We start from the raw sequence: 1,057,814 nt of genomic DNA on the forward strand, positions 1-1,057,814 counted from the left end.
ATGTAATCATGCATATGCATTTTTTTGTGTGTTTGCCTTCTTTCACATACCATAAAGTTTTTCAGATCCATCCTGGATGTATCTTTTTATTACCAAGTACTATTTTACTGTATAAATGTACCATGATTTGTTTATGCATTCATGTTATACATTTGAGTGATTTCTAGTTTTTGGCTAATATGAATAATGCTACTATGGACTTTCTTGTACAAGTTTTTTTTTTTTTTTTTTCTGGGTATACATGTTTTTGTTTCTGTTAAATATAATTTTGGGGTCATTGAGTACATGTATTTTCAACTTTATAAGAAACCACTGAAGTCTTTCCCAAAGTGGCTGAACCATTTTGCATTCCCACTGGCCCTCATTAATAGTTCCAGGTGCTCCACATCCTCACCAATATTATTATCAATCTTTTAAATTTTAGCCATTGCATTAGGTGTATAATAGATAATACAATTTTGATTAGCAGTTCTCTGATTACTAATGATTACTTATTTAATATGTTTTTAAAATATTTATTTATTTTTGGGAAAGCACAAGCAGGGGAGGGGCAGAGAGAGGGGGACAGAGGATCCGAAACAGGCTCTATGCTGACAAGCTGACAGCAGCCCAATGTGGGGCTTGAACTTACCAACCCTGAGATCGTGACCTGAGCCAAAGTCGGATGCTGAACCGATTGAGCCACCCAGGTGCCTCCTTATTTCATTTGTGATTTGCCATCTGGCTATCTCCTTTTGTGAAGTGTCTATTGAAGTCTCTTGCCCATTTTTCTATTGGGATGACTGTCATTTCCTTGTTGCTTTGTAGGAATTCTCTATATATTATGGATGCATATCCTTTTTGGGTTAGACACATTGCAAATATTCTAACTCCACAGTGTTCCCTTTTTACTCTTAATGGTATCTTTTTTTTAAACAGCTTTTTTTTTTTTTTAATTTTTTTTTCAACGTTTATTTATTTTTGGGACAGAGAGAGACAGAGCATGAACGGGGGAGGGGCAGAGAGAGAGGGAGACACAGAATCAGAAACAGGCTCCAGGCTCTGAGTCATCAGCCCAGAGCCCGACGCGGGGCTCAAACCCACGGACCGCGAGATCGTGACCTGAGCTGAAGTCGGACGCTTAACCGACTGAGCCACCCAGGCGCCCCTGATTCGTACACTTTAAATTGGTGAATTGAATGGCATGTAAATTGTATATCAAAAAAGCTGTTGGGGCGCCTGGGTGGCGCAGTCGGTTGAGCGTCCGACTTCAGCTCAGGTCACGATCTCGCGGTCCGTGGGTTTGAGCCCCGCGTCGGGCTCTGGGCTGATGGCTCAGAGCCTGGAGCCTGTTTCCGATTCTGTGTCTCCCTCTCTCTCTGCCCCTCCCCCGTTCATGCTCTGTCTCTCTCTGTCCCAAAAATAAATAAATGTTAAAAAAAAAAAATAAAGTGCACGAATCAATGGTTTTTGCTATATTACATTATAAGCTTTTAAAAATTGTGGTAAAATATATATAACAAAACTTGCCATTTTAACCATTTTGAAGGGTATAATTCAATGACAATAATTATGTTCATAATGTTGTTCAATCATCATTACTATCTATTCCCAAAACTTTTTCATCACCCCAAACAGAAATGTTGTAACTCTTTAAAAAAATTTCTTTCAATGTTTATTTATCTTTGAGAGAGAGAGAGGGAGAGAGAGAGAGAGAGAGAGACAGTGTGGGAAGGGCAGAGAGAGAGAGAGGAGACACAAAATACAAAGCAGGCTCCAGGCTCTGAGCTGTCAGCACAGAGCCTGACATTGGGGCCAGAACCCATGAACTGTGAGATTATGAGCTGAGCCAAAGTTGGACGCTTAACTGACTGAGCCACCCAGGTGCCCCCAAATTTTGTAACTCTTATTGGTGTCTTTTAATGACCAGAAATTTAAAGTTTTAAATTAACTCATTTTGTCAGCTAGTCTTTTCTTTTTTGTGGTTAATATTTTTTGTACCCATTAAAAATGTTTTCTCACTACAAAATCAGAAGTAATAATAATTGTCGCCATAGTAATAATGCATTTGTAGATTAGGCTGTAATATAGAATGTGATTTTATCAGTCTGCAAGGTCCATGTCAGAAGTATTGCATCCTATGAGAATGGTACCTGTGGAGTTGTGCCACTCCAGGCCACGCCATGGACCATGTCTGTTTTGTTCACAGTGCTATCCTCAGCTCTTGCAGAGCAACTAGCAGGGGCTCAACAAATACTGAATTTATTTGCTGCATGTATAAGGCAGTGGGTGAAAATTTTCTGTTCTTTAGTGGAGATGCAGAGAAAACAACTTCTCTCTGGCTTAAAAAAAGGGGGGGGGGAGGAAAGAAAATTAGGACAACATGTAATGGTATTAAATGATAATGAAAAAGACCCCAGAAGATTGTTAAGCATTTATAACCTCGGAAAAGTTGCGCAGACCAGTCTGTAGAGGAGCTAATATAGGTCAAATCCTTAATGCACTATTACGCTTTTTTCCCCAAAATACATCTAAAGCATGAGTTGAGAAACTTACTAAAAATGTCCTAGCTTCAGTATTAAACAAATGAGAGAATCATGGTAAGTACAGTTGCAAGATTTTAAAGGACTCAGTTTAAAGAAAGAAAGAAGGGAGAGAAGGGGGAGAGAGAGAGAGAGAGAGAGGAGAAAGCAGACGGGCACATGTAGAAACAATAAATTTCTCTTCCAGTGTTTGTTCATATGTCTTGACTCCATGAAATGAAGGGTATCATTGCTGCTTGTGAAATGGGGATAATAACAATTCTCTATCAGGGTTGTTGTGAATCTTAAATGTGGTCACCTGGCTGAATTTCTTGGCCATAGTAGGCACAATATTTCTCACAGCGTGAAATTTTAACAATCGTGATTAGAACTGGTGAATTTGCTGTGCACCTAGAGAAAGTCTGGTGTGTATATAGGAGCCAGAAGGAACTTTACAAGTTAATACTGTGGCAGTCATCTTGTATGTGTAATAAGTGTGGCATGGGCCACTAGCTATGTCGGTCAGAGTTCTTCCCCAGGGTTTTAAGGGGATCTGGCAGAGAAGAGACTCATTTCTCCATTGCGAGGTTGTGGAGATATGCCCTAGAGTTGGGGTTGGGGAGGCCCATTTACAGAAGCTGTTTGAGCCCATGGAGCCCATCCTGAAAGCAAAGATAAGGATGCGTCCAGATTGATCTCTCTCTTCCCTCCATTATTTATATGATTAAATATGGTCTTCTTTTTGGCTTAAGCTAGTTCGAGTTGGGGTTTTGTCTCTTGCATCCAGAGAGTCCTGATAAATACAAAAACAACTTTGGAGTGTTTACATTAATTTGTAAGTTCTCTGTTAAGGGTGTTTAATTTTAGAAGCAATTGTGTTATCTATCATTTATAGTTTTTACCTTATCTGTGTGGTTTATTTTCATTTGAAAAGCCAATTTAGACGTATCACAAGATTCTTCCTCATGCTAAGATGGAATACATACAAAATGCAGTTTTTTTAATGTTTATTTATTTTTGACAGAGAGAGAAGACAGAGCATGAGCGGGGGAGGGGCAGAGAGAGAGACAGGGAGACACAGAATCTGAAGCAGACTCCAGGCTCTGAGCTGTCAGTACAGAGCCCGATGCAGGGATTGAACTCACAGACTGCAAATCATGACCTGAGCCGAAGTCACAGACTCCGACTGAGCCACCCAGGCGCCCCCAAAATGCAGTTTTTTAGATACAATATTGCAGCTTTCTGTAACAGCAGTCTGCTGCATTATTTATTCAATGTCCTCAGTAGAGTAACAGTAACATTTAATGAGGTATAGCATTTAAGGAGTGTGGAGTTTTCAGCTGAATTTCAATCTGGCTTTCCCTCATGGAAATATGATCCTTGTAGGAATTCCCCTTGATACAGCACAGTGATTTGAGAGGTAGTTTAGAAGAAGAGATTTTATATTTCACTCAGGCACTGAAAGAGAAAATGTCAGTCTTCCTGAATCCGAATCATAGAAGCTGCAGACATTTTAGGAAAAGCAAAGATTTGAGAGCCTGTCATATGATTTTGAAAGCTAAAGCAGTAAAATAGTTTCTATCTGGACAGAAACTTGATGATTTCATTGATCTCAAACAATAGTTAATACTACTGATTACTATTATTATTATTAACTGATTTATTGAAGTCTGGTTTCATACCATAAAAACCCACCTTTTTTTACAGTTAAATTCAGTGAGTTTTAGCAAATTACATAGTTGTGTAACCATCACCCCAACCATCCTTAGAACATTTTTATCATTCTAAAGAAAGATCCCTTGTACCCATTTGCATCCACTGTCCGTTCTCACCCCCAGCTCCAGACAACCACTTTCTGTCTCTATACATTTGTCTTTTCTGGACAGTTCATGTAAATAGAATAATGTGTTTTTTGTGTCTGACTTCCTTCATTGACATAACATTTTTGAAGTTTATTCATGTTGTAGCACATATCAAAACTTCATTCCTTTTATCATTAAATAGTATATCATTATATGAAACATGCCACATTTTGTTTATCCATTTACAAATTCATAGACCTTTGGATCATTTCCAGTTTTTTTGATTATTATGAATAATACTGTTATGAATATTTATAAGTTTTTGTGTGGACATATGGTATAAATTCTCTTGGGTAGATTTCTAGGAGTGGAACTGCAGGGCTCTATGGTAAATTTATGTTTAATTTTTAACTTAATTTAATTTTTTTTAAGTAGGCTCCACACCCACGGTGGGATTGAACTCAGGACCCTGAGATCAAGAGTTGCATGTTCTACTGAAACAATTAGGCACTGAAACAATTAGGCACTCCTAATTTTTTTTTATTTTTTATTAGAATATAGTTGACAATGTTACATTAGTTTCAGGTGTACAGCTTGTGGTTTGACAAGTTTATACATTATGCTATGTTCACCACAAGTGTAGCTACCATCTGTCCCATTATATTGCTATGACAATATCACTGACCTTATGCTCTGCTTTTTATTCCTGTGACTTCCGCATTCTATAACTTGGAGGCCTGTACAGTATCTTCCACTTCTCTTCACCCATTTTGCTCAACCCTCCACCCCCCTTCCCTCTGGCAACCATCACTTCTTCCCTGTAATTGTATGGCCGACTCTGCTTTTTGTTTATTCCTTTTTTTAAAATATTCCATTATGAGCGGAATCATATAGTATTTGTCTCTCTTACTCTGACTTATTTCACTTAGCATAGTACCCTCTAGGTCTATCCATCTTGTCTCAAATGGTATGTTTAAATTTTTAAGTAACTGCCAAACTGTTTTCCCAAGAGGCTGTACTATTTTACATTCCCATCAGTACAGTATGAGGGTTATTGTTTTTCCATATCCTTGCCAACATTTGTTATTGTCTATCTTTTTGATTATCACCATTCTAGTGGGTATGTATAGTAGTATCTTACAGTTGTAATTTGCATTTCCTTAATGACTAATGATGATGAGCATCTTCTCTATGTCTATTGGCCATTAATATGTCTTCTTTCCAAAAATGTCTGTTCACATATTTTGCCCATTTTTCAATTGGTTTATTTATGTTCTTGTTATTACCAATGATTTTTAACAGTTTTTTTGATTTTGAATAAGTCTGATATCCTCATTACCAGAATAAGTGGGAAATCTGACAAGTGTCTGGATTTCTGTGCATGTGCTGCAATGAATATGTAACTGAAATACAGGGTAGTATTTAAATTTAGTTGTTGTTGTTTAGAGAAAAAGAGACCCTGGTGGGATTCTGTGGACATTTGCAGAATTTTAGGAGTGTACAGAGACCACTGAGAAGTGCTGAAAAGGCTTCATTTGCCAGCATGCATTATCATGGTCAAGCAGGGAGGGCACTCTTGTTATTTTCCACAGGAAAACAATCCTGGAGAGCTGTATCAGCACACTTCCCCGACTGCCTTAACCCACAGACGTTGACTAGTGACTACATACTAGTTCTACCTTAGTTTGAAATATTCCTGGAATTTACTTGCTTTGTAATTTGGTGATTCATCAAGAGAATTATTGAGCAACTTTTTTTTTTTTGAGCAACTTTTGAATTACTTATCACTGCTTGATAATTAGTATGAAATGCTTTATTTATATAGAGGGTCAGGGCATGTGAAATAGTATGTTTAAGTCATGTTCAATTCACTTATAAATTTGGGGTCATGGATTGGAAATACTCTTATTCTACTTCCTTGAATTATTTCTCCTACAGTTTTTTTTTTTTTTTTTTTTTTTTTTCTGGTTCTCCTCTGTCATGTGTTACTAAGGTATTTGTATAACACAGCCAAGTGTCTGGAAGTAAGCTGTGGAAACTTCAATGAGCTGTAGATTTTTAGTTCGGGAAAGATCGTTAATGATTCTCTCTCTCAAGATTTATATTTTGCTATGTAGGAGATTTTGATTCCTTAGGTCTGAGGTGGTGCCTGGGAATCTGTTTTTGTGAGTAGAGCTTCAGGTGATTCTTAGGGATCAGGTAGGTTTGGGAAATACTGGCGTGGTAGTTAAGATCAGGGCTTTGGAATCAGATGTCACATTTCATTTAACAGCTAGCTGTGTGTTTTGGGGCACATAAATCATCTCTTTAAGTTTTAGTTTCCTCTAATAACAGTTCTTATCTCAGAATTATCAAGAGAATTAAAAGAACTAACATAGATAAAGAGCATGGCCCATAATAAATATCCAACAAGCATTATCTGTTGTAATTATGTTCTATTTAACAATCAGACAAATATTTGAGTATTTATGGCCAATGATGAAATTTGGCAGTGAAGAAATTTACCAATTTGGGGTGCCTTGGTTAAGCAGGCTCAGGTCAGGATCTCACAGTTTAGTGAGCTCTAGCTCCACGTAAAGCTCTTCTCTGACAGTGTGGAGCCTGCTTGGCCTTCTCTGTCTCCCTCTCTCTCTGTCCCTCCCTCGCAAGCTCTGTCTCTCTCAAAATGAAATAAATTAAAAAAAAAAAATTACCATTAGTAGTGGGGTGGAGATGAGATTTTACAGTAAAGCCAATAAGTTGTTTAATCAAGGGGTGTCTGGCTGGCTCAGTTGGTGGAGCATGGGACTCTTTAAGACCTCTAGGTGCGAAGTTCAGACCCAGATTAGATGTAGAGTTAAAAAAAAAGTTGTATCATCAAGTAAGTTAAGAAGAGCCATCCTTTTGAAGAAAATAAATTATAGGGGAAGACTGTGCTAGAACTGGTTTGTAGGGTGAGTGAGAGGAATACAGTAGTGTGGGAACTAGAAGCAATAAAGCCCCAGAGGCAGGAAATGATAAAGGCTCACAAAACAGTGAACAGTCCCATTGGTCTCTTTCATATGGCAAACCTGGAGTAGTGTCAGGAGATAAGGACAGAAAGATGGGTTTTTGAGAGAGGATTTAAGGAGCTTGGCTTTTTTTTCCCACTGAGAATCTTGAACAGGAACATGATAGTAAGAATGTAGTGTACTTTAATCGCCTAAAAAATGTACTTTAGATTAACTTGGTAATAGCGTGAGGGTAAGAATTGATTCAGGGGGGAAAACTAGGAGTTAGCTTTAATAGTAATAGTGATTCAGTAGTAATTAAGGATTAATAACAATGGGAATCTATATCGTAAAACGAAATGCAAATACTTAAAGTACATCTGCAAGATGCTGTGTGTAATTCCACAGTCCAGGTAAATACAGAAGGAAAAAGTCCATATGAAAGATTTTTCATGTGGCCCATATTAAAGTGGCCCGTATTTACTTATTTATTCATTTTTAAGGCGTATCCTTTATTTCGGTAGCTCTCAACTTTGAGAGCCAAGAGGAGCGGGAAGTAACACCCCAGGTCCCACGAGAGAGGGGCGGGGAGCAGGCCCCGCAGCCCGAGGGGGCGTGTGCAGGGGCGGGGACGCGGACGGAGGTGCGCGGCAGCTCCGGGGTATCGCGAGAGTTGGGCGGGCCGAGCAATCGCAGCAGTCAATTCCCCCACCCTCCCGGGAGGAGCCGCCGGCCCTGGGCTCTCCAAATTCTGAGCTCTCATCATGGCGGCGGCGGCCGCGGCGGCCGTCGGGGGGCCGCAGCCGCCCCAACCCGAGCTGCCCGCGCCCGGGCTGGCCCTGGACAAGGCGGCCACCGCGGCGCACCTGAAGGCGGCCCTTAGCCGGCCGGACAACAGGGCAGGTGCTGAGGAGCTACAAGCGCTGCTGGAGCGAGTGCTGAGCGCCGAGCGGCCGCTGGCCGCGGCTGCGGACGGCGAGGAGGCGGCGGCAGCCGGCGGCGGGGGCGGTCCGGGGGCGGCCGAGGAGGAGGCCCTGGAGTGGTGTAAGTGCCTTCTGGCGGGCGGCGGAGGCTACGACGAGTTCTGCGCAGCAGTGCGGGCCTACGACCCCGCGGCGCTCTGCGGCCTGGTCTGGACAGCCAACTTCGTGGCCTACCGCTGCCGGACGTGCGGCATCTCCCCCTGCATGTCGCTGTGCGCCGAGTGCTTCCACCAGGGCGACCACACCGGACACGACTTCAACATGTTTCGCAGCCAGGCTGGGGGTGCCTGTGACTGCGGGGACAGCAACGTGATGCGGGAGAGTGGGTGAGTGGAGCCCCCCTCCGGGGCGGGGGGCACGCCGGCGGCCCAAGCCGGGTCTGGGGAGGCCTGGGGCGTGCGGAAGGCTGGGAGCCGACCCTGAGCTGTCACGGGAAGGGGGTGGGGGAGGGTGCAGCCACACGGGGATGGAGGTGACTGAGCTGTCGGCGGCGGAAAGGGAATGGGGAGCGGGGAGAGCAGAGCGCATGTTTACGGAACGAGGCTTTCAATTTTCGGGGAAGCCAGGGCGAGTGTGTGGTAGCGACAGAAGAGCCAGTGCGTGGGGCAGGAGGGGAAGGAGGAAAGGGGAATCTGGGGAATCAGGTGTCAAGCTGTCAGTTGTGTACTTCTCGGGAAAGGCTTTAAAGCTGCCGGATTCTTGGGAAGAAACTGATGATGTGATTTGGATTGGCTGGGCGGGGGATGGTGTTAGGGACGGAATTGGGTCGCAGGATTGTAAGAGTCGGGGAGGTGGTCTTGCAGCCAGCTGCAGGGGAGAACGGCTTGGGGAGAAGGACTTCTGAACTGTCAGTGTGTCTGTCAGTATCGGGGAAGGAGCTCTAGCGCTTGAGAGGTTGAGGGAGGAGGGAAGGGGAGGGGCCTGCATGAAAAGTGACTGTTGAGCTGTCAGTGGAGTATTTGGTGTGCTGGAATGACATCTAGAATTGGGCTACTGAACAGTCGGTTACAGAATACCCTACACACCAGAAGAACAAACAAAACACTGAGCGAATTAGGAATCGAGTGTTAGGTCTTCTCCAGTTAAAAGGGCACTTTATTCACTCGCTAATATGCGAACCTCTATCTAAAGAGGGACAGTCAACAAATGTTTTTTTAGATAGCAGCAATGTACCAGGGTGTTGGGACTTAGGACAAAAGGCATTTCAGAGATTGCAGTGAGCTAACGAGTTGGTACGTGTATACTGTCTTGGTTTTGGGACACGATATCAATGTCTGGGGAAGTCCTGGGAAAAGAAGAAACCTGATGCAAGAGAGGACATTTTGTCTGGGCGGTAGTTGAAAGGATGTTAGCAAACCCAGTTGTTCAAGTTTAAAATTTTTTAGGTTTTATAATTGATGATAGAGCATAATCCCTTTAGAAATGGTCACTGTTTTCTTCTTTGGAGTATTTGTAGGTTACTTTTACTATAGAACCTTTGTATCTATCAGGTGCAGGCAAGGCACCTAGGATATGGAAGATGAACAAGACATTGACCGACCTCTTAAACCGCTTAAGTAGAGTAGAAAATGATAAATTCTTTAAATAATCTGGAAGTTAGAGGAGGCTTCTGTGCAGAGGCAGTACTTCAGGAAGGAGGTATTTTGACCTTGCTACTGCAACTACTAACAACAACAACGGCAGTAGTAATTGCAGCCAACATCTGGGAACTAAAAAATGAAATATTAAAAAAAATATTTAAATATTTAACTATTTAAAAAATTAAATACTTAAAAATTAATATTTGAATAGCTAAAATATTCATATAGCTAAAAAAGCAAAAGAAAAAAATAAAAAGATGCACGGTTTGAAGTTTCCCTCCTATCTTGTCTTTTATCTGCCCAGTTCCTTCCCACCATTATTACTTTTCTTAGTGCTTAAAAACGAATAAGGATGAATATGTATTTTGATTTTTCAGTTTCTTTTATGTAAAAGGTAACATATACACTGTTCTATACATCTTGCATTTTTCACTTATCCAAGAGGTCTTTCCATGTCAGTAAATCAGTACTCTAAGAGTGTTGTTAACACTTTCCTGGTTGGCTCAGTCGGTTAAGTGTCTGACTTGGGCTCTGGTCATGATCTCATGGTTCGTGAGTTCAAGCCCTGCATCTGGCTCTGTGCTGACAGCTTGGAGCCTGCTTTGGTTCTCTCTGTCTCTCTGTCTCTGTCTCTGTCTCTCTCTCTCTCTCTCTCTCTCTCTCTCTCTCTCTCTCTTTCTGCCCCTCCCCTGCGTGCACTTTGTCTCTCTCTATCAAAAACGAATAAAGGTTAAAAAAAGGAAAAAAAAAAAGAGTGTAATTAACACTTTGGATTTTTATCCATCTGTTTGGTAAACAGTGGTCAAAGATTAACTGCTTTACATTATGTAACTCTTTTAATCTCCAACAGTTCTGAGATTGTTACTGTCACTACTCTCATGATACAGAAGAGGAGGGTGGGGCACAGAGTTTTAAAAACTTGTTTAGGATTATACAGGTAGTAAGCTAGGTATGCTGGCTCCAGAGAGTCACAACTCAACATTTCTCTCTACTGTCTCTACAAATAGCATTCCTATTGGTACTTCTGTTTGATACTGTGTTTTGTCTTTCTTTTTTTTTAATATGCCATTCCTATTTGAGCTTTTGTTTATTTTTCTTTTTAAAAATGAAAAAAAATTTAAAAGGGATTTTAAAACAGGAATTGGAACAATCCTTTACTGATATTCAGACATTTTTTTTAAATTAAAAAAAATTTTTTTTAAATGTTTTTATTTATTTTTGAGACAGAGAGACAGAGCATGAGCTGGGGAGGGGCAGAGACAGAGAGAGACACAGAATCTGAAGCAGGCTTCAGCCTCTGAGCTGTCAGCACAGAGCCTGACACGGGGCTCGAGCTCATGGACCATGATAGACCTGATGGTCTGATGATAGACCTGATGGACCTGATGGACCTGATGGACCTCATGGACCATGATAGACCTGATGGACTGAGCAACCCAGGCGCCCCTATTTAGACATTTTTTACTTCTTAGACTAGGTTAGCATTTGGGATGCCCCTAAACAAGGTGAAAGTAGGAAATAATATTGATTCTGTCTTGAAGTTTGGAACACGGTAGTAATTGTCGAGTTGATCTGATTGAGTTGCAAGTCTGATCTGTAATTGTGATGCTTCAGTGCTGGGGCGGAAAGATCTCTGAGTTTCTTTGAAGGTACTCATACAGGTTTTCGGGCATTTGACTGTGTCAGATAGTTCACATCCTAATCTTACAACATTTGCCTTTCTTTGCTGACATCTGGTAGATTCTTATTTTTTTTCCTAGTCAGGCAGTGCTCTTATGAGTTGATACATAGTACTAAATAATTACTGTTGCCTATCTGAAAGGCAGAGCTGTTGCTGTATGTGCTAGCAGCTGCCATGTCCAATTTCAAGGTATTCCAAGGTAAACAATAAAAGTATTGTGGCCATGTAAATATTCTGAGATTTTTACAGCTCTGGATTAGAAAGAATAATTCCAGGCTACACAGAATTAATCTACTGCCTGGAGAGACAGAGGTGATGTTAGCCAACAGTGCAGGTTAAAAGGCTGCCTCTGGAACCTTTTCAGAACTGGAAATCATCAACAAATTATAGCAGTTTTTCTGGTGGGCAAAGCTGGACTATCCTGGCATGGACAGAATATATTTAACTTTTCTCAGTTTTCTCAGTTTTGATATTTCTTAAAACCCTGTTAGGTTGCTAAAAATTAAAGACGTGTTGTTTTGGAGTTGTAACTGCCATAGAAATTTATAAATCCCATTGTTCAATAAATTTTTAAGCAAGTATTCTATTTTTCTCTGTATCTGTTTTCTTAGTAAAAGAGAGAAAAACCTGCTGTGCCTTAATCCTTTCCCCAAATGTCCGCTTTGGGTAAGATTTTGTATGATTGGAGATGGGGAAGAAGCTTGGATCCATCACAACCTATATTACTATTTAATTTTCAAATTTATAATTATAGAAATATGGGGAGAAGATTTAAGTTATTTTTGATTAGTGTTATAGATATAATGTAATATTAACAGGTATACAAACCAAAGGAAGAAAACAACTGAGAATTCATTTGTGGGATGAAATCACAAAGGCTATGGAATATGGAAGCTAGATATTAATAACTATATCATAACAGCATAATTTTGCCATTAATGAATAAATGCATCATTGTCACAAATGATTGAAGGATGGATAAAGTTTAAAAAAGTAATGAAAAATCTAAAATCATGTCTGATTGGTTCTGATGATGCTAACCAGAAGTTGGAATTTTAAACAATTAGTTCTCAAATTTTGATGAGATGATGACCATTTTTATGTTCTATCCTGTATTTATAGATTTTTTTGTTTTTTGCCTCCTTGCTTGTTCTTCTTACACATTCTAAGCTCCTTAAAAATAGGAATCTCATCTTGCAGTTAGTTAATCAGAGGCCAGTGTAGTCTCGTGCACTTACTAGATGCTTAGTAAATTGTATAAAATAAATTGAATTCAGTTGGATAAAATAGTGGTTGTTGTATCTGAAAATTTACCCTAAGATTACATTGGTTTAGGTATTCAGGAGGTGGCACTGATTATTAAATTCATAGCATTTTTTTTCCAGAGTGATTTAGGTTTAATTTCCTTCTTTTTTAATTTCAAAAGTAATACATATTGCTTAGAACATAAAAGTAAGTGGATAAAGTAAAAAGTAAGGGTTCCTCTTTCCTCCATCCCACTCCTCAGTGAGAGATTTCCCTTATTTTCTTTTGAGCTTAGCTATACATTTAAAAGGTATTAGTTATAATTTACTTTGCAATTGTAGATGTTTTGTTGTGAGAAATTTTTAGGTTATTTGGTCTGTGGCAGTGCCAGAAATGGAAGCAGTGAATGTCTGGTTGAATTGTGTCATACTCTGCTGTACCAGGCTTTTTTCCCCTTACCATATTTATTGCACACGGTCTCTTATTAGTGCACATAGAACCATTTTATTTTGTTTTTTTTATTTTTAAAAAAAATTTTTTTTCAACGTTTTTTATTTATTTTTGGGACAGAGAGAGACAGAGCATGAACGGGGGAGGGGCAGAGAGAGAGGGAGACACAGAATCAGAAACAGGCTCCAGGCTCCGAGCCATCAGCCCAGAGCCTGACGCGGGGTTCGAACTCACGGACCGCGAGATCGTGACCTGGCTGAAGTCGGACGCTTAACCGACTGCGCCACCCAGGCGCCCCTATTTTTTTTTTTTTTTTTTTATAGTTAAATTATAGTTCATTGCATTTTAAATTTTTTTTCCTGTTAATTTATGCTGTCATTTCCCTACTGGTAGACATTTAAATTGTTTTCAGTTTTAGAGTATTATAAACATTGTTGCAGTCACTATGCTTATATACACTTATTTGTATATATGTGTGAGCACATGGGTGAGGATAAATTCCTAGAAGTGATATCTTGCTTAAAGGAAGTGTATATTTTAAGCTTTGATAGACCCTCCAAAGACATGGATTTACACTCCCACTGACAATGTATGAAAGAGCATGTTTCCCTATGTCTTGGCCAGTGTATATGGTGTTATCTGTATTTCAATCTTTGTTAAGTGAGAAGTGTATCTTGTTTAATTAATTATTCCTTTCTCCACTGCTCTTTACTTCCAAACTGGAGTATTTTGAAGCAAATCTCAGTTATATTATAAATTAATTTATGAATATGTGAATATGTATCTCCGTAAAGAGATAATAAAAATAAACTCATAAGAATAAAACATAACCCAAATGTCCATTGACAGATGAATGGGTCAACAAAATGTAGTTTATACATAAGATGGAATGTTGGGGTGCTTAGGTGGCTCAGTTGGTTTAAGCATCTAACTCTTGATTTTGGCTCAGGTCATGATCTTATGGTTCCTGGGATCCAGCCCCTAGCTGTCAGCGTGGAGCCTGCTTGGGATTCTGCAGCCCCCTCTCTCTCTGCCCCTCCCCTGCTTACGTGCATGCATGCTCTTTCTCTCAGATAATAAATAAACTTAAAAAAAAAGATGGAATGTTACTCAACCTTTAAAAGGAATGAAGTTCAGACACCTGCTAGGAATGAAGTTCAGACACATGGATTGTGGTGATGGCTGCACAACAATGTGAATGTACTTAATACTACTGAACTGTACATTAAAAAAAGGTTAAATTGGTAAATTTTATGTATATTTTATCACAATTAAAAGAACAACCACAATACCATTACCACACCTAAAATATTCAGATATTTTTAAAGTCTTCAAATATCCAGTGAATGTTCTGATTTTCCCAGTTTCATGAATGATTTCTTAGAGTTGCTTTAGAATTAGGATCCAAACAAGGCCCTCATATTGTGTTTGGTTGTTGTATCTCTTAGGACTCTTCTATGTTATAGCCCCCTTAAATCCACCCTTCCCCCCCCCTTTTTTTGTTCTCTGCAGTTGAAGAAACCTTCGTTCTGAGTATTACTGATTGCATCTCTATGATGTGATGTTTAACTTGTTCCTCTGCCCATTATTTTCTGTAAACCAGTGGTTGGGATCTAGAGTCTTGATCAAATTTTAGGTTATGTTTTTTTTGTTGTTGTTTTGTTTTGGCAAGGAAACTTTATAATGGTGTTTTATACTTCCTGATTCATTGTATCAGGAGCTACAGATCGTTTCCTTGTCTCTCCTTTAGTTAATGTTAGGATTAACTAGTGGCTCAGATTTGTCAGTGTGATCCATTTGTTATAAAGTTACCTATCTTAATTTTTTTTTTTAATGTTTATTTATTTTTGAGAGAGACAGAGACAGAATGTGAGTGGGTTGGGGCAGAGAGAGAGGGAGACACAGAATCTGAAGCAGGCTCCAGGCTCTGAGCTGTCAGCACCGAGCCCAATGTGGGGCTGAAACTCACGAGTTGCGAGATCACGACCTGAGCCGAAGTCGGACGCTCAACCGACGGAGCCACCCAGGTGCTCCATAAAGTTACCTATCTTGTTAAAGATAGTAGTAACTACTGATTATTATTGTCCAGATCCATATTTTCATTAAGGTTTGCAAAATGGCTATATTCTAATTGTAGTATTCCTTTCATACTCTAGTGAGAGCTTTTTCTAGACTACTTTTAAAATTTCAAGGATCACCTACACTCACATTTGGCCTCTGCCTGCACTGCCAACCTTATCCATTGCAGTGGGATCCTCATTTGTTTAACTCACTGTATGTACATTCCTGTCCTTGAACTTTTATGTTAAACCTTCTCCTGCAAAGTCCAGAGGCACGTTTTACTTTCACTGTCCAGCTCATCTGTAGGGGCACCACTCCTATAACATAAGTACAGCGTGAAACCATACTGTAGGATTTGATTTTCTGAATTGTAACAATTTTTTTCATTTCTAAGTTATATCTCTCCAAATAACCAACTTTCAATATTTGATGATAAAGACCTCTTTTGTTTATACCTCACACATATTTAGAGTTTTAGTAATTTGGTTAATCATATCATATTTTGTGTTTATTGATTTTGTGGGAGAGTGTTAGAGCTAATCTCCTAAATTATTTATGTACGTATCCATGCATTTACATGGATTACTTTGTGAAATTTTCTTCCTTATGAATCTGGAATTTTCTCTACAGCGATATCCATCTAATTCAGGTCACAAATTCAAACAAGGGAACAATGACACTCCCCATGATCCAAGAGCTTGGAGGAAGAAGAGTTGAAGAATTTTTTTGTTATCTTTTCTGTGTTCAGTGTACTTTTTTTTTTTTATTGCTAATTTACTAGAAATAGTATAGACAGATTCTTAGTGTAGCAGATTCTACTTGAGCTGGAAGTGTAATCTCTAGTCATCTTCATTGTAGTAAGGTTTAACTACAACACAGCAATTTGGAAGACTTATTAGATTGTAATTATTTTTTCTAATCATTTTAATGTTATATAAAAATCATTAAAACTGTTTTCAACTATGAAACATTTTTAATACACAGAAAGGCACAAAAATAATATAAAAATACCTTTGTACTCACCACTGGGATTAATGGATGTTAACCTTTTGCCTTGTTTGCTGTAGAGCTTTTTCTGGTCAAAGAACTAAAGGTCATCCTCTTCTCCCTTCCTTTCTCTTTCCCTCCTCAGGAGTTACCATTATCCTGAAATTCCCATGTCATATCCATGCATGCTTTGTACTTCTACTACATCTAAGCAATATATGATTGTTTTACTGTTAAAATTTTGCATAAATTTTATATTATGTGAATCTTTTTGCAGCTTGCCTTTTTCACTTACCAAGTTACTAATATGGATTAGTTCATTCATTTTTAACCACCATTAAGCATTCTGTGGTATGACTGAATCATGGTTTGCTGATTATTTTGCTAACGGACAATTAGATGCTTTACATTTTTGCATTGTTTCCACAGGGCTGCAGTGAACATTTTTGCATGTGTCTCTTTGTGTAGATATACTAGAATATTTTTAGGATAGATTCCTGGGAGAGGAATTGCTAGGTCATAGAGTGTGTTGTTCTTCATATATGTGTGTGTGTATCTATACATACATATGTACACATGTGTACGTGTATATGTATACATACTTGTATATACATATATGTACACACACGTGTGTGTGTGTGTGTGTGTGTGTGTGTGTGTTGGATATAAACATTTAAAATTTTTTTAATTTAAATTTTTATTTTAAGTTTAAAATTTTAATTTTTAATTTTTAAAACTTTCCTGACTACTGGTAAAGTTGAACATTTTTTCATGCTTTTAGGCTATTTGAATTCTTCCTTTGTGATTGCTGGTTCATATTCTTTACCTGTTTTTTATTTTTTATTTATTTTTTTGTTTTATCTTACTGAGTTTTAAGACTACTATATATATATATATTCTAGATCCTGATCCTTGGTTATGTGGATTCCTAATTTCATCTTTCAATCTGTGGCTTGTCTTTTCCTCTTGTAATACACAATAGTGTTATAAAAAAAGCTTTAAATTAAAAGTGTAACTTTCCTTCTATAGTTGGTATTATTTGTTTCTTTTTTAAATGTTTATTTTGAGAGAGAGTGTATATGCGCAGAGGAGGGACAGTGGAAAGGGGCAGAGAGAAAGGGAGAGAGCGAGAATCCCATGCAGGCTCCAAGAGCCTGATGTGGGGCTTGATCTTATGGTTGTGAAAATCATGACCTGAGCCAAAATAAAGAGTTGGATGCTCAACCAGCTAAGCCATCCAGGCATCCTTTATTTGTGTCTTTTAAAAGCAGTCCTCTCTATCTTTGTTTAGAAAAATGCTTATATGTTTTGTTTTAAAAGATTTAAGGTTTTGCATTTCATATTTACATCTTTATTTCCTCCATCAATCTATAGCACTACCTCTCATATATCCATTTCCTACATGTGTCCTAAGCTTTCTGTTGTATTGGTATGTCTCTGGCAACAGTATCATACTGCTTCAATTATGGTGACATTAGAATAGTTATTGATATGGCAGGATTTCCCTTATTATTACTCTTTAAAAAAAATTTTTTTTTAATGTTTATTTATTTTTGAGACAGAGAGACACAGAGCATGAATGGGGGAGGGTCAGAGAGAGGGAGACACAGAATCTGAAACAGGTTTCAGGCCCTGAGCTGTCAGCACAGAGCCCGACGCGGGGCTCGAACTCACGGACCGCAAGATCATGACCTGAGCCGAAGTCGGCCGCTTAACCGACTGAGCCACCCAGGCGCCCCCCCTTATTATTACTCTTAAAAAGAAACTTGGCTATTCTTGGTCCCTAACTCTTTCATTTTAATTTCAGGGTAACTTGTCAAATTCTGTGGAAAATTTCTGTCTGATACTGATTGGAATCATATTAAATTTGAGGACATTTTAAAAGGAGACATGTACAAGGATATTCATTATAATACTGTTTTAAATTGGGAAAAATTGGAAACAAGGAGATTAGTAAACTATGGTTTAATCATGCAGTAGAATACTTTGCACTAGAATACATATATTATTGTCTTTATAGTATTTAGTCTGCCTATCCATGAGAGTAATTGTTTTTTCTTCCAGTAAAGTAATTTTGTCCATAAGTTGTGTATCTTTTGTTAGATTTGTTCCTCATTACCTTATTTTTGTTTCTACTATAAGTAGTATCCTTTTAAAAATTATTTTTTCCAATTTCTCATTTTTTGCTCTTTTGGTAATATTTTATATTATAAACATTTTCAAATGCTATTGAGTTTCTTAATTGAGCAACCTTCAACCTTCTCAAATTTTTTTTCCCTAATAGTCAATCTGTAGATTTTATTAATGAGTGCTTATTTTATATCAGGAATTTACATATGTCTCATTTAACATTTTCAGCAAGTCCTAGGGATTGATATTAGCATCTACATAAGAAAATACTATCTCAGAGAAGCAACTTGAGCAAAGTTACACAGCTCTTATTCACATCTGTTTCTGTCCACATCCAAAGCCTGTGTTCTAAGCTCCTTCCTGGCACCTCTGTTGTTACTGTGTAGTAGTGAACGTTAAAGAAAACTTTACAAAGAATTTGATCTGGTGGGAGATTGGGAGGTGAAGGATGACATTGTGGATAGAAGGAACAGAATACATAAAGCTTCACAGGCATGAAAGAATATAAGGCAATCAGGTGCTAGAGTAGTTCTCACCTTCTTTCTTGAATAATGTTAAAACAATTTTTTTAAGTTTATTTATTTTGAGAGAGAGAGAGAGAGACAGCGTGAGAGCAGGAGGAGGGGGAGCGAGAGGGGAGACACAGAATCTGAAGCAGGCTCCAGGCTCTGAGTTTTCAGTGCAGAGCACAACGCAGGGCTCAGCCCACAAGCTGTGAGAGATCATGACCTGAGCCCAAGTAGGGAGCTTACCTGACTGAGCACCCTCAGGCACCTCTCTCTTAAAAATATTTAAACTGAGTAGAGAATTTTAGTTGACATTTGTTTTCCCTTGCACTTTGATGATACTATTCTGTTGTCCTCTGGTTTCTATTGTTGAGAAGTATTTCAGTGTAATTGTTTCTTTGCAAGTAATCTGCTTTATTTATTGGTTGCTTTTAAGGTTTACTTTTTGGTGATCTGTAATTTCACTATGATGTGTCTAGGTGGGACTCTATTTGTTGGGTTGGTTCTAGATGAAGATTTTGTCTCATAGCTTCTGGAAATTCTCAACCATTGTCCCTTTGAATTTCAAGTCTCTTCCATTGTTTCATTTCTGTTTTGGGATTGCTATAGTGTATTTGTTGAATCTTCTCATTCTGTCTTCTAAATCCTAGAGCTTACTCATTTTCTACTTATTTATCTTATTTTGGGCTGAATTGGGGGTGATTTCCTAGATCTATCTTCTAGATAATTTCTTCACCTCTATCTCATCTGCTGTCTAGCTTGACTATTACATTTTTTTTTTAAATAAATGTAATTTTCAGTTCTAGGAAAATCTGCTTTTGACTTGGCCTTCTTAAAAAAAAGGCTTATTGGGGCGCCTGGGTGGCGCGGTCGGTTAAGCGTCCGACTTCAGCCAGGTCACGATCTCGCGGTCTGTGAGTTCGAGCCCCGCGTCGGGCTCTGGGCTGATGGCTCAGAGCCTGGAGCCTGTTTCCGATTCTGTGTCTCCCTCTCTCTCTGCCCTTCCCCCGTTCATGCTCTGTCTCTGTCCCAAAAATAAATAAACGTTGAAAAAAAAAAAATTAAAAAAAAAAAAAGTCTTATTCTTTTTTTTTTTTAAGTTTATTTTGAGAGAGAGAGAGAGAGAGAGCACGCGCACGTGTGTGAGTGTGCACATGTGTGCACGAGAGCGGGGGGGGGGGGCAGAGAAAGAGGGAGAGAGAATCTCAAGCAGGCTCCATGCTGACAGCGCGGGGCTTGAACTCATGAACTGTATGAGATGATGACCTGAGCTGAAATCAAGAGTCAGATGCTTAACCGACTGAGCTGCCCAGGTGCCCCCTAAAGTCTTATTCTTTAGTTAGGGTTTCAATTCCTTCTATGCTTGTACTAATTTTAAAAACATTTGTCTGTGTGTGTGTGTGTTGTGTGTGTGTGTGTGTTTTCAGAATTTTTTGTTCTATTTTTCAAATTTTTTGGAAAACAAACCTGCCGTGTATTGTGCCTACTGACTCTGTTGATGGATGGTTTCTTTCTGTTTTTGCAATTTTGGAATGTAATCTCTTCATTAGTGTTTGTATTTAAGTCCAGTGGTAGAGTGAAGTAGGAATGCTTTTGCTGTGGGAATACCTTGTGGTTTGGGTTTGTTTGTTGTTTGTTCTGCCAGCTGTCATAGATATCACAGATATCCCAATGCCAATTAAAAAAATTAATATATGGCTTGGGGAGTTCCAATACGACATGAGTAATGTAAATTTGAACCCCACACTTGCATGCAGCCTAGATTTGGGGTTTTGACTTCTCAAGGGAATTTTAACCCTTATTCATTGCTCAGGTTGAGATACCCTGCCCGTAGGCGATTTTATTTGGAGAAGTAGGGACAGTTTAATGGAAGATATTCTTGAAAGAATCTCTGGAAATCTCACCCTGTAATTGAAGAATTTCCTAGAATACTGGTTTGGAAGAATATGTTATAGTTCTGATTTATTAACTGTGATATTTTCATCATCACAGAACTCCAGTTAGCTTCTCAGTCATCTATAGAAAACTCCCATTTTTGACAGGGTATCTTTGAAATTGGTAACTTTTAGTTTAGAATTTGTGAGAACATTTCTACCTGTAAGGCCATGTTTGGGTTGTACCTCCAACATTTGTTATCTTTTTGTCTTTGGGTAAATCACTTAATTTTCCTTGGCTATAGTTTTTCTCACATGTACAATGGGAATGATGTTTGATGTGCCTACTTCAATTTATTTATTTATTTTCAAAAATTTTTTAAATTAAATGGGATACCACACACATATAGAGAATGGTATTATTCCCATTTTATGTGATTAATTGCCCAGGACTGTGAAACATTTTGGCATGTCGTATTAATATTCTATTTATACTGATGGTCTTGTGGACAGAGCCATAAGAAGCAAAGCCTTTTTTTTGAAGCATTGCATTGGAATGCTTGAACAAGGCAATTGCATATGATTTTAGGGAATTTTGTGGTATTAGCTTTGTTGGAGGCATAATTGACTTACAAACTGTACACATTTAAAGTCCACTGTTTAAGTTGCCAAATATGTATACCCCTGTAAAACTATCACCATAATCAAAATAGTAAACATAGCAATGATTCCCAAAAGGGTCCTTGTGCCTTTTTTTTTAAATTTTATTTTTTATTTTTTAAAATATACATCCATATTTTTAAAAATATACATCCAAATTAGTTAGCATATAGTGAAACAACGATTTCAGGAGTAGATTCCTTAATGTCCCTTACCCATTTAGCCCAACCCCCCTCCTACATCCCCTCCCATAACCCTCAGTTTGTTCTCCATATTTATGAGTCTCTTCTGTTTTGTCCCTCTCCCTGTTCTTGTATTATTTTTGTTTCCCTTCCCTTATGTTCATCTGTTTTGTTTCTTAAAGTCCTCATATGAGTGAAGTTCCTTGTGCCTTTTTTAATCCCTACCTCCAGCTTTTTCCTGTGCCCTGTCCCCCAGCAACCACCTATCTGTATTCTGTTGCTATGGATTTATTTATTTATGGATTTATTTTCTAGAATTTTGTATAAATGGAATTATATAATATGTATACATATTTTTTGATTTGTTGTCTTTCAACATAATTATTTTGAGATTCATTCATGTTGTGTAGTTCATTTCTTTATTGATAAGTAGCATTCCACTGTATGGATATACCACAGTTTGTTTATTTGTTCATCTGCCAATGAATATTTGAGTCATTTCTAGTGTTGGGCTATTACATATAAAGCTGCTATCAACATTTGTATTCAAGTTTTTGTATGGATATTAACAAGTCTTTGTAGGGATACTTCATATCTGTTGGGTAAATACCTAAGTATGTTATGAGTGGATCATATTGTAGATTTATGTTTAATTTTTTAAAAATTAAAAAGTTTTTTAGTATGGTTTTGTATATATTGTAAAAGTTTACATTTCAATTATTTTTCAGTGTATCATTCAGTACATTAATCGCATAATGTTTAACTTTTATTTACTTATTAAAAAATTTTTCTTTTAATGTTTATTTATTTTAGAGAGAAACAGAGTGCCAGCAGGGGAGGGTCAGAGAGAGATGGAGACACAGAATCCCAAGCAGGCTCCAGGCTCTGAGCTGTCACCACAGAGCCCGATGCAGGGCTTAAACTCACAAACCGTGAGATCATAACCTGAGCTGAAGTTGGACACTTAACTGACTGAGCCACCCAGACACCCCTAACTTTTAAAGAAACTTCCAAAATGTTTTCCCATTGAATGTTCCAGTCTATATCAGCAATGTGTGAGAATTCCAGTTCCTCTGAATTCTTGCTAACACTTGCTGTTGGTCATTCTTTTTAATTTCAGCTCTTCAAATAGCTATGTAGTGGTGTCTTCTTGTAGTATGAATTTGCATTTTCTTAATGGCTAATGAATTTTTAAAGTATCTTTTCATGCCCTTTTTTGCCATTGATATATTTTGTTTGGTATTGGCTCAAATATTTTGCCTATTTTTTTCTTACTGGTTTATTTTTTTCCTTTGTTTCTAATTATTAACTTTTTTTTTCCATTTTATTTTATTTAATGAATTTATTTATTTATTTATTTTTAAAAATTTTTTTTCAACGTTTTTTATTTATTTTGGGACAGAGAGAGACAGAGCATGAACGGGGGAGGGGCAGAGAGAGAGGGAGACACAGAATCAGAAACAGGCTCCAGGCTCCGAGCCATCAGCCCAGAGCCTGACGCGGGGCTCGAACTCACGGACCGTGAGATTGTGACCTGGCTGAAGTCGGACACTTAACCAACTGCGCCACCCAGGCGCCCCAAATGAATTTTTATTTTTTTTTATTTTTTTTTATTTAAAAAAATTTTTTTTTTTCAACACTTATTTATTTTTGGGACAGAGAGAGACAGAGCATGAACGGGGGAGGGGCAGAGAGAGAGGGAGACACAGAATCGGAAACAGGCTCCAGGCTCTGAGCCATCAGCCCAGAGCCTGACGCGGGGCTCGAACTCCCGGACCGCGAGATCGTGACCTGGCTGAAGTCGGACGCCTAACCGACTGCGCCACCCAGGCGCCCCTGAATTTATTTTTTAAAGTAGGCTCCAACATGAGGCTTGAACTCCCAGCCTTGCGATCAAGAGTTGCATGCTCCACTGACTGAGCCACCCAGGTGCCCCTCTAATTATTAACTTTTGATATAGTTCCTTATCTATTGTGGATGCAAGTAATTTTTCAGGTATATGATTTGCAAATATTTTTTCCTGGTTTATGGCTTATCTACTTACAGTATCTTTTGAAGACCAGAGGTTTTTAATTTCGGTGAAGTCCAACTTACCGATGTGTTGGCCTCTTTTGGATCCTATCTTTGATGTTAGATCAAGAAGTATTTACCTAATTCAGCATCAAGATTTTCTTCTAGAAGTTTTATAGGTTTAGGTCTATGATCAATTTTGAGTTAATTTTTATATATGGTATGAGGTATGGCTCAAAGTCCATTTTGTTGCATATGGGTATCCAGTTGTTGAAAATACTGTCCTTTCTTCATTGAATAGCTTTGGCACCTTTGTCAAAAAAGAGTTGTCCATATATGTGTGGATATGTTTCTGGACTTTCTGTTTGTTTGTTTGTTTGTTTGTTTGTTTTAATTTTTTAAAGTTTTTATTTATTTATTTTGAGAGACAGAGAGAGCGAGCACGAGCTGGGGAGGAGCAGAGAGAGAGGGAGAGAGAGATTTAGAAGCAGGCACTGTGCACTGTCAGCATGGAGCCCAAAGTGGGGCTTTATGTCACAAACTGTGAGATCATGACCTGAGCTGAAATCAAGATCTGCGCTTAACTGACTGAGCCACTCAGGCATCCCTGGACTTTCTATTTTTATGCCAGAGCCAAACTCTCTGGATTACCGTAGTAAGATTATAGTAAAATCAGATAGTATCAACTTTCCAACTTTAGTATTTTTAATTTCAAAGTTACTGTGGGTAACTTTGCATTTCCATATGAATTTTAGATTAAACCTATCAGTTTCTACAAGAAAGAAAGCCTGCTTAGATTTTGACTGGGATTGTGTTGTATCTGCAGATCAGTTTGGGGAGAACTGACATCCTAACATTACTAAGTCTTCCAACTTACAGTAAATCTGTTCATTTTTTAAGGTCTTCTTTAATTTCTTTCAGCAATGTTTTGTAGCTTTCAGTGAACACGTCTTGTACATTTTTTAAATGCCTAAGTATTTCGTATACTATTATAAGTGGTAGTTGAAAATATTTCAATTTCTGATTGTTGCTAGTAAATAGAAATCCAAGTAAATTTTGTATATTGATTTTGAACCTTGCTAAACGTATTTATTCTAGTAGCTTTTTGTAGACTCCATTAGGTTTTCTATGTAGGTGAGTATGCTGAGTCTGAATATAGTTTTACTTCCTTTCAAATCTTAGTGCTGTTTATTCATTTTCCTGATTATGTGGAACAGAACCTCTATTACACTGTTGAGCAGAAGTGATAGATGTGGACATCCTTGTCTTGTTCCTGATGTTAGGGAAAAGTAAATCTTTTATCATTAAATATGATATTAGCTATAAGATTTTGTAGATGTCTTTTCTCAGATTGAGGAATTTCTCTTCTGTTCCTTGTTTGCTGAGAAAAATTTTTAAAAAAAATCATGAATGGGTTGTTGGATTTTGTCAAGTGATTTTTTTGCTTCAAATGAGATAATTGTATGGTTTTTCTTTTTAATTGTAGGTATGGTGAATTACATGGAATAATTTTTGAATATTGAACCAGTCTTGCATTCCTAGAATAAACTGTATTTGGTCATGATGCATGTCTTTTTTTTACATATTGCTAGATTCCAATTGCTAGTATTTTGACGTGAGGATTTTTGTTTCTGTGTTCAAGAGGAATATTGGACTTCTTTTGTCATATGTTTGTTTTCTTCTTTGGTAATATCTTTGTCTGATTTTGGTATCAAGGTAACGCTACTTACGTAAGATGAGGGAAGGTTTTCTTCTTCTATGTATATATTTTTAAGGGTTTATGAAGAATATAACTATTTCTCCCTCAAATGTTTGGTGGAGTTGGACAGTGAAACAATAATAAGTTTAGAGTATTTACTGTTGGAAGCTTTTTTAAGTAAAAACTTAATTTCTTTTTTATTAAGTTTATTTATTTTGGAGAGAGAGAGTGCAAGCTGGAGAAGAGCAGAGAGAGGGAGATGGAGGATCCGAAGTGGACTCTGCTGCCAGTGACAAGCCCCACACGGGGCTCGAACTCATGAACCATGAGATCATGACCTGAGCTGAAGTCAGATGCCTGACCGACAGAGCCACCCAGGCGCCCCAGTTTCTTTAATAATGTAGTACTTATTCAGGTTACTTTTTTTTTTTTTTTTATGTATAGTTTGGCAGTTTTAATCTTTCAAAGAATTTGTCCATTTCATCTAAATAGAATTTCTGAGCAAACAAAAATTTTCATTTGTGTTGCCCTTTTCATGAAATCAGCTTTTGGTTTTATTGATTTCTCTCTTTTTTCCCCCCCATCTGTTATTTATTTCACTGATATGTGCTCTTGATTATTGTCTTCCTTCTTGTTTGGGTTCAATTTTGTCATTTCTTTTTGATTTTTTTAAGGTGGCATTTTTAGATCAATGCTTTGTGACTTTTTCTAATGTAAGTGATACTATAAATTTCTCTCTATGTACATTTTTAGAGGAATCCCACAAATTTTAATGTTTTTATTTTTATTCAAGTCACACTATTTTCTGTTCCAGGGCTTCCTTGTTGGCCCAAAGATTTTTTAGAAGTTTTGAGGATTTTCCAAGATTGTTTTTTAATAATTTCTAGGTGAATTCTGTTATAGTCAGAGAACATACTTATGTATCAACTTTTTAAAAATTGTTAACTTTGGGGCACCTGGGTGGCTATGTCAGTTGAGAGTCTGACTCTTGATTTTGGCTCAGGTCATGATCCCAGGGTTGTGGGATTGAGCCCCATGTTGGGCTGTACGCCGAGCATGGATTCTCTCTCTCTCAAAATAAAAATAAATAACTAAATAAAATTGTTAACTTTTTTTTTTAAAGGTTTCCTTCATAGCCCAGAATGTGGTCTAACTTGGTGAATGATCCATGTGCACTTGAAAAAAGTGTGTATTATTCTGTTGTCAAGTGTGGTGTCTTAAAAATGTCAAAATGTTTTTTTCTATTTCTATGAAAAACCCTATTGGAATTTTGATAGGGGTCACACTGATTCTATAAATTGCTTTGTCTAGTATGGACATTTTATTTTCTTAAAAAAAATTTTTTTTTTTTAACGTTTATTTATTTTTGAGACGGAGAGAGAGCATGAACGGGGGAGGGTCAGAGAGAGGGAGACACAGAATCTGAAACAGGCTCCAGGCTCTGAGCTGTCAGCACAGAGCCCGACGCGGGGCTCGAACTCACGGATCGCGAGATCATGACCTGAACCGAAGTTGGATGCTCAACCGACTGAGCCACCCAGGTGCCCCTAGTATGGACATTTTAACAATATTAATTCTTCCTGTCCATGAACATGGGATATCTTTCCATTTATTTGTGTCTTCAATTTCTTTCAACAGTATTTTATAGTTTTCAGTGCACAAATCTTTCACCTCCTTTGTTAAATTTATTTCTACATATCTTATTGCTACTACTATAAATGAGATTTTTTTTTTCATTTTACTTGCATATAATTCATTGTTAGAATATAAAAATGCAATTGATTTTTGTATGTTGATTTGTATCCTGTGATACTAGTAATATTCTAATCGTTTTTTGGTGCAGTCTTTAGGGTTTTCTGTGTATAATATGTCGTCTGTAAACAGATAATTTCACTTTTTTCTTTCTGATTTGAATGCCTTTTATTTCTTGTTCTTGCCTAGTTGTTGTCATTAGGACTTCTAGTGCTTTGTTGAGTAGAAGTGATGATAGTAGGCATCCATATCTTGTTCATGATTGTAGAGGAAAGCTTTCATTTTTTCACCATTTAGTATGAGGTTAGCTATGGGCTTGCCGTATATAACTTTTATTATGTTGAAGTTTATTTCCTCTGTACTCAATTTGTGGAGTTTTTTTTTTTAATATATGAAATTTATTGTCAAATTGGTTTCCATACAACACCCAGTGCTCATCCCAACAGGTGCCCTCCTCAGTACCCATCACCCACCCTCCCCTCCCTCCAACCCCCCATCAGCCCTCAGTTTGTTCACAGTTTTTAAGAGTCTCCTATGCTTTGGCTCTCTCCTCCTCTAACCTCTTTTTTTTTTTCCTTCCCCTCCCCCATGGGTTCCTGTTAAGTTTCTCAGGATCCACATAAGAGTGAAACCATATGGTATCTGTCTTTCTCTGTATGGCTTATTTCACTTAGCATAACACTCTTGTGGAGTTTTTATCATGAAACAGATGTTGATTTTTGTCACATACTTTTTCTGCATCTGTTGAGATTATTGTATGATTTTTATCCATCATTCTCTTAATGTGGTGTTACATTGATTAATTTGCATATTTGGAACCATCTTTATATCCCAGGGGTAAATCCCTTTTGGTGTAGGATCTGATTTTTTCATGTGCTGTTGAGTTCAGTTTGCTAGCATTTTGTTGAGAATTTTTGCATCAGTATGCATCAGGGATATTGGCCTGTAAGTTTCTTTTCTTTTAGTGTCTTATCAGAGTAATGTTTGCCTCGCAAAATGAAATTGAGAGTGTTCATTCCTCTTGGTATTTTGGAAGAATTTGAGAAGGATTGGCATTAATTCTTATTTAAATGTCTGGCGGAATTCACCAGTGAAGCCATCTGGTCCTGGGCTTTTTTGTCTGGGAGGGATTTGATTACTGATTCAGTCTCTTTATGTTATTGGTCTGTTCAGATTTTCTGTTTTTTTTCATTGATTCAGTCTTCAGTGGTTGTATGTTTCTAGGAATTTATCCATTTCTTCTAGATTGTCAAATTTTTGGTATTTAATTGTTTATAGTAGACTCTTATCCTTTGTATTTCTGTGCTAATTGTAATTTCTTCTCTTTCATTTATAATTTTATTAATTTGAGTCATCGTTCTTTTTCTGTTGATTAGTCTACTTAAAGATTGGTCAGTTTTGTTTATCTTTTCAAAAAACCAACTCTTAGTTTTGTTGTTCTTTTCTATTGGTTTTCCATTTTTAATTTCATTTATTTCTGCTCTGTTCTGTTTTCTTCCTTCTGCTTTGGGCTTTGTTCTTTCTTTTTTTCCCCCTCGATCCTTGACATGTCGAGGTAGGTTGTTTATTTGTAATCTTTCTTTTTCCTTAATGTAGGCATTTATAGCTATAAATTTCCCTCTTATACCTGCTTTTTCTGCATCTTGTAGGTTTTAGTTTGGTTTGTTTCCATTTTCATTTGTTTCAAGATATTTTTTTATTTTCCTTTCTTTTTCGATCTGTTGGTTGTTCAGGAGTTTATTGTCTAATTTCTGTGTGTTTGTGAGAATCCCAGTTTCTCTCCTGTTATTGATTTTTAGTTTTATAGTTTTCATTGTGTTCAGAAAAGATGTAATTTCAGTTTCTTAAATTTGTTAAGACTTGTTTTGTGGTCTAACATATGATCTTTTTAGGAAAATGTTCTGTTTTGAGATGAATGTGTATTCTGTCACTGTTGGATGGAATGTTCTGTATGTGTCTGTTACATCTGTTTGGTTTATAGTGTTGTTCCCATCTGCTGTTTCCTTATTAATTTCCTGTCTGGATGATCTATCCATTGTTGAGAGTGAAGTATCACAGTTTCTTATTATATTATTGTGTTGCTGTTTATTTTCCTTTTAGAGCGAGAGAGAGTGAGAGCACACAAGTGGGGGAAAAGGGCAGAGGGGGAGAGAGAGAGAGAGTGAGAGAGAGAGAGAGAGAGAATCCTAAACCCCAATGTGGGGCTTGCTCCCAGGATCCTGGGATCATGACCTGAGCCAAAATCAAAAGTCAGATGCTCAACCAGCTGGGCCACCCAAGTGTCCCTCTTTTGCCTACTTTCTAATTGAATTGTTTTTTTTTGTTTGTTTTTTACAGTTGAGTTTTTTTTTTATTTTTAAAAAAATTTTTTTTTTTTTTAAAATTTTTTTTCAACGTTTATTTATTTTTGGGACAGAGAGAGACAGAGCATGAACGGGGGAGGGGCAGAGAGGGAGACACAGAATCGGAAACAGGCTCCAGGCTCTGAGCCATCAGCCCAGAGCCTGACGCGGGGCTCGAACTCACGGACCGCGAGATCGTGACCTGGCTGAAGTCGGACGCTTAACCGACTGCGCCACCCAGGCGCCCCTTTTAACGTTTATTTTTGAGACAGAGAGAGACAGAGCATGAACAGGGGAGGGGCAGAGAGAGAGGGAGACACAGAACTGGAAGCAGGCTCCAGGCTCTGAGCCATCAGCCCAGAGCCCGACGCGGGGCTCGAACTCACGGACGGTGAGATCGTGACCTGAGCTGAAGTCGGACGCTCAACCGACTGAGCCACCCAGGCGCCCCTACAGTTGAGTTTTGAGATTTCTTAATATATTCTAGATACTTGTCTTTTGTCAGATATGTGGTTTTGATAACTTAATGATAATGTGTCTCAATGTAGACCTTTTGGGACTAAACCTACTTAGGGACTTTAGGGCCTCCTGAGTCTTGGTGTTCTTTTATTTCCCCAAATTTGGGATGTTTTCAGCCATTATCTCTTTATTTAAAAATTTTCTTTTAAGTTTATTTTGAGAGAGAGAGAGAGAGAGAGAGAGAGAGAGAGAGAGAGAGAGAGAGAGAAGGCACAAGCTGGAAGGGGCAGAGAGAAGGAGAGATAGAATCCCAAGCAGACTGCTCCATCAGCACACAGGCCCATGTGGGGTTCAAACTCACAAACTGTGAGATCATGACCTGAGCTGAGATCAAGAGTCAAATGCTTTTTTTTTTGTTAAAAAATATATTTTTAAAAATATATTTTAAAGAGAGAGAGAGAGACAGATAGACAGACAAAGTGCAAATGGAGGAGGTGCAGGGAGGGAGGAAGACACAGAATCTGAAGCAGGCTCCAGGCTCTGAGCTGTCAGCACAGAGCCCAACACAGGGCTCAAACTCATGGACTGGGAGATCATAACTTGAGCCGAAGTGGGACGCTCAACTGACTGAGCCATCCAGGCGCCCCTAGAGCCAAATGCGTAACCAACTGTGCCACCTAGGCGTCGCAGCCATTATTTCTTTAAATAGACTTTTGGTCCCCTTCTCTCTGTCCTCCTTTTGTGATTCCCATAATGATGTATGTTGTTTGTTTGAGTCGTGTCTTATGAGTCCTGTAGCTTTCTTCATTCTTTCTTATTCTTTTTTTCCTCTTGCTCTGCTGACTGGAGATTTCAAATGACATGTCTTGTTTTTATGAATTCTTTCCTGGTGAAGTCTGCTATTGAATAGTTCTGTTGAATTTTTCAGTTCAGTTATATTCTTCAGCTCTAGAATTTCTGTTTTTTAAATGATTTTCATTTCTTCTTGAACTTATTCTATTCATGTATTTTCCCTGTATTTTTGCTTATTTTCTATCAGGGTTTTCTTGTAGTTCACAAAACTTATTTAAGAAGATTATTCTGAATTCTTTGTCATTCAGTTCATCTCCATTTCTTCATAGAGGAACCTTAATTGATTTCCTTTGGTGGTTTCAGGTTTACCTGATTCTTCTTGATCCTTCTATCCTTATGTTGGTATGTGTGCATTTGAGGAAGTGGTCTCCTTTTCCAGTCTTTACATGTTCACCTTGGTAGGGAAAGATTTTCTTCATTCACCTCAGCCTGGGATTCTGAATGGGCCAGCTGATACTATTCATTGGCAAGCAGCACTTCAGGGTGTCTGGTTGGGTGGAGCCACTGCCTGTGCTCTTAAGTTGAGAGGGGTCCCCTGGCTGGGTTTTACTGTCAGATGAGTCTGCATTCAGGTGGGGCTGCTGGCTGGGTTCTATGGTCAGGCAGGGCCATTGGCTGGGCTCCATAATAATCTCTGGTTGGACAGAATCGCAGGCTGTGCTTCCTGGCCAAGTAGTGTAGCTAGTTGGACTCTGTGATTGGGTGGGGCCACAGGCTAGGTCCTTAATCAGCCTTGATTGGGTGGGTCCCTAGGCTATGCTCCCTGGCTAAGTGCCAGTCTTTGTGTCCTGCTTGGTAGAATTTTTTGAATTCACCTCCTTTAAACATTTTTTATTTTATTTTATTTTTCTCTTTGATTGTTCAAGCTGTTGAAAACTATGGGGGTTATAATATTTTATTATTTTGGCTATACTACATCTTACAGCTTAACTCTTTCATCTGGACACCATATGAAAATTCTTTCTTTGTACCTTGAAAAAATGTTCTTGTAGGTTTTGTGAAAAAGTTCTAGATCAGAAATTAGGCAATCCTGACTCTAATTCCTTGAATTACTGGGTGAAATAGGTATGCATTTATACTTTTAATACAATATTGCCAAATTGTCCTCATATTTGGTATGTTAATTTACACTCTTCTCCGTCAGTACAATGAGAATATCCATTGCTTTAGTACTTAGCCAAACACTAAGCATGGTCCATGCATTGTTTGCAGGTGTGTAAATTTTCAAATTTTTAAGGATTTTTAAGCCTATGTCTGTTACTGGTTTCCATTTTAATTGCTTTGTGGTCTGAGAACATAGTTTGTGTAATGTTCATTTAAAATGTTTCAATACCATAAAGTGGTAAGATCCATATACCATTCGTTGATATTTTTTGCTTGTCAGTACTGAAAAGCCATCAGTCTGGTTTGGACTAATTTCAGTGCTGGCCATAAGGCGGGCTCCATTGTGTATTTAGGCAGTTGTGTCCCATTGAGGGAGTATATTAGCTTGCTGCCATAACATAATACCATAGACGGGGGCTTAAACAGTAGAAATTTATTTTTCACAGTTCTGGAGCCTGGAAGTCCAAGATCAAGGTGCTGGCAGGTTTGGTTTCTACTGAGGCTTCTCTCCTGGGCCATAGATGGCTGCCTTAACCCTGTATCTGCACATGGTCTTTCCTGTGTGTATGTGTGTAACCCTGGTGTCTCTTTCTCTTCTTTTTTTTTTTTTTTTTTATGTTTATTTTTGAGAGACAGAGTACGAGTGGGGGAGGGGCAGAGAGAGAGGGAGACACAGAATCTGAAGCAGGCTTCAGGCTCTGAGCTGTAAGCACAGAGACCAATGTGGGTCTTGAACCCATGAGCCATGAAATCATGATCTGAGCTGATGTCAGATGCTCAAACAACTGAACCACCCAGGCGCCCCTATTTTTCTCTCAGTGACACTAGTTGTATTGGATTAGGGCTCCATTCTATGACTTCACTTAACCTTAGTTACCTCCTCAAAGGTCCTGTCTCCACATACAGTCACAGTGGGGGTTAGGACTTCAATGTATGAATTTTTGAGGGTCACAGTTCAGTAGGAAGAAGAGGATGGAGAGTGGGTATATTGACATGTATGTTGGTAAACATATACAGTGTAGATCATTTGAAAAGGTCTGTGTGTTTGACTACATAATTCTGTCAGTCAGTAATATCCTAGTACTTCTTAAAAATGATAAAAGGTATTTATTAGGATATATTTTATGAACAATGGAATGAGCTTCTAGCTGTTGTAGTTTGTAGTGTTCTATTATTGTTGGTTAGGTCTAGTTTGTTGATAGTGTTTTTGGTAGTTATCTATCACTGCGTAACAAATCACTCTGAAACTTAGAAGCTTCAAACAATAAAAATTTGTCATCTCATAGTTTCTATGGACTAGGGATTTGGAAGTGGCTTATGTGGGTTGTTTTGGCATAGTGTCTCATGGGGTTGTAGTAAAAACCTTGGCTGGGTTTATAGTCTTCCAGGGACTGGAAGATCCACCTTCAAGGTGGGTCACTCACATGACTGTTGACAGGAGGATCAGTTTCCTGCCATGTGGGCTTATCATAATATTGCTTGAAAAATTTCCTTTAATATTTCTTATGGTACAGGTATGATAGCAATGAATTTTCTGTGGAAAGATTTTGTCTGGAAAGTTTTCATTTACCTTCAGTTTTGAAGGGTGTTTTCTTTGAGGTAAGAATTCTAGAGTCACAGGTTTGGTTTTTTAATTCTAGCGCTTTAAATATGGTTCTACATTGTGTTCTGATTATGCAGCTCCTGTTGAAAAGTCTGCCGTCCTTTATATTTTTGTTGCTCTGTACATAATGGGTCATTTTCTTCTGGTTGCTTTGAAGATTTTCCTTTTATTTATTTTTTTTAAATGAAAAAAAAATTTTTTTTACATTTATTTATTTTTGAGAGAGAGAGAGACAGAGAGAGACAGAGCACAAGTGGGAGAGGGGCAGAGAGAGAGGGAGTCACAGAATCCAAACCAGGCTCCAGGTTCCGAGCCATCAGCAAAGAGCCCGATGTGGGGCTCAAACTCACGAACCGTGAGATCGTGACCTGAGCTGAAGTTGGACGCTCAACTGACTGAGCCACCCAGGCGCCCCAAAGATTTTCTTTTTTAAAAAAAAAATTTTTTTAATGTTTATTTATTTTTGAGAGAGACAGAATGCGAGTGGGTTAGGGGCAGAGACAGAGGGAGACACAGAATCCGAAGCAGGCTCCAGGCTCTGATCTGTCAGCACAGAGCCCGACGCAGGCCTCGAACTCATGAGCTGCGAGATTATGACCTGAGCTGAAGTTGGACACTTAACCCGACTGAGCCACTCAGCCGCCCCACTTTGAAGATTTTCTTACCACTGTTTTTCAGCAGTTTGATTATGAAGTGCCTTTGTATGGCTTTAAAAAAAGTTTATTCTGGTTGGGATTTGATGAGTTCTTGGATCTGTAATTTTATGGTTTTCAGCAAATTTGGGGAAACTTCAGCCATTCTTCAGATATTTGTGTTTTCTCCCCTCCTCCCCTTTTTGGGTTTCCAGGGTAATGCAAGACTGCTTGTTATTGTCACTCTTCACATAAGTTTTGTTTATGTTCTCAGTCTCTGTGCTTTATTTTGGATAGTTTCTTATTTTTTTAATAATTTTATTTATTTATTTTAGAGAGGAGAGGGAGCGTGCGCGCATGTGCATGGATGAGCGGGGGAGAGGGGCAGTGAGAAAGAGGGAGACAATCTTCAGCAGGCTCCATGCTTAGCACAGAGCCTGACACGGGGCTCAGTCCCATGATCCTGGGATCATGACCTGACCTTAAGTTAAGAATCAAATGCTAAACCAACTGAGCCCCCCCAGACGCCCCATTTCTTATTGTTAGGTTAGTTAAATCGCTCATCTTTTTTTTTTCTAGTGTCTAATCTACTGTTATCCTGTGTGGTGTATTTTTCATTTCTGATATTTTTCATCTGTAGAAGTTTGATATGGGTCTTATTTATCTGTTATCATGGTATAAGGTGTGAGGAGATTACTCCTCCCCTGAATCTTTGCTGGTTACTCAGTTCATCTCAGTATCATTCATAATAAACCATGTTTTCCTCATAGATTGAAATCTGCCTTGTCATGAATTAAATTCCATATGGATTTGATTCTGTATTTGGATTCACAATAATTAATTTGTCCATTGATACACCTTTTTATGTACCATTACCACATTGTTTCCTTTCTGCCCGCGAGCATTCAATATGATTTATTTACTATTTTAATACTTTAATACATGTACATCTCTAATTTTGCTGTCTTCTAATTTACTGTACATCTCTAATTTACATGTCTTCTAATTTACTGTACATCTCTAATTTACATGTCTTCTGATCCTATATGCACACTGTGACTGAATTTAGAACTTAGAGTTTTCATAAATATTTTGCTTTTGTTTTGGTAGTACTTTAGGCCTCACCAAATAATATTAAATCTATATAGATGGGATTTGTTTTCTTTATTTCTAATAATTTTAGACATGAGATGAATTAATACTTTAAGCTGTACAAATTAGGGATGTAGAACTGTATATCTAGAGAAATGGCATAAGAACACATATAGGTGAATTTGGAACTGAATTTCTGACCTAACTTCACCTTTCTTTACTTTATGTTTTATTTAATTATATTTATCATTAATGTCTATTACTGTCTTCTAAAAGGTAAGCTCCCTAAAAGCTGTCTACCACAGTTTTGATTATTTTAACCTTAAAGTAAGTTTTAATATCTGGTAAAGCTATTTTATTATTACTCTTATTGTTCAAAATTTTCTTAGCCTTTCTTTTCCATAGGAATCTCAGAATGACCTTGTTTATTCCTTACTGGTATTTTTACCTATAAATATATAGGTCAATTTAGTGGAAACCATATATCTTTACGGTATGTCTTTTGTGATCTTTAGGAATTTTTTTTTTTTAAACAATTTTACTAGTTAGGCATGTCATTTAGTGTTTCTGAGGTTTCCCCATCTGTAAAATGAAGAGAACAGTTTATTTCAAGGGCTTTTAATATGCGATGCCTGTCTTTCCAGGGGTCTTTGTGAATTACCTTAAATTATATGCAGAATAGTATATATGTGTGTAATTTGTGCTAAATTGGGAATGGGATGTATATGCCACAGTCTGATTTTTAGGGGAGCTTATCTTAGATGCTTTTCTAATTTTTGAAATATGTGCTTGAGTTATTTGAATTGGCCTTTTCTTACTGTCCTAGCCTCCCCCCCTCTCCCCCCCAACTAAGTCTTAATAATTTGCAAATGGACCACCAGGAATCTCTGGTCCTTTTTTCTTTCTTCCCCTTTCTCCTCTCTGGTTCTGTCCACTCCCTTCCCATCCTGTCTCCTCCCTTCTCTCCGAATCCTGGAATTCCGCTTTTAGTCATTTAAACTCAGTATCGTAGGAGTCACAAGGAGAGTTTCTGGGATACTGGGAATGTTTTGTTTCTAGATCTAGTTGGTTACATAGGTGTGCTGTTTGTGATACTTCACTGAGCTGCACTTATTTTTTTGGAAATTTTCTATCAGTTATATTTCAATGAAAAATTTTAAAAAGTTGAGGTAAAATAAAATTTGGAGAGGTTATTTTATTAACTGTTTCTGTAGTTCTGTTCAACCTTTCTATTATTGCCATAACATCCTGTTCCACTAAGGAATATTTAATCTTCTTAATCATTCAAAACTGCTGGATTCTTTGAAGAAAGTATCTGTGACCTGTGAGCTGCTATTGTGAACACATTACTTTCTGCCTCATTTTTTCTTTGGAGCCATACCAGTTGTCTAGAAAGGCCTCTTCCTGTTCACTTGGGGAGAGATCTTTCATACCTGTTTATACGCAGTTGGCTTTTGTCAGACCTCTTGACAATATACCTACAGAGCTTGGTGTGCCTAGCCTAGCTTCTTTATGTCATTTGGCGTGTATCCTAAATATCACCTCTTCAGAAAGGCCTTCCATTTCAAACCCAATTTAAAGGAGCCTGGTAGACACATTTTGTAAATCATGCCGTCAAATTATTTTTGCAGAGCTTATTATTCATATTTATGTTTTTGTTTCTCTCTCTGTCATCTTCTACTCACTCCCCCAGTAGAAAATTAGCTCCATGGGAGCAAGGCCCCTGTATTCCTGGGGCCTAAGTTGTCAGTGTCAGGCATACAGTGGTTCTTTAAAATATAATTGAAAAGCTCGTATTATTAAATGGGTGTCTAGTCCTTTTTGTTGTTGTTGTTCACAGGAAGTCTGGTTATTTTTTAACTGGATGCCCTTGAAATCATCTTGGTGTTCTATTATTAGATTCATTCATTTCCTCAAGTCTTCATTGAACACTTGCTATGTAATATGTAAGATGCTTTAGTTCCCACACTATGATCAGTTTGAAATATGAAAACCAATTTTGTCGATCTTATAATGTGTTATACCAGTATTGCACAGTCTTACGTTATTTTAACTAGCTCACAGAGCTTGGTCCTTAAGTCTTCTGGCTATTAATTTTTTCAGTCAATAGCCATCTGATATACTCCTGTAATCCCAGTCCCCAGGTTGCTTAGACCACTCTTGTTCCTTAGGCATAGTTAGTTCAAGGTTGAAATTTCACTCTTTGATGCCACTTGACACTGTTCAAATTGTTCTTCACTGGCTGCCCAGTAGCACTTTTGAATTCATTTCTTTTCTACATGGAAAGTGTCTAAGAGAGCTTTCTATGCTCTCCTTCATCTAATCCTTTCTCTTTTCCTGCTTTTCAACTGTCAAGTTTTTCATTGCATCCTTTAGTGTATGTGTTCCCATTCTTCTCTTCTGGCTTTCCTTTCATCTGTTGTTTGTTCTTCATATTTATCCTTGTAGGCAGTATAATTAAATTATCTTCGATCACCACTTGTCTAACCTGTCACACAGGCCAGACTTTTTTTTTTTTTTTTAAGCTTTTAAAAATAGAAATCTTTCCTTGATTTTGCTTATTAGATTTTGTGTGTCACAGCTGAAAGATGTTCTGAAGTTCATATTTATCTTTATCTTTATGAAGCAGGTGCTTGAGTCTGGTGCCTTAAACTACTTGGCCATCTTGACACAACCTTATTTATCTTTAATGTTTATTTATTTTTCAGAGACAGAGAGACAGAGTGAGAGTGGGGGAGGGGCAGAGAGAGAGGGAGATATAGAAGCAGGCTCCAGACTCTAGGCTGTCAGCAAAGAGCCCGACATGGGGCTCGAACCCATGAACCATGAGATCATGACCTGAGCCGAAGTCGGACACTTAACTGACTGAGCCACCCAGGTACCCCAACCATATTACCTTTAAAATAAAGGTTTGGACCTTAAGATACAGTACTTCCTAACCTTTTTCATAGTATGCTAGACATGGAAATGATATTTGGATGGGCCACAGAAGCAATTGAGGAGGCTGCTCCGACCCTGCCCATCTGTCTGCCTTGAGGACTGAGGAAATCTGTATCTCTCTATACTGTAATCTGTTGACCTAACATTAAGGATAGATAGGCTTCAGCAGTGTGTGACCACTCTGTTTTGTGGTCCTTCTTTCTTCCTTTTTTTAATATGGTTTTTAAAAAAACTTTTCTTATGTTTTATATTTGAGAGAGAGTGAGACAGAGACAGAGAGCCAGAGACGGAGACAGAATCTGAATCTGGCTCCAGGCTCCGAGCTGTTAGCACAGAGACAGACGTGGGGCTCAAAGTCATGAGCAGTGAGATCATGACCTGCGCTGAAGCCAGATGCTTAAATGATTGAGCCACCCAGGCGCCCCTGTATATATTTTTCTTAAGAAAGAGTTATAACTTTCATTAGATTCTCAAAGGAGTCTATGAATCCAGAAATGTTCAGAATTAAAACTGTAAATTGTAGAACTAAAACCAAATGAATGACATAACTTATTGTTTGTTTGCTTTTAGTGTAAATCTTTTCCTTTTGATTACAAAGTTATGCATGTGTTTGTTACACAAAATTCAAATATTATAGGTAGAATTAATGTAGAAGTCAGAGTGTGTTATATATTGTATTCCTGGTTAATTTCCACCAATTAATATTCCTGGTTAATATTCCACAGATACATGTATTTGATATAAATATTTTTTTCTTACACGTATTAACATTTTCCTTCCTATTCTTTCTCCAAAATTTTAATTATAAAGATATTACAATATGTATACTATTATGTAGTTCATTTCTCTATTTATCTTAGATATGATTCTACTTCAGTACTTGTTGATCTACCTCATTCTCTTTAACAAACATAAAGTATTTTATGGATCTGCCATAATTTGGATAACCTTTATTACTGAACACGAGTTGTTTCTAGCTAGCTTTTTTTTTTTTTTTTTTTTGCATTGCAAACATCTTTGTAGATACTGTCTTAAAAATTTAGGAGTTTTTCTGTGTAATAAATCCCTAGAAGTAGAAATGCTGGGACGGGGTATGAACACTTAAAGTTTTTTTAAAATTAAATTTTTATTTTAATTCCAGTATAGTTAACATATGATGTTAAAGTTTCAGGTGTACAATATTGTGATTCATTACTTCCGTACGATACCTGGTGCTAATCACAACTAATGTACTCCTTAATCCTCATTACCTATTTCACCCATCTCCCCAGCCACCTCCCTTTGATAACCATCAATTTGTTCTCTACAGCTAAAAGTCTGTTTCTTTGTTTGTCTCTTTCTCTCTCTCTTTTTTCCTTTGCCCTCTGCCCATTTGCTTTTTTTTTTTTTAAATTATACTCATGTTTATTTTAATTCAAATTTTCACAGGTTAAAAGATTGCATTTTATTAGAATCAATTTATAGGCAGTTTGCAGCAATGATTTCTCATGAAAAAAAAAAAGAGACGATAATCACTCAGATTTTGGATGTGAATGAAACCTCTTCTGGGGCGCCTGGGTGGCTCAGTTGGTTGAGTGTCTGACTTCGGCTCAGGTCTTGATCTCTTGGTCTGTGAGTTCGAGCCCTGAGTTGGGCTTTGTGCTGACAGCTCAGAGCCTGGAGCCTGCTTCGGATTCTGTGTCTCCCTCTGTCTCTGCCCCTCCCCTGCTCATGCTCTGTCTCTCTCTCTGTCAAAAATCAATAAACATTAAAAAACAAAACAAAACAAAAAAAAAAAACCTCTTCCTGCAAACCATGGGGATGTTCCTACCAATCTAATAGCAGGAGTTGAATAAAGACATGACATCTTATGTTGTGCCCAAAATGTAGGGTAAGGCTTGAAGCTGCAGGTAGCATGTGTTCTCATAAATGCAAGATGCAAGTGCCGCTCACTCTAGCATTCACAGACACACCACATATGTGTCCAATGGCTCATTACTGTCTGGCAGTGATGAACTTAGCACGCACTAACAGGAAGGGCTGTCCCCTTTACAAGTGAATGGATCCAGGCAATTCTTTATGAAAATGGTAAGGTTTGGGGCACCTGGGTGGCTCAGTCAGTTAAGCATGTTGACTTGATTGTAGCACAGGTCATGATCCCATGCTTTATGGGATTGAGCCCCATGTTGGGCTGCACGCTGACAGCTCAGAGCCTGCTTGGGATTCTCTCTCTGCCCCTCCCCACGCTCACACTCCTTCTCAAAATAAACATTAAGAAGAAAATGATAAGGTTCAGAAAAATGTTTGCTTCAGGAGTTATAAAACTTGTTAGAAAATACACAGAATGAACAGCATATAAAAGGGAACTAGTTCTCAATGGAGGAATCTACTCTTATAACTAGTGTAAATAATTACTTCAGATAGATTACAATCAAAATGCACATTGGGGGTGCATGGGTGGCTCTATTGGTTGGACCTCTGACTCTTGATTTCAGCTCAGGTCATAATCCTGGGGCTGTGGGATCGAGCCCCGTGTCAGGCTCCGCAATGATAGTGCAGAGCCTGCTTAGGATTCTGTCTCTGTCTCTGTCTCTCTGTTTTTCCTCTCCATGTGTGCATGTGTTCTCTCTCACTCTGTCTCTAACATTAAAAACAAAACAAAACAAAAAACCCCCACATCGAACGGACTATGCTGTATGAGGGAATGTCTGACCAGAGAACATTCCCATGGGTACTTGGGGGGCTGCTGGTACATTGCTTACAGGGTTTCTTCGCAGAGGCAGAGAAACTGTGCCTCACTTGTATTTGCAATGTCCTTCTTCAGTCTTCTTGCCAAGCTTATTCTCCGCTACCAACTTCTTCAAGGACAGGCTGGGTTGAAGCAAAGGGTTCCATTTCATGCCACCTGTCCATGATGAACTTTGTAGTATCCAGCCCTATGTAATCAAGCTCAAATGGGCCCATGGAGTAACCAGCTCCTAGCTTCATAGCAGTGTTGATATCTTCCTTTGGATGTGTTACTCATTCATGCAGCCTGACTGCTTCCATGAGGTATGGCACTAGGAGACAGTTCACAGTAAACTCAGACGTGTTCTTACAAGAAACCGGATGGTTTTCCAGGGCTTTGCTGAAGTCTGTCAGAGATTCAGGTGTATTCTGGTCGGTCAGTGGTGTTTTAATGACCTCCACAAGCTTTATCAAGGGCACTGGGTTGAAGAAATGGAGTCCAGCGAATCAGTCCTGTCTTATGGTGGCATTGGCTATGTTTGTAGACTGCAGAGAGGAAATGTTGCTGGCAAAGATTGTACGTTCAGAGGCAAACTTGTTCAACCTCTTGAAGAAGTCATTCTTCATCTTTAAATTCTCCAGAATGGCCTCTACCACCAAGTCCATGCTGTGGATTATGGATGCTGCATCCATGCTGGTTGATATGTTGCTCAGGGTCTTCTCCACAAATTCATCACCCGCCTTGGGGTTTTATGCAGACTTCTTCTCTGCCACTTTCCTAAGGCTTTCCTCAATCTCATTTCTAGATTTTGCCAGCATGTCCTCTGTCTGGTCCACCAACACCGTTGTGGCCAGTTGCTGCAGCAACCTGGGTGATGTCAGTGCCCATCATCTTGCTGCCAGTAACCAACATGTAGTTGATGATGATTTTATTCACGGAGGCTGAGGTAGCAGATGAGGAGCACACAGAGTACACAAATTGCCAGGTTATGAAAACCATGCTGCAGAGATGAAGGCAAAGGTGGGAACCGCGACAAGACCCACCAAAGCTTTTTTCCGCTCATTTGCTTTTGAACACTAAAAGTTATAGTAAATTTTGCTAGAGCGGGATTTTATAGAAACGGGATCTATATACACTTCCGTGTATACGATAACAAACATTTCTGAATGTACTTTCCAACAATGAATTAGTAAAGTGAACTTTCCCCAGTCCTCAAGATGAAAAAGATTTTTGTGTTATCAAAATTTTCAAACATACACAAAGATAAAGACGAGAACATTGAACCTCCGTGTATACCCATCACTGGACTCAACATTTACCAAGATTTTTGTCACATTTGCTTCATTTGTTCTTTTCTTCTGTTTTTCTGAAGTATTTTGAAGGAAATTCCAAACATTGTCATCTTACCCTGACATGCTTCAGTATTACCTTTTTTTTAATGTTGATTTTTGAGAGAGAGAGAGAGAGAGAGAGAGAGAGAGAGAGAATGCTAGTGGGGGAGGGGCAGAGAGAGAGAGAGAGAGAGAGAGAGAGAGAGAGAGAGAGAGGGACAAAGGAGTCCAACAGAGAATCCAAAGCAGGCTCAGCGCTGACAGCAGAGAGCCCAATGTGGGGCTCAAACTTGCAAACCATGAGACCGTGCGTGACCTGAGCCAAAGTTTGATGCGCAACCAACTGAGCCACCCAGGTGCCCCCAGTATTTCTATTTAAAAACTTCAAATAATTCCTTTCTTTTAAGCATTTTTTAGCTTTTTAGTACAGAAAATTTCAAACATATATAAAGGCAATGCACATAATGAACCCAACTACTATGATCTTTTATTCGGAAAAAGCTCCTTCAGTGACATTTTTTATTTAAAGACCAATTAAAACTACATTCATTTGACTTGGTGCCTTAAATATGTGAATGGAATACTTACTGGCTTTGATATTGGCCCACATTCTATTTAATGAGCACAACATAATGAAACCTCATGTATCCATCTCCCAGTTTCAACAACTAACAACTTCTAGTTGGTCTTTGGCATACTCCCACCTAATTCACTTCACCCCACTGTGTTATTTTGAAGCAAGTCTCATATATATAGCATTTTATCTGTAAGTATTTCTATAGATATATCTCGAACACAAGACTTCCTTTTCCCATGATAACTGCAATGATGCTACTGTCCTACCTACATAAAATAATTCCTTAGTATCACCAAATATCCATGCATATTTTCCTACATAATCACAATGCTGTTATCACACCTAATAAAATTATCTAATGAACTAATGAACTGTTATGTTACCCAGTTCATAATTAGATCTCCCTGATTGTATAAAAAATACCTTTGTAAAGTTGGTTTGTTAGGATTGGTTCATGTATTATGTTTATTGGATCTCTAAAGCTTTTTCAAACCTAGAGTGGTCCTTCTACCTTCTTTCTCCTCTTGCCACGGACAGGTTGCATAAATTAAATCCATTGTCCTATATAATGGTCTACATTCATGATTTGTCTATTTGTTTTTAGGGGTGTTTTTAACTTTTTCCTTTAACCCCTATACTTCTTATAAATGGAAGTGAGCTCTAGAGACTAGGTGTCAAGTTCAGCTTGTTTGGTAAGAACTCTTCCTAAATGGTGCTGTGTGCTTCATAAGAATTTTTTTTTTTAACTTCTTGTTATGCAAAGATTGATAAGGATGTTATCATCTAACTTCTTGTTATGCAAAGATTGATAAGGATATTATCATCTAAATGGAAAATTTCTCCTTAAGCTTTTCTTTATAATGGCTCCATTCATATGTCAGTTATTTCACTAGATATCACAAAAAGGTTATTTTCTAGTTACTCATTTTTTATTAAAAAATTTTTTTTTTTAACGTTTACTTATTTTTGAGACAGAGAGAGACAGAGCATGAACAGGGGAGGAGCAGAGAGAGAGGGAGACACAGAATCTGAAACAGGCTCCAGGCTCTGAGCTGTCAGCACAGAGCCTGACGCGGGGCTTGAACTCACGGACTGTGAGATCATGACCGGAGCCGAAGTCAGACACTTAACCGACCAAGCCACCCAGGCGCCCCAACTCATTTTTTATTTTAATATAATTCATTGCTTTGGTTATTAGAGAACTTGAGCATCTTTTCATTTGTTTATTGGCCATTCAGCAGGGTTTTTTTTTTGGTGAATTGTTCATGACCTTGGCTGCTTTTTCTATTGAATTGTTTTCTTTTTCTTACCGTTTTTAAGAGTTCTTAATCAAAGATACTAATCTTTAGTGTGTTTTGCCTCTTGTAAATATATTTTTTAATTTGTAATTTGTCTTCTGTATAGAAGTTATTGATTTATGTAGTTAATTTTTATCTTACATTTATGGCTTTTGGCTTAAACTTGGTTATGCTTTCTGTACTTTGAGGTAATGTAGGCGGAATAGTTTATTTTTTTCCTCGTAACTTTTTTCACTTTAGATGTGTATGAAATATATTTTGTATGTAGTGTAAGATAAGAATAACACTTACTTCCTGCATATATAAGTAATCAATTGTCCTAAAGCAATTTGTTGAATGTCTTCTCCCTACCACATTGAATTGAAATGCCGTATTTGTTATATTAAATTCACAGGTTTACATGGTCTGTTTCTATACTCCATTGTGGTCCTTTGATGATATTTTATTACTACAGTTTTTTTTTTTTAATGTTTATTTTTTTTAATATTTTTTTTTCAACGTTTATTTATTTTTGGGACAGAGAGAGACAGAGCATGAACGGGGGAGGGGCAGAGAAAGAGGGAGACACAGAATCAGAAACAGGCTCCAGGCTCTGAGCCATCAGCCCAGAGCCTGACGCGGGGCTCGAACTCCCGGACCGCGAGATCGTGACCTGGCTGAAGTTGGATGCTTAACCAACTGCGCCACCCAGGCGCCCCTGTTTATTTATTTTTGAGACAGAGAATGTGTAGGGGAGGGGCAGAGAGAGGGAGACACAGAATCCAAAGCAGGCTCCAGGCTCTGAGCTGTCAGCACAGAGTCCCACGCAGGGCTCGAACTCATCAACCGTGAGATCATGACCTGGAGTCGGACGCTCAACCCACTAAGCCACCCAGGCACCCCATTATTACCACAGATTTTTAATTATAGTAGCTTTGTAGTATGCTTTAAAGTTTAAATCACTATCATTAATCATATTTCTCACAAGTTTTACAGATTTTTTCCTATACATTTGCTCTTCCATTTAAACTTCAGAATTAGTGGTTAATCCCATTGTGATTTAACTGTAATGGTATCAAGCTTGGTGGCACTGATTTAAAAAATAATAAAATTAGGGGTGCCAGGTTTAAGTGGTTAAACATCTGACTTCAGCTCAGGTCATGATCTCGCAGTTCCTGAATTTGAACCCCAGTTCCTGAATTTGACAGCTCTCTGCTGTCAGCACAGAGGGTCCTATGGATCTTCTGTCTGCCCCTCCCCACCTCTCCCCCACTTGTGGGTGCATGTACTCTTTCTCTCTCAAAACTAAATATTTAAAAAAATTTTTTTTTAAATTATATTTTCCATTTGAGAATGTAGTTTTTCTCTATTTAGATCTTTTATGCTTTTCAGGTGAGATAGTTTTTGCATTCTTTCTAATAAGTTTGTTTCTAGATATTTTATATGTTTAGTGTGGTTATTCTGTATTGTCACAAAATACCTTATTTGTGATCATTTGGATTGTGAATACAGAATAGTTTGCTTCATTTTTGTTCAAGTATATCAATCATACTTTAAAATAAGTATAAACAAGATTAGAAGGAATGTATATACTTAAGTGTACTATATTAATTTTTCAAATAAACTAAGTATTTCTATCACTTATGTATTCATTAATACAATAAATTAGAAATAATTAAGGAATAGAAAATGCAAATTCTTAGGAAATGATGTTTCTACTTAATGGTTTTATAAAGAGTGGAAGTAACAAAGTAGTATGTAAAAGTAATAAATTGCAGTTAAAAATATTAAATCCTGTAATGAGATTTTCTTTTTATATTCTAGTTGGAACCTAGCGAGTGTAGTCTTTTATTAGGAGGAGATCCCCCTCAGCCACATTTTTGATTTAAAGACTCATTTACAGTCTTTTAACATGATACCTTGATAAGAATCATATTGGCCTGCATTCTGTTTATGGATGTTGTAAATATAGTGATAATATGTTTCTGACAGATTAGATATCACTGTTAATTTTTTTTCTTTTTCATATTACAGGTTTTGCAAAAGGCATCAAATTAAATCAAGTTCAAATATTCCCTGTGTCCCCAAAGACTTACTGATGATGTCTGAATTTGTTCTTCCAAGATTTATTTTTTGTCTTATTCAGTACTTAAGAGAAGGCTATAATGAACCAGGTATGTTTAGTCTACTCTTTGTTAGTAGTCTTTTTAAGTTTCTTATTAACAGAATTTAGTATGAATAATGAGGTGAATTTTTTTCAGATATCATTTTTTTTGTTTACCGTGTTTTATGACAAGACTATGAAATACAGATGCTAAATAAAAACATACTTTAGTATATACATCAATTATATAACCTAACAGATACCTTATAATCTTATAATCTTTTAGTAGGCACAGTTTAGAACTTTCTGTTCCTGGGGTCATAGATATGTTGAATCAAACTTAGTTGGCCTTTTGCGGATGAGGAAATGATCATTTTATGGGGTTAAAGTGACTTTACGATTATATTGTGCTATAACAGAATTAAGAAGTCCTGGAAATGTGTGACTTTAACTTAGATTTTTAGAAGATAAACTACTTTTTCACCAGTTCTCTTTCTCTCTTTTTTTTGTAGATGTCTATATATTTTTATTCACCTCCATATATAACAACTTATGAGAGAAATTGCTCACTCCCATCTTACAGGTAGAATGTATGGGTGTAAGCATCGTGATAGTATTGAAAAGAAAAAAGAAACATGTAGATATTCTTCTTGCTTTTTAAGATTTAGTCACAATCTTGATTAATATACTTTACTAAATATTTTGGATTTGGATATTATCTGTTAAAGTCGTCAGTCTGACCTTGTAAATTACAGATATCAATTAGTGTGGTAATTTACCTTTCTGATAATACTTGTATTTTTATCATTTAAGGGACTACATCTTGAATTAATTTTAGAGGTTTTAAATTATGTATTTACCATAAATAATCTTAAATCCAGTTTGAAACTATGGCACACGTTTTAATCTTCTGTCTATCCCCCATCATTGGAGTGTGAAGAAATATTTAGCATCTTCATCATTTCTAAAATACCATGTTATTCTCATTGTGAGCAAACACTTATACTACTGTATTTCTACATTTTAAACAAAATCTACAATCCTTTGTTAACTACTTCCACCCCTCTCAGAGCATATGTCTTAAAATATAGGAAGAAATATTACTTTGATTTAGCCTCAAACTACCCTGTCTTTGGAATGAAGGACCTGGAGGCCAGCTGGTTATTGAACTTGCCTTTTGTGCTATTTCTCATATACTAGTTAATAGAGTTTTTGGGAATTTACATTTTGTATTATGAATGTCCTATTTTAGAAGAGTAATAGGTAGAAATCATTTATTATGAGAACTTTAAACCTTACCATTAGATCAGGGAGCAATTCACACAAAAGCACATTATGTTTATTTTTTCCTTTAGTTACCTTTAGCAGTTATAAAAGGTAGATGACCTAGGTACATAGCTTTGATAATTATTTGCTATTTATTTGCTATTTAATTTGATAATTATTTGTTTTGCAACTATGAATGGAAGCACTTTTTTGTCTTCAGATGAGCTTCATGAACTTAGGTTCATGAAGATTTCCTTTCTGTATTACGACTTGTGCTCAGCATTCATTTCTTCTTGCTGTGCCAGAAAAATTGCTACATTGCTTTGTGTAGAGATCACTGTTTAAAATTAAAGAAAGGACTTGAAATCATCTAATCCAACGTAATAGAAACTCAGAGATCTTGTTGTTTGACAGATGCCTTGAGTTCCATTTCTCATTTCACTCTACAATCCTCAGACCAGTGTCAGAGCTCATCTAGAGCCTTTGCAAATGTGAATTAAATATCTGCTGTGTTACTGCATAAGTCATCGGGGAGGATATGAAGATGAATAATATACAGTATTAGTAATCCACTGAGAAAGTAAGGTTTTTTAGTTTTGGGTCTCAGGAGTCAAGAGTTACCTAAAATTTCATTCACAGATCATCTTTGAGCTGGGTTGTGAGTTCCTTGGGGGGTAGAAACTAGGTTTTATTTAGTTTTGCTTCTCAGTGCCTATCATGTAGTAGGTACTGAATAAATGTTGAATGAAATTGATATCCCCTTTCCTGGACACACAGGCCCCCCCATTAGCTCCCTTATGATGCGTCTTCTTTGCCAATTTTATTTTTTTTTTAATTTTTTTTTCAACGTTTATTTATTTTTGGGACAGAGAGAGACAGAGCATGAACGGGGGATGGGCAGAGAGAGAGGGAGACACAGAATCGGAAACAGGCTCCAGGCTCCGAGCCATCAGCCCAGAGCCTGACGCGGGGCTCGAACTCACGGACCGCGAGATCGTGACCTGGCTGAAGTCGGACGCCCAGCCGACTGCGCCACCCAGGCGCCCCTTCTTTGCCAATTTTATCTGAGCTCTAAATCTCATTATTTATTTCTTCCTTTAAGACTCAGTTTCTCTGAAAAATAATTTTTTTTCCCCTCCTAAATATTCTTTTTCAGTTGCTGTACAACTTTCTTCTCTCTTCCTCCAGCTCTACTAGACATATCTTGTCTGGTATCTTAAAACTATTTTAGTAAAAACATTCATGTTTATGAAAACAGTTATTTTTCATTTTGCTTGCTTTGACCTCCAGCTAACATGAGTTTGTATTTTTAGAATATGATAGAGGATGGGTTATTTGCTGCACAGGTTTAAATTTAGAGCTGACATAATTTTGTTCTAATATTCTTACACTACTCTCAATATTATTTGGTTTCAAAATGTCTTGTTTTATTTTAGAGAATGATCTTACTTTTTCTTAAACACTAATTTTGAAATGATGTTATGATTACATTTATATATTTGGAAGTATAGGATCCTCAAATTGAATCCCTTTTAACCACATTAAATGCTTAATATCTTATGAAGTCATCTCTTTTTCCCATTTACCTTTTCTCAGAGAATTGAATTCCTGAGCAAGTCTACCCTAGGCTGGGCTCTGGGTGGATAACTACCTTCTAAACTGAGTTCTTATATTAATTTTTTGATTATTAAATACTCTTACCCAAGTTGCTGTAATTTGAAAAGAATAAAATATTGTTATTCTTAGCAAAATATCTTAAGGGAAGTTAATTATATGTTTTTACAGCAGCCGATGTACCATCAGAAAAAGACCTTAACAAAGTTCTTCAGCTTTTGGAACCTCAAATTTCCTTTTTAGAAGATCTAACTAAAATGGGAGGAGCAATGCGGTCTGTTCTTACTCAGGTTTTGACAAACCAACAAAACTACAAAGATCTGACTTCTGGTAAGTAAAATGTTAGAATAGAAGAAAGAAGTTATTTATGTTACTGTAATCATAAGAAATTGCGTATTTTCAAACTTAAATGTAAAATGTGGATTTTTTCCCCATAGAATGCTAAAGCTGGACGTTATTAACTTGGAGTTAGCACTAGAACCCAGGTCTCTTCTAAGTTTTGGTGTGACATACTCATAATTGTACTCCACCTCCCCTTCTGCAAGCAGTAACAAAACTACTTCTGTGTCTTCATTTTTGGTATTCTGTTACTTCTGGGTTATATTGCATAGAATTTTATAATAATGTAGAGTTTAAGTTAAAAACTTGGAATTGCTGACTATGTTTGTACATGATATATACTGTTATATAAAATAGTACAACAAATATTCAAAAAAATTTTTTTAACATTTATTCGTTTTTGAGAGACAGCAAGAACAGAGCATGAGTGGGGGAGGGGCAGAGAGAGAGGGAGACAAAATCCAAAGCAGGCTCCAGGCTCCGAGCTGTCAGCACAGAGCCTGACTCAGGGTTCGAACTCATTGACCACAAGATCATGACCCAAGCTAAGTCAGACACTCAATTGACTGAGCCACCAAGGTGCCCCAGTACCACAAATATTTTAAATAGCATTATTTTTGCTGGCTTATGAAAACATGCTTTGAAAATTGAGGTTTATCTTTAGAGTGTGAAATTTTCATATGTATTGTAAACCATACATTCTTCAGAGGTTGTCTTATCTGATATGTTTACTTTTTCAACAAATACTTATTAAGCACCTACTATGTACTTGGTTTGGGGGTAAGTACTGGAGCTTGGAGCAGGGAATTTAAGTAGTAAACCAGGTAATCCTGTCCCTGCCCTTATAAAGCTGAAGGACTGGTGAGTGAGATGGCATTAACAATTATATTAATACAGTATAGAAGGGAGACTTGATTTCACTGATGGGGAATGTGGGATGCTTCACTGAGGAAGTGATATTTAAAGTAAAACCTAATGGTTGAGAGAAAGTCATTTAGCTAGAGGGTGAGGGGGAATTGGGTGATAATGGGATGGAATTATATTCAAGGTGGAAGACATCCTCTGCTTCTGAGTGCTGGGCTAGCTCTTATGTCATAAACAACATAAAACTAGAAAAAATGTGAGGAAGCTGTTATTAGGCATTGTACAAAAGGCAATACAAGACTATAAACCTTTGAGAGAAAGGAAAACATGAGACGAACTCCACGATTGCTTTGAATATCTGTCGGGGGATAACTTCCTGACTGGAGTACAGCAAGCTGGCATTGAAGCGGAGTGTGGTTGTCCAAGTGAGCCAAGGAGGCAGAGATCACAGGTTAGGACAGCGGAAGCAGTTGGAAACTGGAATCTTTGGGGTAGAATACCAAGAGGTATTAGGGCAGATGAATGAGGGACCCCTGAAGGTGGTTGGCTGAGGACGGAGATCCACCTGTACAGTATGAGACTGCCTCAGGCTTACTAGAGAGTCACTATAGAGTGACTGCTATCGGGTTAAAAGCAGAATAGTGACATTAGAGGTTAGGCAGTTTTGGGAAACATTGGCGTTTCAGCCCAACCAGACTGGAGAGACCTTGTTAATACCCCAGGTATCTAGCTGAGACACCTTAGAGTAAGGTCTACCCTGGGTCAGATTTAATGAAGCCTAAAACCCTGGCAGATTCTGCAATGGAGACAGAATTTAGAGATTATTCCTGTCACTTAAAAAAATTTTTTTTAAATGTTTATTTATTTTTGAGAGAGAGAGAGGGAGACACACAAACCGAAACAGATTCCAGGTTCTGAGCTGTCAGCACAGAGCCGACAGGGCTCGAACTCACAAATCGCGAGATCATGACCTGAACTGAAGTCGGACGCCCAACCTACTGAGCCACCCAGGTGCTCTGTCACTTTAGAGGGCCTTTTGAGAACCTTAGGCTTTCTACAGACCTGCCCTTCACAAATTTTAAAACCAAACCTTCATGAGTTTGTGATCAGGCTATTAATTGAGTAGTCTGCTAAATTAAAATTGATACTCTTCAAAGGAATATAGTAGAATTCAGAATCTTCTATAATATGTCCTTAGAATGTCCAGTATACAATAAAAACTACTAAACATGCAAGAAAATAAGTTGTGCACTATAACCAAGAAATAGGGCAGTCAATAGAAATTGATCTTGAAATGGTCCAGATGTTGGATTTAGCAGATAAAGACATTGAAGCATCTATTGTCAATACATTCAATAAATTAAAGGAAAATCTATTTAGATAACTAAAAGTAAATATGGTGTTAATGAGTGAAGAGATCAGGAATCTTAGCAAAGAAAAATAAACAAAAAGAAATTCTAGAACTGAAAATTAGTGTTGAGTGCAGTAATTGAGAAAATTTACTGGATAGATTTAGCAGCAGATTGGAGAGGGTAGAAGAAAGACAGTAAATTCGAAGACAGATTAATAGATCATTCTATCTAGAGAACAGAGAGAAAATACAACAGAGTCTTAGGGACCTGTTAGACTAAATTGGATCTAACGTGCCTATAACTGGAATCCCAGGAGGACAGGAGAGTATGAATGTGGCAGAAAAAAAATTAGAAAAAATCCTGACTAAGATTTCCCTAATTGGATGTAAAACATTGACTTACAGATCCAAGATGCTTAATAAACCCCAAATAAGATAAATATAAAGACTATCAGTCACACCTGGACACCTCCTAGATTCCATGTTGAAATATTTGTGGATGAGAATGAGCTTACTTTTTTAAAAAGGACTAAAAAAAGGTCTAGTGTTGAAATTAAATGAAGGTAGGGTGATAGTGACACCAATAAGGCTACCACATCAGGTTAGATCCATGGCTCTCATAGGCCATGTGATATTTTATGTGATATCCTGAATGTGTTGGGAATTCATGGAAATATATATATTCTAAATGTTTATTTTTGAGAGAAAGAGTGGGGGAGGGGCAGAGAAAGAGGATGACCGAGGATCTGAAGCAGGCTCTGTCAGCGCAGAGTACAATATGGGGCTCAAACCCACAAACTGCGAGACCATGACCTGAGCTGAAGTCAGACACTTAACCAACTGAGCCACCCAGGCGCCCCAAGCATGGAAATATTCTAAGCTTAAGAGTGACATGATCAGATATGTGTTTTGAAAAGATGATTTGCTGTTTTGCCAAAATAGATGGGAAGGGGCAAGAACAGAAAAGCTCTGCTATAGTAGCCTAGGGTAAAGATGATGGTAGCTTGTATTTGAGTTTTGGTGATAAAGCTGGAGAGAGATAAATTATACCTGGTGGTCTGTTATTCTTCAACCTTACGCAGAAACTCAACTGTTGTGAAAGAAAGCAGCAAGTTGTTCTTAATCATTGTAAGAATGTATACCTTAGGAAAGATTTATGGTAATTGCCTTCTTTTATTTCCACAATTCCTTTTTAATTATTTATTGAAATTAAAAAACAACACAACAGAAATGCTTGAGTGATTTTTAGTGATGGAAATCACATTAAATTTTGATCAAGAAGTTAAAAATTTGCAGTCTAGCTTCACTGCTTATCACCGCTTGCTTACTCACTGGCTATGTTACCTTTGTAAGCCTCAGCTTCTTCACTTTTAAAAATGGTGATTATACATTCATTTTTCTCAGGCTTGTTGTGAAGGTTGGTAAAATACATTTTGTTATTTAAAAAGTATTACAGTATTACAGTATTAAAAAGTATTACACCTGGATGGCTCAGTCAGTTAAGCGTCCAACTCTTGATCTTGGCTCAGGTCATGATCTCGGCTCAGGTCATGGTCTCGGCTCAGGTCATGATCTCACAGTTTTGTGGGTTTGAGCCCTGTGTTGGGCTCTGCACTGGCAGCATGGAGCCTGTTTGGGATTTTCTCTCTGCCCCTTCCCTGTTGCATGTGTGCACATGCCCACGCCCTTTCTCAAAAATAAGTAAACTTAAAGTATTACAAAAATTTCATCCATCATGATTGAGAGAAATACATGGCTTTTATTACTCAGGAGACATGTAATCATTTCTCATATAGGACGCTTAGAAGGTCTTTATTTATTTTTTTTTAATTTTTTTAATGTTATTTATATTTGAGAGAGAGAGACAGATCAGGGGAAGGGCAGAGAGAAAGACCAAGAAGACAGTCTGAACCAGGCACCAGGCTCTGAGCTATCAGCACAAAGCCCAATGCGGGCTCGAACTCACAAGCCTTGAGATCATGACCTGAGCCGAAATCAGATGCTTAACTGACTGAGCTACCCAGGTGCCCCAAAGGTCTTTATTCTTTATAAACTAATGTAATTGTGTTACACTAAATGTAATTGTTTTTAATATTGGACTTGAACTGAAGGATAGATGTATTCCTGTCTGTTTTAATAAGTGCTAGAGTGTTGTTTTGTTTTTTTTTTTTTGTTTGTTTGTTTTGTTTTTTGTCTTTTTTTAAACCAGCCCAGAGAGACATTTAAAAAACTAAACTAGGGGCTCCTGGGTGGCTCAGTCGGTTAAGCATCCCACTTCGGCTCAGGTCATGATCTCGTGGTTCATGGGTTCGAGCCCTGTTTTGGGCTCTGTGCTGACAGCTCAGAGACTGCAGCCTGCTTCAGATTCTGTGTCTCCCTTTCTCTCTGCCCCTCCCCTGCTCATGCTTTGTCTCTCTCTCTCTCTCTCTCTCCCAAAAATAAATTAAAAAATATTTTTTAAAACAAAACAAGAAAACCCAAAACTGTTCTGGGGCACTTGGGTTCAAGCCCCACATTGAGCTCTGTGCTGTCAGCACAGACCCCACTTCAGATCTTCTGTCCCTGTCTTGTGCGCGTGCTCTCTCTCTCAAAAATAAATAAATCTTAAAAAAAAAAAAAAAACCCAAACCAAAACTGTTCTATTGCAATTATTCAGGCTAGCAAGGAAAGAAAATAGAGAAAAGCTCAGCAAGGAAAGAAAATAGAGAAAAGCTCAACAAGTATTAAGTTCATTTATGTATTTTTATAATCAAGAGATTGAGGTCTTAATTTAAGATATGTAATTTGCCTAAGAGGTGTCCAATGCCATGGTATTTTGGCTTTCAGACAGTGAATCTTTTTCTTTTCTTTTTCTTTTTTAATTTTTTTATTAAAAAAAATTTTTTTTAACGTTTATTTATTTTTGAGACAGAGAGACAGAGCATGAACGAGGGAGAGTCAGAGAGAGAGAGAGGGAGACACAATGTGAAGCAGGCTCCAGGCTCTGAGCTGTCAGGACAGAGCCCGACGCGGGGCTTGAACTCACAAACTGCGAGATCATGACCTGAGCCGAAGTGGGACGCTTAACTGACTGAGCCACCCAGGCGCCCCAATCTTTTTCTTTTAAAGAACTCTCAAAATAAATGTTTTTCTTTTACTGTTATTCCATGCTCCATAAATATATTAAAAAACAAAACAAAAATTGGCAATAATTAATAAGCCACAATGCTAAAGTGAAAGTTCCAGGATTATGTAATTCTAGAACTTAAGGTTTTCAGTATTACTTGGAATAAATTAATTTTAACTGATACTTCTATAGCAATTATACTTTTAATTCTTGTGATAGAAAATGTGATGGAAAAAGTTTGATAAAACAGAAATTAAGAGTAATCTCAGTTATAATGCTTGAACATTCCACCCGGGTATTATTTTATCCAGGAAGCCTTTCCTAAGTATTTTGCTTTGGGTTAAGTCTAGCTGCACAGTACTGTGAGAGCACAGATTGTCAAACCAAATGGTGAAGTCTAATACACTAAATTGTCATTTACCGGATTATCTGCCTTTCTCTGCCATGAGTTTTCAGGTTCCTTGAAGGCAGGAATTATACCCTTATTAATCTGTGTACCTCTTGTGCCTTGCTTATAATCTCTGGCATATTTTACATTTGTTACCTAGTAGATTTTATTATTTGTTATAAACATGCTGTGCAGTTTTGCCTGAAGCTGTTTTATATTATTCATTCTAGGGTTCTCCTGCCATTAGAATATTCAGCTCTTTTATACATATATTAGTTACTGAGGTTGCTTTACTTATATTTTGAATGGAATTTTTTTGTGATTTTAAATATTAGGTCTTGGAGAAAATGCTTGTGCAAAGAAAAGTCATGAAAAGTACCTTATAGCTCTGAAGAGCTCTGGACTTACATATCCCGAGGATAAACTTGTATACGGTCTACAGGAACCATCAGCTGGCACTAGCACTCTGGCAGTGCAAGGTTTGTCTGTTTAATTTGAACAGTGGTGACTTTTCTGTGTTAAAACAGAAAGACCCTCACACTTGACTTGTTGTTGGAGAAATTTAAGTAATGTGTCATTCCTTGGTGGTAAACACGTAGAAGCAAAAAAGAATAGATTGGCCAAAGAAGAGAATACATTTCTTAAATGGAATTTGGTTAAGTTTATTTAAGGTTCTGTTTTTAACTCATGAAGAAGTAGCAGTTGCTATTTAAGAGTAGCCCAAAACTTTAATATCTTAATATTTTAGTAAACCATGATATAAAAAGAAAGAGATCTTTCTGAAACATTATTTGTGATGATTAAATCTGGATTTTCACTACAGATTTCCTTTGAAGTATAAACCTGTATTAGGCCCAAATTTATTAAAGATAAATGTTGAACTCTCCCAAGATAACTGTCGGAATGAGTTGTCTTAATGTAACAAAACTTAGCTTTTTGTTTATGTCTCAGAATAATTTTAAAGTAAGGCAATACGTAACAGCTATGAAGGAAATTTTTTTTTTTTTTCCTTTCCAAAGGTTTTGCGGGTGCAACGGGAACTTTGGGACAACTAGATTCTTCAGATGAGGTGACATTTAAAATTTAAAACTTTTTGCAAATAAAAGTTTTAGAACTGTATAGATTTGTGGATGTTATCTAGTTTAAATTTCTCATTTTGTAGACAAGGACACTGAAGCCTAGAGTGAAATAATTTAGCCAAGATTGCAAAGTTACTAGCTTTTTACTTCTGGTTTATAATTCATTTCTTTCTTCACAGTTCAAAAGTGGGAGATAGAAAGAGATAGCAATTTCTCCTAGGAAGATATCCCCATGTTGACCCAAATTATCCTATATACAATGAAATTGTTTTAAGAAATTTAGCTTAGTCTAGAACAGTGTATTAAAAGAGTATAAAATGTAACTGCTTAAAAAAATAAAATGTAACTGCTTTTCCAATTTCATAACAAGCTATACCTTATATATTATATCTTATTTTAAAAAGCAGGGAAATGGGCTGTCAATTTGAAATTTCAACTTTTATAGTACTTACTAGCCAAATAGTAGTGTTTATTAAATATGTCTGCTAAACCCTTTAGAACATCCATATATTTTATTAATATACAACTTATAAGGGATCAAATATACAAATATTTGTGTACAATTTTGATGCTTATGAAATTTAAATTTCACATTTTTCTAAAATTATACATTTAATGATTAAAATTTATTTTTGATGTTTGTTTTTGAGAGAGAGACAGAGAGAGAATGAGAGAGAGAGAGAGCATGAGTAGGGGAGGGACAGAGAGAGACACACACAGAACTGGAAGCAGATTTCAGGCTCTGATCTGTCAGCACAGAGCCCAATGCGGTGCTCAAACCCATGAGCCATGAGGCTCGAACCTACAAGCTGTGAGATCCTGAGATGAGTCGAAGTCAGATACTTAACCAACTGAGCCACTCAGGCGCCCCAGTGATTAAAATTTAAAACCTAAAAATTGTGTTATATTAAAACATACACTTTTTCTTTGAAAACCCATTTTGATTTGAAAATATCACATGAACTAAGAAAAATATCCTTTTTGAAAACATGATTTCTGTTATTGATGTCTTGTAATTGATTTAATGCCTTATAATTTGAACTTCCTGGTAGTATTTTTCCCCTCTAAAAAGGCTCTCACAAAATGCAACATTTTATGGAGTCCCTTTTTGGACAGTTTCAAAGAGTTTTCAACAAATTGGAGAGACAATTTCATAGGCTGTTTACAAGTTTGACTCTGGAATTAGAGGGCCTGGGTTTGTTTCTGGCTCCTGTACCAATTAGTAGTGTGACTTTAGGCAAGTGTCCTAACTTCTCCGTGGCTAAATTTCCTCTTCTGCAAAATGGAGGTGATAATAATATTATTGCCAGGAGTTATTATGAGGATTGAATGAGTTCATATATGAAAGCACTTAAACTAGTGCCTGGCATATTGTGAACACTGTATATATGTCTGTTAAATAAGTTAAAATAAAATCAGAAAAAATTAAATTTAAAATCATTAAAAATAGTGCAAATGGTTAGCTAAAACTTTTGTTTTTTTTTTAACTTTAAAGATAAGTTACAAAGAACATTGCTATAATGATGAATTGGAAAACTTGTATTTAAAATAGATTCTCAAAAGTACATATAAACATTATTCCTTATTCCAACCAAAATAATAATAATTCCATTTCGAAGCTAGTGGAGGGGAGTGATGGAGGTAGGAATACTAATTGTTCTTATGTCAAAGAAGGAAGAGATTGGACAATAGACATGTGGTTTCAAATGACTTACTCTTCTTTCCATAAGGGCATTTTATGGGGAGGCAAAATGGCCTCTAAAAAGGCAAGATCTGGGAATACTAGGAGTTGAATATGAATGGGTGCATGGACATTTTTGGTTTAAAGCCAGCCAGATAGGAAAGGAGCCTTGTCTATTGTCAGTAGAAACTTTAGAAAATAGTTTCATAATGAAATGGTTTAGTGATGTTACAGAACACTTTTAAAGATAATCTAAACATTTTATGTGATTTAGAACAATAAAAACCTATACTTATGTTATATGATGGGATAAAATTTTCGTATTATTTTAGCATACCTAGCATTATGCATCTAACGGCCATGCTAATAATTCTGCTTTACTTCCATGAATTGAATTTGATTTCTGGGCATGTAGAAAACTGATCTTCAACATAGATCCTTTTCCTCTGTCTAAGGAAAGTAGTAACAGTCATTTTGTCTTGGCCTAAACTCTCCAGATTGCCTTTTTAAACTGCCAGGGGAGATTTTAATTGTATATAACTGCATTACAATAACACTGTATTTTATGGTAGGGTGCTAGAAGGAAATCCTTTTGTGTATGTGTGTGTGTGGGGGGGTGGTGGGGGTGGAGAGAGAAGTAATTTTTGCGGGGGTATCAGAGGATTTGAAATATGGCTTTTCTTTGTTCATTACCATTGCTTCTAGTTTGTCCTTACATCTTCTGTTCCTCTGTTCTTTCCTCTTAGATTCTTTGTTTCAGCAACTTTTTGTGTGTGATATGGTTTTATTACAATAATATATAATATTTTGTTCCTTCATTATGATTGTGTGTCAGTGTGAGTATCATATTAAAAACATCTTGATGGTGACAGCTTCAAAATACTTCATTTCTTCTATCCTCAAAATACATCATTTTTTGAGAGTATCTGAGAAGAATTACTGTTAGAGCATGTGATACATATTTAACTTATGTATTTAAAAATACTTTAGACTTTTTCACCTTTAAATCACATTTTATAATTAAAATTTTAATCTCTTTAAAAGTACTTTTTGTAATTTACATATTTTTTTTAGTTTATATATTTTCTAAATATATGTGTTTATTATATTTTCATAAAAATGGGGTAATTCGGGCATTTGCAGACTTAAAGAGTTTCAAGTGAGTTGTTTAGCTGGAAGTGCATTGAAGGGCTATCTACTTTAGTTTTTCTTTAAGAGAACCTTGGGCTTTAGAGTTAGGAAGACCTTAGTTTGAATTTTCTTTCATAATCTTACTCTGCTTTTGCCAGGTTATTTAACTTCTGAACATCCATTTTCTCTTGGAGAAATGAAGGTGATTATGTTAGGATTAAATGGGATAACGTATAAAGTACCTATCATGGATTAGACATAGAGTAGACTCTTGATAAATGTTTTTGTCTGAGTACTTCATGTGAGAAGTGGTTCAAATACATGAATTTTTGAGCTGTTGTGGGTCATATTATATACATTTCTATTTATTGTTCCAGAGGAAATAGAATGAAGTTTATTTTTATTTTTATATTTATTTATTAAGCACATTTTATTTTTTTCACATTACCTGTCAAATTTTCTTTGGCAAATTTACCCCATATACCAAATATTCAATTTAGAGCTTAGCTTATATTTATATAACTGAGTGCCATTCACCAAGATACCTTTCTCTAACCCCTAATGGTTTATTTATTTATTTATTTATTTATTTTTTATAATTTACATCTAAGTTAGTTAGCACATGGTTCAACAATGATTTCTGGAATAGATTCCATAAGCCCCTTACCCATTTAGCCCATCCACTCCTCCCCTAACCCCTCCAGCACACCTCTGTTCTCTATAAGAGTCTTTTATGTTTTGTCCCTCTCCCTGTTTTTATATTATTTTTGCTTCCCTTCCCTTATGTTCATCTGTTTCGTATCTTAAAGTCCTTTTATCATTGAAGTCATATGATATTTGCCTTTCTCTGACTGACTAAATGCACTTAGCATAATACCCTCTAGTTCCAGCTACGTAGCTGCAAATGGACAAATGAAGTTTATTTTTAAAAATTTAATTGAGATATTACCTAAATAATGCACAAATACATTGTAGTTGTTTTCCAGACAGTTCAGATAGAGTAAAAGTCCTTTCTCTATCCTCACTAGCACCAGCTCTTCTTTGGGTAACTACAGTTAATAGTTTCGATGTCCTCGACAGACCTTTTTCCATGGAGTTAAATAACTATATGTTTACAGAAATGTGTGTGTGTGCATGTGTGTAAATAAAAGGTGTTGTGCTATTTTATGGCCTTCTTTTATTTACTGCAAAGTGTATTGTGTAGATCCATCTTTGTCAGTACTGTTCTTTCCATTTGCTGTACAGTAATCTGGAATATGAATAAACTACAGTTTGTCCAATCATTTCTTTAATTTGCAGTTTTTTCTTACAAGGTGCAGTACTTACATTTCTTTTTATGCAGATGTGCAGATAGTTTTCTAAGGTGGAATTGTTAAGTCACAGGATATGCATATCTTAAATTTTAATAGATTATATTTTTCTGATTATAAAAATCATGCATACTTAAAATGAAAAATGTAGAAAAGTGTAAAAATAAGATCATTACTTAGGACTCATTGTAGAAGAGTTTTAGTAATAAAGTCAAGAAATTTCCTATTTTAAGATTATAATCACAATTTTTTATATAAAAACACTTATTTTTATTGATTTGTATACCACAAGGTCTTTGCTTTTTGGTTCTGAACACATTTTCAAATCTTGAGCTGGAAACAGAAAAATCAGGGGCTCTTGGGTGTCTCAGTCAGTTAAGCATCCAAGTTGATCTTGGCTCAGGACATGATCTCATGGTTTGTGAGATCGAGCCCCACATTGGGTTCTGTGCTGATAGCATGGAGCCTACTTAAGATTCTGTCGTTCCTCTTCTCTGTGCCTCTCCTCCGCTCATGTGAATTCTGTCTCAGACAAACAAACAAAAAAATAGAAAAGTCATATAGTACAACAAAAACAAAAATGAGAATTAGGAAGGGGCAATTTGGTGGTTATAAAAATTACTAATGCTAGAGCTAAAAGAAACCTTAAAGTGCATTTTGCCTAACTTTCTTATCAATGAAGAAGCTGAATTCCATGGAAATAACAGGTTCACTCAAGCTGGTAAATTTCAGCTCTAGTTAGTAGAGTTGGAAATGGACTCTAGGTCTTCTGTCTAGTTGGTTTAGAGTTCTTTCTATAAAGCAGATAAACTGCTGATTAATTACTATTACTGTGCAGCAAATTTCTCCTAAACTTTGTGGCTTAAAACTGTTCTTTTTCTTTTTCCTTACAATTTTATGACTCGGGAAATTGGGAACTGTATAGTTTGGCATTTCTCACTTGGGTTACCTCATGCAATTCTAGTTAGTTATTGCAGCCAACAACTAACTGCATTGCAACTGTAGTCATCTAAGGCTCAGCTGTGGTAGAGATATAAGGTGGTCACTGACAGGCCTAGGAGTTGATTGCTGACTGTCCCCAGGGAACTCAGCTGGCTTTTCATTGGAGTGACTACCTGTGGCTTCTCTAGCATGGGGTCTCAAGTTGTTACATAGTTACTGGCTTCTCCCAGATTGAGCAGCTGGGGAGCAGAATCTGTACAGGCTTTTCTGAGCTAGCTTTGTAAGTTACAGTGTCCTTTCCAGCTACATTTTATTAGTTGTGAGTTGTGAAGGTGGGCCCAGAGTTAGTGGGAGGGAACATAGATCTCACCTTTACAGGGAGGATATCAAAGAATTTGTAAACACATGTTTAAAACTTCCATAACCAAGATGTGATGTCCGCCATTGTTTTCCCTGGATTCTCTTGATATCCAAAATAATGACTAACAAACCAACAATTGATTATAGATTTTTCCATCTATTCAGTCATTTTTTTTTTTTTTTGGTTGGAAAAACTATCACATGATAATGAAACACCACTGCAATCAGAAATGACTTTTGTAGGAGTTTTCCTTAAGTGTAATAGTTACTGTGGTACATCAAGAAAATGAAAGCTTATATTTACGATTATAAGATATTTTTTTAAAAGGTGATGAAAAAGAATGAAATCTTGCCATTTGCAGCAACGTGGATGAAACTGGAGGGTATTATGCTAAGTGAAAGAAGTCAGTCAGAGAAAGACAGATATCATGTGATTTCACTCATATGTGGAATTTGAGAAACTTAACAGATAACCATAGGGGAAGGGGAGGAAAAAATAAGTTACAGAGAGGCAGACCATAAGAGACTTAAAAAAAAATATTTTTTATTAACTTGTTTTATTTTTTATTTTTTAAAATTTATATCCAAATTAGCATATAGTGCAACAATGATTTCAGGAGTAGATTCCCTAGTGCCCCTTACCCATTTAGCCCATCCCCCCTCCCACAACCCCTCCCATAACCCTCAGTTCTCCATATTTATGAGTCTCTTACGTTTTGTCCCCCTCCCTGTTTTTATATTATTTTTGTTTCCCTTCCCTTATGTTCATCTGTTTTGTCTCTTAAAGTCCTCATATGAGTGAAGTCATATGATTTTTGTCTTTCTCTAATTTCACTTCGCATCATATCCTCTAGTTCCATCCATGTAGTTGCAAATGGCAAGGTTTCATTCTTTTTGATTGCCGAGTAATACTCCATTGTATATACATACCACATCTTCTTTATCCATTCATCCATTGATGGACATTTGGGCTCTTTCCATACTTAGGCTATTGTTGATAGTGCTGCTGTAAACATGGGGGTGCATGTGTCCCTTTGAAACAGCACACCTGTATCCCTTGGGTAAATGCCTAGTAGTGCAATTGCTGGGTCATAGGGTAGTTCAATTTTTAGTTTTTTGAGGAACCTCCATACTGTTTTCCAGAGTGGCTGCACCAGCTTGCATTCCCAGAGAGACTCTTAAATACAGAGAACAAACTGAGGGTTGATGGAGAGTGGTGGAGAGGGGGAAATGGGTGATGGGCATTGAGGAGGGCACTTGTTGGGATGAGCACTGGGTGTTGTATATAAGTGATGAATCACAGGAATCTACTCCTCAAGCCAAGACTACACTGTATGTCAAGTAACTTCACAAATAAATTAAAAAAAATTGTATTTACCTTTGTGAACTCTTTTTTTTTTTAACTCTGTAAAGGAGAAAGTTGATGAAGGGATAAGATAGAGTATGATAGAAGAGTACCTAGATATACATTTTCTTGAACAAATACCTATTTATGCCATTTCAAAATTTCATTAAGGCTTTTAAAGCTATATTACATTTTTTTTTCCAACCATAGGCACAAATGGTATATTTGCTTTTAGTATTTATATTTGAAATTTAATGAAGACCTGGGTATTATTTAAGGATTGGAGTTTCTACACTCTTACCCTACAGGCCCATGAGATTATTGAGCAAACTCTTTTTATGATTTCATTCTTGTAACTTAACAAATGGTATGAAAAGACAGGATGAGAAGAGAGCAGTGATGTTTTAATTACTACTATAGAGAAGTGATTATAACAACTAAAAATGTTTTAAGAATTTAGAATTGGAGAGACTCTAGAGGTAAGGTACTCTTAACCACTTTGTTTTAAAAATGAAGAAACAGATTTGGAACTATAACAGCAGCAAGATTTCTATTTGTAAAGTTTTATTTGAATGAGGGTATATATTGCAGTCTACTTAAAGTATATTATTCATACAAGTTGTGTCAGATATTTGTCCCTGCTGTCCCTAGAGTAACAGAACATTATGTACTCAGCAGTGCTATTTATACACATGACATTCTTCATGCTACTTACTACTACTTATTCTTTTTTTGTATAGCTCATATGAAATAGGAGTAGAAAATGTTGTTTGTGTTGTATGGCACTGAAAAGAAAATAAGCACATTTAACTTTTAAATTTTTAAATTTATATTTGTATTTTTTGTTTACATTTATTTATAACCATCAGATAATTCAGTTCAAAAGAATTATCTCTGTAATATATGTACCTGGGTCTAATTAGAGAATTTATCAGAGAAAATAGTATCTTTTAGATGCAGATAACGTTGTAAGGAAAGATTATATTCACTGTGGCCATTACCATAGCAGTGTCCATTTATCTGTGTGCAGTGACCAGATCATTAATTTCTGTGGCATTGACGTACTTAGCTGTTCATACAAATGAAAACATTTAAGACACTTTTCCCTCTGTGAAACTGTAAAAATATGAAAAATTGAAATATAGAAAAAAGTATAAAAAAAGAAAACATTTACCTTCAGCTGTACCATCCAGAGATAACCATTGTTGATTTGTTTTTTTACTTCTAGTTCTTTTTTCTTCTTACTCTTATATAATTGAGAAATAATCACCCAGCAAAATAAGTTACTATGTAAATATGTTCTCAATACTCTTGCCTTTATTCAAGACAGAATCCAAATGAACAGTTAAAAAACTAATTTGTCAAACTGTAGCAAAAACAGGATTATTGAAATTGAAAGAGTTGCTTTTCATAAATTAATAGGTAAGGGAAAAAATTATTTTTAGTTTTGGAGGTGTAAGAGTGGGGTAGGGAATCATAGAAACTTTTGGTTGGGAAGGCCTTAGAAATGTCTATTGTATTTCTTTTCCAGTGCAGGAATTGATTTTCCAACATTCCTGATAGTTGGTAAGCCTTTTCATAAACACTTCGAGTGATAGGTAGTTTACTTAGTTCTGAGGCAACTTGTTCTTTTGTTTGATAGCTGTAATTATTAGGAAGTTCTTCTCAATACTGTGCCAAAATTCTATAATTTTCACACATTTCTTATTTTTTCCTGTAGAAAGATGTTTGTTTTTACTTCCATAAGATGCCTCTTTAAATATTTAGCTTTAGTTATTTAATATTCTCTGCTGTACATGCCTTTTTTTTTTTTAACCTATTCACTCCCTTTTAAATCTGTGATCTAATTCAGTATACAATCATGAGCTATCTTTCAATAAGCATACTGTTTGTTAAGGTCTCAAGTTTTTTTTTTTTTTTTTGTTAGCCTTCTAGCAGCTGTGCTAGACTGTTCACAGGAGCCCAGTGGTGAAAAATAAAATGCTTAGGTTTGACCCTCTCACTCCCCAACACTTAAAGCTGACAAGTTAGAGTTTCCTCTGCTTTGTATTTGTAGAATTGATTTAAAGTAAACAATCTGATTGTAGTGGCTTACTTAAATCTTTATTTCATTTTATTGTTCTAGCCCCTCAGGATCTTTGGATTTTAGTTTTATAACCTGCTATGTTAAATATTCCTTTTAGCCATGTATATTCTTTTTTTTTTTTAATTTAAATTTTAACTTACAGTGCAGTATTGGTTTCAGGTGTAGAACTTAGTGATTCATCACTTACATATAACACCCAGTGCTCAACATGACAGGTGCCCTCCTTAATACCTGTGACCCATTTAGTCCATCCCCCCACCCACCTCCCAACATCAACTCTCCATTTGTTCTCTATAAAGAGTCTCTTATGGTTTGTTTCCCTCTCTTTCCCTTTCTCCCCCTCTCCCTCATCTGTTTTGTTTCTTAAATTCCATGTATGAGTGAAATCATATGATATTTGTCTTTCTTTGATTTGTTTTGCCTAATACATTCTGGCTCCATCCACGTTGTTGCAAATGACAAGATTTCATTCTTTTTGATGGCTGAGTAATATTCCATTGTATTTATACACCACATCTTCTTTATCCATTCATCAGTTGATGGGCATTTGGGCTCTTTTCATAGTTTGGCTATTGTTAATGCTGCTATTAACATTAGGGTGCATGTACCCCTTTAAATCTGTATTTTTGTATCCTTTGGGTAAATACCTAATAGTGTGATTGCTGGATCCTGGGGTAGTTCTATTTTTAACTTAAAAAATTTTTTTTAAGTTATTTTTTTAATGTTTATTTTATTTTATTTTACTTTATTTTATTTATTATTATTATTTTTTAAGACGGAAAACCAGAGCGTGAGCAGGGGAGGGGCAGAGAGAGATGGAGACACAGAATCTGAAGCAAGCTCCAGGCTCTGAACTGTCTGCACAGAGCCCAGTGTGGGGCTTGGACTCACAAGCTATGAGATCATGACCTGAGCTGAAGTCACAGGCTTAACTGACTGAGCCATTCAGGCACCCCTATTTTTAACTTTCTGAGGAACCTCCTTGCTGTTTTCTGGAGTGGCTTGCACCAGTTTGCATTCCTGCCAGCAGTGTAAGGGGGGGCTCCCCTTTCTCCGCATCCTTGCTAATATCTGTTGTTTCATGTGTTGTTAGTTTAAGCCATTCTGACAGGTGTGAGTTGGTATCTCATTGTGGTTTTGATTTGTATTTTCCTGATGAAGAGCGATGTTGAGCATCTTTTCATGTGTCTGTTAGCCATCTGGATGTCATCGTTGAAAAAGTGTCAGTTCATGTCTTTTGCCTCTCTCTTAACTGTGTTGTTTTTTGGGTGTTGAGTTTGATAAGTTCTTTGTAGATTTTAAACACTAACCCTTTATCAGATACTCATTTGCAAATATCTTCTCCCATTCTAGGCTGCCTTTTAGTTTTGTTGATTGTTTCTTTAGCTGTGCAGAAGCTTTTTATCTTGATGAAGTCCCAATAGTTCATGTTTGCTTTTGTTTCCCTTGCCTTCAGCGACATGTCTAGTAAGAAGTTGCTCTCTGGCTGAGGTCAAAGAGGTTTCTGCCTGTGTGATCCTCTAGGATTTTGATGGTTTCCTGTCTCACATTTAGGTCTTACATCCATGTTGAGTTTATTTTTGTGTATGGTGTAAGAAAGTAAGTGGTCCAGGTTCATTCTTCTGCCTGTCATTGTCCAGTTTTCCCAACCCCATTTGTTGAAGAGACTGTCTTTTTCATTGGGTATTCCTTCCTGCTTTATTGATGATTAGTTGACCATATAGCTGTGGGTCCATTTCTGGGTTTCTATTCTGTTCCATTGATCTGTGTGTCTGTTTTTGTGCCAATGCCATACTGTCTTGATGCCCACAGCTTTCTGATACAGCTTGATATCTGGAATCATGAAACCTCCTATTTTGTTTTTCTTTTTCAGGATAGCTTTGGCTATTCAGGGTCTTTTGTGCTTCCATACAAATTTTAGGGTTGATTGTTCTAGCTCTGTGAAAAATGCTGATGGTATTTTTATAGGGATTGCATTAAATGCGTAGGTTGCTTTAGGTAGTAGTATAAACATTTTAACAATGTTTGTTCTTCCAACCCATGAGCATGGAATGCTTTTCCATTCTTTGTGTGCTCTTTAATCTCTTTCATAAGTGTTCTATAGTTTCAGATCTTTTATTTTTTTTGTTTTTAACTTAAATCCAAGTTAGTGTAATAGAGATTTCGGGATGGATTTTAGTGATTCATCATTTGTATATAACACCCAGTGCTCATCCTAACAAGTGTCCTTCTTAATGCCCCTCTCCCATTTAGTCCATCCCCCCACCCAGCACCCTTCCACCAACCCTCAGTTTGTTCTCTGTATTAAGAGTCTCTTACGGTTTGTCTCCCTCTCTGTTTTTATATTATTTTTGCTTCCCTTCCCTTATGTTCATCTGTTTTGTATCTTAAATTCCACAAAAGTGAAATCATATGATATTTGTCTTTCTCTGACTAATTTCGCTTAGCATAATACCCTCCACTTCCATCCACGTTGTTGCAAATGACAAGATTTCATTCTTTTTGATCACCGAGTAATATTCCATTGTACCTATGATGGAATACACATCTTCTTTATCCATTCATCAGTCAGTGGACATCTGGGCTCTTTTCCATACTTTGGCTATTATAGATAGTGCTGCTATAAACACTGGGGTGCACGTGCCCCTTCAAAACAGCATTCCTGTATTTTTGTTTTTAATTTTTCAATGTTTATTTATTTTTGAAGGAGAGAGAGACAGAGCGTGAGCCAGGGAGGGGCAGAGAGAGAGGGAGACACAGAATTCGAAGCAGTCTCCAGGCTCTGAGCTGTCAGCACAGAGCCCAATGTGGGGTTCGAACTCACGGACTGTGAGATCTTGACCTGAGCCAAAGTCGGATGCCCAACTGACTGAGCCACCCAGTCACCTAGCACTCCTGTATTTTTTGGACAAATACCTAGTAGTGCAATTGCTGGGTCATAGGGTAGTTCTATTTTGTTTTGTTTTGTTTTTTTTTTTTTGTTTTGTTTTGTTTTTTTAATATGAAATTTATTGACAAATTGGTTTCCATACAACACCCAGTGCTCATCCCAAAAGGTGCCCTCCTCAATACCCATCACCCACCCTCTCCTCCCTCCCACCCCCCATCAACCCTCAGTTTGTTCTCAGTTTTTAAGAGTCTCTTATGCTTTGGCTCTCTCCCACTCTAACCTGTTTTTTTTTTTTCCTTCCCCTCCCCCATGGGTTCCTGTTAATTTCTCAGGGTCCACATAAGAGTGAAACCATATGGTATCTGTCTTTCTCTGTATGACTTATTTCACTTAGCATCACACTCTCCAGTTCCATCCACGTTGCTACAAAAGGCCATATCTCATTTTTTCTCATTGCCACGTAGTACTCCATTGTGTATATAAACCACAATTTCTTTATCCATTCATCAGTTGATGGACATTTAGGCTCTTTCCATAATTTGGCTATTGTTGAGAGTGCTGCTATGAACATTGGGGTACAAGTGGCCCTATGCATCAGTACTCCTGTATCCCTTGGATAAATTCCTAGCAGTGCTATTGCTGGGTCATAGGGTAGGTCTATTTTTAATTTTCTGAGGAACCTCCACACTGCTTTCCAGAGAGGCTGCACCAATTTGCATTCCCACCAACAGTGCAAGAGGGTTCCCGTTTCTCCACATCCTCGCCAGCATCTATAGTCTCCTGATTTGTTCATTTTGGCCACTCTGACGGGCGTGAGGTGATACCTGAGTGTGGTTTTGATTTGTATTTCCCTGATAAGGAGCGACGCTGAACATCTTTTCATGTGCCTGTTGGCCATCCGGATGTCTTCTTTAGAGAAGTGTCTATTCATGTTTTCTGCCCATTTCTTCACTGGGTTATTTGTTTTTCGGGTGTGGAGTTTGGTGAGCTCTTTATAGATTTTGGATACTAGCCCTTTGTCCGATATGTCATTTGCGAATATCTTTTCCCATTCCGTTGGTTGCCTTTTAGTTTTGTTGGTTGTTTCCTTTGCTGTGCAGAAGCTTTTTATCTTCATAAGGTCCCAGTAATTCACTTTTGCTTTTAATTCCCTTGCCTTTGGGGATGTGTCGAGTAAGAGATTGCTACGGCTGAGGTCAGAGAGGGCTTTTCCTGCTTTCTCCTCTAAGGTTTTGATGGTTTCCTGTCTCACATTTAGGTCCTTTATCCATTTGGAGTTTATTTTTGTGAATGGTGTGAGAAAGTGGTCTAGTTTCAACCTTCTGCATGTTGCTGTCCAGTTCTCCCAGCACCATTTGTTAAAGAGGCTGTCTTTTTTCCATTGGATGTTCTTTCCTGCTTTGTCAAAGATGAGTTGGCCATACGTTTGTGGGTCTAGTTCTGGGGTTTCTATTCTGTTCCATTGGTCTATGTGTCTGTTTTTGTGCCAATACCATGCTGTCTTGATGATGACAGCTTTGTAGTAGAGGCTAAAGTCTGGGATTGTGATGCCTCCTGCTTTGGTCTTCTTCTTCAAAATTCCTTTGGCTATTCGGGGCCTTTTGTGGTTCCATATGAATTTTAGGATTGCTTGTTCTAGTTTTGAGAAGAATGCTGGTGCAATTTTGATTGGGATTGCATTGAATGTGTAGATAGCTTTGGGTAGTATTGACATTTTGACAATATTTATTTTTCCAATCCATGAGCAGGGAATGTCTTTCCATTTCTTTAAATCTTCTTCAATTTCCTTCATAAGCTTTCTATAGTTTTCAGCATACAGATCCTTTACATCTTTGGTTAGATTTATTCCTAGGTATTTTATGCTTCTTGGTGCAATTGTGAATGGGATCAGTTTCTTTATTTGTCTTTCTGTTGCTTCATTGTTAGTGTATAAGAATGCAACTGATTTCTGTACATTGATTTTGTATCCTGCAACTTTGATGAATTCCTGTATCAGTTCTAGCAGACTTTTGGTGGAGTCTGTCGGATTTTCCATGTATAATATCATGTCATCTGCAAAAAGCGAAAGCTTGACTTCATCTTTGCCAATTTTGATGCCTTTGATTTCCTTTTGTTGTCTGATTGCTGATGCTAGCACTTCCAGCACTATGTTAAACAGCAGCGGTGAGAGTGGGCATCCTTGTCGTGTTCCTGATCTCAGGGAAAAAGCTCTCAGTTTTTCCCCGTTGAGGATGATGTTAGCTGTGGGCTTTTCATAAATGGCTTTTATGATCTTTAAGTATGTTCCTCCTATCCCGACTTTCTCAAGGGCTTTTATTAAGAAAGGGTGCTGGATTTTGTCAAAGGCCTTTTCTGCATCGATTGACAGGATCATATGGTTCTTCTCTTTTTTTTTTTTGTTAATGTGATGTATCACGTTGATTGATTTGCAAATGTTGAACCAGCCCTGCATCCCAGGAATGAATCCCACTTGATCATGGTGAATAATTCTTTTTATATGCCGTTGAATTCGATTTGCTAGTATCTTATTGAGAATTTTTGCATCCATATTCATCAGGGATATTGGCCTGTGGTTCTCTTTTTTTACTGGGTCTCTGTCTGGTTTAGGAATCAAAGTAATACTGGCTTCATAGAATGAGTCTGGAAGTTTTCCTTCCCTTTCTATTTCTTGGAATAGCTTGAGAAGGATAGGTATTATCTCTGCTTTAAACGTCTGGTAGAACTCCCCTGGGAAGCCATATGGTCCTGGACTCTTATTTGTTGGGAGATTTTTGATAACCGATTCAATTTCTTTGCTGGTTATGGGTCTGTTCAAGCTTTTTATTTCCTCCTGGTTGAGTTTTGGAAGAGTGTGGGTGTTCAGGAATTTGTCCATTTCTTCCAGGTTGTCCAATTTGTTGGCATATAATTTTTCATAGTATTCCCTGATAATTGTTTGTATCTCTGAGGGATTGGTTGTAGTAATTCCATTTTCATTCATGATTTTATCTATTTGGGTCATTTCCCTTTTCTTTTTGAGAAGCCTAGCTAGAGGTTTGTCAATTTTGTTTATTTTTTCAAAAAACCAACTCTTGGTTTCGTTGATCTGCTCTACAGTTTTTTTAGATTCTATATTGTTTATTTCTGCTCTGATCTTTATTATTTCTCTTCTTCTGCTGGGTTTAGGCTGCCTTTGCTGTTCTGCTTCTAGTTCCTTTAGGTGTGCTGTTAGATTTTGTATTTGGGATTTTTCTTGTTTCTTGAGATAGGCCTGGATTGCAATGTATTTTCCTCTCAGGACTGCCTTCGCTGCATCCCAAAGCGTTTGGATTGTTGTATTTTCATTTTCGTTTGTTTCCATATATTTTTTAATTTCTTCTCTAATTGCCTGGTTGACCCACTCATTCGTTAGTAGGGTGTTCTTTAACCTCCATGCCTTTGGAGGTTTTCCAGACTTTTTTCTGTGGTTGATTTCAAGCTTCATAGCATTGTGGTCTGAAAGTATGCATGGTATAATTTCAATTCTTGTAAACTTATGAAGGGCTGTTTTGTGACCCAGTATATGATCTATCTTGGAGAATGTTCCATGTGCACTCGAGAAGAAAGTATATTCTGTTGCTTTGGGATGCAGAGTTCTAAATATATCTGTCAAGTCCATCCGATCCAATGTCTCATTCAGGGCCCTTGTTTCTTTATTGACCGTGTGTCTAGATGATCTGTCCATTTCTGTAAGTGGGGTGTTAAAATCCCCTGCAATTACCACATTCTTATCAATAAGGTTGCTTATGTTTATGAGTAATTGTTTTATATATTTGGGGGCTCTGGTATTCGGCGCATAGACATTTATAATTGTTAGCTCTTCCTGATGGATAGACCCTGTAACTATTATATAATGTCCTTCTTCATCTCTTGTTACAGCCTTTACTTTAAAGTCTAGTTTGTCTGATATAAGTATGGCTACTCCAGCTTTCTTTTGGCTTCCAGTCGCATGATAAATAGTTCTCCATCCCCTCACTCTCAATCTAAAGGTGTCCTCAGGTCTAAAATGAGTCTCTTGTAGACAGCAAATAGATGGGTCTTGTTTTTTTATCCATTCTGATACCCTATGTCTTTTGGTTGGCGCATTTAATCCATTTACATTCAGTGTTATTATAGAAAGATATGGGTTTAGAGTCGTTGTGATGTCTGTATGTTTTATGCTTGTAGTGATGTCTCTGGGACTTTGTCTCACAGGGTCCCCCTTAGGATCTCTTGTAGGGCTGGTTTAGTGGTGACAAATCCCTTCAGTTTTTGTTTGTTTGGGAAGACCTTTATCTCTCCTTCTATTCTAAATGACAGACTTGCTGGATAAAGGATTCTCGGCTGCATATTTTTTCTGTCTAGCACCCTGAAAATCTCGTGCCAATTCTTTCTGGCCTGCCAAGTTTCAAAAGAGAGATCAGTCACGAGTCTTATAGGTCTCCCTTTATATGTGAGGGCACGTTTACCCCTTGCTGCTTTCAGAATTTTCTCTTTATCCTTGTATTTTGCCAGTTTCACTATGATATGTCGTGCAGAAGATCGATTCAAGTTACGTCTGAAGGGAGTTCTCTGTGCCTCTTGGATTTCAATGCCTTTTTCCTTCCCCAGTTCAGGGAAGTTCTCAGCTATGATTTCTTCAAGTACCCCTTCAGCACCTTTTCCTCTCTCTTCCTCCTCTGGGATACCAATTATGCGTATATTATTTCTTTTTAGTGTATCACATAGTTCTCTAATTTTCCCCTCATACTCCTGGATTTTTTTATCTCTCTTTTTCTCAGCTTCCTCTTTTTCCATAACTTTATCTTCTAGTTCACCTATTCTCTCCTCTGCCTCTTCAAGCCGAGCTGTGGTGGTTTCCATTTTGTTATGCATTTCGTTTAAAGCGTTTTTCAGGTCCTCGTGACTGTTCCTTAGTCCCTTGATCTCTGTAGCAAGAGATTCTCTGCTGTCCTGTATACTGTTTTCAAGCCCAGCGATTAATTTTATGACTATTATTCTAAATTCACTTTCTGTTATATTATTTAAATCCTTTTTGATCAGCTCATTAGCTGTTGTTATTTCCTGGAGATTCTTCTGAGGGGAATTCTTCCGCTTGGTCATTTTGGATAGTCCCTGGTGTGGTGAGGACCTGCAGGGCACTTCCCCTGTGTTGTGGTGTATAACTGGAATTGGTGGGCGGGGCCGCAGTCAGACCTGATGTCTGCCCCCAGCCCACCACTGGGGCCACAGTCAGACTGGTGTGTGCCTTCTCTTCCCCTCTCCTAGGGGCGGGATTCACTGTGGGGTGGTGTGGCCCGTCTGGGCTACTTGCACACTGCCAGGCTTGTGATGCTGGGGATCTGGCGTATTAGCTGGGGTGGGTAGGCAAGGTGCACAGGGGCAGGAGGGGCAGGCTTAGATCGCTTCTCCTTAGGTGATCCTCTTCAGGAGGGGCCCTGTGGCAGCGGGAGGGAGTCAGATCCGCTGCCGGAGGTTTGGCTCCGCAGAAGCACAGAGTTGGGTGTTTGTGCGGAGGGAGCAAGTTCCCTGGCAGGAACTGGTTCTCTTTGGGATTTTGGCTGGGGGATGGGCGGGAGAGATGGCGCTGGCGAGCGCCTTTGTTCCCCACCAAACTGAGCTCTGTTGTCAGGGGGCTCAGCAGCTCTCCCTCCCTTTGTCCTCCAGCCTTCCCGCTTTCCGAGCAGAGCTGTTAACTTATGACCTCCCAGACGCTAAGTCGCGCTTGTTGTGGGAACACAGTCCGTCAGGCCCCTCCACTTTTGCAAGCCAGACTCGGGGTCTCTGCTTGGCCGGCGAGCCGCCCCTCCGCCCCGGCTCCCTCCCGCCAGTCCGTGGAGCGCGCACCGCCTCGCCGCCCTTCCTACCCTCTTCCGTGGGCCTCTCGTCTGCGTTTGGCTCCAGCGACTCCGTTCTGCTAATCCTCTGGCGGTTTTCTGGGTTATTTAGGCAGGTGTAGGTGGAATCTAAGTGATCAGCAGGACGCGCGGTGAGCCCAGCGTCCTCCTAAGCCGCCATCTTGCCTCAGTATCAGGGTAGTTCTATTTTGAATTGTTGAAGAACCTCCATACTGTTTTCCAGAGTGGCTGCACCAGTTTGCATTGCCAGCAGCAGTGTAAAAGAGTTCCTCTTTCTCTGCATCCTTGCCAACATCTGTTTTTGCCTGAGTTTTTTATTTTAGCCATTCTGACAGGTGTGAGGTGGTATCTCATTGTGGTTTTGATTTGTATTTCCTGACGATGAGTCATGTTGAGCATTTTTTCATGTGTCTGTTAGCCTTCTGGATGTCTTCTTTGGAAAAGTGTCTATTCATGTCTTTTTCCTGTTTCTTCAGTGGATTATTTGTTTTTTGGGTGTTGGGTTTGATAACTTCTTTATGGATTTTGGATACTAACCCTTTATCAGATATGTCATTTGCCAATATCTTTTCCCATTCTGTCAGTTGCCTTTTCGTTTTGCTTATTGTTTCCTTTGCTGTGCAGAAGCTTTTTGTCTTGATGAGGTCCCAGTAGTTCATTTTTGCTTTTGTTTCCCTTGCCTCCGGAGACATGTCAAGAAGTTGCGGCAACTGAGGTCAAAGAGGTTGTTGCCTGTGTTCTCCTCTAGGATTTTGATGGTTTCCTGTCTTAGGTCCGGGTCTTTCATCCATTTGAGTTGATTTTTGGGTATAGTGTAAGAAAGTGGTCCAGGTTCTTTTTTCTGGATGTTGCTGTCCAGTTTTCACAACACCACTTGCTGAAGAGACTCTTTTGTCTATTGGATATTCTCTCCTTCTTTATCAAAGATGAGTTGGCCATACATTTGTGGGTCTATTTCTGGGTTCTCTATTCTGTTCCATTGATTTATGTGTCTGTTTCTGTGCCAGTACCATAATGTCTTGATGATTACAGCTTTGTTATACAGCTTGAGGTCTGGAATTGTGATGCCTCCAGCTTTGGTTTTCTTTTTCAGGATTGCTTTGGCTATTCAGGGCCTTTTCTGATTCCATACAAATTTTAGGTTTGTTTGTTCTAGGCCTGTAAAGAATGCTGGTGTTATTTTGATAGGGATTGCATTGAATATGTAGATTGTTTTGGGTAGTATCATGTTCTTCCAATCTATGAGCATGGAATGTTTTGCCTTTTTTTTTGTCTTCTTCAATGCCTTTCATAACCTTTATCTGTAGTTTTCAGTGTATAAATTTTTCACCTCTTTTGTTAGGTTTATTCCTAGGTATTTTATGTTTTTTGGTGCAATTGTAAATGCAGTCGATTCCTTGATTTCTCTTTCTGCTGCTTCATTATTGGTGTATAGAAATGTAACTGATTTTTGTACATTGATTTTATATCCTGTAACCTTGTTGAATTCCTGTATCAGTTCTGGCAGTTTTTTGGTGGAGTCTTTTGGGTTTTCCACATAGAGTATCATGTCATCTGTGAAGAGTGAAGTTTAACTTCCTCCTTGCCAATTTGGATGCTTATTTGTTTGATTTGTTGGATTGCTGAGGATAGGACTTCCAATACTATGTTGAATAACAGTGGTAAGAGTGGACATCCTTGTTATGTTCCTGAACCTTAGGGGGAGAGCCTTCAGTTTTTCCCCATTGAAGATGATATTAGCTGTGGGTCTTTTGTATAATGCTTTGATGATCTTTTGGTATGATACTTCCATCCCTACCTTCTTGAAGGTGTTTATCAGGAAAAGATGCTGGGTTTTTTTTTTTTTTTTTTTTTTTTTTTTTTTTTGCCAAATGCTTTCTCTGCAACTATTGAGAAGATCATGTGGTTCTTTTTCTTTCTTTTATTAATGTGATGTATCACATTGCTTGATTTGCAGATATTGAACCAGCCCTGAATCCTAGGAATAAAACCCACTTGATTAAGTGGATTAATCCCACTTAATGTATTGCTGGATCTGGTTTACTAGTGTCTTGTTGAGAATTTTTGCATCCATGTTCATTAGGGAAATTGGTCTGTAGTTCTCCTTTTTAGTGGGGTCTTTGTCTGGTTTTGGAATCAGGGTATTGCCTCGTAGAATGAATTTGGAAGTTTTCCTTCCATTTCTATTCTTTTTGGAACAGCTTCAAAAGAATGGGTGTTACTTTTTTAATTTTTAAAAAATGTTTATTTATTTTTGAGACAGAGACAGCACATGAGTTGGGGAGGGGCAGAGAGAGAGGGAGACGCAGAATCTGAAGTGGGCTCCAGACTCTGAGCTGTCAGCACAGAACCTGATGTGGGGCTTGAACCCATGAACCGTGAAATCATGACCTGAGCTGAAGTCAGATGCTTAACAGACTGAGCCACCCAGGCGCCCCATCTCTTCTTTATTTTTTATTTTATTATTATTATTTTTTTTTAATTTTTTTTTCCCAACGTTTTTATTTATTTTTGGGACAGAGAGAGACAGAGCATAAACGGGGGAGGGGCAGAGAGAGAGGGAGACACAGAATCGGAAACAGGCTCCAGGCTCTGAGCCATCAGCCCAGAGCCTGATACGGGGCTCGAACTCACAGACCGCGAGATCGTGACCTGGCTGAAGTCGGACGCTTAACCGACTGCGCCACCCAGGCGCCCCGCCCCATCTCTTCTTTAAATGTTGGGTAGAATTCTCCTGGAAAGCCATGTGGCCCTAGATTCTTATTTTTTGGGAGATTTTTGATTACTGATTGAATTTCTTAACTGGTTATAGGTCTGTTCATATTTTCTATTTCTTCCTGTTTCACTTTTGGTAGTTTTATATGTTTCTAGGAATTTGTCCATTTCTTTCAGATTGCCCAATTTGTTGGCATATAATTGCTCATAATATTCTCTTCTTGTCTACATTTCTGCAAGGTTGGTTGTAATCTTTTTCATTTGTAATTTTATTTATTTTAAGTCCTTTTTTCTTTTTATCAATCTGGCTAGGGGTTTAAAGAACCCCTGTCTTTCAAAGAACCATCTGCTGGTTTCATTGTTCTGTTTTTTTGATTTTGATATCATTGGTTTCTGCTCTAATCTTTATTTTTTCCCTTCTCTGCTGGTTTTGGGCTTTATTTGCTGTTCTTTTTCCAGCTCTTTTAGGTGCAAGATTAGGTTATGTATTTGAGACCTTTCTTCCTTCTTTAGGAATGCCTGGATTGCTGTATACTTCCCTCTTATGATCACCTTTGTTGCATCCCAGAGGTTTTGGGCTGTCGTGTTTTCATTTTCATTGGCTTCCATGTACTTTTAAATTTCCTCCTTAATTCCTGGCTAACCCATTCATTCTGTAGTAAGATGTCCTTTAATCTCCAAGTATTCATGGCCTTTTCAAATTTTTTTCTTGTGGTTGATTTCAAGTTTCATAGTGATGTGTTCTGAAAATATGCAAGGTGTGATCTTGATCTTTTTTGTACTTGTTGAGGGCTGATTTGTGACCCAGTATGTGATCTATTCTGGAGAATGTTACATGTGCACTGGAGAAGAATATGTATTCTGCTGCTTTAGGAGGAAATGTTCTGAATATATTTGTTAAGTCCATCTGGTCCAGTGTGTCATTCAAGGTCATTCTTTCCTTGTTGACTTTCTGCTTAGATGACCTGTCCATTGCTGTATGTGGAGGTGTTGAACTCCTCTATTATTGTGTTATTATTATCAGTGAGTTTATTTATGTTTGTGATTAATTGATTTATGTATTTGGGTGCTTTCACGTTGCAGGCATAAATATTTTCAAGTCTTAGATCTTCTTGGTGGATAGGCCCCTTAATTATGCTATGATGCCCTTCTTCACCTCTTGATACAGTCTTTATTTTAAAATCTAGTTTTTCTCGGGGCGCCTGGGTGGCTCAGTCGGTTAAGCATCTGACTTCGGCTCAGGTCATGATCTCGCCGTCTGTGGGTTCGAGCCCCGCGTCGGGCTCTGTGCTGACAGCCCAGAGCCTGGAGCCTGTTTCAGATTCTGTGTCTCCCTCTTCCTCTGACCCTCCCCTGTTCATGCTCTCTCTCTCTGTCTCAAAAATAAATAAATGTTAAAAAAAAATTTTTTTTTTAAATCTAGTTTGTCTAACAGAAGTTTGGCTACTCCAGCTTCCTTTTGACGACCATTTGCATGATAGATGGTTCTCCATCCCCTTACTTTCAATCTGCAGGTATCTTTAGGTCTGAAATGTGTTTCTTGTAAGCACCATATAGATGGGTCTTGTTTTCTTATCCATTCTGATATTTTGTCTTTTTTTTTAAAAATTTTTTTAACTTGTTTTATTTTTATTTTTTTTTAAATTTACATCCATATTAGTTAACATATAGTGCAACAATGATTTCAGGAGTAGATTCCTTAGTGCCCTTTACCTATTTAGCCCATTCCCCCTCACACAATCCCTCCCGTAATCCTCAGTTTGTTCTCCATATTTATGAGTCTCTTCTGTTTTGTCCCCCTCCCTGTTTTTATATTATTTTTGTTTCCCTTCCCTTATGTTCATCTGTTTTGTCTCTTAAAGTCCTCATATGGGTGAAGTCCTATGATTTTTGTCTTTCTCTGACTAATTTCACTTAGCATAATACCCTCCAGTTCCATCCACGTAGTTACAAATGGCAAGATTTCATTCTTTTTGATTGCCAAGTAATACTCCATTGTATGTATGTATGTGTGTGTGTGTGTATGTGTGTGTATATATATATATATGTATATATACCACATCTTCTTTATCCATTCATCCCTCGATGGACATTTGGGCTCTTTCCATACTTTGACTATTGTTGATAGTGCTGTTTTCCGTATTGGTGATTCGCTTGCTCTGCTTCATCCATCCTTGTTGTCTTGGCCTCCATTCTTGCTATAAACATGGGGTGCATGTGTCCCTTTGAAAGAGCATACCTGTATCCCTTGGATAAATGCCTAGTAATGCAATTGGTGGGTCATAGTGTAGTTCTATTTTTAGCTTTTTGAGGAACCTCCATACTGTTTTCCAGAGTGGCTGCACCAGCTTGCATTCCCAACCCTATGTCTTTTGATTGGAGTGTTTAGTCCATTGACATTTAGAGTGAGTACTGAAAGATACAAATTTAGTGCCATCGTGTTGCCTGTGGAGTTAGTGTTTCTGGTGATGTTCTCTGGTCCTTTCTGGTCTTTGTTGCTTTTGGTCTTCTTTGTTTTGTTTCTTTTTTTCTCCACTTAAAATGTCTTGCAGGCTGTTTAGTGGTTATAAATTCTCTTAGTTTTTTTGATTGGGAAACTCTTTATTTCTCCTTCTATTTTGAATGATAGCCTGCTGGATAAAGAATTCTTGGCTGCATATTTTTCTGATTTACCACATTGAATATATCTCCCACTCCTTTCTTGCCTGCCAAGTTTCTGTGGATAGGTCTGCTGCTAACCTGATCTGTCTTCTCTTCTAGGTTAAGGACTTTTGTTCCCTTTTTGCTTTCATAATTTTTTTCTTGTCTGTGTATTTTATGAATTTGACTATGATACAACCTGATGATGGTTGGTTTTTATTAAATCTAATGGCATTCTCTGTGCTTCTTTGATTTTGATGTCTTAGTCATTCCCCAGATTAGGAAAGTTTTCTGCTATAATTTGCTCACATTAAACCTTCTGTTCCTTTTTCTCTCTCTTCATTTTCTGAGATTCCTATGATTTGGATGTTATTCCTTTCTAATAAGTCACAGAGTTGTATTGTGCTCTTTTGCCTTTTTTCCCCTCTTTTTTTTCCTGCTCCATAATACTGTTTTCTGTATTGCTGATTCACTGCTCTGCTTCGTCCATCCTTGCCTTCGTGGCATCCATTCTTGCTTGCATCTCAGTTATAGCATTTTTAATTTTGTCTTGACCAGATTTTGCTTGTTTTGTCTCTGCAGAAAGGGATTCTATGGTTTTTTTCCAGCCCTAGCTAGTATTCTTATTATCATGGTTCTAAATTCTAGTTCAGATATCTTGCTTATATCTGTGTTGATTAAGCCCCTGGCTGTCATTCCTTCTTGTTCTTTATTTTGGGGTAAATGGGTGAATTCCTTCATTTTTTCATTTTGGAGGAAGAAAAAAATTAATAAAATAAAAAAAATTAAAAACAAAACAAAAAAATCAAAAGAGGGAAGCTAGATCCTAGGTGTGTTTTGGTCAAGAAGTTGAAAGAAGCTTGATAGAATAGAGAAAAAAGATAGAGAAAAGAAAAAACAGGTAAGAAAATATTTAAAAATTAAAAAAAATTTTATGGGGTGTCTGGGTGGCTCAGTTGGTTAAGTGTCCGACTGGGTGGCTCAGGTCATGCCCTCACGGTTCATGGGTTTGAGCCCCGTGTCAGGCTCTGTGCTGTCAGCTTGCAGCCTTGAACCTTTTTCAGATTCTGTGTCCCTCTCTTTCCTTGCCCCTCCCCCACTCAAACACGTGCTCTCTCTTTCTCCCTCAAAAATAAATAAACATTAAAAAATTGTACATAATAAAATAGAATAAAATGAACTAAGGGAAATAGTAAAAATTTCAAAAAATAATGAAAAAATAAAAAAATTAAAAAAAAGAAAATAAAAATAAAATTCTTTATTTCCTTATCCTAGACTAAGAAAAGAATGGGAAAAAAAAAAAACAAGAAAAACAATTTAAACAAAATCAGAAGCAACAAAAACCCAAAAACAAAACCACAACAAACTAAATAAATGAACAAGCAAACAGAATGAAACCCGAAGGAAGTTACACCCAGGTTACCCTGGATTTCAAACTATGTAGTAATCTATAGTCCATAGTAAGCAGGGGGAGGGACTTGTGTGGTCTTCTAGGGGATGTGCTTGGAGGGTGCAGTTGGGTGGGGCTTGGTGTAATGACTCCGTTCTTCACTAGGTGGCACTGCTTAGCTTGCTGGGATGATTAGTGTGGCTTGTGCTAGAGAGGTGGAAATGGCTTCACCCAGCTCCCTTGTCTCTGGCATAGGAACTTCCCATTCTCACTGACCCATGATCAAGCACCCCTCCTCCTTTGTCTCAGGCCTACCTCCACTCCCCGCCCCTACCCTGTCCATATCCAATCCATCTGCCTGCCAGGCAGTACCTCCCTCCAGAGTTTTATCTTAGGTGGGGTTGCGTTTCAAAACCCCACACTCCAGAGGCCCTTGCTGCTTGGACTTGTGCCAGATCTCTGGTGCAAGATCTCGCTGAGCAATGGCTGGGTGCCAGCTTGCTCCAGAAAATGTGATTGCGCAGTGACAGAGTTTCAGAGATTATGGCAAATCACAACACAGCCGGAGCCAGGTTTCTCCGCACTCTGGTGTCTTTGTCTCAATAGTAGCAAACATGGCTGCTCTCTGGGGTCTTCTGGGATCTTTGCCTTTGGTGAAGCCATATGACCTCTATCAGATGCCCTCCAAGGGGGGAACTGCTTCTCCCCATGTGGCACACTGACCCCTCAGACCTTGCTGCCTGCTCCTGGGGATTTGCCCTAATTCCTCACCAGAACACCACCAAGCGCTGAGCTCCAAACTGTCAGACTCTGCTCTCCAGTGTTTTATAGGATCCTGGTGGTATTGAAACCCTCTCCTTTCTTCCCATCAGTGGTTTTGGGGAACAGGTTGCTTGTTCAGTCCCCTGTGAGTGTTTTCACTTCTTTCTCTCTCACTCCCGCTGCTTTTGGGAAGTGTTTTTTCCTGCACTCTCCTGATGTGCTTCATTCTCCACCTTTGTCTGTCTTCTTTCCAAAAAAACCCAGCTCTCTATCCTTCTCAGCTTTTCTCTCTCCCAGTTCACCTCTCTGCACTGTGTCCCTGCCGAGTTCTGTGGCGCAAGTCATGCAGATGGTTGTGTTCATCCTCAAATTAATTTCCTAGGGTGCAAATGGTTTGGTGCTGATCTAGCTGCGTTTTAGGAATGAGGCAAGCTGAGGGTCTTTGTGCTGCTCTGCCACCTTCTCATGGCCTCCAGATTTTGTACTTCTTTAGTTAGGTTTATTCCTGGGTATCTTATTGGTTTTAGTGCCATTGCAAATGGGATTAATTTCTTGATTTCTTTTTCTGCTGCTTTGTTATTGGTGTATAGAAATGCAGCAGATTTCTGTACATTGATTTTATATTCTGTGACTTTGATGAATTCATGTATTAGTTCAGACAATTTTTTGATGGAGTCTTTTGGTAGCCCAATAACAATCTTTGGGTATTGTTTTAAGTGGTTGTTAATTTACCTGACTTCTTTTTATGGAGCTCACATGTTTTTCATCTGTCTCCTAAATCTAAGAGAGAAAGGAATAGAGGTTAATTTGGATTGAGAAACCATCTGTAAATTTTTCAGACTGGGAGTTTGAATCTGGGTTTTTAGGGATCTTATTATCTCATTTTGGACATATACATATTTTGTGTCTGAAACACATGTAGCAGTGTTGTCTACTTCTCTGCCCAGGGATTAGTTAAGATTTGGAAAGTGTTTCTGAGGGTTGCCCAAATGCTGTTTGGATTGAGGTTGTACTTGATTTATTTCCTTCCTTGTCCATTAGACCATGATTTTCTCCCAGGGTTTTATATTGCTTCCTCATGAATAAATAGGGAAGAACTACAATTTACCATCATGAATTTGGGGTGTGTTGTGGTATTGTATAGTCATGGTAACCGTATTCTCATCTTCCTTAATCCTGAAATTCTCACTACTGGGAATTCTTCCTGTTATTAAAAATATTGTTTTTTTCTCAAAATAAAAATGTGGGATTTTTTTTGTTTTTTAATTTTTATTTGTTTATTTGTTATTTATTTTTTAAAATTTACATCCAAGTTAGCATATAGTGCAACAATGATTTCAGGAGTAGATTCCTTAGTGCCCCTTACCCATTTAGCCCATCCCTCCTCCCACAACCCCTCCCATAACCCTCAGTTCTCCATATTTATGAGTCTCTTCTGTTTTGTCCCCCTCCCTGTTTTTATATTATTTTTGTTTCCCTTCCCTTATGTTATCTGTTTTGTCTCTTAAAGTCTTCATATGAGTGAAGTCATACGATTGTTGTATTTCAGTGACTGACTAATTTCACTTAGCATAATACCCTATCCATGTAGTTCCATCCATGTAGTTGCAAATGGCAAGGTTTCGTTCTTTTTGATTGCTGAGTAATACTCCATTGTATATGTGTACCACATCTTCTTTATCCATTCATCCATCGATGGACATTTGGGCTCTTTCCATACTTTGGCTATTGTTGGGTTGCATGTGCCCCTTCAAAACAGCATACGTATATCCCTTGGATAAATACCTAGTAGTGCAGTTGCTGGGTCATAGGGTAGTTGTATTTTTAATTTTTTGAGGAACCTCCATACTGTTTTCCAGAGTGGCTGCACCAGTTTGCATTCCCCCAAAAATGTGGGACTTGTAATAGATAACACAATAATCCATTATCTTGAGCAGGTTGTCACATTTTGGATTTGAAATCAGGAGTAGTATTTAAAACATATTTATCTTTAAGTTATACTCCATAGTCATTGTTGAATAAATAGAAAGTATTAACAAAAATATAAAAAATAATGTATTAGTCTATCACTTAGAGGTGACTTATTGTAAACTTCCATATTCTACATTTTATATGTAGTATAGTTTAATGGTTTCATGCTGTATATGCTGCTCTATAATCTACTTTTGTCACTAATGACAGTTTTGAACATTATAAGAATGAGTATATTTTAACAGTTTTATATGTATTTTATTAGTACTTAAATGGTTTCATACTCTATATGCTATTCTACATATCATGCTTTTCTCATTTTTAATAATGGTTTATGAAGACATATCTGGCCAAAATGAATTTAGAGCTCTAGCATTGTTGTTCTTCATAGAGTACAGGTGTAGTATAATTTACCTAATCCCCTGCCATTGGAAGTCAAAGATTCTTTCATTTTGCTTTTATAAATAACACTGTGATAAATAGTTACGCATATAGTCCTTATTCACTTGTCTATTTCTTTAGGATAAATTCCTATAACTAAAACTTCTGTTACAATAATAAATAAAGGCTTTTGATGTCTATTGGCAAATTGCCATTCAGAAAAATTATACTACTGTATACTTTTAGCAGTAATGTACAGGAATTTGCATTTTCTGGTACTCTTCGTATAATCTCCCTTCCTGGATGTATTTGCTATCTATCTACCATGATGTGAATCCCAACTCACTGCTCACTGTTTCCATAGTTTGTTGTTGTGTTTTTGTTCATGCTGTCTTTTCTTGGAATGGCTTTCCTCTCCTTTGCTTGGTTAATTTTACTTGTTTTTTAGACTATAAGGTTGGGAAATTTATACAGCTTTGTTGTGCCATGACCATTGTTTGATTGAGGATACTCTTCTTATAGGAAGTTTATATTTGAAATTATGAAGTAATTCTAGCCTGGGTTATAAAATATGTTTTTCCAGATTTGTCTTTTCTCTCAAGATTGGGAGAACAGTTTTATAAGTGGCTGTTAGCTAAATCTCACACTTTAGAACCCTCTGGGCCCTCTGTCATGATTTTATATTCTTGTGTCTTCTTTCTGCCTTTTAATGCTTGCAATTTCATTCTGGCCGAGTTACTCCAAGGGCAAATGAGGCTGGTAGAAGAGGAGGAGACTGTAGTTTGATTTTCAGTACTGCTGCCAGGTAGATGGTCAGAGAGGACTGGCAAAAGTAGGGATCTACAGGGAGGGCATACTGAAGTGGTCAGTAAATGCTGACTGAGCTAAGTGGTAACTTTGGAAGACCCCAGCTCTGAGGATGGATGCTAGATTTGCCAGATATCTGAAGTTAAGGCTATGGTATGTAGGCCAAGTAAGCTATACCTTGGCCGACAAGGAAGCCAGTAGATAAAACAGTAGCATGAAGCTAAGGTTACTTTTCTGCTGTGGAGATTTCATAATTGAGAAAGTATCTGGGAATTTGTACCACAGTTTAACCTGCCACCAACACAACACTATTGTTAGTACAACAGACTGTATAGAGAATACTACCACACATGTCTTTAGAATACCAGTTGGCTCCTATATGTTTGGAAAATAGGAGAAAGACATTAGTATAACACAGAGGTTTTGGATCCCTGTGTGGTCTTTCCTAGTTCAAGAGAGCTGGGATAATGGGGTAGAATCATCCTTTACCTGCATGGGAATAAACCTGAACTGTACTGTGAAGGCAGCAGGGACTTTTTCAGCAACATTTAAAGAAAATTAGAAATGTGCAGTTGCATCCAGGGCTCCCTCTGCAAGAGGCATACCTCTAGCTTCATATTGGTTGCACTAGGGGTAGATTGCAGCTTCCTCTGCTCCTCTTACCTCTGTGTTGTGTTAGCTGGCTAGCTTCCCATTCTGCTATGATGCAGTGGTAATATCCCCTGAGGCAGCCTAACACCACTCTAAGATATTTGTCTGGGCATCCAAATAATATCCCCAGGTACCTATTATTGCTTTTGTTACTTCTCTGGTTACAAAACTGAATAGGTTGTAAGTTGTCTGCCCCTCATCTTCTCCCCCGCCCCCCCCCCCCCCCCCCCACTTTAGCTTTGTTATTTTTAATGGGAGGGTTTTTCAGGAATGAATATATCACATATAAGCAGAAATGCCTGTATTTCCTTTTTGGATTTTTTCTTAAGTATTTAAAATTTGTTATTATTACTTTTTAAACTATCAACTCTAGCTTTTAATGCACTGTGCTTATTTTTCAGAATTTTTTTTTTTTTTTTTTTTTTTTTAGAATTTGCTTTCTTAAACTCATCTTTTCTCTTAGATCCTTCAAAGCCTTTTCTCTATTCATTGTTTTAGCTCTCTTCCCCTTCCCTCCTTTCTTCCTGTATTAATCTGCTTCCCTTCTCCCCTTTATCTTTTTTGTGCATTTGATGTTATGTTTAAAAGGTTAGTAATTTTTTTTGTGTTTTGGAAATTTTTGTTTTGGAATTTTTTGGTTTTGCAAGTCTGCCATTAAAAACACAGATTAAGGGGTGCCTGGGTGGCTCAGTCGGTTAAGTGTCTGACTTTGGCTCAGGTCATGATTTCTCAGTTTGTGAGTTCAAGCCCTGCATTGGGCTCTGTGCTGACAGCTCAGAGCCTGGAGCCTGCTTCAGATTCTGTGTCTCCCTCTCTCTCTACCTCTAACTTACTCGCACTCTGTCTCCTTCAAAAATAAACAAACATTAAAAAAAAATTTTTAAAGCACAGATTAAATTTAAGAGCTCTTGTATTTTAATACTAAGGATTTTCATTATATATTTTAATTATAATGCTAATTTTAAAGTAAAATATATTTTATTACAGTAAATACATGAAAGTAAAATGTGTTAATATTATGGAAGCATGCCTGTGTTATATATTTAACATAATTTATAAGCATATTTATATTTGTGTAAAATGTGTACATTCATGAATAGGACTGTACATGATGCTAATCTTGTTTTTCTCCAGGAGGATCAAGATGGGAGTCAAGGTCTGGGCAAGAGAAAGAGGGTCAAACTAAGCAGTAGCACCAAAGGTATTTATATTCGTTTTTTTCCTTGTATAAAAAGCTAAAAATATAAACCAAGAAACAGACTCTTAACTATAGAGAACAAACTGGTGATTGACAGAGGGGAGGTGGGTGTGGGGATGGATTAAATTGGTGATGGGGATTAAGGAGTACACTTGTTGTGATGAACACTGGGTATTATATGGAAGTGTTGAATAACTGTATTGTACACCTGAAACTAATACTGCACTGTGTTAACTAACTGGAATTTAAATAAAAATTTTATTTAAATGTTTAAACATTAATTTAAAAATGTTTAATCATTAAGAACACTTAATGGCTAGCCATTTTGAAGAGAGTTATGTTTTTAGATTTGTCTAATGATGGAGAAAGTGTTGTTAGGGAGTGATTGTGGGGGACCTCAAAAGCAAATGAAACCCTTACTATCAGAATTTTGTTTCTTTTTTTCATAAGATATGCATTATTATATTTGAACCATAAAAACAAATCTTTTCATTGATTCTTTGATTTGGATCCAGTGTTTTTGGTGTAAAGTTTTAGTTTGATTTACATCTTGTTATAATCTGGAGTATGCAATTTCTAGAGTGAAAAAGGATGAACACAGAAGAGATGATGAGAGAGAGAGGTGGGGGGGAGGGAGAGATTTAAAATGAATGGCACTTATTAAGGGTTGTTTAAAGGGGTGCCTGGGTGTCTCAGTTGGTTAAACTGCTGACTCTTGATTTCTGCTCAGGTTATGATCTCAGGGTTCATGAGTTTGAGCCCTGCATCGGGTTCTGTGCTGACAGCACGGAACCTGCTTGGAATTCTCTCTCCCTCTCTCTCTCTGCCCCTCCCCTGATCATGCACGCTGTCTCTCTTTCTCAAAATAAATAAGTAACATTAAAAAAAAAAAGGGTTCAGTAAAGGTTCAGTATGTGTTTGCTCAAAGGAGGAAGTAGAGGTGTCTGTAGTGAGGAAATAGATTAATAATAATAATATTTTTAAAACTTTTTTGCATATGCTAGACGTAGTGCTAAGCACCTCACGTTTCATTTAATTCTTAAAATCACCATATGAAGCAGTTTTTATTATTATTGTTATTATTGTTATGACTATTTTATGAATGAGGAAATGAAGGCATGTTAGAGATCACAGCTAATGGGAAGTAGTTCCTTAATTCAAGTCCCAGAGCTTGACCTCATAATCACTATGTTTTCTAGACCCTCACTAAAAGCTTTTCTAGAGTACTTGTTATAAGTTGATGGCCTGTGCTGTGAATTTTTGCCATGGATTTCCAAATACCAACGTGGTCTATATGCTGGGTTTGTATGCACTGTTAGAGAGTTTCCAGAGGTTATATTCCTATTTTGATGAAAAGAATTTGTTAAATTACTATTTTGATGTATCTTGTAGAATATTTAGAACTGCTTGGGAAGGAATATTTAGAACTGCAGGCACTTTCAGTTGAGGCTCATTTTGTAAGTCTCTTCTGAGGTACTTATGCTGCTGCATTTAATTTCTAGTGGTGGGGACCCTTCAAGGTCCTTCTAGACAGACTAAGATGACATGAAACAGATTGATAGGAGACAATCAGATTTAATTGCTTATATATGGGGAATCCACACCAACATGGAAATTCCAGAGACAGGCGAAATACAGCATCTAGGTCATTCTGAACTAAGGAGAAGCGAGTAGGGGGTCTGGGACTTCAAAGAGAAGACTTGCAATTCACAGGAAGGGAAAAAGAGTAAGTACTTGATAAATGCATGTTTTCCGAGCCACTCAGAAACAATGGGACATAGAAGACTTTGATCAAAGAAGTCTTGCTAGGTTCCTCCCTGTCTACTATACTTAGTTTAAACCATAATGTAATTATCTTTGGTGATAGCTCTCTTCCTGGAGCAGATCTTCTATCTAAATTCTTTCTTTTAATTTTTTTTTTAACGTTTATTTATTTTTGAGACAGAGCATGAATGTGGGAGAGGCAGAGAGAGAGGGACACACAGAATCTGAAACAGGCTCCAGAGCTGTCAGCACAGGGCCCGACACGGGGCTTGAACTCATGGATTGTGAGATCATGACCTGAGCCGAAGTCAGCTTCTTAACTGACTGAGCCACCCAGGCGTCCCCTATCTAAATTCTTTCTAGGTAGTTGCAGGGGTAGGTTTTCCTGAATCTGCTGGGTTTTGATTGCTTTTTGTTTGTTTGTTTGAGTATAGTTAAGACACAGTATATGTTAGTTTCAGGTGTACAACTTAGTGATTTGTCAAGTTTGTACATTATGCTCTGTTCACCACAAGTGTGGCTGCCATCTGTCTGGTTACTTCACTATTACAATATCATTGACTGTATTCTGTATGGTCTGCTTTTTATTCCTGTGACTTACTCATTTCTTAACTGGAAGCCCATATCTATACATCTATCCTCTCTCCTTCACCCATTTGGTTCCCACCCCCCCACCCCCAGCACCTGTTCTGGCAGCTATCAATTTGTTCTGTATATTTGTAGGTCTGATTCTGCTTTCTTCTTCTTCTTCTTCTTCTTCTTCTTCTTCTTCTTCTTCTTCTTCTTCTTCTTCTCCTCCTCCTCCTCCTCCTCCTCCTCCTCCTCCTCCTCCTCCTCCTTCTTCTTCTTCTTCTTCTTCTTCTTCTTCTTCTTCTTCTAGATTTCACTTATGACTGGAATCATATGGTATTTGTCTTTCTCAGTCTGGCTTATTTCAATTAACATTATACCCTGTAGGTCCATCCTCTTGTCTCAAATGGCATAATTTCATCATTTTTTATGGCTGCCTAATATTCTGTTGTGTGTATATATCATATTTTCCTTATCCATTCATCTATTGATGGACACTTAGGTTGCTTCCATATGTTGGCTATTGTCAATAATACTGCACTAAACATAGGGGTGCATATATCTTTTTAATGTCTAAAGGAAATTAGAAACTCATATGGCTGCCTGGCCCTTTGACTTGCCAGAGTTGTCTTTGTGTTTACCTGAGTTCTTGAGGTAACATCTGAATTGAAGCAGACTGTTAGGCACATACTTGAGTTTAAGCTTTAGGGATGCCCAGAAAAAAATACCTGTTATGGTGTAACATTGTTTTCCTTTGGTCAGACTTTGGCTGAAGATACTTTTTATGGAGACTTAAAGTTGGAGCTTATAAAATAAGCTGATTTTTTTCATATTTGAGATTGGATTGATTATCTTCTCTTCCTTCTTCCACTGGTGAGGAGTAGTACAGAGATCTAAGACTTGATCAGTTATCATTTTTGCCCTAATTATGTGCATGGAAGAAATAGCCATTTGAATTAGTAGAACCCCTGTTTTCAAAAAATGATTGTTGCTTTTGAAGATATTGGTAGTCCAGGGAGTGGTATAGTTTTTGTAAGAATTTGGTTCAGTGGTTAGAAAGGGAGCTGAAAAGAAAATATGTAATGATAGGCAAGAGGTTGAAGCTCTGTGCTACACAAACTCACTGTGTATTCTCAAAACCTAAATTTTAAGGATGAGAAAACTGAGGCCTAGAAGGCCAAGTTTATTGGCCAAGATTATTGAGTTCCTGAGTTATAGAGCCTGGACTCTACTGTTTAATTAAAACCTTTACCTTACCCACAGATTTTCCACCACATAACTGATTGTTCAATTTTTCGTTTGTTTGTTTGGCTTAAGGTAGTTTTGGCATTGTAAAAGTCATGACAATTTAATCCAGATTTTAACGTAAATATGTAGTCCTACATAACTACTGGAAGCATTTCTAACCACATTTCCATAACATAGCACACAAAGCCCATCACACATGTTTTATTTTTTTGTTAAAATTTTTTACATTTTTTTTAATGTTTATTTTTGAAAGAGGGGGAGGGAGGAGGGAGAGAGAGAGGGAGACACAGAATCCTAAGCAGGCTCCAGGCTCTAAGCTGTCAGCACAGAGCCCAACGTGGGGCTCAAACCCATGAACCTCAAGATCATGACCTGAGGTGAAGTCTGACACTCAACTGACTGAGCCACCCAGGCACCCCACACATGTTTTAAATATCTGGGAGAAACTGACATCATCTATTTTAAGAACGACTGCAATGAAGACATTGTGGGCTTTTTCTTTGCTTTTTGTCTGAAGATGAAAAAATTGAATTGTACACAACTGTAGCTATTTTCATTTTAGTAGAAGCCGTAGCTTTTCTGGTTCATTTGGCTTGCTTTATTTATTTAAAACAAAGTTAATGTATCTTTCTTTTTAAATACTTGACATATAATAATTATGGTAGCTTCAGGCTTTCCTTTGACAATTGCAAACTTGCAGAGTCCTGTGAATTCTAAGATTAATACCTCAAGTTTTTTTAGCTTTGCAAATATTTTTAGAAACACTTATCCTTGAAGGTTTTTAAATTTTTTTGGTAGTCTGTAAAATTTTCAGTCATGTTAGTGCTAAATGAACTGTGCGAATTAAATTGGCATCAGCAATATGCTCTGGGTTACATTCTAATTTTAATTTCTAATCCTCATATTCCTGTCATCTGATTCACTTGGGCCCTAATTTTATTGCTTTTTTGGCTTTGAGTATGTCAGTGTGTGCTTTTGAATATATTTTACCTCAGTTTTTGCAAGACTGGTTTATTTCTATTTTTAAATCATTGTCATCCTGTGAATGATCTAGTTCAGGAGGAAGAGATTTTGGTTTTACAAGTAGAAAATTCTGAGATTTAGAAAATAAAGAATTAAGTAGTTTCCACTAAGGGGATATATAGTATAATTGTATTTATATTTTTATCCCTGTTACATATTGCTTATACTAAAGGCACAGTGAAAGGGATTTGGGGGATTGGGACATAACTTTTGCCTTTCTGCAGTTAAAATTGTCGTGTCTCCAGAATAATGAAATTGTATTCTGAAAATATTGGTTTACCAATTATTAATGAAAAAACTGGGTCAAAGTTATGTCTAGTAAGTACTGATTCAAGCCTGTTAAGCCTAGAATATTTTATAGAAGAATCAAGAGAGCGATGACATGCTTGTTGTTGGCATGTGTATTGAGCGTACTGTTACATTTGCATACCTATGAGCTGAGGAGATGTGGTGTGACCACATTACTAAATAATAGAACTGTACCACTGAGGTAGGGCCAGTTGAAAAATGCTCCAAGATTACTCTGTAAGACAACTTGAACTATAATGTAGTTTGGGTCATTCCTGAGTATTTTAGTGCATGTGATTTTATTATTTTTAAATCTCTCATCTAACTCTAGTCCCTGTGTAAGCATCATCACTGAACCAATCCATTCCATTGACACTTGCTGTGTCCTCTGAAATGTGCTTATGTGGACCTGATGATCCAGAGCAGTAGCCCAAGATTATTGGCTCCAGCAAAAATCAGTAGAATTTTCTTGTTCTTTTTCAGGGAAAGAAATTAGAGAAAGTGAGAGAAAGAAATAACCAAAGTATTAAAATATTCAGTTCATTATATACCCACTGAGACCTTTCTGTTGACTAAGTGTGGCAAGTGTGCAGAGATTAGCAGGAGACAAAGTAGCTCTCAAGGAGTGAGTAGCACTTCACCATAGAAATTGGCTGTCTAGTAGATAATTTTATCCTTTTTTGAATATTTTTATTTAAATGGGGCATCCAGGGGTGCCGGGGTGGCTCAGTTGGTTAAGTGTCTGATGCTTGATTTCAGTTCAGGTCATGATTTCTCGCATGGTGAGGTCGAGCCCCGTGTGGAGCTCCACACTCATGGCATGGAACCTGCTTGGGATTCTTTCTCTGCCCCTCACCTGCTCATTTGCTGTCTGTCTCTCTCTCTTAAAATAAATAAATAAACACACACAAATAAAAGGGGCATCCATTTTCTTTCTGTCTTTCTTTCATGTTTGTTTATTTTTGAGGAGGGGGGCAGAGAGAGGGAGAGAGATTTCCAAGCAGGCTCCACATTGTTAGTGTAGAGCTGGACATGAGGCTCAATCTCAGGAACCGTGAGTTCATAACCTGAGCTGAAATCAAGAGTTCAACCTGAGTTGAAATCACTGAGCCACTCAGGCACCCCAGGGGGCACCACCCATTTTCTGTTTCTTCTGTGCATGAAGAGGGCATCTTGAGTGCAGTGCAAGTAAGCATTTTTAACACTCTTTATACTTGTTCTGGTATATTCTTTCCGGAAAAAAAGTGAGTGCTTCCATATACTAGAGTAAACAATACATTAGTAATTATTTCCTGCAGGAAAGTTAGTATTTCATTTATGAAGAACAATTTTAAAGAAATAAATTATTGAATTCTATAAAAATTTCTCCCCCTTTCTTTAAAAATTAAAAATCAAAAGATGTAATAATTTTGGGCTTTCTGGCTTTGATATTTTGTTTTTAGCTTAAAATTGTTATTACTGTAAATATTCAGTACCATGACTGTTCCATAATTATTTTGAATCTTAGAAATTTTAAATAAAGTGCTTATGTTTAAGGAGAGATAATTACTTATTTTTCTAGTACCTGCTTCCTATTAAAACATAAAGATTGAGTATTTTGCTATTTTATACTATGGAGATTATAGAAATCTGAATTGATGATGTCAGAATTATTGAATTAATGAAAAGGTATCCTTAATTTATATACATTCAGGTGTTTGAGGTTGATGGATTATTAATTATAGTAAGGTTTAAATGAGATGAACAACTTAAATCATTAGGTGATAAGTTTTCTTTTTTTATGTAGATCAATCTATAATGGATGTTTTGAAACATAAAAGTTTTCTAGAAGAACTATTGTTTTGGACTATAAAGTATGAATTCCCTCAGAAGATGGTAACTTTCTTACTCAACATGCTTCCAGATCAAGAGTATAAGGTATCTACATTTTTTCCCTTTCTTTCTGAACTTTGCTCTCCTTTCTTTGCCTTTTCATTATGAAAAATCTTTTTGGTGTGTTTCTCAGCTGTGGCTTATTTTATTGTAGCTTTGAGGACTGATATAACACTAATAAAAAGCATTAGCTTCTTTTGTTGTCAAACAGGGTTTGCACAAAAAGCACAGGATCATAGCTCTGAGGCAAAGCAGCTTTACAGAACAGAATTCCTAAGGATAGTCTTTCTGCATGGAACTTGGTCCAAAGAGAATGCTGGGGGACAAAGACATAATTGCACAAGTAAATGTGTAGTTACAAATTGTAGTAAGTTCTCTAAAGGAGAGGTACAAGGTGCTATGAGAATGTTTAAGGGGGCAACTGAATTTGGATTGTGGGGTTAGAGGGGCACTTGGCTGGCTCAGTTGGTAGAGCATGCTTGATCCTGGTGTCATGAGTTCAAGCCCCATGTTGGGTGTAGCGATTACTTAAAAAAATGTATTGTGGGGTTAGGTTTGGGAAAATTGTGGGGTTAGTAATTGCTAGCCATACTGTTAAAGACAGAACAGGTATTGACCTATATACGCATGTAGGTATTGAAGGCTCTAGTCCCAGAAGGTGTGGACCCACACCTGTGACTACCATGTAGTTATGGCAAAGTGACACAACTGCATGCATGAAAAGAAAATAAATTATGTTGTAGTAGTAGTAGTTGTTGTTGTTATTGTTTTTCATTGATTGATTGATTGCTGTAGTTCTTCTTATGGTTTAGATAATAAAGTCTCTTTAGGAGTTAAACTTTAATGAATAATGCCATTGTTTTGTGTCATTATACCCAGTTAAGAAAACAAGAGGAAATGTACATGTTACACAGAGTTTGTTTTTTTTTTTTTTTAATAATTTTTTAAGTTCATTGATTTTTTTTGAGAGAGAGAGAACCCCAAGCAGGATGTGGGGCTCAAATTCACAAACTGTGAGATCATGATCTGAGCCGAAACCAAGAGTCGGATGCTTAACCGACTGAGTCACCCAGGTGCCCCAGAAAGAGTATTTATTTAGTCATGTAGTGGTCAGCTTTCCAATCAAATAGGGGAATACATTTCTTTTGGAGTAATCACATTGACACCCTTGTTTTTTAGTTATATTACATCCTCTGGTATGGTTTTTAGCTGAGACTTTAGATTTTGTTGTTAAACAAAACAGTGACACCTATTTTGACATTAGCTAATTGATATTATTTGTAAGCAAAGTGAAAATTTGTGTTTTTAAATCATGGTATTTATAATTGCTCTAAAATTTTAATGATTTAAAATGGTAATTAAATTTTTTTTAACCATCCAAGTATTTTGCTAATGTTCCAAAAAAAAAAAAAAAAGAATGTGACTACCATCATCATTAAAATTGCTTTTAAAATTATCTTGGGCGTCATCACAAGCTAATAATAGCTTTAAAATGCTAACATAATGTATTGGAAAAATGTGTTGTAAAACTCTAAACTATTGTGTTTTTTTCCCCCTATTTTAAAAAATTTACAGGTTGCTTTTACAAAAACTTTTGTTCAGCATTACGCTTTCATTATGAAAACACTGAAGAAGAGTCATGAATCCGACACAATGTCTAACAGAATTGTGCATATTAGTGTTCAGTTGTTCAGCAATGAAGAGCTAGCCAGACAGGTGACAGAAGAATGTCAGCTGCTGGATATTATGGTCACTGTGCTATTATACATGATGGAAAGTTGCCTTATTAAAAGTGAGCTACAAGGTAAACTCAGAATTATTTCACTAGTTTTATTATTGGTATACTTTGTGTAACTAGTCTTAAAAACCTCCTTATATGCTTAAAATAACTTTAAAAATACTGTAAAATTATACATCTTTGTTAAAGAATTTTTTTGAAAATTTTCAGCAAAGTTTAAAGACAAACTTTAAAATTAGTTATAGCTTAGTTATTTACAAACAGCTGTTAACATTTGGGGATATTTCTTTTCTGTCTTTTTGTGTGATAGGAGTGTATTTACAGATAGAAATAATACTTTAATATATGGTACAATACTTTAAAAATACACTACCATAGTGTACGTGTTGGGAACATGGTTTTTAATGATTGCAGGTATTAATATCATATGACTTTACCATAATTTAACCATTTCTTTATTGCACATGTTCCTTTTTTTTTATTATAAGTTTAACTATCAGCCTTAGACATTTTTATATGCCTATAGTTTTATAATTTAAAAATTGAAATAAATATTGCCTTTTTTTGTTTTCCCATAGTGAGGTCTTTAGTTTTTTTCTTTTGTGCCCACTATATGGTTGATATTCCTCAAACTGCCGTAATGTCTCTGGGGCCTCCTCCTATTCTCATTTCACTGTGGTCTTTCATCTTAACTTTGCCTCCCTGTAATAATTTATATTATTTGAGTATTTGCTATGTATGAGGCTCTGTGTTAATACCATTCATATGTTGTCTCAGTTAAGCTTCGGAACTCTTTTCTGAGGCTGGTATTATTATTTTCCCCACTTTATAGATGAGTTAAATGGAGTCTTAGAGAAGTTAAGTCATTTACCATAGATAAGCCAGCTAGTAAATGACAGAGCCAAGGACTTCATATCTCCTGATGTCAGAATCTGCCCTTAACCATGGCAGGTCAATATCGATAGCAGTGTGTCTTCACTTGTTGGCATGTGGAGCTAAACTTTAACAACAAACAGTACCTCAGATTAAATCTTAGGACTTTTCCATTTTCTCTGGAAGAGAGATCTTGTAGTTGAAACTTGCCTTGTTCCATTGTTACCTTCTTTTGCATATCAGCTCCTATTTTCTCTCTATTCTGATAGTCTGTCTATATTCTCCTGTGATATCATAGCCTGAAAATTGATATATGCTCAGTGCAGGGTACAGTGCTTTATATATACTAATAATAGCTAGCTAATATGATAGCTACCATCTTTTGAGCACTCACTATATGCTATGGTCTTTTTCTTTATATTATGTCATTTAACCATTAGTAGTTCTAAGAAGTAGATTTTGTTTTTTTCCATTTTATAGGTGAGGGAACTGTGGCTTAGGGAGTTAAAGTCAATCATCTGTGGTTTTACAGCTGTAAGTAGTAAGGCTGGGTGTTTGACTTACACCCATTCTTTTGCCCACTCTGTGATTCTGTCTTCCATTGTGGGTATAGTGGGAGCATAATACATTATTTACATTAAGCAATATATCTCTTTACTTTTTTTAAAGGAAAATTTAACAGCTGCTTTGTATTATAGTTTTTTGTCTTCATGTAAGATGACCCTTTCTTTCTGACATTTAGTTACATACATTACATGTATTGTTTGTTCTCTTTTGAAATAGTATCTATCATCATTCAGTTCAGTATCTAATATCATATCAGTCATATTCTTATATATAGAATTATTTATTTACAGAAGGACTTTTCACAAAAAGTATTTTTATTTTATAGACTAGAAAACTTAAAATTTAGAAGTATCTGCTCTTTTGAAAAGAATCTGGGGTCTGTTTTCTTGACTAAGTGGTTTAGCTGTGCTTATTATATATAGTTTGCACTTGATCTTCAAGGAAGAATGTTTGAGAAGATGTGTTTGAATCTGTCTCATATTTTTTCTGCAGCCAGATTTCCTGAAAGAGTTTGTTTGTTTCCTTGCTTTTCAGGCACTCAGTTACTGACTAGAGGTCTAGTGTCTAGGGTCCATTTCTGTCATTCTGTTGATCTCTCCAAAATTGTCCATGACTCCAGTGGTTGCATGTCCTACTTTCCCCAGAACAATTCCAAGTAATGTCTGTTGTTCTGATGTAGTTATTCATACAATCCCTTTTACTCTCAGAAGAGTCCCAGTTTATATGACCTACTCTTTATCTCTCTATCAAGCCTGCTTCTTTTCTATTGTGTGTGTGTGTGTGCATGTGTGTGAATGTGTGTATTTATATGTGTATGTGAGTACACAGTGTGTGTTTTAGTACCCCTGTCCAACTACTTACACAGCTGCCTTACCTAAAAACCTAGGAGTCATTTTGACTTTTTACTCCTTGTAGATATAATGAGCATCACCGAATCTATCATTTTAACCTTGTAAACACCTTACAATAGCCACTTCTCTTCATCTTTACATCTTCATGCCACCACCATAGTTCAAGCCATCGCCATCTCTAGGCTTCATACTAGTAGCCGTCACCACCTTCCTTGAGTTACTTTCTATACTGCACATCTGATCATGTCCCCATCTCTCAACCCTACCCCCAGTGGCTTGCCATTCTCTTCACGTGAACTCCAGACTCCTGAAGCTGATTTATAAGGCCCTCTGGCATCATTTGTGCCACCCGTCTTCTGCATTCTTTGTCCCAGTGATTCCATCCTTTTTTATATTGCTTCCTCTACCTAGAACACCATTGCCTCTCCCATCCCTAGTTTATTTGGCTTATTCTAATTCCTCCTTCATTCTGTAGATCTTAGTTTAAACATCGCTTCCTCAGGAGAGTCTTTTCTAGCTGTATTTGTTCTTACGACCTCTTATACTTTTCCTATTATAGCCCATGGTGATGGCGGTAGTAGTCAGGGAGGGCTTTCTAATCTCAGGTGTGGATGATTTGTAATCGCCCTCTTACCCCCACTCCTTCATTCAGTTACACCCTCTCTCGTCCTATTGAGAGGCACTGAAAGAGAGCATACTTAACTTCACAGGTCCTGTTCTTGTATATTGTTGTAAGTTAAGAGTTGAGTAAAATAATTTCATGGACTGAAACCTAAATTTAATGTATGGAAATTAAGAAGTGCTGTAGAAACCTCTCACTGATGAGTTTGACAAGTAGATGGTTAGTTGAAAAACTTGGTTAAAGTGAGGAATCATTAAAACAGGTTACATGCATGTATTAAACAGTGCATTTTTAACTAAAAACACAGAGATGCACGTTGATTCTCCAATCTGTTAATTTTGGGCAAAGCATTTTTAAATTTATTTATTATTTTTTTTAAATGTTCTTATTTATTTTTGAGACAGAGAGAGACAGAGCATGAGCAGGGGAGGGGCAGAGAGAGAGGGAGACACAGAATCTGAAGCAGGTTCCAGGCTCCGAGCTGTCAGCACAGAGCCCGATGCGGGGCTCAAACTCACAGACTGTGAGATCATGACCTGAGCTGAAGTCGGACGCTCAACCGACTGAGCCACCCAGGCGCCCCTGGGCAAAGCATTTTTAAGTTACAGTTTCATTGACTGGAGTTCTCCCTCATCTTTCTTACATGTACCACTTGTGCAAAGCATCATCTGTGGTTTCCAGTTTCATTTTCTTTAAAGTTAGAACATAAAGATCTTTGTGAATCCATCTGAGTGTAAAATCCTGGATTTTTATGATTTTTCTCCAAGATTTTTTAGCATATATGCTTATCCAGAGTCAGTTTTTGTTTCTGTTCATGTTAAATGTTCTTATTATAAAATTTGAATTAAATATATATAAACTGATGAAATATGAATGCATAAAGAGAGGTATTACAAAGCTTTTGAGAGACAAAAAAGTAACTGCCTAAGAAATGCTAAAAAATCTTGGGGTGTTAGTATGTTTTATAGTAGGAATGGGGAGCTCGTTTGTCCAGTGAATCAGTTAAGTTGGAACAGGTTAAGAGAGCTAATGCATATATGCTGTAACTTCTAATAGTAAAGATTTTGTACATGCCTAATCTTTCCCCACCCACAATAATGTATTTAAACGTTGAAGATTTTTTTAAAGGCTTAAGAAGTTTATTTATGTGTGTATCTTTCATTTTCAAAACACCGTGTTTGCTAAAAAACTATATGTATTTTTTGAATAGAAGAAAGCAACTAAATACATATCACTTATACAGATTTGTTTGATAAGATGGAATAAGATTAATCTAAGAATAAAAATATTTTACTGATTAGAACTGAAGATACTGCATTATGTTGTTAAAATCAAGAAAATAATAAGGTTTTATGAACATATAGCTACCTCAGTATCATGTAATATGTCAGACAAGTGGTATAATTATTATAATGATGTACTAAGTATTATGATAATGCTTCATTTAATTTCCTTAAGGTATGTGTCTTTTCCCCATTTTACAGTTGGGGAAATTGATTCAGAGTATAAGTAACACACCATATGTCAGGCTGGAGTTTGAATTTAGATGTCCCGATACATAATCTGTATCATTGATAAAGTTTTTGTTTTGTTTTGTTTTGTTTTTAACTTATTTATTGCTGGGCTGTGTGTATCTGTTTTAGATGAAGAAAATAGTTTGCATGTGGTAGTGAACTGTGGAGAAGCATTACTGAAGAATAATACTTATTGGCCTCTTGTCAGTGATTTTATTAATATCCTTTCTCATCAAAGTGTGGCTAAGAGATTTTTGGAGGACCATGGTTTGTTAGTTACATGGATGAACTTTGTATCCTTCTTTCAAGGTATGAATTTTACTTTTTTTGTTAAGTTTTTAGTTTACAAAATGCCTAATGCAAAACTATCAAATAAGCTAATTAAAGATAATAAGATACCATTCAGGTTACACGTGAAATGTCTCAATTAATATTTTTAAGTACTTTAATCAAGTGTTCATGACAATATGTCAGAGTTATGAAAAATGTCAAATTATTAAAAAGGAAACAGGAGTATAATTTTTTTTAGCACTTTAAACCGTTAATCTGGAAATTTCTAATCTATTCTCCAAGAAAGATTTATAACACTTTCATAAAATTTCAGTTACTGTCAGTTAAAATAGTTTTGACTTTCTTACATAACATATTCAATTATGTTGTAAAGGAGACAATTCACAAAGTGTTCTTAAGAAAACCTAGCTTGTAAAAACTTCCAAAAAGACTAGATTATCTTATTTTAAATATTTATTTCTATACATACTGTGCCATTTATGCCATTTGTGTGCACTGAAGTGTTTGGTACTCAGAAGTATTTTACTTGACTTTTAATATGAATAGTTGCTTCCATTTGGCAAGGTTTATATCTGCTTTAATTTTTGCAAGGTATGAACTTAAACAAGCGAGAACTAAATGAGCATGTGGAATTTGAGTCTCAGACCTACTATGCTGCCTTTGCTGCTGAACTTGAGGCCTGTGCACAGCCAATGTGGGGGCTCTTATCACATTGTAAAGTTAGGGTATGTTGAAATATTTTTGTTAATTTCCGTCTTTACCTTTAAAAAAGTGATTTGAGAAAAATATTTGTGAAAACATTGGTTTGTTTACTCGTATATACTAATGGACAATGTTTAATTGTGAATTCAGGTCTATGAAAGCTGACCTGAGACAGTAATTATTATTAGGCAGGTAGGAGTTCATTATATTTTCAGATCTTTGCAGCCTTCCCTTACCATGTATATAGCCTTGCAGCTTTGTAAGTCTCCACATTCATTTTCATTGCTTCATTTTACCCATTATCAATTAATTGCCTGATGTTTCTTGTCTTTCAAGGAATGGGAATAGTTCTCAAGACAGTTTCCATTTTTAAGATTCCAAGCACAAAATTAGTACACATTTCATTCAGCTTCCAATTGTTTATGAAAGGAATCTTAAGAGTAGCATAGCAGCAATATAAATTCTTAAATTCTAGGATAAGAAAATGATCACTTGTAATTGCATGTGTGTGTGTCTTTGTGTACAAATATATATTTTACCTTTGCATTTTAAAGTATTGGTTTGATGGGTCTCCTGAATCCTTGGATAATCCAGAAAAATGGAATTCCCTGACCCTACTAAACTAAGAACTTGAATGAGATTTTGCCATATGGATCTCATGGAGACCAACCTGCCAGCCTGTATCAGTAAGCATGCTGGACAAGATTTTATAGTGGGAATATTTTGAAGCCCTACATTCTGATCTTGGCTCTGCCTCTTTCTACTTAAGTCACTTGGTCAACTCATTTAAAACTATTTGAATGTCTCAGTCTTTTTCCTTATTTTTTAAAAAACAAAACAAAAGAAAATGGAAATGGAATACTAAAGTCTGCCCTTCTTCACAGGGTTATTATGAGGCTTTCCTCCATTATATTCTTTAAATATATAGGTTCCTTTAAGCAGATTTATATTTTATCTCATGACTTCAGCTACTCTCCAAATGCACATGACTTACAACTTTGTTACTGTAGCCAGGTTCAAATTTCCAACAGCTCTGCTTATTCATGTGGATCTCCTTATATAGGTACATGAGATTTCTCAGGCCCCTAACTTTCTAAATTTATCTGTCCATACCGAGTCCTTTATGTCATTTAATGGTGTCTGAAAATATATAATTATCCAGCATGGATACTTTCTCTCCCTGCTGTGCCAGCTGTGTTCAGACTATAATAAGGTACCATGAAACATCTCTTCTGTTCCAGAAGTTCTCCCTACCACTTCTTTCCTGTGTTTTATTTCTTCATATATTAAAAATAATCTAGGTTGTTAAGAAAATTTCTTAACTGGTTCTTCTGAATTTAGATTCCACCTACTCTAATCTGTCCCAATACTTAAATTACTTTTCTAAGCTCTGTGCATACCTCTCCTTTGCTTAAAAATCATTAAAAGTTCTCATCTTTCTACAGGGGACATCTGTGTTTCCTATAGAGACACATAAGATCCTCCATCATAGGGGCGCCTGAGTGGCTCAGTTGGTTGAGCATCTGATTTCGGCTCAGGTTATGATCTCATGGTTCGTGAGTTTGAGCCCCATGTCAGGCTCTGGGCTGACAGCTCAGAGCCTGGAGCCTGCTTTGGATTCTGTGTATCCCCTTTTCTCTGCCCCTCCCCAACTCACTCTCTCTGTGTCTCTTAAAGATAAATAAACATTAAAACAAATTTGAAAAGATCCTCTATCATTTGCCCTTAACTTGTCTCTTATAATTCATCTTCCATCTATGCCCCTCTGTCTATCTCCATGTCTCCATTGGATTGAATAGCATTCTTTTTTTTTTTTTTTTTTTTTTGAGAGAGAAAGCACGTGTGCGCGCACACGTGTGCACACACTTGGGAGGGGGCAGAAGGAGAGGGAGAGAGAGAATCTTAAGTAGGTTCCATACCCAGTGCAGAGTTCCACGTAGGGCTCTATCTCACAACTGTGAGATCATGACCTGAGCTGAAGTTCGAGAGTTGGAGGCTTAACCAACTAAGCCACCAGGTGCCCCTGAATAGTGCATGCAGTGTCTTTTCTTGATTCCTGTGCTTTTGTTCATGTTAGTGCCTTTTTTGGCTTATGCTCTCTTATTCTTTCTGCTTAGTCTTACATGAGAATCATCTGAGAAGCTTTAAAAATACATATGCCCAAGCCCCAGAGATTTTGATTTGATGTGCAGAAGGACCTTGGCAGTGATTCTAACCAGAGTGGAGAACCATTTGTATTAGCTCTTAAAAAATGCTACTCAGATGGTATATAATTTGCTCATTTAAGCTTTTTCAGTCAGGTTTATGATTTTAGTTTCTGTGTTTTCGTTGTACTTTATTTAATTTCCACTGTAGCATTTATAAAAAAACTATTATATAATATGAGGTTCATTTGGTCATTCACTGAAAAAATGTTTGTTGAATGCTCTTCTTAGGCCTAGACACTATCTGGATTCTTGGGTTTTTGGTGTTGAACCATATAGGTATGGTTCTTGTTCTCATGGGGCAGTCTGACTGGGGAGATAGACATTAAGTAGGTAAACACACAGATTCATTTTGTAAGTGCTCTATAGGAAAATAACAGGTTGCCGTGAGAGTAATGAGTGTGGGGACTAATTAGTCTTGTGCTCAAAAGAGAATTCAGGACTAAGGTTATAAGTTTTAGACCCTTGGTAATGTAGATGGTGTTCATCACTGGGGGATGGGATAAGATCAAGTAGGAGAAGAGAAATGGACCCTGAAGAAAGAACTAACATTTGGCATCAGAGATAAGGGTGAGGAGAAAAACCAGAGGAACACAGTATCATATAAACCAATAAAAGACAGCGATTCAGCAGGGAGGTTGATACGATGTTAATGTGAAAAGATCAGTATTTTGAGAGGACTGTATTTAGGATGAAATTGAATTATGAAGCTGGGGTTATGTTTATCTCTGATGATGAGAACTCATTGTTTCTAGACAATAGTTTAATTTCCAGCTTTGGAGGTTAAGATTACAATGTGAGAATTACAATGAGAGAAAACAAGCTTATATTGTCCTGGTAGAATCTGAGAGAGTAGTTCCTCAGTTAAGGGAGTATTTAGTTCCTAAATAAGACATTCTCTTGAGGAGCACCCACACTATGTCAAACATTGTTCTTCACACTATATTCTTTGCATTATATTCTTATCTAATCTTCATTGCATCTCTTATAAAGTAGACACTATCATCTCTTTCTCTTAAAATTTTTAAAAATGTTTATTTATTTTTGAGTGACAGAAAGAGAGACAGCATGAGCAGGGGAAGGGCAGAGAGAGAGGGAGACACAGAATCTGCAGCAGGCTCCAGGCTCTGAGCTGTTAGCACAGAGCCTGATGGGGGGCTTGAACTCCCAGACTGCAAGATTGTGACCTGAGCCAAAGTCAGACGCTTAACCGATTGAGCCACCCAGGTGCCCCTTATCTCTTTCTTTCAGAAAGAGAATAATGTTTATTGAACTAGAAGTTAAATAACTTCTGAAAGAAAGAGGTATTCAGAAAAAGAATGTTTATTTAGCTAGAAGTTAGATAACTTCTGAAAGAAAGAGATGATACTATTTACTTTATAAGAGATGTAATGAAGATTCGATAAGAATATAATGCGAAGAACATAGTGTGAAGAAGAATGTTTGGCATAGAGTGACTTGCTGAAGTTCATACAGCTTTAAGTAGAAAATGAGTTTGAAAACAGATCCATCTGATTTCAGAAGTAGTACTCTTTACCATTTTGCTCTAATTGTTTCTTAAGCAAGAATGTCTAGAGCTTTGTTAGACTTTAGATACGTAAGCTAGAAGAAAGACCATTAATTAATGAAAAAAAATTAGCTATTTTGTTGTTTCTATTCTCTTATAAAATATAAAACTAAAGGATTAACAATGAAAAGAACTTTACCTGATAGTTGACTTTCTTTGTATGATTGCTCTAAATGCTGTTTGGTTCTTGAAAATGTAAAGGGCTAGTTAAACAAGTAATACTAGATTAATAACAGATAGATTGGTTAAAGGGATGGCACATTTCTAGCACCTTACTAATTTTTGCCTTCCTAACAGCACAAGTAAGTTGTAAAATCTCCATCTAGTGGCAACTTTAGGTTATTGCATGAGTCTGGCCATGACTCTGGAGCACTCAACTGCGTGTTAAGACGTAGTGCTAGACTATGATATAGAGCATTTTACAAACATTATTCCATTTGCTTCTTTCACAGTACTAGGAAGTAGATAGTATTATGTCAATTTATGTATATGGATGACGGACTCAAAAGATTATCAAGTAGTAAATCAACATGCACATGGGATGTTTTTGGGTGGATGTGTTAGTGGTGGGAGATGGGAGATGATCTGAACATAATTATTAAATATGATGTATTTAGAAATGGAATTAACTGGTCACCTTTTTAAAGCCTCTTAATGCATGCTTTTCAGAGTTTTCCCCAGAAGGGCTATATCAGTTTATACTTGTGCCAAGAGGGTGTTATGATATACCTTTGCGCAAGCCCTTGGTAAAATGGTAGAACATTTGGTTTTAAATGTTTCTGTATCCATGACTTATCTGCCATGTTAGCTTGGTTATGACACATTATTTATGGTAACTTAAAAGTGCCATTAAAATTTTTCAGTAAGAAATAAGGGAACAAAATGTATAAAATAATATTTTTATAAAGATAAATTTCATATAGGGTAGATTAAAACAGGGTGAGACCGGGGCGCCTGGGTGGCGCAGTCGGTTAAGGTCCGACTTCAGCCAGGTCACGATCTCGCGGTCCGTGAGTTCGAGCCCAGCGTCGGGCTCTGGGCTGATGGCTCGGAGCCTGGAGCCTGTTTCCGATTCTGTGTCTCCCTCTCTCTCTGCCCCTCCCCCGTTCATGCTCTGTCTCTCTTTGTCCCAAAAATAAATAAACGTTGAAAAAAAAAAAAAAACCAGGGTGAGACCTTGGCAAGGAAACTAGATAAGTGATATTTGGTTTGGATGGTAGTGGAAATAAGAGTGGACCTACATGATAATATTAAGGAAGAATTAGCACGATAGGAGACTGAGCAGGGTGAAGAAGGCAACAATATGAGACTTTTAGCCTTCTTTAAAGGCACAGGGTAATTTATATATGTTAAAGACTTTAACCTATTTGACTTTGATGCTACCTGCACTTTTATTACACATTAAGGCTCCAAAATGTCTGTCTGTCTTTTTTATAAAATGTATTTTTTTAAAACTTTTTTTATTGAGATCAAATTTACACAATCTAAAATTCACTATTTTAACCATTTTAAAGTATGCAGATCAGTAATGTAGTATATTCACAAAGCTGTGCAACCATTACCAAAAATTCTCCACTAATCACCCCTCCTCCAAAGAAATGTCATACCTCTCAAACCCAACTTCCTCTTATCTCCTGGAAACCACTGATCACCCATCTGTCTCTATAAATTTGCCTAATCTAGACATTTTATGTAAGTGGAATCATACAATATATTACTTTTGGTGTCTGGTTTCTTTCATTTAGCATAATGTTTTCATGGTCCAACTATGTTGCAGCATGTATCAGTACTTCCATTTCTTTTCATAGCTGAATAGTAATCCAGTCCGTAGATATAACACATTTTACTTGTCCATTCATGGGTTGAGCTACTATGGATAATGTTGCTGTGAACATTGTATATAAGTTTTTGTGTGAACATATGTTTTTAATTCTCTTGTGTATGAGTGTAGAATTGTTTATCATATGGTAACTCTGTGTTTAATGTGGCCACACCATTTTACATTTCCACCAGTAATGTATGAGAATTCCAGTTTCTCCACATCCTTGTCAACACTTTTTATTTTTGCATTTAAAAAATAAGAGCCTTCCAGATAGGTGTGAAGTGACATCTCATTGTGGCTTTGATTTGTACTTTCCTAATAACTCATAGTATTGAGCATCTGTTCATGTGCTTATTAGCCATTTGTAGATCTGCTTTGAAGAAATGTCTGTTCAAATTCTTTGCTCATTATTATTATTTTTTTAAGAAAGGCTGTCATGATTTTTCCATTTAATAGTTGCCTATTTCACTGGATCCATTTCTCCATAAAACATTACAATTTTCTTTCACAGTATCTTTATTTTAATTGGCACATATTTATCCTTTCTTCTTCTTAGCAAGCTAAGATATTTGTAGGCTGCTTATAGTACTTCTGTGTTCTGCCCTCTTTTTTTTTTTTGGTTTTTATTTTTTGTGGCAAATATACATAACATACAATTTAATCATTTTTAGGTGTGCAATTCATTGACATTAAGTACATTTTCAATGTTGTGCCACCTTCACCATTATCTATTTCTAACACTCTTTCATCATCCCCAAAGAAATTGTATCAATTAAACAGTAACATTAGGGAACTTATGTTTGGAATCTCTTCAAATGGAACCTGATATGTAACACATAAAACTATTTCAGCTTTGATTCGTTTTCAAGTTGTGTTCTATAATTTTCATAATTGTCACTGGTTGTTAGTATTAATTTGTGAAAGGCTTTCTTAAAATTGCACATGTAGGTATTTTAAAAATATATATGTTTTCCCATTATGTATACAATTTTTATGTATTACATATAATTTGAAGTTGAAAATATACATATTTATATACTGTAAAATTTAACTAACTTATTATTTTAGGAAACTCAAGAATACACCCGAAATGTTGTTAGATATTGCCTTGAAGCTCTTCAAGATTGGTTTGATGCTATTAACTTCGTAGATGAGGTATGTATATTTTTGGTATATATCGAGGCACTTAAGAAAAAAAGTGTTAGATCTCATTTAACACTAAAAATAATAATGGGGTAAGGGAAAGATGTTGAAATGAACATAGTATCCTTAGGTTTAAAAAAAGAAATTGGAGATCAGTTCTTTGACATTTAGGAGATTGAGGAGTGCACTGATCATACTTGCTTATTTCCTAGAGAAGGGCATGATTTCTTTTTCTATTATTAAATGTACATGTCTCCATATTTCTCAGGAGTGAAAATTAGTTTTATGTAGAGGGGTAAAAGTGACAGTGCAAATGTGAATAGGGTGGGGGACATTAATGGAAAGGGTGTTACAACTTTATTAATTGGTCAGTGTTCTTCTGTGGGCTTGAACAAAGGTGATTGTTATTAATAATAAACTGAGAAGAGTTGGCACGGAACATACTCTGTATGAATTAAACAAGGGTTTGCTTGTAATTAGCCAAGTTTCCTATCAGAAGCCCCTTTTATTTCTCTTATGAAGTGAGTTCAGAATATGCCATATGCATAAGGAGGACCATGTTTCAGACAACTCCAGCTCCCCCATCTGATTTCTAAATCCTGGGCAGAATAGAACTCTTGCTATCTTTGTGTGTGTGTGTGTGTGTTTGCTTTTTTAAAAAAAATTTTGATATAGTCACAGACTTATTGAAAAGTTGGAGTGGAGTACAAAGAACTTTGTTTTCTTGAACCATTTGACAGTTAAGTTGTTGACTTGATGCCCTTTATGCCCAAATACTTTAGTGTGTATTTCCAACAAACAAGGACATTTCTCTTATATAACCAGATAAAACTGTAAATATTAGGAAATTAACATTAATATATTATTACTGTTTAAGTGTTAGAACTCATTCATGTTTTATAAATTGTCCAGTGTTGTCCTTTATAGCAAAAGGATCCCATTCTGAATCTCACATTGCATCTAGTCATCATGTCTCTAGTCTCCTTCTGGAGCAGTTTCTCATTCTGTCTTTGCCTTGAAGGATAGTAACATTTTCAAGAGTATGGTTGGCTCAGTTATTTTGTAGAACATCTCTCGGTCTGGGTTTGTCCCATGATTAGATTCAGATTGTGCCTCCACAGAACCCCTCCTCCTTTCAACCTGCTTTACTCCTTTGCCCCTCTAGGATTAGTTGGGCAGCTGGAGCATCTTTCAATACAGTTCTCATTGTTATTTGAAACTTTAGGAAGTATGTTGAAATAGTAGCATCACTAAGATAACACCTTGATTGAAGGAGGGGAAAACTCTCTTACACATAGAGGGTTATGAAGTACTTTAACATGAAATTAATAGTTGAGCTCAGGGGTGGAGTTAAGGACAGTTAGAATCACGTAAGGTATATAGGGCAGCTGAACTTAAGGAAATAGTACATTTGTTTTTCACACAAGTATTTTAGGAATATATTGAATATTATAAAGAATTTAAATAGATTTTTAATAGAAGAGAGAATAAGTTTAGAACTTAAGGAATCACATAGAATGGTATGTTTTTAATGGTGTTTTCGAAGGTTTTTGTTTTTTAAAAGTGCTTTGACAGATTTGTTCCTCAAAACAACCCTTTGAAGTAGAGAAGGTATTATCTTCCTTTTTTTTTTTTTTTTTTTTTTTTTTTTTTTGGTAGATGTAAAATGGAGATGCAAAGATAGTAAATCACTTGCCTGTAGTTACATAACAAATTACTGGTAGTTCTCAGTCTAGAACCCACATCTCTCAACTCCTTGTCTGGTAGTATTTCAGTGATGCTGACTATTGGCAGTGGAAAGAGCTATGGGTCAGACAGGCCCAAGTGTAAATTGTGGCTCAGCCACAAACCAATGAGCTATGTGATCCTAGATAGGTTTTTAAAAATTATTTTTAATTTTTTTTACATTGCAAAATCCATCTCCTCATCTCTTTATTGAAGATAATATTAGTAGTCAATGAGGATTGAATAAGAGGCACATTTTACATTTGTGATAAATATTTCTTTTACCATCCTTGTTGGTGGATGTCAGAAGTTATTGGGGTAATATAGCACAGATTAAATAAATACTTTTTGAACTGAATTAAGTCAGATCAGTCATATAGAAACAAGGGATAGGGGGTGCCTGGGCGGCTCAGTTGGTTAAGCGTCCATCTCTTGATTTTGGCTCAGGTCATGATCTCACAGTTCATGGGTTCGAGCCCCATGTTGGGCTCTGCGCTGACAGTGTGATATCTCCTTGGGATTCTCTCTTTCCCTCTCTCTCTGCCCTTCCCCAAATCATGCTCATGCTTGTGCTCTTTCTCTCACTAGAATGCCAAAGTTCTTTGATATATACTGTACTAAGCTTTCTTATGGAGGCTGTGTTTTCAGTGCTGATATGGGGAGCATCTCACCCAGCTTGTGAAGGCACGTAGGCCCTTCACTTGTACGTCACTTTTAGTACTGTGATAGAACCTCTTACCACTCTGAATATAACAGTGGAGTCCAGACTGGCTCTTCAGTTCACTATTTGTTAACTGTAGGAAGTTATTTAAGTTTCCAAGCTTGAATTTCCTTACTTATAAAATGAGAACATTAATAGTTTCTACTCCCTAGGGTTCTTCTGAGGATTAAATGAGGTAATGTGAATATGGTCAGCTGTGATTATTGTTCTTACTACTGTCATCATGTTTGGTATGCATGCATTTGAAGATTCCCAAATAGGCTAATTGTAAAAGGAAATCTGTTCCATCCCTTGTTCAATGCTGGGTGCTTCAGAGGATTCAGAGTTGAGTAGTATGTAGTTTCTGCCTTCAGAAACTTGCATTTAGGTGTGTAAAATGGAATTAATTTTATCTTTTATCTATACAGGATTTTTTTTTAAAGCTATATCTTCTAAAATTTTAAGTTTTGGTTAAAAAGATTCAGGAATAAATCAAGGTGAAAGTGTGGTTTTAGCATTTTGAAACCTTCTTTGAACTTGTATAAAACATGCTTCAACTTGTGGATTTTGTTTGTTTATTCTAGCCAGCACCTAACCAAGTCACTTTTCATCTGCCCCTTCATCGTTACTATGCTATGTTTTTGAGTAAGGTAAGACTATCATTAAGCAATTCTGGTATTTTTTTTTTTAATATTGGGAAATAAGTATTGAATTAGTAACTTGTTTTTTTTCAAAATTTTTAGGCTGTGAAATGTCAAGAACTAGATTTGGATTCTGTTTTACCTGATCAGGAAATGTTAATGAAACTAATGATTCACCCACTCCAAATTCAAGTATGTATTCAGGGTTTAAAAAGTTCTAAATTGAGGGACTCCTGGGTGGCTCAGTTGGTTAAGTGTCTGACTTCAGCTCAGGTCATGATCTCTTTGTGGGTTCGAGCACCACATCGGGCTCTGTGCTGACAGCTCAGAGCCTGGAGCCTTCTTAGGATTCTGTGTCTCCCTCTCTCTCTGCCCCTCCCCGCTCACACTGTGTCTCTCTCTCAAAAATAAACATTAAAAAAAAAAAAAAGTTTTGAATTGAATTCCTCAGTTAAGTGATTCTTCTTTATTTTGTTTTTATGTTTTACATTGTTGTGATAGCCAAAATGTTTGAAAAGCTTTTTTTTTTTTATACTTGGTTATTTTTGCCAGATTATATTTTGGTGTTTTTTGTTCTGTGAGATTTACAATGACTTTTAATTTCCCCAGAAATTCTTTTCACCATATTTTAGGGAAGTTTTTAACATACTATGGCATTGTTTTGAGAGGAGATGCAAAAGAGTTCTAGCATTAGTGCTATTTCTATTTTACTAAAACCATGTTGTTTGGGGTAACTTAGCTACTTGATTCTTAGTTTCCGAATCTGGAAAATGAGAGGAGAGAAAAGAGAGAAGAATATTTCTGCATAAGCACCATGGTTTCTTTCAGTTCTAATACTATAATTTTATGGGCCAATCTTTTATATACAGTACAGGGACGTGTGCTTCAATTTATTTTTCCTGGAAATTTTAGATTTATTAAGTATTATTGAACTTTTACACTGGGGTTAGGAACAAGTAAGAGATGAAGTTGATACAGGACACAAATTCATGAAGAATTAAACATTAAAAAAAAAATTTGTTCTAATCTGACCTTCCCTTACCTGCCAGTTACTTGAAAGATTACTAATTTAGGTTGAAGGTTGAGTTAGGGTACATTAAAGATATAGATTATATTTATTTATTGGAGCAATTAACTTTGTTTTATGCTCATTTATGCTTATTTGTGTGTTTCTTTAAGCATTATGTAAGTTTTTTTTTCTTGAGAAACAAAGAGTTAAATATAAGTGTCATTGATACCTCATGAAAGATTTCATTTAAAATTGTTATAAATGTATCCAGGCATCATCATACTAACTCATGTATAAACTCCAAAAGAAGGGATTGTATAAAGCATAATGATCACTTAAAAATTTCAAAGTATGTATTTGAATAGAATATTTTAAACTAACATGGGGCAGAATGTCAGGCTTATTCTATGATTAAGTTACAAAATACTTTGAACTGATTATTCAGTATAACATGATTTTTATAAAGATTGAATTTAGAACACTTCTTTGTCCAGTTTACTTAATTTTTATTTTACTAGGCAAGTCTTGCTGAAATCCACAGCAATATGTGGGTAAGAAATGGTCTACAAATCAAAGGACAAGCTATGACCTATGTCCAGTCTCATTTCTGTAATTCCATGATTGACCCTGACATTTACTTACTGCAGGTAAGCCAGTTTGATAATGCAGATATTATACTTTAGAAGTTTCTCATTTGTACCTGCAGCAGTTAGTTGATAGAGGTGACTCGATGACATGAAGAGGTCATTGCTATTGAAAGAATTTACTACTTAAATTTTCCAGGAGAAGGGGACATGCCATGCCACAGCAGAACCACAGGAAGCATTAGACTTTGGTCAAGAGGCAGGAACAAGGGGGAAATCCTAGAGCAGGACCTTTTGGGGGGTATCCACAGAAAGGGCAAGGCAAGGCAGGGGAAGCAGTTGAGAACTGGCTAATTTGAATAGATTCTGGTGGGCTTTGGGGCATTGGGGCTGTCCCCAGCTACCTGGCCATGGGTTGTTTCAGGGCAGGGAGAATATTGGCTTGGTGTGTGAGAGTTAGATAAAGGGCGGTGATTGACTTATCTGTAAGAGGCTTGTCCCCAGGAAGTTGTTTACTGTTTTTAGGAATATATTTAAGAATGTTTCTTGTCTTTAGCTAGCCCAGAGAGGGGTGGTCTCTCCCCCTGTCTGTAAGTGCCCCCCACATTGTCAAAACGTCATAAGACATAGGAAACTAACAAACCACATGACTAATACAAGAAGTAAAACTGAATATTGAGAGATAAAGTTTCTGGGTTTTTTTGTTTTTTGTTTTTTTGTCTTTTAAAGGTTTGTGCTTCTAGACTTGACCCAGATTATTTTATTTCATCTGTCTTTGAAAGGTGAGCATAATTTTATCAAGACAGGTATTAGGAAGTATTTGGAATTTAAGTTGATTTTGTTTTAACTTAAAAAAAATCTGTCTCAAATATTTCTTATTATAGATTTAAGGTAGTGGATTTGTTGACAATGGCTTCACAACATCAAAACACAGTACTTGATGCAGAGCATGAGAGATCGATGTTAGAAGGCGCTCTTACATTTCTTGTGATTCTTTTAAGTCTTCGTTTACATTTAGGTAAAAAGCACTCCTACTAATGCTTGGGTATTAAGTATTCTCTCTTTCCTCCCCTCTCCCTGTGGTAGTAACTGGCTTATGGAAAAAAGAAAAGGATTTGGATATATTTAAATACTGTTTCAAACTCTTGACATGTACAATTGCTACTCCTTTCATAGTATCCTTTAAAAAACCCTTTACTTAAGGGAGCTGCAAACAGCAGGTTAGTTAAACTGGTTATATTTGGGGCATTGCATTCTTTGCTCTTTAATTTTTGAGGCATCTCATTTTTGGTAAAACAGCTTAATAAAAAGTGTGGTAAGTTGTTTTTTTTTTATAATTGACGTATATTCAGATTAACTAATTTCCTTTTTAATTGTTTTAGGAATGTCTGACGATGAGATACTCAGGGCAGAGATGGTAGCCCAGTTGTGCATGAATGACAGGACACACAGTTCATTGCTGGACCTCATATCCTTTTAAAAGCTTAAGTTTCTGTTAATTATAGAGTCTAAATGATAAGTAATTTTTATGGGTTAAAGATACATCACTTTTGTGATTAAAAAATATTTTTGGAGTTGAAAAAAACCTTTAACTGTTCAAGTGTGTGTCCAGGGCTAGTTGGCAGATGTTTTTGCCTCTCTCTGTCACTGGTCAGGGAGCTCTTGTTAGCCGTGGTTACACTTCAGAACTGATGGCTCTGGGCAACCCGGGAACTGACCTTCTAGGACCGTGTTCGTGAAAGGAAGCTGGACACTTGGTAAAAGGCAGCAAAATCTACGTTATCTGTATATCTAGGTTGGAATTCATGGTTAAAATTTATAGGTTTACCTTATAATTATTACCAGGGTTTTAAACATTTTAAGAATTTTTTTCTTAGAATTCAATCTTAAACCAAGAAGTTTTTGAGGGGAAAGACTATCATCTATAAACTTTAAAAACTTATAGTTCTTTGTATAGGACAGAGCATACAACAGACACTTTATTATTTTTTAAGTTGTTACTAAAATTTTAGACAAAGATTTTGTTATTTTGTGATAAAAATTTATTTAATAAATTTTGGACTAAGTTTACTTTGTATATTATGAATACGTTTGGAATAATTGGCTGACATTTTGTGAAATAACTCCTATGGAATGCCATTTGATAACCTTGAAGATTTTCATAAGCAGCAGCAATTTGATATTGTTTGATGATTTCATTCAACTATTATATAATGTGTATCAATGCTGTAACAGCAGAGGCATTCCTCTGTAACTTTGAATTTTGAAAAGTTAATTGATTAATGTGAAATCAGTGGGAAAGGATCTTTGTGGTTTCCTGGCTTACTTCTTTATAAAACTTTGTTTAGCATCTTTTTTCTCTTTTTTTTTTTTTTTTTTTTTTTTTTGGAGGATGGCATTTTGTGTTTTTGGAAAAATAATCTTTGCTCATAAAAATATTGGCTAATTTTTAGCATACTGTTTTTGATTCTCTAAGGGAGAATATAACATTATTTGTAAAATGATGAAAATGGAGGTGCGCCTGGGTGGCTCAGTAGCTTGAGCATCCGACTCTTGATTTTGACTCAGGTCATGATTCCAGTGTTGTGGCATCGAGCCCCGTGTCAAGCTCTGTGCTGAACATGGAGCCTACTTAAGATTCCCTCTCTCCCTGGGCTCCTCTCATGTGTGCTCACTCTCTGAAAACAAAAAAGAAAAAAAAAAGAATGGAGATTAATTTTATAAGCTTTTTTTTTTTCATTTCTTAAAATTTGGTTAATTTGTTTTGGGGAGAAATAAACTTGGGAACTACTTTAGCATATAAGCTAGAAGTAGGCTTGTAGGTTAAAAATATTTTAAAAATTCACAATTAATAAAAAGTTACTGAACTTTTGTATTATATAGCCCTCTTGTGGCCAGTATTACATATTACAGCCAATTACTCTTAACAAAAATAGTTAGAAACTAGAGTACCTTGATAATTTTATAAAGCTGGCTTTTAGGCATTAATTTTTTTCTTGACACATACATCATATTCCAGAAAATCCAAATCCCAAAAGTGGTATTATTCCAGGCAGTTACAGCTTTGAATCAGTTTTATCAGCTGTAGCTGACTTTAAGGCTCCTGTTTTTGAACCTGGAGGTTCTATGCAGCAAGGCATGTATACTCCTAAAGGTACGTTTATATACATAAATATATTTTTTCAGAAATGGTTTTCTGAAGGTAAGTTGTGTACGTAAAGAAAACATTTTGCTTTTTATTTATTTGTCTTTGAGTTATTCCTCAATTTTCTTATAGATGTGTGTTTTTTTATGGTATATGGTGATATTGCTTCTATTTATTTACAAATCTATGGTTTTATGTTACAGGAAACCTTCTTAGATGACTCTGAATTAGAAAAGGAACTTTATATATGAATTCTAGTTCATTTTTATACGTGAATGAGCTGTAAATGAACCAGAAATTATAAAACAATGTATATTAAAAATTTTTTTAAATCTATTTATTCTCTAAGTTTGATTTTGAAATAGTTCTCCCTACCCAAAATTTAACTTGAAACAGTTAAAATTGAAATCCAGATACGATACTGATTACGTTTTCCTACATCCTATGTAAATACATAAAATCTTTTCCTTAAGTGGTTGGTTTTCCAAGGTTTTCTCCTTAGCTTCATAGATGACATGCTTGCCAAGCGCCACAAGTAGTGAAGTCTTCATTCACAGTCTTGTCCTTTTCACTTTCACATGTTCACTAATCTAAGTTAAAAGTTTGAAGGAAGTACCACTTACATGCTTCTTGACTTCCTCAACACTCATTGTCTAGCTGAAAAACTGATGCCCATGTTGAAGGTGTGAATAACATGTACTGTTTGGCAAAATCCAGCAGGATAAGCCTTATCATGTGGGATTTTTCCAGGAGTTTGCAATGGTGAATCCCGAGTCTCTGGTTGCAGTGTGTATTCCATTAAAGGAAAAGCACAGTGTTTCTCTATTGTAGAGAACTTCTCAGGTGGAGCTGCATCACATAGTACACTGCTTATTATGGTGTGAGGATTACCTCTGTCCTAGTCACTTGCGGTCCTTATAAAAAACACGGGTTCTTGTGCCTCACCTCAGTCTGTTCTCATGAGGATCTCTCGGGATGGATTCTGGGAATCTGCTTTTTTAATAAGCTCTGAAGGTGATTGTCATGCACAGGAAAGTTTGAGACACTGAGATCGAGCATTGGGCTTTTGAAGATTAGATTAACTAGTTTGTGTGATGTTTGGATTTGACATCTTATTTGTAAAAATGAGAGAGTTGGGGTAGATGAGTACTTTTAAAGCTTTTTAAAAAGTGGTTGAGATAAGCCTTTAGTTTTGGGCAACTAAACCTTAACTAAATCTGTTATACAAAACCAATAAAAGCAAACCTACTCTTGTTAAAGTGGGTGCAGGTAGTAGACGTGGCTTCTCGCCTGTTTTGTCATCTCCTTGCTCTTGAAGTGGCCCCAGGTACACTTCTGTGGGAATCCACAGAACACTAAAGCCTGCCAGACTAGTTAATCACTAACAGTTTTCTTCTATTGCTGTGGTTTTATTCTGATAAAAGCATTGGCATTTTAGTTGTACAAATTAATAGATTAAAAAGTGAAGGACAATAAATGATAATAGAAGTAAGAACAAAGGTCTTTGTGAAGGCCTATCTTAAGGATCTTAAGTCATACTTAGGATAATTTAAGACGAATGAATAGTCTGTTACATGAAAATAGGGACAATTGTTAACAGTTTCTTATGCCAGGAAATTGGAATTACAGTAGATATGTAGAGAGAAGCTTAAGCTTCTTACTGTTTTCAGATGTAAAGAATTCTGCTAGAATGAGATGTGAAAAAATGATCTAGGAAAGATAACACTCTTAAGGCAATGGTTTCTGAAATTATTATTTGCAGGCCATGCTGTAGATTTTTTCTACATCTAAATACCATCTCTGTTACTGTATACATAGTATGCTGTATTTTCTTGAGTGGATTCACTTCTTTAAATTTCACCTCATGCTAAGCATGATTATGAAATCATGGGTTTTATATGCAATGTACAAGTTCTTAATACATGTTAATATAATTGTGTAATTGTTAAAAGCTTTGTGCACTTCAAATCATCTTGTATACCACCACTTGTACACATTCCACACATGGGGTAATGGTTCCTAATCACTTCTACAAACCAAAAATATTACAAAGACTCTTGAAAATCAATAGCTCATTAATTTTTTAATCTAGCTTTCACATTTTTATCTTTGAATGTTTTCAAATTTGTTAATGTGTTTTTTTTCTTACATTCTATTGGCACTTTACAAAAAAAAACATGAACTAAACTTTTATGGTGCAGCATTATCACGTTGTAATACATTTTTTTTTTGCTCACTAGTTCTTACTGAAATTAAAAGACTATTCATAATGATGAAATTATGATTTTTAAGACTTAGAAAAGTAGTCATGATATCAAGCTTATTAAAGCAAATATATGATCCAATTAAACTATCCCATCTTATAAATTTAAAATATACTTAAATGTAATTAGTCATCAGAAATTGACCTTGTTCCTAAGAAGTCAGTGTTTTGTTTCTACTTTCTTTTGAATAATAGCTGAAGTCTGGGATCAGGAGTTTGACCCCGTCATGGTCATTCTTCGAACAGTTTACCGTAGAGACGTGCAGTCTGCAATGGACAGATATACAGCATTGTAAGTCTGTTATGCTAGTATAAAATGGATATTTTATATTTATGTAGAAAAACTTTAGTTATAACACACATGTGATATGCAGTGATTAAAGTATACTCTCAATCTTTAGAGGAGAAAATAATACTTTAAGATTTAAAAAAATCTGCCATATATTTATGTTCTCAAGATCTTGATCCAAAATCTGATAAATATTATAATGTCACAAATAGACATTAAAAAAATAACAAACTTATTTAGTTGCTGTTTGACTGGTAGAATGCAAAACTTGGTTTTGTGTTGTTCTGCTTTCACACCAGTAGAGGAGGCACAAGTTAAGAGAATAAAATTATCTGATCTCAGAGATGATGGGTATCTACCAAAAGTTTGGTAATATTGCTGTGTTTTTCACAACTGGGAAAATAGCCAAAGAAAAATGAATTTTATTTGTAAATATTTAACAAAGTGGTTTAAAATGTTGATGATTGCAGAAAAAAGTTTTGAAGAATATCTTTTTAATGAAGTATTCGTTTTTGTTATTGTTATAGACTATTTTTTAATGTATTGTTTCCACCAATTTTTAAACCTTAATGTTATATTGCTGAACATCATATAATACCATGTTTTATCTGTGCTTTTCTTTTTTTATTAGGTTTTTTTTTAGTTTTTTTTTTGTTGTTGTTGAAGTTTTTATTTTAATTTACATATTTTTTAAAATTTGTATCCAAATAGCATATGGCACAGCAGTGATTTCAGGAATAGATTTCTTAATGCCCCTTAACCATTTAGCCCATCTCCTCTCCCACAATCCCTCCAGTAACCCTCTGTTTGTTTTCCATATTTAAGAGTCTCTTCTGTTTTGTCACCCTCCCTGTTTTTATATTATTTTTGCTTCCCTTCCCTTATGTTCATCTGCTTTGTATCTTAAAGCCCTCATATGAGTGAAGTCATATGATATTTGTCTTTTCTCTGACTGACTAATTTTGCTTAGCATAACACCCTCTAGTTTCAGCCACGTAGTTGCAAATGGCAAGATTTCATTCCTTTTGATTGCTGAGTAATACTCCATTGCATATATACACCACATCTTCTTTATCCATTCATCCATTGATAGATATATGGACTCTTTCCATACTTTGGCTATTGTTGATAGTGCTGCTATAAACATGGGGGTGCATGTGTCCCTTCGAAACAGCATACCTGTACCCCTTGGATAAATACCTAGTAGGGCAATTGCTGGGTCATAGGGTAGTTCTATTTTTAATGTTTTGAGGAACCTCCATATTTTCCAGAGTGGCTGCACCAGTTTGCATTCCCACCAGCAGTGCAAAAGAGATTCTTTTTCTCTGCATCCTCACGAACATCTGTTGTTGCCTGAGTTGTTAATGTTAGCCATTCTGACAGGTGTGAGGTGGTATTTCATTGTGGTTTTGATTTGTATTTCCCTAATGATGAGTGATGCTGAGCATTTTTTCATGTGTCAGTTGGCCATCTGGATGTCTTCTTTGGAGAAATGTCTATTCATGTCTTTTGCCCATTTCTTCACTGGATTATTTGTTTTTTGGGTGTTGGGTTTGATAAGTTCTTTATAGATTTTGGATACTAACCCTTTATCTGATATGTCATTTGCAAATATCTTCTCCCATTCTGTTGGTTGCCTTTTAGTTTTGCTGATTGTTTCCTTTGCTGTGCAGAAGCTTTTTATTTTGATGAGGTCCCAATAGTTCATTTTTACTTTTGTTTCTCTTGCCTCTGGAGATGTGTTGAGCAAGAAATTGTTGTGGCCAAGGTCAAAGAGGTTTTTGCCTACTTTCTCCTTGAGGATTTTGATGACCTCCTGTCTTACATTTAGGTCTTTCATCCATTTTGAGTTTATTTTTGGGTATGGTGTAAGAAAGTGGTCCAGGTTCATTTTTTGCATGTTGCTGTCCAGTTTTCCCAGCACCACTTGCTGAAGAGACTGTCTTCATTCCATTGTATATTCTTCCTTCTTTGTCAAAGATTAGTTGGCCATACGTTTGTGGGTCCATTTCTGGGTTCTCTATTCTGTTCCATTGATCTGAGTGTCTGTTGTTGTGCCATTATCTGTGCTTTTCTGAAGCATATGTTAAATATTTTAAAAACAAATTTTATTTATTTATTTATCTATTTATTTATTTATCTATTTATTTATTTATTTATTATTTTTAAAAATTTACATCCAAATTAGTTAGCATATAGTGCAACAGTGATTTCAGGACTAGATTCCTTAGTGCCCCTTACCCATTTAGTCCATCCCCCCTCTCACAACCCCTCCCGTAACCCTCAGTTTGTTCTCCATATTTGTGAGTCTCTTCTGGTTTGTCCCCCTCCCTGTTTTTATATTATTTTTGTTTCCCTTATGTTTATCTGTTTTGTCTCTTAAAGTCCTCATATGAGTGAGTCATATGATTTTTGTCTTTCTCTGACTAATTTCACTTAGCATAATATCCTCCAGTTCTATCCACGTAGTTGCAAATGGCAAGATTTCATTCTTGTTGATTGCTGAGTAATACTCCATTGTATATATATACCACGTTTTCTTTATCCATTCATCCATTGATGGACATTTGGGCTCTTTCCATACTTTGGCTATTGTTGATAGTGCTGCTATAAACATGGGGGTGCATGTGTCCCTTCGAAACAGCACAGCTGTATCCCTTGGATAAATGCTTAGTAGTGCAATTGCTGGGTTGTAGGGTAGTTCTATTTTTAGTTTTTTGAGGAATCTCCATACTGTTTTCCAGAGTGTCTGCACCAGCTTGCATTCTCATAAAAACAAATTTTAAGTGATATAAATGTCTTTGATCTTGAGAAAGTATTTGTCAAAGTTTAAGTGTAGATATTAGGTATAATTGAAACTTCTTTTTTGCCAAGACAGTGTAGTAATAGATATATGTTGAATTTATGATCCATCAGAGACCTATCGGAAGAAAGTTTATAGTATAGAATTTTAGTATACCCTTCCTACCCCCTAGAAAACAAAAACAAAAAACAACGCATAGTTCATCCATCAGCATCTCTCTTTACCTTTCTTTAAAACCCTTGAAGAGGTAGTCTCAGGTTCTCCGTACTCTGGTTTCTTAACAACTTCTTTTTATATGGCTTTGTACCTATTTGTTTACTTGTAGGCTTTTACTAGACTCTTAGTTCCTTGAGGGAAGATATTTTTGTCTCTCCCTTTACATCTTTAGTACTTATTTTCAGTGCTGGCACATAGTAGGCATTCAGAATATATTCATTGAATAAATAAATTGGAGTAGTTCATCTTGAAAAAAGATGGACGGGAGGAAGCATTTGCATGGAAAGCCTAATGTGACATAAACACTGTGGTCTTAAGTGGCTCTGCCGTTTTCAGGGGGTGGTAGTGGTGGCTAGTCATTTGAATATAGAAAGAGTATGTATATAGTAAATTTTATTGCTTTTTTTAAACTTTGTAATAAATAGAAATTTGGACTGGGATTGGGCTCAAACTTTCAAAGTTTTCAGGGAGCCATTAAATACTTAATGCAATCAGTTTTAAAGGGGAAATTTTATTAACAATACATCTTTATTGAATGCTTGTTATATGCCAGGCACTCTGTAAAGCAAACAGCATTGTATCTTTTATTTTTCACATAGCAGACTTAATTGCTCCGAGCACTTAATTTCCTTCATTGAGAACCAGTAGTTCTCAACCAGGAGTGATTTTTATCCTTCAAGGGACATTTGGCATTGTCTGAAGACTTGGATGGTTGTTACTGACATCTAGTAGAAGCTAGCTAGATCTGTCCCCCTGAACAAGAATTATCTGGCCCCAAATATCATTGGTGTCAAGACTGAGAAAGCTGGTTTAGACCCATACTGACATAGAGGTATCCTTTTTTTTGTTTTCTGGTATCTTGTCTTTTGTAACGTATTTTGTGTTATTAGTTGCTTAGAACCAGATCATAGTTTGATTTATACCCACTTCACATAGTCATAGAAGACTGTATCTTCAGAGCTATTTTTATTAATTTTTCCTCTTTCCTGTTTTGTTCTCCATATTTTTTCTAATTCTGTCACGTCCCCCATTGGGCTTTTGAGTTCCTTCCTGTACAATATCTTTATAATTTCTTAGTAATTTCTGAAGTGCAGTGATGTTTCTTGGCAGTTTGGAAATCTCTGTTTTAAAAAAAAAATGTGTATTTTATTTTATTAAAAAATTTTTAATGTTTATTTTTGAGAGAGAGAGAGAGGTGAACAGAAGAGGGGCAGAGAGAGAGAGGGAGACACAGAATCCAAAGCAGGCTCCAGGCTCTGAGCTGTCAGCACAGAGCCCTACACAGGGTTTGAACTCACAAACTGTGAGATCATGATCTGAGCTGAATTTGGATGCTTAACTGACTGAGCCACCCAGGCGCCCCAAGAGATGTATATTTAAATAAAGCAGTAATAATAAAGGACAAATAAATGTACTCTATAGCTTCAGGCTAAAACTCTTTAATCATTTTCTTACAAGTTAATTTATGTATAAACTATTATATTCATGTGATAACATTTCATGTACGAATTAGTTTTTATGTAAACCTTAATTTTGTTTTGAAATTTATTTTGTATGTGAAATAATAGCACCTGCTTTCTTCATGTGATACCTTTTATTTGCTTTATATTTGACTGTATAGTTGACTGTTTCAGTTCTTATTAGAGCACAACGGGAAATAACCCTAAATGGTAGGACTTCCTGGTCATTTTCATTTTCTTTTACTTCTAAGGGACAAGAAGTGGCTAAACTGATTTTACTGAGTGTGATCGTTTTTTATTTGCAAGAAGGCAGTAGAAAATCCTTGTGAAGAATTACGGTGAAAAATGATTGGATAAATTGACACTATTATGTCTTTAAAATCAAGCTTGGTGCTAGGCCCTTTTTAGGCGGTTAGTAATTGCTAAATTAATGAAAAATAAATTTCTTTAAATTTTTGTGCTGAGTGTTTAGGTGAAAACAAGCCATTTGCTGTATGTAATGGTTAGATGTTTAGAATCTTAGGGTCTTGTTGCTGGAAAAGGCCTTTAAGATCTACTATCCAGGTTGCATCAAAGTGTCTCTGGGGCCATCACTGGAAGAGCAGGTTGGGCAACAGCAAGAGAAAGCCTAAAGAGAATGGAGGTGGCTCATACTGCTTTCTTCACTCCTTTCCAAATACCCCTTAGTGGGCAGTTCAGCTTTTAAAAGGAAAACAAAAACAAGACTACAACAACACAAACACAAACCCAACAGTTGGAAAACCATCAATATTGTATTTTATGTATGAGGACATTGTGGCCCAAAGAAGTTAAGTGAAAATGTTTTTTTGTTTTTTTTTTTTTAATTTTTTTTTTCAATGTTTTTTTTATTTATTTTTGGGACAGAGAGAGACAGAGCATGAACGGGGGAGGGGCAGAGAGAGAGGGAGACACAGAATCGGAAACAGGCTCCAGGCTCCGAGCCATCAGCCCAGAGCCTGCCGTGGGGCTCGAACTCATGGACCGGAAGATCGTGACCTGGCTGAAGTCGGACGCTTAACCGACTGCGCCACCCAGGCGCCCCAGTGAAAATGTTTTTTAATGGCAGTATTGGAACTATTGTCTAGGCCTTTTCCAACCCGCAAATGTGATTTTTATACAGTGGCTGCTTTAAATTCAGCTGGAAAGTAAGTTTTTTCAACAATAATTTTTGATATTTCTATTGCTTCCCATCTCCCATCTTGAAGGTTAATGACTGCTGGCCCATGTTTGAAAGTATGATGTATGAGTTTATATACATATCATTTTTGCTTCAACCTAGTCAATAATTAGGTGTTGGTTTGAATCACTTGGAATTTTTTTGCTGTCATGTAGCTTTTCATTTGCATTATTCTATTAATGCTTTTGAAAAGAGCAGTCAAAATGATGTATTACCTGCTGCCTTGAACAAATATATAACCTTTATTTTGGAATACTTTATTAATCTAGGTGCTACATATCTAGGAGCTAGCAAACAAAGAAACACAATGAACACTAAACATGCTTATCTATGCTAAATGAAATAGGATAGTTGAAATATTTTATCATAAGCTATTGAAATTTTTTGAAAATTATGCTTTTAAATAACTACTGTAATAGTATATAGAAACCAGCTTTTTTTTTTTTTTAAACAAACTTAGTTTTATGTCTTTCTCATCTTGAATCATAGATGCAACTCATTTCTCTGGTATATTAATGATATATATCGTTTTGTTTTTTAGTTTTTTCCCCCCATTTACATAATATCTGTTTATTCTAAATTGAGTTTTCTGTTGTTTGGTCTCTGGCTTCCATATTAGAAGCATTCTTCAGATGTCTGATCATTCTGGCTGCTCTTGATAAAGAGCTCGGAGTACCTTGGTGTAGCTTGTAGATCCTGAGTTTTAATGTAGGGTGATTTGGGCAGGCAGGTGTGTTGACAGCCTTTATGTTAGTCTCTTTAGAGCTTTCTTTTTGGTCTAGAAAGAGTCCTCAGAGAAGTAATTTCATATATTGCCCAGAAGGTAATGGTTTGGCTGCCATTATTCTGTGACCGAATGGGAGGAGACAAAGGCCTGGCTCTGAATCAGAAGTGAATACTGTGACCTTAATTCCCCATCCTCCTTCCTTTAACTGTGCTTGTGTTTTACCTTCTCCAGAGATGAATTCTCCAGTCAGAATTCTGTTGGAGTGGGAGAGAAACACTTCTTACTCCCGATCTCCTACTACTGAGGTACCAGGTGCTGTCAGTTTCTGACCTTTTGAGGATTCTGCAGTGTTACTTGGATTGATTCTTAGTTTTCCCAATTGCCTTCTTGTGATTTGGCTTTCTTAGGTCTACTAGTTGAGTTACCATGCGCTCATTTCCTTTCCAATTAACAAAATTTTGCATTTTTTTTCTTTTCTGATTTTCCCCATCGTTGTGGTTTTCATCCTTTAAAAAATACCATTGTCATAGTTCTGTTGGAGTTTTGGGTGCAAGTAAAATTAATACTTATGTTCATTCTTTGATTTTAACTTCAAGAGCTGAATGTGTAGCTCACTTTAATTTGCATTCTCTGGGGGCGCCTGGGTGGCGCAGTCGATTAAGCGTCTGACTTCAGCCAGGTCACGATCTCAAGCCCCGCGTCAGGCTCTGGGCTGATGGCTCAGAGCCTGGAGCCTGTTTCCGATTCTGTGTCTCCCTCTCTCTCTGCCCCTCCCCCGTTCATGCTCTGTCTCTCTCTGTCCCAAAAATAAATAAAAAACGTTGAAAAAAAAATTTGCATTCTCTGGATTACTAGGTTCTCGAGGTTGAGCTTTAAAAAAATCTATTAATTTCTCTTCATGTTTCTTGCTCTGAGAACTGTGTATACATGTTTCTTGCTCTGAGAACTGTGTATACATTATTCTTTGCCAGTTTTTCTATTAGGTTGTCTAAAGTTCATTCGGTCTCAAGTTTTACTTTTTATTTATTAAAAAAAATTTTTGTTTACATTTATTTATTTTTGAGAAACAGAGCGAGACAAAGTGTGAGCGGGGGAGGGGCAGAGAGAGAAGACAGAATCTGAAGCAGGCCACAGGCTCCAAGCAAGCGGTCAGCACAGAGCCTGATGCGGGGCTCGAACCCACAAACTGTGAGATCATGACCTGAGCCAAAGTCGGACACTCAACCGACTGAGCCACCCAGGCACCCCAAGTCTTACTTTTTATAGTTAGATCTGTAACCCACCTGGAATTGATTTTTGTTTGTCAAGTAGTGATTTATTTATTCATTTATTTTTCTCCTATAGAAAACCAGTTGCTTTTGGATCATTTATTGAACAGTTCATTCCTTTGTCAATGATTTATTAATATGCTAATTTTGTCATAAACACTTGATCCTCATTATTTGCAAATTTGGCTACTTGCTAAAGTTTAAACCCCAGGTTAATACTTTCTCCTGGGTATTTGTTAAAGCTTTCTCCTGGGTATTTGCAGGTGTGTGTGGACATGAAGAGTGCACCTAGCTGAGGTTGAACAGAGAAAAGCTCTGTCCTCTTGTTTCAGCGCTCATACTTTAAACAAGTGTCCTTTTAGACTTAGTAGTGTTTTTAGAACTGTTTTTGCATTTTTGTCCTGTTTACTATTTAAAATGGTCCCCAAATGTAGCTGAAGTGCTGTCTGGTATTCCTGAGGGCAAGAAGGCTTTGATGTGCCTTACAGAGAAAATTCGTTGTTAGATTAATCTTCATTCAGTCATGAGTTATAATGTTGTTAGCTGAGAGTTCAGTGGTAGTGAATCAATAATATGGTACATCCAGAAAAAGGTAGAGGAAATTCACTGATCTGTACACGGGGTCATTCCAAAAGGGGCTAAAATTACAACTGTAGTGTGTAATGAAGCTATGGAAAAGCTGAAAATCTAAATTTGTGGACTCATGAGATGGTGACTGATAAAAAGGTGTAGAGGATAACATTGTTATGAGACTGCAAGCCAAAGAAATTACTGTCATGTTTAGCAAGGGTCAGAAAAAAGGTAAGCCCTACTTTGCTAGTGCTGGCTGGCTTGCACGTTTCAAAAGGTAATATACTGTGAAAAATGTTAAATTTGCAGGCAAGGCAGGCTCTGTAGATCATGAGATGGAGGAATTTTAAAAATACTTGCTAAGAGTTCTACAGAAAAGGGTTATGTTCAGAGCAGGTTTTCAGTGTTGCTGGGACTGTCTTGATTTGCAAGGACATTGGCAAATATAATGTAAGTTGGAATTTTGATTAACAAAATTGACCCCAGATTTGCAGGAACCTAATTCTGTATTTCTCCTAGGAGCAATAATTCAGTGTGGTGTTTGTGGTGTTTGTGGTGACTTTATAGAGCATAACTACTGTGAGTAAAGTCAGTTGACTGTATCAGGTATCATGTATATAGACCTATTTCTCTTTTGTTCATTCTGTAAATTAATGCCGTGCTATCACAAATATTGTTTCCTTCCTTCCTCCCTCCCTCCCTTCCTCTTCCTCCTCCTCCTCCTCCTCCTCCTCTTCCTTCTCCTCCACCATCACCACCACCACCTCCACCCTCCGCCTCCACCACCACCACTTCCTACTCTTCTCCTCCTCCTTCTCTCTTCTCTTTATAAGTTGTTTATTCTTGGCCCTTTGCCTAGAATTTTATGATCATATCAAATTTAATGATGAAACATGTTGGATTTTGATTGAAATTGTACTGATTGAAATTATCTAGAATAATTCCTAGATTAATTTGATAGAGATGCCATCTCTTTTTTAAGTTTTTATTTTAATTCCAGTTAACGTATGGTGTTATATTAGTTTCAGGTGTAGAATATAGTGATTCAGCAGTTCCATACATCACTTTATGCTCATCTCAACAAGTACAGTCCTTAACCCCATCACCTATTTCACCCATCCCCCCATCCATTTGCCCTCTGGTAACCATCAGTTTGTTCTCTGTTAAGAGTCTGTTTCTTGAGTTGTCTCTCTCTTTCTTACTTTCCCCACCCCCATTGCTTGTTTGTTTTGTTTCTTAAATTTCACATATGAGTGAAATCATATGGTATTTGTCCTTCCCTGACTGACTTATTTCACTAAACATTATGCTCTCTGGCTCCATTCGTGTCTTTGCAAATAGCGAGATTTCATTCTTTTTTACAGATATGTAATATTATATATGCATACCACATCTTCTTTATTCACTCATTAGTCAGTAGAAATGCCATTCTAACAGTAATGTGTTCTCCCACGGATGAACATAGTGTGTATCTCCATTTATTTAGGTTGTCTTAAATTTCTTTCCATAAAATTGAGAATGTTTTGGTATCTTTCATTAGACTTACCTTATAAGTCGAATTATCTTAAAATTTTTATAGATATAGGGTATATTTCCTATAATTATCATTTCTTTTTGTTCTAGTGAATAAGAATGCAATTGATTTTGGAGCTTTTATTAGTTCTAATAATTTGTAGATTTTTAAAGATTATGTGGACCATTAAATTATCTGGGAATAGTGATGATTTTGTCTCTGTTTTTCACACAAAGATTTTCTATGTGGGCCATTAAATTATCTGGGAATAATGATGATTTTGTTTGTTTTTTACACACTCTCTTGTCTTTGCTGGCTAGTCTCCACTATAATACATAATAATAGCAGTGATGAAAAGCCTTCTTGTCTTGTTCCTAACACTTTTCATGTGTCACCATTAGATACAATGTTTACTTTAGTAGTTTTGTAGTTACCTTTTGTCAGATTGAGGAGATTCTTTTTTATTGGAAGCCTACCAGGATTTTTTATTATGATTGAGTTTTAAATTTTATTAAGTGCTTTTCTTGCATCTCTCTAGATGATGGTATACAATCCACATATCTTTGCATTATTGGGAAAAACCCAATCTTGTCATTATTCACTTAAAAAAATATTGCTTGATGTGGTTTACTGATTTAAACATTTTTTTCCCCATTATACTTGCAAGAGTTTGGTCTTATAAGATAGTCTTTTTTTTTTTTTTTTTTTTTTTTTTTAAGTTTATCTTTATGTATTTTCAGAAGGAGTCAGAATCCCAGGCAGGCTCTGCGCTGTTAGTGCAGAGCCTGATGTGGGGCTTGAACTCAAGAACTGTGAGATCACGACCTGAGCCAAAGTAAAGAGTCAGATGCTTAACCTACTGAGCCACCCAGGTGTCCCATCTTAGAAGATAGTCTTATACATTTTTAAAATCATGTTGTTTTCATATTGGTAACAGGTTGTATTAGCATCATAGAATTATTTGTGTATCTTTTATCTTTTTGCTATTTTCTAAAATTTATGTCAGGAGTTGGAGATTATGTTTCTTAAAAAAATTGTTTTAGGCAGCTTTTTTTAGATATATTTTACCTACAGTACAATTCACCTGTTTAAAAAGTACTATTCAGTTAGTGGTTCTTAGTATATTCAACAGAGTTGTGCCACTGTCACCATAATAATTTTAGAAAATTTTCATCATTCTAAAAAGAAACCCTCATTATTCATTAACAATTACCACGCATTTTCCCCAACCCTACATTCCCTAGGCAACCACTAATCTACTTTCTGTTTTATGGATTTACCTGTTTTGGACATTTCATATACATGGAATTCAATGTGGTCTTTTGTGACTTGCTTCTTTTACTTAGCATAATGTTTTCAAGGTTCATCTACATTCTAGCATGTATCAATACCATTTTTTTTATTGCCAAGTAATATTCCATTCTGAGGATGTCCACTTTTATTGGTCCATTCATCAGTTAATGGATATTTGGTGCTATTATGAATAATACTGCTATGAACATTTGTGTATAAAATTTTGTGTGGACATATTTCATTTTTCTTGAGTGTATGCCTGTGAGTGGAATTGCTGGGCCTTATGGTAACTCTGTGTTTAATTGTTTAAGGAACTACTAGATTGTTTACCAAAGCAGCTTCAGCATTATGCATTCCTATTAGCAGTATATTTGGGTTCCAATTTCTCCTTATCTTTACTAACACTTGTTATCTGTCTTTTTGATTATAGTAATCCTTGTGGGTATGAACTGGTATCTCATTGTAGTTTTGATTTACATTTCCCTGATGGCTAATGATGTTGAGCATATTTTTATTTGTTTATTGGCCATTTGTTTATCTTCTTTGGAGGACTGTCCAGATCCTTTGCCCATTTTTAATTGTATTAACTTTTATTATTGAGTTTTAAGAGCTCTTTATGTATTATGAATACTTATCAGAAATATGATTTGTAAACATTTTCCACTATTCTGTGGGTTGTGGTTTGTCTTTTCACTTTTTTGAATGTCGTTTGAAGCACAAAAGTTCATTTTAATGAAGCTTAATTTATCTGTTTTTTCCTTTTGTTACTTGTGCTTTTGGTATCATATCTATTGCTTAATCCAGGATTACAAAGACTTATGCCTATTTTCTTCTAAGGGTTTTATAGTTTTAGCTCTTATATTTAAGTCTTTGATAGATTTTGAGTTAATTTTACATATGGTGTGAGGTAGTGGTCCAACTTCATTCTTATTTATGTGAATGTTTCTTGAAGTTTTGATAGAACTTACCTTTTAAACTACCTGGGCCTGATGTTTTATTTTTGAAGGAGGTATAATTTAAAACTGATTTCACTTTCTTTAAAGCTTATAGTCTTAGAATTTTTACTCCTTTTTGAGAGGGATTGTCAAGTTATATATTTCTAAGAAATCTTTTATTGTCTTTTAAGTATATAATAAAAAAATTGTCTTTGCCTGTTTATTTCTATTATTTATTTGTGTTTGTTGTTTCTTATTCTTGATTAGTCTTGTCAGAGGACTGTCAGTTTTACTATTTTTTTAAGAACAAGCATTTGGTTTTGTTGTTACTTCTTTTTCCCCCTTGTAGTCCATTTTGTTCTTTTTTCCTTATTACTGTCTTCTTTCAATTTAGTTTGGATTTCCTCCCTTAGACACTTAGATTTTGACTTTTTACAAAAACATGCATTTAATGTGGGGATTTCCTTCTAAGTACTGCTGTAGTTGTATTCCACGATTTTTTTTCTCTATAGTTTAGGTTCTAATTTAAAATTTTTTCTATTATGATTATAATTATGTCTGAATGTATAAGAACATCATGTTATAAAATGTCTGCATGTCTGAAGTTTTGAGTTATTGTGTAGTGGATTTCTAGTTTTATTTGCTTTGTGATAAGTGGTTGTGGCCCATATATCCATTCTTTTGATATTTTCTGAAATTTACTTTCAATCCTAGTATTTTGTAAATTTTCATAAATGTTCTAAGTGCACTTAAAATTATATGTATTCTCTAATTATTGGATGTTCTATATTTGTCTTAGGTTCAAGCTTGTTAATTATGTTGTTAAAAATCTTGAAAATCCTTACCAATTTATTTTTCTTGGGCTTTCTGTCAGAAATATGTTAATGTCTTCTATTATGATTGTGAATTTGTCAGTTTCTCTGTGTAATTCTCTCAAAATTTGCCTTTTGTATCTTGAGTCTGCTGTGATTTGTATACAAATCATTGTTAGTTTCTTCCTGGGGAGGCTGTTGTTCTTCCATCACAGAAGAAACAGACAAGCTCTCTTACTTCTCCTAGTGAGTTATCCTTTCATTGAGGGTGAAGCTTTTCAAAAGTGTCAGCTTTATATGGAATCTCAGTTCCAATAGCTTGAGATCTGCCTACTCAAGGACTTGAAACCATCACTAAACACGTATTTAGTGCTCATTGTTAATTCCTTCCTTTTCTGGTAACTTGGGAAGTTCACTTTCTTTTTTGAGTTGAAATATGCATTAAAAATATTACATTTTATATTTTCACCAGCTTTCCCAGCTGTTTCTAAGTGGGATAGTTTTTCGGTTATCTGGTTTTTTTTGTTTTTGTTTTTTCCAATTGTTTCAACTGGAAATTTCTTTGTTGAATAGTTTATTTTGTATTCTTTCTGTTTATTTCCTTTTGTTAACATTTCCTATTCACATTTTTTTTTCTAGCTGTCAGCTTAGGGACTCTGTATTCATTTTTATCTGATACAAAAAAAATAGTTATGTTTATTGTGAGAAAATAGTTATGTTTATCTTTTTGGCATTTTTGAGCAATTTGATTAAAATAGTACTGTGTAGAAAAATATGACCAAAAATTAGTATCTATAAATCACTATTTAAACGATAGTTTAATTTTGAATCTATCATCTAATTTTTGTTTTGCTTTGTTTTTACAGTTTAAAACAGAGTGGAAAGTTCCCTGGAAATCCCTGGCCTCCCTATAAGAAAAGGACACCACTCCATCCCAGCTATAAAGGTCTCATGAGACTTTTGCACTGTAAAACTTTACACATTGTGCTATTCACTCTGCTTTACAAGGTACAGTAGTAATTTGAATAGAAAGACTCAGATTAGAATTTATTTCCATAATTTTCAAATAAAAGTGTTAACATAATATTTGCATAAAAGTAGCACTCATAAAGCAAAGCGTATTTATACGTTAAAGATGTATGAAGATATGTCATAATTGCGTATATGTGAATTCTAAGTTGAAAAGGGAATAGATACACCATTCTTTGTGGGAAACTATTTCATGTTACCCCATTTCAGATAGGAATATTTATTTATGGCTCCTGTAGAACAAAAGGTAAAATACTATAAAATGACAGGAGGGTGAAATAAACAATAGGTACCAAACGACTACCAGAATCCATTAAAATGACAAAACTAAGCGATGAGGGCCAGTGACCCTGTGTTTAGGGTTGCTTTCTTGGCTTTTTCCCTCTGGTTAGGAATGCAACATGGAGGAATTTGAATGGTTTTATGTGTGGCAGCATTAAGAATTTGCTTTGATAAATACCTTCTAAACTAAAAAGATACTTTTGCTCTCTTGTTACCTAGAATTTGTTTTATTCTTGGGTTTTCTTGTATAGAAGAGATTTATTTATATATTTGGCTAACATTAGCTATGTACTCAGAAACTGTATACATAATATTGTGCAGTAGGTGTATATATATAACAGGCATATTTATGATCTGTTATGTATTAGAGATGAAAGATGGAAGAACTGTATACTTGTGTATAGATAAAATAACTATAGATATCAATGAAGTGACTATACATGCGATAAACATAATTAGGTACAAAGAAAACCTTTTGTTTCTTATTCCTAATTAGAATTTGAAAAATTAAAAGAGGTTTTTAGAAAACATATTTTTATGCAGATTTCCAATTGCTATATACACATTTTTTAATTACTTTAAGAAATAATTAGTGCATTTAGTTAAGTACACATTTCGTTTTAATGTTTGCTTTGTAGTGAAAGAATACTTTTAGATTTCTGTACCCCCCCCATTCATTCAACTCTACCCCTTGACCACTTTTTCATCTTACTTATTAAGTTACTACTGTTAAGATTTTAGATGTGACTCAAAAAAGTCTTTAAATTGTTTATTTTCATTAATTTCTGAGAGGATTATTCAGTAAAATGATTTAAAATGTTCTTTTCTTCATCAAAAAAGGTAGATTTTTATTAGATACTTGTATTTACAGACATTTTTTGGATGCTTACCTATACCAGATTTTGTTTCAAATGCCTTATATATATTTACTTTGTTTAATTTTAACAAAAATTCTTATGAGTGAAAGTTTTGTTACTCTTATTTTTTAGAAATAATTATTGAGTTTTAGAGGTTGAATAATTAGATGCTGAAGCTGAGTACTGTGATATCAGTTAATAAGTAATAGGTCAGTAAGTCATGTTTTAAAAATTAAAGGAGCAAGGCACCTGGGTGACTCAGTTGGTTAAGTCTCCGACTTCGGCTCAGATCATGATCTCACAGTTTGTGAGTTCGAGTCCCATGTCAGGCTCTGTGCTGACAGCTCAGAGCCTGGAGCCTGCTTTGGATTCTGTGTTTCCCTCTCTCTCTGCCCGTCCCCTACTCGGACTCAGTCTCTCTCTCTCTCTCTCTGTCTGAAAAGTAAATAAACATTAAAAAATTAAAAAAAAAATAAAAGGAGCCTTACTGCAAATGATTTGTGTTCTTTCAAGTTATATTTTTCAGTCTTTTCATTTGCTTAATGTACAAATAGAGCTTTCTCAAAAATAGAAGGCAGTGTTTCAGTTGTTACAAGATTATGAACAGTTTTTTTTAAAATCTCAACTTTGTAATAGCTGTTCTGACTTTAATAATAATAGAAAAAACTCTGATTGACGTTGCATTGGCAAATCAACTTTCTAAACATCAGTATCAATGAGCCATCTCATCACCTGCCATGTTTAATGTTAAAAAACATTAATACAGAACATGTTAAGAAAACTTCTCAGAAAATCATTCTTAGAAAGTCATTTTTTTCCTTAGCTTTTAGGTTACTCATTTGAAACTGTGAGATGTAATGCCGTAGGATTTCAGCCAAAATTTATTTGAATTTAATTAGTAATGTTTTATTTATCAAGAGGAGGCAGTGTAGTAATGACAGGCAATAGTTGAGGTCTGAAATCTGTTTGGTGTTGCTTATACTAGCTGGGTGTGTGGCTGAGCCTTGGTTTCAGGGATTACAAAGGATGACGCCCGGGGCCTCCCAGCCTTCCGTCCTCTCCTCCTGCTGCTCCTCCCACCATGTGCACCACCTGCCTACTGTTTGTTGAACACCAACTGATACATGCTGTACCACACAAATTACAGTTGTTAACTTGTGGGATCCTCACAACAATTCTGGTCTGTTGTTTCAGATTAAAGATGAGAAAACTAAGGCCAGAATCTGTGGCTCAAGGTCAAATAGCTAGGTATATACAGAATTTGTATGAAACAAGTTTTTTAAAAAAAGGTCCTTACCACCGTGCCACACAAAAGGTGACCAGAAAAGCCTTCTCAGTAGTCAAAATAAACATTAGAAAGGCAATGAACTGAAAATCTTTTTATTTTTCAGTCAGAATAAATTAGCTCTTAGGTGATTAAGTCCTTTTTTTAAGCCTGCTCAGCCTTTGGGGCAGTTTCTATGAGGCCCATCCTAGAATGTTCTCTTTTGTACTCTCTGTAATCTCACCTGCAGCTGACAAGGCCACCCCCAAACAACCTCTTTCTCTTACCCTCCCGTCATTTGGCTAGATGGCTTTCTTATAATGAGGACGACATGATGGCCGCCAGGCCACTTTTTTCTTAGGTATTTTAGGTATCTTAGGTTAGTAGTTTGTTGCATCATGTTGAATGAGTGATGTGAGTTAGCCCTGAAATCCTGCATAAGATGTGTAAAACTTGCAGTGTATAATCCACATAAGGGCAGATTTATTGGTAATTTCTCAGAGAAGCCTCTTTTTCAACTAGCTGCATCCCTTTTTGCTTTCTCACCCATATAAACCAAAGACTAACACATACATTTACTCAACCTCAAAAAATACTCAGGCTGAGAACTTTAATTTTAGAGATATTTTAAGAACACTAATATTCTGTAAACACTTATTGTCCTCCCAATTATATGCCAGGTGCTATGCTAAACACATTTGCATGAATAATCCTATTTAGTACACTTATTTATCTGGTATTTTTGTCATCAGGGAAAGAGTATCAGCAAATGAGGATGCGAAACATTCTTGTTAAGTTATTTCATAGATACGGTATATTTGTAATACTGGATTTAATGGACTACTTATTGTGTTACCTTTAGGAATCAGTGAACCAGTATTCCTAGATACTGCTTAAAAGACTGTGTGATCTTGAAAAGGAACCTGTTGTTTCAGTTTTAGTTTGTCTTTTCACCAAGATATAGTTTTACTTTCTTTCTGATCATGTGGTATATTTATTTAAATATGTATGATTATTACTTTTATCTATTACTTTTATCTATAACAATGTTTTTAAATACTTAAATATATTTTGTGGAAAAAGTAATTACGAAGCATTTTTTCCCCTTTTTAAAGATTTTGATGGATCATCAAAATCTGTCAGAACACGTACTCTGCATGGTTTTATATCTGATTGAATTAGGACTTGAAAATTCAGCTGAAGAGGAATCAGATGAAGAGGTAAGTAAGTTTCTTTTATTTTTAAATACTGAAGTTATGAAATGCCTTAACAAAGGTACTATGTTATCTTGAAATGTATTTATGGATTCATCATAGTCATTAGCTATTCCTTAGAACTACTGGAAAAGGCCCTTTTTTCTTTTATTTTTTTTTAAGTTTACTTATTTTGAGAGAGACAGAGACAGAATGAAGGGAGGGGTAGAGAGAGAGGGAGACAAAAGATCCCAGGAGGCCTATATACTGCTGGCACAGAGCCCCACGTGGGACTCACAAACTGTGAGATCGTGCACGACTGTATCTGAAACCAAGAGTTGACGCTTAATCGACTGAGCCACCCAGGCACCTCAATTTTCAAATATATGTATGTTCTTTTAGAGGTATCACTGATACTTTAAACTCTACTTATGAAATTACTGAATTTGAAATTTGTAGTTCAGCATATATAGGTCTAAGAAAAGGGGTTAATGCAATTTTGGAGTTATGCTAATAACATTGATTACTAGTAAATGTTATGTTAGGACTTCAGTCTAGAAATTCTAATCATTTGATTAGGGATTAATTTTGAGTGGCAAACTCTTCTGTAAAGGTTTTACGTTAATGAAGTAAATATTGTTATATGGGAAAATTTGTAAAGTACTTAAGAATACAAGTTATGGGGCACCCTGGGTGGCGCAGTCGGTTGAGCGTCTGACACTTGATTTCCACCCAGGTCATGATCCCAGGGTCTTGGAATTGAATCCTACATTGGGCTCCATGCCAAATGTGGAGCCTGTTTAGGATTCTCTCTCTCACTCCCTCTGCTCCGCACCCCCCACCCCTGCCCCAAAAAATAAATAAAAGGGAAAAAAATTGAAAAAAAAAAAAAAAAGGAAAAAAGAATACTGTACAGGTTGTTAGAGGTGCCTGGGTGGCTAAGTCAGTTGAGTATCTGACTCTTGACTTGATCTCAGCTCAGGTCTTGATTTCAGGGTTGTGAGTTCAAGCCTGGCATTTGGCTCCATGCTGGGCAAGAAGCCTACTTTAAAAAAAAAAAAAAAAAAAGAAAAAGAATACAAGTTGTTAATATGTTTCAGGACTTTAGAAGTATCACTTCAATAAAAGCAGTTATTACTACAAATTGATTTGCAAATTTAAGATTCCCTTCATCTCCTTTCTCCAAAAAGACAAAATACTGTGGAACACTGTAACAGCAAAAAACAAATAAAAAGACTAGGCAGTATGCTATTGTCTAAGATAAGTCAATGTATATTCTTTCATAGATAATAAAAGATCATTGATACTTCTCTAAGGCCAGGTCAGGCTTTTGGTTGATTTTTTTCGACTTTCTTTTAGTTAGTCCAAATCAGCATTATTTGACTGTATTATGAGTCATTATTAATGGCTACTGAAAAATACTCTGTATTGTTAAGTACTTCCAGATTGAAAAGTGTATTTTTTTTTTTCCAGGAGAAAGTTAGCTGACTTCAATTGGACTTACTTATATTAGTATTAAGAAATTTATTCTTGTATTTTATGTTTGAATTTGGGTTTATTGGCACTTGATAATTTGAAGATGAGACTGTAAAGGATGCAGAGATAAGACAGGCAGTGGGTGATTGTTTGGGCTAGTTCATCTCCATTGTACCTTAGACCTGACTTTTGCAAGGTTTCACGTTCATTATGTTCATGTTTTAGGCATCAGTGTGTGGACCAGAACGTTGTCATGACAGTTGGTTTCCTGGCAGTAACTTAGTGTCAAACATGCGACACTTTATAAACTATGTTAGGGTGAGAGTTCCAGAGACTGCTCCTGAAGTGAAGAGGGACTCACCTGCAAGTACCAGCTCTGACAGCCTGAGTTCTTTACATGTAAGTGTAGAAGAGGGAAAAAGAAAAAGAAAAAGAAAAAGAAAAAGAAAAGACTACATGTTATGTCGGGGTATATTGTTTAGATCATCCTGTGATATTCAGAAGAAAAATGTGGTTGTAGGTAACTTTAAATTGTCTTTTGTTTCCTCTGATATATCTAAGCAACTTCTGCTTCACCCATCTTTTCCCTTTAATCTGCCAGAGTTCACGAAGGCCTAAAGTTCTTCAGAGAGAGGTAGATATATATGATACTTGCATTAACTAGCAATATGGCTTTAACTGGAAATCGGAAAACACTTTGAAGTATTTGTGTGTATATGTGTGTGTTTAATATGGTTACATTTTTTAAAAAGTTTAACATGTGTGTGTTTTTATATGGTAACTTAGGCTTAAAGAAAATTCACACTACTGAAGTTAAAAAATAATACTGAGTATTTATTCGTGGGTTTTTCTTAGTATTTTGGACCAGTTATAAGCAGCACGTTTGGGTTTGTTTTCATTTCTCATTGTTACTAATATCTTAAAAATGAATGTTTCCTAAATCAAAATAAATTTAATCTTTAATTGCTGGCAGCATGCCTATTTACAGATTTTTTTGCTTCTGTGGCAATTAATTAACTTTGATAAAATAAGCCCACAAAAATCTTAGTACAGTGTGCATTTGGATTCATTTTGAAAATCAGCTCTTTCATTGCATGTAGCTTTTAATTAACTAATTTTTAAAAGGCAGAAATGAAAAAATCTTGAAATGACCTGCCAAGTAACTGAATTTAAATACCTCTTATTCTTACAATGTATTTTTTTTGTGGATAGAGAGCACTGAATCAGATGTTTCTCTTAGCAGAGTCCATGGATAGGAACTTTCTTTGCCTTTGACAATATGTTTTTGCTGTGAACACCATAAAGAATTTTGATTAAATTGGAATCTTAATCAGAGGCAGCTTTTACCTCTAATAATGGTAGAGAGTACTTTGAAAAACAATTTGGATGTTAAAAAACAGCATATACTATAATTTAGCTCATAAAAGCTCTGTTGATATTGGAGCATCCTTTCTATGCTTGCTTAAAAAAATTAAATCCATTAAACTGACTTGTATCTTAATTAAAAGATGATTTCTAAGAGCTCCGATGCAGTTTGACTGTTTTAACAAAAAGGCTTTTTAGAAGACAAATTATTGAGGGAAATATTTTAAAAATCCTTTCAAATAAATTATAGTGATATTCAAATATGAAACAGACCAGTTTGATTTTTCATCTTTATATTTTATTTTAGTAACTAAGCATTTATTAGAAGTAATTTTTCAACTTTGAAGTTCTTTAAAAATGAAATTAATTAGTAGTTCAGATTCATCAACTTAGGAAAAATTAGTTTATAATTTACTTAACTAGAAAATGTATCAGTCTTGTAGCAGTTAGTAAAGACATAATATTCTTTTTTTTTTTTTAATAGAAGCATAGTTAACACACAGTGTTATATTAGAAGTATAGTATTCTTGATAAATGTTGGGTGGAACATCTTTTATTCCTATAAACTGGTGAGGAACTTCATGTATGATTTCTCCTTAACATGGCTATAGATACTTCTCAAGCTTTGTCTCTTTTCCCTGGTAGATTGGCCTAGGAGGTTGAGAAAGAGGTGTTACTGTGGATAACCTCCTTTTTCCCCAAAATTGTTTCCAGATTGAGTGAGACTAAATATATTTGATTAAGAGAGGTAAAGGGACAGATTTACTTAAAGAGTAAATCTATTGGCTGAATCTTTGGATGGAACGTTGAACATTCCCTTTGGAAAATGTTATACTAATATGTTCTTACACTTGACATTGAATAACTTCTCTTGATTTTTCTTTCTCTTTTTTAATGGTAGAATTCTGGTACAGCTCAAGTTTTCAGCTTAGTAGCAGAGCGTAGGAAGAAGTTTCAGGAGATCATCAATCGCAGTAGCAGTGAAGCAAATCAGGTGGTTCGTCCCAAAACTTCAAATAAGTGGTCTGCTCCTGGTTCAGCTCCACAGTTAACTACAGCCATTTTGGAAATTAAAGAAAGCATATTGTCTTTGCTAATTAAACTTCATCACAAACTCTCAGGAAAACAAAACTCCTACTATCCTCCTTGGCTTGATGACATAGAAATTTTAATCCAACCAGAAATTCCTAAATATAATCATGGAGATGGTATAACTGCAGTGGAAAGAATTTTACTAAAAGCTGCATTGCAAAGCAGAATGAACAAACGCATCATTGAAGAGATATGTAGAAAAGTGACCCCTCCTGTACCCCCCAAAAAAATCACTGCAGCAGAGAAGAAAACATTGGACAAAGAAGAAAGGTAATTTTTATTTTTAATATTTTAAACATGTATGGTTCAGTTGAAGATTTGGTGGATCCCCCTTTTTTGGCCATCTGAGGCTAATCATCTGGATGTTTAGCAGCTATAATCATAGTTGATTAGTTTGTAAGATAAAGAGAACCAAACATAGTCAGTGCTTGGGCATGTATAATGCTTGAGTTAGTTTGGGGTAAGAAGACAAGAGTTTATGACCCCAACATTAAATTACTCCCCTAAACTTGGGAGATCCCTTTGGAAAAATTGCTACTTCAGTTATTGCTGTGGGTTATCTAATGATTCTGCTGCTGTTTTCAAATACTATTATTAATTCAACTTTAAGTGAAAATAGAAAAATTTTAAAAAATATTTTAAATATTTCTCAAAAATTTGGTTGTTTTAGGGTTTTTTTCCTTTTTGGTCTTTTCCAATCTTTCCAGTATATAATTACTAATTATTAAGTAATGTTTTATTTATTTTTTTAAAGTATATTTATTTTGAGAGAGAGAGAGAGAAAGCAGGGGAGAGGCAATGAGAGAGGCAGAGAGAGAATCCCAAACGGGTTCTGCTCTGTCAGCACTTAGCCTGACGTGGGGCTTGATCGCACAAATTATGAGATCATAACCTGAGCTGAAACCAAGAGTCAGACACGTAGCCAACTGAGCCCCCCAGGCACCCCAACAAGTAATGTTTTAAAACATGGCTGTAGTGGGGCGTCTGGGTGGCTCAGTTGGTTAAGCGTCCGACTTCAGCTCAGGTCATGATCTCATGGTTTGTGAGTTCGAGCCCTGCATCAGGCTGTGTGCTGACAGCTCGGAGCCTGGAGCCTGCTTCAGATTGTGTGTCTCCTTCTCTCTCTGCCCCTCCCGACTTGCACTTTGTCTCTCTGTGTCTCTCAAAAAATAAATAAATGTAAAAAAATAAATAAAAAATAAAACATAGCTGTAGTTTTGGGAACTTTGGGTTGCTTTTTTTAAATTAAAAAAATTTTTTTAAGCAAACTTTACCACCAACCTGAGGCTCAAACTCATGACCCCTATATCAGGAGTCACATGCTCTAATGACTGAACCAGCCAGGTGCCCCTGTTAAATCATAATATTTATAAATTACAAAAAATCTTTCTTGGATGATGTTCCTCTTTACCAAGATAGGGGAGGATAACAGACCAAGATAAGGAGAGGCTTAGGCTTAGCAGTAAAGTTGATATGCTCTGCTTTGTACATTACTGAGTTTAAAGAGCATACCCAAGTGGAGATGTCCAGTCAGATAAAGGGTTTGAGACTTAGGGGAGAACTCAGAGTTAGAGCTATAGATGGGGCCATACAGGTAGTAGTTAAAGGCTTATATATAGAAAAGTGTGTGCAGTAAGAAATGAGATACTTAATACTGAACTTTTATAGAATAAGGAAAAAACATTAAAAGAATTACCTATAAAGGTGGCTTAAAAGGGATGGCTAGAGTGGAAGAGGAGGAACACTGTAGAGAGTGGCATTCATGAGGGTTCAGAAAGGAAGAAACAAGATTGTGCTACAAAAGTTCAGATAAGATTGGCAGTTTCCTTTGATTCAGTAGTTAGGTCGTTATCCTTTCTAACTGTGTCAGAAGCAATTTTAATCACATATATAGTTGTACTTCATTTCTGATATAATTAAAGTTGTAGATAATTTATATTAAAAGTATAAAGTATATAAATAAATATGTGTCCACATTTCTCACAAGGCAGCACATACACTAAAATTGGAACGATACAGAGATTAGCATGGCCCCTGTGCAAGCATGACATGCAAATTCGTGAAGCATTCCATATTTTTAATTATGTTTGAAAAAAACTTTTTACTCTTCTATTGCATGAAAAAGAGCTCAAGACAAAAAATTCAAACAGTTACCAAAGCACTCACCAATCAGATAACTTCATTGGATTTTATTGGATAGCTTTATTTTGTTACACATTTCATTGTTGTTAATTTAGAAGACATGGTCTAAAAAAAAAAAAAAAAATCAAACCCATGTATAATTCTACCCCTCAGTGAAAACCAATAAGAGTATGTACAATCATCTAGTATAAATGCAATAATAATGGTTTTCCTATGTGTATTTATCATACTGCATTTTAATTTTTAAACAATTGTTATTGTAACAGTAGAGGTGAGATTCTCCATGTTGAATCTTTCTTGTATTTTTGAATCTCTTATATCCAGTACCGTATCTGGAACACAGTGCTAAGTATATATTTGATGACTAAATACATGAAAAAAGAAAAAAATATATATATATACAAAAGCTTTTAGTAGGAGAATGTAGGAGAGTTTTATTTCTCACAGTAGTTCATAAATAGGAATCATTATAAATAACTAACCTATAATTTGCATGACAATTTATTAATTTTGAATTAGTAACTGCCTAAGATTTAAGAGATCTATTGATAAAGTTGAAAGCGAGGTAAAATTTTTTATGTTTGTTAACCTTTTAAATTGGTGATATTTCCTTGATTATAGAATAATGTCATTTTTTAAAAAGAAGGTAAACATTCAGTGAATCAAAGTTTATTTTATTTGGTTAAAGGTATTTTGTAATTATTACTCAAAATGCATATGATACTGGAGTAGTTCAGATGCTATTTTGACAAAGGCTCTAATGCTATTGTAATAAATAGTACTCTTGAAAAATTGTAAAGGTTTTCTTCATAATAGGCTTTGTTTCCTTTGAGCAGTGGTGGTGATGGTATTGACAAGGACTTGAAACTAATTCTGTAGCAGACAGCTAAGGATTAAGATAAATTTATTTGAATCTCACTATGCTTCTCACATTATCTTTTCTTAATTTATTTTGGATTTTAGATTAAGTTTCATAATAAAGGCCAGTTTATAAACAGTGGTGGTCCATTTCCAACTACCTCACCCATAGACAAACGTGGCATCACTTTTCATTAGAGTTACTGCATAGAAAACAAGATACAAATAGGAAACCTTTAGATGGTTATAACAGTGTGCAGCCTCAATGTTTCTACCTCTGGGATAATAGTGGAAAATTCCTGAGTTGTACTAAATCTGCTACACTTGTCTGCCTTTTCATTTTTACTCATATTTATGCCCAATTTTAGACAAAAAATTACCTAAGTTAAAAAATTTATAAGGGAAAAAGAATTGACATTCTTTTTCTGGAAATCATAGAAAGCCAGTAGAGATTTTTTTTTTTTTAAGCAACTTAAGACAACATCCATTTATTTACATAGTGTTTCTGTATGTCGAAGTGTAGGCATGATGTGACTAGGTTCTTTGTGAGAGTCCTTTGAGAATGGATTTTAATTTTCATTTTGAAGAAATGTCAAATTTATTGAAAAGTTTCAAGGACAGTACAGAGAACTTCTTAGACCATTTCAGAGTAAGTTGCTTTACCCTGGAATATTTTAGTTTGTATTTCCTAGAAATAAGGACATTTTTTTTTAGTATAATCACAATATAGTTTTCAAAATAAGGAAATTAACATTTTATTTGAGTGTGATAAAATCCTTAGATCCCAAGTTTTGGTAGTTGTCTCAGTACTGTTTTTTTTTTTTTTTTCTTTTAAGGTTTTATTATCCATATTTGAGAGAGAGAGGGAGACAGAGCGTGAGCAGGGGAGGGGCAGAGAGAGAGAGAGAGGGAGACACAGAATCCGAAGCAGGCTCCAGGCTCCGAGCTGTCAGCACAAAGCCTGACATGGGCTCGATCCCACGAACTGTGGGATCATGACCTGAGCCAAAGTCAGACGCTTAACCAACTGAGCCACCCAGGCGCCCCTCAATACTGTTTCTTACAACAAAAAAATCCAGTACAGAATTGTTCCTTGCATTTGGTTGTCACGTCTCTTTGGTGTCCTTCAATATGGATTTTCTTTAGTTTTTCCTTTATTTTCTTGATCTTGTCACTTTTGAAGAATATAGGGTAGTAACATTGTAGAATGTCCCTCAATTTGGGTTTCTCTACTGGCCCCTTATGTTTAGATTCAGATTATGCATTGCTGGCAGGAGTATCAAGGAAGCACTGCTATGTTCTTTTGATTGTATTCCATCAGGTGTCCTATGATTTCAGTTTGTTTCATTTGGTGATCAATTTTGATCACTCGATTAAAGGGGTTTCAGCCAGACTTCTTCACTGTTAAGTACTCCCCTTTTCCCCCTTTGTAATTAATATGTAATTTATGAGAGATATTTTGGGATGCTGTAATATCTTCTTTCTCACAAACTTTCAATTTATTCATTTTTTTATTTCTATCAGTTTGGACTTACAGATTCTGATTTTATGGGTTGCAACCTCATATGTTTGCTATTCATTTTGATGCTCAAATTGTTTTAGATTTGACCTGTGGGACTCCCTTCCGGCTGGTTTCTGTATTCTTTTGATGTTTCCCTATCATTCTTTGAACATTTTCTTTTTTTCTGGGGCCAGAAGATAGTCCAGGTTCCTTTTGTATTTGGAACTAGCCATTTCTCCAAGGAGTTCTGATGGCTTTTTTTTTTTTTTTTTTTTTTTTTTTTTTTTTTTTTTTTTTAGAAACCACAATCAATGTGCTCATTCTAGGGGATATAGCTATTTTCAGTCACTCTTAGTGGACAGAACTAGGAAAAGTATGTGTGTGGGTGTGGGTATGTGAGAGAGTGGGAGGGAGAGGGGAAGGAGTTGGAGGGAATAGGGAGAGAAATTTATTAAAAACTATGAGTGGGGTGCCTGGATGTTCAGTAGGTTAAACGTCCGACTTTGGCTCAGGTCATGATCTCTTCGTTGGTGAGTTCGAGCCCCACATCGGGCTCTGTGCTGACAGCTCAGAGCTTGGAGCCTGCTTTGGATTCAGCGTCTCCCTCTCTCTCTGCCCCTGCCCCACTCACTCTCACTTTCTTGTTCTCTCTCTCTCAAAAATAAATGAACGTTAAAAAGTTTTTTTAAAGTAATTATTAGAAAAGCAGTGTTAAAATCTTTTGAACGTTATTGGCAGAAGTATGTAACTTCTCATGGTAAGGCTTGACAGTACTTGACTCTATGCCTGTTCATGATAATCTCCACTAATTGGATGGGAGTGGATATGTGAATGAAAAATCTAAAATTACTGTTAGCATTTTTTAATCCAAGATTCTCTATCTTTGAATCATTGAGATTAATGAAAATTCTTTTTTAGGTTTCCCACAGAAATGACTTTATAGAATCTCAGCTTAATACTATGCTTTGACTTTTATAGTATATCTGTATAATAAATAGTCATTAAATGACTGCTATAATATGCTCTATCCATTATGGTTTTTTAGACTTTTTTTTTACTTTTAATTTGCTGAAAGTTTTTATTTAAATTCTAGTTAGTTAACGTACAGTGTAATGGTAGTTTCAGGATATCCTTTATGTTTTAATGGATATGTTTTAATGTTTTTAACATCACAGGCTATGGTAAATTTCTTTTTGAGTTTTGTTTCAGTAAAAAATTTTCTTTCTTTTGATGAGCTAATATATAGCTTACATTGTAACTTTTTTTTTTCCTTCTTCCTTGCCTTTTGTTTTAGATTACTATTTTAACCTTTCTTTGCTCGGGATAAAATTTTTATGCTCGCTAGCATTGTTGGCATCCTCAAATCTAGGGAAGCCTCTGTTTCCTTTCTTTATTAGTTCACCTTTATTTTCTTATTCTTATGTTATAGTCCTGTTGTGTTGTATTTGTGTGTGTAGTTTTTATTTTTTTCTTTTATTTTTTTCTTTTTCCCAACCAGCCTCAAGTTAAAATACTCTTTGGAAGTAGATAAAGGATACATAATAAATAGAATTTGATGAATTAATCCAAAAGAATATTTATGCTTAGATTTGAAATACAGTTTATTTTTTATGTTGTATTTGAGACTTCTGTATTTTTCCTTGAAACAAAATAAACTAAACTTGGAATATTTCCTAGTAGAAACTGGGAAATTTATTGGCTTCTGCTCATTCTCTTTTAGGAGAGTCCAGTTCTTAATATAATAGTAAATCTGTTTTTTATCTTTTAGATTCTGTTTATATCTAAACATCATAGCTTCTAGCAACCAGTTTGCTGTTATTTGTGCCTGGGGTTAAATTGTGAGTTCCTTGATAAAAAAACTTTTCTTACTCTTGCTGCCAATTGACATGACATACTTAGGAAATTGTTAGAAACCCAGATTTTCTATCTACTTTAATTATTTCACATTTTAAAATAAACCTTGGCTTTTATTTTTGTCTGTTTAAGCCAGTGATCTTCAAACCATGTTGAAGCAAGTGGAATCTAAGGACAGTCAAGTCTTACATAAAATTTAATACACAGTTCAGAAAACAGTTGTGTGCCAGGGGCGTTTCATACAATATACACTTCTGAAATGTAGTAGGTAAGTCTTAAACACATCTGATACTTACCACTTTGTTCTGTTTAACCTAGGCGACAAAAGGCTAGAGAGAGGCAGCAGAAATTGCTTGCAGAGTTTGCTTCACGACAGAAAAGCTTCATGGAAACTGCAATGGATGTTGGTAAGCTAAAATTTATTAGTTTAGAACTCTTATAATTATACTTATTACCTCAGCGATTATCTAGTTCAATCTTCACTAGTTTTCAACATTGTAAACGGATGATTTCTGGTCTTTTTTTAAACAGTAGAGCGATGGAGGATCAGACTGTTATTGCGGGCAGTTTATTCTGTGTGGAGTAGTCGTAATTATTAGAAAGTTCTTCCTGATGGTAGCAATAAAATATCCTCTGCTACTTTCTTCTGCTACATTGTCCTTTAGATCTGTGTGGTACACCAGTATGTATTTACTTGTTCTGATTTTTCCTGTGAAATTATCTTGAGGTTTTAAAAATAGCTTTCAAATACTTTTAGTGCCTCCTCCTTCTGCTGCCCCTTCAATATTTCTTAAAATCAGGTGTACTTCTCACTTCTGTTAGGATAAGCATTGGTGTATGTACAGTGAGAGGGGATGCCGTTTTCCTGTATAATAGTAGATTGCTATGAGTAATTTTTTACAAACATTGAAAAAGAATGGATTAAATTTCAGTTAATCTCAGTCTTCAGTCAACCAGGATACTCCCTTTCTTGACGATCTCTTGCATTCCAGTGGTTTTTATTTTTTCTTTTAGAACAGAGATGCTGAAATAAAGTCATTCACGTAATTAAAACATATACACATATATGCATTCAAACACCCATGTACATTCTCATGCACTTTTGTGCGCATAAGCACACAGGGTCAACATCCAGAAGACGTGTGTGTGGGGGTGTTAGTCCAGATATAGTATAATGTCTTCTGAACCGTCAACAGTGGAGTTTATGTTCAGGACTTAATTTTGATGTGAAGAATACTGTTTATCAGATTTAGTATCAGTTGACTTTCTCATTTGAAAGATGAGGATTTAGTTCATTGACATTACTTTCCCTTTCTTCATCTCTTCTTCTTTACCTTTTTCCAAAAATTCATAATTAATATTTTGTTTTTTACATATCGAATATAATTACCATGTGTATTATTTGTTCTTCCTATGGCCACTGTCTTCATACCCCTTCATATAAAGTAAACTTATAGCACCCCTATTTTTCCTTTTATTTTTCCTTTCCACATTTCTACCTCTGTCTTTATCAGTTAGTTACTTATTTACTTTTAAATTGTCAGGGCTGCTTACATTTTCTTCTGTAGTTACAATCAAGTGTTCCATCCAAAGATTGACTTTAAATGTTGAAAAATAATTAATATGACTTTTTGAATGTTGTTGAGTACAGGGCTAAGTAGTGTTCTAAGATTCATTTACTTTATTATTTTTTTTTCAGTCCAGTGGCCTGACTCCTAGACTACTTTAAGGAGATTGTGTATAGCCCCATTTCTTACAGTTTCTCAATTGCTAAAACCGTACCACCCTTTACATACCTCTGCTTGGGCCGTTACTTTGTTATATTATCTTTTGTTTTTCCTGAAGTTTTCAACTGTTGTTTTTTCTTAACTCACTTGCCCTTATGATATCTCTTTTGTTCTACTCAGTCGTACTGTCCTTTGCACGTAATTCTGTTCCAGTCTGGTCCATTTGCTCTGGAGGTATGCTGTACAGCCATTACCTTTGGATTTTCCTCTTGTGGAGTTGATCTGGGGTTTCCTGCATCTTATATCATCTCTCTTTTTTGGGTCTTGTTTTACTGGAGTTCAGCCATAAGTGTATTCCTAATAATGCTTATATGGGGTCTGAAATTTCTGAACTTTGTGTTTCTGGATGGAGCTCTGTTTACTCTCATGCTTGATATATCATTTGGGTGACTATAATTCCAGGTTGAAATATATTCTCTGTTACAAATGTTAAAGCAGTACTCCTTTGTCTTTTACTATTCATTTGATGAGAAGTCTGGTGGTAGTCCTTTGTAGGTGAACTTTTTTTTCCCTTTTCCATAACTTTTTAATTGATCCTTAGAGATTTGGATTTTTTAAAAAAGATTGTAATGTGTTTTTTTGTTTCATTTTGATTTGTTTTGTGTTGTTTTGTTTTGTTTTTAATTTTAAGGAGGCTCCATGCCCAACGTGGGGCTTGAACTCATGACCCTGGGACCGAGAGTCTCATGCTCTGCCGATTTAACTAGCCAGGCACCTCAAGAGATCTGAAATTTTATGATTTGTATCTAGGTGGATCTTTTTCCTTTTCCTTAGTCCTTAGTGGGCCTTTTCAGTCTGAAGATTCATATCTGTGAAGCTCTGAGAAAAAACTTTCCTATGATTTCTCTGATGACTAGCCATTCTCCGAGATGACCCTCAAGGATCCATGCCTTCCTTTTTATTTTTAATTTTTTTAAATGTTTATTTTTGAGAGAGAAAGAGACAGAGTGCAAGTAGGGGAGGGGCAGTGAGAGAGGGAGACACAGAATCTGAAGCAGGCTCCAGGCCCTGAGCTGTCAGCACAGAGCCCGACGCAGGGTTCGAACTCACGAGCTGTGAGATCATGACCTGAGCTGAAGTCGGATGTTCAACCAATTGAGCCACCTGGGTGCCCCTGTGATCCATGTCTTCTGGTTATTTATGCCCTGTGTATTCTTCTTTCACATTCCACCGGAACTGGTGTGCATGGCCACTGGCATATGGCCAAAGTAATACTGTGTCATTTCTGACATTAGGTTATGAAAAACACTGCGGCTTCTGTCTTGTTTTCTCTCTTTCTTGGATTACTTATTCTGGAAGAAAGCCAGCTGCCATATTGTGACCAGCAGTATGGAGAGGACTGTCTGGAGAGAGACTGAGGCATCTGGCCAACAATTATGTTAGTGAGCTTGGATGTGAAACTTCAACCTCCAGTTAAGCCTTCGGATAGATTTTTAGTTTGACAGCAGTCTCATAAGAGATCCAGAACCAGAACCATTCAGCTAAGCTGCTCCCAGATTCCTGACCCTCAGTAACTGTGTGAGATAACAAATGTTGGTTTAAGCCACTGAGTTTTGGGGTAATTTATTAAACAGCAGTGAAGAACTATTACATACTTTTCTCCTTATATTTTCTATTATTATTTTCTTAGAGACAGAGACAGAGAGAGCAGGGGAGGGGCAGAAGAGAGGGAGAGAGAGAATCTTAAGCAGGCTCCATACCTAGCATAGAGCCCACCATGGAGCCCAACACAGAACCTAGCATGGAGCTTGATCTCATGATCGTGAGATTATGACCTGAGCTGAAATCAAGAGTCAGACGCTTAACTTACTGAGCCACCCAGGCACTCCTATCCTAATATTTTCTTTATACTCCTTTTGTGGGACTCTTAGTTGTATAAGTTGGATGTTGAAACTCCTAGATTGCTATTTTACTTAATCTTTTATATTTGTTACCTTTTATATGATGTGTTCTTTTTACTTTGCATGCTTAGAGATGTCCTTTCTTCAGTATCTTGTTCCTCCTTGCCCTACAGAATTTTTTCAAATCTTTCTGAATTTGTTAGAGTGCACGCGTGCTTTCTCTCTCTCAATTATCTTTTACCCTTTTGAATTACTTTAAGCTATAATTTTTAAAGTTGGAGAGTGAATTTTTAAAGTTCATTGGAGAGGTAGCAAGGTGTAGTGGCTATGAATATGGACCCTGGAGCCTGACTGCCTAGGTTCATACCTCAGCCACTCTGTTGTCTGGAGCAATTTACTTAACCTCTCTGTGTCAGTTTTCACATAATGAAAAAGGGATTATTTTTTAAACAAAAAATTTTTTTAATATTTTATTTATTTTTGAGACAGAGAGAGAGCATGAGCAGGGGAGGGTCAGAGAGAGAGGGAGACGCAGAATCGGAAGCAGGCTCCAGGCTCTGAGCTGTCAGCACAGAGCCTGACGTGGGGCTTGGACTCACTAACTGTGAGATCATGACCTGAGCTGAAGTCGGACGCTTAACCAACTGAGCCACCCAGGCGCCCCCCCAAAAAAGGGATTATTATACTAACTGCTTCCTAAGATTGTTGTGAGGATTGAATGTATTAGTATATATATTTTTTTAATGTTTATTTATTTTGAGGGGGGGAGGGAGGGGAAAAGAGAGAGGGAGAGAGAGAATCCCAAGCTATAAGCACGGAGCCCAATGCAGGGCTGGATCCCATGAACCCGTGAGATCATGACCTGAGCCAAAATCAAGAGTCACATGCTTAGCCCACTGAGCCACCCAGGTGCCCCTGTATTAGCACATTTAAAATACTTAGAACACAGCACTCTCAACAATAGCCAAATTATGGAAAGAGCCTAAATGTCCATCAACTGATGAATGGATAAAGAAATTGTGGTTTATATACACAATGGAGTACTACATGGCAATGAGAAAGAACGAAATATGGCCCTTTGTAGCAATGTGGATGGAACTGGAGAGTGTGATGCTAAGTGAAATAAGCCATACAGAGAAAGACAGATACCATATGGTTTCACTCTTATGTGGATCCTGAGAAACTTAACAGAAACCCATGGGGGAGGGGAAGGAAGAAAAAAAAAAGAGGTTAGAGTGGGAGAGAGCCAAAGCATAAGAGACTCTTAAAAACTGAGAACAGGGGCGCCTGGGTGGCGCAGTCGGTTAAGCGTCCGACTTCAGCCAGGTCACGATCTCGCGGTCCGTGAGTTCGAGCCCCGCGTCAGGCTCTGGGCTGACGGCTCGGAGCCTGGAGCCTGTTTCCGATTCTGTGTCTCCCTCTCTCTCTGCCCCTCCCCCGTTCATGCTCTGTCTCTCTCTGTCCCAAAAATAAATAAAAAACGTTGAAAAAAAAAAATTAAAAACTGAGAACAAACTGAGGGTTGATGGGTGGGAGGGAGGGGGTGGGTGATGAGTATTGAGGAGGGCACCTTTTGGGATGAGCACTGGGTGTTGTATGGAAACCAATTTGACAATAAATTTCATATATTGAAAAAAATACTTAGAGTGCTTAGCACATAAGTGTTTATGAACATTGGCTATCCCTATTATTTTTATTATATAATTTACTTAATTATCCCATCATAATTAGACTGTAGCTTTTTTCTAATTTTAATTCTAAGCATTGTATACACACAACTTTTTCTATATTTAAGAAAAATTTTTTTAATGTATATGTGTTTTTGAGAGAGAGAAAGAGTGCAAGCAGGGGAGGGGCAGAGAGAGAAGAAGACATAGAATCTGAAGTAGGGTCCAGGCTCTGAGCCGTCAGCATAGAGCTTGACGTGGGGCTTGAACTCACAAACCACAAGATCATGACCTGAGCCAAAGTTGATGCTTAACTGACTGAGCCACCCAGGCGCCCCAAACTTTTTCTGCATTTTGAGTCTGGGTCTAAGAGTATGAATTTTGGGGAATGATGGTGGTTATATAGTTTTGTATGTTAATTGTGTACCCACCACTGTGTTGAATATATTGTATATTGACTTATTTATCCTGACACCCCCATGAGAGAGGTGGTATTATTTTAGATAAAGATACCTAGACTTAGATCAAGTAACTTGTCTGAGGTTATACTGTAGTACGTGGTATAGTACCACAGTAAGTGGTATTTCTTCAGATTTGGAGGAAATTGAGAAGAGTTAAGTGCGCTCGCCCCAAGTTGGTAGCCTGGGGATAGAAAGGGACAGACATGAGAATAGTTGCAAAGTAAGAATTAAAAGATCTGATCATTGCTTGATTGATTCAGGCACAAGGCACAAGATAGAAGGGATATTTAACGTGTTTGGAAATTTTTATTTTTTAAAAACCAGAATGAAAAGAATACTGTTTTTCCAATAGCTAAAGCAAAAATCTTTGATGTGCCTCTATTAGTCTAGCCTATTGTAGGGTCAGCCCCACCCAAATCATATGAATTGGAAGTGAGTGATGAGGGGGTGATTCTGCTAAACAAAAACTGAAACCTGCTATTAGCAGAAGGGCAGTAGATACTAGGTAAATTGAAATAATATCTCTCTGCAGTACCTATCCTTTAAGATTTCATTTGGAATGTGGGGTTGTCCAAGCAACAGCTGGCACAGATCAGGATTTGGTTGAGTTTTATTGTTACTTGTGGAGACAGCTGATTATTTTGTTATTTAATAATACAGTTGGGTTTTTTTTTAAGTTTCTTTATTCATTTTGAGAGAGAGAGACAGAGAGAGTGCACACAAGCTGGGAAGAGGAAGAGAGAGAGGGAAGGAGAGAGAATCCCAAGCAGGCTCTGTACCGCCAGCATAGAGCCCCACATGGTGCTTGATCTCACGATATCATGACCTGAGCTGAAATCAAGAGTTAGATGCTTAACTAACTGAGCCACTCAGGCACCCCAATAATACAGTTTAATTTGAGATTTATCCTTTTATTTTTTAACATGCATGCTAAAAATGTAATGTTAGCATTTACAGAAGAAGGGGGCTGCGGATATGAGTATATTTTATATATTATATTAAGATATAAAAATACTTACATCCCTAGTGTCCCCTTCTTAGGTAAATAATAACATACTGTGTATGCTTTCTTTACCTTGTTTTTTTCACTTAACATTCTATCCTGGAGATGCCAGCAGACAGTGTATAGAGATTTTCTTCATTCCCTTTTCTAGCTGTCTAGTATTCCATTTTGTAGATTTCCCCCGCCCCCAGATTTTATTCAAATGGTCTTCTATTACTGGAATTTGGGTTGCTTCTAGTACAAATAGCACTGCAGTGATTGTCTTTATATATGTATTTATTTGTATTTTGATAATATATCTGTGAGATAGATTTTTAGATGTGGGACTGCTAGGCTAAAGGGTAAATACATAGGTAATTTTTCTAGGTACTGTCAAATTACTTTCTTAGGGGTTGTGCTATTTTGCATTCTCACCAACAGTGTGTCATATAGTATCACTTTCCTTACATTCTTGCCGTAAGAATAAGTTGTCAAACTTTTTTTGGTAATGTCATAGTGAGAAGAAGTGGTATTGTAGTTTAGCTATAATTAGTATTTCTCTTATTATTAAAAAGGATAATCTTTGCATTTTTAACTGCTTCTTCTTATTCCCTGACATCTCTTTTTGCTCCTTACACAGTTTGGTGTGTGGTTTTCTCATGAATTAGCCTCTTTTTAATGTTCTTCCATTTTCTTGGAATCAGACACATCTGTGAGCTTTGTTCTCTTTCAGGTAGGACCAATCTACTTGGAACATTGGAATGCATGTAGTGCATAGTACTATGCATCTATGGCTGTTGCATATATGTTTAAAAACATTATTTTATGAAGTATCGTTTTGAATTTTGCTGTGTAACTTGTGAAATTCTTGCTCTCTCAGCTAAGTAGAAACTACTTGAATTCCTTTTCACTGAAATTAGAAAGCAGATCTTCTCATGGATAGAATATTTTTTACGTTGGTTATTCTGAATCTAAATATGTTAGTTTTGAGGGATGGTGCTTGGTCTGTAATGTCTTGTAAGTTTTTAATTAATTTCTAAAGTTTACTTTGAGAGAGAGCAAGCTGGGAGGGGCAGGGGGGGAAGAGAGGGAGGGAGGGAGGGAGGGAGAGAGAGAGAGAGAGAAAGAGAGAGAGAAGGAGAGAGAGAGAATATATCCCAAGCAAGCAGGCTCCACATGGCTTCAACTCATGAACCGTGAGAACCTGAGCCGAAATCTAGAGTCAGATGCTTAACCAACTGAGCCACCCAGGTGCCCTTTAAGTTTTTAATTTAAATTGTGGTTAGTTAACGTACAGTGAAATATTAATTTCAGGCGTACAATTTAGTGACCAAACACTTACATAAACACCTGGTGCTCATCACACCATGTGCATTCTTTAATCCCCATCACCTGTTTGACCCATCTTCCCACCCTCCTCCCTTCTGGTAACCATCAATTCTCTATGGTTAAGAGTCTGTTTCTTGGTTTGCTCTCTCTCTCTCTCTCTCTCTCTCTCTCTCTCTCTTTCTCTCTTTCTCTCTCCCCCTCTCCTCTCCCCCATTTTACTTATTTGTTTTGCTTAAGTTTCACATAGGAATGAAATAATGTGGTATTTCTCTTTCTCTGACAGACTTATTTCACTTAGCATTAATACTCTGCAGCTCCATCCATGTCATTGCAAATGACAAGATTTCATTCTTTTTTATGGCTGAGTGATAGGCCATTATTTATATATACCACATCTTCTTTATCCATTCCTTAGTCGTTGGACACTTGGGCCTTTTCCATAATTTGGCAATTGTAAATAATGCTGCTATAAATGTTGGGGTACATGTATCCCTTTGAATTAGTATTTTTGTATTCTTTGTATAAATACCTAGTAATGCAATTGCTGGATTGTAGGGTGGTTCTGTTTTTTTTTAATTTTTATTTTTAACGTTTATTCATTTTTTGAGAGACAGAGAGAGACTGAGCATGAGCAGGGGAGGGGCAGAGAGAGAGAGGGAGTCACAGAATCTGAAGCAGGCTCAAAGCTCTGAGCTGTCAGCACAGAGCCTGACATGGGGCTCGAACTCACTCATGAGCAGTGAGATCATGACCTGAGCTGAAGTCGGACGCCCAACCAACTGAGTCACCCAGGTACCCCTGGGTGGTTTTATTTTTAACCTTTTGAAGAACCTCCATACTGTTTTCCAGAGTGGCTGCACCAGTTTGCATTCCCACCAGCAGTGCAAAAGAGATCCTTTCTCTCCGCATCCTCGCCAACATCTGTTGTTGCCTGAGTTGTTAATGTTAGCCATTCTCACAGGTGTGAGGTGGTATCTCATTGTGGTTTTGATTTGTATTTCCATGATGATCAGTGAAGTTGAGCATCATTTCGTGTGTCTGTTGGTCATCTGGATGTCTTCTTTGGAAAAATGTCTATTCATCTTTTCTGCCCATTTTTAATTGGATTATTTGTTTTTTGGGTGTTGAGTTTTATAAGTTCTTTATAGATTTTGGATACTGACTCTTTATCCACATTTGTCATTTGCAAATATCTTCTCCCATTCCGTAGGTTGCCTTTTAGTCTCATTGCTTCTTTCGCTGTGCAGAAACTTTTTATTTTGATGTAGTACCAGTACTTTGTTTTTGTTTCCCTTGCCTCAGGAGACATATCTGGTAAGAAGTTGCTGTAGCCAGTGTCAAAGGCCAATGCTATGGCCTGTGTTCTCCTCTAGGATTTTAATGGATTCCTATCTCACATTTAGGTCTTTCATCCATTTTGAATTTATTTTTGTGTAAGGTGTAAGAAAGTGGTCCAGTTTCATTTTTGCATGTTGCTGTCCAGTTCTCCCAACACCATTTGTTGAAGATGTTATCTTTTTTCAATTGGATATTCTTTTCTGCTTTGATGAAAATTAATTGACCATATAGTTGTGGGGCTAGGTCCCCACATTTTAAGTCCATCATTTGTGATGTGGTGTGTTTCAAAAACTGGAGCCCATAAATAAAAGGTTTTATTTGTACCATAAGTAAGACACACACTTCTATCAAGCCAAAACATTTTTTTAAAGCATAATAATATGCTTAACATATCATATGAAACTATTTGAAAGCAAAGGTAATCATCTCTGCCTACCTTCCCTTTTAATCTCACCATTCTGGGGTAAACCATTATAAACAGGTTTTATTCATATGAATACATATAAAAATTATATAAATGGATTTTTTTATGAAATAAAATTATAGTGTACATAAGGCTGTGCAGTTTGCTTCCTTTTTTAAAAACTTAATGTATCATGAATATCCCTGAAAATTACATATAGTATATATAGATCTCTTCTTATCCTAGATCTCATTATGCACACGTGTGTACACATGCATGCAATGTTACATGAATGGGATTAGTATAAGTGCTTTTCATTTGTGTTTTTTTCTTTTTCTCCCATGACCTGTGATTACACTTTGGTTTGTGTACTCCTCTGCTACTCTCTATATTCATATAATCATGTACAAACATACTATAGTTACAGGTTCATTTAAGCTTCTGTCTCTCTTCCTCCCTCTCCCTCTTTCCCTTTCTTCCTTCCTTGTTTTTGGTCATTGTTTGCTTTTACCAAATGAGATCACCTTTCCCTGCTCTCTACCTCAGTAATATTTCTAAGTCCTAACCAGTAGTTCTGATTCAGTAGTTTTCAACCATGATGCACATTAGAATCATTACAGCCTCCTTAAGGTAAATCTGTGCCTAGGTGCCACTATAGATTAAAGAAAAGTCTTTGGGAGTGGAATTCAGACATAGGGAGCTTTAGAAAGTTCACAGCTGATTCTAATGTGCAGCCAAAGTTGAGTACCACTGTTCTAATTTAGTGTTTCTTTTCCTTTCTTTTCTTTATTTTGGGGCAAGCAGAGAAAGCCCATAATAGTGCATAATAAAGTAATTTACTCAGCCATGTCTTTATTATTGGACATTCACTTTATTTTCAGTTTGTTTTTTATTCTGTTTTAACTAACAATGCTGCAGTAAACAGCCAACCTAATTTTCTGAAATTGAAATATCGCTATATGTATCTACTCTTTGATAGCCACTAGATGGAGATAAGTGTTTATTTTTGGTTTTAATATTTGTTAACCAATAGTTTATAAAGATCCAGCTACAGTGATATAAATGTGACATTTAACTCATAGTTTTTTCATGTGTTGCCAGTTAAAAGTACAAAAAGTTCTTTTTCTTGGAACTTTTGGTTTTAGGAATTTGACATTTTCCTCCAAGGTAAATTTAGTCTCACCATATGATCCAGCCATCATGCTGTTAGGTTATTTACCCAATTGATGTAAAAACATAGATCTACACAAAAATCTGCACGAGTGTTTATAGAAGCTTTATTTGTAATCACTCAAAACTGGAAGTAGCCAAGATGTTTTTCAGTAGATGAATGGATGAACAAACTGGTACATCCATACACTGGAGAACTATTCAGCAATAAAAAGGAATAAACTGTTATGCCATACAAAGACGTGGATGAATCTTAAATTCATATTGCTTAGTGCAAATAGTCAGTCTGAAAAGGCTATATACTGTATGTTTCCAATTATATGGCATTTTGGAAAGGCCAAAACTATAGAGATGGTGAACAAATCAGTGGTGACCAGGGTTGGGGAAGGGACTTAAGTAAGTGAAGCACAAAGTATTTTTTAGAGCAGTGAATTTATTCTGTGTAAGACTGTATGGTTGGATACATAACTATGCATTTTGTCAAAAGCCGTAGAATTTTACAACAGAGTGAATTTTAATGTATGCAAATTTAAAAAGTCACTTAAGAGGTTGAAGGTCCCAGAATGGACTTCAGAATGTGGCAAGAGGCTCTAACTGTATTTTAAATACACAAAACAGCCTCATTTAGGGGAAGGGGAGAAAAGAGGCTAAGTAACTTTGGAAATTAGTGAAGTCTAGAATACTGAAGATAAAAGGAACTATACATCGACACTGAGGTTGATAACATGCCTTCTGTGGAAGTATGGGTTAACTATTCTGCAACTGCTATCCTAATATACTGAGATTGAACAATTAGGTAAATAGATGGTGGCCTGATGGGAGCTGGATTTCTCACTACTGGAGTGGTAGGTTATAGATAGATAAGAGAAGGCTAAAATGATCCATGTAGTAATAGATTAGAGTTGGAGACTGAAAGTGCTCCCAGTGGCCAAGTTGGCACAGTTTATGCAAGGAAATAAAGTAGTGTTGGATTATAACCCTGAGTACAAAATAAATATCCATGAATTCATACTTATATAAATAAATGATTGAATGAATGAAGACGAATAGACAAATTTCCCATGCAGAGGAATTCGAAACCATTTATGTAGATAACTCAACCTTCAAGCAGGTAGAACAACTCTCTACTCCTTAAGTGTAGGCTGTGCTTAGTGACTTCTTTCCAAAAAGTACAGTGTGGAATGGGGGAAAGTAATGTTACAGTAGAGAAAGTTGGCAAGCACTACCTTAACTAGATGTTCCAGGTAAATATTGATAGTGATGTCATGTTGATAATATGACATTGGTATGATGTGATGAGAATGGTACTTTACCTCAGTGGTCTTGTTCTTAAAACCCATAACCTAGGACTAATCTTGAGAAAAGCATTATCCAAGTTACAGTTGAGGAACATAGACATTAGGGTGCATGTATCCCTTTAAATCTGTATTTTTGTATTCTTTGGGTAAATATCTTACAGTGCAATTGCTGGATCATAGGGTAGTTCTATTTTTAGTTTTAAGGAAGCTCCATACTGCTGACCAGTTTGCGTTCCCACTAACAGTGCAAGAGGGTTCCCCTTTCTCCACATCCTTGCCACGTGTTTCTTGTGTTGTTAATTTTATCCATTCTGACAGGTGTGAGGTGGTACCTCATCGTGGTTTGGTTTGTATTTCCCTGAGAATGAGTGATGTTGAGCATCTTTTCATGTGTCTGTTAGCCATATGGATGTCTTCTTTGGAAAAGTATCTATTCATGTCTTCTGCACATTTCTTCACTGGGTTATTTGTTTTTTGGGTGTTGAGTTTGGTAAGTTCTTTATAGATTTTTGAATACTGACCAAATACTTTCAGCTAATGTGATTTGCAAATATCCTCTCCCATTTTGTAGGCTGCCTTTTAGTTTTTTTGATTGTTTACTTTGCTGTGCAGAAATTTTTTTATCTTGATGAAGTCCCAGTAGTTCATGTTTGCTTTTGTTTCCCTTGACTTCAGTGATGTTTCTAGTAAGAAGTTGTTCCAGCTGAGGTCAAAGAGGTTGCTGCCTGTGTTCTTCTCTAGGATTTTGATGATTTCCTGTCTCACATTTAGGTCTTTCATCTATTTTGAGTTTATTTTTGTGTATGCTGTAAGAAAGTGGTTCAGTTTCATTCTTTTGCATGCTGCCATCCAGTTTTCCCAGCACCATTTGTTGAAGAAACTTTTTTTGCCATTGGATATTCTTTCCTTTGTCAAAGATTAGTTGGATATTCTTTCCTTTGTCAAAGATATAGTTGTGGTTCACAGAATTTTTTGAACTTAATTTTTTTCCCTGTATTTTCATTGAAGAAGGATTTTTCTCCTCAGAAATTAAGACCTGCAACTTTTTCCCCCCAGATTCTCCTGAGAACGATATTCCTATGGAGATCGCAACAGCAGAGCCACAAGTTTCTGAGGCAGTATATGATTGTGTTATTTGTGGACAAAGTGGCCCCTCCTCTGAAGACCGACCTACAGGATTGGTTGTACTATTACAAGCATCCTCAGGTAAAATCAAAGTAATTTTTCGGTGGGAACATTTTAGAGCCAAAGTATATACAACAGATTAATAAATACCTGTATTAATAAATTAATATCTTTGGATATACTATAGATCTATATAGCAAGGATCAATTTAGATCTGTATAGCAAAGATTTTTAACATGGCTTTATCTGACTTTCCTGGACATGAGTGTTAGAAGAAGCCCTTAACAGAGAAGTCTTTCTATATTACACAGTCTTTTTCCTTAAAGTGTGATGGTATATTATCAATGGTAGGTGGCCAATAACTGAGTTTAACTTTCTTGACAGTTTAATTGTTTTAAAATTGGAAAGCAGTTTAAGCCCAGAAATACTGTCAGTTTAAATATTTTAATTACATAAGGCACATTCAGGTAGGTTTGCCTTTATTTTTTGAACTACTAGAAGCAGTCATTCTTTTTTTTTTAATTTTTTTAGTTTATTTTTTGAGAGAGCAGGGGAGGGATAGAGAGAGAGAGAGAGAGAGAGAGAGAGAGAGAGAGAGAGAGAATGAGAGAGAATCACAAGCAGGCTCCACACTGTCAGCGCAGAGCCTAATGTGAGGCTCGAGCTTGTGAACCATGAGATCATGACCGAAATGAAGAGTCGGAAGCTTAACCAACTGAACCACCCAGGTGCCCCTATAAGCAGTCATTCTTGAAACAGCCTGCTGAATGATATGTTTGCCAATGTATAGTTAAAAAATTTTTCTTTGAAAAATTTTTGAAGGATTTGTCTGAATGCCCTTCATCCTCTCCCATACTGAAGTATTTTAAGGTGTGATAGCTCTTACACATTTTTGTCCCAATGAATTCAATCCATTTTCAGCAGGAGTTTGTGTGAAGCAAAGAGAAAATAAAATTCTTACACATTTCTCCCAAGCCTTTTTTTCTAGGGTGTTTATTCTCTGAATTAGTAAAGTGGAAAGAGAAATGGCTTCAAATACAGGTATTGCTTGACATAATCTGGTCAAGTTTGTTGCTTTCTTTTAACTATAGAGATAATATTGACCTCCGAGGATTATTGTACTTGTTAAGTAACGTAATATAGGCAAAAGGATCTAATATGATGTCTAGTAATTAGTTTCTCCTCTTGTGACTTTTCTTGCTTAAAAATAAAATTGATTTGGGAAACCCCAGTTGAATAGAACATTGGAGTAGAGCTGTCAAGATCAGAAATGCTGACTGAAAAGGAAATGTGTGGGAGTATTGACTAGTTTTGTAGCTATTTCTGTTTTCTACTATTGTGAGGAAAGTAGCATATTAGATTTTTGCCACTTTTTATAGCTTCTTCTCCAAATACTTTATAATCATCAGTGTAATGTTTTGTTTATTCCTTCATTCATTCATTCCACATATATTTATTGAGAACCTAGGTACAAGATACTGTCACAATAAGAAACAAGGCAAAACAAAATCTCTGTCCTATGCAGAGTTTTGGTTTTTGTTGTTTTAATCTTTTTTATTATTTTATATTTAGGTTACTTTCACCAGATTGTCACTTCATTTAATCCTTTTTACAATTTTGCATACTAGCTAAACTTATTAATGTTAGATAATTCTACTATAACATAGCTCTTTTATCTCTTATAGATAGAAGGAAGTGAATAAAAACTAACATTAAAAAGTATTAAATCTGAAGAGTGATTTTAATTGGGAACTGTGGCAGGTGAAATCTCTGGCTGTTTCCTTCCTTTCTTTCTGAGCCTCACAACACCTACTGACATCGTGCCTTTTACCCCTTTTTATTTTTCCTTACTTCTGACTTCTTTTTTTATTTTGATCTCTTTTTATCTATTTACATTTGGATATGGAACATTTCAACCGCACAATGAAGTAAAGAAATTAGTAAAATTAACTTCCATGTCTCCATCAGTCTTTAATAGTGACAGATTGGCTAATCTTATTTATCCCACCTCCTCAGAATTATATTGAAGAACATTCCAGATATTATTTCAGTTCATCTGTAAACATGTCACTGTTTCAGTTAAAAAGAAAGTTCATGTTTTTTAGATATAGCCCAGTCACTTGTAAGTAAATTAGTTCCTCAGTATAGTAAAATACCTCATCAGTGTTTAAAATTCCCCAATTGTGGGGCGCCTGGGTGGCGCAGTCGGTTGGGCGTCCGACTTCGGCTCAGGTCACGATCTCGCGGTCCGTGAATTTGAGCCCCGCATCGGGCTCTGTGCTGACCGCTCAGAGCCTGGAGCCTGTTTCCGATTCTGTGTCTCCCTCTCTCTCTGCCCCTCCCCCGTTCATGCTCTGTCTCTCTCTGTCCCAAAAATAAATAAACGTTGAATAAGAAACAATTGGGGAATTTTATTTTTTCGGACGCCCAACCGACTGCGCCACCCAGGCGCCCCCAATTGTTTCTTATTTACTTTATTTAATTAATTAATGTATACTTATCGGATCTCCTTGTAGTCTTTTAATTAATAAGCTCCCTTTTCATCTCCCCTCTTCCTTCTCCCTTCCCCCAAATAGGGGCCCTCCTATCCACATAACGTTTTACTTTTTTGAAGAAATTAAGTCATTTAAGAATGTTTTGAATTTTACTGAATTTATCTCTATGATGTTTACCTAGTTCTTCTGTCCACTCTGTTTTCTCTGTTTTTGAAATATTCACAATGAATTGTGATTATTGGCTAGATTCATCAGTTCATCCACAAATCTTTCTCTTTTTTTGTTTATTAGCTGAAATACTTCTATAAAAGAAATTTTACTTCATCAACTATTTTGATTACTCTGAGACATAAATTATACGCAAAAGGCAGGGTAAATACTGTATTCTTTCCCTTAGATAGTGCTCAAAATATTGAGGTAGCCATTCCTTAGCACTTTCCCAAAATAATTAGTACTTTTTAAATCATTATGATATGTTGCAATTAGTTTCTCATTGAGGATCACATTCTTCCCTCTTTGTTCAGTTGGAGCCTCTTCAAGTTACTTCCTCAGTTCTTTTGACACAACTCATGTAGACTTCAAACTTTACATTTTCTCGCATGGCAAGTTATACATTTCTGACCCAGGAATCAGCCATTTCTCTAAGAAGCCCTACTTTCTTTTAGTGGGAAATGGTATTTGGAGACCACAGTCTGGGTGCTAGGTGTGCTTATTGCTCTAGACCTTTTTTATGGCCATTGATTCTTTATTGGCCTACTTTGAAACCATGCATCAAAGAAAAGTCCCATGATATCTCCCCTTAGTCTAACATTTGACTTGTGCTGGATTATATTTTGATTACGAACCCTTCAAAATAACTGCTTGAGATAAGGGTTCTAAAGGTGTTGCTTTATATGCTGTCTCACTATTGTGCAGAATGCCTGTTGTAAATATTATTGACTTGGGAGATTCAGTTCTCCATAGGAGAAGAATACAATGTTATATGATCTTTTCCATATTATTAATTTTCACAGTCTTTGTAGAATTTAAGAAAATCCAAAATTAATGCCAGTGTTTTAATCTTCATAGTGTTTTAAACACATATGTAATTAAAAAAAACAAAAAAATGTATGTAATAAGAAGGAACTAAATCTGGAAAGCAATGCAGATTGAGGTTTTTAAACCAAGTATCAATGTTCTTGTAGAAAAATTCAGATAGATAAAAGCATGAAGGGCAAGGAGTAGAGATGTAACTGTAAAGGAGCAGAATTTTTGTATACTATTGAAACTAAGTTCAGATTAATTCCAACTTGATTGTTAGAAAATGAAGGTAACTATTTAAGGAGAAACTTAAAAAGAAAAGAAATGAGAAGAGAATCAATACAGTATACTAGAACAACAAATTGAGGAACATATAGAAAATAAATAGCAAAATGGGAAAATTAAATCATCCTAAATCAATAATTACTTGAGATATAAGTGCATTCAGCTCTTTAATTAAAAGGCAGAGATTAACAGAATAGATTAAAAAACATGAATAGACTGTAGGAGACATTTTATTTCCTTTTTTGTTTTTGAGAGAGAAAAAGAGTGCTCAAGCTGGGTAGGGGGAGAGGGAGAGAGAGAACTCCAAGCAGGCCCCACGCTCAAGGTGGAGCCCTCTCTGGGGCTCAATCCCATGACCTATGCTGAAATCAACTAAGATGCACAACCAACTTAGCCACCCAGGCACCCTTAGACATTTTAGATCCAAAAGCACAAATGGGTTGAAAATGGGTGTGGGGGCGCCTGGGTGGCTCAGTCGGTTAAGTGTCTGACTTTGGCTCAGGTCGTGATCTCATGGTTCGTGGGTTCAAGCTCTGCTGGGCTCTGTGCTGACAGCTCCGAGCCTGGAGCCTGCTTTGGATTCTGTGTTTCCCTCCCTTTGCCCCTCCCCTGCTCTCACTCTGTCTCTCTCTCTCTCTCAAAAATAAATAAACATTAAAATTAAAAAAAAAAAAAGAAAAGAAAATGGGTGTGAAAAAATATTCCTCACAAATAGTAACCAACAGAGAGCTGGGATGGTAATGCTAATATCAGACACAATAGATTTTAAGTAAAACATTGTTGCAAGAGCAAAAAGGACATTATATATTGATAAATGAATCAATCCATCAAGAAAATAAAAACAGTTTTAAACATAATATGTACCAAACAGCAGAGACCAGAAATATATGAAGCAAAAATTGATGGAGAAATAGTTTGACGATAATAGTTGAAGACTTCAGTGCCCCACTTTAAATAATGGATAGGTCAACTAAACAGAAGAAGATAAAACAAACTTTAGCAACAGTATAAAACAATTAGATCTAATAAACTTATATAGAATGCTTTATCCAACAAGAGTAGAGTACACATCTTTCTCAATTGTACGTGGAACATTCTCCAAGATAGATGATGAATTAGGCTGTGAACAAATCTTAATACATTTAAAAAGATTGAAATCATCCAAAGTATCTTCTCTGATCACAGTGGAATGAAACTAGAAATCAGTAACAGAAGAAAAACTGGAAAATTCACAAATAGGTGGAAATTAAATAAGAGATTACAAGTGAAATTAGAAGATACTTAATAGATGAAAATGAAAACACAATATACCAAAACCTGTGGGAAAATAGTGCACAGAAGAAAATTTATAGCTGTAAATGTTTACATTAAAAACAAAGATCCCAAATAAATAACCTAACTTTACACTTTTAAGAAACTAGGGAAAGAAGAGCAAGCTAAACCCAAAGCTAGATTATGGAAAGAAATAATAAAGATTAGAACAGAGATAAATGAAACAGAGAATAGGAAGACAGTAGAAAGAGTCAGCAAAAGCAAAAATTGGTTTCTTGAAAATATCATCAAAATTGACAATTTTCAGCTTGACTGACCCAGAATAAAAGAACACACAAATAACTAAAATCAGAAATGGAAGTTGGGGACATTACAATAGGCCTTACAGAAATAAAAAAGACTAAGAATATTATGAACAATTTTCTGTCAATGAATTTGTCAATCTCACTTTTAGGTGAGATGGGTAAGTTCCTAGAAACATAGAAACTACTGAAACTGACTCAAGAAGAAATGGGAAGTCTGAATAGACATTAAACAGGTAAAGAGAATGGATCAGTAATCAAAAACTTCTCAACAAATAAAAGTCCAGGACCAGGAAACTTCACTCACAATGCTACCGAACATTTAATTTTTTTTTTTTTTTTTACATTTATTTATTTTTGAGAGACAGAGCACAAGTTGGGGAGGGCAGAGAGAGAAGGAGACACAGAATCCGAAGCAGGCTCCAGGCTCTGAGCTGTCAGCACAGAGCCTGACTTGGGGCTTGAACTCACAAACCGTGAGATCATGTCCTGAGCCGAAGTTGGATGCTTAACCGACTGAGCCACCCAGGCGCCTCCCCCCTACTTTTTTTTTTTTTTAAATACTGACTGCTTAAAAAATTTTTTTTTGTTTTGTTTAACGTTTATTTATTATTGAGAGAGAGAGACAGAGCATGAGCATGGGAGGGACAGAGAGAGGGAGACACAGAATCTGAAGCAGGCTCTAGGCTCTGAGCCGTTAGCACAGAGCCTGACACAGGGGTTGAACTCACAAACTGTGAGATCATGACCTGAGCTGAAGTCAGATGCTTAACTGACTGAGCCACCCAGGCGCCCCCTGTGCTACCAAACATTTAAAGAATTAACATCAGTCCTTCTCAAACTTCTCAAACTTCTCAAGAAAAAAAAAAAAAAAAAAAAAGGAGGGAACTTTCTAATTCATTCTATGATGACAGCCATACCCTGATACCAAAGCCAGATAAAGACATCACAAGAAAAGAAAATGATAGACTAGTATCTCATGAATGTAGATGCAGAAATCCTCAACAAAATCCTAGCAAATGAAATCCAGCAGTGTATTAAGAGGATTATATATCATATAGCTAATTATATTTTAGTTGCTAGCATCTCCCTACTTCTGTTTTTTCTTTCTACTGCTGCTGTAAATCTCTTCAAAACTTGGGGTCCATATTTATATACCTGATACTCCTTCCCTAAGAATGGTCTTCCCATGCTTATTGAGTCTTATAGTAATATATGGCAGTGTATGCTTCTATCCCCCCTTCCTTTTTTTGTGCTTTGATGTTTTACAGTTATAAAATCTTAGTATTATTTTTGCCCTTTTGTTATACACCTCTTTTCCTAGCTTTTCATTTTGAAAATTTTGTATCTACAGAATAGTCTTTACTTGCACTCAACAATTGTTAGCATATTGCCATGTTTTTCTTTCCCTCTCTTGTCTATACACACACTCATATACACATGCACACATACTTTTTAGAAGAAAATGGTAGATGTCATGTTTTATCCTTGTAAGAACAAGGATATTCTTCTATATTATCTATCTGTGTTACACCCAAGAAATTTATATAATATCTGTTATGTTCCAATTATCCCAATAGTATGTATATTTTTAAAGTTTATTTATTTTGAAAGAGAGAGAGAGAGAGAGAGCATGGGCAGGAGAGGGGCAGAGAAAGAGGGAGAGAGAGAATCCCAAGCAGGCTCTGTGCTGACTTGGGGCCTGAACCCACAAACCGTGAGATCATGACCTGAGCAGAAACTTAACCGAGTCAGACTCTTAACCGACTGACCCACCCTCGTGACCCCCCCCCCAATAATTTTTTTTGTAGCAGATTTTTTTTCTTCATCCAAGAAAAAGATCATGCATTGCATTTAATGATCAATTCTTATTAGTTTCCTTGAATCTACAATGGTTTCTCCAGCCCCTTTAAAAATTTTTGAAGAGTCTAGATCTTTTGTTCTGTAGAATAGTTCATGTTCTGGATTCGTGTGGTTATTTTCTTATTAGGTTTAAGGTAAACATTTTTGACAATGGCATTATATACATGATGTTCCCTCCCATTCCATCACATTAGGAGGCTCATAGTGACAGCTTGTCCCATTATTGGTGATGCCAACCAAGTTTGATCACTTGGTTATGGTGGTAGGTAGTCTATAGGATGATGCGTTGGGATCCTGACAATTTACCCCTTTACCCCTTTACTTGATGTTCCTTGCCTGAATTGATGAATGTGTTATCTGTTACTATCATTATTCTTTTCAGAACTCAAATTTTCTCGAATTTGACCATCAAAACTCCTGAAGGTCCTCATGACCAGGCACCTCAGTGTTTGAATATCTCCTTGCTATTTATTACAATTCCAGGCTCACTTTGAACTTTTCCCCAACCCTGGATGTAGCTTTTTCTCCAAGGATCTCTGTTTACTTTTAGTGAGAAATAGTATATTTAAAAGTGAGGTTTATTGATACCAGAGAATCATAACTTCTAGGCCTTTTCACTGGACAGATTTTGAAAACCATTCATCCTCTATTGATTGATCGATTGATCATCCATCCATCTATCCATCCATCCAGAGTTCATACTAATATTTTAGTGTTCTTTCAAAAATAAATACTGTCATATTTCACACTTATTTACTCTTTAGAAGAAAACTAGAATATCACTTTTTGTTAGGTCTTTAAAAATATTCAGTAGTAGAATAATTAGAGTAGCTTGTGATAAATAACAGCTTTACTTAGTGAATCATGTTGAATCAGGTTGGTTATTTAATGAGCTCTTATTTCTGTTGTTAATGTAGTTTTGGGGCAGTGCCGTGACAACATTGAGCCAAAAAAATTGCCTATCACTGAGGAGGAGCAGATTTACCCTTGGGATACATGTGCAGCAGTTCATGATGTGAGGCTTTCATTATTACAGCGTTATTTTAAAGATGTAAGTACCTTTTTTTATCATATAGTGATAGTTTGTCTGCAAAATTGATGGTTACTTTTCTCCAGAGTTTTATATTTTTTCTTTACTTTCATTCTAATTTGGAATCTGGAAGTTTATTAGAAAAAAAGTTAATATATGGATAGTAAGGAAATAGGAATCTGTAATAAATAACCTTTTTAGGTTATAAATGTCATACTTATGTTTTAAATGTTATTTATTATAAGATACATAAATTTAGTTCAATGGAATGATAAGTATTACCTCTATAAAAACTTTTAGTTATGGCATGAATATTTTATGAAGATTTTTGCCTCCTTTTACTTTCTTTTAAACATATACAATAAAATCTCATTATGATGCTTTTAAAATGTAAAGTAGGGACAGATTAATCAATGGCTTCTATGGTTTGTTGTTGTGAACTTGATAGGTTTTTTTCCAACTCTTTACATCTAGGGGCTCTATCTAGCACTCAGGTGTTAATTGGTCTTGGAAGGTCAACTTAGTTTATGTAGCAGCACCAGCATTGTTAACTTCCTTATAAAATTTCTGTACCATTTTCAGTATTCTCTCAGTGGATTATTAAATGGGGTTTCCATTCACCTGTTGTTTTTTGGATTTACTGTATCTTGAATTAAGTAAATATATAATAATAACCTAAAATAGTTAAAATATGAAGTGAAACATTATTTTTAGTTAGCTATATGAAATGAATATCTTGATACATTTTCACATATGATTCCTTTTTGCCCATAACGCACTGGATTAAATGGAAGAAACTAGTAGGAGATGTGGAAGACAGAAACTTAATGAGAATAAGCAGCAACTGACCTAGCAATGATGGGAGTCAGAGTAGGATGTGGTTCAGTAGTTTGGACTGAGGAGAAGGTTTCTAGTGGGTTCTGGAGAAAATGATGGCTCTAGTAACGGAGGCACTGTGTAGGGTAGAAAGAGTTACAGTTGAGAAAAACTGGGGCTTGGTCCTGATTCTCCCATTGCTTAGCCATGTAAGCTTGCCAAAAAAACAGACAAGGACTCCATTTTCTCATCTATCAAATAGGCCTCATATGAGGTTTCATACAGTAACCCACCAGGTTAGAAATTTCTTTAGATCACTGTACATGTTATAAAGGTCAGTATAAATGTAGAGTGGTGTTTTTAATATTCGAGCTAGCCCAGTGAGAGGGCTCAAGTTAGGCCTTATAAGGCAGTTTGGGTTAGGTAGTGAGGATCATGTTCCCATATATTTTCAGAGGCTTTACAATGAAATTATTCTTATTTGGAAAAAGAGGGGTGCCTGGGTGGCTCAGTAGGTTAAATGTCTGACTCTTGATTTCTGCTCAAGTTATGATCTCACGGTTGTGAGATTGAGCCCTGCCTCGGGCTCCATGCTGGGCATGGAATCTGTTTAAGATTTTCTCTCCCTCTTCCTCTGCCCTGTTTGCTCCCTCTCTCTTTAAAAAAAAAAAAAAAGTCTGTGTGTGTGTGTATGCATACATATGTACACACACATACATTTTCATGCTTTTTCTTTATTCTGTATTGTTTCTTTACATTTTTGCAGCATATGTATGTTAATTTATTAATCATAGACCAATAAATATCTTCATTTTGAAGAAAACAATGAAACTGTGCCAGGTTCCTCTTTTGCAGAAATTTACTATCACCTTTATTTAGATTTTATTTTGTTGTCATAATCCTGAATTTTATCGTTTCGAATCACTTTAGAATAGATGAGTAAGGATGAATCCTAGAGCCAAGCAGAAAAGGAAAAAAAACTTGATTCAATGCAAATATAACCCAGACTTAAGAACAAAATAATTTTGAGGGAAGGGGAGTTCTAATAAAGGAGAGAAAAAGTAGGGTATCTCTTTCTTAAAGCAGCCAGAATAGTTATTCATTTCTAGAAAAAAAAAATCTTTTTTGTAGGAACTTTGAACTGAAATCTGAACTGGACAGAATCTCTGTTGTGTTTCTGTTAATGATTATGGGATTTTATTCTTAAATATATATATTTTTATACAACAGTTTTTTACTTTCATAATGGTTATTTTCTGTATATCTGGTGTGCTCCCTGGACTATATACGTCTAGAGGTGTAGGGCCATTCTTATATTGATTTTACGGTCTCCTCAGGGGCTAGCACATGCTGTGTGTGTTGTAGATGCTTAGTGGATTTCTTACTGAATTACTCTAGCATAGAGTACCTTAATTTTGTATACAGGCAGACAGATAGACTGTATGCAGCAGAAGAGTTTCTATTAATGAGCACTGATTCTGATTACAGAATTAAACTATGTAGATTGTTCTCTTCATATCAGTTGCATGCATTTTACAGAGTCAACCTGTAGAGTTTTAGTTGTGTAAGGCAGTAGTGCCATTGAAACGGGGAGTATTATATTATGAGAGAGAGGACAGAGTAGGGTGGGAGCCCGAGCTTTGGAGTCAGATAGACTTGGGTTTGAACTTGGACTCTGCCATATATAACTGAGTGGTCTTGGTAAACTTTTCATTCCTTTTTTGGTAATGTTTTAATAAATATTGAGGCTATGAAGATTCAGTGTTAAGCAATTCTTAGCACAGTGGTGTGGACACATTGTTGAAGTCTTCCTAAAATATTAGTCTCATGTTAGTAAATATTTTCCTGCCTTTTTGTTTTGACTCTGATTCAAACAAGAAATCTAACAGTTACTTAGACACATGGCATACTGATTTTAGTTTTAAAAGCTGATTTATTAAAATGAAAGGGGCACCTGGGTGGCTCAGTTGGTTAAGCGTCTGGCTCTTGATTTCAGCTCAGGTCATGATCTTACGATTCGTAGGATTAAGCCCTGTGTCAGGCTCTGTGCTGGCAGTGCAGAGCCTGCTTAGGATTCTCTGTCTCTGTCTCTGTCTCTCCCCTGCTGTGCTTGGGTGCTCTCTCTTGCTCTCTCTCTCAAAATAAAATAAATAAATATAACATTAAAAAAAGAAGTAAGATAAATTACATTTTTATACTACATTGCCAAAGAGAGCAGCTTATTAACTGACTACTAACCATTCTAAAATGATCTAAATCTGTTTCTACTTCAAGCGCTCCAAAACATAAAACAAAGATGAGCAGGTCTCCTATTGCTATTCTGATTTGTAACAATAGAAGCTAGCTCACCTGCTGTGAGTATTTGTGCTGCTACACATCTTTAAATAGGCTGGAAAGGCATTTTGCACCGTGTAATATTTTCAACTTTCAGATGTTCATGAAGAACATTAGAATTCTTTTAGAACATTAGAACATTCATTTAACATTAGAATTTTGTTTACTATTGTTTAAAGATTATTTGGTCATCTTACATTATATTGTAAAAATTTCTTTCCAAAGGAAAAATAAAGTTTAAAGCTATAGTCAGCTTTAGTGGCTCTCAAATCTTTCATCATGTGCTATCACCCATGTTAGACCTTTTTCCTAATTTTGCTCTGGCCTGGTCGTCTGTTTACTACAGACTCTAGAGGGTGAACTGAACTCAAGTTCAGGCCCAAATAGTGTTTGATAGAGGCCAAATGAAAATTCGAAGAGGATTATTTTAGGAGGAAAAGTCTAAGCCTGTGTATAGGTTGAGGGGAAGGAATTAGTAGAGAAGGAGAGAAGGAAGAGTTGAAGATATAAGAAAAAGAGGAGATTAAAAAAGTTAACTTGTAGAACATATTTCAAAAGGGTATTGTAGTTGCTTATATAATCTGGGTCCCTTCTTTATTGTATATTCTATTAAACCCATGTAAATGTTAAGGTACTTTTTGGGGTTATCTTATGACCAAATTTATAGTCCAGAAAGATGTATGGAGGGTGATGCATTATGGAGAGAAGAAATTGGCATCAAGGTGACCAGTTAAAAAACTTTGTTGAAAAACCTCCTCCCTCACAACAAATGATGCAGACATGAGTGTTATAGTGGAAATGAAGAGGAGGGGCCCAAATCATGTTTTATTTAGGAGATAGAATCTGCATAGTTTGGGAGCTAATACTGTGGTGTAAAAGAAAGAATGTGATGTAGAATAACTCTTAGCATTCTGATTTGGTGACTGAAAAGATTGTGGAGTTTTTATTTTTTTTTTATTTATTTTTTTTTAATTTTTTTAACTTTTATTTATTTTTGAGACAGAGACAGAGCATGAATGGGGGAGGGCCAGAGAGAGGGAAACACAGAATCTGAAACAGGCTCCAGGCTCTGAGCTGTCAGCACAGAGCCCGACGCGGGGCTGGAACTCATGGACCGCGAGATCATGACCTGAGCTGAAGTCGGCCGCTTAACCGACTGAGCCACCCAGGCGCCCCAATTGTGGAGTTTTTAAACCAAGAGGAAAAGAAAGATTCATGGGGGAAAAAAGACAGATTTATGACACATTTAAAACAAATGTTTATTTATTTATTATGAGACAGAATGTGTGTGTGGGTAGGGGAGGGGCAGAGAGAGGAAGAGAGAGAGAATCCCAAGCAGACTCTGTGCTATCAGCATGGAGCCCGACACAGGGCTCAGTCCCATGAACTGTGAGATCATGACCTGAGCTGAAATCAAGGGTCTGACACTTAACCAACTGAGCCACCCAGGCACCCAGTGACATATTTTTTAATGTTATCTGAGGGACATCAAACTAGAGATTTCTGCTTGGGATTTGAGTGGTTGTATCTGTCACTAAGACAAGTGATCCAAGTTTGGAGAGTAGTCAGATTTACTGATTAAATCACTCAGAGAACATTCTAGTAAGAAGAGAGTGGTACAAAGAACCTTGAGGAATATAAACATTGAAGGGACAAGAAAGAAAAAACTTGTTATTCCATTGTATCTATCTATCTATCTATCTATCTATCTATCTATCTATCTATCTATACATCTGTCTATCTATCTATACCACAACTTCTATATAAATAATACTGCTATGAACATAGGCATGCATGTATCCTTTTAATTAGGAATTTTGTATTTTGGGGGTAAATACCCAGTAATGCAATTACTGGATCACAAGGTAGTTCGATTTTTGAGGAATCTCCATACTGTTTTCCACAGCTGCTGTACCAATTTGCATTCCTACCAACAGTGGATGAGAGTTCCTTTTTCTCCACATCCTTACCAACACCTGTTGTTTCTTGTGTTTTTGATTTTAGCCATTCTGACAAGTGTGAGATGGTATCTCATTGTAGTTTTGATTTGCATTTCCCTGGTGATGAGTGATGTTGAGCATCTTTTCATGTGTCTGTTGGTCATCTGGATATCTTCTTTGGAGAAGTGTTTGTTCATGTTTTCTGCCCATTTTTAAATTGGATTATTTATTTTTGGGGTGTTGAGCTTGATAAGTTCTTTATATATTTCAGGTACTAACCCTTTCAGCCATAAAAAAAGAATGAAATCTTACCATTTACAATGACATGGATAGAGCTAGAGAGTATAATGCTAGCAAAATAAGTCAGTCAGAGAAAGACAAATATCATATGATTTCACTTATATGTGGAATTTAAGAAACAAAACAAATAAGCAAGGGAAGAAAAGAGAGAGACAACAAAAGAAATGGACTCTTAACTGTAAATAACAAACTGATGTTACCAGAGGGGAGGTGGGTGGGGAGGGAGGGGTGAAATAGGATTAAGGAATGCACTTGTCATCATGAGCACTGGATGATGTATGGACGTATTGAATCACTGTATTGTACACCTAAAACTAATAGAACACTGTGTGTTAACTACACTGGAATTACAGTAAAAGAAAGAAGTTTTTAATGTCAGATATCACAGAGCAGGTAAAATAATCGATAGCAGAATAGTTTATAGTGAACTATAATATAATATCAAGAGTTTATATTTCATGGGGTAGAGAAAGTGTAATTTATAGTTGCTCTCTTTCATTATGAGCCTAGATATTTGGAAGCTAGAACTTTATGGTATTTCAAGTTTAAAGATACTGCCTTGGTGCTGTCAAGTTGGGTGTTACTTTATATCATAAATATATGAAGTTCACATTAGTATAACGGTATGAAATCATTCAGAGGTTTATGTGGATATGTTTAGGTATGTTTATGCTTCTTAAACATTAATGTATTGTCTCTTTTTTTTTTTTTTTTTTTAAGAGTTCTTGTCTATTGGCAGTATCAATTGGCTGGGAAGGAGGTGTTTATGTACAGACCTGTGGCCACACGTTACATATAGATTGTCATAAATCTTACATGGAATCATTACGGGTAAGTTGATTTAAAGGTGTATGTATCTTTCCAGGTATTAAATATTTTTATAGCATATATATCCCAGTTCATCTTGGGTGATTTTGATTGCCATTTGAACTATTCAGCCTTGTAATTCCCTGACCCCTTCAGCTTTAGGAATTTCATTTTTTTTACTTCACTTTAGCAACTGCTTTCCATGGTAGTAATTCTAGACTTTGCTACTCTAGCTCTGAAATACTATGCTTTAATATCCTACTATATCATTTTGTTATATAATCACTTTTCAGATTTTCTTATTTCATTTTCATTAGCGTGTTTTGTTTCTGACATCAAGATCTCTAGTCCTTTAACCCCTTTATATTTTCCCTAGCGTTAGTTCTTCCTAGCCTCACTTTTTTTGAACAGTGCCTATTCTGCTCTGAATATCATTCATTTAATCCTCCTCCCTTGGTTTTAGACCCAGGCAGCTACCCCTCCAGAAAAACCATAAAACTAAGTTAAGTGGTATGTCTGTAAATTTGTGGTTTCCTATATAATAGTGGCTTAAGCTAGGGTCACAGATTGTAGATATTATTTATCGATTCATTTACCTTTGATCGGTTTTCTCTCTTAGTGTCCCCAGCAGCTATTCCAAACCTTTGCCTCCTCTATCCCAGGCTCTTTGCCTAAACTCCAAGATTCCTTTCCCCTCATCAGATTCTGTCTCTTTCTTTGTTACTGAGAAAACAGTGGCTTTCTGTCACACGCTACCTTAGCTTCCTACTTTGCTGATCTATTCCCTGATAAATGAGTCTGCATCCCAACCAATCCTTTTCTTCTCTACTCTTTGAGATAGTATTCCTTCTTCTGTTCAGGAATAATTTTTCTGTTTATGCTCTAATATTCCTTTCTCCCATCACCTTAGGAGCTTTGATCTATTAGTAAGTAACCTCTTTTTATTCCGTATCTTAAGTTTTTCTGCCCATTCTGTTGTTTCTTTTCAGTCCATAAAGATGCTCAGGTCCCTGCCATTCAGAATTCCTTCGTTTGACTTTGCATTCCCCTGTAGCTGCAGTTTTTCTCTTTTTCTTAGCTCAACTTCTTAGAAGTGTGGTCTTCTCTATTCCCTGATTCCTAGCTCAGAAGCAGTGGATTCCTATTTTTCCCTTCTTATCCTTCCCTATCACATTCATTTAGCAAATTCTATTAATTCTGTTTCTTAAATCTCACTTGACTGTACTCTACTTTCATTATTGTTGCTTCTGCCTTTTTGTGTATGCCTTCATTTCTCATCTTGACTATTGCAATTGCTTTCTTATCAGTTTCCTTACTCCAAGTCTGATTTATTCATTACATTGATCTTTCTAATATGTAAATCCGATGACATATGTCATTGGCTTAAAAATCCTTTACTGAATTCTTCCTGATGGGATAAAGTCCATTCTTCTCTGAATGGCATTCAAGGCACTTCATGATCTGGGCTTGCCTGTTGTTGCTTCAGCTTTATCTTTCATGAATTCAGCATTAATAAGCTAATTAATGGTTCCTTAAGCACATTATCCATTTTTCATATATCTCCATTCAGTCGTTCATTCAACAAATATTTATTCAGTGCTTACAGTGTTCCAGATACTTTGATAGACATTGGGGATTCATCAGTGAATAAGACACAGTTCCTTCCCTTTAGGATTTTACTATGGATTGCATGAGATGGTGTATGTGCTGAGTGTTATGAGGTATACACAGGGCCTTTTTGGAACATCTGCCAAGTGCCAGAACATTTGATGAATTAAGGTGCTTGAGTGATGAGAGATGAGGGAAGATTAGGGGTCATACTGTAGAGGACCTGGTAGTTCATGTAAGGAACTTGGACTTTGTTTAGATAGGTTCTTTACAGAGAGCCATTAAAGCCATTTAAGACTTCTAAGCAGAGATATGTTCAGCAAGATCATTGTGGTAATTGTGTAGATGGTAGGGGATTATGGTGGGATTGCAGGAGAGTAAGAAAGAATGCAATGAGGTACGAAATGATGGTGGCTTGGGGTTAGTCATGGCACTGGAGATGGAGAAGAGCTCAGAGATTTGAAATATATTTAGAAGAAAGGTCTTCTGGATGTGGTGAGAGATAGCATGTGGAGTGTCAGAGGGAGGAAGGAATCAGGTGATCATTGAAATATTTTGATTGGGAATAAGAGTCACATTAGGTGGATCACGTTGGCAGCAGTATGGTTGGAAGACTAGTTAGGAGATATTAGCAAAGAGAGTAGAGGGAAGTAGATGGAAAGACTTGTGAGATTTATTAATTAGATATTGAGATGAGAGAAGGTAGGAAGCAGAAGGAGCTGTCATGACTCTCTTTTCTGAGATAGGAAGTGTAGCTTTATGCTTCTAGAGTAAAAGGGGCAAGGCTCAGGTGGGTGAAGGGACTTGACAAGTGAGGAGGTGGTTTGGAAGAAACACTTCAGAATTGGGTGAGAGAGTGCTTCATAGGATGTTGGAGAGAGATTGTCAGGAAGTATTCAGGGCTCAGTTGGCGTGGAGACAGTTTGTAGCAAGAAGCTATTTCAGTATTCCATAACAACCCTTAATTCAAGTGTAGAATTGGAGAAGCCATACATTGGGTTAATTTTGTATGAAGGTTTTGTGGAGTGTGCATGATAGAAGGACAAACGGACAGGGAATGAGAAGTATTGACCGAAGAGTTTTTGAAGTGGTAGATCGTGTATAGGCAGGAGAGGAAAGGCTTGATAAAGTGGGGAAAAAAGGAGGAACTAAGACAGTTAGGAGTTCGCAGTCAGAATGTAAGCTGTTTGGATTTAATATTTTCAGATACGGACACTTTGGGGTCATTTCAGTATAAGGGGATAGTCATGGTAGCAGGTGCTGGAGTAGAGTAGAGGTCAAAGCTATAAGAAATAATGAGGTCAGAGAGCTGATAGACTGAGATGTAAGATTGGTTGTCTCCGTTACACACTGAAGTTGCACAGGAGGATGACGGGACTTGGAGCGATGAGGAAAACTGATTTAGGTACCAAACTCTTGAGTGATGGAGGGCAGTGGATGACAGTAAAAAGGAAGGAAAAGGGTGATGTCACCAAATGACATTAGCCACAAACATGGGAGAATGCAAGAATAAAGATCTCAAGCCAGCACTGGAGATGAGAAGGATACTAGGTGGGAGGGATGCGGGAGAATGAGCAGTGCCTACTTGAGAATGCTTCTGGAGAGGCTTTAGGAAAGAACACATTTTCAATCAAGGCAAAGAGGGGGATCTAGCATTCTTTAAAATTAAATTATAGAGGAGCTTATCATAGAACGTTCTTCAATGATATCAGGACCCTTTCCCCAACTGTCTAGTATGCTCGACTCTTGTATATCTTTAAAACTTAGCTCACAAGTCTCCTCTGAGAAGCCTTCTCTGTTGTGTTTTTCACACTATTGTTATAATTTATTCGTTTCTGTTTGCTTTTATATTGTTAGGACCTTAAGTGAAGATGTACCTTAAGTCTTTATGATATCACCTGGCACAGCATTTGACACGTTAGGAGCTTAACAAATATTTGTAGAATTGGATTTAAGAAGACATGGTGTTGTATTTTTAAGAACTTAAAAGAAGTGTCAAAAAGTGAAAAAAGTAGAATTTTGTTCTTTTAGTCAAAGTATTTGAGATCCAAGATAAAGCAATTAAGAGTGGGGAACTTAGGGGCACCTGGGTGGCTCAGTTGGTTAAGTGTCCAGCTCTTGATCTCAGCTCAGGTCATGATCTCGTGGTTTGTGGGTTCAAGCCCCGCATAGAGCTCTGTGCTGATGATGTGGAGCCTGCTAGGGATTCTGTCTCTCCTTCTCTCTGCCCCTCCCCACTTGTGTGTGCTCTCTCTTTCTCTCTCAAAATAAGTAAACATAAAAAAAATTAAAAACAAAAAAGAGTGGGGAAATTTAAATTCATCCTGACATTGTCATTACCTTTGTAACCATAGACAGATTCATTTTCTTCTCTTTGTATCCTTTTTTGCTCATTATTTTTGTCTTGTTTGTGATAATGGTCATATTGTAGCATTTGTATATTTACATTAATACATTAATATTAATAATTATTAATAATGTTTGAGATAGAACATTAAGTTAGTGGCAGAATAAGAAAGAAACTGCTGAGAAAAAGAGTAATATAGTGGTTAGGACTAAATAGCAGTGGCCTAAAGAGCAAAATAGATGTGTGGTGGTGTCATGCAAAAGAAAGGAACAAATGTAACCGTCTGGATTCCTGCCTTAAGTTTTCTGGTTAGTTAGCATGTATAGCAGTCTCTCGTGAACAAGAATTTTCCTAGGCATATACACTTATGTGTCTCTTTAAAAAATTCTCTTTCCTCCTCTTTCTATCAGAAACATCTGAAGAAAAGGGTGTTAAATTAATTCCCCTCCTCTTACACTTATGTTCTGAATACTATAACTGAATCTTTCCCCATCCATTCATCCTAAACAAATCCACTGCATGAAGTCCAGTCAGTTGTGTTTGGCAGTTAAAGACACATCACGTTTTTAAGGCTTAATTCTCAAAAGTTGTCAATTCTTCATCAAGAGAGAAAGAGGACGTGCACGCACAAGCAGGGGAGGAGCAGAGAGGGAGGGCACAGGATCCGGGGTGGGATCCATGCTGACAACAGAGAGCTTGATGCGGGGCTCAAACCTGCCAACTGTGAGATCGTGGCCTGAACTGAAGTTGGATGCTTAACTGAGTGAGCCACCTGGGTACCCCTAGGGATGTCTTTTTTTTTTTTTTTTTTTTTTGTATGCTTCATTTGTTTACCATAAAATGTAATGATGTAAATTTTGTTTTCTGTAGAGGTGTGCATTATAAATCTGTATGTTTATTTCATCTTTTAGAATGACCAGGTTCTTCAGGGCTTCTCAGTGGACAAAGGAGAATTCACGTGTCCTCTCTGCAGGCAATTTGCTAACAGTGTTCTTCCTTGTTATCCTGGAAGTAATGTGGAAAGTAACCTTTGGCAACGTCCTAGTAACAAAAGCATACAAGACCTCATAAAGGAAGTGGAGGAGCTGCAGGGACGGCCGGGAGCTTTCCCAGTAAGCATCAGTGTAAGGCAGAAATACCCTGGTAACCTCAGCTATGCTTTCAGCTCTCATTTTCCTTCCTTTCATTTTCATTCCCTTTCTGAATTGCTCTGGACCTTTAAACATTTAATAGAAATTGCTTTTAGATGTTTTTCTCTTCTGTTTGTGGTTGCTACAAACAAAAATGAGAATAATGGAACAAATTCTTACCAAAGACTATACTTTTTCCTTCATCTAAATTGTTATAGTTTTAATATACATCTTCCAGATCATGAAATTCTATAAACTTAGATAGATATGGTTAGACTCTTTTAAGATGTTGAAATCTTAAACCAAACAAACAAATAGATTACATACATATGTATCTTGTAATGTGAAGCATAGTCTAACCACTTTAAAATATGTCTGTTAGGTATATTAGGATTAAGATGATATGTGTACACATACACACTTTTTATGTGTATAGTTATAGATTTGCATACATTGTGTGTGTGTTAGATAAAATATCATACACTTGATTGAACCATTCACAAGTCAGTCTGTTTTACTGTGGGATTTGGTGTAAGTGAACCCATCTTTTATCCCATTCAGTAGGATTTTTTAATTTTATTTCTTAAATTATTTTTTTAAACATTTATTTATTATTGAGAGACAGGGACAGAGCGTGAGCAGGAGAGGGGCAGAGAGAGAGGGAGACACAGAATCTGAAGTAGGTTCCAGATTCTGAGCTGTCAGGACAGAGCCAGACACAGGGCTCGAACTCACAAACGGTGAGATCATGACCTGAGCCGAAGCCGGATGCTCAACTGACTGAGCCACCCAGGCGCTCCAGGATTTTTTAATCTGATTTAAATACTTAAATATTTCCCCTTTAATACAGGTTTATGATGTGGTCCCTGAAAGAAGTCATAGCTGTGCCTAGTTTAAGCAGTAAATGTATGAAAACTATTAATATTTGACTTTTGGGACAGAAATTTATAGTTAAAAGCTACTCTGAAAGATTCATCTCTTGGCAGTTTCTTTTCTCAGTTGAAGACTATAATTTTAGAGTCTGTAGTTTTCTTCTTTTGTAAATCCAAATTTTTATGTGTTTAAAATATGCTTAAAGCAAGGGACATCAATATTAGTGTTTGAGAAATGCACTTAAATGAAAATCAGGTTGTTTATAAACATGAAAACTGTTCCAAAATATTATTTTAATGACATCTACTCATTTGTTTAGCATATAGGTTTGTGTGGTTAGTTCATGGTTAGGTTATAGGTTAACCAATCACAATATAGAATTAGGATAAGATAAGAGAAAATATTTCTTAATCTATTTTATCTTTGTACAGTAAATATATTTATGGTAGAAAGTTAATGTACATTTGTTTTAACTTTTTAACTTTAATTTCCTAGTGTATTCATATGATAAACCTTGTAGTGTAGACTATATTAGAGAAAGTGAATATGAATAAACTTTATATATGTTTCCTTTTTTTGCAGTCAGAAACCAACTTAAGTAAAGAAATGGAATCTGTTATGAAAGATATCAAAAATACCACTCAGAAAAAATATAGAGACTATAGCAAGACGCCAGGCTCACCAGACAATGATTTTCTCTTTATGTATTCTGTTGCTAGGTAGGTATACATGTTGTGTACTTCAGTATTTACCTATTATTGGTAGTTGGTTTTTTGGTTTGTTTACTGCCATTCATATTTATTTGAAGAAAGGATACATATTTTTTATGTTGGTTAAAATTATGGCTAGTTTTAGAAATTCCTCAAAGGATCATAAAAATGCAGGTTTCCTTCGTTTTCTGAAGAGTTTTTATTTTAATGAAATATTGGGTGAAATGTTCTTATGTATTATAGGATATGTGGGAAAAAGTATATTGTTAACATTTTGGGACAGTCTACCTCAAAGCATGTGAGTATTATATATGAAGGGTGTTGTTAAGAAATCACTGTTCAAGTCCTATCAAGAAGTGATAATACTGTAAACAAAAACATGGTAATATATTAAACACTTTTAATTTGTTTTTAATTCATAAGTAAGAAGAACTTATTTTCTTTGTTTTCAGCTAGTAAAAGATCTAGTAATATCCTAGAAGACTGTAGGTGGTTTAGAAAATCAGATAAAGGAGCCAAAGCAAGAGATCAGGCATGCTCTAAGCCTCTATTAGTAGCTAGCAGGGGGCTCAAGAAAATAGAGGTAAATACTTCTCATCTTTCAAATTAGGTAAGATTAGTCTAATTGACTGAGTAGGTGTTCAGTACCTAAGAAATAATTCCAAATAGGAATTTTAGAAAACTTAATTGAATGAAAATGGAGAACCATAAAAGAAGTAAATAGAAAAGAAGCAGGCACAGTTAGGAACTTGTAAACACATTCTGCCAGAACTGATGTTGTAGACCCCTGGATATCCTTAGAAGCATACTTCGTATTTCATCCCAAGTAGAGTTATAATAGGTAACATTTAGAGAGATAACGTAACTTGAATGTCATGCAGCAAAATTAGTGGCATGTAGGACTAGAATTCAGATCTGAGTCAAGGTCTATCGTTCTTTCAATTACTGTCCTCCTTTTTCCTCCCCTGTGTTCACATTTTATAGGTCATATGTGCCTGTGGTTCATCAGGGCCATTCTGTCTGCCCTGTTCCTGGAGCAGAGGGTAGTATGGGTAAATGAACAATATGTAGTCTTTAGAACCTAGGAAAAAAGGAACCAGACTTAAGGAAATTGCAAGCAGGTTAGAGCTCAAGATAAGGAGACATTAGTCTTTCATTTAAGAATGCAGATGCTGGACATAAATTGATGTAAAAGGATCTAATGGCTTGGGAAGTAATTTTCTAGTCTGCACATTCCTAGACTATTGTTGTCATTTATCCAGAATACTTCGGGAGAACATATAACAGTTAATTCAACATTTTGTGTTTGGACAGTTACCAACTGCATACTTGCAATAAAATACACTTTATGTGAAAACTAAATTGAATATGATTTAATTTTGCTAAGGTTTCAAGGTTTTAAAAAACTTACATACAATATTGTAGTAGTAATAGTGTAGAAGACTGAGATGAATATAGACCCACCCAGTTATGCTATGTGTATGTGTGTGTGTATATATATGTGTGTATGTTTATATATATGTTATATATGTGTGTGTATGTATATATACATTTGTATGTAAATACTATGTTTATGTTGCTTATTTATGCCTTTCATTTTCTTAGGATTGACCTCGTAAGAAAATTCTGGTTGAATAGGAATGATCTGTCCGTGGAATTTTTCTACAGTATGATAAATCAAATAACTTGATTTAAATTTAGTTTAGTGGAAATTTTAGATTCTTATTTCTTGAATATGTAAATTCCTATTTTCTTAAATATCAAATAACTTATAAAGCTTGTCATTTTAATAGGAGACTTTATAGGATACCCAGTATATTTTGGGTTTTCTTTTAAGGGAAACCCAATTTGGTTAAAATTGTCCAGGCCATTGTAAAGTTCTCATAGTGAGATTACATGCCTTTTCTAAGTTTTGCTGAGTCATTAAAAAGAAAACAAATAGAAACCAAATTAATTAAAAAAATTAACAAAAACACAAATTGAAGGAAAAAAGTATATTGTAAGTTTTGTGTCTTAATGTAATTTTTTCAAAGTATGAAACCAGGTCTTTATAAATAACTTATGCCTAGCATATAACCTTATTTCATAAATACATATGATTATAGATTATGATTATTTTCATGCCTAAAAGGTAGGCATTAAAATGTTTAGCAATATTTAAAATGTTTAAATGTTTAAGTATTTAGAAATAAACTTATTTGAATTACTTAACTTTTAAATTAAATATTGTGATTCTTAAATGTATAATTCATTAGAATGTGCACATTTATTTGTATTTGACGTTAGTAATTTAAGTGGACTGCAACCCTGTTTCCCAGAGCTGAATTTCTTCCCACTGAATGAGTAATTTAGTTTGCTCTTTAGGGAACTTAAATTTTTTGATGTTTAGGAACAAAATACATCCAGTGGTAAAGTAGCCTATAAAACTGTGGATTTTAATTGTTTTAGAGATTTTTGTTTTTGTAAGGCAATACATTATTTCTTTGTTTTTCATTTTATTTGCATGGTAAAGCAGCCTTGGAGGATTTTTTTGAGGGCAGTAGAGAAGAAATTGTTGGAATAATATCTTTCTGTTACATTAAAATTAATCAGAATTACTATATTCAAGTTTTATTGTATTTCCAAAAAATGGTCTGTTGCAAATGTCAGTCATTCAGATGGATTATGGAAAGTTAATTTGGGGAAGAAAGCTTTCTTCACTTAAATACCAATTCATTATTTCTTTATTGAAACAATAAATGACACTAATTTTAGTAATAGATTTTTCCAAGGATTTTGGACTCAAGTTACACATAGCCTAGAAGTATTGGTGAGTAGTATTTAGCCTGTATATATATAGCAAGAAACATGGAAATGGAAAGATGAAACATGAGTAGCTGAGATGTAGATGGAGAGACATCTTTAAGTCACAGTGGGCAAACTGCTCCATAGAGTGAGTGCACCTTGCTTTACACATTAGTTGCATGATTTTAAACTTTATCAACGAATTATGTTCAAAATAAAAGGAATGCTTGCTAAAATACCATATTATCCATTTTAAAACCAAAATTTATTTGATAATAACCACCCCCCCCCCCTTTTTTTTTCTGTTTCACTGCTGGATTTAAGGAAATAGAAGGAAGGGTCAGCAAAAGAAAGAGAATAAACTACAGGGATAAGAGACTCTTATCATTGGTTATATACCAAAACAAAGAGGTTGCCAGTTCCTAAGGTGTTTTTGAGCATTTTGCTGTGTACCATCAGGGATTTAGAAGCTTTATCTGAAATGATCCCTGCTCTCCAGGAATTTACAATGTGGTTGGAGAGACAGAATGAATATATATCAATCTGTATAAAACAATACAGTTTGTTTCAAAAATATCATATTGAAAAAGTGCTGTAGAACTTGAGAAGGGAAGATGAACAAATTGAAATATAAAGTATATGGAAATGCTTCTTTCCTGTCCCAAGATAAAGGAATTAGTTCTCCCTGACTCCTGAAGGAGATAGAGCTTGAGCTGAGTCTTGTATAATATAAGCTATGGTATGGATGAAGGTATTTTTTTCTCTGAGAAATTGAGTCACTTGTTCAACCAGTAAGGGGTAGGCTCAGGCCTTGAACCCACACTATACCAGTGTGTGTTTGAGTGTCTCTGTGTGTGCATGTGTATACACGCATTTGTTTTTCAAATTATTGCTTTAAAAATTGAAATAGTGCCAAAGGAGGGTGGAGGAGGATGGAAGTTTGGAAAGCAGACCTTGGTCATGCAAAAAGAAGCTGGAGCATAGCTGGAGTTTTTATGTGGTATATGTAGGTGGACACCAAGGTAGGCTTGAAGCAATCTTTCTCATTATTGTTTCAGATACAGAGATATTTTAATTCATTTTTTTCTTTCCAAACTAATGGATGTGTGTTAGAAATATAGAAAGTAGAATCTACTTTTCTCTGAGAACAATCTTTATGTCATCCATTCAGGAGGGCAGAGACAGAATATCATGTTGGGATTTTCAACAGTGAGGGAAAATCAAACATGGGGCACATGACATGTTTGTATGTTCTTTTCTCTAGCAAGTGTTAAGTTAAAGGACCAGTTTTGATGTAAATGAAATAAGGAAAAGCTGAGGGTTAGGGTCTCTTACATATTGATTTTTAAAGTCCTAGATTATTACATGATACTAATGTTTTGGGTAGGTGGGGCTTTGTGTGTGTGTGTGTGTGTGTGTGTGTGTGTGTGTGTGTGTGGCTTTTTTTTTTTTTTTTTTTTTTAATGTCAGAGGAATGTTGTTCAGGAGATTTTCCAACCATAATCCGAAATGATTAGTTACATTTAGTAGTTTTCTTTCAAGTAGTCTTTAAAATCAACTTCCTGGTAACATGTTTGTCATCCTTTAAAGTATTTTATTTGATGATTGAATTCTGTTCTCTTATTTATATTTTAATGAATATTTTTGCAAACTGTGCTGAAATAAAAGTTGACATTCTGGTTCTGACATTCGTTTGTAAGAATTGATCATGTTTCTGGTTAGCTCTTTTAAAAGTACAATCTAGGAAATCTTAGTTTTTATAAGAGAATATAGCCATTAATTTTTTTCTACAGATTAGGCAACAGAAGATTTGTGAAAACAAAATATATTGATCTCATTTATATTCCCTTGATGAAGGAACACATGCTGGTCTCCGCTCGCTTTCTGTCCACTAATATGAAATCCTTGTCCCTGCTTCCTTGCTGGTAGGTTTTTAGAAGTTCAGTGAGCAATGCAAATCGCCTGAAGGGTGGAAAATTCCCTTGTCACACAGATGCCCTTATCAGCAGCAACCAGATGGAGCTCTGAGCAGGAACATTATCAATGTTAAATTGCTTTTCCCCCACCCCAGTAGAGAGGATTAAAGCATTCCTTTAGAAATGGGTGGCAAATGTACAGACTTAGGAATATGAATTTAACAGTTTGCATTTATATGTACATATATGAAAATAATGTTTCACAACATTCTGTCTTTAAAATACACCCCAAACCAGTTCAAATTGTTTTGTTTTAACTAAAATAGGATAATACTCTTCCTTGAATTCATTTACAGAGTAAGCTTGAAATTTTACCTGTTTTTTTTTTTTTTCTTTTGAGATGGGGATATCTCACTATTAGTGTCAAATGCATATCTTGGATATAAATTTATTCAATTTTAGTTGTGACAAATAAAGGTGTGTTTAAGTTTATTAATACTGTTGAAGTAAAAATACACACATTTTATCACTCAGATTTTCATTTATTATTCTGGCAAAATTCACTGGCTATTTTATTTTCTTGTTTTTGAGTAAACAATTTGATTTTTGAAATGTCAGTTTAACTATTATTATTCTGTAAGCTAATAATTGCTAAATATATAATAATTGCAGATCTATATGAACATTATCAATGTTTAGCAGTGTCAGTAGTTATACAATGTACTTTATAAAACTGTGATTTTAGAAGTCCATAGAAGAGACTGTTGTTAATTTTATGTGTTGTTCATAGCCACTTTGATGTTAGTGATTTTAATATTGAATTCTAGATACTATCTAAGCTCCAGTGAGTGATAACCGTTTCTCCGATAGAAAAGTTGGTATGCCCTTGTGTTTTATATGACAGTAACCACCTATTCAGTGGCTGACAGTTGGGTATAAACTCCTTCATCACATTCATGTGCAGGTTTATGAAATGTTTTGCTGTTGTTTTCCTTAAGGCCTAGTTTTTAGTATTTGCCAACATTTGGGATTTTGCCGCAATTACATCGTGATGTGTGCAGTTTTGCAGGTTATAAATATGAACATATAAATATAGATAAACTCTTTCTTTCTTTCTTTCTTTCTTTCTTTCTTTCTTTCTTTCTTTCTTTCTTTCTTTCTTTCTTTCTTTCTTTCTTTCTTTCTTTCTATTTTCATTTGCTACTCAGATATATCTTGTTGTGGCATTCAGGTAGCCAGGGTCCAGAACTACAGATCCCTTTTTATTTATAAATATCAGATAAAATATTATTATGGATATTACATAAACTATTCTTTGGCAAATAATAAAGTTGAAGAACTTCATTATTTAGGTTGATTCAGACATATCAATAAAACAAATTAAAAAGTATTGCTTCAGCCTAATTGAGTTCTATTTTAATGCTTTACTTACAGAACCAATTTGGAACTTGAATTAATTCATCGGGGAGGCAATTTGTGTTCAGGTGGTGCAAGCACAGCTGGCAAAAGGTCTTGTTTAAGTAAGTAGTAAACAGTGCTAAATTTAAAAATATTTTTATTTTAAAAACATTTTTAATTATGTCATTTCTGAAAAGCCTCTGCAGGCAAAGTGGTCTTTTGATGTATTTTCACATTCTTTTTATGTTCCATATAATCAGTTTTAATGGTGATTATACGCTTTAAATGGTTTATCTTGTACTTGAAAGAATCATATGAATATTTATCTCTTCCTATACTATGAATACTTAGTAAATAAATGCCATACCAATAGATCAGATTTACAGGGGCTCAAAAATAAAACAATGTCTCAGCTATAAAAAATTGTCTTCAAACAAATTCTTTTAAAGAAGTTTTACATTGTCTGGATTTAAGAAAATCTTTTTACAAGTTAATTTGTGTTGCCTACAGATTTCTGTCATACACAGTGCTGCTGTTAATGAAGGCATTTGCACTCTATTTTGATGTGGACATTACACTATATAAAATTGTGGATGCTTGCTTTTATTTATGAATATACTTTATGTTAGGAAATGAGCATGATTTTTCATTACTTTTTGTAAGGGTAAATTTGAGAAAAGTGTCATTTCATACTTAAAGTACATTTTTCATGAGTATGGTTTTGATGCTATCACTATTTAGTCAGAGAATTAATGTGAATAATAGGAGTAATGTTATTGAATGTCATGTACAGCCAATTATTCTTTCCCAATCACTGGAGTTAAAATGTTACCTAATGTCATCAGCACAGGAAATAAAAATTGTTTAAAATATATAATGTATTCTTTGAAAAATGAATGTGTTTTCTTAAATGCTAAAAAATATTAGTAGTTTATTAAAAATTATCAACACATAGGTTTCAAAAATATATGCATGTTATTGTAAAAAATATACATATATGTGATTTTGGTATGATTTCAAAGGACTGATCAAAAACATCTTGGAAATTTTAACATAAAGGTACAAGTTTATGTGAAATTTCAACTGAGTTACTTTTAAAATTCTTACTAGTTGTATTAGATTTTGATGTTCTGGGTTATCACTTGATTCCTAGAAATGTAAGATTTTGGAAGTTATTTGTTACTGAATAGTATTTATTGACTTTTGTATGTATTTAAACCCTACTGTACCAGGTGATTTAGTATTATGTTTTAAAGGAGAAGTTGTTGATACATAAGAGTTTTAGTTTCTGGGCTGTTTGAATTAGCAAAAACTATAAGTTCACTTATTCAGATTATTTTTTCTTATTAATTTATTCTTAAATGATGTTTGGCATCAATAGTGTTCCAGAAACTGTCATATTAGAAAGTATTTAGTAAAGGAATTTCAGTTTTATGTTCAAAAGCTCTACTTCATTTTTTCCCCTCTGAGGTACTTAAATTTATCCAGAGACTTGTAAATAATGAATTTATTCAGAATCTTAAAAGTAGTAGTAAAATTCTAGCAGCATCCACTTAAGTTATCATCCTTAATTTTAGTTTAAATTATTAAATTGATAGTTACCTCCACTTTCTTTTTATTTTCCCCTTTAATGAATAAGAGATTATAATGTGCCAATAAAGAAAAGGTCATGAACATCCTAAATAAAAAATCAATACTATTTTTGGTTTTTCTTTTTCTTCTTCTGATTTATGTTAGTCCTTCATTCCCCCAGCTTTCTTGAAGTATGATTGACAAATTATATTGTATACAATTCTATATATTAAGGTTGTACAACATGATGGTTTTTATTTTTACTTGCCATATGATTTATTATTGTTCAGTTGCTTATGCATTATTTATCCTAATGTAGAATATATTTTATGTTGTATAAAATCCCACTGTTTTGCAAATGTTATTTACACAAGCTTAACTCAAACTCAAACTTAAGATGATGGTGTGTCTTAGGGCCTTAGATCAAATATTTCGTTTTTTCATTTTCCAGTAGAATGTTAATAGTATTATTAAACAAAAATTCCGTCTTTTCTCTAGAGACTCCTTTTAAGTCAGTATTTTCTTATTTCCATTTATTGTTCTCTGTTAACTTTTTAAATATCACGTTTTTAAAGTGTCTTTTTGATCCCGTAATATTTTGGGGAAAGAGTAAGAAAATGCTTCACTAATTAAGCAAATGGTATGGAACTTACACTTTGGAATGGTGTTCCATTACAACTTCCTGATAAAATTGAAGATTAGTCAAGAAAAGAGTTAATATATTTCATCTGGAATAGCTTGTAAAATGCCTGATAGATAATTATGAACGGACACACACACACACACACACACACACACAAACACACATACACACACAGGCAGGAGTTGAGGGGGGAAAAGATTGTTCTTTCCATAACAACAAAAGTATAAAATATTACTGGCTAAATTTATGTTGAGAAATAAAATTGTAGTGGAACAATGCCATTCAACGCTTACATATTCAACATTTTTAAACATTGAGGTAAAATGGCCAGTACCCAATCATAATAAAAGTTCATTCCTACATATGTATCTGGGAAATTTTCCGAAGTAAAAAATGAGCAAAATTAATTAACAAAGCAGAGTACTATGGTGTTTTAATAATACCTCACATTTGTAGTTTTAAAGTTTATGAAGTACTTTCACATAAATTATTTAGTCTTTAGAATGACCATGTGAAATAGGTGTTATCTCTTTTTCATAGAAAAGGAAACTGAAGTTCAAAGTGATTGCCTTGCCAAGTCATACAACTGGAAAATATCAGAGCTTGCACTTGAACCCACCTCTTCTGACTCTAAATTCAGTTATGTAAGACATATCCCTTGCCCTTAATTGTACCAAAAGGTACAGAACCTTTAAGAACTTTTACTCATGGGCTTAGTTAAGGACATCTTACTGAATACTGTTGCCTTGGAATCTTTCCAGGCTCTACCTGCTAACACTCCTATTATTTTGTCTCCTGTTTTCCTTTGTTAACCTTTCACTGTGATTCCTGTTTTTGTTTGGGGCCGCTGCTTCAGATATTTTCTCAAGTCCTGATTCCTTCTTCTTTGAATACCAGCTGGTTTTCTTTTTATTTTTCACCAGTTTGCTGGCTGGTTCCTTCTTACTCCTGGTATCTGCATCAGCTCCCACATACAGCTCTGCTCCTGATTTCTGGATCAGAGTTCTGGACCTCCTGTTTATCAACTGGAAGGTCAGGCATTGAGGACCTTGTATTCAGCAGATAAGACTGTCTAGATAATTAATTATAAGATAGAACGTGTTCAATTCTATTTTTTTATTTTAATTTTTATTTAAAAAAAATTTTTTTAACGTCTATTTTTGAGACAGAGAGAGACAGAGCATGAATGGGACAGTGTCAGAGAGAGAGAGGGAGACACAGAATCTGAAATAGGCTCCAGGCTCTGAGCTGTCAGCACGGAGCCCGATGCGGGGCTCGAACTCACGGACAGCGAGATCATGACCTGAGCCGAAGTCGGATGCTTAACTGACTGAGCCACCCAGGCGCCCCAGAAAGTGTTCAGTTCTAAAGAGGGACATGGATAAAGTTCTAGGGAATTTGGAGGTTTGGGATCATATCTAGATGATAAATCAGTGAAGCTTTTGGTAGACGTGGCATTTGAACAAGACTGTAAAAGATGAGTGAATTTAGGATTTTTGTTGCAAATTGGTATATATGCTGATAAGTACCACCAGTTTCATTAGCAGCAGATGTAGGGCAAAGCAGATGCAAAAATTGAAGGCATAACTTTTAATTAAGAATAATGTTTTATTAAAATTGGTTAATTTCTTCATTCAAGTGATTCAAAAGTACATACAGAGCTCAGAGTCCAGTGAGGTTCACAGGATTTCAACACTTTTTTGCCATGATAATCTTAGTGTATTTCTTAGGTAGAAATTGTTGAAACTACTGGCTGGGCTAGGAGTAAAGGGAGGAGGTGTCAGTTGGTAAATTATTAATATTTGGGATAGTTTTTAAAAATATTTATCTTTAGGTAAACAACATCTTTCCATATCTTTGGGTCTGAGACTTTATATTACTGTCATTTAAGAAGCCACAGTTTATATTAAAAATTAAACTGTAGTTAGGTGAAATTATGGCAAACCCTTGCTTTGACATTTTCACTGGGGAGTCTAACTTAATTTTGATATATGATCTCATCAAGAAATGATGCATATGGTGAATAACTGCCCCTGTGTTTGTTGTTCATAGAAAGCAATCCAGCTTAAATGTGTGCAGGCAACTTGAAATAATTCTAATTGCTCAAAGAATGAATTAGGAAGAATGATTTAATGTTAATTTCATCTTACAGTAAGACTACACAAAGATATTGTTGGTTAAGATTACAAAATTCCTCCTAAGTAGTCTGACCTCATTCTTTAACAGTGGTAAAATTCTGATATCTATAGCTTATTAAGGTCTATTCTTAGACTTAAAAATTATGAATTCTACAAATAGATTGAATCACAACTCTTGTTCTATTCTTTCTGTTATTCCATAACAAGAGGAAAATTTGGCTACCAAATCATAACAGTCAAAATGTACAAATTAATATAGAAATGTGAAAATTGCCTCCTGATCCTATTCTTTTTTTTTTTAATTTTTTTTTCAACGTTTATTTATTTTTGGGACAGAGGGAGACAGAGCATGATCGGGGGAGGGGCAGAGAGAGAGGGAGACACAGAATCGGAAACAGGCTCCAGGCTCTGAGCCATCAGCCCAGAGCCTGACGCGGGGCTCGAATCCATGGACTGCGAGATCGTGACCTGGCTGAAGTCGGACGCTTAACCGACTGCGCCACCCAGGCACCCCCTGATTCTATTCTTTATGAATAAAATAGGCAGATGATTTGGAAACAAGCTGTTTTACCTCATGAATTCTTTTTGTTCATAGTACCCAACCAGAAGATTGTTGTAAGAACTCAATATGTAAGTCCTTTAATTTTTTTAAAGGACTTAACAGATGTTCTGTTTACCTGGAGATGAGAAGATCAGAATAGGATTTATTCCCAAAGGTTGATATAGTTTATCTGTTGGGAACAAAATACATTGTTGGTCTGGGGAGACCTGGATTAGAGGGATAAGAGAGGGGCTTGAGAATCAGAGCTAAGAGGAGTGGCTTTATTCTTTAGATCTTTCTGAAGGTTCTGTGCTTTGTGGCAGCGTAGTCAGGCCTTACTGCATTTATGATTTGTGTATTCCAATTTGTGTATTCCAGGAACTAGGTACCACAGATAATAATGTCCACTATCAGGGCTTAGGAGCCCTGAGACGTTGTTAGGCTAGGGCAGGGCAGCTTCTTTCTTCTGCAGTATGATTAGAACCCCTGCCCCTCAGTTTTAAATGATGTGTTCAAATTAGACCGGGATTCATGGAGCACGACCTTTTTGGTAAGAGGAAATTGAGACTCCTAAGAACCGGCTTTTTTTCTTTACCTTTCCTATGATTACCTACGTTTGGAAGCACATTGGTACCTCTCCCCATATTGTTCCAAGCAATGATGTAAATGTGAAGGGGGAAGCTGCTAGTCATCTAAACCTTAAAAATAGAAGGAAAACAGTTTGATGAAATTAATACTAATGTTGTGATACTTGAGGTGACCGGCCAAAGAATGATGGTGTAGTGTGCCCTGGAGTGGAGACATAGGAACTCCAGGAGGCAGTAGAGGAACACACAGCATGGAAAGCAGGGGGGTACTAAAGACAGCTTTTTTCCTCTGCATTTTTCCAGACTCATATGGTGGAATAAAACCTCCGCTAAGTAAGCAAAGCTCTGCTACTTTACCCCCAAATTTCCATGTGCCTTTATAGGATATAGTGCTGGAAGGAGCACTGGATTCGAGTTAGAAGATCCGGATTCTAGTCCTGTTTGTTATCTTTTGTACTCTAGGAAAGTCACCTAATTTTTTACCTTATTGTGGAAATGGAGATGATGATAGCTGTGCTAACATGTCTGTCACAGTTAATTTAAGGATCAGATGGTAATGGATAAAACTGAAAGTATATATATACATGCTATGTATATATACATATACACTAAAATAGAGTTTATGTGTAAAACTGAAGTCTATATATAAAAAGTTATTATTATTATTACTTTTTTTCTTTTTTTTTAAATTTTTTTTTCAACGTTTTTTATTTTTTATTTTTGGGACAGAGAGAAACAGAGCATGAACAGGGGAGGGGCAGAGAGAGAGGGAGACACAGCATCGGAAACAGGCTCCAGGCTCCGAGCCATCAGCCCAAAGCCTGACGCGGGGCTCGAACTCACGGACCGCGAGATTGTGACCTGGCTGAAGTCGGACGCTTAACCGACTGCGTCACCCAGGCGCCCCTACTTTTTTTCTTAACCCTCTAAAATTCCTACCATGACTGCCACTCTATTCCCTGCCCTGCCTTGCCTGGAGTGGTGGGGAGTGGGATGGGGAAAGATGAGTCAGCTCCTGTCACCCATGGCATGAATCTCCTGTTTCTTGGGAATCAGAGCTGCAAATCTTCCCTTCTTCTTAGAATTGTACCCAGACTTCATTTGAGGAGCCATCTCCCATCTTTCTATGGCTAATTTCTCAGGGGTGTGTAGAGGAACCAGGATTAGCTGATTCAGCTATGAGAGGAATTTACCCACACCTATTACATTCACCTTGGATAAATTGGTCAGAATCATTTCTTCACTTTGATTGGTCAGTTACAGAGAAATTGGGATTTTTTTCCAGAGAGTCATTTGACTAATTGAGATTTTTTTTCATTGACAATTATTTCATCAGTGATAGCTGCACTGATACTACTAAAATCTTGAATGATCCAAAATGTAGACCCAGATAAGTTTACCTTAGGTAAATTTTAACAGTGGTACAATTTAAAATGGAACCAATTTATAAAAGTCTTTAGGACAACTCTTTAGTACATATGTGTTTAATGACATGAACTCCACTAAGAAATAATCTACCAGTTTTAGATTACTAGTTACTTTAATATTGATAAAGATAGAGGGGATTGTTAAAGCTTACCTTTTTGTTCCAGCTGAGAGCTCTTATAATTAAATCATAGGGTGTGTGTGTGTGTGTGTGTGTGTGTGTGTGTGTGTGTGTGTGTTAAGGACAAACCAGTCTTTCAGGGTGTTTTCTGCTTTGGTGAGGACATGTCTGTATTGTGATTAAGCACATTATAATACTTTAGACTTGTCACGATTACAAAGAATTTGGTTAGGTATTGGAGAAAATAGAATTTTTTCTCCCAGGTGAGTTGTCAGAGTAACCAACATAGGGAAGAAGATGGTGGGAGCAAGTAGGCTAAGCATTGCGCTAGTAGTTAGAGTTGAAAGGTCAGTCTCTTTGGGGCAATAAAATTAGGACTGGTTAATTGGCATACTTCTTGGTTACTGAGCCAGTGTGTCATTACAACAGGAAAGGAGAGTAAAAATCCTTCATGAATTTTATGCTTATATCATACTATGTTTTTTTGTATGATTGTTGATTTATTCACACAATATTCAGCATACTTAAACAAAATCCTGTTATGTGACAAGCACTGTGCTAGCCTAAAAAGTACAGAGAAGAAAGGACACAGTTGTCTTTTTCCAAGTGCTGTCACCATTAATAGAGAAAAACGTGAAAAATAATTACAGGACCATATAAGAAGAGAAAATGGAGTTAACTCAAGGTATAGAGAATGTATAAAGCAGGGGATGATTACATTTGTCTCAGTTGTGGTATTAGAGAACATTTTACAGAGGAGCACTTGAACTTGCTCTTGAAAGAGAAATCGATTTGCCCGGAACCCAAAAAGGTACTATTCTAGACTAAGAGAAGAGCTTGCAGAGACGGAATAAGACAATATGACACATTGGGGAATACTTGGAAAGGAAAGGGAGGAGAGAAGGTTAAATAAAAGATAGGGCTTAGCTCATGAAAGGCTTTCGATACCTATTCCTTCAGTGGTTCACCAACCAGTTATGAGGTAATATGATAGACTTATTGTTTACAGGGATCAGGAGAGAGTGAAACAAAATGAACCTGAATGAGCACTCTGTTGAGTAATCCATTTGTGAAATGATATAGCGGTGGAGTGAAGCAGAAGAGGATGGATCATAGGAGGCAGAACCAATAGGATTGGTAACCAGTTGGCTATGGAGGGCAAGGACATGGGATTTGACTCCCCAAGTTTTTGGTGTTTTATTTATTTATTTTTATTTATTTTTTATTTATTTTTTTTATGTTTGCAGGGGCAGTGATGTCATTCCCCCAAATAGGGATTATGAGAGAAACTGAACATTGCAGCCCAGACGAACATTGACCTATATAATCAGTTCATTTTTGGATATATTGATTTTGTGGTGCTGTTGAACATTGAAATGCTAGAGAAATTTGTGTATTGTAAACTTATAAGTAGACATGGAAGTTGAATTTGATGAAGTAGTATGTGCAGAATGAGAGGGAAAGGAAACTAAGAAGGGCTCCTTTTTCTTTTCTTATGGAGAAGGCTGTCTTTTAGGTTTAACAGAGGAAGAACACGTAAAAGTAACTGAGAAGGAACTGGAGGAGAACCAGAGATGAGTATTACCAAAAGTAGTACCAAAATAAATATTTTTTGTGGAGTGGTAGTTTTATGTGGAGACCTGATGTTTGTAATATTATGATTTCTAATTTTGGTTGTAATATTCTCAAGTTTATAAATATTAAACTTATTTATAATTTATTCTTGAAAACTATGTATGTATATACATGTATATAAGCACAGCTGTCTACACTACAGATATATACTGTTATTTATTTTTATTGCTATATACCAGGCCAGAAAGGTGGTATTATTCCCATTTTACACATAATAAAACTAAGGTCTTTTGTCCAAGGACATGTGATCAGTACAGAGTTTGGATTAAAATCTAGGACTTCCTGGCTCCTATTAGACAGTGGTGCCTCCTATACATATGTTGAAATCATAGCACACATCTAAATAAATTTAATGATGTTTCTCATTTCCAAAACTCTTATAAGTGTAGGTCTAACTTTATAACTTTAAAACATGTCATTCCAAAAAAGACATTATCTATTCTTTTTGCTATTGTTATTCAAGATTTTAATAATATGATTTCTTGATAAAATTATTTTTCAGCTTTTAAGGTATCATACAAATAGTTGGTATTTAAAATGTTTTCCCACTGGGGTGCCTGGCTGGGTCAGTCAGAGGAAGATGTGACTCTTGATCTTGGGGTTGTGTGTTTGAGCACCATATGGGGTCTAGAGATTACTTATTTTAACTTTAAGAAACATTTTCCAGGGCGCCTGGGTGGCGCAGTCGGTTAAGCGTCCGACTTCAGCCAGGTCACGATCTCGCGGTCCGTGATTTCGAGCCCCGCGTCGGGCTCTGGGCTGATGGCTCAGAGCCTGGAGCCTGTTTCCGATTCTGTGTCTCCCTCTCTCTCTGCCCCTCCCCTGTTCATGCTCTGTCTCTCTCTGTCCCAAAAATAAATAAATGTTGAAAAAAAAAATTAAAAAAAAAAAGAAACATTTTCCCATTATTTTTAGTTTTTAACTTTTTGATTATGATCATAATTTCTCTTTATCCTAAGTTTGCTACTGTCATTTGTGTTTTAGTGTAAGAGCCCAAATGTTGAAAAAAAAAATTAAAAAAAAAAAGAAACATTTTCCCATTATTTTTAGTTTTTAACTTTTTGATTATGACCATAATTTCTCTTTATCCTAAGTTTGCTACTGTCATTTGTGTTTTAGTGTAAGAGCCCATTTTGCTGATAAATGAGTTTATTCTTACTGATAGCCCTCAGACTAAATTTTGAAAACACACAATGAATAGTGAAAGGTATTGATTGTTATTTGACCAATTTTCTGTTTGCTACTGAAGTTGTCTGCAGTTTCTAGCATTGTTTCTCAAAGGTAGATGTACCTCATTAGATATTCTTCAGCTCTAGTTAAAATCAGTACCAAAGACTATTATTATATATTGTATTAATAGCTTTAGAAGATTCCTCAGGGTTACGATATCAGTTTTTCATAGGAATGGAAAGGGGTGTGTATGTGTTAGAAAAGGAATTTTGTATTTTTCTTTTAATTGTAAACCCCCAAGGAGAACTGTGTTAGAAATAACAAAGAAGTAGCAAATCTTGAATTCTTAGCTTTTCCAGTATTAGGGTGATCTGGCAGGGTTCTTCCTTTCTCTGGGCCAATTTCCTCATTGGTAGAAATGAGGGAATAGAAGAAAATGGAAATGTTTCCTTCAACATTTGTATTTCTTTAATTAATGGTAGAGGTTGGGAAAATACCTGGATTGCAACATTATTGCTGTGCCAGCCATGGTTTCAATGTAAAATAACTTAGTAAAATTGTAACGCTATGCTTTTGATTAAATCAGATAATCTTTAAGATAATTGACTTTGATCTTGAAAGGAAATTTTAAAAAGAGCCCTTTGATTCAACTAGCACTTATATAAAAAGATTGTAAAACCCACCACTTTGCAATTTGAGTTAATATTTTTCTGCTAGAGGAATTTAGGTGTTTTCTTAAAAAAACACTTTTAGGTTTTAGACCCTTTTTAGATTATAAATTATGTACTTGGTAAAAAACAATCTCTTATGTGTAATTGAAGTGAAATAAAATGACCAATATATCTTCATCATTTTATTTCTCTGCTAAAAACATCCCTGTTGTCAATGCTATTAGTGGAATAAAGTTACTGGAAAAATTGGAGATTTGGGAAACTTAACTGGTCTCAAAACTGGGGGTAACAATATTACCTACCTGGTAGAATTTTTGTGAAAGTAATTGAGTGCTTGGCATGTAATAAATACTCAGCTAGTGTTGGCTATTAATAGGATGAAGAAATTTTAAGAGAGGATTTATACTATACATTGACCTATAGACAGGAGTGAAGCAGGTTAAGGTATTTATATTCTTCTGATTGTTATAGAGAGGTCAGATTGAAACTTAAAGGTATGTATAGAGTGTTAAGATTCAGTTCCCCACCTCGCATTTCCTCTTCATGCCCTACAGAGTGGAACATTTACTTTCATCTTACAGCTCTCCTATGTCTTACAAAAGCTTCCCAAGACAACTACTACTATTATTCCTATTACTACTGCACAGCCCCCCCCCATAAGAATTATATTGATGGATATTAAATGAATCTAAAATCTAGTTGATTTCTAAGTCAGTTGCTCAGAGAAACAAAATCTTGTTCAGTTTTGATTGTTTTAATTTAGAGATTAAGTGGCAACAATATGCTTGTGTTATTTGGCTTTTCATCCTGTCTGGTTTTAAGAATTAGATTCAGTTATATGTCAAAAAGTATTACCTGATTTTCTAAAAAATGACTTTTGATTTACATGTTTTTGAATATTTATGGCAGAATACTCTAACCCATTCCTTGTCATTTTTACCACCAAAAAAAAGGCCTTATATGAAAACAAAATTTCGGATTTTCTTCTGCATAATTTAAAATTTTTAAACCAAAGTTTGTTGAAAGCTAAGAATTATGGATTATTGTTATGGTTTAGATAGAAGAAATGAAAACAGCTGGATTAGTTCTGCTAAATAATATTATTATTTCAGTTTTTTTCTTCATGTTGAATCAAAAGATGATGAAGTCACAATTCAGTCTAACGAGGATTTGGGGAAAGATACTAAGTGAACAGAATTTCACCTAACAGTGATTTATGTGGGTGGAGTAGGACTCAGGGTAGGGTATCAAAGATAACACTAAGGAGGCGACCACAAGGGTAAGAAGTACAAGTTGTCAAGTCTGAAGCATAAGCCAAGAAAAAGTAGGTCTGTGATAGGAGATGAGGAAAACAAACCATTCCTGTATTAAGATTGAACATAAGGATAGTCCATATTCCAAAAGATACTATTTAGAGAGATATATGTCAGAGTTTACCTTAAAAGAGAGTATAAAATAGTCGGTACTTAAAGTTGGTGAATTATCATTATAAGGATGGGAAATACTTCCACACAAATTAGCTAGAAGTTTTGTTTGAAGTTTGTTCTGAAAGAATTGTGTGAACTTTCTAATTACTTTTTCTTCAATTTATTTAGATCAACTGTTCCATGTATTAGCCTTGCACATGCGGCTTTATAGCATTGATTCTGAGTATAATCCCTGGAGAAAGCTTACACAATTAGTAGAAGAGATGAATTCACAGTAAGTATTATCAAAAGATTAAAGTCAATTAAAACTGTTTTTGAAAAATAGTTAAGTATTAAAATAGGATTAAAATTCTCTATGAATATGTAAATTTTCCTTATTAAACATAGAAATATATTAAAAATAAACAATGGTTTATCATTATACACTCTGTAAAAATTGCATAAAAATTCACACCAAATGAGAAAATCCTATAAAGAATCCTGTTGATTTGTATGCAGTTAAAAAGTTTGAATGGAGGTACACAAAGGCTGATTGCCTGTCTTTTTATGTCAGAATTGATTATTGATTCAGATAACCTTAGTCTGATCCCTTTATTTATTGTAAAGTTTTCCATCAGCTTTCTACCCAGTGATTTTTGTAACCCCTGATGATTCTTGCCTAAATCTGGTATTTTATTAGGTGCTTCAAAATAGTGATTTTAAAAAACAAAACAAAAAAACTTCAATTCTGATTTATTAGCTAGGAATGTTTTTTTAATAAAGGGAAACTTTTCCATATCATATCAGCTATTTGGTTCCCCTGAAATATAGTTTGGCAGGATGAATGCATGATTTTTCCCAGTTTATACATTTTCAAAGATACGAGTTGATGCCCTAGCAACTTCCAGTGGTGACCAGTAAGTTGTGGCTATTTATTTGGTGATCTCATAATTTTTATATGTTTGATGTGTTCACTCCATTTCAGCCATTCTTCTTTTCATTCTTCTTTAATTTTTATTTTATTTTATTTTATTTATTTTATTTTATTTTATTTTATTTTATTTTATTTTATTTTATTTTATTTTATTTTATTTTATTCTATTTTATTTTATCTTATTTTTATTAAAGTATAATTGGCATACCGTATCCTATTAGTTTTATGTGTACATCATAGAAATTTAGTATTTTTGCACATTACAAAATGATCTCCATGGTAAGTCTAGTTACCATCTGTCACCATACAGAGTTACTACAGTGTTATTGACTCTAGTCCCTATGCTGTACATTACATCCCCATGACTTATTTTATAACTGGAAGTTTGTATCTGTTAATCCCCTTCACCTATTTTGCCCATCCCCAACTCCTCCCCATTCTGGTAACCACTAGTTTGTTTCCTGTATCTGAATCTGTTTCTCTTTTGTTTTGTCTGTTTTGTTTTTTAGATTCCACATATGAGTGAGATCACAGATTATTTGTCCTTGTGACTTAATTTCACTTAGTGTAATACCCTCTAGGTTCATCCATGTTGTCACAAATGGCATGATTTCATTCTTTTTTTATGGCTGAGTAATAATACATTGTATGTATATATCACATCTTCTTTATCCATTCATCTATTGATGGATGCTTCGGTTGCTTCCATATCCTGGCTATTATAAATAATGCTGCACTGAACATAGAGGTGCATATATCTTTTCCCTAGTGTTGGTGAGAAGGTGGAAAAAAGGAAACCCTCATACGTTGTTAGTGGGAATGTAAATTGGTGCAGCCACTATGGAGGTTCCTCAAAATTAAAAATAGATTCAGCAATTCTGCTTCTAGGTATTTATCCAAAGAAAGCAAAAACACCCAATTTGAAGAGATATATATTGCTCCCTTTTAGATTATTGAGAATCCCTTTAGGATGGCTGTTGGACTTCAACACGATCCAAGTAGTCCTTGATAATATCCTTGTTTTCTGGCACAATAACCTAGGCTTATTTTGTATATTTTACACTCTGTACCTGGAATCAGCCAATCCTCTATGTAGTTCCTTTTAATGGGAAATGGTATTTAGAGATCACAATCTGGGTGGTTAAGGGGTATATATGACTATTATGTTATCACAAAATCTTACAGGCTCATAGGCCATTCCAGTGGACAGAGTTAGGGAGTCTTTTTTTTTTTTTTTTTTTTAGAAAAAGATTCTGAGTTCTTACTGGTATTTGTAATTCAAATGCAAGATTGAGGGTATATTTTATTTCTTAACTTTTTTGTTATTTGCATCTTTTTTCTTTTATTCTGAAAATCTAGGTTCATAATGGTGTTAACTTTATTACTACTTGCATAACCTATAGTATAATGATAATTATTTAAAAAAAAATCACTACTGACTATATGTTCTTTTGTCCTAGAATCTATACCACCAGGGATGTACAGGCAAAATACTGTTTTTAAAGTCATTTGAAGTAACTTTTTTTCTTGTGTTGTTATGCCATCAACTTGATTTATAGTGAGACTCATTTGTTTCAGTTCTTTTTCCCTCAGTGTTTAAAAATTGCCTTTTCCCCTTTGATTTATTTATTTTAATTTTATAAAACTTGTATTTTTCCAAAGGAAAAACTATGTGATAAAGTAAACTTGGAGACCTCTATCTTACATTCGTGCCCATTTGCATTTTTTTGTGTGTGTGAACTCTATCTGTTGCCTGTTTCTAACAATTGAGTTGTTGGTTGTTTTCCTCTTCATTTTAAAAACATGTTTATGGATTTTGAATATTAGCCCTTTGTATTATAATTTGCAAATATGTTTCAGTAGATTGTCAATTTAGTTTTACTTTATGATTTTTTTTTGCCATCCAAAGTTTTTTTTTAATGTCATATTTATTAATCTTTTCAGTAATTAATTCTGGAATTTGACTCATCCTGACTCAGGTCTTAACCCTACTCCCTTTTTTAAAACTCAGGTTTTCTTTCCCTATTTCTTTTTTCTTAAATTGAGATATGATTGATATACAACATTATATTAATTTCAGATGTAATGAAACTAATTACAACATGATTTGATATTTGTATATATTGTGAAATGATCACCATAGTAAGTCTAATTAACATCTGTCATTGCACATAATTACAAACTTTTTTTCTTGTGATGGGAACTTTTGTGATTTATTCTCTTTGTTAACTTTCAAATACACAATACAGTATTATTAACTGTAGTCACTGTGCTGTACATTATATACCCATGACTTATTTTATAACTGAAAGTTGGTACCTTTTGACCACTTGTTACCCATTTTGCTCACTCACCATATGTGACATTTTGCTCACCACTGTCTCTGACAACCACCTATCTGTTCTTTGTATCTATGAGTTCATTTTTTGTTTACACTTTTCAATTTTATTTTGTTTTGTTTTATTTTATTTTATTTTATTTTATTTTATTTTATTTTATTTTATTTTGATTTGTTTTGTTTATTTATTTATTTGTTTGTTTATTTATAAATAAATACGAAATTTATTGTCAAATTGGTTTCCATACAACACCCAGTGCTCATCCCAACAGGTGCCCTTCTGAATACCCATCACCCACCCCCCCACCCCCCATCAACCCTCAGTTTGTTCTCAGTTTTTAAGAGTCTTAGTTTTGACTCCCTCCCTCTCTAACCTTTTTTTTTTCCCTTCCCCTCCCCCATGGTCTTCTGTTAAGTTTCTCAGGATCCACATAAGAGTGAAAACATATGGTATCTGTCTTTTCTCTGTATGACTTTTTCACTTAGTATAATGCCCTCAAGGTCCATCCTTATTGTCACAAATGGCAGGATTTCCTTCTTTTTTATGGCAGAATAATAATTCCATTATGTATGTATACATCATCCATTCATCCATTGATGGATACTTATGCTGTTTTCATGTCTTGGTTATTGTAAATAATGCTGCAGTGAATAATGGGTGTGTCTTAAAGTTTTTTGAGTTAGTGTTTTTCTTTCCTTTGGATAAATATGCAGAAGTGGAACTCCTGGATCATATGGTGGTTGTATTTTTAACTTTTTGAACCTCCGTCCTGTTTACTATGATGGCTGCCCAGTTTACATTCTCACCAACAATGTACAAAGGTTCCTTTTTCTCCATATTCTTGTCAACACTTAGTATTTCTTTTTGATATCAATTTTAACAATTGCAAGGTGATAGCTCATTGTGGTTTTGATTTGTATTTCCCTCATGACTAGTGATGTTGAGCACATTTTCAGTACCTGTTGGTCATCTATATGTCTTCTTCAGGAAAATGTCTGCTCAGATCCTCTGCCCACTTTTTAATTGGCTTGTATTTTTCCTATTGAGTTGTATGAATTCTGTGTATATTTTGGATATTAACCTCTTCTCAGGTACATGATTCTTCTAATATTTCTGTGACTTCAGTTTTTACATTTAGCTATTTGGAATTTATCATGATATCTGATATAAAGAATGGATCCAATTTTATTTTTTCCCATATAGCTACCAAATACTGCTTTATGTTCTCTACAATAGTAAATTAAAACAGACCTATCAAAAAAAAAAAAAAAAAAAGAAAGAAAGAAAGGTGAGAGAGCACTTTGTTTACTAATGTGGAAAGATCTCCATCAAGATAAAATGTTAAGAGAAAAATCCAGGAGAAGAAAATATGTACATTATACCACCACTTATGTGATCAAGTGGAGCTGAGAAAATTAATTTGTATTTGCTTGTTAAAACAAAACAAACCAAACCCACACTTGTCCGGATACTGGATTTATAGCATAGATGGCACTGAGGAACAGTGAGAGAAGCATAGTTTTTAAACTAAATGGTGCTGGGTTAATTGGACATGTATATGAGAAGTAATTAATATTGACCCCTATCTCATACAGAACCTAACACATTTTGCCAGTTGTTTCAGTAATGTCCTAGAAATGCAAATGCAATGAAAAGGAAATTCAAGGTTGTGCTTGTATTTAGGTGTCATATCTCTTTAATTTCCTTTAATCTGAAATTGTTCCTGAATTTTTCTTTGTGTTTCGTAACATTGACATTTTTTTCTAAGAGCTCAAGCCGGTTATTTTGTAGAATCCCTCAATTTATTTTTGTCCAGTAGTTTCTTGTGCTTAGATTCGGGTTATAAACTTTTCACAGAAATACCACAAAAGCAATGTTTTCTTTTTAGTGCATCATATTAGGAGGTATGTGCTGTTGACTTTGTTTTGTTATTGATGATAATGACTGTCATTTCTTGGTTAATGTGGCATCTGCCAGGTTTTTCCACTGTGACGTTATTATTTTATCCTTTGTAATTAGTAATTAAAGTTATCTTCTGGAGAGCTACTTAGAGGCTATGAATATATCCTGCTACGTCTCAGAAACAATTTGTGTGTTTTGTGTGTTTACAGACAGAATTAGCAAGCTATTAGTATTTTGCCTGTTATGGCTAAGGAAAATCATTTTCCTTAATATTAGCTAGTGATTTTCTTTCCTAGCTAGACTTGCATACTCAAGGGTGGAGAGGGTGTGCAAGTATTAGAAGGCCTAATTCTCTGAGTCTAAGCATGTTTAGCAAACATAAGGTTTCCTAAGCGTAGTATTGGTGAATTAATAGTTTTAAACAATAGGGCACCTGGGTGGCTCAATTGGTTGAGCGCTGGACTCTTGATTTTGGCTCGGGTCATGATCTCGTGGTTCGTGAATTCAAGCCCCACATTGGGCTCCATGTTGGCAGTGCGGAGCCTACCTGAGATTCATTCTCTCCCCCTCCCCCTCCCTCTCCCTCTCCCTCTCCTTCTGTCCCTCCCCTGCTTTCTCTCTCTCTCAGAATAAATAAACTTAAAAAATATATATTGTAAAAACTAGACATAGGTACTATAATTTCAATAGAACTGTTTGCCAAGAGTGTTCTTATCAAGCCCTAAGATTTAATACCCATTAGGATAGTAGTAAATGTTGTGAACACTTATCCAGTGATTATTTCATGCTTTCATTTTTATGCTTTGCATATAATCTCATTTAATCTTCACCATAACTATATACACTAGGTACCATTGTTATCTCAATTTTTACATATGAAGAACGGAGGCTTAGAAAAATTAATTAACATGTTCTTTAGAGGCACAGAACTAGTAAGGAATAGAGGTGGCATTTGAATCCACACCTTTCAGATTCAAGAGTCTAAGTTCCTAACTATTATTCTGTTTCCTTTCTTAGTAAGAAGAAATCTGAGCAATTATTGGAAAATCCCATTGATTTTTCCCCCCTATATTTGCTCTCATTTTTATGGTTCATTAATTCACTAACTTGTAATATTATAGTTGATTATAATATGATATCTGTGTTTCCTATCTATATATTAGATTTTAAAAGATTGAAATATCTTTTTCTATTTTCTCACTTTTAATACTTTACTAAAATAACATTCTATGTCTAATGATATAGGTTTCTCATATAAATTTTTTTCTGTAATCCTCATGAAAGTTGTTTCTTTGTTTCTTTTTAATTTCATTGTGTTGATAATGGCTTTGGTTTTAAAAAATGGAAAATCAGGCCTATTAACTCTAACCATCCATTTCTTCTTATCCATAGAGTTAGTAGTATACAGTTTTTATAATCTGTATTTTTTTTAATGTTTATTTTGTGCTCACGTGCTGGTGGGTGAGGGGCAGAGAGAGGGAGGGAGAGAGAGAATTGCAAGAAGGCTTCCTGCTGTCAGTGCAGAGCCCAGTGCTTGTCTCAATGACATGAACTGTGAGATCATGACCTGAGCCAAAGTCAAGAGTCAGACACTTAACCAACTGAGCCACCTAGGCACCCCTATAATCTGGATTTTAAAGATAATCTAAAAACTTTAAAAAATGGAAACAATTATGTATTTTTAAATTGAGTATTAAAAGGATAATTACTATAATGATGGTATTAAATCTCACAGTCAAAAGTTTTGGTTCTCTTTTCTACATTAGGGTATATCCATTCATTCATTTGTTCTGATTATTTGCCTGCTGTGTGCCAGGAAAGATCTATTTCTCTGTCCTCAGAATGATTGTTTTTGTCTTTGTAGCCAACAAGCTCCAGGTTATTACTGTTTTTGTAAATTTTTTTCTGATCATAAAAATTGTATTTATTGTACATGTTTAGAATGTGCAAAAATGGTGAGGGAGAAAATGAAAGAATGTAAAATCTTATAACCCACTTACTATATATAGTTTATTACAATTTAATGAATTTATGAGCTATAAAAATGAGGTCAAATATGAGGGCAGGGAATCAATACTATTTTCTGGGAATTCCTCTAACATTGGTAACATTTTGAGACATTTATTTCCAGTTTCTTTTTTTCTGTATATATATTATGAATTTTTAAGAACTATTTGAATCCTATACCAGTTTTAGAATCTGCTTTTTAAAATTAACACACAACTGGGGTACCTGGGTGGCTCAGTGAGTTAAGCATCTGACTCTTGATTTCAGCTCAGGTCATCTCACAGACTTGTGAGATTGAGCCCCATGTTGAGCTCTGCACTGACAATGCAGAGCCTGCTTGGGATTCTCTCTCTTCCTCTTTCTCTGCTCCTCCCCTGCTCGCTCTGTCTCTCAAAATAAACAAACATTAAAAAAATAAATAATATTAACACATAACAACCAAATTCCCACATCATTAAAAATTCCTTAAATGACAGGGGTACCTGGGTGGCTCAGTTGTTTAAATATCTGACTTAGTTTCAGCTCAGGTCATGATGTGATCTCATGGTTCTTGGGTTCAAGTCCCACATTGGGGCTCTGTGCTGACAGCACAGAGCCTGCTTGGGACTGACACTCTCTCTCTCTCAAAATAAATAAACTTAAAAAAATTCTTTAGATGACATACATTATTTATTCATTCCTATTGTTAATCTTTTAAATTGTTTCTCCTTTTCTACAATATCAGATGGTGTGTTTAGCAGTTCTTGACATGTCAGATATAATCCTAGAACTATAGAATGACATGAAAGTATATAAATATTGTTTAGTTTTAGTCATTTATTTGATAAATATTCACACTGCTTGTCAGGCACTGTGTTACGTAGTACAGCATTGCTTTTTGAAAAGAGTGCCCTTTTATAAGCTTTTGCTGGCAATGTAGGAACATTCCTGTTGCTGTTCATCTTGAGTATGATCACTTTAAAAACATATTTTGGGCTAGTTTGATAGATAAAAAATGGGATCCCAAAGTAATAGAAATTTGTTTAATTTCTGGTAAAATTAGCTTCATATTAATATTAAATATTTCCTGTTTATTAGCTATTTGTGTACATTTTTTATGAATTCTATGTTTAGAACATCTGTCCATTTTTCTGTTGGCATCTTATTTTTTAAAAATTATCTGAGTGATTCTTTATGGCTTAAAAATAGTAAACCTTATTTTTTCATAGGTGTTGAAACTTTTTTCCAAAATACATTTGTCTCTCAATTTTATATTACTTTTCTTGACATATTAAAGTTTTACAATTTCATTTAGCCAAACCAGTCAGGCCTTATAATTCTTATTTTTTCTGATTGCTTTTATACTTAGAATGCCTCCCAAACTTGTCCATGATGTTTACCTTTATAACCTGTATTATAATGTGTTTCCTGCCTTGGGGTTTGCAATACCTACTTACATATTCTTTGTAGAATTTTCTTATGGGATGATTTTTAAAAATATATCATCCATTTGGAATTTATTTTCATCAGTAGTTATGAGTGAAGAGTTAATATTTATTTTCAAAGAACTGGCTAATTTTTAAAGCAGTTTTACATCCTGTTTATTATATGCTAAATATTTGTATGTTATGGTTCTGATTAGGGACTCTCCACTTTGTTCTGTTGACCCACAAGCCTATGTCTGTGGCAGAAGCATGCTGGTTTACTTTATTGGAAGATAATGTGTATATCTCTGATCTAGATGAAGATTCTTTCCTTTTTCTCCCCTTTGACCCCCATCCATACTTCCCAATTTTTCTTTACTGTTCTCACCTGTTTATTCTTTCAGATGATCTTTAGAGCCATTTTCTAAGCTCTTCCCTTCACTTGTGATTTTGATTAGAATTATTTAAACTTATAAGTGAATCTGGGGAAAATAGCTATCTTTACAGTAGACAGTTTCCTCAACTAGGAACATTCTTTATTTTTTTAAACTTTTTTTATTTTTTAAGTAATCTCTAAGCCCAACATGAGGCTCGAATATATGATCCTGGGATCAGGAGTTGCACGCTTTACCAATTGATCCAGCCAAGCACCCTGGAACATTCCCCATTTTTTAAATTCATTTTTTGTTTCATTGTAGTTTTCAAACATTTCTTAATTATACATTCTTAATCGTATTTAATGTAAAGATTGCTAAATTTTTAACAATATATGAATAATTTTAATAGAAGATGTAATCGGGAGGTTTAGACTGATTTTAAATAATATTTGAAGGTCATTGCGATAATAATAAAAAAGCAAATAAGTAATAATAGCAAAAGGGAATTCACCTCTAAATTTGAGAAAGATTGCTTCTGTTACAAAAAAAAAATTGTAGACACATAACGTAATAAAATAAATGAGAATCTAGACTTATGTTAGCCCTTTAAGCTTCCCAGTTGCTTATAATATCCCTATTTTAAGAAACTATATTTAATTTATTCATTTGAGATGTATTTCATTTCTATACCTAAAAGCTTTGTAATTTGTTAGTCTTTAGGTTGTGACACAGAAGTTCTTAAGTCTGATTTTTATGCAGTAAAATATATCTTTGTATAGGTATGAAATTGAGCTAGTTTAAATGGATTCACAAAGTTCCTTTTAATTCTAAGTATGAGTCTTTTGTCAGCTGTTAGATTTAATGCAGCAATATAATAATCCAAAATCATTTTTGTTCTAAATAGTTTTTAATGGACCAATTTCTTACCACTTTCTTTTTTTATCCATAGGTTAGTAAGGATTTTTCAGTGTTATTTTCCTCTTTTCTTTTTGGGAACAGGTTTCATCTTCTTGGCATGTTTTCTTTTGAGTCGTTTGGTTCATTTCACTAAAGTAACTGTGATAAAACCATAGAAATACAAACATGTGTAGGAGTCAAGGGCCCTGATCTTAATTTTTTTTTTTTCAAAGTTTATTTTTGGGACAGAGAGAGACAGAGCATGAATGGGGGAGGGGCAGAGAGAGGGAGACACAGAATCGGAAACAGGCTCCAGGCTCTGAGCCATCAGCCCAGAGCCTGACGCGGGGCTTGAACTCCCGGACCGCGAGATCGTGACCTGGCTGAAGTCGGACGCTTAACCGACTGCGCCACCCAGGCGCCCCTAGGGCCCTGATCTTAAGTTTATAATTTATGATGATGTTTCTTCCTTCAGTGCATTTTCTCTCTTTATGCTGTGAAGTCTTAACTGTCTAGTTTTTGTCTCTTTTGCCACCTGTATGTCCATCCAGCAATCCTTTCATTTTTCATTTTTTAATTTATTCAGCTAGTTTTATTAACTGTTTTAATCCAGGCATCAGGGAAATGATGGTAAACAAGATACAGTTTCTGTGGAATTTTTTTTCAGCGTCTTTAACAGTGTAGAGGATGAATTGGGAGAACGTAAAATTGAGGGAGATTGAATAGTTAGAAGTCAGTGGCCATAGAGATGGCAAAGAAGGAATAAAGATAGTTGTTAGGACTTACTGCCAATTAAATATGGGGTGAGTAAGAGAAGATAGGTTTGGGATATCCCTAAGATTCTACCTTATTTATTCATTATATTTTTATAATTATACATTGTGCTAAATACATATAAATGTATATAAATATATCCATTGTGCTAAATACTAGAGGATATAATAAATAAGCCACATCAAAACTAAGAACATAGAAGGAAGAATAGATTGGTTATGGCTAGGGGAGATTGAGTGCAGTAGAGTAGAATGTTCATGAGTTCAGTTTTAGGCATGTTCAGGTTTAGCTGCCCGTTGGATATACAAGTGAATACTGTAAATATTCAGGTAGTGGTTTAAGAGATTCATAGCTAGAGATACAGACTTGGAAGTCATCAATGTGTAGCTGGTGATTGAAGTCATGGTTTAGGAGGTCTTTCAAAAAGAGTCCTTCATATGAAAAGAGAGTGGGAATTGGAGCCTTGGGGAACAGCACCAGTTCTAGGTTAGTCAGAGGAAGAACTTGTCAAGAAAACTAGAGTCATCAGAGAGTTAGAAGAGAATCTAGGAGAGTGTTTCAAAAAGGCCAAGAAAATTTTCCAGATAAAAGTGTTCAACTGTATGCAAAGTCAAGGGTCAGTATGATAAAGTTGAAAAATGTCCACTAGATTTTGTAATTAAGAGAGCATTGTTGGCCATGTGGAAAACCATTTTGGTGGGGATTTGAATACTAGGTGAGCAAATGGTGCCTCCCTCCCAGTTTTTTTAAAAAGTACTTTGGGCTTGCTAAAAAAGATTGGAGAGACAAATAGGATTCATAGCATTAATGGAAGGTTAGCTTTAGAGAGGGAGGCAAGTAAATTAAAGGGTTATTTGTAGAGAATGGAGACACTGAAAGAGCTGTCTTCTTCCTCTGGCAGTTATAAGCTTCACAGCAGCAGGCATTGGTTTACTTGCCAGTGCTTCCAGTGCCTGACATGTAATAAGTGATCAGTAAGTATTTATTGAATGATGGAGCCTAATAAAAGAGTTGAGCAATTTTTGTTCATCCCAAATCTAGTCTGAAGTATAGCTTCAGAATTTATTGAATTCTTTAGAAATTTAAGATTTGCTTTTGTTTTCTGAATTAAAAATTAAACCTAAGATCAAAAAATGTATCCATCTATAGGAGTTTTAAAAATTCTTAACAGATCTAGAATGAGATCTGCTTTAGAATATATTCTGTTCCTCATAGTACCACACATTGCTGAGGTTTCCTACTTTGTCTTTTATAGTTTAAGTTCTGCCTATTATCTTTTTTTTTTTGGAAGTGTTAAAGAATTTTTTGAATTTTATGTTAGTCATGAAATTGAAACAACTTTTTAATAAAAAAATATTAACCATGCCTCTTCAGTGTAACTTGTTTGCGAATTGTACCTGTTCTTTTTAAGAATATGAACATTTACTTTTTAGTGTGAAGTTTGTGACAGCACGTGTCCTATATGCCACCACATTTATAGTGAAACTAATCCTCTAAATTTCCAATTAATCCTTCATTTGATTTCTGTAATCTAAGAGATCAGAAAGACTCATAATCAAGTTAATGTATCCAATTGTTTGCTTAAATAAGATCTAATAAATTTTGTATATAATTTTTTCATATTAGGCAGAATCAAGGGAATAGATAGATTTAAAAGATTATACTTTTAGGCAAAAAACATGGCCCCTAACCTTTTCTTTTGAGATTTCTCAATTGTTTATGAAAGTTTAATTTCTGTTCCTTAGACATATATGTGAAATATAAAATGAATTAGAAAAGATACGCAGTATTGTCTAAAGTAATTATGCATTTTTTTTAGGCAAGGAAATGAAGAACAACAGCCTGAGGTTCCAATTCTTTATCATGATGTTACATCCCTTTTGCTCATCCAGATCTTAATGATGCCACAACCCTTACGCAAAGGTATGTCTTTATAATTCTGATTCTTAGATTATATAGTATATATAATATTCTAAAAATAGTGGGGACAAATATTCAGTCTGCTGGAAATGTTTTGAGGTAAATGACTGTACTATTTTTTTATTCGTAGTAAATAGTTCATAGAAATGAAGGTTGTTGTTGGATGTGTTCTTTGGAAAAGTGTTCATGTCTTTTGCCCACTTTTTAAAAGTTTTTATTTAAATTCTAGCTAGTTAACATACTGAGTAATACTAGTTTCAGGCATACAGTATAGTATCTCAACACTAACATACATCACCCAGTGTTCAACACATGTATACTCCTTAATCCCTGTCACCTGTTTAACTCATCCACCTACCCACCTCCCTTCTAGTAACCATGAGTTTGCTCTCTATAATTAGGACTCTGTTTCTTGGTTTGTCTCTCTCTCTTTTTTCCCATTTGCTCATTTGTTTCTTAGATTACACATATGAATGAAATCATGTGGTATTTGTGTTTCTCTGGCTGACTTATTTTACTTAGCATAATACTCTCTAGCTCCATTGATGTCATTGCAAATGGCAAGATTTTATTCTTTTTTATTAATTCTTCCAAAGAACCAGCTCTTAGTTTTGTTAGTCTGTTCTACTGGGTCTTTTGTTTTTTTTTTAATGCTTATTTAGTTTTGAGATAGAGAACACAGGCAGGGGAGGGGCAGAGAGAGAGGAGGACAGAGGATCTGAAGCAAAGCAAGCTGTGTGCTGACAGCACTGAGCCCAATGTGGGGTTCAAACCCACAAACTGTGAGATCATGACCTGAGCTGGAGTTGGCTGCCCAACCGACTGAGCCACCCAGGAGCCCCTGTTCTACTGTTTTGTTGTTGTTGTTGTTTCTATATAATTTATTTCTGCTCTAATATTTATTTTAATTTCCCTTTTTTCTGCTGGCTTTAGGCTTTATTTGCTGTTTCTTTTGTAGATCCTTTAGGCGTTAGGCGTAAGGTTAGGTTGTGTGTCTGAGACTTTTCTTGCTTCTTGAGGTAGGCCTTTATTGCTATATACTTTCCTCTTCTGCAATCAGAAGGTTTTAGACTGTCATGTTTTCATTTTCATTTGCTTCCTTCTGTTTTTTTATTTCTTCTTTAATTTCCTGGTTAACCCATTCATTCTTTAGTAGGATGTTCTTTAACCTCCATGTATTTGTGGCCTTTCCAAATTTTTTCTTGTGGTTGACTTCATGTTTCATAGTGTTATGCTCTGAAAATATGCATGATATGATCTCAATCTTTTTGTACTTGTTGAGGGCTGACTTGTGACCCAGTATGTGATCTGTTCTGGAGAATGTTCCATGTGCACTTGAGAAGAAGAATGTGTATTCCGCTGCTTTAGGATGAAATGTTCTAATTATATCTGTTAAGTCCATCTGGTCCAGTGCGTCATTCAAAGCCATTGTTCCCTTGTTGATTTTCTGCTTAGATGATCTGTCCATTGCTGTAAGTGGGGTGTTAAATTCCCCTATTATTATTGTATTATCATCAATGAGTTTTTTTATGTTTGTGTTTAATTGATTTATATTTTTGGGTGCTCTCAGGTTGGGGGCATAAATATTTACAATTGTTAGATCTTCTTGTTGGATAGAGCCTCTTTATTATGATATAGCGCCCTTCTTCATATCTTTTTACAGTCTTTGTTTTAAAATGTAGTTTGTCTGATATAAGTACAGCTACTCCAGCTTTCTTTTGATGTCCATTAGCATGCTAAATGGTTCTTCATTCTCTCACTTTCAATCTGTAGGTGTCTTTAGGTCTCAAATGAGTTTCTTGTAGGCAGCATATAAATGGGTCTTGTTTTTTATCCATTCTGATACCCTATATCTTTTGATTGGAGCATTAATATTCAGAGTGATATTGATAGGTATGAATGTACTGCTGTTGTATTACCTGCAAAATCAGTGTTTCTGGAGTTTTTCTTTGTTCTTTTCTAGTCATTGTTGCTTTTGATCTTTCTTTCCCAAAGAGTCCCCTTTAATATTTCTTGCAGGGCTGGTTTAGTGATTATGAACTCCTTTAGTTTTTGTTTGTCTGGGAAACTCTTTATCTCTCCTTCTGTTTTGAATGACAGCCTTGCTGGATAAAGTATTCTTGGCTGTGTATTTTTCCTATTCAGCACTTTGAGTATATCATGCCACTGCCTACTGGCCAGCCAAGTTTCTAAGGAGAGATCTGCTGCTAACCTTGTCTTCCCTTGTAGGTTAGGAATTTCTTTTCCCTTGCAGCCTTCAGGATTCTTCCCTTATCTGTATTTTCCAAATTTTACTATGATATGTCTTTATGTTGGCCTGGTTTTTGTTGATTTTGATGGGAGTTCTCTGTGCCTCCTGCATTTGGATGTCTTTTCTTCCCCAGATTACGGAAGTTTTCAACTATAATTTGCTCAAATAAACCTTCTCCTATTCCCCTCTCTTCTTCTTCTGGGATTCCTATTATAGGAATGTTATTAACCTTTATGGAGTTGCTGAGTTCCCTAAGTCTATATTCATGATCCAGTATCTTTCTTTCCTTCTTCTTTTTGGCTTCATTATTTTTCATAATTTTATCTTCTATACCACTTATTCATTCCTCTGCTTCTTCCATCTTTGTGGTCATTACAACCAGTTGGTTTTGCATCTCAGTTATAGCATTTTTTATTTGGGCCTGACTAATTTTTAGGTCTTTTATCTCTGCAGTAGTAAAGGACTTCCTGGTATCTCCTATACTTTTTTTCTAGCCCAGTTAGTATCCTTATAATTGTTGTTTTAAATTCTGGTTCAGGCATATTACTTATATCTGTTTTGATTAAATCCCTGGCCATGGCCTCTTCCTGTTCTTTCTTTTGGGATGAATACCTTCATCTTGGCATTTTGTCTAGGTCTCTGTCCTCTGTGTGTGAGGAAAGTCTGTTATGTTTCCTGCTCCTGAGAGTAATGGCTATATTAGGAAGAGGTCATATACTGTCCAGGAACTCATGCTTCAGGAAATGTTCCTGGTGTATGCACTCTGCTGTTGTGTATTGGCTGCTCTTTCACTGTGGTCAGTCCTCTGCAGAGTTTCTCCTTGCCTGCAGTGAGGAGTGTTTGGATTTTGTCCATTGTGTGGTGAATTTTAACTAGGTGTGTTTTGGTATGCTTGTTAAAGGAGGCTAAATCCTGTTTCCTCTAGAGCTAAAGCTTTGGAACGCTCTCTGGTCAATAGTCTTGGTGTGTGCACAAGGTTTGTGCTGGTCTTCTGGGGGAAGGCCCACTGCTGCTCTGAGTTTAGGCACAATTGTCCTAGTTTAAAAAAAGAAAGAAAGAAAAGCACTTGCAGAATGCAGAGGGGCATGGCTTGGTTTAAGTCACTCAAGCCTCCACTGTGAGCAGTATTCTGCTTACTGGTCTGTCTGTGCTGACAGGCAGGGGTAAAAATGGCATCAGCCAGCTCTCTAGTCCCCCAAGAAGGGAGTTCAGGAAACCCTCACAGAAGAGCATATGATCTCCCCTTGTGTGTGTCCCAGGCTTCTCTCAGGTCCCTGCCTTCACCCTGTGTGTGTTTGAGCCATCTGCCCGCTTGGTGGCACAGTGTTCCTGCATCTCAGGTGTGCAGGCTGGGTTTCAAAACTCCAAATCTTAGGGACCTGATGCAGAATGGCCCGTGCTGATCCTCTGGGGGAGGGGTCTCACTGCGCTGTGACTAGTGGTGGTTTGTCCCACGAGGGCAATTGCAGGAACATGCAGAGACTTAGAGTTTATGGTAAAGCACTGCAAAAAGCTGGCATCCAGGTTAGCTGTCCTCAGCAGGTACCTCTGTTCCTATGCTAATGAAAAGGGCAGTTCAGTGGTACCCCCTGGCTCTTTTGTCCCCAGAGAGGCAGTGCTACTTCTCTCAAATGCACTCAAGAAGACAAACTGTCTCTCCCAGTGTGACCCAGGGGATCTTCAGGCCACGCTTTCTGCTCCTGGGCCTCCAAACTTCTAAAACTTTAGACTTTGAGCTCCACTGCTTGTAAAAACATGGAATAATCACTCCCTCTCATTTTCCCTGTGTGGTTTTGGAGAAGGGTTTTTTCTTGTTCTGTGCTCTGTGCCCTGTGTGCGTTCTTTCTCTCCTCTCTGATCAGGGCTTCCTCCCCTCAGCAGCACCATCAATTTTTTTCTTCCCCAAATCATGAATCCACACCTCCTACCTTCCACGAGGTGGCCTTTTCTCCCTCTAGTTGTGCAGTTTGTTTTCTCAGTCCTCAGATCAATTTCTGGGGCACACATAATGATTTGATATTTATTTAGCTGTGTTGAGAGGGACAAGGAAGCATCGGGTCCCCCTACTCCTCTGCCATCTTAACTCTTCCTTTCAAGGCCTTTTAATTTGTGATTTAAGAGTTCAAAAGTAGGAATCCATGAATCTCCTAAAATGATATAGGAAATTTTTATATGTACATGTGCATTTTTTTTCTGAGAAGCTCCATAACCCTTAATAAGGTTTACAAAAGGATCTTCACCCCTAAAAATGAGTTAGCTATAAATTCTCCTGAGGACTCCCGGTTATATGCAGTAATAAGGAATAATAATAAGGAAGTTGCTTTTGTGCAGTTGGAAAATCAGAAGTAGATTATAGTGGGATGAGAAATGACAGGGCAATGAGGAAACAGCAGAGAGAACTATCAAGAACGAATGTGGGGAGAGAGAAGAAGGTATGTGTGGATATATCAAAGGAGCTATATTTTGTTTGTGTTTAAGGTAGGAGAGTTTTGAGCATGTTTAAATTTTTGCCATTTCTCCATTAATAACTGTCAGTGGTACTTTTACCTTAAGTGTTACTCTCTCCTGGAAGCCTTTCTCTTAAATATGCGTTTTTCCCTTTCCCATAATATCTTGTCTATAGTTCCGTTTTGACAGTTGTCTCATGAAAATAATGGTAGATTTTCTTTAAATCCCCTGCTCTAAACTATCAATTCCTCTAGGATTTGCATCATTTTACCTGTATCCCTAGTGCCTACCTGCTACCTAATATGCCCAGTAAATGTTTGTGGACTGGATGTTAAATATCCAGTTGTCTTATTTTCTGGTAAATTGCTTATTTTCTGTTTTGAAATTCAAGAAAGCTATTGCTTTGGTTTGAATCTTTATGTCTTATATTATGGTCTTTTCTATATAATGTTCTTTGAGAATGTTGGCAGTTTAGTAGACCCAAACCACAATTGCCCTGAAGTATACCCAAGGGAGCAGCTTTAACTACCTCATTAGTTGTTAGATGGACTCGGGATCTTTTCTCGGTGCTGTTGATTAATGCAAAGAAAGTCTTACTAAACTATTTGGGTTCTTCACTCATCAAAGAGAAAATAGAGTTGAGCGTATCACACAAAACACATCACAAGTTGATTTTTGTTGTAGACTAGACTTTTTAAAGAAAGAACATGTGTACTTAGAAGCTCAGATCATGAAAGAGAAGATTGAGAAGATTTGATGTTTATATGGATATGTGCAAATGCTTTACTGAAGTAGTGCAATAGTATATTTCTTTATAAAAGTTTTTCATGGTAATTTTAAGAAAACAATAAAATGTCTGATATAGTCTTTAGATTGTGTCCTGTTTACTTGTATGATTTTCCCCCAAGAGTTTTATTACTTTACATATATTATACTTTGTCCTAAAAGAAGTTGGAGTATTTTGTGTTACCTTAACTCTAAAACACTTTATGGGAAAGGAATTTCTGCAGGCATCTGAATCCTGTTTGTTTTAATTATCTCACCTGCACTAAGCATGGTACCTGTAGGCAAGCCACTATTACCCCAGAAGACTGTCGGTTCCTTGGATTACTCTTATAACACCCAGCAAAAATGCCATTACATGAAGAGGGTACTCACTAAATATTTAATTATCTTATTTTTGAAAATTTCTCATTGTGTGTTTATATATTACCCACGGGAGAGAATCTGGTTGAATCAGATTTTATTGGTATCATTAAAGAGTCATGCTGTTGTCTCAGTTATGTCAATACCCTTTGAACTATTTATTCCTTTTTTAGGATTTTTATCTTGCTGAAAATAAGTCAGAAATAAGGCAAAGATTTACACATGTTATCTATTTAAAATGTCTTCATTTCATGAGTTATGATGTTTACAACTTTTTAAAATGATGATTTAAATATAAATAATGAAACTGATGACTTCATGTTCTCAAATAGTCTAATGATGTGGATGTTGCACCTGTCTAGAAGGTCAGAAACTTCAGTTCTCAGACGTTTAGAATAGGAAGTAAGGAATATAATTTTCATTTTTGATTCTAAGGAAAAATTCACTTTTAAAGAGCTATAGGCTAACATTTCTATCATACCAAACTCTGTATCTCATGAAATCAGTCTTTTTTAATTATTAAGCAGCCTTCCCAGCACTATGTTCCCCCACCCTTGTTTCCTGTCATGTAGTAGCTCTATAATACTTAAAATCTGTGCCATCATGGGGCGCCCGGGTGGCTCAGTCGGTTTAGCGTCCAACTTCAGCTCAGGTCATGATCTCACAGTCTATGAGTTCGAGCCCTGTGTCAGGCTGACAGCTCAGAGCCTGGAGCTTGCTTCAGATTCTGTGTCTTCACAGATTCTGTGTCTTCTGTGTCTTGTCTTCAGATTCTGTGTCTCCCTCTCTCTCTGCCCCTCCCCTGCTCATGTTCTGTCTCTCTCTGTCTCAAAAATAAATAAAAACACTAAGAAAAAAATTTTAAAAAAATCTGTGTCATCGTTCATGGTCTGTTTGCTTCTAAATGCATTTCAAGTTAAGTATTGGTCTTCCTCTGTTCACATTCAGGTGGTTTGATGGTGGGCTTTTGGTTTTGGTTGTTTTAAAAGCACATTGAGAGTAGATATCCAATTTCCCTCTCCTTTTAAAATGTTGATAATTGGTTTGAAGGGCTTTGTTCTCTGTTGCAGCCTTAGAAGATAACAACCTGGAAACCTAATGTACATGTTATATGAGTGATTCCTTGTTTTCTTCCAAGTCCCTGAGAAACATTGACTTCACGTGACAATCATTTAGTAAATATTTGTTACATATGTTAGTGAATGTGAGAACTTAAGCAAAAGTTGTAACTTTAAGCTGCCATTTGAAATACTTGAAAAATGATGATCACCAAGGCAGATAAAATGACTAAAACTAGGAATTAGTACATTGCTACAAGGAAAAGCTATGATTACTCTTATACTGGCTCTTATTTCCTTAAAATATATGACTTTTTCTTCTTTTTTTTTTTTTTTTTTTGAGTGTTTATTTTGAGAGAGAGAGAGCACGCGCACATGCACACACAGGGGAAGGGCAGTGAGAGGGAGAGAGAGAATCCCAAACAGGCTCTGTGCTGACAGCCCTGATGCAGGGCTCCATCTCATGAACTGTGAGATCATAACCTGAGTTGAAATTAAGAGTTGGACACTTAAGCAACTGAACCACCAAGGCCTCCCACTTCTTTTTAAACAAACAAAAAATTTGTGTAGTTTACGATGGGAGTAAGTCATATATGAGTGATATTTCTGAGCAATATTAAATGACTTCCTCATTTTGTTGTGCTTAGTAGACAAATTCTATTAATTTTCATCATTCTATTGAAACATTCAATTAAGTCATGAAATAGTCTTTCCTTGACTTTGATGATACCATCCTCTTCTGGTTCTCTTCCTATCTCTTTCACTCGTTTTCATGGCTCCTTTTTATTCACCTGCTCTTCTCACCGTTTTTGGAGTCGTCTCTTAGTTCCTGTCCCTTTCTCAATTTTGTCTTCTTTCCCATAGTGTCAGTTCACCTGTTCTCTCATGATTCCCAAATCTCTAGCTGCAGTCGACAATTTCTTGGTGAATTCCTTAATTCATTTTCTACTCATCAAGACTAACTCTTTTCCTCTATTTCAGTCGTTCCATTTTAGTCAGTGCTGCTACTGTCTACTCTTTGTTATACAATGAAAGACACCATCATTCTCTACCTCCAAAAGGCTACTAAGTCCTATCATTTTTGTCATCTAAATACTTCCCTAATTTAACTCATTCTCTTCATCATCATCATTCTTCTGTAGTTCAGGTCATCGAATTTCTCAGGTATGGTACTTTTGCTGTCTGTTAATAGGTTGTCTTGCCTCTAGTCTTGGCTTGTTTCAATCCTTTTCTTCTAAAGAAGCAGCAGTGAACATTTTAAAATGCAAATCTGATATTATCATTCTATGCTTAAAGTGTTTCAGTGGCTTATTACCCAGTCTGTATGCCTGTAGATATCAAACAAGTAACAAATACTAATATATTGGGGCAGCTGGGTAGCTCAGTTGGTTGAGCATCCGACTCTTGATTTTGGCTTAGGTCATGATCGCAGGGTCCTGGGATCCAGCCCTGCATTGGGTTCTGCACTGAGTGTAGAACCTGCTTAAGATGTCTCCCTCTCTCCCTCTCCACCTCCCCCAGCTCGTACTCTCTCTCTAAAAATAAAAAAATGAATAAATAAACCAGATATTTACTGATTGCCATTGCTAATCACTGTTTTAAGCATTTAGGTATAAACCTTATTTCACTTAATCTCTTTAAGGTAGATGAGATTATTGTCTCCATTAAATAGAATAGGAAATAAAGCAAGTGTATATTACTAACCTGCTTGAGATCTGAAGAGTCAGAATTTAAATCTAGACAATTTGGCTTCATAGCCTAAATCCATTCTTAACAATAATGTTATATACTGACTACTTGTGAAATAGTCTTTGGTTTGATGTAATTGGGAGTAGGAGACTGATAAGCTAGAGAATGAATGCTTGGCCAAAGAGGACAGTTACTACTCAGTTCCAAATCATTGTTGGCATGTAAAAATGTGGCCCCAGTGTTGTCAGATCTTCCTGTTTTTTTAAGAGTAAGGGGAATTCTTGACTTGTATAATATCCTATTTTTAAATGCCAGTAACTAAAAACTAAATAGGATAGAGGCAAACCAAACCTCTCTGTAGACCACAGATAGCCTGTAGTTCATAACCTTTCATCTTCAGCAATAAAGATTGCTTTCCTAGCCTCATCTATCAAAAATCACTACTTGTATTCTAGTTACACTGGACAGTTTACAGTTCTTGTAAACCGGAGGCTTTTTCTGTGCCCTCAAAAAATGGCTTCATCTATCTGGAATCCCCCTTTCTTTACCTTTCCCTTCCCCCTTGCCTTCTTTATTATGGCTTATTTCTCTTCATCATTCAAGACTTAACTTTCCTCACTGAAATAGAAATCTTTATTATTTTTTTTTCTATGCCTTGCCCTTGAATTAGGTTAGTTCCTCCTCTTATTTTCTCCCAGTATACCATGTGTATGCATGTAGCCCTCTGTTTCTCTCTTCCTCTCTCTCTATCTAGATTGTAAGTTCTTGTTGTCTTTATCCTGGCATATGTTCAGCACCTAGGTGTTAGGACATTTAGGAATCCATTTGGAGCTAGTTTATAAGCACAAAGGAAGAGCACTAATGTACTCACATAACCAAACTGTAGGAGTTAAGGGTAGTCTTGGGAATGACCAGAACCAGAACTTTGGATGCTGGCATCTTAGGTTTCTTGTCTTAATGGATCTGCTTTATTCAGTGTTACTTTAGACAGTCTGCCATAGACTAGGAACATGACCTGTGACACTTCTAGACTCACATTTTTATACCTTCCATTTACCTCCAGTTAGAAAAATCCCACAGCTGGGTCAGCTATAAGTTCCCACCCCGAGTCATCAACATGAGTAAGAGACAAGGCTCGCACGTGTATGCACTCACACATACTCATTTTAAAATCAGGAAAGATTTTCCTTAGGAAGTGACTTTAAGGTGTCACCTAAGAGTTAGCCAGGCTTTGAGGAAGGAAAGAGTGTTTCAGCTTGTACAGAGACTCAGTAGAAGGATGCTAGATATTTCTTTTAAAAAGATCAGTTTGGGTGCCTGGGTGGCTCAGTCAGTTGAGTGTCTAACTCTTGTTTTCAACTCAGATCATGATCTTCTGGTTTGTAGGATCAGGCCCAGTGTCGGGGTCTGTGCTGACAGAGCAGAGCCTGCCCTCTCCCTCTCTCTCTGACCCTCCCCTGCTCGGTCTCTCTGTCTCTCTCCCTCAAAATAAATACATAAATTTAAAAAAAAATTAAAAAGATCAGCCTGGCTGTAAAAAAAATAAATAAAAAAGAATCCAGGGGACTAAGAGGTGATGCACATAAACCACTGTGCCAGAAAGACTTAACATAGAAGACCTGTTAACTTTTGAAAGGCCTGCTTACAAGGTTGGCACTTAACTGGCATCTGGGAACTTTGATTTTGGAAGGGTCTCTACCACCCCCACCGTCCACAGAACTGATGGGAGTGGGTCACTATGCCTAAACTGTACAAACAGTGGTTTATGCTGAACACACCTGCTTTCCTCCTGGGAGTCTAAAAACCTAGTTTGTGCTAGGCAAAGGGTGCCTGTGTGAACTTCCCCCAGTAAAAACCTTGGGCACTCAATTTCTTAACAGGCTCTCCTGGTGTCTATATCTCACAGTCTGTCATAACTTATTGCTGGAGGAGTTAAGCATGCCCTGTGCTAGAATACTGGTAAAGAACTCTGGATTTCATCTGGACTACACCCAATGTGCCTTTTGTCTTTGCTGATTTTACTTTATAGCTCTTGCTATAATGAATCATAGGACTGTATGTTGAGTCTTGTGAGCCCTCCTGGTGAATCATCAAGCCTGGAAGTGGTCTTGGGACACCCTGAACACAACTACTTAGGGCTGGAATTTTGGGCATAGGCAAGAAAGGATGGAAGCCTGGTCTAGGATTTTAGAATTGACTCGAGATATTTTTAAAGTAGAATTGACAGGACTTGGTGATTTTTTTTCATGTGGGGAGAATGAAATAGGAAAGTATCAAGGATATCTACAAGTTTCTGACCCCAGCAACTGACTAAATGGTAGTATCCATTTATTAGGGGAACCGCATAATATAATAGAAGGAATACTGAATCTGCAGTAAAATCATCTATATGGATTCAAGTTCAGACCTGGATGTTTATTAGCTTTGTTATCAGCGGCACATCATTTTGAAACTCAGATGTCCAACTGAGACTTACGAGGATTGAATGAGACATTCGAGGAAATTTTCTAAGTTATTAGCTGTATGTAAATATTACTTGTGATTTTTAAGCTACTATTTATTAAGTACCTAATATGTGCCAGAAGCTACCAGGCATTTTATGTATTGTTAATATTGTTTTTGCATTGTTATAGTTTTAAATTAAGTTTTAAAACTCAATTAGAGTGGCTAAAATACTGGGATTTCTTTTTTTTTTTAACTTTAGAAGTTTTGTATTATATATAATATGATACGATATGATATTCCTTATAAGGTTTATATAATATTAGAAGTGGATGAAGTGTTGGTTTAACACTGTTCTCAGACATCATTTTAAGTACATAATGATCAGGAAGGGAATTTGCCAACATTACACAGCTTGAGTGGCATTAGCACTCTGTTCGTCTAAAACAGAGCACACTTTACGCTGCAATAAATGCCTCTCATTTACATATTCTGTGGATGGATAAAGGAATTTTGTTTTCATAATTTCAGATCAGGTGGGTAGCAAATATAATATCACCTTATAATTTCATTTTATTAGGTGAAGTGTTGAACAAAAACCAATTACATGTTCAAGGAAAGATGTATTTGTGAAATGATCTTGAGTACAAAATGTCTAGATTCCAAAGAAATAATGATCCTCTCTTTCTCTTCTAGACCACTTCGCCTGCATTGTGAAGGTGCTTTTCACCCTACTATACACACAAGCTCTTGTGGCACTTTCAGTTAAATGCAATGAGGAAGATAGGTTAGCCTGGAAACACACGGGAGCTCTCAAAAAGGTTAGTGTCTTGTCTGAATTTGTCATTTATAGTTTGGTGAACTCATTTAAGTTGGAGATATGAATGAATGAGATTAGATGTTTGAAAGGCAAAATGAGTTATTAATAGTATTTCCACTGGAAATGGAGTACCTTCAGGTTAAACAAAGTTAAAAATGTTTCCTTGGATGGTGAGGTCTTCTTCATCTATCTCTAAACCTTGGCCTTGCCTCTTCTTATTTGGGCAGTTTTGTTTTGCTTTTGCTTGTAAGCCTTAAACTTAGAGAAGTTATGAAAATTGTACCAACGCAGTGAGTAAGTAATAAAATGTCTGCAGACTTACCTATTTTACTTATTTGTCATCTTTTCTTCTCCTTGCTCCTATTTGCAGTCAGTCCAAAGATGGCTTTTGATGTGTCACCTATAAATTTAAAAATCTTAACCTTTTCTTAATTATGCTTCTTTAAATAATAATTTTTCTATCTTAAAAAAAATGTGTAAGTTCTTACAAATTTAAAGTTCTCAAGTTAAAATTACATAAACAATTTTGAAAAATTGTCCAAGTTTAGTTAAATGTAAGTATTTTCAGTGACTCGAGAACAAATGTGATACTATAGAACCGAAGAACTGACTGAGTGGTTTGGCTTAGAGGTAGGTAAAATAAGAAAACTACTTCAGGGTGTATTTGGGGAAGTTGGTAGGAAAAAATAGTAAGTGTAGTGTTAACTGAACCTCTTGATTGGTTTATAGACTCTTCAAGAGGTTCAAACCTCTTTGAAAGGTTCCAATTATCTACTTAAATCATGGGGCGCCTGGGTGGCTCAATAGGTTAAGTGTCCAGCTCTCAATTTTGGCTCAGATCATGATCTCACAGTTCGTGAGTTCCAGACCCATATTGGGCTCTGCACTGACAGCCTGGAGCCTGCTTGGGATTCATTCATTCATTCATTCTCTCTCTCTCTCTCTCTCTCTCTCTCTCTCTCTCTCTCTCTCCCCCTCCCTCCCTCCCTCCCTCTCTCTCTCTCTCTCTCTCTCTCCCTCTCCCTCTCTCTCTCTCTCTCTGCCTCTCCCCCACTTGTGCTCTTTCTCCCTCTCTCAAAATAAACATTAAAAAAAAAATCACATCTACTTATGTCAAAGGAAAGAAAATCCATGATAAATACATGAAATGTATTCAATGTAATCTTTACTTTTATCACTAGTTTACTCCCAAACCATGATTTGGTGTAAAAAAAAAAAAAAAAAAAAAAAGTAATATAGTATCACCACCAAGCTCATAATGTCTTAATTAGGGATATTGGTTGGACACTGAACCTGAATACTAGGCTGAGCTTCTGCCACTAAATAGAGCTATTATTTTTTTGGTCAAGACATAAACTTCCCAAACTTTAGTTTTCTCAAAGGTAATTGAGAGATTTGGAACATATAATTTATAAGAACTCCTTTATTTCTAAAATTCTCTTATTCTAAATTCTCAAAATGGATATATCTTTTCCCTTAGTGATTTTTCCTCCTTGTTCCTAGTTTGTTCTTAGATAATTTTGCCTTCTGCAATTTTTTTTTTTTTTTAATATTCTTACAATTTCTCTGCACTGTAATCTGATATTTGGATTGTTAGTATTCAAATAAGGTATATTAGGTTTCTATGCTGTTTCATTGTTTACATATGTTTTCTTTAGTAAGCTGTCTAATCATGAAACAGTACACATTTAAAACATTTTCTGATATAATTTGGGTCTAAATGTATTCATCTGATTGTTTACTAAAATGAGACCTAATGACAGAAAATCAGGCAATTGTAAATCTATGATAGAACTAACTTAGGTAACTGTTCTATCAATTTTCTTTCTCAATTTAATAATTGTTAGCTATGTAAAAAAACAGTTAATGAAACATTTAATGTAAGGCATATTCTTATCAGAACATAAATTTAGAAGTTTATAGCCATATAAATTGCTTTTAGCGAATAAAAACAATATGATGTTCTCTTGGTTAGTTTGCCACATGTCACTAGCTTTTTCTGTAATAGATCTAAATATTTAGGTACACAGCAGATGGTAAATAATAGCAACAATATTACAAGGAATGAAACACATCATTGTGATTTTTAACTATTCTGCATCATTCATTCTTTATTTCCTTCTTCCTTTCCTTCTTCCTTCTCTCACCCCCACTTCTTTACTTATTTTGTTTCTTCGTTGAGTCTCATGTATTCATTCTATCCCTCTATTTTCTTATCCTCAGGTATTGATAACTCCAATGAAAACAGATTTTTGCCAGCTGTAATCTGGCCTAGGGCAATAAAAATATAGGTACTATGTATGTATTTTTAAAGGGATATTAGAGTTAATTTGATAATAAGGTTTAGTTGTGCTGGAATAATCATTATTATAGTTAGTATAAATTGTGTTCTTTTGGTTACTAAAATTTCTCTTAAAAGACTCTTTACAACAGGATTTCATAATCTGAGGTCCTTTTGTGTTGTGTTGTGTTGTGTTGTGTTGTGGTGTTTTGCTGGGGAGTAGGACGATAGGATCCAACATATATCCATAGTGTCTGTCATCCCCAAAATTCGAAGAACTACTGTAATTTTTTTTTAACGTTTTTATTTATTTTTGGGACAGAGAGAGACAGAGCATGAACGGGGGAGGGGCAGAGAGAGAGGGAGACACAGAATCGGAAACAGGCTCCAGGCTCCGAGCCATCAGCCCAGAGCCTGACGCGGGGCTCGAACTCACGGACCGCGAGATCGTGACCTGGCTGAAGTCGGACGCTTAACCGACTGTGCCACCCAGGCGCCCGTAAAGAACTACTGTAATTTAAACAAAGCATCTGCCCAACACATAACTGTTGGATCTCTCAACTCTCAACTCTTGATCTTTCTCTTTAATTAACTGCATACCTTTGCCACCTTTCCCATTGGACTCTTTTGATCTGATTCTAGGTCTTTCATCCATGGTCTCCTAAGTCCTCTTCTTAAGCTTTACAAGCCTATTTGTAAATTCATATATTACGTATATAAAAATATGCTTTCTTAAGACATGTATGAAATAAAACTATTTTCTTGTCTAATAATCTGATCAGAAGAATTCTCAATACAAAAGAGTGAATAGTACATTATATTTAACTTTCTGATCTGATATAGTACTTGTCATGTATTAAAAAAAAGTTCTTAAAATATATTTGATAATAATAAAGCTGATTATCACTCAATAACTCACCTGGATGATCTGAACATCATTTCTTATTATTGGAGGGTATTTTTTTCCATAAGTTAGAAAGTATTTTGACTTGAAATACTCTTCTGTTGCTATGTATTCTGTGTATCTTTTACTGAAGAATATATTGAATTTACAAAGATTTTAGGCTGAATTGTATATTTCCAGAAACTTTAATATGTGCAAAATCATGGTAATATTTTCTTTTGAGTCTTCTACATTTTGAGTTTAAGTGAACTCTGTTTAAAAACTACTCTGATTAGGGGCGCCTGGGTGGCGCAGTCCGTTAAGCGTCCGACTTCAGCCAGGTCACGATCTCGCGGTCCGGGAGTTCGAGCCCCGCGTCAGGCTCTGGGCTGATGGCTCAGAGCCTGGAGCCTGTTTCCGATTCTGTGTCTCCCTCTCTCTCTGCCCCTCCCCTGTTCATGCTCTGTCTCTCTCTGTCCCAAAAATAAATAAACGTTGAAAAAAAAAATTAAAAAAAAAAACTACTCTGATTAAATTAACTTTTGTGTTTTTTTCAAGTTTTTATTTAAATTCTAGTTAATTAACATATAGGATAATATTGGCTTCAGGATTTAGTGATTCATCACTTACATATAATACCCAGTGCTCATCACAAGTGCCCTCCTTAATACCCATCACCCATTTAAACCCCCATTGGGGGTGGGTCACACGATTTAAAGAGTGCGGTTGTAGAATCAGAACTGTTTTTGTAGTTTGGAATCTGGACATGATAACACTACATGGCTGAATGATATGAAAAAGAAGCAGAGGAGTAATTTAAAGATAATGCAAAGAACTGATTATCAAAAGAGATACATCTAGGCAAGTTCCAAGGTCAAAAATTCCAACAGTACCAAAAGAGATTCTATTAACACTACATGGCTGAATGATATGAAAAAGAAGCAGAGGAGTAATTTAAAGATAATGCAAAGAACTTATTACCAAAAGAGATACATCTAGGCAAGTTCCAAGGTCAAAAATTCCAACAGTACCAAAAGAAATTCTATTAAGTAGGCAGCAGGTGTTTATTGCTCAAATTTTTGTTCTGCAAATGGATATATATAAAGTACAAAGCATAGTTCCTGACATTTTGGAATTTACTGTCTAGATGAGGAGAGCATAATAACACAGGGGAAGACTAAGGATCGTCAAATAACAAATTCTACAGATCGGGCTGTTAGTGATTATCAGATGGTCAGGATAAACGTATATATCCCATAGTGTGTACTCAAATCTTATATTTTACTATGTAAAAAGTATAGTTAATGAGTAGAATAAATGACATCATAGCAAACTTATTACTGTAGCCCATTTTATACTTTATTGTATCTTTTTTTAAGAAAAAATTTTTTAACGTTTTTATTTATTTTTGAGACAGAGAGAGACAGAGCATGAACGAGGGAGGGTCAGAGAGAGGGAGACACAGAATCGGAAACAGGCTCCAGGCTCCGAGCTGTCAGCACAGAGCCCGACGCGGGGCTCGAACTCATGGACCGCACGCAAGATCATGACCTGAGGCGAAGTCGGCCGCCTAACCGACTGAGCCACCCAGGCGCCCCTATACTTTATTGTATCTTGAAACAACCTCCAGTATCTCAGTGAATATAAAGAGAAACATTTGTATAAAAACTTATTGACATTAATTTGAATTTATAAATAGCCATTATTTTTCCTTTCTTATAAAAATATAGCATCATTAAGCTTAATTAATTTATAAGCTGTTATTTAATGTATCTGGATTTTCTTTATTAAACATATTGTCATGTGGTGCCTGGATGGCTCAGCCTGGGTGGTTGAGTGTCTGACTCTTGATTTCAGCTCAGATCATGATGTCACGGTTGTGGGATTGAGCCCCACGGGTCTCTGCACTCAGTGGAGCCTGCTTGGGATTCTCTCTCTCCCTTTCCCTCTGCCCCTGCCCTGCTCGCACTCTCTCTCAAAATAAATAAATAAACTTAAAAAACAACAACAACATTGTCCTATTTTATTTTTACATTAATTTTTTTAAAGAAATCCCATTCAAGGAATTTGACAGAAATTGTAAAAAAAAAGTTTGTGGTCCATGTTATTTCATGCATGTATGATTTTACATTATAATGAGTATATGTATATATGCTGCTTTTGGCCTTTTTCACATTATTATAAACATTTTTTCATTCAGCTCAAATTTGTCATGTCATATTCACTGCTTATAAAATGTTCTATTGAGTTGATATGGAATAATTTAGGTAACTGCTTTACTTTTGTTGGTCATTTCTAGTTTTTCAGTATTGTAGTATTACAGTGAGTGTCTTGGGGAATTAGTTATTTTTTTTATTTTAGATTATTTCCCTAGGAAGAATTTCCAGGAGTGGAAATTACTGAGTCAAAATATATGATTTACATATGTTTGTTTACTCATTCATTATATAATTTACGTCTATCTTTTAAAGAAGTATTGCAATAGTTTTAATCCCATACCCAGTTTCCTTGCTAATCCAGAGGTGTGCTGTTGTACATAGATTTGGAGGACTTGAAGTTTACATGTGTGAAAAATAGTGTAGTCAGAATTATACCCCTACTTATTAAGAAGTGTTCTTTCCAATGTAATTTTTTTTGTAATTTTCAGTGACTGATGGAACTAATTTTTCATTTCTTCCAGAATGCATGTGATGCAGAAAAGTCTTATGAAGTGTTACTGAGCTTTGTGATAAGTGAACTGTCTAAAGGAAAGTTATACCATGAAGAAGGAGCTCAGGAATGTGCAATGGTATGCTCTAGGTGTAGAGATTATTTGTTAAAAATTTAGATTTTGTTGCCATTGTGAATATAATTTTTAAGCTATATCTATTAGAGAATGAATTGTTTAAATTCTCTTTTTTGACTTTAGGTTAGCCCTATTGCTTGGTCTCCTGAATCCATGGAAAAATACTTACAGGACTTCTGCTTACCTTTCCTCAGAATCACCAGCCTTCTTCAGCACCACCTTTTTGGGGAAGATTTACCTAGCTGCCAGGTATAATTTGGGATAGTATTTATATGCAGGACTGTCTTGCAAGTGTATGTTAGTCTAACTCAAAAGGAATAAATATTTAGAACATTTACTATTAATGTTATTTTTTTGTATTTGCTAGCATCCACTCATTTTTATGATATTACTAATATTTGATATTAGAGCACTTTTAGATGAGATCAGTGATAATAAATGCCCAATACTTGAATAGGATCATAGTATTCATATTGATATATTTAGCATTATTTTTATCATATTGATAAATTAATCACTGATCATCATCTGCCTTTCTATCCTTTTAAAAGTTATGTTGATCAGAAAGCTGGTTGTCTGAAGACATGATGGCATTTATATAACTTTAGGACAGGAAAATGCTCACTTTGTAGCCAGTTAAGTTAAAAATTTGGATATATTAGTGGTTTAGCCTATTTCATAAAACTGTGGGTTGATGTGAGTAGGCAAGAAAGTGACAGAATGGGGAACCACTATGTTTATAGGATTATAATCCTGACATTATCTCCCATCTGTTTCCAGGGAATTTGATATTAATTCCATGGGAATTAAGACATTTATCATATATATGGCCTTTGAAGCCTGTAGTATATCAGAATTAAGCAGTTGATTGTTCTTTCTCTCTTAAGTAATTGACCATTGCATTAAATAGTTTGGATTGTTTGGTTTTTTCAAATGATTCAAGATAAACTCTATACATTTGTCTTTGAAACATTCAGAATTTATGGACATTGAATAAATTAAAACTATTCATCCATTAGATTTTCTTTCATAGGTGTTTTATTTTTAAATTTCAACTTAAAAGTGTTTTCTTCTGCTATACAGTAGTTGTTCCTTATCCATGGGGAATATGTTCTAAGGCTCCTAGTGTATGCCTGAAACTGGGGATAGTGCTGAACCCTATATATATTATGTATTTTTTCTCTGTACATAAATATCTATGATAAAGTTTAATTTATAAATCAGGCATAGTAAGAGATTAACAACTAATAATGAAACAATTATAAGAGTATACTATAATAAAAGTTATGTGAATGCTGTCTCTCTCTTAAAATAACTGTATTCACCCTTCTTGTGATGATGTGAGATGACAAAATACCAACAGGATGAGACGAAGTTAGGTGAATGATGTGTAGGCATTGTGATGTAGTGTTAAGTTACTATTGACCTTCTAACTATATATCAGAAGATGGATCATCTGTTTCTGAACCACAGTTGACCGACCACCAGTAACTGAAGCCACAGAAAACAAAACTGGGATAAGGGGGGAACTACTGTCTGAGCATCTTCAAGCATGCAGGAGATTAATTTTTTAAAAATATGCTACTTCATTAATTTTTCTTTATTCACATTTAAAGGCCATAGGCTGTGGCTCTTTGTATGCTTATTACCTTATGGTTTATTTTATCATTTGTTTTTATTGGAAGTTATTTTTCTCCCCTAAGTTGGACATTATCTGGAAGCAGAAGCTCTCGAACTGGGCATTGAAAGTTGGTTGGGGGTTGGGTGTACAGTGATGCCTATAGTAGAGCACCAGGCACATGCTTAGAACAGGGAAGGAATACATCACTTAGGAGGCCTGAAAGGAGCAGTGCTACTTAGTGTTAGAAATACATTAAGGGGAAGTTGTAGTGAATCTTGAATTTCACATGAAGAAATTTGGACCATTGAAAGATTTGGGACAAAAATGTGACATGATTCAAATTTTATTTCAGGATGAAATTTCATTCTAATATTAGACATATTTGAGAGTGTGAGGAATGGGAGGCCTGGGAACAGAAAAGCTAGTTGGGGAATGACATAATAGAAATAGAAGAGGATAGGGAGCAATTAAAGATTACAGAGGTGGAATAGTCAGGATTTGATAGCTAGTTGAACATGTGGGAGTCAAGGGAGAAGAGAGAGTCACACTGTACTTGGGTTTTGGGCCTCTGAGACTTGAACCTTTCTGGTATAGTTAATAGAAGGGGGAAGTATGGAACAAGTCTCTGGGACCTGAGTGAAAGAATTTTGCATATATTCAAGTTGAGGGGTTGGTTGGATATGGATATATTCAACTGAAGTGAGAAAAGTTAGATTACAACTTTAGGTAGAAGTTCTCTTTTTGTTTAGATTTCTGTCATCTGTGTAATCTAACTTTTGTAGATTTCACATTTTTTTCTTTGTAGATTTCACATTTTTTCACATTTTTTTTCATTTAATTTTTTTGGTTAGCGATATATTTATTCTCACAAATACTTTTATAATCAATTTGTCAATTTTCTTCCAATAGCCTACAAGATGTTAGATGAGAATTGCTTTGAACATGTAGTTTTAAGACATTGAGCATAGTTTATATGTCCATTCAGGGCTTCTTTTAATTTTCATAGAATTTTTAAATTGTCATCTTTTTTATGTTTATTTTATTTCTGAGAGAGAAAGAGAAAGAGAGAGAGGCGAGAGAGCACAAGTTGGGGAGGGGCAGAGAGAGAGAGGGGGACAGAGGATCCGAAGCAGGCTCCGTGCTGAAAGGAGTGAGCCTGATGTGAGGCTTGAACTCATAAACTGCAAGATCATGACTTGAGCTGAAGTCAGATGCTCAACCAACTGAGCTACCCAGGCACTCCTAAAATTGTCATCTTAAAGTCTGGAACATTCTTCATAAAGTGAACCCAAAAGGCTTTATGGTTTTAGTTTCTTTCTGAATGATGTGTTATTTCTGTGACACTCTGATTACTTCTTGCTGGTATAGAATAATACTATTAATTTTGGTGTGTTCTTGTAACTGGTCACTTGCTGAACTCTTACTAATTCGAATAGTTTGTCTGTTGATTCTTTTAGGTGCTTTATGTAATTATCATATCATCTGAAAATAATGAGAATGTTGTCTCTTTCCTTCAAATATTTATTTTTCTATTATTGTCTTAATACATGTCTAGTGAGTATTTTGAACAGTGGATGTAACAGGCAGCATCCTTTTTTTTTTTAAGTCATTTTTTTTTTTAAATTTACATCCAAATTAGCATATAGTGCAACAATGATTTCAGGAGTAGATTCCTTAGTGCCCCTTACCCATTTAGCCCATGCCCCTTCCCACAACCCCTCCAGTAACCCTCAGTTTGTTCTTTCTCCATATTTATGAGTCTCTTCTGTTTTGTCCCCCTCCCTGTTTTTATATTATTTTTGTTTCCCTTCCCTTATGTTCATCTGTTTTGTCTCTTAAAGTCCTCATATGAGTGAAGTCCTATGATTTTTGTCTTTCTCTGATTAATTTCATTTAGCATAATACCCTCTAGTTCATCCACGTAGTTTCAAATGGCAAGATTTTGTTCTTTTTGATTGCCGAGTAATACTCCGTTGTATATATATACCACATCTTCTTTATCCATTCATGCATCGATGGACATTTGGGCTCTTTCCATACTTTGGCTATTGTTGATAGTGCTGCTATAAACATGGGGGTGTATGTTTCCCTTCGAAACAGTGCATATGTATCCCTTGGATAAATGCCTAGTAGTGCAATTGCTGGGTCATAGGGTAGTTCTGTTTTTAGTTTTTTGAGGAACCTCCATACTCTTTTCCAGAGTGGCTGCATCAGCTTGCATTCTCACCAACTTTCTCCGCATCCTCGCCAACATCTGTTGTTGCCTGAGTTGTTAATGTTAGCCATTCTCACAGGTGTGAGGTGGTATCTCATTGTGGTTTTGATTTGTATTTCCATGATGATCAGTGATGTTGAGCATTTTTTCATGTGTCAGTTGGCCATCTGGATGTCTTCTTTGGAGAAGTGTCTATTCATGTCCTTTGCCCGTTTCTTCCCTGGATTATTTGTTTTTTGGATGTTGAGTTTTATAAGTTCTTTATAGATTTTGGATACTAACCCTTTATCTGTGTCATTTGCAAACATCTTCTCCCATTCTGTCAGTTGCCTTTTAGTTTTGCTGATTGTTTCCTTCACTGTGCAGAAGCTTTTTATTTTGATGAGGTCCCAGTATTTCATTTTTGCTTTTCTTTCCCTTGCCTCTGGAGATGTGGTGAGTAAGAAGTTGCTGCGGCCAAAGACAAAGAGGTTTTTGCCTGCTTTCTCCTGGAGGGTTTTGATGGCTTCCTGTCTTACATTTGTGCCTTTCACCCATTTTGAGTTTATTTTTGTGTGTGATGTAAGAAAGTGGTCCAGGTTCATTCTTCTGCATGTCGCTGTCCAGTTTTCCCAGCACCAGTTGCTGAAGAGACTGTCTTTATTCCATTGGATATTCTTTCCTGCTTTGTCAAAGATTAGTTGGCCATATGTTTGTGGGTCCATTTCTGGGTTCTCTATTCTGTTCCATTGATCTGAGTGTCTGCTCTTGTGCCAGTACCATACTGTCTTGATGATTACAGCTTTGTAGTATAGCTTGAAGTCCGGGATTGTGGTGCCTCCTGCTTTGGTTTTCTTTTTCAAGATTGCTTTGGCTATTCAGGGGTCTTTTTTGGTTCTATACAAAGTTTAGGATTATTTGTTCTAGCTCTGTGAAGAATGCTGGTGTTATTTTGACAGGGATTGCATTGAATATGTAGATTGTTTTGGGTAGTATCAACATTTTAACAATATTTGTTGTTCCTATCCAGGAGCATGGAATCTTTTTCCATTTTTTTGTGTCTTCTTCAGTTTCTTTCATAAGCTTTCTGTAGTTTTCAGTGTATAGATTTTTCACCTCTTTGGTTAGATTTATTCCTAGGTATTTTATGGTTTTTGGTGCAACTGTAAATGGGATCGATTCCTTGATTTCTCTTTCTGTCGCTTCATTGTTGGTGTATAGGAATGCAACCGATTTCTGTGCATTGATTTTATATCCTGCAACTTTGCTGAATTCATGAATCAATGCTAGCAATTTTTTGGTGGAATCTTTTGGGTTTTCTATATAGAGTATCATGTTGTCTGCGAAGAGTGAAAGTTTGACCTCCTTCTGGCTGATTTGGATGCCTTTTATTTCTTTGTGTTGTCTGATTACAGAGGCTAAGAATTCCAATACTATGTTGAATAACAGTGGCGAGAGTGGACATCCCTGTCTTGTCCCTGACCTTAGGCGGAAAGCTCTTAGTTTTTCCCCACTGAGGATGATATTAGTGTTGGTTCATTCATTTATGACTTTTATGATCTTGAGGTATGCTCCTTCTATCCCTACTTTCTTGAGGGTTTTTATCAAGAAAGAAGGCAGCATCCTTTTTTGTACCCTATCCTAAGAGACTTCTTTTAAAGTTTCCTGTGCATTTCTTTTTGTTTCTTTTTTATTATTATTATAAATGGAATTATTTAAAATTATATTTTCTAGTGTGTTGCTAAGATGTAGAAATCCAACTGGATTTTTGAACATTAATCATCTACATTTATCCACCTTGCTAATAAATTCTATGATTATTTGTAATAGACAGTAGACTCTTGAGTTTCACAAGACATTTAAAAAATTTTTTTTAACATTTTGGTAAGCGTGGGAATTCATCAAGAATGGTACCTAGTACGTATTCCAGCACAACATTCTGCTCTCCACAGTAATCTTTAGACTTCCTAATTCGGTTAAATGTCTTAACCTAACACTATTTCTGCTACCATAAGAGGGCTAATTATAGTAAACTATATGGTTCTCCTATATTTTCTCCTACTTAAATGCAGCCTCTCTTATTTATCCTCTAACTCCGGAATTCTTACAGAGGGACTTCAGGTAATTTTTGAATTCCATAGCATTACCTGTAAAATGTTTGTGTATGTGTATTTTTCTTAGAAGAAAATGGTTTATCAGACTCTTCTAGGGGACCTTGATTATCACCACCATCCCAACATTTGAAAATCAGTGCTCTAATATATCTCCTTTAATTCTTTTTTCTCTCTTCTGTCAAATAATAGTTGTGCCATGAATATTTATATTGATAGCTAGCATTTATTGTATACTGACTACATGCTAAGCACTGTTAAGTGCTTTGCGTTTGAATTCATTTAAGTTCCACAACAATTCTGAGATGGCTGTTATAGTCCTCACTTTACAGACAAGTGAACAGGCCCATAGCTGAATAATCTGCTCAAGACTCACAGCTAGTATGTAAAGCAGCCAGGATTTGAACACAGTCAGTCTGCATGCCAAATCTGAACTATTACCGTCTGAACTGTGCTACTGCTTGGTACACAGAACTTTTTTGGAAGCACTCAGTTTTCTTCTAGTATTCAGTCTATAAAAACTGTTAAAATATTGCATGTTGTACTCTCTTTGAATCTCAATACAATTGTGAATACTTCATCTATGGGTGTCTCTTTTAGTACAATAATAGGATGATCAATTTATTGATAGCTGAATAGACATGGAAATAGCAAAAAAAAAATTGAAAACCTCTGAAGTATCCATCAGTGAGAAGCTTGTTAAATAAATTGTGGTTTTTTCATACAATGGAATACTCTTCAGAAGAGAATAGAGGGCACCTGGGTGGCTCAGTTGGTTGAGCATCCGACTTCGGCTCAGGTCATGGTCTCGCGGTCCATGAGTTTGAGCCCCATGTCAGGCTCTGTGCTGGCAGCTCAGAGCCTGGAGCCTGCTTCAGATCCTGGTCTCCCTCTCTCTCTCTGCCCTTCTGGCACTCATGCTCTGTCTCTCTCTCTCTCCCGCAAAAAATAAATAAACATTAAAAACAGTTTTTTAAAGAAAAGAATAGAAAGTTTTCTATGTATTAATATGGAAAAATCTCAAAAATATTTTAAGTAAACAAAGGCAAGATATGCTTATATTAAATTCAGTAGGGGAAAAATAGTGGTTTATATACACACACACACACACACACACACACACACACACTCTGGAAAAATACATTAAAAAAATTATGGTCAGTTCTGGGGCGCCTAGATGGCTCAGTCAGTTAAGCATCCGACTTCGGCTCAGGTCATGATCTTATGGTTTGTGAGTTCGAGCCCCGCATCGGGCTCTCTGCTGACAGCTCAGAGCCTGGAGCCTGCTTCAGATTCTGTGTCTCCCTCTCTCTCTGCCTCTCGCCTGCTCATGCTCTGTCTCTGTCTCAAAAATAAATAAAACATTTAAAAAAAAATTATGGTCAGTTCTTACCTAGGAGTTGGGATTGTGAGTTTGAGATTTGTATCGAAAGGGAACAGAGATGGTTGAAAGTTTTGTTTTTTTTTAATGATATCTTTTCATACTTTCTAGTGTTTAAATATTATAAACATATTCTGCAATAATTATGTTTGCAGAAAAGAAAAATATATATTTTTTGAACAGGTACTGTATTCATAGTTTCCAAATTCAAAAGTACAGTTTCTTTTTTTAAAAAGTTTTTATTTAAATTCCAGTTAGTTACCATACAGTATAATACTAGTTTCAGATGTACAATATAGTAATTTAAGCGCTATCATACAACACCTGGTGTTCATCACAGAAAGTGCACTCCTTAATCCCCATCGCGTATTTGACCCATCTCCCCACCCACTTCCCCTCTGATAACCATCAATTTGTTCTCTCAAACAATTTTTTTCCCCTTTGCTCGTTTGTTTTGTTTCTTAAAATCCACATGTGAGTGAAATCATACAGCATATGGTATTTGTCTTACTCCGCTCAACTTATTTCGCTTAGCATAATACATTCTAGCTCCATAGATGTCATTGCAAATGGCAAGGTTTCATTCGTTTTGATGGCTGAGTAATACTTCATTGTACATATATACCACATCTTTATCCATTCATCTATCAATGGGCACTTGAGCTGCTTTTATAATTTGGCTGTTGTTGATAATACTGCTCTAAACATCGGGGGTGCATGTGCCCCTTCAAGTCAGTATTTTTGTATCCTTTGGGGTAAATACCTAGTAGTGCAATTGCTGGGTCATAGGGTAGTTCTATTTTTAACTTTCTGAGGAGCCTCCATACTGTTTTCCAGAGTGGCTGCACCAGTTTGCATTCCCACCAACAGTGTAAGGGGGCTCCCCTTTTTCCACATCGTTGCTAATATCTGTTGTTCCTGTGTTGTTAGTTTAAGCCATTCTGACAGGTGTGAGGTGGTATCTCACTGTGGTTTTGATTTGTATTTCTCTGATGATGAGTGATGTTTCATATGTCTGTTAACCATCTGTATGCCTTCTTTGAACAAGTGTCTATCCATGTCTTCTGCCCATTTCTTAACTGGATTATTTGTTTTTTGGCTGTTGAGTTTGATAAGTTCTTTATAGATTTTGGATACTGACCCTTTATCAGATAATGTTGTTTGTAAATGTCTTCTCCCATTCCATAGATTACTTTTTAGTTTTGTTATTTCCTTCACTGTGCAGAAGGTGTTTTGTCTTGATGAAGTCTCAGTAGTTCATGTTTGCTTTTGTTTCCCTTGCCTCTGGAAACGTGTCTAGTTAGAAATTGCTACACCTGATGCCTAAGAGGTTACTGCCTGTGTTCTCCTGTAGGATTTTGATGGTTTCCTGTCACACATTTAGATCTTTCATCCATTTTGTATTTATTTTTGTGTATGGTATAAGAAAGTGATCCAGTTTCATTCTTCTGCATGTTGCTGTCCAATTTCCCAACACCACTGGTTGAGGAGACTTTTTGTCCATTTGTTATTCTTTCCTGCTTTGTTGAAGATTAGTTGACCATATAGTTGTGGGTTTATTTCTGGGTTTTCTATTCTGTCCCATTGATTTCTGTGTCTATTTTTGTGCCAGTACCATACTGTTTTGGTGACTACAGCTTTGTAATATAACTTGAAGTCCAGAATTGTGGTGCCTCCAGCTTTGCTTTTCCTTTTCAAGATGGGCTTTGGCTATTTAGGGTCCTTAGAGATCATTTCATATTCAGTATATGAAGATCTTCCTCATTTTGTTTTACAGATTCAGAATATTTCATTGTATGAGGTACCAGGATTTATTTAATCAGTCCTCCATTAATAAATATTTGGGTTATTTCTAGTCCTTTGCTCTTTGTAAATGATACAACAATGAATAATAGTATATGCAAGTTATTTTGCATGTTTTTTATTGTATTTGTACGATAAATTCTTTGAAGTGATTTGCTGTGGCAGCCCTTACACGCACTTGTAGTTATGATGGTTGTTACCAAACTACCCTTCATTGAAGTTTTACCAATTATGTTGACAGTAATGTATGAGAGTTTCCCTATACTGTACTTGTATCTACTTAGTGTGTTATCACACTGTTTGATTTTTGCCTCTAGATCTTTTGTCTAGGTAAAATATATCTCAGTGTAGTTTTTATTAGCATTCCTCCTAAGGTTGAACATGTTCCATATTTAGGAGCCATTTTCTTTTACTCCAATTTACTTGTTATATAGCACTTCTTTTGAAAATAATTAGAGAATGAAAAAATTAAAAAGATAATTTATTGTCTGATCTTGAAAAAAGTATCTCATGACTTTTCTTTGTTTAGAATAATCTGCCACTCTGTTTTGTTTAAGTTGAATGGGAAACTTTTCTTTCATTTTTTATTTCTTTCATAAATTTTTCCTCAGCTATGATTCTTTCATTTCAGTGAACTGCATTTGGACTCAGTATCTGCTTCATAAAATACAGGCCAAGTAATCATGAAGTAGCCTAGGAATCCCAGGAGAAAAGAAATACATTTATGTAAATCTTTGTTAATTTTTATTGGTTGTTGGATTTCCTGTCACAAAGATAAAAATGTTGCTATTTTTCTACCATTGGTAGTTACCTTTTTCTCAGGTTATTTTTGTGCCTTACATTAGAAATAACTGTCTTCTCTCAATACAGCAGGAAGATAAATCATTTATAAATATATATGCACAAAACAACAAAACTCCAAATTACGTATGCAGAAATTGAGAGAATTGAAAGAAAAAACAGACAAATCCACAATTACAACTAGAGATTTCAGGGTTCTTTCTTACTAGTCAATAACAAGTAGACAGATAACCAAATAGTATAAATGTTATCTGAATAATACTATCAATCAACTTGGTGTAATGACATCTATAGAATACTTCACCAAACAATAATAGAATGCATATTTTTTACTAGTGTACATGAAATATTCACCAGAATATACCATATGCCAAGCCATAATGCAAGTATCAATAAATTCAGAAGAACTGAAATCATACAACACATTTCTGCCACACAGGAATTAAATTAGAAATCAATAACAAAAAATATGGAAATCCCCAAAATGTGTGGGAATTAAGCAACATACTTTTAAATAACTTACATTAGGTCAGAAATTCCAAGGAAATTAGAAAACACTTAAACTGAGTGAAAATGAAAACACAGCATAGCAAAAAAGTGGGATGCCGCTAAAGTAGTCCTTGGAGAGATACAGCTTCAAATGCTTATATTTAAAAAGAAGAAAGTTCTAGGGGCACCTAGATAGCTCCGTCAGTTAAATGTCCTAGTCTTGATTTCAGCTCAGATCTCAGGTCATGAGGTCAAGCCCTGCATGGGGCTCTGCACTGATAGCACCAAGCCTGCTTGAGATCCTCTCTCCTTCTGCCTCTGCCCCCGCCCCCACACAAAAAAGTAAGTAAATAAACATTTAAAAAATAGAAGAAACTTCTCAAGTCATTTGTCTAAATTTCTACTTTATGAAGCTTCTAGTTTCAAATTAGACCCCGAGCAATTAAAAGAAAGGAAATTACAAAAATTAGAGCAGAAATCAATGAAGGAGTAATGAAGAGACAGTAGAGAAATTCAGTGAGTCGAAAGTCTGTTTTTTTGTAAAGATCAGTAAAATGGATAAACCTAAAATGTTAGGAGCTCAGCTGAGCTGGGAGAAAGAGAATTGAGCTGCTGGGTGTCAGAGTAGCTGATTAAAGTCAGTCACAAGCCAAAAGTGAGAGAATTAGGTCCTCAGTCACTTACTGTGAAGCAGGAGGCTAAGACCAGAAGAAGTACCAGTTCCTTCTGTTCCATTTACCCTTATGGAATGAAATGGTACAACAGTGGAGGATCAGGTGTATCAGCACAGATATGGGGATCTGTTGAAGGAGCCCCAAAAGCCCCGAACTAAAAGCTCTGGCAGTGTTATGGACTCTGAGATAGAGAAGGGGTTGGGGAGACAAGGATAAGAGTAGAAGACACTCCTTCTCAAGGCCTCAGATAAAGAAGCCTAGGAATAAAGGTACCAGGGCTGGGAATGTAAATATATGAAAGAGTGTGACAGGATGGGGGTAGGGGGCTGAGAACTTGACTAGAAATTCCTTCAGAGACTGCAGTGCATTTTGGCTGTGTACTGGATCTGATGTAGGGAGGGCAGTTTTCATCCATGAAGCCTGCGAAGTAAAACCTTTATAAATTGCCTATAGTTAGGTCTGAAAAAATCACATGTAGAATTTTAACCAGGAGCCAGACTCCTCACCAGATCGATAAGAAAAAGAAAAGAAGGTACAAATTACCAATATCAGGAATGAAGGAGGAAACATCCCTACAAAACTGTAAGAGAGTATTATGAATAACATTTGCCAATAAATTTGATAATGTAGATTAAATGGACAAATTCCTTGAAAAATAAAACTTACTAAAACTGACTCAAGAAGAAATAGAAAGTCTTAACTAGATCTGTATAAAGTAAGAAAGTTGATTTAGCTATTAAACCTCTATAATTATTATCCTTCCGAAAAAGAAAAGTCAACAACTTTATACCAACAAAGATAACATCATGGTTAATCCTATCAAACATTTAAGGAAGAAATTCCATTGATACATATAAACTCTTTCAGAAAACAGAGGAAGAAGAAGCAGTCCAAATTCGTTTTAATCGGCCAATTTTACCCTGACACCCAAATCAGGCATCGTGAGAAAATTACAAACCCACATCTTTCATGAACATAAAGCAAAAGCCTTGACAAAATATTAGCAGTAGAAGAGGATAATACATCATGGCCAAGTGGGTTTATTCTAGGAATGCATAGTTGGTTCAACAACAAAAATCATTTAATTTAATTTAATTCACCTTATCAATAAAAAGAGATTTTTAAAAAGCATATTATCATCTCAGTAGTCAAAAATTTTTTTGGACAAAATTCAATTCCTGTTCATGGTAAAAACACTAAAAAAACAACAGAAAGCAATTTTTTTCAGCCTAATAAAAGAAATGTATGAAAAATGCATAGCTAACATCATAATTAATAATGAAATATAGGAAACTTTCTCCTGAAGATCAGGAACAAGACCAGGATGGCTGCCCTCATCACTTCTTTTTAGTATTGAATTAGAGGTTCTGGGAAGAGCAGTTAGGCAAGATAAAGAAATAAAAGGCATCTGGATTGGAAAGGAAGAGGTAAAATAACATCTGTTTTCAAATTAGATAATCTTTTATGTGGGCAAATTATAAGGAATCTCCGAAAAACTATTAAAGCAAATCACTGAGTTCAGCAGAGTTATAGGATACATGATCTATGTACCATTAAAAAAAAAAAAAAAAAAAAACCCACATCTAATTTATTTGCACTGGCAGTGAGCAATCCAAAAATGAAATTTAAGAAATAATTCCAGGGTGCCTGGGTGGCTCAGTCGGTTAATCAGCTCAGGTCATGATCTCACGGTCTGTGAGTTCAAGCTCTGCGTCGGGCTCTGTGCTGACAGCTCAGGGCCTGGAGCCTGTTTCGGATTCTGTGTCTCCCTCTCTCTCTGACCCTTCCCCGTTCATGCTCTGTCTCTCTCTGTCTCAAAAATAAATAAATGTTAAAAAAAAATTTTTTTTTAAAGAAATAATTCCATTTACAATAGGGCGATGAAAATATTCTGGAATTAGTTTGTGATGGTTGAACAATTCTGTGAATGTACTAAACTGTGCATGTTAAGAGGGTGAATTTTATGGAATACAAATTACATTTCAATTAAAAAAATATATGGAGGAAGGACTTGTATCCAGAATATGTTAAGAACTCTTGTAAGTCAATAATTAAAACAAAAACCACACAGTGGGCATAAAATTTGTATAGGCACTTTTCACAGGAATGATCTGTGTGAAAGAGAGGCGCCTGGGTGGTTCAGTTGGTTAAGCATCCGACATCGGCTCAGGTCATGATCTCACAGTTCAAGCCCTGCTTCAGGCTCTGTGCTGACAGCATGGATCCTGGGGCCCACTTTGAGTTCTTTGTCTCTCTCTCTCTTCTGCCTCTCCCTCCCACCCTTTCTCCATTCCTTTCTCTTTCTCTCTCTCTCCTCCCCCCTCCCCAAAATAAGTGAACACTAAAAATTTTTTAATACATATAAAAGACCTACAAGTAAGTAAAAAGGTGTTCGCCATCATTGTTGATGAGAAGAGTACAAATTAATGTTACAAGTGTTGGTAAGGATTTGGAGTATCTGCAGCTCTCACTCATTGCTGGTGGGAATACAAAATGTTATAATCAAATTTGAAAAAAATATGGCAGTTTCTTTAAAAAGCTGAGCATGGACTTACTATGTTTGGACAACCAAACAATTCTCCTATCCTGAGTATCTACCAAAAGAAATGAGAACATATATTCACATAAAGACTTTTACATAAATGTTTATAACAGCTTGATTTGTGTAGTCAAAAACTGAAACAAGCCAGAATTCACCAGCTAGTGAATACATCAACAAAATGTGGTAATATCCATGCAGTGGAATACTACTCAGCAGTAAAAAGGAATGGGCTGCTGATAGAATAACATGAATGAATCTCAAAATATTTTGCTAACTGAAAGAGGCCAGGCACAAAAGATTTTCTCTGTCTATCTACACACACACACACACACACACACACACACACACACACACATACACACATATACATATATACACACACTGTTTGAGCCTATCTATATGAAAAAATTTTTTAAAGCCAAAACTATAATGACAGCAAGCAGGATTAGTGGTTTCTTGGGGCCAGGAGTAATGGCTGGAATTGAAGGCATACAGGCACAAGGAAACTTGGAGGGGATGGAATTGTTCCAAAGTTTTATTGTAGTAGTGGTTACTTGGCTACACTTGCCAGAATTCATCAAAATACACTTAAAGTGGATGAATTTTATGGTATATAAACTACACCTCAATAAAGTTTTTTAAGATGCCTTGTGTAGCTATGTAAATGGGGGATTTGCAGCCTCATTTCTAGAGATTTTAAACATTAACATCTTTTTCAGCCTGTGTATCATTTTGCTTTTTTATCTTTATTTTTCTTTGTTGTACATTTTAGAATTTTGTGGTTAATCTACATAATGAGTTCAGTTTTACAAACAGATGTGTGTTGAATGTCTACTATGTGCCAAGTGCTGGAGGTACACAGCCCCTATCCCCAGGGACTACTCCCACAGTCTTATAGGAAATGCTGATTTATTTTTAAATTAATTAATTAATAGAAAATATAAACATGAGAAGTGTTTACAAGGTATGGAAGGATTAACTTCATCTGAATGGAGCTGAGTAACCTAAGTTGTCATTAAGTTTGGTCGGGAAAGGATTCCCAGGTGACCTGGAATTTGGAGGATGATAGGAACTGATCCAGTGGACAGGGGAAAGTAAACGTTTGAGTCTCCTAAATGGTCTTTTAGTTAGAGAAGGATTGGAGGGTGTATTTTGGTGTTTATAAGACTAACAAATTCTTTTCAAAATCAGGATATGTGTCCTTGGCTCACTGAATTCTTTGGTTCTTTTATTACAGAGTAGAGCTTCAGCTTAGCTGGCACTTAGATCTCTCAAGCTTTTAAAAACTCCACCCTCTTTTAAAAACTGACCTTGTTGGGGTGCCTGGGTGGCTCATTTGGTTGAGCATTCAACTTCAGCTCAGGTCATGATCTCCTGGCTTGTGAGTTTGAGCCCTGCATCGGCTTCTGTGCTGACAGCTCAGATTCTGTGTCTCCCTCTCCCCCTCTGTCCCTCCTCCACTCACTCACTATCTCTCTCTCTCTCTCTCTCTCTCTCTCTCTCTCTCTCTCTCTCTCAGAGATAAATCAACATTTAAAAACTTTTTAAATAAAAGAGTAAATAAAAACTGTTTTACACTCATTCAGGGTCCAGGCAAATTATTTAGCACTATGTCTCGTGCATTCCATGTTTTTACTGTTCATCCACACTGACAGCCTGTGTGTTTTTAATCAAAAGCCACTTTCCCTTTGCCCTAAAAACATTTGCTCTCACAGAGTAGCTAGGTTCTATAGACTGTGTTCATCAGAAATGTGACAACACTATTTAAAAAATAAATACATAGAAGACACAGATGGTACGGCAGTTTAAGATTTGAATTTCAAAGAGAAATACCAGGGATATTTGAATATAAAAGCTAGAAACCTATTCTCTCTCCTTTGCTCCTCCTACTCCCTTCGTTTTTCTTTAGTTGAATGTTAAGAAAATTTTCTTACTGTCCGAAAGCAGTTGATAAGGATGACACTTAAAATATCTTTAATGAGAAATGAATGTTCTTGATGAAATGTCTTGAGAATTTCCTCTTTCATGTCTAAAAGGAAGAAGAAGAATTTTCAGTTCTTTCCAGCTGCCTGGGACTTCTGCCAACGTTTTACCAAACAAAACATCCATTCATCAGTGCCTCCTGTCTGGATTGGCCAGTTCCAGCATTTGATATTATATCTCAGTGGTGTTTTGAGATAAATTCATTTACTGAAAGACATGCGGAACAAGGAAAGGTATGTAAAAACAATAATGAATAATTAAAAATTTCAGGTCATCTGTTCTTGGCAGCATTTGTTAATAAACTGATGTTGAAAAAATGGTTTTGCTTATATAATGAGTATAAAAGCAGAAATATTTCAGTGAACAAACCTAAGTTATTAATGTATTACTTTTAGTTTGTTTTAGGTCATCAAATTTTTATTGAATGCATTAAATTATGATAGTACTAGACTTGGAAGATACAAAGCAATTTTAAGATAGGCAAGGAACTTGTAAGCTTACTGGAAAGAGAACTGTCACCTAAAAGTCAAAGGTCTGGACTAGCATATTTAAAAGGCCTTGTTTTAACTTTACAATTTGCCTATGCTGCCAGCTTGGCTGGTAAAAAATTTTGTTTTGGAGATGAGGTAATTGGAAAGATAGAGTGGGGGCAGTGGGAGGTGGCTGTGAATGCCATGGTTTGGTGCTCAGACTTTCTTCTATAGGTAGAACTACAGTTTTTGAGAACTGGAATTAGTGTATTAGGGAGGTAATTTGGGAGGTTTTTTTAGTAGGTAAATTGAAGGAGACAGGAAAGTCAGGGATTGTTTAGGTGGTGAAGAAAATCTGGTTTTATAGTAGAAATTAGATAGTAGAAAATCTGGCATAGTAGAAATTAGAATGTAACCAATGCAACAGACATTTTAGAAAAACTATGTAGGGCTTGATGACCAGATGTACTTGACTTTAAGACCTTGGAACTCAAATCATCGGAAGAGTAGTAGCTAGGAGACATAGATCTGATAGAAACGTGGTCTTGCTTAAAGCACCATTGATGCTGCCCCATTGGCCAGAGGAAGATAGGAAGTCTTTGCATGACATTCAAGAATTTTCACCATCTTGCTTGCCTTTCTAACCTCATTCTATATCACTTCCCTGCTACCACCTTGCTCAGACCACAGAAGAATGTTTCTTAAGTGTGCTGTATATTTTTAAACATCTGTGTTATTGATTATTGCTGTTGCTCTTATCTAAAGCAGTTTTCCTACCCTTCTCATGTTGAATTAATCACCCATTAAGGTTTTGCTAAGATACACATACGTTTTCTATAAAGCTTTTTCTGATAACCCATCTTCCTCTTCAGTTCTAATCCCCTCTCTCTGTTGTGCTGTATGACAGTACTTTTGCCATGGTCACTAACAGTTGCCATATTTATCACTTATGTTTGTTTAATATGTCTGAATGGGGGCTCCAAAAGCAAAAATTGTTCCTTATTTATCCTTGAATTCCTAGCTCTTAGAAAGTACCTGATACAGACTAGTCACCTAATAAATATTTGTGGAACAGTTAACTTGTAGGATGATATCATTGGTAGAAATAGAACTGATGAAAGAAGGGCTATGTTTCAGGGAAAATGAGAATTTTAACATCAAGGGACAGAAAATGAGTATTTTAGAGGGAGGTGTCAGACTAGACTTAATTTTTAAAACACTGGGTGAATAATAAAGGCAAGGTAAGCATAAATAAAAAATATCTCTGCTTTTGTTCATTTTGTTTTTTGTTGAAATCCTCAAGGAGATAATATGCTCTTTTTTTTAAAAGGAAAGAGAATTTCTTGAACCTTGTATATTATGTGTAAAAATTTTGTCCTATGTAGTAATTTATTTGTAGATTATAGCTAGAATCTGAAGTTACATATTGATGTCTCAAAACCTATAAGGAATGACTAGGGGTAAGAGATGGGTATAATTGTAGAAGCAGGACAGGAGAAAGTGATAAGTGTACTTAAAATTTTGTGTCTTCATAGGAGTCATGAGTTAAGCAATAGATAAAAATTCACTCATTTGACTGCCTAATAGCAAGCTTACATGTTGGATATATGATTATTGGTATGGATATTGATGGATAATAAGAATTTATCATCTAGGGCCACCTGGGTGGCTCAGTCAGTTAGACATCCAGCTCTTGATCTCAGCTCAGGTTTTGATCTCAGGGTCATGAGTTTGAGCCCTGTGTTGGGCTCCATGCTGGGCATGGAGCCTACTTAAAAAAAAAAAAAAAAAAAACAAGCATCATTTAAAAATAATTAATCTTTTTTGTAAAATTGAGTGATAATGATTTGTTTTAGAGCCAGAATAGTAGTCATTTATTTATTTCTACTTAAATTGAATTTTTACCAGTTATTTGAATGTACTTATATCTGACCTGCATCCCTGTGCTTGTTCCTATTCCATTCTGTTCTGTCTCTAATCCTTACCCTGACCCAGATCAACCAGATTTTCTTTACCTGGAATTTTAAGTTTGAACAAGATAAACAGTGATTGGAACTGAATAGTCTAACAAAACTACCCTTGAAAGATAGCCTGAATTACTACTTCTAATTTTTTTATACCAGCTAAGATTCTTTGGTTATAGGCAGACAGTTTGATTGCAACAGTTTTGGGACATGGCAGGTGGGTGGGGGGGGGTGTGGTGGAAGATCTCTAACTTCGAAACATACTGCTGCTAATTGTATAGCAATATTTCAGTTCCTCCTGATAGTCAAGGTCGGTCCCTCCAGATAATGCTTTAAGCCATTCCTTTCTTCTCCTAGTAATGTGGGGAACCTAAAATGGCCAGATGACATTGAGTTTCTAATTTGGTAGAAATATTATTATATCCTCTGATGGAGGATAGTACACAGCTTCCTTAGGATGGTCCTAAAATCACACAGGAATTCAGAATAGCAGGGAAACAGAAATAAAAGACTGAATTCTTAGGTGTAATCATGAGAGACGCCAAAACCACTTTGTACTCCCTGGTTTCCAGATTGGTGCATTTCATCTGTGAGAAAATGATCACCCATATATACTGGTTGCTGGTTTAGGCTGTAGACCTCATTCTGTAGGAGCGTATACCCCGTTTGACAGTTATTTTCTTCCAGCTGGTGCCATCTAAAAATTGATCAGCAAAGTAAGTTCATCATTTAAAGATCAGCAGTTTTTTCAGATTTTTGAATATATGTTAGAATCAGTTAATTCCATAGACATCTACCTATTGGCCTTATATCTCTGTTTGAAGAGAATTCTTTAAGACCATGTGGTGTGAGCTACTGGGTAATTTACAACCTAATCTAGATAAGTATCAAGTTCAGTGAGGACAAATGGCTATTCCTTCCACTGATGGAAAAGTGTAATATAATCAACCCATTACAAAATATGCAATCTTTGCAGGGTGGGATTGGACACTGAATACAGGCAAGTAGCATATTGTAAGCCCATATGTTGTCCTTGTTCTTGCCTCCATGGCTACTTTATCCATGAACTTATTGATAAGTGCCAAGCTGGCTGCTTAAGTACTGCTTTGATTTAGGTGGATTATGGCTGTAGGTAATGTGAAGTGATCACCATATGAATTGCCTGCCTTCTATACAGTTTCTTGAGATAATAGATTCGTACTACATTTTATCTATTTTAAGTGTTAATGGAGAGGCATCTAGAAAAAAATGAGTGCTATTACCAGTATTTTTGTACAACTGCAAATAACGAATAAAGTATAGTATGCAGGGAAATTTAATTTGGCAGGTTTTTTCGTACTTAGAGCAGAAAAATTTTTTTTTTCAACATTTATTTATTTTTGGGACAGAGAGAGACAGAGCATGAATGGGCGAGGGGCAGAGAGAGAGGGAGACACAGAATCGGAAACAGGCTCCAGGCTCTGAGCCATCAGCCCAGAGCCTGACGCGGGGCTCGAACTCATGGACTGTGAGATCGTGACCTGGCTGAAGTCGGACGCTTAACCGACTGTGCCACCCAGGCGCCCCCAAGAGCAGAAAATTTTTGAAAAGAGTTGTAAGCCCCAGCACTTATGGATACAAAAGGCCTTAACAGCTTGTGGTGTGAGTAGATTTTACATCTTCTAAGAAGGAGATTCTAGATTATACAGTATCGAGGTAGAAATAATAAGTTACAACTATGACCTTACCTTAAAAAAAAAAAAGCCAATAAATTGTTTATCTGAGAAAGATCAAAACTTGGGTTTTAAAAATGTGTAACTTTTTAAAATGTTGCATTAAGCCTATTTAAAAACAAGTACATTGGGGCGCCTGGGTGGCTCAGTCGGTTAAGCGGCCGGCTTCGGCCCAGGTCATGATCTCGCGGTCCGTGAGTTCGAGCCCCTCGTTGGGCTCTGTGCTGACAGCTCAGAGCCTGGGGCCTGTTTCCGATTCTGTGTCTCCCTCTCTCTGACCCTCCCCCGTTCATGCTTTGTCTCTCTCTGTCTCAAAAATAAATAAACGTTAAAAAAAAATTAAAAAAAATAAAAACAAGTACATCTAGATATATTTTCCATGCTTTCTCAGTTATGTTGAATATTTTTCTTGTAAAGTATTAACAGGTTTCAATGTGCTTAATCTAAAAACTGACATCATATTGTAATTGGAAACTACATATGAAAGTAGAGATTGGTAATTGTTGAAGCACTATTTTAGTCATTTGTAAAATGAAAATGAGAAGAGTTTTAACAAAGAAGATATACCACATGCATACAGAGGCTTTTTCTTTAATAAAAAAAAAAAGCCTTTAAGTCAGAAAGAAAAATACCATATGATTTCACTCATATGTGGAAATTGAGAAACAAAACAGATGAACATAGGGGAAGAGGAAAAAGAAGAGAGACAGAGAGGGAAGCAAACAATGAGAGACCCTTAACTATAGAGAACAAACTGAGGCTTGATGGAGAGGAGTGGGTGGGGGACGGGCTAAATGGGTGATGGGTATTAAGAAGGGCACTTGTTGTGATGATCACTGTATTTTATATGTAAGTGATGAATCATTAAATTCTCCTGAAACCAATATTACCCTATATATTAACTAATCAGAATTTAAGTAAAAACTTGAAACAAAAAACAAAACAAGCCTTTAAAAAATAAGTACAGTATTTTGAAAAAAAATTTTTTTTGTTAGTGACTTAAATACAAAGGACTAATGAGTATTTTGGGATATTTTAGGCTTTGCTTATCCAAGAGTCAAGATGGAAATTACCACACCTGCTCCAGTTGCCTGAGAATTATAACACCATTTTTCAGTACTACCACAGAAAGACCTGTAGTGTCTGCACCAAAGTTCCTAAAGATCCTGCTGTTTGCCTTGTTTGTGGTACTTTTGTATGCCTGAAAGGACTTTGCTGCAAGCAACAGAGTTACTGTGAATGTGTATTGGTAAGTAATAGTAAATAATATACAATTTATGAAAACTAAAATCTGTCACATGGAAATGTATATGTGGTGAAGCCAACTCTTCATATTTAACTACTCTTTGAATTAAATGCACAGTACGCAAGGATTTCATTTTTGTTCCTTTGTTCTTTTTAATCTGGTAGAAAGGTTAAAAAAATTCAAGTGAGGAATACTTTTCTTAAGTACAATTTCAGTTCCTCTCCCTACTCCCATTGCCCTTTAATGGCTCATGCTCTTAAATGATGGACAATGAAACAACAGTCCTGCCTGCTGTTGTGGATGCTAGCCTCAGAGTTAGATTTAAGTTGGCTCTTAATTGCTTTCCCATATAATCCTTACCCAAAGTCCTCCTAATGTATTATTAATCAAGTGTTAAGAATGAAATTATAAGTTTAACTTAGATGAAATCTTATTAAAAATTTAAGTAGGGGCACCTGGTGGCTTAGTAGATTATGCATCTGACTTCAGTTCAGGTCATGATGTCACCATTCGTGAGCCCTGCCTCAGGCTCCTTTGCTGACAGTGCAGAACCTGCTTGGGATTCTCTCTCCCTTTCTCTCTGCCCCTCCCCTGTATTCATTCATTCTCTCTCTTTCTCTCTCTCTCTCTCTCTCTCTCAAAATGGATCAGTGAACTTTTTAAAAAATTAAGAAATATTTCAGTATTATTTAGAAGATTAAGGCATTCTTTATTTTCTTATAAGGTCCATTTGATCATGAAGATCATTAATATATTTTTAATTTTTTAGCATTCTCAGAACTGTGGTGCTGGAACAGGGATTTTCCTTTTAATCAATGCATCAGTGATTATCATCATTCGAGGCCACCGCTTCTGCCTGTGGGGTTCTGTGTATTTGGATGCTCACGGAGAAGAAGATCGGGATCTTAGGTTAGATGCACATGGATATATTTAAATGTTTTATTGAGGTTTGATCAGTAAGAACAATGTACCATTCCTGGCTTTGTAATTGTAATAACAAAGATGTTTTCTATCAAGAAATTCTGACAGTCATTACTTTAGAGCTATTTCTAGTTTTTGAGATACTTTCCACGTCCATATGCTCAGGAAATAGGAAATAAACCAGATTACTATATGAGATTTTTACCATAAAGAATCTATTTTTTAATAATGTGTGTGAAATCTTCACTGTATTGTATTACTTTTAATGCCTTTTTTTCCCTTTTTATTCTAGGCGAGGCAAGCCTCTCTACATTTGTAAAGAAAGATACAAAGTTCTTGAGCAGCAGTGGATTTCTCATACTTTTGATCACATCAATAAAAGATGGGGTCCACATTACAATGGGCTGTGATTCACCACCTCAGCATTGCATTATATCATTTTCATTAAGAATTTATCAACAATAAGCTTTACCTTAGTTTTGGGGATTAACGCTTTTGCTGAGAGAGAAAAAGAAAACATATATTATGAAGCCTTTCCAAAATTAGGTGCTTGGTAATGACATTAATGGTATAATAAACTTTTTTTTAAGTATCTGGAGAACATAACAAATAAGTTAAATCATTCTTTAATGGTCCTTTTTTTTTTAAGTCCACAATTAATAATAAGCACAACTTGTTGACAAAATCATTTAAAAATGATTCTCCCAGCAATGCATATCAGCTATTCATTGATACTTAGAGTGGGTGTGATTTATTTAAAGTTTTACTGCTTCTTTATATCTGTGTGTTTTAATTTGCATCTGCTAAACACAGTGCATCTTTTCCCTCTGCCATTCTTGTGTTGATTTGAGATTTTTGCTGTATGTAACTAGAAAAAAAATGTAAAACATGATTTATGTGAAATACTGTATAGTAAAAGTTGGTCTAATAGTAGGACTTTAAAATTTTTTCTTATTGTGAGGAATCTGTTAAAAGTTTAAGGCTTTGCTGAAAACTTAATTCATTCTCAGGAATTTCATAAATATTCTCCCCAGGTAAATAATTGAAATAGTTGTAAAATAAGTAGATAGCTGCTGTTAATATAATACAGTACATTTTGGGGGACATATGTGTGGTTGGGGGAGGGAGTCGTTAAAAATCAAAATTTGCCATTTCAGTTGGATGAATTACTTGAGGTATTAACAAATAGATTTTGGTGTAAAATCGAAAGTTTTAAGAGCATACACATGGCAGATTTTGATTTTGTGCATGCCCCCCTTTTATTACCAACCAAGTTTTTGTTTAAATGATTGAATTGGAAATGCTCAGACTTACCCACAAATGAAGCTTAGTTTTGGAACTTCCCTATCATCTCGAGAGGTTCATCTATATTGTATTTGTGCGGCGTAATCACTGCTATTTCTGCTTGGTTTCCCAAAAGGAAAAGAAGAGGCTCAGTGGTGATGACCCTCATGAATGAGCCGCATCTGCATTCTTCTTAGAAGCTGCTGCGAAAAGCAATTTATGTTTGTCGGGGTTTTAATCAGTAAGAATGGGAATGATTGAGCTAAAACCCACTCTATAAATAGAGAAGGAAGATTACAGAAAAGCATGTTATATATTGCTAACAAGATTTTTCTTCCAAATTATTTAGTAATTTGATGACTATTTAATATATAGTGCTATCAAGCAGTTCCTGGTACTTCGAACTTCCATGGCTTGTTATATAAAATTACATTTTTACATGTAAAAAACTAAAAAGCATCTAATGATAAAATACAAAAATAAAGTCAGATCTATGTTCTAAAAATTATCAAATGACATGACATTACAGAATGTGAAAATGGACATTAAACGATGGTCTTGCATTAAAATAGAGCAGAACAGTACATGTTCAAATGTGTTCAAAATGTCAAAAAATGACCTATAGCTCTACAATAAAATACATGGAAATAGCTTGCTATTTTTATATACATTTCCAAAATATTAAGATAACTTTCTGAAAGATGAGACTGATTCTGTTTAACTAAATAGTTGTCCTTTCCAACACATTGCTACTTTTTTAAATACTGTATCATAAGTTCAGCCTGTCATATTTTTTGCATCGGTCATTATGAATACCAGACCATTTGTAAGTGTGGTTGAAGAGCAAAATGCTAATTTAAATCTCTAGTAAATACTGTTACAGGATTCATGAACTTGAATAATTCTACAGTTTGAAACTCTGATGCTATATATACATGGTATAATGTATTCTGACTTTGATTACTACATATTTAAAATGGAATGTTTTATGGTTGTGCATATGGATGTGAAGTGAAAATATTAGCCTTAACATTAAAATTTGGGTATTTGATAGTGTTTATTTTGATATTGGTGAATTAGTCACCAGTAAATTTTTAAAAAGCACTTGGTTGAAAATTGTACTTGAATTACATACATGCATGCTGCTAAACTAGAACTTTAATTTTTTCCCCCATAACTTTTATAAGTCCCATTTATAAACCCACTTTTAAAAATAACAGGTCCAAGCTAGAGTGATGTGTGTATATTATTCAAAAAAAAAAAATGTACTGGTGTGATATCTTGTATGAATGATCATTTAAATACAGTACATTACTGTAGAGGCTAAATCAATCTTTATAATTAAGCAGAGATTACAAAACTAGGAATAATCAACATTGTAAGATATGTTAATAAAAACCTACTGTCATTTGGTTTGTGAAAGGTCCTTAAAATGTTTAATTCTTACATGTTTTTTCTTTTTTTCAAAGGTATTGACAATAATATATATAAGTGAGCATAGTGGAAAAGATCAAAGCATAACATAACTAATAGTTGCTTTAAGGTAGGGTTAAATATAAAGGGTTTGCTTTGCCTTAATACCTTTTGTTTACATAGGTAGTTCCTGTTTCTTCTGTCCTTGTCTTAAAATGAACACAAAGCTCTTGGTATAAGTGTGTGTGTTTTTGGAAGTAGGAGAGAAGGAAGTGGATATGCAGATCTGAGGAACACTGTGTGGTCCTTGCTGCTTTCTAAAAATTCCAGCTACACTTCAGAAATCTGAAGTGCTTTATGAGAGTGTTTATTTTGAGTGATCCGTGGTTGTGCTGGAATTGACGGTGTTCACCCCTACCCCTCCCATCCTGCAGTTTACCAGGCAGTTATCAACTAGGAATCCATTTGTATTCACACATCTTTTTTTCTGTTTTATGTATTTGGATATTTACTGATTTGATTTCTGTGACTTGGAAAAGATGCTGATTTGAAAACACTTGAAGACTTAGAGGTGACAGCAGCATAAGAGGATATACAACACAAGAGTCTATCCCATCTCCGGAATTGTAATGGCTGACTCTCAAGTTCCTGTTGTTGGCTTATCTTTAAGGGCATGTTGAACAACAACAAAACACATCACAACAGGGTTTTAAGCTCTAGAATCAAATCACCAAGATGAGATACATTTACTGGGGGTTATGTATGACATGTGATGGTTGGTGGGAGAGCAGAAGACTTGTGACTGTCTCAGTCCCATTTATAGCACATCGTTCTTTTCCTTTATGATCTGGCTGGATGAGCTGGAGTGGGCAGAAGGATGGCAACAGGATCACTTCTTAAGTTGTGACCCTTCAAGCTCCCTTGATAATGAGGCATATGAAATACAGAAGAGCTATTATCTACCATTCTGCTGTGCCATAATCAAGTAGCAGTGGAGTGAATGTGACTCCAGCTGAGGCAACACAATGAAAAGGCATAATGGGACCTTATGTAGAGTTACCATGTAAAATGTGGCAATGCCAAGCTTGATGCTGCAGAGCCCAAAAGCAAGCCAGAGAAGTAGGGTCAAGAGCACAGATAAAGGCTTCAGGTTAAGAGGAAGGAAAAGAGACAAAGGGAAAGGGAAGAAAGTCTGGAGCAAACTAAGAGGATTCATATCTGATTCCCTCTTAAGTTGTGACAGAGGGGCAGGATCATCTGTTGACAGTGAGCAGGCCTAGTGTATCTGGGGGCTTGATTAAGTGGTAAGTGATTCATACATATGCTAGGAGAGAATAGGCTAGAAATAAGGAGAAGCACCACGGAAGTCATATTGAGAGCCCAATAGGGTTAGAGGCCATAACATTTTAATGGACCCAATTAGAAAGGTTCTATGACTTTATAGAGCTCCTGAGATCAGCAGTCCAGGACCTTAAAGGTAGAAGTTAGACTGGGAATTAGGTGCGTGCAGTATCAGATGGTAAGAGAATTAGGAGAGCTGGTTGGAATGAGTGTGGGGCCCATGCTAAGTAAATTGAGGGGTATAGGATTGGAATTCATGATAAGATTTAATGAGCAGATTTAATGCAAGTTTTCAAAGTTTTCATTTGGAATCAGGACAAATTACTGTTGAAACATTTGAATCCATTCAGTAAATATTTATTGAGCTCCTCTTATGTGACAGGCAATGATGAATACTGGAAATACAATGGAAAAGAAACCAGATAACCCCTTTTCTCATACAGCTTTCTGTGTGATTAATGCTACGAATGCTGTGTGTTGGGGGTGGGGAGGCTGGCAGGGAGGAAAGTGGAGTATAAGGTACTATTGTAGGGACCTCTAAACCAGACTTGGGAGTATGAAGAGGCTTCCAGGGGATACAGATGTCTGGGATGATCCCAAATACTGTGTAGGAGATACTTGGGTGAAAGTGGAGGTGTAGAGAGTAGTGTTTCAGTCAGTTGAAGGGGATGCCATTGGCAAAGATCCAAGGTTGAAAGAGAACTCGTACTTACAGACCTGAAAGGGGATCATTGTGACTCGAACATAGGTACTTTTGAGAGATGAATAAAATCTAAATTACAAACTGTTTTTATAAGCCTTCTAAGAGATTTAGACTTTTTTCAGAGAGCATGGGAAGCCATTTTTGGGCTTCAGACAGTAGAGTGACATAATCAGATTTGTGTCTTAGAAAAAATCAATCTGGCTGCACTGTGGAGAGAGATCCAGAGTGGGAAGACCTGTTAGATACCCATTCAAAGAGCGAAGACATGATGGTTGGCTCAGCTAGGTGAGCTGTGGTAGACACAGAAGTGGATAGTATCAGAAGAGACTTGACAGAATTCAGTAAAGTAAGGGAGAGCAAGGGATATTTATTAAGTGGCTACTATGTGCCAGATACTGTGCTAGATGCTGGGGATACCACACTGAACAAGGCAGAAGGGGTGTTTGCTTACTGTCTAGTGGAAAACAATACTAAATATGTAATTACAAGTAAATAGATGTTATTAGCACATTAGGCAGAAGGCTGTGGGAACCAGTGGACTCGTGTATCTTGGGGAGTTCACAGGAGACCACATGGAGGAAGTGATGTTTAAGCTGAGACCAAAAAAAGAAAAAGAAAAAAAAGATGTCATTGTAAGACTTTAGGGCAGATTGTGATATTAAAAAAGAGCACTATGGCCTTAGTTTAGAGCAGAGGTCAGCAAACATTTTGTATAAAGGGCCAGATGGTTTCTGTCTCAACTATTCAATTCTGCCATTGCAATGCAAACAGCATCCATTGACATGCATAAGTGAATGGGCATAGCTGTGTTCCAACAAAACTTCACTTATAAAAACAGGGTGCCAGCCACAGTTTGCCAAGATTAGTTCTGGTGAAGTGATAGAGGTAGAAGCCAAAGTATAGCTTCTGGAGGTGAGAAAGTAGAAAAGTGACAATGAAGTAGAGGAGAAGAAGGCAATTTTCTGACTCTCCCTAGAATGGCCAGGTCATACTCCTGTCTGCAGAACATCTGACCATGTCTGCATCAAAACCTACTTTCAGTTAGTTTTTGCTTGTATTCAGATGGGATGGTTTACCATCTGAATCTAGGGCTTGAAGTCAGCAGACCTGGGTTTGAATGACCTCACTGCACCTCATTATATTAGTTAGGAATGTGCCCTGTTTTTAAACAAAAAACCTGACTAAAACAATGGCTTGAAGAAGTAAGGGGTTTACTAGTTTCAAGGAAAAGGAAGTCAAAGTAGGCAGACCAGTAAGGGGAAGCTGCACAAAGAAATAATTATGGATCTAGACCCCTACCTTTTTCCTTTTCTACATTGTTAGATTACAGCTTTCATCCTCATGGCTACAAAACAGCTGTCAGTCTCCAGGCTGCTGTAAAAACAAAACCAAGATGGCTGCTAACTTTGTTTTCTAGACAGGAAAAAAGGTCAAAGGCTTCTTCCTAAGGCTTTGTCCAGTGTTCAGCAAGAGAAGCCCTTTCCCAGCACACTTTTACATAACATCTCATTAGTAACTATCAGATGGCTACTATTAAATGCAAAGAAATCTGGGAAGGTAAGTGTTTTAGCTTTTGAGCCTCTATGCTAGAGGAATACAGGGAGGAAAAAAGGGGTTGTGAATGACTTTTAGATCGCGAATTCAATGCCTCTCACACTTGGGTTTCTCATTTGGACAATAGAAACAATAGCTAATATGATTAAAAAACACAGACACTTCTGGCTTCTCTTAAGTTCAGATTAAATTATTCAGACTACATTAGTTATCAATTGCTGTATAACAAATTACCATAAAATTAATGCAGTGAAACAATATTCATTATTTCATAGATTCTGTGGTTTAGGAATCCAAGTGTAGCTTAGCTGGGTGTTTCTGCCTCAGAGTCCCTTATAAGATTAAGGCATCAGCCAGGGCAGCTTGGCTGGGGCTGGAGGATCTGCTTCCAGACTCGCTGCTGTGGCTGTTGACTAGAGACTTAAGTTTCTTGACATGTGGAACTCTCCCCATGGCTGATAACAGCACAGCAGCCGACTTTCTCTAGAACAAGTGATCCAAAAGAAGGAGAAGGAGAGACTGAGAACATAAAAAAGCCCACGATGAAAGCCTCAGTGTCTTACAACCTAATCTTGGAAGTGGCATATGATCACTTCTGCCACATATACCAACTCCGGTACAATGTGGGAGGGATTTATGTAAGGGTGTTTAAGTATCAGGAGGTGGAGATTATTAGGGGCCCATCTTACTGAAGAAAACTTTAAAAGCCAAATGAGTGGACAGAAGTTGAAGAAGCAACATTATGTGTGCAGTCTCAAAGTAGGCCTCCCAAGATGTTTATTAACCACAGAGGGTAAGATAGTAACTTTATAGTAGAGAATGGTAGACTCCACTTTAATGCAGTAATTAAAGTTACTATCACCAGGAATAAAGCTTATTGACTTGATGAACCCCTTAATATGATTTACTGAGAAATATATATTATTTCTGTAATAAACTTGCAAAAAGTACATAACTTTAATCATGTGAAAGCATCAGACAAACCGAACTAAAGGACATTCTAAAAAATAACTTAGCAGTACTCTTCAAAGTGTCAAGGTGAAAGACAAAGAAAGACTGAAGAATTGTTACGGACTATAAGGGCCAAAGGAGGAATAACTAACTGTAATATGTGGGATCTTGGACAAGATCTTGACACTAAAAACACATTAATGAGAAAACTGGTGAAATTCAAATTGGATTTGGAGTTTAGTTAATAGTAAGTTAATACTAATTTCTGATTTTCATAATTTTTCTATAGTTATATGAGTTGTTAACATTAGAGGAAACAGGAATATGTAGGAAATCTGCACTATTCATGTAACTTCTGGAAGTCTAAAATTTGTTCAAAATGTAAAGTTTTTAAAAAGACATAGACTAAGAGAACTTTCCTCAAATAAAAGAAGACTCAAGTTCATATTGAAAGAGCCCACAGAGTACCAGAAAAATTGACCCTTAATCAAATCCAAGACACACCCTAGAATAACACTAGTAGACTATACAGATAGAAGTTCTCAGGCCCTACAGACACAAAAAGAAAATACCTGAGAAGGACAAGGTAAGTATGCTGTGTCAGACTTCACATGCAACATGTAAAGCAAGGCAACATGCAAAGCAGAACTTTCAAAAACCCCAAGAAAGAAAGTCACCCAATCATTTTCTTTAAGGTCAGGCTGTCCTTTCAAGTACCAACACTGTAGAGAAACCATTATAAGCACTCAACTGTGAGTGTTTCTGAGCAAATCTAAAAGATTGGCTTCATCCAACCGCAAGTTGGGAAAACTTCGGCAGAAGAACTGATGGAGTGAAGGTAGCAATTCCAGCTCTAGAAAGTCTTGGTTATAGATTGCTAATGCTTTCCAGTGACTAGCAGAAAAAAAGAACTTCCTCTCTGGAAGATACCATCCAAATTCTAAAGTTATTTCTAGAAATATTTCAAATAAAGTAAAGGAACATGATGAGATGATACACATAAACCAGAATCAATAGAAAAAGAATAGTAACAGGCCACTGGGATTCTAGATACTAAAATTGTGATTTTTTTTTTTTAATTAGAAAAAGAGCCAATTAGAAATTCTGGTACTGAAAAAAACTCAAGGGAGCTGTGTAATCATTTGAGACACAGCTAAGGAAAGACTTGGTAGACTGGATTATAGGTCAGAAGAGTCTAAAAGATGGAAAATAGGTAAGAGAGGTAAAAGTCCTAGAGGACATCATGAAAATGTCAAACATACTTGAAGTTCCAGAAAGATAGGAGAGACAGAATGTGTCAGAGACAATATTGAAAGAGATGACAGGATTTTCTGCAAGTGATGAAAGACATTGAGCCATAAATTCAAGAAGTCAGTAGAACCCAAGTAGAATTAATAGAAAGGAACCCATACCTAGACACATCATAGTGAAACTGCCAAAAAATAAAAAAAAATAAACGGAAGAGAGAAATATTAACAGCCTCTCACTAGAAAAAGAATGAACTACTCTCCAGATTTCTGATTTCTGAATAGTACATTGGAAACAAGTAGGCCGTAGAAAACTATCTTCAAAGTGTTGAAAGAAAATGACTCAAAGATTCTCTATGCAACAGAAATATTCTTCAAGAATGAAGGCAAAATAAAGACATTAAAATAAAAATTGAAAGAATTTAATAGCAACAGATCCTTAAGGAAAGAAGGGAAATCCCCCCCCCCCAAAAAAAAGGTTTTCAGACAAAGAGAAAATAACCCTGGTGGAAGATTAAATTTCAGTAAGAAATAACAAAATTTGTGGTAAATATGTGAGTATAACTAAATGAACATGTTGCACAAAATATGATAATGCATTATATGGGATTTCAATATGTATGTATGTGAGTGTTTGACAATGATAGAATATAAGCTGCAGGGATAAATAAAATGTTTCAAATTTCTTACATGGTCTCAGAAAAGGGTAAAGGTGATATTAGAAGAAAACAGTTATAAGTCTTTGTGACCTTGGATTAGGCAATAATTTCTTAGATATGACACCTAAAGCACAAACTTAAAAAAAAAAAAAAGCCCCTCCAAAAAAAAAAAAAAAAGATAAATTGGACTCTATCCATAATAAAAACTTCTTTATCAAAGAACACTATCAAGAAAGTGGAAACCCACAGAATGGGAGAAAAATATTTGTTAATCATATATAGATAATGCTTAATATGCAGAATATATAAAGAACTACAATGACCAAAAGACAACCCAATTAAAAAATGGACAAAGGATTTGAATAAACTTTTTCCAAAGAAGATACACAAACGGCATATAAGCACATAAGAAGATGCTCAACGTCGTTAGCCATTAGGGAAATACACATCAAAGCCACAGTATGATACTATTTCATGCCAACTAGGATGGCTGTAGTCAAAAGGATGGACAATAACAAGTGCTGACACTGTGGAGAGATTGGAACTCTCATGCTTTGCTGATGGGAATGTAAAATAATGTTGCTGTATTTGACAGTTCCTCAAAAAATTGAACGTAGAGTTACCACACGACCCAGCAATTACACTCCTAGGTACATACCTAAGAGAACAAAAAGTACATGGTCCTACAAAAACTTGCACACAAATGTTTACAGCAACATTCTCCACAATAAACCAGTGAATGGATAAACCAAAGGTAATATATCCATACAATAGAATGCTTTTCAACCCCAAAAGGAGTGGAGCATTAATCCATGTTATAACATGGATGAAGCTTGAAAACATGCTAAGTGAAAGAAGCCAGATACAAAGGCTACAGAAAAAAGCTAAGATATCCAGGATACGCAAATCCATAGGGACAGACCGTAGATTAAAGATTGCCAAGGTCCTGGGGGAGGAGGAAATAGGGAATGACTGCTAATACAAAAAGGGTTTCTTTTGGGGGAGATAACAATATTCTGGGATTAGATCATGGTGATGGTTGTACAGCTTTGTGAATATAATAAAAACCACTGAACAATACGCTTTAAGAAAATGAATCTTATGGTATGTGAATTACATCTCGATAAAATCAAGTGACAATCATGTACTCTTAAAGTATTAATACACACTACAATTTCTCTAGCCCTCATGTTGATAAATCCTGCCATGTAATATGGTGGAAAAAAGTATAAGCATTAGAGACAAGCAGATCTAGATTCAAATCCAGCCTACCACTCGCTAGCCATGTGATCCTGGGAAAATTAATCTCACTGAAATCACATTCCTGATTGGATGATAATGCTTCCCTATAAGGTTGTTATGAGGATAGATATAATGTGTAGAAAGATATTTGTCAAGATCCAGAGCAGCTGGATTCTCTGAAATAGCGATCTGAAACCAAAAAATTAATATGTGAAAAAGATGTCATAGACTGTTGACAATCTCTACAATAAGCTTATAAAATATTTAGTTCTTTTTATAAACATATGGTGTTTACATAATGAAAAAAAGTAGTAGTCTAAACTTGGGAAACCTAGAGATTCTTTAAAAGAAAAATAAAGGGCCTGGCTTAGACTAAAGTTCCTCAAGGAACAGACTGCTTAATCATCTTACCCCTGTGGCTTTTTATTTCACCTGATATAGGGACATACTCAATACTTTCTGGTAAAAGAAATAAGATTAACATTATACCTTGGAAAGTACATTTCTAGGGTAGTTTTTAAAATCTTTAATATAGAATACAAAGAGGGTAAAACTTCCAAAATAATGTGGGAGTAGAGAGTGGAATAATAAAAAACAATCAAAAATAACATATGAAAGGAGTGAAAAAGAAATGTAGTCAGTAGAGAGAAATATAATTACATAAGAAGGTAGTCATTTGAATCCATACTTACAGAAATTACATTAAGTGGAAATAGTCTGAACTCCTGGTTAAGAAAAAGGTGTGAGCCCAGATTAAATAGAAAACCAACATATGATGTTTACAAGAGACCCATCTGAAAAAACTATGGCTGGGGCGCCTGGGTGGCGCAGTCGGTTAAGCGTCCGACTTCAGCCAGGTCACGATCTCGCGGTCTGTGAGTTCGAGCCTCGCGTCGGGCTCTGGGCTGATGGCTCAGAGCCTGGAGCCTGTTTCCGATTCTGTGTCTCCCTCTCTCTCTGCCCTTCCCCCGTTCATGCTCTGTCTCTCTCTGTCCCAAAAATAAATAAACGTTGAAAAAAAAATTAAAAAAAAAAAAAAGATTAAAAAAAAAAAAACTATGGCTATATATTGAAAAAGAGTTCTAGAGATATACACTGATGTATATATGATAATAATGACATAATGTCTAGGGTTTGCCTTAAAATAATCTGAGGTGAGGGTGGGAAATGGGAATATGGGAATAGAGATGAAAGAAAGTTGCTTATGTACTAGTAATTATTGAGGCTGAAGGATGGGTACATGGGAATTTTTATGTTATTCTCTCAACTTTTACATGGTTTGAAATTTTCCATAACAAATTATGACCAAGTTGAGTTTATCTCTCAAATAATGGGAGGATTGTTTAACATTAAAATACCAATCAATGTAATCGGCCACATTAACATATAAAGGAGAAAATGTTAACATCAGTAGATAAAAAAAAAATCATGTGACAAAAATGTAACATGCGTTCACAGTAAAAATTATTAATAAATTAGGAATAGAAGATAGTTTCCTTAATCTGATAAAGGTTACATACCAAGAAAAAACCTGCAAAGATCATATTTATGGTGAAACATTGAAATGTTTCCCTTTGAGATTGGCAACAAGATCAGATGTTCTGAACTACTACTTAGTTCAAGATTGTACTAATATCCTAATAATGATTGAAGAGGAAAAAAATAAAGTCAGTATTCAACAATGATGTGATTGTGTACACAGAAAATCCAAAAGAATCTATAGATAAATTATTCCAGTTAGAGTTTAGATAGTTACTAGAAATAAAATCAACATACAAAAATCAATTATTTCTATTTACCAAAAAATAAAATTTTAGAACATACTATCTACAAAAGCATACAAGTATCAAATACCTATAAGGTAATTTAATAAGAGATTTGCAAGACTTCTTTAGATAAAATTATATTAATGTGAAAAATCAAAGATAATAAGAAAAATCTGAACAGACTTACATGTTATAAATTAGTAGACTCATGAAGATGTTATATTTTTTAATGTTTTATTTATTTTTGAGAGAGACAGCACAAGCAGGGGAGGGGCAGAGAGAGAAGGGGACAGAGGATTCAAAGCAGGCTCGGCACTGACAGCAGTGAGCCTGATGTGGGGCTTGAACTCACGAACCGGGAGATCATGACCTGAGACAAAGTCAGAGGTTCAACCAACTGAGCCACCCAGGCACTCCAAGATGTTCTTTTTCCTTACATTGCCAGGCAATCAAAACTCAAAGATATGCTGATTCTAAATTTTATATGGAAATTCAGAAGTCCAAGTTAAGCCAAGATATTCTTACAGAAGAACAAGGTTCTCGACAAGACTTGTTCTATTTGTTATCAAGACTTAACAGTAGTTCAATAAGGAATTAAGATAATATGTAATTGAGGGGCACCTGGGTGGCTCAGTCGGTTAAGCATCCAACTCTTGATTTTGGCTCAGGTCATGATCTTAAAGTTGTGTGTTCAAACCCCACGTAAGGCTGCTGCTCTGCTGACAGTGCAGAGCCTGCTTGGGATTCTCTCCCACTCCTCTCTGCACCCCCTTCTCTCAAAATAAATAAAAAACATTTTTAAAAATCTTTAAGATTCTCTCTCTTCTTCTCCCTTTGCCCTTCCCCAGCTTATGCATGCGTGCTTTCTCTCTCTCAAAAAAAGATAATGTGCAGTTGGGGTAAGGATAGATAAATAAAAGGAACAGAGTACAGAGCCCAGAAACAGAGTTGTGCATATATGAACACTTGATTTATAACAAAAGTAGCACTGAATAACAGTGGGGGAGAGAATGGGCTTTTCAGTAAATGATATTGGTATCTACATTGGATCCCATCACACCATACCAAAATCTGTACCAGATAGATGCTACCCCTAAATGTGAAAAGCAAAATAATAAATATATTGGAGTCATTAATGCTGTTTACTTTCAGGTTCATGTTAGGATTGTAATTCCTACCCCCTTGAACTAGATATAGCCATATAATTTGCTTTGGCCAATGTAATGTGATTAGAAGTGATGTGTGCTTCCTTTATAATCTTTAAAAGCCAGTGAATGATTCATCCTGTTGTTTATCCCACTGTCACAGCAACTGGTGATGCTCTGGGTGGTGGCTACTCTGTCCCAGAGTGCTACTGGGTCCCAGTTTGAAAACAAGCCAACTCTGTGCTAGATAAGCAAAATAAACATGAACTAAAATAAGCCTAATGTTTTCATATGATGAGATTCTTGTAGTTGCTTGTTATTGCAATATAACCTGGATTATCCTTACTGAAAGAGAAATTGCTATGAGGAATGGGATTTTTTGTAACAAAAAAAATAAAATATATGTCAATGATTTAAGAGTTGAAGGTAGATAGCAAGAAAGCTGATATTGAAGGATGAAAGGGAGATCTATGTTATCTAAGGACAAAATATTTGCTAAGCTGTTGTCTGCAATAATTTATAAGATGATAAGATACCTAATGAGAGGGTTGGAAAACAGAATGTGTTGCCCGCTGTTGGCTGCATTACACAAGGTATCACAAGAGAAGATGAACTCAGAGAAGAACTGACCATTTTGTAGCAGGAATAAACAACAACACAGTCTAGAAATTTGGGGAGTTGAAGAGTTGGAAAGCGCAACTTCTCTCAACCACAATTACTAAAAGATAAAACTGAACAAGCTTTGAGTAACATTAAACTCAGTCTTCTGGCAAAGATGAAATGAGATTATGGTCTTGACGTCATTGTTAAAACCTCTGAAAAGACTTTCTGAAAGTACTTGTTTCAGAGTAAAGATCAAACTAAGGGTGTGGCGTGCAGTATATCCCTTCAGTTGGACAAAATGGTTGTGGAAAAGAGACTAAAATTGTGGCTCTCACACTGAGGTCTGATAAGCTTAATTTACCTGCAAATAAGTGGAAAGAGAGTCCTGGAAGCTAGAAAGCAATGATACAGAGAAAATTTAAGAAGAATGTCTAGAAAAGAGCTGTTGTTAGAGCTTTTGAAACATGGAACTGACTGAACACCAATAGAAAAAAAAAAGTCTTAGTATATTTTCAAGAGAGTTATAGTAAAGAAACTATGAATCAGGACATTAGAAGTCTGTGACTCTTCAGAACTTGAAACGACTTGGTAAGCATATATTGAAAAAAAAGTAGGCTGTCAGAGAGCTGTGCGGCTTCCAAGGAGACAAGTAGTATAATGGAAAAGGAACATCTTCCCAGAGCGTGGAGCCATAGGCCACAAAGAGCAATGCACAAGGGAGATCCTCCCAAGAAGTAGAATCTGGACCTAATCAAGAAATACACACCTATCAGATAAAGGGCCTTCAAATATCTTGCCAGGCACATTTCAGAATTGCTGTCAATCAATAACTGTTGTATTTCTTTAATTTTTCTATTTTCCAAATGGAAGTGTTTATTATAGTCACTTAGATATTCACATTTTATGTTTTTCTATGTAGACATTTTAACTAAAGTTAGCATTTTCCTCTGTAACAGGTTTTTAAAAAATAAATATTAATTCTTAAAATGTTTACAAAATCACTTTATATTTCTGTTATTTGAGTGTTCTAAAGAGAAGTAATCATTAAAATAAAACCCCCAGAGATTACCGACTTTAGATGTAAAGCAGAAGATGTCAAAGTTAAGTAAAATATTTACCTGAAAGGATTATAACTATGGTAAGTAAAATATACATAAGCAAGTAATAAAGGTCAATGAGAAAATTTGGATGAAATGAAACTAAATGTTTTTGGCCTAAAATGTTTGAGAATTTCTATCTGAGGTCGAATATTTTATTTCAATGTTAGTTGTTTATATTGACCCATATATTGACTCAGATACTCTAGTTTGTTGCCTTCAAAAAATAGATTATATTTCTTTTGCCATCCATTTGCTAGTACATTTTCTAAGTTTCCACACTAGTTGTATCATCTGGATTCTTTAAAAGAATCATAATTATGTAACTTTATCCTCAGGGTTTTCTTTCCTTATATAACATTTGGGTTGTTTTAAGCTTATTTTTTTTTTCAATGACCTTTACATTTCTTCAGATCAATACTCTTCACTTTAATTTTTCCAAAGGGGATATCCATGATGAATGATCATGTACAGATAATTCCATCACCTTGGAGACCCAGATATACACAGATTGGTTGCTTGCCTGGAATGGACATTATAGGCAAGCAATTTCTCCTAAGTGTTCTTGTTTATTTGAAGAGTTTCTTCAAAAAAATTGCTTCTCTGTAATTTTCCACAATTATTTATAAAATAAGAACCTATGGTTCTCATCTATGTTATTATTACTGTGCAGTAACTCTGCTACTGATAAAATTTGTCATGCATAATTTTATTTCTCTAAAGGATGATATAAACAGGCTCTTTCAAATCTGTTAGGGAAATTATTCTCTTGGTTCTTCTATGTCTTTTCTTCTCTTTGATGCTTCAGGATATCAATTTGGTTTTATAGAGGAAAATAAGACAAATGCTGCATGGTAGCTAGCAGGTGGGTCTCCTCTCATATATGTCATCAGGCATTTCCCATACCTGTTTTGTAAACTCACTCTTATTTAGTCTGGTAGGTTAGGGGATTTTTTCAATTTACCCTAATATTGAAGTGCCCTTCCCATACCTCACCTATCCCATAATTCGTCTTACCAATTCCACCTACAGGGTGCAATAGAGTCAGCACGTCAGATTAAGACCCTGAATTGGTGGACAAGGAAGGGTAAGCCTGTCAACTAATTATTCTTGTGATTGAGAAAAACATTTGTAAAAGTACTTGTTCTTGTTGCAAATAATCTGAAACAGATAAATGCAGAGAAGTGAGTGAAATGTCCATTGCCCAGCATTTCTGATAAGATAGAAAGATGAGAGAACATTTGAGAATATGGGCACAATTTGAATAGATGCCTCAAAGGTGAAGTTGATTATATTATTACCATTGGTATTCATTAAGAAGTTAAACACACACACACACACACACACACACACACACACACACACACACACTGCCCTCCTCCTGGCCCCTGACCCCAGGAATCCCTGTTTATTGGTCTATTTCCTAAAGCTCATCCTTCCCTTTTCTCTCTCTTTAAAAATGTTGTTTTCCTGGGGTGCCTGGGTGGCTCAGTCACTTAAGTGTCCAACTTCAGCTCAAGTCATGATCTCGAGGTTTGTGAGTTCAGGCCCCATGCCAGAATCTCTGCTGTCAGCATGGAGCCCACTTTGGATTCTCTGTCTCCCTCTCTCTGCCTCTCCCCTGCTCATGCTCTTCTTTCTTTTTCTTTCTTTCTTTCTTTCTTTCTTTCTTTCTTTCTTTCTTTCTTTCTTTCTTTCTTTCTCTCTCTCTCAAAAATAAAAACATTAAAAAAATGTTTTCCTCCTGATCTCTTCTCAGTTTTCAGCTATTTTGTGAATTTAGCTATGATTCCTTAGACTCTTTTAATACAATCTCAATATTATCAACTTTTTATCCAAGAAACATTTTTAAACAGCCTGCTGTTCCTAAAGCCTTGCCTTAGGTACTAGGTATGATACAAAGTGGAGAATTGAGCTAATATTTTTAGTTCCTACTATGAGTAAGAAGATACTGTGCTTGGCATTTTATCCACATTATCCTGTTTAATTCTTACAGGAACCTTATTGGGCAGATACTATTTCCCCATTTTACTGATGAAGAAATGAGGCTCACAGAGGTTAATTGGTGCAATGTCACATGGTCAGCAAAGGAATTGGGATTTAAACCCTACTTTAAATATAAAAGCCATGATCTGTCTTTAGTATTCTGCTGTATCGAAAATGACTGAGGCAACTGCAATGCTGTAAATGTTCATGAACCATATTTCTAGGCAGACTTAAATAATTGTTAGAATGAAGGCGCCTGGGTGTCTCAGTCCGTTAAGCGTCCAACTCTTGATTTTGGCTCAGGTCATGATCTCACAGTTTGTGGGATAGAGCCCCACATTGGGGCTGCTTGGGATTCCCTCTCTCTCTCCCTCAAAATAAATAAACATTTAAAAATAAAATAAAATCTTTTTTTAAAAAAAGAATGAAGTAACAGGAATGCCATAGAGGATTAATTCCATCTAGGAGGTCAAAGAAGCTTAACAGAGAAGATGGCGTTGAAAGTGGCCTTTATGGATGCATAGAATTTCATTAAACAGGTAAAAAAAGATAGTGAAGGAGAAGCAGAAGAAAGGGGTGATTGGCTATAGAGCACACACTGTATCCAGGGAATGGATGCCTTTAAACACCAAAAGTTTACCTTCATAGACAACGAGCCATCACAGGAGTTTGAGCAGGGAAGTGATGTTCTCCATGCTGAGTTTTGAGGGAAAGAGCCCTGCATCACTGTGAAGGAGAATGAAATTATTATTTCAATGGTGCACATGAGAAATAATCAGGGTCGGAGAGAAATGGAGGAAAAACTAGGGGACCACGAAAAGGTGCTCAAAAGCCCAGTCTGTTGGATACCGGAGGTGAGGAAAGTGAGGTTATTAAAAGTTACTGAGGAAGGGTGCCTGGGTGGCTCAGTACATGTGGGGTATGGTTACCTGGGGTTGTTAGATTAGGCAGTCCAACGTCACTGACTGAGGGATTTGAGGATTCGGTGCAGCTCTTGGTGAATTGGAAGTCAGAGAGTGAGTGAATCGGCCAGGCTGGGGAGATGCAGGGCAGGAGATGAAGGTTAAGCTGACAATCTGGGGGCAGTGTAGCAGAAGCAATGTTACTCTCTTTCTACTTAAGAGTTTCGTCTTCTCAGAGGACCCATGAGCAATGGTTGCAGGTCCCCAACCAAGAATCCCTAACGCAATAGAAAGTCTGGCTTAGTGACAGTTCCTTGATAGTCTTCTTCCATTTACTGCTTCCACATCCACCTCCATGAATGTGCTCCCAGACTGGGCTCTTAATTCATTCTCTTTCTTATTGTTACCTTCCTTACAAGCAAACTGAACTATAAAGGGTAGCAAGAGGGAGAATTAAAAAAAAAATTTTTTTTAACGTTTTATTTATTTTTGAGACAGAGAGAGAGCATGAACAGGGGAGGGTCAGAGAGAGGGAGACACAGAATCTGAAACAGGCTCCAGGCTCTGAGCCATCAGCACAGAGCCTGACGCGGGGCTTGAACTCACAAACCGCGAGATCATGACCTGAGCCGAAGTCGGACGCTCAACCAACTGAGCCACCCTGGCGCCCTGCAGGAGGGAGATTTTGATGGGATGGGATGGGATGGTTCTGTATTTGATTGTAGTAGTGTTTATACATATTCACACATGATAAGATGAAAGAACCACACCCATATTTTACCAATATTAGAGTCTTAGTTTTGATATCAGACTATGGTGTTATAAGATGTAAACATTGGGGGAAGGAAATGGGGTTGTCTCTATTATCTCTACAGCTTCCTGTAAATCTGTAATGATTTCAAAATAAAAAGTTTTGTTTTTATATTTCTTTAATGTTTATTTATTTTTGAGAGAGAGACAGAGTGCAAGTGGGGGAGGAGCAGAGAGAGGGAGACACAGAATCCAGAGCAGGCCCCGGGCTCTGAGCTGTCAGCACAGAGCCCAGTGCAGGGCTCAAACCCATGAATGGTGAGGTCATGACAAGAGCCAAAGTTGGACGCTTAATGGACTGAGCCACCCAGGTGCCCCTAAAAGCTTTTTTTTTTAAAAGGTAGGTGAGAGGCGACTGGGTGGCTCAGTTGGTTAAGCCTCTGATTCTTGATAGCGGCATAGGTCATGATCTCATGGTTCATGAGATTGAGCCCCTTGTGGGGCTCTACACTGACAGCATGGAGCCTGCTTAAGATTCTCTCTCTCCTTCTCTCTCTGCCCCTCCCCTGTTCATACTTGCTTGCTCCTGCTCTCTCTCTCTCTCAAAATAAATAAATAAACATTAAAAAAATTAAAAAGAAAAGGCAGATGATTCTGCATAGTCAATCTCTCTGTGATATCTTTGATTTTGACCTGTTGACTGACAACAAATTTGGGGCCTTTCTCAATACCCCTTTAATTGTGTGAAGGTTGTGCTTTTCACCTTGGTTTCAGTTCTACTTGCTTTTTGATCTGGTTGGCTTGCAATTCCAATAACACTCTGTTGCCACCATTATATATATTTTACTATTTTGGAAAGGATAGAAAGATATACTATAAATAAGATATAATTGCATATGTTCACACATATATATAGGTTTATAGTATACAGCTTCATCAGTCAAGAGGTTTAATAATGACCGGATGGGCTTTTTTTTTTTTTTTTTAACTCACTATCCACATGTTTATGTAGGCTCTATATTCTTGTATTTTTCTATCCAAAGACCCGAAAGCATATAATCTTGCACATGTTTACAATAAAAAAACTAAAACAGTACCTGTAATGATTGCCCTAAGATGATTTAACAAGCAAATGAATGATCGGGCGCCTGCGTGACTCAGTCATTAAGCATCTGACTTCAGCTCAGGACATGATCACAGTTTGTGAGTTCGAGTCCCACATCAGGTGAACTCGAGGCCCACTTCAGGTGAGTGAGCACAAGCCACACATCAGGTAAAAATGAGCCCTGCTTCAGGGGAGCCCTGCTTCTCTCTCTCTCTCTCTCTCTCTCTCTCTCTCTCTCTCTCTCTCTGCCCCTTGATCACTTGTGCCCTCAATCTCTCTCTCTCTCTCTCTCTCTCTCTCTCTCTCTCTCTCTCTCTCTCTCTCAAAAACAAATCAAAACAAAAAAAAGGGGCATCTGGGTGGCTCAGTCACTTAAGCATCTGACTTCAGCTCAGGTCATGATCTCACCGTTTGTGGGTTCGAGCCCTGCAGCGGGCTCTGCGCTGACAGCTCAGTGCCTGGAGTCTGCTTTGGGTTCTGTGTCTCCCTCTCTCTCTGCCCCTCCCGTGCTAGCGCTCTGTCTCTCTCTCTCCTTCAAAAATAAACATTTAAAAAAATTTTTTAAAAAGTAATTAGCACTGCAATTATAGTATAAACCACAATTGGCTAGTACAATAAAAAGAAAATTATAAATGTCATATAGTGAAAAAAAACTAAAAAATCTTCCTAGGATTGGAGACATTGATATTATTATTTTTAAAAAATTTTAATGTTTATTTTTGAGAGAGAGAAGGAGCACAAGTGGGGGAGGAGCAGAAGAGAGAGGGAGACACAGAATCTGAAGCAGGCTCCAGGCTCTGAGCTGTCAGCACAGAGCCCAATGAGGGGCTCGGGCCAATAAGCTGTGAGATTGTGACCTGAGCCGAAGTCAGAGGCTTACCTGACTCAGACACCCAGGGTCCCTGATATTATATTTTTTAAGTTTATTTTATTTGGAGAGAGAGAAAGAGAAAGAGAGAAAGAGAGAGAGAGAGAGAGAGAGAGAATCCCAAGCAGGCTCTGGTCTGTTAGTGTGGAGCCTGATGTGGGGCTCGAATCCATGAACCATGAGGTCATGACCTGAGCCAAAACCAAGAGTTGGATGGTTAACTGAGTGAGCCACCCAGACGCCCCTGATCATTGATATTATTGAGGAGTGTGGACCTTGATGAAGGGGAAAGGGAAGCAAAGATATGAGAGAAGGTGGGCATTTGGAGGACTGGTGCTAGAAGGAATAGAAGGAAACTAGTTAAAACATAGACCTTTCTTCTGCTTACTTTGGGTTTAATTTGCTCTTCTTTTCCCAGTTTCTCAATATGGAAACTTAGATTTTTAATTTTAGATCTTTCTTCTTTTCTAATAGATTCATCCAACGGTATAAATTTCCCTCTAAAGCACTACTTTCACTGCATCTAACAAATTTTGATAAGGTGCGTTTTTATTTTCATTTAGTTCAAAATATTTTAAAATTTCTCTTCAGATTTTTTTGACCTGTGTGTGATTTAGAAATGTGCTATTTAGGCACCTGGGTGGCTCAGTCAGTTGAGTGTCTAACTCTTGATTTTGGCTCAGGTCATGATCCCAGTGTCATGGGATGGAGCCCCACTCCAGGCTTTGTGCTCAGCACAGAGCCTGCTTAAGATTCTCTCCTCTCCTCCTCCTCCTCTTCTCCTTCTTTTCCTTTTCCTCCTCCTTTTTCTTCTTCTTCTTCTTCTTCTTCTTCTTCTTCTTCTTCTTCTTCTTCTTCTTCTTCTCTCTCTCTCTCTCTCTCTCTCTCTCTCTCTTTCTCTCCCTTTGCCCCCCCCCCTTTGTCTCTTCTCTCAAATTAAAAAAAAAAGAAGTTTGTTGTTTAATTATTTGGGGATTTTCCAGTTATCTTTGTGTCACTGATTTCTAATTCCCTGTGGCCTAAGAGCAAACATTGTCTGCTTTCTGTTCTTTTAAATTTGTTAAGGTGTTTCTGTGTTTTATGGCCCACAATGTCTCTATCTTGGTGAATATTACACGGGAGCTTGTGAAAAATGCATATTCTGCTGTTGTTGGATGACGTAGACTGTATATGTCGATTATATTGTCTGGTTGATTGGTGCTGTGCAGTTCAGCTGTGTTCTTACTGATTATTTGCCTGCTGGATCTGTCAACTTCTGAGACAGGGGTGGTGAAGCCTCTAACTGTGATCGTAGATTCATCTGTTTTTCCTTGAAGTTCTATCAGTTTTATCTCACATAATTTGATACTCTGTTGTTAGGCACATACACATTTACAAATTGCTATGCCACAGTGCTCTTGTAGATCCAGGTTTCTGACCTATATGATTCTCCTTCTCTCTACAGAACTTCTTTCAACATTTCTTGCAAGGCAGTTCTTTTGGACAACAAATTCTCTCCATTTCTGTTTGAGAATGTCTTTATCTTCCTTCACTTTTGAAGAATAATTTCACATGGTACAGAATTCTAAGCCAGTGGGGATTTTCTTTCAAATTTAAATATTTCATTTCACTCTCTTCTTGCCTTGAATGGTTTCTGAGGAGAAGTCAGATGTAATTCTTATCTTTGTTCCTCTTTAGGTGTTCCCCCCCCGCCCCCCCCCCCCCGCCCTGGGTTTTTTTCTTTATCTTTGATTTTCTGTAGTTTGAAGATGATGTGCCTAGGTTAGTTGTTGTTAGTTATCCTGCGTGCTGTTCTTAAGCTTACTGGATCTATGGTTTGGTGTCTGACACTAATTTGGAAAAATTCTCAGTCATTATTGATTCAAATATTTCTTCTGTTCCTTTCTCTCTCTCTCTCTTCACCTTCTTGTATTCCCATTTTGTAGTTCTCCTACATTTCTTGGATATTTAAAATTTTTAAAAAATGTTTATTTGCTTTTGAGAGAGAGAGACAGAGACAGAGCATGAGCAGGGTGGGGGTGGGGGGCGGTTAGCAGAGAGACAGAGACACAAAATCCAAAGTAGGCTCCAGGATCTGAGCTGTCAGCACAGAGCCAATGCGAGGCTCAAACTCACGAACTGTGAGATCATGACCTGAGCCGAACAAAGTCTGTTGTTCAACTGACTGAGCCACGCAGGCACCCTGCTTAAACATCTTTTTTAAATTGAGAGAGAGAAGGAGAGAGAGTGAGAGCACACAAGTGGGGTGGGGGGCAGAGGGAGAGGCAGAGAGAGTGAGAGAATCCCAAGTAGGCTTCACATTCAGGGAGAGCCCCATGCAGGGCTCGATCCCACGACCTGAGTTGAAATCAAGAGTTGGACACTCAACGGACTGCGCCACCCAGGAGCCCCCTTGAATATTTTGTTCTGCATTTTTTCCCCAGTCTTTGTTCTCTTTGCTTTTCAGTGTTTCAGGGGTCTATTGAGATCTTCTCTAGCTCAGAGATTCTTTCTTCAACTGTGTCCAGTCTACTAACAAGCCCATCAAAGGTATTCTTCATTTCTGTTAGAGTTTTTGATCTCTAGCATTTCTTTTTGGTGCTTTCGTAGAATTTCCATCTCTTTAGAATTCCATCTCTTAGAATTCCAATCTCTTTCATTGCCCCTCCGATTTTCCATACTGTCTACTTTACCCATTAGAGCTCTTAGCGTATTAATCATAGTTGTTTTAAATTCCCAGTCTAATAATTCCAACATCCCTGCCATATCTGGTTCCGATGCTTGTCCTGTCTTTCCAAGTTGTGTTTATTACCTTTTGGTATGTCTTTTAATTTTTTCTCGATAGCCAGACATGATGTACTGGGAAAAAGAAACTGTTGTAAGTAGGCCTTTAGTAACATGGTGGTAAGGTGTTGGGGGAGGGGACAGTCTTATGATTAGGTCTCAGTCTTTTAGTGAGCCTGTGCCTCTGGACTGAACTTCAGAGGTTTTCTCAGTCTTTTTCTCTCTCTTTTGTGGAACAAATGGCTACAGCTGGTATTTCTCTTCCTCAGGTCAATTAGGCTCTGATAACCCCAGCTGGTTAGGCTTGGCTTAACTAATGTCACCCTAGGGCAGGCCTTGTTAAGAACACTGTGTTCTGATGCATTTCAAAAGGTTTCTTTTCTGCTCCTCCTGCCAGAAATAGGAGGGATTTTTCTCTGATACTTACTTTGGGAACACGATCAAGCTGCTGGAGGTAAATCTCATAATATTGTGGGTGCCCCTGGTGACCAGGTCCCCCTGGAGTTTTTAACTCTCAGACTTGTCCACACTGAGCCTCCAGCAATTTGTCAATTCCAATTCAGCTTTTCTATCCCCTCAAGGGTTCCCACAGGCTTTTCTCCTCCTGAGTCTCTGCTTTAGTCAGTTGCGCCTTCCTGTATTTGCCTCTCAAGTGTTGGGGGGCGGTGGTTTGCCCTGTATCCTCTCCTCTCTTATCCAAGAAGACTTGCTGTTTTTCAGTCAGTTCAGCTTTTTACTGTTCAGTTCGAGTGATGACTTTCAAGCTTCTTACTTGTGGAAAGGAAAAGCAGACGTCCCAGAGCATAGACTTGAAAATCCGATAATCTTCTACTTAGCTATTGGATTGTAGGTGAGTTATTTAGCCTCTCTGGCCTCAGTTTTCTCATCTCTAAAATGGGAGTTATAAGGGCACTGACTTCTATGATCATTGGGGGGCTTAAATAAGTTAAAATGGAGACCCCCATGATACTTTAGATCCTGCAAATATCTTCCCACATTTGGTTATCTGTGTATACTTTGCATTGTGCCCATAATGTTATTCATGGAAGAAAAATGTTTAATGTTTGACATCAAATTATTTACTTTGTACTTTACACTTTTGGGAAGACTTGTTTAAATCAGTAAAGAGTACTTGGAAACCTAGTAGAAAAATGGGCACAGGGTATGAATAGGCAGTTCACAGAACCAGTAATCTAAATGACAAATATCTGTGAAAGAAATGCTCTACCTCACTAACAGGGAAATACAAACTGAAAGCATAAAGAGATACTATTTAGAGCTGCATTTTGGTGGTACCAAGCAAAGATTAATGTACATACTTGGTGATCCAGCTATCCCAACCCTCAATATATATTCCAGAGAAACATTTGTGCAGGAGATGGATAGGAGGTGCGCAGTACTTTCTGTTGTTCATCACGGAAGAAAAAGATGGATAGCAAAGTAGAAGATACACACTGAATGAATGCTGCAGCAGTCAGAAATAATGAGCTAGATGTGCACATAGCATGAGAGATAATTGTTCAAAACCATGGTGTCAGGTGGAAAAAACGAGTAAATATCTATGGTATAAGCCATTTATATAAATTAAAATTTTACACACATAGAAAACTGTAATCCTTCCAGTTTTATTGAAATACAATCAACAAAATTGTATATATTTATGGTGCACGGTGTGATATTTTGATACATGTATACGTTGTGAAATGATTACCACAATTAAGCTAATTAACTATTCCTCATCTCACGTAGTTATCATTTGTGTGTGTGTGTGTATGTGTATATGTGTGTGTGTGGTGAGAACGTTTCAGATCTACTCTCTTAACAAAGTTTAAGTATATAATACAGTATTATTAGCTATAGTCACCATGCTATACATCAGAGTTCTAGAGTTTATTCATCCTAATAACTAAAACTTTCTATGATTTATAATTTAAAAGAATAAAGTAACATCCAAGGATAATCACAAAGACATTCTCTACTTACCTATATCTGGGGATAAGGGGAGGACAGAGAGGGAAATAGAGGAATTGGGGATGCTGGAAACAAATAAATGAAAGATGGGCCTTGTGTAGTTGAGGGATTATCCCAACTCTATGACCTTAAGACCACCTATCCCACAAAGGAAAGCATCCTTGAGTTTTGTAAGGATGATTGGTGTTAGCCATTGTAACAACAGTTACTGGCATTGATAGGTAATAATGTGAGGAAAATATGGATGAGGATGATACAAATTTTATGAAACAAAAATATTTTATATGAAGTTAAATTAAATAAACATTTCTCAAATCATTCTGCTAACATTTAGTTGGTTAATGCCAAATGCAGTTTCAAAATGCAGTTTTACAATGTTTCAAGACATGATAGCACTCTATATTTTCCTTTTATGCTTGTCACTATTATTTTTAAAAATTTTGATGGAGAACATACAGTCAGAAAACAGAAAAGTACACAATTCATAGCTGTCTACTCTAGTGAATGATCACAAAAGAAACATATCATCACCCAAGGCAAGACATGGAATAGTACCAGAGAAATCAGAAGTCCCCCTATGTTCTACCCCAAATCCTACATCCTTTCTCCTCCCCATGACGTTTCTGTCTTCTGGTACCATAGCTTTTGTCTGTTTTTGAACTTCAGTTCAGCACTTTTAAATGCCCTAGTACAGTAGGATTTTGAAAAACAATCTAAGGCTGAAGATTAGATTTATACCTGAGACTTCATTTTGTAAGTGGTGTTTTTAAAAAATTTTAGTTTCCAACGTCATTACTACTATAAAGAAACCACTTTTGTGTGTTAGCTTTGTATCTTATGATCTTATCAAATTCATTTATTAGTTCTAGGAGCTTTTTATAGCTTTCTAGGGATGTTCCCTGAGGACAATCATGTCATCTGTGAATGGGGGCAGTTTTTTCCTTTCTAATTTGTATACCTTTTATTACTTTTTATTGCCTCGTTGCAGTAGCTAGGATGTGGAGTATGGTATTGAATAGGAATTGTGACAGCAGACGTCCTTCCCTTGTTCTCAATCTGAGGGAGAGGGTATTAAGTCTTTCACCTACTAAGTAAGTTTGATGCTAGTCCTAGGTTTTTTGTAGATTTCCTTTAATAGAAGTTTCTTTTTCTTTCTGGTTTGCTGAAAGCTTTAATTATAAATAGATGTTAAATTTTGTCAAATTCTTTTTCTCCATCAATTGATACTATCTTCAGATTGTTGATAAGGTGGATTACGTTGACTGACTTTTGATTATTGAAGCCAGCCTTGCGTTTCTAGGATAAACCCCGCTTGGTGGGGGTGTACTGTTTTTTAATATCTATGCTGGATTGGATTAGCTAATATGTCATTGAAGACTTGTATCTATGTTTATGAGAGATAGTTTTAGTTTTCTTGCGCTTTGTCAAGGTTTGGTATGATAGTGTTGGGAGTTGTTCCCTCCTCTTCTGTTTTCTGGAAAGGCATGTAGAACTTGTATTATTTCTTCTTTAAATGTTAGATGGAATTTAGCAGTGAAACAATCTGGGCCTGGAAATTCCTTTTTCACATAGCCTTAACCATGGATTTAATTTGTTTAATTGTTGTAAGACTACTTAGGTTGCTTATTTCATTTAGGGGGAGTTTTGGTAGTTTGAGGTTTTTAGAGAATTACTTCATTTTATGTAATTTTTGCATTTATAAGCATTGAGATGTTCATAGTGTTTACTTATCCTATTAATGCATTTTGAATCTACAGTGGTGTCCTCTCTTTCATTCCCAGTATTGGGAATTTGTGTCTTTTATCGTTTTTCTTTTCAGTCTTACAAGATGCTTATCAATTTTATCGTTATTTCCAAAGAACTAGCTTTTGGTTATGTCGATTTTCCCTATTCTTTTTTCCTGCTTTCAATATCATTAATTCCTGCTGTGATCTTTATTATTTCCTTCCTTCTGCTTTATTTAGGTTTATTTGATGTTATTTATTTATGTTTAGTTTATTAAGGTGGAAGCTTAGATAATTGGTTTGAGATCTTTTTCCTTTCTAATATAGGCATTTAATGTTTGGAGATTTTCTGGGTTTTTCTTCCAGTTATTGACTTCCGGTTTAATTCCATTATGGTCAAAGAACATATATTATATGACTTAAATTCTTTTAAATTTGTTAAAGTTTATTTTATGACCAAGGATATGGTCTACCTTAGTGAATGTTCTATGGACACTTGAATACCTATTCTGCTATTGTTGGATGAAGTATTTTATGAATGCCAATTAGATAATTTGGCTGATGGTGACTATTCAAATCAGCAATTTTATAATCTTGCTGATTTTCTGTGTACTGTTTCAGTCAATAGCTGAGTGAGGAGTGTGAAGTCTCCAGCTATAACTGTGGATTCATATATTTCTCCTTTCAGTTCTGTTAGTTTTTTCTTCATGTTTGAAGCTCTGCTATTTGGTGCGTACACATTTAGAATTGTTATGTCTTCTTGGTGAAATGCTCACTGTATTATAATAGAATGACCCTCTTTATGCCTAATCACTTTCTTTGTTCTGAAGTCTACTTTGTAATAATATAATTAATAATGCCACTTAGGTTTTTTTCTGTTTTGAAAATGCGTACACAGTATATTTTGTTCCATCTTTTTGCCTCCAATTTGTCTATATCATTACATTTGAAGTAAGTTTCTTGGGTATAGCGTATAATTGGGGCACTTAAAAAATCATTCTGATATACGTATTTAGACCACTTACATTTAAGGTAATTATTAAGGTGTTGAGATTTAGGTTTATAATTTTAGTACTTGCCTTCTGTTTGTGAATCTATGTTTCTGGTTTCAGCCTTGTGAGATCCTGAGCAGAAAGCCTAGAAATTCCTTCCCAAGCTTTTAACTTACAGAACCATGAGATAATAAATTTGTGTGATTTTAAGCTGCTGATTTTGTGATAATCTGCTATGCACCAATGGAAAACTAATATAGGTCTCCTCCCACATGGAGTCAGTACTGGCCTATGTGACCAATAGAATATGGAGGAAGTGACAGCGTATGACTTTGAAGTCAACCTCATAACAGCTCTGTGAAGGGGAATGGAGAGAACAAAGCTCTCCTGCCAACAGCCAGGATCATTGTCTAGCTACATGAGTGAGCCACCTTGGAAGTGGATCCTCTAACCCCAAACAAGTCCTCAGATGTCTGTAGCTCTGGCTGACATCTGATCACAACCTCATGAGAAACTCTTGGCTATAACCATTTAGCCCAGTCTCCTGAATTCCTGAGCACAGGAACAGTAAGAGATATAAATGATTATTGTTTAAGTCACTCACTTTTGGGTCATTTAATGCAGCATTAAGTAACTAATATATGGCCTATTGTATGCTAGGCCCTGTTCTACATGATAGGAATATAGCAATGAGTAGAGCCAAGTGCCTTCTGTCATGGAGTTTATGTTCTACTTTAAGGGAAGAGATGGAAATTATATAAGTAGGTGAACATATGCTTTGCCAGGTGTTAATAAGTGATGACAGAAAAATAAATCAGAGTGAGAAGGTTGGAAGTAATGGTGAGATTTCTGTAAGATGGTCAGGAACACCTCTTTGATAAATAGAAATCTGAAAGTGACCTGAAGTAAGGGATCAAGCTACACAGATATTTTGGGGCAGAACATTCTAGCAGAGGGAGCTTCAAACATAAAGACCATGAGACTGGGGGTGTTCATAGTGAGTATGAGGAATTGCTGAAGATGTGAAAGTTCTGTCTCTAGTTTTAATTGCTACACTTCTAGAATGTTTGGAATGACAGTTGCCAGATTAAATATACAAATCCCTGTTAAATTTGAAGTTCAGATAAATAATAATTTTTGTTGTTAGTATAAGCATGTCCCAAATATTGCATGGAGACACTTACTAAAAAATATTAGTCGTTTATCTGAAATTCAAATTTAACTAGGCATCCTGAATTTTTATTTGCTATATCTGACAACCCTATTTGGAGCAAAGGAAAATCTGAAGACAAGCAGCTAAAATGATTACGATGATGGAAAACACATCTCTTTGGAGGAATGATGAAGAGGTTCATATGTATATTCTGAACTGGAGAAGGCTAAAGGGTTGCTCCCATCCCTACCCCCAAATTAAGGCAACACAGTAGAATAGAAAGTGCACAGGATGGAAGACTAGTATAGTTAACCACCTCCTGGACAGCTTCCCTCAGATGTTTTGCAGGCACTGGAAACTAAATAATCTCCTGAATCTATGTGTGTCTTTGGACAAGCACCATCATAGGTCAAATAAAACCACAGTGCCAGTTTATATCTGAAATCCCTTTTGTCTCCAATACTCTGTGATTCAATGAATGGATAGAAATTGCACAATAACTTGTTTTTTTTCCATCTACACAGAGAATAGAGCAAGAGTTGATGAGTCTTGCAAGGACTTGCAAAGAATTGATTAAATGTAAGGAAGAACTTCTTAACTGAAGGGCAATTAGACACTGGAATGGCTTTGCATGGGAGGCTATGGAATCCTGCCCCCTCAAGATCTTTAGGAGAAGGCAGCCGCTGTTATGGGTAACATAGACTCCCAAAGCACCATCTTGGAGTGGGACAATTCAACCAGGTGGCTTTCTTGAGGTCTAGATCCTGGGGATGATTCCTTTTTGGTCTAGAGAAGTGGAGGGAAATGACCCTTTATTCCTCTTTGGAGTTGATGCTGGTTCTCTAAGACTTATGATACTAATGTAGCCCTCAAACAGTCTTTCAAACGTGTCCTTTTTATACCTGAATCAGAATTACCTAGAATGACTGTTCAAAAATGCACCCAGACTTAGTGACTCTAGAAGAAGTTACCCAAAATATGCATTTTAACAAGTTCTCTAACTAGTCCATATGCATACTGCAGCTTGACAGCCATAGTCATTGAGAAATGAGAGGCTTTCTTGTTCTGCCTACAGATGGGCCTTTGAGACATATGTAGTTTTGGATGTGCTGATTGAGACCCATGCCTAAGCTTGTTCCTAGAGGGGAGATACATGTGCTAAGAATAGGACTAGAGAATGGAGATGCTGAAGGCTTTAAAGAGGATTTTGGTTAGGATATGCCAGGCCAAGTGGAGAAGTATAGGAGAGGGAATGAAACAGGGGTTCACTGCATCCTAACTTTTGACAGGAATTCCCATTACAATAAAAAACTATGTCTTGAAAACATGTTTGTGCCTCTTTGTTTTATCTTCTTGAAATTTTTTACCCAAAAGAAGGATTTTGTTCCCCCATTACGTAGTCAGAATAGATTGAGGACCCAGAATATCCCAAGCAGCTATGCGATGGACAACCATGTCTTCTCAAATTTTTTTGGGAAGAACAAACGGAGCTGGTAAAAATCCAATACAAGAAGACCTCAGGGTCTCCTAGGAGGCAGTTCAATGTAATTTAATACAATAACAGGAATCCAAAGGCACCCAGCATTCCCAAGTTCTACTTTGATCCTGCATTTCAAGAGTTGTTGTGGAAGTCCTTGATGAGGAAGAAGTGGGAAGGGAAGACTCATGTAGGCCATTCCAGATATCCCCTCCATGGTCACTGGAGATTCTGTTGGAGCAGATCCCTCTAGCCAACCGTGTAGGCTACACCTCAGCTCCGTTTTCACTTTTGGAATCTTTTCCAGATTCCTGCCAAGCTCTGAATTGCTTACCCCTCTCCTTCTCTTGGCATTTACATGTATTTCTGTTTCAAGTTTGGCTGTCTTCAAGTGACTTCCTGCCTCAAACTCCTCTTGCCTTTCCAGACTCTTTCACCTCCTTTCTAGGTTGATGTGGGACAGATAATGGCTTCCCTGGATTTTGTGTCTTCTGCCTTAGGTACAGAACCCTGAGCTTGTCTGTATGTGGCAGTCGACTTGGGGTTGGGGGACAAGCCTGCTTCTTGCATACTCTGAGCTCTGAAACCTGCCACTGTTTACTGTTTGGGCATCTCAACAAGTCATTTAAACCCAAACGGAGTAAACTCACCTTTTAGCCCACATCCACAAAACTGGCCTCAGAGTGGACTGCAGCTAGTCTTTGCCTTTGGTGATTTCAAATTGATTCTAAAAGTTTCTTTCAGTAGATTTACGCAAAATAAATTTTTCCCTTGGCAGAGCAGCTTGGTTTGATTTGGGTTATTTGACTACAAAAGCCCAGAGGCCAAGCATTTATTTAGAAATATTAGGAATCAGCAGCACAAATGAGATTGAGGTTTTGTGAAAAGTTAAAGATTTCTCATTTAGGGAGGGAGTTCACAAAAGACCCCATTAGCCAAGCCTCACCAGTAATTAGTCTGATTTCTCAGGCAAGAGGCAGGCTAATTGACTGCCATCCATTCCAGAGGCCTAGAGACACTGTAAAACCTACCACCCATTGAAGAATATCTTTGGAGAATTTCCTGCTGCGTCGAAAGTCTTTTCTTATTAACTAAATGTTCAAACTGAGATCAATATATGAAAATATGAACAAAATGACTGATTATAAACGTGCCCTTTCAAATAGCAACTCATGGGCCTGTTATGGCACTCAACTATAGAGAACGAAAAGGGGCTGGTATTTACTAATCAATACTAAGGGGTACATATTATTGCCCAAGTTTAATAGAAGAGGGAACCGATGCTCAGAGAAGGTAAATAACTTTCCCAAAGTCACATGATGAGTTCATTGCAGAGCCAGGATTCAATGAATTAAAGTGAGTGTGGTTTCCACAACCCACCATAGAGGTCAGGAACGAAGCAGTGCTGAGTTAGGAGTGTTGGAAGCTGGCTGATTGGCTGGCTATCAACAGATTTGCAGGATGGGCTAGTTATCACCACAAGATCTCTCCAGGACAGAATCCACTAACCGGGTATATATGATAAGTAAGGCCAACATTGAAGCCAGTGTAGGTGAGCCACCTGGGTCTAATGCTGCAGAAAGAGGGGTATTACCCTCCTTCTCCCTTCCCCGCCCCCCCCCCCCCAGACTGGTTTCTTCATGCCTTCAGGATTTCTTAGAGGGGAGTTAATTACTTAAAGACATTTTATTTTTTAATTATTTAAAAAAAATTTTTAATGTTTATTTTTGAGAGAGAGAGAGAGAGAACAAGTCAGCAGGGGAGAGGCAGAGAGGGAGGGGGACACAGAATCCAAAGCAGACTCCAGGCTCTGAGCTATCAGCCCAGAGCCTGACACGGGGCTTGAACTCAGGAACTGCGAGATCATGACCTGAGCCATGTTTAACTGACTGAGCCACCGGGTGCCCCTATTTAAAGGCATTTTGATTTTTTTAGAAGTATTTGTTGGAGGCCAGAAAGTTTGACCTAAGTGAAGGGATTGATAATTCTTATAGCAGAGATTAGGCTTTTGTGGTAAAATTGTCCAAGACACACAGCCCTTGGATCAAATAAAGCGTGTGTGTGTGTGTGTGTGTGTGTGTGTGTGCGCGCGCGCGCGCGCGTCTGCACGCGTGCACGCACACATGCACCTGTCCTTATTAAACAGTAGAGGAAGGTTTGAGCAGACCATGATGTTAGTCTGGGGAAGCTCCTTGGAACACATACAGTGTGCTTTACCTGGCTTTCTTGATTAGGCTTTCTCCCACCAAGGAACCTTTCTTTTTCCAGTACAAGCCATGACCCCAATACTGCATCTCCTGGATGCCCCTGTCCTCTGACTCCCCAGAGCCTTTATACTTCTGTGAAACTGCAGCTGGCAGCATCACCGAGTGGGGGATATGCAGCATCTTCATAATCATAACACTTAATGGTTGGAGAGCTCTTACCATGCCCTGGCCCATGACCTGAACGTCATGCCCTCCACTGAGCACTTGCTAGGTGCTGCCTCACTTCATCTTTGTAACAGAACTTTGCAGACTGTTCCTCCACAGAGAAAAAACTGAGACTCAGGGTCAGAGTAACTTACCCTAGGGGTCACGGCTGGTAGTGGCAGAGCCAGGATTTAGACCCAGGTCCACTGGACCCCCATACTACACTCAATTTCTGTGTTATGCTGCATCTCTACTTTTTTGCTCAAACAAGGGAATTCAATGTTTATTTTTGAGAGAGAGAGAGAGAGACAGACAGACAGAAAGAGAAGGAGACACAGAATCCAAAGCAGGCTCTAGGCTCTGAGCTGTCAGCATAGAGCCCAATGCGGGGCTCAAACTCACAAACCATGAGATGTGACCTGAGCCAAAGTCAGTGCTTAACCGACTGAGCCACCCAGTTGTCCCTTAAACAATGGAGTTTAAAATCAGTATGTGTTTGTTGCAAAAATAGAAAAGGTACATTTCTATATTTCTTCATTCTACTCCACTTGCTTTAACATTTGCATGTTTCTTCCCAACTCTCTCTATATACATGTATATAAAATAGTTCAGAGAGGCACCTGGGTGGCTCAGTTGGTTAAGCATCCAACTCTTGATTTCGGTTCAGGTCATGATCTCACATTTTGAGTTCAAGCCCCTCATCAGGACTCTGCACTGGCAGCATGGAGCCTGCCTGGGAGTCTCTGTCTCCCTCTCTGTCTGCCCCTCCCCTGCTCAAGTTCTTTTTTTCTCTCTCAAAATAAATAAGTAAACATTAAAACAATTTTAAATAGTTCAGAGAAAATTGTTATATATATAATCTACATCTACAGTTATTTATATATCTATCTGTGTGTATACACACACACACACACACACACACACACACACACACACAATGTAGTTCTTTTCTGAACAGGGTAAAAGTAAGTTGTATACTTCATGGCCCTTTACTCCTAGATATTTCAGTGTATATTTTCTAGTAGGAGTATTCTATTACATAACCATAATGCCTGATGAAGTGCTTTTATCTAATCTACCCTCCATATGTAAGTTTTGTTAGCTGACCTGTCAATGTCCTTTATAGCATTTCCCTTCAGTACAGGCTCCAGTCTAAAGTCAGGTACCACCTTTGACTGTCATGTTCCTTTAGCCTCCTTTAATCTGTCTTTTATGATGTTGATCTCCTGTCTGCCCCACACCATTTCTTTTTCTTCACAAATTTGTATATCATCTTTGTGCAGGGGCAATGGTAATCTTTCCAGTATTATTCCAACTTTAAATATCTGTATCACATGCCATTTTGTTTTATAGCACGTCTCTCATTATGTGTTTGGTGTTTCCTCATGTTTACATTGGTTATATAATCTCAGCCAGAATGCTGCCCAGATGAGGTGTGTCCTGTCCAAGGTACCACATCTGGAGCCACATGATGTCATCTGTCCCATGCAGATGATAATTTGGACCACCTGGTCAAGGTGTTGTACAATTTCTCCATTGCTTGTTGTTTTTTCCCCTTCCTTGACACTAATAGACAATATATGGGGAGTCACTTTAAGACTACACAACTAAGGGGCACCTGGGAGGCCCAGGTGGTTAAGCATCCAACTCTTGATTTCGGCTCAGGTCATGATCTCACAGTTCATGGATTCAAGCCCCATGCCAGTCTCCATCCTGTCAAGGGTGACTCCAAGGGTATTCGATCTAAGTACTAATAGAATTATTATTTGCTGAAATGAGGAAAATCAACAATTTGTTTTCAGACATGTTAAGTGTGCCATTCCTTTTAGATAACCAAATGAAGATGTTGAGCAAATCATTGAATAACTAACTGAGTCAAGTATTTAGGTGTGAGCTCTGGGTTAGAGATAGAAATTTGGGAGTTGAGGGCGCCTGGGTGGCTCAGTCGGTTAAGCATCTGACTTCGGTTCAGGTCATGGTCTCAGGGTTCATGAGTTCAAGCCCCATGTCAGGTGAGGTCAAGTCCTGCTTCAGGATTATCTCTCTCCCTCTCTCTCTCTCTCTCTCTCTCTCTCTGCCCCTTATGGGATTCTCTTTCTCTCCCTTTCTCTGCCCCTCACTCACTCATGCTCTCCCCCTCTCTTTCAAAAAAAAAGAGAGAAAGAAATTTAGGAGTTGGCAGTGAGTATATGGAGTTTAACAAAATAGGTTTTATTTTTTTAATGTTCGTTTATTTTTGACAGAGAGAGAGAGAGAGAGAGAGAGAGAGAGAGGATGAGTGGGGGAGGGGCAGAGAGAGGGAGACACACAATCTGAAGCAGGCTCCAGGCTCCGAGCTGTCAGCACAGAGTCCAACGTGGGGCTTGAACTCCCTGACAGCGAGATCATGACCTGAGCTGAAGTCGGACACTCAACCGACTGAGCCACCCAGGTGCCCCAAAATAGGTCTTATTTTTTAGAGCACTTTTAGGTTCACAGAAAAATTGAGCAGAATGTACAGAGAAGGCCCATCCCTTGTCCCCATACATTCATTGCTTTCCCCACTATCAACATTGCAGAGCCTGCTTGGGATTCTCTTTCTCTCTCTCTCTCTGCCCCCTTCCGCCCTCACCCTCTCTCTCAAAATAAACAAATAAACTTGAAAAAAAAAAAAGACTACACAACTAACATCAGACCAGCAACCCTTGTAAGAGCACTTTTCCCGTGCCGAGCACTGTGGGTTACAGACATGGCCTCTTTTCATCCTGGGGAGGCTCCTTTCGGTTCTCATGACCACAAGCCTGTCTTCTCTTGGCTCAAAGCCCTCCCTTGCGGAGACCGTATCAGGAGTGGGATCAGATCTGCAGTTGCTAATGCTGTGATTAGGCAACTGCAGATGGAACTGGAGCAGAGAAAAAGAGGAGAGAAGAAATGTTAATTACAGGGTCCTGTTGAGAGGGGGAGATCACCTCCAGAAGCCTGGCTCAGCTCCAGGAAAGGGAGAAACAGACTGGAGGGGATGGAGTAAAGGAGTCATAGTCACTGAGCTGCACTGGTAAAGTCTGGCCTGGTTCTGTTAAACTGAGCCCCTGGCCTCTGACTCTGTGGGCCCGGGACCTTGTCTGCAAAATTCTCAGTGGGCTGCAGCATCCTGGAACATCTGAGGAAGGATGCCCTCTGGAGTGGGGCCAGCAGTCACCAAGGCTTCTAAAAAGACCATAAAATCCAACAGCCTCATGACAAAGAAGAACAAATCCCAACCTTAATTGCTTCAGAGCCCCAGAAGAGCCACTTGAGCTCCTGTTCAGACCCCGGCGAGGCACAGCCATTCCAGGACCGAGTGGATGCCAAGGTGCCTGACAGAGCTGAGCTGAGCTGTGCTGGAAACACACAATTCTCCAACCATTCACTGAGAAATTCTGCCCAGGACTCAGGGGACCAGGTTTTCACCCAGCTCTTCTGCAAAACAGAGCAAAGAAGTAAATAAAAGTGTCTTCATTATTAAATTCTATTGTATGAACCCCAAATGGGCCTTTGACGGGACCCACCTTTGAGTGGTGGGTCCTGTCAAAAACCAAACTCTACAATGAATAAAATGAAATGGAAAGATGAGCTTATCACAAGGCTTTTAACTCAGGAAGCTCAAGGCTATGGGAGAAATGAGTGCAAAGTTTTTCACTGACTAAGGGATATTTTACAGGGTAAATGCAGAAGTTATTTGGCTTTTTCAGCTGATTGGTGGTCTAGTGGTCTTCTTTGTTATTTGGATGAAGATAGATCAGTCAGGGGGATAAGGAAGTTCTGAGATGTCATAAACAGACTTGGTATTTGAGAATTGGCTGATGCCCTCTGCTGATTTCTAAGAGCTGTAAATCCCCGTAAGGTTAGGTTAGATTTCCTTTATGACCGTTTCCGTCTTGTCCCTGATGCAAGATATTCCATTTTGGTTTGTTTCTGTAGTCCCTGAAGAAGAACTGCCAAGAAGCACTGTGAGGGTTCTCTACCTAGTTGGGAGGATGTCCTAGGAGACAACAGTGCACAGATAGTTTTCAATCCAACCATCCTTCCATTCATTTTTTCAACCAGTGAATATTTCTTGAGTGACTATTATGTACCTAGAGACCCAGGACACTAAGCTGGAATTGGGGAGGGGGAAAACTTCCTAACAATAGAAGGAGAAATAATTCTATCTTGATTGGGCGAATAGATGAAATCTTTACTTTTCCAATCGTTAAGAAAACATATAGCCTCTAATGGTGTTTATAAATACGGAATCTAGAGTCTCCCAGAAGAAAAGAATTTTTTTTTTCTTTTTCTTTAGGGAAAGGAAATAAAGAAACATAAGCTTATCTTTAATTAGAATTGACCATTAAATCTGTGAGATATGGGGCTGTTAAAAGGGCGGTATTTCACTTTGACATTGGGCTTTGTAACTGGACACAATGCAGACCCTGGAGTGATTCAGCGTGTTCCTATGCCCTCTGTCTTGAGCTTGTGGAAAATAGGTCAAGTAAGCCTGAAGCTGCCCAGAGGGAAGTGGCTGAAAATCTCACAGGCCAGCCTGTCTGGAGAGCAGAGGGTGGAGCCGTGAGATGCAGACTCCAGGACAAGAGCCCCTGCCTTTCCAGGGGACCACCCCCCTACACACACAGCCATGGTGCTAACAGATGATGGATGCTTCAGAGGTCCTGTGCCAGTGGATTTTTAGGGAATGGAAGCAGCATGGCTTTTTCTGAACCAATGCACAGACTCCCGGGAACAGCCGAAGTTTTGCTGTTTAAGGAATTAAATGGTTGGAAGCTCACTCATCCATTGAAAACGCTCCCCAGGATGATACTGAAATGTTGGGCAGGGGTTTTTCCTGGTAGAGAGAAATTCTGGGGCCGGATGGTGCACTTCAAGAGAAAAAGCCCTGCTTGGGAGCCATTTCTGCAGGACGGGAGTGTGGTGTCTAACAGCCTGATTTCTCCTCATGGGGAATCAGCCCACTCATATCCAAAGCTATGGAACAAAGTTTCTTCTTCCAATAAGGCTTAGAACAAGAGCTCATGCTTTTAGCAATTCTGGCTATATTTTCAACCAAGATGATGCTCATGATGCTATGGAGAGAATGAAGCACCTGGAGCCTAGTCTCTGTTGTGGGAAACCTGTCATTCGTCATCTTTACCAGTACAGGACAAGGCCAAGAATCACAAAGCAAGAAAAGCAAAGTAAACCAACAAAACAACTGAGAAGTCGGAACTGATACTGCAAGATGTTCCATTGGTTTTATTTTTTTACACCCTACATATTTTCAAAAATAGCATTAGAGCAACTTTAGATTGTCTACTTGTAAAGTCTGTCATGGCCCCATTCGGAATCCATTTACACTAACTATATGCAATTCTCTTATTGATACTTTTATAAATAACCTGGAGTCTCTAAGAAATCATGACGAATCCAGAGATCATTCTTAAGTTCTCATTTTGATCTTGAGTGGCATAGACTATATTAATCTCTCCCTTCTTTGGGAGATTACCTATTTTGTTTTCTTAGGACATTATATTCTTTTGGTTATCCCATTTCCTGGCCATGTTGTTTCTTTTGTGGTCTATACTTCCTCTGCTCTCATCAGTTATGGAGGGTGGTGTCCTCTATCCAGACTCTTAACACTCTGTATAGGTAATTCCATAATTTATAATACCACCTATACATTGAAGAAGCTCAAATAATAACGGTTTATTGAGTGGTTTCTAGGTTTCAGGCTGTCTTCTAAGTGTTTCACATGTAATAACTCATTTAATGCTCAACATCATGAAATAGGTCCTATTATCATCCTGGTTTTATAGATGAAGAAATGGAGAAGGAGAGGCTGCTCAGGGTCACAATGCTAATAGGAGGTGGAGCCAGAATTCCAACCCACGTGGTTCAACTCAAGAGCCTGAGTATGGGGCTGGAGATTATACGACAGTGGACGCCCTCTTTAATACAGGCATGCCTGGAGAGCTTAGTGGGTTAAGCATCTGACTTCGGCTCAGGTCCTGATCTCATGATTTGTGAGTTTGAGCCTTGCGTCGGGCTTTCTGTTTTCAGCACAGAGCCCGCTTTGGATCCTCTGTCCCCTTCTCTCTCCACCCCTCCCCTGCTTGCTCTCTGTCTCTCTCAAACTAAAAAAATAAATATTAAAAAAAAGAAAAATAATGCAAAATTACAGATAGAATTAAATAGAAAAGTGAACATTTATTTAGAATGAGAAAAGAAATCATAATAAATTGAAAATGTAAAGGGCTGACAGAGGCTTCCACTTTTGGCTAAGATGGAGTAACAGACACCACGTTTGCTTCCTACCATATACAACCAAAACACTGCAAAAAAAGTGGATAAAATAAATGAGACAATTTTTCAAGAGCCTGGATATCAAGCAGCAAAGGACACTATTCCCTAAGAAATGGGGAAAAAATCCAATAAACCTTACAGTTGCCCTAACCTACTGCTTTGAGTATTTCTAGGCTGTAGTGCAAAGAAAGGGAATCCAGGCAGAACCTGGTGGATCCCCTGGTTAAAGAGGCTGAGTTGAGGGCCTGGGACAAGACAGCTAATGTTCACAGAGTACTGGAGAGGACAGAGCTGTGCAGAGAGAATTCCAAAGAGCAGATGGTTCCCTTTAAGAATCTGGCCGAGCACTCAGCAATGTGTGTGAGTGAGAAAACTACACAAGGCCAACGAACCACCAAAAGGATTAAAATGAACAATACCTAGAGTTTGTACAAGCCCAAGATTAGTACCTATTCCCACCACACAGACTGGAAATCCTCATAATTTTCAAAACATTAGATAAAATACTCAGAAGCACATTGCCTAAGTAGTGGGAAATAATTAACTCTAGACTGAAGACTGGTTTGCTGTCATCTAAAAAAATCTTAAAAACAAGATGAAAAAGAATCAAACTGTTTCTTAGTAATTTAACTGCATCTCATAACACAGCCAATGGTATTCATGGCAATTCAAAAATATCCAGCAGCCAACAAGAAAAATTCATAATAACTAGTATCCAATAAAAAATTACCAGGTATGAATAGAAGCAGGAAAATATGATCTGTATTAAGGGGAAGAATCAATAAAAGTCAACCTTGAGCTTATACAACTGTTAGAATTGGTAGACAGGAGTATAGGGCATTTATTATAACTGCATGACATATGTTTAATAAAGTAAGTAGAGGGGCACCTGGGTGGCTCAGATGGTTAAGCGTCCAACTCTTGGTTTCAGCTCAGGTTACAATCTCATGGCTTTGTGGATTCAAGCCCCACATTGGGCTATGTGCTGGCAGCACAGGGTCTGCTTCAGATTCTCTCTCCCCAAAGAGAATCTCTCAAAATAAATAAGACTTAGAAAAAAGTGAGACATGAGAGTTATTAAAAGATTCAAGTTAAATCTCTAAAGATAAAAACTGTAATGACTGAAGTGAAAAATATATTAGAATTAATGGCAGAATAATTAATTACAGAAGAAAAGAGTAGTAAACTTGAAGACAAAGAGACATTTATCAGTTCTGAAATGAAGCAAAGAAAGGAAAAATAATTTTTAAAAATTGAACAGAGCATCTATATACTAAGGGGCATCTTTAAGTGGCCTACCTAATATAGGGGGAATTAGAGTTCTGAAAAGGAAGTGGGCAAAGAAAAATTACTTGAGAGGCGCCTGGGTGGCTCAGTCGGTTAAGTGTCCGACTTTGGCTTGGGTCATGTTCTCACAGTCCGTGAGTTCGAGCCCCGCATCGGGCTCTGTGCTGACAGCTCAGAGCCTGGAGCCTGCTTCAGATTCTGTGTCTCCCTCTCTCCTGACCCTCCCCCGTTCATGCTCTGTCTCTCTCTGTCTCAAAAATAAATAAACATTAAAAAAAAGTATTTGAATAAAAATGGTCCCCAGTTTTTCAAATCTCATTAAAACTATGTGAAGCATAATGACCCTAACCAAAAAAGAAGGAGGAAAAGGGCAGAGGGAGGAGGAGGATGGAGGAGGAGGAGGAAGAGGAAGAAAACTACACCAAGGCACAGCCTAATAAGATTTCTGGGAAAATCTTAAAACCAGCTTAGCATAAAAAGGTCATGTTACACTCAGAGGAGCAAAGATAATGACAGCAAGTTTCTCATCAGAAAACACACACAGAAGCAAAGCACAAACAGTGGAGCAACATCTTAAAAGGACTGGAGAAAACCCTGTCAATACAAGATTTTATACCCCAAAAAATGCCATTCAGAAAATGAAGGGAAAATAAAGACTTTACAGACATACAAATGCTGAATGAATTTATCACCTAGAAATTCACAGTACAAGCAGTAGTAAAGAAAGTCCATCAGGCAGAAGCAAATTATACTAGATGGAAATAGAGATCTACAAAAAAGACTGAGAATATTGAAAGTAATAACTACATGGGTAAATATATATGATTTGAATATATATTTAAAATAGCTCTATAAAAGATAATTGATTGGTCATTAGTCATCAGGGAAATGCAAATCAAAACCATGATGAAATACCACCAGGAAGGCTATAGTCTAAAAGACAAATAGTCACATGTATTGATGAGGATGTGGAGAAATTGTAACCCTTATAATTGCTGATGGGAATGTAAAATGGTGCAGCTGCTCTGGAAAGTAGGCTGGCAGTTCCATAAAGGGTTAAATATAAAGTTACCCTATGACTCAGTAATTCTACTCATAGGTAGACACCCAAATGAAATGAAAACACATGTCCACACAAAAACATGTACATGAGTATGGTTAACTTTAAAAAAAGAGCAAACTGTGCTGACAGCTCAGAGCCTGGAGCCTGCCTTAGATTCTGTGTCTCCCTCTCTCTCTTCTCCTCCCCTGCTCATACTCTCTCTCTCTCTCTCTCAAAAAGAAATAAAAAATAATAAATAATAAAAGAGCCAGATATTTTACCAGTAAAATTAGTTTATTTGGGAATAGAAAAGAATTGCAATTTGGGACAAGTCAACTATGGTGAACCATGGGCAAGTTCAGAGAACAGAGAAGAGGGGCTTGCTTTTACAAGGGAAAAAAAAGAAGCTGCGAGGGGCTGTGACAGCTTCTCATTGGCTGAATGTGGTGGTTTCTCATTGGTTGGGCTGTTGCTAGGCAAGGAGAAATTCTTTCTTCTTCTTGATAGAGTATGTAGAGTAAGCTTCTTCCTGTCGGGGAATGTGAGATATGCTTCTAACAGTGAGTGATAGTGCTTGAGAGGTAGTGCATGAGAGCTCCTGACTCCAGTTTAAATAAGGTTTCCTTGGGGCACCTGGGTGGCTTAGTCATTTTAGAGTCCAACTCTTGATTTTGGCTCAGGTCATGATCTCATGGTTATGAGATTGAGCCCCCATGTCAGGCTCTGTGCTAGACATGGAGTCTGCTTAAGATTCTCTCTTTCCTTCTCCCTCTGCCCCTCCTCCTAAATAAATAAATAAATAAATAAATAAATAAGGTTTCTTTATTTATTTTCAGAGCGTTCATACAACATTATTCATTAACAGTTCCAAAGTGGAAATAACCTAAACGTCCATCAACTGATGAAAGGATTTAAAAAGTAATATATTTACATAATGGAATATTATTCAGCAATTATAAGGAATAAAATATTGATACATATGACAACATGAATGAACCTTGAAAGTATGCTAGGTGAAAGAAGCCAATCATAAAAAATGACATATTGTATGATTCCATTTATATGAAATGTCCAGAAAAGGCAAATCTATAGAGACAGAAAAGAAATAGCTGGAAGAATGGGGTATTTGGGAGATACAGGTTAAAAGGGGTTTCCTTTTGGGATGATTAAAATATTCTGGCATTATATAGTGGTAATGGTTGCACAATCTTGTGAATATACTAAAAACCACTGAATTGTACACTTTCAAAGGGTGAATTATATAGTATGTGAATTATATCTCAATAAAGCTGGTACAAAAATGATAATTGTTTAAACAAAAATAACAATTAATTGTGATTTTTATAACATATGTATAAGTAGGATGCATGAAACATAGTATAAAGGCCTAATGGGAAGAATTGGAAATACACTATTATATGGTTCTCTATGTAAAGTGATATTTTACTTGAAAGCATATCATGCTATATTAATGACATATAGTACAACCCCCAAAAGCAAACACTAAAATAAGAAAATGAAGAGTCAATAAACCATGTAAGGAGATAAAATTAAATTGTAAAAAGTACTCAATAGAAAAGGAAGAAAAGTAGAGGGAAAAGAATAAAGAACAGATGAGACAAATAGAAAATAAAAAACAGGATGATAGGCTTAAAGCTAGCTTTATATTACATGTAAATAGTCTAAACACTTCAATTGAAAGGCATAAATTGTAGGGGTGCCTGAGTCAGTTAAGTGTCTGACTGCAGCTCAGGTCATGATCTCATGGTTCATGGATTTGAGCTTTGCATTGGGCTTGCTACTATCAGCACAGAGCCTGCTTCAGATCCTCTGTCCCCTTCTCTCACTGGCCCTCCCTCACTCACACTCTTGTTTTTTCTCTCTCTCTCTCTCTCTCTCAAAAATGAATAAACATTTTCTAAAAAATGGGAAAAATTTACCATGTTAATACCAATCAAAGCTGAAGTGGCTATGTTTCTATCAGACAAAGTAGATTTTAGAGTAAAGAGTATTACCAGGGATACAAAATGTCCTTTTCTAGTGGTGAAAGAGCCAGTTCATTAAGAGGGCATAAAAATCTTAAGTATTATGCCCCTACTAACAAAAATACATGAAGTGAAGAGGCATCCAACTCCTGATTTCAGCTCAGGACATAACCTACTGGTTAATGAGTTTGAGCCCTGTCAGCTCTGTGCTGACAGTGCAGAGCCTGCTTGGGATTCTCTTTCTCTCCCTCTCTCTCTGCTTTCCCGGACTCTCTTTTTTTCAAAATAAATACATAAATAAATTTAAAAAAATAGAATAAAATGCATGAGTGAAAACTAACAAATGCAAAGTAGACAAGTCTTCAATTATAGCTAGAGATTTCAATACCCCTCCTTCAATAATCCATAGGATAAGTAGAGAAAATTAGAAAATCAATAAGAAGGGGCACCTGGGTGGCTCAGCCAGTTAAGTGTCGTTCTTCAGCTCGGGTCATGATCTTGTGGTTTGTGAGTTTGAGCCCAGCATCAGGCTCTGCACTGACAGTGTAGAGACTGCTTGGGATTCTCTCTCTCTCTCTCTCTCTCTCTCTCTCTCTCTCTCTCTCTGCACCCCCTCTATTTGCTCTCTCTCTCTCTCTCTCTCTCTCAAAATAAATAAAGTTATTAAAAAAAAAAAAGAAAGGGGCGCCTGGGTGGCTCAGACGGTTGAGCGTCTGACTTCAGCTCAGGTCATGATCTCACGGTTCGTGAGTTCAAGCCCCGCGTCAGGCTCTGGGCTGATGGCTCAGAGCCTGGAGCCTGCTTCTGATTCTGTGTCTCCCTCTCTCTCTGCCCCTCCCCCATTCATGCTCTGGCTCTCTCTGTCTCAAAAATAAATAAACATTAAAAAAAATTAAAAACAAACAAACAAAAAAAAGAAAATCAGTGAGGAAATAGAAAATCAAATCAACACTATCAACCAAGTAGACATAATTGACATTTAGAGAACATGCCATCTAATAAGAGTGGAATACACATTCTTTTTATATTATGGTCCATTTACTAAGATAGACCATATTCTGCTGCATAAAAGAGTCTCAATACATTTAAAAGGATTCACCTTTTAAACGTGCTCTGTTTTCATAATGGAATTAAATCACTCAAAACATGCTCTGTAATCATAATGGAATTAAATAAGAAACCAACAAGAGAAAGATCTCTGGAAAGTTTCCAAATCTTTAGAAGCTAAAGAATATATCTCTAAATGGGTGAAAGAAGAAATCAAAAGAAAAATTAGAAAGTATTTTAAACTGAATGCAAATAAAACCAGACTATCAAAGAGCAGGTTAGGGCAGGTTAGAAGGGGTTGTAAAGGGTCCCAAGGAAAGTTTTGAGGGTAGTGGTTATATTCACTATCTTATTTATGATGTGATTCACTCTCTTGAGGGGGATAATTTCATGGGTTTATAGAAATGTCAAAACTTATCAAACTGTATATTCTAAATATGTGCAGTTTATTTTATGTCAATTATATCTCAGTAAAGTGGTTTAAAAAGTCTTTTAAAAAGCTTATAGATGCTGCAAATGTAAAATAAACCAGAAAATAACATATTTTCATTAATTAACCTTCTGACACATCTCTAAAGGAATTTTTTTCCTAGGGATTTTTGCTGAATACTCTTTAATTGCCTTTCAATATGGCAAAGGTTTTGTAGCATTATGTTCTACAACAAAAATAGAAAGAATTCAGTCTTTCCTCTATCATTGTTAATTAAAATTGTTTTTTTTATTGTTTATATTTGAGAAAAGTTTCAATTATTTTACTCCGCTGGTGACAATTATGGTATCATTAGACATCACCAGTATAAGGTGAATCAGATACACCAAAACGAGATTTGCGTGTGTTGTGATTTACAACGTACTTGCTAACTTTAGTGCTGCTCTAGGATTGGGCCCCGTTAACACAGGAACTTTGATACTTTTTCTTTTGTGCAGTTCTAGTTGAATAAACTGCCTTTTAAAGTATAATTACTGAGTGCCTATAGGCACCAGGCAACATTCTAGGTGCTTCAGGTATAGCAGGGAATGAAATTGGCAACAAAAATTCTTTGTCTTTGTGGAGCTTATATATATATACATACACACATATATATGTATATTATAATTTTTTAAATATTTATTTATTTTTGAGAGAGAGACAGAATGCGAGTAGGTTGGGGCAGAGAGAGGGAGACACAGAATCTGAAGCAGGCTCCAGACTCTGAGCTGTCAGCACAGAGCCCATTGCGGGGCTCGAACTCACGAGCTGTGAGATCATGACCTGAGCTGAAGTCAGATGCTCAACCGACTGAGCCACCCAGGTGCCCCAAGTGGAGCTTATATTTTAATGACAGGAGACATAAAGTAATAGAACTCAACCTTTATAGGATGATGTATTATTAAATTCTATGACAAAAAATAAAGCAGGAAATGAGGTGGAATTTTATACAGTGAGGTTAGGGGAAGCCCCGCTGAGAAGGTGACTTTTGAGAGAAGATCTGAAGAATCTGAGGGAGAAAGCCATGGGGATATCTGGAGGGAGAATGTTCCCTGTAGAGGGACAGCATGTGCAGAGACTTGAGGCTGGCATGTGTAGGAAGTGGTGAGGAATGACGTAGTTCCTGCAGGGTGAAAAAGGCAAGAATAGTCAGAGAGGTGTAGCATCCAGAATTGTATAGAAGTGCAATTTTTACCCAGGGTACGATGGGAGCCATTGCAGGATTTTGAGCAGAGGGGTGACGTGATTTGATTTGTGTTTTACCACTATCACTGTATTGGGTTGAACAGTGGCCCCTAAAAGATTTTCAAGTCTTAATCCCCAGTACCCGTGAATGAGAACTTATTTGAAAATAGATTCTTTGCAGATATGATCAAGTTAAGGATCTCAAAATAATATCAGACTGGATTTAGGATGGGCCCTAAACTCAATGACTATCATCCTTATAAGGAGAAAAATGGCCACAGAAACACCTAGAGACACAGAGAAGAAGACAATGTGAAGACAGAAGCAGAGATTGGAGTGATCTGTCTACAAGACCAAGGGACACCAAGGATTGCCTGCAACCACCAGAAGCTAGGAGAGAGGTATGGAACACCTAAGTTCTCCCTCCAAAGCATGCGGAAGTAAGCAACTCTGCTGAGACCTTGATCTCAGACCTTTGGCCTCCAGAAGTATGAGAGAGTCAATTTCTGTTTTAATCTACCAAATTGGTGATAATTTGTGAGGGCAGCCCTAGCTCATGAATATAGTGATGTTGGCTTCTGTGTGGAGAGTTGACAGTAGGTCAAGTAAAGGAAGCCTGTCAGGAGGTTACTGTGCAATCCAGGTGAGACTGGTCCTTGGAACACAGTTGGTGCAGTATGGGGGTAAGAAACAGTCAAGTCTTGGAGATATTTTAGAGGTAGAGCCGAGAGGATCCATTGGCAAGTTGGAGGTGGCGTTCGAGAGAAAGAAGTTTGGTAGAAATGTGTGTGGATGCTGAGTAGCTAAAGAGGTGGACTGTGCTGGTTCTTAAGTTCTTGTTTCTAGGCTCATGTCTGTCTGCAGACCACCCTTCAGCTATTCTAGCTTGGTCCACTTTCAGTTCTGCTGAAAGGAGATGCTAGAGGTGATTCCTCCCACCAAGCCTGGGGTGGAAGGGGGCGCTGTTCCATCATGTTGACTTCCTGTTTCTGTCAGTGACACTGCAACAGTAGATGGTTCCAATTTCCTCACACTCCCAGAACCAGCCTCACCAGGCCCCCTCAGAGTTACTGGCACCTTCTGACTTTGGTTCCCTCCTCAGAAGTCTAGCTCTGTGGGCCCCTCCTCACAGACTGTAGGTTCAGATAACCCCAACCCTCCTTTCTGTTCCCCTAGCTCTTGGGGTAGTGGCTTCTTTGAGCAATGACCACCTCTGTGCTACCTCAGGGGTCCTCTTTTGTCTTTTCAGTTCTCTATTACCTTGTTAAAATTATTTTTTTTTAAGATTTTTAATTTTAGTTTAAATTTATTTATTTATTTTTTTGAGAGAAGAGAGTGCAAATGAGTGAGGGGTAGTAGAGAGAGAGAGAGAGAGAGAATCTCATGAGGGATGGGAGGAGAGATAGAGAAAGAGAAAGGGAAAGGGAGAGGGAAAGAGGGAAAGAAAGAAAGAAAGAAAGAAAGAAAGAAAGAAAGAAAGAAAGAAAGAAAAAGGAAGGAAGGAAGGAAGGAAGGAAGGAAGGAAGGAAGGAAGGAAGAAAAGAAAAGAAAAAAGAAAAGAAAAGAAAAGAAAAGAAAAGAAGAAAAGAAAAGAAAAGAAAAGAAGCAGGGCTCACCTGAAGTGGGGCTCCAGCTCACCCGATGTGGGACTCAAACTCAGGAACTGTGAAATCATGATCTGAGCTGAAGTCAGATACTTAATGACTGAGCCACCCAGGAGCCCAGTTAACAATGATTTTTAGTCAGCTCTTGGGTGACTCAGTCTGTTAAGCCTCTGACTTCGACTCAGGTCATGATCTCACCATTTGTGGGTTCAAGCCCTGCTGGGGCTCTTGTGCTGACAGCTCAGAGCCTCGAGCCTGCTTCGGATTCTCTGTCTCCTTTTCTTTCGGCCCCTCCCCAGCTCATACTTGCTCTCTCTCTCTCTCTCTCTCTCTCTCCCTCTCGAAAATAAACATCAAAATAATTTAAAAAAAAACTGTTGTGTTTTCAAGTTCCCCAAAAGACTGACCAATGCTGAAAGCATGGATGACTCCTAGAAACATGTGTACAAAGAGGCTGTGGGAGCAGCAGGTTTGGAGTCTGGGTTTGGACAACTTCCATTTAGATGCCTATTAGATAGCATGAGATATCCAGGAGAGATGTTGGCTCTGATTTTTGAGCAGGGGAGACATTGGGCTGGAGACAGTGATGTGGAAGTCACCAACACAGGCAAGTGTTTAATGCCACAAGCCCGCAAGTCTGTCTGGAGATGCTTTGGTCCTATTTTTCTTTTTGATCCCAAGTGTCTCAGCACAGATCTTGGCACAGAGAAAAGGCTTCCTAAAGATTTGTTGAATGAAGGACACATGGTTAAAAGAATCAGCAAATGGCTTAGTTGAGTTGTTGTGCCTGCAATAGTCAACTGCTTTCGGAATGAAAAGGAAGTTTCCTAGGAATGGGGACTACTTGGGCACAAGGAACATGATGAACTCTTCGTCACCCACTTGCAGGTGCAGAAACCAGGGGACCGGCTCCAAAGATGGCATTTTCCTTTAACAGCAAGTATCCTCTTGGAGTTGTTTGGAAACCAAAGTCTGATTTCTCTCAGTCCAAAACTAGTGTTTGGAAAAAAAAAGACTCCAGCTCCCAGAAGCTCAACATACCCCCCCCCCCACCTCCCCACCACCTCCCTGTCTGGTCTGAGCTTCCTTATGGAATAAAACTTGGCCTTTTTGCTTAGTGTTTCTTTCTTTTATTCACCCTGGCCTCACACTTACCGTCTGCTTCAAGTTCCAGTGAATGATTAATTATTCATCCCTCCTAGTCCTTTATCTTGGGAGCCGGACTTCTCCGGGTTAGTCTCACCGGGTCGAGTAGAACAATGGCAGGTAAGGTTCTTCGTCTTCTGGCCAGGAGCTGAGTGAGTGAAAAGTAGTGCCTGGACCCTGGCGTCCAGGTGGCCACAGCAGGCTGGCACAGGCTGAGGCCCGCAGGTGCTGGGTGGCTGTCTTAAGTCTCCTTTTTTGCTTGTTTGTTTCAGTGGCCTCGGAGGTGAGCAGCGAAAGCCCCGAAGGAAACAAAACAGGGTAAGGGAAAGAATTCCCCAAGCCATGTCTTACAACTTGGAGAACCGGACTGTATGTAGGCCTAGCTGATGTGCCCAAGTCGGGCTTGATCTTTCTGGCGTGTGCTGCTTTTCATCCCAAAGAAGAATTTCCCTTTTTAAAAAGAATAAGTCTACATCTGCTAATCATGTGATCATGATTATGTCAGCTGCAGCGTAAGGGGAATTAAAATTAGGGAGGTTTAAGTAAACGTGACTTAAAGTACGATTGCAAACTACTCCCTGTGCAACCCTCCACATATATTTTTAACATGTTCTTGTCAGAAATATGTTAAGCAGCAGCTGTGAATTTTAGTGCAACTAGGTGTGCATAGTAAATATGCACTTTCTGCCTTCTCATTAGGTCCTTTGGTGAAACAACGTTTGCTGTGCTCTCTGTGCCCCCTGCTCTCCTTGTGTGGGGGTCCTGCTGTCCAGCCTTCCCTTCTGCGGGCTGTGTGAGACCTTCCCCTTTGCAGAGGAGCCCTGAGTAGTGGTGCAAGAGGGGGGGGGTCCGTGCAGATGGAGGCCACAGGTTTGTCCCTGCCGAGCAGGAACTTTGGAAGCAGGCAGGCTGCTGAATTGCTCAGACCTTGCTCTTTCTCAGGGCTTAGAGGAAATCATCTACCTGTTTTTTCCTCTAGAGTCCCCATGTTGTAGCTTGCAGTGAGTTCTCACCACATTTTGGGAGGGCTCCAGGGTTGCCAGCCTGGGTAGGTGGTGGAAGGAAGGAGGCCTTGTCCCCTTCTCTGCACCCTCCCTTCTTCCCTATCTCCCAAGGCAGGCATCTGCAGGGCACAGGGGCAGGTGGCTGATGGAAGGCCACGTTGTGTCATCAGGAGAGGAGTGTGAGATGACAAGGTTCAGGATGGTAGAGAGACACCAAAGAGGCAGGTGGCATTCCTTCCTCTCATCACAATCCCTGCTCCCAAATCGATGTGGACCCTTTGAGGGGCTGCAAAGCCAGGGTGGGAGCATCCTGCGGGCAGCCTGTCTGCAGACAAGGAGAAACAGGGAGACCAGAGGGCTGGTAACCAAGAAGTAGTCGCAGAAAACCGCCTGCCTTCCAAGGGTGATTTTTTTTTCTTAAGTTTATCTATCTAATTTATTTATTTTTAATTTGCATTTAAGTTAGTCAGCATATAGTACCACAATGATTTCAGGAATAGATTCCTTAATGCCCCTTACCCATTTAGCCCATCCCCCCTCCCACCACCCCTCCAGTTACTCTCTGTTCTCCATATTTAAGAGTCTCTTATGTTTTGTCCCCCTCCCTGTTTTTATATTATTTTTGCTTCTCTTCCCTTATGTTCATCTGTTTTGTCTCTTAAAGTCCTCATATGAGTGAAGTCATATGATTTTTGTCTTTCTCTGACTAATTTCACTTAGCATAATACCCTCCAGTTCCATCCATGTAGTTGCAAATGGCAGGATTTCATTCTTTTTGATTGTCGAGTAATACTCCATTGTATCTAGATACCACATCTTCTTTATCCATTCATCCATCGATGGACATTTGGGCTCTTTCCATACTTTGGCTATTGTTGATAGTGCTGCTATAAACATTGGGGTGCATGTGTCCTTTCGAAACAGCATACATGTATCCCTTGGATAAATACCTAGTAGGGCAATTGCTGGGTCATAGGGTAGTTCTATTTCTAAATTTTGAGGAACTTCCATACTGTTTTCCAGAGTGGCTGCACCAGTTTGCATTCCCACCAGCAGTGCAAAAGAGATCCTCTTTCTCTGCATCCTTGCCAACATCTGTTGTTGCCTGAGTTGTTAATGTTAGCCATTCTGACAGGTGTGAGGTGGTATCTCATTGTGGTTTTGATTTGTATTTTCCTGATGATGAGTGATGTTGAGCATTTTTTCATGTGTCGGTTGGCCATTTGGATGGAAAAGTGTCTATTCGTGTCTTATGTCCCAATTCTTCACTGGATTATTGGTTTTTTTGAGTGTTGAGTTTGAGAAGTTCTTTATAGATTTTGGATACTAATCCTTTATCTGATATGTCATTTGCAAATATCTTCTCCCATTCCATCGGTTGTCTTTTAGTTTTGCTGATTGTTTCCTTCGCTGTGCAGAAGCTTTTTATTTTGGTGAGGTCCCAGTAGTTCATTTTTGCTTTTGTTTCCTTTGCCTCTGGAGATGTGTTGAGTAAGAAGTTGCTGCGGCCAAGGACAAAGAGGTTTTTGTCTGCTTTCTCCTCGAGGATTTTTATGGCTTCCTGCCTTACATTTAGGTCTTTCATCCATTTTGAATTTATTTTTGTGTATGGTGTAATAAAGTGGTCCAGATTCATTTTTCTGCTTGTTGCTGTCCAGTTTTCCCAGCACCACTCCCTTGCTGAAGAGACTGTCATTATTCCATTGGATATTCTTTCCTGCTTTGTCAAAGATTAGTTGGCCATACGTTTGTGGGTCTATTTCAGGGTTCTCTATTCTGTTGCATTGATCTGAGTATCTGTTTTTGTGCCGGTACCATACTATCTTGATGATTACAACTTTGTAATATAGCTTGAAGTCCAAAGTTTAATTATTTTTTTGAGAGAGACAGAGACAGCATGAGCAGGGGAGGGGCAGAGATAGAGGGGGAGAAAGAGAATCCCAAGTAGGCTCGGCATCTTTAGCGCAGAGCCTGACATGGGGCTCAAACTCATGAAACCATGAGATCATGACCTGAGTCGAGAGAGTCTGATGCTTAAACAAGCTAGCCATCCAGGCGCCCCCCAAGGGTGATCTTTTAATGCTTACATAGCCCACTCAAAAAAGACACAGCCTTTTTTGAGAGGTTATTATGATTTTGAAGTGACTGCAGGGTGTGCTCTGTGATCACAGACACATGAAGAGCTCAGTGTGTTCACCTTTGGTAACACTTAACAGAAAAGCTGGTGACTGGATCCATCTCCCTTCTCGTAATGAGGCAGCAGTGGGTTGAGTGAGCACATTTTCTTCCAAGACAGTGGGCTCTGTGAGAACCAGGTGAGGGCCATGCTCGGTGCAGTTTGTTGGGAGCAGCCGTTCCCAAGCATTTGCTCCTTCTCCTGCTGAAGAACTGAATGCTTTTGTCTTCTCGTCCTCACGACCCCAGCCCACCCCCAGACCCTCAGGGGCGGCTTCTTCTACTTTGGGAGTAACTGCTTGTCAAGCCCTGAGTTGGAAACATGAAGAATGTTTTCCTGGAGGATACCCCGGCGGATGGGAGACCCCCCAGTGGGGATCATCAGAGACTTTGCTTTCCGTTTCTAACCAGAATGAAATCAGTCATTCTCCATATGACCTCAAAACCCTCACTGATGAGTAAGAAATACCTTATCATAAGGTATTTTTTGTATCATAAGGATCTTGTGCCTAAAAAGATGATGTATTTTGGTATCTTGGCTCTGACACATGACTTGGGTGTATTTTTAACCAAAAAACATTTGCTCTAGTACATTTGAATGCCATCAATCTGCTTTTTCTTCAGTGATGACCTTGAGCTCAGGCAGAATCTGGCTGGATTGTGACTAGGCATTTTTTTTCTTTTTTGCCAAATAAACCCATTTCATGTCAAAATAGGAGGTGATGTGACAAGTTAAACAGATACTGAAATATAAGCATAAAGAAAACAAAAAAATGTGCTGTCAAAAATTCATGATAGAAATTATTGACATTTTCTCAATTTTCTATGCACTGTTAAACTCATAATTCCTTTAAAAATGTTTTAAATAAATGTTTTCTTAAGCCAGACAGGAGGCAGTGAGGCTTTTTACTATTAATAGTCCCCGTGTAAATTTTTAGTGGCCTTGAGCTTGTGGCCAGGTTCTTGCAGGATTGGGTCAGTTTATAGATACAGTGTGCTTGGAAAGACAAGTAGGAGAGTGGCTTTTGGCTCATTAACTGGCTGGCCCAGGCCCCTGAGACTGGTTGTTCTTCCTGGAACAGAAGGAGCCTTAAATTGGTTTCAGGGAAACTGCCAGCCTGCCATCTCTCTCTCTCTCTCTCTGTCTCTCTCTCTGTCTCTCTCTGTCTCTGGTTCTTTGCTTTAGCCACTCTGTTTCTTTCTGTTTCTGTTTCTCTCTTCTTTGTTTTCTCTCATACCATTTATTCTATCAGTAAATTTTACAAATAGTGTGTATAGGGGCACCTGGGTGGCTCATTCAGTTGTGCATCTGACTTTGGCTCAGGTCATGATCTCACGGTTCCTGAGTTCAGGCCCCTTGTTGGGCTCTGTGCTGACAGCTCGGAGCCTGGAGCCTTGCTTCAGATTCTGTGTCTCCCTCTCTCTCTGCCCCTCCCCTGCTTGTACTCTGTCTCTCTCTCAAAAATAAATAAACATTTAAAAAATTAAAAATAGTATATATAATTGCACGTGCATGAGCACACACACACACACACACACACACACACACACATTGAAAAAGGTCTGGAAATATATACCCCCCTGATGTTTTAACAGTTATCTCTGAATGAGAGCATTACATAATATTTTACTTTTTCCTTCACGCAGGTCTATATTTTTCAGTTTTTTCAGTGAGTATGTATATCTTTTCTCATCAGAAATTTTTGATAAAACCAAGAAGTAGGATACTGAGTAATAGTCTCATATAAGATGAAGGTGGAAGGAAACTTTCCTTGGGATGTGAAAAAGCAGGTTGCACAAGATTCTCCCCGACTCAGCTGTAATAGTATGTGTTCGGGGCAGGGACAGCATTTTGTTTGCTGGCCTCTCCCCAGGCCTGGCGGAGCAGCTTTCACAGCGTGGGCTTGGACACGTGTTTGTGGAATGAATAATTAGAGAAGGATCTATGGTGCAAAGAAGGTGATTTTGGAGGAGGCAACTAACGGTGCTGCCAGAGATTCAGTCTACTTGACGTCAAAAGGACAATCAATGGATTGGAACGAAAATACTCTAATTGGATATACCTTGGGAAGGATCTAATAAAACTCTCATTTTAAGCCCCAGTAGTCTTTTATTAGAGAGAATATTATAGATGGGGTCCAGAAGTGGTTGCCTCAGTGGAAGAGTAAATCTGGCATATAGTTTTTAACCGAGAGTGTCCTTTGTTGGAATCCCAAATACCAGTATTTGGTTCCATGCTAAAAATATCTGTAGCAGCAATTGCGGGATGTAGGGGAAGCTCCATCCTCTCTGAGTTTGACAAGCCTGTTTCTTTCAAGGGGAAATAATGGATTTGTCCAGTGCCAAACCTGCTTGTAGAGGAAGGAACCTGACCTTACAGTCTCCCCATTCCACATAATCTGGGTGTTCAGCCAGCCGGGACTTGAGATGTCTGCCTGGCTCAGCAAAGTGCCCTTGTAGGTAGTTTCCAAACTCTCTGGAAGCAAATGCCTACAAGTATCTGGTCTGAAGACTACAGAAGTTTAGCCAGTTAGGAAATGTTAACCTGCTTCAAATGGGAGATTCACCCCAGCTATAACTTTGACAGGCAGTTAAAGCTCTGCCAAAGGAATCTTTCCAGAAACTCCAGTTCTAAAGAAGAACATTCTGAGACTGTAATGGTGGAGAATCTATGTTCATAGCCTTTCTCCTCAAACCACTTATCTAGGTGTCCTGTCTCCATAGAACTCACTTCTGTCGCTCTGATGTTTTCAGAATATTTTTGCTGAGTTGCTTAGGACAAAAAGAAGTGATCAGTAAGAACTCACAGAGCTTGTATTGATGGATAATTATCTAAGGACTTGTGTGCAATTCCTGCTCATCAAGTGGTCACTTTACTTACTTGGCAGGATGAAAACGGTTTTGTGAGCAAGTGATTTTGATTTATTTTGGTCTTATAAAAAGACCTGGAGTTCTTTTCCCCCACAGTGAGTCCAAAGGAAGTATATTTTTAATGTCAAAATAACAATAAAAAAGACGGAAATTTCGACAAAGGGGATTCCTCAAGCACATTTTATGCCCAGCATTAACTCAGCTGTGTTTCTTTGTATGTGGGCAATCTGTGGTTTGCGGTCAGTCTACAAGCTGGTGTGTCTAATATCTCATGAGCGCTCACGGAAATATGACTGCTTGTGAATGGTCTTTCTCCTGAAGATGGGTGCCTTCCTGGAAGAATGGGTGCCCTTGTGTGTCCCTGCTGCCATCCCACTGTGCTTACTGTAAACTTCTCTTTAGCTTTCAGCCCATTTGAAAACCCAGAGCCCTCAGAATGGAGACAAATTGAGTTTAGGAAGACCGCGACCTTCTAAAGCCTTTGTGGCCACTCCCGACCAGCTGGGAACTGTGAAAAACTGTCTATTCATCTTCCCTGCCTCCCACATTCCCCCCTGTCTCTCCTTATTCAAATATAAGTTTTCTAAAATGGTTAAAGGGTGAGTAAGTAAAAACAGTACGGCTTCCTGTATAGAAATTACATGCTTGTTTTGATGAGGGCCATTTATTTATTAGATGCTTTGCTGCGTGTTATATTATCGTTGCAGTCTGCTGAGCCACCTCGATTGGATACTGGGAGGAAATTATTTCTGAATGTAATTTTGTGCTTAATTTATAGATTTGATGCCTATGTTTTTATCATTATTTCTGCTAGCTTTTAGAACTCTATTAATACTTTGATTATGAATTTTCTTTGTTTTTGTAGCCCTAGGCTATTTGATGGGCAGGCAGCGTTTTATAAATAAGTAGATATGGTTCACTTACAGAGAAAAAGAAGAAAATAATCAGAGAAAGTAAACTATGTGGGGGAGTGACTATAATCAGTTTCCTAATTTAAACGAAGATCTGCCCACAGAACAGAGCTTTGCAGACCTGGTGAGACCATGGCTTCTGAAATAATGGAGCCTTCAGCAACCTGCCCACTGTGCTGTAGACATGAGACACCCCAGGCCTGAACCCTCACGTGCGTTTGATATGAAAAAGAAGGAAAATGGTACAGAAACCTGAAGGCCTGGGGATGTTAGTCTTGATGGATATTAATTGGCCACGTGAACTTGGACAAATTATTTACTTTCTCTAAAGCCTCAGTTTCTACATCTATAAGTGTATCAAGAATAGTGTCTATTTTCCCAGTCATTATAGCAGCTTTCTACAGGAGAAATGGCATAAAGGATGTCAAACGACTTACTTGTTAAACTGTAGAGTGTGGTGCAGATATGAGGCTGCAGCCACATGCTGACACCTTCTGGGCCAAACACTGTGCATGCAGTGTATTTGGCCTGCACTCTATTTTTAAAAATAAACCTAACGTTTAAAAATGGAACGATCTACATAACATTTTGGGTTTCTGGCTTCTCTTGAAAAAGCAAGCCCTGTGGCAAACATAGGCCCCATTTCTACATGGCAACAGTTGGCCTGAGTTTAGGTGGGCCGCAAGGTTTCCAGTTCCCTCGATCCCTGCCTTCCCTGACAATGCGAGCGGCTCCTTTTGCTGTTTGTGTGCCTGCCTGGCTCCAGTGCGCTAGAGTTTGTGACGCTTGAGGAAGATGTTGGACAGGCTGCTTTGACTTCGTGGTAAAAACCATTGAATTTGGAGGATGCCTGGGTGGCTCAGTTGGTTAAGCCTCTGACTCTTGACCTCAGCTCAGGTCATAATCTCGTGCTTCGTGAGTTTGAGCCCCATGTTGGGCCTTGCAAGGATAGCACGGAACCTGCTTGGGATTCTCTGTCTCCCTCTCTCTTCTCCTCCCCCACCCTCACAAACAAATAAGTAAACATTAAAAAGAACACATTGGATTTGGAGTGTGAAGATCAGAGCTGGAGCCACAGCTCTGGCATTTTTCAGCTGGGCCAACTTGGACAGATCACTTTACCTTTTTGAGTATTTATATGCAAAATAGAAATTGGTACCTGCCTCATAAGGTTTTGTAAAGGCTTTATATAAGGTAAAAACCTCAGTTTTTTAAAAATTTTTAAAAAATGTTTGTTTATTTTTGAGAGAGAGAGAGAGAGAGAGAGCGAGAGCATGAGCAGGGGAGGGGCAGAGAGGGGAGACACAGAATCTGAAGCAGGCTCCAGATGCGGGGCTCAAACCCATGAAACGTGAGATCATGACCTGAGCTGAAGTCGGACGTTTAACCGACTGAGCCACCCAGGTGCCCCAAGACCTCAGTTTATAAATAAGAATGAGCAACACACTTATGGATGTATATAGTAGTAGGTATATGGGTATTTATTACCCCAGGGAAGCATTGTGTTACAAACAACACAAAAATCTCTGTGGCCTACAGCAATACACACTATTTTTCTTGTGAGTTTGTAAGTTGGATGGGTGGCTCTGCTGATTTTGGTTGGGCCCTCCCGTGTGTCTGGGGGCCCTTGCTGAGACACCTGTGCCAATTCAGCCCTGGTCCGTGTGTCTCATCCTGCAGCAGTCTAGCCTGGGCTTGTTCTCATGACAATGTCAGAGCAACAAGAGGGAGAAAGTGAACGTGTAAGTGCTTTTTCAAGTATTTGTGTTACGTTTATTAATGTCCCATTGATCACAGTAAGTCTCATGGCTGAACCCAGAGCCAAGGGTTGGGACACCACACCCACAATGGGAAGGCACTGCAAAGTCATATAAAAAAGAGATCCAGGAAGTAAAGAGGATTTGGAGCCATTTTTGCTCTCATTCTGCCATAGGTAGGGGAAGCCACACTCCTGAAACAAATACATTCCCAAGACATTTAGTGGCTCAAATACATAGAGTTTCATTTCTCTTTAACAGTACAAGTCCTGGTTACGGGGTGGCTCTTCTGACACAGTGATCCAGGAACCCAGGGACCTTCCATTGTCTAGCTGCATCATCACCTAGGTCCCATCATTGTCACTGTCAACTGCAGGAGTTGACACACTTCTTCCTAAAGGGCCGGGTAGTGAAAATTTTAGGATTTGGGGGTCATATGGTCTCTCTTGCCACTACTCAATTCTTCCCTTACAGTACAAAAGAAGCCATAGACAATATGTAAAGAAATGAGCATGATTATATTCCAATAAAACTTTATTTACCAAAATAGACAGCAGGTCAAATTTGGCCCATGAGTCATAGTTTTCTAGCCCTTGCCCTAAGGCTACAGGCCTGATAGATATTGGGTTAACCTCCTATGTTAACAATAGAGGATACTTTTATTAAATGTTTTGGCCACAGGACAAGAGGAATTTCCACCTTTCCAGCCTGCTATCTGGTACCAAACCAATAAATCAATTCTCACATACACATTTTTCATGCAGCAGCTCCCCACTTTGAGATACCAATTTCTGTGTCAGTGAGTTTAACTGCTAACACCCACCCCCATCCCAAACCCCAAGATGTGTAATAGCACAGACCTAATAGGAAAGTAGGTATATAACAGTTAAGGCAAGTATTCCTGATCAAAGAGTATCTCTCCTTCACATGGAGATTCAAGACTGTGAATCTACTTCCTTTCCCTCTTGGGGTCTTGCCACCCTCTCATTTTGACCTGCACCTACTGGATAAAAGAAGAAAGAGCATGGAGAAAAAAATATCTGTTTCTTAAAGGTTTTGGTCATAAATAGCACATATTACTTCTCATTTTCCATTGGGGATAATGTAGATACATAGCCACACATAACTGCAATCGAGGCTAGGAAATCAGTCTAACCACATCCCCTGCTGCAATCACATTACTATGAAAGAAAGAACAGCTTTGGATGTACAGTAGTGTTCTTAAACTCTTACAGAATGATTCTTAGACTATAAATACCCCAGTGCCTAACACAGTGCCCAGTATGGAGGGAATATTTGGTAAATATTTATGGAAGGAAGGAAGGGAAGGAGGGAGGGAGGGAGAGAGGGAGGGGAAAGGGAAACTCTTGTCCATGTATACAGCTGCCCATTTACAGACAGATAGGACTAGCTATAATGTGCTTCCCCATTTGGCATCATGGTTTATTCTTTTCACTACCGAGTAATCATTTGTGCCCCTTGAATTCTGTAAATGGTATACCCACAACCGTATACATGTCCTCTTTGACTTTTATAAATCTAGGGGAAAGAGAATTAAACATTATGCATTTAATTTAAGTAATTAACTCTGTCACCTTGTCACCTAAGTGTAAGTCAATGGGAGGGAATGAGGAAGAAGCAATATAAGCAAAACTGGAACACAACCTCCTTAGGCATCTAGGGTCAGAGTCATCAGGGGTTCATAGAACAGTACGAGTGTGCCCGTGTCTTCTCCCTTGCACCTTTAAAGTATATTTAAGTGGACTTTATTAAGGCCACCTTCACCACAAGACCTTGAAGTAACCCAGATGGCACTCTCCAGGTGCAGTCCGTGTCTGGCTGAGGGTGAGGCCTCTGAGTAGTTCTCTCTGGTTGCACATATGGCACTTCTCTGCTCAGTCACCTTTCTCTACCTTCTGCTATTTTGGTGACTGTGTGGGGCTGTTCTATGTTGGACTTTCAAGAGATCTTGGCATCTCTACCATTGAGGACAGTGCTAAGGGCCCAGGGACTGAGAGATCCTTGGCACGGTGCTGAACACAATTCATGCAAGGAGGAGAGAGAAGGCTGGAAATCATGGTCACTCCCCTACCTCACTCAGGGGAAGGGGAAAGCATGAACAGAGAGGTCTACTGGTGCAACTTAAAATGATGGGAAATGGGTTGGTGTCTGCTTTGGGGCCTCCCCCAATGTACTCACCAAACTGAGGGTCTGAACTACTGTCTTAACCTGACTTTTTCTCACAGAGTTGGCTTCCAGTGGTGAATGTGTATGGTCTGCTAGACACAGTGAGGACTGACCAATGATGAATGATGCTTTGGCTGGGGCTCCCAGCTGTGAATTGTGATCACTTTTTAAAAACAGTGCCACAGGTCCCACAAGAGCCGCCTCTAGGCAGGGTAGGTAGTTCTACAGAGTGAACACTAAAAAATTTAACTTCCAGATTCTATCAAATCTTGCCAAAGAACGTAACACTCATCTCATACTTGAGATAAATGGTTTAGGAAAGAATTCTATTTGATGGTCTGGTAGTGTAAAAGAGAATTTGTTTTTGAGCATTTTGATGCTGGCATTCTGGATTGAGTTGAAAGGGTGGAACACAGGCCAGGCTCTCTTTCATTACATTCCACGCCATTCATTCCATCCCATTCCACCACATCTTTTTCCATTTCGTAACACTGACTCATACTCTATGATGCTTCATAGTCCACTGTGTTTCTTCAAGTGGAATGCTGGTTAAGTTGTAATCACTTCAGCAACCACTGAAAAAACTATACATTTATGGTGAGAAAATGCATAAATAAATTTAAATGGAATACTAAAAAATGTTCAAATAATTCCAAAAGACGGCAGAGAAAAGGGAACTAACTCCAGCTATGCTAATTAAAGGCAGAGATTGTCACGATAAATAAACACACACACACACACACACACAAGAACAACAGAGAAACAAAAAATAGAACAAACAGAAAACAATGAAATAGACCTAAACCCAAACTTATTGATAACTATGTCCGAACACACTGATTATATTCTGTCTCTGAGAAACTCACTTCAAATACAGTCATACAGGTAGAGGACGGGAAAAGATTATAATAGCTTTCTATGGTGTATAACAATACAAATTTAGTGACTAAAAACAACATATGTTTATTGTCTCACAGTTACTGTAGGTCAGAGATCTGGGCATGACTTAGCTGCATTCTCTCCTTCAGGCTCTCACCAGGCTGCACCTGTGCTTCATCAGGTTATTTGGCAAAACTCATTCCTTCGAGGCTGCAGGACTGAGGCTTCAGTTTCTTATGCAAATAAATTTGTCAACTGAGGTGAAATGGACCAGTTTTTAAAAAAAAAAACCAAAAAAACAAAAAAAACCCAGAAACTACCAAAACTAGCCCATAGATAAAAAAAGATAATCTGAGGGGCGCCTGGATGGTGCAGTCGGTTAAGCATCCGACTTCAGCCAGGTCATGATCTCGCGGTCCGTGAGTTCGAGCCCCGCGTCAGGCTCTGGGCTGATGGCTCAGAGCCTGGAGCCTGTTTCCGATTCTGTGTCTCCCTCTCTCTCTGCCTCTCCCCCGTTCATGCTCTGTTTCTCTCTGTCCCAAAAATAAATAAACGTTGAAAAAAAAATTAAAAAAAAAAAGATAATCTGAATAGTCATATAACGATCAAAAGTAATTGAATCCATAGTCAAAAACCTTCCAAATACCAGATGGTTTCACTAGATAACTCCACCAAATATTTCAAAGAAGAAATAAATATTACATAATCTCTTTCAGAAAATACAAGAGAAAGAAACACTTCTCAACTCTTTTTATGAGGCCAGGACTACGCTGATATCAAAACTAGATTAAGGCAGTACAAGAAAATACTCCAGACCAATATCTTCATGGACACAAAAATCCCCAAGAAAATATTAGCATATCAAATCCAGCCATTTACATAAAGAAAGAATACTACACCACAACCAAGTGGAAATTGTCCTGGAAATGCAAGGCTGGTTCCATGTTTGAACACAAATCAATGTAATCCACTTTCTTAATAGTCAAAAGAAGAAAAAGCACATGATCATATCAACTGTTGCAGGAAAAAGCATTTGAAAACAAAATTCAAGTCGATTTGTCATTAAAAATTTGCAGCAAACAAGGAATGGTGGGGAACATCTCCACCTGATACAGGGCATCTACAAAAGCCTTGAATGTGGCAAAACCAATGAAGGCCGCTTAGATCCCAGACAACATTACACGACAGTTGCTTTCCCTGTCCAGGTGTGGTCCAGCAGTAAAGTCCCAGGAAACACCACTTCCTGAATTGTGCTTATTAGTTCCGAACCATTCAGAGACCAGCAGCTGGGGGAGAGCACAGGTGCAGCAAAAGTGAGCTCTGCTCCTTGTCTCACATGACGCTGGCATCAGGACTGCACACTGATGTCTTTCTGCGATGACATTGTGCAGGAACCGCATGGTGAAGGCAACATTAGGTTGGCGGGGAAGCAGTTTGCTGAACAAGGACAGAGGCTCTGACAGCAAGGCCGTGTGGCGGGAAGCTGGCAGCTCAGCTGAGCCCGGGTACCTCCTGGAAACTAGAGCCGACACTCATCCTCACCCAGGAAAACAGCGGGGACCTGGAAATTAGATTTCTGAAAGTCAGTAAGTAGTTTGCAGTTGAGCCAGGGCTGTAGAACGAGCTGAAACACAAACCCTTAGCTCGCAGCACCAAGGAACAAAGTAGCAAGAAAGGGCTCACTAAGGAGACCGGGTAGCTTTTTTTTTTTTTTTTTTTTTTTTGTAATGAAGGGACTCAAACAAAATGCTTTGCTTAATTAATGTTACAGCCTGCCAGAGATTCCAAACAGCAGAGTCATAAAGAGAAATGTCTCATGAAGGTTATTCTCATGTGCAGATGGGTGCACTCGAGTCTGTAGTCAGGCTCTTCTGCTTTCTCTTGAGTTTATTTCTGTCAGACAGATTCCCCATACTTTCTTCTTAATGACCTGGAACTTCTGACTTTTCCAAAGTTTTCCTTGAGAAGTTCGGTCTCCTAGTTCAGGCAGAAAAAAAGAAAAAAGAAAAGTTCAACGATGAGGCCGAGTTGGAAATATAACTTGGGGGGTTCTAATATTCAGCACACACTCGACAATGGGTGTGTGACATCTTTTTCTTTCCGGGCCCTACTGGAATTGCTCATGAGATGCTTCAGTTGAATTGCTCAAAGCATGTGTCAAAGGGAAGCTTACTCGTAGCTCTGAAGTCACTGGTTCCTTCTTAAAGAGCCCCAAGCAAAGAGAAGCGTGGAATGTTGTGGAGAAACAAGTGGTGTGGGAAAGTCTCCGAAAAGAAGGCAGCTCTTCTCAGAGGAAAACCCACTGGAGGTCTCAGTGGCCAACAGAACCCCCAAGTCCTCACTTGAGAATCACAGCCTCTGAGGCAGTGTGGTGTGGTGGAGTGCACCCTGGTCTGGGAGTCAGACGGCCTGGGATCCGACCCCCATCTGCCTCTGTGTGTGCTCTGGAGTCAGGGAGTCTGGGTTCAAAGGCAGGTTTGCTATTTTCTCACTGTGTGACCTTGGGCAATTTAGTTCACCTCTCTGTACCTCAGTTTCCTTACCTATATACACAAGAGATGATGCCCACATGTACCTCGTAGAGCTGTTGTGGGAATAGAAGAAATTGCTTCTGCGTGGGTAGGGAACATCTGGAACCATACCTGTTCATGGTGAGTGCTAGAGCAGTGTTTGCTGTTGTTACGCACTACGTGGGTCCTAGGGCAATTACCTGTATGGTCCCAGTTCCCTCAGCTGTAAAGCTAGCTAGAGAGCTGGGTTAGGCCATTATTCTCAAAATGTGGCCTGGAGACTTCTAGCATCAAATAACCTAGACTATCAGTTCAAAAAAAATCTCTTACATTGGGGCCTAAAGACGGGCATTTAAAAATGCTTCCAAAGCGCTTCTTAAGGCACGTTTATTCAATTGTAGCTGTACCTATGTAACTAAATAAGCAACAGTGGGCATTGAGGTGCTGTGGGAGGAAGGGAGAATTTATACCCTTCGAGGTGCAGGTACCACTCTGATCAGTGGATGGAAAGCCAAGCCAATGCCAGTCCCTGCTCCCTGCAGAGGAGGAATTACAGCTGTAGATGGGATGAGCAGCCTTTTCCACGAATATTCAGATGGGTCATGGAATTATCCATGGAAAGTCCCCTTCCCAGTTGTATGGATTCAGGCGAGCCCTTGAATCTTGGTGAGAGTAGCATTAAAAAAAAAAGAAAGAAAGAAAAAAAAGCAACGCCACTTGTTGGAAATTGGAAGAATTGCTCCCTCATCTGTGCCCCCATCTGCATTATTTCCATCCAATTATAATTTGCATCCTACTGTGTTACTGTGAATACCGTGTGTGTCTCCCCTGGAAATGACAAGCACCCTAAATTCAGGCTAGTGTCTTATCCTTCTTGGTGCTCGTCTTTCCTCGCTTGCTCTAGCCTTTAGCTCAGTGATTTGCACATGGTCATTGTTTTGTAAATCTTTGTTGAATGAATCAGCAGAAGATCCAGTTGGAACTGAGTCCCTGGCATGGAGTTTACCAGTCAGTGATCCCAGCATGCGCGCTGTAACTGATGAGACCCACGGACACAAAGGCAGTGGAAAAACCCTGCCTCCATCACAAAAGCCTTTGCAATATTAATACAGGGGAAGATATAAATCTTAATTAGTATCAGGAAAAAGTGATGATGTATCAAGGTTCTCGAAATGTCAGCTGGTGGCTGGGCAATCAATTCATTCGTAGCCACTCACCATTGCACTGTGATACTGAAACCAGTATTGCTCATTAAAGGTGTAATGACAATCAGCCAGATCGCTGTTAATTGATTCTTAATACTTCAATTACTTGTTTTTATGCCAGTCGAATTTAATCAGAAGGAGTCAGAGAGTACTACAAGGCTTATAATTTTAAAAGGATTTGCATATATTAGCTTTTATGTGCACCTTGTTCAAAATCCAAGTGAAAAAAAATACTTATATTTATATATACTTTGCTCACTCATGAAAGCTTTTGGAAGGTGAAGTTAATTTTTGATGACAAATAGATATAAATATTTCATCAACAAGAGGGAAATTTTATTACTTTCAGACTTTGGTTTCATATTCTATTTCTTTATCCTAGGCTCAAGAATAACCCCAGGTTGTTTTCTAACTTGAGAAAAGCTTTCTGTTGATCATGTGGTCATATGCCCTCTTTCTACATCATCTTGTTTTTCCCTTCCTGTCACTGATATGTTTACAACTCCTCTGTTTTCCACCCCTGCAATGTGGATCCTGCCTCCGTCGTTCAGCATGTTTGAATGACACCATTAACCTTTACAAGCTAAGTCAAATGGCTTTTTCTGTTCCTCAGGCTTCTCATAGCCTTTATCACTACTAACTGCTCTCTTTAAAAAAATTTTTTTTTAATGTTTATTCATTTTATGAGAGAAAGAGAGCTTGAGTGGAGGAGGGGCAGAGAGAGAGGGAGACACAGAATCCAAAGCAGGTTCCAGGCTCCAAGCTGTTGGCACAGAGCCTGACATGGGGCTTGAACTCACGAACCATGAGATCATGACCTGAGCCAAAGCTGGATGCTTAACTGACTGAGCCACCCAGGCACCCCTAACAGCTCTGTCTTTGAAGCTCTGCTGTCTATCGCTGGGATCCCCACTAACTGCTCTGCCAGAAATATTTTATAGAAGGGAGTTCACACTTGCAAGACAGGCAGAGAATATGAACATAGAGACTACTGGGGTTAAAGAGTAAGGAAAGCCCTGAGGCAGAAGGGGTGGCTCCTTCCCAGGAAAAGGCCAATGGCCAGTGGGTTAGAACACTCTGGAAAAGAAAAGGCAATGGAAAATTCCAGTTCAATTCTGGACCCATGTCAGTATTTAAGGGAGCAGAATGGGAGTACATCTCTGAGAGGGTAGGCAGCTATGGGACTTCAGTTGCAGAACAGGCTGTGTTCGGTCAAGTCTCTAGAGGTAGAGAGAGGACTCTCAGCAAATAAACCCAGCCTTGGTGATAGGACTGGCAGGAAGAAGAGAAAGCAGACCCCCCCCCACCCCACCTGGCTTCTGGGGTGCAGCACTGGGCTTTTCTTGGGTACCAGACCTGGAACAAGTCCCCGTGTGGAGTTGATTGGAGAGCCCTCATGTGGGGTAGTGACTTGGAAAAACTCCCAGTTTCTCCTTTACTATCACTACTTACCACACTCATAGCACTTCTGACACCAGATGTGTGGATTTTCCATACCAAGCAATTCTGGTACTAACTGCTTGGAGCTAGAGCAGACCCAACAGTTTCAGGGCTCAGTTCCACAAGACTAACCTCCCTCCTCCCCCAACACACACACACACACACACACACACACACACACACACACACACACTTTGGACCAGTTGTAAGAAGTGGGCCACCAGGTTATCCACAATTTCTGTCCACCTTGGCTACAAATCTGAGACTCTTATGACCTCCTCCTTGGATTAGATTCTTTGCTGGAACAGCTCACAGAACTCAGGGAAACATTCACTTATACTTACAGATTTATTATATATAAAGGACATGATAAAGGATACAGATGAAGAGTCAGATGAAGAGATACATAGGGTAAAGTCTGGAAGGGTCTTCTGTCCTTCCCTGTGGAATCAGGGTACACCACCCTCCTGGCACATAAGTGTGTTCATCAAACCTGAAGTTCTCCAAACTCCTTACTTTTGGGATCTGCATGGAGGCTTCATTACATAGTCATAATCAATCATTAACTCAATCCCCCTTCCTGGGAGGGTAGGGGGAGAGGCTGCAAATTCCAAGCTTCTTTAAAAAAATTTTTTTTAATGTTTATTTATTTTTGTGACAGACAGACAGAGTACGAGCAGGGTTGGGGCCGAGAGAGAGAGAGAGAGAGAGAGAGAGAGAGAGAATCTGAAGCATGCTCCAGGCTCTGAGCTGTCAGCACAGGGCCCAACACGGGGCTCTAACTCATGAACGGTGAGAGCATGACCTGAGCCGAAATCAGACACTTAACCAACTGAGCCACCCAGATGCCCCTGAAAGTTCCAAGCTTCTAACCATGGCTTAGTCTTTCTGGTGACGTGCCTCCACTCTGAAGCTAGCCAGGAGCCCACAAAGAGTCGCCTCAGAACAAAAGACACTTGTTTATCACCAGGGAAATTTGAAGGGATTTAGGAACTCTGTGTCAGGAACCAAGGTCAAAGACAAGAATATTAGAAGAAAAAAATGCTCCTGGTGCTCTGATGATTTAGAAAATTACAATGTTTTAGGAGTTTTGCACCAGAAACCAGGGAGAGGGACCAATATACAGATATACAGATTTTATTATTATTATTATTATTTTCCTATTATTTCATTGGTAGGCCATGTGGACAAGACCACTGCTGCCTACGGTCTTATCCTCTTTTGACTTTTGGACATCTGAAGAACAACCCTGCTTGCCAGCTTCTACCTACAGTTTGCAGATGGCAGCCGTGACTACAGGACCCTGGGGCAGGGCAGATGCTTCCACGGCTCCTCTTGGTTTCCTTTCCTGTGTTCATTCCTCATCCTTCTTCCCCCTGTCTGGTGTCTCTGGCTTGATGATCTGTCTCTCCTACTCAGCCTTCATAAGCCACAGTTTCCTCATCTGTAAATGGCCTCACTCAGCTGTTGTGAGAATAACATGTAATAAGGCATTCAAAGAGCCCAGAACAGTGGCAGTCACACTGCTCGTCCTTGCTTATTTGAAGCTCTTCCATTCCTCCATATCCACATTCGTATCCATGAACTCATCCCCGTGCTCTGGGTTCCACACCTCCAGTGGGCTGGGGGCATCAAATGGAAGGCTTTCTCCTTGCCAGATGCTATGCTACCCCCTGCTTTGCATTATCTCGCTTACTAGGATTGTTCCCATTTCAAATGAAGGAAGAGAGACTTAAAGATCGTGTAACTTGCCCAAAGTCACACAGCTAAATTCAAACTCAGGTTTGTTTAACTTCAAGGAGCTCATACTTTTCATATCGACATTTGAACTCGTCTTCCCCAAACAGACTTCCTCCTCTCCAGAGGGAGTCTACAAGTAAAAAATTCCACGTTCTTTTTGACTCTTCCTTTCTTATCACCTTTAGCACCACCCCCTTCCCCCATATCCAACCATTCGTCATTCTGTCCAGTTCATTATACTTCTACCGTGTCCTTTCTCCTCCTCTCCTTCCACCATTGCTCTGACTCAGTGCTCAGCTCCCAGGGTTGGGATTCCCAATCTGCTTCCAGGAGGCACATTCCTTTATGCTTGTTCTTTGCAAGGCATAGCACTGTGGTTCATAGCACAAACCCTGGAGATAGGCTGCTGGCTGTGAATACTGGCTCAACCCCTTACTAGCTATGTGGCCACAGGCAAGTTTCTGTAATCACTTTGTGCTTTGGCTTCCTAGTATCTACCTCAAAGGGTTGTCATGAGGGTAAACTGAGTTCCTGTTTATAAAGCCATTAGAACTGGCTCTGCCACACAGTAAGCGGTATGTAAGAATAAATACATTGTGGCCAGACATCCTCACATGTTGACATTGGGATTCTCTTAAGAAACTTCTTAACCCTGAAGAATTTAATGGTAGGGTTATCCCAAAATATTCACCCAGGCTGACCCTGCTGCCTGCCACCCCCCCCCCACCCCCCGAGGGGGAGGAATCCTCTGCTGGCTCTGAGTGATCAAACGTGTCTTGTGTTTTGCAGAACCTCACATACCTTCTCAGACTGCCCTTCCCTCTCTTGTGTTTTTACCCATCATCCAGATCCCCTTTAGGATTCTCCTGTTCCAGGCAATCTCCCCAGCCCACGCAGTGGGCCGTGCTGGGACCTAGAGTGTATTGCCCTCATTTTGTAGTTCCTTGTGACCTGCCAGATGATAGTTCTTATATTGCATTCTTGTGCATTTTGGTTTAATTTGTCACAATATTTATGGTTTGTCTACTTGACTTAATTAGATGTTTCAGAGAGGTAGAGACCCTACATTTTGTTTCTTTGTGTTCCCCACTGTTTCTGGGAGAATACATTGCACATGATAGCTATCCTGTAAACATCTATTGATTGAATCATAAGCCACTTTAAACGAAAATGGGTAACAGGTTTAAGAACAAAATTAAGTGTTACTTGGTTTCTTAGCGAGATCTTTGTTTCATTTTTAAGATTTGGAAGTCTCTCATTAGCAATGTATTCATCCTATTTGGTACTTTGAGACAGAAAATGTTAGAAATATAGTACTTTGTTGTTTTCTTGAAGTGTTACAAGATGTGAAAACAGAATATTGTTTGATTAAATTATTTGCACTTGGATATTTTAATACATGAGGGGGACTTTAAAAAAAATGACCAAAAGTCAAATGAGAAGAATATAAACGATCACCTAGTTTAATGTTAAGATTAGACAGAAAACCTCAAGAAACCTTAACATCTTTTAGTTCTTACCTTTGGAAAGAACCAGCAATTTCAAATCTACCCATCAGATCTATAGAACCTCTCTGTGTCTCTCTCTCAATTTCTTTCTCTTTTTTCTTTAACATTCAACTCACCCTAGTAGCCATTTTAATTTCCAGTACCTTTCACTAGTAGGATTTTATCTATCAATTTAAGATACCCCAAATTCTTCATCTCAAAAGGCAGAGCAAGAAAAGAGGGGGAAAAGAGGAAAAAATAAATACAGTTTTTCATATGTCTGGTATAGCTCTTCAGTATTGCAGATAAGGACCAAGTCACCTTCCTGGTACAAGCCATTTTTAATCTTCTTAATTTTTTCTTTGCACTGAAAAATTCTAGATTCTTGAGCTTTTTCGGGAATTTATTCTCTAGGACTTTAATTTTGTAGCTCTCTTTTCAACTCTCTCCAGTTCCACAATAAAAGTAACTAAATAGGGTTTTTGGTACCTAGTGCTTTTTCTAGAAGGAACTTGCTTCGTTGGAATCTGTCCTCCTCCCTTTTCTTTTAGTGTAAAGATGAATTGTACAAGAACTAAAGAAGTCATGGAGTCTGTTCATTATTCCACATCAGCAGGCATCCATGTGTGTGCTGTCTTCTCTCAAAAGACCTAACTTTATCCAACATCAGTAAGAGATGTCCAAATTCCCCTCCTGAACTGGGACTTGGGGTTCTGGGAACCTGGCCTGATGAAGAAAGTAGAATGAGGTTATGGTGAAAACACGGCTTATAGCATGGGAATCTTAAAGGCCATTTAGTCCAACTTCTACTGGACATCTGTTGTTTTTGCCCATTCAGTATCCTTTCTCCTGTCATCTTGGAACATAAGTTCCATTTCCTATGGGGAACCCGTTCCATGTGGCTTGAGTGGGACAGACCCTGCCCCCACCTTGCAGAAGTGGGTATCTACTAAGACCTGGCCATTCAGAGAGCTCATTTTTTGATTCATAGCGATTGGTTCAGCGCTGGACACATGACCCAAGTCAGACCAGAGTCCTCCCTGGGACATTGCCTTTGGAGGTCTTAGTCCACTGAGGGGACTATAGATAGATTGGGTACAATGGCTTGCTGGTGGGCATCTGGTTTTTATGTAGGAAAATCCTGTTAGAGTGAGAACTCTGATCAAATTCTTTGAGTGATGCCTGAAATCCATCTATCCCTGGACATTTCTGAAATATAAGCCAAGAAACTACCTTTGTTTAAAAAGCTAGCTTAATTTTTTCACTCTTTTCTCCTTCCTTTACCACTAATATCAGTAAAATTCTCTCGCTGATCACAAAATACTCCTATAAAGATTTTACTGTAATGACTGCAGTGAAATGCGTCTTCATCACCATCCTTGCTTCTAACCATAACAAAAAGAAAAGGAGCCAGCTTGAAAAAAAAAAGCCAGTTGATGTTATGTTTCTATCACTTACAAATGGCATCCTGACTAATATACTCCCCCTTTTATACATGAAGACACTGACAGTACAGGAAAGTGACTGCAGGAGCCTCCTAGTTGGTTCTTGCCACCGGGTTGGGATTTTTCCCCCACTTTCAGCCTGCTCTTCCCCCTTTCTCTCTGATGCCAGAATGATCTTCCTAAACCATATACATGATTGTGTTATCGCACTCTTGACGGTAACCAGCGACTCTCCAGTTGCCTACAATTGCAGCATGGCTCATGAGACCTTCAGAAGGCAGTCTGTCTATGTCCCCACACTCCTGCTTCCTCTTCTTCTGGATATTTATGCTCCAGCTGTGCTAAAGCACTTGCGGTCCCCCAAGCATGTCATGCCATTTTACGCTTCCTTCTTTTGCCACCTAGAATTCCCTCTCTCTGGAATGCTCCTTATGTCCTATGCAAACTTTGCGCTTTTATTTGTCCTCCAAAATTAACTCAATACAAAAATCAATCCAGTCACCATCCCTTGCCCTGAAGGGGCTCAGTACCTCATTTGAATTCAACCGACTCCCCTGAGATAACTCAGCAGGCAGGCAGGAGTAGAACCCGGGTCTCCTGACTTCCAGCCCCGTGCTTTCCAGATCCACAAGATTTGGAGCTAGAAAAGTGGTGGGCCCTTCATATGGCACTGTTCACAAAAGCCTATCAGTGGTACTGGATTTGCACGACAATCATTCCCCTCCCTGGCATCTGGGATGGGAGCAGCAGACTTCATTTTACAGGATTTTTAATGTGCCCCCAATTATTGCTCTCATTCAGGTTATGCTAATAGTATAAAATGCACAATGCTGCTCCTTTTCCTCTAATCTGTTCATATATAGTGGTAGCTCCCGGCTCTAAGCATCTGGTCTGCTAACTGCATAGTAAATAGTCAACACGCTGTAAGTCTTAAGGAACTACTTGAATAAAATTTTTCTGTATGATCAAGACCCTATTGTTGTTATTAATAATATCAGCCATTGTGGACAGGTGCCTGGGCCCCACCCTGACCCAATTAAATAAGAAGTGCCTAGTGTAGAGCCAGGTCTTGTGTTTTTAAAAGCTCCTGTGTTGGGGCGCCTGGGTGGCTCAGTCAGCTAAGCATCTGACTTTGGCTCAGGTCATGATCTCATCATGAGTTTGAGTCCGTGTTGGGCTCTGTGCTGACAGCTCAGAGCCTGAATCCTGCTCGGATTCTGTGTCTTCCTCTCTTTCTGTGCCCCTCCCCAACTTGTGCTCTCTCTCTCTCTCTCAAAAATAAATAAACATTTAAAAAATTAAAAAAAAAAAAAAAGCTCCTGTGGTGATTCCAATGTGCAGGCAGAGTTGAGAACCAGTAGGCTGGTAATTTCCTCCTCTTTGGGGGGAGGTCTGGCTAGGATTTACAACATTTTTGAGTTGTGGACAAAAATTAAGTTATAAGGAGCCGATGTGACCTATTTTAAGAGTTATGAAATAGATTTACTTTTTAATTGCTAAGGCTAAATGTTGCCTCCACCTAAACAATTTTCTTCATTCTCATATTTTCCCCTCATTTTCTCATTAGCATATCATCATAAAGTGTTGCCTTATTGCCAGGGCAACCTGGAGGGGTTCACCTAGCTAATTCAACCTTTTGTGAAGACTTTGTTCTACCTGATCATAGTGGTGTTCTTGGGTCTTCTCATTCTGGCAGTGGGAACAATAAAAGAAAATCTGTAAGAAGGTCTCTTGGCTTCTTTTCCCTCTTCCCTTAATCTCTCCAAGGTCTCATTGGCCTGTACATTCTTTTTTTGTTGTTGTTGTTGTTGTTTTTTAAATTTTTTTTTCAACGTTTATTTATTTTTGGGACAGAGAGAGACAGAGCATGAACAGGGGAGGGGCAGAGAGAGAGGGAGACAGAATCGGAAACAGGCTCCAGGCTCTGAGCCATCAGCCCAGAGCCTGACGCGGGGCTCGAACTCCCGGACCGCGAGATCGTGACCTGGCTGAAGTCGGACTCTTAACCGACTGCGCCACCCAGGCACCCCCTTTTTGTTTTTTTTAAGTTGACTTATTTATTTGAGAGAGAGAGAGAGAACGGGGGAGGGGCAGAAAGAGAGAGAGAGAGAGAGAATCCTAAGCAGTCTCCATGTTATCAGCACAAAGCCCTATGCGGGTCTCAAGCTCTTGAACTGTGAGATCTTGACCTGAGCCAAAACCAAGAGCCAGATGCTTAACCGACTGAGCTACCCAGGTAACCCTGGCTTATACATTCTTATCTAAATGCACTAACTAAACCATTTTGTTTCTACATCTAACTTCTCCTAAATAACAGATTTCTCCTTCTGGCTGAGGTAACCCATATAATGATATTTAAAATTTTAAAATAGCTAAAAGATCATCCTTGTTTAATTTTGCTTTGTGCTAATGTACACAGAATCAGGCTCAAAGTATTCAGAGTCTATGTATGTCTTGGCAAGTGGCCATAGGGTTTTCCTCATCTTTACCCCACATATGGAAAACCAATCTCCACAGAGCTGCTCTTGGGCTTATTAATGCTGTTCTGTATTTACCCTTTCTCTGGATCAGAGCTGCTATTTCCACTTCTCTGGTTTTCTCTTGCAGTAGAGAAATTTATCTGTGTTCTACTCTGCATTCACCTTGGCGCCCAGGCCATAGCAGTATCACAGAGGGACAACAAATCCACAAGTCCCTCCAGAATGTGTTGTAAATAAAGTAAAACAGACACAGCCGATGTTCTAGTGCCTGCAAAGAATGAAACAGAAAATCATTTAAAAGTGTTACTAAATTCATAGTAATTTAGGAGTACGTGTTTCTCCAACATCGGATGGTGAAGCTACGGTGTCTGTTATGGGAGGAGGTGGAGTGAAAAATCTGTGAGATTTTGGCTCTAACAAACGAGCCTCTATTTCGTTTTCACTGCTGTGCGTCCAGATGCTGGTACCATGGTGCTCCTCTCACTCTCCCTTCCTGTGCTGTCTGTGTCCACTTTACGATCAATGAATTGGTGAGTTCAGAGCAAAGTTCCTAAATTTGAGGGGCGCAACACCTCCCCCTCAAAGACAAGGCTAGCTTGAGCCTCAACCAGGGATCCGTGTTCTCCCAGGGAGAGCAGATGGAATCTGGGGGTGGAGTGAGATAGCAGCATAGGCAGATAGGACTTGGAAAGAGCCACAGTGGTGTCTCATACTTTTACTCCTGCTCAGATAGTTGAGGAAGGTGGCTTGCGAGTCGGAGGGTGATCACTATTTGATGGCAGGATCAAAGACAGTAAAATAATTTGGATGCTGTTGCATTCTGGCTCCTCTTTTTGCTCAGCCTACCATTCATTCCTTCATTTATTCACCGAAATTTTACTGGGGCCTCTCATGTGCTCAACACTGTATTAGGCAATGGAGTTATAAAAGCAGGGAGACAGACAAGGTAAATATGAAACAAAAACAAAATGTCAACAATCCCATCTTGGAGTATGGAGAATAATTATGGATGGAGAGGCCTGAGAAAGCCCTCTGAATGGGGCAGTTCCTTGCCTGCTGGCTCTGGTAGCCAGCTCCACAATGTGTGCTTTTCAGACCTGCTTTGGCTTCCTCCAAATGGCTTTTTTTTTAAGTTTATTAAAAACATTTTTTTTAATGTTTATTCATTTTTGAGAGAGAGAGAGAGAGATCAGGGGAGGGGTCGAGAGAGAGGCAGAATCTGAAGCAGGCTCCAGGCTCCAAGCTGTCAGTACAGAGCCTGACATGGGGTTCAAACTCACGAATCGTGAGATCATGACCTGAGCCGAAGTCAGATGCTCACCTGACTGAGCCACCCAGTTGCTCCTTAAGTTTATTCATTTATTTTGAGAGAGAAAGAGAGAGAGAGAGAGAAGGAGAGTATGTGTGGGGGAGGGGCAGAGAGAGAGGGAACGAGAGAATCCCAAGCAGGCCCCACCCACACTGTCAGCACAGAGTCCAACACAGGACTTGGTCTCACAAACTGAGATCATAACCAACCTGAAATCAGGAGTCTGACGATTAACTGACTAAGCTACCACAGGCACCCCCAAATGACTTTGTTTTATAGATTTTCCTCCACCCCTAGCCACCTCTTTTTATCTTTGTAAAAGGAATTTTACTTGCAGTGGTAAAAAAAAAAAAATCTTGGGGTTATTTCTGTTCAAGTAGAATATACTCTAATGATTACAAACCAGTTATAATTTAAAACATTTAAATTATATTAAATTGTAAAGTACTTCAAGAATAGAGAAAAGAGCATAAATTTTAAATTTAAAATGAAAAGAAATTCTATGACCCATCAGTACTACTCCAAAGTATTTAAGAAAGAAAAAAACATCCACAAGAAGGCTTTGTACAAGACTGTTTATAGCAGCTCTGTTCAAAATAGCTCCAAACAGGAAACAAGCCACATGCCCACCAATAAACTGTGATATAGCCAGGAAAGGAATACAAAAAGCAAACAAAAATAACAACAAAAGAACTATTGATAAATGTAACAACTTAGGCCAATATTTTAAAAAAATACACTAAATGAAAGAACCCTAACACAAAAAAGTACATCATGTATAATTCCATTTATGTGAAAATTTGAAACTGTGAAAACTAACCCGTGGCCATAGAAATCTAATCAGTTGTTATGTCTGAGGAGGTTTAGGATTGACTGGGATTGAGCACAAACTTTCTGGGGCAGTGGAAAAATTTTCTCTTCATATGTACTTGACAAAATGAGATTGAATGGTATGTGTAAGATCTGACCATTTCACTCTAGGTATATTACATTTCAACTAAAAAGTAACAACATTAAAAGATACATTGTATAAAAATGTTTCTGTCCCTTTCTCCATTATCTTGACAGAGCCTTGAGGGTAGGCAACATCTTACTCATTTTTTTTTAATTTTATTTTTTTTAATTTACATCCAAATTAGTTAGCATATAATGCAACAATGATTTCAGGAGTATATTCCTTAATGCCCCTTACCCATTTAGCCCATCCCGCCTCCCATACCCTCTCTAGAAACCCTCTGTTTGTTCTCCATATTTATGAGTCTCTTATGTTTTGTTCCCCTCCCTGTTTTTATATTATTTTGCTTCCCTTCCCTTATGTTCATCTGTTTTGTCTCTTAAAATCCTCATATGAGTGAAGTCATATGATATTTATCTTTCTCTGACTGACTAATTTCATTTAGCATAATACCCTCCAGTTCACCCATGTAGTTGCAAATGGCAAGATTTCATTCTTTTTGATTTCCAAGTAATATTCCATTGTATATATATATATACACCACATCTTATTTTTTTTATATGTGAAATTTATTGTCAAATTGGGTTCCATATAACACCCAGTGCTCATCCCAAAAGATGCCCTCTTCGATACCCATCACCCACCCTCCCCTCCCTCCCACCCCCCATCAACCCTCAGTTTGTTCTCAGTTTTTAAGAGTCTCTTATGTTTTGGCTCCCTCCCTCTCTAACCTCTTTTTTTTTTCCTCCTCCCCGCCCCATGGGTTTCTGTTAAGTTTCTCAGGACCCACCTAAGAGTGAAAACATATGGTATCTGTCTTTCTCTGTATGGCTTATTTCACTTAGCATAACACTCTCCAGTTCCATCCATGTTGCTACAAAGGGCCATATTTCATTCTTTCTCATTGCCACGTAGTACTCCATTGTGTATATAAACCACAATTTCTTTATCCATTCATCAGTTGATGGACATTTAGGCTCTTTCCACAGTTTGGCTATTGTTGAGAGTGCTGCTATAAACATTGGGGTACAAGTGGCCCTATGCATCAGTACTCCTGTATCCCTTGGGTAAATTCCTAGCAGTGCTACTGCTGGGTCATAGGGTAGGTCAATTTTTAGTTTTTTGAGGAACCTCCACACTTTTCCAGAGTGGCTGCACCAGTTTGCATTCCCACCAACAGTGCAGGAGGGTTCCCGTTTCTCCACATCCTCTCCAGCATCTATAGTCTCCTGATTTGTTCATTTTGGCCATTCTGACTGGCGTGAGGTGGTATCTGAGAGTGGTTTTGATTTGTATTTCCCTGATGAGGAGTGACGTTGAGCATCTTTTCATGTGCCTGTTGGCCATCTGGATGTCTTCTTTAGAGAAGTGTCTATTCATGTTTTCTGCCCATTTCTTCACTGGATTCTTTGTTTTTCAGGTATGGAGTTTGGTGAGTTCTTTATAGATTTTGGGTACTAGCCCTTTGTTTGATATGTCATTTGAAAATATCTTTTCCCATTCCATTGTTTGCCTTTTAGTTTTGTTGATTGTTTCCTTTGCTGTGCAGAAGCTTTTTATCTTCATGAGTTCCCAATAGTTCATTTTTACTTTTAATTCCCTTGCCTTTGGGGATGTATCAAGTAAGAAATTGCTGCGGCTGAGGTCAGAGAGGTCTTTTCCTGCTTTCTCCTCTAGGGTTTTGGTGGTTTCGTGTCTCACATTCAGGTCCTTTATCCATTTTGAGTTTATTTTTGTGAATGGTGTGAGAAAGTGGTCTAGTTTCAGCCTTCTGCATGTTGCTGTCCAGTTCTCCCAGCACCATTTGTTAAAGAGACTGTCTTTTTTCCATTGGATATTCTTTCCTGCTTTGTTCTCCATATTGGAGATTAGTTGGCCATACTTTTGTGGGTCTAGTTCTGGGGTTTCTATTCTATTCCATTGGTCTATGTGTCTGTTTTTGTGCCAATACCATGCTGTCTTGATGATGACAGCTTTGTAGTAGAGGCTCAAGTCTGGGATTGTGATGCCTCCTGCTTTGGTCTTCTTCTTCAAAATTACTTTGGCTATTCGGGGCCTTTTGTGGTTCCATATGAATTTTAGGATTGCTTGTTCTAGTTTCGAGAAGAATGCTGGTATAATTTTGAATGAGATTGCATTGAATGTGTAGATAGCTTTGGGTAGTATTGACATTTTGACAATATTTATTCTTCCAATCCATGAGCATGGAATGTTTTTCCATTTCTTTATATCTTCTTCAATTTCCTTCATAAGCTTTCTATAGTTTTCAGCATACAGATCTTTTACATCTTTGGTTAGATTCATTCCTAGGTATTTTATGCTTCTTGGTGCAATTGTGAATGGGATCAGTTTATTTGTCTTTCTGTTGCTTCATTATTAGTGTATAAGAATGCATCTGATTTCTGTACCTTGATTTTGTATCCTGCAACTTTGCTGAATTCATGTATCAGTTCTAGCAGACTTTTGGTGGAGTCTATCGGATTTTCCATGTATAATATCATGTCATCTGCAAAAAGCGAAAGCTTGACTTCATCTTTGCCAATTTTGATGCCTTTGATTTCCTTTTGTTGTCTGATTGCTGATGCTAGCACTGCCAACACTATGTTAAACAACAGTGGTGAGAGTGGACATCCCTGTCGTGTTCCTGATCTCAGGGAAAAAGCTCTCAGTTTTTTCCCATTGAGGATGATGTTAGCTGTGGGCTTTTCATAAAGGCTTTTATGATGTTTAAGTATGTTCCTTCTATCCTGACTTTCTCAAGAGTTTTTATTAAGAAAGGATGCTAATTTTGTCAAATGCTTTTTCTGCATCGATTGACAAGATCATAGGTTCTTTTCTTTTCTTAATGTTATGTATCATGTTGATTGATTTGCGAATGTTGAACCAGCCCTGCATCCCAGGAATGAATCCCACTTGATCATGGTGAATAATTCTTTTTATATGCCGTTGAATTCGATTTGCTAGTATCTTATTGAGAATTTCTGCATCCATATTCATCAGGGATATTGGCCTGTAGTTCTCTTTTTTTGCTGGGTCTCTGTCTGGTTTAGGAATCAAAGTAATACTGGCTTCATAGAATGAGTCTGGAAGTTTTCCTTCCCTTTCTATTTCTTGGAATAGCTTGAGAAGGATAGGTATTATCTCTGCTTTAAATGTCCGGTAGAACTCCCCTGGGAAGCCATCTGGTCCTGGACTCTTATTTGTTGGGAGATTTTTGATAACCGATTCAATTTCTTTGCTGGTTATGGGTCTGTTCAAGCTTTCTATTTCCTCCTGATTGAGTTTTGGAAGAGTGTGGGTGTTTAGGAATTTGTCCATTTCTTCCAGGTTGTCCAATTTGTTGGCATATAATTTTTCATAGTATTCCCTGGTAATTGCTTGTATTTCTGAGGGATTGTTTGTAATAATTCCATTTTCATTTATGATTTTATCTATTTGGGTCATCTCCCTTCTCTTTTTGAGAAGCATGGCTAGAGGTTTATCAATTTTGTTTAAACTCTTGGTTTCATTGATCTGCTCTACAGTTTTTTTAGATTCTATATTGTTTATTTCTGCTCTGATCTTTATGATTTCTCTTCTTCTGCTGGGTTTGGGGTGTCTTTGCTGTTCTGCTTCTAGTTCCTTTAGGTGTGCTGTTAGATTTTGTATTTGGGATTTTTCTTGTTTCTTGAGATAGGCCTGGATTGCAATGTATTTTCCTATCAGGACTGCCTTCGCTGCATCCCAAAGCATTTGGATTGTTGTATTTTCATTTTCATTTGTTTCCATATATTTTTTAATTTCTTCTCTAATTGCCTGGTTGAGCCATTCATTCTTTAGTAGGGTGTTCTCCCTACTCCCTCCATGTTTTTGGAGGTTTTCCAGACTTTTTGCTATGGTTGATTTCAAGCTTCATAGCATTATGGTCTGAAAATATGCATGGTATGATCTCAATTCTTGTATACTTATGAAGGGCTGTTTTGTGACGCAGTATATGATCTATCTTGGAGAATGTTCCATGTGCTCTCGAGAAGAAAGTATATTCTGTTGCTTTGGGATGCAGAGTTCTAAATATATCTGTCAAGTCCATGTGATCCAATGTATCATTCAGGGCTCTGGTTTCTTTATTGACCGTGTGTCTAGATGATCTATCCATTGTTGTAAGTGGGGTATTAAAGTCCCCTGCAATTACCACATTCTTATCAATAAGGTTGCTTATGTTTGTGAGTAATTGTTTTATATATTTGGGGGCTCCCCTATTCGGCACATAGACATTTATAATCGTTAGTTCTTCTTGATGGATAGACCCTGTAATTATTATATAATGCCCTTCTTCATCTCTTGTTACAGCCTTTAATTTAAAGTCTAGTTTGTCTGATATAAGTATGGCTACTCCAGCTTTCTTTTGACTTCCAGTAGCAAGATAAATAGTTCTCCATCCCCTCACTTTCAATCTGAAGGTGTCCTCAGGTCTAAAATGAGTCTCTTGTAGACAGCAAATAGATGGGTCTTGTTTTTTTTTTATCCATTCTGATACCCTATGTCTTTTGGTTGGCGCATTTAGTCCATTTACATTCAGTGTTATTATAGAAAGATATGGGTTTAGAGTCACTGTGATGTCTGTAGGTTTCATGCTTGTAGCGATGTCTCTGGTACTTTGTCTCACAGGATCCCCCTTAGGATCTCTTGTAGGGCTGGTTTAGTGGTGATGAATTCCTTCAGTTTTTGTTTGGGAAGACCTTTATCTCTCCTTCTATTCTAAAGGACAGACTTGCTAGATAAAGGATTCTTGGCTGCATATTTTTTCTGTTCATCACGTTGAAGATTTCCTGCCATTCCTTTCTGGCCTGCCAAATTTCAGTAGAGAGATAGGTCATGAGTCTTATAGGTCTCCCTTTATATGTTAGAGCACGTTTACCCCTAGCTGCTTTCAGAATTTTCTCTTTATCCTTGTATTTTGCCAGTTTCACTCTGCACTCTTCATGCAGAAGATCGATTCAAGTTACATCTGAAGGGAGTTCTCTGTGCCTCTTGGATTTCAATGCCTTTTTCCTTCCCCAGATCAGGAAAGTTCTCAGTTATTATTTCTTCAAGTACCCCTTCAGCACCTTTCCCTCTCTCTTCCTCCTCTGGAATACCAATTATGCATAGATATTTTCTCGTTAGTGCATCACTTAGTTCTCTAATTTTCCCCTCATACTCGTGGATTTTTTTTAATGTCTCTTTTTCTCAGCTTCTTATTTTTCCATAATTTTATCTTCCAGCTCACCTATTGTCTCCTCTGCCTCTTCAATCCGAGCTGTGGTTGTCTCCACTTTATTTTGCAGCTCATTGATAGCATTTTTTAGCTCCTTCTGGCTGTTCCTTAGTCCCTTGATCTCTGTAGCAAGAGATTCTCTGTTATCTTCTATACTGTTTTCAAGCCCAGCGATTAATTTTATGACTATTATTCTAAATTCACTTCCTGTTATATTGTTTAAATAGTTTTTGATCAGTTCGTTAGCTGTCACTATTTCCTAGAGATTCTTTTGAGGGGAATTCTTCCGTTTCGTCATTTTGGATAGTCCCTGCAGTGGTGCAGAATTGCAGGGCACTTCCCCTGTACTGTCTTGAACAACTTGCATTGGTGGGCGGGGCCGCAGTCAGACCTGATGTCTGCCCCCAGCCCACTGCTGGGGCCACAGTCAGACTGGTGTGTGCCTTCTCTTTCCCTCTCCTAGGGGTGGGATTCACTGTTGGGTGGTGTGGCCCATCTGGGCTACTTGCACACTGCCAGGCTTGTGGTGCTGGGGATCTGGTGTATTAGCTGGGGTGGATTGGCAAGGTGCACAGTGGCGGGAGGGGCAGGCTCAGTTCGCTTTTCCCTCAGTGATCCGCTTCGGGAGGGGCCCCTCTTCCGTGGGCCTCTCATCTACGCCTGGCTCCGGAGAATCTGTTCTGCTAGTCTTCTGGCGGTTTTCTGGGTTATTTAGGAAGGTGTGGGTGGAATCTAAGTGATCAGCAGGACACGGTGAGCCCAGCATCCTCCTACCCAGCCATCTTCCTCCGAAAAAAAAAAAAAAAGCCACATCTTCTTTATCCAGTCATCCATTGATGGACATTTGGGCTCTTTCCATACTTTGGCTATTGTTGACAGTGCTGCTACAGACATTGAGGTGCCTGTGCCCCTTTGAAACAGCACACCTGTATCCCTTGGATAAACGCCTAGTAGTGCAATTGCTGGGTTGTAGGGTAGTTTTATTTTTAGCTTTTTGAGGAACCTACATACTATTTTCCAGAGTGGCTGCACCAGCCTCCATTCCCATTACTCATTTTTTTTAAATGAACTTGAATGTTTTATTATTAAACTATTTATCTTCCTGCAAGGCTGTTGCTTTGCTACATAAAAATGGCACCAGCAAGCACAGTATGTTGTAAAATTAAGATAGTATTGTTCTTTATCTGACATTCTGCAACTAACAGACCTTTCTCCACTGCCAGTTACTTCCAATGGACAGATCATTTAAGTATTTTGACCTCAATCCAAGGACAGATGTAAGCAAGTTATAATATTCCCTACGGCTCAATATGACAATGTTATCCTTCAATTACATAATTTTTATAACTAGTTTTTAACCATAGATAATTTCAGGATTCTGAATATTATAACTGGAGCCCAGCCTAAAAATCATATGGTGTTACAAAAAGATACATATTGTGTTTATCTGCAATCATTAGAAAGTTAAGGGGTGTAGGGGAGCCTGGGTGACTCAGTCGGTTAAGCTTCTGACTTTGGCTCAGGTCATGATCTCGCGCTCTGTGAGTTCCAGCCCTGCATTTGGCTCTGTGCTGACAGCTCAGAGCCTGGAGCCTACTTCAGATTCTGTGTCTCCCTCTTTTTCTGTCCCTCTACCGCTCATACTCTTTTTCTCTCTCTAAAAAATAAATAAACATTAAAGAAAATTAAAAAAAAAGTTAAGGGGTGTTTTCTTTCATTAATATTGTTGCAAGTAGTTTCTTTTTGCACTGGTATTGCTAAAAGTTGCTATTTTAAATCCTCTGTGCATTGCCAATTTAAGAAAAATGTGCTAGATTAAGTTGTTTCATACTAGTTTATCTACGGGTTCCATTTTCACTGGTCAGTATGCTCATATGCTTCTCACTCATTAATTCGCCCAGTTCTGAAGGATTACTGAGTGTCATCTTGATCAGCCAACCATCTTCCTAACAGGATCTGATGACAAGTCCTGGACTTTCTGCAAGAGCTTCGTTAATTTCAGTTACTTGTCCTGATGGAGGAGAAGAGAGTTCACTAGCAGCTTTCACACTTTCCAAAGCACCAAACTCCTCTTGTTTGGTCAATTTTGTCCCAACTTCAGGCAGACTACAGTAAATGCTTCCTGTGCAAAATGCTGATTCCCACTGGTCCAATACCATTTTCTGTTGTTATCCATTCATGTTTGTCTGTGAATTTTCACACCGAGAGCAGAGCAGTGCCGGTGCACAGCGTCTGGAAGGCACCCACCCCCAGGGTCACAGCCTGCAGGCTTCAGGCCGCAGTCCTCACGCTCCGCACCGCTCATAGTGCCAAGTTCCCAGAGGGGCGGGGGGGTCGCGGTCTTACCCATTTTTAATTCTCTTTTTTATTTCAGTGTCTGTAACAGAGTAAAGATAAAATGTTTGTTGAGTGAATAAAGAATGAAAATATGCTATACTCATATAGTGGTTTCACATTTTAGTCTTAGTTGATTCCTGTAGTAACCCTGAGTTTATAGATTAGACTCAGAGAGGTAATGTGAGCCACCCGAGGGCACACAGCAGAAGAATGGTATAGGTAGGACTTGAACAGGGGACTCCTAATAATCATAATCCTCTACCTCCAGACCTTATGCTATATTCACGACATCCCAATTTATGGATGCATTCAAATTCATTACTGCATTGTTTTCTCTGGCCAAGCTTGTCAACTCCACATATACCACCCACACATAACTTCCAAATTAAAAAAAAAAAGTATAAAAAGTTATTAAGAGGTAAAATTTAGCACTGTTTAATTGTCACCATATTTAATCTTTTTCTGCTGATTTTAAATGTGATCTTAGTAAGTCCTAGCTAGAAATATCTCACCTAGGGAGTAATTGAGAATGATAGATAAAGAGAAATCCTTTCTGTTGTTTTAAATCAGGTTGTCATTTAAGTTCCTGAGTGGAGCAGGTTTTGCAAGCTGCCCAGCTAATGTTTAACGATGTTGGCTACAAAAGAAAACCCATAATTGACCGTCCATCCTTAACTTTCTGTGCTGGAAAAAAAACCCTCTGTGCCCTAAATTTAATAACAAGTAACCTCATGTCAATACAATAACAATCAGCATGTAGTTGGCTTTCATGCTGCTATGCCCTTTTAATGTGGAGGTAAGAGGAATTGACTCCTATTCATTTAACACCCACTCTGAGTTGGGAGCCAGATGCACGACGTTTGTTTTCTCTTTAATCTTTGCAACAACAAAATGAAGTTGGTATTGTGGCCTCATTTTATAAGTGAAAAACGCTGAGGCTCTGAGGGTTGAGTATATTGGCTAAGGTCTTACATGAGTGGCCAATGCCAAGATTCAAACACTGGTCTTCACTCCCAAAATGTGATTTCTCTGTTACTTCTGTGCTGCCTCCCTGGATACTGCTCGATGCTAAATGCCAACCACAGTTTTAGAATGGCTGGTAGACAGACTAATGTCCTCCCAAAGATGTCCATATCCTAATCCCTGGAACCTGTGAATTTTAATTTACCAGGCAAAATTTGTAGGTTGATTAAATTAATGGTCTTGAGATGGGAAGATGCACCTGGATTATCTGGGTGGGCCCAATGTAATCACAAGGTCCTTGTAAGGAAAGAGGCAGGCATGACAGTCGGGATGAGAGTCAGAGAGATTTGAAGAAGCTTGGCTGGGGCTTTGAAGATGGAGGAGGGGCCATAAGCCAAGGAATGAAGGTGGCCTCTAGACACTGGAAAAGGCAAGGAAACAGATTGTCTACTAGAGTCTCCAGAAGGAACACAGCACTGCTGACATCTTGAATTTAGACCAGTGATACCTATTTCAGACGTCTGACGTCCACAACTATAAGGTAATAATTTTGTATTATTCTAAGCTACTTGGTTTGTGTTAATTTATAATAGGAGTAGGAAACTAATATAGAAAGGCAGAACAGTTACGCAATACAAAAATTATCTTGACACTTTAAAGGAGCAAATTAATTTTTTTCTTTAAATAGTCTATATCTTGGTTAGGAATCCTTGTGGCTGATAAAATATGTTTGTACTATAAGAGTCTTTGTATGATAGGGGACGCCTGGGTGGCTCATCTGGTTAAGCATCAAACTCTTGATTTTGGTTCAGGTCATGATCTCACGGTTGTAAGATTGAGCCCCACATCAGGTTTGTGCTGACCGTGTAGCCTGTTTAAGATTTTCTCTCCCTCTCTCTCTCTGCCCCTCCCTGGCTTGTGCTCTTTCTTTCTCTTTCTCTCTCTCTAAAGAAATAAAAAAAGAACCTTAGTACAATAGGAGAAACCAACATTGTCAAGCCTCTTCTATAGAAGTGGCAATAACAGACAAGGTAGGTTGCATTAAAATTCAGAGTATCGGGGCGCCTGGGTGGCGCAGTCGGTTAAGCGTCCGACTTCAGCCAGGTCACGATCTCGCGGTCCGGGAGTTCGAGCCCCGCGTCGGGCTCTGGGCTGATGGCTCAGAGCCTGGAGCCTGTTTCCGATTCTGTGTCTCCCTCTCTCTCTGCCCCTCCCCCGTTCATGCTCTGTCTCTCTCTGTCCCAAAAATAAATAAACGTTGAAAAAAAATTAAAAAAAAATAAAATTCAGAGTATCAATAAAATAAAATAAAATAAAATTCAGAGTATCGAAATAATTTGCTAATCTATTATTTTCTCTACCATCGTGGGCATTATCTATTGCCATCTTAATTTACAATAGTTATTACATTCATTCATCATTCATTTAACAATGATCAGGTGCCTTATATGCAGCAATCATACTACAGCAATCTGTACTCATACAGATATATGTGCTGGGATATAGGTAAGTGGGTAGATAAACAGACACAAATTCGGTAGTGCTCTGAGTTCTGACAGGCAGATTTTCATTTTCAGGGTTAATTAATTCACTTACCATCTCTGAATTAGTTGGATGTATTAATGTTTAAAAGTTTATCAGGTATCTGATTACAAGAGAATATAAATAATTCAATACAGAAAATTACCCCTATAGAGTTGATAGAAGTGGCAGGTAATATAAATTCAATATAATATAAATGAGGAATTTCAATTTTATACTAAGTTGCTTTGATGATTAATCTTTTTTTCAAGAAAAGAATTAAAACTCCTGCCAGAGAAAGAACCCTCTGACATCTATTAGATCTTATAAAAGTTTGATTTATTTCTTTGCTATCAGAGTTCATTTTGAAAGTTAGGAGAATATCTTGATGTTAAGTGATATGACAAATCATTCATGCAATATAACAACTCAGTTGGAATTCAAAGTCTCAGTCAAATTGCAGAGCTGCTCACTTATCAGTAGACTTGTTTAGCCGGGGACTAAAGGGTTGGTCCTGCTGGTTATGAGGTGCTGTTTAGGGCCTAGATTAGTGGAAAATTTCATTTATATCTGATTTTGGCTTAAGAGTGCTATTCTGAGTTCAGTAATGTAGGTGATCTCTCTGAGCCTCTTTCTTCCTATTAAATGAGAAGGACATGTTTTCTGAATTGTCTTCAACTGCTAAAATGGTATTTGATCCCAAATGAGTAAACTATAGTTCAGCTGGGATTTCCCACCACCATCCCCATCCCAAGGTAGTTTTAATAAAAGTAGCAGTTAATTATCAATTAATAACACACTCAATCTAGTTGATGTATATCGATGGGGCACCTCCATACTTAAGGACTTTGCTACCTGAGGTTGAGGAGTATGAATAAATATAAGACACAGAGAATGCACCCAGTTTTTGTTTGAATTACGAAATGCTTTACAGCTTGGTAAGCAACTGTGCCTTTCTGATCATTAGAAAAATTTTCCTTTTCTCTGGATATATGAAGTCCCATGCCAGGGCACTTGTGTTTCAGCTCCCTCTGGTCTCCTTGGTTGGGTGACTTGGGGCAGTGTGCAACCTCCTCAACCACACTTAGCAACCATGGTGAGATCATCCCCACGTTATAATCTAGTTGGGGGAAACAGCACAGCACATCTATTCTGTATTCAGTTCTTATGAGTTACTTCTAATGGGTGCATTGCTAATTCAGTTTAGATCAAATCAGTAGAACTAGGATATTTTCATTCTTAACAACTCTTGTGAGGAAACCACCATATGGCTGTTTGCAAACTGTTTTGTCTTGTCAAGTTTGTTTTTAAATATTCAAAGTGCTTATGAATTTTACAAGCCTTGCATACAAAAGGGAGGTTGCTAAATCTCATCCATTCATTTAGGAAACATGTTTTAAGAACTGTTGCCAGGCACTGGGAGAACAGCAGTTGATGGTAAACAAGACAGCCACCATTTCTGCCCACACAGAGAAATAGTCTGGTGGGGAAATGTGGTAAAATAGAAACACTCCAGATCCTGAAAGAGTCTTGTTGTTTGCTAATATTAGGGACTTAGTGAGCAGGAGGAGTTGGGGCAAGATGGTTGCCAAGAAAAACCTTCCCATTTGAAAAAAAGAACAGGTGTGGGACTGTGGGTGTGCAGATGTGCGGACCATGGTATTTAGGTTTTCTATTCTGACTTTGAGAGGAAGAGAAGCTGAAGGCTTCCCTGGGAAGAAGTTGGATGGGCAGTTAGAGAATGCCAGGGGTACTTAGGAGAATTAAGAAGGCTAATGAGTTGGTCTTTCTGAGATGACATAAGCAGGTGGTTGAGACTTCAGGGGCCAAAGCATTGTGAGAGCCGTGTGCGAGCGTGCAACCTGGACTATTCTGAAATCGAAGTAAGAAAAAGAAATATCTATGGCTGTCTTTTGCTTAGAAAAAGAACAAGAGATTGAAAAAAACTTCATTTAGTGCAAGAAATATTATTTTTTTTAACATTTATTTATTTTTGAGAGACAGAGTGAGAGCACAAGTTGGGGAGGGGCAGAGGGTGGGGGGTTCACAGAATCCAAAACTGGCTCGAGGCTCTGAGCTGTCATCACAGAGCCTGACGTGGGGCTTGAACTCATGGATCACGAGATCATGACCTGAGCCAAAGTCTGACACTTAACTGAACCACCCAGTTGCCCCCAAATATTCTTTTTTTTAATGTTTATTTTATTATTTTTGAGACAGAGAGAGACAGAGCATGAATGGGGGAGGGGCAGAGAGAGAGGGAGACACAGAATCGGAAGCAGGCTCCAGGCTCTGAGCCATCAGCCCAGAGCCCGACGCGGGGCTCGAACTCATGGACCACAAGATCGTGACCTGAGCCGAAGTCAGACGCTTAACCGACTGAGCCACCCAGGCGCCCCGAAAATATTCTTAATATATTTAAGTATTTCTATTTATTTTGATCATTCTCTAGTCTATGCCATTATGTTTCCCCCAAAATTTATGCATAAACCTTGAAAATATTCAAAATCCTTTGACCCCACAATTATACATCCAGGACTTTAACCTAAAATCATCAGGTATGTATACAAGAATGTACATTACCTGGAATTTGTTAGAAATGCACATTCTGAGGCTCTTCTGAACCACAACTAATGCCAGAGACTCTGGGTTCGGGGCCTAGAAACCTGTGTTTTCCAAGTGTTGCCAGGGATTCTGATGCAATCTGATGTTGGAGAACAGTTATGATACCCCAATTTTTCTGCACATTAGCCTCATCTGGGAATTTTTTAAAACTGCTGGTGCTCTGAGCAACACTCTAGTGTAGTCCCACTCTCTAATGGTGGGACCCAGGAATCAGTATTTTAAAATCTCCCACGTGATTCCAATGTGCAACCAAGTTAAAGAACCCACCACCTCATGGGCTGGATTAGCTCTCTTTTTCTAGGCCTCCTGTGCTATCTTGTATTTCTCTTCTGTAACACTCATGAGCACAAGGAATCTGCTTTATGTCACAAGGACCTGCTATACCTGGCACCACTGACTGGTGACAGAATGAATCCAACTGCGCTTTGATTAGAGGGTGTGTTAGAAGGATTAACTTAAAAATACTAATACCAAAGGATTTCAACATGGTGTTATCCAAAATATAATTGGGGCAATCTCATATTAGTTCATGATGAAGGAAGATGGTCCTTTACATAGATGGAGGTTTAAAAGTGTAGGAACAACCCCCCAGAATCACCCTTCACCCAGGTACATGAGCCACATCAAAATCACAGTCCTCAGTCTTTGTCTCTTTTCTTTCAGCCATTCTTTCTCTCATGTTTTTTCAGACACAGGTGGACTCTGTGTGTGTGTGTGTGTGTGTGTGTGTGTGTGTGTGTGTGTATTACAAAACAGGTGAACTCCAAGTCACCAAATGTTTAAAATCTCAAGTCGAACACATTATTTGTCATTTTTCAGTGGCTGTTCCACTCCGGACAGACTTAATACCCAGAGGTCCTATTGCCTTTTACCATCAAGATCTATTTTTTAAAAAAGTACCAGCTGATGACTTTGGTTACGTTTTCATTTGACTTAGAATGTCATTTGGAATTGAGGGATAAGATCCATGAAATGAAAATATGGATATTAAAATAGAGCAGAAAATGGATTATTTAGTCCTGCAAAAAATGCATCTGTTTAGAGTAAAACGTAATAGAATGTTCTTTGGAAAAATTATCCAGGGGAAGAAACCCAAAAAGTAGCTTTTTTACCCTTGCTTTGCAATTCTTTCTTTGGCCTGGCATTCCATAAATAGATGGAGGAGACTAAAAGGTTAATCTGTAGTAATTCATTTTAAAATGTTATAATATGCTTTGCTAGTTTTGAAATATTTCTGCTATGTAAAGAATTTAAAAATAAAAGTATTTATTTTTGATGTTCTTGCCTTCTCAAGGTATTTTTACTGGAGGTGTGTGTACCCTTGTGTATACACATGGGCACATATGAATGAACATGATGACATTCTTGTTATTTCTAGGTCTCTGGAAAAATAAATCTGATATATAAATGTTTAAAGTATATTAGTTGCCTCTGTTATATAAATAAATCACATTCATTCTTCCATCCTTCATCCAATTAGTCATTTCTTTCAACATTACGTAGCCATATACCAGGCACTATGGTAGGCCTGAGGTATGTGACCTAAAAGGCCTGGTCCCTATCCTTGTATTGCTGACTGTGTAGTGACGTCAACACCTGCAAAAATCATCTACAACATTCTTTTGCTTCTGGGATTTTGAGTCATTGCTGACTTGATGTGTGTATGTCTTATTTTTGATACCATATTATTATGGATACTGTTATTATTATTATCTTGATACCATTATTATATATTATTTTTATTGAAAAATTTTTCTTATTTTTAATGTTTATTAATTTTAGAGACAGAGAGACCAAGTGTAAGCAGGGGAGGGGCAGAGAGAGAGGGAGACACATAATCTGAAGCAGGCTCCAGGCTCCGAGCTGTCAGCACAGAGCCAGCCACGGGGCTCAAACCATGAACTGTGAGATCAAGACCTGAGCTGAAGTCGGACGCTTAACTGACTGAGCCACTCAGGTGCCCCTATAATATGTTGTTTTTGATACCATTTTTTCCTGCCACTCTTAGATGAACTTTCTAAGCAAGCTATCTTCCCATCTTATTTCAGAACAATTGGACATTCCAGAATCAGTTGGTGATTCTATAGTAACACAAACTGTGTGTTCTGCAAAATGTCTCCTTGGAGAGAACAAATGTTACACTATATAATTCATGGGTTTAAAACCTTCATAGTGCCTTAGGATTTACCTCCATTAAAAGAGCAGCTCAAGGAAATTTAAAATTAATAGATGCTATCTGGTTTGCCTATTGTTATTTTTGAGGCCCGTTACAGAAGAGAAATTATGCAAATGGCTGTCAGGCTGCTGCTACTGCACTCACACTGGGAATGCATTATAATTTGTTTCTCAGAAACACTTATCTGGAGCAGATTGAGCTCTCAGCCATTTTCAGGGCCATGTCCCTTCCTGCAGATGCTCCACTTTGAACCAATAAGTACTGTTAGAGGGTTGAGGTAGGAGGTGGGGAGGTGGGGAAGGAAGAGAGGAAAAATTACTAGGAAGGGTCCATAATTCCATAATCTGGGTCAGAGGCAAATTCCTGGTAAAGATGTTTTAGCCAGTCCTCCTGAGCAGGCTGTCAATGACCTTTGAGACTATATCCTGCTGACATTCTATATCCTCAGTCCAACTATATGATGCTATAATTATAGAAGATGCTGTATGTGAACATCTATTATGTGCACTGTGGGTGATACAAGAACACAGAACACATTATCCTTATTCTTAAAATTCTTAATGACAGTAAATGGAAATACAAAAGGTTGCAATGAATAGCAGAGGTGGGGTCTTCATTCTCTAAACCATGCTCTTATATCTGCATATCTGAGTGCTGTTGTTGGCAGATTTCCTTCCTGCCTGTCTACACTAATCCTTTTCACTTCTTCCTCAGAACCATACCTAAATTTGCCTACTCCAGGAAGCACTCCCCCTGGAGTCTTCCAGAAAAGAAGCTCCCTGCAGGCAGGTGGGCCCTGCCTTCCAGTTCCTAGCTCCTCCTCTGTCCTCTTAGCCTGGTGCTCTGCACACAGGGCATGCAGGGCATGCTCCTGAATGCTGTTGAAAGTCACTTTTCTTTCCTTGGGAATTCAAGTCAGAAACTCATGGGTGCATCCCCTGGGTGCTTCTGCCACTTACAAAAGTGAACCTGCTACAGGCTTTCTTAGTCCTTGACTTAGAAGAAGATGGGTAGTTTGATTGTGCCATGTCTGAAACGAAGGGGCAATGCAACCTAAGAATTGGGGGAATATAAAATTAGAGCTATTACATGATGTGCACATGGGGCCCGGGATTCTGCTGCTTCTGCTGTTTTGATTCTGCTGCTTGTGCTGGTGGGAGACACTAAATAGATTAGGTTCGCCACCAATTAGCATCATGTTAATCTTGGCTAGCAGGGAAGCAAAGCCACCAAGGATTTGGTAGATTTATCAGTCCCTCCCCCAATAGCTGCCTGAGGCTAACACCACTTGGAACCTGGGTCAGAAAATAGTCCTCTGCTGACGATGTGTCATACATTCTGGTCCATGTGCTCCTCAAAGGCACCATTTTCTGGGCATGAAGTGTTCTGCAGCTTTTTGGAAGAGTAAGAATGCAATCTCGGATAAGCCGGATTCAGAAAATAGGTCATCCGTGTGAGTTGGCAATTATTTTCCTTCCAGCTTTCTTTTCTGTGCTTGGTTTAGATCGCTTTTCTGCAAAGGGCAGGCGCAGCTGCCTTGACTGGTGTGCAATAGAGGTGGGTGACTACAGCCACTCTAGCCTCAGGCCCTTGTGAGGCACCACCCAGATTCCTAGGTCCCCATGGCTAGCATCTGCCTTTTGTTGGGGCTGTTAAAGTCCCATTAAAGGAGTGAAAAAATACCCTCCTCAAGTATTGACTTTTCACACACACACACACACACACACACACACACAGCTTAGTTCATAGCCACTTGATTTGCCACCTGCAGTTTATAATAGAATGGGACGTGTGGGATTATAAACCACTTTATTCTGCACAGAACTTCTCAGCTTGAGGCCAAATTGAAGGGCATTAGTCATCAGTAATTTGCAGTTATTTTTAATGTATTTCACTCAGAGAGGTTTAAGGCAGCTAACGCTAAGATAAATTTCCCCATGCTTTGGTGAGGAAGTGAAAAATCTGATCATTTAGTTAATCGTTTGTCATAGCTGTGGTTATGTATTGTTCCTAAGTGAGTGCAACGTCCTGACTGATTTGTGATTTGGTAACATGACAATCTGAATGATATTAGATAAATTCAATTATGCCACGATTCTTCCCTCTCTCCCCAATATTTGTATAGGTTTAAGGTTTAAAATTCATATTAGAGAAGGGAACCTAGAGATGAACTCCGAGATCGTGGGAATTACCAAGGGAGCCCTGGCCAATGCCAGTTCCTGCCCCGCCCCAAGATTCAGTGTCAGCAGCCTTGGGTTTGAGCAAGTACCCTGAGTGGTGCGTGGAGCAAACTTTGAGAAACAGTGATTAATTCAACCACCTCATTCTTCAGATGAGGAGGGAAGAACAAAGAACTGAAGAGATTTAAGATTTTGCCCAGGGGCCCCTGGGTGGCTCAGTCAATTAGGCCACCGACTCTTGATTTTGGCTCAGGTCACAATTTTGAGGTTAGTGAGATCGTGCCCTGAGTCAGGCTCTGTGCTGACAGCCTGGAGCCTGCTTGGATTCTCTCTCCCTTTCTCCCTGCCCCTCCCCCACGTGCACAAACACTCTCTCTAAATAAATAAATTAAATAAACTTAAGAAAAAAATATTTTGCCCAGATCCCAGATATATAAGGTCTCCTGCTTTCCAGTTCAGTGCACGCCTCACCAGCCAAGACAGAAAACCCTTGCTTCCCCAGCTCTGGAATTAGCGTAGCACTGCGTGGTTCTCAGCCCCTTCCGCAGTAGCAGAGATCCCGTTCCCTTCACTGGCACGTGCAGGGGGGAGGGAGACCTTCCGGTGAGCATTGCCGCTGCTTCCTGGCCTCCGGGTCGTCCTCGTGGGAGGCCTCCTGTAGGGTCCCTCCCTGCTCCCTCGCTCCAGCAGGGCCACCTGCCCAGTTGGAGGTCCAAGAGATTTAACAGCTCAGAAGGACACACACCAACTTTTTACTTTTTTTTTTTTTTTCCTGCGGCTTGTGACTCCCTAGGAAGGGCCCCGCTCTGCCCAGGGGCCCCTCACAAAGCTCACCTCCTTCCTCAGGCAGCGCGTCCTCACTCCTGTCCCAACCGCAACTTTTGTACCCCTGCTGGCGACGCCTCGGGGAACCCCAGCCCAATCCCGCACGCTCAGCCAGCCTCTTCGGGCTCCGTCGTGAGCATGGTGGTTCCAGAAGTTTCCTCGAAGGCCGAGGTACGCCAGCGGAGCCTTTAAAGGTGGGAAGGAGCTGGAGAATGTTTCCCACCCGGGAATAGCAAGGTGCCTTAGGTGGGAAGGAACGCGGAGCACTGGGCCGGCTGCAAGATGGCAGGTTGCGGGCGAGAGACGAGCAGAAGGTGTGGCCCCAAAGGGAGAGGGGCCTTTCTCGCCAGGGTGGGAGGAGACTGGATCCTGTTCTAGTTGCAATGGCATTTTATGCAACTTTGAAAAAAGAGCCCTCTCGTAGCTGTGTGGAAAGCAGACTGTGGGGGGCAGGGGGCAGAACTGAGTCCGGGGACAGGAGGGGAGCCCGGGGCTGTGCGCCAGGGGAGACGAGAGTGGCCTGGACACCTGGAGGAGGTGGCGGGGCTGCAGGGAGCGCCCTGGTGGAGGTGCCTGGCCGGGTGATGAGCGGTCAGTTTTCTCATTTGCCCAAAAGGCTCTGTGGGGGCCTGCGGTGGCCCTGGTGGTAGTGGTGATGGTTGTGGCAGATATCCAGATTCAGGAATTTATTTTTAGAGTAGAGCTGACAGGACTTACTGATTATCCACAAGGAGTGCTAATTGATTACTTACATCACATGTGAAATAATTGGAACTTGTTAGGAAAAGAAATCTTGTAAATCTGAAAGATTTTCTTCCCATCCATACATAGCCTTAAAATGATCAAATCATATAGTTTTCCATTTTGATCCACGATCTAGCTTGTTGACTGTCTTAATCAGTTTGGGCGATTACAACAGTATATCATAGACTGGGTGGCATAGACAACAGAAATTTATTTCTCATCGTTCTGAAGGCTGGGAAATCCAGATGGGGGTTCCAGAACAGCTGAGAGTCCAGGCCCTGGTCTGCTTTGTCCTCACATGGTGGCGATAGGGCAATCATCTCTCTAGTGTCTCTTTTTATAAGGGTATGAATGCCATTCATGAAGTCTCCACCCTCATGACCTAATCACTTCCCAAAGCCCTCACCTTGGAATACCGTCGTACTGGGGGTTAGGGCTTCAACGTAGGAATTTTGGGATCATACCAATAGGTGAAAAGGTCTTATTTACCTGCCTAAAAATAGATTTCATTTTTGGAAGCAATCCTACTTTACAAAAACCGTGAGTAGCTGAAAAAGCATTAATAAATAGAACACGTTCTGTAAAATCCTTGTGTTTACTGAGAAAAATAACTTCATTTTTCTCTGGTGAAATCCTATGCTTGAAGGTGAAAAGTCATTACTTATACCCCATGGATTAAATCAATTGTAAATAAACAAATAGATACAAAAGTAGTATCTATAGCAATTAGTGCTTAGAAGAAATAAACAGGATTATCTGAGAGAGAATAATAGGGGAAATTACATGGGGTGTTTTTAAGTCATCTCTACCATTGTTTCTCAAAGTGGGTGTGGAGTTGAGTGGAAAACGTTAAAATTACTTGAAAGTCCTTGATAAAAATACAGATTCCTCCACCCACTATTGACTCAGAATTCCTGGGGAGTGGGCCCAGAGTCTGCATTTTAAATAAGTTGCTGAGGGATTTTTTATGAGTGTTGCTGGGTCCTCCCAAACTGTCCCAACCGTGGTTCCCAATTTAAGTCCTCCATTTTCCAGTCTCTCCTTTTGCTTCATCTGCCTGGCAAGCCTTCTGAGCATCTGTGTGTCCAGCTCCAGCTTCCCCTTGAAAGCCCAAGTCAGATGCCATCCCCAAATCCTCCTGGCTGGGTGGACCGTCTCCCTCCCAATGTTAGTTGTAGTTAGTCTGTAGTCTACAATCTATAGTGTATACTTACTGCTGTGTAGTGATTTGTGTTTAAGCTGTATCCTTTCACTGTGTGAACCATATGCCCACTTGGGTCAGGACTGAGTCTGATTCATTATAAAGTCTTTCAGTGGCTTGCAAAGAGTGGGTGCTTGGTATACACTTTGTGGAATGTCTGGCTAAGCTCAAGCCTCACTCTCTGGACTGTGGACTTCTGCCACTTGACCATGTTCTAAATGTCCCAATCATAGCAGGTCAACGTTGTGCTGAGATTGGACAGCCAGTTTTGTGTTCAAGTTCATCTTCTAAAATGAAGGTAACGCTGAAGAGTGATGAGGGAGAATGCAGTGATTTCTAGCCAGCTGTTGTGGATGCACCCTGGCAGCTTGTTTTAGAAAGGCTCCCAGTTGCAATATAATTGAATGAGGGCTCCCCACAACTGATGTATTCAACAAGACATCATAGGTTAGGTGGAAAGAGGCTTCCCCAGCGCTTTGTTCTGAAAAAACCAATCCGTTGTGATCATACCTTCTGGAGATCCTTTTTTGTTGCAATAGCTTTGCTCTTAAGGGATCTTCAAGTGGCACCTCTTTCAGTCTACTATCTGTGTAGCCACCGAAGTAACCTGTTAAAACATGTCAGATCGTGCCCTTCCTGCTCAGATGCCACAAATGGCTTTTGATCTCAGTCTAAGTAAAAGCCAGGTCCTTACCTTACAGGGGCTGATAAAGACCTACGTGATTTATCTGCTTCTCCCTCACCCCATATCTCTCTGACTCCACCACCTACTTCTCTCCCTTCTCTTCTCTTATTCCAGTGTAGCCTGCAACTGGCTTCTCACTATTCCTTGAATATGCTAAGTAAACTCCTGCCTCAGGGCCTTTGTACTTACTGTATCCTCTGTCTGTAATAGTTGCCCCCCAGAGTTTTACTCTTCCATCTTTTTCCTGTCATTTCTCAAATGTATCCTGCTCAGTGAGTCTTCCTTGGTCTTGTTACCACCCTGCCTGTCACCCACTCTGAGTTTCTGGTCACCTTTCCTACTTTATTTTTCTCATAGCGATTGATTACTACCTATCATCTGTATATTATACTTATTTATTTTGTTGATTGTCTCTCTCCCCCTCCTAGAATATAAGCTCCATGAAGGCATTGTTTGGGTCTGGTTTTTTTTTTTAATGTTTTTATTTATTTTTGAGAGACAGAGAGAGACAGAGCACTAGTGGGGGAGGGGCAGAGAGAGAGGGACCCACAGAATCTGAAGCAAGCTTCAGGCTCTGAGCTGTCAGTACAGAATCCTACCCAGGGCTTGAACCCATGAACCGTGAGATCATGACCTGAGCCGAAGTCAGACGCTTAACTGACTGAGCCACCCAGGTGCCCTGTGGTTGGTTTTGATCATTGTCGTATCTTCAACACCTAGAAACATGCCAGACACATAGCAGATGCTCATTAAACATTTCTTAAATCAATGAGGCAGAGTGGGGTAAAAAAAAAAAAAAATTAAATCCTGGCTTCTAGCTTAGCTTCCTTAATCTTTCCATGCATCAGCTTTCTTATCTGTAAAATAGAAATAGTAATAGTTACTTCCTCATGGAGGTGTGGCATGTGGTATAATGTCCAACATCCAGTATTTACTCAGCAAATTCCCTATGATAGATACGGTTTTACAATGTTAGGAAAAGGGTATCTAGTGGTGATATTCCTCTTTTCCAGTTAGCAGATTTTTCCACGATGTAATAATGAATAATGTATTTTGTGCTTCCTATTTGTTGAGACTACCACACAACTTTAAGAGGTGAGTGCTTTCATTATTTCCATTTTATGGATGAAGAGACAGAGGCACAGAAGGGTGAGCAACTCTCCCCTTGCCGGTATAGCCAGTAAGTGTAAAAGCTGGGATTTGATGAAATTCAGGACTAGAGACCATATTCTTTACCTTATTTTTCATTGCTTCTCAGTATGTACATGAGTGGAAAAGGGAAGAAAAGGAGTGGTTGTCGGTTGACTTATCTCCTCCATAGGAGCATGAGAGAGGTTCAAAGATAGATGGTGTTGGGTGTTCTTCTCACCTCTTTGGTGGAAGTAATTCTTTTGCTTCAGCCAGATCTTGTCAGGGCTCATTAATTCCCTCTCCAGCTGCCCATGGTCCCTTTGTCGTGCCTTCAATTAATCCTTACCTGGAAGCCGTGCCAGGGGACGTCTTTGGTTGTCACAATAGAAGGGGTAAACAGTCTTTCCCACAATCCACACTCCACTAATCCAAGGCATGCACTTTCTTCAGGGGTCAGCTGAAGTCATTGCTTTGAGACTGCAAAATACAGCCTTCCATATTTAACTATACTCAATCTCTTCTTTTGTTTCACAAATGTCTGTTGAGCTGATATAAATGTAGAGACGCATATGAATTAGTCTCTCTGCCTTGCTTGGGACCTCATTTGGGATCTGAGGTTTATTCACAGACCGACACCACAAGGCAGCTTATCATATATGAGTACTATAGAGTTTCAAAGGAAAAGGAGCTGCCTATTTGTGGAGGGATAAATGAACATGAGCTGGCTCTTGACGAGCTGGTAGGACTCCTGATTAATGGATATGGTGGGATGAGCATTCCTGATGGTAGAAATCATTCAGACAAAATTACAGAGGTGCAGACATCCAAGGATGGTTTGGGAAATGGTGAGGGGTTTAGTTGAAATTCATCATAAGCTTGATACAGGGAAATAAGAGGAATTTTTAAATTTATTTTTTAGAGAGAGAGCATGTGAGTGGGGGAGAGGGGCAGATGGAGAGACAGGATCCCAGGCAGGCTCCATGCTCAGCACAGAGCCCGATGCAGGGCTGAATCCCAGGACCCTAGGATTGTGACTTGAGCCGAAATCAACAGTTGGACACTCAGCTGACTGAGCCACTCCGGTGCCCCTGAAAAGAGTTTTAAGATAGGATTGGAAGGCTGCATTTAGGTTGTGGAGGTCTTAAATATGTGACTGAAGAATTTGGACTTTAATTTAGCAATAGGAGGCCATCACAGGTTACTTTTTTAAGTAAGGTTGTGACATGAATGAATCAATGGTTGTGTGTGTTTATTTGCAATTATATTTACAGTTAACAGTGTTGTAGTATGTAGTCAAGTGTTGTAGTATTTTTCTTTATTTTTTTTCATTTCCTTACTGTTCTATGAAACTACAATGGTTTTTTAATTAAGAAAACCTCACTGGTTCTTAAAGTTCTGATTTTTAAAAAAAAAATTTTTTTTTTCAACGTTTATTTATTTTTGGGACAGAGAGAGACAGAGCATGAACGGGGAAGGGGCAGAGAGAGAGGGAGACACAGAATCGGAAACAGGCTCCAGGCTTCGAGCCATCAGCCCAGAGCCCGACGCGGGGCTCGAACTCCCGGACCGCGAGATCGTGACCTGGCTGAAGTCGGACGCTCAACCGACTGTGCCACCCAGGCGCCCCAAAGTTCTGATTTTTAATCTTGTATTCGACAAGCATTTATTGAACACTTCTTATACGATGGACATTTGCCTACGAGGCAGAAAAAAATTAGGAAGGCATGACACGTGTTCTCTAGGAGCCCACTGGTGGAAAAGACCAACATGTGAACAGTGAATGTCAGGCAATGTGGAAACTGCTAGAAAAGAGTAGGTGATACATAAAGGAAAGGTCACCTCTAATGGGAAGATTAGGGAAAGCCTCCTAGAAGAGATGACATCCAAGCTGTGCTTGAATGTATTCTTTGTAGCCATGTGTAGATGTGTTCTGTTTGTTAAGCCAGTTCCTAAAAATGGGCCTAGTCTCTTACCAGCCTTTACCATTGTGTCACACACTTGCTTATATGATAGTTTGGAATTATATTCTAGTTTGTTCAAGCTTATATGATGTGTCTTTTCTTATTTTATGTGTCTCTGGGTGTTTATTATATTTAATATTTATGCAAATTCCCTCTGAGCTTCCACTGTTTACTTTTCTGATTGCTTTTTAAAAGCTATTCTCTAGTTTAAAAACATTCTTCTGAGATTGGTAGTTCATACAGGGTATAACACTTAGACAAGTTATTCTGAATAACATACTCAGAAATGGAAATCTTAATCATAAATTTTCTCACAAGTATAAAATGTTGCTGGACAAGTTTCTATTTAAATCATACTCGCTAGGCTTGGCTGACTGCAGGAGTTCACAGGGTACATGCTTCAGATTGCTTCATTTTCAGCAAGGTAAGGCTGCACCTCCACTATAAAATAATGCAAGATATTCAAAAAGGGTACAGGCCAGGCTTCTTTGGGGTTCTTAGGAATTAAAACCAGTTTATGCGGGAGTTAGATTGGCTTGTGAGAAGAGAGAGCTTCTTAGAAGAATGTAGTAAGAAATTTCATGGATGTCCAAGGACAGACAAAGCTTAGCAGACCTCAGAGGGCCTGGGTGTAGAATTGGTAGGGAACCCACTTACCAGTCCTCTTTTAAGCATGGTCCTTTTGGTTTCTTTCTTCTCTGCTTTTTTGGTTTCTTTCTTCTCTACTTTCTTCTTCTTCTCAAGATGGGTTTCTACTGCTTCACATGATTTCTGTTCTCCCACGATCTCAGCAGGCATCTGGGCCAGAATAATCTCCTTGTAGGGATCTCTTATTTGTTAAAAAAAAATTATTTAGTTTTTAAAATAAAATAACATATGCACTAGCTAAAAAATAGCGAGTAGTATAGAAAGGTATAAATTTTCTCAAAATTATATTAATCTCTCCCCTTCCTGATAGCTCTTCCTAAAGTGTAAGAGTTTCTTTTGTAGTTTTCTGGAAAATACAAACATAAAGATACACCCATATATAGATACACACACATAAACATACACATAAAGTAGCTGTAAGTATAAACACTTTTATTTACAGAAAAGTTACCATCTTTACATACTGTTCAGTGCTTTTTAAAAAACATAATTGTTTATTTTGTTATTCTTTCCATGTTAATTGACACAAAACTCATTTCCTTCCTTTTAAATGATTATATGTGGTTATATGGTATTTCATTTTATGTAATTATTATGATTTATTGCATAGTCTCTTCATAATGATGGACCTTACAGTTGTGTCTGGTTCTACTAGGAACAGTGCTACAATGAACATCCTTGCATATTTATCTATTAGAAGTTTCATAGAGTTTTAGCTCTTTCATTTGTTTTATGATCAATTAAAGTTAATTTTTGTATGTGAGAGGAAAAGATGGAGAAACCTCTTTTCTTTCTGTATATGGCTATACAATTGTTTCAGCACTGTTTGTTGAAAAGCTTTCCTTTCTGATAATATAGAAGTATGATTGATTTTAAAATACTGACTTTGTATCTTGTATTTTTAATAAACTCACTAATTCGTTCTACTAGCTTTATGTAAATGCCATCGTATTTTTTAGATAGATGAACATGTCATCTGCACATAAAGTCTATTTGCTTCTTCCTTTCTAATCTCCAATCTGGATGCTTTTAATTTCTTTTTCTTGCCTTATTGCACTGGCTCCCCCACAATGTTGAATAGAACTAGGGAGAGCAGACATCCTTGCCTTGTTCCTGATCTTAAGGTGAAAGCATTCAGTTTTTTACAGTTCAGTGTGATGTTAACTCTAGGGTTTTTATAAATGCCTTTATCAAGTTGAAGAAATACCCTTATATTTCTAGTTTGCTGAGCATTAAATAAAATCCTGAATGGATATTGAAGTTTTTAAGTGCTTGTTCTGTATCTGTTGAGGTGATCACATGGTTTTTCTTTTTTAGTCTGTTCATATGATGTGTCTAAGTGTTCTTCTCTGACTGAAATGAAATGTAAAATTAAAAAGTACTTGAAAAGAAGTTTTATGTTGGATTGTACTCTGATCTGTATCTGTTGGGTTAACCATATTGATTGCATTATATATATTTCTTATTATTTTGTCTTCTTGTTTTGTTATGGGTGGCAGTGTCTGTTACTATTACTGTGTTTTGTTGGTTTCTCCTAGAGGTTTAAGTTTTTATGAATTTTGACACTTTGTTTTTGGTGGTGAAAGATTTTATAACATGTGTAAGCACATTATTGATTTAAACTCTGGTGATTCTAATAATGTGCAGAACATTTCCTAGTGCATAGTAATTGCTCAATTATTATTACTGAACGTACAAATAACCCTTTATGTTCTTTAATAGTTTTTCCCTTGAATTTGCTCTTTTCTGATATTAGCATTATGATTTTTTTTCTTTTTTCTTACCATTTGACTGGTTTATCTTTGATATCCTTTTTACTTTTAACCTTTCTGAATTATAAAGAGTCTAATTGAGAGTTTATTTTAGATGTGGATCTCTACAGATTTGGTTTGTTCTTCATTGAGAAATCTTATATTTATTTATTATAGGATGCATGCTTCTTAATTTACATTATATTTTCTGTTTTTAATGACTCCCCCATCCCTACCCCAACCCCATCTCTTTCCCCATGGATTGTCTTTTCTTTGTATGTTTTTTTTATGTGTCAGAAGAAGTAAATGTACTTTTTATGATAATGTCAGAGATTTATAGTCTATTTTTTGGTATTTTAGACTTCTTTTATACATTGACATAGGGGTTTTAAACTCTGTTTATCAATTTATCAATTATCTGTTGACTACTGAGATGGGTAAGAAAATTAACACATACACTTTCTCCTTATTTTTGCTAATCTTGGTTAACTTTATAATTTCAAGTAGTATCCTTAAGTATCAATTTCTTGCTTTACCATCTTTAGAAAGTAAAGAAATGTGAGGAAATTCTACCATTATTTTTCCCTCTACCTCCCCCCATACTGTTGAATTTGGTTTATTATTAGTTTTTATTGTTGAAATGTATAACATTCTCGGTGTGAAGTAAATGTACATCATACTGTTGTTTAACCTTATTTCTAAATGTAAATAGGTTCAGACCTATCGGACTTTTTACTAGAGCTCCACGTTTATCTCTTGGTTTGCTGGATTTGGCATTCAAGTCATTTTTTTTTTTTTAAGTGGGACTCACGGAGTCACTGAGCTGTTGCATGTCTGAAAATGTCTGTTGTCTTTATACTTGAACGACAAATTGGCTAAATATAAAAATATTTGTTCACACTTTTTTCTCCTTCAGAACTTTGTACATATAGGTTACATATATTCTCATACTGAGTATTGAGTGGAGGGGAACCTAAGCTTTTGTTCTGTTGCTTTTTCTTTGTTTTGTGGTGTGTGTGTGTGTGTGTGTGTGTGTGTGTGTCTATATTGGTTCTGTGTACCTGAAAGATTCTCTCTCTGCTGTGATATTCAGTAGCTTTATCAGGAAATGTCTGTCTCTCTGAGACTTGTTCACCTTGTTCTCTGATGTAGGGGCACTCGCACTGGGCATTAGGTGCAATCATGGTTGATGGATATTGATTTTGCTCTTCTTTCTGAAATATTGTTTAAAGTGCTGTGCTAGGGTCATCCCACCTGGCAGGAGCCATCTTTTCTGCATATCTTTAGAAATGTAATTTGTTTTAGAATAGAACCTGGTTACTTCTTCTACTTCCTTTTAATGACCCACATAGCCTAGTTTTGAGTAATTATAGAATACTTTCTTAATAAATTCTTATTGAATATATAAGTGAATGAGCCTTGACTCATTTCCCTGCTGCTAATTCTCCCCCTCTGACTATTTCTTTCTAAATTGGGAGTGTTGCTGAGGTTTTTCAGAATTTTGTCTGTTCACCGTCTCCCAAATCCACCACACCTCTAGGAAAAGAGAGCATGGTTAAGAACAGCAGTTGACTGTGGGATCTCCCATCTCTCACTCTCCCTGAATTCTATTTTTCACATATTATGGCATGACATTGTGTCATTTCTTTTGTTTAATCGCTGCTAGCGTATCTTTGCTGGATTTCAACATTTTGTTGTTAACATCGTTCATTCACTTAGTTTTACAGAAAGTTGTTACCTGACTTCACTGTTCCACCTTACCCCAGAAGTCTTAAGGGTTTTCTAAACAGGTTTAGAACCTCAAAAGCAGAATTGAGTTTGTTATTTTTACTTATATTTGTTGTAGAACCTAATCTAGGGCTTGCATACAATTAGCATTTAAAAACTCCATACAGAATACACAGTGATAAATTTTATGGTAATTTTGTCTAATCTATGACCTGTTGTTGAAAGAAAGGGAGATGGTGTACAATCACCTTGGAATCACCAGGTCTAGTTTTTTTGATTAATCCAAATTAATCCGAAGAATTGACAGGCAAAGCACAAAGAAAGAAAGAGCAGTAGGACAGGGAAGAAAAAGCCACACTTCAGAATGAGGATGTTTAGTGCTCACTTCAACCCTGGAAGAATTGAGCTCATCTGTTTGTTTTTGACCCCATGTCGATGTCAGCTCTTAGAGCCTCTGAAAAGACACAGGTGAATGAACAGGGAATTTTCCAAGAGCATTTTCCTCCCTTGGATTAGTATTTTTTTTTCCTTCTTCACTAAACACATCCGTTTTAAGGGCACCAGGTGAGATTTGTGGCATGGATTCTCTTTCTTGCCAAAGTCAAAGCTCACCATGGACTATTCTTCATTTTTCTTCCAGGCCCTTCACCAGTGGCATAGGGACTGCCCACCCAGCTGGTTAGTGTGTGTTTCTCTCTTCTTTTATGTGACTCTGCGTTTGTAGCCTTGGGCAGATTCAGCTCCATGCCATCGGGCAGTTTCTCATGGACAAGATGAAAAAGATTATAGATCTTTGTGGTGATGAGTCTTTTTGTTCATTTCAGTGTCTGTAAATTGATGTTCTTTTTCTTTTCTTCCTTCAAGAAGAAAGAACAGGAGTTGGATGGACAGAGGAAGGTCACTTGCCTTCTTCTGCCTATTGATTTTCCTGTGCTGTTCAGCAGTTCACTAGTTCCTCCTAACTATAGTTCTGTGTTTAGTGGCAGTTTGGGCTGGGACATCAGCCACAGAGGGGCATTGCCTGTGCCTCAGTCAGCTAGAGGTGGATTGGGAAGGTGACTTTCTGACAGTATGAATGTGGGTGCTTTAGAATCAAATGCTGGTGTGTATTTTTGTTGGTTAAAAATTTACTGTTTCTTGCATGAGTAAAGTGCTAGCCTTCATGAGACTTTGAGACTTTAGAATATCATGGAGAGCAGTGGTGGAGAAACTCTTTAGGGAGGTAGGTTTGACCAAGTGTATAAATTCCAGAATGTACACTGACATACATTAGTTACACTGAATTTTAAAAACTTTTTATTATGGGGGGCACACTTGGTTGAGTGTCTGACTCTTGATTTTGGCTCAGGTCATTGATCTCACGATTCGGTTCATGGGATGGAGCCCTGTGTCAGGCTCTGCACTGAGGGTACATCGTAGCCTGCTTGGGATTCTCTCTCTTCCTCTCTGCCCCTCCCCTGCTCACACGCTCTCTCTCTTTCAAAATAAATAAACATTAAAAAAATAAAAATAAATAAAAACTTTTTATTATGGAAATTGGAAAACATACAAAAGTAAACAGAATATAATCGTGAACCCCCATGTATTCAGCTTTAGTAATTATCCCTCATGGCCAACGTTGTGTCATGTAAATGCCCCTTCTTATTTTTTCCTCATATTGTTGCACCTGTAAATATTTCATTGTGTATTGCTAAAAGATAAGGAACTGTTTAAAAAATATAACCACAAATACAATTATCACACCTAAAACAAAATTAACAATGCTTCCTTAATATCATCAAATAATTAATCAGTGATCTGAATATCTGATAAATGTTATATATTTTTTTGTGTGTGAATCCACACTTTACTTCACATTTGGTATGTATTTTAAGCCTCTTTTAACCCTAAGGTTATCCTTCTCAATTTATTTTTATTTGCAACTTAATGTTTGAAGAAATTGGATCATTTGTCTGGGAGAGTTTCTTGGAGAGATTTAGGGTCTGGATTTTGCTTACTGTACATGGATGGTATTGTCTAACATGTTGCTCTGCCCTTCTTATTGAAATACAGTCGACACACAATGTTACATTGGTTTCAGGGGTACAACATAGCGATTCAACAGTTCTGTGTGTTATGATGTGGTTGCCCTGTCCCTTTTTATTCCTGTAAATTGGTAATCTGGAAGATCAGGTTTGGGTTTAATTTTTTTGGAAATACCATTTCTTAGGTAGTGGGATGTTCTTCCATCAGGAAGCCTAATGACTGACTTTGTGTGTGTGTGTGTGTGTGTGTGTGTGTATGTGTGTGTGTGTGAGTGACACTAGAAATCTATGGAATCATGTTTGACAAAACCTAACTATGGAATATTCTGTGGCTTATTTTTTAAAACCATGTTCTCTGCTGATGATTGAAACTAGAACTCCTAAGGAAGTCTTTAGACATTCAATCCTGATAAGATAAAGCAGCAGCTGTGCTATTAGTTTACAGCCATATGTGAAACTCCTCACCACAGTGTGATGTGTAACCTGGGCAAGCCACCCCTCTCTTGTCGGAGCAGGGATCTGGAACTGAGCTGGCGGTGTGAGATCTGCCCCCGTTGTTGGCAACAGGCAGAGGTCATGTTTGGTCCATTTGTACTTACCAACAGAAAGAATATTCTCAACCACCAAAAAGAGACATAGCTTCTGCTCTCCAGGAGTTTGCCTTCACAAAACAAAACAGGACAAGAAAAAGACAATTATTCTTAGCTTCCGAGGGATTGTGTTACCACAAGGATAGAGTCTCTTACTAAATCAACCAATTCCCCGGTCTGTCTGTCTGTCTGTCTGTCTCTCTCTCTCTCTCTCTCTCTTATCAGCATAAATAATGAGAAGTTTGGCTGTTTCCTAGATAATTGGCTAATGATTTGTGACAAAGATAGGAAAATATTGCTTTGATACTGTGTAACCCCCTTTCACTCAATGAGGATATCTTTCCCAGGTGATGTCCTCTTTGCCTTGCTAATAGCTATTCCTGATATTGGAAGGATGTGGGTGCCACAGTAATACAGGGCAGCAGAATCTTGCTCTGAGAGAGTAGTGACTTTGATAAGAAATCCATTTGTGGTATCGACTTACATAATACGACTACATGCAAAAACAAAAAGTGTTCATCAGGTCTCATTTTAGAGCAGCTGCACACATAGACACGTCCAGGCCGATAGCACTTCTGATTGGCTTGTAAACTGCTCAGGCGCACCCTATCCTAACAAATGTATCACTTTTTTGTGCCAAGACAGATTAGTCCTGTCTGTCTTTCAGAGAGGGTAGTAGCCTGTATAACCTGAGGTTGGTAGACTCCTGAGGGGTTACCCCTTCATTTCAAGTCCACATAAATTCCAGGGATTGTGGGAGGCCCAGGTGCCTCCGTGGGGACTTTGGAGGTTCTGCAGAGTCCTGAGGTCTCAGGTTCATCCCTTCATCCTGGCTCTTTTTCCGTCAGTCCTGACTATTTCCATGAGGTCCAGCTCTGTCATGCCCCAAACAGACATTGGCAGAAGTGCAGTGTCCCCTCAGGATTAACATTCTGACCAGGAGCAGCTTTTTGGTTCTCAGAGGGTTATTCCAGCTGCCTCCCCAGAGCAGATTATTAACCACGTTTATGGAGCTGTATAAACAGCCACTGTTTGGGCTGACTGTTTAATCAATTGTCAGAGAGTTGATAGAGTCGGGTATTGATTTTAAAGAGAGAAGGACTGGCAACCTTATTATTCTGTTGCACTTTTATTTAACCTTGTCTGTGGATGCCCAGATAGACATGGTGGGCATGGCAGTGGAACCTGGTCTTCCTCAACTCACTTGTCATTGGTGCTAACTGTAGATGAGTCTCTCCATGTGAGTTGTTTTTGTTCTAGGGGGTGGGGGGCAAGGAGTGCAGATTGCTGTCTGTTAGGTCTGTGGGCATTTGGCTTCCATACGATTGGGAGTATTTCCACCACAGAACTTTTGAATATTTGGTGCAGTTGGTCAGACAGGATCATTGTTAATTAGCTGACTCCCTTTCTTCTATTCTGTGGAACAAAGATCACAGGATCAGGCGTAGGGAGGCCCACATTGCCGTTCCTACGTTGCTAGTAAGTAGTCGTGACACCAATCTGGGTTTTATTTTCTTCATCTGCAAAACAAAAGTGTATTAGTTTGCTAAGACTGCCATAACATAGTTCCCCAGAGTGGGTGGCTTAAACAACAGAAATGTATTTCCTCCCAGTCCTGGAGTCTGGAAGTCTGAGATCAAGGTACTGGCAGGGTTGACTCTTTCTGAGGTCTCTCTCCTTGGCTTGTACATGACCCACCTTCCCTGTGTCTTCACATGATCTTCTCTCTGTGTATGTGTGCGTCCTAATCTCTTACAAGGATACCGGTCATATTGGTTTAGGGCTCTGCATATGACCTCATGTTCCCCTAATTACCTCTGTAAAGGCTCCGTCTCTGAATATAGTCATGTCTGGAGGTACTGGAGGTTCAGACTTCAACGTATGAATTTGGGGGAATACAATCTAGCACATACCAGAGGGGAAGGGAGGATGGGGTGGGGGTGCTTAAACAATGACCTTCTGATAATGCTCTGAGGAGGCCTCAGAGACTAGGGTACAGGCTATCTCAGTGTGCCTAGTTCTGAGAGGTTTCCCAGGACACAAGATTTTTAGTGCTGAAGCTGAGGCAGTCCTAGGTGAACCAGGATGGTTAGTTACCCTCCATGTCTCCCATACGGGGCACAGGGTTCCCCAGCCTGCCTCAGCCAGACCTGGGCTGCTTCTTTCCGCTTAAACACCAGCATTCTAAGTGTTTGAATTTAACAAAAGGGTTTGTGGCCAAAAATCATTAGAAAACCACTTGATTCAATGGCCTTCAGGGTCCTCTCCCACTGCCACATTCTGTAATTTAATTTCTTTTGCACACACCAAATTCCAGCCATTTTTCTGAAACTGTTAACTGATTGGAGTAAAACTAATTTGGTTCTCGTTAGTTCATGGCTAAAAGTGAAATAAAAGAGAAAACTGTTGAGCCTTGCCTATTCTGAACCAGAACTAGGTGCTCTGCTTTTATGATGCCAGATGCCCTCTTTGGGCTCTCATTATGCTCACTTGACTCTGCTATCATCTTTTTTTTTTTTAATTTTTTTTAATGTTTATTCATTTTTGAGAGAGAGACAGAGTGTGAGTGGGGGGAGGGTCAGAGAGAGAGGGAGACACAGAATCCAAAGCAGGCTCCAGGTTCTGAGCTGTCAGCACAGAGCCCAATGCAGGGCCCAAACTCATAAGCCACGAGATCATGACCTGAGCTGAAGTCGGACGCCCAACCAACTGAGCCACCCAGGTGCCCCGACTCTGCTATCATCTCTCAATCCTTCTTGCAACTCTGTGAAGACGTTGTATCACCAGTCACAGCAGCCCCATGATGCCAATGAAGAAACTGAGGTGCAGAGACATGAGTAGCCAGTTCACGTCTCAGGGCTGGTCAGGGAAGGAAGGGCCAGGATCATGCAGACAGTTTGACTTGAGCACTACTCTGTCAGGACACCGAGCCTAGCTGTGAGTGTCCCTGCTGGCGGGGGAACGGGGACTGCCCTGGCAAGTGTAAAGTAATTCCATTTAGGCTGATGGGCTAGATTCTTCTCTCCGGGAAACACATCTCTCCCCTCCTCACAACTCTCCCAAACCTGTCTGGCCTCGACCAGTAACCCTGGCTAGTCCAACGTTTTGCTGTTGTAGAAGCCAGGCCTGGAACAGTTCTCAAGGTGTTGAGAGGTTTTAGTGATCTCACAATAAGGCGCACTGAAACACACAGTGACATAGTTATTTTCTTGCTAATTCTTTTCAGGTCTTCTGATGACGTTAAAGGAAAACCTTGTGCTTGTCTTTAATTCCTTTCCAGCATTTGATGAGCTATCTCCCTTTTTTAGAAAGAAAGAGCACGGGGTAGGAGAATCTGGCTGAACTTTTGAATAGCTCTTTATTATTTCTAGCATAATTATCGTTTTGTGGTTAATTTCAATATATGGCAAATGATACTGGTTTTGCATTTAGGGTAGAGATAAAAGTGCCTTTAAAAGATATTTACTAATATGAAAAAGCAAGTAATTTAAACATATTTAGTAAATAATAGCATAGGTAATGTACAGATGGCAAAAATAGTGAAGCATGTGGTGAAAAAGATTGATTTTGTTAAACACTGGGCAGGAGGAAAGGCTGGAGTTTATTCAAAACTTGAAACTAACCGATGAAAGGCAGGAGTTATTTGACCAGCCAGTCTTTTGGGGTCAGTGCCTCAGCCCAGGGTAAATACTGCCTGGGCTCTTGAGGTACTGATTGTAGGCTCCTTTGAAGCATGGTGTGCCTGCCAGGTGAACTCTGGAAAGACAGTTTCTTTCCAGCATCAACCCCACAGTCACTGGGATTTTATTTTGTTTTGGTAATGGTTTTCAGTATCTTTGAAATGCCCCCATCAGAAAGGTTAGGGATAAAAACTGGATTCTTGTGGCAGGTCAGAAAGCTGCACCTTGAGAGGACGCAGTATCGAAAATGATTAGAATTAGAAGTGCAGATTGGAATGCCCAAGATGAGGCAGAAGTGCTCAGCCTGGGTAGCTACCAGGCCCCTGTGTGGGGATTGGATGTCATGACTTTTGCTGTTGGAGTCTGGCCCCTCTGCTGGGATTAGAAGCAGGCAGGTTTGGGACCCTTCATCAAGGAGCAACCGAACTTAAAGAGGATCAGTCTTAGGGACTTTATTTGCCTGTCAAGCTGTTGGTACTTAACTCCATAGGACTGTGTTCTTACTAAATAGGCAAAGTGAGTTTGCAGCTCCTGGTTAACTACTCAGTGTGATTCCCACACAGGGCTATTGCTGTATGGATGGAGTCTGAGCTTGGCTAATCCTTGCAGAACCCAAGACCTGGGCAGCAATGCTGGACTTTGACTGATGCCTGGTAGGGGCACCAGATCCTCCTTCCTAGCAGCCTACACTTTGCACATGGAGGTTGGAGACTGGTGTCCAGTGACCATCAACAACGAGGTCTGGTCGTAGTTATAGAACCTGAGCACAAAGATCTTAGTCCTTTAGCTTTCAGACACTTCCCCTAGAGGTAGCCTAAAATGAGAACTGTCCAGTCATGACCAGTTGTCCTCTTTGGCCCTCTTGCTTCTTCCTGTAGTGCTTATAGAATCTCCTCTTTTAGAATCATGTTGCCCACTCCTCCACCTTCTACCACCATTACTTAAGAAAGCTTCAAATACCCTTTGTTTTTTTTAAAAAAAAATCTACTTAAAATAAAAGGGGAAAATAAAAAGAAAAAAATACCTTAAGATTGCTAGTTAAGAAGTGCAACAGCACATAACTTTTTTTCTCCCCACCAGGAAACATCTGTATGGATTGTTTCATTACAACCCCACGATGCTTGGACTTGAATCGCTTCCAGATCCCACTGATACCTGGGAAATTATAGAGACCATAGGTAAAGGCACCTATGGCAAGGTCTACAAGGTAACTAACAAGAGAGATGGGAGCCTGGCTGCAGTAAAAGTTTTGGATCCAATCAGTGTAAGTAATGGTAGTAAATTGCAACCACAATATAGTGTTTTATGCACATTGAGCATTCGGCTTCTTTTCCTGGTTCTAGGGATGATTTTCATGAAACCTGGCATGAAATCTCAGAATGAGTCATGATTTGTCAGCTCATCTGCATGAAGGGACTCCATTTGGAGTTAAAAATCTCCTTGAATTTCTGTTTCTTGTCCATTTTACTGTTGTTTTAGTTTTGATCCTCTGAGTTCATCAGTAGTTATTTTCTTGGAAAGAGTAATGTATTTCACTCCTTTCTACAGAAGCTAGTCTCCTTGTAAGCTACAAAGATCTAGATTTGTGGTATTCATTCATCTTAGCCTGGCATCTTCTTCCAGAGCACTGAACACCGAGGTTATAATGCTGGGAGCTGTCTTGCGCAGTGAGGTTATAGGTGTTCTATCCTGGGTTGGGTCCCTTCAAGCTACTTCTCCTTAACTGCTTTGAAAATTCAGACATTTAAAAATAAAAATAGATATTTATAGTAGTATTATTGAAGAAGAAAAGATATAATAAAGACATTTTATTGTTGTAATAATTAGAATGTTTTAATTGGGATCTGAATGTCCATTGTTAAGTATTTTCAAGATACAGTAATGATGACATTAAAAATATACAATATGCTTTATTAAGTGATATCATGCCTGTACCCACCCTGACACATTAGACTTAATCTGGCATGTATTTTTTACCCTGTGCAGGATATGGATGAAGAGATTGAGGCAGAATACAACATTTTGCGGTTTCTTCCTAATCATCCCAACGTTGTAAAGTTTTATGGGATGTTTTACAAACCGGATCACTGTGTGGGAGGACAGCTGTGGCTGGTCCTGGAGGTAAGAGTCTCCCGTTGGGTAACCATCCATTTAACAGAGCACCAGGGACAAGCAGATGCAATGTTGCTTAAATAGTGTAAGATACACATGTGAGGAGTTGGTCCCTCCTGTGTGTCATAAGTACCTTACCAGATGTGGCGTTCTCCTCCAGAGTTCTTATAGGTAGGCTGTGTGCTGAAAATGTTCATGTTTCTCTGCTTCATGTTAACAATCTTTTCTTCTCCTACCGAGTGAATATAGGAGTGCAGCTAGAAAAGGTTATTTTCTTCCTTAAATTGGGAACATTTCGTAGAAAACACGTTCCAATTGATTGCAACTCATTTTCAAAAATTGCTAACCCAAGGTTTATTGGACTCATCAAGTTTGGATTAGTCCTTTCATATTCATTAATCTTCATCTTAGATCAGGTTCCCTCAAAACAGACTGAGCGTCATGTGTGGCAGGTTTACTGGAGAGTTCTTGCAGGAGCTAGACCTGGAAGGAAGTGAGGAGGGCAAGACTGGGTGAGGGAGACCTGGAATAGCAGTGCAGTTGCAACAGAGGTCTCTGCCAATTCTCTAGGAGTTAGAGAGCACGGATGCTTTTGTAGAGCTGTCCTGGGTTGTACCTCTGCATCAGCCAGTCACAACTGTGTGCCACCCTGAAGGGGGTGTGACCTTAGGGGAAGCGGTTCCCTGTAGCCAGGGGAAATTCCTAGTGAGTGGTGCTGTTGGGAACTGGGAGTAGCCAGTGTTCCTGGCAGCATTCCCTCTGAAGAAGAAATCTGAAAGGAGCACCACTGTATCCACTGTGATCCTGCCTTTTTTCTTCCTTATTAATGGTAATGGATGTGTGTATCTGGGTGTAAAAGAGTCAATTACCTACCATTCCATTCCTCATGAGACTAAAATGGCTAAGGTGTAATAATGATAGTATATAAAGTTAGTAAATTAGGACAGGTCTGTCGCCTCATGCTCACTAGGCCCAGCCTGATTTGTTCTGGATTCTGCCCCTCTGAACCAGCAGATGCCCCGTGCCTGAGCTCCCATATGCAGTCCAGGAGCACGTGCACACATGTGAAAGCTTAAGAGAGAAGCACCAAGCAAGAAGAGGTCAGGCCTCAATTCATCATCTACCCTCTTGTCCGAATCTTTTGCCTGGCTGTGAGAGGGCCTGGGCATAGAACAATATATACTGGCTGCCATGGCAACTGTGTATGGAGAATTCATTTGTTATATTCAAATGGGGTAATCTGCAGGGACACCACTTTGTACATTTCTGTCATATCAATTGCCTTCCTCAGAATATGACTATGTAAGGGGCTTCGGTTTTCAAAGATCATCTTTGTCTATTTAGTTGGCCGGTTGTCATATATCATGTTCTCATAGTATCATCTTTTGGATTTTATTATTCCCTACCCCTTCCCTGAAAACATATTTTATCCGGACAGTGAGCTCTAGAATAACATTAATTTAAAAAAAAATTTTTTTTTAACGTTTATTTATTTTTGAGACAGAGAGAGACAGAGCATGAACGGGGGAGGGTCAGAGAGAGGGAGACACAGAATCTGAAACAGGCTCCAGGCTCTGAGCTGTCAGCACAGAGCCCGACGCGGGGCTCGAACTCACGGACCGCGAAATCATGACCTGAGCCGAAGTCGGCCACTTAACCAACTGAGCCACCCAGGCGCCCCAACATTAATTTTTAAAATGCTGTTTTTCTTAGAACATGGAAAGTATTGTTTCTAGGGTGTCTGATTATATTCTTCTTCAGCTCTCTAAGATCTCCATGTCTTAAATCTCATTGCAGTTTAATAATGGAAGTACAGTGACCAAGAAATCTTAGTTTCAGTTCATTTTCACCCCCTGACTGAAAAAGGCTGTATGTTCAGACATGGAGAACTGGAATTTCCAGGAATTTTCCAGGACTTTAAAAGAGGCCGCCCCTTGATGTGACCAGGCAGGCAGGTAGGCTTTTCAGGCCTGTGGCCACCTGGAGAATAAATGCTCTTCCTGATGAGGATATTGAACATCAGCCCCTCAGGCATGGCCATGGCAGCCAGAAAGGGCTGGGCATGGCCTTGAAAGATGAGAAGGAGCCCAGAGCTATGAACTAAGCTTCATGCAAATGCTCCCCTGGCAGGTGCTTGCTTTTTCAGGGTGACCACAGACAGGTAATGAAGTTGCCCCGTGATACTGAATTATTCATACATCAGCAATACAATATGCTGACATTTATGCTTTTTGCAAGTTGTTTTGGCCCATGCCAAAGTTGGTAGTATGGGGAACCAGATATCCTTAGTCTTTTTTGTCCCTGAATGGGCCATCTGTGTCAGGCTGCTGGGTGGTTAGGTGTGTCCAGTGCCTATAATATGCTGATAGAAAAAGGGACTCCTAGGCTTCTAGAACTGGCCTTGACCTTTCTTTAGGTCAGTCCCCTGGTATTCAGTTGAAGAGCAGAGGCCCAGGAAGGAGTGACATGGCAGAACTGGAGGGAGAACCACACTTGAGAACTTGTCTCCCGTCATGTGTTGCTGCTGCCTGTGGCACTGTCTGCCAGTCCTGGGAACATAGACTTGGCTTCTCTGGCTGGGAGCAAAACAGTTTCTGGACACACACACACACACACACACACACACACACACACACATACACACTCACAGCAGGAAGCCCATGATGATCTACATAGCACCCTGATTATTTTGCTTTATCTGCAGTTTTTCAAGGCAAGCTTTAGGAGACTCACACAATAAACTTATGATCTGTTTAATATTCTTATTATGTATATTGAGATTAAATTTATGTTACTTTTGCTCTTTCCTTGCTGAATGAGATGAAAGGACCAGTGAGAAGCTACTCTATAGAGCAATTCGAGAGAATAGAAAAATGTTATTAATAGCCCCCTTAAATCATCACAACTCTGAAAACAAAAGCAAATAAAAATGTCATTGCTGAAATTCATTACTAATTGTTAGCAGAAAGTAAACCAAAGGTCTCTTTCATGACAGACACCTATTATATTAGAAAGGTGTGGAGAGAAAACACTTACACTTAATAACATTTGGAAAATTTGTGAATAAGTTTTCATCTAAATGAGTATTAAAATTTAAAACTCCGTAAGTCCTATTATCTCTCACCTAAATGAAATATAATAAGAATTTAGACCTTTAAGAAAAGCATGGTATTCAGAAAAAATACCTAGTATGTGCTAAGGCATAAACTATATTTTCTCTTTTTCCCTTTTAGCATAAAATGTTCAGCAGATAGAAACTGTTAATTTCAATATGAATCATGTGTTAAACTTAAAAGAAATGGTTTGGAGTTTAGTGCACATAAATGAGGCTGTAAAGTAAAATATTTATAAAACCGGATAAAATAATTAGCTTTTTAAAAAATTATTTTATTTCATCGGAGATTTGTGTATAAGTTCAATAACTAAGCCAGGTTGGAGTGGGGGTGGGGAGGGAGACACCTGTGTCCAGTTTTTGCTTCTATTTAAGGCCCTAGAAAGTCCTGGATAGGCCTGAATTTCATTGCAAGTGTTATACTTTAAAACTGTTCTCACCCACTGATATTGTGGCATGAATCAAGTTTATCATGTGAACGAACCAGGGTTGCAACAGGGCTCTGATGGGTTGGAACCTAGGACTGGTACTTTGGGTTGACCAGAGATGGTTAGCAAGCACTGCTTCAGACAGCAGCCTCTGGTGGGGTTCTAGAATGAGAGTCACTGGAGTGCTGGGCGTCAGAAGGAAGGTATAGGAACCCTGGGAGTGGAGAGGAATTTGCATCCTATGTACATGTACTGTCTGTGCTCAGAGAAAGCAAGGGAGAGTTTGAAGTGTGACAATGACCCTGTCCACCCTGGAGAGAGACAAGATGGAAGTAGGGAGTCTTGCGGCCCACCTGCCTCTCAGAGTGGGAGCATCTCTCCACTGTGACTGGAACTCTAGAGTTGCAAGTGACACAGTGTTCATTCTTCTTGGTGCAAGCCATTGGCTTCAGCTGGTGTCAGCAAAATAAACACAGTCTGCCCCAACAGTGTGGAGGAAAAGTATGTTGTTCTGGACTTACTGAGAGATGGATGATGTCCAACAGGGTGCTTCCTGAGGCATCTTATTCAGTAGTTTTGACAATTCTTATCTTTTGCTTTATGCCCTCTGTAGAGCCTAACACACCTGAAAGATAAAATCCACTGAACAAAAGGGCACCAAAGAGAAATTCCTCTGAATTCTGCAATCTGACTAGGTCAAATCAACATGCCAGTACAGAATCTACTTGCAAGTTGGAGCTTTGACTAGAATAGAGGCCTGTTGATGGTACTGCATGGGCCATTCTTTAATAACATGGAGGAAAGTTGATGGCTTATTGAGCAAGGAACATTTTATTGCTTGAAATTATGGCCATCTTAGCAAGTGCACATACTGTGATTGAATCAATATTCAACGGTGTTTTGGAAAATAGATGTGGTACATAAATGATTTTTCTATTTTTCTTGGTTTGCAGCAAAATGCTCATTAAATTCTAGATGCATCCAGCTGCCACATTTCCTGAATGCTGAGGGCATAGGGAGGAAAGCAGGGATGGTGACACACCTCTGTGTTTGAATCTGATGGCTGGCAGAGTGGGTGGGAATGAAGGGCTGCAGGTGCCAACATTCAGGGGTGGGGCGGGAGGCACGGTTGCCTTCTTACAGTTCTAAGGGGATTATTTATTTAATGCAGGTAAATGTAATTCCTTGTCATGCTTTTAAAATATTCATTTCACTGAACATTTGTACTGGTAGGACAATTGTCAGTGTGTACCTGCTTTCCTTTTTTGTACCAGGTACCCACAGTCCTTTTTCTGTAAGCCACAGGTTGCCCTTTAAAACTTTGCTGGGGAGCTTTTCAATTTCACAGGACAGCTTCCTCTTAAGGGGCCCTGAACAGTTTAATTGTATGTTTTTGTGAAGCACAGGAAGTCGCACAGCTCTTAAACTCTGACATTTAGTGAACAAACGGCACCTACCCAGTAAGATCCTTTTGTTGTTTTTAAACCCACAGCTCAGTTTTGATCCTGCTGACAAAATGGCTGCTCTTAATCTCTTCACAGGTTCTAGAGCTATGAAGACAGTTTGTAAGTTGGCTACCTATATAAAATATCGCTGAATAGGCTTCTGTTGCAAAAGTGGCCACTGTTAAAGTAGGGCAGGAGATACTAAAATGAGGTTTCAGGGAAAAATTCCAGGGTTGAGTTAGCTTGGATCATCACCCAGCATTTAATTTAATTTTTCTCTCAGTAGAATTTTAATAGTGCACTTGCAATTCAACAAAGCATGTGCCTCCCTGAGACAGGGGCCAGGCTGAGGGGAGGCTCTGATGAAGGGGTTATAGTACCTTGTACTCCTATTACTGCTTTGGCTTTAGAGGATCAAAGAACTTTATTGCTGTTTTCCTTAGTCTCACAAGATTCCTAGGCTCTCTTCTTTACTTTCTACATCCAGTTGGTCAGAAATTACAGCAGATTCTATCTCCTAAAAGCCTCCTGTATCTGTCCCTGAATCTTCATCCTCATGACTTTTGCTTTTTGACCTTGCCTTTCTTGATTGCTTCAACACCTCCTAGCAGGTGTCCAGTTTCTGATGTCTTCCTATTCTGTCTGCTCTCCAGTCTGCTACCCTGGTCTTTGTAGAATACGAATCTGAACAGAGACCTCTTGCCTAAAACTTCCCATAGCTTACCATTCCTATCTAATGATCTATTATGGTGTTGTAATACATGTGTGTATAGTAATAAAGCCCATACTCCTTAGCAGGGCACACCTGTCATTTCCTGCTCCCCACCTTCCTTCCCCATCTCCCTGCCCTAGGATTCTGGCACCCTTTGTTCTAATAGTAGCTCAGTATTTAGATGATAGATGATAGATGCCCTTCCCTTTCTTGTCCACCTGCTGTAAACTCATTTGTTCCTTTAAAGTCATTGTAAATGTTACATCCTCTGAGAAGATTTCCCTGACTGTCTCCTCCTCTATCTCAGGAGACGCCACCATTCCGTTTTTGTGCCACCACACTACCTCAAGCACACCCTTGCTTCCACATGCCATACCCTTATTACTCATGTGTCCATTACTGGTGGTGACCTCTTTGAGGGCAGGGACTATATTGTATTCATGAATGAGTAATGGGTCATAAGCTGAACAGTCACAAACTATTTAGAACAAAGAGGTAAATTTCTTTTCAATAACTGAACTCAACTTTGTTCTTGAGCCCCCAGCCTGCCTAGAGAAGACAACTGATTTTAATTCATTCTGTTAAACTTAGTCCAACGGAGTGACTTCTTTGGAAAGGGGCAGATTCTATTTATATCCCATTTTCACAGTCTGGGTCAAATCTTAATCATTTGGGTAAGGACTTAAATTTTTTAGAGCCTCTTCTTTTCTTCTTCCTCTTCCCTTCTCCCTGGGTGGCACCTGGATCTGGGTACAGGAGATGCTCAGATAAAGCTAAAACATTGAGGACAGGGGCCTTGAATTGTGTGGTGAACCCTAAGTCCCCATACCGTCTGGCTTTGGTATCTCTCCATGTCCTTGGTCCCTGATACTCCTTCCTATTATGAGGTCCTCACTTTTTTTTGTCCTTCTCATTCAGCCTCTAGTCTTGTCCCTGTCTCCAAATGGAACATAAAGTTCTGAATCTTCTGCAAGTCATGAGTGGGCTGTAGGGAACTATTAAAATCCCAGCCTTGGTCAGCCTCACCTTGCCCTGCTGCCATTTCTGCTCAACATGGACACCTCTTTGTTGTCATGAAGCTTTATAGATTGAAAGATTTAAAGAGTGAAAGAAGGTCATGAGAAATTAAAGTTTTATTACAGTTGTTTCCTTATTTAACCCCTCAAGAGGGAGCAATGTCACTCTAACCTTGTTCTCTCAAGCTCTCTAAGCTCTATGCCACCAACTTTAGAAGGGCTTTTCTTTTTCTTGAGAACTTCCCTTATGTCACGTCCTATGTTGTTCCATGATCACCATTTGATTCTGTGGTCAGTTCTCCAGTATTTGTTCCTTGAAATGTAGAACCTAGTTTATGAAGTTCTAGAAAATTATTTTTGTCTGGTGAAAGAAAGCTGAGCTTTTAAGACTATTATACAAATCATGGTACTAAAAATGCATTCATTGCCCAAAAGGATATTAGGTTGAATATTGAATGTTATTTGCCCTTTCAGGGTCACACAAAACATAGAATCAAAAGAACGAGGAATCCTTTAGAAACCATTATTACCCTGGTACTCAATGTTAGGGCCATCGGAGTGATCGGTGTTGAATGACAAGTTACACCTGACATTGGTAGAGAGTAGATTCCAAGGGAACTTCAGTTGCAAACTGATGGGACTTTTGTCACCTTCAGTGCATTTCACTGTTTTCAGGGTGCCTCCTAAATCGTTCCTGATAGTAAGTTTGTTGTAATTTTAAAGACTGCTAATTCTGTATTAGATTTTTAGTCATACTGTTGCTTATGAGCAATTTAAATGGTAAAAAATGGGCAGATTCAGTTCCAGGTAATTTTGATTGTTAATGTGTATGCAAGGTATCTGCCATATATGTAGCAGGGAATGATACACACGTAAAATAAAAACATCTACTCACCCTTTATTAAAACATTGCAGATATTCATAATTAGAGTAAAATAGATCCTCATGTATTATTATCTTGATAAAGAGTTGTCTTCTTTTTTCTTTTTTAATATATGAAATTTATTGTCAGATTGGTTTCCATACAACACCCAGTGCTCATCCCAAAAGATGCCCTCTTCAATACCCATCACCTACCCTCCTCTCCCTCCCACCCCCCATCAACCCTCAGCTTGCTCTCAGTTTTTAAGAGTCTCTTATGCTTTGGCTCTCGCCCACTCTAACCTCTTTTTTTTTTTTTCCCTTCCCCTCCCCCATGGGTTTCTGTTAAGTTTCTCAGGATCCACATAAGAGTGAAACCATATGGTATCTGTCTTTCTCTGTATGGCTTATTTCACTTAGCATCACACTCTCCAGTTCCATCCACGTTGCTACAAAGGGCCATATTTCGTTCTTTCTCATTGCCACGTAGTACTCCATTGTGTACATAAACCACAATTTCTTTATCCATTCATCAGTTGATGGACATTTAGGCTCTTTCCATAATTTGGCTATTGTTGAGAGTGCTGCTATAAACATTGGGGTGCAAGTGCCCCTATGCATCAGTACTCCTGTATCCCTTGGGTAAATTCCTAGCAGTGCTACTGCTGGTTTATAGGGTAGGTCTATTTTTAATTTTTTGAGGAACCTCCACACTGTTTTCCAGAGTGGCTGTACCAGTTTGCATTCCCACCAACAGTGTAAGAGGGTTCCCATTTCTCCACATCCTCTCCAGTGTCTATAGTCTCCTGATTTGTTCATTATGGCCACTCTGACTGGCGTGAGGTGATATCTGAATGTGGTTTTGATTTGTATTTCCCTGATGAGGAGCGACGTTGAGCATCCTTTCATGTGCCTGTTGGCCATCCGGATGTCTTCTTTAGAGAAGTGTCTATTCATGTTTTCTGCCCATTTCTTCACTGGGTTATTTGTTTTTCGGGTGTGGAGTTTGGTGAGCTCTTTATTATAGATTTTGGAGACTAGCCCTTTGTCTGATATGTCATTTGCGAATATCTTTTCCCATTCCGTTGGTTGCCTTTTAGTTTTGTTGGTTGTTTCCTTTGCTGTGCAGAAGCTTTTTATCTTCATGAGGTCCCAATAGTTCATTTTTGCTTTTAATTCCCTTGCCTTTGGGGATGTGTCAAGTAAGAAATTGCTGCGGCTGAGGTCAGAGAGGTCTTTTCCTGCTTTCTCCTCTAGGGTTTTGATGGTTTCCTGTCTCACATTCAGGTCCTTTATCCATTTTGAGTTTATTTTTGTGAATGGTGTGAGAAAGTGGTCTAGTTTCAATCTTCTGCATGTTGCTGTCCAGTTCTCCCAGCATCATTTGTTAAAGAGACTGTCTTTTTTCCATTGGATATTCTTTCCTGCTTTGTCAAAGATTAGTTGGCCATACTTTTGTGGGTCTAGTTCTGGGGTTTCTATTCTATTCCATTGGTCTATGTGTCTGTTTTTGTGCCAATACCATGCTGTCTTGATGATGACAGCTTTGTAGTAGAGGCTCAAGTCTGGGATTGTGATGCCTCCTGCTTTGGTCTTCTTCTTCAAAATTACTTTGGCTCTTCAGGGCCTTTTGTGGTTCCATATGAATTTTAGGATTGCTTGTTCTAGTTTCGAGAAGAATGCTGGTGCAATTTTGATTGGGATTGCATTGAATGTGTAGAGAGCTTTGGGTAGTATTGACATTTTGACAATATTTATTCTTCCAATGCATGAGCACGGAATGTTTTTCCATTTCTTTATATCTTCCTCAATTTCCCTCATAAGCTTTCTATAGTTTTCAGCATACGGATCTTTTACATCTTTGGTTAGATTAAGAGTTGTCTTCTTTTAGGAGAGGTGCTAATCCGTGCCCATTCATATTTCCTTGTTTACCAAAAGCCATTTGACTCAAGCAGCCACAACCCAGGGGACCCCTGTTCCCCCTGCACTGTTCACTAGTTAAACCTTTCCCAAAACTTAGACAAAGTGCCCAGAGGAAACTTAGGTCTAAAGTGGGGTCTTAACCTTTATAAGAGAAAGGATTGCTCTGAGAATCTGAAGAAAGCTCTGAATTTTCTCAGAGAAAAAATGCAAGATGCATATACAACATGCATACCTACAATTTCAAGGTATTTCCATGTCCTGCTCACACCAATTAAGAACCTTTGATTTAAGACGGCATGTAGCAAGCCCAAACCTGCATATTGACCTCTACAGTTAGTAAAAATTATCCTTGAAAACCCTTACATTTCCATGAAAGTATAGTATGCCTGGTTCGTGTGCTCTCAAATCTCAGTAATATATAATACATAACAAAGAGCAAATATGCAAGATTTACTTTTACAGTATTTTTAATTACAGAAAAAAAAAAAAAGAAAGGCATAAAGTTGCTGAACACCCAGGGTTGAATATGAGAAGGTTAAATGCACATGTGAGGCAACTCCATTCCATAAATTTGACATGCAATGGCAACTCTGGAAAGAGCTGCTTGGTTGGGCTTCTGATGCCTGCAGTGCTAGCCCTGGAGACAGGAAGGTTTGAATTGAGATTTATTTCCTCCCAGTAGCAACGGCATCCATCTTTACCTCTTCCTATCTTTTCTTATCTTTAAAATGCATGTGTTTTTATTTTTTTTTAAATCGGCACTATTCATGTAAAATTAAAAGTATCCAATAAGTCACCATGATTACTCATATGCCTTCTCTTTCAAATGTCTAAGTAACTTGTGCTTTTATATTTCACTTGACAATCAACTTTTTAGACATGTACTTTGTATAATCTAAATCTGAAGTTTAATTATTCTGACCTGGAGTTTTGTGATCTGTAAATTTACTACATCAGGTCAATAATTAGTGAGCTTTTCTTCTTAACGTCTTTTTCTTTTTCTTTTGTATGTGCTCTGCTGTCTCTCTCTCCTCGGCCTTCCCTCTTGCAGTTGTGTAATGGGGGCTCAGTCACCGAGCTTGTCAAAGGTCTACTCAGGTGCGGCCAGCGGTTGGATGAAGCAATGATCTCATACATCTTATATGGGGCCCTCTTGGTAAGAATGTCCATCAAGCTGGGGATGACGTCAGAGGGGGCAATTTGTAATCTATCAGGATCACCATTGCATCTTAACAAGTGGAAATGGCCCTATAATATACAAGGTGCATAACAGCAAGGAGGTGTAGCCAAATGTGGACTTTGATTGGATTTTTAATAGTAGGGTAAAAATTGTCTTAAATAACCATTCAAATTTACCCTTTCTCTTTCCTGTTGTTTGGTCGTGGTGGGATGCCATGCAGGGCCTTCAGCATTTGCACAATAACCGAATCATCCACCGTGACGTCAAGGGGAATAACATTCTTCTGACAACAGAAGGAGGAGTTAAGCTCGTTGACTTTGGTAATGACTGCTTGTCGTTTGTTTTCTTGATGTGTGCAGTTTAGCCCAAGGCAACAATTTATTGGAATCTCAGAAGACTGGGGCCTCTCTGCTATCCCATAGGCTGAGGGACTTTTCCAGTCAAACACAGACTGGAGAGTGGGGGGTTACCAGATGGATCACCCTAGGAGATGCTGTTTGTTAATCTATTTTCAACTTTAGAAGCAGTTTTATTAAAGATAGAAAATAAAAGTGTTTTAAAAGAAGAATTTGATAGAAAAACTTTTTGGTTTTCTGGGAAGAATTTTGCATCTCAGGGCGATTGTCTATAATTTACATTTCGTCATTTCTTCTTTTGCATATGAAAAGAGAAAGCAGTTTGGTCTTTCAAATGACTTTTTCTAGCCTCAGGCACACTTATTCCCAGTGAGCAGAAGGTAAAATAGTCCTTTGGGTCTGGGAGCTAACATCCCTCTAAATTGTGATTATTGCTGCTACATGTGAGGCTGGTTGAACTGGAAACATTAAGAGGAAATGGAAATGTGAGAGGAAATGCAGAGCAATATCACCTAAGGCCAGAGACCTATTAAATATCTCCTTGCAACACTCATGTATTGATAGTCACAAACCATCAAACCATTTGGTTTTCCTTTTGTTCAACAACAGTTAGTACTTCCGTATGATTATTACAAATAATGAGAAAACATTTACAGAAGCACTTTTTAAAATGTTCTTTATCAAAGTCAACAAAATAGGAGAAAAGATTGATTATTTTGAATATGCATTATATTTTTGTTAAGTAAGAATTCAGTGTTAAAATGTGAATGATTAGCTCAGAAGAAATTTCTCAAAAATAAATGGAGTTACTTTAGGTGTATTGATCTATTTACTAAAAGAAAAACAAGCAAAGAAAAACAGCAAAGGGGCACTTTGTTCAAGTCTTATGCTCCTCTTTCTGAATAAGGAATGGTGTAACCTTATGAATGTGCTATGGATAACATCAGAAATGCCTTTTACACATAATCCCAAGGGCAGTGAATGTATTGTGAGGGAAAGAGCCTAGAAGGATGAGGATGGGGATTAATGCTGATTTATCTGCTTACCAGTTTTATGATTTGAAATGAGTCTCCTATCTTGCCAATAGAAGGCTCCTAAACTTCCAGTTGCTGGAAAAGGAATTTCTAGCAATTAAAAACAGGAAAGTTTAGTTTTTTCTTTAAGCAAAATCACAGTAGAGAACATGGCAAAATAACAAATTATCCATGGTCAATAGAGTTTAGAGAGTCCTCTTTTGATTTCTAATAAAGAGAATGCAAGCATCCAGTACAACCACCCACCCAGAGCAAGGCATGGGTCCTTGGCAAATCTGTGCCTGATTCAGGTTTTTAAGTTCTCATCACCAACAAGCATTAATGACAATGTTTGTCATTATGTTAAGGGCTGAATTAGATTTCTTTTGTTTTTTAATTAAAGATTTTTTATTTTTTATTTTTTTAAGCTTATTTATTTATTTTGAGAGAGAAAGAGAGAGAGCATGAGTCAGAGAGGGGCAGAGAGAGAGAGGGAGAGAGAGAGAATCCCAAGCAGACTCCATGCTGACAGGCTTGAACTCCTGAACCATGAGATCATGACCTGAGCTGAAACCAAGAGTTGGATGCTTAACTAACTGAGCCACCCAGGCACCCCTACATTAGATTTCTGCTTGGTATAAAAGAATACCTTATATTTGTAAAATACTGTACAATTTATAAAATATTTCACATTTATTTTCGTATTTGATCTTTAAGAAGAACCCTTATGGAAGCGCCTCAGTAACTCAGTTGGTTAAGCGCCTGACTCTTGACTTTAGCTCAGGTCATGATCTCACGATTCATGAGTTTGAGCCCCACATTGGGCTCAGTACTGGCAGTGTGGAGCCTGCCGGGGATTCTGTCTCCTTGTCTCTATCCCTCCCCTGCTTGCTCTCTGTCTTTCTCTCAAATAAAAACAAACTTTAAAAATTTTATTTAAAAAAGAAGAAGAACCCTGGCGTTAGGTGTGACAGGTATCATTATCTCCAGTTTGAGGATAAGAAAATTGAGGCTCAGAGTGAGGGAGTCTGTTTGAGGTCATACAATTAGGAAAAGGCATAATTGGGATGGAAAACAAGTCTTCTGACTACTAATCCAACACATCTGTGCTTCTACTTCACTCCCTTTTGTATAGAGAAGAGAGCTGTCTGAAGACTAAAATAGATAAAATACATTGGAATTACATTAAAATTCAGGTCCTCAGCACTGAGTCCTAGATAATAATATTATTAGTCAACTTTTTTTTCCATTTGACATGGTTGTCTTGCCAGGTTTCCAGGCTTCTAGGTAAGATAAGGGACTAAAAAGTTTTTACGTCTACACTGATACTCTATTATAGATAATACATGCCAATTTTCTTCCTCTGTAAAAAGAAGCACCACTTTAAGAAAGAAATCACCTGGAATATTTTGGAAATATAATAGGAAAATATTTTGGGTTTAGTTCTTGATATTTTCTTTTGATTCCAATTTTGCAGCACTATAGATAGGAACATTCATTAGGAAAACAAACTATTCTAGTGGTTTGGGTAGAGTGGTAAATGCTTCCACACAGTGGTTGGCAAAGTATGGTGTCTCAGCTGAATCTGTTCTGCCTCCTGTTGTATGACATGTGAGAGAAGAATGACTTCTACATTTTTAAATGATTGGGGGAAAAAAATGAAAAGAATATTTTATGACTTGTGAAAATTATATGCATCCATAAATAAATTTTTATGGCAACACAGCTGTACTTATTTGTTTCTGTGTTGTCTGTGGCTGCTTTTTGCTCTCCACGGGCAGGGTTGAGTAGTTCTGATGGAGACCATGTGGCTCGCAAAACCTATCGACTCTCTGACCGTTGATGGAAAAAGTTTGCCAGCCTCTGGTCTAGCATCATCCTCTGCTCACTGATGAATTACGATACCCTTTTCCTATAGGTGTCTCAGCTCAGCTCACCAGTACACGTCTACGGAGAAACACATCTGTTGGCACCCCGTTCTGGATGGCCCCTGAGGTAATCAGAAGGCACTTATTTGTGTTTGTTGAGTACCTTGATACTGTGCCTTTTTACGGGGAAGTCATATACTTCACAAAATTTTCAGAACTGTAAGTTCTGCTTTGGTCAGTGATAATGATGACACATAATCTCAAAAAACGCAGGATTTAGTCACAGCTAACCCATAGGGTACCTTCATGCAATTAGAAAAAGGTATTCCCCCCGGAAGATGCAGCCCTTTCCAAGGGTCATGGCTTGGCAAGTTTACCCAGCCTTTGTGTAAATTAGAAAAAGTTGCCTTCCCTGGATAGATGCAGCCCCACAAACACATGGCTTATTGATAAAGAGAAAGATTTCAGCTCCAAATGGATTACAGCACTATATACAGAAGAAGTCCTGGTTGTTTTTTGCTACCAGGTACATGGCAACTTCTCTTGTGTACTTTTTTGGCTCTCTAGCAAAACCTGGGATTTGACCCTAGTTTGGTTCTGGCATCATCACAGAACCCTCTGTGAGATGATGCATGTAGAAGTTTGGGGAATTTTCCAACTAGATAAGGCATACCCTGAAATACTGATACAGCTTTGCTTGCCAGGTCAGCATTTAATTCCACCATACTGAGGCCTGTGCCCTGCGCCGGTCTCTGGGATTAAGCAAATGGGTGCTTTTAATAAGAGGACTCAGGCAGTCATCTCGTTAGAGGTCTTTCTATCTATTCTGTCCCCATGGCTGTCTTTCCTCTGTGTGACTGTACGGGAGGTCTCCTAACACAGTAATCAGTTCACATCAATATGCTCATAGTTTTTCAGTGGCTCGCCATTGTCTATGGTCCTCTCTTTCATACTTGGGTAACGGACAGGCTCATTTTAGAGAAAAAGAAAACGCCTGCAGATTCCAGGGTTTACTTAAATCTTAAATGTTTCTTAAGTAGGATTTAAAAAACATGAAACTAGATATAAACTCCTTATTGCTTATATTTATAGAACTATGAACCTAAAAGGAAAAAATGTGTTATAAAAAAACTACAAAGCCAGTATCATTCAAGTAAGTACCTTTAATTTAATGAGACAAATGACACTGTTTTGTGAAACTCAGTTGTCCTTTGCAGTGTAAGTATGTTTCAGAGTGTGACAGTATAAATTACTTTGAGTTATTTTGTCATACTTAGTACTGTACCATGTGGTGACCCACCACTTCATTTCAGCTAGGGTGATCTTTGTTCAAACAGCATCTCCTTTGGTCTCTAACTGGTACATGTCTCTTGGCTTATGCCAACTTAATAATAAACATAAGTACAGGCACTGAAATTGTGAGGCAAATGGTCATCCATATTTAGAATATGTTTTTATCACTGTTCTCTGATTTTATTACTAATAAAGTCATCATTGCAGCAGAAACAAAAACATAAAGAATTTTCATAGGGACTTTGTGAACCCTACTTTGAGTAACACTGCAGGACAGAGTCAAAACTCCTTTGGATGGTAAACAAAGCCCTTCATATTCCAGCCCCTGTCTACCTGTCCAGTCTCATCTCAGGTTACTGTTCCCCAATTTACTTGTTCTTAAGCCTCAACAGTAGTGAACAGGTTCATCCCAAATCCATCTTGACCCTTCCACGCATTGCTATATCTTCTGGAGTAGGCCTCAGACCCCTGAAACATTCCTTCTCAGTCTTCAAGTCTCAGCTCAAATGCATCTCTATCCCCTAAGAAACCTTCCCTAATGCATGGCTGACACTGAGGCTCCTATCCCTAAGTTTCCACTACAACCTTTTAGTCTCCATTAGTACACCATGATCATCCCATTGTAATTGTTGGTAGGGTCTTAGGATGTCTAGTTCTCAGCATGGTCCTTGATACAGAGTAGGTGCTCATAAGCCTCTATTGGATGAATGAATCCATTGGTTAAAAAAAGCCAAAGGAGAAGATGAAATTGAAGGGTAGTTTGAGGAGGCTTTACAGCTAGTATTAAAAAATTTCTCTGTAGATTTTGATTGATCTGTTATTGAAGGAAAGCATAACTGAGGCCACTCAACTCACATTTAGGGTGGCATAACACAGAAGATGTTGTTCTTGTTCTAACAGCAAGCTGGTGTTCTTAGAATCACACAATGTAAATAAGAGAAGCCTGCCTTTGGCTTCGTACGTTTCTTATGAGGTGTTTGTGGCTTCTCAGTTTTAGCCACGTTGAATAAAATATGTGGACTGTTTCTGTAAGGGGCAGTTTTGTGGTCTGTGGTGAGCTTCTATTGCCCAGATTGTCTGGAGCTGGTTGTGTTATCAGCAGGGAAAAGCCAGTGTCCCATCTTACCTGCTGTAGTGGTCAAGTTGAGGAGTACGCAGATTGCGGTGTGGAAACCTCGACAGTGCCTTTCAGGAGCAAGTGCCCAATTGCTCGTGCATGCCTCAAAGACTCTCTCAGGATGTGTGCTGGTGCCCAGTATGCTCTGAGTCCTAGGCTGCAGTTCTTGGGACTCAAGCCTGCACAATCCTTACATTTTTATTTTCTTATTTTTTTTAGAAGTATATTTATTTATTTTGATTGACAGAAAGAGTGAGCAGAGAAGGGGCAGACAGAGAGGGAGAGAGCAGACAGAGCAGACAGAGCAGGCTCTGTACTGTCATTGTGGAGTGTGACGTGGAGCCTGGTCTCACGTGACATGGGGCTCAAACTCACAAATTGTCAGATCATGACCTGAGCCAAAACCAAGAGTCGGAGGCTTAACCAACTGAGCCACCTAGGCAACCCCATCACATTTTTTTTTTCTAAATGGAGAATTACTTTTTCCAACAAGGCTTCTTTTTGCTTCCTATTTCTCCCTAAATATGTCCACAGGAACAGTCTTCCATTAGTCAGTTCAATTCCACAAACGTGTGCTCTCCCTGGTGAGCAAGGCTTTGGGCCAAGAGCAGTCCTTGGAAGTATAATCAGTAGTGGTTGAAATGAACATTGTCTTCAAGTGATGGCCTGCATAGCATGTTGATCTTAATATACATTTACTTCTCTAGTGTGAATAAGTGGTGTTTAGATTAAATATGGCAACAATGTATGCAATGCCAATATCAGGGGAATGAAATCATTGCAGGTGACCAGTGCTTTTATTTTGAAAATGCAGCTGAAAGATCCTTGATCCTGTTTAATTCTGAGAAATGGAACCGAATTATTCTTTTCCCAATTTTGTTTCCATTTTTATTTCACCAGCTTGAGTAACTTCAATATTTAATTCAAATAGGCTGTACTACAAACCAGGTAGCTAATGGAATGTGACCATACCACAACCAAATGTTGACGAGCAGTCCAAACGCATAGTTCACTGGGACAGCTCAAAGTTGTAGTGTGAACTGACTCTTACGTTGTCAACACTCTCCACTTATTTCCTCTCACTGTCTCATTTGGATACTACTAAAGTTGAAAAATACTGGGTAAAAGCGGTATCAGCTCAGCCATATAGAATAAGAAAAATTCTAGGGAGTGCTCTTAGGGTGATAGTACTTGGAAACAATGCTCCTGGGGAAATACTGCCTAGCATAGTAAAAGGGTTAATCTGAAAGTCAAGATCAAAAAAATAAATCAATAAAAGTCAAGATCAGTACAATTTTTTATAAACTGAGTATATCGGTAACGTACTACGACCCAGGGAAGGCAAGAGATAGGTGGTTGCAGAGTGTGTTGGTTCAGCAGCTCAGTAAAGCCATCAAAATCCAGGCTGCGACTGCTGCAAGCTGCATGGCTTCACTGTTGGGGACTGTCTTGGGGGCAGTCGTGACAACATTGCCTGTGAGTATCTGAGGGGCAGTAGTAGCTCCAGCATTCCAATAGCCACCAGTGAAGTACTCTTGGTACAAATAGACACCCCCCCTTTACTTCCATGAGGCTGATCATGTGGTCAGCCAAGAAGTTAAAGAGGGTTCTTCTCCTGTCCTGGAGTCAAAGACTGTCCACTCCATATTAGTTTTCTAGGACTGCCATAACAAAGTAGTACCAACTTGGCTTAAAACAACAGAAAATTATTATCTCCTCGTTCTGGAGGCTAGAAGTCCAAAATCAGGGTGTCAGCAGGGCTGTGCTCCCTCTGAAGCCTCCAAGATCCTTTCTGGCTTCTTCTTAGCTTCTAGCAGTTTGCTGGCAATCTTTGGTATTCTTTGGCCTGTGGCTGCATAACTCTAATATTTGCCTTTGTAGTCACATGGCACTCTCTTTGTCTGTCTCTGCCTTAACGTGGCCATCTTCTTATAAGGTCGCCAGTCATATTGTATTAGGGGCTCACCCTACTCCAGTATGACCTCATCTTAACTAATTACACCTGTAGCAACTATTTTCAAGTAAATTTTCATTCTGAGGTTCTGAGGGTTAGCACTTTAAAATGTTTTCTTTGGAAACACAATTCAACCCATAACAGCCCTCCAAATACTTAGCACCCCTGCTTTGTAGTAAGTAATTCAAGTTTCCAGGGGAATCAGTCAGTCATTTGGAACCTACAAGTCAGGTTTGCATGTTACAGGTATTAGCTTAGAGAGTTCAGCTTTGACTGTCTGCACATGCACGCATGAGTGTGCACACACATACATACTGTTCTCTCTCAGCCTCAGGTGTTTAAGGCAAACATCGTTCTTACTGGATGTACTAAGCATAACATATTGCCTTCCCACATGGGGGCTTAACACCTTCAGAATTTTGTTCTGTCCTACCTGATCTCTGGCCAAGAATTTTTTATTATCTCCTGAGATGTTTGGCACTGGTGACCTCCCTCAACCCTCTGTATACGTTGAGCCTCTGGTCTCCCTGACTCTTACTTTAGCCTGTATCTTAGACATGTATATTTTTTAATGCAGTCTTCCCATTAGCTATGTTTATTGTCTCTTTTCTCCTCTACTGTCTCCTGTCAGCCAATTTCTTATAATAAATAATATGCATAATAGTGTTGCACATTTGCATACAGCTTTCACAGATATATTTTTTTAAATGTTTATTTATTTTTGAGAGAGAGAGAGACAGAGTGTGAGTGGGGGAGGGCAGAGAGAGAGGGAGACACAGAATTCGAAGCAGGCTCCAGGCTCTGAGCTGTCAGCACAGAGCCTGACGCACAGCTCAAACTTGTGAACTTTGAGATCATGACCAGAGCTGAAGTTGGACGTCTAACTGACTTGGGCCACCCAGGTGCCCCTACAAATATATTTTTTTAGTGCTCACACCTACCTGTGAGGATGCCAGTTAGGCATGATTATATTGCCTTTATGTGTAAGAATCCAAGCCTCTGCCAGGCTGTGTTCCCAGGGACACTGAGTAGGTAGGTGAGTAACAGTGACCAGAATCTATCTGTATGTTTGACTCACTGAACTGGAACCCATGCCCATTGTCAGGATTGGTATCGCTCAGCTAGTGTTTGCATCATATACTTGCCTGGTAATATCCTGGGCTATAGCAAAAAGGGTACACAAGCCTACTTTATGTTTATTTATGATGATGGTGGAGGGGGGCAGTTGGGGGAACTGATCCTCTGTCTTCCTTTCCCACCATCACACATAGCAAAGAATTAAACTGAATGTTGTAAATGACTGAAACTAAACAAAAAGGACCAAAGTTGTCATTATTGTTTTTATGGGGGACATTTGTGGACTGTGTTAAAATTATGCCTTATAGTAACTGGTATGCATAGGTGTGGCCGTGCTGATTAAGAAATTTTTGAAAGACTTCCATTCTGGATGGTAAGTGGTTGGCATCCAGGGCCCCTTGAGTGCTCCTCGGCCACCAGAGGTGCCTGTCTCTTTCCCTGGGAGCCCAGATCTGCTAATGGTCTAACACCTGCAGGTAATGTCTGGCAAGCAGGGGACCTCAAGGAAGAACTCCAGCTGAATGTCAGACAGTTTGAATATTGTACCTGCTAAACATGCGTATGGTGGGAAGGAAACTTTCACTTGCTGAGGACCCATCAATATATCAGGAAGTAGGATAGGGATATTTAACACATTATTTTATTTGATTCTATATTAGACATTATTTTCTCCATTTTACCACTGAGGAAAGTGAGGCTCAAAGAAGTGTATAGGAGATGTCAGGCCCAAATTCACATACCTCGTAAGTAGAGGAATGGTTTGGCTTTTCCGAGAGCATGGGCATGCAAGTCCCGTTTGACAGATGAGGAAACTAAGGCAGGGAGAGGCTATTCTCTGTGATAGTTCAGATAGTTCAGTCTTGGTTCTAGAATTCAGGTTTCCTAGCCCACCAGCCTTGTACTCTTTCACTTTAATGTATTCACACAGAGTGTTCAGTGTGGAAAATGTGTGCTGAGACAGCTCAAACAACAAAGACCTGCAGAGATATAGCAGAAGAATACTCTGAAACTGGAGTGTGAGACACATCATTTTAAAAGACATATGTGAAGGACCTATCACCTGTAATTTGTAGTTGACTACACTTTGTAGTCCTACCAGTGAGAGAAGCAACCCATATATTAAGGATTCAGTTTACTTGGCATCTTACTAAAACTGCTAAAGGTCTGTTTCTGTATCAGAAAGCAGACTTGTGGATAAAGTAAACGTTTGCTTCTTTTATAGAAAAAAAAATTTTTTTTTTTGTTTTTACTTCCATCTGCTCATTGTTGCAAACAAGAGCTAATCAGCTGAGCAGAGAAACAGATGTGCTGTGACGGCTCCAAAACTGGGTCTTTTTCTCTGCTTGGAAAAGGGTCGTTGGCAGGGGACGGTTGCCATAACAACAAGCTTACACCAATGCAGAAATATCACAGGCTTTTTGCAACCACTCTTGCCTTCATTAATTATGCCTTTCCTAGCTAAATGATACGATAATGCTATTTCCTTTGGCATGCCAAGACGAGAGATGACAAATGAGATATTTTGTGTCGAAGGGCTCAGAAAGCCATAAAACACTATAGAACTAAAATGTTATTATTGTCGTTATTATCATTTTTTTGTTCCCTAAGCTCTAGCTAATGGGTTTGGTCCCCAGATAAGTGTTAGCATTTATTGAGTGCTTACTAGTCACCAGGTGCTAAGTGCATTATTTTTTATTTTTTTAAGGAAATGATTTATTTATTTTTTATTGACGTATAGTTGACACACAATGTTATATTAATTTTAGGAGTACAATATAGTGATTCAACAACTCTATATGTTATGCTATGCTCACCACAGTCACTATGCTACCATCTGTCACCATACAATGCTATTAAAATACCATTGACTATATTCTCTATGCTATACCTTTCATTCCAATGACTTATTCATTCTATAGCTGGAACCTGTACCTCCCATTCCCCTTCACCCATTTTGCTCATTGCCCTATCCCTCTCCTCTCTGGCAACCACCAGTTTGTTGTTTGTATTTATGGCTTTGTGTATGCTTTGTTCTTTTGTATTTTTTTTTTAAGTTTATTTATTTTGAGAGAGAATAGGTGAAGGGCAGAGAGAGGGAGGGAGAGAATCCCAAGCAGTCTCTGTGCTGTGCTAAACCAACTGAGCCACCCAGGCGCCCTTGTTCTTTTGTATTTTAGATTCCACCTGTAGGTGAAATCATATGGTATTTGTCTTTATTTGTCTGACTTATTTCATTTAGCATAATACCCTCTGGGTCCGTTCATGTTGTCACAAATGGCAAGAGCTCGGGGCACCTGGGTGGCGCAGTCGGTTAAGCGTCCGACTTCAGCCAGGTCACGATCTTGGGGTCTGTGAGTTCGAGCCCCGCGTCAGGCTCTGGGCTGATGGCTCAGAGCCTGGAGCCTGTTTCCGATTCTGTGTCTCCCTCTCTCTCTACCCCTCCCCCCGTTCATGCTCTGTCTCTCTCTGTCCCAAAAATAAATAAACATTGAAAAAAAAATAAAAAAAAAAAACAAAACCAAATGGCAAGAGCTCATTCTTTTTTATTGCCTTGTAATACTCCATTGTCTGTAAATACCACATCTTCTTTATCCATTCATCTATAGATAGACTTTTGGGTTGCTTCATATCTTGGCTGTTGTAAATAATGCTGCAATAAACATAAGAGTGTAGATATCTTTTGTTACTAAGTGCTTTATATGAATTAATTCATTTATAATCCTCACAACAACTCCGTAAAGTACGTGCTATTAGCATGCAATGTTTTAGATGAAGTAAATGAGTTACAGAAAGTACTATTCTTGTTCTTGAGCAGGGTATTATGTGATGCCACCAGGACCTGAACCCAGCTATTTAGCTCCAGATTTCTTCCTCTTAACCACTATACTAGAGCAAACTGTTTAATTGTGACCACCAGCATACCAGATAAGATATAAATCTTTTCAATTTTAAATTATTTATATAAGAATTATGCTTTCTAATATGTTGAGAAAAATGTAATATTTCAACATGACACTAGAAGCCAGTATGCTTAATGCCCTAGGGAAGGATCTGGGGAAAAAAATGACAAAGTTCTTCGGAACAGAATTTAGGATATTTGGATTTTAGGTTTATGTCTGCCACTCATTTTAAAAAACTGTGGTTCAGTTATTTTAATATGGCTTCAGTTTGGGTAAAAAAGTTAAGAGCACAAATTTTGGAGTCACATAGACCTGGGAGCAAATGATAGATACCTACTTACCTCCAGCAAGTTACTACTATTTATGATTAGTAAGATGGGAAGTTAAAAAAGGTAAAATGAGAAAGGGAAAAGAAAACAGTTTCAAAGGACAAAATTAAATGATGTACTGAACATGTTTTGTGCAGTTCCTGGCTTGTTAAGTGCTTTAAAAAATGATGGCACGTATTGCCTGAACACCACTCCTCCCTAAACTTGATCTCATCTGTAAGAAGAAAGGATTGTCTTGGGTAGTTGCTGCTTCCAGGTCTCTTCTGTTTTTCAGAGAACGTTTACATTTTACAGAGGGAAAGGTGTCTTCTAGCTCACATGTTCCATGGCTCTGGTGTTCCTCTGATAATGAAGATATGGTCTCTCTCAGTAAGGGTGAAGTGATGAAAAAAGGCCATTTTTACTGGACTCGGTTTTAAATGGCTGGGGATTATTGGGATCCCATGTGCCAGTCACATCACTGTAAGAAATGCAGGCCTTGGTTGGTCAGGAGTTTCAGCTGAGGTGTTTAGAACCCAGATCACTGACTGGTAGACCTGTGTGTCTTCCCCCAAAACATTCATTCCAGAGATTCTGTAGCCTTGTCTTCCCTGATTCCCTTCAGTCTCCCATGTCAGCTTCTAAGAAACAGAGGGATTCCCTTCCTTCTTGTTCTGGGCTGACCCTGCCTGTATTCCCACAGTGGTTCTGCCTTGAAGAACCCTGAAGCACAGCCTGGATACTTGGGGCTCTGGGGGGTGAAGGGCCCAGGGCAAGGGTGAAATGACTGAGTGCGGCCCTAGCCTTAACCTCAGTTCCACCAATAGATACCCTCTCAGCTGGAGCTCTGTGGGGAAGTTGAGTCATGTGTCATATGTCAGTGCAGAGGTGGGGGGCTGGTCCTGGAGGTGGTGGTGACATATCATCTCCTTCCTCCTGGAGGGTCTAAATATAGGACTCCTTCTGAGAGCTTCAGCTTCCAGACGTGCAGAAGCATGTGAGGCCCAGAGCAGAGGCCTCATATTCCCTCCACCCCACCTTCCCCTGCTCAGTACTGAGCAAGAAACATCAAAATATTGGCCTCTGTGAACATTTGGAGCTCTGCAGGCTGTCCTCCTACCCCTTTCTGGGGAGGTAAGAAGGCTCAAACTGTTCTCATATGGGGCAGAAGTGTTTGCTGAAGGAATGTCACAGTCGGCCTCAGCTCTTCCTGAGCTCCGAGTCCCAAATTACCTGGTGGCTACCCTCCTATCAATGCCTCCACTGCCCTGCCCAGGGCCCAGGGGCTCAGCCCCATGAAGGGGAATTCATGCCTAGGCCAAACTCTGCATTTTGTCTTTTGCCTGATGGTCACTGAGCTGTCAGAAGGAAGCAAAGGCAGGCTGATCCCATTCAGCATTAGGATTGGGATCCTAGAGGAGCCTTGGGGTAGGGCGAGGCAGGATCAGGTGGAGGGTGGGAAGACTAGTATTTGTGGTGCTCTGTTATGTCCCAGGTTTTTTCCATACTGTCTATAGTTTTAGAAAGTTAAAGGAAATCACTCTCTGGTAGGAATGTTTGACATTCCCAAGGGCATCCTGGTTTGCATGGTGATATCAGCCTGTGAGATAACAAAATCCAGAGACTACTTGCAAATAAAGAGATATGCCTTTATGAATGTTAGAGCATTCAGATATTCTGTTCGATTTGCTTCAAATCAAATAAAATTTGTGGGCTCATTCTTCAGTTCTATTACTTACTAGCTGTGTGACTTTGGGCAAGTTTCTTCACCTTTCTCAGTCTGTTTCCTCACTGGCCTAACAAGCAGTAAAATGAACTGAATTGTAGAACTGCTGCTCTTTATTTCCTTAACTGTACTGTGGCAGAAATGGAGCATTAGCTGGCAAAGGAAAGGGGCAGCAAGGAAGCAAGAGGTGGCAGTAAATCTACCTGCGTGAGTGGGAGGTGTGCTTACGCGTTCACAGTATGGAAGTTACTGTGGCTGTGGCTATCTGAAATGGCTTTGGCAATGACCCAGTGTTCTCTGTTTAGTAAGAATTCTCAGGCGATGCCTCAGTCGGGAAGTTAGTGAGGGAACCATGGAGCTTGCTCCTGGTGTGACCACAAACCAGCTATGTGACAGTAGGTCTCCCTACTCTGGGACCTCAGTTTCCAAGGCGGCTGAATGAATCCTAAGATCCCTTCTAAGCATCCATCCATCCAGCAGGGGAAGCTGCTGGAACAAAGGAGGGCAGTGGGGTTATCCTGGGTTTCCAAGCAAATGTGCTCCTTTAGAGCATTTTTTCTTTTTTTAAATAAACAACAGACATTTATTTCTCACAGTTCTAGAGGCTGGAAGTCCAAGATCAGCATGTCAACATATTCAGTATCTGGTAGGGCCTACTAGCCTCCTGGTTTATAGATGCCATCTTCTTGCTGTGTCCTCACATGGATTCAGAACCTTTTGAGTACTGAAGACACATACAAAAATTGGGGCACACTGATTTATCTTTCATAAAGGAGTTCTGTGAATATCGGTCCTGAGTTTGAATATGGGGCTTATCACATAATTAGGAATAAGTGACACATTTCTGGGGTTTTGGGGAATTAAATTTCTTTTTTTTAACATTTATTTATTTTTGAGAGACAGAGACAGAGCGTGAGTGGGGGAGGGGCAGAGAGAGAGGGAGACACAGAATCTGAAGCAGGCTCCAGGCTCTGAGCTGTCAGCACAGAGCCTGTTGCGGCACTCGAACTCACGAAACGTGAGATCATGACCTGAGCCGAAGTCGGATGCTTAACCGACTGAGCCACCCAGGCGCCCCTTGGTTTTGGGCAATTTAAATGCAAAAATTGTTGTGTGCTGGCATAAAACCCAGAACCAGTCCCCCTCTATCCTCTACTACCATGGTGGGAAGTTAGTGTTGTACAGGCATTAATTTGAACCTTGTTTTATTTCTCTAAAGGCATAAGCTGAATTTTACAATCCTGAGCAAAGTCTTGTAGAACATCATATTTTAATTAAAGACCTTCCTGAATTTTGTAAGGACAGTATAATTTAACTTATTTTTGGCAATTTCTCAGTGTACAAAATATAGATATAATGCTAGCCTTGAGTTTTATAAAAGAACCAAAAAAAAAAAAAAAGCAACCTCATCAATTTCAATTCTTCTAGTCCACCTCCTTTTTGGAAAAAAAATTTAAGCAAATCTCAAATATATCCTCCATTGAAGTTATATTTCATCCAAGGGAAGAGATTTCATTTGTTTATTTAGTATCTCAGCTTGTAACACTTAAAGATTTTTGTATGTAAAGCTGATGAATAATATTTGCCACTGGAATATTTATAACTGAAATTTCTAATTCCAGATAAGTTCTATTTTAGAAATCTTTAAGATCAACAACATGTATCAATTATGCTGCATAAATTACATAAGCAAAATTAGGAAACCTATTTGCCTTCCTCCCTCTCAGCCCATCTTATTTGCCAGTGTGTTGACTGCATTTCTGGGCTCAAGGTCAGCCAAGGATTAATAGCTTTAGGTCTGTTTGCCTTGCCGATTTCAAAGCTGAATTTAGCTCTTGAAATAACAACATTTTGCCTGTGTACTTGAGTGAAATTTTAATATAGAGCTTTGGTTATAATTGTAGATCACACAATCAGTTCTAGTAAGATGAGAAATTAGAACAAATAGGCGAACCTAACTGTATTTTTGGTGACATTTTAAAATATTAGTGGGAAAATGAGATCGTCTGAATAGGATCTATTGTTTTTTTAAGTTTGGTAAGTTATTTTTTATAAGAGTGTAAAATATTTTTTCCTTATGTTAGATGGTGCTTCTATAATATTATTTACTTAAGAGTATTGGTTAAAATCACATTATTGAAAGAGATTTCAGCCCAGCAGCTCTTTGATATATAATTTGATACACGGTATAAGTTAAATATCTTGTTGGAAAAATCTAGGTTTTCTGAATGCAGGAGCTCATGTGTTACTGTCTTTTATCCCCTTTACATCTAATCTAATACAGGTGTTCTTTTCAGATAATGAATACCTTGAGATGAGGAGAGACTGTTCCCTCAGGTTCTAAAGCCCAAGTCTTTTTGTAGGAGATAGAAAGTGGATCTCACTCCTATCTTCAAAGCTTTATCAGCAAGTCCTAGTTTTGGCCTAGGCTGAAATGAAACTCTAATCATGGGGCATTTTCTGGGATGGTGATGGCCTGAGAAAGTGAGAGTAGTACCCCCAGCCTTATGGTTACAATAGAAAGGGATATTGTTGGGAAAGGAATTTAGCTCTTCTTGTATTAGTCTCACAGGAACCTAGTGATCTGACCAAGACACTCCTTTAATGTGCCAACTTGTTGATGAAGAATCTCAATAGTCAGCAAATACTCTGAAAGAAAGACTCCCTTGAAAATTGAAGCAAACTTTGCAGTACTTATTCACATTTTCAAGACAAAAAAAAACCAGACAATATTTGCTCTTTTTTGTTATAGAAATAATTCATGCTCCCTCTAGGCATTTTAGAGACTGCAAAAAGTTTTAAAGAAGTAAATAAAATAGATGTTTTGCATGCATCATTGACCCCGTGATATCTACAACTAACATTATGATGCCATAGAAAACGGTGGGTAACCAGCATTTTCATAAGCAGTACTTCAGACAAGGCCCAGAGAAAGGGGTTGCTTGGTTTGTATGGGAAGAAGAGGTGCAGGGAGATTAGGTAATTCGCTAAAGTAACCTAGTGAGGGGATGGCGAACCACAATGAAGATGCCTGGCTCTGGGATTTTCTTTGACCAACCAGGAGTATAAACCTTTCCCACAATCCAGGTGCTACTGACAATTGTTTTTTCTGTCATTCCCCTGGTAACTGAAGAAAGGGTCAGCCATCCTCAATGGAAATCAACCAACTCTATGCCTAAGGGTGGACAAGGAGATGATATTTGTCAAAGCAGTTGTGTTATCAAGTGATGGGTACAGTTTTGCCCCATAAACTCCTTCAGGAGAGTGGAGGAGGTGCTCCCTCTGTGGGGTGGGAGGAGTGACAGGCAGATTTAGAGAGTTTGGAACTTTGGAACTCGTTAGCCTGAAGAAGGCTAAAGAATACTGCCCTAACAAAGAGGGTTGACTGGCAGCCTTTGCTCCAAAGACCAGTGGAACTAAACTCTTAGTGAAAACTTATTTCTAGTTCTCGTGCCCTTCCAGAAAGAAAAGTTTTTAGCAGCCAAGGTGGTAATGACCCACATTTGGGAGACTCAAGCCCACCTGTGGCTAAAGTAGCTATGGCCATTGGGCACTGTGGCTTCTAATGCATAGATATTGTTAGTAATCCAAACATTAGTGCTTTTCCTCTTCCTAAAATAAGCAGCAGTGTGGTCTAAGTGTACCAGAAGAGCTGTAAGTTTGCATTTCAAGGTAGGAAACTGGACATGCTCCATTAACCAGCATCCAAACAATTGCTCTGTCACTGAAGCTCATCTTCCCTAACATAGGCATTATCACAGCAACCAGCATCTTTTCGTAGACCGTAAGACCTTTTACAAAATATTGGCAATAAAATCTCCTGACAAAAAAATTCCAGCCTTCTGGTTCACACCCCAGAATAATCTACTGTTCACTCTAGCTAATTTGCATGGAGAGGTTAGCCTCTCTGTTTGAAAACAGTCCCAGAATCACTTACTTGGAAATTGTAAAGCCATAGAGTATGAGAGCAGGAGGGATAGCAGAGATCATTCATTACCACCTTGCCACTTTGTAGAAAGTGAGAGCCCTATAACTAAGGACACTCAGCTCAGAGTTTTCAAGGGACTTGCTCAAAGGCACTCAGCTGTATTTATAATAATGGAGTAATGAAGTAAATAATGGAATTCAGACTTTTATTTTATTATTTTTAAAATTTTTTAATTTTTTAATTTTTTAACGTTTATTTTTGAGAGAGAGAGAGAGAGAGAGAGCGCGTGTGTACGCATACATGCTAGTGGGGAATGGGCAGAGAGAGAGGGAGACAGAATCCAAAGCAGGTTCCAGGCTCTGAGCTGTCATCACAGAGCCTGACGTGGGGCTCGAACTCAAGGACCACAAGATCATGACCTGAGCCAAAGTAGGATACTTAACCGAATGAGCCATCCAGGTGCTCCAAGAGTTCAGATTTTCTAATTCCAGTCTGAAGATTTTCAACATAGCTTCTCTGAAGAGTGCCACAAATTGATGTGGACAGGGAGGGAAGAAAGATAAGGATTATAATCCTCACCCTGGGTTACTTCTGTTTACTTCAAGGGTCGCTTTGATGAGATCATCAAGTCTCTAGCCCCTTTAAAACAGAAAAAAATGATGTGGTTAATGGTAGATGAACACCAAGTGGATAAAACTATTTATTAAAATCAGAAACAGTATAAACACTCACTGATATGTCAGAGAATTGAAGATTGTTAAAAGTGGCTACGCAGAAGTATGTAGGGATTTATATGCCACTGAAACTCATTGAGACTCAGAGAGATAATATTTTAATCTTGGAGCGATTATGCCACTAGCAATTACTGTGCTAGGACTCTGTCTCCATTTTGATTCATTTAATGCTATGTTCTTAGCCTTTGCTGGGTACACTAAGCATTTTGTAACAGTCCATACATATGTCTCATGGAACATTCCAGAAGACATATTCTCTTCATATCAACCTCCAACATGCTGTGGGACTTTAAAATCAACTTTGGAGAATCTATACTTTGTAAAATTGACATTTATTAGCAGGTTTTCTATTCACAACACTGGATTAAGATAAATACACATATTTGTTCATGATAAACAAGCTGGTATCTGCTTCTGGTACTTAGAACTGTATATTAAAACCACAAATTGTGACTAGTTTGTTGGCAACTAACAATAGAGAGATTAAAATCTATTCGGTTCTGAAATGTAAGATATATTTACTGCATTATACAACTTCAGGTAGTCACTGAAAACTTGTGTTTTATTGTTACCCTTTAGTATATTGTGCTTCTGATCTTAATAGAATTTTGTTTTCTTATTGCATTTACATGTGAAAAGAAAGTGAGTTCCAAAGAGCACAAGATATTTTTCTGCATCTGGTGAGGGGTAGAACTCAGACCCAGTTTGAACTTGTTATACTGCCTGCCAAACTGACTTCTCTTCTTGACATCCCTGATGGCACCATCATTCTCCTGATCACCCAGGATCAAAATGTCAGTCTTCCTGGGTGTGTCCCTTTTCCTAACCACCCATATTAAATCTCTGTGCATATTAAGTCCTTAAGGTCTTTCCCCGAGCTCTGTCTTACGATTATTCTATCTTCCCTCTTCCCTATTCCCTATCAACATCACTAATACTGCTATGATTGAAGCAAAGGCTCCAGGTAAAGGAGCATATACACTTGCCTTGGTGGGTCTCCTCCTTGGGCTGGCTGAGGTGAGTTGGAGAGGTATGAAAGAATGAGGTGTTTGGGGTCCTGGCCTGAGTCAATGCCATCTCACCCTGTCTCTCTCCGTCCCCTTAATATGACTTACAGAACCTGGGAAACTTGGTCTGAGCACCATATACTTATTTGCCATTGCCACTGTCCTTAGTGGAGGCTGGAACATCTGATTCAGAGTGCTCTTTGAAAGGTTGCCTTCTCCTCCGGGCAAGGAAACCAAAGACCGATGGGACATCTAAGCATTCTTAATTCAGCTTTATTTTACCTAGAAACAAGGAGAATGCTATGCTAAGGAGAATGAGATTACTTCTCCTTAAGAAGTAGTTGTAGATTTTGGTGTTGGATAGATAAGGAATCCAGATCCAGGATGTGTTGACCTTAGTTGAGATGCATCCTCTTAGAGTGCATCTGTAAATCCCGTCACACATGTGGCCCATATAAGGGTCTTTCACTCCTCTGAAGGACTGGTCCTGAAAAAGAGATTCCTTCTGAGAAGATGGAGTTTAGGTGACAAAAGTCTCAAGAAACCTGGTTAATTTATTCACAATGAGTACAGAAGCTGATAATTCAACCATTCTTTGAACATAAACTTTATTATGTAGCACATTTATCATATTATAATGATTTGTTTGCTGGTCTCTTCTCTATGTTCAAATTCTGGCCCTGACAATGACTCACTGTGGGCCATGGATAAGCTATTTAACTATGCTGTGCCTCAGTTTCTACACCTGTGCTAGGTGATGATAGCACCTACCTCACAGAATGATGATGAGGATTCAATTCGGTGTGAATTTAGCTTTCTCTCCCTGGGGCCTAGTACCATGACTGGCTCGTGGGCACTCTGTAATTATTTGTGAATTATTTTAGTAGCAAAATTTTCTGTAAACTTCTTTGGAAGGCTGAGCTTAAAGAATTTGTCACATTACTTACTGAGTTTTGGAAGAGGATTTGGCCAAAAGATACTTTTCAATCAGATGGAACTGAAGATAATGTCTGTCTGCAAAGAGAAATTGAAACCAGATGAATGTTTTGAATATTTTACGACTGCATTCGAGAAACGTTAGGATGTCTCCATTCCCACATTTGGATGGGTTCTTGGAACTACCTTTTGTGTCTCATCCAAGATGGCTAGAAGTTGATTTGAATTTCCTCCAACTTCATTTGAAGCTGTGCTCAAGCTCCAACATATTTGAAGATGTGGAGTTTGGGCACTAGACGCTTTTTGCTGTCTTGCTTCCCTGGCATGATCTCCCTCTAATATCCCAAGCATTTGGAGCCCATATCCTTCACTGGACATACTAGTACACATTGTCTTAGGCCATTTAGAGTTGCCATGGTTTGTCATTTAATTATCGTAGGTTCACTTTAAATCTTAATTGACTATAACTTTTGTTGGGGAAGGACAGAGTCTTATTTTTCTTTCCTTCACACGAACATGTAAGAATGGTGAGCTATTTGCTCTGATTGATAGGTTTAAAATTATGTTTGTCCCACATGTTTAGAGATGTCATTTCTGAAAGGAAAGGTGTTTGAATAGCCTTCTCTGGAGATCTTTAAAAATAGTGATACTTCTCACCTGATTGGGGTGTTGAAAGTGAGGTCTTGTGGGGCAACGAAATGGCTTCTGGTCCTGAAGTTGGAATTATTTTAACTTTAGTTTGAATGCACATTTGAAAATAATGTGTAAAAAGTATGGCAGGATATTCTGTGGCAGGTAGTCTATCAGATGGGGCTGGGATCAGGCCAGGGCTGCAGGTACATGGAAAAACGTTCTTCAGTTCAGAAACCAGAGGAGAGGGTAGAGGGCAATTATAGGAGCAAAAGCATCAGGTCTCAGGCAAGACAATAGGCACGTTTGGCCTTGTAAGTCCAATTAAGTGGGTCTGAGCAGTGTGTTAATTTTCTGTCATTGCCATAGTAATATTGCACGTGTGAGGCTTAAAACAACACACGTTTATTCTCCAGGTCATTAGTCAGGTACAAGACCTACCTGGCTAAAATGAACTTCTCCATCTGGATTCTCACAGGGATCTCAGACTTAACGTGTCCTAAATGGAACTCCTGCTTTCAGCTCAAACCTGCTTCTCTTCCTGTCTTCCCCGTCTCATTAAATATCAGTTCCATTCTGGACTTGCTCATATATCAAAAGCTCTGGACTTGTCCTTAATTCCTCTCTCTTATAAGCCCCAGTCAGCCAATCTGGTTGGCTCTACTTTCAAAATTATGTAATCAGTGTGATTATTTCTCACTGTGTCAATACCTGTAGTTTGGATTCTTGTAGTAGCATTTTAAACTGGTTCTGCTTCTTCCACTCATGTCCCATTTCAACGTATATCGTCAGCACAGCAACCAGAGTGATCCTGCTAACATGTTAGCCAAATCTCACCCCTCTGCTCTTCACAACCAGTTGGCCCATCTCACTCAGAGTTAAAGCCAAATACTTTCTGGGGGCCTAACAGGGCAGACAGGCCTGTCGCTCTGGCCCCTCACTGCTCTCCAGTGATGTCACTTGTCTACCTCATAGGCTGTTTGGACCTGTACATCATCAGACTCTCAAAGTTTCCCACCTGTCTGTCCATAGCCAGAGGTCATCCTTGGTTAAGAAGGCAGATTTCAGGTCAAATAGGGACGCTTGGTTCTTCCATTCTCTGGGTCAAATAGTAGGGACATCTGGTTCTTTCATTCTCTCGCCTACCCCAACCTTCTTCCAACCCCACTGTGATAGCCTCTGAGTCTGAGTAGAGGAGCTTTTCATGTTTGACTCAAAGATAGAGATTTCCTCACAAGGTTCCATGGTCTCCAACCCGGTGACAAACCCAGGGGCGTTTTCTGGTTCTGCTGCTCTTGTATCCAGTCAGGCCAGTCACTGACATAGCACCTGCTGCTGAAATACAAACCAGTGGTTGGGGTTTGAGGTGGGGGCAGATGTTCCTGGAAAAAAGGGATGGGAAGGAGTGGTTCCTATTTTAGGTTAACCACATCAGTCTTCCAGTCTTCCAACATCTTTCTGCTCAATTGGCCACACTCCTGGGGATTTTGTGCAGGTAACAAGCATCTTCGTGAACAACTGTTCCTCATTGTTGAATTCAGCAGCTGGCAGTGAGGTGAGGGATGCAGACAAAGCCTTAAGGGATGTCAGAGTGGGCTCAGTGAGGTGTCCACTCTTGTGTCTTCCCTTGCACTGTTCTTCCCTTGCACTTGTACCTAGAGGATTCAGTGTATGTTTATTGTACTGAAATGACACATTTTTAAAGGCTAACGAACATACCAGATGATAAATTAATCACACACAAATAAAGTCTAGGTAACACATACCTTATTATCTCTGGAATTCAATATCAGTGTAAATAAGGGAACTAAGAAGGGGGCTAAGATCGGCTGAGGGTCTTTTAGGACATCTGAGGTGGCAGTGGGGTTGATGTGTCTTGTTTTTGTCTGATAGGTCATTGCTTGTGAGCAACAGTATGACTCTTCCTATGACGCTCGCTGTGACGTCTGGTCCTTGGGGATCACTGCTATTGAACTGGGGGATGGAGACCCTCCCCTCTTTGACATGCATCCTGTGAAAACGCTTTTTAAGATTCCAAGGTAGGACACAAGATGGCGCTCTTGGCTTATTAGTTCTTTGTGAAAGAGTCTGGTTAAGAGGGATAATAAGTAGTTCGTAAACAATTTCTGGCCAAACCTAAGAAAGCCTAATTGTAAAATGTATTTCTTTTGGGAAAAAAAAAGGGGGTAGTGGGGGAAGAAAGATGACTGTTCCTGAAAGCATATCCCAAAGAATAATAGGACTATATTGTAACCATTGCAGATTTTCAGTACTCTGATTTTTCTGAGATACTCATTTATTGTGCTTTGCACAAGAGGACTAAAAATACAATTTTGGATTAAATAATCTAAATGCTGATTTTCTCTTTTTAATTATATAATCACATCTGGTCATTCTGTTTGTTTATTGGAATCTTTCTCGAGTATTCAGGAAAATTCGGAGATAAGAAATGTGTATTATATTTTCGTATACACCCAGAGAAGCACTAAAAAACATCAGCTAAGTGAATCAGTTATAAGACTTACTCTCCATCCCCTGATTTCCATCTCAATGGGACATTGTGCTGAAAGAGGTCTGTTTGGAGGGTATTTAAATGCCAGTATATTTTCTATTGTATGTATTCATTAGGGGTTTGTACTAGAGATTTGGTTGTTTGTCTTTCATCAGAATTGGACTGCTGTTTGGCCGCTTAAGCTTCTAGTTACCGAAAAGGAAGCAATCGGGCGAGCTCTCTCCTGGCTGGGTTGCAGATTAAGAGATTTGTACCCTCCACATTTCTCTTTCAAAGGAAGGCTCTGGGCCGGCTTGGAGCTGTTTAACTACTTTAACAGTGCAAGTGTTAACCTTTCCTTATCTGCACAATCACACAGACTTTAAAAATCTCTCCTGATTGCAATTTGCATTTCTGATTAGGTCTATTTAAATGCAGATGAAGCCTGTGGTGTTCATCATCGTAATGTTATCGTTTTATACCTAATCCAGATGTGAACCACTACCCACCATTATTCCAAAAATGATTCCCACCCAAGTCAGGATTGGTCTTTTTGCTTTTTCCAAAGTACAAACACAAGTCCAGGCGATTGGAAGAACAGACAAAGCTCCTGGCTTTTAAAATTAATATAGTCTGGTGATCATTTAAAACAAAGTATGAAGGCAGGACCAAAAGCACTGTTGTATGCAGTAGTATGTCAGAAAATGAGAAATGGTGTCTGGGATGGTATGTGTGTATGCTTTGATTTTTTACAAATCATTAACTTTTCACCATTTATTTACTGTGGCCACATAATTTCCCAAAGATCAGAATTAAGGTGTGGCTTCTGATTAGCAAGATATATGTACTTCTGATAAGACATCATCTACTTGGGTATATATTTTTTTCTTTTTTAAAGTATGTGTTTGTGTACAGACCACCTGTTCAAAAATTTCATACGGTGATAAATGTGAGGCAGCTTAGAAAGTGTGTGTGTGTGTGTGTGTGTGTGTGTGTGTGTGTGTGTGTGTTTAAATAGACTGTTCATCTCCAATGACTCCTCTGGGCTTGCTTCTGTGCCTAGCAAAGTCTCTGATCTCTAATAATCTCAGTACTTCACTTCTTCCATCTTGGGAGAAGCTCCCAGACCTTTGAAATACAAATAACCAAGCTCCCTCCCCCCACTGCCTGCTTCTGGACAGGGTGAATCCCAGGAACAGGACAATTGCTAGAAAAGGATCTTAGGGGAAACAAGGATTCTTACTCTAACATACGTTGAAGCTTTCTTTTTCTCCTTTTAATGTAATCTCCTGCCCTTTTACCATCTCTTGGTTCCTGCACAAGTGATGAATCAGATCAAACTGGGAAATGTCAACAATAGTCAGTCAGCAGATCCTCAGTGAGATTCTGTGTGCTGAATACTTGCCACTGTCCCAACCTTAACAACCAACTTGACGTTCCTGTGCAGGAAGGATGGATTTTTTTTTTAAATGTAGCATATTTGCATATACTGCACAGCATCTTATACTCCCCAAGTTATTTACTTAAAAATTACCCTTTCAAGGGGTGCCTGGGTGGCTCAGTTGGTTGAGCGTCTGACTTCTGCCCAGGTCATGATCTCACCATTCATGTTCATGGGTTCGAGCCCTGCGTTGGGCTCTGTGCTGACAGCTCAGAGCCTGGATCCTGCTTCATATTCTGTCTCAGTCTCTCTCTGCCCCTCCCCTGCTGGTGTTCTGTCTCTCTCTCAAAAATAAACAAACATTTAAAAAAATAAAAAAAAATTACCCTGTCAATTAGAATTATGCATTGCTCTTATGAAGTATTGTGGATTGACCAAGCAAGTATGTGTGTGTGTGTGTGTGTGTGTGTGTGTGCATATGTGTTCATACTATCTTAATTTTGAGTGCTAAAAATATGCATTTCCTCAGAAAAACTCTTTGATGGAGAGTGGAAAAATTAAGCATTTACATATTTTAACTGGGCACTCAAATTATTTACCTGTGTGTTTCACGGGGTACTCTCTCTCTCCCTCTCTCATTTTCTCATTCTTTCAGCATTTTCTTTCCTGATGGAGAAGAGAAAGTGACAAGTAATGACAAAAATCTGTTTAATCCATTTGGCTTCTGGTTTTTTTCCTATTTGGTTATGAGTGTCTTTGCTGTTCTGGAATTCCCTCTAGTTAAGCAATGAAGTCCATTTCAGAGTATTCTAGGATCCAGAACATTGTATGTGACTTCCTTCTTTGGCCCTCCTAACTCTCCTCTTCCCTGCAACCTTCCTTACTGGAAATAAGTACCAAATAAAGGAAGAAAAGAAGACCTTTACTGAGTCAGGGAAGATACAACTTTCAAAGGTTCTGAAGGACTTAGGAAAGAATGAAGTTCTGGTTACATGTGAGATGAGAGCCTCAGGTGTCAACAGGCAGATAATTACACAGGTTCCCTGGACACTGTCAGAAAGCATGAAGCAAGACCTGCCTGGATGTGGTTGACTTGCCTGCACACAGGGCTCCTAACTTTCCCCCCCTCTGCCTCCATTTCTTCTGGAGGCACCTTCTCCTTTCTTTTGACCTTCACGTTAGAAGATGACACATGGAGTAATCGTGACCTGTCTTTGAAATGCTGCGTGACTCACAGTCTTTCCTACATTGCAAACACACAGAAATTATCTGCTGATTGTGACAGCATCCACTATTTGCAGAACCCGTCAGCATGTGTCATCTTGTCTAACGCCTTTGCTCCAAAAAAGTCACCCCTCTCTGACAGTCACTGCTCTGTCTGCTGCTATTTTTCTCTAGGAGTTAGAAGAGAGGAAAAGAATGAAAACCATTTCTTTGGGCATCAGTGGATTTGACAACATCTCTCTGATGACCCTCTCCTGAGGACTCCTTTAAAATGTCAAAGGCTTATTAGAAGGATCTTGCTGATGACCTGGATATATTTTCTTCATTTAAAGAGAGATCCATTTCATAGATGTAATTGCAAGAACCCATAGAGTTAGGAGAAATATACAATTATATTTCTCTCTTGGCAACTAGGTATCTTTCCTTAGCTTGGAATCTTTGCCTCATGACCCCTTTGACCTTCATAGATGGGAGTCAGGAAGGCAGTGGGGACCAGTGTGGCTGTGTCTGTTGGACAAGGGCTAAGAGCTGTGTTGCCCGCCCATTTATTTGGGGCCAGATAGAGGCTGACTCTTGCCACACATTGCATAGTACTGCCACTTCATTCCTTGTGGGTAAGTGTAGAATGTTTTCAGCTTTCCCAGCAGAAATGTCTTTGGCTGGGAGTGGATGGGCCAGAATGGCCTGAACATTCCAGTTCCTAAAGCCAGTGGTTTTCCCTTTCTAAAGAGAAGTTTCCCTGCAGTACACCGCAAAAAGGAGAACTCATGATAATTTCCAGTTCACATTTGGGCTTGCTTTTGTCACCAAACTTAGGTTGTTCCAAGCTGTACCCAAACGGTACATTAGTTTCCTAAGGCTGCCACAACAAATTACCACAAATTTGGTGGCTTAAAATAAGACAGATGTATTGTTCTGGAGACCAGAAGTCTGAAGTCAAGATGTTGGCAGAGCCACGATCCCTCTGAAGGCTCTAGAGGACAATCCCTCCTTGCCCCTTCCAAGGCCTGGTTACTTCCGGTCGTCTTTGGTTCGTGACAGCACAACCCCAGTCTCTGCCTCCACTTTCGTGTGGCTTTCTTCCCCGTCTCTCTGTGTGTTCTTTTTTGTCTTGTCCTATAAGAACATTGTTACTGTTTTTAGAAAAACCCGTCCTATGGGGCGCCTGGGTGGCGCAGTCGGTTAAGCGTCCGACTTCAGCCAGGTCACGATCTCGCGGTCCGGGAGTTCGAGCCCCGCGTCAGGCTTGGGCTGATGGCTCAGAGCCTGGAGCCTGTTTCCGATTCTGTGTCTCCCTCTCTCTCTGCCCCTCCCCCATTCATGCTCTGTCTCTCTCTGTCCCAAAAAAATAAATAAACGTTGAAAAAAAAATTAAAAAAAAAAAAAGAAAAACCCATCCTAATCCAGAATGATTTCATCTCAAGATCCTTAATTACGTCTGCAAAAGCCCCTTATCTCAAATGAGATCACATTCTCAGGTTCCAAGTGGACATATCTTCTGGGGGCCACAGTTCAACCTGCTATACCATCAACTTTCATGTTTTCTAAATTCCCTGAGAAACTAATTTGGGCCAGAATACAGGATAGCTAGCTAAATGATGATGGAAAAATAATAATAGCTTAGATTTATTGATTGCTAACTGTGCGGCAGGCACAGTGCTGTGTGTTTCCCAAATATAAATGCATCAATCCCTACAATGACCCTGAGGTGGATTCTATCACCACCCTTTTTTCTGGAGGAGAAAACTAGAAGCCCTTGGTTATGCACCTGTGGAGGAAAATGGTTTGAATCTGAGAACTTTGACTCCAAAGCCCATATGTTTTGCAGCTATAGTTGACCATTGGACAGCATGGGGGTTAGTGGTACCAACCCCTCCACGCAGTTGAAAATCTGTGTTTAACTTTTGAGTCTCCCAAAATGTGACTACTAATAGCCTACTTTTGACTGGAAGCCTTACAGATAACATAAATAGTTGATGAACGCATATTCTATATGTTATATGTATTATATATTATATTTTTTTCACATGTTTAAGAACTTATTTGAATTCCAGCTAGTTAACATACAAGGTAATATTAGATTAAGTTGTAAAATATAGTGATTAAATACTTACCTACAACACCCAGTGCTCATCTGAACAAGTGTCCTGCTTCATACCCATCACCCATTTAGCCCATCCCCTTCCCACCTCTCTTCATTTATTCTCTGTAGTTAACAAGGCTGTTTCTTAGTTTGTCTCTCCTTTTTCTTTCTGCATGTAATCCCTTGTTTTCTTTCTTTTTTAAAAAAATTTTATTGTTATTTTTTAATATGAAATTTATTGTCAAATTGGCACCTGTTGGGATGAGCACTGGGCGTTGTATGGAAACCAATTTGACAATATATATTGTATTCTTACACTAAATTAAACAAGAGAAAAGAAAATGTTATTAAGAAAACCGAGGAAGAGAAAGTACATTTACAGTACTGAACTGTGTTTATCAAAGAAAATCTGCATGTAAGTAGACACATGCAGTTCAAACCCATGTTGTTCAAGGATCAACTATACATTGAAAAGTTAAAGCCCCTCTTCAGTTATATTTATTTATCAATGAATTATGAATTAAGCACTAAGGGGACTGGAGTATACAGAAATAAATAGGACATCTCAGTCTTTAAGAAGCTTATAATCCAGCATCCTTCTTCCTGCTCCCAATTTAAACGGACACTATAAACCTGAGAGAATCTTATTAACATCAGCGATTGTGTCAGCCACAGAACCGAAGAATAGAAATCGAAAGTGTCATCACAGGTGAATATAGGTCTTGCTTGGCTCATTGATTTATATATGACCCCCACACCAAAAATCCCTTCCTTTTCCAAACTCCCTTTTAAGCAACTGCCTTCTAGTTCCTAATTTGGAACTTAAGTGTTTGAACTAAAGAATTGTAGAACATATGTTACATAAAACTGGAGAGGCATTTCAGGTTATGATTATTGTACCCAGAAGTTCCTGTCCCATCCTACCCTTCTTGGAAAACTTGCGTCTGCCACATCAGGGCTATTTCTGGTATAGCCAGAATCTCCTCCCCCTTCACCTTCCTCTTATTTTTTTGATTGGAAAAGCTCACTTTGGTTCTGGGGTAAATACAAATCTGTTTCTGGCGTCCTCTCATGCATTCTCTCATGGAAACTATTTTAAATGGTTATTTAAGAGGAGGCAATGTAACACCTAAAGTTCTCACTTTGGGTGCATTATTAGACTCTTGTGGCCAACTAGAGTTTGATGGTCGAGTCTGAGGACTTAGCCTGTCTCTAGAACTTTATGCTTATGGGAAAAAAGCTTTCCAAGCTCTGAACTACCCATTCACAGAAATGTTTTGGAACAGTCTGTTGGGTATTTGGGGATGGCTATGCCCTTTAACCTAGGACATCTCTAACTGTTCACTTTGATTTAGGCTTGTTTTGAGCGCTTGAGTTGTAAGGCAGGGTTTTTTTTTTTTTTTTTTTTCCCTCTCTCAAGAAGAACAGTTTTCCTGTGCTTTCCTTATTCATTGTCAAAGGTGAAAATGGCAGAAGCTGGATAGTAAAGAAAAGAGGAACAAGGAGGAAAAATCAAAAAAGATACTCTCAGGGTTCTTGAATGATGTGGGTGGTGCGCTTAGAAAGGGTAAGTTGAAACATTTGTGAGTTTAATTGAAAGGTTTCTTCAGGGACCCAATGCCTACAATTGACTCTTGTTCTGACACAGAATCCTTGCACTGAATTTTCATCAAATTGCATCTGAATTTCTATCATTTTTTAAAGGTAAAGATTCTTTGTATTCTGACTTTACTAATTCAGGAACCAAATTGTTCCTACATGGGAAGCCTGCTCCTCAGCTGTGAGAGGATGCAGAGGCAGCAGGGAGCCCTGAGTCACCAGTAATTGTCTTACTATTACAGAATTGTCACAGGACATTTTCCCTTAGGGCTGTGAAATATATGGAAAAGAAATTAAAACTAAACTATTGTTGTTGAAGTGTAATGAGTGAGGGGGTTGGGTGTTTAATGGCACAGTAAGGCTAGATCTGCCCCCGGGGAATTTTGGTTTCTCTTCACCAACCCAGGTCACTTAGCTATTGGCCTTTTGAGCAAGGAACCCTCACAATCCCAGCTTCCCTCATAAAGCAAGAAGAGCTAGAAGAATTAGCATCATTTAGCATTTATTGAGTTCCTAACAGGAAAAAAAAAAGTTTTGAAATACTCCAGTAGAAAAACAATAGTCTTTTATGAATGTTTTTCTTTCTTTGGGAGATTTCTAGTCCCATTTTTAGGGGATTGTGGTCCCTATCCCTCAGGATGCTTTAGGGGTGCCCCTTCTCTCCCTGGAGTAGCCTCTTCATTTCCTTGGGAACACAGTAGCTGGAGGCAGCTGGAAGAAATGCCCCAGAAGGCCTCCACTCTGTGGAACATGTTTCTGAACTCTTTTTTAATTTGAGTTGAGCAGCTGGGGCTGTTAGTTCCTGTGGAGGTGCAGCTTGCTGCCCCCTGAATCCTGGCAGGCAGGAAGAGTTCAGCTTTGCAGGTTTTCATTTGGGGATCAGGTGGCAAAGGAGGAGTGTGCCTTCAGGGACTGCCTGCCACTCCCCATCCACGTTGAGTAAGAAGCCCATCCTGAGAGAAGGGAAAGGCCAGAGAATGAGAGGTGTTGATTTACAGCACTACCCGTGCTTTTCCCCTCATTACCCTGATTTCATTATTTTGGCACCACTCACTTTGGCTAATTCCAACTTCGCTCCTAAATGATGGTGAGATGGGCAAAGAGGAGAGACAACGAAACAGAGCTCTAAATAGTACCAAAGCGTTTGAAATACCCTAGTTTCCTCTTGATTCCAGAAAAAACGGGGGAGTAAAGGTGAGGAATATTTATAAATTGCTTTCATAGGTTGGCATAGTGGGGCAACACAAGGATGAAGAGAGGTAAGGTGGTAGTCTGGAGGAAGGCTTTTCATAGCTGAAGCTATCCATTCTGGGAGAATCCTAGAGTCAGATGAAACTAGTGAAAGAAAATAGAGTGTAGTGGTTGAGCATTGGTGTATCCGTTATCTACTGGTAAGTAGCAAAACACCCCCAAACTTAGTTGCTTAAAACTATAATCATTTATTATTTTTCACGACTCTGTTGGGTCTCAGGGTGGTTCTGTGGATCTTGGCTGGGCTCACTCATGCATCTGTGGTCAGCTGGGGATTTGGCTAGGGGCTGGCTGGTCTAGGATGACGTTGGCTAGGATGACTTGGCTCTGTTCCATGTGGTTTCTCATCCCCTGGTAGGCTAGCCGGGGCTGGTCTCACATTGGTGACAGGGTTCCAACCATAGATACAGAAAGGGGTAGAAAACTGGTCTATTTCTGCAATCAGTTTACCACAGCTGAGTGTTCTACAGTCAGTCTCTGTGGGTTCAAATACTACCATTACTACCTTTAAGCTGTATCAACTTGATGAAGTTACTTAATGTCTGTGCTTTAGCTTCACCCTCTGTAAAATGGAGATGTGAAGACTATCAGCTTCACAGAATTGTTGTGAGCAGGGAATCAATGTAAAGTGCTCAGAACAGTTCATAGTAAACAATTGATTTTTGCTGGTTGCTAACAAAGAAAAAAAATCCCAAAAAAAGCACTTTGCTTTCCCGTGTAGCTCAAGAATTAAAAATTTCTACTCAAAAGAGCTACCCATGAGATCAATCATTTGGAAGTTTAGCTAAGTGACTGAATGATGATTGTATGGGGAATTGAGAGAGAATCAAGACTGATTTTCAGTAAATCCTTGCTACTACTACTGTATCTGTTTGAAGGACTCTGCCATGAATATTCATGGTCACAACTTCTTTGTTAATAGACACACTCCTAAGAGATGAGGACCCTCCTCTTGCCCCCATACACACCCATGAGTGTATGACAGGAACTGCCCATTTGGAAGCAGAGCTGGCCCTAGTCCCAACTCCCAGTGTGTCTACAGTGAATCGGGTGATGCTGTCATTCTCTGAAGAGCACTGGGGCCACAGTGTCTTTCCTTTCCCATCAGTTCCATCTTTGTGGTGACTTTGCTTGGTGGATGAGTTGTGTGATCGGGGGTTGTTTGCCTCCTTCTACAGGGTCCCTTTAGCCTCCTTGATAGGTACAAACTTCCTCCAGGTTCTGGAAATGTTTTGTCCCCAGGTAAAGGGACAGGAATAGGAGTTCTATGCAGAGGGCACTGACTCTGGATCAGGTTCCATTTTACTTCCATTTTTTTTCCACCAAAGAGAATGACTTTTTTCTAGCCCAGCCTGGAAAGGCTAAAAACATTGGCAAATGGAGACAGAAACTCAAACCAGTCAAGGGGATTGTAAGGAGAGCACTTAGTTGTTTCAGATGAGTTCAGGTTTCTTGGCTGGGACGAGTGATACCCCAGGTACTGAGAGAATATACAGGTAAGACTGCTGACCCACTGTCAGTAATCTTGGAAGAATTCTGCAGCATAAGAACAGTGTTTGAGGAGTGGAAAAGGGAGGATATGCTACAATTCTTCAAAAAAGAGAAGAAGGCAGAATCTGCAAATTACTACCTGGTGAGCTTGACTTTATGGGCTAATTACTAATATTCTTTTTTTTTTTCATTGAATGATTTGTGAATTCTTAGAAGAAAAAGTGGTGATCATTAGAAATTAGCATGGGTTCACTAAAAGTAAGCCATGTCAGATTAGTTTCCTTATTTGGCATTATTGAAAGGCTGCTACAAAAGGGGGATTGTTTTAGACATAATATATTTGTAATTTTGCCTTTAGGTAAAATCTGTTCTGATATCTTTGTGGCTAAAGTGGAGAAGGTAGGCTGGAGAATGGTGGTAGTGATGGATCGTACCCAAGAAAGGTTGTATTAAGGAATGCTGGGTAATGGTGTCGATGTCAACATGGCAGAGGAAGTCCTGGAGGCCTTGGGCAGGGCTCTGCTGATCACCCTACCTGTTGAATGTTTTAAAATTTGTAATGAGTTGGAGGACATTGGTAGCCTGTTGTTCACATAAATGAAGGGTAGCTGGTATGTGGGATGACAGACTTGGAACTCCAAAAGATCTCAGTTGTCAAGAGCAATGGGGGTTTCTAGCAAGCAACTCAGAAACCCTGGTGAGCTCTACAGACTGACAGCCATGGCCTTATAACCCACAAGGGGAAAATGAATTTAATTGTGGCTGTAAGCCCAAGGAGTCAAACAGGAAGATAATCATGTGTGATTAATATGAGGTTTAATAAACAGAACAAATACCACCCCACCCCCCATTGGTTCTGTCCCAGTCAGAGCCCTTTTGGAATGATGGCTTCATTCTGGGCACCACACTCAAACTCTGCTTCAGGAGAGTCTTATCTAGGCAGAACTCTAACTGGCCTGAAGCTAGCATTTCAAATGGGGATTTGGACACTTGGGTGCTATTTCTGCTTCTACTCTTTCACCAGTCCATCATTTCAACTCTCAGAGGGGCAGAAATGGCACCACCTGTAAGCAGAATGTTTTGCACTCAGATAACTGGGCCTATGTAAACTATTTTCTTCGGCTTCCTCCCCGCATTTCGAAGGGGCTCAGTAGAAAGGGATGTGAGTAGTCACCCAACTGTAGGGCCAGGGCTGTTCTCTACAGCAATGACTCTCACCCAGCACGGGGTTCTTAGTTTTAGCTATAGGTTAGAATCCCATGGGAATTTTTAAAAAAATACCAGCCCCTGGACACCACCCCCAGAGATTCCAGTGTAATTGATCTGGGGTCACGTGCAGAATTTATAAAAATATATATTTAATTTACACAAATACATGTTTGTAATAACATGTGTATTGCTTTATATTTCACAGTTTCCCCAGATGATTCTAAGATCAATTTTAAAAAATTTATTATTATTACTATTATTATTATTATTATTATTATTATTAGAATTCAGGTTAGTTAAAATACAGTGTAGTATTGGTTTCAGGAGTAGATCCCAATAACTCAACACTTCCATATAACACACAGTGCTCATCCCACCAAGTGCTGTCCTCCTTTTTTTTTTTTTTTAATGTGTATTGATTTATTTTGAAGGAGAGCACAAGCAGGGGAAGGGCAGACAGAGAGGGAGACAGAGAATCCAAAGCAGGCTCCAGACTCTGAGCTGTGAGCGCAGAGCCTAATGCAGGGCTCAAACTCACAAACAGATCATGATCAGAGCCCAAATTGCTTAACTGACCAAGCCAACTGGGCACTCTGAACCCCAACAAGTGCCCTACTTAATGCTCATTACCCATTTAGCCCATCCTTCCACCCAACTCCTTTTATCAAACCTCAGTTTGTTCTCTGTCATTAAGAGTCCCCAAAGTGATTACATTTTTTAAAATGTTTATTTATTTTGAGAGAGAGAGAGCAAGTGAGAGGGCACAAGTTGGGAAGGGGCAGCAAGAGAGAGAGAGAATCCTAAGCAGAATTCTAAAAGTGCAGAGCCTCATGTGGGGTTTGAACTCATGAACCAGGAGATCATGACTTAAGCTGAAGTTGGACACTCATCTGACCCAGCCACCCAGACACCCCAAGTAGTTGTATTTTTAATTTTTTAGGAACATCCATACTGTTTTCCAGAGTGGCTGCACCAGTTTGCATTCCCATGAACAGTGCAGAAATGTTCCCCTTTCTCCACATCCTTGCCAACATCTGTTGTTTCCTGAGTTGTTAATTTTATCCATTCCGACAGGTGTGAGGTGGCACCTCATTGTGGTTTTGATTTGTGTTTCCCTGATGATGATTGATGTTGAGCATCTTTTCATGTGTCTGTTAGCCATCTGGATGTCTTCTTTGGAAAACTGTCTATTCATGTCATCTGCCCATTTCTTCACTGAATTCTTTGTTGTTTTTGTTTGTTTTTAATATTTATTTTTGTGAGAGAGAGAGTGCGTGTGCAAGCGGGGGTGGGGCAGAGAGAGAGGGAGACAGAGGACCTGAAGTGGGCTCTGTGCTGACAGCAGACAGCCCAATGCTAGACTGGAACTCACAAACTGTGAGATCATGAGCTGAGCTGAAGTCAGACGCTTAACCACCCAGGCACCCCTGGATTATTTGTTTTGTGTGTGTGTGTGTGTGTGTGTGTGTGTGTGTGTGTGTGTGTGTGTGTTGAGTTTGATAAGTTCTTTATAGATTTTGGATACTGACCTTTTATCAGATAATGTTGTTTGCAAGTATCTTCTCCCATTCGGTTGGTTACCTTTTAGTTTTGTTGATTGTTTCCTTCTCTGTGCAGAAGCTTTTATCTTGATTAGGTCCCAGTAGTTCATTTTTGCTTTTGTTTCCCTTGCCTCTGGAGACATGTCTAGTAAGAAGTTGCTGTGGCCGAAGTCAAAGAGTTTGTTGCCTATTTTCTCCTATAGGATATTGATGGTACTGTCTCATATTTAGATCTTTCATCCATTTTGAGTTTATTTTTATGTATGGTATAAGAAAGTAAGTAGTCCAGTTTTATTCTGCGTGTTACTGTACAGTTTTCCCAGCACCATTTACTGAAGAGACTGTCTTTTTTTCCATTGGATACTCTTTTCTGCTTTGTTGAAGATTAGTTGGCCGTAGATTTGTGGGTCTATTTCTGGGTTCTCTATTCTGTTCCATTGAACTATGTGTCTGCTTTTGTGACAGTACCATACTGTCTTGAGGATTACAGCTTTGTAACACAGCTTTAAGTCCAGAATTATGATGCCCTCAGGTTTGGTTTTCTTTTTTTTTTTTTTATTATTTAAAAAAATTTTTTTTAATGTTTGTTTATTTTTGACAGAGAGAGAGACAGAGCATGAGCAGGAGAGGGGCAGAGAGAGAGGGAGACAGAGAACCCAAAGCAGGCTCCAGGCCCTGAGCTGTCAGCACAGAGCCCGACGTGGGGCTCGAACCCACAGACTGTGAGATCATGACCTGAGCCGAAGTCAGACGCTCAACCGACTGAGCCACCCAGGCGCCCCTGGTTTTCTTTTTTAACATTACTTTGGCTATTCAGGGTCTTTGTGGTTCCATACAAATTTTGGGATTGTTTATTCTAGCTCTGTGAAGAATGCTGGTGTTATTTTGATAGGGATTGCATTGAATATTTACATTGCTTTGGGTAGTATAGACATTTTAACAGTATTTATTCTTCCAGTCCATGAACATGGAATGTTCTTCCATTTCTTTGTGTCTTCTTCAATTTCTTTCATAAGCCTTATATAGTTTTCAGCATACAGATCTTTTATCTCTTTGGTCAGGTTTATTCCCAGGTATCTTATGGTTTTTGGTGCAGTTGTAAATGGGATTGATTCCTTGATTTCTCTTTTTGCTGCCCCATTATTGGTATATAGAAATGGAACTGATTTCTTTTTAAAAAATTTTTTAAATATGCTTTTTAATTTTTTTAAATGTTTATTTATTTTTGAGACAATGTGAGAGACAGAGTGCAAGCGGTGGAGGGGCAGACAGAGGGAGACGCAGAATCTGAAGTGGGCTTCAGACTCTGAGCTGTCAGCACAGAGCCTGACGTGGGGCTTGAACCCACCAACCATGAGATCATGACCTGAGCCGAAGTCAGACGCTTAACCGACTGAGCCACTCAGGCACCCTGCTGCAACTGATATCTGTACGTTGATTCTATAGCCTACAAATTTGCTGAATTCATGTATCAGTTATAGCAGCTTTTTGGTGGAGTCTTTCAGGTTTTCCATACAGAGTATCATATCATCTGCAAAGAGTGAAAGTTTGACTTCTTCCAGATTGCCCAGTTTGTTGGCATATAATTTTTCATAATATTCTTTTATAATTATTTGTATTTCTTTGGTGTTGGTTGTGATCTCTCGTCTTTCATTTGTGATTTTATCTATTGCATCCTCTCTTCTTTTTGAGAAGTCTGGCTAGGGATTTATCAACTTTGTTTATTCTTTCAAAGAAGCAGCATTTAATTTCATTGATCTGTTTTACTGTTTTTTGTTTTTGTTTTGTTTCTATAACATTTATTTCTGCTCTAATCTTTATTATTTCCCTTCTTCTGCTGTCTTTAGGCTTTATTTGCTGTTCCTTTTCTAGTTCCTTCAGGTGTAAGGTTAGGTTGTATGTTTGGGACTTTTCTTGCTTGTTGAGATAGGCCTGAATTGCAACATACTTTCCTCTTTGCGGCATCCCAAAGGGTTTGGACTGTTGTATTTTCATTTTCATTTGCTTCCATGTATTTTTTGTTTCTTCTTTTATTTCCTGGCTAATCCATTCATTCTTTAGTAGGATGTTCTTTAACCTCCATGTATTTGAGGGGTTTCCAAATTTTTCTTGTGGTTGATTTCAAGTTTCCTAGCATTGTGATCTGAAAATATGCATAGTATGATCTCAGTCTTTTTGCACCTGTTGGGGACTAATGTGTAACCCAGTATGTGATCTATTCTGGAGAATGTTCCACGTGCACTTGAGAAGAATGTGTGTTCTGCTGCTTTGCAATGAAATGTTCTGAATATGTCTGTTAAGTCCATCTGGTCCAGTGTGCCTTTCAAAGCATTGTTCCCTTGTTGATTTTTTGCTTACATGATCTGTCCATTGTTGTAAGTGGGGTATTAAAGTCCCCTACTATTAAGGTTTTATTATCATTGAGTTTCTTTATGTTTGTTATTAATTGATTTATATATTTGGGTGCTTGCAATCTGGGGGCATAAATATGATTGTTAGATCTTCTTGATGGATAATATACAATTAATTATTGTATATACAATGGATGGATATACAATTAATTATTGTATAATGCCCTTCTTCATCTTTTGTTGTGGTCATTGTTTTAAAGTATAGTTTGTCTGATATAAATATGGCTACTCCAGCTCTCTTTTGACATCCATTAGTATGATAGAGGATTCTCCATCCCCTCACTTCAATCTGCAGGTATCTTTAGGTCTAAAATGAATCTATTGTAGGCAGCATATAGATGGGTCTTGTTTTTTAAATCTATTCTGGTACCGTATGTCTTTTGATTGAAGCATTTAGTCCATTTACATTCAGAGTGATTATTGAAAGATACAGATTGAGTGCCATTGTGTTACCTGTAGAGTTGGTGTTTCTGGTGATGTTCTCTGGTCCTTTGTAGTCTTTGGTGCTTTAGTCTTCTTTTTCTTTTTTCTCCACTCAGAGAGGCGCCCTTAAAATTTCTTGCAGGGCTTGTTCAGTGGTCATGAACTTTTTAGTTTTTGTGTGGGAAACTCTTTATCCCTTTTTCTATTCTGAATGACAGCCCTGCTGGATAAAGAATTCTTGGCCGCATATTTTTCCCATTCAGCGCATTGAATATTTCCTGCCACTCCCTTCTGGCCTGCCAAGTTTCAGTGGACAGGTCTGCTGCTAACCTTATGTGTCTACTTTTGTAGGGTAAGGACCTTTTATTCCTAGCGGCTTTCAGAATTCTCTCTTTATTTTTGTATTTTGCAAGTTTCACTATGATATATCATGGTGTTTACCTGTTTTTCTTGATTTTGAGGGGAGTTCTCTGTGCCTCTTGGACTTGAATGCCTGTTTCCTTCCCCACATTAGGGAAGTTCTCAGTGGTAATTTGTTCAAATAAACCTTCTGCTCCCTTTTTTACTCTTCTTCTTCTGGGACTCCTATGATATAGACATTGTTTTGTTTTTTTAATTTATTTTATTTTTTTAATGTTTATTTTTGAGGGAGAGAGAGAGACAGAGTATGAGTGGGGGAGGGGCAGAGAGAGAGGGAGACCAAATCTGAAGTAGGCTCCAAGCTCTGAGCTGTCAGCACAGAGCCTGACACGGGGCTTGACCTCACAAACTGTGAGATCATGACCTGAGCTGAAGTCAGATGTTTAACCGACTGAGCCACCCAGGCGCCCCTGGACATTGTTTCATTTTATCGAATCACTAAGTTCTGTAAGTCTCCCCTCATGATCTAATAATTTCCTCTCCCTCTTTTTTTCAGCTTAATTATTTTCCCTAATTTTATCTTCTATATCATCAATTTTCTCCTCTGCTTCTTCCATCTTCACTGTCACTGTATCTAGCTTATTTTTCATCCCAGTTATACCATTTTTTATTTCATCGTAACTGGTTCTTAGGTCTCCTATCTCTGTAGCAAGAGTTTTTCTGCTGTTTTCTATGCTTTTCTCAAGCTCAGCTATTAGTCTTATGAGTGTTATTCTAAATTCTTCTTCAGGTATATTATTTATATCTGTTTTGAGCAATTCTCTGGCTGTGATTTCTTCTTGAACTTTCTTTTGGGGAGAATTCCTTCCTCTTGTCATTTTGGCCAAGTTTCTGTCTTTTGCATGTTTTAAAAGCTTGTTATGTTTCCTGCACCTGAAAGTACTGCTGTGTTAAGAAGGGGTCATACATGGTCCAGGGCCTGGAACTTCAGGAAGTGTTTTTGGTGTATGCTGTGTGCACTCTGCTGCTGCATTTTGGCTGCTCTTTCCCACTGGTCAGTCCCCTGCAGAGTTCCTCCTTGCTTGCAGTGGGGAGTGTTTGGAACTTCAACTAGGTGTGCTTTGGTTTGTTTGTTGAAGTAAGCCTCATACCTGCCACGCTAGCTCCCTCCAACTGTGGAGATCCTTCTGCCATTGTGCAGATCGATTTCCTGGGTATTCCAAATAATCTGACCTCAGTCTGGCTATGTTTGAGGGACGAGGAAAGCCTGGAGTCCCCCTACTTCTCTACCATCTTAACTCTTCCCCGCTAAGATCAATTTTTTTTTTTTTGCATTTTATTTTTAATTAATCTCTCCATCCAACATGGGGCTTGAACTCACAATTCCAAGATCAAGAGTTGCATGCTCCACTGACTGAAACAGCCAGATGCCCCTCCCCAGATGATTCTAAAGTGCAACCAACGTTGAGAAAAACCCTGCCCCCAAATAACCATTAGACTGTTGTTTGTTTATTTATATTTCAAAAATATATTTGCTGGTGGGAATTCTGGTGCCTGCCTTTGCCATTCCCACTCTGGTTGAGATTGAGAAATGACAGATGATACAAATGAGAACGTATTGCACGTTATGAAGAATGTAAAGGTAGAAAAGAGAATTCCAGCAGAATAGTCAACCATGACTGCTTTGGACTGAATTGTAGTGTGTCTCCCACAAAAAGTACCTTGAAGTCTTAACCCCCCTACTCCATAAGAATGTGGCCTTACTTGGAAATGGGCTCACTGCAAATGTATGTGTTAAGTTAAAATGGGATCATATTCGAGCAGAGTGGGCCCTTCATCTAATATGACTGGCATCCTTCTGTGAAGAGGGAAATTTGTGACATACAGAGACACATGTGACAGTGTGACAACAGAGACACAGGAAGACAGCAGCACTGTCACAAGTTGAGGAATGCCTGGGCCACCAGAAGTGGGAAGAGGCAAGGAAAGATCCTTGCCTAGAGGCTTCAGAACGAGTATGTTCCTGCTAACACTTTGATTTTGGACTTATGACCTCTAGAACTGTAAGAGAATGAATTTCTATTGTTTTAAGCCATCTAGTTTGTCGTACTTTGTTATGACAGCGCTAGGAAACAAATACAGTGACTTTATTTAGTTTTGAGTCTGTTGCTCCTGGAGCACTGCCAGAGGCATGATTACCGGTGGGAGAGTTGGAGGTGGAAGGGAGGTGCTCTGCCTAGGAGAGTCCTGGGGGTTGGGCAGACTGCCACCCCATCAACCCCTAGGCGGTGTTTCTGTAGAAATGAAGACCTGCTTACATAATGTGCCTAGCAGGACTTAGTCTGCTTTTAGACAGGATGTAGGCACATGAGAGGTTCCTCTTCTCCCTTGTTTTGTACCACTGAGCCAAGAACTCCTGTCCTCATCCAGACCTGCCTGGGCAGGAAAGACTCCTTTCCGTCCGCAGTGTTCAGCGTGGAAAGAGCTCTGCATTTTCTCTCTGAGTTCTCCCTGGATTTGTGACTTCTGGAATGGAGTGTGGAATGAAAGGAGTTGATTCTTAACTGCCATCGGTTTTTCCGTTGCAGAACAAAGGAGACTGCATGGTAGAAGTAGTACTTGGGTATTGAGGAGCAGCTGTGGTGGCCAGCTGAGACAGGTGCCATGGTTTGAGGGAGATTTCCCATAAAATCCAGGTGTCCACCTAGGCAGGGCCAAACACTGTGGAGTATGATCCAAGGAGCAGTACCATCTGCTTCTTGTGTCTCGAAGGGCCTTCATACCTGCACAGAGAGCAAGTGGGCTTAGGCTTCATACTGGTTTGAGATATGGGCATTGATCTCCACCAGGCCTCACCCAGGTTTTGTTATTTAGCTTTACACAAAGCATGTGGCCAGGTGTACTGTGGTGGGGATGGGGGGGGGGGGTTTCCTGCTGGACCCTGCTGCCTTATTGCTTCTTCTGTATCTGAACCCTCAGCTCCCACTTAACTTTGGCCTTGTATTCTTGTTGTAAATCTTAGCTGTGCTCTCTGGACTCCCGATCACCTCCTCCCACTCTTTTTATGCCACATATCTCTTGGGCTGGCAGCTCCTGCATGCATGCTATATTACTCATCAGTCTGGTGGGTATGGCCTCTTCTGGCTGCCCTTACCCTGCAGTCCACACCTAGCTCTCACGAAAGAATCCCCTTCTTGCCTTCTTCCTTCCAGAAGACTGAGGGAATGGGAAGCATAGTACCCGAAGAGGTGAGGAGGTGTTTGGAATTAGTCATCTCTAGGCTACCATGTCATAGGGAGCCTGGCTGATTTGGAAATTTCTTGAAGCCATTCAGCATCTACATAATAATACTGCTTTATATTTATATAGATATATATTTAGGTTTCTAATGTCTTCAGGCTCAACCTCAAAATAGCAAGGTCTGAGCTGCACATCCCATGTGTTAACTTCATATTGCAGCTATAACAAATTATTACAAATTTAGTGGCTTAAAACAACACAAATTTGTTATCTTAGAGTTTTGAAAGTCAGAGGTCTGAACTGGGTCTCACTGGGCGAAAATCAAGGAGTCGTCAGGGCTGAGTTCCATTGTGGAGGCTCTAGGGGAAAATCCATTTTCTTGTCTATTCCAGCTTTTGGAGGCTCCCCATATTCCTTGGCTCATGTCTCCTTCCTCTGTCCTCAAAGTCAGCAGTGGCCTTTCTCACATTTCATCACTCTGACACTGACTGTTCTGTCCCCCTTCTCCCCATGTAGGGATACTTACTGGTGGTAATCCAGGGTAATCTTCCTATCTTCAGGTCAGCTGATTAGCAACTGTAATCCCATCTGCAGCCTTAATTGTGCTTTGCCATGTAACCTAACATATTTACAGATTCTGAGGATTAGGACATGGACGTTTTGGGGGTCCATTATTCTGCCTACAGAACACCCAAAGTATTGCCCAGAAATTCTTAGAAATCGTAAGAGTTGTGTTCCATTTGTGCCCACAGCCAGTTTGAGGTACCATCATTATGTGGCATCTGCCCTCTTATTTCTTTCCTGTCTGGCTCTTCTTTGCCCTTTTACCTGTTGCCCACTTAGTCACCATCAGAACACCACTGTTTGTGGGGCTGCTGGTTCTGGTTATTCCCAAAGTCTCCGGTTTCAGGATGCCAAAGCGCTGGGGTTCTACTCCGAAGAAGGGAAGTAATCCCTTTTGTCAGCTCTGAGTCCCACTCTGTCAGTTGGGTCCCTAAGCAATTCTACTTGTGCCCAGAGCCTCCCAATTTTGGTTGGCTCCTGACACTCCTCTCTTTACAGAGTAGCGTCAAATCCCTCCAGAAAGGCTGTTCCTTCTATTTTTGTCCTCAGGCCAGGGAGCCAGAGAGGAAATAAACACATACCACTTCCTCCACTTTCTTCCACACTTCCCCTGCCCTAGACCTGACCTTCTTGGCCTCATCAGTTACTTATATACTCATCGACATCAACACACACTTGAGGGAGAAGAGGAATAAAGGAGGAGTACCGACTGTTCCAGTGGTCTCCAATATGGGAGGATACAAAACAAGACATCAGGGTGCAGACAGAAAATACTAGGACTTTTATATCTGCTTGTTTTGTATCTAAAAAACAAGAAACAAATATGCTTTCCTGTTGCCATGTGTAAAGTTAAACATTAGTGCCTTCACTCAGTCTAAACATTGGATGATTTTGTCTGATCTGCAGATGAATCATGAGGGAGCTCGATAGCCAAGGGGCTGAGTGGGTTCAATTTGTGGGTTCAATTTTTAGATTCCTGGAAAGCACCGAAGTAAAAGGTGCCTTGTTACGTGGTTACGTGGCAGATGCCATCGAGTTTCAGCTGACTAGATCTTTACAAAGTGGACAAGTGGCTTTAAAAGTTTTATTCAAAGAAACCTTGGATTGAATCTAATTCCAGTGAAAGCACAAGTGATCAACAGAAAACAAACGGCTGAGACCATGGCAACTGTTCTCCTAGGACAAGCTCTTCATCAGCCACATCAGGCTGCAAACAATGACAGGCTCCTCACGTTTGCCAGGAAATCATTTTTAAAAACCCAGAATTACCATGCAGACCACCTGAACTATGGATTTATGTTAACTGCTGTTAGCGCTGTTAATGAGGCACGTCTGCCCCAGCGTTCATCATGCAGGAAGTTATTAGTACACCATCAAACCTCTATAGTCTTAACTGCAGAATGTTTTGGGTACTGTTAAAGAACATTATTTATTTCGTCTTATTCATTTTTAAATTTAGTAACACTTGTACACAACTGATAAGAAAGGAAATTGTTATCAGAGGGTGTGCTCAAACATTTCTTATGGGTAAAATGTATTATCAAGACAATTGGGAGACCCAATTTTGCAACTTTGGATCCCATTTCAGCCACATTAAATAGTTCTTTTGCAATCATTTGTCCTTTCACAATGTACATTTACTGTCTTATACATGATTTCTTTGACTCTACTACAGCTCTGATAGGTAGGGGTTTGTTATTTTAGAGTTGAGCACTGAGGACTCAAAAGAGGTATGGTTTGGTTTGTTTCAAGACATATAGTTAATAAAAACTAGTAAGTGGTAGAGGGTGAGCTTCAAAGAGTCTGTAAACTCTCCAAGAGTGAACGCAAAACAGACCATTTTTAGGAACATGGTTGCATTATGGGTTGAATTACATTCCTCAAAAAAGATATATTGAAGTCCTAATCCTCAGTATCTGAGAATGTGACCTTGACAAGGATAATTAAGTTGAAATGAGATTGTTAGGGTAGGCTCTAATCCAATATTATTGGTGCCTTATAAAAAGGGGGTTGAGGGGCGCCTGGGTGGCGCAGTCGGTTAGGCGTCCGACTTCAGCCAGGTCACGATCTCATGGTCCGTGAGTTCGAGCCCCGTGTCGGGCTCTGGGCTGATGGCTCAGAGCCTGGAGCCTGTTTCCGATTCTGTGTCTCCCTCTCTCTCTGCCCCTTCCCCGTTCATGCTCTGTCTCTCTCTGTCCCAAAAATAAATAAACGTTGAAAAAAAAAATTTTTTTTAAATAAAAAGGGGGTTGATTTGGACTCAGACACATACAGTGTGAGACGTGGAGAGAACACCATGTGAAGATTGCAGTTATGCTGCGAAGCAAAGGAACACCTGCGGCTGCCACAAGCTGATAGAGGCAAGGAAGAATCCTTGCCCTACAGGTTTCAGAGGGTACATGCCCCTACTGACACCTTGACTTTGGACTTCTAGCCTCCAGAACTGTGACACAAGAAATTTCTGTTGTTCCAAGCCATCCAGTTTGTGGTACTTTGTTATGGCAGACCTAGAAAACTAACACAATGGCTTATAGCTCTGAAAGAGGTCCGGGACCCAAAAACATTTAAAATCACTGTTAAAATCCAATACAGCCACAAGCAGAGGAAGAAGCCCAGAGTCTGGGAGTGGATTTTCTTAGGTGATATGGCTAATTAAGAGAGATACACAGCTGAGTCCCACACATTCTGACTCCTAGGTTCAGCTTCAGTGGCAGGAGGGCTCAATGTGGGGAAATTGGCCTGTATCCTTACCAGATTTGGTGTCAGTCCTGCCTTAGTGGTCCACCGTGGTCTGGCACAGCTCACAGTCATTCTTCCAATGACTTTTTTTTTTTTTTCAGAGAGAGCGCAAGCAGGGGAGAGGGGAAAGGGAGAGAGAGAGAGAGAGAGAGAGAGAGAGAGGGAAAGAAAGAGAGAGATGGAGGGAGGGATCTTAAGCAGGTTCCACACTCAATGTGGAGCCCAACATGGGCCTCAATTCCACAACCCTGAGATCATGGCCTGAGCTGAAATCAAGAGTCGGATGCTCAACTGACTGAGCCACTCAGGTGCCCCTCTTCCAATAACTTTAAAGGAACAAATGGAAAGTGTGTTGCATCTTTGCCTTGATGATGATGCACCTCCCTGTAGATCATAGTCCTTCTTCTGCCCCCACCCTTCACTTTCTTCCCAAAGTTCATATGTTGGCACTTCTGTGTCTATTAAGAAGGAAGAAAAAACCCAACTATAACTGTATATATATCAAGATGGAAAGAGTTCATTGACTTGGTGAGGATACATGCTCCACCTGGAAAATGGCTGAAAAAAAATAATGCACCTGGCACAAAATTATAAGTAAATAAAGAATGGCCCCAGGGTAAAAAAGTTTGCCAAATGAGTCTGGCAAAAGGTAAGAGCTTCCTAATTAAAACTATTTCAGGTCTTTAGGAGCATGTGTGTGAATAGTGACCTACTTAAAAGTGGGCTGTGAGCTGATCCTTGGAATTAACTTATTCAATCATTTGGTAAATATCTATTAAGCATATTCTGTGATCAGTCACAGTATCAGACACAGCAGTGAACAAAACAAATTCCCTGTCCTCATGGAGTTTGTATTTTAAAGGGGGGAGAGAAATAATAAAGTATATACTATGCTAGGTGGTGATAGGTGCCTGACTAAAGAAAGTAAAGTGGGATAAGGGGAGTAGAGAGTGACAGTGGAGGTGGGATTTATCATCATACCAGGTGCTGAGGGAAGGTCTGTCTGAAAAGGTAGAGGGAAATGTCTAAAAGGAGTGAGGGAGCAAACCATGCCTAGGGAAAGAATAAGAGCAAAGGCCCTGAAGTGGGAAGGAACAGGGCATGTTTTAGGGATGGTAAGGAGGACAAGGCAGCTGGAACACAGTGAGAGAAAGGGAGAGAGGTAGGAAATGATGGTGGAGAGAAAGAACTGGGGACAGACCATGTAAAGTCTTATAGGCCTCCATAATGATTTTGGATTTTTCTATGAAGGAGATAGAAAGCCATTATGAGTTTGGAGTAGTAAAGTGACCTGAAGTGTCTTCTGTTTAAAGGGACCTTCTAGATACTATGTGGAGAATGGAACGTTAGTGAATAGGAGGGGTTGGTAGGAATAGAGGCAGGAAGACAAGGTAAGAAGTTCTTATCTGTAACAATCCATGTAAGAGAGAATGGCAGCTTGGATCCAGGTGAAGTTGGTAAGAAGTAGTTGGATTACGGATATAATTTGAAGGTAGAGTTGATAGGATTGCTGATGGATTAGATATAGGACATGAGAGGAAAAGAGGACATAGTGAAAATCTCAAGATTGTTGACTGGAGAAACTGGAAAGTAGAAGCTGCCATTTTCTGAGGTGGGGATGATTATGGGAGGAGATGACGTGGTAGGGGATGGGGCAGGAATCAAGAGTTTCATGTCAGACATTAAGTTTGAGATGAACATTTGTCACCCAAGCAGAGATAATGAGTAAGCAGTGAGACACAGGAGTCTGGAGTTTCATGGAGACATCTGGACTGGAGGCATAAATGTAGGAGTCATCAGAATGTATGTGATATTTAATATCATGGGTCTAGTAGTCTTTACCCTGGCAGTGGATGTAGATAAAGAAGGAGGAGGTCCTGAAGGCTAACCCCACATTTAGAGACGGGAAAGAGAGAAACCAGGAAAGGAATTTGAGAAGCAGTGGCCAGTGAGGCAAGAGAACAACTAAAAGAGGGTGCTGTTCTAGAAACCAGAGAAGGAGTTGAAAGAGAGAGAATGATCAACTGTATCAAATGCTTCTGAGTCTAGTAAGACAAAGATTGAGAATTGACTGTTAGAGTGGTGGCAGAGAATTTGCAGCCACCTTTAAACCACCATCCCAACATTCCTGGATTTGAATTCCTGATCTGCCACTTGCTGGTTGTGTGATGTGACACAAGTTATGGGAATTCTCTTAGCTGAGATAATATCAACGTTATCCCTCCAAGCTGTGAGGGAAAGAAATGATGTGGCAAGGTGCCCTGGCATGCAGTTAGTGCTCAATAAAAAGTAGCTACTATTATTACTACTGTCACATGCCCTTAAAAGGATAAATAGAATGAAAATTGGGAAGAGGATGTTTGTTGACTTGACATTTAGGAGACCTATGGTGACTGTCTGATTTTGGAAGAGAGTAGTAGCAGAATGAGGATCAAAAGCCAGTGGCAAAAGTTAAGCTGTAAGTGGATTTGAGGGCAGTGAGGACAGCTTGGCAGTGAAAGGGGACATAAAGTGAAAGGGCCTGTCATGTGGGAAAATCAGGTTAGGCAGAAGGGCAGGTGGAGAGGTGGAAAATGAAGACATGTGAGAGGAGATCATTGATGAGGGCAGGGTTTTAAAAAGGCTTCTTAAGATTTAACAGATTCATATTTAGAATGTTGTGATGATAAGCCAGAAAGCCATTGGGGTTTGCTCTCATATCAGGACTCAGTGTCTTTAACTTTTTTGCCTCCTGATAGAGGGCTCTCTTGTCCTCATCTCCTGAAGTCCTCCTCTGGTTGGAGATACACTTAAAGCATATGTAGCTCCTCTAGTTTTTTAAGTCTTTGGCCTTACTTTCAGAGAAGTGTGAATTCTTTGCCTATAAATCATACCATTGGAGACTCCAACACTCTGAAAAGATTCATGCCTTCCAAGATTCTAAAGAAAGCACTTTTCTGTATAGCTTGGAAGGTAAATGTGATAAAACCTATATCATATGTGAATTTAGGAGTAATTATAGCATGGCTTGGGCCAAAATCAGCAAATTAGACAGGGACCCAGGTCTCCATGCCAAGATGTGAGTAGTCATAAGCAGAGGGCAATCCAAGGTGAGGTGAGGCAGGGGCCCGGAAACAAAGTGAAGGAGCTAACAAGTCAGAGAGATATCAAAACCAGGAGATTCAAGGTAGATGGAGATAGGCAGGGAGTTAAGGGACTTTAGCCCCCTGGCTGGATTATGGCCCAGGGGATGCCAGACTTTGTAGCTTGACCAAAATCTGGTGTTTTATTGAAGTTTACTTTTAGCTTCTACTCTTACACCTTGATTTCTCTCTTCTCTCTAGTTAGGTGTCCATCTCTCCATCACTTGGCTTATTCCCCAAAGTATTTAAAACCATTGACAAAAATACAGACTATGCAACCAGATAAAATATGCGAGGAAAGGAATTTTCCAAAAATACAAAACAAAGACAGGAAAAAGGTTAAGCCAAGGGGACGTTGATGAACCAAACGGACATCTTAATTTCTTATTCATTCATGGACTATGCATGTGCTTCTGAGTTTCCTAGCTGCCAGGGCAAAAAGCAAAATATAGTCAGTTTCACAGTTTGCAGGGTTCAGAAGATTAAAAACAAGCAGTGTTTTCAGGATGGGTAACATAGGAGATAGTGTTTTCATCATCATCTTTATGATAACTCCAGCAACAGTTTTTCAGTGTGGATTGACATCATGACTATAAAGAAAAATTCAGTTGAAATCAATAAAACAGCTCACGTGTATAGCTCACGTGTATAGCATCAAAAAAATGCAGCTCACGTGTATAGCTTTCTGGTGGGTCGGCCCAATACAAGATTAATTTTTGGATTTTCTAGAGTAATAGATTGAATGCCCACCTTGGCTATAAAACAAAATACATCAGAAGTCAATAAAGCATTTAAATTTAATTTTTAAACTAACTTTAATCCATTTAATCCATTTCCTGGTATACTCTCTGAGTTAAACAAGTGGCTTTCTAGGTAACTGATCACTTTGGTTTATTGCTGGTTGTAAACTAACTATATTATTATAGTATATCTACTGGAAGTCATGACTGCTTTTAGAATACTCTTAAGTAATTCTTTCTATGGCTCATGTATTTCTTAACAGTTTTTTTGTTTAAAAAAAGTCAGTGCTCTGTGTACAGATGTGTGCTTACCATCCTTTTTTCTGTCATGAGGGGAGTAGAAAGACTGATACAAGTGAGGGAAGGAAGGCCCAAGTTTTTAGGAAGCATCATAGCAACTAGGAATCTCTAGTGAGTTCACACCTCTTAGTTTATGATGGGTTGTCATCCATGGAGTCAGAAATTAAAGGAAGGTATATAAAGCTTTAAACAGTCTTATGTGGTTCTTAACAGGTTTCTTCTGATGGTGATAGTGTAGAATAGTGGACAATGGACAGAGTGTTTGAAAGAAGGAATCCTAATGGAAACTGGTCAAAGTATTAAATATTGAGTAATATGTGATTATGTGCTAAAGACTTTGCTTTCCTATATAATAATTCATTCAGTTTATTGGACATTGAACTGTTTGTCACTCTACTGCAAACTTGGTGGCTGGAGGAGATGAGGAGATCAATTTTAAAATGCAGGGCACACTCACTGCTCTGCAGACTTACAGTCATCTAGTTGGAAAGACATATGAAACAGGTAAAGAATATGAGTATGTAAAGGAGTACCAAATTAACAATACTCAGAAGGTAAGAAAATATTTGCAATATATATAATGTAAAAAAAATTAATGTCCAGGGGTGCCTGGGTGACTCATTCAACTGAACATCCAACTCTTGGTTTTGGCTCAGGTCGTGATCTCATGGTTCATGAGTTTGAGTCCAGGTGGGGCTCCATGATGACAGTGTGGAGCCTGCTTGGATTCTCTCTCTCCCCCTCTGTACCTCCCCAGCCAACAAATGCTCTTTGAGTTTGACTTTTTGATCTTGGATTTGACTTTTCTACTCCTTGGTCTTAAACCCAGTGCCGTTTAAGCCTATAGTATGCACAACTTGCACAATATAGGCTCTTGTCCTTGTGGCCCTGCCCTCCAGAGCCTGATAGTCCCTCTTAAAGCCACCATTTTGTGTTGCCTCCAGTTGTTGCAAAGTTGCTGGGATGGCAGCTTAGGATAGAACTTAGTGAGGGTGAGGGATCAGAGCTGTGGCCCAAGGGAAGAAGGGTACTCACCACGGGAGCTGTAACTCATGGCTAGCTATTGTGTGAACTTTAGACATTTGGTAACTTTCGTTGTGTATTTCATCAACCTTTCTTCAGTTGAGTTTGTGTGATAAATGAGAGAAGAGAAAACAATGTGTTTTACTCCAGCTAACACTACTGCTACTACTACTAGTTCTATAATCATAGAGTTGTGGAATGCTTCATCATTTATAAACTGTATCCACAGGCATTATCTCAGTAAGTTCTCAAACTCTGGAAGGAAATGTTATACTTATTTTCCAGATGTGGAAACCGAAGCCCATAAAGGTTGCTACTAAGTAGCAGATTTGGAATTTACTTCTAGTCTTCTAAGCTCAAGTCCTTTCCAAGAGTTTAGAAATGAGGAGATCTTCTTTCTCTCCTCCTTAAGGTATTATTTTAGTGTTTGTTAATGGGGTAAAGAAATGGATGGGGCACAGGGAGTATAAAAGTGGTGAACATGTTTTAGATCTAAAGCTTCTAATTGGAAGATGGCATAATCTTAAAATAAATATTATAATTTTGTTTCTCAATAATGCACACGTTTCCTTTCAACAAAATAGAATTATATAGGTAGCTCATAAATCTCTTGAATAGGGGGCCTCAGGTGCCTACAGATATAGATAAATCATGCTGAGAGGACGCTGAACCATGAAATGATTCTGTTAACATGTCATCTGTGTAGAATATATTTTCAAATCTCCAACAGAAGGGTCTAAATTATGAAGGGAGGTAGCCTAGTAAAGCTGATACTTTGGTATTTGATACTTTCAGCCTCCTCCATCTGCTGCCTCTGCTTGTGCTGAGTCTGGCTCAGTGAATAGAGTACAGCATAGCCTAATGCAGAGTCACTGGAATTAACCATGTTAAAACATGCAGTAAACCCAGAAATTCTTTAAGCTGTGTTATCTTGTGAAAGTGATATATTAATGCTACTTATCTGGTCTTACAAGAAATTGTGAAAATTGCTAAGTCACGATGAGAATTTTGACCACAGAGAAGCCAAATTTAATGGCTTTATGCCCAGCACTGATTCTGATACTTTCAATGAGATTTGGAAACCTTCCTTAAAATGGCTTTTGTTTTCAAGTTGCTTTGAATGTAGTCTCAGAATTTGATGTGGGGATTGGTAGATTTGGGTGGCCTGTTTGCACCCAGGTTCAGTATAGAACAATATGACAATAGCTTTTTGTGTCTAGGAATCTTGCTGACTGGTGAGGGACTGTTAATGTTCTGCATTTTATCTTAATGCCCCTAGCACAAGGGACATATATCACTTTTCTAAATGGGGACAAAGGAGAACACTCATTTTTGACTTAGCACATGGAATGTGCTATTCCAGTAGTTCTCAAAGGTTGGTCCCTGAACTAGTAGCATCAGCACTTGGGAGCATGTTAGAAATGCAGTATCTCAGTTTCTACCCCAGACCTACTGAATCAGAAACTCTGGGGTTGGGGCCCACATGTCTGTGTTTTAACAAGCCCCTGCTGGTGATTTGGATGCTCCCTATTGCTTGAGAACTCCTTTCCAAACCCTATGCCACTGTTCTGGTGCAGATACTCATCGATATCCCACCAAAGCCATTGGAGCGGCACCCCCCGCTGGTCTCCCTGTCTCCAGAGTCAAACTCTCCAATTCATTCTTTAGTTTACTGTCAGCCTTCTTAATGAAATACTGATTTAGTCTTGTCACCATTGGAGCCCTCAACACTCTTGAAAGATCTCCAGTTTCTCCTTTTACTCCACTCACACACAAGGAGTGGGCCCAGGCAGTGGATGCAATAATACTACAGAAGTGATAGAGCCATATGGGGGAGGTGGTAACCATTATGGGAAGGCACCTTGGGTAAACTACTCTTTCTCCCCGCCTTTTTTTAGATGAGGGTGGTGGTATGTATGTATTTCCCTTGGGATAAACTTTATTTTACCATCTGAGACTCAAGATCAAGAGGGTTGGAATTCAAAAATGGGTCTCCAGGAAGAATCCAAAGAGGTATCTCAGCCTGCTTTGGGTGTAGGCCTGAATGCTGCCTGGAGTCAGGTCAAAAGGGGTCCTCTCAGCTCTCTGAAGTCTGGTCCATCTCACCGAATGACCATCCTGGGGTTGAGGTTAAAGCCTCAACTGATAATTAAAAGAGTGATTTAGCCTAGAGCAATATTTCTGCACTTCTTTCTTGGGAACTAGAGACAAAAGTAGGGATCTGGGACTCTGAGTTCTTACTGTTTATTATCACAACAAATCTGGTCTTTCTCTTGCCTCAAATGTTTGAATTTCCTACAGGATAAAGTTCAGACCTCTTGCTACAGCCTATAAGGCCCTTCATATTCTGGTTCCTACTTATTTTCTCTTGTTGCTGTCTACATGTATGCAGCTCATATATAAAAATCAACATGCAGAAAGCTGTTGCATTTCTTTACACCAATAAGGAAGCAGCAGAAAAAGAAATCAAGAAATTGATCCCATTTGCAATTGCACCAAAAACAATAAGACACTTAGGAACAAACCTAACTAAAGAGGTAAAAGATCTATATTCTGAAAACTATAGAACACTTATAAAATAAATTGAAGAGCACACAAAGAAATGGGAAAGCATTCCATGCTCATGGGTTGGAAGAACAAACATTGTTAAAATGTTTATACCACCCAAAGCAATCTACAGATTTAATGCAATCCCTATAAAAATACCATCAGCATTTTTCACAGAGCTAGAACAACCAACCCTAAAATTTGTATGGAAGCACAAAAGACCCTGAATAGCCAAAGCTATCCTGAAAAAGAAAAAAAAAACTGGAGGTTTCATGATTCCAGATATCAAGCTATATCAGAAAGCTGTGGGCATCAAGACAGTATGGCGTTGGCACAAAAACAGATACACAGATCAGTGGAACAGAATAGAAACCCAGAAAAGGACCCACAGCTATATGGTCAACTAATCATCAATAAAGCAGGAAGGAATACCCAATGAAAAAGACAGTCCCTTCAACAAATGGGGTTGGGAAAACTGGACAATGACAGGCAGAAGAATGAACCTGGACCACTTACTTTCTTACACCATACACAAAAATAAACTCAACATGGATGTAAGACCTAAATGTGAGGCAGGAAACCATCAAAATCCTAGAGGATCACACAGGCAGAAACCTCTTTGACCTCAGCCAGAGAGCAACTTCTTACTAGACATGTCGCTGAAGGCAAGGGAAACAAAAGCAAACGTGAACTATTGGGACTTCATCAAGATAAAAAGCTTCTTCACAGAGATGGAAATAACAAAACTACAAGGCATCCTACAGAATGGGAGAAGATATTTGCAAATGACATTATCTGATAAAGGGTCAGTATTCAAAATCTATAAAGAACTTTCAAACTCCACACCCAAAAAACAACTCAGTGAAGAAATGGGCAGAAGTCATGAATAGACATGACTTTTAGACATGAATAGACTTTTCTGAGAAGACATCCAAATGGCTAATAGACACATGAAAAGATGCTCAACATCACTCATCATCAGGGAAATACAAATCACAGCCACAATGAGATACCACCTCACACCTGTCAGAGTAACTAAAATTAACAACTCAGGAAACAACAGATGTTGGCAGTGTGGAGAAAGGGGAACCTTCTTGCATTGTTGTGGGAATGCAAACTGGTGCAGCCACTCTGGAAAACAGTATGGAGGTTCCTCAAAAACCTAAAAATAGAATTTCCCTATGATCCAGCAATTGCACTATTAGGTATTTACCTAAAGGATGCAAAAATACAGATTTGAAGGGGTACATACATCCCAATGTTTATAGCAACATGGTCATCAATAGCCAAACTATGAAGAGAGCCCAGACCATCAAGTGATGAATGGATAAAGAAGATGTATATATATACAATGGAATATTACTCAGCCATCAAAAAGAATGAAATCTTGCCATTTGCAACAATGTGGATGGAGCTAGAATGTATTACACTAAGTGAAATAAGTCAAGAGAAAGACAAATACCATATGATTTCACTCATATGTGGAATTTAAGAAACAAAGCAGATGAACACATGGAAAGGGGAGGAAAAAAAAGAGACGAGAGGGAAACAGACAAGAGACTCTTAATGATAGAGAACAAACTATGGGTTGGTGGAGGGAGGTGAGTGGGAGATGGGCTAGATGAGTGATAGATACTAAGAAGGGCATTTGTTGTGATGAGCACTGGGTGTTGTATGTAAGTGATGAATCACTGAATTCTACTCCTGAAACCAATTTTGCACTGTATTTTAACTAAAATTTAAATTAAAAAAAAGGGGGGCACCTGGTGGCTCAGTCAGTTGAGCGTCCAGCTTCAGCTCAGGTCATGATCTCACAGTTTGTGGGTTCGAGCCCCGCATCGGGCTCTGTGCTGACAGCTCAGAGCCTGGAGCCTGCTTCTGATTCTGTGTCTCCCTCTCTCTCTGCTCCTCCCCCGCTCATGCTCTGTCTCTCTCCTTCAAAAGTAAATAAAAACATTAAAAAAAATTTTTTTTAAAAAGGGAAAAACAAAAACAAAACAAATGTACTCTTATCTCCACTTATATCAGATTAAATTCCCTAAAGAAGAGATGCTCTTTCATGGTTCTTCATGTTTTTCATATACTGTATCCTCAGCCTACAAGGCTTTCACCTACTCCATCTTCTACATTCCCCTTGGACCCTGCCATTTGCTGCATGGGTGACCATCCTTTAAAACCTAGCTGATGTATCACCTCCTCTGTGAAACCTTCAAACCCACCAAGCAGGTTTGGACTCTTGTGTGCATTTATCACATAGTGTTGGTCTAATGAATACTTTTTTGACAATTGCCTTATTCCTGGAATGAGATATTTCCAAGTTTGAAATGACCCCAATTTCTTAGGCCAAAAGTAGTAATAAGAGTCCTAGAGATCCCACTTTGTTTTATTTAACACACAGTGTTACATTTGTTTCAGGTGTACAACATAGTGATTCAACATCTTTATATGTTATACTATGCTCACCACAAATGTAGCTACCACTGTCACCCATACAGTGCTATTACAGTATCATTGACTGTATTCCCTCTGCTGTACCTTTTATTCCCGTGACTTATTCATTACATAACTGGAAGCCTGTATCTCCCACTCCCATTTACCCATTTTGCCCATCCTTCCACCCACTTCCCTCTGGAAACCCTTCGTTTGTTCTTTGTATTTATAGGTCTGATTCTGCTTTTTGTTTGTTAATTTATTATTGTTTTTTTTTAGATTCCATGTGTAAGTGAAATCATATGATATTTTTCTTTCTCAGTCTGACTTTACTTAGTGTAATACCCTCTAGGTCCATCCATGTTGTTACAGATGGCAAGATCTTATCCTTTTTATGGCTGCACAATATTCCATTATGTATATATATACCAACTCTTCTTTGTCCATTCATCTAGTGATGGACACTTGTTGTGTCTGTATCTTGGCTATTGTGAATAATGATGCAGTAAACATAGGAGTGCATTTATCTTTTTGAATTTTTTATTTTCTTTGGTTAAATACTGAATAGTGGAATTTGTGATCATATAGTATTCTAATTTTTAATTTTTTGAGGAACCTCTATACTGTTTTCCACACTGCCTGTACCAATTTACATTGCCACCAACAATACTCGAGAGTTCCTTTTTCTCCATGTACTCTCCAACACTTGTTATTTCTTGTCTTTTTGATTTTAGCCATTCTGACAGGTGTCAGGTGATGTCTCATTGTGGTTTTGATTTGCATTTCCCAGATAATGAGTGGTGTTGAGCATCTTTTCATGTGTCTATTTGCTCTTAGCATGTCTTCTTTGGAAAAATATCTATTCTAATCCTCTGCCCATTTTTTAATTGGCTTATTTGTTTTTTTGGTGTTGAGCTTTGTAAGTTCTTTACATTTTTTGGATATTAACACCTTATTGGATGTATCATCATTTGCACATGTCTTTGGATACCCCCACTTTATTTTTATTTGCTTATTTTTTTTAAGTTTTTATTTTGAGAGAGAGAGAGCATGCTTGAGAGGGGCAGAAAGAAAGAATCCCAGACAGGCTCTGGAACTGTCAGTGCAGAGCCTGATGCAGGGCTCAAACTCATAAACCTTGAGATCATAACCTGAGCTGAAACCAAGAGTTGAACACTTAACTGACTGAGCCACTGAGATGTCCCTAGATACCCCCACTTTAAATGGGAAGCCATAGGTTAAGTTGCTGAGCCAGTCAGATTTCCATTTTTGGAAATTTTAACTGAGACATAGAGGGTTGTTCCAATTGGTGGTATGATAGGGCACCATAGACTGGGTGGCTTATAAATAGCAGAAATTTATTTCTCACAGTTTGGGAGGCTGGGAAGTCCAAGATCGAGGTGTTGGCAGACTTGGTGTCTGAGGAGGGCCTGCTTCCACATTCATAGGCAGCCATTTTATTTCTGTGTCCCCACATGGGGGAAGGAGTGAGGGACCTCTGTGGGGTCTTTTTATTAAAGGCACTAATCCCATTCGTGATTGTTCTGCTCTCGTGACCTGTTTACCTCCCACAGGCCCCACATCTAAATACTAGCACACTGGGATTAGATTTCAACATATGAATTTTGGGGGGACACAAACGTTCTGTAGTAAATATGAGCTGAAAGGTTGGGAAGAGTGGGGGCTGGGATGGCCATATTGGATCTCTGTCAGGATGGATCAGTAGAGCAAGCTGGGAGGGAGAGGGAGAAGCAGAGGGGGTGGGGTAGGAGAGAGAGAGAAGAGAGCTAACTTTAGGAGTTGGTGAGACAGTATGGTGTAGGGATCTGATCCAAATTTCTTGCCTTTTCTGTTCCTAGCCTGGTTCACTTGGGGCCTGTCTGAATGTAATTTTTTGTTCTCGGGTTCATTGGAGTGCTATAGCCTTAAATAAAACTTTTGCTCAGGCTATTTGAAACAGGTTTTTCTTCAGTGCAACCAGGGGAGCTTTGACTACTTTATCTCTGGGAGCTTTCTCAGGAAAGGCGCAAGGCTTTTTCTCTTTATATTCTCCGTTCTATATAGCACAGTGCATGGTATTAGTCAGCACTCAGAAAATATTGAGTGAATGAACTAACGGTAGGCACTAAGGCTGCTGCAGAGCACCCAGGAAATTATTCTGTAGAATTAAAACTGAAAAACATAGGTTGGGGATTAACTGCAGAGGAGCACCTGTTTGGAGTGATGGAAATGTTTTCTATTTTTATTCTGGTAGTGATCACATGACTAAATGTTTGTCAAAACGCACAGACCTGTACACCTAAAGAGGGTGAGTTTTTCCAAATGTCACAATTATAACTAAATGAACTTGATCTAAAAAAGTGAACCAAAAAGAAGAAAAAAAAAACAAAGGAAAATAAGATTTTCTTCATAACATATTAAATTCATGATAATGAATCTCAATACTTTTTTAATGTATAGTTTTATTGAATTCCCTTTTTTTAAAAATTTTCTTGTGACTTTGGGCTCCAGATAATAGGGGTATTGATTGTGGAACATGATTTTGCTTTTTGGCTTCAAAATGTTGCGAAAATAGAAAGTACTATTTCTCTACTTTCTAGTTCTGAGTAGCGATTGAAACAAAAGATTATGTTCAAAGAGAAATAAGTCCACATGCCTAAGCTCCAGTTTCTACCAGGCCCTCCTTTACCATTTTGCCTGTTAGCTATTTGAGAGCTTTAAATAATACTGATTATTCTATCCTAAGCCAGCATCTCCCAGACTTAAACATTGGTTCACAGAATGTTTAAATAGGCTAAGTGAAAACAATAATAACAATTATGACTTATGATAGTTGTTGTGATCAGATGCATTTGGGAAATTCTGGTTTAAAAAGTAAACAGGCTTTTGTTTGTTTGTTTCAGGAGTTTTCGATGTCATAGGATAGAGTCCACCAAGTGTGACGCTGATGGTTGCAGATATCTCAGATTACTGTCAATCTTATTTCATCCAAAATTTCCAAGTGTTGTCATCTCCCTCCTACATTTTTGCTTTGGAACTTGGTTTAATTGAGTCAATACTGTTACTATGACGTATTTCATGTGTACTATGTCCTATATACTGGGTAGTTGCATCCATTTTATTTTGTTTTATTTAGAAAGACGTGGAGGCAGGGCCTCTTGAACTTCTTATTCACATACTAATTTAGTCCTAGCTTATTTTAAAAATAAGCTTTTCAAATAGGGCTCATTGTCAGGGCAAGAATGGTTTTCTTGCTTTTTGTTTTGACTTCGGAGAACTTTAAGAAATTGTTTAATGCTTTGCATAAAACACATAGTACCACAAACCCAGTAAAATCTGTGTAGAAAACAAAACAAATGGCAGAAGGAGCAGCCAAGATGGTGAAGCCCCCAGGAAAACAAAAGCTGAGAGTTGGAGTTCAAAATCCATGGTTCCCAAGGACAAGAATAGTGCTGCTTCTCCAGCCAAAAAGAAGGAAGACAAGGTCCCAAAAGAGGTTGTTGCCCATGGGGTCAAGGAGGGGCCCAAAGCCAAGGCTCCTGCTACTCCTAGGGGTGGTGGGTCTAAGAGGGTGTCTGGACCCCTGGCCAGAAAGACAGAGGCCCCAAGGGCTCAAGAAGGTCCAGCATGCCGTATCACCAAGGCCTCATCATTCAGATTGGCCAGTAAGAAACTAGAAACTGAAAGCTAGAGCTGGGGTGGAGAGAGACTAAGATTCTGCTTGAGTTCTTATTCCCCCAAGAAACCATCACTCTGTTTATTTCATTGTAACCTATTTATCGATAAAGACTTTTTAAAAACAGTTATCTGGCATTTTATGTGGGTAAAGGAAGGAATTTTCACCTTTAAATAATAGCGTTTATATTTTGTTCACACAGTAAAACAAAAATAATCACCTCTGAGTATCTGCATATAGTTATAGTGGTTATGAACCTTTAAATAATCTCCATCATTTATGTTTTTTAACAGCAGAAGTGTGTAATCTTTGCTAAATCCAGGCTGCTCTCCTCTTTGCAATGAGTGAAGAACTTGGGAGTTGCAATTCCATGCTTTTTTATGCTAGCCAGTGTCATCTTGTGGAAGAGGTCATTCATAGATCACTTATGAGTTTTATTCCTGGAATAATAATTGTCACTCTAGACGAATGAGGTTATATAAAGAGCTGCAGTATAGATTTCCCATCTGCACCCACTGCCACAGAAAGAGACTTTTGCCCAAGTCAGGAGCGTGTGATGCAGAAACTGGTGTGGGAGCAAGTCCCAACGGAACTATTCCTAGTATGGTCCATTGAAATGGCAAACAAATGGGTCACTTAGAGAACCTTGGAGCAATATGAATGAGTCCTCTGTTTATTTATTGATTACTTATTCATAAAACCCAAGCTATATTAATTCTGGTCTCATGATGTCCTAAAGAGCTTTCTAGAGTGGAACCTATATGCTTATGGTTATCTAAGAGCTTCCAGAGTCGACTTGGTAAAATGAGGAAACACTTTATATAGTGTGCAAACCCTATAGCTTAACCATCCTGCCATCTTAATTGTACAGTTTGTAGCAGTAATTAGGTTGTAAATGTGTGGATAGTCATGTACTTGACCAATTATAGGAAGCACAAAAATAAATCATTAAGTCCTTATTAGAGTCTACAGTGTTGACTGTCAAAAGGCAGGCAAGTAGGAGTAGTTAGTATTCAGTTCTTTACAGGTGGATAGTATAATGCCTGCCTAATATAGCCCATTGGTTTTCTTGTAACATAGTGCTTTGATCTCCTCCATTCTCTTTTGTAGCAGCAATTGCATATGTAAATTTCACAGCAGTAAAAGAATACAAAGGCTGTGTTTTTGCTTTATAATTCATTTATTTCTTTAGATCAGAGTTCCTATCTCCAGTTTCTGTATATTTTATTCTAAAAGATGAAGGTGGTTCTGTGAGTCCCCGTTCCCTGCCCCCAGATGCAGGCCATTTTATGCATTATATGGTAAATGGGCTCCAAAGGTAAATTGTTACTGTGCAGAACCTGCTGCTCAGGCAAACAAGGGCAGCTAAGATACAGTGAGCACCAGCTCTATTTTGCTCTAGAGGAAAATGTCCTGCTGACAAGGTCACTGCTGAAGCCGGGTGTCATCAAGCAGCACGAGGCCCGTGCCGCACCTGGAGAGGGCCGAGAGGAAAACCCCTGCTATCTTGTTGGTCAGGTGAAATCCAGGGCTTCAGCTGTACCCAGAAACCCAGGCTTACCAGCAGGTTCGGCAGCTTTGGAAGTACAGATACTCTATTCTAATGATTGTTATTGTTAATGACATTATTGCGGGAGCATGTTACCCTTTAAATACAATTTCCCAAGAAGCTAAAATTTAATGGTATTTTTCATTGACCACATATATTCCGTGGTGATCTCTTGGGCAGTCAGCGTCTATGGCTCACACACACACAAGTTATTAAATCAGTATACATCAGTTGCTGATTTTCAAAGAGATTCTTGATTTTTGCATAACGTAAATATGAGAGTAACTGTACTGTGGCTCAGTGTGATTGCAGAAAGAACTCATTGGGCACTGCTTTTTACAAATGAAAGCAGGTCAGAGGGAAATGTGACCTTTATAAATGGCTTCATTTATTCATTAAACTTAGGAAACCATTTCTTTTAGGCTGGTAATTTAAGGATAGCTCTGCTAGGGACTAGGAATTTTGTTTTACCTGTACTGTTTTACTTGATTACAAAAATATATGCTGACTGCAAAAATTCAGATATTACACAAATATATGTCTTAGAATGAAAACCTGCCTTCTTCCTACCCCTCAGAGGGTACCACTGACGTTATAGTCTGCTGCATATTTTCAGTATTTTCCATGCAGAATACACACACACACACACACACACACACACACATTTCTGCAATTTGCTTTATTTGCTAACATTTAGAGGAAATGTATTTTAGAAGGAAATGTTATGATATATCATAGTAGAAAGTAACTTTTCTATGTATCAGGTTTTTCAAATTGTGTTTGTGTGTCTGGAATAGCTTAAGATAGAGGCATTTTCAATGCCGATTTATCTCCATAATTATCCAAAGTCCCTGAGAGGCCATGGATGGTTTATTAGATAGATTTAGAAAGAGTAACTGCAGTACTAAGCTTTTTCCTACAGAGTGGGCTTCCAGCGCACAAAGCATTACAATTATTTGGAGACAATCTGTAGCCTTGGAAACAATATGGCAGTAGTGACATCAGCAGCAATTATGTGTAATTTTTATCCCCAGTTTATCACCAAGGTAACCAGAGCAGGTTTCCCTGCTTGAAATTTTAAGAATGTCATAGTCCTATATACAGCAAAGATGTAGGAAAGGATTATACTCAGAGTCCCTTCTACAGTTCATTCCATTTCCCTTGTAAAACAGCTCTTTGGAATTCAAATAGCACGCATTCTATTTTAGGCAACAGCTGCAAGCTTTTGAAGCTATTAAATAAGATTCCAAATACCCTAAATACTAAAAAGAATTCATTATCATGTTTAAATTTTATATTTTTCCTTGTTGGAATATCTCCTCTCGCTTTGAACTGCAGTTCTGAGACACAGTCTTTTATAGAAAGAGGAAAGGAAACAAGCTCACCATCCTTTGGTCCTTTGTAAAGCAGGCACAAACTTGCTCATTCTTGAAACCAGTTGCCACTAACAACAATTATAATTTCCTCTTCCCAGATTGAAAGATTCTGGTCAGTTCTCTGTGCAGAGGTCAGAAAGCTGAAGGTGAAAAATAGCTGAAGATGGCAGTTAATTTGGATTCTTGGGTTGTTCCTAATAAGTTTGGATAAGTTGCATCTGATTCTGAACAAATGAATAACGTGAATGAATGAATGAAAAGATGCATAGATGTGCATCTTCATGCCTTATTGCAGCAGTACACTGGCTCCTCATTTTCCCAAGAATTCCTTTTGCCCCACAGCTGAACAGTTCTTGTGAGTTCTTTGCTCACATGTTCTAATTCTGGCCACTTCCATAAGTAGAACTCCATGAAGCAAAGACCACAGCATAGCAGTGACCACTCCAGAGCTCCTTGGTGGTATAAGGTGGAAGGAGTGTTCATACCAATTATCTATCCCTTTAAATCCAGGGGGAAGAGACTGAGGAAGAGGCATTAAAGAGATGCCTGTCCTTATGCAATCAGTTCAATTTAAATGACCACTGAGCACCCCTACATGATGCCCCTGCACAATGCAGTAAATCTAATATGGATACTCAGGGGGCCTGGAGTCTGGTAGGAAAGGCAGATAGATATCTAAATGTAATTATCAGTAGAAACATATAACCAATATTCAAATGTTTTTGACCTGGAAACAGCAGCAGTCTTTTGTGGTTCAGCCTGACACATCAGTGTGGTAGCTACAATAACAGAGAAGGGTGTGAGTCCAGTGGGGGTGACCAGTGGGGGTACAGAGGAGGGAGGGAGAGAGGCAGGCAGAGTGAAGAGTTCAGAGAGTTTCTTCAGAGGAGTTGAGGCCTACACAGAGTTTGGTGAATGAAACTCTCTTTGGGGAGAAGAAGAGAGAGAAAGGAACCTTTGGGAAACATGTTTATAATTAAATCATTTATTCCCTGAAGAGAGCAGCTTAGGTTTTTAAGTTTTGATTTAATTTTTGTATCAAACATTTAAAACATACAAAAAAGCTTAGAAGATAATGACACTGAACCTCCCACATCTGCTTAAATTCCTTTTTCTTAATGAATAAAATGTAATAAATAAAGTACCCCTACCCATCTCATTCCTCTCTCTGCTTCCTAGAAGTGATGTCACAGATATTGCTGTGTATCTTTTTTAAAAAAGATTTTTAAAACTTTCATTGCACATGCATCTGTTAATACAGAGCATTGTTTATTTTAAAATGTTACGTAAAATATTTCATACTGTGTGTATTCATTTTGCAGCTTACTTTTGCATTACTCAACATCATGTTTTTGAGGTTTATCCATGTTGATACATGTAGATCAAATGATCTATTTGATCTGCATAATATTCCGTTCCTGGACTGTATCATCATACTTTATCTGTCCACATCCTTAATGATGGGCATCTGCACTGTTATTATAAGCAATACTGCCCTTGTCTTCTTGTGTGCATGGATGAGAATTTCTCCGGAGGACATACCTAGAGTAGAACAGCTATGTTACTTGATATGCACATTTTCAACTTAATCAGATATTAGCAACTTGCATTTCAAAGGATTTTTGTCTTTATTAATTTATAGGAATATTTTAGTTTATGGATACTAATTCTTTATTATGTATTGTAAATATCCTCTCTCCTGTGGCCTGTATTTTAATTTTATATTTGTTATTGCACAGAAGCTTTTAATTTCAGTGTGGTCCAATTACTCAGTCCTTTTGTTTTTCATTATATGTTTTGCATTCTAGAAATCACTACCTATATAGAAGCCATTGTTATTCTCTACATATTTTTATTATTTTTCTACTTTTTATTTTTTTATAAAGTTTATTTTGAGAGAGACTGAGAGGGAGAGAGAGCATGAGAGAGGCAGAGAGAGAGAGATAGAGAGAGAATCCTAAGTAATCTCTGTACTGTCAGCAAAGGGCCCAATGCATGGCCTGAACTCATGAACATGAGATCATGACCTGAGCAGAAGTCAAGAATTGGAGGCTGAACTAAGCCACTCAGGCGCTCTTCTACATATTTTTTAAAGTATCGCTTTTCTTTTTTTTTTTTTTAATGTTTATTTATTTTTGAGAGAGAGAGAGAAGGAGGAGGGGGGCAGAGAGAGAGGCAGACAGAGGATCTGAAGCAGGCTGTACACTGTGAGCTCAGAGCCTGATGTGGGGCTTGAACTCACGAATTGCGAGATCATGACTTGAGCTGAAGATGGATGCTTAACCTACTGAGCCACCCAAGTGCCTCAAAAAGTGTTGCTTTTCTTAGCATTCAAGGTCTTTAATTCAGCTAGAATTTTCAATTTTTATATAATAGGAGAGAGAAGAAACCTAATTTTTTTATATGGAAAGTCAATTGTTCCAGTATCATTTATTGATTTATCTTTCCCCACTTACAGTGTCATACCTACCATATATCTAAATCTTATTTATATGTAGACCTATGTTTGGACTCTGTATTCTGTTCCATTGGTCATTTGGCAATCCTGGTATGGATAACTACAATAATTCTTTTACACTGGCCGTGGGGTTCTTGTTGGATCAGCACTGGGGCAATTGGCCTCTATCTGCACCTGTACTGTATGGTCTAGCCGGTTTCCAATTTATGCCTACTTTAGGGGCTTTCTATAAACAAATTTAGCTCTGGCTACTACATTCTTTCTCCCCCTTTCCTCCTCAAAAATTATTGTGGCTATTCTTGACGTTTTGCTTTTTCATATGAAATTTAGGAGCAGTATGTCAAGTTCTATCCTACTGAGAATTTATTTGGAATTGCAAATATTTAAAGAGTAATTTGGGAACAATGAACTTCTTTAAGATATTTAGTCTTTCCATCTGTTAAAATGATATTGCCCTCCTTTAATTTTGGTCTTCTTTTATGTTCTTCAGTTAACCTTTAAACTTTTGATAAAAGTTTTGTGTATTTAAAAAAAGATTTATTCTTAGATACTTAATATTTTTGTTGTGGCTATTTTAAGTGGTATTTTTGCTTGTTCTAATACTTACTAGTTTGTAGTAGTTCTGATGCGTATTTCTTATATTATGGTGAATAGAAGTGATAGTGGACATCTGTCTTGCTTCCTAATTTTAGAGAATGATTCCATTGTCTTATAAATATTTTTGGTGGTAATATCCTCTCAGATTATAAAGCTTTTATTACTTTTTTTATTACTTTTATTTATTATTTATTTATTTATTTTTCTTTTTTTTTCTTTGTTATTTTATTTATATTATTTTACTTATTTACATTATTTATATTTGTTTATTATTTTTATTAATTTTATTTATTTATTTAATTACTTTTATTGCTTTATTTTATTTAATTTGTTAATTAATGAATTAACTTAGTAATTATAATTAATAGTTATAGTAATGAAACTAGCATTGCAGTCTTTTTTTCTCTCTATTCTCTAGACTGGATAATGTCTCTTTAAGTTCAATGACTTTTTCTTCTGTCATCTCCATTCTGTATTTAACCATTCTAGGGAGTTTTAAAATTTGATTATTGTATTTTTCAGTCTAAATTTTATAAAGTATATATATATATATACACACACATATATATATGTGTGTGTATATATATATATATATATATATGTATATGTATGTATGTGTGCACGTATATTCTTCTGTTTCACTGCTGAAAGTTTGTTACTGTTCCCAGTCAGTTCCACAGTGTTTGCCCTTACTTGTTAGAATATTTTAATGATAGCTGCTTTAAAATCTTCGCCAGATAATTTGAACATCTGTGTCATCTTGGTGTTGATGTCTATTAATGAATAGACTTTCCATCTGAGTCAAGATTTTCCTGGTTCTTTGTGTGCTAAATAATTTAGGATTGTATGCTCAACATTTTTAATAGTATATTTTAAGATTCTGAGTCTTGTTTCATTCTATGGGGAATGTCTATGTTTTTGTTTTAGTAGGCAGTTGGCCTGGTTGAGTTTAGGCCAAAAGTTCCATCCAGCCTTCCTTGAGTTGTGATTTTTACCATCAGTTTCAAAGCCTTTACAGTATCATTCAGAGCTGTCCAACATGTGTACCACCCAGCAGTAGATCTGGGACTTGGGTAGTATTCTCACAGTTTTTGGTTTGCTGTTCAGGATCAGATCCGTATAGGCAAACTTTGGGAGGGTGTTCATGAGTTCATAAACAACTTTATGGAGTTTCTTTCCTAAGCTCTTCCCTTTCTGTGATCTCCATGGTACAGTCTGACTTCCTGGAGATTTCCTTTTCAGTCTTCCAGCCAGAAATCTGGGTGTTTATTTACCTTATCCTATTATACACTTTCTATGACTGCATGTGTGTCTGGGGTCAAGTGACTGAATGATAGAGAAAAAAGCAACAGAAATTCACTCTACCTTTTTGGGACCAGAACACATCTGATCAGAGAGTAGAGTTCCATTCTTTCAGAGTTTTAGGTGCCAGTTGCTGCCAGGAGGCCCCTTTCTTGCCTTTCAAGCCTGAGTTTGAGGTATTGTGCTGGAGCTTTCTCTGTCCGTGCCAATATTCACCTCTAGGTTTCAGGCTGTCCTTAGAACAGTCTGGGGGATATGGAGGGAAAAAGTGATTAATTCACCACTGGTTAAGAGCTACTTAGAATTTGAATCTTTTTCTCAATCTAGCAGCTCCTATTTACTATTCAGAGTCTTCAAATAACTGCTCCATGAATTCTGTCCACATATTGTAGCTGCATTCAGTGTGAGACAAGACAGAGTGTGTTTACTCAATTTTTTCAAAGAAATAGCTTTGGTTTGATTAATCCTATTATTTCTTTGTTTTCTATTTTATTAATTTCTATGCTTAAAATTAAAATTCCCTTCATACTATTATATTTGGACTTAATTTGCTATTTTCCTCTGTAATCTTTTATTGAAGACTTAGGTCAGTCTTCCTTTCCCCCCCCCTTTTCTGTTATATACATAAATATAATGTGTTATTAAGTTTCTCCTAAAAACTGTTTTTGCTCCATCTCACAATTTTGAACATGTAGTATTTCCATTGTTCTAAATAGTTACACAATATCTATTTTTACATTTTTCTTTAGTGCCTAAATTATTTATCACTTTATTTTACTCTTGCACAAAAGAAGTTTGCTATATTTAAAAAAAATTAATTCTGGTTTATTGTACTAAAGTTATATACTGTGGTTTGTATGACCTCAATTTCATATTACTTATTGAGAATTTGTGAACCAGTTCATGGTCCACTTTTGAAAATAATTCATGTAAGCTTGAAAGTATTGTGTGCTCTTTGATTATAAGGAGATCCTAGATATTACTATCAAATTAAGTATATTAAAAAATCTTAAAACTTTTTTTAATGTTTATTTTTGACAGAGAGAGAGACAGAGCATGAGTGGGGGAGGGGCAGAAAGAGAGAGAGACACAGAATCCAAAGCAGGCTCCAGGCTCTGAGCTGTCAGCACAGAGCCCGATGCAGGGCTTGAACTCACAGACTGTGAGATCATGACCTGAGCCGAAGTCGGATGCTCAGCTGACTGAGCCACCCAGGCACCCCTCATATTAAAAATTCTTACATTGATTGTGGATTGATTCATTTCTCCTTGTAATTCTTTCCAGTTTTACAAGTACAGAACTACTATTTATTTCTAATGAATAGTTCCCTTTGTCATCATGTAATCTCATATTAGTTTTGTACCTTAATGGTATGTCTTGTAAATAACATATGGTTGGATTTAAAAAAAAAAAAATCAATCTAAGACTCTTTAATTATTGGCTAGTTTGTTCTGTTTATACTCATAATTTCTGATATTTTTAAATTTATTACTAATTTTATTTTTTATTTTTCATACTTTTCTTTGTTTTTTGGTGTGTTTTTTTTTGTACATTCTATTACACTGATTGAGTTTCTTTATTCCTTCTTTTCCCCCATCTATAGCATTTGGAAATTGTATATTAGATTTATATTTTAGTGGATACCCTTAAATTTGGGAAAGGGGTTGGATACCTTGAAAAAATTTTTAATGTTTATTTATTTGAGAGAGAGAGAAAGAGAGAATATGTGTGCTTGTGCACAAGTTGGGGAGGGGGAGAGAGAGAGAGAGAGAATGAGAGAGAGAGTGAATCTGAAGCAGGCTTCAGGCTTTAGCTGTCAGCACAGAGCTGACACAGGGCTTGAACTCACAAACTGAGATCATGATCTGAGCTGAAGTCAGACGCTTAACTGATTGAACCACCCAGGCAGCCCTGGATACCCTTAAATTTTTAACATAATATATTGACTTAACAAGGTCTAAAGATAATATGTATCTTTACTTAGTCCCTAAACAATAGAAGAACTTTAAAAAGATTTAACTCTATAAATCTCTCAATTCTTCCATATATATTCTCTGTGTATTCTAGGGTTCCTTATTTTTAACCCCCTTAATTAGTCATTACTATTATCAGTTTTTAAAAAATTAACTCATGTCTGCCAAATCTCTTTGTTCAGTATATCCTACTTTTTCATTCAGGGTCAAGGTACAACCTGAAATAATTATCTCATAGTATTTGAGTAATAGGCTCTGTATGTCTTCATATTTCTAAAATATCTTTATTTATTCTTTACTATAAAACATCTTTACTTTCGAAAAATAAGTTATTTGGGAATGGAATTCCATGTTGAAAGCTATTTTCTCTCAGTATGTTGAAGATGTTATTGCAAAGAATGCTGGCCGTCTGCTCAAAGTCTCTGTCTGAAGCCCAATGGGCTAAGTCAATGGGCTTCACTCATTTTGGGGGTCCTGAGTTTACAGGAGGCTACTGAAAATCATACAAACTCCTATTTAGAAATTGGAGGCAATAGTGCCTCTTAATTTGAGAGTTTATGGAGCTCAGAAGCTCATCCCTGACCCTAGGTTAAGAAAATTTGTTATAGGCCTTCAAAAAGTAGGAGGTCTTTCCAAGTGGAAGGTAGGCCCTACAGTTTTTCATGGAGCATTTTTGGTCTTAATCCCATCTCTGTGCTCCTACTCTGTTGAGCAGAACACTGGACTGTGTGTGGGTTGAGAGCTTCTTTTGTCTTTCCAGTCTGAGGCTTAGCTGAAAGAGAGTCAAGTGGTAAAAAGAAGCTGGTCCAAAGCAGAAGAGATCTCTAAAGGCCATTCATGTAGAAGCTGACGCTGAAATGTAAATCATTAGGCTGTTACTAATCTGTCTGTATAACCACTGGTTACTAATGGTACAGCTCCACCGGCCTGGTTTACGACAGAGGCTTTCGAATGGGCTTTCCAATAGAGTTACTTAGATGTCTCCCTGTCAGTGCAGACCTGTTACAGAAGATTCTTGTTATCCAGGTATTAAGGAACTACAAAAATGGCATTGTGTGGGATTAAAAGGAGGCTACAGACTGAGCAGAGCCCTGTAGTGGGGAGGTATCAGGGTCTTCACGGGCCATGAGACCACTTTTCATAGCCCCAAAGAGCATAAAACCTTTTCACTAACTGCTCTTCTTCACACATGGAATAGGATTATTAATGGGAGGGAGGCCTAGGGGGGAAATTCACAAGAAGACACACCGTTTCTTCTTTATCTTTCTTTTCAACAAACTTACCTGGCATGCATTGTGACTGAGGCACCCACTGGGTGTTGGGGTATAACAATTCACCCTAGGAAAAGATTCATTCCCAACTCCCCCTCCCACATTTTATAGGCATGAGCAACAACCCCTCCCCCCCACATACCACATTGTTGCCACAGACAGTTAAGAACATGTGGGTGTTCTTCTTATACCTTGTGAAATGAATTGAGCTAAATTATAGCTTCCCATTTATAAAACAGTGGTAGTCTAAAGCTGCAGAGTGCAAAATTCAGAGATTGCCATAGTAACTCTGCTTTTCTCAGGAAGTAATTGAAAAAAAGGCACTTTTAACAAAAATAGAATATTGATGTTCGTATCTATAAAGGAATTAATTTACTGACTGATAGAGGGGAAAGACGAAAGATGAGCCATCGAGCTGCATTTTAATGTGATTGTGATTATACCCAGGGTAGCAAGAAGCTTAAACTTGTTCTTTTATTTTTGCAGCAAAGAGCACATTTCTTTTCAGCTGGTTTGTATATAGAAATAGTTTCCAGAAATATATAGAGTAATAGGGAATTAGAGAGCACATCTGGTAAAACACTGAAAGGCTCCAATTTGTTTCTTGCCATTATCAGTTTGATGAATGTTAAAATTGCTGGCAAGATATTTAATTGCTGTTCACGATTAGTATGGCAGCAATATTATAGGAATAGCTTGTGAACATACTTTTAACAATTAGGGAACTCTGGCCTATCACGAGTGCCATCATGAGACCAAAGACACAACTATATGAAGGAAAAATGATTAGGCAAAGAAATAATAATGATGATAATCATGTTCTAGAAATACTATTTGGACAGTTGATAGAATTTTGATGAAAGCTTATAAATGTATATGTATATATGTGTGATATAAATATATGCTAGGTATATTTCAGGGCTTGTTTTCTGGGACTTTCATCTAGAGAATTAGAATCATTCTAAAGGTAAATTATTTCCAAGTTAGGTTCCAGTTACCTAAAGAATGATCCAAATGAATGAATCTTAGTGAAATATTAGGTCCTATTGCAGGATTAGGGATGACACTTTGAGGATAGGTCTCTCCCCAAAGAGATCATACCCTGGTAAGTTTGGTCCTGGTTGGCAGGAAGTGAGAATATGGTTCTTTTCTCAGGGCTATTTTCATTTTTTAAAAGTCTATTTATTCTGAAGTGGGGGGAGAGAGAGAGAGAGAGAGAGAGAGGGAGACAGAGAAAAGGAGAGAGAGAGAATCCCAAGCAGGCTTCTCACTATCAGCTGGGAACCTGGGGCTCAAACTCATGAACCATGAGATCATGACCTGGGCTGAAACCAAGAGTCCAATGCTTAACTGACTGAGCCATCCAGTTGCCCCAGGCTACAAGAGAGGTACATCTTTACAAAGAAGGCTAAAATTCCTGGGATAAAATCTCAAGCAAGGTAACCTGACATGGGATTTGGGGATGAGGGAGTAGGTGCTTCCCCTACTAGATTATGAGCTCACGGAGGGAAGGATAGTGTCTTAATTGTCTCTGGAGTCATAGGTCTAGCACAGTGCCTGGAGTAGAAAGAATGGTCAATGTCTGTTTGACTAATTAAATGAATGACACTCCACTGAGACAGCCTCAGGTCCCATTTTCTAGGACCATCCTTGCTCCCTACACATTGCCACTGGTTTGGCTGTCACAAGTTACCTTCACTTAAAGTAACTTTACAGTTTTTTTTCTCAAAAAAAAAAAAAAAAAAAAAGACAATGGTAATGGAATGCTTATTATGAGCCAGGCACTAAGTTAAGCACTTTGTATATTATTATGTACATTTATTCCTTTCAAAACCTTGGCAGGGTTGGTACTTTTATAATGACCCCACTTTTCACAGAAGGAAACTGAGACTCAGAAAGATTGGCTAGGATTTCTTTCTTACTCTTTTTTTTCTTTTTTCTGCCAAAACTTCATTGCTTCCATTTGGCCCATGGCTGGGGAGAGGGCTCCAGGTGGTTACAAAGTTGCCTAATAGCTTCAGGCCGAAGCTCAGAGGCAGCAGTGGGATGCCAGAGCGGCCCCTCAAAGGCCACTGGGTCCCGGAGACTCCTAGTGGGGCTTGAAGGTGAGCCTTTGAAGAGATACTGGCCTAGCCAGCCTGGGGGCGGCCAGCCTAAGCAGGTGAGTCAGGTGGTCGCCCTTCTTGATGAGTTTCACCTCTACATCCAGGAGGTAATGCTCCAGGAAGTCACAGAGCCAGGGGTCTGTGTGGGCAGAACCCAGGCATGCAGCCCAAGAGGGACGGGGCCAGGTTCTTCTCCCGGACCCTGGGGGCTTCCAGGGCTCCAGGGTTCTACCCCACTCTTCTCAGGAAGATTCTGGGTGTCCTGGGAGAGGGCATGGCCATGCGTAGGTTTCTCATGTTCAAGAGGCCTCGGAGCCCTGCGCTTGTCCTGGCCAACTAGGGAAGCAGTGGCCACCACCCTCCAGAGCCCACAACCTCGTGGGGTCAAAATAGACGCCCAGAGAGAGGTAGGTGTCGGAGGCCCTCAGATGCCTACCGGCCGGCCCGTTAACAGCGGCCTCCACCTGGGTGGAATAATTCTGATGAATCTGGGAGCTCGCGGTGGGTCGGCTGGTCGGCCATGAGGAGCTAGGCCCCCAAAATGGTGTTGGCTGGTCCTGGAGGCAGAGGATGGCTGGAGTATGGTTCTGAAGTGAAAAGAGATTGGAGGGTGGTCGCAGGCTGGAGGAAGGGGCATCTCCCGGGTCTGTTATGGCCAGACACTCTGGAAGCAAGATAGTAGTACTGCCAGGTGCTCTGCTGGCTAAGATTTCACAATCAGCATATGTTAGGGCCAGAGTAGCAACCAAGTAGTTTAGCTTCCATTTGTTCGCAGGAGAATGAATATAAACAGAAATGAAGCCAATTCTGGGACCTCAGAAAGAGGGGGAGAAAGCTTTTGATGTGGGGAGGGGACAGTATGGAAAAAAAGTACATTCTTAGGTTACAGGAAAAATTACGTGGGGTCTCTGATGAGATCTAAAGACCTAGGAAACACTTCTGAGTACCAGAAAACATTCATGCTTACGTTATTGGGTTGAGATTATCCAACCTCAGTGTGGCAAAGGTCTTGAATCCTGTCAGTGGTGTGGCACTCAATACTAAAAGAACTCACTGTTGTATAGGGCTTGCAGTTTTTAAAAGCACTTTCATATCTTGTTTCATCTGATCTCAACCTTGCTGAAGTATGCAGTGCAGGAATGGTAGCTGTTAGAGCTGGTCAGTATTCCAGTTCCCTTCCTCTGGCACGAGGTTAGATAGGATTCACCTGCCCCTTTGAAACTGGATCTGACTGTGTGAGTTGCTTTGGCCAAGAAAATGTGAGTGACGGTAACACATGACATTTCTGAGTGAAGCCTTTCAAAAATGGTTCACATGTTCTCTTTCCCCTGCTGATTTGATGAACAACTTTCTTGATAGTGTAGGCTTGTCTTTATGCTAGAGTTCTGATATGGTGAGAGCCCATATTAAAAGAATAGAATCATAATCTGCATATTAGCACTTCCCTTGTTTCCTACCATACCTGGTGATGCAGGGTCACGAGAGAAGACTCATTTCCAGCCTTCAATCTTAAGGATTCTAAATTCTTTTCTAAATTGCATATCTTACTGGAACCCTTGCCCCAGCCAGGTGCCTCTGGGGAGTAGTAATGTGGAAAGTACTGGTCGTCTTGGGAGTTTGGTAATCAGTCATAAAGGCACATGATGGCTGGACCAGAATGGCAGAATAAAGGACTTATTGCTACAGATGTAAGGATACCTATTTCTCCTTTTCTTTCCACCACTGGGGTTTAAAAAGTAGAGGATCAAACTTGGAAGAAACAATAACAGTAACAAGATTGCAACCAGTTCCTGCTGGCTGTTTTCAATCTGGCACATCTAGTCTGCAACTAGCTTCAACTGGTGCTCATGAAACAAAAATGAGATGTTATTGGGGTTATTTTTCTGTTTTTTTTTTTTTTTTTTTTGAAATTTACCACATCACATCTTAAATGACTTATTTGGTAAGACTTGAGAGTTAGGGTTGGTTTTTGCTTTTATGGTCCTCCATCTCAAAACCAGCTTAAAACTAAAGATGAAACAGATTTCCACACACCAGGTCTCTTGGAGAATCAAAACAAATCTGGAGAAGAGGTACTAATTATAAAAAGGTTTGTTCAGTTAGTTTACAAACCATGGTGGGTGCCGGCATGTAGGCGTATCAGGCATTTACAGGCTACATCTGTGCAGGCTGCCTGTCGAGTAGCTATCCCAGCCTCAGAAAGATGTTCCATCAGACAGCGGGGCTGGAATCAACTGATGGCAATGAGAGTAATATCCCTGAATGTTAAACCAATCTACTTGCCAGTGTGTGGTGGTCCCTCAGCCAAATAGTAAAGACCACGGGACCCTTAATTATCTGCACCAACTTCTCAACCAGGTTTTATTTTGGTGATTGAAATCCTAGGAAAAAGCACCCAAGAAGAAATGAAGATATCCTGGACTTAAAGGAGCCCTAACAGTATATTCAGATATCCCATTTGGCGATGTTGATATTTTGGGTTTCTTTATACATCAAATGATTTGTCTGAAATTTGAGGAAATCATCGTTCCTCAAATTGAATTGGTAATAGTCATAGATTATTCTGATTTTATATTCTTGGCACAAAACACAGTCAAATTAAGGTGGAATGCTACTAATAAATTTCTCACATTCAAATGCTTTTGCTAAATTCGACTTAGGTTTATAGTGGTTGGATGGGGAAAGAGAAAGAATCTTTTCAAGAGAATGCCCTTAGAATCCCAGCTCCCATCAAGCAAACAAAACAACAGTTGGAAATTGCTGGAGTGGTTTAATGACTAATCTTCAACAGTCTACTTGCAGTAAGAAATGATGATTATCATGAGTAATTGTTTCCTGATTGTGTGGTACACAGTCATGCAGAAGGTGATGGTGGGACACACTGGCCCAATATTTCAGGGCCTTTTTGTGTGTCACAGTCTATGCAAGATGAGAAAGCCTACAGGAAACAAGCAACATAGAGCTGCCATATAGGCAAAGTGGAAGTAGGAGGCTGGATTTTCCCTCTTGGGCACTGGCTAGATAATTAGAGCCAGCAGCAGGAGGCAAATTAAAGCCTTACTGGGAAGTTCTAAATAGCGAGGTGTTTGTGAGCTTTGGATACTTCTGTGAAGCCCTGAAGCAAGACTGAAGTGTGGGAGCAGGCGTCAGTAAGTCTTTCCACAAAGCTGGATGTATCCTTCAGCAGCTCTCAAAGTTCCTAAAACCCACGATACTGCTGCAGAGAATGAGATCTGTGTGACTTCTGATTTTAAAAAAGGAAGAGGCACAATGAGTAATAACAGTTTAAATTGAAATTCTGTGGATAAGAGTCTTATTCTGTATGTCGTCTTGCATTTCTTTAATTCTTAGTCCACATGGTATTTTCTCTTAGAGTTAATATGTTAATTGTATACAATTGATAGCTAGTTAATATGATTATGAAGAGTGTTTAAATTTTTTAAAAATCATTTTTTAAGTTTTATTTATTTGAGTAATCTCTGTACCCAGCATGGGGCTTGAACTCGTGACCCTGAGATCAAGAGTCATATGCTCTACCGACTGAGCCAGCCAGGTGCCCAGAGTTTTAAGTTGGGGGAAAGAAAAAACATTATATGGAATGGAAGTGCTTCCCTTAAATGAATTAGTTCTCTGTTTTCCACAATTGAATGAGTTCAGCTGTGTTTGGGACTATACAATCTAAATAAGTATAATTGCCCGTGTCGTGGCAACAGTCCCAGTTTTACAATGGGATTTCAAAAGATCTAACTAACCAGCCCTTACAGCAGTGGTTGGCAACCTTCTTCCTGCCTCCAAACTCCTGAGGGGTATAAAATACTCCCATTAGAAGAATAGTTGTGAAGTTCATTCTAGTGAAAGTCCACATATGCCATGGTCAGATACGGGAAAGGGTATTATCTGCAGGGCATGAAGCACGTGTATTTCTAACATTTTTACCCTCCTTAATTGAGATTGTTGCTTTAAAGAATGAGTCTTGCAAAAACAATTCTTGTGTTAGCTAACTCTCTGATATTGAGCATCTTGTGGAGAAAGAACTAAAACATGGAGGTATTTGACTAGGAAGCAAGGATGATGGCAGTTTTGGTGTCATGATGCAACTACAAAGAGAAGATGGTTTGACCCATTACTGTCTCTTCTTTATTACTTTATTCCTTGATTAGGTTTTCTATTTTGAAAGATTTTGCAGTTCAGACTACTATACATCTTTCTGTTATATGTAGCTGCTGACTACAGCTTGGTTTATATTTTCCCAGACATTTTCTCTTTTCTGGTATATGTATATATGTACTTGTGTGTTTATGCATGCTTATATTTTTCTTATGCATATATTAATATATATTTACACAACACACTTATTTGTAAATTTGCTTTTTTACCAAAACATGATCATAACATTTGTATTTTACTAACTTTTTCTTAGCAATTTTATCAAAGATATCTTTTCTTGTCAGTACTTATATAGATCTACCTTATTCTTTTTAAAATGGCTGTGTTGTATTCCATAGTACAGGAGTTTCATAGTATACTTATTCTCCTATAGATGGGAATTTTGGTTGTTTCTCTTTTTTGTTGCTTTTATAAACAAAGCTTCAGTGAATATCATTGTGCGTATATTTGTATATCTGTGTATTTTTGTGAGCATTCTTGTAGCTAATAGCATTCTTTTGTGAGCATTCTTGTAGTTAATAAAAAGTGGAACCCATTAATAAATTATTCTAAAAGATGGCTGTGCCAAAAACAGACACATAGACCAATGGAATAGGATAGAGACTCCAGAATTGGACCCACAAACGTATGGCCAACTAATTTTTGACAAAGCGGGAAAGAACATCCAATGGAAAAAAGACAGTCTCTTTAACAAATGGTGCTGGGAGAACTGGACAGCAACATGCAGAAGGTTGAAACTAGACCACTTTCTCACACCATTCACAAAAATAAACTCAAAATGGATGAAGGACCTGAATGTGAGATAGGAAACCATCAAAACCCTAGAGGAGAAAGCAGGTTGCCCTCAGCTGTAGAAATTTCTTACTTGACATGTCTCCAAAGGCAAGGCAATTAAAAGCAAAAATGAACTATTGGGACCTCATGAAGATAAAAAGCTTCTGCACTGCAAAGGAAACAATCAAGAAGACTAAAAGGCAAACAGCAGAATGGGAAAAGATATTTGCAAATGACGTATCAGACAAAGGGCTAGTATCCAAAATCTATCAAGAACTCACCAAACTCCACACCCAAAAAACAAATAATCTAGTGAAGAAATGGGCAGAAGACATGAATAGACACTTCTCTAAAGAAGACATCCAGATGGCCAATAGGCACATGAAAAGATGCTCAACGTCGCTCCTCATCAGGGAAATACAAATCAAAACCACACTCAGATATCACCTCACACCAGTCAGAGTGGCCAAAATGAACAAATCAGGAGACTATAGATGCTGGAGAGGATGTGGAGAAATGGGAACCCTCTTGCACTGTTGGTGGGAATGCAAACTGGTGCAGCCACTCTGGAAAACAGGGTGGAGGTTCCTCAAAAAATTAAAAATAGATCTACCCTATGGCCCAGTGATAGCACTGCTAGGAATTTACCCCAGGGATACAGGAGTGCTGACGCATAGGGGCACTTGTACCCCAACGTTTATAGCAGCACTTTCAACAATAGCCAAATTATAAATGTCCATCAATTGATGAATGCATAAAGAAGTTGTGGTTTATATATACAATGGAATACTACTTGGCAATGAGAAAGAATGAAATACGGTCTTTTGTAGCAACCTGGATGGAGCTGGAGAGTGTTATGCTAAGTGAAATAAGTCATACAGAGAAGGACAGATACCATATGTTTTCACTCTTATGTGGATCCTGAGAAACTTAACAGAAGGCCATGGGGGAGGGGAAGGGGAAAAAAAAGCTACAGAGAGGGAAGGAGGCAAACCATAAGAGAGTCTTAAAAACAGAATAAACTGAGGGTTGACGGGGAGTGGGAGGGAGGGGAAAGTGGGTGATTGTCGTTGAGGAGGGCACCTGTTGGGATGAGCACTGAGTGTTGTATGGAAACCAATTTGACAATAAATTTCATATTAAAAAAAAAGATGGCTGTGCCAATTTGTATTTTTCTCCAACTGTAAATGAGAACACCCATTCCCCTACATTTTTATCCACAGTGGGTATTATCAGTCTTCAACATTTTTTCCAATATGGTGGGTAAAAATCATTTTATTTTCATTACTTTGATTATTGGTAGAGCTTAACATATTTCTATGTTTTTGGCTATTTGCACTTCATTTAAGTGAATTGCTTGTTCATGTTTTTCATCATTTTTCTAATGGGGTTTCATATATTCTCAGTAATTTGTAGATGCTTATAATGTGGCTCTTAATCCTTTGATATATATTATAGGTATTTTTTCCTGTATTTTTGGTGGGGGCTTCTAATTTTATTTTTCTGTACAGAATTTGAAATTTTCATGCAGTTAAATCTCAATTTTTCTGTTTATGGTTTTTGAATTTTATAAAATTCATGTCATGCTCATGAAGCTCTTTCCTATCTTAAGGTTTTAAAAGTTTATTTTATCATTTGAGGTTTTATATTTAGAGAATATAAATATTTAGATATTTGGATTTCTAGGCCATGTGGAACTTATATTTATGATTAATTCGAGTAGGAAGGTAATTACTTATTAAAATATGAATAACTTATTAAAATATGAAAATATGTCCAGTACTACAGGACACATTCTTCATCGTCGTCTACTATACAGGTTAGCTCATCCTTTCCCAATGATTGAAATGCCTGTTTATCTTCCACTAAAATATCACATACACATCGGTCTATTTCTGCACTTTGTATTCTGTTCTGTGATTAAAACAGTACCACACTGTTTTCATTACTTTAAGGTATATTTTTTTTAGCTGCAGGGTGAGTCCTCATTTGTTCCCCCCTAGATATTTCTGGCTGTTTTTCTACATTTACCCTTCCAGAGGCAATTCATTGTAGAATGTGGCAGCGATAATGTCAAAGGCAGTTTCCTTGGGACTACAATTGAAGTGTGAAGGCAAGACCCTTTGTGTCACAGACGGAGGGAATGATTTGTCTCAGTTAAAAATGAGAAGTCATTCTTTTCTGTCTCCATGTCTGGCCTGCTCTGACTCATGGTAAGTACTCAATAAATATTTATTGAGTGAATGGCTAGGGCAAAATGATTTGAATGTACTGGCCTCCTATTTCCAGCCTTTTGTTTGCCCTATTGAACCCTATTGTCTCAGAACATACTGTGATAATAGTTCTGGGAAAACATGAATGTTCTGTTCTTGCAACATTGCAAGGAGATGCTGTAATTGCTGTAGGCGGTGCCCTTTGGAGCCCTTTCTAACATGCAGAAATCTGGAAGCAAAAAATCAAAGAAACCATTGCCTTCTGTAATTATTTTTGTAGCCATGTTGCTTACAGTAAGACATATGTACCTCTCCTTCTCTGCACAAAGGCATCTCCCTGGGCCTGGTGGGTATAGATTGCATTCTCCATGCTAAGATCTCTGTCAGTGGATGTGCAAAAATCACCGTTCCCACGACAATCTTGACTCCTGTAAGGATCATGCTGCCTTCCCCTTGATCTCAGATAGGGTCTTTAGTGCTGGGCATACTCTGGGTATATGTGGGTTTCTGTGCTTCACAGTCCAAGGGGGCTGGGTTCAGGCATTGATTTTATTAATCACCTTTCTCTCAGTCACCTTTTATTTGTTGCTATAATTCTGTATCTGTATTTAATTCTGTATTATGGTTAATGAAAGATCCTTTGCGTCTCACATTCCTGCACACCTTTTTTGCTTAGACTCTCATGCTCCTCCCCTCCCCAACCTTCAAGAAAGACAACACCAAAAGTCAACCAAACATACCCTCATAGGCTTGTTCTTTTAGAGGGGGGCACAAATTCAAATGTAGTCAGAGGCCAAACAGAAAGTGAAAATAGGGAAACAGGTTGGTGTTGTCAAATTAGACAGTAAGAGGTAGAGGAGCCTGGGGCTAGACTAGAGAGGTCATTCCCTCTCAGAAGGCATTCACAATCTTAGTTTTAAGGCCATGCAGGCCAAACACATTTTGTGGCCGAATCTGGCCCATTTACCCAAGATATACTCTCTCTGTTGTATACACAGAACACTGGATATTCTCAAGGGGGACCTCTAAACGTCTGTGAAATCATATATACTACTAAGGCATGTAATTTCCCTCATGAAATGCCACAGAGTGTGTGAAGATTTTTAAGTGGCCCCTTCAACAATAAGTGAAAATGTGGTAGTGAATGGAGCAAAGTTGACTAGGGCCACTCACACAGCCTCACAGTTTAAATCAGTGTCTCTGCAAAATTGTAAATTACTACATTTAATAAACCTGTGGGTGGCTTGCAAATAGTCAAAACTGTTACTGATAAATTTTTCAAATGCCAAGGATGTACTGGCTTCCTTTTTGCCTTTGCCACATGATCTTTGCATGCCTTGTTTCCACTGAATGGAATGTTCTCTCCACCACAGCCCTAACCCATCCTTCCTCACTGCAGTTATCACCTCTAACTTTTCTATCTCAGCTCATTTTTGACATTTTCAGAGAAGCCTTCCCTGATCCAGAAACCTTCTATCACATTCATAGTGCTTATGCTTCATGACAGTGATTATTTGATTAAGATCTATCTTTGCCATTAGACTGGCGTGGTTATACTCACCATTTTATCCTCAGCACAGTGCCTAATACATACTAGTATTTCCCCATTGGACCCTTCCCAATTGTGAAATGAGTGAATGAATGTTCTGTAGACATTTTATTTTATCTTTTTTAATTTTAAGTTACTGGATTTTTTTTTTTAGGCAAAATTCATACAACATAAAATTTACCATTTTATTATTTATTTATTTTTAATTTTTTTTTTAACATTTATTTATTTTTGAGAGACAGAGAGACGCAGAGTATGAGCAAGGGAGGAACAGAGAGAGAGGGAGACACAGAATCCGAAGCAGGATCCAGGCTCTGAGCTGTCAGCACAGAGTCCGATGCCGGGACCGAACTCACAAACCACGAGATCGTGACCTGAGCCGAAGTCAGACGCTCAACCGACTAAGCCACCCAGGCGCCCCTAAAATTTACCATTTTAAAGTGAACGGTTCAGTGATTATATTTCAGCATATTCACAGTGTTAGTGCAACCACCACTTCTATTTCCAACACATTTTCGTCTCCCCAGAAGGAAGCCCTGTGTCCGGTAAGCAGTTCTTGCCTATTCCCCCTCTCCACCAGCCCCTGGTGACCACCAGTCTGCATTCTATCTCTATGGATGTACCTATTCTGGCTATTTCATATAAATGGGATTATACTATATGTGGCCTTTTGTGTCTGGCTTTCATTTAGCATAATGTTTTCAAGGTTCATTCACACTGTAGTATAGCAGTACTTCAATCCTTTTTATGGCTGAATAATATTCCATTGTATGTATATACCTTGGTTTGTTTATCCATTCATCCATTGATGGATGTTTGAGCTGTTTTCACCTTTTAGCTATTGTGAATAGTAATGCTGTGAACATGCATGTATATGTATTTGTTTTCAATTCTGTGATAATTCTTTGTTTAACTTCTTGAGGCACCACCAAACTTTTCCACAGCAGCTGCACCATTTCACATTCTCATCAGCAAAGTATAAGGGTTCCAGTTCCTCCCCATCCTCTCCAATACTTGTTATTTTCCATTTTTAAGAAAATTATACCCAGCCTAATGAGAAGTGGTGAAGTGGTACCTAATTGTGGTTTTGATTTTGTTATTTCCCAAATGATTAATGACATTGAATGTATTTTCATGTGGTTGTTGGCCATTTTTATATTTCCTTTGGGGAAATGTCTGTTAAAGTCTTTAGTCCCTTTCATAAGTTAACAGCCTTTTTGTTGTTGAGTTATAAGAGTTTTACATGTGTATACGTATTTATATACACATATACATGTATATGTATGTATGTATATGTTTTCTGGATATTAGATTCTTATCAGATGCATGATTTGCAAATATTTTCTCCCATTTTGTGGGTTGTCTTTTAAATATCTTGATGGTGTCCTTTGAAGCACAGTTTATTTCTCTTTTTGTTGCTTGTACTTATTAGTGTCATATCTAAGACTCTATTGCCAAATCTAAGGTCATGAAGATTTACTCATATGTTTTCTTCTAAGAGTTTTATGGTTTGAGATTTCCTATTTAGATTGTTCATCCATTTGAGTTGGTTATTGTATGTAGTATGAGGTGTAGATCCAATTGCATTGTTTTGCATGTGGATATCCAATTGTCCCAGCACCCAACAGAAGAGAATGTTCTTTCCCTTATAGGATGGTCTTGGCACCCTTGTTGAAAATCAGTCAGCCATGAATATGTGGCTTTATTTCTGGACATGCAATTCTATTCCAATTATCTATCTGTCCTTATGCCAGCACCACACCATTTTGATTACCACTGCTTTGTAGTAAGTTTTGAAGTATGGAAGTGTTTGTATTCTTTGTTCTTATTTTTCAGTATTGTTTTGGCACGGGATAGTTTTTTCCTTGAAGCTAAGATTGTCTTATTTCTTTGCACACCTTCTTCTCCATCCTTTCTATCACTAACACAGCCATCTGTCCTAAAATGCACATTTCTTCAGGTGTTCATCCTTTTTCACAGTCACTTATGTTTCCAGGGAGAAGCTAGGGTTTACTATGATGTTATGTTGTGAACACCTTTAAGACTAATATGGAATAGGATGAAATGATAGCTGGGGCCAAAATCTGGTCCAGCATTCTTCTGTGATCCATCCAGCTAGGACTCCCCTGCAGTATTTTGTAATGGCCCATTTACCTACCAGTGATTAATCTGTAAGCAACTGGAGCATGAGGAAGGCACCCCTAATATCCAATATGACTCCTGGCCTTCAGTAAAAACTTACTATGTCTAATTAGTATATTACCGAACAAAGAAATTACTGACCAGACCAGTTTTTTTTTTTTTTAATGTTTATTTATTTTTGAGACAGAGAGAGACAGAGCATGAATGGGGGAGGGTCAGAGAGAGAGGGGGAGACACAGAATCTGAAACAGGCTCCAGGCTCTGAGCTGTCAGCACAGAGCCCGACGCGGGGCTCGAACTCACGGACTACGAGATCATGACCTGAGCCGAAGTTGGACGCTTAACTGACTGAGCCACCCAGGCGCCCCCAGACCAGTTTTTAAATAGTGATCTGTGTTTGATCCAAACCAATAGGCAAAATGCCATCCAAGCAAACCCTGCCTGGAAGGCTGGTGGTGAAAAGTGGAAATGTTTATTTTGCAGTTAGCTAAAGGTAAAGGAGACTTTTCTGAATATTTTACTTGGCAGCTCCATGTAGTCCGTGTAGGCCACTATACTAACCACATTCTCTAGAGATTAGAGGACTGTTGAAATCCCTTCCATCTGTTAGGGAAATTGTGCCTACCTGCAGTTTAGGGGACATGTTTACCTACAATCGTTGTCTGAGTTGTAGTAGCACTTAAAGCTGGTGAGTTCCCCAGTCCTCATATGGAGTGGGAATTTTATACCCACATATCTACAAATGTATTTAAGTTACATGTAGAGGAGCTATCGATATTTCATTTGTGTTGTAGCCATGGTGTTTCTTTTTTTAGCTACTATGGGATTGTAGGATTTAGACAGCTGGGTATCTATTTTAGAGGAGAATAATAAACATATTAGCATTGCTCCCTCTACTACTTGGAGTAATTGGCTTTCTTGCTTTCCAGATTTTTAGTTTTTTTATTATAATAGAAATAAAATACTGCAGAATATTTTATAAATTAAAAATAAAGTCTTTTACTATACTTCTGCATCCTTCATGCCTAGTTCAATCTGCCTCTCTTGCTTTGATGTGCCATTTCAACAACAAGAATGAATGAATGAAATACTGCAGGCACATTGCATTTAGCCTGGAGGGTGACTATTAGCAAGTGAAAGGTATTTGTCTTTCCTGTCCTTCCATCTTACCCATGAGTTTTTAGTGATCCAGATCTATCTGTCCTAAGGGAAGCTGGAAACAAAACAAGAATGAATAGTTCTTGGTTAGGCCCTAAATGAAATGCCACACCTGCCTGTTAGGCCTGTAACCTGTATGCACTCCATTGGGTTGAGAAAAAGGTCATATGTGGGTCAGCAGTTCCAGAGCAGGGTATGTTTTGTTTTTGTTTTATTTTTTATTTTTATTTAAAAAACATTTTTTTTTACATTTATTTATTTTTGAGAGCTAGAGTGAGACAAAGTGAGAGCAGAGGTGGGGAAGAGAGAGAGGGAGACACAGAATCTGAAGCAGGCTCCAGGCTCTGAGCTGTCAGCACAGAGCCTGACGGCGGGGCTCGAACCTGCAAACCGTGAGATCATGACCTGAGCCGAAGTTGGCCACTTAACCAGCTGAGCCACCCAGGAGCCCCTGTTTTGTTTTTGTTTTAATCATTTTCTTATTTATTTTTGTGAGTAGGAGGCCACGGTATAATTTCTGTTAGGAGATACTCCATGCAAGTTAAGGAAGACTTACAAGGAAGCCTGAGGAGTTTATGACAATTCCTCCATCTTGGTTTCCTGATGCTGAGACTTGTTTGAGGATGTCTGACTCCGTGAATAAGCTCCATCTAAAGATACACCTATCATCTTCATACATTCAAAAGGCCCCACCTTGCACTGTGGGAATGAGGGCCTAGTGAACACTCATGCTGCACAACCAGTGTGCCCTTGCCTGTCCTTTTGAAATGTCTTCAACTTGTTGGGACAGAATTGCCAGTGTTGCCTAGGATGGGCGTGTATGGGACTCTACAAACAACCCAACATCAGGGCTAGTCTAAGGCAAGATGGGAAGTAGATTGAATTTGTCTTTGCACCTCAGCTTTGCTATTCTTTGCCCTACCTGTGACTGTCCCCTGCACTCCTCTTGCAGCTTCTGCCTTTGTCTATCAGTGCCCCACTGAGACCCTTTCTCCCAGAACCATACTTAGTGCATGGGGCCTTTCTTGTTCTCTCCTTGTTCGTATGGGTGTGTTCCTGTGTGCCACACTGTGGTTGACTGATCCTTGATAAGGTGATAATAGGTTCAGTAATAGGTTCCAGGGCCTGTGAGATGATATTTCAGAGAACCACAGAACCCTGTGGCTGGATGAAGGCTCAGTGTTGCACTGTGGGTGGGAGACTCCTTTTGAAGTTGACCTGCCTGGGTTGTTCACCCTGACATTTAACGTTAGCAAGCTAGTTGTTTCACCTCTCTGAACTTCACTTTCTTCCTCTGTAAAATGAGGGTTATGACCTTTCCTTCTGAGGGGAGTGGTCTGGATTATATGGGATATGTAGCTAACACATGGGGCGTAGTGGCAAGCATATAGTAAGTTCAGTAAGTACATGAGGGTTCCTTTACTTAAAAAAGACTTAGAGTGGAGTGGAAGGAAAGATAGAAATCATCTCATCTAACCTCTTGGAGAAACACATCAACTGTAACCTAGGAAAGTGATTCCAGATGCAGAGGGAGAAACCTGCGGCTGAGCCCTTTGATTCAGAGCTGTGGGCTGCATCTATCCTCAGGGCCAGCCTCAGTTCACGTCTGATCTTGCTGCGTATGATCCAGTGATAGCATCTTTGGACCTGAACACCCAAAATGTTCCTGAAAGGGACCTACTTCCCACAGAAAGGCAGCCAGCCACCTGGACACCAGATTTGTTTTTAATATTAACAACCCTGATCTTTTAAAAATACCTTTGAGGATATACTGAATCCGTTTTGTCTGGTTTCCTTCTCTCCTGACAGGGCCTCTCTTTTTTTCTCCACACCCACCTCTTGGCCACCCTCTCATCCCGGCAGCTGCAGGGAAGATTTCTTTCCAGCTGTCTATCAAGTCTTCAAAAGCCAGCCGGAATGTAATTGTAATCTATTTTTCCACCCCTGAATGGTAGTGGGTGAAAAACACACACACATTGCTCAAAATTGCAAGGCGATGAGAGCCAGAGCTGCCTCGTGACTCACACAGAGCCCTGCATGGATAATTACTGCCATTCATTACTGGCCCAGGAAAGAACACAAGGATCCAATTGGGTTTTAGTGAACCAGAAGCCTAATGGATAAGGGGGAAGAAGGGGCCTCTGCTCCCTCCCTATTGCCTCCCCCTCTAATATCCCCTCATCCAATACATACTCATATGCCATTCTCAGAAAAATAACATCCTGCTGGCTATTCTCTTCCCAGCTCACATCTTTTATTATGCTTACTTAATGTGCAGTTTAACATGGGTACTGTGGCCAGATTCTGATAAGCACTTCTCTGCAGAATACCTCAATAACCTGAGCCAGGACCTGACTTGCCAGTTTTCCTGGATGAGGGTTAAATAGGCACTATTTCATTAATTCATATATTCATTCATCCAACAGTTGTCATGAATTCACCACGCAGTGCTAGATTCTGAGGGAAATGTTGAAGTTGCACTCCTCCCGATGAAGTGATCTTCCCTCTTCACTTTAATCCTTCCTGGTACTATCTCTTGCAGATGGGCTGGGATGCCATTTGCTGGCTCCCACTTGGTGCATTCTCTCCCTCCCCTAAATTCCTTCAGTTGTGCTGCTCTGTCTTGTGATCTTTCATTGGATCTTTAACTTGTCAAGGGCAGAGAATAATATCGCTAAGAAAAGGGAAGCATGTATACAAAAATACGTCCATATCAACTCTGAGCAGAGTTTTATACACTGTTATGTATTGTTTGTAGGTACTCAGTTAAGCAGTATGGAATGAATGAATGAATATTCAAGTAAGGAGCAATATATTTTAAGTTAAATGTCTTGGGATGGCTATGGGGAGAGGTAAGTCCTAACAGAAGGGTAAGATTTCAGTTAGTTGACAGAGATACAAAGTCCTTCTAGAATGGGAAGTGTTGGGGGTGGGGGGCGCCTGACTGGCTCAATGGGACAGTCATGCCACTCTTGATCTTTGGGTCGTGAGTTCGAGCCTTATGTTAGGTATAGAAATGACTTAAATAAATAATTAATTAAATAAGCTTAGAATGGGAAGTGTTGGAAGAAAAGCATCTCCTGCTGGAAGTAAATCTCTGGAGTTAGAATGTGCAAAAGAACACACCGAGGCTGCATTATTCTGCATTATTCAGTTTTGTCCCCAGTTTGGCTCCTTGAGGGTGGTCCACCAATATCCATATATTTCATTTAGCGTCACCCATTCATTATAAGAGCTCATTAACTGTGCGGAATTTGTATTAGGTGGTTAAGGCCTTGAGTGACACTTTTAGCACAGTCAAGTTTTCTTCAGATCACATACATTTTCTTGTTCTCTCTGTTTCATTGTTATTTTTTGGTTCTTGAGATTTATAGGCCCCACACAGTGCCTCATCTCTTTTGCTTCTGAAAAGACTGAAGTTTCAAGAATTAGAAGCAGCATTTAACTTAAGATTCCTGGGAGTCTGCTTTATTTTGCAGACTGATTCCTCATAAATTTATCATATAATATGAGGGATAATCTGGAGAATTAGAGTGAAGAGATTCATGAGTTACTTATAGTTTATAATAAGGGCAATTTTAACATCACTTGTTGAATTGTTTACTTGGTTTTTGACATTACATTTAATGTTTTACATTGATTTTTTTTAACTCGCTTGATCTCAATAATATATGTATTGTTGCTATCCCACTTCACAGATGATGAGACTGAGGCTTGATGGGGAGTGGGTTAAGAAATTGCCTAGGCCCATGCAGACAGTAAGCAGTGGACCTGGGATTTGAATCCAGGTAATCTGACTTTAAAGCCCACATTCTGCAGGTTTTTGCATCCATAGCTTCTCTCTCTGACTAGAACTCTTGTCCTGACAGGTATCTGGAAAGATTATGTTCTTTACCTCCCAGGATCTAGGCAGATCAGCACAAATGTGACATCAAAATGGCAGATGACTGGGCTATTTCAGAGATGACTCCAGAGAACATTATATTTTTTTTTGTAGGCAGAATCACTATTAATTGTCATTGAATTTTTAGGTGAAATTATTTGCCAAGTATTCCATACTTAGAATTCCAAGTGTTACAACCTCCAGAACTCTAACAATGTATGCACACGTTTATATACACATTCATATATGTGTTTGTGGGTATAAATGATGAGGTATATTTGATTTAAAGTTAATTATTTGAATTATTTGGGTGTACCAATCCACTGAACTCTTTCCCAGTTGCTCCTAAACCAAGTTGTTCCCAGGAAAATCAACTGAAATTCTTCAAATGATCTCTAAGTGGATCATTTACTCTTCCAAAGAGCTTTTTTGTTGTTGATATTCCCAAGAACAATCTTCTCTAACTGCATCTTCTGAATGCTCATAGAATCTTTGGTCTGAAATCTGAAAAGGTTTATCTTATCTATTCACCCATACCTGGGCAGGAAATTATCTTAGAAGATTGTATTTCAATTTATAATGACCTGCAGGGGATACCATACCACCTCTCTTGGCAGCTTATTGCCATCCCTAATAATCTAGGTAGTCAGCAGATATTTCCTGATGTGCAATCCACATCTCTCCTGCTGCTTTGGCTCATTCCATTTGGTTGTTATGATACTGATGCTATCCTATTCGTGGTCCTTTTCTCAAGGCCAGGAAATCACAGCATTTATAACAGAGTCAATAGCTATGGTCACATTCCAGTTTCCTTAAGTGCCTCCATCTTGAACAGCCCTCTGAGCCCCAATTTTTATAATGTGGCTGAGGAGCTGTGAGAATGCCATCTGTTTGCAAGAATGAGGCCATTGATGGCTGTACACTTGACTCTGAAGATGGCACTACTCATCCAAATCGAGATTTGAGACTTAAAGAAGCTTGCTTGCACAGCTAGGTTGACCCTCGCTTTGTAGGGAGATGTGACCATTTGAGAGTAATTGAATGGAATCATGAGCCTGGCATGGCATCTATATAGCATTTTTGTTTATTGAGTATAATTACTATACTCAGCTTTGTATAAAGCATGGGAGTAATAGGATCAAATTAAGGAAACCTACTTAGCTGGAATAGCAGGGAGGTTCCCTAATGAAGAGATCTGATAGACCATGGAATAGTCATCCCCAGGAATGCTGGTCTCATTGAGATGTGGTTACTTACCATGGAACTAAATTGTCCCCCACTGGATGCATCTCAAGCCCTTTTCATTTCGGTTTGTGACTTTGATTTAATTGGAAAAGTCTCACAGCTGTTGTTGACTACCTAAGGCTATGCTTTTCAAATTCTAGTTGTGGCAGAATCACCTAGGGAACTTTTTAAAATGCAGATTCTTGGGCCCCATTCTCAGAGATTCTGTTTCATTAGGTCTGGGTGTTGTCTTGGAATCTTCATGTTTATTGCATTTCCTGGGTGATTCTGATGTACATGTGTTGTAAACTCCATTTTGAAAAACAATGAGTTAGGGCCACTTTGGGAAGATTCTCTATCTTATAGTAAGTACATCTGTACATTTTGATTTGTTCCTTATCCTCATCATAACAGTCCACTTTGTCCCATCACCAGAGTCCCTTTTTACTTGAAGACAAGGATAATGTTTGGTGAAAGGCAGGAGGTTGCTCAGAGATATGTCCTGCTCCAAGAAGCCTCCAGCCTCACTCTATCTGGCCTTCCCTGACTTTCCTCTGAGGCAGCTTGGTGTAGGGCAATGTTTCCCAAAGTTTTATGGCATGGTAACAGTTCATAGAAAAAAAAAGGGGGGGGGCTTTATTATGGGTTGGAGTATGATGACAGCACCTATAAGCATGAGCATCAAGGTCCAGGCCTTCCAGAGAAGAGGCTAGAAAATTTTGTGTCATATGCGAAAGTTCTCACCAAGTGGGCAGAGCATTAGCCCAGTGGTGTAACTATAGTGTAATTTAGAGAAACCCAAATATACCAATGGAACAAATATAGTGAAACTGGAACTTGGGAAGAATGATTAAAGGGATCACATACATGGGGCTTATTCCTCTTACATCAGATTTCAGGCTTATAGTACAAAATTAATTCTGGACCATGTCTGATATTGATGACCAATACCTCAGCAGTAATAATAATAGCAAAGAATTATTGGCTACTACTTTGTCAGGCTCTGTTCTAAACGGTTTATATGTATTATATCAATTCTCAAACTGCACTACAGGAATGAAAAATCCAAGGTAGAGAGAAGCCAAGTAATATTGCCTAAGGTCACACAGCTAATAAATGGTGGCAAATTGAATTTTTGAAGCTTGACAATAGAGCTGTGCTCTTTTCCACCATACTAGGCTGCCTCTGTTCCACCACAATGACAGTAAAAAGTATAATTAAAATGACAAAGTCAATAGAACTCAGATTTAATTGGTAAAAGAAAGAATTAGTGAACCTGAAAGGAGGTCTGTAGAAATTAACCAGTCTGAAGAATACAGAAGAAAAAAAATAGAAGAAAAATGAAAACAGCTGCAAAGTCCTGTGGGATACCATCATAAATTTCAACAGACATTTAAAGGGAGTCCAGGAAGGAGGTAAGAGAGATAAGGGTCCAGAACAAGTATTTGAGAAATAATTCGTGAAGACATCTCAAGTTTGATGAAAAACAGACTACGTAAAACCAAAAGCTCGATAAACCCAAAGTAAGATAAATATCTATACAAATCTGTTAAAGATGAAGACAAAATCTTGAAAACAACAGGGGAAAAACAACTGAGAGCATACAGAGGAATGTCAATGTGATTTATGGCCAACTTATCACCTGAAAATGGTACTCAGAGGGCAATGAAATCACATTTGCCAAGTGCTAGAAAAAATTGTCAGCCAGTAGTTTTATATCTAGCAAACCTATCCTCAAAAATTAAGGCAAAATAAAAGTAATCCTAGATAAACATTGATTGAGGGAATTTGTTAACTGACTTGCCTTGTTAGGAATACTAAAGGTTGTCCTTCAGGCTGAAAGGAAATTATAACAGATGGTAACTGAAATCCATAGCAAGAAATAAAGAGCAAAAGAAACATGGTAACATGGTTAACATGTGAGTTAATTATGAAAGACTCTTTAAATGTATTTTTCTCATGTTCTCTCAATTTCTTTAAAAGAAGGTTTTACAAAGCAATAATTATAATTTGTGTTCTTTAATATTAGACAACATTGAATCCAGGACCCAAACCATTAAATTAGTCTAAGCAGGGCACTTTTTAATACATGCTATTTTTAAAAAAATGTTTATTTTTGAGAAAGAGAGAATGTGAGCTGGGGAGGGGTAGAGAGAGTGGGAGACACAGAATCTGAAGCAGGCTCTGTGCCTCCACTTCAGCAACATGGAGAGGTCACCTGGCCACGGTCTGGGGGAGAGTCTGAGCTGTTGGCACAGAGCCTGATGGCGGGGCTTGAACTTACAAACTGTGAGATCAGGTCCGAAGCCAAAATTGGATGCTTAACTGACAGAGCCACCCAGGTGCCCCAATAAATGCTGTTTTTTAATGAAGATATAAGAAGTATACCTACTTATGGCATCATTTTCATAAAATAGAAACTACAAACTACCGAAATTGCAAGGAGATATACATGCTTGCAGAAGTTATTTATTGAACTTCTTTCAATCCATGACAGACATAATACATAAAAAAACCCAATGGTATAAGTTTTTATGAATGTTTGAGAGGCACTTGAAAAGTGCATTCTCTATTTGTAAGGTACAAGGTTTGATCTTTATATACTTTTTATAGAATTTTAAAAGTTTACTTATTTGTTTTGAGAGAGAGAGAGCAGGGGAGGGGCAGACAGAGAGAGAGAGAGAGAGAGAGAGAGAGCGAGAGAGAGAGAGAGAGAGAGAGAGAGAGCAAATCCCAAACAGGCTCCACACTGTTAGCACAGAACCTGATATGGGGCTCAGACTCATGACCTGTGAGATCATGACCTGAGCTGAAACTAAGTCAGATGCTTAACTGACTGAGCCTCCTAGATGCCCCTATATTTTTATATAATTGTACAGTAATATATATTTATATTGCATATATTATATAAGTGTACTATACTTAAACATATATACTTATTTAATAAATATATACTTATTTTTATCTACTACAAATGCTATAAAGACATTTTGAAATTCTATAAACAGTGCAGACAGCATTCTCTGATCACAGTGCAGTCCAACTAGAAATAAACACAGAAAACAAAAATTTCCCACCAGCTAGGTGTGAAAAACAAAACCACCTTTAATAGCTCAGGTTTAAAAAAAAATCTAAATGAGGGCATCTGGGTAGCTCAGTCCATTAACCGTCCAACTCTTTTTTTTTTTTTTTTTTTTAACGTTTATTTATTGAGAGACAGTGTGAACAGGGGAGGGGCAGAGAGAGCAGGAGACACAGAATCCAAAGCAGGCTCCAGGCTCTGGGCTATCAACACAGAGCCCAATGTGGAACTCGAACCCACAAACTGCAAGATCATGACCTGAGATGAAGTCGGACGCTTAACTGACTGAGCCACCCAGGCACCCCATAAGCGTCCAACTCTTGATTTTGGTTTAGGTCATGATCTCACAGCTTCCTGAGTTTGAGCCCCATGTTAGGCTCTGCCCTAACAGTGTGGGGCCTGCTTGGGATTATCTCTCTTTGCCTATCTCTCTGCCTGTCTCTCTGTCTCTGTCTCTCTCTCAAAAATAAATAAATCTTTAAAAAAACCTAAATGGAAATGCAAGAATATATACAAAATAATAGTTATCAAAATACTACATATCAGAATTAAGGGGAAATAGTTAAAGCAGGGATTAGAGGCAAATTCATAGCCCCAAATACTTATATTAATAATCAAGAAAGAATGAAAGTAAATAAATTAAGCTTCCCAACCAAGAAATTAAAAAAATTTTAAAACCTAAGTAGTAGAAAGGATTTAATAAAATAGAAGTGCAAGTTAATGAAGTAAAATATAAGAAACAGTAGAACCAATATATAAAACATGAGTTTATTATGGATAAAAATAACAAAATAGACGTTAACTAATCATGAAAAAAGAAAGCTTAAACATACAAAATAAAAAAAATAGAAGTAACCACAGACACAGAAGAAATTAGAAGAATTACGGCAGACTACTTTGCTCAATTCCTTGCAAGTAAACTTGACACCTGAATAAAATGGGTTAGTTTTGTAGGGACATATAATTTAGCAAAAGAAAGGACGCAAGGCAAACAAGAATGCAGCATTATCCACTGGTCACTCACGACTAGGATGAAATGAGAGAGGTCACAGGCTTTCCTCAGGCACGGTCCAAGACCTTAAGAGAAGACGGTCAAATGGGCATTGTGTTTTCTCAATAAGTTTTTGATGACTTGATGTATTTATTCATCTTCATCTTTATGAACATGCAGTAACCAGTGATAACCTCCCATTTGCTGAATATGCCTGTATAAACATACTTGCATTGCGTGTTCCTGCTAGAAGAGTAGCAGCACTGTAGTACTATCACACAGCCCTTCACCCACCCCCACCCCAGGAGGGGACAACAAACAGATTGGTTTTTAAAAAGGAATCTGTGATATAGATACACATTCACTCATCAGTATGTCTCCAGCATCCCTCTCCCATAATTCTGTCCCTTCAAAGGTTGCTAGGCAACCCAGGAGAAAAATAGCCAAAGCCCTTGTGAAGAGAAGACATGCTTACAATGTCAGAAAAATAAATGGGGCTTGCTCACTTGGGCTTGCTCACACACTGCCAGGACTTGAGACATAATTCATTTACTAGCAATGATTGTAATTGATCTTGAAGATGGTGAAAACAATTGACCATAATCTACCCAGGGGAGACATGACTCAAACCACCCAGGTGTGAGAGGGGGTGCTGTTTTGGGGGTACCTTTTGCCCTTGAAGGAGGATGAACGTTCACCGGTTCCTGCTGAGGCCAGTCTCTGCTTAAGTTTGTGTAATTCCATTCTTGCAGTTAGCACAGTCTCTCTAAAACATCTTAGAGCTCACAATTGTTAACAACCAATCCTCGGGAATTGCTGCTTCATCTCCCCTGGCATTTAGTATATCTACTTGATTTTAAATGGAACCTGCTTCTGTGGGCATTGGCATGCATATTGTCTCTGGTGGCCCGGGCTCAGATTGCTCTAAGGAAGTGCACAGCCTTCCTACCTGGTGTGTATGCCAGGGTCTGCTCACAGTGACAGGTGTTGATATTCAGCTGTTAATTTCCCCCATTAGAGACAATGTGGTAGGATCTGATGATACAATCTGTTCATCTGAGGTCTGCCCTGGTTTTTTCCTATCTAGAATATATTGCTAACTTTATTGAAACAATAAAAGAAAGAATAGATTTGCAATCTGCCCTTTAAATGGTTTTGCTTTGCTAGGAAAAAAAAAATCCATAGCAGTCAATTTCTTTTTGTCTATTATAAATTTATTAACAGTGTGTTGTAATTAGGTGCATGGCTTTGCCTTAGAAGACAAATGGTGCTTCTTGAACTGTGACATTAGTCTGATTGTGGTAAAATGACCCATTTGGTTTTACCAGCTGTGACTTTGGAGGGAGCTGAATGACACAGGATGAATAAAACTCAACAGATGAAAACATTCTCAGCTCATACTCTCTATTGCTGATCCTTCTGCATCCCAAACAAAATATTCTTTGGATTGGCTTGCTGATGTCTTGGTGATCCAAAGAGCACTATGCTTAAGCTGGTTTATCAAATTGGGCCCATATTCCCCCATTAATATGATGTAAATTGCTCTGGCAGATTCTAAAGATGTTGTGTTGTCTAATTAATGAAGAGGAATTCCCAAGTGGGGAAGCTGGACTGCGCAGTGGTTGGTTGCAAATGTGCCCTTTGGGACCAGGCTGCCTGCGTTGCAAACCTTTTAACTTCTCTAAGCCTTGATTTCTTTATCTCTGGAACAAGGAATTGTGTAACATGCCTCACAGAATTTATGTGAGGGTTAAACGAGTAAATTCTAAGCACAGTGCTTATACATAATAAGCTCTTAAGAAATTAAGGATGTAGATCTCAGAAATAAGAGTCTACAGAAAAATGGTCCAGCTGAAGGAGAGTTGTGGGTTCCTGACTAGGCTTGAGAGAATAAGGTGAAGAACCATTATCAACTCCCTTCAGCATGCTCCCTATCTAGCCCTTGTAACTATGTTGGTAGCAAGGGGAGCCCAGAAGAGAAGGGAGTTCCCCTTCTGTGGCCACTATCCTGGCCACTATCCTGGCAAAAGAGTTTGAACTATACTGACTTTAATTAATTCTTTTCTGTTCTTAGAGAAATCTTACAAGCAGAGAGACCGGAAAGAGTAAGAGGAAGTGTCATGCTACCTGACTCTTCAGTTTTACAGCTGACGCAAAATTGAAACCATAGAAATGGAAAACCACGAAGAGATTAAGTCCATGTTTGTGGTCCTATCCCCTCACTTGTCCTTGTTTTGGGTGCCTTTTTCTACGTTTTTTTTATTCCTGTCTGCCATTTATCCCAAGTAAAGTTTTGGCCAATGAGGGTTTACAGTAGGATGCTTTCCAGAACATTCCCGTTTCAATAAGGAACTTCTGGGATAGGAAGCAATGAGTCTTAATGAGGAAGTTTCATGCACCATGACAAAACAGCTTTTTTTAAGTAGGGGAAGAAGGTTTCCATTATTTCTTCATTACCTCTGAAATAGATCCAGCAAGTGCACCTAATGTCAGAGGCTACTGTATTTATTCAGCTGATGATGGCTGGAAGTGGCCTATAGTAAGCCTGAAATAGAAATTTTTTTAAAATCTGGAGTTTCATCTAAAAATAAAAAAGAACATCGTAACACTCCAGCATCTCTGTTTTCTCATCACTTCCTTCCTGCACCAGTTATCAGTTTAGTGCTTTTCAGCTCTGACTCTGCCCTTCTTTGGCCTGCTTTGTGCTACTGGAGTAGACTCCATAAACATTCCTCCTTTGCCATATGGCAGATGTTAGGCTTTGTCAGTAGAGGGCACTGGAAGGCCACTGCAGGAGAAAAGGGTCCTCTTCCTGGTTTTGGTATACTTTTTTCTTGCTTCTGTGGCTTTTGCCTACTAGTGGCATTTGGGACACCCAGTGATGCTCACCCTACAGCAAGTTTTACCAGTACTCATCGAGCAGCTTCCCACTTAAGTGTCAAAGGCATCGTGGCAGGTGGTTTTCTGTTTGCCAGCCCTGGCCTGTCTCACCTCAGAGAACTTCACCACCTGTGGGCCATAGTCACATCCTTTCCAGTGAGGTCTGAGTTTCAGCCTTGGGTTGGAGTCAGGGTCCCGTCTAAGTTAGTTTCTTCCTTGGGTATTATGTCTCAATTAGAGGTAGTAGCTCTTTCCCAGTATCTGCTCTTCCTGTATTTGTTAGAGTTCTCTTTACTCCTCAGTATCTAATCTCCTATCACAAGTAAATAATTATTTACATTAAATTTTCCCTGTTCAAATGACTGGTATATTTTCTGCTTTCTGATTGCACCAAATTGATAGATCCTAGAGGATCAGAAGTGATATATGCAGATGGCGAGTTTGGAGAGGCATGTCCCAGCTCGTTTTCCTTCTGTCTTCTTTGGAGAGTCAGCCTGCCCTGGGTGATTGTTCTTAACCTGCAGGCAGCTCAGTGGCCAAGGCTCTGCCCCTGAGTGAGGACCTATGGTGGTCCAGCCCCAGGGCCAAGACCTGCCAGATAAGTTTGTCTAACTGTGTCTTTCAGTTTTAAAACCCAACTCCCTGCAGATGAAAGTCACATTCTCCAAGATCAGCTCTATTGGTAATAAAGGATTATTTAGGAGCCAGTCTGCTGACTGCTTTATCTTATTCCTAAATTAGTGCAGGAAGCAGGAAGAAGTCCTACTTTTTGTTGTCTCCTCCTCCCTCACTCTCTAATGATTTTCATACAAAACTGTTTAAAACAACTTATCCCCAGAAAAATGAGTACTTCAGGAAAGCACAACCATGTCTAGCAGGTCTGTTTTAGCTTTGCCTGTCCTCTGGCCCACTGTCACATCCCACCACATATAAAGCTGTTTTTTCTTAAAAGCTGCCCTAATTGAAGAGTGATTCTGTATCTCTAGAATGCTTAGATACACCATAATATTCACCTTCAATGAGTACAGTCCCACAGAACACACATAAACAGTCCAGAATTGGGTGAGAGGAAAACAGTTAGAAAACAACCTGATCTATTTGAAACACATCTCTTTACAGTCATAAATTAGCAGATTATGCATTTAAAACTGTGTGAAAAAATAGACTTGAGGCTTCCACTGTGTGCTTAGAGGACCACTGAGGAAAAGGGTCATTAGCTAGCCCTTGAGCAAGGTCTGCTTCCTTGATACGGTGGACATTAGCAGTTGGACTCGATGGCATTGCTGAGTTCTTGTGGAAGAACGGTGTCAGCAAATGACCACACTGGCTCAGACAGTGAGCCATGCACCATTTGTCCCCTCCATCATCTCTCTTGACATGGTACCTTCTATTATCCTTGACTTTCTCCTGTACTCTGCATGCATGGGTGATTTGCTTGTGTGTCCTGTGTGTTTGCATAAGGAGGGTACAGTGGAGAGAAAGGTACCCTAATGTGCTTTAGAGAGAGTGAGAAAATGCGACTCATGCCTTTTGTGAACACTTGAAATGTTGGTGTAGTGACCGAAGATTAATAAAGCTCTGTAACACGTCCAATCTCAAACATAGGCCTGGAGTAAGAACCTCTGACTTGGGGAACATAATGTAATCTTGAGATTTCTTAGATGACCTTTGAAACCGATTCTTGCAGAGCTGAAAAGCCGGAGGAAGTGAACATCTTGTCACTGACTGATAGTAAATGGTTAAGAATGGGTTTATTATGGAGCCCTATGATTTCATGTGGTAACTTTACATTTTAAGGATTAGCTTAACATTGCAAATGGTGTTATTTTAGGGACAGAGTCAGGTTATTAAGAGACAGAGTTAGGTTATTAAGGATCAGAATCAAAGGCATCAACAAACTTGAAATTTAAGCACAAATCTTTGCTTTTCTCCTCACTGCTTTTAGCAATTTCTTCAGTTATTGTGGAATAAATAATCATCGGTGTTAATCATAAACCCTCTTTTTTTGTAGACAGCAGTGATCTAAGGCTGAGATGTGATTGAGGTTCATTTTTTTTTTTTAATGGTGCTCAGGACACATCCAAAAATGCGACCTTGAAATGTTGAATATTTCAAGCTGGAGGAATTTGAGAAATGGCATGAGCAGGAAGGACTTTCTGACCTTTCTCCAAAGCAAGTCCTAAAACCTTCATGTGAGAGGTGCCTTCCCTTTATCCAGAGGAAATGAACATCCTTATCTCTGAAGAGAGTGGATATAGAGAGGGATCTGCATGACTAGGTCTTGCGAAGTTCCCGCAGTTTATCACACTCCCCATACTGTCTGTCCTATCACTTCTTTCCAGCACTCTCCACTCTTCATCAAATCTAGCATAAAAACACTCAGGTTTAGCCATTTTTTCAGGTCTCCCTTTCCTTATTAAGGCTCCTATATCATGTAAAACTTCTATTAAATAAATTTGTATGCTTCTTTCTTATCAATCTTCCCTTTGTTACAGAGGTCCCAGTTGGGAATTTAAAGGGTAAAGGAAGAAGATATTTTTCTCTTCTACATTTATTTCTTCCAGACACCTCCTCATCTAGAGTTCTCCTTGCACAGCTCTTCCTCTCTTTTTCCCTGCTTCAAAGGATTGACCCTGATGTATGTCTTTTCTAACCTGGACCTATCTTTCACATATACTGAGGGTGTAGGGCCTAGCATTGTGATTCTAATATCTGTGTCATTTTCGTATCATGTTTTCTGATTTTAAAGAAATATCCTCAACTATTTAATTTTTTCAAATGATTTCACTTCAGTAGAATTATAGCATGTGTATATTTTGAATAAATCTTGGTCTCTGTCCCATATGTCAAGGTAATTACCCAGAGATACTGTTCAAATCAGGTAGCAGATTCTTGCAAGTGGCAGAATGGAACCCAGCAGGGGGCTTCAAAGCTTGACACAGGTAGAGTTGAACAATTCACAGTGTATTCTGTGGAGTGGTGACCTAGGGGCACTCTTCACAACCTGCAGAGCCTTTTCATAGTCCCTTCCTCCTCTGCTCTGGAATTGTTTACTGGGCCACCTTGAGAAGATGAGGCAATCAGTGTCTGCTTCTCTGCATTTTAAGTTATGTAGTAGGATCCTAAATGTTCAGCGACAAATGTCCGTGTTTGCCACCTAAGAAGCCTTTTAAAAGTTAGAGATCACATACGACATGTGGCATGTGTAAACCATTTCAGCTTTTATCCTATTAGTGAAAAAAAATAGAAACAGCCTGAATATCCACCAACGAGGGAATGGATAAACAAACTATAGTATGCCCACATTGTGGAATACTCTTCAGGTATCAAGTTGGCATGGGTTGATCTTTAAGCCATGTTACTGAATGGAAAAAATAAGTACCGGGACACTTTAATCCCATTTGATCCCATTTCCACTGTCCCCAACTGTAATTATATCCTAAAATTTATATCATATTTATTAAATTATATACTTAAAGCATAGCAAAAACAGTCTGTATGTATTTATAGAAAATAATAAAAACGCATGTAAAAATATCTGAAAGAATACAAGCACACTGATATGAACAAGAGCTTGAGATTAGGGGTGGTAGTGAAGAGGTATTTGGCTTTTTGCTTTCCATTGAAGGAGTGAAGGATGAGATGCCCCAGAGTGTGCTAGCTTGGCATAAAGATTATTTTGAGTTAAAAGTGATCAAAACCCAGCAGATGCAGAAAAAGCTCTCTGTCTCCCCATCAGCCTGCTCAGTTTACATTGGAAAGGAGAGCCTGTATGAAGAAGAGAGCTATGAACAGACTCCCCTTTATCTAAGAGATGATCTGCATTATAGGGCAAACCTTTGTTTTTCCAAAGGTCACCTTTCACCTCCTTGCCAGCAGTCTTTCTCCCCTTTGTATCCCCAGGCTCCTGCCCCTCTCCTTAGCTCATACAAGCTTCATGTTGCCTCACTGTCTTTGGAATTCCATGTCTGTGTGGATTTCCCATGCGTATGCTGTAAAATTTGACTTTCCCCTATTAATCTGTCTCATGTCAGTTGGATTCCAAGTCCAGCTAGAAGGTCTTCTGCCCTGACACTATGTTCCTACATTGGGGAATTTTCTACATTAAAATGGAGCCATGTATTACAAGTAAATATAAAAATTTTCAAGTCATTGATTTTGAACGGATAAGATGTGACTTAGGGAGAAAAGCAACTTTGGCTGGAGCCAGGTGGTGATACTTAGGGACGAGCTGCAGGCACACACCGAACCATTCAACCTCATAAATGAATCTAAATCTCTCAATTGTAGATCAGGATGGCACCTCTGTTGCTGTGGTTAATACTCTCAGAACAGTTAATTGTGCTCAATGTCTTAGTTTATTGCTTTTATGAATAAATAAACAGGATACCATTTGAACAGACTCCCAAGAGTTTATTTAACTGCATGGTAATGATTTATTTATTAGTTATCATACTTCAGTCTTGAGGTCTTCCTCTCTATATTCTCTCTCTTCCTTAATACCCTTCTCATCTTACCATCTGGTGTGTATACCCTGTTTAGGACCTGCCTTAAAGTTCACAACTTCCAGGAAACTTTTCTTAATTAATTCAGTGTCATTGAGAATTTTTTTACTCAGCAGGTCTTTGGTGAGTGTGCTTTAGGGTTTGGGGACTTCATTTTGCACCTTCTAAAAGTATTGCTTGCTAATTGTTTTTCTGTCATTTTTTCCATATATGTTCTCTTAGTTCATCTTCCAATGTAATGGACTCTTCATGAGATAAAAATAAAGAAGACAGTGATGAGTATTGACATTGAAATAGAACTATCTTTTTAAAACCTAACAGTTCCACTTTCTGTTAGATGTTTTCAAGAAAATGTCTTAAACCCACCATGCATATGTGTATAATGGTCCTGATACCAGATAATGTCTATAATGCAGTTTTAATCATGATTTATTTCCTCCTTTGGTCAAATATGTTCAGGGATCTGGGGGCATTCCGGCTTCAAAAGCAGAGAGATGAGGCTTATATTATTAAATCCAACCCAAATCACCACCCAAAGGGACTCTCTGTTCCTCAAACCCTGCTTGTGTGTAAAATATAGTTAGAATTTGCTCACATCCAAAGGTGCTGTTTCGCTTTGTCTAATTTTATGCTACTTTGGGGAGCAAGTCATGTTTTGTCCTGGCATCATTTCTTGGCTTACTTACAGTAGATGTATGTTTGTGTGCATTCATTCATGTAGTCATTCATTCAGCAAAAATTTATGGAGTGCTGCTGTGCTGGGTACTGAAGATGCACATGAAGCATAAGTAGGAGCAGTCCAGGTAGACAAATTGGGGATAGCACTCTAAACGGAAGGTCTAGCATATGCAAAGGCCCTGAGGCATGAAATAATAGGACCTGCTTTAGGAGCTACAAGTACTATGCAATACACTACTGCATCATCAGGTGCACATGGGGACATGGTTTGAGATGAGATTGGGTAGATAGACAGGCAAGGCCATTTGTATATCATGCAGAAGGGTTGAGTTTTTTTTTTTTTTTTAATCATGCTGGCAGTGTAGATCTACTGAAAATTTTTGAGCAAGAAAATAACAAGGTCAGATTTGTATGTTATAAAGAAATTCTAGCTGCCAAGTGCAAGATGGATTAGAGAGAGATGAGGATAGAGGGAGGGAGAAAAAGGAGGAGGCTACTGGAATAGTCTGGGTGTGAGATGATAAGTGACTGAACTAGGACATGAAAGAGGAGATGAGGTGATTAGAAAGGAATTTAGGGAGTAGAATTGATAGGACTTGGTGCTCAATTGATGTATTAGTTTTCTATTGCTGTCATAACAGATTACCACAAATGTAGCAGCTTAATGTAGCACAAATTTATTGCCTTCTAGCTCTATAGATTAGAAATATGACATGGGGGGCGCCTGGGTGGCTCAGTCGATAAGGTGTCCGACTTCAGCCCAGGTCATGATCTCACAGTTCGTGAGCTTGAGCCCCGCGTCAGGCTCTGTGCTGACAGCTTGAAGCCTGGAAGCCTGCTTCGGATTCTGTGTCTCCCTCTTCCCTCTCTGCCCCTCCCCAGCTCATGCTCGCACTCTGTCAAAAATAAATAAACTTAAAAATATATATATATATGACATGGGTCTCACTGAGCTAAAATCAGGGTGTTGGCAAGGCTACACCCCTTTCTGGAGGCTTTAGGAGGAGAAAATCGGTTTCCTTGTTCATTTTGGTTATTAGCAGAATTCAGTTCCTTGTATTTGTAGAACTGAAGTCCCGTTTGCTTGCTGGGTATCAGCAGAGGCCCATTCCCATCTTTTGGAGGCCACATGCATTCTTGGGCACCTGACACCCTTTCCCTGCCTTCAAAGACAGCAGTGGCAAGTAGAGTCCCTTTCGTATTTCGTATCTCTCCTGCCTCTTCTTGTGCCTCTCTTTTCTGCTTTAAAAGGCTAGAGATTAAATTGAGCCCATGCAGATAATTCGAGGTGACCCTTCATGTCCTTAGCCTTAATCACATTAGCAAAGTCCCTTTTGCCATGGAAGGTAGGTATCGTGTTCATGGAGTACGAACCTATGAACATAGTCCACATAGCATGTGGCCTTCTTTGGGGGAGTCATTATTTTGCCTTCTCCAACTGGATGTAGGGTTATGGGAGAGGATAGAACCCAAGTTTCTGACTTCAGCAACCAAGAGGAATTTAGATTTGGGGGAAGAAGGTAAGTTTGGTTTTGAACATGCTGACTTTAGGATGCCCTTGTGATATTAAAATGGAGCATCTAGTGAATATTTGGATGCACCAGCCAAAAAGTAGAGGAGAAATCAAGGCAGGAGATAGAGATTAGAGAACTGTTGACATCTAGTGAGCCATCAGTGAATGTGTAGGATGGGAAGAGAATAGGGCTAAGAACAGAATTCTAGGGCCAATAATATTCTAGGTGCACCAGAGAGAGAAGCACTCACAAAAGGAACTCAAGAATAGCCTCTGGAGTCTCAGTTTCTCAGTTTCTTCTTCTCAGTCTCAGTCTCACTTTCCTTCCTTCCTCCTCTACCTGGCCTGTTTTCTCCTCATTCCCTGGTTTTCTGCCTACTTGTAGTATCTGCTTCCTAAAACTTGAGCTTGCACATTGTTCTCCATGGCCTCTCCCATCTGTCATCACAGATCTCTTAGCTTCAGCTCTCATTACTAGGCTGCTTCATTCTCTTGTTTGTTTTGTGTTTATTTTTTTAGTTCAAGGTGGGGGGAAAACCCTAAAGAGAATCAGATTGACCCATATTATCATTTTGCATCATGCTATGGCAGAGGCCACCAGTTTAAATTAGGATTGGCTGTCCAGAGGCCAGGTCCCCATCCTAGTCAGCTGCTTCTCTGTTTCAGGAATGAATTCAGTTGGACTATTCAGAAAGCCTCTTCCCACAGAGGCTTTGTGAGAAGAAGGTTAACTTGATCTCCATTGTATTTGCTGGATCCAGGATTACAGTGTCAAAAATGGGTATATAATAGGTTCGGGACTCTCTTTACCATCACCCCATTTGCTTCTAGCTTCATGTAGCCTTAATGCTCTCTGTACACAGTAAATCATCTTTATAGAAATTGAATTTGTGGTCCAAATCACAGGAGTAAAATCCAAGCAGGCAAAACTCAGTTCAACTACAGGTTTCCCCTGCTATCCAAAAGTAGAAACCTTTCTTAAGCCAAAAATAGTGTAAAGTGAAGAAGCAATTGCCATTAGTTTATAAAGAAAAATTTTTGAGCATTCCCAGACCCAAGATAACCCCTTTTAGGCTTTTCTGATGCCTTAGGACACATGTTGCTAATGGGTGCACAAAATACATTGAGATAAAGTACAGATACTCACAAACACAGTTCAAAGCTACGGCAGCTTGTTGCTGAGAGGCTGAATGTGGTTCCTAGGGAAGGAGCTTCATGGGGCCTCTCCGGCTGCTTGGGGTATGCCCCAATAATGGCTTGCTGCAAAACAAACACTGAACACTGAGTTCACTTTTTGCCTTTTTCACGGAAGCAAAACGTATGTTTATAAACATTATCCAAATTAGAGCTGGTTATTTAGATTCACAGTCCTTCTAGTCACTCACCATTCATACATTCTCTAGGCTCTTACTATCCATACACATACGTGAGCGATGACTCTCCCGTCACACTGAACATGAAGCATTTCATCTCCTTTCAGAAAGAGATCCTCTGGGCAGGGTTGCAGCTTGCATCTATGGTGTTGACAGGAGCCAAAAAGGGACCATTGTTACTATTTGGTCCTCCTCCTGGATAGCAAGAGGACTGGAATTTATATTGCCAGTGCAAACAAAGTACCACAAAGCCTTCAAATTCCTTATAGATTTCATTATACACAGATAATAATCTTTCACAAGATCTGTATTTACTGAACCTAAGTATGATGGATCGACTCCAGGAAAGGCAGGGCACCTACCTACAAGGTCAAATGAGCTCTGAAACCAAATTCCTATGAAGCCAAGCTTCAAAGAAGATGTTTCCTTGTATGGGGTTCATGTGAGGTGAGCAGGGATTGGTGATGGCCTGGGTGAGAGGTGATCTCTTGGCTACTCTCCTCTGTGCCCTGCAGAGGTTTAGGCCAACTCATAAACCATAGCCCTGGCCTGTAGTTCCTACTGATAGCTGGAATGAAAACAGGAGAGTGCAGTGTTTTCTACACAAGAGTGGACATTCACCATCCATTTCTCCAGTGGACTCTTGCTGGGTCATTCTTTAATTGCAGCACAGGGCTGTGCCTTCATGCTCAGCTGGCCAATGTTGAGCTTACTAGGACTGTTTTAATCAAGTCTGTTTATTCTGTCCACAAGTGACTTCTCGGTCATGGTTAACTGCTTTAGGGGTGAATTAAGTTCTATTAGGCAGTAAATTGCTTAAGCAACTCTTGTCTATGGAACTGATCTCAGTGAAGCAGAATGAGCAGAAAACCTAAGAAGAGCAATGGAAGTTCAAGATCTCAAAAGGGCTCTAGAGATGATGTAGGATAACCTCACCAAGAGATGCTACACTGAGGCTGACAGCTGGGGCCTCAAACAGCTGGAGCCAGTAAGAAGAGGTCAGCCAAATTAGCATTGAAGCAAAGTTATATGATGGTGCTTTTGTTATTTAAAAAATATAAGGGAAAGATAAGGGGAAATATTGTTGAATAAAATGAATGCAATAGAGGCAGCCTCCAAAATAACTGAAGGGCAACCTTCAGCTACTTACTCTTTCTCTGTGGTCACACAGATAATTTTCCTTTGGGTCTTTGAATCAGAAGATCTGAAGGATGATTAAATTCTTATGCAGAACAGGGAAATCATATGCTTCGTCTCTTACATTCTTCCTTCCCTCATGCTCTCTCTTCAGATCCAAAAGAATCATATAGTCTAGTCTCAAAAAATTACTCATGTTCTTTGAACCTGCCAGACTCTTTTACACTTCTGTGACTTGGTACATGTTGTTTCCTAAGCCTGTAGTGGCTTCCCTTTCCTTGTCTATCTTGAAAATTCCAACCTAATCATCAGGGGCCAGCATAAGTTCATCTTCTTTAGAAAGTCTTCTGGGACTCACCAGATTGGGTAAGTTGTTCCTTAATTGTGCTCCCACGTATCTTTGTGTGTGTATTTTTCTATCATTTGTCAACTTATGTTATAATCATATGATAGGATAATACTCTGCAATATTATATTACTGGCTCATTTAGGATTAATTGCATTATAACAATGGCTTTAAAAAGGTGGAAGTTTACTTCTCTGTCCTGTTAAGAAACACTAAGGGGAAGCAGTCTAGAGCTAGTACAGCAGCTTTGCAGTGTCATCATGAATCCAGTTTCCTATCTATCTTCTTTGCCATACTCAGCTTATAGCTCTCATTTTCAAGTTTACCTCACATCCAAAATGGCTGCTCAAGCTCCAGCCATCACAACCATACTTCAGGAAGTAGCAAGAAGGAAGAAGGAAGATGTCCTGTCTCCCCTCTTTTAAGAAGGTTTCCTGGAAACACTGTAGAACAGTTTTAGTTATATGTAATTGGCCTGAACTCAGTCACATGGACACACATATAGCTGCAAGAAACTCAGGAAAATGTATCTTTATGTGGCAGCATTGTGTCAGAATAAAAATTGTACTCAAGGAAATGAGAGAAGAATGGGTATTGAGAGGCATGTTGCAATCACATTATCTAATGCATTTTTTTTTTTTTTGAGACAGAGAGAGACAGAGCATGAACGGGGGAGGGGCAGAGAGAGAGAGAGAGACACAGAATCTGAAACAGGCTCCAGGCTCTGAGCCATCAGCCCAGAGCCCAACGTGGGGCTTGAACTCACGGACCGCGAGATTGTGACCTGAGCTGAAGTCGGACGCTTAACCGACTGAGCCACCCAGGCGCCCCTCTAATGCATTTTTTTTTTTTAATTTTGTCATTCTTGCTGCTTCTCATTCCTCTACCTATTGAAGCTAAGCAGCCTGTGGTTTTAGGAAGCGGTTAGAGCCCAGGTGAAAACACATATAATGGGTTTAAGGTATACAGTCGTAATTCAAATATGCAGAAATGTAAACTTTCTCCATTTGCTGAACTTGATTTGCCCAGAAGCCCCTACTTCCATTTATGACTAGAAAAAAAATCTTACCAATTAAAGGTAATGTCACTTCTATTTTAAAATGTAATCTCTTTGGGGATTCTTGATGACAGAACAAACTGAGGGTTGATGGAGGGAGTTGAGTGAGGGAGATGGGCTAAATGGGTGAGGAGGGCACTTGTTATGATGAGCCCTGGGTGTTATATGTAAGTGACGAATCACTAATTTCTACTCCTGAAACCAATACTACACTATATTTTAATTAACTAGAACTTAAATAAAAATTTGAAAAAAGAAATCTCTTTGGATAAATATTCAGCCAAATACAGGGCTCTTACCGTCCCTTTATTCTACCTTCTTACCAAGAAGTGGTCTGGTTACCAGAATCTTTCTGCATCTCTCTAGTTCTCTTGGACCTCCAATACGTAGTTATATTAGATGTCTGCCACACTGTCTACGCAGGGACCCCATGGGTCTGGAGCACTGTCTTAGCTGTTTCACTTTCCCCAGTGCCTATTGCAGAAGTTGACATACAGGCAATAGTTAAAAATTTGATGAATTTGAGTGTATTTTAAATGCATCACATAATTCAAATGGTAGCATAATGATCTGAAAATCCTTGTAAAATTTCTCTAAAGCCCCTAGCACTAGGTTTATAGCATTCTTTCTTTAAAAAAAATTTTTTTTTAATGTTTATTTATTTTTGAGACAGAGGGAGACAGAGCACGAGTGGGGGAGGGGCAGAGAGAGAGGGAAACACAGAATCCGAAGCAGGCTCCAGGTTCTGAGCGGTCAGCACAGAGCCTTATGCGGGGCGCGAACCCACGAACCGTGAGATCGTGACCTGAGCCAAGTCGGACACTTAACCGACTGAGCCACCCAGGCGCCCCTATAGCATTCTTTCTTATGGCATTAATAATACTTGGCTCTCAGTGATGGTGGTTGTGTGCTCGCCCTTCATTAGTGTCTGCTCCCTGAGGAATGTTCCTGATCTGTGTAACTCTCACAGGTCCTGCAGAAAACCATGGGCCTTGTAGGCCTTGAGTCAATGAAAATGAAGGACTAAATGAATAGGGGCTGGCACTTTATAATTTACCACTAATGAATGACTCCCACCTGGGAAGAAACAGATTGGATTTTATCAGAGCTATTTAGAACAATATCAGTAAAGACAAGTTGATGTTTTGCCTTTAACTAAACACTTTTTTTTTTTTGGTAAATAAATAAATAAATAAATAAATAAATAAATAAATAAATAAATAAATAAATTGCTTTTGTTTTTCAGAAATCCTCCACCTACTTTACTTCATCCGGAAAAATGGTGTGAAGAATTCAACCACTTTATTTCACAGTGAGTATTTCTTCCACTAAAAATTGCTTATCCAGCAAGGCCTTGAACAGTGATTGGAAATCCAAGCTGTGGAATTTACTTGGCGCTAGAAGTTGTTATGCCTTTTAGCACATTACGACACAGAATTTGTTCCAGTGAATGATGGAAGATGCCTCTGCAGAATTTGAAACATAAGGAGTTCCATTTGACTTTTGGCTATAATCAGTCCTTCTGATCATGTGGATCACATTTATCTGAGAATCTACTCTGTCCTGGAGCAAATGTTGCCAGTGGTCTTTTTAATAAGGGAGGAGACTCAACGTCTAAAACTGTGATGCCCAGGGTGTCTGGGTGGCTCAGTAGGTTAAGCATCCGACTCTTGATTTTGGCTCAGATCATGATACCACAGTCTTGAGATTGAGACCTGCATTGGGCTCTGCGCTGGGCATGGAGCCTGCTTAAGCTTCTCATTTCCCCTTCCCCTTGGCCCCTCCCTGCCCACGTGTGTGTTTTCTCTCTCTCTCTCTCTCTCTCAGTCTCTCTCAGTCTCTCTCAATAAATAAATAAATAAACAAACAAACTGTGATGCCCACACTAGTCCTAGAGAAGAGACAGAAGGTGGCAGTGTTCAACAGAAGCCTTGCAGCTTGGAAGTTGGACTTTGCTCTAGGATCTGTGGTATGAGAACACAGCTCCGGTTCCCAGGATGATTGAGTAGGCACAGTAGGATCTCAGGCTTGAGGCACTAAAGTGAACAGCCCCAGCCAAGGGCTCAAGGTGGGGAGAACAAGATAAAAATCCATGTGATGGATGGTGTACCTGATGGGAGCTGTGTTACCAGGAGCTAGGCAAGATAGAAAGGGACTAAGACAGGAGCAGAACCACCAATAATACCATTAGGATGGTGACTCCGTGCTGGGAACATGAGCTTTTGGCTTGGCCCCTGGGAAAGGACCACACTGCTTCCAGATCTGGGGAAGATACTCACTTTGCTGGAAGGGACTATATGACCCCAGGCTCAAGGCCTGGTGAACTGTGGGGTCTAGACCAGGCATTACAAGGTATATCTAGTGCATAGGAACTGGGAAGAGATGTGCTCAGTGTCTAGGAGATCACACCAGGTGTTCAGATGTCATGGAAGAGAAAAGAAGTGCCCCAAATAGCTAGTAACCAGGAAGTAGCGAATGGTCAACACAAAATTTTCTAACTTCTATCTGTGTGCATGCTTAGCTTCAACAAAGAGGCAGGACAATGAAGAAAACTGGGTCCCTTCATCATCTTCCCTACTCAGTCACAATACAGATCAATAATTCCTTATCCACAATTCTAAAACCCAAAGAGCTCTAAAAAATGGAAGTTATTTTTGTACTTGACTCATTTAGCTACAAGTCCTGGCCTTATGTGATCTGACTTGGTGGCAACACATGACCTAAACTGAAATGAAGCTATTTATAGTCATTATTTATCTCACTCAGTGTGAATATTCATGTGAATTGCTGCAGATATATTAATGTGTTTGATTACAGTGTGCTGCCCCAGATCCTGCTGGGGAATGTTACATAACATACAGTAAATGCACTGGTTTACTTTTCTAAAATTTGATAAAATTCTGAATTCTAAAGCCTATTTGACTCCAAGGGTTAGTAGAAAGAGCTGTGAACCTATATTTAATTTTTGTTTCACATGCAGCCTAGTTCAAGGTCCTTGAAATTGTTTGCTTGTCCAGCCCCTCCTGGATCTGTGCTGTCTTTGTCAGGAGAGAAGAACAGTAATGTACTCTCAAGAACTCTACCAAGCAAGGCTGTATTGGAATGTGACCATATAGTTCAAGGCTAGAGCATTTCCTCGCCCCTCCAGCCCCCACTCTGATGCTTCTGCAAAGCCTGCAGGATGCAGAAGCAGCCACAACTTAAGGGTGGCAATGTCAGGCAATGGTGAGAAGAACAACAGATAGAGCAGGAGGGATGATACTCATGTAGGAGCAGAGGAAGAGGCACTCCCTGGAATTTGGGAGCCAAAGGAGGAGGTCAAGGTAACTGGAGAACTAAAGACACCTTGGTGTCTGGGGGCACATTTCAGATCACCCCAGGGAGAAAAATCCAAGGGCTATGGTTCCAGTGATTTTTGCTAGCAAGGCTGGATTTAAAAAAATTTCCTTTTCATTCCATTGCTGCATACAGATTCCCTTGATTGACCTTCTCAAAGCTGTTGGCCTAGAAAAATCCATTACATATTCACAAAAATGCCTTCCTATACCAAGCTCTTGTGATGCCTCTAAAATGTGACTTGACTCACCAAATTTTTATATTCTGTATACTTTTTCAAGAGTGTATTTGTGTTCTTTTAACATTTTTTAAATTAAAAATTTTTTTTTGGTTATTTTTGAGAGACAGTGGGAGCAGGGCAGGGGCAGAGAGAGAGGAAGACACAGAATTCGAAGCAGGCTCCAGGCTCTGAGCTGTCAGCACAGAGCCTCATGCAGGGCTCAAAATCATTAGCCATGATATCATGACCTGAGCTGAAGTCGGACGCTTAACCGACTGAGCCACCCAGGTGCCCTGTATTTGTGTTCTTAAACCAAGCACGTTATTGCTTAGATGGATTTGGGAATAGAGGTACATAATTTATGATGAGGTTGGGACTTTCAGGGTTAAACAGTATAGAAATCCCTCCCTACTACTGATTTTTCTCTATGGCAGATCCTATTACACCATTTAAGTGTAATTTAAGTCCACTTAAGTCTGCTTACGTTTTCCCCAACTCTGAGATTTCTTGATGCACTCGTTCTGATTTGCTTTAGACTTAGAAGGGTCTTGATACTGGAATGGAGAACAGAACACAAAAACCGGTGCCTTTAATATGCATACTATAAGGCACAAAGAAAAATATCTTGTTGAAACCACAGGAGAGGGAGAGTCTGAAAAGGTTCTAATGAACCAATGAAGGTAAATAGAAATTAAGTGATTGTGTCCTTTACTACTAATTTAAGATATGGAAAAATGTCATCAATCTTCTCTTTAATGAGTTGTCCTTAGTGGTTTTATTAGTGAAAATACCATATATTATAGTTGTTCATAGATTCTTTCCTGACTTGAGCCACCAATCCTGCTTTCCTCATAACATCTTAGATTCCTCAACCATGAATTCTTTTTTTTTTTTTTTACAAGATTGTTAGAAAGATGAGTCTCAAGATTAGAGGCTAATTATTCTATTTTATATATTTAGGTAGAAACCTGCCCACTATTCCCAAATAATAACCTTTGGTTTCATAGGTGAGCCTGCATACCGTAGACTGCCATTACTCAGCCTACCAAATGCAATTTGTCTTTACTATTTCATTCTGTTTATTCAGATCTCTAATGAAATACAAACAGTGACACTCACTGAGTTAGAAATGTCTGTTTAGAGAGCCTTGGTTTGCTTTTATACTTATCTTGCTCATATTGGAGGAGAGTGATAGATGATTAAGACTTTCAGAGTATATTAGTGGGAGTGGGGTGGAGAAGATGATTTTCTCATAATTTTAGGAAAGGTGTTTTTAGCTTGAATTATTCAGTTAATTGCTTCAATTCCCATTGTAGAATGAACAATGCATTGTATTAAAGTAAATAAATGAATTCTTTCTGAAGAGCAAAGAGGACTAGAATTCTTTCACAGCTTTAAAACTTTTAATACCCTATCATCATGTGGCTATTAAACCATAGCAGAGGTGATTCAGTAATTTTGATCTTTCTTGGCCCATGTTTGTCTCCACTTAGCAAAGAACTTATATGGCTTCTCATTGATTGCTGCAGTGGTCTGAAGGGATTAGTCTGGCTGTAGCTAGTGATTATAGCTTGTGTAGACAGGGGACAGGGTGTGTGTATGTGTGTGTGTGGGGGGCAATGGGAATGAGAGAGGGAACGAATGTGCATGAGGTAGCAGGGGAGGGGCAGGGACAGCATGAGTGCTGGGATGTGGCTTGGTGTTTTTCAGGTTTCCAGCCTTAATTTGGAGATGCTAGGAGAGATTTAAGAAAGTCTGAATCCTATTAGTAAACATGTATTGGAGTTAAAAGAAAAGAAACGTCAGTTTGGTTCTGAACCTTTGGTCGTTAGTGATAATTGACTAATTTATATGAGTTAGTTATGCATTTGTCAAAGCTTGACTCCTGACAGCTTAGTTAAGATAAATTAAACATGATGCTCACATAAATTCTACACTGCTTTTTATCCATGTGCTAGGACCCTGCCTGATGTTTTTTGTCACCTCTGTAATGTGTGGCTGGCTTTGTAGAGATTTCATTATCAGCCCTTTCCCCTATGGCTAAAGCTATTTGCATAACAAGTTTATCTGGTTCAAATTTCAGCCAGACTTCTGCTTTGTCAGGAGGTTCCTTTCAGAAGTAGCCCTGTGACCAGATAACAATAATTTTCCTTTGCCGACTTCACCTTCATCCTGAAGGATGTCTTCCCCACCCCCCCCCACCCCCCCCAGTTCAAACTAATTTCAGGTCTTTGGACCAAACTATAATACTTTCCCAGTTATTGGCTAATTACTTATCTGTGAACTATGCTTTTTCATGTTGCCTCTAAAACTTTCGGGGTTTTATTAGGAATTAATTTTAGGAAGTTATCATCAGTGGCTCTTGAGCTGATTGGTGAGACAATAAAGAAGGATTTCTCCCAGGCAAGGGCAAATCTACCAGGAGCACGTTGGCTGCTCACCTTAGGCTTTAGTGATGACCTGAGCTATATGGCCTGCCACACACACTGCTTTCTTGGGTTGGCTGGCTTGAGAGGCTAAGCATGTAGGTCTGTTTTCCAAAGTGGGCTTTGTGGCTGAGCCTTGCCATTTAGCCATGAAATGTAGAGGCAGCCTTTCCTATCCCTCCAAATGACATTCAATGGCTACAAGCAGTTGTACTGCATGTTAACAAGGTGAGATCACTCTCAGCTACAGAACTGCTAAAACTAATGGGTATTTGCATAAATTCATTCTTTAAAAATTGAAACTCAGAACTGGAACATTGGCTTTTCTCTAGGCCTAAACCATTTTGGGGCGGTTGCTTCCTTGGCATTGATTGTGTTTCCTTGAAGGCAAACATTCTTAGCTCTTTGCCATCCTGCGTTTTGTGGCAGCTTAATTCCACGTGGTTTTTATAATGTCAGTGAACATTATAAAATGTCCTAACTCAGTGATTGATTAAGCTCCACAAATACTCTTGGCTTGTTAAGTCTTGTTAGATTCTCAGGTGGCCATGCAAAGGGTTAATATTTCCTGGAAGAGAAGGATACAATAGCCTTTATTTACATTACTTCACAAATTGGTAATATTAATTAAAATGAGCAGTGGTATCTCTAGTGACAGACTCTCCATTTTAGATTTATTTAGCCAATGATTAGCTGTTATGGCTTCTTGAATTAATTAGCATCTCTTGAGCTACAGGGAATTAGTGAATTAATAAAAACTCATGAAGAAGCTCAAAATTAAAAAAAAATTCTAGTTTAAAACCCCCCAAATTCTTCTCTCTCCTCTTAACATATATTGATCAATATACTTACAAATGCAACCCAACTTCTTTTTCATTTTGAAAAATTTGGATTCTTTCCTCCTCATAAAAAGAACAAATAAAGCTATGTGTTTCAAGGTTATATCTCCCTGAAGAGGGTCTAATTTAGATTGCCTAATAGATCATCTAAAGAAACCAAGGGCCCAATTTGATCTCACTTAGACCCTACTTATAAACTCAGCCAATGAAATATGATTTTCTCATGATGTAAATCAAGAAGTGGTTCATTGTAATTTGAAGTTTGAAATATGGTACAGTGTCCACAGATACTTGGAATATACTGTTATCGTAGGAACCTTGGCAGTGAGGGTTTTAGCCTGATCTAAAAGAAGCAAAAGGCACAGTAAGGTGGATAGACCATTCTCTAGGCAGCATATTCTATTGATTTCCCAACAAATGCTGGGTTTGGATCTTGTGAGAAACCAAACCTGTAGCATATGTCCTAGAGTTCACATTAGTGCTTTGTAGCATATTATGTTAGGTGACTTTTAGTTAGGGTTAGCCTAGATGATGTTCTGTTTACCCCATACTGGTTTTTCTTTTTTTAAATTTGTACTTGAATTTCATAATATAAATCAAAGTGCATCTGCAGTTGAAGTAAACAGAAGTAATGGTGAGCACATGGTGTGTGGGGGACAGGGGTAGGAGAAGTGGGGACATGGCTCATAGCTCTGCCCACAGTCTGTTCCCCTCCATCACTCCCCAGAGTGCCACCTGGTTCATCAAGAAGAGCAGTGTGTGCATTCAGCTGTGTCACTTGCTAGCTGTGCAACTTGGGGGAAGATATTTAACCTCTCTGACCTTTGGTCCTCATTTGTCAAGCTGAGGCAGATGACCTGCCTCATAGATTTACTGTAAGGATTAAATTATATATGTGTCTGTAGAACCTGGCAAATAACTCTGACTCATGCCAGGCTCTGTTCTCTACATGTCCTATAATTCAGGTAGTTCTCATAGTTCTCCATTCCCTTCTCAACAACAACAGTACCACCCCTCAAACTCAACCTGAGAGAATCTGCTCCAGCAGGGGTCAAAACAGAAGCAGTGGATGGAATGCAGACTTACCTTCACCTCTTTGCCTCACAAACAGCCCTACCTCCCACACCTATCCCAGGGCACATCTTGTCCAGACCCAGTGCCTCTGTCTCTGCTGTCAGCCAGCCAGAAGTTTCTTCATGGGGAAGGAGCAGTGGGACATGAAATGGATGGCTGGACCCTGAGAGGTAGAACCCACAATGCTTGGCAACTATTAATGGGAGAAGACAGGTGCTACAGGAAAGGATGAGTTAAACATGAGGATCCCAGTATTTTCAGCATGAGAAAGGGTCTTTTTAGAGAATACACATTGGAAGGATAAAGAGCATTAGACCTGAAGTCAGGTTGTATTCTAACATTTCCACTTAGATTCTTGACCTTGACCAAAGTACTTCATCTTTCTGAACCTCAGTTTCCTAATCTGTAAAATGGGAATACTAATATTTATATGATAACCATTTGGGATTAAGATCAATTCTGCTGTGATAGAAAATCCCAACTAACAGTGACTTTAATAAGTAGATTTTTATTTATTTCTTACATGAAATAAGCTGGAAGTTAGTCCACATAGGTACCACTAATCCAGCAGGGCATCTGGCAGCCACCTAGGCTCCTGCCCTCATGCTGCCCCATTAAGTGTGATTTCCACTTCCAAGGGTACCTCATGAGCCAACATGGCTGCTATAGCTCCAACATTGACCTACTTATTATAGCCAGCTGGAAGGAGAGAGAAATGAAATTTTGCTTACTTTAAGAAAACTTTTGACCATTTCATGGAGCATATCATTAGCTACAACTCAATCACATGGCTACAACTAGCTACAAAGGAAGCTAAGAATGTAGTCTTCTAATGGGGCAGCCCTGGGCCCAGGATAGTACCAGAACAATATCCTTAAGTAGAGTGGAAAGTGTACAGACAGGTTGCAGTCTGAAATCATGCTACCTTATAGAGTGTTGTAAGAATTAAGTGAGATACAGACTGAGAGTTCAACAATTGTGAGAATCCATAGTGGTACCATCAAAAGAGGTGTGAGAGTCAGGAAGGAGAGCCAATAGCATCCATAGGATGATAAGTCACAACGGAAGTGGATAATGAGGAGGAGGGGCACTCATGATCCTCACTGAGGCTGATCTAGGGCCTCGGCGGGATGGGGAAAGTAAGGACAAGTAGAGAGCTTGGAGGGGCCAGGTTGACACCCTTCCTGGATATCTCTCTCTCTCTCTCTCTCTCTCTTTTAAATTTATTTATTTATTTTTGAGAGAGAGAAAGAGACAGAGAGAGAGAACAAGCTGGGAGGAAAGGCAGAGGAAGAGAGAGAGAGAATCCCAAGCAGGCTCCCTGCCCAATGCAGAGCCCAATGCAGGGCTCAATCCCATGACCCTAGGATCATGACCTGAGCTGAAATCAAGAGTCAGATACTCAACTGACTGAGCCACCCAGGCGCCCCCCTGGATTTTCTCTTAAGAGCTGTGATGTTCTTCTGGTACAGTGTGAAGTTCCCGGCTTCCTGCCTGATCCTCTACTCCCTGGCTACTGTAGTTTCCACTGTGGAATTTCCACAGGCTCTAGTGCAGAAGGAAATCTGGCTCTAGGTCAGTAAGAATTTTAATTAAAAATGGAAATGAAGGCTCATGTCACTAGTACTACATTATTACAGGCCACTGATGATTTCTGGCAGGGATAAAAATAACAGACATAGCCTGTTGGCACTAATGAGGAAAGGGCTGATTCGTTTTTTTAAATAGATTCAAAATTTATAAGAGTGATATTAAATATAATGAGTAATCATAGATTCTCTTGATATTCCATCTCCTTTTGGATATGTGTGCAGCTTCCAGCCAACCTTCTAGTATTATAATTTGGAACCTCCTAAGGAAATAAGGAACCTCATCAAATACATGACATAGGTATCATACCAGGCTAATGAGTGGGGGGAAAATCCCATAATTGGTTTCTGAAATTTTTTTTAATGTTTATTTTTGAGAGAGAGAGAGAGAGAGAGAGAGAGAGACAGCATGAGTGGGGGAGGGGCAGAGAGAGAGAGGGAGACACAGAATCTGAAACAGACTCCAGGCTCTGAGCTGTCAGCACAGAGCCCGATGCAGGGCTTAAACTCACAAACCGTGAGATCATGACCTGAGCCGAAGCTGGGCGCCTAACGGACTGAGCCACCCAAGCGCCCCCTATAATTGGTTTCTAATATGAAGGACTATTGAATGTTTCTGAAAGAAGAATTTTATTTAAAAAGCTATTATTTTAGTGAATAATAGAAATTCTTGCCTTTAAGCGAAGCCCAAAGCTTAAATCCTTAGGTTCAAGCAGTGTTCCTCATGCTTGTACAGAATGCTTGGCTTTGATCAACCCATGTTATGGTTTGAATTGTCTCCTAAAACTTCATACGTAGAAGTCCTAACCCTCAATATCCCATAATATGACCTTATTTGGAATTAGAGCCATTGCAGATGTAATTAGTTAGAATGAGATCATACTGGAGTAGGGTGGACCCCTAAACCAGTGTAACTGGGAAATTTGTACACAGATATGCACACAGAGAGACTGCCTTATGCTGCTCTAAGCCAGGAAACAATTAAAATTAGGAGAGAGGCCTGGAACAGATCCTTTGTTAGCACCTTTGAGGGAGCATTGCCCTACCAGCCTTGAGTCTTGATCTCAGACGTCCAGCCTCCAGGGCTGTGGGACAATAAGTATCTCTTGTTAAGCCACTCAGTTTGTGTTACCTTGTCACAGCAGCCCTAGGAAACTAATACAGTCCATGACTTGGTTGGTATATGACCTTAACTCATTTAATCTCTCCAAGCTTCTACTTCCTTAGCTGTGGGTGAGGATAGCAGTGTCCACCTGTCTACCAGTGAGAATCAAATTAAAAAAAAAATTATAAGTTTATTTTGAGAGAGACAGAGACAGCATGAGTGGGAGAGGGACAGAGACAGAGGGGGAGAGAGAGAGAGAGAGAGAAACCCAAGCACAGAGCCTGATATGGGGCTTGAACTCACAAAACCGTGAGATCATGACCTGAGCTGAAACCAAGAGTTGGATGCATAACTGACTGAGCCACCCAGGTGCCCCAAAATATTTAATTCAGTAGAACATCGTCACAAACTCAAGTATTAGTATTATATCATAAGGCCATGGTGTTTTCTTCCTTATTTGCTTCCTTATTTGCTTCCTTCCTTGTTTCCTTCCTTCTTCCCTTTTATTTTTTTAGAAATATGTCTCAGATACTAAGGGTTTATGTTAAATTCTTCCCAAGCTTATTGCCCAATTGTAGAAGAAGGGTGTTTCTGTCATTACCAATATTTTCTGACTTTACTGAGGACTTCAAGAATCAAATACAAATTCTGTGCTAAGATGTCTTGGTCATATGTGTCTGTCTGAGAGGAATAAACTATATACAAAGAGATGGCAAATTAGTGTCATCTCATATCCCAGGATGGTCCACCTGATAGCTAGAACGCTATATTAGAAGGATTCTGCATCTGTGTCCAGGATAGAGGATCATGATCACTTAGAGATATTTTCTATGACCCTGAACTGGATATCTGTATAAAGGTAGCATATACTTTTGTGGGCCTATAATTCATTTTTCTTTTTAATTATAGCCAAGTTCTATGTTATGTGAAAATCGTTGTTCATGGCAAAGCTCATTTAGCCAAAGAAAGCTCACATTCAACCAAATCAAGTACAGCCTAAAAGATACCCGAGAGTTAAAATAAAAGTAGTTGAATAAATCTGGGGTTATCTGTGTGAGGAGTACAGATAATATTAGTGGTAAGATTTATTTAAAGCGTGCTATGTGTCAGACACAGTGAAATGCACTTTACATGCATTATTTCAGTGAATCCTAACCCCTGCTATATGAGACAGCTTACTACTGGGAAAGTGAACCTCTTAGAAGGTAAGTGACTGTCCTGATGTCTCACAACTAGAAACTGACAGAGCTAGAATTCGAATCAAGGTCTGTATCATAGTTCAGTACCCAAGGTCATGTTGCTGTATGGTGTGTGCATGTGTGTGTGTGTGCATATGTTTAGGTGAAATTCACAAAAACATTGACCATTTTAAAGGGAACCATTAAAGGGAATGTGTGATTCAGCACATTCACAGTTTTGTACAACCACCACTGTCTAGTTCCAAAACAGAGAATGTGTCTTTTTTGCTTTTATTCCCAATATTCGGCACATTGCTAGCACATGGCAGGAGCTCAGTAAATGTCAGTTCCTTTTGAAGAACTAAAAATTGCAGAGAGGAGGTGATACCTTCAAAAGCATACACAGCAACATGATGGACTTGAGTTAGAAATTGAATATTAGGACTCATGGTCTTTTTTTTTTTTTAATTTTTTTTTCAACATTTATTTATTTTTGGGACAGAGAGAGACAGAGCACGAACGGGGGAGGGGCAGAGAGAGAAGGAGACACAGAATCGGAAACAGGCTCCAGGCTCTGAGCCATCAGCCCAGAGCCCGACACGGGGCTCGAACTCACGGACCACGAGATCGTGACCTGGCTGAAGTCGGACGCTTAACCGACTGCGCCACCCAGGCGCCCCAGGACTCATGGTCTTTATAAATCTCTCCTAACTGCAAACATAATATTAAGGAAAAGAATATGAGGCAAAAAAAAAAAAAAAAAAAAAAAAAAAAAGGTCAAATGCACTCCCCCAACGTACTTGCCCAAAGCAAAAATAAAAGTTTAAGCATCAGAAACATGATAAGTTTGTTAAAAGTGGATTATGTAGACATGGTTAACTATGGGTTCTTCTTTGGTTGCTTTGAATACGTGAAAATGATGTCAAAATAAATCATCCCTGGCAGTCTCAGTGATTATATTCCTTTCCAACAGCTTCTGCCTATTGTACTTCATTTCGTACCCCCCTTCCCCATATCCCCCTGCCACAATCACTTGTCCTGTTTTCCACCACCACCTACTCTATCTCCTGGTTCAGAATTCCAGGGGAAGGTTGAAGAGAAGTCATTTCTGAACCCAGGATTAAGATAAACACCTATGTCTTCATGGCTCATGAGGTTTCAGGACCATGGTCAGTGACATGACATTCTACAGTTTGACAATTTGCTTCTGATGTAAACATTGGCCTGCCAAGGCTGCCTTAGGAGAATACGCAGGTGTGAGGGGTGAGAATCAAGATGTGGGGGGAGTTTGACACCTATGACGTAGACTTTGCTTCCTCTATAAAATAAGAGCAAGGGCACATCTCACAGCTGCTAATCTTGGCCATATACATTATTAATACATTCTTTGCACCAGTAGATATTAATTACCAAAGGAAAACAACTTAGGGTGGTGGAAAGCAGAAGAAATTATTGGGTAACTTTGAATTTGAAGGATTTTTGCCTTTAGATGTTTCCAGGCAAAAATATCTGTCAAAGGGGATCTTTAACTTTATGCTTTTCCAAAAATGTAACAATGACAGGCCACATATAAAAAAGAAAGGCCCAGGGGTGCCTGGGTGGCTCAGTCATTTGAGCATCTCACTTCAGTTCAGGTCATGATCTCATGGTTTGTGAGTTCGAGCCCCACATCGAGCTCTGTGCTGACAGCTCAGAGCCTGGAGCCTGTTTCAGATTCTGTGTCTCCCTCTCTCTCTGCCCCTCTCCCACTTGTGCTCTGTCTCTCTCTCTCTCCCCAAAATAAGCATTAAAAAAGCTTGTTTTAAATAAAAAAGGCCAAAAACATTATAGTAGGGAAGGAAGGAAGGAATCTAGATTCTAAGATCAGAGTGGAATGAAAACACAAAATGCTCACTCAGCTAAGCTGAAGTCCTAAATCTGCCGGGATCAGAAGCAAGCAGTGATAGCTGGAAGTTTGGCTCCTGTGGTTAAAAGGACTAAGAGGGCTCCAAGGAAGACTGTCCAGAGTTAGACTCCTGCCTGAAGCCAGTGTGTGGAGTAGTTCTTGTTGGCTGATGAAAAGCTGAGGAAAAGAATGGGATAAGGATAGATCCTGTGCTCTGATTGTAGCAATTTCCTCTGTTGTTCTCCAACACCTAGGGAGGTGCTGACCATCAGTCAGGACTATGGCTCTTAGGCAGCTTCTGCCTGAGAATGGTAGGATAAATAAGTGGCTGGGCCTTCTGCTGCCACAGTGATGAGCTCTTTCATATACCTAATAAAACCGTGGGATAGGAGCACAAAATTCCATTCTAAAAACTGGCTCTGGGCTAGAGACCTAGGGAGCCAAGAAGACACAACCCCGAAGTCATTACACTAAGAGAGTAAGCACAGAGAGAAAGTGAGAGGGAAAGGGAAAAATTCTCCTCCTCCTCCTCAAAGTGAGCCTGCCAACTGAAATTTCAAAACACACAAACTCTAAGGCTAACAAAGACAACTTGCTGGCATCACAAATGAAGCAGAAATTCATTTGAAATGAAATAATTTCGTAGAGTATTTTCAAAGTGTAACTGTTAACTGTAAGAAATGACTTGGGGTGAAATAAATCTAAATAGTCATAAAATTCAGGGGGGACAGTAGTATTCAGTTCGTGGTTAAGGCATGCATAGATTCTTGTGCTCAAAAAGAGGATAGAACTACTGGAAAGTTTATAGTTCAGCAAACATTTTAAACATGTAGGATAATGACTAAAATTATAAGAAAACAATGTCTAGTTTCTAAACCAACAGAAGGATAAAAGGGTCTCTAGGAAACTTTTATCCAGCAGAAGGCAGGAAATGAGGAAAAAAAGAATTAGAGGGAAAAGGTGGTAAGAAGAGATTTCTACCCATATCACACAGTGCTTTTGAATTATCAGGCAGTTTTCCGCAGCATCTCGAGTCCATGAGCAATGATGTTTAACAATTGTCTGGGAGGGGCTAGGGGGCTAATTCGTATCATTTACTGATTTCCGTGGTATAAAATACCCCCCCACACACACCATGGCCAATTTCAGGCTACCAATGTAACATCCATCAGTTCACAAAATTCCTGAAAATGTAACAATATGTAGGGAACCTTGTGCATGCTGGCTCCAGCACATGACTGTTTGGGATAGATAGGCTTTTCTGTATGGTCTTCATTCTACATACAATTTTTGATAATAAAATAAAAATTAAGTAAAAATTCTCTGCATTTTACTTCTTTAACTGAAACCATATGGAAATTTATTGGGGAAACAGGACCTGGTGGCATTTTGTTATTAGAATATTTATCATACAGTTATTGAAGGCTTGTAATTTATGATCCTTGCTTTCAGAGCCAGATCAATAAAGAGATAAATGTCCTCAGCACAATAGAATTTATATCCTCCACCTGATAATTGACCACTGTGTCATACATTCAGTCATTCATCTCATTATCTGATATAATGAGCAGAGAAAGTCCAATATGTATATGATTTATAAATGTACGTTAGTGTGAAGCCCACGACCTATCTAACTTGTTACCTGTCCCTTGGCAACATAGTGTATACAGTTGTCTTCCTCCAGCAATAGGATCCCACAAAAAGGATTATCCACCTTTTTTAAAAATATGTATTTTTGAGAGAGAAAGTGTGAGTCGGGGAGGGGCAGAGAGAGAGGGATATAGAGGATCTGAAGCAAGCTCCGTGGTGACCCCAGTGAGCCTGATGTGGGGCTGGAACTCACAAACTGTGAGATCATGACCTGAGCCGAAGTCAGACGCTCAACCATTGAGCCATCCAGGTGCCTCTGTCTATCTTTCTTTTTAACACTAGACGTCTATCTAATTAGAACAGATAGGGGAAATGCCTGAGCTGACATTATTCCTTCTCTTCCTTTTTTCTTTCCTCTTTCTCCTACTTGTGGGTTCCTAGTCCTAGTCCTATTCTTTTCTTTTGTCTTGTCTTTTCTCTTCTGTTTTTTTCCTTTTCTCTTTCTCTTTGTCTCTTTCTTTCTCTCTCTTTCTGTCTCTTTTTTCTTTCTGTCTGTCCTTTATCACAGAGCACAAGTGGCTTGTCCTAGAGTGGAGGGGGTGGGTAAATGGTATTGAAAGAGCCTTTCATGTCACTGATTTACTACTATGAGTAGATTTGGCAACACAAGTCATTCCACATCATCTGTCTATGCATTTCACTGAGTTACAGTACCTTAAAGCTCAGGACACAGGAAGTCTCAGAAAATGGAAGTAGCATATTTCCAGGAGAGAGAGTGAACAGGGAAATGAAAATGGGAAAACAGAAAGCTAACCATTTAGAAACCTATGCATAGAGTTAGTTCACTAACAGTGGGAGTAGGAGCCATCCCAGCCCCCGCCCCCTTTCTCTCTCACCGCCTGGGAACATTTGTTGCCTGCAACGTCTGTACTTTGCTTTGCAAGGGTTAATCAGAGGGCCTATTATTCAGCAAATTAAAGGCTTGGCTGCCTGAGAGTTCCTTTCATAAAGGATTAGGGTCTCTGATGAGGCTTTGATGTAATAGATGGAGCTGTTCTGCTCCTTCATGTTAATGGAAGAGTGTTAAGGACTCCCCAGGCTCTCTTTGGCAGTTGGTGTCTTTACTCTTTCCCTTGCCTAAAAAAGAAAAATATTTTATCTTTCAAAAATTTAGTGCTTGAACAAGGCACTGGATTGACGTCCCCAGGGGGTGAAGTGTTCATTTCTTGGCCTAAAAGCACAGAGGCTCAGCACTAACTGGCTTCCTTGGGTGGCCACTTCCTTGGGAAGAACTGTCTGTCCAAAGTGCAACAGAAGCAGTCATTTAAGTATTGCAGTTCATTGCCCTTGGAAGCTTTTCTTGCTGAGAAATTGGGCAGAAGGATGGCAGGTGACAGGCATGGTAATGGTTTGTGTCCTCAGGAACATAAACCAAGGCTGCGAATAGCTGTACAAAATCCTGATTTGCATGACATTTGCAGCTGCTTATTATCTGACAATATTTTCTCCAGGCTTTTTTTTTCCCCGTCACGTTTAGTGTACTCTTTTTTTTTTTTTTAATAATCTATTTTACATCCCAAGTTACTTAGCATATAGTGCAACAATGATTTCAGGAGTAGATTCCTTAATGCCCCTTACCCATTTAGCCCACCCCCCTCCCACAGCCCCTCCAGCAACCCTCTGTTTGTTCTCTATATTTAAGAGTCTCTTATGTTTTTCCCTCTCTCTGTTTTTATATTTTTGCTTCCCTTCCCTTATGTTCATCTCTTTTGTATCTTAAAGTCCTCATATGAGTGAAGTCATATGATATTTGTCTTTCTTTGACTAATTTCAGTTAGCATAATATCCTCTAGTTCCATCCACATAGTTGCAAATGGCAAGATTTCATTCTTTTTGATTTCCGAGTAATACTCCATTGTATATCTTTACCACATCTTCTTTATCCATTCATCTGTCAATGGACATTGGGCTCTTTCCATACTTTGGCTATTGTTGATAGCACTGCTGTAAATATTGGGGTGCACGTACCCCTTCGAAACAGCATATCTGTATCCGTTGGATAAATACCTAGTAGTGCAATTGCTGGGGTGTAGGGTAGTTCTATTTTTAATTCTTTGAGAAACCTCCATACTGTTTTCCAGAGTGGCTGCACCAGTTTGCATTCCCACCAACAATGCCAACAATGCAAAAGAGATCCTCTCTCTCCACATCCTTGCCAATATCTGTTGTTGCCTGAGTTGTTAATGTTAGCAATTCTGACAGGTGTGAGGTGGTATCTCATTGTGGTTTTGATTTGTATTTCCCTGATGATGAGTGATGTTGAGCATTTTTTCATGTGTCAGTTGGCCATCTGGATGTCTTCTTTGGAGAAGTGTCTATTCATGTCTTTTGCCCATTTCTTCACTGGATTGTTTTTTAGTCGTTGAGTTTGATAAGTTCTTTATACTTTTGGATACCAACCCTTTATCTGATATGTCATTTGCAAATATCTTCTCCCATTCCATCAGTTGCTTTTTCATTTTTCTGATTGTTTCCTTCACTGTGCAGAAGCTTTTTATTTTGGTGAGGTCCCAATAGTTCATTTTTGCTTTTGTTTCCCTTGCATCCAGAGACGTGTTGAGTAAGAAGTTGCTGTGGCTGATGTCAAAATGGTTTTTGCCTGCTTTCTCCTCAAGGATTTTGATGGCTTCCTGTCTTACATTTAGGTCTTTCATCTATTTTGAGTTTATTTTTGTGTGTGGTATAAGAAAGTGATCCAAGTTCATTATTCTGCATGTCGCTGTCCAGTTTTCCCAGCACCATTTGCTAAAGTGACTGTCTTTATTCCATTGCATATTCTTTCCTGCTTTGTCAAAGATTAGTTGGGCATATATTTGTGGGTCCATTTCTGGGTTCTCTATTCTGTTCCATTGATCTGAGTGTCTGTCTGTTTTTGTGCCATCTCCAGGCTTTTCAGTAGTGTTTAGGGTATTAATGAAAACCCAGTCTAGTTTATTTTCCCCAAATTGATTTTTTTTGAAATTTTTTTAACATTTACTCATTTTTGAGAATGAGAGAAACAGAGCATGAGTGGCAGAGGGGCAGAGATAGAGGGAGACACAGAATCAGAAGCAGGCTTCAGGCTCTGAGCTGTCAGCACAGAGCCAGCCCATCATGGGGCTCGAACTCACAGACCACGAGATCATGACCTGAGCTGAAGTCAGACGCTCAACCGACTGAGCCACACAGTCACCCCTTCCCCAATTTGATTTTATACCATCAATAATATTCACATAGTTGGCAATCAGCCAGTGTTTAGTCTATGTAAGTCTTTACCAAAAAAGCACACATCAAGGGAAGGGTGCTAAATGTGGGCAGACACAATGCCAGATTATTGAACATCTTGGCCATGATTTTCCTTCTCAGTCTAATCTTTCTCCACCGTGTACTATGCCCTGAAATTTGGAACCAGCATTGTCATTATTTAAAAAGCAAATTTCACAGTCTTACTGTTTCCATTCCCACTTGTGTTGTGCTTCAATCCTCTTCTTGCCCTCTCCCAAACTCCACCTGTGGGATTAAATTGCTCCCTTCTTTGAGTTGCTTTTCATCCATGGGCTAAATTTTTCAGCAATTTTCTTTCCATTCTTTGCAATGAATAGTTCAGTTGACCTTTGAACAATGTGAGGGTTGGAGACACTAACCCCTCACACAGTTGAAAATCTGTGTATAACTTCTGATACTCCAAGACTTTACTAATAGCCCATGGTAGACTAGAAGCCTTACTGTTAACATAAAGAGTTGATTAACTCATAGTGTGTATTATATGTACTATATCCTGTACTCTTACAATAAAGTAAGCTAGAGAAAAATATTAAGAAAATGTAAAGAGAAAACGCATTTACAGTATTATACTGTATTCATTGAAAAAATTCACATATAAGTGGACCCGTGAAGTTGAAAGGTCAACTGTACATGGTGTCTTGGCACCCGGCGTTTCCTTTCCTTGATGGATGCCAGCATCTGCATTCAGCATTTTAAGAATCAGGGGACCTGACTATAAAAATTTACCAAGTAACTGGTAGATTTAGCTCTGGGTTAAGATCAAAGAGCTCTCTGTGCCTCCTTATATTGGCCACCCAGGGAGAATTTTTTTCCTATATAATTCTTTGATAGAAGATATCAGTTGGGATTGAAGATAAGAAACAACTCTGTGAAACTCATGGCTATGTTTATTGGAGGGAAATAGTATTCATTACCTTATATAGAGTAATTTCTATGAAAACCCAGGAAACCTCTATTTCTAGTCTCCTTGCCAGTCATCATCATACATTCATATTTCTACAAGCACCTAGTCTTTTTTTACATCATGGATTTTAAGAAATATAGAGCAGGCTGCATTCTCCCTTCACATTGGCTGCTACAGAGCCCAGAGCCAAATTTGTGGCCACTCTACCAAAGTAATTTATTTGGCACTCTAAATTCTATATTTATTCCCTAATTTCCCCTTTGTTTCATTTTCTCTTCTTTAAAAAAATTTTTTTAATGCTTACTTATTTTTGAGAGAGAGAGAGAGAGAGAGTGAGAGAGAGAGAGCCTGTGCAAGCAGAGGAGGGGCAGAGAGAGAGGGAGACACAGAATCAGAAGCAGGCTCCAGGCTCCGAGCTGTCAGCACAGAGCCCCATGTGGGGCTTGAACTCATGAGCTTTGGAGCTGTGAGATCATGACCTGAGCCAAAGTCGGCCACTTAACTGACTGAGCCACCCAGGCACCCCGTTTCATTTTCTCTTCTGCCTATAATTATTTTTTATTTTGTCGTATTGCATATACCTTAAACAAGTGTTGTAGAATGCCTTAAATTATTTGTAGAACAAGGTGAAGTTTTAGAAAACAATTGTATACAGTGGTGGTGGGAATGTAAAATGATGCAGCCGCTTTAGTAAATAGTGTTGTAGTTCCTCAAAAGGTTAAATATAAAGTTACCATACAATCCAGCAATACATATCCAGGAGAAATGAAAATATGTGTCCACATAAAAACTTGTATACATTTCCTGATTCTGGGTTAAAGCCAAAAAAAACCCCAAACAACCAAACAAACAAAACTTATATACAGGGGTGCCTGGGTGGTTCCGTTGGTTAAGCGTTCAGCTCTTCATTTCAGCTCAGGTCATGATCTCACGGTTTGTGAGATTGAGCCCTGTGTTGGTCTCTGCACTGACAGCATGGAGCCTGCTTGGGATTCTCTCTCTCCATCTGCCATTTCCGCCTGCTCATGTTCTCTCTCAAGATAAATAAATAACTAAAAAAAAAAACTTGTATATAAATGTTCACAGAAGCATTGTTCATAATAGCTTAAAAGTAGAATTAACCCAAATGTCCATCAGCTGATGAATGCAACAAAATGTGGTATATCCATATAATGGAACATTTTTTAGCAATAAAAAGAATGCGGTATTGATATGTGCTACAGCATGGATGGACTTTGAAAGCATTATGCTGGATGAATGAAGCCAGTCACAAAAGACCACATATATAACAGGAAATGTCCAAACTAGGCAAATCCATAGAAACAGAAAGTAGATTGGTAGTTGTCTGGGACTGAGGAGGTTGAGGAAAAATGGGGAGTGACTACTAATGGATATGGAGTTTCTTTTGTCAGTGATCAAAATATTCAGAAAATTGATTATGATAATGGTTATATAATTGTGTGAATATACTAAAACTTTTTGAATTTAGAGGTGTGAACTGTATGGCATATGAATTATACTAAAGCTATTATAAAAGTCATTAATCAACTATAAATTTTATATAATAGCTTTTGCTGGTTTTCTTACACTTTTAATTTGCACTTAGTGCCAGACATGCACATACCAGTCAAGCCCACTTATTTTTAGCAGAATCTACAGACTTGTTTGAGATTGTGAATTTCTAACAATAGGGATATCCATCTCCAAAGGATGCAAAATTCGGTCCATATTATCTAGTTCAGTTTATTTGATCCACTAGGCAAAGTCTGTTTGTTCAGCAAATTCCAAGCCTGTGGGCATAAATACTGTAATTTTATTTCGTCTCCTTCTTGTCTTTGCATATCCTGTCCCCTCTCTTTTGTCGTCTTGTTCTACCTGATAGTGAAAATAAACTAGCGTTGTGGTCATAGAAGTAAGACAATGATGAAGAGATGTAGCATCACTTCAGGCACAGAAAGAAAATGTTTCATGAAGGTGAGGCAGGTCAACAGTGGTCATCAATGACAACTTGAACAAAGAGGTTGAATAGAATGAAGAGTAAAAAGATACCATCGAATTGGTAAGACGTGGGTTCCTTTGAAAGAGGTTACATGTAGGTAGTGAAGATAAAAAGTAGATTATGATATTTGCCAAGGTTTAGCTGCAGGTACATCCTATAAATTTCAATCTAAGTTGGCTGAAGATTCCACCAATGGCCCCTTCTTCTTTTTTTTTTTTAAGTTTATTTTTGAGAGAGAGCAAGGGGAGAAGAGGGGCAGAGAGAATCCCAAGCAGGCTCCATGCTCAGCGTGGAGCTCAACATGAGGCTTGAGGCTCGATCTTACAAACTGTGAGATCATGACTTGAGCTGAAATCAAGAGTCTGATGCTTAACTGACTGAGCCACCCAGGCGCCCCTTCTTTTATCATTATTCATTCCTGACTTGCCTTCAAGTTTCACAGCTACAACCATCACCTTTCCCTTCCCATTTCCTTAATTCAGACTGTATGCTTCCTAAAGGGATCCCCCCTTCCCTCCCTGTGATTTACTCTATAATGTGGTGCCTGTTCATCTAAAAAAATTTTTTTATTACATTTCTTTATTTTTGAGAGGCAGAGAGAGACAGAGTGTGAGTGGGAGAGGGGCAGAGAGAGAGGGAGACACAGAAATTGAAGCAGGCTCCAGGCTCCGAGCTGTCAGCACAGAGCCAGATGCAGGGCTTGAACTCACAAACCTTGAGATCATGACCTGAGCTGAAGTCAGACGCTCAACCGACCGAGCCACCCAGGGGCCCCTGCCTGTTCATTTTTTAAAGCAAAGATCTAGTTGTGTTATCTCCCCGCTCAAAAAAGCCAGTTCAGTGTGGCTACGAAGGAAAACCAAAGTTTGCCAGCATGGCCTTCTAGGTTTTGGATAAGATGTTCCTGGCCAGATTCTCACCCCTGTCTCTATTACAACTGCATTGTTCTGTTCTGGTCTATTCTCATATGGGCCACACATTTTACCAGTGGGCTTCTATTTCTACTGTATCCTCCACTTGGAATGCCCCTCTCCTGAACTTCTTGTCAGCATCCCTTTCACACTTTAAGTCCCAAGTGTCATTTCTCACATGAAATGACTTCTTCTAGCTACAGTTGTTTATTTGGCCTGAACTACTCTAGTGCTTATACTTCTTGGCCTTCAATTATCATTATTTATGGTTATGTCTGTTTTACTGCTTGTTTGTAAATTCCATGAAGACTAACCTCTCACTCTAGGCATCTTTTCCCCACGAGCATTTGGTGGAGCACCATTCACAGTAAATACCTAATAAGTGTTTGACTGAATCAATAAATTCAGTCCCACTGGGTTTACTAAATATGTCACATATGTAAGTTTGGTATTACCTTGGAAGAGAAGTTTCTTATGGAGGCATATAATATGTTGTGTTTGTTTTGCACTCTTCTAGCTCCCACTCTAGTCCTGGATAGTCCTGAGCTTCTAATAGTCATGCACTATGGAACCGGTTGTTGATTTCTCATAGGTGATGGCTGGGTGCTGTCCATTGCTTCCTCTTAGAGGGAAAAAAATGCATGCAAATGGAAATTATGGATTTAATTTGGGTAGGGTAGCAAATAGGATCAAGGGAAGGATTAGAATTCATATATCCCCAGCTCTTAAGCCTGGACTAAGAAGCAGACCATAACTGTTTGTCAAAATGGAAATTGATTTTTGAATCAAAGAAATTAACCAGACATTCAAAAACAGGAGTGCCTAAGGGCTTGAACTTGAAAATGCCAGAGTTCTTTGCTTTTGCTGAATTGTCAGACCCTCAAAGTCCCCCCTTTCCTCCAGAACTTTGTAAGTTCTGATCAGGGCATCTGTCAAACAAGGATTTTGTTCACAGTGGTGGGAATTGCATTGAGAAAAAGTAGCTAATTTATGGACACAGTATTATTCAAGTCTAACTCAAGGAGCCATTGCACATTAACATTTATTTTTATACCACTCATCCTGCTGGGAATTGGGTATGCCATGGCTGTCTTCCCCAAATGGACTGACTTACTGTATCCCCAGCACCTAGCACAGTGGCTGGCCCATATAGCTGGTATTTATTGAATGCTCACTATGTGCCAGGCACCATACATAGATTATCTCATTTACTCCCCACAATGACATTATTCCCATTTTATAGATGAAGACACCGAGGCCCAGAGAATTTGATTAACTTGCATATTAACACATATCCATAAAAAGTAGAGTTAAGTTTGACCTCAATCTCTGGCTTTTAACCTATTTATATGATCCTGCTGCAATACTAGGCACCAAACATTTTTTTTAAATGAGTGAGTACATGTGTCACACTTGGGAGAATAATGGGTTTGGAGATTGAGCACATTGTTATTTAAATAAATCAATATAAAACTTAAAATATTTAAGATTGATAATATTTAATATATAACTATGTATCATATGCTATATGAATGTATAGAGAGAGAGGGGGAGGGAGAAACCCAACCAGGCTCTGCATGGTCAGCAGAGAGCCCAATGTGGGTCTCAAACTCACGAACTGCGAGATCATGACCTGAGCCAAAATTAAGAGTCAGATGCTTAACCGACTGAGCCACCCATGCGTCCCTAATATCTTTTTTAGATGGACTTGCCACCATCTAGATTATTCTGCCCAGGCTCACCCACGTTTTCCATAACTACTTCCTTCTGAGTTCAGCCATCACTCCCCTCTTTGACTACTCCTCACCTTCCTGGGGTGCTTCAGGCAAATATTTCCTGAATTTTCACGTGAAAGCAAAGACCTGAAGCGAAGACCTTTAAAGGAAAAAAGCCCTGTGCTGGGTTTGCTGGCTGAGTCTATGGCTGACCTGTGACCGATCCCAGCCCCTCACAGAGACCCATGAGGCAGTGGTGTGGCTGCGTAGAGGAGACTCGGCAGTACCTGCAGGAGCAGCGAACGCCCAGATCCTTGGGAACTGGCAGCACTGCAGCCTGAGAGGTGGAGGCATCCAGGGATTCTCATCACCCAGAGATCACGCCTTTCCCAGCCCTTCGAATCAGATGGTGGGATTTGAACACAGATGAACAGCCCAGTAAGCAAGTCACTGGGCTGTGCAATGGTGTAATGGCTCATTTTTTTTTCAGGTGTCCTAACTGAGCAACATGAGTAGAGTTGCCTGGAAAAATATTTAAGTGCAAAGTGCTTTCCCAACCAAGGAAGAAAGAAACAAAACACAGGAGCAAGAAGGTGGTCACTTGGGGCCATTCATTACAGTCCTTAAGATTGCCTTAATTGTAGGACACAAATTTTGGGATCTTTCTTGGCTATGGCATGTCCAGTGGAGGCCATACTCATCCCCGGTCTTCTGCAGCTGCCATATGATACTTCAAAAGTGCAGATTAAACCAAAGAAGGAAGTGCCAATAACAATCATAATAAAACCACCGCCCCTGCCACCACATATTCCATTGGCTTCTCTTTGGATAGCCTTTGTGTCCCCATCTAGACTTGATCCTTGACTCTGGCCTGGTTCTACTTGGTCCTTCTCCTCACTTCATCTCTTTGCTTGGCACTTTGACTCCTCCTCCCAAATTAACTCTGCCCATTGTCCATAGTATATTCTCTTCCCTTGGTCCTTCCCAGCTGTGACCCCCAGCAAGTCCCCCAAACAAACAGTACTTGAGGATCTAGAATTTTTGTTACCACATCACCTTCCTTAAAAACATGGCCAGTTAGTCTGGGCTTTTCTAATTATTTACTATTGATCTTGGAGTCAGAAACATAAGGATGAAGTAAAGAGGACTTGTTCACAGATGTCACGTAGACTGCAGCTCTTGTCTGTTATGGGGCTTTCACACTGCAGCTTTCTGCCTTAGGTCCTCCAGTCCTGGTCCCTGTTTTTGCATGGGATCCTTCTCTAGCTACCCTAGTGTATGTTCCTTAACTCTGGAGGAAGATTCTGTCCCTATCCACCTAGATTTTCTCTTGTGGCTTCCAACCACCCTATGCTTTTTCTCTGGTTGCCTTCTTCACCTTTGAGTTTTCTCTGGGAGAGAAGAGTTATTTCTTCTTTGTCTCAGGTTACAGGAAATGCAATGTTTTTCTCTTTCTGTTTCCTTGTTGGGTTCCCCTGAGCTCACTCTGGACTTTTGGTGCTGTTTGCTTTGTTTAAAGCTTGGGCTGACTTGATGGCTTTCTAAGCCTGCATCGGGGTTCTCCTTGCCCTGGCATTTGAGGCAAGATGGCAGCTGCCCTGTTGTCCTGTAGCCCTGTAGTCTATCTCTGACTTTGCCACACAGAATCTGTGCCTGTTACCCCTTTCAAAAGGAGATTGAGCATCCTGTTCTTTTTTTTTTCTTTTTCTTTTTTTTTTTAACATTTATTTATTTTTGAGCGGGGGGCGGTGGAGGGGGGGGGGTGGAATGGCAGAGAGAAGGGGAGACACAGAAGCTGAAGCAGGCTCCAGGCTCTGAGCTGTCAGCACAGAGCCTGATGCAGGACTTGAATGCACTAACTGTGAGATCATGACCTGAGCGGAAGTCAGATGCTTAACCGACTGAGCCACCCAGGTGCCCCAGAGCTTCCTGTTCTAAAACCCTCTGTCCTACATTCTCAGGGCTTTTTTACTTTTAGCGAATACTATTTCTCATTGATTGGTAACCACAGACCTACCTTGCTGACTAAAGCAAAGGCGCTTCTGGTTCTCACTTACATGTTTTAGGTTAGGAACCCACTTTCTCATCCCAGGCCCAGCCTTGCCAGCAAGACTTTAAAACACCACCACATGCAATATTTGTCAACTTCATGAAAACTGAAATGCAGTTAAATATTCCACCAAATGGAAAGGTGAGGTTTCACTAAAATACATATGCATTGTCAAGTTTCTCAGCCTGCCTTCTTTTGAGGCATTAGTCATCTTGGGAAAATGCCTGTGTTTGTCATAGTCCTGTCTTTCAGAATGGAAATTTCCTTCCAAGACAGAGCACCACGGGCTCCAATATTTAACCTATAATTAGTATATCCCCTGGAGGATTTTCTCCTTTTGATGCAGAGGCCTCTTTGTCACTCAGGCTTCTGTCTGACGATGATAGGAACTGCAGGGCAGCAAGATGCATCACGAGGCAGGGAAATGTGTGCTCTGATCAAAACTGTTTGGATATTATGTACCAGTGCAAACACTTCACAATCTAAACCCACAGGAAAACAGCGGAAAGTATAAAAGAATATTAAAAAGGAAATTAGAAGAGACACAAATCCCAAGTTTTGATCTAGTTTTGCATGGAACAGGATTGCTTCCCCTCCTGATTCTCTCACCCAGTTCACCAGTATTTTTAGTTTTTGACTTTTCAGCTGCTCTTTATCAAGTGTGTTTTATTCATATAAACATCTGCCTGTGACTATTGATAAATAGCTTCCTCTTTCAGCCATCTGATTTTTTGGTTATGAAATGGCAGTTCACAGTGACAAGGCAGCTGTGTCTCGACAGTGTTATCATTTGGGGACGGAAAGAACATGGGCCCCACCAGTTCTAGAGAGCAATACGGAAGTCAGACCTTGTTTCTTGCTAAGAAATGTCTCCTTTTTGCCTGTTTCTGGCAGAAGCTAGGCTGGGAGATCACAGCACATGGCTGCAACAACCTGTGTTTAATGTGGTGACACTAATGAATTCTGAGAATTAATCTTCAGCCAGGAAAGTATGATGGAAGGTACTAGAATTTCAAATTAGTGGAATGGATTGATTTCCTTCAAGGGTAGAATTTGTTTCCATTTTCTTCTGGTGGACTTTTCTATTATATTCAAGCCACCTACCATGGCCTTCTAACTCCAGGGTAAATCCAGGCAGTCTATCTCATGGTAGTTTTACATTTTTAATTTTCTTGTTTTGTTTTGTCTCTTAGCACAGAGAGCACCACACCTACACCCAGGCTTTAAAAAATGATTTAAAAGCATCTGGAAATGAAAGAGTTGCTTAAGACTTTGGAAGAAAGTAGTATCCCTAAATCTCATCCTTGTTTACTTTTTTCCTGAGTAAAAGACCCTGGGAAGAGCTGAACTTGAGGACTATATTTCCCCAGCTTGAGACACTGACTTCTACAGAAACGACAGCCTACAGGGATCTCAAATGTGCTGTTGACAATCAGGCGTTCTGGGTGTCTCCCCTGAGTCAGCTGAGATGAGGATTCTGCCACCCATTCCGAGCGCCTTGTACTGATTTCTCACAGCAGCACTTCCAAGGATGTCACTTGCAGGGCCCTGGTTCCACTGACACAAGAAAGACTCTGTGTCCAAGAAAGTTTGGAAACATGGGCTTTAACAAAATCAAGCTGTTTTCTTTATCCCAGAAGTTCTAAGAACATTTTATATGCTCATGTGCATTATAAAACTCCAGACTTACTTGGTTAGAGAATCAGCAACGTTTCCCAAACCTTCCTGACCAGTATACTAGTTCCTCTTTTCAGTGGAACGTCTTACGTGTTTCACCCAACTCACCTCACGTTGGCTGACCCCCACTTCCTATACAGAGGTCAACATTCTCTGCATTCCCTTATAAAAACTGCTCACTCCCTGGCTGGGAGAAAATATTCTGCATCTAGAACTTGCAATTCCTGGTTTAAAAAGCAATCCTGAAATGAATAAGCATATTATGTACTCCTTAGTTTTCAAAGTTTATGCTCCAAGTCAGGTTGGAGAATTCTGTCATGTTTTCAGAAATGACATGGAGGCTGTCAGGTGTTCTTGTAGATCCAGTAGTCGATTCTATCTTAATCCACTAAATCCCTGCCTGGAAGGAGAGTAAGACAGAAATGAAGAACTGACAAAAGTAAATAGTATGAGTTTGGAGTCTTAGGCTATAAAGAATATACCCTAGTTAAAGTTGGAAGAGGGACTAAAAGAATTGTTCTTGGGCTTTCAAAGGAGGAAGCTTAGGGAGCACATGGGAATGTTCTGGTGGCCTTCTGAGTTCCTGGCTACACAGCTTGCCCAGTCTGGCTTCTTGCACTGCCCATCTAGTGTCCAAACTTGGAAATGTCTTCTACCTCTTCACCAATTGAGTTCAATTTCGTCCCCAGACTTCCTCCCAAACCTGGCTTGCTTCTTACCTCCCCCACCAAGGCTTCCCTGACCAAAACTCTCTGTCCCACCTACTGTTCTGCATTTTTAACAGTGCCATTTTAAACACAGTGCAGAGTGGGTAGGGCTCTCCCATTGGAGTCAGAGAATTAGCCTCATCTCTGTAGGACTTGACCTGAACTTCCTCACCTCTTGAAAAAAGGGATTAGAATAGAAAATCTCAGTCCCTTAGCTCCAAAACCCTATGCTTTTGTGTGATTATTTCTTATTCTGCATATAGAAGCAAACACTGGCTTTTACTATTTCCTATGTTTCTTTTGTCCTCCCATCTTTCCAATTAGATTGTAGATCCTCAAGGAAAAGGGTCATAATTCTTTATAAATGAATTTATTTTGGCTAATTCTGGCTGTGTAATAAATGTTTGCTGAACAAATGAAATGATATGATTCCAGTGACCTCAAGTTTAGTAATGCATGACTTTCAGCCCTATCTGCTCCTAAGGTAATACTGTCCTCTATTATCAGTAAAATAATAATTCCATTTCAGTCTGGCTGTTTGCTCCCCATGAGAAAAAAGTATGCAAAAGTGTTTTAGAATAAGGCTATACCCTCAAGGTCTTTATGCCCTTCTCCTAAAAATCCTCCAGTGCAGCTGGGTATGCCACAACTCTGCTTAGCATTCTTCCCATATACACTCATTTTCACTTTTGCTGATCCAATGATATGACATTCAGCCCACTCAGGTCTTACTGAGAGAACTAACAAATTCTTCTGATCATTGCTTCCAGAGAGTAGAATGCCTACCATCTTAATTTGGGGATCTTCAAGAGACAACAGATCCACTTGTTAGTTTCTTTCCTGTTTGATTATCTCACTTCATTATTTACTTACCATTTCTCTTACTCCCTCTGTGATATAGAGAGAGCTTATCTCCAAAATACCAAATGATCTGCCAGCCTTGTGGGCAACCTTTCTCCCCCACTGGATGCTAAAATTATGAAACAAGATATAGTGCCTTTAATTACATCCCCAGACTCCAGCGGAGACCTATTTTTCATAAAACTGGAGTATGGGTTTCTTAGCCTCTCTCAAACACTATCCAAAGAGCTTTCATTATTAAAGTATCAGATAATACTTTACTTGTTTCTAGGCCTCATGTGAGGCACTGTCCCAAGGCACCTATCCTGAGGAGGAAGGAAGAAGCAGTTCCATACTACTTTCCCATTTACATGCTATGAGTTTTCTGTTAGTGAATGTGGCACCCACCTTCATTCGCAGCCCTGAGGTTATCCATTTGAAGTGTTGGCACTAGTCAACAGGCAGTTGAGGGTTGCCCCAGTATTTTTGCTCAGTGCAGGAAAAAATGTAGTGTGTCCTGACCCGGATCACTGGATAGGCTTGATTCCTGGACTCCCATACTACCCAAGCGCTCCAAGGCTCTAGGGGGTGTGTGAAGCCACCATATCCATCTGCAGTGGGAACTCTCGGAGGACACAGACTGTATTTTAGGAGTTTTCATATACAAACCCTCAAGCCAGGAGGATGGGGCCACTACACCTGTATTACTGACCCTTTAACTACCAGGAGGTTCTTTATTTTCCAGGTGCTTAGGGAAGAAGCATTTATTTTCCTTTGGTAATCAAATATACATTTACAGATGAATATACATGGAATCCAGGGAAGATTGTTAATATAAACACATGAACATAGTATTTTTTAAGGATGTGAGCTGACTTTTTTTCTTTTTGGTAGGAAAAATACTAGATTATACCAAAGGCCCCTGAACCCATAAGAGTCAAATGATTGATTTCTTCCATGGCAAGGCAGAGGTGGTATTTATAGTCCTGCGGGCAACAGAATGGAGATAATCTAGATTCTTTTGGCATTTCTAACTGAAAGCTCTAGTTCCAATAGATAGGAAATCCCTTGAATCAGTTCTAAAACTGACTGGGAAATTTACTGAATATCTTTTCAGGCCTAGGAGGTGAGGGATCAGAAAGTGGTTTGAGATGTAAAGTGAAAAGATTAAAGCCATTTTGTAAACCCAACAGTTAAGGATTGTTATAAGAACTCTGCTTGAGAGTGTTGAGAAGGCACTCAAGGTGAGGCTGATTATTTTTACCATTTGTGAGTACATTTAATTGTATTGTATACAATATGTTGTGTTTTGGATGTTGCTAGCACGTCACTATTTGGAAAACTGGAAACAATTTTGTTTTGCAGAGTGGGCTGAATGGCATTTAGCATTTATCCTAAACCTCCAAAGTGAGCTAAAAACTGATAGTTTAAAAGGGCAGTTGTTGAAATTTCTTTCTCTTATCAGGGGCATCTACTCAGAATGGAAATACAATGGTAATTGGAGGGGCATTATCAGATTCAATTTCACTAGAAAATTTCATTGTATCAGAATCATCTTTGATAACATAGGGCACAGAGCAAAACGTACTAAATTATTGTTTTCTTTGAAAAGAGCCTTTGAATCTGAAACAGAAAGTGGTTACACCAGTGTGGTTTTAACCAATTAACCACAGAGGAGTTGAAATGCAACCCACTTTTTACCATTTTCAATGGACTTTTTGTTCCCTGTTTGCATAATTCCATTCCAGTTCATCTGAATTATATTATGGTCACTTCCTGTTCTGAGGTTTTTCTGCTTCTTCAGAAAACATCAAGGTGTTAGACTTTCTCTATGAAGGTTTCTTTGTGATCAGTGTCTTTCCTTGCAAACTCCTGAATGCATTTTCCCTACCATCAAATGGTGGACATTTCATATATTAGGATTTTATTTGAGTGACAATATATAATTTTATACGTTTGTAAAATATATAGACTAATCCACCTGACTCCATCGTAAACATTTTTCTGTAGTGAAAATTCAGACAGAAAATTCAGTCTGATCAGTCTATTTTTCCAGTGTTTTGAGCACTTCAAATTCAATTAATGGCAAAAACTTACTGTGTTTTCAACATGTACTTCACACAAAATAAAATAGACTTCTGATGTACTGTTAATTCTACTAGCAGAGAATTATTATTTTTTTTACCTTCTGGTATGTACGGATAAAGAAAGAGCTGTGTAAGGTTAGTGATCAGGTTTTATAAATGATCTTTTTTGCCTCCTTTCTCTCATACTCACAGGGGAACCAGGTCTCTAAGATTGTACTTTGGATTGTTGTTAATTTTTGCAAACAGGTGTCTTATTAAGGATTTTGAAAAGCGGCCTTCTGTCACACATCTCCTCGACCACCCATTTATTAAAGAAGCCCACGGGAAGGTTTTATTTCTGCAAAAACAGCTGGCCAAGGTCCTCCAAGACCAGAAGCATCTAAACCTTGTTGTTAAAACCAGGTATGGTACTCGTCCTCTCCCTACTTCCTCTCTCTGGTTATTTATAAAAATGGTATGTCATGTGTTTTGATTTGCTCGGGATTAGTACTGGTAATTATCACATCACTTCATTTTTGAGAGTTTCATTTACATGACATTAAGTACTCCACACTCAGTGGATGAGATCAGGAGAGCTTTAGAAACAAGCTGTCCATTTGTGCTCTTAAGACTAACATCCCTCAACTGTGGCTGAAATCCCAATGTGTCCTCGAGTTCTAGTTAAACACCAACACACATATATGTTTATATTTAAATATGAATGTGGGTTCTTTTTAATCAATAAAGGTAGCTGTATGAAAGCAGCCATAGCTGAGATCGTGCGAGAGATCTTTACTTGGCCATTGCTGATTAGAAAGCAGAAATGTAGGCTGTAAAGCGATTTTGGGAAGATTGCAAATTAAACACGGGAGGATTTTTCTCTAATGTGCTCTGAGACCCTGTTCTTTAGTTAAAAATTCCTTAGGGGCAATTTAGTATTTTTAAATGATTTTTCCCCCCCATAGGCGATGTCTGTGCTATCCAAAACAACAGTGATTCTCCCTCCCTGCCCTCCTTTTCCTAAAGTGTAGATTTTAAGAAATAAATGTGTATTTTCAGGGACAGTTGCTTCAAATGGTAGTCCATGGTGGTCTCTAAGAAACAGATCTTTGGTTTCTGTCCAGAGGGTGGCAGAATTTCTCTTTAACAAAAATTTTTAAAATGCAAATAAACCTGCTTCCCAGCTCAGCAATTATTTGGTTTTATAAAACTGGCCAGGATGTAGATAAGCTCTAATCCATTATTATTAAGAGAACATTCAGAGGACTGGAGGTGAAGAAAATAAAGTAGTAGTCACAAGTTCTGGAAATATTCATGTATTCTGCAGAGAGCACTGTTTACAAATCAAAAAGCATCAGAACCCTTGGAGCTGGAGGCATGGTTTCAAGGTGACTATACCTTGCTGATTTTCCCTTCCACCACCAAGTTCCCTTTGGGTAGCTCAAAACAAATTTTTTCCTACACTTTCTTTCCCCTTTTCCACTGTCATTTGTGTTTCTATGGCTTGCCTACGGGATAGAGAAATTCTTGTGACTTGGTGCGTTTTTGAAGCAGTAGGAACTTGCGTTTAAGCCCCAGGGAACTAAATCCCTTTTCTTCCCTGCTTTTGTTCCTATAAACCAACCACTGCCCCAAAACCACCCCTGTCCCCACAGCACACACAGCGCTAGCACCAAACATGAGGATGAAATCAAATAAACAGATGAAGCAAAAAAACAAACCCAGCACTTAAAGGCTCTAAGTTGAATCAGGCCTTCCCTCCTTTTCTCTCTGTTTGAAACCTGCTGCAGAACAAGTTCTGATACTGAAGTTGCAACGTTACTCAGCTTTTCACATGAGCCTGACTGTGCCAGTCCAGACGTGTGTTCTCTTTTTAAAGACTTCCCTTCTTTTACCGTAGAGAATCAGGCTCCAGTCTCTCTCACCTGCTTCCTCTAATTTCTCTTGATCTTTGTTAACTTCTTTGCTACCAAAAATCTGGTAGCAAAGGCTTCTCACAGCATCTTTAGTTTCACTCACGAGTTTGTATTTCTTTGAAAGTCATTAAAAAAAAAAAAAAACCACAATCACAGATGCCTGGCTGGCTCTGTCAGTAGAGTGTGTGACTCTTGATCTCTGGGTTGTGACTTTGAGCCCCATGTTGGGTGTGGAGATTACTTTAAAAATAAGTAAATAAACTTAAAAAAAGAAACTCCACAGCCTCATAAATAGGAATCAAAACTGTAAGCAGCAACTTTCTTATTAAGAGGTAGGAAAATTAATTCTAAAGGAAACACAATGCCTGTCATTGACACTTAACTTACCATCTGTCCCACACTGTTACCTCCTTTTAGCAGCTGGCAGGGGTTGGCTACCTAGGTGTTTTTCAAGCCCACCCAGAAAAACTCTCAAATATCGTTTGATGCTGGTAATTCAGTATATTTAAAGTTGTGAGTTTACAAGGTAAGGTGGGGAAAGCAGAAAATTTGAGGTGAGTGCAAAGATGAGTGAAACAGATACCCAGCTTATCATTCTTCACAATTACGGTCACCCAGTGTGGTGGCTCTGCCAGGTTTGAATCCCAGCTCAGCCACTTAGGTTCAGGTTGTTAAATTGTTCTGTTCTGAGGTTTCTTCATCTATAAGATGGGGGTTCATTTGAGGGTTAAGTGAGTCAGTACATAAAAAGAACAGCTCTTAGTACAGAGTGAGCTCTCACAGTGTTAGCAGTAGCAGCAGTAGTATACAGGGTCTATTTGATTCAAAGGTCTTCATTTCTGTGTAACACTAACTACCTCTTGGACTTAACTTGCGCAAACTCATCTCTACTTATCACATGACATCACGAAAATAAATAGTACTGAGCTACTGAACGTTAAAAATACCAGTTTTATCTCATTTAAAATCTAATTTATTCATTTATTCATTCAAAAGACATTTATATGTGTGCATGTGTCAGGCCCTCTGCTGAACAGAGGGACTACAAAGGCAAATTAGATACAGTTCCTGATAAAGAGCTAATAGTCCAGTGTGTGAAACAGACAAGAATCAGACAAGAACAGCTCAACATGAAAAGTACCTGGATGTTGAGGTACTTCCTGGAACACCTGGGAAGAAAAGACCCCTGGACCTGGTGGGAAGATGATCCTTGGAGTGTCCTGTAGAACAAACAGAGGAGTTGGGATTGAGATTATTTTAGGTAGAAGGGAATAATGAGCAGTCAGCAGAGGGCAAAGGCACAGAGACTCGGGAGAGTTTAAGGAATTTGATGAACAATTAGTTAGCATTACTGGAGCCTGGCATAGAACAGGGGGAGAGAGAAACAAGGCAGGCAGGAAGCAGGTCATGATGGGCTAAGGAGCTTCGATTTGTTCCTTAGTCACTCAAAAGCCCCTGAAGGTTTTCAAGCAGGCATGTGCTCCAGGAAGATCATTCTGATTGCAATGTCGAGAATGGAGGAGCTGGGCAAGGCAGGAGCCAGAGAGACAAAGTTGCAGGTTGTGGCAATTGCAAATAACAGAGGATACGAAGAAGATGGTATTGTCAGGACTTTGTGGTGGATTGGATGAGAGAGATCAGGCGGGGGGGGGGGGGGGGGGGGGGCGGAGAAAGAAGTGTCACAGGGTCTACCCAAATTAGGCTGCCTCTCTGCCCTGGTTCAGACTGCAATCCAATAGAAATTGGAAGACACTAAGAGACAGAGACTGGTAAAGAAAGTTTCTTCCTCTTCCTGTTCTACCAAATGCAATGCCAGGTACTTCCAGAAATTATACAAAACTTCCAGCTTTCTGTCCAGAGTAGGATTCTGCAGTATTCCAGATGGTCCTGGATCTTCGAGCTGGACATAACTTGTTTAGTTTTGAAAGCTAATGCAGAGAAATGAGACCTAACAGCCTGCAGGGAAAAATGTCTTACTATTCCTGCAAAGGCAGGGAATGTTCTGTCAACTTTAGTATTTTCTCCAGGGGAGAGAGAAATTGAAAGTTTGAGGGGAAGAAGGCAGGTTTTTAAAGGATGGGGGAAACTTGAACAGATGAAGGGGAGGATCTTATATAGAGGGAGACATTGAAAATAAAGAGAGAGACAGTAATAGAGGAAGCAAGAGGAAGTGGAAACAAAGGCCCAAGAGGAAAGTTGACCTTAGGAAGAACCTCAAAGTTGGGAAAGACACAGAAAGGTTAGATGAAGATATCCAGAAAGTTTGAGGGGCAGGATGGGGGTAAGAAGAGAGGGTCCTATGAGGAAACTCATGTTGAATTTTCTTTATCTTTCAAAAAAGATTAAGGTGATCTCAAAGTTGGGAGCAGACTGTTAGACTCCAGGAAAATGTTAACTCTCTGAAATAGCCACTAGGAGGAATATGATAAAGGGTTTATTAAAGATGGACATGATGATTGCTCAATAGCACAGAAAACCCACGAGGAACTTAACTGAATAGCATTCCATTGTAGTGAAGTTAATCACTATTTAAGATAATGCATGTAGAGCATTCAGGAGAGCACTTGGCACCAGAACCTCTTCAAAAATGTACCATCACCACCACTGCCCTTCCTATCTATTATCTCTAGCTTCTTAGCAACAAGCAGGAGAAGTAGAGAAAAGAGATATATACCCAGGTCATCAGACTGGAGACTGTCTTAGATGAACATGATGGGTGGACAAGGGAGCAAGGGAGTTAAGATGAGTATCCTGGGGGTCTTTTTGGGATTTGGAAGAAAGTGAAGCCAGAGTAGCTTTTTAACTCTTGAGGTCTGGTCTAGGTCAGGAGACTGACAGTTACAATGCAGATGAAGAACAGATTCAGTGAGTGGATGGTGAGCAAGGGATTGTAGAGCTGAGATCTTGGGAACTTTTGAGAAATAACTGGGAACTAGCCATGGCTGAACTTGTGGACAAACTTGGTGGAGTTAGAAATAAAAGTTATTGACAAGTTGAGGAACCCTGAGGTCAGTATGTGGGAAGAATTAACAAAGTGATTGGTGGGGGATGGGGGGAACCAAAGAGCAGAGATAGAAAGGAGATTGGGGGGTCAGTTGTTGGAGGAAATGATACACGTGTGAATTTTAAAAGGGAAAGATTGGTTAGGGATAAGTGTGGTTGGGAAATACAGAGGGGAGCAGGGAAGATGCCCCTTCCACTACCTTTTCACAGTGAGTGGCTGGAAAGTGGAGCTGGGGCAGGAGCATGATGGGCAGTGGTCCACTTCAGTTCTGTTGAGATAATTAAGTGTTCAAGAACAAGGCTAGGAATCATGGGAGCTTATTCACTATAGAGCAGGAGCCACACTGTACACGAAGAAGGGCTTGGATGGTAAGGCCCCATCTCCCCTCTCCTGGATCTAAGCATTCTAGCTCTTCTGAGTGGTACAGTTGTGTGGAAAGCTAGGCTGTGATCCATTCCCCTTTCACATTGTGTCTGTGAAGCAACTGTGGAGAAGCGGCATTGTGTTGAGATTTGATACTATTTCCTAATGCTGACTACAGTGTATGAGTGTAACTGTTGGAATTTAAGTTTTTCTGGTAGTTTGTAATTTTGCCATAGCATATGTTTGATTCAGGTTCAGTAGAGTAGTTATGAAGACAAGGCTTACTCTCTCAGAGGAGGTTAAAAAGCCCTAAAATCCAGTGAACAATAGTTAGGCGCTACATTTTTTTTTTTTTTTTTTTTTTTTTTTACACGTAATTGTCAGGGATGCTTTTAAACAATTTGGCCATTTCCTTTACATCAGCTTCCATTGCCTTGACCTTCAAAAGGACTCTTCCCCCAAACCAGTTTTATAAATCCCTGATTTCATCAACATCATCGGCATGTTATGTCACTATTAAAGTTCAGAGAAACAGACATGAAAACGTGTTTGTTTAATTACTTCACAGGAGTTAGTGGGAGAAGAGCAAAACCAGTGTCTGGAATGTGAGTGGAGGCAGTAAAGGTGCTGGGTTGCCTATGCTGTGACTCCCTCCTGCCTTCCAACCTCCCATTATGGGCTCAACTGCAGCCCTTAGTACAATTACAAGATCCAGTGTGTCTTTCCCCTGCGGGTGACTTGGGACTCGCTGAAACCACAAATGTTAAGCCCTCAAATGCCAGGGGTCTAGTCTAAGTATTATTTGGTAGGGGAATTAAGTTGCTGGTTGTTTTCTGCTCTGTTAAATGGATTTTTATTCTACCCTTGCAATTTGCCTGGGGCTGATTAAAACAATGGCCTCAGCTTTTCTGATTTTCTTTTCAACCTGCAGCAGTGACCTTTAAAAACAGATTTCTCACTGCTTAACTGTCTAGCCTTCCCCAGTAAGCCTTGTTCATTGACTTCCTCTTTTACCTGCAAACATGCATGTGCGCGTGCACACATACACACACTCATCCACATCCACCATATTGCGTACACTGATGAGTTCCTGGACTCCTGTGTTAATGAATGACTTTTAAATGATTACTTTATCAAGTGCTGAAGGTGCTTGATACATAGAAGGTTAAAGATCTTCCTGTCCTCCTAACAGATATCAAATAAATGCTAAGAGGTAAATGCATTATCTAAATGCATAAGAGGTAAGAGCATTCTGATATAATGAGTATCTGCTATCTATCTATAGGTCTATAACTGAATGAATAATATTGAATTTTCTACTGTTGTCACTGATTCTTGCTGCCTAGGGTAGGTGGGTGTATCAAATTCTGTTTAATATGATTGATAATAAGTTGCTGATTTATTGGAATTCTGGCCAAAACCATGCTTAGATGAAAAAACAGGGAGATATTATAGTGATTTCCACCCAAACAATTCTATTTTTTAATCTGTTTATTGTGATGTTTGGTAGATATAAACTTAAGTTCTAGGTCAAGATAGAGCACATGTAGTTAGAGTTCTCTAGGTGGTATCTCCATCCATATTTGACTCTTAGTAAAATGGCATCACACCTAGATGGCCTGCCGTTGTTTTTCTCCTTCTAGGCCCATAATTATATAGTTATAGTCAAATAAGTTTCTCTTTCATCATCTCTGTTATCAAAGGGTATATTGAAATGTAAATAATGATTTTGAAGAAATAAAACAGTGCTCTTTCTCCAGTTCTGAGTAACATTTTCCTCACTATACGGATGGAATCCATTGAATGTGGTGATAAGGGAGTTCCTCTGATCTCTCAGATTCCTCTGAGCTATTCCAACTTGTCAGTTTGTCCCTGAGCTCTGTCCATGGCCATAGAATCCTTTGCCTTAGAATTTTGAGGACTACCACCTTTGAGCCTAGACCTTTTTTCTTACTCCTTCTCTTCTCTACCCCTTTTTTCTCCACCTTCAACAGATTTTATTTCCTTTTGTATCTGGAATCTAATGGGAGGGTTAGTCATTCTCCATTTCTTCCCATCTACTCTTGGATAAAGGAGAGGGCTCTGATCCTGAGTGTGGAAGAGCTAAGCAGAGGCATCCTTCACAATGGACCTGTCACTACTTGACTGTCCAAAATACCATCAAGCATTTCTCAGTGCAACATTTAACCTCTCTCACTGGCATATCTCTTGTAATTATTAGGCTGAAAAATTTTCTTTCTTTCTCATCCTGACTTTGCCTCAGAGGGCTTCCTAATGCTTTGTTCTTCATCATAGAACAAGAGAAGAATTCATCCTGCCACATTTTTGTGAGGCTCCTGTGGCCCTGTTTTGACCTACCTGCTTCTATGGGTATAGTTGATGGATAGGAAGAGAATCGCTTTTGGACAAAATACATAATATTTGTCAATATCTTTCTTAGGGCCAGCAGCTTGAACAAAGAAGTCTGTAGCCCAGTGATGAGATATTAAAAAGCACTCTCACACACAAATGATTTTAACCATAATGGTGAGGCATAGAGATGAAACTATAGTGAAGGCAGAAGTACTTCAGGGATTTATTCCAAGAGAATAATACCCCCAGTATCTGAATTAGCTTGGTACCCTTTACAGCTTCTTTCTCACTCATGGACTGGGCCTGAGACATTCCAAAGCATTCTCCTTCCTCTGCCTCATCTATGCTGAACCTTGTCTTACAGGAACTCTTAGCCTCTGCCTTTCTACCCACTCTTCAGATCCATTTCTTACTCTCCACCCATTGCCTTGGACTTGATGTTTCAGACCTGCCCTCATTCCCACCTTACTTCAGCCAAGAATTCTGACACCAGTTCCTCCTTTTCCTGATCCCTGAAACCTAAGGTCAGTCCTACTCACCATCCACTATCTCCCACCAACCCCAAACTCCAAGAATCAGCCCAAGCCAGAGCTTTGAGTTTCTTCCTTTCTAAGTTTTAACCCCCCCCCCCGCCCCCCCGCCCCACAAACTCCCTTTATCTAGGGAGCCAGGCTTGGCAGCTAACATACTTAGAGCCTCATAAAAACAAATAAGAATCTAGTGAAAAGCAGTATGGACTTTGCTGGGATTTGAAAATGTCTTTTGAGTCGGGGCACCTGGATGGCTCAGTCGGTTAAGTGTCCAACTTCGGCTCAGGTTATGATCTCATGGCTCATGAGTTTGAGTTCCAGCCCCATATCAGGCTCTGTGCTGACAGCTCAGAGCCTGGAGCCTGTTTCAGATCCTGTGTCTCTCTCTCTCTCTTCCCCTCCCTTGCTTGCACGCTGCCTTTCTCTCCCTCTCTCAAAAATAAGCATTTTAAAAAATGCCTTTTAAGTCATTAAAAACTTACACCCTTGATTTAATAGAATGCCTTTTGCTATTCATCTATCCATGTATCTGTCCATTCTTCTGAACTTTGGAACATTCAATCCAAGTACCTTGTAGTTGGAAATTTGTAATTTTCACATTAAACAGGGAATTCTTCAGCAAAAATTGATAATAGATGCTATTCTCAAGTAAGGCACTAGATGGAGCATGTGAATTTAAAGGAAATTTAAGCTGGTAGTTACTGGTGACAAATCATTGAAAGAAAATTAAAAAATTTAAGCCAAATTATTCTGGTTAATTTCAACTAAAAATAGACAAATATTAAACAACATAATACTTTCTATGAGTATATGTAAAGTCTAAGATAATTTTTTAAAAACAAATAAAAACTGGAATAATTTTTTCTCTTCAGTAGACCCTCCAAACCCCATAGCCAAAGCAGGAAAATGAAGCAGTTGGCAGTTTCAGAATGCTAGTTGGGGAAGGCAGAGCTAGGGATATCAGATATTTTTCTTCACTGGTTGAGAAAGTGAAGTGGTCTTGATAGAGTGGAAATACCTTGCATCAACATCAGTTTCTAGATTGCCAGCTTCGATTTTGGAAGCAAATATTGTCTAAGGAATTTGATGGCCAACAAGCATGGGAAGAGGTGATACATGGCTAATCACAGCAGGTAACATATTTTAAAAGTTGTTTATAAAATATAATAAGGGGAAAATTTTTGTGAGAAACCCCGATTTGCAGACAGCATCTCCATGTTTCCTGGAGATTAAATTTGTGATAGATAGATTGGCATATAGACAGGGCTCAAAAGATAACAGCTTCGATCCTGGTGGTATTGCAATGTACATGTTCACCTTGAAAGTCACAACTTTCTCTAGAGTTTATTTGTGATGTTGCACGTGAGGTTTTGTCAGTATTTCCATATTTGGTTGCTGTAAAAATGTCATCTAGCATGAAGCTTGACATCCCTGTCTGTAGTTCAGGCTGCTTTTAAGTTCAGGTCAGGAGTTACTGGAGGAAAAATAATCCCTGGGAAACCTGCCATTGATTCAGTGGTATTTCAGATTCTGATTTCCCAGTCTGCCTGTTACCATTCACTTTTCAGAGTCACATGCACTCTGTCCAGGGTATTGAGCCACATTCAGGAGGGAGGCACAGTGGAGAGTGCTTACTCCATCTTGACTGGAACCAGAGCTGTGGATGATTTTTTAATTCCTGATTTTCTTTGTTGAAGATGTATAGAATAAACTCTTAGTCTGTTTCATACAACTGCAAGATACGGATTTAGGAAGGAGATAAACTAGCTGAATTTAATATGACAAGAATTATTTTATAAAAAGGGTATTTTGATATTTCATTTCATGATGAACTTCAAGGGAAAAAATGCTTAGGTTTTATGTGGAGAGGATTTGGCCAGATATATGCATCCTCCTACCGTTTTATTTAGCGAGGTGGCTAGCTAGAAGCAGCCTCTGAGTTTTAGTAAAAATTTGTATTTCAATTCAATCTGATTTCTCTTTGACATCACTAATATGTTAGGACACAGATGAATAAATGCTTCTGTTTAATAATTTTTAAAATTCTTAGGTTATAAATTTGATTGTATTAAGTAAATTTACGCTTCATATGTTTTGAATCTCTCTGTGAATTAGCAGCAAGACTGGTTCTAGCACTGGAAACGACTAATACCATGCATGCATCAGACACCCTTTCTTCAAGTCTGCCAATGCTGGGAATTGGGAAGTAAAATTTAATTTAATAGGCAGAAAGAAGGAAAAAAAAGTCAATGTTTGCCCATTTCAATTGTATTTATAAAGCCAAGATTCAATATGTAGAGGTGTTGAGTTTGCTTCTTCCTTTTTCCCTACTTCTGTGAAATGCATGTAGCAAGGGACAAAGTGTACAGTAGGATGCTAGGACGCCCACATGGTACTTAGGGTAAAATGTTCAGTAAAGCTGGCTTCTGGGACCTGGCAAAATAACACTGTATCCTATGAAGCTGTGACGATGGTGAGCATAAAAGGTGCTGGTGAAGTACCGTGCAGTGATGCTTCTCTGCTGCTGAAATGATAGTACCTGGGAGGCATTTTCATGTGATTTTTTTTAGTTATTGGTATTCCAAGTAATATGTAGACTTGTGCAAATTGTTGATTCCAGATTTTGATAAGGTTGTAAGAATAGTGCTTGGTAACTTTTTTCAACTTTTTTTGCATTTCTGTATCAATGACTATATCGTTTTCACAGCCCACCCCCCCCCCCCCCCCGCCGAGAGATAGATAGACCAGTCATGAGAGATTCTATTTATAGATGAAGAACACTGAGATGCTGGCCATTAATTAAGGGGATTATTGAGTGAACCACAACACACTCCTCAGAACCCTGAAATTAGGATCCAGAGCTTTTAACTTCTAAGCTGATGCTTTCCCCCTACACCACATTGAGTAGTGATCCCTTTATGAAGGGAATTATGGGAAGGCGTACTGTGACTTGAAATAATTTTATACCTTAAAGAACTATATTTTGGTATGCCAAAGGGGATTGGTATTGATTGCCAACCAAGTTTCTTAAATGCCTGTGGAGTAATGCCCCTTAAGAGAAAAGTCTAGCATATTTAGACAAGGGGATACATATAATGATACTGAGTGCCGCTTTGTTTCTAATAGGAAAAAATTGGAATCAACCTAAGTGTTGATCATCATAGAACTGGGTAAATAAATTGGTATGTATTCATATGATGTAATATTACCCAGTGATTAAAGTGACTGAAATAATGTACATGTCTGTATATACATATATACATAGTTTAGAAAATCATAATGTTGAGTGGAAAAAACCAAGTTTCCAGAATGAAACCTACAGTATATCATTTTTATAATTAACATATAGAAAATGTATATTGCTCATATGTATGACCAATATTTAAAAATAGACTGGAAGGTTACCCACCAAAGAGTAGTCATTCTGGAAGGGAGAATGGGATGAAACATGGGTAACAAAGGGATTTCAAATAAATAAGATAAAATGTAAACATTTTTGATTCATAGATATTTACTATATTATTCTCTCAAGTTTTCTGCAGTTTCAAATATGTCTCAAAAAGTGGGGGTTGATGCTGGTGGATGGCATGAGGGGACCTCAAGGGAAGTACCGTGGTGAGAACTGTGTACCTGACGGTGAATAGGAAAAACAGGAGGAGATACTTATTTCTGGAAAGGCTGTAGTTGGCATTTAAGAAAAGCTAATATAAGGATTAGATGGGCCCATTTGGAAATGTTCCTCACCGTGGTAGAAGGGAGGCTTGAGGTCTGGAGCTCACCTTACTCCTGATAGCTGTACAGCAATGGGGAGGGGGCCCTACAGCGTGGGGAGCTGGACTAGACTTGCTCTTCCTGTCCCCACCTCTGACGTCTCTGAACATATCTGATAAGACCATGAATGAACCATTCTTGTCGCCTATGTTCTGCTATGCTTTTTACTCTATTAATGCTAATATTCTCTGGATAAATTTCTAGACATGAAAGAATGCACACCAGAAGACCCTATCATGTGGAAGATGCTGAAAAATACTGCCTTGAGGATGATTTGGTCAATTTAGAGGTTCTGGACGAGGTACTAAATATTTAGTAGGCAATCTCACCGATGACATTTGTTTCATGTGAATGGTCTGACCTTTTTCTTGTCGACCATGTTTTCCTAAGGTCACTTGAAAATTTAATTGTTTGTATAGCCTTGGGGTGGAGCTCGGGGAGCATTTGGTTACTGTGACTATGATCCTATGTTGTGTTCATTTTTAGTTCCCCAAATGTCCAAAACGATGAAAAGGAAAGGATTTGGATTTTTTCCAATAAAGCTCTTTATATTGTAAGCCTAAATGATCTATCACATCACTGGAAATTATTTTGTTTTAGAAAAAGTCCAGTTTAACTCTTAAGTCAAATAGTTGTTTGTTCTTCACGAAGAGGAGCGTTCTCTTATGATTTAAATTGACTAAAAAACTTTCTTGTAAGAATAAATTTGATTTAAATTGAGTGAAAAAACTTTCTTGTAAGAATAAATTTGTTGTTATTATTAGAACTCTCTCCTGGTTGGAAATAATATTTACCTTCAATACCATTTATCCTCTTCTTAGGATACAATTATTCATCAGTTGCAAAAGCGTTATGTGGACTTGCTGATTTACACATATGTTGGAGACATCTTAATTGCCTTAAACCCCTTCCAGAATCTAAGCATATACTCCCCGCAGGTAAGGGGTGCTTTGAGAGCATGTTGCTTCTTAAGAGGAAATTAAAAACCACAAGGGAAAATAAAAAGAAGGGAAAAGCGAAAATAAAATTATGCCGCTTTTAGTGGTGTATAACCCACACTGCAGATAACAGTGCATCACAGATGGAGTTCTTGCATTTTGGGGGTAACTTTAGAGCAAGATATAACAATAATAGCTAACATTCATTTAGTGCTTGCTATAGGCCAGGCACTGGCTTATCTCACTTCTCATAATCCTGTGAGATGGGCACTATTATTCACCCTGTTTGGCAGAAGAAGAGACTTAGCACTGCGAAGTCAACTCCCTTACAGGAGTTCATGAAACTAGTCAGTGCAGAACTGGGTTTTGAACGGAGGCCTGCAGACTCAAGAGCCTGTGCTCTGCAGCCTTTCTGATGCTGCAGTTCCCCTACTAAGTGACAAAGTCTTGGTTTCACAGGCAACAAGTACTGGAGCATTAGAAGTTTTCTTTAAACTACTTATTTTTTTCTTCAGTTTTCCAGACTTTATCATGGGGTGAAACGTGCCTCCAATCCGCCCCACATATTTGCATCAGCAGATGCTGCTTACCAGTGTATGGTTACTTTCAGCAGAGACCAGGTAAGAACTCCCCGTCCTGCCAAGTCACACAGTAGGGTGTGTTCTGTCTTCCTCTGCAGCTCTTATGTCTTCCTGAAAACTCCATTCTGGTTGCTGGTGCTGATTCAAGGAAATAGGAAATGAAAGAGTAGCTCACTGGAACAGGAACAGTGATAGAAGCTACAGCGGCAGGAGAACGTGAAAATTCTTTTCTGTAACGTGAAACATTCACATCATGAGCACTCATTTTCCCTGATAAAATCTAATAAGAATGTTTCTAATATGAATGTGAGAGCATAGAGTCGACACAAACCTGATTACATAGCAACAATTGTAATAAAAACAGAATGTAGAATGACATATATGAAATTCCTTCCTATTAAGGTCTCAGAATTTTCGTGGTTCAGACCTTTTTGTGTTGTACATGGGTTGACGGGGACCATGCACCACATCATTTAGCTGCTGAGAAATTATGATAGATTTGGTAAAGACTGAACAGATTTTAAACTCAATGCTGGTTAAACACAAAGCTCACCCATACAGCTTCCCTTTCTGGACCTTTGACTCACAGTGGTGACATATCCAACCTTTGACCCTTCCTTTACTTTCAATATGTATATTTTCCTTTGTGTCTTTAGTCTGTTTGAAATGTAAGTAACCTAAATTGGTGAGAAGATTTTGTGAGAGAATTACTGTGTGTAAATCTCCTGAGACCTGTGAAGTCTCAGCTTTGGATTCGTTGAGGAATAGATGAAACTGTAACAGTGCAAGTTACAAAATAGAGTACATGGATTCACTATAGGTTAGAAACTTGGCTTCTCTAAATTCTTGCATTTCCCACAGACATGTGAAATATCCATAGATTTCATAGAGTGGAAGTAAATGGAGAGAGATACATGTATTTTCCAAGTTGAGAAGTTGCCCCACACTGTTGTCGTTTCTAACACCAAATGTTGTCTTTTCCAACACCAACCAGGTCTTCAATTCTCCCACGGTAACTGGATGTCCAACAACTCAATTCCATTAAATTCTGATACCTCTCAGAGTTAGTACAGACCCCGCAGCATTAGGGCTCAGCCCCAAAGACTGCCCCTGTTTAAGACTCCAGCCACCAAAAGGGATTCCCAAGCTACCTACACTCTGCCCAGCCTGCAAATTCAGGGATTCCCACAACCACCCTCAGGTCTGATAATTCACTAGAACATCTCATAGAACTCAGGAAAACACTTTACTTAAATGTATTGGCTTATTGGGGCACGTGGGTGGCTCAGTTGTTTAAGCGTCCAGCTTCAGCTCAGGTCGTGATCTCATGGTTCATGGGTTAGAGCCTCACATCTCAGGGCTGGCAGCACAGAGCCTGCTTGGGATCCTGTCTCCCTCGCTCTCTGCCCTTCCCCTGCTCCCTGCGGCGCTCTCTCTCTCTCTCTCTCTCTCTCTCTCTCTCTCAAAAATAAGTAAACATTAACAAAATTTACTGGCTTACTATAAGGATACAACTCAGGAACAGCCAAATGGAAGAGATTGCGCAGGGCAAGATACAGGGGAGAGGGGTGGTACAAAGCTTCCCTGCCTTCTCTGGGCATGTCCCCTCCCAGCATCTCAAAGTGTTTATACCAGAAACTCTGTGAATCTTGCTCTTTGAGTTTTTATGTCTCAGTCGATCTCTAGCCCCTCTGCATTCCCTAGAAGTTGGGATGATGAGGCTAGAAGTTCCCACTCTCTAATCATGTATTTGGTCTTTCTGGTGACCAGCATCTATCGTGAAGCTGTCTTGGTCCCTACTTGGAACCACCTGGTTAGCAGTTAGGTTTGATTGAAAGAGACTTGTTTGCAAATAACAGAAGATGATCCTGTTGTCCCTATGATTCAAGAAGTTCCAAGGGTCTTAGGAACTCTTGCCAGGAACCAGAGACAAAGACCCAGTGTATGTTTTTTATTATAATACACCCACTAATCTCCTTGATACATAAAGAACTCCTAGACATGAATAATAAAAACACCAATAATGCAAAAAAAAAAAAAGCAAAGGATATGGGCTAGTCACAAAAAGAAAATATGAATAATCTTAAACGTATGAAAAGACCTCAATGTCACTCATAGTGAAAGAAATGCAAATTAAAACTATACTGAGAGACTATTCTTCTGCATTTCAGATTGGCAAAAATCCAATATACTCTATTGGTGAGGCTCTAGAACAGGCACTTTCCTGGATTGGTTCTAGTCCTTGGAAAGCAATTTGGTACTATCTATGCAGTTTACAAATGCATTTTATCTTTTAGTCTAACAACCCATTTCTGAGAATTTATTCTACAGAAGAAGCTGCATGTAGATATAATGCCCTATGTAGGGTTATTCGATGTGGTATTGCTTGTAATAACATAAGGAGTATCTGTCAATATGAGACTGGTTAAATAGATTATGCTGCAACTGTACAATGGAACAACAAGCAGCTGTGAAAAAGTCAAAGCTCTCAATGTACAGAAAGGGAAAGATTCCTCAGATCTATCGTTCAGTGAAAAAACTAAGGTGTGCAATGGTAGATGTTGTATGAAAGCCATTGCTGAACATACAGGTTGTTCCCTGTGCTATGAATTCTTCACTCTTCATTTTCTGTGTCAGTGCATTGTCATCAGCGGAGAAAGTGGCTCTGGGAAGACGGAAAGCACCCACCTGATTGTTCAGCATTTGACTTTCTTGGGGAAGGTATTGACTATCTGCTTTATGTACTGTGGCTAGAATCCTTACAGAGTAACTGCATATTTTATAAATGATGGAAATACTGGCTTTTATTAGGGATTACATAAAAACCTTCCGACTTTATTATGTTTACCTCCTGATAGCTAGGCCTCTTAAGATGTCAGCATGTCATCCTTCTTTCACGTAGTGAGGAAAATAATGCCAGCACGAATTTACTAGATTATCAGCAATTAATTTTTTATGTTTTCAATGTAATAGAAACATTTAGCTATTAAGTAGTAAAAGTGGTTAAACACTAGGAATGGGATTAGGGAGAGCCACTAAGGCTTTGATTAAAGGATTGGAAAATAGAAATCTTTGAGCAAAAGTTGAAGGAAATGGAAATTTTTAGCTTGGTTAAATGGACATTGAAGGAATGACTTAAAAAAACAGACTGGCAGTTACATGTACTGAGAAGTAGTGTATTATGAAACTAAACATTTAAGGAATCTTTTTTACAGATGAGGTTAATTGAATATTATAATGGATGACTGAGAAAAGTTATGGGATCTCTCTGTTTAAAATTCTTTCTAAAATGTTCAGGCATTTTATCAAGGATTTTAAGTAAAGTGTGGTGGATGTAAAAATTGATAACCTAAACTAGTTGCTCATCTGAGAAAACGGTGCTAGTGGCTGATGATAATTTTCCCAAGTGAAGTTCTTCCCAAAAAGAATATGTGAATTTTGGGGGTAGGGAGGGGTGCGTGGCAGTTTTGCTAAAGTGATATTTCTGGAAGCTCCTCCTGACTGTTGTCTGTTTGGCACAGGCCAATAATCAGACCCTGAGAGAGAAAATCCTGCAAGTCAACTCCCTGGTGGAAGCCTTTGGAAATGCACGCACTGCCATCAATGACAATTCCAGCCGTTTTGGAAAATACCTGGAAATGATGTTTACACCAACGGGAGCTGTGATGGGGGCAAGAATCTCTGAGTATCTCCTTGAAAAATCCAGAGTTATAAAACAGGCAGTGTAGGTACACTATTTTATCACTCTGTTTTTGCTCTGGAAGATAGACCAGGAGGCTTTCATAATCTTAATGAATCCATTTCACCCTTGTTCTTAGCATCCAAGGTCCCCCTACCCCCAGACTTCCCAAGAACAAGGAATTATTTAAGCAAAGGATAGTGGTAATTTCTAACCTAAAAGATATTTGCAGGCTGAGTACAGAGGGTTGGGGTTGGGAGTACTTTGGGATCAGGATGCCCTTTTCTTCTGAGCTGGTACTAGGTAGAATTTAGCAACATTGTGAATACTTTTAAAAATCATTGGGTACGTTAAAATTTAATTTGTACATTAAAAAAAGCACTGATAGTATTCTGTGTACTGATTTTTTCCCCTAGATTCAGTAGGGGGGAAAACAACCTTTGTTTTAGGAAGAGCATGGACTTCTCTGGATTCAAATGCTGACTCTGACATTGACTGTTCTTGGTTATGTTACTTAACCTCTCTGTGCCTTATCTGTGAAATGGAGATGCTTGTATTGCCTACCTCATGGATTTGCTATGAAGATGAAGGAGTTCATTTATATAAAATTACTTTAAAGAGTGCCGTGTGTAGTACATGTTATTAGAGGGCTAGCCATGCTTCCTATTATTATTGCAGGACACCAGACTTCCTCAGGAGCATGGTCCATTCGTGCATTATTCAGTAACTCCTGAATGCTTGTTGTATGCTAGTGTTGAGCTCTCTGCTGGAGTTGCAAGACAAGGTTGCAGTATTCATGGAGCTCAGACTGGATGGGGGATTGTTGGGGGAGGGGAGGGAGGACCACAGGCATTAAAACGAGTAAATAAACAAATGCAGAACCATTATGATAAGTTCCAGGAAACAATATAAAGTGCTATGAAGGTAAAACAAGAGAAGGAAGGGCACCCGACCTAATCCAGGAAGACAGGGGCTCCCTGTGTATGAGACAGTTAATCTGAGACCTGAGGATCGCTAAGAGTTGGCCAGCAAGGTGGTGCTCTTCCCAAAAAAAGGGGGAGACAGGCAAAGATGAGCCTGAGACCAGATCATGCAGGGCTTTGGAACCAGGCTGGGGATTTCGAACCTTATTCTAAAGGCAATAGGAAACCATTTAATGTTCTCAAGCAGAGGAGTCACAAAACCCAAGGGGCATTTTGAAATGATCTCTCTGGTTTCAGTGGGGAAAATGGATTGAGGAGGTGCAAGAGGGATTGTGTTGAGACCATTAGGAGACTGTTTGTTGCCAGATCCATGTGAGATAGAATGTAGGCCTGCACTAAGATAGTAGCAGTGGAGGGAGGTGGAAAGACGTGGATGAATCTGAGAGAGATTATGCAAGAAGAATCTACAGGACTTGTTCTAGGGTAAGGGTTCAAGCATCCTCTCCTGCCACACATTTGCAGTTTCTTCACAAAATAGGGACTGGCATGCAAATTAAACAAATGAACAAAAAGACAGAGTGAGAGTTATTTCAGGTTCCCTGTGGCTTCTTGATTAATTTTTATGAGGTCACTTGCTTCTTTCTCCCCAAATTAGGGTGATTTTAAAGTTTATGGAGCTGCATCCGACAGAATGGAAAACACAGTTTTCTATGTTCAAATGTAAAAGGTCTTTTAGGAAGATAATGTGAAGAGGGTTCCAATCACAGCTATGTCACTCATTTTATATGTCACTTAGTGTAAATATCCTCATATCGTATTTTCCTTACATGCAAAAAGGGCATAAGAAAGTCATCCATACAGGACTATTATGAGAATCAAATGAGATAATGTGATTTATACCAAATATAAACTCTGAAACATAATAGGTGCCTAATATACCATAATATTTTTGTTAAGTTTATTCAATCTGATAGCAGTGATGAGGTAAAATAGACTGAAGATACTGAATGAGGAGAAAACGGGGCTCATGCAAATCCTGTTCACCTAACTTTTCTGATCTGCTCCCTTCTGAGCACATAGTAGGATTTCTCTTTTACGTACACTGTAGTTGGATGTGGTCATATGATCAGTTCTGGCAAATGAACGTGTAATGACAAGACCCTCTGGCAAAGTGCAAGATGGTGGCTGCTGCATCAGCCTAGGCCCATGAGTGTCTATGATGAGCACACCCCCTTCCCTTTGCTGACTCTCAGTGGGCAGGTACTCTGAGCAAGAAGTAACCCTTTGTTCAGTTAAGCCACTGAGATCTTTGGAATATTTGTTATCTCAACAAAACCTAACCAAACCTGATGGATACAGGATGAAAATTAAATTGAATTTATGTAGGGATGGATGTTGATAGGCAATGTTAAGAAGAATTAAAACTAGAGGTATCTGCAAAAAAAAACTGTAAGAAGGTAAGATCAAGATGGGTCAGCTGAAGCCTGCACATTTTATCAGAGTTTAAAGAATAAGTGATATTTGCACCAGGCATACTGATTCATAAAGCCCTAAAAGGGCTTTACCGTCTCCATGAATGGTGCCATCATCGCTAGATGCTCAAGTTAGGTACCTGGGAGGCAGACTCCAGGTCCTTTTCTCACACCACCCTCATTCATTCTCTCAGGATGTTCTTTTAGTTGTTCCTCCAGATATATCTGTAAGCTTACTCTTGTTCTCCATCAGCACTATAATTGATACCTGTCCAAGTTGCTTGCTCTCTCACCACGACCTCCTAATTGGTCTCCCTGCATCCATCTTGGCTTCTTACAGTCTAGTCTTCATCCTGCAGCTAGAATGTACTTTTTCAACACAGATCTACTCATGTTATATACTTAAAGTGCTTCTTGGCTCCAGTTTAATACACTTCAAAGAATTCTAATTGCTTAATCAACAAAGTCCTCATTATGGCCTAACAAGGCCTGGTATGGGCTGGCCCTGCCTACCTGCCCACCCCCTTCTCCCTAGCATCTTTTTGGTTCTATGTGGGTGTCAGGCTCAGAGCCCTTGTGTATATGTTGCTCCCTGTCTTTGGAATGCTCTTCCCCCTTCTTTCTGTAGCTCCTTCCAGTCCCTTCTCATGTTTCAATGTTTGGCCTAAGTGTTATTTCCTTAGAGAGTCCTTCCCTTGACTTAACACAAGCAGCCCTTATCCCCCAACCTTATTCTTCATCTTAGCCTTTTGTTTGTTTCAAAGCCTTCATCACAAGTTTCCTTGTTTTATCTAACTCTGTCACTAGAAGGGAGGCTCCAGAAGGCAGGAATCCTCTTAGTCCTGTATCCCTGGCACCTGGTACAGTGCTTGCTCTGACTGACACTAGGTAAATTAATTAGTTGAGGGAACAGATGAGTGAGAAATGGTGAGCAGAGGCATCTGGAATACAAGAGAGGAATACGAATATCCTAGAAGAGCTTTGGCAGGATAAATGACAAAGGAACACCAGGATACCTAGAAGAATCTGAAGAAAAGAGTGGGGCCCGTGTCACAGATGGGAACAAGGAGTAGAACGATTTCTTTTCACAGAGCTAAATTGGCCAAAATGAGGATTTGTCAAATCCTGGGATATCAACAGAAGAGACTGCCCTCCTCCAGAGGAAGGAAAGGGACCCAGAGCAGAGCTTTTCAAATTGTCTATGCTGAAGGACCAGTTGAAAAAAATTCTTGGGGTGCCTGGGTGGCTCAGTTGATTAAGCATCTGACTCTTGATTTCGGCTCAGGTCATGATCTCGTGGTTGGTGGGTTTGAGCCCCACTTTGGGCTCTGCACTGGCAGGGGAACTGGTGCATACTGCTTTGAATTGCATTTGAAAGAACACAGGTTTGAAAGAGTGGAGACCTCAGTCCGGGACCCAGTTTTGCTCCCTACCTTGCCGTAGGACTGGATAGCCACTGTCTGGGGGCTCCAATAAAATAGGGAGATTGACTGACATGTCTAAGCTGTTATCACTGTTTCTGAAGCAACACGGGTTACTAACAGAAGGCATGTGACACAGATGCCTCGTCCTTTGGGCTGTACTAGAAATATCTCTAAACGTGTATAACCTGACTGTGACGTTTGAATGTTCCATTCTCTAAAACCTCCTTCTGCGTAAAGATAAGTGTGTTTAATAATGTGACACTGTGACAATTACTATACTAATCCTATCACTATTACTATTCTGTAATTGGGATGTGGCAAATTTAATTGCCTGAAAATGCAAATTTGCTACAGGATAATATTTTTCACAGAAAGATGGTATAGATTACTTAAAGTGGGGAGGCCCCAGAATATGTCATTAATAATATCCTCTCCCCTCTTTTCTTCCAGGGGAGAGAAAAATTTTCACATATTTTACTATATTTATGCTGGTCTTTATCACCAGAAGAAACTTTCTGAGTTCAGACTTCCTGAGGAAAAGCCTCCTAGGTAAGTATCAGGGGTTTTAGTTGTTGATTTTTAATGAATGTGTAACTAGCAATTGAGAAAACTTGGAAATAAATGGAACTGTTTTTCCTAACTGGACACTGATAGTGTCTTAAGTTGAAATACCCAAGGTGAATGGCACCATTTTCATTTTCCAGAAACTCAAAAGCTTAACTGCAGCCATTCACCTTTTGCATTTTCTAGAACGTTTAAAAACTTAACTGCGGCCATTTTACTCAGCCACATGCACCATTATTCCACTGCAATTGGACTGAAAGGGAAATGCCCTTGTGAAGAAGGAGCCCAGTGATGCCCTGGTATTTGGGGTGCCATTTGCCACGTCAATGCTCATTATATTTGGTCATACTCCATTTAGGTACATAGCTGATGAAACTGGAAGGGTGATACACGACATCACTTCCAAGGAATCTTACAGAAGACAATTTGAAGCAATTCAGCATTGCTTCAGGATTATAGGGTTCACTGACAAGGTAGGTGATTCCCAAAAGAAAAAGAAACTCAGGTGTTAATATTCTTGTATCTTGTAGATGTGAATGTTCTAAGCTGGGGCAGGATACTTTCTTTTCAAATGCCATCTGGTTATGTATGAGGTCTTGCTCCTCAACGTATGGTCTGATCAGACCAGAAATATTGTCATCATGTGAGAGCTTGTTAGAAATGCGGACTCTCAGGTCCATCTATGAACCTGTGAACCAGAATCTGCATTTTAACAAGCACAAGTGAATATTAAATTAGAAGTACTGTTGTAAGTGCCACATGCCTGCAAATTATTACCGTTGTCATCAGTTCACTACAGCTGTGATAACAAACACCAAAACAATACTGCCCTTTTCTGAGTTGGGGTTGTTCCAGCCATTAAAGTGTGTTGTGTAATATGAGTATAGGAATATGTAGGTTACACCAAGGCTCAGAAATATATTTATGCAAGTAGCTCCTTGTGTACCAAAACAAATTAATTTAAACCTTTTCAACTTTCTTACAGTCCCTTCCTTCTCCATGGTACACAGTTGCACATTATTACCTCTAGCTCTAAGTACTCGACTACTCTTATCTTACGAGATACAGGCTGTCTCTATTAAATATATGCCAGGGGTGACAGAAGATATTTATAACCCTGGGTTCAAATATTATTCTGTGATACATTTATGTCATAGTTTCTGGGCTTCATGCCATCAATTTGGCAAAATACACAGATTCTTTTGCTTTTCCAAGAAAGGAGGTGAATGATTAGGAGGTAGGTGAGAGTGTTAAATCTTAAGGGATTAGATTACAAGACACTCCAGTTACCCTGGGACAGCCACTCTGGGTAAAGTATTGCTTCTGTAATCTAATGAGTTTGGCCAGCCCTTCCCTTCCCAGCATGGCTGATTTTAGTCATAATAATACCTTTCTTTTCTTCTAGCCAGCTGTTAATTTTCTCTGTCTGCCTCCCACTGACTTTAGACTGACAGACAGTGGAAAATCCCAAAGGTCAGATAAAAACAGAACTGTATTTCCCTTGGCTCCTTAGAGGAGAGCAATTGAACAGGTTCCAGCCTTATTAAAGGACCTTTATGGTTATTAATTTGTAGAGCTGATTGTTATCAAGATGCATCACCAGAAGAGTCCAAGCGTGGTGGAGATGGCAGTAGAACGATTTCAAGTCACCTCGGTCATGCCAAAGTGTTCAGGGGCATACTACCTGAAAAGGGTACAGGAACAATAGAGAAGTTAGTCATAAGGTTAATAATATTTTGCTTTCAATGACTATAAAGATGGGTGTAGAATACTGTGAAGAGATTGGTCCTAGCTCTAAAAGAACGTATATAATGGCTTTGTTCTAATAATAGAAATGTATTGCAAATAATAATAAATCAAGCTGTTTTAAGATAACAAAAAACAAAACAAACTAAATATGCTAAAAGTATGTGTCTTTGAGGTAAGCCATCCCCAACCCTTGATGAAAAAAAAGTATAGTAGAATTGAATTGAATGAATGAATGAATAAATGTGAAAAGGAAGAAGTGTAAAAAGTGGTAGACATAATTTCTGCCTGATCTGGACTATAAAATGAATAACGAGAATGTAATGATATGTTTATAGTTTCACCGTGTCCCATATCAATTGATACTGGAAATAAACCAACTTATGTCAGCAACCTTGGAAATGGAAGGAAGAGGCTGGCTCTGATCTCTCTGATCTTAAATTCTTTGGTTATATCTTTGTCTATGTCTCTATAGACAACCTGTTTTTGCTGAATTCACTCAGTTTACTTTATAAACTCAAAGTAGTTTGACTAAATTCAGAAAGATTCAGGTGAACGTAGTCAGGGATCAGATGCCAAATAGCTGATGTATCAGAACTTTTTCTTAAGTTTATTTCTAGACAGAGGGACATTTTCTAGACATAGCTTAAATAAACTGGTCAATTTAATCAAAATGATGGTCACCCTCTTTTCTTATAATGTCACTAAGTACCCTGCAGGAATCCTCATAGTATTCTTCAGATTCCTCCAAACTCCCATAGCAAAATTATAAGTAGCAAACCTTAGTGCAGACTCAAGAACATGAATTTTAATTCTGGGACATCAGCCAAAAGTATCAGAAAGAACACTTGACCCTGAGTTTATTGTAAAGAAACCTCCCTGGTAGAAGGAGTCTTTGACTAACAATGATGGTTCCTTGCAGGGGATTGGGCAGGGGTTGGGGGTTGGGTGGGTGGGATTATACCTAACACCCTATTATGAAGATCCATGCCTTTTTGGAATCAAACATTATTATTTTTGTTTAATATTAATGCTTGTCTTGCTGGTATATGAATAATCATAATGTATTAAATTGAGTTTTAGGTATGTTTATATTTAATACTACATGAAAAGATTTTAGGCAGATTATCTGTGTGAGGGTCAAGATTGGATATTTTACTGCAGATCCCTTGATGAAGAGGTTAGGGAGAAGGCTTTGAGATTAGGGCAAAATTTTTTCCCTTTCTTCAAGACAGATTATGTATTTGGGAGAATATTGCTGAAGAGAAACCGAAGGGTTTATGTGTTAAAATGTAAATGGGAGATCTTGAGGATTTTCAGTGTTCAAATGATAGACAATAGGACTTACCATGTTTTTAAAACTTTATTGATGTATGATTGATATACACCCCCTACCCTCAAATGTTTTTAAACCCATCATTGGCTTTCAAGATACAAACGTTGTGAAAACATTTTTCTTTTCAGAGGTGAAACATCCTCTGAAAAGGAAACTGAAGAAAGGTGTTGGGATAGAGCCCTTAAGGGAGAAAGCCCTTTAATTGGGCCTAATGTGGTACTTAGAGCAGCTGGTAAAAAACTAGAGACTTGTAAAAAGGAAACAAGGTAAAGAGATAGTGAGAGGACAAGTAAATGCCTAGGAGAGGAACAGAGAAACAACTACCATGAGATGCCTGTGAGCCAGGCTGGGAGCAACTCCAGGCTAAATGGAAATCAGCTCCAGGCTAATGGAAAACTAAGATCCTTCTCAATGTTCTGCTTAGCTTTAACTTTATTGAGAGAATACCTACATCAGTGAAAGGAGTATCTTCTGAGAAAAGGAAAGAAGCAGCAAAGACATCCTGCATGAGATGCTGATGGAGAAAGGCTCTTTCTTCCCCACTTCTGATTGATGATAAAAATGAATTCATACTCATCAACAGTGAATTGGAAAACCAGCTGGAGGAGTTGTTAGTCTTCTTGAGAGTATTCCTGTCCTGAGTGAGGTTATTTTGTGTTATCACGTAGAAAGTTGAAAACATAAGAAATAAAAAATAGAGCATTGTAACAGGATTCTGTAGCAAAGGCAGGATGCCAGGAAAGGGTGCATAGAGCTGGAGATCAGACAAGAGGAAATAAGCAAAGTGAGGAAGGTGAAAATCTTTCTCAGGATAGCTGTGGGGAGAAAAGAAGAGACTTGATGAAGAAGTACTGGGGGTGGGGCATGCCTAGGTGGCTCAGTCAGTTGAGCATCTGACTCTTGATTTCTGCTTAGGTCTTGATCTCACAGTTCATGAGATTGAGCCCCACATCAGGCTCTGCGCTGACAACGTGGAGCCTGCTTGGGATTCATTCTGTCTCTCTCTCTCTCTCTCTCCCTCCCTCCCTCTCTCCCTCCCTCCCCCCCATTCTCCCTCCCACCCTCCCTCCCTCTCTGCCCCTCCCTCGCTTGCATGCCTGCTCACGCTGTCTCTCAAATAAGCATTAAAAAAAAAAAAAAGTACTGGGGAGGGAGATGTAATCCCACAGATGAACTTGCTACTGATTGTCCTCTAACATGACAGGATATGGGTGATGTTTTGATTTGACCATAAGGGTGGATATAGGTTCCTAGGCCAGAAAGGCAGAACTAATTAATCTAAGGGGGAGACTGAAGGAGTCAAGTGGAATAGCTTGGAATTGTAGCATAAAGAGCACTCTAAGGCTAATTCCTCCATAATGAGGTCAACATTGGATACCCTTCTCAAGTTCCCTTGTCTAAACCAAGGAAGAAGACCCAACCTACCATTAGGTTCAGTCATTCACAGTGTTTGAACCCTAAAATTTTCACTGAAGGTCACATGGGTAGTTTTGTTTTTTAAAAGAGCAAATGTCTGAGTATTGTGCTGAAGAGAATATTGCCAGAGAAACAACTAGGTGAGAACTACCATTTCCTTTGGGGATAATCACCCCAGTGGTGAAATGCCTGGAAGCCCTATTTTGGGAGGTTTCATGCCTTGTATGGTCATATATGTTGCATGTGTGTGTGTTAAGTAGAGGAAGTACATTTTTTTCCTCAGAGTATTGAGAGTTTAGATAACTTTTTGAGATAACTGGGTACAGAAATAATAGATATATCAAACTCATTGCCTTAGAGTCTCTGTTTACCCCCTGGGAAGTTGCTTGCTTGTTGCATTCCATGAGCTTCATATTGTATTGATCGAGGTAATGAGGTACTGTCATGTTAAATCCACACTAGTCCCAGAAAACCCATTTGGTAGGTGTTCTCCTTAGCCAGTCTTAAGTTGTGTGATTAAAACAGTGATTCTTGACCACAGAAACAGGACAATTTGCCTTTGATTTAGAAGTTTGAAGAACAATATTTATCTATAGCAGAAGCCTGGTTTAAAATCCTCATTTGTCTTTGTAGCATTATCAGGTATCCAGCAGATGTCACTATTACAGTCTATGTTCAGTTGTTGGCTTTACTGAGGAATGTTCACAGGAAGGCTCAATTTGGGAACAATGCTTTATCAATGATCTAATGACGGTTCCTATTAGTTTGCTGCTGCGTATAGTACTAAATCAAGTTCCTCACCGTGTTTTTGTGGAAGTACTTTTCTCTATAAGCATAAGATGCAGAAATTTACTGGCTACCCATTTATCTCACCTACAGGAAATGCATATGTTTAAATAAATAAATATACTTTATATTTTACCACTAATGCTACTTATATATTTAACTTTCAATATAAAAATAGGGCTTAGATAATCTAAACTATCTTCACTCACAACACTCTGACATCAAATGTGTGGAGATCCCCCCCCCCCATACCAACCAATTCTCCTATAATTCAATTCGCTTCTGATACTGCCTACCTGGAGTTAATATCTGATCACACAAGTGAGGGGTTCAGTTCCCTAAGACTGCTCCCACTTCAGACACTAATGGCAAGTCCTGCTTGTTCAGTAGGGTTCTCCTAATGACCAAATGGCTATGAAATGGGAGGTTTAGGGTCCCAAGATCCCAAACTTGAGTTTATTAATTGGATAGAAGGACTCAAAAAACTTGGGAAAACAGTTTACTTTATTGTAAAGGATAAAACTCAGGAGAAGCCAAGTGAAAGAGGAGATACATAGGGCAAGGTTTTGGGAAAGGGGTACCCCTCCTCTCACCACCTTCATGTGTTCAACAACCTGGAAGTGTTCTGAGCCTCATCAGTTATGGGTTTAAATGGAGGCTCCATTACATAGGCATGAATGATTAAATTATTGCCAATTGGTGATTAACTCAATCTCCAGGATTCTCCCCTCCTTGGAAGTCCAGGATTCAGCTAAAAATTCTTACCCTTTAATCTGTGGTCTCTCTAGCAACTAGCCCCCATTCGCTAAGAGTCACCTCATTGGCATGAACTCAGTTACGGCTGAGGGGCTTACTCTGAATGACAGAGGATATTCCTTTAACACCTACCACTCATAATCCCAAGGGTTGTATAAACTCTTGTGCCAGAGATTGGAGTGAAGACCAAATCTATGTTTTTATTATATCACAATATCACAAATAATTTCTAGTGAGTCAGAATATTTCCTGACCTCATTCATAATTATATACTCTATTATTTAACTTCAGAATGTTCAATGAGCCATTAATAAATGCCCTGATAACTATTTCATAAAAGCTATTCAAAAGAGGTTAAGGAAACATCTCCTCTCTTGTGTTGAAGAAAGAACATACCTGAATTTGGGAATTGGTATTAGTGAGGGAAGTGGCTCAAAGTGGCATAAAGAACAAAGAAGATCAGTTCTCCCTGACGGAAGCATTTCATGGTGAGAGGTTCACGCTGCAGAACAACTTTGTTCCATGCAGTCATTAGTCTCAGGAATCCTAGTCAGCTGCATAGTTGAGGCTGGGTTTTTGGGCGTTCCAGCCAGCAATAATGGGAAAGAAAGCATGGAGGAGGCATGCTTGTTTCTGTAAGACTGGGCTCAGAATTGCCCACGTCATTCCTCTTGCTCCTTTGTTAAGAGTTTAGTTCTACTGTCTAACTTCAAGGGAAGTTTGGAAATTATTTGTGTGCCCAGGAAAAGGGTGTGTGTGTGTTGGACTTCAGTGGACAACTAGCAGTGCTGGTGGTTTGTTAGTTTGATTGGCAGTGACCAAACATGGCTCTTGCTGTCCTTTTCAGGAGGTGCACTCAGTGTACAGAATTTTGGCTGGGATTTTGAATATTGGAAACATTGAGTTTGCAGCTATTTCCTCTCAACATCAAACTGATAAAAGTGAGGTGCCCAATGCTGAAGCTTTGGAAAATGGTAATTGTTTGATGTCTGTGCACTGTGTAGCCAAAATACATGTTTCTTTCACTTTGGTACTTTCTCGAGATGCTGTAAAATATAGAGTAGCTGTTGCTGGTCTCTGTACTGACTTTGGGTATTTTCACCAACTGGGATTTCCCAAAGGATGTCTTGTAGACCATCACAATTCTTTTTATAAGCTGCAAATAAATGCTCTGCAGAAAAGAATTTTGTGGCAGGTCACTTTGGGCAGTGGTGTCAACACTGGCTAGTTTTGAAAACCAGCTACAAGTTTTTGAAAAAATACAAGAGGTGGATCTGTCTCTGAATCCACTGAATCAGCATCTCCAGGGGAGAAGTCAGGCACTATTTATTTTTGAAGTTCTATAGGAGATGATGGCACAAGGAAACCAAATCCTGAGTTAGGGGAAAAAAACTGATTTAAATAAAAACCATTTGTGTTAAACAGTATCTTTTACTGCCTTTAATAAAGTAATGTGCTTTTTGACTCTTGAGAAGAGTGTAGTCCCCGGCTATTTGACCAAAGACCATCTCCTCTCACTTTTTTTCATCAAATACCTGGGAAGAGCTTTCAGAACAGTGTGGATGTTCTGTTACTGTGTCCATCTGGATGCTTCTTGGTGTTAGGGACCTGGCTTGTTTACCTTTGCATCTGAAGTGCCTAGGGAGAGCCTGACACATAGTGGATGTTGAATAAATGCTGGCTGAATGAATGAATGGATGGATGGATGACTACATTCTCTGGTCATCCTTACCCTGTATTCCAGCTGCCTCCCTTCTCTGCATCAGCCCCGAAGAACTCCAAGAGGCCCTTATCTCACACTGTGTGGTCACCCGGGGTGAGACCATCATCCGTGCCAACACTGTCGACAGAGCCGCGGATGTCCGAGACGCCATGTCCAAAGCCTTGTATGCGAGGCTCTTCAGTTGGATTGTAAATCGCATCAATACACTCCTGCAGCCAGACAAAAGCATATGGCAAGTTCCCTCGGGAAGCAGAGGCCCTGGGAGAGCTGTCATTGACCCCAGTGTCTCCTAGATTTGCAAGAGAAAATGTTTGGTCCACTCATGAGTTTTCTTTAGTGAAGCTCTCAAGTCTTTACCTTTAAAAGGAGAATGGTATCCAGGACAATGGAAGAGGCACATGACTGACAGAGCTGTGACAGTGTAGTGTTTAAGAGAACAGCTTTGTCTGGGAGCTGGGCAAACTGGGTCTGCATCTAAGCTCTAGAGCTGGATCAATCCCATATTCTAAGTCACAGTTTTCTCATCTGTAACATGAGGGTAATGATATCCTCCTCATAGTGTTGTTTTCAGAATGAGATGTAGTTTCATGTAAAGTTCTAAAGCACCATATCTTACATTATTTACATTATATCATTACATTACTACTGCTACTGCTGCTGTTACTACTATTTCTTTCTAAGCATTGACGGTTTCTATATTGTGGAAGAATTGACAACATCAAGTTCTAAAGAGTGTTCTTCCAATTAAGCCTTATGGGTGGGAAGGTGAAATAGTGAATGGGCAGCAGTTCTAGCCCCTTCCAATAGAGTGGTTCCTCGTTAATCTTTCTCTTTATGGAGTTTCTGAGTAAGATTTTAAAGGATTCTACTGCTTAAAAAAAGTTGGAAAGACTGTTGAAAAACTGAAGGAATGAATACTTTAGAACGCAAACTGTTTCTTCCTTCAGAGGTGGCTGAATGCTGCTTTCCATGAGTGGCCATATATGTTGGTAAACACACGGGCATATGTATTTAACATCATCCTGAGATGAATGTTTCTTCCCCTAACAATTTTTTTTCTTCTCTTCAATGCAGTAGTGCAGATGATGGTATGAATGTGGGGATCTTGGATATTTTTGGATTTGAGAACTTTGGGAGAAATTCATTTGAGCAGCTCTGCATAAACATTGCCAATGAGCAAATCCAGTACTATTTCAACCAGCACGTTTTTGCTCTTGAGCAGGTAATAGTGAACTCTGAAGTAACTAAACCTGGTGGGGAAGGTGCCTCCAAGCTGCCCACAATTAGAAGGGGAAACCCTGTTAGGCTAACAGGTAAAAGATTCTAAGGAAAAAAACACTGGTGAGGCAGTCCTGCCTGTCCTGTCAAAATAAATAGTCTAAATTTAGCCTGAAAAAAAAAGTCTTGATTTCTGTGGAAAGTTACATTTCCTCACTTGAGTGGAGCTGGTGACAAGCCAGTTATTTAATTGTTGCTTCTAAACTGTTTCATGCACCTTGTCCAAAATGCTACATTCTCTTCCTACCTTATTTAAGTAAAATAAGTGTCCAAAATGACACAGGATGATGTTGAATTCAGGGCACAGGTTCTTACTGTTCTTAACTCCCAGATGGGCCATCCCCATCCCCTATCTCCTGCACACCAGGTCCCACAGTAACTGCTGGGGTGGGGGTGGAACGTCTCCAGGGAGGAGTAAGATATGTTCTTGGTTTTCTCCAAATGGAAGTCTTTTCACTATGAGTTTAATGGTAAATCAAATTGAGTGTGAAGCTCATGTGCCCAAAAGCTAGGGGACCTTCCCCTCCACCCTAATTTCTACCCTAACCCCAAGATTCTATCTTGTATGAAGTTGTTGAACAACGAAACATACTAAGCCCTTTGTTTTAATGTAGAAGTGAAGGCATACACACACTGTGCTGTGATTAGATAAACACGAAGTATTGGTTTTACCAGTGGACCTGGATAAATCTGGATCACCCACCCCTCCCCTCCCCTCCCACTCTGTGTGAAATTCCACCTCCTTTTCAGCCAAGGCTCCCTGCATTTATTTTCCCTGGGAAATCTGGAATTTTCTTTGTTTTCCAGCCGGAGATGATTCCCTTGCAGAATCCTTTGTAGAAGATAGATGTCTGTTTTCTTCCTGGTTTAAACCATATTCATCACCAAAATAGTTTTTTTTTCAGCTTCCCTTCCATTCCATGTCAGTTTCTAAATTACAAGTTACCAAGTTGGTATTTGGGAGACAGCACTGTCCCTTCTTTTGCTGACTTCAGCTGCCTGCCACAGGCTGTGCCTGTAGGTCAGACTTAAACCCAAAGCTTCAACAGTGCTATATGCAGAAGACTCCTTTGCTACACCCATAAAACACAGCCTGTTTTCCACATACAGTCAGTGTTTCCAGACACAGAATGTGCATGCCAAAGCAGCCTGGTGCCACCTAGGCCAGTTTTGGGCTGGAGACATTCACAATCCATTTCCCTCCAGGTGGAATATCAGAATGAAGGCATTGATGCTACACCTGTGATGTATGAGGACAACCGCCCACTCTTGGACATGTTCCTCCAGAAGCCCCTGGGACTGCTTGCACTTTTGGATGAGGAAAGTCGATTTCCCCAAGCAACTGATCAGACCCTGGTTGGTAGGTATCTTTTGTAAAAGGCATAATGCACTCAGAAGAGAACTTGGTTCATGTCATCAAATGAGCGTGGCCGAGCATTTTGGCCACCTGGTAGGCTATGCAAGTATAGGCTCTATTTTTAATGCATTGAAATATTCAGCAAATGTCCTGACAGATTGTGTCTTAAAGCAAACCCATCACCAAGCCCTCCTCACACTCCTATTGCTGCCAACGTAAATACCTTTATCCTTTGTCAATATCATTTTTTATACCTTCCTGTCCCTTATTTCCTATAACCAATAATTGCTTCTCCTCCTTTTCATACCCTTCTCTCATATCTTTGCCTGGATCCCATCCACCTCTAGTCCAAGTTTGTATAGAAGACCCTTCTGGTCTCATGGCTTCTAGACTCATACTTACCCTATCTACCCTGGACATCCCAGCTAATTTAGTCTTTCTAAAGCCACCTTTTCATTAGTTTACTATTGTCTATGGCCTGCCAGTAAGACACTTCATCCTAGCATTAAAGGCCCTTTGTATTCTATCCCCGTTCCCTTTGTCCATCTGCTTCTCCAGTCTTCAGTGTTGTACATGATCCCTTCCCTCGCTTAGATTGTGAGATATTTAGGGCAACAAAGCCCCAATCTTTGTATCCATTTAGTACTTAGCACAGATCCTCACACAGAGTAGGCTCTCAGTTACAACAGTAGCAAACATTGTTTATTGAGGGAGGAACAGAAATCTTCAAGTCTTTTCCCCAGATAGGAAATTGATTGGTGGGAGAGATTCTCTTCAGGAGTTGACATTGTCACCTTCGGTGGTTTCCTTTTACCTGTGAAATCGTCACAAGTTGCCATGATAAGTTTAAACGAGGGTTGTTTGCCTTCTTCTGTGGGATATCTTTATGGTTCTAAAGCTAATTGGTCAGAGTTCTGGTGTCATCAGTGTCCGTGCTAGGAGTTCTTAGAACAAAACAAGATGTTAGGGCATCGCCTGACGCTAAAGACAAATACAAAACAACTAAACGAAGACTTGATGGTAAGCCCATTTCAACAGGGCATTTTTCTCTACTGTTGTACATACAACGACACTATCAGACTGCTCTGAAATCCCTATTTGGGGTCACTCCTGGCTCAAGGAGTGACCTTTTGTTTGAAGGAGCCAACAATTCTCATTGTAACTTTTAAACATGAAAATCCACACAGATAAATTTGAAGATAATCTGCGATGCAAATACTTCTGGAGGCCCAAAGGAGTGGAGCTGTGCTTTGGCATCCTGCACTATGCCGGAAAGGTGAGGCAAGTGTGTGTCATTAAACCTGAATTTGACAGGGGTCAGTGTCCATATTACCCTGTCTGTGCTGCTCACAAAATTTCTTACGGGTTTCTTTTCTCCTTTTAATTCCTCTTGAACACCTAATCATAATTCCCAAACTTTCTCAGTGTGCTGCTCACAGAAAGTCACCCCTGGTAAAGAAGCAATTTCTTGCTGGGGTGACTATGGAGCTGCCATCTGCCTCTCACCTGAGGTTTGGCCCAGAAGTGACAGCTCTCCAGAGAGAGAACATAGTATAGCTTTCCCAGTGTTGAGCAGTGAATGTGCACATTAAAGTCATTTGGAAATGTGTAGGTAGCAGTGGAGGGTTCATATCACAGTGGGGCTCAGTTTTTAGCAGTTTAACTCTATGTGTCTTTAGGGAACCAAAAATGTCTAGATAAAAAGGGAAAAAAATTCACTTCATCATCCAGATATTAAGCTTTTATATCATTAACAGAAATTTCCACCTTTCATAACTTATGCCTCAGTCTCATGTCAAGTTCCTGAAGTAGAGTAGTGACTAATTCAGGAAACTCTCTAGTTCTGCAGCCAACAACTCATTGCTTGAGTTACTCTCAAAGGAGCCATTGGAATTATGGCTAATTGGTTCTGGGGGGGTCTGCTGAGGCCCTGGGTCCAAAAAAAATGGGTAGGAGTTCAATAAAAGGCATTTTGGATTATTTTGTTGATGTAAGATTTATTGAAATTATTTTTACTTTTTAAAAATATTTATTTATTTTTTATTTTAGAGAGAGCACGCGTGGGGGAGAGGGGCAGAGAGAGAGAGAGAGAGAATTTTAAGCAGGTTTATGCTCAGTATGGGCCCAGTGCAGGGCTCAATCCCATGACCCTGGGATCATGACACATGCTGAAATCAAGGATCAGGTGCTCAACTGACTGAACCACCCAGGCACCCTGAAATCATTTTTCATATTCATATCATAGTATTGAAATTAAGTATGCCTGACTGGAGGTTGGTTGAAAGGCAATTCTAATGTAAGTAGAGAGGATTGCTTTTCTCTCCACATAGTGCATAGTATCTATTTTGGATATTTGTTAGAAATTGCAACCCAGTTTTTACCCTTAGATCGTTCACTCACCTTAGCACTGATGTCTGCCCATATATTGATGTCCTTGACGTCTGAGATGCCCTTATCTAGCCTGCTCCCTCCTTTCCTATCCTCTTCCTTACACTTCCACTCTGTCTCCATGTCCTTTTATACTTATTTCCTATTCACCCATCTTCCCTTTCTCCCTCTTCTCCTTTCTTGATTTTAAGGGGCGGGAGATGGATAGGAAGGATCTTTTTCTTTCTGGACTCCTGTTCTTTTCTGAATTCATTTGTCACTCAATGCTTATTTCTCTGGAGTGTTCTTAAAATTTCTCTGACCTGGATCCCTCCTGTTCTGAGAACCAAAAATGGCTCAGCATCCCTGAGCGATCACATGCCGTGAGTACCTTGGGAAGCAACAACGGTATGGTGGGTATGGGCTCGGAGCCCAAAGTGTCTGGGTTTGGAAGCCTGCCTGTGACTTGTGAAATGTGCATATTATTTGTTTTCTCTCTAGGACTCTGTTCACTCACCAGTAAAATGGGGATAATAATAGTGTTTACCTCATAGGATGGATGCTTTACATATAGTGGCCAAAGATATAGTACCCAATGTATTTTCATTATTATTCCGATGTGATATGACTCTTTTTTTCAAAGAGCACCTGGACAACAAGTTAAGATAAATTGGTGTGTCAGAAATTACATTTTTTTCCGCCTTATCTTGTGGACTGGATTTAAAAGCACAACTGTGTCAAGACAAATTCTGTACGTTGGTCGATTAATGACTGACCTCAGACAACTTACCAGTGTTGCTAGCAATGGATGATATTGACTAGTTTGCTATTTGCTGTTTACATTGCAGGTATTATATGATGCTTCTGGGGTTCTTGAGAAAAACAGAGATACTCTACCTGCTGATGTGGTTGTAGTCCTGAGAACGTCAGAAAACAAGCTTCTTCAGCAGCTCTTCTCAATTCCTTTGACCAAAACAGGTACCCGGAGCCCCTGACCTCCCTGGGCCTGATGCTTCTACAAGCACTGCTGGAGTTTTCTTGTTAGTGTCCAAATACTGCCAGGGCTCCACTACTACCACTTTGAACTGTAAGCAGGGGCAAAGGTCTATTCAACCAAATTCATGAAAAGGAAAGTGATTGTTTCTTTTTGAAGTTAATTGCACAGCATCAGTGTATATATACTGGGCACACATACAGACACACACCACCTTTTATAACATTAACTCTTAGACTCCTCATTTCTCTGCCTGCCACCTTTCCTTCTTCATTTATAAAGCCATATGTAATCACTAATTCGTGCTAAGCACTCCAGGGTGGTCTCAGTTTACCTAGAGTTATTGGGAAGATTATTTCTGTTCACGTATGAACCTAAGTGGAGGGAATGTGGTGAATCCAAAGGTTATTCAGTCATGGGGTCCTCAGAGGTCACCTGGTCCAATTCACCACCCAGTCAATAACCCCACTCTCTTAACCAATTTAGAATAGGTCCATCACTGGACTACGTGCCGGCCTTTGCCCACTTAGAGTCAGCTTCTGCTTAATGGCTTCTGTTTAGTTGTGCAGTCAGTTCTTAGGACAGGAGGCAGGAAACTAAGGCTGAAGAACAGAACTTCCCTGTCATTGCTATTTTGCCAAATAGGTTCCATTTGGGTCAAGTTCCTTTGATTTACCTGGGATCTGCTGCCTTTGGCTGAGCAGCCGATCAGGTCTTCTCAAAGCTTTCCTCTCAAGGGCATTATGTTTCTGAAGGTATGTCTGGAAACAGCTGCATTATGCTTTTATGAAAGGAGGAGAGACCTCTTTGTCACTGTTCATAATTTCTTTTTCTTTCTTCCCTCTCCCCTCCTGAAATCATTGGTGCCCGTGTGTAGTTTGGGGCCTTCGTCTGCCTAAAGAGAGTGGCTGCCAGGTCTGACTTTTAGCAACATGCAGAGGAATGAAAAGCTTGGCTAAGAAAAAAGCTACAGTCTACAACCTTTGCTTCATCTTAACTTGGAAAGAAAGTTGAAACCAGGTCTTAACTTTCTTCAGACATGCTCCTTTAAACAAAGATAGTAGGATGCCCATGAGAAGACTGCCCTCCAGCTTTCTTTCCAGACCTCCCTTGGGCAGAGCTGGGATTTTACTCATTATCTCCTTACGAAGATATCTACCCTCAAAAATTGTTTCTAAAGAGATTGTTCATCCTACGTTGAAGGTCAGAATATTAATCAAGCTGCTAAATTTTAAAACATCTATATCATTTATTTTTTGGTTTTAATGTATTAAAGCCTTTGAAGGTGGGAAAATTTTACTGGACAGGAATAGTTGTGTTGTTTTTGCTAGAATTATAAATATCGGTTTCAGAGTGACCAGATGTGAGCTGGGCTGGGGCTTCCTCACCAGACACTTAGGTCTTATCAGGCAACTTATGTGCAGGGGCAAAGATACAGGCATCATTAAGACCCCTACTTTGTGCTCTTTGAAATGAAATTTATCTAAATGACTTGTCAGTTGGCATTTACACTCTCTCATAAATATAAGTAATGATTTGTCAAATCTGTTCACAACTTTGGAATTTCCGATTTTTCAACTGTTGGCAACATAAAAACAATTTCTCAGCCTGGGCCACTAGGTGGTGCTATGCAAGAAGTCAGGCTCTGAAGAAGCCTTCTGTTTGCCCTTGATCCGCCTACATGGGAAAGGAACAGGAACAAAGAGATAGCCTCTGCTTTTTTTTTTTTTTTTCCTTCCTTTCTTTTTGATTTTTGCTTTTCTCTGAAAGAGTTTTTCTCCTATCTTGTAACTCTTTCTGAATCTTGCCTTCAAACTGCGTTCCACACATCCTGGAGGAAATAGAAGTGAAAAAGAAGACTAGAAACAAGTGTGTTTTCCTAACAAGCTTCCTTGTATTCCTGAGTCCCCTATATTGTGCATAATAATTTCTTTTGAAATCCTAAGCCTTATTTTCTTCACATTTTGAATATAATTAAGAAGCCACAAAAACACATCAAAACTAATAAGCATGATTTTATTTTCTTTTTCTGAAACTGCTCATGTAACAGTGGCTTCAGTCAACATTTATAGAATAGCTTCTAATAATAAGGCATCATTTAGGCAGTGAGGTGAATATAAAAATAAAATGACTTTGCTCTAAAGCAACTGGAACTTTCTTTTACCTTCACTTTCTATCTAAAATTTTTCTCTCTATGATGATATTTGCCCTCAAACATCAGTTCTAAAGAGATTGTGCGTCCAATGGTGAAGGTCAGAATATTAATTAAGATTCTAAATTTTAAAACATCCATACTCTATATTTTTTGGTTTTAGTATATTACAGCCTTTGAAGGTGGGAAAACCTTACTGGACAGAAATAGTTCGTGCTGTTTTCACTGAAATTGCATATACTTGTTTCAGCATGTGCCCCTTATGAAAGCAGAAATGGTTTTCTGGCTGGAAGCAAGGTCCCACATAACCTAGCATTTTGAAAATGAATATGCTGATATTTTCAGTGCACGAGAAACCATTTTCTTGGTTGTTTTTATTTTTATTTATCCTGCTTCAAACCCTTAAATACTTGTCTTATTAAAATGAAATGGGTTAGGGGCGCCTGGGTGGCGCAGTCGGTTAAGCGTCCGACTTCAGCCAGGTCATGATCTCGCGGTCCGTGAGTTCGAGCCCCGCGTCGGGCTCTGGGCTGATGGCTCAGAGCCTGGAGCCTGTTTCCGATTCTTTGTCTCCCTCTCTCTCTGCCCCTCCCCCGTTCATGCTCTGTCTCTCTCTGTCCCAAAAATAAATAAACGTTGAAAAAAAAAATTAAAAAAAAAAATTAAAATGAAATGGGTTACTAGTTCCGTGAGCATAGATGTCATGGGAAGCTACTTTACAAACTTCTTTTAGGAGATGAACTGCAGAGAGGAAGGAGAAAAGTCACAGTTGGGAAGCTTTGGAGGCTGTTAGCATCAGACTTTAAAAAGAGGTCCAGTGTTGGACTCCGGTTTTGGGAGAAGAGGACGTTGTAGGATGTTGGTAGTACTCTGACTCCTGGTCTCGGTGGTGGTTACGAGTACGTTTGCTTTATAATCTGTTATGCTGTACGTGTGTTTTACATGCTTTTCTGTACATTCTATTTCACGATAGCACTTTTATTTTCCAAAAGATAGAGAAGACATCTTAAAATGCAAAGAAAAACTTTCATTTCTTTCCCTAAGATTTCCTATTCACTTAATTTGGGGTTTCCTGGTAGCCAGACCGCTGCAGCCTTTTGCTTTCAAATGCAGGCATCAGAGAGCTTCTGGCTGACATTCCTGTCCAGTTAAGTCAGCCTCCTCTCTGGGCTGCTGGGCAGGTAACAGTCCCTTCATTAGTGGATAGAAGAAGTATCGGTTGGTCTAATCTCTTATCAAGGTTGAGAGGATTAACCTCAATGTGTCTTTGTGTCAAACTGTAATAAAAATCAGAGAAAGTAATCCAGTTGACATTTTCCTGTTTCCTGTACCCACCTTCCCATTCATGTTGCACATCCCCAAATACTGAAAAGGTTAAAAAAACATGGGGTGTGAAGTCACGAGGTGCAGGGCTCCTCCCAAATTTCTGTAGCCCCCTTGCCAGCGGCCCCTCCTGGCACATAGCTGCATCTGGTGAGAGAGATGCCTGTGCCTGATGACACTCCCATTCCAAGATGCTCGGTGGTGATTGGGCGAATGGAAGCAGCTGCAGACAACATGGATTCTCAAACCTTCAGGACCACTCTCTTGCCTGTACATGGGCCACTTCAAACGTGGTGAAATTTTCTTTGTAATCCTTCCTCTCAATAGGAAATCTCTGAAGATTTCACGTGTGAAAATTTGATGTGGCAGCAACGTTGCTTTCTAACCCTTCAGCTGGGACTTTTCAAACTGAATGATCTAGGTGGAAAAACATTAAAAGGAAAGATGTTATAACAAGGTTTCATTGCATATTTCCTTGTTTGGGAAACATTCCGCTTGCTACTAATAAACTAGAGAAAAGTTCAAAAGGCTCAAGGGAAGAAAGAAAAGAGGAAGTTTCAAAAGGAACTTGAAGAATCCATTTCTGTCTTTGAATTGTGAATTCTGACTTCCAAATAGGAGTTTGGGGTTTTAAAGGAGTTAGGAACTGGGGAGAAACTAGAAAAACAAAAGTAGTGCCAAAGGGAATATTCTCTGAGCCTCAAAGTCCGGTTTTGCTTCAGAATCTAGAACTGAGTTTGGCTCTATTTTCTCCTGTCCAGGCTCCCCAGGTCTTTCCCTTGGAATTTGATGTGAAGTGAAAATCAACAGTAAAGTCTCTTTATCTTGACTTCCATTGGTTCCTCCTTTTATTCGGATGGGGGTGGGTGGGCAAGATGAGCTCCCACATTATATCTGCAAAGGACTCCAACACCATCACTGCTGAAATATTTGATTGTTCCTGATTCTGTAACTTACCAAATTGGGCATTCAGCTCTTAAGAGGATGCCTTTTGGGAACTGTCTCTCAGAGTTTTCATTTTTCACTTCCATGCTGGTTTCTCCTCCATGCTGGAAGTTCAGAAAATGGGTCTGGCAGGATGAGCTGACTCCAGATGACGAGGTTCCAGGGTCACAGCCATGGGCAGTGCTTGCCTCCTCTGAAACAGCAGCTCTAATGAGCCAATCCTGTCAGGAAGCCCTGACAGGGGTGAGTTCTTTCTCACACAGGGGCCTGCTTCTTTCTGTTTAAGAATGTATTTCAGTCAGTAGATAATTATATATTTAGCATCTATCTAGATATGGTGTTATACATAGTCCTTTCTGGAAGGAATAAAAGAAAATCTCAGCCCGGATAGTCAGGGACAGATAGTGCGGATCCTAAAATGTATAAAGGATACACAAAAGAAATGTAAATTATGAATAGGCATGTAAATCAATACTTGGGGACAATATAAGCACTGAGTCTATACAAGTAAAAATAGAAGGAAAAATCATGGAAATATCATGTGTTGATTGAGGTAAAACTTCTTTTAACTATAAAGACTTCTTGGAAGAGGTTTTTGTTTTGTTTTGTTTTGTTTGTTTTGTTTGTTCATTTTAATGTAGAGTAGAGAAAATTGAGCAGTCTGGGAGTAATGAGGCTTGCTAAGCCAGGGTCTACAGCACTGGAAAGGAGAGGTAGGCAGCGGGATGATTAAGTGAACAGAATGCAAGGAAAGGACTCAGGGCAGAGGGAAGGAAGCAAGATGGAGAAATGATGGCAGTCTGTTGAACCAAGAGTGGGCTTCTGATGCCTTTTGAAACAGTGTGGGTGGTCAAGTCAGGCTTCTAAAGAGAACAGTTTCAGGGTGACAAAGGAAACTTATACAGGGGTGTTAAAGACTGACTAGGAGAGCCAGGGTGCTCCCATGTGTCTATGTGGAACTGTGTATGAGTAGATGCTCAATAAATACTTCTACATTCTACTTTTTTTTTTTAAGTTTATTTATTTATTTTGAGAGAGAGAGAGAGTGCATGGGGGTGGGGCAGAGAGAGAGGGAGAGAGGGAGAGAGAGAGAATCTCATGCAGGCTCCACTCTGCCATCGCAGAGAACAATGTGGGGCTCAAACCCACCAACCTGAGATCATGACCTGAGCTGAAGTTGGATGCTTAATCAACTGAGCTACCTAGGTGTCCCTACATTCTACATTAAGACCTAGCATCCATTTTGAGTTAATTTTTGGTGAGGTGTAAGGTTGAAGTTCATTTTTTTTCCATATGCCCAGTTCTAAAACTTTTGAAATGACTATCCTTTCTCCATTGAATTGCTTTAGCATTTGTCAAAAATCAGTGGTTATATTTGTGTGGGTCTGTTTCATTGATCTATGTATGGAATTCTTCACTACCATGTTGTCTTTACTATTGTAGCTTTATAATAAATCTTTATTTATTTTTTTTTCAATATATGAAATTTATTGTCAAATTGGTTTCCATACAACACCCAGTGCTTATCCCAAAAGGTGCCCTCCTCAATACCCATCAACCACCCTCCCCTCCCTCCCACCCCCCATCAACCTTCAGTTTGTCCTCAGTTTTTAAGAGTCTCTTATGCTTTGGCTCTCTCCCACTCTAACCTCTTTTTTTTTTTTTTCCTTCTCCCCCCCCCCCAATGGGTTTCTGTTAAGTTTCTCAGGATCCACATAAGAGTGAAACCATATGGTATCTGTCTTTCTCTGTATGACTTATTTCACTTAGCATAACACTCCAAGGTTCCATCCACGTGGCTACAAAAGGCCATATTTCATTCTTTCTCATTGCCACATAGTATTCCATTGTGTACATAAACCACAATTTCTTTATCCATTCATCAGTTGATGGACATTTAGGTTCTTTCCATAATTTGGCTATTGTTGAGAGTGCTGCTATAAACATTGGGGTACAAGTGCCCCTATGCATCAGTACTCCTGTATCCCTTGGGTTAATTCCTAGCAGTGCTACTGCTGGGTCATAGGGTAGGTCAATTTTTAGTTTTTTGAGGAACCTCCACACTGTTTTCCAGAGTGACTGCACCAGTTTGCATTCCCACCAACAGTGCAAGAGGGTTCCCGTTTCTCCACATCCTCTCCAGTATCTATAGTCTCCTGATTTGTTCATCTTGGCCACTCTGACTGGCGTGAGGTGATATCTGAGTGTGGTTTTGATTTGTATTTCCCTGATGAGGAGTGACGTTGAGCATCTTTTCATGTACCTGTTGGCCATCCAGATGTCTTCTTTAGAGAAGTGTCTATTCATGTTTTCTGCCCATTTCTTCACTGGGTTATTTGCTTTTCGGGTGTGGAGTTTGGTGAGCTCTTTACAGATTTTGGATACTAGCCCTTTGTCCGATATGTCATTTGCAAATATCTTTTCCCATTCCGTTGGTTGCCTTTTAGTTTTGTTGGTTGTTTCCTTTGCTGTGCAGAAGCTTTTTATCTTCATAAGGTCCCAATAGTTCATTTTTGCTTTTAATTCCCTTGCCTTTGGGGATGTGTCCAGTAAGAAATTGCTACGGCTGAGGTCAGAGAGGTCTTTTCCTGCTTTCTCCTCTAGGGTTTTGATGGTTTCCTGTCTCACATTAAGGCCTTTATCCATTTTGAGTTTATTTTTGTGAATGGTGTGAGAAAGTGGTCTAGTTTCAATCTTCTGCATGTTGCTGTCCAGTTCTCCCAGCACCATTTGTTAAAGAGACTGTCTTTTTTCCATTGGATGTTCTTTCCTGCTTTGTCAAAGATGAATTGGCCATACGTTTGTGGGTCTAGTTCTGGGGTTTCTATTCTATTCCATTGGCCTATGTGTCTGTTTTTGTGCCAATACCATGCTGTCTTGATGATGACAGCTTTGTAGTAGGGGCTAAAGTCTGGGATTGTGATGCCTCCTGCTTTGGTCTTCTTCTTCAAAATTACTTTGGCTCTTCGGGGCCTTTTGTGGTTCCATATGAATTTTAGGATTGCTTGTTCTAGCTTCGAGAAGAATGCTGGTGCAATTTTGATTGGGATTGCATTGAATGTGTAGAGAGCTTTGGGTAGTATTGACATTTTGACAATATTTATTCTTCCAATGCATAAGCACGGAATGTTTTTCCATTTCTTTATATCTTCTTCGATTTCCTTCATAAGCTTTCTATAGTTTTCAGTATACAGATCTTTTACATCTTTGGTTAGATTTATTCCTAGGTATTTTATGCTTCTTGGTGCACTTGTGAATGGGATCAGTTTCTTTATTTGTCTTTCTGTTGCTTCATTATTAGTCTATAAGAATGCAACTGATTTCTGTACATTGATTTTGTATCCTGCACCTTTGCTAAATTCATGTATCAGTTCTAGCAGACTTTTGGTGGAGTCTATTGGATTTTCCATGTATAATATCATGTCATCTGCAAAAAGTGAAAGCTTGACTTCATCTTTGCCAATTTTGATGCCTTTGATTTCCTTTTGTTGTCTGATGGCTGATGCTAGAACTTCCAACACTATGTTAAACAACAGTGGTGAGAGTGGACATCCCTGTCATGTTCCTGATCTCAGGGAAAAGGCTCTCAGTTTTTCCCTATTGAGGATGATGTTAGCTGTGGGCTTTTCATAAATGGCTTTTATGATCTTTAAGTATGTTCCTTCTATCCCGACTTTCTCGAGGGTTTTTGTTAAGAAAAGTTGCTGAATTTTGTCAAATGCCTTTTCTGCATCAATTGACAGGATCATACGGTTCTTATCTTTTCTTTTATTAATGTGATGTATCACGTTGATTGATTTGTGAATGTTGAACCAGCCCTGCATCCCAGGAATGAATCCCACTTGATCATGGTGAATAATTCTTTTTATATGCTGTTGAATTCGATTTGCTAGTATCTTATTGAGAATTTTTGCATCCATATTCATCAGGGATATTGGCCTGTAGTTCTCTTTTTTTACTGGGGCTCTGTCTGGTTTAGGAAACAAAGTAATACTGGCTTCATAGAATGAGTCTGGAAGTTTTCCTTCCCTTTCTATTTTTTGGAGTAGCTTGAGAAGGATAGGTATTATCTCTGCTTTAAACATCTGGTAGAACTCCCCTGGGAAGCCATCTGGTCCTGGACTCTTATTTGTTGGGAGATTTTTGATGACTGATTCCATTTCTTCCCTGGTATGGGTCTGTTCAAGCTTTCTATTTCCTCCTGATTGAGTTTTGGAAGTTTGTGGGTGTTTAGGAATTTGTCCATTTCTTCCAGGTTGTCCAGTTTGTTGGCATATAATTTTTCATAGTATTCCCTGATAATTGCTTGTATCTCTGAGGGACTGGTTGTAATAATTCCATTTTCATTCATGATTTTATCTATTTGGGTCATCTCCCTTTTCTTTTTGAGAAGCCTGGCTAGAGGTTTGTCAGTTTTGTTTATTTTTTCAAAAAACCAACTCTTGGTTTCATTGATCTGCTCTACAGTTTTTTTAGATTATTATTGTTTATTTCTGCTCTAATCTTTATGATTTCTCTTCTTCTGCTGGGTTTGGGGTGTCTTTACTGTTCTGCTTCTATTTCCTTTAGGTGTGCTGTTAGATTTTGTATTTGGGATTTTTCTTGTTTCTTGAGATAGGCCTGGATTGCAATGTATTTTCCTCTCAGGACTCCCTTCGCTGCATCCCAAAGCATCTGGATTGTTGTATTTTCATTTTCGTTTGTTTCCATATAGTTTTTAATTTCTTCTCTAATTGCCTGGTTGACCCATTCATTCTTTAGTAGGGTGTTCTTTAATCTCCATGTTTTTGGAGGTTTTCCAGACTTTTTGCTATGGTTGATTTCAAACTTCATAGCATTGTGGTCTGAAAGTATGCATGGTATGATCTCAATTCTTGTATACTTATGAAGGGCTGTTTTGTGACCCAGTATGTGATCTATCTTGGAGAATGTTCCATGTGCTCTCGAGAAGAAAGTATATTCTGTTGCTTTGGGATGAGAGTTCTAAATATATCTGTCGGGGGCCCTGGATGGCTCAGTCGCTTAAGCGGCCGACTTCGGCTCAGTCATGATCTCACAGTCCGTGAGTTCGAGCCCCGCGTTGGGCTCTGTGCTGACAGCTCAGAGCCTGGAGCCTGCTTCAGATTCTGTGTCTCCCTCTCTCTCTGACCCTCCCTTGTTCATGCTCTGTCTCTCTCTGTCTCAAAAATAAACATTAAAAAAAATTTTTTTTAAATATATCTGTCAAGTCCATCTGATCCAATGTATCATTCAGGGCCCTGGTTTGTTTATTGACCGTGTGTCTAGATGATTTATCCATTTCTGTAAGTGGAGTGTTAAAGTCCCCTGCAATTACCACATTCTTATCAATAAGGTTGCTTATGTTTGTGAGTAATTGTTTTATATATTTGGGGGCTCCCGTATTCGGCGCATAGACATTTATAGTTGTTAGCTCTTCCTGATGGATAGACCCTGTGATTATTATATAATGCCCTTCTTCATCTCTTGTTACAGCCTTTAATTTAAAGTCTAGTTTGTCTGATATAAGTATGGCTACTCCAGCTTTCTTTTGACTTCCAGTAGCAAAATAAATAGTACTCCATCCCCTCACTTTCAATCTGAAGGTGTCCTCAGGTCTAAAATGAGTCTCTTGTAGACAGCAAATAGATGGGTCTTGTTTTTTTATCCATTCTGATACCCTATGTCTTTTGGTTGGCTCATTTAGTCCATTTACATTCACTGTTATTATAGAAAGATATGGGTTTAGAGTCATTGTGATGTCCGTAGGTTTCATGCTTGTAGTGATGTCTCTGGTACTTTGTCTCACAGGATCCCCCCTAGGATCTCTTGTAGGGCTGGTTTAGTGGTGACGAAAAAAGTACGGAACGCTTCACGAATTTGCGTGTCGTCCTTGCGCAGGGGCCATACTAATCTTCTCTTTATCGTTCCAATTTTAGTATATATGCTGCCAAAGCGAGCACTATAATCTTTAAACAGGTAGTGCAATCCATCCAAATTTATTCTTTTAAAAAAATTTTTTTTAATGTTTATTTATTGTGAGAGACAGAACATGAGTGGGGGAGGGCCAGAGAGAGAAGGAGACACAGAATCTGAAGCAGGCTCCAGGCTCTGAGCTGTCAGCACAGAGCCTGACATGGGGCTTGAACCCACGAACTGTGAGATCATGACCTGAGTTGAAGTCGGATGTTTAACCAACTGAGCCAGCCAAGCACCCCAATATTTTTCAAAATTGTTTTGGCTATTTCATTTCCTTTGCCTTTCCATATAAAATGTAAAAGTAATTTGTCTATATTTGTACAAAATCCTGCTACAATTTTGATTGGAATTTCATGAAATCTACAGATCAATTTGAGAAGAATTGGCATCTTTATTAAGTCTTTCAATCCACAAACACAGTATGTCTATTTATTTAGATCTTACTTGATTTATTTCATCATTACAGTTGGCCCTTGAACAACATAGGTTTGAACTGCATGGGTCCACTTGTGTGCAGATTTTTTTCAATAAATGTAGTACAGTACTGTAAATGTAGTTTCTCTTCCTTATAATTGTCTTAGTAATATTTTCTTTTCTCTAGCTTTATTGTAAAAATACAGCATATAATACATATAACATACAAAATATGTGTTAATTAACCGTTTTATTTATTCATTAAGGCTTCCAGTCAACAGTAGCCTATTAGTAGGTAAGTTTTGGGGGAATCAAAAGTTACATATGGATTTTTGATTGTGTAGGGGATTGGCGCTCCAACCCCTGTGTTGTTCAAAAGTCAGCTGTGTTTTGTTTCAGCATAGAGATCCTGTACATGTTTTTGTTAGATTTATTACCTAAGTATTTCAGTTTTTGGAGCTAGTACACTTTTTTTGCTTGTTTGCTTTCAGTTGTTTGGCTAGTATACAGAAATATCATTGATTTTTTGAGTATTGACCTCACCCACAAACTTGCTAAATTCGCATGTTCTAGGAGTTTTGTTTTTGTTTTTTAGATTCCTAGGGATTTTCTACATAGACAGTCATGTTGTCTATAAATAGGAATGTGTATTTTTCTTTCCATTATGGCTTTATTTCTTTTTCTTGCTTTATTTCACTGGCTAGGACTTCCAGTATAATGTTGAATAGAAGTGATAAGAGGAGACATCCTTGCTTTGTTCCTGATCTTGCAGGGATGCATTGTGTCTTACACCACTGTGTATGATGTTAGGTGTAGGTTTTATGTAGGATACCTTGTACTTGCTGATCCCTCTCTCTGCAATGTTTTCCCCCAAAACATACCTATGGCTAGCTTCTTCAATTTCTCTAGGTGTTTTATCAAAATCTGCTTTCCCTGTTAAAATTTTCACCTACTCAATATTTTATATCCCCATTTCCTGTTTTATTTTTTTTCCTTAGCACCTGTCACTACCTTATATAGCATATATACTTCTTTATCTTATTTATTGTCTGCCTCCACCATAATGTAAGTTCCAAGATGGCAGGGATTTTTGTCTGGTTTGTCCATTACTGTGTCCTCCCTGATGTAAAATGGTCACTCAGTATATGTTTGGTGAATAAATAGATGGGTGAACCAAACCTATTCCCATTTCTGTCTTCCTTCTAATCTAAATGACTCAACTATCCCTACCCTTATTACAGGTCAGCTCTCCAATTGTCCTCTGCCTTCCTTCCCCTTTCACTTTCACAAGGACTTTCATCATGCAGTTATTCCTCATCTCTTCTGCATCATCTGTTTATTCCTCATAATGTGACCATTCTCATCAACATAGTGTCTTCCATCTTTTTGACTTCTTGTTACAAATTGAATTATGTTCCCCCCAAAACATATGTTGGAGTCCTAAGCTCCATTACTTCAGAATGTGACCTTATTTAGAAATAAGGTCTTAGCAGAAGTAATCAAGGTAAAATGAAGTCATCAAGGTGGGCCCTAATCCAACATGACTGGTGCCCATATAAAAAAAGATGACTTTGGACATAGGGAGAGTGCTGTATGAAAATGAAGGCAGTTTGTAGGGTGATGCTTCTCTCACCTGAACCTCTTAACTAAATTCTGCTTCTACTCTTGCCTTTTACAGTCTAACAGCTAAACTACAGTCTTTCCAAAAACGTAACTCTGATCATCTCATTCTTTTGCTTAAAACCTCCAATGGCCCCTTATCACATGTAGAATAAAATCCAAATTCCTTTCCTTTTCTACGAACTCTTACATGGTCCATCCCTGCCCTTCTCTCTGTACCTATCTCTTGAACTTTTACCCTTCACTCTCTGTCTTCATTCTGTTCCTCAGATATTCCGAGTCTTGTTCCTGACTCTGCAACTAGCTGCTCAGTCTGCCTGGAACATTCTTTCTTCAAATCTTTACAGGTCTGTTTCCATCTTGTGATCCAGAATCCTGCTCAAATATCACCTCCAAAGAGAGGCCTTCTCTGTCCACCCAGTGGAGAGTGGCCCCACACTTCCACACTAACTCTGTTATACTACCCTGTATAACTGTCTCCGTTGGGATCTGACGTTGTCCTGTCCTATCTGTATATCACCCTCCTTCCCCAATCCCCGGTGCTAGACTGTAAGCTCCTTGAGAGCAGAGACCTTATTAGTCTTTTTTTTTTTTTTAATCATGGTATATCCAGGACCCAGAGCAATGCCCAGTGCATAGTAAGTCCTCAATAAATCTTTGTTAAATAACTTGGTAACTCCTGCAAGGTAGAAACTAAAGCTGAAATCCAAATCTTGACTCTGTATTTAATTTACTCTGTATTTAGAGAAAATTTAAGACTCTGTATTAATTTACTAGGGCTGCCACAATAAGGCACCACAAATAAACAGTGGTTTAACCAAGAGAAATTTATTGTCTCACAGTTCTGCAATCTAGAAGTCCAAGATTAAAGTGTCGAGAAGTTTGATTTCTTCTGATGCCTCTCTCCTTGACTTGCAGATGGCTGCCTTCTCAATGTTCTCACGTGGTCACCCCTTGGTCTCTGTGTATATTGTGTACCCCAATCTCCTCTTCTTATGAGGATACCAGTCATACTGGATTAGGGCTCACCCATATGACCTCATTGGACTTTAATCACCTTTTAGAAGTCCTATCTCCAAATGCAGTCACATTCTGAAGTATTGGGGGTTAGGATGTGAACATATGAATTTGAGTGGGAAGGGGCGATACAGTGCAACCCGTAACAGGTCACTAAGAGCTGAGGGAGCTGTTCAATATAAGCCTGTTACCTATGGGACATGTGGGGGCCACCACCTTTCCGCATAAGCCCCAGGGACAGCTGTAACCTGCCAGAGAGTGTTTGCAGCCTCACCCAGTCAGGGAAGGAGAGCTCTGCTCTCTCCCCTTTCCTTTCTCCCTTTTTCCACACCAGAGGAACTATCTAGAGAAGAGAGAAGACTTCCTCAAGCCATGAGAGCCATCAATCCAGCCTAGAAGGAAAGGGAGAGTGGGGGAAAAAAGCTTTGAATTGATATGATATCAAAAGTTAAAAACAAATAAGAATGAATCTTCAAAACCAAAAGAAATATTTAATAACAGAAAATATCTGAAAATCTATGAATGGGGCAGAAATATGGTTAAGAGAACTGCCATCCTCACAGAAGGGTAGGTCAGCGTGGGTGGGGGAAGTGACAGGAAAAGGTGATATGTTTTTTGTTTATCCCCAATGAATTGAGATGCCTCAATATGCTGATTTCATGCTCCAGGCACAGCAGAGAACCACAAAGCTTTCTGTATATGTGACCCTAGGAGGCTGGCCGTTTCCTCCCAGCACCAGCCTGGAGTGGGCGAGAGTCAAATTCTTGTCTCAGGAATAGGGCAAGTGACACCGAGGGTCACTCATGAATAACAGAAGTAGCAAATGGTAATTACATGGGCTCTTCATCTCCAACAATCTGTAATCAGAACTGCAGTTCAGTGCTTGGTCTACCCAGCTGTGCAGTTCTGTCTCATGTAACCGTCTTGTGTACCTGAAAAGACTGTTAGCCCTGGGAGAACAGAGACGCGTCTTCTATTTTATGCATCTGTATAGCATATGGTTGGGACTGTTTACGGTACTTCATAGCTCCACGCCATTGCCCACATGAGTTCTGCTTTCTGGAGTTACCTCTGTCCCCCACCTCCACACTCATCACCACACCTTCCATCATTCCCCCTCTCCTGCTTCCTAATCCTAATCTCCCAGACTCTGCCCTGACCTCACCTCCTTCAGGAAATTTTGGGTTGGGTCCAACTCCTTGCATCAGTGGAATGTAAATTCCATGAAGAAAGGATTTTGTCCATTTAGTTAGGTCCTCTTTCTAACTCCTAGAGAAGCCGCTGGCACCTACGAGTTGTTCATTCGAGTCTGTTCAGGCAGAGAGTGCAGTTTGTGACCAGAATTTCCTGGGAGTCCTGAGAGCACTGGAAGCGTGTTGGAAATATGGGTCATCCCATGGTTTATGGTGTTAGTTGGAAGCCCACCATCATTGGACATCTATTTAACAAGTTGTGAAATTCGGAGAAGAACTTCCATTTAGAATTCTGTAATCTGAATCTAGAAGAACAAGTATGAAGCCCTGTTTGGACTCAGGACCCAGAGAAGTACAGATGTGATTGCAGAGAAGTACAGATGTGATTGGAATCTGAAATGGATGGCTAGCCCCCTTCCAGGCTGCAGTGGGCAGGATGGGGACTTTCCCAGAAGCAAAGAGCACACAGTTGACTAAAGTATAAACTGTACCAAGAAGCATGAGATCCACTTACTTGCTCAGAAATGTGGCTGCCCTGGGGGCTGTGGGAGACGTGTGGCCACAATCTGTGCTGCCTCGGGGAGGTTCCATGAAGGACAGCATCCTCCTCTGCCTTCTGTCCTGGCAACAGCTGGACAGCTGCAGGAGAAACCTCACACCTTTTGAGCCCTTGCCTGGAAAAATCTTTGATTTTCTTTGTTAGGCTTATTGAAGCCAAGATGCAGGCATAGTGTGGTTGTGGTGGTGAGATAGCGTATCTTGTAATTCTTGTTGTGTTTTTTCCCCTACCCCTGAATGCTTTTAGGTTTTGAGTTTGCATTCTCCAAGTGCTGTTTTCTTTATGTTTAAATGTAAGCAGCTTAAGTGTTTCATTCCTTTTTAAAATTCTACTTTTAGTTTCTTCTAGCCCATCAGCTGCAGTGGAGTAAAGAGCCCTGGACCATAAGTCAGGAGACTTAGATGTCGATTGGTACTTTGCATCCCTCATGTTTAATTAATTCTCTGAACCAGCTTCCCACCTGTACATTGAGGGGTTTGCATGAAGGACCTCCCCTGATTAGATGGAACCTTAAAGTCAAACAGACAAACCCCTAATAATCTCTAGCCCAAACCTTCAGTCTGGAGTTTAAAAGCTCTCACTGGGCTCTGTTTTGTTTTTTGATCTGTAGAACCATGCTGTCCAGTGGGGTGTAAAACGTTCTAATACCACATTTTAAAAAGCAAAAAGAAACAGGTTGTCTTAGTTTGTTCAGGACACAGACTGGATGGCTTATAAATAACAGAAATTTATTTATCATGGTTCTGGAGGCTGGAAAATCCAAGCTCAAGGTGCCAGCAGATTTAGTGTCTGGTAAGAGCCCATTTCCTGGTTCACAGAGCCTTTCTACTGTGTTCTTGTATAATGGAAGGGTCAAGGGAACTCTCTGGGGTTTCTTTTGTAAGGATGCTGATCCATTCATGAGGGCTCTGCCTTCTTGAATCACATAACCACCTCTCACAGACCCCCACCTCCCTGCTCAGAAACCTGGGTGCATGTGTATATCATCACATATGAATGGGGGTTAGGATTTCACATATGAATGGGGGGACATAAACAGTCAGTCTGTAGCACAGGTGAAGGTGCAATGATTTTAATAATATACCTTTACTCAATATATCACAAATATTATTCAACATGTACTCAATATAAATCTTACTAATGTGATGTTTTACTTTTTTGTTGTATGGAGTTCCCGAAATCTGGTATGTATTTTGTACTTATGACACATCCTAATTTAGACTAGCCACATTTTCACGTGCACGGTAGCCACCATATTGCATAGCTGTAGCTCTAAAGAAGCACTGCCCTGGCCACAAAGGTGCCTCATTTCTGCTTTCTAAGAGAAGTGCAGAAATGCCAAAGAGCTCTTCTTGCTGGTCCTCCCAAGGAAAGTAAATTCTTGTTGCTTCATAAAATAATATTTTATTGTATCCAGATTACTGTTTTTCTGTGTAGGAGAGAAATTGCCCTTCTGGATTTGCAGAGTTCCAGTTCCACAAACTTCGAAAATTTCCCTTGATTCTCTTTGCAGGGATAGAAATATTGCTGTATTATCAGTAGTAAGAGCAGTGTTTCCTGAAATGTGTTGCATGCAGCACTAGGTTTGTGGGATGTGAAGAGGTGTGAGGGGAATAAGAGATTTCCACGGTCAGAAAGTGTGGGGAATACTGATTGTGAAAATCCAATACATATCTTTATTGCAGGAATACTAAGAGATGCCTCTCTCATGTATAGGGGTTCCAAAACCAATAAGATGCTCTTTGTGGAAAGCATCTTGAGGATCAGGAGTCAAGTGGGACTGAGGCAATGCCAGGCAGATAATTTTCTCCCCGACTTTCTTTTCCAGGGCAACCTTGCCATGTGGGTCTTAAATCCATTCCCAAAAGTTCCTTGTGCTTTCTTAACTCCAGGGCCCCCGCTGATGCTATGTTCTTGAGAAAGAAAAACTGAGCTCAATAATGAGTTGTGATAATGGCTCTAATATTGGGAGCGTTAGTATCTGTTGTGAATCAGAGCCACTATCTTTCCTCAACACATTTTAATAGTTCTTTCATAGCTCCTAAATGTGACAGTGAATGTACATTTTATTTTAAAGTGGCTATTCAATTTAGAGACATTTTGTTTTATTTCTTTAATGATCCTGTCAAGTATAGCAAATGTGGCAGCTGTGATGTTTTTCAAATGGTCAAAAATGCAAGAAAAGTAAATTCTGCTTCTCTCGGCCAGCATCCTTCACATTCATAGAAAAGAAATATGTTCCCATTTAAGATGAAAGGTTCTTTGCTTTCATTTCATAGCTCATATTGGAGAAAAAGTCTCAGGGCCATTTACAGTTTATTAATTTATCCCACTATAAAATCTCTTTATAATGGGACTTTCAGGTCATTTTAACCCTCCTCCTCCCTTCTCTTACTAAAAGATAACTCCAGGCATTTCAAATCAAATGAATTAGAAACAAAGCCATTATAATTATAATTATAATCTCTCCACTTAGAGATGGATCACAATTTAACACTTTTTCCCCAGGAATTTGGGTCATATTAATAGAAATTGTAGTTTTCTCTTTAGAATACAAGACCAGCTTCTGACAGTCTGGTCCATATGTTAGATGCATATAAAAGTTAATCATTTTGCTCTGGTGCCAGCTTGTGTGTGAAGAAAAGCTGTAAACCACAGCTGTATGGAGTAACAATTGTGAACTTTACTGGCTTGCACATGTGAGACGTCAGTAAACTAAGTAAAATGTCACTTTACGGAACTGGAGAGTTGGAAGTGGGAGAGAGGATCGCTAAGATTTCATTAAGGTTTGTACTTAGTAGAGAGTCATTCCATTCTTTACATTTCACAAGGATAGTTCAAGTTACACAAACCCTGAATCAGCTGTTTTCCAGATGATTAGGTTTGGCTTAGCCACAACAATAGTGATCCCACAACAGTGGGATCACCCGGTGGTTGACCTGGTTTGGTGTGTGAATGATAAAAAAATCCAGATATCATCTAACGTCAGTTGTGTTCAATCAGTTTGGCCAGGCCGCAGTCCCATCAATTACTCAGTAGTCTGCCTTGAATATGATCAAAAACTCGGAAACTACTGTAAAATCTTAAATTAGGCCATCCTAGTTGATGGACTGTCTTAGTGTTGACTGCGCAGTGCTGTGTACTGCTGATAGCCAACTTTGGGCAAGAAACTTGAATGCCCTTTGCCTCAGTTTCCTTTCTTTGTGGATTGGGCACCCAGCTCACAGGACTGTCACATCAAATAATGCTTTTCAACCACTTAGCACATATCTACTACACTGTAAACATTCAGTAAATGTTAGTATTTAAGAATTGTTAGCTCTTCTAGGGAAGTCTGGGTGGCTCAGGCTGTTAAGTGTCTGACTTCATCTCAGGTTGTGATCTTGCCATCCTGGGTTTGAGTCCGATGTTGGGCTCTGTGCTGACATCTCAGAGCCTGAAGCCTCCTTTGGATTCTGTGTCTCCCTCTCTCTCTGCCCCTCCCCCACGCATGCTTTGTCTCTCTTGCTCTCAAAAATAAATGAACATTAAAAAAAAATTTTTTTAAAGATAATATTACATTATGCAGTCTTTCTGTTGAGAATTTCTGATATCTGTATTTTAAAAATAATATCCTAATGGGGCACCTGAGTGGCTCAGCCAGGTAAACGTCTTACTCTGGACTTCCACTCAGATCATGATCTCCCGGTTCGTGAGTTCAAACCCCAGATTGGGCTCTGTGCTGATGCTGTGGAGCCTGCTTGGGATTCTCCTTCTCTCCCTCTGTCTGCCCTTCCCCTGCTATGCTCTCTCTCTCTGTTTCTCTCAAAGTAAATAAACTAAAAAAAAAAAAAAAATAGAATGTTTAAAAAATATAAAAATAATATCTTAATAAATGGGAGAGAATAAAATAAACCCTCAAGTCTTATATCCTCAGTTTGTTTTCTTTTCTAGTCAAACAACTCAGCATTTCATAAGGCTCTAGGCAATAGAAAATTGGATATTCTATAAAACTCCCAATTAACCAGAATCCCTAATTAATAACATTTTTGTAAATCTCAAAATGTATGCTGAAAACATTGTCTCTGAGTCAAGTTATTTGGCTTAAACCAAAACTCTTTGGTCAAGTAGGCCCTCTGGGGGTTCCATGTGGCTCCAATCAATCCCCTATACCAGCAACATCTGCATCTCTACTCACCACTGAAACTCTGTTAACCGTAAATTTAATAGGAACACTTTGTTCCCAAAGCTCAATAAACATTCGTCCAGCCCTCTGGATGATGAAACCCAGATACAAAGAAATTAAGTAACTCATTCAAGCACTCCTGACCAGTAAGGGGCAGACCTGAGATAAACCTCAGGTGGTTTGACACCAGAACTCACAATCCTAACCACTTCACCTCTGTAATCCAGACCTCTAGTAGTTTGAGCAAAGGGTCTGAAATATGAAAGTAACATGGCATGGACAGAAACCAGCAAAATAGGTTATGTGGAGGGAAGTTGAGGTGTACTGGGGCCTACTCCTAAAGAGTATTGGATGTAATGTTAAATAAAAATTTAATGCTACACAATTTATTCACTCATTCAGTCACGTATTATTTGAGTGCTTATTCTTTGCTAAGTTTACCACTGGATAGAGAGTGGTAAATAGAATAGACTTAGTGCCCTCCCTCATGGACCTTATACTCCAGTGAGAAGAAACAGTGTTTATTAGATTCATGGATAGCTTTCAGTGTTCCATCAACGAACATCTTTAGCTTTGATGAGACATTCTCTAGAAACACTTAACCCATAAATCTGTTTCATTCAGATTCATTACACATCCATGGTGCTACATAACTCTGCAAAATGATTCACAGTCCATTGCTTATCTACTTGGGATAATGAGCCTTGGTGTTCTTGGATGACTGAGGAAGAACATGTGATACTGAAGTTTGACAGAAAATGGTAGATATGATCCATCTCTAGAAGGCAAGGGTAGAAGTCGTCTAAAATGTGGTGGTGCATTGAGCATCTTCAGTGAACATTTTTCTTTAGCATCTACTACGTGTAGGGCACTTTCCAAGTTTTTAGCAGGTGCTGAAGAAATCTTTTTTGATGAGGCAGTCTCCAGAAACATTAAACTTTGATTGAGAATAGAAATACTTAGTGCCTGGCCTCGCTTGTAATCTCTATAAGGAATCATTTCTAAAGATAAATCCCAGGGGCGCTTGGGTGGCTCAGTCAGTTGAGTGTCCGACTTCAGCTCAGGTCATGATCTCGCAGTCTATGAGTTCAAGCCCCACATCAGGCTCTGTGCTGACAGCTCTGAGCCTGGAGCCTGCTTCAGATTCTGTGTCTCCCTCTCTCTTTGCTCCTCCCCTGCTCACACTGTCTGTTTGTCTGTCTCTCTCTCTCTCAAAAATAAACATAAAAAATTTTTTTAAAGATAAGTCCTACGTAAAGTAGAATATTTATATTGACTTGAAAGGACTCGGACACATGTGTACTGACTAGCTGCAGCCTCTAGAATTAGCACAGACTTGTTATGCTTGTGGAATTACTTCATCAGAGAAATAGTCTTTTGTACTGACTTTTATTCTTAATAGGTTCTGTGTTTTTTTTTTTTAATTTTTTTTTTCAACGTTTTATTTTTTTTGGGACAGAGAGAGACAGAGCATGAACGGGGGAGGGGCAGAGAGAGAGGGAGACACAGAATCGCAAACAGGCTCCAGGCTCTGAGCCATCAGCCCAGAGCCCGACGCGGGGCTCGAACTCACAGACCGCGAGATCGTGACCTGGCTGAAGTCGGACGCTTAACCGACTGCGCCACCCAGGCGCCCCTGTTCTGTTTTTTTTTAAACAAAAACCAAAAAACAGTAGTTATGGCACCCCAAGTATGTAAGATAAGACTTTAATTTATAATGTTTTTGAAATTAGATGGTTATTTTGTATGCTGTATCACAAGGCCAAAGGCTCAAAAAAATTATGCCTGTACTTAAGAAAAAAAATATAGTTTTATCCTTTAACACCATGACACATATGAGGTTCAAGAGAACTTTCTGGGCACTGCCATTTTATGAATTGGTAACAATAAAACAAAAATCATACACACACACACACACACACACACGTGACATGAGAGAAAAGAGGAATGTGGGTGTGTGGGTGTTCAGAAAACCCATGCCAGTGTAGCTAAGATAGGAGTAATGCTGGCAAGTAGGCATGTTGTAAGTTTTGTTCCCTGCAGAATGTTGCCTTTCTCAGTATGTCTCTTCTTATTTTCTATTTTTTTTTTAGTATTAAAAAAATTTTTTTAATGTTTGTTTATTTTTGACAGAGAGAGACAGAGCATGAATGGGGGAGGGGCAGAAAAAGAGGGAGACACATAATCCTTTTTTTAAAAAATATAATTTATTGTCAAATTGGTTTCCATACAAAACCCAGTGCTCATCCCAACAGGTGCCCTCCTCAATGCCCATCACCCACCCTCCCCTCCCTCCCACCCCCCATAAGCCCTCAGTTTGTTCTCAGTATTTAAGAGTCTTTTATGGTTTGCCTCCTTCCCTCTCTATAACTTACTTCCCCCCTTCTCTCTCCCCCATGGTCTTCTGTTAAGTTTCACAGGATCCACATATGAGTGAAAACATATGGTGTCTGTTTTCTCTGCCTGACTTATTTCACTTAGCATAGTACCCTCCAGTTCCATCCACATTGCTGCAAATGGCCAGATTTCATTCTTTCTCAATGCCAAGTTGTATTCCATTGTGTATATAAACCACATCTTCTTTATCCATTCGGGGAGACACATCATTCTAAGAAGGCTCCAAGCTCTGAGCTGTCAGCACAGAGCCCGACACTGGGCTCGAACTCACAGACTGCGAGATGGTGACCTGAGCTGAAGTTGGATGCTTAACTGACTGAGCCACCCAGGCGCCCCTATTTTCTGGATTCTTAAGCTGCTGTAGTTTTTTTCAAAGATGTGCCCCTGGATGTTCAGAGTAGGTTCTTTAAAAAGGGAGCGAGGTTATCTGGAATAGTCATTCCTTGAAATAAAGCAAAATAATTGGTAAATGTAAAAATAGACTTGGATAAGTACACATCAAAAGTTAACCTTGGATGCTTGGACTCAGTAAAAAAAAGATTTACGTAAGTAATGATTGTATTCGTATTAGTACCCAGTTATTCAAAATGGCCAGTATTTACTAACACGCAAACTAAATGAAGCATAATTTTTTTTAGTAGGAGAATATATATATTATGAAGATGTTGAAGATAAGCACGTTGAATTCCTTAATCTTAAAAACATTGCAGGGAGGGTGCAAACACTTGTATTACTGTCCCCTATCTTATGTGCTAAGAAGAATGCACATAAACGTTGGAGATCTAAATAAGCTCACGATAGCCACAATAGCCAGGTGAAGGAGGCGTCACTAAAGAGACCACAGAAACAGAACATTGCTAGTTGCTTGTGGTGACCAGCTGTGAAGAGAGCTTTGGCAAATTATGTATCCAGGTCTCGGTAAAAATCATTTACACTTCCTTCATTTATCTAAGCCACACTGTCATCACTGCTCCCTCATCTTTCTGTTGCCTACCAAACTGCAAAGAAACAATAATACAATGTACATATTTTAATTTTATCTTCTTTATGTTGTTCTTTCCAGGCTTCTTTTGAGATGGATTTCACATAGGTAGAATTTCAGAGCTGAATGAAAGCCCGACACTATTCAACCTTTTTTACTCTAACTTGCATCCACGATTTTTACTCATTTGTTCTGCATGATGTTGCTTTAAAAAAAAAACTTTTTAAAAGCAGTTTTAGTTCACAGTAAAATTGAGGGGAAGGACCGAGATTTCCGTATAACATATCCCTGCCCACACATGCATAGCCTCCTTCATAATCAGTATCTCCCACCAGAGCGGTACATTTTTTATAATGGATGAACTTAAATTGATACTTCATTATTACTCAAAGTCTATAGTTTACATTACGGCTAACAGTTGATATTGTATATTCTATGGGTTTAGACAAATGTATAATGATGCGAATCCATCATTATGGTACAATATGGAATATTTTCACTGCCATAAAAACCCTCTGTGCTTTGCCTATTCAGGAGAGTCCCCCAACTTCTAACCTTTCTATTATCCCCATAGCTTTGCCTTTCCCAGAATGTCATATAGTTGGAATCATATAGTATGTAGCCTTTTCGGATTGGCTTCTTTCACTTTGTAATGTGCATTTAAGGCTCTTCCAAGGCTTTTCATGACTTGATAGTTCCATTTCTTTTTAGTACTGAATAATATTCTGTCATCTAGATGTATGTACTTTATGCATTTACCTGCTATAATATATCTTGATTGCTTCTAATTTTTGGCAACAGGATTTTGTGTGGACACAAGTTTTCAACTCCTTTGGGTAAATATCGAGGAGTGGGACTGCTGGATCACATGCTAAGAGTATGTTTCGTTTTGTAAGAAACCACCAAATTCTCTTCCAAAGTGACTACACCATTTTGCATGCCCACCAGCAGTGAATGAGAGTTCCTGTTGCTCTACATTCTTGCCGGCATTTGCTGTTGTCAGTGTAGTGGTGTCTCACTCTTATTCTAATTTGCATTTCTCTGTAGATATGTGATATGGAGCATCTTTCCATGTGCTTATTTGCCATCTGTATATCTTCTTTGGTGAGTTGTTTATTAAGATCTTTGGCCTGTCTTGGGATGCCTTGCTGTCTCAGTCAGTGGAGCATGTGACTCTTGATCTTGGGGTTGTGAGGTCAAGCCCCACCTTGGGTGTAGAAATTATTAAAAAAAAAAAAAAAAACTAAAAGAAAAAAAGAATATTTAGTCCATTTTTAACTGGGTTATTGTTGAGTTTTAAGAATTGTTTGTATATTTTGGATGACAGTCCTTTATGAGATGTATCTTTTGCAAATATTTTCTGTGATGTTGCTTTTTGAACAATATTGCTGATTGCCCCGACCAGCTCTCTAAAGCCCAGCTCTATAAAGCCCAGGTAAGTGTCTCACATGTCCTGGCCACAGATGTCACACAATCTCTTTGGTACCAGGTCAACATAGTTCCTTGTAAGTTCCCTCTCACAAAAGGTTCTACCCCTCTTAACACCACGTTGCCTGGCCTTGATCTAAATGAAGCTGTGTAGCCACAGAGGGTGTGCTCCATGGGTGCCTTGGCAGAATTCTATGGCATACATGTAGAGGACCACTAATCTACTCAAACTCCTCATTTGACATGTAATACAAGCGAGTCACAGAGAGTAGAGTGATCTCAAGTCAATGGCAGGCCTGGGATAAGAATCCAAATTTCTCACTTTCAAGTATAACATCCTTTTCATTGCTTCCATGCTAAAGAGGGAGAATCAAAGAAGCATTTATAGTTTCAGGCACTCAGTTGTCATCCTGCACAATAGGAGTTTCACAGCATCTTATTTTCTGTGTGGCTTTCTGGGTCTTAACTGAAAACCTAAGGAAACCTAAGTATTGTGCTTCACACAAAGAAATGGTACAATGGACTCATCACCAACAGATAAGGTATATTGAGTGGAACTTCTAGGGGAAGGATTTTTTTTTTTATATTCAGTGATCAGTTTATTCTCTCCTGCCTGGGCATTTTATTTCGGATTCTATTCTTAAATATAGAATGTCACCTGATTCAAGACTTTGGCCTAATTAGTATTTGTACCGACCAAATGATATTAGTCCCCTATTGGCTTATATCCAAACCATCCAACTTCAGCCATACAAATGGTTGAGTACTCTATCTGAAGACCCCTGGAGCCGCAAAATAGCAAAGATTTTATTCATAGTCCCAGTGACTTACAGTGCCTTTGCAGAGCCTGCCTCTTCCTCCTTTTTCATGTTTTTCCCCCCACAAATTGCCTTCATAGTTAGTGTTTTCATTGGTAAGGAGGGGCAAGGAACTTGGGTTTATGCTTATAAGGGTAAAATAATATTTTATGCTATTATTAAATATCTAATATAAAAATGAGAAGCTGCTTGGGAGTTTGATGTGTAGGGTCTCTGGAAGTTTCTGGAATTTTTTAAAAGTTTTTATGTTTTTTGCTTATTTAAATAATCTCTACACCCCACATGGGGCTCAGACTCACAACCTTGGGATCAAGAATCACATGCTTTTCTGACTGAGCCAGCAAGGCACCCTAGTCTCTGGAATTTTTAAAGATCTCTGTTCTCACTAAACATTCTGCATCTTCCAAATAGAATCCTTTCCCTTTCATGTCAAACTTCTATTAATCCCTCAAGATCTAGCTCATTTATTGCCTACTCTCCAGCTTTCTTCTCATTCTGTCCAGAAAACTTAGTCTTTTATCCTCTCATGTCACTTTATTCAGGTTTATTACAACACTTTCCACTCTAAACTGCAATGAATTGTTTATATGTCAGTCTTTTCCCTACCCCTAGCAGCTCCTCTGGGCTGTCCTCTCCTTGAGATACAAAAAACTGTGTTCTATTCATTTTTTGAAGAACCATGGAGGGCCCTTAATGTCTTACTTCAAAGCATGAATAACTTGAGCACCATTAACTGAAAGAACGTCTGCTTCTGAACAATCTCATCTTACCCAGACACTGGATGGTCTATAGCTACCCAACATTTCCATCAACAGAATCATTCTGTAAATGTTTTGTTCCTGGAAAGCTTTCCATTCTATGCAAACATCTTGCACCTCAGTGAAGTAATACGAAATGTTACTAAATAATTTATTTATCCAGGAACAAATGAGATCTGGATTAGTTGACAGAGGAGGATAGTAACCTGAAGATTTGGAACCTAGGAAAGGTTTGATGGAGGAGGTCTGTACCGCCTTGTAGAGTTCAAGAGTGGGGCAAGAAAATAAGGGGAACTGGTTGTTGGAGTAGGGAAGAGATACAGCATTAAAGCCATGTTGCACCTTCAGAAGTGGGAATGGGAGCGTGAAAAGGAATGTGTGGGGGTGCCTGGGTGGTTGAGTTGGTTAAGTCTCCAATTTCAGCTCAGGTCATGATCTCACAATTCGTAGGCTCAAGCCCTGCACTGGGCTCTACACTGACAGTGAGGAGCCTGCTTGGGAATCTCTCTGTCCCTCTCTTTCTGCTCCTCCCCTGCTCATTCTCTCTCTCTCTCTCTGTGTCTCTCAAATAAATAAATAAACTTAAAAAAAAGGTATTTGTGGAACTTGAATATATCCCTCACCTAAATTACAGTTTGTCCAGGACCAGCCCTGGTTGGACTAAAACCTCTGCTGTATGTGGATGTTGCTCTGAGGCTGAAATAAACCAATCTCCCATGTCAGTGACCAGTGGGTGCTGACAGATCTGTGTATGTGAATTTCATTTTTCTTTTTTCCTGAATGGGTCAGATCTTCTTTGATAGATGTCAACCGTCTAGGCTCCAGTACTATTGTGAACACATGTCCTGTCATTTACAAGCAAACTCCACCAGAAAATGTGGGGAAAGCAGACAATACTCAGAGGTGTGTGTGGGCTTGTGGTGTTGTTGTTGTTATTGTTGTTATTGTTGTTTTAACATGGTTTTGCCTATGGGGAGACTGAACTGGCAGCTTCTGCCAATGTGGCAATAAAATGCAGGGAACAAAGACCTTCAGCTCCACTATTGACCAAGTTAGGAAAGGGAAGTCTTATTACCTCCTTGAATTCTCATGATTCAGTACAGTTATTTGCTGGGCTGACATCCTGTTGATGAGTTTTAAAGCTTAAAGGAGGAAAGAAGGAATTACTATTTTTCCTCAGCTCTACAATTTTAAAATCACTGGGTCACAGATCTTTAAAGCCGTGGTTCACGTTCTAAATGAAAAAGAAAGCAGCAAAAACATTGGTTTGGCTTCCTTCAAGCAGAATAGTCCAGAGATGTTAATTATGCAGAAACTCCTAAGATGCCAGACAACTGGCAATTAAAAGCCAATTCAGGAATGAGAAAGGGGTTTCTTTTGGGCTTTGAATTTCCCGAGTGCATGTTTTTAAAGGTAAGGTTGTGCACTCAGAAAAGAGAGTGAATTTGTTATCTGTGCATCTTTCTTGTATAAAACAGCTGGGAGAGTAGGCTGGTGTTTTATTTACTCTTGCTGCCTTCCCTTCACCAAACTACAGCCCACTCGATATATTGTCAGTGTTCTTCTCGTGAGAGATTAAGTGGGCTGGGAACTCTCCCACCTCCCCCCTGCCCACTTATTGATATTAATACTTAAAGCGATAGATGAATGCCAGAGGAGAAAGTAAAAACTGGGAAATGAAATCTAACAACACACTTTTTCTCTTGGCCTCCTACAACTGTTTCATATTTTTTGTAGCTGTTTTAAGTTACCTCAGTGTATCAAATCTAAAACAAATCCGTATTATATTTAGGATAGATAGGTATGTAAAAAAACAAGCTTTTTGCATACAAAATACTATAGTATGTTTTATGCAACTACTGAATTTGACTCCTTGAATTTTTATTAGCTACAGTGTTGTTACTGAAATTAGAACACTGGGATCACTATAGGCATCACATCAGCATAGGTCTGTCCCACACTGATTTTGTCAACATTATACACACAACCTGGTGATGAGACAAAGTAGAGTTTGTTACCACAGTAAGGGAGCCACTGCCTCTCAAAGCTTTGGCAGTGTCCTGGAGAAGGAAAAGCAGGATCCGAATTTAGTGAGAGATACAGGTTTTTTTAGGGTGGGTCTTTCAAAGTAAGGAGGCTGATTAGGGTTGGGTAGGGATCACAAAACAGTAGTCTACGATTTGGTGGAAAAAACAAGGTGAGGATTTTTGAACTCAGTGATTCATAGAACCGTAGGGGGTAAACTCACAGTTGGTATTTTCCATTGAAGAGTTAATGGGTTTTAGGTCTTTAAGGAAATTCCTATAATGAACAGTCAAACTGTTGCCTGGAAAAAAGATTCATGCTAATGGAGACCAGGATGATATAAGGTCATTTTCCTATAGATAGTAAGGTGTGGTTTAGGTTTTCTGTATCCAGACTGTTGGATCAATGGTTTCAGTTCTCTGGTCTCCTCAGATAACTTATTCTGGTAGCAGATGAACTGCAACATTTTATTTTTTTTTTATTTGCATTTCCTTTCTTAGTAGCAATTTGACATAAGACTTTTACATTTCATTATTGATTTGCAGTAATTTATTAGTTTATGAACCTATACCTTGTGTTAGGGAAAATTAAAATAGGAAAAATTTCCAAACAAATGCACGCTAGCAGTCACCACTGGAACCCTGCAACAAATTCTGTAAACCAGAGAGGGCAGCAGAGGGAAGCCAAATTCTATGTGTGATTATTTAAACAGCAACCCGTTATTTTGGACAATTCTTAGGAAGCAATTTAGGAAGATGAAATCATGAGTCCTGGGTACTTTCCAACAGATGAAATCCTCTGAAGCAGGCAGGAAATTGCCATTGTTTAAAAGTTCCAGCTCTGTCTTCAGACCACTTGTCTCTTTCTCTTTAAGTTGGAAGCAGAGAAATTGTGCGGGATCATCGTAAGCTCCATTTCAGATTCTTTCTTAACCCTGTTCCGACATAGGATATAAATTCCATTAGATGTCTGTGACTTCCATTTTCTCTCCTCAGCACACGTCAGTAGCCACAGTCTGGAGGACAGGAGGGTGCTCTGGGGGCAGTAAGGCATCCTTAGCCAAAGAGGCTGTCTAGGGGTGAAGCAGGGAGGAGGCTTTGAAACAAATGTGAACACTGTATTTACATTTAAATTAAAATGGAAACTTCTTACAGGTTATGTTTCTGAAAGGTGTGTGTCGTGCATCTGCTGAGGTCTATTGTTTATTCATGCTGTAAATCCTTTGAAATGTGTTAAAATGCTTCCCACTCATTATAAAGCTCCTGCCACCCCTGGATTATGACTTTGATGTCACCAATCCTGCTTCAAAGGCTTCTTTCTGGGCTATTAATCACAGTTTAGCCTCTGAAGATATCGCCAGAGAAAACATTTGGACATCTTTGTGCTAGACTTGCTAAAAACTTTGAAATCTTGAGTGTCTTGCCTGTGCACAAATTGCAGCATTTCCTTTCATTGACAACTTTTTATTTTGCTACAGAATCAGATGACATCCTAGGTAAAAAAGCAAACAGCTCTCTTCAAGAACTTAGTTTGGGAGGTTAGGGACGGGAGAGGAGAGGAGAGATTAAGGATGGGTGGGGAGAGGAGAAGAGCGTCTGAGCAGGGCACTCAGCTCCTTCAAAGGTAAAAAGCATTGGGAATCAGAATGGCCAAGAGATGGAGGTTCAGAGTGGGGGTTGCCTTACCATTTTTCTCATCGTTCAACTGTTTTTTTGACTGACCAGTGCTCACAGTTGCAAATTAGTAAGATCCCTTGGTGTTCTCTTGCCCTCTACTCTCTGCTTTGAGTCCTAGGTGAACTATGCACAGCAAATAGTAATAATAATATGACTGGTAATAATTAGTGCTGGCTGACATGAAGAGAGCACTTACCTTCACCAACCCTGCATTGACAGTGCTTGACATGAGTTACCCTCACTGAATGCCTGCAACAACTCTGAGAGCAAGGTAGTACTGTCTTCATGTTACAGATAAGGAAACTGAGGCTCTGAGATATTAATTAACTTGTTCAAGGTCACACCCCTGGCAAATGCAAAGACCCATCGGCCCCAGACTCAACGGCCCTTGCCCATATTCTCTGTGTCCTCTGGTTCCCTGTGTGGAGTTCTCTCTGTGTGCTGAGAGATCCATACTGCCAGATCTGCTAATCAGTGTCTGTGTCTTAAACCTTCACAGCGGGGTTCTCTGTTGTCCAGTTTCTCTCTCAGGAAAGCTCCTAGCATCTGTTTTCTTGTAAATCCATCTCCTTCAGGGACTAACAGTGCCCTAGTTCAAGACAGTTTTTTAATTGTGGTGAAAGAAACAACATGAAACCTACCCTTCTAACACATTTTTAAGTGTATAGTACAATATTGTTCACTGTGTGCACACTGTTTTACACCAAGTCTCTAGACCTTTCTCATCTTGCATTACTAAAACTTTATACCCAGTGAGCAAAAGCTCCCCATTTCCCTGTCCCCTCAGCCCTTGCCAGCCAACATTCTACTCTCTGCTCTTATGAGCTTATCTATTTTAGATACATCATATAAGTGGGACCATGCCGTATTTGTCTTTCTGTGTCTGCCTGATGTCCCTTAACATAATGTCCTCCAGGTCCATCTGTGTTGTCTCAAATGGCAGGATGACCTTTTTTATAAGGCCAAGTAATATTTCCATTGTACGTATATACCACATTTTCTATTTCCATTCATTCTTTGATGAACATTTAGTTTGTTTTCGCTACTTGGCTGTTGTCAGTGATGCAGTGAACCTGGGAGGCAAATATCTCTTCACAGTTCTGTTTCCAATTGTTTTGGATAAATACCCAGAAGTGGGATTGTTGGATCACATGGTATTCTATTTTTTTATTTTTTCAAGAACTTTCATACTGTTTTCCATATTGGGTGCGCCATTTTACATTCCCACGGGCAGTGCACAAAGGTTCCAGTTTCTCCATGTCTTTGCCAACACTTGTTATTTTCTGTTGTTATTGTTGTATTTATAATGATTATCCTAACAGTATAAAGTGATATATTGTTATTGTTTTGATATGTGTTTCCCTGATTCTTAGTGATGTTGAGCATCTTTTTATATACCGGTTGGCCATTTTTATGTCATCTTTGGAGAAATGCCTATTTAAGTCCTTTGCCCATTTTAAAATCAGGTTATGTTATTTTAATTTTTGCTGTTGGGTTGTAGAGTTCCTTATAGATCTTGGAAATTAGCCCCTTATAGATGGTTTGCAAATATCTTCTCCCATTGTGTAGGTTGCCATTCCCTGTGTTGATTGTTTCCTTTCCTTTGCAGATGTGATCTCACTTGTCTATTTTTGCTATTATTGCCTGTGCTTTTGATATCCTAGCCAAGAAATCATTGCCAAGATCAATGTTATGAAACTTGCCCCCTATAATTTCTTCTAGGAGTTTTATAGTTTTAGGTTTTACATTAAGTCTTTAATCCAATAGGAATTGAATTTTGTGTAAGTTAGGGATCTAGTTTCATTCTTTTCCATGAGGATATTGAGTTTTCCAAACATAGTTTGTTGAAGAGACTGCTTTTTCCCCGTTGTATAATCTTGATACCCATCTTAAAGGTCATTTAACCATATATGCATATGTTTATTTCTGGGCTCTCTGTTCTGTTCCATTGGTCTATGTGTTTGTCTTTATGCTGCTACCATACTATTTTGATTACTGTAGCTTTATAAGATATTTTGAAATCAGGAAGTGTGAAGCTTTCAGCTCTTCTCTTCCTTCTCAAGATTGTTGGGAGCTTTGGGTCCTTTGTGGTTCCAGATGAATTTTAAGATTGTTTTTTATATTTATATTTTTAAAAAATCCATTAGGATTTTGATGGGGATTGCATTGAATCTATAGATCTCTTTTGGTAGCAATGGACATTTTAACAATATTAGGTCTTTTAATTCGTGAACATAGTAAAGAGTAGCGGAATATGCCACCCTGAAATATACCACTTTGGCATAAAGATTATTTTGAGCTGAAAGCAATTGAGAAAAAGCAGATGTAAGAAAAGCTCTCTGCCCTCCCCCTATTTGCATAAGAGAAAATTTGTAGAAGTGTCCCCCCACCCCAACCCTTCTGTATCAGGAAGAACAAAAGTTACTCACCAGAGACAACTCTAGACCCTTATCAGCCCAGAGACAGCACCAGAGGAATCTATATAACAAAACTTCACTAACTAGCCCTTACGTTCCATTAACTTCTCCATATATTTACCCTTCCATAATTTACTGCCCCTAGAAACTCAAAGATCTTTTTTTGTTGTTGTTGTCTTGTCACTTACGTAGAAATTTCTTGTTCTTTTATTAAGATGCTATGTGACCCAATTCTAGCCACCCCTGAGTTACTCATTACTGGGTACTCCTGTGTGTATGTGTGTGTGTGTGTGTGTGTGTGTGTGTGTGTGTGTGTGTGATGCATACAGTAATAAACTTCTGTTTGTTTTTTCTCCTGTTAAACTGTCTTCTGTCAGTCAAATTTTCAGGGCCTCAGGAAATGAACCTAAGATGAGTAGAGGAGAAAGATTCTTTTCTTCCCCCAGAACAAGACGTCTTTCCATTTACTTGTGTGTCTTCTTTAATTTCTTTCAAAAATGTTTTGTAGTTTTCAGCATATAAGTCTTTTGCCTCCTTGGTTAAGTTTATTTCTAGTATTTTATTCTTTTTGATGCTGTTGTAAGTGGGATTGCTTTTTACTTTCCTTTTCAAATTTTGATTGTTAGTTCATAGAAATGCAACTGATTTTTCTAGGCTGATTTTACATCTTGTAACTTTACTGAATTCATTTATTCTAACAGGTTTTTTGATGGGATCTTTAGGGTTTTCTATACATAAAATCGTGCCACCAAAGAACAGAGATCACTTTACTTCTTTCTTTACAATTTGGATGTTTTTTATTTCTTCTTCTTGCCTAATTGCTTGAGCTAGGGCTGCTAGTTGGTGGTGAGAGTGAGCATCCTTGCCTTGTTCCTGATCTTAGAGGAAAAACCTTTAATCTTTCACTGTTGAGTACGTTAGCTGTGGGCTTTTCATTTATGTCCTCTTTATGTTGTGGTAATTTTTTTCTTTTCCTAGCTTATTGAGTGAGTTGGAGAGGTTTTTTGTTGTTGTTGTTGTTGTTTGTTTATGAAACTAATATAAATTCAGTTTACATTATAAATTATAATTTATAAATTATTACAATTTGCTTATAATTTATGTCATTAAGGTTTCCAAATTCAAATTCTTCTAAATTGTTCACATTCAGAGAAGATCATTTGGAAAATTAATAAAAATACAAGGCCAAAAGGGAAAAATTACTCATAATACTATTCCTTAACTTTTCCTTCACTTTAACTTTTTTGTCTTTTTTGCTTAGGTAACTTGGCCCAGACAAGAGCCAGGATAACAGCAGCCTCAAGATCTCTGCCTCCTCATTTCAGTGCTGGAAGAGCCAAGGTGAGTAGCAGGTTTGTACCCAAAATAATGGGGACTATGGGGTGCTCCTGCCTTGGGGACAATCCTAGAAGAGGCAACTTTAGTTTATCTGGCACACTGCTGGGGCAGTCTGGTCAAGAGATGGAAGGCCAGGAGATCAAGAATTAGGAAATTTGAAACAATATCATGGCATCCTTACAATCTTGTGTCAGGGAAGAAAACTTTTCCTCTACCCTTTTAACTTCAGTTCTTGGGAGACTGTGAATTAAACTCAACCTGAAAGATTAACAGGGGAAAAAGCAGATTTTAATCATGCACATACAGGAGCTCACTCAAAAAAGTGACTCAAAGGGGTAGTTAGAATTTGAGACTTATATACCATCTTGATAGGGATTAAACAGGGGGAGAAGGGCACTTCTGGGAGAACAAATGACTTTTGAGAAAAGCAAATGGTCCCTTAGGAGAATAGATGGGAGATATGATAGTTTTGCGAGTGTTTACTTAGGCAATTTCTTATCCCAGTGCTCATTTCTCCTCTCTGGTGATAGGAGTCAGTCTTCCATGGCAGGTTGTGAAACTGCCGGGGAGGAGCTTTATGACAGTTGGATTATTTTGAGAGGTCCTGTTTTTAGCCAGATGAGGGGAGTTCAGAATAAGCGTCTTCTTGCAATTGTTGATTCTCAAATGTCCTCAGTTCAAAATAATACCTATGCCACTAGGAATATTCTGGACCCCTTCACATGATTTCTCAGAAAGACCACTTAAAATACAGAATAGTGACACTTGGAAATAAAGTCTATCTAGAAAGAGATAAAGCCTTTTCCTTGAGGCTATCACTAACCTACAAAGGAGGATAACTGGGACCAAATGGAGTCAGCAGGGAGGAAAGAAACCAAACCATTTTTTATCGCTCTGCTTTGCCCTCTGAAAAATGAGCAGTGTACTTGTCTGTGCAGAAGGGATGTTAGAAGGGTTAGTAAATATCCTTCTGTAAAATATTTTTAATTGTTCCATCCTGCCTACTAATGTTTAAGCAAGGATCTCAAGGATCGGATGGTTAATGTTCATTGTATATGCTAACTCCGAAAACCAATTACCTGAAAGGTGATAGAGTAATAAATAGATCACATCTCTGAATTTTCATATATTTTTATTTACATTGAATATTAAATTGTTTAATAAAGAATAATAAATTCAGCCACACATAATCCTGTTGAGTATTATCTCAGAATTGATAGACACATACATATCTTTACTTCTTTTGAGAATGGCTTACCTACACATAATAGGGACCCAGATCATTTTTATTAGCAATAATTTTTATACCCATATTGCTATTATAACCCCATGTATTACTCTACTTTTCAGTCTTGTGAGTTTGTGGCAAGGTATTAGTACTATTTAACTTGGTTTATATGGAACCCTAGAAAAGATTCACTTAGGAGTGTCGGTGGTTCTAAGATATTAGAATCTCTTGATATTATTACATGTAAAATTTTGTAAGTACAGTTGGTTCTTATTTTTTTAATGTTTCTTTTTTTTAATGTTTATTTATTCTTGAGAGAGAGAGAGAGAGAGAGAGAGCGCGCACACACACGCATGAGTGGGGGAGGGCAGAGAGAGAGGGAGACACAGAATCCAAAGTAGGCTCCAGGCTCTGTACTGTCAGCACAGAGCCTGACGTGGGGCTCGAATGCACAAACTGTGAGATCATGACCTGGGCTGAAGTCAGATGCTTAACTTACTGAGCCACCCAGGCACCCCAGTTGTTCCTTATTACTCATAAAAATTATGTTCTGTAAAGTTGCTGTGAGCACTGAATCAGCAAATACTGAGGCATTGCTCCTAGGGGAAATACATGGTTAGGTTCCTGAAGCCTCTGGTCATAACATTGTTGTCAACCAATTAATACATAATCTTGTCTTACGTGTGTTTCTGTTTAAAGGCATGTTATTTAATATATATTCTTACAAATAATTACATACAGTATTTCTTTGTATAAAATCGTATTTTAATTACAGTATTTGTGTTATTGAACTCAAGGCCAGCGGCACTATAACTCATGCCTGAATGAAGTTTATCCAACACACATATGTTCTCTACGAGGTACTTAATAACCTTCTTGCATTTAGGAACACCAGATAGCACTCCAGCACTATGCTTGGGGGCTATTTGAAACAGTGTAGTCACTAGCCAAAAGTACAAAAATGCAAAACACATGGCACTTACATAAACTTGGAAAAGGACGCTTGCTTATAGCATGAAAGCTAAAACAGGGAGGCAGAGTGTCACCTTGTTCAACCTGAGCTGGAAACATGTACATTAGGTGGTCAAAGTTTTCACCACTCTGTATGTCTGTGGATGACTATGAAAGCATTGCAGGTACTTATTTGAGGGTTATAAATGAATTTTTAAAAGTAGACACATACAGGGTCACCTGGGTGGCGCAGTCATTTAAGTAGCCGACTCTTGATCTTGGCTCAGGTCATGATCTCACCGTTTGTGGGTTCAAGCCCCACATCGGGTTCTGTGCTGTTGGTGTGGGGCCTGCTTGGGATCCTCTGTCTCCTTCTCTCTGCCCCTCCACCACTTTTGCATGTTCTCTCACCCACTCACTCACTCTCAAAATAAATAAACATAAAAAACAAAACCTTAAAGAAAAAAGCATGTATAGAATCCACAAATAATGAGGATCAACTGTATTTGCATGGTTTTTTTGGCTCCCACCAGATTCTAAAAGGGATCATGGCACAAAAAGATTAAGACTCCTGTGTGATATTCTCTACCAGCCCATGTTTCCTTCCTTTCCTCAATTTGATTTTGTAGCTTTTGGGTTCTGCCAGGACCCCACTCCCCTGCCTTCCACACCCAGAATACCAGCACAGTGTTACCTCTCTCTCTCCTCTCTCTGATTTATCCAAGATAAAATAACAGAGGTGATCTAGGAGGCTGGCTCCAACACCATTCAGCACCACCACATTAGGATGGTTTCAAAGCCAGTCTTGCTTTTCCGTTCAGGGCTGTGGAGGCTTTGAGAGGAGTGATGTCATAGGGCTTTCTTCCTTAAGGGGTAGACAGATCATTTGATAGCAGTAAAAATTCTTGACAAAAGATGTTGTCCAGAAGATGGATGTAAGTACATCTAAGGTTTCAGGATGCAAATAATGGGCACTTACTAAGACTGAGAAAAAAAATCAGTTTTTCATTTATTGCTGAAATCTAGATAGTTTATGAGACTTTTTTGGAATCTATGTCTTTATCCTAGAGTAAATTTAGTTGACAGATGAGGCAAGTCTTTTTAATAAAATTATGCTTTCAGACCAATTTTATAAATTCTATCAAATCATATAGAAAGGCAGTTTATAATGTTTTAGAGGTAAAGTTTTAGAATCAGACAGAACCGGGTTCGGATGTAGACATGGCCAATTACTAGCTGCAGGGACTCTGGAAGATTTTCCTAAGATCTCTGAGCCTTAACCTCCTCATATGTACAACAGGTATAATCATAGTGCTAACCTCACAGGGTCATTCTGAGACTTCAATGGCAATATAAGCAAAGTGGTTACTACTGTGATTTTACATTGAAACAATAGATGTTTTATTACACATGTTTGGTAACTATCTAAAGCCCCATGTGTGGAGTCCATACATGTACTGAAACTTGCTCATTTCCTGTGGACTTGGAGTATTACAATTTATAAAGCTGACTCAGGACTACCTTGAACGCTAACCAGTACCTCTCACAAGGAATTGGGCAGGATATTTGTCATGTGGGCAGAAAGCAGGATTGCTCAGCTCCAGTTGACTTATAGTGTTGTATAAATTGGCATTGGAAGAGAAAGGATACTGGGTTAGACAGACAATGGTTTGGTCCAGAATATTGGTTCTACCGATCATTTTGAAAATTGGTTTCATTGGAAGTATTTTCTCTGCCAATAAGTAAAAAGATCTTGCTGTATTTTATGGGTGCTGGAACCTGTCATCTACCATTAAAGAAAACCCTGCATCTTTGACATTCATCACAAAACTAAAACTAAATCAGTAATGGTAATCATGGTAATAATGGAAGGGAAACTTATGTCACTTCTTGTATGTGTGCAAGGCAGTAACTCTTACTAACCGATTTTACTAATAGGGAAAACAGAAGCTTTCAGAATGTAAATAACTAAGCCTAAGTGCACACAGATAGTAAGTGGAGGAGCTAGAATCTGAACCAGGTATGTCCAGTTCCAAAACTCTGTTCTCTATTAGCATATATCCTATGGGTCTAGGAAAGCTCTTCTAGTGCCTTTTCCTCCATGTAAGGTGAAAATTTATAAGATACTTTGGAGAAAACTGGTTCTTGTGAATTTCTCACCTTTGGGAAGAACTATTTGCTAGATGATATCCCTAATGAAATCTACTTTTCGAATTCTAAGAGATTTTTTTTAATTAAATGAGGCTACTGTTAACTAAATTAGCTCAGGAAGACAAACTCTTAGGTCAGACAACAACCTTCACTTCTGTTTTGGTTTTGAATGGGGGGGGGGGGGGGTAGTTCCTTGGAGTTCATGGTAGACCTGGTGCAGACAAGAGCTTTGCACCTAGTCTCCTAGTTTGAAGGACCAAGAGACTCAACTTCTGGCATGTCCCTTGTCCAAAATTCCCTCTTTTAGATCCACTACATGTTCAGAAGAACCTTGTGACAATGCAAGAGATCCTTGACCAACACAAGACCTTTCCAGATTCTTAAATTAGAAAATACCTCAATGGCATGCTATTTATTCTTTAAACCATAGTGCTAAATGTGCAGGTGATAAACTGTGGACAGGCATTAGCACTTTCAGGCTGTATGTAATACCAAACAGGTTTTTACTTACTTCCCAAGAGTTACTGTGTATGTGAGTAGAAGGACAGAACTTAAGGTCATACTGGGTGGCTAGATAGGGGATCCCACCAGCTTTATAACTGTTGGAGTGCAAATCATTGCTTCATTCTGTATTTTTCTAGTTTACTGCAGAGGACAGGTACTAATCTTGAAAACAGTAGTTACTGTACCTTTTAAATTATGTCCCAGCAGAATGAATATCCATCAAGGGTTTTCTGATCACTAAGCTGTTAAATCCTCAAATGCCAAGGCCCATTGTATATTCTGAGGGAAGGTAACAGGTAAATCCTACTAATAGAGAAATAGGGATGAGTTTTTAAGCTGCTCTTTGCCTGTGTCCTTGAGCCTGAAGGGCTGGCACTCACTGACTAGTTTGAATAAAAAGGGAAGGAAACGAAAGTGGAAAAGCAAGGTTCAAACTAATGTAGGGTTCCTCTGAATAAAAGGAAGTGGTGGAGAAATTCCCAGGTTTAGAGTATGTGTGTATACATGTATATGAAGGTCAGGTTGGGGAGAAAGATAATAAGGAGAAAAAAAGTTCAAGAAAACTTAGAATTTACAATTTGATGAAAGGTGGACCCTGGCCAAGATTCTCTTTCCTTCAGTCCTGATTGGCTTGCCCTAAACCTCACCAGCTCTGAGCTCCATTCTCCAAATGGGGGTGTGGTGGGGGAAGAGAACCTTCAGTGGGTCCTGGCAGATGCCCACAGAGAAAGTGCGGTATAGTCTCAGCAGGTGGGAGCAGGTATGTTTGTGTTTGTTTTTCCTTTTTCTATATTAGAACAGCCTTCCTTCTCAACACTGTGCTTCCATTTCCTCCTTTCTCATTAAAAAAGTAAAAAAGTCAAACCTACAGGCTGTTGTACCATTGCTTCTTCAGCTGCATACAAATGAACTGATGGCCTTGGGAATGCCTCCAATATGCAGCCTAGAAAAAGGAAGCTGCACTGCCCCCTGACATCACTTCATGCAGAGATCTCCCCATTTTCTTGCTCACTATTTAGGTTGCTTTTCTAGTCATTGAAAACTTAACTCCCCATTAATTCCCTTTCTTAAATAAACCTGTTTTCTTTATCTAAGCCAATTGAAGTGTTTCCTTTCATTTTGGACAGTCTCCTAAATACCCGTTGTGGTAGGCCTCATTTTTTGGCCCCATCCCCATGCCTTCAGCCCTTCTAGCGCCCACTTTTCACTTCTGTTGAACGAGGCCGCAGACATCCTCACCCCATGGGGAGGTGGCCGCCTGGACAGCAGTCCACCAAGCAGAACATACTTGCTGACAGCAGCATCTTCCAGTTCAGACATTCCTGCTTCATACCCTTGCCACCTGTTCAGAGCAGATGGGAGGCTGCCATGGCAGAGGCTGGTGCTCAAACGGCACCCGTGCACTCTGCAAACCAAATAGCTTTGTATGTGTAGGAGCAGGGTTTTTATTGTTGAGGCATGGTAACAAAACATGGGCTGTCTCTTCCAATTGGTGTCATTCATAAATTCCTTCTAGTCAGCCTAGGTAGTTAGAATAGATGATTGGGAACAGGTGTATCCCAGGCTCCAGTCTGCAGGGTGGGAGGTGGGAGGGGGGGCAGAGGCAGGGTTTGATGGCAGGAAGGTGACTGGAGCTCATCGAATTCCCTGTGGTTCAAACCGGGCTTTGGGCCCATGTCTTTATAATCACCCAGCCTCATGGGTCATTGCTCAGTTTTCTCTTAAGGAATAGTTTGGTCTTGTGTGACATTATTGGAGAATTTAACGGGCGTGTTAGAACATCAAGAAATAAAGAAATAACAGTGAGTGGTGTTTATACTGAGACCGTATGATACTTTGCAGAGTGTGGTCCTTCCCAAGTGAGTAGAACAGTGCAAATTCCGTTTTTCTTTTATAAGTCTTAACTCTTCTCCCCATAGTATGCACTGTTGGGTTCTACACTTCAAGGTCCCTCAGGTATTTAACCAAAAAGCCTTTTACATTTTGGAAAATCTGGAAAATGTCTATATCCTCAAACCACTTCCCTCTGCCTCTGCTCCAGGTGGACACTCTGGAGGTGATACGGCATCCAGAAGAAACCACCAACATGAAGAGGCAGACCATGGCTTCTTATTTCCGGGTATGGAGTCTTTTTGGTCTCTGCTCTGCCTATTTCCAGAAAGGACTTACCAACCCTTCCCATAAAAGGCCCAGATATTATAGGATCATTGAAATAAGAGCAAAGCATAAGAGTCAGTTAAGAAAGGTGGGAGTGTGAGGAGAGAAAAATGTAGTGGGGAGCCTACCTCCAAGTATAAGGTTCTCTGATTCCAGAAAGATCAGATGAAATCCCACGTGTCTACTGGCGGGGTGGCAGCACTCTTTGTCCCTAGCACATAACCCTGTCCATTGAATGTATTGATTCTGTTGGCATTTGAGCTGTTTCTTGGCCTTAAAGTTACTGGAACCGGCCACTTTTCCAGCATATTTACTGAAAAATAAAGTAGTTAATAAAATTACAGAAGGTGGCTTATTAAGTTCAGATCCTGAGGGAATCTGTCTTAGTTTTGACTTTATTTTCCTAGATCGAATTGATCCATTGCAAAGCCCAATTATTTCCCATCTCTGCTGCCCCAATTCTTGATATTTCATTTAGTAAAATGACTCCTTTGAGTAAAAATGTTGTGCCTAGAAGGGCTCTATTAAATGCACATTATGTAGGTAAGATAAGATGCAGAACTTTGTACCAATTTGCACGTATTTGTTTATCTTCAAATTATAAAGCACTGGGGTTAGAAGCCCCTTAAGAGATCATGTACCACCACTGGGAGCTAAGGTCTAGGCAGCTTTGTGGTAGAGATGTGATGAGTAATTCCAAAGATGGAATTACTGGTCTCAGGTTGTAAGGTGGGGTAGCAATAGGAAGGGGATCCCCAGGGATGAGAAGTCAAGTGGTCATGAGCTGGAGTTGCCAAGGCAGGCTGAAGGATGGGACCTTGGAGCCAGTACCATGGATGGAAAGCTGCATGGAAAGCTAGTAAGTTTAAGAAGGATCCAGAGCCAAGAAGTCTGACCTAGCCAGTTGTACTTCAGAAGTAGACTAAAATTGGGCTCAGAGACCTTTGAGTCCAGCAGTCCATCCATGCAGCAGTTCCTGCTACAGCTTCTCTAGCAGGTGGACATTCAGCTCCTGCCTCATCACTCTCATGGTTGGACATTTCTAACTGCCACCTATTTCTTATCTTGAGACCTATCCTGATCCTGTCTCCTTTGGTGGCTGTATCCTCCTAGTGTCTTGGGTGTGTGTGTGTGTGTGTGTGTGTGTGTGTGTGTGTGTGTGTGTGTATCATGGGTTTTGAAGGCTCTGAACAACCCTGCAAAATCATCAAGATCTTAGAGTACCTGTCTTAAGAAAATCCACCTCTGTCTTACGGGTTTTCAGAAATATACCCATGACAACCAGTTTGGTGTCCTCAAAATACTGGGCCTCAAATGTTAATTTTGAGAAACAGAATACTTTGCCAAGTAAGTAACACCATTGTGGATCAGTAGGAGGTGTGATTATGGAATAATGGGACTGATCTCCTGTGTGGCCTGTAATTGCCCCTGAAGGTATATCCAAAAGAGAAGCTCCAAAAGTAGATGCCCCTGAGGATTAGCTGAGGCCATCCCCACACAAGCAGTGCTCAGCTTTTCCATGTGCCCCCTTTCTGTGAGAGCCCCCTGCCAGCCACTCGATGTGTATTAGTTGAGCTTCAAAATAATCTCCTTTTCTCCAGTTTTCTTTGCCCTCCTTCTCTCATTTTCTTGTCTTTCTTCTGCTTCATTACCAGTGGTATCAGTAGGATTTGCTTAGACTTCCTGGTGGTTCTTAGGTTGAAGCAACTGACCCCTTTCCTAAAAGCTAGACATTTTAAATTACAGGTACAGTTTGGGGAGCATTGCCTTGGAATACCAAAGACTCTCGTTCTGGCGATGGAGTTAGAATAGCCCAAGCATGATCTTAGCTATGTCTCTGCCACATAGGGATATTGCTTGCACTAGGTGATGTTTAAAGAATGCTTTTGAGTCCACAGACAGCTAGAAGTACTCATCAGAACCTATATTATCACCCCCTATTGCTGGTGTCTTTTTCGGCCTCAAAAAGGTGTGTGAGTTGTTTGCAAGCCCATAAACGGCTCTAGAGGCCCCTGGTAGGCCTACGTTGTAATTATCCTTTATGTTTGTGGTAACCTTATTTCATGTGTATTTTTTCCCCTGGTAGTATTCTCTGATGGATCTGCTCTCTAAAATGGTGGTCGGACAGCCCCACTTTGTGCGCTGCATTAAACCCAATGATGACCGAGAGGCCCTGAAGTTCTCCCGAGAGAGTGTGCTGGCCCAGCTCCGCTCCACAGGGATCCTGGAGACAGTCAGCATCCGCAGGCAGGGGTATTCCCACCGCATCCTCTTTGAAGAGTTTGTGAAAAGGTCAGGCCAGCATCTCGGGATATACATTATGTTAAACATGGCCGTGCTGTGGCTATCCCTGTCCCCTGGGATTGCTGCTTCTGCCTGTTTGCCTCCTAACATATAATTGGCTAGTTACCAGCTGCCATTTACTTGTTTAACTGTTGCATTTTTATTGTGCTTCAACTGAATTGCAGTGGTCTGGAGGACAGAGTAAGCACCCTCTGATCACTTAAAAAAAATTAAAATGTCCATAGATATTTGTATGTTACATGTATCCTTAGATTTTAAAACCTCCAGATACTGAATTGGTTGCATACAAGTATTCCTCCACAAGTGGGTCAAGATCCTAGTAGATGTGAATACACCCAGGCACCCAATCCTCTCGCATGCTAAAACAATGGCCTGATATAATAGGATAACTAACATTTACATAGCACTTAGAATGTCCTAGATATATAATCTCATTTGTTCCGTAGAACAGCCCTGTAAGCGATGCTGTTATTATTCCCATATTATGGATAAGGAAATTGAGGCACAGAAATGTAAGTGACTTTCCCAAGGTCCCATGAGTAAATAGTAGAACAGAAATCTGTAGAACAGAAATTTGAACCCATGCAGTCTTTAGCGTCCACACGTTTAAACTCCTCAGTCCACTGGATTCAAGCAGTGTGTATTGAAATAAATTGCTTTGGAGCTTTTTAGACCCAGAAATTGACTTTACTTAGGAGTGAAAACCTCTTCTTTTCTTTTTTTAATGCTTATTTATTTTTGAGAGAGAGAGAGAACACGCGTGCACTCACACACACACACACACACACACGCACACACAGGAGCCTGCGCAAGTGAGTGTGGGGGAGGGGCAGAGACAGAGGGAGGCACAGAATCTGAAACAAGCTCCAGGCACCGAGCTGTCAGAAGCCAACGTGGGGCTCGAACCCATGAGCAGTGAGATCATGACCTGAGCTGAAGTCAGACGCTTAACTGACTGAGCCTCCCAAGGTGCCCCAAACCTCTTCTTTTCTATACAACGGCCATGGGGATGCATTGTGTTTTATGGGATTATGGGTAGAATTTTTACAAAACTTTCTGTGAGGAAATAGAGGGCAACAATAACAAAAAACCACCTGTGAGGTGCACTGCTAGCTGAGGACACCCAGAGAGGAAAGTTAAAACCCATTATAAAATCTGCACCCCGTCAGTCATCTGTAGTTTCTTTTTACCTCCTTTCTGAAACTTATGCCCAAGGTCATTTTTCCAACTTTTTCTCTGGGAAGAATGGATCCTAATATGGTATCTTGCTTCTTTGAGTCTTCCAAATGCCACTGCATTTCATGGAGAAGAAAAGGCAAAAAAATTCCTTGCAATGAGAGGTTTTAAATTAAAAATAATGAAATGGTTTTTTAAAAAGAAGTGTCTTTGAACTTTTTCCTCTTAAATTTGGAGGTGGAACAAGAAAAAAAAAAGACTATTTTAGCACATGAATGTGACTAGTCAAGTATTTTTAGCCACTAACTGTGGAATACATAAAAATATTTAAGAAAACAGGTCAAATGCTAAACAGATTGGCACTTCTTTGTTCGTAATCAGAAAGCCATTAGGCAAGTATGAACAAGAATTTCAAAATGTCAGTAAATCTGAGGGTATCAAAGATTTCTGAGCCAGCAAGTTAATTGGTATTTTGATCCTTTTGAGCAATTTAACAACAAAATGGATGAGTTAGCAGTTTCTTCCTTGATGTTATTCAACAAATAGGTGCGCCTCTTATCTTCCTGCTCAGGAGTGCTGTTTTGTAAACTCTTAGCAGGAAATGCAGACAAAACAATCAAAGGCAGGGAACAGAGTCATTCAAGGTATATCGGGTGGAGATAAATAAAAGATAAAGACTTGTTTAATGTTACTCTTTACCGTTTTGTATTTTCTGGCATTTGGGACTGAATCTTGAAAGACTGTGTTTGGGGGATTATGTTGTCGGGTTCCAGAATGGGGAAAGACTTCCCCAAGTCACCCAAATCTGCCACTTGGCCAAACCTAAAATACTTCCTCACCCCATCATCCTTTTCTGGCAAAACTTGCAAGTGTCCTTCCTATTTTCCATTCATGGAGCCTTGGAGGAGAGAGGTCATTCTAAACACCTTCTCATCAGTGGGGCCAGGTGGGTTGGAAGTATTTATTCTAGGATAGGTATGAGAGAAGTCACCTGGCAATGCTGGGCAGGTAGCTGAAGCCTTTTGAAGTCATATTATTGAGGGCCAGCGCGGTAATGACTGTGAATGTTCATTGGCTTCATGGTCATTGGTCCCTGAAGCATGGTCCAGGAGAAAGTATCTACTGGGGCAAATGTATAGGACAGCATGTGTTGGGATGTGTTCTGGCAAATGTCTGTAAGATAGGACTGCACATTCAATTCAAAGTCTCATCATTCATTTATTAAACTATTGCAACAAATAGTGCAATTTAGTAATGAGATCAGAGTTCTAATCTACTTGTGAATATAGTATTTGGCAAGTCACTTGACATTTCTGTAAAAGATATTTCCTTGTCTGTGTGAGAAGGCAGGAATACATAGAACCCACATCCTGAAGATTTTGAGAGATTGCATGCAGATTCCTTGGCTTTACTTGGCCTCTGAGTCTTCCAGAAATGCCTGCTTCCCACACTCAGGCTTACAGGAGGTGTTATGGAACCAGACTGGATCACTGGCGGAAAAACCAAGTGGCACTCGGAGATCTTGGTGGATCGGAGTTTTATTTTACACTGGCGGGCTCAGAGGAGATCCTTCTCCAGAGATCTGAGCCCTGAATGCAAGTGGGAGGGGTAGTTTATAACGTCATCTTGCGCATTCATGGTGGTTTTTGCGTGTGCAGCAAACAGAGCAGGAAGAACCCGGAAGAGGAGTCTCTAACTAGAGTTTATGTTAGTCCCATCAGCCATCTTATGGTGCACAACTTTCCTTATTTTCCCAACAGAGGGAGAACTGTATGTCCCAGGACTCAATTCATAATAGTTGTTAAATCAACGTCTGTTAAGCAGAATGACATTTACTCCCCTGACTCAGGACATCGCAGTTTTACACCCCATGATACAGGGAATTTCCACCTAAGAAAGATTACTTATCTTTCATGTGGAATTTTGTATGTTGCAATCCTAGGACTATTTGAGATCTCCCTAATGTACATAACACCTTCAATTTTCTTTAAGATCTTTCCTGTCAGTAGTTTACTATTTCTCATTATTCTCTTCCTATGTTTTCCCTTTGTAATTAATATGAGGTCGATGAAGTATTGTAAACTTGTAGAATTTCCTGGCAGTGACAGAAAGAATATACAGTTACACAGAATAATTTGAGTCTACATGTATGGCTTAATGCAACTGATACTAGTTTTTCATAATCGTTGAGAGTGGGGGTGATCCTCTCAGCAGCTGCAGAAACACACATATATTATTTCCAACAAACTATGCTGTTATTGAAAGTATTTTTTATTTGGAACTTCCTTCAGAACTAAGCACACAATTATTTTATTTGACTTCTGGGAACACCCAGTTTGACCACCTTTTCTATTAGACTTGGCCCTGAATTAATCTTAGCTATTTCTGAAAATTAACACATGTACATGACAAAAATTTACCAACTTTGAGGCTAGTTTTTAAGTGGAAGTTCAGATTTAGGTTCTAAAAATGAGTCCTTGAAATGTTTGTGACAAAAGAGCATTCTTAGGGATGTAACATCCCAAGGAGTTGGGTAATGAGTGATCTTTAAAAGGAACCACATTTATTAGGACCTTTATATTGGTTCTGATGTGACTTGTTTGTAAATGAGTTACCTGATTTTATAATTACTTTCCAAGTAGTAGCAGAATCACTAGCAGCTACCGAGAAGCCTTCTGAATGCCAAGGATTATGGACACAGTTGTCACTCCTGAACATTTATGAAGAATCAAGGATGCCCTCATGAAAAAATGTCTCCTAAAAGGTCATTTATGCACCTCTGCCTTTATGTATATATCCACATCTCTAATAGAATGCCTGGCACAGAGTAGGTACTCAAAAAATGTGGAACAAATTATTCTAAACCTCCATCCCCTCAGCGAAGGTGCTTTATTGTTACCACTATTATTTACATATACTCTAAAGGAAATGACATACAAAACTCCTCACTGAAGGCATCTCCAGAGTTGGCAAATTGACTTTTTTTGGATTCTAGATCTGGATCCTTTGAGATCCAGATATTTTTGTCAGTAGAGGGTCCGGAGTGACTCTAGACATCCAGACGCTTTTAAATTTGACCTTGATTTTCAAGTCTTTCATATTTGGACTTCAGCCTTTGACTTTGTACTCCTTTTGGCTCTTTCCCGAGTAGTTCCTGGATGAATCCAAGTGGTGGATATACATGTCCCATTAGCCACTCACCTACAGGGCTTCTTAGATCCTGGCCATGAATATATCCTCCCTGTTATCAAGAGAAAATGTACAATGAGGACCTACCTGTATGGCAAGTTCTGTACAAGGTGCTGAGAACACAGAGAAGGCACATTCTTGTCTTTAGCATCATTGGGTTAATAGAAAACATGTACTGGATGGATTACAAAAGAACATGTGACACAGGACATCCTAAATATATATTTTCTCCTTTTTTTTTTTTTTTGTTAAAAATTTTTTTTTTCAATGTTTATTTATTTTTGGGACAGAGAGAGACAGAGCATGAACGGGGGAGGGGCAGAGAGAGAGGGAGACACAGAATCGGAAACAGGCTCCAGGCTCTGAGCCATCAGCCCAGAGCCCGACGCGGGGCTCGAACTCACGGACCGCGAGATCGTGACCTGGTTGAAGTCGGACGCTTAACGGACTGCGCCACCCAGGCGCCCCTATTTTCTCCTTTTGACTACTTCCTGCCATACTTTTCAGAATGCGAATGGTAGTCTCTCAGCTGAATTTTTGCCTAGCCTCCAAATGTGTCTTCCCAACCCCAGCCTGTTTATTGGACATAATTCCTTACACTGCCACTAGTTATGTTGCTAAAAATATAAAGATAGTCATGTCATTCTTGTGAATAAAACTGGTCTGCTCCTCGTTGCCTACAGAATAGAACCCAAAGCCTTCAGCTCAGCAGGCAAGGCTTCTTATAATACACCAACCAACTATTCTCATTTTTTCCCCCACCATTCTCTCTTACACACCCTAGACTACCATCAGTCTAACCTTGGACCCTCCAGGCCCATACACAATGCTGGCCTTTACACCTCCTATTTTCTCTGGTGGAAAGTCTTTACCTGGTCACCTCCTCCCCACATTTTAATCTCTAGCCCAGTCACCTTCCCTCTGAAGCTTCCTTGTATTAAGATGCCAATAACCTCCTCAGTACTGCCAAATCACAACAATAAAAAAAATATCTCCAGATATTGCCACATGCACCCTGGGGGCAAAACTGCCCAAATTGAAAACTACTGACAAAAATTTGTTTGTTTCTCGCAAAAAGAGATTAAGATGTAAGCTATTTTTAATCTTAGCTTACGTGTTCAGTGATGTCACCAGGGTCCTGAACGCCTTCTGACCTCCTTTCATTCCTTTTTACCATCTTTACTGTGTGGGTTGGCATATAGTTTCATGGGGCTGCTGTCTCTCTAGACATCATGTCTTCATTCAAAGGAAGAAAGGGACAAGATGAATGACTAAGCCAGCCACATTTGCCCGACTTTTATTAGGAAAGAAAACGTTTTCCCAGAAGCCATTTCACAAACTTCTCGTTAGCCTGAACAGACTTGTGTGATCATTCTTCACAACAGAGAGAGGCTTAGAAAGTAGGGAACAGGACTGGGGCTAGGAAGATTGTAACCCAAAGGAAAACTAGTGTTTTTTCAGCCAGGAAGAAGTGGGAATGGAATGAGAGAGACATTAATTATGCTTGTCACAGAAAAGAAATCTAATGTTTACTAATTGAAGCAGGGAGTGACTGAATGACTAAGGGGCTGAGTTGAATTTGGATACTTTTAGTTCCCCATAACCCACCCATTCTTCATTTGCTACCCAGCTTCTTCCTCAAGATTGTAGTTTAAGGATTAGCAAGTACAGAAGTACCTGATTAGAAACAGGCAAGACACCGAGAACCCTTTAATTCCATTGCCATGGAAAGGTGTGTTTGCAGTTTTAAGCCTGCAACAAATGTTAGCTCTTGCAAAATGAACTGAGTATCATCATTTATCACATGAGCTAATTCAGTTTCAGGAAACAACCCATGAGGACATAGAATCCCAGTGGGCAATGGCCATGCTGTGGGAACAGTGCAGGAAGAAATGGCAAAGGAAAATAACAAGAAAGATGTTTGAAGGGAGACAGTGTCGGTGCAGTTGAGAAGGGCTGCCACTCTGGACCTTTGGATTGGCTGCCCAGCCTACTCGATGAAAATCAGTGGCTGAATTAAAACTGTGTCCCTGCTGGGAGGTTCCTTAAAACAAATTTAGTGGGACTATGTTATGTTAATGATAATGATGAAGCAGAAAAAACAAATAAGAATGTAGAAAATAATGAATGAGGAGAGAAAGTGGAAGAGGAGAGGAGAATGTGAGGAGATGGGGCACGGAGATGGGATGTCCAGCCCCAGCTGCGGCCCTGGCTCCTCAGCCCAGGCACATTGCCTTCACAGCTTTGGCATCCCCCTAACATGGTGCCCTAGGACACCTCTGCCCAGTCCATCAGCCGACCCACAGTTGAACTCTTACCCATCCCTGTTCTAACGTGCTCTGTTTGATTCATAGTAAATATCTGCCCACCCCTGAGCACCACAGTTTAGGGGTGACTCGGAGGAAAGATTGCTAGCTATTTTTTCATATACATTTGGGTCAGGGAAGAGAAAACTATATTTTTGTCAAAGAAAGAGAAGGAGGACAGGAGAGAGAGGTATTTATTGACCACCTGCTGATGATAGGCTTCGTGCTAGTGCTTTACAAACATCATCTCACTTAACACTGGTAATAGCCCCCCAAATACATGAAATTATTTGTTTTACAAATGAGGAAATTGGCTCAAAATCACACAGGTAATGTGTTGTAAAGTCAGGCTATGAAATAAGAGTCTACCTGATTCCAAAGTCTGTCTTCAAAATATGTAAATGAGACAGTTGAACACCACCCAAGTAATCACTATGAAATCAGTCTGTAGAATTCAAAAAAAAAATTAATAATTTTACCAGTTGTAAAATAGAATAATCAGTTTAGACTTTAACTTTCTGGGGGCACTCAGTTAAGCATCTGACTCTTGGTTTGGGCTCAGGGTCATGATCTCACAATTTGTGAGTCCAAGCCCCACATCAGGCTCTGCACTGACAGTGTGGATCCCGCTTGGGATTCTCTCTCCCTCTTTTTATGGCCCTCTCATGCTCTCTCTGTCTCAAAAATAAATAAACTTTAATAAATAAAAAGGATAAATTTTTAAAAAATAAAGTTTAACTTTCTGTTACAAATTAATTTGTGAGTAAACTCAGCCTTAATCTTCAATTCCCCGTGTCTTTTTTTTTCTTTAGGAGGCCTCCTATTTAAAGCTTATGAGGAGGCAGCAACAGCATCAGCAACATTTATCAAGCACCTATTTTTAAAATATATATTTATTTTGAGAGAGAGCATGTGCACGAATGCGGGAGGGGCAAAGAGAGAGGGGGAGAGATAATCCTAAGCAGGCTTCGCACTCAATGCAGAGCCTGATGGGGGGCTCAATCCCACAGTGGTGAGATCATGACATGAGCTGAAATCAAGAGTCAGTTGACTAACTGAGCTACCCAGGCACCCTGTTAAGCACCTACTGTGTGTGCTGAGTGCTATAGTAATACTGAATTAGAAGGAATTTACAATCTCAGGACTTCCGCAATCTAATAGCACAGATCAACATGACTTGTCATCCCACAGCCCAAATTTAGGAGTCTTCCTAAGGATGTAATGGATATAATGGCTTTTTTTTTTTTTTTTTTTTTTTTTTTTTTTTTTTGTAGCAGATGGTGGCCAGCTGTTCTGTCTTTACTGAAGGCCATACATGAAGGAAAAAAAATTAAAATAAAGGAACTTATGGTAAATATAAGAAAGAACTTAAAAAACTAAATCTGAATTTTCATACACACTAAAGGGAAATGGGCAATTGGGGGTAATTATCAAATTATCCAAGCCAGAATAGCTCAGTTCCCTCCATTATCAACCTAAGAGAAAATTATTTATATGGGTTGAATTGTTCAGATAATTGTCCTGTATTTTGGATATCTGAGTAGACAGTCTGGGTGGTCACTGATGTTGATTGAGGATCCCTCAAGGAATATTTTTAAATAGGAAAAGGGTTGATACTTTTTGCTGTCTGATTGGGAACGAATCTACTTAGATGGAAGTGATAGTAGTCAAATTTGTAGATACAGAATTCTTTGACGAGGATATAGGTACATTGTAATTAAACCATAATAATTTTTACTTATGTTTGAAATTAACTTTTAATTGCAAAAATAATGTGTGAATAACTTTTCCTCTAAAATTTTTAAAAGTTACATATGAGGCTAAAGTCTTTCTCTCTGCATCTTGAATTTTCAGTATCCTGCATGCACCATGGCCCCTCTCTAGGGAGTTACCGTCATTCTTTTGGTAGTGTTATCCTTTCAGAATACATACATACATGCATACACAACACAGAGGGGGAAGAAAGAGAGATCAAGAAAGGGGCAAAAAACCCCACGTTTTTAGCTTAACTCGAATCACTTATTTCATACTATTTGGCACCTTCCTTTTCTGTTTAACAATATGTATTAGAGATAAGTCTATGTTGTTTCATAGCTCCAGTGCATTCCTTTTTAATTCCATCATTAAAATTGGTAACATTCATTTAGCCATTCTTCTACTGGTGGATATTGACATTGTGTCCAATTGCTTGCCAGCAGTGCTCAAACAATCCTATATATTTAACCTGTAGGAGAATTTCTTTAGGGTAGATTTTGAGCAATTAATTGACCTTTCCAAGGGATAGCGATGTGCTCCACAAAGCCATTTCGTCCTAACGAAGAGAAAAGATGAGAAGAAACATGAGAGCCAGTTTCTTTCCTCAGATAGATTGTGTCGCTGGAGGCAAGTCACTTCACTTCCCTGGGATTCTGTTTCTCTAACAATTCAGTGGTTCTTCAACTTTGCCATGCATGAGAATCTCCTGAGGCCTTGTTAAAACACAGCTTGCTAAGTTTTTGATTAGTAGGGGGCTGTGTGTGCAAGTTTCCAGGTGATGCTGATACTCCTGGTCAGGAGACGACTCTGAGAGCCAGTCACTGTTCAGGTATGTTGAGGAGAACATCCTGTGAAAGAGACGGTAGTGGAAATTCCAAGAGCCCCAAACAGACTACCTAGAGAAATTTAATCGTTCCAGTTTGTCCACATATGATGATAACCCATGATTCGCCACAGTAATAGTATTGTACTGATGCTACACATCAGTTTTTAAATCACAGAGTCAATTCTTTAGGACAAGAGACAAGTCAACATTGCATCTTTGCTGTGGGCCTTCCAGTTCAAGTACGTAGCTAAAACTAGAATTTCTTTGGCAATATTCTTGACCTTGTCAATCCACTTCCCATTGAACGGTTCCGGGGTCTAGGAATTATCTCTTTGACTCCTGAGGCAACCTATTTTGTGTTTTTAGATGTCTGATCACAACCTTGTCCTTACTAACCTTGACCAAATACATCTTTCAGAAGCTTCTATGCATCCGTCCCAGTTCCACACTCTGGGCTTTAAAAAACAAATCAGCTCCTTTTCTAATTGATAACAGTGTTCCCCCGAGTCAGCAGTTCTCAAATCCTACAGTGCATCAAAATAGCCACAGGACCTTATTAAAATTTAGATTCCTGAGCCCCAGCTGTAGAGATTCTGATTCTGTGTCCAGAGTATGGCCTGGGAATAAACATCTTTTATGAAATCTCCAAGTAGATCTGCTGCCCATAGTCTGACATTGTTTAAGAGACTAATGGGGTTCAGGACATGCTACCACAAAATCTGACGTCTTGGCATATTAATATTACAAGCTGAAGGAACTTGAGAAATAGCATGAGCAGGAAGGATTTTCTGCCCTTTCTCTGAAGCAGGTCATATAACCCTCATGTGAGAGGTGCCTTCCTTATCTCTGAAAACAGTGGACACAGAGAGGGATCTCTATGACCCCAGTTTCCCACACTTTGCTCATACTCTTTGTCTTACCTCTTTCCATGACTCTTCAAGCTTCATCAAATCTACCATAAAAACACTCATATTTGATTTCTTCAGGTCTTCTTTCCTTATGAAGGCTCCTGTGTCATGTAAACCTTCTATTAAATAAATGTGTGTGCTTTTTCTTGCTAATGTGCATTTCGTCTAATTTTTAGATCTAGCCAGAGACTCAAGTTTCTAGGAAAACTTTTTTCCTTTCTTATAAGACCGAGTTAAGTCTTTTTGTCTAAGCTCAATGTTTCAACAGTTCCTCATATGACATGGCTTGAGTTCCCTCACTATCCTGCTTACTAAGGGCTATCTGCCAAAATACACTACAAAATATACCCATTAACACCCACCCCCATCCTGACTTACTATAGCACTCATCCCTACTCAAAATGATCTTCTTTATATACTTGTTTAGTATTTGCCTCCCCAACTAGAATATAAGCTTCATGAGGGCAGGGAAATTGTCTATCTTGCTCACTCATAATATTCCAGCACTTCTATCAGTACCTGGCAATCAGTTGATCCTAAATAAAGTTTTATTTAATGAACAAATGAGTAGAATGGGAAAGAAAAGCCATTTCAATTCAGAAAGTGAAACTATAGATAATGAATGACCCATCCCAAGGGAAAGTATTTGCTTAAGGTTTTTAGAAAAAAGGAGTATAAAAATGTTGGTATAATTAACCTTTTTTAAAAAAAAAAAAATCTCACTATGGACTTAAAGCCCTGGAAAATATTCTTTTAGTAGTACAGATGTTTTGCATGCCTTTGGGTACATAACTCAAACCGGAAGGATGAGTCAAAGCAGGCAGGGCTCATTATGGTTTGGGATTTCAAAAGCATCTTTAAAAGAAGCAGATCCTTTCCAAACATGTAAAAATGCAGAAGCAGAATGACCAAGATGAGAAGTGCAAATTTTAAATGTCAGGTGTAACAAAAATGTAAGCAATCTCCAATGCTTATGTTATTTTTATCTAATATGGATAACTCTAGCTGTCTTGTTCGTGCTCTTTCTCTCTCCTGTCCCCTTCCAGGAGCATAGGTAATCATTAGAAAACATAGAGAAATATGATTCATTGCATATACTGTTCATTGTCAGAGGACTTAAGTGAAAACAAAAGGGAAAGTTAAGCATCATTAATAATTAAGGAAATGCACATTAAAGCCACAATTAAATATCACTTGATACCTAGTTTGGCAATAATCAGTAAATCTGATAATTCCTTGGATTGACATGGTTAAAGAGTAGCAAGAATCTTAGGCTCTCCTGGTAAGGTAATATATCTGTGTGATCACTTTGGAAACAGTTTGACATTTGTAGTAAACTCCAACATGAACATATTACACTAACCAATGGTTACACTCCTAGAGTTATTAAGTAGAAAAGTGACAGTATTTCAGAGCCCACTAGACCTTTTAGGATTGCTGAGAAGCACTGCGTCTGCCTAAGTGTGGTGACTTCTTGCCTCAACCTGCCCACGTGTTCTCCTTTGGGTCAAATGTCTACAGCCCAGAGTTTTGTACTTCTTTCTTCCTCTTATTAAAAGATAATTTTCAGAAGAAGGTAACATCATGACTCACATACAGATATAAAGATAAATGTGTTTAAAGAATTTATTCATATGATACGAGGGAATCAGGCAGATATGATCATCAGTTCAAAGGAAAAGTCAAAACAGTGCAGGCTTATATGAAGTAAAAGAATGTTGAGGTGAATTGCAAATGGAGGCAAAACTGGATTTTCCACAGTGGGAAGTCAATTGAAATCATCAGCAGACTGGACAGAATTTATGTATCTATCAGTTACCTATAATTTAGACAGAGTTGCAAACTGCCTCAAAGAGGATGAACAGGGCTAGAATCCAGTAACCCAGAAGGGTATGCTAAGGATGGTGTGCATAGTTTCCCACTGATATATCAATGCCTTACTGATACACTAGTCCAAATAGAATATTGTTTGGATCCCTCACACTTGTGTCAAGGAGCACCCGACAGCTGGTGTTCAGATGTAGGAAATCAACACTTCTCCAGGGTCAAAAGCCCAGTATTCCAGATTGCTGCAGACACAAGTTCCAATGAGCTGCAAAGTTCTGGAGTATCAAAGGTCCCTCCCTGTTACAGAGTCAAAGATACTACCACTGTATACAGTAAGAGCTAAGAGTAGATGTGGGTTAGAGGAATGTGAAGGAGCCTGAATTCGGAGTTAGAAGACATGGGTAAGCCTCAGGCCTCCACTTACTAATCTGTGACCTCGAGCCAATTCCTCCTATCTGGATTTCTCTTTCAAACAGGAATTTTTAAAACAGTTTAACAATTAAAGTAAAATTAAAATTAAAGTTAAATTAAATTTAAATTAATTTAAATTTAAATTTAAAACAATCTAAACAATTTAAAAACAAGAATATTTATTTATGACTTTAAGTTCCCTTCAGGATCTAAATGTTTATTCAAGTAGCAAGCCAGGCCCTTCCACAGATGGCCCTGTGGGAATGCCCACTCATGGAGGGTTTTTACGGAGGGCTGGGCAGATCTGTTTGTGAACATGAGGAAGAATAGCTGGATTGGGGTGTCCTAGATCCCTAGTGTGCAGTACAGAAGCCTCAGCATCTGTCGGAAACTTGGAACGTTCAGCAATGAAAGGAGAAGAAATGATAGGAAAGGAAGTTACTAAAAAACAACCTGCAACAATTTAGGAAATGTATCACCAAGGTTGGCTCTGACTCTACTCAGTGTGCCTAACCACAGCAAAAGGGAACTGGAACTGTGTTAGTCGGGGTTCTCCATAGAAACAGAATCAAGAGAGAGAGAGAGAGAGAGAGAGAGAGAGAGAGAGAGAGTGTGTGTGTGTGTGTGTGTGTGTGTGTGTGTGTACTGAGAGAGATTTGTTTTAAGGAATTGGCTCATGTAATTGTGGGGGCTGGCAAGTCAGAAATCCGCAGGGCAGGCTAGCAGTCTAGAAATTCCAGTGGGAATTGATGTTGTGGTCTTGTGCCCAAAGGCAGTCTGGAGATGGTATTTCTTCCACCCAAGGGAGCATAATCTTTCCTTGTAAGGCTTTCAATTGATTAGATGAGGTACAACCACATTATGGAGGATGGTCTGCTTTACTCAAATATTAACAATATTAATTTTTCTGACTTACAAACATAGCATCTTTCTCCATTTATTTAGGTTGTCTTTAATTTTTCTTAGCCAATATTTTGTAGTTTTCAGTGTAGAGGTCTTGTACATTTATTCTTAGGTTTATCCCTATTATTTCACATTTTTAATGCTATTGTAAATGATATTTTTAAAATTTCAATTTCTAATTGTATATAGAAATACAATAATTTTTGTATATTGATTTTTATCTTGCAAGTCTGCTAAACTCGCTTATTAGTTCTGATAAGGCTTTTTTGTAGATACCATTGGATTTTCTACATAGACAATTATGTCATCTTCAAATTAAAACAGTTCTATTCACTTTTAAAATCTTTTTAAATGTTTATTCTAGAGAGAGACAGAGCATGAGTGGGGGAGGGGCAGTGAGAGAGAGGGAGACACAGAATCTGAAGCAGCCTCCAGGCTCTGAGCTGTCAGCACAGAGCCTGAAGCAGGGCTCGAACCCATGAACTGAGAGATCATTACCTGAGCTGAAGTAAGATGCTCAACCAACTGAGCCACCTAGGCGCCCCAGTTCTATTAGTTTTAAATACAGATGCCTTTTCTTTTTTTGTCTGGTCCTATTGCAATGGCTGGAATCTCTGGTACAATGTGGAATGGAAGCTGTGAGAGTGAACATCCTTGCCTTTTTTCCTAATCTTTGGGGAATAAGTGTTCAGCCAGTCTCTGTTAAATATGTTAGGTTTAACTTGATGAGTGAGCTTAAGGAAGTTCTCTTGTTGCATGAGTCTATTGAAACGGGTTTTGTTCTGTTTTGTTTTTTTAAGTGTTTATTTTAAGAGAGAGGGGAGGGACAGAGAGAGAGAGAGAGAGAGAGAGAGAGAGAGAGAGAGAGAGAGAGTCCCAAGCAGCGACATAGGGCTTGAACCCACCAACCATGAGATCATGACCTACACCGAAATCAAGAGTTGGATGTTGAACCAACTGAGGTACCAGGCACCCCTGTGGGTTTTTTAAAATAGGATTAGATGTTTGATTTTGTCAAATACTTTTCCTCATTTATTAAGAGCGTGTCTTTTTTTTCTTTTAGCTTATTAATATGTGTAAAGTTTTTCATTATTGTCCTTTTAATATTTATAAAATCTGTAGAATTTCATAAATTATGTGATATTATATAATTTATATCTTCTTTGTTTTCTCCCCCCCCCCCGCCCCGATCTGTATAGCTAGAGGTTTACCAATTTTATTAACCTTCTCCAAGAACTGCTTTTAGTTTAATTCATTGTCTATTTTCTGTTTCATTGATTCTTTCACTTTGATATTTATTGTGTCTTTTCTTCTGCTTACTTTGGGCTTAATTTGCTCTTTGTCTAATTTATGGTGGAGGCTAAGGTCATGCATTTGAGAGAATGTTCTTTTTTTCTATTACAGGTGTTTGATGATATAATTTTTCAAGTACTACTTTAGCAGTTTCCCATAAGTTTTGAGAGATTGTTTTCATTTTCATTTGATGAAGAATACTTTTTAATTTCTCTTTTGATTTCTTCTTTGACCTACGGACTATTAAAAAGTCTGTTCATAAGTATTTGGGGATTTTCCAGATATCTTCCTGTTGTTGATATTTAATTTAATTCTACTGTGATCAGAGAGCATGTTTTGTGTGACTTGAGCACTTCATTTATTAAGTCATGTTTTATGGCCCAGATTTGTCCTATTGTGGTAAACGTTTCTACATGCAGTTGAAAAGAATATATATTCTGTTGTTGTTTGGCTGGAATGTTCTAGACATTTCCAGTAGGCCAATTTGGTTCACTCTTTCTGATTCCTTGATGTTGGGTTTTTTTGTTTTGTTTTGTTTTGTTTTTTGCCTACTTGTTCTAACAATTATTGGGGAGGGCATTGAACTCCCTAAGGATAATTGTGGATTTGTCTATTTCTCCTTGCAAATTGGTTTTAGCTTCGTGTATTAGATGCAAACATGCTTAGGTCTCTTAAATTCTTTTGATGGATTGACCTTTTTATCATTGCGAAATAAATATCTTTATCCTTGGTAATATCTTTTTGCTCTGAAATCTACTTTGTTTGATACTGTAATATAGTCAATTGCTATAGTTTTAACTTGATGAGTGTTTGTTAGCATGGTATATCTTTCTCTTTTACTTTTACTTGTGTCTTTATATTTGTGCCTTTTTGGTAAGCAGCATATAGTTACACTTTGGTTTTTTATTCCGTCTGAGAATTTCTGCCTTTAAATTATGTTGTTTTGACCATTTACACTTAACATTTGTTTGGCTAGGTCCAATCTATCATTTTGCTATTCGTTTCTCAGACACATTTGTCTCCTGTGTTCTCTGTTCCCTTCTTCTAGTTCTTTTGGATTTATCGAGTATTTTATATGATTTCATTTTATCTTCTTTGTTCACCTATTAACTGCTGGTCTTTTATTATTTTGGGGGTTGTTTTCTGATTTATAATATACATCTTTAACTTACGCTAACCTACTTCAGGCAGTATTATATCACTTCACAAATAGTTTTGTGTATAGAATATATAGTATAGAATAGAATTAGAATAATAGTTTACTTCACTGTCCCTCCTCCTGGCCTTTATGCTCTTGTTATATTTGTGCTGTTTATGTTATGTTGTCAGTCATAAGTTACACTTACCCATATGTTTTAAACTTCATAATATATTATTAATTTTGTTTAACAGTTAAGTATATTTTCAAAAGATTTAATAATAAGAAAAAATCTTGTCAATATTTAACAACATAGTTATCTTCTGGCACTCTTCATTTTTTTATATAGATCCATATTTCCATTTGGTATTATTTTCTTTCTTCATACAGGACTTCATTTAACGTTTCTTATAATGCAGATCATCTGGTGATGACTTCTTTCAGCTTTGGTATGCCTGAAAAATTCTTTATTTTGTCTTTGTTTTTGAAAGATAATTTCACTGAATATAGAATTCTTTTCTTTTGATTCTTTAAAGATTTTCTCCATTGTCCTCTCACTTTCATTGTTTCTGTTGAGGACTCTAATGGCATATTTATCTTTGTTCCTATGTATCTAACATACCTTTTTTCTTTGGTTGCTTTTAAGATTTTTCCCTTTATGACTGTGTTTTGAACAATTTGATTATAATATCCTTTGGTGTAATTTTCTTTAAGTTGTTTTGTGTGTGTGCTTGGACTTAGATCTGTTAGTTTCTAGTTTTCTTCAAATTTGGGAAATTTTTGGCCATAATTTTTTCAAATATTTTTCCTGTACCCTTCTTTTTTCTCCTCTTCAGAACTCCAGTTTCATGTATAAGGCCACTTGAAGTTGTCCTGCAGTTCATGAATGCACTTTTATTTTTTTAATAATTTTTTTCTTCTGTGTTTCATTTTGTATAGTTTCTATTGTCGTGTCTTCAAGTTTAGTAATCTTTTTTTTCCTGCAGTGTGTCAATTGCTGCTAATTCTGTTCTGTGTGTGTATTTTTTTTTTTTTTAATTTCAGACATTATAGTTTTCATTTCTAAAAATTCTGGTTGGCTCTTTTTTGTATCTCTGCATCTCCATTTAACTTTTTGAGCATATGGAATACAGTTAAAATCAGTGTTTTAATGTTCTTCTCTGTTAATTTTATTATCTGTGTTACTTCTGGATCCGTTTCAGTTAGTTGACTTTTTCCTCATTATGGGTCATATTTTCCTGCGTGCCTGATAATTTTTGACTGGATACCAGACATTGTCCTTTTATCTTTTGGGGTGCTGGATATTTTTGTATCCCTATGAAAATCTTTGCGCTTTGTTCTGGGATGAAGTTAAATTACAGGCATACTTTGTTTTATTGCAATTTACTTTATTGCGCTTCTGCAGTAAAAGATACTGCATTTTTTACAAGTTGAAGGTTTGTGGCAACCCTGCATCAAGTTTAAGTTTATTGGCACCATTCCAACAGCATTTGCTCACTTTGTGTCACTGTGTCACATTTTGGTAATTCTCACAATGTTTCAAATGTTTCATTATTATTATATTTGTTAAGGTTATCTGTGATCAGTGATCACAGCTCACTGAAGGCTCAGATGATGCTTAACATTTCTTAGCAATAAAGTATTTTAAATTAAGGTATGTATTTTTTATAACATAATGCTATTATACACTCAGTAGACCACATAATAATGGTCTATCACTTTCATATGAACTGGGAAACCAAAAAGTTGATTTGACTCACTTTTTTTTGAGTTAGTCACTTTATTGCAGCAATCTGAAACTGAACCCATAGTATCTCTGAGGTATGCCTGTACTTGGAAACAGTTTCAGCCTATTGGATCTTTTTTTGTTTTTAATGTTTATTTTTGAGAGAGAGAGAGTACGTGAGCAGGGGAGGGACAGAGACAGAGGGAGACACAAATTCTGAAGCAGGCTTCAGGCTCTGAGCTGACAGCACAGAGCCTGACATGGGACTTGAACTCTTGAGCTGTGAGATCATGACCTGAGCTGAAGTCGGACACTTAACCAAGAGCCACCCAGACTCCTGGATCTTGTTTTAAGATCTCTTAGGTAAAGCAGAGCTGTGTTTAGCACTAATATTTCCCCACTTCCGAAGCAAGACACTACTGAGTCCTCTATCCATTGTCCTATGAATTATGAGGTTGATCAGTCTGGCTGGTAGAAACAAGCACTATTCTCAGCCCTCTGTACGAATCAGGCACTATTCCCTCTAGTCTTCTTAGATGGTTCTTTGCCCAGCCTTGAGTAGTTTCTCCCCATGCAGGTGCTAATCAGTTACTCTGCTGAATACCTGAGAGGCCTTCCGCAGATGTCCAGATGTAGCTCTCGACTAGTACTCTGTCCTACATACTCTAGGGCCTTGGTGTCTCCAACACATGGTGGTAGGCTTTGAAATATGATTGGTCAGATGTAAGCTGTCAGTTCTGCCTGCATTGTGTCTGGAAGAGTTCAAGTCTAGCTCTTTATAAGAAAGAAAATAGCCTCACTGGCAGCTGATTTGGAACATTCAAAAACTCCAAAATTTCTAAATATTTCTTTTCTTTTCTTTGCAATTAAGGTTTCTTTTAGTAGACCCAGAGCTCATCTTGAGTGAAGTCCAGGGACACTTTTCATCTTCACTCCCTCTTTATAGTACCCTTAGTCCCCCTCCTGGAGGGTCCTGCTTCCTCTGAGGGAAGCCTAGAAGTTCTTAGGGATTTTATAGGCTTTGTTCCTGGCTCCACCCTGGAAGGACAGTGTTTGGTCATTACAGTTTCTTAGACATAAGTCTCTCACACTTTCCTAAGTGGAACACAAACAAAACTAAAATGCCTTCCTCTTACTGAGATGGACCAGTTCTCATAGGACAACTTTAATAGTCTCTGTTTCTTTACTCTGTCTTACCAAAGACTTTATCAACCTGTACTGAAGAGTATAAGAAAGGAGAAATGAAAAAAAATAGAAGCCCCTGTTTGCCTCAAAGGTACTATTCAAATTAAATAGGTTAAATAGGCTTTGGAGGTCAGCCTAAGAAATGCACTACCATTGATTTGGTGGCGGATACACCTGCATTCCTAACAATAACTTTTGTTGGGGATAGCTCTGTAGAGAGCATGATTATAGTATGAAAAAAACCATTGTACCTAGATAGACAAACTAAAGAAGACCAATTCTTCCCAAGTTTTCTTTTTTTATATATATAGAAAATTTTTATTTTTATGTAGGCAAATTTGTCAGTATGTTCTGGTGAGAAATGATATTACCTTTACTCTTTTTTGTTTCTCTCTCTTACATTAGAAACAACTTTAGGGGCCTCTGAGTGGCTCAGTCTGAGCATCAGACTTTGACTCAGGTTGTGATCTTACGGTTCCTGAGTTCAAGCCCCATGTCAGGCTTGCTGCTGTCAGCCTGTCAGCACAGAGCCCATTTCGGATCCTCTGTTCTCCTCTCTTTTTGCCCTTTCCCTGCTCATGCTCTTTCTCTCAAAAAATAAATACAAATAAAAAAATATTTTTAAAAAACCTAAACTTTATTAGCTGGATTCATATTGCTTTTTTTTTTTAAATCAATTACATGGTGGTTTAGAGATTTAAATAATAATCTTAGTCTTTGTCATTTACTTGATGTCTTCTTGGACAAGTCATTTCATCTCACCAAGAACAGTTTTCTGTGTCAGTAAGATATTTAATGATCTAGAGAGATTCTTTGTGATGGTTTAAAAACATGTTCACAAATTACTTGATACTCCTCCCTTCAGGAGGTAGAACTTAATTTTTCTCTCATTGAATTTGGTCTGGATTTACATGACTTGTTTCTAGTGCATAGAAGATGAAGTAAGTGATGGTATGTCACTTCTAGGCCTTGGTCATTAAAGGCATTATGGGTTCCCTCCCGTTCACTAGTGCGCTCTCTCTCCCTCTCTCTCTTTCTCTTTCTCCCTGGGATCCCTGCTTCTGAGGGAAACCATCTTCTATGTTATAAAGATATTCAGACTGTCCTCTGAAGAGGCCCATGTGGCAGGGAACCAAGGCCTCCTGCCAATAGCCAGTAGGGAACTGAGGCTTTCTACCATCAGCCATGTGAGTGCACCATCTTGAAAATAAATCATGTGGCCCTAGGCAAGTCTTTAGATGACTGAGCCATGGCTGACATCTCAACTGTAATCTCATGAGAGACCCTGGGCCAGAATTGCCCAGGTAAGCTGCTCCTAAATTCCAAACGCTTACAAAACATACGATGACAAATGTCTGTTTTAAAGCATTAAATTTTGGAGTAATTTGTTGTGTAGCAATAGAAAACTAATATGTCTTAGTATCTTACAGATACTTCCAGTTTATGATTCTATAATTTAAATGCAGGAGGCTGTATGTCTAATTGCCTGTTACTTTTACTAATACTTGACAAACTGCTTAGCCTGTTACATTTAAAAACTCTTCCTTGGGGCGCCTGGGTGGCTCAGTCGGTTAAGCGTCCAACTTCAGCTCAGGTCACAATCTCGCGGTCCGTGGGTTCGAGCCCCGCGTCGGGCTCTGGGCTGATGGCTCAGAGCCTGGAGCCTGCTTCCGATTCTGTGTCTCCCTCTCTCTCTGCCCCTCCCCCGTTCATGCTCTGTCTCTCTGTCTCAAAAATAAATAAACGTTAAAAAAAAAAATTAAAAAAAAAAAAAACTCTTCCTTGAAGAGTCTTCATTCCATATACCATTTTAGGCAGAAAACTAGATAACATATTTGAGAAGAAATATTTTTCAACTGGATATTTACTGTTTTAACAGCTTATATGTTTTAATGAGATGAGCCTTTGGGAAGACTTTCCATAGAGTTCTAAAGCAGGAAAGGGCTCTTTAGTCTTTGCAGGTCCAAAAGGACCTATGTGTACCTTTTGACTTTATATGCAATGCGTTAAGAACATTTTCTTGAGAAGGAATATGAATACCTTTCTCCAGATTTTCATAGATCCCTGCCCCCAAAAAGAATTTAGAACCACTTATCTGCTTCCCATTCCCAGAGTACAGAGAAGTGATTTACAGTTACTCAGCAGAGATCTTCTTACTCTTAATTCAGTGTTCAGACTCCAATCTGAGAGGTAAATTCTACCTACAAGAGGCAGCTCAGGGAAGAACTGGTCTTTGCAATGCTCTCAAGTACCCAGACCCTTAGGACCTTTATACTTACTATTTTGCGATTGCATATCCCCTGTTCATTTAACTCATCCAACTGCTTTGGGAAGGGGGTCTGGAATAGATCTTCCCAAAAAAGACCCCTCTTGCTGACAGATCTTTTATATTGGTTACTTTCTGTTTTGTCCTTATATGGAAGCACACAGGAGCTCCGCCAGAGTGCTTCTTTACCATGGTACCTACCAGAATCCAGAATTATTCCATGGAGGAAATACACATTGTACTTATCTGACCTGATTATTACAGACATATCACTTACATGGTTTTTTTAGTATTTTTTTTGAAACTTTCACTTCTTTGTAGTACTGTTACCCATCTCTTTCTGAACTAAGCCAAATATGAATATTAGCATCATAATAAATTAAGAGATTGGGTTGAAGGACCAGAAATCAAAGCTGAGTTCTAATATTTATGCTAGTTCAGGATTCATTCTGCCTATTTAAAAATTAGAAACTGCTAAGAAGGCATCTATAGATGCCTGGAAAACAAGTATAAATCCTTGATTGGAGAGCTGGAACATACCTTACATTCTTCCCATATCTCACACGGGACTGATCGTTCATTAGATTCTCTTTAAATACTTCATCATTAATAGTATTAACCCTGGGTTGATTAAAGCCAGGGTTGTTTGTGTTATAAATGGCCAGGCCTAATGGAAAGAGTGTAGGAAATCCTTGTTTTACCACTGACTTATATACCTCATGCTATTTGTATTTCAGCTTTCCCCAAACATTCACCCACATAGATTTGCCATCTATTCCCACCATCCCCGTGTACTTCAGGACACAAACATTTTGCTTTGGCTAGAGCCAGGTCAGAGAAGCTATGGCTGAAACTATAGTCCTAAAGAAACTGAGGCTAATGTGCTAATGCCATGAACTGCCCTGATAGCCCTAATCCTGATTCCCAGCTGTCCCTCCTCCCTCTTGGCCCCAGAAGATGTCATCTATGAGCAGGTTCCTGGGCTTGGCTAAATGACCTAGCATTGTCCTGGCCATCATTCAGGGGTTCTTTGAGAGCACTGCCCCTCCTTCCCGATGGTAGAAACAGAGACTCAGAGCCTTGGAAACATTCCCAGGATCTCTGAATGCAAATGTTTCCAACAAATTCAACATTATATCCTAACTTGTAAAACAGTCTTGTAGCACAAAGATAAAGTTAAATGACCCAAGTGCTAATCAGGTATGTTTATTTTTCCATAAACAGAAAGATGTGGAATATTTGGCAAGAGGAAGGGCCATATTTTGTATTTGGGCAGTTTTTCTTAAAAAGTAAAAATAGCTCTATATTTAAAAGTATAGTAATTCCAAAATAACAGATCAACCTTGTCTGAGGAATGGCAGGGAACTCCTTTGACAAGGAAATTAAACTTCCAAGGGGTTGAATTTAATTATAGATGGCAGCAAAGAGCAGAGGAAAGATCCCTGGAAAATTTTTAGAGAAAAACTAAGGTAAGGTGTTCTAAACGAATAAAATATTTGTGTGTGTGTGTGTGTGTGTGTGTGTGTGTGTGTGTGTGTATTTTGATGGGGAGAAAAAAGGAGAGGGGGAAAAACCCTTTTGTGGGTGTTCTTTGAATCCAACCAGAAAGTATGGAAGTTCATTAAAATGAGTTTTTTAGGAAGACAAATGTGGTTTTGGTGATTATATCAAAAAATATGCCTACTCTGTATTTTGAGAGAGACATGTGGCTCAGTGGACCAATTCAATAGTATTAGGCTACTTCATTTTTGCTATCTACAAATAGCTTCAGAGGGAACATTTCAAGGTAGAGTCAGAATTTATACAGTGGGATTGCAAATTATATTGTAATAATGCTAACATTTAAAATGATGACTTTCCCTAGAAGAGCTGTCTGAATTTCAGTTTTCTTAATGGATTAGATACTTTGATTTTACATGCAAAAGATGCCAAGTATTCCACTGAATATGAATTATAAAGCAATCTTAAAAGGGAAATACATGTAGCAGAAAATTTAAAAGCAAGTAAGAGCTAAGTTAATACGTATAAGTTGTATACCTCTCACTACCTAGTATGCTATTATTGGACAGTAGGTCCTATACTTTATCAAATGATAACTAAAAATGTTTTATTTTACTCTTTTATTTTGTAGATATTATTACTTGGCATTCAAAGCACATGAAACACCTGTTGCCAGCAAAGAGAGCTGTGTTGCTATCTTGGAAAAGTCCAGATTAGATCACTGGGTGCTGGGAAAAACAAAGGTAGTTCTTTCTTTATTGTTCACATTGTCACCTGTGATGCTCTACTGTGTACCTTTGTCTGTTGTCAGTGATATGACCAGCTCTGTACATTGTGTAGCTTAGCAGGCAAGACCCCAGCCTAACAGTGATCTTCGCTGGTCTTGGGTCAGGAGTGGTCCTAGGACCTCTGGACAAGAAGAGGAGGGTTTGCCTCCTGTTCTGCATGTAATTTGAGAGAACCATTTAACATTTCTAGAATGAGAACTTTGAGCTCATTTTAAAATGTCCCTCTAATTTAAATGCTGTTTATCCCAGCACCTCATGGAAATACACAAATCTTATTAATGACAATAAAAAAAGTATCTTTTTTTTTTAATTTTTTTTTCAACGTTTATTTATTTTTGGGACAGAGAGAGACAGAGCATGAACGGGGGAGGGGCAGAGAGAGAGGGAGACACAGAATCGGAAACAGGCTCCAGGCTCTGAGCCATCAGCCCAGAGCCTGACGCGGGGCTCAAACTCACGGACCGCGAGATCGTGACCTGGCTGAAGTCGGACGCTTAACCGGCTGCGCCACCCAGGCGCCCCAGACAATAAAAAGTATCTTTTACAGTTTTGTCCATTTTTCATTAGACTCTTGCTGTGTTTTTTACTGTATACCCTGATTAGTAGTCCCATTGTGTATAGCTTTTCATCTGGAACATCCTGTCACTGCATCCCAGGTTTTTATGACCCATTCTGAATTGTCCTACAAAGCCAGTGGCAGCCTGAGTGTTGATGACAACACGGTTGCTCCTCATCAGGAATTAGATCACTGTGGGTCCTGTACGTCCTTCTCCCAAACTTCCACTGCTGGCCATGGGTCAGGTCTGTTGGTTAGTGCCTCTATCAGGGGCTGTAGAGACAGATAGTAGAAGTCAAATTGAGAATATAGAACTCCTGGCAGATATAAGGCACTTTTGGAGAACATTTGCAATCTCCTAAACCCCATTAACCTCATGGTTTGTTCACGTCAATAACCAAGAATTGGCTCAACCTTAGAAGAGGAGTTGGTTTGCTCCTAACCAGTCAGTAATACTGGCATAAAACACGTCACTGTAAACTTATTTAGATAATGGTTTTAATATTTTTATTAAGAATACTCTGCAGTAGACTGGATATCTGTTCGGGAGCCCATATTTAATGCTAAAAGTAATATCTCATTTCAGGTTTTTCTCAAATATTACCATGTTGAGCAGTTGAATTTGCTGCTACGAGAAGTCATAGGCAGAGTGGTGGTGCTGCAGGCATATGCCAAGGGGTGGCTTGGAGCCAGGAGATACAGAAGAGTCAGAGAGAAGAGAGAGAAGGGGGCCATTGCCATCCAGTCAGGTAAATAAATGGTCCTGAATCTTGGCATTTCATCAAGCACTCAGGCCGCTCGCCGATTGCTTTTCTCAGTGGCTTCTTCTCTTCCTCCTACCTTCCCTTCCCTTCTTCTTTCCTTTCTTCCTTGCTTCAGCAAATATTTATTGAGTGCCTATTACAGACCAGTCCCTGGGCTAGATGCTGGGAATCTAGCCATGAGCAAGACTACCGTGGTCTCCGACCTCCACATAAGCAAACAGACGTCACAACACACCGTGATAAGTGCAAGATAGAGGCAGTGTGAAGTGGGAAGAGGTAAAACCCAGATCGCACGGACATGTGCCCCTTCTCCCAGATGACTGATGTGTAATACACACCTCAGGCCCATCACCAAGTTCTCAACATCAGAATCACTAACGCCATTTCCCAAAGGCTTTTCTAGCCCAGACAAAGCTTATAAACCTAGGGAACAAATTGCTCGGCTCTCCTCTATGCCCAGCCCATCCAGTGTCTCTTTCCACATGTGTGTGTCATTTGTGTTACAAACAGCATCTGAGCTCCTGTGCTGTTGCTGAGTGGTTATGAAAACGTCAGATCTTGTACATAGTGGACAGTTTCCCTTGTGCCCTCATAACCCAGAATCATGTCGTTCACTCTGGACTTCACGACCACACTCAGCAACACCGAAGGCTGTGATGCTAACGGGAGGGACAAAACGGCGAAGTGGTCATGCTCCTGGTGGGCAGCTGAATGCCCCAGTCCTCTTTCTACAGGACTCAGCACATCCCCAGAAGTTTCCTTTCTCTTTCTCTTATCCTCATCCATGTCTTTTGCCTTTTGCCTTTCTACCGTCTGTTTTCTTCTCTCGAAGCACTGTTCTTAGCACATGGTTCACTCTCCCCAAACACACGTGTCATGCTACTAATTATTCCCCTTGACTCCCATCGTTATTTTTCACTCCTTCAAATTGATGCTCATACCTTCCTCCCCAGTAAAAAAAAATTGGGTAGGGCAGGCTGTTCAGTTCTTTCCCACCATCTCAACAAACCACCCTACCCCAAGTCCTGAAAATGGAGCTTCCTCTGTGGGTTGGAATGACAGGGAACCACCTCAGCTGGGATGGAGGTCCCAGTGATTCATAAGTAGATTCCAGGGTTCTGGAAACTCACTGCTGGAACAAAAATAACTCCTTCTCAGAAGCATCTTGGAAGCCGAGCTAAGAGTACAGAGAGGCCTCTCTTCCCCCATCATCGCTCACGTATCTCTGCTCATTTTGTTCAGGGAGAAAGCAGGAGGGAGGAGAAGAGGGGTAATAGATTGGAGGGAAAACAGCTTATATCAATTCTCTGGCACGTTCTTAAATTAATGTCATTCCTAGCACATGGTTTTATATTTTTAGCCTGGAGAGGATATGATGCTCGGAGGAAATTTAAGAAAATAAGCAACAGAAGGAGTGAGTCTGCGGTTCCTATTCAAGCAGGTAATTAAAACATCATTTTCATAGCGTCCACTTGAAAATATTCTGTGATTAAGTTCATATGAGTTTAGGAAAGCTGAAAGGTTAATAATTCAGGAGCACCGGAATAGAAGGTAAAGTCCTAGTGGGGGTTCTAGTCCTTGTTCTGACACACCCCCTGCGTGATGATGGCAAGGCTGACAGTGAGCACTTACTGCATACTTGTGGAAAGATGCTCAAAGTAAGTCCTGGTTTATAGAGAGGGGACCTGCGGCCCAGAGAAGTGAAGTAACGTGTCCATAGTCACATGGCTAGTCAGGAGCAGAGTCAGCATTTGAACACAGGCAGATTGGACACAGTCAACTTTACATACTGCCAGCTGAACAAATTCCTTTCCTTCCTGGAGTCACATGTCCATCGTCTGTGAAAGGAGAGCACTGGCTAAAGTCTGGTTAAGTCTGGAAGGTGTCTAATTACCTTGGAATTTCTCTGATTATATGCAAGGCCCATCTTTCAGCATCACAGAGATAAGAATAGCTCAGGGACTTTCCCAGCAAATGGAATTTCCCACACCCTGGCCTGTTTGTGACTAGGGTGGTCCTCTGCACCATCCCCCACCCCCACCCCGGGGTAAGCTGTGGCTCAACTTGGCCTGGCTGCATGAGTGCTCTGAGCTCTGCTTCCTGGCTCGTCTGACCTGTCCCTGGCTCCTGGATGGCTCTGTTCTTCTGCAAATGGCAGTATCCACGGTGGCTTCCAGGCTGGGTTCCCTTCATCATTTGAAGCTCTATAATCTAAAGGAGGCTCTGGAAGAAGTATGCTCCAGCATGCCTGGAGCTCTGACAGTGGAGACAGAATGAGAGAGAAGGGGCTAGTCCAGTGAACTCCACAGGCTCAAAGGATAGGGTTTCAGATACTGTTGCCTTGAAGCAAACTCCTTAGTAAAACAGCTGCAATCTTTTTGAGATGGTCCTGCCCAGAGCCTGACTCCAGGAACACTTGTCAGAACTCTCTTAGGCCACTGTAGAGGCCAGACATCTTCATTCAGAACCAAAATATTTGGAAAGAAGGGGGCATCATTTAAATGCAAATGTGTAGCTTTTAACACCATCCCCTAGGAGTTTTAAGCTCTACAACTTCAAAGAGTTCAGGAAGAAGGATGCAATTGTAGTTGCAGCTTAAGAAAAACAACTCAAAGTGCATTTGTTCCCTATTGCCCACCTCCACTCACCACACCACACACACCCGTCTCCACCCCACCCCCCAAAGTCTCCTGGACTGATTTCAGATCCTGCAGTTTGGCCCAAAGCCCAACATATGTTTTAAAATATAAACTTTGGGTTATATATTGTTGATCCACTGAGTCCAGTGTGTAGGATCATAAATCAAATTTTCCCTCTCTGAAAACGATCTTTACGGGCTTCCCTGTTTGCACTGTGTTATTGCCAAGTAAAGGCTGCATGAAAACACAGACAGGTTTGCTTCATCACCGGATCAGGTCAGTCATGATTGCATCGTTCCAGTAGAGCACCAGTGCGGTAGGTGCCATGGAAGGATAATCTTGTTTGGTGGAACCAGAGAGAACACATCTCTTTAAGGTACTTCTGTTTTTTTAAAGCTTTGCAATCACCCCATTTTTTAGCCTGGCAACTAGTGTTCCTCCTTATCAGGTGGCATCGGGAGTCTCCAGGGACTTTGGCAGACATGAGGATGTTGAGAGTGGTACTCAAGCCACCCCTCCCTCTTAGAAGTCATGTGGCAGCCAGAGCAAAAGCAGGCAGAGTCCCTTTGCCCTTCAGCCAACACAGGAATCAAGGTGCTGGTTTTGTGTTAGCAGAAAAGATGCATGGGGAGGGTAACAGCATTTGCAGTTTTATTGGCAGTTTACTTTTACTTGAGAATGTTTTCCGTATCTTTATATCGGAAGCCATGGTTGTGTTGATCTAAAAAGCAAAGCCAGCTCCTTCTAACTTCTCTGTTTTGGGGTGTGTTCTTCTCAAAGCATAACCTTCTCATTACAAGCTCTTCTTCACCCCACGAGAATATTTCTGGGCAGAACAAGCCCCAGACATAGTGCTTCCCTTTCTTGTGAAGCCTGCAGGAAGTGACTTAGAGATGTTATCATAGACAGCCATTCTGATTGTTTTTGAAACTTATTCTCTAATTTTTTTTTCAACAAATCATTTCATTGGAAATTTAGATTCTATGGAATGCGTTTCTTTGTATTTCAAGTTCTGGCCCATAGCATTTTTTTGTGGGTAGTGTTGCTAAGATATGTTATATATTTTTAAAAGAGCAGCCCTTGAAATTTAGGAAGCATTTGGCCTACATGTTGCTACAGACCAGCGCATATTGAAATTTGTTTGCCTTTCATCTCCTTCCCAATAAAAGCAGCCGCACAGCTTATCCCTTTAGCTTCCTCAGAACTTCCTTTCAGAATTCCCGATCTATTACGGCACATTCACATACCAGAAACAAGATGCCTTTTCATGCTGTCAACCTTTTTCATCTGAAATGTAAATTAATTCTTGCTGGTATGCCTTGACAGAGATCAAAGTCGGGGTATTAACCTTCCTGGGCTTTCTCTGGGAATCCGTCCCCAGGACCGGGCTGCTACTAAGAGGCCAGTGTCCCTGTTATAGGGCCCTCCTCCAGGAAGCCCTCGGTCTAGGAGCCACCATTTCAAAGGTACAGCGTCGTTTTGTAACTGACCTCATCATTACTTTAAACTAGGTGAGAAATGATCTGCCTGGCTAATTCTTGAAAGAGAGAGAGGGAAGGAGGGAAGGGGATACACACACACACAACACACACACACACACACACACACACACACACACACACACGAGTCTGTTCATTTTAATTGTGGGCCCTTCACTCAGATTCCCAGAGCTTGTTTAAGTGGTTTTGACAGCGAGTGATCTCGGTATGGTAGAGGGAGGGACAGGGCTCCAGATTGGAAACCTCTCCCCTTGCTCAGTGGGTCATTTCTTGCCTGTCAGTCTTTGAGGTAGGCCACATTTGCATTTTCAAAATAAACAGATGCCTTTCAAATACATGAGCTGGTGGTCTAGAGATCTCTGTGGGCCCAAACAGTTCACCAGCCAGTGATCAAATGCTGGAAGAGAAAACAAACGGAAAAAAATACCCTAGGTACATGCTCATCCATTTCCTAAGTGTATAACATTGCACCAGCAATAAAGGGCCTTTATGAGAGTGAGGAATCTGGAGGAGAGAGAGCTAGGGATCCCAAGCAAAAGTATAGTATGTCATTTTCCCTTTTTTTTTTTTTTTTTTTTGGCTGGGGTGAGAGCAACTTTGAATATCATCTTAGTGAGAAATGGCATGTTTCGTGTGTTTTTATTAGTTAATGCTAATAATAGGCTCTTGCCAATGGAAAACATTCTTTTAAACACCAAAAAATTTAAAATTACATACTTTTTAAATCAGGTAAGATTGAAAACATATTAGTTTTCAGAGAGATGGGATATTCTAAGTAAAAAGTAACAGTTATATGTCATTCCCTGACTAATCTATTATTTTTTTAATGCACCCTTAAGTGTCAGAAAGTGGATATAACTAGATTTAGTCAAATAAAAATGCACACATTCCTCAGTAAATAGTCTCAAAACACATAACTTGCAGGCGATTCATAAAAGGTCTACAATATTTCATTCTTTAAGTTTTTGAAAGCATTGGCCTTAAAATTCCTCCTCTAATTCAAGATCTGTTTTTTAAATGAGAGCAAAGTGGTGGGCCTCCCATCTTGGAGGGGAAATGCCTCAAGTAGGTGACAGTGGAGCCCGAGGGGCTGGGAGCAGAATTTCAAAGAATGTCTCCGGAAAGAGTAGGCTCTTCCAGCCCCCACTCCAGTTCTCCTCCCAACCCCCAGAAGCAGGAAGAGCCCATTGGTTTACAGCATATTTTCATCTAATTGCTTCAGTGCAGTGGAAATTGTTTTCCCTTTCTCTGTGTCCTCTGATCAGCTTCCTACTTACTCTCCTCCTTGGCCCTTCCAACAACACAGATAAACGATAGCCATTTCTCCTTCTGATGCTTTTTTGGGGAGAATGCTTTTTGGAGCATCAGCTGTGACTCTGGCAAGACTTAGGTTTCCTTGAGCCTGTGAACAGGCATTTTATTTTATTTTTTAAAGTTTATTTATTTTTGAGAAAGAGAGAGAGAGAGAGAGAGAGAGAGAGAGAGAGAGAGAAGACATGCCAGTAGGGGAGGGGCAGAGAGATCCCAAGCAGGCTCTGCACCCTTGGCACAGAGCCTGATGCAGGACTTCATATCATGAACTGTGAGCTCATGACCCAAGCCAAAATCAAGAGTGGAATGCTTAACCCCCTGAGCCATCCAGATGCCCATGAACGGGCATTTTAAACTGGATTCAGCTGGAACTGCTGGGTGCATCATATGATACCGGCCAATGACAGTTGCTTTAAATGCTGCTTCCAGAAGGGAAAGCAAGCATCATGTCCAGATAGGTTCCAGCACACTCAGATACATTTCCAGATAGCAGCCTATCAGAACCTGTTTAACTACTTTTAGAAACTTGACCCTACTTCATAACAAAACCAAATTTTTAGTATTTAAAGCTGCTTGAACTTTTAAACCTCTCTGGGAGTAAGGCCTCCTCCTAGCCTTTTCTAACTTTAAAAGGTTGGTTCCTTTAGCACTGTTGGTGAATTGGCAGTGACTGGGTGATTGTAGTAATTTCCTAGAACTAGATTTCTGGAAACATCCCTAGGTGTGCAGGACAATTATATTTTAAATTTGGAAATTTCTTTCTTCCTTCACTATGTGTTAAGTATCTACTTTATGCTGGAGCTACCATGGTGAATGATGGGATTTGATTTGGAGCATCAAATTTTCATTCTCTGATACAGAGGGCTATAAAATATCCTGTCCCCTAGAGAGATGACGTTTGTATAAATCAGGTACTCTATATTATGCCAACACATATTGGGAGGAAATTCTGTAAAACTTCAGTGTAATACAATGAGCCAAAATCATTATAAAATATAGCTGAGGATTTACATTGAAATAACCCATGTTTCTTGAAGGTAAAAATGATCACAGAAGATATTTTTTCATTCTGACAGAGCTGTGTGTAAGCAGATTGTTGATCACAAGCCAAACAGTAGAGGAAGGTCAAGTGAATGTACGATTGAAGGAAAAGGCCCACTTTGAACTAACAAAAGGAAAACAAGCACAACCTCTTTCATTCCTCTCCTTTCATTGCTGTTTGCCATTGTATCTCTATTTCATTGTTTCTTGACTCACTCCATTTCTGTCTCTTAGATTCCTGATTATTTCACACACACACTTGCCTCCTCAAGATGTGAGGAAGACAGCTTCCAAACTCTTCCTGTCCATTGGGAGGGAACCAGCTACCTGTCCTTTCCTGGTGTTTTAGGTCATATCCATTCGAGAGTAAAGCAACATCCAGAGGAAAGTGTTAACTGGTGTATCCAGGCTTGAGATGAGCTATGAGGTGCACACTAGCTCCACTGCCTTCTAAACCTTTGTTTAACAGAAGACAGAATACCTTCAGGTTTATGCAAGGGATCTTGCCCAGTCCATCTGCACATGGCCTGGGTTTCTCTAACTTTGTAGGTAAAAAAGTTGGGACTAATTTCTGACAGCTATAGGCTTAACATTTTGGAGGGGAAAAATGTTTGTGGGGACCAGTATTGTGCTTTACTTGGGAAAATGTGCATTGTTTATGAACAAGACATGTGCAGAGACATGTATGACATACAGGACAGGACATACGGAGCTCCCCTGAAGCTTGGCTTAGAGGAAGTGGTATATAGCAGAGAGAAGGCCTGACCTGCAGCTTCAAGGTTTCTGTTAAGAAATGGCCTCTGCCAAACCTCACTTGGGCACAAACAGTAGAATTCTTGCCATGAAATGATTTGGGATGCAAAGGAACGTCCTTTGCTATGAAATCAAATAATTGTTCGTGTTTGAATATAATGCCCACAGGGCAGGGTGCTATTCACCTAATGCACAGAGAGGACACTGCAAAGCCAATGTGGACTTGGGGTCTGCTAATACCTGATATCATGTTGATGTGGCACAGAACTGTGCTCAAGGTGAACCTTTGGTGCATCTGTACCAGCAGGACTCAAGGTTAAAATTTCAGAGGAAGTCCATGAGTGCTTCAATTTCGAATCATCTCTTCCATGCTGGACCTCATATAGAGCTCCAGAATCTGGCTAAAAAGACGTGCTGCCCAAAATGGCATCTTTACCACCTCAACCTTGAGCGAAGCAACATGATCATGATCAATAACACATTCAGGTTGCCTTTATTCTATGGAATCATAGTTATTTAGGCTATATCCACCTAATAGTAAAGAAACATTAGGGGAAAAAATGAACTGCTATGGCAAGAGTGATTGGGCTTCTTTTCCTCAAAAGACTCCTGTGTGTAGAAAGGCAAATTTTGTTTTTCCCTTTAACAGATGAAACAGAAGCACAGGGAATTTAAATAAGTTGTCTCCCCTTATCTGTTATGTGAGCTTAAAAATTGGCATCAAAGCCCTCTTCTGAGTCCTCACCCAGTTCCCTTTTCAGTAGACCACACTCTACGATTGGTTTCCATCTTGGATATGGCACATGGACATAGGGTACCAGCTTTTGGAAGAGCTCTATATACCAACCTAAGCAAGTGGACTTTGGAATCAAAACAATTGACTTTAACCAAAAAACCCCAAAAATCTGATTTAAAAATGGGCAGAGGACCTCAATGGAAAGAATACATGCTGATGGCCAATAGACATATAAAAAGATGCTCAACATCACTAATCATCAGGGAAATGCAAATCAAAAGCACAATGAGATATCACCTCACACCTGTCACAATGGCCAAAATCAAGAAGACAAGAAATAATAAGTGTTGATGAAGTACATGAAGGAAAAGGAACTCTGGTACAGTGTTGGTGGGAATGTAATTGGTGTAGCCACTATGGAAAACAGTATGGAATTTCCTCAAAAAATTAAAAACAGAAATACCATATGATCCGATAATTCCACTACTGTGTATTTTCCCAAATAAAGTGAAAACACTAACTCAAAAAGGTATATGCACCCCTATGTTTACTGCAGCATTATTTATAATAGCCAAGATATAGAAGCAACCTAAGTGTCGATCTTGCCATTTGCAACAAGACAGATGGACCTAGAGAGTATTATGCTAAGAGAAACAAGTCAGACTGAGAAAGACAAATACCATATGATTTCACTCATATGTGGAATCTAAAAAAACAAAACAAATGAGTAAATAAAAAGTAGAATCAGCCTTTAAATACAGAGAACAAACTGATGGTTGCCAGAGGGAAGGGGTATAGGGAGATGGGCCAAATGGGTGAAGGGGAGTGGGCTTTTAGGTGTAGAATGATTAAGTCATGGGAATAAAAGGTACAGCACAGGGAATATAGTTGATGGTATTGTAATAATGTTTTATGGTAACAGATGGGAGCTATAGTTGTGGTGAGCATAGCATAATGTATAGAGATGTTGAATCACTGTGTTGTACGCCTGAAACTTCTGTAACATTGTAATTCCACTATACTCAAATTTTAAGAAAAAGGAAAGAAAATCAAGCAAACAGGGCACCTGGGTGGCTCAGTCGGTTAAGCATCCAACTTTGGCTCAGGTCATGATCTTGCAGTCAGTGAGTTCGAGTCCCGCTTTGGGCTCTGTGCTGACAGCTCAGAGTCTGGAGCCTGCTTCAGACTCTGTGTCTCCGTCTCTCTTTGCTCCTCCCCCACTCACACTCTGTCTCTCTCTGTCTCTCAAAGATGAATAAATGTTACAAAAAACAATTTTTAAGAAAATCAAGCAAACAAAAGCAATTGACTTTAATTCCCAGCTATGCCATAATTTGTCATATGGTTTGGGGAAAAGTACTTAACTTCTGAGCCTTAGTTTCCTCACCTATAAAATGGGACTCATTAAGGCCTAATTCTCAGGACTGTTGTGAAGATGATTACAAATAATATATGCAAAGCATCTTGCATGGTACCTAGTACCTGGTAGATATTCACTAAATGTTAGCTCCCTCTCTGTACTCCCTTCCCAAATAAGAACTTCACTAGGAAAAATAGTCTGTATAGTACTCTCTCTGTATGTGTGTATATATATATGTATATATACCTACATCTATGTAAGTGAGCATACATATTATAACTTCAAAAAGATCAAACTATTTCTCTCACTTTTGGAGGAAAAAATAGTACCTGTTAAATCTTAAATACAGTTACAATAAAACATTTATAAGAGAGAATTTTCCATGGTGCCTGGGTGGTTCAGTCAGTTAAGCGTCTGACTCTTGATTTTGGCTCGGGTCATGATCTCCCAGTCGGGATCTCACAGTCCTGAGATTGAGCCCTGTGTGGAGCTGAGTGCAGAGCCTGCTTGGGATTCTATCTCTCCTTCTCTCTCTGCCCCTCCACCACTCATGCGTGCTCTCTGTCTCTCTCTCTTTCTCTCTCAAATAAAAAAATAAAAATAAATAATTTTCCAAATCTTAACTTATGTCTTGCTTATTTGACAGGAAAAGTTAAAAAGCAATAATATCATGTGAAATGTTTCAGGTGGTTTTGTTGTTTCTGTAAAGAGCTGTGCTCCATAATGCCAAGAGCTTGATTCATTTGCATAGAGAAATTTTTTCACTCACCTCGACATTGTTAAGATTTAATGGTTTAGTATGCTACTGACATCATTTCCCCATTCACTGGTTTGAGGCCCTTCTGTAACTCGTTCTGGAAAATAGCAAGTCCCCTGCTCATCCTCTTCCATGAAGTCAGAAACTCTAAAATCCAGGAGTTAAATATCACCCAGATTTGCTGCTTGCTGGTGTGGAAAGCAAGTCGCCTTTCAGATGTCTAAGGAGTTGGAAGATCTCAGTGTGCATATCATACTTAACCCACGGTGACGGGTGATTGGCAGCATAACAGCTGAGCGACAGCCATTTGGCTGGGAGTTCAAACCCCAACACGAAGAGCCATAGCAGGATCATGGCTTGATTTGCTGTGGCCGTGAAGTCTAAATCACCGAGCACAGAGGTGGAGGCAGAGGTGACAGCTGGTAGCCATTCTCATCAATAAAGTTGTGACGGTTGAGATGTGCAAGCAACCAGAGCCTGCTAATTTCATAGACTTTGAGCCAAGTACTTAGTGTCAAAACCAGCTATGGTCAATGATACAAATGGCTCTGAAGGGTCCCTCGTCAGCAGCAGGGCTCTCCCCACCAGACTCTTTCTTCCTAGTGGGTGAGAAGTGATTGGACCCTGCTTTCCAGGAACAATCAGTTTGAGAAGACCTTATTTTTTTTATTTTTAAGTTCTGGTGATTTTTTAAAAGTCATATTTATTGAGGTGTAATTTATATACAATGAAACACAAACAGTTTGATAAAATTGGATGAACACATACAGTCAGGTAACCCCCTCCACAATCAAGAAAAAGAAAATTATGAAAAAGCTCCCTCATGCCCTTTCTGTCACCATCCCTCCCACACCCTTAGCTCCTGGTGACCACCAATGGGTTTTCTGTCCCAATAATTATGCCTTTTCCAAAATGTCATAAAAACAGAGTAGTATAGTACATAGACTTTTGTGTCTGGCTTCTTTCACTTAGCATAATGCTTTTACAGTTCATCAGTGTTGGTGCATTTAACACTAATTTGTGCTTTTTCATTGTTGAGCAGAACTCCAGAGTATAGATATACCACAATTTTGCCAATTACCAGCTAAATGATATTTGTTTCCAATTATTAGTGACCGTGAATAAAGCTGTTATAAACATCCAGACCTTTATCTTTTTAGGGAAGACTTACAGGAAAGTAAATAACTTTGATTTATGGGAAACAGGAGCTGTTTAAGCTAGAATGATCCCAGAGGTAGGAGTTATTTCCTTCTTGACTAACAAACGGTAACACTTGTTTTCCTAACATGTTATTTTTGCATAGCAATTTCCAGTTTATACAAGGCATTTTCATTCACCTTATTTTTGTAATTATCAGACTAACCCTGAAAAGTAGGTTGGGAATCTTACCCCATTTTACAGATGGTAGCTAAGAAACACTGCAGTCAAGACTGCCTCAGTCCTGATCTGGTATCCTTCCCCCAAACATTTTCTGAACAGGAACATCCTCTCTGTGCAGAACACTCTGCTAAATGCTTTTGGGGTGGTCACAAAAACAACATCAAAATTATTTTTTTTCCCAGTAAGAAGGGACAGTCTGATGCTCCACATCATATGTCAGCAGGAAAATGCAAATTAAAACAACAAAATACTATTATACACCTATTAGAATGGCCAAAATCTATAACACTGACAACATCAAATGCAGATGAGGATGTGGAACAACAGGTACCTCATTCGTTGCTGGTAGGAATACAAAATGGTACAGCTACTTTGGAAGACCGCGTGGTGGTTTCTTATAAAAGTAAACATACTCTTACCATATGATCCAGTAATCACACTTTTTGATATCCACCCAGAGGAGTTGAAAACTTACGTCCACACAAAAACCTGCACACAGATGTTGGAGGCAGCTTTATTCATAATTGCCAAAACTTGGAAGCCACCAGGATGTGCTTCAGTGGGTAAATGGATAAATAAACTGTAGTACATTCAGACAATGGAAATTATTCAGTGCTAAAAAGAAATGAGCTATCAAGCCACGAAAAGGCATGAAGGAAACTTAAATGCATATTACAAGGTGAAAGCCAGTATGAAAAGACTATGTACTGTATGATTCCAAATATATGACATTCCGATAAAACCAAATCTATGGAGACAGTAAAAAGATCAGTGGTTGCCAGGGATGTAGGAGGAGGTTAATAGGCAGAGCCCAGAGGATTTTTAGGACAGTGAAGATACCATATGACACCATAATGATGGATATATGTCATTTCTTGTCCAAACCCATATGATCTACAACATCAAGAGTAAACCATAATGTAAACTATGGATTTGGGGTAATGAAGAAGTGCCAGTGTAGGTAACAAATGTACCACTCTGGTGGGAGGTGTTGAGAGTAGATGCATATGTGGGAGCAGGGAATATGGAGAAATCTCTGTGCCTTCCCCCCTCAGTTTTGCTGTAAGTCTAAAACTACTCTGAAAATGTTTTAAAAAGGAGGTGGGAGAAACAGGCTCAGGTGGAACCAGGACAGACACATCTGCCCCAGGCTTTAGAGGAGTACTAAGCCAGAGCCAACTAACACAACCACAAGAAACAATCTATGAAGCTTCCTCCAATCTTTTTTGTAAGCAGGCAGGGCATAAATTCTATGAAGTAAACCCCATTGAAGGCTGCTGGGAGTCAGAGAACAGAGTGACAGTCCCTGGATGCTTGAAGGCAAGGGGAATTCCCCAAACAGTGATGTTCCAGGGCAGACAAGAAACTCATCTCTAGGATGAGAGAAAACCTTCCTCCTTAGTTTCCAAGTTAGAGAAAGCAATTACGAGGCAAGACTTTTCTTTGAACTCAAAGTTTGACCGGGATAATGACTGGAATTAAGTACTAGAGAATCAAAGTGGAAAATGATCTCGTAGGCCTGAAATTACCAGAATTGTTTTATGTGGAGACCAGGGTGTCTGATGTGGCTGTTAAAAGAAAAAAAAAAAAAAAAAATCTGTCAATGAGATTCTGTTCTTTGAGAAAAGAATTTTACTTTCTCAGTGCTGCTTTTGGTGGCATTTGCCTGTCAGACCTCCCACAAATTGGCCTCTTTATGTTCTGATAAGATGGCTGCTGACCAGCTGTCACTCCAGCCAGAAATGACACAGGCTCCTTGTGCGATTGGCCAGCAGCAGTTAGGAGGGGGAGGTTGGGCTTTTGTGCCTCATCTGTATGCGCCTTCTCTGCCAGATACAGTAGGCACCGTTTGCCAGGTCCATTATGAGAGCAGGAAAGCTTACCCAGCCTAGATCCCCAACCAAGAAATCAACCTGGACAGTGCCCCTGCTAGAAAGCATGCCTCTGGGTCTGTCCTCTGGGTGGGCCATCAAATGCCCGTCTAGACCAGAGGCTCCCATAGCGGCTGATCTGTGGGACCTTAGAGGCCCAGACATGTGAAAGAAATAACTTCCACTTCTAAAGGAAAAAATAAGAGTTAATGATTTTTGAATGTTTACATTAATGGGGCTGCACTGTGTAATATTTAGGAATCCAGACTTTAGGGTGAAACTGTTTGGGTTCGAGTCCTGGCTCTGCCACTTTCAGCTGTGTGTGTGACTCTTAGGCAAGTCATTGAACCTGCCTGGGCCTCAGTTTCCTTACCTGTAAAATGGGAATAATAGTGCCCTCTACCTTTTAAAGTTACCATGAGGATTAGTGAGGGCCTTAGAACACTTCATGGCACATAATAATCCATATATTTGTGTTTGTTAAATGAAAATAATGGAAATTTCCCTAACTCCTGTTCTTAATGAGCCTCCCCTGCCTCCCCAGCCAAATCAAGCTGAATACAGGTACCTGATTTTTTTCTCCCCATTTGTTTTTTCTTAACAGCTGTCAGCTTTTCCTCTTCATGTTAGTTTCCTAGGGCTAACATAACAAATTACCCCAAACCTTGTAGCATAAAACAACAGAAATGTATTTTCTCACAGTTCAGGAGGCTGGAGGTGCAGAATCAGCAATGTTGGTTTCTCCTGGAGGCTCTGAGGGAAAATTCTTTCCATGCCTCTCTCGTAGCTTCTGATGCTTGGCAGTCTTTGGCTTAGACACCCATCGCGTAGCTTTCATTATCATATGCATTCTCCCTGTATCTGTATCTTCACATGGCCTTCTTAGAAGGGCACTAATCATTGGACTGATGACCCAGCTGAATCCAGTATGACCTCATCTTAAACCAGTTACATCAACAAACACCTTATTTCCGAGTAAGGTCACATTCTGAGGTTGTAGATGGACAGGAATATTGAGAGGACTCTAGTCTACCCAGCTTACCCCTTAAAGTTTCAGGGTGTTTGTCCATTGTTATCTCTTTTTACTCTTACTCTCTGTATTAATTAGAATGTAAGCTCCATGAGAGTATGGACTATATCTCTTTAAGTATAGTCTGAGGCAGCCAGCCTTGCTTAAAATGGGTTTACTGGACCACCTCAAGAGGATGGAGAGGCATGGTGTCATCAGGCTGGGTGTGGGAAGGTCACGCTTTTGAGGTAGGAGAGTCACTCAGAAGGAGAGAGACGGAGCAGATGGAAAAAAATTCCCATTCGAGGAAATTAAAAAGGAGAAAAGTCAGAGATTCCAAATATTCTAATATGGTATATCTAGAAGTACTGCCAGCAAATTAGAAATAGCCAGAGTCAGAGGAAGGTGGGGGATGAGAGAGAACAAGGTTTATATCACAGGTCAGAGAAAAAGGAGACGGCACAGAGTTTGTTGACTGCCTCAGGGCAGAGCCTAAAGAATATCTCCTCTGTGGGAAGGAGGGACTCTGCTGCCAGTGTGGTTTCTTCTAGAGCCAAGGGACCCAACTGGAAAGAACTAGCCATCTTCAGATACCTGAGGTAGTCTGAGATGGTGGAACATCTTCAAACCATCATGACCTTGAGGGTCATGGAGAATGGAAGAAGAGACGTGACAGCCAAGATAAACCCTTCAGTATTTTTCCACCCAAGGCATGAGCTGTTTTGGTAGAGAGGTATTTAGGTGTTTATCAACATGAGCCAAACTAACTGGACAATGAAAAGCTGCAAGTGTGATAGTCCTCAACCAAGTGGAATGTGTAGTCTCTCTTTTCCATGATGGCATTATTGGTTGTCAAGCCAGGACAATTAAAGAACAGGGCTATAAGATGAAAGGAAAGGACAGACTTGCCTGAGGGGTAGAGATGTGGAGGAAAGGAGGAGACCTTGTCCCTCCTTTTACTTCCCTGATGGTACACCTGAAAAGGAAATAGGAAAGCCACCTGGTTGTCAAACCAGCAGCCCTGGCCTGGTGCACTTAAGACTTCTATTTGTCACCCAGCTCCCTATTTGACTAATGCAATCAGTGAGACAGAGGTTACCTGAATTACCAATGTCACCAAACTAGTAGGAAGTCCAACCAGAACGGTTATCAATTCTCCTATTTTCTACAACTATGCCCTTTCCAACCACACTGTATTAAATCTTAAAAATAAGTGCCAGATCTGTTGATGATATTTATCACCTTGGAGCCTCAAACTGTAAGACAAATGTGGGTTTCGCTAGCCACGTGATGTCACCCACTTTGGTAATTCATCCAGGTGTGGGAGCATAACCTTGGTAAGTTACTCCTTTGTTTCATTCCACAGAGCACCCTTCAGGCCAAAGCAGTGATCTGCAGCCTGCTGTTTCAGGGGACACCAAGGAAAGTGCCCACGTTCAAGACTGTAGTGAGCTTGGTGACCACACAGGTAGGATCATAAGAGGTTTGGGAAGGGTGTCCTATAGTTAGAGACGTTCTGTAGCTGAAAATGATCGCCTGATATGGTGATCTGTTTTTCTATAGGTGACAGCTGATTAAGTGCAGGGACGGCTTTACAAAGGACCCCATAGGTGATTTCACGGAAGGGAAGGAGTAAAGGGAGATAAGCTCGGCTTCTCTGCAGCTGCTCCCTCTGCCCTCTGACCTGTTTACTGGGGAAACTGGTCTCGTTGTGGCTCTCCGTACTGATAGCCTCTCTTCAACTCCTCATCTCGGAGTAGACCCTGACACATTTCTGTCTGACTCATGTTGAGACTTATGAAAGTTCAACTTCTTAAGATCTTTCTGTGATCCTGACATTGGTAAATAGACTTCAAACTAATCAAGAACATTTATGGTGGGAAGGAGCACCGTGGACAAGAACTTAAAACTCAAGGTCTAAGCCCTCCATCAGTTAACATCCTCTTAAAATGAGAGAATTAGACTAAATTAATGGTTTTTAAATATTGAAAAAATATTGGAATCTTCCCTTTTTGCAGTTTGAAGTTTCCTGGACTTCTGCTGCAAGAAGAAACTATGATTTTAAAAAATATGGCCCTTAATGCTAATGCCAGCATTTTCTAAAAAGTGAGGATGAGTTGCCCCGGATTTTCCAGTAGAGTTTGCAGTTACAGGGTATCAGCAAGGAGTTTCTGGGCACATCTGGCTCCTTTGGAATTGGCCATGCAGCCTATTTTTCAAGGAAGTACAGAACTGGGACTTCACCTTGGAGCAGGGAGGTTAGGGAGTAAGAGAGAAGGAGAAGAGGGAGAGCCCAGGGAGCAGCAGTGTTTCCTGAATTTGAGGAGACTTTGGGGTGGAGACAATGACACCCTTTTCATTTTCAAAAACAGGATGCCTAGCTCTTACTGACTCATGGTCTAGACCCTTTCTCCATAGCAGAAGTCACAAATAGGAGGTCTTCTGGTGTAATCAGCACACAGATGTGTTTTGTTTGGCCAGATACAGTGTTTGTTTGGTTTTTTTTTAAACTTTGAACCCAAATGTCTTTAGGTGGGGCATATATTTTCTGCTTCACCACAAACCCTAACACCCCCCCCCCCCCGCCACCCTCTTGGCCTGACAGTGCACACATTCTTGTTACCTGAGTGACCCCAAAGGCATTTGACTTTGCACTGCCTGCTCTGGTGTTTTCAGCCATATCTTCTCCATTTTATTCCAAAATGGTCCAGTGGAGAATTGGCTTGATTTTCCTGGGAAATATGAATGGCTCATTGAGCTCAATCCGACTTTGGAAGGATTCAACTCCTTCAGAGAAGGAGTCCCAGCATTACTTTATTTCATTGAACCCGAACACTCAGGGATGCTTCTTTGAGGAAATGAGAATCCATATCTGGAGAAGCTTCTGTTGTCACTCCTGGACGTAATCAAGTCTGCAATTCAAGCTCTTCATCGTTCAGCCACGTCACTGGTGTCATTCCTTTTAAGTTGATCTATTTACTTAGAATGGACCACCCTATTTTACCTTTCTGTTTTTCTCCATATCTTCACTTTTCCAATCTCCTTGTGTAGCAATTAATTTGCCAAAGAGATGCAGATGATTCCAGCTGTCACCAGGACATAGTTAAAAATATTTGACAATACTGAGTTTTGCTTTGAACTCAATAGTTTGATGGTCTCCTTCTTATTTAAGTTTATCTCTTTACTCTGACTCAAATCCTTCTCCCTGCTCTCCAGGCAAAGCTGGAGGATGGAGAACAGACTTCATCTAAGCTTTATTAAGAATATTCTGTAAGTTTTCTGTTTGATTTTTATACTTCAAATAACTCTTAAAAATCAATATTTTGATGACTGAAGTGTAAATGAATAAGAAACATGGAATAAGTTTTCCCTTCAATTACATGAACAGAAATTCTATGGGTTTTTATTATAAATCCAGGCAAAGTAACTAGAGGCATCTGCTAAGTTCCAGGTGAAGATGTGGAAGCTTCCTCTCTGGGGAAAAACATGGCACCTTCCTCTGGAGAGTCCCCAACCAAAAGGGGCTTGGTGATCTTTTCTTGCTTTGTTTTTTCCTCTCTGAATCTATTGAACTGCTGTTGCTCCTTTTTATTCTGAAGATCTCAGATTGGTGGAGACAACAACAATCTCAGCTTCCACGTGGGTGATACTGGCTGGGCTTTGATCAGTGCATGGTAGCTCTTGGTCCAGCTGAATTGGGTCAGAGCACAAGGTTAAAGATTATTCCCATCAATGGTCCTTCTTAATAAGCAAACAGAGTTATCTGTGCCCTGAAGTGGGCTCCTCTTTCTTCTTTTTATGTCACTTCTTGCTTTTATGTTGCTTACCACGGTATTACAAGTAAGCGTAGGCCTAACAGTGTTTTGGAATCTCCAGGAAGGGGAAACCTGCCTGGTCCTCTGCTGGGAGGAGTTGGTCAATCAAGAGATGGGAGGGAAGGCAGGGAAGGGAAGTTAATGAAATTCTAAAAAGCTGCAGATATTTTTCTTAATTTCTTTTTTGTCTTCTTTTAACATTGTTGTTTCCCTGTCTGGTCATGATGTTTTTTGTGTGATAATAAAAATGTAATAATATTCCATTTAAAATTTTTGTCTTTATCCTTTGGTGTTTATAGCAATAATAATAACAACAACAGATGGTCTTATCTACCGTTGATAGCTCGAAGAATTACGTTTCTTCTACACAAAAGATATTTGTCTAAGGAACCAAACTAATAACATAGAATCAGAGTGTAGTCTTCCCAGAATAGACAACATAAAACAATTGATTTCTATATTTATTTTTCTGCACTGTATCTTTGTCATGCTATGTGTTCTATCATTATAATTTCAACCTTACACATTTTATGCATCTTCTGCAGTAGGTCACAATTGCCAAGTTTATAAATTATCCTCACTGTTTATATTTTGGTTTGGATGCTTTTAGATGATCTGAAATGAGGATACCAAATAGGTGCAGTCTCTCTTGATTAGTAGTGACTGTGTGAGACTGTAAATGCTCAGCCCTGACCACAGGTTAAATCATCCAGAGAGTTTCTTGAAATTGAAGCCAACCCCACCCCACCCTGGGTCAGTTTCAGAATCTGTAGGGGCTGGGCTCAGGCATACTTAAAATCTTCCCTGGGTGATTTGAATATACAACTAGGATTAAGAACCATTGATCTGGAGCAATGTCTGTCAAACTTCAGCACGGATCAGGATCACCTTGAGGGCTTGTTAAAAACACAGGTTGCCAGCCCCTCCCCCACTCCCTGGACATTCTGATTCAGTAGGTCTGGGGTGGTGCCCAAGAATTTGCATTTCTAACAAGTTTCTAAGCGATGTTGATGCTTCATGGGTTGTCCCTATCAAGTCGTGATCACGTGGCATCTGCACTTTGGGAAACACTGATGTAAAGCGTTTTAGGAAGGACCTTGAAGATAAATTAAGGTTTAGTGGAAAAGAGGGGCATGATTGATTAGTTACAGCTGGGCTGCCAGGGTCACTGAAAGGAGGAATTGTATTTGTTATCCCCACTCTTGAGAAACTTACTGGTAAACTGTCCTCATTCACAATGTAGAAATGGGTTACTCTAGGAATGATTCCCTGTTTACATTCAGTCCTACCCGCATTGTGACAATCCATTCCTTGACCTACCATCTGTGTCAGCAGGCCGCCCTGTCCTGCTGTCTAGGACCGGAAGCTGGCCTGCTGTCTCGCTCAGTGCCATTCTTGCTGCCACCATTGCAGTCTACCTCACCTGGGGGCCACTGAGCTCAGTCCGTTACCTCTGTTGCCAGAGAAAGGTAGCTTGTTTTCCCAAAACCCTGAATGATTTTACCCCACTTGCTGGCTGGGATCACAGAACAGGTCAGTTTTGATGACATGTCATAGACAAAGGCTGTGGAACAGCAGGAGGGGCAGGAGAGAGGTACTACGGAGTGTAGACGTGTTCTAAAACCTAACCCTGCCTATTTCTGAGCTTGTCCATAGATCTCTAAGTATTTTGTTTGTCTTCTTGTTTGTTTTCTCTCAGTTCTAAGGGGCTCTATAGATCATAAAGTCATCCCACAAACAGAATTCAACAATGGCCATGAAGACACTTCAAGCAACCCTCCTGCTATCACTGAGAAAAATTGGTGAGTCTTATCCATAAGCATTCCCAATCTTAAACTCAGGTGCTCTGTTCCAATGGACACTGAAACAGCTATTTCTAACAGTGTTTTGGTGAGTTGGAGACAGTGGAGCCAAAAAGTGTTTTTTATCAGATTTTCCCACGTCAGACGTCATTACTCTGTGGGCAAAAGTCTTTATTCTACAGCGCAACCTGAGTGCAGTCCTGCTATTTGGGTTCTCTTCATGATAAAACAGGTAGTTGCCTGATGAACCTTAACAGATTCTCTCAACTGGGGACAGTTTTGCCTCTCTTCCCTACTTCCCCCTCCCCACCCCCCACCCCGGGACACTCAAAAATGTCTGGAGATATTTTTGGTTGTCACAACTCTAGGGGGAGGAGTTGTACTAATGCCATCTAGCGGGTGGAGGCCAGGGATAGTGCCAAACAGCCTACCAGGCACAGCACAGCCCCCTCACGACAATGAGTTGGCCAGCCCCAAATGACAGTAGTTCCAAGACTGAAAAAGCTTGGTTTACGCTGAAGCAAAAAGGGAGCATCAATTCCTATTTACCCACAGTTTCTAGTCAAATATAATTCAGAGTAGAGCATTACAGCCCAGGGCCACAGCACCCCATCTTCAGTGTACCTAGGAACTGCTCGGGTCTGCAGAGACCAATATCTCTGCCAAATGGAGGCTCATGTCACTCTAAGTCAGACCAGACAAGGCCATGACATCAAGCACTGGACACTCAAGGAGCTCCTAGGCTAGGCCTTCTGTTCTTCACAGAAAACTCCCCAGCCTACCCTTTCCCAGAAAAGGTTTTCAGGCCCTGTCACACATGTCACCAGGAAGAGGACACAACCACAGGAAGGAGTGGACCGTGGCAAAAGGAAGGTCTAAATAGAATGAAGCTTATCTTTCTTCTTTTCCTCTAAATTGGTTGTAGGGACTTTTTCATTAACAGTTTACTCCAGGGGTGCATGGGTGGCTCAGTCAGTTGAGCGTCCGACTTAGGCTCAGGTCATGATCTCACAGCTCATGAGTTCGAGCCCCGTGTTGGGCTCTGTGCTGACAGCTCGAAGCCTGGAGCCTGCTTCAGATTCTGTGTCTCCCTCTCTCTCTGCCCCTAACCCACTCATATTCTGTCTCTGTCTCTCTCAAAAATAAATAAACATTAAAAAAAAATTTTTTTTTAAGAAGTGTACTCCAGGATTTGGAGAAAGTTCTTTGCATCACTTTGCACTAGAAAGTTCTTTGCATCACTTGGAAAAAGAAGTGGTTTTGATTTGTGCTTTTTAAAAATATTAATCTCTTGAGGCTTCTTATTAATATTTTTAAGACTTGACAAATTATCAGTACTTCTCTAGTGGTCTCAAACTGTTGTTGGACTGCTTATAAAGTAGACTACTTTCCCAGTAGGATAGCTCAGCCAAGGGTACTTGAGGGAATATTATAGAACATAATACTAGATACTCTACACTAGAATAACAAACTTTAGAATTTCTGATGCAGCAGAAAGACCACTGAACTTGGCAGGTGGAAGACTTGGGTTCTGGTCCTAGTTAGTGCTGACATTTTCCAGCTGTTAGACCTTGGACAAGTCAGTGAACCAATTTGGTCAATGCCTCCAACTGCCTGACTCCCCTCAACCTCAGCTGGTGACTGACTTTAACATAGGGTATCAGGACAGCTGTAAGCAACTTCACCTTCGCTTCCCTCCACCTCAGAATCTCTCTTTCTCTTCAGCTATTCTTTCTTCCTTTGCTCCCATCTCAAAAGGCTATGCTCCCATCTCAAAAGGCTACAGGTCCCTCCTTGCACAGGTGAATGCCTTCATTGTGGCCCTGCCCTCATCATTTAGCCCGCCCTGGTGTTCTCTCTCTAGTGTCTTTCTCCCTTTTGCTTATACTTCTGTCCATTTTACAAAAAAGGCCGCTTTTGGCCCTGGCTTCCCTCTTGTTGCTTTTACCATCACACTTCCTCAGACTAACATCCTGGTCTGGGGCCTCATTCCCTCCCCCACCACCCTCCTTAATCCTGAAATCCGATCTGATCTGTGCCCTCCCTCTGTCTCCACAGTTGCTCTTGGGAAGTTCAGCTCCCAGTTGCTAGAGCCTTGTCTTCGTCAGACTCTGCAGCATCAGTTCCGTGGGCTGTGCTGTCCTCAAATTGCCCTCCTCCGTGTCTGTCTGCAGCATTGCAGGCTTCAGGTTCTTCCTCTAAGACATCCTGATCTCTGTCTTCTCTGGCCCCATCATCCTCTTCCACCCACCATTGGAATGGGGCAGCCCTCCAAGCCCTTGACTTTCTTTCTTCTCTATTCCTCACCTGAGTGATATCCTCTCTCGCTGGTATGCTCTGGTATCAACCGACTCTCAGCTGAGTGAGCACAGTTCTTGGGATTCTGTTCTGCTGACTGTGTTCTGATTTCCACACCAGGGCCTCAGCAGAAAAGTTTCCACCAAAGCACCTTTTCTGCCTGACCCCTCTGCCCCCACTCTTGTGAGTTGAATAAACACTCTGGTGACCTAGCCTTGAAACCTGGCAGCCATTTTTGATCCCTACCTCTCATTTAACTCCACCTCCAATCATTTTCTTAGCATCCTTCCCTGGTCCAGCCCTACCATTATCTTGTTCTCTCTCCCTCTCTCCCTTTTCTCTTCTTTATAGACCAGCTTTTATTTCTGACACCTGATCAATTATCCTAAAGTATATTCTGGCTTTTCAAAGAACTTTAATGGCTTCCCATTTTAGACCAAAAGAGGTTCAGACTTCTCAGTCTGCCATGTCAAGTCTCTTTCTGTCTTGCTCTGCTTTGTCTTCCAGACTCACCTCCAGTACGTCCCTATATGCACCCTGTGGGGTCAGACTTACCATTTTACCAATGTAACTACCTCTGTTCTCTCTGCTCATGCCTTTCTGTTCAGTTCTTAGCTATCTCATCAAGACACATGGTCATATCCCTTCCCTCTATGAAGACCTTAATTCTCTTAATGCTCCTTGAATCTTTGTAGTCCATTTTTAACAGTACTACTCAGAATTCTGGTTCACAACAAGATAATGAGTTCATATCAGAATGTCAGTCAACCCACTGCTTTCTTCATCGAGGAAGTCTTGCTATGAAAAAAAATATCAGCAGAGCTAAATAATGTACTTGGTAATAAACTGATTTACATTCTGGCACAAGCTCCTTATGACATTGAGTGAGTAGGAACAGCTCACAGACAGGGTCCTGGGACCACACTTTGGTTTATCACTCTCTGTCGCTTCACATATTGCCTGGTGGTGTGGTTGACTGTGTGCTAGAAGGTCAGCTTCTCAAAAGTGAGGGTTGAATCTTATTTCTTTCTGTTTCCAATACATGCAGTAGGTACTCAATACGTTTATTGAGCTGACATCCAAGGCCACTCTTAGAGCTCCGATTTTTATGAAATAAATGTTTTTCCTGCTCAGTCTTTGGGTAGGGGCAGCAACAATAGGATCCGGAATAATTCATTAGATAGGGTGTCAAGATATGCCTGCCCCAGGGGGTTAAGGGTCTCATTTTGCCCTCTGTGTTGATGGTCACCTCAGTGCCCTGTGGATCAACCCAGGGGTTGACAGGAAGGAAACTGGGGAGAGCAACAGGGGAAGAGATGGGCAGGCAAAGAAGAAAGCTGAGTCATGCCAATGATGATGCTCTTAGCAGCAATTAACAGACCCTCCAACCAATATGTTTAAGAATCCCTTGAGATAAAGGTCTGAAGACAAAAGTTCCAGTGCTGGTTCAGTTGCTCAGGGATGTCATTAAGGAGGTAGGCCTTTTCATCTCTTTGCTATTTTCAGTGCATCAGCGTGCTCCTACTCATGGTTGCAAGGTGGCTGAAGCAGCACTAAAGCAATACTTCCTCACGTGGCAGTGTCCAAAGCAGGAAGGAAGAGGTGGATGGGAAGCGGGTGGGGTTCTCCTCAGGAGTCTCTCTCTGTTCGTCAGGATGAAGCCTTTCCCAGAAGTCCCTAGGACACTCTCCTCTCATCTCACTGGCCAGAATCTGCCAGGGAGCTACAAGGAAAGCTGAGAACATGAGCATGGGCATTTTCAGCTTCTGCAAATAGGCTGTAGGCGAAGAAGAAAGGGGTTGGAGAACCACCAACAAAATGTGCCAGAAGAGTCCTGAAGTAGTAGTGATGGGATCAGACAGGTACTAGGGAAAGATAGAGAGAAGGCAAAATCAGAGGGAAGAGCTCATAAGGAAAACCCAAACTTGACAAGAGATATTGCTGAGAATAAGAACAACATAATCCTTCAGAGTCACTCAACATTTGTTGTGAGTCCAGGTCCTTTTCCAGTTACCTCACGTGATTCTTATCCAAGCCTTTTGGCTGGCATTACCGACCCGTCTTATGGATAAGTAAACCAAACTGGGAAGGCCAAGACTGTAGTCCCCAAAGCTTGCCTAGAGACCAGTGCTGAGTTGATGTATCAGATTTACCTAGCCCCTAATCAGCTAGTCTGGAGGGGTCACACAGTGTCACACAGAGAATAAATGGCAGGTCACGTTTGAAACCAGAGCTTCTCTCTCCAGCAATAAAAACAACTAACATTTGGCATTTATTAACAAATTTGGGGCGCTATATTAAGTGTTCTGCATGTACTACCTTATTTAATCCTTAGATTACCCTATGAAAGAGGTACACATTTTATAATTTCTGACATTATGGTATTACAAGTAATTTGCTTTCTGGTGGTGGAGTCTGGAGAAGACTTGCGGAAATGGCACCTCTCAAGGGGAAGGAAAAGAAGGAAGAACAGGTCATCAGCCTCAGATCTCAAGTGGCTGAAGGAGAAAATGTGTTTGGTGTCCACCGCATCTTTGCATCCTTCAGTGACACTATTGTCCAGGTCACTGATCTTTCTGGCAAGGAAACCATCTGCTGTGTGACTAGTGAGATGAAGGTGAAGGCTGACCGAGATGAGTCCTCTCCCTTTGCTGCCATGTTGGCTGCCCAGGATGTAGCCCAAAGGTACAAGGAGCTGGGCACCGCTGCCCTCCACATCCAACTCCAGGCCACAGGAGCAAATAGGACCAAGATCCCTGGCCCTGGAGCCCAGTCAACCCTCAGAGCCATTGTCCACTCAGGAATGAAGATCGGGCAGATTGAGGAAGCCACCCCCATCCCCTCTGATAGTACCTGCAGGAAGGGGGGTTGCTGTGGTCACCGTCTATGAACAGGATTTCTCAAATTATTGTTTTCTGTTAATAAACTGCCTTTGTATAAGCTTTAAGAAAAAGATAAGTAATTTGCCAATATTGCCCAGTAGTAAAGTGACAGAGTCAGGATTTGGACGCAGGCCTTCTGACTCCAGAGCTGACACTTTAAAGTTACTGATACATTCTGCTGCCTGTCTAGGTTCCAGGTTCCAAATGCTTAGCCCATGGCTTTTTCTGCTCTGTGCTCTCTATAAATGTCATTGTGACAAATCTTAAATCACAACCAGCTAAGGGAAAAACCCTGGTGGGCATAAAACCGTCATCCTGTGATTGGTGGAGAGAACTCCGGCACCGAATTCTTGGGATTAAAGCCTCATGGAGAAGATGCTCCCATCTGTGCATGATGGGGTGGGGGCTAACTCGGCTAGGGAGAAGGCAGCTTCAGGTTGAAAGGAGAAATCAGTGGTTGGTGTGGCGCTTCTCCGCTCCGCTTCCTACATGAGCCTGTAACTGTGTACAGTGAATGGCAGAAAGGAAATAGTCTTTTATGTCGTGGGGCTTTGTTCCCATGATGGTAATCCTCTATTTTAATGCTGATAAGTACAATAGTGAGGATTATGCTCCTTAATTTAATTTGGCCTGCATATGGCAAAGCTCTTGCCAGGCTTTTATTTGACATTCTTTAGCACAGCTAGCCTGTTGTTATATAACAAGAAGCCCCTATAACGGAGGCAGGAGATTGATAATGCTGGTGCACGTGTTTCTACCCGGCGGCTCGTTACACACCTCCAGAGAAACCGCTTCCTTGTGGGCCACTTCAGGGAGGATTCGGACTCCGAGTGACGGGAATCTTCATGACTCAGGCAGCTCGAGGAGAGCTGGCACCTCGCAAGAGGGGAAAGCGAGCACATATTTCTCCCACTCTGGGGCTTGGAGCCAACTGGGCTGACCTCAGAATGGATGAGCCAGAGAAACAGCCTCCCAGTCAGGGCCAACTGTGGGCCAGATCTTCATGTGGGCTGTAAAAGTACAGATTGCCACATATCTTGACACACACACTGCGTGGGGGGTCCCCGCAGAAATATGTGGCAGTGCTAAGAAGATTAAACAAAACAAAACTTCCCTTATGTATCAGGAGGACCTTTCCTCTCCCACCCTTCAGTCCCCGTACTCCTTTTTCCTTCCACTTCTGTTTCTCCCCCTCCGGAGGCGGGTGCCCTCCAGCCAAGTGCCTACTGCCAGGGCCAAGTTAATGCACTAGGCATTAGAGGAACTTAGACACCGAAGGAGGGTGGCGGCAGGTATGGGCGCAGTGGTAGAGGTGGTGGCCTTCTTCTAGGAAGTGCTCGTGATGTGGGAGATACGCTGTGTGTTATCTCCTTTGGGTAGAAAGCAGATGGGCCTTGGTGACAGTCCTGAGTTTAAATAATAGTTCAGCTTCTTATGAACTACGAGTCTTTGGTCAAATCCCTTCATCTTTCTGAAACTCGGTGTCCTGGGCTGCAGAAAGGGCGTGATTGTGAGGATTGGAGATGATCTCTGCAAGGGAACTAGCATAGCTCTAGATACATGGTAAATGCTCACGGGATGATAACACGCTGCTGTTGGTTGTGGTGATGGAAGTGGTAACAACAGTAGTATGTGCAAGCTAGCCTGAGGCGAAGAGTCAAGGCTCCTCTGGCTTAGCTGTAAGGCTTTAGACTAAAATACACATTGAGGATTCCAGCACTTTAGAAACTTTGAACAGCCCTCACTCTCTGCTTTAACGTGAGGGTCATATTTTATTTTCTTGTGTTCCTGGCTTTTATGCCAGGGATAAACGTGAGGTTGAGTTTGGGCCCGACTCACCCTTGCCAATATGGCCAGGGTTTCACTGGCACAGCCTCAAGTGGTAACTTCCAGAGCTTACTCGATTGTTAGGGCCTTCTTGGAGTTTCTTGATTTTTAAAGTACTCATTGGTCACATTTATTTTCAAACCGTTTTTGAAGCCAGAAATCTTATCACCAGCTGAAAGGAGCTTCAAGGAAAAATCTGTTTTGAGTTATATTTTTCCTTGTGGATTTGCTTATGGCTGTACATAAATATTTATCTGAACTATTTCAACAAACCTTAAATCATCAGTGGATCAGTGATCCTTATGCAAAAGACCCTTTTAGAAGGATTGTGGATGTCAAGAATGTCAGCAGTCCAAGTTCTTTTTGGAGGACCAAATTCCAAAGTCTAGTGCCCTCTTTTAAAATTATCTGGAGCTGTTTGGTGATTTTCAGTATGTCTTTTGTTTTCCTGTTTCTGTATACCTGTCCATGCTATTCCTTCTGAATAGAATTTCCTTGACAGTTCTTTCTTTACCTGGAATATTTTACTCATCCGTCACGCTATCACCCATGTGGCACCTCATGCAGGGTTTTGAAACAGACTAGAGCTAGGAGAAGACCATCCCAGGTGGGAGAAAGAGTGAACCATGGTCCAGAGGCATGATGTGCAGGGGGCACAACAAGAAGGCGAGGTGTCCAGTGGGATGAAGGCAGAGGGTGTGGTGGGAGGGACGTGATGCAGGGAGAACTATAATGGGCAATAAAGCAGATAGGAGCCAAGATGTGGGAGGCTTAAAGATGCACAAAATGTTTTGGACCATATTCTATAAGCTGAAAAATGTACACATACAGTCATTGAGTAGAATATGGTCTGCAGACGTATTTTGGTTGGCCTGAACAATGTTTTTAAAATTCTTAATTTAGTTTCCAACTTATAAAAATAGAAAGACTTCATGGAACAATTCAGATTTCTGACGGCTTTAAAAAATTGTTGTATCTAGCAGCAGTCTGCTGGGACCGAGTAGAGGGTGTCTTCCATTGATTCCTACTCACAGACTGCTTAATTCATGGCCTGGCCCCACCAGCATCTGAGTTTGACTCCTGTCCACTGTGTTCAGGGGCACCATGCAGGCAGAGGAAGCAGTTTAGGCTATGGACTCTGGAGCCAGATTGCTTCTGTCTAGGCTCAGGTCCGTGTCCAACTAGCTCAGTGACCTTGGGCAAGTTAAGCACATGTCTAATAATGGTACCTATCTCCTATAACCATTGTGAGAATAAATTATAGGAAATGTTTAGAAGACTACCAGGCGTGTAGTAAATGCACAGAAATGTTAACTGTTATTACTATAGTCTATATGTGATAATAAACTCCAGGGTTGAAACTGTCACTCATTTCTGGATAACAGCTGAATCTGGATCTTGGGCCACTATAAGCATAAGGGTAATTGATGAACGGATGAATGAATTTTTACTTCTGTTAGATCCAAAGCTAAATTTAATTAGTTTTCCCTCAAGAAATGCTTCTTATTTATGTTGAGTTTGACTTCAACATAATAATTGATTTTTGATAAAGTAGGAATCTGGCTTTCTCAGAAACCCAACAGTGCTAACAAAATAAGTGAATGGAAATGTTAACATTGTCTCATTTTTCTGTAATGGATCTAACTTCCTAACTCAGAAATGAGACCTGGGGTGCCTGGGTGGCTCAGTCAGTTAAGCATTGGACTTTTGATCTCAGCTCAGGTCTTGATCTCAGGGTCATGAGTTCAAACCCTGCAATGGGCTGCATGCTGGGTGTGAAGCCTACTTAAAAAAAAAATTAAGACCCAAGTTTGGGAAGATGCTTAATTATGTATTTTCTTTATGAAGCAGAGTTATTGGCAGGTAACTGCCTATGGTTACTATCTTAATTTAGAGTTAGCTGCTAGGATCCAGACATAGTGAACTTAAGCAGAAATATTAGAACACATTTTTTGAAGTTTATTTATTTATTTTGAGAGAGAGAGCGAGAGACAGAGAGAAAGCGGGTGGGGGAGGGGCAGAGAGAGAGAGAGAGAGAGAGAGAGAGAGAGAGACAGAATCCCAAGCGGGCTCTGTGTTGTCAGCACAGAGCCTGATGCTGGACTCGAACTCACAAACCATGAGATCATGACCTGAGCTGAGATCAAGAGTCAAAATATTTGACTGAGCCACCCCAGCACCGTGCTGTTAGAACACATTTTTGACTTGGGTTCTCTGACCACCCCCACCCACACACGAGATCCACACTTCAAGGCAGTGTTTTGGGCCTGGTGTCTCAGACAAACATGGAGCATCTCCAGAAATGGTTTGGACAGTTTGACGTGAGAACCAATTTCGGTGCGTTCGACATAACCTCATGTATAGCCGCAGTTACCCCATCACCCACCGAGGCCTTAAATGTGATCCCCTGTGGACACATCAGCAAGTGATGCTGTCAGCGAATGATGGCATGAGCTCTGTGGAGTTGACCTGCAATGTTGGATTTACTTTCTTTCTGGAAAGCCTGCACATTTACAGAGAACTTTGGTCCAGTGACACTTAATTTTATTTGGGTAAATATCATCTAAAACTGAATGATATGTTCAGTTTATACTGAAAGGTGGAAGTTGCTCTTTCACTTTATACTTTAAGTAGCAAATAACTCCCCCCCCCCTTATTTTTTTATAAAAAATCAACGGTTCAGAATGATAACCTGTACTTTTACTAAAGAAATCTCCATCTCTCTTTAGCTCTCTCCTTTTCCTTCTTTCTTTCCTTTTCTTCTCTCTCAGTTTCTGTTTGTCTCTCTCCGTATACAATTGATACTTACATCGCTAAAGTTCTGGTTTCTAATCTAAAGGTCAGTTTCAAGGAACGACAAAATTTGGCAAATTCTTCTGACCATTTCATCATCCCTTGCTCCCGTCCTACATTACCCATTTTGTGAGTGTAGGAAATTCTAGAAATTCAGTACATCTCTGATACCTACTTTGCTTGTATCCACATCCATACCTTTGCTGTGTTCAGGCTCAGAATGAGTTTTTGACGAAAATACCTTTGCAGAGCACCTGGGTGGCTCAGTCGGTTAAGCGTCTAACTCTTGATTTCAGCTCAGGTCATGATCTCACAGTCATGATATCGAGCCCCACATAAGGCTCCATGCTGGGTATGGAGCCTGCTTAAGATTCTCTCTCTCCCTTTCTTATACCCTTCCCCATGCTTGTTCTTTCTCTCTCTCGCTCTCAAAAAAAAAAAAAAAAAAAAAAAATCTTTGCATATTGAGCCTATTTTGAAAGAAAAAACAAACTTGAGAAAAGAAAACTTGTTCAAGATGAAAATATTGCAGGAAACAAAATTTGTGTAAAAATGAATTCTAGATAAAAGTGTTTTATCATCAATACTTAAGGAAACCTAGATTATAATCTTACAGGTTGAAGGAAGAATAACTTTATATATTTCCACAGCCTTGTTAACTTTATTTCATTTTCTTTGGGTTAAAAGGAAAAACAGTAGTGTTTCTGTTCCAAATGTATTTTGTGGATTCTGTGGCATTTGGCTTGTACCTGCAGGGCACAAATATTCCAGCATATTTCCCATTAGTATTGCCCCAGTCACTTTAAACTGTGAAGGACCTGAGCAAGTGTTGGCCACAGCAGCCATTGACAGTAGTGATGCCACACTCTTTCTGTGTGCACCTCAGTGACTTCTCAGACTTGCCTCCTTGATGAGCAGACAAAACAGAAGGAGGCTGGAATTTTTTTCTTTTCATCTCAATGGTGTAGGTCAGGAAGACAGGAATAGAGAGCTTTGGTGAAACAGGGCTCTAGCGACTGCTGTGATTGGGAAATTAGATAATAAACAGACCCTGTTACTAAGATTCTAATGGCCTAAAATCAACACAGTCTGGAGACGCAGGCAGGAGTGGCCTTCCTTGCTCTGGCCCAGACCTTCCCCGGAGAGCTCTTTGTGTCAACAAGAACAGCCAGCGCTCCTGGCCCGCTCCCAGCACTCAGAGTGGGGCTATCATTTTTGTTTGCTTTGCAAATATCTTAATGGGAAGTGGTTCAACACCACCTATGGGTTAATCTGAGGGGTTCTGCTTGGCAGCTGTTAGCTCTGAGAGCCACATGGCTGCTCTCGGGTGGAGGGAGTCAGGCTGACGGTTAACTACCCAGCGCCAGGTTGAGGCATCTCCTTTGCTTATTGGATTTACTGACTGGCAGGAAGCACAAGCACCTTGTTGTCTTTTATTTTTAGTTCGTTCCTCCTGGGAGTGTATTCTCAGATCCAATTGTGCTTTTCCCTCTAAGGCAGGGCTGTTGTTTCCATTAGTTTCTCTAGCATGCCACATACTTCTTTCACCCAAGTGCAATCTCATAGAATCTGTAATTTCATATTAAAAGTGGTGGTGTGGCAGTGGTGGAGTCCGTGGTATTGTTGCAGGAAGAAGGATCTGATCTGTTAGCCTGTTAGGAGGGCAAAGCTACAGCCCTGTCTTCACCGGGGATCTAAAGGCTTGAATAGATACCAACTTTCTTAAGAATCTCTGCTCTGCTGTTCCCTCAGTTTTCTTTTCTCTTCCTAAATTTGGCTCTCACTTGTCTTGACCCATGGGAACGCTTCCCCAGGTGACTTGGCCAACTCATGTTTTTCTGGATCTGCGTCAGTAGACATTGGCTCAAATTAACTCTTTCTTTATGCTTCCTTCACAGGATTTCAGGCAGGGCTGGGACAGTTTCCACAGTGCAGGTTAGGAAAGCTCCTAGACTGATGACAGACTTGTAGACAGTTTCCAAACGCCCCATTTGTAAAAATGCAAAAAGTTCAGATGACTCTATAAACTCTGGAACAAATGTCCAGCTACCCTCAGTAACAGTGCAGACTTGCTTCTAAGACTTTTTCCTTTCCTGAAGACTTCCACACCTATTTGTGGAGTTGCCTGGTGGTTGAGAGCAAGGGCTAGACCTGCTGCTGCTAAGGGTAAGTAAGGCTTTGATGAACTCATTTGCTCCATTTCCTCGTCATTAAATGGAAGACAAAATGACACGATGTCTACCTCACCAGGTTGAGAATGTCCAGTGAGATAACGTAGATAAGGTGTATCTTACCTGACACATAAAACATATTCATGAATAGTAATAAAGAAGGAGTTATTGTTGCTCTCTCTGAAGTACCCATCTTTCCCTATGTAATTTTTAGTGTTCTACATTCTTTTCTGAGACATTCATTTTGAAATCTGTGGTTCCTAACTCTTTAAAATGAAGTCAGTGCTGAAGTGCCTAGGTGGGTCAGCCGGTTAAGCTTCCGACCTTGGCTCGGGTCAGGATCTCATGGTTCATGGGTTCCCCGCATTGGGCTCCTTGATAACAGCATGGAGCCTACTTGGGATTCTCTCTCTCTCCCCTTTTCTCGCTGCCCCTCCCCCACTTGCTCACGTGCACATGTGTGCGCATGCTCTCTCTCTCTCTCAAACTTAAAAAAAAAAATTAAGCTAGTGCCAAATCGAGGACAATTCAGTATCAAAGTAAATAATGATAATAAAAGAATATAGTGTATTGAATAAAATAAGAATCCACTAGTCTATATTGATAGATGGAAGGGAGGGAGGGAGAGAATGAGAGGAGGGAGGGAAAGGAAGATGAAGAAAGGAAGAAACAGGGTAAGGTTTTCCTTGCAATAAACTGTGAAATAATAAATGTAAAAGGAATGATTAAAACAGAAAATCATTGTTTGGCAACTGTTAAAATAACCATTGTTTTAGACAAAAATCATCAACGGATGCTAAAACTAGTAGGGAAAGTTTAAGGAGTTAACTAGCTTTTTACATAATCACAGAGTAAATCTCCATGAGATACTTAGTGATTGCAAAAAGACAGTGGGGCAGTCTGGCAGACCCTATGTTAACCAAGTGTTGAAAGTTAGCATCACCAGTAATTGGACAAATTGACAGCATCTTCCTCCTCATGATGCACTGAGGAAGAACACAATATTACTTCGGTGGATTTCCTGCCAAATGCGCATAACCTGAATTTAATCATGAAGAAACAGCAGACAAACCAGAAAGACCTCTTCTAAAATTAATGATCTATAGGTTTTAAAATGCAACACAAAGGAAGACTAAGGAACTGTTTCAGATGAAAGGAGACTAGAGAAACATGACAACTGAATGCAGTGTATGGTCCAGAATTTGCCTTTTCTATAGAAGACATTATTGGGACAGGTGGCAAAATCCAGACAGCCTAAACATTGGATAATAGTATTGTATTAATATTAATTTCCTGATTTTGGTTATTTTACCTCATCATATAAGAGAATGCCCTTGCTTTTAAGAAGCACACACTGGGGCGCCTGGGTGGCTCAGCCAGTTGAGCGTCCGACTTAGGCTCAGGTCATGATCTCACAGCTCGTGAGTTCGAGCCCTGTGTCGGGCTCTGTCTGACAGCTCAGAGCCTGGAGACTGCTTCTGCTTCTGTGTCTCCCTCTCTCTCTGCCTCTAACCCACTCGCATTCTGTCTCTGTCTCTGTCAAAAATAAATAAACATTAAAAAAAAAATTTAAGAAGCACGCACTGAAGTATTTAGGGATAAAGGGACACCAGGTGCAACTGACTCTCAAATGGTTCAGAAAAAAATTATATGTATTTGTGCATACGGATATCAGTATACATGTACCGAGAGAAAGAGAGGAGAGAGGATAAGACAAATGTATATATTGCTAATATTTGGAGAATATTCTGAGGAGTATACAAAATTTCATATGTTATTCTTGCATCTTTACTATAAATGTGAAATTAAGTCAAAATAAAAAGTTAAAATTGGGCACCTAGGTGGCTCAGTCAGTTAAACATCTGACTTGATCTCAGCTCAGGTTTTCGTCACAGGGTCTTGAGTTCAGGCCCCGTGTTGGGCTCCACACTGGGTATGGAGCCTACTTGAAAAAAAAAAGTTAAAATTAAAAAGTAAATTCGGTGCTACTTCTCTCCTTTTGACTGGGCAGTTCATCAGCCACTTTCTCTTTAGATCACAGTCCCTCTCAATCCATACCTGCAAGTCTAGTCACATGAGCATTGCCCTGCTTGCTGTCTGTCCTTGACTTCTCCACTGTGACGTTGCTGACTGCATACAATCTTGTTTAGGCTTTTTCACTTCAGTTTTTAAAAATTCCCTCAACTGTTTCTCCCTACGCTCACGCCCCCTCCCTCATCTGTCTTTGGGCCTCATCGTTTAGTGCCTGCTTATCTATCATGCACTTTATTTCAGGATTTCTTGCTTTTATTTCTCTGAACTGAGCACTGCTTTCATAATTAAAGGAGGAAAACAGGGTTAAATATACCACCTTTGGTGGGTATACTAGTGACAAGAGCATCGTCCAAAGAATGTGGATGTTAGACTCCTCTTACCTCTGATTTACTTGGACAAGTCACATCAGCCTTTCTAGGCCTCAGTTTTCCCACTTAAAGCATGAAAAAGAAATGGTAAATTACCTCTGAAGTTTCCTTTGTCTCCACAAGTCTCTGCCCTGGCCTAATTCAGGCTTTAAAGTGCTAGAACTGTCACTCAAAATTAACTCAACCCACAAGTTACCTTGTGACCCCACTCAAAGGAGAAACAGAGGTCACGAAAGGAAGCTACCCCTGGGGTACCTGTCATTAGCATTCTCCTGTCCCTCAAGCCTGAAGTTTCCCAGTTCAGGGACTTTCAGAAGTACAAAATTATAGACAACTAATATTAAACACCTTGCTAAGTGTGCGTTTCTAAATTCTGACCGTGGATATATCTTCTAACTTAATTATTTTAAAATCCTTTTGTTGTCTTTTTTGTTCTGCCTAAAAGCACAAATGGAAACCTTTTGCCCCAATTTTGCAAGAATTTTTATTTACATTTTCCTGATGAAGATGCTGAGGTACTGATTTGTCCAAGATCAAGTTGTCATATTTGGCAAATAAAAATGCAGGATACCCACTTAAATTTGCATTTTATATAAATAACTTTTAGTGTATGTCTCATGAAATATTTTAAAAAACATACCAAAAAATTATGTGTTGTATACTTAGAATTCAAAATACACCATTAAGTGAGTGCATTTTAGTGCTAGCCCATGTGTTTTGGCACTAATATGTCAGGAATATGTACGTGTATATCATAAATATGTATCATAAAGTATGTTGCTAAGCCTTTATCAATTGTTTGCAATAGTCTTCTGGCTTCTACGTGCCATAACACAATGTTTTTTACCTTTTAGGAGCTTTTGCTTGAAAACATATTCAAAGACATCAATTCCTATTTTTTTTATTAAGGGCTCTATTCTGATATCATCTACTGCAGCCATTCAGTCTAAAATTGCAGACCCTAGGGATGCCTGGGTGGCTTAGTCTGTTAAGTGTCCAACTCTTGATTTCAGTTCGGGTCATGATCTCACAATTGTGAGATCAAGCCCCATGTCAGCCTCGGCGCTGAGCGTGGAAGCTGTTTGGAATTCTCTCCCCCTTACCGTCTGCCTCTCTCTGTCACGCCCCCCCCCCCCCCCCCCCCGCCGCTCATGTGTGATCACTTGTACTTGCTCCCTCTCTCCCTCAAAATAAATAAATATTTTTTTTAATAAAAAATAAAAATAAATAAAATTGCAGACCCTGCCTCCAGCACTTCTAATGCCCCTTTCTTGCTTCAGTTTTCTTCTTTGGCACTTCTGTTTAACGTGCTAGCATATTTACTTTTCTCTTTCATTCGTTGTCTGCTTCCCCCACTAGAATATAGGTTCTTAAGAGCATAGCAATCTTTGATTTCCTTGTCACTGCTGTATCCCCCATAACAGCAAGAGACAAAGGTACTCAAAAATTATTTGTGGAATGAGTGAATGATATCTGGGAGGCAATTGAGGACCTTATATCGTACACATAATATATGTTTTATAATTATACAGAGTCTTTTTTTTAATTAATTAATTAATTTATTTATTTATTTAGCGTGTGTGTGAGTGTGAGCAGGGGAGGGGCAGAGAGAGGGAAAGACAGAATCCCAAGCAGGTTCCACACTGCCAGCACTGCCAGTGCAGAGCCCAACCTTGGGCTTGAACTCCCAAACCCTGAGATCATGACCTGAGCCAAGATCGAGTCGGACGCTCAACTGACTTAGCCACCCAGGCACCCCAATTACACAGAATCTTAAGTCTTCCCAGCAAATTAGAATCTTGAGCGTGGTACAGTGTGTATAATCTTCATATTAGTCCATAGACACTAAGTAAATAAAAGGTCAACAGGTCAGGGATCAAGGAGTATCTCCGGATACAGTTGGGCTTAATTTAATCTGTTTCCTGGCAAGTTTTCTAGAATTAAATGTTAGTTGCTCCAGGCAACATTGATTAAGATCCCAAATCAATTGTGTCACTGTCTACAAAAGTCCAGCAACAAAATGGTGCCAGAGGCTGAGAACACAGGCTCTGTGTCCACCGGACCTGGGTTTGTATCAGAATGTCTGGATGCCACCTGCACAGGGCACTCAGTCCGCCCCAGTTTCAGCTGTGAAAAGGGCACTCTGGTAGGACCTTCGCTGCTAGCACTGACTTGAGGATTAAACAAGAGCATCCAGTCACATCCTGAGCACAGAAAAGTGTGCTCAGCTATTCTGGCTGTGCTGTGGCCCTCAGCCCATGGTCGTGCATTTCTTTAGGTCACAGTGCACTTCCTCACTACTGCATCCGAGTTCCATCCCTGGGCCTGAGGCTGGTTTTGCCTTTGCTCCCTTGGCTGCTGACAAAGAACTGAAGTACGTTTTATGGGTTACTTTAAATGTGGGTTATTTTACGGGCTCTTGGTTGAGTGTCCTTTTTTCCAATAAGACAAGTATTCTCAGCAGAATGAAGAAAAGTCTTCTGCTCTTAACCTTAGACTTTACACATGACAGCTGCCTGCAATAAAGTAGTAAAGGAGAAAAAAAGAAATGAGAATACAAGAGCTGGCTAAGGCTGTGTGGGCTCACGGTTGGGGAAAAGCAATGAGGCAAACAAATATCAAATTTAAAGGACTCAGTGGGACTTGGGAAATTAGCATAAGTACATACATTTAACTAGTAGTGCTAACTTTGAGCAGTGACATTATGAAACATTTATTAGGCCTTTTGAGCCCTTTTGATGAATTTGTCCTTGAGCCATGCTCTAAAACTTAAAATAATTACGTGTCCAAGAACAAACTAATACCCATCTATTTAAGTATAACTTGTATATTCAACTTATTCAGCATTGATACTGGTTGGGATGCTGAGATACAGGGCATACCTTCAGAATCTTTGTAAAAGTTACCAAGTAGCCAAACGTAATTCAGAACAAATAACACAAACACTGTGATCGTTCTTTCATGTTTCCCTTTTTCCTGCAATAATGGTGATCTTATTTTGCGTGATTATTGTTTGTTTTCACTTCTTCTGTACTCTTTGTTTTTCCTTCATGTCATATATCAAAGCCCAGAAATAATGTTTTCCTTCTTTTGGAATCAACAAATGCTAATTAAACTAATAATGAGGTACCCCTCTTTTTTGTTGACCAAAGAGCTAAGCAAAGCTTAAAAAGACTAATAATACCCAGGGTTGGTGATATGAGGAGAAGTAGGTCCTTTCATACTTTTGCAGGTATGAATGTTAATTTTTATTGCCTTTTAGAGGAGAATTTGATGATATAATTCAAAAGCTATAAAATAGGCAAAGAGTTTGCTCACCCTTTGACTCAACAGCCTCAAATTAAGATTTATCCAAGAAGCAGGGGCACCTGCTCAGTCAGTTGAGTGTCCGACTTCGGCTCAGGTTATGATTTCACAGCTTGTGAGTTCGAGCCCCGTGTTGGGCTCTGTGCTGACAGTTCAGAGCCTGGAAGCTGCTTCAGATTCTGTCTCGTCTCTCTCTACCCCTCCCCCCACCTCTCTTAAATATAAATATAAAAAAAGATTTATCCAAGAAAATAATTGGATGAGTACTCATAACTATATGCACAGAATATTTCATGACTTGTTATTTATAATGTTGTAAAACTGGAAACAACTTAAATATCCAAAAGTAAGAGATAAAATCATTTATGATACTCACCCAACGTAATACTATGCAACCATGAATATGATATGCTTGCACACTTGCATATGTGTGTAGTGCACACAAATATAGCAAAAGATGCTCCTAACTTGCAAAGGTAAGTTAAAATGGCAAACATCTGAGCCTTTGTCTTTTTTAAATGTATATTATATGCATAGAAAAGCGTCTGAAAAAATATACATCAAGATACTAACAGATCCATTTGGTTGTGGAAATTATCCTTGATCTTCATTTTCTTCTCTTTAAATATCTATTTTGGATGATTCAATAATGAATTGTTTTTAGGTTTATTATTTCTTCTGAGAGAGAGCACACATGAGGGAGGGGCAGAGAGAGAGAGAGGGAGAAACCCAAGGAGGCTACCCACTGTCAGAGTAGAGCTGGACACAGGGCTTGAACTCACGAAACTGTGAGATCATGATCTGAGCCAAAATCAAGAGTCAAAAGTAGGACATTCAGCCAACTGAGCCACCCAGGCACCCTTATATGTTATTTTTTAATCAGAAAAAAAATTCTTCTTTATTCAGAAGGAGAAAAAAAAGGAAACATTTTACCACCAGTTCTTTTAGTCATTTGCTTTGGGGAGAAAGTCAAAGATTACTACACTTTCATTGATTAGTGAATGGTGAATATTCAGACCTCTTGGGAATTTGGAGCATCTTCAACTAAAAAATAAAGAAGAAAAGACAAAACTGATGAACACAACTCTGATGTCTCAAAGGCCAAGTGGCTTGTTCCCTTGGCTCTCCCTTCTTGAGCATAATTTGATAAAGCAGACCTTCACTAGATGATTTGCAGACGTTCTTAATTGGTCAGCATGTGGCACCAGATGAGTTAGTTACAATAGTAAGTTTTCAGTGTGGTTATGTTCAGTAGATTGTGGAAATGCACCAGGGTGCCTCCAACTCTGCCCAGAGTACAAGCGATGGCCTGGGTGGGGATGGGGCAGGAAAGGCTCTTCCAAGCTAAAGGGTAAAGGTGCAATGGCCGGGTGCGTCAGAGAGGAGACGACATTGCAGGAAAAGCACAGAAGTATGAATACAACCAGGTTTGGTGGGGGCATGGCAAATGCTTATTTGTTGTGATGGTGGTGATAGAGAATAAAGGCATTCTAGAAATCCTAGCTTTCCAAATTTCGTAATACAGTATGCATTACTTATACCTTTATGTTTACATGAAAATCTGTGTTCTTAGAACATTTTCCATTCTTCCAATCCTCTGTACCTTCAAAGCCATTTTAATAAATGTAAGAAAAGATGCACGGACACCTGGCTAAAACAAATCAGGGAAGAGTAGATGCACAGTGACAGTATAGGGAGATTCAGATATGGTGGTGTTCCACATTTGTACCCTCAGCCCTCACAATGTTCAGATTCCATATAAGTGCTAAATAAGAATTCTTCAGTTGCCAGTTGGGGTTTGATCTGTGGCCAGTTCACATGGAAACCCCGTTAGTGCTCAGGTCAGCTCAGGATCTTTTACAAAGGACGGTGTCCTTTTCTCTGATGACATTTTTTAAAAAATGTCTTTATTTACCTAACCCTGAACTTATCAAAACCATTTGCAAAGATGTTTATGTTTTCTATTACCCTTCATGGTAATTTCCATAAGGAAAGTTGCATGACTTATTTATCTTATGACTTATCTGAAATCCCCAAGATTCATGGGGATCCTACTATGTTAAAATATCTTGGTCTGAGCATATCTTTTGCAGGGTGGATTGGCTGGTGCTTCTTGGGAACAAGAAATTGACCTCTTCTTATTAAGAGCTCCATGTACAACAGATTTTTTTTTTCAGAGCTATCAAAGAAACAGGAGCAAATTTGCTTGGTTATGCTGATTAGCCTTTCTCCCAGGGCTACCACAGAAGACACACGAATTTACAATGAGAACTACTCAGACAGCAGGAAGCTAACAAATCAACCGACAATGAATTAGCTGCAACCTATCCTGTTTTGAAATTAGAATATACTTTCAAGTGTGAACGACTAATGAGTTTCTCAGTTTGTCTACAAGCCATTCTAAATTACAATTGATAAAAGATAAGACATAATCCTGCAAATTTTATCAGAGCTAATAAAAACTGCAAAAAGAAATTTAAATGAAGTTTATAAAATGGAGAGTCAGAGGGTAACCACTGTGTCTCTGTTCCCATCCAAGAAAAGTTTCCCTAACCCTAAAGTAGGAAAAGGCCCGTTACCAGACCAGATTGATGGATCAGATCCTCAACATTCACACAGAGCATGTGGCTTCCTTTAATTATAATGCATAAATCAGTCTCCAGAGTATATCAACCAACTAGTGAGAATATAGTCCAAATTATACTACTCACTGTAAAACCACACACTGGCATTCTACTTTTCAAATATGACTCTTGTGAGTTTGGTTCACAACTCCACTCTGAAAAAGTCATCACCCCTCAGTGAACTGGCAAACTCAATTTTGGAGCCTGTTAAAGCTGAGACCCAGTTTTGGAGTGCGGTGACTTCACCTAGTGCTGCCAACCCAGCATGACAAAGCCAGCTGGCCCCATGGATCTTTGCTGTAGAAGAAAAATGCTGGGGCATTCTCAGCAGCCATGCACTCAGGAGCCACCCTGCACCCGGCCTCTCATCCAGTCACACTGGGATGAGAGTTTAAGAAAGAATTAGATGTGAGTTTCATTTTGGGGGCTTTTTCAGGGCAGATGCCCAGCGGAAGCGCTGTCCCTGAGGCGTGACTCCTAGAACCCACAGCTGAGTGAACTGACTGCAGCAAAGCAGCAGAGCTGCTGAGCCCTGGAGGCAATCTGCTTAAGACTTCAGTCATGGCTTCAGAGAGGCTCAAAGAGCCCTTGGAATATGTAAGGAATCGAATGTAGACGGACAACTGCTTCCTATTTATTGCCATTTCGCATGTGTTTCCTAATAGAGGCTGAGGACACTATTGTATTTTTAAATATTCCTACAGTTTTAATGTTTATTATTTGAGACAGAGAGACAGAGCATGAGTGGGGAGGGGCGGAGAGAGGGGGAGACACAGAATCCGAAGCAGGCTCCAGGCTCTGAGCCATCAGCCCAGAGCCTGACGCGGGGCTCAAACTCACAAACTGTGAGATCGTGACCTGAGCTGAAGTCGGATGCTTAACTGACTGAGCCACCCAGGCACCCAATAATATCACACTTTAAAAATGAATAATTCCTGGGGTGCCTGGCTGGCTCAGTCAATAGAGCATGCGACTCTTATCCTTCAGGTTGTGAATTCAAGATGCACATTGGGCATGGAGCCTACTTAAAAAAATAAAATAAAATAATAAAAATTAATAATTCCTTAATATTATCTAATACCAGTTCATAGTCAAAATTTCCCAGTTGTCCTAAGAATGTCCTTTACACCTTTTTGTACAAGCCAGGGTCCAATTTAGGTCATTACCTTGCATTGAGTTGTTATGTCCCTAAATCTCATTTAATACATAATCCTCAGTTTCTCATGACACTTTTTAAGAAATTGAAGCTAATTATCTCATAAAATTATAGCTCACTTTCTGTATTTGTTTGCTTGATTCTTCGTGGTCTTATCTTGTCCCTCTATATCCTGCATTCTAGGTAAACTGTAAGTTAGATTTAAAGCTTTGATTACATTCAAGTGAGATGAAACAAAAAATATAAATGTCATGGATGATGTTGAATTCATCATATTGCCTCACATCGCAAGACAATGTTGTCTTGGCTAGTGGTGCTAAGACTGGCACTGGATTAAGATGGTGACCTTGTGATTTCTCCAGTGTTCTGTTAAACCTTGCTCTCCTTGTGACCTGAAAGAAGGACTCTGTGTGGCAGTGCTTTGGCACCATATGAATGTCCGTTCACTATCAACCATTTGTCTGAAGGTTTTATGAGCAATTGACAATCCTTGCCTAAATCAATAATTTCCTGTTGAAGTTTCCTTTTCTATGTCAGCAGGTTTTGTGCTGCCTTATTTTTTTAAGTTTTTATTTTAATTATAGTTAGTTAATATACAGTGTTGTATTAGTTTCAGGTGTACAATATAGTGATTCAACAATTACATACATCACTCTGTTCTCATCATGAAAAGTGCCCTCCTTAATCCCCATTATCTATTTAACTCAATCCTACACCCACCTTCCCCTCTGGTAATCATCAGTTTGTTCTAATTGAGAGTCTGTTTCTTAGTTTGTCTCTCTCTCCCTCTGTTTTGTTCCCCCCCTTTGCTCATTTATTTTGTTTCTTAAATTCCACATATGAGCGAAATCATATGGCATATGGTGTTTGTCTTTTTCTGACTGACTTATTTTGCTTAGCATTATACTCTCTAGCTCCATCTATGTCATTGCAGGTGGCAAGATTTCCTTCTTTTTTATGGCTGAATAATATTCCATTATAGATATATATACCACATCTTTATCCATTCATCTATTGATGGGCTGCTTCCATATCTTGGCTATTATAAATAATGTTGCTCTAAACATAGGTGAATACAAAGCATAAGAGACTCTTAAAAACTGAGAACAAACTGAGGGTTGATGGGGGGTGGGAGGGAGGGGAGGGTGGGTGATGGGTATTGAAGAGGGCATCTTTTGGGATGAGCACTGGGTGTTGTACGGAAACCAATTTGACAATAAGTTTCATATATTAAAAAAATAAATAAAAAATAGATAAATAAACATAGGTGAATATATCCCTTTGAATTAGTGTTTTTGTATCCTTTGGGTAAATACCCAGGAGTACAACTGATGGATCGTAGGGTAATTCTGTTTTTAACTTTTTGGCGAACCTCCATACTGTTTTCCACAGTGGCTGCACCAATTTGCATTTTTCCCAACAGTGCAAGAGGGCTCCTTTTTTTCCACATCCTCTCCAACACTTGCTGTTTCTTGTGTTTTTTATTTTAGCTATTCTGACAGGTGTGAGGTTATTCTCTCATTGGAGTTTTGATTTGCATTAAGTGATGATGAACATCTTTTCATGTGTCTGTTGGCCATCTGGTCGTCTTCTTTGGAGAAATGTCAGTTCATATCTTCTGTCCATTTTTAATTAGATTATTTGCTTTTTGGGTGTTGAATTTTATAAGTATGTATTTTGGATACTCTTTATCAGATATGTCGTTTGCAAATATATTCTCTAATTCCATAGGTTGCCTTTTAGTTTTATTGATTATTAACTTCACTGTGCAGAAGCTTTTTATTTTGATGTAGTGCCAATAGTTTATTTGTGGTTTTGTTTCCTTTGCCTCAGGACACATCATGTAGAAAAAAGTTGCTAACACCTGATGTCAGAGAGGTTACTGCCTGTGTCCTCTTTTAGGATTTTAATGGTTTCAGGTCTTGCATTTAGGTCTTTAATCCATTTTGAATTTATTTTTGTGTATGGTGTAAAAAAGTGGTACAGTTTCTTTATTTTGCATGTTGGTGTCCAGTTTTCCCAACACCATTTGTTCAAGAAACTGTTCTTCTCCCATTGGATATTCTTTACTGCTTTGTCAAAGATTAACTGACCAGATAGGTGTGGGTTAATTTCTGGGTTTTCTATTCTGTTCTATTGACCCATGTGTCTGTTTTTATGCCAATACCATACTGTTTTGATTACTGCAACTTTGTAATATAACTTGAAGTCCAGAATTGTGATGTCTCCAGCTTTGCTTTGCTCTTTCAGGATTGCTTTGACTATTTGGGGTCTTTTGTGGTTCCATGCAAATTTTAGAATTGTATATTCTACTTCTGTGAAAAATACTATTGGTATTTTGATAGGAATTGCATTAAATCTATAGATTGATTTGGGTTGTATAGACACTTTAACAGTATTTGTTCTTCCAGTCCATGAGCATGGAATGTCTTTCCATTTCTTTGTGTCCTCTGCAATTTCTTTCATTGGTGTTTTATAGTTTTCAGAGTAGAGGTCTTTCATCTCGTTGCTTAAGTTTATTCCTAGGCATCTTAATATTTTGGGTGCAATTATAAATGGGATTATTTTCTTGGGGCGCCTGGGTGGCGCAGTCGGTTAAGCGTCCAACTTCAGCCAGGTCACGATCTCGTGGTCCGTGAGTTCGAGCCCCGCGTCGGGCTCTGGGCTGATGGCTCGGAGCCTGGAGCCTGTTTCCGATTCTGTGTCTCCCTCTCTCTCTGCCCCTCCCCCGTTCATGCTCTGTCTCTCTCTGTCCCAAAAATAAATAAATGTTGAAAAAAAAATTTAAAAAAAAATAAATAAATGGGATTATTTTCTTAATTTTTCTTTCTGCTGCTTCATTATTTGTGTATAGAAATACAACAGATTTCTGCACATTGATTTTGTATATTGTGACTTTACTACATTCATTTATCAGTTCTAATAGTTTTCTGGTAGTCTTTCGGGTTTTCCATATATAGTATCATGACCTCTGCAATAGTGAAAGTTTTACTTCCTCCTCACTGTTTTGGATGCCTTTTATTTCTTTGTTGTCTGTTGTAGCTAGGACTTCCAGTACTATGTTGAATACAAGTGGTGAGAGTGGACATCCTTATCTTGTTCCTGACCTTAAGGGAAAGGCTGTCAGTTTTTCCCCATTGAGGATGATGTTTGCTGCGTGTTTTTCATATAGGCCCTTATTATGTTGAGGTATGTTCCCTCTACACCTACTTTATTTGAGGATTTTTATCGTGAATCGATGTTATACTTTGTCAAATTCTGGTGCACTATTTATGGACTAGTTATGACATGAACCAAGTCATTAGTTTCTTGAGCCTTGATTCCCTCACCTGTAAAATGAGTATAAAACAATAGAACCAAATTCACATGGTTGTTGGAAGCCTTATGTAACTATGTATCCATTCTTTGACAGTTGCCTGGTGACATGTATGCATGCAGTAAACATTGGCTATTTTTTACCATCGTGCTTTTCCTTATTTGGGGGATGACAGCTTATGGAGCATTATCATTCACTGCCAGTCTTAAGTCCTTGAGGCATATGACAACATATCTGATAAAATTGCTGAAAGGGAGTTGAGGCAGTTAGACTTTTGAAAAAAAAACTTACTTATACCGTTTTTTAAAGGCATTTTGGAATTTGTTTCAAACAAGGGTGGTTCAGATTAGTATTTCCTAAGGCATGTTAAAAGAACAAGTAGGACTCCGACACACTCACTGGGAGATGGGCGACACTGTTAAGATAACATCTGGGAAATGCTGTGTCTTCTTTTCCCCTGGTGGGGTTTCATTGTGCATAGTATTAAGTTAAAGTTTCCAGAAAGCTTCTTAGGAAAGAAACCTGCTTCAATCAAGTATTTGTTTAATCAGGGATTTTCTAATCTGTTTGCCTGTAGGCACTACTGACTCCACCTCCGCTTTTATAAAACCGCGTAACACATATAAACATTATATTGAGTTGCCTTAGATTCTTCCAAAGGCTTGAATGAAGAGGGGGTCACACAGATGGACTGACCCTCTGCAGAGAGTTGTAAGATGTCTGTCCTTGGCTTTGGATCCTAGAAAGCCATGCAAGTGAGTGGAGTTCTTAAGAGGTTCCATTTCCATGTTGGGGCAGGGAGGGCAGAAATTAGAGTGCCCATAGTAATATGACAGCTAAACTCTCCTCCTTAGATTTTCTCCAGACCTTACCAGGACTCCTAGAGGACTTCAGAGGCCATCTGTCCTTTAGGCCTCCCAGAGCCATGGGCCTTGCCGAGGCTGACAGGAATGAGTTCCTTGGGCTGGTGCATAGAAACCAAAGGGCACAGAGGGTGTCCAGTTTCAGAGGAAGACAGAGGTTTGGAGTCAGACCAACAGTGGTCAGTGTCTTAGCTCTGCCAGGTATTCACGTGATCCCTGGCCAAATCCTTTACCCTCTCTGAACTACAGTTTCATCATCTATATAATAGGGACAGTTAAAGTACTTAGCTCAAATTGTTGTGAGATTCTCATTAGATACATAAAAGCATTTTTAAAAATATGAAATGTTATATAAAAGCTCATTAACTTAATGTTAATGTTAAGGGTATTTTTAACCTGATCTTCATGGCCCATATTTTGGGGGTCCCCTAGTCATTCTTTTATTCATTCTTGTCAAATATTTATTGAGCCCTCACAACATACCAGCCACTAGGGTTAGGTGCTGATAGAGAGTACAGAATAAAGTAGAGCTGATCCCTGCCTTCTTAGAACTGACAGTCCATAGTGGGAGTCATACGATAAACAAATGTGTACACAAATCAGTGTATCATTATAGTCCCCTCTCCCCGGCTACTGATGTGATATTTTTTAAATGGGGATATTGCTTATTCTCTATTTATAGATGCATTTAGAAGGTAAATCCATGAACTGTTCACAGAAAATCCAGAAAACGAATTTATCAGTTTAAATAAGGAATAAGACTTTTAATAGAGAACCAGAAGAGACCTTAGGAATAGTTTATCTCAATCACTTCATTTTATAGATGAGGAAAACTAGAATACTAAATAGAATACTAAAGAAGTTTCCCCAGTCGTGTGTATGCATCTGAGTGTGTGAGTGCGTGAGGGAGTGAGTGTCTGTGAGAGAGAGAGAGAGAGAGAGAGAGCGATCCCAGAGATCTTGAGGCAGGAGTTAGAATCCAGATTTCCCTCCCCCTAATTTGTGCTTTCCACTCTGCTGGGGTCCAACTGCAAGGGCCGGCTCATATTTTAACAGTGAGTTATTATCACACTTTTATACAGTGGGTTTCAATTGCTAGAAATTGGGGACACAGCACAATTGATTTTTCCAAACTTTGCTCCATGAGACATTAATATTTTAATAGATGTTAGTAGTTTATCACTTTTTTAAGTTTATTTATTTACTTTGAGAGAGAGAGAGCGCATGCGAACAAGTCAGGGAGGGACAGAGAGAAAGAGGGAAAGAGAGAGAATCCCAAGCAGGCTCCATACTGTCAGCACAGAGCCCAATACGGGACTCAAACTCACGAGCTATGAGACCCTGACCAGAGCTGAAATCAAGAGTCAGATGCTTAACCGACTGAGCCACCCAGGTGCTCTAGTAGTTTATCACTTTTTGAGTTGTTTGGTCAAATTCGTTTAAGAAACTTTGCAGCCCTCCCCGCCAACCCCTGTGCCTTAGGAGTCCATAAATGAATACCATGACTGTAAAAGATCATTCCTGCAATAAGGAAGCCTCTTAACTATGTACAACTCAGCATTTCCCATATTTACTTGACTACGGGCTCTATTTTGAATTATTTCACAATTAATGTGATTAATGTGCTGGCTGGGAAGTCTAACCTTAGCATCAGTTTTGTTGGCTTCTTGGTAGAGTCTGGGAATGCCTAATAGTAAACTAAATTGTATCACACAACTTTAACAAGGGCAAGCTTCTTCAGTCTTAGGACCTCAGGCTGACTGTGGATATAGCAGCAATACCTAATAGGATGCATTTTCTTAAGTTGACGGTGTTCTTTTAACCAAGGACTAGAATGGGAAACGATGGGAACTTAGAATGTGTTCTGATCTATCTTTGGAGGAAAACAGTCCTCTGTAAGTTCTTAAAAATTATTTCAGTCCTTTTAAAAATTATTCTTATTTTTTTTTATTTTTTATTTTTAGGCATCCACAAGCCCAGTGTTCTCCAGAAGGGTATGATGTCTTCGCAGGACATCCAAATAAGGTAGCCAGATACCTTGACTCTTAAGTGACTGTGTATCTTTTACACTTGTCCCAGTTGGTGGTTGTGAAGCCTGTCTGTGGCTGCGTGGTCAGGTCATCCAAACATGAAACTGTTAGTGATATTTTGAAGTCTTTGAGACAAAAGCCCAGCTTGCTAAAGAACTTTGGTTCAGCAGAGAGACAGGGAGGTACAGTGAAGAGAGAATCAAAAGCCTGGAAATTTGCTGCTGAGAATAAATGCTAGCTGCTCCCTGAGGTGATTTGTCTGTGCACTCCACTCTCTACAGATGTTAGAGCCTCTTTTTGAGTAAGGACCCGAGGTTCTTTGGTAGCACTTTGATATCCTGCTCGAATTCAATATGTGAAATGGAGGCGTCTCTCTGTGACTTGGAGCCCACAGCAGGCTTTGAAGTCTGATCCAATTTTTGCTGCCTACTATTTGATGTTGAAAGGATGAAATGAAGAAAATGTACAGTTTTTGCCAGTAACTCTGCTGAGCATATGTAAGATTAAAAAAACAAAATCCTTTGGATGATGTACTTAGAAATGTTAAGTAGATTAATACCTTCCTATAGGTTTTCTTTTTTCTTTCTTAGGGATAAAAATTAAGTATAGGAGAAAACCAGCACAGAGCTGTTTTTTATATTCTGGACTATAATTAATTGAAGAGGGGGCTAGGTTGACTTGTTCAGAGGAAGAAATAAATGAATTAAGCAAAAGGTGCTGAGACTTTGCTACTAATTGCCCCAAGGGGAGGACCTCCACTCAATTCTAATGCAACACGGGGGTGACTCACAACATGACCCCAATATACTTAGCTCCTTCCTCATATCATCAGGGTTAAAGGTCCTTTAGTTAAATGGAAGCTATGTCCTTAAGGCCGCTTCATCAGAAGATTAATGTTTCTTTTACTGGGTCTTTCTGAAGCACTCCGTTTCTGGGACTGATTTGCTGTCTTCTCAGACATGCCATGCTGCCCCAGGTCGCCCAGCACTGAGTCCTTCCAGGGGAGCCCCTGCAAAACCTGGTAAGAAGAACATTTCGAATCGCATGCTGCTTCTACCCTTTGCACACTTGTGTACGTTTTGATGCATTGTTTAGGCGGGACTGTCTATAAGGTAGGACTCGCTCGGATAGTAATATGACCTAATGTTAGCAAGAAAGTTCAGGTTTGCACTGCCATAAAGGCTGGATTAAATGTAGCCATTTACTGCCTTCTCATGCCACTCAAGTTTACTTCTTTGAGGGAAGAAAATGAATATCAAAGGCTATTATTTCCCTTTATCTGTTAAGAACCTCAGACTAGGAAACTGCTTCACAATTTCATTTTGTCAAAGGAAGGATAAACAACTGACCAGCTTTCAGTGGAGCAGATCATTCTGGGTCAAAATCTAGGGCTTGGTAAAGCATATGGGTTAAGAGAGTAGTTCTGCTCTCTTGGCAACACTACCATTCTTTCAGCAGGAATACACACATCTTGCCACTCTCCTTTGGGAAATAGCTACTTATGGCCTCTTTTCTAAATGCTTTGCTTTAGAATATGGGGAAAGTTTGGGGGCTTATGTGTGGCTATAATCAGTACTTCTGGAAGATAAAATAGAAGCACGATGATAAGAAACATTTATGAACCAGAAGATACTAAGAACAGTGTGGATCATTCCAAAGAAAGAAACCTTTTCAACTTAAAATACTGACATTACACTTAATGTCAACCTCATCTATTTTTCTGAAGTATGCAGTAGATTCTCAGTTCTCTCCAAATTTCTTCTTAGCCTGTTTTCCAATGATAAAGTGGTACAATATGAAGTGGGAAATGTACAATAAATGTGTTAGGATCTTCAGTCCATATGGAACTTAAGCTCTTGGAAGGAGACAAGAGAAGACGAGTGTACTATAGCAGAACCTTTTAAATGGATATGCAGAAAATGATAAATCTGTCAAAGAGAATATTTTCTCCACAGTATTCAGGGTTCCCACATAGCCAGATAGCATTTAGGAATAAAGCCATAATGAGGTAGGGGTAGGAGTAGTGCAAACAAAGAGGAAAACTTAGGGAAAAGACAGTGTGGTGGAGCAGAATCCATTATGCAGGAATTTGCTTGGCCTTTTTCTCTATCCAAACAATCTCTACCTTTTAATTGGGTTGTTTAGACCATTTACACTTAACATGATAATTGATATATTTTGGTTTGAGTCTATCATTTTGCTATTTGTTTTCTATTTGTCCCATCTGATCTTTGTTATCTTTTGGCATTCTACTTGAAAATACACATAAAAAGAAAAATTTGAAGTATGATTGAGTAGCCAAAGGCACAGATTCTGGAGTGAGACCTCCCTGGATTCAAATCTCTTTTCTCCCGTGTAGTGTTAATCAAGTTATGAAACAGCTCCTTATCTCGGTACTTACACATGTAAAATGAGGGAAATAGTCATTCACAGCTGAGGGGTTGTACTGAGGATTAAATGACCTAATAGTATAAGTAAAGAGTATAGTGTGGTGTCTGGTTCACGGTAAGGGTACCTTGTTTTCACTGCTGCTGTGGTAATGATTGCTATTGATATTATATAAATGCAAACCAATCTATAAGTATGAAAAACGGGTAGAGAAATAAAGTTCTTATTGTAAGGCCCTAAATTTTGGTAGGAGTTTAGAGGGAGTAAGAACAGGTTATATTTGGAATTAACTATTAAAGAGATTTGTTGGATTACAGTCATCTTTCCCAGTCTTTAGGAAAGTATCCTCAAAGCCAAACTTATTAATAAGCTACACATCTGACTTGCTATAAATGGCTCATATGCACTTTCCTCTCACAACTGTGTTTTCCTTCCAATCTAGGTGGTTTTCTCTTGGGTCTGCCGCCATCACCATTACTTCTTACACTCTTCTAAGTAACATCCTGAGTAGTCTTCCTGCTTCCATTCTTTTCCTCCTTCAACTTCTCTTATCACAGATACTTGAGGAGCTTTTCTAAAGCATACCCTGATCTTGACATTCCCTTTCTCTTTATTCCTCTATGGCTCCTCACTGCTTCAGCATCAACTCTAAACTTCTTGGCGTGCTACTCAAGGCTGTCTCTGTTATGGGCTTAATCTTCCTTTCCTAAGCTCTATCTTCCACTGATCTCTCTTTCTCAGTCTGTGCTTCAGAATATCCAAACTGTTCTCTGTTCTGCAAGCCTGCCTAGTATATCCTTTCTCACCTCTGTGACTATGCCCATGCTGATCCCTCTGCCCCACTATCCTGCTTCCCTGTTCACATTCAGTCCACTCCATTCTTGAGTCCCCAGTGATTCCCATCTTCTGTGCCCTTTGACTTTTCTTGTAGTACTTATCACATCCTGCCTTACATTATAATTATTTTCATTCATCTACTAAATTTTAAACTCTCTGGGGTTGTATCTTTTCATTTCTGTGTTCTCTCCTCACAGCCTCGCCTACATCCTCTGACTAAATTCTTGAGCATCCAAAGCCCTGATGAAATATCATGGAAGCAAGAATGTAATGAAGCTCTTGAATGAGCCAGAGAAAAGTTTTAAAATGTGTTTTTAATAATCCTAGAACAAAGCAAATGTCTCTTAGTCACCCCGAAATAGGTATAGCGTACGGGTAGAACAAGTTAAAATGATCCAAGCTGTTTCATTTTGTTGCTGTTGTTTTGGGTAGGGAGAGAAGGAGAGGTTTAGGCAGGAAAATGCATTACGTAAATCAAATTCCCCTTGACCTTAGAAGGCAGCAAAGATGGATTGAAGAACAAAAGCTTTCCAGTTTTATGTTTTCAAGGTTATCGGCTGCAGAAACAAGAGTATATTCGGTAAGAGACATTTTAGCAAGTTATACCTTTGTATTTAATTTTTTGCCTTGAATTACTCACTATTTCAACCCACGTTTCTTTGAAAGACTGAATGGGAATATGGTGATCTTTTCAGTGTAAGAAAAAAAAACCCACTAACATCCAACAAGTTTGCCTTCTAACCTGCAGTGAGTGCTAATAACTTCACTGTTCTATGAAATGGTCTGGTGGGTTGGGGGATGGAGGGAGGCAGGGAATAATCTAAAGTTACTCAGGCCAGCTCTGCTCAGGGCAGGCATGCAAAGAAGTATACAGATGTGGGGCTTGTACAAAGGCTGTCTTCCGCCCCTGTCAGAGAGTCTAGGAAGTGTGCTTAATTGGTCTGTTTGAGCCTGATTCATTCTAAACATGGGAGAGGAAAGCACAGTATACCCAGGAAGTGCATAATACAAATCACTTTGCCACTAATCCAAGGAGTGAAATTATTTAATTAGACTGATAGGCATATATACAGACCTCATCTGATTTTACTGTTTAAAAATGTATTCTTTTGACATTTGTCCTTATATTTATTTATTCATTTATTTACTCGACAATTATTAACACTTACTGAGTGCCAAGAACTGTCCTGTGCCAGGACTCCTCACATTGTTTTAAAAGACCAGTTTGAGGTTCATTATTTTAATTTCCTTTTTTTTGTTGTTAAAAACTTTTTTAATGTTTACTTATTTTTGAGAGAAAGAGAGAGAGAGCATGAGCAGGGGAGGGACAGAAAGAGAGGGAGTCACAGAATTCAAAGCAGGCTCCAGGCTCTGAGCTGTCAGCACAGAGCCTGATGTGGGGCTCGAACTCACAAACTATGAGATTGTGACCCGAAGCAAAGTCAGACACTTAACCGACTGAGCCACCTAAGCGGTCCGTTGTTTTAATTTCTAATTTGCACAGTCAGATACTTTTATGAATACAGTAAAAATGAATTATAGTTGACCCTTCAACAATGCAGGGGTTAGAGGTGCTGAGCTCTGTGCAGTAAAAAATCCATGTCTAACTTTTGATTCATCAACAATTTAAAAAAAATTTTTTTTAATGTTTATTCATTTTTGAGAGATAGAGAGAGACAGAAAATGAGCATGGGAGGGACAGAGAGAGAGGGAGACACAGAATCTGAAGCAGGCTCCAGGCTCTAAGCTGTCACCCAGAGCCCGACGTGGGGCTCGAACCCATGAACCATGAGATCATGACCTGAGCCAAAGTCGGACACTCAACCGACTGAGCCACCCAGGCACCCCTGATTCATCAACAATTTACTAATAGCCTACTGGTGACCTGAAGCCTTACTGATAACATAAGCAGTTGGTTAACACATATCATGTATATGTTATATACTGTATTCTTACAGCAATACGTAAATTTTAATTTTTTTCAGTATTTCTAAACTGTGCAGTTCATCTGAGAGTTTTTTCAAATTGTTGCAAATCTCAAAAAAATTTTTTTTCCAACATATTTATTGGAAAAAAAAAACGTGTATAAGTAGACCCACACGGTTCAAACCCATGTTTTTCAAAGGCACCCTACTAGATAAACAGTCACATATTTGGATGTTGTGTCAATATTAAATTTATCTAGACTTTTCTAAATTTCTTACTCTAATTTGTTTCCTAATCTTGTTGGGACAGGTAGCAGGGAATCAGCCTACAGACCCCATACATCACTAGCACTGTCCTAGGCATGTGTGATACATCAGGGAACAGCAGTAAAAAATTCCTGTCCTCACAGTGCTATGTTTCAGCAGAGGGAAATGACAATAAACAATAAGCATAATACAAAAGTCAGTAGTATGGGATGTTAGAAGGGCCAGGTGTTAATACCGCTAGCGAGATTAGGAGTGGCCAAAGTGCACGAGAGGAGTGTTTGGGGGGTAGTTGCGCTTTTAAATAGGGTGGTTTGGGTGGGCTTTATTGAGAAAGCTTGAAAGTGGTGAGCTAATTAGCCATGCAGTATTTGGAGGAAGAGCATTCCAGGCAAAAGGAGTACCTATGGCAAAGGCCCGGCATACAGGGAATAGGTGAGGAGTAGAAAGAAGCCCATGTGGTAGGAGCTGGGAGAGCAAGGAGAATGGTAGGTGGGGAGGAGACAGATGACGTGGGTTAATACTACTGTTTTTGTTTATTTTAACTTTTATTTATTAAGTAATCTCTGTCCCCAACATCGGGCTCAGACTCATAACCTGAGATCAAGAGTCCCATGCTCTATCAACTAAGCCAGCCAGATACCACCATATTTCTTTTTGAAGGTCAGAAAGTCATTACACTTGCTGAGAGTAACTTTAACTACACTGGGGCTTAAAGATGGAGCATGGCACCTTTGGAGGGAGCGGTGGAGCAAGTGGGATTGCACCAGCCTCCTGAAGGGAACACAGTTGGCAGTGCACCATGCTGGGGAGTGGTAGAGCCTTTGGAGAGTATCTAAGTCAGGTTTAGTGATCTGATTTCACGTCTTTCATGGCCTGTCCACCCCGCACTTCTATCCAGTCTAATGCCATCTTCTTCATTATTTTTCATTCTTGCTTGCTGCTCATTACTAACTCTTGTTAATTTTGGCATTGGTTCAGCTATCAGAAGGCAAATTTGGGCTCTATTTTATCCTTGGAATTCTTTTTTTTTTTTTAAGTTTATTTATTTATTTTGAGAGGGAGAGAGAGAGTGTGTGTGAGTGGGAGAGGGGCAGAAAAAGAGGTAGAGATAGGATCCCAAGCAGGCTCCACAGTGTCAGCATGGAGCCTGATGCGAGGCTCAAACCCTTGGAACTCTTAATCCCAGGTTGACCAAACATCTCAGTTTTCCTAGAACTGAAGGGTTTTCCAAGATGTGAATTTTCAGTGCTAACACCAGGATAAACCCAGGTAAACTGGGATGAGTTGGCCACCCTATTACAATAGTAGAAGTTGAATTTGATTTTTTTTTTTTTTTGAGTAGATTCGCTGTATCAGGCAAGACAAAGCCTTAGATCCACGTGTCAGAATTGCCTCACACTGCCTGCCTATTGGAAGGGGTTACCAGCAGATTGCCAAACAGCAAGCACTATGACTGTAAAGGGCTCAGACATCACCCATTTGACAGAGAGAGTGTTCCTACAACAGAGTCTCAAAGGCAACATGATCCCTATTAGGAAAGCACATGGAAACCAAACCCTACATAGAGAAAAGGCTACGGGCCTTGCTGGCCTGCATCTAGCCCAATCATAGAATGCCATGCACGAGACTTTGAGGCCTCTCTTGTGTAGTCCCTAGTGCTCTGAATCCCTGCCATTTTCAACTCCCATTGGGCTGAGACATCTTTTCTTCTTGCCTGGGTGCCACAGAATTCAACGTAAACCCTCATCAGTGAGACTGGTAAAGCCTGTCTCAGGACTTTTCTCGATGGGATAATAAAGGGATTAAAGAGATAAAATTCTTACTGTTGGCGAGGGAAGTAGAAAAAAACACCACCTTGTTGGATACAGGTGTGCTGTTTCAAAGGGGCACATGCACCCCAATGTTTATAGCAGTGCTATTGACAATAGCCACAGTATGGAAAGAGCCCAAATGTCCATCAGCGGATAAATGAATGGTATATATATATACAATGGAATATTACTCAGCAATCAAAAAGAACAAAATCTTGTCATTTGCAACTACATGGATGGAACTAGAGGGTATTATGCTAAGCAAAATAAGTCAGTCAGAGAAAGACAAATATCATATGACTTCACTCATATGAGGACTTTAAGATACAAAACAGATGAACATAAGTGCAGGGAAGCAAAAATAATATAAGAACAGGGAGGGGGACAAAACATAAGAGACTCTTAGAGAATAAACAGAGGATTGCTGGAGGGGTTGTGGGAGGGGGATGGGCTAAATGGGTAAGGGGCATTAAGGAATCTACTGAAATCACTGTTGCACTATATGCTAACTAACTTGGATGTAATTTTAAAAATTAATTTAAAAATAAGTAAATAAAAAATAAATGTAAATTTATGGGAAAAAAAACCCCACCTCCTTGTTAAAGGATCTTTTTGGACACGTGGTGCTCAGACTTTAGTGGGTATCGGAATCACTGAGCCTATTCCACAGTTTCCGATCTGGGGGAGAGCAGAGGTGAGGGGGATTTGCATTTTTATCAAGTTCCCAGGTGACTTCACCATGCTGGTCTGGGGACTGGCCTTTGAGAACCATTGCTCTAGATGTCCCCTATCTCTATGATACTACATTGAATCGGAAAAAGTGAACTGTAAATTTAGGGCTTCCTATTCGTTCAGCAAACACTTATCAAGCACCTACTGTACATCAACTGCAGGCCAGGAAGTAAAATAAGACACTTAAGAGACTAATGTATTTCTAATATCTTGGTCTTTGCAGCTGTTATTTTCCAAAGCAGGCTTGGGAATACACTAGTGTCCTTATTTATCTCAAGTGGTCTCATTAAATTCTGGGGAAATTGTCAAGAACAAAGTTACATTTACTTGTAACTTTGCTATAGAGGAGGAGGAGGGAAGTGTTCCAGATTTTGATAAAGTTTCTCAGTTTTTAAAACTGTTAGGAATTATTGCTTTTAACGGCTATCTCTATTTTATCAACTCTGCCAGCCTTTACCAGCCTCCCTTAAGGCAAAATTGTTCTAAACCCCACCAGATCTGAACACTTGCACATATGTCTAATACGTATGTCATCACCATAAGGCTTGTGTTCTGGTTTTTTGCAAAAGAATTTAGGCAAGGCCAGCGTAAGGATTGCACGGTTTGAGGCTTTGGGGCGTGAGGGTGGAGGGTGGAAGGAAGAAGAGGAGGGTAGATTATAGTTTTCCTAATCCCAAATTTCATTTCTAATTCAGCCCTATTTATATTAATTATATACCTTACTTCTTTTGCTCAAAAGACTTCTCTCATTTTTACCAGATCTAGGTTTGGGGTTGGTTTGTTTTTGTTTTGTTTTATTTTGTAATTTTGGCGAATGCGAACGGAGTGCCAGGACATCAGTTGGAGTCATGGCAGATTACCCCAATTTGAGGCTTCTGTCCAAAATTGTGATTTTCAGGAGGAATTTTGTAGGTTAACTGTCAAAAGGAGAACATTCATTTTGGTGCCCCATTTCCCCTGAAACTTGGGGGGTCTGGATGATAAGGAAGAAGGGATCCACATAGGTGGACCTATATGGTCCACATAGGTCAGCACTCCACCCACACGTCAGCCAGCTAAGGCGACGAGATCCTGACTTGCCTGCACAGTCGAGGATGGAAGGGAGGTGGCCACAGCCCAGGAGGTCTCAGCCACCATTTTCAAGGCTACGTACCTCAGGGAAGGCCTGGTGACAGACAGGCTTTTCTCATTCCTGCAACTCATTAAAACATGTTACAAAGTTGCATAGTTTGGGGCCATTATTTCTTCCCAGACTGTTACTGCCAACGTATCTGAGGAAAGTTCAGCAGGAACTTTTCCGGTGCTTTCCTGAGTGTGTTGGGTCAGGATGCACTTTTTGCCGATGCCAAATTAGGTTCTGGCATTGACCCAGGACATCAGGAGTGCAGCTGCCAAACAGCACAAGGCAGGGTGTGTGAGGCAAGTTAGGCTCCTTGGCTTCCAGAATTGGATGTTGATGGCATGACTGTAAAACGTGCTGAGAGGAATTTTATTTTTAAATTCTTTTGTTACTTGATGTATTTGAAACAGCACATACTCTATAGACTATCCTGTTAACCTTGGCTGCCTCGTTTGTTTCATTTTAAAGGATTCTTTTCAACTTTAAAATTAAACATCCAGTTACATAGTGGTAGGAGTGAGGAGTGGAGTGATTTTTCTTCTTTTTACTTTTGTTTATTTTCCAAGATTGGGAGTAATACTTTTTTTTAATTGATAGAGTTGTTGGGTTTTTTTTTTTTCAGTAGTTTTGGGTTTTCAGAAAATTGAACAGAAGGTACACAACTCTCATATACTCCCTTACCTCTTCCCCTCCCCAGGTTTCCCCTATTATTAACATCTTGCATCATTGTGGCTTTACAATGATGAACCAATGTTGATAGATTATTATTGACTAAAGTCCATAATTTACATTCGGGCTTACTCTGTGTTGTACCGTCTGAGTTTTGACAAATGTGTAATGACATGTAACCACCACTACAGTCCCATACAGAGTAGTTTCACTTGCCTAAAAGTCCCTTATGGCTCCACCTATTTATCCCTCCCTCCCTCCCTCCCACTACACTCATGGCAACCTCTATTTTGGAGGGGGTGTGTGTTGGCTGCTATTGTTTGTTTTTGTTGCTGTTGTTGTTTTACTGTTTACAAGTCGCGTCTTTTCCAGAACGGAAATACAGTTGGAACCATACAGTACAGAGCTGCGTTTGAGCTCTCTGATTGATGTCTGCGTAGCTTGAGAGCCCATTTCTTTTTATTGCTGAAAATATTCTATCGTGTGGCTATGCCACAGTTTGTTTATCCATTCACCTATTAAAGGACGTTTTGGGTGCTTCCAAGTTTTGGCAATTATAGAATAAAGCTGCGATAAATACTTTGTTCAGGTTTTTATGTGAATGTAAGTTTTCACTCTTGGATAAATGCCGAAGAGTATGATTGCTAGATTATATGGTGAGAGTATGTTTAGCTTTGTAAGAAGCTGCCAGACTGTCTTCCCAAATGGCTGTACTATTTCGTACTCTCACCAGCAGCGAATGAGAGCTCCTGCTGCTCCACATCTCCACATCCTTGTCAGCATTTGGTGTTATCAGTGTTTTGGATTTTGGCCATTTTAATAGACGTGTCATAATATCTCGTTGTTTTAGTTTACATTTCCCTGATGTCTTATGATGTGAAGCAACATTTCATATGGTTGGTTGCCACCTGTATATCTTTGGTGAAATATCTCTGCAGATCTGTTACCCAGTTTTGAATTGTGTTGTTTGTTTTCTTATTGTTAAGTTTTAAGAGCTCTCTGTATATTTTGGATACCAGACCTTTTTCAGATACCTTTTACAGCTATTTCTCTCAGTTTCTGGCTTGTCTTTTCATTTTTTTTTAAACAGTATCTTTGGCAGAGCAGTAATGAATTTTTTTAATGTATATATAATCAGGGAGAAAATATTCTTAGGTCAGCCTGACTCCCATCTTAGCTTAGCACCCATTCCCCATGCAAGCAAGTAAGAGCAGCCTGAGAGGAACAAGGTAATCTGTTGTTTAGTTTTTGAACATATGACACCCTGATACAAGGTGTTCCCTAAATTAAATGTAATCAACTTTAAGTGCTATAGGGAGGCAAGACAGACATAGTCCAAAATTAAATAAGGGGGAAAAAAAAAACTTGATTGTATGATTATCTGCAGAACCATAAGATTTTCCCCCCGTTTTCATTTTTCTATGTGTTTCCAGTTTCCTTGCTCCTCATACTCCTTTAAGTAACTAGAGTTCCTAAAATGACCAGGAAAACTGGGGTTGTCAGCTTCCAGTAAAAACTATATTTAGCAAAGAAATATTGTTGGCTTAAATTCAGAGAGGGCTGGGAGAGAGTGAAGTGCATCCTTATTACTCATTCATTCAGATATTCAGCAGATGTCTGCTGAGTGTCAACTAAGTGGCAGGCACTGTGCTGGGTGCCTGCAGACAGCAGGATCCAGGCTTGTCCTTGTGAAGTTTACATTCCAAGGGAGAAATGGACAAGTAGCTCCGAAATCAAATCTCCTTTGACTGAGGTGTTAATAAGAGCAAGCAGTGGAGCTGAGCTACAAGGATGCTGGGTCTGGGGTGGAAGGGGGGTGGGGGGAGGAGAAGGGTCACACAGGCTAAAACCAAAGCTGAGAACCGAAGGAGGGATAGAGAAAGGGCCAGGCAAAGAGGGGAGAAAGGTGTTTCCAGACCTTTGACTGTTCCCTTTCCACACCAGGGAAAGCTCACATGGGAGAGATAGGAGATTTTGGTTGTTCTTGTTTTTATAGTTTTTAAAATGATGAAATGAGGGGCGCCTGGGTGGCTCAGTCGATTAAGCATCCGACTTCGGCTCAGGTCATGATCTCGCGGTTCATGAGTTCAAGCCCCACGTCAGGCTCTGTGCTGACAGCTTGGAGCCTGGAGCCTGTTTCAGATTCTGTGTCTCCCTCTTTCTCTCTCTGACCCTCCCCCGTTCATGCTCTGTCTCTCTCTGTCTCAAAAATAAATAAACATAAAATAAAATAAAATAAAATAAAATAATGAAATGTAACATGATTACAAAAAAAAAACCATTTAAAACAGAGATGGGCAGTGTAAGGAATTATTATAAAGGAAGCACACACATAACCACAACTGAGATTGCAGAAAGAACTTGCCCACACCTCAGAAACATCCTGCACACCCTTTCCTGATTGTGACTCTCTTTTTCCTTTTTTTTTTTTTTTAACTTTTTAACGTTTATTCATTTTTTGACAGAGATAGAATGTGAGCGGGGAGGGTCAGAGAGAGAGGGAGACACAGAATCCAAAGCAGCCTCCAGGCTCTGAGCTATCAGCACAGAACCTGACGTGGGGCTCGAACCCATGAACCGTGAGATCATGACCTGAGCCGAAGTCAGACGCTCAACCAACTGAGCCACCCAGGCATCCCTTGACTCTCTTTTTCTTAGAGTGAACCACCTAAGTATGCATCCTAAATATCACAGTTCCATTTTGCCTGTTTTTAAACTTTGCATAACAAGAATCACACAGCATGTGTTCTTTGGTGTCTGGCATTTTCTTCTTTTTTTTCTTTAACATTACATTTTTTTAAGATTAACTTGTTTATATTCATTACTATAGAGTATCCTACTTTATGAATCTAGTCTTCTATCACTGAGCATCTGGGCTGCTTCCAGTTTAGAGCTCTTACAAAAAAGAGATGCCCGTGGATGATGGTCCCGCACTCGTGGCAGTATAGCACAGCAGGCTTTGGAGGTCAGACAGACTTAAATGGATATCTCAGCTCAGCCACTCTGATAGCTACTAAAGTTACTTAAGTGACAGTTACTTAACCTCTCTGTGCCTCTTCTCATATGTAAAATAGGAGTAATAAAAATACCTATCACATAGGGAGTGCAAGTAAAGTGCTTAACACAATACTTGGCATAATAGTAAGCATTCAACAAAAGTTTGTTCCTCCATGGGGTTCTGTTCCTTATTCATGGGAGTATTTCGTTTTCCTTTGAGTAAGTTCTCTACCAAATTTCTATGGCATGACCTATCTGGATCTAGAATTATAGATTCTGAGATACTTCTCCTCAGCCCTCTTATTTTATTGATAAAGAAACAGTCTCGGTTGGTCAACACAGAGCTAGGTTCTAGGGAGAAATTGAGGAAATAATGCCTTTGGACCACTCTTTTGGCCCAGACTATTCTTGATGGTTCTTTGGACAGCCATTTTAGCTTCTTACATGTATTTTCCTCTTTGCTCTACAAAGGAACAGGGGAAAATAGAAAGCTCAAGGGGTTAGCTCTAAGGTAAGCTGTAGACTGATACATTATGTAGACTGATACATATCTGTTACATTATGCCCCAGACGTTTGATTGTGTATTGGTCAGAGTTTAGGATTTCATGAACTCTATCCTGGTTAGGTTCAGAAGCAAGCAGGCAAAATAAGGAACATAAAGCCATGCCTTGAGGATTAGTGGCATTAGGTAAAGGTGTTTTGTTTAGCTTGAACTGCTGTTAGATTTACATTCAAATCACTTGTTATTTATTTAAAGGAATAGATACATTTCTTATTAAACTGTTAAGATGGGGGCGCCTGGGTGGCTGTTGCTTAAGCATCCAACTCTTGATTTCAGCTCAGATGGTGATCTCACGGTTCATGGGATCTAGCCATGCGTAGGGCTCTGCGCTGACAGTGCAGAGTCTGATTGGGATTCTCTTTCTCCTCTCTGCCCTTCCCTACCCCCCTCAAAAGAAATAAGTAAACATTTTTAAAAAACTGCTAAGATTAAATTGGAGTAATGACAGGAGGGAGAAATTAAAGATAAACAATTGATATTAAATGAGTCTACAATTTACTTCCAAGCAAGAACAGTTCCCAATGACTTTCTGTTCCCCTGCTTCAAGTCTGCATTCTATCCTAAACCAGATTTTTCTGCCCACCATCACCCCCAAAGCTTTCTAGTCCCACATTTTGCCTATCTTTCCAGGATTTTCCTGGTATTTAGCCCTTTTATTAGCCTGCACTTCCCTGGTCCCTGATACACATTCATGAGAGAGAGAGAGAGTGTGTGTGTGTTTATGTGTGTGTGTGATGCTCTGGCAGCTTTGAGGGAGCCCCAGCTCACAATTTGTCCTTCAAATATAAGACTTCAGGTTATTGGTTTAATCATGAGAATAATGCCTGGCACAAGGTAAGCACTTAATAAACATTTAGCTGCTGTTGCTGCTGTGATTTCTCACTCCTCAAATGAGAATCCCTTCTGAACTTGCCAATTTCCAAGTCAACAACTCCTCCTCCTTTTCTTTCAAAGTGTCAAGATTTATGGAGTATACTAAGATTTTTACAAACTGCACTTAGTTTTGTACTCAATGTCACCGTAAGGCTTAAGAGTTTATCACCTTGAAAACCCTTGCAGCATTTAAGAGGAGTGGGACTAATCTGTTGGTATTTTCTGTGTCTGGCAATTTGTGTAATGGGAGGAGTTCTGTTTCATTAATCCACCTAAACGGTATAAGGACTATACCCCTCCCCCTGACTCCAATCTCCATTTCCTTTCTTCACTATCCAAAGGGGTCTGTTCCGCTGCTTAGCAGCAAGCAATTAGAACAGCCAGTCTACTTAGACATTATGCTGGGTTTGTCTGACCTAATATACATGAAGACTCAGTGTTCCCAAAGGGACCCTTCCTTTTTTAAAGGAAGAAATTAATGATATCCCTTTTCATTAAATTGGTGCCAGGTATTTTCTCTAAGCAGGCTATTTAGAAGAACAAATTCAAACAGGTCCAAGAAACAAATGCAAGAGATCTACAAAGCTCTTATAGGATGAGTTTACATACTATCCTAATTTCAAAGGAAAAGTTTTTATACCAGGACACAATGGCTGGGCTCTCCCAGTGGGCACACAGCAACTCTAAATGTCAAACTCTGCATTTGTGCAGAAATCAGATAAGCTCAAAGAGCTCTAGGCTTGTTTCTGTTCTTAACTGACTTGTCCTCCCAAGGACAGTTCACATGCTAACTCATTACACAGGTCTGAATGTTTGGGGTGTGGGTGGGGGACAGAACATCCAAGGATCCACTCCAAATCTCCAAGGATCAAATGACAAAGTATCCATTCCATTTGTTTTTCACTGCTATATTTACCCATGCTTAGAGTAGTTCAGCTCACAGCATCGCTGGTACTCTGCCTTCTGATTTTCAACTTGCGTTGCTGTCTGGGAACCAGGGCTCTTCTCATCTCTTGTGGGCTGGTCATTCTTTGCTCTAGACCACATCCTCTTAATCAGTCCATTAATGGAACCCCCACTTCTCATGGCAGTTTCTATTTAACACTGCGGGAAGGCACTGGAAAAAAGTACATCCCATTGTGTCTCCCCTTAGGGAGTTAGAATAGATGCTCCCTTTAAACTACCACTCTGAGCAGATCAACCCATATGAGCATAGGGGACACCTGTAAATAACTGCTGAGTGGTTAGGGGAATGAACACACACTGTATAAAGGCCTCGTTTACATTAACTATAACCAGTAAATTATAAACATTGACCTTACAGCAATTCTCTTCTCTTCAGTGCTCCTGACAAATGGTCATCTAGGCTGCTTTGATACATTTTTTTCCTAGACCTTTTTTCATTGTGAGACTCTTGGAGAAGCTAATGGAATTCATGCACTCTGACCCTAAAAATATTTTGCATATAATGTCAAGAACTCTTTGAACACCTTCATGTTCCCATCAGAGTCTACATTCCAGGTTAAGACTCTCTATACTAGTGAGAGGAATTGGCTGATTTTGAGGACTATCAATTTCTTGGTTAGAAAACTTAGTAGAAGGGTTTGTTTTTTCTTGCTCCCCAATAACTGAACAAAAAAATGGCTACTTCTTTTAGCATATGGTGGTTCTTCAAATATTGGTAGATTGCTATAGCTTTCTCAGTTAGACTTCTCTTTGAGGTTTTTGGCTCTGTAATTCATCAAATGACCCTTAAAAGCTATGTCTGCATTCAGGAAGTTTTGTGCCAGGATCTAAGGTCTCGGGACTAGACTAGAAAATGCACACACACTTGAAAAGGATAGAGCTGTGGCCTCTCAAAAATACTATGGCAGGTTACTACAGAGTTTTCCTTCTTCACTGATAAAAAAAAAATTATCCCCTGTTAAAAAACTAAAAACCTCATAATTATTGAAAAGACTAAAACATTGAGCCCTATATTTATTTCTCTATCACCTTAGCTCTTTTTTTTTAATCAAAAGAATACTGCTTAGCTATTGCTCAATTTTTCATACTTAATAGAGAAGGAGGATTCTTACGAGAATTCTGGAACGAAAGTTGGAGCATAAAGATTGAGATAAAATCATTTTACACTTTCCTTTTAACTCCTGCAAGGTGGGGTTAATGTTTTCTGAGCCACTTTTAAATAGATGATTTAGGCATAACATATATTAGTATTATTATTGCTGTCCTTGAAAGCAGTTTTTTTTCCTGCTTCTCGTTGATATCAACCTGAACTTAGATGCTACCCCCGGACTTCTTAGGCCACTAATTTTGATAAGAGTAATAATGGTTCCCAAAATCTCATATGTTGTGTTTTGGAGATTTAATATTGTCTTTAGTTTTTCTTTCATGAAAAGCTGCATTGTAACTATGTAGAATTTAGAGAAGAATCATGGGGAGAAAAACCAAAACAATTCATAAAAACCCCAAATAATAGCAACAAGCCTGACTGAACGTCTAGAGATGAGGTATTTGGATTTGGTTTTACGCAGTAAATCGGCCCTCACAGAAAAGTGAGTAGGTTGGGCCAAGTCATGCCTGGTTTCCCTACGCTTATATTATTCTGTAATGAGAAGAGGCCGAGGGTGAATAATGAAGTTCTGTGCATTGACGGATATTTATCATGCTATCTGCCACCAGTAAAATGATTGCAGTCTCTGATAAACTTGGTTGTGACCCCCATTTTAACATTTTACATACTTCCTTCAAGTCTACTCACCCCCTAAACGTGTTTTCCTGCCTATCCTATTACAGTTGACTCTCTTTACCTTGATGTGGAGGCTGGAAGGTATGGGCCTATGGCCTTTCCTCAAATCCTAGAGGATTTGTGTGTGTGTGTGTGTGTGTGTGTGTGTGTGTGTGTGTGTGTAAAACAAGGGATGTATCAGAACAAATTAGGATAAATTGGGTATGGTTTAATTAAGGAGATTATAGCAAAAGGTTTATGGGCAGGAGTGGAGCTGTTACCACACATACATACCTAAAGGGGCAAGGAAAGGGCATGGCATGTGGAATCCAGATGGAAAGGGCCACATGAGGATAGGGGCCTTAAGAAGAGAGCTAACTTTCAGCAAAGGACACATTCAACACAAGACAACCCCACGGAGGATGCTGGGGAATAAGAGTATTTTCTCTTTCTTTCTTCACTCTCTTTCTTTCCTCTGATTTCTTGCTAGCGCTCTCTATTGGCCAAACCAATGGAAAGCCCAGTAGTCCATCCAAGTCAGCTTCTGGGGCAGAGAACTTGGTAGAAATGGATGGAGAGTGGATCCGTAGGGAAGGAATGCTACCTCATTTAAAAGGACCCAATAGAATGCAAATTGGTGCAGCCACTCTGGAGAATAGTATGGAGGTTCCTCAAAAAGTTAAAAATAGAACTACCCTATGGCCCAGCAATTGCACTACTAGGTATTTACCCAAAGGATATAAAAATATAGATTCGAAGGGATACATGCACCCTGCTGTTGTAAGCAACATTATCAACAATAGCCAAGGTCTGGAGAGAGCCCAGATGTCCATCGACTGATGAATGGATAAAGAAGATTAGTGTGTGTGTGTGTGTGTGTGTGTGTGTGTGTGTGTACATATACATATACACACATATATATACACACAATAGAATATTACTCAACCATCCAAAAAAATTAAATCTTGCCATTTTCAATGACCTGATGGAGCTAGAGTGTATTATGCTAAGTAAAATAAATCAAAGAAAGACAAATGCCATGTGATTTCACTCATATGTGGAATTTAAGAAACAAAATAGATGAACATATCAGTAAGGTCGCAGGGGTGGGGATTGGGAAGAGAGAGGGAAACAATGAGAGACTCTTAAAGACAGAGAACAAACTGAGGGTTGGTGGAGGGAGGTGGGTGGGGATGGGCTAGATGGGTGAAGGGTATTAAGGAGGGCACTTGTTATGGTAATTCCTGGGTGTTGTATGTAAGTGATAAATCACTGAATTCTACTCCTGAAACCAATATTGCACTGTAAGTTAACTAACTAGAATTTAAATAAAAATTTGGAAAAAAAAGTTTTCTGACAGTGTAGAGCCTGACATGGGTGAAATCATGACCTGAACCAATTCAAGAGTCAGACACTTAACCAATTGAGCCACCCAGGTGCCCCTGGAAGATATTTTTAAAATAGTACATCAGTTAGGAGTTGTTCTCTGCTTTAATAAACAGACACTGAAATACAGTGACTTCGATAGATAAATGGTTACTTTCTTTATGTCACCAGAAATCCAGGGAGGTAGGCAGTTCCTGGCATTGGTTCAGAAGATCAAAAATGTCAGGCATGGCCAAGACTCTGCAACTCTCTTGGCTTTTCTTTCATGATCCCAAGATGGCTGCTGGAGATCCAGCCATCACGGCTGCTTTCTTTGCAAAAGAGCAAGAAGGATTTTCCTGGAAGCCCCACCCAGTGACTTCTATTTACATCTAATGGGCCTCCTTTATCAATAGAAGCTGGAAAACATTTGAGTTGATCACATTGTGCCCATACCATATAAGAGTTCTGTTGGAAAAGAAATAGGGAAGAATGGAAGTTGAATAGACAACTAGTAGTATCTGTCCTATGTAGAAGTTAATCATCTACAGTACATATGCCCAAGGACATTGTTTCATGCTGGTTTCTAAACTTGGGAATCTTCAAGTACTATGAATCAGATATTCCCTCCTGAATGATCAGATTTAGCCTCAGCTGCTTCATGGAATATCAAGGCTTACAGGCAAGAAAAAGATCACTTACAAGAGATGGTTATAAAATTCCCAGGCACATATTCAAGTGCCTTGTGGAGAAAGTTTGCAAACAAAATGAAGCTATTTCTGGTAAAGTCTAAAAGTAGAAGAAATGGAAAAAACACACTTTGTTAGCATGCTGATGGAAGTATAAAGGAACAATTTTTGTACAAAAATATTTTGCAGTACATATTGAGACCCTTTAAAAAATTGTTCAGATCCTCTATGCCAATAATTCACTCAGAATTTGCCTTTTTAAAAAGTCTAGAAAAAGTTAAGAGGGCGCCCGGATGGCTCAGTCACTTAAGCATCTGACTCTTTTTTTTTTTTTCAATATATGAAGTTTATTGTCAAATTGGTTTCCATACAACACCCAGTGCTCATCCCAAAAGGTGCCCTCCTCAATACCCATCACCCACCCTCCCCTCCCTCCCACCCCCCATCAACCCTCAGTTTGTTCTCAGTTTTTAACAGTCTCTTATGCTTTGGCTCTCTCCCACTCTAACCTCCTTTTTTTTTTTTCCTTCCCCTCCCCCATGGGTTTCTGTTAAGTTTCTCAGGATCCACCTAAGAGTGAAAACATATGGTATCTGTCTTTCTCTGTATGGCTTATTTCACTTAGCATAACACTCTCCAGTTTAAGCATCTGACTCTTGATCTCGGCTCTGATCATGATCTCATGGTTCGTGAGTTTGAGCCCCACATTGGGCTCTATGCTGACAGTGCAGAGCCTGCTTGGGATTCTCTCTGTCCCCCTCTCTCTCTCTGCTGTACCCCCACTCATTCTGTCTCTCTCTCTCTCTCAAAAATGATAAGTAAACTTAAAAAAAAAGATTTTAAGTAATCTGTACACTCAGCATAGGGCTCAAACTCACAACCCCAAGATCAAGCATCACATGCTCCACCTGCTGAGCCAGCCAGGTGCCCCTAAATACTCCTTTAGAAAGAAATTGACAAAAACTTAAAGGGCAGTTTATAAAAGGAGAAAATGTAAATGACTATGACTATATGCAAAAATATTCAACCTCAAAATTTAATATGAGAAATTAAAATTTTTGCCTATCAAACAGGCTAGACTAGAAAAAAATTGATGCATGGGCTATCAGGAATACAAGGAAACAAGCATTTATAGCATTGTTTGTGTCAGGGCAACAGCCTCTTTGGAGGGCAGTCTGCTCATATATTGCTTGGCCAGCAATACCTGCTCTATAATCTTATCTTCTGACCATAATTGGATAAGAATATTGGAAAATGTGTATACTGTTCTGTGACTGGTTGTATTGATGTATAAACACAACTCAATAATGTTAATTATGTCACTAGGAGAATAATGGTAGATGAACAGAGAAACAGGGACACGTTTGACAGAGGACACAATATCTAGCACATAGTAGGTGCTTAGTAAATGTTTACCAAGTGTTTATTCAGGTGAGTAGTCTCTTTTGAGGAAATTCATTTTCTTTCAAAAAGCATCTTGCAGGGGCGCCTGGGTGGCTCAGTCAGTTAAGTGTCTGACTTCGGCTTAGGTCATGAGCTCACAGCTTGTGAGTTCGAGCCCCGTATCGGGCTCTGTGCTGACAGCTCAGAACCTGGAGCCTGTGTCAGATTCTGTCTCCCTGTCTCCCTGCCCCTCCTCTGCTCACGCTCTGTCTCTCTGTCTAAAATAATAAATAAAATATTAAAAAAACAAAAAACAAAAATCTTGGATCTTGCACTTTAGTTGCATGTTATAAGTATTTCTGGTCAACACTTGTAGCCGTGGGAATAGAGCTTAGGAGATGCGGCACAGCCATCTGTCTAGAACAGTGGGAGACTTTAAGAAATGGGATTTCTGGGGCGCCTGGGTAGCTCAGTCGGTTAAGCGTCCGACTTCGGCTCAGGTCATGATCTCACGGTCCGTGAGTACGAGCCCCACGTCGGACTCTGTGCTGACAGCTCAGAGCCTGGAGCCTGTTTCGGATTCTGTGTCTCCCTCTCTCTCTGACCCTCCCCTGTTCGTGCTCTGTCTCTCTCTGTCTCAAAAATAAATAAACGTTAAAAAAAATAAAAAAAAAAGGATTAAGTTTTTTAAAAAATGGGATTTCTTTCTCTTTTTGTCATACACACACACACACACACACACACACACACACACACATAGTCAAATTCGTTATGAAAATGAATGTGATCTCCAAATAAGACTGAAGAGAGATTAGTAGTGGGCCTGGGAAAAGTCTGCAGGGAGCAAGGTAAACTGACTTAGGTTGCTCTGTAATTTATTTAGCTATATCCAGTGCTTTGGATGAGAGGAAGCTAAACTGGGTCATCTGATTGGTAAGCATAATCATTTTAGGTAAATTAGCATGGTCTGGAGAGATGGTCTCAGGCCTGACTAAAAAGAGGCTATATAGCTTGCTTTAAAGTCTTTTCTCCTCCTCTGCTCAAACATTTTTCCCACAACACACCTGAAAAATCCCCAAACCTTTGTTGCAAAAGAATTTGGCTACAGTAATCAGTGAAGACAACTTGAAATATTGGTTTTCATATCAGCACATTAAAATATGCTTGGATTTTAATGATGAAAATATGTTGAGTTAGAAACTTCTGCAAGTTTCATTATTTATTTTCTTAGTATTTCCCAACAGAATGTGTTCAAATCACTTAGTAAGAAAGTATCTAAAATGGGATGTTAAGAGACTTATTCTTAACTGTTTCTCTTACAAAGGGAAGGATGAAGTAAAGTTGCTCAGTTAGAAGGACTCTGGATAGAAAATGCAGTTTAGGCACATAACATAGTGACTAAGAAAAAAAAAATGAGTTTTAAAATGTGGCTCTGGCATTATTATTTTGTTGATGGTAACACCTGAGAATTTTTACCATGTGAATTGTATAAGCAATAATGTTAAAATAAAGCTGACATTTTAGTCTCATTTTAATATATATTTAAATATTTATATATTTAAATATATTTTAAATATACATTAAATATTCAGCTAGAATTTTACCACTTGACTAAGTTCTGCTTACCCCAGTAAGTAAATATTATTATCCATCTTACAAAGGGAGTTATGAGTGGCCAGTAAGAAAAATTCTATTTCTTCAACACGTTTTACTAATTTGTTAGTTATCTGCACCAAACTTACTTAAATATTGAAATTGATAGAGTTATTAGATCATTCTAGTGAAGGAAAACTCAATCATAAAAAATTATGCACCAAGTGTGAATGGGTTTGCCTTTCTTTTTTTTTAATGTTTATTTATTTTTGAGACAGAGTGTGAGCAGGGGAGGGGCAGAGAGAAAGGGAAACACAGAGTCCAAAGCAGGTTCCAGGCTCCGAGCTGTCAGCACAGAGCCCCCAATGCAGGGCTCGAACTCATGAACCGTGAGATCATGATCTAAGCCAAAGTCAGATGCTCAACCGACTGAGCCACCCAGGCGCCCTGGGTTTGGCATTTTGAAAAGGGTCTCACTCTCAGTAAATAAATCTGCTCTGTATAATTCTGAAGTTCAAATGTTTCTGATTAGTGGCCTGCTGTCTTATTGGTACCTCCTGGAAGGCAGTAAGATTAGTAGCGTGCATGAGTTCCTCATATCTCGGCATGATTGAGTCCAGGTTTGAGAGTTGAGCAGTAACCCTGATGAAGAACCACAGCTTTCTGTACACGAGTCACAGACTCAGATCCTTAGAACTTTAACTTGGGTGTTTGTCAGCCATCTAACCTTTAATATTGACATCGTTTTAAATGAAACATTTAACCCATGGCATGTGGGAAACAGGTTGTACAATTTTTGTAAGCAACCTTCAGTGAAGCCAACAACTTGAACTGTATTTCTTGCATTTATTGTCATGAAGAGGACGTCTTCTGGTCTTTCCAGAGTCTGTTTCCTAAGAGCAAAAATAAAATGATGCAATAGAAGGAGAGGGAATGATTTTATTTATAAGCTTGATGTTTAGTTATAAATCTGATTTTCATACTCTAATACCGTTTGTAATAATAAAGTGGGGTGAACCAATCAGTGGAGGCCAGCAGCACAGGCAATGGAAGAATTCATCCAAGGCAGAATAAAGGAGATAGACATTTATTTGAACACACTGCAACGGAGTAGTGGACAGGACCGCAAAGGAGATACTGTCCAGGAGGCCATGGTGGGGGACTGTAGTTAAGGGGAGAAGTGAGGAGGTATGGGAATGTATGGAATTTTCCTTTTTTGGTGCCTGTGCCTGGTCGTAAGTAGCCCATTGGTCATCTGGGGCCTGTGGGTATTGTGAGGTGGGTCCCCTAAGGATTCTGTCTGCATTCAGTCCAGGGGTCACTGTGGGCACTTTTACCTTGCTCAGGTTTCCACTGCTCAAGCTGTTATCTAAAAGCAGTGTCTACAGTAATTGTAATAATATATTCTACTGAAAATGTCATTCTGATACCAACATTATAACTAGATGAGTGTTCATGAAGTCAATAAGAATTTCAGGAAGATCTTTGGGAATTTAAGTGTCTCAACTGAAAATGTAAACTTTCTCTCCTACCAGTGGATCTTAGGTGATTCTAGTGAAGAATGTGACCTAGAGAAAAGGACTTATAGAAATGTTTGAGCTGTCTTTGGACCTGAAAGTGCGGTGTTCCTTTGTGTACATAAAAAGTCAAATAGTGAAATGTTTATGACAGTCAACAGGGCACGGCTCCACCTGGGGCAGCAGAGAACAAATCACTGAGCTTCGCTCCTGATCAGCACAGGCTGCTTTGTTTGGGGCCTCTGGCTGAGGTTGCAAGGGAATAATCTGCTAAATGGCTCTGTTCTTAATGCTGAAAGGCCTTCAGGCAGAAAGTTCAGTGGAAAAAAATAACAGCCTGAGTCACAAATGGAATGTCACCGTAGGAAAACCACCTTTTTCTCACAGAGAACAGAAACAACCAGCGTTTGGAACCAGGGTCTCACGTAGTCTTCACACGGGCAAGTTGTAAAAACCTTGAGATGGAGGAGTGGGATGAAGAATCACATACATTTTTATGTGCTTTCAAATTAAAATTTCATATTCCATTTAGCAGCATTTTAAAGAAGTAATAGCATTAACATTTCCTGGCAACAAATACATATTACAGCAGATCTTCAAGTGACGTGCTGTGGTGCTCTGCTGGGCAATGGATAAATTTTGGTTGTACCAAGATACTGAAGCAGTCGGGCAGAACTGGGCAGTCCGAGCGCCTCTGTCTGCCTGGTTGTGCCATACAAACGGTGTAATTTTCTGTGTGTGTTATGCCATGGCAAAGGCTAAAAAACCCGCTTTACAAGTAGGCTTTGCAAAATCCTTTAATTCTAAAAGAAGGAGCATGTTGAATTATTTTAGGAGTAAATACACAGAGGCAGAAATAGTGTAGTGTAGCGTCCCCAAATAGAACGCACTATGTGCACAGTGATAACAGAGTGCGAAGGAAGGCCAGTGGAGGAAAGCCAAGGACTTCCCGTTGGGCTTTTTTGCTTCCTTTGCTTGACCATGCTGACTTTCTAACAATAAATACTCAGTAATGTTCTAGCAAATGTTCGGGAGTGAAGGCATATGGAGCGTTTGATTTTGTTTGTGTTTAAAATATGGTTTCCACACAGATGGCATTGGTTTAGCTGTTGTGTGGCTTTGTTTGGATCTTCTTTTGCTCAGAAAAGGGATGAGAACCACAGCTCTTTGAAATGTCCACCTCCCAGGTTTGTCTTCTGTAGTTTGCTTCACCACATTTGCAGAGGTACAGGCTTTTGTCCCTAAGATGTCTTCATTTGTGAGACTACAGTGACTTTCAACAGTGTTTTCAGCCATAAAAGGAGGCCATGAAATTCCATGGGCCATGGATTTAAATATTTAGGTTTTTAGATTCCAGAGTGCAGTTACTGTAGCAGGAATCTGGCCATGATACTAGAGCCGATGAAGCCAACTATTTTTTTTGAAAGGTTGGATGTCCAGGGAAAAGGTCTACAAAAATGAAGTCAGTGACATATGTGTCCTATTAAATAAGTTGGTGTTTAATATCCAAAGATATTTTTAGACATCCAGTCTTTCAGTTTTTCACTACCTTGGTGAAGACAAATGGGATGACAGAAAAAACAAGAGGAACAAAATCTTAAAATACTAGAAATTCGTACAATTGTGAGTGTCACTTTTTTGTTTGTTGATTATTATACCTACACTTTCGCATTACTTGGAGCCTGACTATTATTTCAGGGAACACTAGAGTGCTAGCTTTGTTTCCTCTTGTCTGTATTTAGCTTTCCTTTTGTCTGTATTCAGCTTTTCCTAGTGGCTCTTCACCCATCTTTCCAAAAGTGAGCTAAAGTCAGTGTCTCCCTTTTGCATTTCCCCAGGGAAAAATGCAGCTTCCAGCAATATTCAAATAATATGTTTTTCTCTTCACACTAATGTGGCATCTTAGGTTAAAGCAATTCTATAATAAGACACCCACTTCCATCAACACACTTACATCAACAGCCTCTCAAGCGTATTTATTGCAGTAGAATCCATGAAGCTGCACTTGAATTGTATGTTAACCCCTATGCAGAAGAGTCATTTCCTTCCTGGGACCTTGTGAAAGAGAGAAAGACTCTGTAAAACCAACCTGAATTGTCTTCTGAAGATTTAAGTTTTGCATTGTGATGCATAGAAAAACTGAGAGTCGTGGAAATGTTTTGCTTTTATTTCCTAAGTCCTAGAATTCAGGTGATTTTGCCAGTTCTCTTCTGCAGGAGCTGGTTCTTTTAACCATGTCCTCATTATACGGTGATATGGATTATTTGAACATGAGAGTATTTAGTAAATGCTTCACCCACCTAAACCTAATTTAACTAATTTGGAAGAGGATTAAGGAGACCCAGACATGGTATGATTGTGGGGGAAGATCCAAGTTTCATCTACTGAGCTGCCAGAACTATTGTTTCAAATGTTTTGAAAACAGATTTAGATCTTATACACAATCTTGGCTGAAGAAAAAGAGTTTCCCCGTTTGGAGAGAAAACGAACTTCTCCCAGCTGCTGTACCTGGAGCAGTGGTGTTTAAAGGAAAAGTATTTATCAGTTTGAAGGGTTGGAGTTGAATTGGTTTGTTTGCCTCTCTTTATTTAGCTTCTTCTCTTGTGCTAGAAAACCTGATTTTACTAGAGATAAACTAATCTTTTTCATATTAGATCTTACTTAGAATACCCCCATTTCACAGATGAGGAAGGTGCCTTGTTCACACTTGTGCAGCCAAAAGATATCAGAGCCAAGATTCCACACAGGCTTTTCTCACTGTGAAGCCTGGGCTCTGGACCACTATGCTCTGTTGTCTTCCATGGCAAACAGATTTTATTCTACTTAGTGACGTAAAATGTCGTAAGAAATGTCTTAGTCCATTTGGGTTGCTGTGACAAAAATACCACAGACTGGGTGGCTTAAACAACCAACATTCGTTCCTCACCTCAGTCCACGATCAAGGTGCCCTCAGATTCAGTGTCTGGTGAGGGCCTACTTCCTGGTGCATAGACAGGGGCCCTTTTGCTATGTCCTCGGATGGCAGAAATGATGAAGGAACTTGCCTGCGTCTCTTTTCCGAAGGCACTAATCTCATTCCTAATCATTTCCCAAAGTTCCACCACCAAATATTATCACGTTGGGGGTTATACCAAGTTTTGGGGAGAAGGTGGGTACACGGACTCAGTCTAGCAGACACTGCTTTTGGGCGGTTTTCCTTAATCTCTGGATGGCTGGCAGTGCCAATTTTATTTAGCAACTGACCATTCTGGTCATTTGTCCTTAAAGGCACAACCCCTTGTACATTACTCTGGCCTAGTTTTTGGATTCTTTATTTGCAATTTTTCTTAGTGGCTTCACAGATCTTCAGGCAGTCCTCCATCGTTACACAGATATCAGTATAAACATTTATTCTACAAATCAGCAGCACCCGGACAACCCATCTATAAATGATAGGCAGGAATTTGAAGTTCCCACAGCCTTATCCTTAAGCCTATTGCTATCACTGCTTCCTAATGTGGTGCTAGGAACATAGTTGGGACATAATCTTTGTGAAAAAAAGTGTCTATCCTATCATCCTGAAAGACTCCCCAGTAACAGCTGCCTTACTGATTTAGAATTGCCTCCTAAAAGCCTGCTGTTAACATAACCTCATGTTTCTCAAGATAGATAACACTTTGATAGGTTTAATTTAGCAGACTAGCCAGCTGGCTTTCACCTAGCAATGTGTAATTTCTGAAAGAATTGAAGACATTGGTGGATGTTTTTGAGCAAGAACAGCTAAAATATTTGTTCATTTCTTGAATATACATTCATTTGTCATCTGCTGTGATCCAGGCCACAGATGTAGAAAGATAAATATGATTCTGTACCTGCTCTCAGGTGGAATAATTGTTATTATATTGTTAAACACAGAATGAAATGGGAGCCCAGTGTTAGGGCCTTTCACTTGGACTTGGGAGTTAGGGAAGGGGCCGGAAGAAGATGAGTCTGAGCTGGTTCTTACAGGGCTAGCACATGGAGTTGTTGCTTTGTACCAGAAGCTGGGCTCTGAGGAACTGTTGGAGATGAGCTGGAGAGGTAAGTTAGGTGTCAGAGCAGGAAAGGATATGTGTGCTGAACTGAAGATGGCCGTCTTTGTTCTGAGAGGTATGGGGAACCATTGGAGACATTAAGCAGAGGATGACACGTTCATTTAGAAAATTGTCTCCGGCTTCCATGTGGAAAATAGATAGGATGGGGCAAAACTGGAGATGACACTAGGAGAGAGGCAGTCGCTGTGGTCCAGGCAAGCAAGAGTTGATAAGGCCTGAATTAAAGCAGTGAGATAGGTGGAATGACTCCCACAGGGAGGACAAAAGTGGAGCGTGCAAGGCCTGGTGAATGATATATGATGGGGCTAGGAGAGGGTGGAATCTGGCATGGAACACCTTTGTTTTTGGCTTGCGCTGTCCCTGAGCACATTATAGAAAAGTGGTGCCTTTTCAGCAATTTTCTAAGGCAGTGATTCTCAGTGGCAGCTAAAGATTATGATAAAATGATGCTAGAGGAGTAAGTGTGAAAACAAGGGTCAGTCTTTTGGTTTGGAATTGAAACATTGGTGGTCAGGTGGTGGAGAGGTGGAAGCAGCCATCAAAGGTTGGCGTTTCCTCTACCCATGAACACCACAGGCCCCACCCTCATGGCCAAGGTTAGCACCTGCTTACATGGGATGCACCCCTGGTACAACATGGCAGACTATCCCACTGGGTGATACACAAGCATAAATATCTGTAAACGTTTATGGCATAATTGGGGAAACAGACAGTATAATATGTGTTGTGAATCTATGCCTGGTTCTCATTTTTCTAGGCCAATATATTATGAGAAATAATTAATGTCATAGCTAGTTTTCCTCTAGATATTCCTGACCCTTTTTATTCCTTGGTAATTTGCCCTATAGATTCTGATCTTTCATATTTGATCTTCTAGCAGTGCCTTGCACAGTTGGTCTCTATGTGTTTTACTAGTCAAGAATGGGGCTCAAGTAAAAGGTTTAGATTTTCTAAGTTAGATTGTAAACTCTCTAAAGCAGAACCACTCTCTATAGAAGGTATCTCTTATCGTGGAGATTGGACTGCTTTTAGGCGATACTATATGTACGTAGACTATGTTGTACCAGCAAAGTTTACCTGAATTGAGAAACTGCACTATTTAATAACTAGTGGGATGCAGGAAGCTTGTCAAAGTACAGAAACTATAGAATGGTAACCGAGCTAATTAATTCAAAATGAACACGATTGTGTTCTTCCAGAAAAAGCTGCATGTGAGCTTAAGAACATAAGCCTTCCTACAGTCCAAGAGGTCTATCAATTCTGTTTTAAGTCTGGAAACCTGTTTATTTATTTATTTTTTGAAGTAAGATGAACAGATGACAAGGCAATTAACCTTGTAAATAAGCAGGTATAGTTTCTGGCATTTAGTGGCATGCAGGTTATAGACCTATGATTGACACAAAATTCTCCTAAAAATATTTTGTGTTATTAATTGAATAAGCTCCAAGGGAGGGAATGACTGTCCCAGCATAAGCTAGAAAAGTATTTCAAATTAAGAGGTGAGAAGATAATACCAATATGTGTTTCACAATATAGCTTTTTTTAAGAAAAGGGAAAACGAGTCTAATTGACTAAGTGTGCTCATAAACAGATATACAGATGGTCCTGTTTAAGATTAATTTCCATCAATCAATGATAGTTGTTCTTTTCCCCTCTCCAGTTTTTCTTCAGTTAATTAGTAACTACAGTCCCAGTTAAGTTTAGAGTTCCTTTAAAATGTGTTCAATAACTGCCTTGTAATTGTTTCTTATTAAGTGCTTAGAGCTGGAATGGGCCTTAGAATTCACCAGCCAATCACCCCATTGTATAGTAGAAGAAACTAAGGACCAAGAAAGTTGAAATGCCTTGCTACAGCTTAAAACAAAAAGACTTTCACCCTACGCTGTTTCAGAACACTGCAGCACTTAATATAGCATGCATGTATTTGTTAATCAGAAACACCTTATTGTGTACTATTTGCTGAAGTTAAGTAAATTGTAAAGCCCTAACTAGTTTTGTTCTGAAATGTGACCATCTTGATGGTATGCACGCATGGTGGGCTCTCATTAACCTTCGTCAGGTTTAAGCAATATTAAATTCTAATTGGCTTCATTTTCAGTTGGCCATTACTTAATTTGTTGAGATTGACCAGTGTAATATATGGTTTTCAGGATTTCAACACAATTTGGGGATTTTTTGCAATGCAGATATTTTCCTTTTGCCCAAGGCAATAATAGACAGGGATGCAAACACTGCTTTAAAGAGGGTGTCTGCTGATTTACATATTTTAAAAGTATTAAGATCAAAGGTAATGAGAATTTAATCCATATGGCATGCAGAAGATAAATAAGAATATTAATACTGTATCAAATACTAATTAAAAGAAACACATGGATCTAATTTTAAGAATGTAACACAGGGATGAGATACTCTTTGTAAAGTTAAGACCTGATTGTTTTGTAAAAAGGATAGTTATGGTGAGTTGGTCTTTTCCCCTCAGGGTGAACAACTGGCTGGCTCATATATACAGCTTTCATAGGATCATGATAATAATTATGAGATGGTGGTAGTGCTTTAACAGTTCACAAAGTGCTTTCATATCTTTTTTTTCCTCTGCAAAACACAACTTTTAGTCCTAGAACTCTTACCCCCACTTCAGTGAAGTAGAAATAAGCTCATAGAGGCAAATAACTCTGGACTTGATGTCAGTCTGGATCTCAGTCCAGTCTTAATCTCCCTCCCTTGCTCTCCCCCCACTTCCTCTGCCATCCTCTATCCCCCTCTCTGCTCTAAAGATGATTACTCAGAAAAGTACAGGGAAATAAGTACTTGTATTCGCTGCGAGTAATGGGTGTGTACATTGGCACCTTTTTAGAGGATCTATAACTGTTCATATACTTTATGCTAGTCATCTCACTTCTAGGAAGCTAATTTTAGGAAATAATCAGAAATAGGGTCAAATATTTGTGCCTAAGGATGTTTGTGGCAATTGTAAGTGAAAAATTTTAATAAACCAAATGTCCAACAAAAGAAGAGTGTTTAAATTATAGCACATCTTACATGATGTAATGTTAGGGAGCTGTTAAAACTATGTTTACAAAGAATATTTACAGTTACCAGCAAGTGTTTATATTTAAATGTTCAAAGAAAAAAATAGAATATAAGGTACATAATTTTTCATGCATATTTACATACACCTACATACTTTCTGTAAAGAACCAGATAGTAAATATTTTAGCCTTTGTGGGTCATAGGGTCTCTTGCTCAGCTCTGCTATTGTAAGACAAAAGCCACAAGCAGTGCATAGACAAATAATCATGGCTGTGTTCCAATAAAACTTTATTTAGAGACACTGAAATTTTAATTTCACATAATTTTCATGTGCCATAAAATATTGTTATCTTTTGATTTTTTTCAACCTTTTGAAAATGTGAAAACCATTCTTAGCTCATGGGCCTTACAAAAACCACAGGCTTGGCCCAAGGGTTATTGTAGCTTACATTGTAGAAAGAAATAGCTTAAAATAGTCAATTATCTCTGGGTAACAAAATTATGGGAGGTCCTCATTTTCTACCTTAATATTCTTACCTGCGTGTTCTACATTTTCTATAGTATATACATTATACTTTAATAATTGAAGAATGCACATTGTTTTTCTTTTAAGCGCTTGTTAGCATTTAATGAACCACCCTCCATGTGGCTTCAAGCTACCAGGACACAGGTCCTCGAACACACCCTTAATCTTCTTCCTAGCTTGTCCACCGAATTTAGCCTTTATGATGACAGGTTGTTTGGGGAGCTTTCCCTTCCCCAGAACTTTGCAGTAGCCCAACTGCACCACGTCAGTGACAGGAGCAGCTCCAGTCTCGTTTTGGGCAACATTTGCCCGTGTCTGCTCACTGACGTAGGTCCATCCACAGATTATCAGGTTGGCAGTTGGGCAGAAGCCCTAGTTCTTGTTTAAGTGGTGATGCCTCCTGCCCACTTTTCCTGGGTGATATCTGTCAGAGTTCATCCTGTGGTGATGCCGCCAGCATTATCTTGGCCTCCTGGGTGCTTCCCAGGAGGTGCTTGCCGACGTAGCTGTGGCTCATGTGGTCCCGAAGTTTCTGGATCTTCCTAAATCTGATGGCGTGTCAGCAGCCCAGACAAAAGAGCCACATTATTTTTTAAAAGAAATAATTTGTCTAGGTTTAACACCTGGCAAGTGCCAGGGGCAAGGTTCGAAAGAAAACCCCTTTCTCCCATGCCTGTTGCCTCCTAGAATCCCATGCCTAGAAAGATCTTTAGAGAACTATGAATAGTTCAACCCTTTAATTTACAAAAGGAAATGAAGACTCCAAAAATTTATCAGCTTGCTCAAGATACAAGGCAATCAGTGTAAGAGTCCTAGATGGCTCCAGGCTTCCAGACTCCCTGTACAGTGCTCTTTTGACTTCCTCCCATGGCAGGATTAGTTGTAGGCAGGATTTGTGTTATTTTGGTTTTTCGTTTTTTTTTTTTTAATTTTTTTTAACGTTTATTTATTTTTTGAGACAGAGAGAGACAGTGCATGAACGGGGGGGGGGGGGGGCAGAGAGAGAGGGAGACACAGAATCTGAAACAGGCTCCAGGCTCTGAGCTGTCAGCACAGAGCCCGACGCGGGGCTCGAACTCACGGACCGTGAGATCGTGACCTGAGCTGAAGTCGGACGCTCAACCGACTGAGCCACCCAGGCGCCCCTGTTTTTTTTTTTTTTTAAATCTCCAAATCACTTTTATTTTGTGTCTTCCATTTCTTTTGTGTTTCCTTTTTTAAAAATACCCACAGCCGGGTGCTTGGATGGCTCAGTCAGTTAAGCGTCCAACTTCGGCTCAGGTTGTGATCTCACAGTTCGTGAGCTGTGCTGACAGCCTGGAGCCTGCTTCAGATTCTGTCTCCCTCTCTCTCTGCCCTTTCCCCACTCATATTTTCTCTCTCTCTGTCAAAAATAAATAAACATTAAAAAAAAATTAAATACCCACAGCCAATTCTGAAGACTAATATGTTAGAACAGCAGAGGCCTGGTATCCTAATAATCCTTTATAAGAGCACCCCACATGTGGAACAAGGTAGCTAGAAAAAGAAATGTTTGTATAGTCAGCTTTGTCAGAAAAAGAGTCAATTTATGAAGTCTTGGCTAGGTGGTTAACTGCCAGCCCTCCTCTGTGAGAACGTGTGTGTCTGAGAAGCCCTCCCTCCAGGGAACTTCTCTGTTTCCCCATGTACCTTTCAGCTCTTTAGACTCTCCTTTCCTGGTTGGCCTATGCTCTGACCACAGCCACACCTAGAAAAAGGGCAGAGAACTAGAGCCAGAGGTCCTGGGTTCTGGCCCTCGTTCTACCTCTTAGCTCTACAATCCTGGGAATGTTTTAAGGAAAAAAAAATTCTGCTGAAACTCTCTTGTCTTTCATTTTCATTCACTAGCCAACATTTCCTGATCACCTAGAATTTTATCAAGGTCACTTTGCTGGGCTGGGGACAGAAGGAAAAGTTGGTCACAGCCCTGGCCCTTGGTGTCAACAAAGTGGCTGTAACTCCCCTGTCCACTTCCCAGAGAGCTGGGCATCCAAATTAAATTATCTATATGAAGTATTTTGAAAACTCAAACACTATGCAAATGTGAAAGGCCCTTTTTATTATCTGTGTCTGTGCTTATCACTAAAAGTCAAAAGGCAAGAGGCTGAGGCTTTCACAATGTTTAACCGATGAAGGAGGGCAGAGGGAGGCCCGGAGAGAGTTTCAAGACCTAAGGTTTCTAAAAATAAAAACAGACTGTCCACAGGTCTTTTCCTCCTACTGGTCTATCAGTATGCTAGCATAAAGAGCTGAAGGCAAAGCTGATGGAAGTTAAGTTACTTCTACCTTGTGAGTAATTTGAACTTGCATGTGGTCTAATGGCTCTGAATTCATATCCCCAGGATATTAGAAATACCAACCAAAAAAAATGAAAAAATAAACAGCTTCCTATGTCCTTATAACCAAAAGAATAAACTTAGAAAAACTTTTCCTATTCAGATAAAGGTTTATGGTATTTTTAAGGTGTAGAGGCGAGACTGGTTATAAAGGATAATTCGACCTTAAGAACTCAAAGATGACGGACTTAACCCCTCTCTAATATTTTACTGTATTCACTTCATATGGGTATATACCCCATGAGTGGCTAATGCACATATATAAAACTGCATCTTATAAGCCTGCATGGTCCTTTGTAATCACACGTATGTTTAATTACAAGATGACTTCATTGGAAGGCTTTTGCTGGCAAGTAATTGCACATCTAACTCAAACTAGCTGAAATGATAAAGAAGATTTACTGGCTCCTTTAATGGAAATGTCCTGAGTACATGAGGTATGACTTCGTCAGGACTTCAGGCTCTGTTGTTTGCAGTCCCCTTAACTCTGCCATCCTGCATGGGTTAGCTTCACCCTCTGTTTGGTTCCTCTTAAGATGGCAAAAAGGCTAGCAGCAGTTGTTGACTTTACATCTAAATAAAACTCTATTTCTGTGGAGACAGAGCCTCCATGTTGCAGAATTTGGAATACCCCAACCAATCCCTATGGCCAGAGGAATGATATAGACTAATTGGCTGGTGCCTTGGTTGTATGCGCCACTTATAGTAAGGAAGGGAGTGAGGTTACTGTGACTTACGCCAATTAGGACCCATCCCTGAATCTGGGATAGGGTTAGCTTCTCCCAAATGATGACTGCTATTTGTTGTGGAAGGGATGGAATGGACTTGGGGGAGGCAACAGTATTCATTGTATCAGTCATGATCCAGTCATTAGACAGGAATCACATCAATTAGTTTAACAGAAAGAATTTAACAACTCTAGTTGTTAATCAACATTAGAGAACTGAAGGGGTGCTGCAGTGGCTCAATCGGTTGAGCATCCAACTCTTAATTTCAGCTCAGGTCATGACCTCACTGTTGTAAGATCGGGCCTCATGTCAGGCTCTGTGCTGAGCATGGAGCCTGCTTGGGATTCTCTCTCCTCTCTCTCTCTCTACCTCTCCCCAGCTCATGCTGCCATGCACACTCTGTCTCTCACTCTCTCTCGCTCTATCCCCTCTCTTTACCTCTCCCCAACTCATGTGCCCATGCACACTCTCTCTCCCACTCTCTCTTGCTCTCTCTGTCTCTCAAAGACAAAAACCCAAACGTTAGAGAATGGAAAAGGCAAAAGGGAGATACTGCAATAGCCCCAACATAAAAATTTTAGGAAGCAGCTACCACTCCTAAAGCTTGAGGAGCAAAGAGAAGATGTTGTGATTGTTAGAACTTAGGCTTGGAGGAGGGGGCTTATGGAGCTAAAACACAGACTTCTGAGAAGGGTCACTATCCAAGTGGTGCTGGTATCTGAGGGAATACAGTGAGGCGATTTCTAGCATGGGACACTGCAAAATGGAGCTAAGTGCAACTATTGGAGTCAGCCATCACTGCCAGGGTAAAGATCAGTGGCTGTGGTGATGCTGACAGAAACCAAAAAATGCAAGAAGAAAATATATATAGCTGCTGTAGTCCTTGTTACAGTAAATGAAATGGTCATAAAGATATAGTTGATGGTTTAAAAATTTTTAAAAAAAAGGGGGGGGGGGCACCTGGGTGGCTCAGTCAGTTGAGCATCCAACTTCAGCTCAGGTCATGATCTCATGGTTTGTGGGTTTGAGCCCCGCATCAGGCTCTGTGCTGACAGCTCAGAGCCTGGAGCCTGCTTCAGATTCTGTGTCTCCCTCTCTCTCTGGCCCTCCCCCACTTGTGCTTTCTCTCTTTCTCTCTCTCTCTCAAAAATAAATAAAAACATTAAAAAAAATTTTAAGATACAGTTGATGCTTATAATTTCCTTATTTCTTACTCTGTGATCTCTCAGTCAAGATCTCAATGTGTTGAGATTCTTTACCCATTGGGTAACCCAAACTTCATTCCTGAAAGATCTGAATCTTCCCTGATTCTTCATATTTCTACTTGTTGTTTTCCATTAGTGTCTACTGTTAGACCTGGAAGTAGTGGGAGGTTCCCCAAGAATATCCTGGGTTCCAGACAGAGTCCTCTTTGCCCTCATTATGTAGCCCCAATTCCCTGATAATCAGGATCAATCCACTCAGTGAAGTCATCTCTTTGCTTGATGGTTTGGTGGCATAAGGAGTCCAGAATGCCAAGCGGCAGTCTCATCTTCTAATTCAGTGGAACCATTGTTGCATCTGGAAGCATCCCTTTCTTGGGTACCTAGACCTTCAAGCCAGGAAAACTCACAGTTGTGCGGACAAGAAGCAAAAATTCTATATAAAACTATTTTAATTATTTAGAGTAATAAAAAAATCCAGAGTAGACCGATTATCCCTGATTTATTACTCCCTTGAAAATATATTTTTATGTGAAACTTTAATCTCCTGGAGGGCAAAGTCTGTGACTGGCTCATGTTTGTATGCCCAGGGGTGGGGTGGTTGGGGGGCCTCTAATAACACCTGTATCCTGATAGACAATTAGTAAATGCTGGTTGAATGTATAGGTAGATAGGTAGCTAAATATGGCCTAACTGGCTAGCATCAGAAGACTAAAAATCTTTTCATTTTCATTTTAGTATCACTAGCTCACACAGGAAAGCTAGGTTTCTTCAGTCTCTGGACTTACAAATAAATTCTAGTGATCTGACTCAGCAACGCCATTTATCCATATTGGGTTGAAGATCACAAGTACGTGAGTTCCTCTGAGGAGATGTTAGGCCTCTACTCCCCTCAGAACGTCATGGCTTTTGGGTAGTGTTTAATATTGCTGTCCATTTTAACATGGAATATCTTAAATTTTAGAAGATTCATTTTCTTGTAAGTGACTTTAAACAGGGAAACATTTCATTAGCTCCTCTTCCCAAGTCCTGAGGAGCTCCTGAAATGTGAACCAAAGCAGTCTTCCACTGCCTGGAGCTGTTCCACAACATCAAACGCTTAATGAAAATGTTTTCCTCAAACCTCAAGCATTTCCAAGTATTAAATGTGAAGAGGAAAGATTTTGCTCTAACTGCAAATTGTTCTACAACTGCAGGGTATGTGAAAAATGTGTGTGTGCTCTCACGCACATGTGTGCACATGTACATGTATGTTTTTCCTGTTTAATACTTCTGGCATAAATTGAATATCATGCCCAAACACACTCTATAAACACAGCCATATAAAACAATACCTGTTTGGGGTATTACCAAGGGCTCTTTAGGACGAAGGAGGAGGGGTATATGTCCTCTCCCAAACACAGTCAAGCTGTCAGCCTGGGAAAAGGTGGATTCTCACGCACGCAAGGTCACATTGCACTCTTAGGGCTGTAATGCCTGGAGACCTACAATGGGTTGTTTGGGGGAGGAGGCATGGGTGGACAAAAGGGGTGACCAAGCAGATTAATTTTAGTTAGATCGATTTTACTAACACACAATTTTAGGAGCTGGCCTGACTTTAAAACAGAACAGCTGTTCTGCATTTGAAATTTCACCCTCTCCTGAGCTGCTGTGAAGTCGTTTGTTTTAAATAAGTAATATCCAAAGTAGTTCCCTGTGAGAAGGTATTGGAAACCTAGTGAACGTTTTCTGTTAAAGGATTTCAAAAGCCTCCTAAGGTAAATACAGTGAACACTCTTAATTGCCGCTAAAATTTGCATTTTACATAATTTATACTTGGTTAAAAATGTATTCAATATCCTAAGCTGTTAATATATTCACTGTATTATCCACAATTTGCACTCGTTTTTCTGAACCAACTGCTAAAATATTCACGTGTTCACTTGGAAAACTTGCTTTAAAGAGTCGATGTTATGGTCTAAGTAAACAGACCCCCTAGGAATTGTGCTGTCCCCCGCTGGTGGTGGCATTACTGAAGGAAGGAAGCCCAGACAGCTTACTGAAGGCTTAGATCTTTAGCAGTAACTCCAAAGAACTTAGTGCTTTCTTAGAGAAATGGCTTGGTTACAGAAAGTCTGTATAGTATGGGGTATAAGTTATTGTTCTTCACAAATTCATATACTAATTAGTTCATAAATCCTGGGCAAACTAAAAGTTTATGGTTTGAATGTAATTACTCAGCATGTTTGTGGAGCTTGTCACTAAAGAAGCAACTATTCATAAAGACAATAAAATACACTTCTTGGTTGTATAATAAAATGGAGAAACTATGACCAGCAAAGAACTGGAGAATCAGCATCACCAAATTTAAAGATTTGTGATTTGTAAATAGTAGGGGTTTTTTTGGATAAGACTTTTTGAAATTATTTGAGCACAGAGGAGGCACTGACAGTTACAGCCCCAATGGTTAGTGCTTTGGGTGTGTGTGTGTGTGTGTGTGTGTGTGTGTGTGTGTGTGTGTGTATAAAATAAAATATTTGCATACACCCAGAAAAGAAGAAAAATAGTACAAAAAAATCCCCATAATAGGCCTTAATAGCTCACCCTATTTGCATTCAAGTTTTTTTAAGTGTTTATTTAATTTTGAGAGGGAGAAAGTGCATGTGTGAGAGAATGCATGTGTGGGGAAGGGGCAGAGAGAGAGAGGGAGACAGAGGATCCAAAGTAGGCTCCGCCCTGTTGGTGCAGAGCCCCATGTGGGACTCAAACTCAAAAACCATGAGTTTGTGACCTGAGCCAAAATCAGAGACTTAACCGACTGAGCCACCAAGGTGCCCCATAAATTCGAGTATTTTTTAAGTTCAAATACTATTGAAACCTTCCATTACCCTATCCCAATCCTAATTTTTCTCTCTTATCCCTATGGTAATCACTGTCCTGAATTTTTATTCCCTAACATGTTATTAACTTTTTGGTAAATGTGTAATGACAGGGTTCAGGGCACACTATCCCAAAATATTGCACTTTGACATATTAAATATGTCAAACTGAAGGAATTTGAGAAATGGCATAAGCAGGAAGGACTTTCTAACCTTCCACTGAAGCAGGTCATAAAAGCCTCATGTCAGAGGTTTTACCCAGAGGAAGGAAGCACCTTTATTTCCAAAGAGAAGGGACACAGGGAGGAATCTGACCCAACATGCTTGGTAACTTTTCCCAGTTTGCCACATTTGGCTCACCCTTGTCATATCACATCTTTCCACAACTTTTCACTCTTCATCAAACCTAGCATAAAAATACTCAAGTTTAAACATTTCTTCAGGTCTTCATTATTTTTTTAATGAAGGTTTCTGTGTCTCATAAAATGTATATTAAATAAATTTGTTTGCTTTTCTCTTAGTAGTCTTAGTTTAATTTTCACACCCAGCCATGGACCCTAAAAGGGTTGAGGAAAATTTTTCCTCCCCTACAGTAGACAGAAGCCAATTTATCCTGAAACTAAAGAATCTTGGGCTTAGGCACACTTGCTCCCATTGCTTCCTCTAAGGCCCAGAAGTTGCCAGGGCCATTGTCAAAGAAGTAGCTCCCACAACAGGAGAGAAGTCTGGAGCAGGACAGAAGTCTCACCCAAGCCTGAGGTGCATGGCCCCGGGGCTGCCAGGACTGCCTCCATAGCCTCAAAACTCCCAGCAGCCAGAGTTGTTCTGTCCCTGACTCTGATCTCATCATATTCAACCCTGAGAGAACAATCTGGTTCTTGCTGAGGGCCGTGGTCCAGGCTGCCTAGAGAGGTCAGTTGGTCACTCTGCTATGCAAGAAGGACAGAAGTTACAGAGTTGTGATGCTTAAAGAATCTTTTCCAAAGTATCTTTCTTTTTGCTGACCAGCTATGCTAGCGAAAAGATGGAATTATCTTTTTATACTTAATGTAAAAAATATATTTAAAAAAATTGGAGTCAAAGAGAATCGTATTGTTTTTAAAATTTTTTACGTTTACTTATTTTTGAGAGAGAGAGAGTACAAGCGAAGGAGGGGCAGAGAAGGAAACACAGAATCCAAGGCAGGTTTCAGGCTCTGAGCTGTCAGCCCAAGGCCCAACATGGGGCTAAAACTCAAAAACCATGAGATCATGACCTAAGCTGTAGTCAGATGCTTAACCGACTGAACCACCCAGGTGCCCCAAAGAGAATGGTAATATAGATAGGTGTCAAATAGTTAATAATATTACATTGTTTTTCTGAATTTTGTTTGTGGTATTTGTCAGCTTTAAAAAACTTATAGTTGTGATTTTTTTCTTTTTCAAAATTAATATTCAATTTTGTACCTATGTTTATAATTGTATATTCTTTTTTTTTTTAAGTTCATTTATTTATTTCAAGCAAGGGAGAGAGTAAGTGTGAGCAGAGGAGGGACAGAGAGAGAGAGAGAGGGAGAGAGAGAATCCCAAGCAGCCTCCATGCTGTCAATGCAGAGCCCAACGTGGGGCTCTATTTCATGAACTGCCAGATCATGACCCAAGCCAAAATCAAGAGTTAGATACTTAACCGACTGAGCCATCCAGGCACCTCTCTGTGTTCTTTTTCATAAAGAAGACCGCCCCCCTAATTATTTAAGCTTCAGGCCTCACCAAAGTTTATTATATATATGAAAGCATTAATAGTATATGTTTTTAAATTTTAAATTTTATATAAATGCAGAATATATCACTCTGCAAGTTTATTTTTCCCCTTAAATGATTCTAGTATTTATCCATGTTGATATACGTAGCACCATTTCATTAATTTTGTGAATACAACATAATATCTGTTCTCTTTTTCATTAACATTTAGGTTGTTCATGAGTTCCCCTATTACAAATGATGCTGTGATAGATGTACATGGCTTCTTATGTGCAAGCACAAGTCATTTCCTAAGTTATGTATTTCTCCAGAAACAAACTGCTGGGACACACAACATGCACATCTTCTACTGTCTAGAATATTGTCAAATTGCTCTTCAAAAATAAAATACATGGGGTGCCTGGATGGCTCAGTCGGTTAAGTGTCTGGCTCAGGTCATGATCTCATGGTTTGTAGGTTCAAGCCCCGCATCAGGCTCTGTGTTGACAGCTCAGAGCCTGGAGCCTGCTTCGGATTCTGTCTCTGCACCTCCCCCACTCACGCTCTGTTTGTCTCTCTTTCTCTCTCTCTCTCTCTCTCAAAAATAAACATTTAAAAAGTAATAAAATAAATAAAATACAAATTTGTATTCATAAGCAGAAGACCATGACCTTCCTTTTCTCCATAATCTCATCAACCCTTAGAATTTTCAGATTAAAAAAATTTTTTCTGGTCAGAAACATACAATGTATCACTTTCTTTGCTTGTCTCTGACTAATAATAAAGATAAGCACTTTCTCGCATGTTATGGGCATTGGAATTTCTTTTTATGAACTGCCCAAAAAACATGTCCCTTTTCCATTTCTATTGGGTTGTTTTTCTTTCATTGATTTATAAGAATTATCTCTGAGGCACCTGGCTGGCTCAGTCAGAGGAGCATGCAACTCTTGATCACAGGGTCATTTATTTATATATTTTTTTAATTGAAGTTTTTTGTTTTTTAAGTTTACTTATATATTGGGGTGCGTGTGTGGCTTAGTCAATTAAGCCTCTAACTTGGGCTCAGGTCATGATCTCGCAGTTTGTGAGTTCTAGCCCCACATCTCTCTCTCTCTCTCTCTCTCTCTCTCTCTCTCTCTCTCTGTCTCTCTCTCTCCCCCCCTTCTCTCTCTGCCCCTCCTCTCTCTCTCTCAAAATAAATAAATAAGCTTTGTTTTCATTTTGAGAGAGAGAGAGAGACAGAGACAGAGAGAGAGAACGCATGAGCAGAGAAGAGACAGAGAGAGAGAATCCCAAGCAGGCTCCATGCTGTTAGTGCAGAGCCCAGCGCAGGGCTAGATGTCATGAACCGTGAGGTCATGACCTGAGCCAAAACCAAGACTTGGACACTTAACTGACTGAGCCACCCAGGCCCCCTGAAAGTTTTTTTAGAAAAAAGAATTCTTTCTATACTATGGATATTATTTTTTACGAGTTAGATGCATTGCAGATATATTCTCCTGCTTTTTTTGTATCTATGTATAGTGACTTTTATTGAACATATGAATTTAATTTTAACATAGTTCTATCAGTTTCTTTTCTTTACAGCTTGTGTTCTTTGTGCCTTAAGCAATCCTCTCTCTCCAAGCTCATAAAGGTATTAAACTTCTTTTAAAATTTTGAGTACTTTGTTTTTTACACGTTTAGCTACTCACTCCACCTCAGATTTATCTTCACATATGACATGAGAGAAGAGTCTAAAAATTTTCTTTCTTTCCATACGGATAACCAGTTGGTTCCACTGCATTTGTTGACTAGTACTTCCTTTCCTCACTGGTTTGTAAGGTAAATCATATTCTTTTACTATTGCTCTCATAACAAATTACCACTAAATTTAGTAGCTTAAAACAACATACATTTGTTATCTTATAGTTCCAAAGTGGAGGTCCAAAGTGGACCCTGGTGGGAGGTCCAAAGTGGTCCCTGGTGGGCTAAAATCAAGGTGTTGGCTAGGCTGCATTCCTGGTAGAGGACCTAGGGGAATATTTGTTTCCTTGTTTTTCTAGCTTCTGGATGGTTCCTGCATTCCTTGGTTCATGGCCCCGTTCCTCCATCTTCAAACTAGCTGTGCCAGACTAAGCCCTTCCCACAGTGCCATTTCTTTGACAATGACTCTTCTTCTGCCTTTCACTTCTACTTTTAAGGAGTCTTATGCTTATGTTGGGCCCACCCAGATAAACCAGGATAATCTCTCTATTCTAAAGTCAAGTCAGCGATTAGCAAATTTAGTCCCATCTACAACCTTAAATTCCCTTTAGAATGTAACCCAACACATTCACAGATTCTGAGGACTGTATTGGGGACATCTTTGGGGTGGGGGTGGTGAGGGAGGAAGTGGGGTGGGCATTATTATGCCTACCAGGGATCAAGGTTCTAAGTCTGTTTCTGGGCTTTCTGTTCTGCTCCACTGATTTGTGTACCCCTGTGCCAGTACCACACACACAGTCTTAAGGACAACAGCTTGATAATAAATATTGGTATCTGGGAGACTAACCCCACTGCCTTCCATACCTGGTGGTGTTCTTCAGATTTTTATTGAATGTTCTTGCTCTTCTGATCTTCTATATGAATTTAATATTAGCTCATCAAGCGGCATAGGAAGTAGGTCTGGATTTTTCCCTGAATATGTAGTTTAAATTGGAAAGAATTTCTGTTCTTAGAAGTAAAGGATATTTTATTTATTCAGTTTGTTCAATTTGTCTTTTATATCATTCAATAATGTTTTAAAAATATTTTTCCTATAAAAGTTTTTCATATCTTAAAATTTATTTATGAATTTTTGTTAAAATTGTTTCTCTATTGCTACCTAACTAATTACCCTTAAAACCTAGTGGCTTACAACAGCAAACATTTATTATCTCACAGTTTCTGAGGGCCTGGAATTCAGAAGCAGCTTAGCTGTATGATGCTGGCCCAGGACCTTTCATGAGATTTAAGATATCAGTGAGGACAGCAGTCATCTGAAGGCTTGACTATGACTGGAGGATCTGCTTCCAAAACGGCTACCGGAAAGAAGCCTCAGTTTCTTACTGGCTCTTGGCAAGAGGTTTCAGTTCTTCACCACGTGAATCTCTCTTTAGGGCTGCTTTGTTAGTATCTTCATGACATGATGGCTGACTTCCAATCACAAGGGATCCAAGAGAGAAAGGTTGAAGCTAAAATATCTTATGTGATTCAACCTTGGAAGTCACAGACTGTTATTTCTGTGGTATCCTCTTGATTAAACAGGAATTCAAAGAAAGTGGGGAGGGCACTGGAGGCAGGTTACCACACTTCTATTTTCTGTTGCTATTATAAATGGGATGTTTTTTAATTATATTTTTGAATTGTCCATTATTGGGATATGGAAACACTATTCATTTTTCTATGTTGATTTTGAACATCAGCCTACTAAACTCTTACTACTTTCAGTAGTTTATAGATTATCTTAGTTTTCCTATATAGTGTATCATATTGTTACAAATAAGCAAAATTTATCTCTCTGTGTCCAATTATACCCTTTTTTTCCTTGCCTTATCACATTATGTAGAAGCTTCAGTACAGTATTGGATATAAGCAGAATTAATGAGCATTACTGTCTAGTTCCTGACCTTAGAATGCCTTTAAAAGTTTCGTTACTGGGGCACCTGGATGGCTCAGTCGGTTGAGCGTCTGACTTCGGTTAAAGGCTAAATACAGAGGTCACTTAGATTGCCTTCTCTCTATGCATCTCCTGGGTAAATGCAAAATTCCAAACACTGCTTCTCAAATAGCTATAGCCAGTGCAGCTCCAGAAGCCCCACGTGGGCAGGCAGTAGGAACCACAGGGTGGTTGGAGAGCTACTCAAAACTAGCCTTGAAGCTGTGTTAAATTGTGGGCCCGCCGCTTCTACTGAGATTGCGTGTCTACTAAGGTGGTTGTGGAAGCCATGCTGGTGCTGGTTACTGGGAGGGGCCCCAAAGCTGCGCCAAACTGTCATTTGGCTCTGTGATTAGCTGCGGCCCCCTCTGCAGACTTGGATGTTCCTCAACCGTCACAATTTTAGTTAAACAACTTAACCTCTATCTGACTTATTACAAAAGCGAATATTTACTTTATGTATAATATTTACTTTATGTATAATAATAACATTGTGCTTTTGATGGTAGTAGCATATGTTAATGAACTATCTTTTCAGGCAAGAATCTTTTGTGGCAATTTTAACAAAGCTATAAATAAATAAATTCATTCATTCATTAACTTAACAAATCAATCAATAAATTATATATATGTAATATATAATTTATATATTTATATATAAATATATAATAAACATGTATAATATATTTATAATTTATAAATTATATATAATGTGTATATAATATATTTATAATTTATATATAATGTATATATAATAGATTTATAATTTATAAATTATAAATATGTTACATATATAATTTATAAATTATAAATATGTTATATATATAATTTATAAATTATAAATATATAGGAAAGGAGCCGAAAGGTATGTGTCATTATAACAAGTAAACACAACCCAAAAAGTTAAGGACCATATTAATCTAAGATATGCCCCAATGTTAGACACATAGTCATAAAGCATACTGTTGATTTATAAATTGCCTTTTATCCACTTTTCAGGAAGAAAAAAAAGTCCTTGCAGGGGAAAAGGCTGTTTCATGCAACATAACTTTGTGAAGAAGTGCTAGGACTGTAATCAGATTCAAGTCTGTAATGGCTGGAGACACACTACCAGTAGGTCTGGAAAATTCCCAGTAAGCAAAGGGACACGGTGCGAGCTTCTGTCAGAGAAGCTGTCGCTCCAAGAAGCAGTTTGAGAAAAGTTGAGGGTGAGGATATGAAGTTTAGCATGTAACTGCTTCTTCCTTCCTTAGAAAAAGAAAAAGAACAACATAGGCTTTGGGGCAAATGTGTGTGGGATGGAGTCAGGCCTCGGGAGAACTTTGTTTTTGAGGGAAGAGGACCTCACCGCTCTTCTCTGCAGCCCTTTGTTCACCACTAGGGTCACTGCACCCAGCTGCACAGCACTGTTAGGCCCTCTCTGAACAGCACCTGATGTATAGGCGCCTAGCAAGGACTCTCCAGGGTCCCTTTGTCTCTGGCCTTCCCTCACAATTCCCCTTCCTTCATTTTGCCCCTGTTTCCTTCCTCTCCTTCTTTCTTCCTCCTCCTCTGTTGCGTTAAGAAATAAAGATTCATCAGGAGTTATGACTACTGAGTCCCCCGGAAAGGTGAAATAAGTACCCTGTAACAGGCATTGAATATTTAAACCTTTTGTTAGCAAAAAGTTGTCATTGTTCTCTCTTGGGGCCAGGGGAGAGAAACAGTGGGACTTTCTCTGGTCACTCTCCCACAGAATCCCTTCCTAAGCTTGCTCTCTGGAAGTGGACAGACCCTTTTCCAGCAGCAGCTTGCTTCAGACGGCATTAAAGTCACAGCTTGGCGAGGACACACAAGCCCTCTCCACAGCTGCTAACCTAGCCCTGGCCAGAGAATTGGAACCCAGCCTTGCCGGGGCCTTAAGGCCATTCCTGCCACACCCCTGCCCTGGACTGCGGCCACACCGCAGAGCCCTGACAGAACTGGAACTCGGATGGACTCTAATTTTAGTGTTTGAGCATATCTGTGTGCATAACTAACACTTGTCTCCCCTACCAGATTGACAGATTCTTGAGAGTGGGGATCAAGGTCTCATTCCACCTCTGGTCCCCAGTGAGCTCTGAGAGGAGAGGTCTCAACCTCACCTATGGTCATGCGGCAGAGACCCCCAGTTAGTGATCTGCTCTTTTCTGGTAGAGTCTTCTCCCACAGGGCCCTGGAAACAGCGCATCACTTCTGAGTGATGACTTCACCATTCCACTGGCCATATTCAGGGTCTCTGTGAGAAACAGGAATGACAGGTCAAGGCTGGAGGCATCATTTCTCTGAATTTTCATTTTATTTAGAGCCACTGGTCTCTATTTGACATCCTGAATCCAGGATCCATTTTTGAAGAGTTGCATTTCTCTCTAGAAAAATCAAGATGAGTACTAGGCTTATCTACACGTAGTAAATAACAACAACAATAACAGATATTTCATGAGTATTATACACTATGTGTGCACCTGGGTCAAATGTTTTTCACATGATACCTTAAATAAGAAAACATCTTTATAAGTTCCTGATAAAGAAAGAGGCTTAGAAGCTTGCCCAAGATAACACACTGGCAAACAGTACCACCTAACCTCAAACTCAGGTCTCTTGGTGAGGGGGAAAGAATTTCTATCTGAAGATGTTATTTTTTATATTAAAGCAATAATCTTCAAAAAAAATTAAACCTCAAAAAGCAAGCTAATTTACAAAGCACCTATTTTTGTTTTCAGTGTAGCCTAGCAAAGAGCCATTTTCATCATCCTCTGTGCCTGACTTTCTTTTCCTCTGCCCGTACTTATATTCGCACAATGACAAACAACTGGACCAATACAAAAATGCGCTAACACCCACATTTAGCATGTCATATGTACCTGCTACCAGGCATCTGGCTAATTAAACAAATCCAAATTTTTACTTGATTTTAAACTTTTCATCTAGGATGTGGTCCCCCTGTGGGGGTTTATTTTTGTGGTATCTCCCTCCAACAATTTTGAAAAATATTGTAAAATTGAAGTGGATGAGGTGTGGACACCTCTACCATAGCTAGAGATAAAGCTTTCTTTCTGGTTTATTTTTTCCCAGACTCTGTACACCCATCACCACTTTCATGAAGTATTTATTTACCAATTAGTCAGCACTGTGAACTGGTTGATTTAATGATCTCTCCTATGATTTATGCATAACTTTTATTAATTGAGCCTGTGGAGATGAAGGGCGGATATAAATTAATGTGGAAAATGTATCACTTGTCATTCCTTTAAGCAAATACAGTTCTCTTCAACTATCTTTGCAGTCTTTTTCCCTTTAATTTTAGGTAAAGGGGTACATAAATACCAGGTTATATTCAGCATTTGGGTGTTGGTTGGACCTCTCACACTTGTTAACATGGTTAACAAGACCTTTTATTGATCTGTAACTTGATTCTTAATAGTTATAGTATTTCAAAGGGAAAAGGCAATAAGCTGAAGTTAAAAGGCAACTTAGAATTTCCAGCATTGCCATCAGCTAAACAGGCTGCTGATGAGTTATTTTTAGGCTCTCTGCCTTTGATTCTGACCCTTAGGAGGAAAACTGAAATAAGTTTTCAGTAGATACTAGGTAGTTCCCCTAGAAATCTGGGATGCTTTCAACAAGTCAGCATAACTGAGAACATTTCCACCCCTCCCAACTCCTGAGCCTCAGATCCATGCTCCTGACTGTTATCCTTTAATACAGTACTTTTCAACCTTGACTGCACATTGGAATCACCAGGGAAGCTTTAAAAACTATTGACTAGCCTGGGACCCACCTCCTGAGATTCTAATATAATTGTTCTGGGTGTGGCCGACCATTGGGATTATTTCAGAGTTCCCCAGATGACTCTATTGTGCAGCCAAGGCTGAAAATGATAGCTCTAGGGACACGTACAGAGAGGAGACCTGATAAATAAGTCTTACACATAAATTCCAGCATGTCCTCAGGTTGCAAATGTTTCTGTGAGCCTGAATAATACATCCCAGGTGAACAATGTGTTACTTCTAGTGATTCATTGTGTACTGAGCCAAGAAGCGTTTCAGAAATCACTTGAGCATGTCTTTCTTTTATGGAGGACCCAGAGTATCTGTTCTTATACCTAGCTCCTCTCCGAAAGCTCAGGACAAAAAGGAGAGGCATATATACAGTCTGCTCGCTTTCACCACCTGCCTGCATTTTAGTCTTGAGCTCTTACAGAACCACCCTCACTTTTGCATATCCTTCCATGGTTTTCCAGGAGTGAACACTGGGTCACGTTGGGCACAGGCAGGCTCTCAGGCTCACCCCCCTTGTGACATTTGTGAGATGACTGGCCAGCATTAAGGGTACATTTGTGGGCAATGGAACAGACCCAGGTGATGAATCAGAAACCTATAGCTGTGGCCTCATCAGCAACTGGCTCTGAACAAGTAACTGAGTAAGGAAATAACTGGAGTCACAGCTCCTGGAGTTGGGAATCATATCAAGAAATCACACAGTGTTTGTTCAGGGAGTGGTTTTATTTTCCTCACTTAGGAAAGTGGCACCATTGTTGAAGTGAATTTACCAAGCAGTGGAATGAAATCTAGAAAGGGAAAGCAAGTCTTCTAATACAGACTCTATTATAACCCAGTAATAGACCTCTGTACTTCTGTGGGTTTACCCTTTGACTTTGTGGTATGTAGCCATTTGTTTTGTCGCCTTTACCTTGTGACCTAAGATTCATAGGCCCACTTTTCAGTTCCTCTGCACTAGACTCAAGAGAAATACCAGGCTGAAAGCAGTACTTTTCACAGCAGGTTTCACAGCAGGCTGGGCCTCACCAAAGTGATTTATGTATTTTTACTTGGAGACTATATTTTAATGCCGAGATTTTTCTGATTATCTCTTTGTGTGCACCCGCTCACCACATGGGCCCTTAATTTAGAAAATATTCAGCAATTACATGTGGAATTGATACTTTACATAAAAGCAAAAATGGTGCCTGTTATGTATATTACTGAAAAATTCGACGTCTTTTATTTTTCTGGCAATAGAGATACGTGACCCAAAGAAATTGCTCGTTATTTTCCATTTTCTATGAGATGAAAAGTTCTTAATTGAAAAGCAAAGCTGCCCCTGAATAAAGGTCACATGATGGAAATTTTGGTTTCAGTGGTCCTGAAGACTTTGCCAGGCACCAGAGATAACTGCTGTGTACTCATAAATTTTAATTATTGATGACTCTGAATCAAATCTAAATTTGATTTAAACTAAATTTAAAATTTTTGAAATTAATTTTGATGTCAAAATCAGATACTTCAGGGGGTGCCTGGCTGGCTCAGTTGGTAAAATGTGCAACTCTTGATCTCGGGGTTGCGAGTTTTTGCCCCATGTTGGGTGTAGAGATTACATAAAAATAAAATCTTTAGGGGTGCCTGGTTGGCTCAGTCGGTTAAATGTCCGACTTTGGCTCAGGTCATGATCTCACGGTTTGTGAGTTTGAGCCCCACATTGGATTCTGTGCCTGGAATCCAGCTCAGAACCTGGAGCCTGCTTCGGATTCTGTGTCTCCCTCTCTTTCTGCCCCTCCCTGCTCAAGCTCTGTATCTCTCCCCTTCAAAAATAAATAAACGTTAAATAAAATAAAATCTTTAAAAAGTAAAAATACATGTAGATGCATACATACATACATACATACATAAAAATAAAATCATTTAAAAAATCAGATACTTCAGCTTCATGAAACATCATTCTTCTAGGAACTGCTGCTTTGACACTTGATTATCCAAATATTTAACACTTTGTGTAAACAACACTTAAGCTCAATTTGGAACTCAATTTGAATTTTTTTAAATGAATCAGTGTATCAGTTTTCTGTCTTGCCAAGTCTGCCCAGTGCCAAACAAGCTAAATGTCGTCTGCATGTTTGCTGTCAGTGGCACTTTGTGATGTAGAAAAGTAATGTCAACCAACTGTAACAGAAAGGATTTACATAGCACCTCACAAATGTCTTTGCAAAACAGCGGTGCATGACATGGATCTTTTAAGTTGTTGAATTCACACTTGTACAGGTAACAGAGAGGAAACAACTACTCCCGAACACAGAAGCATAAAGGATCTATGTCTTTATTAGCTTGGTTAAAATATGCCTCAGACTTGTCACTTTCTTTTTTTTTTTTTTAATTTTTTTTTTTTAACGTTTATTTATTTTTGAGACAGGGAGAGACAGAGCATGAACAGGGGAGGGTCAGAGAGAGGGAGACACAGAATATGAAGCAGGCTCCAGGCTCTGAGCTGTCAGCACAGAGCCCGACGCGGGGCTAGAACTCACGGACCGCGAGATCATGACCTGAGCTGAAGTCGGCCGCCTAACCGACTGAGCCACCCAGGCGCCCCCAGACTTGTCACTTTCTATAGTTAATATTCTAATCACAACCACTGTCCAAACTAAGAACTCAGAGGCGAGAGGTGTATAATATACACATATCTGTGAGTGTATAGATATAGATATATAATGCATTATTTCTTTTCTATATTTATAAACTTTTATGTATTTATAAAGAAAACAGGAAGTTACTTTCCAGAACAAAAATTTTGTAAGTTACTTTCTTTGAAAACAACCAAAAGGCATAGGAGAATGAATGTTTCCTATGAATAAAGGAACAAAGATTAAAAAATTGAGGGTTTTTTTCTCAAAAGTTCTGTCTTAACTTTTCTCTTTTGAGTATGAGTTGATACCCTAAGCTGTTTGGAAACAACTGGAAATACTCCCTTCATATTTTGATTGTACATCTAATGAAATTTCCTATTATGTCCCCACCCCCACATTAACACATTTCATTTTTAAGTCATCTGTAATGAGGGAGCCAGGCACAAAGCAGACCGAAACCAGCAGAATGCTCTTCTTCTCACACCTTAGCTAAGGCTGTTTTTTTTTTTAAAACATTGTTCCAAACATTTCTATTTCCGTTATCAGAAGTAATGCATTATATGGGTTTTTTTTTTTGTTTTTTGGGGTTTTTTTTTTTTGCCTCAAAACTCTCTGAGTCAACAAAATCCAGTTACCTAAAAGATTTTTCTTTCTTTATCTGTATATTTTCCTCCATGAAGGACAGGACATGGAACTGAGCTAAGAAAATCCAGCTTAATTTGGAGGGAGTAAAAAAATAAAAGAAGTCTGCTGCTCTCTTTTAAACCTAGGGAGGGTAGAGGGGGTATTACACTTTTGATACCAAATTTAGAATTTTCTGGAAAGTGGTCAGTAGTATTCAAAATGGCTTCTTTCCTTCAGGACCGAGATGCTGCTGAGAAAAACTCGGCCGAAATGCTTTCTTCACACTCACAGTCTCTCAGACTTTTGACTTCGCCATGGGATCCTTGTCAATTTAACTTGAGAAAATATGTCTCAATATTCAGAGGCCACAGAATCCTGCTATAGTGGGCTGGCAGAGGAAAAAGGTCATATTTACCACCTTTGCTCCCATCATCCAGCTGGGCCTTTGGATACTTTATTATTTCTCCCTCCCTACTTGGGACTTTTATTTTTTCCCAGTAGCCTCAGGCATAATAATTTTTTCTTTCCTCAGTGAAAACTATTGATACAATTATTTAATTTAGGTTTTTGATTGCTCTCCTTGGAGCACCAGCGGATTCCTGTGGATTAGCGTGAATAGTGTCAATATGTGCCTGCAATTTTAGACCTTCACAAATGCTAATCTCCTTCCCAGAAGGCCTAAAACTCTTGGGTCTCTGTGTTAAAGGTACATAGGGCCTCTGTTATTTCTCATGATGATGCTAAATGAGTTCAAACCCCATTCTCTGAGATCAAAAATAAAAAAATCAAAGAGGTGTTGGGTTGTAAACCACACCTTTTCACATTTCAGTGGACAAAAGAGATTTTCTATGAAAACGTGAGGTTAATGACAACAGAGGTCAGTGATACAAAGGATGGCTAACACTTGTCAGTTGGCAGGTCCAGTGTGGGAAGGGAGAGTGAAACAGAGCAGCACAAAAGACTTTTTTTTCTTTTTTGGCAAATTCTCCTGCAGATTTCCAACAAAACCTGGATTCATAGAACTTTAGAGATCTTAGAGGTCATCTAGTACAGCCCTCTTGTTTTACAGCTGAGCACCACACTTCTGGTTAACTTTCTTAATATTTCTTGCTCCAGCTTTCGGCTAAAAAAATAATGTATATTCAGAATACATAAATATTATGTATTAAACTCATTAAAAATGCACTAAGCTTAATAGCATAAATTTAGAGCCTGTAGGTGCCTTACTTCCTAGCTGAAGTCTCTTATATCTACCATTTTGCAATTAACATGCACTCACTCTCAACTCAGGATAATATATCCCATTTTCTAAATACCCCACACCGGGGAGTCCCCCCCTCCCCCCGCCAATGCCTTATCTTATTCAATCTTCACAGTATCCCTGTTGAAATAGATTTTTTTAATTCCGTTTACACATGTGGAAACTGAGGTAGGAAGAGGTTAAATCATCTGTCCAAAATCCCATAGCTACATGCTGAGATTTCAGCCGAATTTATCTGAACCAAAGCTCTGTCATAACCACACTGCCTCCTACGTTGAGTGTTAAGTCACTCTCATGTGTGCCTTTCTGTTGACAGGGGTACTTTTGGAGGACCTTGAGGACTTTTTAGGTGGGGCGGAGTAGAAACATCCTTAGCAAGCTTTACATTGGGGTCAGGATGATGGTGCAGGGCCAGCTTGGCAACAATAATGAAGCTGCTCTTCAAAGACAGGATTGAACTGGTAGTCCCCTCTGAGAGTCCCTTTAATAATCCCATTCTCTGTGCCTGAAAAGGAAAGAGAACCAAATATTTGCAGAAATTTTAGAGCAAGAAGAAGCCCTTATGGGTTTCTTAATAAACCCATAAGAAAACTAAGACTGAGAAATTAAGAGACCTGATACCATTTTTCGGTTAAGACAAGATGAATGGGGATTGGCAGGGAAAGGGAATCGAAGGCAGTTCACATCGACGGAGCACCTACTATGTGCCAGGCTCTGTACCAGATGCTTTTTGAGTATCATTTCCTTTCCCATCTCCGTCACTGAGGGCCTGTTTAGTGATTTCACCTTGGTGCCCTCATACAGCTGTAGTAGATGCTCAATAAATACCACTGACTATTCCAATGCATTACTGAATGAACTCCTCCCCGACTAGCCTTACCATCTCCATTTTACGAATGAGGAAACTGAGGTTCGGTGACCTGACGTAGCTTACCCATGTTCACCAAGTTTACCCATTGACTCCAGAGCCCACAACTCCTTGCACACATTAGTGTAGAAAAGATACATATCCAAGCAGATAAACAGACCTGAATATCAACTTTCACTGCCTCTCTCCTACTTTTTAGCAGAGCTGGAGAACAGAGATCTGAGTAAGGTCTGTTAGCCCTATGATGTCATTATTCTCACAAAATATGCTAGGATCCACTTACAGTATGCTGTGAGGTATCATAAATAATTAAAAGAGAACTGCACATCTTAAAATAAATGAGCTCCATACACTTGAACATGATGCAGCCTTGGATTTCCACTGTTTTGTTTCCAGCTCTCTCTGATGTGCACCCTGGTAGTCATTAGTCAGGAGCATCTGTAAGATTTTCCTATGTCATGAGACGGCTGACCATTTTTCATGGAAAATCCTTATTATTTCATGGAGCTCACCAATTTTACACATTGTGATATGAATAATAACACTGTACCCAACAACTGTTGGTGTTGCCAGCCCAGCATTCCTTCTCCTTCACTTCTTCTGATGTCACCTACTTCTTTTGGGAAATTGTCTCCTAACACACACACTTCACGTGGTTCTGATGAGACTCTCAGGCGAGTTATGCTAAATCCTGGTCAAAACGCTGGGTATGTGCCCCAGGCCTGGTCTATCAGAATTACTTATCCCCCAGCCACTGTGATTGGTCCAGGGTAGGACATATGCTTCAAGTTAGGCCTGAGGTTTTGTATATGTCTACCTCCCCCCCACCCCCAGATCACATCCTCTCATCCTGCCCCTCCCACCAACACCACCACCACCACCGCCACCACCACCGCCAAGTAGTGAAAGGCTGTATGGAGTAAAAGAGAATATTATCGATGCAGAAAGAGGAGCAGAACTCAGAGATGGAGAGAAGGACGTGTAGGCATGCAAGGGATAGTAGGACAGAGAAAACCCAGATTACATGGTTTAAACCTCCAGAATACTGGAAGCCAGCTCTTCCCCCCAGACTGCTCCATCAAATGTTTCCTATGTTGCGTAAACAAATTTAAGATGGTTTTTATCACTTGAGCTAACACATATCCAACACATTTTCTTTTTTTTTTTTTAACTTTGTTAATTTTGAGCAAGACAGAGAAAGAAAGAAAATCCCAAGCAGGCTGTGTGCTGACAGATGTGGGGCTCGAACCCACAAATGACAAGACCATGACCTAAGCTGAAATCAAGAGTTGAACGCTTAGCTGACTAAGCCACCCAGGCGCCCCCAACATGTTTTTTGGTAGCAAATGGGAGTTTTACCCTGTGTAGTTGGGGAATAAACAATAAAGTGGCTAGCTTTGTGCTATGACATCATTACCCTAAGGATAGCAGGTTCCAAGCAGCCCTCTGCTAGCCCATCAGTTGTGTGTCAAGCTGAGACCTGCCCCAACCCCAGCCCCAAGGGTGTTTCAGTCCCGCCCCCTCCTGGCAGCCTTTCTCCTTTCTGTGGTGATTCATCCTGCCCCATGCACACACACTCTCCCAGCACATATACTTCTTTATTCCTGAGCTGGATTTGCACTTTCGTCTGTCACTTTTCTGTCTATTTGACTAAAAGCAGCCCAGTAATGGGCACAGAAGGTCATTCTTAAATCCTCATTGGCGGGGCGCCTGGGTGGCTCAGTCAGTTAAGCATCGGACTTTGGCTCAGGTCATGATCTCATGGTTCATGGGTTAGAGTCCTGCATCAGGCTCAGTGCTGACAGCTCAGAGCCTGGAGCCTGCTTCAGATTCTGTGTCTCCCTCTCTCGCTGCCCCTCCCCCACTCACGCTCTGTCTCTGTCTCTCTCAAAAATAAATAAATATTTTAAAAAAAAAAATCCACATTGGCTACTTGTCTCAGCTAAGAGGGTGATGTGGAGAAGGCCTGAGGACAAAGTTGTGCCCCTGGCTCCAGCATACCTGTGCGGTTCCTCGAGCTCTGGAGTTGAACGATCCCAGCTGCTTCAGCCTTCACTAGCTGTGAGAGCTCAGACAAGTCACCCTCCCAGAACTGAAGTTTTATCTGTAAAGTAGGAGCAAGAACCACCATCTTGCAGGGCTGTGGCAAGGAGAAAAGGTAACATATGGCAATGAGGCAGTCCAGCCCTAGCATGTAGGAGGTGTTGAAAAAATGAACTACTACTTACTGTCTTACTTAGAGATGGCCAGGTGGTTGATGGGAACATCATGGCCATGAGGAAGATAAGCCGTCTAGCACAGCTTTAGATAGGCAAAGCTAAATTATGAAACCATTCTTGACCCTGTGTCTCTACAGCCCTTTAATTTTGCACCTTTCTTGTTTACTGGTACCCTCTAGGGTATTCCTGGGTCTCCCAGCTCCAGAGAACATGTCATCTTGGCCTTCATAGGTCTTTCTTCTCACTCTTACCTAACCAACCCTGCCCTTTTCTCAGCTAGTCTAATGAATGATTGAGGCTTCTGTGATCACCATTGCTAATGAATCCACTCTTCCCAAATATGGTTGCATGTTAGCGGGGATTTTTGCAGTATAAATGCCTGAGTCCAGGTGTTTTACAACATTTTTGCCATTTATAGCACCTTCTATTCTTCTCTCTTGTGGCTGCTATATTTTGAAATTTATATCCTCTCCTAAGGGTATAATTTATTTAGTAAAATTAACTTTCCCACTTTATTAATTATAGAAATGGTCGCCATTAGGGCTCAACCCACCAGCATGATATGGTCAGTGCCTCTACGTTGAGTGAATTCATTTCAGGCCAAGAGGAAACAAATTCGAAGTTCCAATGAGCCTATTTATGATTTTGGCTGGGTTTGTCGGAGTACTGAAATAATCTAAGAAGCCCCATGACAATCATACTGAGTGGCATCCCTATTTTAAACCACCCCCCTCCCCCACCAAAGAAACCTGTCCTTTCTGGTACCAGGTCTGGGAGAAGGCTGGCCCTTGAGCCCCTCACATCTCACCTACTAGGTGGTCCCTCGGAGGATATCACCAGCCCCTAGGGCTCCCTCTGCCTTATCTTCATCTGAGCTTGCTTTACCTAAATTCAGCTGGGCCTCAGAACACAATGCAAATCATGCAGAACGCTATTTGTAGCTGTTTCACATACATAAGCATTACTGCCCATCCCTAATTGGACTGGATTTGGTCATGAAATTCCTTAATTCTGACTATGTTTTCTCCCACACAAACGATTCATAGGAGGAAGAATGACTCATTTTAAATAAGTATCTCTTCCTCTGTTCTTTTCCTCTCCTCTGCACCTCACCCGCACCACGACTACACCATCTGCCCTTTACAGTGGAAAGGGTCCTTTAAGGCGGTAAGAAGCAATGTGTTTTGTAGAAGGCAATCTCCCAAACTGAAGTAGGCCTGAGAAGCCATTGTTCTTATATTCTCCAGCCACAAGCCTGTGAAATAAGTTTATGTTTCTTCAGAAAGAAGTATCTTTCACTTGCTAGCCCCTGTTCATTAGGAACTGTGATCTACCTTTGCCTCTGAGTGACCCTCATGGAGTTGGTTTTATGTCCACACATTTTTCTACTTAGATGGGAAAACATGACTGGAAAATGAAAAATGGTATCCATGGTACCAGAATCTTTGGTTTTCTAGTGTTGACCTTGCCTTACCCTCAGCACCCCCATCTTCCTTGGGGAATCTCCCCACTGTCTAGATGGGAAGTAGGGAACACCATCCTCTCTTCCACTATAGAGTGGCTACAGAGCAGCCCTTATAAGAGGCCCTGCCAGGCTGGTGCTCCCCAGACTCTTGAGCCAATGAGGCAAGGACATGGCAGGTTGGAATCATCAGTGTGGCAGTGGCCAGGCCTCTTTCAAATTCCCTGACCCTCCATAGTGCCCCTGGATGCTACTTCTTGCCCAGGCTGTGTTCTCTGCCTCCCCATCAATTTTGTGAATCCCTGACTTCCTTCCAGTAATTCCCTTTTAACTTAGGGTGGTCGCAGTTGGTTTCTGATGACTATATCCAAGACCCCTGACTTATTCTGGTACCAATGTCATGGTGAAGTAGATATAATAGTACCTATTAGTGGTGGTTCTGCTGCCAACATTTCTGGCTTTGTGGTTCTGCTGTTTATTGCTTATGCAACTAAAAGCTTTGACTCTGATATAATCAATTGTAATAAAATGGCTAGAGAAAGATCAGGACAATATTGGAATAGGGAACAAACAATTTGCAAAGGGTCTAGTTGTGCAACTTATTTCTCAACACAGCATCTAAACACCATAATCATAGCACTTGGAGACAGCAAAAATGATTGATTTTGCAGAAAATATTTGTTGTTTAATTACAGGATCATATGGGTCTTTTGGCAACCAGCAGATGCCAAAACAGACTTTAAGCACCATCTTGAGAAACTTGTGATTTGCTTAGTGTGCTTTTAATTTAAAGCATATGGCTTCACATTCAACTGCGGTGTCCAAAATGAAGACATTAGTAATGAATCACTCTATTGGAGAAAACGCAGTGCTCCCAGATCAGGTCTTTTGGTCTGTGTACTCAAATGGTTCTGTTTAGAGGCATAAACACGAAGCAGCTCTCTGTTTTAGCTGGGTGTTCCTGGGATGCATGTGACATCAAAGGGCCTCACAAGCGAATTCTCCTGCAATGTACCGTGCTTGGCACCAGGGCCCGCCTCCATCTGAATAAACAAAGTACAGTTTGGTCACTAGAAAGAATGCCCAAAAGATCATTTATTTTATGGCAACTCTTCCTTTTTTTAGTTTCTCAGCCTACTAGCTTAGCCTGAAGCTTCGTGGGAATTCAGCTATCCTGTATGGAAATTCAAAACTGCAACCCTTCTAAGAATCACATTTGTGACTGCAGGCAGGGCACCTTGGTCTTTTGAGACCACAGGTGGTCTACCTGCTGGTGAGGGATGGCCAGTGAAGAAGTGTGCAGCATAGTGGTAAAAACAAGGGCTCAGGAGTCAAATTTGAATCACGTGGCCATGTTCGAGTCCTGTGAATTTGAGCACAGCATTTCAATGATCAGATCTATAAAGTGGGGATAATAGTATCAGTCTTATAGTGTTGTGAGAATCAGATGAAATAGTCCACTGTCAGATCTAAGCTAAGAATCTGGTACCTAATAAGCTATAATAATATAACTGTAGGCTATTATTTTAATTTTTATTAAAGGCAGGATCTATTTCTTCTCTGCCTCTTTGCTTCTAGCCATGTTATGCCTTTGCTTAAATTCAATACATTTAAATTTAGTAAAGTGCCTACTGCATATTCACCCATATCTTCTTTTATCATTTTTAAAACTTTTTTAATATTTAGATTTAATATAAATAGCCTTGAAATGTTTACCTTTAAACTGTCAGAATTTATCTAGCACAAATGATTAACTTCATAAATCAGTCATCATTGATGACTGTTTTCCCTTCTTGGAGGTCTGGCCTTGCTCCGTTATGACCAGCTACCAATGACAGGAGGTAAAAGCTAAAAGCATCCCATTCAGCATACACAATATAAAGTTCTGAAGAAAATCACTTCCTTGTTTATATATAATTTAATGATTTATTGTGACACTTTTAATGGCTTAGTCTTTTAATTGGGCTTTCTGATGCATTTACAACAAAAAAAATTTAATATGTTTTTGGTGTTCATTTATTTCTGAGAGAGAGAGAGATTGGGGGCTAGGGGCAGAGAGAGGAGAACAGAGGATCCAAAATGGGCTCTGTGCTGACAACACAGAGCCTGATGCAGGGCTCGAACTCACGAAATGCAAGATCATAACCTGAGCCATAGTCAGATGCTTAACCAACTGAGCCACCCAGGGACCCCATAACAAAATTTTTAATATAGCGTGAATAACTGTTAATGGTATTTGTCTTACTTCACAAGGGTGCAGGGGCAGAGAAAGAGGGTTAAGATTCACTCTTAGGTCCTTTTCCCTCTTTGTTTCTGCTGTTCTCTCTTCAGCCAACGTTTTCATCTCCTTACACTACTGCAGTGTCCTTTTTTATTCTTCCTTTTGTCCCTCCTCCAATCCATTCTACATGCCTCTGCCAGCACTATATGTCACTCTCCTGATCAGAAGCCTCAGTGTCTCCCGAGGGTCCACAAGATAAAAGACACAATCTTTAAAACTGACTTCCAAACCTTCACAATCAAACTTTATTTTACGTTTCTCCACTTCCCTGCCCCTGAAATACACCTTCCTAATTAGTGGTGATTCTAGGGGAAAGCCTACAAAGCACTCTGCTTCCATAATATTAGATCCATGAAAAAGCTCACTCAAATAAAAGTACTAGTATTGTTGAAATTGAAAATACTAATTGCCCATGTACTATAAAATGTGAAAGAAAGCATCTTTAGAAGACTGTCATTCTGGGAAAAAAAAAAAATCAGGGGCGCCTAGGTGGCTCAGTCAGTGAAGCATCTGACTTCAGCTCAGGTCATGATCTCGTGGTTTGTGAGTTCAAGCCCCGTCTCAGGCTCTGTGCTGCCAGCTTAGAGCCTGGAGCCTGCTTCAGATTCTTTGTCTTCCTCTTTGTCTTCAGATTCTTTGTCTTCCTGTCTGCCCTTTCTCCACTCATGCTGTGTCTCTCTTTGTTTCAAAAACAAATAAACGTTAAAAAAAAAAAAGATCCAATAGCATATTATCCAAGAAAAAGCAAAACACTGAGTGCTTGCTGCATAAGCCATTTGATAACCCATACTTCTTTATTCTAAAGGATTGTTTTTATAAATGTCATAGTCAGTGTTTTCAATGTCAGCATCAGGCTCTCCACTGACAGCTCAGAGCCTGGAGCCTGCTTTGGATTCTGTGTCTCCCTCCTTCTGTTCCTCCTCAGCTTGCTCGCGCTCTCTCTCTTTCTCTCTCTCAAAAATAAACACTAAAAGATTTTTTTTCATTAAAAAAATTTTAAAAGAACATATTATGGTTTTAAAATGTTACGAAAAATCTCTATGCGCATCAGTAGAAAACTTGTTAAATGATGTCGCAGCCATAAAAATGGAGCCATGGAAAAGAATGAGTCGTTATCTCTATATATGTATTCTTATAGGATAGCCTCCATGTTATATCAAAATGTGAAAAAAGCAAGGCACAGAGTAAAGAAATATGCTCATGTTTGAGGTTTTATTGGGTTATGGTTTTGTTTTAAGGACAGGAGCTATGCAGCCTTAGGATTATATCTACATAGGCTATTTCACACGATACAGGAATGGCCATGGATGCCTCGAGAGCAGGGACTACGGTTCTGGGGAGGACTTATTTTTCATTCTCTACAGTCTTTTGTGCTATTTGACTTTTTTCCTATACCTAAAGTGTGTGAATTTTTCAATTAAAAATATTAATTAAACATTGTTGACTGAGATTTGTAATGAAATTTTACTCTGATTTAATAACCCTTAAGCTAAGAGGGAAGGGAGCTGTACCAAGAGATACAGAAACCAAGTAAGTCAGCATTTTTTGGAGTTAGGGGGGAAAAAATAAAACCCTCTTAAACAGAAGAATATATTCTTGCAAGAACTATGACTGCATAGTTTTCAGAACTTAAGAGACAAAATAAGATAAAGGCAAGGATAGAAAAGCTATATTAAGTAAAGTGACCCAAACAGAATTCTTCCAGAAATATGGGAAAAGAAAGTGGAGGAGAAGATGACACTTGAGGAACGTGGTATTGCAGATAGAGACCACATAAAGCAGATGTGCAACGTTATAATGAGTTCTCAAGCCTATGTTTTTCCTGATAGCGGAAAACAATCTGGTAGCTTCCAGGTAAACTCCATCATTTCCAGGATATTTTTTATAGTATATCTTTATTAAATACTGTTAATTCTGGGCTCTCCTCCCACATTCTTCTTTTATTATCCCCTTAGCCAAATTTTAAAACATTTTTTACTCTATGTATTGCCTATATTCCCTCCCCTGCAGAATCCCTTGGGTACATCCCTCTTCCCGAAACACACTTGTCAGGGTCACTAAACACCTCCAAGTCACCAGATCCAGAGGACCTTCTCTGTTCCTTCCTTCTACCTCTCAGCAGCATTTGACACAGCTGACCACCTCACCATTCATAAACCATTCTCTTTTCTCGGTGCCTATAAAGACTCACCGCACACCCCTCTGGCTTTCCCCCAGCCTCATGACTGCTCTTTGCTTCCTACTAAAACCTCAAAATCTTAGAGCTCCTTGGGCCTCTGAAAACCTTTTTTTCTCCTTTACATTTATTCCCCAAACCTAACATTCCATTGATGGGTTGACAACTCGCCAGTTCATACGTCCTGCCCAAATTGTTTCTCTGGATTCTAGACATGCTTCCCACTTGGCATCCCCACTCAGATGTTCCACAGGTGATCTCATGCTTAACATGTCCAAAACTGAACTCGATTTCCTCATGGCCTCAGAAACCTTAGTCCTCCCTTGGTGTTTCCTGTCCACCCAAGGACCCAGGCCAGAAGTCTGGAAGTCATTATTCATTGTTCCCTTTCCTTGGCCCTCTATATCCGGTCCATCAGCAGGTTATATTTTTGACTTCCTACAAATATCTTTATTTTGCCTATCTCTCTCCCTCTTCAGCAGCACAACCTGGTCCAGACAGCCACCGCCTCTGGCCTGCGGTAGCCTCGTCAGCGGTCTTCTTGTTTCCATTCTTGTGCCTCTACTTGTATGGGACTCCCACCAAAGATCGTGATCCATGATAAGAAATAAACTATCTCTATCTTTTTTCTTCCTATTCTCTTTCAGTAGCTTCCCATTGACTTAAAATTCAAATTCCCTCCGTCCCATCAAAGCCCTGCATAACCTGTCCTCAGCCCATTTCTCCAACTTTATCACACATTATGATCCCTTTTCTCACTACAGTCCAGCTCTGGTGGTCAGATCTGACCTGCCTCAGGATCATGAACATGGTGTTTGCATATGCTGTTCCCTAAGCCTGGAATGCTCCCCAACCCCCACTTTTACCTCTTTTCACATGGCTGGCTTCTGTCATTCTTGAGGCCTCAACTTATCTGTCACCTTTCTGAGGAGCTATCTCTTTGGTCCTCTTTCCTATATAATTCCCACTAAAAATAACCTATTCATCTCTTTGTTTGCACTTATCATGATTTGTAGTAACTTACCTGTTCAGAGTTGAACTCCATCACTAGGATGAATGAAATCTCCAGGAAGGCAGGGATCACATCTGTTTGCTCACCAGTGCATCCCTAGGAACTGATGCATGGAAGACTATCAATTGATTATTGCTCTCACTGTGGATTTAGGAATGTGGATTTTTGTGCAGCACTTTTTCTAGCTTTGCTATGATCTTCTTTATAAAAAGAACAAAAGTAATAAATAGTCTCTTCTCTTACTAAGTAATTATTAAATATGGAAGAAAAAGCATTCATGAATAGAAATTTATATTCCAATTTTTTCTCAATTATATTAAATTGAATCACATGAGATTGCTCCTATTAGATCGTTTGTTTGCTACCAAATGGCAATGTCATAAGGTTCAAACTAAGAAACAGTCCAATGAAGTGTACATATTTAGTTTAAGCTATTGTGTCAGAATAGTTCAGATTATGCCTCAGAAACAAACACCTCCCCCCCCCCCCACACACACACGTCTTAGTGGCTTGTAACCACGAAGGCTTAATTCCTCACTTCTGTTACACCTGCTGTAGCTGTAGCCCTGCTCTGTGTCATCTTCACTCAAGGACCCAAGCTGGTGGAGCAATTTCTATCTAGATCATTGCTGGTAATTGTGGCAGAGACTTGGCCAATCACATCCCAGCTTCTACCTAGAAATCCTCCTTTTGAGATACGTATATTTCACTGGCCAAGGGAAGTCACGTGGCCACTCCTGCATTCAGCAGGGCAGGGATGTGAATCTTCCTGCCGGGAGAGGCACGTTGGGGATAGCAACAGGAATATTTGGTGTAAAAGTATTACAAACTACTACTGTCAGTCTGAGCAACTGCTTTCATCTGATAGTAGGTGTCTAAATTTCAGATATACTATATCCTAGCGGTAGATAGGATTAGGTTTATGCCATTTTAGTAAAAATATCTACATTGGTGTTCTAACTTGTATTTAGCATTTTATGATAACATAGGTTTGTTGCATTTAATGAGAAGTTCTAGATGAAGGCACAAAGCATGTAGAAATCAGGAATTCTAAGAGAGACAGAAATCTCTCTACTTTGCTTGCTGATTAGGAAGATTTGGTTTGTAAAGGGGAAATAACATAACTAGGGGTAACTGACTTCTGATGTACTGCTTTATTTTTTTAAGATTTTATTTTTAAGTAACGTCTACATCCAATGTGGGGCTCAAAACCTCAATCCCAAGATCAAGTGTTGCATACTCCACCAACTGAGCCGCCAGGCACCCCCAATATACTGCTTTATACTGCTTTAAAGTTTAAAGCACCTTTAAAACTACCTATAGACAGGGGTGCCTGGGTGGCTCAGCCAGTTAAGCATCCAACTTTGGCTCAGGTCATCATCTCACAGTTCATGAGTTCAAGCCATGCATCAGGCTCTGTACTGACAGCTCGGAGCCCAGAGCCTGCTTCAGATTTTGCATCTCCCTCTCTCTCTGACCCTCCCCGTCTCACACTCTGTGTCTCTCTCTCTCTCTCAAAAATCAATAAACATTTTTTAAAAAATTAAAACTACCTATAGACAAAATCCAAGGATGTTTAAGGAGTTGCCAATTTGGGGGACAGGTGTATTTCCAGAGGCTTTCAATTCTACTTAGTCTAATGATATGAATACTTATAAGCATCAGGTTGTCTGGGAACATATAGGTTCTGGGCTAATTTCATTTCTTACTTGCTATGTACTCTCTCTTTCTGCAAGATACAGATACATATAGTGTGTAAGTTCCACAACTTCTCAGTACATTTTGTGGGCTACAAAATGACTGAGCATCAAGTAATAGACATTAAAAGGATGGTACTTTGTGGGCATTGCTTTGAGTTTCCAGTGGGATTATACAAGACTAAAGGATCCAAAAGTCACCAAGATAAGTTTCCATAAATGATAAACAGTATTTCTCACAGTTCAGATTCTTATGACTGTCTAAATGTCCTTCACATGGAAGCTCTTAGAAGGATATCACCCAGTAGAAAAAAAACACATAACTTTTCTTCTGGCCTCAGTGTGCTCTGACTGGCTCATTCAAGCCTGAAGTGTAATTTTTTTTTCAGTGCTTCCAGCCTCTTTCTCATGAAATCAACCATTGATCTGAAAGTCAGAGATGCAAATCCAGAGGAAACTGGAAGCATTCCAGGGCCCACAAATAAAAAGTTAATTACCTAAGGAAAAGTACAAGAAAGACTTTTGTTTTCCACCAAAATCTCCTCCCCAGGCTATTAGCTATGTCGTACATGGGCCCGATCAATATATTAGCGCTTGAGAACCAAAGTCCCTTGGAATAAATTAATCTGTCAGGGAAAGAAATAAACAAAGAACAAATTAACATGTTTTAAGACATTGCTTAAATTTTCATAAATATAGACCTTGAGATGGGATGATGAGTTCCCAGGAGCCAGAGCTAATATTTGGTTGTAATTAAGAGTTGCTCTTTCATGTTTCGTCTGATGTAGGTGGGAAATCGCCCACGTGCTTGCAGGGTTCCTCACTCATGCTTCCTCACAATTGCCTCTGTTTACTTCATTAATAAGAAATGGATGTCTCACAAATTACACTGACACACTTAGCTTGTTTTACCTCTAGCTAATATTAAAGTACCCATGCACGCACACGCAATACAAGTGGGGACTCCTTCATGAATAGCCACATACTAATTTTTAATGGCTCAAAAGGACCTAATGACCAATCCATGATACACTAGACCTGTCTGAGAGGCTTAGGCAAAAGACCCCAGTGTGCTCCTCGCTGGGTACAGGTGTGGAGTGTCAAAGCTAATGATTATCAGGAAGGGCAATAACTATGTAAGTTACTCATTCGTAAAAAGCATGGGAGGACTCATTTAAATATGAGAACCAGAAACCCATCTCAAACTAACTTAGGTCAAAACGTATTTATTGGAATTCAAACAATGTCATTGTGCCTCCCCCACCCCCGCCACCCCCACTCTCTCCCTTCCTCCCTCCTCTCTCTCCCTCTCCATCTCTCACCCATTTGGGACTATTAGTTTTCAGTGTTGGTAAAATGGCCGCTGACAGCCCTGATCCTATCTCATGGTCCCAAGGGACAAAGTGTACACTCTCTCTTCCAGTGCCCTTATCTCAGATCTCTTAGAGGAACTTCAGCCCTGCCTTGTTTGTGTGCCCACCCTTGAATGGATCAGTGTGGATGGGAAAGGGGATCTCTGCTGGGCCAGGCCTGGGCCACATGTTCAGCCTGACTTGGGGATGAGAGAAAGGAGGGGAGATCAGCCACATGCAAATACCTCGAATGTGTTCCCCACAGGAAAGAGGAGGCTCTCTAACCAAATCAGAGGGGAAGAGATGTTAGGGCAAAACAGTCCACCTGGAGAATTTTTTTTCCATTATATTCATCATGTTCAGTTGCTAAATGTAGCTAATTTTCAGAAGGGGAGACCAAGACAGAGATCTCTGTGACTTTACAGCAAGTCTGACTTCTTTTGACAAAATTATTGCCCTTTCTCAGGTGATCAGTAATTTTCTATCAAGTTCTAAACAAAAATTCCCTGGGGGTCTTGACTAACAGAAATGAGACACCTACATACATTCCTTTTTGCAGCTATGGTAGCTCTGTCAAGTAAATTAAAATGTTCTTTTTACCTCTTGCCCCATCTTTAAGTATCGTTCTACTTCATGGAATGTATTGGCTCTAAATATCCTATTACTTACTATTACCAAGTCATACACAGGGAAAAGAAGCAGAGTATAGTACTTTCTTTTTTATCAGTTGAGAACTTTTAAAATGCTAATTTCTGTGTTTGAATAATTTCATAACTCAGCACTCTTGAGAATTTTGCATTTCAGTAGTAGATAAAATCTGAATTGCATATTTTGATGTGAGATGCCTGCTCTAATTATAGAGCAATTTATATATTGTGAAGCCAGTTTATATAATTCTCAGTACAAGGAGACAGAGTTGGAAATATACTCTTCAAAGCTGTATTATAACAGAAAAGAGACTAAAGTCTCTGAAGCAAGTAGCTGCAGATCCGGGAGGTCAGAAAGAGTCACTGAGTCTATTTGCCTTTTAGGAGCAGGATAAGTATGGCTTGCACTTTACTAACCTTCACGCAGGACTCGCAGATTAACCCCAGCTAACAGCATGGCAAATTCATCGGGACTACAAACAACCACGTTCTGGAATGGGTAGAATTAGCAGGTCAGCCGTGTTGGCAACTAGACGAGGCACCACCTAGATCCTTATGAAGCAGAGATTTGGCTGATTAAAAGCATTCTGTCTCAAAATTACTTACATAGCATTGCATAGAAGCAGTGCATTTAACCCATGATTAGGGAATCTTATTTAAAGAAAGGTTCTATCAACAAGTGATATGTCTTAAGTGATTATGCGTTGCTTGTTTATTTTTTAAGGACAAGGGCCAGAGTCACTTAGCAAAATGGAATCCCCATCAACCTGCTCTCGGGATAACATGTATTGCAGCAAAACTTTATTTGCACAAAATGGGAGTGTCGAGGACATTGGGACCTATGAAAATTCTGCAGATCAGAAATGGAATCAGGAGTAGTTCAGTATTTCCTCTTTGAAGGTTCCCTTCTTTAGGGGTGGGAGAGGACAAGGCAGAATTGAAAAGCCTCCTGCTATGGCATTCAGTAAAATAAATAAAAGAAGGCACACTAAAGAGACCAGCAAGAAAATCTTATAAAGCTTTGAAAATAGTAACCTTGGGTGTAGCACATTTAACTTCTATATACCTTCCCTTGTTTGTAGGAAACGTGTCAAATTCTCCCTCCCTGTAGCTTCAATGAGGGGCCTATGGACTTATTTTGTGTTGCTACAGAGAATGTAGAGATTGAAGCAGGGTTTTTTTTCTTCCTCTGTGGGCCTCCATCAAAATGGGCACATTTCAAATTTCATGAATTGGTTTTTGTGAATCTCATTTCATTTCCTCATTAGCCCAAGAATCCTTCTTGAAGAGTACAAAAATATGTTGTTGTTAGTATCCTAGTGGATCTTGAGGCCGGTCTCATGGGCACTGAGTCCCACCCATGTAACAGCATGGGTTCCTGGGTGACACCTTCCCTGGATACCTGGACAGGAAAGAAAGCCTTGACTAAGCCACTCCTTCCCTGCAAAGCAGCACTTCTGCCAGTTAGCATAGATGCCAATGCATCATCTTCTCTGTCACCTGCTCCTACAACTTTGGTCCACCCTCCCCAGCCATGAACCAAAAATTTTACAAGGAAGAGCATATGAATGGCCAGGTGAAGTTTGGAGGAGAGAGGGTCACCTATGGTGTGTATTTGCATCTGAGGGTTTGTGGGGGTGTCATCAGACCTTGGGAAAGGAAGTCCAGCAGTACCAGTGCTCAGGACCTTAAGGACAATGGACTAGTCATGTGCCCTGCCCTATTATTTTGTTGTGGACAATCTGCATAACTTTCTAACATATACCATATTATTCATTATGCTTATTGTTTATTATGTTCCACCACCACCACCACCACCACCCCCCACCACCACCAACTGGTGAGTTCCTTGAGAGCAGAGATCTTTGTTGACTGCCACATGCCCAGGGCCTGGCACAGAATAGGCCCTGAATAGAATTGAATAAGCAATAAGGGACAGATTTCACCATCAGGGAGAAAAAGACATGCTGACCCACACTCACCAATGGATCCAGGGATTATGAGGGAGTCATGATTCTGGGTACAGTATGACAACTGGTATTTGAGCTCATCCCACAGCACCAAGACGTATGGCAGGCACTGTTGACAAGGAAGACCCCGTGTTTGTGAAATGAGTGAGAGAGATTGTTAATTTCCATAATACATAAGGACACCACAACCCTTTCTTAGCAGAGCATGACATGAGCACCTGATGTCTTTCTTCTCACTTTACAAAGGGTAGAAGTCCACAGAGCAGTTGGGACCAGGGGCCACAACTCAGGGCAGCCAGAGGAGATTAATCTGGTAATGGGAAAGAAAAGGCCAAGGTCTGGCCTCTCTCCCCATGCACCTGGACTTCTACCCTCACCCCCATTTTTTCAAACTCCCCCCAACTAGTCTATCAGCAATAAATCAAACTCTATTAATCTCACTTCCATACTCAGTATTTACTTTACAGGAGCATGAAAATAACATTGCACCAGTGGTTTGGAGCACTGAACCATTTAGCCTGCTGGCACTTAGCTTCCGTGCCTGCCCAGGGATCTGAGTTCACACTGGCACTGATGGAACTTCACAACAGAGGTTATTCCATGTGATACCTTAGACTGACTTTCTCCAGCCTACCTTGCATGCAGGTTACCACTGGCTACTGCCTAAAACTTAGGCCACTCTAGTCCCCTATGCTCTCATTGCTTATCTCACTGCTTCCTGGGTTTCCTCTCCTCTGACTTATCCATTCTGAGGGCCACCATTTCCCCTGAAGTCTTCAGTGGAGCCCCATCAGCAGGATCTTGGGGTGGGAGAGTGGCATCCATGTCCTGCTAACTTGCCATTGCTATCTATACTCCCTTCGATCATCCTGTGTTCCTGTTGTTTGCTGACCTTATCCTGGTCATTTTACATTCAGTGAATGTGTGAGTGTTTAATTTATCATCTTCTCCATTCCCAAATCTCACCACCAACTAGAGAGATTTTTTTCACAGCCATCCCATCTACCCATCTCCTAAACTTTACTGCTCCCTACTCCTTCATGCCAATGACCTTCATCTATTTTCCACCCAGGCATGTACTTCCATGGCTGCATTGACCCATCAAGAGCCGCTCCCCATAGGACCACAGCCTCTCCTTCCACCTCTCTCACCCTTACCTTAGCTGTTCTTCCACAGTCTCCCAGGATCTGCTGGCTTCCCCTCCACCTGCCTTCAGCCTAGACTAGAGTTCAGTTACTCTGACAAACACTAGGTCCTTCCACCCACCATGCGGAACACCCAAGCTTCAGATTAATCCTTCTTCCTCTGCATTATACTTGCACTGCTAAGAGTTATTGCTGAAAAGCCTACCTGCCTAGGCAGTCTGGTACCACTCACAAAATACTCGTCTCCAATACTAGCTGGGCCTATAATATACCCCAAATACTGGTCCCAGACCAAGACCCACCCTCATTCCATTCTGCATCTATTTCAAGCTCTCCCCACTCGCTTCAGTCCCCTGACTCTTCTACCTCTCCCACCAGTAGAGTGTAGGGGAGCAATAGGCCATAACAAAAGGGGCATGGGCTTTGGTGCCCAATGAATCCTGGGTTCTACTCTCTGCTTCTTAGGTGGGTAACCTGAGTAAGTTAAAACTGTCTTCCATACTAAATCAGCATATAAATCTTTTATGAAGTTTTAGTGTGAGATTGGGCAGTAGGCATCAGGTTTGGGTATTTTTGTCAAACTATTCAAAAGAAACCTGCCATATCCATTCCCAGGGACCCATAACTCTAATCAGTACTGGGTTTCCATTACTTAAAAGTCACATGCACATAGTCACACTTGTATACCTAGGAAAACTAAAAGCTTTCAGAAGAACTATCAAAATTAGCATGACCCTAACTACAGAACCTTAAGAACAAGATTCATCCATGCGTTTGCTCGCAATGTTCTCTCTCTGGGGACTTGGATGTATCTTTTTAAACTCTGTTTTTTGTGACTGGAGCTTTCATTAAAACACTATCTCTGGTGTCGCCTGGGTGGCTCAGTCAGCTAAGCGTCCCAACTCTTGATTTTGACTCAGGTCATGATCTCACAGTTCATGGGATCGAGCCCCGTGCTGGACTCTGCACTGAGTGTGGAGCCTTCTTGGGATTCTCTCTTTCTCCCTCTCTCTCTGCCCCTCCCATGCCCACGCTCACATGCTCACACTCTTGCTCTCTCTCAAAATAAAAAAATAAACTTTAAAAATGTGTTTAAAACACTATCTCTGCCAGGCTGGCCAATATGGATATAAATTTATCCAAAGTTTAGGATAGGATGATTAAAAATGAGATTCAACTCTCAGAATTGTATGTTTCTGTTGGTCATTGACCACTTGATTTATTCTCCAAATGATGTCCACTATCTGAGTCAGAAACCAATGTTATCTGACACCCCCCGAATCTGAGAGAGTACAGTGTCCTAGATCTTCCCGGTTACTTTTTCCGCAGACTAGGCATCTAGGACCTTGCCAAAGGCTTTATGAGGATAATTTCAGCTACCATTCATTCTTAACAATGTCAGGAAAGTATATTCACCATCTAAAAACAAAAACAGCCTGAGTCTTTTTCCTTGCTCTGGCTGCTTTGTAATCAGAACTAAAGGTATTCTGAAGATTTCTGTTAGAAGTACACAATAATGAGCTAGAATGAAAATTCCTCTTATGAATTCAACTATAATATGATATTAGTGATTCTTACAATGAGATTAGCAGCTCATTCTAAATTAGTATTGTAATACATCTTAAAGATCACATTGTAACTTGTCTTTATTCTGTAAGTCTAACAATCTATGATCAAAAGAAATAAAATACTGTATTTTAAATATTTTTTTTCTTTTTTACATATTTATAGTTAAGGAGGAGGGACACCCAAAAGTCTAAAAGGAAAAAAGAGGGGCACCTGGGTGGCTCAGTCGGTTAAGCGTCTGACTTTGGCTCAGGTCATGATCTCATGGTTCGTGAGTTAAGCCCCACATTGAGCCCTGTGCTGACAGCTCAGAACCCGGAGCCTCCTTCAGATTCTGTGTCTCCCTCTCTCTCTCTCTCTCTCTCTCTCTGTCCCTCCCCTACTTGTTCTGTCTCTCAAAATTAAATAAATGTTAAACAAATTTTTTAAATAAATAAATAAAAGGAAAAAAAGAGAAGCAACTTAATGAATAATGTAAGTCAAGTCAGTGACCAAGTATACGCAACATGTGGTGTCTATGACTAACACCTCTTTGTATAGATTGTCTTAGAATGACCTGAGAAAGTGAGTCCCAGCTTGTTTTTAAATTTTCATTGTTTCAAAAATTACATCTTAAATAATCAATATTGGGCACACCCTAAGTAAAGCTGTCTGGTTTTCTCTTTTTAGTCACAGATCGTACTATAGTGTGTAGAATTCCGCTAGGTGTTTGGTATGAGGCCTGCCTCCACACTTTAGGCTTCACAAACATGCCCATTCCCTCATTATCCAGCATGGATGTTCTGATTACTAGCCATTATCAAACCATTAGAATTCCTGGGCTAGTCCCAACCCAGGCACCAGTGAATTGTCATTATGGCCAGAGATTGACCTGAAAATTTGGTTTCCTGGCCCAACTCTCAAAAACAATGGACTCACTTTGAAAAACATCACTGTTCATGTTTGTATCTCCAAGAAGGGGTCTCCATGAAGTTCTTTTTTTTTTTTTTTTTTTTGTTTAATCCAGCTTCAACAGCCTCTTTCTTTCCAGATGGTACATGGAGCCAAGCCTGTCAGAGACCCTTAGTCTCCTGCTGCCTTTTAATGCTGGTCCTTGATTGCTAATGACCCCCAGCTGGACTGGCTCCCCAACCCATTTAACCCCACTCTGCTGGGTTCCCAACTCATGCAGGGTGAGAGGCAGTGAGAGCTGGAAGTGGGAAGGTGCCAAGTCAGCCAGGACCTCCCGCCCTTTCGGAGGTAGTGGCGCATTTCCCGGCACCATCACGGATGTCCAAGATCACTCCAGTGGAGAGCTCCTGTTCATATGATTCTCTCTATATTGTCAGATAAATGCTACCAGGTTTCTGATCGTGAATATTTTATTGGACTAAGCCAAGATAACAGAGTCCCTGAAAGAGTGTTTCTTTAGGGTCCAAGGGTTAAGAACTGCTGGTATGGATCCCCTGAAACATGTTAGCTTGGAAACTTAAAATTAAATTGCACTGAAACTGTCAGCTCGAATGTGTCAGTATACAAATCACTGCAGACAAGCCTGGTGATTAATTTTGTTGTCAAGGCCTAAATCACTGTCTAACACAAGAGATACCTATTTTCAGTTATGCTGATAATAGCTGTAAGTATTTACTTTGTTAAGCTTGGCTTATTTTTTTTTCGTGACATGCCAGAATGTGCCTATAGCTATACTGGTCAAATGAACTCAGAGAAGTAGGATTTAAGTGGAAAAAAGGTTGATGACATTAATTTGTTGAGAGATTCTGAGTCCCATGGAGAGACTCAGGTCTCTTATGACCTCCTCATGACAAGATCACTTCCCATGAGAATAAAGGGGAAGAGGGGGGGTGTGATAGGTCATCCATCTGTGTATACTTTCCATAATGGATTTTGTTAAGTTCACATCAGATTGTAAGAAACAAGACAAAGAAATTTAGTAGTTCTGTATGACCTGGAAGAACTGCAGTCTAAATTCTTAATCTGAGCGAGAACTGAGACCTTTGTGGCTCACTATTTTTATAAATCTTAAAGGTGTACTGGATAGTTGGACCAAACTTAATTAACAGTGTACTAAGGCAACTTTGTCCAAAGTGAAGCATAAAATGGGACAGTAACCCAATGTAGTTATTTTCTTTTAAACTTTATTTCCCTCAGATACTTCCTATTTTATTGGCTTTTGGAGATTAAAACTGAAAGAACCAGAGTAATCTAATTTTTTACCACTAATACTGCATTGATTTCACTTTGCATCTCATTAGTTTAATGCAAACAAAAATCACATTTCATTTCATTTGGTCTATTATATACGTTCTTTACAATTTCTCTCTCCCTCCCTCCCTCCCTCTCTCTCTCTCCCTCTCTGTGACACACATACACACATGCACACACGCCAATCATTTGTGCATATAATCTCCCCCAAACCAAGTCAATCATACTAATGACTGCTCTCTACATGAAAACAGGTTTTAGAATTTGTGAACCTGGGCGAGTGTTTGTACAGCTGCACAGTATTTACCTGTACATTACAGTTTTTGCTCACAGCTGGGAAGGCTGGGTGAGATTAAATGTGGTCTTTTAGTCCATCAGTAACCAAATGACCAAGAAAGGGGTTTGGATGAACACCCCCTTGTGCAGCCTTCCTCTTTAATTGAATGAATCCTATTACGATGAAGTTCTGGTATAGTGATGGAGAAGTTTTCTCCCTAAAGCCTGATTGCATTTTGATTGGTCTTCTTTAAATTCCAACAAGGCCAATAGGGTCAACAGCATTTATGTCCATTTTGAAGATGAGTGGCTGGAACTCTGTAATCATAGCATCTTAAAGCTGGAAGAGACTTTAAAGAACCTCTTGGCTAATGGTTCTCTCTCTTTTCCTGCTTTCACACTGGTTTCATGCAAGAAAGTCTCATCAGGCTCATCTCTCACTACATACAGGCACTCACATTCTGGGAAGGAGTATGATGACTTCAAGGATAACAGAACATGTGTGATGTGCTGCACCACTACCCTTTGTCGAAAAATCACTATGTTAGATAAAATGTGGCAGCCAGAAAAGGAAGCAATTCACCCAGGTCACATACCAGTAAGTTCCAGAAATTGAACTATGCCCAGGCCTTCCGACCCCAAGTCCGGTGTTGGTTTCACGATAGCTGACCTCCCCTTTGCACACTAACAGCAAGAACTGGGACCAGGTCTCCAACTTAGGGAGCAAGAAAGAGCTGGGGATGAATGCCCCAGGATCCTCTGCCACAAGGAATCAAAGACCCAGTCACAATTAGTTTACTAAAACCAGCACTATCTGGTGTCCCATATCCCCAAGCATTTAAAATGTCGTTCCAATCTTCAAAGACATTCTTTCATTCCATTTTTATCTGCTTTTACCCAGGACATTGTTTCCCAGCTCCGGCGTAGTTCACTAGGTGATTTGCATCTCATTAGGAGCTCCAGAAATGACATCTCCCAGCCTGCTGCCTGGTATTGTAGGTCTGCTAAGCATCAGATCCAGGTCTTAGATTTTTTTTCATGTTGACATTTTTGAAAAAGCTGAATTAATGCTCTTTTCTACTGGGCAGAGTTTGGGTGGCCATTTTGGCCTTAATTCCTACCCCCTTACCCACAAGGCCAAAGTTAGGGAAGAGCCATTGTCAGGGACAGTACAGATGAAGTCAGCCATCCCCACATGAAGACATCTGGCTGGAAGGGCATATTGTGAGACCTCAGATAAACAGTTTTAAAATTCCTAAAAGCAGAGAGATGGGACAAGATGCAAACATTGTTAGTAGTATGCAAAGTAAAACAAAAGGAAAGACACCAATAGCAACCCATTGCTGATGCTAAGCTTGTGCCTTTCAAGCATTTTTTTTTACTAGTCCCAACCCTCCTGACACCCCAGAGTTCTTGTCCTACATTTATGATTGATTTAAAAGGAGTTTAGTAGGTCAGAATGGCTTTTCAGCTTTGTCATTCATTCATACCGAAACCTACAGAAGAGCACTGCGTGACATCATACCTCTGGAAACCAGAGATAATGTTCCCGTGGTCAGCAAAATTGTTCTCTTGGAGTAAGAGAAATGATTTTCCCAGCGCCCAGGGAAATTAGTGTCCGCTTGGAGCTTAAGCCATGTGATGCAGCTTCCAGCACAAAGCAAATACCTGACAAGGCTGGGAGCCCTACTGGAGCTGCGTCCCCTTCCCAGAATTTCTTTTGCCCAACTGAAACTTCTCTGACCCGATGCCAGCTTTTTAAGATGGCAGCTAGCTAATCTGCACAGTCAACCTAAGCTTTCAGGAAAGGGTTAAGTCGTTAGGTTTTCCAGCCCTGCTACAAGTTAAAATCATCTGGAAGCGGACAGATGGTGGGGCTGTTTTTAAAAGTGGTGATGGGGCGCCTGGGTGGCTCAGTTGGTTGGGCGTCCGACTTCAGCTCAGGTCACGATCTCGCAGTCCGTGAGTTCGAGCCCCGCGTCGGGCTCTGGGCTGATGGCTCAGAGCCTGGAGCCTGTTTCCGATTCTGTGTCTCCCTCTCTCTCTGCCCCTCCCCCGTTCATGCTCTATGTCTCTCTGTCTCAAAAATAAATAAACGTTAAAAAAAAAAATTTAAAAGCAGTGATGCCAGAGCCCTACCCCTGACTAACCGAATTAGGACATCCAGGGGTGAGGCCAAGGCATCTGTATTTTTTTGTAAGTTCTTCAGATGCTGCTAATGTGCAGCCAAGGTCAAGGACCACTCTCATATAACAAGAATTATGGTGACCCCTGAGGGATCCCTGCTCTGCCTTGTCTGCCAGGTTTTCCCACTGCATATATCTTCTGTCATCTTCACTACAACCTTGACTGGGTGATCGTCATCACCTGGTTCAGACCTCCAATAAGTGCTGGAGGTGGGATTCATACTCCAGTTTTTCTAAACCCACTGTTTTTATTTTTCTTTCACGACACTGTTATTTCTCCAAAGTGTGGGACATGGGCCTCTGGTTATCTCCAGGTCAGTTTTAAATAGTGTGTGGACATGACCTTAAATAACACTGAGTCATGTAAAAGAAAGCTACTCCTTTATCAATTCTCAGTTTAAAGTCTTCATATTTAGGAGAAAATCTTAGCTGTATTAATATGTCTTAAATTCCTCTCTTTTTAACAAACATTTAAAGAAGCCCAGAACATTCTGTGGGAAACAGAATCTAACTCACGTATGATAGTACTGTTCTGTTTTCATTATATTTACTTTATAGTTTATTCCTTTTTTTTTTTAATTTCTTACTGTTTATTATTTTTGAGAGAGAAAGAGACAGAGTATGAGAGGGGGAGAAGCAGAGAGAGAGAGAGAGAGAGAGACAGAATCTGAAACAGGCTCCAGGCTCTGAGCTTTCAGCACAGAGCCTAATGTAGGGCTCGAAGTCACTGACCACAAGATCATGACCTGAGCTGAAGTCAGAGGCTTAACCGACTGAGCCACCCAGGCGCCCCACTTCATGGTTTACTTCTATTTATGGCATATGACCCTGGCTTTCTATTTAGTACAGCAGTGAATAAAGTTTCATTCTTAAAGAAATATATTTAAGTAAAAAAATTTTTTATTTTAAAAATACTACATGAAGAATAGTACAGGTGTCTTGAATATAGCAAAAAATGTTTAAGAGGTGGATGATGACAGAAGTTTGAGAAATGCTTTCCTACAGCAGACTAATTTTAAGAAGAGGCATCTCCAGACCTGTTAGCAAGTGGGAACTCTCAGCTATCATGCCATCACAACAGACAGACAACAACTTGTTCCACCCATTTTAGGTCAGGCAGGACCTATGAACTTTGTTGCTGCTTCCAGCGCAAGAGGAATCCTGAAACACTATCGGTAATAAACATGGGGAGAGGGAAAAGACAGACACTCATCTCCAGTAATCAATGAAATGAAAATCCAAACACAAATGATGTGCCATTTTTCACCTATTGAATTATCAGACTTTTTCTTAAAGATGCTGTCCCATGCTGGTGAGGACCTTTAGAAATGTATAATCTCTTGGGGCACCTGGGTGGCTCAGTCAATTGAGTGTCTGACTTCAGCTCAGATGACGATCTCACCGGTAGTGAGTTTGAGTCCCACATCATGCTCTGTGCTGACAGCTCAGAGCCTGGAGCCTGCTTCAGATTCTGTGTCTCCCTCTCTCTCTGCCCCTCCTCTGCTCACACTCTGTCTCGCTCTCTCCCTCAAAAAATAAATTAACATTAAAAAAAATTTTTTAATACGTATACTTTTTGGCCAGTAATTCAACCTCTAGGAATTTATCTCAAGAAAACAATGTTCACATTCTGAGATGTTATCTCAAGAAAACAATGATCACATTCTGAGATGTTCCTCAAAACATTACTTATCAAAAAACACTGGAATCAACTTCCATGCCCAGTATGGGAAATTATGTAAGTTTATCATGTATCACCCATTAAATAAAATACCATACAACCATTAGAAATGATGCCATTTAGACCAATCTGGAAGACAAAAAACTTGTTCCAGGATTTCCTACTATTTAGGGGAAGGGAACATGGGGTGGGCAAAAAGATGGACTTTTCATTGCTTAATTTATTTGAACATCATGTTTATTACTTTAAAAATGTAATTCTAGGGGCACCTGGCTGGCTCAGTTGATAGAGCATGTGACTCTTGATCTCAGGGTTACAAGTTTGAGCCCCATGTTGGGTGTAGAGGTAACTTAAAAAATCAAATCTTAAAAAGATACAACTGTAAATGAAATATACTATTTTTGTTTTTTTTTGTTTTTTTTTTTTTTGAGAGAGAAAGTGTGTGTTCACAAGCAGAAGAGAGGGGCAGAGAGAGAGAATCCCAAGCAGGCTCCATGCTCAGCCTGGAGCTCAACTTGGGACTTGATTCCATTGCCCTGGGATCATGACCTGAGCTGAAATCAAGAGTCAGATGCTCAACTGACTGAGCCACCCAGGTGCCCCGAAGTATACTATTTTTAAAGTAGGTTAATATCACGGAAAATACTTATGACTTTATTGTTAAGTGAGGGGGAAAAGCAGTAGCAAATAAGTGACGGAATTTTTGGTTAAGAAAAGTGAATGCATAGTCCTAGAAAAGTATTGAAAGGATATTAAAGGAAAAAAATACTAATCAACTTTGTTTATCTCCCTCCTTTGTAGATTAGTCTCCCCAGAGGTGTCCCAAGATAGGAAAGGCCCTCTTCCTATTGGAAGCCTTGACAATAATATCCTGATTGACAGAACCAAAGAGGGGGCCACATAGATGGAATAAATCTTGACAAGAGTAGTGAATGGTCACCATTTCATTCGTTCATTTATTCATTCATTCATTTATTCATTCATTATTTGTTAAATGTATGCCAAGCCCTGAGCTTATAAAATAGTTTTAGGGGAAGTTATTACTACTTCCCTAACGAGTAAGGAGAAAATTCCACACAGATAATTTATAACTCCACCATCTTCCACAGGCACTAATTTAACTCAGGGATATTTTCTTTGTAGCAATTCTGCAGTTTTGAAGAAGATTGTTCATGACATAACATGGCAACTGGGAAAATTTGTAGCTTTCCTTTCATCTTAGAAAGGAAGATCTGAATTACATGCACCCCAGGAGAAAATCTCTCTTTCTGGTTGTGCGTATGTTTTACAAAAAACCCACTGAATTCCTTAGTCCCTCCTGAAGTTAGACATGGTGAGGTGAAAACTTATAAGAATGTCTCAGTAAAAGAACAAGCATTGTAGTAAACGCCATGGCCTAGGCTTTGGGATTTTGAATCAAAAGACCTGAGTTCTAGCCCTGGCTCTGAAGGGAGACCAGCAGAGGAGCCCAGGCTCCCTGGGTTCACACCCCTTAGATATATAAGGAAGGGGCTGAACCACAGAGATTTATCAGCCCCGTGTCGTGACTTAAATTTGAAAATCTGAGTTCCCAGGGCATAATATCTTCCCTCCTATTCCCTGTCAAGACTCTGAGCATCCCTGAAATAGCCTATGCCTCAGGGTATATCAGGAGCAAGTGGTTTACAACACATTGGGAAGATTCTTCCTTAGACTGCATTTTTAAGGGAGTGCAGATTATCGCAGGCTTTCTGCCAATGTGGTTCTTGTTGTTAAGGAAAGATTTAGTATGGTCTAGTATAGTGGCTCTCAACCCTGGCTGTACATTAGAACTATCCAAGGAGATTTTTTTTTTTAATATCCATGCCTAGGTCCTGATCTGGGCACCAGTATTTCTAAAAACTGAACATCTTGTGTAATGTAAAGAAAATGATCATCGGTGAGGACATTCAGAAACCTGAATTCTCAGTTGGACTTTGTCTCTAACGTGCTATGTGATCTCTTAATCTCCTTATGCCTTTGTTATCTCTTTGGGGTTAGTTGTCCTTCCCAAAATGAGATGAAATAAATAAAAAGCTACTTTGTAAAACAAGGTTTGATACATAAAAATGAAATGGTGAGTGAAGAGGCACAGAGCCAGAAAAGCCAAGTCATCTCATTGGAAGCTGTTTCATTAAGTGTCACCGGGGTGCCATGCAGCATGGTCGGCTATCATTGAGGAGAAAGAGAATCCAGCTGACAGCTAGGCTACTGTCACCTCCAGTTGCCCTGAGAACTTTGGTCACAGAAATGATGTACCTCCCTTTATGCAGAGTTGACGGAAGTCTGTAAATGAATTGCATAACTCTTAATTCTGTTTTGTGCCTCAGGGAAATATCTAGTAACCCCACATGGGATTTGCCATCTGTAAATCTAGAACACTGAACACTATTTGCTTCAAGGAGATGTTTTACTTGGCAAATGACCCTAGGAAAGGCTCATCCACAAAATGGCAATCAGATAGATCGGCAATCTTGCCACTCAGAACATATTCCTACCTGCTGAGGGCCCACAGGAAGGGTGCATATGACCATGGTTCTCCTGGTGTGCTCTCTCTCTCTCCTCCCAGGAACTCTGCCCATTACCTGTCCATTCCATGGGGGCCCAGAGTTCATACTGCCCCACTAAGCAGGGAAATATTTGGGCTGTATGCCCCATCCTGCCTTCACTGTGGTTGTCTTTCCCTCACTACGATCCTGCTAGGAAATGGATCAGAATGGCACATCTGTAATGGGTGATAAAAAGTGAAACCCTAAGTGTTAGGGGACAGTGTAGAGAAGAGCATTTGTAGCCAAAATAGCTGTAACTCAGCAAGTCAATTAGAGCAGAGGAAATAGTTTCCTTCTTCATCTCTGAGACCCTAGGAGGGAACAAAACGCCTTGTTTGTGACTTGAAATTGTGCTTGTGAATTAGGGTTGCCAGATTTAACAACAAAAACTACAGAACACCCAGCTAGATTTGAATTTCAAATGAATAACTGATCACTTTTTAATTTAATACAAGTATGTCCTGAATATCGCACAGGATTTTAGTAGATTAAAAAAAGTATTGGTTGTTTATCTGAAATTCAAATTTAATTGGGTGTTCTGTATTTGATCTGGCAACTCTAGCTTGGATATACCTGCATGTTCGATAAAAAGAACTGGAATATGAAATTTCCAAACCAGTTGTTTGAAGTTATGTAACGAAGCCATCAACTGAATTCAGCTGTTTGTCTCTCACCAAGGAGTCAGCCAGTTGTGCAGCCGCAGAGTACGGTGATTTGGGGTTAGAGAGAGAAGTATGCCTGTCCCAGCGCTCCTCACTGAGGTGTCATTTACATTTCTTCCATTTTATGACAGGTATATCTCCTGTTTATTACAAAGTTCTGTGTCAGCTCAGAAGAGAAAGGTGTGTTCAGGGTCTCAAATATGAAATCAAAAGGTGCAAGGGGAAAAGACGGTGCAGGGATTCTTGAAGGGGAAAGAGACCTATGTTAAATAGTACTCATGACGTGATATACTTTCGAAAAGCTTTATGGGGAGGTAGCCTCCAGATGATTACAAACTGGAGAGTTTGGCTTGGTTTACAAATGCTTATGTGAAGTAAGAATAGGCCACTTTCAGAATACTAACATTGTCTTCAAATCACTCATATACTAATGTTTACCTTCATATTTGAATTGCCTATTTTGTCTACATAAACTAATCAAATGAACTAGGTAATTGCCAGATTGTTTTATGTCTCCTGTAAGCAAACTGGCTTAAGCAAAAGACAGGGGTTGTGGCTTCGACTCTGCCACTTCCAGATTTATCTTTCTTAGCTATAGTTTCTTTGTCTACTGAATCAAAGAATAATTTTGCCCTAGATGCCTTATTGATTTTTTTTAATTTTTAAAGGAAAAAAAAAAACTTCTCAATGTACATAAACATTTAGATTTCATCAATGTCCTGTATGCTGTTTTATATTTGCTTCTTTTCCTGAATTTTGAATTTTCATCTATCAACAGCATACCTTAAATTTATCCTTGTTGGTGCCTTCATGGTATGACACCAACATTCATATCTCACAGTTAACTTCTCCCCAACTATTAAATATTTATCATCTTTCTAGCCTTTTTCCAATGCAAAAAAAAATCTTACACCATCGTACAAATTGTCTTTTTTTCTTCTTCTGGTTGGCTTCCTTGGGACATGTTTGTCGGCACAAGTTGCTTAGCTTTCACTATTTATCATCAAGTTGCACGTCAGGAGGGGTGGAGCCTATGGATTCATCTGTGTATGTGGGGCCACTCCCACATTGTCTTTTGATCTTTTATTTATCCTAATTAATAGAAAGGCAGTGGTAGTTGTTTTAATTGAAGCTCTTTGTCCGGATGGCTAAATATTTTTCAATATCTCATTTCATTGTATATTTCAACGTATATGATTTTTTTCTCCATCTTTTTCTCACCTCAGCCTTTCCACATTATGGATAGTAGACTTTTGTGTGTATATATTTTTAAATTTGTTTTGGGGCGCCTGGGTGGCTCAGTCGGTTGAGCAGCCGACTTCGGCTCAGGTCACGATCTCGCGGTCCGTGAGTTCGAGCCCCGCGTCGGGCTCTGTGCTGACAGCTCAGAGCCTGGAGCCTGTTTCAGATTCTGTGTCTCCCTCTCTCTGACCCTCCCCCGTTCATGCTCTGTCTCTCTCTGTCTCAAAAATAAATAAACATTAAAAATTTTTTTTAAATAATAATAAATTTGTTTTTATCTTTCTATTGCACTTCCTTTCATCTTAGTTTTGTTACTGTCTATCATACAGAATATTTTACTCTAATTGGACCCATCTTTGTCATTAATATTTTCTTCCACAGTTAAAATAGTCTATTTCATTTCCCTTTAAGGTTTTTATAGGAATATTTAAAATGTTTAACTATATAACTCATCTGGAATTTATTGTGGCCTGTAAGAATCAAAAAGCATATTGAGAAAAGTAAAAGATTAAAAAAATTTTTAACACTAACTTGAGCCCAGCAGCACTAATTTATGACAAGTCACTTAACCTCTTAAGACTCAATGCTGTCTACTAGACTGAAGGCAGGGACCTTGTCTTATTTTTCTTTGTTTTCCCCACAATATCCAGCAAAGTACCTTACATATAGGATAAACCTTATGAGGTCTATATTTAAGTTATACTTTTTGTATATTACTATCAAATTGTTCCAACAGCATTTATTTTTTTTTTTTAACATTTTATTTATTTTCGAGAGAGAGAAACAAGAGTGTGAGCGGGGAAGGGTCAGAGAGAGAGAGAGAGACACAGAATCCAAAGCAGGCTCCAGGCTCTGAACTGTCAGCACAGAGCCTGATGCACGGCTCAAACCTATGAGCTGTGAGATCATGATCTGAGATGCTGAAGTCAGAAGTTTAACCAACAGAGCCATCCAGGTGCCCCATTCAACAGCATTTATTAAATAATGATTCATTTCCCAAATGTTTATTTGGTTTCTTATTATTGATCACATACCAGTGATACTCAAATTTGTTCCAATGGCAAAACTCTTGTAAGTTATGGCACTCTGTAAAACATTGTGAGACATGGAAATATTTAAGTTAAAATAATTAAAATTAAAATTTAATGCTAAAATCAGACACCAGCTTATACTAGATTCTAGTATAGTATAGATACCATCAGACACCAACAGATTTTTTTTAATTTATGGGAGAAATGCTAAAATTGTGAAAATTATGCCCAATAACTTAATTCCTAAGTTCTAAAAATCAGGAAAAAAATACCCACCCATGGAATAGCAAATTCATCGAGAACAAAATTTGAGAACCACATCTTAAATTAAGTATCCCCAGTTGAGAATATAAATAAAAGTTTCTGATCAAATGTAAACACTATATGAAGTCCAGCTGAACTGGGCTGAACTCCAGCTGAACTCAGAAACTATTTAAGATCAGTCTTTTGAGTTTCCAAGGTTGGAATTCCCATAACGTTAAGAAGTCTAAGGGAGAATAGATGTCAGATCTCTAGTGCATGTTCACACCAGCAACTTTAACTCTATACACTTCTGTTCATTAATCTATAAATCAGAGGAGATGAGACAGGGCACCTTGTGTCCTACCATATTACAGCATATGGACTTCACAAACCAAGCAGGCGGTAGGTATGTTGGAAGTAGCAGAAAGAACCCATATCAATTCTGGATTCCTTATACTCTGAGGATGATGCCAGCCCAAGATACTGGAGTCCTGCCCTCTACCCAGACTTCCTGAAGATGTGTACAGGGATATCTTTAATGGCTACTAGAACCTTCTGCAAGCAACATAGCACGATGGAGCTTACTTTTACTTAGATCTTAGCTTACAAAAAAAGTTTCTTGTTAAGAAGGACAGTATGGGGGCACCTGGGTGGCGCAGTCGGTTAAGCGTCCGACTTCAGCCAGGTCACGATCTCGCGGTCCGTGAGTTCGAGCCCCGCGTCAGGCTCTGGGCTGATGGCTCAGAGCCTGGAGCCTGTTTCCGATTCTGTGTCTCCCTCTCTCTCTGCCCCTCCCCCGTTCATGCTCTCTCTCTCTCTGTCCCAAAAATAAATAAACGTTGAAAAAAGAAAATTTAAAAAAAAAAAAAAAAAGGACAGTATGCTATAGTTTTAAAAAGAATGCTTCCAGAACAGGAGGTAAGAGTCTAGGGTTAGGTCCTCACTCTCCCATTTCATCTGGGATGAGTCATTCAACGTTCATGGGCCTGTTTTCTTTTCCAAAAAAAAAAATAAAAAATAGGCATTTAGAATAAATAGTTCCTAAATCTTTGTATGGTTCTAACAGTCTTGGCCAATATAGATAGGTTCCAGTTCAAGAACAGTAAAGGTGTGAAACTTCATACTTAGGAAACTGATAATTTGCTATTCATAATGGTTCTTGCTGAGTCATTCTTCACTTAGAAAATTCCCCCAGAGTTTCCCTAAATAGTAAGAACCTCTAGTGAAGTGAAACTATGATTCCAGGTACAATTCTACAACCCTGTTTTATGAATATGATACACACTCGGCCCAGGAAAGTGAGAACTCTTCTCTGGACTGTAACATTCATAAACAGTATTGTGTGGCAGCTCTGGTGTGTGTGTGTGTGTGTGTGTGTGTGTGTGTGTGTGTGTGTGTTGGCAAGAAGTTAAAACTGCTAAATCCTGATTCAGATATAGTGCCAAAAGGACAGCAGATTCCACAAAAATCATCTGCTTGGAAGGGAAATAAATCATGACTTCATTGGACACGTGGTTTCTTAAACTCCAGTTCACTCTTGGTCCAGGGTTCTGAAATCAGGGCTAACACGGAGAGGCTGCTCTGTGAAATCATGCAATTATCTTTTCCCCTTCTCCTTTACGCTATCTCCAGAGATTGCATGGATCAATGGTATTGTTCAAAGCATTTCAGTAAATACTAGCTCAAGCCATTTTCCCTCCGAAACGTATCCCACCAAAAGGTTTGCTTCTCATCTACCCAAGAGGGTGTGTGCTCCAGATGTCTTTGAACCCTCACTGCAAGATGTGGTGCAAACTATCCCAGATTGCCTTCATTGTCCTGAGTTATCCCATGAAGATAGGACTCTGTGCTCTACAAAGGCTGGCCACCAACCTCTACTTCACCAGCATGGACAAACCAATTTGCTTTCTGTCACTCTTGACTTCTGATTTAGATAAGAGAGATGAAGGCAAAGTTACAGACAGTGGCCCTTGTTTACACTTAGCAATTCCTATGTGTGTGTATGTGTTTTAGGATGACATTTCTGCCAATATTAGCAGAGCTCTAACATGCCCATTAAAATGAGACACAGTTTCCACTAAGTGCATTTATGTGAAGAGCGATTTTTACCTAATTTTCCCAATGCCTCAGATGGTTTACAGTAAAGTTTTGCTGTCTTGTTGCAGTTTCAGAAAATGGTCTTGTACAGAAGCAGCGAACACCTCGCCGAAGATGTCAGCAACCCAAAATGTTGAGTAGCCCTGAGGACACCATGTACTATAACCAGTTAAATGTGAGTTCAAAGTGGCCATAAAGCTGTTTCACTGGCTTTGTTTCCAGTTAATAATTCTGTTATTAATACCTGTTCCAGCCCCTCCAGCCCCACCCCCACTCTCTTATGCTCTCTTCTTGAACATGTGCTTAGGCTCTTTATCTGTTGCTTTCATGTCAGGATGTCTGCCTTCACGGTGAATAATTGATGTGGTTTATCAAAGACGAGCAAGATGCATGCTTCATCAGGCTCACTTGAGCCCTTTGATCAAAAAAATTATGCTGTGACTTCTGATATTATCAGCATCTGCTTGCATTCAACACAAAATCACTTTGAATTAAAAATTAACGACTTGCTGCTTTGCTTTGACTGTGTGTTCTTGGCCCTCTCCACAGGGAACTCTAGAATATCAAGGGAGCAAAAGGAAGCCAAGAAAACTTGGGTAAATATCTGTCTTCTTAGTTCTAAGCAACTGTAAACAGAAGGAGTCCTTTGTGATATTACAGAAAATGCAAAACTTTCCAGAAGAGCTTCTAAAAATATGCAAATGGGGATATCACCACTATTATTGACACTGGAAACTACTTTTCACAGTAGCAGCTATATAAAACTTGAGTCTATTCTGTCCAAAAAGGCTGAAATTGCCACCTAAAGGCAAATGTTATTTCTCATAATTATCCCAGGAAATTGTAGTTTCCTCCTAATTGCAGTCATAGCAGATTGTATAAAACTCTCTCACAGATGAGAGCATTCCACACAGTGCAAACAGGCCACTTCCCACATCACCCTACCCCTGGGCCTTAAAGATACACAGAGGAAAATTTTCCCCTGTGGTTAGACACAGGATGCTAAGGAGTTTGTGGCCCATTTGATTGTTAGTATCTTGACGGAGAATACAGTGATATAGCTAACTGGTACTAATTTGAGAACTGGAGGAAGACAGGGGGGGAACTTTCTCATCTAGGAACCAAACAGGGACAGACAGGTAAATTCGGACAGAAAAGTTGTAATATGATCACAACCTCCAGACGCCACTAAATTCAGCCCTTTATCAGTCTGTGACCCAGAGGCAAAGGCTTGGTGGATCAGAGTCAGTTCCTGAGTTCTGGGTCACGCTGAGGTACCCTAAGTTGTCCTTCCCTTCCGGGGGTGGGACCCAGCCCTGTTCCCAGTACTCATGCACTGTTAGCTGCCTGGGTGATGACTGTGGCATTTGTTTTCTCTTTTTCCTGAAAACTCTTTTCTTTGTTGCAGCCAAATCAAAGTGCTTGATGGGGAAGATGAGTATTATAAATCTTTGTCACCTGTGGACTCCGTTCCTGAGGAAGACAACCCAGCCTGCCCTTTCTTTTATTCCTCATCCTCAAAAGGAGCATCTTCTGCTCAGCACTGAGCTGTACTTCCTGCGCCCCCCCCCAAGTCTGCAGAGGGTAAGAACAATCATGGTAGTTGACTGATTGTCATTTCATAAGAAAGCACTGCAACGGGTCAGCTTCTTTGGACACATGGTGCATGTCTGAGCCTTACTGAACAATTTTCATATTCCCAACCATTTTCTCATACCTCCATTGCCCTCCCCACATCTGCAGTGCAGCCTGAGTGGGGCAATTTTTCGTAGCTGTGGTACACTGAGCACATCTTCACTATAGCAGTAACCATCATTCATGGGAGTAACGAAGACCTCAGCGTCTAGGGGGGTAACAGACAACCTTGCCATTAGCCAATCATGAATACTGACATTTATTTTTCCTGCTGTGTCCATCCATGCAAAGTCTGTCCCTGTGAAAATCCAGGACTCTGTTTCTACCTCACCTCTCCCTGGCATCCACCTCCTTCCTGAGAGACTCTCCAGGCATCTCTCCAGAGTCAGGGTTCCACTGCTGAGTGCCCCCATCCTAAAGGAGTGCACTCAAGGCCTCCTAGGTCAGGATAATTTTTTGTGTTTAGGGGGCAAGCCTAAGTCTTTCTATAAGGCAGATGGACCCCTCTCTTGCTAATTATTATGCTGATAAAGCTTTTGCTTCTTTACTCCCATCACCTTAGCAGTAAATAGAAAGGAGTTAGAGGGACAGAAAATTTGGACCTGCCATAGTCCACGTCCTGTGGTTTAGTAACTTCCCAGTCTCTGGTTGGCTGCCTCCACTAGGCTGTGAGTGATTATAGAGGAAGGGTCTTGTCTTGTCTATCTTTGTGGGCACAGAGCCTAGGGTAGTGCCTGGCACAGAGTGGACATCCAGTAATGCACTTAAATGAATGGAGGGACTTCACTTAGTTATACTAACGTATCTGACAAGAAAATTTCAATTCTGTTGTTACACATGATTAATCACTTTTCTTATACCATAAACTCTGATTTTTTTCACTCCAGTTTGGGCTAGTCCTATTATAATAATGTTATACCATATATTATAATACTCAATATGATTCAATACAGCAAACAACTTTGGAGCAACTCCTTTATGCAAAACAATGTGTAAGATTGCTGTGTGAGGTAAAAAAAAAAAAACAAAAACAAAAAACCCTACAAGACCTTTTCTCTAGAACAGATGGTCTCAACATTTTTTTTTTTTTACTTTAAAATACTTGGCAGATAGTACAATGGGAGTTCCCAGATTTTTAGAAAAATTAACTGGAGGAAATAGAGAAAAATCGTTTTCAGAGTGATAAAGGGGAGAATTTTAATACCCACATTTTACAGAGATAAAATAATGAAAGGAGGCGTTTAAAGATCTCAGAAATTTTTTTTACGAGGAAAAAATATAGGAAAAGTTAAATAGTTAAACTTTACTTTAAAAAAAAAAAAATGAGCCTTGATTTTTTTTCTCAGATGTTCACCCCAAAGAAATGTTTATAAGGTATGCAGACAGAGCAGAAGAAACACAAGTGAACTTTGTTGTTTAAAAAATATCTAGAATATGGGGCTCCTGGGTGGCTGAGTCAGTTAAGCATCTGACTTTGGCTCAGGACATGATCTCGTGGTTTGTGAGTTCAAGCCCCACATTGGGCTCTGTGCTGACAGCTCAGAGCCTGGAGCCTGCTTCAGATTCTGTGTCTCCCTCTCTCTCTCTCTCTGCCCCTCCCCCACTTGCACGCTCTTGCTCTCTCTCAAAAATGAATAAACGTTAGGGGCGCCTGGGTGGCTCAGTTGGTTAAGCGTCCGCCTTCAGCTCAGGTCATGATCTCACGGTCCGTGAATTCAAGCCCCGCGTCGGGCTCTGTGCTGACAGCTCAGAGCCTGGAGCCTGCTTCGGATTCTGTGTCTCCCTCTCTCTCTCTGACCCTCCCCTGTTCATGCTCTGTCTCTCTGTCTCAAAAATAAACATTAAAAAAAATTTAATAAAAAATAAAAAAATGAATAAACGTTAAAAAAAATTTAAATATCTAGAATATATAGATTTTAACATTATTCTAATATAAATATTTTTGTTTTGAAGTATAGTATAGGTACACAATATAGTGATTCAACACTTCTATGTATCATGCAGTGCTTACCACTATAAACATAGTTACTATACATATACTGTCACTATACAACCTTGTTATTGACTAAATTTACTATACTTAAGTTTTCATCTCTGGTGATTTGTTATTTAAAACTGGAAGTTTGTTATCTCTCAATCCCCTTCACCTATTTCTCCCACCTCCCCACCCCACTCCCCTCTGGCAGCTACCAGTTTTTTTTCCTATATCAATGAGTCTGTTTCTGGGTTTTGTTTGTATGTTTATTTGTTCATTTGTTCATCTGTTTTGTTTCTTAGATTCCCCATGTAAGTGAAATCACACAGTATCTCTTTCTCTGACTTACTTCACATAGCATAATACCCCTCCAGGTCTATCCGTGTTGTCACAAATAACAAGATCTCATCCCTTGTTATGGCTGAGTAATAGTCCGTCACATATATATACTACTTCTTTATCCATCTATCAACAACCGCTTAGGTTGCTTTCATATCTTAGCAATTGTAAATAATGCTGCAATAAACATAGGGGTGCCTAGATCTTTTGAATTAGTGTTTTCATTTTCTTTGGGTAAATACCCAGTAGTGGAATTACTGGATCATACGGTATTTTCTATTTTTAATTTTAAGGAACCTCCATACTTTTTCCCACAGTGTTTGCACCAGTTTATATTCCCAGCAACAGCACACGAGGATCCCCTTTGCTCCTCATCCTTGCCAACACTTGCTGTTTCTTTTTTTTTTTTTTAATATTTATTTATTTTGAGAGAGAGAATGAGCTTGTGCCTGTGAACAGGGGAGGGGCAGAGAGAGAGGGAGAGAGAGAGAATCCCAAGCAGGATCCATGCTGTCAGCACAGCCTGACTCTGGGCTCGATCTCCCTAAACATGAGATCATGACCTGAGCCGAAATGAAAAGCTGGACACTCAACCAACTGAGCCACCCAGGCGCCAACACTTGCTATTTCTTGTCACATCATTCTGACTGGTGTGAGGTCATATATCCTGTTTTGGAAATTTTACTTTTATCATTGACTTATCTACTTTTGATTTGATACTTAAGCTATTTTTCAAACTGTTGAGTAGAAATATTTCTAACTTCCTATTTCTCTGTGTACAGTGTAATTGTATACCTGCCTTGTTTCTAATTAAATATTTCTAAAAATAAGTTTAAAGGAAACATAAATAATTATAAAATTATGATTTTGAAGCTCTACAATAATTAGTCATTGCCAAGCTATAACTCCTAACATTACTTTAGAAATAGGGTTCACAGGGCTCCTGGGTGACTCAGTCAGTTAAGCATCCAGCTCCTGATTCTCTTGGGATTCTCTCTCTCCCTCTCTCTCTATCTCTGCCCCTCCCCTGCTCTCTCTCTCTCAAAATAAATAAACAAAACAAACAAACAAACAAACAAGAAAACCAACTATACCATCTACAGATTGTTGATGTTATTCTTGGACTAGTCATAATGCCACAAACTCAAGAAGCAATTCTTAAATCAAGTATATGAGAAGGATTCAACCTGGAATCTCATAAAAGTCTTATGAGATTTTTCAAGGTAATATGCACATGACAAAACAAAACAAAAATCACATAGTCCAGAGGGTTGATAATGGAAAACATTATATCCCTGTCCCTACCTTAGTCCCTCCCCGCAGAATCAACCATTTTTTACTATTTCTAATTCTTCTAATGGTTTCCATCGTATCTATGGATAATTTACTTCTATCTTCTTTGGCTTATCATTATTGATAACATTTACTCTCCCCTTCTATGAAAGATGTGCATTTATTTCAGTTTTATCTCCCTTCTCTCTTACTTCTTCCAGTGATTATAATTGTATATTTAAATTTTTGTTGATTACCTTTTAAACTTTATACAATTAAACATCTATTTTTATGTGTCATTGACTTTTGATAGTATCTCTGCGAGGATACCTGATGTGAAGAAAACCAACAGGCTGAAGGATATTGTCAAGACAAACAAAATAACTGACCCTGGACAAAATAGAAATCATTCTGGGAATAGAACAGTTTCACTTAACTGCACCTTTGGTGTTCATGCTCTGAGCTGCTGTTTTTACATTTTGGTTCATCTGAAGATATGCCTCCGTCCACTTCCTTTAACTTTCTTTATGTTTAAATGTCATACAAATACAGAAAAGGGCACAAATCAGAAGACTCAATTCAGTCAGTTATCAGAAAGTGAGCATCTGTATAAACATCTGTGCATGCAGTGGACCATTGTCAGCACACTAGAAGTGTCCCTTTTGTCCCTTCCCAATCACCACCTTCCCAAAGACAAGCACTCTCATGACTCTGCTGGTAAATACCTCCTTGATTTTCTTTATAATTTTACCACTCATGTGTATTCCTAAACACTACAGTTAAATTTTGCCTCTTATAGTTAGGTTTTGGGAACTTAGGTAGGTGGAATCATGTAGTAGGTAATCTTTTGGGTCTTGTTTCTTTTCTTTAGTGTTATATTTGTGAGACTTATCTATGTTGTGTAATAGAAATGTAGTTCATTCCTTTTCATGACTATGTAGCATTCCAGTTTGTGAATATGGCATAATTGACTTAGCCATTCTGCTTTTGATAGACAAATATGAATTCTTTCCAATTTGGGGCTATTTTGGACATTGCCACTGTGAACATTGTTCCAGGTCTCTTAGTGTATATTTGCATGCATTTCTGTGGGCTATGCACCTAGGTTTATGATTGCAGAGTTCTAAAGTACATATAACTGCACTTCAGTAGGTAATACCAAACTGTCTTCCTAAGTGATTTTACCAATTTACAGTCATACCTGTGACATAAGAGAACTTCCAGTTCTTGCTATTATCAGCCTTCTTTATATAGGCACTCTAATGGGTATCTATTAGAATCTCACTTTGATTTATACCTTACATATCTCTAATTGATAATGATAACTGAGCACATTTTTATGTGTTTAGTGCCCATTTTAAATACCTTCTCTTGTGATACACCCATTTTTAATTGGGTTAACTATATTTTTTCTTTTTATTTGGAGAAATGTATTACATATAGTTAATTATATGTGTCGCAAGTATTTTCTCCACTAGATGCCTTGTCTTTGCATTCCCTTAAAATATCTTTTGATGAAAAATGTCTGTAATTTTAACATAGTACAACTTATCAATCTTTTCCTTGATTAGTACTTTTTAAAAGCATACTAAGAAATCTTGTCCGGCCCCAAAGTCATAGATATTTACCTTTAGGATCTTCTGGAGGCATTATTTCTTGCCTTTCATGTTTAGATCTCCTACCCAGCCAGAAGTGATTTTGTGTGAATGGTGTGCAGTAAGGGCCAATTTTCATACTTTCTCATAATGGAGATTCAACTATTGTAGCCCCATTTAATGAAAAGGCCATCTTTTGCCTACTGCTCTAAAATACTACCATTTACATAAATCAGGTAATAATGGATCTATTTCCAGATTCTCTGTTCTGTTGATTGGATATCCTTGTCTTAAATACTGTACCTTTATAATAGGCCTTGGTATATGACAAAGCAAGTCTTCCAACATGGTTTTTCTTCTCTAAGAGACCCTTGATTAGTCTGGGCTCTTTGCATATTATAGATTCAAATAGTCAACTTATGGGGGGGGGGGAACTGTTCATATTTCTTTGGAATCATCTTGAGTCTATAAGTCAATTTGGAAGGAATGGTCATGCCTATAATATTGAGTTTTCCAAACTATAAGCATGATATATGCTTCTGTTTATTTAGTTATTCCTTCTCTTCTCTCAATAATGATTTATGATTTTATGTGAGAAATCTTACACATAGTTTATTAGTTTTATCCCTATATACCATATATAATTTGATATTATTTAACACTTTTTAATTTTTATGTATTAACTATTTGTTGCCTGTTCTAGACTAAATTTTTATGTCCCCCTCCCAAATTCATGTTTAAATCTAATTCCCAACATGACAGTATTTGGTGGTGGGACCTTGGGGAGTGACTAAGTCATGTGAGTAGAGTCCTTATGAATGGGATCAGTGCCCTTTTAAAGAGACCCCAGAGACCTTGCTTTGCCTCTTCTACCACATGAGGACACAGTGAAAAGATATCTGTCTGTTAACCAGCAAGTAGCTCCTCACCAGACACCAAATCTACTGGCACCTTGATATTGGACTTCCCATACCTCCAGAATTATGAGAGAGAAATTTATGTTGTTTAAGTCACATCTGTGGAATTCTGTTATAGCAGCCTGAACAGACTAAGATACTGCCATTATATTAAAATGCAGTTGATATTTTGTATTTGAGATGCATCAACTTTGCTATGTCATTAATTCCAATAATCTATCTGTAGATATTTTTGGATTTTCTGCATACACAATTATATCCTCTGTGAACTACTATAGACATGTTCTTCCTTTTTCATACTTCCTACTTGTTTTTATACTTTGTTTTTTTCTTGACTTACTGTCTGTTTTATAATGCTTTTGCTGCATTATAAACCACCCCAAATTAAGCACATATTTCTTACAAGTCTGTGGGTTGGCTGAGTATTTATGCTGGTTTGAACTAGTCTTGCCAGTACTCATTTGTGCATCTGCACTTAGCTGCAGGTCAGCTAACCACTTTTGTTCATGTTGACTGGGTTTCTCACATATCTAGGGCCACAGCAAGGACAGCTAGGCCAACTTAGTTCTACTCAACATGGTCTCATCCTCTAATTTGTTATTATCCCCAATGGCAGTGTCAAAGTCTCTGAAAAAGATGGCTGGGGTGGGGGTGGGGGGGGTCACGCTGTTGAGGCCCAGAACTGGCACATTGTCAATTTCACCATATTCTTTTAACCAAAACAAAATGCAGGACCAACCCACATTCAAGAGGGGCTTCAGAGTCCCATTACATTGCAAAGGATTACATACAAGGAACAATAAAGAATTCATGTCATTTCTGTTTTAATCGAAATGCCACATTGACCTGGCTGGGATTTCCAGTACAAGGTTGTTTAGGATGGCTAATAGTAGGCACTCTTGTCTTTTTTTATAGTCTCAAAGAGGAAAGCTTTCAGTGTTTGATCATTAATTATATTTGCTGTTCCTTTCTGTTCTCTAGAGGGGTTTTTCCCTTATAAGTGGATGTTTGATTTTATCACATGCTTATGTTTTATACATGTAAGTAATTCTATGATTTCACTCCTTTATTTTGTCAGTGTAGTGAGTTATGCTGGTTTTCTAACATGAAACCAGCCTTGCATCCTTTCAGTACATACAACTCTATCATGTTGTATTATCCTTTTACATTTTGCTGCATTTGATTTATTAATTTTTTAAAAATTTATATCTGTGCCCATAATGAAATTAACATATATATTCTTAATTCTCATAATATCCCTACTTGCTTTTTTACAGAAGAGTTTGTGTAAGAATGACATTAGTTCTTTCTTAAAATAGTTTTAATTCACTACAGGAGCTATTTGTGTCTGCAGTTTTTATGAGGGAAAGTTTTAATTATGGATTAAATTTCTTCAATAATTTATGACTACTCATATCTTCTGTTTCTTCCTGTGTCAGTTTTGCTAGGTTTTAGTTTTCTAGAAGTTTGTTTCTTTTTTCTGCATTTTCAAGTTTGGTTAGAATTGCTCAACATATCTCTTAAGATATTTTTAGTATTGTAGAATCTGTCATAAGATCTCCTTTTTCATTTGCAATAGTGATAATTTGTGTTTTCTTTTTTCTTGACTATTCTTGCCAGGTCTGTCAATTAGTGTTTTGAAGGAAAAACCTTTGATTTTGTTCATTTTTTTCATTATCTATTTGTTTCCCACTTTACTAACTTTTGCTCTTAGGTATATTATGTTCTTTCTTTGATAAAATTGGCTGTTATTTTTTTCTAATCTCTTGGGATTTTAAGCCTTGTTTTCTAATATATTTATTTAAGCTATAATTTTCCCTCTAAGTATGGAATTAGTAGCAAATGAAAGTGTTTTTACTATTATGCAGTTATGGTTTCTTTTTTGCTCATGAGATTTTCAGAAGTTTATTAATTTCTCAACATACAAAGATTATCTCCTATATTTTTGTTGTTGAGTTCTACCTTAATTGTTCTTATGGCCAGAGAACAAATTCAGTATCATTTCAATGACTTTGATATTTATTGATACTTTATGACTCAGCATATGATTTCCATAATAAAAACTTTATTAATAAATATTCCATATTTACTTAGAAATAAGGTGTATTCTGCAGTCTTCTATATATGCACAATAGGTCCAGTTTGTTAATAGTCCTCTCTTCCATGCTTACTGAATTTTTTTACTGCTGTTTCTATCAGGTAAGAAAACTATGTTAAAAATCTCCCACTATGATTGTGTACTTATCCATTTCTCCTTTTAGTTTTGGCAATTGTTTTCTCTATGTATATTAAGCCTATATCATTAGGTACATATACACACTTTTACCATTTTTTGGCTACCCAAGAAATTACAATATGCCTTCCTTGACTTAACCAAAGTGTAATATTACTTAATACTCTTACCCTATTCTTGAACAATTCACGAATTCAAGGACCTTACGACACTAATATTTCTATCTATATTATATATTCCTCGTTGATTATATTGTTTCTATTGTGGTATATTTCTAACTAGGCCAACATGGGGACTTGAACTCATGACTCCAAGATCAAGAGTCACATGCTCTACCGAATAAGCCAACCAGGTGCCCTATTGTGGTATATTTTAATTTCATATATATTTTAAATCCCACGAGACATTATTATTGTTCTCATATCTCTTTGTTTCTTCCCACATCTCAGACCTTTATTCTGAGATCCATTTCCTTCTGCCTAAAGGGCACTTAGTATGTCCTTACTATGAGTTTGCTACTATAAGTTTTTGCTTAATTAAAAATGTCTATATTGCATCTTAATTTTTGAAGGATATTTTTGATGAGTGCAGAATTCTATATTGGCAGTTATTTTTTCTTAGAACTCTAAAGATAGTACTTCATTATCTTCTGGTTCTCATTGTATCTGTTGGAAAGAACTGTAATTCAAATTGTTCTTCCTATGAAGGTAATTTGTCTTCTTCCCTTATTGCTTTTAAGGGTTTCTCTTTATTTGGTTTCTAGCAGTTTAAACTTATGTGGTTCTCATTTATGTTTTCTTATTCTCTTGGTTATTATTTTTTGCATATTGGAAATTATACTTGTGACATTGCTTGTAAAGATAATTTGAGACCCAGAATAATATTCCCTTCTTCCATAAAACAGTAGCATTTTCTGTGGGCACAAATAAATCAGGACCACTTTAATCCAACTCTAGAGCCTATGATGGTTGGAAACTGACCTGAAATCCTTGTTAGAACAGTAGACATCTGGTGTATTATCTCCTAAAGTGGAGCTCTTTACCATCCCAAGTCAGGGTGTGTGTGGGGGGAGGTGGGGGGGCCGCAGGGAAGATAGGTGTTTAAGTCTCCAACTTTTGTCCCCTTCGTTGCTCTTCATTGTTTAGCCTCCCAGCCTCTTAGTTGCCTTTTTCTGAAATTGGCAAATTCCTTCCAGAAGAAAAGTTGCCCCCAGTGCCAAGTTCTTCTCTCAGAATTTCTGTTTTCTTCTAGACCTTGGTTCATTATTTTTTCATTCTCTTGCTAGCTTTCCAGTGCCTTCAATTAGGTATTTTTAAATCTTGTCCTAATTTACTATTTGGCTCAAGGAGAGGACAGTTTGAACTACCTAGGCCTTTATTACTGGAAGCAAGGTGACTTCTAGCCATTTTTCATCTTACAGAAATATATTAAAATCTCTCTTCCTTTGATGATTCACTCTTCTATTCTTATCATTATCTTGAGTTTATTCCTCTTAGTTCTAATTTACTGCTGTTTAAATAAGATTTCAAGAGGGGCTCCTGGGTGGCTCAGTCAGTTGAACATATGACTCTTTGTTTCAGCTCAGATCATGATCTTGCAGTTTGTGGGATTGAGCCCCATGTCAGGCTCTGTGCTGACAGTGCAGGGCCTGCTTGGGATTCTCTCTAAATTAATTAATTAATTAACAAACTTTAAAAATAAATAAGTAAATGAGATCTCAGGAAACAGGAGATACAAATGTGTGCGTGCTGTATCTGCCATGCTGTAACCTATCTTGCTTAAAATCATTAAGTAAATAATTTATAAATATTAATATTTGAATTATTTTTCTTATAACAACTTTACTGAGATATAATTCACATACAATACAATTCACCATTTCCAAGTATACAACTCTGTATATTTGAACTATGATTAATAATAAATTATTTGTTTCACACAATTAATCTCCAGATATTACTGTCTTAAGACATTGTTGAGCTAATGTAGGAGTTTACAATAGAGAAAGAGAGCTGTGACATATACATAGATATTTATAGTAGGAAATGGCAGAGTAAGAGCAGAGAGGGAGCATAGAGAAATGAAGGAATGATTCATGAAGAAATCAGCATTTAACCTGAATCTTGAATGGTGGCTTGAGCAGAGATGGACAGAGGTAGAACGAGCTGCCATCCCATAAAGTAAAACACAAGGGCAGCTGCTAGTCTTGGTGTGAATTAAAAGGAAAAAAAAGTCCCTCCCACCCCCATTCTAAGCACCCTTGTGCACCTACAGCAACCAAGTGTAATGAAAGAGCCCAGGCAGACTGAAGCATCCGGAAAAATTCAGGTCCTGTTCTTGTTTGACTGGAGCATACTAAGTAAATAAAAGGTACCACTGGAGAAGTTGATTGTGGAGGACTTTGAATACTGTGCTATGGAGTTTGTACTCTATTTACTGGGCAACCAGAAACCACTGGGGATTGTGTTCAGAGGAATGCCATGAACAGAGCTGGAATTTGCAAAGAGCTTGTTGGCAGTAGTGCAAAGGGAGAAGTGAGAGGCAAGGAAATCAGTCGGAAGGCTTATGTGGCAGTTCAGCAAAAGGTATTAAAGACCTAAGCTAGAATGATGGAAGGAGAATAAAAGTGGTGTGAAATTAACACATCCGGTAAAAATGTCCTTTGCAGATTGGGTAGTAAGGGCTGGGGAAGCAATGGGTAGAGGAAGGATAAACTAAAGATGATCCCATGCAGAAGAAATGAGTTGAAATCTGGAATTTATCTGCAGTTTATCAGATGGGTGACTGAGACAGTCACTTTAGTTTCCTGTGGCAACTGGCTAATTTCCCAGAAATTCAGTGGTTAAAGGAAGGAAAGAGGAGGAAGTATAATTCAAGGGGGTTGCAGGATTGGCCAGATTTGTAGGCTGGAAACAGGCTGAAGAGAAGGATTAGGATTAAGGTTTACACTGTGGATGGGAGAAAGTGATTTTTTTATGTTAATGAAGTCAATGAGATTCAAAGTTATATAAAAATCAGTATAGTAACTAGACCTCAGACACTTGTTAATCATTAAAACAGGGTTTTTTTTTATTATTTATTTTTTTGAGGGACAGAGAGAGAGCACAAGCAGGGGAGGGGCAGAGAGAGGGGGGAGACACAAAATCCAAAGTAGGCTCCAGGCTCTGAGTTGTCAGCACAGAGCCTGACACAGAGAAACATGAGATCATGACCTGAACCAAAGTCAGACACAACCGACTAAGCCACCCAGATGCCCCTAAAACAGTTTTTAAAAGGTGTTTTGCTGAAACCTGTGTTTATTGGTTTTCCACGCTGCCAGTGTTCATTTGTGAGATTTCATAAGGTATTTATTGCCAGTTCCCTGATCACAGTTAAAATAACCTTCAAGAGAAAGGGATCGTTATGTCATATATACTATTTTACAGATATTTCAAAGTTCAGAGACTATCTCTAAAATAATTTTTTGGAGATTCCTTTTTTTAAAGTTACCTATGGTATTTCTTCTCTATGTAGCTATTATTGAATTACATTAGTCTTCATCCTAAGTCAAATTTGTATGAAGTAGAAATTTTGGAGAGATGTCGAGATATCTCCTCTCAAGTATTTTATTTGTATCCATGACTCACTCACAATACCGCATCCAGTCACACCGAGTGGTTTGAATCATGGGCTGGTTATTGATCGGGTTACTTGGTTAAATGACTAACCTGGTCATCAGTTCAGACTATGTCTATGTGTAAACACCAGTTTGGCAGTTTAACGGAAGTACCCAGACAAATCATGTTTTCAGTGTACTCAAGATACAAGGAAGAGAAGGAGTTTGTGCGTTGACACATGACATACGTGAACCAGTGACAACCTATGAATAAAATGAGGAGTTGGGGAGGGTCTATGCTTATTCAGTTAGTTGGGTACCCACTTACATGGCCTCTGGTATTTACTGTTCTCCAAACCAGCCCCTTGGTCAGTGACAGCAAAGAATGCTAGCCTTTGAGTCACACAGAATGTTTTCTTCATTCACACTCACTTGTGGTTTTACTGGGCCATGTATCATTCAAAACAAAAGGAGAGGGGGAAAAAATCAAGCAAACAACGCAAGTCTTATTGCCACTCACGTTACGATGTTAAAATCAAAGAAAATATTTCTGCCAATTAACCATCCCCTTGATAACTTTGGATGGTTGGCTGTTACTTGCCAGATCGATCTGGGGACGTAAAAATGACGTGTCACTGCTCTGTACACCTGAAGGTTCTATTTTAGAACAATAAGAAGACTTAGAAAATACCAGGCCAACCCCACTCTTTTTACAGATGATGGAGCAGACAACCAGTGACTTATCCAGGGGTCACACTGTGAATCAATAACAGTAAAAACAGAGTAAAATCTAGGTTAATTTATTCTACATTCTGGATTCTCTGTACCGGACTATCAGGCTTCCCATAATGTCCTATGATCTAGGACCAGCTTCACTTATACACAGGTTAAGTGGTTCTAAGCAGACAACTTGCTTAGAAAGAAGCGTTCTTCTTTCCAAAAATATTTCCCTAATTCTCCCGACATGTAAGGTGTTGCTGCCAGGCCTAAGTGCCTTCCAAGAACTCTACGGATGTTTACAGAGATAATCCGAAAGCCATTATTGAAATAAAAATATTTAATACATTTATTTGATGGAACTTCACTAGCATTCTCCCATGTGGTCTTCACACCAGCTATGCTAAGTAGGTAAAAAGCATAAATGGGAAGTTCAGAAAGGTCACGTTATCTGGCCGCTGTCAGAGAACTAGTAGGGAGGAGCAATATGCAAATCCAGCTGTGGCAGAGTCCAGCAGGCTCTTTCCAGGAATCAAACAGTCCTTTAAGGAATGCTGATGGTTAACTGACAGTCTGTCCGGGGTCAGAGTAACCAAACTGCAGTTTAATATAGAATATGCTGATGCCTTCATTGAATTTTTATTGGAGAATAACATAACTGACATGCACTGAGTGGTTATTATATACCAAGCCCTGTGCTTGACCCCTCTTGCTCCATTTAACCTTCACACTAACCTATCAGATATATATTATCATCATTATACCATTTTCACAGGAAAGTGAGGTGTGTAAAGTCTCAGTGACGTGCCCAAGACCCTGCAGTTTGGTGGCACCAGCACGTGAGCCCAGGCAGTTTGGCTCCAGAGTGTCCTTTAATCCCTGTTCCATGCTGCCATGTAACACCTGCAACCTCAGTACGAGGCCCGCAGAGAGGGTCAAGTGGTGACTCTGTCAAGAAAGTTGAATAGAAGGGCACCTGGGTGGCTCAGTTGGTTAAGCGTCTTACTCTTGATTTCAGCTCAGGTCATGATCTCACAGTTTGGTTCGTGAGTCTGAGCCCCATGTCAGGCTCCGTGCTGACAATGCAGAGTCTGCTTGGAAATCTCTCTCTCCCCTCCCTCTCTCTGCCCTTCCCCACTTGCTTGCATGCTCTCTCAAAAATAAATACAAAACTTAAAAAAAAATCGTTACAAAAGAAAGTTGAACAGATTACCAAAGACTCGATTGAAGCCAAGTTGAGAAGAAACTTGAAGCTTTCAGACAACGATTGGTTTTTATAGGAAGTTAGCGGAAGTCTTGAGGCAGTGTGGAATAGCCTTGATGGGGATTTGCAGAGATATTCCTGATATCTTGGTGAAAGTTAACAAAGCAACGGGAAAAATGGTGGTGAGCTTTCTATTTGGAGACCAACCTGAGCCATCTTTCATCCTAAAGAAGGCAAAAAAATATAGTCACAATTTACACTTTTTTTTGTAATTGGTTTCTCAAATGAGCTAACTTCTGAGAGCTGGTCCTGAAACAGTGAACCAGGAAAAATAAGTTTGTTGGAGACTGAGAGACAATAAAAAATCTGGGGCATGTTGTGCAAAGGCAGCTATAGGCACACAGCACCAAGAGTGCCCATGGGCAAAGGGAAGCTGAGAGGGCAAAGGGAAATAGGAAAACACCGCTGACTCTCAATTCTGGCTGTGGTTCTGACTCTAAAAAGTCTTATTGGAGCATAGACACAGCCATTCGTTTACATATAGTCCGTGGCTGCTCCCACACCACAATGGCAGGCCGGCAACGCCTAAACTATTTACTACCTTGCCCTTTACAGAAGTTTGCCAACCCCTGCTCTAGACCTGTTACCCAAAGAACTGAAGGGAAAACTTATTTTTACCACTTTCCAGCCATTCTTGGGGGACACCAAATAGGTTTGGCCTCATGAAAATTCCTTGGACAAGAAGCCCAGCAATATGGTTCTATTGCCTTTTTCTTTTTTAGGTTACATGATTATACTATACTATATAAATGGAACTATAGAATATAAGCCCATGATGTATTCCTATGTGATGAACTGTGTATTGATCAACAACTGTGGGAAGAAGGAAGGCAGCATGGAGTACTTAACAGATCACCAAGAACTCTTCAAAAAAGAAAGGAGAAAGCATGGTTGAAGGGGCTGGAAAGAGAAAAAGCAGAGAGAATCCTCTCAAAGCTGTAGTTTCCTCACCTATCAAGTGAGGGCATTGGGCTTCTCCATGGGGCCTCTGAGGACCCTCAATCGTTAGCTTCCTTGGCTTTTCCTGAACCATCACAAAATCCCAAGATTTTATGCCCTGAAATCTAGCATCCTGCATTAACTCCCATTCAGTATGCCAGGTCTCTCCAGTCACTCATTACCATTCTAACATTTTTAGTTTCTTTTTTTTTTTTTTTTCAACGTTTATTTATTTTGGGGACAGAGAGAGACAGAGCATGAACGGGGGAGGGGCAGAGAGCGAGGGAGACACAGAATCGGAAGCAGGCTCCAGGCTCTGAGCCATCAGCCCAGAGCCTGACGCGGGGCTCGAACTCACGGACCGGGAGATCGTGACCTGGCTGAAGTCGGACGCTTAACCGACTGCGCCGCCCAGGCGCCCCTAACATTTTTAGTTTCTATATGTGTAATATGTCTGAGTGATTTAACAACTTTTAATTATTAGCAAATCTGTATCTTTTCACCAATATTTATATATAAGCTTAATATAACAAGAAACTAATGTTTTCTGAGCACCGAAAGATCCCAAAGTTCTATAAAACCTCATCAGTATATTCTTTTATTTTTAATTTTTTTAATGTTGATTTATTTTTGAGAGAGAGAGCCAGAGCATGAGTGGGGGAGGGGCTGAGAGGGAGACAGAGACACAGAATCCAAAGCAGGCTCCAGGCTCGGAGCTGTCAGCACAGAACCCGACTCGGGGCTCAGCTCACAGGGCTCGAACCCACGAGCTGTAAGATCGTGACCTGAGCCAAAATCGGACACTTAACCAACTGAGCCACCCAGGTGCCCCTAGCAGTATATTCTTAACAACTAACTGCAGGCTAACCCATCCATTTTGGGTCAGGAGTGGCTAATAATTGTACATGCAACTGTGTAGCTATAGGTTCTTGACAATCATAGCAAATAATCATATGACCAAATAGCGGCTCAACTGAGATTTAAAAGTTGCCATGGCTCTCTGAAGAGATGTAATAGAAATTAACTGTGTATCTCTTATGTCTATATCATAGAGCTAAGAAATAGGTCTTGAGTTTATTTTTAAAATATATTCATGTATTCAGCAAATATGTATTAAATGACTACTCTGTGCCAGGAATTAAATTCACACCCCCAACTATGCAACTGTACTATACATGAAACCCTTACACTATTTTGCGTTTCTTTTATTTCCACATTCCTGTTAAAAATAAGCCACACTGAGCAAGTTCTGTGATTTTTCTGCTCAATGCAGAGCTGTCCACTTGAGATCTTCACACGAAGATCACAGAGGGGAAAATCCCTTCCTGCAAGGACATCAGAGGTGTTACTCGTCTCGTAATGGCTTTAGCTTCAGGGGGTCAGAATGTCACATCATATTTAAACAATACTTCAGTAACGGTGTTCACTTTTCCCATCCCATTGATAAGCGGAAAGGAAGCTGGCATGTTTAGCTTCAGGATATGTGTGAAAAAAGCCCTGAGAATGAGAGAAAGGGATGAGGGGGGGCACAGAAACCTAGTTGTTCCCTTTACCTCCAGAGAACAGAGAGAGAGGTGAGAGCCGCTTTTCCTTCTTCAGAAATAAAAGAGAGATCAGAGGAGGCTCTTGGGGCCTAACCCAACCCAGAAGTCAGAATAACGAGTGCTAAACCAGTGCTTCTCCGGCTGCCTCCGGCTGGGCTGGGAGTATCAGAGCCACCTAGGGAGCTTGCTAAAGATGCCCTTTTCCTGGGCCCACCCAGACCTAGGTGAGCAGAACCTTTGGAGGTCGGGTGAGGGGAAATCTGTACCCCGAGTGACTCCCATGCACAAAAAAGTATGAGAACCTTTCTTGCAAATCTTGATAGATTGAATTAATTTACAAGTCCTTAACTTTGAATGAAATGAAACATTGTTTTAAACCAGTGTGGAAGGTATTAGAGTGGAGTTTAGTAAAACTCAAGTCCTTAAGATGCCATCTTGAGTGACAAAAATTAACCTAGGACTGGGTGTCCGACTTGCCTTCTTCTGCCCTCCTCATTCCAAACTCCCTCCCGCTCTCCCCACTCCTCCATCCTCCTGTTCTTCCTTTCTTTCCATGGTTTAGGCCTTAGAACTAAAAACTAACTGCAGCAGCAGCCACACAAAGACTAAAGGTCAGATTCAGAGCAGGAGTAGGCTTTTCTAACTTAAGGTTGACGAAATGTCTCTGAAAAGAAATGTCTCTGCCTTGCAGAGAAGGCAAAACATGTGCATTTCTGTTGTAGACACTTTTTCACTTTTTAATATATATTACCTTCAGTCTGTAAAAATTAACAAGACTCTCTAACAATTAACAGTCTCTCTAACACATTCTTGTGCTGTCTAAGCAGATTGACACCCCGTGGTCCCTTCCATCCTCATTCTGCTCGCAGAAGCCTTTTGCTCCATTGGCAACTCTCCCATCCATAGCCAGGTCCTCTCTCTATCTTCCCAACTTACCTATTGTCCCTGCACTCCTTCTACACACTCTGCCTGCTTTTAGAAAGAGAGTTGCCCTCCAATTTCATGCCATCTATAGGAGACAGCACCCAAATCAGATGTTCAATGTAAACACAGCTCCCTCTGGCCAAGGCCTTTCTTGTTCCTCTCTCTGCCCCCGACCCCATTTAAGTTCACAGTTTTACTCTTAGGCCCTTTAGTTTTCTCCGAATACTGTCCTTTCCATACATTATTGAAAACATTTCCCAAATGAAACAGAGCTTCCTTTGGGGACATTAGGTTAAACAAAAGGCATTTAATGAGAAAGTCATTTCAAATCACTCTTTAAAGTAAGTACAAGTACCACCTGGACTTTGAAGAAAGAGAACAGTTGGCCTCACAATATTGTCTTATGGGGGTAACCAAGTCAGGTTTTAAATTACACCAAAGTAAGGAAGAAGGATGAATGAGAGAGCAGTATGAGAATGTGTGTTTAATCCTGAAGAACAGTCTTCCCTATGTCCCTCCTGACTATATGGAAAATACATGTGGGTGTTAAGGTGCTTTTTACATATGTACATTGTAATGGTAAAGTGAGAAAAGAAAATGGAAACTATGCAGGAACTAATTCAGCACGAGCTATTGGTTAATAGCTGAGAGAAGAAAAACACTAGGGAGAACTTTAAATCAGACCATGTGAGAAGGCCATCTGTAACTTAATATTTTAATTCGTGCCCCCCCAAAAAACATCTATATGAAAAAATAACAAAATGTAAATAGAAAACTTTTCCTACTGAAGAGTGAAATTGCTTTCCAAATAGTCAGAAAGGGAGAGGAGGGAGAACACTTAAACATGTTATATTACTGTCTAGTAAATCCATTCTCATTTATCCATACTAATGAAGTGTTAAAACAAAAAAAGAAAGAAAGAAACAACAAGCTCAAAATGGAGTCACTTGTGCTAAACCCCATGCCAGCAAACCAAGACTTAATACCTAACCTAACTGCAGTTTCAGCCTCCCCCAGGAATATAATCTTAACCAGTCAATCTGGAATTACCAGGTCAGCACTAGTGAGGTAATCTGCCTAATAGACCCCAGCCTTCCTCCAAAGGAAGGTGACTTTGCCTGAAATAATCCATTCTTTGCTAGAATAACTCTCTTGCCCCACCTCCTTCTGCCTATAAAAGTCTTCCATTTTGTACAGCTCCCTGGAGCTCCTTTCTTTTTCTTTCTTGTTTTTTTTTGTTTAAGATTTTTTATTTTTTAAGTAATCTCTACACCCAATGAGGGGTTCAAGATATTAAGAGTTGCGCATTCCACTGATTGCACCAGTCAAGCACCCTACGAGCTCCTTTCTATCTGCTAGATGGTATACTGCCTGACTCATGAATTGTTGAATAAGCCAATTAGATCTTCACATTTGCTCAGCTGAATTTTGTTTAACAGAAGGAAAATAGGACATCAGCCAAAATAGCATTAGTGTTAGATTTTGTAATATATTTTGAATTACTCATTTTAACAGGGATGGGTGGGCACCTGGGTGGCTCATCAGTTAAGCGTCCAACTTCGGTTCAGGTCATGATCTCATGGTTCGTGAGCTCAAGCCCCGTGTCAGGCTCTGTGCTGACAGCTCAGAGCCTGGAGCCTGCTTGGGATTCTGTGTCTCCTTCTCTCGCTGCCCCTCCCCCACTCACACATGCGTGCACACATGTGCGGGCACTCTCTCTCTCTCTCTCTCTCTCTCTCTCTCTCTCTCTCTCTCTCAAAAGCAAATAAACATTAAAAAAAATTTTTTTAACAGGGATGGGTGTTCTGAGAATTTACCAGAATCCAAACTAAATATTCATTTAATCAGGAAACATTTAGCATATTCTTACTATGCATAGAACATGCAACAAAGTGCCATGGGTATGGCAAACACAGCCTTACGACTTAGCTTAGAACACTCTTCCACATTTATATAACATGTGTCCCAAAATGAATTTCATATATTATTCATTCAGTGTATTTGTCCATTCATTCTTGTATTCATCCATTCAGTGAATCTTGATCAAACACTTCCTGTGTGCCAAGCACTGTTCTAGGCCTTGGGATGCACCAATAAGCCAATAGATAGAAACAGACAAAAAGCATGCTCACTTTGGCAGCATGTACACTAAAACTAAAACAATACACAGAAAATTGGTGCGGTCCCTGCACAAGGATGACACGCAAATTTGTAAAACATCCCATGTTAAAAAACAAAACAAAAACAGACAAAAAGCTCTGCCCCTTTGCTCCCACGGAGCTTTATTTAGGTTGAGGGACAGCCAATAAGCAAGCAGCACAATAAATAAGTCAACTACATAGTGTGTCTGGAGTGACCAAACATTCTGGTGGTTTGTTCAAGATAGTCTCAGATTATATATATTGTTCTCTCCCCACCCCATTCCAGTTAATGCTCCCTTTCACCTTCAAAAGTGTTCCATTCGGCCAATGAATTGGTCACTCTAAGTATGTTTGAAGATGATACATGGAGAATGGGGAGAGCAGAGAATGGATTGCAGGTTAACAAGGTGGTCAGGGTGGGTCCTATGGAACCAGGAACATTTGAGCTAAGATTTGAACAGTATGAGAGTTGGTCAAGAGCATATGATTTTAAAAGTCTGTATCCTTATTATAAAACATTGAACTAATATACTTTTTCATGCTTTTCTTCAGCCTATATAAGCTTTTTTTTTTAATTTTTTTTTTTAACATTTATTTATTTTTGAGACAGAGAGAGACAGAGCATGAACAGGGGAGGGGCAGAGAGAGAGGGAGACACAGAATCTGAAACAGGCTCCAGGCTCTGAGCGGTCAGCACAGAGCCCAGCCTATGTAAGCTTTTAAAACATAAATGGTGTTATATTGCTCGTAGTATATGGCATCTTTGAATCACTGGCCAATTCCACATCAGCGTATACACACAGTAGTCCACTGTGTACTCATACTGCTTTCCCACTGCTGCAAGACTCTCCATCTAAATTGATTCTGCTCTAGTGAAAGAAAGGAGTGGCAGATTTGGGGGAGGGACCGAGAAAAGGAGGCCAGGGATTAAGCCTTTCTTGGTAATCAAATCTATGCTAAGTCTCCATGCTTCTTGCAGGCTACAGCAAGTTTCTCGAGTAAAAATATACAGAGATAGCAAGGGTAACCACAAAGCAAGCAAAGCAGATTAGGAATGCTTTAAGAATATTTCTCCAATGTAGAAATTGATCGTCTCAACAGAAGGGAAATCAGTTAGTGAATTCAGTTGAGAGATTTCATTGAAATAATATGAAAGCACTTGGTTCAGTTCCCTTCTTCACTGGGGTCCATTCCTTTCCCTCTGCAAATGGGAAAGAGGGGGGTAGGTGTCACTGATGAGAAGGGTTAATTTCAATTTTTTTCTCCTTCCTGACCCCACCCCCACCCCCATCTGAAGACTGGAGCCATCCTGATGACACAACAAGCTAAGGGTATCTATTCTTAGGGATAAAAGCCTGGGAACGAGGTCATGATTTATGATAGAAACACTTCTCCCTGACCAGCATATTGTAAGCTCCAGTTGATCAAGTTATGTCATTACAAGTTAAGTGGGCAGTTAATTTCTTTGAGAGATACTAATTTGACAATGACAGTACATTTTATGTACAGTCTGTCACCAGGCACTAGTTTGGTAAAGAGGCCATATCACTAAGGCATGTATAGAACTAGACTCGGAATATTATAGCAATTGATTCTTCTCTTTGATGATTTATTATTATTGTAAAAGCATATAGGCTGGTACTTGGTGTTCAGGACTTTAAAACAATCAGACTGAAAAGTGAAAAAATAATCCATCATATGAACATTGTAGTGTATTATACAGATGTAGTCATCATCTGGCTTTTTCCAAATAGTATAAACGTGGGGGCACCTGGGTGGCTCAGTCAGTTAAGGGTCCACCTTAGGCTCAGGTCATGATCTCACCGTTAGTGAGTTCGAAACCCGCGTTAGGCTCTGTGCTGATAGCTCAGAGCCTGGATCCTGCTTCAAGTTCTGTGTCTCCCTCTCTCTCTGCCACTCCTCTATTCGTGCTTTCTCTCTCTGTGTCCTTCTCTCTCTCTCACTCAAAAATAAATAAACATTAAAAAACAAAAACAAAAACCAAATAGTTTCAGCGTGTTCCCCAAGTCTCAGGAGGACAGAGGTCCAAGGCTGGAGCCCCCTATTTGTCAGCCTTGTGTTTGGGGTAGGTAGACACAGACCAATATATAACTCATAGAAAGAGGAGGGGAAAGCATTTAATAAATAGGATAAATCCTTGTTAAATTAAATTTTTCTAATTTAGACAGAGTATATAGGACTTTCCGTGGTTCAAATAAAATTCCCTCTGAATTGTCAGAGTCTTAATTCATGAATAAGAAGAATCTGACTAACTTTAGTAGCTTTTCCAAATTAAGAGTTCAGGGAAATACGACGTGCACTCAGAGCGTGAGTGCAGCAAGCAATTCATTCTCATAAAGCAGTGTGCTTGCAGTTTGTAATAGAAGTCTGCCATGAACTACAGTGCTTTCAGTAATGACTTCGTTTGCTTACTAGAGTCTGTTTTATATCAGATGGTACTTTATGTTGAATAAAGTATGCTTTTCTTGAAAATTTCTATAATTTAGGCCTCATACTAGCCAGACTGTCTACAGTGCACACATACCCCATTCTAAACTAATGAAATTTGCCGGCACGAGCACCATCATACAAAGCAATGTAAAATAACACGAGTGTGTTAGCGTGCAGATCGCAAACTAAAACCACGTGGGAAATTTTGGGAAAAAACAGAATCGGTGTCTGTCCCTAATTCCTCATAGTAAATGTCCTTCCCTTTGAACCTTTCTCTGTTATTAGACAAGAAGAGAAAGATCAGGTGAAAGTGACGAGAAATAAGAACAGACAAAGCTAGGATGAAAAAAAAGTTTGCCAACCACCTGCCAGATGGGAAAATCCTTACAGCTCATGAGCATCTGAATTGCCCAAGGTTTTTTACAGAGAAACATACATTCTACATCGAAGATAAATTGCCCGAGTCTCAGACTCACAAAATCTCTAAGATCCACCTAATGCTCTAAAAAAAAAAAAAGTAGGAATACATACATCTCTATTTTTACTTCATAATCTGAGCTAGAGAAGATTTACTGCAGCATTATTATCCAGGCCTCATTACCTCATAGTTAATTAGCTAACATTTGTAAAGTGCTTTGAAGATGAAAAGCATCATATAAATGCTAAGAATTATTAACTAATATGAGAGGAAAATCATAAAATAGATACATTGTTAACATTAATTTGTATTTTATCTTTTCTTATTATCTACTCCCTCGCATTTGACATTTGGGGCTGAACTATATATAAAGGCTGAGGGAGTTGCCCGGTTTGTTACAGCTCTGAACCACAGTATTAAACCAGCTCCAAATGAATACTTGCCAAAACATGAGTGCTCAAGTAAAAATAAGTTAACTGTCCAGAGAGACCCCCGCTTATACTAAAGAGTTAACTAGTTAAACAATCCGTCCCCTCCAGCAGTTAAAAGGAAAGGTGTATTAATTCAGAAGCAATGAATAAACATTTCTGCTTTATTCAAAACAATGCAAAATGTACGAATGAACAGTAAGATCTGCCAGACCGTTTTGTGGGAAACATATGATTCTACTTTGCGCCCAGGCTGCAGTCACAGAGACTGCTGCTGAATAGCTTAGGACGGTATATTATGTGGTGTTGACTGTTCCCTACATGTTGCTGTCATCAAAGCGAGTTCAACTTTTCTTGAGGCTACAGTTCCACTCCCTGTCATCTCACCTCCTCCTTCCCCAATTCTCGGTGGACAGAAGGACAGACAGAAGCAAACCTGCCTTAGGAAGTCTTTGGCAGCCTGCCAGGGCCTCATCGACAAGGAAGAAAGAGATAGCGTCAAATATTCTTAAAATATGTTGTACCATGAAAGCTTTCAGTAAAACAGGAAATAATAGATCAAGTACATTCAAAGTATTTGCAAACTGTTTAATTGGGTAAAGGCAAGTCAAACTCTTCTCATCACAGCAACGACGACGTTATCGTAAAGCCCTCTTCAGTGATACTAAAGTTAATCCCAAATCCTGTTACAGGAAACTCATCCTTATTAAAGTAACATTAAGTGCTCCTTTTTTATTGATCTTCCCCTTCAGCTTAATGATAGAAACTTACTGATGTTTTAATAATAACCTCACAGGCTTTATCTATCTATTTTACTTTGCCTTGGTACTAAAAGATGCGGTGGAAACCAACTTAGCATAAACATTTTGCAGACGTCTTTAAAGGACAGGGGGAGGTTAAGAAAAAAAAGATTCAATTGAGCTGAGTGTTAACAAAGATGGCTGAAAAACTAAAAGATAAAAGGGAGGCTCCAGTGTGAACATCAAAGAATTGTTAATGACAAGAAATACCATTAGGGTTAGCATCTCTTTTGTTTCAACCCTTTCACACCTGCAATGTGTCCTGAGCTAAGCCTTTGTTCCAAAATCTGAATTACCTCCATTAGCATTTATAGAAAAATGGTTGCAAAACAACAGAAACATACTTTTGGCTCTATCCTTTTGCTTGAAAAGTCAGAAATTAGTTAGGGATCTGTGGGTTTCCTCCTAGTTGCTGGGTGTAACTATACAAGACTATAGAGGTGTAGGGTAATGGGTTGCAAATAAGCTTGCTTGAAATGTGAGAATAGCTTTGTACCTAAAAAAGAGAGGTAATAGAAACAACATGGAGAGGCTACATAAGCAGCTCAGGCATTAGCAATAGCAAAATCAGAGCGTGAAATTCAGATTAGCCCTCCCCAGGCTGTGAGAGGAAGGGGGTATTGCAAGACTTGGCATGGCTAAAGGTGTAACCTGTTTTATTTGGCCCCTGAAAAATTTTAACAGATGGTGGGACCAGCTGTCTTTTTCAGCCATTTAATAAACTCTTCGGTGGTAACAGTTTGGAAAGTGGGGGTTTTTCGTTTTAGGCCAGAGGAGAAAATAAAGAAATCTGTCCCAAATTGTCTTTGCCAAGTAGTAAAGCCTGGAAACCTTCTGAAAAGTTAAAGGGGAAAAATCTAATCAACTGTATTATCATCATTGTATCTTTTAAGGGGACAGCAACAGAAACAAATTCCTCTCTGCCAAATTAGATGACTAACTACTGGCGAAGTGTATTTTGTATTGGTGCCTTGTCTGTGATTGTGTCCTTATCTGGGATTTTAATTTTGATGCTTCAAAAAGGGATGCCCGGTTATCGTGTTTAAGGCTCATTGACAAATTAGCAGCACCTTAAGGCACCTATCCACAGCTACAAAAAGAAGCAAACTAAACATTTATTGGAAGTTAGTACACATAGACAGTAAATACTTTGTCATCATGAATGAAGGAGCAAATTCCTTCCAACTTACATACTTAGTCTAAAATGGCATACAACCCTCCTAATCATGTCATGTAAATTACAGAGCCCAGCTCGAGACCTTGGGGAATGGGGGGAAAATGTTCATGTCATGTTATTTTCAGGATAAGACTTCAGATGATTCTGCTTTTGTGCCTAAAATATTTTGTAAAATTGGCATTTTCCCTGCCAGTTAGTTACACAGCAACTCTCATTTAGGAGAGAGAGTGCTTATTTACAAAACTTCTCCCCTGATTGGCCACAAACACAACCCTTTTTACAAATTTCAGCGATTCCCAGCTGAGCAACAGCCATTTCCATTTGACAAAGCTTTATTCTGTCCACAGGCCTATTATAGATCCTAGAGTGTTTGTCTTAAACAAACAAATTAAACAATAAAATATAAACTCTTTTTAAATTAGGAGACATTAGGGACACCTGTTTAGATGCCTAAAGCAGATGCAGTTCTCATTATATTTAGTTAATTTTGCTTAGCTTCAGCTTGGTTGTTTTGGGGACTGCTTGCTGGTGATGTATATCTTCTAAACAGAAAAGTATAGGTGATGGGGAAAGTAATAATAAGTAATTCTGCTTGGAATAAGTTAGCTCAGTCATCTAGAATAAGTCCAGTTATCAAGCTAGTCCCCAAAATTAAGAGTGCCACTTCTAATTTCCCAATTGCCATAATTTGTGAAATGCCTCAGATAAATTATACTTCGTTTGGGGTTTGCAGGTACTTCCTCTAGACTGTAACACCAGACCACCATTCATTCAACACATTTTTAATGAGCGCCTACTATGGGCCACACACTGTGCCAGGAACTGTAGATACTGAGGTGCACAAGATAGACCAGATCCAGTGCTCTGAGAGCTTATATAACCTCACAACTTCTTCACTGTATAAAAGGAAAAATGCTGTAAACATAAAGCCCTCCACCTCAGAATGTTTAGGCTTGGTCTATCCAACTAAAAAAAACAAACAAAAAACCTAAATGATGCAGATGAGTCTGATGATTAAATGTAGGAGAGGAGGAACTTGCCCTCCACTTTCAGTGGAAAGCCCCTGAGGAAGAGAGATAGAAGCAATTGCAAGTCGTTTCAGGCAACCTTTAGCATGCTTCTGGCTTTTCACTGCATCATTTTTCTTTTCCAGTCACTGGTTTAACCCCTCACCTCACCAAAGGGTGATCTTCCAGAAAGCCGATGTATTATCCTTATACATTAGAGTGCTTTTCTAAATTATTGGGATTAAACAGTTTCAAGTGGGGAAAAAATAAAGAAATGGAGCTTTTACCTTATAGAAAGAGAAGCATTAACACCGTCTGCAAACTAGGTTGATCTCATGACTAGAAGGTGGATCCTGTCAACTAATTCCAGTCCCTACGTCCAAAACTTTAACACCTTTATTTCTGTCTTGTGAGCCACCTACAGGTACGAAAGTCAATTTAAATACTGTCACCAAGTCGTCAGATTCTCCAGAATGTAGAAACGTAGTTCACCGTGAATAAAAGAATGAACAAATTCATGGATTTTACATGTGCAGGAAAATTCATCTGTTTCTCTATAGGGTATTAAACTTTTATTTTTCTTCCAATAGTGTCAGATCAACAAGTGATAGGGGACTAGTGAACATTATGGGATTTGGGACGAGTTGCCATTTTCAATGTCTTCAGGTTGACCAAGTGAGGATCCGTGTCTGTCGCTGAGTCAAACATCCGGAGTTGCTGCCTGGGTCGTGGTCTTAGACCCTCACTGCCATGGCTGACCATGTCACCTTCACAGCCGCCAGGCAGAGCCCCAGCAGTGACGGTGGCCCAAGCAGTGATCCACGGAGTGGCCCATGGGAAAGGGAGCACCTATATCCTGGGAATAATCTTAGTGGCACTCAAGTAGCAGTTGTAATAAAATAATTCCTCATATTTATGCTGCTTCCTTAATGTTTTACGTTTTCCCATGAATAAATGCTATAGCTGATATCTTTTTTCTCTCTCTCTCTTTTTTTTTTTTTTTGTTCTCTCACTCCTGAGATAGTGGACCATAACATTCCTAGCAAACACAGAAGCAAAAGTTTCTTCTAATGAAAAACTAGGAATGATAAAAAATGAAGCCCATTAAAAGATAATAAATAAATAAATAAATAAATAAATACATAGTGTCCTATACATTTTCTTTGGACTGTCAAGAAATGTCATTAATTTCAGAATTCTCCAAATATCCAGGAAACTCTGAAATTAAAAACAACAACAAAAACAACAATAATAATTTAAAAAAACAGTGCAAGAACCCTCTATGTTTATAGAAGGCATTTTCTAATAGGAAAAATTCTTAAATTGTATAATCAGTAACAGTTAAATTCTTAACATTTAAAGGAATAGTTTAACAAATTAGTGAACAAATTAGAAGTGCATGCAAAAACTAAATTATTTCCAGTTTAATTGCTACAATTAACATAATTACAAACATTCAAAAGGGATGGACGACTTGACTGATAAATATAACCGAATGGTTTTCAGAATGTTTTAAGTCAAGAGCCTTTCCTTCTTGTGAAGTCACAAAAGTCTGTGAAACACAGAAGGAGCGCCTTGTCTCCCCCTCTTCTGGCTCCAAACCCACACACCCTATGCACCTCTGTTGAACAGCTAGGCCTTTAGGCAAGTTGAAACTTCTTTCCACCTACTCTTTTTTTTTTTTTCAACGTTTATTTATTTTTGGGACAGAGAGAGACAGAGCATGAATGGGGGAGGGACAGAGAGAGGGAGACACAGAATCGGAAACAGGCTCCAGGCTCTGAGCCATCAGCCCAGAGCCTGACGCGGGGCTCGAACTCACGGACCGCGAGATCGTGACCTGGCTGAAGTCGGACGCTTAACCGACTGCACCACCCAGGCGCCCCTCTTTCCACCTACTCTTGCAGAAGACCCATTTATAAAACAGGATACCAATTTCTGGTCGGTAGGAAAACCTACTGAGCAAACTCTAAGAGGATCAAGATGGCTCTGGAGGATGAAATCAATGAGCTAGAAAAGCAGTAAGCACATTTCTCAAAGTGCGGGCTGAGAACTACCTGTGTTACAACCATGGCCGGCCGGACAAGGTGTGCATAGAGCCCCAACCTTCGCTGATCAGAGTCTGCACCGGCTCCCCCACCCGCCCCCTGCCCGGGGATGTGTTTTCCTAGAAAGCAGGCCACTTGTGTCCACTGGCAGAGCAACCATCTTCTTATGACTGACAAATACTTCATCCTTCAAGATTGTTTCCAACCTTCTGCCTTGGTGACCATGATCCTCTGACCTTACAACATTGTCGCTGGGCAGGCAAAACACCACTAATCATCCTGTGGTAGTCACATGTTCACATGAGCTGGGAGAAACAGGTTTCATCAGCCATATGTGCAAATAATTTCTTGGTAGTTTGAGAGACTTTCAAAGATGTAATAATCTCATACATGATCATGTCATTTCAATTTCAGAGGGAGGTATTTTCTTACCGTGTCACTCATTTTGACTATACACTCTACTTGGGTTCTGAAAGTCTCTATATATTAATAAAAATCAATACACTAAAATTGAACTCCTAATAGAAAACAAGAGCAAGATCCCTCAAAACTCCTTTCCTTCTGGCATTCTCTTTTCTTTGACTAAAATAAAAACCGCTAAAGGAAAGGTAAATTCCGGGGCACTGCTTTTTTATTTCATTTCTGACAGCAGAATTCAGATCCTAAAACTTTGCATTAATTATATTATTCTTTTGATAATAAAAAAGATGCCTCTCATTCTTTGTAACAGTTGTGGCCAGATGGAAGGATAATGTGAATATGACAGTATCTATGAAAGTTACCGGACTGACTACTCTGGGGACCAGAACTTGAGATTTCTCTGCAAAGCAGAGCCCAGAGAACAGTGGAGGTTTTCACTGTGGTGGCCTAATCTCTGTCATTCAGCCTCAGCCCTGCCCTGCTGGGGCCACTGGCTCCAGGGGGAAGAGCCGTTCTGTCTGTCTCCCCTCGACTTAATCCTTGCCTGTCTGCGGAGACCTCACCAAGGGTGCCAATTGTTAGGATGGCTCTGGGTTTCAAACACCTGTCCACCAGGAACTGGACTTATACCCCCAACTTCTTTCATGCGGCCACAAGACAGACATCAGATGGTAGCAACTTCTGGTGCCTCCTGAGCGGATCGGTTATGTGGTGTCCAACAGCTCCCTTCTATATATTTATCAGAGTGTAGAATTGTGAATGGAGGCTAAAATAGCAAACAAAGTCTTTTCCAGGAAGCCCTGCCAGCATCATTAGCAACATGGCTTTGGTTTTAACTGTATTTATTTATATGTTTAAAATTTTTAAGTTGACATTAATTTTATGCAATTTTCTAAGCCTTTTACATTTATGAACTGTCTTAATCATTGTAACCCTCTAAGGTAGGTACTGTTATTATCCCCAAGTTACAGATGAGAAAATGAAGCACAGAGACGCTAAGTAAAGTATCCAAGGTCACAAAGTAGTGAGTGGCAGAGCTGGGATTCACACCCGGGGAGTCCAGCTCCAGAATCTGGCCTAAGGTATAACAGCAGTTATTTTCCTCATAAATGCAGGTGCTGAGAGGTTACTTGATTTACTCCAAGTCACCCAGCATGAATCTGCCTCTTCTAACTTGAAATCCCAGCCTTTTCTGCTCTGGTGGCCTTCATGATCCTTGTGCTGGTACTCTTGCCTGTGTCGCCCAGCCAGTCGTGTTTAGTCCGAGGGCTTACTGTGTGACCGACCCAGATAGCCTTGAAGCTCCCAGCAGGGGAGTCAGTGACTAACTCAAGGCTCTGCCTTCTGCTCAGGCCTCTTCGGCCCCTCCCACCCTAAAGAAGGAGATCAGGACCTTCTCAGGGAACTGAGGGCTAAGTCCTTTCCTGCCACACAGGATAACAGAACCCTTGGTTCATTCATTTGTTCTTTCGTTCACGTGTATTTAATGAGAACTGACTGACAAGCATGAGTCTAGGCCCTGGAGATTTGACGGTGAGCAAGACCCATGCCCTGGAGACACCAAGGAGCCCACAGTGTTCGTACGATGGAGGCAGCCATGTTAAGAGGCGATTGCGATATCCAACAGAAAGTCTATAAGAAAAAAAAAGAAAGTCTCCTAAGAGAGATGGGTAACTAGGGTGCTGTGGAGCTCAGCAGAGGGGCAGGAACCAGTGGGTGGCTCTCAGGAGGAAGTGCCGCCACTCTCACCTCACGTCAGCTCTCAGCATGAGCAAAAGGTCCACAGCAGGATATGGCTGTCCAAGTTCACCAAGGCTTGCCTGCAGAAGCTGAAGGGAGACGCTGTGACAGCCACTGAGTTTTAAGCCAGAACCTCGTGTGACCTAAATGCAGTTCCTGGCAATACTACCCGCTACCATTTATTGAGCTATTAATATGTTCTGAGCCTCTTCGTGAAATATAGCTGAATTATATGTATCTTAATCCGATTTGGCTGCTGTCTCAGAATACCATGGACGGAGTGAAATTTATTTCTCACAGCTCTGGAGGCTGGGCAAGTCCAAGGTGCCAACCAATTCTGTTCCTGGTGAGAACTCTCTTCTGCTTTGCAGAGGTTGCCATCTTGCTGGATCCTCACATGGCAGAGAGAAGGGGAGAGCAAGTTCTACGGTCTCTTCTTACAGGAGAATTACTTCCATCATGGAGGCTCCACCTTCACAGCCTTACCTAAATCTAGTTACTTCCTAATGGCCCCACTCCAAATACCATCATCACCTTGGGGATTAGGGCTTCAACATATGAATTGGAGGGAGGTACGCAAGCATTCAGGCTATAGCAATATTCATTGCATACTCACAACACTACTATGAGGTTGGTGTTACTGCCCCATTTTATAGATGAGCTAGTGAGACAGAGGTCAAGCCATAAAGTGGTGGAGCCAGAGTATGAGCCCAGGCAGTCTGACACCAGCACGCATGCACTTACTTACTCTTCTAGACTCCCTGCCACACGGGGAGCACAACGTCTCAGAGTATTTAAGAAATGTTTGAGACATCCGGTAGCCACTTTTTTACTTTCCCCTGGTCTGAGAGTTCCTGGTCCTGCTTCCCATTGGAATGACCGGAGAAGCTTTCTGAGAAATGTGCCCCAGAGAAATGCAAACTGTCTTCACAAAAACCTATACATGAATTTTATAGCGGCTTTACTTGTAATAACCAAATCCCGGAAACAACCAACATGTCATTCAAGAAGTGAATGGATAAATTCCGTTACGTCTGTGCAAGGGAACACAACTCAGCAATAAAAAGGAACAAACTATTGATACATGCAACAGCTTGAACGGCTCTTCAGGGCGTTACACTGAGTGGGGAAAAAAAGGTCAATACCAGAAGGTCACACACTGTACAATTCCACTTACGTAATATTCTCAAAATTACAAAATTAGAAAGGTGAAGAGAAGATTGGAGGCTGCCAGTGGTTGGGGTGGCCAGGCATGGGGACTAGGTGGGACTCTACGGATGGCAGGAAGGAGGTGTGCAATGATGAAATCGTTCCATATTTCTGTATGTTGATTGTTTTGGCCACACAAATCTACTCATGTGGCACAGTGACAAAGAACTACTCTCACACACTGTACCAATGTGAATTTCCTGGGTTTATGTACTATAGGTAAATAATCGTTGGGAAAACTGGATGAAGGGTAATGGAGCATCTCTGTACTGTTTTTGCAACTTCCCGTTAATCTGTAACTATTTCAAAATAAAAGTTTTTTTTGAAATGCCAATGACTGGGCCTCATAGATTCTGACTTAATTAAGCTGGGGTGGGACCTGGGCATCAACATGCTTGAAAAGCTCCCCCAGATGATTCTCACCTGCAGCCAGGGTTGAGCACCTCTGAGCCAGCGCGCCCACAATCCTACAGTTGCAGGCACTCTTCAAGGTGAGGTATTGTCTTCTAGAGCCCCTAATAGAATATAAAAGGAAGCTTATGAGATCCCCTAGCTGTCACCTGACAGAGGACATGTCCCTGAGAGACCAGGACACCAGACAGTTCCTCATTAAGAGGAGAGGGAGGGAAGTTCTAAAGTGGAAGGAATGGGCAGCAAGCAGCAGTGTAAATCCCCAATTCGCTCGTCTGGCCGGGCTCCTTGCTGATGTTACCTCTGGAAGTCTGAGCCCAGATGCCCAGACAGATTGCTGGTCCTGCATTAAGAATTCCCTCCCCTCCTGGAGGCCCCAGTTACTAGGTCCGGTTTCAAGGCCTTGTCTATTGAATCTTTTACCATGGCCTCATAAGAAGGGTCGCTGAGTCCCAGGTGGCTAACACTGGTTTACCATGTGATAAACTGTCTCTGGGACAGATCTCGTACAGAAAGGTGCCACGCGGGTTTTCACCACCTCGCAACCCAACGTACGTTAACGTTTTCAAAGGGGTTATTAGATTGGTATTGATTAAGTGCAGGTCAAGAAATCAAGCACTTACGCTTGGCAGCTGGCAGCTCAGGTTTCTGCTGAAAGTCTCCAAAACCTCCAAAAGAGTTTCAAATCAAGAAAGGAAATAGATATTGGGCGTCTGAAGCTCCCCAGTTTCCCTGGGACCGCTAGCAAGATGGGAGCCACGTGTGCCCCCACATTAACACAGTGGCCACCCACGGAGCCTTCTGGGCAGCTGCAGGAATGAGCCCTGGAATGCATTTTCTGGTAGCTGCATCTGGGTAAGTGGCAGACTTCCTGGCTGCCTCTCTTTCTTTTTTATAGCCTCTTGGCCCTCTGTATTCATAGATGTTCTGGCAGCTGGGGACCCACCCTGGGGCAGATTCGGGGTCGAAGTCCTAATGAGCAACTTTGTTCTCTTAAACACTATTGTCATCCAACTCACCTATCACTGTGAATAATTTGCTAATTTTGGCCATAAAAACAAGTTCTTAGACAATCTCCAGTAATGTGTCTTTTTATGTCGATCCAGGGAGTATTTTCCTGCCTCCTCTTTGTTTGATATGGAAATGAGCCTGATAGCTTTATAGCCAGCCAGGAGTTACAGCATGGCAGGGAAAGAAAATTGTGTCCACCATAAAGGTGGCTTCTGCTCTCTTCTGCAAGTCTTTGAAGAATTCGTTCTTAGAAAACAAAGACTCTCAAAATAAATGCACATCAAGTTACAGTTCCCAGAGGTGTGCTCGAATATATCCTGGGTATCCATAAAAACACATATTATGTAACATGTGTTGCCTGAAACCACTATTTATGAATCATCTGGGACAGCGCTTCCTCGTGAAAGGAATTAACTGGGTTGAAAGGTAAAATCTTCATAAGCTGCCTGAACTTCTGGGCCCACATTCCTATTGTTCTGGTCAAGGCAGATCAGCCTCCAAATACCCAGGCCTACAGCAACTGCAGGCAGATGACTCCAGGCAGAAGTACACAGGTGTCCCTACTCAGGGTTTCTCTGTTCGCGCCACAGTTAATAGCCCTCTTTCTAGAAATCCCAGCAACCCACCTGTTCTCCCCACTCCCAAGCAAGAAAGTCTGATAAAAATCACTTGCAACTGTTGAAGGTTGGTTGATTGTACTGTAATGGGCAGTGTGTCAATTAATGTGTTACCTAACTAGTTATTTGCAATCTAAGACTTAAAGCCTTTATTCTATTCTAAAGACCCATAACACAGATAGCCAGGTGTTGGGGGACAGAGGGGGACAATAGAGGACTCCATGATTTTTCACTAAACTTAACTGATTGGAGGAGGTGGGCCTGAGGTCACCTTAATTTAGATGCTTTAGGGCAGCAGTATTTGCATTTATTCACTAGCCTTTTTTTTTCTTTAATTTTCATTTTGAAAGAGAGAGGGAGAGTGCTCATGCATGCAAAATCAGGGGGAGGGGCAGAGAGAGAGAGAGAGAGAGAGAGAGAGAATCCCAAGCAGGCTCCAGGCTCAGCACAGAGTCCTATATGGGCTGGAACTCTTGAATTGTGAGATCATGACCTGAGCCGAAATCAACAGTCGATGCTTTTCCAACCAAGCCACCCAGGCGCCCCATCACTACTCTTTTAAAGTCTGGCTCTTTCTCCTCTCTAGGCTCCCATCTGGTTCCTCCCCTTCCCTCCCCACAACCTCTGTTCTCCCTCCCTCCACTGCTACCCCTTCCTCCTGTTTCACTGCCCCGTCCCAATATCACCTCTCCCATCCCTTCCTCCTGCCCCAACCTCTTCCCTGCAACCCTGCCCCACATGCTCAGGGACACACTTTGTTTTCCAGCACAATTGATGCTATTTTCCCTTTACCTAATGCTGTTTTAAACCCCTTCACCTTTCTTTTAGAATGTCCTGAAATGCAGCCCACAACTCCTGTGGTGGACGGGGGAGGGGGTACTTACTTGTGCCACAATTGCCCAAGTTCTGTCCTAAGTTCTGTCCAGGTCTGCTCTGCTAACCTGTTGGGTGACCTTGCACAAGTCACTCCTCTAGGCCTCACTCAGATTTCACATCCATAAAATAGCAGATTGGATTTCAAGGCCTCTCTCTCTCTCTCTCTCTCTCTCTCTTTTTAAATGTTTATTTATTTTTGAGAGAGAGAGAGAGCATCAGCGGGGAAGGGGCAGAGAGAGAGGGAGACACAGAATCCAAAGCAGGCTCCAGGCCCCAAGCTGTCAGCCCAGAGCCCAGTTCAGGGCTTGAACCCATGAACCTCAAGTTGGTGACCTGAGCCAAAGTCAGATGCTTAACTGACTGAGCCACCTAGGTGCCCAAGGCCAGTCTCCTCCTTAGAATTTAATGATCTTATCTACCTTCAGATGCAAGTTTTCTTAAAAAAAAAAAAAAAGTTATTGCAAACTTTAGAAAGCAGGAAATTATGACACATGTTACAACACAGATGAAACTTGGGAACATTAAGCTAAGTGAAAGAAGCCAGTCACAAAAGACCCATATATATATTTTTTTAATGTTTGTTTATTTTTGAGACAGAGAGAGACAGAGCATGAATGGGCAAGGGTCAGAGAGAGAGGGAGACACAGAATCTGAAGCAGGCTCCAGGCTCCGAGCTGTCAGCACAGAGCCCAATGAGGGGCTCGAACTCACGGACTGTGAGATCGTGACCTGAGCCGAAGTCGGATGCTTAACCGACTGAGCCACCCAGGCGCCCCTAAAAAGACCCATATTGTATGATCCCACTTCTATGAAATATCTAGGATGAGCAAACGCGTAGAAACAAAAACTAGAATGGTGGTTGCTCAGGGCTAAAGAAATGGCCAGTTGTTTAAGGAGGTTTTTTTGCGAGATGAAAAAGCTCTGGAGATTGGTTGCACAACAGTGTGAATATACTTAACACTACTGAACTGTACACTTAGGAGTGATTAAAACGGTAAATTTTGTGTTTTTGCCACAGTTGAAACTTTAGAAAAAAAAAAACTTCTCAAATTCAATGTATCAAAAGAAAAAAAAAAGCATTATTATTGTGTGTTGGAAACCAGAAAGAAAAGCAGAGGCAAAAAACAAAAACAAACAAACAAACAAACAAAAAACCAAAGAACAAAAACAAAAACAAAAAACAACAAAACAAAAAACACACCAACAACAATCCCTTAATTCACAGGTGAAGAAAATGAGACCCAGAGAGTCAAGACCCTTTGCATGGGTGCCAGAGCTATGCCTGTGTGCATGCCAGGGGCTGGACTTCTTAACTATTTTGTAATCAAACTAGGAAAATTAAAGGACTCCATGTTTCCCTGCACTGGTTTTAGAAGAAAATGGTATTAACTTTTCATGAGAGCAGAGCTATATATATATATATATATATATATATATATATATATATATAATTAGGTCAATAGTGAACATAATGCACAGGTATTTATATAGTTCTTTGTTTTAGATTTAAATTTAAGCCAGCATATTCTTAATTTCTTGAGGTCTAAAGAGTGATTACCATTATGGCAAATAACATGGAAAGTTATTAACACCCTCTCCCAGTGCTAGAATAGGGGAGTCCAGGGCACCACCCCCTCGGCAGAGGCTCCCTGGTAAAGACAAGGACAGCACCCTCACCCAGCAGGCAAGAGGGAAGGACACCCACTCTGGACCACACTGAGATGCCCCAGGCTGGGGTTTTGCTTTGCCTCTGCCCCAAAGGCCTCTCCCTAAAGTGCTTCATAGTGATGCTGCGACCTGAGGGCACCATTCTAAAATATGAAGAGAAATGAATGCTTTCTGCATCTTAAAAACCCACCTTACTAAACAAGCATAAGATATTGTTATTATGGGTGAAATAATAATTATTCTAAAGGGATAGCTAAGTCAGGAGAGTGGCCCAAAGACATTCAAAAATCACTGAATCCAAAACCAGACAGCAATGTCCTAATTTTCAGCATCTATTTCAGAAACAGGTTTAAAAAAAAAACAAAACACACATTTGTTGCTGTCGAATAGAAGTAAAGTTATTGAGTAACTGAAAAAGTGCTTCTGGTAGAGTCCAGGTTTTATATTTAAAATAGAATGTTTAGATTAAGTAAATATTAACCTCAAAAATGTCCCAAGTTTAGTAGGAGCTTCACTCTGTGGTTATGAGTGAAGGGAAATAATAAAAAACACTGTTGACATGAACACATAGTGCCTCGTATAAACATCATCAAAGCTTCTCTCTTTTACAGGCTCGTAGAGGCTATGTGTATGAACACAGGCGATCTACCCCATGCCTAATGACCGTGCTTCATTGTATAAGTAAAAAATTTAAATGGTTAGATTTAAAATTTCTCTCTCTCAAGACATTAGGATGGCTCAGTGGGTGGAGCATGGGACTTGATCTCCAGATTGTGAGTTTGAGCCCCACATTGGGTATAAAGATTACTTTAAAAAAAAATTCTCTCTCTCTCGCCACACACACGCACACACACACACTCACGATGAAATAGTCTTACCACACAGCATATAATTTTAGAGTTTCATTTTATGTATTTTATTTGTGTGAACTTTACGATTTGGGGACTGGTAATAACATTTCCTTAAACTGAGTGGAATTTCATCAGTATGGTAATTGGCTATTCCCATGTCCTCTTTGGCCAGAGAAGAGATAGTGAGAAGGAAATTCCTCATTGGATCAATGGTATGAGTTAAGATGTCATGAGGACTGGGCAAAAAATTGGCATAGTTTGAAACAAAATACATACACACACACACACACACACACACACACACACACACACACACCACATACTATGCACTCCAAGATAATTAGATCCCTAGAACAGTTAGCTGCTGGAATGAAATAGAAAAGCCTACACTGGTATACCCCTCCCAAGAGCCCCTCCTGCTGCCAAATCATTTATGATTTGAAAAAGAACTTTTCAGGGAGATTATATATTGGTGAAGATATATGATTTGTGTTGTTGGTTGAATATTTTACTGGAAAAGATGCAAAGAGATCATTTAACCCTTAGTAGAGAGAGATTCATCGTTGCTTTCTTGCAACTCAGTAAATGTTTGAGCCACCTACTATATGCGGAGCAATGCATTAGAATAGTAGAAAACCAAGGTGCATTGTAATTTTATAGTAGTCGATTATATGATTTTCAAAATATTCAAATCAAAATTGCCAAAGTTGCAATTTAACATTCTGTGGGAAAGGAGAGATTAATTAGAAAAGGAAATGCTAAGAAGGTTTGTCAGAGCAACTCTGTCCAATGGGATGTGGCTACTGAGTACTAAATTGTTGCCAGTAAGATCAAGGAACTGAAATTGCAATTTAATCAGCTAATTTGAGGGGTGCCTGGGTGGCTCAGTTGGCTGAACATCCAACTTCAGCTCAGCTCATGATCTCATGGTTTGAGGGTTCAAGCCCCGCATTGAGCTCCGTGCTGACAGCTCAGGGCTGGGAGCCTGCTTCAGATTCTGGGTCTCCCTCTGTCTCTGCCCCTCCCCTGCTCTCTCTCTCTCTCTCTCTCTCTCTCAAAAATAAACATTAAAAAAAATTGTTTTTAAATCAGTCAACTTGAAATATGAATAGCCCCATGTGGCTGTCAGCTCCCATATTGGAGCCAGCACAGTCTTAGAGGATGAGAGATTTAAGCTGGGCTTCACGGAAGGATAGGAAGGAATTTGATAGAGATAGGGAAAAAAAATGTTTCAAGTAAAAGCTTATGAATGTTCATGGAGGTGGAAAGCTTCAGGCATGGCCAAGTGAAGATTTAATATCTAGTAAGACTGGAATGAAAGGGACATAGTGGGTTAAAGTGGAAGCTAACGTAGGAAGATTCAAAACTATGCTGCATCTTAAATGCAAGCCTGAAAAACATACAATTAATTCCATATTCAGTGGGGAGAGATTTAAGGCTTCTGAGCCCAGCAAAAATATAAGCTGCTCAGTGTTTTAGAAAAGTAATCATCAGATTGCATTACAGTGCAATATGGATTTGAAGGCTCTTTTGATTACCTATTGCTGTATAGCAAACCACCGTACATTTAGTGGAGTAAAACAACAATCATTTCACTGTGTTCATGGATATTCCGGTCAGGAATTTGGACAGATCACAGAGACGATGGCTCATCTCTGCTCCGTGATGTCTGGCACCTCAGCTAGGGTAACTCAAATAGGTAAGGGATCACCTGCAGGCTTCTCTACTCACATGTTGGCTTCTGGGCTAGGATGAATAGAAAGTTGGCTTCAGCTAGGGCTGTTGACCAGAGGACCTATAGGACACCTCTTATGTGGCTTGGGCTTCTCACAACTGTGTTCTAAGAGGGGGTATTTCAAGGTGGGGAGGGGCGCAACTGGAGAGTGAGCATTCCAAGAGAACCAAGTAGAAGCCACTTGGCTTTTACTGACCTAGCCTCAGAGGTGCATCCTGTTGACTATAAGCAAGTCACTAAGGACAGCCAGATTGTAGGGCAAGAGATCTCGTTGGGGTCATCTCTGAAGAATACAGTCTGCCATGAAAATACAGTCTATGGCCACAAGGGCCATGAAATGGGAGTTAAAGATAATGAAAGCTTCAACCAGGAAAATGGAAGTGGGAAAAGAAAAGAGAACTAATAATTAGTGAATAGCATGGAAGCAGAATTAGCAGTGATGAAGCAGGGAGTAAGGAAGAGGGGAAGCCAGGTAAGTTTGGACTTGAACCGATTTAAAAATCACAAATCAGAAATCTTGGTAAGATGTGTTGGTTTGAAAAGTGGGAAGAGGGGTTGTTTCCTGGGGGTACATTTATTTTGGAGATCTGATGGGGTACTCTTGAGGAGACATCAAGGAGGTCAATTAGTAATCCAGGACTGGAGCTCTACAGAAAGGTCAAAGGTCAAAGTGAATGCTAGAGACAGATTTAGGCGTCATGAAAGAGGTTAGATGTTAAGAGGAGAACATATGGAGGGAATCCAATAAACACTGATTGAATGACACCACCCCACTGTAGCTGGGACCAGATTTCGTGTTTGTAGTGAGAAGAAAGAGCATATCAGTGCTTGGGCCATTCCCTAATGGAGGAGTAAGGGTCTGGGAAAGGAGACCAGGTTAAAGTGAAGCAACTTCATTGTCAGCAAATGTAGCAGTATCCGGATTGGCTCATTCAGTAGCTGTCCCCATCTCTTTCTAGGCTGGAAAGCTGTAAACTGTATTTCCCAGACTCTCTTGCAGCTAGGATTCCAGGGTATATGATTTAGACTGTGCCAATCAGATGCAGCACACCAAAGTTGGAAGACAGAAGCAAAACGACTATGAGGCAGGGACTGTGCTCCTGCTGTCCCGACTAGCAACCACAATTGCAGTATATTGGTTGTTTCTGTGACAGCTGTAACAGGTCCTAACGTCATAGCCCTATATGCATCGTCGTCACGAGGCAAGGTACATGGTAGGGATGGCACAATTCTGAAGCTCGGAAGCTGCCATTGGTTCTTCCCAGTAGGCGGGCAGCTTTCTGATTCCACAGCCTCTTGATCCCAGCATGGGCCGTGGTTCCCTTATGAACCCAGGTCTGCAGTGTGGCTCTGGGAGTCATTCCTAAAAGCTCAGCTGAGACTCTGTTTCTTCAGCTCGCCAGTCAGTCTGGAAGACATTTGAATACTTTGCAGTGAGTCCCTTTCTGCTTAAACACATAGGTAGAATGGATTCTGTTCACTGTAACTGAGCCCTGACCGATACAGTAAGCAAGAGATCCTGGGTTAGGTGTTGGAATTTCTTGTTGCAGCCACGTAGGAGAACCTGAGAAAAATGACAAGTGAGACATATTTGGGGGAGCAGCCGTGAAAAGGTTAGAGAGAGAAAGTAGGGCAAACAGAGAGGGAGGTCAGTGCTGGCACCCTGAAAGAAGCATCGAAGTCTGGATGCTTCTGCAGGGGACGGTAAAGGGCAAAAAGAACAGCTCCAACTTGAAACTAAACTATGATCCTAGAACTCAGATAAAAAGGGCATTGTTTCTCAAGACCAAAAAATCCACAGGTGAGAGAGACTCTTGCCAGAACTAGAGGAAGCACAGACCTTTTAAATGGAACTGAGGACACGCAGAGACCTGGCATTTGTGTTAGTCTGTCCTCAGCTGGACCCCTAAAGACATCGACTAATACTTACCTGTATCCTTAAAACCAGAGCCTTAAAACTTCCAAGGTGAACAGCTGATTCTGTGTGCCCCCTGGTGGCTTGGGGTGAAGGTAAGGGGCAGGGGAGATTAAAAGAGTATTCTAGAAGTGAAAGAAAGGGTCTTAGATCTGTACTGTAATCCTTGAGGTGAAAATCCACATTTCTCCTTGGGCAAAACAGATTAAAACACCTCATGTGAGACTGACATGCTTACCACAAAGGAAATAGCACTCTGTAATGTGGTCAATAAATTATCCCAGACTTCTTATTTAATAGTATCACTGCAGACCCACACAGCCATTTGTTTTTCCAATAACAGAGATTTGCACTCACTCAGGGAGGCACTCTAATGTGATGGTTAAAAGATTGCCTTCTGGAATAACATTGCCTGGATTCAACTCCAATAACAAGATGTAGGATCTTGGAAAAAGTTTTAACCCCTCTGTGCTACAACGTCCCCATATATAAAATCGGGTCAGTGAGAGATTTGGTGAGATTCCCTAGTGTTGTGATTGGCCACAGAATCATGGTCCTCCAGCCGCATGGTCATATAAGCACACTATGAGTGACAGTGTCTGTGTGTTCACAGACGGGCCATAAGCCGTGGCTTCTCTCAAAGACTACTCCCAGCAAACCAGAGCAGACCTGTGATGCAAACCCATCAGGTCACCAGCACTCCCTTCTCCAGCCCAATTAACCAACCCCACCTCCCTCCACCCAGTAAGGCTGGGCTTGGAGGGTTGGAAGTGAAGGGTCCAGAGTTTATTTGCATTTCTTGATATGCACACAGGATCTATACGAGGCTTGCAACCAAAGTAATTTTCCTGCATATTAATGCATGTTTTTAGTTTATTGCTATATCCATTCTATTGCTACGCCCACCACTTTCATCTTTTTTTAAAGGAATAAATGCCACCACAAATGGGTAACAGGTCACGGAGAACCTTCCTTACAGTACTCATGTTCCCTATCAGCGTAGAGAAATAATGTGTGCACCACTCGATTCTCTCACTGTGTTGTGTGATCTCAGAAAGCCACTTCACTTCTTTGGGCCTCACTGTCTTCATTAGCTCTTAATATCCTTCCTCAGTGCTGTGAGCCAACTGCGTCTCCCCTCTGATGGCTCTTTCCCTGTGCCGTATTCCAAACTGCCCAAGGGCAGGCCTGGTCTCCCTGCTCTCAGGAGTCCTCCACCCTGCCTGTGCTCACCTGAGCGTATGTCCTCTGTACTCCCTAAAGACTCAATTCCTTGTACCTAGAAAGAAAGATGGAAGACAAAGCCACAAAATGGTATCTTGGGCGTCAGCAGGCTCCTGCCACGACCTTAAGTCCTTGGACTTCTTTGTGCCTTTATCTCTTCTGACACCACATGGCTTCCATGACAAATCAAAGCGTAGGGTTGTAACAGGAATATTAACGGATAAAATAAATAGGAAACTATATGCTTAATAAAGAAAGTTTGGCACTATCTTTTCCTAAGATGTGCCTTTTTTTTTTCATTTTTAAAAAATGTTTGTTTACTTTTTTGAGAGAGAGACAGGGGGTGAGCAGGAGAGGGGCAGAGAGAGAGGAAGACACAGAATCCAAAGCAGGCTCCAGGCTCTGAGCTGTCAGCACAGAGCCTAGGAACCTCAAGATCATGATGTGAGCCCAAGTCAGACGCTTAACCGACTGAGCCACCCAGGCCCCCCCTAAGTTGTGCCTTTTGTAAGGGGGCCTTGTCTGTGCCTGAAGATCGCTCAGAGCAGTGTTGTTGGCAGCAATTTTATATGCCCCAAAAGGCATGTTTATTTGGGGACCTCCCTCCCATGGAAAGTACCCCAACTCCTCCCTCTGCCCCTCCTGACAGCCCCACCGCAGGACATTAGCACTACCCTTCTTTTTACAAGTCAAGACAGTAAGGAGAAGGGCCCCATTCTTGTTTGAGGAATCCAGATGATAGCAGAGTAAACGAGAAGACAAGACTTAAGTGTGTGAGGCCTGAATTTGGTCAAGTAAAACATGTAAGACAAGGTTTGGCACAAGTAGGTGTAAGCATCCCGATTTGCAACCAGTTTCCAACAATACTTTTAACGTGGGACGTCCCCCCTTCCTTTCACTCTTAGCAATGACTTCACCTTGTACTTTCAGATAAATAAATACAAAGCTTCTCCCATGAGTTGTGTTTGGCATCGGCCCAGTGGGCAGTTCTTCCCTACAGTTACACTTGCTTGCTTTTCTCTGTATGGGAAGGAGAGGTTCCTCTCCTCATTAGAGAGAGTCCCCACACCCCTGTCGCAAACCCCTGGGATCTAGGCTCCCCACCTACAACAGCCCCTCTTTCTAACCTTTCCTTTTACCACATCCTAAAACACAAACACACTTTTGCCCAGACCCTGCTGAATGTTTTAGCTGCTTCTTAAACCCATAATCTGCTTCCTGTCCCTACCTCAGTTCTAAAAGTGGATCCTCGAAGCTTCCTCCTGAAACTAACAGACACTCTGTTTCTTACTACCCTTTCCTCTATGCCTTTACCCCACTCCTGGCCTTGGACATATGTATGGTCTTGCTCATTCTCCCACCTCTACAGTTTTTTTTAAGTTTATTTTATTTATTTATTTATTTATTTATTTATTTATTTATTTAGTGCTTGCTTCTGCAGCACATATACTAAAATTGGAACGATATTTATTTATTTATTTATTTATTTATTTATTTATTTATTATGAGAGAGAGTACAAGTAGGGGAGAGGCAGAGAGACAGGGGGAGAGAGAGAGAGAGAGAGAGAGAGAGAGAGAGAGAGAGAGAATCCCAAGCAGGCTCCCTGCTGTCAGCATGAAGCCCAATGTGGGGCTCGAACTCAGGAACCATGAGATCATGACCTGAGTCGAACTCAGCTGCTTACCGATGAAGCCACCAGGTACCCCCATCTCTACTTTTTTGGTTCCTCTTGCCTCTCTTTTCCTTTGGCTACTTTGATGGCTCTTCTCCCTTTGTCCATCCTCTAATGGTGGTTACCCCTAAATTCTATTGGAGCTTTTCTCTACCTGCTTCATCTCCACTCACTCCAATAAGCTCAATAACTCAGCCATCACTACTCACCAAGACTTCCCAAGTCCTTATCTCTAGCCCCATCACTCCTGCACTGCCCACTCCCCACATTTGCAGCTTTCTGTAAGTATTTCTCTGTGAATATCCAGCCAAAATCTTAGACTCAACAGATCCAAACTGAATTTGGTGCTTCTACTCAACTCCAAACTGTCTTCCTCCTTATACTCCCACTTTTACAGTAATTCAATCATTTTTGCTACTTCTCAGGCTAAAACCTTGTAGTCTGATATTTCAAAGCATCTTAACTGAGATATAATCATGTATCATACAATTCATCAATTTAAAGTATATAATTCAATGGCTTTTAATCTAGTCACAGAGGTGTGCAACCATCACCACAATCAATTTTAGAATATATTACCCCCACCAAGGCACCTGGATGGCTCATTCAGTTGAGCATCCAACTCTTGATTCCGGCTCAGGTCATGATCTCCCAGTTCCTGAGTTCAAGCCCCGGTTCAGGCTCTGCACTGACAGTGCAGAACCTCCTTGGAATTCTCTCTCTCCCTCAGCCTCTGCCTCTCTCTCTCTCTCTCTCTCTCTCTCTCTCTTAAAAATAAATTAAAAACTTTAAAAAGATAGAAAGAAGAAAGAAAGAAGGAAAGAAAGAAAGAAAAAGAAAGAAAGAAAGAAAGAAAGAAAGAAAGAAAGAAAGAAAGAAAGAAAGAAAGAAAGAAAAAGGAAGGAAGGAAGGAAGGAAGGAAGGAAGGAAGGAAGGAAGGAAGGAAGGAAGGAAGGAAGGAAGAAAAAGAAAGAAAGGGGCATCTGAGTGGCTCAGTCAGTTAAGCATCCAATTTTGGCTCAGGTCATGATCTTGCAGTTTGTGGGTTCAAGCCCGCATCAGGCTCTGTGCTAACAGCTCAGAGCCTGGAGCCTGCTTCGGATTCTGTGTGTGAGTGTTTCTCTCTCTCTGCCCCTCCCCCGCTCATTCTCTCTCTCTCTCTCTCTCTCTCTCTCTCTCTCTCTCTCTCTCTCTCTCTCAAAATAAACATTAAAAAAAAAGAAAAAAGCAGTCAAAAGCAGTCATTCCTTATTCTCCACCAGGCCCCCCTCCCCAACCCTCCCCTGGCAACCACTAATCTACTTTCTGTCTCTGGATTTGTCTATTCTAGACACTTCATATAAATGTAAACATACTATATGTGGTATTTTGTGACTGGTTTCTTTCACTTAGCATAATGTTTTCCAAGTTCATCCGTGTTGTAACATATCAGTATTTCATTAGTTTTTACAGCTGAATAGTATTCCATTGTAGAAATGTAACACATTTTGTTTGTCCATGCATCAGTTGGTAGACATTTGGATTGTTTCTACCTTGTAGCTATTATGAGTAGTGCTGTTGTGACATTCATAGACAGGTTTTTGTGTGGACATAGGTTTTTAATTATCTTTGATATTTATTTAGGAATAGAATTATAACTCCATGTTAAAATTTTGAGAACTGCCTAATTGCTTTTCAAAGTGGCTGTATCAGTTTACATTCCTACCAGCAGTGTATGAGGGTTCCAGTTTGGCCACATCCAACACTATCTTCTTCATGACAGCCATCCTAGTCAATGTAAATTGGTATCTCATCTGGTTTTTATTGGTATTTTAGTAACAGCTAATGATATTGAGCATATTTTTGTGTGCTTATTTGCTTTTTGTATAGGGAAAAATGTCTATTCAAATCCTTCACCTATTTTAAAATTGCATTAGTTGTATTTTTATTGCTGAGTTGCAAGAGTTCTTTATACATTATGGATACAAATCTCTTATTTGATACATAATTTGCAAATACTTTCTCCCATTCTGTGGGTTGTCTCCATTTTCATGATGGCATTTTTGGAAGCACAAAGGTCTAAATTTTGATGAAGGCCAACTTGTCTATTTTTTCTCTTGCCACAGTGCTTTTTGTGTATCTGAAAAACTGCTGCCTAACCCAATGTCAATGAAGACTTACTCCTATGTTTTCTTCTACAGGTTTTATAGTTTAACGCTTACATTTAGGTCTGTGATCCATTTAGAGTTAATTTTTTAATGTTTTTTATTTATTTTGAGAGAGAGAAAGAGAGAGAGAGGGAACAAGCAGGGGAGGGGCAGAGAGAGAATCCCAAGTAGGCTCCATGCCATCAACGCAGAGCCAGATGCTGGACTAGATCCCATGAGCCATGAGACCATGACCTGACCCAAAATCAAGAGCCTGTCACTTGACTGACAGAGCCACCCAGGTGCCCTAGAGTTAATTTTTATGTATGCTGTAAGGAAAATGCCCAACATCAATCTTTTACACATGGATATCCAGTTGTCTCCTCACCATTTGTCAAAAGAGAAATCTTTTTTATTTTTCCTTTTGTTTTTACCTCTTACTTCAAATCGTCATCAAGTTTTCCCCTTTTTCTCTTTAAAATGTCTGTCACCCTTTGACTACCAGTTTCCAATCCAGGCCTTCACCACCTCACACCTAGGTAACTGCATCTGCACCTACCCTTCCAAGCTCTCAGCAAGCCAACCCCCCTAGGAAGGAAATTTAAGAACTGGAATTGAGTTCATCTTCTCAGGAGCCTACCCTAAATTCATATTACATATAGCATCAGGGCCCATCTCCTCTCCCTGATTTCTCTAATCTAGCCGTACCCTGTCTACACCAGCAAATCAAAGATGCAAAACTTCATCTTCCATGGTTATTCAGCTCCTCACTGAAAAGGGAGTTCTCTTTCCTTCCTGGCCTTTCCCCCCTCCACCATCTTCCTTTTCTATGCGCCCCATGAAAATTCCATGGGTCCTTAAAGGCTCCTCCAAACCCCAGCTCCTTAATAAACCTCCCTTAAGTACTCCAGCCCTCACGAATGTTCTCCTCTGAGTCCCAACTGTATTTGTGTGCTCTGTGACACCAAACAATCACTATGCAATTGACATTGGTACACACCATTCCACTCTACCACCCAACACCAGTGAGCATTTATGGAACAGCTACTTAAGTTAACAGCACTGTGCAGGCATGATATACCATGCAAACGCAGTTCCCTCCTGCCATCAATTGGGAGACTCAAATTGGATGAGGTAAAGGACCCCTTCTAGAATTCCACTCCCTCATCCATTATATACTGATCCAATTTTGAAGTTTAAGCTTAAAGTTAACGCAAGGTTTCCAGTTGAGCAAACTTTCCCAAGCCAAGTCACTGTTTCCCAAAGATTCCCAGCATTATAATTTCTTGCTTCTGAACGCACTCTGCTGTATTAAGGATAGAGCCCCTGTTTCAGACACAAGCTTTGGAGTGTCTGTGATTTGGTCTGCAGCTTAAACTGTGAGACTGCTCCAAATCCTAGAAATCAAAGTTAACTTAGAGAGTATCAGATTGCAACCCTTCCCCCACCACCATTAAAAAAAAAAAAAAAAAAAAAAAACCTTTCAGATTGAAGAGGCAAAGTTTGATCCCTTCCACGTTGAGAGCTGAAAACAATAGCAGCTTTCTGCTCTAGCAAGACTTCAAAAGGCTGCCGAGTGACTGCTCTAAGAATACTTGGTTGTAGATGACTGAAGAAATGCACACAGCATCGTCCTGCGACTCAGTGCCCCATTAGTACGAGGGAAACTCTGACCCCTCCCCTCCCAGCACCTTTAATAAAGCAATGACGGGTACTGTATTAACTAGGTAGACAGGAACACTTGGAAGATTGAGGCTTTAGCGAGGGATGGCGAAAGGGAGGGGGGGATCTGGGCAGTTAAGCAACACCTTGCTGTATACAGCCAATGAATTAAGAATTTGTTGAAATGACCTAAATAATGCATCGATTTTTTAAAAATCAACTGGCGATGGGTGACTGATTGGGTTGATTCTAGAGGCGTGGGTCCCCAGTTGTTGCCAGAAAAAAAAAAAAAAAGAAAAAGAAAAAAGAAAGAAAGAAAAAGAAATGCCCGAGGCGAGATACCAGTCTCGGGCGCGAAGTAAGTAATCCAGAGTTCTCAGCAAACGCTCTTCTCTGGAATGGATCCGGAGCGTGCTGAGTAGATCCGCGTATCGCGCGAGTGCCCCTGCGGGTTCACCTACCCGCCTCTTCTCGCTGGTGGCACCTGGTCGGCGCTCGCAGCCCGCCCGCGAAGAAACTGCGACGCAAACTTCCCGGCCTCGGAGCCCTGCAGCTAGGAGAGCCGCTCCACTGCGCCTGCCGCTGCGGGGAGGCTACTATTCAACCTCCCCGCCCCCCGCCGCGGTAAAAGTTTGCTCCATATTCGCCTCTCCCCGCCCCTCCACCTCCGCCCTCCGGCTGGAGGACCACAGAGGAGTTCGTGGGTCCTCTGTGCACAAACACACCCACCAACAAAAGAAAGCCCATTAAATCTTCCCTCCTGTGAACTCGCGCCCCAGCGGATACCTCTTTGAACTGACCCCCGCCCCCGCAGCCCCCGCGCTGTCTGGGGCGCGCCCGGCCCTCCCGGGCTCACTCCTTCCCTCCCGGCTGCGCACTTTTGCAGCGCGCTTGGTCTTTGATGTTTCTTTACATTATGGCAGAGCAGCCACACGCTCTTCCCGGGCGCGGGGCTTTGTGTAACGGAACTGACATCTGGCCTTGATACCTGTATCTCTTGGTGATTGCAACAAATTTCTAAAATAAATATTGTACTTTGATCTCCGGGCATTGCATTTTTAATGGACGCTCCGAACATTACTTCATTAAGAGTAAGTTTTTCAGGAGTCCCCGACTGCAGAGGGAGGGAAGCTTAACAGCAGCTTGTAAAAGTCTTTCTCCAAACTTCAGCTCGTGCTTGGGAGGGCTGCAGTCGTGACGGGTTTTCACAAACGGAGGTAAGGCCTACAGCAAGGACTTCAACCAAGGCAAGAGAGGGCCTACTGTGTGCCCCACTGCCTTAAAGATTTTGCTTATATTACCTCTTTTAAGCCCACAAGCACTCCAGAAAATGAGCACTATTATAACCCCCATTTACCAATTGGGAAACTGAGGCACGAAGAGGCTAAGTAACTTGCTTGCCAAGGTCACCAACTAGAAAGCGGCAACTAGAAAATCTGGGTTCAGGTTTTTCGGAGTCTGACCTCTTAACCAGCAAGCACTACTCTCTTTTGCCTCCTGGCCGCTGGTGCTGGTTAAAATGGCTCATGGGGGCATCTTGGAGGAAAAAGTTTTCTCCTGTAACAACTACGCAGATGTGAATAGGCTTTTCTTGCGTTTGTGTTAAAATAGTGAACATATTCGGCAAACAGACTGCTTTCCAGCCTGCTTGGCCCAGACCGGCCTGACTGTAGGGGACAGAGGGGTTTGAGGAACTGAAAGGAGCCGGAGAAGAAACACTCTAAGGGGCGAGACTTGCTTGACAGTTCGGACGTGTGCAGGGGCGAGTGTGCGCCACCAAACTCCCTGGCCTCTGATTTGCATCCGAGAAAGGGCATCTTCGGGTCCCAGGCTTCACGGGGACTCATCCCGTGGATGAGGCGTGGAAAAGGGTACGATTGCCAGGCCATGGAGCAAAACACTAAGTCCCCTCCCCTTCCCGGCTCCCAGAGTACCTGGACCTCATCTTCGGGAGCTTTGGCCAAGTGAGCTGTATGGTGGTCACTGCTCATCCTTCCTGGGTTAACACCTTGGCGGGGGGGGGGGGGGTGAGTGCGGGGGGCGTGCTTGCTCATAGTGTTTGGTCCGCAGGTGGCCCACTCTTCTTCCGCATGATGTTTCTATTTCGAAGACAGGCCCTGGGCTCCGGGAAATGAATGTCTGGTGGGCGTAGCATCCCGACCCCTGATGGGAATGCAGAAGGCACCAGGATACAGCCCAGTCTCCGAATCAGAAGTCTGCTGGAGTTGGGCTAACCGCGGGCGCCGCACCACGAGTTGGACCACACGGTCAGTCCTCCCTTCAGTCCTGGCCACGCGCAGGAAGGCCGGACGCAAGAAAGCTCAAAGAGCCCCCGCACAGCCGGCGGCCTCGGAGAGAGGAGCCCGTGTCTGCGGGGAGGCCGGGCGTGGAGCGCGGTCCGCCAAGCCCAGGCGGCCTGCTCGGTTGCACCGCCACGTGAGCGGCGGCAGCCTGCGGGAGGCCTCAGCTGCCCTTCCGGCCCTTAATCCCCTCCAGTGCCGTGAGGACTCCGCGGTTTTCCGCCCGCCTCCTCCTCCTCCCGCGACCCCTTGCTCCCAGGTGCGGAGATCCCTGCGTCCGCACCGACTTGGCAGGACGCGCCTGGAGCCCGGGCCGGACAGGGGCAGGTGGCCGACCGTCCTTCCGCGGCCGGGCATGCGGGCGGGCCAGCGAGGGTTCAGGGTGAGCTTTTCCCTAACCCGGGGCGCACGCCCCGCGCCTGAACTTTCTTCTCTTTACAAAGGTGACGGGAACAACAGTTTTTATCGACTTTTCTTTCCGGTTAAAGGGCCTCCCTCGTACTGTTTGTGGTTTGTTGGACAACAAAAGGTTTCCTCGACCGCGCCTTACTTTTTCCAAGTAGTTCCCCGGTAGGTGTGTGCGGCTTGCAAAGAGCGCTCACTCGCCGGACGGGGCTTGGAGGGAGAAATTGCCGGCACTGCGGGAGGCTTCGGTGGGGGCCAATAGCGGTCAGCTGCTTGCCCGGCCCTTCGCGGTGGTCCAGGGCTGCCTGCCTGAAGAGAGAAGAGCGACGTACAGTTTTTTCCTCTGGCGTATATCACGGGTTGCTCTGGGTGTCCTGCCAAGCTCAGCTGTGGTGGTAAGCGCGGTCCGGGTGTTTTTCCCAGGCTCACTATTTGCAAAAGTTGTAGCCCAAGAAAACTTCCAGGTCGCCAGCAGGAATGTCACAAGAGAGCTACAGTGGCTTGTCAGGCGGGCGGCCCAGGAGTGTGCGCGCTACCCACCGCCGCCCTGGGCGGCCGCCTGGCCCCGCCCCGGGTCAGAACCCTGCCCGCGGCTCCACCGCGACGGGCGGGGGTAGAGGGCACGCGGCCGGCCCGGCGAGGTGCGTCCCACGCTCCGCCCCGGGAATTCCCTGGGGTCCGCGGTGTTCGCAGGCTGCTGGGTGTGCTGTTCCGGTGCGGGGTGTGTAAGTACTGGAGGAGGGGGGAATTACCCTCATCTCAGTCTCAAAGTCCCTCGCCCTGAAGCCAAAGGCAGATTTCTCTGGAGATAACAAAGACACTTTGTCACTTTGGGCGCTGCCTCGGTGCAAATCTTTAATTGCAAGGGAGTTGCGGGACGGGGGAGGAGGATCGAGTGTCTCAAGCAACCCAAGCGCGGGTCTCCAGGCGGCAAGGCCCCCTTTGATCAGGAAAATCCAATTATTTGTGTATATACATTTCCCACATAGTGATTACTTCATTAATTGTCCCGCCTTTATCTCCTCCCTTCCCATCCCCCCTAATAATCAGTTCTTTTATCCCGACCAACAAACACACCATAGGAGCTTTGTGGATTCAAAGGATTTGCTTTCGCTTCTGAAAGAGCCGCTATTCTTTGATGATTGGGTAGCGGCAAACTTCAAAGCCATAAATCTTCCCTCTGACTGGCTGGCGGCCCAGCAAAGTCCTTATCAAATTCTTGGAGGTGATCCTGAAGCGCTCAGACCGCGCGCGGGGCGAGCGAGCGGGGCGCGGCGAGAGGCGCAGGCGGGAGGGCCCCGGAGCGCAGAGAGGGCGCCGGGGAGGGACACTGGGCGGCCGTTCGTCCTCGCCTTCGGGTCTCCATGCCTCGGCAGCGCCCTGCTCCGCAGCCAACGGCCCGAAAGCTGTAGCTATGGCCGCCGTGGCCGTCCTCCGGAACGACTCGCTGCAGGCCTTCCTCCAGGTCAGGTCTGGGCTCGGAGGGAGATAGGGAAAGGTGGGAAGGGTCGCGTCCGGATCGATCGTGGTACTCTGTGCACCCTGAATCTCAAAGGGACCCTGTTCGGTGGATGCAGCTGGAGTCAGACCTAGTGGTGCCCACGTCAACTTCGCACCTAACCGTGGTGTCTAGAGTGTGGCCTTTGGGGGAGGGACGCGCGGATCCGAGGGTTGTTCGGGCTTGCGAGTTTGGCCAAGAACAGGGCCCGATCTCACCCTGCTGGGGCCCTCCCGCTGAATTTCAGGCTGGGGCGGGCGTAGGAGGAGCTCGAGAGTAGCTTAAAAGGTGGGAGGGAGGGCGGATAGGCCGCTGGTCTGTGGGTGTTTCCACACCCTTTCTGACCGCGGAGGCCGGAGCGGCCCGTCGGATCCTTCTCCCCTCCCACCGTGTGCCTGCTTCCTCTGAGTCTGGATGGCGTCTCTTTGCACCAAGTAGTTTAACAGGAAGCGCTCGAGCGCTCCGCGTTCAGGTAGCGCAGGCTCCAAAAGTTAACGGTACTGGTGGGTGGGTGCGTGCGGGGGTGCGGTGGGTGGGGGGAGGGACAGCCGGTACGCGGGAGGGGCGGTGATATAATAGCTGCTGTGGGGGTGGCGGGCCGGCCTGAAGACCGCGCTTGGAGCGCTAACCTTTTGTCTCCTCTCCGCCCTCCCCGCCGCCGCCGCCGCCCATGCAGGACCGCACCCCCAGCGCCTCCCCGGACCTGGGAAAGCACTCGCCCCTGGCGCTGCTAGCCGCCACCTGTAGCCGTATAGGCCAGCCGGGAGCCGCTGCGCCCCCGGACTTCCTGCAGGTGCCCTACGACCCCGCGCTGGGCTCGCCCTCCAGGCTCTTTCACCCGTGGACCGCCGACATGCCCGCGCACTCACCGGGCGCGCTGCCGCCCCCGCACCCCAGTCTGGGCCTGACGCCGCAGAAGACGCACCTGCAGCCGTCCTTTGGGGCGGCCCACGAGCTGCCGCTCACACCCCCCGCCGACCCCTCGTACCCCTACGAGTTCTCACCCGTCAAGATGCTGCCCTCGAGCATGGCGGCGCTGCCCGCCAGCTGCGCGCCTGCCTACGTGCCCTACCCTACACAGGCGGCGCTGCCGCCTGGCTACTCCAACCTGCTGCCCCCGCCGCCCCCACCACCGCCACCCACGTGCCGCCAGCTGTCTCCCAACCCAGCCCCCGACGACCTCCCGTGGTGGAGTATCCCGCAGGCGGGCACCGGTCCGGGGACCTCCGGGGTTCCGGGGGGCGGCCTCTCCGGCGCCTGCGCCGGGGGCCCGCACGCACCTCGCTTCCCCGCCTCAGCGGCCGCCGCCGCCGCGGCCGCCGCCGCCGCCGCCCTGCAGCGGGGCCTGGTGTTGGGTCCGTCGGACTTTGCGCAGTACCAGAGCCAGATCGCTGCGCTGCTGCAGACCAAGGCCCCCCTGGCGGCCACGGCCAGGAGGTGCCGCCGCTGCCGCTGCCCCAACTGCCAGGCGGCTGGCGGCGCCCCCGAGGCAGAGCCGGGCAAGAAGAAGCAGCACGTATGCCACGTGCCGGGCTGCGGCAAGGTGTACGGCAAGACGTCGCACCTCAAGGCGCACCTGCGCTGGCACACGGGCGAGCGGCCCTTCGTATGCAACTGGCTCTTTTGCGGCAAGAGCTTCACGCGCTCGGATGAGCTGCAGCGGCACCTGCGGACTCACACCGGCGAGAAGCGCTTCGCCTGCCCAGAGTGCGGGAAGCGCTTCATGCGCAGCGACCACCTCGCCAAGCACGTCAAGACGCACCAGAATAAGAAGCTCAAAGTTGCCGAGGCCGGGGTCAAGCGGGAAGACCCGCGGGACCTGTGAGCCTACCGCGGGGCGACTCGAGGCCTCTCCCGCCTGGGACTCCCTTTCCAGCCCCTCTTTGGGGAGGTTCCGGAGCTCTGTGGGCAGCTGGCGGAGGGAAGACCCAACAGGCTCTTGCGTCTTCCTTCTGCCCTCCTCCCAAAGCAACGCCCCGGGCTCCTAGCTTCCCTGGCCCGGCCTTCGGACAGGGACCCTGTGCCCCGGAGGAACAGGGGAAGTAGGGTGAGGAGCACTGCGTCACGCCAGGGCGGTTTCAAGCTCTTAACCATTCCCACCGTCTAGGAGATCTACAGTTTTGGGGGACCACACTGGGCTGACCTTGTATATAGGAAACACTGTTGAGTTAAAGCAGAAGGACCTTGGGAGATTTGAAATTGTGCTTTTTTTTTTTTTTTTTTTTTTTTTTTTTTTTTTTTTTTTTTTTTGCTAGGACCCGTCCGGGCTTTGTACAGGTTATTTAATAGCTTTGTTAAAGAATAATTATAATAATTATAACGTTAATAAAAATGTTGCTTTTGTCCTCAGCTCCATGCAGAGCTACAGCATGAAATGTCTCTGTAAAGCAATCCGCAGTTACAGCGTGAAAATAAATACGTTAACTCTGGGGTCACCTCGGGACCCGGCTGAGCCAGTCTCATTTGATCTTTTCTTCTTCGGGGAGGCTTTACAAAATGGTCAGATTTCACCGAGAAGACGGTTCCTGTAGACTGCATGTGGGGAGGTTTCTTTGCTTTAGAAGGGTCTGGGAAGGTGTGTTGGGTGCATGGATGGAGGAAGAAGGGCAGGGTCAGTTTTGCGGTAAAGAGGGATAGGGCAAGATTTTCCAGTCACACCTTGAGTTTCTCATGCGGCCTTAGGACTTGACCGGAGACTGTCGGGCTTCTCTTAAAAGTTTGATACCTGCTGTACATACAATGGACCTTATGTTACCTGGCGAATGCGTGGCTTTCCATTTGGTGGTACTCTAGGGACAGAGGTCACACGGAGCTGTGCTCCCTCCTGGCAGTGGGTTATGCAGGTGTTTGGAGAGATGCTGGAGACTCAAGGATTTGTTCACAGGTGAGATTCCGGAGAGTTACAGAGATTCCCCCAGGAAAGAAGCTGTCACCTCAGTCCTCTTGTTTTGCTTCTTTTCTTCTTCATTGTGCTGTGAAGATCTGAAGAGTCTTGTTTCACAATAGACACTTAGAGATCTTCTGGCTGGGCCTGGAAGATTTTCCTTCCACTTTGTATCTTGGGATTTTGGGTTTTTTTTATTCATTGAAGTTGACCAGGATTTGCTCAGGGAGGAACCAGGAATACGCATAGGTAGGTTTCTCGCCTGTCTCTAAAAAAGTTTACAAGTGTTTTTTCAAGTGTCTTGACTCAGCTGACTCCTGGATGTTTGCGTGTATTTGAGTTTTTAAACCTGAAACTGACATCTTAATCTTAATAATTATCTTAATAATAAGATAATCTGATTTAGAATTATCAAAGAACAGAAAATGTTCTAAATTTTGTTAATATGTTAAGCTGGCCTCATTAATGCCAGATTTCAGTGGAACTGAATAGTCTTCATGGTAGCAGAAGTGTGTATAAATTGATAGGATTTCACAGTTTACAAACTTCTATTTGAAGTCAAACTGAAGGGTAAATTCTTAAAAGCTAGGAAGGTTGTGCTTGAGACTTACAGTATAAAGTAAAACACAGACATCAACATAATAGAGATGGAATTACTTTCATATTCCTAAGAAATGACATTTTACTCTAATTTGAGACAAGGTAGTAAAAGAATATTCAAATCATCGTGGAGATAGGCCTTAGAACCAGTTGTTCTCATTAGAGATTTTGAAACTGTTTAATGATAGATTGGAACGGGAGTCTTCAGGCTTCTCTACCTGGGAAGGATAGTTTGCTTAGCTAAATTTTCAAGAGTGACAGGTTTGCTAGCAATAGTAATAAGAAAGTTGCTACGCAGTTACAGTAATACACATCTAAGTGTGCGGTCTTAATCTAAACCCAGATTCTTGAGAATCATTTCTATGAAGAGTTACAGAAACTCACATCAGAGCCAGAAAAGATGGGGTTTTTTTGCAGATAGTAGGGAAAGAGAAATCCTGGTAGAGTGGAAAGACCAAGGGCTTTGGACTCAAAAGTTAAAGTGATTCGCTCATTCAAAAGAGAATGCCCTTGGTGGAAAAAGAAAAATGGCAAGTTTGAAATGAGCCTGCTGGCTATTACTGACGGCTGTGATCCTTTAGTATCCAAACAGATGCAGTGTTGAAGGTAAAGTTTCCTTCTAAGTTTAACTGTATGATTGCCAAGAGAACTAGATAAAACATACGGAACTTATCCAAAAATACGATATATAAAAAATTTAAAAGCAGAGCAGTTATTTGATGACAAAATAACCTTCTTATGTTTTCACTTGGTTAAACCTACAAGCTTAAAAAGTATGGCAAAAGTACAGTTTTTAGGCTAACTTGGTACCACGGAAAGACCGTTCTTTATCCTACCACTGAACATTTGTGTTCCAGTTACTTTAGAACAAAATGCTCATGCCATTGTCCAAGTGGAAGCAAGGAAGCCACAATGATGTGATGTTATTGTCCAAGTGTAGGTAACCGTTTCATGTCTATACTGAAAAATAAGCTAATGGATCAGAAATATAAGTTTGACTGCAAAAATGTATTCGATTGTATAAACTGTTAAAATGTGAACTGCTAATGCATGGTCTGTTTCATAAAACTGCAACCAGTACCACTTAGGACTTTAAAGACTATTTTAAAATAAATCAATGTGCAGAAAGAATATGCATAAGTATGTACAATTAAGCACAGTTTGCAGAAAATTTAATAAAATTTAAAGTAAGAGAAGTTCAGTGCTCGCTTGGGCAGCACAGAAACAAATTACCATTAAACGTAAACTAAAAGTTATTTTTTATTTAGAGTTTTGCTAACATCAAAAAGGAAAGTTTAATCTACCAACCAAATTCAAGGCTTTACTTAAAGACCCTAGCACCCAATTCAATTAAGTTTTAAAAATTAATTGACGAGAATATGTTAATGATGGTCTCATATACATTTTTGAAGCAATGGTTTTAGTAGCATGCAAACAACAGTATCATTTTAGAAAATTCTAAAATTAATGTGATATGATTATTTTGAATCTAACAATTGATGAATGAACCGTTTTGATCAAGAACTTAGAAACATGGAGAAATTGACTTATCAGTTATTTAGGTACCTCTGAAATGTGTGTTTCTAAACTTGTTAACAATACTCCACAGTTTTCTCAAGGGAAAATTGTGTAAATTTTACCTTCAGCTGACCGCTAATTTGTAATGAATGGAAGTAAATTATGTTAAAGAAAATACAACTGTATTATTTACTGTGTTAGTCTAGTTTCAGATAGAATTTAAATCTTAAAACCATGTTATGAATATTGTTTTAAATTATTTTGCTGTAAGTCAACCAAAAAAGACATAGCCATTTAAAAACTAATCTTGATGAGCATGCTTCTTGCAGAAACCTACTTGAAGCAATGACATTTGTAGAAAAGGCAGTTTTTCACCCTACTTTGTACTCTGTTCTAATACTATAGGTTTTTCAGTAATCTGTTTAAAGCTGAACCTTTAGTGTTTCCCATTTATATTGGTTTTGCTGTGAGAGTGTCACAGAATGTTACTATAGTGGTAGCTATGACTTCATATTCATGTAAACACCTAGTAAGCTGTTTAGGGCTCTAAAATTGCAAACCACTTTTACTTGCCTTAGCTCTTCACGGTAAATATTGACAAGTTGAGATACATTGATATCACACTGGGAAATGAACTGTGTTGCATAATGAGATGCAACCTTCAAGTTTTGTTTTTCTAGTAAGTGGAATTATGGTTTGCTAATATCCCAAATTGAGAGCTACTCAAAATAGGTAATATGAATGTTCTATCAGATATCACTACCTACCTCTGGTCTGCATGATAGAGAGGGACTTTAAAACAGTATGAAACCCAGGGCAGCTTTGAAATAAGGATATGTGCCAGCATAGTTTGATGCAACAGGAAAAAGTAAGGAAAAAATCGAGACAGAAAGATGTATTTTGGCAATGAAATCTTTACTTAGATTAATACAACAAAAGGACGCGTTTCATCATTGGGCCACCATAATGGTAACCTGATCAATGTGGTATCCAATATACATAAAGAGTACATCTTTCTCTGGTGACGTTCAGACTCAGCACATTTTTGCATAAAGATCTTTGTGTCAATCGCTCCTCCCCCACTTGTTTTTAAAGAATCTGCAATGTTTCAAATTAGTTTATGGACATTGTAAAACAACTTACATAGTGTTACTATAACGAATAAGTCATACTGTTCAACAAAGATGTATATGGGCCATCACAACTTTTTTTGATAGTTTCAGTTTTACTATTTCAACTTGTTACCAGTTAGAGATTTGCATGTGATGATTGGTATAGTATATACATTTTCATGCTGACATTTTGATGACTTCCCTTTCTAGACTTTATATACTTTTCCTTCCATGTCGTTAGTGATTATGCTGAAGCAGAATCCCCAATGGGGTAGGTGACACTTAATTCGTAATTTAGTCCATGCACGTGAACTGCAGTTTCTGCACAGCACATAATAAACTAGATTAACTAATATATTTTGGTTGCCTACCTAATACCAAAATCCAATTCAGGGGAAATAAATCAAGTTCCTAGTTTGATACATGGATAAGCAGCAGCTTCCACTTTTCAAAAGTTGTTTCAACCTTATGAAGATTCAGGCCACCTATTATGAGGTGGTTGGGTTTTTTAACTCAAAACTATTCATCTAATTTTTTTCATTACTTGTCAAAATTCTAACATCAAAAATATACTAAAATCCTCCGAAGTCTAAGGCAGGAAGGAGATGTTACCTGGCTTTTTAATAAAAAAAAACTCTTCAGTCATACGGGTGCTCTCTAATGATTTTGTGTTTAGCATAATCTAAAACACAGATGGAAAACATCTGGCCCTCAGCTCAATTTCATCCAATTCACAAGGCAAATATCAAAGCTGAATCCCCATTTATACTTACGGTGGGGAAAATGTGTCCTAATTTGAAAAGTATTTGGTGGCAATTTCCTAAAGTCTGCATAAGGTACCAGGAAAGCTTATTTCTCTTATTTCTGTCTTTGCGAGTTTTATTCTTAAATTCTGTATTCTGTTTTCTTTTTCCATTTCTGTATGCCTCTTGACTTGTGGATGTCACGTGTCTTCTATGTATCCATGGTCATCTCTAGCATGGAAGCTCATTCAGTGTCACATGTCTCTCTTCCTTTGCTCAAAGTATTTATGCCCATTATTTGATTTTGCTCCCTAGAATGCAGAACTAGACAGGGTTCTAAACCATAGCTCTTTTAAATCTGTTGTAATTTTAATAGACATTTACGTTTCTTGGTCTAAAGTTTATATATGAATGAATTAAATTGATAGTTCTATTTGTAGGTTCATGTTTTATTTATGTAGTACATGGCTGTTGTTTACTGTGGCTTTGTGAACATCAGTGGGAAAACATATTTTCATCACAGTTGAAAGTAAAATAGTAAAGTATGATAGAGGATTATGGTTTGAAGCAGTCCCAGGTTGGATAGATTTTAATTAGTAAAAAGCATACAAGAGAAATAGATTACCTAAATCTGTAAACATAGCCCTTTATTTACTTGAGCTAAAGTTTTAATGAAGGGGGGTGTGAACTATGACCTGTAAGCATTTAGCTATTTATATTCCTTACTGAGGTTATTATATTTGATGGAGACTTCTTTTTCTCTCAAAGGCTTTATTCTTTTTTGATCCTTGATGAAGTCCATATCATTTCTTGCTAGTATCACAATAACTGCCAAGGAAGTCATTGTGGTAACAGATTTTGCGCTGAGCCTGGGTTTGGAGGAGAAAGCTGCTAAGTTGTTTGCTTCATCAGTCATGATTCAGGCATGTCGATGGCAAGTCTGTGTGCCCTGAGCAACTAGTAGCTGGAAGTTGTGGGCTGTAGCTGCCCCTTAGCTTCTGTAGCAGGGAGAGTTAGAAATAGGGAAAAAGGAAACAGCCATGGGAAATAACATGACCATGGGGGAATAACAGACATTTGGAATACCCTGTTTAGACAGGCTTTATTTCTAAAGGGGTTGAATAGGATTGCATAGAAGCTGAAGGTTGCTTTTTTTTTTTTTTTTTTTTTTTTAAACCAAAGGTGAGTGTGAGTAGACTGTAAGGAAGATGTGAGCCTTGACTGAGGACGTGTACACTTGGATGATCTTTATGGTCTCTTCCAAAGCTGAAGATCTAAAATCTGTAAGTCAAAAAATTCAAATATATTTGATTATGGCTATTAAAAATGCAACAATCGTATGAATATTTCTGGCAATGTGGCATCTGATTTGAGAAATCCAGTTCTTGGAGATATAGTTTATTCTTAAGTAGTTGAAGGTATTAAAGGGAAGCAAAGGTGACTGAGGGCAAATCAACCTCTATTTGAGTAATATCAGAAGTTAGTCCCATGACCTTGACATTGGCTTTTAAAGATAACAGTTCTGGGCCGGTCAGTCTTTGTAAGTGCTGTATTATTATGCACGTTCCCAAGTCCTGTTTCTATGTACAGAAATCTCACAGTAAAATGACAGGATTCAAAAATATAGGTAACTTATCAATGATTAAGTAGATGTAATTATTTAGATTTATATTAAGCTGAAAGAAACTGTTATTTCCCCAAACCATCAAAGTCAGTTAAAATAATATGTACAGTTAAGAATATGCGAGCTGCATACTTAATTCAGTGTTTATTATTTATGGATATTAGATGTAGAAAACTAGGTGTGAAACAAATTCAAAACATGTATACATAACTAAATTCAATTCACCAAAGAATTATTTGATGTCTACAAGATATAAGGTACAATGAGGCTTCAAAGATGAACACAATCTTTCAAAGAGCTCAGAGTAGTAAAACAGATAAGACTTCTACACAAATGAGTGTAATACAAGGCCTATTTCATGCTAAAAGCGGCCAAGGTACGAAATTTCTAGTAAAACACAAAGGAAAAAGAAATTGCTTCAGGCAAAACAGTGATAAAATATTTGGTGCCATAAATGAGTATTATGCTTTCAAAAACAATGCCCAAGTTGCCTCTGGAGCATTCAGAATCCAATTCGGTTTTTGTGTGGGAGCTGAGAGTTCAAGACAGCGTGGTCCCCAGACTGACAGCATTAGCATCACTTGGGAACTTGTTCGAAATGCAAATCCTTGTGTCCAATTCCAAGTTACTAAATCAGAAACTCTGGGAATGCGGCCCAGCAATCTGCGTTTACTCCAGGTGATTCTGCTCCACACTAAAGTTTGAGAACCACTGGCTTAGGAAACTGCATATTTAATCATAAGATTAACCTATAGAAAGTAAACAAACTCTAGCTGAAAACATTTCTCACAAGCTACTCTGAAAAAGGGGAGAATGGAAAAACCACTTGGCTGAAACCTCTCACCCAAGTGAGAAACTCAGCTGAGAATCTTCTAGCTCCATGAAAATACAGCAGTGGGTCTTAAAGAGTGATTCTTACATGCACGTTAAATAATTATGTTGACAATTTCCTTTTATGGTATTTAATACAAATAGACTTACTTTTTTTAAATAAATGGTATATATTATATGTTAGTGGGATTTTTCTCAGAAAGTAGAACAGTGACTTTTAGCAACATCTGTTGTCTTAAAAAGGAATACTCAGCTACCTGAGCCGCTTGGATTTTTAGTGTCATCAGATGACTCATAACTAATTATACCAGGGAACATATAAACTTCACCACTGCAACCAAAAAATACATATACACCCTATGCTGCAGAAATACAGTGATGACACTTCCAAAACACAAGCCCAGTTTGCTTTGAACTTCTCTTTTGTTAAAATCGCTTTTTAGAACTACCAACAGGGAATTGCAGAACCCTGGGGCTTCTCTGTGGAGCCCAAACTTAGGAGGTTATAGATATTTATCTAAACCTAGAGTCTTCACTTCCCCTGGTTATCACTGCAGTCCTCATTAGCCCACCCCTGTTTCTCCGTGAAGTCTTTCTTGCTCAAGGTACTTCTCAAGGCTATAACTCAAACCAGAATATTATTTTGTAAAATCTCTTTGAAAAACAGTTCATTTCTAAGGTTCAAAATGTTAGAAAGCTGGGAATTGTCAGTACCAGGGAAGGTTGTAACATAAATGAGAATATTCCATAATTGTTCCCTGTGAATGGGTGTCTCTCTGTGCCTAAGTCTAAGCGATGCAAGCATCACTGATCTGAGATACTTTAGGAAGACCCTAGTGATGACAATAAGAAGCTAGCATCATGGTGACTCTGACATATTCCCAAGGAGTTCCCCAGAACCCTGAATGATCAAGGGAGCTGTCTATGACCAGGTATATCTACCCAGCCAGAATTTATAGAAATGGAATTGAACATGTTGAGTTGGAGGAGACTTTTAAAATCATCCAATCTGATCTTCTGATTTAACAGGAGAAAACTAAGGGTGTCCTTGATCAACAAAACAGTCATTATCATGACATTAAATATTAAGAACACGCAATAAAGATACAGCAGCTTAAAAAAAGCAAGGGACAGCTGAGGATCACAAAGAGTGGAAGAAGACTCAGGGAGGTAGCATCAAGAGAACCTTTGGCCCCAAGCAGGCAAAAGACTGGTTCTTAACTTTTTGTGTGCATGAAAATTACCTGGGATGCTGTAATTAAAAGCAAACTCCCAGGGCTACATTCCTAGACCTTCTGATTCATTAGGTCTAGGGGTGAGGCCCCGGAAGCTTCATATCACCATCACCCCAGGGACTCTAAGATAGGTGGTTAGAAGGCCACCATTAAAGAAGTACTTCCTGACCCAAAAAAAAAAACCTCTAATGGGTGGGGAGAGTTCTGAGCATTTTGACAATGGCAAGCGATCAGGTAATAAATCCATACCTAATATTACTTTTTAAAAAAGTCAATAGCTCATGTGCTTGGTCCTGAGACACATTTCAGAATCTTGAAGAGCGGAGGTGGCTTACAAGTTTTACCTTATTTACCCAGGTCTTTGCCAAATGCTGTGGGAGTCAGGATCCTTTCCCTGTCATTAAATAAACAAATAAATAATAAATAAATAAATAAATAAATAAATAAATAAATAAATGTAAACTCTACCCACAGTGTTGGGTTCAAACTCACAACCCTGAGATCAACAGTCACATGCTGTACTGACTGAGCCAGCCAGGTGCTCCTTTCCTTGTCACTAAATTGTCACATGGAGACACTAAATTGTCACATGGGTTTGGTAAATTCTCAGCTAACGTTAGATTCTGAACTGAAGTCAGGAAAATTGAAGTAAACAGGTATGTTCTAAATCTCTCATTCTGGGCTCATATCTTTTGGTGAAAATTCAGAATCAATGAGTTACTGAGTTTTATAATTGAAATGATTTCAAGAGTTCACCAACTAAAAGCTTATCATTGTACAGATGAGGCAACAAGGCCATCAAAGGAAGAGAAATGTCCCTAGCCATAGAGCCCACAGCTCAGAGCTCCCTGACATGCCTCATGTCTATATTCTCATTGGTCTCATGGCCTATAATGATTTACAACTAGGTTGTCTTGTATACAAGGTTAGAGAATTTTTCCACTACAATGTCTATAGACTAACCTCAGTTTCTTGGTACATGGGTCTTTCCAACATGGCCACTTGCTTCATCAAAACATGTAACTGAGAAAGCGGTAGAGTTGCCAGCAAGATGAAAGTACATCTTTTATAATTTACTCATGGAAGTGACAGCCTGTCAACATTCCATTCACTTGAAGAATGTCACTCAAGAGTAGGGGATTAAACAAAGCTTTAAATACCAGGAGGCATGAATGATTGGCAGGGGGTGGGGGGACATTTTAGAGAATGTCTGTCATGACCTGTGACAAAGCTTAACAAAAAGAATAATAATAATGAAGTCACATATATAGACATAAAGACTTGGACAAATTATTTCATCAGCATTTCCTTTCTTCCTTTTAGTAACAGTAATCCCCAAGTTGTTTCTGTTTTTGTTTTAAAGATTTATTCTCTTTTCAGTGTAGGTGCAGTGGGGTGGTACAGAGTACAGAGATTTTGGAGTGAGGCTTTGTGATTTTGTTTTAAGTAAGCTCTACTCCCTACATGGGGCTCAAACTCACAACCCCAAGATCAAGAGTCACATGTTCTACCAACTGAGCTAGCCAGGTGCCCCAGCAATCCCCAAGTTTTAAAGGAGGCATATGGCTGTCCATGTAGAGACTACATTTCCTAGCCACCTTTGTAGTCAGGTATGGCCATTTGACTAAGTTCCCATCAATAGGATGTGAGCCTAAGTGATGTATGCCACTCCTGGGTAACATCCTTAAAGTTGCATGTGCTCCCTTCCACTTTTCCTCCTTTCTGAGACAAGAATTCAGCCATGGTAGTAGACATGCAGTTCAATCGTGTGGATGAGGGTAACACCCTGGAAGATGGCAAAAGAAAGAAAGAAAGAAAAGAAAGAAAGAAAGAAAGAAAGAAAGAAAGAAAGAAAGAGAAAGAAAGAAAGAAGAAAGAAAGAAAAGAAGAAAGAAAAAGAAAGAAAGAAAGAAAGAAAGAAAAGGGAAGAAGAAAGAAAGAAAGAAAGAAAGAAAGAAAGAAAGAAAGAAAGAAAGAAAGAGAAAGAAAGAAAGAGAGAAAGAAAGAAAGAAAGAAAGAAAAGAAGAAACAAAGAAAGAAAGAAAGAAAGAAAAGGAAGGGAAGACGAAAGAAAGAAAGAAAGAAAGAAAGAAAGAAAGAAAGAAAGAAAGAAAGAAAGAAAGAGAAGGGAAGAAGGAAAAGAAAGAAAGAAAGAAAGAAAGAAAGAAAGAAAGAAAGAAAGAAAGAAAGAAAGAAAGAGAAGGAAGGGAAGAAGAAAGAAAGAAAGAAAGAAAGAAAGAAAGAAAGAAAGAAAGAAAAGAAAGAAAGAGAAAGGCAGAGGAACCAGGGTCTCAGGACCATCACTTGAAACAGAGCAGCTCAACTTTCCTGGGCTGCCTGCCAGCTGGACTTTTATAGAAGAGGAAAGTAACTCATCTTGTTTAAGGCATTGTTATTTGGTGTCTGTTACAGTAACTAAACCATTATCCTAACTGGTAGATCGCAAAATGCTTCTAGAGGCAGTTTTTAGCTGTGCTCTTGCTGAGTCTTCCTGTGGCAGCTGTGAATTACATCCCTTTAAGAGATGTCACATGGTGTCACCTTTCCAGCTCCTCCTAGTCAGTATCTGTTGGAGTCCTTAAAATGAGTTCTCAACCCAGAAAGCATACCCTCTTAGGATGCTGCTATGGAAAACTCCATCACTGCTTTCCAGCTTTGCCCACGCTCAGGGATCTAGGGGACTTCATTCATTCAGTTATTCCTTTATTTCACTGTACTATTTATATGAAACTATTCTTTGGTCTACTTCTTGAATCCTGTAAGTAACGTTCCTTTTTCCATTTCAAAACAGAAGATGAAGTTCATCTTTTTTATTTATTTTTTTAAATGTTTATTTCTGAGACAGAGGAGACAGAGCATGAGTGGGGGAGGGGCAGAGAGAGAGGGAGACACAGAATCAGAAGCAGGCTCCAGGCTCTGAGCTGTCGGCACAGAGCCTGACGTGGGGCCCAAACCCACAAACCGTGAGATCATGACCTGAGCCGAAGTAGGTCGCTCAACTGACTGAGCCACCCAGGCTCCCCAAGTTCATCTTTTTAACTGCTTAATGGTATTCTGTTGTCCGTATTTATACTAATCTATTTGGCTGAGAGATTGATGGACGTGGGGCCCAGGAATGGGCATTTTTTTTTCATTTTTTAAGTAAGTTTTTACTTTTAATTTCAGTATAGTTAACATACAGTGTTATGTTAGTTTCAGGTGTACCATACCGTGATTCAACAATTCTATACATTAAGAACCCATGTTGGAGCATTTCAAGGTGAAGTTTTATGATGTCTGCAACTTAATTTCAAATGTTTCTACCAAAAAAAATACATCTAGGCTATATCTACACCTTATCTATCAAAAGAGAAAATAAAGCAAATGGAGCACAAAGTGAAGAAGCGTTGAATCTAGGTAAAATGTATACATGTTTTCGTTGTTATAATCTTCCAATTTTTCTTCTTTTTCATCATAAGTGTACTTTTTAATCCATAACATTCCATTGGATATAATATATCACATCTTCTTTATTCATTCACTATCAATGGACACTTGGACTGCCTCCATAATATGGCTATTGTAAATATTGCTGCAGCAAACCTAGGGGTGCATGTATCCCTTTGAATTAGTGTTTTTGTGTTTTTGGGGTAAATACCTAGTGGTGAGATTGCTGGATCACAGGGTAGTTCTATTTTTAACGTTTAAAAAATTATTTAAGGTTTTTTATTTATTTGCCTTGAGAGAGAGAGAGCACACACGCAGGGGAGGGGCAGAGAGAGAAAGGGAAAGAGAGAATCCCAAGCAGGCTCCACGCTGTCAGCACACAGCCCAATGCAGGGCTCAGTCTCACGACTCTGAGATCATGACCTGAGCCAAAATCAAGAATCAGTGGCTTAACCTACTGAGCCACCCAGATGAGCCTATTTTTAACTTTTTGAGGAACCTCCATACTGTCTTCCACAGTGGCTGCACCAGTTTTCATTCCCACCAACAGTGCAGGAAGATTCCTTTTTCTCTACATCCTTGCCAACACTTATTGTTCCTTGTGTTTTTTATTTTAGCCATTCTGACAGGTGTGAAGTGATATTCCATTATAGTTTTAATTTGTATTGCCCTGATGATGAGTGACATTGAACATCTTCTCATGTGTCTGTTGGCCATCTGGATGTCTTCTTTGGAGAAATGTCTGTTCATGTCTTCTGACCATTTTTAATTGCATCATTTGGGGGGGGTTTGGGGCGTTCAGCTATACAAGTTCTTCATATATTTTGGATATCAACCCTTTATTGGATATATCATTTGCAAATACTTTTCCCATTCCATAGGTTGTCTTTTAGTTTTGTTGGTTGCTTCCTTTGTTGTGCAGAGGAAAATATGTGTACACATTTTTATGTAGTCCCAATAGTCTATTTTTGCTTTTGTTTCCCTTGCTTGAGGAGATGTATCTAGAAAAAGGTTGCTACAGCTTATGTTAGAGAAATTACTGCCTGTGTTCTCTTCTAGGATTTTTACGGTTTCAGGTCTCACATATAGGTCCTTAACCCGCTTTGAGTTTGTTTTTGTGTGTGGTGTAAGAAAGTGGTCCAGTTTCATTCTTTTGCATGTAGCTGTCCAGTTTTCCTAACACCGTTTGTGAAGAGACTTTCCCATTGCATATTCTTGCCTCATGAATGGGAATTTTATGAAAATGTATTAATGTACTTATTTTTCTGGAGAGTGAATCCAAAATTTAGTTAAATTCTGAACAGATTCATAATCCAAAAGCAGGTCTGTGACTTAAATGGACCAATCCTTGACTTAATCATGTGATTTCACCTTTTTTGTGCTCCAGGTGCTCTGTCTATGCATTCAACTAAATCACTCCACCCTCTTTCCTAGAAATGTGAAAGCTGTCTAGAAAAAACACAGACAAAAACAGAAACATAGAACCAAAATGAACAGTATTACTAGGTTTAAATTTGATGGTTCCATTTTACCTCCAGCTCTTCAGTGGAGAGGACTAATTCTCAGTGTCTACATTTGAGTTTAGTTAAACAATCCCCAAATACCTTCCCATTGGGCTTTCAAAACCTGAGTTTCTGTACTGTATCTTCATAAGGTCTATTTCTTTTCCTCTGTAGAATGTGTCCTTATTATATTTTCTTCCCTTTGCATCTATTCTAAAGCACCAGTTTTGAGAAGATACATAGGCTCCATTAAACACTTGAAGAACACCCTATATGTTTGCTTTCATCCCTACAATTTAATGCCATGAACTAGATAGTCTAAAATTGTGATTCGAGGGATGCCTGACTGGCTCAGTTGGAGGAGCATGTGAGCTTGATCTCAGGGTTGTGGGTTTGAGCCCCCCCCCAAAAAAAGCTTAAAAAGTATATAATAAAACTGTCATTCAAAGCATGTTCTTTGAATACCAGTGATTTTAATATTGAACTACCATGATAAGAACTTTAAGGGGAAAAATACAACTGCCTATTTTGATTTTGAGGGATTTCAGTTCTGAGATACACACAGAAGTGCAAAGACCATAGATGATTATAGGCAAATTACTTTTTGACTATGAAACAGAAATGGAATACCCTATTTACAAGGAGAATCCTGACTCCCATCAGTCACCAGGGGTTCTCAGGAATTACATTTGGAAAATTAGGGATTCCAAATGTAATTCCTGAGAACCCCTGGTGACTGATGGGAGTCAGGATTGTCCTTGTAGATAGGGTATTCCATTTCTGTTTCATATCCTGAGCTCTTTTGATAACCATCAGCCAACTGAATGATCCTTTCAGTTTCTGTTATGAGTCTGTATCCCATGAACTACAAGCATAATCTATGCTTCTCAGAGCCATTGGTTGATACACAAGGTTTTGTTCATACATGGTGTTGATAAAAGAAAGTTAGAAGACAATAGTGGAGTGGAAGAAGCCATAGGAAGGAGAGAGAGACCAAGGAAGACTGAGAAAGGAAGAAACAAGTTGGTCGGTCTAGTAACATGATCCACACTTACTCTTTAGATACACCCCATGAGGAGCTTAGAGGCTTACCCAGAGTCGGGGCTCTATCCCTCAAGAGAGCTAGAACTTTGGTGAAGACTCTATCTCTGGCAGAATAGCTGGTACTGTTCCAGTTCACAGAAAACTACACTGTGCGGTGGACACATCGGTACTGTAATGGAAGAGGAGTTCAGGCTCTTGGTCTGCTATTAACTAATAGGATGACCTTAGGCAAGCCATGTAGTTCTAGGAGAGTCAGGGTTTTTTTTTTTATCTGAAAACTGAGGCGGTAGGACTCGGTGACTCTCTTAAGGTCCTTTCCTGCTTGAAAATGGCACGATTCTTAGGATCACTTGTATGTATAGCCAGGTGTTCAGGTTTATCTATTGCGAAATGGAACCACCCAACACTTAATTGCCATAAAGTAGCAAGCATTGTATTATGCTCACACATTCTGTGGGACAGGACAGTGGGGGTGGCTTGTGTCCCACAGTGTCTGGAGTCTCAATTGGGAATGACTTAGTTAAGGGTGACTCAAAGGCAGTGGAATCATCTGGAGCCTGCCCCACTGACACATCTGATGCCTGAGCTAGAATGACGAAGTCTGAGCTCAGTAGAGTCTGACAAGCAGAGTGCCTATTTGTGGCCTCCCCACATGACTTGGGCTTCACAAAACATGGCAAATGGGTTCCCAGAGGGAGTGTCTTGAGACTGAGCATCCCGACAGTGAACACTGCAAAACAGGCAGAAGCTACATGGTCTTTTCACACCTAGCCATAGAAGTCGCTTAGTAACACTTCTAATATATATATATATATATATATATATATATATATATATATATAGTATATATATATAGTAGTATATAGTATATAGTATATATATATATATATATACACACACACACTATATATATACTATATACTATAGTATACTATATACTATATATAATAATATAATATATTACTATATTAATATATATATAAATATATAATATATATAATTATATATATAATAAACAAATCAGTAAGGCTAGCCTGGATTCAAGGAAAGGGGAAGGAGACTGCAGATCTTTTTGCAGGGTTAGCAAGTTCATACTGTGAAAAGGCTGTCATTGCTACCATCTTTGGAAAGACAAGTGGTGTCTTACAATCCTTAAAAGGCCAATTATCTGTCTGGAATAGTTCATAGGCACCATCTTAAATCTTTCTGAGATCTTAAGAAGGTATTTAAAGTCACATCATTGGTCTCGTTTTTACTCTGGGACTGTGTCTTCCTGATAGCACCCTGGATTTGACCTTTGCACTGAGGACCTTTCTTACTTTGAGAATGCTTTATGCCCTGGAAGACTGGTTTGAGCCCTCTAATACTTCCTCTAAATTTTGCTGGAAAATTGAACAGATTCTTTCTCTTCAATCATATTTTATCATCAGTAACTAAAAGAAACCAGTGGGCACGTTCAGCTTCCTGCCAGGAAATCTCCTTAGCCAGATTCACTAGTTCATTCAGTATACTTTCTATTTTTCATGTTACTGCAGGTGACGGCGTTGCTAAACCTTTCATGACCACGTATCAAGGTCACCTTTTTCCACCTTCCAACTATAATTTCCTCCTTGTCCCTCTAGCCTTCACTGACAGCCTACTCAAGGTCCATCCACATTTCACTAACAAACTTCCAAAGGCCATTTGACCTTGAGATATTAAACACATAGTTAATGGCCAGATAGTATATAGATATGGAACTCTGACTCACCATCTTCTTATGGCTAAGAAACCAAGCCATAATCTATAGTAACCAGCCCAGGAAGCCAGCCTACTATAAATCAGACTCGCAGGAAGTCAGAATGCTAATCACTAGCAAAATTCCAGGAACGCAGACAATAACCCCTATAACAATCGGCCTAAAGTGACCAGGACTTGATTAGTAACTGATGACTCCCTTAATTTTTGTCACTGTTTCCAACTTAAGACGAACCAGAAGAAGCTGGATGTGTACCCTAACCAATCACCCAGGGCGATGCCCTGCTTCTAGTTAGCCCACCTACAGCACCCCACGCCACCAGTCTCTAATCAGAACAATGTCCTCCCTTTCTTCAACTGAAAGTATCCCACACCTCTGCCTGCCTTTGACTTTTTGCCAAAATGCAAGTGATGGTGAAGTTCTAAATAAAAGCTTTTGCCTCTTCTCATCTACTTGGTCTTACTTTATTTCCACAAACTTCCTCCTACTGCTCAGTAAAAAGCCAATGGCTTATGCTTTTGTTGTTTTTTTGTTGTTGTTATGAAAGATTCTCTCTTCCAGGTACCAAATTCTGTTCTGGTTATCTATTACTGCATAAAACCACCCCAAAACTTAGTGGCATAAAATAACCACCCAAAACTTAGTAGAATGAAACAAGTCACTTAGGCTCACAGAGCCTGTGGGTCAGGAACTCATCCAGGACAAATAAGAATGGCTTATCCATGCTCCACAATGTCTGGGCCCTCATGTGGGAAAACTTGCATGGCTGGGGGCAGGAATGATCTGGAGGCTGCCTCATTCACCTGTTCGACACCTGGGCTGAGGCAACTAGAAGCCCAGGCTCCACTGGGGCTGGTGACCACTGGCTTTAGCTCTTGCCAGCATGGGAGCTGGGCTCTGTGATGGAGTGTCCTAAGAGATGCAACCAGACATCTCTTAGGAGAGAGAAAGGCAGAAGCTTCACAGCCTTTCCTGACATAGTCTTGGAAGTCACCTTTGTTGGTTTAGCGAAGCAAATCACCAAAGCTAACCTCAATTCAAAGGGAGGGAATTAGATTCACCTCTTATTATTATTATATTATTATTGAGTTTATATATTTATTTTGAGAGAGAGAGAGAGAGAGTGTGTGAGTGTGGGAGGGGCAGAGAGAGAGAGAAAGAGAATCTCAAGCAGGCTCCGTGCTGTAAGCGCAGAGGCTGACGTGGGGCACAAACTCATCATCTGCGAGATCAAGACCTGAGTCGAAACCAAGAATTGGATGCTTAACCGACTGAGACACCCAGGCGCCTCTAGACTCACCTCTTAATGGGAGAGTGACAAAGTCCCTCTGCACAATTACACGCGGGGTGGGAGATGCTGTTGCAGCCGTTTTTGGTAACTATGATTTGCCACTACAGATCACCCTCTTCCTGACATCTGTCTACTCATTCATTCCTACTACTTATTTTTACCCTACTTCCTCTCAAAAAGAATTTGAGACACCCAGCCATATTTAGAAGACAGATTGGTGGGTGTGGAAACAGAACAAATGAAATTGGTTGAGCTCAGGTGATAATCTCATACAGGTATTCATTTATTCATTCCATAAGTATTTTTTAAGCGTTAACAGTGGCTTGCACGCTGTGATCACCTCAGATGTGAGGTGAGCAAAATTAACACAGGCCTTGTTCTCATGAAGCCTAAGCCCCACTGGAGAGGCGGACATTTAAAAATAATCCCACAAATACGTAACTACAAGTGCTATAATCTTATGAGTGTTACACAACAGTCCCAGAGCTAACTAACGAGTGTGCAACAGAGAAGTCTGGTTTAGTCCAAGGCATCAGAGATTTCCCTGAAAAAGGTGACAGTTAAGCTAATAACTCAAAGATGACCAAAAAGTCAGGTAACTAAACCACGAGGTTGCCAGATATGTTACATGAGCCACTGGTAGCACAGAGATGTATTCTTATTGTCATTATTATGCATTTATTTCACAGTTTTGTGCAATTTGTGACAAGTGATATTGCCACAAACCAATATGATATTGGTTTTCCATATTTGTTAGCACATAAGGTTTTCCTGTAAAAATAGTTTTAAGTTTAACAAAGTTGTCCGTTTAAAGAATAATGGTAAGTTAAATAATAGGGTAGGCATTACACAAGAGAGATAAATATCATGTAGGTGATGTGTGGATACCTGAAGCTTAGAATGCACTAGACTTGTTATGCTGAGGGACCAGGTAGGGAGGAGAGTCATGGTCAGTAAAGGGGGCATCCTGGTACAAAAACCCTGAGGTGGAAAGGGTGGGGGTGGGGGTCCAAGAAACAGAAAAATAGCCAACACAACTTGAGCAGAAAGCAAGAGGGAATAGTTTGTAGTGAGCTAAGGGAAGCCAGCAGGGCCCTGGTGTTCAGGGACTTCAGTTCAGAACTGAAGTCACCAAAAATAAAAATGAGCAATTGTACTTTTTTCCCTTAAATATTGTACCTGCAGCAGGTGAATACAAAATCAGTGGTATTTGAGTAGTATCCTTATAACAGAACAAATTTATACTATCTAGATAGCAACGATATTGACTTACAGAGTCTGAGAGCTAATATTCCAGTTGGGAATGGTGTTGTTTCACATGTTTTAATTATCCTAATAGCAGTGGGACATCACTGAAGAATTTGGGAAAGGAGAGCGATAAAATCTAGTTTTCAAGGTCTTTAAAAAAGGGAATTTTTATCAATATAATTCATGCATTTGCAAAAATTGTACAGAAGAGCTAATAGTAATAATAAACAATATTTTTGCTCTCCAACCCCTTTCCCACCCCCAGAAGCAACCACTTTAACTCTCTTCTGTTGTTATTCTTCTGACAGTTTTCTTATCTTTATATATGAATATATGCTTATATCTCTATTTCTTGATTTATTGAGTTGGGGACAGCATACTCAACAATCACATGTGCTTGCTTAGATTTCTTGGGCTCACCTTTCTCCCAGGCTCACAGCTTGTCCTGCCCAGGCGATCCCAGCAGTGACAACTAAGCCTGAGCTTCCGGTTCTACCACAGGAGGTCTTCAGGCCACATGCCCAGATCTGGCTTCCCCAGTGGGACCAAGGAGGTTCAGTGACACAACCTGCATGGGGATGAGGGTAGTTAACTCTCCAGGCAGCACATTATGACCAATGGAAGATAGAAAACAAAGGCAGATTGCAGATATATTTTCTCTTCTTTTCTCCCTCTGATGGATTGTTCCAGGCAAAATATTTCCACACATTCTGTCCAAAGAGGCCCTTTGTGACTGAGTGGTCACCTGCTGAGGAACCAGCTATGTTTATTCGTGGTACTTCATGAAGCAATAGCCAGTGCAGTAAAGCAACGTCTCTTATCTGCTGCCAGTCCTTTCCTGCTTCTTCCATTTCCCTAAGTCTTGCAGAGCTGGGATGACACATCCTAATAAAGCATTAGCCTTTAAGCTTTGCCTCAGGCTGTTTTCTAGGAAAATTAGGCTAAGACAGATATTGCCAATCTTATCTATTGATTTACAGCTATGACTTAACACCATCACTCACATCTTTCTCCCATGTTCCTATAGTTAACTCATTCTTAGTTCTATTAACTATGCTTGTAACTTTCAGCTTTGTGCTTATAACTTTACTTCTTTTTGCAACCACCTGAGATAGGATCTCTCGTCTCTGGCATTTTGCAGGATGAAGACACTGGTATCCCTTTCCTTCTTTTACTTCTCTCCCTTTCACTCCAAACCTCTGCATCATACTTTCACATGCTTAAGATTGACAGCATTGGCATCCTCTTCTCTAATCATGATTGTCCTGTTATTTCCCTAAGTAGTGATTCTAAATTTGAAGTGCAATATACAGTGCCTATGCTATGATGACTGTCTGCTGAACAATAAATGTTTGCTGAGAGTTTGCTGTGTTTCAGGCACTGTTCTGTGGGCTCTAGGGATAAAACCATGAACAAAACAGACAAATCCTTTTCCTTGCAGAGCTCAAATTTCAGTGCAGAGACAAAGAATAAGATAAATATGTAAAATATATTGTTGGTGGCTAACTACTAGGAAGAAAATAAAGCAAGGAAGAATAGGAAGAGTCAGGCTAAGTGGCTGAAATTTTAGGTAGGCTGGGCAGGGAAGGCTGCACTCAGAAGGCAACCTTATGGAAGTGAGGGAGAAAGATAAATGGCCATCTTGGCAAAGGGAACAGCATTTGAAGCAAAAGGAATAGCAAGTACAAGAGCCCTAAGGCAAGAGTGTGCTTATCTTGCAGGAATGACAGCAAAGAAGCTCATGTGGCTGGATTGATCAAGGGGGAAATGTACAGGGAACTAAGGAAAGAGAAGAAATAGGGAGCAGATTGTGTAGGGCCATGTAAGTCCTAGTGAGGATGCTGGCTTTTGTTGTAGGAGAGATGGGACACCTTGAGAGGGTTTTGAGCAGCGGAGTGACAAGATCACTCTTGATATTGTGTTGAGAAGAGACTGAATGGGGGCAAGGGATGAAGCAGGAAACCTAGCTAGGAGAAGATTGAAATAATCTATGAAAGTGATGATGGTGGCTTGAAGTAGAGTGTGGTAGCAGTGAAAAGGATGAGAAGTGGTCAGAATCTGGATATATGTTGAAGGCAGAACCAACATAATTGGTGAATGGTTGGATATGGGAGAAAAAAAATGGAGTGAAGAATGACCATATGGTTTTTGACCTGAGCAACCACAAGAGTGGTGTTGTCCCCTCACAAGATGAGGAAGACAATGAGAAGAGCAGGCTTTGAGGGAAAAGACCAGGGACCCAACCTTAGCTGGGTTGGGTTGCTGTTTTAGTTGTCTATTACTGCATAGCAAATCACCGCAAAACTGCCATGGCTGATGGCTTCTGTGGGTCAAGATTCAGAGAGAGCTCAGCAGATTTCTCATCGAAACTATCCTGGTTTTATCACTGAAAGTCCTAAAACCTTTCCTTTCCTGGGGCACCCCTCCCAAATTGTGAGCTCCGGTGATGGGTGCAGGCTTTGCAGCCAAAGAAATTGGGACTGAAGGCAGCACTGTTTTTAGTGCCAAATGAACATGGCATAAACTATCTGCCTGTAGCTGTTGCTATCACTGATTTTTCTCTTGACCACTAATGCTGGCAACCATGATTTTTAGTTCACAATAACGGATCACCTGTTGTTATGTCCTTTCGAGTGGTACAAGTTAAGTGTACAACTCAAGTGCTTTGTGATCATGGTATTAACAGTCCATGTTTGACTTGGCCTGTGGATTAACTGTTGCGCTTTGTATTAAGATTATTTTGGCCACCTTGGATAATCAGGATAGATCCCCACCCAAAATTTGGTTTAAATGTTGAGATTGATGCACACACCAAGAGGCTATGGAAAAGTTAATTTATTTATATCATTGAAGCATCTGGGAAGAGCAGGGCGGACATCTCCAGCCAGCCCGGGTGCTTTGAGAGAGCAGGGAAAGGAGACGGATGGGCTTGGAGTTTCTATTGCGGTGAGGGAGTGTGGGTGGGATGAGGGTTCCCAGTGTGGGTACAGGTTGTGTGGTTTCAACCTCCCAGTAGCACCAAAAGAGAGAACAGGCTTTCGTGGCAGCTTGCCCAGATGTAGGGCAGGGTGGGGATACAGAAGGGATGAGGCTACAAAAATGGAGTCAGCCTCCTACTACAGAGATAGCGCTAGGTTAATTTTTAAAACTGTGAATAGTGTGACAGTGTTTTCTAGAAGTTCAGATCATGAAAACGGGAACACCTGAAATATCACAAGCATGGTCGAGATATCACTGAAAGGGAGGTTAACTGTGTGATTTTACGACGGAAGGAAAGACACACACAACTGGACTAGGGCAGTAAATAGCCTGAACAGAGCATGCTGTACAATATGCAGAAAATAATCTTAGGTTGGGCAAGACTGAGGAGGAGACTGTGAAAACACATGCGGGGACTGAATCTCACAAGTCTGGTATTAGACAAGGAAACACTGAATTAATCAAATGTTTGTCCCCCAAAGGTACCAATGCTCAGCTGAAAACAGTGACCACAGAATTAGTTTGGGCATACCACATGAATGAACACACATTATTTGATCATCCCCCTTCTGGCTCTGTGGACCTGAGTAAAGTTATATTTACTGATTCATGGGCTGGAACTAAAATGTCCTGTGGGGCAATCTGAGAACAGATCTGTTGGCCTCTGTATTGGGTTGCCAGGGCTAGACAGTACCACAAATCAGGTGGCATAAAACAACAAACAAATTGTAGCCCCTCACGGTTCTGGGGACTAGATGTCTGAAAAGAAGGTGTCAGCAGGGCCGGGCTCCCTCTGAGGCTCTAAGAGGAATCTGTTTGGTGCCTGTCTCCCAGTTTCTGGTGGCTCTGCCAATCCTTGGCATTCCTTGGCTTGTAGCTCCATTGTTCCAGTTTCTGCCTTCATCTTCCCATGGTTATTCCCCTCCCCACTGCCCACCTACCACACCCCCCCACAGTGTCCAACGAAATTTCCCTCTTCTTAAAGGACATGGGCCCATGCTAATCCAATATGACCTCATCCTGACTTGATTACATCTGCAAAGACCCTATTCTCAAATAAGGTCACATTCACAGGTTTCAGATGGACCTAGTTTTGCGGGGGACACTATTCAACCCAGAATGACCCCTTACACTGTAGAGCTCATTCTGTCAGATCTTACCCATGAATGTACTTTCCTTAATATGTTAAGTAATGCATTGAATTACAGCAACAACAACAAAAAAAATGTTTACCCCTTCTTAGGTATTGTACTTATTTTATTTATTTGAATGTTTAATTTTGAAAGAGAGAGAGAGAGCTCCTGCACAAGTGGGGGAGGGGCAGAGAGAGGGGGACAGAGGATCCGAAGCAGCTCTCTGCACCCACTGGGCCACCCAGGCTCCCCCCACCACTGTCTTAGGTATTTTAATGTGAAAAATGGAGTCTCAAAACATTTTCCTGGTTTCTATGAAGATTTTAAGAAAAGTGTAGAAAACAGAAAACAAAAGATTGTTGATACCTTGCTCAAATAAAAACTAGACCTTGCTCATCTATTTGCATATTCAGCAGAGAGTGCAAATGTAAATCCTGGCAAATTCTATTCAGTCTATAAACTTCTCTAATGTAGACTTAATAATGGCAGAGCTGCAAGTCAATGTTAATTTACATTTGACTGTATTCAGTTTTACCACTACATAAAAGAACACCCCCCCCCCATGTCTTAAAGGCTGCAGGCAGTTCAGAGAAATGTTATTGGCAAAGGAAACAAAGACTTAAAACAACATACTTATGGGACACCTGGGTGGCTCAGTCAGTTAAGTTTCTGACTTCCACTTAGGTCATGATCTCATGGTTTGTGGGTTCGAGCCCTGCTTTGGGGTTCCAGGCTAACAGCTCAGAGCCTGGAGCTTGCTTCAGATTCTGTGTCTCCCTCTCTGTCTCTGCTCCTCTCCTGATTGCTCTCTGTCTCTCTCTCTCGCTCAAAAATAAACATTAAAAAAATTAAAAGAAAATAAAATAACCTACTTATATCAGAAGACAGAAAAAAAAATCATTGTTATTTTTTATTAAATATAAGTAACATTCGTTTCATGCTACTGTATTTATGTTATCTTTTAAAACCACCTTAAGAGGGGCGCCAGGGTGGCGCAGTCGGTTAAGCGTCCGACTTCAGCCAGGTCACAATCTTGCGGTCAGTGAGTTCGAGCCCTGTGTCAGGCTCTGGGCTGATGGCTCGCAGCCTGGAGCCTGTTTCCGATTCTGTGTCTCCCTCTCTCTCTGCCCCTCCCCCGTTCATGCTCTGTCTCTCTCTGTCCCAAAAATAAATAAACGTTGAAAAAAAAAATTTAAAACCACCTTAAGAATACATAGCAAAATAGCCTATAAAATTTAAATATCCAATATAAAGTTTAAAAAGAGATCAAATAAATCACTATATCTAGGACAAGAAGTAAACTATTAAAATGTTACGTTTTTCTCACACATATTATTTAATTAGTCCTACTATTAATTACTTCTAAATGCCATTGTTAACTAGTCCTATTATTATTTATTTATGTATTTATTGTAGTATTTATGTTTATGAGCATATATTGATCTCTAGCATTCTGCTTTTGAGAGTCGTTTGATAAAGATTTCAAATAAAAATTAGAAAGAACTTCATTAGCTTCTTTAGACCTCATAATCACATTTTCTGTTTATTTAATGAAATCGAAATCTGTAGCCCGCTGAAAACAAAACGAAACTGAAGCTAGTAACCATTATTTTAAATAGGTGGTAGACAATATTTAACATTTTATAAGATGAGGATTAATTGTAACTGAAATAAATATTTCATCATATGATTTAATAAAGTGGGTACTAACTACGTTATTTAATAATGTACACCCTAATCTGAAAGAAATCACATGAAAGCTTTATCTGTAGCTTTTATCTAATGTGTCTTTTAAAACTCAGGAGTCCCAGAAATCCTGCCAGTCACACCGAAAAGAATCTATGCGATTAATTTACAGTGATCTGCTGTTCAAAATCCTTTCTAACTAATGACGTGGCCCTAAGGATGAATATTAGGAATAGCTAAAAAGATTTGCCAGTGTTTAAATACATTTAAAAAGCCACTTTTAGTGTTTATTGTTTTTCACCGATCTTTGCTCCCGTGGACTCTCCCCACAAGAATGCTCTGTGTTCCTGACAGCCTGGGAATGGAGGAATCCAAGTCTTTCCACAAAGACTGTCTCCATCACTCTCACAACCCTACTCTACAACGTCTCACAACTGAAAACATTTCAACATTTCAAGATACGCTATTTCCAACGCTGCTCCGCTTTAACTGAAATACACATAGAACAGAGAAAGATGGGAAATCTAAACTGTTGATGTTGTCTGGATCCATCACGAAAATGAATCGCCCTTTGGCTTAACCCCGGAGTATTTACACCACAGGGCCACCTCTGAGCTTTGAGATGGGTGAGAGCTATGCCTTTCTTTTGTAAAGTGAGAGGAAAAGCAGAAACAGGAAAGAGTCCATGCAGATGTTGAGGATCCTGTAGCTGATTTCCTTAAACTCTTTTCTTCTTGGAAAGCAACTGCAGTTTGAAGACCACTGGTGTAGGAGAGGGAGAGCAGATGGACTAAGGACATGTGGCAGGATGGTAGGGCAGCACTGAGGACCCCCTGGAGGTTAACCGTAATGAATTTAAAATGAAATTAGTCATGTGTTTTCCATTAGCTGCAGTCTGTTGGACTGATACAGGCATGAAGAAGGCAGAGAACTGGATTTAACTGGGGTTGTAGATTTAACCAAGCAAGTAGTCTTGAGAATCTAAAGATGTGATACAGTGACCAACAGGACAAAACAAACAAACAAACAAACAAACAAAACCAACCAGGAGGCCAGGAAGAAAGAAAGAAAGAAAGAAAGAAAGAAAGAAAGAAAGAAAGAAAGAAAGAAAGAGAAAAGTAATCACAGTGCACTACTAGATTCTGCAAGAATACATTTTTATATAGACTTTAGCTCCTGACACATCATACTCTCTAAGACCAACCAGTCTATATGATGTCACCTCTCCACCCCCATCCTCTTTGCTGTGGATTTAGACCTTTTTTATTCTTATTTTATCTTAGTAAGGGTCCTGAGGGAAAGAGGTAGGTGATAAACATATGATGTGCATAGTTTGTCATTTTGAAAAAAAGTTCTCAAATTACATTTTAATTTTTTTTAATTATATTTATTTTTGAGAGAGTGAGACAGTGAGCAGGGGAGGGGCAGAGGGAGAAGGAGACACAGAATCCAAAGCAGGCTCCAGGCTCTGAGCAAGCATTCAGCACAGAGCCCGACGTGGGTCTCAAACCCACGAACCGTGAGATCATGACCTGAGCCGAAGTCGGACACTTAACCGACTGAGCCACCCGGGTGCCCCTCAAATTACATTTTAAAAGATCACTCTGGCTCTTAGAGAATGGATTTGGTGGAGACAAGAATGAATGTACTAACCGCAGGGCAATGTTGCAGTAATCCAAGGGTGCCGGTAGCTTGGTCCAAAGTGGTAGATGGTGGAAATGGAAAGAAGGACATGGTGTGGAGAGTTGTTCAGGATGGAAAATTGACATGACTGGGTTATGGAATGGAAATGAGGAATAAAAAAGAGGAATTTGCCCAGGCTTCTTGCTAATGGCTATACTCACTACTAAGATAGGGAACACTGGGAGAGGGCATTTTTGGTAGAAGACTATTTCTGTAGTTTTAAAGCTACTGAGCTCGAAGTATCACTGATATATCCAAATGAAGATGTCAAAGAGGCACATGCTGTATGAGTTTCGAAGTGATGTCTGAGAAGGAGACATAAATTAGGGAGTTTGATGGTATATCAAAGGACAACAAGGTAAATGAATGGATAAAATCTGTTAGGAAGTGAACACAGAATAAGAAGGGACAGGGGTGGTAGGATACTATAAAAAATGGCCATATGCTCCTCTCATCCTGGTTTGCATGATTCATTGCAAAGTGATTTTGTCTCCCATTTACTTTGACCAATAGAATATAGTGAAAACAGTGTAGGAATCTGAGCCGAGCTATCAAGAGGCTTGCAGTTTCTGCTCTTGACTTTGAGACTACCACATAAGAAGCCCAGACTAGCCTTCTTGAGGATAACGGACAATGAGAGGGAGGTCCAGCCAAAAGCCATCACTAACCACCGTACATGTGAATAAGGTCATTTTGGATTATCCAGTCCCCAGTTTTACCATTAGATGACCATAGCTGCATGAGCACCCATAGGTAAGAGCAGCAGATGGGTTGAAGGTCATGATCACTTAGCCAAGCCAAACCCAACTTGCTGACCCACAGAATCATGAACAAATAAAATATTTGCTATGATTTTGGGGTTTTTCTGGATTTTTAATTTTTTTTAATGTTTATTTATTTTTGAGAGAGAGACACACACACATTGTGAGCTGGGGAGGGGCAGAGAAAGAAGGAGACACAGAATTTGAAGCAGGCTCCAGGCTCTGAGCTGTCAGCACACGGGGTTTGAACCCACGAACCACGAGATCATGACCTGAGCTGAAGTTGGATGCGTAACTGACTGAGTCAACCAGGCCCCCCATTTTTTTTGATATTTAAAAAAAATATTTTCTATTTTTAAGCCGCTAAGTTCTCAGATAGTTTGCTGTGCAGCAATTGACCACTGATGCAGGAGCCTAGTGGTGGAGAAATTCCAATATTTAAATATTGGACAAAGAAACAGAAGATGGTTTCCTGACCCCCCAAAAAAGTGAAAGAGAGAAGGGGAGAAAATCAGAAAGGTATAGTGTCACAGCAACAAGCAATAGACCCACAGAAATCAAGGAGTGTTTCATGAATGAGGGAATGCCAACAGTATCAAATATGGCTGAAAGTTCAAATCAGATGAGGTGAAAATGCCTGTTGGATTTAATGACATCAAGGTCGTGGAAACTCAGTGTGACATTTGGGGCAGAGGGAAAATTGGTAAGTTCAGTTTTAGACAGGTAGAGTTTGAGGTGCATAAGGGATGTCTCAGTACGTGGCTGGATGATATGTCCAGCACATAGTTACATGATCTGAGCTTGGAGCTCAGTGGAAGGTTTAGGGCTAGTCAGCATGTAGATGATACAGCCAGAAGCATAAACGACATCCACAGGGAGGCTGTGCAGTATGGCATGGGGAGGGGATCTTGGGGAACACTAAGATTGTAGAGGGTACACACAGGCAGAAACACCACAAAGAGAGGCCCATGAATTAGCAGAACTGGGAAGAAGAGGTGTGTGAAAGCTAAAAGAATAGTATTTCAAAAAGGGGTGAGAAGTAACTGTGTCCCATGCAGCAGAGAGCTCTAGTAAGACAAGACCCAGGAAGGCACCCCATTGACCCTGACACCATTTGCCAGAGCATTTTCAGCAGGGTGGTAAGGCCAGCATTTAGAGCAAAGACTGAACATTAGAATATGGGTATTGATATGTAAAGAGAATCCCAGCAGAGAGAAGGGAAAAAGAGAATACTTTAAATGTCAACTGTTTGGGGTTTTGATTTGGTTTTGTTTTGTTTTAGGCTGTTTGACTTGAGCTTGTTTCTTAATCAAGGGGGAAATGTAGTTTAAAGAACAACAACGACAATGGGAGCATCTAGGTGGTTCTGTCGGTTAAGCGACTGACTTGAGCTCAGGTTATGATCTCTTGGTTCATGAGTTCAAGCCCTGCATTGGACTCTGCACTGACAGAGTCAGTGGAATTCTCTTTTGGAGAATTCTCTTTTGGAATTCTCTTTTCCTCCCTCTCTCCCTGCCTCTCCCCCACTCACACACTCTCTCTCAGAATAAACTTTAAAAAAGAATAAAAACAACAATGAAAGGTTATACTCTAAAGGGATTTTTTCCCCCAACATTTGCTTTTCTAACTTTCATGAAAAATCTTATATGTATTTAGTTTTTACAATACCGCCCTTCATTTTAATATACAGTTGGTTAAAATTCCCACATTTGTTTTTTCCATTACAGTTTTTATATGAGCTGATTCCGGATTAAATCGCAGAGAGATAAGGGGCTCCTGGCTGATTTAGATGGTGGAGCATACAACTCTTGACCTCAGGGCTGTGAGTTCAAGCTCCACATTTGGCATGGATCCTATTTGAAAAAAAAAAAAAAAGTTGAGGTGGGGCAGGCGATTTTTCTCACTTGGAGTTATTTTCAAATCACAGAGGAAGTATCTAGTGATCCAAGAGTTCCCAAATGGCGCTAAGAAAAGAAGTGAAATTCCCTTGTCAAATACTTTGAGAAAAGCTGTACATTTAAAATCTCCCTCTGAGAGTCTGACAAACCACATTAGCATATTAAAGCCCCAAGGTGTCCTACATTAAGCAAAACAAACAAACAAGCAAACAAACAAAAAAAAACCTATCTAACAGTTTAACAAATTAATTTCCCCCAAGGAAATTCTTTTTATTCTGTATGTTATTAACATGGCAGAAGAATTTCTTCTTAGCACCTCTCCCCTTAGAACACCTTGCCAGAGCAAACTGATTCTACGTTCTGTGTATTTCTGTTAGATTTTACAATAGAGAAGTTCTTCTCCATCTTATCTCTATATTTAAGGAGTCATGTTACCTTGGGGACTTGGAAGAGTCCCTAGACTATCTACAGTGAAGAATCGTGGTGACACCACCAACTACCTTGGGGACCCCTTTATAACACCATGGGGGAGAGAATTAACAAAAGATAGGACAGAGGATAAAGATGGTTGAGGATAGGTCAGCAAGAGACAATGCCTTTAATTGACATTAACGAAATGTCCTGCTCTGTAAAAGGACTGGTAATTTATTAGAAATCTTTCTAGAAGGATATGATTGAGGACAGGATCAAAGTGCCTTTTTACATGTCTGGAGGAAGCAATCAACTAAACTACAATCACTTTAAATTAAGACATACAGTTGGAGATGGTAACATATTTTCAGGTTCTGATGAAATAATCATGACATAATCCTCACAGACATGGGTGATCTAATCATGGATTGAAAGGGAAAAATTGTCGAGAACAGATATGTCAGGGTGGCAGTGTGCAATCTCCAGCATCACTCAGAGCAGAGCAGAAAGCAATGGGATTCCAGTGTGAACCCTGATGAGGTCTAGCCTGACCGGCAACCAACCTTCCCCTGCCCATCTTTTAAAGTGGTTATTGGGGCACCTGGGCGGCTCAGTCAGTTAAGTGTCCAACTCTTGGTTTCTGCTCATGTCATGAGTTCGAGCTCTTTGCAGAGCCTGCTTGGGACTCTCTATCTTTCCTTCTCTCTCTGCCCCTCCTGCTCTCTTTCTCAAAATAAATAAACTTTAAAAAAAGTGATTAAGTACAACCAACTTTTTTTTAAATTGCTCTTTCATGTATATACATACTAGTATTTAAATTCATCCACACATCAAGAATCGGAAGACAATCATCATTTACATGAGGCCTAAAATAATGTTTTGGCTCCAGGCTCCCTCTGCTGTCTCTGCAATAACAGACAAACATTTTATGGCACTCTCCTGACTAGATTCCAGTATTTACAAAAGTCAAATAAACACAATTCTTGTGCAATAATAAAGGATATCCTCAGTATGATAACCAGGAAGCTCAATATTTGGAGAAAGCTGAACAAATTATAAACTAGTTAATGAAATATTACATAGATGGAACCAATGGCCATATGAAGGTCATTATTTGATCGTTTTTAATCCACAAATTGTCACTTCATGTGGTTCAACCTTATATATGAACATTTAATTGTCAGAGAACAGTAAGGGATGTGTATGTGTGTGTTTATGTGTGTGTGTATGTGTATGTGTGTTGGGAGTGGTTATTGCTTTTAATCCGTATTATGAAATGCCCTAAATACACTGGTTAATTTACGTGATGCTTCTTGACCAAAATTAACTACGGGATGTGTTGGGTCTAGTGTCTTATATTACAATACAGTACATTCTATAACTTGGGTTTAGAAGAAAGAAATCTCCCTTCAGGTTAAAAAGCGTGAAGATACAAAATGTTTCACACAGGAAAGTAAATGAAAGAAATGTAGAAAAGTCTTATGTTTACAAGAGGAAAGCTGGAAATAAAATAGTTAACAGGTTAACTGTGAAGGGAGGAAGTAGGGCAATTTGCATATACTTCAAACAATCTCACCCTATTGTGAAAACCTGCAAATCCTGGAAAGAATTAGAGGTAAAAGCCAAAGTCAATACACTTCAAATACCCTTGATGTTTCACACTCACTAAGGAGAAAGCATCTCCTGGGTAAGTTCACACTTTGCACAAAATAAATATTAATTCTGTTGTTGGTAATTTTCCAAAAAGTTAATATTTTACAGTTCAGAATTTTATTTCTTAAGTCTGCCTTTGAAGCTGGGAAAATGCTTTTTGAAGTTCTGTTTTCATCGTCCTAGGAATTTAGTCTAAGAATGAAAGATGCTATCAAAGATTTACTTACAAAGATGTTCATCAAAACCTTGTTTTCATAATTACTGCCCACTACTTTAGTTTTACGGTTGGATAGTGCCTAATATACAGTAAGCACTCAATAAATGTTCTTGAAAGAATTACAGGAGAAAAGTTGGAAATTTCCATATTGGAGACTGATTGACTAAATTATGAATAAATTGTGGTTTATACATGTTATATAACATTATATGGCCATTAACAATGTTTTGAAGACTTTTTAAAGACATTGGGGAAGTGTTAAGACATTGGAGAGAATGTTAAGCAAAAAGAGATGCTAACGATGTATACATTTAATACAAACTTTATAAATATATGCACATGGAAAGACTAGAAGGAAAAAAGAAGTTACTGACTGAAATGGTTTTTATTTTTTCTTTGTGTTTCTCTGTATGTTGCAAATTTTCTATCATGAACACGTATTACTTTTTCGTAATCAAAAAAACACCAAATGTTAAACATTTTTATGATGTTCTGCTAGCATTCAGATCTGTATTAAAAGTTTATCCATTAAAACCATGGAGTTTAATAAGAGATAGTTGTTATGGGGTAATTCAGTATCTGCATGAGTACTTGGCCCCTTCACTTTGTTAGAAGAAATCCTCACTACATAGATACTTTGGGTAATTTATTCAGTGACCTAAATTCAGGAGCCAGAACTAAATTGTGCTCTACTTTTGAGTATTACACCAATAATAACTTTTGCACAAAGGTTATAAAGGGAGGTGAATTACTTCTAAAGTTACTCAAAGATGAAATGTGATATTTTTTTCATCAGAGAGAAATAAGATAACTACCATTGGTTCAAACAGGCACTTTACCTAAATGATCTTTAATCATTTCACAGCTATCCTGGAAATAGGTACTTTTATTCATACATATAATATTATAGTAGAAGTAATAATAGCTAAGAGTTATCGATCAATTGTCATGTGCCAGACTGTATCAGGGACTTTTCTCTCATTTCATATTCTGAGCTACCAGGGCAAGTAGTGTTATTATCCCCATTTTGCACTTGAAGACCTTCAGGCCGAAGGTGGAAGCCAGAGCTGTCTAACCACTCCCCCACGTGGAGAAAATTTAACGACCAAGGTCATTAAACCATTTTTGCCCCTTCTTTCGGGAAGAATACATATTGAAAACACTGAATTCTACAAATGGACTTGAGCTCTTCTGTTGAGGGAAAGAGGGGTAGGAAGAGGAAGTCTAATTAGTTAAATTTGAGGTTTCCTTACATTTCTTTGGAGTGGGATAATGGAAATAGCCAATCAGATGTTACTTTTTTATCAATACTAAACAAATTCATCAAAACTAATGTTTCAAAGGCATTGAACAATAAAATGAATTTCCCTTTGTCTTGACTGAATGAAAAGTCTCCAAATTTAAGACATCAGCTATGTAACGGTGTTCCTATAATAGTGGAGATAGTGGTTTTCTATGTCCGGATCAAACTGGGTATGCATTTTTCTGGGACTCATTGAGTTTTTTATTAAAAAAAAACAAGCAAAAAACTTACATTCTGACTTTTTTCCTTTGCCTCCTCCCCTCCATCTAGGAATCCAAGGATATTGAATGTGGACAGATGATTAGGATAACTTAAAGATAACCAAATCTCTATATATTCTTGGTTCCTGAAATGGTCCATTCAACTGGTTCTATTATGATATTGATGATAAAATTTACCGCTTTTAAAGCATCTTCTACATGTCAGAGTAGTATATACTTTGTTATTTGAAGCACAGTATCATCTACCAAAGTACACATTCCCAAGAAGGCACCTAACCCCAGAAGTTAAATAGGGATTATACTCCATATATTGTGGCTACTTAGTGAAATTCGAATCCAGATTTGATTCCAAAAAAAACCCGGTCATCCTTCAAAACCTGTCGCATAGCAACAAATCGATCCTAGAGACTTCCCGATCCCAAATGGAGAAAAGCAACCAATTCCTTCCTGGAAGCCAAGCTTGAGGCACAATTAGAATTTTCTAATAGAAATGCTCCCCCACCCCCTTTTGTGACCGAAGCAGTTATTTAAGCCGTAAAACCTCCCATTGGCCAAGCTCAATTTCACATCCCAGGACGTGGCCTCCGCTGGTGTGAAAAGAGGGTCTCTGTTCTAATCACTCGAATCTGATTTCTGGGGAATCAAGACCCCCAGGAAACTCATTTTCTTGGGCGACCTCAGGTTGGAGACCAAATCCTGCAGGCGACATTTGTTCATCCACATCTGAAGATAACCCTTTCTCCCAACTCAAGACTTCTTTTATCCCCACCCCCACTTTTCCCTCTCCCCGCCAAGAATAGGTTCAGTTATGGACAACGACATTCCAATCTCGCTCCTTTCTTCACTTCTCAAAGTAACGAGTGCACGTCCGGACGTGTGTTCGAGATTGCATGCATCTTATTCGCAGCGCGACGCAACCGCTGGGCTCTCCATAACCCGGGTTTCTCGCCCCGCCTCCTTTGTGATTCCCAGAGCCTGCTCCGCCCACGTCCCGCCCCCGCCCTGCCCCTCAGCCCCGCCCTATGTTCCCTCTGCCCCTCTACCCGGTCCTGGACTGGCTCAGCTTCCTCAGCCTAGCCTCGCAGGCCTGGCGGGGTCCCGTCCTGTCCCACCTTCCCCGGCCCGCTCCCTCCACAGCTCCCCGGGTGCGGCCCGCCTCCTTCCTGGCCCTCAGTGGCTCCCCCACCTCGTCCCGCCCTCGCCCCTCTCCTTCCGCTTCCCTGAGCCGCAACCAGGGCTCCGGCCGCGCGGGGTCTCGTCTCCATGGCGACGCCGTGTGTACAGCTCCCAGCTCAGAACACCGAGCGAACCCCGAGCTGGGCTGGCCTTCTGTATCCGCCCCGAGGAAGGGCGGTGTGAAGGAACCACGGGCAGGTAAGAGGCACCACGAGTGCCCTCTTCCCACCCTCGCGTGCAGCTCGACCAGCCCTGGCCTCCCGCTCCCCCAGGCGCCGCGCCTGAACACGTCAACTTCTCTGCCCCCTCCAGGTTCGGGCTCTGGGGTTCCACGGCTGCCGAGGTGGCGCTCGAAAAGGTAGGATCCGCGGGGCTGGTGGGGCACCTCGCACTTGGCTTCCTCCTTTGTCTGTAGTCCGGCACTCAGGAAGAGATATAGTATTTGTGTCTACATGGGTGTGAATGATAACTGGGCAGTTCTAACAGGCGGTCTACACCACCATTCTCTGACCTGCCCATTCGCGTGCACCAACTGCTCCCCTCCCCTCCAAAAAAACCATGCAAATGGCCTTGTTGCATCGCAGAACTTCCAGCTACTCCGTTTGATCCTCGCGCCTCTCACCCCCTTTAAAAAACAAAACAAAACAAAAAACACCTTTTTTTCTTTTACTTGTTTTTTTCTTTTTACTTTTTATTTGGGAAACAGCTTAATGGCCAGTAGGAGCCAGCATTCACTGACTGTACTTAAGAGTCATTACTAGACACAACTTGCCCGGCCATAAAAAATTCTTCTGGAACTTGGACAAATTGTTGAACCTCCCTAGACCTTGTTTTCATTTTATGTAAAATGAGGGGCTTGGACAGTGAATCACTTCTAAGGTCCAGTCTTCAGCCTTCTATGAGGTAATGAAATGACTTGAGATTTCCAAAATCAAGATGCGTGGCCTTTGATTATGAAAACTACTCTGCACTGTGCCCCAATGGCACTTAAATTAGCACGTGGAATAATTATAAATTTGTTGTTTGACTTCCCAGAGGGCATAGGTGAATTGCACCAATTTGTTCTTATCCCCAAGAGACTCCTGGAAGTTGTTTTTTGTTTTGTTTTGTTTTGTTTTGTTTTTTAAATAAATCTGAAAAAGACACTGGAAGTGTCTTTTGTTTCATTCTCTTAAAACCAAATCCAGTGATCCCCAAATCCACCTTAATTTTTTTTTTACTCTCAAGAAAACAAAGATTTTTACAGAGGTGAATTCCAACACCTTTGTAGGGATTCCACTGCACTACAGAATTCCAGAGCTTCCTACCCTCTCCCCTCACCACCACCATTTGAGCTAAATGTTCAATGTTTTCTCCTCCTTCTTTGCTCAATCCAGTCTCAAATTGAAAGCGCTTAGAACTGGCTTTCTTCGAATTTACCTTCAGCACTGTCATTGCTAGGTGGTAGGTACTAATAATGGTAATAGGAGGAGGAAGAGTTGTAGTAGTTATAATTACAGTAGGAGATAGGTGCTATTACTTATTATAAGCTATTTATATTAATCCTTATATAACACTATGAGACAGGTAGTATTTAGTCCTCATTTTACAGTTGAGGGAAGTGAATCCTAGAGAGGCTAAGAAACTGGCTCAGGTTCACACAATTTGCTGAGATTTGAGCATAAGCAATCCGACTCCAGAGTCTGGGCTCTGAGCTCTACATTATGCTGTAAAGGAAAGATACAAAATATGTACGTAGTCACTTTTAAATATGAATGTAAATGATAGATGATCATTAAAACCATTTTTATATACATTTGAAGCTATGCAATGAAGATTGTCCTTGAATCCCATTGTGTCCATACTAGTCTCCTCTAGGATGGAGGATGGTGCTTAATCAGCTGTCTCCATCACAGTAGCAGGGCCTGAGCATGTGGCTATCTATTTCTTAATTTATCCTTTGCATATTAGAATTCTAGGTGGCTTATAAAAACAAATAGCCCAAAAGGAAAAGATAATTGCACAAATGGAATGGAGGAAAGTGTGTGTGTGTGTGTATGTGTCTTCCAGGATTACAAGACAAACCTAAAATGAGAATTTTGTGAAATGTGAATTTTGAATGCTGATAACTCATTTTGTAAAAGGTTTTTTGAAACCTACAGAACCCAAATAAAACCTTTTTGGCCCACCCTATCGGCTGCTGGTTAGTGAACACTTACCTGGAGGAGTAAGGGAATGAGATGTTTTAAGTTTTGTTTTTTGTTGTTTTTTTTTTTTAGCACTAAGTCTATAACCTGGTGTACATATCTTAAATTGAACCAATCACATTTCAGGTGTTCAACAGCCACATATGTCTAGTGGCTACCATATTGGATCGCAAAGCTCTACTTTAATACTTTCTTTTCCTTTGCTTTGTTCCTTCCTATTCAACAAATATTCTTTGGGCGCCAGTTTATGAGGTGCTTGAGTTTTTCAGTTCCATTTCAGCTAGTCCAAAAAACTAGCTGAACCAGCTGAGCCTTTGACTGGAGTTTTTATTGAGAGAGTCCGTTTTTCCATAAATGCTACAATCATATCATATAAAACTCGTGTGTTGTACCATGTGTAGAAAATCTGTATTCATGAGAGACAGGGAGCTCACCTGCAGGGAGAAGCTGAAATGAACAAGGGAAAACCCCCCATGCCCCTCCTTGAACATAGCTGTATCCACAATTCCTACTTCCACACAGCTTGGATATTTAACTCAACTCTTGGATTCTGTGAGCCAACACTTTTCTTCTTTTGCCTAAGCTAACTTGAACATGGTTTCTGTAACTTGCAACCAAGAGTCCAGACCAATACAGCTAAAAAGCCAAGAACTAAGCCCTTTCTTTTAGAAATGAGCCCATGATGACCCCACCCTGACCCCTAAAGTACATTTTCATTTACAAAATAAATAGTTTCGAACATACCTAATCACATAATTATGTCTTTATAAATCACTTTGTCATGTACATTTTATATATTTACTTAACTGGGTACATTTATCTTTTGATTAGCCATCTTTTGACCACCCATCTTTCTATATTAGTCATTCAGTATTTTTTCTTTCTTTTTAAAAAAATTTTTTAATTTTTTTTTTTTTTTTGAGAGAGAGAGAGAGACAGAGTGTGAGTGGGGGAGAGGTGGAGAGAGAGGGAGATACAGAATCCAAAGTAGGCTCCAGGCTCTGAGCTGTCAGCACAGAACCCTCTGCGGGGCTTGAACTCACGAACAGTGAGATCATGATCTGAGCTGAAGTTAGACACTTAACTGACTGAGCCACCCAGGCACCCCCCACCTGCCTCTTAAATGTTGGTATTTCCCAGGATTCTATCCTTGGCCTAGTCTTATTCTACATGGGCCACACCATCCATTCCCACTTTTTCACAGCTATCCCATACATCATCTTTTCTCTTAAATTCTAACTCTCTTTAACAGAATGGAACGCCACTTGATTTTAGATGACTTATAGACATCTCCAACTCAGAATTTTCCCCAAATAAACTCATTATCCCCACTCCCTCTCCCCAGAACGTTTCTCCTCAGGTACCCACATCCTAGTTATCCATACTAGAATCATCAATTTCTTTTCTTCTCCCTCACTTCTATGCCTAGTGACCCTCAGTTTTACCTCTCTTTTGGCTTTGTACATCCTCTTTTTGTCCTCTGAACTAGGATTTGGCAAATTTCTTCTGTAAAGGGCCAGATAATATGTATTGTAGGCTTTGTGGGCCATACAGTCTTCGTTGAAACCATTCAACCTTGCCAATATATCCTGAAAGCTGCCATTGACATTGTACAAACAAGCATGTCTGTTCCAATAAAATTTCATTTATAAAAGTAGGCAATGAGTCATATTTGGCCCAAGGGCTGTAGTTTGCCAGCCCCTTCTCTAAATGATTTCAGTAGCCTTTTAAATGGTTTCCCCCACCTCCTTCTCTCTCAAGTTTACCCTCCACAGAATTTCTTTTCTAAGATAGTTCTAGTCATATGATGATGCTTCAAAGCTTTTGTTTGCTTTCCATTGCCTACTGATTAAAACCCAAAATCCTTAGTACATGGTAATTAATGACTTTTAAAGTTTGCTCCCACATATATATCCAACTTCATCTGTTTCCATTTTCTAAGACACTGCTTGACTATTCTTCCCCTTCTGTTTACTGCCTACTTGACTAACGAAATGTCGCATTCATTGTGAAGCCTGACTCTCGCTTCCCGTAGCAGGTAGTACAATACCATATTCTAGGGATGCTGGTAGAAATCATGATACCTGGGGGAATCTAGCAAACCTGGAGGACATTCCTCAGAACTGGATTCTGGAACTGGAAAGTTGTTCGGGTACAGTTCTGTTGACTAGACTCTCTCTTCTTTGTCTTTCCAATTCTGTCTCCATTGCCTGCTGACTCTCCTTGGGTAACTTCCCATCTGTGAGCTCAAAAGAAGGGATTTGATTGATCCTGTTTGGGCAATATGGAAAATTACCTTAGCGGGAAGCATTTAATTCAGTACTTTGAATCTTGGTCTGTCCTATATATAGAAAACTTAGTACTTGTTTCCCCTATACAATTCTGAGCTTCTCTTAGCTTCTCTTGTATTCCCAGAGCTTATCACAGACATGTTTGTGCTAAGACACATAGTAGGCATTCAGCAAATATTTATTATAAATAGACATTGAATATTGGGACATGAAATAGACATGGAAATTGGGAACTGTCATAACTGTGTTGTTCTCTTTACCACTGGGACTATTGAAAGACATCAGAAGAGTCTGCCCATGTTCCAAAAGCCAGAGGGTATACTTGGTAAAGACTCAAAGGCTAATTAACTGAATGTTGTGATGTTAACATTAACCATATGCAATAGAAATGAATATATAAAGTGTGCATGTATATACCATTCTTTCCGGATATTATGACCTCAATTTGACTAGGGACCACTGGGTGGAGAAGAGAATTGAAGTGGCACAAGGGTCACATACAGCTTACATGCCTGTAAGAGGTGGATAAACAGGTAAAAATGGTGTAAATTTTTTGAATTGCTTTTTAAAAAATAGATATACGTTTGTTTTGTTCAAAGTTCAAGAGATACAAATGGGCATAAAGTAAAAATCTTCCTCCCACCCCAGTCCTGCAACCATCTCTCTTTCCTCCTCAGAGTCAGCCATATTGTGTTTCTTTTCTGAAAGCATTTCCTTTCAGAGATACCTTTTGCATACCAATTATTATTTGAAAAATACATATTATTTCTACAATGGCTGGACTTCTTTCAGCTCAGTTTAAGCCACTGCTTTAACTCTACCTGTGTTCTCAATGACTCTTTTTCCCTGGAGTCAGTGATCTTTCTAAGCAAGTATCATTACTTTGAGGCTTTGGTGATTTTTTTAAAATTAATTAATTAAAAGTCCTCAGAGCTAGTCTGCTTGTCTCAATCACAGTAAAACCTTCTCTCTTTGTTTCCTTAAGCAATCTTAACCAGCCCCATAGGACATCTTTGCAGTTTTTCCTTTAGATAAAACATCAAGTTGTTTGTACAGCATCCCTCCTATGTGCCAGGTGCTATGCTAAACACTTTACCAAATAATCCTATTAAATCTATACAATGGTCCAATGAAGTTGGCACCACTGTGATTCCTATTTTACAGATGGAGGAACCGAGGCCTAAAGAAATTAAGTAACCTACTGAAAGCTTACATGAGAAGTGGTAGAACTGGGCTGTGAATCCAGTCTCTTTCACTAAAGAACCCCAACTCTTGACTATTACTCTGTACTGCCCTCCACCCCATAGAGTTCAATTTTATGAAAGGAAATTAAATGGACATTTCCTACATAATGATAAATCCAGACCTAGCAGAGCCTGGGTTTCCATCAAGGGCTGGGATCTGCGCATCCTAAGTTTTTCTTTTACCAGGTGAAAAGGGGAGAATTGTATGCACTGATGTTTCATTCAGGTAAAGAGTAGAATGTAGCAATCTGGAGAGAAAGGCTGTAAATGTAAAGAAGATGTCTATCCAGATATATGGGTTTCCACAGGATTGTGGAAATCAATAGAAAGTACTTCTCTGGACAGAACATGTTGGATTTCTTTTGCGAAGGCCTTACTTGGTTCCTTATTGCATTGTTTCAGCTTTTGAACTCTATTGCCCTAGAGAAGTAGGGCATTTATGCTAGAGTTTGGTCTTCTACAACTCTTTTTCCCAAAAAGATGCCTTGCTTTTCTGATAGACTTTAGCTGTCTTTAAGTTTCTCAGAGGGATAATCAGGTGGATAATATATATACAATGTGTGACTTGATCAGAATTCCCCAGAAAACAAAGCCTGAGGCAAAAGTTTATGTACTAATGCTTTATTCCAGAGTGCAAATCAGCACAGAGTGAAAAGTATTTTGAGGCGGACAGATTTATAAAGAGAAAAACTCAATATAAAATAGCAGTTCTCTTTTGTTGTCCACAGTTTTGGCCCTGAATTTTGTATTCCAGAAATCCTTAGTGGATACTACTACTACTACCAATTTTTTCAAGTCTTGCTTGGGATGTAGGGACAACAAGTGTTGGGGAAGGAAAGGGCAAGTGAATTGTTATTTATGAAAAATTTAAGTGTGCCCTCTCTCATACTTAAAGCAAAAACAAAAACCCTTAAAAGTTGGTTTTTCTCTTTACAGTCAAAATTAAATTTATTCAAATATGTAAAGGGCTAAGTTATAGGAAAATTTATTTAGGGTAACCTAAGAAAGCTAAACATTAACAGAGAAAACCTAAGTACTAATAAATACATAGGGGAACTTAAAAGGTAAGAATTGTATTTTAAAATGTATCTTTTTGGATAAAATCAAAGGTTAATTTCTAAATGTATTTGTTGAAATAATATTTTATTTAAAATACTCTTATCTTCAAATACCGTGGAAAAATTTCTTATTCTGGCTTAAATACACTCTATGAAGGCGTTTTTCATAACACAGATGAATTGGAATGTGGCAGATAGTTTGGTTTATATATTGTTTTATTTTGTTAAAGTAGGGGAGAAAAGTGGTGTTGTAAACATGAGCCAAGCTGAATTTATGATTTTTAGGGTCAGCTCAGTAGGAAAAGGGAGTCCTTAACCTGCTCTTGATTGTATTTGGATCTGGATCTAGAGTCCAAGTTATGTAAAACCAAAACAGTAACAGAATTAGAGATTTATTTAATACATCAGTTTTCTAACGTGCAATATTATTCCTATAGCTCTTTTTACATAAAGTCCAAGATGAAATGGGGAGAAGGGGAAGGGTTAATTTCTCTAGACTTTTTTTTAACCCAATTTCATAATCCAAAAGAAAGAGGTTTTTCAGTTAAGATGGAAGTAACACTGCTAAATAAATTCACACACACACACACACACACACACACACACACACACACAGTATTTAATACCCTTCTGACATAATTCTGCATTGTTTTATTTATAATCTAAATTTGTATAGTGTTTAAAGACTTAGGAAGTTTTAATATTTTGGGTTTTTTTTTGCAGGAATTATCAAGACAGATGCTGTAAAGATAAGATCATATATAAACTATTTTTTAGGATATTAGATCTCTTTTACCATCAGTTTATATAGTTTTTGAATAATTGACTTCAGTGTAAAATTACATTTTAGCATAGATAATAGAAATGTTTATATAAAGTCTACATAAATTATTTCAAATACCTCAAATGAAAATAATGATGATAATGCTAGTTTTAATTTCTGCTTCTATTTTAGGTACCAAAATATAGACAGAATGGCAGAGTGCTAGTGTTTGATCCAAAGGGTAAATGATTTATTACTTAAAAAAAAATATGTTTCATCACCATTTTGTCCTAAATATAAGAAGATAGTCTACTGGAGCGATTGAATGTGATTGAAGTCTTAGCAATTAAATCCTTTAGTATATTGCCTGTCATTCAAAAACTGCTTAAGTATATTTACCAATCAGGAATTCCTGTTAGGAACATTACTACAGATAAAATACTGAGTTGTGTTTTTCTTTTCTTCTCTTTCAGCAAAAGTGATGCTTGAACCAAATGAAGCAATGTCAGAGTAAGATGTCTCCGGTTGTGCAGCTGATCTATCACATGCCTCTTAAGCAATTAGAACTAGATAATGCAATCATTTGTCACCCAATTAAATTTGAAAGGCCAGAAATGCATGGATTAGCACTTTAATTTTTGCTTCGGTCAAAGCAGTTGTTACTTTAGATAAAAGGGCATTTAAAATGAAAAATGATTTTTGATAAAAGTCTAGAGGTATAAATAATATTCACTTCCACTTTTTAAATGCTTAAATACCAAGTAATCGGTATTTTACTTATACAACTTTCATTGCTCATTCCTATTTCTTCTTGGTACTTGCTTATTTCTTTCAGAATATCCCTTTAAATTAATATTTACTTTAAAGATTCTTTATTTACTATGAGATGAATCATTACTACTAAATAAGGGAAACTAATCGCCCTAATTAGTTGAAGGGACTGGTGTTAAAAAGAATCATGGTTCAATTTCAGTATAGTAGCTAAATATTCAGTACTTGCTTTGTTCAAGGCACTGATTCTGATAATTCTTCAAAGCCCTTCCTATTATGATCATCTCCTACCTCCTGAAAAAAAATCCTATTTTTTATTCCATGAAAAATGACACTTTGAATGTTGATCGTAAAACAGATTCATAGATATCAATTATTAACAGATCGGTAGAGTGGTGCCAAACTGATATTATTTGGTTTATTTTTATTATAATTGGCTGGAAAATTTTTTACCTTATGAAATATATATTTTAATTTTTATATTGTCAAAGCTAAAAATGAAAATTCACCTTGGCTTTTGTTGCAAATTATATATTAAATACATGTGTTTATCTTAAAAAGAAAGAATGGGGGTACCTGGGTGGCTCATTCAGTTAAGTGTCTGACTCTTGATTTTGACTCAGGTCATGATCTCATGATTTGTGACTTCAAGTCCACGTCAGTAGCCTGCTATCAGCGCAGAGATTTTCTCTCTCCCCCTCTCTCACTGACCCTCTCCCACTCTCTCTCACTCTCTGAAAATAAACAATAAAAAATAATTTTTAAGAGAAAGAATGTATAACACATCAAAGACAGAGAATCTATGTTTATTTCAGATTAAGTGTTATAGACAACCAGAAAAAATAAATGCCCCATTACATATATCAGTCTGCATGTAAATGTATTAATCTACATGTAAATATCTATATTTAGTATCTACATGTAAGTATCTATATCCTGTTACATGGTTGAAACATATTTAAATTTTAAAATGTAAGAAAATTTTAAGTCTTTGAGGGAAATATGATATAACTTCAGTAATAATAGTAGGTCATTAATGAAAATAAAATTACTATTGTATCTGTGAATACTGATGTTCATAGACTGTAATAAGTCAGCAGCATTGGAACTGGAGCAAGGGGCAATTCACATCCTGAGTTAAACCCCAGGGATAAATCAAATGCGGCCTGGGCCAAAAATAGAAAAGCAGAGTGATTACTTGTTCTCTTGATCTCATGAATAATTGTATCTGCGTGTCAAACTAATTTTTGCAAGGACAAAATGATCCCTTTTTCACGTGCAGAGGAGAGTTTAGGTTTGGTTTGATTGTTGTTTGGAGTGAGGGAGGAGGAGGAAAATGGTTAGTGTAGCCAGTGAGATTCACAGGTGTGTGGCTTTGTTACCTATGTACCTTACCCAGAGTTTAAGGTGGACAGGGCCACCAGTCCTGGAAAAATATGATCAAGTAGGAAAAAGGAAAATCATAGTGGACCTCTGCTTGAGGAACAGTGTGACCTGCAAAGTTGATGAATTTTCTCCATATAGATGTCTTTCCAGGAGTTTCAAACTTCTCTGCATGCAAAGCCCATATTTATTATTTCCTCTTTTCCCCATGGATCCTGTGTGTGAAAGATTTTGTCTACTCAACAAATTGAACTTAATTAGCCATTTTCAGCAATAAAAATAAAATATATCTTTAATGCTAGACGAAATTTTATAGATCTTGAACCTTTGATCTGTTGGGCTTTGAGTCAAGATTAAAGATGTGGGGGAGGGGTGGCACCTGGGTGGCTCAATCAGTTGAGCATCTAACTCTTGATTTCTGTTCAGGCCATAATCCCAGGGTGGTAGGATTGAGCCCCGTGTCAGGCTCCATGCCGAGTGTAGAGCCTGCTTAAAATTCTCTCTCCCTCTTTCTCTGCCCCTCCCCTGCTCGCTTGCTCTCTCTCTCTCTCTCTCTCTCTCTCTCTCAAAAAAAAAAAAAAAAAAAAAAAAGATGTGAGGGGAAATGGCTGAAGTAAATCCATAGCATAGCATTCAATTCTCTGAGGTTAAAAAATTGTGTCTATAGGTTTTCCATAATCGCATGTTTTATCCCTCCTAAAATGAATGACAAGTTATTTTCTTATTTCTATTTTTATACTTTAAGTAAATGCCTCTTTGGACGCAGACCAAGATTGGCAAGCAAACTTTGTACCTCGCCAACACAAGTCTCTCTAAATGTAGCTAGGACGATCTCAGAAAAGTAAGTTTTAATCAATTATGGTTTTAGGCCCATGTTTGACAACTATAACTAATTTTAAAACAAAGTTTAAAACCTAAACTTACTGAAAAAATTATTCCAATAGAAATTTGGGACCATTTCATAAATATGCCCCAAACTCTTAACATACTAAAATCTAGGTTATCTACCTTCCAGCATAAATATTTCAGTGTCTTACTTGACTAACTCTCTAACCTAAGTAGAAACTAAATTAAATACCTTCCATTTCCAAAGGATATTAGATAAAGTAAAAATTTGAATTTTTCTTCAACTATAACTGTATTTGAATTAAAGAAAACAAATCTTTTAGAGTATACTAGTTATCTATTTTTCTTAAGTGGTTAGAGGCTTTATTACCAATAATGTCACTTTCTCAAATGGAAATCAAAAGATTAAGTTGAAAAAGACATTGGACTTTGGGCCTTTGATTCTTTGAAACTACATGTGAGAAAGACTACAGAAGGTGAGCAGAAAGGGAATTCATATTTTACTGTTAAAATGATTTTTGTCAATTCTCATGTGTATTTTTGTGGCATGTTCACTGCTTCCAAATAGTAATATCCCATTTAATATCAGGCCGTTGAGTATGTTGGCTTCCTCCATGTTGTGTCACTAAGGTTATTAGAGGTATTTCCAATTACTTCAATGCCCAGAACTATACCAGATAAATTCCCTTCCTTAGGGATATAACTTAGTGAATATGCAAGTAACATGTTTCATAGACTCTAAAGCATACATATTTTCTTCACATTTTAACATCTCTTAAAATTGATTACATCTTACACTTAAACTTGGCAGTGCTTTTTCTTTTTAAATAACAGTATGTGTTCTAATAAATACATGGTATCTTAGATTTAATGAAACACTAATTCGTGGAGAGCGGGGAGGCAGTAAAGCTCTTTTATTTAGATTAGATATTAGAGCATATAAATTCTAGTAATCACTTGTAGCAACCTTTGGCATAATGGGAATCTCACCAGGCTAGAAATTAAATACTTAACTGATTTCTCAAATTTTTATATGTAGAGTTTCTTCTTGGATGCTTTCTTTCACAATTAGAAAATCAAGGAGGGCAGAGGCAGACCAAATGTAAATCAACTTTGCATTTTTCATTACCAGACAGGGGTTTTGCTTTAGAAGCATATACTGAGGAAGCCAAGATTCTATTCCCTCTCAGTGTTAAGAATATCAGGAATTAATATCAGGAATGATCAAGCTGTCCAGCCTGTTTGCTAAATCACTGTACAAGATCACTGACTTAACTGTACTCACGTTCTGGATTCACATGTCAATAACTTTGGGGGGAAACTACTTTACATCTTTTTATATCTTGACATGCAAAGCAGAAGTTGAATCTTCTTTTCACTTGGTAAAGGAGACATATTAAAAAGAATCTTAAGACCTCAGAAAACAGACTTGGGATTCCTTTTCCACCAGCATGAGTACCTATCTTTGTAAACAGAGTGCACCACACAAGAATCCTCTGTCTTAATGCATTATTCTTGACATGAAGTTTCAGGCTGAAAGGCTGAAAGGGAAAATTAACCCACTTTTATTTCAGCTACTTAATGGAAAGGCAGGCTACTTTATGTTATGACCAAGGGTTGATCTTAGTGTTGGACTCTCTCTCTGAGTGTAGCATTTAGCAATGGTAAGAATTGATTGATAACCTAGAAAAAAACTCAAGGCTAGTGTTCCTAGTTTTATTCCAATGTGTTGCAGTGATGTGCCAAAGACATTCATATAATTGAGTGCTTGTATGCTCTACGTTAAAGAATTCTGAAAAGATTTTAAGAATCATTACACAATGACAGATGCCAGATAGAAATAAAATTATAATTATCAGTAAAAATTATTTTTAATGCTTTCCCACAAAGAAGATATTACATTTTAGCTATTTAGTTTATTATTGATATATTGTGTTTGTATTGTGTGTGTGTGTGTGTGTGTAAGCACATGCGTGCATATGGATATGAACCCATATGAGGCTTTAAACAGAACCGTGACCTAGGAAAGTATTTTTTCACTATTTATTTTAACATTTAGGAAGGAAGTCTCTTCAAAAAATATTGAAAATACAGCCTCTTTAAGGAATACTGAAAATAGAGCATCTTCAAAGAGTATTGAAAATAAAGATACAGAAACAAATCTACAGTCTAAGCTATGGTCATCTTCCTTCTTAAAAGAAAGCATAGGTAATAATCTTTTATGTGAGTAAATGTAGCTTCTCTTTGAGCCCTCTTCCATGACCTTTGGTATTCTGACAAGTCTGTAGGTCTGGAGCAAATCAAAGGAACCTGTACTATAATTTTTGAAATTCATGTTTCAGATGATTCTGATATGCGAGTATGGCATCCATGCTATACATTATATAAAATGGTAATGATGAGGCATTTTAGAATGGATTAAAATACCAATGAAAGCATTAACTTCCATTCATTCAACAATGGTTTATTGAGTACCATGACTGTTTTAGAAGCTGTGGATACAATAGTTGGCAAATAGGAAACATCCTTGCCTTTATGGAGTCCACATTCCAGTGGGAGATAGTCAAATATAAATAATAAACAGAAAAATAAGACAATGACAGGTTGTGGTAGGTGCTATAATGTAAATGAATGGCTCAGTGTTAGTAAATTGAATGAGACGGTTCCTGTGACATCCCATGAAGTCTTTAATTCCCTATTATGACCTTACCCTGATGACATCAGCATGATGAGTCTTGAACAGACCGGGTACCCACTGGAAGATCAGGGTGGCTGTGAGCTGATGGAGACTATTAATGAAACAGAAGCAGGTAGATGTCCTGAAGAGCCCAGCCATCCTACTCTTGGAAGGACTGGTACCTGTTTTCAGGGTAGCATTTTTTGGTTTAGGCAGGTGTTTGCTGTGGAGTCTGGAGTTTTATCAGCTTTTTGGTTTTTTGGCCTGCGTTTTCCTAACATTATTGTCTCTTGAGATCTCCTCAATTTCTTCATTTTATTTCTGACACGAGTGTTTCTACATGATTTGGAGTAGCTAATGGCCAAACTCCCGTCCAAGAAGGCATCTCACAAGACTTCCAGACGCTCAAAATCTTACAAGAAGGCAAGGTTTCACACAAGTTCAGGTTGAAACTGTGAAAGACCTTGGTAGAGCCAGAGCAGTTGACAAGCTCACTCAGTAGTATTTCCCAAAGAGATAATTTTAGGAAACACATAGTAACTTTTTTAAAAAATTAGTTTAATGATAATATATTTCAATGTATGTTAGAAAAAGGTAAGACATGGTCATGAATATGGATTCTGGAGCCAAACTGACTCCCAGATCCACCACTTAATTAGTGGCATGAAGTTGGGTGGGTTATTTAACCTCTCGGTCTCTCTGTTTCATCTAAGAACAGAGTGAAAATAGTACACACCTCATTGAGATGTTGAGAGGATTAAATGAGTTAATATATCTAATGTTCAAAAGAGTAATGACTTATAATGTTTGTTGGGATTATTATATGTTATTTTTATTCGTATATCCATCAGCTTCATGGATGGTAATATTTGTGATCTGATAAAACTTATATGTTAAAAAAGTAGATTCAAAGAAAAATACTGAGCAATTAGTATAGGTGATACTCATATGGCAAAAATAGATGCAGGTAATATAAGAATTGAACTGTTGGAAAATGTTCCAGTAGATTGTGTCATAGAGACTTTACTTCTTAAATAATTCTCTAATCTACTTCCCCCCTCTCCATCCCTATTTTACCAGTTCATATTAGTCATATTTCTCACCTAGACTTTTAAAAGAGACCTCTAACCTCTCTCCTTGCTCTTTTTATTTTTTGGTCTCCCCTCAAATGTACTTTCCACCGTCCTGACCAAGTGTTCCTCCAGAAATGCAGATTTGACCATACTTGTTTTCGTACTTAAAATCCATCATTAGTAGGGTTTACTTTTAGGGTATAGTCCTAATTCCAAGGCTCCTGCCCCATAAGATTCCATTATCTACCTACCCCTCCAGCCACATCTGTCACCATTTTAGTCTCAACCTTGACTCCTAAGAAGTGTCAAAGTGCTTTGAGGCACGTTCTTGTTTCTGTGTTGGTTCATGCTGTTTCCTCTCCTTAGAAAAACTGATCCACTCAGACTGGGCAACTCCTGACCACTCTCCAGGTTGGCATGGGGCCTTCCTTTGTTCTTTTGTTTATTCCACACGTTTTTATCACCGTACTTCCATACTGCTTTATCACTATCCATTATGTTTCTGACTCCCCAATTAGAGTGTGAATGAGTACCCTGAGGTCAAGAACTGTCATTTTTGTGTTCCTGGGACTCTACATAGTGCTGCGCACTGAATGGGTAGTTATTAGTGCTTATTTTTATTTTTCAGTCATCTGCATTTCACCATAACTATTGTGTTTTGACATTAGAAAAAACATTACTAATGTTATGTAACTTCTGGTTATAGCTAGAATACTTCACATGTCTCTTCTTTTTAAAAAAAATTTTTTTAACGTTTATTTATTTTTGAGAGAGAGAGAGACAGAGCATGAACAGGGGAGGGGCGGAGAGAGAGGGAGACACAGAATCTGAAACGGGCTCTAGGCTCTGAGCTGTCAGCACAGAGCCCAATGCGGGGCTCGAACTCACGGACCATGAGATCATGACCTGAGCCGAAGTCGGCTGCTTAACCTACTGAGCCACCCAGGCGCCCCCACATGTCTTTTCTAATTTGTGTGTGTGTGTGTGTGTGTTGAGAGAGAAAGAACTTTATTCTCAAGTATCCAAGCAGTGACATGACCTGCCTGAGAAGAACTATTTTCTTTTCAGCCTCTCCAGTCTTACTTTTACTCTCCAGGCTCTTTATTTCATATTTACCTTCCTATAAGAACAATTTAGGAAATGTATTTCTGGAGATAGAATAGTATTCATTTCTTTTTTTTTTTTCTTGAAATCATATTTTATATAAACAAAACTGTTTTCCATTTACTATTAAAATTTTAAGCGCCAAACAACACTAAGATTAGTTCAGTGTTTTGGGCTTGTTTTTTTCCCTCTTGGTAGTTGTATTACTTTTTTTTTTTTTTTTTTTTTTTTTTTGGAAATCAGGTAAGTTCATTGCAGTGCTGTTTAGTCATGAAAAAAATAAACCCCAGAACAGGGAGCCATATAGTATGTATACATTTTAATTTAGGAGTAACCATTTTTAATTTTTGAACTTTTCAGTATTGATTAAATCACGCATATTCTGAGGTGCCTGGGTAGAGTGTCTGACTCTTGATTTTGGCTCGGGTCACGATCCCAGGGTCACGGGATCTAGACCTGTAGTGGACTCTGTGCTGAGCATGGAGCCTGCTTAAGTTTCTCTCTTTGTCTCTCTCTCTCTCTGTCTCTCTCTGTCTCTGTCTCTCCCTTTCTCTCCCTTTGCCCCTCTCCCTGGCTTGCATGTTCTCTCTCTCTGTCTCTCTAAAATAAAAATTTAAATTTAAATTAAAAAATATGCATATTCTGTTTTAGGTCAAGTGGGCAAAGATGCAGTCCTTCAAGAGCAGGAGAAAAATAACAAACGTTGCCTTCAGGGTATTGATGATAAGTTATCTGAATTGACAGATGATGATGGTGAAGATGATACCAGTGATGATGATAATGATGAAGACAGTCACCCTAATAAGGATACTCATGCTCCATTAGAGTTAATGGCAGAAGTAAGTTTAACTTGTGCATTATAATGTAAGAAAGTTAAAAATATTAAAATAAGTAGTGTATAGTCTTGAAGATTGAAAAAATAGTAAAAATATCCTTGCCCATATACAGATGCTTACCTAGCTACTCATCTCTCTTACTACCTTCACGAAGTGAGAGGTGAGAGAAGATTCTGGAAGTGGCTTATTCTGCCCAAGGCAGAAACAGGAATAAAAGTTTGGGTACAAAACTATGCAAGGACTGCTTTAAGGGATGCTTTCTACACAACTGGGCACCATGCTAGTTATTGGGGATATTTAGGGATAGATAAGAAAGATATGTCTTTACCCGTGAAAACTAACAGGTATAATGTGTATAGTACAATTTATAATAAAATGAAATCTGTGCTAGTAGAAGTATTTATGAAGTTCTCAGGGAATAGGGAGGATTAAGTGACTGAGAGTAGAAGTAGAAGAAATGGGATAAAGGAAAGATTTTTAGAAGAATAGTCATTGGAGTTTTAGAAACTTGAAGGAAAAGGGAAGCTCAGGAATTCATCAACTAAACAAGTAGAGGTGGCATTTTTGGCATAGGAAACATGTGCAAAGGCACTGAAGCCTGAAACATCACATGCAAAAGTTGTACATAAACGTTTACTGATAATTCTATGTAGAAAAAAGCAATTTTAACCCAGTTGTGGTATCACAGTCTACCTTTAGTTAATATTATACATTTTCATGTATATTGTAAGAACTTTATAACAATATATTTTAATTTCCCCCTTCTTATTGTCATGCATTTTACTTCCATGTATATTATAAGCCCTATAATACATTGTTACTATCTTTATTTTAAATGGTCAATCCTCTTTAAAAAAATTTTTTTAATGGGAAAATATCTTTTGGAACACATTTCTGGTGTTCTTTATAGCTTTGTGTAGAACCCAATTTCCACCTGATACTATTTTCCTTTTACCTGAAAAACTTCTTATGGTTTCTTTTGTATAATGTAGTTCTGTGAGCAGTGAATACTCTCAGCTTTTATCTGAAAAAGTCTTAATATCTTCCCTAAAAAAACTTTTTTAATGTTTATTTTTGAGAGAGAGAGAGAACATGAGAGGGGGTGGGGCAGAGACAGAGGGAGACACAGAATCTGAAGCAGGCTCCAGGCTCTGAGCTGTCAGCGCAGAGCCCAAGGTGGGGCTTGAACTCACAAACCATGAGATCATGACCTGAGCTGGTTGGGGGCTCAACCGACTGAGCCACCGGGGCGCCCCTATCTTCATTTTTAAAGAATGTATGAGCTAGGAATTTGTAGGTTGCGAGGTTTTTTTGGTGCAGACAGTCCCTGACTTTTAATGGTTCAGCATACAATTTTTCGACTGTATAATTGTGTGAAAATGATATGCATTCAGTAGAAACCATACTTTGAATTTTGAATTTTGATTTCTTCCTTACCTATTGATATGTTGTATGATTACTCTCTCATGTGCTGGGTAGTTGCAGCATTCTGCAATTCCCAGCCAGCCACGCAATTATGAGGATAAACAACCAATACACTTACAACCATTACATTTTTCATTTTCAGTATAGTATTCAATAAATTACATGAATTATTCAATACTTCATTATAAAATACATTTTGTGTTAGATGATTTTGCCCTACTGTAGGTTAATGTAAGTGGTCTGAGCATGTTTAAGGTAGGCTAGGCTAAGCTATGATGTTTGGTAAGTTAGGTGTATTAAATACATTTCCAATTTATTTCAACTTATGATGGGTTTATTCCCATAAAATGCTAAAGTGCTTGCCTTTTAATATAATTTAACCAAAATGCTAAGCCATGGAATCATATAAAGAAATCAGACACATTTGCCGTATTTTACTCTTAGATTTGTACTTTGAAAGCTGTTCCATTGTCCAATACTTTGCATAGTTTCAGACAAGATGTCTGCTGCTATTTTTGTCCATCTGTATATGTTTTTTTCTCATTTAATTTTTTTTTCTTTCGTATTATTATTTTTGGCAATTTGATTACAATATGACTTGATGTGGTTTTCTTCACATTGCTTCTGCTCATTGAGATTCTTGGGTCTATGAGTTTATAGTTTAAACCAGATTTGAAAATGTTATTAAGTCTTCAAATAATTGTTTTTTTTAACCTCTTCTCTCCCTCTCTTCTTCTGGGCTCCAAGTTACATGTATGTTAGACGACCCAATGTTGTCCCAAAGGTCACTGATGTTCCTTGTTTATTTTCTGTATATATTACATTTTAGAAATTTCTATTGGTCTCTCTTCAAGTTCATGATCTTTTCTTATAGTTATACTCTACTGTTAATCCCATCCTTCCTCCCTCCTCTCCCTCTTTCTCCATATATGTGTGTGTATAAAATTTCAGATATTTTATCATCTCTAGAAGTTTTAAATATTTTATATCAGTTATTTCTCTCATCTATTCATATATTACTTTTAAGCATATGACATATTTATAATAGCTATTTTAACGTGCTTGTCTGCTATGCTATCGTTTTTGTCAATTCTAGGTTGGTTTCTGTTGCCTAAGTTTTCTCCATTATATGGGTCATATTTTTCTGCATCTTTGCATGCCTAGTAATTTTTTTTTACTAAATCTTAGACATTAAAAATTTTATATTCTTTGGCACAAACTTTTGTAGTTTTCCTTTAAATATTTTTGGGCTTTGATCTGGGACATAGTTGGGTTTCTTGGAAGCAGGTTTCTCTTTTTGAGTCTTATCTTTTAAACTTTGTTGGGAGGGTCCAGGGTAGCCTTTATTTTTTTTATTTATTTATTTTTTTCAACGTTTATTTATTTTTGGGACAGAGAGAGACAGAGCATGAACGGGGGAGGGGCAGAAAGAGAGGGAGACACAGAATCGGAAACAGGCTCCAGGCTCTGAGCCATCAGCCCAGAGCCTGATGCGGGGCTCGAACTCCCGGACCGCGAGATCGTGACCTGGCTGAAGTTGGACGCTTAACCGACTGCGCCACCCAGGCGCCCCACAGGGTAGCCTTTATATTGTAGGGACAGTACTAAGGCAATGCCTTTATGAGGACTCTTCCCAATGCTCTGTGTATTAAGAGGAACTTCTAATCTGGCTGGAGAAAACATGAGCTCTGTTCAGCCCTGTGTGTTATTCAGTAATTGTTCTACCTGCTCATTCCAGCAATTCTTTCTCTAGTCTCAAATAGTTTCTTCATACTCATATACAGATGAATTCCAGCCAAAGACCCAAAGAGACACCTCTGTAGATTGCTGGAGCTCTCTTGAAAATATAACATTGGCCTCTCTGAACTCCAAACTGTCTTTTTTCCACTCCAGTCACTGGTATCTGGTTCCTTCCTGCCTGTGCTGGTACCTGGGAATAGCCCACACCCGTAAACTGAGGTAGTAATAGGACCCATCTTGTTTCTCTTCTCCAGATCACTATCCCATAATACCTATTGTCAAATTACTGAAAACTCCTGTTTCATATATTTTGTACAGTTTTATGGTTGTTTAGGAGGGAGAAAAATCTGATCTCTGTTAGCTCCATCATGGCTAGAAGCCTCAATTAGAGTTTTAGCATAAAATGCTAAAGTGCTTGCCTTTTAATATAATTTAACCGAAATGCTAAGCCATGGAATCATATAAAGAAATCAGACACATTTGCCGTATTTTACTCTTAGAATAAAGCATATGTAGAGAGTTTTGAAACTTCCTTAATATTATAAGGTGTTTTAGCAAGGGAGAAAAAAATTGATGCCAAGCATTGGGAAGATTTTACTTAGCCTCATCCTTTGACTGAACATCTATATCATTCGTGAATTATAAAGCATTCAAAGACCCTATTTGCCATAACCAAACTCTTTGTAGTTGCTCATTTTATTGCTTTTTTTTTAATTTTTAATTTTTTTTTTTTTGAAGGAAAGAAAGAGCATGAGCAGGTGAGGAGCAGAGAGAAAGGGAGATACAGAATCTGAGGCAGGCTCCAGGCTCTGAGCTGTCAGCACAGAGCCTGATGTGGGCTCAAACTCACAAGCAGTGAGATAATTACCTGAGCCAAAGTCAGACACTTAACCAACTGAGCCACCCAAGTGCCCTGTCACTATTTCTTTAGTTTTTTATTTTTTTTAATTTTTTTAACGTTTTTGTTTATTTTTGAGGCAGAGAGAGACAGAGCGTGAGCAGGGGAGGGGCAGAGAGAGAGGGAGACACAGAATCCAAAGCAGGCTCTAGGCTCTGAGCTGTCAGCACAGAGCCCAATGCAGGGCTCAAACTCACAGACTGTGAGATCATGACCTGAGCTGAAGTTGGACTGAGCCACCCAGGCACCCCTTATTTCTTTTCTATTTTTTTGACATTAAATTATAAAAGTAATCCATGACTTCATTTTCAGATAAATATTCAAACAATATGAGATTGCTTATTTTCATATGTTATGCTGTATCTGTGCATAAGATCTTTTGTTTTCAGAATGCATCTCTTTTTAAATTCTCAGCTTTATTTTCAAAATTTTCAAACCTACAGAAAAATTGAAAGATTAGAGACAAACCAAGAAACAGACTCATAACTATAGAGAATAAACTGATGGTTACCAGAGGGGGGATGAGTGAAGGGATGGGTGAAAGAGGTGATGGAGATTATGGAGTACACTTGTGATGAACACTGGGTGATATATGGAATTGAATCACTATATTATCTACCTGAAACTAATATAACACTGTATGTTAACTGTACTGGAATTAAAAAAATAAACAAAAACAAAATATAGTTAACAACTAAAATCACAACATGAATTTTGATGGAATCCTGACTAGGAAAAAATCTTAGACAATTAAAAAAATTTTAAAGACAAATTGGGAAGTCTCAATTTGAATGTAATATTTTATTACAGAATTACTGTTAATTTTCTTAGATGTGATAAGGGTATAATGTTACACTGAAGCATGAACTTATTCTTAGGAGACCCATGCTTGAATATTTCAGGGTGAAATTTTACAATGTCTGCAACTTTCAAATGTTTCTGTGAAAAATATCTAGACTATCTACACCTTACCTATCAAAAGAGAGAGATAAAGCAAATGTAGCACAATGTTAAGAAGTGTTGAATCTAGGTAAAATGTATACGTGTGTTCATAGTTCTAATCTTTCAATTTTTCTTTTCTTTGTTTTCATCATAAGTGTACTCTTTGATCTGTAATATTCCATTATGTATAATATACCACATCTTCTTTATCTGTTTATCTATCAGTGAACACTTGGGCTGCATCCATAATTTGGCTATTGTAAATAATGCTGCTATAAACATAGGGGTTCATGTATCCCTTTGAATTAGTGTTTTTGTATTTTTTGGACAAATACCCAGTAATGCAATTACTGGATCATAGTTTAGTTCTATTTTTAACTTTTTGAGGAAACTCCATACTGTTTTCCACAGTGGCTGCACCAGTTTGCATTCCCACGAACAGTACAAGAGGGTTTCTTTTTCTCCACATCCTCTCCAACACTTGCTGTTTCTTATGTTTTTGATTTTATCATTCTGACAGGTATGAGGTGATACCTCATTTCGGTTTCAGTTTGCAATTCCCTGATGATGAGTGATGTTGAGCATCTTTTCCTGTGTCTGTTGGCCATCTGAATGTCATCTTTGGGGAAATATCTGTTCATGTCCTGCCCATTTTTAATTAGATTGATTGTTTTTTGGGTGTTCAGTTGTATAAGTTCTTTATATATTTTGTATACTAACCCTTTATCAGATATGTCATTTAAAAATATCTTGTGTTCAGTAGATTATCTTTTAGTTTTGTTAATTGCTTCCCTTTCTTTGCAGAAGTTTTTTTTATTTTGATTTAGTCCCAATAGTTTTATTTCCCTTGCCTTAGGAAACATATCTAGAAAAATGTTGCTATGGCCAATGTCAGAGACATTACTGCCTGTGCTCTCTTTCAGGATTTTTATGGTTTCAGGTCTCATATTTAGGTCTTTTTTTTTTAACCTTACAATTTTATTTAATATTATCAATGTAATATAGGTAGTCATAGTTTTTTGTTTTTTGTTTTTTGTTTTTTGGTTTTTTTTAAATTTTTTTTAATGTTTTTATTTATTTTTGCGACAGAGAGAGACAGAGCATGAGCAGGGGAGGGGCAGAGAGAGAGGGAGACACAGACTCCGAAGCAGGCTCCAGGCTCTGAGCTGTCAGCACAGAGCCTGATGCGGGGCTCGAACCCACAGACTGTGAGATCATGACCTGAGCCGAAGTCGGATGCTTAACCGACTGAGCCACCCAGGCGCCCCGGTAGTCATAGTTTTAAAAAGTGTCATTATTCTCTCTTTCTTGAAAACTACTCTGGTTTTTTTATTTTTTGCATGTACCTTTTCATTTTTTAAAAATGTTTCTCCATCCCCCCACTTTCTATCTGCAAGTGTCTTTAGGTCTGAAATGAGTCTCTTGTAGGCAGCATGTAGATGGGTTTGGTTTTTTTATCCACTCTGTCACCCTATGTCTTTATTGGAGTGTTCATTCACGCTCAATGTAATTATTGATAGATTTGTATATATTACCATTTTGCTACTTGTTTTATGTTTTTTTTTTTTTTGTAGTTTTTCTCTAATCCTTCTCTTGCTCTCTCTAATGATTTGTTGGCTTTCTTTAGTGATATACCTAGGTTCCTTTTTCTTTATTCTTTGCGTATCTATTAGTGGTTTTTGATTTGTGGTTACCATTAGGTTTGTATATAACATCTTCTGCATATAGCAGTCTATATTAAGTTGATGGTCACTTAAAGTTGAACCCATTCTTTATTCCTCTCCTCACCATGTTTTAGGTATATGGTGTCATATATTACATACTTTCATTTTGTGAATCCTTTGACTGATTTTTTACAGAAATATTTAGTCCTACTACTTTTATGTTTCCTACTTTTCATACTCTCACGTATGTTCTTTCTTTTCCACTCAAAAAGTCCCCTTTAATATTTCTTGTAGGGCTAGTTTTGTGGTCATGAACTCCTTTAGTTTTTGTTTGTCTGAGAAGCTCTTCATCTCATTCTATTCTGAATGATAGCCTTACTGGATAGTGTTCTTGGCTGCACATTTTCCCCATTCAGCACTTTGAATATATTCAATATATTCCACTTCCTTCTGGTCTATCCACTGAAAGCCTTATGAGATTTCCCTTATAGGTAACTATCTTCTTTTCTCTTACTGCTTAATTTTTTTTTTCTCTATCACTACTTTTTGCCATTTTGATTACTATGGTGTGGACCTCCTTTGGTTGATTTTGTCAGGATCTCTGTGCCTCCTGGATCTCTGGGTACCTGTTTCCTTCCCCAGATTAGGGAAGTTTCCAACTATTATTCCTTCAAATAAATTTTCTGCCCCCAATTCTCTCTCTTCTTCTGGGACCCCTATAATGTGAAAGTTATTATGCTTGATGGAGTCACTGATTTCCCTAAGACCATTCTTGTTTTATGTAACTCTTTTTTCTCTCATTTGTTCAGCTTGATTACTTTCCATTACTCTATCTTCTGGTTCATTCATTTGTTCCTCTGCTTCTTCCAGCCTGCCATTTATTCCATCAAGTGCATTTTGATTTCATTTATTATGTTCTTTCTCTCTTATTGGTTCTTTTTTTTATCTCTGTGTTAAGGGTCCCACTGATGTCCTCCACCTTTTTCTCAAGTCCAGTGAGTATCTTTATGGTCATTACTTTAAATTCTCTATCAGGCATATTACTTATATCCATTTCGCTTAGGTCTCTTTCTGTGATTTTGTCCAGTTCTTTCATTTGTGACATATTCCTCTGTCTCTTCATTTTGCCTAACTCTCTGTGTCTGTTTCTGTGTGTTAGGGAAGTCTCTTGCTCTTGTAAGTAGTGGGAAGGACATGCACTTTTAACTAGGTAGCACTGGTCCTCTTCCACAGGGGACACACAGCTACCACAGAGACAGAGCTGGGCACTCCACAAAGGATGAGCAGTCAGGGGATGCAGTTTTAACAAGGTGCACACGTCCTCCGTGAGAGGTTAGGAGAGGCACTGCTGGCAAGGTTTGCAGGGGTCTTCTGGGGGAGAGGATCTGCAACACAAGGACTGAGGCAGGCCTGACTGGAGGGGGCGGGGTGTGGTGTAAGCAAGGTAGGTAGTGAATGCCAGTGTTGTGCTGGTTCCCACAGGTAGTTGTATGTTTATGATGAGGGGCAGGGGAGGGAAATGGAGCCTGCCAGCTCCTTTGTTCCTGGAGAAGTTCCTCCCCAAACTCCTGAGTTGGTAACCAACTCTCCCTCCCATAAGCTCCAGGTGACTTTCAAACTGTTTACAAGATGTATCTCTGAAGGATGTTTGCTGTGCTATCTCTTTAAGGGTAAGGGCTCAGCTTCCTATCACCCTCTGAGCTCTCCCAGAGCCAAGGCTGCTGAGTTTTAAAGTTTCAGGCTTTAAGTCCCTCTGGTTGTAAGCACTCAGGAAATTTAGCCCCTCTGGTTTTCAAAGGCAAATGCTGTGGGGATTCCTCTTCCCCCTGCAGGCTCCCCCTGTGTGATAGTCTGTTTCTCACCCCTCTCTGGGTCTGTGGCTCCCTTCTTCCAGTGGTCAGATCTATGGGGTTTAGGTTCCCACTGAATCCTCACCCTTCTGACCCTCTTTGATGTGGCCTCTTTTCTATATTCAGTTGTAGAATTTGTTTGGCCAGTCTTTGGGTCATTATCTGGGTTGTTTGCAGTGATGCAAGTGTTACCTAGTTGTATTTGAGGGACAAGGTGAGTTTAGGGTCCTGCTACTCTGCTATCTTCCCTGGAAGTCCCATCTCTTTATTTTGAATGTCACAAATAATTTAATGTAAAACCACTTTTTTTAAACCTGTCTTCTTAATTTAGCTTGACTTTGAAGTTTTAAGCAATTCTCATGAAAGTCTTTAGCCAATATCCATTGCATGAATTTTTTTTTTTAATTTTTTTTTTTTAACATTTTATTTATTTTTGAGACAGAGAGAGACAGAGAATGAACGGGGGAGGGGTAGAGAGAGAGGGAGACACAGAATCGGAAGCAGGCTCCAGGCTCTGAGCCATCAGCCCAGAGCCCGACGCGGGGCTCGAACTCACGGACTGCAAGATCGTGACCTGAGCCGAAGTCGGAGGCTCAACCGACTGAGCCACCCAGGCGCCCCTGCATGAATTTCTTAATTTCACTGCATTTTGAACTGTTAAAAGGAAATATATACATACACATTTTTTTGTTAACAGCAACAACAAATAGGTCAGTGCTAAGTACATTTTTAAATTGATTCCATGCTCCTTTTCATTTTCTGAGGCTAGTATCATTAACATAATGCTTCATGAAATAGACTAGATATTAATTGATATTGAGAAATTCTTGTTAATTTTGTTAGGTGTAATAGCCATAGTGTCATTGGGTTTTTAATTTAAAGTGAAATGAGATGATATCTGTAAAAAATCTTAAAACAGTCTAGGCAGACTGGGGAAAAGAATGTATAGTAATATTGATACAATCAGATTGACAAAATATTAATTTTTGAAGATGAGAATTGGAGACGTGTACTTCTTTTACTATTTTTTCTACTTCTGTGTTTATTTAAATTTTCCATAAAGATTTTAAAAATATAGGGGCGCCTGGGTGGCGCAGTCGGTTAAGCGTCCGACTTCAGCCAGGTCACGATCTCGCGGTCCGTGAGTTCGAGCCCTGCGTCAGGCTCTGGGCTGATGGCTCAGAGCCTGGAGCCTGTTTCCGATTCTGTGTCTCCCTCTCTCTCTGCCCCTCCCCCGTTCATGCTCTGTCTCTCTCTGTCCCAAAAATAAATAAACGTTGAAAAAAAAAATTAAAAAATATATATATATAAATAATAGCTATATATGATACTGGTCACATTCTCTGTTATGAATTAAACTAGGCACTGAAAATAAAAATAACTACAATAACAAAACTACTTTAAACTAAAAGGTATTCTTCTGGATGACACTTGAATTACAAATCAAAATCAAAACTAAACTTACAAACTACTTAGAAAATAGTGATAACCACAACACTAAATATTAAAGCTTTCAAAAAGAGCTTAAGGTTTTGAATACTTAAGTGATGACAATGATGATTCAAAGGGGAATGACAACAAATGAACTAAATAGTAATTCCTAGAAAAAGAACAAAATAAATATAAGGAAAATAAGAAAAGGAATTAAATAAACAAAATTCAAAGTAAATACCAAATTACTATATCCATTTAAGAACAGGATATTTGAAAAAAGAATGACCTAGATAAACCACAAGATACCATAATTAAAATGGAAGGAAAACACAAATAGGAATGAAAATAAATAGGTCTTAATAGACAAAAATAGATTTTAAAAATATAATGGGTGCCTGGGTGGCTTAGTCGGTTAAGCCTCCGACTTTGGCTCAGGTCATGATCTCACGGTTTGTGGGTTCGAGCCCCATGTTGGGCTCTGTGATGACAGCTCAGAGCCTGGAGCCTGCTTCGGATTCTGTGTCTCCCTCTGTCTCTCTTCCTCTGCCCTCCCCTGCTTGCACTGTCTCTCCCTCTCTCTCAAAAATAAGTAAATATTTAAAAAATCTAAAAAAAAAACCCCAAAACAATTCTGTTTAATGAGTTTACCATAGCATTTATTAATATGTGAAAAAGTGGGGATTATGGTAAAGGTAATGGTTTATAGAAAAATCTGCAGAAGTGTTCTATTTCCATTAGAGAAATGTAAATAATCATACCTGTGGAAGAAACTGAAAAAACTGGTAGAGAACTTCTTAAAATGGTGCCTGGGTATATATCAAATGTCTAGAAACATGGGGAAGTGTCTCTTCTAATACTCCATGCCCTTGCCTCTTGCAGAGGAAGCCTGGTATACCTGCCTATGTTCAGAATATAGTACACACAATCAAGAACAATCATCTAAGTTTAGGGTTATTTTTTAATGGAAGCAGTCTAAGTAAGTTTTAGAATAGGACATTAGTTTTATTAACCTGTAGCCTAAGTAAAAAATATATAAGAATAGTTAATTTTATGGGGAGAAAATTATCATGATATGTGGCTTATTTTTAATAAGTTACTGAGGGGCGCCTGGGTGGCTCAGTTGGTTAACCAACTGACCTTGGCTCAGGTCATGATCTCATGGTTTGTGGAATCAAGCCCCACATCAGGCTCTGCACTGACCGTGTGGAGCCTGCTTGGGATTCTCTCCCTGCCCCCTCTCTCTGTCTCTCTCTGACTTGTACTTTCTCTCTCAAACTTAAAACAAAATTTTTTTTAATAAAAAAAAAATTACTGAATAGGGGCACCTGCGTGGCTCAGTTGGTTGGGCATCTGACTCATGATTTCGGCTCAGGTCATTTTCCCAGGGTCATGGATCCAGCCTTGCATGGGGCTCTGCGCTGAGCATGGAGCCTGCTTAAGATTCTCTCTCTCTCTCTCTCTCTCTCTCTCTCTCTCTCTCTCTCTCTCTCTCTCTCTTTTGCTCTTTCACTCTCCCCTCCACCCCTCTCCTACTCACATACATGCTCTCTCTCTCTAAAATAAGCAAAAAAAGTTACTGAATAATCCTAGTTTTTGTGAATATGTGTTTAACTTATGGAAAAATACTAAAATGATATGATGAAGATGCTAAAAATAAATATCTCTGGATGGTAGAAATATAAATGCTTTTTAGTTGGGGACAGAATGTGTTTATTTAGCTTTTAAATTCCCTACATACAAAAATATGTACTACTTTGTAACAATCAAAATATAATAAAAGTGAAACAAGGGATGCCTGGGTGACTCAGTCGTTTAAGCATCCTACTTCAGCTCAGGTCATGATCTCATGGTTCATGAATTCGAGCCCCACGTCGGGCTCTGTACTGACAGCTTGGAGCCTGGAACCTGCTTCAGATTCTGTGTCTCCTTCTCTCTCTGCCCCTCCCCTGCTCATGCTTGGTCTTTCTGTCTCTCAAAAATGAATAAACATTAAAAAAATTTTTTTAAATAGTAAAATGAAATGAGTTACAATCTTAGTCATGTAATTATGGACTAAGTTTACAAAAAAAAAAAAAAAAAAAAAAGCTGTATCTGAACCAAAGGGATATTAAAGTGATGAATGTCTTTACTATCTTTGCCGGTTGAACCAACCTATGTATTCTGAAATTGTTAAGTAATATACATATAGTATGGCTGCAGTAACATAGAGGTATCATACTTGTTCCCTGTTGCCTTGCCATGGGAAGTCCTTAAATATTCTTCATTAATTGATTATAGACTTACTTCTGCAAAAATGTAGAAATATTAAAAGAAAAATATTTAATAATTAATGTAATGTTTTTAGGGGGTTTATTATTGACATTTAAATTCTCTCTGAAAGTACTTATCTGAAGAGTTTCTTAATGTTTTCCAGTTCCTGAGAGCAGAAATGGGCCAAGACTACCATTTGGCAAAAAAATTATGTCAGATGAGTAAGTACAAAATACTTTTATGTTTTCTTTTTTTTTTCCAAAATGCTTTTCTGTTTTCTAATCTTTTATTTGTTTCTAAATGCATTTCATAATTTGTAAGATGGTCTGATTATTATAGCCTAGTAAACTCCCTAATAGTATCTCAGTGATTCCTTAATAGTAAGTTAAGTTGATTGGTGTAAGGACTAATTTAGACATCTAGAATAACTTTGGGATAAACTAAAAAAGACTAATCAGGGGCGCCTGGGTGGCTCAGTCAGTTAAGCGTCCGACTTCAGCTCAGATCATGATCTCACAGTCCTCGGGTTCGAGCCCTACATCGGGCTCTGTGCTGACAGTTCAGAGCCTGGAGCCTGCTTTGGATTCTGTGTCTCCCTTTCTCTCTGCCCCTCTCCTGCTCATGCTCTGTCTCTCTCTGTCTCAAAAATAAATTTTAAAAAACATTAAAAAAAAACATTAAAAAAATATTTTAAAAAGACTAATCATAACTGGAAAATAAATAAAAATCTTGACCTTCATGATAATGAGTTAGTTAACTTTATGCCTTTAGTTTCAAAGACATGTCAGGTAGTATAGCAAACCTTACTTAATATGCATTTATTCCACAAACATTTGAGTGCCTCCATGTGCCAGGCACTGTTTTAGGCACTGGAAGTATAGACAGATAACAATCCCACATTTATATCTAGTATCAAGCAGATAACAAATTCATATATAACTAGTGTGTCATAAATGATAGGTGCTATGGAGAAAAATTAAGTAGGGAAGAAGGAATAGAAAGTACTAGAAAGATGCAAAGCAGTTTTGAATAAGATGGTCTAGGAAGGCAGGACTCATAGCAAATGTACTGAGATGCAAACATGCCTGATGAGGAACAGCAAGGAGGCCAGTGTGATCAGGGCAGAATACCTAAGGGGAAGTGTGACAGGAGATGAGGGCAGAGAGGTTATGGTTTGGGGATTATGTAGATTGCATGGCACCCTTTCATAATTTAAGGACTTTGGCTCTTTCTCTGAGCAAAGTGGGAAACCATTGGGCACTTTTGAGTAGAGGAATAATAACGATCTACCTTATTTTTCTTTCTTCCTTTGGTTTTTAGTAGTTTGGCTGATGTATCTTACACTTAGGCTGTTGTTTCTTTTTTTTTTTTTTTTTTTCGTTTCTTTTTATCTCTATGCTTTGTTTTAGAATTGTTCTACTAACCTACCTGTTTTTGAGTTAACCTGTCCTATCTTCTGCTGTGTTCAATCTGCTGTTAAAACTATCCAGTGAGTTCCTGGGGTTCCTGGGTGTCTCAATTGATTAAGCGACCGACTCCTGCTCAGGTCATGATCTCGCGGTTTGTGAGTTCAAGCCTCGCATTGGGCTCTGTGCTGACAGCTCAGAGCCTAGAGCCTGCTTTGAATTCTGTGTCTCCCCCTCTCTCTGCCCCTCCCCTGCTCATGCTGTGTGTTTGTCTCTCAATAATAAATAAACGTTAAAAAAAATTTTTTTTAATATAATGTAGGAATTGTGAGGATCTGCTTTCACTTGCCTCACATAGACAGACTCCCTGCTATGGATACAGTACTTCTTACATCATTGGCTAAATTTTTTTAAGATTTTATTTTTAAGTAATCTCTACACCTAACGTGGGGCTCGAACTCACAACCCCAAGATCAAGAACCATGTGCTCTTCCAACTGAGCCAACCAGGCACCCCTCATTGGCTAATTTTTAAAATGGGTTTCTTGAATGCTTTTCGCACTACTTATTTTATATCCAAAATAATTTGCCTTGTCTAATCCTTGTAAGCACTTTTGACCTTTAGAGCCATTGAATAAAATATTTTGATTAAAAGTATTTTTGGGTGGTGCACACACAGAATTTCTGATAAGAAGGACTCCTTTAAGAAAATCGTGTCCATTCCCATTGTTACAAATAACAAAGCAGAAGCAGAGAGAGGCTAAGCGGCTTGGTCAGCACCATTCAGGGAGCTAGTGGCATGGCCAAACTGGAGCCCAAGCTGCCGCCTCCCACAGCACCCCTCTTCTGTTGGGGGCTGGGGTACAGGTGAGTGAGTCTGTAGCTCTCAGTCCCAGCTCCCAGAGTTTCTTGTGCAGCCTAATAGTGCTGAAAATAGGGAAAAATTCATGTATTATATTTCAGTATCCATCAGTCATTTTAGAAAGCCTCTGGCTGAAGCTGATAAAATACATGCACTGATATCACCACATCTGTTAGTCACTTTTGATTGTTAGGCCTGTAGTATGTCGCATAAACAGCAGGTGCTCAATAAAATGCTTATTGACCTGAGTCAAACCAGTAAACGTACATTAAATACCATCATTGAGAATGAAAAAGTTCAAACTGGTTTATCTTAATTGGGTTATGTCCCTGTAAAATTTCTCTCCCTCCCTCCCTTATATCAAGCACAGACTTGTACCAGACATTGTGCTGGGAGCTGGAGAGAAAGCAGGTATCACAGCACACATGCTCTAAACCTTTTTGGGGTTGACATTAACCATGGTTTGGTTTGGTTTGTTACTCCACAGGCTCACCCAGTAATACTGTTCACTTTTTTCTGTCCGTGTCAGATAGCCTCAGACTAGGATTAGAAGACAGGAAAAGGAGCTGTGGAGGGCCCTAAGACCGGCACCATGCCAGGTGGGAAAGAACACTACTCCCAAAAGAGGAGGATGACTGGAAATGGGGCAGAGAGGTGCAGAGATGGGAGCGGGGGCTGGCTGCATGTGCATGCAAAATAGGATTGGCTACCCCTGAAGCAGATTCCAGCCAATGATGTGAAATTAAGGAGGCCCAGGATTAGCAATGCTAAGCAAGTTCAGGAAAGAACAGAGAGTTGGAGACACTATCTCCGGGGGAAGAAAGTACTAGTTTGATGCTAATAGGAAACACTTGGCTGAGGACTGACCAAAGTTCTTCTCTATATTCAGAACAACAGACAAAATGAATTTTTTTCATCTAGGATGGCGTCAGGTTATTTTATATGTAAATGCTTATAGTATATTGTCCTTTTTTCTTTCTTTTTCATTTTTTTAAATGTTTATTCAGTTTTTGAGAAAGCATGAGCAGGGAAGGGCAGAGAGAGAGGGGGACACAATCCCAAGGAGGCTCCAGGCTCTGAGCTGTTAGTACACAGCCCAATGCGGGGCTTGAACCCACAAACCATAAGATCATGACCTGAACCGAAGTTGGATGTTTAACCAACTAAACCACCCAGGTGCCCCAGTTTGTCTTTTTTTCCCTATCTTCTACCTCTGCTATAGAACATTCCTTTCTCTCTCTCTCTCTCTCTCTCTCTCTCTCTCTCTGTCTCTCTCTCTCTCTCTCTATTTACTTATTTATTTATATATATCTCTCTCTGTATGTATCTCTGTATTTATATATATTTATGTATCTCTATATTTTTATATATATTTATGTATGTAAACATAGATTATTTACATATTTATGTATTTATGTGTCTGTATTGAGCACCTACTAATAATGAGAACATTCTTGAATACCTCGTTTAATTCTTAAAAATTTTTTTTTTCAACGTTTATTTATTTTTGGGACAGAGAGAGACAGAGCATGAACGGGGGAGGGGCAGAGAGAGAGGGAGACACGGAATCGGAAACAGGCTCCAGGCTCTGAGCCATCAGCCCAGAGCCCGACACGGGGCTCGAACTCACGGACCGCGAGATCGTGACCTGGCTGAAGTCGGACGCTTAACCGACTGCGCCACCAAGGCGCCCCATTAATTCTTAAAACAATTCTATGGGGCAGATATTATGAACCCCATTTTACAGTTGAGGAAACTGAGTCTTAGCAAGGAAAACTAATTCACCTAGGATTAGATCCTAGGTCTGGCTTGAAAGCTTCTGATATCCTACTATATTTCCATTTCCTCATTTGATTAGTAAACTTATATCTCTAGTCAAGGAGGCAGAGACTTGGAAAAGAGGTACTTTTGTGGGTCTATCAGGCTTGAAATGGCTCCTATGGTCAACTAATATATTTATTTTCTTTGTATCTGAGGCAATTAATTTACATAAAGTAATGCATCTTTGTCCCTTCTGAAATGTTTTAAAAATTCATTTTCTGAATAAAGCCACTGGTTGCCGGTATGTTTCCTTGCTGTCCAATCACAGTGTAATCATTTATATCTCTGTTTGGCTTCAGGGCTTCCCACCTGGCATCCATTGGTTTCTTTTCTCTTCATCCTGCCTTTAAAAAAAGAAATTGTATTGGGTTCCCCCAAGAAATTTTATTTGTCGATAAAGGCTTGAATTTTATCTATCTTTCACACACAGTTTTTATATGTGCCTAATATTTCCTCAGCCATTTTCCTGCTATGTCATGCAGAAGTGATATATTGGCTGTATGCCATTTCCTGCCAGGCATTGGAAGCATCCTGGGAAAGTGGTTTTTAAATGGGACTGAAGGTCAAGAGTCCCAAGTACTTTTCTTAGTTCATCTCATGATTGACTGTGAGATGTTGTGCCGGTCAATCTTTCTATTTACTGGTCTCTTCACCTGTAAGAAGGGAATGTGCAGCTCACTTTTCTCAGGGCACAACAGTGCTCCTCACAGCAGCCCAAGATTTTACACACAAAAAACATTTAGGCCTGGAAGACCTACTCATCAATTATAATAATCCTAAGTGTTTAACAATAATGGCCTGAGAACCAAAATGGTTCTCATCATTTTGGTCTAACACAACTACAGATGTATCTTCAGAAAAGATAGTTACTCTGCAGTTTTCTTTTCCTTTCTTTTTCTTTTTGAGTAAAGTAAATCACTCTTTCCTTTTTAACCTAGAGTATAATTTAAAAAAAAAAAATTTTTTTAACGTTCATTTACTATTGAGAGACAGAGAGAGACAGTGCTAGAACATGGAAGGGGCAGAGAGAAGGGGAGAGACAGAATCCGAAGCAGGCTCCAGGCTCTGAGCTGTCAGCACAGAGTGCGACGTGAGGCTCAAACTCACAAACTGTGAGATCATGACCTGAGCCGAAGTCAGATATTTAGCCGACTGAGCCACCCAGACGCCCCTAACCTAGAGTATAATTTTATCTAGGCATCAAAGGACTGCTTCCTACTATTCATTTATTCCATTTTTTAATGTTTTGAGGGCTCCGGCTCTGTGTCAGTCTCCTAGGGATGCTACAGTGAACAAGACCAATGTCTTATCTACCTTAGAATAGCCTCCAGTCTGAGGGACTTAGAGCCCAATGCACAGCAGAATCCCCCAGCTCCCTGCCCCAGCTCTTTAGCCGGAAGGAGACATCCACTGAACATTTAGGAAGGAGCCAAGCCTTTCTCTAGGTCCAAAACCATTCCAGGAAAATGAATGATAATCAGCAGTTACTTGGTTCTTAGTGCACTAAGGACTGGACTGAGTGTTTTATCTGCATTATCTCACTGATTCATCAAAATGGCCTAATGTGGCCAATAGTATTATTACAGATAATAGAACTGAAGTACAGAGATAGTAAATATTTCCCCCATGGAGACCCAACTAGATAGTGGCGGAACCAGGATTCACATCTGACAGTCTTTCTTCAGGGCCCATATTGGAATCTGTTTATGGACTCAGGTTGGGAACAACTCCCAAGACACTAACTGAATGTGCTAGAGGCTTTTCTTACCTTTTTACCAACTCTACTAGCCTGTCAAAGACTTTTTGATTCATCATCTAGAATGCATATTTGTGGGCTAAGTTTTAAAGCAGATACCTTTCCCTCACTCTGAAAATTGACAATTGTAGAAGTCAACAGTTTTTTTTAAACCATGAGAGTAGCTGATCTCATACTCCAATCCCATGAAATGATCCTATTTCCAATATGAAATTTTCTAAACTGTATTCAAGATTTCTTAATAAGTGTTCAACCAACAAGGATTCCATGGGAATAGTAAGTTGGGAAAACCACATTCTCATAATGGTCTGAGCATATTAGTGGTTCTGTAAAATCCTGCAATTTCTTCTACTGTAAATTTTACCTGATTAACCTCATTTGACCTAGTTTCCAAAATATGTATTAATATCTTAAGAAACTAGCTAGTATCCCAAGGGGCAAATTGGAGAAACTCTGCTCTTGAAAAGGCTCAGAGAAGATTTAGACTGCTAATGATAAGTATATTTTAGTCCAATTTAAAATGAATCAAGATACTTTTATTAGAAATCTTAAAAGGTGTCTAAATACCTATAGGATCCTTAAAAGCAGGCACACAGTCATGCTAACCCAGACTGATGGTAAATTATATTGGTAGATTAGGAAATAGAGACACTGGCTTGGTGTGTCAGGATGAAAGCCATATGGGATGAGGTTCTCTGAGCACTGGGGCCTAGTTGAACCAGCCACAATTATTTGTCTTACTCTAAGCCAGAATAGCAGCACACTTGATGTTTTAGCGCCCCCTGGGGGCCATCAAGATAGTGCACAGGAGTCACAACATTAAATGGCTAATGCAGAATTATGAATACCCCTCAAGGCAGGTAGGAAGAAGGTAGAGAGAGATCTGGGGTTAAAAAAATAGCCTAAAGAACTCCGAAACAAAAGTTGAAAATGTTTCTAACCTCTAAAACATTGATAACATACCACCAAGCCCCCCAAAATCTACTGATATTGTCCAAAGATGACACATGCTGTTAAGTAGGCAATGACTAGGGTGTAAACCAGGGTAAAAGTTTTCAGGATGAAGAGAAAAAAGAAACATAAGTTCTCCCTCTTTGAAAGATGAGTTTCTCAAAATGGCATCTCCACCATGGAAGAGCTTGCATTAAAAAAAATCATAATAAAATTCCGTTCTGTGTTCAGATAAGGTCTCTAAGAAAGGCTGTCTTGTAGACATTGAGTGGGAGAGATGAAAAGCAGGATTAACAGACCTCCAGGCATAGTCTTCTCATTATCAAAGCCTCCACATTTTGCAGATATGTACCTTGTCTGTGGGATGATTATATTCAAGAAACACTCTGGCTACAAGGCCTATGAGGAAAGCCTCATAGTGGTGGAGATTGCATTTTTTAGACAAGAGGTAGAAAATATATTGAACATTATTTCTCTTACAATGCACCTATTATAAGTAGAACATTTTCTCTATTTACACTTTGGTATTCCTATGGTATAATTGGTATTTATTGCTTTGTGCATTTTTACTTACTCTGATTGACAGTTCCAATCTCATTCTGAGGAGTGCTTGCTGAAACACTTTGAAGATTAATAACACACATTCTGTTGTCCATTTTCAGTTCTAATCTATGAACCAGAAAATCCTGAGGCCAAGGAGTTTTTCTCACTTATTGAAGAAATGTTGCTGATCGGTAAATTTAAAAATTGAAATTCCTTCTTTCTCATAGAACTATGAGCAGTCACTATTTAAAAACCTATTATCCCAGGAGATTAGTGAAGTACACCCTCAGAAAGTGGTTAAGAAAAGGCTAACTGGTTGTCTTGGATGGTTTAATGAAACCAACTTGTCCTTTGTAGATGGTCAGGGTGACTCCCTTTTCTCTGTGGGGTAGAACTGCCCAAGTAAATCAGGCTCCCTGGGTACCAGGCATCAGGGACTGACACAGTCTTCACCAGGAACAGAACATGCTAATTGCCACACATGTTAAAAGAGCTATCCCACAATTCCAAGGAAAACTAGTACCCTCTAAATTATCCTACATCTCACTTACTCTTATTATATTTAATTAAGAATTACACTGACAATAGTAAAAAAAAAAAACTTTATAGACCTATGTTTTAAATTTACTCTAAGTCCATAAACATCTTTATACCAGTAAGAATGTAGTCTTTGTACTACTATTTTGACCCTACATACAGTTAACAAAGTTCAGCTCAGTCTTCATGTTCCAAAGATAGGTATTTCTTAGTGGAGGGAGAAGCAAGAAGAATTATGATTTTTCAAAGAGTAGAAATATCAAGAACATTTTAAGCAATTTTCTTCCTTTCTATGGCAGAGAAATCTCAAAATCTTGAGGAAGATGATGAAGATAGTGAAGAAGACAGTAGCAGTGAGAGTGAAGGAGAGAGCAGTGAGGAGCTAAGTGAAGAAAGCTCTGATGAATGCGAAGACGGGTGATGAAGGTTGCTGCTATGGTTTAATCTTCATGTATTTTCATTACTGTATACATGGAAATATAAGGGAGAAAGCTGCATTTTAGTCTTGTTCTTTATTTGGCACAGAGTTCTTTTAATTTATCCGTATCGGTTTGAGCTCCTTCTTGATATTTAGTTCTTACCTCTATGTGAGTTACTCAGAGAGGAAATTAGTAATTGAAAATATTTACATAGCTGTGATTGTGTACCAGGTGCTGTTGTGCACACATTAGTTCATTTAATCCAACAAACCCATGAGGCTTGGGTTAAAACAACACAAATTTATCATCTTATGGTTCTGGAGGTCAGAAATCCAAAATGAGTCTCACTCAGCCAAAATCAGGATGTCAGCAAGGCTGCACTCTTTCTGGAAGCTCTAGGAGAAAATCTCATTCCTTTCTTTTGCCAGCTTCTAGAGCCTCCACACATTCCTTGGCTCCTGGCCTCTTCCTGCATCTTCAAAACGAGCAACATCTGGCTGAGATCTTCTCACACTGTCATCTCTCTAATTCTCTCTCCCCTCTGTTGTGATTTTTGTTAAAGTAACATTTGTTAAGTAGAGCCCTGGTGTGTCAGATGGTTCGTGATGCTTCCACAAAGACCACAGGGAAAGTAAAATGAGAAGTTTATTATTCACAGGTCCTGGAGGAGGTACATGGCATGCATCAGAGGGGCCACATAAGGAGGTCAAGGTGCAGACAGAGTGGACAGCGGGACCAGGGGCATGCCTTTATTAGGGCCATGAGTGGACTGCTTTGGGGGTTCTCAGGCTAAGGCTGGATTTGCCAATTCAAACCAAAAAGATCAGGTTTTAGTAAGCTCCGTGGGGGTCTTATCTAAGGGATGCACAGGGGAAAGAGTTGGGAGGCAGGAGAGACTCTTTATTACCAGGGGCACTGGGGAAATTGTATCAGGAACATACACTTACTTGTGATTCTACAGGCTCTTATCTAGTACATGGGCTGTTATCTAGGGCATGTACTTGAGGGAGAGGCTAGTGTGCTTAGCCACACAAAATGGATGCCAAGGCAGCAATGACATGGAATAGTTGAGCCAAACTCTCAATACCTTGCCTCTTCCTTCCACTTTTAATGACACTTACAATTACATTGGACCCATCTGGGTGATCCAGGATAATCTATAATCTTCCCTATTTTAGAGTCAGTTGATAATTTTAATACAATCTATAACCTTAATTGCCCTTTGCCATGTAACCTCATATGAGTTCTGGGGATTGGGACATAGACATCTTTTAGGGTGGGGGACATTATTCTGCCTATCACAGAAAGTATTGTGTAAATATTCATTTTTTTGGAATTCATGGTATGGAGCTTAGAAGAAACACTTTGGTTGGAAACAGACCAAACAGACCAAACAGACACTTTGGTTCGACTCCATTACATAACACCTAACAGAGGTATCTCTTTAGAGACAGTAGTTAGTCAAAGATAAGGAAGTGGTGGCTCACAGGGAAAGTGTAGTCTGAATAGAAGAGGACTGAAAATAAAATGGTCTTAAATGAGGGGGCGCCTGGGTGGCTCAGTCGGTTGAGCATCTGACTTCAGCTCAGGTCACAATCTCACAGCTCGTGAGTTCGAGCCCTGCATCGGGCTCTGTGCTGACAGCTCGGAGCCTGGAGCCTGCTTCAGATTCTGTGCCTCCCACTCTCTCTGCCCCAACCCACTCGCATTGTGTCTTTCTCAAAAATAAACATTAAAAAATGGTCTTAAGTGATAACACCTAAGAGGTAGTTCAAGAATGAGAAGTGCACAAAGGAGACAAGAACAGCCAGGAGGAAAATCGGGAAAATGAATATAGTGGATACCATTGGTTGCCCACTCAGCAGCTATCCCTCTACATCTTTGCTAAGAGAGCCCTGCTTCTGTCGGATATTCACTCCCCACACACATAGCCATGGGGCTCAGGAAAGACACCCTCAGCCAACAGTACATGGCATTTCTCTGGTGAACGTTACTGTTCCAAACTCTTCCAAAGGGGTACATGTGACCCACATTGGCCCAACAAGATCAAGGACTTTATTTCATGATTGGGAGGAGAGATGTCTCCATTCCTCTGGTTAAGAACCAGGAAGCACGCTGCCCTACTTTCTGCTGGCAGCCACTTTATGATGATGAGAGGGCCAAATCTTAGGATGAAGCTGATGCTGTGGATGCTACAGCAAAAAGCACCTAGATTTCTGGTGATGTTCAGCCACAAAATCAACTGCTCTGGAAGCCAGCCCTCAGTTTGCATTTTCTGTTATGTGAGACGGCTTTCTTATCATTTCAACTGGTTTGGATTGAGGTTTCTTGAACCTGCTGCCAAAGGCATCCTAAGTGATGATGAGAACTACCACAGAAACCCAGGAGGGCTACAAGGTCTGGAAAGATCTGCTTGACTAAAAGTTATAAAGAAGACAAATAAGATGAGAACTGAGAAGGGTGTTGGATAGCAACAAAGAGGGGGTTGATGACATTAGGGAGAGCACTGTCAGTTGAGTGGGGTGGGGAGAGACCTATTTCTGTGAGCTTGAGTGCACTGGAGATGAGGAAAAGGAAACCAAGGACTTTGATTATGAAGGAAGATGAAGTATTGTTGGAAGACATAAGGGAAAAGGAATATAATTTTTTAAATGTTTAAGATGAGCATGTTTAGTAGAAAGGATGATAATTACATGTACCGATAGCCTATTATGCATTAGGTACTGTACTAAGCACTCCATATGTTCATGTTTTCAGTCTTCATAGCACCTGCGTGGGGTGGATATTAGTATCCCCATTTGCATATAAAGTAACTGAGGTCTAGAGAAATTGAGAGTAACTTTCTAAAGAGCACATACCTGGGAATTAGTAGAGGCAAATCTAGGTCTTTTTGGTGTGTGTTGTGGTTTCATAACTATTTGACCATCTGGTCCGCTCTTATCCACACTGACTGTAGGTTTTTGAAAGTGGTGATAGGTGTATAAGTATCTAATGTATATAGAACTTACTTGGTAAATCTTCATCCTCATTGCATTTTCTGGACAACTGCACACACATATAGTATACTCCTTTCTGGGACATTTGCTGTTGCTTTGGCCCAGACCTCTTTGTTGAGCCTGGTGTCAATGAGCGTATCCGGAGTTACCATCTCCCTCATGGCAAATTTCCAGATCTCTGTGAGTGCCTGAGGAGCACACCTCTTGAAGCCTGTTCCATGGATGATGCACTTGTGAATGTTGGTGTATTCTCTGGTCACTCACTCACTGCTGGCAGAACGGCCCTTCTCGCTTGCCCTTCTTTGTGAGAGAGCCACAAAGAAGGAGAAGAGGGCAAGGTATTCCAATTCAGGTTCAGTCTAATGCTGCCCTACCCTTCACCCCTGTGCTGTCCTCCCTAAGAGGTCAGGAGAGAGAAACAGATTGCAGAAGGGGAGATAATTTGTGAAGTGAAGCCTAATACTCAGAAAATGCATGTAACATAACCTTAGTTTGTGGTAGTTGGCTCTGTTTGGACTGCTCAGAGTTGCCTCTTAGAGTTGCCTCTCCTTTGTTCTCCAGTATTCGTCTTTATAAAGCCTTCAATTATCCTACAGTTCTTTATATATGAAGCGGGGTGATAACCTGCATTCCCTTTCATTGAAGTGCGGGTTTTTTTCCTTTAATTTTATCCTGGTTGACATGTAAAATACAAATAATTTTGGTATTTGCCTAAAATACTGATGTTTGACAAGGGTGAACCCTTGAACATAACTCCTAGTGCCAGATGTGAAGGAAAGCCTAGATCTATTGGAAATGTTTTCAGGTTCTGGGCAAGTGTCTTATATCATGAAGTACTGAGAGTTCACAGGAGGGAGGGAGGGAGGGAGGGAGGGAGGGAGGGAGGATGAGGCTGCCAAGGCCAGACTAAGGAGGAAAAAGATCTCTCTGGTTGGCTTTCCTAATAAACTCCCCAGCTGCCATGGGATATGAGTTATAATGGGACATGGGGAGTATGCAGAACTTGGAGGGACTTGTGAAGTGAAGCACTGGGAGATGAGATTGGCTTGCATGGTCTTGTTCAAAATGTACCCTTTGAACCAGGAGATAGCCTGTAGCAGACATTGTGGCTGGTTTCTCCTACGTCCATTCCAACCTAGATGATACGTCTAAGCTAATCATGGTACTCCCATCCTCCTTGCTATTAGGTTTTTTAATATTTTTGTTTTATTTCAGAGAGAGTGTGAGTGAGCAAGCAGGGGAGAAGGACAGAGAGAGAGAGAATACCAAGCAGGCCCCACACTCAGCACAGAGCCCAACACAGGGCTCAATCCCATGACCCTGGGATCATGACCTGAGCTGAATTTAAGAGTTGGGTGCTCAACCAACTGAGCCACCCAGGCACCCTGCTATTAGGTTTTTTAAAACAGCTTTTATGAGACAGCACTGACATATAAAAATTATATATATATATTTTTTAAGGTATACAGCCTGATGATTTTATATATATTGTGAAATTATCACCACAATCAGGCTTGTTAACATATCCATCACCTCTACATAGTTACCAATGTGTGTGTGTTGAGAAGATTTATAACCTATCATCATAGCAAATTTCAAGTATACAGTATTGTTAACTATTATCACTGTGCTGTGCATTAGATCTCCAGAGTTTATTCATCTTGCATAATTGAAACTCTGTACCTTTGACCAGCATCCCTTTGCTACTAGTTATTACTAGACATGCACAGAATTCTACCAGTCTCAGCTAATAAAACAAGAGCAGGACTTAGAAATGGACAAGAAAGTGTGTAGCCTCATGGCTACTGGCAGCCATCTTGGTGCTATGAGGAGTTTTTATACTAAAGACAGTGGAGCAGAGACAAAAAAGATCCTAGTCCTCGATGGCATTTTAACTGACTCAGTTGGCCAACGCTGGTTTAATGCCTGCCCTATCTCTAAATATCCTACGTAAGACAATATATTTTCTTACCATTTAAGCCTATTTGTTTCAGATTTCCTACAACTTGCAGCTGAGCGAGTCCTACCCAATGTACCTGCCACAGGATAGCAAGCATGATGACTGACAACATCCTCTAAGACTGTAAGCCAAACTGGACTCTTTAGCTTACCCTCAGGATGGCCACTCAAAGCCAAGGAAGGGGAATTGGTGGGTTTTTGTGCCAGTTAACAGTATGTGTAAAATAGAAATACACGCATACCTCATTTTATTGTGCTTTGCTTTATTGCACTTTGCAGATACTGCATATTTTACAAATTATAGTTTTGTGGCAACCCTGCACTGAACAAGTGTATTGGTGCCATTTTGGTAATTCTCACAATATTTAAAACTATTTCGTTATTATTATATTTGTTACAGTGACCTGTGGTCAGTGATTTTTGGTATCACTATTGTAATTATTTTGCGGTGCTATGAATTATGCCCATATAAGACAGAGAACTTAACCGATAAATGTGCTCTACCAACCCACCCTGCTATCTCGCTCCCTGACCTCAGGACTCCCTATTCCCTGAGATACAATAATTTTGAAACTAAACCAATTAATATCCCGACATTGGCCTCTAAATGTTCAAGTGAAAAGAAGAGTCACATGTCTTTCACTTAAAATCGAAAGCTAGAAATGACTAAGCTTAGTAAGGAAGGCACATTGAAAGCAAAGACAGGCTGGAAGCTAAGTCTCTTGCAAGTTAGCCAAGTTGGGAACGCAAAGGAAAAGTTCTTAAATGAAATTGAAAGTGCTACTTCAGTGAACATACAAATGATAAGAAAGGCAACAGCCTTGTTGATAGGGGGAAAGTTTTAGTGGTCTGGATAGAAGATCAAACCAGCCACAACATTCCCTTAAGTCAAAGCCTAATTCAGAGCAAAGCCTTAACACTCTTCAATTCTATGAAGGCTGAGAGAGGTGCGGAAGCTGCAGGAAAAAAGTTGGAAGCTAGCAGAGTTGGTCACGAAGTTTAAGGAAAGGAGTAGCATAAAAGGAGCATATATCTCCACAGCATAAAAGTGTAAGGTGAGGCAGCAAGTACTGATGTAGAAGCTGCAGCAAGTTATCCAGATGATCTGGCTAAGACATGAATGACGATGGCTACACTAAGCAGATTTTCAACATAAACAAAACAACCTTCTATTGGAAGAAGATGCCACCTAGGACTTTCATAGCTAGAGAGAACTCAATGCCTGGCTTCAAAGTTTCAAAGGATAGGCTGATCTCTTAATACAGGGTAATGAAGCTAATGACTTAAAGTTGAAGCCAATGCTCATTCACCATTCTGAAAATCTAAGGGCGCTTAGTTGGCAAGGATGCAGAGAAAGGGGAACTCACTTACACTGTTGGTGGGAATGCAAACTGGTGCAGCCACTGTGGAAAACCATATGGAGTTTCCTCAAAAAGTTAAAAATAGAACTAGCCAATGACCCAGCAATTGCACTACTAGGTATTTACCCAAAGGATACAAAAATATAGATTCGAATACATGTACCCTAATGTTTATAGCAGCATTATCAACAATAGCCAAATTGTGGAAAGAGTCCCAATGACCGTCAACTGATGAATGGATAAAGAAGATGTGTTATTAGCCATCAAAAAGAATGAAATCTTGTCGTTTGCCATGATGTGGATAGAGCTAGAGAGTATTATGCTAAGCAAAATAAGTCAGAGAAAGACAAATACCATATGATTTCACTCATATGTGGAATTTAAGAAACAAAACGAACATAGGAGGAAATAAAAGAGGAAAACCAAAAAACAGACTCTTATCTATAGAGAACAAACTGATGGTTACCAGAGAGGAGGTAGGTGGGAGAATGGGTTAAATAGGTGATGGGATAGGAAGGCACATGTTGTGATGAGCACTGGGTGTTGTATGTAAGTGTTGAATCACTAAAATCTACACCTGTAACATGCATGTTACACTGCATGTTAACTAATTGGAATTTGAATTAAAACTTGAAAAAAATAAAGGCCTTTTAAGAATTGTACTAAATCTACTCTGCCTATGCTCTATAAATGGAACAATAAAGCCTGAATGACAGCACATCTGTTTACAATATGGCTTGCTGAATATTTTAAGCCTACTATTGAAACCTACTGCTTAGGGAAAAAAAAATCCTTTCAAAATATTATTGCTCATTGATAATGCGCTGGGTTACCCAAGAGCTCTGATGGAGATGTATAATGAGATTAATGTTGTTTTCATGCCTGCTAACATATCCTTTCTGCAGCCCAAGGATCAAAGAGGAATTTTAAATTTCAAGTCTTATCATATAAGAAATACATTTTTATAAGACTATAGTTGCCATAGATAGTGATTCCTCTCTGATGGATCTGGGCAAAGTAAACTTAAAACCTTCTGGAAAGGATTCAGCATTCTAGATGTCATTAAGAACATGTGTGATTCATGAGAAGAGGTAAAAACATTAATATTGACAGGAGTTAGAAGTTGATTCCAACCCACATCCAGGCAGGAACCTCCACCAGCAAAAAATTTTTTGAATGACTTTGAGGGGTTCAAGACTCAGTAGAGGCAGTAATTGCAGATGTGGTGGAAATACAAGAGGACTAGAACTAGAAGTGAAGCCTGAAGATGTGACTGCATTGCCACAATCTCATGATAAAACTTGGACAGATGAGGAGTTGCTTCTTATGGATGAGCAAAGAAAGTGATATCTTGAGATAGGATCTACTCCTGGTGAAGATGCTGTGAAGATTATTGAAATGACAACCAAGGATTTAGAATATTACATAAACTTAGTTGACAAAGCAGTGGCAGGGCTTGAGAAGATTGACTTCAGTTTTGAAAGAAGTTCTGCTTTGGGTAAAATGCTATTGAACAGCATTGCATGCTATGGAGAAGTCGTCCATGAAAGGAAGAGTCAATCGATGCAACAAATTTCATTGTTTTATTTTAAGAAACTGGCACAGCCACCCCAACCTTCACCAACCACAACCCTCATTAGTTAGCAGCCACCAACATCCAGGCAGGAACCTCTACCAGCCAAAAGATTATGATTCACTGAAAGTTCAGGTGATGGTTAGCATTTTTTTGACAAAATATTTTTAAATTAAGGTATGTACTTTAGATTTTTTTTAGACATAATGCTCACAAACACTCAATAGACTACAGTATCATGTAAACATAACTTTTATATGCACCGGGAAGCCAAAAAATTCATTTCACTTGCTTTATTATGATATTTGCTTTATTGCAGTGGTCTGGAACTGAGCCCTCAATTTCTCCAAGGTATGCCTGCATGAAACTGGTTTGAATGGTTAATTTCTGTATTGTGCAGCTGAGGAGGGGAGGTAGGTAAGAAGAGTTTATTTTTCAATTTACATTTTTTATTTATCCTCTTTTTTTTTCATGGGCATGCATCACTTTTTTATTGTGGTAAAATATTCATAACATACAATTTACCATTTTAACCATTTTTTAAGTTTATGTATTTATTTTGAGAGAGAGACAGCACAAGCAGTAGAGGGACAGAGAGAGAGAAAAAGAGAGAGAGAGAGAGAGAGAGAGAGAGAGCGAATCCCAAGCAGGCTCCACACCGTCAGCACAGAGCCCAACCAAGGGCTCAAACTCATGAACTATGAGACCATGACCTGAGCCAAAACCAAAAGTCGGATGCTTAACTGACAGAGCCACCCAGGCACCCCTACCATTTTAACCATTTTCAAGTGTATAGTTCAGGAGCATTTAGTAATTTCATATTGTTGTGATGTCATCACCACCATCCATCTCAAGAACTATTTCATTTTCTCAGACTGAAACCCTATACCCATTAAACAATAACTTCTATTCCCCTTCCCTCCAGCCCCTGGCAACTTTCTATCACTTTGTTGTTCTACTTTCTATCACTATGTATTTGACTATTCTAGGTAGCACATGTAAGTGGAATTTTACAATATTTGTCTTTTTTGTGACTTATTTCACTTAGCATAATGTCTTCAAGTTCACTGGTATCATAGTATGTATCAATGCTTTGTTCCTTGTTATGGCTAAGTAATATTCCATTGTGTGTATATATCACATTTTGTTTATCCATTCATCCATTAATAGACACTTGGGTTGGGTCCACCTTTTGGCTATTGTGAATAATGTTGCTATGAACATTGATGTACAATATCTATCCAATACTAAAAACTTTTTATTTAAGCCTATCCATGAAGTGGGGAGAAAATCTGGGAAAAAATTAATAAAAAGGCTAAAGATGGTTGTGTTTGAGTGATGAGGTTATTTCACTTTTTTTCATTATAAAGTCATATACTTTCTTTAACAATCACATATTATCTTAAAGAAAAAAATGTGTTTTTTTTTTAAAGAAAGGAACTTTTAAAAAGAGTTAAGGTAAAACTCACCTGAGATACAGAAAAGTTAACACAAGGAAAAAACAAAACAAATCAGTATTTGTGGAGTGTCTATTGTGTCTGAGCCATTTTAACACATCTTAGTATCCTTTTTGGTATGCTAGAAGCTTCTAATGAGGATAAATACTAATAAGTAAATAAATAGGTAATTATGTTCAAAAAATAAATATCATCTGATACAGAAACTTACTGATCTTCATAGAACAGTTATATTCACAAACTTGCTTACGCTTATGCTTAATTGTATACTTTAAATAGGGATAATTGCAATCCATCACCAATACTCCCCCCCAACCCCCAGTCCCTGTTTGCTTAGAATTGATTATGTAGCTCTCCTATTGCTGAAAAACTGTACAAATACACTTTTAACTGTAGGGGCAGAGGGCAGGCCAACCCAAGATGGGCCATTTTGGCATAACAATTCTTTTGAGTTAAAAAGCAATTAAAAAAAAAAAAAAAAAACAACCAGCAGATTCCAGAAAAGCTCTTAACCTCCTAATCAACTGCCTAAAAAGAATTTATTTTTTTTAACGTTTATTTATTTTTGAGACAGAGAGAGAGAGAGCATGAATGGGGGAGGGTCAGAGAGAGGGAGACACAGAATCCGAAACAGGCTCCAGGCTCTGAGCGGTCAGCACAGAGCCCCATGCGGGGCTCGAACCCACAGACCGCGAGATCATGACCTGAGCTGAAGTCAGCCGCTTAACAGACTGAGCCACCCAGGCGCCCTAACTGCCTAAAAAGAATTTAAATAGAGGACTTCAGGTAGGAAGAAAGCAATCACCACACATAACTACAGTATAATATGAACTAGATGTGGTAGACAGGGAGGAATCGAACAAAGCCTATTTGATCAAATCCCATTGTTCCTGAGTAGCCTAGCAGACATTTATTGGTAAACACTGTTCACTCTTTTTCATTTTCCTGTGAATTGCATTCCTTCCCTTTGAAGTCCCAGACCCCTAATCTCTTCTCCTTAGTTCAGGATGACATTATTCTTCTTTTTGCCTGCCTGTCTTTGGAATTTCCTATCTGTGTGGATTTCCTACATGTACAAAATGAAATTTAATTTTCTCCTGTTAATCTGTCTCATGTCAACTTGATTTTTAGTCCAGCTAGAAGGACCTTGAAGAGCAAAGAAAATTATTCCTTTCCAACAAATAGTTGGTTAACTTTCATAAGCTTCTTTCCTTCTTTTTTTAATACTTTAAGTTGCATCCTCTTCTACTCCGAAACAAAGCTCTCTGTGTTTCATGCTCTCAGGTCCCTAAGTGTATCTTCATCTCTAATAAAAATTATTTTAAATATCTTTCCATAAAAAAGATAACTTGAAAATGATTACTCTGTAAAGATGATAAATTTCACAGTTCCCTGTCTACTACTGAGCAGTGTGTTAGGAGAAAAATCTCTTCCTCATCATAACAGGCGCCAAATTCAGTTTCTTTCTACTGGCATCAGAAGAACTCAACCAAAGGTGAGGCAGAATCACAAATCAGCAGACAACATCATCATTCTAAAGCTGCCTTCTCTTAACTTGCAACCCACCAATGAAAAACAGTAAGAAGAAAAATGTTAAAAATCATGTACTACACAGAATTAAAAGAATACTTTCAGAAAGTTGTCTCAAAGTAAAACTTGTTAAATTGAGATATTTTACAACCTGTTAAACCAATGGTTTAAATACTAATAAAACTGGCTGATCCTTCATAGGCTAGTTGAGGTCTTGTAGAAGGCTGACTTTTTAAGACTTATTTCTTCCTTCTCTACATTTTCTTTTCAACTCCTCTGAATCCTGATATAACAAAAAAAAAATCGATGCAAAACAAGTCCCCACACTCACTCCACAGTTGCTAGGTGCCTTCCAGATGGCTGCCTGAAGATTTTAGGGATATATTGTCTATTCAGCTGTTCCAGGGGTTGCCTGTGGCTTGTCCCTGGCTTTGAAGTTGAGATACTGTGCCTGTAGCCTCAGTTGAGAAGATGTTGACCCATTTAATCCACATATTTAGGGATTGCTTGAGATTTCAGGCTGTGCAGATCTAAAGGGTCCCTGATTTATCCAAAGGCAAAGAAAACAGGACCTCAGCCTTGTAACTGAGAGTAAGATAGAAAGAATGAGCTCCAGGTGACTGACTGCTTTGGGGAAACCCATGGTATTGATTTGCAGATGTTATAGGTGAGAATCTTGGCTGTGAATACATTCCAGTGAGCTCTTACATGTAAGTTTCTTACATAAAGTTTCTTGACATAAAGGGAACTGAGCTACAGCAGCTCGCATGAATCCCTCCCATTAACTTTCCAGTTTTTCTCCCCCGTGTACCTGGCCAGGCTTAGGGAAGAAACCCAATCGGAAACAAGTTTAAATGATCAGATTCTCCATTACTGCATCAGAACCTTCCAGAGCCTTCTCATAAACAATAGTCCCAGGCACATACCTCTAAAAAAAATAAAGGCTAATACCTGTTATTTTAAATAGTTAAGGGCTTTTACACTGAAATAGGTAAAATATTACTGTACCCACTCTACCATTCCATACTGTTTCACCAAAGCATCTCATTTGGAAAGTCAACTTTCTTCCGTCCCACTCCTTTGGGAAAGGACTGATTTGTCCTAGTTTTTGTCGAGAGAAGAGCAGAAAACGTGAATACATCTTAAGAGCTCTCCATCAGAATTGCAATCCAGATCTGTCATTTCCCTGGTCTCCACTTTTGCAGTGAAATACCTTGCCTAATATCAAAGAGTTCCTTTCCTCAGGCTACCTTTGGGGTGAAGCTCCATGGGAAAGAAATGGATATTCACATCTCCTTCTCTTTCACCAAAGGGATAGAGATCCTAGGTGTTTCAGGCCACTTCTGGCAGCATCTCTCAGCCTTTTAAACAGCTCTGCTTTGTGAAATATGGCAGGGTATGAGTGGGAAGTGGGAAGGGCCTGCAGTTTTCCTTGAAGAACTGCTTTCTTGTGGAGCCGTTGTTTCCTCTCAGAAATTGTTATCTATCGCCACCTGCTGGTCCTTCTGTCTACGTGTTTGGAATAGCAGGAATTGAGTTTAAGATTTACACACGATTTGCCCAAATACAAATCACTCTGTCCTCCTTGATTAATTTCTTTAACATTAGAATATTTCATCTTTTGAATACCAAGGAGGAAGGGACCATTTGACGATTATCTGAGGAACTCAGCGCTCTCCGATAGGAGAAAAGACTGTAATTTCCGGAGTCCTCTCCAGCGTTGTGGCTGAAATTCTGCCTTCCTCACCACCCTTTTAACCCTTTCCTGCCTCCCAGGAGTGAGTATGGCGTGGGTTTTTTTTTTTTTTTTTTTTTTGAGGCGGGGGTGTCTATTTAGCTATGGTTCCCAAAGAAAGTACAGAATGATTTGGGAACTATCTTTAAAGTACACAAACACACCGAATAGACTTTTAGCTTCGACTTAAGAAAAGCCGAGTGTAAGGTTAACAACGCTTTTCACAGCCCTGGTCTCGGGAGACAGACGTTTAAACGGTGAGCACTGCCATTTTTTTCCCCTCTTTTTTGGTCATAAATTAGATACTTAAAATAGACCTAAAGAGCCAGCTGAAATGAACCAACACCGTGACTCTAAATTACCTTTCCTGGAGGCTAAGAATGCTAAATGCGTCAAAAAAAAAAAAAAAAAAAAAAAGATTGACGTTTCTTATTTACTCACCTTGACGTGGACCATATTTTACGCATAAAAATCTCACCCGCAGCCTGTTTAGGCGCCCCTTCCACGCCTTACTCTCCTCCCACCCTTCCCTTTTTTCTTTTGCTGAAAGGCTCTGCTCCAAATCCAACAGGAATATCTTTAAACATCCCTGGGAAAGGGCATTGTGGGCGGAGGGTCGTGTTCCCAAGTTCCAGCCATCGCTGACCTAAAGGAAGGTTGTCCTGAGTGGACAGGATCAAGTAGCCGAGGCTGCAGGCTCGGAAACCCCTAACACCCCGGAGAGAACGGAGGGCTCGCACTCGCCCACTCCGTCTGCCTCTGGGCGCCGTGTTCCCCTTTCTTCAAAGCTCTAAACCTTACATCAAATGCAAACGAAACAGCTGGGCGGACACCACTCCCTTCCGGACCACCTCTCATCACCGGTTCGAGTCCCTGTAGAGATTATCTATTTTCCACCCTCATTGTCCAAAGCATCTCCCCACCACCCATACCGGGAGTAATAAAAGATAAAAAGAATAGCGCAAAACAAACAAAAATACGGATTCCAAATGTTCTGAAGAGCCAAAAGACAACCACAACCACCCTCACTACAAATTCTTACCGAGAAGGAGAGGGCGAAATACACTATTCTCCCACCCCCCACTCCAAGAAGGGAAAAACACAGCAGTTAACAGCAGGGAGGGAGACGGGCAGGGTGAGTGGGGCGGGTTGGCCAAGGGCTGGTGACTGAAGCCGACCAAAGGGAGGCCTAAGGGACCGAGCTGCGTGCGCTGTCCTTGGTTCTGAAAGAGCCGTGCCCTGCCTCCCAACTTCGTGTGCTGGAACTGGCTGTAATTTCAGGCCCTTAGTTCCTTAACATCCTCGCAGAGCCCAAGAGTCTGGATTGGAATGGGGAATAATCGGCAACTAACCCAAACCATGAAGCCCCCAACTTGGTGTGGGGGGGCGCGGGGGGGGAGGGCTTCTGTTACTCTCCCTGCCTACCTGGAATGTCAACTCCATGAGTACAGAGATAATATAAGTTGCTGGGACAGTGTAAAACTCCCTGAGAATAGTGCCTCTCACGAGGCAGATGATTAATAAATATTCGTTTAATGACTAATTACTAATATTTAGTTAAACATTTTTTAAAGTTTATTTTTGTTTATTTTGATAGCGATACAGAGAGCAAGTGGGGGAGGGGCAGAGCGAGAGGGAGAGATAGGATCCCAAGCAGGCTCTGTCAGCACAGAGCCCCCATGCGGGGGTCGAACTCACGAACTGTGAGATCATGACCTGAGCTGAAATCAAGAGTCAGATGCTTAACCCAATGAGCCACCCAGGTGCCCCTAGTTAAACATTTTTAAGTTAAGGAGAAGACTTCATTCCCTCCCCCTCCATAAAGGAGTGAGAGGGATGTCCTCGCAATTGCACGGACTCAACTTTAATTTGTGATACCTGCTCTTATAGATTTCTTTTTCCAACGAGATAATTTCCTTAGCTAAAACGTTAGGGGTGAACGTTTTGGACAATGGGGTCAGGAGAAGGAGTGGTTGGAAATTTCTGAGTCTCAAGCCACAGGTGAAAGTAAACGAATCTTCCTTTCCGGAGAATCTCCGGTCTTAGGAGAAGGTTGAGGAGACAGGGAGAGCCGGCATCTTTCTGAGACAGCGGACCCCGAAGGGTATCGGGATTTGTTGCCTCCTCCCGACAGTCGGCTTGCTCCGCGCGTCCTCAATGATTTAGCACCGGCACTGGGCTCTCTGATTGGTGCAACATCTCCTTTAGGGAGGCTCTGGGAGGGGACGTGGGTGGAACTCCCAGCCTCATTTCAGAGTAAACCGCACTTTTCGTGTGTTGCGGTGCCGGGTTTTGAAGGGATGTTTCCTGCTTGATTGGGCACGCCCACCTTGCCCAGCCTGGAGCTCTGGCGCTCAGAGCTGAGGTTACTGCCCTACCCCGCCCCCCCACCCCCGTTCAGGATGCTTTTGTGTCCTTAAAAAGTGCCCGAGCTTTTATTGCAAGGTGGAGAGAGGACGACAGTATTTTCTTTAGTATCAAGGGCAACGTGGTGATTTCAAACCTCAGAGCGCGAACCGTCTTACTGATGGGACTATATCTTCTCAGGGCAGAATCTTCGATCTCTATTGTGGAATTGTCGGTGATTAGTAAGATTTTCTGCATCCCCACAGTGTCGTGGTAAAAGGAGACAAGACTATTCAGAGAGAAGGTGTGGGCTTCGGTTGGACCAGCAAGGCCGCAGACTTGTCCATAAATAACCCCTGCCTGCTGCAAGCCAACAGGAGGCGAAAAATCACTGTGAAACGAATAAAGGAATCACTGGTTACACGATACCATCCAGATACACACAAAGATAAACTTTTTTTTTTTTTTTGCCCCAAAGAAAAAGAAATTGAGGAATTGGAAAGAGGAGAACATACATTAGCGACGAGGGTGGCTGAGGGATGGCTTGACCAGGCAGGAGAAGAACGGAGCCCAGACAGCCCTTCCAGGTGTTAGCTCCCGCCGGGAGGAAAGACCCCGCTAACACAGGGCCTCGCGGTCTCTGAGTGCCTGGCGCCCCCTGGTGGAAATTTTTCCGCGAACGCCTTTTTATTATGAGGGGCTTCTCCCAACGCGGCAATTCATTAAATATGTTTAAATATTGCAAAGGGAAAATCCTTTAAAAGCGCAAAATCGAAAGAGGAGTGAGGAGAGTGGGCAGGGCAGGGAGTGACTGTCTGCTCCCCACCCCCACCCCCGCCCCCTGGGGCTCGGGTTTCCCGTTTGTCTCAGAGCAGCGCTCGTGCGTATTATTAACCTTCAGATGTAATCAATCAGGAGGACTTCCTTCCCCATTACCAAGGAGACCAAAGCAAGCAGAGAGCGCACAGGGGATGGGAAACGGGACCTTTGCTCTGCGGATGGCAGTGGGTAGCGGTACTCAGTTGAGGTACTTTGGGGAGGCTCTGAGCTGGATGAGGAAACTGAAGGGAAAGGAGTGGGGGGTCTCTCCGGGGGTCTGAGTGTTCCCCCCTCATCTCTGCCTCCTTTGCTTTTACGACAATCCTGGTTCAATAGAAAGCCAGTGAGGACGCAACCCCAGAGCTCCCTTTTACTCAAGAAAGAGTCATCGGGTCACATAGATCCGGGAGGACAGCGAGGAAAGAAAGCCACTGCTCTAGTCTTCTCAAAAGTATGGGAGAGGAAGGGAAAGGGAGAGAGGGATGAAGAAGAAGCACTCAACAAGGCAGAACTCTTCATAGAAATTATCTTTTCCATCGTCTTACCCGACACTCTGTTTCAAAAAATAGAGCACGTTGAGTACAGCCTGGATTACTCATAGGGCCTTTTTTTTTTTTTTCCGGGCCCCAAACCGTGATCTGGATTTATAATCGCCCTTTAAAGCTCCAGAGGCGATCAGGCACCTGCAAAGGAGCCCCGCCGCTCTGCCGACGAGCTGCCCCCGCAAGCAGCGGCCTCGTGATTCCCCCGCCGAGCCGGTCCCCGCCTCCCCACTCCGCCCCCGCCTCCCCCAGAGCCTAGCAGCTGCCTCTCCCGACTGCTCTCTTCTCCTCCTGGCGCTCGCGTGCGGGACGGTGCTGGCGGGAGCTAGGAGGCAGCTGGAGGTGACGCCGGGAAGATCACGCCTGTGGCAGGACCGGAGCCGAACGGTTCGCTGCGCGCTGCGCAGAAGAGCGGCGGGAGCGCCCGGCTTACTGTCGCCTAGCCCAGGTGGGTAAGCGCGCGGCCGCCTGGACTTCCCAGTGCCCAGCTTCAGCTCTTCAGCTGGGTGCTCTTCACCCACGGTTTCTTGGTCAACCCCCACTCCCGGCGACCTCCATCTACCCTCCCGAGCAGAACGCGTCCCGCCCGCCCCACTCCTGGCTCTCCCTTGGTGCGCGGCGCAGTGACCCCCGCCCTCACACTCATCCAATCCCGCACCAGCGAAAATTCACGCCTAGGGATGTCCAGAAACTGAGACCTGCGCTGAAGTGGAGAGAGAACGATTTTCCCCAACGCTTCCTGGCTGTGAGCGCGGGTCTCACCGAAGGGCTCGTGGGCAGCGGCAGCCAAAAGGCGCGACTCGGAGCGGTAACCTGTTACTTCCCCAGAAGCGGCGGTCTACCGGCTGTCTGCGTTGCTGTATTGAGTGCGCGCGCAGGGCTAGGTGTGGGGTCCCAGGGTGCTTGTGAAGGCTGTGGCCGGCGGCTGCTACTCTGCAGAGTCTTAGATCTACCCAGATTGGCCCGCACTCTCTGTCCCGGGGCCTTCGGTAGCCATCGCGCCAGCGCCGAGCGCAGTACAGGGGCGTCGCGCACCGATCCTAGTCTGCCGCCTTCAGCGCGCAGAGGGCAAGTTCGTTTCTCCGGTAATGTCCTTTCTTGCCCCCCTCAATCTCCGGCTTTGTACAGCGACAAATCCCGGGACCTCAGAGAGTTAGGTGGAGAGGGAACAGAGAAACCCGGACCGAGCCTCATCCTAGGCTTCCAGATGGCTCAAAGCGGGGTGGGACAAGGTTTCCGACCCGCTGCTTTCTTGCTGTCTGGAGTGCAAGGTGATTGTAGTTCTTCCCCGATCAAGTCAGAGAGAGAATGTAAAAATATGACTCTTTTTTCCCCTCACCTTGTCTCACCAAAGTCCCCGGTCCCCGGAGCAGTTACCCTCCTTCTTTCCAGGGAATTAGCCAGACACAACAACGGGAACCAGACACCGAACCAGACGTGCCCGCCCCGTGCGCGCTCCCCCCGCCTGCCCGCCCTCAGGCTGCTGAGAGCCCAATGGGGCTGGTCGTGGCTCGGCTGGAAAATCGCACACTGAGCCTCCCGTGCCCTCCTACCCCTATCCCCCGCACCTCCGCGTTTTGCACTGGCCTTGGGCTCCCCTAGTCTCTGCGCTGCACTCCAGGTCACCCCGCTCCGCCGCCAGACTGGAGAGCAGCCCTGGGCTACGTTGCCCGCGCCAGAGTCCCAGAGATCGCGCGCACGTCTCCTCCTCCCCTCGGCGCACCCCGACCCAGCCGGTTAGGTGCCCTTCCTCCCGCCTCTCTGTCCCGAGCCCAGACTTCTGGGGGAGCGTCCGCGCCCCCAGCTGCTCAGTCGCCTCCCGCGCCGGACCCCGGAAGCCCTCCCCGCACTGCTCTCGCTTCTCTTTGCAGCCTGTTCCTGCGCGCGACTGGCCGAGGACCCCGGACAGCAGAGGCCCCAGGACGACCGAGCTGATGGCGTCTTCGACCCCTTCTTCGTCCGCAACCTCCTCGAATGCGGGAGCGGACCCCAATACTACCAACCTGCGCCCCACAAGTAGGTTCTGTCCCAGTTTCCTATCAAATAGACTGCGGGGAAGATGGGGGCGCTGGGACGTGAGGAGGCTGCGCTGACGGAAAGGGAAGGGGGAACGCAGAGATGATGGAGGCTGGAAAGAGATGGGGCCCTGACCTGGGTCCTGGCCAGAGGTCGTTTGACTGCCAGGGATGCCAGGAGATTCTGGGGCGCTGGAGAGTAGGAACCACACAAGGTTCCAGCAGCGGCGATCGTTGGGGGCTTCGCTTCGGGGGAGGGACGGACAGAGAGAGTATTGTTTTTGTTGTGTGCGGTTTCTTCGCTTGGTGGGACGACTGGGGTCAGGGCAGAGGGCGGTGTGAGGAGACTGTAGCCTCGGTGGGAATAGAGTTTTCTGTCTCCAGCTCTCGTTGAGCGGAGATCCGGCCCCCCTCCTCCCTTCCCCCCGCGCTGTGCTCGAAGTCTATAATCAGCGGAAATTTCGACGTTAATTGCAGCTTTTAGAAAACTCGGGGTCCCTAATTGCTGGAAATTTGCGTCGAGCTATTGACGAGTGAGGGAGAAGCCAGGAGTGAGAAAGGTGCACAAAACGGTTTGAGATCGAGCCTCGACATTTCAGGCAATTAATTACATCTCAGACCAAAAAAAGAAAAAAGAAAAGAGAAAGCAAGGATCGGGCAGCAACCTGAATGGAGAGAGGTGGGGAACTAGGAAGGGGCAAGCAGCTTTGCTAGGGCCGAGGAGAGGGCACCCATCCTTTCTCCGGGGCAGGAGATCTGTTAGCAATGGACAGATTTGGAAGAGAGAAAAAAGGGGGAACCAGATACAAGGCGGGGAGGGGGGGGGACGGCTTTATGCTTCCCCACCTCTAGCTCAGTGTGCTCCTTAGCCCATTTCCAGAATCTGTCTTTAATTTAGATGTATTTCCTACCTTTCTGTAGAAGCGTGGCGATGAGGGAATTGTTTTTCTTTTTTCCCATTTTGGATTGATATGCGCCCCCCCACACACAAACACACAAATCTATCAGCTCCAGTAGTAACAGCCCCAGAATTTCTATATAAGAGGGGCTTAGGAGTGGCAGTGTGGTTAGAAGAGCTTATTGCTACGCTTTTATGGCACTTTCTATAAGCTTGAGAAAATGTCAATTGTTCCCATAAACGAAGGTGGGGGATTGTTATCCGGCAAGCCCCCTCTCCAATTCTTTGGCGCAGCTACTGGCTCCTGGCCCCGGAGACCGGGGTTTAAGTCCTGAGGTTGCGTTTCAGTTCCCTTTGCAGCTCCCTCTCCCCGCCTCCCAGGCGAGCTACAATTACCCACACAACAAAGAGGGGCTCGGGAGAGCCGCCAGCCCTGGTGGCACGTGAGCCGGGCACTGGCGGCCGAGCTGGCCGGAACAGGCTGGGAGGAACGCGAGGCCTGCCCGCCTTTGTCTGTTGCTCTGGCCTTGATGGATTTCTTTTCCAGACCTCTCCACATTTCCCGCCCCTTTTTTGTTGCCTGATAGGGCTGGGCGATCGCTGTGTTCACCCACCTCAGAGTCCTGCCCGCATCCCACCCCACCCCTGTTAACCTTACCCCCGGCGGTAGCCCACGGTCTAACGCACACGCCCAACCTCAGGGGCGAGAACCAGTGGAGGCGCTGACCTGAGTCCGCACCTGGCCTGGCGCGCCCGGAAGCCACCGAGGCAGAAGGAGGATAGTCGAGGACCCTGCCTGGGAAGAGCGTGCGGCACCTGTCCTGAGAACGCCGTCAGTCGCCCCCCAGCAGCCTAGCTGCGGAGCGGGCATCCTAAGCTGCAAGAGCTTGCCCGGCTCTCTACCGGCTCTCACCCTCCCTTGCAGACACACCCTCTACCCGCCTGCTGGCTCCGTTTCTCCCTCCAAGCTCTCTTGGGAGGTGGCCTTGCTTGATCCGCACAACCTTACTCGACCTCCTGCTCCAGCGACCCCTTCTCCCAGCTCTCCGCCACTCGGTCTCCTGGACCTTCCTTGAGCCAAAGGGGATCACTCACTTCCTTTCCTCATCTTTCTGTCCCTTTATTTCACTATAACCCCCCAACTCTGAAAGGCAGTGCAGTGGGTCTGAACGCCAATGTCCCAGCTGAGTAACCTTGGAAAATTCGCCTAACCTCTCTGAACCTCAATGTTTTTATTTGTAAAATGAGCATTAAGATTAACACTCTTCTTGTTTCACAGGGTTGTTCTGAGTATTAGTGGAGATGCCGTTTAAAGCAAAAGCACTTTATTGAGTGGAAATAGCTCTTTACCCGCCAGGTATTATTATAAGGGTTTTGCTTTCGCACCGATTTGCTGTCTGAGGCAGGAACTCCATCTGTGACCTGCTGTCTCACTGACGTCGGTCTATTTCTTCTCCCCGCTGGGGCTCTGTTGTGCCTCGGGTTTAATGGATGTCACTCTCCTTATCGCCACCAACATTCGCGCGGGGCTGAAAGGCTGGGCCAGGGTGGGGTGGGGGATGGGAATGATTGGAGGCGCCTTGCTTTGAGAGATACGAAGGGTATTTCACGCTGGGCCCACCACACCAGTTAGAGTGCGGGCGCCACAGGCACCCCCGTGCACCTTCCTGGAAGCCGAACCTCGAGGGCAGCATAGACCCTGAGGAGTTTGAGCCTGGTAATGAAGGAAAGCACAGCAGCAGAATGGTCTGCCATTCGGACCCGGAGGAAAGGCGCCCGATTCCCTTTGCGTTCTCCCGCTCCACACCCGAGACGTCCGAGGGAAGGGTTAATGAGGGGCAGGTTGGGAAGAAGGGATCGGAGATGAGGACCAGAGGCGCACTATTGTTTCCCGATTCTGGGTCCGACTGAAGAGCAGCCATGCGAGCCCGATCATCTAGTCAAATACTATTTTTCACCCAATTAATTCCTGAACTCTTCCGCGACCCCATTTCATGCCAGTTTATTTTAAGCTGCCACTCGGCTGGAGACCCGCCAAGAAATTATGAGACGTTTTGGTCCCAGATGCCTCTGTGTTCCCTTTCCGGGCTGCTGTGGTCGCCCTTCGAGTCCGCAAGGCGGAGGCCAAGGGACAGGGCCTGGAGGGTGGGTCCTGGGTAAGGAGCGGCCTGGCCCCGTCTTTTGCACGTGGGTTGGGGCCTGTCCCACTCCGATCCTGCCTCCCCAGCTCCCCTGCCAGTGTCGCTTGGAGAGACGGGCGGGTCCCATGGGTTCTCGGCCTTCCAGAGACCCCGTTCTATAACTGAAAGTGGGAACAGGAAGGGAGTGTGATGGGCCCCCGAAGGGCACGAGTCTGCCCGTCGGCGCACGGATCTGGCTTCTTGCTCCTTTCACGAAGGAGTTTGTATTGAGGAGCACTGGCGAAAGACCTGCCTCCTTCTCCCCAGAACACATTTGCCCTCGACCCGGTCCCCCACGTTCCGAATCTCACTGATCGCACCTCTTTTGCTTTTTAGCATATGACACCTGGTGCGGCGTGGCCCATGGATGCACCAGAAAACTGGGGCTCAAGATCTGCGGTGAGTGAAAGGGCCCGCTGGGGCCTGGCGGGCCGGCGCAGCTCGCGGGTTTTGGGGGTTTGGGAGAGTGGGGCGCACGCAGAAGGAGATCCAATCTCTTGGGTTTGGCTTTCTAAAGCCCCGACGCCTAGCGAGACGCTCCTCTACCTGTCTTAACCCTCCTCCGCCTTTGCTAGACCCGGCCGGGAGGGACCTTTTTTGCTGGAGTCCGGGACTAACCAAGACACGGCGGGACTTCCCCGGTCTAAGGCGAGAAAGCGCGAGCACAGCGCCCCCTCGCGGCAGCCGGGCTCTTCTTGCCCGGCGTCCGGGTCGTTCCTACGCGTGCGCTCAACCTGCGACCAGAGGGTCTGGCAGAAAAGGTCAACTAGTCTGGTCTTGGAGAGCAGGCCTAAGGCACGGTTTCCGCCTGAGGCGGAGGCTGGCAGGTCGTGCCCCCTACCCCTGCCAAACGTACGTTGACAGTGGCCTCCCCAGTTTGAGAATTTGCTCCGATATGTCATAACGGATTCAGATTTCGTTCTTTCATTCTTTGCCTGCAGCCCCCGGTGGCCTGCCTGGGGGAGGTGTGGGCGGGTGCAGTCCGGAGGGTTTGCGGAGCCTGCCCTTGAAGGAGAGGAGGGTAGGAAAGCGGGGCAGGCGGGGGCGTGGGGCCGCAAGAGGAGAAAGGGGGTGTCGGGCACGATTTGCCAAAGAGGAAGAAAAATAGATCTGGGAGCTGGAAAGGAGAAAGAACCTTTCTCCGGAGACGTGATGGTCTGAAATGAAAACGCCCAAGGGCTGTAATTTTTTTTTTTTTTTTTTTTTTTTTTTTTGTAAGGGAAAAAGGAGATTTGTTCGAAGGGACACAGCTGAGTGGCTCCGGCTGAACAATGAGGACTTGCTTTCCTTGCTACATTTCACCGTCTAAAATCTCTAACCTTATCGGGCCAGAAAATACGGACGGGCAGGGGGCGGAGGGGCGGGGGAAGATTAACGAGGGGCTTATTAAAGAGCCATCCGTCAGCGGCTGCGCGCGGGAGATAGCGGCGGAACGAGTACGGGGCACGCCCGCCCCAGCCGCGGGCGCGGGCCGGCCACGGCGTGTTCCCCGGGCCTGCTCTTCCAGCTTCTCTGCGTCCGGGGGCCCGAGGAAGGCGGCAGCTGGGGCCGGAGCAGACCGGGGGCATTTAACGGCTTCTGGGAATTACCCTCCCTCCCCCGCTTTGCCGCGCGGCGCCCTCCCTGCGTTTCCGGGGCTCTGTCCCTTTGATCCAACAAGCAGCGTTCTCGGTGAGCAAGCGTTGCTCGACTAGACCCAGCCATCTTCCAGGGAAAGCCCAGCCCTGCCGCGCGGGGCGGCCCCGGGTTTGACCCTCTCCCCAGCACGCGAGGCCCGCGGGGCTAGGCCCGGGCCGCGTCCGCGCGCGGGGGCAGCTGGCCGCAGCCTAGCTTTGTTCTATAAATAGCCCCCTCCCCCCGCTGCCATTCCCGGCTTAATGGCCCGTTTCGCGCCGGGTCCCTTCGGCGGCCGCGGCGCTCAGCTTCTGCAGCCGTCATTGTCATGCAGCCGGGCAAGCAGAACTGAACGAGCCCTGGGCGCCCGCCGCGGTCGCGGGGAGGGCGGTGGAGACTTGGGATGAGCGTGGCCTTCCCCGCGGTCCTGCGCCTGCCTGGCGGGCAGCCTTCGTCCACCCGCATTCCCTGCGTCTGTCCTCGCGCCCCAGGCCTTGCCCTCTACGCCCCCCTCTCCGAGTCGGGGGAAGAAAAGGTCTAACTGCCCCCTTCGGGAGACACACCTGAAACGTCTCTAAAGAGTAACTGGGCAAGAAAGAGTTGAGCTTCCTTGGGTCTGAAAATAGGAGTCCCCGAGTTTGCATCAGGTTAGCCTGAGGAAGGACTCTGGAACATTTGGAGGGGACCATCCCCAGAGAGTTTCTCCTTTGTTTCTAAACACACACGTACCCCGACACTAATTTCAGAGAAGTCGCAACCTGTTTGACAGGAGGAGAGGCCTGGTAGTCTGTTGAGGGGAAATTGCCTTCTGCTAATAGGCAAGCTTTGGGGGCCACTCGTGAGGAGGCTTCACGTTAGGTTTGATTCTGAAAGGAAACAAAACCCCAGGCAGATTTAGTTTCCATACTTTGGGCCAACTCTGGCTGTCCAAAGTGAAGTCTTCGGTGTTGACCTAAATCTACAGCCTTCCCACCTCGCCCACGCACAGACACCCCAGCTCCCTTCCCCCCAGACATTCACCAGCCTGGATGCCGCCTTCTTGGCACTACCCAGGTTGGTTTGACCTTTCACATTAGGACGGGGTAAGAATTAATGGTCCTCTTCCAACCTCCAAATCCCCATTGCCCTGGGTGACTCCCCTAAACATCTTCAGTGCCTTGCCGAGATTCAACTCCCACCCCCTCTCCAACCTCCCTTCCTTGGAAGCCAGGGACTAAGCTGCGAGGAAGGCCCTGGGTCTCACCGGTGATGCCAGAATCCTCTGGGAAAATAATCAGGTAGAGAAAACCCAGGGTCTGCCAAGATGTAGAGTGGGGTAGCTACAGGCATGGTGGTATGACTTAAATAGAACGCGATGCAGGAAGCCCAAAGTTTGGGCTCTGGGTTCTGCTAACTTCTCACTGTGTCCTTGGCCCTCCATCACTTATGTACGCAGAGTTCTAAAACTGGCTACCAGTTACAGCCTCCGAGCTGGTTTACTTAGCCCATGAGATGTGGGTGTGTTTAATTTTGTGTCAGCTGCCATGCAACTTTTTTTTTTTTAGGTTTATTTATTTTGAGAGAGCATGAGCAGGCGAGGGGGCAGAGAGAAAGGGAGAGAGAGAGAGAGAGAGAGAGTGAGAGAGAGAATCCCAAGCAGGCTCCGGGCTGCCAGCTGCAGCCTGATGTGGGGCTCAAACCCATGAACCCTGAGATCACAACCTGAGCTAAAACCAAGAGTCAGTCACTTTAACAGACTGAGCCACCCAGATGCCCCCATGCAACTTTTAAACAATGAAAGACTTCGAATATTCTATATTTCTGGCTTCTCTTGAAGTAAAAAAAGGTGGGATGGGAGAGACCTGGCAAGGTCAGCCCATAAAAATCAGAAAAAGGGCTCCTTTCTTTAGGTAGATGCAATTCCATGCTACAGCTTGGTCAGCAAGAGCAGGGGGGGATGGGCTTCAACCCCCACTTACCCCTTGGCCATGTGCCCTTATGCCATGCACAGCTCACAGACACATTTGGAAACAACTGGCTCAAATCGAGTGCTTTCTGGCTCCCTACACTCTTTCCCCACTCCGTGGGCCCCCAGGCCTTTGAGTTTAGGGGTAGGGGTAAGGAATCAGCTTCAGGATCTCCTCACTGCCCAGAGGAGGAGTCATGACAGGGTTCACCTCCTGCTCCTGTTCTCCCCTTAAAGCTAGCTAGAGTGCTACAAGCTTGCCTCTGGTTTTCTCTTTGCCTCTCAGGAATGTTGAGCTGGATTACCAGTCACTCACAGGCTTGAACTAGGTTCTCACGGGTGGCATGCAGAGCAAGAGAGAATACAGTCTGCTTCAGTGGCAGGGACCCCTGCTTCCAGGACCCCTTGCTAGCCGGGGAAGTTGCCAAAGCACTGACTTCAATGTCACCCTCCACCTGGTCATCCTTGGAGAAGCATACATTTCTTTCCAGAGCCTCTCAGAGCCATGAGAGGTCTGGATCATTTACCTTTTGTGAGGCTCCCAATGTCTTAGAAAACAAATACTTGCCAAGAAATCATTATTCTGATAGCAATATGCAGTAAGAATTTATATAGCAAAGTAATGGCTTTAAACACAATTTATAATGCATTTTAAGTGTGCTATTCGTAAGTACAGGATTGATAGGAAACATTGATTCCTAGTGCACTCCAGGAAGTGTGGCCCAAGGATGAGATGCAGATTTAAAGTTGTGTCATAATTGTCATCTCTCAATACTATCAGGACACGTCTGGGAATGCCTGTGTCAGCACCTCCTTTGGAGATAACATCCCAAGCCTACATCAAGGTCATAGGTCCTGCAGCTGCCCAGAGGAAAGGCGTTTCTAAGGGGTTTCAAGGTAGAGACTTATGGCTTTCCCAAGAAGTGAGTCAGAGCCAACCAGAGGTCAGAGACCTAAAGAGTAAGAGTTCACCCAGTAGGACCTCATTTCTACTAGGCCACATGGTTTGTCTTTTTAGCCTGGCAAATTCCATAGCTCGCTGTTCCAGGAGCAGGTGAGCAGTCTTGGAATTCACGGGCCAAGCGCTCCTGCATCCCTGTGGCAAATGAGTGCTGGCCCCAGGTTTTGGACTCCGGGAGTTGTAGGGGAAATTCAGAAAGTAGGGGAAGAGGAGAGGGAAAGAATACAACCCCCATCTTTACATCCAACTGTGGAGCTTTATTATAGTGTCCTACCCCTCTCCTGATGTCCTTTGGGGCTCTAGCAATAAGTTTACAAGGTGAGTGCTGGGAAGAATGAACGGCCTGCTGCCTATTCTTCCCTCCAAAAATAGCCCCCTGCTCCTGTGTGTGGGAGGATTCCAATCACTGCAGCCTTCCCCCTGCATCCCTCCTTATTCCACCCCTCGCCACTGAATTGCAGTCCTGGGGAAGTAAAGCCGCATTCCCCAGATTAACTTGTCTCTCCTTGAACCTCCTGGGACTTTCCGCCAAGCCTGCCTTGTGATGTGCATGACTCCCCGAGGATCTTGGTACCTACAAAGACAGCTTTGGGGTCACCAAGAAGCTTAGAACGTTCTTCTTCTTTTCTGTGTGTTGCATTTGGGGCTAACATTGAGGCAAGGTTGGAGGAGATGCTGAGGGAAGGAGTGGGTCTGCAGGTCCCCAGCCCCAGAAGGAATGGGTGTAGATACTGAGGGAAAGAGGGTGCTCCTCCTTGGCAGAGTCTCCAGCTCTTTTGCCTCAACCTGCTTCTCTGTTGGCCACTGGTGCTTGTGCTGCTCACCTCAGATGGGAGAGATTTCTCCTCCTTCTGAGGAGCAGAGGTGAGGTGGTCTGAGTCCCACCCTGGGCTCGGAATTCAGTCTGTTTAGTTCTAGGATGGCTTTCTAGCTTTACTCCAATGTTGGTCACCATCTGCCAAACTGTAAGTTTGTGGAGGGTGGGAGATCTGTCTCATTTATCTCTATCTATCCCCTATCTTAGATGCTTAGCAAAGTGCTTTTCCACAATAGATGCTCAGTAAGGGGGGCGCCTGGGTGGCTCAGTTGGATAAGTGTCTGACTGCAGCTCAGGCATGATCTCGCACTTTCTGAGTTCGAGCCCTGCGTTGGGCTCTGTGCTGACAGCTCAGAGCCTGGAGCCTGCTTCGGATTCTGTGTGTCCCTCTCTTTCTGCCCCTCTCCTGCTCACACTCTGTCTCTCTCTGTCTCTCTCAAAAATAAACATTAAGAAAAGATACGTGCTCAGTAAGTATTTATAGAATTAAATGTCGGCACACATAAGGTCTTAGGCTTCCTTGTCTCTTTCCCCAGTACCTTTATTCAAGGAGAGGGGGTGGGGTGGAGACAGCTGCATGTCATGTTTGGGTCAGAAAAATTATACCTACATTCAACCCTGTGAGCATTACCTGGTGCCCGGGGAAAGCATGTTCCCTAACCCCTAGTGCTGGTCCTCCCTGACTCCTCCCTCTGCTGGTCCTCACCTCCTCCTTCCTCTGGTTGCACCTCCCATAAACCCAGTGCCGGCAGCATCCTCTCCAACTGTGTCCTTCCCCTTAAAACCCCATCCCGGGGCTAGTTACTGGAGTGGAAGCTGTCCAATCGACTTAATTCTGAGTTCAGTGTCATGTTCAGAGAGGAGGATGGGCTTTGCTTACTGTTTTCCTCTCTTGCATGACTGGGTCTGTGCCACTGATGACACTTGGCATTGCCCCTTCCCCGCCTGGAGGCCAGCAGTGCCAAAGCCCTTATATATAAAATGCAGATACTCTGCTTCTTCTCACGAGAAGCAAGAACCCTGCTTGGAGAGCAGATCTGGCCTGGCAGCTGACCCTCCAAGGCTGGGAATTTAGTGCATTCCCTCTGACCCGGCATCTTGTGCTACAGGCTTCCTGCAAAGGACCAACAGCCTGGAAGAGAAGAGCCGGCTTGTGAGCGCCTTCAAGGAGAGGCAGTCCTCCAAAAACCTGCTTTCCTGTGAAAACAGCGACAGGGATGGACGCTTCCGGCGCACGGAGACGGACTTCTCCAACCTGTTTGCTCGAGGTAGTCCCCACCCTCCTACCCTCTCCATGCCCCCCAACCCTCACCAGTCCTATCCAGTAGGTGCCTTGAGTTTCTTGACTTTTTCCTGTAATTATACTTCTGTTATCAAAAATGTCATTACTTTTTCTGAACTGTCAAGAAACTACTTTTCCAATATTTGAACGAATATACTCCCACCTTCCCTACTGCCTAGGACTTCTTCCTTGTGGGTCCTGGATGAGGGCAGTCAATAAAAACAGTCAACTCTGAAGACACTTGCAGGGGCAAATATGGTTTCATAGAATCTCTGAATGTGAAGAAATCTTACATATAAGAAAATCCAGTGATTCCCATGGTAGCAGTTATCCTTCAGGGTTGGCAGCAACAAGAAAATCACTCTGTGGGAAGCTGTGCGGCTGGGCCTAAAGACCAAGTGCTGTTCTCAAACTCCTTTTCCTTTTGGAGATCTTTCACTGATTACTGCTGTCCCCACAACTCTGGTCTCTGGAGGGTTTTCTCAGCCTCTCCTAAAACAGCTTGAAGGTAAACCTGCCCCCTTCCATTAACTCCCCACAGGCCATAGAGGCCAGACCCAAACAGTCAATAGGACTTCACTGAACCTCAGAGATAATCCGGTGAATCGATACAGAGCCTCATGTAGAGCCAATCAGCTCTTGCGCTATGGCTGACAACTGCAGCTGGGCCCCCTACAGTTTTCCTCCCTGCTTAACCCAGCCTGACTCTGCCTCCCACAGGCTAGAACCCAAAATCACCCCCAGATATCCCAAAGTCCAAACTCAAAGGATGAGGTCAAGAGGGAGAGAGGTGGGAGTTCCCTCTCCCACTTTTCTGAGCCCATCTCCTAGCTCTAGTTTTCTATCCAAGGACACTACAGCGGACCATTCTGTTCAGGGGAGGACCTCAGCCTCTGCCCACAGAGCCCTCACCCTCTGCCATCAATGATCAAGCATATCATAATGCCCAACCAAAAAGCCAGTGTCTTAAACAGATGTAGAGGGACACGCCTGGTCCCAGGGGAGCAAGACAGAGGCTCCTTCCATCACATACCTGACGGGCACTCAGTCAGCCTGCAAGTAGACCACAGTAGGAGTAGGCTGTTCATGGCTTCTCAAAGCACTCCATTCCACTTATGAGCAGCCTAACTCTCAGACAGTCTGTAAACCTTCAGAAAGTCTATGCACAACTTCTGTATATAGACATGTGCATTTTTCTGGGGAGACGGCACATCAGATTCTCAATGTGTATACATAACCTGGAATATACCAGGTCTGTAAAGCTGTCGTGGCTGATATTAGGGATGTCTGGACTAAGGCAATTCAGACACGAGCCAGGCAATAACCCCTTGTTGGCTTTCCCCCTCAGATCTGCTTCCGGCTAAGAACGGGGAAGAGCAAACTGTGCAGTTCCTACTGGAGGTGGTAGACATACTCCTCAACTATGTCCGCAAGACATTTGATCGCTCCACCAAGGTGCTGGACTTCCATCACCCGCACCAGCTGCTGGAAGGCATGGAGGGCTTCAACTTGGAGCTCTCTGACCACCCTGAGTCCCTGGAACAGATCTTGGTTGACTGCAGAGACACCCTGAAGTATGGGGTTCGTACAGGTAAGAGTGAGAGCCAGGCGGACGTGCAGCGGGAGATTCGCCCCCATTGCACCCTTGCCAGTTGAGGACAGCAAACTCATGTTCAAGGTGAAGCACAAACTCTGATGAGGGAAAGCAGCAACATGTTCAGCGACCACAGAACGACCTTGGACAGTGGCAGTGGGTGGAAGGCCTAAGTCTGGCAAAAGTTCATCATCATTTTTTGTTGTAAACATAAATTAAGAAATACAAACCCGTGGTGCTATTTCAAGTTCTGTAAAAAGAGTTTTCATTCTTGGTTTTAGGCTCTTCCCAACCTAAAAAGAGGAGAATGACCTGTCCCCTGCTTCTTTTCTCTCCTCCATTTCATGCCTATTTCATTCTGATAAATCTTACCCTTGCCTGCCCCTAAATCGGGGGAGAATTGGGCCCATTTCCCTCCCTTTCTGTATTAGTTTTCTAGGGCTGCCATAGCAAATTACCACAAACCAGGTGACTCAAAACAAGAGGAATCTATTCTCTCACAGTTCTAGAGGTTTAGAAGTTTGAAATTTAGGTGTGCAGGGCCATGCCCTCTTAGAAGATTCTTAGGCTCTGTCCTTACCTCTTCCGGCTTCTGGTGGATGAGGGCATCCTTGGCTTGTAGATGCATCACTCCGGTCCCTGCCTCCACCTTCACATGGCATTCTCCCTGCGAATGTGTCCACAGTTTTCTCTTATTTTTTTTTTAACTTTACTTATTTATATTTAGAGAGAAAGTGTGAGTTGGAGAGGGACAGAGAGTGAGAGAGAGAGAGAGAGAGAGAGAGAGAGAGAGAGAGAGAGAGAGAGAGAGAGAGACTGACTCCCAAGCAGGCTTCATGGCGTAGGTGCAGAGCCCGACACAGGGCCTGAACCCACACCCATGAGATCAGACCTAAGCCAAAACCAAGAGTCGGATGCTTAACTGACTGAGCCACCCAAGTGTCCCCAAAGTTTTCTCTTCTTATAAGGACACCAATCTTTGGATTAGGCCTACTCCAATCCATTATGGCCTCATCTTAATTTGATTACATCTGCAAAGACCGTCTTTCCAAATAAGGTCGTATTCACAGGAACCAGGGACTAAGACTTGATCATGTATTTTTGAGGGACACAGTTCAACCCACAACCCCTTCTGTTCTCTAGGCAAAAATGTCACACACATACACACCATTTGCACCTTACTCTAACCTCTGGAGTTTAGACAATCTGAGTCATTAAATCCTATTTCTAATAGGAGGCCTTTGAGGATGCCCTCTTGCCTCTTGTTTCATGTTATAGAAACCCTCTCTAGTCAATGGTCCTGGCCAAAGTGGTTACTTCCCAGGTGCTTCAAGTTGAAGGACTTTTTGGATCTCTGACTGGCTGTTTCTAAGCCTACGAGTGGAGCAATGGTTTCTCCTTCCTGCTGTTTTTCCCCCACAGCAGCTTGGCTTTCCCGAGCTCTTGCGCAGACAGATCTACAGGAAGTGGCAGTCCGTGGCATAGTTGCCACCACAGGGGAGCCCCTGGTAGCCCCTTGTTCTTTTTATTCTTTTTCCCTCTCCTCTCCTTTGTTATCCCTCTCACTCCTCCTAGTCACTTGAAAGATAGATTTAAGGCCAAGACTAGGGAGGTTGGGGGTGATGGAGCTGAGTGAGACTATTGCGTGTCAAAAACCAAGTGTTGGAATGAATAGGCTGGCCAAAGAAGCATTTTTAAATAAGGAATCCCTGGGGTGCCTGGGTGGCGCAGTCGGTTAAGCGTCCGACTTCAGCCAGGTCACGATCTCGCGGTCCGGGAGTTCGAGCCCCACGTCAGGCTCTGGGCTGATGGCTCAGAGCCTGGAGCCTGTTTCCGATTCTGTGTCTCCCTCTCTCTCTGCCCCTCCCCTGTTCATGCTCTGTCTCTCTCTGTCCCAAAAATAAATAAACGTTGAAAAAAAAAATTAAATAAATAAATAAATAAGGAATCCCAAACAGCTTTTGAGGTGTGCCAAGACCACTGAAACGAGTGTGGCTTCCTTGAATAACTGCAGGATGGACAAGACTTAATTATGCTATAAAGTCTTTGTTTGATTTTTTTTTAATTTTTTTTTTTAACGTTTATTTATTTTTGAGACAGAGAGAGACAGAGCATGAACGGGGGAGGGTCAGAGAGAGGGAGACACAGAATCTGAAACAGGCTCCAGGCTCTGAGCTGTCAGCACAGAGCCTGACACGGGGCTCGAACTCACGGACCGTGAGATCATGACCTGAGCTGAAGTCGGCCGCTTAACCGACTGAGCCACCCAGGCGCCCAGTCTTTGTTTGATTTTTAAAGAAAAGCCTGCTCATCAGTTTAGTTGCGGCTCACCTTGGTCTGATGGCTAACCTATCCCTGATGGAGATCAAGTAGTGTTATGTAGCCATACAAAGAAGAGTCAGGATTCTCCATGTGTGTTTTAGCTGGACTTGCTTTCGTCCAGTGTTTTTTATTTTGTCAAGTCACTCTCCACACACTTTCTCAGACAGGTGAGACCATGTGCTTTTATCACCAAAGCTCAGAGTAGTGTTGTCCCTCAAAGAAAAATTGATTTGTCATAATCGCAGCTCGTATTGCCTCCAAAACTGAAGCATCACATGGTCATAGAAGCATGGACTCTTATTAGACCAGTGTATGACTCTACTTAGATATTTAGCCTGCAGCCCTTCACCCCTGTTCCTCCAAGCAGCTTCTGGGAGCAGATATTTGCGTTTATAGAGTTTGTAATCTCTCAGGCAGTGTGAAACCTGTATCTCAAGGTGTTGACCCTGGGAAAGTATAATATTGCTGCCAGACGAAAATACAGCTCCTGGTGGCTGATCTGTAATTTAGATATAGATCAGAGTGATAGGGTAAACCCCACAGGTGGAAGGTGTTTTTTTAAGGATGTTAATAGTCAGCCAAAATAATGAATTGGGTTTTAATAAAGTGAAAACAGACTGATCTGGGTGCAGTTTGTAAAGAGATGATATTGGTATTGGAAATTTCTTTACAAATTAACAATCTCTGGGGGCGTCCAAGTGGCTCAGTCGGTTGAGCGTCCGACTTCAGCTCAGGTCATTATCTCATAGTTCATGGGTTCGAGCCCCTCATTGAGCTCTTTGCTGACAGTTCAGAGCCTGGAGCCTGCTTCGGATTCTTTGTCTCTCTCTCTCTCTGCCCCTCCCCCACTTTCTCTCTCTCAAGAATAAATAAACATTATGAAAAATTAAAAACAAACAAACAAAACCCCCCACAAATTAACAATCTCTGAAAAAGGAACTAGTATATATAGATTCTCTGTGACCTGAGACAGACTGGTCAGTCCACAATCACGGTAGATATACCAACTTCCTTGGTTTTTCTTTTTTAACTTTTTATTATGGAAAAGTTTAAACTTTTCCAAAAGTAGAATAGTACAATCAACCCTGTATACCCAACACTTTTATCAACTCCTGACAACTTTGTTTCACCTATTACCCTCCCTTCTCTGTTATATGGAAGCAAATCTCAAACATATTATTTCATCCATAAATATTCTTCATTCTCAAGAACTCTTTAAAAAATAAATAACCACAAGAGGCGCCTGGGTGGCTCAGTCAGTTAAGTATCTGGCTCTCAATTTTGGCTCAGTTCGTGATTTCATGGTTCATGGGATCAAACCCTATGTGGGGCTCCACGCTGACAGCACAGAGCCTGCATGGGATTCTCTCTGTCTCTCTCTCTCCCCCTGTCTCTCTGCCCCTCCCCAGCTCATGCATTCTCTCTCTCTCTCTCTCTCTCTCAAATAAACGTTACAAAAAAATAACCATAATATCATTGTTAGATCAAAAAAATCCGAAATTTACAGTTCCTTAATATATTCAATGTTTAAATTTTCAATGGTCTCATGAATTTTGTAATTCATAAATTATAATTTTATAATTCATCCCCCACATTGCAATTGCTCGATGTGTCTCTTAGTAAATTTCCCCCTCCATTTTTTATTCATTGAAACACTTTGAAAAATAACTTTCTCCCCCTCCCTGACTTTAGGCCATGTGCTGCTTAGTACCACACTTATCATCTGTTACTTCATTGAATATGGAGAATTGAAATTGAAGTTGAAAATAGGTCATTTTATTACTTGATAGAAATTTGGAGGCAGAATGCTGTAGTCATAAGATAAAAGTAAGATTTTAGACAATTTTGTTTCCTTTGTATATTCAACGGACAAAGAGATACTGGTTCACTTTTTTTTCTATAGAATTTTTTAAGTGTTTATTTGTTTTTGAGATAGACTGCAAGTGGGGGAGGGGCAGAGAGAGAGGGAGACACAGAATCCAAAGCAGGCTCCTGGTTCTGAGCTGTCAGCACAGAGCCCAACTCGGGGCTTGAACTCATGAGCTGTGAGATCATGACCTGAGGCAGAGTTAGACACTTAACCAACTGAGCCACCCAGGCGCCCCAATATGGTTTCACTTTTATTTGAGGACATTTGTGTCGGTCCATCTATCATTGTCCATCTTTTGTGTCTGCCATAGAGATGGCTTGTTTTGATACATTGTCAAAAAGTGTGATTGCATTTATTTATGATAAATTATATATACATATATATATATTCAGTCTTGAAATGTTTATTGTTGAAAGTTTTCAAATGGATATTGCATGTTTTTTAGTGGATATCAACAAAATTTGTTATGTTGCAGGAGATCTCATAGATTCTGCTGGCACTGAGCAAAGTGGAATCATTTTTTAGAGTAATCTACATAAATATCTGGAATCTGGCCCCATACTTACACTAAGCTTACTGTTTATGCTTCTTTCATTTTTTTCCCCCTGAAGATCAGTATTATTTTTTGAGGACTGTTGAGATTCAGAGATTGGTGTATTCTGATATAAGAAGTCATAGTCTGGATATTCTAAATGAGTCGCCATCACATCTAAGGAAGAATAGACATTTTCAGAGAGGGGTCTCAGACCAGGAACATTCAAACACCAGCTCTCTGACAGTTATTTCAGAGGCAAAAGCAATTTCTACTGGAAGCACAGCAGTCAGCATCTCTCTCTAATACCAGTTCTCTGTCACACACCCCTAGATAATCTATTGCATTGACACCTTCGTGACAGCCTAGCCAAGCCTGCTGATGTGGGATTGAGTTTTCCTGTGAATGCCAAGTTGGCCAAAACTTGGCAACAATCCTGAATTTGCTGAGAACAAAGTCTGTTAAAGCATACTTTGTGTTATAACCGGTTTTAAGGTTATATAGTAATAACAATTATTTTACCAACAACTTGATGAGTGAACGAAGCTATATTTGCCTCTGTTTCACAGAGGAGATGCCAGGTTATCTCAGCAATAAGTTTGGTTTAATGGTCACCTGACTATGTATGGACAAAAACACACTAATGCTTGACATCATATTTGAGTGACATAGAGACCCAGAGACATCGGGACCTGAGCTCGCACCGTCCCCGGGCTTGGTTTGGGCCACAGAGTCACAAATCCTCTCTGAGTCCTGAAGGCTCTCCTCCATCAGTAAATGTTGATTTGGGGTTAAATCCTTGGGATGTTCAATTAAAAGTTGAAACATTTATGGATAAAATCAGGACCACTCTATCCAGATTTGTAATTAAAAAAATCATTATGACAGAGAAGTTCATCTGAAAATCAATAAATTAGATACTGGAAAGCTTATTAGTTTCATGACATAGGATTTTTTTTTTTTTTTAACTTCAAAAGCATTCTGCTTCAGGGGCATCTGGGTGGCTCAGTTGGTTAAGCATCTGACTTCAGCTCCGTTCATGATTTCACGGTTCGTGGGTTTGAGTCGCGTCAGGCTCCATGCTGACAGCTCAAAGCCTGGAGACTGCTTCAGGTTCTATGTCTGCCTCTCTCTCTCTCTCTCTCTCTCTCTCTCTCTCTCTCTCTCTCTCTCTCTCAAATAAATTAACATTAAAATTTTTTTTAAGGATTCAGCTTCAGAAACATAAGTTTTGGGAACATCATTGATGCTAAAGGTTGGAATAGGGTAGGTCAATCTGCCCTCCCTTCCCCCATATCCTTGGGAAGTCCTGTTAGACTCTTGGGATAAAGAGCCCATCAGTGTGGCCAGCCTTTGCTTGGAAGATAGCTTGAAAAATCTGTGTTTGCCTTGATGCTTGCCTGTTACTCATTTCTCCAGGTCACCCTCGATTTTTCAACCAGCTCTCCACTGGACTGGATATCATTGGTTTAGCTGGCGAATGGCTGACATCAACTGCCAATACCAATATGTAAGTTCCGCATATTATTTTCATGTAAGCAACCAAGATGTGTGATTATGGCTTGTTGCTTTAAAAGCCCACTTCCAATGGTTCTATAATAATGTTATTACAGTTACCTTAGTCATCTTTTCTCTTAAAATCTTTTAAGTTTATATTAGACTAAGAGAATCCATGTCTCTTAAAGATGCATCTAAAGAGGTCACATTTTGGAGTATGATCTTGGTCTGTTTTCCCACCTAAGTACATTGGTCCTCATCACTTAGGGCATATTTCCTTCACAGTTAAAGCTGCCAGAAAGCCACAAACTAGTTTGACCCACCTATTGCTTACCTAAAAGTTCTAGAACAAAATTCAGCTGGTAGTGATATATATTCCTTTCAAAATAACTCATTGTTTTTCTGAATTTGACATTTTTTTCTGTACTTGAGTTGGCAAAACCTTCATTTGTTTCCAGTTTCCTATAAATTTATATGAAACTGACTCTAAGGCCCTGGAGGTGCAAGGATTTCCTGGGTAGTCTTCTTGCAATCACCCCCACGGACTCTTTTATATATATACTCCCTCTTTGGAGACAAGGACAGGTTACGAATTGATGGAGGGTCGTTATAGCCTACTGAGTACTGTCTTTTCTCTGAGCACTATGATCATGTTTTACCACTATCTATACACCCAGCCCATGGCACCACATTCTATTAAAATATCCAGAGGAAAATAATAAAACAAGTTTCTAACAATAATTTTTAAAATAACCATAGAAGAATTACATTAGTCACCGTGGAAATATTTAGAAAATAACCACCCACTTTCTAGGTTCATGGTGAAGTAGATTTGAAAAATGAATATAAGTGAAAGGGTGGTATTGTTTAAGATGAGAAATTCCATTTGACATCAAGATAGAATGTAAGTATTAAAGTTCGAGATATTCTATTTTTCTTCAACAAATTCCTACTGGCCACAAAACCTGAGAAGGCACTTTAAAATTATCTGTTGATACATGTGTGTTCCAAAGCTATTTAATGCTGTGACTCAAAATATTTAACTACATTCAGAAAAGTTTTTATTAATTAAGGATTCCTGCGTTGTTTGCTAATTTAAAACAGCAGTGACCGATTTTTAAAAGCAAATGTTGACAAGTGAGGTTTTTAGTGCTAAAAGGCACAGGAGATTAAATTGATTGAAAACAAAAATGATTTTCATGCTCCCTGTTTGCAAGTCATGGTCAACGTCACAGAGTGTGTATGTTGGAGCACCGAGGCTATGAAGAGACAAGAGGAATTGGGATCAAAGAGACAATTGCTTGTTTGGCCTCCTCTAACAAAAAAAAAACCTCACCTTTGCAACCTTTACTGTGGTATGATTTGTGAGATACAAATATATCAGCAAGCCCAGACATCATGATGTACTAATTATAACTTGAAAAAAGACACTAATGCTTAATTGGAACATCTCATACTAAGGAACAATTTTAAGTGAGGAAGTATAACTTTAAAAAAAAAAACTTAACTATTTGGAAAATAAATGAGAAAAATAGAATAGGTAGAAAGGTATATATCCTTTAAGGCCCAAGTACTCATATTAACACAGGCACTGAATTCACCCAGTGTCTTTAAGTGTGTATCCTGTAGGCTTCTCAGCTGCAGTTTCCTAACATATATGGCCCATCTCAAGGTAAATGAAAGGAACTCGCTCTTTTGTGAGTTCATGACCAGATAGTCTCCTAAAAGGCTTTTCTTCAACCAAAGAGATCTCACAAATTCTCCTTTTGGTGTGTCCATAAAATCTTTCCTTACCTCAGCTCAGCCATGAAACACTAAAATATGTCCCAGCCATCTGAGGTCAAGGCCAGTCCAACTAAATGGCACATAGTAATTGCAGCTGTACTGAACACAATGGATATTTATAAAATATGATCCGATTCCAACAGATCGATAGAGAAGGTTATTTAACATAGTGAAATAGTTTCTGTCAGTTCTAGAGACAAGGCATTGTCTGAAGAAGTAATAACTATTATCTAGAAATTGTTCTAAGTCAGTTCCCCTGGAAGATCATGAAATGTGGTAGCACTGTCAGGAGCTTATGCAGAAATTTGCTCCCTTGAGACAGTTCCTTCTCCAGCTGGGGACAGTGTTCAAAATAAACCTGGGAAAGAATGGCAAAGGGACTTTTCTTTGGCAGAGCAGGCAAAATTAGTGACATGCTCATTTTGTTGGCCTGCTCTATCATTGCATTTGGGTGGCACTGGTAATAGAAAGTAATGATTATATTCCTCAATATAGTCTTTCAGAAAGAACTATGTGGTCTCCTAATTTGAGTGGCAAAGCGTAAGGTATCTGACTGTTCACAGAAAATAGAACATTTACGTTCATGCGTTTATACCTGCCTGTGCATGTAGCTTTGAGATCTGTTCTCCGAGCAAGGACCCAATGAAGATCCAAAGAAAACTTCACAAATGTGTAGTTGTCCATGGCACGTCCAGCTCTTTTCTTCCAAAACAGGGCCACCGAGCACAACTCTGCAGGCTGAGCAGTGCCCAAGTGCAAACAGCAGCCTTCCCTCAGGCACCTGACGACAATCCGTAATCTTAATGGCAAGATCTATCACAGCCCCTTGTTACGAGGTTATGGTTTCAAGTATCTAGTGCTTTATTTTCATAGAAATTACACAGGAGAAATTTTCTGTGGCAGTTATCAGTCATTTTATACTGCTAGGCAAGTTGTTAGAGAGGAACCTGCAGTAAGCAGTTCTCATTCATCATAGAAAAGCAGCTGGGAGGTAAAAGACGGAATTCTGACTCCGAAATATACTGAGATCTTAAAGCAAATCACTGAATTTCTCTGAGACTCAGTTCCTTCTTCAGAAAATGGGAGATAATAATATCCATCCTACAGAGTGGTTCTGAAGACTGGAAAGGCACCAGTCTTAAGTGCCTGTTGTATGCAAGGTGCAGTGAACACGCCTAGGAGAGGCAGCCACTACACAGGCCACCGTTGCCATTTGAGATGCCTCCCAGCTCTTTTGTTTCTGTCTCTCATCATCTCTGGACACCAGAGGGGCTCTCTAAGCTTCCTCTCAGATGTGTTATCTTTTAAGGTGAAGATGGGCCAGCTGCCACATCTGTAAGGAGGAGAAATCTAAGAGGAGTGTAAAGTTAGAGAGTCTACATAGAAAATTATTTCTCTCATTAAAGAAGTTCCCAGTTTGACAGTCACTAGAGCTCCAGGTTCCTTGTGCTTTTCTAATCCATATTGTAGCACATGGCTTTCATACTGAGAGTCACCTCATGGTGCAGGCTGGCTGCTGGAGCTCTAGCTATCACTTATGTGTCCCAGAATTAGAAATGAGGGAGGAAGAAAGGAAGGATGAAAGGGAGGGAGAGAGGGAGGGAAGAAGGAAGGGAGGGAGGGAGGAAGATGGAGGAAAGAAAGGAGGGGAGGAGGGGCGTGGTCAAAAGGGGGAACACACTCTTTCTTTCTAAGCAACCTTTCCAGAAGCTCCACACAACAGTTCCCATAGCATCTCTTCAGCCAGAACTTAGTCCCATGGCCACACCTAGGGAGGCTAGGAAATGTAGTCTTTGAAATAGGTGAATTACAACCCTGAATAAAACTGAATGAAGCAAAGGAAAATTGATACTGGTTAGCAACCAACAGACTCTGCCACAAGAGAAATAGAAGCCTTAATCAATTTGCCTTAGTTTGGAATGAATCCCACTAGGAAGTTGAGTTGAACCACTAAAAAAGGGCCGACTCACCACCCTACTCAGAACACAGAAAGACTCCGAACTCTCCTTTAATGTCACTCATGAATGTCACCATCCTGTTTTGGTCCCTAATTTCCAGTCCCGTGTTCTTACTTCACCCCAGAGCTTTTTGAAGGTTTAGTTTCTTGTTCTCTGATTCTGAAATGTCATCTTATATGCTGACTTTAGCATCTAACCAGCTTCTTTTGAATCCTTATTTGACCTTGGCTCTCTGGGCTTTATTCACTTTTCGTCTGTCATTTAGAGAAGGGGTACCTAACTTGGAGTCCAGGTTGCAAGAGGAGAATCTCCTATAATTGCATACAAAAATGATGTGCATATCCTCATTTTCTTCCTGGAGAGAGGGACCATAGCTTTCCATAGGATTCCCAAAGGCGTCCATGACACCAGCTAAGTTAAGAGGCACTGCTCTAGGGTGAATTTCAAGGCCTTCTATAAGGCTTTGGGCACAGGCAGACTCCCAGTTGTAAACACGGTTCAGGATGGGAAGGTAGGATCAGAGAAGTATCAGAAGTAGGGAACATCCTGTTAGCCCATCTGTCAGGCTTAGCTGAGGATCAACAGCCATGGACCAATCTGTCAGCTTCCAAGAGAGGATGTCAGGACTAAAGCCATGAATCAGGATAAGCTTGGTGTTAGCTGTGGGATAACTGGTCCTTTAGACCTAGACAGGGGCTGTCAAACAGGATGCAACAAGGCCAAGAAACAAATGCTGGATTCATCCTTGTAAGCTTCCTCACCAAAGTTGGAAATGGTATCTAACATCTTTGTTTCCTCAGTATATAAGATGCTACCTGGCAGAGAATAGTCACTCGATAAGTATTTATTGAACAAAACTGAAAGAAAATTTTAGCAATAGGAACCTGGTATAGATAAGGAGACTGAAATAGATGAGATCAAATAGTCTCATGATCAAACTCTCTAGGCTCTTCCTCCTAATCCTGAGTGTAATGGCCTATTCCTGGTCCTTGGGTAGAATCACTAATTCATGCAAACCTGGGACCTAAATTGATTTTAAATCATGAAGCGGACCAACCCCCTGGCCTTCAGTGCCATCCATCCTCCCTTCCCCCATGCGGTTCCTGCCCGGCCATCTAACACTGACTTGACTCCAACTCAGCTTTCATCTAATCCTCGATAAGGTTCTGATATTGTGGTGTATGATTCCATTTGTTCCTTGCCTTTTCCCAGAGAGCCTTCTCACTCGGTATTGCGAGATTCCAGCACGCACACTGGCACCAGTACCTCTCCACCACACACACATTTTTGCCATTCCAACATTTGCAAAACTCAGTGGCACTATTGATACCACATTTGTTCAAGAATGGTTAGAAGCACATCATGAGTTTGCCTCTTGGTACACTCAGCAGCACAGGCTAAACCAGGAATCCTTCTCTTCTTCTTCCTTTATCAGGCCATCAGACATGAGGGAGTGTTGGTTGCTACGGTGATGGGGCTCAGAGCAGAACCAAAGCATGATTGTGACCTCCAGAGGTGATGGTAACTGAACACGATTTCCAAGGGTCCTCCTAAATTTCAAGGGTCCCCCCAAGGAAAATGGACATATTCTTTTTGGAAACAGAATTCTTCTACCAACAGATATATCCTGAGGGTCCTCCAGGATCTCTTTGTTGTCTTTTACCCTTTGTCCTCTTTTACCACCAAGTGATTGATTTGATTGCTCCCCCCCCCCCCCCGCCCCACAAAACAATGATCAAAACTTGGTAGCTTCACCTGGCTTATTATACAATTGTTATTTCATCCTTGCAAACAGCTTTTCTAAATCATTAAGCCAACAAGAATTCCCATTAGTCCTCGGTATTGGCATTCAGCCCAAACACCCTAATCAATGATAAAGTCTCCCCATATCACTTGACTGAGTCAATCTAGGAATCTCTCTTGAGCAAGCATGGTCTGAGCTGAGCCCACAATAGGCTCTAATGCTTAAGAATACCAAGCAAAAAGAAGAAAGACAAAGAGCCTCAAAGTCAGTAAATATCTTTTTGTTTTCTGGCTTAATTTGCGGTGGATGGACCTTCTCTGATTTCTCTTAAGCCCTATCCTTGGCACCACAATCTTGTTTCAGTGACTGGTCTACTTGACTGTGCTTCTGTTCTCAGTTGCTTTGAGAAGAGTATGGCTTGCTACTTCTAAATCAGTTTGTTAGAAGACAAAGCTAGCCTGCTCAGGTATCTGGTACCCACAGTCAGCTGTGTATGCCAGTTGACTATCTTCTTATTATTTATAATTGGTAATTAGAAAATCATCACTTGTAATTATTCTTGACAGATATTGACTTCAGAGAATTATAGAACCATAGCTGTCCTTGGGGATTATTAGTAGAAAAACCATGTAGATAATTATATTGAGATCTTTAAAACCTGGGTCAATATTTCCAATTAGATTCACAGTTAGGTTTCAGATGTTTACATTGTTTTTAAAAGATAGATTTTGGCTCTGAGTTTTATAGATTCTACAAGTATGAAACTGGCAGTCGGTTTCGGTCAGTTGCAAACCAATTTTATGTAGAACTTAGAATACATTTTTTCAATGAACATTTGCATCGTCTTACATCTTAAAGATGAAGGAGATCCAAGAAAGTCATTTTCCTTCCTTCTATTTCTCTGGGTGGACCACATCTAAGACATTCCATTCAGATAAAATCTATTTTGTTGGTGAAAAGTCACAGGGCAGGTATTTCCACCACCTCTCTAGGTAACCCAGGCTGGTTTCTATTTTATGATTGGTGACTTAATACATTTCCAGGAAATAAATTGCTTTAGTGGTTTTGAGTACCTGTTTTTAGATCCCAAGTACAAATATTAAACCAATTATCTGTGTTCCCCAAATAAGTGGTTTGACTTCTTTATGATCAGTTTTTCCCTCACCACCTTTTCAGGTTTACATATGAAATTGCACCAGTATTTGTCCTCATGGAGCAAATAACACTTAAGAAGATGAGGGAGATAGTTGGATGGTCAAGTAAAGACGGTGATGGGATATTTTCTCCTGGTATGTTTCTCTTTTTTCCTGACTCTCCTTGATATTTGTGGCATGGATCCTTGGGATCCCTGAGAACCCTAAACCCAAAGTGAGTTTGTGGAAGAATCATGACCTTAAAAAGAATTTTTTTACAATACTCCTACCCTATCTTCGTCAGAGTGAAGGCTAGCAAGAGCATTATATGCATACTATCTAACAGAGCCTATGCCTCACCTATACAAACTGACCAAGGTTGTGTTCAAATCATGCCACACCACACTAGTCTGTCAACAACAATTTGATCCGCCTGAGGATCAGTGAATCAAGATTATCAGTTGACTAATCGATTGCAGCCAAAATAGTGTGTCTACTTTTGAATCTCTAGTTTGATGTAGATACAGTAAGAATCTTTAAAACAAGGGCAGATATTCTTAGAGGTAAGTAGGACTGTGGGATGGTATCAGAGATGGCGTGATTGTTGTGTACAAGGGGAGGAGAAGAAATAAGAATTACAATTGTCCAGGCTATTCAAGTCAGCCATGAATTTGCCTGTTTAATTGTCAAGCAATTGATGCAAAAGTGATTAGTTTGTGTTAGCCAGCCATACCTAGATAGTTACCTCAGTTCTCCTTATGTCTTTATTTAAGTAAACATGAGTTTGGTTTTAGTAAACTTAGAGTTCTCCTAAATGACTCAGTAATGCAGTTGAGCTGTTCTTTGAGAAGAGTATCCAGGCAATGTCACTGTTTCCTTCTGTAGGCTTCATTAGTCTCTCTTTCTCTGTCTTTCTCGTTCAGAGAATAGATTCATCTTTGTTCAGTAAATAGATTGAGCAGAAAGTGAAAGCAGGAAGGTTGTAACTCACCTGTCTCTTTGCAGCCACTGCCTTTGCCACCTCTTGTATTTCTGTTTGGGCTTCAGGTGGAACAGGCATTGGAGTACATGAATCACCTCCAGCCAAATTGCCTAGATGGCTTTGGTAATGAGTGTGACTACTTGTGTTCCCAAGGCAAAGGGGTCAGAGGGAAGCCCTGGCAATAGGGAAGCAAAAGCTATCCGGATATTGTCCTTCCCCTTTCTGACCTCCTCCCTTGTCTCTTAAGACACCAGCTCAACCTTAATTATTAGAAACAATAATGATGGAGCTCACACCTCCCCGTGTATCCTCTTGCTCTTAGGGGGAGCCATCTCTAACATGTACAGCATCATGGCCGCTCGCTACAAGTTCTTCCCGGAAGTTAAGACAAAGGGCATGGCAGCTGTTCCCAAACTGGTCCTCTTCACGTCAGAACATGTGAGTTGGGTGCTCTTCTCATGGATTATGGTGTTTCACAAGGAACTGTCTAACTTCTGACCTCAAACCTCTGTTTGTTGCAGAGTCACTATTCCATAAAGAAGGCTGGAGCTGCACTTGGCTTTGGAACCGACAATGTGATTTTGATAAAGTGCAATGAAAGGTAGGCAGGGGAGAGTGAACATTAGGTTCTTGATGTATTAAATGTGTTCATCTGTTAAATTTGTTTTATTGTGCTTAAGCACTGACTCAGTACAGTGTGCCAAGCTGCTAATGGCCTGTTGAAAATATCCGATTAAATTACTTTTTGCTGCTGCTGCAGTTTTTCTCATGTGCAATCTCATTGATTCTTCATTTTAATTTCTCTCCCTTTCTAATAATTACAGGGGGAAGATAATTCCAGCTGATTTAGAGGCAAAAATTCTTGAAGCCAAGCAAAAGGTATGTACCCTGTGGCGCACCTGAACTCTAGCAAACACAAAATTTTAAAAATACTTTCTTTCTGCCCTAGACAATAAAGGTCTCTGATAATATAAGAGATAATTTTGTTGTTTTTCTAAAATTATATTCTCAGGTATTTGCTTATTTCCAACTTCTGAAATGATTTCACTTTAAAGCTGTGTCTATACAATGTCATTTTTTTTTAAATGAGAAATTCAGTCACTAAGCCACTTGTCCTACCGATATTATGCCAAGTGATTAGTTTGATGTACTTCAATAAATCCACTACCCAAGCATCGGGAAGATACAGCCTAATTGAGCCTTTTACTTGCTACTTGTTAGGTATAATTTCAATTTAACAAATACAAATACCATTTTAGCTTTAGGCTTCTGTTTAGCAAAATGCTTCCATGCCCTGGAAGATGGTTCATGGTACTTGGTGAATCAGCCTTAATAAATTCTATCAAACAAACAAACAAAAAGTCTCAGAGAACAGATGTACTCCCAAGGGACTGCCAGGTAGCTGTCAGGCATTTACCAACTTGTTGTTTTGGTTACATCCTTGTACCGCGTTCTCCAGCTATAGCTGTTTGCTGGTCAGTAAGGAGATGGATAGAAATGTCACTCAGACTGAGCAAGGGTCATAGGTGGAGCTGGACTTGAAAAAGACGTAGGATTCCCAGATTGCCCCAAGTCTGTCTTAGCTCTATTACTCTCCTTACTCGTTTATTTCCTGTTCACATCAAAATTTTACTGTGCCCACTATTCATGAATATTTCAGCTTCCGCCGTGTTTTATTTTTTTATTTTTTATTTTTTTATTTTTTTTAAATTTATTTTTGGGACAGAGAGAGACAAAGCATGAACAGGGGAGGGGCAGAGAGAGAGGGAGACACAGAATCGGAAACAGGCTCCAGGCTCTGAGCCATCAGCCCAGAGCCCAACGCGGGGCTCGAACTCACGGACCGCGAGATCGTGACCTGGCTGAAGTCGGACGCTTAACCGACTGCGCCACCCAGGCGCCCCAGCTTCCGCTGTGTTTTAAATAAAGAAACGATGCTTCAGGATAATGATTACATCAATACACTTAGAACAACATAGCTTCAGGGCGCCTGGGTGGCTCAGTCGGTTAATGTCTGACCTTGGCTCAGGTCATGACCCCACAGTTCGTGGGTTCGAGCCCCGCGTCGAGCTCTGTGCTGACAGCTCAGAGCCTGAAGCCTGCTTCAGGTTCTGTGTCTCCCTCGCTCTCTACCCCTCCCCCACTCATGCTCTGTCTCTCTCAAAAATAATCGTTAAAAAAAAAAAAAAGAACATCATCGCTTCTAAAATATACAATACCCAGATGATGTTCGGAGCTACATGCCCATCACTCTAAACACTTATTATTACTCTTTCCTGCTTTACTATTTGCCATAGAACTTACCACTATCAAACATACTGTATATTTTGCCTGTTTAATTTTGTCTGTTGTCTATCACTCCCCACTAGAATGTTAACCCATGAAGACAGAAGTCTCCATCTGTTGCGCTCACTGCTGTATTCCCCTACAGCTCTGCAGCAGGCCTGGCACGTAAATGTCACACCAAAACTATTTGTTGAATGAATGAGTAAATGGGCCAACGAAGAATTCTCCCAGACATAGGATCTGACACCACATACGCTTGGCTGATCTCTGCTGGAAGGAAATGCTACTGCAGTTCTACTTCGTGTGGAAAGGAGAAGGTTGAAAAGACTAATCAGCCTGTCTCTCTTCCCTTCTAGGGATACGTTCCCCTTTATGTCAATGCAACTGCTGGTACAACTGTTTATGGAGCTTTCGATCCCATACAGGAGATTGCAGATATATGTGAGAAATACAACCTGTGGCTACATGTCGACGTAAGTGCCATAACTCACAGAGCGGCCACTCCGTCTGGGGGTGGAAACAGCTCCACTTTATGATTTGCCACAAGTGGCTCCCAATGCTCCAGCCAGCCCTCTCTCCGCATCACGTTAGTTCAGCCCTTCTGCAGCCCCCACCCCCACCCCGTCGGCCATTCACGCCAGGTTTGCACTGTACAGCTGTGCATCCCCTGGGACTCATCCAGCTCCTCCCCGGCCCACTGCTGTCTTCTGTGGTTCTTGTGAGGGTACAGCCCCCACCACCTTTCCAGCAAACTTTTGTCTAGACAAATGGCTACCGAGTGGAAGATAGCTGGTTTCAGAGGGAAAAACGTACAAGATACGGTATATAGAAAGTAGCCATGAAGCTGGACTCTCTGCCCTCTGCTTCCAGTCCAGCCGTTTATGACCCTTTTCTAAAAACAAACATGTATCTGCTACATGTAGGAAAAATAAGGCAGTGTAAGGACGGTATTCTCAAGTAAGAGATTCGGTCCCCAATTGTGCCGGAAACACACACATTTTCCACATGTGTGACTGGGTGTATTTTTTCCCTTCTTCTCTCTCCATTCTCTTATGGAGATAACTTCTCACAACTGGACAATTGGGTAATCTGCCCAGTTCTTTGAGCACATAACTAACAAAGGCTGTGCTCATGTCCCATGGTGTCCCCGGATGCTCAGTAAACCTGCATCGGGGCGCCCGCAGAAATGTCTCGCTCTTGTGGGACCTCCAAGCCTGGCAGAGCTGCGACTTCCTGAATTTTTTCAGGAGCCCTTAGACTTCTACCCCAGGGAGAATTGGATGGCAGCCTCCAGTCCTTTGCGTCACACCCGGAGCCGTGCTGGGGCTCACGGAGTGCCCCTGGCTTTCCACAGCACTTTGGGCCTTTGGGTCTTGGCACCATTGGCTCAGACCCAACTTACTTGTGTCAGTCACACAGCCACTCTGAGGTTAACCTGAAGGAGCTTTTGAAGAAGTGACGAATGATAAATAATTACAACTGCCACTGGTTGAACAGTCAGTGTGGGTTCCTTTTGTCAAACAGACTTTCGTTTTTCACCATTTACATTCTGTCTCATATTTTACTAGAAGTGTGGAGTGATTGCTTTTGCATTCTTAAACGTCTCTGCTCCCCTTCCCTCTTCTGTCTGTGTCCTCACAGGCTGCCTGGGGCGGTGGGCTGCTTATGTCCAGGAAGCACCGCCACAAACTCAGTGGCATAGAAAGGTAAGGGCCTGAGCTCGGGCCACCTTTCATTCAGGCCATCAAGCGTGCGCTGTGCTGCCTGGTCCACTGATGTTCCCTACCCCGATTCCCAATGTCTTATTTCAGTCTGACTAAGCCCACATCGGGTCAGTAGGCGTTCATTTGAGCAATTATCATATGCTAGGCACTGAAAAAAGGAAAAAAAAAAAAAAAGATTCCCAGTCAAATGAGCCCTCCTGAGTTCACAAATGAGAGAGAGAAAGACATGTAAACACTGATACACAATGTGATAAGCACTACAGTGGATGTGATTTCTGGGTGCCCATGTGGTAGAGAAGAGAAACAAAGCAGTGCAGGGATCTTGAGGCTAAATGAGAGGCTGCCAAGGGCACAGAAAGGGGCACTGATTCATTTCATTCTTTTGTCTCATTAAATTCACTGCTGGGAAAGGGGTAAGACACTTAGTGGATCTAATGAATTTACTTTTCTTGTTCACCGTTTAAGTTCAGTGGGTCGTCCTAAGCCAAATACGATTTTCTTTTTCTTTTTTTTTTTTTTAAACGTTTATTTATTTTTGAGACAGAGAGAGACAGAGCATGAATGGGGGAGGGTCAGAGAGAGGGAGACACAGAATCCGAAACAGGCTCCAGGCTCTGAGCTGTCAGCACAGAGACCAACGCGGGGCTCAAACTCACGGACCGCGAGATCATGACCTGAGCTGAAGTCGGCTGCTCAACCGACTGAGCCACCCAGGCGCCCCACGATTTTCTTTTTCTAACTGGTTCTACTTTTTATTTTTCCTGGCCCAGTATCTGAGCCATTTCTACAGAAGCTCCCAAACTGAAGCGCCCCCCCACCCCCACCACTTTGTTCCCCCTTTCTCCTCAATTTACTGATTTCACTTGGTGGTCAAAGCCTTTGGCATGTTTGGATCTTGCATCTGTTGGAAATGGCAGTCCCCTCTCCTGTCACCTACAGTGGCTGAAGAGGCAAAGAAGATTTCCCAGAGGAGGAGGGAGGCATCAAGACCCATCTGGGCTTTTCCCCAAATACTCATTGCTGCCAGGACACCTCCACCTGGACATTGGGGAACCAGGACTCTGCCCCACCAGCTATAATTAAGGCTGCTTCTTGTGCTCACATGCTATAGCTAACCTGGCACATTTTGTGTCAAGAACAGAAGCTTCTGATCAGAGAGAATGCAGTCATAAGCCAGATATGATTTTAACCTGACTCCCTGACTCCAATGTATTGATCCAAAATGAACTCACCTTGATTCATTTATTCATTCAGCAAATATTTGCTGAGCACCTGTCAGGAGCCAGGCAGGTATGGATGTGAACACTCAGTTCCCTGCCTCAGTCCAGCCGTCTATGGCACTTTTCTAAAAAATGTGTAGCTGGTACACATAAGAAAAATAAGGCAGGGTCCAGAAGGCATTATCAACTAAGAGATTTAAAATCTTCCTGAAGCTTACTGTCCAGTAAGGTAGATGTTCATAAATGAAGACACGTTTAGTCTGTCTCATAGGAAAGAAAAATAAAGTGGGGTTAGATAACAGTGAGGACAAGGTATGCAATTTGAGACAGGGTAGTCAGAGAACCTTCCTGAGGACATGATATTTCAGCGGATACCGGGATAAAGGGAGACAGGAAGCAAGGATACATAAAAGAGTATTCCAGGCGGCGGAAGGGCAAGTGCAGAGTCCGTGAAGTCCGACTGTTCTTGGCAAGTTGGAGGGCCATCCAAAAAGGCCAGTGTGGCTGGAGCAAAGTGGGAGAGGTGAGAGCAGACCAAGGTGGAGAGGTAGACAGGCAGTAGGGAAAGCATGCCAGCGGCTTCTCCCACAGTAAGGACTCTGGCTTGAGTTTTAGCTACCTCTACTGTGCCTCTTCCCTTCTGGTTCAGTTTTGAAAGGCCAGTGTCAAGGTGAGTGGGACTGACTCTCTGAAGCATAACTATATGACGCTGTGACCTGGAGGATGATATATTAAATGTAGATGAACGAGTCCAACTGTGCCTTAGATTTCTCAGGCAATCTCCATTTTCCATCTTTGAGTCAAGGAAAACCTAAACATTTTGCACAGACTTTTCTAACATTTTATTTTATTTATTTATTTATTTATTCTTAGCTTATTTATTTATTTTGAGAGAGCGCGTGCACCCGACCTGGGGAGGAAGAAGAGAGAATCCCAGTCTCCACACTCGGTGCAGACCCATCTTGGGGGCTTGGTCTCATGGCTGCGAGATCATGACCTGAGCCAAAATCAAGAGTTGGATGCTCAGCCAGTTGAGCTGCCTGGGCACCCCCTAACATTTTAAAGCGCATGTGTCTTCTAAAGGAAATTGAAACCATATCATATCTTATTACTTCACATTTGTAACAGCAAAGAATCATTTACTTCAGACCTCTAAGACATTCAAAAAACCATTTAAGACATTTTATGAGCTCTAAATAGAGTTTTTTAATGAATCAGTGAATGATAGCTATGAAAAAATCCATTAGGAGTGCCTGGGTGGCTCAGTTGGTTAAGTGTCTGACTTCGGCTCCAGTCATGATCTCACAGTTTGTGAGTTTGAGCCCCGCATCAGGCTCTGTGCTAACAGCTCAGAGCCTGAAGCCTGTTTCGGATTCTGTGTCTCCCTCTCTCTCTGCTCTTCCCCAGCTCATGCTCTGTCTCTCTCTCTCCTTCAAAAATAAATAAACATTAAAAGAAATTTTTTTAATTGATTAAATCCACTCTTTTAAATACGGATCGACACTGATGATTTTTACTGAAATAAACATTTAGTAACCTTTTCTTACAATTCTTCACATGTCTCTTTCACAAAGGTTAACTTACTATGCACAAAGGGGAAAAGTACTTCAGGCCTAACTTCTTCTTGAAACACCCAATAGTCACATATCCACTAAATTATTTTCCGTCTAAAGGACCTTAGCAAGATGAGGAGGTTAAAAATTCACAGCAAGGATTTAGCTCTAGGGGAAACAGAGGCAGTAGAATTCAGAGTCAGTTGCTATGTCTGGGGAAAGCATCCTTCACAGATACTAAAGTGCAGAGCCCAGCTGTGGGCCGGGCCATTGGGAAGGAGTCCGTAAACCACTGAAGCAAGGTAGCCAAGTTTCAATCATCATACACTACACTTAGTTGTCTCTGTAATGTCCTAGCTAGTGTGCCCCTTAACCATTTTACTGTGTCTGAATGACTGATGTGGTTGCTAGGAGACTGTGCTTGGTGAGCTGTCATTGCAGCCTAAACGGGCAATATCATCCTCATTTGGCATTTCAACAATGCTGCTAAGTAGTCAAAGTCTAGAATGATCCGATCGTTCCTTGCTTCATAGTACCTCATAAGTAGTTAGTTAGGTCAGCATCACCAGCCCATTTTGTAAATAAGAAGGGGAAGGCAGAAAGAAGCCAGTCTGTTGCCCAGAGGGAGGCAGGCTGGTGGAAGAGTTATGAGCACGGGCTCAGCAGTCCGTCTCCCCGGGCTTGACTCTCAGCCCCAGCACTTCCCAGCTATTCGGCTTTGGGTGATGTATTTCACCTTTTCATTGTCCGGTTTCTCCATGTAAAATGGAGGCAATAATAGTCGCTGCATCACAGGGTTGGTGTGAGAAGTAGATATTTCAGGAATGGTTCTTAGAATTTTGTATTTATTCACTCGTTTATCCTTTGTTAAGGATAACTTCTTATTTTACAGATAAGAAAACTGAGGCACAGAGGAGTTATGTTACTTGCCCAAACTAGCAAATGTCAGAGCCGGGATTCAGACTCGGGCGGTCTGGCTCCAAAGCCTGACTCCTTAACCATGATACCATAGTGATAGAATGCCTGTAAAGCTCTCGGGACAATAGGACACATTACAAACGTTCTTCATAAATGTTAGTTATTGTTAACAGCAGTGATTTAGAACAGGCAGTCTGCAACTTAGGCCCCTAAGACTGCCTGCAAAATATTTGTTTACTCCTTGATTAGTCAGTTTGGGGGACTAGGCATCTAAAACATATACCGATTCTGGTTGCGGTGGATGGTGTTTTCCTCAAGAGGACGGTTGCCTCTTGCTGACTCCTGCACCTTCTTCTCAAAGTATCATGTGCTTCTTGCAGGGCCAACTCAGTCACCTGGAACCCTCACAAGATGATGGGCGTGCTGTTGCAGTGCTCGGCCATCCTCGTCAAGGAAAAGGTCTGTACTCCCTCCAAAGATGAGCTGGCAGCCCGAATGTCCTTTACGAGGCACAAGAAAAGCATGGACTGTTGTTTTATTTTTATTTGTTGGGCAGTACTTGACGAACACACAACACTGGCAGCACCATTGAGACAACCATTGCTGTTCTTTCCTGCCCTTGTCTCTCAGCCTTCGGCCAACTAGTGCCTCCCGTTGGCTCCTGCCCTTCCTGCCCTTCAGGACTCAGGGCCCTGTCAGTGACGGAAACTATTAGGGCACTTTTTCATTGCGTGTTCCTTCACGTTTGTATAAACAAAAGTGAGCTGCAAACTCTCACCTCAGTGAATACAAAAAGGGCTCACTGGAACCTACTGCAGGTTCTTAGCATGAATTTGTGTTCCCAAGAGCTGAAGTAAATTAGGCGGAACAACAGCTGCAAATGTCAAGTTAGGGCAGCTAGGAATGTTGGCTAAAAAGCTTCTGTTAAATGAGTTAGTTCTTTAAGCATCTAATAATAAGACCCTGCTCTCAAAGCACTGTTGCTCCAGTAAAATGTTTGCACGCGAGGCATTCCAAAAATCTGTCTCCAGTTTGTAGGAGCCAGAACCTGCCCAGGCTCTTACTCCTTTCCTAATAGAGTGTCTGGTAACATCACAGGAGATCCTGGAAAAGACTAGAAGACTTTTGGGGTGGGAGGGGCACTTTTGGGGAGGAAAATTCTTCATAGTCTGAGACTGTCCCACCCCCTGCAGGAAGTTTGTATCCCCAACCTTTACCCACAGAACACCATAGCACTTGCCAGTCTTGGAAACAACCCCAAACACCCCCACACACGTTTCTAAATGCCTCTTAGAGGCACAGTGGGTCCCTTGTGGTAAGCATCTGAGACAAAAAAAAAAAAATCATTTTCTAATCAGAGTGACAGAGAGAAAGGGGCAAAGGTTTTTCCAAGGGTGGTTTTCAAGAAAGACATCAGAACAAATGCAAGGCCTCATAAAGACTTTAAAAGAAAGTTGCAGGTGATCCCAAGTCCCTCCTTCCTGCCTACCAGCCCTGTTCCAAAGCCACCCACGTCTCTGACCTATGAATACAAACTTGTCCTATGTCTTGACCTATGATGCAAATTTGTCTTGATTTGCACGATAGGGTATACTCCAAGGATGCAACCAGATGTGTGCAGGATACCTTTTCCAGCCAGACAAACAGTATGATGTCTCCTATGACACTGGGGACAAGGCAATCCAGTGTGGCCGCCACGTGGACATTTTCAAGTTCTGGCTGATGTGGAAAGCAAAGGTACGAAGGGGTGAATTCAGGAAAGAGAGCAGAAATGCAATTTGCACAGGCTGGCTGGCAAAAGAGAGGCAAAGGTGTATCACAGATAATTTAACATGTGTGTAATCGATATCTAGATAATTGAGTTAACCGTATTTTCCGTTTGCGAATGAGATCGCTTTATCCCTTATGTCAAACTCTCCCTCCTTCCATTCTGTGTTCTCAATTTGAATTAACACGAAGTTTTCTTGTAACTTCCTCTTATAACAACTAAAAATTATGCCAAAAAAGGACTTCCACTGCAATCCTTAGGGATGCTGAAATTATTTAGTGCAGATGTAGAGAAAGAGATAGAGATAAAATTACTGTGTCATTCTATGCAGAACCCTGAATTTCTTATGAGGACTCCAATCATGGGTTATATGTGACAGTTTTTAGTTCTATTTAAATACTGACTTTCTCATTATTTGTACTTTTTATGTTACTCTAGAAAATGCATATTTTATTCTGAGAAATCCTGCTGCTAGGCTAAGGCATGCTGTGTCTGCATTTATTAATTTTTCAAGTTGCCTTTCTGTGTCTAGGAACAAAAAGCAAACTTGGAATTTCCCCCTGAATTTGGGTGAGGGCGATTACCATTTTGACTGTTTGTTTCGAAAGTATTTTTATGCAATCAAGTAAAGGCAATTTTCATGTCACATCTCTTTATTGCAACCGTTGTTTTTACTTACCTACTGTAAATTAGTTTCAATAATTTCCACACTTGAAACTGTGTCTACTAATACCAAAACAATGAAGTTTTCCAGTGATACATCTCATCTAATGTTTCTTCGGTAGAAAGATTTAATGGATTATTAGTTTTTTTCCCTCGTTAAGTCATTTTGTCTTAATATAGAAATAGTCTGAATATGATTTCTGCCACCAAGTAATCATGGGTATTTTAAGCATATAAATAGCCATGCACTGCAAGAAGAGAAGGAGCCCTATCGTTTAGAAATATAGTGGCCACGTGGCTTACATCAGTAATTTGTGTCTTCATTTTGCCTGACAATAACCTCTTGAACCGTCTGCCGGGAGTTTGGCTCATAGCGAATCGGTTGCTGAGATGAGACCCTGGTGCAAGCTTCTTCCTCAAGTGGAAAATAGACTGGACAAGGTGTACACTCAACAGTGACTACTTGGGGAGGCTCATGCTTTGCCTGTGTTGGACTCTGCCCAGGCCCATTAGCAATCCACAAGCCAGCCTTGCGCATCTGCTCCCCTTGTTAACACTGACCCACTCAACAACCCCCATGCCGCTGTTATTAATCAGCCGTGCTGGTTTTTGAAACTCATGCTCAACCAGTTTGTCAATAACTGGAGCTGTTGGAATCTCAGGGCATGTACGGAGACCAGTGGCTTCCCCATCTGCTTGCCTGCCTATCACCAAAAAGGGATATAATACTGTTATATGGAAGATAGCCTGCCAGGGAGTTTGGGGACATGCTTGGCTAGGACTTACTGCTGGGAAAGGTGGGTTCTAAAGTAGTATTTCTCAAACTATTTGTGGTGAAGAACCGGTTGTTTGGGTTTTTTAAATCTATCATGGACCAATACAGTAAAGATAAATTACTAGAAAAATGAAAGTAAAAAGTATATAAGGCTTAAACATCAATTTTTAAAACTAGATTCAGTAGACATAAAATTACTCTGTCAAAATTATATTAAGTTTTCTTACTGCTTAATCTCAATTTCTTTTTTTTAAGTTTATTTATTTTGCGGGGGGGGGGGGAGACTGTGAGTGGGGGAGGGGCAGCGGAGGGGGGGAGAGAGACTGTGAGTGAAAAGGAGGGAGGGAGGGAGAGAGAGAGATGAATGAATGAATGAATGAATGAATGAATCCCAAGAAGACTCCATGCTGTCAACACAAAACCTGAAGCGGGGCTTGATCTCACAAACCGTGAGATCATGACCTGAACTGAAATCAAGAGTCAGACGCTTAACCAACTGAGCCACCCAGGCGCCCCTCAATTTCTGTTCTTACATTATCTTGCACCAGTTACAGTTTGTGGACTGTCCTCAATCCATAGGCAACAATTTGAGTACCACGATCCCAAAGCAAACTAGCAACAGGCTTCAGATCCAGGCTGTGAGTAACTAGAGGGAAGCTAAAAGCCCTATTGACAATAACTGCCCAGAGACTAGAGTGCCTTCAAAAGAGAAGACACACTTCATATTATTGGGTGCAGTGCTGTGAAGAAACTGTACTCATTTAATTAAGCAGTTCTTTTTAACCATCTCCAAGAATACTCTCGTGTATTTCCAATAGATAAGGTCAGCATAGCTTTCTCAAACGCCCGTCACAGGAAAATACAACCCATCACCAACAAACATGACTTTTCTTTTTCTAAACCAGGGCACAGTGGGATTTGAAAATCAGATCAACAAATGCTTGGAGCTGGCTGAATACCTCTATGCCAAGATTAAAAACAGAGAAGAATTTGAGATGGTTTTCGATGGTGAGGTAAGTTGTCATCATGGACTAGATGCACAGCATTTCCAGAAAATCTAATGAGGGATGCTCCTGAAGCCTTATTTTCCCACGTTGCTGGAGGCTACTTCTGAATTTTTGTCTTTATGCACTTTTCATTTAATTCCCTCTGTGTCTATGAGCTTTTCTTTTGATAGCTTTGGAATGACTTTTGCCATTTGCCTTTTCTAAAATTGTCCAGCTCTTGACCAGTCCTTTGCAGACAAGAAGTCTTTCCTTGGCACGTTTGAATCCTTTATCTTTCCTGGGTGTGTATTATCAATCACTGTGTTGAACTTCGTGATAAGTATTTCTCAGTTCCATGAAGCTTTTAAGATGGGTATATCCTTGTCTTCTAAGACTTGTTCTAAAATGAAGTTCTACTTTACATAGATTCATTATGAGGAGAGCAAGATAAAATGGCTTCTGCTCTGAGTTCATATCCACATTACACATAACAAGATCCTTGTCATACAGGTATTGACTGAATCCTTGCTTTGTGCCAGGCCCTATGCCGTGAACTGGGTTATATAGTAGTGACCAAAACAGATATTGTCTCTGCCCTAATGGAGCTCTCAGTTGGATAAAGGAAGTTGGAATAGGAGCCAGTATTTAATAAAAGGAAATCCACTCATAACTCATTATAATATAACACCACCTCCATTCAACTTAGTCTATTTGTCAGGCAGCCTAAGCTATTAGGAACATACTAGAGAGTCACCAGACGAGGACGAAAAAGCCCTGAGCAGTTCAACTTAATGATACAGTTCTCATGCATTTCACCTATGGGACCACACTTGGATCATTTACACTATTTTAAACATTCTACTAGCAGATTAGAGACAAATGTGATGTCTCAAGCCAGTTAGAGGAAGGCACAGTGATAGCAAATAGCAGCCTAGGAAGGAAATTGAAAAATTATGTCAAGAATACAGAAGAACTCTAAAAGGATAGGAGTTCTTAGAACAGAGACGCTAAACAGTTCTAGGCATCTCAGTGAGGTCTGTCTTATGGTTTAGAGCTGGTATTAATATTCATTATGATAATCCTGACTAATCAACGAAAGATTCAGAATTAATATAATAAAACTCACAAAATATTCACTATCAAAATAAACTGTGTCCAGCATCTTCTATATATGAGGCACTACAAAATGGCAAGATGAATAATACTCTTTAAAAACTACCCAAATGTAATGATTTTTTAACAGTTCAATGTTTAAAAGTGGTAAATATAGTCATCTAGAAAATTGGTTATGGGAAACCGCTCTCTTGCCAGATATGACTGGACAAACTAGGTATTGTTCTCCCTAGTATAGAAATAACAATGCTTTCAAAATGGACTTGAAGCCCTTTTTTTTTTTTTTTTTTTTTTTTTTTTTTTTTTAATGTGTGTGGGATTTTTTGTTTTGTTTTGTTTTGTTTTTTGGTCTGAGAACCTTCCACCAAGGGTACACAGGGGTTTGGGAATAGCTTTCTTTCAAGTTCTCATAGTTTTCTGTTTTGTTTCTTTGTTTGTGAAAATTTCTGCAGCCTGAGCATACAAATGTCTGTTTCTGGTATATTCCACAAAGCCTCAGGGGCATTCCAGATAGCCCTGAACGACGGGAAAAACTACACAGGGTATGGACTCTTTTCTTGTCTCATCTAACCCTCTGCAATTTCTCTGGCTGGTCAGAACACTTTATGTGTCCTTCTAATGGAAGAGAAATAAAAAATAAAGACTTGGGGTAGTAGGGAGCCATCTTGTTATATTCTTTTTGGCTCTGGATTGTCCCCTTGCTGTGATTCAGATACAGCGGGAACCTCTAAAGGACGCACCCCTGTCTCAGTTTGGTGTTGCGGTATGCAGGGCAATCGAATGATATGCGTATTCCTGGGAACTTCTGTATTAAACTGTGTCTGTTAACATATCTTTCAAGTTCAAGTCTACTCTAATATTGCTTCATTCCAGTTGATTTCTATATCGATTTTATTATTTGTAGTTGTTGGTATTAATACTTAATTTATATAATATTTTATTCATCTAACGAATATTCATTGAGCATAATCTATGTGCCAGGCAGTATCCTGGGCTCTGGATTATTCAGAAGCCTTAATTTGTGTTGCAGCCCATAAGAGTTTTTTGTTTTTGTTTTTTATTTTATCATTGTTCTATGACTGACTTTCGAAATTCAGTCACACAGTAGTTTCTGAGGGAATTTATGATAGGATAGACTTAGTCATTGGGTACTAACCACTGAGGAAACTAGAATGTAAAATATTTGCTTTTATACCAGTACAGATACAAATAGCAAAACGTATATTGCTCTTTTTTTCAACTAGGAAATGGTTTGCATTAAGAGAGTTGTGTTAGTATTGGTCTTGAGTTTGGTTTCGTGTTTTCCGTCACAAGGTGGCCCCCAAAATCAAAGCCCTGATGATGGAGTCTGGCACGACCATGGTTGGCTACCAGCCCCAGGGGGACAAGGCCAACTTTTTCCGGATGGTCATCTCGAACCCAGCTGCTACACAGTCCGATATTGACTTCCTCATCGAGGAGATAGAAAGACTGGGCCAGGATCTGTAATTGCCCTCCATAGAACATGAGTTTATGGGAATCCCCTTTCCTTCTGGCATTCTAGAATAACCTCTATAAATTGCCAAAACACATAGGCTATTTCACTGAGGGAAAATATAATATCTTGAAGACTACTGTTTAAACATTACTTAAGCTTGTTCTAGTATGTAGGAAATAATGTTCTTTTTAAAAAGTTGCACATTAGGAACACAGTATATATGTACAGTTATATATACCTCTCTCTGTATATGTATATGTATGTATAGTGAGTGTGGCTTGGTGATAGATCACAGCATGTGTCCCCCTCCAAGAGAATTAACTTTACCTTCAGCAGCTACTGAGGGGCCAAACATGCTGCAAACCTGCTGGCCCAACGACCCCAGGGAAAGATGTTTTTCAACATGTTGTGTCATAGGGACCAAGGGACATACTGTTGGTGAGAGTTGACTTTGTTGTCAGTGTTTCTCCTAACTAAAGTGATGACAGATGAGACAAAGTACCACTAGATGACAAGAGTCACACCCTCCCCATTAGTATCCTGTGAGGGGAAAATTGTAGCAGAGTCATTGTTACAGGTGTACTGTTGCTGTATTTTTAGAGACTAATTTGTGTAGATTGTGTATATTTCTGTTGTCTGACCTTTGGGGGGTAGGGGAAGAACACATGTAATGGTTTCAATGACTGTTTAAATTGTAGGTAAATGAAATAATTGCTTATTTATATTCAGAGATTTACCATGTTAAAGAGGCATCTTGTATTTTCTTCCCATTTGTAATGTATCTTATTTATATATTAATGCAGTAAGTTCAGAAAACTGTTTATGGTATTTTCGTGCATTTGTGAGCCAAAGAAAAAAGATTAAAATTAGTGAGACTTGTATTTATATTAGAGTGCCCTTAAAATAATGATTGAAGCCTAAGTTTACTGTCTGTAAGAGAATTCTGATACTGTACATAGAATCATCTATACGGAAATCCCATTACTTAAATAGCATCTGGTCTTCTATTACTCTCTCCGTCTGGCTGTGTGTCTGGTGTTCTCAACGCTTTTCTAGTAACTGTTGGATTATAACTAGATCTCCTGTAATTTTGTAGTAGTTCATGACCAATCTCTGTGACTCGCTTAGCTCAAACCTAAGGCAACGTTTCCGAAGACCTTCTGAAGAGCTCCGATAAACTGACCAGGCTCACAACTGTTTTTGAGGAAAGGAAATTCACACTGTGCGTTTTAGAGTATGCAAGAAGAATATAAACAAATAAAAATATTCTCCATGGAGAATTGGAACAAAATTTTCTCCTAGTTTGTGTTTGATACACAGAGCTTTCCAGTGATGGTTACGGGTCACCACAGCCCATCCCCTTTCCACCAGCTGACTTTAGGTGACGGTCAGTAACCTTCTTAAGGGTATTGGGACTCAACCCACTGTCATAGGTGCCCGACCCCCTGGATCTGTACAATCATTATGACTGTAATTAAATAAAATTTGCAATTCAAGCCTAGAGAAAGAAAAGCCATCCCTGTTTCTCTTTTTCCTATTTGCATCTTGGAGTTCCATTCATGCAGTCATTCGACACATGTTTTCTTCCTCTGTCGCAGCCACCATTCTAGGCACCGGGGTTACAGTAGAGTGCGTGGCAGACAAAGTTTCCTTCTAGTAGGGGTCTTACAGCATTTGGCATCTGTGGTATCTGGATACTTCTAAGATCACAGAATCGTGCCTCACTGCTGCTTATGCTTGAGCAGTGGGCCCAATTCACTTTCTCAGGAAATACGTTTTGGTGCTGGATTGTTAGGAAATAGGGCCCATTTTCTACAACATTCTATTTAGCTATAATAATACTATTTCACTCATTTGGAATACAAGGAGTTCTCTATTCAGCACACACAGGGGTTAGATAAAAGTCCTTTGTAATGAGCATCCTGACTTCACACGTAACTGTTGTAGTAAACAGAGTCCCACGGGGAGATGATCACAGTCACTTTATTCTATCTGCCACTGTTCCTTCAAATCCTCTCTGTGGTGTGATTCTTTCCACGCCCCTGTTTGCATTCAGGTCAATCCCAAAGCTTTGCTGGCCTCTCAGTTATAAGAACAGTTTCGTCTCAGCAACCAAATGTCCAGCTCAGTGTAGTAAGACTTCACGTTTTTTATACAACAGAGACCCTCCCTCGGCCTGACAGTGTTTTAGGCTGCAGTCCCGTAGTGGCATGGGGAGAGGAGCTGGTGTTCAGATAAGGTCAGCTTCTCTTTTTACTCTTCAGCTCATCTCTGCTCCCTAGCTGCTGCGTTTCCCCTAGAGGCAGAGGGATTAAAGTAACAGAGGCACAATTTTAGGTAGCTGATAAATTCTCATCTAGCATCAGGGCCTCTGGTCCATGAGAGTTTTTTTTCTCATGGGACCATGAGGTAGGGAGGGGGTGGAATGGGGATTTTTTTTTAATTAAGGTAAAGTCAAAGATACAATAAAATTTGTTCTTTATAGGGGCGCCTGGGTGGCGCAGTCGGTTAAGCGTCCGACTTCAGCCAGGTCACGATCTCGCGGTCCGTGAGTTCGAGCCCCGCGTCGGGCTCTGGGCTGATGGCTCAGAGCCTGGAGCCTGTTTCCGATTCTGTGTCTCCCTCTCTCTCTGCCCCTCCCCCGTTCATGCTCTGTCTCTCTCTGTCCCAAAAATAAATAAACGTTGAAAAAAAAATTAAAAAAAAAAATTCGTTCTTTATAGCGTACTGTGTATAGTGTTCTGCGAGTTCTGACAAACCCATTCAGTCACATAACTACCACTACAATAAATTTCCCCACGTCCCTTTGTACGCACCACCTCTCCCAATCCCTAATTCCTGGCAACTTCTGGCTTGTTTTCTGTCCCTAGGGTTTTGCCTTTCCCATCATGTAAATGGAATCGTATAATATGTAGCCTTTTGAGTCTGGTTCCTTTCACTTAACACAATGCATTTGAATCCATCCATGTTTTGTCTGTATCACTTGTTAATTCCTTTTATTCCTGCATAGTGTTCCATTTGTATGGATGTGCCAGTGTGTTTATCCATTTCCTCACAGAGGGAAATTTGGGTTGTTTGCACTTTGCGGCGATTAAAATAAAGTCGCTCTAAATGTTAGTCTGCAGACGTGTGTGTGAACATAGGTTTTCGTTTCACTTGGGTAAATGCCTCGATATAGAATTGTTCGATCATATGGTAAGAGTGTGTTTAACTTTACGAGAAACTGCTCTACTGTTTTCCAAAGTGGCTGTACTGTTTGGCATTCTCACCAGCAATGTACCAATTTTCCAGTTGCTCTGTATTTTCGCTGACAGTTGTTCTTATAAATTTTGACAAATTTTAGTCTTTCTTTTTTTTGGTTATGGCTTTATTGAGATATAATTTACATAACCATATAATTCACCCCTTTAAAGTGATAACTTCCTGGCTTGTAGAATATTCCCAGAGCTCTATATCCATTATCACAATCAATTTTAGAACATTTCTATCATCCCAAAAAGAAGCCTTGTACCCATTAGCAGTCATTCCTCATTCCCATACAAATATTCCCTCTAGCCCCTGGAAACCACTAATCTACTTTCTGTCTACAGATTTGCCTTTTCTAGACACTTCATATAAATGAAAACACACGAAGGTGGTCTTTTGTGACTGACTTCTTTCACTTAGCGTGTTTTCAAGGCTCATCCATGCTGTAGCATTTATCACTACTTCATTCCCTTCATAGCTGAATAATATTCCATGTAGAGATATACTACATGTTTTTTAAGTTTATTTATGTATTTTGAGAGAGAGAGAGCACACGCAAGTAAGGGAGGAGCAGAAAGGGAGTGAGAGAATCCCAAGCAGGCTCTGCAACGTCTTCACAGAGCCTGAGGCAGGGCTCGAACTCCTAAACCCTGAGATCATGATCTGAGCCCCTGAGCCGAAGTTGGATGCTTAACCGCCTGAGCCACCCAGGTGCCCCTATACTCCATTTTATTTATCTATTCATCAGTTAATGGACATTGGGGTTATTTCCACTTTCTTGGTCATTGTAAATGATACTATTAGGAACATTTGTGTGCAAGTTTTTATATAGACACACGTTTTTGAACTAATAGTGGTATCTTGCTGTGATTCTCATTTGCTTTTTTATGAAACACTTTTGATGAAGTCAAGGTCTTTCCTCCCGAGACCGCTTAGGGCTCATGCTCAGCACTGGCCCCCTTGACAATCTACCCTGTCCAAACCATTTGTTGGGAGCCCTTCTCCTCATGCCATACTCTTGGATGGTGTCCCTTTTATTTATAATCAGTGTGTGGGGGGCCCCTGCGTGGCTCAGTCTGCTGAGCATTTGACTCTTGATTTTGGCTTAGGTCATGATCTTCTGATTTATGGGGTTGCGCTCCACTTCAGGCTCTGCCCTGAGCATGGAACCTACTTGGGATTCTCTCTCTCTCTCTCTCTCTCTCTCTCTCTCTCTCCCCCCCCCCCGCCCTGCTCCTGATCCACACATGCATACACTCTCTCCCTTTCTCTCTCTCTCAAATAAGCTTAAAAAAATCAGTATGTGGAATATATAAGGAGGGTTTTGGTGTGGTTTTTTGTTTTTACTTTTCTTTTAAACAGGCAAGTAAAGGATAAATAATAACAGAATACTTAAGTACCCACTTCTCAGCCAAAGAAATAAAACATTATCAGTACCTTAGAGCTGTCCAACCCATCGTGAACCCTTCTTACCTGGATGTTTCCTCTTTCCTGAGAAATAATTGCTATTCTTTTTTTTTATGTTTTTTTTTTTTTAATTTTATATTTGAGAGAGACAGAGAGACAGAGAGCGAGCAGGGGAGGGGCAGAGAGACGGAGACAGAATCTGAAGCAGGTTCTAGGCTCTGAGCTGCCAGCACAGAGCCAATGCGGGGCTTGAACTCACAAGCAGTGAGATCGTGACCCGAGCCGAAGTTGGACGCTTAACCAACTGAGCCACCCAGGCGCCCCAGAAATAATCACTATTCTGAATTTTATGTTAATCACCTTGTTTTTCTATGTAGTTTTACCACATGTATGAGTCATTATTGTTTAGTTTTACTGGGTTTTGTACTTTATAGAAATAGAGTAATACAGAATACAAGTAATTCTATGGTTTGTCTTTCTATTCAATGTTATGATTTTGTAGGACCAGAGCTAACCTATAGGGGGTCTTTGTACAGTTAAAGAAATTAAAAAGGCACCGCTCCTCCCTTCAGGGACAGGCATCCCTGTGCTAGTGTAAAGCTTGGCACATAGAGCATGGAATAAATTTCCGTGCCTACTGAACCCATGGCCACAGCTTGCAAACACAGCCTTACATAGTAGCTTCATGTTGTTGAGATTTACCTTTGATGATGGTTCCAGCTGGGATTCATCCACTTTTATGACTATTCTATTGTATGAATATACTGCAGTTCGTTTATCCATTTGATCAGGGGCGGATATATGAATTTTTTTCCAGTTTCCTGCCTTTAGGGCCAATGTTGCTATGAGCATTCTTGTACTTGTTGGCTGGTGCACATGTTAAAAAAAAAAAAATTCTAAGGCTTATGCCAAGAAGTGAAATTGCTGGTTCACATTGCTGAACTTTACTGAGTAAAGCAGAGTGGTCATACCAAGTTGCGCATCAACCAGAAGTGCATATTTTTCCATAACCTCACCATCATTCGCCTTAATATTTTTGCCAGTTTGGTGAGTATGAAGTAGTATCTCGTGGTATCTGTCTTACCCTGATTAAAAATGAGGCATCTATTCACATTTTTATGAATTATTTGTGTTCTCCCTTCTATGAAATGCCTAAATCATGCCCTTTGTCAATTTTCAATTGAGTTGTTTGTCTTTTTCTTATGATATTTACAAGTTCTTTATACATTCCAAGTAACTAATCCTTTTTGATTATATGTTTGGCAAATAGCTTCTCCTAATTTGGAGCTTGCCTTTTCATCTGATTAATGGTCTTTTTTGAGATACATAAGTTCTTAAATTTAATGTAGTAGAATTCATCAGTACTTATCTTTACATTTTCTGCATTTTTTGTGTCTTAAGAAATTCTTCCCTAACCTAAAGTCACAAAGATATTTTCATATGTTCATTGGCTTCTAAGTATTATCATTTTATTTCACATTTAAGTCTTTAATTTGTCTTGAACTTATTTATTCATTTTTTTTGTATCTGGCTCTTCTTCAAGAGTGAGAGCTATTATTAGCCCTTTACTCTTTCACATAAATTTCCATATAATTTTAGAATCAATTCATCAAGATCCCCCCCCCAAAAAAAAACCTATTGGAATTTTATGGAATCTGTGGATCAGTTTGAAGAACATCAGCATATTTTCAATATTGAATATAGTAACCATAAGCATAATACATATCTCCATTTAACTAGGTCATCTTCAGTGTCTTTCAATGAAGTTTTACAATGGACATGCACGATTTTTGATAGATTTATTCCTAGGTGCTTTATAGTGTTGTTATTGTAAATGGCATCTTTTTTTTTGTTGGAGTATAATTAACATACAGTATTATATTAGTTTCAGGTGTACAATATATGACTTAATGATTTTATGTTACTCAGTGCTCATAATGATAAGTGTATTCTTAACCCCCTGATCTATTTCACCCCAAAATGGCATTTTTTAAAAATTACATTCTCTAACTAATTGTTGCTGATGTATGAAAATGCAATTGTCTTTGGGGTAATGATTTTGTAACCAGAAAGCTTGCTAAAGCTCAAATAACTTTAGTTCTTTAGTGTTTTCCAAATTGAGAAATATACCATCTATGGATAATGACAGCTTTGTTTATTCCTTTCTGATCCTTATACCCCCTTTCCTTGATATGCTGCACTGGCCAGGATACACAGTACAAAGCAGAAAAGAAGGGTTGGGAATGGGCACCCTTGCCTTAATCCTGATATTAGAGGGAATGCTTTCATTGGTCACTATTCAGTTTTGTTTCCTTTAGGTTTTTTCATAGATGCCCTTTATTGGGTTAAAGACATTTCTTTTTATTCCTAGTTTGCTAAGAGTTTCTATAAAAATAAATGTTTAATTAATGTGGAATTACTCATAAACAATTTGTTTTCCATGTCTTTTTTTTTTTTTTAACTAAAACAGTTGACAATTTTATTTTCACATTTCACAGCACAAATGAAAATTGTTTTTTGATTTTTTGGTTTTTTTTTTTTTTTGGTCCACTATTCCCCTACCAAAATCATTCTCTCTTTGATAGGAAGAGGGAAGAAGTCTTCCTTGTCATGTTGTTAGAAAACACCCAGAGGGGTGCCTGCGTGGGTAGCTCAGTCAGTTGGGCCTCAACTCTTGATTTCGGCTCAGGTCATGATCTCACAGTTTGTGGGTTTAAGCCCTGTATCAGGCTCCCTGCGAAAACACGGAGCCTACTTGGGATTCTCTCTTTCCCTCTCTCTCTGCCCCTCCCTGCTTATATGTGTGTGCTTGCTCTCTCTCTTTCAAAAAGAAAAAAACCAAACATTAAAACAAACACCCAGAGTCACAGCACCATGGTGTCCTGGTGAAGTAGAACAAGTAATATAAAATGGATATAAAGAGGCTCCGGCTTCAGGGGCTTGTGTGGCTCAGTCGATTAAGCCTCCGATTCTTGGTTTTGGTTCAGGTCATGATCTCTGGGTCATGGAATCAAGCCCCGTGTAAGTCTCCACACTCGTGGAGCCTGCTTGGCCTCTCTCCTGCTTTCTCTGCCCCTTCCTCTCTCAGTCTCTAAATAAATGAATAAACATTAAAAAAAAATTTTAATTAAAAGAGGCTCCTATCTCTCCTTATCTATCTGATAGAGTCATTTATTTATGAGAGTAGAACTGCTCATAAGTTACCCAGTTTTTATGGGTTTTTTATTGCTTACCCTGAACATTACCATTTGAAAAGTTAATAATTTTACTCCTCATGAATCATATAAGAGCATTAGAATACTTTTACTCTGATCATCATCCTCCCAATATATATGCCATTGTTAGTATCTTAGGTCTCTCTTTTTTAACAGTACAGTCTGTATATTATTAATAGTTTTATTCGATAGATTTTTGCTTAGTTATATACACATATTTACCACTCTATTTATGCATGATACCTTCTTCCATCTCAGACCTTCCATTTGGGTAATTTTCTTTTTCCTTGATCTGCATGCATTTGAACTTTTCTTTATTGAAGCCTTTTAATAGCCCCTGTCTGAGAATGGGCTAACTTTACTTCCTGGACATCATTTGTGAGGCTGGCTTAAAAGCACATGATCCAAGTGATTTGCTGCTTGAAGCTGGAAAGGGTAACTATTAGATAAGGCAGACTTTGTTAGGCAGGAAATGTTTCAGTCACGTCAAGGGGCCCTGCTCCTAGGCATTATGGGGACTCTGTTATCTCTTACAGATACAGGAAGTCAGATACATGCATCAGATTTACCTGCAAGAATCTTAAAATCCTTGAATCTGACCAAATGATGTAAAGCAACAAAAGGGATCTCGCTATATTTTGAGCTGCAGAATACAAGGTTTATAATACAAGGTTGCTTTAGTATTCCAATAAAACCACTTTCAAAACGTCTCCTGATTTCCTCAGCCTCCATAATCAACATCTGTGTTTTATGTTTGCCTGGCCTCTGGTTGTTTGTTTTTGTTTTTTTTTTTTTCTGATCACATCACTCTAATTTTCCTTTGACAGTGTAATTTGAAGGGATGAGACCATTCCCTGATTCCAGAGATCGCCTGACTCAGATATGAGATATGGCATATCAGGGCATTCCATCCCCTGGACCATAGGGATGGACACTTGACCCTAGACAGGCTGAGGAGATTCCTGAAGTGACGTCATGAAGCCCCAGACAATAAGGATTCCATGAGTAAAGCAACATGTGAGAAGCCCGAGGAATCTTGGCCTTGACATAACAGATGGAACGGGGGCCCCACTTTGAAAGCCTACCCTATGTTCACCCTAAGATTCTTTACTAAGGCTGAGTTTGTCCAAAGGGCTATATTAGTTTCCTCTTCTTACTGTAACTACTACAAATGTAGTAACTTAAAACAACATAAATTTACGTTCTTACAATCCTGGAGGTAGAAGTGAATTCCTTCTGGATGCTCTAGGGGAGACGGTTTCCTTGCCTTTTCCAGTTTTTAGAGGCTGTCTGAATTCCTTGGCTCATGGCCCTGCTACACATCTTCATCTTTGACTGTCCTGCCTCCTTCTTTCCATTACAAGAATGCTTGTGATTACATCAGACCCACCTAAATAACCCAGGATAATCTCCTCATCTCAAACTCCATAATCTAATCGCATCTGCAAACTCCCTTTTACCATGTAAGGTAACATATTCCACAGTTGAGGGATAAGGACACGGACATCTTGGGGACATCCGTCTATGGGTTGGATCCACCATGAGTTAAATGTGGATTAGGGACCAAGGTACCTCCTGACAAACTTCATCTGAGGAGAAGAGATAGTTAATGGTCCAAGAACAATAATTTGGTATGAACGGAATCTCTTAAATTCAACAGAGAAATGTCTTATTAACAGATTAATTTTTGAAGAGGGAGACTTTTGATTATTCCTAAGAACTACTATCAGAAATCTGACGAGGAGGTGCTGAGAAGTTGTTTCACTACATACTGTGAGTCATTTACAACATAAGCTGGCATGACTTTGTAGCCACATAACAGAATGGGATCCGCACGAGGATGTCAGGGAAAAGGCCATGCCTTAAGTCTGGATCTCACATTATTGGATTAAGTTTGGCTTCAACAAAGACTCTAATGATGATGGCTTCAAAGTGGTTAACTTTCAAGGGTATTTCTTCCCAGTCATAAATACATTTCAAGACTCAAGGGAAGAGAAAAGGGTGAAAAAGGACGGTGCTATCCGCTGCCAGCGCGGCAGGTGCTTCTGCTCCAATGCCAGGACTACTTGGCCGTCAGGATGCTCCTCGGGTCACTCCAGCAGGCATGAACGGAGGAACAACAGGCACACCACATGGCAGGAGGATGTGGCTGGGTGAGTGGTTTCAGACTTTGCCTGTGCTCCTGGTCCTCAAAGCATGTGTGTGTTGAGGGAAAGGAAAGAAGGCATGAGGGATGGTCTTGTACTCTGTAGTAGGCTTCTGAGTGAGGTTTTTCAATTTGTCTCCCAATCCGTGTTTAGATCCAACTACAGAGTCAAGAAGCAGTAAGACCGCATTCTAAAGAGAACTGACCACCATGAAGTCACTCCCCTGCTCACAGCTTACACAGAGGTGGTAGAAGTGGCCCTTCTAACACTAGCCGCGGCCTCAAACAAGACTTCTGACCCCACCACCTCCCCAGAGGGGACAAAAGGACTTTGTCAGGGCTGTGCTTTGGGGCCCAACACCCCCAGAGAAGATGGAGCCTGGCAGTCGAGGGGGAGGAGGCATCCCAGAGGAGTGACTCGGCTCACGGTCCCGCCCCTGCCACGTCAGGTCCCTCCCCACACAAAGTCTGGTGAGACGGGAAGTGGACTGAAGAGCTGGACCTGGGCTGCCTGATGAGCCTCTGAAGCCCGGGAGGTGAGGTGAATCGGGGCAAGGGGAGTGTGAGAGGACCAGGCCTGACCTCGGGGGTGGGTACGCAGAAGGACCCTGTCGTGCTCCCAAGGGATAGCGTTCCCAGCGAGACCGCGTGGAAGGTTCTAGAAATCGCCAGGGAGCATGCGCCAACGGCGCGTAAGGCTGGCCACAGACCGAGTTGGGACATGCACTTCCCCTTGGAGTCTCGCTCTCGGCAGCAGCTCTGGATTTGGGTGCGAGTGTATGTTGTGTAGAGAAGCAGGTGGAGGGGTTGCTGAAGTAGTGACGCCTGCTGCGGGTTCATTGTGGGTGTTAAAACTGCCCTGTGTCTCAGTCGTGAACACTAGTTGAAAATACACGACCGTGTAAAATAAAGTCTCTGGGAGAAAATATGCCAACTTGTAAACAGTGGTTATTTTTAGAAGACAATTAAGAGTGACCTTTTTAGTGTTAAAAAAAAAAAAAAAAGCTGGACTGTCGTTTACTAATGGAGAGTGATGAGACAGTTATGGCTTGTAAGCTGTCGCTGAAGTGTCCATCGCGTAGTGAGAAAAAAGAGGTTCAACAATTGGGACCAGAGAGTGAAAGACCAACAGAACAGTTTCACGTTTTCCTCCGCTGAATTAGGATCGTTCGAAAATGCTTACAGTGAATTTACTAACAGATTAAGCACCAAGGACCTTACTTACCCCCTGATAGTAGGCAAGCTACCCTACCCTTTCCTACGAGGGAAAAAAGCCCTGGAGACAGGACTGTTTCCACAAATGACTTTGGAGAACCAAAACAAAGGAAAGAGCATGAAACTGGCCCAACCATTTTGTGAGCAGATGAAGTCAAAGAACTTCCACTAGATTCTTAAGCACTTACACATTGGAAGGAAGGCGCAAAAGGGGTCCAGTCAAGGAAATGGCTCCATGTGCCACGGCGTCAGGGTCCTTTCCCGATTTAGTGGAGTGGCCATGGCCTGCAGATGCAGGAGAGCATATCCCAAGCCAAGGCTGGCTGGGCAAGCGCCTCCTTGGGCCTTTGGTGTATCCCAGCAAGAACCACAGAGGGAAGGAGACCTGGAGAGTGCACCCCAGTCTGGCTGGAGGAAATGGTGAGTTCCCCCTGGGACCTGAAGGACAGCACCCCTACCTGCACTCGGGGGAGTGTGGGGGCTTTCAGAACTATCTAGGAAGCATTTGAGCAGGCCTGGAGTTCCCTCTGATAACAGATAGGGGTAGCCCCAAAGATACTGGGTTTTGCTAGTAATGCTGTGACCCTGTTTTTACCCATGTGGCCTGGGAAAACGGGTTACAGAGAATAAGCTGCTATAAAGAACCCAGAGACAAAATTCCGACCAGGAGGGAGCCATGCCCTGTATCTGGGTAGCTTCAGTTTTTACTTTGTGGGAGCAAATTCACAGGCTGAATGGCAGTGTGCTCATTGCCTGCACCAGTACTCGGGCACCCCAGAGTCCCTGTAGGTAAGTCCTGCTGAAGGGATAGTAGACATTTTCTTCTGCCACTGCGCTGCCTTCCAAAGTCAATTTAAAACAGAACAAACATAAAAGAGAGACAGAGAAAGGGAGGAAGAAGAAAAAGAAAAGAGAAAAAAACAAACCTTTGGCTAAGCTTAGTTGTGGGCCTTGGAGAAAATCAGCTGAAAGGAAGGAATGGAATGAGGTGAGGGTTACTGGTGCTCAGCAGGCTCCAATTACAACCCAGTGGCAAATTAAACTAGTTTGGCAATCGTTTGGGACTTAAGATAAAAGAACAGCCTTCTTGCCTTACTCCGGTCAGGGGAGTCTGAGAGAAGCTGGAATCCTCCAGGGAGGAAGAAGTAGAAAGGTGCTTTGTTTGAATGTTAGTTTTAGGATTGGAAGTCGTGGGGGTGGTGATGATGGTGAGTGGAATAAATAGAAAGGAAAAGAGAAAAGCAAAAGAACACTTCCTTTGTGCTTTTTATTTTAACAGGAAAGCTTTGCGTCTTCAGACTCTATAGACGCCACCTAGTGGGCAAACAACTCGTTCACACTCAGCACGCAACTGTGGCTGGCCCAGGTTTGATATTTCATATTTACTTTGCTTCACCTGCCAAATGCAGGGGTGTAAATGGTGTTTTAGTCCCTCAAAGGCTGCCATCCATTGGCGTAGAGGCAGCAGCTGATTTAGGCTAGTGGAAAGTGGCCCAGGAGTGCCAGGGACCCCTGAGAGCTGGGATAGACACAGGGAACTCAGCAGCTGCCAGACTTAAGGCAGGAGTCTGGAACCCAAGAGGCAGAAGACTGTCCGGGGTCTACAGCTGTCGGTGGTTAGCAACAAGCTGAGGGCCTGGAATCTGGGGCATCTGATGCGGTAGGTTGGAACTCTTAAGGCAGAAGTCTGACATTTAGAAGGTCATTATTATTTCAAGACAGTGGCACCAGCTGGCAGAAATACAGTGGTGAGATTCATCCTAGGCAAGGACTGTCCGCTGACCATTCTGTATTTTATTTCAATATGGGTACATTCTGGGTCTGGAAAAGATTTGGGCGGACCACAGGAGCCTGGGCATAAGGAATATTTCAATCAGTCTGAATTTTTTTAAGTTGAGGTATAATCAACATACAACATTATATTAGTTTCAGAGGTACTCCGTGATTTGACATTTATTTTTTATTTTTTTTTAAATTTTTTTAACGTTTATTTATTTTTGAGACAGAGAGAGACACAGCATGAACGGGGGAGGGATAGAGAGAGAGGGAGACACAGAGTCGGAAGCAAGCCCCAGACTCTGAGCCATCAGCCCAGAGCCCGACGCGGGGCTCGAACTCGCGGACCACGAGATCGTGACCTGAGCCGAAGTCGGACGCTTAACCGACTGAGCCACCCAGGCACCCCATTGACATTTATATATATTATATATTTGTAACCACCACAGTAAGTCTAGTTAAATATCTGCTACCTTACATGGTTAAAATTTTTTTGTGATCAGAACTTTAAAGATTTATTCTCTTAGCAGTCTTCAAATATGCAATACAGTATTATTAACTATAGTCACTATACTGTACCTTACATCCCAAGACTGATATATTTTGTAACTGGAAGCTTGTACCTTTTGATCCTTTTACCCATTTTTCCCATCCTCCACGCCCTGCCACTGACAGCCACCAATCTGTTCTCTGTATTTATGAGCTTGGGTCTTGTTTTTCAGATTTTACATATAAGTATAGTATTTATCTTTGTCTGACTTACTTCACTTAGCATAATGCCCTCAAGGCCCATCCATATCATTGCAAATGGCAAGATTACCTCTTTCTTATGGCTGAATAAAACTCCAATGTGTAGTTATACTACATTTTCCTTATCCATTCATTCATCCAGTGATGGATACTTCCATGTTGTAGGTTGCTTCTATGTCTTGGCTATTGTAAATAATACTGCAGTGAACATGGGAATGCACATGTCTTTTTGAATTTTTCTTTGTATAAATATCTAAAAGTTGGACTTGCTGGGTCATATGGGAGTTATACTTTTAATTTTTTTTGTTTTGAGGAAACGCTGTACTGTTTTCATAGTGTCTGCACCAACAATGCATTAGGGTTCCCTTTTCTCCACATCCCTGCCAATGCTTGCTATTTCTTATCTTTCTGATAATAGCCATGCTAACAGGTGTGAGGTGATACCTCATTGTGGTTTTGGTTTGCATTTCCCTCGTGATTCAAGATGTTGAGCATCTTTTCATATACCTGTTGGCCACCTATATGTGTTCTTTGGAAAAACATCTCTTCAGATCTTCTGCCTATTTTTTTTAAGTTTATTCATTTATTTTTGAGAGAGAGAGAGAGAGAGAGAGAGAGCGAGCATGAGTGGAGGAGGGGCAGAGAGAGAGGGAGAGATAGAATCCCAAGCACGATCTGTGCTGTGGCCCAGAGCTAGGTGTGGAACTCAAACTCACGAACCACGAGATCATGACTTGAGCAGAAGTCGGGTGCTTAACTGATTTTTAAATCTGATTGCTGGGGCGCCTGGGTGGCTCAGTGGGTTGGGCGTCCAACTTCGGCTCAGGTCACAATCTCGCGGTCCATGAGTTTGAGCCCCGCGTTGGGCTCTGGGCTGATGGCTCAGAGCCTGGAGCCTGCTTCCAATTCTGTGTCTCCCTCTCTCTCTGCCCCTCCCCTGTTCATGCTCTGTCTCTCTCTGTCCCAAAAATAAATAAACGTTAAAAAAAAAATAAAAAAAAATCTGATTGCTATTGTGCAATGCTATCTGAATGCTATTGTGCTGTATGAGTTGTTTATATATTTTGTATATTAATCTCTTATTAAATGTGTGATTTCCAAATATTTTCTCCCACTTGGTAGGTTACCTTTTCATTTTATTGATGGTTTCCTTTGCTGAGCAGAAGCTTTTTAGTTTGATATAGTCCCACTTGTTTATTTTTGCTTTTGCTGCCTTTGCTTTTGATATCAAATCCAAAAACTCACAGCCAAGACCTATGTCAAAGAGCTGACTGCCTATGTTATTTTCTTGGGGTTTAATGGTTCCAGGTCTTACATTCAAACCTTTAATTCATTTTAATATCTGTGTATGGTGGAAGGTAGTTGGCCAGTGTCACTTAAATTGAGTTTATGGCATTTACAATCAAAAGAATCCCAAATAATACAGTTGCTAAAACCTACTGCTAAGGGCTATGGAGAGTGCTGGTAGTCAGAACTAAAGTGGCAGTAAGGCAGTAAACATGATCACTCTACCTACCTGCCCATAGCCCCTTCTAAGGGACTGTCCTGCCTAAAATATCCTGATGATCTAAGCATGTTATTTCAACCTAAAACTTGGCCAACAGCAGAGTCTTGATCCCAGGATAGTTAGGATAGGTTAGGTTGTATTGCCTTAACAAGTAATATCCACAGTATTAGTGGCTTAGAAGACTGTGGTGGAGAGAGGAGTGATGAACTGGGTTTATTTCCTGACCATACTCCATGTCCATGACATGCCAGGTTGGGGTTCCTCTCCAAACTGTCTTCCATTCCAGACATGTTTTAGATGCAGCCCCCTACTGGAGTATTGCTGGTCACTACAGCAGAGGAAAAATATGGCTGAGATTATACAAAACGTTGAATTGTCAAATCAGACCTCCAGGGAGCCTTAATCTTAGCCAGTACTAACATGTATTGATTATTCAAAAGACACAGGCAGTCCTAAGATACAAATGAGACCTGGAGAAACTTGGGCATGCCAATGCAGTTTTTCCTTTCTGTATTAGGACACACTCTTGTTCAGATTTAAAATTTTAAGGAAGGCTTCACTTGGAAAAAGGCAGACTTTCAGTTATGAAATGTATACAGTTTATATTCTAATCATTACACAGCTTATTGACAGTTTTCCAGTGTCAGTAAATGCATGCCCCAGAAATGCATACAATTCAGATTTGTTTACCTTAAGCAATCAAGACAAATCTCCTACTAAAAACATTCCATAGGTGATGATTCTCTATGTGTCATCAGGAGGTGTACTTAGCACATTTACAAAGAGTAATTCCTTTCTTTTAATCCTCTCTACCACCTGTGTGTATCCCAAGGAGAAGGAGAACTGTTTGCAGGCCAGCTGCTAGCCTCTTCTTTTCTGGTGATGAATCATGCTTTGGCTCTTAAAGGCTTCTACATGGAAATTAAGCAGATCACTTTTACTTACATTTCACTGGCTAAAGCAAGTCCTATGGCCAAGCCTGGGATCAAGATGAAGGGGAAATATAATCCTTCCTCAGGGAGGGGAACCAGATATTGTTGAACAGTTATACAGTCTACCACAGGCAGCCAATCCACGTTCAGAAAGGGAGACACTGATATACAGATTTGCCTTGTATTTGGGTGATGCTGACTGCTGGCAAAGATAAACCTCTTAATTTCAGGTGTTTAATAAGAAATGCTTATTTCTTTTTCACATTATAATTCAACATGATATTTGGCAGGTAGCTTTCCACGTGGTAATTCCAGATTCTAGTCTCCTTCCATATAATTACTCCACTCCCCCTTATGGCCTTAGAGTTCTCTTCCAGGGAAAGAAAGGATGAAGAAGTGAGAACAGGTGCTTCTGAAGAGCTTTGGTTCATAAGTGACACACAGTTTCACCTACACTCAAGGTTGACTGTATTCCCAGACTGTAAGGCTACTTCCCAACCACGACTCTACACAGTGGAGAGGAAACAAAATCTCTGGTGGAAGCCAGCCATCTCTGCTGCAAGCATAAAACATGAGGCTAGAAAGGCCTTCCTCTTGGAAATATCAACTGGCAAACACTAAAAGAATTTTCTAATTTGTGATGGAGCTGTAGCTAAAGGAATATATCCGTTAGAATTGGGTTGAGTTGTGGATGGGGGAGGAGGAGGGAGCAGCTTTAAAAAGAAGTTTGGTGTTTTTTTATGTAAAAGTCCAAAAATGACCATCCCGGGTCTAGGGTCATGGCTTGCTTCATGAAGATGTCAGGGATCAAGGACCCTTCTATCTTATTTTAGAAGGCATGGCCTCCATTCCCAAGGAAAGGCTTCTTCCCAGTTCCATGTCCAGCCATCTGTCTATGGCTGTCTAACCAACAAGAAAGGATAAAGAAGGGAATAAAGGGCTCATACCTCCTGTCATTTTTTTTAAAGGTTCCTGGAAATCACCCTAAGATACTTGTGTTCATATTCCACTGGCCAGAACACAGTCATATAGCCAAATCTAGATTCAAGAGAGCTGGAAAATGTGACCTTTACTCTGGTAGGCCAGGTAGTTAATAAGTTAACTGCTGGGGAAAGAACTGCTCTTTTATTTTTTATTTTATTATTTTTTAATAAAGCCTAATGGATGGGATTGGACATGCACAGCTAGTCACCTTGCAGATTAACCTTAATGAGCAAGACTTAAAGATAATTCGGTTGCTTTTCACAATATAATCACAGAAAATTTGAATCTTTCCCTGTCATGCAAAACAGCATGATTGGTGGAGTGGGGATCTAGGTACAACGGTATATTAGTTTCTTAGGATTGCTGAAGCAAAGTACAATGGACTGAATAGCTTGAACAATAGAAATGTATTGTCTCACAGCTTTAGAGGCTAGAAGTCCAAGATCAAGGTGTTGGTAGGGTTGTTTCCTCTCAGGGGCTCTGAGGGAAGGATCTGTTCCAGGCCCTCTCTGGCTTGCAGATAGCTGTCTTCTACCTCTGTCTCTTCTTATCATCGTCCCTCCACACATGTCTGTCTCTGTGTCCAAATGCCCCCTTTCTTACAAGGATCCTGTCGCATTAGATTAGGGCCCATCCTAGTGACCTCGTTTTAACTTGTTTTCTTCTGTATAGATGTTATGTTCTGAGGTACTGAGATTAGGATTCCAACATATCTTTTTTGGGGAGACACAATTCAACCCATAACAAATAGTGGAGGATGGGATGGCAAGAACCTTTATAAATAGCAATGTTTAATATTTAGTTTAAATGTTCCATTCGTGTATTTTCAAAATTATTTAAATTAAAGTTAGTTAACATACAGTGTAGAATTGGTTTCCAGAGTAGAACCCAGTGATTCATCACTTACATATAACACCCAGTGTTCATCCCAACAAGTGTCCTCCCTAATGCCTATTACCCACTTAGCCCATCCCCCTACCCACCTCCCTTCCAACAAACCTCAGTTTGTTCTCTGTATTTAAGAGTCTTTTATGGTTTGCCTCCCTCTGTTTTTATCTTATTTTTCCTTCCCTTTCCCTGTGTTCATCTGTTTTGTTTCTTAAATTCCACATATGAGTGAAATCATGTATTTGTCTTTCTCTGACTTATTTCACTTAGCATAATACATTCTAGTTCAATCCACGTTGTTGCAAATGGCAAGATTTCATTCTTTTTGATTGCCAAGTAATATTCTGTTATGTGTGTATATATACGCACACACATCATCTTCTTTATCCATCAGTCAATGGACATTTGGGCTCTTTCCACACTTTGGCTATTGTTGATAGGGCTGCTATAAACATTGGGGTGCACGTGCCCCTTCAAATCAGCATTTTTGTATCTTTTGGATAAATACCTAGTAGTGCAGTTGCTGGGTCATAGACTAGTTCTATTTTTAATTTTTTGAAGAAACGCCATACTGTTTTCTAGAGTGGCTGTACCAGTTTGCATTCCCACCAATAGTGCAAAAGGGTTCCCCTTTCTCTGCATCCTTGCCAACATCTGTTGTTTCCTGAGTTGTTCATTTTAGCCATTCTGACAGGTGTGAGGTGGTATCTCAGTGTGATTTTGATTTGTTTTTCCCTGATGATGAGTGATGTTGAGCATCTTTTCATGCGTTTGTTAGCCATCTAGATGTCTTCTTTGGAAAGAAGACATGTCTTCGTGCATTTCTTCACTGGATTATTGTTCTGCTCATTTAGATATAAAACCCCTCTATTACCCCAAATCTTCAGTAAAAAGTCTGTCATGTATGTTAGAGGCACTTTGGAGAATGTGAGTGAGGAAGTACTCTTGGTGTGCTGATCCCACTCTGTCTACTCTCAGAGTAAGCCTGGAGAGTGCATGCCCCTAAAGCATCCGTCAGCCACTCCCAGATGAGGACATGTTGGTGGGTAAATACAACTTCCTCACTCCCTGGTTGGGACAACTCTGAGGTTTATCCCTTGCGTCATCTCCAGATTCCCCAGTGGCATGGACCACCAGTTGCCCACAGTGGTAATGTATGCTTTACTGACTGACTTTCCCTCCTGACCTCACATCTCCACTCCCTCACTGGTGTTTCCCCGGGGTTACCTCGCAAGTAAACTACTTGTGATCAAAACCTAGCCCGAGGGCTTGCTACTAAATGATCCTACACTTAGGCAGTGCCCAAAAGTTTGAAAACTTAAACTGAAATCCAAGAGCTTTATAAGTATGCTTAGGAAAAATATCTCCATATTTTTAATGTCTGTTAATGTCTTTAATAACCCCCTATGGTGGAAAACCAATACTGTGTCAGAGTCTCTTGTTTCATTCATGGGCTTTCAGCATAAAGTTTGAAAAGGTGGAAACAACAAATAATTGTATTTTCAAAGTTCATTTTTAGTTTGCTCCCTGCTAGCACCTTAAAACAGATGGTATCCATTCAAATGAAAATGAGGTACAAAAGTGATTTTTATTAAAATTAACATTCAATGTAAGTTTTGCTTTATTATGCATACCACAAATAACTGTGTGAGTTCCCTGTAAATAGAGTGTATATTCGACATAATTCATAGTTATTCATGCTCTACCAATTACATTGAAATTATGACTGGAGTTACCACAGAACCTCAATAATAATTACTATATAATTTGCAGTTTTCCGGATTGGGGAGCTCTTTGGAAGCTGCAAGTAACTAGCCAATTGTTTTTAGAGAGTACAGTAATGACTGTTATTATAGAGGAGTTGAATGAAGCTCCTTTTTATGCCCTGAAGATTACTTGATAATTACATTTGATGCTATCATTAAAAAAAAAGTCAGCAACAGATAAACAGAGAGCAAACTAACTATAATAACAGTCCAATAATGTGGGCCAATATCGTTGGCTGTGAAAATTAACACAATCTGCCATCGATTTTTAGTTCTCTAATGGGAACACCTGCATATACAAGTACACTTAATTAGATGGATTGCCTTGCCTCCTGAATGGCATTAGAAGAACAATAAGTGAAATTGAAGGGAAGATTTCTGAGATTTTGTTTGTGATGTGAAAGTACAGTCAGGCCACAGAGATGACTCAAAGGAAGTCAGCCCCCCTCACCGCACCCAAAACGAACACAGCTCCATCCTCCCTTCAAAGGCCTCCGTATGGTGCTCTGATCATCCCGGCATCTCTTTTCAGTAACCTGACCCTGGACTAGAATGTATTACTGTGGCCCACTTCTCAGAAAATCTCTATTTTCTATAGATGAAGCCCATTAAAAGATTTCTTACTTGTAAGTACTTGAAAATAGTATTTCTCCTCTACTGTTTTCCCTTTTAATGTTTGTTTATTTTAGAGAGGGTGCACGCACACGCACACGTGCACACATGCGCCTGTGAATGGGGGAGGGGCAGAGAGATGGGGTGGGGGGGACAGAGGATCCCCAAGAGGGCTCTGTGCTGACAGCAGAGAGCCCCGTGCAGGGCTTGAACTCACACAAACCATGAGGTCATGACCTGAGCCAAAGTCAGATGCTCGACCGACTGAGCCATTCAGGTGCCCCAACTTTTTTCCCTTCTAAACTAAGCCTTCCTAGACTTTTCCCAGACATTTTTTATGCAGGGCGATGCTTCTCATAGGCACTGACCCCAGGCTAGTGTCAGGGATTCCAAGTTTGCTTTCAGTCCTGTGAATCTCCTTTCCCCTTTCTCCTCCTCTCACCTTTAGCGCATGTCTGAGCAAAGCTTATTTTTATGATGTGATCTTGTGCCATCCCTGTGCTACCTTTCCCAGTGCCAACTGCTCTGTAAAATTACCTCCAGGGGGTGAATGAAAGATTCTCTCCCCATCTTAAATACCTCAGCCAAGGCCAGGGCCGACACTGAAATCCAGAGCCAAGGCCAGGGCTTCTGAAATCCAGTGTCCTAGGCTGCACCTCGTCAAGTTACCTTCCTGCAACTCTTGGGTATAGCTACAATAAGTGCCCACCGTCCTGACCTCCCTGCTGGAAGAAGAGAAGTCCCTGCCTGAGAACAGCCACAGTGACAGCATCAAGACAGTCTCTGCCACGCTCATTTTCTGCGGCAGCTAACTCGAAGTAAAAGCTCCTGCCTTTCACTGGTAGGTTGCCCTGGGAACCGCCTTTTTCAGTCTATTAAGATCTTTGTTCATATTTTGTCTCGCTGCTAGTATTGGCTCCTGTTTCTAATGTTAGTAAGACTTCCACCAGCCGGCTCGCTGAAATGGCCCTCTTATACTTTTATTCAACTGATAAACTCCAACCACTTTATGACAAAACCATTTTATTTAACGGTCTCCAAAAGCACCCCATAAAATGCTTCACGAGTCCTTTCTTGAGGCCTTTGTAGCAAGACCTACTGGACTTTCAGAATTCCTGTGACCAAAGTCTCATCTACTTCTAGAAGACTCTAGGTGGTGGAAGGACCCCCTATAGAAAATCTACTGGCAGTATGGACGACATGACAGGCTGATAAGATGGCTAGAAAGGCTGAAGTGGACACAGTTGGAGGTGCTGCCCAGCTGTCCCTCTGTCAGGAAACTTCCTTCCTCACCTTCTTCCATAGAATTGGGCCACCAGCAACTGAATCAATTCTAGTACACCATCCGTCTGGCCTCAGTGATTGGTGCAGAAGTGGGTATGTGACCCACAGAGGACTCTTCTGTGTCTTTTCTATGATAGCTAGATCTTGTCAAAGAGAGTAAATCTCTTCCCTTGGCATGACAAAGACTGCAAGTAGCCAAAAACATGGAGAGAGAGAAAGAGAGAGGGAGAGAGTATCTTGATAATATAATTTGACCTATTGGGCTTAACTGTGCTGGAAGAAGCCAATACATGTGGTTTTTTTTTTTTTTTCCTTAAACTAATTTGAGTGAGTTTCCTGCCACATGCAGCTAACAGAATTCCAGCTAATAATCCCATTTATTTTACAGATGAGGAGCCTAGGAGTTCAAGAGGTTAACTGATTTACCTAAGTCCACTCATCTAGTTAGTAATATGGCCAATTGGAAAGCACGTTGTAAAAGAATGTGACATGAACCATCTATTCGTGCTGGGTCAGAGAAAAAGGACCCTGTTGAAAGCTATCTGGATGCTGATTCTGTCATTAGCTCTTCCAGCTCCATGCCAACCAGCTCTCCTACGTCATCTGAAAATGCGATAAGCAGCCAAAAAATGTCTAAGCCACTATTAATATTCTTAAACAAAAGTATATCCCAAGTGCAGAAACCTTCCTCCAGAATGACATTGACCCACTGACCAATTTTCTTTTGATATAGCCGTTCAGTTGCTTGCTAACCCACCTAACTACTGTCACGCAGGCTACACCCTTGCTACTCAAAGTGTGGCCCGTGGACTTGTGCAACACCATGAAGCTGGTTAAAATGCAGATTCTCGGGCCCCATTGCAGACCTCCAGAATCAGAATCTGCATTTTAACAAGAGGCTCAGGGGATTCACTGCACAATCAAGTTTGAGAAGCATGGATATTGGTTCTTCACCTTAACAACACACACAGACACACACACACACACACACACACAATTTTGTCACATATAGTAGTCCCCATTTATCTGAGGATTTGCTTTTTGCAGTTTCAGTTACTGGCAGTCAACCACAGTCCAGAAGCAGATGATCCTTCTCCTGACGTATTGTCATGTCAATAGCAACCTAACGCTATGTCACAATGCCTACATCATTCACTTCACTCCATCTCATCAAATAGGCATCTTATCAACTCACATCATCACAAGGGTGAGTACCGTACAATAAGATATTTTGAGAGAGAGAGAGAGAGAGAGAAGGATCACATTCATGTAACCTTTATGACACTATATTGTTATAATTGTTCTATTTTATTATTAGATATGTTAATCTTTTACTGTATCTAATTTATAAATTATTTTTTTATCACAGGCATGTATATATAGGAAGAAACATAGCATATATGGGTCCAGTACTATCCACAGTTTCAGGCATCCACTGGGGGCCTTTGAACATAAAGGGGGACCTTTATCCTTTGTACCTTTAATGAGTTTATACATACATGCCCCTTATCTAAAAGTCAGGCACTTTTGTGGAAATAAGAAATACAGTAGTTTGATGTGTCTCTTTCTTGCTGAATCTGTGCAAGCTCGTATTGATCGCTATTGATAAACTATTTTAATGAAAAGAAATATTGCCTGGGCTTAACACCAAATTGCCAGAACTACAGATTAGAGTACCTTTTTTTTTTTTTTTTTTTTTGACTTTTGGAAAATTGGGATCACATTTGCCCTTCTTGAGTCTTTCAAAAACCACCCCAAATATTCTTCCAACACATTCTTCACAGTTCCTTAAAGATGGCAAAGGGGTTCAGCGATTTCATTTGCAAGTGTTTTCGGTATTCTGGAACTCATCCAGGTTAGGTCATTCAAGCTAATTTAGAGCATCTAGGTCACTGGATTTCAACCCTGGCTGCACATTAGAATCACCTGAATCATTAGAATCACAGCTTTAAAACTACCTGTGCTTGGGCCCCTTCACAGGCCAATTGAATCCACATCTTGGGGGGCGGGGGGAGAGAGTATCAGCAGGGTATTGCTTTTTTAAGCACCCCCAGGTGATGCTAGTGTGCCAGCAGAGGTAAAAGCCATTGAAAAGAGGACTGAGGTTTTTAAAAATCTAATTCCCAGGGTGCAGAGAATCAGAATCTCTGGTCGAGGCTCAAGCATCAATAGTTGTAAGCCCCCCAGATGATCCTTGGGTGCAGCGGGACAGAGAACCACTGAGCTGGGTGAGCCCAATAAGCTCTTCTCCCCTAATTGAGCTCCTTTCCTGATGTCAGAATTTGTCCCCTCCTTCTTTCCTGTCTGAAGGGAATTCCTCTTGATGAAGGAATTCAAAACGAAACAGAAGTTCCTGATGCCTTTCACAGAGTTCGTTTTTCAGTTTTATCTTGGCTTTTCTTTATTTCCTCCTCAGTAGTGTGAAATGTTCTTTAAAAATATTTAAAAAAAAATTTTTTAACGTTTATTTATTTTTGAGACAGAGAGAGACAGAGCATGAACGGGGGAGGGTCAGAGAGAGGGAGACACAGAATCTGAAACAGGCTCCACGCTCTGAGCGGTCAGCACAGAGCCCGACGCGGGGCTCGAACTCACGGACCGTGAGATCATGACCTGAGCCGAAGTCGGCCGCTTAACCAACTGAGCCACCCAGGCGCCCTTAAAAATATTTTTTAATGTTTATTTATTTTTGAGAGAGAGAGGGAGACAGAGTGTGAACAGGGGAGGGGCAGAGAGAGGGAGACACAGAATCCAAAGCAGGCTCTAGGCTCTGAGCTGTCAGCACACAGCCCAACGCGGGGCTCGAACTCACAGACTGCAAGATCGTGACCTGAGCCGAAGTCGGATGCTTAACCGACTGAACCACCAAGGTGCCCCTGAAATATTCTTGATTTGACCAGCTTGTCCCTAAGAAAACACTGCCCAGTCCTCATGAAGCCTATCATGTCCCTAGTTTAAGAATCTAGAAACATTTATGGAGTAAGCCATTTGCATTCCGTCACCTTAGTGCAATATCCTTCCCAGACTTTTCCCCACACCTGCAGGACAGTTATGATTGACACCATTAGGCAGATGAAGAAACTGAGGCTCAGAAAAACTAAGTGACTTGCTCAGAACTATACAGCCATTAGGTGGCCGAACTAGGATTTGAATCCATGGCTCTTTGGCTCTAAAAATCATACTCTTTTTCATTATGGCACAGTTCCTCCCACTTTTTTTGTTTTTTGTGTTTTTTTGCTCCTCACAATTCTATTTTTAATTAAAATCTTAGGTGCATAAATTTTCCAGTATACTAAATTCTTATCACAGATAAACCAGACCAGGCATGGAATATCTATCACTGATTCCTAGAGAAGTTGTATTAGCATGACCTGGAAGCAGGCAATCTATTCCTTTCTATAAGTCATAACTACAAGAGTGGACCATGATATCTTCAAATGTTTGCACGAGTTTTTAAGCCATGGGAGTACAGTGCTTAGAGATCTGTTTTCATTATAGATCTATTTCCAACGTGTTTTCTAGCTTGTTAAATAGTATTTTTAAAATACCATAATTCCTTGCAATCCTCTCCCCAAAAAGTAGAAATCTAAATCCACATATCTCACCTATTAACTAAAATCTTATCTTATTTCTAAGATTTAGGTATAAGGTGGCTAAGTGGTCTCCATTTTCAAGGAAGAGAAAACATAAAATTGGTTTGACTTGTATTTGAGGGATTTAGATTAAATATGAGGAAGTTCTTTATTATGTTAAGTATGGGGAAAAGTAAGTTTACCTGTCCACCTCTAATGGGCTTTTTCAGTGAAATCAGGACTTCATGAAAAGTGGAGAGAGGAGGAATAACATTCTACTTCTTTAGGGATGGTTTATTTTGCACTGTCAGTTCTGGGCTGTTTGAGATGCATTAGGACAAGTTGGAGGAATCCTGGCCTGAAACCTAGAGAGAGGCAAAAGGTGATCATTTATTCTAAGATAATTCTCATTGTAGTATTTCAGGACTATAGTAAGGTGTCAGAAATGGGAAGTGAGGGACATGTCTGCCTTTTAAAAGTTAAAATGCCAGAGAAATACGTTCTGGATCGGACAACGTAGGGTCAAAGTCACCTCAAGAAGACAAGGCTAGCAAGGTTCCACTAGAACTTATTTTCATGTAATTTCTGTTCTTCATCCTTTCTGCTGCCTGGAATGGGTTGAAATGGATGGAGCTCTCTCAGTTATATTGGATCATGAGATGGCATTGAGAATAGAAGCCACTTTGATGAATATAGCAAATAAAAAATAGAGGGTCTATTCCAGACCAGAAACTGTTCTCCATCTTAGGCAGATACTATGCATTCTTCTGTTATATGCAGCCCAATCTAGTCCACTAATAGATTCACATTTTCGTAAGCTCTTGAGCCTTCTTAGCCCAGGGCCCCATGGAAAGCAAGGAGTAGAGATCCATTCAAAGAAAAAGTACATAAAACCAGTTCAGGAAAAATATATAGTAGCCAGATCAGCTCAGTAACTGAGGGTGTTACTGAACTGAAAACATTGTGCTAACCAGCTCAAAGATGGTAGTATCGCCCTTTCCTGACCAGAAGAAAATGATTTTAAATCTTACTGGATTTTGGTCCACGTTCCTGGAGGAAGCCAAAGGGAGGCTGAGTGAAGGCACCAGGGGAGCAACTGCTGTCTAAAAGCTCCACTGCAAGCGGGCTAATTGCCCCCTATATAGATGTAAAGATGCAGGACTCAATTCAGAGTGTCACTCAGATCCCAGTACTGACTGAAGTAGTGAGGTCTCTCGGCGTCACCTTAAGAGCTAACCTTCTGGCAAGGGCAGCGTAAGAATCTTTAATTAGTCTTTTCTTTAACTGATATCAGCTGATCTGTCCATTTGATACAACCTGCACCGAATGGAGACTCGTGCATTTAGTCTTCTCCTGGACGCGGGGCTTGCTTAATTATTCTTGGCATCCAGTTTATCGCCTTAGAGCCTTCCTCATGAAAGACATCGTTCACACCTCAGAGAAAGGAGCTCTTTATGATATGGCATTTTCTGGAGAAGATTTCACCTACCAAATGGGAAAATACAGCTTGTCAGCCAGACTGGTGGAACATTTTTCATGCTCTGAAAGTTTTCTTCCAGCTATTCAGCAGGCTGTGTTCTGGGCCATTTTCAAGATCTACTGAGAGCCAGTGACTGCTTGTGCCCACAGACTGGGCTGCCACTCAGCCCTCCTGGTAACACTTCTGTGCTTGAGTCCTCTTCAGAAATACCGTGTTGCTTTAGGAGGAGCAGTGAGCTGCTCTGGGTTCAGATTCTGACTCTGTCCCTCACCTTGAAGTGGCCCGGGATGACACCTTTGGGCAAGTCAGTTAATTTCTCAGGGCCTCAGTCCACTTATTTGTAAAATAAGTGGTTAAAGTATTAACACTTTCAGCTTAAAATACTGTAATTTTGTGGGTTTTCTTATTGGGAATAGAAAAATGAAAACATTTTGCTCCGCATGAGCAATTATTTTTTATTACTGAAATAAAACGCATACTTTGCCAAAAGCACAAATGTATATTAGCAGAAAGGTTAAAACGTAAATTCCCATATTCTCACCACTGTTCGTATTTTATATTTTTTCCTACATACTTTAAAAATTTTTTTTAATGTTTTTAATTTATTTTTGAGAGAGAGAGAAAGAGAGCATGAGCAGGGAAGGGGCAGAAAGAGAAGGAGACACAGAATCTGAAGGAGGCTCCAGGCTCTGAGCTGTCAGCACAGAGCCCAACGCAGGGCGTGAACTTGTGAACCACGAGACCATGACCTGAGCTGAAGTTGGATGCTTAACCAACTGAGCCACTTAGGTGCCCCTCCTACAGACTTTTAAATAAGCATAAACATGCTAGAAATCTTTTTGCAAAAATATCACATCCAATCACCTGTTCCGTGGTCTGCTTTTTTACTGAACACAATATTCAAAACATTTCTCTGTGTCAAATATGTATGGAGATAGACACACACACACACACACACACACACACACACAAACACACACATCATCATGTTAATGATCACACAGAATTCTCAGAATGTAGCACATTTGTTTAACTAAACTTCTGTTTTTTGCTATTGTAAATATTGCTGTATTGAAATCCATGTATGTATAGTTGACCCTGAATAATGCAGGAGTTAGGGGCATCAACTCCTTGCTCAAAATCCACATATTGTTTTTGGCCCCCTAAAACTTAATTACTAATAGCCTGCTGTTGACTGGAAGCCTACTGGTAATGTAGACTGTTGATTAACACGTATTTGTATTATATGTACTAGATGTTGTATTCTTCCAATAAAGTAAGCTAGAGGAAAAGTGTTATTAAGAAAATTGTAAGGGCTGGAAAGTACATTTATAGTATTGTATTTATTGAAAAAAAACCCACATGTAAGTGGATCCATGCAGTTTAAACCTGTATTGTTCAAGGGTCAACTGCACATCTCGTGTAATGTCTTTTTCCTTCAGAAAATTCCTAGAAATGAAGTTCCTGAGTTTGACACTACCCTTCTTTTTTTTTTTTAATTTTTTTTAATGTTTATTTATTTTTGAGACAGAGACAGACAGAGCATGAACAGGGGAGGGGCAGAGAGAGAGGGAGACACTACCCTTCTTTTAAGGATTTTATACATGTTCCAAGTCGTCCTTGAGTAAGTTGTATGAATTTACTTTCCCCAAACGTAAGAATGCCTTTCCCCATCCTCTCTCGCATTCCTTTTATTGCTTGTCTTTCTGATAGGTATATCCTATTCCTTTTAATTTTGCATTCTTTGGCAAAAAGTGGGATTTGTTCTTTCTGTGTATTTTTCTTGGAGATTTGTGTATTTTCCCTAGAAAACGGTCTATGTCCTATGTCCACTTTTTTCTGTCAGGACTATGTCTGGGGTCTCTTGTATAGGCATAGCTGCTGCCACCTTACCATAGAAGATGGGTGAGACATGACAGGTGAATAGGCAAAGAGGGAGGGAGTCCCCAAGGAAGGCAGGCAAACCCATGTGCTCCCACATGGCCCCCGGCACTCCCAGGCCCTAGGTAACATGCTGCAGACACACAGAGGAGGGAGATGTCAAATCGGTACCCCTGTGTATGTGAGGGAAAGGAAGGAGCCCTTAGGTGACTACCTAAACCTTGGTTGTCACAGTAGGGTCAGGACACAGGGCGATTCAGAGCAGTCCAGGAGCCATCACGTAGAAAAAGTGACTAGGACACAATGAGTGATAGATGGGGAGGAGGAGATACACAAAATGGCCAGCTGCATTCAATATCCACCACGTATTTATGCTTTAGTTATTTGATAAATATTTGAGTATTTACAATGAGCCAGGAACTGCACTTGCCAAAATAAATTAATACACTACAGGGGCACCTGGGTGGCTCAGTCTGTTAAGCATCCAACTCTGAATTTTGATTCAGGTCATGATCTTATGGTTTGTGAGATCAGGCCCCACATCAGGCTCTGCACTGGCAGTACAGAGCCTGCTTGGGAGTCTCTCTCTCCCTCTCCCACTCCCGCTTGTGCATGCTCTCTCAAACAAACATTTAAAAATAAACAAACTACAATAATATTGTTACCTATATAACTATTTGTTTTTTGTTTCTTCAAAAGGATTCCATTTTTAGCATTCAGCAGCAGACTAGGGAGTATTTATTTCATTTGAAACAGAATGCGTAGTCAGAACACTAAATGGGATGGGATCTGAATGGATGAGTTGAATACTTCTCCAAGTGATATGTTGTTTTGATAGAACCTTGTGACTAGACAGGACCTGGAGATGACATGAAGATTTGCAACGATGCCTTAAATGGTTTTCTTGGGGCTGGGAAAGTGCTAGAATGCTTGGTCAGCCAACTCACCGTATGGGAATATGTTTTCACAAAAGGCAAACTATTAAACAGACTGTTTTGAGTAGTAGTGGATGGGACTAGCAATGGTAGTGGAACGTCTATCAGTTTTTACAGTAAGTGTACATTACAATATTTTGTGAAGATCTCCAGACTATTGACATGAGAGAAATGGAAACTTCTGAATATGACCCTGTGGTAGCTGGTCAGTAATTCAGTACAGTTGACTCAGAGAAGATTTCAGACTCGGTAGAATTCAGCTGCTCTTCCTTGCCTGTCCCCAAAATGTCACACCCTGGTGCAATAAAAAATCAGGACTTCAGCCATGTGGATTCTCTCAAAGGTAAGAGGTAGCACAGTAAATAAGTCCCTCCTTCTTTATTACTTGCTCATTTTGGGTGTGTCTTCATAATTTTTCGAGGCAGTTTCCATTTTCACCCTGGGTGCATCACTTGCCCAGCCAGTTTTTCCTCTCTGTGAGTTTTGTTCCATTGGAGCAGAGGCTAAATACCACGACTTGCAGCTTCCAGGCAAGGGGGTGGGAGTCAGGAGTAGATTTTGCAGTATCTCTAGAAATCTTCCAAATAATAGCCATTCAGGAACATAGACCTTAGTTTCAGTGGTTCAGGAGAATTCATTTGGAGTAGACAAAACTCATTGGCTGGTGGCAGTGATTCAAGCTGCTCGCTTCACAAAGAATATTGCCGGAGCCAAATTCTTTGCCAGTTATGGAGGTCAGAGGTGAGGCAACTGTGCTTACAGGGCAAAGCTCTTTTACGGATCCCCTTGGCTTTCTGCTTTCTTCTTTATAGCCGATTAACACCCAATGGCCATTTCTTTAAAAAAGAAAAATTCAATTTCTGGGTTTAATTAACTTCCCTAACACAGTATTCACCACAGTCTGCCGGGATTCAACCAACGACGAGACTTTGTCATGTCTGATTTCAGTTCTAGGTAATTCATTGCTGTAGCTCACTAAATTCCAAATACTGTCTCAGGGCTTGTGTGGTCAAAAGGAGGCCTGAACTTAACCCTCGGCTGGCACACGTGAGGATTTTTACATGCTGAGTTAGTGTATCCACTATAGGTGCTTTTTGGAGAGCCCGAAACTTTTTGCCTTGGTTTGACATTTTGCCTTAACTTCATGGTCACAGTCTTAAGATCAGTCTTCCATCCTTTTTCAGTGCATGCGCTGATGGCATGGGTTTTGTTATCGTTAATTTTAACATGGCATGGAGTACTTCTTACTGCCTCATTCTCTGAACGATCAATAAATAAGTGTTTATGGAGAATCCAGAGAGCATGGTTTACTTTATACATTTACTAAGTATCTTCAGGTTTAGAGAATTCTATTTGCTTTTATTCTTTTATTACAGCTGTAAAGCATTATATGGCAGAGGCAATAAAGTATAATGGTTAAGTGCATGAATGCTAAGCCAAATTGCCTGAGTTCAAATCTAGCTCTGAAATGCCACAACTGGGCAAGTTAACTGATGACTCTGTGCCTCAGCTTCCTCATATGTAAAATCAAGATAATAATAGTATCTAATTTGGGGATTGTTAGGTAGTAAATTAATTAAGAAATGTGAGGCAGTTAGGGGTGCCTGGGTGGCTCAGTCGGTGAAGCATCCGACTTCAGTTCAGGTCATGATCTCACGGCTTGTGAGTTCGAGCCCGGCGTCAGGCTCTGTACTGACCGCTTAGGGCCTGGAGCCTGCTTCGGATTCTTTGTCTCCCTCTCTCTCGGCCCCACCCCCACTCACACTCTGTCTCTGTCTCTTTCAAAAAAAAATTACAAAAAATTTTAAAAGTATATAAAAACAAAAAAATTGAAGAAAAAGCAAAAGAATTGAAGAAATGTAAAGCAATTAGAACAATGCTTTGGCTCATCATAAGTTCTCACAATTCCACTCACAGTGAACAGTTATTAGAGGATATCACTACTGAAAGATCATTATTATTTCACTGAGGAATTATGAATTATCTACAACTAGCAGTCTTGTCAACCGTCTTTCATCTATTACCTATATTGTGCAATGCATGGTGGGTGATGAAGCCACAGAGGTGAAAACTACATAAGCTCTACCCTTGAATGAATTGGGAATTTGACACATTCATCACAATTGAGTGATGATTTGTTGCATGAAGTCGCCTAGTTGCGCCAGCCTGGCTATTGACTGAGTTAGGACCCCATGCAGCACAAGATAGTAGGAAGTATCACAGCGTTCTGACATCCAACTTATTATTTCCTCTAAGGCTTTCTGAATTACCTCACCTCTGTTGGTGATCTCTGCTCCTGGAAAAAGCCCAGACCCAAGAAAGGAAACAATCCCCAGGGACCTTTAAGGAGCACCTTGAAGAAGGTGTTAGTGCATGTTACCTATTCTAAGACGCACACTTTTTCGCGCCTGTTTATTTCTCTGAAATCAGGTGCAGCAAAGACGCATTGCCAGCGCCATTGCCTCTGTGTGCAAAAATGTGGTCATAGGTGCTTGGCTGTCACTTCCCTTGAGTTATGTGCATTGTCAGTACCACAGGACTTGAGGTTTATTGTTAAAACATCTTCAAAATGATCATAATGTGACATGGACTAAATGAAAACCTACTACACATACAGGAAGGCACAGAAACACCGCTGTAATATGTGACTAAAAAAGAAATGATGGCTGCGCTCGCTTCGGCAGCACATACACTAAAATTGAAACGATACAGAGAAGGTGAGCACGGCCCCTGCGCAAGGACGACACGCGAATTCGTGAAGCGTTCTAGCTGTAAAAAACAATAATGACAAGTAAGTCTAAAAGTGAGCTTTTGTTACACATAAAATAAAATTCTAAGTGCTCAGAGCACATGGGCCGTAAGTTAGTTGGCAGCATTTTCTTGTTTCTTCATAACGGTTCCTTTTATACTTGAGATATCCTTAGATTTGATGACATGTACATCTTAAAGCTCAAGAAAGAAGATTATAAAGTAGCTCCCTTGAAATTTCCCACAGCATTCCAGACTTTCAAATTTTGGCAGAACCAAATTCTACCTGCATTCATATTTAGTTTTTATTTTATTTTTTTTAAATTTTTTTTTCAACGTTTTATTTATTTTGGGGACAGAGAGAGACAGAGCATGAACGGGGGAGGGGCAGAGAGAGAGGAAGACACAGAATCGGAAACAGGCTCCAGGCTCCGAGCCATCAGCCCAGAGCCCGACGCGGGGCTCGAACTCACGGACCGCGAGATCCTGACCTGGCTGAAGTCGGACGCTTAACCGACTGCGCCACCCAGGCGCCCCTCATATTTAGTTTTTAAACTCATCTCATTTTTTTCAACTGAGATACATTTTTTTTTTATGATTTTATTTTTCTAAGCTTATCAATTTTGAGAGAGCACAAGTGGGGGAGGGGCAGAGGGGAAGAATTTCAAGCAGGCTCTGTCAGCACAGAGCCTGATGCAAGGCTCGAACTCATGAAACTGTGTAAGATCATGACCTGAGCCAAAAGCAAGAGCCGGCTGCTTAACCAACTGAGCCACCCAGGGGCCCCTAAATGTGTTCATTTTGAAAGAAAAAGTTCACTTGTGAAATGAAGGTTTTGCCGTGCTAGTTGAATGGTTTAAATATGAATTACAATTAATCTGTAACTATTAAGCTGAAAAAACATGTTTGACCATTTACCATGTAAAGTCATCTTACTGGGGAGCCTGGCTGGCTCAGTTGGTGGAGCATGCAACTCTTGCTCTTGGGGTTGTGAGTTCAAGCCCCACGCTGGATGTAGAGATCACTTAACAGTAAAATCTTTAAAAATAAATAAAATCGCCTTACAGTAGAATGCAAGCATGTGTATAATCCCTTGGGAAACCCCACATCTAGGTGAAGTTCCACCTGCTCAGATGTGTCACTTCCTTCCAGCCCCGGAGCTATTCCCACTATTTCCAGACTCTTTATTTGCATTTGCTTTCAAGAAATTCACACCGAAAAATCCTTCCCAAACTGAATTCAGAGAGCTACCATCAATTTAGTGTTTGACTTCTCAGCAGTCATTAATTTTCCTGTTTGTTTTGGTTACTAAAGGATGGAAAGTTCGATGCCCTACTTTGGCTGGGATGACTGACCCTCTAAGGTTGCTGGACACTTTATCATGAATTCTTACTGACATTTTGATACAATAATTGTGGAATGTTGGGAGAGGGGTCTGATTTTAGCCTAGGGAGATCATTTTCAAGATCAGTACTTGTCCTTCATTTACTTTCAATTTGTAAACCCAGTCATACATCTCCTTTGACTCAATAGAGCATCACTTTCACATATGGCCAGGACTCTTGTATCAACAAGATGAGGAAATTCTGTTTATCAGCAAGTGACGCTTTCCCCACTTTGCACTTCCTACTAATTATGGCTGTTAAGTTTTCAGGGTCCTATCACAAAGAGCAGTTCATTAACTTTAATTATTTTTGAAATTCATTGGCTGCAATACAGAGTGAAGCTGGCAGATGCCAGAGGGTTAGAGTTGCAGAAATTAATTAACAAAGAGTGGAAGCTCTTATTAGCTGATGCTTTTTGCTATCTTCCTTTTTTTCTGATTTAACCACTTCAGAGTGGGTCTCAGGCCCTTCAAACTGGAGGCAGGGGAAAGGTTACAGGTGAACATTCAAGAAACAGGAAATCAAAGTCGCAGGCCTTGGCCAGGAGCAGAGTGCTTGTCTTGTTCTGCATTATTTCCCAACTGTAACACTAGCAGGTCTGGATTTAGAAAATCCACAGATTAGCTGGTTCCCAAATCACATCCAACTGGTGTCCATGTTTATAGTTGATTCCAGATAGCAATTGACACTTAAAACTTCGACTGGAATCCCTCTGCGTGGCAACCTGTTAAAATTAGATTTCAGTGGCCCATGGAAGTCCTTTCCTCTGTATAGTTATGGCACTTTGCTGGTATTCTTTAAACATTAAGCCAGTTGGAATTATTGCTGTAGATTCCACTGGTAAGTCCATGTCTGTTCCAACTTCTCTTTTTAAAAGTATCTTCCTGATGTGGAAAAGTAGTGCTCTCCAGCATTGCTAGAGGCAGTATAAATTGGTACAATCTTTCTTACTTTCTTTACAGTCTTTCTGGAAAACAAGATAGCCACAGCCCATAAGATGTCATCAAGTGCACATACAATTTGACCAGGATTTCCACAAGTATTTTGTCCAAGGAAATAGTGAGAAATGTGGGAAAGGTTTATCAACAAGGAAGTTCATTGCACAATTGATTATATTAGTGAAATATTAGAAAAATCTAAACATCCCAACCCCTTGAATATTACACAGCCAGCAGAAGTGACATCATAAAATATTTGATACAGGAAAATGTTTATCTTGTGAAGTTAAAGAACCATGTCACATGGGAATGCAAGCTGGTGCAGCCACTCTGGAAAACAGTATGGAGGTTCCTCAAAAAACTAAAAATAGAACTACCCTACGACCCAGCAATTGCACTACTAGGCATTTATCCAAGGGATACAGGTGTGCTGTTTCGAAGGGACACATGCACCCCCATGTTTATAGCAGCACTATCAACAATAGCCAAAGTATGGAAAGAGCCCAAATGTCCACTGATGGATGAATAGATAAAGAAGATGTGGTCTATGTATACAATGGAGTATTACTTGGCAATCAAAAAGAATGAAATCTTGCCATTTGCGACTACATGGATGGAACTGGAGGGTATTATGCTAAGTGAAATTAGAGAAAGACAAAAATCATATGACTTCACTCATATGAGGACTTCAAGAGACAAAACAGATGAACATAAGGGAAGGGAAACAAAAATAATACAAAAACAGGGAGGGGGACAAAACAGAAGAGACTCATAAATATGGAGAACAAACCGAGGGTTACGGGAGGGGTTGTGGGAGGGCGGATGGGCTAAATGGGTAAGGGGCACTAAGGAACCTACTCCTGAAATCATTGTTGCACTATATGCTAACTAATTGGGATGTAAATTTTAAAAAATAAAAAATAAAATTAAAAAAAAAGAAAAGACAAAGATAGAGCTTGTGATGAAGGAAACCCAGCAAACAATACATGCAAAAAATGAAAATTTCATCAGCCACTGTCAACAATACGTCAGTGAAATAAATGGCAGAATGTTTAAAATTTCTTAAAAAGTAGCCATTAGAATATATACAGATAAAATATGTGTTTGTCCTGTGTGTACTTTCCAAAATAGTTCAATATATTATTTGTCTCTTTAAAGTCTCCGTATTTAATGATACTGTTGTGTAAATTCATTTGTTATCAAGCAATTTCTGTTCCAGCTAAAGAAAATAGATTGTATTTACCCTAAATTTTCATGATCTCCCAAATAACAAATGGTTAATGTTACTAGTAATGTTACTAGTTACTAGGAAAGAAAACCAAACCAAAGATTTTTTTAAAAAGTGTTGGGATAACTCAAAGTTAAGATAACAGTTGATAATTTTCAGCTTTTGCATGGATTGTTCTTCAGTTCATACTACTGACTTTTTTCTCCTTGAATTTTTCTTCCGCCTTAAAAAAGAAATAAGCTATACTGATATATTCAAATTCTTTGTAAAAATGAAAGCTATAAAACAGGTAGACTAAGGCTTTAAGGCCTTAAATATCACACCTCATCTCTTCTTTTTGTGAAATTCCTCTGCCCTCACATAAAATCAGTGGGTGAGTTGCTAAAGGTCACCAGCCAACTGGTAACAACTGTCAAATTCTATACCCACCCCCCCTCGTTCCGTCAACTAGATGACACTGCCTCCCCCAAAACAAGAAAGTTGTTAAAAGTTCTCAATAAAAATATACAAGCTAAAAAAAAAAAGAACCATGTCACAGAACTATATAGTATTATTCTAATTTGAATACTTGTATACAGTTATAACAGTTTATGAGGAGCAGAACTACAGTGCATTTTTATTTTCATCTCTATATGTTTATGTATTTTTCAAATTTTCTACACTGGACAACCACCTCTCTTATGATCAGAGAAGGAACATGAAAGGCTTTAAAAAAGAAAGAAAACACCTCCTTGAGACATAGCACACTTGTTGAAATTAAAAGTTTATCAAAATCAAGGCCTTATTCTTCTTGAAAGTTCAGGAAGAAGGAAACTATGATCTGCTAAGGGCTTGTCCTGTATTAGGCACTGTGCTAGGGCCTGTTTACATATATTCTTCCACTTATCATCACAATAGTCTCGTAAGGTATGTTCTTAGCCTTATGGATGAGCATGCAAAGACTCAAGAGACTTAATTAGCTTAACTTACCTCAGTTCAAATAACTATTAAATGACAGAGTCAGAATTCAGAGTCAGGTGTTTTCATTTGTTTATTCATCAGCTTATTCATATATATATACACACATATGTAATCATTAGGATGGCTAAATAGTTCTGGCATATAAAAAATAGAGAATAATATAACAAACAGAATAACATTTAAAATATCCATAGTTTCCACTTCCAGCTTAAGAAATTAAATATTTCAGATATACAGGATGCTGCCTGTGTATTTGTCCCCAATTCCATTCTGTTTTCTTCCATTGAGAAGTAACTATTATCTTGAACATGGAGTTTATTATTCCTTTGCAAGTTATTTTTCCTTTGCTGTATATGTTGGTATCCCTAAACTAGACTAAATCAGTTACTGTCCAGTCAGGAAAATAGAAACCACTCTATGTGTTACACATAAAGGGAGATTTAATAGTGAGAATTACAAAGGTATAGAAAGGGCTGGAGAAGCATATGGGATAACGTTTAGTTTCATCCACTTACCCCCCACCCCCAGATCCGCTCTCCATGTTTCTTTGTGCTCCGAAAACTGAGCTGTACTGTCTCACTGTACTCTCTTGATCTCTGACTTCCGGTTGGTTTTGGCCTGTGGGAAGTACTGGTGAGAGGTGGAGGGGAAGAGGAGAATGGGATCAGAGTAGCTATTCACTTGGTTTCCTTCTCGTTGGGTTGGTACAGGTTGGCACTGCTGCTGCTAAAATAGCCCCTGATACTACTGAAATGCCTGTTTTCAGTCACCTCCTCCTTTTGCTGGTGCTGCCATTGCTGGAAACACACAACCTGCACAGACAGAAAAGTGACTTCTCCCTTTCTTCTGTTTTTTAGTCTCCTGTCAATGCTTTGCCCTGGCAAAACCTCACCGGAGCCTGTGACATGTGGTTGACGGGTTGCCGACCCCTTGCAATCCAGAAGAGTTCCCAGAAAGGCTCGCAGTGGGGTTGAGAGCCAACAGTACACAACTAGCACAAGCGCATGGTATTGTTTGCATTTTTAAAACTCTAAACAGTGTCACGCTATACATATCCTTGCTTTTTTTGTTTAGCCTTATACTTTTGAGAACTATCCGTGCTGATACACGTGGCCCTAGTTTATTCCTTTTAAGTGCAGTGTTGTATTCGGTGATGGTATTTCTGCAAGGGAACTAGTGAGGATAGAAATGTGGACATTACTGGCATTGGAACAAAAGAAATCTAAAGATAGCATATGGCAAACTACAAACAGTATTAAAATTAAAGGAAAATATTTCTAAAAGCTTTTCATTCCTTCATTCAACACAGATGCCTCAAGTTTCTACCATGCCCTAGGCATTATGCTTGGTACAAAGGACAGAAAGCTGAATATGACCTCCTCCCCGCTCTCTGGTTGTTGATGCATAGACAATTAGATACATAGTTTTCATCAAGGTAATAAGTACTATGATAGAGTTATGACTGGGATGCTAGACAGGCACAGAGCTTGATAAATAGAAAAAACCTACAGAGCAATTTCAGTTATATAGATTTAAATTTTCTAAACAAGTAAAATAGTGTATTGCAAATGTAATTCAGCGGTAAAGTCACAAAATGATACCATGACCACAAAGGTTTATTCCAAGAATACAAAATGCATAAAAATTAAAAAAAATTTTTTTTAACTTAAAAACATTAAAAAAATTTTTTTAAACTTATAAACATAATAAGTTACATAGAAAAGGGTAAAATGGGTAAAATGGAAATATGTCAAAAAGTCACTTGAAAGAATTCTGCAGCTTCTCCTAATACAAATTTGAAGTGGGATGAGCAGGATTCCATCTCACCCATGATAAAGATTAGTTAGCAAAAACTAAAAACAAACATCATATTAAATAAATTGTTTACTACATATCCATGTAAAGCAGAAGTAAGATACCACTGGCAATCATCTTGTTTCAAAAGTCTGAGACAGTATGGCAGGTTTTTTTTAAAAATTAAAATCAGGCATTGTAACAAGTATCAAATTGTGAACTGCGACATTGCTATTAAAATAGAAAGATGTGCGATATTATTAAAGAAAGGAAAAAGGAAAGCAAACTGCAGAGTCCTGGTATAATGCGACTTCGTGTGGGGGCGGCAAGCGGGGGGAGGAAAAGAACAAGCAAGTGTTTGTACATAGGTGTGTATCAGTTTGTATTTGGCGAGGAAAGAAGTGGAACTATACGTACCAAGCTCAACATTGGTTATCTCAGAGGAGTAGAGTTCGAGAGTAAGAGTTAGTGGACTTTTTATTATTTTAATTATATATTTGTATCATTTTAAAGTAAGCACGTGTCACTTTTATCATATAAATATCTAGTAAACAGGATTTTTAGTCAGATGGTCAAGGAAGGCTTCCTGTAGTGATGCTTGAGCACAGTCTGAAAGGTGAGCAGTGTTCACTGAAGAAAGAATCAGTAAGAGGGGTCTTCTCAGCAGGAAACATCGAGAGCAAAGATGGTGCCTGTGAGTCATCTCCATCATCACCAGGTTCTGGCATTTATGGGTTTCCATGTGGGACAGCCAGTCCTAACAAAACAGTAGTGATCAAATTCAGCAAATTCTGTTCCCCTTGAGAAGGAAGGGACTACAGTTACCCTCCCCAAAGAAGTTGATGGCCTGACAACATTCCTTTATGATCAAACATTCTGTTTATGATCGAAGAGAAACGCTAAGTACTTCCACTGAGATCTCAGTGTGCTGATCAGTCTCAAGGATCGAAAGCCTGAGTTAAGTTGTGTGTATGTGTGTGCAGGGGGTGTTCAGGGTTAGAGATGATGGGAGCACTTCTATTCTTCCTCACCAACTAGATCATTCTTGCCTTTCATGCATTTATTACTTTTCTTCCTTTACCATTACCTCTATCGCCAGCTTTTCCCTCACTCTCCCCCAGATGCTGTGTGGCTGCACCATGAACATTTCCACCGGAGGTGGTCACGCAATCCCTTTGCCCTGCAGTGATGTCATCAAGCCATGTACCAGGAAGAGCCTCCCTAGGGTGGGGCTTCCCCTCCTCAAGATACACACCTGGTGGGGAGAACTCGTTGTAGAATTCCAAGTTCGGTTCCCAGAGAGGTTAACAGCAAAGACACAATAGATCCTTAAGCAGCTCTTACCCTATTCTTGGCCCTGCCCTGGCTAACCCAGGGTCTACCACATCAGCACCTCCATAGATCTGTAACTGGGGTACAGAGGTGCAAGAGATCCTGGCTCCAGGGGTCCCAAACGGACCAGGTTCGGCCACTTGCTGCTGACAAGATCCAAGATAAGTGGTGGTGAAACCAGACAGGCATTTATTTCAGTGAGGCCAGCACCAGGAAGACTTCACAAAGAGGGTCTCCAAAGTGCTGAAAATATCTTCTAGATTTATATAAAGAAAATGTGGGACAAAGGTCAGTGGGTACATAACATAGATGTAGGCAGTAAAAGTCGGGTTGATCATTGTCTTGGGGTCAGTCACGTCAGGTCAGGTCAGGTCAGTTGTTATTGCTTAAGGGGTAGTTTTGGTTCCCATATGGGATGCTTCGCTGTGGAGTCTTTTGCCTGAGTTAAGTGATAAGCTGGAAAGAATAACTTAATCACTTAGAAAGTACAGACTGAGGTCAGAATGGAGGTAGTTGAAGTCCTCTTTCAGGTACACCCTTCACCCAATATCTACCTGGTCTGACTCCACTGGACATTAGCAACTCTTTCCAAAAGACAAGTATCACTGATTTTAGGAAAATGTTCCCATTCATACCTGTCAAAGAGCAAGTTGTTAGGGTGGACTCTTTATTGTTTGTTTGTTTGTTTGTTTGTTTGTTTTTCATTTTGACAAGCCCTTGAATGCTTTTAGAGTAATTTTGTTTTGGTTTTGCTTTATTTTGGTATATTTTTGTAAATGTATTATGAAAACACAAAGTGTTTTTTAAATAGGACAGCTGAGCTAGCACAAATGAAGACCTCAGGATGGGGACGGGTGTGCAATACCACTGTCAATCTCGCTCCATTCCCCTTGTCATCTTTTAGAAGGCAAAGCAGGCACTCACAGCTTAAGCTAACCCCTTCATTCCTCTAAGCCCAAACTCCTAGGATATACTGATCCTATACCCCTAACATGGCACAGAGGGAAGACCGCACTCTTTCATTGGAAGAATCAGATATATTTAGAAAGAATACATGTCCTTGGTTATAATATATTTTCTTCAAAGAATATACTAGCATGAGAACTCATCTATTTTCTCTACCTGAACTGCACTGTCTCATTGAAAGAAATTTTCCTCCAAAATAGGGCTGAAGAAGCACTTCCTGGCTGACTGATAGAGACACATCCCCAGAAACAGAGTGGAGGGCAATGGTGGGGGTGTCCTAAGGAACATGATATCCTTGGCTAATGCTGGAAGGTGCTGGCTGGGGACACAAACTCCCTGGGGGTGTGGGCCCTCCTGTCCCTACTTGGACAACTCTGACCCTCAAAGCCTGCTTGATTGGTTAGACAATTAGTTGGTTGAATGCAGAGCACTCAGAGTCAGAGGGAGACCCTTTTAGGGTGCTCTGCCCTGAGGGCTCTCAGCTCTTCTTCCTCCACCCATTCACATGTCCCCCATGCCAATGTTAATCTCTTCTCTCCTCCTGCTCCCCACCCTTCCCCAGTATTCTAATTCTTCACCTCATTACACAGAGGAATTCACCTCTCCCAAGTCCTTCCCCAGCCCATACACCCAAACTCATCCTGATTTGGGAAGTCACAGAAGCATTACCCAACCTCTTATAGAGAGAGACCCATTATATATAGAAATACATTTGGCTTGTTTTGAATCACAACCATGGTTACGTCCTCTATAAACAGTTTCTTGATTTTCTCCCATCTACTTTATTTTTTTTTAATTTTTTAATTTTTTTTTTTTTGAGAGACAGAGACAGAGCACAAGTCGGGGAGGAGCAGAGAGAGAGACACACACACAGAATCTGAAGTAGGCTCCAGGTTCTGAGCTGTCAGCACAGAGCCCAACAGGAGACTTGAACCCATGAACTGTGAGATCATGACCTGAGCTGAAGTCAGACACTTTAACCTACTGAGCCACCCAGGCACCTCAAGAATTTAAATTTTCTAATAAAACAATAAGTTTCAGTCAAAAAAGTCCAACTGTTATAAAAGATATTCCTGTGCAGTTAGATTCATATAAGATGGAAATACGTATGCTTGTGGCCAAGCTGACACTTTAATCAGGAATTATAATTAAGTCCCTTCCCTCACTTCCATGTCCTGGCAAGGACTAATGTTTTCTGTCCCTATAATTTTGCTTTACCTAGAATGACCTATACATAGACCCTATATAGCATGTTGCTTTTATATTTGGCTTCTTTCACTTAACATAATACTTTTGAGTATTATGTTTTAACAGTTTTAACAGTAGTTTGTTCCTTTTTATTTCTGAGTGATATTCCATTGTTTAGATGCACCACAATTTGTTTAGTGATTTATCAGTTGATGGACATTGTGTTGTTTTCCGTCTTTTTTTTTTTTTAAGAGAGAGCAAGTACACACAAGCAGGGGAGAGGGCAGAGGAAGAGAGAGAGAGAGAGAGAGAGAGAGAGAGAGAGACTCTTAAGCAGACTCCACACTAAATGCAGAGCCTGACATGAGGCTTCATCCCACAACCCTGGGATTATGACCTGAGCCAAAATCAAAAGTCAGGCATTCAACAGACTGAGCCACCCAGGAGCCCCTGGGTTGTTTCCAGTCTTGATGATTATAAATAAAGCTTTTGTAAACATTTGTGTTTAGGTTTTGTATGAACATTTTGTCTAGGCATTCATCTTCTGTAAATATCTAGGAGTGAGATCACTGGATGTATGGTGTTTAACTTCTCTCTACTCTATAAATTTAACAAGATCCCAATAAAAACTGAGACTTTTTTTTTAACTAGGCAAATTGATTTGTCTAGTTCAGGGGTCAGCAAACTATCGACTGTGGGCCAAGTCCAGTGCATGCTGCTTTTGTGAACAAAGTTTCATTGGAACACAGCCACACCCACTCATTTACTTATTGTTAATTGCTGTCTTCACGGTGTACAATGGCAGAGTTAAGTAATTGCTATAGAGATGCAGGGGCTGCAAAGCCTAAAATATTTGCTGTCTGCTCTTTTACAGAAAAAGTTTGCCAATCCTTGATTAATTTTGAAAGCGCATGACAGGTTTGATTTCACAGCTCCACAGCTGGAAAGCAATTTGACTAAGGATGACTATCTCACCCATGTGTGATTTAAGTATCATGAGGGAAAAAGAATTTGTCTTCACATGAAACAGCTATCTCCTTAGGTTATTTCCAGGGGGAAATGAGGAATAATATGTTATCAACCCCTTGTAAGTCCCTGAAAGCCCCTTGACACACTGTGATCTTTACACAGAGACTGTCAACAATCACCCCAACACCACTGTCCACATTGTGCTTTAACGACATGATTTACATTGTCCCATGATCAAGAGCAGGGGCATGGAGAAATAAATTTGCCTGGGAAGGCAAGATTGATTCCTCTCTATCACCCAGGGCCATGCAGAAGTCCACCAACCTCTTCTGCGTTCTGAGGGAGTAATTCGGTACAACTCCTACATTTCCATCTCTCTACAATATCAAGGAAAAAAACCCCATCAGGGAAGTAAAGCAGGTATCAGAAAGTCAATATTGTTCTAACTGCACTACTCACTGGCACTACTTACCAGCACCTTTTATCTTCAAAGGATCCACAGGTAATAATTAACCTGAGCACTCGTTCCTTCAAATTAGAGACCCACAAAGTTGCAGGAAAGACTCACTGCTAGGAGGCAGATGAAAGAAATGGACCTGGGAATTCTTTTACCTACAAAAGCAAAACAAAACAAACAAACAACAACAACAAAACAGGCTACCTTGAGAAATAGAGGTTTTAGTTAAAAACTACATGTGGTGGGGCGCCTGGGTGGCGCAGTCGGTTAAGCGTCCGACTTCAGCCAGGTCACGATCTCGCGGTCCCTGAGTTCGAGCCCCGCGTCGGGCTCTGGGCTGATGGCTCAGAGCCTGGAGCCTGCTTCTGATTCTGTGTCTCCCTCTCTCTCTGCCCCTCCCCCATTCATGTTCTGTCTCTCTCTGTCCCAAAAATAAATAAACATTGAAAAAAAAATTTATAAAAAAAAATAAAAAAAATAAAAAAAAAAAAACCAAAAAAAAAAAACCAAAACTACATGTGGTAATAAAGGTGATGGAAACCTCAAAGAAATGCCAGGGCATTACTACATTTAGGGCCTTAGCACTGAGTTTGTTTGCTGGAAAGATCATACCCAGCTCTAGAGATTCTCTTTGACAAAAGTGCCAAGACAATTCAGTGGAGAAAGGACAGTCATTTCACCATACCGTGCTGGGACATTTGGATGTCCAGACACACACAAAAAGTGGGCCTCAAAATTACACCTCATGTAACTCAAAATGGATCATAGACCTAAATGTAAAATGTAAAACTATAAAACTTTTAGAAAACATAGCAGAAAATTTGTGTGACCTCGGGTTTGGTGATAAGTTTTTAGATATGATGCCAAAAGTGCGATACATAAAAAAAAGTGCTAAATTGGACTTTATAAAAATGAAAAATGTCTGTGGTTGACAAGAGAATGAAAAGACAAGCCAAAACCTGAGTGTAAGTCACATTTCTGGTAGGGATTCACATCCAGATCTTTATTCTTATAAAGAACCCTTAAAACTCAACAATATGAAAAGAAATAATTTTAAAATGGACAAAATATATGAACAGACTCTTTGCCAAGGAAGATATATGGATGGCATATAAGTATATGAAAAGATATTCAATAGCATTTGTCATTAGGGAAATGCAAATTTAAGCCATAACGAGATGCTACTACATAACTAATAGAATGTTTAAAATCCCCAAACTGACAATACCAGATGCTGGTGAGAATGCAGAACAATAGGAATGCATGTTCATAGCTAGTGGGGATGCAAAGTAGTGGGAATGCATAGCTAGTGGGAATGCAAAGCAGACCCTTTGGAAGACAGTATCAGATTCTTATCAAGTTCAACATAAATCTACCATACAATCCAGCAAACCCACGCCTAGGTATTTACCAGCAAACCCACGCCTAGGTATTTACCCATGAAAATTCATGTTCACACAAAATCTGTATGTGAAAGCTTATAGCACTTTTATTGATACTTGTCAAAAACTGGAAGCAATCAAGATGCCCTTTAAGTAAATGGAAAACAAATTAGGGTACATCCGTAGAATGGGATACTATTCAGTAATAAAAAGGAATGACCTACAGACACACACAGCATGCATGAATCTTAAATGGATTTTGCTACGTGAACGAAGCCAGACCAAAGGTCTACGCAACGTATAATTCCATTCATATGATATTCTGGGAAAGGTAAAACTATAACATTGGAAAACCGATTAGTGGTTGCCAGAGGTTAAAAGAAGGGGAAGTGGTTTATCACCCAAGGAAATTTTTAGGGAGATGGAAATGTTCTGTATGGTAATAGGATGGTAGGTGCATGCATTTGTAAAAACCTATAGAACTGTACATCATAAAGAGTGAACTATAATGTGTGCAAATCAAAAGAAAATCACACCATAATGTCAGGGAATCCTAGGATGGAATGTAGACTGGAGCTAATGAATCTAACTTATTGTACAGGTGAAGATTGTATATATCTGACATACATATCATTTATCTTCATAGATCACACTGAAGAGGGTCGGGGGGGGGGTAAAATGGAGCTGACCTAAATGACTTTGGAAAATGGTGTTTTGACTGGAAATCATAAAGCTAAAGAGAGAAAACTATATAAATATGGTACCCTAGTTGATAAATCTGCTTCTTATAGGAGTAAATATTAACAATTCTGAAACTATTTCATATGTATAGTGAAGTTGAAAACATAAGTACATAAATGGTAGATAACGAGAGCTAGGTCTCTCACTGTCAGACAAAGAAGTTACAAATAAGCAAAGGGAAAGTGCTAAAATGAATGCTGTGGGGCTCCATTAGAGTCAGAGACGGTATGGCCTCATATTCAGTTTAATATAGACACAGACGTAGAAATAATTATAGATATTTAATTATCTTAATGATATTAAATACTTATAGATCAATATATTTTTATGTTCCCTAGCTCTGTCTGATGAGAACGTCTAGAAGCAGTGACACTTCAATAGCAAGGAACACACCCTGAGCCCGGATCTTGGTTTTTATTTATTTATTTATTATTTTTTTTTTTAATTTTTTTTTCAGCGTTTATTTTTATTTTGGGGACAGAGAGAGACAGAGCATGAACGGGGGAGGGGCAGAGAGAGAGGGAGACACAGAATCGGAAACAGGTTCCAGGCTCTGAGCCATCAGCCCAGAGCCTGACGCGGGGCTCGAACTCCCGGACCGCGAGATCGTGACCTGGCTGAAGTCAGACGCTTAACCGACTGCGCCACCCAGGCGCCCCCGGATCTTGGTTTTTAAATATCATTCTCCAATTAAAGGAAGCTGGACTTGGAGGAATGGGCTGATTCTAGGGCTAAAACAGAAAAAATACAAGATAAGACTGGAGCATTTTGCAATACCAGAAAGTACAGAAATACTCAATTTGTTGTGTGTTTGCACAACAATATGAATGTACTTAATATCACTGAGCAGTACACTTAGAAATGGTTAAGACGGTAGACTTTATGTTATGTGTATTTCATCACATACAAAAAACAGGAGAGCCTGCCAAAGGGACACAGAAGCTGAACTGAAAGTGGTCTCGGGGGGGGGGGGGGGGCAAAGCTGCAACAATTTGAACAACAAAATACATCATTCTGCATATCAGTATTGAATAATGAAGTACTAGATGATAAAGTACAAAATAAGTATATGTGAGTCCATACTGATATAAATATAATGATTAAATAAATAGGAGAGAAGAGGCAAAATTTCTTACAGAAGAATTCCAAAGTGTATCTTTGGATACTCTCCTCCAGGAGGTGGAACTTGAGGATGAGCTAGATTTAGTGACTTGTTTCCAGGGGAAAGGGAAAAATAGTAATTTTACTATTAAGTCGGACAGCACCTTAACAAAGTGATCAAGGGTAACATCAACAGTAATGAGTCATGTTATTGGCATGAACTGCTGGTATAATGAAAAGGGCACCTCGCCTCTATGGGATTCCTCCCCCAAACCTACAAGCCCAGTCTAATCATGAGAAAAACATTAGACACACCTAAACACAGGTATATTCTGCAAAATACCTGACCAGTGCTCTTTGAAAGTATCTAGGTCCTGAAAATCAGGGGAGTCTGAGACACTGCACAAACCAAAGAAGACTAAGGAGATAGGGCAACTAACTGTGATATAGGATCCTGAATTGCATCCTGGAACAGAAAAACATTAGTGGAAAAACTTAAGAAATTTAAATAAAGTTTAGAACTTAGTTAACAGTAAGGTTCAGATGTTGGTTTCTTGATTTTGACAAATGTACCATGGTTATGTGAGATGCTAACAATAGGAGAAACTGAGTAAAAGGCATATGGGAACTCTCTATACTATCTGCAACTTTTCTGTAAGTCCAAAAAACTTTTTTTGTTAAAAAAAAATTAGGGGCGCCTGGGTGGCTCAGTCAGTTAAGCGTCCGACTTCAGCTCAGGGCATGATCTCACGGTTCGTGAGTTCGAGCCCCGCGTCGGGCTCTGTGCTGACAGCTCAGAGCCTGGAGCCTGTTTCGGATTCTGTGTCTCCCTCTCTCTCTTTGCCCCTCCCCCGTTCGTGCTCTGTCTCTCTCTGTCTCAAAAATAAATAAACATTAAAAAAAAACTAAATAAAAGGTTTGGCAATAAAGGTGATGGGAATATCAAAGAAACACAAGAACATCAGTATAAATTGGGCCTCATGGCTGTGGTTGTCGGGAGGAGCGCTCTCAGCTGTAGAGATTCTCATTGGCTCTCGGCCCACAAAACAGCATTTATTGAGCATTATTCCAGTGTGGTGGTTCTCAGAGTTTGTGCGTACCAGAATCAGCTGGAAAGTAATAAAGACCACAGGGACCCAGGTTCATTGAAGTAAACTAGCACTGGACTTCTGTATTTTCAGAGTTCCCTAATGATCCTGATACACATCCAAGCCTGAGAACCACTGCTGTAGCACTTCTCTATTAGTGTGATCCTTTAGTCATTCATTCGTTCATCCATCCATTCAGTAACCATTTATTGAGCAACTGTTCTGTGCCAGCCCGTTCTTAGTATTAAGTATACAGCAGTAGACACACAGGCAAAGACCTCATGGAGTTTACATTCTAATACACAGATAAAACTACTCTGACTGAGTCTCTTGTATTTCCCAGTTCCAAGTCCCCAAAGAGAAAATATGATTGGCCTAGCTAATCACCACCAGCTAATCTGCTGTTTGTTTGCGGAATGGGGGAACAGAGCTTTTATCAACAGGCCACTTCATAAGTTATTAGCGTTGGTGTTGGCTTCTGGTACGTCGGGGGTTCCCCTCTACTCCAGTCAGCTGCGGCTGGGGTTCCACGGCCCGAAACATGACCCCTCCTGAGGTTTGCTCCCTCAGCAAAACTAGGTCAGGAAGGGGCCACAGGTAAGGAAGGCCCTGTCGTCTGACTATAGAGAGTGGTGGTTATCCAAATGCAGCAAGAAGCAAACTTTCCCGGAGCAGTCTAAAGGCAAAAATATGAGGCTGCACTAGTCAGCATGAAACCAACATCCTTCCATCATGAACTATTTATTTATGGGCTTTTGCTTTGCTGCTGCCTGTGATGTTTCAAAATAGCAGCTTGCCTGCAGCAGATTCCTATTTCAATTGAGATTATCTCGGACAATAATCTCCCATGCATTCCCCTCCATCATTTTATATTCATTTTGTTAGCTTTGGCAACATACTTCGGATTTTATCCTTTGCCTTCTGAGCATATTCACTAACTGAAAGAGGAAAAAAACTAGCACCAGGAAAATGGGAGCAATGGTTATCACATATTTTTAGTCCCAAATCAGGTGAGCCTTGTATCTCACCCTCTACCAATTGCTACTAAAAAAATAACAGATTTTTGATGAGGCACAAATGGGAACGGTAGTGGTAACTTATTAACTGATCCTGGAAAAGACAAGACTTTGAGACTATTTCTTTCAGTTCAAAACAACAAACTTTACTACCCAAGACTCAACCAGGAACTGGGGATCTGAAAATGAAAAAGCCCAACCCTTACCCTGAATGAATGGGCCATAAATGGTGGAAGACAGGCCTATGACTATAATGATGTTGCCAGAAATCAACTATTCTAGGAACTAAGAGTGAGATGCATTTTTCTAAATTTAGGGATATATAAGTAACATTTGAGAGGGACCTAACAGGATAGTTAGAATTTTTCTTTCCTTTTTAAGTTTATTTATTTTGAGGAAGAGAGAGAGTACGTGTGCAAGCAAGGGAGGGGCAGAGAGAGAATCCCAGGCAGGCTCCACGCTGTCAGCACAGAACCCGACATGGGACTCGAACTCGTGAGAACTCATGAACCGTGAGATCATGACCTGAGACAAAATCAAGAGTTGATCGCTTAACCAACTGAGCCACCCAGGTGCCCCAGAATTTTTCTAAATATAAATTTAAGAAGGAGTACCCAAGTTGTGTGGATCAGTGTGAATAAATAAGGTAGGAAAATAAATGGCCTATATGGGGAATAGCTATTCCTTATATGACTGAAATAAAATATAGCTCTAAGGAAGGGCCAGAGTTGCTCATGGACTACCATAGGTCCACATCCTGGGTTTTGCAAACCATAGCTAGTGTCAAACGTCTGGGAAACAAAAATTTGACCACTGAACATAGCAATAGCTTATGACACCACCATGAAGAGGATTATAATTGTCAAGCAGAATGAGAACATCAGCAAATCTAGTTCTTATATGTAGTCATTTACATTAAATTTATTAATGAATTCGCTGCCAGACATTCTGCTAAGTGTTAGGAACATAGAGCTGATTACACTGAAGTCCATGCTCTTGAGGAACCTAATAACTGAACGTTTCATTTGTGTATTTAAGTGTTTACTAGGGTTCCTAAAAACCTGGCGTTGGTTTATTGACAGCAAAGAAACATAAATGATGTTTTATTTCAAATTTTTAAATACTCTTTTATTATTACAGAAGCAGTCCATGAGAATTAGAAAATACAGAACCAGCAAAAACAAAAAATAATCTCTGTTACACCCAGAAATCATCACTGTAGCCCTTGGTCCATATCCTCCCACATCTTCATATACGTACATACGTATTAATATGTATTTTGCTTACAAAAATGTTTTCATATTGTTTACAGACATACTGTGGCTTGTAACCTGGTTTTTTTTTCAGTCAATAATTTCCACTTTTCCATGTTAGTAAATGCTTTGAATATTCATATTCAAATTTGACCATTTGAGCCAAAAATGCCCTTTACAGCTAATTTCTCCAAATCAGTCTTCAACTCAAGACCTTACATTGCATCTCCTGATTATGTCCTTCCTATCTGTTTTAATCCAGTATAGTCCCTTTCCTATAATTCTGACTTGAAAAAACTGGTGAGCTGTGCTGAAGAATAGTTCACTTCCTTTATTTGCCTGGTTATTGTGATGTCATTTTACATACATTTCCCTCTATCCTCTACCCTGGGAGATCTAACTAAAGATGTGATAGAAGCCCCAAATATTTTGGGCTAGAATATTTCATGGATGGTAATGTGTACTTTACGTTGCTTCACACCAGAATACACGTTTTCTGACATCTGGTTGACCCACCATTAGTGATCAAATTGACCACTGGGGAATGGCCATAATTGGAGATTTTATAGGGAAGGGGCAAAAGGAGCAACGGAGTAGGAAAAGTGTAAATACAACTTGGCTACTTAAAGTAACCAAGGGTTTCCTAGGAAGTGGGAAAACCCAGCAGCAGGAGGTGGAACACCAAGGGCATCCAATTGCGCTTTCCACTCCGACATCGCTCAGATTGTGACCGATCCTCTGATCTTGTGCTCACAATTAGGAAGGCAAAAACAGAATCAGAACGTTTTCCTTTATAAAACTGAGTTTAGCTGAGCGGATGCAGTATCCAGCCCACGGAGAGGCACTATCGTTCTCTGTATAAACTGGGACAAGACCCCCCCCCCCCCCCCCCCCCCCAGAATAGCTCTCTGTTTGGACCCACCCTATTCTTTTTGGTAGCAGCCTTTCCCTGCTTCTGGCCACCAGGGGGAGCTACAACAATGCAATCGCTCATTCAGGCGAGCGGGAACGCGTCTGTTTAAGCTTGTCTAACCTAGGGATCCGTAGCAAGATGCCAAGGCCGGAGGAACTGTTTTTTCTATTCTCTCGCGAGCCTGAATAAGCCCCTCCCCGCCGGCGTGTGCTCAGCCCTCTTCCGGTGATTTACGGCAGGTGGCGCTGTCTGCGGCGTCGCAGCGGCAGTGAGTGCCGTGGCGACGCTCTCCCGGCGGGCAGTGCGGCCCGGCTCTCCGGCGGCAGCTAGTGCCACGTCCCAAGTGCTACGCGGAGGAGCGGAGCGGGCGGTGCGCAGGGGGCGGGGAGCAGCGCGGATCCCGGCCCGCTCACATTGATCGCCCGCCGCCATGGGGTCCTCGCAGAGCGTCGAGATCCCTGGCGGGGGCACGGAAGGCTACCACGTCCTGCGGGTAAGAGCTCCGACGGCGGCTCGGGAGCGGCTGGCTGCAGGCGGGGCCCAGCCGCGGGGAGGCAGAGGCCCCGACGGGCCCCTTCCCGGGACAGCCAGGCCTCGTCCCGCAAAGGAGCGGCGACCGCGGGCGCTGCCTTAGCCGAGGCCGGTTCGGAAGGCTGCGCGCAACTTGCTTACCGGGAGCGCTCCGGGCCAGGGGTCCGCCGCTCTGGGAGGACGGAGTGGAGCCTGAGGCGGCAGCCGGCAACTTGGTCAGGGGGCGGCCCAGACACGGAGGCGGTGGGGGTACAACCTTGACTCCTTTTTCTCCTCACAGCCTTCTCCGTTCTCTTCCTCTTAATTCTTACCTTACAAAGTTAGGAAAGGCTTGGGGGCAAAGTCTGCAAAAGAGGTGATGGTCAAGGTAGCATTGGAGTTTTCTGAGAAATTGAAGCCTGGAACTCGGCAGGCTGGAGGCAGGGGATGCGACGGCAGGTGATAATTCACCTCGGCGCTATCTGGGTGTCCGGAAAGGTCAATTAGGCAAACAGAAAACGAAATGGCCTAATAGTAGGTTTGACGGACTTAAATTCATTTGCTTTTGCAGGACTCTTTTCCTGTGTCGCTCCTGACCTTTCCAACCCTCCTTTTCCACATTTCCTGGCGGGGGGAACTTCCGTTCTGTTCTAAGACTGCTCAGGGTGGTAAAAGAGGTAATGGAGAGGAACGTTTGAAAAAACAAACAAACGTAGGTAAATACAGGAAAGCAGCGTCAGTCACTGGGATGGAGAAACATAGTATCTCAAAAAGCATTAGGTAAGCCCCTGCTTATGAGCAGCCTAAGTTGTTGCAAAGCATGTGGTTCTTAGGGAACTGGAAGTCTTTAAAAGTAGCATTGATGGTTATGTGCTGTGACACCTGCGTGAGTGGCAACATGATGGATTGTCAACTAAGTGGCCCTAATCCGTAGTACCATTTCAGGACGTAATAGAGTGTCACTAGATATTAGCTGCTCTCAGGCAACAGCATTTTCACTGAAAGTGAGAAAGTACTTCCTGGTGCTTACGGTCATTCTTTCTTAGATCCCATGTTTTAGGTGAGACAGCATTCGTAAACTGAATTACCCAGTTAAGTGTGTGATAGTACTGTGATCGATCCCCTTTCTGATCTTCAGGATTATCATGTCTTGTTGCCTCTCCACTGTACTGAAAATCTCTCTTGAAGCCACACTTTTGGTAGGAAAGGATGATTCTCCCGGAAAATAAAGGGAATCTTTAAACAAACCATATTACCTTCGTATTCCCTTCAGCTAAGCCAGCCCCATGTGCCACGCTGATGGGACAGATTGAAGGAGAAATGTTGGATCTAAATGTAAAGTGAAAATTAGCAGCAGTACTTTTCTGTTATCTGGTTTGATTTTGATTTTCTACCCTGGAGCCCGATATCCAGTATTACCAGCTGATTCTCACAGTGGCTGATGGTAGCCATGAATCCTTGGAGACTCATGATATTTTAATAATACGTGCACTCAGTAAAACAGCATTATTGAGTTTTAAAAGTCTGTTAGAAAGCTGTATACATCAAAAGGATTGCAGTTGAATGACTTCTGTTCATGACTGTGTTCCACGTAAAGTAAGTTGAAGTATATATTCTTTACATAAGTGCACCTCAGTAAATCAGCACTCATACATATTCAGTAGTGCAGATGTGTTATTAATCTATAAATCTGATTTTCCGAATCACTAGAGACAACCTTAGTTTTCCTGCATCTGGAGCATAAATGTTGCAAAAAATGAAATCTTATTCAAGCTTTGCTAGAGAGAGCTTTAAAATGGTAATGACCATTTAGTTTAGGAGCATTTTTAAAATGTGTTTGAGTCCTAACCTACTCTGTCCCTAATTCTGTCATTGATTTCCAGTTATCTTTGTTTTTAGAGGGGAAAGTACTATGTTAAATCTGGACATATTAAAAAAATATATTCCTTTCATTTATTGCCTAATATACAGTAATATATTGCAGTGCTGGATTACTGAGCTTGTAAACTAGAATAGATACAGTAAGATAACCTTGGAGTAAAATCACTCCTATTAACAAGTTCTAGAATGATTTCTGAGAAGTTTGTTTCCTGGGGCTCCTGGGTGGCTCAGTCAGTTAAGCGTCTGACTCTTGGTTTCACCCCAAGTTATGATCTCACCGTTTGTGAGTTCGAGCCCTGCATCAGGTTTTGTACTGACAGTGCAGAGCCTGCTTGGGATTCTCTCTCTGTCTCTCTGTCTGTCTGTCTGTCTGTCTGTCTCTCTCTCTCTCTCTCTCTCTCTCTCTCTCAAAATAAATAAACTTTAAAAATTAAAAAAAAAAAGTTTGTTTCCTTTAGTAATCGATTCCCTGGTCATTTCCTTGTTAGTAATAAAAACTTGTTTGACTGGGTTTTAAAATAACAATTATAGGGGTGCCTGGGTGGCTTAGTCGGTTGAGCGTCCAACTTCAGCTCAGGTCATGATCTCACAGCTTGTGAGTTCGAGCCCCATGTCTGGCTCTGTGCTGACAGCTCAGAGCCTGGAGCTAGCTTCAGATTCTGTGTCTCCCTCTTTCTCTGCCCCTCCCCCTCTTGTGCTCTCTCCCTCTCTCTTTCTCTCTCTCTCTCAAAATAAATAAACATTAAATTTTAAAAAATTAAAATAACAATTATACTGACAACCATTTCCACTGCTATCTTATTGTTATTTCAGCATTCCTACAGTTCAAGTGCTTTACATTTTTTTCTATATTCCATATCCATTGGTAGATTCTGCTTTTAAAAATTTTTAGAGGGCAACATTGAAATAGTTTTAGGTTTTCTGCTGTGAGCAGCGTACTTTCCTTTTTATGTATTATGCATTTTGTATTAATGTACATTTTCGCACTGTGATCATATTGTATAGCCAACTCCCCATTCTCACCCTAGAAGTAACCACAGTAGTTTCTTACGTATCTTTTCAAAAATGTTTTATGCAGGTAAAAGAATTCTGCTCTCCTTCACTCTTTGTTTCCTTCTGTAACTGTTGGAATCACATGATACCTACCATTACTCCCCTTGGTCTCTTATTTGCTAATCCATCTTGGCAGTCTTCATAGGAGCACATAGAGATCTGCCTCTTGGTTTCACTTAGCTCCACAGCAGTTTGTTGTGTCAGAGTTTAGCTAAGCAGCACCTGGTGGTGGTGGACATTTACTTTTTCTAAAAAGTCTTTGCTGTTGTAAGTACATGTTCACAACCTCAAATCCTGTCTTGTTTTCACTTAAAATGTACATTTCCCAAATTCTTGAATCTTAATATTGATTTATACAAATGATCTTCATTTTAGTAGATTACTACATTGTTTTCTGATTATCAACATATGTTCATTACAGACTTTTTAGGTAAGTTAAAAAAGTATTAACAAGAACCTAAACTACCTGTAATTCTGTCATCTAAAGGTAAATAATGCCGAAGTATTTTTTCTAGTCTCTTTTTTTCTGTGCCTAACCTTGCCCCTTAGCCATGGTTCACAAAGATTTTGAATGATATGACATATTCAAGTACGGTATAGTCTGAAGTTATGGTAAGATATTGGCTTACAATCAAAAACACAGTGCTAAATAAATCAGGGCCTAACCACAGATTGGAATGCTATACATTCATGAAAATTGTGTTTCAAAACACTGTGTGGCCATAGGCATGTCTCTCTGTGTAGGTGCATGTACATTCAAGTGTCAAGGAAAATAAAACAGAAAGGTAATAAGCCAGGCTATTAAAAGGATTATTGGCGAATGGTGACATTTTTACGTTCCTTTAAACCTCAGTATATTCTTCTTATTATTATTTTAAGTTTATTTTGAGAGAGCATAAGTGGGAGAGGGACAGCATAAGAGGGAGAGCGTAAGAGGGAGAGAGTGAGAATCCCAAGCGTACTCCACACTGAGAGCACAGAGCCCAACGTGGGGCTTAAACCCATGAAACTGTGAGATCCTGACCTAAGCCAGAACTAAGAGTCAGACTCTAACCAATTGAGCTACCCAGATGCCCCCTTCAGTATATTTTCTAAAATTTCCAGAGTGGTCATGAAATACTTGTATATTCAAAAAAAATTATTAAAAGATATTTTTATTTATTTTAATTTTTTTAAGTTTATTTTGAGAGAGAGAGAACATGCGCACAAGTGGGGGGGGGGGGGAGAGAGAGAAAATCCCAAGCAGGCTCCACACTGTAAACATGGGGCTCGAACCCACAAACTGTGAGATCATGACCTGAGCCGAAATCATGAGTTAGCAGCTTAACCGAGGCGCCCCAAAAGATATTTTTAAAAAGTGGACTCCTAGTGGAAATTTAATTCGTTCAGAAGCTCTCTTTTAAAAATAGCATTATATTTGGAGCACCTGGGTGGCTCAGTCGGTTGAGCTCAGGTCATGATCTTGCAGTTCGTGAGTTCAAGCCCCACATCGGGCTCTGTGCTGACAGCTCAGAGCCTGGAGCCTGATTTGGATTCTGTGTTTCCCTTTCTCTCTGCCCCTTCCCTGCTCACTCTCTCTCTGTCTGTCTCTCCAAAATGAATAAACGTTAAAATAAATAAATAAATAAAAATAGCATTATATTTCAGATTCCCTTATGCAGTAAGTCCAATTTCATGTTCATCATGAGTACCACTTATATTCGCACCCTCTAATCTTAACATTAGGCAAGAAAAATGTTAGCCAGGTCTTCTTAGTTTTGTTAGAAGTTACTAAAAGTTACTACAGTTGAAGTATGTTGAATTCAGAATTCTTGCCTAGATTCTCCCTTAATTACCAAGTGAACTACACAAGGCTATTTTCAAAATTAGATTTTTGGAATTGCCTTATTGATGCCCATTATAAGATCTGTTTCTAAATTTAAATATTCAAATGAATTCATTCTACCTTTAATATTCTTTGAGATGGAAGTTCTCTGAGGACATTCTGCAACCAGTGTTCACACCACTATGGGAACATGGAAAATGTCATGTTCACTATTTGTCATTTCCTTCAAGAGAGATTTTGGAAGTGATGGATATTTTGAAGGAAAGGCCATTGAGATGAAGTATGTCTCCAGTGTAATAACAGGCCTTTATCTCTAGAGCCATTGGCTGCAGACTGGGCAGCATTTCTTAGAGGAGAAAGTGACAGTGAAATTATTTCCATGGAAAATGGAATACCAGGGCACCTGGGTGGCTCAGTTGGTTGAACTTCCAACTCTTAGTTTTGGCTCAGGTCATAATCTCATGGTTCATGGATTCATGCCCTATGTCAGGCTCTGTGCTTGACAGCTGACACTGCAGGGCCTGCTTGGGATTCTCTCCCTCTCTCTCTCTACCCTTCCCCCACTTGTGCTCGCTATCTCTCTCAAAATAAATAAACTTTAAAAAAGAAAAAAATGGAATGCCTAGACATACCTACTGTTACATGGATCTGTTCTTTTTTTGATGGTGCCTCACTAATCTGCATGAAATCCTGCACGATTTCAACTTGGCACTTATTTTGAGAAAGATAATTCCCGATATTTGATAGTCATAATTTTTCTTTTTTTTCTTTTTAACTAACACAGTGTATCTCAAACTTAAAAAAAAAATTTTTTTAACGTTTATTTATTATTGAGAAACAGACACAGAGCGTGAGCAGGGGAGGGGTAGAGAGAAGGGGAGGCACAGCATCCGAAGCAGGCTCTAAGCTGTCAGCCACAGAGCCCAAGGTGGGGCACGAACCCACAAACTGTGAGATCATGACCTGAGCCGAAGTCAGTCGCCCAACCAACTGAGCCACCCAGGCACACCCCCCCCCCAAATTTTTTTTAATGTTTATTTACTTTTGCGAGAGAGAGACAGAGACAGAGCACACGTGGGAAGAGGCAGAGGGAGAGGGAGACAGAATCCAAACTCAGGCGAGATCATGACCTGAGCCAAAGTCAGACACTCAACCAATTGAGCCACCCAGGTGCCCCTCAAACATTTTAAACTCATGTCCCCACTTGAAAAACATAAAAATCTCACTACTATCCTCTTTCCTCACTCACTCTGAAAACAGTGTTATAAAAAGAAAACAGTTGGGCTATTTGATGTTTTTCAGATACAAAGTTATGACTGAAAAAGCTCTATAAACACCACCTAAAGATAATGATCTCCCGAAGTTGATCTCTTGTACTAAAAAAACCACGAATAAGGGCACCTGCCTGCCCCAGTCAGTAGAGCATGCAACGCTTGATGCCAGGAGTTGGGATGTCAATCCCAACATTGGGTGTAGAGATTGCTTAAAAATATAATCTTAAAAGATTTAATAGTCTTTGAAATTCCTTTCAAATGTAGGAGTCAGATTTTTAGTTCATAAATGTCGTCGAATACAATGTGTGTGAACCTTAGGACATGCTTAGAAATTGTATCATTGGACATAAACTTTTTCTGAAAAGACCTTGAACAAATTAGTGTTACTCTGTTTATCTACACTTTCATATTTTGTGATGAAGTGTGTTTTAATGTGTTTTTAAGGATCCTTAGGATCCTTATTTGGGGAGGTCTACTGTTGACCGGTAACTGCGGTTTCTGTTCTGGTCAGTTAAGTAGTAGAATGCACAGCACGGGGTGTAGTGTTTTCTGGGTCAGACACTGACAGCTTCTTTTTAAATAATTCCACTGAAATTGTCATAAGACTTGAACTTGGAATAATCATTAATATCAGTACATTCATTTTGCTGGCTTTAATACTGTGCTGAGAGGATTACATTATTTCAGTTGATTCACTAATACTAGTTAATCTAAACTAGAAAATATTTTATATGTAAAGGTTTGGTACATGCTTTAGAATATAACTATAGATTGCCTTCAGAGGTGTGATTAACTAAATAAGAGGACTTTTTTTTTCTCCAAACAACATGCAGAACCAAAGTAGTTAACCTGAGAGACTGTCCATGTCCCTCTTGGCAGTGCAAATGAATTTACTGTAGCATGAAGGGAGTGATGCTCAGGATTGTTTTTTGTTGTAAGCACCAATGAGAGACCATTCCAGCACATTGTCAGCAGTGAGGAACCTTGTCATCTTGTAGACGTGAATGCATTGAGAGACTTGATAGTAGAGCACCAGAGACCCCTCTTGGGAATCACTGAACCGTCCTGTCCCCTCCATCACTTCATTGTGTTTCCTTGGGCAAACCTTTGAACTTCTTTGAGCCCCATTCTTTGTATCTGAAAAGTGAAGATAATACTAGTGCCTCCTCCGCCTGTTTTTGACGAAAAACCATAGTAGATACTGTATATGAAAGTATTTTGAAAAAAATTGAGCACATTAATTTTTTTTCCTGGCCCACTGTCACCTTGCAGATGGCCTTGCTCTTAAATTTCTTCATTAAAGACTCTTAAAAACTGAGAACAAACTGAGGGTTGATGGCGTGGGGGGAGGGTGGGTGATGGGCATTGAGGAGGGCACCTGTTGGGATGAGCACTGCGTGTTTGTTGTATGGAAACCAATTTGACAATAAATTTCATATTAAAAAAAATTTCTTCATTAAAACAGTGCTGTCTACCTCATTGGTTATCCCAAGGGTTAAATGAGATATTCCATGTAAAGCATTTAGCATAGGGTCTGGAGAATGGTAAAGACTCAGTAAATGTTAGCTGGTGTCTTTATTGTTAGCATCTGCACTATTGTATCACCCATTGAGAACCACTATTGTAGTGGCAATACTAGTTAAAATAGACCTCTAAGCATTTTAAGTAGCATTTCCATTTACATGCTCATTCAGCAGCTACTTTTGCCCTTGTAACTAACCCTGTACGTTACTATTGTTTAAAACATAAATTTGGGATCAGATGTGACCCATGAATTTTATTAATGTGCCTGTGAATTTTTGAGGAATCCTCAGTTTTAAGGAAATTTTGTCTTTTTTAAAAGGAAGGTACCAGTATCCTTTTCATTGCTTTATCACAGTGATACTAAACACATTAATTAAAATGACTAAAAAAGTCTATGCAATTAAAATAATGTTGTTGGGTTGGATCTACACTGTGGAATCTATAGATAGTGGCAGTTAGACTTACTTCATGGTAAGTTGTCGTTCAGTCTTAGAAACTATCTCATCACTCTCCTCGCTTTACAGCTAAAGAAAAGGAGCACAGAAAGATTATTGCTTAAGGTCACACAGCAAGTTTTCTTTCCCTAAGAAAGAAACGCCTAAATTGGTATTTGAAGATTATAAAATTAGGTGACAAGTTGTCAGACTTTCTGCTGCTTTTGGAGCAGGCTTCAGTTTCTTTCAACATCATTTTTCTGATATACGGACTTTCTCTAAGAAAGTACAGTGTATTGATGGGTTTTAATTTCCTTGGTTATCATTAGAATTTTTAAATTGCTTCATATGTTATAAATTACATCATAGGGTCAGAAAAACATGCTCTTTGAGTTATTTTGGTAGAACATATAAGGATGTTTTAGCAAACTGTGGCGCCTTGGTGACTCGGTTGAGCGTCTGACTTTGGCTCAGGTCGTGATCTCCCTGTTCGAACCCTACGTCAGGCTCTGTGCTGACAGCTCAGACCCTGGAGCCTGCTTCGGATTCTGTGTCTCTCTCTCTCCTTACCCCTCTCCTGCTCGTGCTCTCTCTTTATCTCAAAAATAAACATTAAAAAAAAAATGTTTCAGCAAGTAAAGCTTGAACTCTTCCAGTCTACTGCAAAATAATTTCCACATATTTGTATCAAGTCCCAAACAGGAACACTGGCCCTTTTCAGACATGGAAGAGCCCCCCCCCCCCCAAAGTGTCTTTCTATTTTTATTTATTTTTATAACTGAAGGATTTCGGGTGTATTTTTATTATATCACACCCCCCAAGTCTTCTCACATCATTTTGATCACGCAAGCGTGTAAATATGTAACAGGCCTTATGTGTATAGTTGAAATGAATCATTATTAATACTTGGATTACTTGGATTGGACTTAATTTTTACTTTTATTTAATATCCCTGGTGGTTTTTTAAATAGTACAAAACATTAAATTGAGAGAGGAGATGATGGTATAGACAGAACTACCTTTTATGTGTGAAGGAATTGGTGGTGCAGTAATAAAAAGGAGACACATATCACTGAGCCCATTTTATGGAAACATCTCCTTGGTTAGAAAATGAGAAATAATTCACAAACTAGCCAGACATGTGATAGGTATGTCTTTGTGTATCACCTTATGAAATGCTTGGTTTGATGATCTCCTGTATTCTGAAAGTAGCCTTGCAGTTTCCTTTCTTTGTTACATTAAGATGGCAGTTCTCCACTCCTCAGCTGGGAGTAGTATATAAATGATGGAGTTAAGAGAATGCCTACCCCCAACTCCACCCAACCTCTTCTCCCCTTCGATTCTGCTGCCCCTCTCTCCTCAAGCCAAGATTTAAGAGAGAGTGGTTCATGCGAAATGACCCAAACCTAGTATAAAGTACTATGACACTTTTAACCCCCGGAGAAGAGATGGGTGCTTCACTGGAAAGCAACCGGCTTAGAACAATTAGGTCTGTACACAAGGGAGAATCCATGTTAAATCTGGTAAAACTGCCTCCTGGTCCAGGATCAGAAGGTGAGAGAAAGCCAAAAGTTTAATTGCATTTATTATCTGGAGGTTGATTGGACAAAAAGAGTTAATGACATCTTGTAGGACTCTTTCCAATTTTATTTTTATTACAGATCAAAGTAAGAAATTTATTTTCCTCTGCAACTCATGTGTACTACTACATTTCATGAAAAATAATGGCCCTTATGAAGTCATGAATTTTTTGTATTTTATCTATTCTGATACTTTCTTATTTTGACATTTCCCTCTTCTGTAACGGTCCACTAAATTGATTTCAGAACAAACTCCCTGTAGTAATTGGATGACACCACTTTAAGAAGAATTTATATATAGTTGGTGATTCCAAATCCAGCTTCTAATCACTGGTGCTAATTTCTTTTTATGTACTGGGGATGGATACCCCTTCACTGTGCAGTTTCTCTTACAAGCTCATTTTTTGTTTCTTGAGTAAAAATCTCTAGCAGATTTTATCTTGCATGTTGTAGCTCTTTTTTCTAGAGTGCTTATGAAAGAAGTATTTCTTTCATGTTGTGGAATTTATTTTGGTAAGATAACCTCCAGATGTAAAGTTGAACTCTTATAAGTGCCAGTAAGTGTGTTCATAATTTATTCTACATGTGGGTGTTTGGCTCACATTTATTTTTGTCATTCCCTTGTAAGCATAATTACGCTTCAGTATTTTCAGCTGCTATGTTGTATTCCTTAATTGTTCAAAGTAAACCATGAGGCCTGAGAAGACTTCAGCATGCTTGTTAGAACTCCCAGGGAATGGATTTGTATAAAGTCAATTTTTTCCTTAAAATGGAGTATTTACTGCTTTCAGTATCAAGAATATATTATAAACAAATCTATGTTTTAAATGCATTGCATGCTTCCACCATTACTGATAGGTGCTACATATATTAAAATTTTTTAATCTTAATTGTTGTGATGATGTCCATGTGCTGTATTGGAATACATGTACTTATCACTTAGACTTGGGCTGTGCAGTACAGTAGTCTGTAGCCACATATGGCTGTTTAAACTTGGATGTAAATTATTTAAATTAAATGAAGTTTAAAATCCACTTCCAGAGTCACACAAGCCACATTTCACATGTGGGTAGTGGCTACTGTATTGGACAGCACACGATACAGAAGATTTTTTTTTTTTAATTTTTTTTTTTCCAACGTTTATTTATTTTTGGGACAGAGAGAGACAGAGCATGAACGGGGAAGGGGCAGAGAGAGAGGGAGACACAGAATCGGAAACAGGCTCCAGGCTCCGAGCCATCAGCCCAGAGCCTGACGCGGGGCTCGAACTCACGGACCGTGAGATCGTGACCTGGCTGAAGTCGGACGCTTAACCGACTGCGCCACCCAGGCGCCCCCAGAAGATTTTTATAATTGCGAAAAGTTCTAAAAGCAGCTTAATAGTGGAGACCTTTTTAAATTTTTGTATTCCCTACCACAAGACACAATCACAACTACACCTTTTTTGTTAGTGCACAGTTTATACTCGGTAGAATTTGGTAAGTGGCATAAGTTAACACTCAACTTTTTTTTTTCCTTTTGGTTTTTGATTTTTTAAATTTTTATTCTCATTTTCTGCCAGCTATCATTTTTTGCTGTAAGCAAGTGGCAGTGGCATCTCTTTCAGTTCTTTTGTTTGGTTAGTACTCTGTTCGTGGCTTGGAATCAGGTAGCCAAACCATGTAAATATAAATAGAATCTAAGAGTGGTCCTGAAATGTTCTGAAAGGGGAGCATTAGAGTAAGTTATTTTGTGGCCTTTGTACTGACTGCTTTGTACTCAACTGACCGTTGAGATTTAATTGCTGGCTTTCAAAGTATGTTCTTTGTAGGTGAAATATTTGGTATGTTCTTAGGTTGTAATAATTGTATTTCTGCCTTTTGGATAGAGGGGAGTAGATGTTAAAGCTTTTTAAAGTGCACATAAGTGTAAAGCTTGATGAATTTTCACAGACAACATACTCGTGTACCCAGCATCCCATCCCTCTCCAGGCACACTCTGACTTACCCACCAACCCCCTCAGAGTGAATGCTGTCCTGATTTCTAACAGCATAGATTAATTTGACCTGTTCTTAGCTTTATGTAAATGGAATCATATGTACTCATTTGTGTCTGGCCTCTTTTGCTCACATACCACTTGTAAAACATATCCATCTTGTGTATTGTTGTAGGTTTTTGTTTTATTTACCTTATACCATCGAGAGATTATATCAAGATTGATTTATCTCTTCTGCTGTTCATGGGAATTAATGTAGTTTTTAGTCTGAGGCTAGTACAAATAGTGCTGCTGTGAACATTCAACTGTGTGTGTCTTTTGAAGAACATCTGTATACCCATTTCTATTGGGTATGCTTAAACAGCGCAATATTTGGTCAAATATTTCAATATTAACAGATATTGCCAAATAGTTTGCTCATTTACATTCCCACCAGCAGTAATTGAAGTTTCCAGCTGTTTTGTATCCTCACAAACATTTAGTATTTTCCATCTTTTTCATTTTCGCCAGTCTGGCAGGTGGTATCACATTGTGGTTTCAATTTGCAGCTATTGAAGTTGAGCATATTTTCATATTTATTGGCCACATCAGTACCCTTTTTTGTTTAGTGTCTGCTAAAATCTTTTCCCCATTTCTCCATTAAGTTATTATTTTTTTTAGCAGCTTCATTGAGATATAATTTACCTGCCATTAAATTCGGCCTTTTAAAGTATACAGTTCACAGGTTTTTTAGTATATTCAGAGTTGTGCAACCGTCACTAGTATCTAATTCCGGAACCTTTTTATTACCCCCGGAAAGAAACTCCATACCCAATTGCAGCTACTTCCCATTCCTCCTACCCCCAGCCCCTGGCAACCCCACTAATCTACTTTCTGTTTCTGTGGATTTGCCTACTTTGGACATTTCATATAAATGGAATCATGCAATATGTGGTCTTTGTGATTTAGCATAGTGTTTTCAAGGGTCATTCATGTTGTAGCATGAATACTTCCTTTTTATTGCCAGATAATACTTCATTCTATGGGTGTAACACATTTGTTTATTCATTCATCAGTTATGGGACATTGGGTTGTTTCCACTTTCTGGCTGCTATGAATAATGCAGCTATGAATTTTGTGTACAAGTTTGTATGTGGACATGCTTTCATTTCTCTTTTTTATATATCTAGGAGTGGCATTGCTGGGTCACATGGTAACTCTTTGTTTAACATTTGAGGATCTGCCAAACTGTTCCCACAGCAACTGCACCATTTTATATTCCCACCACTAATATATGAGGGTTTGTTTCAAACCTTTGTTAGTATCTTTTTTATTTTAGCCAGTCTTATGGATGTGAAGTTGTATCTCATTGTGGTTTTACTGTTTCTTTCTTAATGATTTGCAGTAATTCTAAATTTGTTCTGAATATAGCTCCTTTGTTGGATGTATAATAAATCTTTCCATTGTCTTAAGTGTGTCTTTCGATGAGCAGAAGTTTGTAGTTTTAGTATAATTCATTAATTTTTTTAGTTTATGATTAGTGTTTTTCTGTATCCAGTTTAAGAAGTCTTTCATATTTGAAAATCTCAAAGATATTCTCCTTTGTATTCCTCTGAAGGCTCTATCATTTTACCTTTGACTCTACCTCTGTGGTTTTATTTTTTTATTCTACTTTTTTGTTTTATTACAAATTTATTGCAAATTCTTTCCCTTTCCTTTTTTAAAGAGGAGAAAGACAATTAATGCATAATTAGAACAATCATGTAGTGTCCAGGAATTCATTAGTTGTAAAGATTTGCCCTCAGGTGGTGATTGCAGAGTTAGGAAGGTGACTTTAAGATTTGTAGAAACCCCCCCCCCCTCCTCCCGGGGGTGCCTGGCTGGCTCAGTTGGAAGAGCATGTGACTCTTGATCTTGGGGTTGAGTTAAGGCTCCAGGTTGGGTGTAGAGATTACATAATACATACGTACATGCATATATACGTATAAACTAATTTTAAATTAATTAACTAACTTAAAAAGAAAGATTTGTTTAGGCATCAGACATGCCAGGCACATCATTAAAAAAAGATTTGTAGGACTCCTATCATATATCAGAGTCTTAGCTAGGCATTTCATAAACTCATTCAATCTCTACAGTATTCATGTACAGTAGATGATGTTATCCTTTACTTGTGGATGGAAAGACTGAGGCCCAGAAAGATAAATAATCTTTCCCAAGTTCACACAGCTAATAAGGTAAAAGCATGCCTCAAAATCAAGTCAGTCTGATTGTAGAACTCCATTATCTTTACATTGTGCATTTTTTCAAAATCTTGCAAAATCTTAACTATAAACTTTCCAATTTAACCTATTCATCTTAAATTGCTGTAATATTTGGCCCAATAATAAATACTAATGATCTATGGAACCAGATAGATAGATGGATAGATGGATCCAGGGTTTCATATATTCATTTTTCTAATTAAAGTGGTTTGAAGGAAGCAGGTGAATCAATAATTGAGAGATCTTATAGGGGGCAGGAAGTATTGAAGTGGTAATCTGATGCCTGACAGATTGGGTGCCTAAGAGATTCTTGTCAGTGGGTAGTATTGCCAGAGAAACTTAACCTGTGTGGATGTTTAATTTGCTGTGTTGTAGATCTTGTTTTGCATGCTATGAAATGTAGGAAATTGTCTTTAAGTATATTAGGGTCAAAGAGAGCATTTTCTAGGGCTCCCTCTGTTGGCTTCCTGTTAGATACCTAGTTGCCAGAATTGTACTGGTACTAATGATGTAAATAAATTTAGGAAAGAAGTTAATTTCAAGGTACATTAGAAACAGAGGAGATTGATGTTTGTAGCAAATGCAAGTAGAAAAATAGAGAAAGGGTTATTTAAGTGTACTTATTTTAGAATTCAAATTTGGCTATTGAATTTCTTTTGAGTAATGGGAAAGAATAGTTCTAATGTTATTAGAAACTCCATTTCAAATAGTGGTAAAACTTTATACTTGGAGGGTGGCATGATAAGCATCAGTGTGTGGGATCAACTTTCTAAGTTGGTGATGACATTACAAAAGTACTATCTTTGTCCCTTTTTAACTGAAAGATAAACTTTTGGCAGCCTCAGTGGAGAAGTCTGAAATTGATCAATGGACTGGTTGGTTTCTAGAAAAAAAAAAGTCATTTGGAAACATTCAGATTCAGAGAATCAGAGGATTAGACGAGGACCTTATTAAGTGAGAAACGCCACAGTGAAGGGTCTCCAGGGGTCTATGCTAATTATCCTCTTTTCACACTTGAGGCATTTCACACCTAATTGCTAGGCACCTAATAGGCATCTCACACCTAGTAGATCATGACTCTTTCCCAGCTAGCTGTGACTTGACCTCCCTTTTCTTCTCATAATAACTCCAGACTGCCACTGTTTTCCTTACAGAGTTGCCTTTTGAAGAGAAATCTGTCTGCCACTTGGAGTTCTAGACATTTTGCTTGGTAACATGTAGAATATAAAATATCCTTCATTTAAGGAAACTGAGTATAAAGAAGCTAAACGAGTTTGTGCTGATTATTTTCATTAGAGCTAACACTTGTAAATAATAAAACCCTTTGATATTTAATCAACTTGTTTAATTTACAAAAATGATGTAGTCCCAAATTTGCAAGAGAATTTACAGAAAGCAAGATTAAACAGTTTTAGTAAATTAAAACATGGAGCCATCTTTATAATGGACAACTTTTGTACTGTGACAAATGAAGAAGACCTAGTTTTACTTCTTCAGAAGCAGTGATAGTATAATTTGGTTTTACCTAAAAGGTAACGTTAGTCCTAAAAGGAATGAATGTATCATTAATCAAATATTAAATTTCCTTAATCCAAGAAGTCTGGTATTAGAGGAACATATTCTGGGTTCCTTCCTGGGTTCCATTTTGAAAGCAGTAAAATTTGTTACTGTATAGATAACTGCAGATTTGTGTGTGGATGAATGAGTGCATCTATTATTTGCATAACTTCAGAATTGACTATTGACTGTTAGAACTGTTGGGAGTGTTACAGATAATCGGCCTGCAAATATCCATGCAAACCTCGTTTTCAAAGGATAGTTTTGACAGTATAAAATAATATCACTCTTGGGGCGCCTGGGTGGCGCAGTCGGTTAAGCGTCCGACTACAGCCAGGTCACGATCTCGCGGTCCGTGAGTTCGAGCCCCGCATCAGGCTCTGGGCTGATGGCTCAGAGCCTGGAGCCTGTTTCCGATTCTGTGTCTCCCTCTCTCTGTCCCTCCCCCGTTCATGCTCTGTCTCTCTCTGTCCCAAAAATAAATAAACGTTGATAAAATAATATCACTCTGAATAAAAAGTCCTTAAAATATTATGAAAATATTTTAGAGGAAATACAAAGTGGATTGTATTAACTTTTTGCTGTTTTGTCATACTGTATTACTATTGCCAGCTACTAATATTTTTATTACTGTAAATTTAGAAAATTTAATAATTTTAGTCCATTTCAAGTTTGGTATGCTAACTAACCATTTGAATTGTTGAGAATCTAAGTAATCTTAATCTTCCATTTAAAGTCCTGTATAAGTCTGGCTCCACTCTTTTTTTCCAGTCTCCTTACTGGACTAATGTTATAAGATATATTTTTGAGTTTAACCTCTGCCATGAGCCAACTATAGGACCATAGGCAAGTCACAGGATGGTTTCTTCACCTGCAAATAAAAGAACTGCACAAAATCTGTGGGTTTAGCATTTTATTTGGAGAAACCCTTTGAGAATCTAATGAAAGCCGTGGATCTTTATACCTGGAAAACTGCTGATTACTACAAAATGTTGCATATAATTTCAGGAGCTGCAGTGCTCCCTGAAGCTATCCACACAGACCTCAGTTTAAGATCCCCTGGATTAGAAGTTTTGTGATTTTCAAAATCTATGATTCTATATTTCTGTCCCACACCATTCTGTTGTCTAGCTATACTATATTATGATCCCCATTTTTTCAGGCTCCTGGATATTTACTCATTTCAACTTTCAAATGTCCTTTTTATCCCCTTACCTATCTCAACTTTAAAACCCTCTATTTTTTTTTATAAGTGGTATATTCTTAAAAAAGTTTTTTAATGTTTTTTTTTTTTATTTTTGAGAGAGCACAAGCAGGGGAGGGTCAGAGAGAGAAGGAGAAACAGAACCCGAAGCAGGCTCCAGGCTCTGAGCTATCAGCGCAGAGCCTGACTCGGGACTTGAACCCATGAGCTGTGAGATCATGACCTGAGCGTCGGTCACTTAACCAACTGAGCCACCCAGGCTCCCCCAAAACCCTTTATTTTAAAGCACAATTCGGATGTCTTTTTTTTTTTTTCCTGTGAAGCTTCTTCAGTCAGAATTAATCTTCTCCTTAGAACTCTGTACCTCCATTATAGCCCTTAACCTCTGTAGTTATTAGAGGACTGTGTGTCCTCTGTCTCTCCTTCCTCTTGTCTGTTCCTTACTAGATTATAAATATCTTGACATAGTAGCTATGTTCCTATATTAGTTTTGTTAATTGAGTGGTGCCTTACTAGTAGTAGTCGTGGAATAAATGCTTGCTAAATTAATTTGAATTTGTCACTCAGTTGTAATGAGTAACTGTCTGCTATGTCCTGTGCTACAACCTGAGAAGGTTGCCCCCAACCTCCAAAAGTAGAAGGTAGAGTGAAATAGGACCATAGAGAAAGAACCTCATATGTGGGATGAACTTAAAGAATAGGTAGAATTTAGGGAACTACAAGGGCATTAGTTGGGAGAGAGGAAGAGAAATGAGAGAACTAGTGTGTTTTACCTCTCTCCTTATCAGTGAAATTATCTTAATTTTACTGAAAAGAGATAGGTATTAAAATTTAGCTCATAATTTTTAATTAAGCTTTGCATTTTTCTTTTTTGGCACTTTTGTTTTTACAGGTACAAGAAAATTCCCCAGGACATAGAGCTGGACTGGAGCCATTCTTTGATTTTATTGTTTCCATTAATGGTTCGAGATTAGTAAGTTCAGCTTTTTGTAGTTTTGACTATAGTATTTTGTAACCTTTTGAAATTGGAATTTTTCGGATTATCTGGGGTGGATGTTTATTCGTTAGTTACAAACATTAAATGGAGTTATGATACCAGTTTGTAAAAATTATGTTAGTAAACATGAAAATGTTAAATACAAAATACTATATATACCTCACCCTTCAGTGACTAACTTAGGAGAATAAAATTACTGGAGACTTTTATATGTTAAATATTTAATTTTTTTAAGCAGAAAGAAATAATTAGGATTAAAAAGTTTGCTTTTTCAGTAATGTCAGACTTTTGTATGTTACTGACAAGTGGATTAGTAAAGACCCATTCTCAAATAACTTAGTTTTCTTGGAGCTGAATTCCTTGATATATAAATAATATTATTGGAACCAGATAATTATGTTCCAAAAGTACAGAATTAAAACCACCTTTTATAAGTTGCTTTCAGTTTCCCCGTAGTAAAGTCTTAAGGAAAAAAAAAATTAGATAATTTCAGCAACAGAAATTCTTATGACTATGGCTACTTGATTGGTTTATTTTTTCATAGCAGTTTCAACTTTTTGTTCATTATCAGCATCTCCTACATAATGGCCTTTTTTCATTTATGTAATGAAATATTTAACATACTGCTTCCATTTTTCTCTCCTGCCAGTTCCTAATAAATAAATAAAGCATATGTTTAGGAGTGCTGTCCAAAATTAAACTACAACCTCAGCAAATGTTCTAGATTTTAAAATCAAAGTCATACCAATTTTGTTAGTAATGTGACTTCTTTTTTTTTTTTTTAATTTTTTTTTTTAACGTTTATTTGTTTTTGAGACAGAGACAGAACATGAACGGGGGAGGGTCAGAGAGAGGGAGACACAGAATCTGAAACAGGCTCCAGGCTCTGAGAGCCCGACGCGGGGCTCAAACTCACAGACCGCGAGATCATGACCTGAGCCGAAGTCGGCCGCTCAACCGACTGAGCCACCCAGGCGCCCCAGTAATATGACTTCTTAAGAAGTATTTTGTTTTTTGGGTTTTCTTTTATTTTTCTTACTAAAAACAATTTTTTTTAATGTTTATTATTTATTTTTGAGAGAGAGAACCCACAGAATCTAAAGCAGGCTCCAGGCTCTGAACTGTCAGCACAGAGCTGTATGTGGGGCTCGAACTCACAAACTGCGAGATCACGATCTGTGCCGAAGTTGGATGGTTAACCAACTGAGCCACCCAGGCACCCCGGAGTATTTTGGTTTTTTATCACTAAAGCTCTAGATCACCTCAAATAATGTTGGGTTTCTTTTTTTTTTTTTTTTTTAATTTTTTTTTTTTTAACATTTATTTATTTTTGAGACAGAGAGAGACAGAGCATGAACGAGGGAGGGTCAGAGAGAGAGGGAGACACAGAATCCGAAACAGGCTCCAGGCTCTGAGTGGTCAGCACAGAGCCTGACGCGGGGCTTGAACTCACGGACGGGACCGTGAGATCATGACCTGAGCCGAAGTCGGCCGCTTAACCGACTGAGCCACCCAGGCGCCCCTAATGTTGGGTTTCAAAATCCATAATCCGTAGTCAACTATTAGAAAAAAGTCAGAAGTTGTTGGTAACATAGGAGTTGTTCTTAATTTTTGACATTCTTTCACTTCAAGGAGCATTTGAATGTTAATGAAAGCTTTACCTGTTGGATGTTGATTATTAATACTACTCCAGTAGGGCCATAGGATGCTTAAGCTAAAATAGTTAACATTTTTTATTTATTAAGAAAAAATATTTCTATATGTTCACAGAATAAAGACAATGACACTCTTAAGGATCTACTGAAAGCAAATGTTGAAAAACCTGTAAAAATGCTTATCTACAGTAGTAAAACACTGGAGCTTCGAGAGACCTCTGTCACACCAAGTAACATGTGGGGTGGCCAGGGCTTGTTGGGAGTCAGCATTCGTTTCTGCAGCTTTGATGGAGCAAATGAAAACGTTTGGCATGTATTGGTAGGTATCAAGTGTGAGCTGTTACTTGCAATTTAAGAAATGTTGTAAAAAGATGCTGTCTTCAGCTTGGTTGGATTGTAGAGGTATTATTACTATTATTATTAGGCTATTTTTAGTTTCTGAAAAATGGAATTCATTGCTTTAAAAATATGGATTAATAATTTTTTTTAAACTTAGGAATAATTTGTAAAACTTAGGGTGCCTGGGTGGCTCAGTCTGTTGAGCATCCGACTCTTGATTTTGGTTCAGGTCATGATCTCACAGTTTGTGAGATTGAGCCCCATGCTGGGCTTTATGCTGACAGTGCAGAGCCCGCTTGGGATTCTCTCTCTGCCCCTCCCCTGCTCACACACATGAACTCTCTCAAAATAAATTAAAAAAAAAAAAAAAAAGGAAGAGCAGCAAATGTAGGTGCCTAAGAACTATTTTTCTATTGATTTATCCATTAGAAGAATTGTTAAAGCAGATAGCTACAAACAGCTAAAATAATAAATATTTTAAATATTTATTAAATATTATGTGATTTTATGTTTGAGAGATTTAAATGGGTATATTCTATAGTTTCTGACATGTCTAACAAGATAGAAGTACAGAGGTTTTTAAATTTTTTTTTTTAACGTTTATTTTTAAGAGAGAAAGACAGTGCTAGAGGGGGAGGGACAGAGAGAGAGAGAGGGAGACACAGAATCCAAAGCAGGCTCCAGGCTCTAAGCTGTCAGCACAGAGCCTGACACAGGACTCAAACCCATGGACCATGAGATCGTGACCTGACCCAAAGTCAGACACTTAACCGACTGAGCTGCCCAGGTGCCCCAGAAGTACAGGGGTTTTTAAATCATTATAATTAAGGACTAAACTGTAAAATTTGAAAGATTATTTTATGTACATTAATTTGGGGGTGTGTTTTTGTGTTACTCCAGGAAGTAGAATCAAATTCTCCTGCAGCACTGGCAGGTCTTAGACCTCACAGTGATTATATCATTGGAGCAGATACAGTCATGAATGAGGTAATTCGTGTGTTTGTTAATAATGAAAGTTGTATATTCTCATTAATGTTAAGTTCAGAAGTATATTTGCAGACTTCTCATTTAGAGTTGAAATTTAGTTCTTGGCTGATCAAGATAACTTTCACAACAGGGTGTTAAACAGAATATCTGGGAGGTATCTTACTGGGTATAGCTGTGAGGAAAAATACATATGTGTGGCAGTTGCACAGATTTTGTATGAGATATACAGGAATCTCTTACATACTTCAAGACTAAATCAAATGTTCATTTTAGTTATTGATTTCATTTTCTCTTCCTCTTTTTAAGGGATCAAAGTTGGCTTAGCTGCATTAGATCCTTTTCCTTGTCTGTTAAGCTAGTGGAAGTATATATTGCTAAAAAAAAGTGAGAGGAAAAATATGATGCCCAGGTAACCAGGTCTTACTAATGAAGAGTAAAAGCAGAATATGTAGAATTGGGTGTAGAAGAGTTTTGCTAAACTTGCTGACTAGGTCTTAGAGAACTGGACATAAGACCTTGCACATAGGAGCTAGGTAAAATATCTGAAACCTTGTTTGGAATGTTGGTTTTAAGGAATGAATTTTATGTCTAGCGGCAGGGCCCAGTCTGTACTTTTTAAAAAGGTTTTCCAGGTGATTCCGGTATTAACCAGGTTTGACCCACTGTTCTAAAGTTCAGTAATGTAAAAATGTTTCTTTCCTGTGATGCTTTTGCAGTCTGAAGATCTGTTCAGCCTTATTGAAACACATGAAGCAAAACCATTGAAACTTTATGTGTATAATACAGACACTGATAACTGTCGAGAAGTGATTATTACACCAAATTCTGCATGGGGTGGAGAAGGCAGGTAAGATCACCTTTTAGACTAAGTAATGATTGCATAAACTTACAGTAAACATGATTGCTTTTATTTTTAAACAAGTTACTGGTTTATTATAAGACTTTTCTTGAGAAAAGGAAAGAGCTGACCTGGAATATCGAATTCAGTAATCCATTTTTTTTTAATGTTTTATTTATTTTTGAGACAGAGAGAGACAGAGCATGAGCAGGGGAGGGGCAGAGAGAGAGGGAGACACAGAATCGGAAGCAGGCTCTAGGCTCTGAGCTGTCGGCACAGAGCCCGACACAGGTCTCGAACTCACAAACCGCGAGATCATGACCTGAGCCGAAGTCAGATGCTTAACGGATTGAGCCACCCAGGCGCCCCTCAGTAATCCATTTTTTTAAAGAACATATTTAGGTAGTGTCCTTTTCCTTACTGATCTAAGAGTGAACAGCCTTGTTTTGTTTTGTATTTTAATAAAACAGTTTTCAGTTTTATTTTCCCAGTTCCCCTCCCCAGCAATGGGACAATACAATTGTAACTTTGTCTAGCTGCTGGGGAAATTCCTTAGCATTTTGTGGAAAACTGTTGGCTTTCAGAAGTGGACAAACTAGCCAAAAGTTAGACAAAATTGCAGCAACTATAAAAAGCAATTTAGAAAGAGGATCAAGCCACGCAGAGAAGCAAACTAGAAAATCAGTTTCTCGGGACTGTTCATCAAGTCAATTTCCTAATTTCAAAAAGCCAAAGCAAAACATGTGGACTTAACTTTGCCTCTGTAGGTCTTTCAGCTGTTGTTTAAGTTGTACAAGTTTTTCATTATCTTGAAAGCCTTGTTTAATTGAGGAATTTTTGAGCATAAGCCATAATTATAGGAAAGCCTAGGGTTTGGAAACTTTCACACATATTTTATAAAAGTTCCAGTAATTGCTGGTAAGGGGATGACCTAGTTGACACAGGCAGAGAAAGCCCCTATTTGTTCATAATCATTCCCCACACTACCTGAGATTCTGTAGCTGACTAGATATTGCAACCAGGATGCTAGCTTTTTGCAATTTGAGAAAATAGATAGAGGTATCACCTTAAGAATCTGGCCTTTGTGGGACAATTCTTGATCAAGTTATTATCTGTTGTCCAGGTTTGTAAACACACAGAAATAAGATCTTCTCAAGGCATTCAAAACTGACTCATTTCAGAGGGACTGCCTCATATACACTAAATTTGTAGAGAAGCTGATGTATTTATTAGAATGGCTTTTAGTTTATAATAGAGTACTTGGTAAGCATGGAATCATGGTGGAGTCCAGTAGCAAAGAACATCACTAATTCTTTAATGTTTAATTCTGCAGACTAAATACTGCTACATTCTCATTCTTGGAGCCTTCTTTTCTAGACTCTGGCAACTACTCCTTTTCCGTGGAAGACATTTTTCTTTGGGACATGGTTTAGTATCATTGATCAGCCATTGCTTTAGACAGATGCATATAGACCATTTTTAGTCTGCCCTCATCTGGCAGATGTGTATCTGTGGGTTTCATTCCTTCCTCAGAGACTGACCAAATTTCATTTGTTCCAGCATATTTCTCTTAGTTTCAGTCTTGGGCTATCTGTAAGTTTGCAGAGGGGCTCACTGTGGCCTCAATGCTTTCTCTGCAACCATTTATTTTGATTAATCACCTTGTTTTAAAATGCACCTATGTCTGATAGGCTATGATCAGTCAGTCTAAATTATTTAATCTTACTTTCTTCCTCTAAATCTGAGATCTAGTTTAGTGATAATTACAGATTTGATGGTAGAAGGGACGAAAAGTAAGCAAAGGAAGAGGTAATTTTGTAATATGAAGCATCATTGCAAAGTCGGATTTGGCTTAGGAAGAGCTGAAGTTGGCCACTGCTTGCTCTCCCGGCTTTTGTTGGGGGCTCAAATCCACAGAAACAAAAGATGCATTGGCGGGGGGGAGGCAGAGATATCTGTGCATGGGCTTCTCAGAAAGTATCGAGTAGTTTAGGAAATAAAAGTAATAATGATGGAAACCTAAGTTGGAATCTGATTGTGAAGGGCCTTAAGTCCCTCGGTCAGGAATTTGGATATACCTTGGGTAGTGGGACTGTGAAATACTGTACCAGTGGGGGTTTGTTGGTTCCAAACAGTAGAAACTAACTGTCGTTGTCCTAAGTAGACATGGATTTATTGCTGTGGAGTTGCTCAGATAATCAAAGAAATAGCTTAAAGAATCAGATGTGGGAAGGACAGAATTCAGCACTGCTAGGGATTTAGAGAGGAAGGACTAATTGGCAGTTTTCATTAGTGTTCTACTGAAGAGATGAAGCTGTTTTTGTTTTCTGTCACTCCCAAGATTTGCAGCCATGGGCAAAGAAAGGTGGATTGGCCTGGCTTTGGTTATGAGCCACTCCTTGGGTTGGACTAGGCTCCCTGACTGACAGTCCCACCAGTACTGCCAACAATGCGGAGAAGAAATTCTGCAAAGGGAAGAAGAGAAAAGGAATATTGGGAGGCCAGCAGACTGAAAAGCAGTGTGATCATGTCTTACTAGAAAGATGCCTCTGGTGGCAATGAGAGGATAAATTAGGACTCTGGATTAACTTGGATTGATTTGTGTCAGGCTCTGAAATAGAACTAGGGACTGTGTAAATGACATCATCGGACAGGAGTACTTGGAGCTCTTTGGTGGAAAGGGCCGTATGTCATTCATTCAGCAAATAATTATTGAGTGTCTGCCATGTGTCAGGAACTGTTATGGCAGTAAACAAAACGAGGTCTCTGCTCTTAAGGACCTTAACATTTTATTGGGGGAGACAGCAGATAAATAAATGTGCAGTGTGTCAGATGAGGATAAATGCTTGAAGAAAAATAAAGGAGCTGTAAGGGTAGTGTCTGGTGAAGGGGGGTGCTGTTTTTTAAAGGGTGGTCAGAAGAGGCCTCTGATAGGATGACATTAAAAGAATGGGAATTTGGTTTTGTATTTCCAAACCTCAGTGAAATGCAAGCTGTGATTGATAACAATAACTTTAAGAAATAAAAATATTTTCACAGCCTAGGATGTGGCATTGGATATGGTTATTTGCATCGAATACCAACACGCCCATTTGAAGAAGGGAAGAAAATTTCTCTTCCTGGACAGATGACTGGTACACCTATTACTCCTCTTAAAGATGGATTTACAGAGGTGAGATAATTTTACTACCTGATGATGTATAAAGTTTTCGCTAAAACGAGTCAAGTGTCAGTGTGTGTGGTAGTAGCAGTAATGGAGATAGGGTAAGAGAGGAGTTAAGTGTTGACCATGTTGAATTTGAAATTCCTGTAGGATATCCAGATAGATAGCCTGTGGATCTGGATTTCAGGAACGAGGACAAGACTAGACATACAGATTTGAGAATCATCAGCAAAGAGTGGGTAATTTAACCTAATGAGCAGCGATAAAAATTATTGAGGGATTGGGCCTGGTGGATCAGAGGACTGAGGTTAGAATCTTGAACATTCCTAATATTTAAATGGATGGGCAGAAAGGGGATCCAGGAAAGAACAGGGATCCGACAGAGGAAGTCCAAAGGGAAGACAGAAATCCCAAAGGGAGGACAAAGCATCAAGAAAAATTAAGAGAAGTCAGGTTAGAGAAGGAGTGACAAACACATGTCCTGGGCTAGGACACTTTCAGAGACTGGCAGCAGGCAGAGATCAAGTCACAGGATGGAGGGCAAATGGTGGTAAGGTGGTAATGATAGCTGGTGCTTAATCTTTCAAGAAACTGAACTAGAAACAAAGCAAGATGCTGTGTGGGGATGCTTACAAGATCCAAGTAAGACTTTTTAAGGATAAGGTATTTGTACAGGCTTAACAGGCTTTTATTTTTTATTTATTTTTTTAATGTTTATCTATTTTGAGAGTGTGAGTGCGAGAGTGGGGAAGGGGCAGAGAGAGAGGGAGAGAGAATCCCAAGCAGTCTCCACACTGTCAGTACAGACCCCAGTCATGACCGCAACCACAAGACTTGGACTCTTAACCAGCTGAGTCACCTAGGCGCCCCAGGCTTACAGGCTTTTAGCATGCTTTCTATGAAAGCCTCAAAGGACAGTTAACTCTTGTCTGCATGACTAAATAAAAACCAAACATCCAGAAGGAAAATGCTACAGCTATAAAGAAAGAAAGGGCTGCCACCACTAGCATCAGTTCTAAAGAAAGTAGAAAAAATGCTACAGGGAAGTGTAACCTTTCCTCACTCCCCACCCCTGCCATTGACTGACAGCCAGAGCCCATGTAGTTACATGTTAATCTGCTGCTCCTCATCTGTGATTTCTGCCCCAGATAAGCCTCTGTGGGCAGTCTGGAAGACCAGACGCTGAAATGGCAGCTAGGGAAAAGGGCTAGAGGGCACTGGAGCTGGCGGAAGTTGGAGTATCCAGAGATGAAACCACCCATCCACCCATCCATAGACTCCATACAGACTTATCCCTCCCCCACCCCAGAAGGTGGGGGTCTGGCTGCCACATTCATTCATTGATGAGAAAAGATAAGGTGGACTGAAGGGTTAGACATCTTGAGAAACTTTTAAGGACTCCATTCCGCATTAAGACTTTGAGCTGACTTCTTCCGGGAACGATGAAAGTTACAACTGGCTGAGAACTCAGAGAAGAGAAAAGCGGTGTTTTCAAGGTGGAGTAAAATGAGTCTTGGGCATCTGTGAAGGAGGAAAAAGTAGAATCTCCTCCTAGGGTGGGAGTAGCTAGAACAGTGTGTGTAATGGTGGAGATGCCACGTGTCCAGAGACTGGAAGTGACCGGATGGGAAGATGTTTATAGCACGTGGTCCTTGACATGTAACAAAAATAGGAAGGAGTTGGGGCGCCTGGGTGGCTCAGTCGGTTAAGTGTCCGACTTCAGCTCAGGTCACGATCTCACGGTCCGTGAGTTCGAGCCCCGCGTCGGGCTCTGGGCTGATGGCTCAGAGCCTGGAGCCTGCTTCCGATTCTGTGTCTCCCTCTCTCTCTGTCCCTCCCCCGTTCATGCTCTGTCTCTCTCTGTCTCAAAAATAAATAAACATTAAAAAAATTTAAAAAAAAAATAGGAAGGAGTGTCTGAAGGCAGAAGTGCCAGGTGAAAACGTTGACAGCTAGTATGATCAAAAAAGGTACCTGTTAGGGGCGCCTGGGTGGCGCAGTCGGTTAAGCGTCCGACTTCAGCCAGGTCACGATCTCGCGGTCTGTGAGTTCGAGCCCCGCGTCGGGCTCTGGGCTGATGGCTCGGAGCCTGGAGCCTGTTTCTGATTCTGTGTCTTCCTCTCTCTCTGCCCCACCCCCGTTCATGCTCTGTCTCTCTCTGTCCCAAAAAATAAATAAACATTGGAAAAAAAAAAAAAAGGTACCTGTTAGAAACAAAACAAAACAAGTGAGCAAAGGGAAAAAGAGGCAAACCAAGAAACAGACTCTTAACTACAGAGAACTGACAGTAACCAGAGGGGAGAAGGGTGGGAGGATGGGTTAAATAGGTGATGGGGTCTAAGGCGTGCACTTGTGATGAGCACCAGATGTTGTGTGGAAGTGTTAAATGACTATATTGTACACCTGAAATTTAATATTACACTGTATATTAACTGGAATTTAAATAAAAACTAAAACAAACAAACAAAAAAAGCGGTATCTGTCGGACCAGTGAGAGACAGTGTATATATTTTCTTTGAAATAAACCTGAGTGCTTTTTCTTTCTTTTTTTTTTTTTTTTTTGGCAGGTCCAGCTGTCCTCAGTTAATCCTCCATCTTTGTCACCACCAGGAACTACAGAAATTGAACAGGGACTGTCTGGACTTTCTATTAGCTCAACTCCACCAGCTGTCAGTAATGTTCTCAGTACAGGTGAGCAGAAAAATCTATTCTCTTTTCAACTTACTTTGTTTTACATGATTTTCTTTTCTGCCTCAAGCCATAGATTTTAAAAATTAATGCCAGCATACTTTGAAAACTGTAGATATGTCCTGCATTTAAACCACTTCTCAGTGTATTTTAGACAAGTTGTAGAATCAGGACTGTACCTTTAAATTCTGTTTGCTCTATTTCCTCAACAAATGTTTGCAGTATCCCCTGGATAGTAAACGCTGGAGATAACAGAAGTGAGCAGGATAACGTTCTCTTCCTAGAGGGTTCAGTCTTGCTCAGGGGACACATGCATGTCTTCCTCCTTTTCTGTATTTCTCGTTCTACCTAATACAGTCATTTTTTGTTTCCGTTTTTATTCCAGCAGCTTTATTGAGATATAATTTACATACCATACAATTCACCCTTTGAAAGTATACAATTCAGTGGGATTTTTTTCAGTGTATTTGTGCAAAGTTGTGCAACCATCATGTCAGTCAATTTTAGAACATTTCATTACGCCAGAAGAAACCCTATACCCTGTATCTGTCATTTACTGTTTTTCCCCAGCCCCTCAGGCCTAGACAATTCCTAATCTTTCTTTCTGTGGATTTTCCTAATATAGACATTTCATGCAGTATGCATGGTTTCTGTGACTGGCTTCTTTCACATAGAATAATGCTCTCAAGGTTCCTTCATGTTGTATCATATATTAATACTTCCTTTTTAACGGCTAGATAATGTTCTTTTGTATGGACATGCCACATTTTGTTTATCCATTAATCAGTTGAGGGACATTGAGGTGGTTTCTACTTTTTTGGCTGTTATGAATAATGCTGCCAAGAACATTTGTGTACAGGTTTTTACATGGACCTATGTCTTCGTTTTTCTTGGTTATATTCCTAGACGTGAGATTGCTTCATCACATGACATAGATCTCAGCTTGGTAGGTTGGTAGAGTTTACTTTTCTCTTGCCTTTTTAAAAATCTCCTGTTTTCTGGTTTTGTTTCTTGATAATACCAAGAGTATATTATTTAATTAAATACTGAGGAAGCAAAAGAAATACTGACATAGTTTAGTTGTATTTCATTAATACCTTTTATTCTTGAGCTCCTTTTAATATTTGTGTTCAAAATTTGTTCATACTTGGCTTTGTTCTGGAACGGACTTAGAATGTATTCACCAAGATGCAGTTAAGTTCAACAGTTTATTTCTGCACTTGGTTCCTTTGGTTCAAATCCCAGCCCTTTTCAGAGTCTTCATTTTATTTCCCAAAGATGTGTTTTTCTAGATAATATTTAAAATTTCAATTTTTGGGGGCACCTGGGTGGCACAGTTGATTGGGCAGCCAACTCTTGATTTCGGCTCAGGCCATGATCTCATGGTTCATGGGGTCAAGTCCTGCATCAGGCTCCGTGCTAATGGCACAGAAACTGCTTGGGATTCTCTCTCTCTCTCTCTCTCTCTCTCTCTCTCTCTCTCTCTCTCTCTCTCCCCCCCCCTCTCTCTCTCTACCTCTCCCCCCCTTTCAAAAATAAATAAACATTAAAATTTCAACTTTTTATAATTAAAAATTTCAAACAGTCTAAAATAGATGGTATGGTACTGTGAACCCCCAACACCCAGCTTCACCAGTTTTCAATATGGTGATACACCTCTCTACCCCCTACCATTTGCTTGTTTTTTTCCCCAGCTTTTTTACAATATAATTTGCATACCATAAGATTAACTCACTGTATGCATACATCTCAATGATTTTTAGTAAATTTATGAAGTTGTGCAGTCGTCATCACAATCCAGTTTTAGAACATTGCCTAGATGAAATTAAATATTAATGTCATCAATATCAAGTCATAGATCCAGTTGGGATCCAATTTAAAGTTTATTTCACTTGAGCAGTGTTGGCATCTTGTTTTTATATTGTGGGTTTTTTCCTTACATTCCATCAGATGGTCCTCTAGTTTATTCCTGAATAGACTTAGTAAAGGTGGGTTGGTGTAACTGCCACGGGAGCAGACCATATCTTCCCTCACTACATCATGGTTACACTTGTGTTATCTTAAAAGCATGTGCTGGGATCCCTGGCCTTATTGCGCTGTGGAGAATGGCTTCTTGAATATTAAAAGATAGAAATGTAAATAAAGCAATACTCAGCAGAGACTGAAATCAACATTTTCACTCTGAATAAATCAATTAAAAAATTGAGTATTCTTGTAGTGTGACATGTGAGAACCCACTTTTTGTTAGGCATTTACTTACCCATCTTTGCTTTTAAGTAATTTGCTGCAAAGTAGCCCAAGCAGTAACTGTAGAAACATTAAAAGTATCTTTAATAAAATTTTTTTTTCAACGTTTATTTATTTTTGGGACAGAGAGAGACAGAGCATGAACGGGGGAGGGGCAGAGAGAGAGGGAGACACAGAATCGGAAACAGGCTCCAGGCTCGGAGCCATCAGCCCAGAGCCTGACACGGGGCTCAAACTCACGGACGGCAAGATCGTGACCTGGCTGAAGTCAGACGCTTAACCGACTGTGCCACCCAGGCGCCCCTAAAAGTATCTTTAAAAAAGAAAACTCCTGTATAGATTTGAACATTTTTGGATTATGAAATTTTAGAAAATGAATATATCGTCTTGAAATAGAATTAATCAGTGTGACCTTTTTGCTACCCGCCCTCATGCCTCACATTTCTTGTCCCCTCCCCTGCTTGAGTTTTCTGCAGAGAACTCCCACCATTTTACATGTTGGTTATTTTACTTGTTCAATCTCTGTGTCCCTTTTCCTGTCCGTTATTAGAATATATCCTGAAGGTAGTGATTTCTAATTTCTTTATGTTGTAGAGTGCCTCAGTGCCTAGAACAATGTCTAACATATATATATATACACACACACACACACACACACACACCCCGTAGGTGCCCCCAAAAAGCTGGAATTAATGAACAAACGTAGTAGTCAACCAACTTTAATGAGAATCTGATGAAAGCAAAGAACCCTCTTCTTCTTTTACATGCCTCCAATTTCTGCAGAAAAGTAAATAACATGAAAAAGTAATTATATGAAAAGGGTTGCTTCATGCTTTTAGGCACAGTTCATTCCTGCTACCATATTTAAGCACATTTCTGTAAGAAAATCTGGACTCCGTGTGCACTATTGTTTGGATAACAGCAAAGCCTCTAGCATGAGTAGGTGGTAGACATTAATAGATAACCTTTATTATGTAGAATCCTAAGAGTTACTTGCATTTGAAGAACATAACCTTCTCAAGCTAATAACATCAGTAAAAAGACTTCAGAGGAGTGTCACAGAGCCTGTAGATCAAAAGGAAATGGAAATTCAGGAAGCCAGGTCGTTCTCTCCATCTCTGGAGGCCCACATGCTCTCTTGTCTCTTCCAGGCCATCTGCATCTTCTCCCCTTTCACAGACCAGCATTCATGGTTTCAAAGGGCACATGGTCCCCACCCCCCCACCCCCCCAGCCAGCAGCCCTAGGTTTATGGGGCATTCTAGTTCAGGAGCCCCGTAGAGATTGACTAGAATCCTCAAGTCTCATTTCTGAATTTGTATAACAGTTTTCTACTCTAGCCTTATGTCAGGTATAAAATTCTTGTCCAGTGAGCTTAGCTGGGGTGGGTTTGCAGAGCCTCCCGCCCTCTTAGCCGAGACGCTGCTAACAGTCTTTGTTAAAGGCCACAGGCAGAGTATGTAGATCAGCTAAGACAGTTGGTGAAGCAGCCAGAAGCCGGGCCTGAATGAGTCCCACGGAATGAAGATCCTACCGTGGTGGTGAGGGAAGGGGTCTGAAGACTGTCCTAATAAAGTGTCTTCGTTCTTTGTCAGCTGAAATTGTTAGAAATTTTGTTTAAGATCGTGTTTTTGTTTTAGGTGTACCAACAGTACCATTATTGCCACCACAAGTAAGCCAGTCCCTCACTTCTGTGCCACCAATGAATCCAGCTACTACATTACCAGGTAAGCAGCAGGAGACTGGAGATGTATGTAGTGATAATAGCATTAGTAATATTGTGCACCTTAAAAAACAGTGGGAAAAACCGTATACCTCTGTGGTGACTTTTTATGTCTTTTCATCTCATTTTATCTTTGCTATACCTTTGTGATAAATGAGAGTAAGTAGCACTGAGCTGTCAGTCACCAGCTGTTAACTTCTGAGCCCCAGGCTCCTTGTCCTCAGCCAGCTATGCCTCCAGTGCAGCGTGAGGCAGGAAGAAGGAATATGCAAAAGTTCTGTGCTGAAAGAGAGCATTCCATATTAGCTTCTTTAGAAGCTTTAACATGAAGTTAGATTTGTGTTTATTTCTTACTGTTCCCAGTGAAGACTAAGTTTCTTTACCTTTCAGATAACAATCTTATTTCAGGGATAATGGTGTTATTAGCAATAACACTATTATTTCAGGGATCAAATATACTTGCATCATGAGAGCCTTTAATTGTATGACTGAAGATGTCATTGCACACACATATTTAGTGATTAACCAAGTGTGTACACAGACACACACACAGAGAGTGGTAAAGAAATGTGGTAAAATGTTGACATGTGGGGAATTTGAGTGAAAGGTGTGTGTATGTGTGTATATATATATATATATATATATATATATATATATATGGTATATATATATTATAGTTATATAAACTACTTTCGCAACTGTAAGTCTGAAATTATTTCAGAAAAAAATTAAAAAGCCAGAAGGATTGTGAACCTCAGCCATTCAAAGAAATTTAATTCCTTTTACTACTGTACTTGCTGACATAAATCAGCTCCTTCTCTGCGACACTCAGGCCATCATCGTTATTGCTCTTGGGTTTGGAGGTACGCGAGTGTCTTTTAAGCCTTACCTACTTAGCCATCTAATCACTTAGGTACAGAAAGACATTTCACACAGTGAGCTTTGTTGTTTTGTGAATGTTACGATACAGAACTGCCCCACAGTAAGTGGACTTCTGGTGTTCTCAATTTGAAGTGGGTAGTATTTTTTTCAAAACATGAGGATTGAATGTTTTCCCCGGAGGAAGTGGTTTTATCATTTGTTCTCTGCCTTCTCTTTAGGTCTGATGCCTTTACCAGCAGGACTACCTAACCTGCCCGCCCTCCCCAACCTCAACCTCCCTACACCGCACGTCATGCCAGGCGTCAGCTTACCAGAACTGGTGAACGCGGGTATGTGGCCCATCTTGCCTTCCTAGGACTCTGTCTAAATAAAAAGCTTTTACCCAGGAAAGCAGATCCTCTATTGCAGTTTTTTCTGGAAAGGGCAGATCAGTTGAACAAATTTCAGCTGCTTCAAATAAATATTATTTTTTTTGTTTAAAAAGCTTAAAAAAGAGGAAGAATATTTTTGTGATTCTCCTCTACTTGGCCGCCTCTCTTCCATTTTCCTCTCCTTGCACCCTGACAGCCCAGATACCAGAAAGGCCAGTTATAGAAATAAAGAACAGCAGTGTGGTGCTGCTTTGAGCGAACTGGACGGAAGGTGTGCATTCACCCAGCGCAAGTGAATGGACTCCTCGTGTTTGGGTAGCTGCCACCATCGGTGTTTGTTTTGAGTAGCCAAGACCAGAAACGTGGGCTGTGAAACTGTCACCCTTGCTCAGCTGGCTGGGTTTGTTGTTATTTGATACGTATTCTCTGTTACTAATAGATGTTTTTATGATAAAAACTGAGAGAGACTTTAGCTACACATAGTGAAGCTGGCAGATACTCCCAAGTATTTACGCTCAGATTTTATGCCCTGATGAAAATGAAGCAGCAGAGTGGCCCACGAGTCTGTTCTTTCAGTTAACGATTACTCACCTTCAACTTTGAGAGGACCGCATGTCAAGGCGACTGCTGATTGCTCATTTCAGTAGCTAGGCCCCTTGGTGATGTCAGGGAGTGTGCACGGTCGTGTTTCTGTCTCGGTCGTAGCTGTCCCCGTTGTGCCGTCCCCATCTGTATGTGTTCATCACCTGTCCTCATGGACGCATTTACTTTCCGCCCAGTAGTTTAAAAAAAAAAAAGGAAGACTAGTAAACCCTCATGTTTACCCTGTCTTACCACTCCTTTTGTTTTTTCTATTGTGCCCTGTATTCTTGGCTTCATCCGCCCTTTCCTCGACTTAACAGATAGACCCTAAGAGCATTGAGGTTTTCACCAGCCCGGTGGTTGCTCTGAATATATCGTACCTTCTGCCATTCCTTTGTTTCTTAAAAAAGCAACGCTCTTTCCTTCATTCTCCATTTTGAAATCCTCACGTTGAGCCCACCAAGCGTAATGGTTAACAGTCAGTCAGAGGGCTTGAACAGAGGCTGAGTGCTTACGGTGAGGTGAGGCCAAGGGAGGAGGCTACAGGACAAGCGCCTCCCCCCCCAGGCCGGCCCGTCTCCTCTTCCTGTTTCTGTCCAGAGGGCCCCTCTGACTCAGCTGGGGGCTTGCCTGACTGAAGGGGAGTTATGTCCAACACTAGTGTGGCCGCATTGCTTGCTGGGTGGGCTCTGCCTGTCCTAACGGGGAGAATCATTTCTTCTCTGAACTGGCTGAGTCACATGGAGGTTGTGGAGTCTGGAAGGCGGGAACCTTTCCTTCTGGCCAGCTGGTCTTGGATTGGATATCTAACCCTAACTGTCCTGGCCTCCACCTGAGGATAAGCAGAAGTTGCGATTTGTGGTGTCTCTGCTTGGCTTCAGTTTCCTTAATGAAATGCAAATAAAAACAGTCACGTGATGATGACAGCTGCTCTTTCAGTGCCGGGAGGATGTATGATCTGTGCCGTTTTTGTCCTAGGTTTGCCACCTCTTCCTTCCTTGCCTCCCCGAAACTTACCTGGCATTGCACCTCTCCCCATGCCATCCGAGTTCCTCCCGTCATTCCCTTTGGTTCCAGAGGTGTCTTCTGCAGCGAGCTCAGGGGAGCTGTTACCCTCCCTCGCACCCACCGGGAGCCCAGCCTCCGACCCTGTCACGACCACTGCAAAGGCAGACGCTGCCTCCGCACCCACCGCGGATGTGACGCCCCCCACTCCCAAGGCCCCCACCACTGTTGAGGACAGAGTCTGCGAATCCAGCCCAGCCGGCGAGAAGCCTGCTTCTGCAGTTACGGATGCAAGTGCCTCCGAGTCACCTTAACTTTGAACCGGTCTTCGGAATTGGTGTGGTGGGCTTTGTCTAACCACAGGAGCGTGTCTGGAAATGCAAACTCTCATTAATTTCATACTAGTTTGTACCGTATCTGTAGGCATCCTGTAAATAATTCTAAGGGGAAAACTGAGGAAGAGGACGTGGGCTTGTATCCTGCCAAGTCGGGGTGGGGCTCATAGGCTGGGAGGGAAATGTCAGAAAGTGCTTGTATTTTAAAAACAACCAAAAAGAATTTAAGAGTGGCTTGCTGCCAGGTTTCCACTGCCATTCGTGGGGGTACACATCTTTGGGAAAGGTGACAGGGCATCCACGAGGCTCCCTGTCCCCCTGCTGCTCCTCCTGTAAGAAAATGAAATATTTTATGCCTAGTACTCACATGCAACATTTCTTGTATTTTGTAAGTCGTTTTTGAGAATGCCGACCACCTCACTTAAATCGTGAAAGGAACAGATATTTTACTTTTGGTTTCTGTGAGTCAATCTCTAAAGGTTTACACGAAAATTCCAACTAAAGATGTTTGTTAAAGTTACACAGTGTGCACTATGAATTGGACATCTTTTTATTCAGCCTATTCACAGATCTTTGTTTAGAGCTCTCAGAATTACTCAGACAACATTTTGTAACTGCTGCTGTTGCTTTATACGTCCACCATCAAATGGCATTTAAAAAGAAATAAAGGAAATGCTGCACAGTTTTAAACCAGAAGGTGGCACTTTGTGGCTACTTCTAATATTATAGCTATACTGGACAAGCATAGATTCAGCAATAAATTACAGTAATTTTATTTTTCTTCTTGTGGTGCATTTAAATGACAACTCCTAATTGCCATGTATGCACTTGTTAACTCTCAAGTATGTCACACATCTTTAATGTAATTTTTCATGTCTTTTGTTGGCTCTCTCCCAAGTTTTCTAAGAGATGGTAAGTTAAGTGGAATTGATTTATTCAATGAAATTAAATGCATATTATATCTGTTTTTTAAATAAGACAAAAGAGGTTCATCAGTTATTGACCTGGTAGTAGCATGAATGTTGCTAAGGGCCCAGCACGTGTAATTGAGCTGCGACCGCTCAGCCGGAAGCTAGACTTGCCAGCGCCAACCTGGTGCCTCTAACGGGGGGCCCAGCACCAGCCAATTTTTAGGATATATCCACTACTGAACCAGGTTTGTACTTCACGCTGAATGATAAAAGAAGGCTCCAGCTCTGAGCACTAGCTTCTTCTGTTTGCGTTGTAAATATAATTCTAGAATATTTCAGTTAGCAATCCTATTTTTTTTAACAAGAGCTTGTAACTGGTAGGAAAAATATTCACAAGCATACTTAAATGTTATATGATTTTTTACTTTCCAGTATAGGAAGAGGTGAGCAAGTTGTTATTACTTTCTAAAAGATGCTCATATTTTTTAAAATGTCAAGGAGATACCTTAGTGGAAAGCAAGTAAGTTTTACGCTTTAAAAGTGATTAAAAAACAAAAAACAAAAACAGCAGCTCTTCCAATGCAGTGATTCTTAACTCTTGTGAGGTCACAGTTCTCGTTTGAGAATGATGACAGCCCTGGACCGTCTTCCCAGAAAAAGGAACATAAGCATATATAAAACACTAAGCTCTGGAGAGAGAGGGATTCTTAGCACTCGCTTGGAAGCTAGGCACAGAGTTGGTCTGTGTTGGCTCATTGGATCTTCCTGAGGTGCGAAACACGTATTTTAGATACTCTCTGTTTCCTTCTGGAAAACCAGATTCAGTGTTTATGGAAGTAGGGATCCTGTACTGGGCCCAGAGACACAGATATAAAAACGTGTCCCTGCCAGGAAGCCACTTACTGTGGCTGTGTAGCAAAGAGAGCTTGGGGTGTGGGGTGTAGGGTGTGTCGGGCCTCAGGGCAGTCCTGAAGTGTTCTAACCATGGAGATGAGCTCTCTGGCCAGCCCTTGGTGGAAGGATCACATGCACTCAGAATTACCTTTGAACTCCCTATATCACTCAGTGTTCCCAAGTTCACACAAGAGAGACACGATTGAGGCAGTGATGGTGGAGGATGTTTGGAATAAACTCAGTTATCACAAATATTCTGAAAATAATGGAGGCTTAAACAAAAAAGTTTTTCTCCCGAGTTCAATAGAGATAGTCTGGTAGAGGCAGGATTGGTCCGTTAACAACGTCAGAGACCTCAGCCCCTATCTGTAGTTCTGGAGAGTGTTCTTTTTCCATTTGCATGGTCATCCCGTGGACCCGGATGGCAGGTGGAGCCCCAGCCAGAAGAAGAGAAAGGTACATCCCCTTTTGCGTTGGGGATAATTCAGAGAAGTGTCACACAGCCCTGTGGTTTGCATCCTCCTGGCCAGTGTGGAGTTACATGGCCACTTCTCCCTGAAGGGGAAGCAAAGAAGTGAAGTCTTTATCCTGCCCTGTGCCCAGCTATTACTGAGGAGGAAGAAGAGGAACTAGTGAGGCCGGATGAGCAGCCCCGCTGCCCCCCTGTGGGACTGGACTGAGCCCTTGGCGTGGCCCGTGTGGAGCCAGAAGAGGCAGTCTGGTGAGGGTGCTGGGGAGATGGGCGGGAAGGTTCCTGAGATGACATTTGACGTGAAGAGTTACTCAGGCAAAGGAGGAGGCAGAAACCTAGGTTAGGGAGAGTCTGAAGTCTTTGAGGAATGGCCAGGAGTAGAGTGCACAGGGGGCCCCGAGTGCCAGGCCGGGGAGTTAGGGCTTTATCTTAAAAACAGGGGTCCCTGAAGGGGTACAAGCTCAGATCTGCATTTGAGAAAGCTTGTCTAGCGGCAGGGAGGCTGGAGCGTCTGCAGCAGCCCCTTCAGGGTGGATGGAAGAAATCGACTTGCTGCTGTCACCCAGAGGCATCTTTGGTAGCTAAGACCGTGAGGAGGATTTCCCCTTTCCCCTTTGGGCTTTGTTCCTGTTTTATCCTTAGTTCATTATTAAGCACACTTACCAAGAACAGCCACGTTTAGCTCATTGCCTGACCGTTGAAAAAGGAAATGCAATGAAAAACACCTTTCTTATTTGTGAGACACCAGTTAAGGTTCAGGGATGGCTCTGCCTTCGCCTGAAGGTGAAGGCCTTCCCTTTATCAGACCACCTAGTAAGCATAGCATTTCAACCTCGGCTGCAATTAGAATCATCTCAATTAGAGTATGGATTCCTGGGCCCTCGGAGTTTTGAAAAGCCTCCCAGAGAATAAGAGCCGCTAAACACATTTCTCTTCCACGCGGAACCTGTTCCCACTCTGGCAGTCCAGAGCTTGGGAAGGTAATAAGACAACACAAAGATCATTGTTTACTAAGATATTTTAGCACTTAGCAAAATGCACATGTTAAGGGACTCGCTTACTGCTGGTATTTTTTGCATTAGACCTAGGAAGAAGAGCCTCCTGTATTGCTAACCAACATATTCCTGTATAGGCTTCTTGCATATGAGCGAATTTGACTAAATAGAAGAGTGGGAGATTAACAGCCAAGGCCAGTTTTTCCAACACCAGAACCACAGGCCAGTGGAAGAGTGCGTGGGACCACCCTCAGGCTGGTAGCATCCTGGGCTCTGGTTTGGGGGGCAGTGGAAGGAATGCACCATTCATGGGGACAGAGCTTCTATCTGTTACAGAGCAGCTGAGGGCTGGATGCAGAAAAAGCTGCCTCTCCAGGGAGTTCCGTGAATATGGGTGCCCTCTGCCCACTTCACCAGTTCAAACGTAACATGAGAAAGCCATCCACCAGTGGGGTTGGGCCCTCGGACTTTCAGTGTTAGCAGAGCTGAGGTTGCACAGTATCTCCTGACCACAGAAACAGGACCCTGGTCCGCGAAGGCCACTGGGACTCAGGTACCTGCTCGCTGCTGGTGGGGTGAATAGGGGTGCTTGGCTGACTCGATCAGTAGAGCGTGCGACTCTTAATCTTGTAGTGAGATCAAGCCCCACGTTGGGCGCAGAGATTACTTAAAAAAATGAATGAACTCAGTTTTCTTTAAAAAAAAAAAAAAAAGTTACTGAGCCAGCCCTTTGCAGGACAATCTGCCAGGTGAACAAGAGGTAGCAAACTGGCTCCCCCCCGCTCCCCACAGACATGGTTCCTTTGAACTGCCCTGTATATATTAAAATGTGAATTAGTTGCCAACTTTAAACATCAGAAAGTTTCACATAAATCCAGATTTCTGGTTTCTCAAAAAGTCCCAAGATCTGGGATTTTTCAGTCCCGCAAGGAAACAATCCCCCTCCAAGCCACCCCACCATGAGCCTAAATCTTTGAGTTTGCCAGGGTCCTCACCTGGCCCGCAGGCATCTGAATTTGCAGTGTCTCTCAAGTATTCTCTTGGAAGGGAGCTTCAAAAAGGTAGATGGCCCAGAACCCGGGGGATCCAGGATCAGAAAACAAGATTGTTCACGGGCTTAATTATTTTGAATCCATGAACCATGGTAGAATGGACACTAAGGTTTACAAAATGTTAAGCAGTCCCTTAAACTATAATAAACTTGGGGGAGAAATAGGTCTGGACAATGATTGGGACAGTGACAGGGATTCGGGTTTCACCAGCCTCTTCCTGAAGCCAATTCTGGGACCCCAGAGCTGTTAGTTATTTACCTTAACAACCAACTCTTGGAATTTATCACCAGTTCTCTTTTTTGGGTATCAAGGAGTGGGTTATAAGAGGTCCTGAATTCCTGAATGGCCGCCTTGCCCTCCACTCTAAATGGCCTCGAGTCCTGGTTCAAGGAAAGTGGCTGACATTTGCCCAGCTCTGACCAAGCTGGTCTGGCTTAAGACTGGAGCCAATAAGTCTGCCTGAGGTTATGGGGGAAGCATGTTTGAGGAGCCCTTGAACTTAGGGTGGCTGGTGGTAGAGTGATGGGAACTTCTTTCTTCTCTTACACACTTGAGTATTGCCACAATCTTTTAAAAACACATTTGAATGCCCTTTTAATTAACAGAAACAACAGGATCGTTTCCATGTAGGGGAGAAATGGGACTTACGGGGCCAGGGCTGCCTAGCCTGGAGGGTGGGGACTGGTGATCTCCGGCAGCATTTAAAAGGACTCTATGGCTGGTCATATATACGGGGAGCTCTCTACGAAGAAATCTCTAACACTGGCCCCTAGGTTAGAATTATCAACCACATTAGCCTTAATAGACTTGCACTGTGACTGCCCTACAATGTTGTGTTCGTAAATCAGTTTCGTCAGCAATGTTCCTAAGTCTTCAGACAGCTGTGCTGAGCAGAGAGGCCCATAGACATGGCAAGAGTCTGCCTTGCTTTGGCATTTAGATCTCTGGAAATGATGTGAGCTGTCAGATACAAGCAGCACACACCCTTCTAACATTGTTTCATTTGAAACCGGCAGCTGAACCCCTGTGTGCTTTGGGGCAGAGGGGAACATAATGACAGCATGCTCTTGTTAGAGAGCTGAAACGGGCTCAGGGTGCATTTAATAAACGAGGCATTTACCCACCTTGGTCTCTGCCAAGTTTTTGGTTTTGTTTTCCTGGAATGGCAAGGGCATGACAGCTCATTTTTCCAAATTCAAATCTCTTCTAGGCACATAGTATAACCTGAGGGGAAAAAACCCACAGGGATCTCTGACACCCTGGTGTTGCTGTGTTCCAGGAGGGGGTGAGTGAGGGTTGACTGTGCTTGGAACGTGGAAAGAGGCAGAAGAGAGAAACGAGGGGGCCTTGGGCAAGCACAGATTCTGGACTTGCTCCCACGGACTGGTGTTGCTAAGTGTGATACGTGGAGGAAAGTTTTATTTTCTAATGTTAACACCTATATATTTAGCATGTTTTGAAAACCTGAGTTGCTTTGGATGAGGTTAAAGCAGTTTCCTTTACAAATAAACTTTAGTAAGAAAAAGGAATACATTTAAAGGGAAGTATTGAGTTGACAGCAGGTGCCAGGCGCCATATTGAGCGAGTGTTCTTATTCTCTTGGGCATCCAGCAAGTAGTACCGATATCTCCACTTAACCGTTGAGAAACCTCCTCCAGTTCGTTCAGCCGGAAAGCTCTGGGATAGGAACTGACTCCGGGTAGGTCCGTCCTGTCCCAGGTCTGTTGTGTCCCCAGAAGCCGGGAGGCCGCGGCGCCTAACGTTGACTCTCACCCAGAGATTCCTGGTTTCTCCACCGCCCACGTGCAGAGGGAGCCCGGTCCGCAGTGCGCGCCGCGGCCACCAGGTGGCGCCACGAGCCTGGGAAAGCCGCTCCGCGTCGGAGGCCGCGGGGTCTCCGGGCCGGCCTCGCAGGGCCCCTGGGCGGGGCTGGGGCATTGCGGGAGCGGCCCCAAGGGTGGGGGCGCTTTTTGCTCGTTGGAAAGGGACTCTGGGACTTAGTCCCCTGCTTCCCTTCCACCGCAGACGCTTAGCTGGGTGAGGATACAGAAAAGCCTGGGTGCATTCTCCAAAAGGAGTCTTCGACACAATTTTCAAGTAAATATGTCAACCTGAGGGTTGTTAAGATAAAAAGGAAAAGCCCTTCACAAGCCTGTGAACCCCTCCAATACTTCAAGAAACATCCGGAGTCTGAGCACCTAGTGCGGGAGGAGGGTGAGGAGGAGTCTTGCTTCCCACCATTCCACCGTCCCCTTGGCTCCGCAACCCCAGGTTGACCTTAGGCCCTGGCTGTGGCCGTCACAGCTGAGCCTCCGTGGGCAGACCGGCCTGGGGGCCTCGCCCCGGGCTGCGTGCTCCCACCCCAGTGTAATCCTCCCCACGGCTCCGCAGAGGCGAATATTCCCGCTTCGCAGGCAGGCCCCAGTGCAGCTAAGTGGTGGGTTTGGACCCAGGTGTCTCAGCAGCCAAAGGCATTCCACCACACCGCTTGTGAGTTAGCGATTTAGTGTCCGGTGTGATGAGTTAGGAGGGTTGGGAGAGCACGGCAGCAGGAAACTTCCATCTGGGGAGATCCAGGAAGGCTTTGACGGCCGGCTGGGGCTCCCGGAGCGGCACTGCAGGCGGAGGGACCCGCAGCCGCGCTGGCGTGAGGTATGTAGCACGCGGCGCGTTCTGGAACCCCGGGTTGCTCTGGGCGGCCGGATCGTGAAGGGTGCCGTGTGCAGGGGCAGCATCTGCCGCCGGAGGGGTTCAGGGCCAGATCTTGAAAGGCCTTGGATGCCGTGCCAAGGAGCTGAGACTGCACCGAAGTGGAGAGTTGAGAGAGGGTTTTTTGTTTTATTTTGGTTTTGGCAGGAGAGTAAAGAGCTTGCCCTTTATAAAGATCGGCGGTTTGGAAAATCTTCTTTTTAGCAAGCAGATAGCCTTTTGAAACTGAAATATCATATGGAGCACAGCCTTCAAAACCAGATCAAGGTGTAGCTGCTGACAGCCTCTGAGCAGGAGCGAGAGGCGTGGCACTGCTGGGGAAGGCGGCCAGTCACCCCAGAACGGGATACGCCAGGGAAACTTTAAGATCTCATCTTCCTTCCAAAGAAACTGAAGTCCAGAGAGGTGCTGTGATGCCCCAGGTCTCCTGCCTTCCAGTCCACCCCATTTCGTGCCCCCAGGACCCTACTCTAGGTGTGGCTGGCGAGCACCTTCAACTTCTGGTCTCGTAGAGGTCTGGGAAGAGCCAGAAGCCCGCAGGGTGAGCCCCCTTCCTCTTCTCCAGCCAAGGCAATCCTTTCTGCCTGGGTCGCTTTAAAAAATGCATACCAATGCCTGTGGATCGGGTAAAGAGCTTGGCAGACTTTGAAGTTCTTTGCCCTCAATTCCTCATTTTGTAGATGAAGATGGTGAATCCAGAGAGGTTGAGGGACTCTCCCTCGGGCTCCCAGCTAGGGGTGGCAGAGCTGGGCCTGGTGTCCAGGTGGAAATAGGAACTGTTCACTTGTCCTTTGAGCGAGGCCACAACCTGGGCCACCGGAGGGTGGGGGACAGCTCACAGCCTGGTGGACATGCATAGATGACACAGGCAGCTGGAGGGCTGGCGGAGGTAAGTGTGGGGTCCTGTGAGCGCTCATATGGCATTTTCTGTTTTAAGTTTACTTATTTTTGAGAGAGAGAGAGAGAGAAAGAGAGAGAGAGAGAGAGAGAGAGAGAGAGAGAGAGAGAGAGAGAGAGAGAGAGAGAAAATCCCAAGCAGGCTCCGCACCATCAGCACAGAGCCAGATGTGGGGCTGGAATTCACAAGCTGTGAGATCATGACCTGATTCCAAGTCAGACACTTAACCAGCTGAGCCTCCCAGGTGCCCCTCGTATGGGATGTTCTTAATGCAAACCGAACTAACAGTACCTTCATTTTTTTTAATCAGAATTTAACATGCCAGTTATTTTCCCTTTTTTTTTCAACAATAAGACAGTGTAGCCATCAAGACTCTTAGTTGTGATAAGAACCCAACTGAAATCAGCCTAGTCAAACAGGGGCCATTTAAAGGCAGGCTCCTGGGGGAATTTCTGTGTCCAGGCTGCAGCTCTCTTCGGCCCCTGAGGTCTTTCTGTCCCCACAGACTGGCAGAGAAGTGAAGGAAGAGAGGACTCAGGTGAGAAAGTGCTACAATGGGACACTTAAGGGGAGGCTGACACACATCTGCCTCCCTGCCTTGGTGGCAGGGACTGGGTCTGGTTTAACTGGCTCTGCAGCATCTAGAACACCCCTGACTCAGTGCCGAATGAGTGACCACCAGGATCTGTCCTCATCTAACCCGGAGTCTAGCAGCGGGGCCCTGGCGAGGATGAGTCCGTCTGGTACACGCACGGCTCCCTGCCTGTACACCACCATGTCCATCTCTGGGCCAGGGACTCAACAGAGATCTAGGGATCAGAGGAGCTGGAGGGGCATATGCCTTCCTAGAGGAAGTACACAGAACCAGGCAGGGGAGGAGCTCTCCCGCAGTGGGGCGGGGGCTGTATCCGTGGGCTGACCGCGGTGCCTAGCAGAAGTGTGCGGGGCGTGCGACCCGGGGTGACGAAAGGCAAGGACTGTTCACACCTGCTGCTTGTCTCTAGCAGAAGCTTGAGGCTCATTAGGTCCTGTCAAAGGTAGGGGAGGGGGGAGACTAAAAATGTTTTTTAGTTTGTTTGTTTTAGGATTAGGGGTTTAGTTGTCTTGCTCAAGAGGAAACAGTAAGGTATGGGCAGGAATTGCATCCTTTTCTTTCCCCAAGGCCAAGATTTTATTCGGAAATAGATAATTTTATCAAGAGATTTTTATAGCATGTTCATGCAAAGGCAGAAGGCCTTATGTTTTTTATTCTTTATTTGTTGTTGTTGTTTTTTTAATCCAAGTTAGTTAACATACTGTGTAATCATGATTTCAGGAATGGAATTTAGTGATTCATCACTTACATAAAACACCCAGTGCTCATCCCAACAAGTGCCCTCCTTAATGCCCCTCGTCCCTTTAGGCCATCCCCCCACCCACCACCCCTCCAGCAAACTTCAGTTTGTTCTCTGTATTTAACAGTCTCTTATGGTTTTCCTCCCTCTCTGTTTTTTTTTTCTTATTTTTCCTTCCCTTCCCCTATGTTCATCTGTTTTGTTTCTTAAATTCCACATATGGGTGAAATCATAGATTTGTCTTTCTCTGACTTACTTATTTCAGTTAGCATAATACCCTCCAGTTCCATCCACGTAGTTGCAAATGGCAAGGTTTCATTCTTTTTGATTGCCGAGTAATACTCCATTGTATATATAGACCACATCTTCTTTATCCATTCATCCATCGGTGGACATTTGGGCTCTTTCCATACTTTGGCTATTGTTGAGAGTGCTGCTATAAACATGGGGGTGCATGTGCCCCTTCAAATCAGCATTTATCTTTTTGGATAAATACCTAGTAGTGCAATTGCTGGGTCATAGGGTAGTTCTGTTTTTAACTTACGAGGAACCTCCATACTGTTTATCAGAGTGGCTGCACCAGTTTGCATTCCCACCAGCAGTGCAAAGGGTTCCCCCTTCTCCAAATCCTCACTAACATCTGTTGTTGCCTGAGTTGTTAATTTTAGCCATTCTGACATGTGTGAAGTGGTGTCTCAGGGTGGTTTTGGTTTGTATTTCCCTAATGATGAGTGATGTTGAGCATCTTTTCATGTGTCTGTTAGCCATCTGGATGTCTTCTTTGGAGAAGTGTCTTTCATGTCTTTTGCCCATTTCTTCACTGGATTATTTGTTTTGTGAGCATTGAATTTGCTCAGTTCCTTGTAGATTTTGGATACTAACCCTTTATCTGATACATCATTTGCAAATATCTTCTCCCATTCCATGAGTTGCCTTTCAGTTTTGCTGATTGTTTCCTTCGCTGTGCAGAAGCTTTCTATCTTGATGAGGTTCCAGTAGTTCATTTTTGCTTTTGTTTCACTTGCCTCCTGAGATATGTCAAGTAAGGAGTTGCTGCGACCAAGATCAAAGAGGTTGTTGCCTGTTTTCTCCTCTAGGACTTTGATGACTTGGCAGAAATTGAATCTAAAGAGAGTCTTTACTTGACAGGATTTTCACTTTCAAAAGATGCTATTCAGAGCTTTATTCTTTTTTGTTTTAATGTTTACTTATTTATTTTGAGATAGAGGATACACATGCATGCGGGAGAGGGAGAGAGAGGGAGAGAGAATCCCAAGCAGTCTCAGCACTGCCAGAGCAGAGCCTGGCACAGGGCTCGATCCCACAAACCTGAGATCATGATCGGACACTTAACCAACTGAACCGCCCAGGTGCCCCAGATCTTTGTTCTTTTACTTAAAACAAGTTGTGGGAATTAATAAAAGTTCTCAATAATGAGGAAAAAATAAAATACTTGTAACATCTCAGCATGTCAGAGATTAGCAGCTCTTTGCTTTATCTTAGGAGAACAGAATGTAGCTGGAGGGAACTGCATTTGATAAAATATTGGCAAAAGTATTAAAAGAATACAATTATAGTATCAACAATAATATAACCTATTAGCTTCTTCAGATTAGAATGCCCTAAATACCTGGAGTATTGCCATCTTTTATTGCAGATGATCTCAGTCTGCAGCCTAAGGTATACTTTTCTGCTTCTGAAATTTTTGGGGGGTATGACTGTGTCCTATTATTTCATCTCCAAAATGAAGAGTTTTTAGAGTGAAATTATTATGCTAGAGTAGCATACACCTTTGATTTTTTTCTATGGACCTCTTTCTATTTTTAATTTTTTAGTAGCATTCATCAGGTTATTGTCTTACCACAATGTAACTTCACATTTATTTGTGTGATTCTCTTAACTGACACCTGTCTCTACTATTAGACTTTTTATGTTCCACAAGGATACTTTTCTGCTGCTTTCTGTATCCTCAGAGCCTCAAAGAGTGTCTTGCATAGGATAGATGCTCTATAAATTCTTATTGGATGAGTGAAAGGGCCTATGAGGGATTTTTAGACTAGGCTAGATCAGTACCCATTTCACAGCATCCCTGACTGCATTATTTTCTAAATGTTCAGAAAGCATTGTAGAAAGGAAGGATGGAAGGAAGGAAGGAGAGAGAAAGAGAGGAAGGAGAGAGAGAGAGAAGAGGAAGGAAGGAAGGAAGGAAGGAAGGAAGGAAGGAAGGAAGGAAGGAAGGAAGGAAGGAAGGAAGGAAAAAGAAAGCATTGTAAAGAGAGAGAGAAAAAAGAGAAGAGGAAGGGAGGAAGGAAGGAAGGAAGGAAGGAAGGAAGGAAGGAAGGAAGGAAGGAAGGAAGGAAGGAGGAAAAAAGCACTGTAATGGCTGGAATTGTCATCTAGCAATCTATAGCTTTTAAATGATACTATTTCCCATTTTGAAAATCTTTCTTTGATTTACTTAAATGTATTCCTAGCTAAAACCACTAGATATCTTGACTTCTTGTCTAATTTTCTCAACTTTTTTCCTTGAAGAAAACAACATATATTAGACACTTTTGCCTTTATTTGCAGATGAAGAGATTGGGGTGAAGTAATTTTTTATTGAGATAAAATTGATAACATTAGTTTCAGGTGTACTTAATAATGCTTTCGTATTTGTATGTGTTACACAATGATCACCAAGATGTCTATCTGTTTAAAATCTGTCACCATAGGTAGTTACAGATTTTTCCCTTGTGATGAGAACTTTTAAGATCTACTGTTAGCAACTTTCAATATTTTAACTTTGTATACAATACAGGATTAACTATAGTCGCCATCCTGCACATACATCCTCATGAATGGTTTATTTTACAACCGTACCTTTGGTCCCATTTCACCTACTCTCTGCCTCTGACAGTCACCACTCTCTTCTCAGTATCCACGAGCCTGAGGTTTCTTTGTTTCTTTTCGTTTTTGAGGTGTTGGCTTGTTTAAATAAAAAATTTTTAATGTTTATTTATTTTGAGAGAGAGAGGGAAAGCAGAGCAGGGGAGGGGCAGAGAGAGAGAGGACCCCAAGCAGGCTCCACCCTGTCAGAGCGGAGCCCGACTCAGGGCTCGATCCCATGAACTGTGAGATCATGACCTGGGCCAAAATCAAGAGTTGGACACTTAACGGACTGAGCCACCCAGGCGCCCCATCATTTTGTTTTTTTAGATTCCACCTATAAGTGAGATCTTACAGGTCTTTCTTTGTGTGACTTACTCACTTAGCATAATGTCTTCAAGGTCTATCCATGTGGCTGCAACTGGCAAGATTTCCTTCTTTTTTTATGGTTGAGTACCATTCCCTTGTGTACGTACATTTTCTTTATCCTCTCATTTATTGATGGACACTCTGGTTGCTTCCATGCCTTGGCTGTTGTAAATAATGCTGTAGTGCACATGGAGGTGCAGGTATCTTGTCAAGTTAATGTTTTCATTTTCTTTGGATAAGTACCCAGAACTGGAATTCTTGGATCATATAGTTGCATTTAAAAAATTTTTTTGATTATTTATTTATTTATTTATTTATTTATTTATTTATTTATTTATTTAGAGGGTGTGAGCAGAGGAGGGGTTGAGAAAGAGGGAGACACAGAATCCGAAGCCTCCAGGCTCTGAGCTGTCTGCACAGAGCCGATGTGAGGCTCACACTCATGAATGGTGAGATCATGACCTGAGCCTAAGTCAGATGCTTAACTGACTGAGCCACCCAGGTACCCCTCGTAGTTGTATTTTTAATTTTTTGAGAAACCTCCATACTGTTTTCCATAGTGACTCTACCAGTTGACATTCCCACCAGCAATGCAGGAGAGTTCCCTTTGTTCCATATCATCACCAACACTTACTGTTCTTGTCTTTTTTTTTTTTTTTTTTTTTTTTTGAGAGAGAGAGAGCAAATGTGTGCATGAACAGGGGAGGGGCAGAGAAACAGAGGGATAGAGAGAGAATCTTAAGCAGGCTCTGTGTTCAGCGTGGAGCCTGACGTGGGGCTTGATCCCATGATCAAGGTCAGGATCGTGACCTGAGCTGAAATCAAGAGTCAGACACTTAACCAAATGAGTCACCCAGGTGCCCCCTTTTTTGTTAGTAGCCATTCTAACAGGTAGGAGGTGATAGTGCATTGTAGTTTTGATTTGCATTTCCCTGATGGTTAGTGATGTTGAGCACCTCTTTGTGGATCTGTTCACCATCTGAATGTCTTCCTTGGAAAGATATCTATTCGGATCGTCTTCCCACTTTAAAGTTAGATCGTTTGTTTTCTTGCTACTGAGTTGAATGAGTTCTTTTTTTTTTTTTAATATATGAAATTTATTGTCAAATTGGTTTCCATACCGAATGAGTTCTTGATATACTTTGGATGTTAACTTCTCATCAGATATATGATTTGCAAACATTTTCTCCCAGTTGGTAGGATGCCTTTTAATTTTGCTGATTGTTTCCTTTGCTGTGCAGAAACTTTTTCCTTTGATGTACTCCCACTTTTATTTGCTTTTATTGCCTTTGCTTTTGGTGTCAGATCCACAAAGTCCTCTTCTAGACCTCTATCAAGGAGATGATTACCTTTGTTTTCTGCTTAGGAGTTTTCTGGTGTTAGGTCTTATGTTCAAGACTTTATCCATTTTGAGTTTATTTTTGTGTATGCTGTAATATAGTGGTCCAGTTTCGTTCTTTTGCATGTTGCTGTCCAGTTTTCCCAGCACCATTTCTTGAAGAGACTATCCTTCCCCCATTGTATGTTCTTGGCTCTTTGTCATAAATGAATTGACAGTCTCTACATGAATCTATTTCTGGGCTCTCTATTCTGTTCTATTGACCTATGTGTCTGTTTTTATGCCAATACCATAGTGTTTTGATTTCTATAGTTGGTAATGTAGTTTGAAATCAGAAAGTGTAATGCCACCAGCTTTACTTTTTTTCTCAAGATTGCTTTGGCAATTCAGTGTCTTCTGCAGTTCCATACAAATTTTAGGATTGTGTGGTCTATTTTTGTGAAAAATGCTGTTCGAAACTTGATGGGGATTGCATTGAATCTGTACAATGCTTTGGGTAGAAGGGACATTCCAACGATATTTGTTCTTCAAGTCTGTAACCACAGACTATGTTTCAGTTATTTGTGTCTTTCACTTTCGTGATTAAATTTATTTCTAGGTATTTTATTCTTTTGATGTAATTATAAATGAGATTTTTTTCTTAATTTCTCTTCCTGATATTTCATTATCACTGAATAGAAATGCAACAGGTTTTTTTTTTTTTTGTATATTGATTTCGAATCCTGCAACTTTTACTGAATTGTTGATTCTGACAATTTTTCGGTGAAGTCTTTGGAGTTCTTACATATAATATCATGTCATCTGCGAATAGTGACAGTTTCACTTCTTCAATTTCTGCTATAGATGCCTTTTATTTTTCTTGCCTAATTGCTTTAGATAAAACTTCTGTTTGGCACCTTCTGTTTTCTCCCTCTTTTCTGAAGTTCTTGCTGTGCTCCTCTATTCTCCCAGGTTCAGTGAGCTTCTTTATTATTTTGAATTCTTCATCAAGTGTATCACTTCTCTCCGTTTAATTAAGAATTTTTTTTCTGAGGATTTATCTTGTTCTGTCATTTGGAGTGTAGTCCTCGTTCTCTTCATTTTCCTTGACATGCTATGTTGGTTTCCGTGCACTGGATAAGATAGCCACCTCTCCAGTTTTGGAGGAGTGGTCTTGAGTAGGAGATGAGCCTCATTCAACTCTGCCCGAGCTCTTCACTGTCTCTCAAACCTTTGTAATTTTCCAAATAATCTATTTCATTTTTCATGGCTCCTAGTAGGTAATGGTGTGCCAGGACATCCGTGCACACAGAGGGGAGGACCTCATTTAGCCCTTAGATTCAGGCTGATCGGAAGCCAGGCCCTGAAGCAGCTGCCATTAAAATATACAAATATTTACAGTCCTGTAGGACTACAGGCAGGAGTCCCTCTGGCCACCAGTACCAGATGATCCAGAGGCACCAGGCACTGAAATCAGGGCACCAGACAAGCGTGTACTTCTTTTCTGGGACGTCCGTGAAGAGGATTACAGTCAGCCCTTCAATGTGTGTTTAATTAGAAGCCTGCCCCTCAGACTGCCGCTCTGGTCATAGACCAGTCAGCCTCTTTAACAGAAAGATTGGGTTCCTGGGTCTGTTGCCTCTTGTTGTGCCCTGGTGGTGGCAGCCACTTAAGGGCCCTTTCCCTGTTGGTTATCACCCTGTAGGACCCACGAGTACAAGCCCCGCTGGCCCCCAGGGCCTGGTGATTTACAGGTATCCCCTAGAAGCAGCTGCAACAATTGGGGTGCCAGAGAAGGGTGTAAGCTCCTTTTTGGGAGCTACCCATAAGCTGGAGTAAGGCGGAGGGCGAGCACAGGATTCCACCCACCGGCCCCCATTCCCTGAGAGCCCTTCCGAAGGCTTCTCCACATATGCCAGACCTGAAGCCTGTGCTCAGACGGAAGCTCCTGGAAAAGCAAACAGGCCTCTTTCACAGAAGGACTTGGAGCGTGTTTCAGTTCGCTGCCTGTGCAGTGCCCTGAGGGTGGTAGCCTGCCAAGAACCTTCTCTCCAAATATAGTCCTGTGGGGCCCAGGAGCACAGACCTGCTGGCCACCAAAGCCAGGTGATCAAGTGTTCTCCCCTGGGCAGCAGCCACAAAAACCAGGTCACCAGATGAGTGTGAACTCCCCTCCAGGAGACAGAGGCACTTGGGAGTATGACAGAGGGAGAGCGCCCTGACATTCACCCTCCCACCCTTCCATATACATCAGTCCTTAGATGTATACTTAACTGGAAGCCTATCCCACAGCCTGTAGCCCTGATGATGAGCTAATGGCCTATTTCACAAAAAGACTGTGTTTTGGGGCGGGGGGACTAGGGTGACTCACTCAGTTGAGCATCTGACTTCAGCTCAGGTCATGATCTTGCAGCCCGTGAGTTCGAGCCCCGCGTCAGGGTCTGTGCTGACAGCTCAGAGCCTGGAGCCTGCTTCGGATTCTATGTCTCCCTCTCTCTCTGCTCCTCCCTCACTTGCACTCTGTCTCTGCCTCTCAAAAATAAAGAAATGCAAAAAAAAAAAAAAAAAAAAAAAAAAAGACTGGGATCCTGGGACTGTTGCCTCTTGCTGTATGTCCTCAGGGTGACAGCCATTGAAGAGCTCTTTCTCCATTGGTTACAGTCCTGTGGGACCCTTGAACATAAGTCCTGCTGGCCACCAGAGTCAGGTGGTCCAGAGGTATCCCCTGGGGAGCAACTGCAAAAATCAGGGCTCGGGGAGGGTGCAAGCTCATTTACATGGGATAGCGGTGAGCTGGAATGAGTGGGAGAGAGCGTGAAAATGGTGCCTACTAGCTGGAACAAGGAAAGAGAGTGCAGTGGTGGTGCCCCCCAGCCTCCATCCTGGAGAGTTCCCCAGAGACCCCTAGATCAGGGATTAAATTAGACGCCTGCACCTCAGGCAGATACTTGAAGATAAACAAACAAACCTCTTCCACATAAAGTCAGGGCCCCTCTCCCTCAGCTGCTTCTGCCCTGGGCCCTGGGGCGAGTGAGTCTGAGGAGGCAAACCCTTTAAGAGCTGTCTCTCAGATCACCATAGGTCCCATGGGCGGGTCTCATGTGGGTCTCAAGGATGCCAGCCCCATTGGCGTTCCAAAGCTAGATGCTCTGGGGGCTCGTCTTTCAGGTGCAGGTTTGAAAAACTGGGATCTCCATTGTCAGGTGAAAAACGCTGCGCTCCTCAGGGAGAAGCCCTGGGGTTTGAATCCCTTCCTGATCGCATGCCGTCATGCCAGGGATGGGGTTTATGGTGAGACTGTGTCTCAGCCTCTCCTACCAGCTTTGAGGCGAGGAGTGTTCCTGTTTGCCTGACAGTTGCCCAGCCAGTTTTGAGTATTCTTCAGAGGCAGTTGTTCCATATGTAGCTGTAGGTTTGGTGTGTCTGTGGGAGGAGGTGAGTTCAGGATGCTCCTGTGTCACCATCTGGAACAGGAACCTTCGTGATGGTTTTACTGGATGTCACTGGATGGCTTTTATTTCTTTCGCTTGCCAGGTGGCTCTAGCTAGGTCTTCCAGTGCTGTGTTGAATAAAAGCGGTGAGAGCGAGTATCCTTGTCTTGATCCCGACCGATATTAGAGAAAAAAACGTTCAGCTTTTCATAAACAATATATTTTTGGGTTGAGGGCTTGGTGTTTTTGGGTTGTTTTTTTTTTTTTTTTGAAGTTTTATACCTTTATTTGACAATCAGCGATTAGTTCTCATCCACATGAACTGTCTGTAGATTTGTGAAAGTGGTGACAGGTGCATCAGTAACCAGCGCTTAGCGCTTGTTTGGTGAATCTTCATCCTCATTCCGTTTTCCGGACAACCACACACGGAAACGGTACGGAACATTCCTTATTCCTTTGGCCCAGGCAGTTCTGTTGAGCCTGGAGTCAATGTACGCATCTGGAGTCCCTCTGTCCTTCATGGTAAATTTCCGGATCTCTTTGAGTGCCCGAGGGGCATGCTTCTTGAAACCCACTCCATGCATGCGATTGTCAATGTTCTCTGGTCACTGCCTCAGTGATGGCAGAACAGCCGTTCTTCTTCTCCCCACCCTTCCTTGAGGGAGCCATCCTGCCAGGCCCTGGCCCGAAAGGAAGAACAATGTTTGTTTTGTTTTCAACATGTGTATATGTATGTATGTAGGTAGGTAGGTAGGTAAGTAAGTAATCTCTACACCCAACGTGGGACTTGAACTCACAACCCCAAGATCAAGAGTCCCATGCTCTAGGGCACCTGGGTGGCTCAGTTGGTTGAGTGTCCCACTCTTGATTTTGCTTCAGGCCATGATCTTACTATTCATGAGACTGAGCCCCGCCTCAGGCTCCATGCAGACTTTGCAGAGCCTGCTTGGGATTCTCTGTCTCCCTCTCTCTCTGCCCTTTCCCAGGCTCATGCACTTGTGTGCGTGCACTCTCTCAAAAAAAAAAAAAAAAAAAAGAGTCCCATGCTGTAATGACTGAGCCAGGCACCCCAGAAGAATGTTGTTTTAAACTGGAATTTGATATTCACAGGATAAAGAAATAGGGCTTTCCCTCCGCATTTTACAGATTCCATTCAGAACTGGAGCGCACTGCCTGTATTTTTACTCAAGTGGGTCTTGGATCCACAGTGGTAGAGCAAAACCTTTCAAATACCCCAATATAATACAACTGCTTTTCTGGTAAGATCACTAAGTATGTAGGGGCACCTGGGTGGCTCAGTTGGTTAAGCGTCCGACTCTCGGTTTCGGATCAGGTCTTGATCTCATGGTTCATGAGTTCGAGCCCCTCATCAGGCTCTGTGCTGACACTGTGGAGCCTGCTTGGGATTTTTCTCTACCTCTCTCTCTGTCTCTCCCTGGCTTGCCTGCCTCTCTCTCTCTCTCACTGTCTCTCAAAAAATAAACATTAAAAATAAAACTTTTTTGGGGCGCCTGGGTGGTGCAGTCGGTTAAGCGTCCGACTTCAGCCAGGTCACGATCTCGCGGTCCGTCCGTGAGTTCGAGCCCCGCGTCAGGCTCTGGGCTGATGGCTCAGAGCCTGGAGCCTGTTTCCGATTCTGTGTCTCCCTCTCTCTCTGCCCTTCCCCCGTTCATGCTCTGTCTCTCTCTGTCCCAAAAATAAATAAACGTTGAAAAAAAACAAAAAACAAACTTTTTTAAAGATAATTAAGTATCTCACCAAATAACTTTATATATCTGAAAAAGGTTATGTCAAACTCTGTGGAAGTCCAATGTAATTTTTCTTAGATATTCCACTGTAAATTAATTGAAGACTTTGCCCTGCTATTATTTTTGTCACTTGAAAGGTTGGTGAATAGTGTGTTGGGGATCTTAAAGTCTCTTGAGTACAAAACTATAAGAAAATGGTAAATTTTTTTCTCCGGCTTTATGAAAGTATTTCTGACAAATAAAATTGTACATATTTCAAGTGTACCTCTGGCGATTGGATATACGTATACTTTGTGATGTGATTACCACTGTCATGTTACTTAACGTTCATCACCTCATAGGGTTAATTTTATTTTTTGTAGTAAGAGCGCTTAAGATTTGTTCTCTTAGCAGGGGCACCTGGGTGACTCTTGGTTTCAGCTCAGGTCATGATCTCACAGTCGTGAGATGGAGTCCTGTGGAAGATTCTCTGTCTCCCTCTGCCTCTCACCTCCCTGTCAAATAATAGTAACAATAATAATAAAAGATCTATTAGCACATTTCAAGTTTACAATACAGTTATTAACTGTAGTTACTATACTGTACGTTAGATCCTCAGTACTTATGCATCTTATAGCTGAAGCCTTGTGCCCTTTGACAAACACCTCTCCATCTCCCCCCCACCCCCACCCCAGTCCCTGCTAACTATGCTACGCTCTCTGTTTACATGAGATGAACTTTTTTGTTTTTAGACTCTACATATAAGTAAGATCATACAGTATTTGCTTTTTTTTTTTTCAACGTTTATTTTTGGGGGGGGGGGACAGAGAGAGACAGAGTATGAACGGGAGAGGGGCAGAGAGAGAGGGAGACACAGCATCGGAAACAGGCTCCAGGCTCCGAGCCATCAGCCCAGAGCCTGACGCGGGGCTCGAACTCACTGACCGCGAGATCGTGACCTGGCTGAAGTCGGACGCTTAACCGACTGCGCCACCCAGGCGCCCCAGTATTTGCTTTTCGACCATATCGTCTGCAAATAAAAATTTATTTTACTTCTTCCTTTTTACTTTGCACTCCTCTTATTTATTGTTCTTGCTAATTGTTCTGGCTAGGACTTCCAGTACCATATGGAATAAAAGTGGCAAGAGGGGCCATCCGTGTCTTGTTCCTAGAGGAAAAGCTTTCACCTTGAATATGATGTTGGTTGTGGACTTGTCACTTATGACCTTTATTATGCTGAGGTACATTCCTTCTATACCTAATTTGTTGGGAACTTTTATCATAAAAGAATGTTGGATTTTGTATTGAGATGATCCCAATTTTTATCTTCTATTAATGTGGTGCACCAGTTTAAAGAGAAAAACCAACTTTCTTCAGTCTTCCATTTCCTTCCATTTAAATTATTCTTCATTTTAGCTTTCAAATATACACAAATATATACAAATAAATACTGGCCTGTGCTCCACTTCCCGACTCTCTTCTCCACTTATCTTTGCCACCTTCTATAAAATTATTATCACCAAGGTTGCCAGTGGGTTTGCTACTAAATCCTACCTTGTGATGCTTGTCTCACTGAGTATTGGAAAATATTATAAATATCAACTCTTTTATTTTTTTTCAACTTATTTTTTTGTAGCCAGGAGTTTGTACTTTTGAAGCCCCTTCACACCCATTTTGTCCACCCTCCAACTCCTTGTCTCTGGCAGCCACCAATCTCTTCTCTGGGTCTATAAGCTTGGGGTTTTGTTTGTTTCTTTGTTTCTATTTTTGTTTTGTTTCAGATTTCACATATAAGTGAGATTGCATAGTATTTGTCTTTATCTTACTTATTTTAGCATTTAGGTCTATCCATCCATGTTGTTGCAAATGGCAACATTTTCTCTTTTTTATGTCTGAATAACATACCACTATGTGTTGTGTACATGTCTGTGTTTGGGTGTGTATGGGTGTGTGTGTGTGTGTGTGTGTGTGTGTGTGTGTGTGTGTGTGTATACTTTCTTTATCCATTCATCCAGTGATGCACACTTACGTTGCATCCATGTCTTGGATATTGTAAATAATGTTGCAGTGAATATGGAGGTACATACATCTTTTTTGAGTCGCTATTTTTCTTTTATTTAGAAAAATACCCAGAAGTTAAATTTCTGGATCATATGATAGTTGAATTTTTAATTTTTTGAGGAATCCCCATACTATTTTCCATAATGGCCACTCCAATTTACATCTTTTTTTTTTTTAATTTTTTAATGTTTATTTTTGAGACAGAGAGAGACAGAGTATGAGCAGGGGAGGGGCAGGGAGAGAGGAAGACACAGAATCCAAAGCAGGCTCCAGGCTCTGAGCTGTCAGCACAGAGCCTGACGTGGGGCTCAAACCCATGAGCTGTGAGATCATGACCCGAGCTGAAGTTGGATGCTCGACCAACTGAGCCACCCAGGTGCCCCTCCAATTTATATTTGTTTTAAAAGTTTATTTACTTATTTTTGAGAGGGAAGGAGAGAGAGAGTGGGGAAGGGGCAGAGAGAGAGGGAGAGAGATCCCAAGCAGGCTCCACACTGTCTGCGCAGAGCCCAATGCAGGGCTCAGACTCACAAACTGAGATCATGACCTGAGCTGAAATCAGAGTCAGACACTTAACTGACTGAACTACCCAGATGCCCCCCAATACACATTCTCATCAAAAGTGTACAAGCATTCCTTTTTCTCCACATCCACACCAGTACTTATCATTTCTTGTCTCTTTGATAATAGCTGTTCTAACAGGTGTGAGGTGATACCTTACTGTGGTTTTGATTTGCATGTCCCTGATGATGAGTGATGTTGAGTATCATTTCATGTATCATGTATCTGTATGTCTTCTTTGGAGAAATGTCTGTTCATGTCTTCTGTCCATTTTTAATTGGATTATTTGCATTTTTGGTGTTGAGTTCTGTAAATTCTTAATTTTTTTTAGTTAGTTTATTTGGCGAGAGAGAGAGCGAGAGAGCAGGAGAAGGGCAGTGAGAGGGGGAGAGAGAGAGAATCCCAAGCAGGATCTGCAGAGCCCTATGCAGGGCTCAGACTCATGAACCAGGAGATCGTGAATTGAGCCATTGTTTATTTGGAAAGAGAGAGAGACAGGGAGGAAGGGAGGGAGGGAAGGAGAGAGAGAGAGAGAGAGAGAGAGAGAGAGAGAGAGAGACAGAGAGAGAGAATCCCAAGCATGATCCAAGAGCCCAATGCGGGGTGCGAACTCACGAACCGGGAGATCACGAACTGAGCCAAAATCAAGAGTCAGATGCTTAACCAACCTAGCTACCCAGCTGTGTAGATTCTTTATATTTTTTGGATACTAACCCCTTATTGGATATATCATTTACAAATATCTTCTCCCATTCAGTAGGTTATCTTTTTGTTTTGTTGATTGTTTCCTTCACTGTACAGAAGCTTTCTGTTCTGATGTAGTCCCAGTAGTTTATTTTTCATTTTATTTCCCTTGCCTTAGGAGACCTATCTAGAAAAGTGTTGCTGTGAAATGCCTTTTAATTTTGCTGATGATTTCCTTTGCTGTCCAGAACTTCTTCATTTGATTTAGTCCCACTTGTCTATGTTTGCTTTTCCTTCTTTTGCTTTTGGTATCAGATCCATGAATGCCCACCAAGACCAATGTCAAAGAGCATATGCCTATGCCTTTTTCTAAGATTTTTATGGTCTTACATCTAAGACTTTCGTCCATTTTGAGTTAATTTTTGTACATGCTATAACACAGTGGTCCAGGTTCATTCTTTTGTATGTGTCTGTCCATTTTTCATAGCAACACTTATAGAAGAGGGGCGCCTGGGTGGCTCAGTCAGTTTAGCGTCTTCAGCTCATGTCGTGATCTCACGGTCCATGGGTTCGAGCCCCACATCAGGTTCTGTGCTGACAGTTCAGAACCTGGAGCCTGCTTCAGATTCTGTGTCTCCCTCTCTCTCTGCCCCTCCCCTGTTCATGCTCTGTCTCTGTCTCAAAAATAAACATTAAAAAAATTAAAAAAAAAACACTTATAGAAGAGACTGTCTTTTCCCCATTGTATATTCTTGGCTCTTTGTCATAAATGAATTGACCATCTGTGTGTGGGTTTATTTCTGGGCTCTCTATTGTGTTCCATTGATCTGTGTGTCTGATTTTATACCAGTACCATACTGTTTTGATTACTATAGATTTGAAATGGAGTTTGAAATCAGGGAACTTGATGTCTCTAGCCTTTACTTTTTCTCAAGGTTACTTTAGCTATTCACAATATGTTATGGTTCCATACACATTTTAGGATTTTTTTTTCAGTGAAAAATGCTGTTGGTATTTTGATAGGGATTGCATTGAATCTATAGATTGCTTTGGGTTATATGGACATTTTAACAATATTCTTCCAATCCATGAGCATGGTATATCTTTCCATTTATTTGTGTCATCTTCGGTTTCATTCACAAATGAACATCATAGTTTTCTGAGTACAGGATTTTCACCTCCTTGGTTAAGTTTATTCTAAGGTATTCTTTTTGATGTAATTGTAAATGGAATTGTTTTCTTAATTTCTCTTTCTGGCAGTTCATTATTACTGAATAGAAATGCAACAGGTTTTTTTTGTATATTAATTTTGAATCGTGCTACTTTGCTGGTTGACTAGTTCTGACAATTTATTGGTGAAGTCTTTAAGGTTTTTTTTTTTTTTAATGTTTATTTATTTTTGACAGAGAGACAGAGCATGAGTGGGGGAGGGGCAGAGAGAGAGGGAGACACAGAATCCGAAGCAGGCTCCAGGCTCTGAGCTGTCAACACAGAGCCCGACACAGGGCTCAAACTCACAGACCGTGAGATCATGACCTGAGCTGAAGTCGGACGCTTAACTGACTGAGCCACCCAGGCGTCCCTGGTTTTTAAATATAATATGTCATCTGCAAATAGTGACAGTTTTACTTCCTTACTGATATAGATGTCTTTTATTTTTCTTGCCTAATTGCTCTAATACTATCTTGGATAAAGTGGTGAGGAAAAGCTTTCAGGTTTTCACTGTTGATTGTTCACTGTAGGCTTTTCATATATGGCCTTTATTATGTTGAGGTACACTCTCTCTATGCCCACTTTGTTGATTTTTTTTTTAAATCATATATGGATGTTGAATTTTGTCAAATATTTTTTCTGTAAGTGATTTTATGATTTTTATCCTAAATTTTATTAATGTGGTGTATCACATTGATTTTTAGATGTTAAACCATCCTTACATCTTACATCCCTGGAATAAATCCCGCTTGATCATGGTGTATGATCCTTTAATGACTGATTAGGTTTGCTAATATTTTGTTGAGAATTTCTGCATCTATCTTTATCAGGGATACTGGTCTGTACTTTTCTTGTGTTGTCCTTCTTTGGTTTTAGTATTAGGCTATTGTTAGCCTTGTAAAATGAGTTCAGAATGTTGCTTAATGTCAGGTAGAATTTACCAGTGAAGCCATCCATTCCTGGAATTTTGTTTGTTGGGAGACTTTGATTACCCCTTACTAGTAATTGGTCTGTTCAGATATTCTATTTCTTCATGATTCAGTAGTTTTGATAGGTTATAAGTTTCTAGGATTTATCCATTTCTTCTGGTTGTCAAATTTGTTGGCATGTAATTGTTTCTGGTAGGTTCTTATTATTCTTAGTATATCTGTTACCAGTGGTTTTGTCTCATATCTCATTTTATTTGAATCTTCTTTTTTTTTTCTTAATAATTTCAGTTAAAGGTTTTTCAGTTTTGTCTTTTCAAAGGGGTACCTGGGTGGCTCAGTTGGTTAAGCAACTGACTCCTGATTTTGGCTCAGGTCATTATCTCATGGTTTGTGAATTTGAGCCCTGCGTTGGGTTCTGTGCTGACAGTGCAGAGACTGCTTGGGATTCTATCTCTCCCTCTTTCTCTGCCCTTCCCCAGCTTATGCTTGCGCTCGCTCTCTTTCTCTCAAAATAAATAAATAAACATTAAAAATTAAAAAATAACTAGCTCTTAGTTTCATTATTTTCTATTGTCCTTTTAGTCTCTATTTCTTTTATTCCCACTCTGATTTTTGTTATTTCCTTCCTTCTACTAACTTTTTTTTTTCTTTTTCTAGTTCCTGTGGTGTAAAGTTAGGTGGTTTACTTCATTTATTACTATGAACTTTCCTCTTGGAACTACTTTTGCTGCATCCCATAAGTCTTGGTATGCTGTATGTACATTTTCATTAGTCTTGAGGTATTTTTTATTTCTCTTTGACCCATAGGTTGTTCAGTAACATGGTGTTTAATTTTCACATATTTATGAATTTTCCAGTTTTTTTCTTGTAATTCTAGTTTTGTGCTATTTTAGTTGGTAAAGATGCTTATGACTTCAGTCTTCTTAAATATATTAATGCTTGTCATGCAGCCTAATAAATGATCTATTCTGGAGAATGTTGCATGTGCACTTGAGAAGAATGTATATTCTGTTTCTTTTGGATGGAATGTTTTGTATATATCAGTTAATTTCTTCTGGCCTAATGTGTCATTTAAGGCTGATGTTTCCTTATTGATTTTTGCCTGGATGATCTATCCATTGATAAAAGTATGGCATTAAATTCTCCTATGATTATTGTATTCCTGTTTTTCCCTTTAGATTTGTTAATATTTGCTTTATATGTTTAGTTGCTTTTATGTTGGGTGCATAGGTATTTAAAATGTTCTGTCCTCTTGTTGGAGTGATCTCTTATTGCAGTCTTTGTTTTAATTTCTATTTTTGTCTAAGTAGAGCTACCCATTTTGGGGTGCCTGTGTGGCTCATTTGATTAAGTGACTCTTAATTTCAGCTCAGGTCATGATCTCACAGTTTGTGAGTTCAAGCCCTGCATCAGGCTTTGCTCTGACAGAGAATCCCTGCTTGAGATTCTCTCTCCCGCCTCTCCTCTCTCCACCCCCTCCTCTCCCCCCGCCCCCCCCACACTGGTGCACTCACTCTCACATGCGTGTGCTCTCTCTCTCAAAATAGATAAGTAGAGCTACCCATTTTATTTCTGGTTTCCACTTGCATGGAATATCTTTTTCATTTTCACTTTTAGGCTGTGTGTGTCATAAATGACACGAGTCTCTTTTAGGTAGCATTTAGGTAAGTCTTGTTATTTATCCATTCAGGTACTCTATGTCTTTTGATTGGATAATTTAGTCCATTTCCATTTAAAGTAATTATTTAAATGTATCTACTTATTGCCATTTTGTTCATTGTTTTCGGGCTGTTTTGTTGTTCAGTTCCTTTCTTCTTGCTCTTTTCCTTTGTGATTTGATTTTCTGTAGTGTTATGATTCCTTTATATTTTGTGTATCTGCTATACATTTTTGCTTTGTGGTTACCATTAGGCAAGCTCAATTTCTTATAAAGCTTTTTACTAATAACTTTGTATGTGTGTGTATATATACATATATAGAGAATACATATTCTATATTTCTGGGAAGGAAGCTCACAGGCATAAAATTTTAAAATATTCTTAGTGATGAAGTTAAAATTGTCAAACACAAACATTAATAAATTTTGTTACATTAATTCAGCAACCACCATGGTGTTAATATTCACAGTGGCTTGAACATAAAAAATCTTGGGATCCAAACAGCATCTTTAAAGTGAAGGAAAAAAGACAGAACTCTGGAAACAGACACCAGTAAATTTGCAACCCACAGTAGTCATGTGCCTTAGATGTGCAAGTCACTGGATATGCAAACTTCCAAAATAGCTGCAGGTATTAGAACAGAGAAGAAGTCATTTGTGGAAACTGCTGTATGTCATTGGTGAGAGGCAGGGTTCATGCTAGGTAGTTATGCGCAGGTGTGAATTAAAATATAGAAATATGTCCATGTTGGTTGATAAATGGCTGCTTCCTGGAATCTCCTGAGCCCCTCATCCCAACTGTTCTCATCCCTTCTTCAGGGTTTACCACAGTCACTCTGAGATAGGGGCCTCTTGACCCTCTCCTGCACTGTGGCCAGTGTTTGTTCTGACTTGGCAGAACCCATGCCATATCTTCTGGAGAAACTTGTGAACCCACTTCTGGTGCCAGGTGCCTACACAGCAGGTGCTTTTAGTATAAACAGTTTAGAGATAAAGAAGGTAAGCCTAGAGAGGTTATTGGCTTATCTAAAGTCACACAATTATTAAGAAAGGTGGGATGCAGGGACCTGTGGGTGGCTCAGTTGGTTAAGCATCTGACTTCAGCTTGGGTCATGATCTCGCAGTTCATGGGTTTGAGCCCTGCGTCGGGCTCTGTGCGGACAGCTCAGAGCCTGGAGTCTGCTTCAGATTCTGTGTCTCCCTCACTCTCTGCCCCTCCCCCATTCGTTCTCTGTCTCTTTCAAAAATAAACATTAAAATTTTTTTTTTAATTAAAAGAAAAAGAAAGGTGGGATGCAGAGTCAAGTCTGACCTCAAAACCAATACTTTTCACATTTTTAAATTATCTTCTGAATACTTTCTTAAAAGGAAGGTATTTGGTCATTAGCAGACAAAAAAAAGATGTACTAGGATCCAATATGAATGACATAATTTAGAACACCAAAAATGACTAATATTCAGAACACTTTGGCCATACTCGTTTTTTGGATCAGGTTATTTTAGTACGTAAATTTTAGTATCTAATTTTAGTATATTGTCTGTCATATTCTAGAAATAAAGCCTCAATATCTCTTTTATCATGTGAATGGTATTTACTCTAACACATCACATGCTCCATTAAGAAAAATGGAACGTTGATCATGTTTATCTACTCTTTAGCTCAGTTAGGTGTATGGTTATGGGAATAGCCTAATGTCTAAATCCTTCAGATGAAAATGGATCATATATTCAAAGAAAAATTTAAATTCAATTACATACAGACTTTTTAAACCAAAGGAAGAGTCACTTGATGAAGTCAGGATTACTCATTTGTGATCTTGGTGATGGAGCAGCATCACACATGAGTAGTGTCATCAGACTTTTTTTTTTTTTATTTTTTTTTCAACGTTTATTTATTTTTGGGAGAGAGACAGAGCATGAACGGGGGAGGGGCAGAGAGAGAGGGAGACACAGAATCGGAAACAGGCTCCAGGCTCTGAGCCATCAGCACAGAGCCCGACGCGGGGCTCGAACTCACGGACCGCGAGATCGTGACCTGGCTGAAGTCGGACGCTTAACCGACTGCGCCACCCAGGCGCCCCATAGACTTAAAGACTTTTAGACACAAAGTTTAGGGGTCATGTATAGGCAACTAGTGAAGTTTCCCTAAAGTTTCATGGCCTACTTTTGAGAAAGTTATTGTCCTAATATAGTCAATTTTATAAATTTTTAAAATTAGAGACCACCTGGTACCACTGCAGGGAGAAAAAATAGGATATATCTTTTGTGCTCATAAAAGTGGGCCAAGGATGAGGAAGGTGAACCGATACCTACAAGTTAGGCGAACCAGATCTGATCTCTGACTTAAATAAAAATGTGACAAAGAATAAATGTGAGGACAAGAAAAGGTTTGCGACCCTTTCTCCACTTTACCTAGAATGAGCCTGGAACAGAAGCCCTTCTCAAATGGCAGCCATCAAGGTACAGCTCAGATGTCATTCTGATCTAACAGGTGAAGAATTGTTTAGATTTGCTCTTTTATGATAACAATGATCTGTTCTGTTTGGTGTCACCTTTGAAGAGTCACAAAGATTTAACACACTAAACAAGTTTTATAATAAGTAGGCAAGATATTCACATGGTAAAGCTGTGCTGTAGTTCTGACGTTACTATGTATGTGGCCTTACCTAGTAATTTCTTTCCTACAAATTTGTTTCTTCCTCTGTAAAACTGGAATAATACTACCTGTTCTACTTCAGTTGGTTGCTCCTAGCAAGGAAAACTGGAAAGTATGGTAAAATGGCCTCTGATCAAATAGCATAAGTGGTTAGGGTGTGCTCCTTTTGAAGATTGCAGCTTCCAGAGTTACTTTTTTTTTTTTTTTTTCAAATTCCTATACTTGCTTACCTTCCATTTTCAGGTAATCTAATCATTATTTGAAACCTGAGTGGAGCATTGTAAACTATTTCTTAAAAGAATTTAAATTATCACAGGAAGCAAAGCAGGCTGCATTTTATGTATAGGATAAAAGCAATAGAATAATCTGTGAGTTTTAAAAAAGAATCATAATAGCTTATTCTACATGGTATTACAATGTTCTGGGCATGGGTCTAAGTACTTTTTCTATATGAACTCATTTATACCTTACAACCACAATATGGTGGGTACTATTCTCATTTCCAGATGAGGAATCTGAAACACAGGTAGTAAATGACAGTTGACAATTGAACCAAAAAAATCTGGTTCCAAAATCTGAGTTCTTAACCAGTATATTGTATTGCCTTTCTCAAAACAGTCATGGGTATGTAGATAATCCATGTTGCCAGTATTTTAAATGAGGATTTCCAGGTGAAAACCATGCATTTCATCCTAAATAAAAACAACTCCTCTAAGTTCTTCTCTGGCTCTGTGCAAATTTTTGAAGTTGGTTTATACACATTTACTCAAGTCTTTCCTATTCAAAACTTAAAGAATTCTCAGGGGGAAAAATCCTCAGAAAAAGGGGCAGGGGAGATAAGTGAAAGCAGGGTAGGGTAAATGAAGATGTGTACATTCCAGAAAATCTAATTCAAGTAGACCAATTATTTAAATTCTAAAGCTATTGTAGAGTTCCTGAAATATAGGAACTAGAATTCCACTAATTTGATTTAAAAACTAGCCTCTAAAGCCCTTTTTTACTTTTCCATCTTAACCATTTTTAAGTGTACAGTTTCATGGCATTAAATATATTCACATTGTTATGTATCCATCACTATAATCTATCTCTGGAACTTGTCATCTTACAAAACTGAAACTATCCATTAAACAAAAACTACCCATTTCCCCCGCCCCAGTACCTGGCAACCACCATCCTACTTCCTACGAATTTGAGTAGTCTATGTACCTCATATAAGTGAAATCATACATTATTAGCATTTTTGTGACTGGCTTATTTCACTGAACATAATGTCCTCAAGGATCATCCACGTTGTAGCATACTGGAATCAGACACACTACCATTGCACCCCGAGGTCACTGTGTTGTAGCATATTGCAGAATTTACTACTTTTAAGGCTGAATAATATTCTATTGTGCACACATCACATTTCATTTATCCATTCATCTATGGGCAATGGGTTGCTTCCACTCTTTGCCTATTGTGAATAATGCTCCTATGAACATCAGTGTAGAAATGTCTTGATAAGTCACTGTTATCAGTTCTATTGTATAGACACCCAGAAGTGGAATTCCTGGATAATATGGTAATTCTATTATTTTTTTTTAAATCACTCTATTTTTTTTTTAATAGTGAAGACACCATTTTACATGCCCATTAAGAGTGTACAAGTGTATCAATTTGTCTACAACCTTGCCAACACTTATTTTCTGGATTATTTTTTTAAAACTGAGGTATAATAGACATATACTATTATATGAGTTTCAGGTGTACCACATATCGATTTGACATTTACATGAAATGTTCACCATTATATATGTAGTTATCATCTGTCACCATAGAAAGTCATTGCAATATTACTGTTTTTTCTATGGTATTCATTACATCCCAATGATTTATTCTTTTTTTTTTTTTAAGTTTACTTTTATTTATTTTGAAAGAGAGATGGAGAGCAAGTGGGGAAGGGGCAGAGAGAGAGGGAGACAGTAATCCCAAGCAGGCTCTGTCTTGTCAGCAAAGAGCCTGATGTGGGACTTGAACCCATGAACCATGAGACCATGACCTGAACCAAAGTCAAGGGTTGGGTGCTTAACTGACTGAGACACCCAGGTGCCCCGACTCACTCATTCTATAACTGGAAGTTTGTATCTCTTAAGCCACTTTACCTATTTTGTCCATCCCCCAACTCTTTGTCTCTTGCAACCACCAGTTTGTTGTCTGTATTTATGGTTCTGTTCCTGCTTTTTTTGTTCATTTGTTTTTTAGATTTCACATGTAAGTGAAACCGTATGGTATTTGTCTTAGTCTGATTTATTTTGTTCAGCATAATACCCTCTGGGTATTGTCATAAATGGCAAGATATCATTCCTATTATGGGTAATCTTCCAGTGTGTGTGTGTGTGTGTGTGTGTGTGTGTGTGTGTGTGTGTATTTTACACACACACACACACAAATGGATAAAGATGTATATGTATATATATACACACATACCACATCTTTATCCATTCATGTATCAATGGACACTTAGGTTGCTTCCGTAATTTGGCTATTGTAAACAATGCTGAAGTGAATAGGGGTGCACTGTTTGTTGTTGTTGTTGTTGTTGTTGTTGTTGTTTTAGAGACAGCATGAGCAGGGTAGAGTGGTGGTGGGTGGGGGGGGGCAGAGAGAGAGAGAGAGAGAAACAATCTTAAGTAGGCTCCTTGCTTAGTGTGGAGCCTGACATGGGGCTCAATCCCATGACCCTGGGATCATGACCTGAGCCAAAATCAAGAGCTGGACACTCAGCCAACAGAGCCACCCAGGTGCCCCAAAGGTACGTGTATCTTTTTGAACTAGTGTTTTAATTTTCTTTGGGTAAATATCCCATAGTGAAATTACTGGATCATAATGTCTTTGTATTCTTCATTTTTTAAGGAATTTCCATACTGTTTTCCACAGTGGTTGCACCGGTTTGTATTCCCACCAAGGGTGCACCAGTGTTCCTTTTTCCCCCCACATTGTCACCAATGTGTTTGTTATTTCTTGTCTTGGATTTTAGCCATCCTGACAGATGTAAGGTGATATCTCATTGTGGTTTTGAAGATTAGTGATGTTGAGCACCTTTTCATGTATCTGTTGACCATCTGTATGTCATTTTCAGGAAAATGTCTCTTCAGGTCCTCTGCCTGTTTTTCAGTTGGGTTGTCTTTTTGGGGTAGAGTTGTATAAGTTCTTTATATATCTTGGATTTGGATATTATCAGACATATCATTTACAAATATCTTCTCCCATTCAGTAGATTGACTTTTGATTTTTTTTTTCTGTGCATAAGTTTTTATTTTGCTGTAGTCCTGGTAGTTTATTATTGCATTTATTTTCCTTGGTTTTGGAGACCTATCTAGAAAAATGTTGCTATGAGAATGCCTTTTAATTTTGTTGATGGTTTCCTTTGCTGTCCAGAATTTCTTAATTTGATATACTCTCATCTATATTTGCTTTTGTTTCTTTTGCTTTTGGTATCAAATCCATAAATGCTCACTAAGACCAATGTCAAGGAACATACTGCCTATGTTTTTTTCCCAAGATTTTTATGGTATCAGGTCTTACATTTAAGAGTTTCATCTATTTGTAGTTTATTTTTGTGCATGGTATAACATAGTGGTTTAGTTTTAATTCTTTTGTATGTGGCTGTCCATTTTTCCCAGCAACACTTATAGAAGAGATTGTCCTTTCCCCATTGTATATTCTTGGCTCTTTATCATAAATGAATTGACCATCTGTGTGTGGGTTTATTTCTGGGCTCTCTATTCTACTTTGATCTATGTGTCTGTTTTTGGGCCAGTACCATACATTTTGATTACTACAGCTTTGTATTATATCTTGAAATCTGGAATTTTGATACATCCAGCTTTGCTATTTTTTCCTCCAGATTGCTTTGGCAATTCAAGGTCTTTTGTGATTCCATATAAATTTTAGTATTAATTGTTTGAATAATATGAAAAATCTGTTGTGGGGGTGCCTGGGTAGCTCAGGCAGTTAAGTGTCCAACTCTTGGTTTCGGCTCAGGTCATGATCTCACAGTTTGTGCATTTGAGCCCCACGCTGGGCTCTGCACTGACAGTCTGGAGCCTTCTTGGCATTCTCTCTCCCCTCTCTCTGCCTCTCCGTTGCTCACATTCTCTCTCTCTCTCAAAATAAATAGACTTAAAAAAAAAAAAGAAAAATGCTGTTGGTATTTTGATAGGGATTCCATTGAATATGTAGATTGCTTTGTGTAGTATGGACATGTTAACAATACTAATTCTTCCCTGAGAGTGAAATATTTTTCTATTTGTGTCATCTTCAATTTCTTTCATTAGTGTTTTATAGTTTTCAGAGTAAACGTTTTTCACCTACTTGGTTAATTCTTATGTATTTTATTCTTTTTGGTGCAATTATAAATAGAATTGTTTTCTTAATTTCTCTTTCTGCTAGTTTGTTATTAATGTATAGGAAAATAACCAAAATGAATAAAGAAGCAATTTCTGCATGCTAACCTTGGTACCAAAAACTATTAGATGTAATTTACATAAATCCTTTAGGGTTTTCAGATACAGTATCATGTCTTCTGCAAACAGTGGAAGTTTTCCTTCTTTACCAATTTGGATGCCTTTTATTTCTTTTTTCTTGTCTGATTGCTGTGGCTAGGACTTCCAGTACTATGTTGAATGATAGTGGCAAGAGTAAACATCCTTGTTCTTGATCTTAGAGGAAAAACTTAGTTTCTCACCACGGAGTATGATGTTGGTTTATTTATTTTGAGAGCAAGTGGGGGAGGGGCAGAGAAAGAGATGGAGAGAGAGAGAGAATCCCTTAGCAGGCTCCACACTGCCAGCACAGATCCTGATGTGGGGCTTGAACTATGAACCATGAAATATGACATGAGCTGAAATGAAGAGTCAGATGCTTAACCAATTGAGCCATCCAGGTGCCCAGTAGCTGTGGGGTTTCCATATATGGCCTTTATTATGTTGAGGTATGTTTCCTCTAAATCCACTTTGTTGAAAGTTTTGTATCATAAATGGATGTTGAATTTTGTCAAATGCTTTTCCTGCATCTATTGAAACAATATGATTTTAATGTTGATTTATTTATTTTGAGAGAGAGAGAGCATGCATGAAAGTGGGGTAGGGGCAGAGAAAGAGGGAGAGAGAGAATCTCAAGCAGGCTCCATGCTGTCAGTGCAGAGCCTGACACAGGACAGGGCTCAATCCCACAAACTGTGAGATCATGACCTGGGCCAAAACCAAGAGCCTGATGCTGAATTGACTGAGCCACCTAGGCACCCCCAAGATGATATGATTTTTATTTTTCATTTTGTTGATGTGGTGTATCACATTGATTTGTGAATATTAAGCCATCCTTGCATCCCCAGAATAAATCCCACTCTATTTTGATGAATGATCCTATTAATGTATTGCTGTTGTTTAAGATTTTATTTTTATGTAATCTCTGCATCCAACATAGGGCTCAAACTCACAACCCCAAGCTCAAGAGTCATATGCTCTTCCAACTGAGCCAGCCAGGAGCCTCCTATTAATGTACTGTTGAATGCAGTTTGCTAATATTTTTTAAAAGGATTTTTACATTTACATTCATTAAGGATATTGGCCTGTAGTTTTCTCTTTTTTATAGTGTCTTTGTCTGGATTTGGTATCGGGGTAATAAGGCTGGCCTTATAGAATGTATTTGGAAGCTTTCCTTCCTCTTCTAGTTTTTGGAATTGTTTAAGAAGAGTTTAGTATTAACTCTTTTTAAATGGTTGGTAGAATTCACCTGTGAATCCATTTGGTCCTGGACTTTTGTTGGGAGTTTTTTGATTACTGATTCAATTTCATTACTAGTAATTGGCCTATTCAGACTTTCATTTCTTTCTGATTCAGTTTTGGAAGTTTGTATGTTTCTAGAAGTTTATCCATTTTTTTGAGGTTGTCCAATTTGTTGGCCTATAATTTTTGGTAGTATTCTCATAATCCTTTCTATTTCTTGTTACTTCTCTTTCATTTCTGATTTTATTTATTTGTGTCCTTTTATTTTTTCTTGAGGAGCCTGGCTAAAGATCTATCAGTTTTGTTGTTTTTTCTCCCAAAGAATCAATGCTTAGTTTTAATGATCTCTTCTATTGTTTTGTTTTAGTCTATCATTTACTTTTGCTTTTACCTTTTTAATTTCGTTTCTTCTACTAAGCTTGGGCTTTGTTCTTCCTTTTCTATTCCTTTAGGTGTAAGGCTAGATTATTTGAGATTTTCTTGTTTCTTGAAGTAGGCATGTATTGCTGTAAGTTTCCCACTTAGAAGTACCTTCTCTGTGTCCTAAAGATTTTGTACCATTGTGTTTTCATTTTCATTTGTCTCCATGTATTTTTTTAAAATTTCCTCTTTGATTTCTTCATTGTCCATTGGTTGCTTAGTAGTACATTATTTAGCCTTCACACATTTGTTCTTTTACCATTTTTTTTCTAGTGATTGATTTCTAATTTCATAATGCTGTGGTCAGAAAAGATGCATATGATTTCTCTTTTGACATTTATTGAGACTTGTTTTGCAATTTATTGTGCCTAACACGTGATCTATCCTGGAGAATGTTCCCCATGTGCCTTTGAAAAGAATGCATATTCTGTTGTTTTTTGTTGGAATATTGTTTGTATCTGTGATGTCCAAACAGTCTAATGTATCATTCCAAGACACTTTCCATGTTGGTTTTCTGCCTGGACAATCTAGCCATTGATGTAACTGGGGTGTTAAAGTCCCCTACTATTATTATATTGCTGTTAAGTGTTCCCTTTATGTCTCTTAATATTTGCTTTATGTATTTAGATGCTCCAATGTTCAGGGTGTTTAGATACATACAATTGTTACATCGTCTTGTTGGATTGGCCCCTTTATCATTATGTAATGCCCTTCTTTGTCTCTTATTATAGTCTTTGTTTGTCTGATAGAAGTACCCTATCCTGGCTTTTCTGCTTTCATTTGCTGGGAATATGTTTTTTCATCTTTTCACTTTCAGTCTGTACCCAGTATCCCCAAATTAATAGGATATTTTTCTCACTTTTTTTTAAGTTTATTTATTTTGAGAGAGAGAGAGAGAGAGAGCGAGAGCAAGCAGGGGAGGAACAGAGAGAGAGGGAGACACAGAATTCGAAGCAGGCTCCAGGCTCTCAGCTATTAGCACAGAGCCTAACGTGGGGCTCGAACTCACAAACCATGAGATCATGACCTGACCTGAAGTTGGACGTTAACTGACTGAGCCACCCAGGCTCCCCAGGTCTTCTCTTTAATCCATTCTGCCACCCTGTGTCTTTTGATTGGAGTATTTAGATCATGTACATTTCAATTAATTATTGATATGAACTTACTGCCTTTTTGTTAATTGTCTTCTAGTTGTTTTTATAGTTCTATTCTGTCCCTTTCTTCTCTTGATCTTTCCTTAAGATCAATAACTTTCTGTAGTGGTTGGCTTGGCTTTCTCTTCATTTTTTTGTGTATCTATTATAGGTTTTTGGTTTGTGATTACCATGAGGTTCATCTATAACATCCTAAGTATATAGCAGTCTATTTTAAGTTGGTGGTCAATTAAGTTCTAACACATTCCGAAAGAACCTCTTTTTTGCTCTCTACTCCACATTTTATATATATGTTGTCATATTTTATATCTTTTAATTCATAATTTTCTTTTAATTATAGCTTTTTTCTTTTCCACTTAAAGAAGTCCCTTTAGCATTTCTTGTAAGGCTGGCTTTAGTGTTGATGAGCTCTAACTTTTGTTTGTCTGGTAAGCTCTATCTCTCCATCAATTCTGAATGATAACCTTCCCCAATATGGTAGTGTGTTCATTGTGGATTTTTTCATTTCAGCTCTTTAAATATATCATGCTACTTCCTTCTGGCCTGCACCTTCTGCTGAAAAATCAACTGATAGCATTATGGAGTTACCTTGTACATGATGTTTTGTGCTTCTCATTACTTTTGAATTTTTCTCATTATCTTTAACCTTCAAATTTTAATATGTGTTGTAGTGTGGACCTCCTTAAACTCTTATTTGGAACTTTCTGTGATTCCTAGATCTGGATGTCTATTTCCTTCCCCAGCTTAGGGAACTTTTTAGTTATTATTTCTTCAAGTAACTTTTCTGTCTCTTTTTCTCTTCTTCTTCTTCTTTGAGGACCCGTATAATGCAAATATTTGTTCTTTTGATATTGTCCAAGAGATCCCTTAACATATTCTCATTAAAAAAAAATTCTTTTATTGTTTATTTATTTTTGAGAGAAAGCGAGAGAGAGAGAGAGAGAGAGAGAGAGAGAGAGAGAGAGAGAGAGAACGAGAACGAGGAGGGGAGGGGCAGAGAGAGAGGGAGACACAGAATGAGAAGCAGGCTCCAGGCTCCGAGCTGTGACCACAGAGCCTGATGCAGGGCTCATACTCACAAATTGCTAGATCATGACCTAAGCCAAAGCTGGATGCTTAACTAACTGAACCACCCAGGTGCCTTTCTATGGCTGGATTTTTTATATACTAGTTGCTCTTTTAAACCATTGCTTGCTTGCTTTTTTTTTTTTTTTTTTTTTTTTTTTTTTGGCGTCGTAAGGTGAATCTACCTAGTCCCTCAGTACTATCCTGCCTCACTGCATTTTGCAGCATTGGGGCTGGGGGTTTCCTTTGTTACTGAGTCTCCATCTTTCTTGCCATTCTCTATGATGTCTCTCTATCTGCTGTTCATTCAGCTCTCAGTTTTTATTCAGGAGAAACTACTTATAAATACATATAGATTTGGTGTATCCATGGAGGAGATGAGTTCAGGGTCTTCCTACTTTGCCATTTTATATTGTAAACCCAGGTCTTTAATCCATTTGGAGATTCTTTTTGTTTATGGTATGAAAAAGTGGTAGTCTCTCATTCTTTTCCATGTAGCCATCGAGTTTTCCTGATACCATTTGTTGAAAATAATGTATTTTCTGCATTGTATATTCTTGCCTTTTTTGTTGCAGATTAATTAACATATAAGTGTGGGTTTGTTTCTGGGGTCTCTACTCTGGGCCATTTATCTATGTGCTGTTTGGAGGCCAGTTCCACTCTGTTTTGATTAGTATTGCTTTGTAGTATAGTTTGAAATCTGGGGATGTAACATCTTTAGCTTTTTTCTTTTTTTCTTGGTTGTTTGGGATCTTTTGTGGTTCTGTACAAATTTTAGGATTATTTGTTTTAGTCCTGTGAAAAATGCTATTGGTAATTTGATAGGGATTGCATTGAATCTGTAGGTTAATATTAACAATATTAATTCCTCTAATCCATGAGTATAGGCTGTTTTTCCATTTGGGTCATCTTCCATTTCTTTCATCAGTGTCTATTAGATCTCAGGGTACATGTCTTTCCCCTCCTTGGTTAAATTTATTCCTATGTATTTTATTATTTTTGATGCAATTGTAAATGAGATTGTTTTCATAATTTCTCTTTTTGCTAGTTATTAGTATATAGAAACACAATTTCTCTGTGTTAATTTTGTATCCTGCAACTTTACTGAATTCATTTATTAGTTCTAGTAGTTTTTGGTGGAGTGTTTAGAGTTATTTATATATATATATATATATATATATATATATATATATATATATATTATCATGTTACCTGCAAATAGTGATAGTTTAACTTCTTCTTACCAATTTGGAGGCCTTTTATTTTTCTTGTCTGATTGTTGTGACTAGGACTTCCGATACTATGTTGAATGAACATGGTGAGAGTGGGCATCCTTATATTCTTCCTGATCTTTCAACTTTTCACTATTGTGTATGATGTTAGCTGTGGGTTTTTATATATGGCCTCTATTATATTAAGTATGTCCCATCTATACCCACCTTGCTGAGATGTTTTATCATGAATGGATGCTGAATTTTGTCAAATGCTTTTTCTGCATCTATTGAGATAATTGTATGATTTTTAGCCTTAATTTTGTTAATGTGGTGTGTCATACTGACTGATTGCCATTGTCAAACCATCCTTGCATCCCTGGAAGAAATCCCACTTGATCATGGTGAACGATCCTTTTATTTATTTATTTATTTTTTCAACGTTTATTTATTTTTGGGACAGAGAGAGACAGAGCATGAACGGGGGAGGGGCAGAGAGACAGGGAGACACAGAATCGGAAACAGGCTCCAGGCTCTGAGCCATCAGCCCAGAGCCTGACGCGGGGCTCGAACTCACGGACCGCGAGATCATGACCTGGCTGAAGTCGGACGCTTAACCAACTGCGCCACCCAGGCGCCCATGATCCTTTTAATTTATTGTTGAGTCCAAGTTGTTAATACTTTGAGAATGTTGCAGTTATGTTTATCAAGAATATTGGTCTATAATTTTCTTTTTTGTCCTTTCATTGCTTTTGGTATCATGGTAATGCTGGGCTCATAGAATCTATATGGAAGCTTTCTTCCTCTTATAATTTTTGGAATAGTTTGAGAAGTATAGGTATTAATCCTTTTTCAAATATTTGGTAGAATTCATCTCTGAAGCTGTATGGTCCTGGACTTCTGCTTATTGGGAGATTTTTGATTGCTCATTCAATATCCTAGTAATTGGCCTGTTCTCATTTTCTTTTTTTTTCCTGATTCAGCCTTGGAAGATTATATGTTTCTAGGAATTGATCCATTTCTTCTAGGTTGTTCAATTTGTTGGCATATAATTGTTTGTAGTAGTCTCTTATAACCCTTTCTATTTCTGTGGAGTTGGTTATAACTTTCATTTCAGATTTAGTCCTTTTTCTTGATAAATCTAAATGTTTATTAAGTCTTATTTCTCTTTTCAGGAACCAGCTCTTAGTTTCATCTTTTTTATTGACCTTTTCATCTCCATTTCATTTATTTCCACATTGATCTTTATTATTTCCTTCCTTCCACTAACTTTGGGCTTGTTTTATTTTCTGTTCTTTTGGGGGTAAGGTTAGATAGAGAATTTTCTTGTTTCTTGAGGTAGGTCTCTATCACTATAAACTTCCCTCTTAGAACTGCATTTATTGTGTCCCAAATATTTTGGAATACTTATTTTGTCTCCACAATTTTTAAATTTTTTTTTTTTTTTACATTTATTTGAGAGACAGAGACAGAGCATGAGTGGGGGAGGGGCAGAGAGAGAATGAGACACAGAATTGCAAGCAGGCTCCAGGCTCTGAGCCATCAGCACAGAGCCTGATGCAGGCTTGAACTCACCAACTGTGATCATGACCTGAGCTGAAGTCAGACACTTAACTGACTGAGCCACCCAGGCACCACTGTCTCCACTTTTTTAAAATTTAATCTTTGATATCTTCATTGACCCATTAGTTGTTTAGTAGCATTTTTAGCCTCCAAAGGACTTTTTTCCAATTTTCTTTTATTTTTAGAGAGTGCATGCTCTTGAGTAGAGGAGGGGTAGAGAGAGAAAGAATCCCAAACAGGCTCCGTGCTGTCAGCAGAAAAACCAAGAGTCAGACACTCAACCAAGTCACCCAAGCGCCCCTTTCCAGTTTTTCCTTTAATTGACTTCTATTTTCATAATATTGTGGTTGGAAAAAATGCTTGACATGATTTCAGTCTTCTTACATTTACTGAGTCTTATTTTGTGGCCTAACATGATCTCTCCTGGAGAATGTTTCATATGCACTTGAAAAGAATGTATTCTGCTATTTTGAATTCAATGTTCTGTATATATCTGCAAAGTCCATCTGGTCTAATCTGTCATTCAAAGCTACTCTTATTGATTTTTCTGTCTGGATGATCTATCCATTCATGTGAGGGGGCTGTCCAAGTCCCCTACTATTATTGTGTTACTGTCAATTTCTCCCTTTATGTCTCTTAATATTTGTCTTATAGATTTAGGTGCTTCAATGTTGAGTGCATAGATACATATAGTTGTTTATGTCATCTTGTTGAAGTGACCCCCTTATCATTATGTAATATCCTTCCTTGTCATCTTACAGGCTTTATTTTAAAGTCTACTTCATGTGATGTAAGTATTGCTCTCCTGGCTTTTGTTTGTTTATTTTCATTTGCATGCAATGTCTTTCTCCATCCCTTTACTTTTGGTTTCTGTCATTAGGTCTGAAGCCATATAGATGGCTCTTGTTTTCTTTTTGTGTTTAGTTTATTTAAAAAAAATTTTTTAACATTTATTTTTGAGAGACACAGAGCACGAGTGGGGGAGGGGAAGAGGGAGAGAGGGAGACACAGAATCTGAAGAGGCTCCAGGCTCTGAGCTGTCAGCACAGAGCCCAACGTGGGGCTGGAACCCATGAACCGCAAGATCATGACTTGAGCCAACTTAGACACTTAACCAGCTGGGCCACCCAGGTGCCCCTAGTTTATATATATTTTTACAGAGAGCAGGGGAGGGAAGACAGAGAGGGTGAGAGAGAATCCCAAGCACACCCCACACTGTCAGCTCAGAGCCCAATGCAGGGCTTGAACTCACAAGCCTGTGAGATCATGACCTGAGCTGAACTCTGACTGATTCACCCAGGCATTCTGATGGGTCTTGTTGTTTTATCCATGCAGTCTCCTAATGTCTTTTGATTGGGGCATTTGGTCCATTTAAAGTAATTATTGACACATCACAATCCCAGACTTCAAGCTATACTACAAAGCTGTAATGTTAAAGACAGTATGGTTACTGGCACAAGAACAGACACTCAGATCAACAGAACAGAATAGAGAACCCAGAAATGGACGCACAAACATATGGCCAACTAATCTTTGACAAAGCAGGAAAGAATATCCAATGGAATAAAGACAGTCTTTTCAGCAAGTGGTGCTGGGAAAACTGGACAGTGACTTGCAGAAGAATGAACCTGGACCACCTTCTTACACCATACACAAAAATAAACTCAAAATGGATGAAAGACCTAAATGTAAGACAGGAAGCCATCAAAACCCTTGAGGAGAAAGCAGGCAAAAACCTCTTTGATCTTGACTGCAGCAACTTCTTACTCAAAATGTCTCCAGAGGCAAGGGAAACAAAAGCAAAAATGAACTACTGGGACCTCATCAAAATAAAAAAGCTTCTGCACAGTGAAGGAAACAATCAGCAAAATTAAAAGGCAACTGACAGAATGGGAGAAGATATTTGCAAATGACATGTAAGTTAAAGGGTTAGTATCCAAAACCTATAAAGAACTTATCAAACTCAACACCCAAAAAACAAATAATCCAGTGAAGAAATGGGCAAAAGACATGAATAGACACGTCTCCAAAGAAGACATCCAGATGGCCAACTGACACATGAAAAATGCTCAACATCAGTCTTCATCAGGGAAATACAAATCAAAACCAAATGGCTAACATTAACAACTCAGGCAACAACTGATGTTGGCGAGGATGAAGAGAAAGAGGATCTCTTTTGCACTGCTGGTGGGAATGCAAGCTGGTGCAGCCACTGTGGAAAACAGTATGGAGAGCCCTCAAAAAGTTAAAAATAGAACTACCCTATGACCCAGCAATTGAACTACTGGGTATTTATCCACAGGATATAGGTGTGCTGTTTCGAAGGGACACGTGCATCCCTATGTTTGCAGCAGCACTATCAACAATAACCAAAGTATGGAAAGAGCCCAAATGTCCATTGATGGATGAATGGATAAAGAAGATGTGGTGTGTATGTATATGTATACACACACACACACACACACACACACACACACACTCACACACAATGGAGTATTACTTGGCAATCAAAAAGAATGAAATCTTGCCATTTGCAACTATGTCGGTGAGGACTTTAAGACACAGAAGAGATGAACATAAGGGAAGGGAAGCAAAAATATAAAAACAGGGAGGGGGACAAAACTAAGAGACTCTTAAATATGGAGAACAGAGGGTTACTGGAGGGGTTCTGGGAGGGGGGATGGACTAAATGGATAAGGGGCATTAAGGAATCTACTCCTGAAATCAGTGTTGCACTATATGCTAACTAATTTGGATGTAAATTAATAAAATTAAAATTTAAAAAAGTCATTATTGATAAGTACTTATTTCCATTTTTGCTAATTGTTTTCTGGTTGTTTTTGTAGTTCTGTTTTTTCTCCTCCTTTCCCAGTCTTGTTATTTGATGACTTTCTTATGCTTGGATTCCCTTTTATTTACTTATTTATAATATAAGGTTTTTAGCTTGTGGTACCATGACGTTTATATATAGCACTTTATCTATATAGCAGTCTATTTAAAATTGATGGATGTTTAATATTGGACAAATTTTAAAAGTGCATTTTTTTTTTGTTTTTACTCCTCACCCCCCCCCCCATGATTTATGTATTTGACACATTTTACATCCTTTGTCTCTTAACTGTTTTAGATATAGTGGATTTTACTACTTTTGTCTTTTAAGCTTTATCCTAGGTTTATAAGTGATCTACCTTTACTATAGGTTTGCTTTTACTAGGGAAATTTTTTCTTATGTAATTTTCGCCTTATACTATTTTCTCTCCGTTTAAAGACCCTTTGATATTTCTTGAAGGCCATTTTGGTGGTGTTAAGCTCTTTTGACTCTTTATATTGCCTCTATTCTGAATAACTTTGCCTGGTATTTTTGTAGACTTTCTCTTTCAGCACTTTAAGCTCTATGTCCAATGTGGGGCTTGAACTCACATCTCGAAGATTGAATTACATGCTTTACCACCTGAACAAGCCAGGCGCCCTTCCCTTTCAGTACTTTGAATATATCATGCTACTCTCTTCTGGCTTGTAATGTTTCTGCTGAAAACTCCGCTGATAGACTTATGGATATTTCCTTGTACATAATTAGTTGCTTTTCTCTTGTTGCTTTTCGGATAGTCTTTAACATTTTTATTATTATGTCTTGGTGTGAACCTCTTTGGGTTCATATTGTTTGAGGTTCTCTGTGATTCCTGGACCTGGATGTGTTTCTTTCTCGATTACTATTAATAAATTTTCTGTCCTCCCTTTTCCCTTCTGGGGCTCCTATAATGTGAATGTTGGTATGTTTGTTGTTGTCACAGAGGTCCCTTAACCTAGTATCATACAGTTTTTTTTTTACTGTTCAGTTTAGATGATTTTGTTTTCTGTATCCTCTATTCTGCTGTTGATTGCTTCTAGTGTTTTTCATCTGTTACTGTACTCTTCAGCTTTGGTATGTATGCATGTATATGCATGTGTGTGTGTGTGTGCACGTATTATTTATTTTCTACCCCTTTGTTGAAGATGAGTTTATCTTCTCCCAAGTTCTGTGAACATCTTTATGACCATTACTTTTATCAGGTAGATTGCTTATGTTCTATTTAGCTCTTTGCAGTTTTGTCTTGTTCTTTCATTTGGACCATATCCATGTGTTTCTTTTTGTCTGGCTGTTTCTAGACAGATGTAGGCCTGCTACATCTCCTGGTTTTAGAGGTATCAGTATATAGGTGTCCTGTGGGGTCCAGAAGCACAATCCCCCATGGTCACCAGAACAAGGCGCTCTACAGGTGTCTCCTGTGGGATGCATGTACCCTCCAGTTGTGACTGAACTGTCTTGACTTTTGTGTGTGCTGATGGGTGGGCAGACTCCCAGTGTGGGTGGCTGTAAGGCCCTGCAGTGATTTTGGGATGAGTTGCTAGGCAGGGCTGCCCCCAGTCTTGGGGAGCCAAGTCTTGGGACGCTTGGGTGGCTCATTTGGTTAAGCGTCTGATTCTTGGCTCCAGCTCAGGCCGTGATCACTATTCCTGAGTTCTCTCTCTCTCCATCTGTTGTTCACATACACTGTCAATAAATAAATAAATGGAGAGCCAGTCCTGACCAAGACTTCCCACCAGACTGTGGCGGGGCAGGCGGCAGCTACCTTGGAGGTATGCTTACTGAGAGATGGGTTAGGTGGGTCAGATCTGCAGGGAAATGCCAGGATTGGGCCAGCTAGGCTGAACGAAGGCAGGAACAATTGTGCCCATCGGCA

At 39.6% G+C, this 1,057,814-nt stretch overlaps 7 protein-coding genes, 6 long non-coding RNA genes, 4 other non-coding genes and 2 pseudogenes across 40 annotated transcripts; 12 read left to right on the top strand and 7 right to left on the bottom strand.

Annotated features, from left to right (window-relative positions):
* Window positions 1-7,970: 7,970 nt before the first annotated feature.
* On the top strand, window positions 7,971-252,451 carry UBR3 (ubiquitin protein ligase E3 component n-recognin 3). Of its 8 annotated transcripts, none has more exons than XM_023259440.2 (40): window positions 7,972-8,581; window positions 46,023-46,162; window positions 49,144-49,302; window positions 55,356-55,499; window positions 56,040-56,089; window positions 86,151-86,217; window positions 92,894-93,024; window positions 94,555-94,783; window positions 99,274-99,453; window positions 100,027-100,160; window positions 106,799-106,885; window positions 109,883-109,948; window positions 110,042-110,131; window positions 111,467-111,595; window positions 112,262-112,314; window positions 112,417-112,550; window positions 112,915-113,000; window positions 114,545-114,686; window positions 117,136-117,232; window positions 130,891-131,032; window positions 134,572-134,676; window positions 136,351-136,524; window positions 136,727-136,759; window positions 138,392-138,852; window positions 145,256-145,344; window positions 158,270-158,419; window positions 166,493-166,626; window positions 172,716-172,826; window positions 177,669-177,881; window positions 179,343-179,479; window positions 185,605-185,690; window positions 197,667-197,772; window positions 209,930-210,033; window positions 221,761-221,885; window positions 227,729-227,836; window positions 227,957-228,082; window positions 243,486-243,665; window positions 248,618-248,827; window positions 249,594-249,733; window positions 250,038-252,451. In XM_023259440.2, exons 1-40 carry the CDS (start codon window positions 8,037-8,039, stop codon window positions 250,153-250,155), a joined length of 5,715 nt encoding a protein of 1,904 aa, XP_023115208.2. In that variant the 5' UTR covers window positions 7,972-8,036; the 3' UTR covers window positions 250,156-252,451. The 8 variants fall into 8 exon arrangements, 6 of the variants coding, with proteins under 6 accessions (XP_023115213.1, XP_023115208.2, XP_023115210.2 ...); XM_023259442.2 differs by having other exon boundaries at window positions 177,669-177,869; XM_045033928.1 differs by lacking the exon at window positions 7,972-8,581 and adding an exon at window positions 46,605-46,675.
* Window positions 40,871-41,802, bottom strand: LOC101088015 (annotated as a pseudogene).
* Window positions 140,559-140,661, top strand: LOC111562058. Its single transcript, XR_002745117.1, has one exon. It is a non-coding gene; the product is annotated as a U6 spliceosomal RNA (small nuclear RNA).
* On the bottom strand, window positions 168,140-169,866 carry LOC109502722. The gene is made up of 2 exons (XR_002161530.3): window positions 169,771-169,866; window positions 168,140-168,373 (listed from the first exon to the last, which is right to left on the bottom strand). It is a non-coding gene; the product is annotated as an uncharacterized LOC109502722 (long non-coding RNA).
* Window positions 252,452-273,715: 21,264 nt separating the features above from the next.
* Window positions 273,716-749,698, top strand: MYO3B (myosin IIIB). Of its 8 annotated transcripts, XM_045033929.1 has the most exons (38): window positions 273,716-273,974; window positions 296,426-296,562; window positions 299,184-299,229; window positions 360,353-360,536; window positions 361,259-361,393; window positions 371,933-372,037; window positions 372,282-372,381; window positions 375,349-375,425; window positions 394,802-394,947; window positions 479,303-479,368; window positions 509,759-509,914; window positions 521,632-521,728; window positions 522,249-522,365; window positions 522,881-522,985; window positions 525,584-525,667; window positions 526,468-526,670; window positions 530,895-530,993; window positions 531,367-531,481; window positions 537,896-538,022; window positions 538,793-539,003; window positions 539,846-539,993; window positions 541,256-541,409; window positions 542,594-542,682; window positions 544,622-544,751; window positions 577,894-577,973; window positions 584,846-584,923; window positions 587,048-587,253; window positions 610,306-610,417; window positions 611,605-611,767; window positions 613,143-613,223; window positions 627,505-627,606; window positions 631,653-631,755; window positions 659,358-659,418; window positions 660,345-660,444; window positions 743,981-744,087; window positions 744,462-744,508; window positions 745,321-745,496; window positions 749,447-749,698. In XM_045033929.1, exons 4-37 carry the CDS (start codon window positions 360,390-360,392, stop codon window positions 745,457-745,459), a joined length of 3,990 nt encoding a protein of 1,329 aa, XP_044889864.1. In that variant the 5' UTR covers window positions 273,716-273,974; window positions 296,426-296,562; window positions 299,184-299,229; window positions 360,353-360,389; the 3' UTR covers window positions 745,460-745,496; window positions 749,447-749,698. The 8 variants fall into 8 exon arrangements, 7 of the variants coding, with proteins under 7 accessions (XP_044889864.1, XP_044889868.1, XP_044889867.1 ...); XM_045033933.1 differs by lacking the exon at window positions 296,426-296,562; XM_045033932.1 differs by lacking the exons at window positions 296,426-296,562; window positions 299,184-299,229.
* Window positions 284,091-284,188, bottom strand: LOC111562113 (annotated as a pseudogene).
* LOC123379168 lies at window positions 455,813-466,872 on the top strand. Its single transcript, XR_006583269.1, has 2 exons — window positions 455,813-460,859; window positions 466,642-466,872. It is a non-coding gene; the product is annotated as an uncharacterized LOC123379168 (long non-coding RNA).
* LOC111561868 lies at window positions 512,363-523,281 on the bottom strand. Its single transcript, XR_002744829.2, has 3 exons — window positions 522,956-523,281; window positions 514,611-514,679; window positions 512,363-512,627 (listed from the first exon to the last, which is right to left on the bottom strand). It is a non-coding gene; the product is annotated as an uncharacterized LOC111561868 (long non-coding RNA).
* Window positions 555,041-555,147, bottom strand: LOC111562029. The gene has a single exon (XR_002745090.2). It is a non-coding gene; the product is annotated as a U6 spliceosomal RNA (small nuclear RNA).
* Window positions 632,883-640,829, top strand: LOC123379167 (40S ribosomal protein S14-like). Its single transcript, XM_045033935.1, has one exon. It carries the CDS (start codon window positions 636,488-636,490, stop codon window positions 636,941-636,943), a length of 456 nt encoding a protein of 151 aa, XP_044889870.1. The 5' UTR covers window positions 632,883-636,487; the 3' UTR covers window positions 636,944-640,829.
* A 15,287-nt stretch (window positions 749,699-764,985) lies between the features above and the next one.
* On the top strand, window positions 764,986-765,092 carry LOC111562096. Its single transcript, XR_002745149.2, has one exon. It is a non-coding gene; the product is annotated as a U6 spliceosomal RNA (small nuclear RNA).
* Window positions 765,093-795,900: 30,808 nt separating this feature from the next.
* SP5 (Sp5 transcription factor) lies at window positions 795,901-799,124 on the top strand. Of its 2 annotated transcripts, none has more exons than XM_023259446.2 (2): window positions 795,901-796,639; window positions 797,349-799,124. In XM_023259446.2, exons 1-2 carry the CDS (start codon window positions 796,589-796,591, stop codon window positions 798,495-798,497), a joined length of 1,200 nt encoding a protein of 399 aa, XP_023115214.1. In that variant the 5' UTR covers window positions 795,901-796,588; the 3' UTR covers window positions 798,498-799,124. The 2 variants fall into 2 exon arrangements, with proteins under 2 accessions (XP_023115214.1, XP_023115215.1); XM_023259447.2 differs by having other exon boundaries at window positions 795,902-797,144.
* A 3,840-nt stretch (window positions 799,125-802,964) lies between these two features.
* LOC109502724 lies at window positions 802,965-831,928 on the bottom strand. The gene is made up of 4 exons (XR_006583271.1): window positions 831,591-831,928; window positions 817,889-818,036; window positions 807,469-807,613; window positions 802,965-804,810 (listed from the first exon to the last, which is right to left on the bottom strand). It is a non-coding gene; the product is annotated as an uncharacterized LOC109502724 (long non-coding RNA).
* A 26-nt stretch (window positions 831,929-831,954) lies between these two features.
* Window positions 831,955-869,396, top strand: ERICH2 (glutamate rich 2). 5 transcript variants are annotated; one of them, XM_023259448.2, is made up of 11 exons: window positions 831,955-832,094; window positions 832,214-832,787; window positions 832,902-832,947; window positions 840,324-840,372; window positions 840,605-840,641; window positions 843,031-843,126; window positions 845,191-845,339; window positions 848,637-848,824; window positions 861,188-861,245; window positions 868,482-868,553; window positions 869,199-869,396. In XM_023259448.2, the coding sequence occupies exons 2-11, from the start codon at window positions 832,222-832,224 to the stop codon at window positions 869,318-869,320; spliced, it is 1,383 nt and encodes a 460-aa protein (XP_023115216.2). In that variant the 5' UTR covers window positions 831,955-832,094; window positions 832,214-832,221; the 3' UTR covers window positions 869,321-869,396. The 5 variants fall into 5 exon arrangements, 4 of the variants coding, with proteins under 4 accessions (XP_023115216.2, XP_019693801.3, XP_044889871.1 ...); XR_006583270.1 differs by adding an exon at window positions 863,821-863,890 and having other exon boundaries at window positions 832,037-832,787; window positions 869,199-869,252; XM_045033936.1 differs by lacking the exons at window positions 831,955-832,094; window positions 840,324-840,372 and having other exon boundaries at window positions 832,752-832,787.
* A 16,641-nt stretch (window positions 869,397-886,037) lies between these two features.
* Window positions 886,038-928,749, top strand: GAD1 (glutamate decarboxylase 1). Of its 4 annotated transcripts, none has more exon segments than NM_001009225.1 (17): window positions 886,038-886,084; window positions 887,508-887,652; window positions 891,066-891,128; window positions 897,176-897,334; window positions 898,697-898,939; window positions 905,086-905,176; window positions 911,827-911,939; window positions 913,088-913,203; window positions 913,287-913,366; window positions 913,590-913,644; window positions 915,408-915,524; window positions 916,693-916,757; window positions 920,847-920,925; window positions 922,054-922,203; window positions 924,578-924,685; window positions 926,224-926,313; window positions 927,086-927,616. In NM_001009225.1, coding segments are annotated over 16 exon segments (1,785 nt in total). In that variant the 5' UTR covers window positions 886,038-886,084; window positions 887,508-887,570; the 3' UTR covers window positions 927,260-927,616.
* A 466-nt stretch (window positions 928,750-929,215) lies between these two features.
* LOC123379169 lies at window positions 929,216-936,774 on the bottom strand. Its single transcript, XR_006583274.1, has 2 exons — window positions 935,360-936,774; window positions 929,216-929,544 (listed from the first exon to the last, which is right to left on the bottom strand). It is a non-coding gene; the product is annotated as an uncharacterized LOC123379169 (long non-coding RNA).
* Window positions 936,775-937,821: 1,047 nt separating this feature from the next.
* On the top strand, window positions 937,822-973,448 carry LOC109502725. 2 transcript variants are annotated; one of them, XR_006583272.1, is made up of 5 exons: window positions 937,822-938,897; window positions 939,757-939,843; window positions 950,024-950,183; window positions 964,961-965,110; window positions 973,271-973,448. It is a non-coding gene; the product is annotated as an uncharacterized LOC109502725 (long non-coding RNA). The 2 variants fall into 2 exon arrangements; XR_006583273.1 differs by lacking the exon at window positions 973,271-973,448 and adding an exon at window positions 967,019-968,971.
* On the top strand, window positions 959,513-959,619 carry LOC111562048. The gene has a single exon (XR_002745108.1). It is a non-coding gene; the product is annotated as a U6 spliceosomal RNA (small nuclear RNA).
* Window positions 973,449-978,598: 5,150 nt separating the features above from the next.
* Window positions 978,599-1,013,949, top strand: GORASP2 (golgi reassembly stacking protein 2). The gene is made up of 10 exons (XM_003990844.6): window positions 978,599-978,796; window positions 996,256-996,336; window positions 998,131-998,334; window positions 999,255-999,341; window positions 1,000,058-1,000,188; window positions 1,003,219-1,003,351; window positions 1,005,910-1,006,033; window positions 1,009,917-1,010,003; window positions 1,011,100-1,011,210; window positions 1,012,813-1,013,949. Exons 1-10 carry the CDS (start codon window positions 978,734-978,736, stop codon window positions 1,013,151-1,013,153), a joined length of 1,362 nt encoding a protein of 453 aa, XP_003990893.1. The 5' UTR covers window positions 978,599-978,733; the 3' UTR covers window positions 1,013,154-1,013,949.
* Window positions 1,013,950-1,057,814: the final 43,865 nt, after the last annotated feature.

Source organism: Felis catus, chromosome C1 (assembly GCF_018350175.1).
Source record: "Felis catus isolate Fca126 chromosome C1, F.catus_Fca126_mat1.0, whole genome shotgun sequence".
In the NCBI taxonomy this organism is placed as follows: Eukaryota; Metazoa; Chordata; class Mammalia; order Carnivora; family Felidae; genus Felis; species Felis catus.

Coding starts and splice junctions, on each gene's coding strand:
- UBR3 (XM_023259440.2), top strand. CDS start 8,037: ATGGCGGCGGCGGCCGCGGCGGCCGTCGGGGGGCCGCAGCCGCCCCAA. Junction 106,886..109,882: donor CTATTAACTTCGTAGATGAG/GTATGTATATTT, acceptor TGTTTATTCTAG/CCAGCACCTAACCAAGTCAC. Junction 197,773..209,929: donor GTAGAAGAGATGAATTCACA/GTAAGTATTATC, acceptor CATTTTTTTTAG/GCAAGGAAATGAAGAACAAC.
- MYO3B (XM_011285321.4), top strand. CDS start 341,501: ATGAAGTGTTCTGCAGCTTTTTGGAAGAGTAAGAATGCAATCTCGGAT. Junction 360,537..361,258: donor AAGTTTTGGATCCAATCAGT/GTAAGTAATGGT, acceptor TACCCTGTGCAG/GATATGGATGAAGAGATTGA. Junction 542,683..544,621: donor TCCTGCACTATGCCGGAAAG/GTGAGGCAAGTG, acceptor TTTACATTGCAG/GTATTATATGATGCTTCTGG.
- LOC123379167 (XM_045033935.1), top strand. CDS start 636,488: ATGGCACCTCTCAAGGGGAAGGAAAAGAAGGAAGAACAGGTCATCAGC.
- SP5 (XM_023259446.2), top strand. CDS start 796,589: ATGGCCGCCGTGGCCGTCCTCCGGAACGACTCGCTGCAGGCCTTCCTC. Junction 796,640..797,348: donor CGCTGCAGGCCTTCCTCCAG/GTCAGGTCTGGG, acceptor CCGCCCATGCAG/GACCGCACCCCCAGCGCCTC.
- ERICH2 (XM_023259448.2), top strand. CDS start 832,222: ATGGACAACGACATTCCAATCTCGCTCCTTTCTTCACTTCTCAAAGTA. Junction 840,642..843,030: donor CCAAATGAAGCAATGTCAGA/GTAAGATGTCTC, acceptor TTATACTTTAAG/TAAATGCCTCTTTGGACGCA. Junction 843,127..845,190: donor GCTAGGACGATCTCAGAAAA/GTAAGTTTTAAT, acceptor TTTAACATTTAG/GAAGGAAGTCTCTTCAAAAA.
- GAD1 (XM_019835945.3), top strand. CDS start 890,594: ATGAGACGTTTTGGTCCCAGATGCCTCTGTGTTCCCTTTCCGGGCTGC. Junction 905,177..911,826: donor TCAACTGCCAATACCAATAT/GTAAGTTCCGCA, acceptor CCACCTTTTCAG/GTTTACATATGAAATTGCAC. Junction 913,204..913,286: donor TCCTCTTCACGTCAGAACAT/GTGAGTTGGGTG, acceptor TGTTTGTTGCAG/AGTCACTATTCCATAAAGAA.
- GORASP2 (XM_003990844.6), top strand. CDS start 978,734: ATGGGGTCCTCGCAGAGCGTCGAGATCCCTGGCGGGGGCACGGAAGGC. Junction 999,342..1,000,057: donor CAGATACAGTCATGAATGAG/GTAATTCGTGTG, acceptor ATGCTTTTGCAG/TCTGAAGATCTGTTCAGCCT. Junction 1,003,352..1,005,909: donor TTAAAGATGGATTTACAGAG/GTGAGATAATTT, acceptor TTTTTTTGGCAG/GTCCAGCTGTCCTCAGTTAA.